Raw genomic sequence first — 1,153,433 nt, forward strand, 5'->3', positions numbered from 1 at the left:
CTGTGGAGTGTACTTGCATTTACTTTTTTTTGAGATGGCGTCTCACTCTGTCACCCAAGGAGGAATGCAGTGGCATGATCTCAGCTCACTGCAACCTCTGCTGCGCAGGTTCAAGTGATTCTCCTGCTTCGGCCTCCCAAGTAGCTGGAATTACAGGCACCTGCCACTGTGCCCTGCTTTTTTTTTTTTTTTTTTTTTTTTTTTTGTACTTTTAGTAGAGACGTGGTTTCACTATCTTGGTCAGGCTGGTCTTGAGCTCCTGACTTCGTAGTCCACCCGCCTCGGCCTCCCAAAGTGCTGGGATTACAGGTGTGGGCCACCGCGCCTGGATGTACTTTCATTTTCAATGAAACCCTTCATTTCTTCCTTTGTTTGTGCGTTTTGTTCAATTCTTTGTTCAAAATGCCAAGAACCTGGACATCCTCCATGGTTAACAAGCCCGCATGATAATAAAGTTCCCTCTGCTTTAATTCTTACACACAAAAATAGGTAGCCTGAAGTAACCTGAGGTTGACTAATCGGTTATTCTCTATTCTTCATCTCCCTGTCCCTGCCTTACAAGGAAAGTAATTTTGAAAAGACCCATCTGCTTTTTGATCTTTATTTCTGCCTTCTTCAGCCCTTCCTGTCTGTCTATAAAGCCAAATCCCTCTGCTCAGCTCATTGGAACACTTATTCTGTTCTATGTAATGACGCACTGCCAGAGTCTAGAACCAAAAATAAAGCCAACTGAGATCTTTAAACTAAATTGGTTATAATTCTGTCTTTTGACACAGGAAGTCTTTGGTATTGGTTTGATTTCCCAGCTCATGTGCAGCCTCTTGGAAATGAAGGAAAACGTAATCTCCGGGGCATGGGGGCTTACAGGCCATAACTGTCAACCCCACGTTTTCTTTCTTTCTTTTGTTTTCTTTCTTTCTTTCTTTTTTTTTTTTTTGAGACGGAGTTTCACCCTTGTCACCCAGTATGGAGTGCAATGGTGCGATCTCGGCTCACTGCATCCTCTGCTGGGTTCAACCAAGCCTCCCTAGTAGCTTGGATTACAGGCACGTGCCACGACGTCCGGCTAATTTTTGTATTTTTCGTAGAGACAGGGTTTCACCATGTTGGGGAAGCTGGTCTCGAACTCCTGACCTCAGGTGATCCATCCGCCTCGGCCTTCCAAAATGCTAGGATTACGGGCGTAAGCCACCACTCCTGGTCCAACCCCATGTTTTCTCAGGAACTGGAGTTCCCTTTAGGAAGCAAGTAACAGATGTGCTGGGCTGCCCTGGCCGCTAGGGTCTTCTTCTTTCCCAGGCTCTGTGCTCTCACCAGCGTGCGCGTTCGGGAAGCAGGGAGAGGACCAGGAAAGACGTCTTAGACGAAGAGTGAGCACCGGCCGGGGAGAGGCGAGTCTGGCCGCTGGGGGTCAGAGTGCAGTGCCGGTGTGAGGTAGTTCTGCCACTTAGCTGCGACTCTAAATGAATGAGTCACTTCTCTTCCTCGGGCGAGCTCCTGGCTTTGCCCCAGCTGGGGAACTCCCAGGATCAGGAAGGTTCCAGAGAAACTCCCAGCGGGGGAAGCGGAGGCCATCCAGAGAGATAGAGGGTACACACGGTGACAGTGCCAGCTCCACATCCCCGACCACCGGGCCAGGGCTGGTCCCACGCTGGCATTTGTCTCCGCTGGCCCCAGCCGCGGGGCCACCTCCAGACAGACAGACCCGGGATGTGCCTGGCGGCGTGACCTTGGGTTCCTCCTAGAGCCGCTTCTAGCCGGGTTTCCTCCGCCCCAGGCTAGGATCACTTGGGTAAGGAGATTTCCACTACAGTAGGGGCGGTTTAATGAGTAACAGAACTGGCTGCTGGTTTTTGACAATTGCCCAACTGCTCCGCAGAGGGTAGAAGCAATTGAGCGCGGAGGCTCCCGAAACCTAGGCGGGAAGAGGGTGGAAGGTGGGGGTCGGGGGGGGGGGGGTGGGCAGGGCCGGAGGAGCGGAGGAAGGTGGGGGCGGGCGGGGCTTGTCAGCGGGTGGCCCAGGGTGCGGTCAGCTGAGTCCGCCGGCCCAGGGCAGGCGGGGCCTGAGCCAAGCGGTAACCCCAGGGTAGGGCGGGGCGCTCGCAGACTCCCTGTGAGATTCACCTCGCAAGTGGTTCCTTCATTCGAGTGTTCCGGCGCACAGACCCTCGCCCCGTCGTCCGCGAGCCTCCCGAGAGCTGCCCCTTCGACCTGCCCTGGAGCATAGTGTTTGTCGCCGGTGTCGCCGTGCGAGGATGGCGCAGCGGGTGTAGTGGGTCTCTGCGCAGACCGAGCGGTGAGTTCGCCGCGGCCCGGCTCCCGCCGTTCTCTCTTCCCAGGAGGTTGGCCAGTCCCCTGCCTTGGCGACTTGCCCACTTACCTGTAGGGGCGGTGACCGAGGCTCAGGCGCACCTTGGCTGTCAGCTGCGAGAAGGAGCAGAGAGCAACCCGGGACGGCTGCGCGGGGAGGCGTGCGCGCGGCCGGGAGGTTCTGGGGCCGATGTGTGCGGGGCAGGTGGGCATGGGTGGGGGGAAGCGCGCAGGCGGGATGCGCTTCCTCGGATCCACCCCGTGCCCTCCTCTGCCACGTCCCGGCGACCGAGCGCGCGGGGCTCCGGGCGGGGAGACCACCAGGCCGAGGCGCTGCGAGGGTGGAGGCAGAGCCGGCAGTCAGGTCCCGCAGGACGCTGGCGGGCGCTTCTCGCAGCCCAAACCCGGCGGGGAGTGCGGGAACTCCTAAAACTGTGCTGGGAGCCCCAGATAAGAGGAAGGAATTGGTGACTTCAGTGACCAAGTGATGTTTTGGTCCCCACGCCTTTTAAAGGGAGAGGGGGTAAAATTTCAATTGGAGGATAATTGTTACGCGAGTGTTAAGATGGAGTCAAGTGTCCATCGAGTCAACGTTTAACAAAATGTTACCACATAAAATATTGGCATCGAGTTATCTGGCAGCTCCGCAGAGAAACTTTACACTCATATGCGTTATATGACATAATTTGCATGGGGAAGGGGGTTGCTTTACGATTCTTTTATATGGCAACCTGTTCTTGGACCTGACAGGGCCAAGAGAAGCAAGGAACTCCGCAGCTCGTCGACACTTCTCGACTCCTGTCCCAGTTCAGGGCTTGGTGAGGTGACTCGCGGTCGCGGGTGACTCGCCGGCAGTCTTCCTGCCCCTGCCTGGAACGCCTGGAGGGCCTCCCACTGCGGCTCCCACTGCAGACGTCTGTCCGCCTCCAGCCGCTGTTCTCTGACGGTCAGTTTCAAAGAAGCACAGTCTGGGATCCGGAGTAGAAAGAGGCCGTTTCCCGTGAAGGCCATAGAGGCAGTTTCCAGGCGCCTGGGTGACCTGTCTCTGCACTTCCGTCTCTGATTCTCCGTCCCTGTTTCCTTTCCCCAACGTCCCCTGCCTGGCCTTTCCTTGGCTCATTTTCTACCTTCCTGGGGTCTTCTGGGTTGAAAAGACCAGTGGTTCCATTTATTGGCTGTAACCGCGGGTCTTTAAAAAACTTTGTGACTTCCTTGAACAGACAGAATGTCTTACTCTGGGTTTTTACAAGCTCTGCTGAGCCATTCCCAGGGCAGGCCTTTGTCTCTTCCGCCTTTCAGTTTGTTTGCCATCCGCATTTTGGCCCAAGCTTTCCCCACTTCTCAGCCACTCTTACATTATTTCTTTCTTCAGAGGCCACCCAGACCTTCTGGTCCTCTGCATTAAACCTCATCACCGCAGACCGTTTTAATTCAGCACAGGTTTATCAAGCACACATTTTATTCTTGGTTCCAATACTTTCAGCACTGGTGGGCATTCATGTTTCATTTAAGAAGGACAAATTAGCTTTTCTTTACATGGGCTTTTTGTCAAAGTGGACTTTTGTTGACCTTACTTATCTTAAAATTAATGCAAACTTATTGTAAAAAAAAACAAAACAAGACCCAAAAATCAAATATATAACAGAAACTAGGTTTTCCTCTTCCCTAAAGATAAACACCAAACATTCTTCTTCCTTCTTCTGTCTCTCACACATTTGCGTTTGAAATATGTTCATTCAAGAAAGTATTTTAAATGTTTACAAACTAAGCTATTTATGCAAGTAACTTACCAATCTGATTTGAGTTTAATGGGTTAAAAGTAAAAAAAAAAAAAAAAAGTAAAAACATCTTCAGGTTTTTTTTTTTTTTTTTTTTTTTTTTTTTTTTTTTTTTTTTTTTTTTTTTTAGTAAGCTGGCTCTGGCTGGTAATAGGTAGGGGAACCCCAGGTGATCACTGAAAAGGCTCCTCCTCAGGCAGCCAAATCCTGAGCCAGGTTTAGGATTTCCTTGGGAGGTAGAATTTGCAGCCCAGGTAAAACCAGCAAAACTCTCCTGTTATGTGGGGAGGGGAGTGAAGAGCATGACTTTCTAGAGCGGTGAGAGAAGACTTGTTGAGAAACTGCATTTCATTTCCTTACAGAAGTTGGAGAACATTGTGGTACAATGTTAGGAGAATGGTTTTCTAAAATAGCCCAGTCTGACATCTTCCTCAAAACCAGGGTCTTTTCAACTGGAGCATTGCAGACATCTGCAACTTTCTCTGCCTACGTGGGTGTGGTTAAATAGAGCTTCCCTGAGTGCAGGACTGAAAAGTGGACAGAAGGTAGCTCTTGGGTCTCTCACACCCAGGAGGGGGGATGCTACAGGTACTAAGATTGCAAGGGGAAAGAGAGAGTGAGGCAGGCCCTGGAGCCCACTAGGAAGGAGCCAGTCGAAGGCAATGACTGGACAAGGGAGCTGATTTCTCTGCTGATGTGGCCTTGGTTTCTCTGGTTCAGAGTAAAGAAAAGCAACCGAGCCTAGAGAGAAACATCCGTACTCTGCAAGGCCAGACAGGAAGTTCTGTCTTTGGTTGGGTTTCCTTTTCTACAAACGGGGTTGGATTCTCTCTGGAGAGCTTTCCAGGAGCCACTCAGCAGTCTCTGATTCAGTGGGATGTTCTCAGCTCTTAGCCCAAGGGAGCTCACTTCTTAGCTCTTCCCCTGCCCAGTTCACTGGGGGGCTGCTCCCTCTCATTAGCTCCCTACCCCTAAAGACAAAAATAGCAGCCCAGGCCGGGCGCGGTGGCTCAAGCCTGTAATCCCAGCACTTTGGGAGGCCGAGACGGGCGAATCACGAGGTCAGGAGTTCGAGACCATCCTGGCTAACACGGTGAAACCCCGTCTCTACTAAAAAATACAAAAAAAATTAGCCGGGCGAGGTGGCGGGCGCCTGTAGTCCCAGCTACTCGGGAGGCTGAGGCAGGAGAATGGCGTGAACCCAGGAGGCGGAGCTTGCAGTGAGCTGAGATCCGGCCACTGCACTCCAGGCCGGGCGACAGAGCGAGACTCCGTCTCAAAAAAAAAAAAAAAAAAAAAAAAAAAATAGCAGCCTGGAGGGGACAGAGTTTTGGGGGAGGTTGTAAGAGGGCATGTTCTTCAGAGGAGCCGCTCTTACGAGGGAATGCTCCTGCCCAACAGGAACTGGCCCTGGGGACCAGGACTCTCTGCCTGACCCTAAACCCTACTTTTTCCCTCAGTGAGTAGGTCTGCTTAATGGATCCTGAAGAAAGTCTGAAATCATGACCAGATGCCATCGTCCCAGGATCCTCTTGTAGGGCCTTTTGATGAGAAGCACTGCTCTGGCTCTTCCCTCCTCCTTCCACACATGTAGGGAGAGGTAGCTCTGCCTATTCATGAAGTTTCATCCCTACACTGTCCTTCCTTTGGCCCCTGGTGAACCGGGGACCAAGGCATGATACCTCTTTTAAAACTCATACCCTTTACACTGGTGTTGTGACTCATGCCTATAATTCCAGCTACTTGGAGGCTGAGGTGGGAGGATGACTTGAGCCCAGTGATTTGAGGCGGCAGCGAGCTGTGATTGCACGACTCCACTCCAGCCTGGGTAACAGAGTGAAACCCTGTTTCTTTCTTTCTTTCTTTTTCTTTTCTTTTTTTTTTTTTTGAAGCAGTCTTGCTCTCTCACCAGGCTGGAGTACAGTGGCATGATCTTGACTCACTGCAACCTTTGTCTCCTGGGTTCAAGCGATTCTCCTGCCTCAGCCTCCTGAGTAGCTGGGATTCCAGGCGTGTGCCACCACACCCAGCAACTTTTTTTGCATTTTTAGTAGAGATGGAGTTTCACCATGTTGGCCAGGCTGGTCTTGAACTCCTGACCTCAAGTGATCTGCCAGACTTGGCCTCCCAAAGTGCTGGGATTAGGGGCGTGGGCCACCGTGCATGGCCCCTGTTTCTAAAACATGAAAAATAAAGTGTTGAATTAAAAAAAAACAAATCAGCAACACCACACCGTATTCCCCTTCTTAGCTCTCCTTAGCTGGACTGCAGTAGGCTTTCCAAAGAAGTATTGTGTAAATGCTAAGGGAAAATGAAAGCCTGGTGGAGAGATTTAAGGCAGCAACTGGAGGGAACATTTTTGCTCCACACCCAACAAATGTAATTTTCCCTGGCATTCAAGATTTGCTGGGAATGATCACTATATTATGGTAATAAATCCCATTGTCCAAAAAGGGACCTTTTGGGTTTTAGCTTGGTGACAAGAGACTGCTGAGTTATGAAGGTGAGAACCGCGTCCTGGAAACAACTGGCTTGACCTCAGGAAAGCGGCTTCACTTCACAACTCCTACTGGTATCTTTATGAGCCTTGGATCATCCCGTAGACTCAGTGCTTCACTCTCCTCTCCCCATGAATTCTGTCCACTCTGTAAGGCTTTCCGGGGAGTTGGGGGCCTGGCCATTACAGGGCATTCAGGGATTTGTTGCTTTATTAACTGAGTTCAAAACGTGAGTCTCACCCTCCTTCTAAGAGCTCTGGCAAAACCCTGCCCTTCTCCACACAGAGAAGTGGTCTTGGGGATTTCTGACTAATGAGCCCTACTAGAATAACTGCAGGTACGCCACGTTTTCCTTCATGGGGCTTTGCAGTGGAGGCGGGGCTGTGGGTTGACTCAGGTCAGCCTCAGTCCCTCTGCCTCCTGTGGTGGTCCCCTGTCCCCACTGCCCCGCCTGGAGCTGGTACCTTTTCCTCACCTTTGACCCAATTCTTCCCACTCCCCTGGCTGTCCTTGAAAGCTAGAGAAGAGCATCTGAGATTCTAGAAAAGTGAGGCAGAGGCTGGGCACGGTGGCTCACACCTGTAATCCCAGCACCTTGGGAGGCCAACGTGGGTGGATTACCTGAGGTCAGCAGTTCAAGAACAGCCAGGCCAACATGGTGAAACCCCATCTCTACTAAAAATACAAAAATTAGCTGAATGTGGTGGGTGTCTGTAGTCTGAGCTACTCGGGAGGCTGAGGCAGAAGAATTGCTTGAACCCAGGAGGCGGAGGTTGCAAGTGAGCCGAGATGGCACCACTGCACTCCAGCCTGGGTGACTCCATCTCTATTGAAAAAAGAAAAGGGAGGCAGAGAGGTGTGGTGTGTTGGGTCAGTGAGTCTTGACTGGCTGGGCTGGGAAATTGGGAATAAGGGACAGGTTTTTGTTTTGTTTTGTTTTTTGAGATGAAGTCTCACTCTGCAACCTCTGCCTCCCTGGTTCAAGCGGTTCTCCTGACTCAGCCTCCTGAGAGTAGCTGGGATTACTGGCACCTGCTACCACACCTGGCTAATTTTTGTATTTTTAGTAGAGACTGTGTTTCACTATATTGGACAGGCTGGTCTTGAACTCCTGACCTCCACCTTGCCTCGGCCTCCCATAGTGCTGGGTTTACAGGCATAAAGGAGACAGGTTCTCTGGATATGTGAGGTGCCTGTCCACGTAGACTATTGGCACATTTTCACCACCTCTTCTCTGAAACTAGCAATGCTATAAACACACATACACATTCTCCTCTCTATTTCTCACACAGTTCACACACTTACATCAGGTGTGTAAGGAATTCCACTTCATTGCACTGACTTTCTACATACTAGTGGGGCTCTACACAACCTTGGTTTCTACTGAGTGGATTCACTCCATTCTGTGATTTTTTTTCCTTAGGGTCTTGCCTCAGTTGACAGAATGGCAGCCACAGGAGCCAATGCAGAGGAACCTGAAAGTCACAAGTAAGACTCCCATTTCATTCCAGTTGGGTTGGGTGGTTGGGTTGGGTTGTTTATAGAGCATACGTGTGCCACACATTTTTCTAAGGACTTGACATATATTAACACATTTGATGCTTGTGAAAGAGACTGAGGCCTGGAGGGATTAATGACTCAGGACGTTCGTAAATTAGATGGTTAAAGAACTCTGGGGTCGGGCGCTGGGGCCTCAGCTCTTGATTCTTAGGACATGTTGTTTCAGAAAACCAGGCAAGTCCCTGCTCAAATCTCTGTCTAGTAGGTTTTTCCTCTATGTGCCACTTTTCTTAACCAAAATCCCCTGCTTACCACTCAGCTCTGCCTTGGTTCTGAATCTTAAATGCCTTCTTATTTGCAGTTTGTCATACTTCCTGGTATGCTTCGCATGACACCGCTTGTGTTTAGGCATTGCTAGAAAAGCAAGAATTTCTTGTCTTCATTCTGATTCCTATGTGAACTGTAATCCGCTGATTATTCTTATTTTCTCACCCCCCCCCCCCCCCAGTTGTCTCCCACCTCTGCTGGGGTTACCTGGGCAGGCCTTCTGTCCTGCCGCCATGGCCTCTCCCCAGTCCTGGTGGCCTCCGACCTTGGCATCACCCAGGATTGTGGTGACCTCTGGCCATCCTTGCTCTGAACTCCTGGTCCTTTGTTCCTCTGTAACTTCCCTGAGACCTCTCTGAAGTCTTGCATGTGACAGCTGCATACCCAGGTCATAATTCCATATGGACAAGACCCCTCTCCTCCTCCATTCCCCAGAAGTCCTGGTGTCCATTTTGGAGTTTCTGGTGCCTGTGGACATTCCCTGCAGTAATTTTTTTTTTTTTGAGACGGAGTTTTGTTCTTGTTGCCCAGGCTAGAGTGCAGTTAGTGGTGCAGTCTCGGCTCACTGCAACCTTCCCGGTTTCAAGTGATTCTGGTGCCTCCGCCTCCCAGGTAGCTGGGATTACAGGTGCAAGCCAGCACGCTTGGCAAATTTTGTATTTTTAGTAGAGATGGGGTTTCGCCATGTTGGCCAGGCTGGGCTCGAACTCCTGACCTCAAGTGATCCACCCACCTCAGTCTCCCAAAGTGCTGGGATTACAGGCGTGAGCCCCTGTGCCCTGCCTCAGTGACTATTTTTTAATTGAACTAATAGTATTCCTGGTACTTTCGGTCATTGACAGCCAAAAATGCCTTGTCCCCAGTTTCTGGAGCTCTCCTCTTCCCTCCTCCTGCTCATGGCTTGAGGTTGAGGCCCAGCAGGAGGCTGGTGGGGGTGGAGGGGAGTGGTGGAAATGAAGTCTGGAGAAAACAGGGCCGGCACACCAAGTGCCAAGCAACTCAATGCGGGCTTCCTCCCCTTCCCTCACGTTAGTAATGATTTCACCCTCCCTTGTTTTATCATCAGCTATTTGCTAACGTGTTCCACTTGCTGAAAGGCAGTCAGGTGTAGAGCTCAGGGGTACAGCCTCTTAGGAAGGATGTGACCTTGGACTTTGAATGGGGTTACTGATGGTACTTAGTTTATACTGAGAATAGTAAATGAATTGATATGTGCTAGCTATTAATAATTTCATTTCTACCCCAAGTCAAAAGCCTTCCATGAGTGGAACTGGATCGTACTCATCTTTATGTTCAGTACACTCAGCATAGGATGCTTGACTGGTGCGAGATTCAGCCAGCATTTTCTAGAGCCCTCCCTCTTCCCCTTCCCCAGACACCCCAGGCCCCTGTGTCTCCTCCGTCTCATTCTCTTCTTGTCTCCGCATGTGCCTGTCCTAAGCTATGTGGGCAAGTTTATATAAAGGTTGATCCTGCTTTCTTTTCCCTGCTGATAAACTCCTGGAATCAGAAGCCAGTTTTCATTTCTTTCTTTTTTTTCTTTTTTTTTTTTTTGAGACAGAGTCTTGCTGTATCGCCCAGGCTGGAGTGCAGTGGCATGATCTGGGCTCACTGCAAGCTCTGCCTCCCGGGTCACACCATTCCCCTGCCTCAGCCTCCCAAATAGCTGGGACTACAGGCGCCTGCCACCACCCCTGGCTAATTTTTTGTATTTTTAGTAGAGACGGGGTTTCACAGTGTTAGCCAGGGTGGTCTTGATCTCCTGACCTTGTGATCTGCCTGCCTGGGCCTCCCAAAGTGCTGGGATTACAGGCGTGAGCCACCACGCCCGACCTCCTTTTTTTCTTTTGTTGAGACAGGGTTTCGCCCTCTTACCCAGGCTGGAGTGCTGTGGTATGATCTCGGCTCACTGCAACCTCTGCCTCCTGGGCTCAAGTGATCCTCTCACCTCAGCCTCCTGAGTTGCTGGGACTACAGGCATGCACCACCACACCTGGCTAATTTTTGTATTTTTCATAGAGACGGGGTTTCACTGTGTTGTCCAAGCTGATCTCAAACTCCTGGGCTCAAGCGATCTGCCCACCTCAGCCTCCCAAATTGCTGGGATTACAGGCATGAGCCACTGCGCCCAGACAGTTTTCATTTCTTTCATCTCACATATTTCTTTTACATAGTAGATGCTCAATGAATATTTGCTAGATGAATAAAGTGATAGAATAAAGCAGAATAAAGTCACTTGAAATTATGTGCAGACTAGAGAAATATTTTTTTCCAAGTATTATGTCTCTGACTTGTTCTTTTAAAATCCTTCAAAAAATAAATTGAGGCATCTACTGGTTCATTATGGCACATGTTAAATTTCCTTTTTTTATTTTTATTTATTTGTATTTTTAGACAGAGTCTTACTCTGTTACCCAGGCTGGAGTGTAGTGGTGTGATCATGTCTCGCTGCAGCCTCAACCTCTTGGGCTCAGGTGATCCTCCCACATCAGCCTCCCAGGGAGCTGGGACTATAGGTGCATGCCACCATGTCTGGCTAATTTTTGCATTTTCTCTAGAGTCAGGGTTTCACCATGTTGCCCGGGCTGGTCTCGAACTCCTGGGCTCAAGTGATCCACCCGTGTTGGCCTCCTGTAGTACTGGGATTACAGCAATGAGCCACTGCACCTGGCCACATTTTCATGTTTTAAAATCATTGCCTGTCTTCACAGTTACACCCTATTTCCTTCTTCTTCATTTCTGAGAATCAAGGAGAAGAAGACAAGTATTTTATTTTGAAATATGTGACAAAGTGCTTAATCACATCCTGTTTTGTTATTTTGAAGCATGGCTCTTAGCCCTTCTATGTTGTACTCTGTGTATTCCTAACATCCTGAAGAAGGAGAATGAAAATGTTACCTACATGAAAAATAGTTGTCACTAAAGGATCCTAAAATACTGTGGGGTGTGCGGATTGTCAGCATTTCAGATTGGCCTGGAGATCAAAAAGGCTTTCTGAGAAAAGTTCAAGGATGGTCCTTACCACACGTGATTCTGGATTTGGTCCCTTGAAAAATGGCCTTGCCCCACATCCCGGAGTAGAATGAACCCTGATTCTGGAGACTGCCCCACAGCTTGTTAGGAAGAGGTGGGCTTAGGGGCAGGTGGGTGTGGCTCTGTGCTTCAGGCAGGCTGCTGTGCCTTCCTGAGCAGGGTTTTCAGCAGATACGCTGGTGTAGTTAGCACAGTCTCTGCCTGCCCTTACAGGAAACCGTCACCTAGCCCCCTGCCCCTTTATACAAAGATCTCCCCGTCTCTGTGTATAACCTTTTGTACTTACGTTTTCTATATCAGCCTTTTGGAAATGTTCAGGTGTGAGCACACCTGGGCCCCACTCTAGGGGAATTGACAGGAAGGAACATTTGACGGGCATGAAAGGAGGAAGTGGTCAGGTGTAGGCCATCAGTGTGTTTGCAGCCTGGGTGTCTGCTGTTGATGAGTGCCAGATAGAAATAGGGATTTGATAAAATGATAAAATAAATAAAACAGGATGGGTCCATCTCAACCTTGTTTTGCTTGTCTGCGGTGTGTTCCGTGGGATTCAGAGATAAATAAGATGTGGTCATGGCCTCCAGAAGTTTTTGTTGCTGGAGGTAAAGTTATTACATTAATTGTGTATATCAGTGTTAGAATATAGATAAGGTGTAGCAAGCATCGTGTGGGGAGAGAATGGACAATGTCTGTGAAGGGGCTACATCCCTTATGTCACAGTTATTTTCCAAATCCGTGGCAGCTGAGACCCTGCCTCTCTTGTATCTTTTTCTTTTCTCATGAGTTAGATTGAGGAGGAGACATGACCAGGGGGTTCAGGGCAGAAAGTCAGACTCAGAAGGAAGAAAAAGAGGTCCCCAATTGCTCTGACATCAGGGTCCCATGTCTGCCTCGGTTTCCTGTAAGGGAGCCCGCCCATCTCTAGGACTCGGAAGGCATACATTGTTGAAGGAGGTATGTTTGACGCTGGCTCTAGGAGACTTTGACAGGCCTGAGATGGACTCATCTAGACCTGGAGCATTTGTTTTGTAAGGAAGGTTTTATTGGAACACAGCCACACTCACTCATTTGTGTGCTATCTGTAGTTGCTTTCACATGCCTATGGTGGACTTGAGAAGTAGCAGAAACCATGCAGCCTACAAAACCACACGTATTTATTGCCTGGCCTTTTATGAAGAAAAGCTTGCTGATGCTTGCTCTAGACCAGCATAAGCCACATGTACATTTTCTAGCAGATAAACAGATGTCTTATCGTGTCACTCCTATTGGATATTGTACTGAGTAGACGTAGCTAGTGTAACAAACAAAACAGAACAAAAACAAATTGAAGGTATGCAGATTGGAAAAGTTATCTCTGGGAGGTAGGATTAGAGTTTGTTTTTATTTCTGTTCATATTTCCTATGATAAACATAGTAGTTTTAAAATAAAGTCAAGTTTATACATTGAATGAACTTGATTAGAGGAGCAACTGGCTGTACTCCCTACTCCTTGTATGGGTAGATTGAACATTTCCATCTGTGTACTTTTGTGTGCTCTTCTGATTTCATCCCTATTGCCCTCCAAACAGAGCCGTGAGAGAGAGCAACAGGGGTTAAAAGGAAGCAGAAGGGGGAAGAACAGAGGGGAGGCAAGTGGGGACCTTGGCAATGTTAGGGTTGTCTTATTTCCAGGGTTGGCCCTATCCAACCTGGGAGATATCCAACCTGGGAGATCCAACCCACCATGAGCCTCTCCCACCATGAGCCTCGTGTGTGACATAGGGCATTTCTGTGATAATGGGCACTGATGTTCTATAAGCCTTCCACTTTCTTGTTTTTTAACAGTGATTGCCCCGTCAGACTTTTAAATCCAAACATAGCAAAAATGAAAGAAGATATTCTCTATCATTTCAATCTCACCACTAGCAGACACAATTTCCCAGCCTTGTTTGGAGATGTGAAGGTAAGAGGCCAGGTGTTGACACCTTGGAATTTGTCTTAAGATCAACCTCCCCCTATATTATACAGGTAGACCAACCCACAAATGCTGGAGAGGCCACAGCTACCAGGTTTATGCAGACATAATGTTTACCAAATGTTTGCAAATTTTTAACTTTCAAATATGTGAACCACCAAGTAAAACTTTCCTAAGTAGTGCCAAATTGTTCCCTAATTCACCTCTTGCAAATTTAGAGCAGTCCTGCATTGCTTAACGCTGGAAATACGGTCTGAGAAATGCAGCCTTAGGTCTTTTCATCGTTGTGTGGACAACATTAGAGCGTAACCACACAAACCTAGGTGGTAGAGCCTACTACTTGCCTCGGCCATATGCCCTAGGCTACAAACCTCTATAGCATATGAGTGTCCTGAATACTGGAGACAGTTGTAACACAGTGATAAGCATTTGTGTATCCATACATATCCAAACATAGAAAAGCTACAGTAAAATCATGGTATTATATAATTTTCTGGGACCACCATTGTGTATATGTGATTCCTTGCTTACCGAAACATCGTTATATGGGGCATGCCTATGTATTTGAAACAATATATATAAATAAACTTCCTAATGCTTCATTGAGAGAAGAGAAAGATGTAAAAATTTCCTAGGGAAGCAAAGGATAGTAAAGAAAGGTCATTGTATCTTGTTTGTAATATAAGATACATATTGATATTCTGTTAATTGCCTTTAATGTCTTCTTTTGCTTCATGCAGCTTCCAGTTAATTTTTTCTACCAAGTCTTAAGTTGCTTAGTTCTGATTTATCTTAACATAGGACTTTGAAATGTCTAATGGGTAAAGATGAACTGACATATAGAATTAAAAATCAAAATATGCCAGGACCCTGGAATCCAATGCTGCTACATGGGATCATAATTAAACAATGGTGTTATGTCTTATCAATCATCCTGTTCTTTGATAGTGTTGGTTTCTAGTTGTGGACAACTTTCCATGTGCTTTTAATTCATTAAATTTTCATTCATCCTATTAAGTTAATCCACAGTGATTTTTATTCCCGGCTATGGAAATTTCTTTTTTATGTTTAGAGAATAAGTATTTTCTTTTATCTTTTTAATTTTTTGAGCTGGACTCTCACTGCCCAGGCTGGAATACAGTGGTGTGCTCTCAGCTCACTGCAACCTCCCCTTCCCGGGTTCAAGCAATTCTCCTGCCTCAGCCTCCCGAGTAGTTGGGATTATAGGCACATGACACCATGCCCAGCTAATTTTTGTATTTTTTAGTAGAGATGGGGTTTCACCATGTTGGGCAGGCTGGTCTGGATCTCCTGACCTCAGGTGATCTGCCTGCCCACTCCCAAAGTGCTAGGATTATAGGTGTGAGCCACCGTGCCTCAGCCATCTTCAAACTCTTTAAAAACTTACTCATGTAAAACAATTTTTTTTTCAAAACCAACATTTTCTTACATGACGTTCTGCAAATTAAAGGTTTTACTTCTCTGAGAGAGACCCACCCAGAATAGCTATCACTTCCTGAGCCTCTTCTAGGCTTCGGCTGGCTCTTCACAAGCATTGGCCATTTGGCACTCAGGTAACAGGTGAGAGAGTGATCAGTAGCCCATTTTGTGGGGCCCTGGTAACACAGAGGGACAGTGAGGAGCTGCTCCCTCTGTTTCAAACCCAGGCTGTCTCCACAAGCTGCCTTCTACATGACTGAGGGAGGCTGAAGATGCAAAGGACCTGGAATTATCTCCTCAGAGAGAGCAAGGGTCTGGATTCCTGCATTTGTGGAGCTGACTGCCTTTTGATGCTTGGCCACCCACCTTGAGCACTCACCAGGGGGGCTTGTTAAAGCAGATTACTGGGCCCCTTAGATTCAGCAGGTCCTGGTGAGGCCAGTGAACTTATATTTTTAGCAAGTTCCTTGGTGATACTGATGTTGCTGGTCTAGGGACCCCACTTGAGGACCTCTGCTATAGACAGTGCACTAATAGGGGTCTCTCTTCTCTGGCTGCAGTTTGTGTGTGTTGGCGGAAGCCCCTCCCGGATGAAAGCCTTCATCAGGTGCGTTGGTGCAGAGCTGGGCCTTGACTGCCCAGGTAGAGACTATCCCAACATCTGTGCGGGAACTGACCGCTATGCCATGTATAAAGTAGGACCGGTGCTGTCTGTCAGTGTGAGTACCTGCCCTCCCTTGTGCTCAGTCTCTAGGCTCTGCAAGCCCCTGTGCCCCAGCCCTCTGCACACACAGACAGCTGGTCCCCTCACACCTGTTTACTGTAAATGGCTGAGAGCAGGGTAAGCCCACAGTAGCTGGGATTCAGAGATTATTGAACCCAGGCTATTGCCCTTGAGGCTCAGTCTCCAGGGGAGACTAAGTACACAAATGCAAATACACAGCTGTGTGTCTACACAGTGTGAGGGTGGCAGGTGCAGGGAGTTAGAGTGCTTGGGGTATAGAGGAGGGACAGTAGGGGGTGCCCTGCCTGGAGCAGGATGGAAGGAGAGCCTCAAAGTATCAGGCCTCTAATCCTCTCTGCCACCTCACAGTGAGTTACTTCAAAACACATTTTGATTTAAGCAATGAGCATGGTGAACACAGAAATCTCCAGTTTCTACCATAGAAGTCTTTTCATTTTTCAGTTTTGATTTTCTGTCAGGAGCAATATAAATGAACAGCTGCAGAGTAAGGAAAGGGAACCCCTTTTGCTGAGACGTGCACCCCTACCTCTCCAGTCAGCTGAGGACTCTAGCTTATGTCAGCCAGCTAGAACACATCAGGGAACCAAGGCATTATTCAGTTGCTGATAATCTGTGCAAGCCTTTCCTGTGTGTAAGGCTCTGTGACCGATTCTAGCAGGGATGCCTCCACTGTATGGCTCTGCCACAGGAACAGCCCCTGGAAAGTGCTGAGGCCATCCGGGGAGAGGCATCACGGAAGATGTGACACTAGGGGGAGTGCTCTGAAGGGGAGAGCAGGAGAAGGAGGTATGCAGAGACCCCAAAGAGAGGAAAAGGCACAAGCAGAAGTATAAGATCAGCAAGGCATCCTGTGTCCAGTGGGCTGAGGAACCAGCTGATTACTTAGTTTGGCTGAAGCAGAGGGTGTAGGGAGAAAAGAGAAAGGAGATAAAACTTTAACCTGTGGCAGGGTGTGGGGGAATAGGGTGGGTATTTATGCAGGGATTCAAATGCTAGAAGGAGCTGTTTGTTACCTGGCAATAGCAGACTGCTGCTTCCCTGCTGAGCCCCTGGGTCCTCAGCTGTTACCTATTTGACAAATTGTGTCAATCAAATGGGGTTTTGTCTTTGACAGCTTTGCATACACTTTAAAGTTTCCCAAAGTGTTACTACTTCTTAAATGTATATTTAAGAAGCTTATCTTCCATCACTATGACAATGGGCATGTTAGATTGAATTACATCCCTTGAAACGTCAACTAGAACATTGACAAAGTCACAACCTTGGCTTAACACGGGTGTTTCTCCTTGGTTCCAGCATGGTATGGGCATTCCTTCTATCTCAATCATGTTGCATGAGCTCATAAAGCTGCTGTACTATGCCCGGTGCTCCAACGTCACTATCATCCGCATTGGCACTTCTGGTGGGATAGGTAAGGTCTGCAGAGGGGCCTCTTGCCCTGTGAATGGATGAGGGACTGCGGCATGCCAAGGCAGCTTCTATATGGTGTGGGATTAGAGACAAAGAGTTCCTTTCTTGGCTTTGTTCAAGGAAAGCTTGTGAACAGGAGGTGTGAAAAGAAGCTTGTTTTGTTGTTTTTGTTCAACCTGTTCTCCCAACCCGCACCCCAGAGCTAGGCAGCAGAAGGGCACCACACTATGCATATGGGGGAAACTCATCCTTTTGGGATTACACAATTTGTGCCTTCTTGTCTGCTTGATTCTCTCTTATTCTTTCTAATTTGCCTTCTTCTCCATTCTCTCCTTTCCTTTGCTTACTTTTCCTCCTCCCTAATCCTGCAGGGATTTGAAGCACCTTATGAGAAAAGCCACAGGAAAATCAAAGGGGGGAAGAGAGAGGTGCAGTACAAACCTCAGATAAGTGTCCTTAAATTAGCTTAAAATGTCCCTGTCCTCAACATGTTTTAAAAAACAAAGATGGTTGGCCTGGGCATGGTGGCAGCTCACACCTGTAATCACAGCACTTTGGGAGGCTGAGGTGGGTGGATCACAAGGTCAGGAGATCGAGACCATCCTGGCCAACATGGTGAAACCCCATTTCTACTAAAATACAAAAGATTAGCTGGGCGTGGTGGTACATGTCTATAGCTGCAGCTACTTGGGAGGCTGAGGCAGGAGAATTGCTTGAACCCAGGAGGCTGAGGTTTCAGTGAGCCGAGATCGCGCCATTGTACTCCAGCCTGGTGACAGAGTGAGACTCCATCTCAAAAACAACAACAAACAAACAAAAAAACCCCACAATGATGGCAAAGAAAGAATGAGATTTAACGAGAAAGCAAAAGCTAACAAGTTGTTGAATTGTCTGTTAGGCAGATTTGTTTTAAATAAGTGGTCTCGCCTTCTGGGGTTCTAACCCTGTGCCATTCTTTCTGCTAAAAACTGGGTTCTAGCGATTCCTGTTCCCATCCAGGTGTTCGGAGCTCAGGGAGGAAGCCTGCACGTGCCCTAGAGAAAGTTGAGCTTTGACGCTGCTGGCTAGGCCTGTGTGTACTTGTTCCAGGCTGTCTAGGGCCTGGACTATCTAGGATTTGCAGCAATTCTAGAATTTAAATTCTGGAATTTAAGTGTCCTGACTTTGACAGGGGACTTGCTTTAGACCCAAATCTTTTGAATATGTTATCTTGTCTCTTTTCTTTTTATTATATAGAGAGATTGAGCATACAATCTGTGTTTGTGTGACTGTAATTCCAAGGTTAGTGAAATTGTCCCTAGGACAACACACCCACAGCCATGAGCTGTCTCGGTCCTGCAGACTTAGTCTCCAGTGCCGCCCACCTGAGACTAACAGCTGTGCATAGCATGCTGGCCTCTGCCAGGAACTCTAGCAAATGGTTCTTGAGTTCTTGCTCTAGAGTGATTTTTAAAACAGTGATTAGATAATTCTGGAGGGAATAGTATAGATTTTGAATTTTCTTCAATTGCTCTATAAAAATGGAAAGAGCAACTAGGGACGAAAACCAAAAACCCCTGGACATAGTTGATTATAAAAGGTGATGCGCTATCTTCACAAACCCAAAGTATGAATGAGTGGGGACAAAAAACCTCAAGATCTGGGTTGTGTTGGCAGCTGCTCAGGGGGAAGCTCAGGGCAATGGACAGACCTGAGAACAAGAGTCCCAGGCGCTCCTAGGAAGGTGCAGGGGATGTGGTGAAGATGGCAGCTGACACTGGCGGGGGCCTGTGCGTCCCAATGTGAGTGATGCTGGAATTCCAAGGAGCTTGAACACTCCAGGCCCTGTGGGTTCGCCAAGGCATCAGCCACGCTCTCCTCTAGCTCCAGCCCCGGTGCTGGGAGAAGCTGCTACAAGGAGACTCTGAATTGCCCAGAACAGCTGCAGGAGTAGCAAGGGAAAGAGGAGTTCAGATACATGTGGGGAGCGAAGCAAAGGTCTTTGCAGTCGGCGGTGTTTTTTAATGTTTCATGAAAACAACTGACTTGGGAGCTCTGGAAAAGATCTGACTTCTTGTTCCCTCCCACATGTTTAGGAAAACCGATTTTGCATTAAAATAAGTATCAGAAACGGATCATAGTTATCGTAGTCCCTGCAGGTTGATAGACAAGATGCCATTGACCAGGTGGCTTATAAACAACAGGAATCGATCTCTCATAGTCTGGAGGCTGCGATGTTCAAGGTCAAGGAGCCAGCAAATTTGGTGTCTGGTGAGGGCTAACTTTCAGATTCATAGAGCTCTGTTTTTCTCCCTGTGTCCTCACATGGCAGAAGGGGCAGGCAGCTCTCTGGGGTCCCTTTTATAAGGGCATTAATCCTACTCATGTAGGCTCCACCCTCATGACCTAATCACCTCCCAAAGGCCCTGCTGCCTAAAACCATCACCTTTGGGGTTAGGATTTCAGCCTATGAATTTTGAGGGGGAAGCCAACATTCAGTCCTGGTCCATAACAGTGGTCAAATCCCATATAACACAAAGAATAAGGAGCAGAGTAGTGTCCCTACAAGCAGGAAACTACTCCAGGAAGGCATGCCCAGAACACAGAAACTGGACCCTCATAATGCATCAATCTGAGAGGAAGGCCAAGTAGGTCAGGAGTTGGTCATAGTTCACCTGGGTTTAGGGTGTGGGACTTCATTATACTGTTCCCGTCCGCTTTTTGCTGGTTTACTTTTCAAGTATTTGCCTGAAATCTTAAATATTAACAAGGTATGAAACAGGGATCAATAAAACACATCATGGTATATGGTTTAGTGACAGACGACAGTGGGAAATCGCAGTGAACGGAAGCAAGAAACATGGGACAAAGTACCCGAAGGTTCCTGGCCGTTTTTATTTTATTCTTTTTTTTTTTTTTTTTTTTGAGGTGGAGTTTGCTCCTTTTGCCCATGCTGGAGTGCAGTGGCGTAATCTTGGCTCACTGCAACCTCTGCCTCCTGGGTTCCAGTGATTCCTCTGCCTCAGCCTCCCAAGTAGCTGGGATTACAGATACCCAGCACAATGCCTGGCTAATTTTTGTATTTTTACTAGAGATGGGGTCTCACCATGTTGGCCAGGCTGGTCTTGAACTCCTGACCTCAGGTGATCTACTCGCCTTGGCCTCCCAAAGTGCTTGGGATTACAGGCGTGAGCCACTGCGCCCAGCCCTCTATTTTCTTCTTTGTGCCTTTCTCTTCCATAGTGTCCATAATGATCATGCATTAATTACTTTCATAGCATAAAAAAAAGTTGAATGGGAAAATGGGTCACTGTGTATTTGAGAACAGTACTGGATGCTTCGTGTTTGGATGTGTGGGTGGATCTGCTTCTTTCCTCTATGTGCTCTGCTGTGTGCTCCCTGGCTGCCCCGCTTTTATTTTCTTTTGTTTTACACCCTGCATATCTTGATGTCTGCTTTTTTCCTCAGGTCTGGAACCTGGTACCGTGGTCATAACAGAGCAGGCAGTGGATACCTGCTTCAAGGCAGAGTTTGAGCAGATTGTGCTGGGGAAGCGGGTCATCCGGAAAACGGACCTGAACAAGAAGCTGGTGCAGGAGCTGTTGCTGTGTTCTGCAGAGCTGAACGAGTTCACCGCAGTGGTGGGGAACACCATGTGTACCTTGGACTTCTATGAAGGTGAGGCCGTGGATACCAGGAGGCATCCTTCAGCCAGGGAACCCTGGTCCGTTCCCTGATCCTGCCTTCTCACTGTGAGCTGGGATTTCTACAAGCCAAGCTGCTGTCTCAGTTGCACTACTCCCATGGTGGCCATAATGACCCATTTGAGTGGACCTAGGCAGGACCTGGATGGGTCTTGCTTGTCCCTGTGACCTTCTGGGCATCATAGCGCTGATGTGTTGTAGGAGCTTCTTACATGCATGTGGTTCTCATGTCTCCATGTGTGCCTCAGGGCAAGGCCGTCTGGATGGGGCTCTCTGCTCCTACACGGAGAAGGACAAGCAGGCGTATCTGGAGGCGGCCTATGCAGCCGGCGTCCGCAACATTGAGATGGAGTCCTCGGTGTTTGCCGCCATGTGCAGCGCCTGCGGCCTCCAAGGTAGGCAGCTCTCGATGAGCCTCAGTATCCCTCCTTCACTTCTGCTCTCCTGGAGCCCCTCACTGGGGCCCCTCCTCCTGGGGCACCCCGGTACCCATTTCTGGCTTCTGTCTCCCCTGCCCCCAAGTCACTTTCTGAACATACATGTCGTCCCCACAGCCCTGTGTTCAATGTCCTTTGATTGTCACATGACAAAATGCAGGATTCTCAGTGTCCTTGCGTAGGAAAAATGACAAAAAGGTTTTGCTGCCCCATGAGGCTGCCTGCCACCCGCTCTATAAAAAACTCGGTTTTCAAAGTGCTTTGACTTTCTGAATTGTGGTTCATCTACCCTCAAGGTACTAGCCACGCTTGAAGGCCAACTCACAGCTCTGCAGAATCCCCTTGTCACCTCACCCAAAATGTGCCTTTCAAGGTGGTGCTTGCAGCCCTGAGCTGGTCCTGGAATGGGGAATTCCTTTTAGAAGGAGAGGCACAAGAATAAGGGAGGGACAGGGCAGGGTGGTGTCAGAGAAGGAGGAGCCTTCCGAGCTCCTGGACCAGCGCCTTTCCCTCCCGCGCTGCATCCTCTGGCCCTGCCTGACTGCATGGGCAGCCTGGTTTCCTGAGGAGGGCGACAGGCTGCTTCTGAGAGCTCATGGGTCCTTCATTCCGTCCCTGTGAACTGTTAGACCCCCGGCACCTTGCCTTGATGTAGTCTTCCCTTTGCAGCGGCCGTGGTGTGTGTCACTCTCCTGAACCGCCTGGAAGGGGACCAGATCAGCAGCCCTCACAATGTGCTCACCGAGTACCAGCAGAGGCCGCAGCGGCTGGTGAGCTACTTCATCAAGAAGAAACTGAGCAAGGCCTGAGTGCTGCCCTGCACCTCCACAGACCTGCTGGGATCACTGGCCATTAAAAGCACTGTCCAAAATCCCCTGTTTCGACTTTGAGCATACTTTATACAAGAATCTAGAAAATCAGATCGCAATTAAGAGACAGAGAATCTTGGATTAACCATCTGGGAGATGTTCTTCCTTTTGAAGTTTCATTGGAGCATTTTCAACTATGTTAGCCTGATTTGGGGTTTCTTCAAGAACATTGTACCAAATTTTTGTGCTATTTCTAGGGAAATTTTTTCAGACTTTAAAATTCTAATAGTCAGATTTTATGTCACTAAATGATAAATCTGACAACAGTGCCAGGAAACTAATTTCCTGATACATTTAAAAAATTCCATGCACTACTTGAAATGGCAATGAGAGATGACTGAAAACCAATAAAGCAGACAGGAGGGGTATTTGAGAAACAATGTAAACCTAAATAGGCGTATACACAGTTTCCAAGTTAGAGTCACACACTTTCCCAAAACCATCCACACCAGCTTAGTTACATGACAGCAATCCTCCCACCCACTGTCCACACTGCTAGTATCTTGATCCAAGTACCTAGGGATGGGAAACGGGACACCTGGGCTCAAGACAGCTTGTCCTGTTGTTTCTGTCCATGGCTTGTCAGCCTAGCATTCATTCCTGGCCTCATACTGACATTCCCAGACTCCATGTCTCTTAGCTTCCTTTTGGGTTGCACCTTATAGTAGAGGGGAGAATCCAGGGTGGCCCCTCTGTCTGTCTCAGATGAGTCTGGCAGCAACTACTTCTTGGGCAGGCCTAGGTCCCCAGCTCAGGGGCAGTTGGGTCTCTGTTCTTCACTGGCTTATGGGTTGCCCAGGGTCCTGGCTGACTTCCCAACTCTCCCCACATCAGTGTGGCCACTTTCTAGTATTATTGTTTCCTGTCCTTGAGATGGACTTATTTCCTGGTGGACTCTTAAGGAACACTCCCACGCTCAGGGGCTCTGCTTAGCAGTTTGCTGTGTGACTTGGAGTGGTGCGGGGAGGTGTGTGGGGACCTTGGTGTGGGTGCACGCATGTGGTCTTTGCACTCTTCAATGTGCCTTCCCTGTGATTCTGAGATTCAACCCAAATTGAGGGTCATTCAGCATCTACTGAACCCACATGCCCTTCTAGGTGCTAAGAGCGAGACAGACCCTTGTCCCAATCAAAAACTTCCTTCCCTTCCACCTTCTCAAGCTCTAGGGTCTGTAATACAGATTTGCTTAGGGTGGAGAGTGAATCTCCTTCCATTTCTCCCTCAGCCTTTCTTGGTCCCTTTGTTGAAGCTGTCCCGGAGAAATTGGAACCCTCAAGGAGGCTTCAGGGTCCTGGGATGTGGCTGTGTGTCATCTGTGCACCCAGGGCAGTGTGCTAAAGGCTCTGCTCCTGGCCTCTCCAGCACGAGCTGCAGGGGCTGGACTTGCTACTTTTGTGCGCTTATCTGTCTCCAGATTATCAAGCACCCCCAGACTTCAACTGGACGTCACCATGCCCCTGTGGGTGCAGGACCCAGTGTGGGATAGCCTTTCTCTTTGACCAGCCAGACAATGTTTATCACCAGGCTCTGGGGCAGGCTGAGGATGCAGGTGAGGACCATTTCCCCAGATAGTAGGGGACTTGCAGGTTAATTTCTTTCACACCTTAACCCAGGGAAGTGTGTCAGGTGGGCCCGCCACTTCCTAGGAGGATATCTTTGGTAAAGCAGAGAAAAAAACCACACACACAGAATTTAAGGCTATAGAGGAGGCTGCTATTAGTAAGAGAAGGACTAATTTCTTTTTGAGGTGTTTTGTCTCGGCACTGCCTGGAAGTCTGTCTTGCCGTGGGAGCTGTCGCAGAGCCTGTGGCCTGAGCGCCCTCCTCCAGGACAAGGCAGAAGGTAAAATGACTTCTGAACATGAGATTCTTTCTACGGGTGTCAATGGCCAAGTTGCAGGTGTTGGCACTGCACTGCCCTCTGCTGGCTATGTGAGGTAGGGCACATCAGCCACCCCAGGCCGATCTCTGTTGATCTAAGGGGGCAGCATCTCTGACCTTATAGGTGAACCCTGCAGTCCCTGACACGCAGGAAATGCCAGTTGAATAATACATCTTGTTCTGATTGAGTAAACATAATAACTATACTTATGTGACAACAACTGAACTTGTTGGATTAGTTTACGTTGGCCTAAAAGGAAGAAGCTGAGGCAAAACTGGTAAAAGTAGAGAATTAACTGGATCCAAGCTTGAGGACTGCAACCCGAGAACATAGATTCAAGTTCTCCTGAATGAACACTCTGATTGATTAGCAGCACTGACAAGTGGATTTTTAATGGCAAAAGGGACAGGGAATGGGCTGATACACAGCTGTCTGCCAGGAATTCTCATTGGTTTACAGAAATGACATTGATCAATGGCTACACATTGTTAAGCCATAGGGTGTGGGTTATAGTGTTCAGTATGGCATCATTAGGTTAATTTTTAGCTACTTGTGGCAATAGCAAGCAGTTCCAAGAGATGAATACATAACTAAAAAGGAGGAGTGATTGATGTCTTTTTCTTGAGACAAGGTCTTGCTCTGTCACCCAGGCTGGACTGCAGTGGTGCAATCATAGCTCACTGCAGCCTCGACCTCTTGGGCTCAAGCAATCCTCCCACCTCATCCTTCCGAGTAGCCGGGACTACAAGTGCACGCCACCACGTCTGGATAAGTTTTGTACTTTTTTGCAGAGATGGGGTCTTGTGTGTTTCCTGGGCTGGTCCTGACCTCTGAGGTTCAAGCGCTCCTCCCACCTTGGCTTCCCAAAGCACCGTAATTAGAGACGTGAGCCACTGTGTCCAGCTTATTGTCCCATTTTAATGTCTCTCCGGGCCTAATAATTTGAAAGGCCTCAAATTCCTCAGATGAAAATTCTTTACTTTCCTCATTCGGCTACCAAGATGTCTCTGGAGCCGACGTTATAAATGTCCTCACATGCATGTTACTTGAATTCCTCAGGAGATGACCAGAAACTTGGTCCCCTTCCTCACCCTACGCTGGCCACTCTTTGACTTTCAGGCCCTTGTGCCACGCTGCTATCACTGGCCTGGTCCCCTTGTGCATGCTTCCCACAACCTGGGCAATGGCCCCTTCCTCAACCCCTCCTCCATTCCCAGCGCTGGTGATCAAGACTCCTCTGAGCAGGAATATAATGACAGCCAACACGGTTCACTTTCGGTGCTTTCAGCAAGGCAGAGAGAATTAGGAACATAATTGGGATTGTTCTGATGGAACTAATTACCCCGGATTTCAAAAATTGTTGTCAGCGAGTTCACGCCATGTTTTCCTCTAGTGCCTCCCACTAATGTGAAAAGAAAATGTTAATAATTATCCAATGCTCTACAAATCCAGAGATTTGTAAATTGGAAAATCAGCATGTCACTAGTAAGTCAAGAGTGTACCTTGGGAAGCCCGCCACGCTCTCGTGTAAAGGTTGGGCTTTGGTGTCAATTGCTGAGGTGGCCACGCTCCTCCTGCTGCCTCCTCGCGTTCCAGTCTCATCACAGTGATGACAATGCCACCTTGACCAGAAACAATGAGATGATGGTTTGTCTTTGTAAATGACAATAGGGACAGCGGAATATGTTAGAGCATGAACTGTGCGTCTCCCATACCTTTATCCTTAAACCTAGCACTAAGCCACGTTTTAAAGCCAAGTGTCCTTCATGTATTATTTGGTAATTCCACTCCTCCTGGGCTCATGTGGAGAGAACTCATGTGGCCCAGGAGACGTGGACAGGAATGTTCATAATCGCAAAGGCCTCAGTAGCAAAAGCCAGAAGTCTCCAAATATCCATGTGCTAGAGAACGGATGGATGCATAGAGTTTGGTGTGCTCAGATGATGGAAAACAGTGAAAATAAATGCAGACAGCTTCACCATCAGTACAGAACCATCTCAGGTAACATTCTAAGTGAAAAAAGCAAATTGTAGAATAGTACCTACAACACGATTCCATTTATATAAAGTTTGAAAATGGGCAAAACTAAACAATATCTTATTTAGGATTACGTGCATTACATGGTAAGACTAGGGGATAAAACTCCGGCAGGGATTGAGAAAGTCCCAGTTGAGATCAGGAGTTGCCTCTGTTGGGAGGCAGGGTGCATTTGGGAGGAGGGGGGACCCTCAAGGACATCAAGGATGTTCTGTTTCCTAGGTTAGGAATGACTTTCACATCTGGGCTTCTAGGTTCCATGGCAGCTTACTCACATTTAAGTACTCCTTGGTATGTATGTAATAGTAGAATAGCATCTAATTAATCACCACCCAGGCATGAGGCTCAACTTATCAAATAAGGAAGCAGTGCTAGTATAAGAAAATAGTACTGCTCTGCTGGTGCTTAGTAGTTTTTCAGTTACCACGTACTTGAAGGAGAGTGATTTCTGACCAATTTTCATGGAGTAGAATCAGCTCCGCATATGTGAGCTTTTAATAATAGCTAATATTTATTGAGCCATCATTGTCGGGCCGTTTGTGTGGAATTTCCATTAGCGATCCCAGCCTGGCCCTCTCCCCATCATGGCATCCCCGCCCTCTCCCCATCATGTTATCCTCAAATGCCAGATGAGGACACAGCCTGGGCTCAGGTGTGTGTGAGGGTTGGGACTATGCGGCCACAGTGTGTTATTTACATATGTGCACACATACATACCTGTGCGTTTCCATGCACATCCATGCGACACTGTCATACACACACAGCCATGCAGAAGTTTACTTACTAGGAAAAGAGTAGCACTCAGTTCTCTGGACTTCACAAGGAGAGGAGAACGCAGGCGTAAATGTCAGTCCTCGGCATCCTGGCATAGTCTGTGCTGCAGTGGAGTTGGGTGGGGGCTGGTAAGAGTTCTCCTTTAGAGTCTCCTTCAGTGAGTGTTTTGTAGGAACAAAATTTTTAAAAGGGTAAAGTCATGACTGCCATACAGATATGAAATGAATATGTGTGTTATGGAAATAAAGCCATCTCGCCAGTGGTAGGCCTTTCCATGTCCAGTCTAGGAGACCGAAAGCCCCAGTTATCAGAGGCTAGTGTGCTGAGACTCCACGCATGTGGGAGGGGACTATGTGGAGAGACTCATTCATATTACACAGTGAAGTGGAAGAAAAATGAGGATTTCCCCCAGATCTCCTTGAAGGGTGCCTGGATGACCTTGTGACAGTCCCTGCGTGCCTCCCGAGGGAGCCTGAGTCATTTGGGTGCGTGTATTCCCAGTTCTAGGGGGCAGAAAGCCTTATACCTTGCATTATAAAATCAAGATCTCTCACCTGGCTGATTCTGGAGGCACCCTAAGGAGGGAGGAGGGAAGTGACTACCTCCCTCAGAGGTTCATCATTTTACCCTTATACATGGAAAAGACTTTTTTTTTTTTTTTTTGAGACAGAGTCTTATTCTGTCATCTAGGCCAGAGTGTAGTGGCACTATCTCAGCTCAGTGCAAATTCTGCCTCCCAAGTTCAAGCTATTCTCCTGCCTCAACCTCCCGAGAGCTGGGACTACAGTCATGTACCACCACACCAGGCTAATTTTTGTAGTTTTAGTAGAGACGAGGTTTGGCCATGTGGGCCAGGCTGGTCTGGAACTACTGACCTCAAGTGATCCACCTGCGTGATCTGCCTGCCTTGGCCTCCCAAGGTTCTGGGATTATAGGCGTGAGCTGCTGAATTGCACTCACCATGAGGTAAGCTGGCAGGTGCTGTGACCGGTTCTCAGAGGCAGTCCCAGTGGCAGGAGTCCACACAGAGCAAGGAGCATGAAGTGCAGATGGAAGCAGAGCCAGCCTCTCGGCAGGGTCCACAGGGGCAGTCGGGCCTCTCCAGGCAGGACAGAAGATAGTCCGCTGAGGACACAAACCATTTATCCATGCTGGCAGTTCTCTACGATTCCCAGGGTTGCAAGTAGCTCCTGTGGAAGGGACTCCAGAAGCCCCTCAGAGGCACCTTGCAGAGTCTGGACAAGGCAGGGTCCCCTGCTGGGCCCTACGGCTTCCCTGGGCCAGAGGCAGGAAGACGTAGTGGTGGACTGCCTTGCTGGCAGGTTCCCAGGCCTGCCTGGGCAGGTTCCTCCCTTCACTCAACAGCAGTTTCCTTTCCTGCGAAATTCTATGTACCGGACAGGGCTCTTGTGAAGATGGGATGAGGTCACAGGTAGAGGGGCGCAGGTGCGAGGGGCTCAGGAACAGACTTAAACTCTTCCCCAGAGAGCTGAACTTGGTGCCATTTGCTCTGGGGCCTCCTTCTGGCTCACATTTTCCTCCTATGGCAACAGTTCCCTGAGGCCAGTCCAGTCTCGCCTCAACCTCAAGCACCCCTCCTTGTGCCTGGCCAGTTGTCACCTGTTGTCTGAGGGCTGCGCCCCTGCGTCCCTGCCCTCCTTCTCACTGGGGACACAGCGGGTCCTCTCTTTCTAGTCCCACGTGAGAATCGCTCCTCAGGGCTAGCTCTGGGCTTTGGTTCACGTGCTGCACACCTTGTCCACGCCAGGCTGGCCTCTGGAAGGCGAGGTTCTCACTGGGGACAGGATATGGGGTAGTGTAGCCCAGGAAGGACACCTAGTCGAGGGGCTGAGGAGAGGGAGGTGGAGGTTGGGAGAGAGGCAGGACAGGCAGGATGGAAACTGTTGGTCCATTTGCACTGCTATACAGAAATACATGAGACTGGGTCACTTATAAAGGAAAGAGGCTTAATTGGCTCACAGTTCTGCAGACGGTGCAGAGAGCATAGCCCTGGCATCTGCTTCTGGTGAGGCTGATAATTATGGCAGAAGGGAAGGGGAGTAGGTGCGTCACATGGGGAGAGAAGGAGCAAGAGAGATGGGTGCAAGTCCCAGATTCTTTTAAACCACCAGATCTCATGTGAACTCACTCATCACCAAGCGGAGGGCACCAAGTCATTCATGAGGGATTCACTCAACACCTCCCAACAGGCCCAGCTTTAACACTGGGAATCACATTCAACATGAGATTTGGAGGGGACAGTCACCCAAACTATGCCAGGAACAGTACTCGGGGATGGTCCTTGTGTGTGTGTTTGTATGTGTGTTTGTGTATGTGTATCTATGTGTGTTTGTGTGTGTGTCTGTGTGTGTGATCAAGATGTGGGCAGGACTGGTTCGTTTTGAGGCCTCTCTCCTGGGCTTGCAAATGGCCGCCTTCTTGCTGTGTTCTCTATTGTCTTCCCTCTGTATGTGTCTGCGTCCTAATCTTCTTTCTCATAAGGACACCAGGCATATTGGATCAGGCCTGCCACAATGACTCTGTTTATTCATTCATTCATTTATTTTTAAAAATAGAGATGGAGTCTCAGTATGTTGCCCAGGCTGGTCTTGAACTCCTGTGATCCCCCTGCCCCAGTCTCTCAAAGTGGTGGAATTACAGGGATGAGCCACTAAGCCCAGACCCAATGACCTCATTTAAATGTAATCACTTCTTTAAATACTCCATGTAGACCACAGTTGCATTCTGAGGTCCTAGGTGTTAGGACTTTAATACTTGACTTTTGGGGAAACACAATTCAGCTTATAACCATAAGGAGCTGGCACCAGTGCCTTGTGAAAACAGAGGCACATAAATATTAATAGTGTTGATCCACTGTCTTTGTTTTGGGACCAGATACATCCAGCCCTGGTCCCAAAAGAAATGACCTTCAGTCAGAGGTGATTTTTTAAGTGTGCATTTCCCTAGGAGCAACCAATGTGTAAGAGCAGGTTGCTCAAAATTAATGTGGTTTTAAACAATTCTACCCACTTTTCTTTTCAACTAGAACATCATGACCCTTCCATATCACCTTTCCACTAACTGTGTTGCTGCCACTTACCAGGCCACCGGTTTGGGCTGGTCACCAGTGGACACAGGGTCAAGATTCCCTGTGTGGGCTGATCACTGTTGGACACCAGGCTGTGATTCTCCCTGTGTGGACTGGTCACCAGTGAATGCAGGGCTGTGATTCCCCCTGTGTGGACTGGTCACCAGTGAATGCAGGGCTGTGATTCTCCCTGTGTGGACTGGTCACCAGTGGATGCAGGGCTGTGATTCTCCCTGTGTGGACTGGTCACCAGTGGATGCAGGGCTGTGATTTCCCCTGTGTGGGCTGGTCATTGGTGGACACAGAACTGTGATTCCCCCTGTGTGGGCTGGTCATCAGTGGACATGGGGCTGTGATTTCCTCTGTGTGGGCTGGTCACTGGTGGATGTGGGGCTGTGATTCCAGTGCTGGGTAAGCAGATGCTTAGAGAGCTTCAGACCCTGGCATTGGTGATAAAAACTGACAATATTGCAGAAGATGAGAGAGGGTTCTTTTGGGAGTGGCTACTTTAGAATTATTGTTGGGGTTCATGATACCCATTTGGTTATGGGGGAGTGCAGAAACAGGAAGCCTGTGGCTCCAGCAGAGGAACTTGCCAGATACATGGCAGAGGAATGAACTTGGCATGTGAGAAGGTCCCAGTGAAGGGGACTAGTGGTGTGGCATACCAGGTAGGTCTGAGCTGCTGAGAGCAGATTATACAGATTCCTGTAGATCACACATGTCCCTGTAGACCACACAGGTTCCTATAGTCAGAATAGGTCCCTGTAGACCACACAGGTCCATAAACCATACGGGTCCCTTTAGACAGGATAGGTCACTCTAGTGCATACAAGTCTCTGTAGACCACATTTTCTTTTTTTTAAAGTTCACTGAAAAATGCATGCTACAATTATAACCAAATTTTATAGCAGGAGGAAAAAAGTGAAAGCCAAGTAAAACCAATTATAATAAAATTGAGAAAATATAGGCAGCCAAAATAATGGAAAATAGCATTTTTCATGGTGCTGTCACATTTTTCATTGCAAATCTAAGAACTAAATCAATGTCCAAGCAATCACTTTTATAAGATTTCCATCAAGTTATATTTATTCATCTTATTCTTCAAATCCAAACTGTAATAAAAGCAAAACTTGCTAATATTTTTATGTGTATTAAAGCAAATTTGACAACAATGTTTCATATTCTGTAACTTTGCTTTGGTCGTTATTTTAAAAATGACTTTCCATGTTTTTCTTACAGGGCCCAAAAGGCAATCCTGGCCCAGTGGTATGGAGGTCTCCATGTTTTCTGTCATTTAGGATATAGGTCTTTATTTAAGTTTGAAAGAAAAGAATCAGGAAAGTTAGCCTTCTTAGGTGTTCATCAGTTAGCATGTTGGAGGTGATGAGCAGGCCACCAAAGAAATGCCAACATCTGTCCTTTCCCTCCCTCCTGCCTTCCCTCCCTCCCTTCCTCCCTTCCTTCCTCCCTTCCTCCCTTCCTCCCTTCCTTCCTTCCTTCCTTCTTTCCTTTTTTTTCTTTCATTTGTTGAGACAGAGTCTCACTCTGTTGCCCAGGCTGGAATGCAGTGGCATGATCTTGGCTCACTCCAACCTCTGCCTCCTGAGTTCAAGCAATTCTCCTGTCTCAACCTCCTGAGTAGCTAGGATTACAGGCACATGCCACCATGCCCAGCTAATTTTTGTATTTTTAGTAGAGACGAGGTTTCACCATATTGGCCAGGCTGGTCTTGAACTCCTGACCTCATGATCCACCCGCCTTGGCCTCTCAAAGTGCTGGGATTACAGGCGTGAGCCACCGCACCCGGCCTGTTCTTTATTTTTAAGAGGCATTAGAGCTGATGTTGTCACTGCCCTTGAGGTTTGCCTCTTCCCATCAGTGTGTTTAAAATCATCCTGCGATGGAGGACAGCACACAGAAAGCTCTGATAAATGGGACACTTTCTTTTAATAGCTCTCTCTTGATGACTGATTCTATTTTTAGATTGTGGAAGATAAATACTGACTGGAGAGAAATTCCTTAACATATCTACCACCTCCCCAGCAAAAAAGAAAGGAACTGTTTCTCTGCTTTAAACCAGACCATATATTCTTTATCCAATCCGCTGTTGAGGGGCACCTTGGTTGATTCCATGTCTTTGCTATTGTGAATAGTGTTGTGACGAACATACAGGTGCATGTGTCTTTTTGGCAGAACAATTTATTTTCCTTTGGGTGTATACCCAGTAATGGGATTACTAGGTTGAATGGTAGTGGGACATAGGAATCTTTTGATTTCTATGTCTTTGGAAATCTGTTTCCTGATATAAAGGAGCAAGTTGAAGATAATGTAATTGGATACAGGTCAGCCCTTTGATATTACTTGGGCTGCAATCCAATTCTTTGAAGAATTACAAACAACTGCCCTTGTCTCATAAATTGAGCCTTTACAAAAACAAAAATGTGACTCTGCAAGCGATTCAAAACCCATCCATCCTACTTATCAGCCCTCAAACCTCCTCTGTTCACCTGGAGATGTATCAGGTACTGTAGAGTCAGGACACTGGAAATGTAGCCATCCTGCATTTAAGGAAAAAGGAAAAAGTTTAAATAGTTCTAACCTAAAACTCTGATCATAGGCAAATGTGCTCCAGAACTCTTTCTTTGTTTTTGCCTTTTCTTTTTTTTTTTCCCCATAGGTTATTGGGGTACAGGTGATGTTTGGTTACATAAGTTCTTTAGTGGTGATTTGTGAGATTATGGTGCAGCCATCACCCGAGCGCTATACACTCTACCCTATGTGTAGGCTTTCATCTCTCGCTCCCCTCCAATCCTTCCCCCCAAGTCCCCAAAGCCTACTGTATCATTCTTATGCCTTTGTGTCCTTGTAGCTTAGCTCCCACATATCAGTGAGAACATATGGTGTTTGGTTTTCCATTCCTGCAGAATTCTTTCTTGAAGAAACTTCCATCTTTTCTCTTTGCCATTGAGGTAAATCTTCTACTCTGTCTTCTCTTGGACCCAAAAGCCATCTCTTTGAAACTTCCAGGGAGTTACAAACTTCCAGGAAAATTGTATTCTTCCCCCAAACTCAAGGGAAACAAAAGTGGGTTTAGGGGAGGCTATTAAGAAAAAAACTGGCAAAAACAAATTCCTGAAGGTTTCTTCCACAAATATTGGTAAGAAGCTTTAGCCATCTGAGCAGATTTGTTTCGTCTTCCAGAAACAACTTAAATCCAGCTATTTTTAAAATATAAACTAGCGACTTTTGTATTATTGTATTGTATTGTAAAATTTTAAAACAAAGGCTATAAAATCTCTATTTGCATCTGTCTGTTTATGTATGTGTGTGTGTATGTATGTTATGTAGTATGATATTTTTCTACCTTTGGATGATATGAAATTAATATATAAAATCCCTTAAAGGCATTCTATTTAATTAGCTTGAATAAAATAAGTGGTTATATAAGTTTAGTATTTTTTTTATTTTTATTTTTTAAGATGAAGTCTCGCTCTGTAGCCCAGGCTGGAGTGCAGTGGCATGATCTCGGGCAACCTCCACCTCCCAGTCCTGGTTCAAGCAATTCTCCTGCCTCAGGCCCCCAAATATCTGGGATTAGAGGCATGTGCCATCATGCCCAGCTAATTTTTGTATTTTTAGTAGAGACAGAGTTTCACCATGTTGGCCAGGCTGGTCTTGAACTTCTGACCTCATGATCTGCCCGCCTCGGCCTCCCAAAGTGCTGGGATTACAGGCGTGAGCCACCACGCCTGGCTGATTAAGTATTCTTAAAACTTTCAGAGATGTAGAAATGAGTCCAAATGTTTCTTTAAGTTCACATAATCTGTGATAATCTTTGGTAAAGAAAGTTTTAAGATTGCTGACAAAATAAAAGTATGGTTTCCAGAGTTGTTAGTATTAAATATAATAAAGACATACACTCTTTTCTACCTAGTCTACTAGTCAAACAAACTCATGTTATCTCTATTAGATGTTTAAGATTACAAAGCTATAAATCCTAACCTAAGAACAACATTAAGAACAAATTGCTTGATGCATGTTAAGTGTAGCAGTGAGGAAAACAAATAGAGAAGAACCATATATTTGCTGTTGTAATTTCCTAGCTTCTGTGATTTTTTTTACTACTTGCCTGATACATCAACAACAAAAAAGTTAAATAATTTAGGATGATGGCTACTTTTGTTTAGTGTCTCATGAAATTTTCATGAGCAGTACTGTTGGGAATAGGCCCCAAAATCTGGCCATTAACTGGCCCCAAAACTGGCCATAAACAAAATCTCTGCAGCACTGTGACATGTTCTTGATGGCCATGACACTCATGCTGGAAGGTTGTGGGTTTACTGGAATGAGGGCAAGTAATATCCAGGGCAGGAAAACTGCTTAAAGGAATTCTTAAACCACAAACAATAGCATGAGCGATCTGTGCCTTAAGGACATGCGCCTGCTGCAGATAACTAGCCAGACCCATCCCTTTATTTTGGCCTATCCCTCTGTGATAAGGAATACTTTAAGTTGATCTATAATCTATAGAAATAATGCTTATCACTGGCTTGCTGTCAATAAATATGTGGGTAAATCTTTGTTTGAGGCTCTCAGCTCTGAAGGCTGTGAGACCCCTGATTTCCCACTCCACACTTCTATATTTCTGTGTGTGTGTCTTTAATTCCTCTAGCACTGCTGGGTTAGGGTCTCCCTGACCTGAGCTGGTCTCAGCACAGTACAAATATAGTTGTTAAGAACAAGTAAATTACATAATATAAGTGGGATTAAAAATGTACAAATGAACTATTCAGCAATGATTATGTTTTATAATATGTCTGCCTGAAAACACTTTTCAGTCTTTTGGTAACTTGCAACCTTAAGGTTATGCTAAATTAAATTAAGTCATAGATATTCATTAACTGTCTGGGTCATTCCTAAATAAGATAAATATTAAAATGTTAATTACTAAGCAGAAGTAGACATTTATATACCTTGTTTTCATGTGATATAGAGAGGGTAAATATATTCAAATTTATTAAGAAACAAGAAATTGTAATATGAGGAAATAGCAAACAGCTACAAAAATGTGAGAGGAATCCTTTTTTAAAATTCAATTTAATTTTTAATTTTTTTATTTCAATAAAATAGGTTTTGAGAGAACAGGTGGTGGTTGGTTACATGGATAAATTCTTTAGTGGTGATTTCTGCTATTTTAAAGCACCTGAGCAGTGTATACTGCACCCAATGTGTAGTATTTTAACCCTTACCTTCCTCCCACCCTTCCCCCCAAGTCCCCAAAGTTTGTTGTGTCATTCTTATGTTTTTGCATCCTCATAGCTTAGCTCCCACTTATAAGTGAGAACATACAATGTTTGGTTTTCCATTCCTGAGTTACTTCACTTAGAATAATAATCTCTAACTCCATCCAGGTTGCTGTGAATGCCATTATTTCATTTCTTTTTATGCCTGAGTACTATTCCTTTTTATGCCTGAGTACTATTCCATTTATATATATATACACACACACACATATATATATACACACATATATATACACATACATATACATACACATATGATCGAGCCAGGATGGTCTCGATCTCCTGACCTCGTGATCCGCCCGTCTCGGCCTCCCAAAGTGCTGGGATTACAGGCTTGAGCCACCGCGCCCGGCCCATGATTTTTGTTTCTAATTCTGTTTATGTAGTGTATCACATTTATTGACTTGCATATATTAAACCATTCCTGAATCCCTGGTATGAAACCCACTTGATCATGGTGGATTTTCTTTTTGATATGCTGTTGGATTCTGTTAGCTAGCATTTCTTTTTAGGATTTTTGCATCTAGGTTCATCAGAGATATTGGTCTATAGTGTCTTCTTTTGTTCTGTCCTTTCCTGGTTTCGGTAATAGGGTGATACTGGCTTCATAGAGTGATTTAGGGAGGATTCCCTCTTTCTCTGTCTTTTGGAATAGTGTCAATAGGATTGGTACCAATTCTTCTTTCAATATCTGATAGAATTCAGCTGTGAATCCATCTGGTCCTGGATTTTTTTACTGGCATTTTTTTCAGTTATCATTTAAACCTTTCTGCTTGTTATTGGTTTGTTCAGAGTTTGTTTCTTCCTGGTTTAATCTAGGAGCATTGTGTATTTCCAGGAATTTATACATCTCCTCTAGGTTTTCTAAGTTTTTGTGTGTAAAGGTGTTCATCATCGCCTTGAATGATCTTTGTATTTCTGTGGTATGAGTTGTAATATCTCCCATTTCATTTCTAATTAAGCTTGTTTGCACCTTCTCTGCCTCTTCTTTTCTTGGTTAATCTTGCTAACAAACTCTCAATTTTGCTTGTCTTTTCAAAGAACCAGTTTTTTGTTTCATTTATCTTTTTATTTCAATTTCATTTAGTTCTGATATGATTTTTGTTATTTCTTTTGTTCTGCTGGTTTTGGGTTTGGTTTGTTTTTGTTTCTCTGGTTCCTTGAGGTATGACCTTATATCATCTATTTATGCTCTTTCAGACTTCTTGATGTAAGCATTTAATGCTCTGAACTTTGCTCTTAGCACCACTTTTGCTGTATCCAAGAAGTTTTGATAGGTTGTGTCACTATTATTGTTCAGTTCAAAGAATATTTCAATTTATAACTTGATTTCATTGTTGACCCAGTGATCATTCCGGGGCAGATTATTTAATTTCCACATATTTGCATGGTTTTGAGGATTCCTTTTGATTTCCAAGTTTATTCCACTTTGGTCTGAAAGAGTACTTGATATAATTTTGGTTTTCTTAAATTTATTAAGAATTGTTTTGTGGTCTGTCATATATATGGTCTATCTTGGAGAATGTTCCATATGCTGATGAATAGAATGTATATTCTACAGTTGTTGAGTAGAATGTTCTGTAAATATCTGTTAAGTACATTTATTCTAGGTTATAGTTTCAGTCCATTGCTTCTTTGTTGACTTTCTGTCTTGGTGACTGGTCCAGTGCTGTCAGTGGAGTATTAAAGTTCCCCACTATTACTGTTTGCTGTGTGTCTCATTTCTTAGGTCTAGTAGTAATTGTTTTATAAATTTGGGTGGTCCGGTGTTATGTGCTTATATATTTAGGATTGTGACATTTTCCTGTTGGACTAGTCCTTTAATCATTATATAACATCCCTCTTTGTCTTTTTTAACTGTTGTGGCTTTGAAGTCTGTTTTGTCTGATATAATAACTACTCCTTCTCCCTTTTGGTGTCCCGTTTGCATGGGATATCTTTTTCCACCCCTTTATCTTAAGTTTATGTCAGTTCTTACCTGTTTGGTGAGTCTCTTGAAGACAGCAGATACTTGGCTGGTGAATTCTTATCTATTTTGCCATTCTGTATCTTTTAAGTGGAGCATTTAGGCCATTTACATTCAATGTTACTATTGAGATGTGAGTGAGGTACTATTCTATTCATTATGCTAGTTGTGGCCTAAATATCTTGTTTTTTTCTTTTTCATTGTGTATTGTTTTATAGGCCCTGTGAGATTTATGTTCTGAGGAGGTTATATTTTGGTATATTATGAGGTTTTGCTTTAAGATTAGAACTCCTTTTAGCAGTTCTTGTAGTGCTGGCATGATAGTGGCAAATTCTCTCAGCATTTGTTTGTCTGAAAAAGACTATCTTTCCTTCATTTATGAGCTTAGTTTTGCTGAATACAAAATTCTTGGCTGATAATTGTTTTGTTTAGGGAGGCTAAAAATGTGAACCTAATCCTTTCTAGTATGTGAGGTTTCTGTTGAGAAATCTGCTGCTAATCTGATAGGTTTTCCTTTGTAGGTTTCCTGATGCTTTTGTATCACAGCTCTTAAGATTTTTTCTTGCATCTTGACATTAGATAACCTGATAACTATGTGCCTAGGTGATGATCTTTTTGTGATGAAATTCCCAGGTGTTCTTTGAGCTTCTTGTATTTGAATATCTAGATCTCTAGCAAGGCCAGGGAAGTTTTCCTTGATTATTCCCTCAAATAAGTTTCCCAGACTTAACGAAGCGGTCGGGCCCTCCTTACCTGCAAGGCAGGAAGGCCGGCCTGCAGGGCACGGGCCAGGACTTTCCCTCCTTCCTTCCTTCCTTCCCTCCTTCCTTCCTTCCTTCCCTCCTTCCTTCTCTCCCTCCTCCCTTTTTCATCTCGCCTTTCCTTTGCTCCTTCCTTTCCTTCTTCCTTCTTCCCTCCTTCCCTCCTTCCTTCCTTCCTTCCTTCCTTCCTTCCTTCCTTCCTTCCTCTTCCTCCTCCTCCCTCCCTCCCTCCCTCCCTCCTCTCTCTCTCTCTCTCTCTCTTCTTTCTTTCTTCTTCTTTCTTTCTTTCTTTCTTTCTTTCTTTCTTTCTTTCTTTCTTTCTTCTTTTTCTTTCTTCTTTTCTTTCTTTCTCTTTCTTCCTCTTTCTTTCTTTTTTCTTTCTCTCTCTCTCCCTTCCTCCTTCCTTCCTTCCTTCCTTCTTTCCTTTCTTCTTTCTTCTTCTTTCTTTCTTTCTTTCTTTCTTTTTTCTTTCTTTCTTTCTTTCTTCTTTCTCTCTCTCTCTCTCTCTTCCTTCCTTCCTTCCTTCCTTTCTTTCTTCCTTCCTTCCTTCTTCTTCCTTCTTCTTCTTCTTTTTCTTTTTTTCTTCTTTCTTTTACTCTCTTTCTCTGTTTCTCTCTCTCTCTTTTTCTTTTATTTTGACATCTCACTCAGTGGCCCAGACTGGAGTGCAGAGGCATGATCTCAGCTCACTGCCACCTCCACCCCCCAGTTTCAAGTGATTCTAATGGTTCAGCCTCCTGAGTGGCTGGGATTATAAGAACCTGCCACCATGCCTGGCTAATTTTTATATTTTTAGTAGAGACAGTGTTTTGGCATGTTGGCCAGGCTGGTTTCAACCTCTTGACCTCATGTGATCTGCCTATCTCAGCCTCCTATACTTAAATTTTTCTTCTTCCTTGGGAACACCAATTATTCTTAGGTTTGATCATTTAACATAATCCCAAAAACTTCTTGAAGGCTTTTTCATTTTTTAAAGTTCTTTTTTCATTGTCTTTGTCAGATTGGGTTAATTAGAAAGCCTTGTCTTCAAGCTCTGACGTCCTTTCTTCTACTTGTTCAACGCTATTGTTGAAACTTTCTAGTTTATTTTGCATTGCTCTAAGTATGTCTTTCATTATCAGAAGTTGTGATTGTTTTTTATTTATGCTATCTGTTTCTCTGGAGACTTTTTCATCCATATACTTTATTATTTTTTAAATTTCTTTAAGTTGATTTTCACTTTTCTCTGGTGCCTCCTTAAGTAACTCAATGATCGACCTTCTGCATTCTTTTTCTGGCAATTCAGAGATTACTTCTTGGTTTGGATTCATTACTGGTGAGCTAGTGTGATCTTTTGGGGGTGTTAAAGAACCTTGTTTTGTCATATTACCAGAATTGTTTTTCTGATTCCTTCTCATTTGGGTAGACTATGTCAGAGGCAAAATCTGGGGCTTGAGGGCTGCTGTTCAGATGCTTTTGTCCCACAGGGTGCTCCCTTGATGTAGTGCTTCTCCCCTTTCCCTAGGGATGGGGCTTCCTGAGAGCGGACTGCAGTAGATTGTTATTGCTCTTCTGGATCTAGCCACCTAGAGAAGCTACCAGGCTCCAGCCTGGTACTGGGGGAGTATTTGCAAAGAGCCCTGTGGTGTGATTCATCTTCACCTCTCTCAGCTGTAGATACCAGCACCTGCTCCAGTGGAGGTAGCAGGGAAGTGAGGTGGACTCTGTAAGCGTCCTTGGTTGTAGTTTTGTTGAGTGTGCTGGGTTTCTTGAATGCTGGTTGTGCTAGCAGTGAAGTTGTCATATGGACAGACTCAGGACCTCTGGTTTTCCAGGATGTTGGCAGGTGGTGGAATTAGCTTCCTTTTGGTTGTTTTCTCCTTTCTTGGAGCAGGAAAAAATAATTTTATTCTGAAGGAGAATGACTGGTTGTTCTAGAATAGGAAAGAAGATAAAATAGGAGAAAAACTGAGAGGATATAAAAAAATATAAAAGGTTGTAGAAAATTTGCAAAAAGGAGTTTGCATGGTTGAACTGCTAAGATTGAGTGGATTTATCTATGAGTTAAAGAATGATAAGTCTTGGTGTTGAAAGGGTACTAATATAAAACTAGAATGGCAATGTTTTTTCAGATTGTTAGTCTGCTCTTAAATTGTGAAAGGGTTTTTTTTTTTTTTTTTTTTGTCTCTAAGTGATCTCCCTAGAAAACAAAGATTTTTGTGTTTTATTAAAAATGATTTTCTGTGCTTTTTGTCTTTATCAGGTCTTTAATTACCTAAGCTGACTCTTCTCAATATTAGAAAAAGCTAGCTTTTTTTTTCTCACCTATGTAACTGTGTATATTTGCCTTTACAATATTTTATTATCACTTTATTTAAATAGATAGCTAAGTATTATATAATAATCTGAGATTATATTCCAGGATCTGTGATTCTAATTAAGTATTAAAACCTTTTGATTTTTTTTTTAACATCTCAAAATCAAATTCTAAAATGTGGCTTTTTTTTTTTTTTTTTTTTTTTTTTTTACCTTGAACTAACTTTGATCTTTCCTAGGGGGCTCCTGGAAAACCTTAAAAGATTTTTTTGCTCTTACAAAAAGATATATGTTAAACTACTTAGGCTTATTTGGTAGTTAAGTTACATGGAAGACATTGCCAAATAAGATGTGATGTTGAATTTTCTTTAAGTTATATTTGTATGGATATGTAGTATTCATATAAGTTTTTCAGAAATTCTGTGAGGTCAACAAAAATTTGTCAGTACCCTCGCTGTTTATGACAGTCAGCCATAATGTTATCAGGTGACTGAAAAGGACCTCTCTGATGGCCCATAGAGCCTCCATCTGCAATAAACATACACCTAGAGTGAGCTGATAAAGAGAAGATGAGGCTTCCTCAGGGTTTGAATCTTATAATGATCTAAATGGAGAACCTTTGTTAAAAATTTGTGACTTTAATTTAATAAAAATAAAGTGTCCAAGTAGTCTCTTACAATCTCTTGTGTAATGATTGCTTGTGGGACTCTGGAAGTATTGTTATAAATTGCCTATGTTGTGAATATATTGTTATCCTGGATTCTTTCTCTTACATCCCTAAGTTGACAGCTTCCTAGTCAAGCTTGAACATGACCATGAAGAAGCAAGGAAAAATGAATGTTCTCTCTAGCCCCTTTCTTGAGTGTCTGTCTGCTGGTCGCTGGTTTCTAAATGACTTTGAATACCACTGCTGGTTGGAAAACTCTTACATTTAAACAGATTTCTCCACTACACAACTTGTTAGTAGAATCTTTCATCTGTGAAATTGAAATAGAAATTGGGACCTACCACTGATGACTAATTAACAGTTGTATCCAAATAGGTTGGCATGAATTTGGAGGAAGGTCATCAGGACATTTGTGTGAAAAAAATCTGAATGTCTGAGGCTAGCTTAATGCAAAAACTGGTAAAAGCAAATGCACTTGTATCTTCCCAGAGCTCTATTGTTAGTTTGCAAAATGTAAACTATTACTTTTTAAATGTGTACAATTGTGAAGGTGAGAGATTCAGAGCTAGAGCATATCTCCAGGTATGGAGCTTGCAGATGATCAAGACAGAATGTGATCCTTCTTCAACCTGAGGGAGATATTGGGAAGAGAGGAGGCAAGTTGAATGTATTTTTCCAGATTCAAAACAGAAAAGATTCTGGTATCCAGCAGAATCTGGCTGAGGGTAGAACCTTTTTTTTTTTTTTTTTTTTTTTTTGAGGCGGAGTCTCGCTCTGTAGCCCGGACTGGAGTGCAGTGGCCGGATCTCAGCTCACTGCAAGCTCCGCCTCCCGGGTTTACGCCATTCTCCTGCCTCAGCCTCCTGAGTAGCTGGGACTACAGGCGCCCGCCACCTCACCGGGCTAGTTTTTTGTATTTTTTAGTAGAGACGGGGTTTCACCGTGTTAGCCAGGATGGTCTCGATCTCCTGACCTCGTGATCCGCCCGTCTCGGCCTCCCAAACTGCTGGGATTACAGGCTTGCGCCACGGCGCCCCGCCGGCTCAGGGTAGAACTTTAATAACAGGAAGGAACATTCTTTTGTTGATATCCACTCCTTTCTCCTTCCCTTTGTTGGGGAATCTTTGGTGAACAATCCAAAGAGGTAGACTATATTGGCCCGGTGACATATCATTGAACACCTCCCAGAGGTCAATAGTATTTTCAAGATGAAAAATGTTTGTCTTGAATTTTTGGTTTTCTTTGAAGAATCTGAAGAAATAAAATATCTTCCAGAGATTCTGTCAAAAATCTGGGAGTGAGTCCCTGAACCCTAGGGGTCTCACACTGTTAGCCACAATAGGTTGGATCTGAGATCCTGGCAGCAGGGTAAGGTGCTAGGGAGAAGAAGGGGGATATGAGAAATAGGGAGCATCAACTTTAAATAATAAGCTTCAGAAAATATGATTAGGCATTGAGATTATCCAAGCATAAAGCTTGAGGATGGCCACTTGAGAATGCCGACTCCAAACCAATGGAGTCAGCATTCTAAAGTTACGGTTTCACATACGGATTTGTCCATTTTCATGCTGCTGATAAAGACATACCTGAAACTGCACAATTTACAAAAGAAAGAGGTTTAATTGGACTTACAGTTCCAATTGTGTACAATTGGTAGCTGGGGAAGCCTCACAATCACGGCTGAAGGCAAGGAGGAGCAAGTCACATCATACAAGGATGGCAGCAGGCAAAGAGAGAGATTGTGCAGGGTAATTCCTAGTTTTAAAACCATCAGATCTCATGAGACCCATTCACTATCACAAGAACAGCATGGGAAAGACTTGCCCCCATTATCTCCCACCTGGTCCCTCCCACAACATGTGGGTATTATGGGAGCTATAAGGTGAGATTTGGGTGGGGGCACAGAGCCAAACCATATCAATGTATGTAAGCAGAGACGGAGAAATTTTACACTTTCCATGCAAGACCAGTGCATAGTGACAGAGATTTTATCGGTTACAAATTGCTGCATTCCAAGGAAGATTATTACTTTGTGAGGAGGGGTAGTGATCTGAGGGAGTCTTATTTCTGGTGCTGTTTGGTCTTCCTAGTTATTTACAGGAAAAAAATGCAGCAGACTGTATAGACATACCCCCCGAAGGATCAGAATAATTTAACGTTACAACAGCTTTAAGTTCGATTATTTAATTTAACATTTCCCCCTTTTCATTAAGATCTTTCAAAGAAAGTATCGTAGATAAGCTCAAATGGTTTGGGCTCCTTTTATGTTTAGGAGTTTAATTCCACATCACTAGGAAGGGTAATTCTTAGAGTGTCATGTCTCACAGAAGAAGGAGCTTGTTAGGCTCTAAAGCTGATGAGGTATAGGCTGAATTTAACGCAACATGAAGTAAGTGGTTTTGAGACCTGAGTCAGGCTGCATGGCTACAACTTCAATTAAGGCAATTCTTTGAATGACAATTATTTTAGTTTTTTTCAGTTGTGCATTGACTACATCATGAACGAATGCCTCAGCAGCAGTAAAGACAAAAACAAGACAAAACAAAACAAAGGATTATAGTTTTGAGAACACGTAACAGCTTCTGCCACCAAATTCCCCAAGATCCAAACTAGCTGCTCAGCCAATCTTTTAGAGAGGATGTTGGATCCGAAAGGTTAGTTTTTTGGGCTTCCATATCAGTGATTAACTTATTCATGATTGGATTCATCTGGGATGCAGACATAATACTCAGTCTTTATGATAGCACAGGCTTCCCCCTGGGCTGCAGTGAGCATGTCTGCAGCCCTTCTCATAAGAGCAATGTCATTGTTTAATAATGAGATAGCCATGCAGCTATCATTTAGGGCCTCATTTTATATCGTTGGTTAGGGCCTCTACATGCCAAATGGCGTACTCAATACACAGTTGGGCAGAAATATGGAAGCTAAATGATCATACTGATGGGATACAGAAGAAACCCACTGACATTATAAATGAGGAAGATTTGCAGGCCTTGAAGGAATATTAACTGCTCAACCTTGTGTCCAGGCATAACCCAAAGAACAATGTCCTAACCATCCTAGGTGTACACGTGACCACAGATTGGTGCCACACAGCCAAGAAAGAGCCATTTAGAGCTAACCAATAAATACCCAGTCACTGTGTCCATTCAGGGGCATGTCAATCAGTACTTTGTGATATACTGATGTGGTTAGACATCTCCTTGGTTATCCATCCCATATCTCTAGTGCTATTGAGCCATGTATCTTTGGTGTGACTCTTTCATTCCCAACTTAAATCTGACCAAAAGAGAGGGTAAACCAGCTAAAACAGTCCCAAATTTGTATTATACTATCCCCAAATTCAGTTGCCTTATCTCTCAGTTGGGTCAGTGCCAGCACTAAAGCTAACAAATTGGTCTCTTTTACTGAAATGCTCTTTCCGTGTGCTTTGCTTTGTATAATATTATTAACAGGCCAGTGATGCACGTCATCCTTTGTCATGCTAGTATGAAGCAGTGATCACTGGTCTTGAGAAACATGGATATATTTCTGATACGCTGTCTAATCTGTCTTTGGAAAGGAGATGTCCACCATGGTAATCGCCAGAACCACTGGAGAGGGGCATGAGGCCCCATACCCAACAAGTGTTTTTCTGTAGTCTGCTAGCATAGTCCTGAGCCCACTGCAAGAAGAGGTTTGCTATGGGCAATAGCTGTTGATAGTGGCAAGAAAGTCCAATAACTAGGGATATAAAAACAAGAGAAGAAATTTAGTGGAAACTTGCAAAGAAAGATATACTTCATCTACTAACAATTATTAATAGTAAGCATTTATATAGATACAGGCCTAGTCCAGTGTCTTAGGAAAGCTGTGTATCTCAGATGTTGTCTTTTTCTCATTCTTGTTGGTTCTGGAGAATATTTTTAGATCACCAGTTGAGACAAAGTTCAAATTGGTGAAGTGGTTTTCTTTTTTTCTTTTCCTATTTTTTTTTTTTTTTTTTTGAGACACAGTTTTGCTCTTGTTGTTCAAGCTGGAGTGCAATGGTGCTATTTCACCTCACTGCAACCTCTGCCTCCTGTATTCAAACAATTCTCCTGCCTCAGCTTCCCTAATAGCTGGGATTACAGGTATGCACTACCACGCTCAGCTAATTTTTTGTATTTTTTAGTAGAGACAGGGTTTCTCCATGGCAGTCAGGCCGGTTTCGAATTCCTGACTGTAGGTGATCCACCCATTTCAGCCTCCCAAAGTGCTGGGATTACAGGCGTGAGCCACCGTGCCCGGTCGAAGTGGCTTTCTTTAAATGGGTGACATGAGTCAATTCCTTTTAGCTTAGTGGCATGAGGATTGGTTGGGAGCACCTGATAATTCCCTTTCATCTTGGCTGAAGGAAGTCTTTTAAAACGTCTTATTTCCCATAGACAAAATCTCCGGGTTGAAGTCCATGGTCCTTGAATTTTTCATCCTACAGAAGGTCACTATGGAGTCTTTTGCTAAATTATAGTTTCTAGTTGGCTGCCTTATAAAACTGTTGCAATTATACAACATATTCTCTTTTAATATCATATATTCACAGTTTTCTGGGAATAATTTCATAGGTCTGTCTGTTATAATTTCAAATGGAGACAGTCAGGGTTTACCAAAAGGGGTTGATTTTAGGTAAAGTAAAACCAATGGAACAGGTTTCAGACAAGGAATTCTACAAACCTCAGTAAATTTTTGCCAGTTGAGTTTTGAGTATTCTATTTGTGTTGAGGGTTAAACTCCAACCTTTTTTCTTCTGTTGTCCAAATTCCTACCTAAGAGGTTTGGGGAGTCATGCCCTACACACTACAAAGTCTCCTCAGAGGGGCTTATTTAACATAACCTGCTTTCCATCCTGACTCTGGCATAATGTTACATGACAGATAAGGAAAGAAATCAAAAGATTCTAACTCCAAATGTATTTCCTTGCCATATTTTGAAATTATCCTGCAAAGCTATCTCTTGGAAAACCTACATTCTATAGAAAATCCCCTTTCCCATTCCAGGCCTTTTTCCTGATCCAGGAGAAAATCAGCTAAGGGTCTGGTACCTTTTTAAGTCTGATAAGAATCATTTACAATCTGTTCTCTTTGAAGCCCACTACCTGGATGATTCATTTGCAAACTAAGAACCTTGGTTGGCTGGCCACAGTGGTTCACGCTTGTAATCCCAACACTTTGGGAGGCTGTGGTGGGTAGATCACCTGATATCAGGAGTTCAAGAGCAGTCTGACCAATATGGTGAAACTCCATCTCTACTAAAAATACAAAAATTAGCCTGGCATGGTGACACATGCCTGTGATCCCAGCTACTCGGGAAGCTGAGACAGGAGAATCGCTTGAACCCGGGAGGCTGAAGTTGCAGTGAGCTGAGATTGCACCACTGCACTCCAGCATGGGTGACAGAGCAAGATTCCATCTGGGAAAAAAAAAAAAAAAAAAAAAAAAAAAGGAACCTTGGTCTCCAGAACCTCTTATCTTAACCTAGACATTCCTTTCCATTGATCCCAGGTTTTTCAATAAAGTCTTTTAATCAATTGTTAATCAGAAAATATTTAAATCTACTGATAACCTGGAAGCCGCCCACACCCACCTTCAGTGGTCCTGCCTTTTTGGACCAAAGCAATGTATGTCTTAAATGTATTTGAATGAAGTCTCATGTCTCCCCAAAATATATAAAAACTAAGCTGCACCCAAATGTTAATGGTGCAGATTCTCTAGGTACTTGGCATCTTAAACAAAGAACTGGACAAAATGCACAAACAAAGCAAGAGAGGAATGAAGGGTTTTATTGAAAATGAAAATACACTCCACAGTATGGGAGTGAGCCTGAGTATAGGGAATCAAAGGCCCCATTATAGAATTTTGGGGAGTTTCAATATCCTCTACTTGGGATACGCCCTATGTAAATGGAGAGATGAAGTAAAGTTACAAAGTCATTTACTTGGCCTACACCCTATGGAGAGGTTATTTCCTGTCATAGCTGAATTGTGAATTTGTCTTATGTTCGCTGCCTCCAGACCCTATTTTCCTGCCTCATCTCCCCCTGAGAGATGTGATGAACCCAAAGTCCAAGGTCCTGAAGTTTTGTTGTAGTGTGGATGGCAAGGAAAGTCTTTCTTCAATGTTCTCAGAAGATTCAAACCATAAAAGGCCTTTTTACCTGGTGAAAATACACTGCAGCATAATAATCTACTGTTATAACATCAGCCCTCTTGCATGGGAAAGCTTTACAACCAGAAAACATGCATTGAAAATAACAATCAAATGATCCCTTTAAAACGTTTAAATGACCCACTGGGTATTTTCTTTTTCTTTTCTTTCTTTCTTTCTTTCTTTTTTTTTTTGAGACAGAGTCTTGCTCTGTCACCCAGGTTGGAGTACAGTGGCACCATTTCGGCTCACTGCAAACTGTGCTCACTGCCTGGCCCACTAGTTCATGGCAAAGATCAAGCAGACCTGCAGGTTATGACATCACTGCTTGGCCAAGTCACCAAATCATATCAATTTTTCCACCAAAATTGGAGAAATTTTTCTAAATAATTTCAGTTAACCCGAAGACTAGCTAAACAAATTATCCTGCAATTCCCAGATTGCCAGCTCACAGGCCAATCTCCTTCCTCAACAGGTATCAACCCTAGGGGACTAGAACCTAATCAGTCATGGCAAACATATGTTACTCATGTCCCTGAATTTGGAAAACTAAAATATACACATGTATCCATTGATACCAATTCCCACCTAATTGCTCTTCCTGGAGAGTCCGGCTGATATGTCATTAAACATCTTCTTCTCTTTTGCGTTTATGGGACCACCCACAGAGATTAAAACTGATAACAGTCCAGCTTACACCAGCTCACAATTTCAACAATTTTGTCACACATGGAATGTTCAACATTCTACGGGTATCACATGTAATCCCCAAGGACAAGCCATAGTAGAACCTGCCCACTCCACCCTTAAAAATATGCTCAGAAAACAACAAAGGGGGAATATGAGTAAGGATCCTGCAACACTACTGGCACGAGCCTGATTTACCCTTAGTTTCTTAAATTTAGAGGATAAATTTCAATCAGCTGTATAAAAGCACTTTGCAAAAATCACTCAAGATATAAAACCTTCAGTTTTATGGAAAGATGTAAATAGTAATGTATAGTGTGGTTCAAATGATTTGCTAACATGGGGAAGAAGATATGCTTGTGTTCAGACCCCTTCAGGTCCTCTTTGGATTCCAGTATGATGCATCAAACATTACCATGGCATGGTTAGGACCCAACCCAGTACCAGAAATGAAGGAATGACCCTGCAGGACCCACAGCCCTGGATGATGCAGCTTCCTTGGATGACACAGGCCCCGGACATTTGCTCAGGAGGCTGAGCAAATCCTGCTCCAGACACAGACACCATTCACTCCAAATAATCTGTTCCTTGCTATGCTTTCTGTTGTACCTTGCATCTCTCATAGGGTGTTAATCTTTTTTAGTCTCTCACTTTGCCTGCTACCTGTACCTGCTACACTGTATTGGACCCATCTTCTAGATCTGCCTTTTTTCTGCCCTATTACTTGGGCAGACACTCCCTTCCAAGCCTCTAACAATGTGACTGATTGGCTGGAAGGGGTTGACATACCCCATACCCCAGTGGAGTCTCTCATTAATGGCACACAATGGACTGAGGTGCCAAGTAACACTACATATCACTCCTTGATTGGAAAAGAATAACATTGATTATATTCATGTTTGTCTTATATTATTTACTGGTTCTAGGATGCAAAGCTGGAACATGAGCTGTAACTGCCGCACCAGTCAAACCTGTCGCTGCATACATCTGTATGTTTCCATCAGCAAAACCTGATGCAAACAAAACAAAATGAAACAAAACAAACAAACAAAAAAACAGAAAATGGGGAGATGTGGAGGATCGGTCAGAGTGGTGGGAAAAACTATAGGGAAAGGACGCAAACCTTCTGAAAGGTCGGAAGGTTCTACAAAGCCCCGTGGGAGAATAGCTGAAGGCAGTTGTTCTATTACCCTGATGCAGAGGGGCAAAGAGTAGGTACAATGGAGTGTAGGGGAATTTAACTTAAACAGGCTTGTTTACGTATGTTGACCAGGAACTGACCTTTGATCATTCACACACATGACATTCCCTGAAAGGGGAACAATAAATGTTAATTACCTACAGGTTGTGTTTGTTCCAGGCTTTTGGCATTATGCCTGCACTGAATAAAAGCAAGCAGCTCCAGCTTCTCGGGGCTGCTCTTTGGCCACTAGAGCTTGGCAGTCACCTAGCTGCTCTCACACTGCATACCTGTGTCTGAGTTCTCATTTTATCCAGGGTCTGCAGGACAGACCCGGCAGAGGATATTTCCTGTCATAGCTGCAGTGTGAATTGGACTTATGTTCTCTTCCTCTACACCCTATTTTCCTGCCTCACAACTACCCTGGACACATGTTCTCAGGATCTCCTGAGGGCTGTGTCACAGGCCATGGCCATTCATATTTAGCTCATAAAGGCTAAACTGCTTTTTCTTTTTTGAGACAAAGTCTCACTCTGTTGCCGGGCTGGAGTACAGTGGCACTATCTTGGCTCACTGCAACCTCCACCTCCTGAGTTCAAGCGATTCTCCTGCCTCAGCCACCCAAGTAGCTAGGACTACAGGGGCTTGCCACCATGCTTAGCTAATTTTCATATTTTTAGTAGAGATGGGGTTTCACCATGTTGGCCAGGATGGTCTTGATCTCTTGACCTCTTGATCTACCCTCAGCTTCCCAAAGCGCTGGGATTACAGATGTGAGCCACTGCACCTTGCCATAAGCTCTTGATTTTTTTTTATCTTGCCCAAATTCCTATCTAAGCGGTCTGGGGAGTCATGCCCTACAAACCATAAAGTCTCATTAGATGGGTTTTATTTAACCCTATATATTGTGACTTACTTTCCAACCTGACTCTGGCATAACATTATGAGACAAGGAACAAAATCAAAATATTTTACCCCAAAAACATGTTTCTTTGTCACATTTTGAAATGTCCCTGCAAGCTGTCTTTTATGGGGAAAATTTGCATCTGTAAAGAATATCAATTAAGATAACTAGACCTTTTCCTTCCAGGCCCTTCCAATTCTGAATAGGTTAACTGAGAGTCTCACACCTTTTAAAAGGTCTTAATAGGAAGCATTTGTCATCTATTGTTTCTAAGGGCAGTTGCTATGAGACTTCAAAAGAATCTTGGTCTCCACAATCTTTTATCTTAACCTGAACATTTCCTTTCTATTGATCTCAGGTCTTTAGACAAACTCAACCAATTGTCAATCAGAAAATGTTTAAATTTACCTATAGCCTGGAAGCTGCCCAGACCCTGCCACCCAACTTGAGTTGTCCAGCCTTTCTAGAACAAACCAATAAACCAATGTATTTCTTAAATGTATTTGACTGAAGTCTCATGTCTCCCTAAAATGTATAAAATCAAGCTGCACCCCCAGCCACCTTGGGCACATGTTCTCAGGACCTCCTCAGCATCATGGGCCATGGTCACTCATATTTGGCTCAGAATAAATCTCTTTGAAGATTTTACAGTTTGACTCTTTTCATCAACATTCAGAATAAATCTCTGAATATTTTACAGAGTTGGACTCTTTTAGTCACCAGTGTGTTCCACTAATCCAGATGACTAAGGGTGATTGGCACAAGGAAAATGTTGTAGAATGGGCCATATTTCACATGCTGACTGGATTATTTGTCTAATAAAATAAGTGTCCCATACACTCATAAAATGAGTTCATTTGAGAGGAACTCCCAAAGTTGAAATTATTTTTTTCTAAGGGAATTTTACTTATGGCCAAAAGTTATGGTGGTAGGTGAACAAAATCTAGTTGCCATACCTCCAAGCAGCCTTTAAGATAAACAACCTTGATAACTGTGTAAAGGTTTCCACGGATTATATTTTGGGCAGGGATTTTTACTCACACAATGGGTGGGTTCAATTGCTTAGTGGGTGACAGTTCACTTGAAGTGGCATTGATATCTTGGGTAAATACCAGAGGTTCATTGTCTCACACCAGGGAAATCAAGGACGTGAACATACAAGAAGTGAGTTTAAGAGTGGAGGTTTCATAGACAAAAGATAAAGAAAAGAGAATTGCTCTTTCTTGCAGAAAGAGAGGGGCTCCTGAATGGGTTTTCTGGACTGCTGCATAGTGCATGGGATCTTATAGGCTGGCTTGAGTAGGCAGTGTCTGATTTACATAGGGCCAAAATATTGGTTGGACCAGGTGTGCCATTTACATAGCACGCAAAGAAGCTGGCCACCGCACCCTAATCTTTTGTTATGCAGTTGGATTCTCTACCTGGCCAGTGCCATGTTGCCTGCTCCTTACTGCACACATGGTTGACAAAGAAAAGAGAAGATGTTAGGAAAACCAGCCCCACACCACCCGGCGGGTACCCTGAGTCCAGCGGAGACAAAGGAGTTAGAGACAGAATAAGAGTTTAAAAGGCGAGTCCAGGGGACCAGAGCGTCGGAGGCTTGCTCACGGCCCAGAGCTCTCAGGCTCCGCCTAATTTATTGGTTTACAAGCTCTTTGTTCTTAGGGCAGATGGGAGGGGGAGGAAGGGATGAGGAAAAGGATTAATCAGTGAAGGAGAACTCGTGAGTCATTCAATAAGATGTATAGCAGTGGTGGTTTCTGTGAATTTCCTTGAGCAAAAGCGTGTATCTAAACTACTTAAGATTTTTAACTTATCATCGGGACTGAAATGGGTGGGAGCAGGTTTCGGGAGGAGCCAAGACGTTTGATTATACTCCACTGCTTCAAGGGAGTGTTATCTCCCTGAGCAACCTGTGGAATGCTGCAGAGTGATTATGCTCCCAGGTATAAAGACATGAAGGCAATAAGAAGACTTTTCTTCTCAGAGGCCGCCCATGGCTACCCATGGGTGTCTCACACAGGGGAGACCAACTCATCTGGCACCCTAGAAACTCTCTTTCCCACAGAAGATGGAGCCACCATGTTGAACATTCTTGGCCCCCAGGTAGCCTTTTCCTGCAGGCACAGCTGCCGGCGTTCACCTGTGCAAGCTCCAGCTTGCTTATCTATGTTTGCAGCTCGATTTTACAGGCTGCTCTTTGTTAAAGAAGAAATGATTTGACAGGGCTTGGTGGTTCACCAAGGCCAAGGTGGGCGGATCACTTGAGGTCAGGGGTTTGTGACTAGCCTAGCCAACCTGGTGAAACCCTGTCTGTACCAAAAATACAAAATAATTAGCTGGGAGTGGTGGCGTGCACCTGTAATCCCAGCTGCTCCGGAGGCTGAGGCATGAGAATCCCTTGATTGCAGTGAGCTGAGATCATGCCACTGCACTCCAGCCTGAGCGACAGAGCAAGAAGTTGTCTCAAAAATAAAAATTAAAAAAATAAAGAAAGAAATTATTTTGGGGCTACTTTTTATTAAAAGGAAAACTTTACCAAGGACTCTTACCCTCACTATCTGCCTAAATAATTTCTGTTTAACTCCTGTGTCACAATGACCACAACCAAGGAGGATTTAACAAGGAGTTTTATTATTTGTAACAAGTAAGGAGGACACCAGGCATAGTTCCTAAAGCAGTGCCTCCCTGAGCGATGGTGGAAACAGGGCTTTTACTGGGCTGGTGAGTTGATTTATTTTATGTAGAGGTAAAGTAAAGGCAGTGCAGGTGCAGTTGCTGATCATGCTTCTACACACATCACATGTATAGGAAAAGTTGAGTAAGTTCCTCCCTGGGAGAGGATTTTAGTATGGCAATGAGGGGAGTTCACTGAAGTTCATTTCCAAATCTAGCATGATTGGATCCCACTGGTTTTTGTTTTTCAGGTGCTGGACTTCTTCATGGAATTCAAGGTGCAATAGTCACAAGTGGGTAGTTTTTCACAGTGCTACCCCAAAACTGGGGACCCAGGGTTACAATGTGGTAGCACTTGTACACCTTATGAGCCACATTTGGACCAAGTTTCCTATTATATTTTTTTCCCCAAGCAATCAAATGATTGAGACTTCAAAGAGTTAAATCTTGCACATAAATTAAGAAAGATAGCGGTAATTTGATTGGGAGTATGGGTAGACCATTTGGTCTATACCATAGCCCAGTTTCAGAGGAGTGTGTTCCCCCTTTTGTTTCCCAGTTTTCTTTTCGTTTTGAAATGCCCTTGTCAAGGTAAAGCATTGAAGTGCTAGATATTACTTTCACAAAACCTCAGAGTGTGCATTATATAAACTGCTTGCCTCCTCAGTCCTGTAATCCTTCCCCGTTTGTGATGGCTTTCACCCACCCTTCCTTCCTTCCTTCCTTCCTTCCTTCCTTCCTTCCTTCCTTCCTTCCTTCCTTCCTTCCTTCCTTCCTTCCTCCCTCCCTCCCTCCCTCCCTCCCTCCTTCCTTCCTTCCTTCCCTCCCTCCCTCCTTCCTTCCTTCCTTCCTTCTTTCCTTCCTTCCCTCCCTTCCTCCCTTCTTCCTTCCTTCCTTCCTTCCTTCCTTCCTTCCTTCTTTCCTTCCTTCCCTCCCTTCCTCCCTTCTTCCTTCCTTCCTTCCTTCCTTCCTTCCTTCTTTCCTTCCTTCCCTCCCTTCCTCCTTTCTTCCTTCCTTCTTTCCTCTTTCTCCTTTCCCCTCCCTTCCCCTGCTCTCCCCTCCCATTCATCCCTTCCTTGCCTTCCCTTCCTTTCCTTTTCCCTTTCTCCTTTCCTCACTCCCTTCCTCCTTTTATTTTTTTTTTTAAATAGATCATAATATATTTCTCTGACATTTAAACCTGTAACTTTTAAAAATTTAGCAATGAATAAGTTATATCTGTAAAATGCCTCTAAACTTTAGACAATTGCTGAAAACTCCAATAGCATTCAGTCTAGCAAAGATTTTGCAAAACTGGAAGGATTTTTCTCTTTTCTTAATATGAAAAGCCAAAAGAATTAACTTTGTAACTGATTAATAGACTTCAATAAAAATATACTATAGAGCCAGAATATGAAATAGAATATTAAGAAAAAATATCATCTGGTTATTGAGAAGTGAAGGAAAAGGTAACCAAACAAATTGTGTAAACTCTCACGTGATACAGAATAATAATGGAAAGAGTGCCACCTTAATGAGGTCTTAATTTTCTTTAAACAAATAAGAAAATGAAGAAAAAAAGTGTGTTTTAAACAACCACCATTGAAGCCAAACCAATTCTACTGTTTCAAAAGATGGTTATCAGCTTTCCATGTCGTAAGAGCAGAATCCACCCTCAAGTTAGAGATTTGATCTGTAGTTACCCTCGAAATGACACCACCATAGTTTATACATTTCACAGTTTTTCTTTTCTTTTTCTTTTTTTGAGACAGAATCTCACTGTGTCACTCAGGCTGGAGTGCAGTGGTGTGATCTCAGCTCACTGCACCTTCTGCCTCCTGGGTTCAAGTGATTCTCCCACCTGTAGCTGGAGTTAGCTAATTTTTGTATTTTTAGTAGAGACAGGGTTTTGCCATGATGGCCAGGCTTGTCCTGAACTCCTGGCCTGAAGTGATCCACCTACTATGTCTGCCTCCCAAAGTGCTGGGATTGCAGGCATGAGCCACCATGCCCAGCCACATTTCTCAGTTTTTCTAAAGCAGATCTTTTAGGACTAATGGGCCAGTCCTGCCTATTTTCTAGCTGTTTGCTGAAATCATCAATCCTTTGATCCTTAGCAATCCTTAAAAGTCCAGACTGTCTGAAAACCACTGGAGGTGACAGGGATGTCCTCCAAGGGGGCTGGGGATAAGGGAGAGGGTTATGTCAGAGTCCAGAGTTTGCATCATTGCCTGCTTTTTAATAGTGAGTGAGCTCTGTTTCCAGAGCCTCAGTTTACCTAAGGTTTCCTGAAATGAGAAAAATCTTCATGCCCTATCTGCTTTGCAGGGTCATTGTGAAGATCAAGGAAAATCACAAAATAAAAAAGTATTTGTAGACTGTTTGACAAATGGAAGCCCACACAAGGCTCCCTTTAGTTCTGTGAAGGTGGGTACCTCCTTTCTCTGTGGTCTGGAAGCACCTTGTGTTCTCCGCTATTAGAGAATACCTTGTCAAAGTTTAAATATTTAAGCCTTCCATTTATTAAATTGTGAATTTAAGGAGAGAGAACCATTTACCTTTGTAACCAGTGCTTACCAGAGTGTTCAGAACATGGGAATCTATTTGATAACAGTTTGCCAAATGGGTGTGAGCAAGTCATTCTCAGGATTTAGCTGCAAGATACTTTTGTTCAATATCACACAAAATGAATCCTATCCTTGCTAATCCCCAAATAATCACAATCTGAATGGCTTGCTTAGTGATAATTTTATTCATGTAAGAATTATTTATCATATGGCATAGAGGATGTTGTCCCTGGGGTGGGGGTAATTAGTGTGGAAAGTAAATGACTCCCTGATGCTTTTTGCCTTTAGGATTGAGTTACCTTGAATCACATGGGGTTCAGGTGTGTTCCCGCCAAGCAATTTCACTGCCCTGCAGGGAAGCTCGAATTCACAGGAAAGAGTTGAAGCAATTAGTCCAAAACAGTGGTTCTCAATGTGTGGCTCTGAAAGAACAATGTAAATAATACTCGAGAACTTGTTAAAAATGCAATCCTTGGTCCTCAGACCTAAGGAATTAGAAAGTCTGTGGATGGGACTGAGAAATCTATGGTTTAATCACCTCCAAGTGATTCTGATACCCACTTGTGTTTGGGAACAACTTCCAAAACCAAGGAAATCCCAGCGAGTTCTCTGTTAATGAAGGTTCTGACCATCTCATGTAGGATGGTTTCATCTCCAGGTTATCATCCCAACTTCGACTGACTTCACAGTTAAGAAGTTTATTATGTCACATTACGAGGAGTCCAGACGGAGAGTGGATTCAGAATCACTGCGGTGTCGGATGGGGCCCCCATCCCATTTCCCTGTGGTTCTCCTCACTCTGCCTTCCTTTGCGGATTGACTTTGTTTTTGTGCTTGGTACGTGGCCATGGCTGTTACAGTTGTCACATCCAAAACAAAGACGTCTCATCTGGTGTTCTCTTCTCGACAGTTAGAAAAACTTTCAGTGAAGCTGCAGTTGAACACCTCTTCCTATGTGTCTTTTTGGTAAACACAGAGTCACATGGGCACTCCTATACCAGTTCTGTGGAAAGAGGGGGAGACTACTTTGACAGATCAATTGAGTTTTGCTTTTGAATCTGGGTATTCCGTTCTTATTTGTGAGTCCCATGTGTCATAACTGGTCACCAGAACAGAAGAAGACTGAAGCTCTGCCTGCAAGTCTTGTTTTTGTAATTTTTTTTTTTTAATTTCATATAGTTCACTCTTTTGGATGTACTGTTCTAAGACCCTTTTAAAAAACTTTTTATTTTGAACTAAGTGTAGACACAGAAAGTTGCAAAGATGACATGGAGGGATCCCATGTAACTTTCCTGTAGTTTCTCCCAGTGGTTATATCTTATGTAACTGTGGCATAATACCAAAATCAGAAAATTGACATTAGCACAATGTGCATGTACAGTTCTGTGCTCTTTTATCACACATACAGATTCATCTAACTGCAATCAGGATACAGAACTATTCTATTCTATTCTATTCTATTCTATTCTATTCTATTCTATTTATTTATTTATTTATTTTGAGACAGAGTCTCGCTCTTTTGCCCACGCTGGAGTGCAGTGGCACAATCTCTGCTCACTGCAAGCTCCGTCACCTCCCGAGTTCACACCATTCTCCTGCCTCAGCCTCCCTAGAAGCTGGGACTACAGGTGCCTGCCACCACGCCTGGTTAATTTTTTTGTATTTTTAGTAGGGATGGGGTTTCACCGTGTTCGCCAGGATGGTCTCGATCTCCTGACCTCGTGACCAGCCCACCTCGGCCTCCCAAAGTGCTGGGATTACAGGTGTGAGCCACCGTGCCCAGCCAGGATACAGAACTATTCTATCACATCAAACATCTCCCTTGTGCTAGCCCTTTGTAATCACTTCCAACACCCCAGTTCCTGATTTCTGGCAACTGCTAATGTGTGTTTCATCTCGATACTCTTGTCATTTTGAGACTATCATATTAATGGAATTATATAGTATGTGACTTTTTGTTCATTCGGTAATATCCTTGAGATTCATCTAGGTTGCATGCATCAATAGTCCGCTCCTTTTTTTTTTTTTTTTTTGGACAGAGTCTCACTCTGTTGCTCAGACTGGATTGCAGTGGTGTGATCTTGGCTCACTGCAACCTCCACCTCCTGGGTTCAAGTGATTCTCTTGCCTCAGTCTCCCAAGCAGCTGGGATTACAGGTGCCCACCACCACGCCCGGCTAATTTTTGTATTTTTAGTAGAGGCGGGGTTTCACGATGTTGGCCAGGCTGGTCTTGAACTCCTGATCTCAGGTAATCCTGCCACCTCGGCCTCCCAAAGTGCTGGGATTACAGGCATGAGCCACTGTGTCCAGCCATCCATTCATTTTCATTGCTAAGTCATACTCTGGTATGGATGTAAGACAGATTGTTTAATCATTCACCTATTGAAGGAAATTTTGGTTGTTTCCAGTTTTGAACTATTACTAATGAAGTTGCTATGAACATTCATGTACAGGATCTTGTGTGAACATGTTTTCATTGTTTAAATAAGTGCTCAGGAATATGATTGCTGGATTATATGGTGCGTGTATGTTCAGTTTTCATTTTTATTATTATTATTTTTGAGACAGGGTCTCACACTGTTGCGCAGGCTTGAGTGCAGTGGTGTGATCTCAGCTCACTGTAGCCTCAACTTCTTGGGCTCAAGCAATCCTCCCACTTCAGCCTCCTGAGTAGCTGGGATCACAGGCACGTGCCACCACACCCAGTTAATTTTTTGTCATTGTTGTTTTTTATAGAGACAGGATTTTGCCATGTTGCCCAGGCTGGTCTTGAACTCCTGAGCTTAAGCGACCTGCCCACCTTGGCCTCCCAAAGTGCTGGGATTATAGGTGTGAGCCATCGCTCCTGGCCTGTACATTCAATTTATTTTTTTTCTTTGAGATGGAGTCTCACTCTGTTGCCCAAGCTGGAGTGCAGTGGCATGATCTCAGCTCACTGCAACCTTCACCTCCTGGGTTCAAATGATTCTCCTGCCTCTGCCTCCTGAGTAGCTGGGACTACAGGCACGTGCCACCACACCTGGCTAATTTTTGCATTTTTTAGTAGAGAAAGGATTTTACCATGTGGCCAGGCTGGTCTTGAACTCCTGACCTCAGGTAATCCACTTGCCTTGGCCTCCCAAAGTGCTTGGATTACAGGTGTGAGCCACCGTGCCTGGCCTGTATGTTAAATTTTTAAAGCAACTACCAAACTATTTCTGGAGTGGGCATACCATTTAGTCATCTCACCAGCAATGTATGAGATATCTAATTTAACTGCATCCTTGCTACCATTTGGTATTTACATTAATTTTTTTTTTTTTTTTTGAGATGGAGTCTCGCTCTGTCACCCAGGCTGGAGTGCAGTGGCCGGATCTCAGCTCACTGCAAGCTCCGCCTCCCGGGTTTACGCCATTCTCCTGCCTCAGCCTCCTGAGTAGCTGGGACTACAGGCGCCCGCCACCTCGCCTGGCTAGTTTTTTGTATTTTTTAGTAGAGACGGGGTTTCACCGTGTTAGCCAGGATGGTCTCGATCTCTTGACCTCGTGATCCGCCCGTCTCGGCCTCCCAAAGTGCTGGGATTACAGGCTTGAGCCACTGCGCCTGGCCTACACTAATTTTTATTTTGGTTGTTTTAAGACTTGTGTAGTGATATCCCAGCTTGATTTGAATTTGTATTTCCCTGATGGCTAGTGACGTTGGACATCTTTTCATGGTCATATTTGCATATCTTCTTCACTGATATGTCTCTTCATGTTTGAATTTGAAAAATTCAAATTATAATTTTTTTCTTTCATGAATTTTTTTTGTGTTGCATCACTGTATTCTTTCTTTTTTTTTTCTGCACTAATATCTTTCTTCTCTTCTTCAGACTCATCATTGATCAGAATGTTAGAGTCTTTGGTATTGTTTCAGACACTCTTGAGGCTATGCTTTTTTTTCCTCAATCATCTTTTTCCCTCTGTTGTTCATATTAGATGATTTTTATTGCTCTATCTTCTAGTTTCCTGATTCTTTAATTTTCATATACATTCAGTTATTGAGCCTCTTCAGGGAATTTTTTATTTCTGTTATTTTATATTTCATTTTCATAATTTTCCATTTGGTTCTTTTTTTATAGCCACTAATTCTTTGCCAAGAATTACTTTAGTTGTTTCAACAGTGTTTGCTGTCACCTAATGGAGCATGGTTATAATAATTGCTTTAAAGTATTTATCTAATAATTTCAACGTCTGTGTTATCTTGGGATTGCCATCTGTTAATTGCCTTTTCCTCTGAGAGTTATAAAAAAGGTTTTTCTGGCTCTTATGTATGTAGCGTAATTGTGGATTCTCTCTTGGATATTTTGAATATTATGTTACAAGATTTTGGGTCCTAATAAAATCTTCTGAGGGAATGTTGTTTATTTTATTTTATTTTATTTTTTGAGGCAGGGTCTCACTCTGTAGTCCAGGCTGGAGTGCAGTGGTGCTATCTCTGCTCACTGCAGCCTTGACCTCCTGTGGTCAGTTGATCCACCTCAGTGGCCCCCAAGTAGCTGGAACTTCAGGTGTGTGCCACCACACCTTGCTATTTTGTTTTGTTTTGTGTTTTTTTGTAAAAATAGGGTTTCATCATGTTCCCTAGGCTGGCCTCGAACTCCTGAGCTCAAGCAATCTGCCCGCCTTGGCCTCCAAAAGTGCTGAGTTTACAGGTGTGAGCCATGGTGCCCAGCCTGTTTTGCTTTATTTTAACAGGTAGTTAACTTAGTTGGGTTTGCTCTGCAAGTCTTTACCCATTTTCTTTAGGCTGTGCATTCAACGTTAATTTCAAAGCTGTTGCAGTGCTGTTTTGTCTGCTTTATATGTATGCCACCTAGGGGCCAGTCTGGGTCCTGGGGAGTGTTCAATGTTGTAGTTTAGTTCTCAAAGTCTTTGCTGTGTTGTTTCTTGTCCATTCCATAGCTCAGGGATAATCTCAGGACTTTACACACTGATCTAAAGGCTCTTGTCTTTAACTCCCTCTATTTTGTGATGTTCCTCACACATAGCAATTCTTAGGGTCACTCTTTCCTGGTGCCCTAGTTAGGAAGCTGGTACTTTAGCGTTTCTGTGCTGTTGCATGCTTCCTACAATAGCGTCCACTTCAGGGCAAAGCAGCAAGTAATTGAGGCTGCGGGGCTGCTATCACCACTGTCATCACTGCAGGAGTCCAGATTTGTTATGGGTGTTCACCAGAACTAGGGTTGGGAGACACGACATGGGAGTCCTTATGCAGGGACTCTTTTGTAGGTTCTCTGGTGAGTGTAAGAGTGTGTATTTTTATTTTTTTCTCTCCCTTGGAGCCTTTTCCATATATCACAATTCCAGGATTTGGGTTGCCCTAAACTCTATGTAAGGCAATATGAGCATAACCAAATTTTAAGAAAAAGGGGAAAAATTTTACTGCCATCTGGATTATTTTCTGAGTTTGATTTGTCTGTCCAGTCTCTGTGTTTCTATTCACTTTTCAGCATTCTTCAATAATTTTTTTCTATACGATTTTAAGACATATTAGTTGCAGTAAATGGGAGATAGGGTGGGATGGGCTTAATCCATCCTAACTGGAACCAGAACCTTAAATCTTGGCTTTAAAGTAAAAAGGTCATGGTCCAGAAATAAGGCAGGACAATTTGGAAGAATATTTATCAAATTAAAAAAAATTTACTCCCTAGGAGTCTAGATACATTTGTCTAAAATACAAATGGATGAGATTATTAGGAAAAACTGAATGGAAATAGTTTTAAGAGGGGAACTTGTACCCATCTCATCTCCCCTACCATGTTATCTCCAAGGTGGAGACAACACAGCCCCAAATAGCACTTGGGACCTGAGTGTAGAGGAGGCTAGTGCTCCACTTCCTTCTGAAGCCCTGAGCGGTGAAAGCCTTCCAGGGAATCTGTGCTATCATGGCATGAGAGTGGTAGAATAGAGATGACAGGGGGTCATTGAGGCAGAGATAGTCCCACTGAGATACTCATGGTACCAGGGGATGTCAAAGAACAGCTGAGGGCTCTCTATGTCTCTGAGAAAAAGGGGAGAGAGGTCTCATGGTCAGGATAAGAAGTCATAGCAACAAAGGTCCAGCGGCCTTTGCTATGACAGGAGCCTAAATTCAAATGTGGGCATTCCAGTAGAGTGCAGCAGTGAGGTGGAGTGATGCCGTGGATTGCTCAGGACCATCCAACATAATGTGGGTAAGGGGAGCGATCAGACCTGTGTACAAATTTGGGAGCAGTGAGTGATTGAGTGGTATTTAAAGCCATAAGCTTGGCTGAGGTGTGGGTGAGATGAGAAACTGGCAAACACTGAGTCCAGGACACTCTGAAGTTCAGAGGATGGAAAGAGGAGGAGGAAATGATAGCAGAGACTGAGAAGGTTGGGCCAGAGAGGTGGAAAGGGAGGCAAGAGAAAGTTGTGAGGAAGGAATGAAGTACTGTGCCAAACACCACTGCTGGGGTCATGCAGGAAGAGGTTAGCTTTGGTCTGGCTTTTAGATGTGGAAACATGGAGCATGGGGTTCACAGAAGAAAAGTCAGTGGAGTGGTAAGGACAGAGCTTGACAGCCATGGATTTAAGGTGGATAGAATGAAGAGTTGTGGATGGAAAGAATATGCACTTGGTCTTAGCTAAAAGGCGGAGAAGCAATGACAGAAGATTGACAACTATTTTGAAGAATTCTGATGTTAGTAAACAAAGATACAGTGCAGTACTTGGATGAACTGATTTTTATTTTATGGTAGTTATCTTAGCGTGTTTGTGTGCTCATTAAAGGGAGGAAAACTGATGATCCTGCAAAGGGTACGAGATGCAGCCAGTGCAGCAAGAGGGAGCTGTCTTTAGGCAGGGACAAGGTGGGTCAATCCATTGTGTCAGGAGGGAAGGCAGATGACCTTAGTAAAGATAAGCCAACCTGGTCCATTTGGTGGAGGGATTCTGTGAAAGTTTTATTCTAACTGCCTCTGTTTATTCAGTGAAATATCAAGCCTTAGTTTTTGCATTTGTAAAATAAAATATGTAATACCTACCTATTTTATTGGTTTGGTTCATTTAAACACATTTTGGAAATTGCAAGACATTGTACAAATATAATCATTGTTATTGGCTTTGGTAAAGTTGTTGCCTCTCTTTGGTTATCGATGTTTTCTTCCTGAGGTCCTCAGGATTCTAGAATGTTGATTTGGGAGGCATCAGCTCCTCACTGCCCTAACCTGACAACAACTCCTTTAGGGTGAATTCTCTTCCCTCATCCGTACACTGGAGGAATGGTAATTTTTAGGTCCTATTGCTAATAGAATTTTAGATTTTGCATTATGATTCTGCCATCCTATGCTTTCAAATTAGACCTAGAGGCTCTGACACCAGAGTAAACAGACATTGCATTTCATATTTTCACCTGGAAAAATACAATTTTACTTAAATGGAAGATGCAAGGAGCATGGTTTAAACCTCAGATTGTCTCAAAGAGATGAAAAGAAGAATTCTACTCAATGCCCTTAAAATCCTGGCAACTTTTCTTTCAATGGAGAAAAGTAAGTGTTAGTAGATTTTTGAGGATTTCTTTTAAATTTTCTTAGCTCAATGGTCACTAAATAGCATTAAAAGTTGAAAACCACTTGTTTCAACTTTTTCAACTTGTTTCAGCTATCCATTTATTATCCTTTGAACAGACATTCTTTAGACAGAGGTTGAAATTATGTTTTTTTATTAGTGTAAGAAGGGAAACTAATTCAGATTAATGAGACATTACAGAAATTAGCAAGAGAGAATTTCAGTGTCAGAAAAAAGTAAGTTATTTAAATTACCTTTGAGACAATTGTTTTCAAGATTTATAAATTACAATTAAATATGAAGGATTTGAGTCAGGAAAGTTCTTTAAGTTATGAAACTTCTAATTTCTTATTGTTCCTAATTTTAATAAAGCTTTTTAACAGAGACAAAGAGGCAATTTTACCTGAAAACACGGAATATTTTACTTATAACTGTGAAACCACATTACCATAACCTTTCAAAGGAATCAGTCAAGTGTTTCTTGATCATCTCATGCATTCAAGTCCATTGCATGCTCAACTGACAGTTTGCTGGGCTCTTTGGGAACTATTCAGCTCTGACCAACTCAATTTATGTTTGAAACTTATTCAATCCAAGCAGCATTAGACTTAAGTGTAGCTGGGAAAGAGATAAGTTGGTTTTTGGCCTGCAGGGGCCTTTGTTCTTCATTCCTTTCTTTCCTGGATTAGGCCCTCCTTTCTTCCTTCCCTCCCTGGTCTGTGTGGGGCTTCATGTACCCTTACCCCATCCACTTCTCTAAGGAGTCAAACCTCCATTCAAAGAATCAAGTAAAATGGCTTTGGGGTGAAAAGATGGGAGGTGGTAGAGGTGCAAAAAACAGCAGAGACTAGGAGCAAGTTTTGTTATTAGTCATAAAGCCAAATGTTACTTTTGTAAACCAATATGCGATGTCTTATGAGAAAGCACCAGTAGACATGGAATTCTGATTTGCAATGACTGATGCATGAGGAACGCGATCTGTCCTACACAGATAATTTGTGATTCTGTAGTGACTATAGAGGGACCAGTGCTCCTCTGAGGGAAATTCAACTTTAGACATGATCTCTGAAAAGTTTCATCCTCTGGATCCTTTCATATAAAGACTTTTCTGCTAACTCCATGATTTTCTTGATTTTCTCAGTGCCTTTCAGGGTCAAAGAAATTCCCTGATCTAGGTAAGGTGTGAGCATCAACCTTAAATTCCTTAGCAAGACTCATCTTCAGGCACCCAAATGCAAGTTTAGGTTGCAGGTCCCCTTTTTAACCCCTTTATGTTAGTCTGCTAGGGCTGCCATAACAAAATACTGCAGACTGGGCAACTTAAACAAGAGAAAGCTATTTTCTTACTGTTCTGGAGGCCAGAAGCCCAAACTTAAGGTACCACTAAGGTTGGTTCCTGGTGAGGGAGGCCTCTCCTCCTGGCTTATAGCCAGCCACCTTCTAGCTATGTCCTCACATAGCCTTTCCTCTGTGTGTGTCCACTCCTGCTGTCTCTTCTTTTCCTGCAAGGACACTAGTCTTATCAAATTAGATAAGACTAACCTTTATGATCTCATTTAACTTTATTGACCTCCCTAAAGGCTCCATCTGCAAATACAGTCACATTGGGGGCTAGGGCTTCAACATTAAATTTTGGGGGAAGGCAATTCAGTCCATAACACCCTCCTTTCCTTCTTGGACTCTTGTGATATGGGTTTCATAGTAAATGTCTCACTTCCTAATCACTGTTGAACTAGCAAACCTTCACTTTTGTGCATTATAGTAGAAGAGAGACTGATGACCTTTCTTTCATGGCTTTCTCCTTTGATTGTCATGGCTGCATTTGGACTTTTAATGCTTTCCTCTTTGCGCATCATCCACTGAGTAGAGAGTTGTAGAAGAGGTGGTTGTTGAGGCAGGTGGCTGACATCAGGGAAGACGGTAATAAGTGAGTCAATCTTGGGATGGAAGAATCTGGGAGCAGGCAGCATTAGGAGAATGAGGATTGTATTAACCATTTAATCGCATTTCATCCATGGTGTTCTCTTCACATTGTACTGATTGAAACAATAAGGCTATGGATGGCCAAGGTCATGCTGGTCATTAACTACAGGTTGGATTAACTGCATGCTGGTCATTAACTCCCACCTGGAAGATTCCAGTGCCAGAACCTGACTTCCCTTGGAAATCCAGCTACTTACTGTGCCACAAACCTCCCACCTCCACTTTTTCACTTCCCTTGGCTTCTCCTCCTTCTCTCCTTCTTTGAATGATGTCATCATTCATTCCTTTGTACTTTTTCCATGTCTCAGCCCCTGCCAAAGGCCCTTATTCCCTTCTCCTTGGACAGTTGTCTTCTTCCTGCTGGCCTTCCTGCCTCTAAGCTGTGTTAAAGGGGAAGTGGATATTTGAGATGGTTATTTACAGAGAAAGGGAAGGACAGAAAGCAGAGTTCCCAGGATTCCCCATGGACAAATTCTGTTATCTTTCGGCCACTTGTGTCAGTGAGGCATGTTAGTGAGATGAGAGAGACAGAGAGATGGTGGGGGTGTGTGTGGGGGAGAGAGAGAGAGAGAGAGAGAGAGAGATGCTTCTACCTGATGACCATGGCAGGCTGGCCTCAAATCCTGACTAGGCCATTCCCCTAGAAGCTGATTTTTATGAACCATTTGGTGGACTATATATCAACAGGATCAACAAGAAAAATACAAGTTAATGCTGCATATTAAAAAGAGATAAATTTTAACATAGAAAACTTGTGTAGGTGATAGAAGAGCCGAGAAGCCAGACAGGCAGTGGTGAAGCGACTCAGGAATCGGCAATTAGGGCAATAAATGGCCAATGGGGGCTCCAGGCTGGAGGAACAAGGGCAGGAGGTGGAACTGCTGAAACTCAGGGTCACTTATGCAGGCGGGAGCCCTGACAGGGGAGGGAAAGGCAGGGGGAAGAATGGAGGGTGGAGGAGAGGAGGCAGGGAAGATAATTTCCCTAGAGAACTCTGCCACAGGCTGCTTTAACTCACTAACATCCACACACCACTGGCTTAGCTCAGGGCTGCTGGCTTCTGCTCACCAAGGAGTCCACCAGATGCTCTTTGCTCAGGGGGTTTTGCCACATGTGGGGTTCTAGGGCCCAGGTTGCTTCCATCTTGTTCTGCCATCCCCTAGGGCCTCTACTGGAGAGAGGAGAACATTACCTGACACTGAGGGCCCGGACTTGGAAATGACAACGGTATTCCCCTCACCTGCAGTGGCAAGAGTAAGCCACTTGGCGCAGTGCAAGGAGGCTGGGAAGTTCCTTGCTGAGCGTCGCCATGGGCAGCGGCCCTGCGCTGTGTAAAGAGAGTGCCATCCTAAGGGACATTGGCCACCTCTGCCTCATGGCTTGGAATACTTTTTTGCTTGTGAAGGAAACCAAAATAGTTCACCCATATATATGTATTTGGACCTATTTAGAGATAGCTATTCTGAAGGACTGGAAATACAAGAGTAGCAGAAAAGCTGTCCTTCTTGGGGAGAGCTGTATCTGTGGAGAAATTCTGCATCCCCCTTCTCGGGGTAAACAGAACTTACAGTGTCTTTTATCTAGTCTGCCAGGCTGGCTGGCTGCTCCCTCAGGAATAACCTCCTATGTGCCTGGATCATATAAACTTGTCTGCAATTGCTCAATGTTGAGATGTGGGTCCCACATCAATCCAAATATGGTCTTCTGCTCTATAACATTTAAAACCAAATATACTGTCCCTAAATTAATCACTCTTACAATCCATTTTAGTAAAGATGTCTCAGGAAGCTGATAATACTGATCCACAAAATGCAACAACTCCTTCACACTATACCATTTGGTTTCAATTGTTAGTTGGTTTGCCCTTCCTTCATATTGATTATTTTCTTGGTAACCACAGGTCTCAGAGGTACTTTCTGTTGTCCTTGCATAATTTTTTCCTTTATTGTTGACTTTGAGGCTAGAATCCTGAGCTCAGATGGACCCACATCTGAACTTGATCCAGCTTCAAGTTCTGACTCAGCACTCTCTTTTACTTTCATTTTAGCCATTATAGATAACAGTCACCGAAAGATAGAATATTTTGTTTTTTCCTTATTAGTTTACATTTCCTTATGTATCCAATGAACCAATTCCTGGGGAGTAGGATCCATCTCTAAATTCCATTACTTTCACCTTTAGTAATTGATCTCAACATGGCTGTGGCTTTATAACATGAGTGACTGCCTGGCTACCCAGGAGTCAAATATTCCTCATTCCCTACTCTTTGTCCTTTCTCTTCCCAAGCCACATGTTTCCATGAGTCAGTGCCATTCCAACAAATCCCACGTCACTCACCAATTGTGTAGAGAAAAACTTTTCTCAAACTGCATGTTCCCTCCACTCTCACACCACAATAGTGATCAACACAGAAGACTTCTGTGACCAAACGTGTGGGTTATTTTTTCCCCAAACACCAAGGAGAAGACACTAGCTAAGTGTCCTTTAGTTTAGCTCTGACACTGTCTACTCAGATAGTGTCAGATGCCACAGGCTGAGGGCTCAGTCCCTGAGACTGCCCCGCTGTACACACCAGCTACAAGTCCAGGCATCTGGAACTTCTGACTGACCAGCTTTATGTTGGTGTTCCCATGACCCTCTCTTTGGGTTTGACTAATTTGCTGGAGTGGCTCACAGAATTCAGGGAAATACTTATGTTTACTGGTTTATAATAAAGAATATTGCAAAGGATACAGATAAAGAGACACGCAGGGGAAGGTGTGGGGGAAGGGGCATGGAGGTTTCATGCCCTCCCTGGGTGCCACCCTCCAGGAACCTCCACTGTTCAACTGTCCAGAAGCTCACTGAACCTTGTCTTCTTGGGTTTTTTGGAAGCTTCATGAAATCAGCATTCATTCCTCCAGGATATAGGATGGGACCCTCTCATGGCAGGGTCTTAAGATCCACAATCAGAAATGCAGGGGATCATTAGAGTAAAAGGAGGGCAGGAGAAAGTAAGAGTCCTCTCCCTGAGGCCTAACACACCCAACATTATAAGAAAAGATTGTAACAAGGGCTATGAGAGTTATAATCCAGGAACTGTGGACAAAAACCAATGTATATCATAACACCACACTACCAAAATAAGTTTAATAAGTGAAGGAGAAATAAAATCTTTTCTAGACAAGCAATTGCTAAGGGAATTCACTACCACTAGACCAGCCTTACATGAGGTCCTTAAGGGAGTTCTAAACATAGAACTCAAAGAATGATACTTAATACTGTGTCCGGAGTTGGTTCCTTCCAGTGGGTTCTTGGTCTCACTGAATTTAAGAATGAAACTCTGGACCTTCACAGTGAGTGTTACAGCTCTTAGAGGTGGCACTGACCCAAAGAGTGAGCAGCAGCAAGATTTATTGTGAAGAGCAAATGAACAAAGCTTCCACAGCATGGAAGGGGACCACAGTGGGTTGCCACTGCTGGCTGGGGTGGCCAGCTTTTATTCCCTTATTTGTCCCAGCCCATGTTCTGCTGATTGGTCCATTTTACAGAGCGCTGATTGATCCATTTTACAGAGTGCTGATTGATCCATTTTACAGAGCACTGATTGGTCTGTTTTACAAACCTCTAGCTAGCCACAGAGCACTGATTGGTGCGTTTTTACAGAGCTCTGATTGGCGCATTTTACAAACCTCTAGCTAGCCACAGAGTGCTGATTAGTGCATTTTACAATCCTAACTACAGAGCACTGATTGGTGCATTTTACAATCCTCTTGTAAGAGACGAAAGTTCTCCAAATCCCCACCCATCCCAGAAGTCCAGCTGGCTTCACCTCTCAATACTATAGAAACACACTTAAGTACATAGCCCACAGACTTTATAAAGCAACGACACCATCAAGACCACAAACCAACCAGTGATCAACTTTACAACAGGATCGAAACCTCACATATCAATATTAACTTTGAATGCAAATAGTCTAACACCCCACTTAAAAGCCATATAGTGGCAACTTGGATAAAAAACAAGACCCAATCATCTGCTGCCTTCAAGAGACCCATCTCATATGTAATGACACACACAGGTTCCAAGTAAAGTATTGGAGAAAGATCTATCATACAAACAGAAAACAAGCAAGAGCAGGGGTTGCTATCCTTATATCAGATAAAATAGACTTTAAACCAACAACAGTAAAAAAGGACAATGAAGGACATTACATTATGATAAAAGGTTGAATTTCACGTGAAGACTTACCTATCCTAAATATATGTACACTCAACACTGGAGTACCCAGATTCATAAAACAAGTACTTCTAGACCGATGAAAAAACTTGGAAAAATACACTACAATAGTTGCAGACATCAGCTCCCCACTGACAACATTAGGTCATTGAAGGAGAAAACTAACAAGGAAATTCTGGACTTAAACTTGATGCTTGACAAAATGGACCTAATAGACATCTACAGAATACAGCACCCAACAGCTAGAGAATATACATTCTTCTCATCTACACATGGAACATACTCTAAGATTGACCACATGCTGGGACATAAAGTAAATATCAATACATGTCAAAAAATGGAAATCAAGCATATTCCTGGACTATAGTGGAATAAAAATAGAAATCAATACCAAGAAAATCTCTCTAAACCAGTGGTACCCAACCTTTTTGGCATCGGGGACTGGTTTTGTGGAAGACAACTTTTCCATGGACTGGGGGAAGTGGGGATGTTTTGGGATGAAACTGTCCCACCTTAGATCACCAGGCATTAGATTCTCATAAGGAGCATGCCACCTAGATCCCTCACATGTGCAGTTCACAATAGGGTTTGCACTCCTACGAGATTCTGATGCCGCTACTGATTTGACAGGAGGGAGAGCTCGGGTGGTAATGCTTGCTTGCCTGCTGCTCACGTCCTGCTGTGTGACCTGGAGTTGGAGGGAGTTGGGGACCCTTACTCTAAACCACATGATTACATTGAAATTAAACCACTTGTTTCTGAATGACTTCTGGTAAACAATGAAATTAAGGCAGAAATTAAAAAAAATTATTTGAAATAAATGAAAACAGAGACACAGCATACCAAAATCTCTGGGATGTAGCAAAAGCAGTGTTAAGAGGAAAGTTTATAGTGCTAAAAATGCCTACATCAAGAAGTTAGAAAGATCTCAAATTAACAACTGAACCTTATTCCTAGAGAAACTAGAAAAACAAAAGCAAACTTCAAAGCTAGCAGAAGAAAATAAAAAACTGAAATCAGAGTAAAACCCATTGAATTTGAGACCCTAAAATCCACATGACGGATCAATGAAATAAAAAGTTGGCAATTTGAAAGGATAAACAAGACTGATAGACTGCTAGCTAGATTAATAAAAGAAAAAAAAAAGAGATCCAAATAAGCAGAATCAGAAATGACATTGCAACCAACGGAGATACAGAAGACCCTCAGAGAATATTATGAACACCTCTATGCACACAAACTAGAAATTCTAGAAAAAGTGGATAAATTCCTGGGAACACATAACCTCTCAAGATTGAATCAGGAAGAAATCGAAATCCTAAACAGTCCAACAGCAAGAATGAGTTCCAAAATTGAATTAGTAATACAAAACCTACTAATAAAAAACAAACAAAAAAACCCAGACCAGAGAGATTCACAGTTGAATTCTACCAGGCCTAAAATGAAGAGCTGATACCAATTCTGCTGAAACAATTCCAAAAAAATCACAGAGGAAGGGTTCTTCCTTAACTCATTCTGCAAAGTCAGTATCATTCTCATACCAAAATCTGGAAAAGACACAGTGATAAAAGGAAAGTTCAGGTCAATATCTCTAATCAATATAAATGCAAAAATCCTCAATAAAATACTAGCAAACCAAATCCAGCAACACAGCAAAAAAGTTAATTCACCACAATCAAGTAGGGATTATTCCTGGGATGCAAGGATGATTCAACATATGTAAGTCAACAAATGCAATTCACCACATAAACAGAATCAAAAACAAAGTATATGATTATGTCAATAATTGCAGAAAAAACTTTTGATGCAATACAACATCCTTTTATGATAAAAACCTTCAAAAAACTAGGCATCAAATGAACACATCTCAAAATAATAAGAACCATCTATTACAAACCCACAGCCAACATACTGAATGAGCAAAACCTGGAAGCTTTCCTCTTAAAAAGTGAAGCAAGACAAGGATGTCTGCTGTCACTAAACCTATTCAATATGGTACTGGAAGTCTTAGCCAGAGTAATCAGGAAAGAGAATGAAATAAAAAGCATCTGAATAGGAAAAAAAAGAAGCCATATTATCTCTCTTTGTTGATGATTAATGTGATTCTATACCTAGAAACTCCGCAAAGGCTACTTGTACTAACTTCAATAAAGTTTCAGGATACAAAATCAATGTAAAAAATCAGTAGCATTTCCATACACAAATAACATTCAAACTAATATCCAAATCAAGTATACAATCTCATTTACAATAGCCACAAAACCCAAAATAACTAGAAATACTCCCAACCCAAAGGTGAAAGAGCTCTACAAGAAGAACTACAAAACACTGCTACTGCTAAAAGAAATTATAGATGACACAAACAAATGAAAAAACATTCCAGGCTCATGGATTGGAAGAATCAATATTGTTTAAAATGACCATACTGCCCAAAGCAATCTGTAGATTCAATGCTATGCCTATCAAACTACCAATGTCATTTTTTACTGAATTAGAAAAAACTATTATAAAATTCATATGGAATCAAAGAAGAGCCTGAATAGACAAAGAAATCCTAAGCAAAACAAAGCTGGAGGCATCACATTATCCCATTTTAAACTATACTGCATGTCTACTAACCAAACAGTGTGGTACTGGTACAAAAACAGACACATAGACCAATGAAACAAAATAGAGAATCAGAAATAAAGCTGCACACCTACAGCCATCTGATCTGTGACAAAGTCAACAAAAATTAGCAATGAGGAAAGGACTCCCTATTCATAAATGCTACTGGAATACACCTGCAATACCTGACTAGCCATACACCAAAGAAAATAACTGGCCCCCCACATTTCACCATATACAAAAACTAACTCAAGATAGATTAAAGATTTAAGTGTAAGACCTCAAACTATAATAATACTAGAAGAAAACCTAGGAAACACCATTCTGGACATTGGCTTTCAGAAATAATTTATGACTAAGTCCTCAAAAGAGACTGTGACTCCCCCCAAAAAATTTACAAGTGGGGCTTAATTAGACAAAAAACATTTTGCACAGCAAAACAAACTATCAACTGAATAAATAGGCATCCTACAGAATGGGAGAAAATATGTGCAAGCTATGCATCTGGTAAAGGTCTAATATAGAGAATCTATAAGAAACTTAAACAACTGAACAAGTAAAAAAAAATTGTAAAGTGGGCAAAATACATGAACAAACACTGCTCAAAAGGAGACGTACGAAAGACCAATAAACATATTAAACAGTGCTCCACATCACTAACCATCAGAGTGATGCAAATAAAAACCACAATGAGATATCAATTCACATCAGTCAAAATGGCTATTATTAAAAAGGCAAAAAACATCAGATGTGGGACAGGCTTGGAGAAAAGGGAACACATATAGGCTGTTCATTGGTGGGAATATAAATTAGTTCAGCTACTATAGAAAGCAGTTTGGAGATTTCTTAAATAACTGAAAACAGAACTATCATTCAATCCAGCAATCTTATTACTAGGTATTCATCCAAAAGAAAATAAATTGTTCTATCAAAAAGACACACTTATATGTTCATTGCAGCACTATTCACAATAGCAAGACATGGGATAAACCAAGATGCCCATCAATGATGGAACAAAGAAAATGTAGTACACATATACCATGGAGTAGTACGCAGCCATAAAAAAGAATAAAATCATGTCCTTCACAGAAACATGGATACAGCTGAAGGCTATTATCCTAAACAAATTAGTGCAAGAAGAGAAAACCAAATACTGCATGTTCTCACTTATAAGTGGGAGCTAAACATTCAGTACTTATAGGCATAAAGATGGCAATGGTAGAAACTGGCACTACTTGAGGGGGAGGGAGAGAGGGAGCAAATGTTGGAAAACTTAACTATTGGGTACTATGAACAGTGCCTGATTGATGAGAGAAATCATACACCAAAGCTCAGCATCATGTAATACACCCAGATGGCAACCCTGCATCTGTAACTCCTGAATCTAAAATAAAAATTGACATTATTTAAAAAAAAGAACAGGAAAGAAACAAAATAAAACCTAACAAAAATGCTACCATCTCCCTACAACTAAATATATGTAACTAAAGCACAAACTAGAATTTTAAAAAATGCAAATACCAAACTCATAGCATTTCTGATGATGAATTTTGTGTCAACTTGGCTGGGCCACAGGATTTCTAAATATATGGTCAAATATTATTCTGGGTTTGTCTGTTGGTGTATTTTGGATGAGATCAACATTTGAATTTGTAGACTGAATATAGCAGACCGCCCTCCCTAATATAGATCGGCATCATCCAATCAGTTGAAGGCCTGAATAAAACAAAAAGGCTGATCCTCCCCGAGAAAGAGAATTCTTCCTGCCTAATGATCTTTAAATTGCGAACTCAACTTTTTTTCTGCCTTCAGACTTGAACAGAAACATTGGCTCTTTGTGGATATTAAACATGCTGGCCTTTAGATGGCACTGTTTGCTTTCCTGGTTCTCAGACTTTTAGACTCTGACTAGAGCTAAACCATTGTCTCTCCAACTTGCTACACCATTATCTCCAAGTTGCTGACTCACCTGCAGATCTTGAGACTTGCCCAGTTCCATAACTGCTTATGCCAATTCCTTATAGTAAATTTCTTTATATATATAAATATGCATATGATTCTGTTTCTCTGGAGAACCCTAATACAGATTTTGGTACTAAGAACAACTCTGGATGAAGAGAATCTTAAGGATAAACTTAAATAGGTTCCAAGGTTTCTGGGATTGAATCTCTAATCTGATTAGATTTAAAGACTATTGACTCTATTTCTAGTAAAGAGAAAATTGGTGGTCCATGACATGATGTGGCAATAGAGATGCACAAAATATCACCATTAGATGCTCCTAATCAAACACTTAGAAGAAGCAAGGGTCTGGATGATCTTGCATTTGATACTTTCCAACATTTTTGTCAAACTCATGAGTACAATGAGGTTGACTGTTGTTTCTAATGTTGCTGGACAAAGTGGAAAAAGAAAAGGATGACCTTAGGGGTCAAATTCCCAGCTGAAGTGCTGCATAAATGACCTGAAAGTTTCTTTGCGTGTCCCTGAAACAGACACTTATTTCCTGTAGCTACAGGGCTGAGATTGCAGAAAATCAAACCAGAATTTCATCTTGCAAGTGGCTGAATCACAGTGCAAGTTGACGGCTAATATTGCAGGGTGTCTACTATCAAAGCAAAGGTATTGACTTGGAGGGAATAGGGTGCTAAAAGTTGGAATGGAGATATGTGGGAAGACCCTGATGAAGCTGAACATGCTGAGCCCCTAAATAATATCTTCTTTATTACGTGGAAGAGGTCTCCACACCCAAGTGCAGGCAGTTTCTTCAGTCCTAGTGGAAGCAGTCTCTTACCCCATGTCTGAGGGGATTAACTCTGCCTTGCCTAAGAAAACTGTAATGTCCTAACATGAGGCAGTTGCCATGCAAGGCACTTCTGCTTCTCCTCAGAACCCACCCCCACCACCATTCCTCTTTCATTTCAGACCTATAACTAGATTCAAGTCCCAGCAGCACCCAAAGGGGAGATATAAAGTATAAGCTGTGAGGAAGTGTGCTATACATCAAATGGACAATTTGAGTTTTCTAATGTATACAAGCAGAAATCTGGGGAATATGTGTGGAAATGGATATAAGGGTGTGGGATAATGATGGAAGGAACATAATTTGGATCAGGCCAAATTTGCTAATATGGGCCCACTAAGCAGTGATTCTGCATTTAATGTGGCAGCTCAAGGAGTTAGGAAGGACTCTAATTGCTTGTTTGTTTTCTTGGCTGAAACATAGAACAAAAGATAGCATTATTCTGGGAGTTTCTGTGAGGGTGTTTGTAAATGACATTAACATTTAAGCAGGTAGACTGAATTCAGCAGATGGTCCTCCCTAATGTGAGTGGGTCTCATCCAATTAGTTGAAGACCTAAATAGAACAAAAAGTCTGACTTTCCCCTAAGTTAGATAATTATTTTTGTCTGATGGCCTTCATACTGGGACACTGGCTTTTTTTGTTTGTTTGTTTTCTGCCTTCAGACTTTATGGAAATACCAGCTTGTCCTGGGTCTCAAGTTTCCCAGTCTTTGGATGGCAACTACACTATTGGCTCTCCTGTTCTCAGGTCTTTGGACTTGGACTGGAACTGTATCATTGGCTTCCCTGGGTCTCTGACTTGCTAATTCATCTTGCAGATCTTAGGACTTGCCCACCTCCATGATTGTGTGAACCTATTCCTTATAATAAATCAATCAGTCAATCAATCACCCATTGGTTCTGTTTATCTGAAAACCCTAATACAGCATTGTTCCATGAAAGCAATGGATGAAATAATTTTTATGCCTCTGGCATAATTCTGGCATAGCAGCATAAAAACTGGCTGTTATGAACATAAAATGAGAAAAACCTTATGGTTGGAGGCTTTCTCTTATACTAGATTTTTAAAAATTATGACAATTACTTGTAATGTAAGGTGTTCTAGATGTTATCTGCAAAGAGCACCAGAGTAGCAATACTTAGGCAACCCCAAAGACCTTTGAGAAGTCACAGGTCAAGGGAGAACATCGTATGGGGATCAGGCAAATCCATGTATGGGTGCTGGGCCCCATCCTACTAAGTAATGGCCTTCACTCTAGTGCTGCCAGTCATGTAACAAAAAATAAAATAAAATAAGCTTCCTTTAAAAAATAAGTTTACAAAATAATTGAGTCAATTTCTTTACTGAAGCCTATATTCCCTGTTTACTATTGCAAAAGTCATTTATCGAGCATTCACAGCTTGTGAAAATTGCTTTATGAAATGGAAGACCACAAGACTGCGTTGCCTGAAATTCTTCTGACCACAACTGGGGGAAACAGGAACTCAAGAGGGCCTGGCTTCCAGGACTATGGAGCCACCAGCTGGTGAGCTGAATCCATCATGCCACTTAGAAAGTGCAAGTGTGCAGTAATCAAACAGGACTCACAGGTAATCCACAGGCCACTTGCTAAGTCCAGTCACGTCTGCACCTGATACCATCTGAAAGGTAGATCCTGATCCCTTTGGAGGAAATGGGTGAAGGAGAAGTATGAAGTGTAGGTGCAGTAGCAGAGTGGAACTTGATTCACCCATTCCCCAAACTCCCCCAGACACCTACACTGCTTCCATCTCCTTCCTGTGAAACTCTCTGCCATGGGACCACCAAAATTGAAATATTCTGGCAAAGTAGTATAATAACCAATGCTTCAGAAGAATAATGGAAAATTCCATCTAATTAATATCCAGAAAAAACGGGAAGTAAATGATAAATGTGGGCATTAGTTCTTGTCACACAGATCAGTTGTGTGGGTTCTTGGAAAGGGAGGGCACCCTCTGTATGTATGTGTGTATGCCCAAAAAAGTCCCTGAAGGCAGCTTCCTGTAACTCAACCCTCCCGAAACACTGAACGGCTAGTGAAAAGATTTCTCAGCAGATGCAGAAGAGGGGACATCTGATGCCTGTTTTATTCAGTCACCAGTAATCTCTCTTGCATCACTCACTTTTGTTAGAATTGACTAATAGGCAACATGCCTTTGCTTGAGCCCAGCAGATATAAGCACCATCCTAACAGGCAGGCTTCCTGACTGAGAGCAGGGAGCAGCAGGCATGGGGCATGCCGGGCGCCAGTTCCAAGCCCTGATGTGGAAGAATTGGCTCTGCAGACTCAGGAACCCGGTGAGTGCTTGCTTTGGTTTTCCATAGGGTTCCAGTGAGGTCTGGAGTGAGATCAGGGTCTATTCTTGTCTGCCTGCCTCTGCCTCCTGGCAGGTACAAACACCCACGCTGCAGGGAATTTGGGAGGGTTGGATTATTTTAAATCAAAACCTGTCCCAAGGGTCAAAGTAACTGAACAATTTAAAGACCAGCATGAAATAAAAGCTGAATAATTTATCAGAAAAGGGCAAATTTAGAAAAATTCTAAAAAACAAACAAACAAGCAAACAAAAAACAAGTGGAACTGAACTATAATTTGTGTTCTAAGCATTCATTATAAAGACTGACCAGTGAATTCTCAGGTTTAAGGAACAAAGCATTGGCTGCATTTAATGCATAAACAGAATGCTAAAGGTACTGACTCCAAAGCACAAGACTGCACAATGTGCCTCACCAGAGCAGGGCATGACGCACCCACGCTGTGTTACCCTGTAGGGTCACATCTTTAGTGTTAATTTGCATCTACTTAGAACTATATTTAAATTACATTAGCAAGGTTTTCTAAGCAGATTGGAATTGTTCAAATCAAACTTGTGTGAGTACTTAAGCAAATATCCTGTAAGTGTATGTTTTTATGAAATAGAAATCAATTGCTTATTATTATGATTAACTTTATTCCTGATGCTACTATATAAACATTAACACCTACAAATGTCATTTTTAGGAGAAGTAGATGTGTAGTAATTTACCTACATCATTTCTGAGTTTAAGGTCTATAGTTAACCTATGGGATTTTTCTGCTGACAAATGCTTCGGTTTGAAGAGATTCAGTAATTGACATTGAATTACATGTTGCTGAATCCTCAGAGCCAGAATATTCTATCTCTCTGTCTTGAAATAAAATACATGTTAAAGGAGATGTTTTCTTTTTTATGTGATCTTCAGGATCAAAATGATCTCAGTTGAAAGTTTGTACAAAAGTTTTAAGTTCAGGAATAAAGGAGTGAGACGCTCTTCATCGATTGTTAATGTGTTCGTGTCTGTGTAGGTAGTTTTACATTTATAAACAGTGCATTTCAGTGACATGCAAGTTTGTTTTAGGGAATTAGCCTAGCTTCCCATGAAAGAGTGTTACAGGTGGAAGTTGGTTCCCAGGCACTGCTCTTTCCGCTTTATGCTTATCAACCTCAGAACAGTTCGGTGACCGAGGTAGCCAGACTGCCTACTCCTCCTTAATGGACACTTGAGTTTTAAAAAATTTTCACAATTACTTTTGCTGCTAAGGTAAACGTCCTCATCAGAAGGTTTTATTTGTTTGATAACTGTTTATTTAAAATGGTATCTCCTGCATCCCGCCTTTCTTTGCCTTACTTTTCTTTAGTATTTATCATCTTGTAATACAGCACAGATTTTCTTATTAGCCAATTGCCTCTGGATCCTACATTAGTATGTTACATTCATGAGAACTGGGCATTTCCCCCAATTGGTTCACCAATATATTGTCCAGCACCCAGAACAATGCCTAGCACACAATGGATGTTCAGTAAATATTTGTTGAATAAGTAAAAGAAGGAAGGAATAAAGCATTTATGCATCTCTGTTATGTGCCAGATAGTGGGTGAACAAGAAAAGTGAGTTCCCGGCCCACAAGGAGCTATAGTCTGTTCAGACAAAAGCAACGAAAAATGCAATTAAATATTTAATGAAACCACCTCTTGGGATATATCCTACAGATGTCCTTGTACAAATGGGAAGTGATATTTTTACAAGGTTATTCATTAGAGCAATGGCTAGTATAGCAACAGAGTAGAAACAACACAAGTGGTTCCATGCATGGAATTTGGAGCTGCCTGACTGGGTTCACATCCCAGTTCTGCCACTTATTAGTTTACTTTTTCAGGCAATTTCTTAACTTGGTCTTCTTCTCTGTAAAATGAAATTGTTTGTAAGTATTAAATGAGTTTGTACACGTGATTGCAACAGTACCTGGTATGGGAGCTATTTTCTTACATGGTAGAAATGGGTGGCCTCAGACATCTGTGGACATGAGCTGTGGGCTGTGAGGGGAGGAGGCACAGGGTAACTCTCAGTGTGTGGCTTGCACAATTGGGTTAGAACAGAACTCCAGGGGGATAAAATGTGAATATGTTTACATATCTTAATGTTATTACAGTGGAAATATTGAGGGCAAGCCCCTCTGGGTAAATGTCTGTAAACTGACCTATTTTTCACGGCGTTCTCCCATTGTCCAATGATAATCTGTAAATTCTTTGTTTTTGAACTATGGAAGTGAGGTGTTGGCATGAACTGTGGAATAACCAAACTGCCTGAGTGAATAAATGGCCTCAAATACATGTTTATTTACTGAGTAAAGCCAGCAACCACTTGTTAGATGAAGGAAACTTGTCTGTTTTTACATTTACTGTTTTTTTTCTAGCTTTTAAAAAAAAATAATTGATGCATAATAGATGTCCATAGCGTCAGCATACATGTGATAATTTAATAATTTGTATCATTCATAAAGAGCAAATCAGCATATGCTTTTACATTTGCTTTTTAAAAATCTTTATTTTATTTAATGATTATAGTTTCTTCAAAAAAATCTTATTATAGATTTAAACAAAAATTTAAAAAAATAGAATAATGGATAAATAGTACCCATCATACTTAATACCTAGCTTTATAGATTGTTAAAATTCTACCATTCTTGGAAAAAATAGTTTCTTACCATTATTTTAATACCATTTATTTTTTCCTCTTGATTTTTATTTATTATAAAAACAGCACTAAAACAAAAGATAGACATTTTAAGGTCATCTAAAATTTTATTATCCTAATTAACTTACTTTTGTGATCTTTTCTTATCCTTAGGCATACACAATGCAATATTTTTATGTAATTAAAGTCATAGCTTTTTTCCCACTTAATATTGAAACCTAACATTTTAAAAGTTGGTGTGTGGTCTTCTTATTTAATGGTTTTATTGAATAATAGTTAATCAGTTGGATACACATAATTATTTGACCATTTCCTTATGTTGAAGATTAAGGTACTTTCCAGCTCTTATTGTTATGAATAACATCATTATGCACAAAGGATACACCTTCTCCTGGATTATTTCTCTTGAATAAGTTTCCTCGGGCAGATTCTGGGTCAAGGTAAGGACACATTGCTTTTGGGCAGGTGGAGAGCAGTTGACAATGCCTCAGGGGTGTCCCCATGGATAGTTCCAGTGCAATGCCATCAACATTGTCAAATATTCAGTGGCTTCGAGCCATGCTTTTCCACGTGAATTTCTATTAATTTTTACATTTTATTCTAACTGTAAATCAATGTAATTCATTACTTATTTTACTTTTTATTTCTTTTAATTTTAATTTTTTTAAATTGACAGATAATGATTGCACATATTCATAGGGTACATAGTGATGTTTCAATACAAATAATGTATGCTGATCAGATCAGGGTAATGAGTATATCTATCACGTCAAATGTTTATTATTTCTTTGTTTTGGGGACATTTAATATTCTCCTTGTAGCAATTTGAAGCTATATGATATATTATTATTATTATTTCATACGGAGTTTTGCTCTTGTCACCCAGGCTGGAGTGCAATGGCATGATCTTGGCTCACCGCAACTTCTGCCTCCTGGGTTCAAGCGATTCTCCTGCCTCAGCCTCCCGAATAGCTGGGATTACAGGCACGTGCCACCATGCCCAGCAAATTTTTGTATTTTTAGTAGAGATGGGGTTTCACCGTGTTGGCCAGGCTGGTCTCGAACTCCTGACTTTAGGTGATCCACCTGCCTTGGCCTCCCAAAGTGCTGGGATTACAGGCGTGAGTCACTGCGCCTGGCCTATATGATACATCATTGTTATCATATAGTCATCCTACAGTCATATAGAGCACTGGAGCTTATTCCTCCTATCTAGCTGTAATTTTGTATCCTTTAACAAATCTATCCCTATACTCTCCCTCCCGCTACCTTCACTGGCTACTTCTTATCTTAAAGAATTAACAACAGCAACAATAACAACAACAACAACAATAACAACAACAACAACAACAACAACAAGAAAATCATGTAAGCCAAGTGTAAGCTCCTTGGATAGCTCTTAGTTCTGCAGTCTATTTGGGTTCTCCTATGTTTTAATATTGAACAGAGCAGCTGAGCCTGTAGCATGTGTACTGTGGATGGCACACTTCCCCTAATCTATCCTTCAAATCATGGAGCAGTGACCATTCGTTGTTGTCTCCAGGACCCTACATCTGTTGACACCTTGGATCTCTGTTCTGAATCTTGCCTCCTGTGACTGCTACTCACTCCTTTCCCTCCCCACCCAATTGGACAGGACACTGATCCCTTACTCCATTAAGGAAAGCTGATATCCTGTAAGTGATATCAGCATTTTGGGTTTGGCTGGCCAATTTTACTGAAGACTTGGGCTAGTGGAAGAGGGTTGAAGCATAGTTTAATACAAGGACATCAACGTTTTAAAAAACCCATGATTCTCTCCCAGCTATGGGTTGGAAGAGGATAATGGAAACAACGAAACTACACTGGTCACAGTTTTACTAGGAACATCCTTCTGCCCATGGAAACCACACCCCAGAACCCAGAGATAGATACCCAGATGTCTACCATACATGAAGCACCGCATTCTTGATTTAAAAGGTCACAGTGATAAAATTCTTATTTTAGTCATGAATAAGAATTATGGTGTCACACCAGGGTTCATCCTCTGAGCTGGCCTGTGGGGAATACGCGGAAGCCTATTAGAGTGTCTGAGTTCAAATGCCATCCCTCCCACTAGCATTAGAGAGACCTGAGTCAGCTCACCCAAACCCAGGCTGAATCCCTGTTGGGCTCTGCCGCTGCCTATCTACCTCCTAGCAATCTACCCTCGGGCTAGGGAGGGAGCTTTCCAAGATCACTACCTTGGAAATCACTTTTTTTCCTTTAAGATGTAAAGAAACATGTTCTGAAGTTTCAACTACTTCAAACCTGAGTTTTTGTGTGTGTATGTGTGTGTGTTTTTCTTTTCTAAAACAAAATAATCTCATTTCTTTGAGTTTTTTGTCTATTACTGAAATCAGGTGCTAAAAACTGAACTTGGTGTTACAAAGAATACTTTCATTTTGCAAACACTAATCCTGCTAGCTACAGTTTCTGTATTTTTCTGAAATTGAAAAAAATGTACAGATATCAAGCCTCAGAAGTAAAGTGTTTGGATGAACGGAGGCAAGATGGCGCACTTCCGGGTTCTTCATCCCCCCCCCCCAACTTTTCCCGCGCGCGCGAAAATCCAGCCGGCGACCCGGGAAGGTGCAGACCAACTAGGCATGCGCCAGGTGATGTCAATCTGAAGAGACTAAGATTTACCTGGTCGCACCTGTGGAACGCCCCCTGACACTCCCGTGCTCTGCCTATTGCCCTCCCACTCCTAGAAAAGCCGCTCTGGAGGCACGCCACGCGCGGCCTTCCTCAGTCCTCCACTCCTGTCGGGATGTCAGGACTGTGGGAACTCCCTCCGAGAGCCCCACCGGGGGGCTCTGTCGGCCTTCTTTGCCGGAGGCCGACAGACCTCTTCCCCACACCTTAGGTGACCAAAATAAACTTGCAGTTTTGCTCCTACCCTTGCCTAGTCGCTGGTTCTTTTGTACCCGCTCTGGTGGTCTTAGAAAAACAAAACATAAAGTAGCTCTTATTTCTTTTGGACATGTTTTAGAGGTTGGATTTTTGCTGATTTTGCATAGTTACATGTTATAGCTCATCAACTATTTGTTGTCAAATTTGCTATAAGGATTAACTAAGGGAATCAGCAGATGCCAGAAGGTAAAAGGTGAGGTGCCTGATCTCTCCCATAGTCAGGTTGGAAAAAGTCTTGAACTAACTAGTCTTGAGGGCATCCTCACTAGCTGCGGGTCAGAAGTGGCGCTGGGGTGCTGCTGAGCAGCCACCTGCGAGCCAGTGCACTTACTGCTCCATTTCTCAGCAGCGGCCCACACCCAGGGGCGCTCCATATACAAACCCACTCAGCTGCAGACTCCAGCACTGCGGAACAAGATTGGCAGTGAGAGGCGAGAGGGTCCTCAGGTGGTGTGGGAGCCCTTGAACTATTCTCGTTTCCAGCACTTACACAGAAGTGACACATTTCTTGTGATTAGGCCACATGGATAACTGACAAGATGGCTTCTTCCTCTCTGGCTGCAGTCATACAGCAGTGCAGGTGCAGTGGAACTCCTGATAACTCGAAGCTCTCACTGAGGGCTCTTTAATAAAATGTAGAGTAATTCCACTTCTGTTTGGCTAGATGAGAAGATAAAGTTGATGATCTTCCTACTTGTCATTAAATCGGGAGCCCGTGGGATCTTGGGGCTTGGCCTGGGCTGCCCTGGCCTTCAGGACTTGCCTTGCACTGGACCCTGGTAGGAAATTGCCTCACTGCAAGGCCACTGAGGGCCATTTGAGTGTTTCTCAGGTTTACTAAGAGCAGTGATCTAGGAAAAGCAGTTCAGAAATCGAATTAATGAAAAGCAAACCTCCCTTTATATATTTCTTTTAGCATGGGCTGGCCTCTACTAAGCTGTTTGGGGTTGGTTGGTCTGGTTTTCCCCATTCATGACCATGGTATCAGCAGTGCCTTTTCTTTAATTTCAATTGATCTTAATTTGCTTCTAAACCTTTAATTTTAGCTTTATTTTCCTCCTACACCCTCTCTCAAAGCACTAGTGATTGAATAAACAACCAAATATAAAAACACAACTTTGAAGGGCGGTGAGGGAACTCCTTGCACAGTGAAAGCGTCTCAGCGTATCATTAAGAGTCTGGCTGTGCAGTGAGCATCTCTTTTGTCCTGCATTGTTGTCTGAGTTTAAGAATGTGAGAATAGTGGCTGGGCGTGGTGGCTCACACCTGTAATCCCAGCTCTTTGGAAGGCCGAGGTGAGCAGATCACCTGTGGTTGGGAGTTTGAGACCAGCTTGGCCAACATGGTGAAACCCCGTCTTTAGTAAAAATACAAAAATTAGCCTTGCATGGTGGTGTGTGCCTGTAATCCCAGCTACTGAGGAGGCTGAGGCAGGAGAATCATTTGAATCTGGGGGCAGAGGCTGCAGTGAGCCAAGATCGCACCAGTCCACTTCAGCCTAGGTGACAGAGTGAGACTCTGTCTCAAAAAAATAAAAAAAGTGGCCGGGCGTGGTGGCACATGCCTGTAATCCCAGTACTTTGGGAGGCTGAGGAGGGCGGATCACGAGGTCAGGAGATCAAGACCATCCTGGCTAACATGGTGAAACCCCATGTCTACTAAAAAAAACCACAAAAAACTAGCCGGGCATGGTGGCGGGTGCCTGTAGTCCCAGCTACTTGGGAGGCTGAGACAGGAGAATGGCGTAAACCCAGGAGGCGGAGCTTGCAGTGAGCTGAGATCTGGCCACTGTACTCCAACCTGGGCGACAGAGCGAGACTCCGTCTCAAAAAAAAAAAAAATAAATAAATAAAATAAAAAAAAAAAAAATAAAAAAAAGTAAAAATAAATAAAATAAAATAAAATGAGAAAAAAAGAATGTGAGATTATCCAGTGTTCTAAAGGTATGGAAAACTGACTGGATTTCAAAGACAAGCCATCCAGTTCCTCATTTACCAATTTGACTGTTAGGCTGAAAAGAGAAAATAATTCTTTCTAGGTTACTCTTTTGCTGAAATTGTTACCAGCATATTGGAGAGAAAATGACAAGATCATCAAAAAGCTAGGTTTGGGAGATTTTATTTAGGATGATGGATTTACGTGGCTTCTGTGCAAAATGAAAACCAAAAATAAATAATAATAATAATAATAATAATAATAATAATAAAGCAAAGACTTACTTTCCCAAGAGGCTTTTCCTTCTTACTTGTGAATGCAGGTCTCCTTGGAAAGCCTGAAGTTCCCTGGCATAGTTATTTACTTTGGCCCAGATAGGCCTGGGTTTTTCAATTACAGGAAAGGTTTTAAAAACAACAAACAACAACAAAACCCTCACAGTAACAATAATGTGAGAGACCAGAGGCAAAGGCAGCCTTAAGCCATGTTTTTATGAGATTGTATTGGAGGCTGAGGCTGTTTATTGGGGAGCTGGTCCTTGTGAAAGGCACATTTCTTTTTTCGATTTGGAACTCTGGGGGCTCCCTTCAAGGAAACCTTGCCCGAGGTCAGTGAATGTCCTCTCCTCTCTCTGCTTCATTCCTGTCGGGGATGATTTAATCCTCCCCAGCTGCCTGCTGTTGGCTACGCCAGAGGGGTCCCCTGAGGGTTAGTACCTGTGCCTGGTCCTACCTGATTCCGGGGCTGTCCTGGCCAGACAGCACCTGTCATCCTCCAGGTTTGAAGTTGGAGCTCCTGGGAGAATTGAACCTGTGTGTTCTTGTGCCCACCTACTTGGAAAATAACCATTCCTTAGGGATGAGAGGGAAGCAGCCAGGAGGTACGGTGCCCTGTTCCGGACCCACGGAATGACGTCTGAGTGTCAGCTCACGGGGGCTGCTACAAAAGATCCCAAATGGAAGCTAAAATAGCGCTGTGCTGTGATCCCGGCAGGCCCTGAGAGCACACTCTCTCCTTCTCCACTTTGTCACATCAGCTGAGCCAGATGCTGTCAGAGTATGCTCTTTTTCCCTGCCAACAATCATCATGCACTTGAGACCAGGATATCAGTCCGATTTCCCACACCCTGCATGACAGAACTTCTTACTCCCATTTCACAGCTGCAGAAAATGAGCCAGGAAGAATGGTTAACTTGCACAAGCCCATTTGAGGGGAAGCAGCAGAGCTGTGCTGAGACTCGATTTTATCTGATGCCTGAGCCCATGGCCCTTCTGGACAGGTTCCTCGAGTAAACAACACCAATACAGCACTCTGAATTTATCTGATGAAGATTGGAGCAGGTGAACTAGGAACAAATGCCACCAAACTATGAGAATTAGGAAACACTCTTGCACATGCTGGGGATGTCAGCAACTACTAGAGGTATTGCCACAGCACAGCCTTGGTGCTGTCTCCAGCACAGCCTTGAACTCCGTGTCTACAACACACATTGGCATGGGTGGTGTGAATCCCAAATTCCAGGTGGGGTTAGGTGCTGCCCTTACTGCTTCTGTTGTGGGGTTTCCTTGTTTCTGGTGTAACTCAATTATCCTAACATACTACTCTTTTGATACATCACATTATATTGATGCTGGACATTTTTTTTTTTTTTTTTTTTTTTGAGATGGACTTTCTCTCTTGTCACCCAGGCTGGAGTGCAATGGCGCCATCTCAGCTCACTGCAACCTCCACCTCCTGGGTTCAAGCAACTTTCCTGCCTCAGCCTCCTGAGTAGCTGGGATTACAGGTGCCAGCCACCATGCCTGGCTATGTTTTTTGTTTGTTTTGTATTTTTAGTAGAGATGGGGTTTCACCATGCTGGCCAGGCTGGTCTCGAACTCCTGACCCCAGGTGATCCATCTGCCTCGGCCTCCCAAAGTGCTGGAATTACAGGCGTGAGCCACCATGCCCAGCCGATGCTGGACATCTCTTAATAAATTCTAAGCCAGGTGTGGTGGCACACGCTTGTATTCTCAGTTACTAGAGAGGATGAAGCAGGAGGATCGCTTCAGCCCAGGAGTTCTAGGTTGTGGTGAGTCACGATCCCCCTACAGCTCTCCAGCTTGGGTGACAGAGTGAGACCTCATCTCAAACAAAACGAAATGAAATGAAACAAACAAACCAACAAAACCCACCACCAACAAAACAAAACCAACAAACAAAAAACCCCAGATTCTAAGTAGTAATATGGCTAAACCCAAAGGGAACTCAAATTACTAACCCTTTTTGGGTTCATGCCATCTGTTGACTGGCGTCTGCTCAGAAGGGATGCACAGTTCATGTAAAGCCAGTCGATGCATTCAGTGTTGTATTGTCCTTGACTCAGTGTGGTCTGTGCTTGCAAACTGAGTACATGTATTAAGGCTTACTTGGTTTTCTATTTTAAGGAATTAGTGTAAGAATTAACTTTTTTCTCTATTTTTTCCTTATATAACTTGCCCATCGAGTTCTTTCCAATTGTGTCATTAGAAGCCTGGTGATTACGTGCATGACAAGTATTTCTTTATTTAGTTATCCTCTTTTTTTCTTATTTTTATTGTTCAGACTTGAAAATTCGTATATCTTGAAATATCATCTTTTCATTTTCTTTGAAATATGTCTTTTGTAATTTCAAAACTGCTGAAATTATACTTCATTCATCCATAGCTTTGATCAATTTTCTGCTCTCTTTTTGTTTTACTAAAATTAAATTGATCCTTTTTTACACTTTCATTTACTTTTGAGTTGTATAATGTTTTAATTTATTTATTTTTTAAGTCTCCATTCAAATAGCCTAATGTCATTGTTAAATCACTCTTTCTTACCTCCTTGTACATAAAAGGTCATTTTGTTATAAAATAAAAGTAGTAGGGCTTCTTTTTGGACTCCCCATGCCTCTGCATGTATTTACACTTCTGTTTTGCGCCAATTTTATATTTTTTAAAGCACTGAAATGTCATCCTATGTTCTAATATTTTGTAGCATTAGAATTTTTCATAGCTCTTCTTTCTTCTTAGGAAATATTTGTTTTTAAAAACATGTTTACTTACCAATTATATTTTAGAGACATTTTGACTTAATAATTTATTCCATTGGTATTTTGGTTATATTTCCATTTAAATATAAATAGGAGCTTGGGATGAGAGCATCCTCTCACCATTCCTCTTTCCTCATTCCCTGGAGTCTTCTTGGCTGACTCCAGGGTGCCAGTGGAAGGAGTATACCACTTGATGTCCTGTATACCTACCTCCCTGCTAGTTTCCTTGTGGCTGTAGCTTTCCATAGAGTACCTGCACTCAGCCATGGCAGAAAAAGCACTATGTCCTAAGTCACTAGTGCAAACATTCTAACTCGACCATAATAATTGTGGATTCAAAAAATGTCCATAAATATATATATTTAGCTCCATTAAAAATAGTTGTGTTTAGCTGAAAAGGCTATATCAATACCCTAACGACTGATGCTTAATTTCTAATTTTTTTGCAGTTGAAACAATATTAAAATAACTCTTTTATACCTATTTTAGATACTTTCCCAATTGTTTCCTCATGAAAAATCTCTCAAATGAGAATCTTTGGGTCGAAGAGCATGCACATCTCACAATTTTAAAACATCTTGCTTACTTGACTTCCTGAAAGGTTGTACCAATATGCATCTCCTTTCAGTGTTCATACTTCATTTTGATTATTTGTGTGTCTCCTTTGAGTATTTGAGTGGAGAAATTATTCCTCATTCATCTTTATAATGCCAAAGTCTCTAGCTCAATGTTTGAGAAAGTGCTAAATAAATGTTCATTGAATGCACATTGAAAGAAAAGCAATTATTTTTCAATAGAAAGCCAAAAAACAGCCCTACTTCTCACAAAAAAAGAGAGAAGGAAGAAAAAATTGGTTTATTTCTTTCTATCAGTATCCAACTAACTAAAAGGTTTGCAAAAAGTTTACTTGGGGAAGGAATTTTGGACTTTGATGGAGAGATGTTTGGAAGCCTCGACTCCTAAGTGTAAAGGATCTAGGCAGATCAACTAACTATAGTTGCTATTTGGCACTTGGACTCTCTCTTAGCTTTGACTTGTGCTTTGTTGGAACCCCTTGTGTGAACACTGAACTGTGTTTTCCTGCAGTGCTTAACAATAAGAACTTCAAAATACACCTGGGAAAGTCCCCTCTTTTGAGAGGTTGGCATCTAGAGGCCCCAAATGCCCCAAAGAGACACAATAGAATTTCATGCTTCCTTCAAAGCCCTTTGTTTCCAGAGACAAGGGCAACAGACTAATTATGTGCTTTACTTTAGCTTCCTTGATATTCTAAACTTAGGGTGTTTTCCTCTTCTCTCAGACAATGAGATCTTCTGGCTAGCTCCTCCCTTTGAAAGGCTCTCTTTCTTTCTTATTCATTTACAATTTTATTTTTGTACCTAAGCGTTTTATTCTTTGTGGTTTTTAGTTGCAACCAAATCAACATACCGCATGAGTCACTTGGAGGATTTAAAAATGTATTTAAACTCAGTTTGGAAATTGTTTGTTCAAGACAGATGGAAAATTACATATTTAATCTGTGGGCCTGAGCTTCTGTCCAGGTACCATCACAAATTAGTTCCAAGATATTGCACGAAATAATAACTTTATGACATGCAAGATGTAAAACTGGGACAGTATTACCTATCTCACTGGTTGTTGTGAGGATGAAATAATGAATGAGCAAGTGCTTGCAAATGCTCCATGGTTATGTGGACGAACTACTTAAGGATAGGGCTTGGTCTTCACGCCTGAATTCCCAGGAAAGCCTCATTCAGGAGTTGTGTATGGCTCTGCTTCATTTAGTATCACAAGGACATTCATTCTATCCTCTGGACAGAAACTAGGTCATGTTGGTTCACTGCTATTTCCCCAGTCACTGTAACAGTGCCTGACGTGGTACACAATTCCGAATGAATGAATGAGTGAAAACACTTATATTTATTGTTTTAGTACACCACAGTTTATTGATCTATTCTCCCATTGATGGGTTTTGCATGCTTCCAATTTTTTTTTTCTTTCACAAAAATGATGAATGCTGTGTAAACAATTTTGAGTGTTGAGCATACCGCATGGTTCACGTGTATAATTCCTTCTTAACAACTGTGTATTTGGTTAAATCATATGGTTTTCTTAAGGTTGAAACCAGTCTAATCTAACAAAATTAATATGGTTCAATTTACTACATAGTTATTGAATTATTGGGTTTAGCTTACTAATATTGTCAAATTGCTGTCCAAAGTTCCTGTTTATCCATATGGTCACTGACAATGAGTATTGTCAGACTTTTTACATTTTCCCGAATTGGTGGGTGTAAAATGATGATCTCATTGGGGTTTAATTTGCATCTGCTTGAGTACTACTGAAACTGAGCATCATATAAGGTGTTCATATTTTGCTCCTGTCTGATCATTTCTTTTAACTGTGTTTGATTCTATCATTTCCTACTCATTGATTTGTAGGCATTTGTAGGTATTACAGACACTTCATTGTCAATTATATATGTTGAAATGGATCGTTCTAAGTCTATGGTTGGTCTATCCACTCTTCAAATGGCTTTTCTGAAGAACAGAGATTTTAAATTTGTAAATAGCTTGTTTCTTTTGTTTATGATTTTTGTGTCTTATTTAAGCATAAACAAAACATAAAGAAAACTGTATGTTTTCTTCTGAACATTTTTTAAAAGTTTCTTTTACTTTTGGCTGGGTGCGGTGGCTCACATCTGTAATCCCAGCACTTTGGGAGGCTGAGGAGGGCAGATCACTTGAGGTTAGGAGTTCAAGACCAGCCTGGCCAACGTGGTGAAACCCCATCTCTACTAAAACTACAAAAATTTGAGAGACATGGTGGCGCAGGCCTGTAATCTCAGCTACTTGAGAGAGTGAAGCAGAAGAATTGCTTGAACCTGGGAGGTAGAGGTTGCAGTGAGCTGAGATTGCACCACTGCATGGCAGCCCGGGTGACAGAGCAAGATTATCTCAAAAAAATAAAAAGAAAGTTTCTTTTACTTTTTATTGAGACAGGATCTCACTTTGTCATCCAGGCAGGGTGCATCGGTGAGAACACAGCTCACTGTAGCCTCAACTCCTTGGGCTCAAGCAATCCTCCTGCCTCAGCCTCCCAAGTAGCTGGAACTATAAGGACACACCATCATGCCTGGATAATTTTTTTATTTTTTGTAGAGATGGGGTTTCTCCATGTTGCCCAGGTTGGAAGTTTTTTTTTTTCACGTTTAGAGTTTTGTATGTGATGATGAAAAAGACCTAATCTATCCCTGCCTCCTCCATCTCTACTCTCAGAATAACAAGTTTTATAGCACAATTTGTTGCAGAAGAAATTATTGTCCCTTTGATTTGTCAACCACCTTTCTCGTATGTCAAATTTCCAAATATGCACAGCTCTATTCCTAGGCTGTTTCATAGGTTACTTTGCTTGTTAAGAAACTAATAGCATAGTGTTTTAATTACTATTATTTTACGTAGCTTTCTTATATGAAAGGACAAGTTCTTTCAACCTGTTGATGAAAATTGTCTTGGGTATTTTTGATCATTGTTCTCCCAAGTACATTCTAGAATCAGCTCATTAAGTACGATAACAGCAGCAAAATCAAAACAAATAAAACAAACAAAAACCTTTTGGAATTCCATTAGAATTGCATCGAGCCTATAGATCAATCTGGGTAGGATTAACATTTTTAAGGTACGGAGTTTGTTTTGTTTTTGAGATAGAGTTTCGCTCTTGTTGCCCAGGTTGCCGCAGAATGGCGCAATCTTGGCTCACTGCAACCTCCGCCTCCTGGGTTCAAGCGATTCTACTGCCTCAGCCTCCTGAGTAGCTGGGATTACAGGCATGCACTACCACGCCCGGCTAATTTTGTATTTTTAGTAGAGATGGGGTTTCTCCATGTTGGTCAGGCTGATCTTGAACTCCCAACCTCAGGTGATCTGCCCGCCTCGGCCTCCCAAAGTGCTGGATTACAGGTGTGAGGCTCTGTGCCCAGCCGGTATGGAGATTTTTTAATGCAGTAATGATATTCATCTGTTCATATATTTAGCTTCTCTTTGCTGTCTTTCAATAAAGTTTTATAATTTTCTTTATGAAATAATTGCACATACTTTAGTTAAAATTTTCCCCCAGATGCTTTATCTTTTGTTGATAATACAAATCATATGTTATTTAAAAACATCTTTTTTGATTAATACTTGCTATTGTAGACCGTTATTGTGAGGTAGGTATTGGATTCTCCTCCTATGATAGTAAATTCAGAATTTTCTTCCTGTAATATAATATTGTAATATAGTGCAATTGTTGTGCTATATATTTTGAGGTTAAATTATTAAGTATACACATGCATAACCTTATTATAGTTTTTTGGTATCAATCTTTTTGTTATGTATTAATCCTCTCAATCATTGATTGATATTCTTATATATTGACAAGGATAACAGCATTCCTTGTCTTAAAAATCTTTGTGTGATATTAACATAACTAATTTGTTTAATATTTGCCTACTATATCTTTTTCATCTCTTTATTTTTAACAATTCTATGTCCTTATATTTTAATTGTATCCATTCTAAATAGCATATAGCATTTTTTTGAAATCGAATATATCAATGCTTCTCTCTCTATATATATCACAAATATATATATACATATGTATTTGCAAAATTTGTTGTTTAAAGGCCATTTGGCTGGTTGTCATTTTTTTAATCCTACTTTTGTAAATATTGATGCATTCGCATCTAATGTGGAATATTTTGATATGTTTAAGGCCAGACTGATTTTTTTCTCCTATTGTTAGTGAGTTGCCTTTTTTTTTTTTTTTTTTTTATCTGTTGAGACACCTGTGGTAGTCTTTATTTTTGAAGTTCAATAGCTTGAAGTTTAATGGCCATAGTTTAACTATGGCTTGTCTTTTTTTTCTGAAATACAGTATTCTCTTTCATTCTGCAGATGAAATCTTCTCTATTTCAGGGAAATTCTCCTATCTTATATCTTTGAGGAATAACCTCAAAAATTATTTTGTTCCATTTGTTGGATTGTTTACTTTGGGGATGCCAATTTTCCTTATGTTGTATAGTCTTTGTTTTTCAAATATATTAGCTTTTGTGTCTTAATATTTTTGCCTTTAAAAGGTTTTTAAAATTCATTGCTGTTATTGTAAGCTGTTTCTTGTCCAAAAATTGAAATTTAACTAGTATGTATTTTCTTTTTATGGTTTCTAAATCACTTAACATTCTACAGTGATTTTTTTTTTTTTTGCTTTTTTTCCTTAGATCCACAATCTCTTTTTTCACTCATTTGTTTATATCTTTTTTTGAGCCCTTGTATTCTGAATATTTGTCCTTATTAAAGTGTTCTTCTTAATGAGGCACTTGTAAAGAAATTCTTCATTTTGTTTGAGTTGTTTCTTAGCCAGGCAAGCTTTATAACTTTATTTGGTTTGCTTTATCTGTTTTTGTTGGTTTCTTTCCTTCCTAATGTTTAGATAGGAGTTGTGCACTTTGTTTTATTGCCACCCATGCTTGGGGAGTTCAGCCCAGGTATTATATTTGTTCTTGACTCTCTTTTCAATAAATCTGGGACGAGTTTTATTTCTCCTTCAATATCTAGTGTGATCCCTGAGCATATCCTGTGTGCTCTAATCATCTATGGAAGGAGAATATTGCAAATGGTCAGGAGGGCCAGGGAGAAGAGTGAGGGAAATCATCTGAGATGCAATACAACCTTTATTAGACCAGTTGGGCTCTCTACTCTCCTTTAAAAAATTGTTAAACATTTTATGTCATGTTCAGTTCATCTAGTTGTGGAAATTGCTCTCCAGCTTTGGATTCTTCTCACATTTTGTATGTAGTCCTGGAGGCTTCCCCAAGAGTCAACCTCATTGTTCACTTTCCATGTTTATTTGATCATTCTCAGTAGCAGTTTTTCCAACTCGTCTATCAGAAGCAGGAGATAAGGAGACTCCTTTGGGGTGCTCATCTCCATGGATGGGTATTGGGGATAGTTACCAGGATTGTGAGGGGACTTTGTTATATCTTTAGAGATTGTCAACTGAGTCCAGGTTGAGGCATGGTAAGCTTATCTAATCTGCTCTAGAAACTTTTTTTTTTTTTTTTTTTTTTTTACGTTCTGGTAGTTTTTTTGTGTTAGGCAAATACAAGTTTATTCCTGCCTCCTCTAATTTATTTTCTTTTCTCTCCCCCACCCCACCCATTTTGTCTGAAAGAAGAAAAAGTCTGTGAGGAAGTTTCAATGTATCCTTTTATGCAGAAGTCCTTTTTGTGTACATGTTCAGCTGTATGTATTGCTAATGTCTTCCCAAATGCCACTGTGGCTCAGCTGTGTTGATGGAACCATGGAAAGGTTTATATTCATGCTCCGGCCACAGGGTGAGAGGAATGGGAGTGGAACAGGGATCTGCGCGTCCACGAAATTCATGGTGAGAAGTGCCTTGCGGATGGGAAGCGCCCGGGTACAGGACTGAGCACTTCCACACTCTGCTGGCGGGAGCTTCTCTTCTGGAAGAGTAGGAGGGCTTTGTGGTGGTTTGGTAGTGGGGGGCATTATTTTGTTAACTGCTAATAGGTTTACCAGACGGTTATTTTTCTTGAGAGGAGAGACTGTGGCAGCGTCGGCGTCAGTGCCATTTGGATAGCAGAAGTGCCAGTTTCTGCTTCTGCTTGGGTCACTTCCTGGTGTTAAGAAGTCAGCACTGGACGGTCTGAGATGTGGGAGATACGGCGAAATCCTAGCATTAATCAGACAGCATTCCTATTTAACAGGGATAGGATTCAAAATGTTAAGCAAGATTCAAGGATAATAATGATACATAAGAAGAAAAACGTCACATAAAAATGTGATGAGAAAGGGAAGGCTGCCTTTGCACCCCTGGAGAGAAATAGTCTTATGAAAGGGTGATTCACTCACGCACAATGGAAAATGACGCGGCAGAACTGGTGTCTGGCTGCTTTTCTCTTGAATGGAGCAACTTCAGACTCAGAACAATGAAAGATATTTTTTCACTTGTGCTTTTCAGAAGGGCCAGTGACCAGCTTGTAAATAAAACACTCTGAGATATTGTTTTTTAGGTTTAATTGGAATTCTGTTATTATTTCAAGATCCTTAGAGATCTCAACGATAAGATTTTCTTCCAATATTATTTTCATTTGAAACGAGAGACTGTTGATTTTTAAGACTGGACTGATAAATGCTTGTGATTTTAGAGTTGCTACTGACTATTTTAATTTGGCTTTGGCAGGGTCCTTTAAATGATATTGTCTTGGTGTGAAGGGAGCAACATCCAGATACTATAAATAATAGATTGATAAATTAATGGCATGAAAGATTTAGACAATAAAAAAGCAAATACAAAATTGGAGAAAATATTTGTAATACTATAAGCCATGAAAAGGCTGAATTCTTTAACTAAACAACTAAATAGAAAAGGATGATTTTTAAGTCAGTAAAAATAAAGAACAACTTAATAGAAAAATAGGAAACTGGAAGAACAAAGAATTAATAGGCAAGGAATTATTATATGCTTAAATTATGAAAAATGCTTGATCTTAGTAATTAAAGTTATCAGTATGTTTTTGCATATCAGCTTGACAAAAAATTAAGTTTGTTAATCCTAGGTGTTATTGAAAGTGTAATCAGAGTAAATGATAATTGGTTTAGTTTTTAAGGAGGGCATTTTGGTTATATCCATCCAAATTAAAAATCCACATTAAAAATCATATACACTTTAGTGCAGTAATCCCATTTAGCAATGGTACCTCATGGATATACTTACAAAAGTCTGCCAAATATGTAAAATAAAACCTCATGAAGTTAAAAGTTGGGATTCACTGAATTGCGTCTACTTGATTTCATAATGTGCATTGGTTTTAGTATGTTGCTGTTCTGTTATCTGTAATCAACTATAATAGAGTAATATATTTGATGGTTTTGGACCAAAATGCATGCTACACATGTGTCTGACTTTGATGGCCTTTACCTTTTCAAGAAAACTGTTGCAAATTTGAGCAAAATTTTCCTAGTTGTAATATTTTAATAGTGTCATGTAATGTAAAACATTTAGAAATACTCCTAAGAGAGTTTTCAATGTCAAGCAGAAATGATTCTTTTCTGAGTAAATACCACCCTAATTGATAAAAAAAAAAAAAAAAAAAAACAAAAAGAAAAACCTCATGATATCACTGGCCCCAAAGAGAAAAACATGCAAATTTTCATGATGAAGTGATTGGTTAAATAAATAAAATCCTACAGTGGAATATTATGTAGTCGTTAAAAGTAAGGAGGTGGAACTATAAGTGCTGTTGTGGAAAATTGGTTCTAACACATAACACATATACATGTATTTTGTAAATAGATAGTTTATCCTATAGGAGAGTGGTTGTAATTTTTGTGTTCTTTTAAAATTTCTCAACCATACATATGTTTGTTTACATATTTATAATGTCAAAAGTTATATGAGTCTTGGGTCTATAAACCATTTTCTGTTTTCTTTATAACTGCTTGTCTTAAAAATAGCTATCATATGTTATTAAAAATGAAAAAGAATAAAAAACCAAGAAAATTATGTGTTTATTCTTCTTAATGCTATCAAGTTATCATTTAATATGAGGTATATTTTTTATTTTGCTTATGTATATTCAGTCAGAATTAATGATAGAATCTTCCCCCACCACCTCTCTACCCCAATACTCCTGTAACTTATTAATTTGTTACAGAGAATGACCAAAATGACTTAAATAAATAGTTATTTCCTGAGTGTCCTTGACCTTTCTTTATAGTTTAATTGTGGTCCCTTGAACCAGAGGGCAATCTGCAGGCATTTTCTTTGTTATCAGAATGTGTGAAACTGGGTTTCAGGACTGTGTCAGAGAACTTTTTAATCATGATGCACTTTTTGGCACAAGAAATACCTTCTCATGGATTATTTCAAAGATGGTGATTTATTTTTAATTTTTAATTTTTTTTTGAGATGGAGTCCCACTCTGTTGCCAGACTGGCATGCAGTGTGTTGCGATCTTGACTCACTACAACCTTCACCTCCCGAGTTCAAGCGATTCTCCTGTATCAGCTTCCCGAGTAGCTGGAATTACAGGTGTGTGCCACCACTCCTGGCTAATTTTTTTTTTTTTTTGGTAGAGATGGGATTTCACCATGTTGGCCAGGCTGGTCTTGAACTCCTGACCTCAAGTGGTCCGTCTGCCTCAGCCTTCCAAAGTGTTGGGATTACTGGTGTGAGTCACCATGCTCGGCCAAAGAGGGTGATTTCTTTTCTTCTTTAATTACACCAGGGATGGAAAAACTCTTTTCCACCTGTGTTTTGTCTTGATGGCTTTAGGCCACTCATCTGGTCACATTTAGATCTGCTTACAGAGAAGGATTACTGCAATGGGATATGACCACGGCAGTTCAAAGAATGAAGAAACCAAAGTGACCAGAAGTTCATGTTAGTTCAAAACATTATAACTGGGAATCTGAAACAGTAAGACATCCTCTTTGGTGTTTGATGGAGCATTCTTAACTTGCAGATTTTTAGGTTTCTGTTTGTGCATTTATTCAATAGCTTGCCTATTTTTTGTCTGGCTATAAACTTTTGCATTTGTAAAATGATGTCATCTGAATTCAGTACAAGAGTATCCACCATAAAACAAGTAAAGAACGATGACAGTAAAATTAATTTTATGATAATTGAGGCTTTTCTATTAATTTTTTGAGCTATACCTTATAGTTGGTGATTTTTTCCTCAAATGATTAAATTCCATGTGTCAATGGCAGTTCATTTTCTTTTAACTTTGAAAATTTAAGGTTGTACAAATTATTGCAATCATTTCGAGTAGCTCTTTTGTAGTCTGTGTCAAGAGATTTTACTCCAGTAATCTTAGTTTTAGGAGTTTATTCTAATTTTAAGACAATTCAAATGAAATATTATTTATACACAAAATGTTCTTTAATAGAGGAATGTGTGAATTATGGTGTATTCATTAGGTAAGAATTTTATGCAACAAGTAAGCTGATAGTTATAAACCTCATGAGGCAATATTGAAAAATATGCATAAAAAGAAGGAAAATGAGAAGTGGATGCTACCACCAAAGCCAGCAAAATATCTATTTGGGTAAAAAAGTCAGAAACATTAAAGAAATTAGAAAAATAAAAATAGTTGCTATATTGAAGTATGGGAAATATGGGTGAAGTTATTTATTTCTTTAATTTCTCTAATGTTATAAGTTCTGCAATAAATAAAAGTGTGCAGAAAAAGGAAAGAAGCAAAGCTGGGTCTGATGGGAGAAGAACAAGAAGATGACACAGTCACAGATCTGGATGCAATGATAAATAAACTAGGCCTTTTCTGTGGGATCCTGTCCCAAATGACTGTTCTGAGACACAAAGCAGGGATTACAATGACCTCCTTCAATAGATGAAAATATTGTAATATTTTACAATTTATTCAAGTGGTATTGTTTTTTTAAAAAATTTTTCTAGGTCCTTTTCCTTGCTGAATTCTTCTGGCCTTGTATCCTGTTTATAATTCTGACAGTACTTCGTTTTCAAGAACCTCCCAGATACAGAGATATTTGTAAGTTTTACTTTTTATATGCTTTTTGAATTAATCTTTGGAGAAAAAAACTCATAGCACTCTTTCTTGTGTTTTATAAACTCTGAATGCTGAGTAAAACAAATAGGTAGGGTTTCATTATGACAATAACAACATATCTGGAGTACATGTCAATAAACCACAATTTAGGTTTTGTCTTTTAAGAATGATATTTACACAGGTTCACTCAATCTAGCACACAGATTTATTCTTCTAATTAAAACTAACACAGTTTGGGAATAGGTAAATAGCCATTACAAATATAGAAAGAGTAGAAGAAGTATAAGTGGGAGATGCATTGCATAGTTTACCAGCATGATATTGATAGTAATGTTGATGGTGATGATGATGGTGGTGAGAAAATAATGATGCTGATGATATGATGATGATGGTGAAGATGGTGATGATGGAGATGATGGTGATGATGATGATAGAAATGATGATGGTGATGATAGTTATAATGGTGATGAAGATGATGATAGTGGTGATGGTGATGATAGAGATGATAGTAATGAAGGTGATGATGATGGAGATGATGATGATAGAGATGATAGTGATGATGGTGATAATAATAGAGATAATAGTAATGATGATGAAGGCGATAGTGATGATGGTGATGACAATAGTGGTGATCTTGATGGTAATAAAGATGATAGTAATAATGATGGAGATGATGATCAGGAAAATAGTGATGATGGTGATGATGGTGATGGTGGTGTGAAGGAAGGATATGGTTGGGGATGTGTAAACAGCAAGTTATCCACAGAGGTGGCTATTTTCTAGTGACGTTTGTCCTGAAAAGTCCTATTCTGTGTAGAAAGACTTTTTTTGTGTTACCCAATATTTAACAACTATATTTAAGCATTAAGAATTCAACTGGCATTAATCTTGAAGTTTTTGCTAAAACTAAAAACTCCTACATTTTTATATGAGATGGGAAGAAGCATCCTTTTTATTCTTCCTTCTCACAGCTTGTTCATAGATAGCTGTGTCTGGAAGCTTGGCTGTGCATGAGAGGTATTTCCACTCGGTCAATGGGGAAGCTCGTAAATCCTGTAGCTATGGCTGCTCAGAGCCATTCTGCCTTGAAACATGCATACTGACCCTGGAAGAAAGGTGTTAGATATGAAGATGTTTCATTTTGTTTGATTTTTTTTGTCTGAGTCCTTAGATCTTCTTTAAATTAACAGCAAGGTTAATAATATAACAATATATTATATTACAATTTCAACTCAACAGGAATTCCATTTCTGGTAGTAGGTATGTGGACTTATTTCTTCTTCGCATCTATTTCTAGGTTATTTGCAGCCCCGAGATCTGCCCAGCCGTGGTGTTATCCCCTTTGTTCAAAGCCTTCTTTGTAACACTGGATCAAGGTGCAGGAACTTCAGCTATGAAGGGTCGATGGAGCATCATTTTCGGTGAGAGAAGCACAAAGATCTTTTTCAGAAATCTCAGAAAGCTGATACGTAGGACAGGCCTCTGCTTTTTGTAAAGCCTCGATAATTTGGGATAGGTCAGAGATCATGAGAAGTATAGAAATTAAAGTTTTATTAAATTCAGAGTCACATAATTCTGGCTCCAACTAATGGTTAGCTTCCAGCAGGAGATCTTTCCACTGCCACTTGCAGGACTCGCAGGGTAATAACTGATTAGCAAATGCCATTTGCATGTGATAATTTGTTTTCTGTAGGTGAAAACTATGACTTCAAAATTACTTGTCTAGCAGACTTTTCATTTTCGTGCCACATGCCCCTAGAACAATTATTTTTTGAGCTACCTACTGGGTTTTTTCTACCATGCTATTAGTTGACCAGAATCCTGTCCCTAGCTGACAGCAAATAAAAACTGGGCAGTACTGCTTTATTTGTCATAAACCACCTAAATGGACTACAGGACAGGTAAGCTGCCTTCTCTGAGTCTCTGAATGCTGAGCTATGCAACTGACACTGTAGTTGGCCTTAAAACTCAAGAAGAGAAGGAGAAGAAGAGACAAAGTGAGGGGGTTTCACTTGGGGGATCCTGAATGCCCTGGAAACTTCTCCCAGGTGAAGTTAGGAAGGGAAGGAAGTGACTAGTTGATTATGAGAGTTTGCATTTATCAGAGTTTTATTTAATCTGTATTTACTAATATTAAATAATCTAAGATGTTTGAATGTAAAGCAAATGTTGACATATATGATCTTTATCCTTCACCTTTAAGTTACAAGAGGAAAATTAAAAGTTTCCAGAAAATTTTCGGCATATCAGGTACAATATTTATAAATGGTGTTGTGTTAGTTCATTTGGGCTGCTATAATGAATACCATAAACTGTATGGCTTATAAGAAACAAATATTTATTTCTCATAGTTTTGGAGACTGGGAAGTCCAAGATCAAGGTGCCAGCTGATCTGGTATCTGGTGAGAACCCTTTCCATAATAAATGACACCTTCCAGCTGTGTTCTCACATAATGGAAGGGATGAGGCAGCTCTCCAGGGTCTCTTTAATAGGGGCACTAACCCTATTCATGAAGGCTCTGTCCTCATGATCTAATCACCTCCCCTATATCATCTTAGGGGTTACGTTTCAACATAAAAAGTTGGGGATGGGAGATGCCAACTTTCAGACCATAGTAGGTGCTTACTTTTTCTGAGACAAATCATACAGAAATATGATATAAAGAGGCTCATTTGAAAATACTGCAAAGTCATAACCCTGAAAAGTTCAATGGCCTTTTCTTGAATGTGTGGAGAAGGGAAATATACAAAACTGTCTTTCTTGGAAGCATTAGAAGAGCTTGAGACTTAGCAATGTCTTTGTTTCAAGTCTTCTTACATCTCTTCCTTACTTGGAATGGGAAGTTTAAATGATGTTGAAGTGGAAAGGATATGATTTTGTGGCTAAACAATACTGGCTCTGTTACCTTTGGTTCTGTGAATCTGTGCAAATTAATTAACCTCTCTGAATCTGTTCACTCACTTTAAGTTTTGTGAATGTTAAAAACAAATATAGAAAACATCTAGCACAACGTATGGCACAGAGGCATTCAACCAATGGGAGTTAATAATAACAAATTCTTATTACTATGGCTGTAACAATTATAAAAATACTACTTGAAGACCAGGTGTGGTGGCTCACACCTGTAATCCCAGCACTTTGGGAGGCCGAGGCAGGCAGATCGCCTGAGACAAGGAGTTCAAGACCAGCCTGGCCAACATAGTGAAACCCTGTCTCTACTAAAAATATGAAAAAATTAGCCGATGTGGTGGCGGGTGCCTGTAATCCCAGCTATTGGGGAGGCTGAGGCAGGAGAATTGCTTGAACCCAGGAGGGGGAGGGCGCAGTGAGCCAAAATCGTGTCACTGCACTCCAGCCTGGGTGATAGAGCGAGACTCAGTCTGAAACAAACAAAAAACCCAAAATTACTTGATACCAGGAAATAATCGACCTTCGTTTTCTTTGTGTTTTTCTACGTCAACATCCTCATTTCAATGTGCAGAAATTCAGGGGTTATAAAAGCAACCTGATGAGATTCTTCACCTAACATTCTGAGAGTGGTAGTCAGGTTAATAGTTCACCAGCATTGCAAAGCCTTTAACTTTGAGAACCAAGAATGAAATTCCTCACCTTGTCTAGTAGCGCCCAAGGAAGAGGTATAAGAAATACAAAATAAAATAGGGAAAGGAAATTTTAAGGAGTAAGGAAAGAGGGGAGAGGGAGAAAGGAGACAAGGAAGAGTGAAGCATGCTGTCAATAGACCTGGCCACTCGACCAAGTAGATTTCATGTGTTTTCATATTGGAGCAACTGTGGATTCAACTGAAGTTCAAACCCATAAATAAAGACTCCTTCCTGATTATTTTGTGGTAATTGTCTCGGTTTAAAAACACCTGAAAGCACCTGGGTGCAGTGGCTCAGGCCTGTAATCGCAGTTCTTTGGGTGGCCCAGGTGGGCGGATCACGAGGTGAGGAGTGTGACACCACCCTGGCCAACACAGTGAAACCGCATCTTTGCTATAAATACAACACTTAGCTGGGCGCGGTGGCGGGCGCCTGTAGTCCCAGGTACTCAGGAGGCTGAGGCAGGAGAATTGCTTGAACACGGGAGGCAGAGGCTGCGGCAAGCCGAGATTGCGCCACTGCACACCAGCCTGGGCAACAGAATGAGAATCTGTCTCCAAAAAACCCCCCAAAAACAAAAAACAAACAAACAAACAAGCAAACAAAAGCCAAAAATACAAAAACAAAAAAATCTGAAAGCAAGTGTCACAGTTAATGTAGTTCATAAGTTTCCATGACCTTTCTAATTCCTCAGGTAAGTTCACTTCGGGCAGAAATCCCAGGTACCATCTGATGTAGTTTACGATTATGAAAATCAGCTTCCTCATTCCTGCTTTTGTTGGGGGGTTTCCCCTTCATTTTAACAAGAGGATTTCAGAAACATGAAGCACTGCAGGCAACAGAACTGGATATTCTTGCTAGTGTTAGTGGTCACTCCTATTTCGTTTAGTTTAAAATGCTTTGTAATGCGAATATGCCGTCTAAACCCGCCCCTCACTTACCTTTCACTGTCTGCCTACCTTCGGGAGGCTGATCGCCACACCCATGCCGGGGCACGCCCACCCTTGGTCTACAGCACCCGGTGCCTTGCCTTCTCGGCTTTGGTTGGGTGACCTTTCATTTGCAGTTTCTTGAAATGTTTCCAGCCATTTCCTACTGGTCTCATTTGGTGGTCATCAATATTTTTATTTATTTTTTTGTCCATCCTCAAACATGCCCAGATACCCCGAGGATCATCTGACCCTCTCTGCCTCTTTTGCAGCAACCATACTGCCTGGTTCTCAGCCTTCTTTGATTATCACCTGCTGCCGCCTCACCTCAGCTTCTCAGTTTGCTTTTCACTCTCTTGACGCTCTTTTTTTTTTTTTTTTTTTTTTTTGAGACGGAGTTTTGCTCCTGTTGCCCACGCTGGAGTGCAGTGACACGATCTCGGTTCACCGCAACCTCCAACTCCTAGACTTATAATTTTTTGTTGTTGTTGTTGTTGTTGAGACAGAGTCTGGCTCTGCTGCCCAGCACTGCAACCTCTGCCTTCCGGGTTCAAGCGATTCTGCTGCCTCATCCTCCTGATTAGCTGGGACTACATTGCCCAGACTAATGTCCTAGAGTGTTTCCCCAATGTTTTATTCTATTAGTTTCATAGTTTCAGGTCTTAGATTTAAGTCTTTAACCAATTTTGATTTTTTTTTTTTTTTTTTTTTTTTTAGTGTGGCAAGCGATAGGGGTTTAGTTTCATTCTGCGTATGGATATCCACTTTTCTCAGCAGCATTTATTGAAGAAACTGTTCTTTCCTCATTGAATGTTCTTGGAGCCTTTGTAAAAAATGAGGACTGTAGTGTGTGGATTTATTTCTGGGTTCTCTGTTCTGTTCCATTGGTCTCTGTGTCTGTTTTCATGCCAATACCATGCTGACTTGGTTACTAAAGCTTTGTAGTATATTTTGAAGTCAGGTAATGTGATGCCACTAGCTTTGCTCTTTTTGCTCAGGATTGCTTTGGCTATTTTAGATCTTTGTAGTTGCAAATAAACCTTAGGATTTTTAAAAAATGATTTTTTCCCCTATTTTTATGAAGAACATCTTTGGTATTTTCATAGCGATTGCATTGAGTCTGCAGATTGCTTTGGGGAGGATGGACATTTTAACAATATTGAGTCTTCCAATCCATGAACATGGAACATCTTTCTAATTTTTGTGTGTGGTCTTCAATTTCCATCATCAGGGTTTTATAGTTTTCATTGCAACGATTTTTTACTTCTTTGGTTAGGTTTATTCCTAGGTATGCTATTTTATTGGTAGCTATTATAAATGAGATTGCTTTCTTGGTTTCTTTTTCACATTGTTCACTGTTAGTGTATATAAATGCTATTGATTTTTCTGTTAATTTTGCATCCTGCAACTTTACTGAATTTGTTTATCAGTTCTAATAGTTTCTTGGTGGAGTCTTTAGGTTTTTCTAAATATGAATCATGTTATATGCAAACAAGGATAATTTGACTTCCTCCTTTCCAATTTGGATGCACGTTATTTCTTTCTGTTGCTGGATTGTTCTGGCTGGGACTTCCAGTATTATGTTGCATAAAAGTAGTGAAAGTGGGCATTCTTGTTCCAAATCTTAAAGAAAAGATCTTCAGTTTTCCCCGATTCAGTATGATAGTAGCAGTGATTTTGTCATATAAGGTGTTTATTGTGCTTGACTGTGTTCCTTCTATATCCAGTTTTTGAGAGTTTGTATCATAAAGGAATGTTGAATTTTATCTAATGCTTTTTCAGCATCTATTGATATGATTGCATAGTTTTTGTCCTTTGTCTTTTGATGTGATGTATCACATTGATTAATTTGCATGTTCTTGCATCCTTGGGGTGGATGAATTCCACTTGGTCACAATAAATGATCTTTTAAATGTAATATTAAATTCAATTTTGTCAGTATTTTACTGAGAAATTTTGCATCTGTGCTCATCAGAAATATTGGCCTCTAGTTTCCTGTTTTGTTATTTTTTGTGTGTATGTCTAGTTTTGGTATCAGGGTAATACTGGCACTGCAGAACGAGTTTGACAGTATTTCTTCCTCTTCAACCTTTTGGATTAGTTTGAGTAGGATTGGTATTAATTCCTGTTTAAATGGTAAAATTTAGCAGTGAAGCCATTGTTTGGGTCCTGAGCTTTTCTTTGAAGGGAGAATGTTTATTACTGCTCTCTTACTACCTGGTATTGATTTATTCAAGTTTTGGATTTCTTTATGGTTCAGTCTTGGTATGCTGCATGTATCTAGGAATCTATTTTTTTCTCAGTTTTTCAATTGAAGAGAACACACAAAAAATAGAAAGATATTCTATGTCCATGGGTTGGAAGAATCAATATTAATAAAATGTCCATACTCTTGGCATGAGCCCTGGAGACAGAGCTTGCAGTGAACCGAGATCATGCCACTGCACTCCAGCCAGGGCGACAGAGCGAGACTCTGCTCCAATGATTCTTTGTTGCTTTTCTGTTTGAATGATCTGTTCAATGCAAAATATGGGGTGTCAAAGTCTCCAGCTGTTATTATATTGAGATCTATCTCTCTCTTTAGCTCTGTTAATATTTGCTTTTTATATATGGATGCTCCACAGTTGGGTGCATTTATATTATTTTATTTATATTATTATATTTATATTACATTTCCCTGTCTGAGAGGTCACATATCTCTGTCACTCCAGGATTTGTCACTGATGACTTATTTATTTTGGTGAGGTTGTGTTTTTCTGGATGTTCTTGATGCTTGTGGATGTTCATCAATGACTGAGCTTTGAAGAGTTAGGCATTTATTCCAATCTTTGCAGTCTGGGCTTGTTTGTACTCATCCTTCTTGAGAGGACTTTCCAAGAATTCAAAGAGGAATAAATGTTGTGACCTAAGCCTGTGGTCACTGCAGTTGTTTCAGCACTAGCTGTTTCATTCCTAAGCCCAAGAATACAGCAACTCTTGGAGGCTCCCAGATAATCAGCCTTGTTGGACTTAGGGAAGTTAAGAGAGCATTCTCTGGGTTACAGGTTGAAGTCTCTTGCTCTCTTCCTTCTGCTTCACCTAATCAGAAGGAGTATCTTTCCACACAGGGCTGCCTGGAATTGGGGGAGGGGTGATGCAGGCACTCCCATGGCACCATGTTGGATCGCAACTGAAACTCATGTTCTTCCTGACCAGTACAGTACTGGGGCTTACCCGAGACCCATGGCCACTACTTCCTGGATGCTGCTGATGTTCATTCAAGGTTCAAGGTCACCTTACTCAGGAGGAGGCCAATTCTGCTGGGACTGAGTCCATCCCATCAGGGCAGCAGATTCTCATCTGGCCTAGATGTGTCTAGAAATGCCATTGGGAAGAAAAAGCCTGGAATCAGGGGCTTCAGAAATCTGCCTATTACTTTATTTTACAGTGGCTGAACTGGTATCCAGCTTGCAAGACAAAGTCCTCTGTAATATTCCTTCTGCCTTCCTCAAGCAGAAGTCTTTCCCCAAGCTCCACTGCCTGGAGTTGGGGAGGGTTGATGTAAGCACTCTAATCGCTACTACAGCTGATATTGCATTGGCACTGCAACTCCCCTGCCTTCAAAACCAGTAGAATACCAGGGCTTATCTAAGGACTGCAGTTCTTGTGGCCTGATTGCCACTCAAATTTGTTTGGGGTCCCAAACCACTTTATCAGCCTGTAGTGAGGCCAGCCAGGACTTGGATACTTCTTGCTGGGGCACAGGATTCTCATCTGGCTCAGGGCTGGTCTAAATGCTCCCTCTGTGGGCACCAGTAGAATTCTTCCCTTTTTTGCATTCTATTGTGACAGGGCAGCACTGACTTTCAGTACAAAGATTCACACTCAGTTTACTCTCCCTCCCTCAAGCACACAGAATCTTTCTCCATGCTGCACTGCCTGGGATTGAGTGAGAAGAGGTAGGCAACAGAAGACTGTCCTTTCTTCTTCAAGGCCTCTTTCCATCTTAAATGTTATGAACATTAAAAAATAAATCTTTGTGTGGACAAATATTTTAATTTTTCTTGGGTTAATACCTAGGAGTAGAATTCTTGGGATAAATGTTTAGTGTATGTTTAGCTATACAATATATGTCCAGGCTGTTTTCCAAAGTGTTGTGCAATTTTATGCTCCCAACATTAATACATAAGAATTCCAGTTGTTCCACATTCTTGCTAACACTTGTTATTATGTTGTTCTCTTGAATTTTAGCCATTATACTGTTGTATTTTGCTTTCTAATTGTAGTTTTAATTTATGTTTTCTTGATCAGAAATGATGTTAAGCATCTTTTTATATGTTTATTGGCCATTTCAATATTTTTTGGGGAAAGTGTTCAAATATTTTATACAATTGATTTTTTATTTTTGGTTTTATTGAATTCTTAGAATTTTTTTTTACATATGCTGGTCACAAGTCTTTAATCATGTGTATACGTATTATACATGTATTGTAAATATTATTTTCTAATTTATGCTCTGTCTTTTGAAGAGCGGGGGTTATTTATTTTGATAAAATATAATTTATCATTTTTTTCTATCTTGATTTGTGCTTTTTGTGTTTTTCTTTAACAAAGAAATATTTGCCTAATATTTTTGAAGATCATTCAGATTTTTTCCTGTATTTTCTTTTAACAATTTTAGCTTTTGTTTACAGGTACAATTTATTTTCAGTTTGTTTCTTTCTATGGTGTGAGGTAACTTTTGAGGTTTATCTTTTTACGTATGTATATACAATTCTAGTAGCATTTGTTGAAAAAACTTCTATTTCATGAAAATACATTGGGACCTTTGTTTAAAATCAATTGATTTGTTAATAGTATGAAGGACTGTGTTTGGACTCTCAGATCTGTAGGTCTCGTTTCACAACATCACAGTATAGCAAGTATTACAATAAAGTGAGCCACATACATTGTTTAGTTTTTCATTGCATATACAATTTATGTTTATATCGTAGTCTATTAAGTTTGCAATAGCATTGTCTAAAAAATGTACATACCTTAATTAAAAGAACACTTTATTGCTAAAAAATGCCCATGATCATCTGAGCCTTCAGTGAGTCAATCTTTTTCCTGGTGAAGATCTTGTTTTGTTGCTGATGACTGCTGACTGATCAAGGTGGTGGTTGCTGGAGATGGAAGTGGCTGTGGCTGTTTCTTTAAGCAAGACAGAAATGAAGTTTACTGCATCATTGACTGTTTCTTTCATGAGATATTTCTCTGTAGCATGTGATGCTGTTTTATAGCATTTACTTACAGTAGGACTTCTTTCAAAATGAGAATCAATCTTCTGAAACTCTGTCAATGACTTACCAACTAATTTTATGTAATATTCTAAATCCTTTGTTATCATTTCAATAATGTCCACAGCATCTTTACCAGAAGTAGATTCCATCTCAAGAAGCCACTTTGCTTGTTTATCCATAAGAAGCAACTCCTCATTCATCAGTTTATTATGAGATTGCAATAATTCTGTTACATTTTAAGGCTCCACTTCTAATAGTAGTTCTTTTGCTATTTCCATCACATCTGCAGTTACTTCCTCCACTGAAGTCTGGAACCCACTCAAAATCATCCATATATTTGAATCACTATCTAGGACTCTATAGCTTTATGAAATGCATTTCTTAAATAATAAGATTTGAAATTTGAAGTTACTTCTTTCTCTACGTGCTGCAGACTGGATGTTTGTTAGCAGGCATGAAAACATTAATCTCCTTGTACATCTTCATTGGAGCTCTTGGATGACTGGCTGCATGATCAATGAGCAGCAATATTTTGAAAACATTTTTTTTTCTGAGCAGTAGGTTTTGACAGTGAGTTTAAGATATTCAGCAAAATATGCTGTAAACAGAGGTGCTGTCATCTAAGCTTTGGTGTTCCATTTATAGAGCACAGACACAGTTGATTTAGCATAATTCTTAAGGGCCCTAGGATTTTTGTAATGGTAAATAAACATTGGCTTCAACTGAAGGTCACCAGCCGTATTAGTCCCTAACAAGAAAGTCAGACTGTCCTTTGAAACTTTGAAGGCAGGCATTGACTTCTCCTCTCTAGTTAATGAAAGTCCTAGATAACATCTTCTAATGCAAGGCTGTTGCATGTACACTGAAAATTTGTTGTTTAGTGTAGACACTAACAGCAATTATTTTAGCGAGATCTTCTGGAGAACTTGCTTCAGGTTCTTTATCAATGCTTACATCTTCACTTTGCACTTTTATGTAAGGGAGATGGTTTATTTCCTGAACCCTCATGAACCAACCTCTGCTAGCTTCAAACTTTTCTTCTGCAGCTTCCTCACCTCTCTCAGCCTTCATAGAACTGGAGAGAATTAGGATTGTTCTCTGGATTAGACTTTGGCTTAAGGAAATGTTGTGGCTGATTTGATCTATCCAGACCTCTAAAACTTTTTCCATATCACTTTCTTATCATTTGTATTTTCACTGGAGTGGCACTTTTAATTTTCTTTAAGAACCTTTTCCTTGCATTCACAACTTCATTAACTGTTAGTGAATTGCATTTATTAACTGCTTGGTGAAAGAGTCCTAGCTTTCAGCCTATCTCAGCTTTTAACATGCCTTCCTCACAGAACTTAATCAGTCTTAATAACTAATAAACACGGGAGGCAGAGGTTGCCAGGAGCTGAGATTGTGCCACTGCACTCCAGCCTGGGTGACAAGAGTGAGACTCTGTCTCTAATAATAATAATAATAATAATTCTACCTTCTGATTTAAAGTGACAGACTTGTGGCTCTTCCTTTCATTTGAACAACTAGAGGTCATTGTAGGGTTATTCATTAGCCTAATTTCAATATCATCATGTCTCAGGGAACAGGAAGGCCTGAGGAGAGGAAGAGAGATGAGGGAATGGCCAATCAGTGGAGCAGTCAGAATACACATAAAATTTATTGATGGAGTTCTCTATCTTATATGGGCATGGCTTGTGGCATCCCCAAGCAATTATGATAGTAATATCAAAGATCACTGATTGCAGAACACAATAGCAGATACAATAATAATGAAGATTTAAAGTACTTTTTGAGGATTACCAAAATGTGACACAAAGACACAAAGTGAGCTTTGGAAAATTGGCGTTGACAGACTTGCTCAATGCAGGGTTGCCATGAACCTTCAATTTGTGAAAAACACAGTATCTCTGAAGGACAGTAAAGCAAAGCATAAAAAAACAAGGTAGGCCTGTACACAATTCAATAATTGTTAGTTTCTTCACAGAGCTGGGCAACCATCATCATAGTTAATTTTAGAAAAATTTCACCAACCCGACAAGAAAATCTAAATGTGTTAGCATACACTTCTCATTTCCTCCCAATCTCCCCCACGCCTAACCTTGGGCATACAACTAAACTACTTTCTGTCTCTATAGATTTTACCATTCTGGACATTTCCTACATATAGAATTTGTATAAGTTATAGGCTTTGTTTGGTGACTGACCTCTTTCATTCAGCACAATGTTTTTAAGGTTCATTCGTGTTGTAGCATCTAAAATACTTCATTTTAAAACTGAGGATCAACTAATATTCCATTGTATAGATATAGGACATTTTCTTTATCTTTTCCTCTGTTGAAGTACATTTGAGTTGTTTCTACTTTTAGGCTATTATGAATAATGCTGGAATATTCATGTGCAAGGTTTAAAAAAAGTATGTTTTTGTTTCTCTTGGGTATATGCTAGGTCATATGATAACTCTATGTCTAACATTTTGAGAAACTGTCAGATTGTTTTCCAACGTAGCTCTACCATTTTCCTCTCCCATCATCAGTGGTATAAAGGTTCAATTACTCCACATTCTCACCAATACTTATATTTCCGTTCTTTAGATTGTAGCCATCTAGGTGGATATAAGGAGTTACCCCATTGTGATTTTTATTTACATTTCCCTAATGGTTTATTATGTTGATAAACTTTTTATGTAGTTTTTGGCCATTTGTATATCTTCTTTGGAGAAATGTCTATTCAAATCTTTTGCCCACTTTTAATTGGATTATTTGTCTTTTTATTATAAAGTAGTAAGAATTCTTCATATATTTTACAGACAAGTCCCTTATTGGACATATGACTTCCACATCTTTTCCCCACCATTTTTTGGGTTGTTTTTCCACTTTGTGATTGTGTTTTTGAAGTAAAAGTTTTAATTTTCATGAAGTCCAACTTACCTATTTTTTTCTTTTGTTGTTTGTGCTTTTGGTGTCATATCTAAAAGGCTCAGCCTAATCTACAATCATAAAGATTTACTGCTATATTTTCTTCTAACAGTTTTACAGTTTAGCTTTTACATTTTAGCCTATTATCCATTTTGAGTTGACTTTTGTGTATGATGTGAGGAAGGGATGGTTACAACTTCATTCTTTTGCATGTGGATATGCAGTTGTCCTAAAGGGTTACCTTCTATCTATAGATTAGTTTTGAGAGAATTAACATTTTAAAAACATTGAATCATCCAATCCATGAGCATGATATAGCTCTCCATTTATTTTAAGCTTTCTTGAATTTCTCTCAGGATTTTTTTTGTAGCCCTCAGTTCTATGTATATTTCATTAAATGTATTCCTAAGTAGTTAATATTTTTTTGGTATTATTTTAAACATTTTGATTTCTCAAAGAACTAAGAATAGAACTACCACTGTATACAACAATTTCATTACTGAATGTCTATCCAAAGGAATATAAATCATTATATTAAAAAGATATCTGCTCTTGTGTATTTATTGTAGCACTATTCACAAGAGCAAAGTTATGGAATTGACCTAGTACTGTCCTCCAATCCTTCCTCTCTGGCATAGATAAATGGGAGCAGTAATGTGAGTCAGCCATAACAGCCTTCTTAGGAGAATTATTTCTGCCTTTGGATCTACTTAGAAATAATTCTCATTTGATAAGAATTTGTCCTGCTTACCTAAGCAAAAATTAACAAAAATTGTGATAGAAAGAATAATCATATTGCTTCACATTCCTTGCTTATTCTTGTAGTCCTTATGCTGAAAATGTGCATATCTCAGTATTAGTCTCACCACTGCCACACCTCTTCATGCTTATTTACGCAGTGCTGGGTGCTGGATGCTCCTCACACCATCCTATTAGGTGGGTAATATTTTGATCTTATTTTAAAGATAATCTCCCAAGTGTGACACTGCTTTAAAAACATTTTGACTCCAAGGGAGCTTTCATTGGGTCTAAGTTTTCTCATCTTCACACTGAGGAAGGGACCTGAATAATGATTTCCAAGGCCCCATTCACTTCTGACAACCTCAAGTGGATCCTTCACAGAATTGCAGGGATGTCTCTGGGTGCAGTAGTGGTCCTGGCCCTTTGAAGGGGTGATTCTCCGTGCCAGTCTGAGGGCTGAGAAAGTTCAGTTATCTGCTCAGTGGCCTTCTCTTGTCCTCCCCACTGTAATCTCTTTTATCCCCCACCTTCGCTTTGCAGGTCTTTTCCTAGCCTGGCAGGTTAAGCACTACCTCATAAAAGTCTCAATAAAGACCTGTACTTAGAAAGGAGGAAACTGCTCTCCACCCAAATCCTATTATAGCTCTGGGATTTCCCTGCAACTCTGGAATTCACCATCTCTCTCTCACACACACACACAAATTAACATTTAATCAAAGATTTTCATGTATTTTTCTGCTATAAACATTTCTTATGTCAATGATAGTTCCTAATCTGGTCTTAAGGACAAATTGAAGTACTTTTGAGATAATAACTAGAAAAAGAACGTAAAGCCTGCTTATTATTACCAGGGAAACTCATCTTGAATTACATCGATTTCTATAATCTGATAATTCTATGGTTTCCCAGGCAAATGTCATGTTTGGGTGAAGCAAGAGAGTTTGAATCATGGTTCACAGCTTTCAGAGGTCATTTTTAGCCTTTAATGTGAGGCCTCAGCAGATAAGTAGTTTCTTGTTGTGCTTCTGAAATTCTGATCCACTCAAGTTGAAGGCCACACTTAAAAGGTAAGATTTCTGGCTGGGCATGGTGGTTTATGCCTGTAATCCCATATTTTGGAAGGTCAAAGTGGGAGGATCACTTGAGGCCAGGAGTTCAAGATCAGCCCGGGCGATATAGCAAGATCCTCTTTCTACCTTTTTTTTTTTTTTTAAAGCAAAGCAAAACAAAACAAAACCAGGTGAGATTTCTGTTGAGTGTATGTAGCAACCACCTGTAGTAGAAGGTCATCTGAGCCAGTGCTCAGTTCTCTGGTCTCCAGACCCAGTTTTGCTGCAAACAGTCTGTTTGCTTTTAGCAAATTCACTTTGATTATCTGGGCCACATTTCCTCATCTCTAAATAGCTGACTTGAAAGTCATTGAATTTATTTTATTCATCAATAAATGTTGAACCTGCTTTGACTTCATTATAGATTGTGAGAATTAAGTGATAATATTTGTGGAAGAGATTTACTGTAACTCTTTGTGATGTAAGCTTCGTTATTCTTTCATGGTAGATTTACATGTAGACAACTGTTAATTCATTTTCACTATGTTCTCTAATTTGTAAAATAAAGGTGTGGAATTAAAAAACTAAAACATTCCCCATAATTGTCTCTGTCTCCTCCTCATGCAGGGATCATATCATGTCTGTACTGTTCACTGATGTGTTTATTGCACTGCACATCACTGATGTGCAGGGCATGCTGTATAATATGTGTCAAATAAATTAAAAAGAAAAGGCTTATAAACATAAAATGGCTGAGCTTTCAGATAATACAGAGAATGAAAACAATTTTCTAATTTTAAATTTGTGAAGATTTTTAAAATAACGATTTCTCTTTTGGATGAGGGTCAGGTAAAATGGGCTCTCAGGGTAGATGATGGGAGCGTAAATTGGTACCAAGTTTAATTGAAAACAATTTGGGCCGGGCGCGGTGGCTCAAGCCTGTAATCCCAGCACTTTGGGAGGCCGAGACGGGCGGATCACGAGGTCAAGAGATCGAGACCATCCTGGCTAACACGGTGAAACCCCGTCTCTACTAAAAAATACAAAAAAACTAGCCGGGCGAGGTGGCGGGCGCCTGTAGTCCCAGCTACTCGGGAGGCTGAGGCAGGAGAATGACGTAAACCCGGGAGGCGGAGCTTGCAGTGAGCTGAGATCCGGCCACTGCACTCCAGCCTGGGCGACAGAGCAAGACTCTGTCTCAAAAAAAAAAAAAAAGAAAAGAAAACAATTTGGTATCACGAATCTTAAAAAATGCCAAGGAAACTTATTATTGTTAAAGAGCTTCATTTGCAGTATTTATTCTGTTTAAAGTTTGTCTAGGTTCCAAACTGCAGCTGACCCCAAGAAAGTCAACAACCTGGCCTTTTTAAAAGAGATACAAGACCTGGCCGAGGAAATTCATGGAATGATGAACAAGGCAGAAAACTTAAAAAGACTTTGGGCAGAAAGATCCAACACTCCAGGCAAGTAAATCTCTCATAACTGTGACACTACCCACTTGGACACAGCTTAGGGAGAGCTGTGGAGGCTGTGGGAACCCAGAATGTTTTAAAAACGCCGAACTCCTGCCTGTGCTAAACTGTCATTGTGAGTCTTTGATGGATGAGGCCAGCACCTGTAGACGGTTGTAGAGGGTGGAGCTGGATTCTCTCTCCTCAACCCCCTGGAAAGGCACCTTGTGCAGTGCACACACTGCACAACCTTCAAAGGGCTGCAGACCATCCTGACTTTGTCTCCACAGTTACCTTCTCACCACTCTGCCTACTCCTTTACACTCTTCGGCTGTTGTCTTCCTTTCTTGCTTTCTTATTCTGTTTTAAAAATCTGTCTCCACCTTCCCCAAACACACACACACACACACACACACACACACACACACACACACACACACACACAAATTCCCAATTTGTTTTCTCCTTCTTGTATATTTGGATTGGTCTTTTCCACGTAAGTAACGCTTTAAGACTGGCCTTGGATGATTTATTTACTTTGAGTACAAGTCTTTTGGATTATTGGGGTGAATTATTCCCTAAACAAAAGTAATTTCTGTTCATTATAAAGAATATCCACATTATAAATGGCTTCATCTCATTTATAAATCTACAGTAGGGAAAGTTAGGATGGATAAAGATCTTAGAGAGTTTGGCTTACAAACGGAGAAGTTTGCACCTCAGAAGTAGGCAGCCAGTTGCCTCTCTTCACATCCCTGAGTCATTGCCTACTGCGATATTTGTTAATAAATGGGGGCATTCAGTTAAATTTGAAATTTAGGTAACAAAAATTTGTTACTGTATGTATGTACCAAATGTTACATATTTTGGTAAAAAATAATTAATTTCTAATCTGAAATTGAAATTTAACTGGAGGTGCTCCGTTTTAAATTTGCTAAATCTGATACTCCTAAGTATACAGCTCCAACTAAAATTCCTATGTAATTTTTTCTTTCTTCATGGAGTATATGCAAAACCATGAAATAAAGAGTTTGGCAGAAACATGAAGAATGTGCTTCCCAAGGCAGATGGCATTATGTGATATTTTTAAGAGACAAAATAGGCCGGGCGCGGTGGCTCAAGCCTGTAATCCCAGCACTTTGGGAGGCCGAGACGTGCGAATCGCGAGGTCAGGAGTTCGAGACCATCCTGGCTAACACGGTGAAACCCCGTCTCTACTAAAAATACAAAAACTAGCTGGGCGAGGTGGCGGGCGCCTGTAGTCCCAGCTACTCGGGAGGCTGAGGCAGGAGAATGGCGTAAACCCGGGAGGCGGAGCTTGCAGTGAGCTGAGATCTGGCCACTGCACTCCAGTCCGGACGACAGAGCGAGACTCCGCCTCAAAAAAAAAAAAAAAAAAAAAAAAAAAAAAGAGACAAAATAGCACCTTTGTCCAGGATGGGGCAGGGCTGGCCATGGCCTCCCTGAATGCTGATTTCACAATGGACCCAAAATGTATCAACAATAGACCAGAATAGTTTCAAACACCGAAGGATGGAGTTCTTATATTACACTCTATTATGGGATCATTCTACTTGTGTAAAATTTGATTTTCAAATGAGGCTTTTAACATGTTGTTGAAAAAATAATCAAATTTTTTTGAGATGAAGTCCCCACTTTATTTCTAGTTTTCTGTTATTTGAGTCATTTTCTATGGTGTATGTAACTTACAATAATCTGAAAAATTATAATTTCACTTTTTTCTCTTCAAGTTTTTCTTTCATGTTTTTCTTTTATAAAAAATTTTCATTTATTCCCTCTACCCTATCCTGAATTTTTGCAATGCCCAGTGAAATTAGATAGTAATAAAATAATACAATACCCTTTGGCAAATTGTTGAAATTTGGTTTACCAGTTAAATTTTTTCCATGAATATACTTAGATTTGGAAATCTACTATGATAGCTTTCTTCAGATAAATCTTATGAAGATAGATTTTTTCTTCAATTTTGGTGTATTTGGCTTTTGGGCCAGGGCTCTTGGATACTCCATTTGACTTTAGAAGTAAAGTAGACATTTAGCATGTGCTTTTTCATTGATGATTGAACTAATATCTCTTAAATCTTCTTTATTATAGATTCTTCTTATGGTTCCAGTTTTTTTACAGTAAGTATCTTAACAATAGTTTGAAAATTAGTCTTCAGAGACAGAATGGTTAAGTTTACAACACTGAAGTTTACGTTCTCAAAGAATTATTTCTAATGACTTGACTTGTATACCAATTGTGTAGAAGCTGGATTTGAGAGAGCTAAGATCTTTGTAAATATGGACTAAAAGACAAGTTTGAATTTTCTGAAGCAAGGTTCTGGGCCTGTGAAAAGCAGAGGTGAAACCTGAGGCCGGCAGGTGGTGGGCGATCCACAGAGTTGCTTTGCAAGATGGCTAAAGAGTCTATCTGATCCCAGGGACGGTCTGAGATTTGTGCTTGATACCTAAGCGGTGATTCCCTCGAGGCACGAAGCCCTCAGTTAAGGCACTAGTTATCAGCAGGGGATGATTTTGACCTCCAAAGGATATTTGTCAATGTCTGGATGCATTTTTGGTTGTCACAACTGTGCACCAATGGGGAGGGTAATATTAGCCTCTAGTGGGATGAGGCCAGAGATGTTGCTAAGAATCTTAGAAAGCACAAGACAGCTTCTACAACAAAGAATCATCTGACCCAGAACATCAGTAGACCGGTTGAGAAATCTCAATTTAAGGTGAAACCTTGACAATATTAAAAATTCTTCCTTGCTCATATTGCAGTACCAGACACTGACTGACTGTACAGGCCTTTGTAGTAACATCGCACTAACAGAAGCACCTGTGTCTGTATCTGTTTAATTCTAAGAAATATTTAGATAGCTCAAAAAAAAAAAAAAAAAAAAAAAAGCCATAAAACCATTCAGAGAAAAGTAAAAGAATAGGGGCCAGCTAATGAATCCTGGAATGAAGCAGGAATGTCAGTGTATCCATTAAATAATGACACTAGCAAAGAGTATTGAACAAACACTTAACTAGGAGCTTTCTGATGCAACAGGTCAAAAGGAAAATATAGGACACACACACTCAAAGTCTTACAGATAATGAAAGAACTTAAAAATAGAATAAAGCATCATTTAAATGATTACATTAGCATTTAAAAAAGAAATTATAATACTGGATGCTTGTGATGTTGTAGCTTAGTGATATAATCTCATATGGTTGTGACAATAAAAAAAGATATAATAATTTTTGGAAAAGCAACTTGATTTTTTTTGCCCCTGTAATTGTTCTGAAAATTAATGTTATGTATAATACAATAGAAATAAAAAGCTGTATGCATAAAATGTTCATTGATAATGATGGATAATTTGAATTTCCAAGATAAGGTGACCTTGATGGGCTTCTTAGTACAGTCACTTAATAATAAGTATGGTATGTGGAAAATGAGTATGTTATTAGATCAAGGGCAAGAAACAGAGGACATTATCATATCCATCGTATGTTTGTGATGTAAAAACATTTTGGTACAAGGAGTGGAAGAAAAGTGGCTACAGGAAAGCAGTTCTATTTGTTACAATGAAAGATTTCTAGGTTGCTTTTTTCTTATAGAATTCTGATGAAGATGTTATACTGTTTGATTTTCACTGAGAGTGAAATGGCTATCTGAATAATCTGAGCAGAGAAATGGTGGGACTTGAAGTGGGAGTCCATGTAGGGAATCAGCTTATCCTTCTGTGCAACAAGTGAAGGTCTTTCAGAACAGACACACAGTTAATGAGGGAGGTAGTGAGATGCGATGGTGATTTTGATATATTTTGGAGGTAAAATCAGTAGGATCTGTTGATGAATGCGAGGTAGGTTATAAGAGAAAGAGAAGAATCAAGGATGACTCTGTGTGATTTGACCTCAGTTACTGGAAAAATGGAGTGGTTGTTTACTGTGGATAGGGAAAGACTGAAACAGGTTTTTCCGAGGGGAGGGGAGAAGAGGGTAAAAAGGAAATCAGAAATTGATTTGGGGGCTGTTAGTGAGATATCCAAGTGGCATTGCCAAGGACATTGTGGGAGTTTCCAGCTTGGAGCTGAGATAAACTCTTTTGGCTGGATATATAAATTTAGAAAGTGTTGGTGCATAAATGACACTTCAAGGCCATCAAGGGAGAGTGTGTTGACAGAGCAGAGAAAGTGGACTGAGCACCGAGCACTTGCATTTGAAAAAGATTGTCAGGCAAGGAGGAAGAAGGTGAGAATGTGGGGTGTCGTGGAAGCCCAGGAAGGCAATTTTCTAGGAGATGGGGATGATCCATTGTCTCAAGTGTGGCTGATTGATCATATAAGAAGAGGACGGAGAAGTGCCACTGGGAGTAGCAGCATGGAATTCATTGGTGATGTTGACAAGAAAGGCTTTGATGGAATGATGAGGGTGAAAGACTGATTGGCATGGATTTAAAAGAGAGTAGGGGCACTCTGAGCTCGGTGGCTCATGCCTGTAATCCCAGAACTTTGGGAGGCCAACGTAGTCCAATCACTTAAGGTCAGGAGTTCAAGACCAGCCTGGCCAACGTGGTGAAATCAATTTTCTACTAAAAATACAAGAATGAGCCAGGCATGTAATGGCGGGTGCCTGTAATCCTGTAATCCCAGCTACTCGAGAGGCTGAGGCAGGAGAATTGCTTGAACCTGGGAGGTGGAGGTTGCAGTGACCTGAGATTGTGCCACTGTACTCCAGCCTGGGTAACAGAGCAAGACTCGGTCTTGAAAAAAAAAAAAAAAAAAAGAAAGAAAAAAAAAAGAAAGAAAAAGAGAGAGAGAGAATGGGGGCAAGTAAGTGGAGACAGAGAGTGTATATGACGCAAGATGGTAGGCTGTGAAGCAGTGAAGCATGGGGTGGAAGCTGCTGGGCATTGCAGAGGTCTTTGGTGTCTGCTCCCACCCTGCTGGCTCCCTAATTTCTCCCCAGCTAAGATGGACAGTTCCCCGAGAGCTCAGACTCCTGGTCACAGGGGCGAACGTCAAACACGTGCTGAGAGTATTTTGCTTTCTGTTCTTCCCTGAAGTCAGTTCAGCTTGAGAGGGCAGGGGAGCTAACAATCCCATTGCAACCCACAGCTGGGGTGACCACCAGACTCACATTGCCTGGGACTGAGAGTGCCTTGTTCCAGAAAACGTCTCAGTCCTGGGCAACTGGGGAAGGTGGGTCCAACTTCCCCCAGCAATGGATCAATTCTGGGCAGCTCCTTTGTTCCTGAGAGGTTTTGAGGATTCAAGCCAGCATGGTCTGTGCAGGTCCTTGATGGCTGTGACTTTTCCCTCTTTCCTGTCTCATTCTTTCCACCTCCTCAGCTCCTTCTTCCTGGTACCATTTCCTGAACAAGCCACCTATACACAAGTCCTTGTTGCAGGGGAACCTAAACAGAGACAGGAGATATGGATTTATTTTCCTTCTTTATTTTCTTTATTATTATTATTTTTAGAGACAAAAAATGCTCTGTCGTTGAGCTTCAAACTCCTGGGCTCAAGCCATCCTCTGGCCTCAGCCTCCCTAAATATTGGGATTATAGGCGTTAATCACCGTGTCTGCCTGCCTGCCTACCTTCTTTCCTTCTTTCCTTCTTTCCTTCCTTCCTTCCTTCCTTCCTTCCTTCCTTCCTTCCTTCCTTCCTTCCTTCCTTCCTTCCTTCCTTCCTTTCTTCCTTCCTTCCTTCCTTCCTTCCTTTCCTACTTCCCTTCCATCTTTCTTCCCTCCTTTCCTCCCTCCCTCCCTCCCTGTTCAGTACAGATGGAACCATTCATTTTTTTCCCTAAATTTTTTCAATCAATGGTTGATTGAATCCAAGGATGCAGAACACACAGATATGAAAGACTGACTGTACTTCATTGTGTACTTCTGAAAAACAAGGTCATTCTTGTACATAACCACAGTACAACTATTAGAATCAGAAAATTAACACTAATACAATAGAATTATTTAACCTACAGACTACTTCCAGATTTACCAATTGTTCTAATAATGTCCCTAACAGCAAAAGAACATCTTGGATCATGTACTGCATTCAGTTGTCCTGTCTTTAGTTTCCTTTGTTCTGGAACGGTCTTTCTTTGTCTTTATTTCATCAGGATTTTTGAGTAGGTAGCTTATTTTGTAGACTTTCAATTTTGGTGTTGTCTGATGTCTGCTCATGATTGCATTTGGGGTTTTGCACTTATGGCAGGAATAGGTTGTGTTTTTTAAGATGGCAGATAATAACATGCTGATAGGAATGAAACAATAGAGGGGAAAAGAGAAGAGAGTTGCTGGACAATACTCTTGAGGGGTGGGAGGGCAGGAGGGCTGAGCTCAGCCTGAGGACTGAACCACTGAATTTGACTGGAGATGGATTTCTTTCTTTCTTTCTTTTTTTTTTTCTTGGCCAGAAGAATATATGATAGATTGTGAGAGGAGAAAAGAGTTGAGTGGGTATGCCAGGGAAAGGTCATTCAGGGATGGACCAGGTGCATGAAGGCAATGGGGACAAGAAAGAGGTGTTGGAAGAATGGAATATGGGGCCTGGTAGGGCTGAAGAGTCATTAGAGTTGAGGAACTGTAGAAAAGGAGTGGGGTTGGTTATTGAAAAGTGAGGTGCATAAAGTTGTAGCTATTGATAATGAAAATCAAGATTTTGACTAGAGAAATGGGTGATCCAAGCAAGTGAAAGAAAATATCACTGGATGGAAGGGAGATCAAGTAACAGAAGGGATGTGAGGATCATTAGATATGGAAATTATTGAGAATGGTGGCTGAAGTCATGCTGAAAACATGGTAGTGTGCTGGAAGTCAGAACCAGAATCCTCCATAAATGGAAGGAGCTCATTCTGGGAGCTTCCCAGGACCCTGCTGAGTTCTGAGACCCTCTCATCATTCCACTGAGAGTGGTGTGAGGAAGAAGGAGTGTGTCTTGTTTGGAGTAGTTGGATCTCTGGAGAACACTTCTTTTCTTGTTTGTTTAACTCTATGTCATCTGAAAGATAAATGCTGTGACTTTTATGAGTGGTCTAAAATGGAGGATTCACTTTTATTGAAGGAATGGGAACTAGGCGGCGAGAAGAGAGCCAGCAACTGTGGAGCCAGGAACACAGAGTGTGGGGGAGTTCTTACTGGGATGTCATGGAGCGTTGGGGTGTTTTTCTACCTAGAGAGAACATGCAGGCTCAGTGAGGCACTGGAGATCCATGTTCCTTCTATTTTTGCACTTAGCCATTCTTGGCATATAATAAGAAAGCCTCAGTTATCTACAGAAATCCAAAAGCTCTATACCATGGGGCCAGCTGCATTTGCCTTCTGACCAAGCCATCAGTGCTCACTGAAATGTTGGGTTTTCTTGTTCATATTTGAATTATTCTCTTTTCTTTCATCATTTACATGTAAAGAACAGATCATTACATTCTTATCTAGGGTCTATGTCAAAGACTTTGTTGCTTCAAAAACTGTGGAAGTTTGTACAGCTTGTTACAAAAACTGGCCTTATTTTTCTTCTTACCCCATCCATACTTTTCCCCCCCTTGTCCATATTTTTAAGCCATTTAAAAAAACCCTCCAACTGACCAGGATAGCTTTAACATTGTGTTCAACATAGTGGCAAATCTGTTTAATGTAGTGACGTATAAAGTGTGAGTTTCTACCAGGAGAACGTCTGCAATTTTGTACCTTTGCAGCATCTGTCTCTCTGTCTTATTTACTTTATTCATAAAACTCTAGAGGAAAACTTTTGGTATTCTTTTTTCCCCATCAGATGGATCTCAATAAGACCGAGGAGGTAATATTGAAACTGGAAAGCCTCCACCAGCAACCTCATATCTGGGATTTTCTACTGTTACTGCCGAGACTACACACAAGCCATGATCATGTGGAAGACGGCATGCATGTTGCAGTGAAACTTCTCCAGACTGTTCTGAAGTAAGTGAAAAAGAAAAACTTATCTAAGTATTGATATGTTGTTTTTTTAACCTTATTTTTAAAATGGGAAATAAAAATTAGTAATTGTTGGATTTAAAAAAACTTCACAATAATGTTACCTTGAAATGACAGGATCTTCTGCACCTCCACGTCTGTCCCTCATCTGTCTGTGCACATATTTTATATATGGGCAGTGATGTTGTTCAGAGTGTGTGCCCCCTGATTTAAAAAGTTAGTGTCATACTTCAATATTTCATATGTTGTTATAGTTTATAAATGGCCATTTTTAATGGCTGCAGCATACATCATTCTGGTAAAGTACTATATACCATAATTTACTTAATAAATTTGGCATTGTATTTTTGGGTTTTTCTAAGTTTTTCACTATTAGAGATAGCCTTGAATATAATAATGTCAACTAATTTCTTAAGAAATTATGCCATAGTTGCCCAACATAACATTCAGAACTGATAAGTTCAGTTGCTTCAGTTGTGTAATTCAGTGAGCTGGACATTGGTCTCCTATGCTGGATCTGACCTCCATGTTACATGGGGTGACCTTTGGGAGCATCCCTTCCCGTGGTGGGCTTCTCAAGCTTTAATCAGCATGGCCCTCTTTTATAAACAATTGTATTATTTTGTGTAAACCCATTGTATGAATAATGGGTTTTATTATTTTTCAGTAGCAAAGATTCATATTCTTTTCTGATTTTTAACGGTTATTTATTCTATCTGCCATTGGTGAGAGCGACCCACATCACCCTTAGCTAGGACAAAAAGGGCCCTGTCCTGGGGGCTATGCTTTGGGGAGGTCCCCACTGTGGCCTTCCCTGGACTGTGCCTCTGCTCATGGCTCAGAATGCCCATGGGGTGAAGGAGATGTGTCCACAGAGCCCACACACCCTGATTCCCTCTCACCCTGGAGTTCCCTTATTTAATGGCCAGAGCCTGGTGAAACCTCTTTCCTGGCCCCTACTTCTGAGGGCAAGTCTTACCACTGTACTGTGCCTCCTCCAGCCCAAGGGTAGTCTAGGGATGGCTGCAGCCATTGGCAGGAGTGTAGGGTGGGAGGCATGGGTGCTGTTGGGCTTCGTAGGCTGGAGGACCCACCTATGCGCACTGAGGCCTCTTGAGGTACAGACCAAGCTGAGGGTGGGGAGCACATAGGAGAGGAATGGGCTGAAGGTTGGGGCTAGGGACAGGTGCTCCCCAAAATCCCACATTCTGGTGCATAACCTGAGGATCAGAAAATTCTAAATTTGAATGTAGCTTTCAAAGTTGTTATGAAGATCTATTTGCCAATGTAGGAAAATGGAACATATTTTGATAGTTAGTTAGCTTGATTTACAACTTAAGTATTTGAACATATTTGAAATGCTTCCCTTTGTATTCTTGCCCAAAGCTCTGACTGTGTTAGCAGTGAACAATTAAAATAATTGGGCTATTCTGAGAGACACAAAATTTAAAATGAGAAGATACTGATGACAGTTGTTGAACCATATCAGCTTCAGTATAAATTGTATTTCCATATTTTGCCTCAGTGGCATGACATCAAGAAAATCTGCATTCATAGAGACAAGTACTTGCAAGTGGTACCAGGTTTCAATGATATATCTTATAATCCTGGGATACTCTTCAATACACAAAGTTGTCATAAAAGATTTTTCCTGATGAAAGTCTACAAGGAAATAATCTGTTTGGAAGCACAGCTTATGACTGTGTTGGTCTCATGTTGCTAAAATGCAGATATATTATACCTTCTGTTGAGTGCATTTTCTAATCTACAAATATAAGCGTATTTATTTATAAAATAAAATATTAGTATTTTAAAAATAAAATTATTATCATGTATATGTAGATTCTCCCTCCCCAGAGCTCCTTGTTCTTTGAAAGAGTTTAACAGCCACTGATCAACCCTTGACTTATTCAGATCCATAGGTTAAGACAGGGTGGAGGATTGAGGTACATGGTATTGCCCCCCAAATATTAGACTGATTATCTGAACTTGAAGCAGCCAGGCTGACTGTTTATTTGCTTTTCTAACATAGCAGCTCTTTGCACCCTGGCTGGCCTCATCATCTGCCCTATGGCAGGAAGAATCAAGGGCGCAGTATAAAATAGCACTTATGGCAGAGCCAATGCAAACTTGAGTTCTGTGTCAAGGGCAGAGTGAAAGATGGCCTAAGTTCTCAAGTGTTTCAAGAGAAGACCTTACCTCTTACATTTAGTTACTAGTTCAGGGAGTTAGGGTCACATTAAAGCCACAAAGAATGCTGACATGTAAATGGTCCAGCCACATCTTGCAACAGCACTAGGGTCCCAGTCCATGGGATGTAAGTAAACCTAGAATTGATGCTACTTGTTTTGCTAACTACCCACTCATATTGCTTTTTGTTTTGTTTTGTTTTGGTTCTAGTTCCTTAATATCCCTAGAAGATTTAGATTGGCTTCCACTCAACCGAACTTTTTCCCAGGTTTCTGAACTTGTATTGAATGTGACCATTTCGTCACTGACATTTCTACAGCGACATGGAGTAGCAGTCACTGGTATGGGTGCCTTGTAGCTATTGCTATATTCCAAAATGTTTCACTACTTAAATTCATTGACAGTTGACATAGAGCTAAAATGATGTTCCAAATGATTTAATTACAATTTCAAATTCAAAAAAGAATCAATTGTTTCTGTTAATACAAGACAAAAACAGAATAAACATTTGGAACTCAAAACTGAATTTGACTTTCTACCACTGTTGAAATTCTGCAGTCATTGCTAATATAAATGATATTTTAAAGTTAAAATTAACTGATTTTAAAATTCTTTGACTTTATTTCTTCTAATATTAGACCTATCACTAGTTCTGTGATTTTAATCTTTCCCTTCTCTAAGCTTCTATTGGGGGGAAATATTTTAAAAATGACAAAGCTACTAAGAGGAGGCAGCTTGATGTGGACTTACAGAGTCCCTAACTAAATAAGCAGCCCTACCACAGTGGAGGGAATAGAATTATATAGCTCTTTTCTTGACCCAGGATATTATTATTTCCTGAATTGCCAACTGAGCTTGAGCATTTTACTTTTAATTCCCTTCTTTTCTCTATTTTTCTATTTTGACTGTTTCTCTAAGGGAAATACAGTGAGAGAACAACAAAGTTGGAATTCATCCACTCATCCATTCATCCATCCATTTTTCCACTCATCTGTCCATCCGTCCACCCACACATCCATTCATCTATCCATCCATCCATCTGCGTACCCATTCACCCACTAAACAACCCATCAACCTCTTTATATGTCTATCCATCAATTCATCCATTAATCCATCCATTCATCCACTTACTCATCCATTCATTTATCCATCCATCTACCTCCCCATTCATCTACTCACCAACCCACCAACCCATTGATCTATCCATCCATCCATCCATCCACTCACTCGTCCCTTCATCTATCCATCTAACTCCCCATCCACCTACTCACCAACCCACCAACCCATTTATCTATTCACCCATCTATCCATCCATCCATCCACTCACTCATCCATTCATCTATCCATCCGTCTACCTCCCCATTCATCTACTCACCAACCCACCAACCCATCCATCTGTTCATTTATTTATTAATTCTCTCATTGAATAAACAATGAGCACTTCCTGTGAGCCAAACACTTCCCCAGACAGTGGGAATAAAAAGCTGAATAACACCCAGTTCTTCAATGAGAACACGTGGACACAGGAAGGGGAACAACACACACCAGGTCCAGTCATCGGGTTGGGGGAGAGGGAAGGGAGAGCATTAGGACAAATAGCTAATGCATGCGGGGCTTAAAACCTAGATGATGGGTTGATAGGTGCAGGAAATCACCATGGTACATGTATACCTATGCAACAAACCTACGTGTTCTGCACTTGTATCCCGGAACTTAAAAAAAAAAAAAAAAAGACATAGTTCTTACTTTCAAGGAAGTCATGTTTAGTAAAGGAGAGAGATATGTCAATAATAATAAACAAACAAGCAAACAAACAAAAAACAAAGACAACAGAGTGAGGATCTGACATCTGCTTCAGGAAAAGCTTCAAGGAGGAGTTTTGAAGGGTGATTTGGACTTAATCAAAGAGATGAGGGAGCATTTCCGGAAAGAGAGAAGACTGTGTGAGCTACTTGGGCTTGCTGAGAGCTGTGAATGTTTGACATTCAGTGTGTCTGAGGTACAGTGGGCAGTAGCAGGGGGTGGCATAGAAAGGGAGCTCAGGCCAAAACACCAGTGGGCAGGGGAGCAGCAGAATTAGATCTGCATTATAGAAAGACACTTCTGGGCAGGTGTGAGGAGTGGATTGGAGGCACGCAGGTCTGGGGTTCAGGATCCTGGGATCAAGTCTTCCATCAGCCACTTTCTCCTGAGGTCTCAGTCTCCTGAACTATTATTATTATTTGAGATGGGGTCTTGCTCCGTTGCCCAGGCTGGAGTGCAGTGGCGAGATCTCGGCTCATTGCAACCTCTGCCTCCTGGGTTCAAGCAAGTCTCCTGCCTCAGCCATCCAAGTAGCTGGGACTACAGGCATGCACCACCATGCCTGGCTAATTTTTGTAATTTTGGTAGAGACATGGTTTTATCATGTTGGCCAGCTGGTCTCAAACTCCTGACCTCAGGTGACCTGCCTGCCTCGGCCTCCCAAAATGCTGGGATTACAGTCGTGAGCCACTGCGCCCAGCCCTGAACTATTGTATAATGAGATTGTTACACACAGAAATTTCTATAATCCCATTCAGAATTTTGCTGCTTCATGGAGCAAACTAACATAAAACTCTCTATTGCCCCAAATTCCACCTGTTGCTTCTTTCTTCTTGTTGCTTGTGACTCAGCACAGTGAGACCCACATAGAAAGGTTTTTTTTTTTTTTAGTTTTCTGTAAGAGACAAGCTAGTTCATTAATGTTTAACTCCATTTTCAGGTTAGGTTCATTCCTCTGGGAACTATTTCTTATGCTGAGAAGAAAACCCAGAGGTGTGGGGCGAGATGAAGAAAACACCTCATCAAAATCTTCCCAGTAACCTTAATTTAACAAACTCATTTAGAAGCTCAAGTTTTTGTATACCATCCAAATTACAAAAACCAATTTGCCTTACAATTGAAAATGTAATTACCGTTAAGAATGTAATTAAAATATACAATTTTCTATTAACTCTCCAGTGAGTCAAAGCTAAGGAACACTATTACAAAACATACTTTGAGAAGTAACTAAAAATTGTCTTCATGTCTCTTGTCTCCAAGATAAATTCTTTTGCCTGATGAGCCAATTCCAATGTGAAGAGGAAGGACTGAGTGACCTCATGTGGCTTTAGGTTACTGGTCCAATTATGTTATGCACTGAAACTGTTAATCTACACATTCTGAATTCTCTGTTGTTTAGCAACAAATTTCTGAATCAAAGTTGTCTTTCACTTTTTGAGAAAGATTTTATACTTTTGTAAGTATGCTACACTGATGTCACTATTTTGTCTCTCCTCTCTGGAACACTGTAATTCTAACACCTTCTGAGACTAGTGGAGATTAATAGTTACAGTTCAGCTTCGGGAGCCAGATCTTTTGGGTTTGAATCGGAGGCATAATCTAATAAGTGGGACTCTAAGAAAAAGGGGACAATTACCTCATAGTATTGTTAGAGGACTAAGTGAGCCCTCCCATGGTATATTCTTAGTCTAGGTCCTCGTACCTCTTCAACATACAATAAATGCTTGTTTTAATCTCAGATACCAATTTTTTTTCCTCCCATGATGCCATGTAAAGGCAATCAGACTGGAAACAAAAAGTCTTGTATTTCTGGGATTTTCCCCATTTTTAATACCTTCCTGAAATCCCTGTTCACTTGGTCTGTCTTTGTAAATGTCATGGATTGTGCTTTTTTTGTAGACCTCACTGCAATTATAAGGATCCTATGAGATAATGCATGTGAAAATGGTTTAATAGTGGCTGGCAGGTGAAGGGACTCAGTCAATGAGTGTTGAACCACGATCTGCAACAATCTAGTTTCTAAATGAAGGTTGAAGGTTCAAACACAGCTTGAAATGTATGTGTTTTCATGTTTGCAGTTGCTGAGGCATACTCCCCAGAGATTTTGTCGTACCTTGAGGGTCTTGGATTTATATTTTGAATGTGTCACTTCTGGATAGTGCCATGGGTTTTTTGGGTAGCTCATGAATTTGATACGTTGATAACTTGAATTAGGGGAACTTTTTCTTATGACTTCAAATAATTATTGGGAATACAGTTTTAAAGACTCCATAGTATTTTATGCTGTGAATATACTATAATTTATCCTTTCCCTTGATACTAGACACCTAGCTGGTTTTCAATATTTTATCAGTATAGAACCAATAAAATATTGTCACACCTTAATTTTTGTTCAGATATCTGATTAAGTTTCTTGAGAAAGATTTTTAGAAGTGAAATTATTGGGTTCAATGACTTGAATTTTATAAAGCTCTTGAAATATGTTTTAAAATTACCCTCTGGAAATGTTGCAACCATTTGTGCCAGGGAGCATGGGACACTTCACCATTCTCTCTATAGCAGCAAGTGTTTATTCTGTTTGCTTTTTCTATTTGATGCCCAAATGGTGTTTGGTCTTCATTTGCTCTTCCTTTAGAGGTGAAAAGGTATTTTTTTCTGAATTACATTAGACATATCAAAATATTCAAACAACTGATGGTGTAAATCTTCTGTTGTTCCAGCAGAGCCAGTTTACCACCTGTCCATGCAGAATATAGTGTGGGATCCACAGAAAGTCCAGTATGATCTCAAATCCCAGTTTGGCTTTGATGATCTTCACACGGAACAGATCCTGAACTATTCAGCTGAACTAAAGGAGGTACACACGCTTGACTGCTTCTCACACCGCTGGGTCTTTCCTGGAGACTGGATCTAGAGCATGCTGCTGGGGCAGAGTGAGTGGGTGCCACGGGAGAGGCAGCCAGACAGGAGAGTTCCGCTAAAACCCGAGCTCCTTACAACAGAAGACACCCCTGCTGTCTCCAGCTTTTCTAGAAGTGTCTCTTTTCTCTTACCATGTAGTTTTATCCCAGAATGGAAAGGCAGCTTGGAAGTAATATGACACTTGATTGCTCTGGGAACTAGCAGTGGGAGAGGCCAGGTCAAGTGAGGGTGTGAGATTCTGAAGACAGTGCTAGTGGGGTCCAGGTAGGAAGATGGCGCATCCCCACTGTAGTGAGTGGGGATGCAAGTGGGTGAATTTCCAGGTAAAGAGATAGTTTTCATTAGAAGAGTAGGATCTGTGGGTCATGAATGCCAGCTGGGTTCACCAAAGTTGAGCCTCTTCCCAAACTAGGTGAAATAAGGGAGTTGGACTGGATGATCCCCAAGACCCAGTTCACTGCTGGTATTGCTGAGGTTCTGGGAGGCATCTAGAGTCCCTTTGGTCACTCCGGCCCACTTGTAGGCACTTCTGTTTTGCGTGGTGCAGGTCCAAGAACTATGCACCTGGAGCTTTTATCCATAGACTCCACATCCAGGGTTAGAGAATTTCTGGTGCAGCTCCTGGGTCAGTGTTGAGCTAGGAATGTTTGGAGAGGACCCACTGTCTTCTGTTAGGATCTCAGTCCATGCTGGGTGTGTAGATTTTGCTCACTTCTGTGTGAGTTCCCCACAACCTGGTCTTCCCAGATAGCACTTTTCACATTTCAGTGCAGCTAGTTTGTGTTCAGACTGTTTCTTTCAATATTTAGACTCTGGATCTGTGCTCTCAGTCTGGGGGGTTAGATGGTTGGCTGTAGCCAGCAGACCCTCTTACTGGCTTGGTGTTTGAAAAATCAGTTCTGCCAGGTAGGTTTAGGCTTCACCACAGTATACTAAATTTTGTGTTTCTTGTATCCCTAGCATAATTTTATTAATCATCTCACAATTTTATGAACTATCTACCTACCATAGGACTTGAAATTGTGACCCTTGGGTTTTCTCATGGATACTGATATAGATGGAATATGAAACCCCAGTTGGCTGACTTTTATTCTAGTTTTCTCCATCTTTATGATCTGTTTTCTCATTATATTATAGTTTGAGTAAACTATGTAAAACTTTTACCTTAGAATGTTAGATATATTGAGATTAGAATTAAAAGGAAAATGATCAGAAAATACCACTGTGTATATCAACAAAGCTCCATGGAAATTGTACATCATATATGTGAGCTTTCTGTTGCTGCTAAAACAAGTTACCCCCAACATAGTGCCTTAAGGCAACCCACATTTTCTTTTATCATAGTGTTCTGGAGGTCAAACCCCTGAAATGATCTCACTGGGCTAGAATCAAGGTGTCTACAGGGCTGAAGTCCTTCTTGAGGTCAAGGGGACAAGCTGTTGTAGGGGAGGAAAAATTATTTTTTTCTCTATTATTCCATATTCAATGGCTGGAGCTCATGAATTAACCTGATAAAAGACAGATAAACAAGAGGAAAATCAGTTATTATGTAGGTATGTAAGGGAATTCACAAAGAGAAATATATAGATGTTCCCTGACACCCATTCTGTTTTTCATTTTCAGTACAGTATTCAATAAATTACATGAGTTAATAAATACTTTATTATAAAATAAGCTTTGTGTTAGATTATTTTTCCAGTTGTAGGCTAATGTATGTGTTCTGTTCACAGTTCAGGTACACTAGGTTAAGTTTGGTTATGTTTTGAGGTTGGGTGTACTAAATGTGTTTTTGGCTTATGGTATTTTCAAGTCATGATGGATTGATAAGGAAGTAACCTCATTGTAGATCAAGGATCATCTGTATTTTAAGGAAGCAGCCAGATGATTAAGGCTTATACACCACCCAAGTCTATCTAAACAAAGGAAAGGGGGTTTTGGGTTTCTAGGTAGCAAGGCAACTTATGGGAAGGTGAAAGGAGGAAATGTACAGTGAATAAGTTATCCTGTTTTGCAGAGAAATCTCCCAGGTGATCAGAGTTATTTGGAGAAGCAGCTCTCTTTCTGGTAGGAGACATCTTTACAGATGAAAATTATCTTAATAATGTAAATTTTCCTTATAAATGTAAATTTCCTTTACCAAAAGGAAATTTATACTCTATTTTTAAATAGTCGTGGAGTGGTAAGAAGTTTTTCCTGCCTCTGCTGGTTTTCAGTTTGTCTTTAGCTCAAAATAACCCATGTGCCAAAGAAACATATTTTGGGGTGACATATTCTGTTTTCTTGCTTTTTCCAGCTTCTAGTGGCCATTCACATTCCTTGAGTTTGAGCCCCTTTCTCAATAATCAAAGCCAGCAATGGCAGGTCTAGTCCTTCCCACATCCCATCACTTGGGCAGTGACATTTTTGCCTCCTTTCTCCAATAAGAACCCTTGTGGTTACTTTGGGCTCACCAGGTTACCCACGATAATCTCCAATATCAAGGCCAGGTGACAAGCAGCCTTAATTTCATCTGCAGCCCTAAATCTCACTTGCCATACAACATAACATATTCATGGGCTCTTGGGATTGAGACATGGACATCTTGGGGACTATTGCCTGCTTCTCACCATTTGTAAGTGTAATTGCCTGGTGGGCTCTTCCTGCCAGCTGCACAGACAAAACCAATTCACTGAGACTGCACTATTGCAGTAGAGAAAGGGTTTAATTAATGCAGAGCTAGTCAAGGGAAGGAATTGTAGTTATTACTCAAATCAGCCTCCTTGAGAACTCAGAGGCTAGGGTTTTTTGTTTTTGGATAATTTGGTGGGCAGGGAACTAGGAAATGAGTTCTCCTGATTGGTTGGGGATGAAATCACAAGGGTGTGGAAAAATGCAAAAGTCTGAAAAATGTCTCAAAAGACCAATCTTGGGTTTGACAATAGTGATATTATCTACAGGAGCAACTGGGAAAGTCACATATCTTGTGATCTTTGGCCCCATGACTCCTGAGCAGCAAGGGATTATAGAAGGCTAGCTAGGGGCCAATGGCTGGTTATCATTTAGCTACACCTACATTTTAGCAGCATTCAAGCCCCTCCCATAATCTTAATCTTGTGGCCTTTTATTAGTCTTACAAGGGCAAGTTCTATTCCTGAGAAAGGAGGGGATTCATCTTAGGGAGGGACTACTATCAACCTTGCTAAAAAGTTAAACTACAAACTAAATTCCTCCCATGGTTAGCTCGGTCTATGCCCAGGAGTGAGCAAGGACAGCCAGCCTCTGAGGCTAGAAGCAAGGTGGACTCGGCCACGCTAGACTTCTCTCACTCTCATAATCTGCAAAGATGGTTTCACAGGGCCCTTTCCATCTGCATCAGCCTGTGCTCCTAGGCCCTCCCTGGGGTCTACCTGACTCCTGACCCCACCACTCTCTGGGCCTGCAGGGAGACTCAGCACATGCTCCCCTTGCAAGAGAATAGTCCTCCTCTTTCCCTGCCTCTGCTTCCCAAATTGGAAAATGATTTATTTAACCTCACATCCTCTGTGGAGCTCCTATGACCTCACTTCAGCCTCTGCCTCTACTCCTTCAACCTTCTATAATAGGGCATGTCCCAGGGAGCCTGATGACTGCACATCTGCCTCTCATAGACTGTGAACATCTGAGTGGGGACTCGGCCTTCTCTCTCTAACATGATACATGGTATTGTTGATTATTTTTAATTAAGGGAAAAAAAAACAGAACGAAACATCAGGGACCCTATGCTTTGACAGTCACAGGTTAATATTTTAAATCTTGATCCTAAAGGAACCTGAAAGTGAACACACGGGACTAAAATTAAGCTTTTTAGACTTTGCCATTGTTTAGTTAATTCAGGCTGTTATAACAAAAGACTATAGATGGGGTGGTTTGTAAACAGCAGAAATTTATCTCGCTGTGTCCTCACATGGTAGAAGGGGTAAGGGAACTCCCTGGGTCTCTTTTATCAGGGTACTAATCCCATTCATAACAGTTCACCCTCATGATCTGACCAGCTCCCCAAGGCCCCACCTCCTCATACCATCACCTTGTGGGCTAGGATTTCAAAATATGAATTTTGGAAGGGGGGAGTCTACAAGCATTTAGACCATGGCAGTCATCAACAGAATCTCTTAAAGATGACATTATAATTGTTGTAGGGGAATGTGCTTCATTATAACACAAACATAAGTATTTACAAAGCAGTGTTAGAGGAACTGTGTTGAAGTTCATGTGTAAAATAAAGGAGATTTGGTTCAAAAACGTTAAACAGTTTCTGAACCAGGATCTCAATTTGAATCTTTCCAATTGTATCCACGTTTGATAATCAGAAAAGAAAATATTCTTGGCGAAACAACTTTGTTAATCCAAAGTATCAATTAAACTGGGCTGACCCATGTTCACTTTTGGCCTGAGAATCAAAAGAAACAAGATTTGATGTCATTTCCATGTCCTTGGCCTGGAGAAACAGCTGTTCCCATTGTTTGCGGATGAAACTGAAAAATGTAACTTTTTTTTTTTTTAAACTACCAAGTCTTCCCTCAAGGTAAATCACGTGGATATCATCACGTGTTACTTCTTCAATCAAGCAAATGTAAGAACTTCTACTATGACAAGATGGTGGTGTTATTGTTAGAAGAGGAAGGTTCTAGGAAAGGAGCTTTACATCTAAATATTTTTTCATATTCTTGTCAGATTCCCACAGACAGCTCTTTGGAGAAGATGGTGTGTTCAGTCTTGTCCAGCACATCAGAGGATGAAGCTGAGAAACGGGGCCACGTTGGAGACTGCCACCCCAAGTGGTCAGAAGCCAAAAACTATCTTGTCCATGCAGTCAGCTGGCTGAGAGTCTACCAGCAGGTGCTGTCCCCTGTCTATATGTTCTGTTCAAAGGTGTGTCAGTTTGAGTGTCCAAATCCATTCTCCTCCCCTGCCCCGCCATGTTGTTTACTGTTGGATTGCATGTCCCTCCCAGGAAAGGGACATAAAATGGCCCCACATCCTGGCCATTGAGTGCACTTTGTCCCATGTGCATCAACTGGCTCCAGCTCCATAGGCCTAGGCCCTCAACACTCATCACCAAACAGTCCATCCTAGGCTTGCACACGCACCTTGGCAACTCAGAAGTTCCTAGACCCATGCTCCGTTATTGGTGCATGAGATTGCCCTGGAGTACTTTGGCCAGCTCTTTGGATATTTGCATGCTGGCATTCAGCATCCTTCTGGCACTTTGAGCTCTGGACTGGCCTTCTCCCTTCACTCTGGTTTTGACCAGAAGCTCTGTGCACAAACAGTGACTGTGATTTCAGTGACCACAATTTAACAACATGAAGGAGGCTCTAGTCTGTCTTTATAGAGATGTTGGTGTGGGGCAGAGTGCCTGAGTGATTAGACTGCTCCTGGTCTCAGAAGCTCACGGGACCCTGGCTGTTTCACAGCTTTGTGCTTCTTGGGGAGGTTTTGGAGACTGTGAGGCAGAGCTCCCCTGGCAGTCACTTCTCATTTGTTTTACCAGGTTTTGCTATCTCTCTCTAATGTTCTTCCTTAAAGAACACACCTCTTTAACTTTGTCCCCTGCTAATATGTGTCATGTATAAAGACCAAAATCTCAAATAGTGGATAAAACATCATTAAAAATATATAGGTGTTGTTGTCTGCTTCATGGCACTGCAGTCACCCAGCACTAAAATAATCAAGGGACAGTGTTGAAATGACAAGCATCCAATGATCCAGTGGACACTCTTGCTTTGTGCATTATCTGGGTAACATAACTTGTGGTTAATTGAGGCGTAGTTAGCACACATACATGCACATCAGGCACCTCCCCATGCTATCAGGCTTGGGCAAGAATGATCTATTTTTGTGTAATGTTGATGATAAACCACATTGCTAATTGACTTCAGTATCATCCTCCCCATGTCCACGTCATAAAATGGCACTTAGTAACTATGTATTAACTTTGGTGTATACTTAAAAATATGCAAATATATTTATGTTATCCTAAATATGTCCATTTATGTTTTAAATTATATTTCATTTGTTTAAAGGTGTATGTTATTCCCTTCTCTCTCTTTTTTTTCTCTTTGGGGGAAAAAAGAGAAATAAGGCAGAGATATATAAAGTTGTGTGCCTCCATTGTTGCAACGGGAAACCTTTAATTTCTGAGGAGAAATAAAATCATAATGCAATTGCTAACAGACATTTTAATTTACCAAAAAATAAAGATTGGCTGTCTGTCATCTAGAGTGGTCTGTTAAAATTTCTTAACTACATACTATTCTTTCCAATTTGCTGTTATTAATGATAGTGTTTTTGTTTCCGAATTTGTAGGTGTTTGATCAGTGGTATCAGGGTAGTCTGCTTCCGAAGACACTCACAGGCATGGGCCATAGTCTGGAGGCTGTCAGGAATCAGTTTGAAGAAGAGAGCAAGCCCTGGAAGGTGGTGGCAGCTCTGCACACTGTGCTGCTCCTGCTGAATGATAGCTTGGTGGCAGATGGCCCAAAAGAGAATCATACATTTCCAAAGATGTAAGGCGCATTTCCCCGTTTGATTATTGATTAGGTGGATGACGCAGAATTTTAAAGAGTGTGTGATGATACAGAAGGTGTTAGGAACGCATTCTGTAAAACTACAGCTAAACAATGAATTTCTAGTTAGCAAATGGGAAATCAGAGGCTTTCATTGTGGACCATCACCAGGGTAGAAGTCTTGGCAGCACTCTGGATGCCTATTCAGAGGCTGCAATACACCGAATATGGGAGCAATATTTGAGAAGGTGTCAGTTTCCTGGATTTTAGATTTTATGTCTGTGGCATTTGTTTAAAAATGAATAAATACATTTCAGAGGCATATTTATGTACAGAACTACCTTACGTGAGTAGCTCTTTTCCTAGAATCTTCCTCTTCTAAAAATATGTTTTTATATTTACTTAAAGATTTTGTATAGTTGAAGCATTTACGTAAGGTCTAGAAATATTTTAGAAGTAGGAAATGGTGGAACTTGTTTCTTCCTTTTTAAAGATAACCACAATTTATTCACCAAAATAGCCGACTAGATCTTTTCCCTCAGTAGGTGTGGCAGTTTGTAGTAACTTGAGTCTTATTATCCTTCTGAAGTTAAGGCTCTCTTTGGAAAAGAACAATATGATTTCTCAATATTATCTCAAAAATGTTCATTTCAAACCAGGTCACACAAATTCTTGCTCTCTGTGTACCATGAAGGAGAGTTGTGATGACAGAATTGGACAGGACCATATTGTGTTATTATGATTACTTAAGAAATAGCAATTCTAAACACTTTGAATTCTTTCATCTATTCTGGAACTGTTAGCAAACAGGATCTTGCTTTCAAAGGTCCTATTTCCTAACTTTTACTTACGAGATGTTCTGGGGCATGAGGTGATGGTGCTAGAGGCAGCAATACAGTTCCCCATCGGAGCCATAAAAGCTGCAGGAGGATGGATGCAGGGAGCCAGCAAGGATGCCCTGAAGCAGTGATCTAGGCAAAGGGCAGGGACAAAACATCTATCATAAATGAACAAATGCAGGGACATTGCATTGGGGATATTGAAAACCTCCCTGCTGGTCTGTTACTTAATGCACATAAATAGAAACATCACATTAAGTAATTATCCCACAAATCTCGAATGCCCCCTGTCACTTTAGCCTAGATTTTGCCTGCTCTGTGCCAGGCCAGGGGATTGAAGCCCCAGGAAGCTGTATCTGGCTCTTAGTCCTACAAAAATTGGGGAAGCTGAAGACTACACCACACTCTAGGTACAAAGCTAGGATAGCCCTCATTCTTCCGCCCCCATGTATAATTTCCACACGTTCTCAGTGCCAGGAGGATGAGGCCCAAACACTGGCTTTGCTGTTCACCTGCTGTTTTTTTTTTCTTTGTTTTGTTTTGCTTTGAGACAGAGTCTCGCTCTGTCACCCAGGCTGAAGTGGGATGGTGCGATCTTGGCTCCCCGCAACCTCCACCTCTCAGACTCAAGCGATTCTCCTGCCTTAGCCTCCTGAGTAGATGAGATTACAGGCTCAAGCCACGACTGCCCAGCTAATTTTTGCAATTTTAGTAGAGACAGGATTTCACCATATTGGCCAGGCTGGTCTTGAACTCCTGGCGTCAAGTGACCTGCCCTCTTCGGCCTCCCAAAGTGCTGGAATTCCAGGCGTGAGCCACCACACCTGGACACCTTCAGCCTTCTCTAAATCTTTCTGAGATTTACATTCACCCTTAGCAGAAAACTGTGTATCTTTTATCATTAGCTTTGGTCCAAGAAACCCCATCCTTTTTTTCCTACCCTGTCTCCACAGCCAATTGTTCATATCTTTTTCTTTTCCTAAGCTGCAATGTTCACCCAAAAGAAATGGAAATCACACCAGACTCTCAATTTTCTACTGAGTTCTTCATGCCAGTATAGACTGCCTTTTCTTTTCCAGGTTCTGTCTGGTTCCTGCCCACATCCCTGCATTCGGGATGGCTGAGGTGTGGGAGCTCTTCAAACAGGCTCTAGCAGATAGTGTGGATTTTGGCAAGGCGAGGACTCACAGAGGTGCCTCTGGGCCCTCCAGCAAGGACTCGCCCTTCAATGTTGCACGTTGTTGTGAATGTGAAGTGTCTGTTCACAGATGTGGGGGGAATAGTCCCTAGGGTCTGGCCACGTGGTAACCCTGCTTGTCAGAGTTTAAAGAGACTTGACAGTAAGCTCCAGGTTCCAAGCAACACAGCATTTCTTTTTTCCTTGGGGAAAATAAAATAATCTCTTTCTCACTTTCTAGTTCTTTCCAGGAGCCACTCTGCTTCCTTCTCAGTGTAACCCAAAGAGTCAGAGCAATGACTAACCTAAGCCCAGTTCATTCTGCAGGTGGCCAATTCCAAAAGCCGTGCTTCCAGCTTCACTATAGGACGAGGTGTCAGGATTCTGGTCAGCAGCCAGAAAGCCCAAGCATGTGACTGTGATGGAGCAATTGCTCCGCATTGTAGGGTGATGATGTGGGTATGGGTACCCCTTCCTGCTGGTGTCTCATAGGAGAATTGTCACTGGGACCTTGCTTGCTCTCTCTATTCCCTCTACAGTGGTCAGGTCCATCAGCTCTCCAGCTAGAGAATAGCAGCAACTATTTATCAAGCCTGTGTTCAACCCCAAACTATCAAGGTGCCATGAAGAGACTGACCTCTATGACACAGAAGTCCAAATGGACACCAGGCACTCAAAGCTGTGGGATGGCTCCAGCCAGTAGAACATTTTGCTTGGGCTTCAAGTAGCTACATCTCTTTCTGCTTTTCTCTTTTTGTAGCTTGCCTCATTTATCAAGGGTGAGGATTTCATGTAGTTGCTCAAAGGCACAGAAAGCCTGGAGTCACCTGCTTTGGGCAATTCTGCCGCCCACAGTGTGACTGTGTCTTGCTCCTCCCTCTCCCATATTTATTTCCAATTTTAGGTTCTTCACATTATCAAACTCATTTTCTTTCCAGCTTCTTTTCTCAGTTATTTCTTCCATGTCTGGAGCCCATTAGTGTGACACTCCAGGGACTGTTTGTATTGAGCTGCCTGGCTGGTCGTTCTTCCTTTGACTTTGGAGAATCCTACAGGCATTGCCAATTGGCCCAAGTTGGGACCACTGCAATGGGTCCTGTCCACCACCACACACCATCTTTATGTTTTGAAACTTTTCTCAAAATATTTTTCTATGTCTCATTAACTATAGGCTTCAAGGCAAATGTTTTTAGATCCCATGTGAAACTTTATCATAACCCTCACTTCTTTTACACACTACTAGGAATATACTTTTCCATGTTGGGGTAAAGAGAATGTTTAATCCATATTCAGTACCAAAAGAATCTCCAAATCGGGTGACTCAAACAATGCAATTTGTCAAGAACCTGGTTGTGTGATGAAGTGTGACTTTCAGTCTGGTGAACACACTTCTCAAAGTAGTGGAATATTTTCCTTTGAATGGAACTTTTATTTCCCTAGTTGACACTTTGAACTACTTTTCATTTCATATCATTTATTTATTTTTGCACTCAGATTACACCATCTGTGGAAACTGCAAAGCTTGCTGCAAAACCTGCCCCAGTGGCCGGCACTGAAGAGATTTCTTCAGCTTGATGGAGCTCTCAGAAATGCGATAGCTCAGAATTTACATTTTGTCCAAGGTAAGCTAGCTCTGGTGTTATTTGTCCCTGACTCACTAAGAGTAAACATGAAATTTATTGGCAAATGGACTTGAAACTGCCTGATACATTGTAAAGTTGGGAGATAACTTTGCTGGCATCGTATGTATATTTATGCTTTGCTCTGATGCCTTCTAGGGAATTTAAAATACAGCACACCAAGGCTAAATAAACAATGAGGGCACTGTGAAGAGCGCATCCTTCTGTTTTCCTTAAGCCCATGTTGTGGCCTATGACAAGCAGTGTCTTAGGGCTGGGTTGACTTTCACATTCACAGCAGCATCCATGGTTTTCAGGCTGGAAAGGGACCTTAGTGCATTGTGAATAAGCGAATCTTTTGTATTCTGTTCCTTCTACTGCCTCCTCCCACCACTGTTCCTTGGTGTCTGGTAGGGAGAGCGTGTTCCCCCTGGGTTTGCAGAATGCCCTTCTTTGAACTTTCTTGACTATGGTGAGCATTATTCCTTTGGCCCTCTTCTGAGGAAGTTGGGTTTGCACTTTTGCCCAGATGGGCTGCAGCCTTTTCATTTTCTCAGGGAGAAGAGGGAAAATGTGAGGGGGTTGTTACTTTAGAAGCAAAACTCTTCTGTAACTAAAAACTCATACTCACTAGTCTTTGGAAAGGATAAAATGATATTATAATGACTCCTGTTTTCCTTTCTAATGAAGAGAAGAAAATGTATAATAATAGGTCAAGTTTTTAAAAATCCATGTTTTCAGGATCCAGTTTATTGATTCATGGCCATGTGTAGGAGTCAAGCTTACCTACCTTAGGTGAATAATGATCAATTTGTCTACTTTGCAGAAGTCCTCATTTGCCTGGAGACATCAGCTAATGATTTTAAATGGTTTGAACTTGACCAATTGAAACTGGAAAAGGATGTGTTCTTTTGGGAGCTAAAACAGGTAAAGCACAGCAGAGTTATAAATAAGCAATTTTAATAAAACATTCAAGAAGCTATTGCAATATTCAATTTTGCTCCTTTTGTGAATTGTGCTAGCAAAAAAAGGAAACAATATGCAGGTTTTCCAAAACCTTACGTGGTGTTTAAAATGTTTATCATTGCTTATTGTATTTGCAGTTCTTGAGCCCATGAAGAGGGTATCTAAGCCTCTTTAAATGTTACTCCTTCCCACTCTTATTAATCTTTTAGATGTTGGCGAAGAATGCTGTCTGCCCGAATGGTGGTTTCTCTGAGAAGGAGGTCTTTTTCCCCCCTGGAAACTCCAGCATATGGGATGGTCTCCAGGGACTGGTGTGCTATTGTAACTCTTCTGAGACCAGTGTTTTAAACAAGCTACTTGGTTCAGTAGAGGATGCTGTAAGTATTCTACCATCTTAGCTCTTCTAAGAGCACCAGTTTAAGACTAAATTCACCAAAGATGCTAATATTTAACCTGGAGTTTTGATGAGGAAAGTTTTGCCATGAGCCCATACACTTAAAGGAAGCTGGCTCTCTGAACTTCAGCCGCCCTTCAGTGCTGGCCCTTCTGTCTGACTGAAAGGTTGTATGCCATTCGCCTGGCCAAAACCTACTTGAAATTCCTCAAACTTTCAAAACAGGCCACTTCTGCTTTTCTGGCTTCCTGGATCCTTGATCTGCTTCATTTTTGGCTGCACATGCTAAGAAAAGCAGAGGAAACTCTCTGGTGATTAGTCAATCCCAGCAAAGCTGTGGCTTTGAGTGGTTTGCAGGCTTTACAAGTCATGTTCCTCTCATGTAACTGCCCAGGACAATGGGCTACCCCTGCTGAGTGCTCAAGTGTGACTGCAGAATGTTGAACGATTTGTTTGGAAGGATTATTTTGTCAAGTTCCACCCCATATTCTTCTTACTGAGAATTAAAATTATAGTATTTATATTTTTAGAGTTCATTTTTCTTTCTCAGTATTACCTGTTTTTTTATATCCTTCCTTATATACCATGGAACTAAAACCAGTGAAAGAATGAAACTAGTGAAATATAAATGATGTCACAGCAAGATGAAAACTGGGATAGTAATTGAATACTGTGCTTATTTCAATCAATGATTTCTTAGCATCTACTCTGGGCATGACGGTATGCTGAAGGGAGTATAAGCATGAAGAAGACACTATCTTGGTAGAGAAGGGTGGACAACAATGAGAGCCTTGGAGCTCAGCATCTAGGAGTCTTCCCAAATAAGTCAATGAGCCTTAGATGAGGTGTAAGATTTGGAAGCAAAGAGAAGTCAGGAGAGGATGCTAGGCAGGCAGAAAAGTGTATGTGAAGGGCTGGGCATGGCAGCTCATGCCTGTAGTTCCAGCACTGTGAGAGGTCTAGGTGGGCAGATCTTTTGAGCCCACGAGTTTAAGACCAACCTGGGAAACATAGCTAAACCCTATCCCTACAAAAACAAAAACAAAAACAAAAATTAGCCAGATGTGGTGGCACACACCTGTAATACCAGCTACTCAGGAGGCTGAGGTGGGAGAATTGCTTGAGCCCAGCAGGTCAAGGCTGCAGTGAGCCATAATCACACCATTGCACTCCAGCCTGGGTAACAATGTGAGACCCTATTAAAAAAATGAAAAATAAATAAAGAAGAATAGTGTATGTGAATGCATGCAGGCACAAAAAGAATTACCTGTTTGCAAATACCTTTCTTGTGACTGGATGTCAGCTCTTTCCTGGCAGAAATCCCATCCCAAATTTCTTTTTATCTGTAAAGCCTAACTTGTAGTCTCATACAAAGTAGGGAACTATATATTTATAGGTTACATATACTTGAGATAGCCTTTCTGATGATGCCTAGGATACATATCACTAACAAATCACCCCAAAGTTCAGTGACCTAAAACAAAGCACATTCTTTTCTTTCTCTTCTGACTATGGGTTGACTGGGTTCAGTCGGGGTGGTTCTTCTGATGGTCTTACTGGGCATCATTCATGTAGTTGCAGTCAGGTGGCTGTGAGGGCTGGAGTCTGGTTAGCTAGGATACTGAGATGAGGGCCTCTCATTCTCCTCTCAGACTCAAGATGTCTCTTCTCCAGGTAGCCTCTCTATATGGCCTTTCAGCAGGGTAACCAGACTTCTGACATGGCTATCCAGGGATCCTGCACACAAGCAAGAACAAGGCAAGGAGGGAGAGTAGAAGCCGCCACTCCTCAGAGAAGGTAGAATTGGAACTGGCACAATCTGGCACAATTCACTTCTGCTGCCTTTTATGGGTTTGTGTGAGCCAGATCTCAGCCTAGAGGAATTGTGGAAGGTGGTACTAAGAGTGAGACTCTCAGGGGGTCTTGATTCACAGGTTACTTGTCACAACCAGCGAACACAGATAGCTATGACACTGGGTCCCATCCTACTTTATTATTGGATTAAGTTTTATTTTTGGACTTATTAACCTGAACATGAGTAGAGATTCAAGTCTGGAACTATAACTTAGATAATTACCATGCCATAGGGCACGATCTTTGATGTACAGTTTGAGTGGACCCCTTGTTAAGTGATACAAGGTAAAGGCTGCATCTCAAATACGCACATTTGAATTGCTGTATTTATTATAAGCAATATCTTCTTTTCTTGTTAAGGATCATATTTTGCAAGAGGTCATTACTTGGCACACAAATATGTCAGTTTTAATACCTGAAGAATATTTGGACTGGCAGGAACTTGAGATGCAGCTGTCAGAAGCAAGCCTTTCCTGTACTCGGCTCTTCCTGCTGCTGGGAGCTGATCCCGCTCCTGAGAATAATGTCTTTTCTAGTGACTGTAAGCACCAGCTTGTCTCCACAGCGTAAGTACATGTTCGTGGGAAACTTATAAACAATTGGGACATCAAAATGATTTCAACTGCACCTTCTACACAAATGATAGATCGATATGGTAGCTTATATTTTGAATAGAAAGAGGTTCAATTTATTTTATTTTATTTTATTTATTTATTTATTTTTTTGAGACGGAGTCTTGTTCTGTCACCCGGGCTGGAGTGCTGTGGCCGGATCTCAGCTCACTGCAAGCTCCGCCTCCCGGGTTCCCGCCATTCTCCTGCCTCAGCCTCCCGAGTAGCTGGGACTACAGGCGCCGCTACCTCGCCCGGCTAGTTTTTTGTAGTTTTTAGTAGAGACGGGGTTTCACCGTGTTAGCCAGAATGGTCTCGATCTCCTGACCTCGTGATCCGCCCGTCTCGGCCTCCCAAAGTGCTGGAATTACAGGCTTGAGCCACCGCGCCCGGCCAATTTATTTTAAAAATATTAAACTACTGGTACTGTTGGAAAGCATCTAAAAACTGTAAAATATGAAACGGTTCCCTTAATGTTTAACCACTGACTTAATCTTTCATTTGAAATTGAGGATCCCTGGTCAGTCCAAGGTATGCATGTGATTGAAGTTCTCGTTTGTGTCATTACTCAGAAATCGTGCATTAACTACCAATAGGAAGCTTCTCTTGGGAGCTGTAACTGTACATAAAATTTGCCTTGTTTTTACTTTATGACTCTGTGAATTATATGTGTGATCAATTTCCATTTTCCTTGACTGCTAGGAAGTTCTTTGTCAAATATGTCAAATAGGGAATATTTATTTTCTTAATCTTTAAGTTCACTCCCTGTTATGGTCTTTAATTTTCCTCTTTTTTTACTTGTTGACTTATTCTGTCTTATATTTTATGTATTCCCATAAGTTGCTTTCCTCATTTTTCAAGTCAAGGTAGAGGAGTGTGTAAACAAACTAAAAAAATCAGTAGAACTATTTCTACCACTTATGCAAGATTCTATTTCCTTACATAAGTGGACTGCCATGCATTTGCATATATTTGTTTTTGGAAAAATTTATAATGATCTAACTGTCATCTGCAAAATCATTTTTAAATTTTAGTTTTCTCTGGATTCTTTTTGACTGCAGGATATTTCATACACTTGAAAAAGCTCAGCTTTCCCTGGAACAAGCATATTATTGGAAAGACTTCATAAAGTTTATCAGGAAGACTTGCGAAGTGGCCCATTATGTAAATATGCAAGACAGTTTCCAGAATAGACTATTGGGTAAGTCAGTAGCCTAAATTACAGGAATGGGGGATGTTTTCCCCCTTTAGTGAGGTAACATAATTTCCTGAGAGTCTATCCTATTTAACAAAGGGGGGCTTAAAAATGGGTCGCTCTCCAAGCACAATTTGGCATTGTGATTATAATTTTTTCTCATCAATTATGACAAGATCTACCAGAAGTCCTGGTTTGACTGAGCCACGTTGTTCCTGCAAAATTTATAATAGTGACTCCTTTTACTCTCAAGACTGTCCTAGTTTGGGTGATAAATACTTCTGTATGCAGACCAGTCATGATCCTACTTAAAAGAATCCAGATTTTCTGCTGTGGCCCTTCTCACTTTACTTAGCATTAAGATTGATGCTCCCACTGGGGACAACACCCCATGATCCTGTAGAATGAAACACAGATTGCTTTTCTGTATACACACACTGAACACTTACAACACTTCTGTGACCGTATGTGTGGATTTGTTCCCCAACAAGCAATTCTCCATTTCTCCACTGACACTAACTGGGTGTCCTACAATTCAATTCAATTCTCGCACTATCTACCTGGAATTAGCATCAGATCCTACAGGTTAAGGGCTCAGTCCCACAAGATTGCCCCTACTTCAGAGGCCAACCCCAAGTTCAGGCTTCCCTTCTCACTTCTGATCAATTGAGTATAAATCAGGATTCCCATGAGCCTCTCGTTGTGTTCAATAATTTGCTAATACAAGTCACAGAATGCAGAAAAACAGTTTACTTCCTAGGTTACTGGTTTATTAAGCAGGTATCATTTAGGAACAGTAGATGGAAGAAATGCATAGGGCGAGGTATGTGGGGGCATGGAGCTTCTATGCCCTCTCCAGGCCTACCACCCTCCCAGCACCTCCATGTCCTCATCAACCTACGAGCATTCTGAACACTGCCCTTTTGGGTTTTTATGGAAGCTTCCTTATGTAGGCATGATATCTTAAATCATTGGCCGTTAGTGATTGACTCAACCACCATCCCTCTCTCCCCTACCTAGAGGTTAGAGGGAAGGTAAGGGAATGAGAGGAGGGAGGCAGAAGTTACAGTGAACCAAGATCGTACCACTGCACTCCAGCCTGGGCAACAGCGTAAGATTCTGTCTCAAGAAAAAAAAAAAAATTCAAGTGTAACTTCCCTTTAATGAGAAAACATATTCTGAATGTTTTAATATTTTGAATTTGTTGAGATATGCTTTATGGCCTATATGTTCATTGATAAATGTATGTGCTCCTCTAAAGAATGTGAATTCTGTCATTGCTGGATAGAGTAGTTTATATTGTTAATTAGGTCAACTATATTAATTGTGTTGCTCAAATCATTCATATCTTATTTGTGTCTTATTTGCTTCTTTTATCAGTTACTAATACAAAATACAAGTAGATTTGTCTATTTTCTTTTTGTTTTATCAGAATTTGCTGTATATAATTTGAAGTTACATTATTAGATGCAAAAAATCTACAATAAATATATATTCTTATTGGATGGACTCTTCTCATTAGGAAATGACACTCTTGCTCTACAATTGTTTTTGCCTTAAAAATTGGCATAATCTAATAACATGTTAGTATTAGTCCTAGTTGGTGCCCCAATGTTTAGCTGAAACACCACTTTAATTAAATTTATTATTAAGTATTTTTTCTCTTTTGATGCTATTGAAAATAGAATTGCTTTCCTTTACAATTGTTAATTGTTGGTGTATAGAAATGCAACTGATTTTTGGATAATGATTTTGTATCTTGCCACTTTGCTGACTTAGTTTATTAGTTCTAACAGTTTTTTTTTTTTTTTGTGTTGAATATTTAGGGTTTTCTATATATAAGTTTATGTTGTCTGTGAAAATAAATAATTTTATTTGGATGCCCTTCCTTCCTTCCTTCCTACCTTCCTTCCTTCCTTCCTTCCTTCCTTCCTTCCTTCCTTCCTTCCTTCCTTCCTTCCTTCCTTCCTTCCTTCCTTCCTTCCTTCTTCCCTCCCTCCCTCCCTTCCTTCCCTTCCTTCATTTCTTTTCCCCCTTTACTTCCGTTTCTTCCTTCCTCCCTCCCTCCTTCCCTTCCCTTCCCTTCCCTTCCCTTCCCTTCCCTTCCCTTCCCTTCCCTTTTTTCCCTTTCTTTCTCCTAATTGCTGTGGCTAGACCTTTCAGTACTATGCTGAATACAAGTGGCAAAAGTGGCATCCTTGCCTTGTTTCAGCTTGAAGTAGAAACACTTTGTCTTTTACCATTGAGTATGGTGTTTGCTGTGGGCTTTTCATTATGGTTTTATTATGTTGAGGTAGTATTCTATTCCTAGTTTGTTAAGTGTTATGAAAGGGTGTTAAATTTTGTCAAACTTTTTATCTGCATCAATTGAGATGATTATGTGTTTTCTTTCCTTCATTCTGTTAGTGTGGTATATTGCATTGACTTATTTTTGTGTGTTGAACCATCTTTGCATTATAAGAATAAATGCTACTTGTTCATAATATATAATCCTTTTAATTAATTCTTTTTTTTTTGCTATTTAGTTCTGTTTTTGTTTTATTTTGTGTTTGTGTTTACTTTTTATTTTCATAGGTTTTGGGGAAACAAGTGGTATTTGGTTACAGGAAAAGTTCTTTAGTGGTGATTTCTGAGATTTGCGTGCACCATCATCTGAGCAGTATACACTGTACCCAATTTGTAGTCTTTTATTCCTCACCTACAACCCTTTTGCCCTGAGTCCTCAGAGTCCACTGTATCATTCTTATGCCTTTGCATCCTCATAGCTTAGGTCCCACTTATGAGTGAAAACATACAATGTTTAGGGTTTTCCATTTTTGAGTTACTGCACTTAGAATAATGGTCTCCAATTCCATCCAGGTCACTGCGAATGCCATTATTTTGTTCCTTTTTATGGCTGAATAGTATTCCATGGTATATATGTATACCACAATTTCTTTATCCACTTGTTGGTTGATGGGCATTTGGGTTGGCTCCATATTTTTGCAATTGCAAATTATGCTGCTATAAACATTTGCTATTGAATTCCATTTGCTAGCATTTTGTTGAGGTTTTTGCATCAGTGTTTATCAGGGATATTGGTCTATACATTTCCTTTCTTGTGCAATCTTTGTCTGGTTTTGGTCTCAGGGTAAAGCTGACCTCATAACATTTGAAAGTGGTTTCTTTTCTTCATTATTTTGGAAAAGTTTGAGGAGGATTCATGTTAATTTTTCTTTAAATATTTGGTAGAATTTACCAGTGAAGCTGTTGGGGTTCTGGGATTTTGATGGTTGGGAGATTTTTTATTGCTAACTCAAGCTCCTTCCTAGTTATTAGTCTGTTCTGATTTTCTGGTTTTGTTTTTTCGTAAATCGATCTTGGTAGATCGGTCACTCTAGGATTTTACTCACTTCCTCTAGGTTATCTAACTTTTAATATGCAGTTGTTCATAGTATTCTCCAGTAATCCTTTTTATTTATATAAAACCAGTTATAATGCCCATTTTTGTGTCTGATTATAGTTATTGGAGTCTTCTCATAGTTTTCTTTGTCAAACTGGATAATAATTTGTCAATATTGTTGATCTTTAAAATAATCAACTTTTGATTTTGTTGATTCTCTCATTTATATTTCATTTATCTCTATTCTAATAATTAGTAGTTCCTTCCTTCTGCTGGCTTTGGGTTCTACATCCTTAAGGCATAAAGTTCAGTTAATAATTTGTGATCTTTTCTTTAAATGTAAACATTCACAGCTTTATACGTTCCTCTTAGTGCTGTTTCACTTATGTCTCACTAACTTTTGGTGTGTTGTATTTTATTTTCAATTATCTCACAATATTTTTAAATTTCCCTTGTGATTTCTTCTTTGGCCTATTTGTTTGAATGTATTATTGAATTTCCCCACATTTTTCAGTTTTGTTTCTACTATTAATTTCTAGTTTCATTACATTGTAATAAGAAAACACACTTTGTATTATTTAGATCTTTTAAGATATATTAAGACTTGTTTTGTAGCTTAACATGTAGTTTATCTTGGGGAATGTTCTATGTAGACTTGAGAAAAATATGTATTATGCTGCTGTTGAGTGGAACGTTTTGTATATGTTTGTTAGGTCTAATTTTTATGTAGTGTTGTTCAATTTCTCTATTTCCTTTTTCTTTTTCTTCTTACTGATGTTTTGTTTGGTTGTTCTATCTATTACTAATAGTGGGGTACTGAAGTCTCCTACTGTTGTAGTAGAACTGTTATCTTTCTCTTCAATTCTGTCAATGTTTGCTTCATTTACTTAGGAGCTCTGATGTTTGGTGCATAGATATTAATAATTATTTTATCTGTTTTGGTGAATTGATTCTTTTATCATTATATAATGTCCTTCTTTGTGTTTTGTAACAGTTTTTGACTTAAAGTCTGTTTGTCTCATATTGGTATGGATGCCTTATTCTCTTTTGGTTACTATTTTCATGAAATATTTTTTCTCACTCTTTCTCTGTTGACTTATGTGCGTCCTTAGATCCAAAGTGCTTCTCTTGAAGACAGCATGAAGTTGGATCCTATATTTTCATTCATTATACTAATTTGTGTCTTTTGATAGGGGAACTTAATCCATTTACATTTAAAATAATTATTGATAGGGAAAGACTTACTTTTGCCATTTTGACATTTGTTTTTAGACTGTCTTACAGCTTTCTTATCCCACATTTCCTGCATTACTTCCTTTTTAGTGTGTGTTTAATTGACTTATGATTTGATTCACTTTTCATTGCCCTTTGTCTGTAGATATATATTTTTATGCTTTATAAAAGTTAGGAAGATATAAACCAAAATTACAATAATAGGTTTGTATATTTGTTCATGTATTGATCTTTACTAGAAAACTTTATATATTTGAATGACTTTACATTACTGCCTAACATTTTTTTGTTTTGACTTGGAAGACTTCCTTTAGCATTTCTTGTAAGAAAAGTTTAGTGTTAAGGAACTCTGTCAGTTTTCATTCATATAAAAGAGTGTTAATTTTACTTCCACTTTTGAAGAATAATTTGCTGAATTAGGTATTCTCAGTTGATAGGTTTTTGTTGTTGTTGTTGTTCTTTTAGCGCTTTAAATATGTCATTCGACTGCCTTCTGGCATGTAAGATAAGTCAATTGGTAATCTTATAAAAGCTCCATTTTATGTTGTAAGTCGTTTTTCTTTTGCTGTTTTTAAGATTCCCACTTTGTCTTTGACTTTCGATGGTTTCATTATAATGTGCCTTGTATGGGTCTCTTTGGGTTTATGCTACTTGAAGTTTTTCAACTTCTTGCATTTGTATATTTATTTGTTTTTCAAATGTGGAGTGTTTTCTGCCATTAATTCTTTAAATGCACTCTCTGCCCCTTTCTCTTTTTCTCATCTTCTGCCTGTGTGTATTGGTTGGCATGAGGGTGTCTCATAAGTTCCTTGGGCTGTGTTCATTTTCTTTTTCTTTGCTCCTCTAGTTTGGTTGTTTCATATGACCCACCTTTAAGTTTGCTGATTCTTTCTTTTGCTTGAATTTCTAAATTCAGTTATTCAATTTTTTAGTTCCATATTTTCTTTTGGGCTCTTTGTAAATACAGCCATGCATCACTTAATAATGTGGGTGCATTCTGAGAAATGCATTGTTAGGCAATTTTGCCATTGTTCAAACATCATAGAGTTTTTTTTTTTTTTTTTTTTTTTTTTTTTGAAACAGAGTCTCGCTGTCTCCCAGGCTGGAGCACAGTGGCGGGATCTCGGCTCACTGCAAGCTCCACCTCCCGGGTTCCCGCCATTCTCCTGCCTCAGCCTCCCGAGTAGCTGGGACTACAGGCGCCGCCACCTCGCCCGGCTAATTTTTTGTATTTTTAGTAGAGACGGGGTTTCACCATGTTAGCCAGGATGGTCTCCATCTCCTGACCTCATGATCCGTCCACCTCAGCCTCCCAAATTGCTGGGATTGCAGGCGTGAGCCACCGCGCCCGGCCGCCATAGAGTATGTTTACACAAACCTAGATGGTATAACCTAACTCCGTACCTGGACTGTATGGTTAGCATATTGTTCCTAGGCCACAAACATATACAGGTTATTCTACTGAATACTGTAGGCAATTGTAACATGATAGTATTTGTATATTTAAACATATATAACATAAAAAGGTAAGGTAAAAATATAGTATTATAATCTCATGGGAGCAAACTTCGTTATGTGGTATATGACTGTAATCTCTATCTCTTTGCTAATATTCCACTTTGTTTATAAACCATTTTCTAGATTTAGTTTAGTTGTTTTTCTCTGTGTTTTCTTTGAGTTCACTGGCTATATTTAAGGTAGTTGTTTTAATTTATTTATCAAGTAAGTCAGAGGCCTGCATTTCTTTAGCGGACACTCTCTAGAGATTTATCTTGTTCCTCTGAATCATTCTTGTTACTCTGTTTTATTTTGGTATGTCGTGTTATCTTCTGTTGAGATTTGGACACTTGAAAAAAACTTCCACTTGCCCCAGCTTTTGTAGAATGGCTTTGTACAGGGGAAGACCTTCATTGCCCAAACTGTTTTAAAGGCTCAGGGTCCTTTTAAATCTTTTCTAAGGATGTGTATTCCCTAAGCCTAAATGTGTGTTTTTATTCCACTTCCCTGAATACATAGTATCTGCTTTAAAATGTATTAATTTATTCAGTCTCTTGGTTCATCTCAAAAGCCTTGGATGTTTATTATATTCCTATGTCCATAATTGATCACTCCTAGCCACCTACAGGTCTGCAGACTCCCTGCAGCTCTAACATGCCACGGTGACTGACTGCTGCTTTCAGCTCCAACCTGACATCCAAACTATGCCACTTTTCTCCTCTGTGCTCTACATCAGGCAAGACAGAAACCAGTCACTTTGGCAGCCCCTAGGCAAGCCAAATATTGCCAGCAAGTTCTATTTTTTCCCTTGTATACTGAGGGAGGAACTTGGAATTGATACACATCTTCCTGACTGTGGCATATTGTGCCATGAAGGGGATGAAGAGTGAGTGAGAAAAATGTCACAAAATTTAACAATGATTGTGACATTTTCTTGGATTATTAGGGATTTACTTGGTTTTCGCATCTTCTTAACTGGTTTCTAGTGCAATGGTGCAGTCTCATCTCGCTGCAACCTCTGCTTCCAGGCTCAAGTGATTCTCCTGACTTTGCCTCCTGAGTAGCTGGGACTGCAGGTGCATGCCACAGCACCTGGCTAATTTGTATTTCTTGTAGAAATGGGGTTTTGCCATGTTGCCCAGGCTGGTCCCAAACTCCTCAGTTCGAGTGATCCACCTGCCTCAGGCTCCCAAATTGCTGGGATTACAGGCATGAGTGAGCTACAGCACCTGGAATATTTCTTCATATTTATCCATCTTGAGGACTTAAGATGTATGGACTTATATATTTATATAGTCTTTGAACAATTCCATATTACTATTTCTTTAAATATTTCTTTTACCTCAATTTTTTTTTTTCTTATCAGGACTCTACTTAAGTGTGTGTGTGTGCCTCTGTGTGTGTTTGTGTGTGTTTCCCAAATGTTTCTTCTTTATTCTGTATTGTTCCTCCTTTTTCTTCAGTCTCTGTGCCGCAGTCTGGGTGGTTTTCTCTGATTTATTTTCTAGTTGAGAAATTCTCTCTGCAGAATGTGTTTAATTAAGCTTACTCCTTTAATTCTTAATTTCAGTTAGTATATGTTCTAGAAGTTTCATTTTATTTTATAGGTTTTACTAAATATTTTGTGCCTGATAACTTCAATAACTTTATGTTCTGGGTGTTGGTTTCAATTGTATGCTTTTCCTATTTTTTCCCCAATTCTTACTGTTTTTTATGCAACTTTTTTTCTTTTAAGAGGTAGAGTCTCACTCTACTGCCCAGGGTGGAATGCAGTGGTACAACCACAGCTCACTGTAGCCTTGAATTATGAGGCTCAAGTGATCCTTTTGTCTCAGTCTCCCAAGTAGCTATGACAACAGGCGTATACCACTATTTGCAGCTAATTTTTTAATTTTAATTTTTGTTGAGATAGGGTCTTGCTGTATTGCCCAGGCTAATCTTGAACTCCTGGCCTTAAGAGATTCTCCTGCCTTGCACACCCAAAGCACTCTACATACATCTTTTTATTAAATGCACTTCAGATATTACACGTAGAGATAGTGTCACACTCTGCAGGGTTTTTTTTTTTTTTTCTTGCAGAGGTGCTTTAGTTTTGTTTCTGATAGGCAGTGAGAGTGGAGGCATATTGCTTTAATTCAGTCAGGGATTAAACTATTTTTGAGCATGCTATGAAACTTTGTGAGAGCTCGATTGTTTCTTGTCTTCTTTTACTACTGGGGTGTAACCTTCTGGGGGTACCAACCTAAAGTTGTGGTGTTTATCAGAGGCAGTTTTTCCTTAGCTGTGTGTGAATTTCAGTTTCTTTCCTAGTCTTGTGAGACTTTTGAAAGTTATTATTTTCTCAGCCTCTCTTCCCTCATTTTTGTTTTGGAAACAATTGCCCACAGTGGAACACCAGCTTCAAATGTTGGACTTCATCTCTCCTGTCTTCCTTCTTCTGTAATGTTAGCACACAAATTCCCAGTGCCTCAGTAGCTCTCTGATGCCTTAAAAACCATTAAAAATATTGTTCTCGCTTTTCTGGATGTTTTTAGTGGAAGGGTTGGACTACAACAATCTAGTCTGCTACATACAGAAATGTTTTTTTTCAATTTAGAATTCAAAGCTGTCATGTCACTAACCTCTGAGTGAGAAAGACTGTGCCTGTGACTCAGTAGTTCAGCCTTGAGAAGCTTTCTCAGCATGAATAGTGTTGTGGTAAAGAGCTTGAATGCTGGAGTCAGACTAATTAGTTTCTAATCTTGGCTTTGCAACAGAGTAGCCATGTGATTTGGTGACAAATCGCTTCAGTTTCCTCATCTATAAATAAGTTTCATAATATTAAAGGAATTAATACTTAAGACAGTATGTGATGATCCCAGTGTTTTTAAATTCTCATTGAGGAGATCTTTCACCTTCCTGGTTAGCTGTATTCCTAGGTATTTTATTCTTTTTGTGGCTATTGTGAATGTGACTGTGTTCTTGATTTGGCTTTCATCTTGGATGTTGTTGGTTTGTACATTGATTTTGTATTCTGAAATTTTGCTGAAGTTGCTTATCAGATCTAGGGGCTTTAGGGCAGACTATAGGGTTTTCTAGGTATAGGATTGTATCATCTTGCAAACAAGGATAAAACTATTCCTGTTTGGAGACTTCCTCTTTTCCTGTTTGGCTGCCTTTCATTTCTTTCTCTTGCCTAATTGCTCTGGCTAGAACTTTCAGTATGATGGTGAATAGGAGTGGTGAGAGTAGGCATCTTTGTCCTGTTAACAGTTCTAAAGGGAAATTCTTCTAGCTCTTTCCCACTTGATATGATTTTGGCTATGTGTTTTTCATCGATGGCTATTATTACTTTGAGGTATGTTCCTTCAATGCCTAATTTGTTAAGCGTTTTTAAAATGAAGGGATGTTGAATTTTATCAGTAGCCTTTTCTGTGTCTATTGAGATGATCATGTGGTTTTTGTTTTTAGATCTGTTTATGTGATAAATCACATTTACTGATTTGTATGTGTTGGACCAAATTTTCAACCCTGGGATAAAGCCTACTTGATTGTAGTGGATTAGCTTTCTGATGTGCTGCTGATTTGATTTGATAGTATATTGTTGAGGATTTTTGCATCTATGTTCATCAAGCACATTGGCCTGAAGTTTTTGTTGTCGTTGTTGTTGTGTCTCTACCAGGGTTTGGTATCAGGATGATGCTACCCTCATAGCATGAGTTAGGGAGGGGTCTCTCCTCTGCAATTTTTGGAATAGTTTCAGTAGGGATGGTATGAACTCTTCTTTATATATTTGGTAGAATTCACCTGTGAGTTTATTCATTTATTTATTTTTGAGACAGGATCTCACTCTGTTGCCTAGGCTGGAGTGAAGTGATGCAATCAAGGTTCACTGAACCCTCGACCTCCCAGGGTCAAGCAACCCTCCTGCCTCAACCTCCCTAGTATCTGGAACTACATGCATGTGCCACCATGCCCAGCTTATTTTTAAATTTTTTGTAGAGGCAGGGTCCTGCTATGCTGCTCAAGCCAGTCTTGAACTCCTGGACTCAAGCAATCCTTCTGCCTTGGCCTCCCAAAGTGCAGGGATTATAGGTGTGAACTACCATGCCTGACCTTTTTGGTAGTCTTTTAAATTACTGATTCAATTTCAGGACTCGTATTGGTCTGTTCAGGGATCCAGGTTCTTCCTGGTTTGATCTTGGCAAGTTGTATGTTTCCAGGAATTCATTCATTTCTTTTAGTTTATGTAGTTTGCTTGCATAGAGGTGTTTGTAATAGTCTTTGAGGCTTTAAAAAAAAAATTCTTTGGGGCCAGTGGTAATGTCCCCTTTTTCATTTCTGATTGTTTATTGAGATCTTGTCTTTTTTTTTTTGCTTTATTAGCCTAGCTAACAGTCTATCAATCTTATTTATTCTTTCAAGAAACCAAGCTCTGCACCCGTTGATCTTTTGTATGTTTTGTGTGTGTGTGTGTGTGTGTGTGTGTGTGTGTGTGTGTGTATGTGTGTGTCTTAATTTTCTTCAGTTTAGCTCTGATTCTGGTTTTTCTTGTTTTCTGCTAGCTTTGGGGTTGGTTTGCTCTTTTTTTTTTCTTGTTCCTTTAGATGTGATGTTAGTTTATGAATTTTGTATCTTTCTAAATTTTCAATGTGGGTGTTTAGTGCTATAAACTTCCCTCTTCACACTGCTTTAGCTATGTCCCAGAGATTATTTTCTGTATCTTTGTTCTCATTAGTTTTCTAAGAATTCCGTGATTTCTGCTTTAATTTTATTGTTACCTGTAAGTCATGCAGAAGCAGATTGTGTAATTTCCATGCAATTTTGTAGTTTTGAGCAATTTTCTTGGTATTAGTTTCTATTTTACTGTGCTGTGGTCTGATAGTGTGTTTGGTGTGATTTTTTTAATTTGCTGAGGATTGTTTTATGGCCAATAATGTGGTTGATTTTAGAGTATGTGCCATGTGCATGTGAGAAGAATGTGTTTTCTGTTGTTTTGTGGTAGAGAGTTCTGTAGAAGTCTGTTAGGCCCATTTTGTCAAGAGTGAAGTCCAAGTCCCAAATATCTTTGTTAGTTTTCTGTCTTGATCTAATATTGTCAATGGGGTGTTGAATTCTCCTTCTATTATTGTGTGGTTATGTAAATTTCATTGTAGATCTCTATGAACTCATTTTATGAATCTGGATGTTCCTGTGTTGGATGCACATATATGTAGGAAAGCTAGATCTTCTTGTTGGATTAAACCCCTTACCATTATGTAATGTCCTTCTTGGTCTTTTAAAATTATTGTGGGTTTAAAGTTTGTTTTGCCTAAAGTTAGAACAGCAAGCCCTGCTTTTTTCTGTTTTCCATTTGCTTGGTAGATTTTTCTCCATTCTTTTTCTTTGAGCTTATGGGTGTCATTGCATGTGAGATGGGTCTCTTGAAGACACATACAGTTTATCCAACTTCCACTCTGCATCTTTTAATTGCAGCATGCATAGTTTTAGCCTGTTTACATTCAAAGTTAATATTAATATGTGCAGATATGATTCTGACATCATGTTGTTAGTTGGTTACCATGCAGACTTGATTGTGTGGTTGCTTTATAGTGTTAATGATCTATATACTTAAGTTTGTTTTTGTGGTGCCCAGTAACTGTCTCTCATTTCCATATTTAGCACTCCCTTAAGTATTTCTTGTGAGGCAGGTCTTGTGGTATTGAATTCCCCTAGCATTTGCTTGTCTCAAAAGGGTCTTATTGGCCGGGCGCGGTGGCTCAAGCCTTTAATCCCAGCACTTTGGGAGGCTGAGACCGGTGGGTCAGGAGATCCTAGGTCAGGAGATCGAGACCATCCTGGCTAACATGGTGAAACCCCGTCTCTACTAAAAAATACAAAAAACTAGCCGGGCGAGGTGGCGGGCACCTGTAGTCCCAGCTACTCGGGAGGCTGAGGCTGGAGAATGGCATAAACCCGGGAGGTGGAGCTTGCAGTGAGCTGAGATCCGGCCACTGCACTCCAGCCTGGGCGGCAGAGTGAGACTCCGTCTCAAAAAAAAAAAAAAAAAAAAAAAAAAAAAAAGGGTCTTATTTCTCCTTTGTGTGTGAGAGCCCTGTTATTCTTCCCTCAACTTGGTCTATTCTGCTGTGAATACTTGCAGTTGTATTACGAAATTCTTATAGTGTGTTTCTCAGCTCTATGAGATCAGTTCTATTCTTTCTTGTAATGGCCATTTCATGTTTAAGCTCCTGTATCATTTTCTTACATTCCTTAGATTTCTTGGATTCAGTTTCAACTTTCTCCTCTATCTCAATGGTCTTTGTTCCTATCCATATTTCTGAAGTCTGTCATTTCAGCCATGTCAGCCTGGTTAGGAACACTTGCTGGGGAACTAGTGCAGTCATGTAGAGGAAAGAAGATAATCTGACTTTTTGAGTTGCCAGAGTTTTTGCTATGGTTCTTTCTCATCTGTGTTAGCTGATGTTTCTTTAACTGTGGTGTAATTTGAATACAGTCAGTTGGCTTCTTTTCTGGATATTTTTAGAGGAAAGAGGCTTTGTGCAGGGTCTTTATTTGTAGTTGATGACAGTTCTGTTTTAAATCATTTGAGAAATCTCCAAACTGTTTTAAACTGTGGCTAAACTAAGTTACATTCCTCCAGCAGTGTATAAGCATTGCCTTTTCACTGCAGCCTTGCCAGCATCTGTTGTTTCTTTACTTTTTAATAATAGCCATTCTGACTGCTATGAGATGATATCTCACTGAGGTTTTGACTTGCATTTCTCTGATGATTAGCGATGTTGAGGATTTTTAAATATATTTTTTGGCCACTTGCATGTCCCCCTTTTGGAAGTGTCTGTTCATGTCTTTTGCCCACTTTCAAATGGGGTTGTTTTCTCCTCACTGAATTAAGTTCCTTATTGATTCTGGATATTAGGCCTTCGTTGGATGCATAGTTTTAAAATATTTTTCCCCATTCTGTAGGTTGCCTGTTTACTTGGTTAATAGTTTATTTTGCTGTTGCTTAAGTATTTAATATAGGATCAACATTAAAGTATACATTCCTTGGTGTGTCATGGGCCATACAATTTGTGCCAGGTGCTTTAAAGATAAATCTTGTTTTATGTTTCTATAGGGAGAAGCACCACAACTAATGGGTGAGAGTTACAAGGGTCCAAATTAGGCTTCAAAGGTTAAATACATATTTATATTTTTAAATTTGTTTTTAATTTGTATCAAATTAGTACATAGACACTGATGTCAAATATAAGACAAAATGAAAAACAGGAGTCCTCTGTCCCTCCCTCTCCAATCCTAATTTTTAAGAGGCAGACTCGTTCAGTTCAGTACTTTCATCTTTTCATTTCTAACTAATACACCTCTTCAACTAATCCTTGACATTTTATATGTGCTATTATTTTTGACTTTCCACTGTGTAAAGTGAGGACTGCTTCTCTTAACATGCTCCTCATTTCCTTACATATTTTCCCTTTACCGTCTTACCAATGTAGCTTTATCACATTTTTGTTAATTCAATGCTGCAGGCTTAGAGTGCTATGTCAATGTTAAGAGTGTTCATTTCTTAATTTTGTGGGAAACCGGGATCATATATTCTTTCTTGCACACTGTTCTATTTTTCTTGAGTTAATAATTGGCTCATTATTTTCATTTGACAGTTTTCTATGCATTAATCACCAATTTAACCTACACTTGCCAAATCTGTACAATATTAACATGGTAAAAAATGTTAGATGACCTATACCTGTATAAACATCTTCTTCTGTTTTTCCTGTTGGCTTAACGCTCTATGGTCTTCATGCTCCAATTGTAGTTTCGTGGTCCCCTAGAGCCGGGGGTTACTGTCTGGTGATTCTTTTACCTATATCCCTGAAAAGTCCCTACTCTGCTTTTCTGTGTTGGAGCTTGTTTTCCGGATTCTATGTTTTATCTTTCTTGGTTTATACTCTTGTTTTAGAGAAGCATATCTTCCAGAAACTTTTTCAGAGAACACTTTGTAGGTAAGTGATTTTTAGAGTTTGTATGTCTTAAAATGTCTTTTTTTCTCTCAATTTTGATTGGTAATTTAGTTGGGCATAGAAACATAAATTTGAAATTAGTTTGCCTCATATACCATGTTATATTGAAGCCAGTATGTCAGTATATTGACTCTCTCAGTCTGACATTTTTAGGCTGAGCCGATAGCTTTTAGCTGTGAGCAACCCTGTCTATTTACTCCAGTATGCCTGACAAATATTTTTATTTATCATATGTCATGTCTTCAAAAAGTTTGGGAAGAACTTTATTTTAGTTTATAGTGTTCTTGTTGATAAGATCCGTAGATAAAATTTCTAATTTTTTTTTAATGTAGCTTCCCCATCCCCTTTTCCTTCTCACTGGTAAACTTTAGGATTCTTTTTTAACCCAAATATTCTGAAATTGTATGAAGACTTAAGTTAGTATGATACTTAAAAATAAACATTTTGGAAAATATTTTTGCATTATTTCTTTGGTAATTTCAAACCCTGCCTTGTTTTTTTCTTTTCAGAGCTCCTGTTAGCTGTCAGTTGAACCCCCTGTATGAATTCCTAACTTCTGGGTTTTTCTTTTTTTCATTTGTGTGATCTGTCTCTTATGTGCAATCTTTCCCCAGTTTGTAATGGTTCTAGGCTGTTCATTCATATTTAAGAATGAGGCACTAGAATGGTGATGGAAAGTACCATGTAAAATGGGATGGCTTGTAAAGTGGAAGACATCATTCTAGGATAATCAGGCAGTAAGTCAACCTCCCATGAGATGATTCTCAGTTATTGGCGTAGTTGCACATCTTTTCTTTTAGGTAGTTCAGTGTCTCCAAAGCTTACAAAATAGAATTCTTCGGCCGGGCGCGGTGGCTCAAGCCTGTAATCCCAGCACTTTGGGAGGCCGAGACGGGCGGATCATGAGGTCAGGAGATCGAGACCATCCTGGCTAATACGGTGAAACCCCGTCTCTACTAAAAAATACAAAAACTAGCCGGGCGACGAGGCGGGCGCCTGTAGTCCCAGCTACTCGGGAGGCTGAGACAGGAGAATGGCGTGAACCCGGGAGGCGGAGCTTGCAGTGAGCTGAGAGCCGGCCACTGCACTCCAGCCTGGGCAGCAGAGCAAGACTCCGTCTCAAAAAAAAAAAAAAAAAAAAAAAAAAAAAAAAAAAAAAGAATTCTTCAAATACCTGCTTACAACACACAGATGGAAAGGAATAGAACTGACTGCCAGCATTATGGGAAAAAAACAAAACATGAGGTGACAAAAATATCACTGTTCAAAAATAACAGGTTAAATTAATCCCCACTATTTCCAGTAATGTTGCGACATCCATACCATCAATTGTGTCTATTACTGGAAGCTCTGTATCAGTCTGGTTTTATTTCTTCAGACTAGTCAATCCCTAGCTTTCTACTGACATAGGAGAGGAGTAGATGCCTGGCTGGGATGGACAGAGTATGTTAGAATTTATTCTTTTCATAATTTTATCTAAACCCATCTGCATATTTTTAGTTCCACCTCTCATGCTTATAGTCAGATGCTTATACCTTTAAGTCATGAGACTTTGGGGGATTCTGTGAAGGAAATTAACTACTTTCTTTTGATTTCTTCTTCTTGAAGTTTAAGCTTAAACTTTTCCTTCTCTGCTATGCTATATACTCCTTGTCCATTTGCTTTCTTCCTTCTAACTCTTTCTCATCTGCTGTTGTTTCCTTTTCTATTCATTTTATCTACGTGGTTATATATTTTTATATTATCTACTCCCATTTCAGTGGTGTTTTGGCTCTTCTTTTCATTGGATATTCCACAGTTCGATAGGGAAGTCCTAAGAAAGTCAAAGTTGGTAGAAATATAGACACATTTAGAGGTGTATGTCAGCATAGAGGTCTGGTGTACAGAGCAGATAACAATTTGAGTTGTTTGAACCAGAACTTGTGGAATGAGTGGAATTTGACAGGTAGCAACTGAAAGAAGAGTGTTCAAATACTTGCTTGATATAGTCTCCTCAGAGACATCAGGCACACAAATCTTTCCATGTTGGACTTTGAAATATTATAGCTTTGAGTAAATGAATATATCACCAGAATTTTTCATCATGATATAGAGACGTGGGTAAGGTGAGATGAACACTGACCGAAGTAAATCAAGAGACTATGTGTTCTCTTTTGCTTGTGTTGCATGTATCATGCACACCTGATTTGCTTACATCCTTGCTACTCAAAGTGTGATCCCTGGACCACAGTATCAACATCATCTGGGTCTTGTTAGATATGTAGAATTGTGGCCCCATCTCAGACCTACTGATCAGAGTATGCATTTTAAGAAGATGCCTAGATGACTTGTAAGCACAGGAAAGTTTGAGAAGCACTGGCTATTGTTATGCATTCATCATTAGGTTATACGTTCTTTATTTCCTCCTTTTCCTGTTAGAACAAAACAAAACAACTGTATATGATAAGAATGTGGTATAACAAAGACATCGTTTATTCTAGTCAATACGATATCTTATGGTTACTTAAATTTATGGAGTGCAGTTTTATGATGCAGATAAAGCATGAACTGTTTGGTGTTTTGACATGGATTTTGGAAGCAGATGGACTTGGTAGCAAATATTGCATCTGACACAGATTCTTAATTACTTTTATCTGTGGTAAAATAAAAATTTACACAGTTTTCTTTACTGAGTTCTTATGAAGAGTAAATCAAATGATGTTTGTAAAATGCTTAGCACAGTATTGTAGGCATATGCAATTAATATTAGTACCCTTTTCTTCCTCACCAAAATGAGTGTCAATTTTGAGGCATTACAACCGATGGCCAGGGAATTTGATATGGAAGATTTTATTTATTTATGTACTTTGTTTAAAAAATTCTTTGATACTGTTGGGCTTTTAAAATTTTTTAATTATTATGCCTACATAGTAGGTATGTATATATTTGAGTAACATGAAATATTTTCATACAGGCATGCAATGTGTAGTAATCACATCAGTGTTGACATATACATATATCCATAAAACTGTCATTACAATTAAGGCAGTGAACGTCTTCATCACTCCCAAAAACTTCCTCTCTATTTTCAATTCCGGCTTCCTGCCCTGTCACCAGGCTACCATTGCTCTGCTTTCTCTCACTGCATTTGAATTTTTATTTTCTAGAGATTTTTATAAATGGAAATATGCAGTATGTACTTTTTTGTCTAACTTATTTTACTTAGCATAATTAATTCGCATTAATTAGTTTGAGATTCATTCATGTTGTAGTGTGTTCATTCCTTTTATCACTGAGTACTATTCCATCATATGGATGTATCACAGTTTGTCAATCCATTCACACAATTCACAATTGGGTTGCTGACTCTTTCTGACTTTACAAGTAAAGCTGCTGTGAACATTCATGTACAAGTCTCGTTTGGAAATATACTTTCTTTTCCTTAAGTTTGAAATGGTTTGATTATGTGGGAGTTGTATGTTTAGACTTTTACAAGACTCACAAACTGTTTTTTAAAGTTGTTGTACTCTTTTACACTCCCATTGGCAGTTCATGAGAGTTAAAATACCTCCATTTTCTTACCAACACTTGGTATGATCAGTCTTTTACATTTTAATCATTCTAATAGGTGTGTTTTGTTTATATGAGTAATTATTTTGAACACCTATCTTTTCATGGACTTATATACCATCTGTATCTTTGTCCATAAATTGTATATTCAAATCTTTCCTACTTTTTAAACTGGGTTATTTGTTTACTATTCAGTTTATAATTTTCCTGTATATATAGGATACAAACTCTTTATCAGACATACGCCTTGCGAATATTTTCTCCCAGCCTCTGGATTGTCTTTTCATTCTTCTTAACAAAGTAATCCAGGAGCAGAATTTTAATTTTGATGATATTTTGTTTTTTTTTTTGTTTTGTTTTCCTAACAGATCCTGCTTTTGGTGTTGTAGCTAAGAAACCTTTGCTAACTCACAAGGTTGCAAAGATTTTTGCCTATGTATTTTTTCTATAAGTTTAATAGATTTATGTCCTAAATTTAGGTCTATAATTCATTTTTTGTTAATTTTTGTATGTGGTGTAGGCATATACTGAAGTTTATGATGATTACTTTTGTATAAGGGGAACTAACTGCTTCAGCAAAATTTCTTATGAAGGCTATTCTTTTTCCATTGAATTACATTGGTATTTTTCTCAAAAAGTAGTTGTATGAATATGTGGGTCTTTTTCGGAACTCTCTATTTTATCCCGGTGATCTATTTGTCTATATTTATACCAAAATTAACTACCTTGGTTATCATAGCTTTATAGTAAAGCTTAAATTCAGGTAATATTAGACCTTTAATTTTGTTCTTTTTTTTTAAAAAAAATTCTTTTCAGTTGTTCTAGGTCAATTTGCCTTTCCATATGAATTTTAGAATCTGCTTGTCAGGTTTTCAAAATTATGCTGGAATTTTAACCAGGATTGAATTGAATTTATAGATGAATTAAGGGAGAATTAACGTTTTAATTATTTTCAGTGTTCTAGCTCATGGTATATCTCTCTCCATTTATTTTGTCGTCTTTGTTTTTCCTTAACAAATCTTTGTAGTTTTTCATTCTAAAAGTCTTTCACGTCTTTTTTTCAGATTTATTCCTAAGATTTTAATACTTTTAGTGCTTTTATAAATTGTTTGATTCTTAAAAATTTCAATCTTCAGTAATTTGTTGCTCATATAAATGTATATACAAATATGCATTTAATTTTTGTATATTCATCTTGTATCCTGCAAACGTGCTAAACTTTAATCCTGCTTACTTTTAGTATTTTTATAGATTTCATCAGATTGTCTATAAATCATGTTATCTGTGAATAAACATGGTTTAATTGTTTTTGTATGTCTTTTATTTATTCTTACTACACTGGCTATAACTTCTAGTATAATCGGGAATAGAAATGATGAAAGGTAACATCTTTGTCTTTTCCCTGATCCTGGAAGAGGAGCATTTAATCTTTGGCAATTGAGTATAATGTTAGCTATAGGTTTTCATAGATACTTTTTATTAGGTTAGGGAAGTTTTATTTTATTCCTAGTTTGGCAAGAGTTTTTAATCAGACATAGATGTCGGATTTGTCAAATGTTTTTCTGCATCTATTGAGATAATTTTTAAAAATTTTTTTGAATTTAGTTTTTTAAAAAATTCTAGTCATATAGTAAATTGCATTGATTTTTTAAATGTTACCTAATTAACCTTGCATAACTGAGATGAACTCTACTTGATCAAAATAATTACATTTTTTCTGTTATTGGATTTAATTTGTTAAAATTTTGTTTACATTTTGAATCAGTTTTTATGAAGGACAGTGGTCTTTAGTAGTCTTTTCTTAGTTTGTCTTTGTCTTATATTGATAGTTAATCATAACCTCATAGAATTAGTTCAGAAGTAGTCTCTTATTCTCAATTTTCTGGAAGAGTTTGTGTTGGATGGGTATTATTTCTCACTTAAATGTTTGGTAGAATTCACTAATAAAACCATCTAGGCTTTTAGGATTCTTTATTAGAAAGTATTTAATTATAAATTCAATTTTTAATATAGGTTAGGGCTATTCAAGTTGTTCAATTTAGTATCATAAGGGTTTTTTAAAAAATCTGTATTCTATTATTATTTTCTTAATTTGTATAGAATCTGTGGTAACGGCACCTTTCTCATAGCCGATATTGATAACTAGTACTGTTTTTTCTTGATCACTCTGCCTAGAGGCGTATCAGTCTTATTATTGATCTTCTCAAACAACCAGCCTTTGATTTCATTCATTTTTCTTGAATGTTTTTATTTTTACTTCCTTGATTTCCACTCTTCTTTCTTTTTTCTACTTAGTTTTGGTTTAACTGACTCTTCTAATTGCTTTGCATGGGAGATGAGGTCATCAATTTGAGACCATTTTGTTTTCTAATATAGGTGTTTAGTGGTATACATTTTCCCCTAAATACTTTTTTTAGAGGCATCCCACAAATACTGGCATGTTGTACTTTCGTTTTCATTCAGTTCAAAGTACTTTCTGTGTTTTCTTTTGATTTCTTTTTTCGTCTCTAAGTTATTTAGAAGTGTTGTTATTTTTCAAATATTTGGGATTTTCAAGAAATATTTCTGTTATTGATTTCCACTTTAATTTCATTTTAACCAGTGAACATTCTTTTATAGGACTTTAATCCTGTTAAGTTTATTGGGACTTGCTTTATGGTCTGGAAAATGATCTACCTTTATAAATGCTCTATATGCACTGGAGAAGAATATGTATTATGTTGTTGTTGGGTGGCAGTTTTTTTAGAAACAACAATTACATCAAGTTGCTTGCTAGTATTGTACAAATCTTCTGCATCCTTACTGATATTTTGTCTTGAGCAGCTTTGAAATCTCTTGAATATAATTGCACATTTTTCCATTTCTTCTTAGATTTCTGTTAGTTTTTGTTTCATGTGTTGTGAAGCTCTGTTGTAATGGTCACAAACATTTAGAATTGTTATATGTTCTTGATTGATACTTTTATCATCATGAGATGATAATTATGTTATCATCTGAAACCTACTTTGATAGCTTTCTTTTGATTAGTGTTACGGTGGTATGCCTTTTCCATCCTTTTACTTGTGACTTGTTTATGTCCTTATATTTCAAGTGCATTTCTTGCATGTAGCATACAATTGGATCTTGTTTTATCCAGTCTTACAAACTGTGCATTTTTTTGAGCATGTAAATTATATATTAGGTTGGTGTAAAAGTAATTGCTTTTAAGTAGATTTGCCATACACTTTTGCATCAACCTAATAGTATGAACTAAATAACATAAACATTTTACGTGATTAATGTTCTTTTCTGCTAGTTCTATAATTGCTGTCATTTTTGATTGATTAATTTTTCTCTTTATTATGGGTCATATTTTTCTGCTTCTTTACATGCCTGATAGTTTTTTATTGAATTCCAAATATTACAAATTTTAACGTTGTTTGTGCTAATTATTCTTGCATGCCTATAAATAATCTGGAAACAAATTGCTTGAAATAATTTGATTCTTTAGGATCTCATTTTTAAGATTTGTTAGGCAGGACTGGCAAAGTGCTCAGTCTGATTATAAATACTTCCCACTCCTGAAGCAAGATCCTTTTTTTGTACTGTACTCAATGACTAATGAATTATGGATTATTTCAAGCTGGCTGATAGAAACAAAGTATATTCCTAGTCCTGACCACCAGACACTGTTACCTTTAATCCTTTTTTTTTTTTTAAATTATTTATTATTTATTTATTTATTTATTTTTTTGAGACAGTCTCACTCTGTCACCCAGGCTGGAGTGCAGTGGCGTGATCTCAGCTCACTGCAATCTCCGCCTCCCAGGTTCAAACAATTCTCTGGTCTCAGCCTCCCAAGTAGCTAGGATCACAGGCGCCCGCCAGCACACCCGGCTAATTTTTTTGTATTTTTAGTAGAGATGGGGTTTCACTATGTTGGCCAGACTAGTCTTGAACTCTTGACCTCAGGTGATCCATCTGCCTCAGCCTCCCAAAGTGCTGGGATTACAGGCATGAGCCAGCGCACCTGGCCACCTTTAATTCTTTTGGGTATTTTTTCCATGGTCTCAGGTAGTTTCCTCAAATGCATGTGTTGATTATTACTCATCTGAATAGTTGAGAGAAGCACGCTGCCAATTTCTTTGCCTTGTGCAGTCTTCTCTGGCACTCCGTCCTGTGGTTTCTAGCTGTTTTTCAGAGTCTAAGCTTTTTCCCAAATCAGCATGTCCACTGGACTCTGGCTCAGTTCTCCTTCCTGTGCCATGGCCTGGACTCTGTCTTAAAGCAGCAAGCTGACATAATCATAGGTCTCGCCCTGTCATCTACTGCCTTTCCTGGATCAGTGTCTTACATTGCTCGATGGCCAGTGATTAGTACTTCATCTTGTCTGGAAGCACAAGTCAAATTAGAAAGATTCCTAATTGTCCTTTTTTTTTTAAACATTTTCGACCATATTAGGTGAACTACTCTAGCATTTTTTACTTTTTTAGATTTGTCTCTTATAACCAGTTTATAATTAATGTAGGAAATGTCTTTTTATTTAGCTTTTCCTGAGGAATCTCCTTGTTTTGAAGAAAACATGGATTGGAAAATCATCAGTGATAATTATTTTCAATTTTTGAATAACTTACTCAAGTCTCCAGCAGCTTCCATATCCAGGTAAGTTATCAGAATTCAACTTCTAGGTCTTGATTTAATTATCATCTGAAGATAATCAAGACCTAGTTATAGGATATACATTCTTTAAAATTTATGAGCCTGATTTAGATATTGACACAATCTTTCATGTGAGCTGTTCAATAAATATTTCTTTAATAGAATGTGTGACTCAAGTTTCAAGTTGCTTAATAGAATGTACGACTCAATGGATTTTGAAAGGAAATACAGATTGTAGTAAGAAGATTTTCCTTCAATAATAACATGATTTGTAATACACGCTCCAAAAATAAGGTATTTGTTTTTGAAAAATTGTCTTAGCTAGTTGCCTAGAGTTTAAACAGGAAATCAATACTATAGATTCTGTTAGTTTCAAAGACTTCTGGGAGGGAGAAGTGGTCTTTGGAACTAAATTTGTCAGACTATTTTCTGCTGTCCTATTTCAGCACATGTATTGAAATGCAGATTTTTATGTATGGTTATGAACAGTTTGTCCAGTTTAAAGGTATACTCTGTTATTTGTGGGGTGTGTTGGAACATGACGGGAGGGATGTTTTGTAAGAGCAGTAATTCTCAAATTTGAGAATGGATTAAATCTGTGAAGATCGCTAAAAATAAAAATGCTTGCCCCTTGCCCCAGACATAGGAAATTTTACTCTGTGTACAGGACCCAGGTTTCTGTATATTTCACACATTCTATAGGTGGTTCCAGCGCACACCAAAGTTGGAGAATGATTCTGCTGTATCTGTCTAGAATGGGGATTAGTCATTCCTATGGAACTTGTTAAGCTCAGCTATTAGTAGGAACAGAAGAAAGGACAATGGGATGGACCCTCTAGAGAATCAATTCCTTGCCTATGTCAGAGTTTTAATTCCTCTTTCCTGAGAGCCTCAAAAATTTAACAGCCCTGGAAAACCAGCACAAAACTAGTCTATTTGTGCACAAGGACACATTTAACTTTATATTTGTAGACCCATAGCAGTTGGCACAGTGTCTTTCATCATGGATACTAGTAGATAATTAGATGTTGATTTAATGAATGAAAAATCATTGAACATTAAGCACAATTTATGTTAACAAAGCTGAACTTGAAATGACAAAATCTGGGTGGTCTCCTAGTCATGCCACATAATAACAGCTTGAATCTGCCAATTAAAAAAAGTAAAAAGTTTCTTTTTTCATGAAAAGGAAATAATGACGTATACTTCAAAAGGCTGTTGTAGGAATTAACTAAGATTGTAGTAGTGAAAGTGCTTTATAAGCTAAATTACCAAAGTAATATAAAAACATGTGGCAATAATACTATTAGTAGTACTACTTCTACTTCAATTTATTATTCTATTGCCACTCCATAACCCTCTCACTTCCATTTCAAATGGAACTGTCTTTATCCAAATGAAGACAGTTTTGTGTTCTCTTCTATCAAGGCACAATGACTTGGATGATAATTAAGCACCTATTCTTAGGGAGGGCTGGATTTAGGCAAGGTTTATGTTGAATTCCTAATAGAACTTTCCCTTTCCAGGTGGAATTTTTTTTTCCCCAAGGAATTATTTCAAAGAAGTCATTCTGTCCTAAAAATAACAACTAACTAAATTAAGCCTATATTTTTTGTGTGGGGTGCTCAGGTGTCAGCTATCAGGGAGATAAACAGCATTTTGCCTATGATAGGTCTTATGTCTGTTCTATGTCAGAGAGTGTGTTATACAACAGGAGCAGAGGGTTAAAAAACTTCGGAAGTAATTTACCCTTTAAGGCATAAATAGCCAATAAAGGTCAAAAATTCCTTACCCACAATTCTGAACTCTTACAAAGTCTGAAAATAGAGGCTTTTCTTATGGTTGACATCACAGCTCATTCAGCAGAGATTTAGCATGAACTGATGTGAAGCAGTTTCAAGAGTATTTTCTTGTGCCGCAAGATCATTCACAGGTCTCACTGCCGAAGTGTTAATATGTTGATGATCAGGGCTGCCCCAGCCCTCACTGAGATGCATGAATACATATCTGATACCTGTACCATGTTGCGTTTCTAAAGGATGAACATCCTGAATTCTGAAACACATGTAACCCCAAGAATGTCAAAAGTGGATTTGTAACTTCTGAGTCAGTAGAAGTTAGTTCTGCAAGTGTGGGTTTCTATTACAAGAGGGGACTCACAGTGACTGAGTTGCTCTTCTGAGAACTCTGTATTTTAAAATTAAACACCTGGAGATAAATTACCCCATATATAATAATGAGTTTCTAACAGTAGGATGTATATAGTATTGTTGAAAGAGCACTGGAATTGCCTTCCAGGACAGGGAATCCCCACACCTTCCTTAAACCATACAGGCGTAGTTTCTAATGCACTCCACTGTTTGTACTACCTTTATATGCTAAGACATTTTGAAATGGAATTAAATCCTAGGATTCTTCTGACATAAATAGCAAACTTGTCTTTAATGATCATACATATTATTGTTAAATATGCCAGGGGAAAATAATTAAGAATGCATTCTTTTTGGTGGTAGGAAACATTTTAAGCTAAATGTATATAACTTCATTGTGGATTTCTAAAACACTTTCAAATGCTCACATTAGTTTAATTTCTGTTGAAAAACATGTTGTCTATTAAATGTCTCATTTGTGTTTTACTATCAATAAATGAGTATTAACTTGAAAATTTGATAAATCACATTTATTTTTTATTTTATACTAAAATAATTCTACTAATATTACAGGGCTTTAAATTTCACAAAGCACCTTCTAATGATGGAAAAGAAGTTGCACACCCTTGAGGATGAACAAATGAACTTTCTTTTATCATTTGTGGAATTTTTTGAGAAATTATTGTTGCCTAATCTTTTTGACTCCTCCATCGTTCCCAATTTCCATCACCTCCCATCTCTTACGGAGGATATTCTGAATATAAATTCTCTGTGGACAAATCATTTGAAAAGTTTAAAGAGAGACCCATCTGCCACTGATGCTCAGAAACTCTTGGAATTTGGCAAAGAAGTGAGCTGGAAAATGCGAACTCTCGAAAGTCACTGGATAAGGAAGGAACCAAAAAATCTTTTGAGATTCATGGAATTAATACTTTTTGAAATTAATCCCAAATTACTAGAATTATGGGTCTACAGCATTTCAAAAGGAAAAAGAGCTAAACTGGAAAACTTCTTTACGCTTTCAAATTCTTCTGTTCCAGAAAATGAGATTCTGAGTACAAGTTTTAACTTTTCCCAGTTGTTCCATTCAGATTGGCCTGAATCACCAGCTATGAACATAGATTTTGTACGTCTAAGTGAGGCTATAATAAAGAGTCTCCATGAATTTGGATTTTTGGAGGAGGGAGAGGTCTTAGAAGCTCTGAACATCATCTACACTATCAGGAATGCATCTGATTTTTTCTCAGCCCTTTCTGAACCTCAAAAACAAGAAGTTGATAAAATTTTGACTCAGAAATACCTAAATGTCTTTCAGGACAAGGATTCAGCTTTACTTCTGCAAATTTATTCTTCATTTTACCAATACATTTATGAATTTTTGAATATTCAGAGTAGAGGCTCTTCGCTGTCATTCCTTACACAAATCTCAAAACACATTTTGGATATCATAAAACAATTTAATTTCCAAAGCATCAGTAAAGCATTTGCATTTTTATTTAAGGCAGCAGAGGTTCTTGGGGGAATTTCTAATGTATCTTATTGTCAGCAATTGCTTTCAATTTTTAACTTTTTGGAGCTTCAAGCCCAATCCTTCATGTCTACAGAGGGCCAAGAACTGGAAGTGATCCACACTACTTTGACAGGCCTCAAACAGCTGCTCATAATTGATGAAGATTTTCGTCTTTCTTTATTTCAATACATGAGCCAATTCTTTAACAGTTCAGTAGAAGGCCTATTCGATAATGAGTGCTTGATTTCGGACAATAAACACATTTCTTCCGTAAATTATTCAACAAGTGAGGAGGCTTTATTTGTTTTTCCATTGGCACAATTTTTTTCAAACCTCTCAACAAATGTCAGTGTGTTCAACAAGTTTATGTCCATTCACTGTACCGTTTCATGGCTTCAAATGTGGACTGAAATCTGGGAAAGCATATCTCAATTATTTAAGTTTGACCTGAATGTTTTCACATCTCTTCATCATGGTTTCACTCAGCTTTTGGATGAATTGGAAAATCATGTGAAAGTCTCCAAAAGCTGCCAGGGAATATTTCCCACACATAATGTTGCTAGACTCATATTAAATTTGTTTAAAAATGTAATTCAAGCAGATGACTTCCATGATTGGGAGGACTTCCTGGATCTCAGAGATTTTTTGGTAGCTTTAGGTAATGCGTTAGTTTCAGTAAAAAAACTTAACTTGGAGCCAGTGGAGAAATCCCTTTTCACCATGGAAACTGCCCTGCATCAGATGAAGACATTTCCATTCAACACAAGTACAAGCAGAGAGTTTTTAAATTCTCTGCTCAAAGTTTTCATTGAGTTTAGCAGTACCTCAGAAAATATAGACAGAAATGTAGATTCGATAAATGACTTTCTTTCAAATAATCTCACAAATTATGGAGAAAAATTTGAAAATATCATCACTGAGCTAAGAGAAGCAATAGTATTTCTTAGAAATGTATCACATGATCGAGATTTGTTTTCCTGTGCTGATATTTTCCAAAATGTTACTGAGTTTATTTTAGAAGATGGCTTTTTATATGTAAATACCTCACAGAGGATGTTACGTATTCTAGACATGATAAATTCCACATTTTCCTCTGAGAGCACAATTAGCAGGCTGAAAGGATGCACTGTGTGGTTAGATGTCATAAATCATTTGTATTTGGTGTCTAACTCCAGTTTTTCACAAGGCCATCTTCAAAATATTTTGGGGAATTTCAGACATATGGAAAAGAAAATCAACTCTATATTGAAAATTGTAACTTGGGTGTTAAATGTAAAAAAATCTCTTTGTTCATCAAATGGCTCACATATAAATTGTGTAAATATTTACTTGAAAGACGTAACTGACTTTCTAAATATTGTACTTACTACAGTCTTTGAAAAAGAGAAGATACCTAAATTTGAGATTTTATTAGCTCTTTTAAATGATTCTACAAAGCAAGTAAGGATGAGCATCAACAATTTAATAACAGATTTTGATTTTGCATCTCAATCCAATTGGAAATATTTTACTGAATTAATTCTAAGACCAATAGAAATGTCAGATGAAATTCCTAATCAGTTTCAGAATATTTGGATTCATTTAATAACACTGGGGAAGGAATTTCAGAAGCTTGTAAGAGGTATTTACTCTAACATCCTGGAAAATAATTCCTCTTCTAAAACTGGAAACTTGTTAAACATGTTTGCCACCAGTCCAAAAGAAAAAGATTTAAACAGTGTAGGCAATTCTATTTATCATTTAGCTAGTTACCTTGCCTTCAACTTATCTCATGACCTCCAAAATTCACCAAAAATAATTTCACCTGAAATAATGAAAGCTATGGGTCTTGGGATTCAACTGATGAGGGATGTGTTCAACTCCTTAATGCCTGCAGTTCATCACATTAGTATGCAAAATGCAGGTTATATGCAAGTTTTGAAGAAGGTAACCTCTGTCATGCGTACTCTTAAGAAGGCAGACATAGACATTTTAGTGGATCAACTTGAACAAATTAGTGCAAGCCTAGTGGATTTCTTTAAGAATCTTAGTAGTGTGAGAACTGGCAACTTAGGGGTCAACTTGCTTGTTGACTTGATGAAAAAATTTGTAGACAGCTTGCATTCTTGGAATGTTAATCACCTGCTGCAGCTCTCACGCCTGTTTCCTAAAGATGCTGTGGATGCTATGGTAGATGTGTACTATGTGCTTCCTCATGCTGTAAGGCTCCTGCAGGGAGTACTTGGTAAAAACATCACTGAAGGCCTCAAGGATGTCTACAGCTTCATACTCCTTCATGGCATAACCATTTCAGATATCACCAAGGAAGACTTCACAATTGTGATAAAAATTCTTTTGGATATAATTGAATTAATATCAGATAAGCCAAATATTGTTTCAGAGACTTTAACTTGTTTTCCTGTGGTTTGGTGCTGGAATCACACAAATTCTGGATTTCAGCAGAATTCAAAGGTAGACCCCTGCAGTGTCCATGGGCTCATGTCTTCTTCCTTTTATGGCAAAGTGGCCAGTATACTCGATCATCTCCACCTGTCTCCCCAAGGTGAAGATTCACCATGCTCAAATGAAAGCTCCCGAATGGAAATAAATAGGAAAGTGGTCTGCATAATTCATGAATTAGTGGACTGGAATTCTATTCTTCTGGAACTCGCTGACGTCTTCCATGTTAACATTTCTCTTGTGAAAACTGTGCAGAAATTTTGGCATAAGATATTACCATTTGTCCCACCTTCAATAAATCAAACTAGGGATAGCATCTCTGGACTTTGTCCTAGTGGTCCCATAAAGCAAGTTGCTTTGCAAATCATAGAAAAACTTAAAAATGTCAACCTTACAAAAATTACATCAGGTGAAAATATTCTTTACAGACTAGCTAGTTTAAACAAGATCCTTAACGTTAATGAAGACACAGAGACATCTGTTCAAAATGCTATTTCCTCAAATTTGGAAAGGACAATACAATTGATTTCTGAAGACTGGAGCCTAGAAAAAAGTACTCATAATCTACTCTCTTCATTTATGATGCTCCTGCATGCAAATCTCACAGGTAGCAGTTCAGAAGCATTATCAAATTTTATTGAAAAGAGTGAAACAACTTACAACTTTGAAGAACTATGGCCTGAGTTTCAACAAATCGTGAAAGACCTAACCCAAGATTTTAGAGTCAGACACCTGCTCTCTGAAATGAACAAAGATATCAAAAGTATAAATTCAGTGGCTCTTCAAAACATTACTTTGCAATTTGCCCGTTTCCTGGAGATCCTGGATTCACAGTCACTGAAAACATTAGAAATTATTGAAGATTTTCTATTGGTCACAAAAAACTGGCTTCAGGAATATGCAGATGAGGATTACTCCAGAATGATAGAAACACTATTCATTCCTGTGACCAATGAGAGCTCAACTGAAGATATAGCTTTGTTAACCAAAGCTATTACTACTTTTTGGGGCTCTTTAAAAAATATATCTAGAGAAGGCAATTTTGATGTTGCCTTTCTTACTCCTCTGCTAAATCAAGAACAGGTGACTAATTTCTCAGGTGTTCAGTTGCTTTTTGAAAACATCCTAATTAATTTAATCAATAACTTAGCTGGGAATTCTCAAGAAGCAGCTTGGAACTTAAGTGATACTGACCTTCAAATAATGAATTTCATTAACCTTATCTTGAACCGTATGCGGTCAGAAACTAGTAGGAAAACAGTTCTCCCTCCGAGAAGCATGGTGGATTTCATGGAACAGCTTTTGAAAACATTCTTCTCCCTTTTGGTAAAGGAAGATTCTGAGAACAAAATATCTCTTCTGCTGAAAGATTTCCACAAAGATGTTATTGCAGAGATGAGGTGAGTCTACTTTTGCTTTGTGTCGTATATGCAGTTGTGATATATCTCAAACTACTTTATTTTCTGGAGTATAGGCATGTCAAAAAGAGTATTTGTATCTAATACTTTTGAAATATCTTTGAAGTAAATTTGTCTTAATAAATATTTTATCAAAATATCAACACAGAAGAATTTTGGTTACTGTCATCTAACTAGTAAAATATAAACCTAGTCCAGGGTAATTAATCACATATTATTCTTACATTTTTAGATTATGAAAACAATTATGATTTCCGTTTTGTATGGATCTGAAAAACTAGTTTTCATAGCTGTACGTGCATATGCAGGATTGCCATAATTTGAATTGCTATACTAACTGTCTAATCACCAACTAGGGACTTAAATATTCTCAACCCAATGAATCTACTGTGATGCTTGCATTTAGAGACATAAAAAGTGATAGTCACATTATCTTTTTTTCATATATCTTCAAAAATCTCATTTGAAGTTTGCCAGTGAAAAGACTGGAGGGAAATTCCAATTTATTCCATGATGTCTGCTTTAGTCAAGTTTCAATCAGAGTAACAAAAACCATCAAAGGATTTAATCCAAGGAAATTAGCTTACACAATTTTGGGGGCTGGCTAAGTAAGTCTGCAATCAGTAGGGCCGACTGTCAGGAAGGGAGGCCCACAGCAGGCAGGGGCGCCGCGGGCATGAGTGAAAGTTCCTTGTCCACAGGCGGTCAGGAAGGAAGACCGGGGAAGGGAGAGCCACTGACTATGAATACCCAGCAGTGGTTTTGTGCCTCTAAGTTACAGAGGTTCTACGCCCTCTGTCAGAGTTTTCCTGCCCACTCAGGACAGTATCCCTTCTGACTAATTTAAAGTTAACTGATCAGGAATTTTAACTCCATCTGCAAAATCTCTTTATAGCCACACCTAGATTAGTGTTTGATTGAATAGCTGGGAGAAGATGTATTTATATTACACAATGGCTATAACTCCCATCTATCCTCCATCTCTCATGAGGGAATCTCCCCTATAGCCCACCCAGATGAGAAACATACAAAAAAAGGGACTTCTGGGGCTGTTATTCAGCCTAGTCACATTGATACATCTGTCTAAGCAATTTGCTAGTACTTCTCAGGCTCACAAAAGTATAAATATGCTAACCACTTTTCAGAGACTTATCTCTTACATCAAGAATCACATTGTAGTCATTTTACCTTCTTTCCTAAGTAAAAGCCATTTTAACCTTTTTCGTAAGCAAAATTATGTGGCTTTTTAAGTTGCCAGGTTCAAAGAACTGTAATAGAATTTGTTCATGAAATTCCTCACTGTTTTCGTTACTTGGCAACAAAATATTGAGTTTCATCTGAAATTATTTTAGCATGTCATCTTTTGCTCAGTATTATCCTCCCATGATGCTAGTATAAAACAAATAAAATAATATAAATCACTATATATCTTAATATTTCCACTGTTAATGTATTAAAAATAAAATTAAAAGTATATATATATATATAAATTTACAGTTTTGTCCCAAAAGATAAAATTCTAGAAGTTCTGAAACTGGATCAATTTCTTGCCGTGATGAAAGAAGACAGATTGATGAACATTTTTTCAAGTTTAAAGGAGACTATATATCACCTAATAAAAAGTTCACTTATATTAGACAATGGAGAATTTTATTTTGATAGTCATCAAGGACTGACGTTCATGCAAGATTTATTTAATGCCCTTCTCAGGGAAACGCCAATGAAAAATGGGACTGAAAATACTACAGACTTTTTCACAGTGGTGAGTCAGTTGTTTTTCCATGGGAATACGTCTGGGGACCTCTTCAAACTCAATCAGGATCTTAGGGCAGCTCTTCACCTTGTAAGAGAATGTTCAACAGCGATGGCAAGGCTTCTGGATACAATTTTAAATGCTCCTAATAAGGACTTCTATGCTTCGTATCCTACCCTCCAAGAAGTTATACTTGCTAATCTAACGGATTTGCTTTTCTTTATAAATAATTCATTCCCTCTAAGAAACAGAGCAACATTAGAACTTACTAAGAGATTACTTGGTCCTCTTTCAAGAGCTGGTGAAGAAAGTCGTGTCCCAGAACCCCTCTTAGAAATGTCTGGGACTCTGGTCATGCTGTTGAATGACAGTGCTGACCTGAGAGATCTTGCCACATCAGTGGACTCCATTGTGAAACTTCTTAAGCTGGTCAAGAAAGTTTCAGGGAAGATGGCCACAGTTTTTAAAACTCATTTTGTCTCCAATACCAAGGACAGTGTGAAATTCTTTGTCACTCTCTATTCCATCATGCAACAAAGTGTTCAAAATCTTGTGAAAGAAATAGCTACTTTGAAAAAAATAGATCATTTCACATTTGAAAAGATAAATGATTTGTTGGTGCCATTTCTTGACTTGGCCTTTGAAATGATTGGGGTCGAACCTTATATATCATCAAACTCTGATATTTTCAGTATGTCACCTAGCATACTGTCATATATGAACCAATCTAAGGACTTTTCTGATATTTTGGAAGAAATTGCTGAATTTTTAACATCTGTGAAAATCAACTTGGAAGATATGAAGAGTCTTGTGGTAGCATTTAACAATGACACTCAAACATTTTCTATGGATTCTGTCAACTTATGGGAAGAAATTCTGGGTTGCTTAGTTCCTATAAATAACATCACCAACCAAATGGACTTCTTATACCCTAATCCAATTTCCACTCATAGTGACCCTCAAGATATAAGATGGGAAATAATTCATGAAGAGATCCCTTTTTTGGATAAAATATTATCACAAAACAGCACAGAAATAGGGTCTATCTTGAAAATAGTGATCGATCTCACCTTAGAAGCTCTTTGGAAAAACTTAAAGAAGGATAATTGGAATGTTTCTAATCTGTTGATGACATTTACTCAGCATCCAGATAACCTTTTGAAAAGCATAGAAAGAGTTTTAGAGGCCTCTAGTGGAATTAAAAGTGACTATGAAGGTGATTTGAGTAAAAGTTTATATTTTGACATACCTTTGATTTGGAATATAACTCATCATCAACTTGAAAAAGCAATCCATAATGTTTTAAGTAGAATAGCTCTCTGGAGGAAAGGGCTTCTGTTTAACAACTCTGAATGGACAACTTCCACAAGAACTTTGTTTCAGCCACTTTTTGAGATTTTCATTAAAGCAACCACTGGAAAGAATGTCACATCAGAAAAAGAAGAGAGAACCAAGAAAGAGATGATTGACTTTCCTTGTAGTTTCAAACCATTTTCCTGTTTGGAGAAATACCTGAGAGGATTATTTGTATTGACTAAATACTGGCAACAAATCCCACTGACAGATCAAAGGTAATAAAAAACAAGCCGAATTCACTTTGTTTTTTTCCCTACCGCAGTAACTGTAAAATAGAACCGTGCAGGAATTACATTGAACCAGGGTAAGTAGTTTCTTGACTTCAACTTTCTTTACACTCTGAAGTTGGCTTCAACATAGAGCAATTCAGGTCCAGTCATTTTTTTCACAATTTGACTCATTATTTGGCATTCAAATATAATTATAATTTATTCAAAATATTTCAAAAGTTAGTTATTTTATTCTCAGAAGCAAAAACCTCTTATTCTATTCACTCGTCCCAAGACTAGCTGCATAAGCAATTTTTCTATTCATATCCTCTGGCAGCCAAGGGTCCAATGACTCAGTATATACACAGGAACATGAAGCTGCTTGCTTCACAGAAAATTATGCCTCCAGTTGTAGCTAACCACAAGAAAGGGCCAGGCAGTTGCTGGCTTCTGCCCTCTTTTGGTTCTGCCAAACTTCACGTGTTTGATCCACCTCCAAGCCCTCCCATCCCTGAATGTTATGTCAATAGAAACCTGTTCTTAAAAGCTCCAGTCTTGCTAGTTGTCATGCCCTGAAAGCAGTCTCTTGCCTTAGGTTGGAGACCCTGTGCCTCTTGATGTGCAGAGTCCCAGAGATGCTGCAGCTGTCCCTACCTGTCCTTTCTCTGGGTGACAATATTGTTAGGGTGGTCCCTGGTCTCTGTTTCTCCCTGCCTTCCTCTCTGGCCTACATGTAGATTGGAGATGCCATGTCAACCTTGGTTCATTTGCCAGGCAAGCTGACTTATTTTCTGTTGGTTCTATTACTACAGAGCTGTACCCTGAATCCAGTCATGTTCTATGAGTTGGAAAGATGTCTTTAGTTGGTGAAACAGGTAGCCACTGGCACAAATAACTATTGCTACCTTGGAATTTGACTGCTAGTTTTCAGAGCTTCCTTCCTCATCTCCTCCTTGCTTCTGATCTGAAACTATATTTTGCTTGATTTTAGTGCTCTGATCCCCAACTATACCCTGTTTGATTTTAGTGCTCTTCTCTGAATTGTCTTTTGAGCTGAGGTGGTCCTGGCAACCCCATTCTCCACCAATCTCAGGTTTTATCTTCAAATTTTTCAGTTCTCCACAGAGGAAGTTTACACCTTAGCTCTTCGTACGGTCGTGTTTTGACACCCTTTCAACATTTAACTTTGCATTTCAAAAGAATGGACCAAAATAAGAAAGAAAAGCAAATATTAAGTGTATTGGCCACAAAATTGATGCTTTGAACTAATTTGGGAGACCAAAAGTTTTCTAAAGGTCCAGACTGTGTTATCTGTGTTTTCTTATGTTCCTACGAAGAAAATATGATTATACAGGGAGGTTCTTACATGTGTGTTATAACTTAGCCTACACAGTAGAAATGCACATTGGATGCACATTTTTACCCTTTCATGTCATTGTTTATATATTTTTTCTAAGTGTTGTTGAGATGTGTGAAGTTTTCCAGCAGCCTGTGAAGCCCTCAGAAGCCACGGAGATCCTGCAGAAAGTGAAGACGATGGTCATACATGTGCTCACCATCGTTGCAGGTGGGCTGCTCATATAACAAGTGCTCTGCAATTGCCCTGTGCCAGTTTTCAGAACTCGGGTGTCAGAGATGAGTAGACTGAGTTTCTTTTAGAACAAAGCACAGCTGTCTTAGTCTGGCAACCAGGCCTTGAGGAATCTGCCCCTCCCAACCTCATTCCCACCACTGGGTCTCTGCTCCAGCCAAATTGAACAGCCCCTTCCTGCCCCTTTGCTGGGCTTTCTGGTCTTTTTGTCTTTGCTCATGGAATGTGCTTCCCTTGTCTCCTTGACCTAAACTACAGCCATACTCTGTGGCCTAGAGCTGGGATATCTTGTCCAGAAGTGTTCCCCCATCTCCTTTACTGGCAAAGACCTCGAAGAGACTTTGATCATATGCAGTACTGTACTTTCTTCTTTCTTACATCTCCTCCCTCTGCTGCAGTCAATATTTTTTGAAGATAGAAACTGTCATAACCTTCTGTGTGCATTTCCTGATGGGTGCTGAGTAGTCCCTGCAGTAACCTGAATTCCCTACAGCCGTGACACTTATTGCTGGTATCCTAGTTTTTGGTATCTTCTTTTCCTGCTACAGTCTGTAAGCTTACTGGGAACAGGATCAGCCTCTTGCTAAATTCTGTGTCTCCATAATACTCAGCACAGTGTCCAGCAATAGTGACTATATTGTAAATGAATTAATTTGTCTACTAAGAAGAAACTTGCCAAATCCATTCCTGCACATTTCAGTGCAATCTCCTTTTCATGCCACTGCTGAAGGAGAGTCCCACGAGCCGCTTTAGAGGGTAACTGGATGATCTTAGGGCTTTTCTGAAAATGTGAGTGTTGAATTTTAGAGCACACTTGAGTCCATGGAATGGACCACAGTTGTTTAAGTAATTCACAGGTGCACAGAGGTGCTGCCATCCTCTGGCCCAGTCTCCTGAGCAGGGCTGCCCAGAGTTCCCTCAGTGGGCTATTGGGCCTGAGTGCTCTGCCTTAGCTGATGGCAGTGGGTTTTGACAACATGAATCGAAGCCCAGAAGAGGAGGGGCAGTGAGGAGAAATGGGGGAAGCTACGGGTGGATCCGATCAGATCAAGAGGAAAAGAGAAAAGTGAGGGGTCATCTGAGTGGGGCTTACCTCCATATCCTGTGTGAGCTCCACCATAGTTGGCCCCAGACTCCCTGCCCCCTAGCTCATCTGATCCACATGTTCATTCTTATACCTTCCCCTGATTTACTCCTGGATCATTATTATTATTTAGATTACTATCAGGTTGTGATATTATGATTTGTAGATTAAGTCTTATTTCCTTTGGAAAGCTTTCCTTGACCTACCCTGTCTGGGGTCACGTGGCCTTAGCTCCCTGTTATGGCTCTTACCAACATGTGCTGTTCTGATGATGAACATGTGTCTCTTCTACAGTCGTGAGGACCCGAAGACTGTGCCTGTCTATTGATCACTCTAAACCTGCCACATGGGGATTAGAACATGGGAAATGCTGATTGACATTTGTTAAATGAATGAATAAATGCCAGGAGCCCTTCTATACTTAGGTCACGTTTCACTGGAATTACTAAATGTGAAAACTGTTCACAGGGGAGTGCTCAGCAATGAGAAGTAGTGGGTGGGCTGTTGGCATACTCTGGGCCTATGTTGTAAGACTGAGCAAACTGTGGGGGCCTGGGGAGGATATTGTAGAGAGGAGTCTGGTTTACTCAGGAAGGGGCACAGTGGACGTATTCCCAACATCCACTATCAGAGAGGAGGGGTCACCGGCCCCAGGATGGTTAACTGGTGGGTATGGGCCACTGAGTCTGCGAGCCAGGAGTATGGACCAGCATCTGCTGGGGAGTGTTATGGAGAAGAAGTGAGCCTTGGACAAATCCAGTATGTGAAATCCATTTTTCAAAACAAACTCAAAGAAGATGAATTCTTCTTTGTATTGATAAGTGCTAGAAAGAAGCTAACGTATGGCCATGAGGGTGAGAGTGAGGGGTGGAGGAGAGGAGAAGACCTTGGGAGTGTAGCTCTGAGTAAGGACATTTCAGCTGAGACTTGCGCAGTGAGGATGTGTGTCTGCCATGTTCACCATTATATCTCCCCAGGGTTTAGGAAACATCCTGACATAGATATGATAGGCATTCAATCAATGTGGAAGGATTGGATAGGTCAATGCATGAGGGCTGGCACTAGGCTGGGCACTTGTCACTATTTGAGTTAATCTACACAATCACTGATGGACTTGAGGCTAGTGTGCTGGGACTTGTGGTCTGTAAGGCTGCTTCCTTACTATCATGATAGACCACTTAGGATTACACACCGTCATGTCTGGTAAGGCTTTATTGCTCCAAATGTCTTCAAGGGCATAGTTAAACATGACTGTTACAACAAGTGATGTCGTGAAAAGTGGTGTAATGGAAGAAGCAGGCACTTTGACATTGAACAGGCTGAGTTCCTCGATTCACGCTAAGTGACACAGGGTAGCTACTGAGTCTCTGTGAGCCTTGAACAAAACATAAGGGAACACGTATTTCAACCTATGTGAGAGGATTAAATAAAATGAGTCACCTCCAAGGGGCTTGCCCTTAGGAGATGCCTTGAACCTGCTAGTTTCCCTGCCCTGCAAGTTGGAGATGCATCTCCCTGCCTGCCATTGGGAAAAGTACTTCTCAGCTCACAGAGCTAGTTCATAAGTAAAAATTGGTGATTCACGGACTGTCTATCACAGGGTTTGTTCTAATCTGCTCACTCACCTCTTTTTTTGAAATACAAATGGTTCTTTGAACAGAAGAATTGATTGGTCATTGGGTCTAAGAAACATGGAAAAGAAGTAAAAAACAGACAGAGAAGTGAGACAAGCCTGGTTAAAAATGAAACCCCAATTGCTGTGTAGGGGTTTTGCATTTTTTTTTTCTTTTAAGATAATCTATATTTCTAATTAGATGTTATGAACATTGGTGATTAGGAATATTGCTTTCTATTGTCAAATAGAAAGCATTAAAATGTTACAATCTAAGTACAAGTTAGGATGGTCAGTACATGATTTCAGCATGTGGAATTGTGCTCAGGTAAAATTCAAATCAAACTTCTTCCTCATTCTTGAATGCTTCTCTGGCATATTGAATTCAGCCATGTTTGAAGACATAATTATTTTGACATTTCACAGTCAGCTAATGTAATGGTTTTTAAATGAATTAAACATTCATTAATGTATGAATTTATATTTATTTTGCCATTCTGTGTTGCAGCTGCTAAATTAATATAGCATACTTGAGATTACATTACTAACAGATAATTAATTTTTAATTTTTATATTTTATTTCAAGGAAACTCAAGCATAACTAACATTTAAACTGCCACCCCACTGTCCTTATTGAATTGTTACTCCATCCTGTAGAATAGGAGGGCAGTGACAGATCCCACGAAGTTAAAAGGGTGGGGTGGAATTGACCAACATGGGTGCCTCTCCCATCATATAAAGGGAAGAAGAGTCAGGTCTGTTATTACTATTGTTGTTGAAAATGCACTGTATTTTCTTCATATTACAGAGTTGAGTTTAGTATCTCCAGTAGGAAAGTTGTCACTTTCCTCCTCCTGATTTAACGCTTTAAGGATGCCAAGGACAATTGCAGGAGAGCTCATACAACAGAAGGAACCTCAGTAGGCAGCTGCTTTAATCTTCCAGTTTCCCTAATTGACAAATTGAGGCCCAGAGAGTGAGAGTGAGTGCAAGTTTCCCAGGGTTTCAGAGTGAAGCAGTCAGAGCCCATTTCTAGTTGAAGAGACCTGAGAGGGTCCATGGGGCTGAAGGGAGGAGAGGGAAGGGGTCCAGAGAGTGCTGGCAGATCTGGAAAGCCAGAGTGGGTCTGAATGTGTCCTCGGAGGCAAGAAGAGGGGCCATAGCAGGTAGGAAGGGCTGGAGCCAGGGATTTGAAGAGGCAATGAGAGGTGGAGAAAGAGGGTACCTGAGAAAGTTGGAGGAGCCAAGGCTCAAAACCAGCTCTTGCTAGTGTCAAGACAGTTGTCAGGTGTTCTTGAGGGTGGTGACTTTGAGGGCAGGCTTCAAGATGTATTAGATGTGAGGCAGATGGAGACCAGATGGCCTGACAGCCCAGCACTGCATCCCATGATCATATCATCCCTGACCTAACCTTGCAGGAATGCTGGGCATGGTCACTGTTGACTCCACGTTCCTCATTTTACATTGAGGAAGCAAGGGGCTGACACAGCCCACAGCTTGCCTAATGCCATACATTATGTCAGCTTTTTCAGGGTGCATTCTCTGCTCTTTTAGGTTTGAAAAACATGATTTATAAACACATTGTTGTGTCTTTCCTGGACCAGAGGATATATTTATGCTTAAAGATAAGTGCTGTGATATTTAACAGCACATTATCAACTTCATTTCTTTTTTTTTTTTTTTTTTTGAGATGGAGTCTTGCTCTGCCACCCAGGCTGGAGTGCAGTGGCTGGATCTCAGCTCACTGCAAGCTCCGCCTCCCAGGTTTACGCCATTCTCCTGCCTCAGCCTCCCGAGTAGCTGGGACTACAGGCACCCGCCTCGTCGCCCGGCTAGTTTTTTGTATTTTTTAAGTAGACACGGGGTTTCACCGTATTAGCCAGGATGGTCTCGATCTCCTGACCTCGTGATCCGCCCATCTCGGCCTCCCAAAGTGCTGGGATTACAGGCTTGAGCCACCACGCCCGGCCTATCAACTTCATTTCAAATTTTAATAAGAGAGTACTTAACAGACATATTTTACATTTCCTACAATAAAGATATCTGTCTTTGAAATTGGTAAAATGAGATTAATGAGAAAAGAAAAACAGGGCATCATGGTGGGTTGCTTCTGGAAAGCATGATTTTGGGTATATGGTATCTACTCTGCATTTTATGTGGTTGAAAACTGTTTTATTGATTAATAAATTGTATATTTTAGAGTAGTTTCATATTCACAGCAACCTTGAATCGAAGGTGCAGAGATTTCCCACATACCCCCTTCCCCATCATAGCCCCCCTCATTATCAGAGTGGGACATTTGTTACAGTTGATGAACCCTCACTGACACAGCATCGTTCCAAGTCCACAGTTCATGTTGGGCTTCGCTCTTGGTGTTGTCATTCTATGGGTTAGGACAAGCGTATAATGATGTACATCCAATGTTATAGTATAACACACAGGGTTTTACTGTCTGAAGGATCCTCTGTGCTCTGCTCATTCATCCCTCCCTCCCCTCTAGCCCCTGGCAACCACGGATCATTTTATTGTCTCCATAATTTTTGTCTTTTCCAGTACATCATTGAGTTAAAATCATATAATATGTAGCCTTTTCAGATGGCTTCTTTCACTTAGTAATATGCTGGAACTGTTTTTCCTTCCTTCCTTCCCTCCTTCCTTCCTTCCTTCCTTCCTTCCTTCCTTCCTTCCTTCCTTCCTTCCTTCCTTCCTTCCTTCCTTCCTTCCTTCCTCTCTCTCTCTCTCTCTCTCTCTCTCTCTCTCTCTCTCTCTTAGACAGAGTCTTGCTCTGTCACCAGGCTGGAGTGCAGCGGTGCGACCTCGGCTCACTGCAACCTCTGCCTCCCAGGTTCAAGCAATTCTCCTGACTCAGCCTCCTGAGTAGCTGGGATTACAGGCAGCTGTCACCACACCTGGCTAATTTTTGTATTTTTAGTAGAGATGGGGTTTCACCATATTGGCCAGGATGGTCTTGATCTCCTGACCTCATGATCCGCCCACCTCAGCCTCCCAAAGTGCTGGGATTACAGGTGTGAGCCACTACGCCTGACCCAGAACTGTTTTTCTAAAGGACTTTTGAGAAACAATTTATTATTAATAATTTAAGAGTCAGGATAACATTTTTTCTTTAATTAAAAAAAAAGATTTTCTTTCTTTTAAAAATGTATTTTATTTTCTGTCACAACCAAGCATCTAGGAAGTGCAAAGCCCTGCCACCCCACTGTCCTTATTGAATTGTTACTCCATCCTGTAGAACAGGATGGAGTAACAATGTGCTAGGTGCCACAATGACAGGAAGGCAGTGATAAGAAAAGTTGCTCGTGGTGGCAGATCTTGTGCAGATGGATTTACCGTGCAGTGGGCGACCACATAGGGAGGTGAGCACACAGGCATCTACACAGCAGGGAATGGAGAGGCTCTGCTCAGCCTGGGAAAGGTGGGTGTCTGGAGGCAGAGCTCTAAAAGATAGGTAGGTTCAGGAAGGGAGAAGTGGTGCCTTGTATCCGATGGCCTTGAGGAGACAGGAGGGAGACAGGGCATGAGTGCCGAGAGGTGGAGGCAGCTGAGATTTTGGAAAGACTTTGGATGCAACGTGGAGCCTTTGCACAGATTCCTGTAGTGGGGGATCTCCTTTGAGGAAGAGCCCTATGGCTCAAAGCATAAGGCAGATTGGAAGGGTGAGGTGGGGGTGGGACTGTTAAGAGCATAGCAGTTTCCTGGGCGTGATCTATGGGTGCTGGACAGACGCACAGATGGAGAGACATTGGGAGGTCACCCTGAGCAGATGCGGAGGTTGGTTGGCTATGAGGACCAGGGGGAGGAGAGTCATGACTGGCTTCCAGGAAGTGACTTGTGAGGCATGGGGCATGGAGAAGACCACATATAGTGTGTAATTCATCCTTCAAACGGGGGCACTTTTGAGAATGACAAGCGGGCACCGTTCATAACGACGCAAGAATAAGTGAAAAGCAAGTCTGTCCTGGGCAAACTGGGGTGAATGAGTACCCCACTTGTAGGGGATACAGGGAAAGGAGCCACTTTGGGGACGTAGAGAAAATTAATATTTACAAAATCAATTAGGCCAAGAAAAACAAAATCTTTATTTTATTACCTTTGGAACTCAAAAGGCACAGCTTTACCCTCATCATCTGAATGTTCATCTTGATGATTTAAGGAATGTTTAGGAATTTGTATCACTTTGAATCTTTAAAAAGTGATTTTGTGAGAGTGGCTAGCTCAGGAGAGGACTGTCTATTATTTATTTCTCTGTGTGTTTCCTCTGGCAGAAAACCCTTCCTGGACCAAGGACATTTTGTGTGCTACTCTGAGTTGCAAGCAAGGTGGGATAAGGCATCTCATTTTATCTGCTATACAAGGAGTCACTTTGGCGCAGGACCATTTCCAGGTTTGTCATCTTTAATATTTCAGAGAATTTCATGTTCATGACTATTGGCCCTTGCAAGGCAGTCGAGTTATTCAAACCTTGCTGCTTGGCTCTTATAACTACAGCAACGGTGTCACACACAGTCTTGTTGCAAGTCGGGCTTGCAGAATGACTGCTCACCCTTCCTCCCTCTTGCCTCTCCCAGTGGTGTGCTGGGGTTGAGTGGCATTGATTTATGAGAGCTGATTGTTAAATTTTCGGGAATTTTGCAAGCTGATTATTAAACATTGATATCATCATAATAAATAAATTACATAAACTTATGATGAAATAAATCATGTTAGAAACATAAGAAGTAATTACTCAAGATTCATCACTTCCTAATTATTTTAGTATGTTTTGCTGTTATCTATCTTCCCGAGATGATTTGCTTTCGTTGTATCCACATGATGGAAATACTATGCAGTCTTGTGCTAAGTGCAGTTTTTCCCATCTCTATGTTTAGTGACGTTATGGTGGCAGCTTGAACTGGGCCATGCGGGGGCATTTGCACCATGGAAATTGGCAAGTGCTCCAAATCAGATTTTTTTTTTTCTGGAGAGTTAGTTTTTAAATATTTACCAACCCAGCACTGGCTCTAACTAATTGAATACACCGGCTAGTACCAAAAATTGATGGCTGAATGGGAACCAGCATAGCAGTTTCCTTTTTATTAAATTGGACACATGCCCAATAGGCTCCCATGTAGGGTATCCAACTACAGCTAAGTCAGAGAATGTGACTTTTATTTGGGGCCCACTCCTTTGTCCTAGAATTAAAGACCCCTGGGCCCCTAGGCAGGCCTGATCTTCCCGACAAGCTTGGACAGTGGTGATGTCTTTCCAACAATGCAGCGAAGACCTGTCTTTCTTCTAGGTCTGGTTCTGAATGTTATTTCTTGCTTTTGTGATGCATATGTCTGTGAGCATGAGATTATCACAGAAAGCAGAGAAATAGATGATGCCGAGAGAGAAGAGAGATAGCCATGCCAGACTCCCACAGCATAGCAAGTGTGTAGAATGCCATGTCTTGGTGAAGTGTCAGGAGGGAGTGAGAGCTGCTGGTCCCTAATCAATGTCTTGTGGCCTTTGGAGGAGTTGCGCATGTCAGCAGGAAGCCCTGAGCAGTCCCTAGCAATGACTGATTCTACAACCCCATATTCACATTGATTTATTTAGAAGATCAAATTCTTATTTCCAGGTTGTGCAGATCTTTGTCAGATATTAAATGTGGATACAGAAAAAAAAAATCCTCAGAGACAATTTTTTTTTTTTTTTTTGACATGGAGTCTTGTACTGTTGCCCGGGCTGGAGTGAAATGGTGTAATCTCAGCTCACTGCAACCTCTGCCTCCCTGATTCAAGCAATTCTCCTGCCTTAGCCTCCCCAGTAGCTGGGATTATAGGTGCCTGCCACCACACCAGGCTAATTTTTGTATTTTTAGTAGAGACAGGGTTTCACCATGTAGGCCAGACTGGTCTCGAACTCCTGACCTCATGATCTGCCCACCTTGGCCTCCCAAAGTGTTGGGATTACAGGCGTGAGCCACCATGCCTGGCCCCTCATATACAGACAATTTTTTAGTGGTGAGTGAAGGTTATAATAATAAAATAGTCAAGAGACTCCAGCTTTCAAAGCAACTGACCCAAAGACTGTATTTATAGTTCAAATTGTTATATGATTGTCAACAAGTCTGGCTGGTAACAGTTGAATTAGTTTTGCTGAAGAGCAGAAGTTCCTGTCTTTAATGACAAAAATAGTATGTTGCTTACTTCAGGATGCAAAGCTTTTAGGATGGGTCTGTGGGTCAAGGGCTTCAAGTATGTGAGACTTTTAGAAATATGAATCTTTTTCAGGCTGTGGGATATGAAGTGCCCAACAGAGGTGGGCCAAGAGCACAATGCCATTTGTTAGTTTTCAATATCTAAATAATTATTTTAAATATAGGTTTCTCAGTAGCAACATGGAATTCCCATTGGAAGAGAAAGTTTCAGCTGATCAAATCGATATGACAAAAGTTTTGGGGCTGTCAACTCCTTACCCTCTTCCACCCTTTGTTCCAAACAGTAAAAAGCAGCAGTAAAGAGATGAATGGGCAGCAGAAATTAAATTTCAGATATGACAGCAAGTGCCCACTGTATCTCCTGGGATAAGCTGAGTTGGAGAATGTGGCTGGAACTTCAGGTTGGGTGGGGGCTTCCTACTGCCTCTTTAGATCTAGACCTTTGGGTCCACCTGTGCACATTTATCCCCTATTTCCTGATTCCAGGCCTGACCTAGCCAGAGAAGGAGAGTCTGATAGGTGTTGTCTTTTACACATGGTGGTTTTACCAGATCCCAAAAGTATAGCCTGATGAATGTCAATCTCAACCTTTGTCCTAGATGCTTCTCCTTACCTGGAGCCTGGTACACCTGTGCTGAAGAAACTTGGAATTTTTCTTCCAGTAGTCCTTGCTACTGGGGTAGAATGTGCACTTTTCTACTTTATAATCCCCTGTATGTCAAAATTATTATTTTGTTAAATTTAAGAATAACATCCATAGCAGGAACATTATAAATGCATTGAATGAAAATTAATTTGCATGCAGTTACAAATTATGAACTAGAGGTTCTTTGCTATAAGGGAATACTCCATGGTAGAGCCCTCATACAATGGGTTTAATTCAATCTATGTTCTCAAGAGTGAGTTGGTCCCTAAAGGGATATTCACCGATATCTGTTGTTCTGACCTAGTTGTATCTGTGCATTGGTATGCTCAAAAAGGGATCTCTTTGGAGCAAGAACACCGAGCCTCTGAAATGCTTGGGTGAGAGAATTGGAGAAGGTTTAGAGAACTTCACGCTCAGAAAAAACAAAACAAAACAAAACAAAATGCAGAGTGTGAAAGTCCAAGGGCTTCTATGCATGTTACTAGAAATGTGCATGTAGCTTGGAGTCTTGAGGTTGGACCTAGACATCTCTCTGCCTTGCAGATGCTCTGCCTGAGTTTGCTGCCATCCTTTTCCTTTCTGCTTTGCTGTGGTTACATTCAGACAACAAATGGGGTCCGTGCACATTAGGGGCAGTGGGTGAGGGAGGGCCGGAGGAGGCTGTGTCTCCTGCCATAGAGCAGGCCGCGGAAACTTAAGTGAAGAAAGGAAAGAAGTCTGTATCCTTGAGCGCTGCCACACGATAGAAAATGGAGACTGGCTTGAGCTGACCGCTCCCTGTCAGACTCCTTCAAGTGTTACTCACACAATGCAGGGGTTCAGTTGCTTGGCAGGTATCAACTCAATGACCACAACCAACGAGGATTTAGCAATGAGATTTAAGTAAGCAGAATACCAGGGATGGTTCCCAAAGTAGTGCCTCTGAGCTGGGGACTGGGTTAGGTTTTATCAACATCGTGTAATGAGGATCTGATTGACTGGATCCTGCCCTGGGTGATGCCAGAGCTCAATGCAATTGGATCCTGGATCCTGCCATGCACTGTCCGTTTTTTAATTCAGTCCCCGCTCCTCAGTCCGAGCACTCCGGTTCCCGCTGTGGTTGCATACTGGTTCATCTGGGCATGCTCGGGTTATGTGACCTGAGGGACCATGGCAACTGAAAAAAACTCACAACTTCGTTACGTAAAAGTTGAACCAGATGGGCCGGGTGCGGCTAACATAGACAGCAGACACCACTCCACCTGCCCAGCCCCTCAACCTCCATATGCGGAGTCTCACTCCTCTCCTCCCTATCTGAGCCAGGCATTGACACAGACTGCCTCGCCCAGCTCCACATCACTCAGCTCCCAGGACTTTCCCTGGGCTCCTCTTGCATCCTTCACCAGCTGTCTCCAATTCCACGCCTGGCTCCTCTATGTGGCAGAAGGACCCAGGCTGTGTCCAGACCCTTTCTTTTCTCAGTCTATGCTCACATGCTAGCTAATCTTATCCAGATTCATTTGCAACCTAAAAACCCCAATTACTTCCTGACAACTTCCAAATTTCCTTCTCCAGCCAATACCTCCCCTGACCTTCACGCTCCTGTGTTCAGTTACATTCCCTTTCAGATGTCAAACAGGCCCCTCAACTCTACTCATGTGAAAAAAAAACAAAAAAAAACCTCTTCATCTTTCCATGTAATTTTTCCTTCCCCTGGTATTTTTTCCCTCAGATGCCAGGGACAACAACGCTGGCATACTTGTTTAGTCTTTCTTTCTTTCTTTTTTTTTTCAGTTAGAAAACTCTCCCTTCTACCTTCCAAATGTTTCCATGATCTGGCCATGTTCCACCACCTCCACCAGCACCTTTCTGATCCGAACCAGCTCTCCCTTCCTCCTCCCCTTGCCTCCATCCCTAATGCAGTAGCCAGAGTGATCCTTCCAAAACATCATCAGACGGTGTTACTCCTTTGCTGAGAGTGCCCAGTGTCTTCCAGTCTTATTTGGAATTAAATGTCTGATTTCTAAGGGAGGCCACTGCTAGGTCCTGCTGTCTGGGTGGCACATCCCTCCCTCTGCCCTCCCAGGCACTCTCTTCTCCACTTTGCTGGCTCCTTTGCACCCAGCTCAGAGCCTTTGCATCTGCTGCTTCCTCACCTGCAGTGTGCTTCCCTAAAGATGCTAAGAAGTCCTTCGTCTTGCACCTCCAGCACTGCCCCAATCCCCACCTTATTTTCCTCCAGGTCACCTGTGACATGCTGACCAGTTTGCCCCTGTGGCTGTCTGTGGGTAGTGTTCCTGCACTGGAGTGTGAACCTCATGGAGGTAGGAGTTTTGTCTCCTGTGTTCACAACTCTCAGTCCAGCACCTATCTTGGGCCTGGCACTTGGCAGGTGCTCCATAAGTATTTGTTGAATGAATGAATGAATAGTCCTATAAGATTTCTGTTCAAGTTCCACTCCCAAATCACTTGGGGAAAAAAAGAAACTTATAAAATGAATGACAATAATAGATGAATTGGAGTCAAGAAGTCGCATGCTTTGCAATAATCTATTGGCTGGTTTAGTTCCCCCCACAGTGAGATTTTGAGGTTTGGTTGAGGTGGTGGTGACAGTGGCATGAGTGCGCTGATCATGGATTAATGTTCATCAGTTCCTGAGAAGTCTTCACTCCGCTACTAAATCTACCTCAGCTGTGCTGGGGGCTCCATCTCAGGGCGGCCTCCAGAGCTCAGCTCCCAACCTTGACTTTTCAGCAGTGTTCACATTTCCTTGGAACATATATTTGTTAGCTCCCTTTCGTCCGTTGAATGGTTCATGATTTTTCTTTGCAAGAGAAACTGACAGTGGTTTTGAAAAAAAATTTAAAGTTTTATTTCGGCAGAAATATTATCTAAGTGTTGACCTACATATGATACCTTCCCATAATTGGTGCAACATGGAACTAGGCCTCCAATATCAGTAAGAATATAGTGATATAAATAAAATGTGATGAAGCAAATAAATTCTGATGATGTAAAATATTTATAGTAGAATAGCTGTGTCTAGGGAAAGTGTATAGATTCATGTGTATGTTTATAGACATAGACGTTATATGTTTGTGGTATTTTTCAGGTTGTTTTAAATTTTAAATTACCTATATTTGTCATTTAATTCCACATATGGCAAGTGTTTTGCATGTTGTCAATTAGTAGGTATTATTCTAAAGGTTTTCTTTTTTGGCAAAATGATTGGTCTTTTAAAAAACTGATTGTTTCCAGGAAGATACTGATAAGATGTCCATGAAATCTTAGAGGTGGGGGCTGGAGATACGGAGGGTGGGGACCTACTTCTAGAGTCTTTCCAGATGTTCCTCAGAGTCTCAGGAGCCTCTCCACCTGCAGCGGGCAGAACAGGAGCCTCCCAGACTGCACTGCTGACCTTCAGAGCAGGGCAAATCCAGGTTTTATCCACCTCACATATGAATAGCCACATATGATTTCTTTCTAATCATTGTGTTTGTGGCTGTGAATTTTGAAAAGCCTAAATTTTCTTTAAAATTTTTTTATTTTCATATTTATTTTTAGTAGTATATATTTAAAACGTACAACACAATGTTTAGATAAACACACAGAGTGACATGATTACTACAAACAAATGAGCATATCTGTCATCTCAGAGTTATCTGTGTGTCGTGCGTGTGTGTTAAGAGCACCTAAAATCTACTTTCTTAGCAGGCTTCAGTATGTAATACAATATTAGCAACTATAATTCTCATGCTGTATATTACTTCTCTAGATGTGCCCATTCTACGTAACTGCAACTTTATACCCTTTGACCAACATCTTCATTCCTCCCACGTTCGTTCCTGGTAACCATGACTCTATGCTTTGTTTCTATGGGTTTGACTTTTAAAAAGTTTGACTTTACATGTAAATGAGATTGTGTAGTAGTTTTCTTTTTGTGGCTGACTTATGTCACTTAGCACATCTTCTGGGTTCATGCGTGTTGCTGCCAATGGCATAATTTCCTTCTTTTTATGGCTGAATAATATTTTATTGTATGTAATGTCATATTTTCTCTATTCATTCATCTCTTTAGAAACATTTTGGCTGATTCTATATCTTGGCTTTTGTGAATAATGTAAATATCTCTTTGGGATGTAATTTCATTTCCTTTGGCTTTATACCCAGAAGTGGGATTTCTGGATCATATGGTAGTTCTATTTTTAATATTTTGAGAAATCTTCATACTGTTTTCCATAATGGCTGTAGCAGTTTACATTTCCACCAACAGGGCACAAGGTTTCCCTTTCCTGCACACCTTCACCAATTCGTTATTTCTTGTCTTTTTGGTAACAGCCATCCTAACAGGTATTGTGGTTGATTTGCATTTTCCTGATGATGAGTAAAGTTGAGCACCTTTTCTTTCACCTGTTTGCCATCTTTATGTCTTCTTTGGATAACGTCTGTTCAGCTTCTTTGGCCTTTTTAAAAATTGATTTATTTGTTTTTCTGCTATTGAATTGTGTGTGTTCCTAAGAACAGAGCTTCGGGAAGTTAAGAGCCAGGCCATTTGGTGGAGAATTGCGTGTTCTCTGCTATATGTTCAAGAACATGCTGTCTTGCCTGGCTGGCTAGCAGCAGAGCCGTGAGTAAAATTTGGGCTTCTGTATTTCCACAGCCAAGGGCTCTTTCTCCTACTGTGGAATGCACAGAAGCAACTGACATGATTGCTTGTTCTCTGTGTTTCCTGAGACTAATAAGAATAAACTAAAATCTTACAAATAAGTATGTGTGTTTCTAACCTATATCATTGCTATGTTTTCTAGGAAATTGAAAAGATATGGTCCTTGCCCAATCAGCTAAACTGTGAAAGTCTTGGCAAGAATCTTTCTAGCACCTTGGAAAGCTTCAAGAGCAGCTTGGAAAATGCCACTGACCAGGACTGCACATGCCAGCCGAGGCTGGAGATGGTGCAGCAGCACTTGCACATGTACGCTCTGATATTCTTTCATGCCCTCCCCAGTACTTCCATTCGTAGAGAGGATGTCTAGCACTTTTAAAATGTGAATTTCAGACAGTAGTCTGTACAACATACTCTTAATGTACATATTAATACGTATTCTCCAAACATCAAAGTTTTCCATGACAATTTTTAAGTGGTAAAATGTAACAGCAGCATTAATCAGAAGGCTAACTTTATTGGCGACCAAGATATTAGATAAAAGAATGTAATCCACAACGCTTGGTGGCAAATGCCTGTAATCCCATCTAATGGGAGGCTGATGTGAGAGAATCACTTGAGGCTACAAATTTGAGACCAACCTGGGCAACATAGCAAGACCTTGTCTCTAAAAAGTAAAAGCAACAATAACAAAAAAATGAGCAGGATTTGGTGCAGTGCATTTTTGATCCCAACCACATAGGAGGCTGAGGCAGGAGGGTTACTTGACCCCAGGAGTTTGAGGCTGCAGTGAGCAGTGATTGTGCTACTGCACTCCAGCTTGGCTGACAGATAAAAGGCCTGTCTCATAAATAAATAAATAATTTCTGTATGAGCAGGCAAATATTTTTCTTTTCTTTTCTTTTCTTTTTTTCTTTTTTCTTTTTTTTTTTTTTTGAGACAGAGTCTTGCTCTGTCACCCAGGCTGGAGTGCAGTGGCACTATCTGGGCTTACTGCAAGTTCTGCCTCCTGGGTTCACGCCATTCTCCCTCCTCAGCCTCCTGAATGGCTGGGACTACAGGCCCTACCACCCAGCCCAGCTAATTTTGTTTTTGTATTTTTAGTAGAGATGGGGTTTCACCGTGTTAACCAGGATGGTCTCGATCTCCTGACCTCGTGATCTGCCCGCTTTGGCCTCCCAAAGTGCTGGGATTGCAGGCGTGAGCCACCGCGCCCGGTGGCAAATATTTTTCAAATTACCTTCATCTTTGATCAATTTTGCATAGTGTTCTGAAAGTGTAAAGCACCAGAAGGGGAAATAAGGAACTTTGAATTCTGCAAATGACTTTTTCATGGAAAGAATTATGTTCATCTGACCCTGGCTATCCTAATTTCTCATACGTTCCATGATCTATCCTATCTATTCTTTTCACAGTTGCAAAAAGCCATTTATTATGCATCCTTATTCCCCTGGTTCATCTCACTTGGCAGGAGCTCTGAGAAAGAAATACTGGAGTGTGGGTAGTATTAATGGATATTCACATACAGATGGTGTCGGGAGACATGTGCGTCTAATTGTTGGAGGAATTTTATGGAAATGTGATCTTGTTATCCAGCCCATCTCCTGGGAGCTGAGGCAGTATTATTCATTCCAACATTGTTTCTGATGTTTTATCTTGCCTAATTTAGCTTTAATTTTCTGCCATTTTAGGTTGGCCAAAAGCCTCGAGGAAACTTGGTCATCAGGGAATCCCATCATGACTTTTCTCAGCAATTTCACAGTAACTGAGGGTAAGTATGTGGTTTTCCAAGTTTGCTTGATTAAAAATTAAATTTAGTTTCTCATGCAAATATATTATTAAAATAAAACATACAACAGAAAATTTGTGCTATATGTGATACATAATCATTTAGAACTTGGCTGGTCTGATGTATTTGGCATTTATAAAGAAAGTGCTGAAATCCTAGGGTACCACACTGAAGCAGAGGAACAAAGAGAAGCTTCTGTGGTCTGGATTTTGCTCTGGCCTTGCCCCCTTGGACAAGCAATTGATGCCTGTGTGTCTCTGTTTCTTTGGCTGTTCACTCTATCAACTCATGAAGTTTCTTGTAGCATCAATATGCCATGTCTGAAGAATTCTGGCAAATACTTAAATGACCCCTCTCGTTAAAAAGTGAGATGAGTAGATGCACGTATACAAGTGAGTTTCCTATAGCACTTGGTCACTGCTCCCTAAGAAGAAGCTCTTTCTTTTTTTTTTTTTATTTTTTAGTCTCACTCTGTCACTCAGGCTGGAGTGCAGTGGCACGATCTCAGCTCACTGCAACCTCCGCCTCCTGGGTTCAAGCTATTCTCCTGCCTCAGCCTCCTGAGTAATTGGGATTACAGGCATGTGCCACCATGCCCAGCTATTTTTTTTTTTTTTTTTGTATTTTTAGTAGAGACAGGGTTTCAACACTTTGGTCAGGTTGGTCTCAAACTCCTGACCTTGTGATCTGCCCACCTCGGCCTCCCAAAGTGCTGGGATTACAGGTGTGGGCCACCGCACCCGGCCAGAAGAAGTTCTTTCGAAAGTAAATGTTCTTGAAACATTCAGGCCTTAGAGAGAGTAGACCAGTAACCAGAAAATACCACAGAACCTGGCATTTTGGTTTATTGTCATACAAATTATTTAAGTTATTTCTGGGGGAGTAAGGTATGACTTTATTTAGTGATTTATGGGTTGAATGGCATGAAAGAAACTATCCTAGCCAGGTTGTAATATCAAATTTTGTTTTTGCAGTCAATAATGACCTAAACCTTTATTACACAAATTTCTTATTTTCCTTACTTTGCAGGTGTGAAAATAAAAGATTTGATGAAGAATATCACCAAGTTGACTGAGGAGCTTCGCTCTTCCATTCACATCTCAAATGAGACTGTCCATAGCATTCTAGAAGCAAATATTTCCCACTCCAAGGTGTGGTGCTGCTTCTTGTCTGTCTGTTTTGCTCATGGGAGGAGCCTTAGCCTGAAGTTACTGGCACTGCGTTGTCCTTTCTTCCTTCTTCCCTTCCTCTCCTTTGGCTAGTGGAGTGGGTTGCTGCACGAATGATATAATTGGAGGCAGAAAGGAGACAAAAGAACAAGCAAGGAACCAAAGGGTGTCATTGTCCCATGCCAAAATCTTAGGGTTTTTAATTCCATAATATTTTCTTTATTTGAAGTTAGAACAAAGTTGGTGATTATTTATTCAGTTGATTCCTAGCCCTGATGCAAGACACCTGGGAAGAGTCTCCGCTTGGTTCAGCAGGTGTTGCAAAATTCTTAAAATACGCAAAACCAAAAAGAGCTAAAAATATCTAAGAATCGACTACGACTTCCTCTGAGTGGAGAGTGACTGGGCGCAGTCTGACTGTGTGCTACCATAGTGAATCACTGTGAAAGCAAATGGGTAATGGCAGGCAGTGTCATCTCCAAGCTGAAAAGTGTGATAAAACAATCAAAGAGCTATTGCAACAAACCAAGGAATAAGTAACATATGGGCCACATGGCGTATGGTTTATCTGTGGAAAAGGGGAACGGGGACATTTCATGTTGTCCACAGCAGATATCACCTGGATCCTTAGCAGGAGATTTTCTGAGACAGCTTTCAGCACTTCTAGTTGGGGTTTTACCTTCCTGTACAGAGAACCTTCCAGAAGTGGTAACCGTGGAGCTGACTCATAAGTGAACATTGCAATTGACCATCAACTGGGCCCCAACACACATTTAATTTCATGTCAATTCTGGTTAATTGGGGCTTATTGCAAGCTTGACGGGTAGACTAATGAAGAATTAATCTAAATTAAAAAGAGATTAGAAGCTGGGAAACCAAAATTCAAATGACAGTGTCACCAAGTTACTTATAATAAGGCACTTAGTACTTATCTTCAAGGAAAAAATGTCAAATTCAGCTTAGTAAACATGCAAGAGCCAAGGAAAGCAAGGGACAGTGCTGAAATTGTCTCTTGCCTACCTCACATGATGCCTTACAGAGAAACAACGAAGATTTTTGGTTTAAAATCTTTAGTTATTGAAACGAGTAACTGGGGAAAGAAGCAGTGGCTGGAGTAATTGGAGTAGCTACCTGGGAATGTTTTAAGTCAGATTAGCTAACTTTTGGGGTCCCTTTCAAATTCAGTTTTATGATACTTTTTGGGTTTGGGCTCAACTATTTTTGATGACCACTGCCTGATGAAACAAGTGGCCACTGGGTGTCACTGCTGTTCTATTATGGGAGGGTTGTGCACAGAGAAGGCGCCTGTGATAATGTGGTATTGTCTTGTGTAGATGGTTTTGCAGTGCTTTTCTTGCACTCTGTGTATCTTTCTCTACCTCTTTGTCAGTATGAATCATTAAGACCTCCTAAACAGCTGGACAGTTAAGTAATTGGGAGGAGTATTTAAAAAGCTGCATTCTTGCATTTCAAATAAGTAATGAGATTATTTGCTTTGATGGTTAAGTATATCCATAAATTCACATGTATCTACAGATCCTAGGCAAGGAATTCATGTTAGGTTAGGAGGTGGTACTTTGGATATTTGTTTTTTCTAGATTGTCAGGTTTTCAGTAGCACCATATTATTTCGAGTATCCTTTTCTTGTCTTTCTTCCTGGGCTTCTTTACCATAGCTTTAGTCAGTTTGCAAATAATCACATCAGATTCTTAGTCCAGGTTGTTGGTGGCCTGCAGGGAATACTTTGCTGTGGTGTTAAAGCCCTGGCAAAATTGCAGAAATATTCATTCATTCATTTCTTCCTTTATTCACTTAGGATGTTTCTGCATGACAGGAATGGTCCCAAAAATTTGGGCTCAAAGTCCGTGCTCCAAGGGAGCCAATGATCTATGGGGGGATGACACAGTAAATATGCAAACAAATGAAGATTGGTGTTAAGAGACCAGAAAGTTCTATGATGCAAATAGAACACAACAATGAGGACAGGTGGTCCCTGGAAGCCTCCCTGAATCAGTGAAGATGGATGTCAGACTGGAATGATGATGAGCATATAATGTGTTATGTGAGAGTCACAGAGCTGGGGACATTCCTATCAAAAGACCAGAGGCAGGAGTGAGCAGAAGAAGGGAAAGGCAGCAGATGAATGGATATAATCTCATTTTTCTTTCCTGCCCTCTTCCCTGGCTGCAGAGAACCTGCCATGGGCACCCACCTATGGGAATTTCCTTTTTCTTGCAGAGCTCCATTCTCTTATATCAGCATCACCCAATTAAAACCACAAATCACAGAGGCTTGCTGGACACTGGAGCCCATCTAGCCCAGCCTTCTGTCCTGGGCTTGGATCCTGTCCATCTGCCCTGTGAAGCACCCAACCACTTCATGCTGTGTTCCCATGTGTTAGGCACACATTCGAATCAACAATGACTTCCTTCCTTGTGTTGGGCCAAATTTTTATTATTTTAAAATTAACAATGAGGTCAAAGTGTTAGGACCCAAATAGATTGAGACAGCAATCAAGTCGGCCTTCTGCCCCTTTATTTTCTGTGCTAAACAATTGGGCAGCGTTCAGAGGACTTTTACTTGGAAGAGGAATACTTTTTCACAATCCTCAGTGGATTTGTTCTGCCCGCCCCACAAATCTTAAGGAGGAAGGGAGAGGGCTTCCCCTGAAAGTTCCGATCTCTTCTGGGAGGCTTCTTCAAATGGAATGGTATTCTGAATTTTTTTTTCTGTTTCTTTTGAGCAGAAATGATTGAGTTTAGTGAATCTGGTCAAATTTCCTTTTCTCACTTGGGGCTGGTCCTGGGGGCTGGTTCTGTTGGTTGCGTCACTAACAGAGCTGCTGGGCACAATTTATGGGGAGGGAGAGATTCCTCTTAGGAGTTTGGAAACATTACACATTGCCTTTGTTTTAATACATGAAGTTTGTTTCCTGAAAAGCTTCAACAGATAGTTCTTGGTGAAACTCATTTCAGAGCAGACACTGGTCAAAATCTGCTTATTGCTTTTTTTTTTTTTTTTTCTCCTTTCTCTGAAGACAAAAAGTAATTAATGTGTGACTAGAGTTATGGGTTTCTGGGATCATGAGAAGTTTGCCCTGAAGTTTCCTGGAAGACACCATCTGTTGTGTGCAGCGTTTCATTCTAGAGAGAGTCCTTCCTATGCCCTAGACCGCTTGTCTGGCTCTGTCACCACATCATGACATTTGGGTTTATGGTCCTTGTAATCCAGGGTTCCCAGAATGAAGTGCGCACACCCATCCACCACCATCTCGTTCTCTGGTACTCTCAGAGTAGGGCTTTTCTCTTCTTTGATTTGTTGTTCTACCAGAGTATTCTCAGTAAATATGGTAGGTTCTCATTAAACATTCACTAAAATGAAGTGAAATTCTAGCTACTCTCCTTCCATTAACTCAGCTAGCGTTTCTTAGGTTTATGAAAGCCACATTACCTTATTTGCTCATTAAGAATTCTGAGAAATGAATATTGTGCTAAGGGCATTTGTGTCTCATTTAACTCCCTCTGAGCAGGGCATTTCTCTTCTTTCACAGATGAATGTGGTGCTGTGGAAGTCACAGCTGGGAGAGGGCCTGAAATCAAACCCAGGTCTTTGAACTCAAACTGTGTTATTCTTCCATCACATGATGTTATTGTTTCAATTTATTATAAATTAATAGTTCTAAGAAAATTACTGCTTGCCGATGGGTTTCCTCTTCTCCTACTTGCACTTATGTAAATATTTTTAAAACTTAATTCCCCAATTGGCATTGATCTCTGCAAAAATGCTTCTAGCTAGTTTTGGCAAAATATTTTTTCCCTTTTATTTTTAAAAAGCAAACTTTTATCTTAGGCTTAGGGGTGCATGTGCAGGTTTGTTATACAGGTAAACTCGTGTCAGGGGGTTTGTAGTACAGATTATTTGATCACCCAGGTATTAAGCCTAGTATCCAATAATTATTTTTTCTGATACTCTCCCTCCTTCCAACCTCCATCCTCAAGTAGGCCCCAGTGTACTTTGTTCCCCTCTTTGTATCCATGTGTTCTCATTATTTAGCTCCATCTAATAAGTGAGAATTTGCGGTATTTTATTTTCTGTTCCTGTATTAGTTTGCCGAGGATAATGGCCTCCAGCTCCATCCATGTCCCTCCAAAGGACATGACCTTGTTCTTTTTATGGCTGCATAGTATTCCATGGTGTATATGTACCACATTTTCTTTATCCAGTTTGCCCTTGATGGACATTTAGGTTGGTTTCATGTCTTTGCTATTGTAATAGTGTTGCAATGAACATACATGTGCAGGTATCTTTATGGTAGAGTGATTTATATTCCTTTGGGTATACACCCAATAATGGATCAAATGGTTAATTCTCTTTTTAGTTCTTTGAGGAATCGCCTCACTGGTTTCCACAATGGTTGAACTAATTTACATTCTCACCAGGAGTGTATAAATATTCCCTTTTCTTTGCAACCTCGCCAGAATCGGTTACTTTTTTGACTTTTTATAATAATCATTCTAATTGATGTGAGATGGTATCTTACTGTGGTTTTGATTTGCATGTCTCTAATGATCAGTATTATTGAGATTTTTTTCATATGCTTGTTGGCTGCATGTATGTTTTCTTCTGAAAAGTATCTGTTCATGTCCTTTGCCCACTTTTTAATGAGGCTTTTCTTCTTGTAAAATTTTTTAAGTTCTTTATAGATACTCAGTATTAGACCTTTGTCAGATGCATAGTTTGCAAAACCTCCCATTCTGTAGATTGTCTGTTTACTCTATTGATAGTTTCTTTTGCTGTGCATAAGCTCTTTAGTTTAATTAGGTCCCATTTTTCAATTTTTGCTTTTCTTGAGATCGCTTCTGGCATCTTCATCATGAAATCTTCGCCCATTCCTATGTCCAGAATAGTATTACCTAGGTTGTCTTCCAGAGTTTTTATAGTTTTGGGTTTTACATTTAAACCTTTAACCCATCTTGAGTTGATTTTTGTATAGCATAAGGAAGGAGTCCAATTTCAATCTTCTGCACATGGCTGGCCAGTCATCTCAGCACCATTTATTGAAGAAGGAATCCTTTCTCCATTGCTTGTTTTTGTCAGGTTTGTCAAAGATCAGATAGTTACAGTTGTACAGCCTTATTTCTGGACTCTTTATTTTCTGTTAGTTGCATTGGTCTATGTGTCTGTTTTTTTTTTTTTTTTTTTTTTTTTTTTTTGTTTGTTTTACCAATACCATGCTGTTTTAGTTAATTGGATATTCTTTCAAGGTGTTTTTTAATATCAAATTCTGATACTTTAATTTGCAAAGTATCATTTTTTCTCTCAACTTCATCAGTCACCGAAAGATGAGAGTATTTTTTATATTTTCATCCAAGTTGTTAGTGCAGAAAGATTACCATGGCATAGGAAGGTATCACCTAACACCTATTTATTTGTTTGGGCTCTTAAATCGGTTGCAACAGGTCTGTCTGGGGTGTCTTGGTAAGTTATTAGCCTAATAGTTTCATCTTTAAAGGAAAATGGCTTTATATTGACATGGCTCGTTGATCATGACTGTATCAACATGGTTTCTAGTAATTTTCTTTTTCTTCAAGGGCTTACACATAATCTTTTTGATAATCCATGATCAGAATTCTTCCAGAATTGATGTTATCATCTATTAGAAATTTCTAAAGTCTACTTTACAAAATAAAACCTGGATAGTTTTTATTTCCATCATGACTTCTTAAAAACTGTAGATAGTAGAAATGTCACTCTTTCTGAAGGCATGAAGAGGAAACAGGGAGAGAGGGAACTGGAAATGGAGACAGTTCTGGTGGAGAGGGTGGCCGGACAGCAGCCGTGGCCTCACTGAAGAACTACAGCCAGGCTGAATGGTAGTTCCGCTTTAAGTTCTTTGAGAAATCCCCACACTGCTTTCCACAGTGGCTGAACAAATTTACATTCCCACCAACAGTGTATAAATGTTTCCTTTTTCTACAATCTCACAAACATCTTTTATTTTTTGACTTTTTAATAACAGCCTTTCTGACTGGTGTGAGATAGGATCTCCTTGTGGTTTTGACTTGCATTTCTCTAATGATCAGCAATGGAACAATAGACATGGGGGACTACTAGAGGGGCACTACTAGATGGGGAAGATGGGAGGGGGAAAACGGGTTAAAAAACCACCTATTGGGCCGGGCGCGGTGGCTCAAGCCTGTAATCCCAGCACTTTGGGAGGCCGAGATGGGCGGATCACGAGGTCAGGAGATCGAGACCATCCTGGCTAACACGGTGAAACCCCGTCTCTACTAAAAATACAAAAAAAAAAACTAGCCGGGCGAGGTGGCGGGCGCCTGTAGTCCCAGCTACTCGGGAGGCTGAGGCAGGAGAATGGCGTAAACCCAGGAGGCGGAGCTTGCAGTGAGCTGAGATCCGGCCACTGCACTCCAGTCCGGGCGACAGAGCGAGACTCCGCCTCAAAAAAAAAAAAAAAAAAAAAAAACCACCTATTGGGCACAATGCTCACTACCTGGGTGATGTGATGGTTCACACACCAAATCTCAGCAACACACAACTTACACATGTAATAAACCTGCAAGTACCCCATAAACCTAAAATAAAAATTGAGAAAACAAGGAACTACAGCCAGATGATGCCTGCCTCAGTGGGCAAGGACACCATTGGCACCTAGAGGCCGGCTGCCAGGATGCTTATCCACAGATCTCTTAGGCATCCTGTTTTACCCTTCCAGTGTGAAGATGGTTCTTTTTAGGAATATGAAAACCCAGAAGGAATTAATTAGTTCTCTTAAGTGTAATCATCATCCTTAATCAATAAACCCACTTAATTCTTATTCATCTTTTCCCTTTAATATCCTGTAAGTCAAAACTGTGCTTTTGCTAGTAGTGACTGATAGGCTTCTTAGTAGTAATGTCATTTTTGAGCACTTATATACACTACCCCTGAGCTGAATGCTTTACATCTCATTTAATTCTCCTAACAACACTTTGGAGTCCTTTGTCTTCTATTGTCATCCCTGGTTGTATAGACAAAGAAACTGAAGCTTGTAGACGTTAAGCAGCTTTCAGGAAGTCAGATAGTAGGAGCTGGAGTCAGGATCCACCACCGTGCCACAGTGTGGCTTCAGTCCTTCTGGACAGGTTCTCGCAGCCTTCTCCTGCCCTCCGATGCTCATCTCTTGTACTTGCCTCGTTATCCCGTGAACAGCTCTGAGCTCGAATGGGTCTCCAATGGCAGAGAGCCACACTGCTCCTCTCTGAAGTGTGTACGGTCTATTTTTAAATACCTGCCCTCCTTTCATTTTCTTGTCTTACAAATTCTAACTTGGCAGAATCTCTCTCCCCATCATCCCAGTTCCCTCGAATCACTGTCTGTGTTTCCTTTCTGGTCACAGCTGGGCTGAGGGCAGCCTTTCCTCCCATGCTTTCCCAACCTCTGAGTCTACAGTGAGCAGCTGGGCAACAGGGAGGCCATCTCTGGTGTTCTCCTCTGAATGTGATTTGGGTTTCGGCAGATGTCCAATAAGCAAAGCTCTTGCTAAAAATGCAAATGCCTCTCCTAAGGATCTTTGTCATTTTTAAACCACATAAATACCCAGATAATTATCTAAGTGGCCAAGTGTGTATGAGCCAGGCTCGCAGGGCAGAGAGGCATTGCCCTGGATCCTCAGCCCCCTTACAGCTTTCCAAGCCAAACACGGACACACAGGAAAATCAGCAGGAACTTGGCATTCTGTTTCTGATAATTTGCAGCATTAGCCTATGCAAAGCCTGAGATAAAAGGTGCCTGTTTTGCTTTGAATAGAAATCACACAAGATGTTTTCAATCAAGCACAACTCAGTGTTGTCTTTGTTTTTCTAAACTTCCTCCCTTCCTACCTAGTCTCAAACAGGAACAATGAACACAATACAATCTTTAAAAGATAAATAGTAATGTTTGGAAAACCACATGAAAGGAGAGGGAGCAAATGTGCTGCTGGGGCTGTTGCTTCTGTGCATTGTGACTGTGGAGCTTCCACATGACAGGGTGTGGGATCCTCTCTATTTGGTAAAAAGAGATGTAAACAATTTCAGGGCAAATATTTTTTTCCTGGGGCTACACTCTAAAAAACATATTAAATATGATCTTGCATGGGGATCACCGTGTGACATGCTAGAAAGTAATTAAGGCAGATCTTCTATGGCAAATGCAGAAAGGACTCCTATCGGGCCCATGAAAAGCCAGGGCGATTCCCCTGAGTTGGAGGTTTGGATGAGGCCCATTTTCTGGATGGTTTTATGCAAAAGCCTATTTTGTGGGATTGATCAAAGAGAGGCTCCTCTTGTGAAAGCAAAGGGTAGATGCCTATATTCTGCTCCCAACCTCCTCCTGAGAGCTTCCCCTTTGTCCAGAGACAGCATGATTGAAAACAGTGGCATTAAGGAAAATTTCACCAGTATGTGTCTGCACAATGCAAGTCCTATGTGAAAAAACGTCTTCATGGTAAATTAGCGATGAAAATACTTAATATTTTTTCTTAAAGACTCAAAATGCACACTAGCATAGTAGAGTATCATAGCCATTCATGATGATTAATTTTGTATGTCATCTTGGTTAGGCTGCAGTACTCAGATATTTGTTTACACTTTATTCTAAATGTCCCTGTGCAGGTATTTTTTAGTTGACATTAACAGTTAAATCACTAGATGTTAAGTAAAGATTACTCTCCATAATGTGAATCAGCCTTATCCAATCAGTTGAAGGCAAAAAGAAAATAACAATGTCCCCCAAGGAAGAGTAATTTCCGTCTCCAGGCAGCCTGCAGATGTGAGTTGCAATGTCAGCTCCTTCCTGGGTCCCCAGTCTGCTGGCCTACACTGCAGATTCTGGGTTTGCCAGCTCCCACGTTTGCATAAGCCAATTCCTTAAAGTAAATCTCTCTCCGTGTATATATGTTATGTGTCACTTAATGACTAGGTTCATTCTGAGAAATGCATCATTAGGCGATTTCACTATTATGTGAACATTACATAGAGGGTACTTACACAAACCTAGCTGGTACAGCCATTACACACCTAGGCTGTGTGGTATGGCCTGTTGCTCCTAGCCTACAAACCTAAACCCACCTACCCTTTGCTTTCACAAGAGGAACCTCTCCTTGATCAATCCCACAAAATAGGCTTTTGCATAAAACCATCCAGAAAATGGGCCTCATCCAAACCCCCAACTCAGGGGAATCGCCCTGGCTTTTCATGAGCAGCAACCCAAGCTGGCCCAATAAGAGTCCTTTCTGCATTTGCCATAGAAGATTTGTCTTAATTACTTCCCAGCATGTCACTCTAGAGTACAGCAGGTTACTCTAGTGAATGCTGTAGGCAATTGTCACACTGTGGTAAGTATTTGTATATCAAAACATAGAAAACACAAGAACATATTTTACGATACCTGTTCTAAACATAGAAAAGGTACTGAAAAATGCGGTATAAAAGATTAAAAAATGGTATGCCTGTATGGGGTACTTGGCAGGAATAAAGCTACAGGACTGGAAGTTGCTCTGGGTGAGTCAGTCAGTGAGGCCTAGGACATGCCTGTACAGCACTGTAGACTCAATAAATACCGTGTTTCTAAATTTATAAAAAAAGATTTCTTTCTTCAATCATAGATTAACCTTATCTTACTATAACTTTTTTTACTTTATAAATTTTATTTTATTTTTTTTTCTAAGATGGAGTCTTGCTCTGTTGCCCAGGCTGAAGTGCAGTGGCATGATCTTGGCTCACTGCAACCTCCACCTCCTCAGTTCAAGCAATTCCCCTGCCTCAGCCTCCCGAGCAGCTGGGATTACACGTGCATGCCACCACACCTGACTAATTTTTTTTGTATTTTAAGTAGAGACAGGGTTTCACCATGTTGACCAGACTGGTCTCAAACTCCTGACCTGAGGCAATCTGCCTGCCTTGGCCTCCCAAAATGCTGGGATTATAGGTGTGAGCCACTGCACCCGGCCGAAACTTTAAAATTTTAAAAAACCTTTGGACTCTTCAGTGATAACACATATTAAAACACAAATACATTGCACAGCTGTACAACTGTTTTCCTTTATGTCCTTATTCTATAAGCTTTTTCTATTTTAAGATTTTTTTACTTTTAACTTTTAAAACTCTATTGTTAAAAATTAAGACACAAACACACAGTCTAGCATAGGCCTACATGAAGTGAGGATCATGAGTACCACTGTCTTCCACCTCCACATCTTGTCCCACTGGGAGGTTTTCAGGGACAATAACATGCATGGAGCTGTCATCTCCTGTGATAACAATGCCTTCTTCTGGACACCTCCGGAGGGACTTGCCTGTGGCTGTTTTCAGTTAACTTGTTTTTAATAACTAGAAAGAGTATACTCTAAAATAATGAGAATATAGTACAGTTAGTACATAAACGAGTAATATAGTCAGTTATTACCCTTGTCACTATTATGTACTGTACATAATTACATGTGTGATACTTTTACTATGAATGTCAGTGCAGCAGGTTTGTTTATGCCAGCACTGCCACAAACACTTGAATAATACACTGGGCTGCAACATTACAATGGCTGATGTCACTAGAAGATAGGAACTTTTTCATCTCCATTATAATCTTATGGGACTACCACCATATATGCAGTTTGTCATTATGTACCAGATAACGATATTTTGGTCAACAATGGACCCCATATAGGATGGTCGTCCCTTAAGATTATAGTACTGTATTTTTACTGTACCTTTTCTATGTTTAGATATGTTCAGCCACACAAATACTTACCACTGTGGAACAATTGCCTACAGGATTCAGTACAGTGACACACTGTACAGGTTTGTAGTCTAGGAGCAATAGACCATACCCTATAGCCTAGGTATGTAGTAGGCTGTATCTTCTAAGATACTGTAAGTGCGTGCTATGATGTTCACACAATTAAATAACTACCCAGTGGTGCATTTCCCAAATGTATCCTTGTCATCATGAGACACATGATTGCATACACACACACACACACACACATACACACACATACACATACACATTCTGTTGCTTCTGTTTCTCTGGAGGACTCTGACTACTACACCATTATCTATCTCTTAATGTATTTTGGGGACATTTTATGGCATCTGTTGAGCTCTCCATGCTCTCATTCAGTGCGCATGCTTCCTATTCACATGGGTTCATGCACTTCGGCCTCAGTTGGCCTGAATGTTTCACAGCAATTATACCCCTCAGGAGCAAAAACATGTAGCAGGAAGTATGGTTTTTGTTTTATTTTGCTTTGTAATTTGGTATATCACGAATGTCCTTAACTGAAAAGCATGCCCAAATGAAGAGGTGTGTCAAAGCCTTTAATTGCAATGCATGATAGTAATAAACCAGAGACTAATATAAGTTGTCCTCAGTGCCTCCTTCTGAGTTTACTTGCTTTTAAAATATATATAACAAGCTTGGCAATCCTGTTTTCAATCTAAAAACAAAGGAGGCAAAAAATATCAGCTTCACACTGATGACAGTGAAAAGTGGAAGCTGATAAACTGAAAGCCCAGGGTAAGACTTAATATCAGACAAACAAGACACAGATGCTAACTGTGAGGGTGGCGTCGGAGGGTTGGGAGCTTGGTGGGCATTTGAGTGAGCCTCGCGGAGAGCAGAGGGACAGAGTTTCAGAAGGGTGATCCAAAGACCTCAAGCGAGGGCAAATTTTATAAGAAGTCAGAGAATGATGTGGACACTTCAGAAATATTTCCACCAAAATGTTGAGAATCGAACCACAGTTTGGGCTCCCCGCATCTGCAGGTCAGTCCCTGGAGCCGGGAAACCTAATCTTGGGTGACTCCATACTGATGAAGCTCCGGCCTGAGGTGGTGAAACTCACGATGTCGCAAGTATCCTCACTTCTGATCTCTGTGCTTTCAAACAGGTTCTCTTTAGTGCCCTCACCATAGCTCTGTCTGGAAAGTGTGATCAGGAAATCCTTCGTCTCCTGCTGACATTTCCCGAAGGGGAAAAATCTTGGATCGTGACGCAGGAACTCTGTGGCCTGCCGGGATCAAAAGTATATCCTCTGATTGTGTTGCTGAGTCAAAACCTGGATGTGCGAGCTTTCATTTACAAGGTATGGGGAGCATGCTGACTCGGGGCGGTCCTCTGCAGGACTCTGCTGTGGTGGCTGCAGATAAGTAGGGTAGTCCTGGGGGTGCTGCAGTGGGAGACGAGCACCTGGCCACTCTGCAGTGGCCTCCACCAGCCTCTAGTGTCACCTGTTTGCTGACTCCAGGGTGGGGCTCAAGAAGACTTTGTTGTAATAAAGGGATGTTCAGGAGACCCTTCAGGGGGCCCTTGGAGACAGGTGTCAGGGAATTGGGACAGAGTTGTTGGTGGTCTCCATGCTCATTGTGGAAGGACCCACTGCAAAATCACACCACCGCTTCCTAATGCCAGGGGTTCTCTCCTCTGTAAGGGCCACCTCCCTGGAGCATGTTTGAGGAGGCTGGGATTGTGCATGGTCCACTCCTGAGCGGCCCAAGTTAGGTGCTGCTCTGCGCACCATGGTTCTATCAGTCAGCGGGAAGCATCCAGCTCTGCCAGGGCCCACCCTGGAGAGAATGTGGAGGGGTTGGCAGCACAGGAAGCCCAATCCCCTGTGTGTGCCGGCTCTGTACTTGCCCCGTGATCCTCTGACAAGCAGCAGTGTGAGGGCAGGGAGGGGCTGGAGGAGGCCAAGGACGATGATGTCTGCAGGAGAGAGTGGAGAGTGGGAAGTGAGGAGGCCCAGCACTTTCCAGACGGGCCCAGAACCCATGTAAGGGTGACCCAGCTCCCAACCACAGCTCACTGCTCTCAAGCTGCCCCTTCCAGAAGCTTCTCCTCCTTCTGGCCTCCACTGTTTGAATCTTTACTTAATTTTCCAGAAGCTTTCCCTCCTACCCTTGGGGATTGATCTTGCTCCAAGTACCATTGTTTTCCCTTTAGGGAAGTATTTCATAACCTCTGGGTTCATTAGAGGGGCTGCAGGGTTTGTAGTATGGTAAGGTGGCTGTAGGCACCCCGAGTCCGGGAGAACAGTTTTAGAGTCAGCAAAGGGTAGATCTGCCATTTCAGCCACGCATGATTTCCTTACTTTCTATTACTTCAAGAGTCCAGGGGGTAAATGTTGGAACACACACACACACACACACACAGAACAAATATTCATTTTCAGAACGATTACATTTTAAACCTATAAAGAGGAGGATAAACATTTCTTGCGTCCCCATAATTAGCAAACCCACCTCTATTTTGGTGGAATTCATATTTCTCCCTAACGTGCTTATGGTTTAGCTCTGCCATTACTCACCACAGCCTCTCTTCCAACTTTGCAGTTTGCCTTGTGGGAAAGAGAGCTCCCATTGGCACAATGGTACTTTAGTGGCCACTTTGTTATGTGTACAAAGGTCCCCGATTTGAAGTAAGCGCTTGTAGAGGCCCACATAATTACTTCAACAAGGGCCATCATCTGCACCAAGATTCCTTTGAAGGATAAGATAGTGGGTTAGATTCAGTCTCCCAGACACAGTGAAAACGACATCATCATTAACAACAACAGCACTTGTTTTTCAGGTACCTTCTCTATGCAAGGCTTTATGAAAGCTGATTAAATACGAGATATTGCTCAGGATGCTAGGGCAGCCCCACCTCCATGTGAGGGTCACATGCAGGTGCAGCTCACTCCCAAGTCCATGTGCTTTCTGATTCACTTAGCTGACAATGAATTTCTGAAGCCTTCAGCAAAGCACAATTTGCTATATTAATTTGGCATATCAATCTGGTCTGTTGGAGCTGCGCTGGATCCCTGTCACTCCCCACCATAAGTCAGGGACCAGTCACTGTGGGCCACTTTTTTAAAGGGCAGCTGTAATTAGAAAGATGAGTAGAAACAGTGACAAAAGTTGCACACCATTTCTCCTGCTAGAGTTGTCTCTGTAGTATGAACGGACAGAACTCCATCATTAGAAGCAGTGTGCCTCTGTGAAGGATGGAGCTGTGATCTCGGAGCCCTGGAAGTCATCTGCAGAGCTAGCAGCTAGAACACTAATGAGCAAAAATAAGAAACAGTGACAATTGGGTTCCTCTGCCCCAGCCTGGAAAACAGAAAATTCAGTATGCAAATGACCAGTTGATGGAAATTAGCTGTGATTTTCCCTGCTCTGTGCAAAGAGCTGGCATTTCCTCATTTATCCGTTCATCCAACAAATATTTATCGAACAACTAATATTTCCTGTTGCTATTTTATTCCCAGTAGCTACATAAATGATCAAGACAGAAGAAAAGCCCTGCCCTGCTTCCAGTGTAGAACTGAGAATATGCAAAACAAAAAAACAAACAAAAAAAACCCCCAAAAAACACAAACATGTAAAATACAGAGCATTTCAGTTGGTTATAGCATAAGTAAGCTTCAAAGGGTACTGACATTTTTAAAGAATTGGGGTTAAATTCACACCCCTGAACTTTTCTAACTGTGAGATTAGGAGGACTGAGATGATGTGTGAATGTTATGAATACAGTAAAGCAGTAGATTAATGTAAATTGCTTCACATATAAGGACTGCTCGTATTATGAGCCTCTTCTCAAATTTCCGCCTTGGTCACCACAAAGATACAAAGAAATATTTGGCAAATGATTTGAATGTTAAGGATAGATCACATTTGTTTCTAGTTTACATTTTAACAATGCTAGTGCAATTCAGTGTGCTCCAAAACACCTGAGCTATATATACTCCAATGAAGAGGACTTTCATATAGTACAGCAAAGGCGTCTCTGAGGTTCGAGACGGAAAATAATCAAATAAACAAGTTTTCACAGCTCAAAAGATGCTTGTGAGGGTAAAAATACAGTGTTGGTTATTTCATGTTGTTTTGTTTTGTTTTTGTTTTGTCCTTTAGACTCTGATGCCTTCTGAAGCAAATGACTTGCTCAACTCCTTGTTGGATGTGGTTTCCAGCCTCAGCTCCTTGCTTGCCAAAGCCCAGCACATCTTTGAGCATCTTCCTGAGTTTCTTCACACATTTAAAATCACTGCCTTGCTAGAAACACTGGACTTTCAACAGGTGTGTGCTTCATCTTTGTCCCTAGAGAAATATTCAAATTTGCCCCTTCTTTGTATTTGCCTCTTTTTGCCTTTATCTTCCCACATCTAAAACTTGCAGTAGACAGCAAAATACAGGAATGGAAGTACCTCTTCATATCTCTGGAAGCAACAGCATAGCATAGAATAAGGCCTGGCATCTCTCCAAAAACTGCATGAAACTGACACTGTTGATCCACATTCTGCCAGTGTGGAGATTGGGATAGTACATGCATTATCTATGAAGTAAGAAATTACTAACTCAATTATTGCACAGATGAGATTTCAAGGGCCTGTTTAACTTAATTCAGAGAGCAAATTGCTTTCAAAAACCTTAAAACATTTATTTCCTTATAAATAATTGGTTTACAAATTACGAATCATTTATTGCAAATGCAAACACAAACTTGATTTAGTTTAGTGGCTTGATATTAGATTTTGCTTGAACTCTCTTTGCCTGGGATGGAACTGACTGGGCACAAATGAGGAGGAGTGTGGAATTTTTAGGGCTGGAGGTGCAGAATGAGGAGCAAGATAACAATGTTCTCAGAGCTGCCATGGAGACATATTGTAAGTCCATCATGTGATAGATAATTCGTATAGCTATAAAATATCTGGATATCTTGGTAGCATAGACACACATTAAGACTAGTAATTAGTCTGAATTAGTGATATTTTATGGATTACTAATTTATTACTGCACAAATAGTAAGGACTTATGTGTGTGTGTGTGTGTGTGTGTGTGTGTGTGTGTTTATGTGTAGGTATGACATTTTCTTCTTCTACCAGGTATGTTGGCCAGAAAAATTACCGTAGTGTTTCAAATGGTATCCCAAGGACAGAAAACTCTAAAGCAGGCATTCGATTCTTTTGACTTGTTGAATATCTTGTACATTCAGTGGAGGAAGGAACTAGACTTTCAGAAGTGTGTGAAGGAATTGTTTTAAGTCACTATGTAGTTGCAATTTAGTTTTCTTATTTTCTCAGGTTTCACAAAATGTCCAGGCCAGAAGTTCAGCCTTTGGTTCTTTCCAGTCTGTGATGAAATTGGTTTGCAAGGACCAAGCACCATTCCTTAGCAATTCTCATATGTTCATTAATTTGCCCAGAGTTAACGAACTCTTGGAAGATGACAAAGAAAAATTCAACATCCCTGAAGATTCAAGTAAGATAGTAGTAATATATATATATGTGTTTAGATTCATTTGTATCTCGATAATTGGCCCTACTTTATACTAAGTATTCTGTCTGTGTATAAGGTTGCTATATACTGGCATAAAATCTTCTGCTTCCCCCTCCCCAAATACTGGCATGGCAGCTGACTTTGAACAGTCCTAGTGCCTTTGAGCACAAACAAATCCTCTCACCTGGGTCACTAAGGAACTGTGTCACCAAGGAAGTGTCTAAAACACCTGAAACCCCAACCCCATTGGTTTCCCAGGCTAACCAGTATTGGTGAGGGTCCAGGCATAAAGACCATGAGCACTGCTTTGGTCCATGCAAATGGCTATATTATAATAACGAAGAGAACTTGTCTGTGGCCACCTCCAAATTTGCTCTCTATGAAGCTCAGGTACAAGTGAATATGCACGATAGGTACAAATGAATGCAAATTAATATGTAATTTTTTGGCCCCAATTTAAGTGGAAACGTTTTTATTAGTAAGGCAGAATAAACATGCTGGTGAGGTTTTGGAGTTTAGACAGTTCAGTTCCATCAGTTGTGCATTTTTGATCACATTGTTTTATGTGTCTGCATCATGTTGGTTTCATTTATAACATGGAAACAGTAGCACCTAGCTCATAAGCTTGTTGTGAGATGCAATGGAGATGACGAGTATTGGCGCCTTAGCATAAGGGTATAAATGTATCCTAGTGTATTCATTTTCTATGCTGCATGACAATCATTGCACACTTAATGGCATAAGACAACACACATCTGTCATCTCGTAGTTTCTGTAGGTCACATGTCAGGATTTCTGAGTTAAATTTTTAGTTTTGTACATATCATGACTATGCTTTTTTCTGCAGCAAAATTGCTCCTGTTCATATTAAGCTTGTAATGTAAAGAGTAAGTCATTAAATTTCAGTAAGAACAACTTCTATAATTAATGGTTTAAAAATGTATTATGTAGTCATATTCTTAATTTATACTTTAGGGGGAAGGATTTCCATCAATTTTATTGTACTTGTCAAATAATTTTTTTTCCTTTCAAATGGGGAGTTTGGGAAGATGAAAGTAACATTTAAAACAACCACAACAATCATACCTTGAGTATTTATACATCACAGTCTCAAATCTAAGATAATATTTTCATTTTATTCTTATAAAGCTAAAATAATATTTTCCTTTTTTTTTTCCAAGCCAAACTGTATCCAGCTTTATTAAAGATACTTTCCATAAACAATCATGGTATTTCAGGCAGGACATGGGCAGACAATCGTTAACAGTATACAACAACTTTCAAACTCCCTTCTTCAATGGACTACCAAAAATCAGAAAGCCACTACAAAACCCAATGAAGTCTTCATCTGATGCTCTGAACAGGGAAATTTAGAGTGAGGGTTGACATTTCACATTTAGCATGTTGTTTAACAACTTTTCACAAGCCGACCCTGACTTTCAGGAAGTGAAATGAAAATGGCAGAATTTATCTGAAGATCCACAATCTAGAAATGGAACCAATGCTGTTTTGACAGGTGCCATCTCAGTGGCATCACTGGAAAGTCCAGATTGCCTGACACACTGGTAACCAATGACTAGGGGTCAGGTCCCAACAGATGTCTGGGCTTAAGGGAGTTAAGTCTATGCTGAAAGATGGAAAGCCAGAAGAGGACATAAAAACAAATTTGTTTTTCCATACCACAAGGCTTTTGTGCCAAGGTGGCCATGTGTGTCAAAGTAGGGAATCCCTCCTCTTGGGTACCAAAAGGAAGTCTCTCAAAACTAGAAGGGAAAGGTGTTTTCCCCACATCAATCCAGCTTTGGAGACATTCTATTAGTGACATATGCCCCTTCCCTCAAAAACAACAATGAAGTGTTCTGTGTGCTAACAACATAGCTTTTTTTTTTTTTTTTAAAAAAAAAGTAAAACAAATTTCTGCATTTTTATGAAACTTGATAAAAAATAGTATTTCAAACTGTACAGTCACCAGAAGTACACAGTTATCCAAAATGCACACACTTCACTTGGCATCTCCAGCACCTTCAGCTTTCTGTGCCTGGTCTGTTTTGGCATCTCCGTTTTCTGCAGGGTTATTCCCCTCCTTGCCAGCATCAGCTTTTCCCTTTTTCCCTTTGGGTACGTTCTCTCCCTTCTTTGCAGGGGCCTTTTTAGGCTTGGGCTCTGGCTTTGGAGGAGCAGATTTAGCAGACAACTTCGCGGATCTTCTCTGTGGTTCGTCCTTCACCTTGGCTTATCTCCTTTAGCATCCCCTTCAGCCTTTCTCTTGGGCATGGTGGGGACAGTGGCGGAACATAGGTGCTGGACGCGGGATGCAGCGCGCGTGGGCTTTGGTAGGTCCGGGGGTCGTTCTCGCCTCTTCTTCTTCACACTGCTCTAAAATAATATTTTCATTTTAAATGTTCTCTAGATGGGTAAAGAAATAGTTATACTGAAGTATTCCTTGCTAGCTTAAAACCTTATAAGATTTAGTTCCCACCCATTATGGTGATAAAATATCTACCCTCCTCAGGTAACCATTGATTTAGACAATTTAGCTAAGTAAATCTTTAATTGAAATCAACTAGCACCACAAGACTCATGAGAGCCACCAAGAGGAATTAAGTACTTGCGTGAAAATAAGGCAATTTAATATGTCAAAATTAGTAAGTTTGATAGTTCTGCATGGGTTCATTAAAGACAATTCAGTAGTAACTTGTAAAGCTGACTTCATAACAAAAACTCAGTTTTGGTCTCAATATTGTGACTATTGAAATGAGAATTTTCTTGATGAAAAACCAGATTTATTTTTCTAATTGTCATTTTCATTTTCAAGTGTCCGTATCATTATTTAACACTCTTTTTGATTACTTAGTTTGAAAATGTAAGTCATTCTTTCCTGCCTTTGAAGTCACTTAAGTGAACACAGTATCATGAAGTTTCTTATGCGATGAGAGGGGCTGAAAACTGTAACAGGGAAAAAAATCTTGTTTTACTTCCTGTCTTTGTTTATTTGGTGTTGCTATAAAGGAATACCAGATGCTGGGTAATTTGTAAAGAAAAGAGGTTTGTTTGGCTCACAGTTCTGTGGACTATACAAAAAGCATGGCACCAGTATCTGCTTCTGGTGAGGCCTCGGGCTGTTTCCACTCATGACAGAAATTGAAGGGGAACTGCCATGTGCAGAGATCACAGGACAAGAGAGGAAGCAAGAGAAGGGGAGGAGGGAGGTGCCAGGCTGTTTTTGTGTTTGTTTGTTTGTTTGTTTTTTAACAAGCAGCTCTCTTGGGAACTAATAGAGTGAGAACTACACTCATTACTATGACAGTGGCACCAAAACATTCATGATGGATCTGCCCCCATGATCTAAACACCTCTTGTTAGGCTCCACCTCCAATGTTGGGGATCAAATTTCAACTTGAGGTTTGGGAGGTCAGGCATTCAAACTATAGCACTCCCAAAGTTCAGAGTCATGTCAGAAAAAAATATGTCTATCATTGAAAATGAGGCATCCTGGATATGTGAATGTATTTCCCTATTAACCTAGGCATTGTGTATCATCAGTAATGTATTTTTTCTCTTTCTAATTGCAACAGCACCATTTTGCTTGAAGCTTTATCAGGAAATTCTACAACTGCCAAATGGTGCTTTGGTGTGGACCTTCCTAAAACCTATATTGCATGGAAAAATACTATATACACCAAACACTCCAGAAATTAACAAGGTCATTCAAAAGGTAAGTTAAAATGAATGAGAATCATATAGACCTTCCTAAATCGGGAAGGAATCTTTAAAAATGTCTGACATAATTATTATGCGCCTTGGATTATGTAAAAGGCTCTTGTGTTGGATCTATTTCATTTTAGCCTGAGTGTTTTTCCTGTCATTGTTGTTGTTAAATCTGGATTTGCTGACTCCTTCCTTTAGAGGACACTTTAGGGGTTGGGGTTGTTATTTAGAATAATTAATGCAGTGAACTTACAGAACTCTAATTTTAAAAGTCAAGGACAATGAGACAGAGAGGAGGACTGTTTGGAGTAATTCCAGTAAAACTTCGAGAACAAATGCTAATCTGTTTTGCTGGGTACATCCAACAATTAAGAAAGAATCAGACATGGTACATACAAACTGATGTATTAGCAGTTAGTATTTTGGTTAGTGATGTTTCTGAATTCACTGTGAGGTTTTGCTTCACCCTTTGGAGAATAAGGTGAGATGAAGACACCAAAGCAGGGTTTACCCAGGAGGAATTTAGACACTATATGGCTCTGCTTATTTTCCTTTTCTTACATTGTTTAACCTCTCAAATCTGTTTACTGCAGGATTTGTTATTACTAATATTTGCAATTTGTTTTTAAATAATTGTGTTGTATTTTCCTGGAGTCTTTTCTTGCCAGCTGGGCACCTGGAAAGGGGACATTTTACCAAGGACATAGGAATAACTTTGTCTTATTGTCAAACACAGAAGAGAAGATATCTGTACTATTCATGTTAAACTTCCAAGCCTCAAATAGTATTAATAACTTGGAAACTGTGATCATATGGCAGGGGATCATATGAACAGTTAAGTCATTTTTTATCAAACTTGCCTTCACGAGTTTCATGCTCCTGACCCATGGTTGCTGTGTGAGGTCACAGCACTATTTCCCGTAAGTTCCCTTTCCCACTTTGCCACCTACCTCAGGGGCTACATTTACCTCTGCCTACTCTGAATGGTATTTGAACTTTAAAACGTTTATTTAATTTTTAAAATTTTTGTTTTGTTTTGTTTTTTGGAGAGACGGAGTCTGGCTCTGTCACCCAGACTGGAGTGCAGTGGTGCAATCATAGCTCACTGAAAACTTGCACTCCTTGGCTCAAGCAGTTCTCCTGCCTCAGTCTCCCGAAGTGCTGAGATTACAGGTGTGTGCCCCCACGCCCTGCTAACATTTTAGTTTAGTTTTTTTTTTTTTTTTTTTTGTAGAGGCATAGTCTTTCTACTTGCTAAAAAAAAAAAAACCTTGGTAGTGTCCTTTTGGAGGGGTATTTGCCTAAAGTCTGTACTCTCACATGGAACGGCATTGATCACCATATATGCTTGGTGTGAGCTGTGCTGTTGGGCAGGACCTCTGGCCTCACAGCTACCATCCTAGGACTGGAGCCTCTGCACCATTACTTGAATTTCCTCAGTGTAGCAAGTTTTTTAGGGTTTTGGATATTTAAGGAATTTCACAGAAAATGGCTCCATATCACAGCTCTATTTTAAATTCAAAATTTAAAAATAGGCCATGACTTTAAAAAACGATATGCTATATTATTATGTTACTATTATTAATACATGAGTACAGCATTGCATATTATGCTGTATTCTGCGGTATAACCATTAGTATGATGATCTCTGCTTTTAAAGAGCTCACCCTATTGTGGGGAAGAGAAGGCAAATAGCTGAAGAAATAATTTAGATATACCATGCTGTAAGGACCATTCAGTGCAGCAGAGGCACAGGCTGGGTGGGGCAGCTGGTCTCCCTGGAAAGAAAGACTGGGCAAAGCACTTGGAAGGATGGGTTGTATAAGCCCCTGTGAGGTGGAGACGGGAGGACTCTGGGCCTGGAGAGAGGTGTGGGGAGGTGCTAAGCCCCACATATGTGTTCTGAGAATGATGAGAATTTTTGAAAAATCACCAAAAACTTCACTGGTTCTTGCTTAGCCCCTTTTAGATCTTACAGGCAGTGTTAAGAGTTGATGTCTTTTTCACTTATTTAAAATAGTTAACAACTTTGCATGCAGGTGTCCTGGTTTTGCACTTATAAAGCTGATTTTATGGCATTGTACCTGGGATGAATTATCCTAGCAGTCAGCCACGGCTATTTGGTTTTATGAAAATTGTTTCTAGTCATTAGACTCATGGTCTAAAGTCCCGCAGAGGTGGGAGATGCTTGTAGCTTTGCCACTTGGGCTATGTGAAACAATATTATCTACAGTGTTGGAGTGGCCCATGCTATAAATTATTTAAGACATGGTCTTTTTTTCTCCATTACTTCTTGTTAGGTGGAACCATCTGAAGTTGCCATTTTTGCAGGAAAAAAATCTATAAAAGTTGGTAATTTCATTTGGTTTAACTTGTAACAGCACAGGTGGCACCCAGAAGCATGATGCTGTGGTAAGAAACGTGTGTGTGTGTTGGAAGACTGGATTTTGGTCCCCATTTTCCTAACTCTCTGTGTGACATTGGGCTTATTGCATTTTCTTTGAAGGACTCTTCTCTGTCTCTGACATGAAAGACTTGAGTAGATCTGTGATTTTCAGTCATCTGGGAGATGGCTCTTCCTGGGGAATGCATCAGAATTACTCAGGGACCATTAGTAAGGCCTTCCCCCTTCTGGGCTCTGATATCCCCTGCCCTGGACACTTGCACCCATTACATCCATCCATACCCTTCCACGGAGCTGTGTGCACCTCCATCTATCAGCCTTAAAGACAGTGGAAGTCAAGCACTTTCATGAACCAGAAAAAAAAAGATGGCCAAACTTTCTAGAGAGTGTTAAAAGATAAACTTAGGGACATTAAAATTTCAGTAAGTTTATTTGAGCATTCGATTATTCATGAATTAGGCAATGCTAGACAATTCAACCCTCCACTGACCATGTTGGGGCGTGGGATATGGGGTAATAGAAGAAGCTTGTATAAAGTGTTTGCTGCAGCAAGAGGGAGAAAATATATTTGTTAAAGTCAAAAGTCCCCAGTTGGAGGTTAGTTGGAGGTTTGTGATTGCTTAGTCTTAACTTTTGTTTTACTGTTTGCATTGCACTGGGTTTTGGTTTGCTTACATAGGAACTCAAGGTGCTACAGCCGTCTTAGCTTAATAGCCTCCCGATCAACTATTTTAACAGGAGTTAATTTAACTTATACTTCTAAGGATGTCAGACTCAGTATTTGCAAAGGAATTGATATTTCCATGTTATTGGTCAAGAGATTCCTCCGATGCATTAGTATGCTCTTTTTATTTTGTAGGTCAGAGTTGTGTTCGGTTTTGGCCTCGGCTGATGAAAAATTGAAGAATGATGTGTAGACACAATGTGAGCTTGAACGGAGGCTATGAAAGAAAAACAGATAAAAGGACATATTGTTTTCCCAAGAATAAGTAGCATGCCTGAAATGATACTTCAGTGAGAATCATGAGGCACATTCTAGGCCCCTGCTGCCCAAAGTAGGTTTAGTTTGGGCTCCTACGGGATGTATAAGTCCATGAAAGTGGACCGTCTTGTTTTCATCTAGCTCTCTCCCTTTGGCCAAGTTATTTGAACTGTCGTGCTCAGTGTCCTCCTTTGTGAAACTGGGCTAAATAATAACTCTCTCTCAGTGCCATTTGGAAGTGGAAAAAATACCAGAAATAATATTCAGAAAATAGTAAACCAATGGGATCTCCTCCCCTAAAAATGTTATTCAAAGAAATGCGTTCTGCCATTGTTGCCTCTGGGGAGTGGGGAAGACGGATGTCACTTCAGAAAGAAGAAAGAGGTGGTGGAGGCCAGTGGTTCCAACCAGGGTGGGGTCAGAGAAATTTTACCCAACTGGGCACATGTGACAGTATCTGAAGATATTTTTAGTGTCACAAGTAGAAGGTGCTGCTGGCATCTGGAGGCTGGAGGCCAGGGATGCTCCTAAACATCCTACAATGCACGGGACAGCCCACACCCCCAAACAAACAATGATCTGGCTTACAATGTTAGTGGTGCTGAGGTTGAGAAACCCCAGCCAGACGGGAGGGGGTGGGAGTCCCTGGGAAGAGAAGGATGAAAGTAGAGGAAGTTAGCGGTCAGGTGGGCATCCTGGCTTCTCCTCTGGTGACTGGTGACGGTCCCAAACAGGAGCTGTGGGATGATGGAGGAGCTGCAAGCTGAGGGCGTTGGCCCTACCCATGTGTCTTGGGGCATAGTCCCTGTGTAGGCTGGCCCTGAGCTAGCATGTGGTCCTAGCAGTGTGGCTGAGCAGAGGAGCAGAGGAAGGATACCTGAATTAGTGTCTCTGAGCATGGAGTAGAAGGGAGCCAGATTTCCCTGATGTCCATGTCCTGAGCCAGCAGGCCTTGGGGACCTGCTATGAGCCGGCTGCCATGAGAGTGAGGTGGCCTCAGCACCAAGCTGGTCTAGGCCAGGCTGGCAGAGGAGTTGGCTGAGACTCAGAAAGCAGGAGCTGAGGTGAGAAGGAAGCAGCAAGGCAGCAGCCAGACCCCGAGGTTCCAGGTAAGATGTGGGCCTTGGCAGCACCACAGATAGGCAGATGAGGCACATGGCTGTGGGAGTCCTGGGCCCTCCACCCCTGACTGTCACCAGGCTGCCCCTGGAGAACATCAGGGGGTTTGAGCATTCACCCCAAAGAGCCTGAATCACTCAGAAGATGCTGTTTGAACAGGGAGCCACTGTCAGCTGTCAGCAGGCAATTTTAAGACTTTGTTCTCTTTTCACCATCCCCAGTGGGTAAAAACTGGATCAGTTACAGGAAATAGAGAACTACATTTTCTTAGGAGCCCCAAGCAGTGGAGTGTTAGATATTTGGCTTTGTGGCATCATATGTCCGTATATATAACATCAATCAGGACACAGAGCAGGTCCCATAAAATGGCAGCCCTACCATGGGCACCTGCCTGATCCTCTGTCTGGAAGCCATCCGCAGAGGAGGGACTCTGGTAGTTACGTTTGTTTCCAAGTCTTCCCATGCTGCTCAAGATGGCAAAGCTTTTCAGTAACCTTGTGTATCACTCCAGACATGGCAGCAGCAGCCCATACCTATCTGGAATTTAAATGTCACACTTCCTTGAGATCCAGTGTGCCTGAGAGGCATGTCTTCACCTGACCACTGTGTTGGAGAGGTCCTTCCTTCTTTCAGGCTGGCCTCAGCAGGTGGCAGAGATCAGAGAGGGGCCACCAGCAGTGACCCAGGCAGCCAAGCCACATCTCTCCCCAAGCCCTCTCTCCCTGTCCTCTCAATGCCCAGGGCAGCCAGTGCTCCTACCTCTAGTTCCAGCTGTGGGGGGCTCCAGCTGTCTTTGTCTTGCCTTTTTTGTTCCTAGAGCTCATCCTCCAACCTTCTTAAGAGGTATGTTCTCTCTTCAAGCACCCCCTGACAGGCACTGTGTGTTTTTGCTTTGTTTTAAAATTAACATAGAGTAAGTTTGGCAGGTTTTCTTTTCGGTCAACAGCTCTCACATTTGTCTGGATCAGTACACAGAACAGTTTCATTGCCCGAGCCCACACCAAATCCTTCATTTTGTCCCTTGGTAATCACACTGTCTTCCCACCCTAAACCCATCTGTTCTCTGTCACTATAGGTTTTTCTTTGTGAGAATGCCCTATAATGGAATCATCATCTGTAACTTTGAAAGTGGTCTCTTTTGCTCAGTATGAGGGCTGCGATTCACCCAGGTCATTGTGTGTATCAGCAGTTGCCTCCTCTTTATTGCCAAGTGGTATTCTGTGGTGTGGATTCACTGCAGTTTGTTCATCCATTCACCCACTAAAGGGCAAGTGGGTTTTCTTCTAGTCTTTGCCGATTATCAGTGGAACTATTTTCTTGCTTTTGTCACTACTTGAAATTATCTCATTGACTTACAGGTGTACTTGTTTATTATTTGTCTCCTGCTGTGATACAAGCCTCATGAGGGGTGGGAGCTTGTCTGTCTTCTTGACCACCATCCCCATTGCCTAGAAGAATGCTAGGAATACCTTCAGCAGTGGCTATTGAATAAGTTAAAGAACAATAATTATTTGACTCTTGTACCCACTTGAGCCAAAGACATTCTGGTGTTAAATATACAAGGGAGATAGAGTAGACCATATGCCAAGCCCTCTGCCCCCTGTCAGAGCCAGGTCTTAGCTTTGCAGATCTGCAATAGGATTGTCTGAGTTTAGCAGTAGTGAGTGCCATCAAGAAGATTATCTCCCATGGTCATTAATTTCATTTACTGAGCCTGGACCAGGTGCTGTGTGTGGATTATCTCACGTATGCTTCACAACCACCACTGCAGGTGGGTGCTAATATCCCCATTGTATAGCTAGGAAAACCAGGGTTGAGAGAGGATAAGTTAGCCTGACCAGGGTCACACACACTCCACAAGTGGCGGAGCTGGAATTCAGGCCCAGTATATTATTTTGAAGTCTTAGATATACTGCCTGTGATATGGTTTGGCTGTGTGCCCCCACCCACATCTCACTTTGAATTGTAATAATCCCCACATGTCAAGGGCAGGGCCAGGTGGAGATAACTGAATCACTGGGGCAGTTTTCCCCATACTGTTCTTGTGAGAGTGAATAAGTCTTATGAGATCTGAAGGTTTTATAAATGGGAGTTCCCCTGCATGAGCTGTCTTGCCTGCCACCATGTAAGACATGACTTTGATCATCATTTGCCTTCTGCCATGATTATGAGGCCTCCCTAGCCATGTGGAACTGTGAGTCAACTAAACCTCTTTCTTTTATAAATTACTTAGTCTCAGGTATGTCTTTACTAGCAGCATGAGAACAGACTAATACAGCCTGTATAAGTTTTCTCAGGCTGCTATAACACAATACCACAGATTGGCTTAAACAACAGAAATTTATTTTCTCGATGTTGTGGAGGCTGAAGGACCATGATCAAGGTGTTGGCAGGGCTGATTTTTCCTGAGACCTCTGACTTGCAGACAGCCGTCTTCTCCTTGTGTCCTTGCATGGTTGTCCCTCTGTGTGTGTGCCCTAATCTCCTCTTTTTATAAGGACATCAGTTATATGGATTACAGTCCACTCCAATGATCTCATTTTAACTTAATTGATGATTTAAATAGGATCTTTAAAGACCTATTTCCAAACAAGGCCACATTCCAGAATACTGAGGGTTGAGACTTCAGCATATGAATTTGGAAAGCACATAATTCAGCCAGCCCACAACAGTGCCTCTTTGGAATGATCTTTTACCATCTGTAAATGGAAATAATTAGAGCTATCTATGAAACTTGCAAACCCTGTCCTTATGGTTTTGCAGCTGGTTATGGAATCATATTGAAAAATAGTAGCCCAGGGAGGCTAGTATGCTAATTACTACAGGAACATAGGACTGCATACTTAAAAAAAAAAAAAAAAAAAAAAAACAAGCAACAAAAAAGTAGGAAGCACTTGGAAACCAGTTGCAGGTCATCTCTCAGCAGCCACCTGTGCTCGGGACCTATATGAATTCCCCACTGAACCTTGAATGTTCACAATGCATGGCATTTGTTCCCTGGGAACGTACCAGGGCAGGGTCCAATCTCACTCATCTGTGTTAACTGCCTAGCACAGTACAATGATGCACAGTGTTTGCTTGTAAATAGCTTGTTAAACTGCATTTATGTATGAAGATTTTTGTTGCAAAGCCATTTGGAGGAGGAGAAGATATGGTTCAAATTGCTTTCTTAATTAAAAATTTTCCCTAAAAGTTGAGCTAAACGTTACTTTCCCCTTCCCTTTGGTCACTAGAGACCTCCTCTGTCAGAGAACCAACAATGTCTTCCTTATTCTGACAATAGTTTGCTCTGAAGTTACTGAAGCAGTAACTTAGACATGCCTATCCATGGGAGGCCTGCTAATTTGTGCCTGAGCAAATTTTTGCAGACTGAGGATGGCTTGCATCTGGTGGCAGGAAAGCTGATCCATAATGGCCAACTTTTAGTTTTCCCTGTAGTCTAGGTATGTTCTGTCAATAGGGCTTGGTGCTGGGTACATGAGCCAAGGACTGAGAACCAGGAACCTACTGGTGACTATGACCACCCTGTGGCTATTGTGCAGAACCCTACCTTACATGAGGCATCAAAGCACTGGCATCTCTGCCTTAACCTCCCTCATGCCCTTAGATTAGCTTCTGTGGCTTCTTCATACCTTTGCCAACATCACATCCCAAGAGGTTTTTTTTTTTTTTTTCTTTTTCAAAAAATGCAGATAGTGTTTGAAACTGCCGCTTTTGGTACTTTCAGTGATCTTGACATATTTAAGAACTCTGATTACTTTTTCTTGGTCTTTTCATGGCATCTCATTTTTTGCTGTTTCCTGAGTGCAGTGTCCATTTTGTTATTAGCCAATGTATCAGTCAAGGTTCAAGCAGAAAACTGGCTAAGTTTAATGTGAATAATTATTACTATAAAAAGGCATTGGAGTAATGTCGCATTGGCTATCAATAGTGAAGAGATCTCTAAATAATGCAGCAATGGCAGATAAAGGGAATAACTCTTGCCCCTAGAGCTGGAGCAGAGAACCCAAGGAAGAAACAAAACTAGAAGTAGCTTACCCATCCAGGCTTGAAATCCAGACCCTACTGAAGTTAGCACAACCATGGTCCACAGTATGGCAGAGAAAATCACTGAGGTGAGTGGTAATTGCCATGAATCTGAACTCTGGGGTGAATCTGCCTATGAGAAGGTGCCATGTGCCGCTGGTTGTACACATCGCAGGAGCTGAGGTTTAGAGAAGCTACATGTCGGGGAATCCAGGAGCTTGCTCCATGGGAGCCTGTTGGAAGCAGCACACCGGAATCTGGAAGAGAAAATCCCTCTTCCTCCACTGTCCCTCCAGAGCTCTCTTCTGGCAAAGCTTAACATTGCATCAATTGGCAAGGGAGAATGTCTAAAAGGCCCAACTTTATTATTGCAGAACAGGCAATGAAGGGTGAATTTCGAGTTGTGAGAAGGTAAATTAATAACTGGCCAGCTGTAAATTGGTTTCTTTGTTTTAGACTATTGAAGTACAAAGAGTTTCCATAAAGCACGTGAGTTCTTAAATGTATGTTTTTTTTTTTTTTTTTTTTTGAGAAGGAGTCTCACTCTGTCACCCAGGCTGGAGTGCAGTGGCCAGATCTCAGCTCACTGCAAACTCCGCCTCCCGGGTTTACGCCATTCTCCTGCCTCAGCCTCCCTAGTAGCTGGGACTACAGGTGCCCGCCACCTCGCCCGGCTAGTTTTTTGTATTTTTTTAGTAGAGACGGGGTTTCACCGTGTTAGCCAGGATGGTCTCGATCTCCTGACCTCGTGATCCGCCCGCCTCGGCCTCCCAAAGTGCTGGGATTACAGGCTTGAGCCACCGCGCCCGGCCTTAAATGTAAGTTTTAATCTGTCAAACATATATTGAATAGAGGGAAGAATTACCTGCTCTAATCCTGACACTGCTAAGAATTCATGTTGGTTGGAAACCTCATTTATGCCTTATACCTACAATAGGGGTTGGCAATTGTCATACACCTTTTGCAGGTAAAGAAAGTGAGTCTTAGGGGTAACTAACCTTATCAAGAGCTGTCAAGAGGAGGCAGAGATGGGATTTGAAACAAAGACTGTTTAACTCTAAGGCCAATGTTTTATTTTTTCTGTTACTATTTTACTGTATTCTCCAAGTAGAAATTCACATGTCAGTATATCTATTTCTGCCTCAGAGGAACTGCTTGTGGTATGAAGGAGATGTGGAGTCCCAGTGATAAGGGCATGGGGAAGACTGCTTCCTATGGAAGGAGATGGCCTCAAGCTGCCAAATTGGAATATCAGGTTATGATGGGCAGAGATCGGCTGTCAGTCTCATCTATCTGGTATAGTGGATTCTGATTGGATCTGGAGCAACAGAGCAGGACAGATACAGTTTTACATTTGCTCATAGTTCCCGAGCTCTAACATCAATAATTTTGCTGTTTTAAATGCAGATTGAATCACTCTTTATTGAGCACTTACTTCTGTAAGGTTAGAGGAGCCATCACGTACACTGTATTAGTCCGTCCTCACACTGTTATGAAGAAATACAGGAAACCGGGTAATTTATAAAGGAAAGAGGTTTAACTGACTCACAGTTTTGCATGGCTGGGGAGGCCTCAGGAAACTTACAATCATAGTGGAAGGCACCTTTTCACAGGGCAGCAGGAGAGAATGAGAACTGAGCAAAGGGGGAAGGCCCTTATAAAACCATCAGATTTCGTGAGAACTTACTCACTATCACAAGAATAGCATGGGGGAACTGCCCCCATGATTCAATTACCTCCCACCATGTTCCTCTCATGACATAAGGGGATTATGGGAAGTACAATTCAAGATGTGATTTGGGTGGGGACACAGCCAAACAATATCAGACACTTTCCCAAGTCCTCCCTCATTTACTTCTCACAAGAACCCCAGGGAGTAGACATTGTTAAATCCATTTTATAGATTAAAATACTAAGAATTGGGAATGTTTACATTCCCAAGTTTATTAGATGATAAACCGAAGCTCATGGCTTGAATCCAAATTTGGCAGACTCTGCAGCCAATTTACTTTCATTGGCCATATTTACAGTATTTGTTATAAAATAATAAGGATACTGTATACTAAAGCTTCTTTCACTACCATCAGTTTGGGATACTGGGTACCTAATTGACCTCATTTTTTAAAATAACTTTGTGTAGCAATGCAAGGAATTTCACCCATCCCCAGGATTCTGGCTGCCTTCACCTTTGGGAGGATGAGAATGAAGTCACACAGTTCAAAGATATTTATTTGTTTGTAAGCAGTAGAGATGGGAAACAACTTGGCCATCAATACAGAGTTTGGTGAATAAGATATAGACTGATCTTCAGGAGAATATCAGGCAAAGTGAAGAATATGCACAGGCTATTGCTAATGTTGTCATTAAATGGACACAAAGCCTGATAACTAACTTCCATAGAAGTAAAAATTCTTGGTTCCATGATACTTATTAAAGATGAAAAATGCCAGTGAAGTGGAATCTGCCTAAGCCTGGAGTCTACATAAACCTGTACAGGCTGGAAGTGCACAGGCTCTGCACATATGTGGGGCTACTTACAAGTGCAGAGCAATGGGGAAGGGCACTGGTGGGACCTTTAGGCAGGTCAAGGTCTTTCCCAGGGAGCCCCAGAGAGAGAACAAAATTCATTGCAATCCGCTTTCTGATTGTAGGCATCGAATCAGTTATTGGAAAGTTAGTTGTCAGTGGTTCAGCGAGGCTCTTGGATGGGTGAAAGTGGCCAATATGGAACATTTTATCAAAACTCAGCAAAGTTGCTGAGTAGGAGTAATTACATTTTACAAGTGGCCTTGTTTGATATAATCTCCTATAAAATAACAGTTCTCTAAGACTGCAGTATCAGTAGACCTGTGAATGTACTTTTTCTGTGAGACTAGATAACATCCAAACCCTCAGATAAGCACAGATATTCCTCTTTTACTGACCTTGGATACCTGCAATTTTCCATCATTTCTCTTCCTGTCTGCTTGGAATTGGTGGTCTATTAGATACAATATTAATTCATTTATTAGTGAAATAGCACATTAGAACATGAGGAAAAATTATAAATACATAGTTTAAAAAAATAATTTAAAAAACCCAAGATGTATTTTAAGCAAATGAAAAGATGCTCAAATTTAAGTAATAGTAAGAGATATGCAAATCCCCAAAATGAGATATCCACAAATGAGATATCATATCAAAATGGTAAAGGCTCAAAATTTGATATATTTTGTTGTTTGGAGGTATTAGGAGAGAGTCACTCCTAATACCTTGCTGTTGGGAGTATATTCTTGTGATATCTTTGAGGCCATGTTGGGAATATCTATCAATACTACAAAGACAGCTATCAGCACATGCAAAAAAGGATATTTATTGTGCCATTGTTTGTAAGCAGTAGAGATGGGAAACAGAGACTGGACATCAATACAGAATTGATTGAATCAGATACAGACTGATCTTCAAGAGAATTTCAGGAAAAGTGAAAAAGAACGTGGATAGTATGAGTGAAGAAAAACAGAATACCAACATATGCACCTGTTTTTGAAAACATATAGATAAACTCAGGGGTTCCACGTTGAAGAACCAATAATGATGCTTCCTCTGCATTTGAAACTGGGCTTCTAGGGCACAGAGTAGAAACCTTTTGAAGGCTTGGAATTTGGTACATGCAAAAAATGTATACAAGATAAAATCCCAGGAAGTCTTTAAAGCTAGTTATTTCATGTTCCATTGAATTTGTGTGCCATATTGAGGACATAGGGCATTGGAAGTGAGTGTTAGCCTCCTGGGGGACTGGCTGTGTGCCCTGTAAATGCCCTGTCTAACCATGTCCTCTGTATGGGAAGGTCAGGACACAGGTCTCTTTTGTTTTAGGGGCAACAGACCAACCTTTCTCTTTTCCTCCAATCCATCCATCCATCCATCCATCCATCCATCCATCCATCCACTCATGCATCCGTCTATCCATTTATCTATCAATAAATTAATTCATTTATCTGTCCATCCAACCATCCATCCATTCATCCGTCCATCTACACATCTATCTGTCCATTCATCTATGCATTCATCCACTCATCTATCCACCCATCCACCCATTCATTCATCCACACATCTATTCATTCATCCATCTGTCCATCCATCCATCCATCCATCCATCCATCCATCCATCCACACATTTATCTCTTCATTCATCTATCCATTCATCCACCCATCTATCCACCCATTCATTCATCCACATATCTATTCATCCATCCATCTAGCCATCTATCCATCCATCTATCCATCTGTCCATGCATTCATCTATCCATCCATCCATTTTCTATTCATCCATTGATCATTTATCCATCCATCCATCCATCCATCCATCAATCTATCTGTTCATCCATCCATCCATCCATCCATCCATCCATCCATCTATCCATCCTTTCATCCATCCATTTATCTATCCATCCACACATCCATCCATCCATTCATTTATTTTTTCATCTCTCTGTCCATCCATCCATCCATTAATCTATCAATCCATTCATCCATTTATCTATTCATCCGTTCACACATCCATCCATTCATCCATATATTTATTCATTCATCCATCCATGCATCTATCTTTCCATTCATCTCTCCATTCATCCATCCTTCTATCTACCCATACACCCATTCATGCATCCACACATCCATCCATCCATCCATCCATCCATCCATCCATCCATCCATCCATCCATTTATTCAACCATCCATACACCCATCTATTCATCTATTCATTCATCTGTTTGTCTATCCATCCATCCATCCATCCATCCATACATACATACATACATATATCATATATCTATCTATCAATTTATCCATTTATCTGTCCATCCACACATCCATCCATCCATCCATCCATCCATCCATCCACCCACCCACCCATCCATTCATCTATCTGTCTGTCCATCCATCTATAAATTCATCCATTTATTCATCTATCCTCCCAACCATTCATTCATCCATTTTTCTGAGATGGGAAGGAAGTAGGCTCTTGTTAGTATGAAGTGCATTGAGGGGAAGTGGAGGATGCTCTATCACTGGGTTTTTCCCTGCCTGATTTTGGTCAAGTGAAAAAGAAATATTTTTCTTTTATCTACTCTGAATATATCTACTTGTTTCCTTTTCAAATCTTCAAATTCCTCTACCTCATTCCCCTTCGATACAATAAGAAAAAGGTCTGAATAAGGAGGGAAGAGGGTTATATAACTAAGAAAATAATTGATACAACAAAAAATAATGAATACAACAGAACAAATAAACCCAGAGCTAATATCTTGTGCTATGACCTAGTCACATTTTGATATCTTTCCTCTATTTTAAAAGAAAGAATAACTGCAAGAGAGGCATAAATCATTTTCTACAATTAAAAGTTAGTAGGTGGTATATAAATGAAACCAAAGCCCAAGACATTTCTCCTAATTAAATGAAATGGAAATAAGAGTTTAATCACAGGATATCTGAGAATCCTGACACACTTTCAGTTGGGATTATGAGCTCTGAGCCTCATTAGTTTTCTGTAGTCTTCTGAAGGTGATTAATTAAACAATATGATTATGAATTCATAGATTTAAACATGGTAAATGTATTTCAGTCCATTGCAGTCTTTATTTATTTGTTTATTTTTTTTTTGATACTCAAATGATCCCATCTGTGATCAGTGGGCACTTCTTCATTTAGAATTCCATATTCTTTTAAAAATTAACTTTTTAATTTTGAGGCAGTTGTAGATTTATATGCATTTGTAAGAAACAACAAGGAAAGATCGGTGTACCCTTCACTGGGTTTCCTAATGGTAACATCTCATGGAACTACCTATAATGCAGTATCACAAACAGGATTCTGCCATTGATACAGTTCACTTGTCTTCTGATTTCCCCAGTTTTACTGTGTGTGTGTGTGTGTATATTCAGTTTTATGCAGCCTTAGCACCTGTGTAGGTTTGTGTATTCATCACCAGTACTGAAGCAGAACAGTCACATCACAGCAGAGTCTCTTGCTTTACCTTCCATAACCACAGCCATTAATTCCTACACCACTCCCCACCAAGTCCCCAATCCCTGCCAGCCACCAATCAGTTCTTCATTTCTATAATTTTGTCATTTCTAGATTGTTGTATACATGGAATTATACAGTATGTATAATTTGGGATTGACTTTTTAAACTTAGCATAATTCCCTAGAGTAGTATCCATATTGTACAGATATCAGGAGTTCATTCATTTTTATTGCTGAATAACATTACCTGGTATGCGTGGTCCACAGTTTCTTTAGCCATTTACACACTGTGGTACATCTGGGTTGTTCCCAGCTTTTGACTATTGTGTCTTCTGTTTCTCTTTTCTTGCCTTCCTGTGGATTACTTAAACATTTTTGAGCATCCTCACCCTAAGACATGATTTTAGGATACTCATCCTAAAAAATGACTTATTGATGCTGTCTTTGAGTGTATCTTTTTGTATGATGTTCTTACAAAGAACATCTGGCTCTAGATATTACAATACAGACATACCTACATGGCTTATCACAGTTCATTGGCGTTGAGATTTTACCACTTCAAGCCAGGTGTGGAAATCCACTTCGACTTAGGTCCCTTTACCTTCTCTGCTTTTAAATATCATCATCTTGACTACCAGATGGTGTTATGATTTATGTTTTAATCATCAAATACATTTCATAAAACTCATGGAAAACAGTATAGTCTGTTGCATTCACCCACATTTCTGCTCTTTCTGTTGTTTTTTTCTTCCTTCTCAATTCTCCAAGATTCCTTTTCATATTTTCATTTTTTAAAGTTTTCTTCATCTGAGAATGTCTTTATTTTATCTTCATTCCTAAAAGATACTTACATTAGATTCAGAATTCACAATGACAATTCTTTTCTTACATCGTGATTAATGTTAGGCTACTTTCTTCTGGCTCCCAGGGTTTCAGATGAGAGATTTACTAGCCTTTGAGTGGGTGTTCCCTCGAGGTAACATGTCATGGTTCTCTGGCTGCTTTAAAGCTTTTATTGTGTTCAGATTTTAGAAGTTTAATTATGGTGTGGTTTAATGTAGATTTCTCTCAGTTTATCATATTTAGTGTTTGCTTAGCTTCCTGAGTCTGTAGGTTTTTGTATTTCTACAGTTTTAGGAAGTTTTTCAACCATTATTTCCTCTTGTACTCTTTCAGTTCCACTCAGTTTCTTCTTCTCTTTCAGAGAGTCCAATGAAACCAATATCAAAATTTTTATTATTGTCCTACAGGTACTTGAGGCTCTGTTCACTTTCCTATCAATCTCCTTTCTCCCTGTTGCACAGATTGGGTGCCACACACTGATCAGCTCTCAGGTTTAGTGGTCCTCTCCTCTGCCATCTCTATTCTTCTACTGAGACCATCTAGCGAGTTCTTGTATTTGCGTTATTGCATTGTCCATGTGGTATCCATGTGGTTCTTTTTTATAACTTCTTTTTCTTCATTGAGATTTTCTGCTATTTTGTTTGCTTCAAGACAATTTGCAATTGCTTGTTGAAGCATTTTTTTATTCATGATGGGTGCTTTAAAATACTAGCCAGGTCACTCCAATATCTGATTTGTCTCAATATTGGCATCAATTGATTGTTTTTTCTTAATTCAAGTTGTCTTTTCTTTGGTTTTTTTTTTTTTTTTTATAATGGGTGTTTTTCAGTTGTATCATGGGTATTTTGAGCAATATAATAGGAGACTTTGAGCCCTATGTAAAAATCTTTTATTTTTGTGGGTAGTCGTTGTACTTAGACTTAACACACAGATCTTGGCCCACTTTGTGTGCTGTGGTTCCAATAAGAGTTTAATTTTGGTTTATCTGATGCATCAGGGACTCCCTGATGCTGCTGTATGAAAGGACAGATGAGATTTCTCCAGTCCAGCTGCCTCCATGTTGGGGAGATGAGCCTCCAGCAGTTGGAGAAGAAGGGGACTTCTTAGGATCCAAGGTCTTTGTTGCTTCAGGAGCCATCCTGCTGTGGGGCAATCAGTGTTTTCAGGCCAGGTTACTTGTCACTGTGGAATACTCCTTGCCCTGTCTCCTGGGTGCTTGTTGTGGTTCCTCTACCCTCAGGGGAAGAACAACCATTTCTCTGGCTGTTCATTATCAGTGTCATCCCAGCTGATCCCCTCTTTGGTGTTGCAGAGCCAGCTTGGTTTGTTGGAAGGACTCCTGGTCCCTCCAGAGAGGCAGCCCAGTTAGGCTACCTTCTGTTACTAGAATGTTAGAAATGTGAGGTCTTCTGGGTGGGGAATTTAATGTGTGTGTGTATGTGTGTGTGTGTGTGTATTCTTTATTTGTAGTTTTAAAATATTTTACAGATCTTCTAAATTTGTTGCATTAATAATGTTATTCAACCTTTTTAACTGGTATAGCTGGTGTTTACTGAGTATTTACTATGTACCAGGCCTGGTGCCAAGGTATTGGAATGCTAATTTGTCTTAATACTTACAAGAATCTTTATCCCTATTTTTATTGAAGGCTGAAGCTGAGACGTCAAGGTTTTTCTCTGTTTGCTGTGCTGGCTGCTTTTCAGCTCCTGTGCCACTGTGATGGTCTCCTAGTGACCCTAGGGAGATGTGGTTAGACTCTGAAACCCTCCTTAAACATTGTCCCTTTGGCATTTAGACTGCTTTCAGTATTAAATGTAATAATATTGCAATAGACATCTTCATGGAAATAGCTTTATATTTTATTTAAACGATTTCCTTAGGATAGAGTCCTTTTATCTTGAGAGAGTAAAGCATGTGCATTTTTTATGGATCAGTGACTGTATTTTTCTGATACCAAATTACTTTATAAAAGTCTTATGCCAGTGTACTCTGCCAGCAGCAATAAATGAAAAAATATACCAATTTTATTCTATCCTCAATAGTGTTGGGTACCATAAAACAAGTATTAGTTGAGAAAGCATTTTTGAGAAAGAAATGTGGGCAAGCATTGATTAATTAGGTCAGTATATATTGGGGACATATGCTCTACCCAGCAGTGACTCTGCTGAGACAGCGGTGAACAGGCAGGTAGCCCCTGGATGGACAGAGTCAAGGTGAGAGGTCTCAGAGGACTCACCCGCAATATGAGGGCATTGGAACTTTTCATGTTATTGAGGAAGGCATCAACTGGCCTGCAGGCAGATCTTTGCTCTGGTGGCCATGTCACAAACCATCCTTGTTGGAAGATTTACCATAATATAACAGCTGAATAAGAGACATATCCAAATATGCTTCATTTTGCAGGCTAATTCCACCTTTTATATTGTGGACAAGCTAAAAGCTTTATCAGAAACACTGCTGGAAATGTCCAGCCTTTTCCAGAGAAGTGGAAGTGGCCAGATGTTCAACCACCTGCAGGTGAGTGGTTGGTCTCTGCCACCGAGGGATAGGGAGCTATGTGAGAAAACATTTTGTGAATTTTCAGTATTTTACCCATGCAAGAGGGTATCATTGTGAGAATGATTAATAATTTGTTAATAGTAACCTGTTCTTTAAATTCTGTATTAAGCTTAATGCTTTTTAGATTGTTTGCATACTTTTGAATTGCAGGTCTATTCAACAATCAATGATCATTTCCTCATATTCTGTATTGACAACTTAATATTTTAAAAAGGAACAACTTACAGTTTAGAATGGCCTAACTCCATTAGAGCCTGACAATCATTAATGTAAAACTTTAATTCAGGTAGATCACCTAATAATTTTTTGGGTATTTGTGTAACTTCAACTTACCTTAACTCTGATAGGATGACAAAATATGCCTGCATTTTAATTCATGTTTAGTTTTTCATTAACCACTAGGTAAGTAGTTCAGAGTACGGACTCAGGAGCTAGAATCGTTTGAGTTTGATTCCCAGCTCAACCCCTGCCACCAATTGTGTGATCTTGGACTAGTCACTGAAATTCTCTGTGCCTTAGGTTTCTTCCCTGAGAAATGAGGAAGTGATAGTAGTTATGAGGTATAAATGGGTCAGGATACATAGAGCCTTTGGAATAGGTTTTGACACAGAGAAAATGCTACTGGGTGAGTCTGAGTTTTCCAAGAAACAGATGCCAAGGCAGGATTATATGTGCAATAATTTTATTTTGGGAAATGGCTGCTGAGCAAAGGAAGAGGAAGCTAGACAGGCTGGAAGCAAGGTTGTCAATGGTGATGGAAGTCTGACCCTGAGGAAAACAGAGAGGGAGAGGGTCGGGTGGAAGCATCCTGGTGGACCCTGCAATTTAATGGACATCAGATAAGGCTGAGAGGGAGTCACAGAGCTAAAGTCAGTTATCAAGGTAGGGGTCCCATGTCAGTGGAGTCCTGTGGCTCCTGGGAGTGGGCCTGATGTGGTGGTCATTGGTGAGGGACAGCCCATGGGAGGCGTGGCCTCAGGGCAAAGTACCATGGATTCAGAGTGCAGCAGTGGGACCTGCCATTTCCGTTTCCTGCAGTGGGAGGTCTGCGATGTTCATTCTCACAGTGACCATGGCCATATGTATTAGCTAGTATTGTAATCTTCTTTAATTTGCTTGTGCATGGATTAATCTGTTAATACAGACATCAGCAAACCTTTGCAGTTAATGGGACAGATAGTATTTTAGACTGGATAAGGTCTCTGCTGCAACTATATATATATATATTGTGTGCAATAATATATCATGCAATATTATAAGCACCAAGTTGAGAGTGTACAAAGATCTAGGAGAACATAAAGCAGTGCCTAACTTGGCCTCAAAAATTGGGCAGCTCCTTGTGAAGTCTCTATGGTATACCTGAGTACTACTTACTGAGTGGCCATGTCAGAAATCAAAGTCACATGTCCAACCAATTGAAGAACTTATCTTCTATAGGATAAGACGGTGTAAATTGATCCTCTGTTTCTTAGCTTTGGGATTACGCTCAAGGGAACTTGCAGTGCCTTGGGTTTGTAGCAGTCGATGTCTATGTTCCAGGCCTGGTTGCGCCACTAGATGGAGTGGTTAGAGCCTCTGGGTAAAGCCTTAACTTTGCTCTGCTTCCCTGCTCCATCAGTAAAAGACAACAGTAACCTCATGGGGATGTTGTTGAGATTAAAAGACATGATGCATAATAACTGCCCTGCACATTGACTGGCAAATAGCGAATGCCCAGTGAAGGAAGATAAATAAGATTCCAAAAAAGAAAAGCAAACACCAAACTTTCATGATAAAGTCTTGTCATCCTTAGACAAGATTAGTTAAAACCATCACATGTAATAAGGTGAATGTGAGAAATAAAAGAGCTAATTACAAAGGGTACATTTTATTTGAGAATTCCTATCTGGAGCTCCTGTGTTATCAGGTTATGTACTGGACCAAAATCTGGATAGCATACAAATATTCTCTAAGAAATTGGCAAATTCCAAAATTAATTCCCAGTCATTGATCCTGAGGCAGAGCCTGGATACATCAGCATCAGCATCTGTCCCTCTCAGCTTCTTGCTGGTTTTTGTATGTCATAAGTGTGGGGCAGTGCAATGCAAGTACATGGATATCATTGGCAAAATAAAGGGGCAAGATGTCATTAAGTTGATGAAAAAATCTTGGAGAACTCTCCACAGTAAACAATTTGTCTCCAATCATTGACAAATGAGGCAAAGTCACAACCGTCAATAGTAATGAGAGAATAATGGTACAGATGAAGCAATGAAAGATGCTTCTGAAGATGAGTAGCAAAACATTGAGAGAGGGTTTGGGAAATTCTGAAATCCTCCCTCACAGTTTTTGTAACGATGACCCTGTCTTTATAACTGGCCTCCGAGGAAGGCCATGCAAAGGAAAGGAAAGAATCTTATAGAAAGTAAAAGGGGTATGCCGAAGATGGCCGAATAGGAACAGCTCCAGTCTCCAACTCCCAGCGCGAGCGACACAGAAGACCGGTGATTTCTGCATTTTCAACTGAGGTACTGGGGTCATCTCACTAGGGAGTGCCGGACAATCGGTGCTGGTCAGCTGCTGCAGCCTGACCAGCGAGAGCTGAAGCAGGGCGAGGCATCGCCTCACCTGGAAGTGCAAGGGGGAAGGGAATCCGTTTTCCTAGCAAGGGGAACTGAGACACACAACACCTGGAAAATGCCAAAATGTAAAGACCATTGAGGCTAGGAAGAAACTGCATCAACTAACGAGCAAAATAACCAGTTAATATCATAATGACAGGATCAAGTTCACACATAACAATATTAACCTTAAATGTAAACGGACTAAATGCTCCAATTAAAAGACACAGACTGGCAAACTGGATAAAGAGTCAAGACCCATCAGTCTGCTGTATTCAGGAGACTCATCTCACATGCAGAGACATACATAGGCTCAAAATAAAGGGATGGAGGAAGATCTACCAAGCAAATGGAGAACAAAAAAAAGCAGGGGTTGCAATCCTAGTCTCTGATAAAACAGACTTTAAACCATCAAAGATCAAAAGAGACAAAGAAGGCCATTACATAATGGTAAAGGGATCAATTCAACAGGAAGAGCTAACTATCCTAAATATATATGCACCCAATACAGGAGCACCCAGATTCATAAAGCAAGTCCTTAGAGACTTACAAAGAGACTTAGACTCCCATACAATAATAATGGGAGACTTCAACACTCCACTGTCAACATTAGACAGATCAACGAGACAGAAAGTTAACAAGGATATCCAGGAATTGAACTCATCTCTGCACCAAGCGGACCTAATAGACATCTATAGAACTCTCCACCCCAAATCAACAGAATATACATTCTTCTCAGCACCACATCGCACTTATTCCAAAATTGACCACATAATTGGAAGTAAAGCACTCCTCAGCAAATGTAAAAGAACAGAAATTATAACAAACTGTCTCTCAGACCACAGTGCAATCAAACTAGAACTCAGGACTAAGAAACTCAATCAAAACCACTCAACTACATGGAAACTGAACAACCTGCTCCTGAATGACTACTGGGTACATAACGAAATGAAAGCAGAAATAAAGATGTTCTTTGAAACCAATGAGAACAAAGATACAACATACCAGAATCTCTGGGACACATTTAAAGCAGTGTGTAGAGGGAAATTTATAGCACTAAATGCCCACAAGAGAAAGCAGGAAAGATCTAAAATGGACACTCTAACATCACGATTAAAAGAACTAGAGAGGCAAGAGCAAACACATTCAAAAGCTAGCAGAAGGCAATAAATAACTAAGATCAGAGCAGAACTGAAGGAGATAGAGACACAAAAAACCCTCCCAAAAATCAATGAATGCAGGAGTTGGTTTTTTGAAAAGATCAACAAAATTGACAGACTGCTAGCAAGACTAATAAAGAAGAAAAGAGAGAGGAATCAAATAGATGCAATAAAAAATGATAAAGGGGATATCACCACTGACCCCACAGAAATACAAACAACCATCAGAGAGTACTATAAACGCCTCTACGCAAATCAACTAGAAAATCTAGAAGAAATGGATAATTTCCTGGACACTTACACTCTCCCAAGGCTAAACCAGGAAGATGTTGAATCCCTGAATAGACCAATAGCAGGCTATGAAATTGAGGCAACAATTAATAGCCTACCCACCAAAAAAAGTCCAGGACCAGATGGATTCACAGCTGAATTCTACCAGAGGTACAAGGAGGAGCTGGTACCATTCCTTCTGAAACTATTCCAATCAATAGAAAAAGAGGGAATCCTCCCTAACTCATTTTATGAGTCCAACATCATCCTGATACCAAAGCCTGGCAGAGACACAACAAAAAAAGAGAATTTTAGACCAATATCCCTGATGAACATCGATGCAAAAATTCTCAATAAAATACTGGCAAACCGGATTCAGCAGCACATCAAAAAGCTTATCCACCATGATCAAGTGGGCTTCATCCCTGGGATGCAAGGCTGGTTCAACATTCGCAAATCAATAAACGTAATCCAGCATATAAACAGAACCAAAGACAAGAACCACATGATTATCTCAATAGATGCAGAAAAGGCTTTTGACAAAATTCAACAGCCCTTCATGCTAAAAATGCTCAATAAATTCGGTATTGATGGAACGTACCTCAAAATGATAAGAGCTATTTATGACAAACCCACAGCTAATATCATTCTGAATGGGCAAAAACTGGAAAAATTCCCTTTGAAAACTGGCACAAGACAGGGATGCCCTCTCTCACCACTCCCATTCAACATAGTGTTGGAAGTTCTGGCTAGGGCAATCAGGCAAGAGAAAGAAATCAAGGGTATCCAGTTAGGAAAAGAAGAAGTCAAATTGTCCCTGTTTGCAGATGACATGATTGTATATTTAGAAAACCCCATTGTCTCAGCCCAAAATCTCCTTAAGCTGATAAGCAACTTCAGCAAAGTCTCAGGCTACAAAATTAATGTGCAAAAATCACAAGCATTCTTATACACCAGTAACAGACAAGCAGAGAGCCAAATCAGAAATGAACTTCCATTCACAATTGCTTCAAAGAGAATAAAATACCTAGGAATCCAGCTTACAAGGGATGTAAAGGACCTCTTCAAGGAGAACTACAAACCACTGCTCAGTGAAATCAAAGAGGACACAAACAAATGGAAGAACATACCATGCTCATGGATAGGAAGAATCAATATCATGAAAATGGCCATACTGCCCAAGGTTATTTATAGATTCAATGCCATCCCCATCAAGCTACCAATGAGTTTCTTCACAGAATTGGAAAAAACTGCTTTAAAGTTCATATGGAACCAAAAAAGAGCCCGCATTGCCAAGACAATCCTAAGTCAAAAGGACAAAGCTGGAGGCGTCACGCTACCTGACTTCAAACTATACTACAAGGCTACAGTAACCAAAACAGCATGGTACTGGTACCAAAACAGAGATATAGACCAATGGAACAGAACAGAGTCCTCAGAAATAATACCACACATCTACAGCCATCTGATCTTTGACAAACCTGAGAGAAACAAGAAATGGGGAAAGGATTCCCTATTCAATAAATGGTGCTGGGAAAATTGGCTAGCCATAAGTAGAAAGCTGAAACTGGATCCTTTCCTTACCCCTTATACGAAGATTAATTCAAGATGGATTAGAGACTTAAATGTTAGACCTAATACCATAAAAACCCTAGAAGAAAACCTAGGTAGCACCATGCAGGACATAGGCATGGGCAAGGACTTCATGTCTAAAACACCAAAAGCAACAGCAGCAAAAGCCAAAATTGACAAATGGGATCTAATTAAACTAAAGAGCTTTTGCACAGCAAAAGAAACTACCATCAGAGTGAACAGGCAACCTACAGAATGGGAGAAAATTTTTGCAACCTACTCATCTGACAAAGGGCTAATATCCAGAATCTACAAAGAACTCACACAAATATACAAGAAAAAAGCAAACAACCCCATCAAAAAGTGGGCAAAGGATATGAACAGACATTTCTCAAAAGAAGACATTCATACAGCCAACAGACACATGAAAAAATGCTCATCATCACTCGCCATCAGAGAAATGCAAATCAAAACCACAATGAGATACCATCTCACACCAGTCAGAATGACAATCATTAAGAAGTCAGGAAACAACAGGTGTTGGAGAGGATGTGGAGAAATAGGAACGCTTTTACACTGTTGGTGGGATTGTAAACTAGTTCAACCATTATGGAAAACAGTATGGTGATTCCTCAAGGCTCTAGAACTAGATGTACCATATGACCCAGCCATCCCACTACTGGGTATATACCCAAAGGATTATAAATTATTCTACTACAAAGACACATGCACACGTATGTTTATTGCGGCACTATTCACAATAGGAAAGACTTGGAATCAACCCAAATGTCCATCTGTGACAGACTGGATTAAGAAAATGTGGCACATATACACCATGGAATACTATGCAGCCATAAAAAAGGATGAGTTTGCGTCCTTTGTAGGGACATGGATGCAGCTGGAAACCATCATTCTTAGCAAACTATCACAAGAAGAGAAAACCAAACACCGCATGTTCTCACTCATAGGTGGGAACTGAACAATGAGATCACTTGGACTCGGGAAGGGGATCATCACACACTGGGGCCTATCATGGGGAGGGGGGAGGAGGGAGGGATTGCATTGGGGAGTTATACATGATATAAATGATGAATTGATGGGTGCTGACGAGTTGGTGGGTGCAGCACACCAACATGGCATAAGTATACATATGTAACAAACCTGCATGTTATGCACATGTACCCTAGAACTTAAAGTATAATTAAAAAAAAAAAAAAAAAGTTCCAAAAAAAAAAAAAAAAAAAAAGAAAGTAAAAGGTCACTACATAGGTTCGTTAGAAAATTTTGCCAAAAACAAACCACTTAATTCATTCTTTGTTTTTAGTATTAATAAATAATTACAACTACAACATAAGTTTTCATAATTGTTGATTTTGTTTTTCAAGGTAAGGTCCTAATAAGATGTTATCCCGTTATTTATTGTGGTGTTTTAAAACTTCTTTTAAGTGGATTCAGTTTATATGCCTTGTTCCTTTGTAATGAAACTTTGAATAAGTCTAATAGGTATTATTCAGTAATACGAAATAATGCAATTATTTTTGTTAAGCTATATTATTTTTCTTTAGGAGGCCCTGAGAAACAAATTTGTAAGAAACTTTGTAGAAACCCAGTTGCACATTGAGGTAGACAAACTTACTGGAAAACTCCAGACATACGGTAAGTGTGCTGATGGGCGTGGTAGTGTTCTTCTGCCTAAATGGCTCTGCCACTTAGGTGGGTCCTCCCCCTTGGGCCGTGACATTGCTAGGTGACTTCCAGCAGGTCGCTTTTCCTCTCTCAGTTTCTATTTTCTTATCTGGATCCTGAAGGGCTTGAACTAAATACACCCCAAAGTTTGTTCATGCCTGAAGTTTTTTTGATTTACTAATTCAGGACTTAACTACTAAAGAACCTAGTTAAAAAGGAAGTCATCTGATTCAAACACAAGAATTGTGAATTACAAAACAAGTTTATAAAAGAAATTATTATTATTATCGAGTTAAAAGTAACTTGAAAGCCATTGCATAGATTTGAAAATGAGAAGCTCAGATAAAACATTACATATCAGTAAACATTTATTGTACCTCTGCAATTGATGAATCTGTGAATTCATTTAGGTGTTTAACAAACATTTGCTGGACACACAAGGAAAGCCAGTTCCATGAAATAATCCAGAAGGGCATAAACTATTCCTGTTCCGCCATGCAGTGCAGAGAAGAAGATGACTGCTCAGAAACTGCAACACTGTGGCAAAATCAGCAGTCAGGGCCCTGCTAGAGAAACTCTCAGCAGCCTAACCCAGTTGGCAGGGACCTGGAGTCAGAGGAAGGATGGGTGTCAGGCTGTTCCAGGTCCCTGACTCCGTCACACTCTGCTTGTGCATGGGAAAGGGTTTCGGATCTGCCTTACATATGAAAGTCAGAAGAAGGCAAGACATTTTATTAAACATAATATAGTACTTCCCTTTAAAACAATTTCTGGTGAATGTAATACTTAATGCTACTTCAGAAAGGTTAATCATATTTTAAAATGTTTTGTATTTTAAATGCATTACATAATTTTTTCAATTAATTAAAACACCTTTAAAAAAAGAAGTAGCACTGGAAAGCTTATAACAGTGTCCCCATCTTCTGTTGCTGGAACCAAGGACTTACATGGGTCCGAGAGATCCTGTGTGGAACACAGATGTCTCCTGAGTTTGCATGTACCGTGGTGCTAGTGTTAATGCAGATGTCTTAGAGTGTCAATTGTACCTGAGCCACGTTTGTTCAACACGTTGCTGCTTAGCCAACACTACTTTTGAATAGGTTTTCCCACATGTAAGCTTCCATTGTAAAATTAAGAGAAAGTTCCCTAGAAATTTAGAACTTTTCCTACAAGTGTGTTGGGACTACAGAATATGAGATTCACATGGAATTTTGAGATCCATGAAGTGTGATACTCTCTTCTTTCTGCTTCTGCCTGATGCTGGAAGTTGAAGACCATCTCATCCACGTGAATGTTGGTTATTTTCTCTCACCCTGTACAGCCCTCCAGGAGCAGGCACAAAGTGGGGTCAGGCGTTCACGGGTGGGGTGGTGGTGAGGAATTGATCACTGACTGGATGCAAATCTCCTTTTGTAACTTAGCTAACAAATGAACTCACCTTACTGCATGCACCCTTTTAAAATTTATTCCTAGGTCATACTCACTTTTCTTCATCCTATAACCAGTACCTGGAAACTGATGTGACTATTCGAAGATATATTGATGCAACTTCTGGGAATATTTGCCTAATCATGCTGTCATTTTTATTCATTATCTAACTTTTATTTTATTTTTATTTTTTTGAGACAGAGTTTTGCTCTTGTCGCCCAGGCGGTAGTGCAATGGCGCAATCTCGGCTCACTGCAACCTGCGACTTCCGGGTTCAAGCAAGTCTCCTGCCCCACCCTCGCCAGTAGCTGGAACTACAGGCGTGCACCACCATGCCCGGCTGATTTGTGTATTTTTAGTAGAGATGGGGTTTCACCAAGTTGGCCAGGCTGGTCTCAAACTCCTGACCTTAGGTGATCCTCCCGCTTTGGCCTCCCAAAGTGGTGGGATTACAGGCGTGAGCCTCTGAGCCTGGTCTCATTATATAACTTCAAAAAATAACTTTGTGCTTTATTACAAAAAGTATACATGTCCGTTGTAGAAACATTAGAAAATACAAATAAGCCAGAAAACAAATCCACCTATAATCTTATTATCACAGACAGCTATTTTAAAAGCCTGAGAGTTCCTTTTTAGATGAATTTATATGTACTCATATGAAGATAAGTATATGTATTTTCACAAAAATGATTAAACTGTTCATATAATTTTGTTACCTGATCGCAAAAAATTAAGATTATTATCAAAGTTTTTTGTATCTATAAATATTGACTGTTACTAAGAAGAGTCCCTTCATCTAGCTTTGCCTTGCATTTCACTCCACAGTACGAATTTAAACTTAGGAATTTCTTCAGGATTAGTTGTTATATATCTAACTGATACACCTGTGGTAGTATTTCTTGATTTATTTGTTACAGGAATTATCAATTGATTTCCTGTTCTGAAAGATGCAGATTTAGTTTTGTACTACATCATTTCCCTGATCAGTTGCTCCCACTATGGTAATATGACCATTTTAGTTGTCATAGAACAGTATGCGGAGATAAATGTTGTTCAGTGCAGAGCCAGGCTATGCATTATAATGACATTTCCTTATTTACCATGTCTCGCTTTTCCTAGAGTTTTATGCTCTCTGACTATTACATGAAACACTTGTTCTCCATTGCTCCCACCTCCTGTGTGCCAACACATCATCTTTATGTTGAGTCCTTTTGTCTGTGCAAACGCCACCCAGACCGCCTACCACGCTCCACCTGGGCAGGCTGCCCACTCCTGCCAGCACCCAGCTGCTTTCCTAGGAATTCTCTGCTCTGCTCTCCTGGGGTGGATACCATGATTCCTGAGCTCTATGTCCTCCTTTTTGTTTTGTTGCCATGTTTTGTGGGTTCATATTAATCAGTGTCGTCCTGAAAAAGAGAATGAGAGAAAAAATTCCTGAGTGATTTTACTCAGTAAAGTAAAATTACATCTGAATGATATGTGGAAATATCCCCTATTTCATTACCAATAATTTTGTATCTCTTCTTTCTCTCTCCTTTTTGCTTTTAATCAGGCTTGTCAGTCTTTTAATCAGTCTTTTATTTTATTTTTTTATTATACTTTAAGTTCTAGGGTACATGTGCACAATGTGCAGGTTTGTTACCTATGTATACTTGTGCCATGTTGGTGTGCTGCACCCATCAACTCGTCAGCACCCATCAACTCATCATTTACATCAGGTGTAACTTCCAATGCCATTCCTCCCTCCTCCCCACTCCCCATAATAGGCCCCGGTGTGTGATGTTCCCCTTCCCGAGTCCAAGTTATCTCATTGTTCAGTTCCCACCTATGAGTGAGAACATGCAGTGTTTGTTTTTCTGTTCTTGCAATAGTTTGCTGAGAAAGATGGTTTCCAGCTGCATCCATTTCCCTACAAAGGACATGAACTCATCCTTTTTTATGGCTGCATAGTATTCCATGGTGTATATGTGCCACATTTTCTTAATCCAGTCTGTCACTGATGGACATTTGGGTTGATTCCAAGTCTTTGCTATTGTGAATAGTGCCGCAATAAACATACATGTGCACGTGTCTTATAGCAGCATGATTTATAATCCTTTGGGTATATCCCCAGTAATGGGATGGCTGGGTCATATGGTATTTCTAGTTCTAGATCCTTGAGGATCTAGAAAACCACTGTTTTCCACAATGGTTGAACCAGTTTACAATCCCACCAACAGTGTAAAAGTGTTCCTATTTCTCCACATCCTCTCTAGCACCTGTTGTTTCCTGATTTTTTAATGATTGCCATTCTAACTGGTGTGACATGGTATCTCATTGTGGTTTTGATTTGCATTTCTCTGATGGCAAGTGATGATGAGCATTTTTTTATGTGTCTGTTGGCTGTATGCATGTCTTCTTTTGAGAAGTGTCTGTTCATATCCTTTGCCCACTTTTTGATGGGGTTGTTTGTTTTTTTTTCTCGTAAATTTGTTTGAGTTCTTTGTAGATTCTGGATATTAGCCCTTTGTCAGATGAGTAGATTGCAAAAATTTTCTCCCATTCTGTAGGTTGCCTGTTCACTCTGATGGTAGTTTCTTTTGCTGTGCAGAAGCTCTTTAGTTTAATTAGATCCCATTTGTCAATTTTAGCTTTTGTTGCCGTTACTTTTGGTGTTTTAGACACGAAGTCCTTGCCCATGACTATGTCCTGAATGGTATTACCTAGGTTTTCTTCTAGGGTTTTTATGGTTTTAGGTGTAACATTTAAGTGTCTAATCCATCTTGAATTAATTTTCGTATAAGAAATAAGGAAAGGATCCAGTTTCAGCTTTCTACTTATGGCTAGCCAATTTTCCCAGCACCATTTATTAAACAGGGAATCCTTTCCCCATTTCTTGTTTTTGTCAGGTTTGTCAAAGATCAGATGGCTGTAGATGTGTGGTATTACTATGTCTGTTCTGTTCCATTGGTCTCTATCTCTGCTTTGGTACCAGTACCATGCTGTTTTGGTTACTGTAGCCTTGTAGTATAGTTTGAAGTCAAGTAGCATGATGCCTCTAGCTTTGTTCTTTTGACTTAGGATTGACTTGGCAATGCGGGCTGTTTTGTGGTTCCATATGAACTTTAAAGCAGTTTTTTCCAATTCTGTGAAGAAAGTCATTGGCAGCTTGATGGGAATGGCACTGAATCTATAAATTACCTTGGGCAGTATGACCATTTTCATGATATTGATTCTTCCCATCCATGAGCATGGAATGTTCTTCCATTTGTTTGTGTCCTCTTTTATTTCACTGAGCAGTGGTTTGTAGTTCTCCTTGAAGAGGTCCTTTACATCTCTTGTAAGTTGGATTCCTAGGTATTTTATTCTCTTTGAAGCTATTGTGAAAGGGAGTTCATTCATGATTTGGCTCTCTGTTTGTCTGTTACTAGTGTATAAGAATGCTTCTGATTTTTGCACATTAATTTTGTATCTTGAGACTTTGCTGAAGTTGCTTATCAGCTTAAGGAGATTTTGGGCTGAGATGATGGGGTTTTCTAAATATATAATCATGTCATCTGCAAACAGGGACAATTTGACTGCTTCTTTTCCTAACTGAATACCTTTATTTCTTTCTCCTGCCTGACTGCCCTGGCCAGAACTTCTAATCAGTCTTTGAAACACGATTAAAACTCTTGACAGTGTTCAATACTTCTTATATCCTTTTCTATATATTCCAACCTATTTTTTCTTTATGCTTTAGTATGTGATTTTTGTTCTTATTAGTTTTTTAATTAACAAATTCTCTCTTCAGCTGGGTCTAATCTGCTATTAAACATATCAATGAAGTTCTTCATTTCAGTTGTTGCATTTTCCACTTAAAATTTAAATTTTATGGCCGGGCGCGGTGGCTCAAGCCTGTAATCCCAGCACTTTGGGAGGCTGAGATGGGCGGATCACAAGGTCAGGAGATCGAGACCATCCTGGCTAACATGGTGAAACCCCGTCTCTACTAAAAAATACAAAAAACTAGCCAGGTGAGGTGGTGGGCGCCTGTAGTCCCAGCTACTCAGGAGGCTGAGGCAGGAGAATGGCGTGAACCCGGGAGGCGGAGCTTGCAGTGAGCTGAGATCCGGCCACTGCACTCCAGCCTGGGCGACAGAGCGAGACTCGTCTCAAAAAAAAAAAAAAAAAAAAAAATTTTTTTAAATTTTATTATTTTAAAATAGTGTTTAGCTCCCTGGTGAAAGTCTATTTTCATCTAATTTTGGGCACAATACTCACATTTTGGAAGTGCATGTTGTGAGCTTTAATACTTGTCTTTTGTGGATATTTTTTAAGTCTATTTTTCTCTTGTTTTTTGGTTATTTTTCTTGCCTTGTCTCCAGGAAGATTAAGGATTAAGAAAATTGAAACCAGATGTTATAAATGGAAAATTGTAGAAATAAATTTGAGTCTCCTGATAGTGCTATCTTCCTCTAGATAATGTTATTTTCCGGCTTCTGGGAGAGAGCTAGGGCAGGGCCACGTTCTCCTAATCCAGTTGGGGATTGAGTGGATTGATGGAGGTAGACTTCAGCCTTAGTAGGGAAATTTCCAGTTTCCTGTACTCCTGGTTAGATGCCCTATTTGGGTGGGGTGGGGGGTCTCACCTATAAAGCTGATATCAATTAGGGACCATGTAGATCCTGAGTTCAAAGTCCCATGGACCACTGGCGACTCAGCCTCTCAGTTTTTAGCAGGACCAAATACCAGGCTTCCCAAGGTTCCCTTTTCTTTTGCATCTCTGACCTTTGAGCTTTTGCTGCCTTGGTACCTCTTTAAAGTCTTTATATGGATTTTCTTTCTTTTTTTTAGTTTAAATAGGGTTTTTGGGAACAGGTGGTGGTTGGTTACATGGATAAGTTCTTTAGTGGTGCTTTCTGAGATTTTAGTGCAGCCATCACCTGAGCAGTGTACACTGTACCCAATGTGTAGACTTTTTAAAACTTTTAAACTAAAGTCTTTATATAGATTTTTAAAAGGTCATTCATATTTCCTGATTGTTCTTGGCAGGAAACTTCATCTGCCCCATGTTGTCTTCCATTACTCTAAGTGGGGGTTTCCTCAATATGGCCTTTCAATCTGAAGACGATGGCTCTTCAATTAAGGAGAGTTTTCTTGTCATCGTTTCTTTGATATTTTTACCTCTCTATAAAAATAATGCTATTTTAACTTTAGTTTATGTTAAAATTACTATTACTGTTTTCTATTTGTTTATTTTGAGTTCTCTCTTTAATGTTGGAGGGTTTGCTTTAAAATTTGGTGACATTATGAGCGAGGCATTAAAAGCAGACTGAAAGTGTTATGGTGAGTAGAAGTTATTGTGACTCAGTTCACACTAGTAGTTCCCAACTGAGGATGATTTTGTCCTCCAAGGGATGTTTGGTTATGTCTGGAGATATTTTTGGTTGTCACACCTGGTCATAGCTACTGCCACCTAACAGGTAGAGGCTAGGGGTATTGCTAAACATCCTACACTGCACAGAGCAGCCCTCCACAACAAAGAATTATGGGCCCAAAGTGTCTGTAGGACCTAGCTTGATAAACTCTCATTTAGAGAAATAGGATGGAGTCACCTCTTGAAAACAAATGTCAGGAGGAGACATACTGGAATGTTAAATCCTCTGGTCTGTTTTGGCTGATGCCTGCCATGTCTAGGGTCCTCAGGTGTATACACTGAATCAGGAGCAATCATCAGCTTGTGTTACTCTCTTGAGCTTGGCCCCACACTACTGTAGAATTTTGTACTATGTTGTTTTATGTCAACCTATATGTGAACCTTAGTATTGTTTTGGCCCTTTCATACTTAAAGTAGCCTGTGTATCTTTACCACGCCTCTTGTTCCATGGGCCCTGTGTGTTTTTCTTGGCCCATTTTTACTGTATACTGTGAGACGAAGCGACCCAATAAGAGCCGTGACTATAGGACTCTCACCAGGGGTTTTGCCCATTCGTGTCCTGTCCTCTGTAATCCATCTTTCTCACATAGCAGTGCCCTCATCATTTAGGTTGGGGAGCGTAGTCGAGGTCTCCAAAGTGATAGAACATGCAGTCAATACTAGACCACATTTTATTTTTATTATATCTAGTCCATTGTGCAGGAACTGTTACCCAACAAGGATATTGCTTCTTTCTTCCCAGAGGAGGGAGATCTGCCCAGTGTCCTAAGACCTAAGAGTTTTTGTGTGGAGCTGCTTTTCTAATTTGTAATTAATGCCACATAATAATGTTTTAGTCAACATTGATCTGCATACATGATGATGTTCCTATAAAGTCATAATGAGCTGAAAATTCCTACTGCCTAGTGACTTCGTAGCCGTCATCACATTGTAGAGCAACACATTACTCACTTGTTTGTGGGGATGCTGGTGGAAACAAACCTACAGAACTGCCAGTCATATAAAAGTCTAGCACATACAATTATGTACAGCACGTAATACTTGATCATCATAATATAACTACTATGTTATTGGCATATGTATTTAATTCAATTTGGAGTGTATTTCATATATATATGTGTATATATGTACATATATGTCTGTGTGTATATATGTGTGTATATATATATGAGTTAAGTGTAAAGCAGCCTCAAATAGGTCCCTCAGGAGGTATCCAGAAAAATCCATTGCTAGCATAGGAGATGACAGCTCTATGTGTGTTAGTGCCCTGAAGACCTCCTGCCAGTGGGACAAGAGGTAGAGGTGGAAGAAAGTGATATTGATGATAATGACCCTGTGTAGGCCTAGGCTAATGTGTGGTTTTGTGTGTTAGTTTTTAACAAAAAAACTTAAAAAGAAAAAAAAAAAAACCTAAAAATAAAAACAAGCTAGCTCAAAGAATAAGGATATAAGGAAAATATTTTTGTACAGCTATAGAATGTGTTTTGTATTTTAAGCTAAGTATGATTACAAAAGGGTCAAAAAGTTAAAAAATTAAAAAGTGTATAAAGCGTAAAATTACAGTAATCTAAGGTTAATTTATTTTTGAAGAAAAATTTAAAGAAGAAATTTAGTGTAGCTTAAATATACAGTGTTTATAAAGTGTAGAGTGGTGTATGGTGATGTTCTAGACCTTCACATTCACTCACCACTCACTGCCTCATCAGAGCAACTTCCAGCCTGCAGGCTTTACTGGTGAGTACTCTCATAAAGTGTATCATTTAATACCATATAAAATTTTTCATATCATATTTTTATTATACCTTTTCTATGTTTAGATATTTTAGATAAACAAATACTTAACATCATGTTACAATTGCCTACAGTATTCAGTACAATAACATTCTGTGCAGGTTTGTAGGAGCAATAGGCTAGGCTATACAGCTAGGTGTGCAGTAGGTTGTAACATCTAGGATTGTGTAAGTCCACTCTGTGATGTTTACACACAATGAAATTGCCTAATGCTGCCTTTTTATGCTGCATTTCTCAGAATGCATCCTCATGTTTAAGTGATGCATGGCTGTAAGATGTATCTTTGTCTCCCAATTACATGCATGATAAGAAAGCTTAAAGCCTTCTCCAAAGCAGTTTCGATTCTGCTACTGGAAGATAATGAAAGGCACACTATCGTGAGACCAAGTCACTCTTCACTGTGTTTAACATCTGCCATTTTATGCATTTAAATTGTCTAACCACGCTTACTAGGCAAGCTTATAGTGCAGCCTATTCCAAATAACAAATGGTCAGCAACATACAGATGCAGTAGAAAAATGTCTCCAGTTTGCCCTACACTGCAAAATTTAACAATCTCCACTTCTCCATTAAAATAAAGCGCCCCCCCCCCCAACAATGCACAATATACTCTTTGGTTTTCTATTTTCTAGCTGTTCTGCTTACTTTCATGCAGAAAAATTAATTAAAGATATTTAGTTGGAGCCTTGCTCTCTCCTTATAGCTGTTACATGATAATAGTTAGCACTTACTGTAAATCAGGTTACAGTGTATATATAAACTTCAACTACATTTACTTTTCACAAAAATTTCATGGGTAATTTTCCTTTTCTTACGCTACAGATGAAGAAAGTGAAACTTTTACAGATTAAATAACTATCTAATGCAAAACAAGATAAATAGTGCAATTGCCATGGGAGCAAAGCCATGTCTTGTCAGCTTTGCAACGACAGTGACCTGCACTCCTGGAGCAGTGACAGCAGGGGTCAATGCCACTTCTATGCTCCCAAACCAGGTTACCCCAGCCCATGTCTTTTGTGGGTCTTGCTTTTTGATGCCTCCCAGGGCTATAATTGCCCATAAGAATATCCAAGTTTAGCCTCATACCCACATTATTTAGACATCAGAAGAACGCTCAAGGGAGTTTTCATCACAGCAATTGCATACCCCGTAAATACCAGTCATTACAGTAGCATTTCACAGCACTGCTATCTCCAGAACCTGAGACCTCAGTACTTCTAGCAGGTGCTAGGCAGTGTTCCAGAGCCCATGGAAAATCATGGAGTAAACATGATGAAATGTCCAAAGGAATCACTTTTGCAGCAACATTTTGAGGGCAATGAGACATAATTTTATACTAAAACAAATGAGTAGACTAGTACAATATAACATTTTCACACACAAAAATCAGTTATTTCATGGAATTTTCACCTTCTCAAGGCTCATCCAGGATCCTGTCTTCTTCTTGCACACCCTTGTATCCACCCTTCTCCCTGGGTGGAGTAGCTTGAGAAGTGCAATGCAACAAGGCACTATCAGCACAGTCTGCTGGAGTCATCAGCCAAGGGCTGGTTCAGAGATATGGTGCCATCTTAGAGAAGGAAATAGAGAAAGCAGACAAGAAATATTAAGAACTGCTGGTGTCAGCCCTGGCTCCGCAACAGCCAGTCCAGGCCAGCTGTCCAGCCCTGGCCCTCTGTATTCCCACAGCAGATAAACTGGGGTGCTGAGTGTTTCATTTTGGTTGGGTGGGGGTGGGGCTGGAAATCTGGAAATTCCCCTACCACACAGGACATTGCTTTGATTGTGCTGTGTTACCTGAACTGATTGTTGGAGTCTTAGAGCAGAATAAAGACAGTGGAGTTTGTCTGCTCCTCTACTGAAAACAACTTTACATAGTGTATTAATAACTGTGATACTAGGAAATAGTTATTGAGTGCTCTCTATGTGCCAGACACAGTGTCAAGCATGTTACATGTTATTCTACTTCATCTTTGGAAAAAGACCATTGAGCAGATGATTATCATTTCCCTTTCATGAAGAGCACAAGGATTAAACAGCCTCAGATGCCCACCGAGAGGTGGTGGGCAGACACCCAACTCCATCTGACCCATTTGTCCACAAGGCCCAGTAGGTGGTGGAGATCCTGTGTCCCCATCTCCAGGCCAAATGGGCACCATGCCAAGATAAATTCTTTAAACCAAACCACATGACCTCTTGTTGAGTGAGGTGGGCTGGACCAGACTGCTAGCCACCCTCTAATCCTTCCATGTCAGTGCCGAGGGAAAGGCCTCACTGGTGTGCCTTGCAGTGGCTCAAAGGCTCAGAACTTTTCCAAGAACTCTGAGATGCTGTGTCCCAGTTGGGGAACTCGGGGAACTCATGACACTCTGAGGCAGAAAACGCGACGCTGTGGATCCTTCTAGCTCTTCTTTGATTGTGTCATCCAAACACCAAAGGTCCTTTTCTGCCTTAAACCTTAGAAAGTGTTGACTATAAAACTAAATGAGAAATGAAAACTGCTGTGCAATTACATGTTTCTGCTATTGATGCGATTTGAAAACTCTGGCTTGAGCTATTTTCTTCTCACTGATTTTTCCAGTGAGCTTGTTTTATTCTTCTATGAATTCAGTTTGATGGTCTTAACTTAACCAGGTCCTTCAGGCTCTACCAAATTGGGAATTATGGGAGGATTTCTATGAGATGTGTGTGAGAGCTCTGAAGGCAATAGTTAATTGATTTTCTGCTTTAGAGTTTACTAAATGCCTTTATGCCTTTGTTATATTTTTTAACTCTCTCTGGAAAACAGTACCAAGATTTTCATTCTTTCTAAAATAGATGATAAATCTCAGGCTTAGAGACTGGCTTTTTCAAGGCACTACAATATTCTGTGGAATCAAGAACCCAATTCTTTGAATTCCAGATCATGTAATTCTACTATGTGTTAGGCAGGGCTGTCTGGAATTCCTGATGTTTGGATATTTTTGACACACAGTAAGCAGAAGCTTAATGTGGTTCCACTCAATATAAATGCAGCCTGGTGTATTTGTAAGAAGGGGGACCCCAAAGCTAGATGGCATGTGTTTGAATCATGGTGTTGAAACTTACTGGTTGCTTATACTCTTTGTCCCTTAATTCCTATACTTTAAAATGAACATTCCACTAGTAATTCCCTATGGATATAAGGATTCAGTGAGACAATACAGAAGTGCCCAGAATTGTACCTGGCACAAGACTGACACTCATACAATGACACTTCACTATTATTGTAGATAATTAGCAAAAGCTTAATTATCAGAAATCCAGTCTTCCCAAATCCTTACACTCATGTCTTGGCCTGAGATCTGAAAATTACTGGAACATAATAACAGCAGTTACAACATAAGAACAGTCTTTTCTTTGAGAAACTGTGCAATGCAGGTTGAGGGGATGAAGGGCAGAAGGAGCCCGACACTCCTTGATGTTGTTTGGAAGCTTACATGTTCTCAGCCATCTGAAGTTGGTGGGTGGAAACTAATCTTTCCTTACAAGGGAAGAAGTTGAGGTTAGGGCATGTCAACTGATTTTTCTACAGACCTCAGGATGATGGAGATGGATCTTGATGTAATTTCTTGTTCAGGACTGGCCCCCCTTTACAGAGCCCCAACACCACTTTCAAACCTGGGCAGGGTGCCAAGCAAGCAATGTCCAGACTTAATCCAGAAACCTTGGAAGCCAGGAGGATCTGGGAGCAGGGAAACCAGTAGAGGAGGGAAGTGAGCATGAGACACAGAGGCAGCCATCAGTGGGGACTGATGCTGCCGTGTTTGGGGACAAATGCCTGGGATGGCAGGTAGGCTCCAAGCTTCGATGGAGAGTAGAAGTGAGCACAGGGAGCAGCTGACTGTCATTTGGAAAGCTGAGCATTCAGGAGATCAGTGAGATACAGGAGGGCCAGCAGGAAGCAGTGCCTGCACACAGGGCCAGGTATAGATTGTTGTCTGTCATCATACAATGGAGGGCAAGTGATGGGACCTGCAGGCAGAGGCTGCCCCCAGACCACAGAAGAGAAGAACAAAGTCAAGGGCTGACACTGGAGGCACACCTAGAGAACTTCGGTTCCCCCGAATATTTCCTAGCTGCACACTTGGAAGTCTGGTGTAGAATATTACAGTGTGCCTGTCAGAGGTGTTGGAACCAGAGTGACCCCATTTCGAGTGAGGGCTAGGAAAATGAGGCTGAGACTTGCTGGGCTGCATTCTCAGAAAGTTAGGCATTCCTAGCCTCCAGATGTTTACAGTTAGGGAACAAATTAATAATGTTTACGAAACAGCCCTAGACTTGGGTGTGTCCAGATATCCTGATAACTGGAGAACAAAAGCATTCTGAATTATATCAATTCTTGCAAAATATGGTAATTGAGAAAATTAATCCTTTATCACAAACTCTTACAGTAGGACATATTTCCCCATATCTGCAAGCATTATACCTGGGATGGATGTGTTCCTCCTCTTACTTTTGGGAACGTCCATCCTACTCTGTCTATGGAGTGGCTATTCTTTCACCACTTTACTTTCTTAATAAACTTGCTTTTGCTTTGCACTGCGGACTCACCCTGAATTCTTTCTTGCATGAGATCCAGGAACCCTCTCTTGGAGTATGGATTGGGATCCCTTCTCTGTAACATTCCCAGGAATCACCATCAACAAACATTGTTGGATAGAGAATGCATTTGTATATTCAATAGCAGAATAACATAGAACTGCAATGTTAGTCATTCAACACTTGTCCCAAAGTATGTCATATTCTTTGGTACAAGTAAAAAGTCCAAGAAATATTAAGTGTCATATGAATTTGTAAGCCTGATCTTGGAAGATTCTAAACATGCTTGCATTTCTTTCTGACTTGGTATTTCCCAGACAGTGGATGGTTCTGGTCAATCTGATAGATTTGGGGTTGGGTGGAGGCTAGTTGTAACCGAGCTCCTTTAGGAGAGCTTTTTGAGAGGATTATGTGTCAGAAGCTGAGGTCTCCCCACTGCTTGAGACTGGATTAAGTAGCTCCCATAGCTGAGAAAGTGATCATTGGCAACCGACAACTATCCCACAATGATTTTGTCTACAGAGTTTTATAATTTGCTGTGTGTTTTTGTGCACATTGTGGGTTTCTAAAAACACACTGATATGCTTTCAGGTGTGTTCAGTTTTTCTCAATTAATTTTTAAATTTTCTTGATAAAGTCCTGAGCGGGAAAAAAAAAAAAAAAAAAACAAGCCCTTGATCTCATTAAGGAGTGGGTCCTAGGGTGGGTGGAGACTCCTTTGCTGTGACCATCACACCAACTCAATGACCAGGATCACTTCCTCTTGTACCACCGAAGGTGAAGGCACATTTGCCTCACCTGATGTGATTGGGTGGCCCTGGGCATCTTCTGCTGGCAGGGCCTCCTGCAGAACAAACTTGATCAGCTTGGTTCCCCATACAGCTCTACCACCCATGAACTCTGCCATCCTTCCCGCTGCTTTCCTTCTTGAGGTCATGTTCTGGGCATTGCCACGCTGCCTTGTTCTAGATCATTTGGTTTTTCCAGCTCCTTCCTGAAACCAGAGTGAAAATACTGAGATAGCCTCAGTCTTTTGCCCTGAAAATGTTTGATGTCAGCATTCATAGCCAAGGTGTTGCTACTTTACTCTGCTGCTCTATTTCCATTTCCAATGCACAGATCCAGGACAGAGGCTATACAAGGATTTGGTTTCCTCAGTGTCAATGCTCCTTGATAATTGCTTTTGCAAAATTAATGTAATAAAATGACTTTCCCAAAATGACTGCTTCAGGGAAGGCATGTTTTTTTTTAGAATTACTTGACTCCAGGCTGAAACTTTTTTTCCCTGAGCTCTCCATGACAGGGTCTTTCCTATCACATGTAGACTTTCCCTCTGATGTTTATCCTGTTGTCTCCAACTGTGTTTCCTTAGGCTGCTGTATTACCCTTTGTGCTTTAACTGTTTTTTTTTCCCTCATGTACATGTAAGTATCAGTGTTACAGAACATGCGTATAAAAGGGGAGACTTTACACTCAGCAAGTAAATGGCAAATTTCACATATGACCAAAATTTGACTCTTTTGAGCAATTTTTAGTGGAAGAATTCGTATTCATTTTCAAATTCATTTGCACAATCTCCACTATATGAGCGGTAAGCACTGGGAAGAAACAGAAGTTGATCTGTCCTAATCTGTTCACTTTCCTCAGGAGGGCTGCTGGATGAGATGTTTAACCACGCAGGCGCTGGACACTTCCGTTTCTTGGGCAGCATCTTGGTCAATCTCTCTTCCTGCGTGGCGCTGAACCGTTTCCAGGCTGTGCAGTCTGTCGACATCCTGGAGACTAAAGCACATGAACTCTTGCAGCAGAACAGCTTCTTGGCCAGTAAGTACTCAATGAAAAAATACGTTCAACAAGGTGCCAACTCCTGTAAGTTGTCATTTTGGGAGTTTCTCCCTAAAGGTGTCTTACGATAGCTCAGAAAGAAAAGAAGTCCTTTCCAGATAAAACATAAAATAAAGCAGAACTAATTGCCTTAGATAAAACATAAAATAAAACAGAAATATTTGCCTTGGTTAATAAAAAGTTGTACCTTATGCCATAGCGACCAATAACATTTTCACCATCCTAGGACCATTGCTATTTACTGCATCTGCTTTTACCATTTTATGACATCATGTTCTGGTTAAATCTCACTTCATAAGTTATATTATTCCTGATTAAAATTATACTCTAATTTCCTGCATCACCTTTACTTTGATCAGAGTATCTTGATATCCTGGTTGGGGCGGAGAGCAGGCAATGGTCAACTCTGCTCCATTATTTAATTGTTCACCCATTCAAGATAAATATGGTGATGTTCTCGTATTCCTTTGGAATACACATTTAATTATTTTTAATAGAAGTTTTCTATTAGTTTGTTAAGGTTGCTGTGACAAAGTATCGCAGACTAAAACAAGAGAATTTTATTGTCTCAGAGTTCTGGAAGCTAAATATTCCAGATGGAGACATCCACTGGTTTTTCCTGCAGGCTATGAGGAGAGGATCTTCTCTAGGCCCCTGTCATTGGCTTGTAGGTGGCCATCTTCTCCCTGGGTTTCTGCACCTCATCTTCCCTCTATGTATTTCTCTGAGTTTAAGTTTCCCTCTTTTTATAAAGACACCTGCATACTGAGTTAGGGTGCACCCTAATGGCCCTCATTTTAACTTGATTACTCTTTAAATGTTATCTCCAAATATAGTCACATTCTGAGGTACTGGGGGTTAGGACTTCTACATATGAATTTAGTAGGGGACATGATTTAGCTGTAATAGGCTTTATGCATGCAATTCAAAGAATCCACGTGGCATAAAATAGAATCCATGTATTTAAGTTATGAATGATAAGTAACCCCGAAGAGATGGATTCTGTACATTGAGTTAACATCTGCAATCAAGAGAAGAAATCTCTGCAAAAAACATCTAACAAATAATTTCTTTGTGTTGATTATACCACAGTTTGCTTTTATGAAAAATACAAAGCAGCACTGGACAGGGAATTAAGAGATCCTGGTTTAGGCTTACCACCAATTGCCTGTGTGACTGAAAGTCAGCTTTGCCCCTGGGGTCTCGGGCCCTGTGTCTGCAGGAGTGGAGGGCTGTGAGTTTCAGGCTCCTGCAACTCTCTTGTCTTGCCCAGTGTAGACATGGTTAGAGCTACTCCCTGCAGTGTGGTAATGCTTTACTTTTCCTTTTCTGCCACTAGGTATCATTTTCAACAATTCCTTATTCGGCAAGAGCTTCAGATCAGAGTCTGTCAAACTGCCACCCCATGTCTCATATACAATCCGGACCAATGTGTTATACAGCATGCGAACAGATGTGGTAAAAAACCCTTCCTGGAAGTTCCACCCTCAGAATCTACCAGCTGATGGATTCAAATATAACTACATCTTTGCCCCACTGCAAGACATGATCGAAAGAGCCATCATTTTGGTGCAGACTGGGCAGGAAGTCCTGGAACCAGCAGCACAGACTCAGGCGGCCCCTTACCCCTGCCATACCAGCGATCTGTGAGTAGCCTGGGGCTGGAACCACCGACAGTGAGAAGGGCCTTGCATTTGGCAAGCCGAGGAGAGAAAACTCTGAGTTTTTCTCTGGTCATTTCAAAAAGCACTGTTAAAAAAGTTTACCACCCACTTTTTAATTTTGTAAGGTTCATTTTTTTTATGTGCTTGTAGTCTTCAGGTAGAAGAAATATAATGGTTGAGTTAATACAATCAAGTGAAGTTTTAAATTTGACATCAGGCATCATCTATAGTTTTAAATACACTTAAAATAAATTTGATGAATAACATTCACAAGGGCTGTGCATGTCCAACAAAAGACTCCACTTATCTAACCTTGGGAAAACTGAGGGAGGTTATTTTCTCTGCAGTGCAAATCCTTAGACATAGGCTGTATACTGGGCAGGGTGGCGAGGGATTCCATACAGGCCTTGATCATGGCTTAGGTACCCATGAAGTAATATGAGAACATTTAGGAGTTCAATTGTGTAATTTGGCTGGTGACATCTACAGGAATAGAGGGGAAGCTCAGTGAAGGGCTGGAGCAGCTGGACAAGAGGACTTGGAGGGGACATGATGGAGGCATGAAAGCATCCATCAGGGAGGCCAGGCAGGGGATGTTTGCAGAGGGGACTGGAGGCTGTGGTCGGACTGGGGCTCAGTGAACCTGAGGGTGAGCTTGGACACTTTGGCAGGGTCAGACAATGAAAGGACTTCAAAGCTCACCAAAGGAGGGTGAGCCGTATTGCTGTGGGCTGCGGGGCTCAGCCTGGATTTCTTTTTTTTTTTTTTTTTTTTTTTGAGACGGAGTCTCGCTCTGTCACCCAGGCTGGAGTGCAGTGGCCGGATCTCAGCTCATTGCAAGCTCCGCCTCCCGGGTTCACGCCATTCTCCTGCCTCAGCCTCCCGAGTAGCTGGGACTACAGGCGCCCGCCACCTCGCCCGGCTAGTTTTTTGTATTTTTTAGTACAGATGGGGTTTCACCGTGTTAGCCAGGATGGTCTCGATCTCCTGACCTCGTGATCCACCCGTCTCAGCCTCCCAAAGCCTGGATTTCTTACTTTCCTCATGGTGCATACTGTTCTCATAAGCATCCTGCTCCCACAGCTGGCCTGGCTCTGGATAACACAGGTCATTCATTTGCAGTCTCTGTATGCTGGCTCTGTTGCAGGGCCTCAGGAAGTTACCACCTTCTTACACTACTAAAGGGACAGGTTTGCGTGTTCTATTAGTTACGAGAACAGGGACAAGTACTCATCCTTCATCGAGACACTGCCAGTAACAACTCATGGCACCTCCCACCCCTGACTGGGGCAGAGCCGTGGACCACCAAGCAGAAATCAGGACTGCCTCTCTAGGTGACTGGGCGACACACATGTAAGGACAGGTGACTTGATGTCTTAACCCCTCCTTCCTGTCTAGTGATATGCTGCATACACAAGAGCACATCCACACATTTTTTTATGAAAATGCTGGTGGTACAGGAAGAACTTTCCCACAGTGGGAGGATAAAGGCTGAAGATCACCTGACTGAATTTATCTTGGGATAGCCTAGTGTGGTGCAGCGAACCAAAGGTCAGCAAAAAAGAGACTAAGGCGACGTTTTCACTCAGGGGCTGCCTTATTAGGCAGACTGGTAGCAAGCCTCTTAACTTCTTTCTTTGTAAAATGACAGCTTTTCTTTCTTTTCAAAGTGATGATATTTTTGGCTTTGAACATTTTCAACCAGTGATTTTCTGCTCCTAAAGCATTTTTCTTGGAGGTGATAGCAGCAGGAGCAGAACCTGAGGAAACTGCTGTTGTTGGCTAGTTGTCATGCACAAACACTTCATACTCAGCTCAAACACCTGAGAGGTCTGAGAATTAATGATCTGTATTAGATACTGAGAGAAGTCAATGTTTTATTATGCTCATTTTCTAAAGGCAAACCTCAAATCTACTGCATTCTGACAGTCTCCTAGCTCCAAAGTATCCTATCATCTCCACCCATGAAAGAGGGGGGTTGTGCTTACGTGGATGGGAAGATGACAATTCCCTCTGCTCCTGTTCACAGGAGGAGGCTGGGGGTTTAGTTTGTCCACTCTGACACAGGATATTTCCCAAGAAGGCACGATGGGAAGAACAGCATACACTCCTACAAATGTATTGATTGAAAGCTAGAAATGGCCTGAATAATCAGTTTTCAATTCCTACTGATCGGCCGGGCGCGGTGGCTCACGCTTGTAATCCCAGCACTTTGGGAGGCCGAGGCGGGCGGATCACGAGCTCAGGAGATCGAGACCAGCCTGGCTAACACGGTGAAACCCCATCTCTACTAAATATACAAAAAAATTAGCCGGGTGTGCTGGCGGGTGCCTGTAGTCCCAGCTACTCGGGAGGCTGAGGCAGGAGAATGGTGTGAACCCGGGAGGTGGAGCTTGCAGTGAGCCGAGATCGTGCCACTGCACTCCAGCCTGGGCGACAGAGCAAGACTCTGTCTCAAAAACAACAACAACAACAACAACAACAACAAAACCACAAATCAATTCCTACTGATCATGGTGTATGGCTAACGGACATTGCAAGAGAGCTAGAAAGGAGGCATTGAGGGACATGGATGGAGACGTATCTTTTTCACCCCTTGAAGATAAATTCTGATGTATGAGAAACATTCCAGCCTAAATCGTTGGAATGAGTGGAATGCCCAGGTATGATTCTGGTGTCATGGAATTACCTCTCTTATTTTACTACTGGGACACTGCAACATAACTCCTCAGAAGTATTGTTTTACTTCTCTGAGAAAGATGAAGAAGTATTTTACTTCTCTGAAAGATTTAAATCTTTGAGATTTCTCATTGTGCTACATCCTTCTTTTATCTCTAGTTTCAAAGTCTCCCTTTCTTGAGGGCTTAGAGTTCCTGCAGTGATTGAAACACAGTCTGAGATCTTGAAAGAACTCAGCCACTTGAATAAAAATCCTAAAGCATGGTTTGTCCTGTAGACAACATTTGTTAAACATTTTTTAGTAGTTTCCTCCAGCTTACTAAGTGAGCTACATATTCATTAGTTGATGAATTTATTCAATGACATTTATGTACTATTTGTTAGTCTCTAGACTAAATCAGTAAAGAAAATAAGTAAATCAGTAAAGAAAATAGGTGAATCAGTAAAGATAATAGGTAAAAATCCCTGCTCTGGTGAGACTTACAGTCCAGGGAAGCAGGGATGCCACAAATACAATTAAGAAGACAATTGCATTGAATGATAGGAAGCAGGAAGTGCCGTGGAGTTGGGAAATAGGATGAGCAGGGTCAGGGACACTAGGAGGGGAAGATGGAATTGTTAATGTGGATGCGGTAGACCCTATCAGGAAGGTACCATTTTAACAAAGACTTGACAGGATGCAGAAGCACAAGGCGTAGTGTGTTCTAGGGCAGAGGAACCCCCCATGAAAAGGCCCTGTGGTAGGAGTGGCCTAGGGTATGTGTGAAAAGTCATGAGAGCAGAGTGCACAAGGGAGATGGTGGGAGATGAAGTCCAAGAGCTGATCATAGATTGTGTGGTTGCAGGTGATAGGAGTGGTATTAAAAGGCTGCCGGAGAGTTTTGAGCAGGAGTGATGTCATCATCTGACTTATACTGTAAAAATCTTGCTCAAGCCGTTGTGTGGAAAAGAGCTTGTAGGGGTATATGTGGGACAGAGAAATCATTTAGAAGGCTGTTGTAATAACCCAGGTGAGAGATGATGGTGGTTTGGTCCAGTGTGGTAGCAGAGAAGCTGGTAAAAAGTGGTCAGATTCTTGGTTGCATTCAAGAAGTAGAGGCAATAGAATTGCCAAAAGATTTTGTGAGTGTGTGATAGAGAGACATCAAGGAAGATTCCCCTATTTTGGTCCAAGTAACTGGATTGCTGGAATTATCTCTAACTATGATAGAAAAACTGTGGGTAGAGGTTTGGAGGATAAGGATAGAAACTCAGCTTTGGCCATGTCTAGTTGCCATTTAGGAATCCAAAGGAAATGTTAAGTAGGCGGATTTATTCGGGAGGCTGGGACAATGTACCTGGATCTATTAATTTAGGAGTCTCCCCCATTTTGATGGCATTTAGAACTTTAAGATATTACCATGGGAAGGAGTATAAATAGAAAAATAGAGAGGGCCAAGACCAAGTGTGGGGCCCCTCCCATGAAGAGGTCAAGGAGAAGAGGAGATTGAGAAAGTATCATTGAGGCAGGAGGAAAACCTACAGAGTGTGGAGTCCTTGAGGCCAAGCTGAGCAAAAGACTCCAGGAAGGGGAGTGATCAAGTGTGTCATATGTGGGTCGTGGGTGAAATAAGGTAAAGACAGGTAATGGACCACTGGATTTACATCATCCAGGACTTCATAGACAGCAGCTTCCATGATGTGGTGAGAATGACCGCCAAATTAGAGTGGATAGAAGGGAGACTTGGAGGGGTAGAATTGGAGAGTGAACTCAGACAGCTCTCAATGGGAAGAAATGGGCAGTGACTTCTTCTTTGGGAAAAAGATTTTTTTTTTTTTTTTAAATATAAGATGCTATCTGGGGAATAGTACAGTAAGATGGGAAAATTGGTAGTGTGTAAGCATGGGGGACAGCTGTGTCCTGAATTAGTCAAGGGGAAGAGACCTCAACAAGTGGAGAGACCTACTATAGGTGGGAACATGGCAATTCATCTGTGGTAACAAAACCTGTTTAACTCTATTTAACTAAAAATTTTCCACTTTTCTTGCACACAGATCTCTCTCTCTCCTCCTTTTCTTTTTCATGTAGTATCTACCAGCAGCTCATGGAACTAATGTCCTTAAAGGCATGCATTGGAAAATGTTGCTGGAGACTGTAGAGTTAGATAGGCAGCAGCAGTTTTTGAAATTTCATGTTCCTATCAACCCCATGATTCACAGGCAGTTATCATACAATAATTTTATGGTTGGAACTATAGTGTGTACCTCAAGAATATAAAGGAATTCAATTGTTTTTTTTTTTTTTTTTTTTGAGACGGAGTCTTACTCTGTCGCCCAGGCTGGAGTGCAGTGGCCGGATCTCAGCTCACTGCAAGCTCCGCCTCCTGGGTTCATGCTGTTCTCCTGCCTCAGCCTCCCGAGTAGCTGGGACTACAGGCGCCCGCCACCTCGCCTGGCTAGTTTTTTGTATTTTTTAGTAGAGACGGGGTTTCACCATGTTAGCCAGGATGGTCTCGATCTCCTGACCTCGTGATCCGCCCTTCTCGGCCTCCCAAAGTGCTGGGATTACAGGCTTGAGCCACCGCGCCCGGCAGGAATTCAATTGGTAATGTATTGCTTCAAAGAATAAGCCAACTTACTAAAAAGGTTTTCAGAAAACGAAAACCACAACAATATTCTGGAATTGTTTTATATGCACAAAGAATATTTATTTGAAAGGGCACCTGTTATTTCCTTTATTGCTTTTTGGCTGCTTCAATTCACACCACCCTGGGGTGGGTTCAAGAGAAGGAGAAATGGAGCGTACTGGGTCAGGCTGAGTGATGGCTCCCACGAGGCGTTGCATCTGGACTTTGATGTGTCTCGGGCGAAGTGTAGAGTGAAGGGTTGACAGCCACTCATGCTTGAAATGTTGAATTCCTGCTTAAAAAAAAAATCAGCTTGATCCACAACAGACCAGTGAGAGGACCTCTCATTTTATTTATTTCGATTGTTTCTCTTCCTTGGGGTCTACTTCAGGAAACTTTATTAAACACCACTCTCTTCCATTTAGTCAATGGTCATTGTTCTCAGCAGAAATTCCCATTCCTGATGACCCCCAGTGCTCAGAGCTGCTGGAAGCCTCCTCAGTTGCCCGCAGGCTCTGTGCTGTCCCACCAACGCAGGTAATTCGTTGATGATACCAACTGTAGCGGGAAGGAGAAGAAAAATCCTCGTTAAATTTTACAATTCTTCACTTTCTCAAGCCCCACACAGCTCTTATAAACTTATCTCCTTGCTGGGCAGAGGAGGATGGTTTCTTATTAAAACCTCAGCAAATCGTTTCTCCAATTTGTCTATATTCTCTCCTTCAACAGTAGCAAAGTAATCTCTTAAAATTTTGTATCACATTAAAAAAATCATCTCATTTATCCTCTAAGAACCTCAAAAGTACAGCAGAAGAAATTGAGACTCTGATAGGGTAAGTTATTTCCCCGAAGGTCTCACAGCATCTTAATACCCCTCACTCCCCAAATAAACTATTAATTGCCACTTGCTACTTTTAAGCACTTTAAGCAGGAGCCTTGGTCACTTGGCTCCATATCATTCCATTGTATCTGAAAGTCTGGTATGTTTTCGGCCAGGTATGTTGGCTCACGCCTGTAATTCCAGCACTTTGGAAGGCCGAGGCGGGCAGATCACGAGATCAGGAATTCAAGACCAGCCTGGCCAACATGATGAAACTCGGTTTCTACTAGAAATACAGAAATTAGCTGGGTATGGTGGTACGCGTCTGTAATCCCAGCTACTCGGGAGGCTGAGGCAGGAGAACTGCTTGAACCCAGGAGGCGAAGATTGCGGTGAGCTGAGATTGCACCATTGCACTCCAGCCTGGGTGACAAGAGAAAGCTCTGTCTCAAAAAAAAAAAAAAAAAAAAAAAAAAAAAGAAAAAAAAAAGAATGCCTGGCATGTTTTCTTATATCCTAGCCAGAGCTCAGATTTGAGCAGTACTTCTTGACTTGGGTTGGTGGGAGTTTGGAAGTGTGTGGGGTGTTTTGATGGTAACAATGGGGTCCAGTGTATGTTTAGTGCCTGAGGGCCAGAGGTGACGATTGTTTTGTAATAAATGGCACTGTAGTGTGTAATGAAGAATAGTCCTAGCCAAATTCCAAAACAAGCTCATTTAGATCCACTGTTTGCTCTGCCTCTGATAAATTATTTCAAGGGGCTTCATCATTCACTCATACAGTTATTCCTGTATTCATCTATGTAAAAACATTTTGTTTTCATATTAACTGTATGACACACATTATTCCATGCTGGGATGGATGCAGAGATGAGCACTATGCAGTTCTTGAGGTCAAGAAATTCGCTGCTTAATGCAATAGTTAGTGTACATTCATAACTAATAAGGGGTGAAAAGAAAGATGCAGATGCTTTAAAAGTATCAGCACTGGGTTGATAACAATTGGTTTCATGGCTTCCTCTACCTAGTAAAATATAGCAGAATTTCTTGGTAGAATTTTTACGATCTGGGAGTCTGAATTAAGGTCTCAAAGTCTCCTTTTTCAGACATATTGGATCTTGACAGCGCGTCTCACCTTCTAAGTTTATCTGATCTCTTTTGAGCTTCCTGGATCCCTTTAGGGTCTCAGACTTGGAATGATGACAGAACTGGGATGAAAAAACTGCATTTGGGTGCCAGTTTTGCCACTTGCTGGTTTGCAGGACCTTGGGCCAGTTTTGCACCAGCTTTGGGTGTCAGTCACCTCACTTTGTACGCGATTTAACTGCTGCCTGCCCAGCGCATTGGCTTGTAGTGGGCAGTGAAGCATCGTGCTTGAGGAGACCCTGAGACTTGTGAGGGGCAACACCAGGCACTGTGAGTGGGTGGGTGCTCTGAGTGGCAGCCCACTCCATTCTTGAGCAGCTTCAAATGTGAGAAAGTTCTTCCACCTACTGATGCAGAAGGTCTATACAGGTCTGATGTTCTTGGATGGTGTTAGATTCAGAGAGGTGAGGATGCACGCGAGCATCTTCCCTTCTCCCTGGCTTTCCCAAGGGAGTTACAAAAACTAGGAACAATAAAATGAATGACAGCCAACATTCCCCTTTGTACTTAGGGAGGTGCACTTACTTTCATACATGGCTCTGGCAATGGCTGAGTCAGGAACACTAGAGTCTTAAATGCCCCTTACTTTACCTTCCCGGACCTCTAATCTCCTCCAATTCACAAATCACGTCAGCCTCCAACTGGCTCTGTTGCAGAAGGCAGCAGAAGACAGACAGCTGGCAAGTGACAGGGGTAACATGAGCCTGCGCCTCTGGTTTCATGAAAAGGGAAGGGAGAATAAAGGGAGAGAGAGAAAGCAGAGGCCAAATGCACTGGTCCTTCTATTCAGCAGTTGCCCCCAGCTATATCCTGTCTCCCCAGGGTTGGTGAGGACTGCTCCTGGGCAGTAGTGGTGATGGGGGCCAGTGGAGAGGGGCAGGAGGAGGGCAGGGCAGAGGCCAGGCTGAAAGGTGGTGGCCGAAAATTTGCCACCTCCCTGCACTTGCCTCAAAGTCCTACATCCTGAGCAAAAAAAAAAAAAACAAAAACAAAAAACCCAGCTGATTTCTCAGGGTGATTCATTGCACTCACTGATAGTACTGACAGGCAACTAACAGATCAAATACCATGAGCAAGGGTTGCTAAGACGGGAACCATAAAGGTCCACCTGCAGAAAAAGCAATGGTGACAATTAATGTTTATGAAGATCAGAGTATCCCTTTAGAAAGGCTTAAAGAAGTAAGAGTTTAATTTTGTAATGGTACAGTTTATAGATAGTTCTTTGATTTGGGTTCCAGAAAAGGGGAAACATACAGAGAATATTCTAGATTCTTAGTTTGATTCATGCTCTTCTGATAAGGACAGAATCCTATTTCTGAGGTTACTGAGGCATCCCTGACCTTTGTGTGTATGTTTTTTATTTTTAGTTCTGTAAACAAGTGATAATCAAGGATGAAGAAAATAGAGAAAATAATTCACACTTAATATCCTGTTCTAAAACTGCACTTATTTGTTTATTTATGTTTTGTTTCAGGATGAGTCCCTCCATTCTTTGTCCTTGTGATGCATGTTTTACAAACTAGAAATCGCAAAATCTTGCCAAGAGTTAGGCTGAAGGTTTTTGTGCTACATATTCATTTGGGAACTATTTATGGAGTGCTTACTATGTGTCATGCACTGTAATCGCATGACATATGTAGTAGGGAAAGATGTAGTCCTGCCTTGAGGAAGCTTGGAGAGCAGGGATTGTTATGACCATATTAAGATGAGACAACCAGCCTGGACAGCATAGCAAGACCCCATCTCTACAGAAAATGAAATTAGCTGGGCATTGTGGTGTGTTCTGTAGTCCCAGCTACTTGGGAGGCTGAGAGGGGAGAATTGCTTGAGCCCAGGAGATTGAGGCTGCAGTGAGCCGAGATCGTGCCACTGTACTGCAGCCTGGGCAATAGAGTGAAATCCTGTTTGGAAGAAAAAAAAAGTCAAGAAAACTATGAATGACTTAAATCTGCTCTGCTGTCACCCTGCTCTAGTGGAGACTGCAAAGGACGAGAATCAGAGCACCTCTTTAAAACTTGATACCCAGTGCAGTTGGTGGTGGTGGTACATAATACATAATGCTTCAACTTTAATACGAACCCTTTCCAATTATTAAGATCCTAGAAGAGAGGAATTAAAGTCAAAAAATGAAATAATTTTCTCTTCTCCCTTTGTCCCTACTCATCCTTCTTCATTTCCTCTCTTCCTGTGGTTGCTCCTGTTTTAACATGCTGTCTTTTTCCTTATTTAAAAAATTCTTGATGTGCAAGTTATTTCATTCTTTTCTTATTTGACTTCTATTTTCTTGAAGAACCATACTTGCACTTTATAAATTCTCTCTTTTTTCTCATCTAACTTATTTCTGCTTTTATTTTTATTACTTCCTTTTATGTATCTTCAATATATTCTTTTATAATTTGAGACTAATGTTTAATTCATTATTTTTAGGTTTTTTCTTAAATATTTGTAGTTAAATATAATACATAGGTACCTAAGGTAATGACTTTTCTTCAACTCCTACCTTATGCCCCACAGATCTCGTATGTAGCTAACAATTTATTGTTTTCTAGATGCGTGCAGTACAGGTTTTTATTTTCTCTTTGACCCAAGAGCTGTTTAAATAAAGCTTCTTTTAATTTCCAGGTGGAAATTCTCAAGAATTTTAAAAATATGAAAAACTATGTTTACTCATCTTACTTGTAATAAGAAATATGCAAATTAAATCTACTCTGTAATAGCATGTTTTTACATACCAGATGGACGAAATACAAAAATTGCATCATATGCTACATTGCCAAATTCTGTTGCTAAATCTTAATTTCTGAATTGCAGTCAAAATATGATCCTTGTTATTTCTGTTTTGGCATCAAGTAATATATAACCTACTTTTGTGAATGATTAATAGATACTCGAAAAGAATTTCTAATTCCCTATTGTAGGGCAGAGAATTTGATCTGCATTAATTTTGTTGTTTAGGATTTTTTCTATCCTTAATTTGTGTCCTCTTGGTCTGTCTTAGACTGGGATAGGTAAATTATAGTCCCTTGGTTGTCCTTCTCTCTTTTTCCTGTGGAGTTTGGCTTTTGAATATTTGTGCTTTGTTACTGCGTGCATTACTATGAATAACTGTGTCTTTTAATGCTTTGTGGACATAACTCTAGCTTGTATGGTACTGAAATGGTGACCTCTGATTTTTTTCTCTCTTCTTCACTCTCTCTTCCTCTTCTTTTTTTTTTTTTTTTTTGCCTTTGGGTGTTTCTATTTGCTTGATATGCCTTTGCCCATCGTTTCATTTAAATTTTTTTCTGAAGTATTTTGTTTCAGGTGTGTCTCTTGTATGCATTATATAGCTTATATAGGTGGCATTAATTCTTTGATAGTATAAACTGCAATTATAAATATACATATATTGTCTTACCTCTATCTTGTGTTTCTTATGCTTATAATTTTTCTTTTAAGCTAATATTTAATAATGTTTTCTTATTATCATAGTGGTTACCTTATAGTTATAACATTATATAAGTAATATAAACCTTTGCTTTTTTACCACAAGCAATAAAAGCTTAAAACATGTTCTCTTATTTCATCATATATTTTCTCTTGTCCATCATGCCATTTTAGTTGGTATTGTTAATCTTACTTAATGTCATCTTTTGTACTGTTAAAGACACTTATACTAATATTCTACATTTGCCAATATTTTAAAAAATAGTATTTGAGTTTGGCACACACCAACTTTTTCATCCTCTCTGACTCATTCCCCACTATCCTTCCATTTGTTTTTCATATCATTTCTGCATTTCAGGGAATAGTAGCATTTGCAATCTGTCTTGTAACCTTAATTCCTATTTTTGCTTTAGTCTTGCTTTTATGGGAAAATGTACTGATTGCTTACCATTAGCCCTTTCACTGTAATTTACCAGTCATCATTTGGTGGGATGAAGTTTGCCATCTCGTAATTTCCTTAAGAAGCTCTGATAAGATAATATAGCCTGAATCCTTATATACGTAAAACTCTTTGTAGCATTTATATTTGAAGGACATCTTGGCTGAATATAAAACCCTTAGCTCATTCCTTCCTTAAGTATCCTGTAAAAATAGTAGCTCTATTGTGTTTGGTCTTAAATGTTATTATGGAGAAATCGGAGGCCACGTTGATCTTTTCCCCCTTTTATATGACTTGATAATTTTGACAAGCCGCCAGTAGCTTGAAAACTCAGTAAATTTATAAGAGTATGTTTCATTGTTGAGCATTCTAGGACAATTTTCTATGATGACGAGACACATCCTTTGGATGTGTAGATTTTAATTTTTTTTTAAATGGAGACTCTTGATGTATTCCAGCTTTGCAAATTTAGAAATATTTAGTTTTTATTTTTTCAGAGAGTTTAATTGCCTGCATTTCTTTTCCTTGTGTTTCTAATCAATAGATTTTTACTTTTAAAAAAACTCTATTCCTGTTTCCTTTAGTTGCTTTTCTTGCACCTATTTTCTACGTCCCTTACTGTATTTTGTGCAGCATCAATTTCACCTGTGTTTCTTCCAATTTTATCCTCCTTTGTCTGATGGTTAGTTTTTTTCGTATATTTTTTCTAAGTTCTTCCAATTCGCATTTCATATCTTTCTGCTACTTTACCATCTCATTAACTCAATTCTTATGATTGTGCTGTGTGGTGTTTCTTATAGAGGGGCTTGCCTTGTTTAAATTGTTTACATATATTTAAAGTGATGACAAAAAGTATGTTCACTATTGTCATCTGTTCAATGAGACCAACTTTTTGGCATGAGTTTTTCACTTGATAATAATTATGCAACTCTCAACCTCTTTTTATTTCTTGCGCAAATGTTGTGCTAAATTTTTCTTACCATGGTTGTTACTCATCTGGAATGAATTGGATATTCCTGCTCAGGTATCTGCAAGAGGGTCCTGTTGGTGATGAAGACCAGGTGCCATTAATGACCACACAGCTCAAAAGCTTACTTTTCCATTGCCACAAAGATAGAGTGCTTCCTGAAAACATATGGATTCCTCACATAACCTCCGTCTTCTGTTTCCCTGGAAATAGGGTCTAGGAGAAGGCTTCTCACACTACTCAATGTACTTTTTTATTTTTTGCTTTTTATTGTACACAATAGTTGTTCATATTCATGAGTTACTTGTGATAATTGGATACATGCATACAATGTGTAATAATCAAATCAGGGTAATTGAGATAGCCATCACTTCAATGATCTGTCTTCTAGCTATTTTGAAATGTACAAGTTATTGTTAACTACAGTTCCTTTAGTGTGCTATTGCACACTAGAACTTATCCCTTCCTTCCATTTGTACACACTAAACAACCTCCAATTATTTTCCCCTCCCCTTTGCCCTTCCCAGCGTCTGGGTAACTCACCACTCTACTTTCTACCTCAATGAGTTCAATTTATTTTTAGCTCCCACGTATGAGTGAGAACATATATTTGTCTTTCTGTGTCTGGTTTATTTCACTTAACATGATGTCCTCCAGTTCCATCCATGTTGCTTCAAATGACAGGATTTTATTCTTTGTAATGACTAAATAGTATTCCATTTTCTGTATATGCCACATTTCTTTATCTTTTCATCCATTGATGAACACTTAGGTTGATTCCACATCTTAGCTGTTGTGAATAAGTCTGCAATAAACATGAAAGTGCACATATCTCTTCGATATACTGATTTTCTTTATTTTAGATATACACTCTGCATTGGAATTGCCAGGTCATATTGTAGTTATATTTTTTAGTTATTTGACGAAACTCCATACTGTTCTCCACAGTGTCTCTACTAATTTATATGCCCACCTAACAGAGTATGGGTTTTCCGCTTTCTCCATATCCCTGCCAGCGTCTATTATTTTCTCTCTTTTTGATAGCAGCTATTTTAACTAGGGTAAGATGGTATCTCATCGTGGGTTTGATTTGCATTTTTTTGATGATTCATGTTGTTCAGCATATATTTGTATAACTGTTGGCCATTCATAGGTCTTTTTTTTGAGAAATATCAAGTCAGATCTTTTGCCTGTGTTTTAATTGGATTGTGTGGGTTTCTTGCTATTATATTTGTTTGAGTTTCTTGTATATTCAGGCTATTAGTCCCTTATCAGATGGATACTTTGCAAATATTTTCTCCCATTCTGTAGGTTGTCTTTACACTTTGCTGATGGTTTTCTTTGCAGAAGCTTTTTAGCTTGATGTAACATCATTTGTCTGTTTTTGCTTTTGTTTTCTGTGCTTTTGAGGTCTTACGCAAAAAGTCTTTGTCTAGAATCAGTGTCCTGAAACAGTTCTCTGATATTTTCTTCTAGTAGTTTTATTGTGTTGAGCTTTACATTTAAGCCTTTAATCTATTTTGAGTTGACGTTTGTATATGGCGAGAGATAAGGATCTAGTTTCATTCTTCTGTATATGGTTATCCAGTTTTTCCAGCATCATTTATTGAAGAGATAGTCCTTTTCCCAAGGTATGAGCTTGGAGCCTTTGTTGAAAATGTGTTGGCTACAAATACATGGGTTTATATCTGTGTTCTTTATTCTGTTTCATTGGTTCATGTGTCTGTTTTTATCCCAGTACCATGCTGTTTTGATTACTATCATTTTGTATTATATTTTGAAGCTGAGTAGTGTGATGCCTCCAGCTTCATTTTTTTCCCTCAGGAGAGCTTTGGTTATTCTGGGTCTTCTGTGGTTCCATATAAGTTTTAGGATTTTTTTTTCTATTTGTGAGGAATGTCATTGGTATTTTCATAAGGATTGCACTGGAGCTGCAGATTGTTTTGGGTAGCACAGATATTTTAACAATTTTTTAAAATCAATAAGCATAGGATATCTTTTCATTTTTTATGTCCTCTTTAACTTCTCACATCACATCAATATTTCATAGTTTTCTTTGTAGAGATCTTTCACTTCTTTGGTTAAATGTATTCCTGATATTTTTATTTTGCTAGCTATTGTAAATGGGAATGCTTTCTTCATTTCTTTTTCAGATCATTTGGTGCTAATGTATAGAAATGCTACTGATTTTTGTATGTTGATTTTGTGCTCTGAAACTTTACTGAATTTGTCTACCAGTTCTAGCAGGTTTTTGGTGAAGTCTTTAGGTTTTTCTAAATATAAAATCATTTTATCTAGTAAACAAAGATAATTTGACTTTGACTTCTTTCTAATTTGGTTGCCCTTTATTTCTTTTTTTTTTTTTTTTTTTTTTTTTTATTTTTTTAATTTTTTTTTTTTTTTTATTATACTTTAAGTTCTAGGGTACATGTGCATAACGTGCAGGTTTGTTACATATGTATACTTATGCCATGTTGGTGTGCTGCACCCATCAACTCGTCAGCAACCATCAATTCATCATTTATATCATGTATAACTCCCCAATGCAATCCCTCCCTCCTCCCCCCGCCCCATGATAGACCCCAGTGTGTGATGTTCCCCTTCCCGAGTCCAAGTGATCTCATTGTTCAGTTCCCACCTATGAGTGAGAACATGCGGTGTTTGGTTTTCTCTTCTTGTGATAGTTTGCTAAGAATGATGGTTTCCAGCTGCATCCATGTCCCTACAAAGGATGCAAACTCATCCTTTTTTATGGCTGCATAGTATTCCATGGTGTATATGTGCCACATTTTCTTAATCCAGTCTGTCACAGATGGACATTTGGGTTGATTCCAAGTCTTTGCTATTGTGAATAGTGCCGCAATAAACATACGTGTACATGTGTCTTTGTAGTAGACTAATTTATAATCCTTTGGGTATATACCCAGTAGTGGGATGGCTGGGTCATATGGTACATCTAGTTCTAGATCCTTGAGGAATTGCCATACTGTTTTCCATAATGGTTGAACTAGTTTACACTCCCACCAACAGTGTAAAAGTGTTCCTATTTCTCCACATCCTCTCCAACACCTGTTGTTTCCTGACTTCTTAATGATTGCCATTCTAACTGGTGTGAGATGGTATCTCATTGTGGTTTTGATTTGCATTTCTCTGATGGCCAGTGATGATGAGCATTTTTTCATGTGTCTGTTGGCTGTATGAATATCTTCTTTTGAGAAATGTCTGTTCATATCCTTTCCCCACTTTTTGATGGGGTTGTTTGTTTTTTTCTCGTATATTTGTTTGAGTTCTTTGTAGATTCTGGATATTAGCCCTTTGTCAGATGAGTAGGTTGCAAAAATTTTCTCCCATTCTGTAGGTTGCCTGTTCACTCTGATGGTAGTTTCTTTTGCTGTGCAAAAGCTCTTTAGTTTGATTAGATCCCATTTGTCAATTATGGCTTTTGCTGCCGTTGCTTTTGGTGTTTTAGACATGAAGTCCTTGCCCATGCCTATGTCCTGAATGGTACTACCTAGATTTTCTTCTAGGGTTTTTATGGTATTAGGTCTAACATTTAAGTCTCTAATCCATCTTGAATTAATCTTCGTATAAGGGGTAAGGAAAGGATCCAGTTTCAGCTTTCTACTTATGGCTAGCCAATTTTCCCAGCACCATTTATTAAATAGGGAATCCTTTCCCCATTTCTTGTTTCTCTCAGGTTTGTCAAAGATCAGCTGGCTGTAGATGTGCGGTATTATTTCTGAGGACTCTGTTCTGTTCCATTGGTCTATATCTCTGTTTTGGTACCAGTACCATGCTGTTTTGGTTACTGTAGCCTTGTAGTATAGTTTGAAGTCAGGTAGCGTGACGCCTCCAGCTTTGTCCTTTTGACTTAGGATTGTCTTGGCAATGCGGGCTCTTTTTTGGTTCCATATGAACTTTAAAGCAGTTTTTTCCAATTCTGTGAAGAAAGTCATTGGTAGCTTGATGGGGATGGCATTGAATCTATAAATAACCTTGGGGAGTATGGCCATTTTCACGATATTGATTCTTCCTATCCATGAGCATGGTATGTTCTTCCATTTGTTTGTGTCCTCTTTGATTTCACTGAGCAGTGGTTTGTAGTTCTCCTTGAAGAGGTCCTTTACATCCCTTGTAAGCTGGATTCCTAGGTATTTTATTCTCTTTGAAGCAATTGTGAATGGAAGTTCATTCCTGATTTGGCTCTCTGCTTGTCTGTTGCTGGTGTATAAGAATGCTTGTGATTTTTGCACATTAATTTTGTATCCTGAGACTTTGCTGAAGTTGCTTATCAGCTTAAGGAGATTTTGGGCTGAGACGATGGGGTTTTCTAAATATACAATCATGTCATCTGCAAACAGGGACAATTTGACTTCTTCTTTTCCTAACTGGATACCCTTGATTTCTTTCTCTTGCCTGATTGCCCTAGCCAGAACTTCCAACACTATGTTGAATAGGAGTGGTGAGAGAGGGCATCCCTGTCTTGTGCCAGTTTTCAAAGGGAATTTTTCCAGTTTTTGCCCATTCAGTATGATATTAGCTGTGGGTTTGTCATAAATAGCTCTTATTATTTTGAGGTACGTTCCATCAATACCGAATTTATTGAGCGTTTTTAGCATGAAGGGCTGTTGAATTTTGTCAAAAGCCTTTTCTGCATCTATTGAGACAATCATGTGGTTCTTGTCTTTGGTTCTGTTTATATGCTGGATTACGTTTATTGATTTGCGAATGTTAAACCAGCCTTGCATCCCAGGGATGAAGCCCACTTGATCATGGTGGATAAGCTTTTTGATGTGCTGCTGAATCCGGTTTGCCAGTATTTTATTGAGGATTTTTGCATCAATGTTCATCAGGGATATTGGTCTAAAATTCTCTTTTTTGTTGTGTCTCTGCCAGGCTTTGGTATCAGGATGATGTTGGCCTCATAAAATGAGTTAGGGAGGATTCCCTCTTTTTCTATTGATTGGAATAGTTTCAGAAGGAATGGTACCAGCTCCTCCTTGTACCTCTGGTAGAATTCAGCTGTGAATCCATCTGGTCCTGGACTTTTTTTGGTGGGTAGGCTATTAATTGTTGCCTCAATTTCAGAGCCTGCTATTGGTCTATTCAGGGATTCAACTTCTTCCTGGTTTAGCCTTGGGAGAGTGTAAGTGTCCAGGAAATTATCCATTTCTTCTAGATTTTCTAGTTGATTTGCGTAGAGGCGTTTATAGTATTCTCTGATGGTAGTTTGTATTTCTGTGGGGTCAGTGGTGATATCCCCTTTATCATTTTTTATTGCATCTATTTGATTCCTCTCTCTTTTTTTCTTTATTAGCCTTGCTAGCGGTCTGTCAATTTTGTTGATCTTTTCAAAAAACCAACTCCTGGATTCATTGATTTTTTGGAGGGTTTTTTGTGTCTCTATCTCCTTCAGTTCTGCTCTGATCTTAGTTATTTCTTGCCTTCTGCTAGCTTTTGAATGTGATTGCTCTTGCCTCTCTAGTTCTTTTAATTGTGATGTTAGAGTGTCAATTTTAGATCTTTCCTGCTTTCTCTTGTGGGCATTTAGTGCTATAAATTTCCCTCTACACACTGCTTTAAATGTGTCCCAGAGATTCTGGTATGTTGTATCTTTGTTCTCATTGGTTTCAAAGAACATCTTTATTTCCGCTTTCATTTCGTTATGTACCCAGTAGTCATTCAGGAGCAGGTTGTTCAGTTTCCATGTAGTTGAGCGGTTTTGATTGAGTTTCTTAGTCCTGAGTTCTAGTTTGATTGCACTGTGGTCTGAGAGACAGTTTGTTATAATTTCTGTTCTTTTACATTTGCTGAGGAGTACTTTACTTCCAATTATGTGGTCAATTTTGGAATAAGTGCGATGTGGTGCTGAGAAGAATGTATATTCTGTTGATTTGGGGTGGAGAGTTCTATAGATGTCTATTAGGTCCGCTTGGTGCAGAGATGAGTTCAATTCCTGGATATCCTTGTTAACTTTCTGTCTCGTTGATCTGTCTAATGTTGACAGCGGAGTGTTGAAGTCCCCCATTATTATTGTATGGGAGTCTAAGTCTCTTTGTAAGTCTCTAAGGACTTGCTTTATGAATCTGGGTGCTCCTGTATTGGGTGCATATATATTTAGGAGAGTTAGCTCTTCCTGTTGAATTGATCCCTTTACCATTATGTAATGGCCTTCTTTGTCTCTTTTGATCTTTGATGGTTTAAAGTCTGTTTTATCAGAGACTAGGATTGCAACCCCTGCTTTTTTTTGTTCTCCATTTGCTTGGTAGATCTTCCTCCATCCCTTTATTTTGAGCCTATGTATGTCTCTGCATGTGAGATGGGTCTCCTGAATACAGCAGACTGATGGGTCTTGACTCTTTATCCAGTTTGCCAGTCTGTGTCTTTTAATTGGAGCATTTAGTCCATTAACATTTAAGGTTAATATTGTTATGTGTGAACTTGATCCTGCCATTATGATATTAACTGGTTATTTTGCTCGTTAGTTGATGCAGTTTCTTCCTAGCCTCGATGGTCTTTACATTTTGCCAAGTTTTTGCGATGGCTGGTACCGGTTGTTCCTTTCCATGTTTAGGGCTTCCTTCAGGGTCTCTTGTAAGGCAGGCCTGGTGGTGACAAAATCTCTAAGCATTTGCTTATCTGTAAAGGATTTTATTTCTCCTTCACTTATGAAACTTAGTTTGGCTGGATATGAAATTCTGGGTTGAAAATTCTTTTCTTTAAGAACGTTGAATATTGGCCCCCACTCTCTTCTGGCTTGTAGAGTTTCTGCCGAGAGATCTGCTGTTAGTCTGATGGGCTTCCCTTTGTGGGTGACCCGACCTTTCTCTCTGGCTGCCCTTAAGATTTTTTCCTTCATTTCAACTTTGGTGAATCTGGCAATTATGTGTCTTGGAGTTGCTCTTCTGGAGGAGTATCTTTGTGGCGTTCTCTGTATTTCCTGAATTTGAATGTTGGCCTGCCCTACTAGGTTGGGGAAGTTCTCCTGGATGATATCCTGAAGAGTGTTTTCCAACTTGGTTCCATTTTCCCCCTCACTTTCAGGCACCCCAATCAGACGTAGATTTGGTCTTTTTACGTAATCCCATACTTCTTGCAGGCTTTGCTCATTTCTTTTTCTTCTTTTTTCTTTTGGTTTCTCTTCTCGCTTCATTTCATTCATTTGATCTTCAATCGCTGATACTCTTTCTTCCAGTTGATCGAGTCGGTTACTGAAGCTTGTGCATTTGTCACGTATTTCTCGTGTCATGGTTTTCATCTCTGTCATTTCGTTTATGATCTTCTCTGCATTAATGAGTCTAGCTGTCAATTCTTCCACTCTTTTTTCAAGATTTTTAGTTTCTTTGCGCTGGGTACGTAATTCCTCCTTTAGCTCTGATAAGTTTGATGGACTGAAGCCTTCTTCTCTCCTCTCGTCCAAGTCATTCTCTGACCAGCTTTGATCCGTTGCTGGTGATGGGCTGCGCTCCTTTGCAGGGGGAGATGCGCTCTTATTTTTTGAATTTCCAGCTTTTCTGCCCTGCTTCTTCCCCATCTTTGTGGTTTTATCTGTCTCTGGTCTTTGATGGTGGTGACGAACTGATGGGGTTTTGGTATAGGTGTCCTTCCTGTTTGATAGTTTTCCTTCTGACAGTCAGAAGGACTCTCTGTTGGTCTGTTGGAGATTGCTTGAGGTCCACTCCAGACCCTGTTTGCCTGGGTATCAGCAGCAGAGGTTGCCGAAGATAGAATATTGCTGAACAGCGAGTGTACCTGTCTGATTCTTCCTTTGGAAGTGTCCTCTCAGGGGTGTACTCCACCCTGTGAGGTGTGGGGTGTCAGACTGCCCCTAGTGGGGGATTTCTCCCAGCTAGGCTACTCAGGGGTCAGGGACACACCTGAGCAGGCAGTCTGTCCGTTCTCAGATCTCAACCTCCGCGTTGGGAGATCCGCGGCTCTCCCCAAAGCTGTCAGACAGAGTCATTCGCGTCTGCACCGGCTCCCGCTGCTTCCCCTGTTGGTCTTCAGCTGTGCGCTGTCCCCAGAGGTGGAGACTACAGAGACAGGCAGGCTTCCTTGAGCTGCTGTGAGCTCCACCCAGTTCGAGCTTCCCAGCGGCTTTGTTTACCTACTTAAGCCTCAGCAATGGCGGGCGCCCCTCCCCCAGCCTCGCTGCTGCCTTGCGGATAGATCGCGGCAGACTGCTGTGTTAGCAGTGAGGGAGGCTTCGTGGGCGTGGGACCCTCCCGGCCAGGTGTGGGATATATTCTCCTGGAATGCCTGTATGCTTACAGCGCAGTATTGGGGTGGGAGTTACCCGATTTTCCAGGTGTTGTGTGTCTCAGTTCCCCTGGCTAGGAAAACGGATCCCCTTCCCCCTTGCGCTTCCAGGTGAGGCGATGCCTCGCCCTGCTTCAGCTCTCGCTGGTCAGGCTGCAGCAGCTGATCAGCACCGATTGTCCGGCACTCCCTAGTGAGATGACCCCAGTACCTCAGTTGAAAATGCAGAAATCACCGGTCTTCTGTGTCGCTCGCGCTGGGAGTTGGAGACTGGAGTTGTTCCTATTCGGCCATCTTGCTCCGCCCCCCGCCCTTTATTTCTTAGTCTTGCTTAATTGTTCTATATAGGACTTCCAGCATTCTGTTAAATAAAAGTTGGGAAAGCTATCTTGTTCCAGATCTTGGAAGAAAGGCTTTTAATTTTTTCCCATGCAGTATGGTATTAGCTGTGGATTTGTTATATTTGTTCTTTATTATTTTGAGACATGTTTCTGGTATACCCAGTTTGTTGAGAGTTTTTGTCATGAAAAAATGTTTATTGTTATTAAATAGGTTCTCTTTTAGTATCTACAGAAAGGCTCATAAGATTTTTGTTCTTGATTTTGTTAAGGTGATGTACCACATTTCTTGATTTGCATATATTGAACTATCATATTTCCATTCCTGGGATGAATCTCGTTTGATTATGATTAACAACCTTTTTAATGTGTTGTTGTATTTGGTTTGTTAATGTTTTGTTGAAGATGTTTGCCTTTATATTCTTAAGGAATATAAGCCTGTATTATTTTATTTTTGTTAAGTCCTTGTGTTGTTTTGGTATCAGGGTAATCCCAGCCTCATAGAACGAGTTTGACTTCACTGTATCCTCTTCAATGTTTTCAATAGTTGGAGTAGAATTGGTATTAGTTCTTTAAATGTTTAGTAGAATTCAATAGTGAAGCCATCAGGTCCTAGGCTTTCCTTTGATGAAAGACTTTATATTAGAGCAGAAATAAATAAAATGGAGACTAAAGCAATTGAAAAAGGTGAACAAAACAAAAAGCTGGTGCTTTTATTTTTTTGTTTTTGTTTTATATTGCCATAAGTGACTTCAGGAAACTCTTTGTAAGATTTGTTTTCTTAAAAGACCATGAAAATTTACAAATACATTATTTTCTGAAAACCTGTGGTAAAACATTTAATCAATACATCAATACCAAAAGGTAGAATTAAAAATAAATCTCCCATGCCCAATAGTGAGCCACAGTTTCCTCTCTCTAGGACAATAAATAAGAATACTTTTTTTTTGCATCTTCCAGGAGTTTTCTATGCATAAGTACCATTTTGTATAATTTATTCAAAATTCATTCAATATACACTAAACTCAAACGTTAGCTCACTATACATCTTTTCTGTACTTATTTGTTTTACTTAATGATACCTAGTGGAGAGTTCTCCATCTTAGGTTATATTGACCTCATTATTTTTTCTGTCCAAATATATTTCATTATGTGAATGTAGAATGTATCGTATTTTATTTAGTGAAGCTTCTAATTGGTGGATATTAAATATGTTTTCCAGATTTTTAAAATATAATTTTAATTTTAATGTTAGATTCAGGGGGCACATGTGCAGGCTTGTTACATGGGTGTATTGTGCGATGCTGTGGTTTGGGATACAGTTGAGCCTGTCATCCAGATAGTGAACATAGTACCCAATAGTTTTTCAATCCTTGTCCCCTTCTTTCTCTTCCTTCTAGTAGTCCCCAGTGTCTACTGCTGCCATCTTTATGTCCATGAATATGCAGTGTTTAGCTCCCACTTGTAATTGAGACCATGCAGTATTTGGTTTTCTATTCCTGTGTTAATTCACTTAAGATAATGACCTCCAGCTGCATCCATCTTGCTGCAAAAGACATGATTTCATTCTTTTTTCATGGTTGCATAGTATTCTATGGTGTATATGTACTACCTTTTCTTTATCCAATCCACTGCTGATGGGCATCTAGGTTGATTCCATGTCTTTGCTATTGTAAATAGTGCTGTGTTGAACATGTGAGTTCATGTGTCTTTTTGGTTGAACAATTTATTTTCTTTTGGATGTATACCCACTAATGGGATTGCTGGTTTGAATGGTAGTTCTGATTTATTTGAGAAATCTCCAAACTGCTTTCTACTATTGCTATTGTAAATAGTGCTGTGTTGAACATGTGAGTTCTTTGCTTTTGTAAATAGTGCTGTGTTGAACATGTGAGTTCGTGTGTCTTTTTGGTTGAACAATTTATTTTCTTTTGGATGTATACCCACTAATGGGATTGCTGGTTTGAATGGTAGCTCTGTTTTATTTGAGAAATCTCCAGACTGCTTTCTACAGTGGCTGAACGTTTTACATTCCCATCAACACCATCAACAGTGTATAAGTATTCCCTTTTCTTCATAGCCTGGTCAGCATCCATTATTTTTGACTTTTTTTTTATTATTATACTTGAAGTTCTAGGGTACATGTACACAACATGCAGGGTTGTCACATATGTATACATGTGCCATGTTGGTGTGCTGTGCCCATTAACTCATCATTTACATTAGGTATATCTCCTAATGCTATTCCTTCCCCCATCCCCACAATAGGCCCCGGTGTGTGATGTTCCCCTTCCTGTGTCCAAGTGATCTCATTGTTCAATTCCCACCTATGAGTGAGAACATGCAGTGTTTGGTTTTCTGTTCTTGCGATAGTTTGCTGAGAATGATGGTTTGCAGCTGCATCCATGTCCCTACAAAGGACACGAACTCATCGCTTTTTATGGCTGCATAGTATTCCATGGTGTATATGTGCCACATTTTCTTAATCCAGTCTGTCACTGATGGACATTTGGGTTGATTCCAAGTCTTTGCTATGTGAATAGTGCTGCAATAAACATATGTGTGCGTGTGTCTTTATAGCAGTATAGATTTATAATCCTTTGGGTATATACACAGTAATGGGATGGCTGGGTCAAATGGTATTTCTAGATCCTTGAGGAATCGCCACAGTGTTTTATACAATGGTTGAACTAGTTTGCAGTCCCACTAACTGTGTAAAAGTGTTCCTATTTCTCCACGTCCTCTCCAGCACCTGTTGTTTCCTGATTTTTTAATGACTGCCATTCTAACTGGTGTGAGATGGTATCTCATTGTGGTTTTGATTTGCATTTCTCTGATGGTGAGTGATGATGAGCATTTTTTCATGTGTCTGTTGGCTGTATGAATGTCTTCTTTTGAGAAGTGTCTGTTCATATCCTTTGCCCACTTTTTGATGGGGTTGTTTTTTTCTTGTAAATTTGTTTGAGTTCTTTGTAGGTTCTGGGTATTAGCCCTTTGTCAGATGAGTAGATTGCAAAAATTTTCTCCCATTCTGTAGGTTGCCTGTTCACTGTGATGGTAGTTTCTTTTGCTGTGCAGAAGCTCTTTAGTTTAATTAGATCCCATTTGTCAATTTTGGCTTTTGTTTCCATTGCTTTTGGTGTTTTAGACATGAAGTCCTTGCCCATGCCTATGTCCTGAATGGTATTACCTAGGTTTTCTTCTAGGGTTTTTATGGTTTTTGGTCTAACATTTAAGTCTCTAATCCATCTTGAATTAATTTTCCTATAAAGAGTAAGGAAAGGATCCAGCTTCAGCTTTCTACTTATGGCTAGCCAATTTTCCCAGCACCATTTCTTTCCCCATTTCTTGTTTTTGTCAGGTTTGTCAAAGATCAGATGGCTGTAGATGTGTGGTATTATTTCTGAGGACTCTGTTCTGTTCCATTGGTCTATATCTCTGTTTTGGTACCAGTACCATGCTGTTTTGGTTACTGTAGCCTTGTAGTATAGTTTGAAGTCAGGTACCCTGGTGCCTCCAGTTTGTTCTTTTGACTTAGGATTGTCTTGGCAATGTGGGGTCTTTTTTGGTTCCATATGAAATTTAAAGCAGTTTTTTCTTTGCCAATTCTGTGAATAAAGTCATTGGTAGCTTAATGGGGATGGCGTTGAATCTATAAATTACCTTGGGCAGTATGGCCATTTTCACAATATTGATTCTTCCCATCCATGAGCATGGAATGTTCTTCCATTTGTTTGTGTCCTCTTTTATTTCACTGAGCAGTGGTTTGTAGTTCTCCTTGAAGAGGTCCTTTACATTCCTTGTAAGTTCAATTCCTAGGTATTTTATTCTCTTTGAAGCTGTTGTGAATGGGAGTTCATTCCTAATTTGACTCTCTGTTTGTCTGTTACTGGTGTACAAGAATGCTTGTGATTTTTGCACATTAATTTTGTATCCTGAGACTTTGCTGAAGTTGCTTATCAGCTTAAGGAGATTTTGGGCCGAGACAATAGGGTTTTCTAAATATACAATCATGTCATCTGCAAACAGGGACAATTTGACTTCTTCTTTTCCTAACTGAATACCCTTTATTTCTTTCTCTTGCCTGATTGCCCTAGCCAGAACATTCAACACTATGTTGAATAGGAGTGGTGAGAGAGGGCATCCCTGTCTTGTGCCAGGTTTCAAAGGGAATGCTCCCAGTTTTTGCCCATTCAGTATGATATTGGCTGTGGGTTTGTCATAAATAGCTCTTATTATTTTGAGATATGTTCCACCAATACCGAATTTATTGAGAGTTTTTAGCATGAAAGGCTGTTGAATTTTGTCAAAGGCCTTTCTGCATCTATTGAGATAATCATGTGGTTTTCATCTTTGGTTCTGTTTATATGCTGGATTACATTTATTGATTTGCGTATATTGAACCAGCCTTGCATCCCAGGGATGAAGCCCACTTGATCATGGTGAATAAGCTTTTTGATGTGTTGCTGGATTCAGTTTGCCAGTATTTTATTGAGGATTTTTGCATTGATGTTCATCAGGGTTATTGGTCTAAAATTCCGTTTTTTTGTTGTGTCTCTGCCAGGCTTTGGTATCAGGATGATGTTGACCTCATAAAATGAGTTAGGGAGGATTCTCTCTTTTTTTATTGATTGGAATAGTTTCAGAAGGAATGGTACCAACTCCTCCTTGTACCTCTGGTAGAATTCGGCTGTGAATCCATCTGGTCCTGGACTTTTTTTGGTTGGGAGGCTATTAATTATTGCCTCAATTTCAGAGCCTGCTATTGGTCTATTCAGAGATTCAACTTCTTCCTGGTTTAGTCTTGGGAGAGTGTAAGTGTCCAGGAAATTATCCATTTCTTCTAGGTTTTCTAATTTATTTGCATAGAGGTGTTTATAGTGTTTTCTAATGGTAGTTTGTATTTCTGTGGGGTCAGTGGTGATATTCCCTTTATTATTTTTTTATTGTGTCTTTTTGATTCTTCTCTCTTTTCTTCTTTATTAATCTTGCTAGTGGTCTTTCAATTTTGTTGATCTTTTCAAAAAACCAGCTCTTGGATTCATTGATTTTTTTGGAGGGTTTTTTGTATCTCTATCTCCTTCAGTTCTGCTCTGATCTTAGTTATTTCTTGCCTCCTGCTAGCTTTTGAATGTGTTTGCTCTTGCTTCTCTTGTTCTTTTAATTGGGATGTTAGGGTGTCAATTTTAGATCTTTCCTGTTTTCTCTTGTGGGCATTTAGTGCTGTAAATTTCCCTCTACACACTGCTTTAAATGTGTCCCAGAGATTCTGGTATATTGTATCTTTGCTCTCATTGGTTTCAAGGAACATCTTTATTTCTGCCTTCATTTCGTTATGTACCCAGTAGTCATTCAGGAGCAGGTTGTTCAGTTTCCATGTAGTTGAGCAGTTTTGATTGAGTTTCTTAGTCCTGAGTTCTAGTTTGATTGCACTGTGGTCTGAGAGACAATGTGTTATAATTTCTGTTCTTTTACATCTGCTGAGGAGTGCTTTATTTCCAACTATGTGATCAGTTTTGGAATAAGTGTGATGTGGTGCTGAGAAGAATGCATATTCTGTTGATTTGGGGTGGAGAGTTCTGTAGATGTCTATTAGGTCTGCTTGGTGCAGAGTTAAGTTCAATTCCTGGATATCCTTGTTAACTTTCTGTCTCGTGGATCTGTCGAATGTTGACAGTGCGGTGTTAAAATCTCCCATTATTATTGTATGGGAGTCTATGTCTCTTTGTAAGTCTCTAAGGACTTGCTTTATGAATCTGGGTGCTCCTGTATTGGGTGCATATATATTTAGGATAGTTAGCTCTTCCTGATGAATTGATCCCTTTACCATTATGTAATGGCCTTCTTTGTCTCTTTTGATCTTTGATGGTTTAAAGTCTGTTTTATCAGAGACTAGGATTGCAACCCCTGCTTTTTTTTTTGTTTTCCATTTGCTTGGTAGATCTTCCTCCATCCCTTCGTTTTGAGCCTATGTGTGCCCCTATGTGTGAGCCTATGTGTGAGCATGTGTGTGAGCATGTGAGATGGGTCTCCTGAATACAGCAAACTAATTGGCCTTGACTCTTTATCCAATTTGTCAGTCTTTGTCATTTAGTTGGACCATCTAGGCCATTTACATTTACGGTTAATATTGTTATGTGTGAACTTGATCCTGTCATTATGACATTAGCTGGTTATTTTGCTCGTTAGTTGATGCAGTTTCTTCCTAGCATCGATGGACTTTACATTTTGGCATGTTTTTGCAATGGCTAGTACCAGTTGTTCCTTTCCATGTTTAGTGCTTTCTTTAGGATCTCTTGTAGGGCAGGCCTGGTGGTGACAAAAATCTCTCAGCATTTGCTTGTCTGTAAAGGATTTTATTTCTCCTTCACTTGTGAAACTTAGTTTGGCTGGATATGAAATTCTGGGTTAAAAATTCATTTCTTTAAGAATGTTGAATATTGGCCCCCACTCTCTTCTGGCTTGTGGAGTTTCTGCCAAGAGATCTGCTGTTAGTCTGATGGGCTTCCCTTTGTGGGTAACCCGAGCTTTCTCTCTGGCTGCCCTTAACATTTTTTCCTTCATTTCAACTTTGGTGAATCAGACAATTATGTGTCTTGGAGTTGCTCTTCTCAAGGAGTATCTTTGTGGTGTTCTCTGTATTTCCTGAATTTGAATGTTGGCCTGCCTTACTAGGTTGGGGAAGTTCTCCTGGATGATATCCTGGAGAGTGTTTTCCAACTTGGTTCCATTTTCCCCATCACTCTCAGGCACACCAACCAGACGTAGATTTGGTCTTTTCCCATAATCCCATATTTCTTGGAGGCTTTGTTCATTTCTTTTTACTCTTTTTTCTCTACACGTCTCTTCTCACTTCATTTCATTCATTTGATCTTCAATCACTGATACTCTTTCTTCCAGATGATTGAGTCAGTTACTGAAGCTTTTGCATTTGTCACATAGTTCTTGTGTCATGGTTTTCGTCTGTATCAGTTCTTTTAAGGTCTTCTCTGCATTGATTATTCTAGTTATCCATTCATCCATTCTTTTTTCAAGGTTTTTACTTTCTTTGCGCTGATTACGTAGTTCTTCCTTTAGCTCTGAGAAGTTTGATTGACTGAAGCCTTCTTCTCTCAACTCGTCAAAGTCATTCTCCATCCAGCTTTGTTCTGTTGCTGGCGATGAGCTGCGTTCCTTTGGAGGGGGAGATGAGCTCTGATTTTCTGAATTTCCAGCTTTTCTGCACTGCTTTTTCCCCATCTTTGTGGTTTTATCTGCCTTTGGTCTTTGATGATGGTGACGTACTGATGGGTTTTGGTGTGGGTGTCTTTTCTGTTTGTTAGTTTTCCTCCTAACACTCAGGACCCTCAGCTGCAGGTCTGTTGGGGTTTGCTTGAGGTCCACTCCAGACTCTGTTTGCCTGGGTATCAGCAGCAGAGGCTGCAGATGATAGAATATTGCTGAACAGCGAGTGTTGCTGTCTGATTCTTGCTCTGGAAGCTTCATCTCAGGGGTGTACCCAGCCATGTGAGGTGTGAGGTGTCTGTCTGCACCTAGTGGGGGATGTCTTCCAGTTAGGTTACTCAGGGGTCAAGGACCCACTTGAGCAGGCAGTCTGTCCGTTCTCAGATCTCAACCTCCATGTGGGGAGAACCACTGCTCTCTTCAAAGCTGTCAGAGAGGGACTTTTATGTCTGCAGTGGTTTCTGCTGCTTTTTGTTTAGGTATGCCCTGTCCCCAGAGGTGGAGTCTACAGAGACAGTCAGGCCTCCTTGAGCTATGGTGGGTTCCACCCAATTCGAGCTTCCTGGCAGCTTTGTTTACCTACTTAAGCCTCAGCAATGGCGGGCACCCCTCCCCCAGCCTCACTGCCACCTTGCAGTTAGATCTCAGACTGCTGTGCTAGAAATGAGGGAGGCTCTGTGGGTGTGGGACCATCTGGGCCAGGTGTGGGATATAATCTCCTGGTGTGCCGTTTGCTAAGACCCTTGGTAAAGCTCAGTATTAGGGTGGGAGTTACCCAATTTTCCAGGTGTTGTGTGTCTCAATTTCTCTTGGTTAGGAAAAGAAATTCCCTTCTCCCTTGAGCTTCTCCAATGAGGAGATGCCTCACCCTGCTCAGCTCTTGCTGGTTGGGCTGCACCCGCGGACCAGCATCGACTGTCCGACACACTCCAGTGAGATGAACCTGGTAGCTCAGTTGAAAATGCAGAAATCACCCGTTGCTCACACTGGGAGCTGGAGGCTGAAGCTGTTCCTATTTGGCTATCTTGGGCACCCCCCGCTATTTTTGACTTTTTAATAATAGCTATTCTGACTGGTGTGAGATGGTATCTCACTGTGGTTTTGATTTGCATGTCTTTGGTGATTTTTGATGGGGAGGATTTTTTCATGTTTGTTGGCTGCATGTATGTCTTTTGAGAAGTGCCTGCTCCTGTCTTTTGCCTGCTTTTATTGGGGTATTTGTTTGTTGAATTGTTTAAGTTCCTCATAAGCTGTGGATATTAGACATTTGTTGGATGCATAGTTTGCGAATATTTTCTACCATTCTGTAGGTTGTCTCTACTCTGTTAATAGTTTCAAAGAGGTGTTTTTTTTTTTAAAAAAAGATAAAATCAACAAATTTTTAGCTAGATTAAGAAGAAAGAGCGAAGACTCAAATCGAATAAAATTGGAAGCACAAAAGGAGACATCATAACTGATACCACAGAAATACAAAGGATCAGTAGTAACTATTATGAATATACATCAACAAATTGAAAAATCTAGAAGAAATGGACAAATTCTTGGATACATACAACCTATCAAGATTGAACAATTAAGAAATAGAAAGCCTGAAAAGACCAACAATGAGTAACAAGATCAAGGCAGTGACAAAGCTATCCAATTTATCATGCAGCTTGACACCCACCTAACATAATCTGTTTTGTATATTTTGCCTCTCAGAGTGTGCTGTTTGCTTTTAAGAAGCTTTTTTTTTTTTTTTTTTTTTTTTTTTTTTTTTTTTTTAGACAGGGTCTTGTTCTGTCACCCAGGTTGGAGTGTGATGCTACAATCATGGCTCACTGCAGCCTCAAATTTCCTGGGCTCAAGTGATCTTCCCACCTCAGCCTCCCAAGTAGCTGGGACCACAGGCATGCACCACCACATCTGGCTGATTTCTGGATTTTTTTGAACAGGCAGAGTTTAACCATGTTTCCCAGGCTTGTCTCAAACTCCTGGGCTCAAGTGATCTGCCTGCCATGGCCTCCCAAAGTATTGGGGTTACAAGAGTGAGCCACTGCATCCAACCAATAAATGTATTTTCAGTGGTGCATTTTGAGATCTGCAGAAGGTGGGGTTTTGCTACAGAAATCTTTCCTATTCACATTTTTGTGTGACTCTCACATGAACTTGATTTTTTTAGCACCATTTCAAGTGCTTCATGTCTCTTCTAAACATTTATAAAAAATTGAGTGTTTGTCTTTTTTTTCTTATCTTTTTGATTTTAGACCAATTTTCAGAAGCATATAAGAAATTAGCTGGGTTACATAGCCATGTCTTGTAATCTATCATCTCCAATTTCTTATGCTATTCTGTTTCTACCAAATGACCTCAGTCTGACATGTCTGTGCAGTGTCTGGGTACTCTCTTGTATCTGAAGTAGGTGCTCCAAGACCTTCAGAACTAGGTTGATCCATCTCCAAGCCTCTCAAGACTTTCTCCTTTACAAAGCTTTAAGGGATCAATAGGATGCACACATGGTACAGAAGTCTGACCTAAGGTAACTTCTGAATCAACAACTTAGAGAAGAATCTTAGATAATGCTTGTGCTTGATACTTATGGACTCTTTGGTAAGATTCAAGTTGCTGCAAGAATAGAGTTCAGTAGTCATCAAGTCCACTACCATTAAGAAAGAAAAAAAAAGTACGCAAACAAATAGACAAACTTCTTCAACTCTCCAAATAAATTCATTATTAGTTGTCTTTAACTTTACAAGTGATCTAAACTTCCTGTCTGTGGTAAATTGTGTTACTTTGGGATAACAAATGGCATTTGCTGGATAGACAAGTATATGGAGTTTATGGCACTTCCTCTTCATAGACTGCTACCTGCTCTGAGCACTACAAAAAATAATGCTTTTTAAAAAACCTAGAAAGTCTTGAAACTGGAAATCTAAAAGACTCTGCCTTCTGCAAACAGTCATTGTATAGCATAGAAGTTAACCAGATTAACAGGGTACATGGACTTCCTTAAGACTTCCGGAAGTCAGGCCTTGATGACTTCCTCAGGCCAGCGCAGAAAGGAAGAAAGACTGAACTGAAGGAAGGCTTAAAGTCAACGGAAGGGAAGTCACGGTCCCCTTCCCCTTCCCCTTTCAGTATTAGCAATTATAACTTCCCGGACTTCCTCCCATCCCTTCCTCCCTTCCTCCCTTCCTCCCTTCCTCTTTCTTTCTTTCTTTCTTTCTTTCTTTCTTTCTTTCTTTCTTTCTTTCTTTCTTTCTTTCTTTCTTTCTTTCTTTCTTTCTTTCTTTCTTTCTTTCTCTCTCTCTCTCTCTCTCTCTCTCTCTCTCTCTCTCTCTCTCTCTCTCTCTCTCTCTTTCTTTCTTTCTTCTCAACTCACTGCAACCTCTGCCTGCCAGGTTCAAGTGATTCTCCTGCCTCAGCCTTCTGAGTATCTGGGATTACAGGCATGCGCCATCACACCCGGCTAATTTTTGTATTTTTAGTAGAGACATGGTTTCACCATGTATTGGCCAGGCTGGTCTCGAACTCCTGATCTCAGGTGATCCAGCTGCCTCGACCTCCCAAAGTGCTGGAATTATAGGAATGACCCACCGCACCCAGCACATATTTAACTTTCAAACATGACCTGCCAAGTTGACAGCTTGTAAAAGTTGCCTTAAGCAGAAAAGTGAATAAAAACAAAGAGGTGAATTTCCTTTTCTTTGTTACACATCCATCTATTTATTAATAAGTATTTGGCTTCCATTATGAGGCAGGCCCTTGCCAGAGCAAGGAGATACAGTGAGAAGTTTTCCTTAAGGAGCTTAGATTTTGCAGACATCAAAGTTTTGAACGTCCTCCATGCTGTCATTAATGCTATGAAGGAGAAGTTCTGGAGGTCCTCTGAGAGGCTACTTCAGCAGGGCAAGTGTCCAATCTGGACATTTTCCTGTCTCCAGGGCCACAGTCTTTGTTGGGGACCCCTTGTTTCTCATCTAGACTGCTGAGTCTGCTGTAGCCTTCTGACCCCTTGCTTCACAGGCTTCCCCACCTGTACTCCATTGTCTACATAGCATTTAGTGGTCTTTTTAAAAACACTGTGCACCTAACTATGCTACCTCTCTGTTTCTCTCTTTCTCTTCCTTTTAAAGTCTTTTCAATGTACTTTCTTGTTCACTGAATAAAATATAGAACTTACCCTGACATGAAAGATCCTTGCATGATCTGTCCTCTGCTCATGCTCTGACCCCATCTGCTGCTGTTGCATGAAGGCCTTGGCTGCTCCTGACCTGTGTTCTGTTTGCTCCAACCTCTGGTCCTTGCCCTTTTTTTCCTTTGCCTGGAGCAGTCTCCCTTCGGATACCTGTGTGACTCATTTCTTTACTGCATCCGCTTTCTGCTTGAGTATTTTTTTCCGCTGTCAGCTCAGCGAATCACCCTGTCTGAAATAGCATTCCTTCTCACTTTTGGTTAAGCTGGTTCTTTTTTTCCTCATAGCATTTATCACTACCTGACATTATGCGTCTCTGTTTTAGTCCTTTTTGTGTTGCTATCACAGAATACCCAAGACTGGGTAGTCTGTAAAGAAAATAAGTTTATTTGGCTCATAATTCTGGCAGGAAGTCCAAGATTAGGCAGCCTGTCTGGTCGGCTTCTGCTGAGGGCGTCATGCCACTTCAACTCATGGCGGGAAGTTTAAGGGAGAGAGGGTGTGTGCTTCATACATGAGAGGCAAACTTGCTTCATAACAGCCAGCTTTCTCAAGAACTAATCCAGTACCCTGGGAACTCACCTTGTCTCATGAGAACTATGTTAATCCATTCACGAGTGTGGAGACCCCATAACCCAAACACCTCTTAAGGCTGCATTACCTCTCAATACCATTACATGGGCAATTAAATTTCAACATGAGTTTTGGCAGGGAAAGAACATAGCAATCTGTGTTTATTGGATTATTTTATGTCCCTTTTCACCTTGCCAACATACTAGAATGAAAGATCCTTAATGGCAGGGCCTTTTACTGTTTGGCTCATTCATGTAACACCAGCCCAGTAACATGGCGTGTACCTGCGGTTGGTCTCAATGTTGAATAAATAATTATTACATGGATTTAGAGCTCAGAGAGTATGTGGTGGGAAGACAGAGGGTCCAGTTTGAGGTAAGGATGCCTACATTTAAAGGCAGGCAAAAGAGAAATTGCCAAGCTGTGGGTGCAAAGCTGGGAGTTGTTCTGGAAGCGAAGAGGAAAGAGAGGAGAAGGGAATGACCAAAGTCATCAAACATGTCTGAGAACTCAAGAAGGAAAATGACTGGATAATTCTCATTGGATTTTGAGGCATGACTGTCACTGATGTCCTAGATAAGAGTCATTTCAAGTGTATATTAGAAATGGAGCCCAGTTAGAGTGGGTTGAAATGTGAGTGTTGGGAAAAGAGACAGGAAGACTTTCATTTGCCAATTTTCAAGTATTTTGTAGATGATAATCTATGATCAATTAATATCAATAATTCAAGATAGATAATGGTCCCAACTAAGTTGAGGAAATAGTAGGCATGGATTAATGACCTGCTTTGCTCCAACCTGCTCTGCCTATGGCAAGTGTCACAGAGTATTGTGGTTGGGCTGTGGCTCTCTGAGAGACCTTGAACCAGTTGTGTCTCCTTCATGACTTCCTTCATGAATTTGCACACCTACAAAATCAGCACACCAATCATGGCCCTCCTACCTAAGTCATAGGCATGTAGAAATGACCAAAGGAGACATCGCTCCTGAAAGTGCTTTGTAACTTGAAAGAAAAATGTAAAATAATAGTAGAGTCATTTTGCTTGCCTCCGGATGCTGACTAAATTATCCCCTTACAGATTCCTGAACAACGTTGGTTTCTTTTTTCCACTGATAATGATGCTGACGTGGATGGTGTCTGTGGTCAGCATGGTCAGAAAATTGGTGTATGAGCAGGAGATCCAGATAGAAGAGGTAAATATCCTTAAACCTCGCCTAGGAGACAAAGATGGGGAAGCTGGGGACTTTGGAAATGGATCTTGTCCCATAACTAACCTGAGCCTCTCTGTTTTGCTTCCCTCTCCTCTGCTGGGCTTCTGGTGTACAAAATAGCTGAGTCCCTGTTCCAGAAAGATGATTTTATGTTGAAGTCTGAAGCAATGCCAGACTTTAACAGATATTTTCCATTGACGTGAAAGAAAGTCAAAGAATAGCCATACGAGATTGCAAGAACAAAGCCAATGTTCCTCATTCAGCAACTTTTTTCAAACCCAGAAAAACATAGCAACAGACTTCCCATCTTAATTTATGCTTAGAATTTTTTTTATGTAGAGGCCTTGCTATTTTTGTTATAATACTGTTATAAAACTTGAAACTATCATAACTTAATTTTTTTTATTTCCATAGGCTTTTTGGGGAACAGGGGGTATTTGGTTACATGAATAAGTTATTCAGTAGTGATTTCTGAGATTTTGGTGCACCCATCACCCGAGCAGTGTTCCTGGTACCCAATGTATAGTCTTTTATCAGTCACCACCCCAACCCTTTACCCTGAGTCCCCAAAGTCCAATGAATCATTCTTATGCCTTCGTGTATCATAGCTCAGCTCCCACATGTGAGTGAGAACATGTGATGTTTGGTTTTGCATTCCTGAGTTACTTCACTTAGAATAATAGTCTCAAATTCCATCCAGGTTGCTCTGTATGCTATTATTTCATTCCTTTATATGGCTGGGTAGTATTCCATGGTGAGTGTGTGTGTGTGTGTGTGTGTGTGTGTGTGTGTATACTTTTTCTTTGTTAACTCATTGATTGATGGGCACTGGGTTGGTCCCCTATTTTTGTAATTGTGAATTGTGCTGCTATAAACATATGTGTGCAACTACCTTTTTCATATAATGACTTCTTTTCCTCTGGGTGGATACCCAGGAGTGGGATTGCTGGTTCAAATGGTAGATCTACTTTGAGTTCTTTAAGGAATCTCTACACTGTTTTCCATAATGGTTGTACTAGTTTACATTCCCATGAACAGTGTAAAAGTATTCCTTTTTTACCGCATCCATGTGAACATCGATTATTTTTTGATTTTTTTAATTATAGTCATTCTTGCAGGAGTAGAGTGATATTACACTGTGGTTTTGATTTGCATTTCCCTGATAATTAGTGATGGTGAGTATTTTTCCATATGTTTGTTGGCATGTATCTATCTTCTTTTGAGAACTGTCTATTCATGTCCTTAGCCCACTTTTTGATGAGACTGTTTGTTTTTTTCTTGCAGTTCTTTGTAGATTCTGGATATTAGTCCTTTGTTGGATATATAGATTGTGAAGATTTTCTCCCGCTCTGTGGGTTGTCTATTTACTCTGCTGATTATTTCTTTTGCTGTGCAGAAGCCATTTAGTTTAATTAAGTCCCATTTATTTATCTTTGTTTTCATTGCATTTGCTTTTGGGTTCTTGGTCATGAAATATTTGCCTAAGCCAATGTCTAGTAGGGTTTTTCTGATGTTATTTTTCTAGACTCTTTATGGTTTCAGGGCTTAGATTTAAGTCTTTTATCCACCTTGAGTTGATTTTTGTATAAGGTGAAAGATGAGGATCCAGTTTCATTCTTCTACTTGTGGGTTGCCAATTATCCCAACATCATTTATTGAATAGGATGTCCTTTCCCCACTTTATGTTTTTGTTTGCTTTGTTGAAGATCAGTTGGCTATAAGCATTTGGGTTTATTTCTGGGTTCTCTATTCTGTTCCATTGGTCTATGTGCCTATTTTTATACCAGTACCATGCTATTTTGGTGACTATGTCCTTATAGTATAGTTTAAAGTCGGGTAATGTGATGCCTCCAGATTTGTTCTTTTTGCTTAGTCTTGCTTTGACTGTGTGGGTTATTTTTTTGGTTCCATATGAATGTCAGGATTGTTTTTTCTAGTTCTGTGAGGAGTAATGGTGGTATTTTGATGGGAATTGCATTGGACTGCAGATTGCTTTTGGCAATATGGTCATTTTCATGATATTCGTTCTACCCATCCATGAGCACGGCATGTGTTTCCTTTGTTTGTGTCGTCTATGATTTCTTTTAACAGTATTTTGTAGTTTTCCTTGTAGAGGTGGTTCACCTCCTTGTTTAGGTATATTCCTAAGTATTTTATTTTATTTCTTGTAGCTATTGTGAAAGGGGTCGAGTTCTTGATTTGATTCTCGGCTTGGTCACTGTTGGTGTATAGCAGAGCTACTAATTTGTGTACGTGAATTTTGTATCCTGAAACTTTGCTGAATTTACTTGTCAGTTCTAGGAGATTTTTGGATGAGTCTTTAGGGTTTTCTAGGTATATGATATTATCATCAACGAACATCAACAGTTTGACTTCCTCTCTACTGATTTGGATGCCCTTCATTTCTTTATCTTGTCTGATTGCTCTGACTAGGACTTCCAGTACTATGTTGAATAGTAGTGGTGAAAGTGGGCATCCTTATCTTGTTCCAGTTCTCAGAGGAAATGCTTTCAACTTTTCCTTGTTCAATACAACATTGGCTGTGGGTTTGTCATATATAGCTCAGACCATAGTAGAATAAAATTGGAAATAAACTACAAAAGGAACCCTCAAAACCATGCAAATACATGGAAATTAAATAACATGCTCCTGAATGATCATTGGGTCAAGAATGAAATAAAGATGGAAATTAACTGAACTGAATGATAATAGTGATACAACCTATCAAAACCTTTGGGATATGGCAAAAGTGATGCTAAGAGGAAAGCTCACAATATTAAATGCCTACATCAAAAAGTCTGAAAGAGCAAAAATAGACAACCTAGGGTCACACCTCATGGAACTGGAGAAACAAGAACAATGGAAACCCAAACCTAGCAGAAGAAAAGAAATAACAAAGATGAGAAAATAGCTAAATGAAATTGAAACAAAAAATACATTTAAGTCTTTACTCCATCTTGAGTCAAGTTTTGTATAAGGTGTAAGGAAGGGGTCCAGTTTCAATTTTCTGCATATGGCTACCAGTTTTCTCAGTACCATTTATTAAATAGGGAACCCTTTCCCCATTGTTTATTTTTGTCAGGTTTGTCAAAGATCAGATGGTCATAGATGTGTGGTCTTATTTCTGAGATCTGTATTCTGTTCCATTGGTTTATGTGTCTGCTTTTATTCCAGTACCATGATGTTTTGGTTACTGTAGCTTTGTAGTATAGGTCAAAGTCAGGTAGTGTGATGCTTCCAGAATTGTTTTTTTGTCTTAGGGTTGTCTTGACCATACAGGCTCTTTTTTTAAATTTTGGTTCCATATGAATTTTAAAGTAGATTTATCTAATTCTGTGAGGAATGCCAATGGTAGTTTAATGGGAATAGCATTGAATCTCTAAATTACTTAGAGCAGTATATGACCATTTTAATGATAGTGATTCTTCCTATCCATGAGCACGGAATGTTTTTCTATTTGTTTGTGTCCTCTCTTATTTCCTTGAGCAGTGGTTTATAGTTCTCCTTGTAGAGGTCCTTCGCTTCCCTTGTTAGCTGTATTCCTAGACATTTTATTCTCTTTGTGGCAATTGTGAATGGGAGTTCATTTATGATTTGGCTGTCTGCTTGTTTCCTGTTGGTGTATAGGAAAGCTTGTGATTTTTGAACATTGATTTTGTATCCTGAGACTTTGCTGAAGTTGCTTATTAGCTTAGGTAGCTTTTGGGCTGAGATAATGGGGTTTTCTAGATATAGGATCATGTCATCTGCAAACAGAGACAGTTTGACTTCCTCTCTTCCTATTTGAATATGCTTTATTTCTTTCTCTTACCTGTTTGGCCTGGACAGAACTTCCAATACAATGTTGAATAGGAGTGACGAGAGAGGGCATCCTTGTCCTGTGCCAGTTTTTAAGGGGAATGCTTCCAGCTTTTGTCCGTTCAGTATGATATTGGCTATGGGTTTGTCATAAATGGCTCTGTTTTAAAAATTTAACTTAATTTTAAGTTCCAGGATACAAGTGCTCATGAAAATCAAATACCAAGCTTGAGGAGGCAATGTCCTTCCCAGGGCCCTTCAAAGGGCGGTATTTGCAAGCAAGCAGATTTACCTTTCCACTGGTCCATCTTCTTTCTCCTACTATCTGATTTGTTCTTCCTCAAGTATGCATTCTGTCGTAACCTTGGGTTTTTTCTCTTTTTGATAGTATCTGCGGATGATGGGAGTGCATCCAATGACCCATTTCCTGGCCTGGTTCCTGGAGAACATGGCTGTGTTGACCATAAGCAGTGCTGCTCTGGCCGTCATTCTGAAAACAAGTGGCATCTTTGCACACAGCAATGCCTTTATTATTTTCCTCTTTCTTTTGGATTTTGGGATGTCAGTCGTCATGCTGAGCTACCTCTTGAGTGCATTTTTCAACCAAGCTAATACAGCGGCCCTTTGCACCAGCCTGGTGTACATGATCAGCTTTCTGCCCTACATAGTTCTATTGGTTCTACATAACCAATTAAATTTTGTCATTCAGACATTTCTGGTAAGTAAGTTGTTTTGTAAAAATACAAAATAAAACAAAACTGCAATATATCTAACAAAACAAAACCAACCACCCTCACCTTTTCAATTTGTCATATTCATATCTACATGGGTTTTCTGATATCTGCTTTTTAAAATCTTACCCACAAATGTAAACCATTGAAACTGCAGTGTTTTTGCTGGACAGCAGCCCATTAAGAATGTCCAGTTTTTATGTAACAGAGATTTTCTGCAGACTCTGGAAAATAAGTAGCATTCTTAAGGAAACATATAACTTTGTTTTTTCTTTCTTTCATGCATGGAAAATGATAGATTTCTAAAGATATTTTAGAAGTAAAAAATCAGCATTTTTTCTTGGAGCATTATGAATTACATCACATTGAGTAGAAAAATCTCTCCGTTAGTAATGTCAGAGTCACTCATCCATTTAAAATGTACTTCCTAAAAAAGTATGATAACACTTTCAGGTCTGTGACATCAAATACGTAGAACGTAAAAAACATATTCATTATTTTATGACAATTCCTGGCAAGCATAGTGCCTGAAACATAGTAGGAACTCAATCAAAGCGAGGGTGAACCATCCCTATTAAAATGATCTCTTCAGAGAGCCAGTGGCATCACTGTAAACACTTGCACTGTGCTCAAGACTATTCTCTCCAGCAGGTCAAGTGACTTCCTAAAATTGCAGTCTGTTGAGAGATATGACAGTCTTAACAGAGACTTTGGGGAGATGTCAAGGAGACCTAGATCACAGGGCTGCTCAGGGGTATTTAAAGGCCCTTAAAAGTCCTTTTGTCCAGCACAGGATTCATGAAAGCCCCAGTGCTTCACTCACTTATTGGGAGCAGAACACCTTCTCTGCTCATTCAGGGCCTAGAGTAAAATATTTATATGAAAGCCAACTGATGTTTCTTCAACTTCAATAAATGATTCAAAGCTCTCTGGTTTCTACTAGCCATGTACACACAACATAGATACACATGCAGAATGAAAAAGTGGTTATATTCCATCAGTGTTTTATCTATTGATATGTGTTCATCGGTGTTGATTGGCTTATGTCACATTTGTAAAAATTCATAACCAATAATTTCTTGTTAGTGTTAAGTAGATGTTTTCAGAATAATTAACACAAGTGGGACCATTCACGGTCCCTCCCCATATACTCCTTGTACATAGAAAAGGAGTCATCCATGATCTGACCTAATTTTCAAATGGTGGTGTTTTTAATTTTACCTCGGTTCTTATATTTGTGGGTTCTATGCATATAAAATTTGATTTTCTTTTTATATATTCAAATGCTTTTTAGCAAATAAAAAATATCTAACTCTGGTACATTATATTTTTTAATGTAAGATATTTTTTTCAATGGGGTTTCTTTCTAACATAAGACCTCTCCACTGAGATAAAATAACATTTTTCTTCAATACGCCTTCTTTCTAGTGTAGAATAGTGTATGTATTCCATCAGACAGCCTGCAATGTGCTCCAGGGCATTCACTTAATAATAAAAAATAGTAAATTGCTCTATTCCATTTTTCACTGTTTTGTGTTACACATTTCTGTGTATGATGCATTGGATTTATGACACTTCAAGCATCTCAGTAAAGAGAAATAATTCCTTTTAATGTTAAAAACTAGCTTGTTATCACGCTTTTCAGAGTGGACTGACATTCTACTAAGTTTTTCAGATTAAAATATTTAAATGACTGCCTGAACCGATGGTTGGGCATCATCAGAATGAAAAGTTGTTACGACTTCTCTCTTTGAGTTAATTGTTGTGGATTTTCTGTGGTCCCAATCAAACACTAACGTGCAGTTTTTCTTTTCATTCCATCAATCTGTGGGCAGTGCCTTCTCTCCACAACTGCCTTTGGACAAGGAGTATTTTTTATTACATTCCTGGAAGGACAAGAGACAGGTAAGAGCGTGCATGTGTAAAAAGTAACTCTCAGTGAATCACCTTTTTGGAAATTAATAGTTATATTGCAAGTGATCCAGTAGGAAGTCTTCATTATCAAGTACAGCATTCAGAATGAGATTTGGATATCTGGTTTCAGTGTTGTATACACCTCCCACTGTCTGGTAGCCCCAGTTTTGAGAACATTCAAGAATAATCATGGCATCCCTTGCCTCAGACACTATCCAGGTCAACCACTCAGCCAATGCTCGAGTCTTCCTTATACCACCCCTGACGTCGGGTCAGGTGAGTGACCTTCTGAACCTTCCAAGAGTAGGGTATGCAAATGTGTCCATCTGTTAGATCAGGGGTCCCCAACCCTTGGGCCATGGAGCAGTCCATGGCCTGTTGGGAACTGAGCCTTACAGCAGGAGGTGAGCAGCAGCCAAGGGAGAGAAGCTTCGTCTGTATTTACAGGCACTCTCCATTGCTCACGTTATTGCCTGAGCTCCACCTCCTGTCAGGTCAGTGGGGGCATTAGATTCTCACAGGAGCCTGAACGTTATGTGAACTGTGCATGCAAAGGTTCACATAGGTGTATGTGTCACAAAGGTTCACAAACATGCAATAGCTTGCATGTTCCTTATGAGAATTTAATGCCTGATGATCTGTCACTGTCTCGCATCACCCCCAGATGGGACCGTCTAGTTGCAGGAAAACAAGCTCAGGGCTCCCACTGGTTCTACATTATGGTGAATTGTGTAATTATTTTATTATATATTGCAGTGTAATAATAATAGAAAAAAATGTACAATAAATGTAATGCACTTGAATCATCCTGGAACCGTCCTCTATCCCCCAGTCTGTGGAAAAATTGTCTTCCACAAAACTGGTCCCTGGTACCAAAAAGGATAGTACCACTGTGTTAGATGATTGTTGACCTGGGATCTGTCTTCCTAGATCCTCTATCCGTGTTTTCTAGTTTCTCCTTTCTGATTATTCCTTTTACATGACAACCATCCACATATTTGTTGGCTCTCATCTTTACTCTTAGATTTACTAGATCATTCCTGAAGATCAGGTTCCAGAAATAAATCTAACCAGTATAAAATAGAGTGCAATTATCTCATACCAATGCAGCCTAAAATGATTTTCTAAAAATCTGTTGGCAGCATTTTTTGCTTATATTGAGAATTTGACAACCAAAATTCTAAACCAGAACGTACATGTATTTCATAGATATTAGTGTGGTTTTGCGGGGGGAGGGGGTGTTTTTGTAAACAGAGGTAAAACACATGCTATAAGTAAAATTTGACTCTAGCTATTGTTGCATTAGCCAGTTAATTTGTACTGGTCTTTGAGTTCTTAGAGTTTTTCAGTAAGATATATTAAAATGTTCTTTTACAGATGAGTAATCCTGAATAATTTCTTCTAACTAATCTTTAGAATAAATTGAATTAAGATGATAGAAACAAAAAATGGTCACTGTTAGACCACTTGAATGTTTTGGTCTAAATTCCAAGCACACAATGATTAAAAAATATATTTTATTGAACTGTAGCCTGGTACCATAGGGAAATTTAGAAAGGGGAATATTTTTCTTAACTTATATGTTAATCCAGAAATAAATCACAAACATATTATAAGAAAATAATAATTCTTTCCCACCCTAGTTCTTATATATCTTATTTATGTATTTTCCAAGAGCACAGAGACTTACACAGTTTAGAATTTGGGTTCTCAAGGAGATTAAAAAAATTTTTTTTTGAATGCTTATTTTCCTTAAATACAAAGTCCTTTCTACTCAGTAAATAAAACTAGATATGAGTAAGGTGACCTTTAAGACTTTTTAAAGTATTAGATATTAAAATGTAGTTAATGATCATCCCACCTAGTATCATTGAAATAGGTGTAAGATTGCACAAGCTAACATTTCATTTGAAGAGTTATGGCCAGTGGTATTGACTTTCTTTTGGTTTTAGTTCTATTCAACTTTACTTGAGCTTCCAGAAATAATGAACTCATTGTGACAAAATCTACTGTAAAAGAGCTTGTGCAGTTCTAACTCTGACCTTTTTCTTCCTGCTAGGGATTCAGTGGAATAATATGTACCAGGCTCCAGAACAAGGGGGCATGACATTTGGCTGGGTTTGCTGGATGATTCTGTTTGATTCAAGCCTTTATTTTTTGTGTGGATGGTACTTGAGCAACTTGATTCCTGGTAAGAATTTTGCACTTTAAAAGATAACAAAATAAATTTTAAAAACAGTTTGAATTAATATGCACAAATATTAGAATAATCATTTATTCTTTAAGGAAGATCCAGAAAAGGAAGTCTTAGGATATATTTTAAAAGGAGCTGTACATTTTTGAGAAAAAATGTGATGCTTTTGTTTCCTGAGTGGAAGGTGAAAGGCCACGTGAGGGGTTAGCCAGGATGAAATGAGCATGAAAACTCACCAGGCCCACCAATCAGCTCCCAAGTGGATTTCAGTCTGCACAGAAAATATCCTGGTTTCGTAGGTAGAGTGTTTCCCAACACGCATGAGGGGTGAGGGCAAGAGAGCCTGGGGGCCTGTGGTGCTGCAGCCTTCCAGACAGCAAAGAGGTCAGGTGGGGTGGGGGTCAGGGTGCTCAGAGTGCCTTGGGCAGAAAGTCACTCCTAGTGGGGGTCTAGGGGCCAAGCGCTCAGCCAGCGGCAGTTCGGCAGGTGGCAGGACCTGGGGAGAAGCAGGCAGAGCCTAAAGGCAGCTAGACAGTGTGGGCTGGGAGTGAGGGGCCATGTCCAACCACAGGGCTTTCAGTGTTGTCACGGATATGGGGTTTCCCAAATGTGGCGCACTTTTTCCTGGTATGGCAGGCATGCCCCAGAGGTCTGGAGGACAAGTATATCAATGGCCAAAAAAAAAAAAAAAAAAAAAAAAAAAAAAAAAAAAAGCCACTGATGGTAATGGGTTTTCCTAGCTGTTTTGGGAGGAAAAGAGGCATGCATACTTTATCTTTTTGGTTCAGGTCCAAAAGAGCAGAAATAACACTTTAAAATTATTTATTTAATTTTTAGAGATAACACTTTAATGGTGGTGTATTTTCTTGCTGAAATTACATGCAACTCTGGTTCTATGCTTTTCAAAGCAAATAGCATCTAACTAAATTAAAATTAAAAATGTAAAAAAAAAAATTCTAATCTTATACAAATGAAAATGGAGGGATAGAAGGAAAACAAACGCTGTTCATTCTGTTTGTGAAAGCACATTCCAGACTTGGAGAGCTCATGAATCATTTAGGGATGGGTAAACATAAAAATAATATGGGTCACTGAAAAGATCATTTTGCACAAAAGTAGGAATATATGGCCCTCAAGAGGTAGAGAGAGAACATAAATTGGAAACCTGATTTATTTAGGAAAAACTTAGACTGCATCGTCTTGGTACTTTGAATATAATTTAAGAAAATAAAACTTAAGAAATAAGATTCTAGGAAATAAGAGATAAAAAAAAAATGAGTTGAGAAGGCCAAGGGTTAGGAAATTGGATGAGAAGCAATTGACTATTGAGAAGAAGCAAAAATAACATAAGAAAGTAATGTTACAAAATACATCTGTGATGTCAATTTAAAATACAAAAGACCAGCAAAAAAAGTCTACTCTCTGCAATGTTGAGATGAAGATAAAATGTGTCCTGGGACCCAGAATGATCTGATTTCTCCCTCAACCATCAGCATCTAAGGCAAGAGGCTCCTAGGGGTAGTATTTTTCTACATTATAATAAAGCAAAGGAACATTGTATTCAGCTGAGACTTTCGCTCTGAATCCCACTGTGGAATTCTAAATCGAAAAGTTTTAAAAGAGACTGAGCCTTGAGGTGGATATCTGTTGTGCAGAGGGTTCACTGTCTAGGTCATATTTGAAGGGAAGAAAAGGGAATTGGGGGTACACTCATGGAAGAAGGTAATTGAACTCAGAAAAGCTGAGTGATGGTGAGAATGTCCCCACCATTGGGACAGTATTGAGTCATTCCCTATCCTGTGGGTCAGGGGATGTTCGGCTAAGCTGGTGCCTTTTAAGAAGAAATTCTTTCTAAAAGTTCAGTGAGGTTAACTTGAGGCTCAGAAGAAATTTTAAAAAATCGTTTTTATCAGGGGGCCAGGAGATTCAAATACTGGATTTGGTAATCTTTTGGAAGTACCTTGGCCATCTGAACCATGCCACATTTGGAACTCACGTATATTCGACTGGGGAAACCATCATCTTCTATTCCCTCTTTCAGCTCCTCCTGTCCTTCCATTTTCTCAGACTCCTAATTCCCTGCCCTCCCATTAGGTTAAGGTTAAACCAACAATCCACCATCTTCATATATTCACGCCACAATCTTGCAGTCTCACAATATGGCTCATAATTAACATCTACCCAATATGTTAAACTTGAGCTACTTCAGAACCAGCTCTTACCCTACCACATCCAACTGGAGAAAAAGATCTGATTTTACTTCGCAAGTCTCCCTTAAGTTCACTCGGATGTACCTTTTCTAGGGAATGTCTCCATGTTTTCATCAGGCCATACAAAGTGTTCTGTGACCTCTAATGAGTTACGATTCCCAGCTACACTGGATCCTACACCCTGCAAAGGGAAGCAAATGCAGGAGGACCTCGATCCACCTCTGAATGGCAGACACTCATTTCAACATTTTGTTTAGTGAATTTAGAGTGGTGGGTTTTATATTTTCTCTTTGTGATTGTAACACTAATTTTACCTACCAGCTAGTTAGGAAAAAAGATCAGTCTATTACAGAATTTTAAAAAAATCAAAGCTCGAACATATTTATAACACATATTTAAAAATACTAAGGCGTAGAGCTGAATAAATATGTCAATAAAGATTTTTGAATTTATCACAAAATTCAGACTCTTTTATTTCGAAAGCTAAAAATAAGAGTTGGCAATTTGCATATTCCCAAATTGCACAAAGTATTTATTTTCCACTTTGACAAAGTCTGCCGATAATAACAAGGAATAAAATTGCCAGACACTATTGATGGTCTTTCAGATCCATAAAGAGGGTTATAATTTCTAGGAGCTCTCAGACCCAATACCTTCTTTTTAAGACAAATATTTTATATTACCTCCTTTACTCTCTTGAAATGAAACTTATAGATAATGAAAACTACCTGTGTATGAGTCTTAAAATTAATGTAATTTTAAAATTTTAGTATAAAAGAGAAATAGAAAGTAATTTATAATAAGATAACATGTAAATTATCAGTGCTCAGGCAAGAATTCATTAGAACACAGAATGAGATATTCAGCTGCTTACACTTATTTGGAATATGTTTGGATTTAAAAGAAGAAAAATGGTTGGAAGCCATTTGGTACTAAAAGGAAAGAAAATGCACAAGTAAAGAGAAATGTAGACACTAGCAGTAAAGCTAATGTTAAGTAGTACTAGATCAGATTTATTGGTATGTGATTTAAAGATGAAAATAACTTCAACTGAAGTAGGAAAAATGTGGGAAGAAATATTATACACTAATGAGGTGAATAAAATAATGATATTTTTGTAAATGACCTGGGTCTTACTTAAAAGTAATAAGGAAAGTTCCCTATGTTAACACATGGGGCAGGTAAGGACAAAACATAACAGAAGATCCATTTCCTGTCTTATGATTCTATCTCATTTCAGTCTCTCCATTCAGCCTCCAGTCTTTTAAAGACTTTGGAGATCTATTCTTTAGTAGTGACAGGAAATAGAGGACTGATTGGACAAAGAAATAATATGAATAATGTAAGAGGGTTTTATAGAGAAGCCAAGGGAACAGCATCAAAATAAGATTGAAAACGAATAGGGAGCCTCATGTTAATCATTTCAATGTGTAATTTTTACCAGATGGTCTTATTTTTCTATACAGTTTTAAAATACATATATATAATGTGTGTGTGTGTGTATATATATAATGACAATATAACATAGTTACTAACCCTTATTAATACAATTTAGTGCATTTTCTGAATTTCTACTAATTTAAATATATCTGGTTTTAAGTTTGTTAAAAGCAATCTTCACATACTTTGTCATGTTATTTGGGTAAAATGGGGCAGAATGAAGATTGATACAGTCATACTGCATTGCAAACTCAAAAGCAGTGAGTGACATCACTATTGATAACATGGTTTTCCAAAATAATGAACAATTTCTGCTTTAGACAATAATCTTCCACTGGTTTACACAGTGGTTGAATTTCTGAAAAATTTAGTGTATACTGAGACTGAACAGAAACTTTGAGTTTATATGTCCTAGCCTCAATAACCATGCAACACTTTGCATTTGCACAACTGGTCAGGCTCACAGAAGGCAAGTCAAGGACATTTCTTTGTTGCACTTTGGAGCATATTGACCAACCCAAGCATCTGCACACTAAAGGCAATTGTATCATCTGCATTGTATTAATCATACTTTTTTATTTTCTGTATTTCTGAGGCTTTGACTGGAGTTGAAGGGGTGCAGTTACTGACCCTAGAGGGACTGTTCCTTCCAGGGATAGCCAGTTCCTAGCCATAGTGAAGGACTCACCTGTGGATGTGCCTTTCACATGCAAACAAACCAATCCAGAGCCCACACCCCTACCACTATGGGGTGCTCACACGCAGGGCCACTGTCTACCTGGCCTGATGAGCCCAGGGCAAGGTACCAGCCAACTAGGGACAGACTCTCCCCAAGAGCCTGATGAAATTACTCACACTAGTTAATTAGAAACGTACTTGCCCTTCCTCACATGTTGCTTCCCTTGGAAACCACAGAAAAGGCTCTTGTTCACATTACCACAACACCCCTCCCTGCTTCCCCTGTCTCCTGACTGACACTGGTGCTTCCCTGTGTGACCCTGTGTGGTGTGTCATGCCTCCTTCTCTTGGGGTCTGTGAGTAACAAAGTATAGTTGCAACGACAGTTAGCTCCTGATTTGTTGGCATCATCATACTTGAGTAATAATAAAATCTACATTGTAAAACACTGTTCCAAAGTCTTCTGTGGGTAGGAGGGTGTCTCCAGATGGGAGGTAGGAGACAGGTGAGAAATTTCTCTCTTTTGCTCTCTGTCACACACACACACACACACACACACACACACACACACACACACACCCCATACCCCAAACAAATGCTTTTCTCTCCATTTTCTTTCTTTGTTATAAAGTGACCCGGTGAGTATGACCCCAGCATTTCTCAGCCCCGCTGTCTGACTGGGAGACTCTATAGATCCAGCATCAGATCATTTTCTGGCCTGCAGGGCTCTGCATCAATTGGAGGTCTCCACGCTTGTGTCAAGAGCTCACAAGCAAACATCTGGTCCTCTGGAAGAGTTTTCATTGCATAAACTCTTTTTATATGCTTCCAACTAAATTTGATTCTGCTCTATCTGTCTAATTTCATTGACTTCTTCTTTTATCACTGTCAGTTTTGCGGGGCAATGCTAATTAGTTTCCTGGCCTGCATAAGCCAGCAGGCAGTTCCCCTTGAGGAGAAAAGCTTGGTGTAAATGGAGGGCCTTTGCACATATTAATGTGCCCAATTACATCTGGTAATGTGAGCAGGTTGTATGTGCTTCTAGAGTGTGCACATAAACCAAGTTTGGATTTCTAAGCAAAAGCCGATTGCAGAGGCAAGCCAAAGAGCTGAACGGCCGCCATGCCAACTTGCATTTGGCTGCTCTCTGCTTTAGTTAGATTAGTAGATTAATTAGGAGGTTTTAAAAGTCCAGACGGATTACAGCTGAGATGGTTTAATTAGCAAAGCAACCCTTAATATTCAATTTATTTCCAATTTATTTTTTCCTAACTCTGGAATGTCTTTCGTAGTTTGTTTCTACTTCCCATCCCTGAAGCCATTACCTTAGATCAGGCCTCACTGTGCCTGATCTGGACTTACAGCGAGTTAGAGTGCCCTTGTAACTCCTTCCCACTCCTCTAGGTATCCCCGACCCCAGCACCTCACCTCTGCATCCTACCTCCATGTTGACACAGAGTTATCTTTTTTAAAAATAGACCAGATGGACCATGTCCCTCCCCTGCATGACAGTCTTCCCCAACTCCAAAATGTCTAGAGAATAACTAATATCCTCAGTGGCTCCCAGGCCACCTGAACCTGCTCTGCTGCAGATTCACTGCCTCTCTCTCTCTATTCCCGTCGTGCTGATGGGGAGTTGGGGTGCAGTCTCCAGTGTACTCAGCACACCCACACAGGGTAGCCAGATAAAATACAGGGCACCCAGGTAAATTCAAATTTCCGATAAACTACAAATAATCTGGGGGACATATTCATACTAAAACATTACTTGTTGTTTGTCTGAATTTCAAAATTGATTGGACATCCTGTGTTTGTATTTTCTGAATCTAGCATCCCTCCCAGCATCTCTGTCTTTTCATTCTCGCTCCTTTTTCTTGGGTTGAAGAGCCTGCTTTTGTTTTGCATAGGTAGAAACCCTACAATGACAATATTGTCTTGCGTTTTTATCTCAATGATTTTTTTTTTTTTTTTTTTTTTTGGTCATCTGTACTAGAATGAAGGTCCTAAGAAGGTGCAGTCTCTGCCTGATTCATCTGTGTGTCCCTCATACCACTAGAGGGTGTGACTAGTTGATTTCTGTGTGATGACTGACATCTCTCTGGACCAGGAAGGTCTAAACCGGAGAACAGAAGGGCAAGGGATACGATGTTCCAGATCTAGGGGACTTCTGCTGTGTTCCTTCGTCACTGTGCTGAGGCCTCACCTGTCCTGCTCATTCTTGGGCTGACAGCTGGAACTGTGAGCCCTGGGAGATGAGCCAGAGTCTCTCCTCCTACCTCTGTGCAAAATGCTTAGTCATTCATTTCTCAGCAAAGCATCTCCCACAGTAAGTCAGGGCTGCAGTAAAGTGTCATTTCCCAAAGACTCAAGTGAGAAAACAAGGACACAACTAATAAAGAGTAATGACTTGGCTCCATTGCAAGAAACTGGTGACTCCTGACATTGTTGCAGTTGCCTATGTGTGCACGCTTGTGTGTGTGTACATGTGTGCATGTGCGGCATGAATATGTGCATGTGTACACGTGTACTCATGTGTGTGAATGCCTGTGTGTGCGCATGTGTATGTGGGTGTGTGTGTGTCACACACACATGTATGGTGATCCTCACTTTTAGTCATGGCCCAAAGTTTGAAATCATATTTATCTTTGTACCACTTCCACTTATATCGAAGTGAAGCAGAGCTGAGGCTTGCTTTGGGATTTCCTTGCTTACACTCACAATGTGAAGGTGTTCAATGACTTCATTTGGAACAGGCAAATTGTGCCTTATTTCACCTTTAGAATGTGCATGTATGAAATATTCTTTTCTCCCCTGTGGTTCTGAAAACTTGAGCTGTAATACATCAGATGGATATGTGTTTATTGTAAAATGTTTGAAAAGTTTATGGAGAAACAGGAAAAATTTTTGAGGAAGCAGAAAAAAAAAATTCAATTATCTCTGATTTCACTAACCAGAACTAACATTTCCCAGGCTTTTTCCAGACAGTTTTCTGTACCTAGTTGGGTTCATACTGTATATGTAAATTTCCCTCTATGTTTTTAAAAAATATTTTTATCATAAGGATTTATCCACATCTTTGAAAGTACTATTAATGGCTGCTCAATATTTCATCAAATGAAAGTAATAACTTCCTGCACCTTTCTCTTACTTTGCAAGTTTAAATAATTTCTGCTTTTTCTATGTTCAGATGTATGTTCCCACTTTTTCATTGTGTCATCTAGAGTCCTGGAATTTTAATTACTAATTCAAATATATAAACACTTAAAGGCATCCGGATCCCATTGCCTACCGTCCTTGCTAAGGGTGGTGCCCACTTAAGCTGTGACTGAGTGTGGCTGCCTGGGAGGCCTCTCAGCCCAAAACCTGCAGCTTTGTGAGAATAATCTTCCTGATGTATTTGCTCGCTTTCTATCTCCTTTGATTTCCACACACTCATTGTTCATGTATGTATCAACAGGGGTTTATTGTGTAATTGGTACTGGAAGAAACCGTGCTTCTTTCTTGTTGTAAAAGGCAACTCAAAGCATCCTCATGGCTGCACTTGCGTATTCAGACAGGCAGGAGCTGCTAGAGGAGAAGCTAACCAGTGTGTAGCTTCGGGAGCCACCAGCTGTGCATCACTGGGCAAACCTTTCTGTTCCTCCTTTTCTTATTGGGAAGATAGAGGTGATAATTGTACCTGACATGTTGGTGGTCACAGGACTGTGTGAATTAATACAACCAGATACCCTGGACAGTGCCTGGAACAGAGTGAGTGGACTGCTGGCTGTGATATGACCTGATTATCCAGCTGCTACTCATCCTCTTCCTACAGAGGGATGGTTATTGCTTTGCAAGGTTCTTGGAGGATGCCTGCCTGCATTAATTTTCTCAGCCTGCAACAACAAAGTACCACAGACTGGGTGGTTCAAACAACAGGAATGTATTGTCTCACAATCCTGGAGGCCAGAAGTCTGAGATCAAGGTGTAGGCCTGAGTATGTGGGTATATGTATGGGCTGGTTTTTCCCAAGGCCACTCTCCTTGGCTTGCAGATGGCATCATCTCCTTGTGTCGTTCCTGTGTATCTGTGTCCAAATTTTCTTTCAGGAGGACACCACTCACATTGGATTAGTCCCCGCCCTTGTGACTTCATTTTGCCTTAATTACCTCTTTGAAGACTGTGTCTCCAAATATAGTCACATTTTGAAGTACAAGGGGTTAGAACTTCAACCTATGAAACCTGGGGAGACACAACTCAGCCCACAGACAACAGTGCTACTTCTGACACCAGCTCAACAGCTTCTCTTCACTTTATTTATTTATTTTTTTGTAACTTTTAAGTGCAGGGGTACATGTGCAGGTTTGTTACATAGGTAAATGGTGTCATGGGGGTTTGTTGTACAGATTATTTTGTCACCCACGTATTAAGCCTAGCACCCAGCAGTTATTTTTTCTCGTCCTCTACCTTCTCTCACCCTTCACCTTCCAAAAGGCCCCAGGACATGTTGTTCCCCCTCATGTGTTCTCATCATTCACCTCCCACTTATAAGTGAGAACATGCAGTATTTGGTTTTCTGTTCCTTTGCTAAGGATGTTACCTTGCTAAGGATAATGGCCTCCAGCTTTATTCATGTCCCTGCAAAGGACATGATCTCATTCCTATTTATGGCTGCATAGTAGTCCATGGTGTATATGTACCACATTTTCTTTATCCAGTCTATCATTGATGGGCATTTGGGTTGGTTCCAAGTCTTTGCTATTGTGAATAGTGCCACAATAAACATACGTGTGCATGTGTCTTTATAATAAAATGATATATATTCCTTTGGGTATATACTCAGTAATAGGATTGCTGGGTCAAATGGTATTTCTATCTTTAGGTCTTTGAGGAACCACCACCTGTCTTCCACAATAGTTGAACTAATTTACACTCCCACCAACAGTGTGTAAGCATTCTTTTTTATTCACAACCTCAGCAGCATCTGTTAATTTTTGACCTTTTAATAGCAGCCATTCTGTCTGGTGTGTGATGGTATCTCATAGTGGTTTTGATTTGCATTTCTCTAATGATCACTGATGTTGAGGTTTTTCCATATGATTGTTGGCCCCATGTATGTCTTCTTTTGAGAAGTGTCTCTTTATGTCCTTTGCCCACTTTCTAATAGGGTGTTTGTTTTTTGCTTAATTTATCTAAGTTCCTTATAGATGTTGGATATTAGACCTTTGTCAGATGCATAGTTAAGCATTCCTATACAGCAACAACAGTCAAGCCCAGAGTTAAATCAGTAACAAGCTTCCATCCACAATTGCCATACACACACAAAATGCCTAGGAATACAGCTAACAAGGGAGGTGAAAGGTCTCTACAAGGAGAACTACAAACCACTGCTCAAAGAAATCAGAGATGACAAGAACAAATGGAAAAACATTTCATGCTCGTGGATAGGAAGAATTAATATTATTAAAACGACCATACTGCCAAAAGCAGTTTGTAGATTCAATGCGATTCTCGTTAAACTACCATTGATATTTTTCACAGAACTAGAAAAAAATGTTTTAAAGTTCTCATGGAACCAAAAATGAGCCTGAATAGCCAAGACAATCCTGAGTGAAAAGAATAAAGCTGGAGACATCACACTACCTGACTTCAAACTATACTACAGGGCTACAGTAACCATAACAGCATGGTTCTGGTACAAGAACAGACACACAGACTAACAGAACAGAATAGAGAACCCAGAAATAAGAATGCACACCTACAACTATGTGATCTTCAACAAACCTAAAAAAACAAGCAACGGGGAAAGGATTTTCTATTTAATAAATGATGTGAGGATAACTGGCTAGATATATGCAGAAAATTAAAACCGAACCCCTTCCTTATTTCCATATACAAAAATTAATTCAAGATGGATTAAAGACTTAAATGTAAAACTCAAAACTATAAGAACACTGGAAGACAACCTAGTGAATACCATTCAGGACATAGTCACAGACAAAGATTTCATGACGAAGATGCCAAAAGCAATTGTGAGAAAAGCAAAAATTGACAAATGAGATCTAACCAACCTGAAGAGCTTTTGCACAGCAAAGGAAACTATTGACAGAGTAAACAGACATTTCTCCCATTCTATAGAATGGGAGAAAAATTTTGCAAACCTTCCCTTTACTTTTAAAAGGTAATGGATACATGTGCTCTCCTTTGAGTGCCTGAACATCTCTTTCTGTTTTTTTGATTAGAAAGTGCGAGGGCTTGCATATCTCTCTTCTGCTTGATGATCAAAGTGCTATAATAGTCTTTATACAGGCCTTTTAAATTCTAATCAGTTGTAGAATTTAGGCCTTTAGGTAAGTTGCATTCATCAAACTTAAACTAGAATGGATGTGTTAAAAGAAAATTGGAAAGTGTTAATAATGAAATCCCTTCTCATTTCAGCATGTAATGAGGGCAAAGTGAATGTTAAATGGGCTGAAATGAATTTGGAGAATACTTTTGAAGAATGATAATATGTTTCATATGGAAATGTTAGCATTATGAATTCTTCTTTGTGGATGTTTCAATCGATTAATCCCCTCATGCACTTAACTCATGCTCTTCCCCTTGTTTAGGAATCCTTGCAAACATCAAAGGTAGGCAAAAGAAGAACAATGACAAAATAGAAGGGCAGTGCGGGACAAGGTGGCAGTTTACTCTGGGAATATTCAGCAATTATCCAAAAAGCGTTTATTGAACCCCTACTCTAAAGATGTCTTGGGGGAAGTGGATGAGAAGGGCTTTTAGCACATGGCTGTGGATCAGACTGAGAAGGGAGAGTTAGGGCTCCACTGCAAAGCTAATAGCTGTGCCTTGGGATGTCACTTTTTTGTATATGGGACATATATTAAAAATACTAACATGGAATGACATTTTATATTAATTACTTAAGATATTCTAATACAGTACCTTCATCTAAATAAAAAAATTAAACTAATTTTAATTGTCTCCTCTTTTAGGAACATTTGGTCTACGGAAACCATGGTATTTCCCCTTTACTGCCTCATATTGGAAGAGTGTGGGTGTCCTGGTGGAAAAAAGGCAATATTCTCTAAGTTCCAGTCTGTTCTTCTTCAATGAGAACTTTGACAGTAAAGGTTTGTAAGGAGTAGAATTATTAGATGCATGTATTTTTCCTCTGATCCATTTTGATTTTTTTGTTTTTTTCTTTGTTTTTCTGGTCTAGCCTTTGCAAGTGTGTGCTGATTCGTAGAGACACTTACATTTAGGCTGTCTTGGGCTGGTAAACAGCTACAAGGCCAAGATGTGAGGCAGTATGCCCTGACAATGTTTGTTCTGTGAAATCCAGGAACCCCAGGGAGTTCCCATTTTTTATTATTTAGCATCCTTCCCTGTATGCATTATGTGCATTTGTGTGTATATTACAATGTAGTAAAATTGAAGTGTTAGTCCCAAAATGAATATGTGTAAGAAATAAAAGCAAAGATGGGCAGCTACCCTATGTAAAACACTTTAACATTTTTAAGTGTTCTCACCCATGCTGGTGTATTCAGTGTTCCTGTGTGAGGGAGAATATCGCTGTCCCTTACAAATAGGGATTGTGGTTCTCAGGAGATAGGGGCAGGACTGTGCCTGTGCCTCTGCACTCCAGAGTCATGGCCTATTCCTGCAGGTGCAGGCACAGGGCACCTCTGCCAAAGGATGAATTCATAGGCCATCTCCATGGAAACAGAGATGCATCACTCAGAGATAAACAAGCTCCCATTATGATAGGTTTAGATTACAAGTCAACATTGTACTCTAAACAATCTAAATATTTTTCTGAATTATGAATCTTTTAGGAAATGTGGAACACATCGACAGGCACCTATCCATTCTCACCTCCTCAGGAGACTATTTCTCATGAACATTTTATGTGTAACTAATCTGCCTGTTGTTTTTTCTCTGCTTAAACCAAAATACATGTGTGTGTTTTCATTTTTATTTCTTTTTTACAAAATGGTTATCATAAGGGTTCAAAACTTTGTAATCAGTGATATCACTTAATGTTTGCCATTATATAGTCTGCTTCTTGTTCTTGCTAAAGAAAGATTTTTGAGTTGATTTGTATGCTTCACAGAGCTGGAATTCAATTTCAAAGCTGAACACTGCATTAATAAATATGAGCATGATCTTCAGGGCTTCTGAAGTCTTTTCACAATGAATTTTCATCTCTCTCACAGGGTCATCACAGCAAAACAGGGAAGGAGAGCTTGAAGGAAGTCCCCCGGGAGTCACCTTGGTGTCTGTGACCAAGGAATATGAGGGCCACAAGGCTGCAGTCCAAGACCTCAGCCTCACCTTCTACAGAGACCAAATCACTGCCCTGCTGGGGACAAATGGTGCCGGGAAAACCACTATCATGTGGGTGCCATTTTACCCTTATCAAACACTGGGCATTTGATTCTTAAAATTTCAGTTTACCTGTGAGACAGAAGGTTTGATTTCTTATCCTTTTTTAAGAATTTTGAGTCTCAGTACAGAGTTTAGAGACACAGGTGAAAGGCAGAGCCCCTCATGAGTGCCTGTGTGAGAGAGGCCCTGTGTCCTCAACCGCACAGGTGCACTGTAGGCCTGGGGCCCTGTCAAAGGGTTAAGGTGGATAGCTTTTTAAAAGCCTTAATTCTTGTATTTTCTACAAATAATTTATCATGTTGTACTTTAGTCTTTGCAAGTCCTTTGGCACTTTCAACATTTGTCCCAGAAGTATCATCTAGCTTGCATATCTGTAGGAAGAGGAATATCACAGTGGTATTTGCAATTTTTTTAAACACCTGATTATTTTTCTTTTCCATATTCTGGTTTTTGCGTGGTTCTTTTTTCGTTAAAGGTGGATGTTTGGTTTAGGATCCAATGGCTTTAGATTTGATTTAAAAATCAAATCATGTGCTCCCAGAGAAACAAGGAATTCAAACACTCACAGCCTTGGGCTGGCTGTGGAAGTGGAGGTTTAAGGTTCAACTGCTAAAATTATGAAATATCTCTTTTGAAAAAATCGCTTTCTCTTTTGTTCTTTTTCTCACTAAATATGTAGCATGTGATTACTTAAAACAATGAGAAGGGCTTTGCCTCAAACTTAATAAGAAAGGTAGAACAATAACACATGAAACTTCAGAAATCTCATATTGAAAAAATAGAAAGAGAGAAAATGGACAGTTTTTATTTGTTCCTCGGATACAGAAATGGACTTGGAAATGAGTCTGAGTGTTTTTTTAGTGTTTGAAAATTAGGAAACCACAAGTTACACAAATAATGACTCAGCCAGACAGCTCCTCTCACCCTGCTTTTACTAAGACACATTTCTTACAAGGAAAACCTGAGCTGCTTGTTTAGCAGAATGATGAGAATTACACTTGGAGTTTCTTAATGATTTAAGGTTCAATGAGACTGTGTTGCTTTTAGTGTACATTTGTAGTACATTTTGAGTCATCCTAAGTGGCTGCCTCCACCTGGCAATTCTTAGATGAAAGGCTGAGAGATCAGTCAAAGATGGGATCTTCACTATTTAAAACAACCATCTTTGAGACTTCTAGGGAATGTGTATAAACTATTTTATAGTCTCCCCCAGATAGGTTTGAAAATAATATAGGAAAGAGTTTTAAGTTCATTGAGGTTTAATTTTTGTGCAGTCAACAGTATCTGCTGATGTGTACAGTTTGATGAGTTTTGACACATTTGGTTAGTGCTGGAATGAGCACCACAAATACAGAACCTTTCTATGCTGCTCCAAGGTTTCCTGTGCTCTCCTTTGACCCCGGCCTTCATGTGACCACTGATCTGCTCTTTGTCACTAAAAACTAGGTTACTTATTGTAGAATTTCTTGTAAATGGGATCATGTCTGGCTTCTTGTACTCAGCGGACTGTTTTGGGGACCCAGGCATGGTGATGGTGGGTCAGCAGCCTGCTCCTTGGGACAACTGAGTGGTATCCACTATATGGAGGCAATTCAGTTTCTTTATGTTTTCATCTATGGGTTGTAATTGAGGTTGTTTCTCTTTGTCAGTGTTTGTGAACACAGCTATTGTGAACATTTGTGCATACAGCTTTGTGTCGGCACACATTTAATTTCTCATGTGTGAATACTAAGGAGCAGATTTGCTAGGTCCTGTGGTAGGGGCATGTTTAACTTTTCAGAAATAAGGGACCAATTTAAAACTTAAATAATAAACTTCCTGAAACAAGGAAGCAGAACTAGGCAATTCTGAGGCTTCTGTCGGTAAAGTTGGTCGTGTTAGCTTGTGGTGGCCGGCTGCTTGAGTTCTTGTGGTTTTAACACACACAGACTATCCCGGGAGCAGCGGAAGGAAGACCGGCCCCACAGCTGGGGCCTAGCCTTGCATCTCTGTTTTGCTTATATTTAATGATGAGGATTTAGGTATATATGTCATTTCTTTAGCATGTTTCCTCATCTGTAAAAAGTTGAATGTTATCATCTTAAAGTCCCATACAACTATAATGCTCTATGATCGCAGTTCAGACTTACAATGGTTCAACTTAATGGTATTTTGACGTCATGATGGTGTGAAAGTAATACACATTAGGTAGAAACCATAGTCTGAGGACCCATACAGCCATTCTGCTTTTTACTTTCAGTACAATATTCAATAAATTGCAAGGGATATTCAACACCTTATTATAAAATATGCTTTGTGATAGTTGATTTTGCCCAGCTGCAGGCTAATGTAAATGTTTCGGGCACATTTAAGGTAGGCTAGACAGACTAACCTGTGATGTTAGGTAGATTACATGTAAATACATTTTGACTTACAATATTTTAAACTTTTGATTGATTTATTGGGACATCACCCAATCAGAAGTCAAGGAGCATTTGTATTTCATGTGGTAGCATAAACATTATGTTAAACTCACATTTTCAAGATCAACCAGCCAACGTGCCCTCAAGCTCCTCACACCTTTTAACTGATTGTGTAAAAACCAGGACAGCAGAGGGTGAGTGCTCTTGGCAGGATGCATGTGCCATCCTGGAGCTGACTGGATTGCTGACGCTCACAGTGTCACCAATGCATATTCTCCATGCTGTCTTATTTTCTCTGGCAGATCCATGTTGACGGGGCTCTACCCTCCAACTTCTGGAAACATCATCATCAATGGCAAGAACCTGCAGACAGACCTGTCGAGGGTCAGAATGGAGCTGGGTGTGTGTCTGCAGCAGGACGTCCTGTTGGACAACCTCACCGTCCGGGAACATCTACTGCTCTTTGCTTCCGTAAAGTCTCCACGGTTGACCAAGAAGGAGCTGCATCAGCAAGTCAATCAGTTAGTAAACAGTTATCTCTCTGCTCCTCCTGCCTCTGCCCATTGTGTAAGGAAGAGAAGACACTAGAAAGACACTTAAAAAATCATCTGTGTCTACATTTATAAGAGGAAATAATTAGCAAATGGTTGTTAACTATGGAATTATGACACAACCACCAACACTGAGAATGTCAGGAAAGGCTTCTGTGGGAAGGCATTGAATTTGATTTGATTTGTCTTTGATGTGGGGAAGAGATGAGCATATGTAAGCACAGAGGCTGTTGATAGAAACTTTGTGTATCTAGAGCAAAAGGTCCCTAGGGGCGTCCTGAAATGAAAAGAATGAAAAGGCAACAGGAAAACTGGTTGTCAAGAAACTGATTAGTCTGCCTTCTCTCTCTTTGATCCCTAGGTCTTCCTCAACTCCTTCCTTCCCTCCTGTCACACACACACACACATACACACACACACACACACACACACACACACACACACACACACAAAGATTAAGAAAAAAAGAGCCTTGTTAATCATGCTAAGGAGTTTGAACTTCATTGAGCAAGTAGGTGTTCATGAGTGGGGGATTGTGATTAGCCTGAGATCTGGAAGCTCTCTCCTGCCAGATCATAACAGGTACCATGGGAGAGACTGAATACAGAGTGGCCAATGTAGGCAAGAGGTGGTGACAACCTGATTTATGGTCATGGCACTGTGGTGCATGGGCCAGGAAGATCTGTATTTGAAGACTATTCAAATTTAGAAGAATCAGGTCATGCTGACTAACTGGTTGCACAAGGCAGGGAGCAGAGAAGTCCTGGTAGGGCCACGAAGAATGGGTAGGATATTGGTGGGTCCACATGGAGAGCTGAATCCTATATGAAAGTGGAATAGCACAAGGAAGATTTAGAGTTGAGAATATGTGGGGAGAGGTGGAAATATGTGGGAAGAGGTGGAAAGGAAGTAGGGTATCCAGGATGGGAAGCAAGGCAAAAGCAATGCAGTGTGCTCTGTCTCATTGGACACTGATAGAAGTTTAGACCAGAGGTAAAAGGGAGAGACAGTAGGTTCCTGATTAGAGAACAAAGTGATGTTTGAGGGTGATGACCATGGATTACATTATGGATTGGAGGGGGAAGTGGAGCAATGAAAGTCAAGGAGAGTAGCTGGAGGTGGAAACGTTAATCCAGTGCTGAGGTCATCGATTCAGCAAACAGTGGTAGTTAAGTGTGCAGGCCATCTGTCCTGTGCTGGGCTCTGCCCCATCAGGAAGATGTATGGCTCTGGCCTCCTGGGGCTAGTGCCACGTTCTCAGCAGTTCCAGTGGATGGACTTTGCAAAGCAGAAATTCAACCATGGCATGAGCGTGTGGGGAAGGGGCCCTTGGAGGCAAGTGTGTAAGCATAACTGGTAACAGACTGCACATTCCTAAGAAGAAAATGTGAATGTAATGAATTCTTACAGATTATTGTTATTTTACAACATTTTTGTAAGCTTTACATTTATAAATAAGTATTTACAATCTGCATTTAATTAAGGTGAAAGCTCACAGGGTTTGGTCGTTAGTTTGTATGGTGTAACCTTATTTCTTTACCACTTTTTCCACTACATGCTTCAGGATGGTGGAGCTCTACCTTGATGTTTCTAGCCCCTGGAATGCTGAGAAAAAGAGGAATGAGTTTTAAAGTTGTCACGCATTCCATGTGCCTTTGGCGATATGACCAGAGACCAAGCAAAACATTTGTAACGCGAATGCTCCATTCCACCCTTCTTTTGCTCGGCCTCTCCATCTGCCATTGCTTGCTTCTCCATCCCTGCTGTTGCAGGTCACCCTGCACCATGTCTCTGCAGAGATGCCAGGGCTGCAGCTGGCCTTTCTGCTTGCTGTCGGCTTCTTCTCCCCTTTCCTTCAGCCCCTTTGGCTCACTTTTGCAAAGCTTGTCTCACCCCCAAACCGAACCCACAGCTGTTCTCCCCAGATCATTGTCTAGTATCCTGATGTCCCCTGCTTTCACCACTCCACATGGAGTGCTCCTTAGAAATGTACCCAGGTCCTGGCCCTTCTCTGCCCACTGCCCTTCAAGGACTCACATCACTCGGGGTATAATCTAAAGATATGGAGGCCTACAATTGAGTAATTTACATTCTTGTGTCTATTGTCTCAGATCTATTATGAGTGCCCCCTTCCACCTCAAAACCCTCCTCCTTTGGACTATAAATTTATAAGGCCCTGTCAGTCTATCTTGGTTTACCTGATCCTTCATTGTGTGGTGGCAGCTGCACTGGTCTCGTGGTGGTTCTCTGAGCACACTGAACAGGCTCTTCGCTGCGTTTGTGCTGTGATGGGCTCGGCGTGCACCCTGCCTCACTGCCATGCTGGCCTCTTCTCAGACACCATCTTAGAGCAGACTTCCTGAGCATTCTGTTCAGAACACCTTCCCGCTCACCCTCCTGAGTCCCCTCTATTCCTCTGGCTCTTATTTAAGACATTTATCATTTCATGACAGCCTCTGTGCATTTGTCTTCTGTTGCTCTCCACCAGATAGCAAACCCCTTAACTACAGGGACATAGTCTGTTTGGTTCGCTGTAGTATATTAAGCATTCTTTGAGTTGAATAACTGGATTTTTTTCAATTGTTATTTTTATGTATTTCCCATAAGTTATTGGGGTACAGGTGGTAGGTATTTGGTTACATGAGTAAGTTCTTTAGTGGTGATTTGTGAGATTTTGGTGCACTCATCACTTGAGCAGTATATACTGCACCATATTTGTTGTCTTTTATCCCTCAACCCCTTTGAATTCAGACAGAAACCTCAGGTACAAACAGTGAAGCTGAATAAGCTCTACTGGGGTGTGTGTGAAGTGGGTGTAGGGGGTCAGCTGCCCCTGCTTGTATGCTGAGGGATCATAGCAGAGGTAATGATTGACCTGGGGTTGACTGCAGTGGGTGGGCTGCAATATGTTACAGCATGTGCAGCTTAGAGGGTCCACAGGCCTCCTTCTTGCAGGCACAGGACAGGCTGGAGAAGCTGGACAACACTACAGAAGCTTCCTAAGCCTTGCAAGATTTTAGGTTTTGTTCTGTAGGCTGTCCATGGGCATGAGGCCTCTGGAGAGTGCTGAGCACCTGGCTACGGTGGCCACCCAATGGTGGGTCACACACTCTCTCCAGTTGCAAGTGGAGAATGAGGTGGGCTGGAGTGGGCCCAAGTCGCGGGGAGAGCTGGGGGCTCCTGCACTAAGAAAAGATTAGGCCAGGAGGGGTCCAGGAGGGTGAGGAGGAAAGGGAGATGCAAACCCAATGGGGAATAATAGAGGAGGGGGTGTCCATGGGAATCCCCAGATGTCTGGCTCAGGCAAGCACAGTGTTTTTCAAATACAGTTGACTCTTGAACAACACAGGTTTGAACCCTGCAGATCTTACTTATATTCAAATGTTTTCAATACAAGTAACACTCAGTGTGCCTACCTCTTCTGCTACCTTTCCATCTCCTCTGCCTGACCTGCCTCACCCACCTTTGAGATAGCAAGACCAGCTCTCCCCTTCCTCCTCCTCCTTCTCAGCCTACTCAACGTGAAGATGACAAGGATAAAGATCTTTGTGATGATCCACTTCCAGTTAGACAATAGCAAATATAGTTTCTCTTCTTTATGTCTTTTTAAATAACAATTTTTTTCTCTAGCTTGCCTCATTGTAAGCATACAGTTTGTAATGCATATAACATACAAAAGAGGTGTCAACTGACTGTTTACATTATAGGTAAGGCCTCCAGTCAACAGTAGAATATTAGTAGGTAAGCTTTGGGGGAGCTGGAAGTTATACACAGATTTTTGACTGTGTGCAGTGTGGTGCTCCAAGTCCCTGCATTGTTCAAGGGTTAGCTGTGTGTATAGAGAGAGCCTCTTTGAGAAGTGGATGAGAGGAAAGTGATGAGTTTGTCTTAGAGATGTGAGTTTAAGGAGCCTGGAAGTGTCTGATGCTGAGGCCAGCTGTGGTGCTAGGCTCCCACCAGGGCACTGCCAGCCTGTGCTCCTGCCCAAGCTGGTTTTGCTTATTTATTGGCCTCCCCTCTACTGCTACCTCAGTTTCCTTGGTGTGCCTAAATCCTGAGATCCTTCAAGGACCAGATCCCCTCTCACTGCGTCCTTGGGATGTCGTGCAGGCCACGTGGGCCAGGGCAGGAAAGAAGCACCCTGTGGGCTCTCTCAGATGGACAGAGGGGCCTTCTGCTTCCAGTCTCACCTCTGCAATGGCTACTTATGTTTTATAAATGAGGACTTTCATTTGTTTAATACCTTTTCTTGTGCCAGCCACTATGGTGGATATGTGCCAGGAACTTACATGAGTGGTCTCATTCAAGTGTCTTTTCCCTGGGATACAGGAAGGGCAGAAGCTCCAGGAGATGGTGCCATGCAGCTCATAGAGGGAAGCCAGGATCTGACCCAGGACTCTCAGATGCAAAGTGCTTTCTGTTGCCTTTCCTTCAAGCTGGCCACTATGCTGTAGCGTGTGGGCATGGCCTCTGGGAAGACAAAACCGACCGGGCGGAGAGAGGGCAGATTCTCTAGCACATTTCTAGCATTGATGCCCTAATGGGAGTATGGACACCCATTGGAGATTCCAGGAGTCTGAGAAGTGAAGGTGATTTGTTAACAGTTACTCTCCCCGGGGCTAGTGAATGCATGAGCTTTAAAATGCACTCTCAGAACCTGGCAGGCAGGGCAGGTGGGTCACTAGCAACCCACAGTGGGGAACGTGTGGATGAAGGATCACTGGTGCATTGTGGAACCTGCCTCTGGAGCATTTCTCTTGAAGGAATCTCACCTGAGTAAGGTCAGATTGCACACACTGGATCCTAGAGGGGCCAAGTGAGGCAATATTATGGACATTCTGTTGGAGATATGAAACAAAACAAGATCACAAACCCAGAATATGGCAGAGGCACATATTACCTAGGGGCTAGGATCTTAAAGGAGGGCATTGGAGAAAATCACGCTCATGTTACCCCTGAAAATCTTTTAGTGGAGAGCAGCGTTGGAAAGTGACAAACTGGTTCTCTAGAAATGTACCACTGCATTGCACAGTTTTATTTTCCCATACTTGGATGGGATCAGTATTTCTGTAGATGATCTCAAGTTGAAATTCATGGCTGTGTTTAGATACCATGTATACTATAAGTGCATGTGTAGAAAAAGCCAAATCTCCTTCTGGATGGATGCTGACACTGTGAGGGCTATGTGCAAATTAAGCCTGAATTGATGGAAAAAGTCCTTGAGGGACAGAAGTCCATTGTTAAAGTGATGGATGATACTATACATTTTATTTAAATCATTTTTTCTTCTTTTGTCCCCCGCTCAACATTCATGTTATTGTCATAATCTCTACTGGAGGGCATTCTCTACTGGAAGGTGGCTGGTTCACATCCCATGCTGTCTTCAGAGAATGGCTGGAAATAGTAATAATGTTAATGACAGTGGACCCTTGGAAGTACAGGGAAAATATTTAGTTTGTACTATTCAAACCTGTCTTGAATTTGAGTGGGTACTTAATGAGAAATAGCTAGGTATCTTATGGACTGTATATTACGAGATAGCAAATTGTCTGTGTCCAACCTGATTTCTTAAAACAAGTCATAGGTTACCTATTGTAATTTTAAAAGGTGCATCTACCCTAGACCACAGTAAACTCTATTGTGATTGAGATTGGGAGCTTAAATCAAGCACCTAACAATGCTACATTTGCTTCATCTTACTTGGGTGCCAGGCAACCTTAATGATTATCAGCGCACAGCATGTTACCTAGCAACAAAGCCAATTTGCACAAAAGCAATCAGAATAAGATCATGTTTTAGGACAGTAGTCTTCAATTAGAGAAAGGGAAAACTACAAACATCTGATTTAGATCCAACATGCTCCCTATTAGTCTCCTGTATCACCACTTGGTTTCCTTAATGTGTAGCTTCATTAAAATGCGAGTTCAAGGGAGGTAGCATCCCTGCTAGAATCTTTAGAGTAAACATGTGTCAAGATTCAGATCATTACTGTTTTGCCCTTAATTTGGCCTAGAGAAGATAAGCGTAGTCAAGAGAGGAAATTTCTCAGACCTTTAAGTCAGTGTGATATTGTTATGTAGTTAATGTTATCACTTAGAGTTCTGGAGTTCACCATGCAACTCAGGTTGGAGGCACATTTGTTTGATAGTAATGAGATCACAGAGGGCATAAGTGAAGGACGAGTAGAAGAGGGGACAAAGCACATTGATCCCTGGACACTCCAACTTGGAGTGTATGGAGAGATGGGGAGAAACCAGCCAAGCAGGCAAGAAAGAGAAACCAGTAGCAAAGGTGGAAGACAAAGACATGAACCAAGTCCACTAATGGTGAGGGTGTGATCAGACCTTAAATACGGTTGAGGGTCAAGTAAAATGAAGACTTAAAAAAATGGCCTTTGGATTTAGTATGTGGAGGGCTCTAGTGACCTCCAGAAGGCAATTTTAGTAGTGTGAAGGGAATGAAGGTCTTATTAGAGTCAATTAAAGAGAGAATGGAAGAAGAGAAATTGGCAGCAGCACATCTTAGGAGTTTTGCTGCAAAAAAGGCAAAGAAATATGATAGTGTCAAAAAGGAACAGTGAGGTCAAGAGAAAAAGTGCTCCTCTTCCATTCAAAGAATTCAAAGACGGGAATCACAGCAGCATATCTATACACAGATGAGAATGCCCCAGTAGAGAATGAATAATTGGATTGAGCTACAGAGCAGGTGGCTTGCTGGAACTCTATTCTGTATGGGACAGGGAAAGGGATTTAAACAAGAGACAAGGGGTTGTCTCTCCTGAGAGCCCAGCAGGCTCACTTCCAATAGAAGGACCAAGGGCTGAGTCTGTGAGTGCTTCCATTAGCTTCATTGTTTTTCAAGGTAAAGAGTGCATGCACAGAAGTGATTATAAAGTTAACTAGTCAGAAGAGGAGGCATGGAATTGAGAGCCTGGAGAAGCTGTGTTTGTTAGAAATTACAAGGTCTAGGATGTTACTTGGTTGTGAGTAAATGGGATTGGTGGAGTGAAGGGAGGAGATGCTACATCAAATACTAATAAAATCTCTAAGAATAGCGATAAGAGTAGAGCTGAAGAAAGAGACAGTGCACAAGAGCAGATTCAGGGATGGGTAGATGACAACAGCAGTGACAACACCACCCAACAGTGGATGATATGCTCAGATGACCTGAGATTCAAGGCTGGGGTCTTTAGCAGAGGTGGGGAAGGTCACAGTGAGACAAAAGGAGTCAACTGCCCCACATGGAGACCAAGTGAAGGAAAGAAATAGCAGTTATAGAACAGGATTTATGATGGGTATGTGTCCTGGCTCAAGCCTCTCTCTCCTGTCTTATCTGAGGTCGTTGTATGGCTTTCCCTGTACTTTAAGGACAGAATTTCTTTGTTCCTTGCATATGCTAGTCTTTCTCCCCTAAGTCCTGGCAAGTGGTTTCCTCTTTTTTTTTTTTTTTTCCTGGAACATACTGTTCAAGCATCCCCACTTCACTTACTCTCACTACCCATCTGACTAATTTCATATGCCACTTTCTCTGGAGTCAGAGGGAATCCCTGCAGCACCTGGGACTTTATCATTACCCTACTTACTTCTAGTCTTATTATAATTTCTTGCCTGTCTTTTCCACTAGACCTTGAATTTCTTGAATCAAGGATAAGATTCGATTTATTTCTCTAGCCCTAGCAGGTGGCAGGTGCCAGGCATTGTAGGGGTTCAGTAAACATTCCTTGAATAAATGAATGAATGATTAAAGAGCAGCATCTGAAATACATTCTCTGGTGCATGAGTCTCTGGGTCTTAATAGGAGAAAATATATTTTCCTCCTTTCCCTGCTGCCTAGCAATGTTCTCAATTAGAGGATTTTCGTGTCCTTTTGAGAAGGAATTTGGAAATGTAACTTTGCAAAAATTATTTGCTTCTTTTTGGTATTATAAGATCAATAACTACTAGAAAAACCCTAGCCTCTAAATAACTTTAAAATTAAAAAAAATTCAACAGATTAAAAACTTCTGGCCAGTGTTTACAAATTGCTGTCTTCTTTCATTTTTAAGTCTGCTGTAAGCATCTGAACAATGCCCAGAAACCAGCAGAGTGGAAATGACTGGGCTTTGCAATGGGGTTCTCTCCCTGCCGCAATGATGGGTGTTCAGACATTGTTTTGCTGACCCCAGCCAATGCCTCAGTGGCTTAGAGTCCTAGGAATGTGTCATTCTGTGCAAAATAAGTCAAGGACTTTTACTTCCATTGACCTTAGTGGATATTAAATTCACTGATTAAAATGCCATGAGTGCTAATTATCTTCAGCCTCCAAGCCTGGTTCTGGGAAAACAGACATACTAAGACAAAGGGGCTTGATCTTGGGAAAGCTCCAGTCCATGTGGGGAGTGAGATACTTAACAGGTGCATATGATGCGTGTCACAGGGACCCAGTGGATGCCAGTGTGTATTTTGGCTTCAGAGTGCTAGTGGTTGAATGCAGCTCTTCCACTTAGAAAGCTTTTGACAATATATTCTATCTCTCTCTTGGGTTTTCCAAATATAATGTGGTACTATTGATGAGAAGACCCTCATTTGGAGGTTATGTGGATTATAATAATTTATACAAACAAAGCACTTAGAATAGTACCTAGTGTATGATACATGTCTAATAAATGTTAAATATGATTATCCGGGGGCGGAGCAAGATGGCTGAATAGGAACAGCTCCAGTCTCCAACTCCCAGCACGAGCAACACAGAAGACCGGTGATTTCTGCATTTTCAACTGAGGTACTGGGGTCATCTCACTAGGGAGTGCCGGACAATCGGTGATGGTCAGCTGCTGCAGCCTGACCAGCGAGAGCTGAAGCAGGGCGGGGCATTGCCTCACCTGGGAAGCGCAAGGGGGAAGGGAATCCCTTTTCTTGGCAGGTGAACTGAGACACACAACACCTGGAAAATCGGGTAACTCCAACCTCAATACTGCGCTTTAAGCAAATGGGCACACCAGGAGATTATACCCACACCTGGCCGGGAGGGTCCCACGGCCACGGAGCCTCCCTCATTGCTAGCACAACAGTCTGCGATCTAACCGCAAGGCAGCAGCGAGGCTGGGGGAGAGGCGCCCGCCATTGCTGAGGCTTAAGTAGGTAAACAAAGCCGCTGGGAAGCTCGAACTGGGTGGAGCTCACAGCAGCTCAAGGAAACCTGCCTGTCTCTGTAGACTCCACCTCTGGGGACAGGGTACAGCTAAATAACAGCAACAAAAAAAGCAGCAGAAACCTGTGCAGATGCAAACGACTCTGACAGCTTTGAAGAGAGCAGTGGATCTCCCAAAACGGAGTTTGAGATCTAAGAACGGACAGACTGCCTGCTCAAGTGGGTCCCTGACCCCTGAGTAGCCTAACTGGGAGACATCCCCCACTAGGGGCAATCTGACACTCCACACCTCACAGGGTGGAGTACACCCCTGAGAGGAAGCTTCCAAAGTAAGAATCAGACAGGTACACTCGCTGTTCAGCAATATTCTATCTTCTGCAACCTCTGCTGCTGATACCCAGGCAAACAGGGTCTGGAGTGGACTTCAAGCAATCTCCAACAGACCTACAGCTGAGGGTCCTGACTATTAGAAGGAAAACTATCAAACAGGAAGAACACCTATACCAAAACCCCATCAGTACGTCACCATCATCAAAGACCAGAGGCAGATAAAACCACAAAGATGGGGAAAAAGCAGGGCAGAAAAGCTAAATTCAAAAAATAAGAGTGCATCTCCCCCTGCAAAGGAGTGCAGCTCATCGCCAGCAATGGATCAAAGCTGGTCAGAGAATGACTTTGACAAGATGAGAGAAGAAGGCTTCAGTCCATCAAACTTCTCAGAGCTAAAGGAGGAATTACGTACCCAGTGCAAAGAAACTAAAAATCTTGAAAAAAGAGAGGAATAATTGATAGCTAGAATAATTAATGCAGAGAAGATCATAAATGAAATGACAGAGATGAAAACCATGACATGAGAAATACGTGACAAATCCACAAGCTTCAGTAACCGACTCGATCAACTGGAAGAAAGAGTATCAGCGATTGAGGATCAAATGAATGAAATGAAGCGAGAAGAGAAGTCTAAAGAAAAAAGAAGAAAAAGAAATGAACAAAGCCTGCAAGAAGTATGGGATTATGTAAAAAGACTAAATCTACGTCTGATTGGGGTGCCTGAAAGTGAGGGGGAAAATGGAACCAAGTTGGAAAGCACTCTTCAGGATATCATCCAGGAGAACTTCCCCAACCTAGTAGGGCAGGCCAACATTCAAATTCAGGAAATACAGAGAACACCACAAAGATACTCCTCGAGAAGAGCAACTCCAAGACACATAATTGCCAGATTCACCAAAGTTGAAATGAAGGAAAAAATCATAAGGGCAGCCAGAGAGAAAGGTCGGGTTACCCACAAAGGGAAGCCCATCAGACTAACAGCAGATCTCTCGGCAGAAACTCTACAAGCCAGAAGAGAGTGGGGGCCAATATTCAACATTCTTAAAGAAAGGAATTTTAAACCCAGAATTTCATATCCAGCCAAACTAAGTTTCATAAGTGAAGGAGAAATAAAATCCTTTACAGATAAGCAAATACTTAGAGATTTTGTCACCACCAGGCCTGCCTTGCAAGAGACCCTGAAGGAAGCCCTAAACATGGAAGGAACAACCGGCACCAGCCATTGCAAAAACATGCCAAAATATAAAGACCATCGAGGCTAGGAAGAAACTGCATCAACAACGAGCAAAATAACCAGTTAATATCATAATGGCAGGATAAAGTTCACACATAACAATAATAACCTTAAATGTAAATGGGCTAGATGGTCCAACTAAAAGACACGGACTGACAAATTGGATAAAGAGTCAAGACCCATCAGTTTGCTGTATTCAGGAGACCCATCTCACGTGCAGGGACACACATAGGCTCAAAACAAAGGGATGGAGGAAGATCTACCAAGCAAATGGAAAACAAAAAAAAAAGCAGGGGTTGCAATCCTAGTCTCTGATAAAATAGACTTTAAACCATCAAAGATCAAAAGAGACAAAGAAGGCCATTACATAATGGTAAAGGGATCAATTCATCAGGAAGAGCTAACTATCCTAAATATATATGCACCCAATACAGGAGCACCCAAACTCATAAAGCAAGTCCTTAGAGACTTACAAAGAGACTTAGACTCCCATACAGCAATAATGGGAGACTTCAACACTCCACCGTCAACATTAGACAGATCAACGAGACAGAAAGTTAACAAGGATATCCAGGAATTGAACTCATCTCTGCACCAAGCGGACCTAATAGAATCTATAGAACTCTCCACCCCAAATCAACAGAATATACATTCTTCTCAGCACCACATCACACTTATTCCAAAATTGACCACATAATTGGAAGTAAAGCACTCCTCAGTAAATGTAAAAGAATACAAATCATAACAAACTGTGTCTCAGACCACAGTGCAATCAAACTAGAACTCAGGACTAAGAAACTCAATCAAAACCGCTCAACTACATGGAAACTGAACAACCTGCTCCTGAATGACTACTGGGTACATAACGAAATGAAGGCAGAAATAAAGATGTTCTTTGAAACCAATGAGAACAAAGATACAACACACCAGAATCTCTGGGACACATTTAAAGCAGTGTGTAGAGGAAAATTTATAGCACTAAATGCCCACAAGAGAAAGCAGGAAAGATCTAAAATTGACACTTTAATATCACAATTAAAAGAACTGGAGAAGCAAGAGCAAACACATTCAAAAGCTAGCAGAAGGCAAGAAATAACTAAGATCAGAGCAGAAGTGAAGGAGATAGAGACACAAAAAACCCTCCCAAAAATCAATGAATGCAGGAGTTGGTTTTTTGAAAAAATCAACAAAATTGACAGACCGCTAGCAGGACTAATAAAGAAGAAAAGAGAGAAGAATCAAATAGACGCAATAAAAAATGGTAAAGGGGATATCACCACCGACCCCACAGAAATACAAACTACCATCAGAGAATACTATAAACACCTCTACCCAAATCAACTAGAAAATCTAGAAGAAATGGATAATTTCCTGGACACTTACACTCTTCCAAGACTAAACCAGGAAGAAGTTGAATCCCTGAATAGACCAATAGCAGGCTCTGAAATTGAGGCAATAATTAATAGCCTACCCACCAAAAAAGGTCCAGGACCAGATGGATTCACAGCTGAATTCTACCAGAGGTACAAGGAGGAGCTGGTACCATTCCTTCTGAAACTATTCCAATCAATAGAAAAAGAGGGAATCCTCCCTAACTCATTTTATGAGTCCAACATCATCCTGATACCAAAGCCTGGCAGAGACACAACAAAAAAGGAAAATTTTAGACCAATATCCCTGATGAACATCGATGCAAAAATTCTCAATAAAATACTGGCAAACTGGATTCAGCAGCACATCAAAAAGCTTATCCACCATGATCAAGTGGGCTTCATCCCTGGGAAGCAAGGCTGGTTCAACATTCACAAATCAATAAACGTAATCCAGCATATAAACAGAACCAAAGACAAGAACGACATGATTATCTCAATAGATGCAGAAAAGACTTTTGACAAAATTCAACAGCTCTTCATGCTAAAAACGCTCAATAAATTCGGTATTGATGGAACGTACCTCAAAATAATAAGAGCTATTTATGACAAACCCACAGCCAATATCATACTGAATGGGCAAAAACTGGAAAAATTCCCTTTGAAAACTGGCACAAGACAGGGATGCCCTCTGTCACCACTCCTATTCAACATAGTGTTGGAAGTTCTGGCTAGGGCAATCAGGCAAGAGAAAGAAATAAAGGGTATCCAGTTAGGAAAAGAAGAAGTCAAATTGTCCCTGTTTGCAGATGACATGATTGTATATTTAGAAAACCCTATTGTCTCAGCCCAAAATCTCCTTAAGCTGATAAGCAACTTCAGCAAAGTCTCAGGATACAAAATCAATGTGCAAAAATCACAAGCATTCTTATACACCAGTAACAGACAAACAGAGAGCCAAATCAGGAATGAACTTCCATTCACAATTGCTTCAAAGAGAATAAAATACCTAGGAATTCAACTTACAAGGGATGTAAAGGACCTCTTCAAGGAGAACTACAAACCACTGCTCAGTGAAATAAAAGAGGACACAAACAAATGGAAGAACATACCATGCTCATGGATAGGAAGAATCAATATCATGAAAATCGCCATACTGCCCAAGGTTATTTATAGATTCAATGCCATCCCCGTCAAGCTACCAATGAGTTTCTTCACAGAATTAGAAAAAACTGCTTTAAAGTTCATATGGAACCAAAAAAGAGCCCGCATTGCCAAGACAATCCTAAGTCAAAGGGACAAAGCTGGAGGCATCACACTACCTGACTTCAAACTATACTACAAGACTACAGTAACCAAAACAGCATGGTACTGGTACCAAAACAGAGATATAGACCAATGGAACAGAACAGAGTCCTCAGAAATAATACCACACATCTACATCCATCTGATCTTTGACAAACCTGATAGAAACAAGAAATGGGGAAAGGATTCCCTATTTAATAAATGGTGCTGGGAAAATTGGCTAGCCATAAGTAGAAAGCTGAAACTGGATCCTTTCCTTACTCCTTATACGAAAATTAATTCAAGATGGATTAGAGACTTAAATGTTAGACCTAATACCGTAAAAACCCTAGAAGAAAATCTAGGTAGTACCATTCAGGACATAGGCATGGGCAAGGACTTCATGTCTAAAACACCAAAAGCAATGGCAGCAAAAGCCAAAATTGACAAATGGGATCTAATTAAACTAAAGAGCTTCTTCACAGCAAAAGAAACTACCATCAGAGTGAATAGGCAACCTACAGAATGGGAGAAAATTTTTGCAATCTACTCGTCTGGCAAAGGGCTAATATCCAGAACCTACAAAGAACTCAAACAAATTTACAAGAAAAAAACAAACGACCCCATCAAAAAGTGGGCAAAGGATATGAACAAACATTTCTCAAAAGAAGACATTCATACAGCCAACAGACACATGAAAAAATGCTCATCATCACTCGCCATCAGAGAAATGCAAATCAAAACCACAATGAGATACCATCTCACACCGGTTAGAATGGCAATCATTAAAAGGTCAGGCAACAACAGGTGCTGGAGAGGGTGTGGAGAAATAGGAACACTTTTACACTGTTGGTGGGATTGTAAACTAGTTCAACCATTATGGAAAACAGTATGGCAATTCCTCAAGGATCTAGAACTAGATGTACCATATGACCCAGCCATCCCACTACTGGGTATATACCCAAAGGATTATAAATTATTCTACTACAAAGACACATGCACACGTATGTTTATTGCGGCACTATTCACAATAGCAAAGACTTGGAATCAACCCAAATGTCCATCTGTGACAGACTGGATTAAGAAAATGTGGTACATATACACCATGGAATATTATGCAGCCATAAAAAAGGATGAGTTTGCGTCCTTTGTAGGGACATGGATGCAGCTGGAAACCATCATTCTTAGCAAACTATCACAAGAACAGAAAACCAAACACCACATGTTCTCACTCATAGGTGGGAACTGAACAATGAGATCACTTGGACTCAGGAAGGGGAACATCACACATCGGGGCCTATCATGGGAGGGGAGAGCGGGGAGGGATTGCATTGGGAGTTATACCTGATATAAATGATGAATTGATGGGTGCTGACGAGTTGATGGGTGCAGCACATCAACATGGCACAAATATGCATATGTAACAAACCTGCACGTTATGCACATGTACCCTAGAACTTAAAGTATAAAAAAAAATATGATTATCTAGGCTTGGGGCTAACATTTAAAAAATAAAACAAAGTGACTGGGATTTCCTCTGTGGGAAAGCGTTTTGAAATGAATGAATGATATTCTTCAGAATTGTAGATTCTACAGTATTGTGATGTAATAGAAAGTTCTACTTTAAGTTGGACCTCTCCAAGACCAATAACTCACCATCTCCTGTGAGCTTCCCATAGCACGTTGCTTATACTTCACCTGTAACATTTATCTCGTTGCGTCCTAATTGGATATATACACATGATTTCTCTAGACAACTCTGATTTCCTACAGAAGGACCTGTGCTCTGTTGCTCTTTGATACCCCTACCCTTATATCCAATATGCAACCAGCACCTATGATGTTATAGACCATTTGTGCAATCTTGCAAGAAGTTATAAAACACACAAGAATGAAACAGGCTCATCCTCACTCCCTCCACCCTATCATTATCACCTACCACTGTTGGTTTCAGGAATTTTAAAACACACACACACACACACACACACACACACACACACACACACACGATGGGGAGCAAAATTGTCCATAAAATGTGTTTGTATATTAAAGTTCAAAGTGCATCAGAAAAACAGGCTTTCACTAAAAACAGAAGTAAAAGTACAGAGTGAACCAGATTGGTCAGTTTAATACTAACCAGTTGCATAAGATATAATAGAGAGCAGGCCCCAGCTTCTTTGCCTACATTTGATTGTAGAAGCATGGTTGGTTCCTTTTGCTTATATCTTGTTTGACACCTGTGTCGTGGAGGTTCTGTGAAGGACTGCACAGGTGGGGACAAAGTGGCAGGGGGCCAAAAGTATTCCTGAAGTTCAATGCCAGGTGTATGAAGAGGAGGTAGGCTTCCAGCTTAGTTAGGGTGCACAATGAGGCAGCAGCATGGGGCCACCCAAGAGGATACCATAGACATCCTGAGTAGTGCCAATGGAAGAAATGAAGAAGGAGGGGTTTGAGGTTGAACATAGAAAGGTAACCAGAACATGCACATTTGAGAACATCTGATATCTTACTGACTTTTTTCCTTGTCTATTTGTCTTCTCTGCTGACTGATCTCTGGTTCATGTGCTAAGTTTGGCTTAATAGATGGACCGCCTCTACTAGATTGGAATCTCGCAGCTGAGAATATGTTGGGAGATTGCAGGGCTAGACAGTTACCTGGTGAAATAAAAACATTTGTCTTCCTCTTTTCAATAGGGTGTTGTCCACACTGGGAACATCTGAAAAACAGGAGCATAAATTACTACTATAAATTTAGGTTGAGATTTAACCAGCAGAAAATGCACTATAAGATTTGAATGAAACATTAAGTGCACAGAGTGAACACTAAACCCTAAGAAGTGGGCTTGAACTCTTTCTAGGTCAGGATGGGAAGTATTTACATGAAATACGTACTTAGTCATCAGGCAGACAATGGGATTCACCCAATTCTTTGCTTGGGATTCTGGAATGTTCCAGGCCCCAACTATTCTTGAAGCTCAACTGTCTGGAACCTGTCAAATCCTCCTCTGACTGTCTAGCCTTCTCTCTGGTTGCAGAATGGCACCATGACTTTAGCTGCTGGCCATCAGGAAGGTAGAAACATGCCTGCAGCTCAGGGGAGAGACTCCACTTTGGTTTGAGCGGTCAAGGGAAGGTTTCAGGAAGGCATTGTTTAAACTGGGTCTCTAACAATGAGTAAGATGATAAGTAGGTGATGAGGGCAGTAAGTATTCCTGTAGAGTTAACAGGGGCACAGTGGTGAGGGAAGTTATTTAAGAGAAAAGAGAGTGGATCCCTGGAAGGGGGGTAAAGTTTCACATGGGGAAGGCTTTGCACTGGGTGTCTGAGATCTGGAACTCCCAAGACCAAAAGATCCCTGCAACAGAACAGGAGACTTGTTCTTACATTAATAGCAAATGATAATATTTCTTTGCACATGGCATTTCATTGGAACATCTGCATTAATCAGGAAGGTTGGGTGATCCAGATTTAGTGGACAGTGCGCCAGGGAGTGAAGGGCTTCTCTGATGAACAGTAGAGCTGGGCCTGCCTTGCATCTTCTGACCACACTGGTGCATCAGCCATTCCACTATACTCCATACCCTGTAGAGGGATGCAGGGCCCTCCCTGGCAGGAGATATGAGTGAAATGAGAGACATGCTTCTCCAGAGAGGAGACAACGCAAGTATTTCCAAGCATAATTCTGGGCAGATATTGCTGGTGTGCATCACGGTTAGTCCCTTGGTATGATTCTATCTGAACCTGAAGAAAGTCCATGCTGCTGTGGTGAGACTCACATATGTATGTAGCATCCACGCCTCCGTAATATATTTGTGGTTTATAATGATTTCAGTCACTGTTAGTCATTATTTCTGGAGTGAAATTAGAAGCAACGGTTTAAGGTGTTCAGGGAGAAGAGTGATGCTTTCTTCTAATTTCAGAACTCTTCAGGATGTGGACTTAACTCAGCATCAGCACAAACAGACTCGAGCGCTGTCTGGAGGCCTGAAGAGGAAACTCTCCATTGGCATTGCTTTCCTGGGCATGTCGAGGACCGTGGTTCTGGATGAGCCCACCAGTGGGGTGGACCCTTGCTCCCGGCATAGCCTGTGGGACATTCTGCTCAAGTACCGAGAAGGTAGGCACTGGGCCTTATTCTGCCTTCTCTTCCCACAATGTTGTATTGCAGGAAATGCATTGCTGTTGTACGGAAGAACCTAGTTGTGTCCCAATGAGGCTACATTATCCTTTTCAGAAAAACATAGTTTTTAAATCACTTATAGGGATATATTCATTAGATAACATCTCTATAGTGCTTAGAATTGCTTACTTTGTGTTTGACCTTTTAACTCAATAACAGCAATGACATTTATGTACATTATATATTATCATATGTGATTTCAAGGAAAATTGTCTTCTTCTGGGAGCTTAGTTTCTTAGAAGAGGCATCCCAGATCATAGGATGAACATCCCTTATCTCAGATGAAGAAATGAAGGCTCAGAGAGATGGCAGTTGATTTACTTGTAGCTATAGAGAAAATTTCCTGGCAGGTGGCCGTTGAGCCTCTGGTCCATATTTCTCGCATCTATTATTGTTTCTTTCCAATTTAGGACATTTGATGGGAAGTTACTAATTTCCAACTTCTGATTCTTTCTGCAATCCTGACAGCTAGGAAGCATTGCTCTATGTATTTTTGATGAGAATTCTCCCTTTTGGAGAGAAACATTGCAACAGTGAAACACATCTTGGTGCTGGTAAACAAATGTAGAAGCATCAGTGGCAGGATTAATACAGATTCTTATAAAATGTTACTTTGCTTTTTCTTTCGCCTTTTGAGTATAAAATTTTCTTCTGACTTGACCTAAGGTCTCCATTTCCCTGGAGTTGAACTAGGATTTGCAAATGAAGAAATAAAGGAAAAATAACAAGAAAGAGCTCTTCTTTTTCTTAGCATATACAGGGCTGAGCCCAGGTGTCTTGGACCATCAAATTCTATCTTTGGAGTAGAAAAGACACTCCAGTCTGTCACTTAAAGCTTAACCATAGGCTGGAGTCAGAAAGGAGAAAAATAACTAAAGGGAGTGTGGAAGAACAGTCTGTTTCTTTCTGTCCCACAATTTTGGTGGAATTATGGAAAGAGAAGACAGAGATAGAAGTGGGAAAATTGAGCAAGCAGATGTGACTTTTTGTTCCACTCTGGGCTTTGGCCTGGCCTGGGCAATTGCACTAGAGAAGTGCAGGCCACATCTGCGGTGCTGGCTCCTCAATCATGGCACAGCCACATCAGAGTTCACGAGGCTGAGCAGAACCCCAGGACCCAGTGAGGCACTGAGGGCTGGTATTCCCTACCTTTTCACGCCCATGAACTTTGACACTAAAAGACAGGGCTTGCTAGGGATGCTGCTATGGAAGTAGGGGACCCCTTGGAGCTAGCTGACTGGAGGCCAGGGCAGAGATTCAGCCATCTGCAGTCAGCAGGACCTGCTGTGAGGCCTAGACAGCCCGGAAGCACTCTGCTCTGGTCTGAACCCTTTGGAGTCCAAGCTACAAATGCCAAGGTGGGGAGGGGGACAGTGCCATGTGGTCTTGGTTGGCACCCAGACACCAGAGGACGCTGATCACATTGTATCCAAAGATTCGAACCCTTCCCCATTGCCACGAGATCACCAAGACTCCTGACTCCATTTACCTGAGTGCCCCTTGGGGAAAGATACAGAAAGGGCAGAAATGGGAAACCACAACTTCAAAAGACTGATTAAATTTTGAGATGAAACGATTTAAACTGAATCAAACAATTTACATGCTACCCTGGCTGGGGACTGATGCAGCAAATCAATGGGAGATAGACAAATAGATTACATTGTTTCTGCACCTGTGAATTGCGGTGCAAATTAAATACCACAAGCCCACTACTCTTGTTTAGTTTAAAAATTAGAGCTGGAGTCTCAAAGCTTTAGCTGACAGAACATTTTTGTAATGAGCACAAAGGTTATTTTAGACAGAAAAATAGATACAATGAAAGTCTCAGAAACAGACAGTTTTCTTCAGTTTCTGTTGTTGTAAACCAAATATTTCCTCACTGTCCTTCACTAGTTAGCAATGTTTTTTTTGTCTTTGGAGGACTTTTTTGAAATCGTCCCTGCACTGATTGAAGTGCAAAATCAATAGCATGTAAGCGATTAGATAGGCGGTATTGGAAGAAAAATGTGTTTTCAAGAATCAAAATGTATAGCCATTTCTGAAGCAGCCCAAACCTCTAGGTAATCATACAGCTCTGTGAGACAGATCTAAGGGCTGTGCAGAAACAAACACTTCCTACTGAGAAGAAAGAGCTCTTCTGTCAGAATACCAGTGCACTGGGGGCTCAGTCTACCTGGAATGTTGTGTGTGTTTCTTTCTTAGTTATGTACAGTGAGGGCTCTTGATCAGCCCTGGTACCAGTATTTCTGTGTCTCCCATGGAAAAATAAATAAGGAAGCAAAAAAAAAAGTGAAAACTGGCACATCTCAACTAAGTTTCTGTCCTGGGGTATGTACTTGCTCTACAAATCCCATGTGACCCTGCAGAAATGATCAAATGCTTCTGAGCTTCAGTGTTCTCATTTGCAAATAGAGACAATGGTACCATCTCATAGGATGTGAGAGTGCACATTTGTATGTGAAAGTGCACAGCTCTGTATCCGCCATGTGGGCGCTCAATCAATGACAGGTTGTCGTTATTATTATTAAAATAGACAAGGGGTGAATGTGGGAAGTGCAGTTTTTGGAGGAGCATATCATCTGAATCAGAGAGAGAAACAGTCAAGCAGTGTCTTGGGGAAAACAGTAATATTGGTCTTTGAGGCAGGGCGTGGTGGCTAATGCCTTTAATTCCAGCACTTTGGGAGGCTTACATATAATACCTATTAATAATATAATGGACATACCATTTAAATAGTTGTTATATTGGGAGGCCGAGATGGTGGATCACCCGAGGTCAGGAGTTCGAGACCATCCTGGCCAATATGATGAAACCCCACGTCTACTAAAAATACACAAATTAGCTGGGCATGGTGATGCACACCTGTAGTCCCAGCTACTTGGGAGGCTGAGGCAGGAGAATTACTTGAACCCGGGAGGCAAAGGTTGCAGTGAGTCAAGATCGTGCCACTGCACTCCAGCCTGGGCGACAGAACGAGGCTCCATCTCAAAAAAAAAAAAAAAGTCTGTATCTATATATAGCTCCCTAAGGCTTTGGATATGTCTTGGATTTCCTTAACAACCACTAAAAAGTCATCAAGGGTCAAATCCCTGCAAACCTAATTGAAATTCTTTGAAAGTTTATTTATTTATTTTCCCAGCTTCATTAAAGTATAATTGACAAATGAAAATTGTGTATTTGTGGTGTACAGAGTGATGTTTTGATACACCGTTGACTCCTTATATCCATGGGTTCTGCATCTATGGGTTCAAACAACCTCAGATCAAAAATATTCAGGGAAAGGCCTAGCACGGGGGCTCATGCCTGTAATACCAGCACTTTGGGCGGCCGAGGGAAGTGGATCACCTGAGGTCAGGAGTTCAAGACCAACCTGACCAACATGGCAAAACCCTGTCTCTACTAAGAATACAAAAAAATTAACCAGGTGTGGTGGTGCATGCCTGTAGTCCCAGCTACTCAGGAGACTGAGGCATGAGAATCACTTGAACCCAGGAGGTGGAGGTTGCAGTGAGCTGAGACTGTGCCACTGCACTCCAGCCTGGGTGACAGAGTGAGACTCTGTCTCAAAAAAAAAGAAAAAAAAATTCAGGGAAAGAAAACCAATAAGAAATAATACAGCAAAAACAAAACAAAACAAAACAAAAAAAACAAATAAAAATAATAGAGTATAACAACTTTTTTTTTTTTTTTTTTTTTTTTTGAGATAGAGTCTTGCTCTGTCTCCCAGGCTGGAGTGCATTGGCACAATCTCGGCTCACTGCAACCTCTGCCTCCCGGGTTCAAGCAATTCTCCTGCCTCAGCCTCCCAAGTAGCTGGGATTACAGGCACGTACCACCACAACTGGCTAATTTTTATATTTGTTAGTAGAGACGGGGTTTCCCTATGTTGGCCAGGCTAGTCTCTAACTCCTGACCTCAGGTGATCCACCACCTCGGCCTCCCAATATAACAACTATTTAAATGGTATGTACATTATATTATTAATAGGTATTATCTGTAATCTAGAGATGATTTAAAGTGTATGGGAGGATGTACTTAGGTTGTGTGCACATACTACCCTATTTTACTTAGGGATTTTGGTATCTTCAGGGGTCTTAGAACCAATGGCCCACAGATACCAAGGGAAAAATGTACCCATACATTGTGGAATGATTAAATCAAGCTAATTTACATGCGCATCACCTCACATACTTACCTTTTGTTGTTGAGAGCACTTAAGATCTAATCTCAGCAATTTTCTGATATATAATGCATTATTACTAACGGGAGTCACCATGTTGTACAATAGATTTCTAGAATTTGTTCATCTTGTGTTGCTGAAACTTTGTATCCTTTAACTAACATCTCCCTCCTTCTCCTCCCTCCCGGCTCCCCGCCCTACAAGCTCCTGGCAACAACCATTCTACTCTTTGCTTCTCTTTTGGGAATTTAGATTCTAGTTGACTTTTATTTTTAGACTTCATTGTATGGGAACATATCATCTGAATTACATGATAGCTCTAATCAGAGTATCTAAACTGCCTTTAATCCTAGATCAGGGATTAAGCAACTTTTCTTAGCCTCAAAGGTCTAACATGCAAGGAGCTTGGCCTTGGACTTGGGGACGGGGACATATATGTGGCAAGAACTGGTCATTGTGGACCTTCAAGCTCTGTTGCTCTTCTACATTCCATAGTTTCTTTGTAAATGCATCTTTTTTTTAATGTATTGAAAGTCTTAGTCTTTTAAGCTGTCTCCTCTATTACTGTTGTTTTTTCTACTTGTATTTTGTTTTTAATTGACACATTACAATTGCATATGTTTATTTATTGTTTTCATTTTTTCACTTTTAAATTCAGGGGTACATGTGCAGGTTTGTTATATAGGTAAACTTGTTTCACAGGGGTTTGTTGTACAGATTATTTCATCACTCCGGTATTAAGCCTAGTACCCATTCATTATTTTTCCTGATCCTCTTCTTCCCCTCTCCCTCCACCATCTGGTAGACCTCTGTGTGTGTTGCTCCCTCTATGTCTCCATGTGTTCTCATCACTTAACTCCCACTTATAAGTAAGAACATGTGGTATTTGGTTTTCTGTTCCTGCATTAGTTTGCTAAGCATGATGGCCTCGAGCTCCATCTACGTTCCACGTATGGGTTACAGTGTGATGTTTTGACACATGAACACGTTGTGTAATGATCAATTCAGGGTAATTAGCGTATTCACCACCTCAAACATTTACTTGAGTAGAATTAAAGCCATGTTTAGCCTTCTCTCTTTGAATATTTACCTTTGGAACAAGAATCAATCGACGCGTTTCTTTCTGTTTGTTAAAATGGAACAGGTTGAATGGGGCTCAGTGGAAGCCAATGGGGAGTGTTGAAGCTAAAAGCAGCAACATCTTTTTACATAACTGAATCAACTTCACCAAAATATCTTCTAGTTTCTATGGCCTCTACTCTGCTAAAGCTAAATCTGAGGCTTTTTCTTTCCAAGCAAAAGTTGTAAAACTTGACAAGATGCTAGAATGCTTAGAGAAAACATTTGAACTTAGTATTTGTTTCTGCCAAAGGAGGCCATGCCCACTGGGCTCAGTGATGTCTTTCATGCCAGGAACACCCAAGTCTCCCTCCACCCTGGCTTCCTGTGCCTGTCACCCACAACGTACTCTCCTCTCTGTGAGTCATGGCTGCTGTTAGCTTTTCCAGGGAGGCACTGCATGTTCCGATGCTGCTACTTGGAAGAATGAATACATGTGGTCACATCATCCCTGATTCCAAAGGGTATCAATGTATACCATGGTCATTTCAGACCTCTTTTTTATGATTGAATTCTGCCTTAACCCAGTGCTACGATTTTCTTATTCAATTGCACTTCCATAAAATATAGCCTTCTCCCTACATACATCTCCCTGGTCATCCAAAGAAGAATGAGGAAGGCCAGGCACAGTGGCTCACACTTGTAATCCCAACACTTTGGGTGGCCGAGGTGGGTGAACTACCGGAGGTTAGGAGTTCAAGATTAGCCTGGCCAACATGATGAAATCCTGTGTCTACTAAAAGTACCAAAAAAAAAAAAAAAAAATTAGCCAGGTGTGTTGGTGCTCGCCTGTAGTCCCAGCTACTCCAGAGACTGAGGTGGGAGAATTGCTTGAACCTGGGAGGTGGAGGTTGCAGTGAGCCAAGATGGTGCCACTGCACTCCAGCCTGGGCAAGAAAGTGAGACTCCCTTTCAAAAAAAAAAAAAAAAAAAAAATGAGGCAGAGAGAACTTTAGTATCTGAGGAGAGAGACATCCACCCAGCTTTTTTTTTTTTTAAATGTATTCTCTCTGTTCATGCAGTGATCTGCCTGTAAGTCAGAGAGAACAGGGGACTGTGTACAACCACTCTGTGTTTTGCCCCACAGTTTCACCCTCCGTGCCTGGCAGAGCACCCACTTTCATTCATGGAGGTGGGGAATGGGAGATCCGTGGGAACTACTGTAGAGGAACGAGTTTCAGGGCCTTGAATTGGCAAAGTGGTCTTGACTAAGTCCTTCCTGCAGGACACACTTCAATTTTTTTCAGTTTGAAAATTGGTGAGGATCTTTAAATTGTGCCCTGGATCTACCATCCTGAGGAAAGGAGGCAAGGTCCTCCTGGGGCCTTTGTCCTCCTGGTCCTGATGCGCCCTGTTCTTGGACCCAGGCCGCACGATCATCTTCACAACCCACCACCTGGATGAAGCCGAAGCGCTGAGTGACCGTGTGGCCATCCTCCAGCACGGGAGGCTCAGGTGCTGTGGTCCTCCCTTCTGCCTGAAGGAGGAGCATGGCCAGGGGCTCCGCCTGACACTCACGAGACAGGTAAGGAGTGCAACCGTTCCATCTCACTGAAGTCCCATTCCTGTCTGTGGCATGAGAAACAAGTGACGACAGTTACATAGTAGTAATGTCTCAGTGGAGGTCTTCTCTGCACGATGGCCCACATGCCAAAATGCGTGCCCCCAGGCCTGCGCAGGGAGCAAGCCTCTGGAAACCCAAGTATGCATTTTGACTGCCAGTAGAAAATACATGAGGAGTCAGAATTACCTGAAGGATAACAGGAGCTGCTGTGAGTGTCAGGGCCAGGAAGTGCATGACCTAGGTATTCTAGAAATATTTTTCTTCTTTCTTTCTCTTCTTTCTTTTTCTTTTCTTTCTTTCTTTCTTTCTTTCTTTCTTTCTTTCTTTCTTTCTTTCTTTCTTTCTTTCTTTCTTTCTTTCTTTCTTTCTTTCTTTCTTTCTTTCTTTCTTTCTTTCTTTCTTTCTTTCTTTCTTTCTTTCTCTTTCTTTCTCTCTCTCCCTTCCTTCCTTCCTTCCTTCCTTCCTTCCTTCCTTCCTTCCTTCCTTCCTTCCTTCCTTCCTTCCTTCCTTCCTTCCTTCCTTCCTTCCTTCCTCCTTCCCTCCCTCCCTCCTTCCCTCTCTCTCTCCCTCTCTCTCTCCTTCTCTCCTTCTCTGTCTTTCTTTTCTTTTCTTTTTGGAGTCTTGCTGTTCACTGCAACCTCCGCCTCCCAGTTTCAAGCGATTCTCCTGCCTCAGTCTCCCGAGTAGCTGGGACTACAGGCACATGCCACCAGGCCTGGCCAATTTTCATATTTTTAGTAGAGATGGTGTTTTACCATATTGGCCAGGCTGGTCTGGAACTCCTGACCTCAGGTGATTCACCAACCTCGGCCTCCCAAAGTGTTGGGATTACAGGCGTGAGCCACTGTGCCTGGCCTAGAAATATTTTTTTGACAACGATACTCCCCTCCTGGAGGCTAAAACTTTGCCAGAAAACAAGAGCGTAGTGAGGGGATAGAGCAAGTGGAGTCTGGCCTGGGAGGTCAAACCTGTGTCACCTCTGTAGTCATCATTAACTGTGTCAACTGAGGGCAGGCAGCAGTGACTCTGTGTCTGGGATTCAGGATGTGTGGGAAGTCACCTCTCCACTCTTGATGACTGTATTTGACCCTTGGTGACCCACGAAAGGTCTTCCCTCACCTCTGAGTCAAGGTTCCTGTTTGTTTCCTCTCTAATTCAGCATGAACGTCATCATCCCCAGGTGGCTCCTTTCTTCTTTGACTGAGAATTCTTGTCTCCCTTTTAAGACTCCCTTCAACCCAGTTTTCTACCGTTCAGTGCTAGGCCCAGGACCTCTTTGTGGCCCTCCCAGGGGATGGGGGGGCACTTCATGAATACAAACCCCTGGAGGCTGGCCATGGCATGCCCAGTAGCTAAGATGGGCATATTGGGGGGCATATGGGTGTGGCCCCACCAGGTTTATCACTGCAGATTTATATTTTTTAAAAAGAAAGAAAAAAATACAAGATGTCATGGAGATGCTTATTGCTTAAATGTGATATTTCATTTAAGCTTTGAAATGGAGTTTTGAAATAATTTGCTTGTGGATATACATGAAATCAATTTATGTATATATGGATTAACATTCCTTACTGGTTTCATTTTTCCTTTTTTTTAATGGATAGCTTTCTGTTCTGGAGGCCCATGATCGGGAAGACATGGCTCGTGTTACATCCCTGATAAAGATCTATATTCCACAAGCATTTCTCAAAGACAGCAGTGGAAGTGAGCTGACCTATGCCATTCCAAAGGACGCAGACAAGGCCTGCTTCAAAGGGCTCCTCCAGGCCCTGGATGAGAACCTGCGTCAGCTGCACCTGACGGGCTATGGGATCTCAGACACCACCTTAGAAGAGGTACTGAGAAAACTGAAGCATGCTTTAATTATTTATGCTTTTTTGGCCATTCCACATTAAATGAAGAGATGTGGGTAAAGGGGAGGGGACGGAGAAAAGTGTGCACTTTTATTTACATTTGGGTTCTGATTGGTAGCATAGTAGACACCAATAACTGAACTTAACACGCTTGACAGGTGACGATTGTCCTTTAAGTGAAATGGCATTCTTTTAGCATTCTTTCTTTCTTTCTTTTTTTGAGATGGAGTCTGGCACTGTCGCCCAGGCTGGAGTGCAGTGGTGCGATCTCGGCTCACTGCAAGCTTTGCCTCTTGGGTTCACGCCATTCTCCTGCCTCAGCCTCCTGAGTAGCTGGAACTACAGGTGCCCACCGCCACACCCGGCTAATTTTTTGTATTTTTAGTAGAGATGGGGTTTCACTGTGTTAGCCAGGATGGTCTCGAACTCCTGACCTCGTGATCCACCTGCCTCGGCCTCCCAAAGTGTTGGGATTACAGGCGTGAGCCACTGCGCCCGGCCTCTTTTAGCATTCTTATAGTTGAGAAGCTTGGTGTCTTTAATTCAGAATCATGAGGTGTTTAAACAGCTGTCAGTAGTGGATGATTGCTGGTTGTAATTCTTTATGTAGAGTTGCCCTCCTCTTTCTGCTTCTGTCTGGGAGCCTCTGGCCCCATGCTGGGTATCCGTAATGTGAGCGGGTTTAGCACGGGAACACTGCAGATGCCTGGTGAGCTCCCATCCCCCAGGTGCCACTTTTCTCTACCTGGATCTGAGGTGGATGAGACTACTCCATGTAGGTTCTTCATAGAGTACACTTAACGACAGGCAGAAATAGGCATTTCCTCCAGGAGGACGTTGCTGTGTTGTGTGACCCAACGTAAGGCAAGCCTTGTTTGGGGTTCTTGAGGTTGGTTCTCTGTGTGGGCAGTATTTGAGCCTTAATTTTGCATTACTATTATTTATATAAAATGTTGCAGATTTTTAAAAAATCAAGTGCTGCAAGTTAAAATTTTAAAACATCTGCAAAGGTCAAAGTCTGAACATTCAGTTGTGTTTTGGAATTGATTCCTTGGGTTAGTGATGCAGAAGGAAAGGCAATCTTTTGTATGATAAATCAGTGTAGTCCCAAGTAGAGAGCCCCCATCACAAGTTTTGTCTGGAATAAATAGTCATAAAAGATTGTGAAACATAAAAAAAAATTACAAAATGCTTTTATACATAGAATGTATTTGGTTCCCCCAAAACTCTGTAACTTATTATCCCTATTTTAAGGTTGAGTAAGCTGAGGCTCACATAGGCTAACTTCTTTACCTCAAATCACGAAGGTCATAAATGGTGAGCTCTGCTTAGACCTAGGGTTTCTGATAGTTAGTCAAGTTCTCTAAACGAGCACATGCCTTTGTGTTTGATGTTCTGTATTCCATGCATCATCAGAACTGGAGTCCATCAATTCCCACTGCATTTTAATAGAGCAAGTTAGAGTGCAAGAGACAAACAAAAAGCAGCCTAATAAACACACATGATGAATATGAGCTGTTTTCTAAAGCCAAAGGATGCGATCACTGCATCTTTTCTTGTCTGGCTGTCTCCTATTTTCATTCTTCAAGTCTCGACATGAATGGCGCCTCTGCAGTGGATTCCCAGATTCCTCAGCATCAATTCTGTTCCGTGTTCCCCCCACCCGCCCTCACTGCACTCTGAAGCTTTTCTTCATGACAGTTCTCCCAACCTGTTATGCATGCATCTCTGTCTCTCCCATGGAAGCTGAGATCTGTCAGTGCTTGTATCTTTTCTGCCCACCTCTGTACCAGCAGTGCCCAGGACAGTTGCTGGCACTCGTGGTTGCTTAATAAATGTTTTCTAAATGAATGACGTGCTGGACCTTTCCAAAGACTCATCCAGCTATATTTTTAACATGAAATAAATAATATTTTATTATTTAATAAAATAATACATATATTACACATAATATACATATATAACATATAATATACATACATATACATATATTACATATAATAATACACATATTTAATAAAACATATATATATGTTCAGGTTTTCACTGTGTTGCTCAGGCTGGTCTGGAACTCCTGGGCTCAAGAGATCCTCCCACTTTAGTTTCCCAAGTAGCTGAGACTATAGGTATATGCCACTGCATCTGGCACCAGGCTTTTGATCTTTAAAATGGAAAAATCTGAACAGTTTGCATGGTTTCCCAAGGAGTAACAATAACGGTTAAATTCCTGGAACAAATCTGTCAAAAATGGTAATGGCTTTTCTCACTTATAGTGGGATTGCATGAGATGTTGCTGCCATAGCTTTGGAGTTACCACAGAATTAAATAACATCTATACCCCCAAAAGATACCTTTCCTCCAGGAATTTTTGGGAGACAGCAGTCTTCCCTGGGCCAATGTAGAACAAGAGTGAATTTCCTAAGCCTCTTTTCCCCAGATTGCATGAGTCAGATGTAGGTTTACAGACCTGCCGCTAACTAAAGCACTGTACTTGAATGCAGCTATGTCAGGCACCACAGTTGTCACTGTCTTCTTAAATGTGAATAACAAGTCCAAATATGATATGGGAAGCTAATCGTTTGAATAGTTGAGAGCTGTCAGCTGGCATGAGTCAGTTTCCCTACAGACAGAAGGAGGTGCTGCTTCCAGGGGGTAGTTTTGCCATCCTGGGTCACTTGGAAAAGAAAAATAAAATAATATTTTTTTGGATTATAAAGAGAAATTGTCAAAAAGCCCAGACTTGTTATGTTCATGTCTGTCTCTCTAATCATTCACCAGGTTAATCCTGTTGTTTACTAGTTGTATGGCATCTTGTATAGATAAATTGAACATATTCATAAGCTCACTGGACTCTCAGGGCAGGGAGGAAGACCCTGTGGGAATATGGATCAAGCACACTTATCAGTGAAATAATGAGTGTTTACCTCCAATATATTTACTGATTTACAATTAAACACATGCGACAGGAAGAGTGGGTGTTCCCTTTACATAAGTGGCATTTTGCTTGTTGCTAATAAAAGAGAAAACCTTGGTAATACTCTTAATTTTTATTATTAAGGAGAGTGAAATTTTGTGGAACATTTTGCTTGAATATTTTATGAATTTAAATATCACAGAAAAAAAAAAAAAACTGGTGAGGAGAGCCTTTATGTCCTGGGTAGATGCTTAGCTTTAAAATGTTTTGTTAATTATTGTGGCGTATATGACTGATGAATAATATCTCAAGGTAAAACGTACATTTAGGGAGAGGCTTATTCATAACCACAGCACATGTAAATAAGATTCTTCAGTATTCTTCTTAGTAATTCCCTTCCTTCCTGCCTTCCTTCCTTACCTCTCTCTTTTTGCTTCCCTTCCTCCTTCCTGCCTACACCCTGCTTTCCTCCCTAATTTTTAGGTCTGTCTGAGTTCTTAGTCACATCTGAGACTAAAATGAAGAGCCCACAGAAGTAAGAAAGTGTCAGCTGTGCTGTTTCGTGTTTGCTGTGCTTGTGTTACTCATATTATCTGCAGAATCTTTTAAAGCCACTATCTCCTTTATAAGTGTTATTTTAGTAAAAACTAGATAAATCAATGTAAAAATCTACTTAGGCCTCTACAAAGCTGCAACCTGTTGGAACTTAAAGAACTGTCACTGTGGCCACAGAGGCCACCGTTGCTCCTACCAGTCTTAAATATAAGGAATCCTTTATGTCTGATAGGTTCCACCTAGGAATAGAAACTGGGATTTCCATGTTTCCTCCTGCACCCTCTGGGATGCTGAGAAAGCTGGGCCTGGACAGAGCCTGCAGGGCCGTGGGGAGTGCTCTGCATTCTTGATCATGCATGGTGCTCTCTCACTGCAGAATGACTCCCCTACCTTGGCACCCTTACCTGTAGGTTGGGAATCATGGAAGGAACCACAACATAGGGTTGAAGGGAAGAAACTTCTAGTGCAGCGCGTGACACACAGACACACGACATTCGTTCCGCTTGATAGGGACTTGCATGAGATGCCCTGGGAGGAGCCCCAGCCGGGGAGTGCCCCAGGACCGAGGAAAGCCTCCTGCAGGCACTCACAGATGACAAGGCTGGAGCTGCAACCTGGGTGTGCAACCTGAGGCTGCTCCCTTTTGCTTCCTCACCCACCAGCCACAGGCCCAGCCTCCCACCTCCCCCAGACCCATGTCCATGCTTCTCCTTCTGATGTCTGCCCCTTCCCCACTCTCATCTCTACAGAGCTCAGGCCTGTTAAGAGCTTGCTGTACTTCGGTCCTTCCATGCCCCAAATTCTAAACCAGTCTTGAAATCTCACTGCATATACCTTTTTTTTTTTTTTAAACAAGAGTTACCCATTTTATAATATTTATTTTGAACAATTTTTATTTTTCCTATAGTCATGAGTTACCCATTTCACAATATTTATCTTGAACAAGTTTTTATTTTTCCTATAGTCATGATGTTCATGGTGACATAATTTCTTTTATAAAAATGTGTCCTTATGTAGTTCCTCTCCTCCCTGCTTTAAGGCACTTTGGTTGTTTCCAGAGTTTTGATTTTGCCATTGAGACCATACAAGACCGAAGAACAGGGTCCTCCAGCTTCTCCATAGACTGATTCCCAGAAGTGCGATTACTGGGTTCATGGGGATAACCCTGAAGATCTGTGACGGGGTCAAATGACAGAGTCCCAAAATGATAACACGCATTTGTGTCCTAGATGCTTTTTTTTTCATGTGCCTCAATCTTTTCATCATTTCAAAAGAAACCCAGTGCCTTCTAGTCACATTTAGGATTTCCTAACTGGCCTGCTGCCCCGTATCTTCTTCAACCCATGGTTGCCATGGGAAGGGCCTGGGAGTCAGGACAAGAACATTGACACTTGCATTTATGTTTCATCACTTCCTGTCAGGGGCAACCTGAACAAATCACTTAGGCTGCACCACATTTATTTTAATTTCAAAAACTTTTAAAAGAGCAGTTTTAGATTCTCAGCAAAATTGAGCACAATTTGTGCTCAATTGCAAAATTGCACAATTTGTGCATTCTGTGTCCTTCTACCTCCCTTGCCCCCAGCCTCCTCCACTATCAACATCCCTGCAGAATGGCTCATGTGTTACAATTGATGAACTGACATGGACACATCACCATCCAGCCCACTGGGCTTCACTCTTGCTGTTGTACGTTCTGTGGGTTTGAATGAATGTATAATTCCATGGATCTGCCATTATAGTATGATATGGAACAGTTTCACTGCCCTAAAAATCTCTTGTGCTCTGCCTAGTCATTCCTTCCTGCCCTCAGCCGCAGCCACTGATACTTTTACTGTCATTGTAGTTTTACCTTTTCCAGAATGTTGCAGAGTTGGGAATCATACAACCCTTGTAGCCTTTTCAATTTGGTTTCTTTATCTTAGTAACATGGATTTAAATTTTCTCTGTGTCTTTTAATGGCTTGATAGCTTATTTCATTGTACCACTGAATAATATTCCAGTGGCTGAATGTACCGTAGTTTATTTATCTGTTTACCTACTGAAAGACATCTTGGTTGCTTCCAAGGTTTAGCAATCATGAACAAAACTGCTATAAATATCTGTGTGCAGATTTTTGCGTGGACGTAGGCTTTCAACTTACTTGGGTAAATACCTAAGACTACAATTGCTGTATCATACGGTAAGAGTGTCTTTAGTTTTGTAAGAAACTGCCAAACTGTCATCCAAAGTACCTGCACCATTTTGCGTTTCCATCAGCAATGAATGGAAGCTTCTGTTATTCCATTCTTGCCAACATTTGGTGCTGTTAGGGTTCTGGATTATTACCATTCTAATAGGTGTGTAGAGGTATCTCACTGCTGCTTTAATTTGCATTTTCCTGATGACATACGATGTGGAGCAACTTTTCATATTCTTATTTGCCATTTGAATATACTCTTTAGTGAGGTGTCTGTTTAGGTCTCTGGCCCACTTTTTAAAAATTGGGCTGCTTGTTTTCTTATTGTTGAGTTTTAAGAACTCTTTGTTAACTTCATTTTTCTCCTCCCTACAGTAGGTTTATCTTCCCTATCTTCCACACACAGTTTTTGTTTAGGTCAAATCATATGATTAACACTGAGTGCAGGTTACATATTGCTAGATTGTGACATAAATATGAGGACTGATCAATATTTTTCTACTATTTATATCCAAAACACATGTGCAGTGGTGTATTTTCAGATTAGACATTGTTGTATTTTAATCTGTCTATATTTTAATGTTACAGTATACCTTGCATTATAGAATAACTTTTAAAAATTCTTTTTATGCTATGTATTAGTCCATTCTCACATTGCTGTAAAGAAATACCTGAGACTGGGTAATTTATAAAGAAAAGAGGTTTACTCGGCTTAAGGTTCTTAAGCATAAGAAGCATCTGCTTCTGGGGATGGAAGGTGGAAGGCAAAGAGGGAGCAGGCATCTTACATGGCAGGAACAGGACCGAGAGAGAGTGGGGAGGTGTCACACACTTTTAAACAACCAGATCTCACAAGAACTCACTCACTCACTACACACTACCAAAGGGGGATGGGGCTAAACCATTCATGAAAACTCCACCCCCATGATCCAGTCACCTCCCACCAGGCCCTACCTTGGACATTGGGGATTGCAATTTGACATGAGATTTGGGTGGTGACACAGATCCAAACCGTATTATGCTATATTCCTTAAATATCTCTATTTCTGTTTAATAGTCACCTTTCTGTTACAAAATATTCGTATTTGTACTTTACCCATTCATATTCCTTTCAGAAATATCTCAGTCTTTCTCCTCTTTGCCTTCATTTCTTAAAAAATATATGTTTATGTCCTTCATATGTAAAATTCCTACAGTAAAATCCACTACAAGTTTGACAAATGTATAGAGTTGTAGAACTACCACTCCAATCAAAGTACAGAGGAGTTTCATCCCCACCACCTTCTGAAAAGAATAATTCTTCCATGTAACCTGCCTCTGCAATTTTTTAAATTCAGGATTCATGTTCTTGCTGTTAGTCACCCCCAGAACAGCAAAAACTCCTCGTAAGTCAGGGAGGAGCAACAGAACAAGTTGTTCAATTACTTTGGAGATGTAGCACATGTTTCTTCAATTGCTTACAGTAATTTCTACTTTCTACATTTAGTATGTGCTTTGCACATAATAGGTCGTAAGTGAATATTGATTTACTAGATTTTACATATCTCTCTTTTTCCACATCTTTCACACACACAGATGCTAAGAAAGAAATTATCTAAGGGCAACCATGGACAAAGAATCTGGAATATATACAATGTATATAAGATCTAACAAAATATGAACAGTATATTTAGAGCTGTTTGAGAAAGGTATCTTAAACTGGAAAAAGATTGGGGCTTTTGGAGAACCTTCTTTTGTTTGGTAGAGGCTATAAAATGCCTATCTCAACCAATTTTGTCTCTTCACACTTGGCGGGCATTGACTTTCCTTTCTCATGTCTGTTATTGATCCAGAGTTAGCATGGCTGTTGTAACACTGAGGCTGCTTTTCTCTTCCTTCATCTGCATTTTGCCTGATGACTTAACAGGAGTGAGGAGGACCTGCCAATTAACTCTCCAGTTTAGCTCTTCAGCTAAAAAGCATATTTTATTTCTAAACTGCAATACACATACTATAAAATATTATCTCCAAAACTTTACTACAAGCTAGTGAAATTAAGATTTAAAATGGAATCACGATAGTTACCAGTTTCATTAAGGCATCTGTACTTTCTACTCCAGTGCTTGGACCTAAGGACAATACTGGCAAGTTACAATGTTTACTTTGTGTGGAATGGGACCATAGAGAGCTAGAAGACTTAGCTTTGCCTATGGAATATACTTGCAGCAATCTCTGAAGCCAAGACAAAACTTTCTGGCATAATGCAAACAGAGTAAATTTTTGCAGTGTATTTTTTAAAAATAATTTTGAAGTTTTTAGTAATGTTTTAGAAAGGTTGGTGAGCCTGCCTGAGATGGGAAGTTTCTTTCCTTCCAGCTTGCTAAATACGATTAGTGGGTTCCCTTTGTACCTTTGCCAAGGAGGTTCTGGATGCTAGTTCCTCGGGTGCATGAACTCGGCTGCCCCATCCTACGCAGCATTAAGAGGTCAAGCCTGGGCCTCAGATGTAGGGCTTGATCTTTTTGTTTTTTGACTTTTTTTTTAAGAACGATTTTTAAGAAAAAAGAATTCCTGTACAATCTTTGCCCATTTAAGTTTCAGTTGTGCCCCTCATGTCCCTAAGAGCAAAAAGATCCAGTCCAGGATCACCAGCTGCACTCAGCTGTGTGCCTCTTTAGTCACTGTCAGTCTGCAAGGATTCCTCAGTTTCCTTGACTTTCATGACCTCACTATTTTTGAAGAGTCCAGAGCACGTATTTTGCACAATGAGCCTCAATGTGAGTTTGCCCTATTTTGCTGTGATTGGTCAGGTTATGCATTTTTAGCTGGCATACTCCAGGGGTGATGCTGTGTCCTACTGCTCCTAGCTGCCTGCTGCACAAGGCTGATCTGCGCCATGGCTAGTGGGGTGATATTTTATCCCAGGTAAAGTGGAAAGTGGTATCTGCCAGGCTTTCCCACTCTTAAGTTAATTTCCTTTTCTCTCTCTTTTTTTTTCTTGAGGATATATTTTGAGACTCTCTAAATTCCACTTTTCTCACCCACCTGTTTCAGCATCTTCTAATGTTCATTGCCAGAATTAAAAATTATTACTATGGCACTTGCCAAGTGGTAATTTTTCTAATTCCATCATTCCTTCTATGTGTTTTAGTGGGCATTGTCCAGTAAGAAAGAATTCTCTCTTTACTCCATTGACCTATTTATATCAGGAGCCACTCATAGCATCCTATTCTACTCAATGAGTTACAATTCAGTAGAGTCATTATTTACTTTGAGGCTCATGTCATACCAAGTTGAGCCAGTGGGAGGTCCTTCACGCTGGTTTTGTGCCTTTTAACTCATGCCTCCTACTCTTTGAGCATTTTCCTGCTTCCTGACAAAACAAGATTACCTTTCTACAAGATTCTAGGATTACCATTCTTTCCCAGCCCTGGCTCTAGAATCAGCCATTTCTCCAAGAAATCCTGGCTGCTCAATATACTCATGATGGCTGGGGTGTTGCTGCTCTGAGGTTCCCTCATGGATAAAGTAAAAGATCCACCTCTATTTTTGCTTCTCTTTCTGCCCATAAATAGAAAACTAGGAGTTCAACTCCACATGGCATCTCCAATTCCAATCCAATTACGTAGCATTCATTTAGTGTTTCCTCTTGCCTTACTGGTACCGTCCTTCTCTGATACCAAGAAACTCGAATTACTCATTCCTATGCTACCTTTTCCCTCAGTCCTCCTGTGTGCAGCTCATCTTCCAAGGCCTCCACGCTGCTTGCTGCTCTGGTCACATGCCCTCTTGTGGGAACCTGCCCCACGCCAGCTGCCACTTTGTGTTGGCCCCAAACCCTAAACCGGTGTCTTCCTTACAAAAAAAAAAAAAAAAAAAAAAAAAAAAAAAGGGAAAGGAAAGAAGGAAGAAAGAGGGAAGAAGGAATAGAAAGAAACAGGTAATTTTTGAGAAGTTGTTTCCTTTTTCTTTTATGTGACATCCTGTTTGTTGTTGTTGTTTTCTTTTTTTTTCCTAAAGAACAATACATTCAATATTTTGAGGATTCTTCATTTGGGGGCTAAGGTCCTCTTACCTCAGAGCAGCCTCAGGGTCTAAGCATTTATGCAGACAGCCTGGTGTCTTGTAAACACTGACTGTGCTATCAGCCCTTCCACTGGAGTGCTGTGACCCACTCTTTGCATTCTGTTTAAAACAAGGTCTTGTAGGATGTCACAGAGCCTGAGTGTGAACTATAATTGACCTTTTATAACTTATGTCTTTTAATCTTCCCCTTGTACGAATAAGCAAACTGAGAGACTAAGAGACCAAAAAGATAATGAGTTGACCAAAAATCAGAAACTGGATTTTTTTTCATTTTGTATTGGACTCCAAAATTTTCTACACTACTTTCCAACTTCTACTATTCTGTAGTCTCCAGGGACACCTCAAATCAACAGCCCCTGTTTCAAAGGTGTGTTGGCGGTGTGATAGTTCTAGGATAGGCTAGATAATGGTCCCCCAGCGATGTCCACGTCCTTATCACTGAAGCCTGTAAATGTTACCCATATGGGACTGTGACAGGAGATACCTCAAATTATCTGGGTGGACTTGATGTAATCAAAAGGATACATCTAAGGGGGATTGAGGAAGTCAGAGAGGATGAAGGTGATGTTATGATGAGGCAGCAGTTGGAGAGATGAACTTTAAAGATGGAGGCTGGGGCCATTGGCCAAACAATATTGGCAGCCACTAGAAGCTGGGAAAGTCCAGGGAGTGTATTCTCTCTTGATTTTAGCCCAATAAGGCCTATATCAGGCTTCTGACCCCCAGAACTGTAAGATACTAAATACATTGTCTTAAGCCACCACATTTGTGGTAATTTGTTACAGCAGTGATAGGAAATCATACAAGCTCCTGTAAAATAACAAATCTTGCTGCATGCATTGTGTTAGCATGTCAGGGGACAGCCCTGCCCAAGGTCCCATATTTAGAGAGCAATTGCTAGTACCTCTAGTGTTTCTTGTCATCTGAGTTGTCCATGTGTTTTCATCTTCTGCTTCTTTAAAAAACAATTGCTTTGGGGAAACGGAAAGAGTACATCTTATGTTACATGTAGGTCAAGTTTGGAAATACTTGCTCTGCTCAAGTCATCACTCAGCTGGGTTCCATTGTCCTTGTCTTACAAAAATTTGGTGAGCTTCATAAATTTCTCTAGCATCTAAGCAAAAAAGTACCTTGCACTGACCATCTCCAGGACACAATCCATCAAACTGACACTTTAAGTGTAGATCATATCTGGGGTCTCATGCTGCTTGACAATACCCTTTAAACAGAGAACCCAAAAGGATGGGGCATAGGATTCATGGCTGAGGGATTGATAGCACAATCAGTATAGAGATGACACTGGGCTGTCATAAATGCCTAGACCTCGAAGCTCTTTTAAATTAAGGAGACGTAGATCCTCAAATGAAGAATCCCAAAACTTTTTTGAATTTACTGTCCCTTGAAAAGAAAGAATAGATACGCCATAGGCCTTGCTTTTAAAGCCATATTTTTGTTGCATTTTAAATTACTTTCATGCTAGTTAGTGTCCTTGAGACTTAATTTCATCATTTCTTATTTTATTCTTATTTACTTTGTGTAATGAATTTACCCAAAAATTAATGAGTAGTTTGACCAACTTGATTTTCCTTTGACTTGAGAAGCTTGTAATTTCAGTGAAATTCAAAACATTAGATAAGATTGAAAACAATATTCTACTTCTTTTGTATGAAAGTCGGAAGGTGTAGATCTTATTTGGTCCATTTGAATTGGCCTATGGCCTATGTTCAGTTACAATGATGGAAAATACCACCAAAAGAGGAGGAAGACGTATGTATAAATAATGTCATTCCATACTAAATGCACAAACGCAGCATTCTTCTTAAACTGGAAAGTGTAGCCAGGACATCAGATGTTTAGCCTGCATTCAGATAACTTCCTGTGCAGTTGCTTAACCTTTATTTCTATCTCTTTTGGAGGATTGTTTATATGTTTTGACCAGGACTTTTATAATCTCAGTGAGAATATTTTTGCAGTATTTTGCATCTCCTCATAATTGTTGAGATGAAACAGAGTTTAAGTTTCTTTATTTGAATTACTTTAAAAAAAACCAAAGAATGCCTTTCAGTAGAAATAGTGATTTAAATATTGCTGGAAAGTATGTATCAGATAAGAAGGAATACAGTGAGACCTCAGTTAGCATTGTTAATGGGTTCCTGGAAACTAAAAATTTAAGCAAAACAATTTTTTTCCCTCATCAACGTTATAGCAAAATGGCATTGAATGAGATGACATTGTTTGAGGACCTGCTGTATGTCCTTTTGCTTAAAGTTGCCATTGTGACCAGTAACTTACCGATGATGCTGAGTGAGGACTTACTGTAAAATGATATAATGTGGAAATACTATGTCCAGAAGTCAGTGAAATGTTAGGAGCCTTCTTATAAGTTTTCTTTCATTAAATCCCTAGGTAATGTTCTATTCTGAATGCTAGGGTTACCTGAAATACTTGCCAAGGGGAGTTTTACAATTGTTGTCTAACTGTGTGATTCAGCGTGAGAATTATAGTGCAAAATAACAAAGGCAAAGTCTACCATCAAGACTCCAAATGTTTGATTACAGTGATCAATGTCATATTGCTTTTGGAAAGAGTAACCTTTATTGGCCCTCTCTGTTAACTGGGCTACTTTGACATTTTGTCAAATTCTCAGAACCTCCTGGACGGCGTGCCTGTAGTTAAGGTAAGCTGCTACTTGATGGCACTCATAAAATTCTGATTGTCTTAGGCTTGCCTTTCACTATTCACAGGCAACGTTCCAGAATTTTCAGACACATTGTACCCAGATACTTAGTGCCATACCATAATTGATTGTATTTCCTGCTGATCTGTGAGATCACTGAGGGCAAAAACTCTGTCCTTATTCTGTTTCCTCCTCCAACACACACCCACACAAATGTGTGCATTCAAACATGTGCATACAGATTCACACATGTTTGCACACACCCACTCACACACACACCCACACATCCTCCACCCCACCACATGCAACTATGGCCTTTTATGAGAGGGGTTAGAAAAGGAAAATTTTAAAAGGACAGATGAATAGTGTTATCAATAATTCCTTAGTTATCAAGGTATGCTTCATATAATCATAGTTAAACGTGACCATTAAATGAAAATTCTATTTAGAATAAGATGTAAAGGAAAATCTTTAGTCAGTGAATAAGTCTTGATTTTCACTATTTCTATTGTTTCCTCTTTCATTCCCTATAAATGCACTAGGTGAAGACTTACTGCACTAAGCCTCAATGCCCTCATCTTAAGTGAGGATAATAGTACTTGTCTCATCAGATTGATCTGAGAATTACATGATGAAACATAGCACATACACCCTACTACACTTACTCATCCATATCTAGCTACTGTTAAGACCAGACATTGCCAGCATGCTACATGTCAGGCATCGTTTTTATAACTTTATACATAAATGCATTTACTGCTTGCAACAATCCTATAATATGTCTTATTTATTACCATTTATCATGTGAGGAAACTAAGTTATAGAGTGGTAAAATAATTTGTCCAAGGTCACATGACTGACGCACACTCAGAAATGTTATTTATCATTATTCTTCATGTTATTATTTGCAACAGTAGTGAGGTTTGCAGTTTTTCCTTGGAGTCTTACTGGGAATCAACAAAGGGTTATCTTTCACATGAAGGTAGCTGCATCTGACCTTTCACTAGTGCTATGCTTGCAGATTTTGCTCAGTAGGATTTTGCTAATTAACCACGTGCAGAGATATTGCATGCCTCTCCTGAAGGCTTGCTTGCTCGTGGCTTCTTCTTTCTGGTGCTTTCACCCATCTTTCTCTGTGGTTGGGAGCACCTCAGGAACATCTAGAGACAGCCAATGCCTTTTTGCTTATTTAGAGGAATCAGAATGGTGAGGTTGTGTAGAGAAATCAAAAGTGAGGCAGGGTGCTCAGTGTGGGCTGACATCTGTGTATGCAGGTATTGGACTTCACTACCCAGTGCATTGGGTGGGAGGTACCAATTGGATGGACAGTGACACTGGCCCAGCAAGAGTCACTTGGAGAGGGGCCAGGGCCAGGGAGCAATATCTCTATGGATATGTGCAGAGGAAGGGGTGATGGAAGCTCCTGCACAGATGATGCCAAGGGAGAGAGTGGCAATGCACAGTGCCTAGCTTGGTACATGGCCCACAGAGGATGTTCAGGAAACCTTGGCTAACCACATGAATAACAGAAGACTTACTGCATGCTTCCAGCGTCTATGCCTGGCACTTTATAGCCATCATCTACTCAACGTTAGATACTGCGATCATCATCTCTGTTTTATTAATACAACAAGACGGCCAACACTCTGGGTGGTGCAGTCCGATGCCTGCAGACACAGAGCTGGCCCACATCTTGCCAAGAGTGGAGCTCCAGCAGTTAGGACTGTACTGCTGCAAGGCTATGTCTCCTTGACTTTTATGCTTCTTGTGCATTGCCCAGTGTTTATTTTAGAGATTCTCTTTCCATCACTCCTTAAATCCCTGCCAGCGATCCAGGTGCAGCTCAAGGGACTCGATGTCTCCAACTCACCTCATTTCCCTTTGTGTTGGCTCACACTTCTGCTTTCTCACCTTAATTTTGCTACTTTAGTCATAGTCTTTGGCTTTGAATAAATTGAGGTTGGACTTCTGCCTCCACTACTAACCAAGAAGTGACTTCAAGCAAGTTATTTAATTAACTACCTTAGTGACATCATATATCATAGCCCATGGAAAGCACACATTTAATGGGCATTTTTATGCATGAGATCCCATCTACTGTAAGTAAACTGAGCACTGCAATTTTATTGTCTGATTCACCTCTGAATTCCTAAGATGCTGGTACAGTGAGTCACAAACATAAGTTGAATTGGATACACTGTGTTACTATCTGTCCCCTCCCTGCCTACCACTGCCTATGCATTTGACCAGCTTCCACTAGCTGGTGAGAGTCTGGGAGTTCACAGCCAAGTTTCATTCATCTTTGCATTCTATGGGTAGCCTGTTTTGCTGAGACCTAGGTAGTCTTAGAGTTATGTCAATTAAATGGACGACTAAGTGAAACATATAGGGTGTGTTTGGCATATGTTGTCACAACAGATTAGGCAATTGAGGCAGTAGAAAAGAAATGCGATGTGTATAGAAACATAAAATAATACCTGGCTGTTTTTTTGTTTTTTTTTTTCAAAAGGTGTTTTTGATGCTCTTGCAAGATTCCAACAAGAAATCTCACGTTGCCCTGGGGACTGAGTCAGAGCTGCAGAACCACAGGCCTGCAGGACATCTGCCTGGCTACTGTAAGTACAAAATGGCTTCCTGCATTTCTGCTGGAGGAACAATGACACCAGCCTTATTCGACATCCCTTGTTTTAAAAGTTGAATAGCAAGGTTCTGAAGTTAGTGAGGAGATGTGAGTGTATAGTGAGAGGGCAAGTAAATACAGGTCAGAGGCAAAAAACTTTGAGTTTTATCTTGGCTTGAAAAAAAACAACTGTGTGTTTATGGGACACATTTATCTTTTCTTTAGGACTTGACTTAGTATATAAAAAATTTCTCAATGTATACAGTTAGAGTAATGACCACCATTCATCTTCTTTTACTTTCATCACAAACTGATCTGGCCTACCTGCGTGGTGTGCCTCTTATGTGCAGGCACCCTTCTGGTAATGGATTTGCACGGCTTAACAAAGCCCCGGATGTGGGCTTTGCCTTCATGCAAACTCTGTCCATTTGGGACCAAATCATGGCTTCAGCATTTGTATGCAGCCTCCTTTATAGGCTTTAATGATTGAACAGAATCTGGATTTGGTGTCTAGGTGTGTGACTGAAGCTCCAGTTCAATCCAGTTCCTGGCATATTTATTAGCAGCAACTCAGCAAGGATCGCTGAGCTGAGCTCTAGGGATGTGGAGGGTAATCTAAGGACTTCCTTTAGAGGTTTCAGTCCGCCAGGCACATGAACTCATGAATAAATAACTAGAATTAAATATGTTATAACCTTTTATGATGTTTCCCAAATTGCATCCTCCTGACAACTGTAGGAATTGCTATTGCTGTACTTCCTCTTTAGCTCTTAGGAGTATCAGATTTGAAAAACATACAATTTAGCCATTAAAATAGATGTGTAGTAGTTTCTCATTGAGGTTTTAATTTGCATTCGCCTAATGATTATGTTAAGCATATCTTTTTCTTTCCCACAGTTTTATTGAGATATAATTCACACAACACAATTCACTCATTTAAACAGGACCATTCAGTGGCTTTTGGTTTCTTCAGAGTTCTGCATTCATCACCACAATCAACCTTAGACCATTTTCATTACTCTGAAAAATGGTGTCACTTAGCAATCACTCCTCAAAATCCCCATCCCTTCAGCCATATGCAACCCCTAATGTACTTTCAATCTCTAATAGATGTGCCTATTTTGGACAATTTATATACATGGAATCGTAGTATGTGTGGCCCTCTGTGACTAGCTTCTTTCACTCAGCACAATGTTTTTGAGGTTCATCCATGTTACAGTATGCCAGTACTCAATTTATTTTGGTTACCAAATATTTCTTTGTATAAATATATCACATTTTTGTTTGTCCATTAACCAGTTGATGGGCATTTGGGGTTATTTCCAGTTTTTTGCTATTGCAAATATACTATTATGAACATTTATATACACATTTTTTGTGGATATGTTTTCTCTTACACATATACCTAGGAGTGAAATTGCTGAATTATGTTTCAATCATTTGTGAAACTGCTACCCTGTCATCTAAAGTGATCACACCTTACATTCCAACCATTAGTATATGAAGGTTCTAATTTCTCCACATTCTCCCAACCTTTGTTATTATCTGCTGTTTTGATTATAGACACCTTAGTGGATGTGACACACACCTTAGTGTGTATCTCATTGTGGATTTTGTTTACATTTCACTGATGGTTAATGATGTTGAATATCTTTTCATAGGCTTCATGGCCATTTGTGTATTTTCTTTGGAGAAATCCATATTCAGATTTTTTTGTCCATTATTAAAATTGGGCAGATTTTATTTCTAGAGTTGGAAGAATTTCTAATTATAGAATTGTGTGAGTTAAGTGGAATGGTAACTAGGTTTTCATAAATGCCCTTTATGAAGTTGAAGAAGTTTCTGTCTATTCCTAATTGTGGAGTGTTTTTAATCATGAAAGGTGTTGGATATTGCCAAATGCTTTCTCTGCATCTAGTGAGATGATCATATGTTTTTTGTTTATGTATTTATTTATATGGTATATTTTTGATTTTTGGTAGTTAACACAACATTGCATTCCTGGGATAAATTCTACCTGGTCATGTCATATATTGCTGGATTTTATTGTGCTAGTATCTTGTTGAACATTTTTGTATCTTTATGGCAGGTATTGGTCTGCAATTTTCTTTTCTTGCAATGTCTTTGTCTGGTACTGTTATCATGGTTATCTTCACCTCATAGAATGAGTTGAGAGGTGATCCCTTCTCTTCTATTTTTTGGACATGTTTGTGAGTAATTGGTATTAGCTCTTCTTTAAATGTTTTGTAGAATTCACCAGTGAAGGCTTCTGGGCTTGGGCTTTTCTTTGTGGGTAGGTTTTATTATTATTATTAATTCAATTGTTTAATTGATGTAGGGCTATTAGATTGTCTATATTTCTTTCAAATCAGTTTCAGTGTTTTGTGTCTTTCCAGGAATCTGTCCATTTCATTTCAGTCAATATGCTATTTTATGTTATTGGCGTACAGTTGTTCATAGTAATCAGTTATAATTTCTTTTATTTTTTTAAAAGTCTGCAGTGATGTTTGCCAGGTGCGGTGGCTCATGCCTGTAATCTCAGCACTTTGGGAGGCCAAGCTGGGTGGATCATGAGGTCAGGAGATCAAGACCAGCCTGGCCAACATGTTGAAACCCCGTCTCCACTAAAAATACAAAAAATTAGCTTAGCGTGGTGGCAGGCGCCTGTAATCTCAGTTACTTGGAAGGCTGAGGCAGAGAATTGCTTGGACCTGGGAGGCGGAGGTTGCAGTGAGCCTAGATTGTGCCACTGCACTCTAGCCTGGACAAGAGAACAAGACTCTGTCTAAAAAAAAAAAAAAAAAGTCTGTAGTGATGTTTCACCTTTCATTTCCACTTCTAATAATTTGAGTCTTCTCTGTTTTCTTGGTTAATCTAGCTGAAGTGTTGTCAATTTTTGTAATGTTTTCACAGAATCAGCTTTTGGTTCTATTGATTTTTCTCTTTTCAATTTCATGAAATTCAGCTCTAATTTTTATTATTTTGTTTCTTTTGCTTACTTTATATTTAGTTTGCTCTGCTTTTCCAGTGTCTTCGGGTGGAAGTTTGCATTATGAATTTGAGATCTGTTTTTTATAATAATAAGCATTTACTGCTATAAATTTTTCTCTAAGCGTTGCTTCAGCAACGCTGTAAGTTTTGATATGTTGTATCTTCATTTTTCATTCATCTCAAAGTATTTTTTAACTTCTCTTTTAATTTCTTTCATTTTTTATTTAGGTTGTGTTGATTTCCACATATTTGTGAGTTTCTAAATTCCTTTTTGTTATTAAAGTCCCATTTCATTTTATTGTGACCTGAAAAAAACCAGAATGGGTTCATATTTTTAGCAGAGACGGGGTTTCACCATGTTGGCCAGGCTGGTCTCAAACTTCTGACCATCGGAGGTGGAGGTTGCAGTGAGCCTATATTGTGCCACTGCACTCCAGCCTGGGCAACAGAGGGAGATTCCATCTCAAACAACAACAACAACAACAACAACAACAACAACAACAACAACAACAAATTTCTTTTCAATTTATTAAGGCTTGTTTTATGGTCTATTCTGGAGAAAGTTCCACGTACCCTTGAAAAGAATGTTCATCTGTTGTGATAGGTATTGTGTTCTATAGACATCTGTAATATTTAGTTTGTGTGTAGTGGTTGTTCAAGTCTTTTGTTTTCTTGTTGATATTCTTGTAAATTATTTTATCTGTTAATAAAATTTGAGTATTGATATTTCTGATTATTATTGTAGAATTGCCTATTTCTCCCTTTACATCTGTTGACTTCTGTTTTTATGTCTTTGAGGACCTCTGTTAGGTACATAAATCATCACAATTTTGTATCCTCCAGATGTAAGGCTTATTTCATATCTTTTATAGTCTTCTTTCCTTCTTGTATTCTTCCTGGTCTTTTTAGACAGTGCTGGCACTATACCTGATGAAGCAATTTTCACAAAAATCTTTGTGAAACTTTCTTAGGTTTCAGTAATATTCATCCATCAGACAAAAGCCAGGTGGTTTTGAAATAACCTCTTCTCTATTTTTTGGCTTCTGCATAGATGGCAGAGGGAACCACACCACAAGCTTCCTAGAGGTCCTCTGGTTTGGTTGAGTAGACCTGTGAGACACACTTGATCTTTTAAAAAATTTTTAAATTTTACATATGTAACAAACCTGCACATTGTGCACATGTACTCTAGAAGTTAACGTATAATAATAATAAAAAATATCTATATACATTATAAATAACCCAGTTAAAAAATGATCAAACAACCTGAAGAGACATTTCTCTAAAGAAGACATGCAAATGGCCAGCAGATACACAAAAAAATACTAAATTAATAGTCAACAGAGAAATGCAAATGAAAACCACAATGAGATATAACTTTATATCTGTTAGAATAATTACTATTAAAAAGACAAAAGATAACACATGCTGGGGAGGTTGTCAAGAAAAAGGAATTCTTCCACACTGTTGTGGAGAATGTAAATAAGTATAGCCATTATAGAAAATAGTATAAAAGTTCTTTAAAAAATTAAAAATAAAACCACCATATGATCAAGGAATCCCATTACTTGGTATATATCCAAGGAAATGAAATCAGTATATTAAAGAAATACCTACACTCTGATGTTTATTGCAGCACCATTCATAATAGTCAAGACATGGAATCAACCTAAGTGTTCATCAGTGGGTGAATGGATAAAGAAAATATGGCCTATGTACATAATAGAATACTATTCAGTCTTAAAAAAGAAGCAAATTCTGTCATTTGTGACAACATGGATGAGCCTGGAGAACATTATTTTAAGTGAAATAAGCTAGCAACAGAAAGGCAAATGCTACATGATCTCACATATATGCAGAATTTTTAAAAGTTGAAGTCACAGAAATAGAGAGTAGAATTGTGGTTACTAGGGGCTGGGAGGGGATGTGGTGGGGAGATGTTGGTAAATGGATACAATATTTCAGTTATATAGAAGAAGTAAGTTCAAGAGATCTATTGTGCAACATGGTGACTGTAGGTAATAACGTTTTTTATTCCTGAAAATCTCTAAAAGAATAGATGAGTTTTCTCACCACACAAAAGTATGTGAGGTGTTGCATGTGTTGATTAGCTTGGTTTAGCCACTTCACAAGGTATACATATTTCAAGACATCTTTGTTGTACATAATAGATATAATTTTTATTTGTCAACTGTAATAATAAACAAATAATAGTTTATGACAGGTTAAAAAAATAAATAAAATCTACCAAGTGCATTCAAACACATACACGTAAAATGTCGTTGGAAGGGTAAAAAGATGCTGGTAATGGAGTTTGCCTCCAGGGGAGGAAACCGAGTAGCTGAAGGATTCTATAGCCTCCGTAGATTTGCACTATGTGAATTTTAGCAACTGAAAATAATTAAAAGACAAAGAAAAATAAAAATAAGTACGGTACTCAAAAATTTTTTTTTTCATCTAGGACGTTTATTAGTAGTAGAAAATATCAAATGAATTAGCAAATGTATTTTTATATATGATAAATTTATAATATATAGTACATATATTTATATAAATATATAAATTTATGTATTATATATAAGATATACATTTTTACTGTGTTAAAATATACATAATATAAATTTTACCATTTTAACCATATTTAAGTGTACAGCTCAGTGGCATTACGCACATTCACATTGTTGGGCAACCGTCACCACCATCCATCCCCAGAACTTTTTTATCTTCTCAAATTGAAACTCTGTACCAATTAGACAATAACTCCTCATTTCTCCGTCTCCCAGTTCCTGGAAACCACCATTCTAGCCCATGTGGCTATGAATTTAACTACCTCATATAAATGGTATCATACAGTATTTGCCATTTTGTGACTGGCTTATTTCACTTAGAGTAAGAGTTTCAGAGTTTATCTATGTTGTAGCAAGTGACAGAATTTCATTCTTTTATAAGGTTGAATAATATTCCAGTATATGTATGTATCACATTTCATTTATCCATTTATCCGTTGATGGACATTTGTACTGCTTTCATCTTTAAACTACTGTAATAATGCTGCTATTAAAATTGGTGTTCAAATATCTGCTCAAGCCCCCTGCTTTTACTTTTTTTGAGCATATAACAAAAAATTGAATTACTGGATCCTATGGTATGTTAAATTTTTTGATAAATTACCGTATCATTTTCCACAGTGATTGCACCATTCAACATTCCCAGCAGCCATGAACTAGGGCTCCAATTCCTTCACATCTTCACCAATGCTTGTTATTCCACTTTTTAAATAATAATCATCCTAATGGGTGTGAAGTGGTATCTTATTGTGGTTTTGATTTGCATTTCCCTAATGACTAGTAATGTTAAGCACCTTTTCATATGCTTATTGACCATTAGCATATCTTCTTTGGAGAACCCTCTAATAAGGCCTTTGTCCATTTTTGAATGGGGTTGGTTTTTGTTGTGGTGGTGAGTTGTAGAAGTTCTTTATATTTTCTGGATATTAATCTCATATTCGAAATATAATTTGCAATTTTTTTCTCTTTCCATGGGCTACCTTTTTACTCTGTTATACACTCTATGTGTATGTGTGTATATATTTTAGAGTTTTATACATCTAAGACTACGTCATCTGCAAACAGAGATAATTTTACTTCATCCTTTTTAATTTGGATGACTTTTATTTCTTTTCATTGCCTAATTGAGCTGGCTAGGACTTCCAGTGCTATCTTGAATAGAAGTGGCGAAAGTGAGCATCTTTGTCATATTCCCAATCTTAGTGGAAACATTTTTAGTCTTTCAATATTGAGTACAATATTGAGTGTGGGTTTTTCATAGTTGGCCTTTATTATATTTAGGTAGTTTCCTTTTATTTCTGGTTTGTTAAGTGTTTTTATCATAACAAAGTGCAGAATTTTGTAAAAGTTTTTTATGTGTCAATTGAAATGACCATAGGTTTTTTAAAATTTTATCCTTTTAATGCGTGGTATTACACTGACTTTTTTTGTGTGTTGACTCATCCTTGCCTTTCAGGAATAAATCCTCCCTTGTCATGATGTATAATCGTTTTAATATACTGTTGAATTTGGTATGCCAGTATTTGTTGAGAGTTTTTGCATCAATATTCATATGGAATATTAGTTGGTAGGTTTTTTAAATTATAATTTTGATAATTCCTTTGGCTTCATAACTCATTCTGTGAGGCTAGCATTGCCTCATACAATGCATTAGGAAGTTTGTTCTCCTCTTCAATTTTTTCGAAGACTTCTAGGAGGCTTGTTACTAATTCTTCTTTATAGGTTTGGTAGAATTTACCAGTGAAGACATCTTAGCTGCAGTTTTATTTTTTGGTGGGAATATTTTAATAATTGATTCTATCCCCTCAATAGCTATAGGTTTACTTAGATTTTCAATTGCTTTTTGATTCAGTCTTAAAAGTTTGTGTATTTTAGGAATTTATCCATCTTATCTAGGTCATCAAGTATGTTGGTACACGTTGTTCATGCTATTGTTATAATCTTTTTATTTCTGTAAAATTGGCAGTAACTTTCTTTTCTGACTTCAGTTATTTGAACATTCTTTCTTTTTGTCTTAGTCAATCTAGCTAAAGGTTTATCTATTCTGTTGATCTTTTTCAAGTACAAATTATTGACTTCATTGATTTTTCCCTATTGTTTTTCAATCTTGTATTTTATTCATCTCTGCTTTAGTATTTACTTCATTATTTCTACTAGAGTTAGGTTTAGATTTTTTCTTCTTGCCTTATTTTTTAAGGAATAATGTTAGAATGTCTACTTGAAGTCTTTCTTCTTACATAACAGAAGGATTTAGAGCTATACATTTCCTTCTTAGTGCTGCTGCTTCTGCACCCCAGAAATTTTGGTATATTGTGTTCTCACTTCATTTGTTTCAGGGTATTTTCTAACTTTTCTTGTGATTTATTATTTGAATCATTTGTTTTTTTGACTATGTTTTAAATTTCCACATATTTGTGAGTTTTTCTGGTGTTTTTCTGTTGTTGATTTCTAGTTTCCACTGTGTTCTGTAAATTTTGTGTGATTTCAATCTTATTTAAAACGTATTAAGACTTGTTATGTGGTATAACATATGATCTATCCTTGAGAATGTTTCATATACACTTAAGAAAAATATGTATTCTGCTGTTGTTGAGTAGAATGATCTGTTTATGTCATTTATGTACAATAGTTCTATAGGGTTGTCCAATTCTTTGTGTCTTTGTTGATATTCTGTCTGGTTATTTTACCCAATTTTGAGAGTGAGGTATTGAGGTTTCCTACTGTTATTGTAGTGCTATTTTTCCATTCATTTCTGCCAATATTTGCTTCATATGTTATGAGCTCTCATGAGGGGTACCTATGCATCTCCAATTGGTACATCTTCTTAGTGAATTGACTCTTATAAAAGGGTCAACATAATGTTCTTTGTCTTTTGCATCTACTTTTTACTTAAAGTTTATTCTATCTGCTATTAGAATAGCCACCCTTCTGTCTTTTGGTTACTATTTGCATGAAATGGCTTTTCCCATCATTTTACTTCTAATCTATGTGTATCCATAGACTTAAAATGTGTCTCTGATAGAAGCATGCATTTGGATCCTGATTTTTAGTCAATGCTGCCAATCTATGTCTTTGGTTTATATATTATTTATATATTGCTTTCCTGATTTTCTTTAGTTCTTCATCTGTGTTTTCCTTTAGCTTTTGGAGATTATTTGACAGTTGCTTTAAAATCTTTATTTAGTATGTGTTTCTTCAGAGACTGTTTCTAGAAATGATTTCTTCTTTTAATGGGTCAGATTTCCCTGTTTTTCTTTGTCTAAAGAATCATTTGCTGGGAGCTGTGCACTTGATAAAATAGCCACTTCTCCTAATCTTTGCAAATTGGTGTGGAATACTTCTGCTAATTAGTGATCCCTTGAGTCTTGAGATCAGCCTGGGGTAATGGCTTATGGTCTTCTTAGTTATTTTCTGGGTGGTATTTTCATGTAACCTATCTGAGCCTCTGTAAATGTGTGCTATTGCCTATTTCTTCTGATGTTCCTTGGCCACTTCCAAATGCCTTAGCTTTTCAGAAAGTCTCACCTTTTATCCCAATGCCTCAAATGTTTTAATGTATTCCCCTATCCATAATCTTTTTGCCTCAGGCACCCATACACCTGCACTCCTCCTTTAGTTTTCATGTGCTCTGATGCCCACCAAATGCCTTCCATGGTTTCCAATCTTAGATCTAAACTATGCTCTTATTCTTGTGTGCTTACTGAATCAGGTGAGACAGATACCAGTCCTTTGGGCACTCCACAGCCAGGCAAGAATTTTGAAAACGATTTGCACTTTGCTCTTTCTGCCCTGAAGGAGAGATCAGGAATTGAGCCATTTCTTTGACCCCACCAATATGGGAAGAGGTGAGCAAAGTCAAGTAAAACACCACAGAATTTTTCCTACCATTTCAGTGTGTTTTGTTTGTTTTTGATTGGTAGTTTGGTTGGTGGCTGTAGATCTTAGACTAACTTTCAGAGCTCTTGTAAAGTTGTTTTAGTCAGTCTGTAGTTGTTTGTTTAGTGTTTCCATGGGGACAGGGGAGTTTGGACTTTCTAATCTGACATCTTGCTGATGTCACTCTATCCTCTTAATCTTATTAGGGGGCCAATTTTTTGACTACATACTGGCATTTTGTGAGCTTTTTGAGGTTTGAGCAGAAGGTTCTATAGTCACATACTCAGCCTTTTTTTTTCTGCCATGTTATCAATAGCTTTTCTTGACTTTTACTACTTTTTCTTTTTTTAACTGTTGAGGCTGAGAGTTATCAACATTTTATCAGTTTATTTACTTATTTTTTGTTTACTTGTTTGTTTAACATTTCTTTCCTCATTTTATCTCTCTCCTCTCTCATTTTACTATAAGTTCCAGTAGCAATGAGGCAGCACCTTCAATTCTTTTTTGGAAATCTCCTTAGCTAAATATCCAACTTTCTTTTTAACAAATTCTATTTTCCACATAACCACATAACTGCAGGAGACAATTTTGCTAAGTGTTTTTTTTTTTTTTTAACTAATGATCTAACCAAGGAAATTTAGGTTTTCTCTAGCATGCTTCCAAAACCCTTTCATCCAAACCCTTTCCATGATTTCAAGTTACCCTTACATTTTTAAGTATTTGTTACGTCACTTCTCCATTTCCAGTTTCCAAAATTTATTTTAGTTTTCTGTTGCTATTGATAAATTACCATCAACTGAACAGATTAAAACAATGCCTATTTATTGTCTCACAGTTTCTTTTGGTCAAGGGGCTGGGCACAGTCCAACATGTTCTCTGCTTAGGAGCTCACAAATCTGAATAAAGGTATCATTAGGACTGCATTTTTTTCTAGAGCTCAGGGGTCTCTTCCAAACTTGTTTAGGTCCTTGGCAGAATCAGTTCCTTGAGGTGCCCATTTTTTGGCTGGCTGTCAGCTGGGGGCTGCTCTCAGTTCCGAGAAGTCACCCTCAGGTCTTAGCTATGTGGTAAAATGTTTACGAGAATCTAATAATCATATTTTCTTTAAATTCTCTCTTACATATAAAAGTTATTAACAAATGTATCTCAAAGGAAATGAATGCTCAGAAATTAAACCTTTAGGCAAAATGCTAATAACCAAAAGAGAAAATAATGTGTATGTCCAGCTAAAATAAATCTTGACGTAAAGAGTATAGAGACCAATTATGATATATGCAGGAGAATATTACTACATAGAAATTAGATAAGCAAAAAATACATTTATGGAATTAACAGACTTTTGTAATGCTATGCAACTCCTTTTACATAAAGCTCAAAAATAGGCACAATCATACTAAAGTGATAGATTCACCCTTGGGCATAAACACTTGTATAGGAGCTCTATCAGAAGTAAACTGGCAGTTTACCGCTTCAAAGTGAGCAGGGTAATCTGTTTTGATTAATTTAAAGGCAACTGATTAGCATTCTTAATTGGATTCGTAAAATGTCTTCATCTTGGTCATATGACGTAGTTTAATTGTGGGAGTGACAGCTATTGTATTCAAGGTCTCACTCACACTCAAGGGGAGGGGATTGTCCAGGGGTTTGTGTCACTGGGGGCTACTTTAGACTTCTTCCTACCGAAACAGTATTATAACAAGCTAAACTGAATTTCCACAACTTAAGCCTCTCTTCATATTTATTAGCCATTTGCATTTCCTCTTTTGTAACAATGTTGTTCCTTACCTTTACACATAAATTACGTATTTATTTAAGAATAGTGTTCTAAATTTATTGTCACTAACATAAATTGCGTACATCTTATAGTAAATGGCATAGATGTTAATTGTACAACCAGATGGATTTTTCCGTGGTACATACCTGTGTAACCACCACCCAGATTGAGCTAGAACATTCCCAGTACTTCAGCAGGCACCCTCACATCTTCTCCAGGTCAAATCCCTCCCCACAAGGGTAACTGAATTACTTTAGAATAATTGTGCCTGTTTCGGAACTTTATATAAAAGGAATCATACAGTATATATAAAAGTCTGTGTTTTTTTCTACGTATGTATTTTGTCTCTGAAATTCATCTATGTAATTGCTTGTGTAATTTCTGTGTAGTAATATTCCCTGCATGTATCATAATTGGTCTCTACATTCCACTGTTTATGTCAAAATTTATTTAAACTAGACATACACATTATTTCTTTTTTGATTCTTAGTATTTTGCCTAAAGCTTTGATTTCTGAGTGTGCAGTTTAAAAAAATATTAGTTAATAACTTTTATATGTTAGATTGGATTTAATGAAAATATGATTATTAGGTTCTCATAAACATCTTGTCAACATGAGAATTTTTTTTTTTTTTTTTTTTTTTTTTTGAGACGGAGTCTCGCTCTGTCGCCTGGGCTGGAGTGCAGTGGCCGGATCTCAGCTCACTGCAAGCTCCGCCTCCCGGGTTCACGCCATTCTCCTGCCTCAGCCTCCCGAGTAGCAGGGACTACAGGCGTCCGCCACCTCGCCCGGCTAGTTTTTTTGTATTTTTTAGTAGAGACGGGGTTTCTATGTTAGCCAGGATGATCTCGATCTCCTGACCTCGTGATCCACCCGTCTCGGTCTCCCAAAGTGCTGGGATTACAGGCTTGAGCCACCGCACCCGGCCAACATGAGAATTTAGGATAATTTATGTTGAAGATGTATTGCCTCTATATAGTCTCTATATATCGTCTTTATTATGCCTATACATCTGTTTTAAAAATTGTAATTTTATGTTCTGAATTTGGAGAACATTATTAAAAAACCCATGTAAATAATTTGAAAATAAAACACATGCAATAAAAGCTAATGCTATATGAAAAAGAGTGATGTTTTGAATTTAAGAAAGAACCCGGAAGAAAGAAAAATTATGTTTTTATTGACATTATAAAATATGACATAAAAATGTAATTTTATTTATCATTCAAATTATAAATCTGGGACCTGGAATGTATATTATTTAAGAATCAATATAAGTATTTCATTACCAAATAAGAAGTAAGTCCGGGATGCATTAAAACAAATTTGGTATGAGATTGCCTACGTTTGCCAATTTTATTATATTCTGCAAATTCCTCTTATAAAACTCCACATGAGGCCTCAACCTAAGTCCAGTTTATGTTACTTAGTAGATATAACTTAATCACAACATTAGCTCAGGATATTGGACACAGTGTGCATTAATGTCTTCTAAGTAAAGTGATTTAGTTGCTTTTTGTGTTGTGTGTGTATGTGATCTACGCTGGAGAAATTCAATTTCTACAATAACCATTTACAAAAGCCTTTCTCCTCCTGTTGGTGCCCTCAAAGATTATTCTTTTGTTATTGATTCTTACTCCTGGGCTGCACCTGCCTGTGGGCACCCCTTCTCTCTACAGATGCCATATGTCTTCAGAAACAGTCTTTTAAGGGCTAGCTCTGAAATAACTCACTCCTTGCTTTTCTGAGGGATTGATGAAGGCAAAATAAAATATAAAATATATACTTTTTAATCATAGGGACCCGAGTAGCTCCGTAGAAATGAGTTATGAAGACCGATGCCTGCAACTGCACTTTTCTCCTTGTCTCTGCACTGCAGAGTGTGGAAGTCACTTCTTCATGGAGAAAGAAACTATTTATTAGCTGCCTGAAGTGGATTGGACACTATGATAGGCACTTTACGTGATCTGGATTTTCTCACTTCATCATTACAGTCAGTTTGCAAACAGACTTTCCTATCTCTGTTATTGGATGTTATAGAGATGTGATTTGGATTTCTGGGCAGTGTTGAGAGCCCTGTTACTAAGAATCTACTATAGAGACTGCAAACTGTAAATGATAAAAATGCTAAACTTACTGAGAAAAAAGAATGAAAACTGTGCAATGAGTAACAACAAATTAGCATGGTGAAACCTGCAAGAGAACTGTGTACTAAATGTTGGAGGAACATGTAGCACAGAGTAAATAACTGCTCAGAAGAGCTGAGAGGCTTCCAGAGGAGGGACTGTATAAACAGAGGCTGTGTAAGTGCTGTACCATGGCCAGTGCCATGGAGGCCAGCTTTTACTCTAGATCAAGTCAGGTGGCATGAACACACAGAGTGTCCCATTCCATCGCCGAGCTGCTGGGTTGAGGAATCAACCAGTCAAACTCTCACATTGCCCATGTGTAAGCTCTTCAAGAAAATGACTTCCCCAGTTGTGTTATGACTTCCCCAAGTTGTAGTGGTATTGGCAGCTCAGGCTGCCAAACAAACTACTACAAACTGAGCGGCTTAAACAACAGACATTCATTATCTCACAGTCATTTTGTAAACCTCTAAACTGAGGTTTAGAGATGTTATCTGATTTAGCCAAACCCTCAGCAGGTTCAGCATGAAACTCCCATCCAGGCACAATGCCTATATGTATCCTCTTTCTTACAGCTATACATCTGCCACTGCAGTTCCTTTGGGTCCCTTTTTAAATAATTTTTATTTTTTGAAAAGACTTTTCCAAGGCCCAATATACATAAATCATTGCATTTATAATGTTTAGTATATACTAAGTACTTAGTATAATGTTTAGAATATACATAAATCACTGAATTAACTAGTCGGCTTCCTGAGAAATTGAGTGATCTCACAACTGAATGATGACCTGGAGAGTTTGTTATAACACAGATTATTGGGCTTCACCCCCAAATCTTCAGAGTCAGGAGGTACAGGATGGGGCCTGAGAACTTGCATTTCTAACGAGTTCTCAGGAGATGCTCTTAGTCCATGCATCACATCTGGAGATACACTGCTTTGGCGTGGTGGAAAAAGGAGAATTCTACTTACAATCATAAGTTATGGGGCTATTCTCTCTTTTAGTGGCTTTCTAGCTGTGCGCTGGTGTTATGGACTGAACTGTGTTCCCTGTTTGTTGAAGTCTTAACCCTCAGTACCTCAGCATGTGACTATTGTTAGGACTTTAAAAAAGGTAATGAAGACTAAATGACATCAAATGGGTGGATCCCTATAAGAGGAAATTTACGCATACAAAGAGACACCAGGGATGCATACACATAGAGATAAGACCCCGTGAGGGAGAAGACGGCCGTCGGCAAACCAAGGAGAGAGAACTCAGGAGAAACCAACCCTGCCCACACCTTGCTCTTCTTGGTGTTGACAACCGTGAGATAATGATTGTCTGTTGTTTCAGCAGCTCAGTTTGTGGTATTTTGTTTGGCAGCCTGAGCTGACTAATACAACTGAGGAAGTCATTTCCTTGATGAGCTTACACATGGGCAATTTGAGAGTTCAGCTGGTTGATTCCTCAGCCCAGCCACTCGACAATGGGATGGGGCATTCTGTGTGTTCATGCCACTTGACTTGATCTAGAGTAAAAGCTGGCCCCCATGGGCACTGGCCATGGCACAGCACTCGTGCATCCTCTGTTTACCCCATCCCTCCTCTGGAAGCCTCTCAGCTCTTCTGAGCAGTTATTTACTCCTACATGTTCCTCCAGTATTTAGTACATGCTTCTCTCATAGGTTTCACCTAGCTGTTTTGTTGTTACTCATCGCGTGGTTTTCAGTTTTTCCCAGCAGGTTTAGCATTTTTATCATTTAGAGTTTGCAGGCTCTATAGTAGATTCTTAGTAACAGGGCTCTCAACACTGCCCAGAAATCTAGCCATGTTTCCCTGGCCAACTCTCTCTTCTTGTGCCAAGTCAATTTCAAATGTCCCCTCTCCTCATGACTCTGGTTTCTCCTCCTCTCACTCCTAATGGAGGAGGAGGTTCCTGCCTCAGAGAGAAAATAAGAGTGAGTAAATCCATCCACCTCCCACTCTCTCCCACCTGCATCCTCTTTCCTTCCTGTTACAGGAGAGAGTAGGGCCCTCTTCCCAGGTGAGGCTGGTTTTTTTGCCAAGATGAATCCTTTCCCACCTTTGAAGGAAGAAATCATTGCTCTCTGTTTTCAATGCCTCCCCATGTCCTGAATCTTTCTCATTAGGGATTAAACATGCTCATGGCTCTTCTTTTGCTAGAGACGTAGCAGCATAAGAGAAACAAAACCCATCCTTCAAATCATTTCCTTGCAGATACCTCCCTAGCTCTCTCCCCTTTACAGCCAAACTTCTTTCTCAAGAGTTGTGGAGACAAGCTGTGACTCGCATCGTCATCTCTCACTTAAACCTCGGTCAACTCAGATATGTGCCATTCTCCCACCATCCCACTCAAAAGGCCTGTTTTAATTTCACTGGTGACCAGTACATCACTAGTTTCAAAAGGCATCATCCTTGACCTCTAAGCTGTATCCAGCGTCCTCTTTTTGGGCAAAACTTTATTTCTTTGGACCCTATGACACATCACTTGTCTTCCTCTGAGTACTCATCCTCGCCTCACCTCCTCCTTCATCCTGACCTTCATCTGTTAGAGTTCTACCATGCTTACCCAGTCCCTGAGCTCTCTTCTCTCTTTATTCTTCCCAGGGGTCATTTTTTTCCCTGACTGAGGTTTCATCGTTTCCATGCTGTGGCTGCTCACACATCTGGGGTCAGCTCAGATCACCTCTCTTGTCTATAACTGCCTGCTGAACAACTCCATTCTAATGCCTCCCAGGTACCTCCATCTCAACACGTTTATGTCCAACTCATGACTTTAACCCAGAAAACTTTTCTCTGGCTCATTCTTGGTCTTAGAGAATATTGCCACTCTCTACCTAGTTTACAAACCAGAATGACAGAGTTATTCACGAGCTTTTTCCTCTTGCCCTCCATATGTAGCCATCCCTAGATTCCATCAGGGCATGCTATACACTGCAGCCAAGTCTTTCTTTTTCCTTTCCTTTTCTTTTCTTTTATTTATTTATTTATTTATTTATTTGAGACAGAATTTCACTCTTGTCGCCCAGGCTGGAGTGCAATGGCGAGATCTCAGCTCACTGCAACCTCCAGTTCCTGGGTTCAAGCGATTCTCCTGCCTCAGTCTCCTGAGTAGCTGGAATTACAGGTGCCTGCCACCATGCCTGGCTAATTTTTGTATTTTTAGTAGAGATGGGGTTTTACCATGTTGACCAGGCTGGTCTCAAACTCCTGACCTCAGGTGATCCACCCACCTCAGTTTCCCAAAGAGTTGGGATTACAGGCATGAGCTACTGTGCCCGGCCTACCCAACTCTTAAGAATAAGTATTTGATCACATTATTCTCCCTCCCAAATATTTAATGATTTTTCATCTTCTGGAACTCAAATTCTGCTCATGGACTCCTAAGATGATACAAAGACTGGATCCTGACTGCACCTTGTCTATGCCAGTTGGACTCATTTTAGTTTCTTAAACAGATCAATCTCCTTCTTGCCCCCAGAATCTTTGCAACAGCTCTTCTCCCTGCCTGGAATGTTGTCTCCTCTTTCCCCCTTCTCTGAGCTAATATTTGTTCCTTCTTCAGTATGTGATTTATTTGACCCTTCTGCAGAGTCTTCTTCATCTTGCCAGACCAAGTTAGATCCCTCCTGATAAATGCCCATGCTCCCCTCTTACGCATCACAGCACCTGTGGCAGGTTGTATTTAAATAGCTAATTGCAAGTGTTTCACATCTTTGCCCAGTGAAAGAATGCAAATCCAGCAGAGCTGTCTCATGTGTGGCTGTATTTCTGGCAGAGAATGCAGTGTCTGTCATAATAAACTTGGAATACAGGTTGCTTGCCTGACTAACAGACCAGCTGAATGAGAAGGGAGACCTGCATATCAAGGCAAGTGGTAACCACTTGGCCTTACCGGGGTTTTACTCTAGGGCTTCTGGAATCCATGTATCACTGCAAATATCTGGCCTTTGGGAGCCCTGTCCCACCTACAGAATTAACAGTCCCACAGTGTTGGCCACACTGATGTGGCCAACTGATGTGGTCCAACTGATGTACCACTGCCTTGGTTACTGTGTTCGGAATGTAGTTTTAAGAGAAGGAGTCTTTTTAAAGAAGGTTTAAAAATCACCTGGGTACTTATGAAGATGGCATATTCTTAGGCCTAACTTTGACAAATTTGGATTCTAAAGACCTAGGCATTTACATTAAGGAGCACCCCAAGTTCCTTGATTTGGATGGTTTGTGACCACTATTATGAGAAACATCCTATTAGAGTATCTTTAAGCTCAAAGTTTATGTGAAAGATCACAAATCTATCTAATACTGAGTGATTTTGGGAGACATGATTGTTTTCTTTATATAATGCTTTGTCATGCCCTTGTTTTTTTTTTTTTTTTTTTGTTGAGACAGAGTCTGGCTCTGCCGCCCAGGCTGCAGTTCAGTGGCCGGATCTCAGCTCACTGCAAGCTCCACCTCCCGGGTTTGCGCCATTCTCCTGCCTCAGCCTCCCGAGTAGCTGGGACTACAGGCCCCTGCCACGTTGCCCGGCTAGTTTTTTTTTTTTGTATTTTTTAGTAGAGACGGGGTTTCACCGTGTTAGCCAGGATGGTCTCGATCTCCTGACCTCGTGATCCGCCCGTCTCGGCCTCCCAAAGTGCTTGGATTACAGGCTTGAGCCACGGCGCCTGGCCATGCCCTTGTTTTAAAAAGAAACCTTATCCCCTGTTGTGAGACCTGAGATTGCATTTACATACCACTTTACATACAATTCTGTTCCTTTTTTCTCCCACAATTTAATTTTCGTATTTCATTCCTAATTACTGCTTCTTCTGATGATGGAAAGCAATTTTGGCAGTGATTAATTTGAAGGGTCTGCAGCCTCTCCTTTGCTTTTTAAGACAATTCTGTTTGCACAGCCCATCCTATGAAGGGCTACTCGAACTCTCTGCCTCTTCAGAGAGCTGTTCCAAATTCTTTGTGTGTCTCCTAGGCTTAACCATGGTGCTAATGCTAGAGTGCTGTCTTTTCTTCTTTATCCAAATTTCCTCAAATTTCAAAAACCACCCTCCCTGGAAGCAAGGTGGGAAGGGACATGGCTGCCGCCAATTATACAGGCCAAAGAAAGTTTATTTTCCATATTAGCTAAAAGCAGCAGAGAGAGAATGGCAGGGTGCTTTGGAGAAAAGAGTCTGCCAAAACAAAATGGAATTGAAATAGATTTGGGCGGGATAAACGCTGGTGGCAGGTGCCAGAAAGCAGCAACTTCTGTCAGGAGCAGTGAAAAGAGAAGAAAGTATGTATAATTCTTGCAGCCATGCAGATCAGAGCTACTAAATAAAGTACCTGAGGTTAATGATAAGTAGTTCAAAACCTCATCTTCTGTACTGGAATATCATATTCCTGTGAGATATTTAACAAAAGATGAGCTTAACTCATCTTAGATGCAGTCATCGCCTCAAAAGTGGGTAATTCAGACAGGACTAACTCTGAGCAACTTTCACTAACATATCTACCTCCAGGAAGCTAAGGATAAATAGGCCCTTGAAAGCATCTTCAATCCTGTTTCAACACCCGCCTCCTCACTGCAGTCTAGGAGAGTTGGGTAGGGCATCTTGAACTGGCTCCTTAAATTCCATCTTCTCCCCTACTGCCATAATCTCATTTCTTTCTCCCTAGTGGATAGAGATACTTGGGAATACTATGAGCAGCTGCATTTATCTGTCTTCAGACCATGGTACAAAATCATGACTTTGCTTTGTTAACTAACTTTGTTTATACTCTGAAAATCATATTGCAATGAAGCCCCTGTTAGTGACTTGAAAACTGCTCCTGAATGAGGCCCACTAGGTACGGCTGTCAAAGTTGAGAGTGAAATCAAGAGGTTAAAGGAACTGCAGAGGTGGTATTAGGTTTTCTGAGGAGGGGAAGAATGTACCTAGGAGAGAGAGAAGCCACATCTCAGGAAGGCAACACACAGATAGGGATGCTGAATACAATATTTGGTCAATATCCATCCATTCAATCACTCATCAGATCTTACGGAGCATCTCATTTGGGCCGGGGAGTGAGATTTAAGCTGAAGATGTTGAGATGAATTTAAATTAAGTTCCACTCCTTCTGGTTTCAAGGACCTGAGTGCATAAGTGGAAGGTGATAGGAACAGTGAGGGAGATGAACAACGGGCTCAGGTTGGAGAGAAGATTTGATAGCAGGGAAATTTTTCTTCTTTTTTTTAGCTATATTTATTGATCCTTACTTATGCCAGATCACCTTTCTTGGCTCAGATCACTGTAAGGGCTCCTAGTTGCATTATCATCAGTAACTTTTCCAAGAGGAGCCGTCTGAGCCAGACTTCCAATGGGCAGATGCCTGACAGCAGAGTCCACATGCCTGCCCCGGTAGAACCTTGCCTCCCAAATGTGACCAAAATAGAAATCAGAGAGCAGGGTTAAGGCTGAGATCATAATTACGGTGCAGCAAAAGTATCTCTCTCCCTAACCATTAATGACAACTGCGAAGGAAGCTCAGGTTTGGAAACTCAAGTGTGAATCTGTTTAGAGACTGCAGGAAGACCTGTCTTTGGTGCATATTTAGAGTTTAGGTGTCTTGCCCAGGTAGTACAGGTACTTTAGTGATACTACTTGGTTTGCACCACCCATTCAATATCCCTGATTCCCCAAATGTCAACTCACTGTCTTTTCAGTACAGGTTTAATCAAAAGTGCCTCAGCAACCTTTATTCAAAAATGTGACTGGGTTTAAGGGATGACCTTATTCCCTTGTGAAATAGTAATTTGATCTTTTGACATTTTGGCTATTACAATCATAGGGCATTGCAAAGAACCAAATCAATGATGAGTTAGCCACACAGGAATTGGAAATTTTAATGGCATGACACGTAGCATTTTTCTTTTACCTATATTTTTTAAGAAAAATTACGTTTGAAAAAGCAGTATAGTGGTTATAAGAAATGAACAGATAAAGTATCACATAAATTGATAGGATATAATTATAAGATTATCAATAAAACAGTTTAGATAAATATAGCCTCCACTTATTAGCTTCTTTAAAGAATTAAGCTTAATATTGATTTTACTTTTTAAGAATATATTTAATTAACCTAGCTTTAATTAATTAATTAATTAATTAATTATTTATTTGAGACAGAGCCTTGCTCTGTCGCCCAGGCTGGAGTGCAGTGGCGCAATCTTGGCTCACTGCAACCTCCACCTCCCAGATTCAAGCAATTCTCCTGCCTCAGCCTCCTGAGTAGCTGTGATTACAGGCACCCACCACCATGCCTAGCTAATTTATGTGTTTTTAGTAGGGATGGGATTTCACCATGTTGGCCAGGCTGGTCTCAAACTCTTGACCTCCGGCGATCTGCCTGCCTGGGCCTCCCAAATTGCTGGGATTAGCAGGCGTGAGCCACCGTGCTAACCCCCTAGCAGTTTTAAAATTTCTATATGTCTGTATTGCCATATTCAATAAATAATTGTTTTTCAGGTTTTATGTTGTGTTAGTAAGCACCCACATGCCACAAAAACATTCTTTTATTTCTTTTCTTTTCCTTTTGATTTCTCTCTATTCCCTTTTCTATTTCCTCTCTCCTTCGTTCCTTCTCCTTCTCTCCTCTCCTCTTCCCTTTTCTATTCTTCCTTAAAAAGAAGATGTTTGATTTTATTGGCTCTCTACTTGGGGAAACAAAAATGTTTTGAATAAGACAATTTAGTAATGATTTGGATAAATGTCATATATAATCTATATATTATATAATTATATAATATATGTAATCAATATATATAATCAATATATAATATATAATCTATATATAATATATAATCAATTTATATTATATAATTATATATATGATCAATATACATAATATAATCGTATAATATATAATCAATATATAATATAATTATATAATATATTATGATATATTATATATTATATAAGTTGATTATATATTTATACTATATATATTATGGACATAATAATATATTATTATATATTATATAAATATATATTTATATACATTATATTATATATTTATATATTATATAATATAATATAGATTATATAAATATATAATCAACTTATATAATATATTATATAAGGTGGGAACTGAACAATGAGATCACTTGGACTCGGGAAGGGGAACATCACACACTGGGGCCTATCATGGGGAGCGGGGAGGAGGGAGGGATTGCATTGGGGAGTTATACATGATATAAATGATGAATTGATGGGTGCTGACGAGTTGATGGGTGCAGCACACCAACATGGCACAAGTATACATATGTAACAAACCTGCACGTTATGCACATGTACCCTAGAACTTAAAGTATAATAAAAAAAAGGAAATAATAATAATAATAATAATAATAATAATAATGGCATAAATAGAGTTCCCAAATAAGAAAAGCAGAACAATGGAACAAAACAAATATTTAAATCTATAATTCAATGAAGTCTTGATGTAAGATTTTGCCATTCTTATTTAGAGGACATATTGTGTGCCAGGGAAAACTGACCTAGAATGGTTAGCATCAAGGTGTGTTACTGGACTTAAATATAAGAATACTTTGTATATTAATGCACAAATAAAGAGAAAAATGAGTCTGAAAAAAAATAAAAAAAATGCAAAAAAATATATATTATATAATATATAAATATATAATCAAGTATATATAATTATATATTATATAAAAATATATATAGATATATTTATACCAGAACAAAGATTGAAGAGTACCCTATCTAACAGGGAAGAAATTATCTGTCCAAAATGTTCAGTGTATTCAGGCTTAGCCAGGGCTGGAATTCAGGCATCCTAATGGTAGAGTGTGTGACTTCCCCTGTGAGACATTTACAAAATTAGTACCCATCTTAATGGTGTCTGCCTATTGAATTAAAAGTACATTTCCCAAGGAAACCTGTAGTACTGTTAAGGTTTCCATGCAGCTCACCTGATTCCATTTCACTGACTTGGTGAGACAGATACAATAATTTATGTCTTTTCATGTCTGCCAATTATTCTGAAATCCAGCATTATGACTGGGGTCAGCAGAAAATAGCCCTCATACCCTTTCTGTAACCAGCTTAGCACGTTTCTGTCCCATAATCCATGTCTTTGCATGAGATTTCTTCTATTTATTCACACTCTGGTTACCCTCCCTACCTGTCACAAACATCTTTTTATTTTTGAATTGTTGGCATTGGCCAACTCCTTGAAGAAGCTTCCTCTTATCTGACATTATGTATATTTCACTGTGTTGTTCAGGTTTCTCTGACATTTTTTTTTTTAACTAGTTTGACTTTATTATAAGACCAAGAACTTCTCGAAACCCTTATTCAAATAGTTAACCCAGCACCTAGCATAGCACTTGCGCTAGTAAATACTCACTGAATTTAATTCCCCAAATTTAACTCCTTTCACAACCTCTCTTGAACTGGATTTATTTATAAATAAATGAACCTTTTGATCTACATTAGTTCAAAGATCCATTTCAGCACTAGAATCCTGTAACTCACTGAACAGAGAATTATACTGTTTCTATCTCATAAAACCATGCTTTATTTCCTGAATAAGTGTACAGTCTTTACAAAGTGATTTATTGTTTACAAGATGATTAAGTGTTCAGTGCTGAAGAAACCCAAAAAATTGTGAAGATTAAAGGAGTCATAATCTCACCACAAGAATATAAAGCTTTAAGTAGGTTATAAAATACTTATATACCACCTTCACTTTTTAAATTAAAAGCTTCCATTTTATCAAATGGAATGTAGGGTTTATGAATTATTGGATAAAATGCAACTTTACACTAAAAGCATAATATCAAAATATTGATTTTTACAGTTTAATAGTAGTAGTTTTAGCAAATTATCTTCATTCTATATGTATTACTTTGCAACATTTTTCATCTGATATATGATGAGTATTTTCCTCTAATTTCATATGTGATGTTTTAACCCTCTCTCATTTTTTGTTAATACACGCTGTTAATACCTGGGTCATATTCCCTCTCTCACTCATTTTACTGAGCCACCTTTCATGTTCATTTTTTAAAAGATTATGTAATTTCATCTTAAATTGCTTTATTCACTCACAAAATGTAATAAACATTCTCTATGAGTATTTATCTATACTATTATCTTAAGCAGATTAGTATATTTTACTACATCATTGTATTGTCATTTGTTCAGTTAATACCTACATATTAAACATTTTAAGTTGTTTCTTGCCTCTTGTTATTATATTCTTTTTTCTCTTTCATTTCTTTTTCTGTTTCTGTTTCTTTTTATTTTTTTTTTGGAGATGGAGTCTCTCTCTGTCACCCAGGCTTGAGTGCAGTGGCGCGATCTTGGCTCACTGCAACCTCTGCCTCCCTGTTTCAAGTGATTCCCCTGCCTCAGCCTCCCAAGTAGCTGGGATTACAGGCATGCACCACCAGGCCTGGCTAAATTTTGTACTTTTAGTAGAGCTGGGGTTTCACCATGTTGGGCAGGCTGGTCTTGAACTCCTGACCTCAGGTAATCTGCCCCGCCTCGGCCTCCCAAAGTGCTGGGATTATAGGTGTGAGCTGACAAGATGTAACAAATCACCTGGCTTATGTATATGATGAAATGTTATTTTTTATAATAAAACTCTTGTATTGAGATTAAGCAAATCAAAGGTGATCCATATTTGTCTCCCATAGAAAGAGCATACGGGCCGGGCGCAGTGGCTCAAGCCTGTAATCCCAGCACTTTGGGAGGCCGAGACGGGCGGATCACGAGGTCAGGAGATCGAGACTATCCTGGCTAACACGGTGAAACCCCGTCTCTACTAAAAAAATACAAAAAATCTAGCCGGGCGAGGTGGCGGGCGCCTGTAGTCCCAGCTACTGGGGAGGCTGAGGCAGGAGAATGGCATAAACCCCGGAGGCGGAGCTTGCAGTGAGCTGAGATCCGGCCACTGCACTCCAGCCCGGGCGACAGAGTGAGACTCCGTCTCAAAAAAAAAAAAAAAAAAAAAAGAGCATACGAATCTGTTTTCCTACCAGCAGTATATAAGAAGATCCATTTCCTTAACCTTCAATAATATTAGATGTTAACATTATCTTTAATCTTTACTATATTGATAAATTATTGCTTTAGATTACAATATTTACATATTGGCTATTTTGTAAATCTTTTGTTAACTGTATATTCATGAACATTGTGTGCCCATTTTCCTTTGGAATATTCATCTTAATTTTATTGACTTCAAAGCATTATGTTTGCTAAGCTTTATTTTAAAATCTTGAAGAACACTTGGATGAACTGGGTAGTGTGGAGATCATGTTCTTGGATGCTTGCTGAGACTTTGATATTTAAGCTGTTTCTCATAGGTGTTAACGTTTGAAAACTTGCAACCAACTGATCAAAAAAAGAAAAAAAAATTCTTTGGACATTCTTCCCAAGCAACAGGGTAAATGGGACTGCATGATTATGGATGAAACTAGAGTCCTTGAATGTAATTGCACTCATAAGTCAAAGAAGGCAATTCATAACAATTTGGCTCAGCATTTTAATTTTGTCTGTTAAATTATTCATGTGAATACTTTCATGAGTTAAGCCATGAATATTTGATTGGTGGTTGATTCATAACCACAAACTATATTAGCCCTTTATTTTTCTCATTTATGTCCAATTAACATATATGGGAAGGTGGAGAAAATTTATTCTTCTTAATATGAGAAACATCTTTCCCCACAGACTTATTGAGGCTGTCTGATGAACATTTACTATGACTCCAGGTCAACATTACGCCTGTTCTGGCAGTTTAATAATTGTTCTAATAATAATTTTCATTACATAGAGGGAAAATATTACAAATCTCTTCTTTGCAAGTGAGGAGATGACATTCAGAGAGGTTAAATAATGTTCCAGAATCCACATGATATGTTGGTGGCTGAGATTAGATTCAAATCCAGGATTAAAAAATTGAATGTTCCCCACCCCACAGTGGCTCTGATGATTGTTCTCAATGAGCCAGGTCAGCGTGCACGTAAATCACCACCCTCTGAGTCTGCTCTATAGCTTCTCTGTTACCAGAGTAAATTGCTGAGTAGATATCCAATACCCATTTAGTCATGTCAGTTTTGTATCACTTAACAAAAATCTCTTCTGTCAAATAAACAGGTATTTACAGCCATTTCCCTGCTGTACACAAATATGAGAAAGTGCACAGTTTGGCAGACAGCTAAGAATGGGTGGCTAGATGTAAATGTCAAAAGCTGCTACATAAAGGCTAATTTGTGGGTTGTGACATCTGGTAAACTGTGGCTATTCAATTCCTTTTAAGCCTGAACAAAGTATGGCATTTTACCTTGTCAGAGAAAGAGCTTCTTAGTCAAAGGACTGTGAAGATATCAAGTAATTATCTCAATAATTACTTTTAGAAATCCAGGGATGGGCATCCAAAAACATCCCAGTTATTTTAGCTTGAGTTAGATAATTCATAGATAATTCATACATATATATATATATATATATATATATATATATGTCAAATTTAGTTTAATGACATACTTTTTCCTAGCAGTATAATCTCTCTATATGCTGACTTAATAACTGCTTTATGAGAGCTGTATGTGGCTCACCATTGATAAATGCATTAAATCAGTGGTTCCATAGCCTGGCTGAGAATTTTATCTTCTGGGAAGTTATAAAAACACATTTTTAACTCTGAGTCTCTGGAGATTGGGATTTTTTTTCTGAGATAGGGCCTGGCAACCAGCATTTAAAGTGTTCCCTGGTGAATCTGATAGGCAGCCTGGTTTAGAAACCACTGCTTTAACCACCTAATGCCTCATCCTCATTAGAACTTTACTCATTAAAATTAAACATGAATTTGCCTTATAATTTGGAAGTCTAACATGTGACTCAGCCCAAGCAACTTCTGGGTTTGAAAGTCTTCTGTCCAGCACAAACCCTGAAATCCTTAAAAATGGGTGTGCGGGTCTTTCTTGTCTTGGTTTCTGACCACCTTTAACTCTCATCTCCTGCCACTTGCTACACGTATGTGCCACATTCTGCTCCCTTGCTATTCACAGAGAATGACAGGCCTATTTATACCTCCCTGTTTTGATCTTTAGACATCCATATTTTCTTTTCTGCCTGTAAACTCCCAGGGATCTCAAGGATTCCACCTGAACGTCCGAGCCACTGGGCCTGTTTCTCTTTTTCCTCAACATCCCAAGGACTCACTCCTTGGTACTGACTCTTTCCAGCCTGACACTTTGTTACACTGTGCTGGGTTATTTCTTTACATTTTCATCTCAACCCCTATGTTGGGGACAGAAACCAAAGAGCCCAGCACCTGCACACACTGGGCACTCAGTAAATATCCCAAATGAAGGAGTTTTCTCAGATATGCATTGTTATCCCCATGATGCCTCTACAACTCTCTTCTCAATGCTATGACAAATGATTTCTCTTTCACATGGTACAGCTTTAAAAATGTTCTCTTTTGGATCTTCAGATTTGTTTGCTGCTCCCTATTAACTGTGTTTCAGTTTGATATTTGTGAGCAGTGCAATCTGTTTAGTACATCTGTTCTTTATAAGACTGCCTTTCTTGTGAAATAGTTCGTACTGGATTTTCTGGAGTACTTTAGAGTCGATCACTGAGAAAAACTATCACCACAGCTGATTGATCCGGGTGAGTCCTGCTTTGGACGTGGTTTAAGACTGCAGTCCATGGGCCGCGTCTGCCTCTGCTCCCAGCTTCTCATCCTCACAGTGGACAGAAAAGCTGCTCTCCATAGCTTGTTTGGAACGTGCAACCTCAACTCCAGATTTACTGAGATTCGCTGGTAGAGGCCCCAAAGGATCACTCTTGAGGGAGCGTGGCTGGATGATCAGCAGATCAGTGATGCACAGCTCACGCTTTCCTTTCGAATTTTGCTTGTGGACCGCTCTGATAGCTGAGGATGTTTTCACATTCGCTGTGTCCCGCAGAGCAGGGAAGCGGGAGCAGCGAGGCCCAGGGGGCAGGCGCCGGGCTCTCCTATGCCCTGCGGGGAAGTGGAAGGCGCAGGGGAGCAGGGATGGTGGAACTGAGGAAAAGCAGGCCGTGGGGTTATTCCCTGAATGAATCCCGAGCCGCACGTAATCTGGGGTTTTCCCAGGAACGACCTGGAGTTAAGAACAGAGAGGAAAAAAGGACTGTGGAAGAGGGGAGGAGGAAGCAAAGGGGCAGCGTAGATGTGTCGTCCAGTCTAAGCGCAGCGGAGCGCACACGCCCTGCTCCTGCCACGCGTTGCCCCGAGAGACTTCCTCTTGCATTTCAGGCTTCCCGCCCAAGGCCCAGTTTCCGCATTTTATGTGTGCATAAAGGGGACCCTCAGGGGACCACTGATGGGGTGGGCCTGTGTGGCATTCCCATGGCTGCGTGATGCCGCAGGGCCACTGAGAGGGCAAGTGAAGAAGTGCAGTCACTTATGAGGAACTGACCCAGCCGCCCTTCCTCCCGCCCGTCTCGCAGGCGGCTCCCCAGCACGGCCCGCACCTGTGCGGGGCTTCCCTCTGCTCCGTGCACAAGTGGCGGCGCTCCTGGCCTGGAGGCTCCGCCACACGCTGCGCGCCGGGAAGAGCACCCTCGCCGACCTGCTGCTGCCAGTCCTCTTCGTGGCCTTGGCGATGGGCTTGTTCATGGTGAGACCCCTAGCCACCGAGTACCCTCCCCTCAGACTCACACCTGGACATTACCAGCGGGCCGAGACCTACTTTTTCAGGTAAGTTGTTTTCGTTCCTTTATGTCAAGGTGGATTGTGAATTGCAATAGCTTTGACACTTTTGAGAATTCTAGATAAAAACTTGAAATGTAAATGTTTTCATTATTTCCGAGGTCTGAATTCACGAGGAGATCCTTGGAGAAACTCTTGCTCCTCTCAGGCTGTCTCAGGGCAGGCGCTTAAGGCCAGTGAGGCTGCTTGGCCTCCGAATATCCTGAGCTTCTGACCCCTCCTCATGGTGGCCGAGTCCCTGCGCGAAAGGGCGCATGTGGTGACCCGCTGACCTGCAGAGGGCCCGCACACCCTGCCCCACAGGAGGGCTGGATAGACTCCGGAATTTGTAGGATTCTAGAACATATTAGATATATGTGGTATATTTCACAAGGCCCTCCACAGTTGTTTCTGGGACAACAGCCTCACGGTTGTACACTCCTCTCTGACAGCAGGGACGAAATGGAAGCCCTAAGCCTCCCCAGGCCAGGGTCAGTCGAGCAGGATCTGTTGCCGGTGCGTTCAGAAGAGCCTGGGTTTTTGCCACCAAATGAATTAACTAAAGAACTCAGAGCTTTCTGGGTTGCAGATTCATACACAAGGGTTGGGGACCTAAAATGGAAACCCATCCCCTAAGTTCCTTTGCCTTAGTTTAGCGGGCTCCTCTCTAGATTCGGGACAATCTGTGCAGAGTCAGGGAGGCCCGCCTCCTGCCGGACACGGTCATGACTGTGATCCCAGACATTACTACATTGAACATGCAGAATCGTCTTCAAGGTTGCTATAATTTTTCACAGTTGGGATGGGGAGACAAATGACTGGTTTACAACTGCACAAGCATACTGGCTAGGCTTTTCATCATGAAAACAACTAAGAGGACAGTGTCCTGCTTTTGTCAAATATATATGCTTATTAAAATAACCAGCTAATCTCTAAGAGCCTACTAATATTTGTGTAATTTTTGTAGTGATGTGTAATTTGGAATTAGATTTAAACAAATACAGGTACAAAGTAAAAATCTATGGTAAACTCTTCAGTTTGTTCCCTTCTTGTCACACTCCTTAACTATAAAAGAGCTGTCACTATTTTGAGTCTTTTGATTATAAAATATGTTTCTTGAAGAAAATAATACAAAGCACAGGCTAGCCAAAAAATAAAATAAAAAACAATCACACGTAATTTTACCAGAGATATCTACTGTAAACCTATCGGGATAATCTGCCGCATGATATACATAATACTTGTATCTACATGCATTTGTGTTTTTTATCACAATAAAATTACACTATAATACCCTATGCAACTCTTTTACACTCCATAATATTTTTGTATCTCTTATTTTGTGTATCAGTACAACCACTTTACTCATGAAAACTGCAGTACCCTGACTACTGAATGATTCTTTAGTCGTATGTTGTTGGAGGCACATTAATTTATTTAAACAATCTCTTTTTAGGGGCATATAAAGGTTTATTTATTTGTTTTTATTTTCCTATTATAGGCAATGCTGTATAAGAATCTTTGTTTAGTTAGATTTATGTGACTACTTATTCTTACCATCATACATTTCTGGTAGAATTTTGGGGGGCAAAGGCATCAGTATTTTTATGGTAGATATTGCCAAATTACCCTTATAAATGTGTACCAACTAACAGTCTTATAAAGTCATCGATTATTTTCTTCAACAGATATTTATGGTGCACTTACTACATGCTAGGTACTGTTCTAGGTGGTAGTTATATGTGTAATTAGAACAAACCAAAACCCCTAGTTTAGTGGGAGAAAGGAAGTTCAGTTCTCTAAACTCCAACTAATAGTTTTGATAGTCCAAACCTGATATTTCATTGCTTTATTAGGCAGCTCTTTGATTACTATTGAAGTTGAATATTTTCAAAGTTTTTTGGTTATTTAAAATTTTACTTTACATGTTGAACATATTAAGCATCATCTATATGTGTATTTCCACATCATATTTTGCTTCTAACTGTCTTCTCCTTCACCCTCTCCCCTCTCTCGACTTTACCTCTTGCCTTTTTCTTCTGAGACTGTTGAGAATTTCTCTACATGGTGTTTATTTCACTGATACCATTTTCACTTGACTTCAAATAACCATTCACTTTCTCTACTGCATTATTAATTTGACGATTACATTTTTCATTTGAAAGCATTTTTCCTACTCTCCCAGTATTCATTTGTTATTGAAGTAATGCACTTCAAAATTATTTTGAGTCTGAGAATTAAGATATTTTAATATTTTCTTCTGTTTCTAAGAGTTACTATTTTAAAGTAAGATATTTGTTTGTTCTAATTTTTCATAATGTTACTTAAATTATGAAACAGAGGCATTCACATATCTGGAGGTTTATTTTCTCATCCTTACAGAGGAGTCCTGCCTGCACAGGCTATAGAGTACCTGCTCCATCAGTGACTGCAAGTGCCCCACTTCTAATGGTTAATTTCTGTCTAAAGAGAAAGGAATAAGCTTACATTTTCTCAGTTTTTATTTTAGTAGAATGGTAGTTTAGTTACTTATGAGGAAAAAGTGAAAAGCTACCAGAGAGCATCCACATTGATGGAACATTTTCTTGCTTTTTGCTATTATCAGTAATGTTTGCAGTGATAGTCAAAAATTAGTGGGGGAGAAGAACAACTATCATCATTTTATCATTTTATGGCCGCTGTAACTGCTCTTGTTAGGAACTCTCCACTGACATTCAGGACTTTTCTTCTGCATACTGGATCCTCTCTGAGTGTGTACCTTGATTTCTCTGAAGACAACCCCTGTTGTTTTGCATTTGTATTAAACTTGCCTCTTTCCACTTTCAAGTGTCCTCGTATGAGTGATAAATGGTGTGGCCATTCCTTCTTTATTGAATCTGAGCACCATGGTCTAAATCTTGGCACAGGAATGATTCACAAAGGGGCCCAGATTTTCACATCTCATAGTCCTCCTGACTCCCTGTGTACACAGGCCACCCGTGGTCACTCAGCACCCATCCTTGCTGCTCCAAATGTGGGACAACCACATTTTATAACATCTGTGAACCGTCTCCTTGGGAAAGCATATAGGATTGCCATTACACTCCCTCGCTTTCTCCTTAGGGTAACTCCCTGTTGATAGGTGCGTAATTCAGGCCTGCATGTAGCTTTCAAAAATCATGAATGCATTAGCTTTGTGCTGATTTGAAAGGTACATATAAATCTTATCTTATTAGTGTTCTGACAATTCTCAATAGAGCCCCATGCTTCTAAAATGTTAGAGTTGAGAAAATGCAATTATATATCTACATTAAATTCGCTAAAAATTTCTTGCAGAATACAAATCTTCATAAAAGCACAAACCAGAAGAAATGCACCAGAGAGGTTCTCTTCTGCCTGAATCCTCCTACAAATGAAGGGGACAGATGACACCCCGCCAGCTTATAGAGGATTTGAGCATCTTGGGCCCAAACAAACCTGGGGCTTTGGCAACTCAGTCTCCAGTGGTCTCCAACTCACATGCTTTGGTGGCCAGGTGGGGAGTGAAGGCATGACATCCACAGGGCTGTAAAGATGCTTGTTTTGTGACCAGACCTCCACAGCACATTGACTTTATAGACTGTGAGGAAGAAGAAGAAGTATGGGGCATATCTGTGCTGGTTTGGGGTCTGGTCAGCCATTCATGACTCAGGCTTCTGACTCAGTTTTATTCTGAATCAACTTGCTCTCTGACTACTGTTTTAAGAGTGCTCCAGAAATTCTCCCTCCCCACTAAGAAGTGTGAGAAAAGGGTGGCAGGGCCTCTGTGCCTGTTCAGGGTGGAGGAGAGCAGCACAGGGCAGCCCCAGAGAAGTTAGAGGAGGGTGGTGCAGTTCTGAGAGATACAGTGTGAACACAGCTGCGCCTGCTTGCAGACATCTGAGGTTGGTAAGACCTGACGGACCTGCTCAAAACCTTGAGCAGCACCATATTGTCCAAGGGATGATATTGGCACATCTTAGCATACCCTACAGGTCCTCCTGGTGCCTCTGCAGCCTCTGCCACTCCCTTTATCTCATTCTCTGAACTTCAGAATGACACAATCATACATGATGTTGCTGCATCTCTCCCAGTTTAAGGAAATGGAAACTACCTTCCTCTTCTCAGTCCTCTGCCACTCCCACTGTATACACTCTAATGTTCCCAGCAAAATAAGAATACTTCCAAAATCTGGCTCGGATGCCCCCTTCCAGGGATCCTCTGTGGCTGCTCTCTCAACTGAATGTCTGTCATTGTTGCATGGATGTCACTGTGGCTTAACTTAGTGCTGGAGATTCTTGCCTTCCTTCCTTCAGGGAGACTTCCTGGAGGGTAACGATCAAGCCTCCTTTATATCTGTACCTTTAGTTCCTGCCAACATGTCTAGAAATGGTTACTTTCATTAAATCCTTGTTAAATTGAAATACTCAATGAAAATGAAATGTACCAAAAATGTCTTCCAGAAATTAACTTGGACAGGCAGCAGACAAACAAATGGAGCATGGAAAGACAGCTCTCTACACATTAATAATATAGAATATTTAGACTCCATGACCTCATCTTCTGGGATGGGGCTCTTAGTCCTTACTAGAGGAGATGCTCCTAAATACACTGCTAAGTTCACTGCATTAGAAAAACCTGTGGGTCCTCCTTGAACATAGACCTGACCCTGGCCCACTGTCTGCTGAGTTTGTTCCTACCCCCAAACTCTCTCTCTTTTTCTCATAGTTCTCCAACCAGAAAAAGACCTAGAAGGAGCAAGTGTAGGACTCCAAGTCCTGGTTGCTATACCAGTTCTTTAAGAACCCAAGAGGGCCAGTGGATGTATGTAGCCAGTAAGTGCCCACTGTCACCATCTCCTTCTCCTGTTAGCATGCCAGCAGAAACTGGGTGCCATTTTTAGTTTTCTAGGGCTGCTACAGCAAAGCGCCGCAAACTGAGTTACTTAACAGAAATGTATTTTCTCACTGTTCTGGAGGCCAGAAGTCTGAAATCAAAGTGTCAGCAGGACCATATCCTCTCTGAAGGCTCCAGGGGAGAATCCTTCCTTGCCTCTTTAGCTTCTGTGGCTGCAGGTGATCTCTGGCATGCCTTGACTTGTGGCAACATCACTCCAGTCTCAGTGTCCCATCTTCACGTGGCCTTCCTCCTGCCTGTCTCTGTGTCCACATTTCCCTCTTAGAAGGACACCTGTCATATTGGATTTGGTACCCACTCTAATTCTATATGAACTCACCTATTTATATCTGGATAAACTCATTCCAAATAAGGTCACATTCTGAGGTTCTGAGTGGGCATGACATTTGGAGGGAAATCATTCAACCCACAGCATTTCCTCCAACGTCTTCCTTAACAAATACCACTAAACTTGACAAATCTCTTGGCCACTTGCCTATAGTAGAATCTCTTGGTGTTCTGTACAACTCACTCTTTTCTGTTATATGTAGAAGGATAACAGAAATTAAATTAATTGAAGACTGACAGTGATTGTTGGTGTATGTTCATTGGTGTTCTGTCATCTCAAAATCATCCACCAGGTTTTGCAAAATGGTCACTGGGATGTGACAAATGTATCCTTGATGAACCAGTGATGTTAACATTCATAGAGAACATCTTCAATTATTTACATTCTTCTCCCCATATATGTACAACTTCCTTTTATGTATGTGGCATCTTTATCACGTGAGATGATAGTGACTGCTTCACTTTGTTTCAGTAATTCAGTGAGAGGACGAATGGAAAGCAATTGGACAATTGTTTGGAAGAAATACAATGAAAGTTATTTTTCTTCTTATTCTTAGTAAATACTAGGATGGACCTAATATATCATCTGTGCTTCTGAGTGGGATGGAGAGGATGTAGTACACTCACTAGTAGGCTCTTGGAAGCCTTTTTTCTGGCAGAATAACATACAAAGTGCTGGTTGCCTCTCTGATCTCATTTCCTGGTTGCCCTCCCCTTGTCTGCAAGGTCTGCCTTCACACCAGGCTTCGTCCAGGTCATGGAACATCAAAACTCTGGACTGACTTTGCATGTCCGGTTGGACACCCCAAGAACATTCTTCCTCTCAGTCATGGCACAGAAGCTGCCTTCTCAATGCAACTCACCCATGGTCCCTTTACAGTCCAGTGGGAAAAAATAGATGGTAAACAAAATAGCTGAAACTAGTTGCTTGACTTAATTATGTATACATTATATGGGGACAAAGTCCAGCACTGAGTAGGCGTTTTTAAAATGTTTACCCATGACTGAAGGTATATCCTTCATGCTCTACCCAACCATGCATTTAGGATGTACTTCAGGGCCCCTCACCCTGGGTGAACTATTCTTCAGCTCGACCCACCTGAGATTCAGTAATTTGTGAATTGCTGTTAGTCATACCTCTTAGTGGGATGAAATTAAAAAAAAAAAAAAGAGAGAGAGAATCCCTGATGACGACATTCTCATTGTGAAGAGAGTGAACTCACAGATGTTGGGTGAACTCCTTGGTTGGCACAAACAGGACCCAGAATCCATTTCAGGCCTCCTGGCTCTAATTCTCATTCCACAAACACTTAGAAGGCCATAAGTTCTATCCTCAGAAAGTTTACAGTCTAGCAGAGAAATGGTCTATACAAACAGATGGGCAAGTCTTATAGGTAGATACCTGGTGCAGGGGTTGTGCATAAGCCACATGAGATCTGTTTGGGGTGTCAAAGAAGGTTTTTTTAAGGCTATGCCCCCTAAATTGCTTCTTCTGAGATAAATAGGTGTTTTCCAGACATGGAGGAGAGAAAGTTTCTTCTCTCGTACTCTCTCTAAAGGAAGAAGTGTGAGTAAATGTGAAAAGTAATGAAAGAAGTCTAGCAGAAACCTTGATGGTTTCTGGCAGGTACCATAAGGCATTCTAAGGAGAACTGACTTTATTTTGCAAACACAGTGCAGGGAGGCATTAAGGAGTTCTAAAATCTGGGGAGTGATATGAGGGGGATTATTTTTGTAGCTTCCGGGTATGAAGTCTGATTTGAGCAGTCTATCTGAGTCTCTTCCACTCATAGGTGACTTTTTCTGTCTGGAGTTGTGTAAGATTTCTTCTTTATCCTTGGAGTAAAGGATTTTTCCCCCTACTGTTTCCTCATCAAAACTGCGGATTTAAGTCTTTTTTCAGTTCAAGGTAGTTTTTTTTTTTGGTAATTTTTTTAGGGGGGTGGGTACGGGATGTCACTTTGTTGACCAGGCTGGAGTGCAGTGGTGTGATCTTGGCTCGCTACAACCTCCACCTCCTGGGTTCCAGTGATTCTCCTGCTTCAACCTCCCGAGTACCTGGAATTACAAGCATGTGCCGCCCCACCTGGCTCATTTTTGTATTTTTAGCAGAGACGAGGTTTCACCACGTTGGCCAGGCTGGTCTCGAACTCCTGACCTTAGGTTTCCTGCCCACTTTGGCCTCCCAAAGTGCTGGGATTACAGGCGTGAGACACCACATCCTGTCAGTTCAGGGTAATTTTCTTCTATTATTAATCTAATTTCTTCACACCTATTTTTTCTTTACCTCCTTTTAGAATTCCTATCACATCTCATGTTAAGGTCTTCCAAATCCATCTTTTAATTCTTTATCTTTCCTTGAGGATTTCTTTTTCCTTTTTGTCCTCCTTCTGTGTGGCTATTTCTTATACATCACTGTTTGTATCTATACAGTGGCTATCATCTTACTCAATTTCTACCTCTAATATTATCTTCAGGAAGCCATTCTTCTTGGTTTGAGAAAGTCCTGTGTAGGCATGTGCTTCTGTGGTTTTTCTTTTTTGTTTTTAACTTTAAAGTGTGTATTCCTGCAGCACCTTTATTTTTCATAAGTATTGGCATTGTTTGGGTTTTTCTCTGGTTGCTGGGACCCCAGGACATGTGTTTGTTATTGCTGTTTTGACAGATCAGATAAGGATGTTGCCTATCAACTAGATGAAATTCCAAGTCAAAGCACATTTTCCTATGTAGAGCAGCAGCTGGGCTGCCAGTCATGTCTGTTTTGTTCAGGGAGGTGGGGACCTTTGCTTCCTATACTCTGTCTCATTTAGGAATAGAAGGCATCAGCTCCTTTAATTAAGCTTTTTCTTGACTACTGAGGTTCAGCGAGAGAGGGGAGGCTGAGGTCACTGGAGATTTGCAGGTCTCTGAGGGGCACACTTCCCAGAATGGGTCCTTTCTGGTCCTTTCCCCTGGATGCTCTGCTCCTGTTCTTCACATTGCATTCATATGTGGCCTGGCCTGTGGGGATGATGGCCCTGAATTTGCTTGGCCAACAGTAAATCCCACAGAGCCCAAGACCTCACCTGGAACCAGAAATTTATCAACACCAAAAGCTGGTTAGATCAGGAGGGGTTGAAAGATTGGAGGTGAGAGTGTAGGGAAGGAAGGAAAGAAGGAAGGAAGGAAAGAAGGAAGGAAGGAAGGAAGGAAGGAAGGAAGGAAGGAAGGAAGGAAGGAAGGAAGGAAGGGGAGAGAGCAGGCTGCTGTCTTCCCAGATGCCCCAGTGTATCTCAAGGTTGGTTTGATCTTCGTCTAAATCAGAAGCTCTGTGGGGACTTGTTAACCAGGAAGGCCCATTAGGAGTGCGCATTTGTTCAGCCAAGCTCCTTGGGTCACTCTGGTGCACATTAAATTTTAAGAGTTGATTATTAGAGAGAGTGATTCCGTTTATGAACTTCCTCGAGAATCAGGTAGTAATTTTCAATTTCTAGAGTCTAGTAAGGACAGATGTCAAGTGTTTCTAACACAGGGATGTACTTTAAAATATAGCCGGGAGTTTGAAGGCAACAAAAGAGGGATAGTTTAGGAAAAAGCATTTGAATTTTGTGGTGACAAAGATACTTTAAAAAGAAGCTTGTATTTCCTAATTTGTTAGAAACCTGAAGGCTGTTTATACAGAGGTCACACTGCCTACTTAGGACACATAACTTTGTTGTAAATTGCAGCATGTTCCACCGTTGTGTGTTTTTGGCCATAGCTGTAGGAAATTATATTAGGACAGTTGTAAACCATACGAATATTTTAAAATCTTTATTAAATTTTATGCAGCGGGGAAGATAGTGTTTTACTATAAATACTTATTCTGGATTTGGATGCCACAGAGGTGTTTTCATTTTAAGTTTCTCTGGAAACAAAGTCCTCCTCAGCAGAAATACAATACTAATTTGATGTAATACATTGCAATATCTTTTCAATTAAATTTTGTTTTTGTTTGAATGGTAAGAGTTCAGAAAGGGCCAGATTTAGGGAAGTAAAATAATTGGATAGAGATTAAGGATGAGGTCAATGAATTCAGTGTGTTTTTAACATATCACAACTTGTTCAACACATCATTTATGAGACCCTACTGAGTTCCAACACCTACCCTAAGCATTGTGCCTTTTCCTCAAGGATTGCTTCATTCCAGTAATGAGAACAAGGGTAAGCCTCCAGTTCAACTCCAGTGAAGATGTGTACTAAGGCCACCAGGCAGGACAAATGGAGCAGAGGAGGCAGGGAGGACTTGTCGTGGAATCGGTGTTCCAACCAAGGTTTCCAGGTCAGGCTGGAGATGGCTTCCAATCAAGTGTCCAGGATGTTGGAGATACTGACTCAGAGGGATCAGCACCCTCAAAAGCAGATCTGCCCAATCAAACAGTGGTTCTCCTGGGCTGGGCTGCGCTGGCTAGGCTGGACTGGGTGCCGTGTTCAGGAAGAAATGTTGAGCAACAGGCCCTAGGATTGTGGAGGGATTCAAATACTATTTCAAGATGCATAGGTAACAAGAAGCCATTGATAAATTTTGAGCAAAGAAAGTATCAGATTGGTATGTTAGAGAGCTCAGTAAAGGAATTAGAGAAATTGGGAGTCTGTAATGTTCCATTCTATATGTAGGGTCACAGGTCACACTGAACAGTAGCCTAATGAGAAGTTTCTTCTCATTCTGAGCTTACGTTTGTTCTTCAGGACGTGGTTGGAAACTCCTACATTTCCACCTCAGAACTTTCTACATTTTAATGCTCATAGCAATTCAGAAAAATATTTTGGGCTCATTTATTTATTGTCTGTGAACAAAAAATTAGAGAAATCAGTGGTTGCAGATTACTCTGTGGTTGCTTACATTTCTTCTTTCTTTTTTGGAATTTTCACTTATAAAACTTTTTTATTGCTCACAATAATTGTACATATTTATGGGGTACATGTGATATTTTGATACATGCATATGATGTATAATAACCAAAGCAGGGTATTTAGGATATCTATCACCTCAAATATTTATAATTTCTTTCTTTGGGAACATTTCAAATCTTCCAGCTGTTTTGAATATAGGATAAATTGTTGTTAACTACAGTCACCCTACTGTGCTACTGAACGCTAGTACCTATTTTTTTTATAACTGTATGTTTGTATCTATTAACCAATCTCTCTTACTCCCCTATTCTTCCCAGCCTCTGGTGCTTGCATTTCTTCAATGTAGCTAGTATTTTAAGTTCTTTAAAAGGAATCATTTATGTATATTTGTTAATTTATAAAGAATTCTTTCCAAAAAGAATTGAGGTCACCAGGTATATCTATATAATCTATAATGCTGGTTATACGTCATTTTTAAAATTTTTGAGACAAGTGTTTGCAAAGATTCTTACTCAAAAAGTATTTTATAAATAACACAATGTAAATTCTGAAAAGTAATGAATCTGTACTCTTTTCTAAATACCAATTTAGAATTTTAATTAATTAAATGAGCTCATTCTCTTTCAGTCCAATTTAGAAAATCTTAAAATGTCTTTTTCTCTACATTTTCTCAAGATTGTCTTATTACTGAGGTGTGAAATTTAATACAGGGTTTGTTTCTACAACTCCCCACAGTAACGTGAATAGTCTTATTGCTTATGGTGTCTTCAGTAAGGAAATTCAGTATTGGTGGTTTTGGCTTTCAGTAATGCTGCTTGAACTACAAATAGACTTCTGAGATGCGTGCCAGTAAAATTTAATGTGTACCTAAAGCACACATAGGATTCTGTGTTGAGGACCTCTTGTTAAGAAAATGTAGCTCATATAGCTCACATATAGAAAACAAATGTTATTTCTTACTTTAGAAATTGTTTTATTTCAGGACTATGTAATAGAACAAATATTCAGACCCAACTGGAGCTCCAACTTTAAGAGCATAGTTTTGCAGATGTTAATATATTAACACAACATGATATGATGTAGCCTTTAAAATGTGTTTTTAAAAACCATGCAAATATGTGAAAAATGGTTGTATTATAATATTAAGTGAAAATGTTAAGGAAAATAATGTACTGTGAATGCAAGTCTATAAATATGCATATCTGATGGCAAAACTATACTGTTAATAAATTTTCCAATTTTATTGCTTGTTTGGCATTACCATAAAAACAGTGGAAAATTAGCTTTATCTCACTTACTGGGAATCATTAGATGGATCAGCCTGACTAGGGCACAATGTGAGGTCAGCAGCCGGTTCTCCGTTCTCTGTTGGGAGCCACTAATAATCCCACATTGTTTCCTTTGTCTCACAATGAACAGCAGCAGTGCGGGCAACGACTTGGACCTCACCCATGTTCTTCTGCGGAAGTTTAGAGATCAAGATCTGCCCTGTGCAGATGTAAACCCAGACCAGTAAGTATCAGGTGCTCTCTGCAAAAGTGAACACTCCCAACTGGTAACATTGTAGCCTGGGAGGATGGGTTTTTCTCCATGATTGGTTATTTCATGTCACAAGTTTACATTATAATAAAAAATAAAAATTAGGCGGGGCGCGGTGGCTCAAGCCTGTAATCCCAGCACTTCGGGAGGCCGAGGCGGGTGGATCACGAGGTCAGGAGATCGAGACCATCCTGGCTAACACCGTGAAACCCCATCTCTACTAAAAATACAAAAAAATTAGCTGGATGTGGTGGCAGGCGCCTGTAGTCCCAGCTACTCGGGAGGCTGAGACAGGAGAATGGCGTGAACGGGAGGCGGAGCTTGCAGTGAGCCGAGATCGCGCCACTGCACTCCAGCCTGGGCGACAGAGCGAGACTCTGCCTCAAAAAAAAAAAAAAAAAAATTAGTCTAATGAGTAGGTTATTACTGAACGGGCCTTATGGGTATCACCACATAAAATGATCCTACATAAGCTACATAATTACCCCTTTTCTCCCTTGTACATGCGTGCTTTATATTATTGCAAAATAAATTAATAATTAATAGCATTCAATTTGTTTAATAAAACCCAAAGCTGAAAAGAATGAAGTAGCAATTAAGTCTGAATTATGTATTAGCTGTTATTTACTTTTAGAGAATACTTGTACATATAAAAAATTAATTATAGTTTTTTTAACTTAAAAGATTTAAAGGTCAGTACTGTACATCAATCTGGGGTGAATTACTTTGAAAATTATCTTTTTAGTGTTTAATCATGGTTATTGTGACGACCTTTCTATGAAACCTGGATAAGGGAGGCCTTTCTGTATAAACACTTATTTCCCTCTTATTTTGCTCAATTGTTATATATTGAAGATCTACTACAAGTAAAGTGCTGCTGTAGAAACCAAGATTAATATGGAATATGGCCCTGGTCTCAAGGAATTTACAGTTCTGGGTAGAGCAAATGAGGCAAGTGATAAAAGCAATAATGATTTATTAAGTGCCAGAAGTGTATGTTTTTAAGTAGTAAATATAAAAATCTAACAATAATACAACATTGGCAATATGTTTTCTAATTTGTGTTGACATATTTTGCCCATTAGTCATATTGGTAATTAGTGTGAGACTGAAAAACTATTAATGTTCTCAGTAAGAAAGAATTAATAGATAATTAATTATGTTGCTTCACTCTAGTCTTTGCAAAACAAAGTAATTTATTTAACTAAGGCTTCAGTGGTAATGTTTTTATTTTTCTCCTCTCTGATGGAATACACAGGGTGTAAAATACATCTACCTTTGAAAAGTGGAAATGTAACGTAGGGCCCCACTGGGTCCAGCCCTGGCCCAACCTGGGATCAAAGAAGAACCAGTCAGAAAAAGAAAAACATTCTTTTATCTAGTCCTTCTCCTTCAAGGGGAAAAAACAAAAGGTGGAATCAATAATTAAAGGACAGCAGAACATATTGGACATTTTGTTTGGACACATATTTTACTTCCAGTTCCTTTTACATGGGTTGCAATAGAGTCTCAAACTCTCCTCCTCTCCTCTCTCTGTTCCGCGAGCTCTTGCCCTTCAGCCCAGCCTGCAGATCAGCCTCATTGCTTTTCTCCTCTGTCCATTCTTCTTCTACCTTCCTGGATTTATGTTTTTGTGTTTTCCCTTTTCTTTGTGAAATCTACCTAATCTATCCTTAACTCATTTCTATGTTTAATCATTTCTATCTATTTTTGTGGTCAGCATAACAAAAGGCTAGGGGAGCGAGGTACATGAAAAGATGCTGTGAACACTTGTATTAATAATAATTTATGTCCATGTTATACAAATAGGCCTTGATTCACTAGGACCCCAAATCAAAGCAAAAAGTTTTACTTAAAACCTGTAGATTTCCTTCTGTAAGTGCAAAATGTTGTTGAATTTGATGATATCTACATTTTACCCCCTTGGAAGACTTGGGCAATCACTTGATAATTAACTAGAGGAAACATTTAAAAATAATAGATTAGATTCTACTGATAGGTTGTTTTTCTGATGAGATACTCAACTCTGAGTGTCGACTCAAGGGTGCTATGTTGAACTTCTGATTTGTACCTCCCTCTCATACGAAGACAATGAAGAGCTCTACAAAAATCCACTGTCGTGTAAATCTGATCTAAAATATGAGTTTTCTCACAGTAGTAGGTGATGCATAATTTAAAATTTAAAATGTGTTAAAGTTGTCAACTTTTAGAAGCTGATGGGTAGATATACATATTTAGCTTCATTTTACAAGGCTTACATCTGGTGGCACTTCAGTGTCGAATTCTCCTCCTATTTCTAACACAAAATGGTCACTTTCCTCACCCATTCTTGTTAATGCTTTAATACAGAACAAAAGTGATAGCAAATCTTATATTTCTATCAAACTTAAAAAGCCAAGTGGGGAGATGGGTAAGGTTTATTTTTGTAATTAAAAAGAAAGTTACTAGATTGCAGCGATATAATAGATCATCTCGGTACTCAGGAAAATCTAGAGTTTAATCTAGAGGGCTCATTATTAGCCAAAAGGTGGGATCTTTGGAATCTGTCATGGTTGGTGACAGATTCCCTCTGAGGGGCCTGTAAAGATGAAAGTTGAGGCCACAGATCAGCAGCATGTGCATACCAGGGATCATGATAGAGGGGTAATATGGGACCAGTCTTTCTCAATCCAAATCTCAGCTCCACTCTTGTTGGCTGTGTGACCCATGCAACTTGCTGAACCTCTCTGCCTTCCTTCATTTGCATACGTGTGCTCTCAGTTCTGTAGAAAAAACAGTCACCTCAACAGCAGGGTAGCTCTTGTGGAGAGCTTTTGTTCTTTTAAGGTAAGTTCCTGCCTCAGAAAGCGACTCTCAAGACAGTAGGTCCTTAGAGCTTCTGCCTCTCTCTTCAAGATTTAAAATGCACCTTAGCACTTTGGGGAAGCTGAGGTGGGCAGATCATGAGGTCAGGAGTTCGAGACCAGCCTGGCCAACATGGTGAAACCCTGTCTCTACTAAAGATACAAAAAAATTACCTGGGTATGGTGGTGCACACCCGTAATCCCAGCTACCCGGGAGGCTGAGGCAGGAGACTCTCTTGAGCCCAGGAGGCGGAGGTTGCAGTGAGCCGAGACTGTGCCATTGCATTCCAGCCTGGGTGACGGGGTGAGACTCTATCTAAAAAAAAAAAAAAAAAAAAAAAAGAAAAGAAAATGCATCTTAGGTGATTGAGAACTCCAGGCATCCCTGTAGTAGAGAGAGCTATTTCACGCAGTGTGTCCAAACCTGAAGGACCAAATGACTGGGCTCCAGCAGCCTCTCTGCAGCTGTGTCCTGTAGGCCACTTTAGGGAAATGCTTTGCTAAGTCAAAGTTTATTTTTAGATTCCTAAACTTTAACAGTTATGTAGAAACATCTGATTTCTCATAGATCATCCCCTCTGTCTCTCCCTTTTATGGACATTCACACAGCTTCTTAGTGAATCTGTTGGAACACAAAAGTTGTTGGAGGCTGAGAAGTGCTCAAAAAACTACCTGTCATGGGCCATTGTGTACCTCTCATGGACACGTAGTTTTACTCTATAAAAGGGAGCTAGGAGAAGAATAAGGGAGGATTTGGAAGAGAAAAAGAGGACTGACATTTTGAAGTCATATATTAAATTATAAACACTTGTTAACCATCATCTAAGGCATCTGAAAAAGAAAGGCCTGATGAGTTTCAGAAGTATAAATGGAATTATTTTTTTTAAAGTACATATCAGATACAGTACTCTGATTAAATACGTAACTCCCTTAGGTGTTATTTCCATGTAAACTCTTAGGTTTCAAACTGGAGTCCCTGTAAGCTAGTCAGCCAAGAAAGTAGTGTGGAGAAATCTTTACATTATTTTTGTTGTTTCAAAAATTACATAGACATTGTACTTTGCTAACCTGGTTAATAGAAATGGCAAATTTCTTTTCACTGGGCCGGGCTCTCTTTAATTGGTGTTATCATACTGGCTTTCTCGTTAGAGCAGCACACATTTTGCATAGAGCTGGGATCTCGACAGCTGCTTCACCTCTCTGGACCCCACGTCTTCTTCTGAAAAGCAGGGCTAGTAAGGATGGTGGTAAAAATATCTTTTCCAATTTTTGAGTAATTAAGAGTAATTATCATTATTAAAACAAATTTTGATTTACAAATGCCAGAACAAATATTTTAAAGTATGGGACTCATAAGGAAATAGAAACAATAGGGAAACTGTGGATCCAAATGTGTTTCTGAACCACTGCTACAAATGGTTTTCATAACTATGTCTGTTGCACCATATTTCTGCAACAGAAAGTTTAATCAGAAAGGTTTAAAGTGGAAATTTAAAAATTGTTTTTCCTTAAGTGATGATTAAAGTACTGTGCCATGCCACAAAAAGGAATTAGCGTCTTGCTGTTTATTAATTGCTGCTTGGTACCTGGTTATGAGACTGGAAGCCTAGCCTCAGGTTCCACCAGGAGCCCTAGCCCCGCCGTGAAAGTCCTAGGGAGCCCTGTGATACACTCAGTACAGTGAGAAAAGTGAGCCCCATGTAATATAATGGAAATTCTGGCGTTGTAATAAAACATTGTCATCAGATTAACAGCTCAAGCTGTGAAAACAAATGTAAGAGCTCTGCCTTCTTGGCAGTAGGAGATGATTATCTTGTGAACTCTGTTCTAGTCTGATGGAACTCTCCCTTACAGAAATACAATGGCTTTGTAAATCTAAAAGATCATTCTAATTCTCTCCTTTGTTTTTTAGGATTAATTCTTCATGCTGGCACACACATCCCTTTTCTCACCCAGAATTCCAGGATTCATGTGGCTGCCTGGTAGGTCTCTGCAGCATTTTTGATCCTTTTAAATCTAAAATTCAAGTGAAAAAAATGAGTTTACTCCATCTATAAAAATGTTCATATTTGTACCTACGTCTCTATGACTTTTTGGTTTCCTGGATTAGCTGTTTCTGGGGAAAGTTTCATCACATAAAGTGAATATTTATAGAACACAGATGCTGTAGAGATTGACAGTGCCCCTCTCCTTCATTGCCTGCTGCCTTTGGTCATTAACATTCCCCTGGCATTCATTAAGAAAATGAATATTCTTCAAGTAATGATAAAGAAGCTAGAATTGCCCTATGGAAGGAAATTTTTCTAAATTTCAAGGCAGCATGACCTTAAGGCTCTTGCCGTATTTTTATTTGGGCTAGATAGTAACAGCTAAGATGCCCCTTAGCTCTCTGACTATGGTTGATTCATACAAAAACATGTGGAAGTAGGTGTGCCTTCCTATTAAGGTGGTTAAGGTGAGAGACATCACTGTCTAATTTGTGAAGGAGAATAAATTGAAATTTATTTGAAAAACTGATTGGAACTCATCTCAAAGAAAATCTCAGACTCTAATTAATAAAAGGCATAGACCTGCTAGCCACAATCAATAAGCAAGTATGAAGGCATGTCTAATTTATAGGAAAAAGGGAAAAGAAAAAATACATTGAAGTTAACTGAGCATCTATAATGGAAATGGCCACTTGGAGAACATGTTTACAGGGCTTTCCTATTTAGTGGCTCATGAGATGCAGTTCTCCTTAATAGTTGTCAACCTAAGGGAAGAAACTGAGACAAATTAATATAGGTAGAGAGTTTATTCGAGCCAAAGTTGAGGACAGCTATGTGGGACACACTTCCAAGTTATCTTTGGAAGTGCTCCCGAGAACAAAAAGGAAGCTCAAGTGAAATGGTCTTTTTGTCTAGGGTGTCAACTGAAGTTCTTTGTCTCATGGCCAAGGAAATCAAGGATATGGACACACCAAGAGTGAGCTTACAGCAGAAATGTAGTAAGTGAAAGGAAGAGAAAAAACTCTCTGCTGCAGAGAGGGATCTCAAAAAAAGCGTTGTCATTTTATAGTGAAGTGCAAGGGTTTTAATAAAAAAGTGAGTGGGGAAGGGTGCTCCATTTATATAGGGCTCAAAAAACTGGTTAGAACTAGGTGTTTCATTTCCATAAGACGCAAATCCCCGGCAGTCCCCACCCCATCTGTTTAGTGCACAGGCAGATCCTTAACCTAAGTTACTCCATATTGCTTATCTCCTCCTACTGTGCATGAATCAGGGGCAGAACCCTTTTCATTAATCCATTTTCATGCTGCTGATAAAGGCATACCCGAGACTGGGCAATTAACAAAAGAAAGAGGTTTACTGAACTTATAGCTCTACATGGCTAACGAGGCCTCACAATCACGGCGGAAGACGAAAGGCACTTCTTACATGGTAGCAGTAAGAGAAAGAATGAGAACCAAGGGAAATGGGTTTCCCCTTATCAAACCATCAGATCTCATGGGACTTATTCCCTACCATGGGAACAGTAAGGGGGAAACCACCCCCATGTTCAGTTATCTCCCATTGGGGTCCCTCTCACAACATGTGGGAGTACAAATCAAGATGAGATTTGGGTGGGGACACAGAGCCAAACAATATTACCCTTCAAGGTGGATGTGCCTGGCCGAGGGTAGCTCTTCTTTTCTATGGTGTTGCAGGCATGTTCCAAGCAAGCCCCCTGTGCAAGCTTCCTTACGTGAGTATGTCCAAAAAGGAAAGGAATGTGCTCACTGGGGCCCACTGTACGTCAGTGAAACTTGCTGACTACACGGGAGGCCCCTTTCTGTGTGGGAATTCGTCTCCGTATCTATGTTTGCAGCCCGAGCTTTCAGGCTGCTCTTTGTTAGAAAATAAATGCCACTGAGGACCTTGCCCTAACTATCTGCCTAGCCAGTTTCTCCCTTCCTTCTCTCTCATAGTTTATTAAAGAAAAAAGAATTAATCAGGAGAGTGGGTGATTACAAAAATTGTTTGTCGGGGATTCTCATTGGCATTGTTAAGTTACTTTATAGCTCTGGTGGTGGCACTCAGCCTGGGGTCCATATAGTGAGCTGCTTAGAAATGATTGCTTAGCTCAAGGGGGATGGGGTGGAGTGTGACTGCTATCTCAGTCCAGTGCTTCTCTGGGCCTGATTATTTAAAGGGAGCTCACATTCTTCAGATAAAAAGCTTTTTTGTTTGTCTTTTTTCTAGAGATTTTAGAAAGCTTACTTTTGGAGTAACTAGTCTGCTTTCTTCTCTTAGACTAAAGATACACATGTAAGCGGGATAATGACACAGCACCCTTAGTGAACACTCAACAGTGTTGGTTGATGTGGAAGAGCTAATGGAACTCTCCATGTTTCCCTCTTGGCCTCAGCTGTCAATAAGCTCAGCTACATTTGACATTTGGTGATCCTTTGCAGTGATCAGTTATCTTTTTTTTTTTTTCAGACATGATTATTGTTTTTTTTCCCCTGGACTTGTTTTTCCATTTATTCACTTTAGGGGCAAAGGGCAAATTTGCCTTTCACCCTCAGAAGCTTCACTGAAAATCAATTGACAAAAGGCAGGTTAACTGGGAAATACCATACAAACGTGTTAATGTGCATGAGAGGATCATATCATAGAGTAATTACCTCAAACCCCCGAAGAGGTATAGAAATTTCTATACCCTTTTCATAGGGGAAGGAGGAGATGGGAAGTGTGGATAATTCTTTTGAGGGGCAGGAAATGGTTGTTATAGAGTAAGAATGGGCCAGGGAGACAGAAGCTAACTTGTAGATGATTCTCCTGGAATTTGAGTGAGCCCAAAAGTAAGGCATTATTTTGTGAAAAAGTCCATCCAAGAATCGTTGCATTCTTCACTTTTCTTTTCTGAAGTAGATAATGAGATTTCAGGGAGGGGATTGAGGACCTATGTGTTTCCTTTGGTAAGGAGTTTTTTGGTCAGATGTGGAAATTCCGAAGAGAATTGGAATGGAGGAGGAACAAGACAAGGTTCCAGGGACCTTGATTCTGAGGCTTATTTCTGAGGCCTTTCAACTGATAGAAATGCCCAGCATGCACAAGCATCATGTTTTGGGAGATGGTTTTCTATGCCTCAACACTCATGAGATCTCTAATTTTTTACACCACGCTCTTTTTCTCTAGCCTTGATTTGATCATTCTATTATACTAGTAGCTTTTAGTACCACCAGCGACCTAAGGTCTATTGGGATTAGACTGAGTTAATATCAGAATGATTGGTGTTTATGTTCCTAAATTCACTTCAACTCACATGAACTGTGAGATTTCAGTAATATGTGAGAAAAAAACATTTTACATTAAAGCGTTCCATAGTCAAGTAAGTTTCACAAATGTTGGATAAAGCAGAATTAAGCAGGTATCTTTGCCACAGCTCTTGTAAGAAGCTATTTGGAGATAATGAAATTGTCCTTGAATTGACAGTGGAGTAGATGCAGCATTTTCTGCAAATTTGACTGAATAGTCCTTCCCTTTTGTGGCACCAGTGTGTTTCGGGATGCACTTTGAGAAATACTGGACCACACGTTAGAAATCAGAGAACCTCAGGAGAGAAGGAGTTGAGGTGGAATTAATGCAATTCCTAAGCAATGGGTGTGGTTCCTCTTCAGGGCTGGCTCAAAGGAGATGTACACAAAGATGTGTGGAAGGAAGGCCTATATACCCATGGCTAGTTCTCTGGTCTTTAGTGTTCATGTTGAGCCAAGCTGACTGTGTTTTGCCAGAAGGAAAAAATATTTCTCTCCCCTTAAATACATGTGGGCTATCTGGAAGCCCTGGGTCTGCAAGGGCATGTCAATTTCCTCTTGTTTTTTTTTCTGGCAGAGTCTCACTCTGTCACCCAGGCTAGAGGGCAGTGACATGATCTGGACTCACTGCCTCCTCTGCCTCCTGGGTTCAAGTGATTCTTCTGCCTCAGCCTCCTGAGTAGCTGGGCTTACAGGCATGCACCACTGCACCCTGCTAATTTTTGTATTTTTAGTAGAGATGGGGTTTCACCATCTTGGCCAGGCTGGTTTCGAACTCCTGACCTTGTGATCCACCCGCCTCGGCCTCCCAAAGTGCTGGGATTGCAGGTATGAGCTATCGTGCCTGACCGATTTCCTCATGTTTTATCAAAGATGCTGTGGCTCTCTCGAAACCTACAAAAAAGTTCCATGGTTAGTTCTTCTGAGGATGAAAACGATTTGCAGGAGACACCATTAGAAAAGGCTCAAAGGGGAACAGGAATTGAGCTAACTTTAAAGAACAAACAGGGATTTTCAGGGCCTGAGCTCCCATGGATAACAACACTATGACCCAAAACATGTCATCGGGAGTGAGTGTGGCTTTATACAGAATAGGTGGAGGGCAGATTTGTTTCTTGTCGCTGAGGTAATAAATTATTACACAGTTGGTGACTTAAGAAAACATGAGTTTATTCTCACACGGTTCTGGAGGCTGGAAGTCTGAAGTCAGTGTCACTGGAGTGAAATTAAGGTGTCTGAAGACTCTTGAGGACAATCTGTCCTTTTCCTCCTCCAGCTTCTCTTGCTTCTGGCCTTCCTTGGCCTCTGGTGACATTACACATATCTCTATCTCCATTGTCACAGTGCCTCCTCCCTTTCTTTCTCTGTCTGATCCTCCTCTGTCTCCCTCTCAACAGTGGCAGAGGTTGTAACCAACAAAAGGGCCTGGCTGCTCGCTGCTTGTAGAAAGAGGCCAAAATAATAACAAGCTGATTAAAAGTAAGCAAGACTTGATTATCTGTGCCAGCAATGGGAAGAGCAGAAATTACAGCAATTCTGCTGTAATTTGTGGAGGAAACACAGGGTTTTTTAAAGAAAGGGTTTGGAATGCGGAAGAGGCAGGGTTGGTAGGTTGGGGATTGGGGAGAGGGGGAGCTAGGAGGTCCCAAGAGGGGTTACTTACTCCAGTGACTCATCTTGAATTATTGTTTCATTTGATGAAGAGGTTGACTCCATCGTGGATCCTGCCAGGTTACAAACTAATCACAGTCAATCTTATAGTCAGTCTTCAGCTGGGAATGAGTTCCGGCCTTGAAGTTATCTTTTGTTGGGGACAGATTTTCAGAGGTGTCTAGTCCCCTGAAACTTTTAAGGAATTATATGACTGGATAAGTGAGCACGGCATGTGCTTAACAAGCATCTAGATAAATAAATGCGCATAAGGCATGGGGGCATGAAGTGGGAAAGGAAAGAGAAAGAAAACATTTCGAGGCTATAAAGTTTATCTCAGAGCTACATCTTGAAACTGGGGAAGGGAAAGAGGAAGAGGGAAAGGATAAAACATTTTAAAATGAGGTTTGAGGCTAAACTGCTAAGCAGCTCAGTTACAAGGTGACTGCATGAGGGCGAACTGTCACAATCCAGGATAATCTTCTGGACTCAAGATCTGTAACTTAATAACATCATCAAGATACTAAGTAGCACTTAAAGAGTCCAGAGATGGGGGCCTGATATTTTGGTGGGGGGCGGGGAGGTCAATATTCAGTTTAATACAGAGGGTGTATTTGGGGACACCTACACAGATAATGGTTAGAATGAGACCAAGGACATTTTCTAGTAGACCTGAATTCTTGATAAGAATTGGAATTTTTTTTAGCAAGAAAATCATCTAACTGAAAACACCATTTTGAAGGGTGTATCTTGATAGGTATAGGGGTGGTAAAGTGAGTTGGAGAGAGGAAAGCTAGAGGTAGGGAAACTTTAACGGTTGTTATATTCATCAAGTTTGGCTGATTGATTTATTTATTTTAATTGAGAAGCAGAAGTTATCTATATTTGTGGTTACATCATACCATATATGATGATATTATATCTATTATATATAAAATGATATGATATATACATATATCATGATTTTTATATATTTTATATATATAAAATATTTATATATATAAACATATAAATATATATAAAATCTCTCTCTCACACATGCACACACACCCATTATGGAATGGCTAGATCCAGCTATTTAATATATGCATTACCTCATGTACTTATTGCAGGGCACAGGAAAACTTGCCCTTCATCCTCTGTAGTTTTGCTAAAAATTCAGCTCATAAAAGGCAGATTAATTGGAGAAAAGGCATATGAATTCTTTTAACATGTACAGGGGGAGAATTACAGAGTTATTATCTATCCCGCAATGAAGTTCAGACGTTTATATATCATCTCAAGTTTACAGAAAGTATAGGGCCTTGGGTCCTGGCAAATCAGGTCATGGAGGGAGAAGACGAATTCTGTACTGGGACAATAAAAGATTACAATAAAGAATAAATGGATCTGGGAACAGACATTATCTGTTTAGGTTTGGTTACATTCTTAGTCTTACAGGGAGGAGAAGAAATAAAACATTCTCCTTGGTGGGTCTAGATCTCAGGTAGGTAAAGAATTTCAACTTCATCCTGTGCTTTGGGAGAGATGGTGGATAGGAGGGAGGTCAGAGATATCTTGAAACTTCTTCAGCTCAGCATGTGAAAGCACCATATTTTGGGGTATTTTTTCCTGACCCCAACATTACTATTTGTGTGCGTGTGTTTGTGTGTGTTGAGGATACTAAAAATCTACTATGTTTTTTTTTTTTTTTTTTTTGAGACAGTCTCGCTGTGTCGCCCAGGCTGGAATGCAGTGGTGCGATCTTGGCTCACTGCAAGCTCCACCTCCTGGCTTCAAGCCATTCTCCTGCCTCAGTCTCCTGAGTAGCTGGGACTACAGGCACCCGCCATCATGCCTGGCTAATTTTTTTGTATTTTCAATAGAGACGGGGTTTAACCGTGTTAGCCAGGATGGTCTTGATCTCCTGACCTTGTGATCTGCCCGCCTCGGCCTCCCTAAGTTAAAATCTACTCTTTTAGCAATTTTCTTTGTTCATTTTTTTGAGACAGTCTCGCTCTGTGGCCCAGGCTGGAGTGCAGTGGTGCCACCTTGGCTCACTGCAACCTCTGCCTCCCGGGTTCGAGACATTCTCCTACCTCAGCCTCCCGAGTAGCTGGGACCACAGGATCGTGCTACCACACACTGCTAATTTTTGTATTTTTATTAGAGATGGGGTTTCATCATGTTGCCTAGGCTGGTCTCAGACTCAGGAATGTAATCCCAGTGTGCTGGGATTACAGGTGTGAGCCACCTTAACTGGCTCTTTCAGCAATTTTCAAGGTACAATACATTGATACTAATTGTAGTCATCATGTTGTACAATAGATCTCTTGTACTTTTGCCTCCTGTGTAGCTGAAATTTTGTATCCGTTGACCAACATCCTCTCTGCCAATCACCATTTTACTCTGTGTTCCTATGAGTTTGACTTTGTTAGATTCCACAAATAAGTGAGAGTTTTGCTGAATTATGATGTACAACAATTATTATTCTTTTTCGTATCTTTCCTCAAGCCTTTCTTTCAAGACCCTGAAAGTAGTATCTTAAATGTATATCGCCCTTCTTACTTTGCTGTAGTTCTTTCATGTGTATCTGAACCTAACAGCAAATCCAAGCATTTAGGTAAGCCTGTTTTCATTTTCATTTTGCAAATAAGCAGACAAGCTTCCAAAGCTTTAATGAATGTGAAACTGGCCCAAATGTATCTTAGAAGTAATATTTATGGATTTTTGAATAAACATAGAAATGGACCCTCCCTGATCTTAAAACTTGAAACTTATGTTTGTTTCACCACCCGAGTTTCTTCCTCAAGAAACTGATCCTCAGGCAAGGGACTGAAATACGTTAGATCCCTGAATTCAGAAAATGAGACTCCAGACCCCTCATGCATCATGATTGCTTCCTTACCCCTCCTTCATTCCTCTTTTCCCGTTTTCCCCTCCATATAATCCCCACCAGTTTTAGATAGTTGAGGACATGGATCTGAGACTTTTTCATTCTCCTCAGCTGCAGAACTCAGTTAAAGGCTTCCTCCCTGGCAACACTCATGGTCTCAGTGATTGGCTTTCGGTGCAGCAAGACCAAACTCCTGGCAACTTGATAACAAAAGACTCAGAGACAGAGTCGTTTCCTATTTTAATATATCTTTTCTGAAAGTGTTTGAGAAATGGAAACAAAGCACATTAACTCCAAAGCCGTTCTGTGGCAGGGCAGAGCACATCACTGAGCAGCCTCCCGCGGCCTGGGTTTCGTGTTGTGTTGACCACTGCCTCCTACCTTGTTAGGTGATTATTCTGTGATTCAGAGCTGGTGTTGTTGGCATGCTGGTGAGTTGCTGGAGAAAAGCTGTTTGATTTCTACTTTAGACCCTTATGAAAGAGACACACGCCTTTGAGTTATCCTGCTTATCTTCCTCTCACTAGTTGTCTCTGACTCTCTTTCAGGTTCGTCAAATGCAAGATCACCCCAGTGAAAACATTATTTTTTTTTCCTTTTTAGTTTTTGTAAATCTGCCCAAACTTACATACAGAAAAGGATTTGAAGTTCTCAGATATAATTGACTGCAAAAGTCACAGTGGTATTCTGGCTTAATTCTCAAATATATGTGACTCTGAAAGAGATTTTAGAAATCAGAACATATAAAAGGCTACAGATAATTTATTAAAAACTGAAAGCTAGAGAAAAGTCACCTGTAGTTTTGAGTAATGTCAGTGAACCGGTTTGTAAGTTATAGAAAAGTTTTTGTTTTTTCTTTTTGAAAACAATTTCAGAAGTGTCCAAATAGAAGTTCCAGTGCTCCCTACCTGACCAACCACCTGGGCCACACACTGTTGAATCTCTCAGGCTTCAATGTGGAGGAGTACTTGCTGGCACCATCTGAAAAACCAAGGTGTGTTCAAATCTCTTGCTGGGTCTTTTCTGTTGTATTTGCATTACTATGGAAAACTTATTGTTTTAAATGCCAATGTTCTTCAAAACTCAAAAATCTAAGGCTGACCTTGGTGCTCATAAAAATTCCAAATAGATGCCATGGACCTTAATAAGATTCTTACTGCTGACTTTCACTCTTTTAAGTGCTGGGGGAAATCCTATCAGTTGAGATTTGTCAATGGCAGAAGCACCAGAGCCAGAAGCAGTTTTACTGCTTTAGGGGATAAGAGTAGATAAGTTTACAGCATAATGAAAGCAAGGCCTTACTTTAGAATTATCTCTATTATGCAGCATTCAATGTGGGATCCTGGGTACAACTAGCATCTTGAAATTTCTCTTGGGCAATTTTTGAGAAACCTTTTGTGTTGTGTTGAATTTCCTTGAGACTAAGGGGGTGAATCCAGATGAGGGAGATCAGCAGTGAGTGTTTCTCATTGCTTTGAATCTTAATAACATCTGCCCACTGTAATTTTTCCATGTCCGCCAAATGTATTGTATTGCTTCATGTACGAAGGCATCCCATAGGCTGATCTTATTGTGTGGGACTCCCTACTGCCCTCTACCTGCCCCGCTGGGGTTTGCCTGCCTCTCTTCTGCTGCTCCACCTCTTAATATCTTTCAACATACACTAGAATCTCTGGTTTTCTATTCTAACTCTGATGGTTAGTTTTTTTTTTTTTTCCTGAAATGGAGTCTCACTCTGTCACCCAGGCTGGAGTGCAGTGGCACGATCTTGACTCACTGAAAGCTCCACCTCCCAGGTTCAAGCGATTCTGATGCCTCAGCCTCCAGAGTAGCTAGGTCTACAGGAGCTTGCCACCACACTCGGCTAAGTTTTTTTGTATTTTTAGTAGAGACGGGGTTTCACCATATTGCTCAGGCTCTTCTCAAACTCCTGACCTCAGGTGATCCTCCCACCTCGGGCTCCCAAAGTGCTAGGATTACAGGCGTGAGCTGATGGTTAGCTTTTTGAAGGTGGGAGCTTGTGTGCCCAGAACATAGAATATTATCTGGCACATCAAAAATGTTCAGTCAGTATCTATTGAATGAATGAATGTATTCAATTGAGCCAGTTGGGAATGCGTACTTATTCCTTTGCCTGAATTTTTGCTGAGAGTAGAACACTATGATAGAAGACAAGACTATTCTTCAGTCTCCTTTTATCTAGTGAGTGGAAGACAAAATGTATTTATATAATAGTTAACATTATATTTTTTAAATGTTAACTATTTTTTTGAAGTTTAATAGATACAAGATAACGTGCAACTCATGGAGATATTAAAAAAAAAAAGATGTAATTCCCACCCAGGAAAAATTCACAGAGCTGCATAAAGATAAACTGGCAAATAGACAATAAAATCCCATGTGGTAATTGATAACAATGGATGGAAATGTAGGGTATTGTGGGAACTCAAAAGACCAGGAACATCTGACCCACCTGAAATTGTCTGGAATGCCTTCCTGAACCAGGCAAGATTTGAGTGGAAGATTAAAGAAATAGAGTACGGAAGACAAACCAGAAATGCCTCAAAAGATTATGATCACTATTAAGAAATTCTTTAGGCCGGGTGCAGTGGCTCAAGCCTGTAATCCCAGCCCTTTGGGAGGCTGAGATGGGCGGATCACGAGGTCAGGAGATCGAGACCATCCTGGCTAACATGGTGAAACCCCGACTCTACTAAAAAATACAAAAAACTAGCCGGGCGAGGTGGTGGGCGCCTGTAGTCCCAGCTACTCGGGAGGCGGAGGCAGGAGAATGGTATGAACCCGGGAGGCGGAGCTTGCAGTGAGCTGAGATCCGGCCACTGCACTCCAACCTGGGCGACAGAGCGAGACTCCACCTCAAAAAAAAAAAAAAAAAAAAAAAAAAAAAAAAGAAAAGAAATTCTTTTCGTTTTTCTTTTTTTTTTTTTCCTTTTTTTTTTTTTTTTTTCTTGGAGATAGAGACTTGCTCTGTTGCCTAGACTGGAGTGCAATGGCATGATGTCCACTGTAACCTCCACCTCCCGGGTTCAAACGATTCTCTTGCCTCAGTCTCTTGAGTAGCTGGGATTACAGGTGCCTGCCACCATGCCCAGCTATTTTTTTTTTTTTTTTTGTATTTTTACAAAATACAGAAAAAGACAGGGTTTCACCATGTTGGCCAGGCTGGTCTCAAACTCCTGACCTCAGGTGATCCACTTGCCTTGGCCTCCCAACATGCTGGGATTACAGGCGTGAGCCACCACTCCTAGCCCAAGAAAGTCTGAATAGTGGTTTTGTAGAGGGAATGACCATTAATTAAAATAATTACAGTGGTGATGATCAAGCCCTATCTGTTACACGGCATGTATTTCCTCACAAGACAGTTAGGCGTGACAAGTACACTTTCTAATGTGGCCAGCCTTATCCAGACCTTCTCAATTATCTCTGCCTGTGTGTTCATGTCACAGATCACAGATGCTCAGCTGGCTACTGTCCTAAGACTGCTGTACCTGGTGGGGTTAGTAATGAACACCCTCTGGTTAGCAGTCCTGGTGTTCTGTGGTTGAAGCACTAACACAGTGTTCATTGTTAACAGGCTTGGAGGTTGGTCTTTTGGAGTACAAATCCCCAGTGAAGCTGGAGATGCAAATGCAAACATATCAAAAACCCAAACTCTGGCAAAGGTAATCGTATTCTTTTTATTTTTTTCCTGTTTTAGAAAGTATTTAGGAAAACTCAACATTCAAATATATTTTTGAGCACAGGGTTGGGAAGGACCAGATTAAATCCCAGCATTTGTTACTAAGCATTAAGAAAAATTAAATGTAAACATTGTTTTGAAAAAAAAATGACTTGTTTTTCATTAGAAATAGAGGAAATAGGTTTTTGCTTTTTGTTAAGACAAGAGTTCACCGAGTAAATATAAAGTGGAGGGAAAAATCTACTTTTAAAGTATCCATAGTTGTGATAATTGGAAATACCACTAGTTTCTTTGCTGGCCAAGGAGTTCTTCCATTCATGTAAATGCCTTATCTTCCAGAAGGCTGGATAAATAGGCCTGGAGATGACACAAAGAAAGCAGTAGTTACACAGAGCTACTCTTAGGAGTCCTGGATTTTCAAGCCCTGCCAGGACTATTCCTGTGAATTAGGAATGGTCCCCTTGGAATTAGAGAGGCTAGGTGGGGGGATTCTTCAGATGTGAGAGAATGAGGACTGGGATAGAGGAAAGATGCCTTGATCCATTAGTAGGAATAGAGAAGTGGTGAACCCAACAGTGAGTTGTTGTTGTTTAAGGAAAAAAGTCAACACTACGTTAAAATGGGGAAAGCAGAAAGATTCAAAGCATTCAGTCTCCATGACTAGAGAAATAGTATTGTGTTTGATTGAGAGAGAAATCGGAAAAGGGTAGATTGTGGGAGGAAGTTAAGTCCACTGTGGGAGAGTGAGTGTGAGTTCTTGTTAGGACATCAGTATAGACATTTCATTCTGTAGTGTGTGGATGTTGTGTCTACTCATGAACCCATTGTGGAACTATGAGAACAAGAACAATCTCCATGAGCCCAGGAAGGCACTCTGTCTTTTCTGTAGTGGGGACTTTCATGGTTCATGTGAACCTGAAGAAGCTTATTGGGATAAAGATAAGCCCATGTTGGAGGTTTATTCAGTGAAATAAAAATTCTTACAGGTACTTCACAATGTTATCCCTGATGAGACAGTCATACTTCACAATGTAATCCCTAAACAAAATTTTAACAGTCATGCATTACAATGTAATCCCTGGGAAAAATTTTCAATCATAGTGTGGACGATTCAGGAATCTCTCCAACAGCTGAGGTTTGTTCAAATCTCTTTTCCTTCTCAAGGCAACACGCATGCATGAAGATTTAAAGCTCAATATGAAAATATCATTTTTAATAACTTGATAGAAAAATAACTTAATATATATTTGCTGACCTATATTGGAACATATTATGTGGCCATTATGAAAATACACCTAATTAGCAGAAGGAATCTGTTTATTTCCTCTACAAATATTCTGACTTTTTAGTCTATCCCAATCTAAACCCTTCTTACATATTCATAGGAGATGGTTGTGTCTTTGCTTTGAAGTGTTTGAGGCACAGACCTCTTGTTCAGTGATGAGTGGCTGGGGATTGTGTGTTCCCCTCACATCTGTAACTTTTTTGTCTTTGTTTGGATGAGTCTTCTGTACTGACACATTTGAGTAATGATTGCTGAAGTTTTTAATGTTATTTCCGTGTCCTTTGACAGGCACAAGCATGCAGGTGAATTATACTTGACCCTTTGGAGACTGAGCTCCTCTCCAGCAAGCCAAGGAACTCAACGTTGTTGTGGGCTGTAAAGGGCAATCTATTATTTGACATACTTGCCAGAACTGCTGGCGGCTGATAGTGCATCAAATGATTGCATTTATTTTTCTGTAATTAATGACCAGCTTTTTCTTTCAGCCTTTAGGCTACATTCACCAACACAGATGATATGAGTTTCATAGTCCTTCTGAAGGAAAACATGGAAAATTTGCATATGAATAGGCTTAATGTATGGTTCATTATCTTGTAGAATGTCTCTTTTGTGACCTTTATGAGTTCTATCATTCATATCTTGAGTGTTTAGCTTGTTTAATCAAAACACTCTTTTGAACTTACACACTTCAGTTAAAGAAACCAAACACATTTTCCCTTTTGTTTTTTTTTTGCATAATTCTGTTCTCCCATGGAATTTAATGTATTTGACTATCCACTGGGGTTTTTTTTTTTTTTTCTTATAGCTACTTAGTTACTTTTCTGAGGGGCTGTTATTCCTGAGATGAAAGGTCTGTTCTGGGGTGTCATAGTATGTTCCTAAAATAAGATTAATTTCCTATTTCATTTATTGGACTTTATCACTTCATGACTTATGGACTGGTAGGGAAGGAAATCCCACAGCTTATTTCCAGATCACAGCCTAGTTTTAGAAAACCATTCTTAGGAGAAAAAGAAAAAGAAAAAGAAAAAGAAAGAAAGAAAGAAAAGCTTTTTCTTTGAACTCTGTTAAGTCCTGAATGCTAACTTTAAGATCATCACAAAGTATGCATTTATTACTTAAAGAATTTATAAAACCTTTCTCAAGTAAAGGCCAGTTTATAAAGGAATGGATCAGGAGTTCCAGAGCATTTTAAAATCTGTTCCTTGCAACTCTGCAAATCAATCACTTATTGCCAAAATGATGCTATATAGCAAACAACTGCAAACTGTTAGTAGCATCAAGAGTAAACATGCATTTCGCTCATGAGTCTGTGGGATTGTGCTGCTGTGGGCTGTGCATAACAGATGGTGCCAGGCCCCACTAGCTTTGGGGAATTTGAGATGCTCCTTAGCCAGGGCCTGGTTCTGCGTCCTGGGAATGTTCCCCAGCTCATCATCTGCATTGCCCTTAACTCTGCTCTGCGAGGTGCTTTCCCTTCCATTGCCCTCCATGGCTGTGTGTGAAGATACTTTAAAATATGCCTTTTGAGTAGCTCTCAGCCTGCTTCCTGCCTGTGGACAGCTGGGTTCTTAGAGAGCTATTTACATTTTACTTGTATTCCAGCCTGGGGTACCTTCTTGATACAGCTTCCTATAAAGCACTCTAGGCTTTCTAGTTTTCTAACTGAGATCCACAAGCTACACTCAACAATGTTGTTGAGATATGCTGCTCTCTCTAAAATTAATGAGTGGCATTTGGGGAATGCCAGAATACTAGGGGACAACACCCTTTAGGTTCCTAAAAGCCCTGTGCCCCCTGAGAGAGTCTCTTAGCAGCATCATTCTTTGAAGATCTCAACAAAGTTCTTACAATCGCACTCTTGACTTGATCTTTCTTCTGAGGCCATGTCTTTCAACATTCTCTCTAGAGAGCTCCATACCCAGGTCAAAATGTTTATTGGGCACCATTTCCATCTTTGAAGTTAATACAGGTGATAACATTACCCACTGTTCTCATACTGTAATATGCATCGTCCTTTTTTCAGCTATTTATAGCAGTTTGTTTTTTATTATTTTTCTCCAGTATTCCTAAGTATTTTATCATGTATTTCCAGGCTTCTCTGATTGTCTCTTTGTCCCCCAACTTGCTGTTCTCAAAAGCAACGCCAACTGTTTTCAGTTTTTGGTACAGTAACACCCCATTCCAGTGTAAATCACTATGTTGGTATTCTATTGCTACAATAATACTCTACAACAACAATTTCAAAGCTCAGTGGCCTCCACAATGGACATTCATTTAGCTCACGGGTCTGTGAGGTTTTGCTAATACAGACTAGGCTGGGCTGATCTTGGCCAGGAATGAACATGTATGTGGTTGGCTGGCTATTGGCTTCAGCTGGGATGACAGTGGAGGTCTCAGCTCCACTGTTGCATCTGATCCTCCAGCAGATTAGTCTGGCCATGCTCCCATGGTGATAGCAGAGGCATAAGGGAGCCTTCAGGAACATACATGTGTCTCTCAAACCTCTGCTTGTGCCACATTCTATTGGCCATAGCAAGTCACATGGTCAAGCACAGCATCAGAATGGGAGGGCATGAAAGTCATATAGCAAAGCATGTGGATACAGGGATGGTGAAGAACTAGGGCCCTTAATGCAATCATGAACAGAAGTTTTGGCCAGGTGCAGTGGCTCACCACCTGTAATCTCAGGACTTTGGGAGTCCAAGGTGGGTGGATCACCTGAGGTTGGGAGTTCGAGACCAGCCTGACCAACATGGAGAATACAAAATTAGCTGAGTGTGGTGGCGCATGCCTGTAATCCCAGCTACTTGGGAGGCTAAGGCAAGAGAATCCCTTGAACTCGGGAGGCTGAGATTGTGCCGTTGCACTCCAGCCTGGGCAACAAGAGCAAAACTCTGTCTCAAAAAAAACAAAAACCAAAACCAGAAAACAAACACAAACAGAGGTCTCAGAGTCTACAAAGGGTGAAGCTAAGGAGGCTGAGCAGGCAGCCTCCTGTCTTTCTAGCTCCATTCTATTGAAGAATCTCTGCTTTTGTTTCTGTGCTGTAGTGTAGTGTCATTTTTAAGTTTTTTTTTTAATCACTCTACTTTTAAAACAAAAATTAAAATAATAAAACAAAACAAAATTAAAAAACCTTAATTCAGGGCAGGGACTATAATTGTGTCTTCTATTTTTTTCCCTTCATTTGAACAGTTAAAGGAATCAAGACTTGGGGGAGAAGGAAGTCACAGACAGGGCTAGTGGGAGGTTCCACTTTCCATAGGCAGTGGGCTTTTCTACCAGATTAGCCTGTCCCGTAACTTCAACAGAATCCTCAGCTTCTATCATTTCAGATATCTGGCTAGTGCCTGTGCAGATGTGTGTGTGTGAAGGGGCAGGGTGGCATGGGTGAGACCCCGGAGGGTGACAGTACAGAGCTGTGTGAGTGGGTGACGTGGACACACCTCTGATATGTGACATAAACTCCTTCAGTTCACTTTTGACTTTTCCATCAAAGGAACTCGGAATTTACCCTACTTTGGAGAATTGTGTGTCTACGTTGCTTTAGATTTTCTTTTCCTTTTTCTTTTTTTTTTTTTGGTCACAAAATCCCACTCTGTTTAGGGCATAGGATTGAACGTTCACAGTTCTGTAGTTAGTGGGTCTCAAGTTTCACTTCTTCCCCTTGGGGTTTAAAAAAATGATTGGCAAGGATTTCTCTGTGAACTTCAGAAAATATTTAAAAACGAGTGGTGTGAAAGATGAGGTCTGCTTTCTGAATTGTCTGAAGAGGTAGGTTATTTGAGAAAGAACTGGGGAACATTGTCTTGTGTCGTAGGGTTTTGTTTTTGTTTTTTCTGTTTTTGGTTTTTAAACTATATGATCAATATTTTATTACTTAACTGTTTCCACGAACATAATAGCTGTCACACAAGACTGTGGTTAAAAAATAATTAGTTATAGCATGAAGGGGTGGAAAGAAAATAGATTGGAAGCCCTCAAGTTGGAAGGGATTTGAGATCTAGTCCAAAGTTTGCATAAACTGCGAGAACTTGAATAGGTTCTTCCAAGCCTTAACTTGCTGTGGTGCAGTTCTAATTCTACCAAGTGGATTATCTGTCACAAAAGGCAGACTCTTCTAGAGAAATGAGCTGTTCAGTCAATTGAATTAAGACCAAGATGCATCAGTTGGAGTCATCATAGTTCTTGAAGACACTCACTTGCTTTTCAAATTAATAATATATTTTCATTTTTATTAAAATATTGATACTTTGAAATATAGATACTGATGGTTTGATTAGTGTTTTTCATGATGCTTCTTATTCCAGCTTTAATAACATTGCCTTTCTCTTATTTTCACCTTTCTCTTGACAGGCATGCTACTTTATTCTCCATGCTCAGTAAATGTTCAGTTCAGTTTATTTTGAGAAATAATGTTCCATGCTCAGTTATTAATTTGAAAGTAATCATTTTTTTTCTGATCATCTTCCACACTTTTAATTTGCAGGTCAAATTTCATTAGCTTACTAACTGAGAAAGAAAAAAAATGATAGGCTTTGGTTCCTTTTTTCTTGTAAGAATATAATTATAGAGCAACATTCACATTTGTTCTGGGGAAAATTAATCTATTTTTAGCTGTAAATTATATGCTTGAGATAAATATAAAATTAGCATACTGGAATTGACTGCTCACTGTCAGCCATGCAGGAACATTACTTTGAATCCTGCACTCAGGTGCCTTGGAAGTTAATTGACACATATGTTCCTTATATCCCAGAATAGTTGACAAACAGACTTAAGAACTAATTTTGTGAGAGCCATTAAATTATCTTTCTTTTTTTAGGTGTGGTATAATCAGAAGGGTTTTCATTCCCTACCTTCCTACTTAAATCATCTGAACAACCTTATTTTGTGGCAGCACCTACCCCCTACTGTGGACTGGCGACAATACGGTAATGTTATTTTTCATGCATTATAATTCACTACTTTCAAAAGATAATGTTTTTAAAAGTGAAAGAAGCAGAAAAGGTTCTGAATAGAAATGTGAGGAGCAATGAGAAAGTTTCTACTTGGCAGCCAATCCATGTCTAAACACAATACAAAGTTGTAGGCCCTCTTTCCCTTTATTTGTGTGTCATTAAATGTCTTTACTTTCTTGAGCCTGTAACCTCATCTGTAGGATGAGGGAAACAAAATGTGACTGGAGAGTTCTCTCCTAAAATTATTTTATTCTGTGACTTAGTATCTTACAGAAGCAAGACAAATTTTATCTTTTAAAGACAATATTATATGGAATACTGTGATAGAGAATACAGACTGTCCCTCTTCCTTATCATTGGGAAGATGAACATCACATTTTGATTTATGCTGAGCCCTCAATTCATCAATTATTTGTGTTGATCATTGATTCATTATCTATGCTTTCTTATTTTGGTAAATGGCATGGGTCCATTTCTGGTATCCAGAGTTAACTTATTGGTTTAAGTAAATGTTTATTTATTTCACTTGGGTGGGATAAATTATAATTTGTTAATTTAATTTGGTTTCTTTTTTAAAGAACGGAAAGAAGAAGTATAAGCAACAGACCATGTCCACCAGAATTTATTGACAAAATATATTTGTTGAAACATTAATTCACATAGACATCAACACTAAACCATTTTTCTAATATACTCTCACTTTATTTCAATCGTACTTTATTTTTCCATATTTATTTTTCCTTCTACACCAATTTTTTAACAAAGTAAATTTAATTATTTTGTGGTACTGTAATTATTTTAGAATGATAATAGGTAATATAAAAGTTAAAAATGTACATTACTAAGAGAAGTATAAAAATAGTATAATAGTCATACAGAGTAGGGACAGCAGAATAACATTTATAAAATTTTTGAAATGTATCAAGAACTTCATTAGATATTTAACGTCCATGGTCTTATCTAATTTTTATGTCAATTTTGTAAGATAGACAATATTTGCCTACTTTACTGATTAGAAAACTGATTTTCAGAAAATATCTGAGCAAGGTAATAATGGGGCCACGATTGGATTCTAGCTCTAGCTGATAAAAAACTCTTGCTCTTCTACGACATCAAACCGAGACGTCATTCTGCTGGGCATGAATACAGCATGGTTCACAGAGGGGAAGTCATTAACACTGGATGTTGAACAATGAGCAGAAGTTTGACTGAGGTCAGAAAGACATTCCAGGTCTTAGCAATGCAATAACAATCATAGTGTATATTCAGCTTATATGGAAGAGTCCAGTTTGACCTCATCATAAAGCTGAACATAGAGGGATAATTGTTGATCACTTCGGAAAGATTGTTTAAGATAAAATGCTGCTTGACTTTGATTGACATGATGAAGAGTATGGAGTTTGGTAAGTAACAGACAGGCTTTACCAATATGTGACAATAAGAATGACATCATATAAGTAATATGTTAGGAAGAATGATCTGGAAGCCGCTGATTAAAAGAAGAAGACTGGTGGCAATTTAATGACCTATTGGAAGGATACTGCTTACGATTTTGAGGTTAAGGCCAGGATGAATCCAGAGGAAAAAGAAATGATAAATTTCAGACAGATGGGAGAAAAGACTGAGGCACTAGGGATGGGAATAAAAAAGATTTTAAGAAAGGCTAAAATATAAACCTGAGCATTTTAGAGTTCAGTACTGATGACATTATAAGAAACGTCAGGGAGAAGATATGTTTTCAAGGAAGGGGTGAGGTGATTTGTGCAGGATCAGAGATGCTAGTTTGGTTCACATATATAGATGAAAATGTGCGGTAGGATTCAGAAAACTGGAGAGAAAAGTTCAGTAGAGCAGTCATAGGTAACCTAAGTTCTAACCTTAATAACAAATGATAGATAAAAGTGTTAGTAAAGTGAGATCCTGCATGGGTCAGACACAGGCTCAGAACAGAATAGGGCTATGGGTAGAACAGAGGGAAGAGGACAAAATTCTGTATCTCTTGAGGTAAGAAGATCTTGGCACGAAGGCCAGTTGGGGGCAGAATTTCACACAGATGGGCAGGAAAAATGAAATATTTCAGAGTCATCCAGAAGAATGAGAATGCAGAGGTTTTGCTGGTGACCTCCAGGAGGGCTAGTTCAATGGTGTTTCAGAAATGGAAAATTAAAGTAGAAGGAATTAAGCAGAGATAGGTTTTTTTTGAAACGAGACTAAACAGATAAATTCTAATTTGACTTGTTGATGCATCATCATGGGAAAGGAAGGTTTGTGCAATAAATTGGGAATATACAATACATAGCCCCACAGGAGGGTGTGTTGGGAGTTATTATCAAAATATTGATAAAGAACTCCCACAAGCAGGGCTCTGAAGAAAATATTGTATTACATCCCTTGTTCCTATGGGAAATGGACAGAGCTAGAACTATTAGCTTAATAATTATAGTGAAACAAACCTTGCCCCAGTATGGAGCTTCGATAAATCCCGTGAAAGCAGAAGTTGTGTTTTGCTCCCTGTTGGTCTCAGCAGTCCCACAGCACCAGGCTCAGGGGACATTCAGGGTATAACAAGTGAATGAATGGATCATTGTACTACACGGACAATATATCACACTTCTCATCACAATGGTTTTTGATGAGGTTTCAGCAGATGTACACATTCTGATATTAGAGATTTCTGAACCCTGATGCAGGCCACTTGATAAGAAGCTATTTTCTTAAAACCCAGGCTGGCCCTTTCTCTCTGTTGAGTAAATTTGCAGCTTTTCAGAACCCCTAATTTTGAACCTAAAACTCATTGTAAATCTGAATATTATAATGATTCAACTGGAGTCAGTTTTTAAAGTATCAAAAGGCTGGTACTGGCTTAGACCAAATAGATGTGGTTTGAGAAGTGAATCTCCAAGGTAAATCATTTCCTCCTGTATGAGTATGACTGCAGTTGGGGTGTTCTCTACTTAGTGAGGGCAAAAGATGCCAAGACTTTCTTGCATGATGAGGAGCGTTTTGCAAGTACAGCCTAGAGCCTGGGGGAAAGGCATGGATTTGGGAGTACATGTAAGGGATGAAAAAAGCATGGAATATATTTTCATATCAGAGACTTTTTTCCCCTCTTTATGCTCACATTAGTAACTTAGTCACATGTCATATAATATTTTTTCAGAATCTCAAGGAAATTTAAGTCAGTTGAGGCCAAAATCCTAATCTTGATTGCGTTTTGTCCTGCATATTCCATGGTAAATCAGCAAATCTTATCTCTTTTGCCCTTGAAATCCTGAATGCGCACATTTTCAGTATGTTACTACTGCTCACCTGGCCCATGGTACCATGCACTCCTACCTGGATGCTTTCACCAGCTTATTTGGTGGCTTCCTGGGGCCACCCTTGCTCCCTACCCCAAAAGTCTCATCTCTGCATAAGTGCCCACCATCACCCATGGAATGTGTCTGTCAGATTACAGCATCCCCTCTGGCTTCCTATATCTCTTAAAAGAAAGAAACAATTCCTACCTATGATCTGCAGGTCCTCCCTGGTCTGGGCCCTGCAGCCTCTCCTGCTTCATCTCAAACCACTTAATCGCAACCTTGCTGAAATTTCAACTCTAGCCACACCTGACTCCTTGCTTTCTCCTAAGTATGCCACCTGTTCTCCCATTTCACATCACAGTTACCTTTTCTGGAATTTTCTCTCCCTTGTATTTACATGACTTGCTCACTCACTTTCTTTTAACTTTTCCCAGCAATGTCCAACTGGGGTGAAATACTAAAAATACAAAAACAAAACACAAATCCAATTCTATGTGCCCACCGCAGATGACCTTGTGTAACTTTTTGATGATAGTCTATGTCTGCACATCTTCCTATTCTGGTTGCACTCTTCTGAAAGCGTTTTTGTCAAGATTCCACTTACATTGATTCAGCAATAAAGGCACAATCAAGATGTTGATATTTCTCTGGGAAAAGTATTTCTAAAATTGTAAACCTCGTCCTTCTTGCCCAATATTCAAGACTTTTAATGCCTCACATGTGTGTTCATGATAAAGATCACACTTCAAAATTGGCATGTGCTAGCTGCTCCTGACCTATCATCTCAGCCTCATCTCTCCCTTACGGCCCCTCACTTTCCCCTCTCTGTGGCTGGCCTTTGCATCACTGCCCTGCCATCCCTGTGAGCCTGGTAGCTGTATTGCCTCTGCTGAGACTGGCTGTCTTCTTCTGCATCAACTTAAGCATTCCTGCTCAACTTTCTAGGCCCATCTCAGACATCACCTCTGTTGGAATACTCACCACCCTTGCAGGATGAATTAGTGGCTTCTCTTTCTTCTCCCACAGTTATTTGCTTATGAAATTCATCCATATATTTATTTTTTAGCAAGCATTCATATAATGACAGATATTTCCCAGACACTGTGTTAGGTCGTTGCTGTATTTTAAATGTGTCTCCCAAAAGTCTGTGTGTTGGAAACTTGGTCCCCAGTGTAACAGTGTTGGGAGGAGGGGCCTTTGGGAGGTGGTTGGGTCATGAGGGCTCCACTGTCATGAATGAATTAATGCCGGTGTCTCAGGAGTGGGCTACTTATTGCTGGTGCCATGCCCTTGGAGTTCCCAGACTCCAGACTGTGAAAAACAACATTTTTCCTTTATAAATTACCCAGTCTCATAGCTGGGCATGGTGGCTCATTCTTGTAACCCCAGAACTCTGGTTGGCTGAGGCAGGTGTATCACCTGAAGTCAGGAGTTCAAGACCAGTCTGGCCAACATGGTGAAACCCTGTCTCTACTAAAAATAAAAAAAAATTAGCCGGATGTGTTGGTGGACACCTGTAATCCCAGCTACTTGGGAGGCTGAGGCAGGAGAATTGCTTGAACCCGGGAGATGGAGGTTGCAGTGAGCTAACATCACGGTACTCCAGCATGAGCGACAGTCTCAATAAATACATAAATAAATAAATAACCCATTCTCAGGTATTCTATTATAGCAAAAAAAAAAAAAAAAAAAAAAAAAAAAAAAAAAAAAAAAAAAAACAGACTAAGACAGTCATTAGAACAGTTGATACTTCACATTATCATTATTTGTTTACATTCCTTTGTTAATAAGAATGTAAACACTTCTTGGAAGGTGTTTATACTACTGATGTTTGTGTTTTCTAAAGTCTTTATTCATAGGTATTTAATAAATATGTTATTTAAGTGAATTTGCTTTTGCACTACATTTTAGGGTTACTATAGTACATTACATTATGATAATTACCTTCTAAAATAAAGATAAATATGCAGCAAAATACGTACTTGCTTCTTTCATTACTAGGACCTTTTTAAGTTGGCATAATTTTATTAAATTAAAATGTTAAATAAAGACATAATGAACCTAAGAAGAAATTTCTTTTAATAAGATTAACAGAATAAGTGAGAACAGAAGATTAAATAGATAGTGCTTAAGTAGATAAGAAGGTATCTTCCTCTGATAGGGTAAAAATGAAAGGGGATAGGTATTATTTTATTTTGTGTTATTGGGGGTGGTTGTGGGTGGTAATGATAGCAGTTGTAAAGGTTAAACTTCTTCAACTACTTATTGAAATTTCATCCAAAACTTGGAGTGCTAGTAATGAAGTGCCACCGTGTGAGAGGAATTAACCTCAGCAATGTCATGAACAAGCTAGATCCATGGTCATTAAACTGTCTACTCATTGGAATCACTTAAGCATTTAAAAAATACTGATTTCTGTTGCTAACCCAAAAAGATTCTGATTTGGTTGATTTGGAGTAAGTCTTTAACAGCAGGCATTTTAAATGTTTTTGGGTGATTCTAATTGTAACCAAGTCTGAGAACCACTGGGTTAAACTGATAAACTTCCCAGCTGATCCATATTTTGACCATTGAAGCGGGAAAACAGAAGTATAAGTTAGTAGTCAGTTTAGAGATATCCACACTCACCTTCTCACTGCTAGGAAGGAACCTGACAGATACCTGGCTACTGGGTGTCAGGGGAGGACTGTTCTGTATTAGAACAAGAAAGAGCTCTTGTCTTTCTTTTCTCCACATTTATATATCTCTTTTGTAATCCCCTGGAGGGCCACAACTCATTAGTATGCTGCAAACCCCAGGGGGGAAGGAGAAGGGTGGTGCATGTTGCATGCTTAGATGATGGGACAGAGATGAAATGAACCTGGGAGCAGTGAATGACATGCATGGTAGTTTTTCCTGCTTTGCTTTTGATGAAATGAGGAATCTGCTAAAATCTCCAAATCATAACAAGAGAGTATGAGCATGAGAACAGGGGAAAATCTCTGATCTGTAATAGACCTACTGAATGAACAGCGTTGGCTATTGGAAATTGGCTGGCATCCATAACCTTCAAGATGCCCTTGAGAGCTTTGGAGATATTGAGAGAGAAGATCTGGTGGTACCCAAGTGAAGGTAAAGGGGCACCCTGGTAAGGGAGGATTCTGAGCAATGAAAAGCATCAGTACTAGCTTGCCCTTGCTGGAATCAAGAAGGAGTAAGAAACAAAAGGACAGCAAAGCCAGTTATCAAACCCAGCATGGAACAAGGACGGATCCCCCAACCACAGAGAGGAAGATATTGCATATATTGAGAGGGTGTTTTCATGGGGAGCATCTCGTGGTGTGTTTATATCTGCATAAATAGAGGAAAATGTGTGAACTCTATGAAAGAGAGGATAAAAGATAAGAAGAAAATGCCAGGCGGAGCTGCAGTGTGTTACAAAAAAGGTGCTAGCTTAGATGAAGACAGAAATATGAATTTTCGTTGGATGCAGTGAATAACATTATTGATTGATTACAAACCTCTCTCCTTCACTTAGAATTATTGACTTAAAGAACAAACATGCAGTATTCTCTAAGAATACACAGGGAAAAGGTGACACAGTAAAACTGATCAGAGGGGAAAATCTAGAGGAGTCAGGTATAGAAAAAAAGCAGATGAATCACAAAGAAAGAAGCAATGATGTAAGAAGAAAATGAATCAAACACAAAACAAAACAACAAAATAATTCTGTACCAATGGATTGGAAGAGTTTGTCATGATTCTATCAAAATTTGTGAATTAGGTATTATGGCAGTAGCAATGACTGATGGACAAATTTGGTGAATTTTCTAAAGTTCAAGGATAAAGAAAAAAGTTTTTACAAAGCAATGAGTGAAAGCACATTAGTTTCAAAGGAATGAAAATAAGACTGGCCTCTGACATTTTTTATAATTTCCTTTGAGACTTCATCTTTGACTCAGGGATTGTTTAGACACATGTTGTTTAAATTCTAAGTTTTTGAGATTTTCCTGTGGTCTTTCTGTTACTGATTTCTGGTTTGATTCATCATGGTCAGTGACAATACTCTGCGTTATTTCAATTATTTAAAATTGGTTGAAGTTCATTTTATGGTCAGGATATTGTTTATCTTGAAGCTTCCATGGGTGATTAAGAAAAAAGTATTCTACTCGTTGTTAGAAATGTATATTATGTGTCAACTAGATCCTGTTGGTTGATTATGTGGTTTTGTTCTTCCATATCTTCCCTGATCATTGAAGATTACTGAATCTTCACTGAAGATCATCACTGACACATATCATTTGCTGAGAGGCGAGTACTAAAGTCTCCAAATTGTGGCTTTGTTTCTTTGCTCAGTTCCATCAGTTTTTGCTTCATGTATTTTGAAGATCTGAGGTACACGTCAAATGTGTACCTCACATTGGTACCTTACAGACATATGGCATAGTCACATATTTCTGGTGGATTGAGCCTTTTATCATTTGGGATGATTATATTTTCCTGATAGATTAATCCTTTGCATGTATGTAGTGTTCCTCTTTGTCACTAGTAAATGTAGTTGCTGTGAGATCTATTTTATCTGATATTAAGGTAGTCGCTCCTTCTCTTATTCTTTTGATTAATGTTTACATGCTGTATCTTTTCCATTATTTTTTTTCCAACCTATCTCATTGTGTAAAGTGAGTTTTGTGTAGAGCATATATTGTTGGGTCATATTTTTTAAACTGAGCTTCCCATCTCTGCCTTTTAATTGGTGCTTGGGAATCATTTACATTTAAGGTAATTGCTAATATATTTGGGTGTAAGTTTGACACCATCATTTGTTTTATGTTTCCTGTTTCTCTTTTCTTGCTTTCCATGAGTTACTTGAGCATTTTTTTTCAGAATTCTATCATGGTTTATTTATAGTATTTTTAAGTATATACATTGATTTAATTTTCTTAGTGGTTCTTCTAGGTGTTAAAATACATATGTATAACTTATCACAGTCTACTGATATTGTTATTTACTATCTTGGGTGACGTGTAGAAAGCTTACTTCAATTTAGGTCCTTTTACCCTGTTTACCTTTAAAATATTATTGTCTTAAGTATTTCCTATACATTGAGCACCACATCAGATGGTGTTCTAATTCTTAGTTAAGTCACCAAATGTGACTTAGGAAACTCATGAGATGAATGATAGTCTATTATATATGCTACTATTTTTAATACATCTTGATATTCATCTTTCCTTTTGGGATTTCTAAGCCTTTTCCTGTTATGATTTCCTTTGTGTTTAAGTAATTTCTTTTGCTGTTCTTTAAGAGTAGGTTTGCTAATGACAAATTTGCTTATTTTTTTCAATGGATACAATCTTTATTTCACCTTGATTCTTGAAAGATATTTTCACTGAATATAGAATTCATGGTTGACAATTAAAGAAAAGCTCAGCACTTAAAAAATGTGCTACCTCCTTTTGGCCTCCATGGTTTCAAATTAGAAATCCAACTATTACTCTAGTTGGTATTTTCTTCCTTCTCTCTTTGTGACTGCTTTAAAGAATTTTTGTTGTTGTTGACTCATTAGTTTCTAGAAATTTAATTATAATGTATCTTGGTGTGGCTTTCTTTGGTTTTATCCTATTTGGGATTTACTTAGCTCTTGGATTTTTAGGTTTTTTTTTTTTTTTTTTTTTTTTTTTTTTTTTTTTTTTTTTCCAAACTTGGGAAGTTTTCAGCTATTACATCTTTGAACACTTTTTCAGCCCCACTCATTCTTTCCCTTTTCTCTGAGATTGGGTAATGAGATTATTAGCTCTTGTGTGGTTTTTCCACAAGTCTCTTTCCTGAGTCTCATTTTTAAAAAAGTCTATTTCTCTATGTTATTTAAATTGGATAAGTTTTATGTTTTCAACTCGAGTCCATGGAGTCTCTTTTTTTTAGCTGCACTCAACTGTGGAGCATATCCAGTGGGTTTTTAATTTCTGTCGTTGTATATTTTAGTTTTAGAGTTTTCATTTGTTTTTTAATCATTTATATTTTCTAGTAAGATTTTAATTTGTTTTTCATATTTAAGGAAAATTCAGCATTACTTTTTGAAGCATCTTTATGATACACATTGTCAGATAATTCCAACATTCAGTTCATTTTGACATTACCATCTGTTTATTATCTTTCTCAACTGGTAATATTCTGGCTCTTGTTGTGAAGGATGATTTTCAGTTGTATCCTAGACATTTTGGAAACTGTAGTATGTGACTCTGGATCCCTTTTCCTAGCAGGCAACCCTTCTGTTGAGGAATCGTATGAGAGCCACCTAGATGTGTATGTTTTGATCCCCTGTGGGCCCGATGACACCACCCTGACTAGGCAAAGGTAGAGAACTGACTTACACTGCTTTTGTGCAGATGAGTGGGATCAGATTGCCCACCAGCCTCACTGACACATTTATGGTAAATGAGGCACTGACTCATGCTGTCTCATTGCCTCTAAGTGAGTGAGGAGTAGAGTCTGCTCCCCACTGGGCCCTGATGATGCTGGAGACAGTTAGTGAAGTACCAGCTAGCTCACTTTGAAAGTATTCCTTAGTCTCATCTGATCGAAGCCAGATGGGAATGGATGCTTGGCATCCCTCTGGGCCCTGCTGACACTGGGGTTGGGGCAGTGGTGGAACCAGGGTACTGAGTAGCCATATTCTGTGCTTCTGGGTTCAGTCTTGTTGCTGCCAGGTAGATGTGGAGGCTCAGTTCTTCACTGGTCCCTCGTGACATGAGAAGTAGAGTGGCAGCTAGCCCTGTCTCACTCTGCTTTGTGAAGTCTCTTTGCTACCAGGTAGGGATGGAGACTCAACTTGCCTCAGGACCCTAGTGAGAAAACCATTGTACCCCTTGTCTCTGTCAGGTGGGGAGTGGAAGATTCACTACCCAAAGGGCCCTGCTGAAACCTGAGAGAGTGGGGACAGTTTTGCTGGTGGTGTTTGCCTAGAGTAAGGCAGATATTGCTAAAGAGTAGTTCTTTTGTTAGACTACTCTTTTCCGGGTCCTTTGGTTTTTTTATTTGTGGGAGTCTTTCTTATTTGTATTTGTTGAGTTTCAATTTGGAGACTTGGGCAATGCCTTGTTCAGGATGTATGTGAGGTGATAAGGAAGCCAGGGTATTTATTGTTGTATTGTTGAAGTCTTACAGTCTCAGGGCACCACCATCTTGTTTGCATCCCAGAATCTTCCTATTTCTATTTGTTGTGTTATGTCCAGCAGTTTTTCACTGGAAAAATGAGGACCTGGCAGAACTGGGGCTGCTTCATCTAGAGGGAATATCTCTGGCGTATTAACCACAACCTCAAAGGCGAGAATAATAGAATAGCACCTATGGAATATGGAAAGAAAAATCTATACTCCCCACATTCTGCACCTAGTGAAGATGTTTCCCATAAAGCACACAGGCCACAGAGATATGCTCATGTAGAATGTGGCTCAAAAATATACTGTAGACATATTGTTCTTTAAAAAGAATGCCAGGAGATAGCTACTTGAGATATTAACTGAAATGAAGATCATGAAAAATATTGAATGCACACAAGGAAGAAAAGAACTTGGGTGAGCACTGGTTGTAGTGAAGGACATAGATTATGCAAATGTTTGCATGCATGTGGTGAAAAATTAATGGAAGATCAAGAATTATCCATTAAACTGAAGATATGTAATATAAAACTTAATAATAATGGTTACACGTAGAGAAAATTCTCAACAGAAATAATTAAGATCCAAATGCAAACAGTGATTACTTCTGATTGGTTTTGGATAGGATTATAAGTTATTTTAATTTTATTCTTTACCCTATTTTAAAATTTAGAACCCTTCTACAATTGGCATCTATTACTCATAAGAGTAATAATTAATCTTAATGTTGAGAAAAATACATTTTTTTCAGGATAGATTGATGAGGAAGAGAGAGAGAAAGTCATCAAAATGCCTTGTAGTCAGAAGAGCTCATCTATTTCTTTTAATAGTTTGTTAGATTTAATTAACTTTTTACCCCTCCATATTTCAGTAATATCTCATAGTGAATCAATTAAAACAACATAAACTTTCCACATATACTGATGGTAAGACAAATTTTTTCCTTTTGATGTAGATACTTACAGACATCTGGCCATTAATACTTCTAAAGATATACATTTTATAGGAATAATGAACCCAAAAGTGAGTACTTGAATTGGAGACATGTTAAGTATCTTGCTATCATAATGGATATTTGACAAAAACACAGATGTGCATTTTTACCAAAGACAAATAAACAGAGTCTGGAAACCATAACAGATGTAGCCATAATGAGAACACTAAATGAGAAAACTAATTTTGTACATTCGTACATTGCTGTGGGCCAATTCCTGGAAAGAAAAGCCAGAATATAAATGATAAGAACAAGCAAACAAAGAAAAATTATTCAAATGTACTCAACATGTACATTTTGAAACGTCATTTCTGAAAACTTGTGAAGTAATGTCATAAAGACTTGAGTGAGCTTCTTCTACTCAATTCTGGTGTTGAAACTATGCCCCTTTTACTTAGGAGCCTTGTACCTTTTACCAACATCATCGTCTCAAGATTCTATTACAATACAATTGTTATCTAACTAGAGTACTGAGTGCTCAACATACAATGAAATCAACAACCTAGTTACAGAGATTGTCCATTGCAATAACGTGTTTTTTATAGCAAGGATATCAAAGACTATAAATAATTTTCCTAGTCTCATAGGAAATTGATTAGACTGGTATCCAGAAAATCAGGGTTGTAGTTCTCACTCTGGCGCCAATTATGCTTGACCTCAGATAAGTTAGTAGAGTATGCTTATGCCTCAGTTTCCTTACCTGCACCCACTCACCAACCCTTGGCTACACTTCCTTTACAGGAGGCTCCATCACTTCTGGTGGGATTCCTCTTTATGAGACAGGGCATAGCTATCCTCTCTTTCTTTGGATCCATGAAGAGAGCTCTGCTTTCTAACATTTTACCCTTTTAAAGAACAAGGGGTATCATGGGAAGGTGCAGGGTAGTGTGAGGGTGAGCCCATGCAGTTGCAATTGCTCCTACCTGCTGCTTTTTGCTCAGGGCTCTAGGACAACCAAGGATCCTTAAGTAGGAGAGTAAGCTTCCACCTGTGTCTTGTTTGTTCTTTCTTTATTCATTACTCTTATTTTTGAGAAAGTACCTGTTATTTACTTAAATAACTCCAAGTCTGTCTTCCTTTTTGAAAAATAAGAGTAAAATCTTTTTAGCACCAATTTAAAGATATATTAGCTTGATTTTTTTTTTTTTTTTTTTTGAGACGGAGTCTCACTCTGTCACCCAGGCTGTAGTGCAGTGGCCAGATCTCAGCTCACTGCAAGCTCTGCCTCCTGGGTTTACGCCAAGCTTGATTTTTATATATGTTTAATTCTATGCAGCTGGTTTCAAAGAATGACTATGATTCTAAAAACATCTAATGTAGTGATTGACAAGCTAAATTGCAATATAAAAATGAAAAGTTCTCCCAGTGTTCCTAAACCAAAACATTACATGGGTTTCACCCTGCACCTCTCTGCCACCCCTCCAGTCTTCCCACTGAAGCTCCAGGGCCGCCCTGCAGCACTGCACTTTCCTTGCACTCCAGCCCTATGCTGAGGTGTCCTGTGCATCTGGAATCTACCCTTCCTTAGAAAGCTCCCCGACTTACTCCCACCCTGGTACACCCAACATCCTAGGTGACCTTATACAGGACATAGTCCTGTGAGTGGGCTGTAGTACCCCCAACACAGTGTCCTCTCCCAGAGAGGGCCTACTTGTCCCTCCCATGAAACTGCTGTGGCATAATGGGCAGAGAAAAGATGCATGTTGAATGAATTCTCAGTTCTGTGAAGGAAGAGGAATCAAATCTCTATTTGACCCTTGGTGAACCTCAATTACTGTCCAGTGCCCTGGTTTTCACCACCAAAATCATACCAAAGTCAGAACATTCTTTAACCCTTGACCTGATAGGGGCAGGCTGTTGTCTTACAAAAGGTGGTGGTCAATGTCCAGTGGAGAGAGGTGGAGAGTGAACTCAAAACTGACAGCAGGTCCAGGGTTTTCTCTACTTACTTGATGACATTATTTTCCTAAACACTGTGGTCTAAGGCCAACTCATTCTCTGTGTCTTAGCTTTAAAAGATACTTTTTAATTTCAGAGTGAAAACATGGGAATGTTAAGCCCAAAGTGCTTAGGAATTGTCCAGGAGCTCTGAGTACTGAGTAGAAAGGCCCCATTCCAAGGCCATGAGGATTCCCTAGAGGGCCCTGTGAGAGGAACTGTAGATCACTGTGTTCTTCAACAAAGTGTGTTTAAATATTTACTCTGTGACAATCATGTAAATTATAGGACTCTAAAGCCAGTGCAAAATTGAAAATCTGTGGCCCCTCTGAATTATTTATGAGTAAGGGACCTAGGAAGGGAGAGGCAGCCACTGTAGTTTGGGGGGTTCTGGTATTTGCACCAGTGGTTTTTTACTTCTGAGACCTAGGCAGAGACAGAGGTCATGGAGGATTATAGCTATGTGCAAAAAATTGGAAGAGAAGGCAGGATGGCTGCCATCAGTGGGCTCTCTCCTGAAGTTCATTATGTGAAATTTATCAGCTGCTCTTTTCTGCTGACATAGTTGAGGTTTTCATTTCTATGTTATGCTGTCGTTGGGATCCATTGCGGCTCATTGTAAAGGCAGGATTATCAGTGCTCTCTGTATGTTAGTAGGTGATTTGATGAAAGAGGCACAGACCTGGGACTCCAGACACGTGGGTTCTGCCTGTGTCAGGAGCAAGTTCCAGACTCCAGGAAAAGTCACTACATTCCTCTGATTCTGTTTCTGCTTCTGGAACACAAGGGCCTGTCCAAGCTAGACCACTTCATGGGATTTCATTTTCCTATAATAATTTACCATTCTAAAATGCTGAAGCTGACTTACAAAGAACTGTGCATAGTATACTAGCTTCCTTAACACAATTTCACCATCAGATTACTGAATGAGAAAATGTATTATGAAAACATCCAGTAGAATATCTGGCACATTGGGGAATTACTAACTACAGGAGCAGTCAATCATTTCACCAGCGAGATGGGAGACCAGATGTACTCTCGCCTCCTAGATTAAAACCCTAAAAGAATGACACAAATCCAGGAAATGTGCTAAAATGAAGGGCAATAAATTCATAGCAGAGGAACTAGGATACAGAAAGCAAATATGAGAGCACTGTTTTTAATCTTTCAGCAATGACTGTCATGGTTTAAGGTAAGGAAAAGTGTTTATGCCACTTGATCAAATAAAGATCCAACCTTGGTATTTTAACATTTTATTATTGAGCTCCCCACAGAAACAGCAGTGTTCTTTTGGCAGCTTTTCACTGCAGAATGAACAGAACAGAGGCCTTCAACCTCCAGCCTTGTATCTTTCCCACTGTATGGCTGTAGTCTTCAGAAAACCAGACATGTGTGCTGAAGAAAGATGTATGATATGCTGACAGGGAAATGATTGTGGTGTCTGCAGACCAAGGTCTGAATCTCAGCTGTGTCACAGCTGTTAGTCTATAGGAAGATTTCCTAAACATTTGTGCTTCAGATACTGCTTCTGTAAACAGGCATAATATTTCTGATGTGACATAGTTGCTCTATCCGAATTTGTACAAACAATCTAATGTCCTAAACAGCATACAGCACATGGCTACAGGTTAATTTTTGTGTGTTTCTGGCTACCAACCCTTTCTTTCTGCTCTAAGTCCTATGAAAGGACTTAGAGTTTGAGATTTTTCTCTCCTCCTTTTTACCCATTCTCACACTCCTGAAAATTTAATTAATCCTTTTTTTGTGCACGGTGAGGATAACTAACATCTAATTTCTCAGCAAATGTTTTAGTATGCAAAACATTATTAACTATGGTTGCCATGCTATACATTTGGTTTCCAGAACTTATTTATATATTTACTTATGTATGTATTTATTTATTGAGAGAGATGAGGTCTCACTCTGTTGGCCAGGCTGGAATGCAGTGGTCCAGTCATGGTTTACTGCAACCTCAAACTCCTGGGCTCAAGCAGTCCTCCTACCTCAGCCTTTCAAGTAGCTGAGACTACAATTGCATGCCACCATGCCCTGATAAGTAAAACAATTTGTTTGGTAGAAATGGGGTATCTCCATGTTGTCCAGGCTGGCCTCAAACTCCTAGACTTAAGCGATCTTCCTTCCTTGGCCTCCCAAAGAGCTGAGATTACAGGTGTGAGCTACCATGCCCAGCCTTTATCTTATGTCTGGAATTTTGTATCCTTTGACTAACATCTCCCCATTGCCTCTTTCCCCTGGCCCCTAGTGACAGCCTTCTGCTCTCCCTTTCTGTGAATTTGATTTTTAAAAGTTCTACATATAAATGAGATTTTGCAGTGTTTGTCTTTCTTTGCCTGGCTTATTTCACTTAACATAATGTCCTTCATGTTCATTCATGTTGTCTCAAAGACAGGATTTCCTTCTCTTTTGAAGCTGAGTAATGTTCCATTATGTGCATGAATATCTGTCTATCTTATATTTTCTGTATCCATTCATTTATCAAGGGACACAGGTTATTTTCATATCTTGGCTATTGTGAATAATGCTGCAATGAACATGGGCCTGCAGATATCCCTTCAAGATAGTATTTTATTTTACTTTATTTTTTGACATATATCCAGAAATGGGTTTGCTGGAGCATATGGTAGATCTATTTTTAATTTTTTGAGACACCCCATACTGTTTTCCGTAATGGCGGTACTAATTTACATTCCCACCAGCAGGATAAAAATTGTGATAATAATTTTGTAATGTATACATATATCAAAACATTACATTGTACACCTTAAATGTATGCAATTTTTATTTATCAATTATACCTGAATAAAGCTGGAAACAAAACAAACAAAATGAAAGCAATAATAATTGAAAACAGAGGAAATTTAATTCAGTGTTGGACAGACACGAGGCAGGAGTGGAGTGTCAACAGGGTTGGACAGTAAGCATAAGGAAATGATGACGCATGCCTGCAGCCATAGAGTTTGGGGAAATGATAACAATCCAGCTTTTCAAATGGAAGCAGGGGGGAATACAAAGATTGGATTTCATTTTAAAGGAGATGTATGTCTAGGTAAAGAATATGGGCTCTATATGTTTCTATTTCATTCTGGAAGTTCTCTAGACTTTCTGGGTGAGGGGATTCATGAGTGTGCAGAGAAGCGAGCTGAGCAGGCATGCACATGTTTGTGAGTGAGGCCTGGCACTGCGAGGATGGAGTTCAGGTGAAAGTAACAGGACTCAGCAACTTCTTGGATGTGTAGGGTGAAGAAGAGCAGGGAGATGGGAAGGACTTAGTGTTTTCTGAGCCTGGGTGACTGGGAAGATGATGGGGATATTTGCCCCAGGGTGTGTGTGTGTGTGTGTGTGTTTAGGTTAAAAAATTTCAGTATTCTACTGTGCTCCTCAAATAATATAATTCCAAGACATGTAATCAGCTAACCACATTTCTCGGGATCCTCTTAATCTAGAATGTTCTCATTCTTATGTAGAATCTAGGCGAGCACACAACATTGCAAATATACTCCCACCATCCACAGCACCAGTGGGGCATGGGCCATACTTTGGCAGGATCTGATACTTTATAAACACTATCTAATGTCACTTGGCTTTTTCCGACCCCCTGACAAGGTTGGTTGACATTGGGCTGCACGTGAAGTGAGAAGCTGCCTGTGAGTCAACACTTTAGCTAGGAAGGACAGGACTGGCGGGCCCCATGAGGAGTAGGCAAAAGTCAAGCTTGGTGAAAGAAAGACACATAGGAGAAAGACTGGTGGGTGTTACTGGTCCAGACAGGTGAGGGATCAAGACCATAATTCAGTTCATGATGAATGTGGTAAGTCCAGGATCCAGCAAATGATGCAGCAGGTGTCAGGCGCACACACTGTGAGCCTGGACCAGAATATCTGGGCAGTATTAATTCATAATCAAAAAAATTATTCTGGAAAACTGTACAGTGGATTTGCTGAACCAATAGCTCCTACCGTTGTTGCTTCTATGAGCCAGAACTTGCCTTAGTGTGTAGCTGAGTCCCCAGTGGAAGGAAAAAAAGACTGGCATAGCTGGGGAGAAGAGCAGGTGGCCATGGCAAAACTGTTGGAATTTTGGAGCACTGTAGCCTGTTCCAACTCTGTACCTTTTATGTATGTTTACTTATACCCCAGGATGTTTCAGTAAGAATTTATTTAATATGCTCTCATAAGGCAATGCAAAATACCAATGATAAGATAAATTAAAATGCAGGTGATAGGATAAATTAAAATACAGATGATAAGATAAATTAAAGGTGAGCCAAAAGAAAAATAAGCAAAATCTAGGACTGGCAAAATGAAATGGAGCAAGGATTTGTGCCTTTGGTAATGGACTCCACATACAAGCCACACATTTGACTCCAATCACTGACACAACCAATTAGGAAAAGGAAACCTGATTACTCTCACAGTCCACAATGTCCAAGAGAAAACATGAATCAATTTTATTTATGGAATTCTTCTTAACACAATATTGACTAGAATTCTCTAAGGAAGCACTACTATCCCACTCGGTGATATTATAAACAGCTCTTATAATAAAATCCTTTTAATTGATAAGCTGATGGCAATTTCTTCATTTTGGCTGCTGGCATCACACACATGCACAGGCCCAAGAAAGCAAGCAAAGCAAAGCAAAACAAACAACTCCAAAACCAAAATTGGTTCAATGGAACAGTTCAGTTTTCTATCTATCTAGACCTGGCTTCATCTAGAAGTGAATATTGACCTGATACATATGAAATAGTCTTATTTGCATATTGTTACTTAGCCTGAGTATGTTTCCTCTCTGCAGACATAGGCTATGGGATACTTATGAGGCTTAGACAATAAAATGTGAGAACCTGTAAACACAGTGCCTGTCATGTAAAGCATGAACAAGTCATAGTGGTTATGTTTGACAACAGCATCAATGACAGAAATCCCAGCACACATTTGCTGAATTTCACAATGCCATTTGCCATTCTTTTCTACTAATTGGCCGGGGCATGGGCAAAGCAAGCAGGATACATCGTGATGGCACAGGGAATCTGCGTAGCCTGTAGATGAGCCGCGATTCACCATGAGCAGTCTGAAGGCTTACTTTTCAATTTGTCTTTCACAGGAATAACCCTCTACAACCACCCATATGGAGGGGCCTTGCTGAATGAGGACAAGATGTGAGTTGACGGAATGCTGAGGGGTGTGTCACTCTGACTATGGAAGAAAATCTGTGGGTTACTTAGGGATGACTTTGGTCTCTCTTTTGTATTTGCCCCAAGAGATGGCTTATAGAGTTAGTAAGAAATGCCCACAGGACTTGAGCATTTCTTTGCAAAGTGTGAGAAAAATGACTATTAAGAGGGGCGGTGCATTGACTGAGCTTAAAACAGATGATTATGTCATGCAACTGTACTTCTAAGCAGAAATTATTCTAAGGGAATGATTTACCAGAAGCTTATGTGGCTATACACCTTCCAAAGAGTTTTTGGGGTTAAAATCATAAACATTGCATTCATGTAGGTAAACATAGTAATGCCTCCTTGAATATTTCTCATGCAAGATTTTCCTCAAGATCCAGATGGAGACATGGGCGGGGATAAGGCCAGAGCTCTTCAGGTACAGAATTCTGTGTCAGTTCTCACTGTCTTTGTAAAGGGTAGCACACTTCCACCTGTCTTCTCTTTTTCTCCCCTGTCTCCCTTCTCTGTGATATGGTTGACAAACTTTTGATTAAAAGTCAATAATAAAAATAGGTATTTAAAAATACTTTTTATGACCTACCAAATTAAGTTGGAGAATGCAAATCTGCTTCATGGGCATTCTCTGTTCAAGTTGTTAATCTGGCAGGAACTGGCAGGAAGCATGGGTTGGGTTGCAGCTTGTCCTCACGTTCCCGTAATGATTTTCAGGATTCTAGCTTTAACAGTGTCTGACACCTTCCAGAATTCCAAGAGTAGGCTAGCTGACATCTGTTGTAGAGTGCGACACAATGGAGCAGAAGGCATGGCACAGCAGATGACTTGTGCTGAGGAGTTCCATCGTGTCGGCCTCCTGAGAGACCATCTGTGGTCTGACTGTTCCTAAAGAAGGGGTTTAGAGGAGGCAGCAACTGACTTGAGTGACAGTAGTAGTGCTCCAGGTAAAACCATTACTAAGAAAATGTACAGTGTATATTATTACAAAGCACCTCAATATATTGCAAAATCTCTTTGGCATTTCATGTGACTAAATTCAGAGATGGACCAGTACAGGGTGGAGCTGTAGTGAAGGCTCCTCTCTGGCAGCTGCTACTGCATTGCAAAGCAGTCCCCGTGTGGGAAAAGGTCACAGCTTACCCGGATGCTGCTCAGAGGATATCTTTCATCTTAATTGGGAGTCAGGCTCAATGGTGAAGAGCAGATTTTGACACAAGAAGACTCTGAAATGCCCTCAAACTGTGCTCCTCAGTTACGTCTTCTGTAAACTGAGCTTAGTCATCCATGTCTCAAAAGGTGGCTGAGGGGACTTAATGAGGGAATCCATGCCCTTAGCCAACATGCCTGGCTGATTATGAATTTTTAATTAGCAGTTTTCACTGCTGTCATCATTGCTGATTGTTATTAGCAAAGAAGGCTTGTGTTCGTCGTCTGGTGCCTGAGAGCTGCTCTGTTCTGCCCACAGCCTGGAGAGCATCCGTCAGTGTGGAGTGGCCCTCTGCATTGTGCTGGGATTCTCCATCCTGTCTGCATCCATCGGCAGCTCCGTGGTGAGGGACAGAGTGATTGGAGCCAAAAGGTTGCAGCACATAAGTGGCCTTGGCTACAGAATGTACTGGTTCACAAACTTCCTATATGACATGGTATGATTTGGGAATGAGATTCTGTGTGCTTCCACAATAGTGATCTAAATAGTGTGTGTGTATGGAGGGATGGAGGGGAGCGTGGGGCCCTGGCTGCCTTGGAGTGTCCACAAAAAGGGGTCATCTTACTGATGAGAGCATTTCAGATTAAGTTACCTTTACTGATCACCATAGAATTGGTTCCTAATGGGAAGACTGACAAGCTTCAGGCTGGAGAACTGGGAAATTCTAGAACTTCACAAAGATGCAAAGTTTCTTCCTGAGGAGATGAGGAAATAATCACCTTTACTATGCTTTTTTCAACGGGGTAGTAGGTGAGGTGATACAAATCACTAGAAATGATCTTTCATCTGCATGCCTAACCCCCGCTTCTGTGAGACCTGTGCCTTGTTGCCTAATAGATATGGCAGGTATTACTAGCATTTCTGGAATGCACTTAGTTTCCCAGTGGAAACCCTCCAGATCAGGATGCTTTGTCTAGGTGTTCCCTATTCTTCAGGACATTTATCTTAACTAAAAAAATGCATCTTATATGAGAAGTTGTTCTTAGTGGTCAATATCTACTGTCATTGTTACCTGGTGGAGCTGTCTTTATTTTGCAGGAAAGTGATGTCCTTGCCCTCATACATATGATTCATTTTGTGATACAGAAAATCATATGTAAGTCAGTGGAAGGCTGGAGGGCTTCCATATGCTGAGCGCCTTCCACGCACCAGGTGCTATTTGAGCTGTACTACACCCTGCACAAAATTCCACATGTTAACATGTTGCTTTCCTGTAAGGTTTATTTCTTTGAGCTGGCTTAGAATTTAGCTAATTTATTTCCTTTTGATGGTGTAACTTGGATTTTTGTCTTGTTTTGTTTTGAAAGTACCCTTTATAGGGATCACACCTACGTTACCTAACATTTCAGGAGTTCATTTAATTTAATCAGAAGTTTCTCTGAACCTGCCTGGTGATAGATATCACCTGGGACATTTGGTAACAGTAAGGATTCCCAAGGGCCTATCCTTTAAGATTCTATTCAATAAGACTGGGGGGACTTGGAGGTCTGTGTTTTACTAGGTACTCAAGGTGATTTACCAAGATTGACAAATTCTGGGTCTTTAAATCCTTATATTTGCTGAGGGACACTTGAAGGCAGGTAAGTGGAAGTGACTTGTGCGAGATTTTACTTCTAGTTGGTACAGAGACGGCTTCTCAGTGCCAGCCTCTGTCTCCTGGTCCAGTTTTGTTCACAGCGCTACACACTGCTGCTGGCTACTTGACTCTTTTCCATCTGTCATTTAACAGTGGTGTCTAAGGGCCACAACTTTCCCAAAGAACAGGGAAGAAGGGTGTGGCAACAGAGAATCACAACACACAGGGGACTATGCTTCTAGGACACCATGGGGCTTTCCAAGTCTCCAAAACCCCAGGATCTTCCTTCCTTTCTGCATCCTTAGTTTATTATCTTTTTATGCCTCCCAGTCAGTCTGACTTTTCTTTACTCTGTGATGTTTGACCTTGGGGATTAAGGACAGAGAGGGTTTTTTGCTTCTTGTTTGGATGGTTTTCCATCTTCCTCCAATCATTCTCTGCTTATTCTATTCAATCACTGATTTAATAAATATTTTTGAGGATCTGTTGTGGGTCAAGGTGTGTCCAAGGTTGCTATGGACTAAATGATTATGTCCCCCCAAATTTCATATGTTGATCATCCCAGTGTGATGGTATTTGGAGGTGGGATCTTGGAGAGATAATTAGGTTCTGAGGGTGGAGCCCTCCTGAATGGGATTAGTGCCCTTGTAAAAGAGGCCTCAGAGAGCTCTGTGTGAGAACACAGTGAGAAGTCACAGTCTGAACGAGGAAACTAGCCTTCACCAGACACTGAATCTGCCAACATCTTGATTCTGGTCTTTCCAGCCTCCAGAACTGTGAGTAATAAAGTTGTGTGGTTTATAAGCCACTTGGTCTATGTTATTCTATCACAGCCCCACAAACGGTGTTGGGCATAAAACCATGCATAAAGCAGAGAAGATTGCTCCCCTCAAAGAGATTCTCATGAGAGGAAGCAGAAAACAAGCAAGAAAACAAACAAATAAATAAATGCGCAAGATACAGTTGGCCCATGACTGGGTCTATTGATAGAATGAAAGAGAACGATAGGATGGAGAATGACTTCAAATGTGGAGTTCAAAGAAGACAGTGAAACTTAGGCTGAGATCTGTGAGGTAAGAAGGGGCCCTCCCCATGGATGACATGCAGGAAGAGCTCTGCAGCTTGAGAGTCTAAGAGAAGAAGGAGCCAGGTGTGTGACAGCCCCAAAGAAAGCCATTGCTCTTGTTGGCCTGTGGGGAGCACCTTAAGGTGAGGCTGGATAGCGAGGTAGTGTGAGGAGTCTGTCCTTGGTTCTACGTGTGTGGGAGGAGGCTGTGTTTCATGAGAGCTGATTGGATTCCTTGACCCTCCTCAAAGGAGATGGGTATGCGTGACAGTAGTAGTCTCCTCAGGCTGTGATAACAAAATACCACAGGCTGGGTGCCTTCACCAGGGAAACTTGATTCTCTTGTTGTCCTGGAGGCTGGAAGTCTGAGATCAAGGTGTTGGCAGGGTTGGTTCCTTCTGAGGCTTCTCTCCTTGGCTTGTAGACAGCCATCCTCTCCCTGTGTCCTCACGTGGTCAGCCCTCTGTGAGTGACTGCATCCTGATCTCTTCTAGGGACACCAGTGATGTTGGATGAGGGCTCACCCAATTGACTTCATTTTACCTTAATCTCTTGTTTAAAGCCCTGTCTCCAAATACAGTCACATCTTGAAATACTGGGGGTTCAATGTATGAATTTTGGGGGGATACATCTCAGGTTATAACAAGTGACTTTCCAGGACTAATTCCATGGCTAGGGAACCCCTAATGTGCAAAATAGGAAATATATTTGTGAAGTTGAAAGGAAACTTCAGGATAAGTAGATGATAATAAATATGACCATCTGATGTAACAGCTCTCCCTTATTTCTTTTTATTTTCTCAGCTCTTTTACTTGGTTTCCATCTGCCTGTGTGTTGCTGTTATTGTCGCCTTCCAGTTAACAGCTTTTACTTTCCGCGAGAACTTGGCAGCCACGGCCCTCCTGCTGTCACTTTTCGGGTATGTGATGAGAAACGCTGCTGCAGAATTACGGTTTGTTTTCTGAAAAAGAAAACCCTCAGGATGGCTTTGAACCTGCTGTCGACTTCATGATTTCCTCTCTTTTGAAGCAATTATGTTGCTTCTGCAAGGGACACGGAGCAAACAAGCCTGAGTAGGATGATGAATGCCCTGTGGAGGAAGGAAGGGCTGACCTGGTCATGATGAAGACAGCTCTGCCCTGTCTCAGACAGACCCTCAAGCTGTTTGACAAACTTGTGCAGCTGGAAATGGATTCTCTATTATTCTCACTTTGACATTGATCAGGGGCTCAAATACATAATCCAGTTAGCTGGGAGACTGCATTTGTGGAGGTTCTCTCAGCAAGCTGTCCAGCATCTTTTTCTCCTCTCCTATAATATTAGTAGTTTGAAAATGTTTTGTCTAATTTCTATCACTTTTTTCTCAGATGAAAAAATAGCAAATGGAGAAAAGTCATTTTATGAATTTCTGATTTATGCATACTAGTCAGGATCGTTGCTAGTGGCCTCAACATTATATCTACCTGGTATCAGGATATATATGTCTTCTTATGTGTCATGCATGTATGCTTATATACAGGCTAACTACATAAGAAATACTTAGTAGGGAAAATAATTATCATACTAATTTATTATAATTCAAGGCTATTTTAAAAGATAAAACAACTTGCTTTTATTTAAGAGGATTGGAAATAAAATGATTTTTACAGTTTGTATTTATGTAAGTGGCCTATAATTATTCAAAATGTCTAATTAGAGACAGAGTTTTACTTAAACAAATATATACTATTACTAGATGAATGTGTAGGTGGATGGGTGGATGGATAGAAGTATGTAGATAAGAGAGAGAGAAAGAGAGATAGAGGGAGAAAGATTAAGGGAGAGAGGGAAAGAGATTAAGAGAGAGAGGGAGAGAGAGATTGAGAGAGACAAGACAGACAAACTTTTGGGGGAACATTGATATTACTACTCAGTAACCCCAATTCTGTGGCTTTGGTAATACTAATTATTCTGTCTAATGCTCAGTTTTTTCTCTATAAAACTTCATATCTTTTGCTATAAAGATTAAATTAAATAGTTTATGCAAATATCATGGACAATGACTGGTACAAAGTACTCATTAAATTAATTTTAGCCATTATTGTTACTCTTTAGAATTATTTTACTCTTTGGAAGATGTAATAGCTATAAAGCATGCTTATAGTAGACATATGTTTATTATATTTAACTAGAAATTTACAGACTTGTGTATAAAGATCTATATGTGTGTGTACCCAGCTCTGAGAACACAGTTTGATTTCAGTTTATTGATCCAATTGAATGGATAGTGTTGTCATGTCTCCCTCTATTTCGAGTAAAATAAACTTTGCTGTAAAATTATTTTTGAATTTTAGGAGAGTATATCTCAAAAACTGAGTTAAAACTTAGATGAAATGGTTAGAAAGCCTTAAAAACATGCTTTTAGAATTTTTTAATGTTGTTTTGATTTTGAAACCCTTTAAGAATTTGAATTTGAATACCTTCATTTACAAAAAAAAGAATTTGAATTAAACTAAGAATTCTCTTCACATACATAATTACCACATTTTTCAAAGAATTTCTGGAGATTCACAGGTCTGTTGAAGCACAATCGTAGGCAATAGGGGTTACACACTTCTGATTAAGAACTCTTAGGTTGCAGGGACTGGAAAGATTTCAAAGATAACTCAGACTGTGTTTGTGGTCCCAGCTAATTCCAGGGAAGAAGAGCCCCCAAGGGAAGTCAATCAGGGTCACCGGGTGACATCCATGGGGATGCAGATTTAGAAGGTAGCTCTTTCTTCATGGAGCACAGCCAGTGGAACGGGTGATCCCCCACTGTAACAGGAGGGGCAGTGAGAGACCTGGTCTGGGGAACCACTGTCTCCTGTGTGCCTGGCAATCTCTGGGTGTGGATAGCAGAATTGGTTCACACCTGTTGTCCCTCTAAGGATCTGTGGGTACAGGGAGCCCAAGGACAAACTTGGGAAAACTGAATCCCGAGCTGAAACCTAAGAGCAAGTCCAGGCATTAATGGCTGCTTAAAGGCAGGAATCTGAAAATCTACTCATCTGACAAAGGGCTAATATCCAGAACCTACAAAGAACTCAAACAAATTTACAAGAAAAAAACAAACAACCCCATCAAAAAGTGGGCAAAGGATATGAACAGACACTTCTCAAAAGAAGACATGCATACAGCCAACAGACACATGAAAAAATGCTCATCATCACTGGATATCAGAGAAATACAAATCAAAACCACAATGAGATACCATCTCACACTGTCTGGGTGAGGGGGAAAAGGACAAGATGGAGGAAGGTGAACAGAAAAGACGCAGCCCCTACTACTTCCGGGTTCTTCATCATCCAACTTACCGGCACGTGGGAAAATGCAGCCCGCGCCTGGGAAAAAAGCAGACCAACTGAGCAGGCACGATGTGATGTCAATTTGAGGAAACCGAAACTTACCCGTCCACGCCTACGGAGACACCCCTGGCACGCCCTTGTCCCACCCACTGCCCTCCCATTTCCAAGCCCAGAACATAAAAGTCGCCATGCCGGCAGGCGCCCTGGCGAACTTCCCTGGCCCCATTGCTTGTGGACCAGGGAACCTCCCCCCAGAGCCGGCGCGACTTCCCTGGCCCCACTTAGAGGACCGGTGAACCTCGCCCAAGAGCCCTGACCTGTTGGTCAATAAAGTTCTTCCTTTCCTACCACTTGCCTCCAGCGCCTAACTCTTTCCTGGCCAGGGGAATTAGACAAATCACACACCAGTTAGAATGGCAATCATTAAAAAGTCAGGAAACAACAGGTGCTGGAGAGGATATGGAGAAATAGGAACACTTTTACACTGTTGGTGGGATTGTAAACTAGTTCAACCATTGTGGAAAACAGTATAGCGATTCCTCAAGGATATAGAACTGGAAGTACCACATAACCCAGCCATCCCATTACTGGGTATATACCCAAAGGATTATAAATCATGCTGCTATAAAGACACATGCACACGTATGTTCATTGCTGCACTATTCACAACAGCAAAGACTTGGGGTCAACCCAAATGTCCGTCAGTGACAGACTGGATTAAGAAAATGTGGCACATATACACCATGGAATGCTATTCAGCCATAAAAAAGGATGAGTTTGTGTCCTTTGCAGGGACATGGATGCAGCTGGAAACCATCATTCTCAGCAAACTATCGCAAGAACAGAAAACCAAACACCACATGTTCTCATTCACAGGTGGGAACTGAACAATGAGATCACTTGGACTTGGGAAGGAGAACATCACACACCGGGGCCTATGGGGAGGGGAAAGGGGGGAGGGATTGCATTGGGAGCTATACCTGATGAAAATGACGAATTGATTGGTGCTGACGAGTTGATGGGTGCGGCACATCAACATGGCACAAGTATACCTATGCAACAAACCTGCACGTTATGCACATGTACCCTAGAACTTAAAGTATAATAAAAAACAAAACAAAACAAAACAAAGAATAAGGGATAGTATACATGAATTGATTCTTTTAAGAGATAACAAGACAAATATGCCCAATAGCAGTTTTATTGTTTTTCTTCTTTCTGTCAAGGACAGTTTGTTATTTAAAATACAAAAGGGAGAGTCAGGGATAATTAGCATCCAAAAGAGGGAAGTAACACCTGAAATGAATGAAAGAAAACAGAGCCTAGCTTACATAAAAATTGAAACCTTAAGAACACATTTGATGTATATTTAGTGCCAAAAGATGAGATTACAGAATCCTGTTTGGTGTCTTGGGAAATTCACAGAGCATGGGGAAATGGTTGATTTTCAAAAGGGGAATTTTCTTCCCCCATAAATTCCATGATGTTGTGAACAGTAGGTCAATCTCTAGCAAGTTTTAAAATCATTAAAATGATATATTTTAATAAAAGCCTGGAGATTGTTGAAATTCACTGTAATTTTCACACAAAAAAATTATGCTCTCTAAGCCAATTTCATTTTTTTCTTATAAGAAAGGAGACTGGAGCTGTGAATACGTTAATTTGAGCCAAGCATTTGAAAGATAACTAATGAAAATGTAGTGAAAAAGTGATGGAATCATAGCCAGTTGGAAACCACACTGGAAGACTCTTCATTCATCTAGCAATAGGAACTCTCGTGTGACTTCATTTAGGACTATGTCTCTGATTCTTTGTTTTTCTTAAATAATGCTTTGATCCACTTGTCAAATATTTAAATGACAAAACCCAGCATGGAAACCTGATGTAGTAAGTAACAAAGTACAGATGCTGAACCATCTCAAAGGAAGTAGAGCCTAGTGTTGAGCTGGTAATTAGTCCCTCAAGTGCAGATTGGGTATGCAGGCTCCACAGCAAGACAGGGAGGCTGCTGCACCCTTAGATTGTATTGCTGAATGTGGAGATGCTGATCAAAGCAGATGATAATCTTGCTGTGTGTTGTGCCAGGCCAACCACATCATGTTCTCTGTGAGGTGGCCTTACCTAAACTCCCCTAAGTCCCAAAATGCAAAATTTAACAGAGAGAGCTGGTTGAATATCGTGTTGTTAGAGGAGCAGAGAAAGACCCAGTCTTTTGTAGTGAAGGTTTAAGCAGAATAACATGGCTATCCTCAGCTATTTAAAGGACTGTCACATGGAAAAGAAAAGCAATTTGTCACATGTTGTTCCAGAATGTAGAGGTAGAATCGGTAGTTATAAGTTGGAGAGAGTTTTCATTCACTCTTAGAATGAATGTTATGGCAGTTACAGCTGCCCCAAAATTTGGCTGACAAACTTCTACTACTGCTTATGTTTCCATTGCAAAATTACTTGCAATTCTATGATTTCATTTGATTCTCAAAACAGTCGCATGACGGAGTGTAGCACTTGATTTTTGTCTCAGAAGGGACAATAAAGGAAAGAGGGGAGGTGTGTGGCGTGGGTGAATATGTGTTGGGTTTTGAATTCTCTCTGTGGTAGTGTATTTCAGACAGAGGTGTTGATAATGTACAGCCCTAAGAAGTCATGACTTAACTCTCTGGTAATTATTTTGATTTAATTAGTTGATTATCTTATGCAGCAACTGCTTTAGAACAGCTCTTGCCTCCATTTTGTGCTTTGAAAGAATTATCTTCATGCCCACATTTTGAAGCAGATTGCTATTGAGTGTCTAAAACACTATATGATTTTATATATCATATTATATATATATCTAATGAACTATGAGAATGTATCTTTTAACCCAGGAAAGCATTCTAATATCATAGATATCATATGAAAGGGAGTGTATACTAGACTAAGAGTTAACTTGAAGGCCTGGCATGTCTTGTATCATTTTGAAGTCTCATACTTTTCAGAACTTGTTAACATATTAAGAAAATCTCAGACGTTTTGCAGGCACTGAAATGTTTCAGGTTAAGCCAATTATTCACCGTAAGAAAACAGTGATACATTTACCTTGAGTGAGCAGAGAACTTGTTGGAGCTCCAGATACATGAGAATCTTTCGGGAAAGTTGTGATTCAAAATCAGTGACTTCTCTGCTGATATTAGAAACCATCATTCGAAGTGTGTTTCCTTTATTGGGTGCAGTGGTATTATTTCAGGAAGGAGCTGAGGGAAGTTGCCATGAGTGAAACCTGGCTCTAGAATGGAGGAGACAGAATGAAGAAAATGAGATGTTTTCCTTTTAGGGACGTTTGGGTGGTATCTTAGATCCTGATGTCATCTGACACATGTGGGGACTGCTTCTAGGGTCCAATATTTAGCAATGCTTCTTACTCCCCAGTTTTGGGGCCACATGGAAATGAACCCCAGGTTCAGCTTCACCTACTTATCACCTGCAAAGCTCGATCAAGTGTCTGAACTCTTGAAATCCCCATTATTTTGCCTGTGAGATGACGGTTACAGTGCTGTCTCCTGGGTTGCTGGGGGCAAAAGGAAGAACAGGGCACACTGAGGAGTTACAGATGGTGCCTCTGTGCAATGGATGCTGGAAGAAGGCTTTCAGTTTCTATTTTTAGGCCTTATTTTTTTATGTAGCTCTGCAGCTTTTTATATTCTTGATATCTTTTAATTCTCAATATAACAACTAAGTGTTATTCCTGCCTTCCTGATGAGAAGCAGAGCAAAGAAGCTCCTTTTGGGGAAGAAAAGTTGGAGAAGTCAGCTGACTTTCTCCAGGCCACAGAGCCAACGAGTTCAGGCCCATGTACAACCCGTGTGTTGTGACCCCATCCTGTGTTCTTTCTATTGCATTGCAGAGTCCTCTGAAGCCCCAGGAAGAGTGTGTTGTTTTTGGAAAATACTATGGAATGTATTTATGTAAAGTTCATTTCTGTTCACCAAGTGAGGAAAAATTGCTGGGCCAATAAAATTGCATCTATAATTCAGTCTTATGGCTGTCCACTTATCTGCATTTTTGTTTTCAGAGAATTCAGTTACCCACAGTCAGCTGTGGTCTCAAGATATTAAATGGAAAATTCCAGAAATAAACAATTAATCGGTTTTAAAGGGCACAATGTTCTGAGTAGCATGATGAAATCTTGTACTGTCTTGCTCTGTCCTGGCAGGGACATGAATTTCCCCTTTGTCCAGCACATCCTCACTTCAGATCTGGGAGTCAGTGAGTTACCAAATTGATTGTCACAGCCTGGCAGTGCTTGTGTTCAGGAGACCCTTGTTTTACTAGATGGCCCCAAAGTGCTAGAGTAGGCATGCTGGCATATTACTGTAATTGTTCTATTTTATATTAGTCATTGTTCTTACTCTCTCACTGTGCCTAATTTATAAATCAAACCTTATCATAGGTTGCATGTATGGGGAAAAACATAGTGTATATAGGGTTCAGTAATATCTGCATTTTCAGGGATTCACCCCAAGGTCTTAAAATGTATCTGGCATAGATAAGAGAAAACTACTATAAATATTATGGTAAAACAAACATGACTTTTCACTTTACTTTTCAGATATGCAACTCTTCCGTGGATGTACCTGATGTCCAGAATCTTCTCCAGTTCAGACGTGGCTTTCATTTCCTATGTCTCACTGAACTTCATCTTTGGCCTTTGTACCATGCTCATAACCGTCATGCCCCGGTTGCTAGCCATCATCTCCAAAGCTAAGGTCAGTAGCTTTGTAGCATCACCTCTACACTTCTGCACCTCTAGTGCAAAGACGGTGTTAACTCACGTCTCTTATTGCTTTTCCAACTGGAATTCAATGGAAATGCATTGGTATCCACTGTCTTTAAACTCCAGAAAGATAAATTGATTCTAATTAACAAAAAACATGTTGCCATTATAAAAGGGCTTAGCAACAATTGGTTAAAAGATGTGCTGTTTCAGCCACTCCATTCTTGAGGGTAGAGTCGTGAAGATGTTCACTGCCACATCCCCAGCATTTTCATCAGAGACTATTTGTTGATGAATTACTGATGAATGGTGGAACAGTGAGTCATTGAAACATGCCCTCTCAATGTTCACTACTGTTAGGGTCAGACTCAACAAGGTAGGATGGGGCATACCACAGCTGATCATGCTCTCAGGGCACAGCATGTCTGAATGATGATCTGGGGGATTCTGCCCTCTTCTCTGTGATTTCTGGAACAACTTTAATTTTGCTATTTTCCAAGTGTGGCAGCCAAGGGCTTTCCTGAGCATAAGGCCCATGGTCAGGAAGAATTTCTCCTTGCGAGATCAGCGCCACTCTCCAATAGGCCGTTCCAATTGGCAAGTCATTTCTTAAATGTCATCTCCAGCAGGTGTCTAGGTCAAGCTGAACCCATTCGTCCTGCCACATTCCTTTCACTCCTGTCTCCTCCCTTAGTGAGGCCTACCGGGGTCTTTGCCTCTGCTTTAATACATCTTTCAGCCCCTCAGCATCCCCAGTGCTACCTGGAGGTAAGGACTTCAGATTTTGCACTTTCCTCTGCCCCGCTTATTGCAATCCTTTTCATTCTGTTTTCTTTTCTCAGCTCTGGCCACACTGTTCTCTCCTGATTCCCTGCTGTTTATATGGAGTCTGATTCATCAGTAGTTCCCAAATGTTTGGCCAATTCAGAGGCTGAGAAAATGACCTGGAAAAGCTACTGAGCTCCTAGTTTTGAAGCATGTGCTGCAGTTCTCATTTAAAATCAAACAGGGGCTGATGCCCGTTTAATTGGGATGAGTCTACTTCCTCATGGCTGGACTTTCAGAGACTTAGTAGATTTGCCAATGATAGCTAACATTAGTTTTTATTATTGTGCTTCCTATTTCGATAGAAGCAGTGAACTCTGTAAACATCAATTATGCATTCAGTGAAGGTAGTAATCTATTTTGGTGATTTTTTTACAGATTTATTATTGACTCTGATTTATATTAATATGTCTATACTTTAAAGAGAAAACTTGCAGAACAATTAATTGGCTTTAGCTTGAGAAGAAAATTGAAATCAGTAGAGATAGTGTACAATTTTCCTCCTCCCTCATTGGATCTCTAACATGACATGAATCATGAGGATGTCAACCATGAACCATGGTGAAACTGAAAAGAGACTCACAGTAGATAATCCTAGTGCTGAGGAACTTGTAAGCAGAGAGCTGCCCTGGGGAGTGGAGTCACAGAAGTAAGATTTAGCTCCAAAAGAAAAAGGAAGGAGAATTGTCCATATCCAAAGAGGAAGCGGACCAGGAACATTTCCACTCATGAGGTTCTACCTGTGTGGCAAGTGGAAAGGCATTGTTACCTTTATTTATAAACCGCATTGCTTATTTGTTAAAAAAAATTCAACAGCAATGAGGTGTTTGCTGAAAATGGATGTACATCAATTGGTAACAAATAATAAAAAGCAGCTTATTGCTTTTGTTTGGGTCTTTCTTTTCCTTTGCTCTTTATTTTGATATTATTTGCTTAGGAAGCAACATTATTCAAATGTTTATTTCAAATAATATCAAATTTTCATTTGTAGGTTATAGAGCTTTGTGGCATTAATTCTTATAGAATGAATGAAAGAAACCAAAGAAGGTGACTGGATTCTCAGATCAGTCTTTTGTTTAAAAAAAAAATAAAAATATTTTAAGTTCTGGGGTACATGTGCAGCATGTGCAGTTTTATTACATAGATAAACGTGTGTCATGGTGGTTTGCTGCACCTATCAACCCATCACCTAGGTATTAAGCCCAGCATGCATTAGATATTTTTCGTAATGCTCTCTGTTTCCCACCCCATCCCCCAACAGGCTCCAATGTGTGTTGTTCCCGTCCTTGTGTTCATGCGTTCTCATTGTTCAGCCACCACTTATAAGTGGGAATATGCAGTGTTTGGTTTTCTGTTCCTGCATTAGTTTTCTGAGGATAATGGCTTCTAGCTCCATCCATGTCCCTGCAAAGGACATGATCTCCTTTGTTTTTATGGCTGCATAATATTCTACAGTGTATCCATCTATCCAGTCTATCATTGATGGGCATTTGGGTTGATTCCATGTTTTTGCTATTGTGAATAGTGCTGCAGTGAACATATGCCTGCATGTATCTTTGGAATAGAATGATTTATATTCCTTTGGGTTTATACCCAGTAATGGGATTGCTGGGTCAAATTGTATTTCTGGTTCTAGATCTTTGAGGAATTGCCACCACATCTTCCACACAGGTCAACAATAAGTCTTAATATCTAGTGTAACCAGTATTTAACCATTGTGTTTACAAACTATAGTGTTAATGAAATCATTTTCATTGTTACCAAATCACAGTTTATATGATGACACATTTTAAGTTCAAACACAAGATCTGGAACATATCTCTTTCCCACTGGTGAGGCTTCCTGTTGGAGTGAGGGGGATGTAGGGGGACCAAACACTCGTGTTTCCTAATTTATTTCTTTGTATAATTATCATTTTCAAAATTTTCACATAATCCTAAATCGAACACTTATGGATGGTTATTCTGTGAGTTTGTGCAGCTGCATCCCCCTTCTATGTATGGATTATTTGTTAATTCAGTGTTCATATATTGCTAACACTTTTGTTCATACTTGTGTAGAGATCACTGTGATTTCCTTAAAAATAGATGTAAAAATCATCACTGTTCTCAAGCAAGGAAAACCTTGAAAGGTAAATACCAGTAGATCTAATATCTCAAGAAGGATCTGCTTTGTTTTGATGGCTGAGAATATCAATGAGTAGTTGGTATAGGGAAGACTTGGAACACAGAGCTAGCCAAGGAGAAAAAGAAGTTATTGGTATATGTTATGAAAAAGGCAATAGCTTTTAATTGGATTTTTTCTTTTTTTAACTGTACAGAATTTACAGAATGTCTATGATGTCCTCAAGTGGGTCTTTACTATTTTTCCTCAATTCTGCCTTGGTCAAGGACTAATAGAACTCTGCTATAATCAGATCAAATATGACCTGACCCACAGCTTCGGCATTGATTCCTATGTGAGTCCCTTTAAGATGGACTTTCTGGGCTGGATCTTCGTGGAACTGGCCACGCAGGGCACAATACTTCTCCTCTTGAGAGTTCTGCTACACTGGGACCTTCTGCAATGGCCAAGGTGGGTTCCTAAGGGCTCATTCTCAAGCTGCACTTACTCCTACAAAAAGAGAGGAAGAGAAAAATTCATCCTGGAGGTTGTAAAATAGAAACTGTATCTGATCAGCATTATACATAGTTCTAATGCGTTTAGATTTTATTATTTTTTAAATGTTGATTGGTGTGAGTTACTGACACCAGGAAAGAAAATTTCAAAAGATCAGGGACCAAGCTGTGAGATAATGTTTCCAATTATTTGTCTCAGTGTATTTTCACTTTGAAATGGCTGAATTTCTCTGTTACGTTGAAGCAGCTAAGGTAAATATGGTTGATACCGCAACCATTATTTTTACGACTAAATGCCAAGAACTCTGGGAGCAGGAAGATAGGAAAATTCAGTATGGATGTCTATATGTCCTTTGCTGGATCTTGTTGTTTATGCTGCTGTGTTCTCATCTTTGTCAGGTGAGATCGAAAGTCAGTAGCACGGGGCATATGTAGACATGTAGATGTATAATGTGGTTTATATGCATGCATGCACACACATGCACACACATGCATTCCTACTACTATAAATAGAATTTAATGTGGCCTTGCAAGAATATCTGAAATATTGTCAGATAAAACATTTGAACTACATAAGGAAGCAATGTGCTTTCCTGTGGAGGGTCCACAATGGTATGGCTTCCCCTCCTTACCCAAGTGGTCTGAATTCATTGGCCTGCTCTTTCCAAGAGCTATGTATTTCCTTCTGACCTCTACTTGAGGGAGGGATCCTTTTTGGAGAAATTACCAATTAAGACCATGTCACTAGAAATCTATTAAGGATTGTAAAGACACATGATTAATGATTTATGGTGATCCCCTCATAGAATTATTTTTCCTTTCAGCCATTTCCTGACATATTTTGTTACATAACCCCTTTTAATAAAGGAAAGTAGGCACAATTTTGAATATAAATCCCAATGTGCTTTTGAATTGGCCACGTCACCCTGGAGTCTGCAGATTTCCAATAGCTGAGTGAACCTGGAGTAAAATGCGGAGTGCCTTTTAAACATAATTTGTTCTCTGACGTCCCTTACTAGTTTAGTGTATTTTAAAAACCTATAATGTAGGATCCCCCTTGGCAGATTTCAGGGTACTCCATTTTCCTATAGTATCAAAAGATTTTTCTTTAAAGAAAAAAATCTGTATTACCTTTACTTTCTAGAGTTGTAAGTATAAGTTGAATTGTATTTTAGAATAATGTCCTTGTTATCCACAGTGAAGAGTCAATATTTTTCTCTACATGAAGGTTACAGAGCATAGAAATTTAAGTGAATTTAGACATTAGTTGCTTACTACCATTTTATGGATAACTGTCATAATGACTGCATGACCCAGTCAATTTACTTTTAAAACCCAGATCTAACTAAACCACTAATCATTGTTTAAAAAGTAAAGCCCAAGGTTCTTAGCAAGCCCCCCACCCCCCTGTCAAGTGTGGTGCCTTCTGCTCAGTGAAGGTGTCTGTGATCCCCCTTCCATCCCCACAGGGATATTTGTTGCCCTGACTCTGGGGCTGGGCTGATGCCTTCTCAGTGTTTCTGTTATGCCCTCTTTCTCTATTAGGGTACATCTATGTTGCTTTATAGTATTGATATAAGACTCATAATTGAATCTTGGAAGAAAATAGAAAGACCCTGCCCTGTGCAACTGGGAATGGATAGATCCTGCCTTCCCAGCCTAAGCAGGGCCCCTGTCACCTGCACCCACTGCTGGACGTGAGTGCTGAGATCCCACTTTCTTGCTGTCCTTCCCTAACCTGTGCTGGCTCCTGTCCAGCTGTCCCACTGTCCTGCTGCTGGCCTTGGGTTGTTTGCCAGGAATTCAGGTTTCCATTAGGACCTGGACCCTAGTTCCTGCCTTTTCTGTCTCCTGCCTGGAGCTGCACTTTTGCTTTCTATACCTTAGGTGCTGGCTGGGTTGGAACAGCCACACAGTTCAGATGTGAGATATGCTGCATATCTGGAAAATCCTGCTATACTTAGGTCCCATCTGAATTCTTCCTATTTAATATAGAGATCATTGGTTAGTCATTTTCAGTTAGAGGATACCTAAGTGGCACATTTCTGGGCATAGTTGGATTCCTGTATTAGGACACTGGATTGTTGTGAGTGGGTGGATCAGAAGTAACCTCAGTCAATTGTCTCCACCAGCCAGAATGCCTTGAGGAGATGTAAATGAATGTGCACACCTGGGCCCCTTCCTGGAACTCTGCAATGAGAAGCTCTGGGGATGAGACCCAGGAGCTGTTTATAAAGCTTCCTCGGTAATCCTCCTGAGGAGAGGATGAGCAAGCTGATGTGGGTTGCTGTGAGTGCTGCTCTGCCAGGCAGGAGGGAACACAGGTGGCACAGCTTCCTGTTGGAGTGTGAAGACCTTTGGAAGTCCAGGACAGGGGGAAAGGTCACTAAACACACCTTCATCTGGGGAAGGGAAATAACATTCAAGCAGAAAAGTGTAAAATTCAATGAATTTTCACAAATTGAACAGACTCATGTAACCCCCTCTCACTAATAAACTGAATACTACCAACACTTCAGATGGTCTGTCGTAAACTTCTCCATCAATAGCTGCACCCTAGGTAACTGTAATCCTTATTTTTATTTTTATTGATTCATTTTTCATGCCTTTGAACATTATATAAATGAGGTCATATAAGATAGAATTCTGAGTGTCTAGCTATTTTTCTCATCATCTATGTTCTGTGTAGAATAAATTATATATTTGTCAAATAGTGATTTCATGTGTGGAAAAATAATAAAGAAAAGTTGCCAGGAATACTGGGAGCTTGCCATGGATATTGGATTTTATTTTTGATACCTTTTTTATTTTGTAATAGTTTAATAATCAGAAGAAGTTGTAAAATTATTATCGAACATTGCTAATGTACCTTACACCTAGCTTCTCCCAATGATAATATAATGATATACTACATGGCAATTTACACTGTCAGAGCTAGGTAATTGATTTTGGTTATGATACTAACTCAGTGGTTATCATTAAAATATAATCATTAAATATATTTTAAATGATTAATATTTTAAATATATTTTAATAATTAAAATGTTGGCATATTATAGTTTGCAGGGGAAACTGAAATTTATTTGAAAGTCAAATGTGTCAGATTGGAAATTATAAAGATTAAAAAGTGAGCAGCTCAGATTTAGAGAAAATAAGAGTTGAAAATGAAGTTTGCATTACTCTGATAGATACTTATTGAATACTTATTGCAAACTATTGTGCAAGTGCTGGTTACATAATCCTTTTATATGATTCAACATATACTATGAACTTACAATGTTTGAGTATTTTATATGCAGTCTACTTTATTAAATGGCTCTTTCAGTAAAAGTGCTTATTAGGTAAATGCCGTATAATAATTTTGTGATAAGCTATTTTAACATTTAGTGTAAAAGTCTGGCATGACTTTATTATTCATAAAATTAAAAACTAGCTGTAGTTTTGTGTCAATCCATTTCAGTATCTTTTAGGAACATGTATATTTCATTTATGTTAGACAATAAAAATGGATTCTTGCCTGATAATCAGGTTGGCAGAACTGGGGTGCTCTGGACAAAGCTGATTGTGCAGAAGTCCAAAGGCAGTATCTTCCATTATTTACAAATCTCTGACCCTTTTCCCTCTTCTAGACTATTCCGGTATCATTTGCCAGGTGTGAATTCACTCTGATTTCATCTTCCCAGGGGTCAATCTACTCTCCAAGGCACAGTCAAAACTTCTAAGGATATAGATGTTGAAAAAGAGGAAATGAGGGTGTTTGAAGGAAGGACCAGTGGAGACATTCTTGTGTTATACAACCTTAGTAAACACTATCGACGCTCTTTCCAGAAGATTATTGCTGTGCAAGATATTAGTTTGGGCATACCAAAAGGAGAGGTAATGAAGCTTCTATTTTTAGTCTTCTTCTGTTGTGAACCTGTGCAACTCTAATTGCTGATCTGTTTGTGTTATTCTCAGAATATTTGAAATCAGAGCCAAAAATAGCCTTCAAATTTTGGAAATTCCTACAAAATCAGTAGGAGCAGAACCAAAAGAAGGTCTGTTGACTATTTCATAGTTAAAAACTTGGCTGATTGATAGGATTTATTTCATTCTATAATTTAAAAAATGTCATGTGATTGCATAGTTTTAATTATGACTTGGGCTCTAGGATAACTTTTTGCTGAGGAAATTTTTCTTTTAATCTAATTAAGGACCACTTTTATCTCTTACTGGGACATCAATACTCTAAGTGTCCAATTAAGCCAATCTGGCAAAATGCTACTCTGAAAAGGTAAAGAACACTCACCCACCGTAGCAATAGCTCAGGAAGTTTTTTTCCACAGGTAAGACATTAATTCTAGTTATAATGTTTAATCAAAACTGACAGAAGTCATATAAATTATTCCTGATTTGAGCTTAATGTGTAAAGGGAAATCAGTTCTGGAAGTGATTGCCTTCAATTAACTGTTAAAAATAAAAGAGCACCTTGCATTCATATTGTTCCCAGCTCCTGAGAAATTCAAAATAGGTTATATTGTTATCTGATTGGTATTTATGTTCTACTTGTGATCTGACAGTAGGTGTCTCAGATATGAGTATTCTGAGGTAAAGAGAAGCCAAGAAACCAATCTGAAGTAATGCAGGCATATTCTTACTCTCTGAACTATGATTTCTGGTAGATCAGGACAAAATGTTAAGAAAGAATTTTTTTTTTTTTTTTAGTAGTTGTTAGCTTCTGCTCTAAGACTGGCTATGCAATCTTACCTGTCTTATTGAACTATTTTTTTAACCCTTGCTTTAAAATTCATGATTATTTAGAGTTTTGCCAGTACCTTTCCATAGTAGTTTGAAGCAAAGGAGTGTGGGGGGGCCAAAGTTCACTGAAAATCAACCGACAAAAGGCAGATTAACAGGAAAAAGACCTATGAATGTATTTGATTATAGTTTTACGTGCTACAAGAGCAGCTCAGATTTAGAGAAAATAAGAGTTGAAATGAAGATCGAAAGATACAGGGAAACTGTCTGTTTTTATGCTTAGGTTCAACCAAATACGGACAGCCATGTAGAAATATGGCTGGACCAAAAGAGTATGACCCAGTTAATGCTCTTAGACTGAGAGAGGAAGCCCAGCAAGGCCTCTCTGTTTAGATGCCTTTTTTTTTTTTTTTTGAGTTCCTATCTAGATGTTTTATTTTTATTTTGTAAAATTTTATTTTAAGTTCTGGGATACATGTGCAGCACGTGCAGTTTTGTTACATAGTTATATACGTGTGCCATGGTGGTTTGTTGCATCTGTCAATCCATCACCTAGGTATGAAGCCCCACATGCATTAGCTGTTTATCCTGATGCTCTCCCTCTCTCCATCCTCCTGACAGGCCCTAGTGTGTGTTGTTCCCCTCCCTGTGCCCACGTGTTCTCACTGTTCAGCTTACACTTATAAGTGAGAACAGGTGGTGTTTGGTTTCCTGCTTCTTCCTTCTGGGTGTGGGGCAGGACCCTGTCTGGAATGCAGGTCTGTCTTATGACCTACAGTCAAACAAGGTAGGTCAGGTAACTTCTTTAGGGCTAATTTTTGCACTGAAAAATATGTAAGGGGGGAGAAGTTAGGGTAATATTTTTAGGTTTATGGCTGGCTTTGAGGAAAAGAGGTTCTAGTTTCTAAGACCGCCTCAGGGGAGAAAGAGTGGCCAGAGACAGCAGGGCAGGGAAGGTCAGAGAAAAACTTTTGATTCTGAGGCTGCCTTTGAGGCCTTCACTTTGGGGTATTATTTTCTGAGTCCCAACAGGGCTAAGAGAGAAACTTGTAAAACATTGATAAGAATGATGCTCCAGGTATCTTAAATGATCCAAGATGCCATTTAAAGTTGGATTTTATTCTCTTAAGCTCTTATAAACATTACAGTTTAATGACCTAGATGGAGAGTGCTATGCAAGAGTCTGTGGAAAATACAGAAATGACTAAGATACAGTCCTGTGTTGTTTAACAATGGGAATATAGTCTGAGAAAAATGTCATTGGGTGATTTCATTATATAATATACTTTCACAAACCTACATGGCATAGTCTATGATACACCTAGGCTGTATGGTATAGCCCATTCTTCCTACGCTACAAATCTATATAGCATGTGCTGAATACTGTAGGCAATTGTAACATAATGGCAAGTATCTGTGTATCTAAACATAGACAAGGTATAGTTAAAATATGGTATTGTCATCTTGTAAGATGACCATTGTATATGCAGTTCATCATTGCCTGAACTGTCATCGACTATATGTCCTTCTCCATCTAGAAATTAATAATCAATTAGGAAACAAAATATCATAAGCATATACTATGTTACATGGGAGCATGAGCATTGTCCCAAGGCGGGGACAATGATATAATAATATAATATTTTTTGGAAGCTACAGCATCATAATAATTATTATCCTCCCAATTTCATTTTTGTATATATTAAAGCATTTTCTAAAAATAACTGAAAGGTACTTGAGTGGTATTGTCTTCAGTGCTGTCAGTCCAGAGAGGGTGGCTGGGTAGGCAGGGAAGGAAAGGTGGGAGGACAGGGTACATGGGGAGAACTTTATTAAAAAGGTAGTTTATAGCTAAGCCTTAAAGCATTGGTAGAATTTGGATAGCTGATGGTGGTGTACCCTGGGACATGGACAGGGTAGGCCTGGAGGGAGATGGACTCACATTGCAGGTGGTGGGAGAGATGCAGGGGAAGTGGGGAAAACACGGTAATTGAAGCAGGTGGCAACTCAGGGCAGTTGTGAAATCCAGAGGTCCAAAACAGGGTTATGTGATGGTTAGGTGGTGCTTGGTGGCAGAAAATCCAGAAGCAGTCACTTTCCAAGATTTGAGAAGCCAGGAAGCCAGTTTATATCCGTAGATCGCAGCTCCTAGCCATCAGAAAACAGTTGTCTTGGAAGGAGATTGACAGAACCAGAGAGACACAGTCACCAAGGTGGACTCTCAGGCACAGTATATGCTGAGGCACATAAAAGAGACAAAGTGTAGAAAAGACAGCAAGAAGGTCATTTTTCATGTTGGCTGTAAGGCGAGAGTGGATCAAGAACTGCATTGACCCTATGCTCAATGTCAAAATATAGAATTAATATCAAAATTAGCCTAGACTCTGAGTTAGGAGTGAATTTACAGGAATGTACAGCCTCTTCAATGGAAAAAGAAGGTACATAAGAAAGCTGTGAGCACTACACACACACACACACACACACACACACACCACACACACGCACATGTACAGTAGAAGATGGAATCTTTTAAGAAAATACTTTAAAATATATGAAAATGAAATCGGAGTAATAATTATAATGATGCGACTTCCAAAGAATATTGTATTATCTCTGCATAATTTGGGATAGTTGGCATTTACTCTCATCCTCTTGAGTTTTCCACACATGAATTTATTGTCTGTAAATTACTGCTGAAATTCTTATACCACTCAAGTGCCATGATGATTTTGAGAGGACTTTGTAATCTATACAGTGTTTTATACAGTATTGTCATTTTAAAACTCCACAAATAACACAAACCAACAAAGTCAACCCAGAGTTGGCTAAAAGCAAGTGCTGTTTCTAATATAATTTTGATTTTATTTAACTTGTTCTATTTATTTAGCTTGTTTGATTGAGTGTGCTTTACTTAACTTTATTTCCTCTTAGTGCTTTGGACTTCTAGGGGTGAATGGAGCTGGGAAGAGCACAACTTTCAAAATGCTGAATGGTGAAGTTTCTCCAACTTCAGGACATGCTATCATTAGGACTCCCATGGGGTAAGATCCAGATTTCATCACGTTTGCTGCTTAAAGAGATAACAAGCCCAGAGAACCGCCAGCATTCCCTCAGTCCTGTGGAATAAAATTTGGAAACATCATTTTCCTCCAAATTTACCTTCCAATTTCTTTGAAGGGGGAAAAAGTTTCCAAATATGAATGAACTGAGCTCAGTACTTCCAGCTGGAGTAAAGAAAGGGTCAAGGAGGTCTTATTGCAGAGCAGCCAAAGGCAGACCTCCCTGGGACATATCAGAGTGGATTGGAAGTGCCCAGCTCCTCTCTGCACATGGAATTAAGGGGAGCAGGAAATGGCAAAGGAGTGGTTCTTCTTTATTATCCTCTGGATAAAGCTTCAAATGTGCCCATCAGCCTAAGCGGCCAGATGGTTTCCCTCTTTTTACCACCCAGACTTCCTCTTTCAGGTGATCATGACTCCTTCAGGGTGGGGCAGTGAACACATTAAAAACCAAGAAAGCCGCCTCTAGAGGAGTAGGCAAGATGTTTATTCCCCTTGCTCTAACATAAGTGAAGTCCCTGGGCACCCTGCACACTCAGAGGGCTGCCTGAGGCCAGATGACCCCTACAGGCTCTGTGGGTAACATGCACTCATGCACTCCTCTATGTCACTCTTACCTCAGTCCCGTTTCACAGGGATTCTTCACCTGCTTCTAAACTGTGTGCTTGGTTGGGAACATTCAGGGCATGGTGCCTTCATGCCTCTTTCTGCACCTATATGGTAGCATGTCTTCCCTTTTCCCCTGCTCTGATCAGGACTAATGTTAATGAGTTTTCTTTCTACTGCAAGAAGTTATCCCCTGCTCTAAACCTCTCTGTGCTCAATTTGCTCTTTGATTTGTGTGCTGTCAGGTTTACCCTAACAGCAAACTGGGCTCAATATCACAAACTAAAATCTTAGATCTTTAATTTCCCAGCCAGTTTCTGGCAATTCGTTCTCCACACACCGCTCCTGTGCTGTGCCTCCTTATGTGGATGTCCTCATATCCCATTCTGTTTTCAGTACTCTGTTACAAGGCCCCAGGCATCTATCTTTCTTTTTTCCCACTACAGCAAACTCATTGTAACTTGATGGGTAGTCACATTCACAGCTGTATTTATGAATTTAAACCCAGCACCCACCAGCCAACAGGTTGAGACCCGACCTCCAGCTTTCTGTTCAGTTTCTGACCCAGAGAGATATTTATTTTTAAGAGTAGTTAGATGTTCTCAACACTAGTTTTGCAGCAATGAATATGGCACATAAAAATCGATTAAGCACTGTTCTGTGGATGTAAAGAAAGAACTGTAAAGCGTTGTGTCTACAATTTCTCACTGGAATTTTAATTGACTTTATGTTGCATTTATAAATTAATTTGGAAAGAACTAACATTTAACATTTTTTTTACAATAACTTGCTAAAATAAATAGGATTCTTTTGTAAAAGTATTTTAATTAATCCTTACATTCTATTAGAAGAGAATGCTCTTATCAGTAATTAATGAAATATTTTTCTACACTTTATAGTAATGTCTCTTTTTTAAATTTTATTTTTTATTTCAATAGGTTTTTGGGGAACAGGTGATGCTTGGTTATATGAATAAGTTCATTAGTGGTGATTTCTGAGATTTTTGTGCACCCATCACCTAAGCAGTGTACACAATACCCAATGTGTAATCTTTTATCCCTCACTCCCCTACCAGCCTTTCTTCCAAAGTCCCCAAAATTAATTGCATCATACTTAAAATGCATTGTATCATTCTTTTGCCTTTGTGTGTTAATAGCTTAACTCACAATTATGAGTGAGAATATAAGAATGTTTGGTTTTTCATTCCTGAGTTACTTCACTTAGAATAATAGTCTCCAGTTCCATCCAGGTTGCTGTGAATGCCATTGTTTAGTTCCTTTTTGTGGCTGAGTAGTATTTCATGGTGTATATATATGTATATATGCACATACATACATATATATCATATTTTCTTTATCCACTTGTTGATTGGTGGGCATTTGGGCTGATTTCATATTTTTGCAATCACAAATTATGCTGCTATAAACATGTGTGTGCAAATATCTTTTTCATATAATGACTTTTTTTCCTCTCAGTAGATACCTAGTAGTGGGATTGCTGGATCAAACAGTAGATCTACTTTTAGTACTTTAAGGAATCTCCACACCATTTTTTATAGTGGTTGTACTAGTTTACATTCCCACCAATAGTGTAAAAGTGTTCCCTTTTTACCACATCCATGCCAACATCTATTATTTTGAATTTTTGATTTTGGCCATTCTTGCAGGAGTGAAGTGGTACCACATTGTGTTTTGATTTGCATTTCCCTGATAGTTAGTGATGTTGCGCATTTTTCATATGCTTGTTAGTCATTTGTCTATCTTCTTTTGAGAATTGTCTATTCATGTCCTTAGCCTACTTTTTGATGATATTTGTTGTTTCTTTCCTGCTGATTTGTTTGAGTTCTTTGTATATTCTGGATCTTAGTCTTTTGTCAGATGTATAGATTGTGAAGATTTTCTCCTACTCTGTGGGTTGGTTGTTAACTCTGCTGATTGCTTATTCAGCTGTGCAGAAGCTTTTTAGTTTAATTAAGTCCCATCTGTTTATCTTTGTTTTTGTTGCATTTGGTTTTTGGTTCTTGATCATGAAGTCTTTGCCTAAGCCAATGTTTAGAAAGGTTTTTCTGATCATATATTCTATAATCATTATGGTTCCAGGTCTTAGATTTGAGTCTTTGATCCACCTTGAGTTGATTTTTGCATGAGGGGAGAGAGGAGGATCCAGTTTCATTCTTCAACATGTGGCTTGCTAATTATCTCTGCACCATTTGTTGAAAAGGGTGTCCTTTCCCCCTTTATGTTTTTGTTTGTTTGTTTGCTTTGTCAAAGATCAGTTGGCTGTGTTTGGCTTTATTTCTGGGTTATTGATTCTGTTTCATTCATGTTCCTATTTTTATACAAGCACCATTCTGTTTTGGTGTCTATGGCCTTATAGGATAGTTTGAAGTTAGGTAATGTGATGCCTCCAGGTTTGTTCTTTTTGCTTAGTAATTGCTTTGGCTATGTGGGCTTCTTTTTGGTTCCATATGAATTTTAGGATTTTTTTTCTAGTTATGTGAAGAATGATGGTGGTATTTTGATGGAATTCCATTGAAATTGTTGATTGCTTTTGACAATATGGTAATTTTCACAATATTGATTCTGCCCATCCATGAGCATGGGATGTGTTTTGATTTGTTTGTGTCATGTATGATTTTTTTCAGCAGTGTTTTTACTTTTCCTTGTAGAGGTCTTTCACCTCCGTGTTTAGGTATATTCCTTTTTTTTTTTTTTTTTTTTTTTTTTTTTTTTTTTTTTTTGCAGCTATTATAAAAGGAATTGAGCTCTTGATTTGATTCTCCATTTGACTGCTCTTGGTGTATAGCACAGCTACTGTTCGTGTACATTAATTTTGTATCCTGAAACCTTGCTGAATTTATTTACTAGTTGTAGGAGTTTTTTTGGATGAGTCTTTAGGGGTTTCTACGTATACAATCATATCATCAGCAAATAGCTACAGTTTGACTTCCTCTTTACCAATTTGGATGCCCTTTATTTTTTTCTCCCGTGTGATTGCTCTGACTAGGACTTCCAGTACTGCATTGAATAGAAGTGGTGAAAGTGGGCATCCTTGTCTCATTCCAGTTCTCAGGGGGAATGCTTTCAGCTTGTCCTCATTCAGTATAACATTGGTTGTGGGTTTGTCATAGATGGCTTTTATTACCTTAAGTTATGTCCCTTCTATGCCTATTTTGCTGAGGATTTTAATCATAAAGAATACTGGATTATGTCAAATGCTTTTTCTGCATCTATTGAGATGATCATGTGAATTTTCTTTTTAATTCTGTTTATGTGCTGTATCACATTTATTGGCTTGCATATGTTAAATCAACCCTGCATCTCTGGTATCAAACGCATTTGATCATGATGGATTATCTTTTTGATATGCTCTTGGATTTGGTTAGCTGGTATTTTTATGAGGATTTTTTCATCGATGTTCATTAGGGATATTGGTGTGTAGTGTTCTTTTTTGTTACATCCTGTCCTGATTTTGGTATTAGGGTGACACTGACTTCATAGAGTGATTTAGGGAGGATTCCCACTTTCTCTATCCTGTGGAATAGTGTCAATAGGATTGGTCCCAATTCTTCTTTGAATGCCTGGTAGAATTCAGCTATAAATTCGTCTGGTCCTGGATTGTTTTTGTTGGGAAGTTTTTTTATTATCATTTCAATCTCACTGCTTGTTATTGGTCTGTTCAGAGTTTCTGTTTCTTCCTGGTTTAATCTAGGAGGATTATATATTCCCAGTAATTCATCCATCTCCTTCAGATTTCCCAGTTTATGTGTGTGAAGGAGTTCATACTAGAATTGAATAATATTTTTTTATTTCTGTAGTATCAGTAATAGTATCTCCTGTTTAATTTGTAATCGAGCTTATTTGAATCTTCTCTCTTCTTTTCTTGGTTAATGTTGCTAATGGTCTATCAATTTTATTTGTCTTTTCAGATAACCAGGTTTTCATTTATCTTTTGCATTTTTTTGTTTAAATTTCATTTAATTCTGCTCTGATCTTTGTTATTTCTTTTCTTCTGCTGGGTATGAGCTCGTTTGTTTCTCTAGGTCTTTGAGATGTGACTTTAGATTGGCTGTTTGTGCTCTTTCAGATGTTTTGATGTAGGCATTTATGGCTATGAACTTTCCTTTATCACAGCCTTTGCTGTATCCCAGAGGTTTTGATAGATTGTGTCACTATTATCACCCTGTTTGAAGAATTTTTGAATGTTAATCTTGATATCATTGTTGACCCAGTGATCATTCAGGAGTAGGTTATTTAATTTCCATATATTTGCATGGTTTTGAGGGTTCCTCTGCAGTTGATTTCCAATTTTATTCCACTGTGGTCTGAGAGAGTACTTAATATTATTGCGATTTTCTTAAATTTACTCAGACTTGTTTTGTCCTTATCATATGGTCTATCTTGGAGAATGTTCCATGTGCTGATGAATAGAATGTATATTCTGTAGCACATGAATGTTCTGTAATCATCTGCTGAGTCCATTTGTTTTAGGGTATAGTTTAAGTCCATTGTTTCTTTGTTGACTTTCTGTCTTGATGACCTGACTAGTGCTGACAGTGGAGTATTAAAGTCCCCCACTATTATTGTGTTGCCATCTATCTCATTTCTTAGGTCTAGTAGTAGTTGTTTTATAAATTTGGGAGCTCCAGTGTGAAGTGCATGTATGTTTAGGATTGTGATATTTTCTTGTTGGGCTAGTCCTTTTGTAACTATATAGTGTCCTTCTTTGTCCTTTTTTAACCACAGTTGCTTTAAAGTTTGTTTTGTCTATATAATAATTGCTACTCCTGCTTGCTTTTGGTGTCCATTTGCATGGAATATCTCTTTCCACCCCTTTACCTTAAGCTTATGTGCATCCTTATGTGTTAGGTGAGTCTCCTGAAGATAGCAGAAATTTGGTGGATGAATTCTTATCTATTCTGTCATTCTGTATCTTTTAAGTGAAGCATTTAAGCCCTTTACATTTAATGTTAGTATTAAGATGTGAGGTACTATTCTGTTTATCATACTATTTGTTGCCTGAATGTCTTGTTTGTTTGTTTATTTTCATTGTGCTATTGTAATATAGTTCCTGTGAGATTTATGCTTTTAATAGGTTCTATTTTGGTGTATTTTGAGGATTTGTTTTAAGATTTAGAGCTTGTTTTAACAATTCTTGTAGAGCCGGGCTGGTAGTGGCGAATTGTCTCAGCATTTGTTTGTCTGGAAAAGACTGTATCTTTCCTTCATTCATGAAGCTTAGTTTTGCTGGATACAAACTTCTTGGCTGATGATTATTTTGTTTAAGGAGGTTAAAAATAGAACCCCAATCCCTTCTAGCTTGCAGGGTTTCTTCTGAGAAATCTGCTATTATTCTGATAGCTTTTCCTTTATAGGTTACCTGATGTTTTTGCCTCATAGCTCTTAAGACTCTTTCCTTTGTCTTTACTTTAGATAACCTGATGACTATGTGCTTATTTGCCTGGTTTTGAGGGTTCCTTAAAACCTAGTTGATGATGTCTTTCAGTGAATTTCCCAGGTGTTCTTTGAACTTCTTGTATTTGAATGTCTAGATCTCTAGCAAGATCAGAGAAGTTTTTCTTGATTATTCCCTCAAATATGTTTTCCACACTTGTAGATTTCCCTTCTTCCTCGGGAAAACCAGTTATTCTTAGGTTTTGATGTTTAACATAATCCCAAACTTCTTGGAAACTTTGTTCATTTTTAAAAATTCTTTTTTTTTTTTTTGTCTTTGATGAATTGGATTAATGAGAAAGCTTTGCCTTTGAGCTGGGAAATTCTTGCTTCTGCTTTTCCAGTTCTATTGCTGAGACTTTCCAGTGCTTGTTGCATTTCTCTAAGTGTGTCTTGATTTCCAGAAGTTGTGATTTTTAAAAATTTGTGCTATCTATTATACTGGAGATTTTTCATTCCATGTCCTGTATTATATTTTTGATTTATTTAAGTTAGAGTTCATCTTTTCCTGGTTCCTCCTCAGTTAGCTTAATAATCAATCTTCTAAATTATTTTTCTGGCAATTCAGAGATTTTGTTTTGGTTTCGATCCATTGATGGTGAGCTGATGTGATCTTTCAGGGGTGTTAAAGAATTGTGTTTTGTCATATTACCAGAATTGTTTTTCTGGTTTCTCCTCATTTCAGTAGACTATGTCAGAGGGAAGATCTGGGACACTAGCTGCTGTTTAGATTCTTTGGTCCCACAGGGTGCTCCCTTGATGTGCTGCTCTCCCCCTTCCCCTAGGAATGGGGCTTCCTGAGAGCCCAACTGCAGTGATTGTTTTTACCCTTCTGGATCTAGCCACCCAGCAGAGCTACCAGGCTCCAGGGTTGTATTGGGAAGTGTCTGTAAAGAGTCCTGTGATGTGATCCATCTTCAGGTCTTTCAGCTGTGGATACCAGCACCTGCTCAGGTGGAGGTAACAGGGGAATGAAGTGGGCTCTGTGAGGTTCCTTGGTTGTATTTTTGTTTAGTGTGCTGGTTTTGCATTGGTTTGCCCCCAGCCAGGAGGTGGTGCTTTCAAGAGTGTATCAACTGCCCTTGTGGAAGAAGGATCAGGTGGTGGGTGGGGCCACAGAGTTCCCAAGAGATTATGTCCTTTGTCTTTAGCTACCAGGGCATGTAGAGAAGGACTGTCAGATGTGGGCAGAGTTAGGTGTGTCTGAGCTCAGACTCTCCTTGGGTGGGGCTTGCTGTGGCAGTAGTGGGGGATGGGGGTGTGGTTTTCAGGCTGGTGGATTTATGTTCCTCAGGGAATTATGGCTGCCTCTGCTGAGTCACACAGGTTGCCAGGGAAGTGGGGGTACGCTGGCAGTCATAGGCCTTATCCTGCTGCCATACGGCCTGCAGTCCTAAAGACGGGTCTTACTCCCACCATGGCCCTCCCAACAGCACCAAGTCAATTTCCGGGCAGTTGGTGACCAGGACTGAGAACTTGCCCTGGAGAACTCAGCCTTCCTGCTGAGAAAGCAAGTGGACTCATGGTTTTCCGATGTCTCATTGAGCTAGCAGCGGTGATCCAGTTCCTTCAAAGGGTCTGTGGATTCTCTCAGCTTTCCTGGTATGTTCCTAGGGTAATTCTTGTAGCAAAAGTTCATGATATGAGTCTTCACATGTGGCTCTGTCTGTCTGAGCAGGAGCTGCAGGCTAGCCCTGCCTCCTATCCCTCTATGGTAACATCTCTGATTCTCATTCTCCTTATTGCTTTCCCTAGAACTATCAAAACAATGTGAAATGACAATGCATTTCTCATTTAATGGTGATATTTCTATTTATGAAATATGATGGATTGAAAATTGTCTATGCATTTTCATCTAATGTAGGCATTATTTTGTTTGCAATTTTATAAAAAGTTCTTACAAGAATATTTTAAATTTATCACTTTAAGGCCAGGCACAGTGGCTCATACTTGTAATCCCAGCACTATGGGAACCCAAGGTGGAGGATCACCTGAGGTCAGAGGTTCAAGACCAGCCTGGCAAACATGGTGAAACTCCATCTCTACTAAAAATACAAAAATTAGGTGGGTGTGGTGGTTATGTGCCTGTAATCCCAACTACTCAGGAGGCTGAGGTGGGAGAATCACTTCAACTCTGGAGGCAGAGGTTGCAGTGAGCCGAGATCACACCACTGCACCTCAGCCTTGGTGACAGAGTGAGACTCCATCTCAAAAAAAAAAAAAAAAAAATTATAACTTTAACATATATAAAGTTGCATGTATTTTCTAGTTCTTTTCCTTTTGAAAAATTTGTTGTGAATAGGAGATTCTTGATTATCCATCTGTCCTTAGCTTTCCATGATAAATTTTTATTTTTGTTAGATTTTAAATATTTTTTGTTAAATTTCATATGCTAAGTCTATATAGATTTTATATTTATTATTAAAAAGAAAAATTAATTTGTTGAAAACTTCTTTTTCAATTTTTGCTATTAAATATTTTGTATTTTTGTAATTTTGACAATTTATGTTTCCTTAGAAACTCATTAATTTAATTTAAAATTGCAAATTACTTATACAGGGTTATTACTACGGTTCTCTGAAAATTTGTATTTCCTTTCTTTTTTTTTTTTTTTTCTTTTTTTTTTTTTGAGGCGGAGTCTTGCTCTGTCTCCCAGGCTGGAGTGCAGTGGCCGGATCTCAGCTCACTGCAAGCTCCGCCTCCTGGGTTCCCGCCATTCTCCTGCCTCAGCCTCCCAAGTAGCTGGGACTACAGGCGCCCGCCACCTCGCCCGGCTAGATTTTTGTATTTTTAGTAGAGACGGGGTTTCACTGTGTTCGCCAGGATGGTCTCGATCTCCTGACCTTGTGATCCGCCCGTCTCGGCCTCCCAAAGTGCTGGGATTACAGGCTTGAGCCACCGCGCCCGGCCTGTATTTCCTTTCTATACATATATCTGTATATTTGTGTTTTATTTCTATAGTTTTACTTTCCAGATTCTGACTTTTATTTTTAAAAGGATGATATTTAATTTATTTAGAAATTCAAATTATTTTTACTTTTCAAATTTATCAAACTTTGTCATTCTTCTTAACCCCCCACCATGCTTTTCTCAATCTAGTTTTGTTGTTTTATTTCTAACTTTTTGATTTAAGTGATTTTTGTGTTTTTCATCTTAAAATAAAAAATCAAATTATGAGGACTACCAATATGCTTTTTTGTACAGCTTTTACCTTGATCCTAAAAACATAATAAGTGACATTACTGTTGTTATTCTCTAAATGATATTAGAAATAAATTTTCAGTGTCACAAAATAAATAGCACTCCAACATGAATTTTCTCAGCAAGGCAATTTTACTTCTATAGAAGGATGCATCTCCCAGATGGAGCAATGGCGAGAGCACACCTGAACATGGGAGGGGAAAGAGTTTTTAACCCTGACACAGATAGCCCTTACTGCTGTGTCATTTCCCTATTGGTTAAGTTTGGACCACACAGTCTAGGCTAATTCCTATTGGCTATTTTAAAGAGAGCAGGGGTATGAGCCAGAGTGGTGGGGTGAGCTGTTTTGGTGGGAAAGACAGTTACGGAACAGATGATTAAAGGTGACTCAGGTCAGAGCAGGTGACCAGGGGTGACTCAGGATGAAGCAGGTGATCAGAGGTGACTCAGGATGGAGCAGGTGACCAGAGTGCCTCAGGATGGAGCAGGTGACCAGGGGTGTCTCAGGACTGAGCAGGTGACCAGGGAAACAGATGTGAACTACTGATTATAACTGGTGGGGAGGTTGTTTACTGAAATTAGGGGCACGGAGATGAGGAGAATGAGGAAGTTAAACTTTAAAATGAAGATCATAGAACTGAACATACTAACATACTGATTCTTTGAAGAGAAACTTAGAACTCACTGTATTTAACAATGACATATACAATTTTAATACAGTATAGAAGACTTTTTTCAGATACTCATTATCTTCTCTTTCTTTCTCTTTCTTTCTTTCTTTCTTTCTTTCTTTCTTTCTTTCTTTCTTTCCTTCTTTCTTTCTTTCTTTTCTTCCTTCTTCTTCTTCTTCCTCCTCCTCCTCCTCCTCCTCCTCCTCCTCCTCCTCCTCCTTCTCTTCTCTTCTTCTTCTTCTTCTTCTTCTTCTTCTTCTTCTTCTTCTTCTTCTTCTTCTTCTTCTTCTTCTTCCTCTTCTTCCTCTTCTTCCTCTTCTTCCTCTTCTTCTTCCTCTTCTTCCTCTTCTTCTTTTTTTTTTGATAGTGTCTTGCTCTAGCACCCAGGTTGGAGTGCAGTGGCGCGATCTCAGCTCACTGCAACCTCTGCCTCCCGAGTTCAAGCGATTCTCCTGCCTCAGCCTTCTGAGTAGCTGGGATTACAGGCGCATGCCATCACATCCAACTACATTTTGTATTATTAGTAGAGATGGGGTTTTACCATGTTGGCTAGGCTGCTCTTGAACTGCTGACCTCAGGTGATCCACCCACCTCGACTTCCCAAAATGCTGGGATTACAGGTGTGAGTCATTGCACCCAGCCTATCTTATTTCTTGCTTCAATATTTTTACAAAATAATTTTAAGGACTTTTTTGAAGTTCAATTTACATATGAAAAAGAACATCCAATGACTTTTCATAAAGTGAATGTAATTATATAATCGGTACCTACCTCAAGAAACAAAACCAGACCACCACCCCATAAATTCCATCTAATCACATCCCTGTTGAGGTTAACTCTTATTTGCATCTTTTTGTTTTTGTTTTTAATACAGCTTAATGTATTCTTAAAGGCAATCTTGTAAACAAAACTCAGGACAAGAAATAGAACTTTGGCAGCTAACTTATAAGTCATTCTATGTACTCCATTCCAAACACAACCTCTTCTATCTAAATGATTTTTTATAATTCATTACTCAAGAATGTATTCCTAGACACCATAGTTTAATCCTGTGTGTTTCTAAGATACTTGATAAGGCCTTTAATTTACTCAATTCACAGGTCCTTTCTCCATTCCTTTCATTTCTTTACAAACTGTCTGTTGAAGAACCTGGACTGTTGGCTATGGAGATTGGCCTACAAACTTTGCTGACTGCATACTGATGATGGAATTTAACATGTTCATTTCTTCTATTTCTTTCCATTGCAGATGGATTCAGATGTTTAGTTAGACTAGGGTTCAATCCGTTGGCAATGACTAAACAGGAGATGATGTTCTCTTTCATCAAGAGGAATCTAATGTCTGGGCCCGGTGAGGTGCCTGTAATCCTAGCACTTTGGGAGGCTGTGGCGGGTGAATTGTTTGAGCCCAGAGTTTGAGACCGGTCTGGGAAACATGACAAAACCCTGTCTCTACCAAAAATACAAAAATTAGCCAGTCTCATAACCCTTGTGTAAAAATAAATAAATAAATATTAAAATATAAAACTAAAAAAAAAAATAGGCACATAATAGCTGGTCTTTAGTCTTTTTTTTTTTTTTTTTTTTTTTTTTTTTTTTTAGCTGTTAGCAGTTTTGATGTTTAATGCTTGGGTGAATTAGTCCATTGCAAAATGGTGACATTTTAACCTAGTCTTCTTGTTCTCATTTACTAGTTTGGATAATTTTGTACAGAGGTGCTTTAACTGTCTTTTATTTGGCTACTCAGAGGTACAGTTCATACAGAAAAAGAGATAGAACTTATTTACTCAGTTTTCGTGATAATTGGTTTTCAGCTGTCCTCAGAAAGTGACAGATTAGGTTTTCATGTGTTTGTTTCCTTGTATCATTCTGACTTCATTCTGATAGAATTAGAGTGTATCACAAGTGTCACTTTGTGTTTAGTTATCTCTTTTACTCCTTAGAATTTTCCTTTTTTATTCTCTCCCCATTCTCCTCTAGTCATTTCTTCATCCATATACTAGAAATAATAACTCAAATGTTTAAATGAAGGTTCAATGCTATACCACATAAAATCCACCTTGTGTAGAAACAGACATGCTGTTGTCATTTAACTGCAACTAACTTATATAAAGAAAGTTGCAGATCTGAAATCAAATCTATCTTGCTCCAAGTTGCTACATGCTATATCTATTTCTGTCTGTGGGTAGATAATGCAGTTTTACTTGGGTTAATCTATGTCAATAGGTGAAATCTCAACATTAAGAACTAATTATGTTTGAGAACAGAAAGTAGAGAAAATTTATTAGTTGAGCAAGTGTTTGAGGTTGGTATATGTAAAGAGAGTTGTGATACTACTTACTCTGAAAGGAAATCATGCTGTATGGGATTGAATCTCTCTCAAGTGTTTCCTTGATTTTTCCCTGCAGTCATAGAAGTAAGATATTTTTGTTGAGTTTGGAGGTGGGTTTTGAAAAAAAAAAATTTCTAACTTCTCTATTTACAAGTACGTGTACACAAAAGGATTGTAATTTATAAAGCAAAATTAGGTTTATTTCTTCATCCCTGGAAGACTGACTCTCTCTTTTATAATTCTATTTCCTCATTTGTAAAATAATTGGAAAATGAAATTCAAATAACTACTCTTGAAAAGAAGAATAAATTTACATCCAAATAATGGTCTGCAAGTCCCTTATTATACTACATATCTGTGTAATTAGTTTAATTATAACTAAATCACACTTGCATTAATTATATTTTAACCTTGATTATTTGTAATGTTAATTGCACATTTGTATTCAAAGAATTAAATAGGCAATTAGCAGCACAATGGAATTTTTCACTACTTAGAGGGTTGAAATGTACCTTCTTGGCCATGAAGCCCATAGCTTATTGCTACCTAATTGAAACACATCCACTCATCCATTCATTATATTAAGCTATTTTTGTCTCTTCTTTGAGGTTATATCATCTAAAACAGTGCTCTTTTACTTTCCTGTTCAATTTACTAATTTCCATGAATGCACATCTTCAAATTTGAGAGTAATACATGTCTAAATATATTTCAATATTGGCCACTATAGTTTGGCTCCGAGCATGTCATGTTCTCCTGATATACTGATAGTTGTCACAAATTGACCACAGGCCGGAAATCACATGCATTATTATTATTATTATTATTTTTTATACTCTGTGGCTCTTCTTCCTACTATCGTAACTCTCAACTTTTTGTCTCAGCAAGTTGTCAAGGCTACAGCATAATAGACTAGGTCCTAGAGGAAGTGAAGACAAGGAAGTGAAGTAAGGAATTTGAGGCTAAGATTTGCTTTATGAATTTGATCAACACAGTTGAGAAGTGGCCATAAGAATAAATAATTATTTGACTTAAAACTAGCAGGCTCATATCTGGCACACTAAAGTCCTGCTAAGGTAGTGGCAAGATTAACAAAAGGCTCTAAAATTGGAGACAGGCTCTAAAATTTTTCTGATGAAAATCTTACGTTGTGATATTTACTTAAAATATGAAAGGCTGTGGCGTTTTTATTTGGTCAGCACAGCGTTAAAACTTTGGATTTGGATTGGCGTTGGTTCCAGTTTGTCACAGTTGCCACCATTGCTTGTTGCCTTATTGGTGGACGCCATCAAATATTTACGCATACTATTCCATCTGAAATTATTGAAATTTGTGGTTCTTGAACACCATAAGTGTTAATCTCATTAGCCATGATTTACTGTGCCTCTTATTCAGTGGGTATTAAGTTAGGGGCTTTATATTCTTGATCTTATTTGATAATTATAATGACAAAGAGGTTGTTATCCTAATTTTACGACAAGAATCTAATATTCAGAAAAATTAAGTGGCTTGCCAGAAGTCAAACTTCTAGAACATGATGGAGTTTTGAATCCAAGTTTTTGAAACTCTAAATCACATGCACTTACTATCCACCCTTTGACTATTAGAGAAAACTCACAAAGTAGTCATAATCAATGACACAGAATATAAAATATTTTAAAAGGGAGAAGGAAAAAAATATATATATAATATCATATATAAATATATCTCTATATATATTTTAAAAGGAAAGTTGACAGATATCAGAGCAGGCACATATTTTTATAATAAATATTATTGAAAGTATCTTTCCTTAAAAAAATCAAACACTCAGAAACTGGGTTAAAAAAGGTAATTTTTTTCTACATGACACAACACACCATTAGAGTGAAATTAAAAATAATGGACATTATGCAAATGAAAACAAAACAAAACTGTATAAATACGTTAACATTTAAAAATATGATTCAAGAAAAGACACATTTGAGGCAGACACTACTAAATAAAATATATTATTTGATGTGAAGTCATTGCAGTCAAGAAATTCTGTGTATGAAAGACACAGAATAAGCTGTAAAGTAAAATCTGTTGGGGAAACCAGAAAAAGAATGAGAGGATATATCAGAAGGAAGAGATCTTAACTCTTTACTCTAATTATCTAATAGTTTAAAAGTGTAATATATTTGGAGAATGAGTTTCACATCATCAACACAAGAAACAAGACTGTTTATCATACAAACATGACAAATACAACTCCTCATATTTATTTGTGAAGTACTAGAGTAATTCCCATTAAAATAAGAAACGGAATAACATGATCAACCTTATTATTTAGCATTTTCTGGAATTGAAGTTCCTGCTCTAAGATATAGTTTAAAAAATAGCACGAGTACTTATACTACAAATTATTATCTTTTATGTCATATCATACAGTTAAATACCCAAGAATATCAATTAAGAGATAATTTCAACTAAAGTGGCCAGAAAAAATAATAAATATATACAAGGCTATGTAATATGAAAAACACTTAATTACAATAGAAAAAACACATACAAGGTGATAATGAATAATCTTAGAAGGAAATATGGTCAACCTATATGTTAAAATCTAGATGATGTTTTTAGCATAAAGGAATAAATAAGTAATGAGATATATACCATCTTGCTGAATGGAAAAGCTGAATCATCTTACTATTACTCTCCTTTAGCAAGTTTTATAGATTTAATATAATTCCAATTGATACTGCAGAGACTAGAGTAGGCTTTACTCTGAATTTCTGAAGTTTTAAACAGAAGAATAAATAGATGGCTCTAATCATGACATTTTTCAAAAAGAATAGGTAGATAATGGCTAATTGACTTAAGAAGTATTTCAGTGCATTATATTGACTTTGTAATAAAATAATGTCTTTCTAATTGGATCACTTAATAAAAGAAGAGAAAATCAAAATGTAAAAAAGGTAGTATACACATTTTACATTAGCGATAACAGGAAAAAAGTTGCAAAATTTTCCTGAGATTGGTATTTTCTCTCCCTCAAAGAAAATTAGAAATAAAGCAAATAAGTAAACACATTGTTTGTTCAATAAGGACATTTCTTTTAGACATTAAATTAATATAAAATTTTCACTAGAAAATACAGATATATTTAAACATAGAAATTTAAATATTTTCTGTAAGTCAAACCATTAAAATGGAAAGACTGAAAAGGATCCCATAATACAAAGCATTAATAGATATAATATGTAAATTACTGTATAGTGATAAGGAAAAGACTCCAATGATAATAAAATAGGCTGGCTGGGCACTGTGGCTCACGCCTGTAATCCCAGCACTTTCGGAGGCCGAGGCAGGTGGATCGCCTGAGGTTGGGAGTTCGAGACCAGCCTGGCCAGCATGGTGAAATCCTGTCTCTACTAAAAATACAAAAACTGGCCGAGCGTGGTGGCAGGCACATGTAATCCCAGCTACTCAGGAAGCCGAGGCAGGAGAATCGCTTGAACCCCGGAGTTGGAGGTTGCAGTGAGCCAAGATCGCACCATTGCACTCTAGCCTGGGCAACAGAGGGAGACTCCATCTCACCGAAAAAAAAAAAAAAAAAAAAAATTGGGGCATAAGACTGAAGCATTGAACACAATATGAAAATGAATAGTTAATAAACACTTTAAAAACAGTTGTCATCATTAATATAAAAATGCAAAGCAAACAACAAATATATATATATATATTCGTTATAAACACTCAAAATTTAGTGCACAATTTCATGAAGATATAGTAGAGTGGACATTGTTATATGCTTGTCTTTGGAATATAAATTGTTATAATTTTACTGGACTTTAGCATGGCAATATATATAAAAAATGCTTGGGCTAGTAATTTTCCTTCTGGGAATTTATACCTAAGGAGATAACAGAAACTTGGATAAAGATTTAAATGAAAATATATTTATTCTAGTAAGTAAGTAAGAAGATATTGTTCCTATATATTTAACAATTATGTTAATTACAAAATGTTGCTGCAAAATCTTTTAAAATGATATTAAATAGATTAAAATGGAAGATTAGGATAACTTGAAAATTCTCTCATTACTAGATAAGAATTATCTAGATCTATTATATTAGCACCCATTTGAGGTCACAACAAAGAAGGGAAATTTTCAGGTGCCATAAAAGAAAAAAACCAACAAACCTGATGTGATACTGTGCAATATATATTTTTGTCTTAGACCCATTTCCCAGCCTTACAACTCCTAAAATTATTGGAATGTCCAAACTGATGTCATTTTATGCTAATGATTTACAGGGCTGGCAGCCTCTAGGTCACTTCAGGATGGGGCTGGTCACCAGAAAGACCAAGACAGGATTAGAGGACTTGGGACTTTCAGCCACACCCCTCAATCTCAGGGGACGATGAGGGGCTGAAGGTTAAGTAGATCACAAATGACCAATGATTTATTCAACCATGCCTCTGTAAAAGCTTCTGTAAAATCCCCCGGAGACTGGGTTCAGGGAGTTTCTGGATAGCTGAACACATGGTAGTTCCTGGAGGGTGGTTCCCAGAGAAGGATGGAAGCTCCATACCCCTTCCCACATGCTTTGCCTTATATACCTTTTCATTTCTGTCTTTTGTAATAGTCTTTGTAATTAACTGGTAAATGCAAATAAGTGTTTCCTTGAGTTCTGTGAGCCATTCCAGCAAATTAATCAAACCCAAGAAGAGGGTCATAGGATCCCTGGCTGATCCCAAAAGGTCATAAGCTCAGGTAAAACAACCTGAGGCTTGTGACTGGCATCTGAAAGGGAGCGGTCTTGGGGACTGAGCCCTCAACTTGTGGGGTCTGGTGATGTCTGCAGGCAAATAGGGTCAGAAAGGAACTGAACTAGAGAACACTCAGCTTGTGTCCGCTGTAGAAATGATTGCTTGATTGTTGGTGGGGAGAAATTCCCACACATTTGGTCACAGAAGTTTTGTGTTGATTGTTGTGTAAGAGCAGAGGAAAATCAGTTTTTCCACTTTCATTCCAGAGTAATTGCTTGTGTTGCTACCTAAGAAAGGGGCAAAGCATATGTAGAGGCATAGGTTTTAATGTCCCTGATGGTGCAAGAGCTATGACTGCAGCTCTGCATGAGGAGAAGGACTGAAACTCTGAATAAAGCTAGTATCGTTGAAAGGCTGGCTGCATCCTTACTGAAAGGGTAGAATCTAGAAAAGTCCTTCTACTGGCATAGAAAGGTAATAGGAAAACATTGATTTCTGTCTAGGATTAGAGGTGAAAAGAAAAAAAATCTCCCCTGGAATTTTGAAAATCTGAGCTTATACCCTAGCACTTAAACTCCTAGAATTGTGGGAGTTTAAATTTGACCACCTGTGATCTGAGAACCACAACTCCCCCTACCCAAGAATATAACATGAACATTGACCCCAGTTTGATGGTACCTATGGGCACTTTTAAGAAGAAAATACAAAACTTTGCAAGGATGGTCTCACAACTCATATATCATTTTTTAAAAAGACCGCATTAAAGTGGAGTGCCTAAACAAACATTACAAAACACACAAGATAACTATCTACTATATATATTAATGGCTATAACAAAAAGGAGAGCAAAGAATGTAATGTAAAAGAACTACAATCACAAAGAAAATGTAAGAAGTACCATGATATTATGAGAGAGAATAGATTTGGAAAAAAAAGTACTAAGATTAACAACTATGGCTATTAAAAAGAAAAACAATGGTTGGGTTAAAAACAAATGATGTACTGCTAATAAAAAATATGAAAATCAAATTATGTGAAATATGGAGGATAGAAGAGGTCTAATATAAATCTAATTAGATTTCTGAACAAAAGACTAGAGACAATGGGAGAGAGGCACCATTTGAAAAAATAATAGGTGAGGATTTTCTAGTACTAAGACAGTTGATTCCTTCAATTGAAGAAACATTACAGTTATTGAGTATAATAAATAAGACATTCATACGTAGGCACTTTGTGTTGAAACTAAGAATTCCAAAAACCAACTCTTAAAAGAAACGAGATGGCAGGTCACCCCACAGTAAAAAATACACCTGCACCTGTTCACCATAATAGCCCCACTAGCCACTTGTAGCATTTAAAATTAAATGTAAATACGTTAAAATCAAATCAAATTATAATTTTTTTCTCAGCAGCCACTAGCAACATTTCAAGAGTACAAGAACCTTCTGTTTCAGACAGCACAGATACAAAACGTTTTCATTGTTGCAGAAAGTTTAATTTGGCAGTGATGAATTAGACCAAAGACTAGCTTCTTGACAGCAAGAATATAAACAGAATACAGTAAAATGAAAGAACATAATGAATCAAAATATGTTAATAGTTGTCAATAGTTGTTATATCTAGATATATAATTGTAGGTAAGTTTTGTTTTTTCTTAATCCTTCCTGTACTTTCCAAATCTTGTGCTATGATCATGTGTTAGATTATCAGTTAAATAATAAACAGGATATAAGCTCTTAAGACAAAAGCCTTTCTCTTCACATTTCAAACTAGCATTTTTTGAGTTTGCTCCATTTTAATATATGCAATTGGGATAAACTTTTTTCCTTTGTTTTTCTCATTTCTTAAGTGACCCCATCATAGAATTCATGTGAACAATAACTATGAAGTGCTATGACACCATCAAAATTCTAAGTATTATGTATATAACACTTAAAAAATTATGTGTAAATTACTGTGCTTCATACAAACCAATGCATTACTAATATATACAAAAAGACATGGAACTCATTTATTGCTTTTAAAGGTTTCATCTTCCTTTAGACTAATATGAATCACAAATTAGAGTAGTTTGAATCATAACCTCACCAACTAGCAACTAGTTGACAACTTAATTTTCTCCCATTTAAAATTAAATGATAATTTAACAATACTTACATAGGAAAACAATGAAAGAAAATCCTCTCTAATTTTACATCAAAGTGATTTTTATTCTTGCAGACAACAGTTAAAAAAATTATCTAACTGTGCCTCTATGTATGTATGGATCAATCATCTGTCTGCATGTACACATGCTTGCAAGCACGTATACACAAAATGCAAATTTACAGTGTATATATATTTTTTCATTCATTTCATCCAGTTTTTAATTTACATCATCATATCAAAATGTTTTCAGAACTGCTGCACAGTCTTCACATTAATGCCTACCTTATATTCCACTGGTTTTCTATGCCAGCATGTACTGAGTCATTTCTCTGTTACATAGTTATATTCTCATTTGAATTTCCCTTCCCTGGAACAATGTATCTCTTAGCTGAAAAAGTCTTATTCTGTGAAAGAAAATGCTTCCTGTTCCATGCTATATCTAAGATACGGCAGAATGTGCAAACTAGCAGAAAGCATCTGTATTTAGCCACAAGCGTTGACTTCAGTGGGCCCACGTAGATCTGTATTAGATGGGTTTCCCTGCTGCTTGCTGCCTCAGGCTTCCATGGGAAGCACCCAGAACACAGTATGTGCAGAGGTGTTCTTAATTTCACACTGAAGATGCTCACTCCTCTGCACACATGGTCCCTGATGTCCCAACTTTACACTGGTGTAACGATGATACACATTTCAGTGAGTACCATACTTTGGTACCCATACAATCATTCTTTTCACTTTCAGTACAGTATTTACTAAATTACTTGAGATATTCAAGACTTAATTATAAAATAGGCTTGATGTTAGCTGATTTTGCCTAGCTGTAGGCTAATGTAAGTGTTCTGAGCACACTTAAGATAGGCTAGGCTAAGGGATGATGCTTGGTAGGCTAGGTGTATTAAATGCATCTTCAACTTACAATGTTTTTAACTTACAGTAGGTTTATTGGGATGTAACCCAATCCTATGTCTACAATATTTTTAATTTACAATAGGTTTATTGGGATGTAACCCCATCCTAAGTTGAGAAGCATTTGTATTTGCTACTTGTTGATGTTTACTTCCTGTTTGCTAACACACTACCTGTGGTGTGGCTTCTGTCATCCAGCATGTCTTTCTTGTCTTTTCAAGAACAACAAGGTTAATGCATAGCTGCATAGCTAGAACTGATAATATGTTCTTTTTAGTGGAAAAATATCTTCTGTGTGTAACAAACTGCTAACTTCTCATACGCAGTGAGTAGTTTCATTTGTTTTCACTGGAAAATATTATTTATCCTATAGAAATACATATATTTCTATATTCCTATCCTGATATGCCACTATAATTAAATCATTTTGGGTACTGTCTTTGTTTCATTACACAGTGGTATTAGAAAACTTCTGAAAGTTCCCTGGCAGAGCAATGTCCCTAAGCATTTTGTTAATTAAAGGATGATGTCACTGAAGAGGAATATTGGAAGGAATTGCTTTCTTTCTCAGACATTTACATACAAAAGCCAAATTGAAGTCTTTGTAAATCTAGAATCTATTTTTCTTTCTAAGGCTATGCCAACATAAAACCATATTTTCTTTAATTAATATAATACACTGCTGGGAGTAAAGAATGATAAAAACACCAGCATGAGACACTTTTTTTTTTTTTTGTCCAAAGATTGTTAAATGTCAAAAGCAACCTCGCACTATGGCTTATATATTGAGCTGTGTGAGAGTTCACATGTCGACTTCCAGTCTTCAAATTAGAGTTAATATATTGTTTGAGCTCCCTAGTGCTTCATGGGAAGTCCTCCCTGGGAGACCTCATCTCCCTTCCAGCTGCTCTCGTTACACAGAAACTAAGCCACCATGAGCAATGTACAGGTTCCCTCATGTCAGAGTGTGTTCTGCATGCCTTGCTGGCACAAGCTTCTATGTTCCCTACATGCTCCTTACACCTGGGGAGCTTTAATCATGTCAGTGCCAGGCACAGGTGAGTCTACTGACTCACACAGGAAGGGAGGATCATTCTCAGCTTCTTCTAAGGTTGAAACTTGACTACCTCTCTATTAAAATAGAGATGGGTGGTTGTTGCCTGGTAAACCTATGGCCAAACAACTCTAGACTATTTAGGAGTCATTATTTTTTCTTTACTTTTTTAAAAAATTTTACTTTAAGTTCCAGGATACGTGTGCAGAATGTGCAGGTTTGTTAGATAGGTATAAATATGCCATGATAGTTTGCTGCACCTATCAGCCTGTCATCTAGGTTTTAGGCCTTGCATGCATTAGGTATTTGTCCTAATGCTTTCCCTCCTCTTGCCACCTCCTCCCCGACAGGCCCCAGTGTGTGTTGTTCCCCTCCCTGTGTCCATGTGTTCTCATCGTTCAGCTTTACACTTAGAGTGAGAACCTGTGGTGTTTGGTTTTCTGTTCCTTTATGAGTTTGCTGATGATGATGGCTTCCAGCTTCATCCATGTCCCTGCAAGGACATGATCTTGTTCTTTTTTATGGCTGCATAGTATTCCATGGAGTACATGTACCACATTTTCTTTATCCAGTCTATCATTGATAAAATCCAAGAAAATATCATTTTTTCCTTTAAATATTGATGTATTTTTCTTTTAAATTGGTTTCTCTGCATTGTTCAGCTACCTCTAATTTTCTGGAGATTTTGTTTGTTTATGTTGTTCATGGCATATATTTCCTTCAATTCGCTAATGTTTTGTGATTGTCCACTCCTACTTAATATGTGAGCATTAAAATCCTTAATGAAAACCCTTGGTATATGGCTACGGCTTACTGACTCTGTTCACTATAGAGTAAGCCATCATTTTGATAGAATTTGATGAGGCAATAAAAGTAAAATATACATTTAAACTTCTTTAATTAGATGTCCAGATTAACTAAAACCACTTTTGCATTGCCACTGTAATGCCATGTGATCATGTTGTATTTCTTTGAATTTTTTAAAAATTTGAATTTCCAGAATCAATAGTGAAATATTTTCGAGTTACAGACACATAAATCTAAGGATTATTAGATCTGTCCTTTTTCTCTCCAGTCTTGATAATGTTCTTTGATTTTAGGTTTAGACTGCTTTTAGGTTGTTACTTTCTTCTTATTTTTTCTTTTCAAATAGATTTGTACATATTGCCCTCTTTTTTTTTTTTTTAGATATGTATCTGTTTTAATTTGTTTCTACTGACCGCCAACTTTTTCATTCATTTTAATAATGCTTAATTCTCAATTTGGTAAAACTAATCTTAGTTGTTTTTTATTTTTGTAACGAAGGATGACTGCAGTGGGAGATTCCCTGTCCTGATTTCCTGACTATCAGAGAACAGGTTTCAGTTGCCTTCTGTTCTGAAAGACAAGAATGCCCATGCCATTCTTAGGTCACACGTTTTCTCACCAGACTCTGGCCATTGTCCTACTCTCTTCTGACAGTCAGCGTGCAATGGAGAAGTCCAAGGCAGCCTCACTTTGCTTCTTGTTCAGATATTTACATGTTTTATGTTCTTTACTCTGAAGTTAACCAAAAAAAGCAAGAAAACAAAACCCATTAAACTCCGTGTCAAATCATCAAGGCTTAGTAGTATTTTCATTTTCCCTTTTAGCCTTTATTCATAGTATTTTTTTTAATTTAAGAAAATAATTTTGGTTTCCTTGGAGTCCTTACTAATTTTAACCTATTAACCTGTTATTCTCATTCTAGAGGTACTTTAAAAAAAAAAAGTTACAATTTTATTTCAGACATTCCTTTCCTTGGGTTTTGTGTTTCTATTTCACTGATGCTGCTTCATCTTGCATTCTTCGGAAAATACCAAAGTCTTTCCTTAATATTCAGATACATGTTTTGCTGAATCTTCTAGATTTTGTTCCCTTTCCACTGTTATTTTTAGAGGATGCTGTTTTACTCATCTAAGAAAATGTAAACTTTTTATTAAGTTGATGTTTCTCAACAGCGGTAGACAGTAGAATTCTCTCTGCTTACTTTGGTGGTGGTTGGGTAGAGAATTTGGACATATAATATAGATTGAATAGAAATATATAGGTCTTAGTTCAGTCTTGGTTTTTAGCAAGTTTTTACTTTGTACTTCCTTTGTATTGTGGGAGAATTGTTCCTCACCTTTGTTGCCTCTTTTTTTTTTTTAGAAAAAAATATGTATTGACAAATTATAGTTGTATATATTTATGGGGTACAACGTAATGTTATGATTTAATTTTGTTTAATTTTTAATATTTGTTGGTACATAAGAGGTATATATATTTATGGGGTACATGAGATACTTTGATAGAGGTGTACAGTGCATAATAATCACATCATGGCAAATGGGGTATCTGCCCCCTCAAACACTTATCCTTTTTGTTATAACAATCCAATTATACTCTTAGTTATTTAAAAATGCATAATTAAGTTATTATGACTATAGTCACCCTGTTGTGCTGTCAAATACTAGGTCTTATTCATTCTTTACAACTCCTTCTTGTACCCATTAATCATCCCCATTTCCCTCCCCACACACCTACTACCCTCCCCAGCCTCTGGTAACTATCCTTCTATTCTCTATCTCAATGTATTCAATTGTTTTAATTTTTAGCTCTCACAAATAAGTGAGAATATACGAAGTTTTTCTTTCTGTACTTGGTTTATTTACTTAGCACAATGACCACCAGTTCCATATATGTTGCAAATAGTGGGATTCTCTTTTATAGCTGAATAATACTCCACTGTGTATATGTGCCACATTTTCTTTATCTATTCATCTGCTGATGGACACTTAGGTTACTTCCAAATCTTATCTATTGTGAACAGTGCTGCGATAAACATGGGAGTGCAGATATCCCTTTTACATGCTGATTTCCTTTCTTTTGGATATAAACCTAGGAGTGAGATTGCTAGGTCCTTTGGTAGCTCTATTTTTAGTTTTGAGGAACTTCCACACTTTTCTCCATAGTGATTGTACCAATTTACATTCCTACTAACAGTGTATGAGGGTTCCCTTTTCTCTGCATCCTCTCTAGCATTTGTTGCTTGTTGTCTGTCTTTTGGATAAAAGCCATTTTAACTGGGGTGACATATCTTTTTGTAGTTTTGGTTTACATTTCTCTGATGATCAGTGATGTTGGGAACCTTTTCATATACCTGTTTGTCATTTGTATGTCTTTTTTTGGAAAATGTCTATTCAGATTTTTTGCCCATTTTTAAATCAAATTATTAATTTTTCCTCTATATTTGTTTGAACTTGTTATGTATTGTGGTTACTAATCCCTTTTCAGATGGATAGGTTTGCAAATATTTTATCTCATGCTTTGGGCTGTCTCTTCACTTTGTTGGTAATTTCTTTTCCTGTGCAGAAGTTTTTTAACTTGATGTGATCCCATTTGTCTGTTTTTGCTTTGGATCACCTGTGTTTGTAGGGTGTTACTTAAGAAATTTTTGCCCAGACCAATGTCCTGGGGAGAGTTTTCCAAAGTAATAGTAATAGTAATTGTTCAAGTAATAATTTCATATTTTGAGGTGTCAGATTTAAGTCTTTCATTCATTTGCTTTTATTTTTTATATGATGAGAAAATAGGGGTCTACTTTCATTCTTCTGCATGTGGATATCCAGTTTTCCCAGAACCATTTATTGAAGACCATCTTCTTCTCAATGTATGTTCTTGACACCTTTGCCAAAAATGAATTTCCTATAGGTGTATGGATTTGTTTCTAGGTTCGATATTCTGTCCCATTGGCCTGTGTGTCTGTTTTTATGCCAGTACCATGCTGTTTTGGTTACTATGGCTCTGTAGTATAATTTGAAGTCAGGTAAAGTGATTCCTCTAGTTTTGTTCTTTTTGCTTAGGATAGCTTTGGCTATTTTGGGTCTTTTGTGGTTTCATATAAATTTTAGGGTTGTTTTCTCTATTTCTATAAGAATGTCATTGGTATTTTGATAGGGATTGCATTGAATCTATAGATTGTTTTGGGAAATATGGATATTCTAACAATATCGATTCTTTCAATTCATGAATATTGAATATCTTTCCGTTTTTTTTGGTTCCTTCTTTGATTTCTTTCACCAGTGTTTTGCCATTTTTATTGTAGAGATCTTTCACTTCTTTGGTTGGATTAATTTCTAGATATTTAATCTTGTTTGTGGTTATATTAAATGGGATTATTTTCTTGATTTCTTTGTCAGATCATTCACTGTTGGCATATAGAAATGCTACTGATTTTTGTATGTTGATTTTGTATCCTGAAGCTTTAATTTGTTTATCAGTTCTAGTAGTTTTTTGTGGTAGACTGTTCAGATTTTTTTCACATATAACATGATATCATCTGCAACAAAGATAATTTGAGTTCTTCCTTTCTAGTGTGGATGCCTTTTATTTATTTATTTTTTCTTATTTGATTGCTCTAGCTAGAAGTTCCAGTACTGTGTTAAATAACAGTGGTGAATGTAGGTGTTGCTGTTGTTGTGTTTTAGATCTTAGAGGAAAGGCTTTCAGGTTTTCCCTCATTCAGTGTGATACTAACTGTGGGTCTGTCATGTATGACTTTTATTATATTAAGGGATGTCCCCCAGTTTTTTGAGGGTGTTTAATTGTAAAGGGATGTTGAATTTACTAAATACTTTTTCAGTATCAATTGAAATGATTATATGGTTTTTATCCTTCATTCTGTTGATATGATGTATCAAATTGATTGATTTGCCTATGTTGAAACATCCTTACATCCTTAGGATATTTCATTTGGTCATGATGAATGATCTTTTTAATTTGTTGTTGAATTCTGTTTGCTTGTATTTTGTTGAGGATTTTTGTATCAATATTCATCAGAGATATTGGACCACAGTTTTCTTTTTTTGATATGTTGTCTGATTTTGGTATTAAGATAATACTGGCCTCATAGATTGAGTATGTAATTTTTCCTCCTCTATTTTTCAGAATAGTTTGAGTATGATTGGTATTAATTTGTTAAATACTTGGTAGAATTCAGCAGTGAAATCATTGGGTCCAAGGCTTGTTTTTCGCTGGGATATTTTATCATGGCTTTGATCTTGTTACTTGTTATTTATATGTTCGGTTTTTGAATTTCTTTTTTTTTTTTTTTTTTATTATACTTTAAGTTCTAGGGTACATGTGCATAACGTGCAGGTTTGTTACATATGTATACTTATGCCATGTTGGTGTGCTGCACCCATGAACTCGTCAGCACCCATCAATTCATCATTTATGTCATGTATAACTCCCCAAGGCAATCCCTCCCTCCTCCCGCCTCCCCATGATAGGCCCCAGTGTGTGATATTCCCCTTCCCGAGTCCAAGTGATCTCGTTGTTCAGTTCCCACCTGTGAGTGAGAACATGCGGTGTTTGGTTTTCTCTTCTTGTGATAGTTTGCTAAGAATGATGGTTTCCAGCTGCATCCATGTCCCTACAAAGGACGCAAACTCATCCTTTTTTATGGCTGCATAGTATTCCATGGTGTATATGTGCCACATTTTCTTAATCCAGTCTGTCACAGATGGACATTTGGGTTGACTCCAAGTCTTTGCTATTGTGAATAGTGCCGCAATAAACATACGTGTGCATGTGTCTTTGTAGTAGACTAATTTATAATCCTTTGAGTATATACCCAGTAGTGGGATGGCTGGGTCATATGGTACATCTAGTTCCAGATCCTTGAGGAATTGCCATACTGTTTTCCATAATGGTTGAACTAGTTTACAATCCCACCAACAGTGTAAAAGTGTTCCTATTTCTCCACATCCTCTCCAACAACTGTTGTTTCCTGACTTCTTAATGATTGCCATTCTAACTGGTGTGAGATGGTATCTCATTGTGGTTTTGATTTGCATTTCTCTGATGGCGAGTGATGATGAGCATTTTTTCATGTGTCTGTTGGCTGTATGAATATCTTCTTTTGAGAAATGTCTGTTCATATCCTTTGCCCACTTTTTGATGGGGTTGTTTGTTTTTGTCTTGTAAATTTGTTTGAGTTCTTTGTAGATTCTGGATATTAGCCCTTTGTCAGATGAGTAGGTTGCAAAAATTTTCTCCCATTCTGTAGGTTGCCTGTTCACTCTGATGGTAGTTTCTTTTGCTGTGCAAAAGCTCTTTAGTTTAATTAGATCCCATTTGTCAATTTTGGCTTTTGCTGCCATTGCTTTTGGTGTTTTAGACATGAAGTCCTTGCCCATGCCTATGTACCTGAATGGTACTACCTAGATTTTCTTCTAGGGTTTTTATGGTATTAGGTCTAACATTTAAGTCTCTAATCCATCTTGAATTAATCTTCGTATAAGGGGTAAGGAAAGGATCCAGTTTCAGCTTTCTACTTATGGCTAGCCAATTTTCCCAGCACCATTTATTAAATAGGGAATCCTTTCCCCATCTCTTGTTTCTCTCAGGTTTGTCAAAGATCAGATGGCTGTAGATGTGTGGTATTATTTCTGAGGACTCTGTTCTGTTCCATTGGTCTATATCTCTGTTTTGGTACCAGTACCATGCTGTTTTGGTTACTGTAGCCTTGTAGTATAGTTTGAAGTCAGGTAGCGTGACGCCTCCAGCTTTGTCCTTTTGACTTAGGATTGTCTTGGCAATGTGGGCTCTTTTTTGCTTCCATATGAACTTTAAAGCAGTTTTTTCCAATTCTGTGAAGAAACTCATTGGTAGCTTGATGGGGATGGCATTGAATCTATAAATAACCTTGGGCAGTATGGCCATTTTCACGATATTGATTCTTCCTATCCATGAGCATGGTATGTTCTTCCATTTGTTTGTGTCCTCTTTGATTTCACTGAGCAGTGGTTTGTAGTTCTCCTTGAAGAGGTCCTTTACATCCCTTGTAAGTTGGATTCCTAGGTATTTTATTCTCTTTGAAGCAATTGTGAATGGAAGTTCATTCCTGATTTGGCTCTTTGCTTGTCTGTTACTGGTGTATAAGAATGCTTGTGATTTTTGCACATTAATTGTGTATCCTGAGACTTTGCTGAAGTTGCTTATCAGCTTAAGGAGATTTTGGGCTCAGACTGATGGGGTTTTCTAAATATACAATCATGTCATCTGCAAACAGGGACAATTTGACTTCTTCTTTTCCTAACTGGATACCCTTTATTTCTTTCTCTTGCCTGATTGCCCTAGCCAGAACTTCCAACACTATGTTGAATAGGAGTGGTGAGAGAGGGCATCCCTGTCTTGTGCCAGTTTTCAAAGGGAATTTTTCCAGTTTTTGCCCATTCAGTATGATATGAGCTGTGGGTTTGTCATAAATAGCTCTTATTATTTTGAGGTACGTTCCATCAATATCGAATTTACTGAGCGTTTTTAGCATGAAGGGCTGTTGAATTTTGTCAAAAGCCTTTTCTGCATCTATTGAGATAATCATGTGGTTCTTGTCTTTGGTTCTGTTTATATGCTGGATTACGTTTATTGATTTGCATATGTTGAACCAGCCTTGCATCCCAGGGATGAAGCCCACTTGATCATGGTGGATAAGCTTTTTGATGTGCTGCTGAATCCAGTTTGCCAGTATTTTATTGAGAATTTTTGCATCGATGTTCATCAGGGATATTGGTCTAAAATTCTCTTTTTTTGTTGTGTCTCTGCCAGGCTTTGGTATCATGATGATGTTGGCCTCATAAAATGAGTTAGGGAGGATTCCCTCTTTTTCTATTGATTGGAATCGTTTCAGAAGGAATGGTACCAGCTCCTCCTTGTACCTCTGGTAGAATTCAGCTGTGAATCCATCTGGTCCTGGACTCTTTTTGGTGGGTAGGCTATTAATTATTACCTCAATTTCAGAGCCTGCCATTGGTCTATTCAGGGATTCAACTTCTTCCTGGTTTAGTCTTGGAAGAGTGTAAGTGTCCAGGAAATTATCCATTTCTTCTAGATTTTCTAGTTGATTTGCGTAGAGGTGTTTATAGTATTCTCTGATGGTTGTTTGTATTTCTGTGGGGTCAGTGGTGATATCCCCTTTATCATTTTTTATTGCATCTATTTGATTCCTCTCTCTTTTCTTCTTTATTAGCCTTGCTAGCGGTCTGTCAATTTTGTTGAACTTTTCAAAAAACCAACTCCTGGATTCATTGATTTTTTGGAGGGTTTTTTGTGTCTCTATCTCCTTCAGTTCGGCTCTGATCTTAGTTATTTCTTGCCTTCTGCTAGCTTTGGAATGTGTTTGCTCTTGCCTCTCTAGTTCTTTTAATTGTGATGTTAGAGTGTCAATTTTAGATCTTTCCAGCTTTCTCTTGTGGGCATTTAGTGCTATAAATTTCCCTCTACACACTGCTTTAAATGTGTCCCAGAGATTCTGGTATGTTGTATCTTTGTTCTCATTGGTTTCAAAGAACATCTTTATTTCTGCTTTCATTTCGTTATGTACCCAGTAGTCATTCAGGAGCAGGTTGTTCAGTTTCCATGTAGTTGAGCGGTTTTGATTGAGTTTCTTAGTCCTGAGTTCTAGTTTGATTGCACTGTGGTCTGAGAGACAGTTTGTTATAATTTCTGTTCTTTTACATTTGCTGAGGAGTGCTTTACTTCCAATTATATGATCAATTTTGGAATAAGTGCGATGTGGTGCTGAGAAGAATGTATATTCTGTTGATTTGGGGTGGAGAGTTCTATAGATGTCTATTAGGTCCGCTTGGTGCAGAGATGAGTTCAATTCCTGGATATCCTTGTTAACTTTCTGTCTCGTTGATCTGTCTAATGTTGACAGTGGAGTGTTGAAGTCTCCCATTATTATTGTATGGGAGTCTAAGTCTCTTTGGAAGTCTCTAAGGACTTGCTTTATGAATCTGGGTGCTCCTGTATTGGGTGCATATATATTTAGGATAGTTAGCTCTTCCTGTTGAATTGATCCCTTTACCATTATGTAATGGGCTTCTTTGTCTCTTTTGATCTTTGATGGTTTAAAGTCTGTTTTATCAGAGACTAGGATTGCAACCCCTGCTTTTTTTTGTTCTCCATTTGCTTGGTAGATCTTCCTCCATCCCTTTATTTTGAGCCTATTTATGTCTCTGCATGTGAGATGGGTCTCCTGAATACAGCAGACTGATGGGTCTTGACTCTTTATCCAGTTTGCCAGTCTGTGTCTTTTAATTGGAGCATTTGGTCCATTCACATTTAAGGTTAATATTGTTATGTGTGAACTTGATCCTGCCATTATGATATTAACTGGTTATTTTGCTCGTTAGTTGATGCAGTTTCTTCCTAGCCTCGATGGTCTTTACATTTTGGCATGTTTTTGCAATGGCTGGTACCGGTTGTTCCTTTCCATGTTTAGGGCTTCCTTCAGGGTCTCTTGTAAGGCAGGCCTGGTGGTGACAAAATCTCTAAGCATTTGCTTATCTGTAAAGGATTTTATTTCTTCTTCACTGATGAAACTTAGTTTGGCTGGATATGAAATTCTGGGTTGAAAATTCTTTTCTTTAAGAACGTTGAATACTGGCCCCCACTCTCTTCTGGCTTGTAGAGTTTCTGCTGAGAGATCTGCTCTTAGTCTGATGGGCTTCCCTTTGTGGGTAACCCGACCTTTCTCTCTGGCTGCCCTTAAGATTTTTTCCTTCATTTCAACTTTGGTGAATCTGGCAATTATGTGTCTTGGAGTTGCTCTTCTGGAGGAGTATCTTTGTGGCGTTCTCTGTATTTCCTGAATTTGAATGTTGGCCTGCCCTACTAGGTTGGGGAAGTTCTCCTGGATGATATCCTGGAGAGTGTTTTCCAACTTGGTTCCATTTTCCCCCTCACTTTCAGGCACCCCAATCAGACGTAGATTTGGTCTTTTTACATAATCCCATACTTCTTGCAGGCTTTGTTCATTTCTTTTTCTTCTTTTTTCTTTTGGTTTCTCTTCTCGCTTCATTTCATTCATTTGATCTTCAATCGCTGATACTCTTTCTTCCAGTTGATCGAGTCGGCTACTGAAGCTTGTGCATTTGTCACGTATTTCTCATGTCATGGTTTTCATCTCTGTCATTTCGTTTATGATCTTCTCTGCATTAATTAGTCTAGCTGTCAATTCTTCCACTCTTTTTTCAAGATTTTTAGTTTCTTTGCGCTGGGTACATAATTCCTCCTTTAGCTCTGAGAAGTTTGATGGACTGAAGCCTTCTTCTCTCATCTCGTCAAAGTCATTCTCTGACCAGCTTTGATCCGTTGCTGGCGATGGGCTGCGCTCCTTTGCAGGGGGAGATGTGCTCTTATGTTTTGAATTTCCAGCTTTTCTGCCCTGCTTCTTCCCCATCTTTGTGGTCTTATCTGTCTCTGGTCTTTGATGATGGTGACCTACTGATGGGGTTTTGGTATAGGTGTCCTTCCTGTTTGATAGTTTTCCTTCTGACAGTCAGAAGGACTGTCTGTTGGTCTGTTGGAGATTGCTTGAGGTCCACTCCAGACCCTGTTTGCCTGGGTATCAGCAGCAGAGGTTGCCGAAGATAGAATATTGCTGAACAGCGAGTGTACCTGTCTGATTCTTCCTTTGGAAGTTTCCTCTCAGTGGTGTACTCCACCCTGTGAGGTGTGGGGTGTCAGACTGCCCCTAGTGGGGGATGTCTCCCAGCTAGGCTACTCAGGGGTCAGGGACCCACCTGAGCAGGCAGTCTGTCCGTTCTTAGATCTCAAACTCCGTTTTGGGAGATCCACTGCTCTCCCCAAAGCTGTCAGACAGAGTCGTTCGCATCTGCACCGGCCCCCGCTGCTTCCCCTGTTGGTCTTCAGCTGTTCACTGTCCCCAGAGTCGGAGTCTACAGAGACAGGCAGGCTTCCTTGAGCTGCTGTGAGCTCCACCCAGTTCGAGCTTCCCAGCTGCTTTGTTTACCTACTTAAGCCTCAGCAATGGCGGGCGCCCCTCCCCCAGCCTCGCTGCTGCCTTGCGGATAGATCGCCGCAGACTGCTGTGTTAGCAGTGAGGGAGGCTCCGTGGGCGTGGGACCCTCCAGGCCAGATGTGGGATATATTCTCCTGGTGTGCCTGTTTGCTTAAAGCGCGGTATTGGGGTGGGAGTTACCCGATTTTCCAGGTGTTGTGTGTCTCAGTTCCCCTGGCTAGGAAAACGGATTCCCTTCCCCCTTGCGCTTCCAGGTGAGGCAATGCCTCGCCCTGCTTCAGCTCTCGCTGGTCAGGCTGCAGCAGCTGATCATCACCGATTGTCCTGCACTCCCTAGTGAGATGACCCCAGTACCTCAGTTGAAAATGCAGAAATCACCGGTCTTCTGTGTTGCTCGTGCTGGGAGTTGGAGACTGGAGCTGTTCCTATTCGGCCATCTTGCTCCGCCCCCCCCAGTTTTTGAATTTCTTCATGGTTCAATCTTGGTGGGTTGTATGTGTCTACGAATTTATCCATTTCCTCTAGATTTTCCATTTATGGGCATATAGTAGCCACTAATGATCCTTTGAATTGCTGTGGTATCAGATGTAATTTCGCCTTTTTCATCTCTGATTTTATTTATTTAAGTTTTCTCTCTTTTTTTCTCAGTCTGGCTACAGGTTTGTCAATGTTATTTATCTTTTCAAAAAACAAATTTTTATTTTATTGATCTTTTATATTATGTTCTTTATTTCACATCCATTTATTTCTGTTTTAATCTTTATTATTATTATTATTATTATTATTATTTTAACCAATTTTGTGTTCGGTTTACTCTTGCTTTTCTAGTTCTTTCATATGATTATTAAGTTCTTTATTTGACGTTTTTCTTCTTTTTGATGTAGCCATTTATAGCTATAAATTTTCCTCTTGGTACTGTTTTTGCTATGTGTCATAGATTTTGGTATGTTGTGTTCCCATTAGCATTTGAAGAAATTTTTTAATTTCTTTTTTAATTTCTTTACTAATCTACTAGTTATTTGTGAACATATTGTTTAATTTCCATGTGTCTCTACAATTTCCAAAATTCCTCTTTTTCTTGATTTCTAGCTTTATTCTCTTGTGGTCAGGGAAGATGCTTGTTATTATTTCAAATTTTTGAGTCTTTTAAGACTTGTTTTCTGATCTCATGGTCTTTCCTTGACAGTGATCTATGTGCTGAGAAGGACCATATATATTCTGAAGTTGTGGGGGGAAATGTTCTGGAATAGCCGTTAGGTCCATTTGTTCTGTAGTACAGATTAAGTCCAATGTTTCTTTGCTGATTTTCTGTCTATAATACATGTTCAGTGCTGAAAGTGAGCATTGAAGTGCCCAGATATTGAGGTCTATCTCTCTCTTTATCCATAATAATATTTGCTTTATATATCTGAGTGTTGCTGTGTTGGTTACATAAATATTTACAATTGTTTAACCTTCTTGCTGAATTGACCCTTTTATCATTATGTAATGACCTTCTATGTCTCTTCTTATGGTTTTTGTCTTGAAACCCATTTTGTCTGACATAAATATATCTACTCATGCTATTTTTTGGTTTCCATTGGCACAGAATATAGTTTTTTCATCTCTTTATTTTCAGTCTATGTTTATTTTTATAGGAAAAATGTATTTCTTGTAGGCAGCAGATCACTGAGTCTTGTACATCTTTTTTCATTTGGCCACTCTGTGTTTTTTGATTGGACAGTTTTGTCAACTTACACTCAATATTAATGATAAATAAGGATTTACTCCTGCTATCTTATTATTTTCTGTTTGTTTTGTCATCTTCTCATCCTTCTTTTATTCCTTCTCATCTTTCTTTTTTTTTTTTTTTTTTTTTTTGAGACGGAGTCTCGCTCTGTCGCCCAGGCTGGAGTGCAGTGATGCCATCTCGGCTCGCTGCAAGCTCCTGCTTCCCGGGTTCACGCCATTCTCCTGCCTCGGCCTCCTGAGTAGCTGGGACCACAGGCACCCGCCACCTGCGCCCGGCTAATTTTTTTGCATTTTTAGTAGAGAAGGGGTTTCACCGTGGTCTTGATCTCCTGACCTCATGATCCACCCACCTCCGCCTCCCAAAGTGCTGGGATTACAGGCGTGAGCCACCACGCCCAGCTCCTTCTCATCTTTCTTTTAGTGAAGATGATTTTCTCTGGTAGTATGATTTGATTTCCTGCTTTTTATTTTTTTGTATATCTGTTATATGTTCATTGATTTGAGGTTACCATGAGGCTTGCAAATACTATTGTATAACCCACTATTTTAAATAGATGACAACTTAACAGTGATTGCATAAACAAACAGGCAAAAGGAGACTACTAAAAACTCTAGGTTTTAACTTTGTCCTCCAGCTTCTAACCTTTTGTTATTTCTCTTTAAGTTTTATTGTACTATCTATGTCTTGAAAAGTTATTGTAGTTATTATTTTTGATTGGGTTCATCACTTAGTTTTTCTACTTGATAAGAGTAGTTTATATACTGCAATTACAGTATTGTAATATTCTGTGTTTTTCTGTGTGCTTACTATTATCAGTGAGTTTTGTACTTTCAGATAATTTCTTATTGCTTATGAACAACCTTTTCTTTCAGATTGAACAACTGCTTTTAGCATTTCTTGTAGGACAGGTCTGGTATTGGTGAAATCATTCAGCTTTTTTTGGTCTGGGAAAATATTTCTTTCTTCCTTCATGTTTGATAGATATTTTCACTGGATATACTCTTGTAGGGTAAAAGTTTTTCCTGTCTTGCCATTCTCTTTTTGCCTGTAAGGTTTCCACTGAAGTCTGCTGCCAGATATATTGAAGCTTCATTGTGTGTTATTTGTTTCTTTTCTCTTACTGCTTTTAGAATCCTTTTTTTAATTCCCGACCTTTGGGAGTTTGATTATTAAATGGCTTGAGGTAGTCTTCTTTTGGTTAAGTCTACTTGGTGTTCTATTTGTTTGGTGCAAAAGTAATCATAGTTTTGCCATTAAAAGTAATTACTTTTGGCAATTAAAAGTAATTACCACAATTACATTTGCATCCATGTAGTATAACTTTCTTATACTTAAATGTTAATATCTTTCTCTCAATTTGGTAAGTTCTCTGATATTATCCCTTTGAATAAACTTTCTGTCTCTTTCTCTTTCTCTCCCTCCTCTTTAAGGTCAGTAACGCCTAGATTTGCCCTTTTGAGGTTATTTTCTAAATCTTATATGCATGCTTCATTCTTGTCTACTCTTTTTTCTTTTGCCTTGTCTGACTGTATTTTTAAATAGCTTGTCTTCAAGTTCACCAATTCTTTCTTCTGCTTGATCAGTTCTACTGTTAAGAGGCTCTGATGCATTCTTTAGTATGTCAATTGCTCCCTCCTTCCTTCCCTCCTTCCTTCCCTCCTTCCTTCCTTCCTTCCTTCCTTCCTTCCTTCCTTCCTTCCTTCCTTCCTTCCTTCCTTCCTTCCTTCCTTCCTTCTTGCCTGCCTGCCTTCCTTCCTTCCTTCCTTCCTTCCTTCCTTCCTTCCTTCCTTCCTTCCTCTCTTTCTCTCTTTCTTTTGTTTTGACAGAGTCTCACTCTATCACCCAGGCTGGAGTGCAGTGGCATAATCTTGGCTCACTGTAACCTCTGCCTCCCAGATTCAAGTGACTCTCCTGCCTCAGCCTCCCGAGTCGCTGGGATTACAAGTGCACGCCACCATGCCTGGCTAATTTTTGTATTTTTAGTCAAGATGGGGTTTCACCATGTTGCCCAGGCTGGTCTTGAACTCCTGACCTCAGGTGATCCACCTGCCTTGGCCTCCTAAAGTTCTGGGATTACAGACATGAGACACTGCACCCAGGCATCAATTGCATTTATTGACTCTAGAATTACTTCTTGATTCTTTTTAATTTTTTCAATCTCTTTGTTAAATTTATCTAATAGAATTCTGAATTCCTTCTCTATACTCTCTTGAATTTCTTTGAGTTTCCTCAAAACAGCTATTTTGAATTATCTGTGTGAAAGGTCACATATGTCTGTTTCTCCAGGATTGATCCTGCCATAGTTCATTTGGATGAGGTCATGTTTTCCTGGATGGCCTTGATGCTCAGAGATGTTTGTCAGTGTCTGGACATTGAAGAATTAAGTATTTATTTTAGTGTTTACAGTCTGGGCTTGTTTGTGCCCATATTTTTGCTCTCTTCTTTGGCCCCCTCTCAGCTGCTAATGTCTGTCTAACTACCTAACATAACCACTACCTGCCTACCACCTATGTTCACTCAAGACCCTGGGGTTCTACAATCAGCAGGTAGAGAAACCAGCCATGTTTGTGTCCTTCCCTTCAGGGTGGTGAGTTCCCCCAGGCCCTGGGTGAGCCCAGAGAAACTGTCTGGGATCCAGGAATTAGAGTCAAGTAGCTTAGAAATCTACCTGGTACTCTATTTTGCTGTGGCTAAGCTGGCTCTCAAACCACAAGACAGAATCCTTCCCTTCCTTTCCTCCATTTTGACTGGCAGAGGGGCCTCTCTCAGTGGCCACCATCACCACTGGCTCACAGGGAGTTCTTTGAGGCTAAGGCTGATGTCCCTTTAAAGCCCAAGAATCAGCTTGTGATAAATGCTGCCAGGACTGTGACTCACCCTTCAAGGCAGTGGGCTCCCTTCTGGTCCAAGGCAGGTCCAGAAATAATGTCCAAGAGCCTAGGCTTGGACTCTGATACCCTAAGAGCTCACTCAGGTACCAAAGGCGCTCCACCCCACTATGGCTGAGCTGGTACATAAGATTCAAGACAAAGTCCCCTTTTCTTTGCCCTCTGCCCTTCTCAAATAGACAGATTATTTTATCATAGCCACTACAGCTAGGAATGTGCTGGATCTCTCCTGAAGCCAACACGACTCAGTCTCATCCGAGGCCCATGGCATATTACCTGGGTATCTGCTGGTTATTCAGGACTCAAAAATTTTTTGGTCATCAGGCGATGAAACCTGCCAGGACTGGGTCCTTCCTTTCAAGGTAGCAGGTTCCCTTCTGGCTGAGGTTATTCTAGAAATGCCATCCGGGAGCCAAGGGCTAGATTGGAGGCCTCATGAATTTGCCTGGTACCCTATTTGATTGTGGCTGAGCTGTTATCCGAGATGCAAGACAAAGTCCTGTTTACTCTTTGCTCTCCTCTCTAGCTCAAGGAAGGAACCACTTTCGTTGCCACCGGCTATGCTGCCTTGGGTTGAGGGAAGGGTGGTGCAAAGACTTCCTTAGCTGACCCCTCTGGTATCTCCTTAGGTCATGTGCCACCCTGGTCCACTGGCTGTAATCCCAGCCTAGAATTAGAATTTGCCTAGGAATTTTAGTCCTTGTGTTCTAGGCTCCCTTTCAAGTTTACCTAGGACCCTAGAGCCCTTTAGCCAGAGTTGGTGAGGCTTGCTGAAACTCAGGTTCCAACTGCTGGGATGGATGACTCCCCTCCGGCTAGGGCTGGTCCAAATGCTACCTCCATGTGTGGGCACTGACTGAACCCTGCATGATTTTGCTCTCTGCTGTGACAGGGCAGCATTTAATTCAGTGTCAAGTCCCCCAGTCACTGTGCTCTTCCCCCCACAAGTGCATAGATTCCCTCTCCACACCATACAGCCACTGCAGGGGTATGGGGGAGGGATGTCATCAGCGATTTATGACTCTCTCTCCCACCCTCTTCAGTGCCTCTTTCAGTGATATGAAGTTAAAACCAGGTACTGTATTTGCTCACCTAATTTTTGGTTCTTACGATGGTGCTTTTTTGTGTGTAGTTAGTTGTTAAAATTTGATGTTTCTGCAGGAGGGACAATCAGTGGAAGCTTCCATTCTACCATCTGTTCCACCCCATTATGATTTTTGATGAGAATATGGAATAACTAAATTAAGCTAATTAGCATACCCATTACTTCAAATATTTTAACTTTTTTGTGATAAGCACATTAGACAGTTACTTTCTAGCAATATTGAAATGTGCAGTACTCACTTATTAGCTGTATTTAGCATGTTGTGCAATAGATCTCAAAATAAAATAGGATTTATTTATTCTATCTAACTGAGCCTTTGTTGCGCTTTGACTATTATCTTCTGATTCTCTTCACCATTCAGTCTCTGGTAATCATGATTCTACTGTCTTTTTCTGTGATTTCAGTTGTTTTAGATTCCACATGTTAGTGAGAATATGTGGTATTTGTTTTTCTGTTTTTGACTGATTTCCCATAACATAATGTTCTCCAATTCTCCATATCATCACAAATGACATAAGTTCTTCCTTTTTAGGGGCTGAATAGTATTCCATTGTATGTATATGTATGTATATATGTATACATATGTGTATGTATATATATATGTATACATATGTATGTATGTGTACATATGTATTTTTTCTTTATTTATTCATCCCTTGATGGACATGCAGGTTGATTCCATAACTTAACTATTGTGAATAGTGCTCCAGTGAACATGGGAGTACAGCCAGCTCTTCAATGTAATGATTTCAAGCCTTTCAGTTAAATACCCAGAATCAGAATTGCTGGGTCAAATGATACTATATTTTTAGCTTTTTTGAGTGATCTTTATACTTTCTCTTTCGTAATGTTTATACTAATACACTTTCCTGATCAATAGTGTATAGGGGTTCCCTTTTCTCCACATCCTCAGCAACACTTGCCTTTTCTCTTTGATAATAGATGTAACAAATGTAAGGTAATATCTCATTGTGTTTTTAATTTGCGTCTCCCTAATGATTAGAGATGTTGAACATTTTTTCATATATCTATTAGCCATTCAGATGTCTTATTTTTAGAAATGTGTTTCTTGCCCATTTCTTAATCAGATTATTGGTTTTCTTTCTATAGAAAGTTTTTTTGAATTTCTAAAATATTTTGGGTATTAATAGCTCATCAGATATATGGCTTACACATATTTTCTCCCAATCCATAGATTGTCTCTTCATTGTTGTTTTCTTTGATGTGCAGAAGCTTTTTATTTTGATATAATCCCATTTGTCTTTGTTTCTATTGCTTGAGTTTTTGGAGTCAGGTCTAAAATATCATTGCCCAGACCAATGTCATGTAGTTTTTTCTCCTATGTTATTTTTTCCTGCTAATGTTATAGATTTGGGTCTTAAGTTCAATCTGTAATTTATTTTGAATTGAGTTTTGCATATGGCATAAGATAGGTGTCCAATTTCATTCTTTCACAGGCTTTTCTGAGAGCTTTCTGAATAAGTGTAGAACATGAAAACAGGCCCTGTCTCATGAGCAGCCCCCAGGGTTTGAGGAGCAAAGTGCCCTGTCTTCTGTTTGGAAAGCTTCCTTCCTCTCTGAGCCGGGGTTCAGAGGACATATGAATATGTATGGCGGGGTGGATACAAAGTTTCCCTATCTTTTTTTCCTCCATATATTCTCTCTTTATGATTCGAATCTTGATTATGATCTGAACTGCAGTTGTGATAGTTTTTGGTTGTTTGTTTTAGTGCCACTCTTCACTTCTGTCTTGTAACTATTAGGACACCTTCTAAGGTTATTATTATACTGCTTTTTTGTGGGCTGAGTTTTTGTTTAATTCTATGGGCATTTTAGGGAAATATTAGAAATGTCATTCCTTAATTAGATCTAAGGTTGGAAGTTAGAGCTTTGGTTTTGAATAATAAATCATATAAGGTAAAGTGTGAATCACCATGGGCAAAAACCCTTCTTTTCTTCAGATATCTAGGCAAGGGATCATGTGGAATGAAACAAAGAAAAGAGCTGAGGAGTTACAGAAACAGAAATGAAATATGCAAACATGGATTGGATACCATAGAACCATAAATCTTGACCAGGGGCCTTGAAAAAAATAGAATCAAATATAATTTTGAAGTAGAGATGTTTGAGTCACAAGTTTTTGAAGAGTGACATGTTAATAAGCAACAGAGAATATTAAAAAGGAACCACTGGGGGACAAGACGCTGTCTTTACTTTTAGATGTTATTATTTTATTTTTTGGTGTTTGTTACATGTTCAAAGATACATATGCATCCTGAAACTGACAGGCATAAAGTTGTGATTTTGATATAATTTGTTACCTGTGAATACAGTAGATGATTGACAAAATTATGTAGTACAAATAATATAAACATTTGGTATCATCCTCTGTAATGATACTAATATATTGTGATTTCCAAAAAGAATGACGATACCTTATAGTTTTGAGTTATTACATATATGTATGTGTGTGTATATATAGATATATATGGCTGTGTATCTACATATATATTATGTGTATACATATATATATGTCTTGTGATATTGCTTTAGCATTTGCATTTGGCATGATGATTTTAAATATTTTTAAATATGCAATGCATGTTCATGGTATAAATATCCAGGCTATAAAAAGGTACAGTCAAGGTGTGTCAAAGGCACTGAAAGGTATAGTTTTCCCCAGTCATGCAGCATTTCTCTTCACAGATGTCTTGTTTAGTTTTGTGCACCTTCTATGTGTAGATTTGTGTTACAGTGAGGAGGTTGTGAGAAGGAGTTGTTCTTCAGCACATTCTTTCCAGTTTCTAAATATTAATTGGTCATTGTTTGCTGGTCTGTGAGGTCAGTTTGGGTTATTTATATTTCCTGAAGAAGGAGAGGGTTAAAGGCTAGGGTGGAAAAGAATTCGGTACGTAGTTAGAGTAGGGAAATGTGTCATTAAGGTTTTCCCTCACTCTTCCCATAATGAGGTCTCAGCAGAGATGATGAAGGGCTCAGAGGAAGAGAGAAGAATGAAGTCACCTGCCTAGAAATGCCAATACATGTAAAAGCATGACTGGCCAAAGGAGCCTGAGACCTTGACTGGGACTTCTTTTAGAGACTCAGTGTGTTGGCCATGCACCAGTTCTCATAGAGAAAGGGCAACTTTCCCCCGTGAGGCCTGTCAGGTACAGATTTTGTAATGGCCTGTGGTCAGGCCTGAAAAGCTGCGTAAGTCTTTAACTGAAAGCAAGACTCCTCACATCCCCCTAACCCCAACCACATTTAATTATATCCGTGTATGGTCTAGCTTTTGTTGTTTTTGTTTACTGCGGTGTGTGTGTGTGTGTGTGTGTGTGTTTTGCATGGTTTCATCTTTCTTCCTATAATTTGGAGGATTTTTAGCCTGTGTTTAGCTTCTCTGGTTTCCTCTACAAATATAACTCTATATAATGCTTGGTTTCCTACTTCTTTACAGGGACTATATTAACTCCTCAGTGTAAACAATAGCAAAGTTATTTAGTATGTCCCTAATTCTACATGTCATCTCCTCTCTTTCTTTTTGAATAGATCTCCTTTCGTCTTTTTCCCTCTAGCTTTTTTCTTTTGGAAAAGCATCATGGCATGAAACTAGAAGTGAGACTTGGACCCACAGCCAGAGGTTCTGGGTGCAACACATCTCTCAAATCTATACTAGCACATTGATTTGGTCCAATGTAACTATCATATATGGTCCTGAATTCTGTCCCCTTTAAATTTGTAAAATAATAATAACCTCAATTTTTCCATGTCTTTTTTTTGAGGTAAAATACATTAGAATCTCCAAAAGACACTGATGGGTTAAAAGAATGATATAAAATTGAGGCATTATCATCTTACGGCTACTGGTTATCAACAGTTTATTAACAAAAAAAGAAGCTCTTTTTTTCTGATAGCTCTAGTTTCAACTTTTTTTTTTTTTAATAATAATGATTCTTAGTATATTTTGACACATAATATAGTAAAGTAACCTGTGCTCACATAGGAATTTTTTAAATATCTCTTTAGGAAAATAAAAATCTTAGTAAGTTTACCTTCCCTTGCTTAAATATCTAAAAATATCAATCAGATAGAGAATAGTTGTACTAACATTCTCAATCTTTCAATCTCTTGTAAATAGCAAAGTTGTGGTATTTCTTTTTATAAAAATTTCTTATTAATTAAAAAGTTAAATAGATTAGAAAATACATCAGAAAAATTTGAAATACTAAAGTTTAAAAACCCTTTCTGACATCATCTATTATGGAATTAATAACACATTTAAAATTTTTGAGTCTACATATATTTGGAAAATAATACAAATATGTGTAAGCTATATTACAGACAATTTTTATGTGAATTAATGGCTCTCATATTTACTATCCAGATTCTGTAAAACTTAACAATGACTTGCTTGATCTCTAACACTAACTTTGTGGAAGAATTAGATTTGGCAAAGGCGTTCTAAGAAAACTGGAACTGTGCGGGTTTCTGAATAGTTTTTAAAACTGAACCTGTGTGTGTCGTAAATTAAGACATCAAATGAAAGAAACATTAAATGAAAAGTCTGAGTGACTGTGGAACAGGTGATAAACATGAGTCACCATTTGTTCTTTAAAAACGTCTTTGATATATTAGTCTCTTCCACCAATAAATTATTAAGTGGGAAGATTGGCAGCTGCTATGAACAGAGAATGTGTGTAGTTTAATGAGCTTTCCTTTTTTTTTTTTTTTTTTTTTTTGCCAGAAGTTTATAACGTTTTCTTCATGGGCAAGAACAAAAAAAAAAAAAAAAAAAAACTCAAGACTATGAAAATATAATTGTGTGTGTTAATTTTTCTGTTTTGAAAAGATGTAATTTAATCAGATTTTTGACGTCTCCCTTAGCCAAGTACAAAGGAAGAAAATGAATGAAAATCATTACTGAAGTCCCTAAATGAATGACTGTATTGTCTTATGTTGCAATTGTACTGATGTTTAAATACCAATCTGAAATACGTGAGGGAACTTCAACTTGTATTAGATGGTTAAATAGGTGTGTGTGTGTGTGTGTGCGTGTGTGTGTGTATCTTTAAACCGGTGTAATAAACTTATTCTACCTTTCAAAGAAGAAGGTAAGGCTAGGCATGGTGGCTCATGCCTGTAATCCCAGTACCCAGACTCCATCTCAAACAAAACAAAACAAAACAGAAGAAGGTAAAAACATATTCCTGATCCATATGTAAGAAACAAATCAGGATGAAAGCATCGTAATCTTTCTAAAACAATGTCAAACTGTCATGGAGTGTGCGCTCCCTGAAGCTGCCTTTGGATTCAGTTTCTTTGGTTTTCATCACAGGCTCAGGGCCTTCTCCTAACAAATACATGGCGCATGTTCAAGATCCAACAAGACCAGCAGACAGGAGCCTGTGAAGTTCCTGTTAACACACAGAAACAATTCAGATATTCAGGATCCAGTCACTTGATGAAAGGGCGGGTGGTAAATTGGGGGTTAACCTTGCAATAAAGTATGGACAGTGGCAGTAGAAAATCCAGCAGTTTGGAAGCAAATGAATTTAAAATACTATCTGGAATGCAAATCAAATCCTGACCATTGAACTGTTCTTTCTTGACTCTCATTGACCTACTTTCACAGTTTACAGACGGCTGATAATATAAAGGAAATTAAATGCCTGCAGTGAGAAAGTTCTTGATCTGGCAAAGGCCCCTCAGAGTGCTCCAAACATTTTATTTAATTTCCAAAATTTCTTGACCTGTTATGTCATTAAATAAAGGGGGAGAAACAGCTAGTCAGCATACATCATGATAAAAGCCACTTGAAGCTCACTTTTGTGTCCGACCCAGGACTAAAAAATGTCTTGCCTTTCTAAGTGGTGCTGAAGTATAAAGCATACAGTTATGACTTTCACTGCTAGGTTGAGATAACTGAAATGCAAGTGCATGGAAACTGTAAAATGGATGTGAGCGTTTTCTAGTAATATCAATATGATTGACAGTGATTTTGATTAAGGAGGTGTTGGTTAGCATCTCACAGAGATAGATTAGAAGATTTATATAGATGAACTCACTTCTTTTAGGTCAGTCAGAATGAGCTCTGGTTTAGATAATAAACTCTTGCCTTGCTGAAAAGCTTTATTAGCATATGACCTCCTTTTGTATGCAAATCTGCATAAGGCTGTACCCACTCAGTGCTTTCCATCTGGATTATAAGAAGACACCATGGAAAATGGGTCCTGTTCACTTAAACTTAGTTGTGACATTGGTCTTCGTAGATCCTTATTTTCCCCAAAAATTCACATAAAGAAATTTAGCTATTCACAGAGCAGCAGGTATTTAAGCTAATAAAATAGAGCATGGGAAATCATAGTACAGTTTGACTTAACATGTCTTTAAAATGCTATTTGAGTACTGACCTCTACTGTGGTTTAGCACACTCTGGATCCTCTCTGCAAACATTCTACCAAACTACTTATAGTGATAGACATCACTGCTTAATAAAATCTAAAGCATTAATAGATACGCTGTGTGCAAAAGTTGAGTGAGGTGATTTCCACTAGCTGCAAAGCAAATGCAACCGTTTTAATTGTACAGTACGCAGAAGATACCCTGCTCTGAAAGTGGAAGAAAAGGTTCTTCATTTGTTTTCATTATGAAGTCATGCCCTTAGTTTAAAAATTAACCTAAGTAATTAAAAATTAGGCAGCTATCTTTGAACTGGATGATGGCTTGCTTTGAAGGCAGAAAGACCTTTTCCACTGTTGAATCCCTGTGTTCTCAGAGTGCTGTTTTTCCTATTTTGAAGTTGAAAGATACTGAGTAGAAAAAACGAGTACGGGCCTTGGGCAGCACAGAGGCTGGAAGGGTGCAGGGGTAATTGGACAATGCAAAGAATGTTTGAATATGTATTCCATATCTTTATATGTTTTAGAACATTTAAAATATATATTGTATGTCTTTAAATTGTTAAAGAGCTCACTGAGATTGGGGAGTAGTAGTTAGGAGACCATTCAAACACATTCTAGCAGAACTTATATAAAGACTTTTTAAACATGAACATTTGTGCTAGGTGATTTATTAATTAATGTGTGGAGATTACCAACAGTTTTAAAAATATCAACTTAAGCATTGAGATATATAATACTCATAAATCATAAATATATGGGTCGATGAACTTTTATAATATTAGCATATGTGTAACTATCATCAGGAGAGAGACCTTTGGCAGACCCCCAAGAAACTCCCTTCATGGCCCTATCTAAACCAAAGATAAACACTGTTCTGGCTTTTATTACCATAGGTTAGTTTTACTTGTTTGTGAATTTTATATAAATGGGATCATACAGTTTATATTTTTACATGAGTGATTTTTTTCTATAAAACCATATTTGTAAAATGCATCCATATTATCACATGTTGCAATAGTTTTATTGTTATTAATGATGACAGATATTTGTTATGAACAATTCCTGATACACATATGAATGAAATTGCCTCCATAGAGCATGTGCGTGTTTTGCTTTTGTAAATACTGGTAGTGTTTTGGTTAACTGAGATATAATTCCTGTACCATCAAACTTACAGTTTTTTAAATGTAACAATTCAGTGATTTTTTACCATATTCATAAAGCTATACAATGATTTCCACTAACTCAAGAACATTTTCATTACTTTGTAAAGAAACCCTATACCAATTAGCAATCATTCCCCATTGCTTCCCCCTAGTGTCAACCATTAATCTACTTTCTATCTCTATGGATTTGAGTATCCTGGAAATTCCATATAAATAGGTTCATACAATAATTTCCTTTTATCTCAAATTCTTTTACTGTTTTTTCATAAAAGGGTATTGAGTTTTGTCAAATTCTTTTTCTGAGTTTAATGAGATGTGTGGTTTTTGCACTTTGTTCTATTAACATGATATAGATGATTGGTAGACTCAACAAATGATTAATTTTATATATTTAACTTTGCATTCCTGGAATAAATTACGCTTAAGCATAGTGCCTACTTCTCTTTATATGGGCTGGATTTGATTTACTTGTATTTTGTTGAGGATTTTTAAACATCTATTTATAAGAAATACTGTTATATAGCTTTCTGTCATGTCTTTAGTTGTGGTATCTGGATGATACTGACCTTATGTAATTAGCTTGGGAATGTTTTTTTCTCTTCTACTTTTTGAAACAGTCTAGAAGCATTAGTGTTAATTCATCTTTAAATATTTGGTAGAACTCACCAGTGAAACTATTTGGTACTGGGCTTTTATTTATGAAAAGGTTTTTTGGCATTGTTTCTATTGTTTTTATTATTATTATTACTAATTCAGTATCTTTACTTGTGGATCTGTTTAGATTTTCTTTTTCTCATTTGGTCACTTTCAGTATTTTCTGTCTTTCTAGGAATTTGTCCATGTTATCTAAATTTCTTAGGAGTTTGGCATATGAACATTTAGACTATTAAAAAATTTTCCATTTCTTTAAGATTGGTGGAAATGTTTTATTTCTGATTTTAGTAATTTTAATATTCTTGTTCCCTTTTTTTTGGTCAGTGTAGCTATGAGTTTGTAGATTTCATTGACCTTAATCAAGTTTTGATTCTGATTATTTTCTCTATTGTTTTTCTTCCCTATTTTATTTATTTCTGCTCAAAACATTATTATTTTTTTCATTCTGTTTTCTTTACGTTTAGTTTGCTTTAGTTTTTCTAATTTCTTAGTGTAAATGGCTAGGTTATTTTTCTGACATCTACTTTTTTAAAGAATAATACAGCTATTACAGCTATATCTTTCTCTTTATGCACCTTTTCAGCTGAATACCATGTTTTGGTATGTTGTGTTTTTGTTTTCATTCATCTCAAAGTATTTTCTAATTTTCCTTTTGATTTCTTCTTTGACCCATTGGTTATGAAGGTATATGTTGTTTAATTTCTACACATTTGGGATTTCCTAAAGATTGCTTCTGTATTGATTTTTAATTTTAGCCTATTGTAGTCAAAGAACATACTTTGTATGATTCCAGTTCTTTTCATTTATTGAGGTTTTTTTTTTTTTTTTTCTGACAGAGTGTTGCTGTTTCACTCATGCTGGAGTACAGTGGCATGATCTCGGCTCACTGCAACCTCCACCTCTTGTGTTTTAGTGATTCTCCTGCCTCAGCCTTCCAAGTAGCTGGGATTACAGGCATCTGCCACCATGCCTGGCTAATTTTTGCATTTTTGGTAGAGAGTGTTTTTCACCATGTTGGGCAGGCTGGTCTTGAACTCCTGACCTAAAATGGTCCGCCCACCTTGGTCTCCCAAAGTGCTAGAATTACAGGTTTGTGTCACTGTACCCAGCTAATAAGGCTTTTTTGTTTGTTTGTTTAATAGCCAAACACTTGTTCTATTCTGGAGAATTACTTCTATATACATTTGAGAAGAATGTTTATTCTGCTGTTTTGGGCTGGAGAGTTCTAAGTCTCTATAGTCAGCTAGTTCTAGTTATCTTGTATTGTTCCAATCTCCTATATTTTTGTTAATCTTCTAGCACAGTTAGTCTATTAAATATTGAATATGGTGTATTGAACTTGTTATTATTGTTGAATTGTCTATTTCTCCCTTTAATGCTGTCAGCATTTGCTTTGTGAGTTGTGAGGCTCTGTTCTTAATTTCGTATGTTTTTATGATTAGTTTGTCTTCCCAAGGAATTGACCCTTTTATTGTTATAAGATGTGTCTCTTTGTTTTTAGTAACAATATTTTCTTCAAGTCTGTTCTGTTATATATTAGTAGTGTCACCTCAGCTGTCTTTTGGATACTGGTTTCATTGTATATCTTTTTGCATCCTTTTATTTTCAAACTATTTGTGACTTTGATTCTAAAGTGTATATTTTATAGACAGCATATAGTTGGATAATTAAAAAATATCCATTCTGCCAATCTGTGAATTGGTTAAATGGTAGAATTAATTGATAATTATGTGGTAATTACATTAAATGTAAATGAGCTAAATAATCTAATTACTGAGATGGTAGAATTGGTTTCCACCATTTTACTATTTGCTTTCTATATTTCCTCTATATTTTTCATTCCTCTGTTCTTCTATTGCTGCCATCTTTTGTGCTAAATAAGTATTTTCTAAAATACCACTTAAAGTCCTTATTGTGTTTTTTGCTATACATATTTTTGAGTTATGTTCTTAGCGATTTTCCTGGGGATTGTAACTAACATCTTGAGTTAAAATTCTCTAATTTATATTAATACAAATTTAATTTCAATAGTTTATAAAATTGCATTTCTATATAACTCCTCTCCCATTTATGCTATTATTATTACAAATTACATTTTTAGAGATTGTGTGCTCATCAGGGTTGATTACATTTATCTTGTCATTTATATTTCTTTATATGGTAATCTTAACCAGTGCTTTTTATTTTATTTCATTATATGGATTCATGTTACTGTTAGTACTGTTCATTTCAGCATTTAGTAATTTTGAGGCAGTTATACTGTCAACAAACTCTCTCGGTTTTGGTGAGCTGTGAATATCTTAATCTCTCATTAAATTTTGAAAGATAGTAATTTCTTCTTTACTGTAGAATTCTAGGCTAGATTTTTTTTTTTTTTTTTTTTTTTTTTTTGCTTTTAACCTCTCAACACTTTGTGCATGCCATCCTATTGTGTTCTGGCCTCTATGGTGTCTGTTAAGAAAGCAACTATTAACCTTCATGGAGATTCTTTGTACATTGTGAGTCACTTCTCTCATTGCCATCATGATTTTCCCTTTGTCTGAAGTCTTTGACAGTTTGATTATGATTTGTCTAGGTATAGATTCTTTTGTATATACTATACAGATAAGGATCTCATTCCTGAATATATACAACATTATTATTTTCTTTCAATCTTTATAACTTTCTTTTTCTTGCCTTACTGGACTGGCCAGCACTGGCGTTATGATGTTGAATAGAAGAGGTGGTAATGGGGACCTTTCGTTTTTGATATGAAGGGCAAAACTTTAAATATTTTATGATTAACATAGGTTGGGTGTAGTGGCTCATGTCTGTAGTCCCAGCACTGTGGGAGGCCGAGGTAGGTCGATCACTTAAGGTTAGGAGTTCAATACCAGCCTGCCCAATGTGGCAAAACCCCATCTCTACTAAAAATACCAAAAAATTAGCTGGACCTGGTGGCACACACATGTAATCCCAGCTACTTGAGAGGCTGAGGCATGAGAATCACTTGAATCCTGGAGTCAGAGGTTGCAGTGAGCCGAGATCATGCCACTGCATTCCAGCCTGGGTGATGGAGTGAAACTTTGTCTAAAATAAAATAAAATAAATAAATATTTTATTAAGCATAAATATATAGCTTCTATTGTCTTGGCATACATTTTAAAATCAGATTAAGAAAGTTCTTGTATATTTTCCTTTCTAGCTTGTAAAGTTTTTTTTTTTTTTCAATTTTTGACTTTTGTTTATTTTTATAAAGAATATATTTAGAGACAGGGTCTTGCTCTGTCACCCAGGCTCGAGTACAGTAGCATGATCATAGCTCACCATAGCCTCAAACATCTGGGCTCAAGTAATCTTTCTTCTTCAGCCTTCTGGCAGGTGGGACTACATGCCCAGCTGTTTTTATAAGCAATAATTTTAACATTTTACTGACTATTTTTTCTCACCTTTTCTTTATACTCTTAGTATACTATGTTACATTAAATAATTTTTAAATTTTATTTTAAAAATATTGAATTCATGGATAAAGTTGACTTGGTCAAAATTTCATACCCCTTTTATATATCACTTGATTTAATTGGGTAATAGTTGCTAAAATTTTGTGATGATTATTATATGAAATTATCTTGTGAATTTTACTTACTGTAACACATTTGCAGGTTTAATTGTCGAGGAATAATGGTCTCAGTAAGTAACTTGAAAATTGTTTTCAGTCTGTTTTCTAGAATAGTGTATGATCCATGTAATTTTTACATAGCTATTTCAAAGAATGCCCTAATGAATGCATTTGGGTCTAAATTTATCAAAACAATTTTAATTAATGATTCAATTTCTTTTTACATTTAGAAATTTTTAGGTTTTCTATTTCCTCCTTTTCTTGGTATATTGCATTTTAAGGGATTTTTCTATTCCATCTAAATTATTCCATTTCTATGCAGAAGTTTGGTGCATAATATACTAAAATTTTATTTTTAATATCTATCTTAAGTGATGTTGTTAGTATTACTGATTTTGATATTTTGTATCAAATTGTATTAATATTACTATTCATTACTATGTTTAAAGTACTCTATTACTGTCTTAATTTTGCTTATTATAACTTTCTAGTTCTAAAATTTTTATTCGATTTTTTAAATTGATTTCAGTTTTCTGGTAAAATTCACCTTTTTTCCTCTTTTTTGCTCATTTATTAATTAAACTATGTTAAAATCTATGATAACTCCAATATCTGTATCACTTGTGGATTTATTTTCATTTTATTTGTTTTTTATCATAGTTTTTATTTATTTTTATTTATTTATGTTTTTTTAGTGGTATTCCTGGTGTATTCATTTGCTAGGTCTACTGTAAAAATATACCTCTGGCCAGGTGCAGTGGCTCATGCTTGTAATCCCAGTGCTCTGGGAGGTTAAGGTGGGAGGATCATTTGAGGCTAGGAGTTTGAGACCAGCCTGGACAACATAGCGAGACTCCATCTCTACAAAACAGAAACAAACCAAAACAACAGCAACAAAAACATTTAATTAGCCAGGTCTGATGGTAAGGTGCATGTATGTAGTCTGAGCTACTTGGGAGGCTGAGGTGGGAGGATTGTTGGAGCCCAAAAGTTAGAGGCTGCAGTAAGCTATGATTGCGCCACTGCACTCCAGCCTCAGCTACAGAGTGAAACTCCATCTCAAAGCAACAACAACATGAATGAAAACAAAACACAAACTTAGTGGCTTAAACTAGGAAAACTTATTATCTCATGGTTCTAGAGGCTTGAACTCTGAGATCAAACTGTTGCCAGTATTAGTTCCTTCTGACTGCTGTCGGGGAGGGCTCTGCTACAGGCCTGTCTCCTTGGCTTATACATGGCCATCTTCTCTCTGTTTGTTTACATAGTCTTCCCTCTATGTATGTGTCTGTGTCCACATTTTCCCTTTTCGAAGGACATCAGTCATACCAGATTAGAGCCCACCATAGCAGCCTCATTTAAATTTGATTTTTTCTTTGACATTTTGTCTTCAAATAAGGTCATATTCCAAGGGACGGGGAGTTAGGGCTCCAACATTATTATTATTATTACTATTATTTTGGATGGGACACAATTCAACTCATAACAACTGATAAAGTTTGATTGAATGAAAACATTTAGAGTCTCTGGATGATTCTGTTTTCCTTCAAAGAAAATTCTCTTTAGCTTTGATATGGAATTATAACATATGAAATTATCTCAGCAAACTCATCTAAAATCATTTAAATAAATTTTTAAAAGGGCTTGTCTATTTGTACATTTCTGGAGGCTTCACTGTTCAATGGCCCTGATTGAGAGCCATGTTTGTTTGCCAGAGTCCTGACACCTGAATGTCTGCTTAATGACAGTTTCTGTTATCCCAGTTGGTTATTCCAGGTTTGTTATAAACTTGGTAGGTTTACTTACTTTTTAGATTCTTAGAGTTGTGTCTTGATTTTCCTCTTCAATTATAGACCTGCATTGCTCATACATTAATGAACATCTCAAGCATGAGACACCTAGAGTTACAGAGGTTTTCTTACTTTCCTCCCCCTGGGATATTGGCCTCTCAAGTCCTACCTGCTCTGGTAGCCCTGAATCTCAATTTTTATGTCTTCCAAAGACTAATAACAGCTTTTCTTAGCTCCTCTGCCTTTTAGCAGTCACTTTCTCCACAGTATCATTACTTCTTCTTCCTTATTTTATATGTGTGGCTAATACTTCAAGGAAAAACAAACAAAACACATGTCTCCTCTCAGTGAGTTTTTCTTCTTTTTGGGGTTTGAATCTTTAATTCCTAGTCTTTAAATAGATTTTTCTGCATTTTATCCAGCTGTTCCATTGTTTTATGGGCTATTGAAAACAACTCCCATTTTAGCGTCAATTTTGATGATAAAGCACAAGGATAATACAACACATGGATGGTATATTTGAAGCCGCAGATAATATATACATTAACCTTTACAAATATTCCCCTATCCCGAAAACACTTGAAACTTGAGTTTCCAGTAGACATTTTTTTTTTTTTTTTTTTTTTACATAACACATATAAACATTTTATGGTACATACTTACACTTAACATTTATTCATTGTTTATCTGAATTACAAATTTAAGTGGATGTTTTGTATTTTTTTCTGGCAATCTTGCTTTCTTTAGAAGAATTAATAAACAATAATACATTGGAATAATTATGGTACAAAAACTGATTGGAGCACTATGGAAAGACTGTAACTAAAAATTATACATGGATTTTTTATTATTTAAATATAAGGGAATGCTTTTTTAAAAGTTGATACTCTGAAGACTTAAAAGTTAAAATTTTATGACACAAATGTGGAAACTGTCATGACAAATGTACTAGCTGAATTTGAAAGACAGGAGAATATGGATGTAATAGAAACTGATGTAAAGGAAATTAAGTACCCAGTAGATCTTAAATTCTGTTTCCTCTTATCTTTATCACATACAATAGAATTAAAAGTGCAGAATATTAAATTAGTGCTGCCAGTGATAAACTTGAGAAATTGTTTCATGGTGTACATTAGAAGCCATTGACTCGGTGAGTAAGAGAATGGTAGACAATGCGCAAGATGGAGAGATTCATTTAAAATGTATAGCTTTTCCTGTGGGGCAGAGATATGGAACATGAAAAAAAAGAAACAAAAACTACTGAAAAAGGTACTGAGTTGTGGTTTTTGGTACAATATTTAAAGAGCTTGTAAGCTGTCACTTTCATTTTCACAACAGGAAAATACCTTAAAAGCTAAAAATTATCAACTCTTCTTAGAGCCATCAGAGACTTGAGGTCACAGAGCAAACTGCTACCCCATACTGGACAGACAGTCAGGGGACCCCCTACACCCGTGGGTTCATATCCTTGGATTCAACTAACTGCACTGCAAAATATTCAGAAAAAAGGGGATGATTCTGTCTGTACTGAACATGTACAGACTTTTTCTGTTGTTAATATTCCCTAAAAAATACAGCATAAGCACTGTTTTTATGGCATTTACAATGTATTGTGTATTATAAGTCATCAAGAAATTATTTAAAGTATTTGGGAAGATGTATGTAGGTTATAAGCAAATACTACACTGTTTTATATAAAGGACTTGAGCATCCGTGGATTTTTAGTGTCCAAGGAGAGTCCTAGACCCATCCTCTATGGATACTGAAAATACTATAATAGAAGGAAGCCCAGGACTGTGAATCAGGAGACCTAGAAGCAGAAGTCACCAGATGGAGCCAGGATCGGTAGAAACACATCAACTGTAATCAAAAAGCGATGTAGGCTCAGTGTGGACTAACTTGAAAGTAGCCTTGGGGGCTCCTCACTGGTGAGTATTACCTACAGGAACCCTACCAGATTCTCAGTGTGAAGACTGGGGGAAAAATCCCTTTGTGCTTTCAGCAGGAAGTAATTATACGAAAATATGCCCAGACCTCTCTGTAAGGCTTAGAAAGACCAGCCCTAAGGGGAAGCTGTTTTTCCAGAGCCTAACTGACCTGGGAAAAGGGGAATGCCCAGCTCAGGCACTAGAAGACTGAGACATGATTGTGAGAATAGACAACTCTTCGCCTCAACCAGCTCCTCACCACCACTTCGGTGGAGCTCCTGTGTAACAACCAAGGACTATAAGAACTACAAGCCTCAGACTCTAAGATGGAATCTCTAGGCAAACTCAAAGACAATTGGATATAAACCCAAGGACACTAGAACTGACACCACTGAGACAGCCTACCAGTAAGCACAACATAACTTCTTGTCAGATAAACTCAAACCTCACAGTAAAATCCCAAATGCAGCTTAACAGTAAAGGAACAGACATCATTCAAACTATGCTGTCAAACCACAATGGAATTAAACTAGAAATAAAAAATAGAAGGATAGCTTTAGACATCCCCAAATATTTGGAGATTAAACAACATATTTCTGGGTAACACATAGGTCAGAGAAATCAGAAAGGAAATTACAAAAATTAAACTTAAATGAAAATGAAATTTAAACCTATCACAGTTTGTGGGATACAGCTAAAGTGGTGCTTAAAGGAAAATTTATGGAATTTAATGAATCTATTAGAAAAGATGACAGACTAAAATAGATAATCTAAGCTTATACCTTACTAAACTAGAGGAAGAGGAGCAAATTAAATTGAAAGTAAGCAGAAGAAAAGAAATGATACAAATCGGTGGAGAAATCAATACAATTGTAAAAAGGAAAATAATAGAGAAAAATCAATGAAACTAAAAGCTGAAATCAGTGAACTAAAAGATGAAATAAATAAAATTGATCAACTCCTAGGGAGATTACTGATGAAAAAAAGCAAATACAAATTACTAATATCGAAAATCAAAGATGTCATCCTTACTAATCTCATGAACATTAAAATATTAATAAGGAAATATTTTGAGCAACTCTATGCCCACATCTTGAATAACTTACTTCAAATGGGCCAATTCCCTAAATACACGATTTACCCAAACACATACAATGAGAAATAGACAATCCAAATAGGTATATATCAATGAAAGAAATTGAATCAATAATGACCATAAAAGCAAAAGCACTAGACTTAGGTGGTCTCACTGGTGAGTTCTACCATTTAAGAAAGAAATGATATCAATTTACTAAAATGTCCTTTGAAAATAGATACAGAACAAATATGGTTTAACTGTTTTTATGAGGCCAGCATTACCAAAATACTGAAATCAGACAAGGACATTACAAGAAAGGAAAACTATAGCTTAGTGTCTCTTATGAATATACATGCAAAAATTCTCAACAAAGTATCAAATTGAATCTAACAATGTATGAAAAGAATTATATACTATGACAAAGAAGGATTTATTCCAGATAGGCAAGGTTCATTCAATTTTTAAAAATCAATTAATATAATCAATTACATCAACAGAATAAAAGGAAAAAATAGTTTGATCCTATTAACAGATGCATAAAAATATTTTTCACAAAAGTAACACTCATTCATGATACTAACTCTCAGCCAACTAGGAACAGAAAGGAAATTCCTTAACTTGATAAAGAACACTGACAATAAACCTTCAAGTAATATCGTACTAAACCATGAGAAGCTAGATACCTTTCTCCTAAATTTGGGAACAAGACGAGGATGTCCTCACTCTCCATTCTTACCTCAATACTCTGCCGGCAAGAAGTCCTACATAATGCAATAAGAGCAGAAAAGGGACTTAAACTCACACAGATTGGGAAGGAATAAATAAGACTGTTATTGTTTGTAGATGACATGATTATATATGTAGAAACTCCCAAAGAATTGTCAAAAAAAATGCTCCTAGAACTGATAAACATTTATATCAAGGTTTCAGGATACAACGTTAATATAGAAAAGTCCTATGTTTCCCTATATATCTACAATGAATAATTGGAATTTGACATTTTAAAAACATATCATTTACATTAACAATCCCCAAAATGGAATACTTAGCTATAAATCTAACAAATTACGTGAGGAAAACTACAAAATCCTAATGAAATAAATGGAAAAAAGTTCCAAATAAATAGATATTCCATGTTTTGGGGTAGAAAGATTTAATATCAACAAGATGTTGGTTCTTCCCAACTTGAATGTTAGGTTTAACACAACCCCAATCAAAGTCCCAGTGTTACTTTGTGGATATTAACAAACTGATTTTCAAGTACATGTGGAAAGACAAAAGATCCATGATAGGCAACACAGTATGGAAGAAAAACAAAGTTTGAAGACTGACATTACCTGACTTTAAGACTTACGTAAAGGCTCAGTAACTTCAAGAGATAGCCCCACACCAATACAGTCAACTGATATCTGAGAAGAGAACAAAGGCAATCATGTGGGAAAATCATCATCTTTGCAACAAGTGGTGCCAGAACAAATGGACATCCACATGCCAGACAATGAATCTTGGCACTTAACTTATACCTGTGACAAAAATTAACTCCAAGTGGATCTATGATCTGATTGTAAAGTGCAGATTATAGAAGTTCTAAAAAATAACATAGGATAAAATCTAGGTGACTTTGGATGTGACAATGCCTTTTTAGATACAATATCAAAAGCATGATCCATAAAAGAAAATGTTGGTAAGTTTGACTTCATTAAAGTGTATTTCTGCTCTGCAAAAGACACTGTTAAGAGATTAAAATGTCAATCCATAGACTGGGAAAAAAATTTTGCAGACCCATGTCTCGTAAAAAACTTGTACACAAAATACATAAAGTTTTGTATACATAAACTTGTATGCAAAATCCTTAAAATTAAACCACAAGAAAACACACAGTAAAAACATGGGTAAAAGATGTGAACAGATGTCTCACCAAAGAAGACAGATGCAAATAAGTTCATGATAAGATGCTCGACATCATATGTCATTGGAGAACGGCAAATTACAGCAACAATGCGATGCATCTCTATACCTAATTGAATAAAATACAAAACACTGACAACACCAAATGTTGACAACAATGTGGAGCAATAGGAACCCTCATTTGCTGCTGCTGAGAATTCAAAATGGTACAACCACTTTGGCAGACAGTTTGGCAGAATCTTATAAAACTCAGTGTAGTCTTTCCATCTGATTCAGCAATGCATATTAATAAAAAAAACAGTTTTATTATGTATGTATGCACAGGAGTTTCACACAAAAAATAGGACTCAAGGAGCTTCCCAGATGATTGAGGCTTATACACTATATGAGGTTAAACAAAGCAAAAGGGATTTGGGGATCCCGGGCAGGGGAGGCCAGCTATGGGAAGATGAGGGGAGGAAATGTATGCTGGATTAGGGTTGTCTCATTACACAGATAAGAATCTCTCTGGTTCAGAGTTGTCTGGGAAAGTAGCTCTCTTTCTGGTAGGGAGACATCTTTACAAATGGAAATTTCCTTTGTAAATGTGAATTTCCTTTTCAAAAGAAGACAATTTATACTCAATTTTTAGGCAGTTAAGGAGAGGTAAAGAGCTTTTCCTGTGTCTTCTGGTCTTCCTGTGTCTTCAATTGCCTTTAGCTCAAAATAATGCATATGCCAAAGAGGCCTATTTTGGGGTGACTTCTTGTATTCTTCATTTCTCATGAATTGAACCTATTCTTGTGAAATGAAATAATTGTTTTAAATAAACTGCAGTGGACTTGTTATTGATGAGCCACATTTTAAAAATGGGTTGATGCCAGTTTGGGAAACTCCTGTTCTCAGGCTGTGCTGCTTCTCTCTGCAGGGACGCTGTGGACCTGTCTTCTGCTGGTGCCGCAGGCGTGCTCATTGGCTACTGTCCCCAGCAGGATGCCCTGGACGAGCTTCTGACTGGTTGGGAACATCTCCATTATTACTGTAGCTTACGCGGGATTCCAAGGCAGTGCATCCCTGAGGTAAATTTCAGTGGGGTCTTCTAGATAAAGGGACCCATTGGGGAATGCTTGGTGACCACCTCTGGCTCCAAGGCAGCTCTCTCACCCTGTGAGGAGAAGGAACTGTAGTAGCAGATAAACTTACCTGCAAGAGATTTTCCAATGTGATTATACTGAAGAAAACATTAAATAAATTTGCCTTATTTACATTATATATTTAAACTGCATCTGTGTGAGGCAGTCATGTGGTCAGAGTTAAAACATAAATACATCATTTATAACTTTGTATCCCCCTTGCTCTTTTCTTCCTCTCTAAATGCCTTTTACATTTATTGAACTACTAATTTGTATTCAGGAAGAAATATCACAAACTCTGTATTTTCAGGGCTTATGAAAGAGTGGGCACAAAATATGTGTGGAAACTGGGGGATTGTTGGAAGCAATGACTTCTTGATGAGTGGGCGGACAGATTCCTACTGCCAGGGGATTCCTTTCTGGGTGGCCTTAGGGAATGAAGGAGTGGCAGAAACTGCAGACCTCCATACCCCCATCACTGCCTGTGTCAGAAGAGAGGCAGGTGAGCAGCGAGAGAGCAAAAGACAGCTGCCACTTCTGTGCGAGTAGAGGTCAGCGAAGCAGAGCGGACAGCATTGATTGACAGCTCAGGACGTTGTACCGTGAGCCACCAAAATTGCAGTTATTTAAGCACATTTTTACCTTTTCTGCATCTCATTATAGAAAGTCTGGGGTGCGTGCTCCTCAGATTTCTGGATTCTGAACTACAAGCAGAAATAAGTGGCTTATGTGATGCATTTGCAATTAGATTCTGCGGGAGAGGGAACATTCTAGGACTCACAGGAGACAAAACTAATAGCCTTCGCCTTCACTGGTCCATGAACATTCATTCTCTGTTCTGTTTTTATAATGCTTCAGCATTTGTTCTTATTTATGCTTTCTAACTTTAAGTGAAACTAAACAGAATGTCTGCACCTCATTGTAAGGACTCTGGCCCCTTTTCCCATCTCCTGTCTTAATAAAGAAAGGATAACTGACCACCCCACAGAGACCCGCTGGTTGTAGTTAAACAGTTATTGGCATCCGTGACTAATTGTTGGCTCAATTTTTAATCGGTGTTTATCTCTGTCAGCTCCTCCTTGTTAGTTTTTGATGAAAGAGGCGGGTGCTTGGCAAAGGCTTTAAGCTGGCGCTTTTGTTTTTTGAGGGAAACATGCTTATGAAAAAAGCTCTCATTAATGTGGTAAGAGTTGGTGCTTTCTGTCATTCACAGCAATTGTGTCTTGATATTCAGCTGTCTTACAACTTTGTTTTTCTGAATTGTTCTACCAAGAAAAGTTATTTAAATGGTAACCAATTAGGAACTGCCTTCATTTCTTTTATACAACCGTAACTGATTTTGCAGACAGTATTGCTACTTGCTCTTGTTTCTAAGATGTCAGCACACTTTTGCATCTGTTCCCAAAGGAGTTAGCTCCTTTTCTGGAAAAAAATTCTCTCTTCTATATTTTTGGGGGATATTTAAGTTATAGAACAGGCATATCCATTCTGAGGTGCTTATCACAAGGTGTCCAGAAAGAATTATTATAAAATAATGGAAAACAGTAGTTTTATCTTTCAGTATTTATTCCATGTCAGGTACTGTTCTAAGTATTTTACAGCAACCATATGAAGTAGATACTTATTCCCATTTTACAAACTGAGAAATTAGACACAGTTTAATTGAGACACAGAGACACAGGGAAACTGAGACACCAGAGAAATTAGGCCATTTGCCCACGTTCACATGGCTAGTAATTGGCAAGGTTTTGCTTTGAAACCATATAAACCAGCTCCAGGGTACAAGTTCTTGACTAAGACATTACTCTGACATTTATTTTATCCAGGTTATTAGTTCTGTAAGATGGAATGCCTGGTGTATTAACAGTTCAGTCTTATTTTTATACCCCTGGGGTGGCCAAAGAAGTGGAAACTGTGTGGGGTTAGTGCATGACTTCTCCAACATGGAACTCCTCCTGCTGCCTGACTTTCCATTGGGCTGGAGTTGGGCTCAACATGTGCGCCTCACCTCCAGGCTCTCAGAACTCACAGATATGGGGGTAATCTTTAGACACATCTGCTGCTCACCTTAGTTGTTTTCTTCAGGCTGCCATCTATTTTCATTGTAACATGGACAGCCACCATTGCATGTTCTCTGATTCTAGTGGAAGACCCTCTGTGCTTGCTGGGAGGCTCCTTTGTTCAGCCTTACTGTCCCCTCTCCTCCCTCCCTGGGACCCTCAGAGCCCGTGCTGTGGCTGAGCCAGCCCACCTGTGCTCCACTTGCTGGTCATTTCTATGTATGGTCAAATTGCTCACTTCCCCAACCTTTCAAAAGTTTGATGAGGTAAGAATAAGATGCCACTTCATAAAGCTTGAATTTAGGTTCGGCAAGTTAACGTAATGATTTTCAATTTTCCCATGATTTACACTGCACAGTTTTGTGCAGTGTGTATATTTGAGCCTGAATTTAATTAACCTTGTATAACATGTTATATCAAGTTATATCACTTGGTTATTACCAGATGATGCAAGAGATGAGGGCTACACAGTCTGGGATGCTAGAGGAAATGTGTAAGAGTCCATCATGCTAGGTAGCTTTAATGTTAGTGTCATACCATAACAAACAAACAATACTTCTAAATGGGAAGAGATTTGACAAATTCTACATGTTCGTTTTCCCTGGTATAGAAGAGGTATGACCCCTTATCATCTTAGTTTTGTTAATACCTGCACATGCCTCCCAGGAAATATCCCTACTGTGTCTTGCTTCCCCCTATCTTCTCTAAAGGCATGACTTTTATCTTTAAGTTTTCTTCCATTCACACAGTCAGTTTAGCTAGAAGGAGCTAGAAGTTATAAGATAGTAGGAATGGGGACAGGAGGTCATCTTCAGAGGAAGGGCCAGGATAAACATATCCATCTGAAATCCTTGGTTTCCCTTCCCTACTTTACTACTCATTTTGATCTTTAATCTCACAGAAAATGTTGACCTGGCCATTATGCATGCTAGTGGAAACATTTTGGCTTTGGAGCCCAACAGATGTATGTGTGAATCTCAGGGCAATTTATTTTGGCTCCAGTGATGTTTATAGAAGTCCTACTATGTGCCAAACATGAATAAGCACTGGGGCTTTGCATCCCAGTGCATATCCCATTGGGATTCATCCCAAAACGAATACATCCCCAAATGAAAGCATCCCAAAACAAATGCATTCCAGTAACTTGCCTTAAGTGTGGTACAATTTCTAGAGTTTCATGAGAGAAAAATACCAAACTGCAGAGAGAGATTCTGTGAACTTTTGACATTTTGGGATTTTAGGCAGTATTTTGCCAACTGAGATTGCTAAGGCATTGCTTTTGCCATTACTTTGACAGTATTGCTGAGTGCAGAAAAGACTACAGCAAAATACTTCTTATTAGGCTATTTTCAGTTATTTTCTGACAACATGACATCCAGAAAACATTGGATCAAACTAATACATTTGTTCCTGTATACTCTGGAATCTTTCCTATGGTTAACCAATCCAGAATTTGCAGGCTGCAATATTTAACCTTTTGTGAAACTGGGAAAACATGACATATGTTTCCTAACTTCATAAAAATGTGCAATAATAATTTGGCAAGTTTATTCAAAATGTAACTTGCATTCTCAGGTGCATTTCTCCAGAACCAAGTGCTTATATTATTATTTTTTTATTTCATTTGTCAGTTTATCAGCTTTCATTTATGTATTGCTAATCTTTGAATAACATAGATGAGAGTAACTAAAAATTTCTTTCTAATACATGCACACACACACACACGTATTTTCATTCTCTTTTTCTTGTAATATTTATAGGTCTAAAAATAACCAAAAAAAAATCAACTTCACAATTTGTCATTTTTGCCAGCCTCACTACTGTTAGTACAGCAGGTCTCCAAATAACGTTGTTTAGTTCAACATTGTTTCATTACAATGATGAGAAAAATAAAATTGATTTTCTGCCAGGACTACTGTTTGAGAGGAGTTTGCACGCTCTCCCCATGGCTACGTACATTTTATCCAGGTACACTTGTTTTCTGTCATGTGCCAAAGCTGTGTACCTTAGTTTCTTTGGTGTGTCTAAATTGAGCCCATGTGGGTGAGTACATGTGGACATGTGAGTGCACCCTGTGATAGAATGGAATGCTGTCCAGGGCTGTTACTGCCTTGTGCCCTGAGCTTCCAGGATAGACTCTGACCACCCTCAACCCTGAACTGGAATAATTGGGTAAATCATGTTTTTGTTAATCTTTCACAAATGTATGTGTAGCTCACGTTTATTTCAGTGTTTGCTCTTAGAAGTGTTATTTTTATTTGGAAGTTTGGAGATGTTTTTGTGACCAGACACATGCCATAGGAACTTTTGTTTCTACCAATCAGCTTATGGTAAAACTGGTTTCATTAAATGTTGATTCAGTTAAAGCAGTCTCCAAGAACATATAGATAACATTAAGTAAGGACTGCATTGGCTTTTTCCCGACAGATAAAACTTTCTCACAGGGTCTATCATGCTCTTAGTTTTCTTCTCTTTTATGGGGACATGTGCCTCCTTTTCCAGGAAGTCTTCCTGGTTTCCTTCATCTCTCATTATGAGTGTTTATCTAGCACTGATTTACACTTCTTGGCCATTCTTCTCTGAGAAAAATCTGGATGAAGCTACATTACTACTTCTGTTATCTCTTTAATTCCTGAAATGCCAGGCATTTATATTTCTTCATGTACATGACCCTTCTCTTAATATTTGTGTGTGTTTGCTTGTGAGGAATAAAATGTTTTATTTTGATATTTTAGAATTCACTTAAGTGAATTTTTATTCAACTTGTGATAATTGAAATAATTGGTCTGAATGGAGCCAGGAAAAAGGATGATTCATACAAAACATTCTGGGGAAAATGACTTTACTTTCAATAAGACCAACTACTGGCCTTGATAAGATTTTCTTAGGCAGATAGGAGGAGATTAAATATTTCATCTTCATGTATCTTTGGGGCCTGGAAATCTGCATTTCCTAGAATTATACTATTTCACCATAAGACCAGTCCTTGACCCTCTTCATTCATCTGCAATGTATTTTGAAGTTGTACAAGTAAAACCATATAACAATTTCTGTTGAAAGATTTTATTGGGGGACGTAATGATTATCCTAATATTTGTAGAGGTCCTTAATGCTTCGTTATCCTTTATTATCCTGTTATTATCCTAACTTTTATGCACTTGTCAAAAAGAATATACATACTAGTTTATATTTATTTAGTTATTTGGGATGCACAATTATTAACCCATCTTTTTAGTCCTAAGGAAGTTTTCTCTCTTCTCCTAAATTTGAATTAAAATATGATTTTGGTCAATTTGGCTAAATGATGATATCTGAAAAATGAATCTATATTAATACTTCTATGGTCATAAGACTTAAATAAAATTGTTTGCAAAATTTTTAAATTGTGCTAAGTTGGAAATGAAAAAGTTGCTTACCTTGGACCCCAAGAAGAATTAATCCAGCATAGGAGACAGACTGGAAGCAGAAAATGTAGTGTGGTACAAATTACAGTGGGAAATGCTAAATAAAAGCATTCTATAGACACATAATACACAGAAGAGGTGACACATGCAACACACAGAAGAAGTGACAATTATTTTTTCTGATGAGAGATATGGGCTGGGCCTTCTAGGATGTGGGACAAGCTGGCAGGGTGGAAAGCAGGGAAGAATAAAGAAGCTGTGAACCCCAGGCTTTTGGGTACAGTCTGAACTCTCCAGTGGCTGCTGCGGGGGTGAGGTTTGACAAATGCGGCCACCATCCTTGGGACTTGGCAAAGTGGTTTTCAGCAGTTGCAAATAAGAAACATTTCCCATTCCCCTCCCCACTTCTAGTTACTTTATAAACCAAACTCTGAGTTTGCAAACATTAACAGTGACTTCTCAATGTGAAAGGGTTATTTCTTTCCCTGTGTTAATATTGAAAATTCCCTCCAGCCATAAAAATGAACAAAATCACATCTTTTGCAGCAGTGTAGATGCAGCTGGAGGCATCATCCTAAGCAAATTAACACCAGAACACAAACAAATACATGTGCTCTTATTTATAGTTGGGAGCTTAACATTGGGTACACATGGACACAAACATGGCAGCAGTAGACACGTGGGAATCCAAAAGTGTGGAGGGAGGGCATAAGACAAGGGGTGAAGAACTACCTATTGGGTTCCGTGCTCACTACTTGGGTGATGGATCATTAGAAGCCCAAACCTCAGCATCACACAATATACCCATGTAACAAACCTCCAATTAAAGCATTAATTGGAGGCAACATTTGTCAACAGCTATAATAGACACCCGGAATCTAAAATAATAAAGAAAGTGTTCTACTTCAGTTGTCTTCTCCCTTTAAGTTTTGACACCTCTTTCCATTAGTTTCATTTCTATTTATTTCCTTCCCAGTTTTCTTTTTGGCATACCCGTCTCTGCTCACCTTAACATGGGTATTTATCTGGACCTCCAACCTCGAGTGTGTTTCTTGCTCACCCTGCTCCCTGAAATCTAGATGTGATTATTTTGACCGTCACTTAGATGTCTCCAGCCACAGAAAACTCCCACCTGTTCACTCTCAATTTCTGCCTGTATGGTGAAGGGGGATGTTTCAGGAGATGTACTTGATTGTATGTGTGAAGATGAGCAGGGTTAGTGGGAGGGAGAAGCAGGAGTGAGGACTGAGACCAGGTGTCTGGTGGGCACTTTGGTGAATGCTGGTGTGCACATGCATATTCCTCTCTTCCAGGTTGCTGGAGATCTCATCAGGCGCTTACACCTCGAAGCCCATGCGGACAAACCTGTGGCCACCTACAGTGGGGGAACCAAGCGGAAACTCTCTACAGCCCTGGCCCTGGTGGGGAAACCTGACATTCTTTTATTGGTGAGTAGAGGAATGTCAATGTCTTGGAATAAGACACATATTGCATATTGATTTATAAACTGATTTTAAGAGGTTTTCTGGGAAGTAACTTCAGAACTTGCAAAGCTGGTTCTACAAACTAGTAAACCGTTTTGCCATAAGCCAACATTTCCCAAACATCATTTGAATTTTGCAGAAATAAAGCACTTACCTTTTGCTAGATTCACTCATATTCGTCAAACTGAAAATTCTATAAAAATTTTAATTTTAAAACAGTGTTTTAAAAGATTATTAAAATTCATCTGTAATCTGAAAACCATTATGTTTTCCTTTAGAATATTGGTTTTATGTCTTTTTCTCTGTATAGATGTATGTTTATCACAGCAGTAGTGACACCTGTCATGGTGAATCTTGAAGATGGGTGTTGAGAGTGAAGGCTGGCTATGATGTTGAGAGTAGGAAGAAAACTCCAGCAAGAGGGTAGAGTATATGCAATGGTCTTGAGACAAGGTGGTCTGTAATCAGTCTGGGAACTGCAATTAATTTGATTTGAATGAATCAAAGCATTAATTGGAGGCAACAATTGTCAAGAAATGGAGTTAATTGTCCTGCATTTCATAAAACAGCTATAATTGTTAATACAAGTAATGCCATTGAAAGAATAAATAAAGGCTATTGTTACATGCCATAAATTGGATTCTAATCACTAGAGTGCATCTTTGGACTTCACACCAGTAGAGAGCCTGAGGGGTGTCAAAAAGTATGGAAAACAAAACAGAATCCTTTTTTTCTATCTTTCTTCATCACATGAATACACCCTTTCAGTGGGGTAGTAAATGGGAATTGAGAAGGTCTGTGTTAGAAAATGGTCTCATCATTTGCTGATTGTTTCCTGGAAACTCACTTGAATATTCTTTTTAGGTGCTATAAATTTGCTTTTGCAATGTCCAAATTCCTGGACCATTGTATAGTTTCATATTCCGGAATCTGATAATAAAAACTACCATTTGCACAATCCTGAAGTTCACAAATTGCATTTTATTTTCAACACAAGGCGGGATTATGTTCAGTAGTTAACAATATGTGGGCGTTCATTACTTTCTATGGAATTTCCCTATGCCCAGCCCCTTACAATGTATCTTCTCAGTTGGATGAAGGGGCCGCTGCTCTATAGCCATGACCTGGTTCACTGCAGACCCTGACATGCTTTTCTTTGATACATCCTTGCTCTCAGCTTTCCGTGGCTGCCCAAACCTGTGGCACAGTGGTCAAGGTGGGGACTCCAGAGTCTGACTGACAAGCATTGAATTTTGCTTCTGCAGCCACCCAACACTTGGCCTTGTATGTTCTATGCCTGCTTCCTTCTCATCTGAAAATTGTCCTGATAATAATGTCTGTCTCATGGAATCATTGAAAGCAGTAAATAAAATAAATTACATTAAGCATATAGCCCAGTATCCAGCAGACGGTAAACCACAGTAGCTACTTGTGACTATGATGATGGTTACCGTTTAGAGCAATAGGTTAAAGAGATTTGTTGCTGGGCCTTTGGAGTTTTCAACAGAGAGACTAGGAGTGACTCTCAGAGCTGACATCAAGGAGGGAATCAGGAAAACATAAATTACACATCCAACTCTTGTGCTGAGCATTGCATGATCACACCTTTTATTTACTTATTTTTATAACTAATACACATATATATTGCTTGATTTGCAGAAAAGACTAGATATTTATTTTTCTCTTCAGTGCTTCTCCCCCAGCCCCTATTGCTTCCCATCTGTTTCTTTCTTTGGGGAAGTTTATGACCCTAAGCTCTTAAGAAATATGTGTTTAGTACTCCCTGGCTAATAAAAGCACAGAAATACATCTTACAGTTTGGCAAGATTTCTCTAGAAGTGGTTCATATAAGAAATGTTTTGGTGTCTATTGAAGGAGAAAGCTTCAAGTTCTAAGAAATATCATTTTATTTGATGTTGCTAAATAAATGAAGCCTTTTTCTGCTATCATATGTCTTCCTAGGGCATATCATTCTGAAATTTTATGGAGGTTGAAAATTCATTTTAAAAACATCAGGGTTGGCTTACCTAGCCAGATCATGAGGGAGAACCAAACTGGCGTGAAAATATAGCCCAATTCCCCACCTCCCAGTTTTATGGAGGTATAATTAATAAAAATGGTATATATTTAATGAATTCAACATGTGTTGATATACCTAAATATTCTGACGTGATGACTACAATCAAACTAATTAACATATTGATGATATCATATAATTGCCATTTTTTTCCCCTGTGTGTGATGAGAACACTTAATATCTACCCTCTTAACAAATTTCAAATATGTAATACAGCATCATTACCTACAGTCCCTCTCTTAGTCCACTGTGCTGCTATAACAGACTGGATAATTTATGAAGAACAGAGAACAGACATTTGAGTTTTGGCAGTCTGGGAAGTCCAAGATCAAGGTACTGCCAGGTGCAGGTGCCTGCTGAAGGTGCCAGCCCTGCTTCCAAGATGACTACCTGAACCCTGTGCCCTCCAGAGGGGAGGAATACGTGTCCTCACAAGGCAAAAGTCAGAAGGGCAACAAGAGGTGAAGGTCCTTCATCAGGTGCTTTTATAAGGTCACTTAACCTTATAAACTCGTTCACCTCCCAGTGGTCACACTTCTCAATATTGTTTCATTAGGGATTGAGTTTTAATACGAATTCTGTAGGGGACAAAACATCCAAACTATAGCAGCCCTATATGCTGTATATTAGGTCTCCAGAACTTGTTTGTCTGTATAACTGAAATTTTCTGCCCTTTGACAAGTATCTCCCCATTTCCACAGCCTGGCACCTTTCTGCTGTCTCTTCCTATGTGTTCAACTTTTTAGTATTTCATTAAGAAGTAGTGTTTTTCCATGCATGGCTTATTTCACTTTATGCTTGGCATAAGTCCTCCAGATTCACCTATGTTGTTGAAAATGGAAGGATTTCCTTATTTTTCCAGCAGAATAATGTTTCATTACACACACATACACCCAGAGAAGAGAGAGAAAGAGAAAGAGACAGAGAGAGAGACAGAGACAGAGAGAGAGACAGAGACAGAGAGAGAGACAGAGACAAGGAAACAGGGAGAGAGAGAGGGAGAGAGAGAGAGAGAGACATACACATTTTCTTTTCCCATTTATACACTTAGGGATGCTTAGGTTGTTTCTATATCTTGACTTTTTTAAATTTAATTTAATTTAATTTATTTTTTTTTTTTTGAGACGGAGTCTCGCTCTGTCGCCCGGGCTGGAGTGCAGTGGCCGGATCTCAGCTCACTGCAAGCTCTGCCTCCTGGGTTTACGCCATTCTCCTGCCTCAGCCTCCCAAGTAGCTGGGACTACAGGCGCCCGCCACCTCGCCCGGCTAGTTTTTTGTATTTTTTAGTAGAGACGGGGTTTCACCGTGTTAGCCAGGATGGTCTCGATCTGCTGACCTCGTGATCCGCCCGTCTCGGCCTCCCAAAGTGCTGGGATTACAGGCTTCAGCCACAGCGCCCGGCCTATCTTGACTTTTGTAAATAATGTTGTCATAAGTATAGCACTTGCAGATACGCTTCCAGATATTGATTTTATTTCCTCTGGGTACACACATAGATGTGAGATTACTGGATCAGGTGGTAGTAGTATTTTTAATTTGCAGAGGAACCTCCACACTGTTTTTCACAATGTGTGTACATTTACATTCCCACCAGTTGTGTATAAGGATTCACTTTTCCTCAAATCCTTGCCATTGCTGGTTATCTTCTGTCCTTTTAACAATAGCTATTCTAACAAGTACAAGGTGATATCTCATTGTCGTTTTTATTTACATTTCCCTGATTATTAATAATGTTGAGCATCTTTTCACATACCTATTGGCCATTGGCATGTCTTCTTTTGAGAAAAGTTTGTTCAAGTTTTTTGTCTATTTTTAATTATTATTATTTTGCTATTTAGTTTTATGAATTCCATATATAGGATGTAACCCCTTATTGGATATATGGTTGCAAATATTTTATCCCCCTCTGTAGTTTGCCTGCTTTGTTGATATTTTCCTTTCTTGTGCAGAAGCTCTTTTCATTTGAAATAGTACCACTGTATGTTTGCTTCTGTTTTCTCTGCTTTTGGTGTCATATCCAACAAACAAACAAACAAACAAAACATTGCCAAGACCAATGCCAAGGAGCTTTTCTTTTCTTTTTTTTTTGTTTCCTACAAGTTTCTTGGTTTCTGATCTTATGTTTAAATCTTTAATACATGTTCAGTTGATTTTTGTGTATGGTGTAAGATAAGGACCCAGTTTTAATTTTTTGTATGTAGATATTCCGTTTTCCCAAAGCCATATATTGAAGAGACTGTCCTTTTCCCAGTTTTAATTTTGGTGTATTTGTCAAAGATTAATTGACTATATGTGTGTGGGTTTATTTCTGTACTGTCTAATCTTTTCTATGAATCTATATGTCTGTTTTTATACAAGTACCATACTTTTTAAATTACGATAGCATAGTAGTATAGTTTGAAAATAGGAAATGTGAGGCCTCCAGCACTGTTCTTCTTGCTTAATTTAGCTGTTTGTGGTCTTTTGTTGTTGTGGTGTTTTGTTTTGTTTTGTTTGTTTTATAAATTTCAGTATTCTGGTTTTCTATTTCTGTGAAAAAATGACAATGGAATTGTAGGAATAGCACTGAGTCTGTAGATCGCTTTGGGTAATATGTACATTTTAAAATATTAATTCTTTCAATCCATATACATGGATAGCTCTCCATTTATTTGTCTTCAATTTCTTTAATCAAAATGTTGTAGTTTTCAGTATACAGATCTTTCACTTCCTTTGTTAAAATTATTCCTAAGTATTTTATTCACTTTGATCTTACTGTAAATGAAATTGTCTAAAATATCCTTTTCTGATAACCCACTGCTATTTTATGGAAGCAAAATTGATATTTGTATGTTGATTTTGTATCATATGACTTTATTGAATTTGTTTATTAATTCTAATGGATTTTTTGGTGGAGTCTGTAGTGTTTTCTGTATATTAGATCATGCTTTTGGAAAGATGATTTTACTTATTCCTTTTTGATTTGGATGCCTTTTCTTTGTCTTGACTAAGTGCTCTGGTTAGGACGTCTAGTATTATGTTGAGTAAAAGTGGCTAGAGTGGGCATTCTTGTCTTGTTCTTCTTAGATTTGAAGTTTTTAGCTTTACACTGTTGAATATTATGTTAGTTGTGGGCTTATGATGTATGGCCTTTTATTCTTTTCTTATTTCTGCTAACTTTGGGCTTAGTTCATGTCTTTATCCAATTTCTTCAATTGCAAAGGTAGGATATTTATTTGAAATCTTTCTTTTTTCTTAATGTTGATGACTTCTTCCTCAAACCTGCTTTTACTTCATCCTATAAGTTTTGTTTTGTTTCCATTTTCGTTTGTCTCAAGATACATGTATTTTTAAAAATTTTCTTTTTAATTTCTTTTGACCCATTGGTTGTTCAGGAACATATTGTTAATTTACATGTATTTGTGAATTTTTCAGTTTTCCTCCTTATTAATTTCTAGTATCATACCATGTTGGTCTGAAATGATACTGGATATGATTTCAATTTTTAAAAATTGTTTAGACTTGTTTTGTGGCCTAATATATGGTCTCTCCTGGAGAGTATTTTATGTGTGCTGGAGAAGAATGTGTATTCTGCTGTCGTTGGATGGAATGTTCTGTGTATGGCTGTTAGGTTCATTTGGTCTAAAGCATAGTTCAAATACGTTGTTTCCTTATTGATTTACTGTCTGGTTAATCAATGTATCATTGAAAGTGGAGTCTTGAACTCCCTATTATTATTGTAGTTATGTCTTTTACTCCTTTCAGTTCTGTTAATATTTGCATTACATATATAGCTACTCTAATATTCAGTGCATATCTATTTACAATTACTCTTTTATCATTTTATAATAAATTGACCATTTTATTATTGTATTTTCTCTTTTTACAGTTTTTGACTTAAAGCATATTTTGTTTGACATAAATATAGATAAACATGCCCTCTGGGTCATCATTTGCTTGGAGTATCTTTACCTATTGTTTCACACTCAGTCTATGTGTATCAAAAAAACTTTACTAAGTCTCTTGCAAACAGCATAAGGTTGGATCTTGGTTTTTAATCCTTTCATTCACTTTATGCCTTTTGATTGGCAAATGCTGTCTATTTACAGTTAATGTAAGTATTAATAGGTAAGAACATATTCTTGACATTCAATTGTTTTCTGGCTATTTTTAAAGCTATTTATTCTTTTTTCCTCTATTACTGTTTTTCTTTTAATTTGATAATTGTTTTGCATGTTGGTATGTTGGTATGCTTTGATCCATTTCTCTGGGTTTTTTTTGTCTCTGTGTGTGTGTGTGTGTGTGTGTGTGTGTGTGTGTGTGTGCATGCACTGTAGGTTTTTTATTTGTGGTTACCAAGTATCTATATAAAGCATCTTATAGTTACAAAAGTCTATTTTTAACCTGATAGTAACTGAACTTATGTCACATTAAAAAAAACTACACTTTTACTTCCAACTATCTCATTTTATGTTTTAGATGTCACATTTGCAGCTCTTTATATTGTGTTTCCATTAAAAAATTATTGTAGCTATAGTTATTTTTAATACTTTTTTGTCTTTTAATCTGAATATTACAGTTAGAAGTGATTTACACACCAACATTAAAGCATTAAAGTATGCTGAATTTGGCTATATACTTAACTTTACTGTGAGTTTTATAATTTCATGTTGCTAATTAGAATCCTTTTATTTTGTTTTGAAGAACACCCATTAGCATTTTTTTTTAAGACAGGTGTTGTGTAAATGAACTCTTTCAGCTTTTGTTTGGGAAATTATTTTTCTATTTTTTATTTCTGAGGGGCAGCTTTGCTGGGTAAAGTAAGTAAAGTATTTTTGATTTGGTAGGTTTTTTTCTTTCATTAGCCCACTCTTTCCTCTTCCTGAAGATTTCTTCTGAAAAATCCACTGATAGCCTTGTTCATGTATGTAATGAGCCTTTTTTTTTCCTCTTGTTGCTGTGAAAATTCTGCTTTTCATTTTTGACAGTTTGATTATTGTGTATCTCAGTGAATAATTCGTTGGGTTGAAGCTATTTGGGAACTTTTAAGCTTCATATATCTCAGTGTTCAAATGTCTTTCTCTTTATCCAAATTTGGGAATGTTTCAGCCATTATTTATTTAATAAGCATTCTGCTGCCCCTTTTTCTCACCTTTTTTAATTTTGTAAATCTCATATTGTAAAAGTTAGGTCTCTGGATAATGTGCCACAAACCTTGTTAGGCTTTCTTTGTTCTTCTTAATTCTTTTTTTTTTTTAATTTTCCTTGGCTGGATAATTTTAAATAATCTGCCTTCAAGTTCACAGATTTGTTTTTAATCTGCTTGATCAAATGTGCTTTTGGCATTCTCTATTATATTTTTTATTTCTTTTTATTTTTCTGCTCCAGTATTTCTATTTGGTTCTTTTCTATATACATAATTTTGATCTCTTTTTTGAATTTCTCTGGATGAGGTGAGAAAGTGGGACTCTTGGGTAGCATGCTGCGTGGCTGGAGGAGTCAGGTGCTCACTCATTGCTCTCTCACGTTCCCCTATCATTCTGGCTTTGTTGAGCAGAGTGTAACAAAACCAATTGGAGAGATGCCTGTTAGAGCCAGAGCAGAGATTTTTCTTTCACCTGAGATCTGGCCTCTCATGTCGTTGTGTATATTTCTATCTGTGTTTTTCAAATACTGATTACTCTGTATTGCCTTTCCTTCAGGATGAACCCAGCTCTGGGATGGATCCCTGCTCTAAGCGGTACCTATGGCAAACAATAATGAAGGAGGTTGGGGAAGGCTGTGCTGCAGTGCTGACCTCCCACAGGTGAGCTCCAGTTTCTCCTGTAGTCATTTCCTGAGCAAGACTGACTAACAAAGGTTAAGAAGTGCATTTAGGCCCCTGTACAGTGCTACACATAGACATTGCTTAATCTTTACAGCACAATAATGGTGATATTGTTGTTAGCCCTTATTGTATAAATTGAGACTGAAACCATGAGGGATTACGTTGTATAACCAAGTTTACATAGCAAACAGGTGGCAGAGCTAGAATTTGAACCTAGTATTCTGTGTCCAAAGATGATATTCTTGCCTCATCCATTGCTACTGTTCAAGGATGAGTACTAGACTACTGTTTTCAGGTCTTCCTGAAGGATTGTTCAGATCCTTTCCATCCAAGGCCTCTTATTTCAGCAGGTAGAATTAGCTGAACTAAAATACTTAACAGGTTACTGAATCTGGTTTAACATTTTCTTTATCACAGAATTAAGTTTGTAATTAGATTTCAAAACCATTGACTTATTTTTAATTTTCTAATACACTGTTCTAGGCCACACAGAATTAAAAATACAGATTTTATAAAACCTACTTATGGGAAGTGAGCAATGTAATTTAACTAATACAAATCATAATGATGTAATAAAGACCAGGCTTTAACGTTTAGACTTGTTTTGTCTTTATGCTTAAGTAAAATATACTGTCAAGATGTCAAGAGCTGCCAAAGATCTGACATTTTGCCCTTTTGTAAGCTGGCAAATTTAGCTTGATACAGTTTTATGGATGTTGACACAAGAAATGAGACTTCTGGGTCGGAGATGAAATACTTTATTGCTCACAGCAAAAACAGTAGCCAGAGTGTCAGCATGGTTTCTCATTGGTTCCCTAAATCCCAGTTTCTACTGGACTAATGGATGCCTGCACACATAGGAGAGGAATGCCAAATCTAGTGAAATTACCACCTTATAACATCTAATAAAGAAGTCAGCTCTTGGTTTGGGAGGAGGTGTCGCTTCTTCCATGGTTGTTTGCTGCAAGCACAACTTTGAGAAATGGCCCAGGTAAAGAGCAGTTACGGCCTTATATTCTTGCAATTCATGGCAAGACATGTAGGAACACAAGGCACCCATGGAAACATGCTTCCCAACAGTCTAAATCATTCCGTCTATACTTGAATACCCCAGCTTTTGTTACCAGAAGTGATATAAAGCTAGCCCTATCATTTGAAATGTGAGATTTCTGAGAAGACCTCAGAAGACTTTGCTGATTACTGCAGCATTATTAGTTTATGTAAAAATACTATTAAATGCTATAACTCAGCATGCATAATCCTATTATACATAAATCTTACAGCCATTTCCTGTAACAAGTATTAGTGGCTGCAAAGCAAATGTATTGTGAATAAATCAGCCATTCACACATTTCTCACGTTGCTGCATGTCAAAGTAGACTTTTCTTCTTAATTTTCTGTCTTAATATTTCTATCTTTCTTTTTTTAAAAACAATCATTCACTGATAGGTTTGTCTATATTGCTTAACATTCTCCAATTTTCACTACCAGACTAAACTTTACACTGTTGTTTTTTTAAATATCACTTTCTGAAGTATAATTTACATTTCATATAACTTAACCACTATAAGTATGGAATTCTATGATTCTTTAGTAAATTTATAGACTTCTGCAAATGTTACCATAAATAAGTCTTAGAAAATTTCTGGCACCTGCCCCTAAATTTTCTCATGCTTATTTTCAGTTAAATTAGCATTCAAGGCCAGGCGGGGTAGTTCACACCTGTAATCCCAGCACTTTGGGAGGCTGAGGTGGGCGGATCTCGAGGTCAGGAGATCAAGACCATCCTGGCTAACACGGTGAAACTCGTCTCTACTAAAAATACAAAAAATTAGCCGGGCACGGTGGCGGGTGCCTGTAGTCCCAGCTACTCAGGAGGCTGAGGCAGGAGAATGGCATGAATCTGGGAGGTGGAGCTTGCAGTGAGCCGAGGTTGTGCCATTGCACTCCAGCCTGGGTGACAGAGAGAGACTGCGTCTCAAAAACAAACAAACAAACAAACAAAAAAACAAAAAAAAAACATTCACAACCTCCACCTAGGGAAACATTGATGGCTTTCTGTCTACGTAAATTTGCTTTATATGGATATTTCATTAACTGAATCATATAATCAGTAGTCTGCTGCCTCTGACTCTTTTTTTTATTTACTGTAACACTTTTAAAGTCTATCCATTGCGTTTTGTGTCAATACCTTGCTCCTTTTCATTCTGAACAGTATCCCATTTTATAGCTATACCTCTTCTGTTTATCCATTCACTGGTTGATGAGCATTTGGGTTGTTTCCAGTGTTTTGCTATTATGAATAACATGTTATGAACAGTCATATAAATGTCTTTGTATGTATAGACATGTTTTAATTTTTTAAAAATTTTCTGAGTCAAGTTGCTAGGTTGAATAGTAAGTTGTATTTGATACTTTAAGAAACTGCAGAATGATTTCCCAAATTGGCCTTATCAGTATATGTTTCCAGCAACAATGATGAGTCTTCTTTATTCCATATCCTTGTCACTACTGTCTGTCTTTTTTGATTATAGGCATCCTAGTGAAGTTGGGTTTTAATTCACATTTTCCTAAGGACTAATGCTGTTAGAATCTTTTTATGTTCCTAATGGTTATTTGTATTAATTCTTTAGTGAAATATCTATTCCAATATGTCCTCCATCCTCCATTTTTAAAATATGGCTTTATACTTTAGAATAGTTTTAGGTTCACTGTAAAATTGAGAGGAAGGTACAGAGATTTTTAAAATCCCTCCTTGCCTTCACACATGCATATCCTCCCCTATTATCAACATACAGCACCAGAGTGATACATTTATTAAAACTGATCAGCCTACATTGACAGCACGTCACCACCCGAATCCAGTTTACATTGGGTTCACTCTTGGTGTTGGACATTTTACGGATTTGGACAAATATCTAATAAGAAACCACCATTTTAGTATCAGACAGAATTGTTTCTCAGCCCTAAAAATTTTCTGTGTTCCACCTATTCATCTCTCCTGCCTAACCCCTGGTAACCACTCATCTTTTTACTGTCTCCATAGTTTTACCTTTTCCACAGTGCCATATAGTTGGAATCATATAGTATGTAGTCTTTTCCGATTGGCTTTTTGCATTAAGTTTCTCCCATGTCTTCTCATGGCTTGATAGCTCATTTCATTTCAATCCCGAGTCATATTCCACTATCTGGATGTACTACAGCTTATTTATCCACTCATCTGCTGAACCACATTTTGGTTGCTTCCAAGTTTTCACAGTTCTGAAAAAAGCTGCTTAAGGATCCGTGTGCAGTTTTTTGTGTGAATGTATTTTCAACTCGTTTGGGTAAATACCAAGGAATGTGATTGCTGGATTGGATGGTAAGAGTATGTTAATTTTTGTAAGGATCCTTTATTTTTAAATTGTTTTTTATCTATTATTTTTGAATTGTAATAGTTCTTTTTATGTAGCAGATATTCCTATATTCTGAATAGAAGTCCCTTGCTGGATAAATGATTTGCACATGTGTATATCCAGTCTATGGCTGTCTTTCCATTTTGTTAATGTCTTTCCATTTTCCATTGTCTTTGAAAGTGCAAACATTTTAAATATTGATTACATTCAGTTGATTGATTTATTTTTTATATGGTTTGTGCTTTTGGTGTCTCATCTAAGAACTATTTGTTCAAGTGAAGTCCTAGAGATTTTCTTCTATCTTTTTTTACCTAAAAATTGTAGAATTTTAGCTCTTATATTTAAGTCTTTGATCTATTTCAAGCTAAATTTTGTGTATAGTATGAGAAAAGGATATAAATTCATCTTTATGCATGTTAATATCCAATTATTTCAGCACTCTTCCTTGTAAAGATGATCTTTTATCCCACTGAATTGTCATAGCACCTTTATTGTATTATTTATTGTGTAATTTATTTTTGGACTCTCAATTATTATCCATTGATATGTATGCCTATTTTCTCGCCCAATAATATCATGTTGATTATGGTTGTTTTCTGTTAAGTTTTGTAAACAGTGTTATTCCTTCAGCTTTTTCCTTCTATTACAAAATTTTTCATTCTCTTGAAATATTTTTCAGTTTCTTTTGTGATTACTTCTTTGACCCTTAGTTTATTTAGAAGTGTTGTTCCATTTTCAAATACTTGGAGATTTTTAAGACTTTTTTTCTGTTATTCATTTCTGATTTAACTGCTGTAATTAGATAAAATACGTTGTATGATTTTCATCCTTTTAAATTTGTTAGGACTTTTTAATGGCCTACCAGAGGGGTTACAGTTTTTTTTTTTTTTTAATAAAACCCCGTTATATATATATTTGGTTTTGCAAGTCATATGGTGTGTCCTGCAGTATCCAACTCCATTGTTGCAGTGTGAAAGCTTCCCCCAGCATTAGGTAAATGCATAATTGTGGTTGTATTCCAATAAAACTTTATTCATTCCTCTCCCCCATCCCCTACAAATTGTGGCAGGCTGGATTTAGCCAATATGCTGCAGTTTTTTACTCCAGGCTTAACATGTGGTTTATCCTAGAGAATTGTCTATGCAAAGGAAAATGTATTCTATAGTATTTGGATGGAATATTTTATACACAGCAAGTTAGTTTTGACAATGTTGTTTAAGTATTCTGTATTCTTGTGGATTTTTCCCTGGGTATTCTATCAATTACTGAAAATAAGATACTGAAATCTTCGAGTATAATTGTTATTTTTTCTTTTCCTTCTTTAAATTCTGTCAGTTTTTGCTGCATATATTTGGAATCTGTATAGTTAGTGAATATGCATTCTTAACTGCTATCATATTAATATTTTGACTTTCTTATCATTATGAAATGTCTCTTTTTCACTCTAGCAACATGTTTTATCTTAAAGTCTATTTTGTTTCTTAAAATAGCCATTGCTTCTGTCTCTTGGGTAATGTTTGTATGGTATATCTTTTCATATTCTTTTTTTTTTTTTTTTTTTGAGACGGTGTCTCGTTCTGCCACCCAGGCTGGAGTGCAGTGGCCAGATCTCAGCTCACTGCAAGCTCCGCCTCCCGGGTTCACGCCATTCTCCTGCCTCAGCCTCCCCAGTAGCTGGGACTACAGGCGCCCGCCACCTTGCCCGGCTAGTTTTTTGTATTTTTTTTAGTAGAGACGGGGTTTCCATATTCTTTTACTTTCAAATAATTTGTGTCTTTGAATAGGAGTGTTTCCTATAGATTGTGTATAGTTGGATATTGTTCTTTTCCCAATCTGACAATGTCTGCCTTTTGTGTGAGGTGTTTAAACTATTCCACATTTAATGTAATTATTGATATGGCTGAAGTAACATTGACTGTTTTGCTATTTTTTATATAATGTCTCCTGTGTTTCTTGTATCTCTGTTTCTACTTGACAGTCTTATATATTAAATGAGTAATTTGAAGTATTCTGTATTTGATATCTTATCTATTTTTTAAATTATGTTCTTACTGGCTAGTCTAAGGATGATAGTATACCACTTTATGCTAACTTAATTCTGGAAAAGTATTGTAATCTTGCCCTAATATGGCTCTATTTCCTCTGTTTTTCTTTTTGTTATTATTCCCATATACATTACATTTTATATGCTCTAAATCCAATGAAGCGCATTATAAGTTTCACTTTACTCAATTTTGAATTTTTATAGAAGATAAGAAAATATATGAAAAAAGATATACACAGTCTTAAATAGTAATCCATATGCAATTGTCATTTCTGACGCTTATCTGTCCATATGAAAAATGTGAGAAAATTTTGGCTATTATTTACTCAAATAGTTTTTCTGGCCCTATCTGTCTTTCCTTTTCTTTTGGTCTTCCATTACATGTATGTTGAAACTCTGATGTTATCGCACAAGTCTGAGTTCTTGGTCATTTTTTTTAGTCTTGTTTTTCTCTATTTTTGGATTGGGTAATCTTTATTGATCTATGTGTTCACTGATTCCTCTGCCATTTTGGATCTGGTGTTGACTCTGCTAGTGAAGTTTTCATTTAATTTCTTGTAATCTTTAACTGAAAGATTTATTTTTGGTTCTTTTTTATATTTTTTATCCCCTTCTTCAGAATCCCTATTTACTGATTTTGTTGTCACACTTTAATTCTTTTTTTTTTTTTTTTTTTTTTTTTTTTAATTCTTAAAGTTCTGGGGTACATGTGAAGAACGGGCAGGTTTGTTACATAGGTATACATGTTCCATGGTGGTTTGCTGCACCCATCAACTTGTCATCTCTATTAGGTATTTCTCCTAATGCTATCCCTCATACGGTCCCCCCGCCCCGCAACAGGCCCGTGTGTGTGATGCTCCCCTCCCTGTGTCCATGTGTCCTCATTGTTCAACACCCACTTATGAGTGAGAACATGCTGTGTTTGGTTTTCTGTTCTTGTATTACTTTGCTGAGAATGATGATTTCCAGCTTCATTCATGTCCCTACAAAGGACATGAATTCATCCTTTTTTATGGCTGGATAATATTTCATGGTGTATATGTGCCACATTTTCTTTATCCAGTCTATCGTTGATGGGCATTTGGGTTGGTTCAAAGTCTTTGCTATTGTGAACAGTCCCTCAATAAACATATGTGTGCACGTGTCTTTATAGTAGAATGATTTATAATCCTTTGGGTATATACCTAGTAATGGGATTGCTGGGTCAATGGTATTTCTAGCTCCAGATCCTTGAGGAATTGCCGCACTGTCTTCCACAATGGTTGAACTAATTTACACTCACCACCAACAGTGTAAAAGCATTCCTATTCCTCCACATCCTCTCCAGCATCTGTTGTTTTCTGACTTTCTAATGATCGCCATTCTCACTGGCATAAGATGGCATCTCATTTTGGTTTTAATTTGCATTTCTGTAATGACCAGTGATGAGGAGCTTTTTTTCATATGTTTGTTGGCTGCATAAATGTCTTCTTTTGAGAAGTGTCTGTTTATATCCTTTGCCCACTTATTGATTTTTTTTTCTTGTAAATTTGTTTAAGTTCTTTGTAGATTCTGGATATTAGCCCTTTGTCAGATGGATAGATTGCAAAATTTTTCTCCCATTCTGTAGGTTGCCTGATCACTCTGATGATAGTTTCTTTTGCTGTTCAGAAGCTCTTTAGTTTAATTAGATTACATTTGCCAATTTTGGATTTTGTTGCCATTGTTTTTGGTGTTTTAGTTATGAAGTCTTTGCCCATGCCTTTGTTGTGAAAGGTATTGCCTAGGTTTTCTTCTAGGGTTTTTATGGTTTTAGGTCTTACATTTAAGTCTTTAATACATCTTGAGTTAATTTTTGCATAAGGTGTAAGGAAGGGATCCAGTTTCAGCTTTATGTATATGGCTACCAAGTTTTCCCAACACTATTTATTAAATAGGGAATTCTTTCCCCATTGCTTGTTTTTGTCAGGTTTGTCAAAGATCAGATGGTTGTAGATGTGTGGTGTTATTTCTGAGGCCTCTGTTCTGTTCCATTGGTCTATATATCTGTTTTGGTACCAGTACCATGCTGTTTTTGTTACTATAGCTTTGTAGTATAGTTTGAAGTCAGGTAGCTTGATGCCTCCAGCTTTGTTCTTTTAGCTTAGGATTGTCTTGGCCATGCGGGATCTTTTTTGGTTCCATATGAAATTTAAAGTAGTTTTGTTTTTCCAATTCTTTGAAGAAAGTCAATGGTAGCTTGATGGGGATAGCATTGAATCTATAAATTATTTTGGACAGTATGGCCATTTTCATGAGATTGATTCTTCCTATCCATGAGCATGGAATGTTTTTCCATTTGATTGTGTCCTCTCTTATTTCCTTGAGCAGTGGTTTGTAGTTATCCTTGAAGAGGTCCTTCACATTCCTTGTAAGTTGGATTCCTACGTATTTTATTCTCTTTGTAGCAATTGTGAATGTGAGTTCACTCATGATTTGACTCTCTGTCTGCTATTGGTGTATAGGAATGCTTGTAATTTTTGCACATTGATTTTGTATCCTGAGACTTTTCTGGAGTTGCTTCTCAGCTTGAGGATATTTAGGGTTGAGATGATGGGATTTTCTAAATATACAATCATGTCATCTGCAAACAGGGACAATTTGACTTCCTCTTTTCCTAATTGAATACCCTTTATTTCTTTCTCTTGCCTGATAGCCCTGGCCAGAACTTCCAATACTATGTTGAATAGGAGTATTGAGAGAGGGCATCCTCATCTTGTGCCAGGTTTCAAAGGGAATGCTTCCAGCTTTTGCCCATTCAGTATGATATTGCCTGTGAGTTTGTCATAAATAATCTTATTATTTTGCAATACATTCCATCAATACCTAGTTTATTGACAGTTTTTAGCATGGAGGGCTGTTGAATTTTGTCAAAGGCCTTTTCTGCATCTATTGAGATAATCATGGTTTTTTTTTTTTTTTTTTTGTTATTGGTTCTGTTTATGTGATTGATTACATATATTGATTTGTGTATTTTGAACCAGATTTGCATCCCAGGGATGAAGCCAACTTGATAGTAGTGGATAAGCTTTTTGATGTGCTAATGGATTTGGTTTGCCAGCATTTTACTGAGGATTTTCGCATCGATGTTCATCAGGGATATTGGCCTAAAATTTTCTTTTTCTTTTGTTGTGTCTCGGCCAGGTTTTGGTATCAGGATGATGCTGACCTCATAAAATGAGTTAAGGAGAATTCCCTCTTTTTCTACTGATTGGAATAGTTTCAGAAGGAATGGTACCAGCTCCTGTCTGTACCTCTGGTAAAATTTGGCTGTGAATTTGTCTGGTCCTGGACTTTTTTGGTTGGTAGGCCAATTTCTCAATTTCAGAACTTGTTATTGGTCTATTCAGGGATTCAACTTCTTTCTGGTTTAGTCTTTGGAGGGTATATATTATTTCAGTAATTTCTCCATTTCTTCTAGATTTTCTAGTTTATTTGCATAGAGGTGTTTATTAGTATTCTCTGATGGTAGTTTGTATTTCTGTGGGATTGGTGGTGATATCCCCTTTATCATCTTTTATTGTGTCTGTTTGATTCTTCTCCCTTTTCTTCTTTGTTAGTCTGGCTAGTAGTCTATCTATTTTGTTGATGTTTTCAAAAAGCCAGCTCCTGGATTCATTGATTTTTGGAAGGATTTGTTGTTTCTCTCTCTCCTTCAGTTCTGCTCTGATCTTAGTTATTTCTTGTCTTTGCTAGCTTTTGAATTTGTTTGCTCTTGCTTCTCTAGTTCTTTTAATTGTGATGTTAGGGTGTCAATTTTAGATCTTTTCAGCTTTCTCTTGTGGGCATTTAGTGCTATAAATTTCCCTCTACACGCTGCTTTAAAAGTATCCCAGGGGTATGCTGTGCCTTTGTTCCCATTGGTTTCAAAGAACATCTTTATTTCTGCCTTAATTTCATTATTTACTCAGTAGTCATTCGGGAGCAGGTTGTTCAGTTTCCATGTAGTTGTGCAGTTTTGGGTGAGTTTCCTAATGCTGAGTTCTAATTGGATTGCGCTGTGGTCTGAAAGACTGTTATGATTTCTGTTTTTTTGCATTTGCTGAGGAGTGTTTTATTTCCTTTCGTGTGGTCAATTTTAGAATAAGTATGATGTGATACTGAGAAGAATGTATATTCTGTTGATTTGGGATGGGGAGTTCTGTAGATGTCTATTCGGTCTGCTTGGTCCAGAATTGAGTTGAAGTCTTGGATATTCTTGTTAATTTTCTGTCTCATTGATCTGTCTAATATTGACAGTAGGGTGTTAAAGTCTGCTACTATTATTGTGTGGGAGTATAAGTCTCTTTGTAGGTCTCTAAGAATTTACTTTATGAATCTGGGTGCTCCTGTGTTTCATGAATAAATATTTAGGATAGTTAGCTCTTCTTGTTGCATTGATCCCTTTGATATTATGTAATGGCCTTCTTTGTCTCTTTTGATCATTGTTGGTTTAAAGTCTGTTTTATCAGAGACTAGGATTGCAATCCCTGATTTCTTTTGCTTTCCATTTGCTTATTCCTCCATCCCTTTATTTCAAGCCAATATATGTCTTTGCACATGAGATGGGTCTCCTGAATACAGCGCACCCATGGGTCTTGACTCTTTATCCAATTTGCCAGTCTGTGTCTTTTAATTGGGGCTTTTAGCCCATTTACATTTAAGGTTAATATTGTTATGTGTGAATTTGATCCTGTCATTATGATGCTAGCTGCTTATTTTGCCTGTTAGTTGATGCAGTTTCTTTATAGTGTCAATGGTCTTTAGAATTTGGTATGTTTTTTCAGTGGTTGGTACCAGTTGTTCCTTTACATGTTTAGTGCTTCCTTCAAGAGCTCTTGTAAGGCAGGCCTGGTAGTGACAAAATCTCTCAGCATTTGCTTGTCTGTAAATGATTTTATTTCTCCTTTGCTTATGAAGCTTTGTTTAGCTGGATATGAAATTCTGGGCTGAAAATTCCTTTCTTTAAGAATGTGAAATATTGTCCCCCATTCTCTTCTGGCTTGTAGGGTTTCTGCCGAGATATCCACTGTTAGTCTGACGGGCTTTCCTTTGTGGGTAACCTGACTTTTCTCTCTGGCTGCCCTTAACATTTTTTCCTTCATTTCAACCTTGGTGAATCTGATGATTATGTGTCTTGGGTTTGGTCTTCTCAAGGAATATTTTTGTGGTGTTCTCTGGCTTGTAGGGTTTCTGCAGAGAGATCCACTGTTAGTCTGATGGGCTTCCCTTTGTGGATAACCTGACTTTTCTCTCTGGCTGCCCTTAACATTTTTTCCTTCATTTCAACCTTGGTGAATCTGACGATTATGTGTCTTGGGTTGGTGTTCTTGAGGAATATCTTTGTGGTGTTCTCTCTATTTCCTGAATTTGAATGTTGGCCTGCCTTGCTAGGTTGTGGAAGTTCTCCTGGATAATATCCTGAAGAGTGTTTCCCAACTTGGTTCCATTCTCCCCATCACTTTCAGGTACACCAAGCAAATGTAGATTTGGTCTTTTCACATAGTCCCATATTTTGTGGTGGCTTTCTTTGTTTCTTTTCACTCTTTTTCTCTAATTTTTCTTCTTGCTTTGTTTCACTGAGTTGATCTTCAGTCTCTGATATCTTTTCGTCTGCTTGATTGATTCGGCTCCCGATACTTGTGTATGCTTCATGAAGTTCTCTTGCTGTGTTTTTCAGCTCCAGCAGATCATTTATGTTCTTCTCTACATTGGTTATTTTAGTTAGCAATTCGTCTAGCCTTTTTTCAAGGTTCTTAGCTTCCTTGCATTGGGCTAGAACATACTCCTTTAGCTCACAGGAGTTTGTGATTACCCAACTTCCGAAGCCTACTTCTGTCAGTTCATCAGACTTATTCTCCATCCAGTTTTGTTCCCTTGCTGGCAAGGAGTTGTGATCCTTTGGAGGAGAAGAGGCATTCTGGTTTTTGGAATTTTCAGCCTTTTTGCTCTGGTTTCTCCCCATCTTCATGGATTTATCTGCCTTTGGTCTTTGATGTTGATGATCTTTGGATGTGGTCTCTGAGTGGACATGCTTTTTGTTGATGTTGATACTATTCCTTTCTGTTTGTTAGTTTTCCAAGAGTCAAGCTCCTCTGCTGCAGGTCTGCCAGAGTTTGCTGGAGATCTGCTCCAGACTCTGCCTGGGTGTCACCGGCGAAGACTACAGAACAGCAAAGATTGCTGCCTGTTCTTTCCTCTGGAAGCTTCATCCCAGAGGGTCATCTGCCAAATGCCAGTGAGAGCTCTCCTATATGAGATGTCTGTTGGCCCCTACTGGGAGGTGTCTCCCAGTTAGGATACACGGGGGTCAGGGACCCACCTGAGGAGGCAGTCTGTCCCTTATCGGAACTCGAATACTGTGCTGGGAGCACTGCTACTTTCTTCAGAGCTGTCAGGACACGGATGTTTAAGCCTGCTAAAGCTGCACCCCCAGCCACCCCTTCCCCCAGGTGCTCTGTCCCAGGGAGATGGGGGTTTTATCTGTAAGTACCTGACAGGGGCTGCTGCCTGTGTTTCAGAGATTCCCTGACCAGAGAGGAGAAATCTAGAGAGACACTCAGCTTTGCTGAGCTGCGGTGGGTTCCACCCAGCTTGAACTTCATGAATGCTTTGTTTACACTTTGAGGGTAAAACTGCCTACTCAAGCCTCAGCAATGGTGGACACCCCTCCCCCAACCAAGCTTGAGTGTCCCAGGTCCACCTCAGACTGCTGTGCTAGCAGCAAGAATTTCAAGCCCGTGGATCTTAGTTTGCTGGGTTCTGTGGGGGGTGGGACCCACTGAGCCAGGTGCCAGGCACTGGAGGAAATCTCCTCGTCTGCTGGTTGCAAAGATCATGGGAAAAGCGCAGTATCTGGGCTGGAGTGCACCATTCCTCCCAGTATAGTCTCTCACAGCTTCCTTTGGGTAGGAAAGGGAAGTCCCCAGACCCCTTGCATTTTCAAGGTTGAGGCAACTCACCACCCTGCTTCAGCTGGCCCTCCATGGGCTGCACCCACTGTCCAACCAGTCCCAGTGAGATGAACTGGGCACCTCAGTTGGAAAAGCAGAAATCACCCGCCTTCTGCGTCAATCTCTCTGGGAGCTGCAGACTGGAGCTGTTCCTATTTAGCCATCTCTTCAGCTCTCTCTTTAATTCTTTAAAGTTGGTTTTCATTAGTTCTTTGATGATGTTTATAATAGCTGCATTTAAATTTTTTCTTCTAAATCTAGCATCTGAGAACACTTATAAACAATTTCTTTTAACTGCTTTTTCCTCCCCAATTATGGGGAGAAACTTTCTTATTTCTTTGCATGCCTTATAGATTTTTATTGAAAACTGGACATTTTAGATCATTATAGCAGGTCTGGATTCTGATTCTCCCTCCCCTATGGTGGTTATTGTTGCCAATTTTTTAAAAGTTTATTTGTTTATTTTGTGTTTGTGTCTTACTTAGTTGCCTGAGATAAATCTATGAAAACTCTTTCTCCTTTAGTGAGTGGCTCTACTCCGATTCCTCTACTCATTTTTTATTTTTTATTTTTATTTTTGGACCATCTCACTCTGTCATCCAGGCTAGAGTACAGCAGTGCAATCTCAGATCACTGCAACATCTGCCTTGTGGGTTCAAGTGATTCTCCTGCCTTAGCTTCCCAAGTAGCTGGGATTACAGGTGCCTACACCATGCCCAGCTAATTTTTGTATTTCTAGTAGAGACAGGGTTTCACCATGTTGGTCAGGCTGGTCTTGAACTCCTGACCTCAGGTGATCCTCCCACTTCAGCTCTCCAAAGTTCTGGGATTACAGGCATAAGTCACCATGCCCAGCCAGTTTGTTTTTTTTTTTTAATTTGTTCTCGTTTTTAAAAATTTCTTCTCATTTTTTAAGACTGGCTCATAGGAGTCACTCTGTTTATGCATAGGTTAGTTGCTAGTGAGTGACTGGGCACCAGTTGTGCTCAACCACCTCAGACCAACAAGGTTTTTTCTTTGCAAATTTATCTGTGTATGGATAGTGAAGAAATTCCAAGTTCAGGCTATTTTCATGTTAGCCTAAGTTTACTGGCTCCTTTTGTGTCTCTCCTATGGGCATGTGGACAGCCTCTGGGTTGACAAAGAACATGTGGTTGGCCTGGGCCCTCTCCAATCTCAGCTGCACATACATGTAGCCACAGCTATATGCATGCTATATCCACGCAATTCCAGTCTAGTAGAGGCCAGATACTGGAGGTATTGGCTTTTTCTGTTTGCTTGGTTCCAAAATAATCAGGTATATCAACAGTGTCACTGGACCTGGGCATTACCCAGTGGTCCAAATTGTTTGCACCCTCTTCAGCTAGGGCTGAGCTACTAATCCTCATGGTCTGCCCTTCCTGCCAGTAGTTGCATGTTGGCGAAACTGGGGAGAGCAGGAAGCAGCCTATGGTTGGAATGCCACTGATGATCAGTCTTCTTACCCTAAGTTTAGCAGTTTATCAGCTAAAGTGCTCTTAGATTGTGCTATACCTTTTTGTTCAATTTTCAGAATTTTGAAATGGCGATTTTTGTTAATTGTGTCCAGATTCATCATTGCTTTTTGAGAAAACAATTTACCAGTTTCTTCATTTGACCCTAGTTGGAAGTCCTACCCTGGGATTTTTTGTTGTTGTTTTTCTTGTATTTCACTTCAGAAAACAAAATTTTATGTTAAAATGAATTAAATTTGATAAACCTTCTACTTTATCATAACGCATACACAGGTTTGCTTAAAATTATCATTTTATTTTGCCAATTCTAGAAACTCTCTACATTTTTGTATTTGTTTTGCTGGCATTTGTTTGCTGGCATGAGGACATGAGCCTTCATGTTCATGCAGAAGTTCTAAGATTGGGTAAAGTGGTGTCACGATAAAAATTTGATTTATTTCTCATATAATTATTGTAGATTGTTCTCAGAAAGACTGCATATCATTGAAATTTCTCTTTTATATCCTCCTATTCATTTGGCTTCACATTAAATATATATATATATATATATTCATTTCCATAAATCTGTCCATATCCATGCAGTACAAAGATCAAAATTACTCATTGTTAATGAAGAGTGGGGAAGCTTATGATTTATTCTGTGATTCTAAAATGGCAGCCTTTGTTGAAAAAAAGTCTCTGTATTGGACATTTTTCCCTTAACTTTGAGTTCATTTATCATTGCCTCTTCTGGTTCCTTACCCCAGGGAATCTTGGTAAAGTGTGGAGTAGGAAACTGAGGATAAGAACCTTGTATACTACTTTTCTTACTAAGGGAGTTGAAATCAGTATAATAAAGAATGACCAACACTACTTTTTTCTCACACATCCAACATCATGAATTCCGATATAACTCCTGAAATCTCTGCATTGCCTAGCCATATTTCTGTACTAATTAGATTATCCAGCCATACAGGAAATGTTGTGTTTATTTTTTGAAGCTAGCAATCTTACTTGGCCAGAGAAGGAGAAAGAGAGTCAAGGGGAAGGTGCTACACATTTGTTAACAACCAGATCTCATGAGAACTCATTCACTATCACAAGAATAGCAATGGGGAAACCTGCCCCATGATCAAATAATCTCTGACCAGGCCCTTCCACCAACATTGGGGATTACAATTTGACATGATATTTGGGCAGGGACACTAAATCTAAACCATATTATTTTGTAACTGGCCTCTCCCATATCTCATGTCTTTCCCACATTGCAAAACACAATCATCCCTTCTCAAAATTCCCCCATGTCTTAACTCATTTCAGCATGAACTCAAAAGTCCACAGTCCAGAGTTTTGTCTGAGAAAAGGCAAGGCCCTTCCGCATGAGCCTGTAAAATAAAAAACAAATTAGTTACTTCCAAGATACAATGAGAGTACAGACATTGGGCAAATACACCTGAACAAAACGGAAGAAATCAGCTAAAGGAGAGAGGCTACAGGCCCTGAGCAAGTTCAGAACCCAGCAGAGTAGTCATTAAATTTTAAAGCTCCAAAATAATCTCCTTTGATTCCATGTCTCACATTCAGGCCACACTGAAGCAAGGGGTGGATTGCAAGACCTTGAGCAGCTCCACACCTGTGGTTCTGCAGGACTTAGCAGGTGCCCATGGCTGCTTTCAAGGACTGGTATTGAGTGCCTGTGGCTTTTCCAGGAGCTCAGTGCAAGCTGCCAGTGGATGTACCATTCTGCAGTTTGGAGAGTGGTAGCCCTCTTCTCACGGTTCTACTAGGCAGTGCCCCAGTGGGGACTCTGTGTGGGTGCTCCAGTCCCACATTTCTCTTCTACACTGCCCTAGTAGAGGTTCTCCACGAAGGCCACATCCATGCAGCAGACATCTGTTTGGACATCCAGGTGTTTCCATACATCCTCTGAAATCTAGGTGGAGGCTCCTAAGCCTCAACTCTTGCCCTCTGTGCATCCGCAGGCTTACTGCCACATGGAAGCCTCCAAGGCTTACTACTTGCACTCTCTGGACCAGTAGCCTGGGATCTATCTGGGACAATTTAGCCATGGCTGGAGCTGGAGCAGCTGCAACACAGTGAGCAGTGTCCAGGGCAGTGGGGCCCTGGGCCCAGCCCACAATTTCTTCCCTCCTAGGCTTCCAGGCCTGTGATGCAAGGCGCTGCCTAGAAGGTCTCTGACATGCTTTTGAGGCATTTTTCCTATTGTCTTGGTTATTAACATTCAGTTCTTCTTTACTTATGCAAATTTCTTCAGCCATCCCTCCTCAGAAAATGTGTTTTTTTTTCTACCACATTGTCAGGCTGCAAATTTTCCAAACTTCTATCCTCTGTTTCCCTTTTAAATAAAAATTTTAATTTCAGGTCATCTCTTTGCTCATGCATAACAAAAGTGAACTATGCTCCGGTTTCCAATAAGTTTCTCATCTCTATCTGAGATCTCCTCACCCTGGACTTACTGTCTGTATCACTATCAGCATTTCGGTCACAACAATTTAACAAGCCTCTAGGAAGTTCCAAACTCACTTATTTTCCTGTCTTCTTCTGAGCCCTCCAAATTGTTCTAGCCTCTGACCATTATCCAGTTCCAAAGCTGCTTTCACATTTTCAGGTATTTTTATTGCAATCCCCCTCTGTCTGTACAAATTTTCTGTATTCGTTTGTTTTCACATTGCCATAGAGAAAAGAAGTTTAACAGGCTCACAGTTCCACAGGCTGTACAGGAAGCATGGCTGGGGAGGTCTCAGGAAACTTACAATCATGGCAGAAGGCAAAGGGGCAGCGGGCATGTCTTACATGGCCAGAGCAGGAGGAAGACAGTGAAAGGGGCAGTGCTACACACTTTTAAACAAACAGATCTCGTGAGAACTTACTATCATGAGAACGACCGGCAAGGGGAAAATATGCCACCATGATCCAGTTACCTCCCGCCAGGCCTCTCCTCCAACACAGGTGATCACAATCCGATAGGAGATTTCGGTGGTGACACAAACACAAACCATATTAGACCTCCACTTGTCTGAACTATGTTTAAGAAACTAATAAATAAGTGACTTCATATTCTACCTTGCCGAGACCAGCTCCATCAGGGAGACCCTAACCCAGCAGCACTAGAGGAATTAAAGACACACACACAGAAATATAGAGTGTGAAGTGGGAAATCAGGGGTCTCACAGCCTTCAGAGCTGAAAGCCCCAAACAGAGATTTACCCACATATTTATTAACAGCAAACCAGTCATTAGCATTGTTTCTGTAGATACTAAATTAACCAAAAGTATCCCTTATGGGAAACGAAGGGATGGGCGGAATTAATTGCAGTGGGAACACGCCCTTAAGACACAGATCACTCATGCTTTTGGTTGTGGTTTAAGAATGCCTTTAAGCGGTTTTCCACCCTGGGCTGGCCAGGTGTTCCTTGCCCTCAGTCCTGTAAACCCACAACCTTCCAGCTTGGGTGTTAGGGCCATTATGGACATATCACAATGCCGCAGAGATTTTATTTATGACCAGTTTGGGGGCCAGTTTATGTCCAGATTTTGGGAGGCTTGTTCCCAACATGTCTCCTTCTTTGATTTGCAAAGAGATAAAAGCAAGGGCAGCTTTGTCACAGTGAGCTACTTCTCGCAGGAGTCAGAATCCGCATCTGCTGACTATACAAATACAAACAACATAGATTAAAAGCACAATCCTCATTGAAATCACAGAGCTTCCAAGTGTTTTATCCATTTTTAATGGGTTACTAGCTGCTAATCTGTCTGCAGCTCCTTCAAGTACTCCAGTTCCTGGCATGAAGGTCAGGTGTGCCTGGGATGCTTGAAATATTTGTTCTTTTAATTTTGCAATATCCAAAGACAAGTTTGTAGAGTGTCCCTCTAGATGCTTTTTAATTCTTTCCCAAATTTTGATCCACAAATCCTTATGTTAAGCTCCTAGAGTGGGCCATATCATTTGAGGTTGAGGTGCCACTATACCGCCATGGTTACAGATAATAGGAACTTTTGCTGTTCTTCTCATCATTTCTGCCATCTGACCATTTTGTTCAGATCATCTGAACATAGTGTGGCCGTGGCACACAGACTGAGAGGTGCAATTCAAGCTAAACATCCCCTTAGAGGGCCAATTAATAATGATTCCATAGGTATCGTTGTGCAGCACCTCTGCCTGTTCTGCAAAGCAATCTTCCTAAACACATATGTTCATTTTTTCGAACTGGGTCCAATCCTGTTTATAAAATACGTTTTTAAGGGCGGTATGCCTCAATTATAGGAGAGATTATTATGGTAAATACTGAGATCAGAAAGCATGTGTAACTGTGTCATACAGTGATTGCATCCAGGCATTATTATCAGCCCTTGTTGAAGGAATACTCACGGCAGTGGTGATCACCGCTATCATAGCTACCATTAAATTATTGATTGTGACTGGTTGTCCCGCTTTCCTCAGGTTTTCTTCTGCCATCTGTGACAGCTTCTTGATCTGTCCCCAGGTGGGTGGCTGTGTTCGACGGGTGTTGCTCCTGACAGTTGGGGTCCTCCTCAGCGTCAGTCTTGACATGGCTGCAACCGGGGGTAAACAGCTTCATTTTAGGAAAATGATTATCGAGAATACTCACAAAGTCAGCTAAATGGGTTTGCCAAGTAAGACTATTTATAAAGCTTGCTGTATTTGTGCCTTCGTGAGAGGGACAATAATTTTTCCAGGATCATACCCATGTAATTTAGCAGCCCGAGTTCTCCCAATCCCTATCATAGTAGTGATTTGATCTAAATACAGAGTTAGAGTCCGTGAATTAGTATGTGGAAGAAAAAGCCACTCTACTAAGTCCTGTTCTTGCGCAATAACACCAGTAGGTGAATGCTGAGTTGAAAAAATTAGCAAATCTAGAGTTTCTCTGGATCTATTCTATTTATCCAAGCTTTATGGACTTGCTTCTCAATCAGCTATAACTCTGCCTCTGCCTCCTTTGCAAATTGCCGAGGGCTAGTGAGACTAGGGTTTCCTCTAAGGATAGAAAACAAATTACTCATGGCATAGGTAGGAATGCCTAGAGCAGGTCTTATCCAATTAATATCCCCCAGTAATTTTTGAAAGTCATTTAATGTTCTTAATTTATCCCTATGTGTGGTTACTTTCTGTGCACAATGGTAGTGTCATTTACTAAGGTCCCCAAGTAGGAGTAAGGAGTAGTAATCTGAATTTTGTCAGGAGCTATAATTAAACCCGTGCGAGAAATCGAATTTTGCAAGTGATCATAACATTGGAGTAATATTTCTCGAGTGGGGGCAGCACAAAGTATATTATCTGTATAGTGAATAATGTAACACTGTGAAAATTTTTTACGAGTAGGTTCAATTGCTTGCCCCACATACGTCTGGCAAATAGTTGAACTGTTTAACATGCCCTGTGGCAACACTTTCCAATGATAATATTTAGCAGGCTGCAGGTTGTTTACTGCAGGAACTATAAATGCAAACCATTCACAGTCTTGCTCAGCTAAAGTGATAGTAAAGAAACGGTCTTTTAAATCTATGACTATTAAAGGCCAGTTTTTTGGAATTATAGCAGGAGAAGGCAATCCTGGCCGTAATGCTCTCATAAGTTGTATAACTGAATTGATGGCTCTTAAGTCAGTTAACATTCTCCATTTTCCTGATTTTTTCTTAATTACAAAAACTGGAGAATTCCAAAGGGAAAATGTTGGAGCTATGTGCCCATTTTCTAATTGTTCAGTAACTAGTTTCTCTAAAGCCTCCAGTTTTTCCTTACTTAGCAGTCATTGTTCTATCCAAATTGGCTTATTTGTTAACCATTTTAAAGGTATAGGTTCTGGAGTCTTAACAATGGCCACCATCAAAAATTTTTTTCTAATCTTTGGCGGGAACTTTGTTTTTCCGCTTACAGCGGTTCTTTCAAACCTTGCAAATTTTTGTCTTTGAATAGTTATTTCACAGGTAGGATGTTTATCAGCAATTTGATTTACCCAATAAGTTGCTTTGCCTTGTTTATTTGTGCTTCCAAATCCTCCTGTTCATTTAATTTCACTTTTTCCCATTCCCACATACGGCACAATCAGGAGCTGTGCTATGCGCTCTCCTGGCTCTGCTTTCCAGGGAACAGAAGTAGATACAACAATTTGAATTTCCCCGTTATAATCTGAATCGATGACTCCTGTATGTATTTGTATGCCTTTTAAACTTACACTAGACCTTCCTAAAAGTAATCCTATTGTCCCTGCTGGCAAGGGTCCACAGACTTTTGTTGGGACCTTTTGCGGGGGTTCCCAGGCAGAAGGCTCACAGCTTTTGTGCAGCATAAATCTACTGAGGCAGTACTGACTGTGGCGGGGGACAGACATTGTACAGGGGTGAGAGAATGGCCTGAACTGGAAATGCCCCAGTTTAGAACGAGGCCCGGGACAGGCCCCTCATGGCGTTTCCTGAAATCGAATTTCCATCTTTATCAAACTTAAGAGTGACACTCACTAGCCCAGTGTTTCCTTTTTTACATTTTGGACATATTTCAGGCTCAACAGTTTTCTTTCTTCCCCCATCTGGTGGCTTAACTCGCTGATTTTTTCTACATTCTTTTTTAGTGTGACCATGCTTTCCACAGTTAAAACAAGCTCCAGGAAATGGAGTATTTCCTTTATCCGCTCTCAGTCCTGCCATTGCCTGTGCCAACAAAGTAGACCTTCCTTTATGCAGATTACCTCCGATACCATCACAGGCCTTGATATAATCAACTAAATGTGCTTTCCCTCTGATAGTTCACAGAGCAGCCTGGCAATCGGGATTAGCATTGTCGAAAGCTAATAACTGCAACACTATATCCCAAGCAGCCGAATCTGCAATCATCTTTTCAAGAGACTCCTGTAACTGAGCTATAAAATCAACGTACGGTTCTCTGGGTCCCTGTTTTGCAGCACTAAAGAAAGGGTAATTTTCCCCACCTGAAGTGATTTTTTCCTGAACGCTAATGCACACTCCTCTAAGCTGTTCTATGGCATCACTCTGCATGACCACTTGTGCATCTAAACCAGCCCAGCCGCCAACCCCCAAAAGTTGGTTTGCAGTTATATTAATTTGAGGTTGGGCCTGGACATTGCGAGCAGCCTGAATGGAAAGTTCATCTGCCCACCAAGTTTTAAATTGTAAGTTTTATTTATTTTATTTTATTTTTTTTGAGACGGAGTCTTGCTCTGTCACCTGGGCTGGAGTGCAGTGGCCGGATCTCAGCTCACTGCAAGCTCCGCCTCCCGGGTTTATGCCATTCTCCTGCCTCAGCCTCCCGAGTAGCTGGGACTACAGGCACCACCACCTCGCCTGGCTAGTTTATTGTATTTTTAGTAGAGATGGGGTTTCACCATGTTAGCCAAGGTGGTCTACGATCTCCTGACCTCGTGATCCGCCCGTCTCGGCCTCCCAAAGTGCTGGGATTACAGGCTTGAGCCACCGCGCCCGGCCAAATTGTAAGTTTTAAACTGAGCAGGAGTTAGACAAGCTCGAGTAAGAGCGTCCCAGTCAGTAGGAACAATCCGGCTGGAAAAGTAACATTCTTTAACAGTCCCATTACAAAAGGAGAACCTGTTCCATACTCATTTATAGCTTGTTTTAATTCTTTGAGTAATTTAAAAGGAAAAGGCTCAAATGTAGCTATAATATTTCCCTCTTGATCCCGGGGGTGTATTCTAACAGGGAACTGCCAAGCCTCTAAATCACCCTCTTATCTAGCTTGCTGAATTCCTGCCTGAATAGAACTAAGAACTCCAGGCGCTGCTGGAACAGTCACTGGGGCAACTACTTTTCACCCAGTGTCCTCCAGAAAAGAAAGATCTGGGGGGACATTTTCTTCAAAATAATAAGGAGGGGGTGCAGAAGGGTAGGGATGAACTTCTTCCTTTGCTGCTTTAGCTTTAGCTGGCAAAACATGCTCTGTAACCTCTTCTGTTACTTTGCTATACTCTCCTTCATCCTCATCATCCCTGTGAAAAAGTTCCAAGGTGAAACGAACCAGACCCCAAACTTGCCCCATTGTTACCCTGACGCTTCCGAGCTCCCCTTCTTAGGGATTGCTATAAGAGTACTCGGGTGTCCCCCAGCTAGTTTTCCGTTCCAGCTGTCACTCTGGCGACCCTTCAACCTGGATTCGAGCCCCCACGAATAGACACCACTTGCCAAGACCAGCTCGATCAGGGAGACCTGAAACCAGCGGCGCTAGAGGAATTAAAGACACACACACAGAAATATAGAGGTGTGGAGTGGGAAACAAGGGGTCTCACAGCCTTCAGAGCTGAAAGCCCCAGAGATTTACCCACATGTTTATTAACAGCAAACCAGTCTTTAGCATTGTTTCTATAGATATTAAATTAACTAAAAGTATCCCTTATGGGAAAGGAAGGGATGGGCAGAATTAATTGCAGTGGGAACACGCCCTTAAGACACAGATCACTCATGCTTTTGTTTGTGGCATAAGAATGCCTTTAAGCGGTTTTCCGCCCTGGGCAGGCCGGGTGTTCCTTGCCCTCATTTCCGTAAACCCACAACCTTCCAGCTTGGGTGTTAGGGCCATTATGGACATATCACAGTGCTGCAGAGATTTTATTTATGACCAGTTTTGGGGCCAGTTTATGGCCAGATTTTGGGGGGCTTGCTCCCAACACTACCTCTTTAATTAGAGTACCTACTGTGTGCCCGTAAGATGATTACTTTTAAATTGAAATTAAAGAAATATGTGTTTGTACAGGAAAATATATAAGGCATATTTGGAAAATTTATGACATGTATTTCTTGGACTTCATGCTAAGCAACTATAACAAAGAGACCTCAACTTATAGTGGCCCAGACAAGACATATTTTTTCCTCTTGCTTAATTCATGTCAGTGGGCTGTGCATCATCAGGCCAACCAAGGCCTTGGGTTCTTTCCACCATGCCACCACTACAATCATCATGGTTAATGTTGACTCATCAGCACCGTGTCTACATCCTAGCTCAAGGGAAGTGGAGAAAAACAAAATCCAGGTCAAGTGGCTTGCTGTATTTCAACATGACCCAGAAACTGTACACCCATTGACCTGAGTTTGTTGCATGTCCACATCGAGGTGCGTGGAAGGCTGAGAAATGTCTTTATCTGAATGCCCATTAACCCACCTAGAAGACTGCTTTATGACTGTACTCCAATAATATGAATAACATATACTTCCTGTAGAGTATTTAGATAATGCAAAATGGTAAAATAAGTAAAGAAAATCCATCATTAATTTCATTTTTGAGATATTGACAGTCATACTTTTTTGTGTGTTTTTCTTCCTAGGAAGTTTTTTAACATACTTGTGCAATTCTCTGAATACACATTGTCATTTTACCATTGCTATATTTAATGAACTTTTCTCCATATGATTAATTGACTTTGGTGAACCTCATTTTAATAGCTAACACATGGATGAACTCTTACTTATATGAGTGATATATTGTCCCACTGTGAAATATTTACCTGTTTCCAGATGCTTACTATTATAAATAAGTTGTTACATGCATTTATATTTTCAGTGTTTTCTAGGTTAAGTTCTTAGGAAAGGAATTATTGCCAAATTGTGTTCAAAAAGTTATGCCAATTTTTACTCCCAACAGCAATATATGAGATGACATATTTAACATTACTGGGAAAATGGCCTTAACTTTTGGGCATTTTTTTTTTTTTTTTTGAGAACTCATTGTTTTTGAAGTGACGATTGGAAATAAAAACCCCTCATTTTTCTCTACAATACACAAAAGCACACATGAACACTTTTCCAGCAAGAAAATAGCTTTAAAATAAATTGATTTAATGGTTTATATTTTATAATTTGTTGATATGTTTATTACCCATGAGTAGTTCTTTGAATGGTCTCTACATGTTATTTACCCTTTTTTCTCTATTATATTTTTATTATTTTGTTATAAATAAAATTATATGTTATATTATTTTGTTTTATTATGTTGTTTTATTATTTTGTTTAAATAATAATACAACAATTATATCATAATTTTATTATTTTGTTTTGTTTATTATTATATTTTTACTATAAAGAGCTCATATATGAGTATATATCAACCTCTACCCAGTATGTCTACTGGAATTTTTTTCTTTTTTCTTTTTTGAGACAGATACTGGCTCTTCTCACCCAGGCTGGAGTGCAGTGGCACAATCTCGGCTCACTGCAACCTCCACCTCCCGGGTTCAAGCGATTCTCCTGCCTCAGCCTCTTGAGTAGCTGGGACTACAGGTGCCCCCCACCATGCCCGGCTAAATTTTCGTACTTTTAGTAGAGATAGGGTTTCACTATGTTGGCCAGGCTGGTCTCGAACTCCTGACCTCAGGTGATCCACCCACCTCGGCCTCCCAAAGTACTGGGATTACAGGCATGAGCCACCGTGCCTGACTGGAATGTTTTAAATGCTAGTTTGCTGTGTTAAGGCACAAGGAGTACAAACCCCTTAATAGCTTCTTCCATTGCTTTTCTGCTTAGAAAATATCTTCTCATATTCAAATCATTATGTATATAAGATAGTAACATCTTGTTTGTGGCTCTCTTATCTTATTCTAATGACATCTGCCTTGTAATTCTTTAGTGTATTACCAAATTGCAATTGTTTTAGTTATATAGAAAATATTTACATTTTCTGGAGCAAGTCTTCTTTCATGATTCCTCTTTCATTATTTTTCTTCCTTTCACTAAGTAATTTTAAATTACTTTATAATTATTTTTTATAAAATATTTATAATTTTATATTAAAAATATAAAATTACTTTATAATTATTACTTTATAATTATACTTTATAATTATTTTAAAATTTTCTCATGGGAGTGATAAATGTAAAATTTTGATTAGATTTACTATATCTGTATTATAATATTTTTCATTATTATAATACTATAATTATAGATTACCAATTTTGTAACATTTTGAATTGAAATGTCAAAATATAATTTAAATTATAGCTACACATTAAAATGCTATTTATGGTATTATATTCTATATTATACACTACATTAAAATAGAACTTATTTATAGTTTACATATAATTAATTTACTTCTGTTTTCTGTTTACACTTAAGGTATAATTTGATATTTACACTGACATATTAGTAATATTTTATATTGCACTAATTTTCATATTGTAACTGGTTTTTCCATTTTCAAAATATCCATTCTTTTCTTTTCTTCCATGCCTCCTTCCATTAATTCCAGATTTCATTTGTGCCTGTTAGTTAGGCTTTCTTGTTTCTTTTCCTAAAACATTCACATTGCTTTGTTAAGATTATTCTTACTTTGTGTTTTTGCACTATTGCTAAATGCTTCTCTTCTACATATTTTATAGCTGATCTTCCTGGTATAAGAAAATATTGATTTTTTGTTAATTGTAAAATTGGCTGTCTAAATAAAACCTTATTGTTTTTAAAAGCTTTTTATTTGGTTAACATGAGATTTCTGTATCAAAAATTAGGTAATGTGCTCTAATGGTATCTTGTCTCCTTTCTGCTTTGAAAAGTTTGACTCGAGCCTCCCCTCTTCAGGAAATGGCTCATTTTTGTCTCTTTCCCTTCCTCGCAGCATGGAGGAGTGTGAGGCTCTTTGCACAAGACTGGCCATAATGGTCAACGGCAGCTTCAGATGTCTTGGTTCTCCTCAGCACATCAAAAATAGGTGCGTTGAAGTTCTCCTTTTGCTTAAATCTTTACTATGAAATCAATAGCATGATGCAGGGTTATGCATCCATTTGGATTATGAAAGACTAAAGACTTCTTTCCTGTGCTCACTGATCCTTTATATTTCTTCCTGGTTAATTCCCTTCATGTATTCTCTTCATTTCCTTTTTGGAATCTTAATGATTTTGTTATCAATTTATGAGGGCATTGCTACATCCTGGTATAACATTAAAAAAATTAAAGTTGCCTAAATACATGTCCAATTTCCTTTCAATTTGTTTAACCTGTCATTCTTATGTAGAATAATTTATTCATTTATGTTGATAAATCTCTTATTTTCATTTGTTCATTGTTTTTAAGGTTAGGATTCTCAAGCAGAGATTTGGTAAATAGTCATATGTAAATTTTAAATACTTTTAATTTATGGAGAAAATAGCTGATGCTCAGGATTGAGATGACATAGTAGGGGGTGAGTGTCCATTTTTAGAGTTAGGCACTGCTGGAACGGTCAACCTCACAGTTGTTTGCTGCTTCGGGTCAACCACTGGTCAGATGCACCTACTAGAAACTATTCTCAGTATGTACTCTGCCCATCTTTAATAGGTATCATAAAAAAATAGTATTTCATGCTCTCCAACCTTTATGAACGCCTACATAAAGTTTTATAATCCATTCCTGATTGTTGGGTGATTTATGTCTGGTTTATGTTTACAAAAGTTTGCTGCAAGAGCCAGCAGGATGAAGCACATGGGGATAGGTTTTCTCTAGCTGTTGCATTCTACATACTGGAAAATCTGTGCCTACTTCCGAGTTTTGGTTCCAATAATGTGATATATGGGTTGAGCATGAATTGTTAGTAGATATGAACTGTAGGACTATATTAAACGAGAAATGGCTTGTGGGTTATTCACGGAAACATCAAACTTAATAAAATTTAAAAAATAATTTGTGGCCAGGTAAGGTGGCTCACACCTGTAATTCTAGCACTTTGGGAGGATGGAGTGGGAGGATCACTTGAGGCCCAGAATTTGAGACCAGCCTGGGCAACATAGTGAGACCTCATTCCTACAAAACACTTTTAAACAGTTAATTTTTAAAAATTATATCCAGGTGTGGTGGGGTGCATCTGTAGTGCTAGCTACTTAGGAGGTAGGAGGATCAGTTGTGTCCAAGAGGTCAAGGCCACAGTAAACCATGATTGTGTCACTATACTCCAGCCTGCATGACAGAGCAAGACCCTGTCTGAAAAAAAATAAAAAGTAAAATAAAATAACATAATTCGTAAAGTACTTATTCTCCTATAACTATAAACCTATAATAAACGTATGATGATGTGTGTTTCTATAATATTGAAATAAAGAATAAACGATTGATCATGACATAGATCGTAACAATAACTAGATTTTTCATAAACTTTGGCATCCATACCTGGGAGTCAGCAACATTAGAACCCATTTCTCTGATGTGGAGCTGCTGAGATGGATAAGAGAACTTTTAGTGGGGCTCCTTCCTCCTCCTCTCCATCCCTTTCTTTCCATGAACATGAATTTTTAGGAACATGAATGAGGAAGAGTAGGGTCTGGGTGTGGGGAAAAGTTCTGATGAGATAACACAGGAGAAGATAAGGGTTTTGGAGAGAAAATTTTGGCAGAATTTGGGCAGGGATCTGAGTATCAGGATTTCCCCATGGAGAGGCAGGAGGCTAGTGAGGAGGGTCCCTGGCTTAGGCTGGGAAACATCTTCCCAGAGGGAGAACAGAAGAAAGGAGCTACAGAAATCCCACAGAGGTGGGACCCAGAGGGCAGGGCTTGGGCCTCAGAGACCAGTTCCCTCGGGGAGGGGCAGGTGCAACAAGAGCTTGCTATGAAAGCCGAGTGGAGTGAAACCAGGGGAGCACGAGGGTTTAGCCACCTTTAGCTTCTGAGTTGCAGTGCTGACCTTGACCTCATGAACAGTCAGGAACCCTCAAACTTCAGTGTAGGTCTCAGCAAATTCGCCTGTGACAGGAAGCTGAGGCTTGCACCTGCTATGGCAGTTCACTCAGACAAAGCAGCCATCTTTCAGGGTGAAGGGGGGAAAGTGGAAAAGGAATGTCAGAATCAGAAAAATGAGGAGCCACAGAAATATAGAGGGAAGAACGTATGTGGCAAGTAGGGACAGATACATAAGAGGAAAAACAAAATGGAAAGTGAAGTGAAATTGCCCAAACCAAAGAACTCTCCCTACCTCACTCTCTGCCCCTGGCACAGCCCTCAGAGAAATGGGGACTCAGATGAGAAACAACTCTTCCATGGGACTTCAGGCCCCACCTGAGCTCCTTGAGTTCATCCCACTTTCCTGAGTCTGGGGAGCAAGACTCAAACACAAGAATCACTTCCTACCCCAATCTGCGGGGGGCACTGTCTTTCCTTCCCACCCTGTGTTGGTTCAGTCGGCCCAGTACACCCGTGCCTGACTCTGCTGTTTGTCTTCCCTCCTGCTGTGCTCATTTGAGTTCCTTTCTTGGGTTCTAAGCGAAACCTTGGTACATGCACTTCACCGTCAGAGAAGAGGACACCAAATCCCATTCCCATGCTCCTAACAGAGCATTAACACCCCAGCATCCTGCTTCATGCCCGGACTCACCTCATCCCTAGCCCACTGTTTTAAACTATCGTGTATTAATAGAAAAAATGAAGTACCGTAAGGCCAACAGATCAGGAGATGACTGCCTTTGAAAATATCACATATTACAGTTTCCAAGAATAAGGGCATGGGACACAGCGTCCCATGACGGAGCATCAGGTCAGCCAGGAGGCAGAGGGCAGCTGGAAGGAAGCATGAGCAAGGGCTTTTATTGTGGTTTCTGTTGGAAGGAATGGGTGAAATAGGACAAGCAGGTCTAAGATCTGCTAGTTTGAATAACTTCAGTGGGCCATGCAGCATAGGGGTTGTCCCTAGTTGGTAGTACCTGTCCCTGGGGTGACTGGGGAAGGGGGACTGTGGCTTAGCATGTGAGAGCCCCTTAGGGGAGGTGTTAGAGATCATATGTGTTCTGGGTCAGCTAGTTTGTATTTGAAAAAATGAATTTATGCGCAAGTTGTTTACTATCTTTAGGAATTGCCTAGCTCTGGGAGGGGCAGTTCTTCCAGAGTCAGCAAGTCCCCACATTTTCAAAGTATTAGAATACAGAAGGTAATAGGCATGGTTAATATACCCACTCCAGGACACACCGAGGCTAAGTGGAGCCCTAAGTGGAGGGCCAATCACATTCTCCCTGCCTGGAGGAAGCCAGACTTGCCCACTTTGCAGAAGAAGGCAGGGAGCTCTGGCTTTGCCAAGGGTTTTGAAGTCCCCCTCCTCTTCCTTGCTACAGACTTTTGTTCTTCCTGGGAATCTTTTTAATAGCTTGTTTCAGAGCTATTATCTACATAGTGAATTTCCAAACACTTTGAGGTTATAGAGTTGTATTAAAAGACAAGTTCCTTGGACCCCTCATCTGTGGATAACCTAAAGCTGTGTGTGACTGGTCTGTAGCAATCATCCATGAAGAAGGGCCTCTGAGAAGAAAAAATGCAATAGGCCACTATCTAGTGTGTATGTCTCTCCATTGATATCAAGTTATTATGTTAACCATGATGTTGCTTCTCATCTGAGTCACAATTTAAGAAAAGTCAATCAATATTAGATCTTTTGCTGGTAAAATTGAGGCTGTTTGCTTTTGACATTTAATATTTCTTTAACAAATGTTTATTGAAACCCAGCAAGGGGAGGCAGAGGTAGGTCTGATGCAGTTTATGCCTGCTTTGGTGCTCACAAGTGCAGAGAGTGAGCCCTGCACACACCTGGTGACATCACAAGGCCTAACAGGGCAGGCAACATAGAAAAGGTATCAACTAGAGTGTTCTGTGAAAGGGCCATATATGCCAAGTGGTCTCCAAACCCAGGAAAAGTCGAGAAACCAAAGAAGGAGGAAGACAAATCCAGTGTTTTGGTAAAGGGTGATTTCCTGGAGCACTTATGAATGGAAGTGTAGTCTTGGGAAGCAGCAAGACAGGTAGACCTCTGCAACATTGCTCCCCAGACCCAGGGCTCTTATATCATAGGGAAAGAACACCTACCCTAGAGAGACAATTGAAGACACCCCTCCAGAACAACAGGCAAGAGTGCTGCATGCATCATGGGCTATCATTTGTACAATAACACAAGGGTCGCCTTGATCTAAAGGCAGGAACACATGTTCTTACAGGAAGGACAGGAAGTGAAGTAGGAATCAGGAGGCATTCGCGAGACCAGGCTAACGAGAAGTTAGTGTGGCAGATTAGCATCCATGATGAAGTCACTTTTGTCTCCACGTGGAGCCCTGAGAAGGAGGATGCCTTTTTTAGTTTGAACAAATAGGGAAATATCTTAGACCTGGAGGTACAGGTAAAATTTGGTTAAAAGGGGATTTAATTCTAGATTGTATTTAGTAATAAAAACATCACTACAGAATCAGAATTTGAGAGCAAGTAAGAGGGACAGACATACCAGTCAAAGCAAAGTTTACATTTCAACATGAAAAGTAAAGGAAATCCTCAGGCTAAGTAAAAGCAGCATGACTATTTTAAATGTTCCTTGAGCAACCTTCGGCTTTGTGGTCTTAACTCCGTTTCTGCAGCTTGGCGTTGTTGCATTTTGGGTTGGATAATTCTTGGTTGTGGGAGGTTGTCCTGGACGTATAAGATGTTTAGCATCATCCCTGGTGTGTGCAGCACCCTCACCCCAATTGTGACAGCTAAAAATGTCTCTGGACATTGGCAAATGTCTTTTGGGCAGCAAATTGTCCTGCTTGAGACCCACTGTCTCAGCTGTTATTTTGTTCTATGTCCCCAGAGACATGGAACATACTGGGAAACCTAGTTACAGTAATAGTTAGACCAGATTCCAAAAACATTAGGCAGTCAACCCTGCCTTTCCTGTGGCCCAATCTGAAATGTGTCCTGCTCAGTGGCTAAGAGGAAGCAGGTGTATGAAGTAGCAGTATGTCAGCAAATGGGCACAAGGATGGGTAGAGGGCGTTGCACACAGGGCATTGTCTTCCCAGAGGCAAACCCTCTGGGCTGTGGAGTGACCTCATTTTGCAGAAGTCCAAGGTCCATGGGAAAGGAGTGCCCTCTTCTCCTTTCAGTCTCAGTACAGCCCCAGTATGAGATGTATGAAGTCATAGTGGAAAGCCAGATGGCCTGAGAGGAGCTGCAACTCTGCAGGCCAAGGTCACTCTGGTGCTTTCTCATGCTCCTCCAAATACATCCCTATCCCACCTTAGTGTCTGTTCTTACTTGAACACCTTGCTTGGACCACTCTCCGTCACTGATTACACAATACTCCCACCCACAGACACCCAGGATGATTCTTCCTTTTTCCTTGAGACTTCTCGGCTTTTTCAATGCTTGGCATTTTGTTCCCTTTGCTTATGTTTTTTTCTTTATAGCAATAATCTTTTCCTCTTCTTTGGCATAAATTTGCCTCCTGCCTGCCAAAAGATCTGTTTGTAGAGTGTTTGATATCCACAATCTTACCTCGTTCCAATTCAGTGCTCTGCTCCTGGAGAGCACAGACTTTGTCTTTTATCAGTCCTACTCTTGCGATATGCTCACGCATCCATGCGATTTTGGAGACAACATTTGAGGGCAAGGACAACCAGTCCAGTCCTGGAGGCCTTGGTGTCTGAAAACCCAGGGGTACCAAATAAATGGAATATGTGTGGTCCTGAAATGTTTAGGTTTTAGTTCACCAAGAGGTTTAATACTGCCAGATTCTACATTCATTATTTACTAAATTGGTGTTCTATGCTCTTCTCAAGCTCCATGTCTTCTTGTCATAGTTACTTAAATTATCTTTTTGATACTCCTAAGTGGTTAAACAATGCTTTTAGCTTTAGATTGGTATTCCAATATATTTCTTTTTTTTTTTTTTTGAGACGGAGTCTCGCTCTGTCACCCAGGCTGGAGTGCAGTGGCCGGATCTCAGCTCACTGCAAGCTCCGCCTCCCGGGTTTACGCCATTCTCCTGCCTCAGCCTCCCCAGTAGCTGGGACTACAGGCGCCCGCCACCTCGCCTGGCTAGTTTTTTGTATTTTTTTAGTAGAGACGGGGTTTCACCGTGTTCGCCAGGATGGTCTCGATCTCCTGACCTTGTGATCCGCCCGTCTCGGCCTCCCAAAGTGCTGGGATTACAGGCTTGAGCCACCGCGCCCGGCCGGTATTCCAATATATTTCTAAACTGCTGTATGTGTTCATAAGTTAAGCTCCAACCAAATTAAAGTTTAAAGAATCATGTCTATGGTTTGTCACTTCAACAAAAGAAGTCAACAATGGATTTCTATTAGTGGGATTTAGCTAAAAGGATTTTCCTGACTCTAGTTTGGGACCTCATCATGCTCTTCCTGGCTTCAGCCAACACCAACTGCCCCAATCCTGAGTCTGGTGCAGGTGGAAATATTTGTTCAAAATTGGTAACTGATTTCCCAGAAGGACAGACAGCATCTAGAGTGTAGAATTTCGGGGACCCAACCTCACAGGGAAAAGTGGATTCACTCCCTTCATGGTCATCTTGGCCTCATTCCAGCGTTTCCCTTCTTCTCTCCTACCCTCGTGACCCTCCGCCCCGTTTCAACTGGAGAAATCATCAAGTCCCTCCCTGTCCCCTCTCCAGCCTGCAGGACTCTTTTTAAGCTTGCGAGGTTGTCACAGAGTGGTCCTCAGATGCATTCTTCAGCTGTCCTTCCTGTGGCATTACCAAAATACACCCTCAAAGGATTATTATTATTTGTTCTTTCTGCAGAAACTTCTCTCCCCTAATCCATTCTCTGCTTCTCAGTTTCTCTAGCCTAGACCCAGTTTACACCTGGGATACACCTGTGCCAGTTTCCTCCTGGAGCAGAAGGGGTTATAATGCTGCTGGATGTCCTCCCTTTGGGCTCAACAAACTCCTGGAAAATTCTCTTCTCCCCTTCTACTCCCTGGCAAAGGAAAATCTACCACTTATAAAATCTGCAGAGTATGTCCTAACACGCAATCCTGGACCATCTCTTAATGATAATATGTCCCCTTGTCTTGCATCACTATATTCCCTTCTTCTTGCCTTTCTAGCCTATAGATATTCCCCTTTCCTAATTGTCCTCATCCTCATCTTTTATCGCTTTTATCTTCACCATTTATTATAGTCTCTTATCTACTGCTCTGAGCAAGGTATATAGATTATCTAGCAATCTGGATAATAATATTGAGAACTAATTCTTATATAGTGCTTATTGTATGCCATCTGTAAGTGCTTTATACACATGAATCAATTTATTCCTCATGACAGTCCTACCAAGTAGCTGTTATTGTTAGCCTTCATTTTACAGGCATAAAAAGTAGTCGTAGAAAGGTTGAGTGACTTTTCCAGGATTACCATCTAGTAAGCAGAGGGACTGAGATTTGAACCCCAGCATTCTGGTGCTACTTTGCTCTATGATGCATCATCTCATGATTGTCCACATTTGACAAAAGAAAGAAGTGAGCCTCCTACCTGTGGTGGAACTGTCTTTCAGCTGCAGCCAGTCTTACTCCAAGCTTGCAGGCCTAGTCACCATTTCCATTTCCCTCCTGCTGAAGCACAGCCCAGAACTGTAAACATGAATGTGCAAACTCTCACTCATCTTCAATGGCATCTGCACCAGCAACTCTCTCGTTGACTTGTCTTTGGGCAAAATTTTAACATCTTTTCCATTCCTATTGAGACCTCATCACCCTACTCATTTAATAAATAATTTCTAATTTCCTGAGAGACACCTCTTGTCAGCTAGCTTTTTGATGGGCTCTCACAAGTTTTTATTTCTTCATCATCCTTCTCTTTCTTTGTATCTGTATCTGAGAAAGAAATCTGCTTCTTTATTAAGTGTTTTTCTTCTGTTTGATGATAACATGATCGATTTCCCTTGGGATACCTTCTGTCAGTGGTTTTATTCTGCTTTATATCCTTGATCTTTTCACAGTCACGAGCAGTTAATAACAGAACATCAACCACATAGACTTAACCATATTCATCATTATTTGTAGTAAGAATCCAGAGGTAACTGATTATTGGCATTCCTTAAGAGGTCCTAGGCCTGAGAGTGTGGGTGTTCCCAAAGTGGCTGCTGTAGCTCCACCCAACATATCTATGTTCTAAGCAACAACTAAGAGAAGCAGAGAAAAGCAAAAAGAGCACATGCCAACTGTCTGTTCCCTCTTAAAGTAGCTTTCTGACAGAGTCCCACCCAGCAACTTGTACTTAGGTTTATTTGTCTAAGAAATGTTTGCTTTAGCTGGGCACTTTGCTACTTAAATGAGGTTAGGTTTCTGTTCCCGAGGAAGATAGGGATCATGGATGTGGAGTGGGAAGCCTGCAGCCTCACTTATTCACCTGACTGGATTCTTTTCCTCCATTGAGGGTGGGTCATTAGGTTGAGCAGTTGAGCTGAACAGACTCTTGGGCTTTCGATTTAAGATTGTTGTATGCTATGAAAGAGCCCACTATGTAATAGAGATTCATGAGTTTATGTGTGAGCACATGATTTTTTGTGTGTGTGTGTATGTGTGTGTGTGTGGCTCAGTTAACAACAGAGGAGAGCTGGAGTGGAGTGGCACTCACCTAATAGCCACGGGTGGTTAAAACTATCCTTTTGGGCACTGAAGTTTTGTCCTAGGCAATTAGGGATGCATCCTCAAATCCTCTGCATGTCATAAATTGAGCACATAATGGTGCCCTGGTAGCGAGCTGCCTTTGTACTTGCAGACATTGAGCATATTCGTAAATCACCTGGAGGGAACCATTACCAGCTGCATGAAGCACCTATTTGCTTTTCTCCTCCCTTGAACCTGATTGACATAGGAGGCTTAAGTCTGACTTGGTAAAAACGCTCCTCTGATGGAAAGGAAATAAAGTATGCTTCTGAAGCACAGAGTTTACAATTTGAAATACTCCACGTCAATTTATGATTTTGGGTGAGGGAGGATAAAGGCTGTTTATTTTGTTGTTGTTGTTTTTGTTGTTTTCTTGTTTTTTTTTTTTCTTATTAGTGATTCTTTCTTTAGCATCATGTCATGAGAACAATGTACAGTTGAAAAACAATAATGGGGAGAGTGGCTCAGAGATAAAGTACCCAGGGACCAGTGAACAAGGGAGAATCAAAGTGTTTGAACTGATGGATCAATCACTTTGCACATACATAAATTGGTATCTCACTTCAAAAATATTCTTATTTCCCGTTAGCTACTCTTTTTTTTTGTTTAATGTATTTCTTTTTTTTTTTTTTTTTATTGTACTTTAGGTTCTAGGGTACATCTGCATAACGTGCAGGTTTGTTACATATGTATATTTGTGCCATGTTGGTGTGCTGCACCCATCAACTCGTCAGCACCCATCAATTCATCATTTATATCATGTATAACTCCCCAATGCAATCCCTCCCCCTCCCCCCTCCCCATGATAGGCCCCGGTGTGTGATGTTCCCCTTCCCGAGTCCAAGTGATCTCATTGTTCAGTTCCCACCTATGAGTGAGAACATGCGGTGTTTGGTTTTCTGTTCTTGTGATAGTTTGCTAAGAATGATGGTTTCCAGCTGCATCCATGTCCCTACAAAGGACGCAAACTCATCCTTTTTTATGGCTGCATAGTATTCCATGGTGTATATGTGCCACATTTTCTTAATCCAGTCTGTCACAGATGGACATTTGGGTTGATTCCAAGTCTTTGCTATTGTGAATAGTGCCGCAATACACATACGTGTGCATGTGTCTTTGTAGTAGAATAATTTATAATCCTTTGGGTATATACCCAGTAGTGGGATGGCTCGGTCATATGGCACATCTAGTTCTAGATCCTTGAGGAATTGCCATACTGTTTTCCATAATGGTTGAACTAGTTTACAATCCCACCAACAGTGTAAAAGTGTTGCTATTTCTCCACATCCTCTCCAACAACTGTTGTTTCCTGATTTTTTAATGATTGCCATTCTAACTGGTGTGAGATGGTATCTCATTGTGGTTTTGATTTGCATTTCTCTGATGGCGAGTGATGATGAGCATTTCTTCATGTGTCTGTTGGCCGTATGAATGTCTTCTTTTGAGAAATGTCTGTTCATATCCTTTCCCCACTTTTTGATGGGGTTGTTTTTTTCTTGTATATTTGTTTGAGTTCTTTGTAGATTCTGGATATTAGCCCTTTGTCAGATGAGTAGGTTGCAAAAATTTTCTCCCATTCTGTAGGTTGCCTATTCACTCTGATGGTAGTTTCTTTTGCTGGGCAGAAGCTCTTTAGTTTAATTAGATCCCATTTGTCAATTTTGGCTTTTGCTGCCGTTGCTTTTGGTGTTTTAGACATGAAGTCCTTGCCCATGCCTATGTCCTGAATGGTACTACCTAGATTTTCTTCTAGGGTTTTTATGGTATTAGGTCTAACGTTTAAGTCTCTAATCCATCTTGAATTAATTTTCGTATAAGGAGTAAGGAAAGGATCCAGTTTCAGCTTTCTACTTATGGCTAGCCAATTTTCCCAGCACCATTTATTAAATAGGGAATCCTTTCCCCATTTCTTGTTTCTCTCAGATTTGTCAAAGATCAGATGGCTGTAGATGTGTGGTATTATTTCTGAGGACTCTGTTCCGCTCCATTGGTCTATATCTCTGTTTTGGTACCAGTGCCATGCTGTTTTGGTTACTGTAGCCTTGTAGTATAGTTTGAAGTCAGGTAGCGTGACGCCTCCAGCTTTGTCCTTTTGACTTAGGATTGTCTTGGCAATGCGGGCTCTTTTTTGGTTCCATATGAACTTTAAAACAGTTTTTTCCAATTCTGTGAAGAAACTCATTGGTAGCTTGAAGGGGATGGCATTGAATCTATAAATAACCTTGGGCAGTATGGCCATTTTCACGATACTGATTCTTCCTATCCATGAGCATGGTATGTTCTTCTATTTGTTTGTGTCCTCTTTTATTTCACTGAGCAGTGGTTTGTAGTTCTCCTTGAAGAGGTCCTTTACATCTCTTGTAAGTTGGATTCCTAGGTATTTTATTCTCTTTGAAGCAATTGTGAATGGAAGTTCATTCCTGACTTGGCTCTCTGCTTGTCTGTTACTGGTGTATAAGAATGCTTGTGATTTTTGCACATTCATTTTGTATCCTGAGACTTTGCTGAAGTTGCTTATCAGCTTAAGGAGATTTTGGGCTGAGACGATGGGGTTTTCTAAATATACAATCATGTCATCTGCAAACAGGGACAATTTGACTTCTTCTTTTCCTAACTGGATACCCTTGATTTCTTTCTCTTGCCTGATTGCCCTAGCCAGAACTTCCAAGACTATGTTGAATAGGAGTGGTGAGAGAGGGCATCCCTGTCTTGTACCAGTGTTCAAAGGGAATTTTTCCAGTTTTTGCCCATTCAGTATGATATTAGCTGTGGGTTTGTCATAAATAGCTCTTATTATTTTGAGGTACGTTCCATCAATATCGAATTTATTGAGCGTTTTTAGCATGAAGGGCTGTTGAATTTTGTCAAAAGCCTTTTCTGCATCTATTGAGATAATCATGTGATTCTTGACTTTGGTTCTGTTTATATGCTGGATTATGTTTATTGATTTGCAAATGTTGAACCAGCCTTGCATCCCAGGGATGAAGCCCACTTGATCATGGTGGATAAGCTTTTTGATGTGCTGCTGAATCCGGTTTGCCAGTATTTTATTGAGGATTTTTGCATCGATGTTCATCAGGGATATTGGTCTAAAATTCTCTTTTTTTGTTGCGTCTCTGCCAGGCTTTGGTATCAGGATGATGTTGGCCTCATGAAATGAGTTAGGGAGGATTCCCTCTTTTTCTATTGATTGGAATAGTTTCAGAAGGAATGGTACCAGCTCCTCCTTGTACCTCTGGTAGAATTCAGCTGTGAATCCATCTGTTCCTGGACTTTTTTTGGTGGGTAGGCTATTAATTGTTGCCTCAATTTCAGAGCCTGCTATTGGTCTATTCAGGGATTCAACTTCTTCCTGGTTTAGTCTTGGGAGAATGTAAGTGTCCAGGAAATTATCCATTTCTTCTAGATTTTCTAGTTGATTTGCGTAGAGGTGTTTATAGTATTCTCTGATGGTAGTTTGTATTTCTGTGGGGTCGGTAGTGATATCCCCTTTATCATTTTTTATTGCATCTATTTGATTCCTCTCTCTTTTCTTCTTCATTAGTCTTGCTAGTGGTCTGTCAATTTTGTTGATCTTTTCTAAAAACCAACTCCTGCATTCATTGATTTTTTGGAGGGTTTTTTGTGTCTCTATCTCCTTCAGTTCTGCTCTGATCTTAGTTATTTCTTGCCTTCTGCTACCTTTTGAATGTGTTTGCTCTTGCCTCTCTAGTTCTTTTAATTGTGATGTTAGAGTGTCAATTTTAGATCTTTCCTGCTTTCTCTTGTGGGCATTTAGTGCTATAAATTTCCCTCTACACACTGCTTTAAATGTGTCCCAGAGATTCTGGTATGTTGTATCTTTGTTCTCCTTGGTTTCAAAGAACATCTTTATTTCTGCTTTCATTTCATTATGTACCCAGTAGTCATTCAGGAGCAGGTTGTTCAGTTTCCATGTAGTTGAGCGATTTTGATTGAGTTTCTTAGTTCTGAGTTCTAGTTTGATTGCACTGTGGTCTGAGAGACAGTTTGTTATAATTTCTGTTCTTTTACATTTGCTGAGGAGTGCTTTACTTCCAATTATGTGGTCAATTTTGGAATAAGTGCGATGTGGTGCTGAGAAGAATGTATATTCTGTTGATTTGGGGTGGAGAGTTCTATAGATGTCTATTAGGTCCGCTTGGTGCAGAGATGAGTTCAGTTCCTGGATATCCTTGTTAACTTTCTGTCTCATTGATCTGTCTAATGTTGACAGTGGAGTGTTGAAGTCTCCCATTATTATTATATGGGAGTCTAAGTCTCTTTGTAAGTCTCTAAGGACTTGCTTTATGAATCTGGGTGCTCCTGTATTGGGTGCATATATATTTAGGAGAGTTAGCTCTTCCTGTTGAATTGATCCCTTTACCAATATGTAATGGCCTTCTTTGTCTCTTTTGATCTTTGATGGTTTAAAGTCTATTTTATCAGAGACTAGGTTTGCAACCCCTGCTTTTTTTTGTTCTCCATTTGCTTGGTAGATCTTCCTCCATCCCTTCATTTTGAGCGTATATGTCTCTGCATGTGAAATGGGTCTCCTGAATACAGCAGACTGATGGATCTTGACTCTTTATCCAGTTTGCCAGTCTGTGTCTTTTAATTGGAGCATTTAGTCCATTAACATTTAAGGTTAATATTGTTATGTGTGCACTTGATCCTGCCATTATGATATTAACTGGTTATTTTGCTCGTTAGTTGATGCAGTTTCTTCCTAGCCTCGATGGTCTTTACATTTTGGCATGTTTTTGCAATGGCTGGTACCGGTTGTTCCTTTCCATGTTTAGGGCTTCCTTCAGGGTCTCTTGTAAGGCAGGCCTGGTGGTGACAAAATCTCTAAGCATTTGCTTATCTGTAAAGGATTTTATTTCTCCTTCACTGATGAAACTTAGTTTGGCTGGATATGAAATTCTGGGTTGAAAATTCTTTTCTTTAAGAACGTTGAATACTGGCCCCCACTCTCTTCTGGCTTGTAGAGTTTCTGCCGAGAGATCTGCTCTTAGTCTGATGGGCTTCCCTTTGTGGGTAACCCGACCTTTCTCTCTGGCTGCCCTTAAGATTTTTTCCTTCATTTCAACTTTGGTGAATCTGGCAATTATGTGTCTTGGAGTTGCTCTTCTGGAGGAGTATCTTTGTGGCGTTCTCTGTATTTCCTGAATTTGAATGTTGGCCTGCCCTACTAGGTTGGGGAAGTTCTCCTGGATGATATCCTGAAGAGTGTTTTCCAACTTGGTTCCATTTTCCCCCTCACTTTCAGGCACCCCAATCAGATGTAGATTTGGTCTTTTTACATAATCCCATACTTCTTGCACGCTTTGTTCATTTCTTTTTCTTCTTTTTTCTTTTGGTTTCTCTTCTCACTTCATTTCATTCATTTGATCCTCAATCGCTGATACTCTTTCTTCCAGTTGATCGAGTCGGTTACTGAAGCTTGTGCATTTGTCACTGTATTTCTCGTGTTATGGTTTTCATCTCTGTCATTTCGTTTATGATCTTCTCTGCATTAATTAGTCTAGCTGTCAATTCTTCCACTCTTTTTTCAAGATTTTTAGTTTCTTTGTGCTGGGCATGTAATTCCTCCTTTAGCTCTGAGAAGTTTGATGGACTGAAGCCTTCTTCTGTCATCTCGTCAAAGTCATTCTCTGACCAGCTTTGATCCGTTGCTGGCGATGGGCTGCGCTCCTTTGCAGGGGGAGATGCGCTCTTATTTTTTGAATTTCCTGCTTTTCTGCCCTGCTTTTTCCCCATCTTTGTGGTTTTATCTGTCTCTGGTCTTTGATGATGGTGACGTACTGATGGGGTTTTGGTATAGGTGTCCTTCCTGTTTGATAATTTTCCTTCTGACAGTCAGGACCCTCAGCTATAGGTCTGTTGGAGATTGCTTGAGGTCCACTCCAGACCCTGTTTGCCTGGGTATCAGCAGCAGAGGTTGCAGAAGATAGAATATTGCTGAACCGCGAGTGTACCTGTCTGATTCTTACTTTGGAAGCTTCCTCTCAGGGGTGTACTCCACCCTGTGAGATGTGGGGTGTCAGACTGCCCCTAGTGGGGGATGTCTCCCAGTTAGGCTACTCAGGGGTCAGTGACCCACTTGAGCAGGCAGTCTGTCCCTTCTCAGATCTCAACCTCCGTGTTGGGAGATCCACTGCTCTCTTCAAAGCTGTCTGACAGAGTCGTTCGCGTCTGCTCAGGCCTCTGTTGCTTCCCCTGTTGTTTTTTTAGCTGAGCCCTGCCCCCAGAGGTGGAGTCTATAGAGACAGGCAGGTTTCCTTGAGCTGCTGTGAGCTCCACCCAGTTGGAGCTTCCCAGCGGCTTTGTTTAACTACTTAAGCCTCAGCAATGGCGGGCGCCCCTCCCCCATCCTCGCTGCTGCCTCGCAGTTAGTTCACTGCAGACTGCTGTGTTAACAATGAGGGAGGCTCCGTGGGTGTGGGACCCTCCCGGCCAGGTGAGGGATATATTCTTCTGGTGTGTCCGTTTGCTTAGAGTGCGGTATTGGGGTGGGAGTTACCTGATTTTCCAGGTGTTGTGTGTCTCAGTTCACCTGGCCAGGAAAAGGGATACCCTTCCCCCTTGCGCTTCCCCGGTGAGGTGATGCCTCGCCCTGCTTCAGCTCTCGCTGGTCAGGCTGCAGCAACTGACCAGCACCGATTGTCTGGCACTCCCTAGTGAGATGACCCCAGTACCTCAGTTGAAGATGCAGAAATCACCGGTCTCCTGTGTCGCTCGCGCTGGGAGTTGGAGACTGGAGCTGTTCCTATTCGGCCATCTTGCTCCCCGTCCCCGTTCTTTTTTTTTTTTTTTAGACAGAGTTTTGTTCCTGTTGCCCAGGCTGGAGTACAAGTACAGTGATGCAATCTTAGCTCACTACAACCTCTGTCTCCCGGGTTCAAGCAATTCTCCTGCCTTAACGTCCCAAGTAGCTGGGATTACAGGCATGTGCCACCATGCCCAGCTAATTTTGTATTTTTAGTAGAGATAGGATTTCACCATGTTGGTCAGGCAGGTCTTGAACTCCTGACCTCAGGTGATCTGCCCGCCTTGGTCTTCCAAAGTGCTGGGATTACAGGTGTGACTGAACGCACCGGCCTGTCTCTCTCCCTCCCTCCCTCCCTCCCTCCCTCCCTCCCTCCCTTCCTTCCTTCCTTCCTTCCTTCCTTCCTTCCTTCCTTCCTTCTTTCTTTCTTTCCTTCTTTCTTTTTTATGTTTTATAAAGAAAACACAGCTTCAAATGATTTAAAGAAAATTGTTAAGATTATGAGAATTTACATTTCCTTGAGTTATCAACTGAAAACTTTGAGAACCAAGAATAAAAGTAAAATAAATTTCAAAGCATCCTGTCATATATGTGTTATATAGCCATCTAAGTTAAAATAGAAATAATAGTCTAGAAGTTTGTTTGTGGATTTTTTTTCCTAACAAAATGAAAGGAAACAGAATGTTGTTTGAGCTCTCAAGCTACCACTATCTGAGTAGTTGCAAATTAATGTATCACCTCATGTGACACCATATGCTTTAGTGTGGCAACTTTGACTTAATACATCTATAAACCATTAGTATAATCATAACATCTCAGATTCAGATTGCATCACAACATAATGAAGTGGATCACTTAAAAGTGAAATAGATAGTTTAGTCTGTTTATGTCATTTTTCACAAATGGGGAAGGAAGTTTGTACATGAGCACATAAAATAATTTCTGCCATGATGTGGAACTATGGAATGATGTGCTACTGAGTTATATTTTTCTACATTTTACTTTAAAGCATCATATAATTCAGCTGCTGCTACTAACCACTGAACTAATTCCGTTTACTAGAAATGTTTTTATTAAGAGAGATATGCACCTCCATATCCTCAGCATGTTTCACCTCACCCGCTATGTGTAATTTGTCATCTCATTTGTTGTCACAGCATCATGTTGTATGAACACAGTATTGCTCTGACAAAATTAGCTGAGAAGAGTTTCTGATTCTCATGCCATTCTCATGCTGGGCATTTTGGTTAGCTGCCTCTGGTCTTGGAAATTCAGGTCATGAACAGTATCACCCAGAGCTGTCACTTTACCAAAAGTAAACATTCAGCATTCATTTTCTAACATTTTCTGTAAGAAGAACCAGAATGCTTTTCACTCACAATGAAGATGGAGAATAGAAGTGTTGGAGATATTTTTAGATGGCTGAAGTTGTTGGGGACTCAGACTCACATCATGAATCCTGTTCATTCACACACATTTATTGAGTAACCACTTTATTAGAGATGATGAAAATGTGATTCCTAATCTCAATAAATTCCGCATAGTGTCAGAGGCAGAAACATAACAATGAATGCAACACGATGTGATAATTGTTCTAAGAGACTGGTGAACAAAATGCTGTATTGTGCACCTCAGTTTAAACCTGCAAACATTACTGAATGTTTACATAGTGCCAGGGTCTTGGGATTGAGTGGGTAATAAGGCATTATCCCTGTAAGAACTGGGCTAGACACACAAATAAAAAAAAAAATTACATAAGAAAGACCATTAGCATCACAAGAAGGTTTCAAAGCCCATGAAGTAGGAGTTAGGAGGAGGAAGAATGCACACCCATTGTTTTAGGGGAAGCATTGGCACAGGTGGTTTTATGGGTGAGGAGGAATTGAAACCACATGTATGCTTAGCCACCTAATCAACTATGAATGCGTTAGAGGTAGTGGCACATCGAAGAACAATGCAAACCATGTTTGAAACAGCTTGACTGCAAGTGGAATACAGGTGGAATCGTGGGGCATACACTTGAGGAGAATCTTTGGGACCAGATCATGGGAAATACTAATTCTAAGGTTAAAAAAAAAAAAAAAAAAAAAAAAGGCAAAATAATGGAGGAACAATGGGAAGCAAAAAGAAACAGGAAAATAACTGCCTATTAAACAGAAATTTTTGTTCTCTAGCAGGAAGTTAAATAAGACAAACTGAAGTAAACTGTGACCAAGCACAGGGAGAAGGCAGCATGGGTACAGGAGACACTGGAGAACATGACAGTAGAACTTTACAGCCGGCTGATCTGAGCTTGAGAAAGGGAGGTGCCTTCGAGTTTGGGACATGGAAATGTAGCGATGTCATTAGAGAAACAGAAGTTGGGTGGGCTGTGAGGGTGAGGAGGATTCTGGGTGTTGAGTATGTTCCTAGGGAAGCACTGATGGGCTGTTTGGAGAATTCCTATGAAGAAGGGCTGTTGATATTCATGTCCTTTTTGCTAAGGCAAGAAGCAGGAGAGAAAACTTAAAGTTGGGGATGATTATTGCATATGGTTGAGACAGAGGAATAAGTAGCTGAACTCATCACAGCTTTGAAGCAATATTCATAAACTCTGAAGTAAAGTGAGCTGAGCTCAGATTTATGCTGCTGCATTTATTTTAATTATTACTGAACATAAGCAATTTGCCAAATGCTTTCTGTGCATGGTCTTATTTAATCTTTATTACATAATGGCTATTATTGTACCCACTTCACAATAAGGAAACCGAGACCTAAAGAATTTAAGCAGTTGGACCCAAAATAGAGTTGGTATTGAGAAAAGCAGTTTTCAAAAAACTCAATTTCTTGACCCTAAGTTTCTTATTCTTTCCATACCACTTCAATCGTCTCAACCAACTCTATGTATAACTGACTAAAGAACAAAGCTTTGCTTCAAGTACAAGTCATGGACACCTGTGTGATGAAACCTACATGCTTTACTCTTTGTTGAATTTACTTCCTGTGCATTTACTGAGAAAACAGACTATCTTCTTTTAAAAAGATGCACAGACTCCTCTTTGAAAATCTGGTTTGATGAAATAAAAGATATTTAGAGTAAGACTTGTACTCACTTACTACATGTATAACTTGGAAAAAGTTAACATCTCTGGAGGTAGTCTTTTTCTTCAATGGAGATAATAATACGTATTGTATAGTATTTTGAAAAGAAATGGAGGAATATACCAATCATTTTCTTACCTGTGTTAATCCATTTGCTGTTACTATAACAGAATACCAGAGACTGGGTAGTTTATAAAGGACAGAGGTTCATTTAGTTAAGAATTCTGGAGGCTAGGAGTCCTAGATTTGGTGGCTGCCTCTGGTCAGCTTCTGGTGAGGGCCTAGTGCTGCTGGAAAGCCTGGCAGAAGCACAGAAGTATAAGTGCAAGCTAAAAGAGACAACCACAAGGGGTCAAGTTTGCTATGTAACAACCCACTTTAATGAGAACTAACCCAGTTCCCTGAGAACTAACCCAGTCTCTAAAGAACAGCATTAATCCCTTCATGGGGGAAGAGTCTCCATGACCCAAACACCTCCCACTTAGTCCTATGTCCCAATACTACCACACTGAGGAATTGAGGTTCCAATACATGAACTTCTGGGGGACACGCTCAAACCATAGCACCACCTGAGAATGTTATGCTTTCTCTTTCCCCCGCTGTAAAGTTCTTTCCAAAGAAAAACACAAGACTAGTTCCTTCAGTTCTCTGCTCAACTGTCCCCTCTTCAGAGAGGTCTCCAGTATAGATTGTAATTATTCATAGAAGCAGAAGAATACCTGGATGTTAGCTGACAACGTGCCTACACAGGAATAAGACTGTTTTCCAGCTTTCCCTACAGCTACATGTGGCCAAAGAGTTATAGTAAGAAGAGATGTCCACAATGTCAGGGATATGAATTTTCAAGGAGGGACATCCCCGATTCTTCCTTTCTTCCTACCTTTTAATTTATGCAGAGTTGATGGCTACAGATGAAGTAGCCATCTTGAGCCACAAGGAAATCTTAGCAATGGAGACCTGTGAAGCAGAGCAATAATACAGAATGAGCCAAAGGAATGCTTTTTCTGCTCTGGCTGCCTGACTTCAGACTTTAAACACTAACATCCTTACTATTTTGGGCTTTCTGTCACTGTACATGAATCTGAACAGACTAATATTCCCTGTGACATATTAAATATAGCATTAATTGATTTACTTAGAGGTTACTGTCTACCTCTGCCCAGTAGAATGTAAACTTTCTGAGGGTAAAACCTTTGCTTCTGTTTACTTCTGTATCCTTACCATTTGAAATAGTGCCAGGTACATAAATGTGCTCAACGTATTTGTTGAACAAATGAATGAATGTATTAATAATGAATGTAAAATTTCTAATACATGGCAGCTTTTTGCTTAATGGGAATTCCTTTCAGAATGCTGCAACTAGACTCTAAAAGACGAATCAGATGAGGCCACTCAAGCATTCAGCTTCTGCCTAGCTTAATGAACAACAACCACTACAAAGAACAATGACCAGCCTCTTTCATGGAGACTTTTACTCTGATCCCATTTATCTTGAGGCAGGGTGAAGCCTGCTTTCTCTCAAAACAGTCTGCATTATTCATTATTAGTTTGCTGCTTTTCGAAACTGGACTCTGTCTGCCTTTGGCATCTCCACTAACAGAAACTATCAGGTGTATGATTCAGGCCTAATTGCTGCCATGGCCTTGGCAATATTGTGCTGTCACCTTCTCTGCTGGACAGCCAGACTTAGCGCTGGTGTACACCGGCTTGCCAAGAATTAATGTGCATTGCAGACAGCAAAAATATGCCATTCCAGAATCCAACTGTACACTATGGGATTATGATTTCCTATTGTAAATACAGCCAAGGCACAAGAAAACACAGCCTAACCAAGGAAATGGATTTCTTTATTCCAGGTTTAAAATGTATCAGGATTGGGATTTGGGAGAAGGTTTACTTACTCTGAGTTCAAACTATCAACCTAAAATGTGTGTGTGTGTGTGTGTGTGTGTGTGTGTGTGTGTGTGTGTGTGTGTGTGTATTTTTAAATGCACCAGCCCAGAACATTTCTTTGTTTCATAGTTATCTTACAAATTTTATTTTTTCATTCCATTTTGATAAAAGAACAAAAAAAATTCCTAAAGCATCAGTTACGTTTTGGTAAAAAAAAAAAAAAAAGTGCTGCAAAGTCTGTAAAAACTCAGTGGCTTAAAAAATCTTCATTTGCCCTCAAGAACCTGCAGGTTTTATGGAGATGGGCTGGCCTGGGCTGGATTTGTTCACCTGTCCCTTGTCATCCTGGTATTGGTGTCTGGAATGTTGAGGCACCAGAATGGACAGGCCAAACTGCACAAGCATGAATCAAGCCTCTGGTCGCATCACAGCTACTAATGTCCTTTTAGCAAAATCAAGTCACATGGCTAGCCCAAAGTAAAAGGGTGGGAAGGTAGTCCCACCCATAGTGGAAGAACACTACATATAGCTACATGACAAAGGACACAGATGTAGGAATGAGAAGAATTGGGGCCATATTTATAATCTACTGTAATCTCCAAACATTTTTACCAATTTTAAAATTATTATTATCTATTTCTTGGTCATTTTTGCTCTACTTTTCCTTTTAGGAGAGTTTCCTAGATTTAAAATTTTTATGTGTTTTGAAGATCTTTTTTGTTTTTAGATTACTACTCTAAATATTTTATATAATATCCTGTCAATATTTCAAGGATAAAATGTCTTTCATTACTTTTTAAAAAAACTTTTGGTTTTAGGGGTACATGTGTGGATTTCTTATATAGGTAAATTTCATGTCATGGGTGTTTCATGTACAGGTTATTTCATTACCCAGGTAATACACATAGCATCCTATATGTAGTTAGTTTCTCAATCCTCATTCTCCTCTTATCCTCCACCCTCAAGTAGGCTCCAGTTTCTTTTCTTTTCTTTTTTTTTTTTTTTTTTTTTTGCGTGTGTCCAGCATTTATTTCCCCTTGATTTTCTTTTCTTTTTTTTTTTTTAAATTATACTTTAAGTTCTAGGGTACATGTGCACAACATGCAGGTTTGTTACATATGTATACATGTGCCGTGTTGGTGTGCTGCACCCATTAACTCATCATTTACATTAGGTGTATCTCCTAATGCTATCCAGTTTCTATTGTTCCTTTCTTTGTGTTCATGCATACTCGTTGTTTAGCTCCCATATGTAAGTGTGAACATGTGGTATCTGTTTTTCTGTTTCTGCAGTAGCTCAGTTAGGTTAATGGGCCCCAGCTCCATCCATGTTGCTGCAGAAGACATGATCTTGTTCTTTTTTTGACTGCACAGTATTCTGTGGTATATGCGTACCACATTTTCATTATTTAGTTGATGGTCATTTAGGTTGATTCCATGTCTTTGCTATCGTGAATAGGTGCTGCAACAAACATATACGTGCATGTGTCTTTAAGGTGAAATGATTTGTATTCCTTTGGGTATATACCCAATAATGGGATTACTGGGTTGAATGGTAGCTCTGTTTTAAGTTTTTGGGAAGTCACCAAACTGCTTTCCACAGTGGCCTGAACTAATTTACATTCCCACCAAGAGTGGACAGGCATTCCCATTTCTCTACAGCCATGCCAGCATGTTATTTATTTTTTTTAATAATAGCCATCCTGATTGATATGAAATAGTATTTCCCTGTGGGTTTGATTTGCACTCCTCTGATGATTAGCAATGATGAGTATTTTTTTCATATGTTTGTTGGCTGCTTGTAGATCTTCTTTTGAGAAGTGTCTGTTCATATCTTTTGCCCATTTTTTAACAGGGTTATTTTTTTTTCGCTTGTTAAGTTCCTTATAGATTCTGTATATTAGACCTTTGTTGAGTGCATAGTTTGGAAATATTTTCTCCAATTCTGTGGGTTGTCTTTTTATTTTTTACTCTGTTGATAGTTTCTTTTGCTTTGCAAAAGCCCTTCAGTTTAATTAGGGCTTACTTGTCAGTTTTTATTTTTGTTGGAATTGCTTTTGAGGACTTAGTCATAAATTCTTTGTCAAGGCTGATGTTCAGAATGATACTAGATTTTCTGCTGTGTTTTTTTTTTCTTTTTTCTTTATTTTAGTTTGTAGTCTTATATTTAAATCTTCAATCCACTCTAATTTTTATACATGGTGAAAGATGTGGGTCCAGTTTCATTCTTTTGCATATGGCTAGCCACTTATCCCAGCACTATTTATTAAATAGGTAGTTCTTTCCCCATTGTTTATTTTTGTCAACTTTGCTGAAGATTAGATAGTTGTAGGTGTATAATTTTATTTCTGGATTCTCTATTCTTTTCCCTTGGTCTATGTGTCTGTTTTTGTACCAGTACCATGCTGTTTTGGTTATTGTAGCCTTATAGCACAGTTTGAATTCAGATATGTAATGGCTCCAGCTTTGTTCTTTTTATTAAGATTGCTTTAACTACTGGAGCTTTTTCTTTCTTCTTTTTTTTTTTTTTTTTGGTTCCATATGAGTTATAGAATAGTGCTCTTTGGCCTTTTTAATTGGGTTTATTTGTCTTTATTATTGAGTTGAGATATATATCTATATCTCTATCTTCTGGATGCCAATTTCTTATCAGGTGAATTTTTCCCATTTTGTGGGCTGTCTTTTCATACTTCAGATATTGCCCTTGAAAGCACAAACGTGTTTAATTTTGTTGATACTTAGTCTTTTTTTTCTTTTGTTGTTCGTGATGTTCATGTCATATCCGAGGATTCATTGCCAAATCCAAGGTCATGAAGATTTACCCCTAGGTGTTTTTTCTAAATGTTTTATAGTTTTAGCGCTTGCATTTAGGTCTTTGATTCATCTTTAGTAATATTTTTTGTATTACCTGTGTGTGAGGTAGGGTCCCAACTTCATTTATTTGCATGTGGTACTCATAATAGGATATACCTGTAGATCAGTAAAATAGATTTCAGAGTCCAGGAGTAAACACTGGACTTTATGGTCAACTGATTTTTGCAAGGGTGCTAAGAACATCTGATGTTGAAAAGATTATTCAGACATTTTGGTGTATGTGCTTGGCTGAGGAGTCAATAGGGTGAATAGGATTTTTGAATAGTCTTTTCAACAAGTGGTGCTGGGAGAACTAGACAGTCACATGCAAAAGAATCAAGTTGGGCCCCTACCTCTCACATAGTTAATACAAAAAAATTACTGAAGGTGAATGAATAACTTAAATGTAAATGCTAAAACTGTAAAACTCTTAGAAAAAAACATAGGGGTAAATCTTCATGACCTTGAAATTGTCAGTGGATTCTCAGATATGACACCAAAAACACAACAAACAGCAAAAGACAAAAAGTAAATTAATTCCATCAAAATAAAAAATGTTTATGCTTTAAATGGCACTATCAAAAGTGTGAAAAGACAACAGAATGGGAAAAATTTACCTGATAAGAAATTGGCATCTGGTGAAACTCTGTCTCTACTAAAAAAAAAAAAAAATTAGTGTGGTGGCACACACCTATAATCCCAGCTACTTGGGAGGTTGAGGCAGGAGAATCGCCTTAACCCAGGATATAGAGATTGCAGTGAGCCAAGATTGCACCGCTGCACTACAGCCTGGGAGACAGAGTGAGTGAGACACTTCTCTTTCATAGATAGATAGATAGATGACAGATAGATGTAAATAAAAGAAAAATCAGTACCAAGATTTCTCAAAACCACACAATTACATGGAAATTAAACAACTTGCTCCTAAATGACTTCTGGGTAAACAAAAAAATTAATGACTTTTGAATGATAAACAAACCTTGCATTTCTAGAATAAATCTCACTTGATCATGATGTCTAATTTTTTTCAATGTTATTGGATTTAATTTTCTAGTATTGTGTTGAGGATTTTTGTGTTCATATTCTTAAGAGATATTGGTCTGTAATGTTCCTTTCTTTTGAGATTGTGTGTGTGTGGTGTCTTTGGTTTTGGTATTGTAGTAATACTGGCCTCAAAGAATGAGGTGGAAAGTGTTCCTCCACTTCCATTTTTTAAGCACGTTTGTGAAAAATTGGTGTTATTTCTTAAAACATTTGGTTTACCAGTGAAACCATCAAGGATGGCTTGTTTTTATAAGGTCAGCAAGAATGCTTTCTCTTTCATTTCTGATACTAGTAAGTTGAATCATCTCTCTTTTTAAGAAAAAAAAGAGACCAAGAAAGGTCAATTATGCTAAATATTTGTTAAATTTGTTGATTTTTTCATAGTCATATTCCATATGGCATTTCAAACTTTAGTTTCTTTTTTCTCTATTGCTTTTATATTCTTGATTTTATCAGTATCCACTCTAACTTTATTATTTCCTGTCTTCTTGCTTTAGATTTAGTTTGCTTTGCTTTTTCCAGTCTCCTAAGAGACACAGTTGAGTGTTATTTTGTAATGTTTCTTACATTTTAATGTAAGTATTATTGCTATAAGTGTTTCTCCAAGCACTGCTTCAGCTACATCTCATGAGTTTTGGAATGCTGTCCCTTCATTTCCATCCATCTCAAAGTATTTTATAAAGTAACTTGGGATTGCTTCTGCCTGGTTGTTTTACCCACACCCAGCTGGTAAGATTCACTGATTGCTATATTGTTTTCAACAATATCATGGGCATAAATTGTTCTACACTATAAATCTAGTCAAATCTAGGCTCTGTTAAAGGGCTCCTTCCTGAGACCAGTGTTTGAGATTTGTTTTAATCACAAATTTGCCACTGGGAGGGCTCCTTCCGGTGGTCTCCCTTGTTCTCTCTGGTAAATTAGGCAGCCTATAGTTTAGCCTGTATCTCCAATGAATCTATCAAGCTCCCAATTGCCTTTAACCCCAGCTTCCAATGATTAAGAACACCCTGATGGTTGAACTTCTCCACATTTTGTTACAAAAAAAAAAAAAAAAAAAAAAAAAAACACAAAAACAAACAAACAAAAAAAACACGAAGAAAAACTAAACAACAACAAAACAGTTCCTTTGGGGACAGATTAGCAGTTATCTGTTTATGGCTTGCTTCTTTAGAGGCAAGGAAACATACATGAGCCACATCTCGAGCTAGAAATGGGAGCAATGTCATGTTTCTTTCTGAATGACGCTCCCACTTTAGGAGCTGAACACTCATTGGAGAGGGAGGACAGTAACCTCAGATTCTCTCAGCTTGCTTCTCCCATTGTGGAAACCCTACACCATGATATGAGGCAAGAACAAGGGGGACCCCAATATTCTCAGCAATGCTGTTCTTAAAGCCTCTGTCCAATGAGCCTCTGTCTAATGAGGTAGAGCTGGGTAAAAGAAGGGCACCATCACCTCATCTGTACTCACTGGCAGCTTAACCTTATGAACATGTAGCTGGGGCCAGGATGGGAGGGGGAGACAGCTCACTCATGGAGAGCTAAGGCGGGAGGGAGCCCTGTGTTCTTGGATGCAGCAGCCTGGAGTGAAGTTTCCACTTCCCTGAGCTGGGAGATAGGAGAAGAGTAGATTTTGTTTTAAATGCCACAGACTATTACTGTTCTTACTCAGTTTTAGTAGACTTTTTTGAATAACTGTATTTTTTATCTTGCTGTATACAGAAAAGTACCATTTTGGAGACTTTATTACTTTTTAAAAAATAATTTTTAAAATTATTTAAAGCAGTCTTATTATTATTTAAAGCAGTCTTACTGGGAAATGAGTCTGCAGAACTCCTCATACTGTCCTGATAGAAGTCTTGGTTAAATTCTTTCAAAGACATCTATTTATGTCTGCTTCATGCCGGTATTGTACCTACACCTGAAGTGATTGTGCCTGTAAAATACGGAGTCTAGGTCTATTGTTTTTGAGTTCAATTTTAGCATCTATATTGACTTTTTACGACCCCTGCTTTCTTCTCATTATTGTAAACATTTATAGTATTAATTTTATTGTGTACAGAGGCATATTTGAATAATTAAAGGGCAAGCACCAGCCTTTTGAGAAGACTTTTTCAATCACTCCAGCACAATTGTTCACGAAGCAAGGAATCAACTGCCTCCCATAGAGGCATCCCCCAACCATTATGTGGAGAAGCTGATCCCAGTTAGTCCTTTCTTTGTTATAGCTCCTCTAGTTTGTACTTAGTGTGTGAAAGGATCCAGAGTAACATGGAAAAGATTCACAGTCTTCATTAACTTTCATAACTCAGCTGTCTCAAGGGTTCTATGAACTCCTGGTGAGTCAGAGGCCTGTGTGCCCTGCCCTGTCTTTGAACCTGCACAGTCCTGCCTGGGCATGTGCTCCAGTGCCTGGGGAGCCAGCCACGTATCACCACCTCCCCCCAGCCATACACCCAAATGTATCAATAATTCCATGAATTTAGTAATTTTCCAACATTTTTGAATGGTGGGCCTGAAGAGAGAAGTAATTGGGGATCCTTGGACTGTCCATCCACCTGGCCCCTCCCTGCATCCTCAGCTGTTTCCCCTCTTGTGCCCCTGGCTGCCAGGGTGCTGTCCTTACCCAGGCATCCAGTTGGAAAGTCCCAGGCACATTTCAGCCCAGAGTATCTTACCCAGCACATGGCTTATCACAGCCTTTTCCTAACAATGGGAGAGAGGTTGCACCCTAAAGCAGTTATTCTCTGTTAAGGCAACTATGCATTTTTTTCTTATTATTACATTATTTATTTAAGAGCTATATTACATGAGATCTGACTGGAGACCATATAGGTTATTTGCAAAGCCTTTGAAAATGAACTCAGAAGAAGTTTAATCCACTCTCCCAAGAGAACCTTGTCCCCACAAAAACTTAAAACGGCAGCAAAACAGAATAGAGAGGGTTTGCTTGTGTGCCTGCAGCAGAGCACCCCCTCCCTTATGGAAACACTTACAAAGCTGCCATCTTTGCACAGATGATGGCTGAGTGGGGTGCTGGCTTTGAAGGCTCCCTGTTTAAATACTGGCGTTTTCCTCCTCAGGTCTCACCCATGAAGTACTGCAGGCTTCTCTATGGGCAGCACTCATCAAACCAGAAAGTAGCATGTCTTCTTCTATGGGATGTTTTCTTTATTATGTTCATAAAGCAATAAACATAAACAGAAAAACAAACAACAAAAAAACAAAACCCAAACAAACAACAACAGCAACAGCAACAACAACAACAACAAAAAGAAAACAGAGAGAAAGAAAAGCAAATCAGGAAGAAAATGACTACTTTAGCTCTCTTGACCTCTCAAGGTGACTGGTGTGAGAACAGCTTGGTGGCTGAGGACAGAAAATCACATATATAATTTATTTCAACAATAATGGAATTTTAGGCACTCCTCTACGCTCCAAGAAAAACTCGTCTGCTGCTACTCATAGTGGAAATCATGTGTAAGAATTTCAACTTCATGGATGATCATTTATTTCCCAATATTTTCTTTAAAAGTGTGGGGGAAAGAAATGCTTCCTTGTCAAGTTTGAGGAATAGAGCAAACCACTCTTGCAATATTGTCAGCTGTAAATGGCATCTTTTGTTTATCTAGACTCTAGGGTATTTCTGAAATGAAGGGAAATGTTCAGAGATCATTAAAAATGCAAGAGGCCACATAAGGGACTGAGTCATATAGCTGTCACCTCACCACCTTGGAAACAAAATGCTCTATCATGTTTGTTTAGTTCGTGACAATGATATAATGCTGGAGATGAGGCTATGTAATTTTTTTGTCCTGCTGACTTGGCTATTGTTCCTTACTTTAAAATGATCCCTTTTGATTACTCTAAAGAAGAAAGGAAAAAAAAAATAGATATACATTTTGCTGTTCAGTTAAGGAAGAAATATTGTTTTCATTACACCAAAGCCTAACAAGGAATTTAATTCACTCATTACTCCATTAAATATGAACTGGGCATCTGCAGGGGTGTTAGAGTCAGTAGCAGAAGGGTTTATGTGTCCTGTGTTCTTGGAGCTCTACTGTAACAACTGATGGCATTGAATGTACCATACACCTGCATGTACGCGGAAAGGGCTTTCACAGCCAGAATAGGGCCTTGCACAAGTGAGCGCTGAATTAGTACTGAATGGATGGAGGAAAGGAGATCTGGTTGTGGGTAGCATGAAGGACACTCTTAGATGCATTAGTTACATCATGGAGAGCCTTGTGGAAAAGCTGAAGAGTTTGATATTGAGTCAGAGTCTTTCAGACATGACGTTAACGTGGCCTCCAGAGCTCTGACACAGTTCTGTTGGCCTTTCCTAGAGGTGACATTGACCCAACCACTTTAATCTGGATCTATAACTGGTGGAGTCATTTAAGAAAGTGACACGTCCAGCCACGGAGAGCAATGTTTATGGAGTGATGCGTATTAGCATGAATCAAGCTTCTTTTTTTATTGTGAAGCTGTGTCATCTCCCTATACTGTCTTTAAACTCAGAAGCATATTGAAGCTCTTTTCAAAGAGGGTTTCTTCTCCAAGAGGAATGTGGTTGCCAGCTGCCAAACACTGTTTTGTTGTTGTTATTTGTCAAAGGCTCTCTTTATGTTAATACCTTGGGTCTATAATCCTCACAGCCATTCTGATTTGCATATGCAATGATTGAAAAATGATCCAAATCAAACTTATCTGAAGTTGAAATAATAAAGGTGCTTGCAATGAAGGGACATGGCTGAGAGGTAAGCCCCATGGTCTCAGCTCTGCCAGTTAATAAGCTGAGTGACAAAGAAAAAAATCCCCTGATCTCTTTGGGTCTCAAAGTTTTGCATTTTATAGAGAGGAACTGGTATCTGTTCTAGTCCGTGTACAGGTGTGATAAGAGTGAAATGAAATTATTGATGTGAAAGTATTAATATAAAGGATGTAAGAGCATTAACGATTAGATGAGATCCTGCTTCAGGCTGGAGTTTTGAGGTTAAGTGTTCAGCATTGGAACTGTAACTCCCTCCATTCCCTTGGAGTTGCGTGACCAGAACAAGTTATGTAGCTTCTCTGAGATCCACCTCACTTCTGTAAATCAGAGGCAGAGAGAGCAACATCAGTATTTTGTGGGGATTAATTGGGATAATGTGTTTGGTGCCTCGTTCAAAGAGGATGCAGGACAGAGCTCATGTGCTCAGTCTTCTCTCTTGGTTTCCTTTTCTTTCCAGTGGGTAATCATGAGGACTGAGATTACAATGAGGAAGTTTCTATTAATAATACAGAGATGCCAGCTACACATCAAGTGCTCACATAAATGTTTGCATCCTGCTGTTTGCTCAGCCACTCTTCCTCAGTGCCACCCTCTCCTCCTCTCCTCATCCAAAGGCAACCTATTACAATTCAGTAGCTGAGGGCAGATCACTGGAATTTGGTACTTTGTTGAGGCGCCAACCCATGAGGAGTGGGGTGTGGTGTGGTGAGGCAGGAAGATGAGAATTAGGGACCAATGTAGTCTGAGGCAGCGGGGGCCCCATATTCCACAGTCAGTGCCGTAACACTTGTGCTGGATGAGAGTTTAACGTGAGACTACAGGAGTCCTGGTCCCCCTCTGCTCTCTGCTCTCACCCTGTGGTGGATTAGAGAGAAGTCGTCTTTAAAGGTATTTCTACTCAGATATGTGTAGGGAAGGGCACATGTATGGGGTTGTGGATGTGAGTGTGAATAGACTCCTCATGGGGCAGATGATGGAAATCAGTGGGCATATATCTATAAACACACAATACAAATATTACATGTTTCACGAATCCTGTTATTTTCTAAAGTCTAAGATTAGCTTCAATACCAAAAAGAATTTTATGCATTTAATTTTTAGAGGCAATGTGACAAAAAGTTCCTAAATAAATGATTTTCAAAATCAGAAACTGAAATACAGTTGTAGAGTATGAGACATTACTATGTTCCTTTAATTCTCTTAGAAGCCATGTATATTTTTTCCTTCAAATGATAAAGTTATATGTGCTCATTATTTTAGAATTCAGAATAGTATAAGGAAAACAACCTAACAGTCATACGATTTTTTCTTGTCCAAATACCGTTCCAGAATTTATTTCGGTCTGACTGTAAATATATGCAAACATATTTACATCATTAACGTAACACTGAGTCTATGATTTTCTATTTTGCACTTAATGTTATATAATAACCATGTCTCTTCATCAAGTATTATTTGTAGAGATTTTTAATAGATGAGGCTGAAATCAATGTATTTGTTATAGATCATGACTTTTAATTTGGGGGGAAGGAGGTTTATAAGAGGAACCTTAAGCCCAGGAATGCAAAGCTTCATAGGCACTTGGTACGACTTGATAAGTGATTTTTCAGAAATGTCTCTGCAGGTGCATTGCCACCTCTTTTGTTCTGCTCTTGAAGTGTCTGACTTTCAAAACATGTGTGTGTATGTTTTTTCTTCCACTCATGTATTACTCCTGCTTCTGTTTTAGCATTAATTAATACATTACATTTAATATCTGTGGTTCCAAAATGTTGTACCTCAAAAAATTGTAGAATGTTTCTTGTAAGCATCTTTACCTACAGATAATGCTATTGATTTATCTCTATTTAATCACTGATTATACAAATAATATGGACATAATGTATTATCTAGAAATGTTAGATCAATGAGTGAACATAGAAATAAATGACTCCTTGGCTATTTTGCAACCTTTCATTCTGTGGAAGTATGTAAATCAAATAAATCCTTCAGGGAATTTCGATTATTGACATAACTGTGTATGTTATAGACAGAAATGAAAAAGTCCAGCTAATGTTAAGTATTTACATCATAATGAATTTAACAATCTTCAAAGAGTGTCTAAGTTGTTGAAGGTGCCATGCTTTTATATATATTTTTATTTATTTATTTATTTTTTTTATTATACTTTAAGTTCTAGGGTACATGTGCATAACGTGCAGGTTTGTTACATATGTATACTTATGCCATGTTGGTGTGCTGCACCCATCAACTCGTCAGCACCCATCAATTCATCATTTATATCATGTATAACTCCCCAATGCAATCCCTCCCTCCTCCCCGCTCCCCCCTCCCCATGATAGGCCCCAGTGTGTGATGTTCCCCTTCCCGAGTCCAAGTGATCTCATTGTTCAGTTCCCACCTATGAGTGAGAACATGCGGTGTTTGGTTTTCTCTTCTTGTGATAGTTTGCTGAGAATGATGGTTTCCAGCTGCATCCATGTCCCTACAAAGGACGCAAACTCATCCTTTTTTATGGCTGCATAGTATTCCATGGTGTATATGTGCCACATTTTCTTAATCCAGTCTGTCACAGATGGACATTTGGGTTGATTCCAAGTCTTTGCTATTGTGAATAGTGCCGCAATAAACATACGTGTACATGTGTCTTTGTAGTAGAATAATTTATAATCCTTTGGGTATATACCCAGTAGTGGGATGGCTGGGTCATATGGTACATCTAGTTCTAGATCCTTGAGGAATTGCCATACTGTTTTCCATAATGGTTGAACTAGTTTACAATCCCACCAACAGTGTAAAAGTGTTCCTATTTCTCCACATCCTCTCCAACACCTGTTGTTTCCTGACTTCTTAATGATTGCCATTCTAACTGGTGTGAGATGGTATCTCATTGTGGTTTTGATTTGCATTTCTCTGATGGCGAGTGATGATGAGCATTTTTTCATGTGTCTGTTGGCTGTATGAATATCTTCTTTTGAGAAATGTCTGTTCATATCCTTTCCCCACTTTTTGATGGGGTTGTTTGTTTTTTTCTCGTATATTTGTTTGAGTTCTTTGTAGATTCTGGATATTAGCCCTTTGTCAGATGAGTAGATTGCAAAAATTTTCTCCCATTCTGTAGGTTGCCTGTTCACTCTGATGGTAGTTTCTTTTGCTGTGCAAAAGCTCTTTAGTTTAATTAGATCCCATTTGTCAATTTTGGCTTTTGCTGCCGTTGCTTTTGGTGTTTTAGACATGAAGTCCTTGCCCATGCCTATGTCCTGAATGGTACTACCTAGATTTTCTTCTAGGGTTTTTATGGATATTAGGTCTAACATTTAAGTCTCTAATCCATCTTGAATTAATCTTCGTATAAGGGGTAAGGAAAGGATCCAGTTTCAGCTTTCTACTTATGGCTAGCCAATTTTCCCAGCACCATTTATTAAATAGGGAATCCTTTCCCCATTTCTTGTTTCTCTCAGATTTGTCAAAGATCAGATGGCTGTAGATGTGCGGTATTATTTCTGAGGACTCTGTTCTGTTCCATTGGTCTATATCTCTGTTTTGGTACCAGTACCATGCTGTTTTGGTTACTGTAGCCTTGTAGTATAGTTTGAAGTCAGGTAGCGTGACGCCTCCAGCTTTGTCCTTTTGACTTAGGATTGTCTTGGCAATGCGGGCTCTTTTTTGGTTCCATATGAACTTTAAAGCAGTTTTTTCCAATTCTGTGAAGAAACTCATTGGTAGCTTGATGGGGATGGCATTGAATCTATAAATAACCTTGGGGAGTATGGCCATTTTCATGATATTGATTCTTCCTATCCATGAGCATGGTATGTTCTTCCATTTGTTTGTGTCCTCTTTGATTTCACTGAGCAGTGGTTTGTAGTTCTCCTTGAAGAGGTCCTTGACATCCCTTGTAAGCTGGATTCCTAGGTATTTTATTCTCTTTGAAGCAATTGTGAATGGAAGTTCATTCTTGATTTGGCTCTCTGCTTGTCTGTTACTGGTGTATAAGAATGCTTGTGATTTTTGCACATTAATTTTGTATCCTGAGACTTTGCTGAAGTTGCTTATCAGCTTAAGGAGATTTTGGGCTGAGACGATGGGGTTTTCTAAATATACAATCATGTCATCTGCAAACAGGGACAATTTGACTTCTTCTTTTCCTAACTGGATACCCTTGATTTCTTTCTCTTGCCTGATTGCCCTAGCCAGAACTTCCAACACTATGTTGAATAGGAGTGGTGAGAGAGGGCATCCCTGTCTTGTGCCAGTTTTCAAAGGGAATTTTTCCAGTTTTTGCCCATTCAGTATGATATTAGCTGTGGGTTTGTCATAAATAGCTCTTATTATTTTGAGGTACGTTCCATATTTTTATGTTTAGAAGTCTTTTTAACTGTTAACTGTTTTAGAGAGATCCCGAGTAACCTATTTCAACCTATTTCCTATCTATTTCAGTCATATTTTCTCTAGAGTGTTTCTATTTTGGGAGAATAGTATAATTTACTTTTTGTTTAATTTTTGCATAATTTTTCTTTTTGTGTAATTCATATTCTTCCCAGTAAAGTTGGGATTCTTTTAGTTCAAATGAAACTTTAATTTGAAAGAATTTTAATTATTAATATGCATATGTGCTTATAGAGAATTTATTAGATAATTATTGGAATTTAGCATGAAATTTTCAAAATTCATTAACAAAATACACCCATAGGGCTGCAATTTCTACTAATGGTGAAAATGAATCCTAATATGCATAAGAACATACAGCCATCTCTCTGCCACTGTCTCCTCATACCATTATATTTTTATTTAGTGCTTCCTATTCATGTTTGAATTGTTTTATCCGCTTTTATCTAAGTTCTCCCTAAATAGTAGGCTTCTTCACTCCAAGAAGAACATTCTTCTGTTCTGGTCATATTCTGAATAGATCCTAAATTTCACTGCTTATTTATCTACTTATTTACACAGTGCCAGACATTGTTGCAAGTAATTTGCAAGAATTAATTCAGTCAGTCCTCTCACAACCTTCTTAGGCAGATACTATAATTAATCTATTTGCTAGATGAGGCAACTGAGGTTAGAAAATTTACCAGACTTTCCAGGGTCACACAACTAGTATGTGGAGGAGCTGGACTCAACCTCAGTAGTGCAAACACTACATTTTGTCATGCCATCAGAATCATTAATAAACATGAGACCAGAAACACATCTCCATGCAACACATCCCCTCTGCCCTGGAACACAACATTATGCCCACACAGAGCTGAGAGCTCTCCCAGGAGCATTTACAAAGCTCCGGTAACATGGTGCTTCACCTTGGGAAGCCCCTTCAACCACCTGGGCCTCAATCCCTTCTTTTCATGAAACGCTGACAAATACACCCACTTTGGGGGATTTGGTGAAGACACAGTGGGTTGATTGTGTTATTCAGCAGCACAGCTTGTAACATACTGCTGAGAAGAGGGATGACCACAGAATATATTCCTCTTGTACCAACCCAATGTGTTGGCCTTTAACAATTCTGAGAGATAGCCAAATAGAAATGTTAGAGAGGTGCTTGTCTGTATGCTTTTATGTATATTTTATCAGTGTCCTCACCAACCTCTCAGCCATGTGAAGATTAGAAACCATCAACTCGAATGATGGGAGGCTACTGTGGCCATGCACAGACCTCATGGGGAAGTGACATCTGACAGCCTGAAATTAAGGCAGGAGGACAGGAAAACAGAACCCCAGGGCAAAGAGCTCCACTGGTGCTCACAAGGGTGATCTATGTCACTGACACAAGGTCACATTGTCTTGGGTCCCCCTGTCTTTTTTTTTTTTTTTTTTGAGACGGAGTCTCGCTCTGTCACCCAAGCTGGAGTGCACTGGCCAGATCTCAGCTCACTGCAAGCTCCGCCTCCCGGGTTCACGCCATTCTCCTGCCTCAGCCTCCCGAGTAGCTGGGACTACAGGCGCCCGCCACCTCGCCCGGCTAGTTTTTTGTATTTTTTAATAGAGACGGGGTTTCACCGTGTTAGCCAGGATGGTCTCGATCTCCTGACCTTGTGATCCGCCCGCTTCCCAAAATGCTGGGATTACAGGCTTGAGCCACCGTGCCCGGCCAAGGGTCCCCTGTCTTAAACAGACAGACTCGAAAAATAATTTGACCATAAATCTATTAGGGATCAGCCTCATTTAGGGAAAATTTACTTAAGTATAACACATTTTCCCCCAGCAATGCTTTGTAAATGAGATGAGTACGATTACTAAGACTGGGCATGCCATTTGTTCATTCTTCATTCATTAAACTAATATTTACCAGTGCTGGGTACTAGGTACTTATACTGTGCTTGGTACTTAGAAAAGATGCTTCAGTGAACAAAATGGGCAGAGATTTTAGTCATCAGAGTATATTCATGTATTTGTCTTTTATTGAACAGATTTTTATTGGGATGCTATGATGTGCCCAATACCACATGAGATAAGGGAGTAGAATAATTCATATAGTTTTTGGAGAACCCCTACATTACTGGAGATTGCTATTTGAGGTTACCTTAGGGTATGAGTATGAGCTCATGTCTTGTTGATGGGACACCAGTGAAACTACTGTCTATAACTCTACAGTGTGAGGAACAGAGCCTCTTAGGCAGGAGATTTCCTTTGCAGTCATAGGGCCTGTCCACCTAGGCTGGGCTGAAGTATAATTGCGGTAACTTTTTTATGTAACAAACAAACAACTGCCTGGTAATTACATATGCAATCCCTTTCATCTTTTCCCTGCTGAATTTTAATCAGTACAGACCTTGAAGCAATAAAGCCAACAATCATGCTTCCCAGGGCCAGTTTCCAGCTCAGCTTCCCACTTCCACTAACTCAGGACTTTGCTTTCACCATTTGCATTTTCACCATTCCTCTTTTATTGACTGGGTGTTGATTCTGGGACTTGCTGATAATTTTTTTAAGGTAAATCAGTGTCTGTCAATATAAATGAAAAACAATTAACTGTGTAATTGACTTAACTATTAATTTCTGTGTCTTATATTGAGAATCCAAACTCCCAACAATTTGGAGTAGTTACTTCCTTTTTCTGCCTCTGTGTGAAAATGGACTTAGAATTTACTCGTCTTAGGTCAATATGATAATAATCTTGTTTTTATTTTATTTAACTCTCAGGTTTGGTGATGGTTATACAGTCAAAGTTTGGCTCTATAAGGAAGCAAATCAACATTGCACTGTTTCTGATCACTTGAAGCTTTATTTTCCAGGAATTCAGTTCAAGGTAGTGCTAATATCCTGTATTATTTCTTTGTTTTCAGCTAAAAAAGCTAATAAATGTACCTGTCTTTTTCTGTTTTTATTCTATGCTGTTATAAGATACTACTTGTTACCTTAGTCACATTGCAAAGTATAGACCCTGCCTCCCTACCAAAAATAGCATGGATAGCTGATATTGCTTGACCACTCTGAAGAGTAACAAGCCTGCTTAATTGCTTGCTGGATCGGCCACAGCAGCCTGTGATTACATATCACGCCTCTTATTTGTAGGCATAAGTCCACTGCATAGCTCATCTTGTTCAGCATAGAAGACTGCAAAAGCTAATCTCTTCCATATATTTGCTGTAGGGTTTATAGGCTTGATGGTTTCAGCATTGCTTCACAGAAAGAGCCCTGTGCTTGAGATCACAATCCTCTACGAACTTGCTATCATCAAGTATGGTCACTGAACCAGCAGCATCTTCATTACCTGGGACCTGTTAGACATGCAGAATCACAGGCCCTAACCTATTGAATGGGAATCTGCATTTTAACAAGGTGACCCGGCGATTCCTATGAACACGAAAGTTTGAGAAGCACTGTCTAAAAATCTCTTGGATAACTGCGGGATGCTGGTTTATTATAACTTCTAGCAGGTTGTAGTCCATAAAGTAGTTATGTTCTTTATTTCAACAACTGTCATTTAGTGAAATCCTACTATGGAAGAACCATGCTGTGTGAGACTGTCATTCATGCTCAATTATGACTCTGAGCTACCCTATAAAACAGATATAATTATCTCCATTGGCATACATGAAGACAAAGATCAGAGGTTTAAATGTCTTCCCAAGAGTTGCTCAGCTAATGATGAGAACAGTGAGAGACAAGCCCAAGTCCCACTGTAAAACTCAGGGCTCCTCCATCCATCTCTCTTAGGCCATGTTAAATTACTACATTTCAAATATCTTTGGGCATCTTATGATTCCTTAAACAGGGCTTCCCCATGCTGTTGCAAGGTTGGGGCACAACAAGGGGCAGAACAGCAATGCCACTCAGTTGAATGTCATTTGTCAAATATACCCTATGAAAAATTGTCATCAATAGGCATTCATTGGAGACTCAAAAAATTACTTGTGTAGGCTGAGAAAACATAACTGAATTTATTTGCCAATTAAATGTAGTATGATCAATTTTGCTTAATAATGCTAATTATATGATACTTTTTTTTTTTTTTTCTTTTAGGGACAGCACCTGAATTTGTTAGAATATCATGTGCCAAAAAGATGGGGATGCTTAGCTGACTTGTTCAAAGTTATAGAAAACAATAAAACCTTCTTGAATATTAAGCATTATACCATTAACCAAACCACTTTGGAGCAGGTATAGTATCTTAAATGATTCAGGAGGTTGCATTTTGGTCTGTTCATCAGACCTAATCTAGCCAATTTTAAAATTAATCGAATTGCTTCAATTCACCACTTTATTCATTTCATCTTTTTAAATTTTATAAAATTAGGATAAGGTTGGTGTCAGAAAGTTTGTTTATTGTATACCCTTCCACTTAAGATAGACATTCAGTAGAGTTTCAGTTTGTTCATGATTATGTTGGGCATTCAACTAATTAAATCATGTCACGTTAACCTTCCTTTCTCCACCTTACTCACCCCCACAAGACTTGTCAGGGCGGCTCCACTGTAGTCAAATGATAGCTAACTTCTGGGGAAACAAAAAGCATTTCATTTACTAAGATAACAGAAATATACTGTACTGTATATTTGTATATAAATATACAAATATTTATATAATGTATATAAAAATACATCACAACATCTTTCTAAAACCAGGCTTACAGTATTGAGAACTTCTAGGTGATTTATTATTATAATTATCTAGAAATATGAACGTTCTTAGAGTTGTGTCCTCAATGGATTTACATATTTATGCGATTTGGGAGGGAGTGGTATGAATTAATGATCTGTGGTTTTTAGGACAAGTTGGCCAGTGTTCTGAGATAATGTCTCCTTTCTAGTAAGTGAGACCAAAAGGTTGTATTATAAGTAAACAACATTTTTATGTTTTTTTTCAGATATTTATTAATTTTGCTTCTGAGCAGCAGCAAACTCTACAATCTACTCTTGATCCATCCACTGACAGTCACCACACACATCACTTGCCTGTCTGATCACTAAAGGAGTTTCCGTAAGGAATAAAGCTTTGTCTTTCATTACAATTAACAGTCAAGGATAAAACAAGCACGCGCACAACCAAGGAGCTGGGGCACATTCTCCAGGCAGTCAAATTACATTCTCTTGTTCATTTTCTATTTTGAATCTCCTTCTTAGTTAACCATCAAATGGAAAGGTTGTTCTTTCTGCAGACTTTTGGGGCGCTCCTCCAAGATATTTGTTCTTTTTACCATGCCAGATGGACACCAGCTTCTTTGTGACAAAGGCATAAATGATTTGACAGTGTCCAAACTGAGACATTCTGGAGCTGGAAAGGCTGTCACAGATTGTCCACTCTAAACATGTCACTTTTCTGTTAAGAAAACTGAGCCCCCCTACATGTTTTTAATGATTTCAATGTAAGCTTTTACTAATACTGATGACATTATATGGTATGATATGAAAGAATCACCAATTTTTTACATATAAAAGTTGTCTTTTTAAAAAAATAGGATTTGAAAAGCTCTTTTAGTATACACTTTAGCAAAATTAATTAAATTGAACTAGTTACTCTGTATCAATTACAGCAGTTCTACCAGAATCTCCTAGGTTATAATTTATGAGGGTAGATAAACAAAATGTAGATGCATTTTCTTTTTCTTAATTTGGATGAATAATTACTGGTTTTTGTTACTCTAAGTCAGTGTTTTTCAAAGCGTAGTGGTCCCCATGTTAGCTGCATTGCCATCTTCTGGGAGCTTGCAAGAAATGTACATTATCAGGATCCACTCCAGACCTAGTGAATTTCAAATTCTGGGACTTAAACAAGCACATTCCAGTTAAAGAACCAATGATTTAAGGGAATGTCTCGTTACCTCCTAGTTATACAAGCAAAATCAGCATAGTATGTAGTCCTTTTCTTTTTTTTGAGATGGAGTCTCGCTGTCTCTCCCAGGCTGGAGTGCAATGGCGAGATCTCAGCTCACTGCAAGCTCCGCCTCCCGGGTTCACACCATTCTCCTGCCTCAGCCTCCCCAGCAGCGGGGACTACAGGCGCACGTCGCCATGCCCGGCTAATTTTTTGTATTTTTAGTAGAGACGGGGTTTCACCATATTAGCCAGGATGGTCTCGATCTCCTGACCTCGTGATCCGCCCGTCTCAGCCTCCCAAAGTGCTGGGATTACAGGCTTGAGCCACCGCGCCCGGCCGTCAGATATGGCTCTTAAAGGGTATATACGTCTGATATTTTTCATCCTATAGTTAGTAAAATGCATAAATTCAATCCACTACTGAAATAGTTTCCAGTCAGACATTTCTGAGTTCAGACATTTCTCAACATTCTTTTAACAACATTTTTCTGAATCCTCAATAGAAAATCACATTAACCTTATTTTAAAATTTGGCCTTTTTCAACACTAACATTGAGTACCAGCAGCTTGTGATCAAAGGCATATACTTCCTTATGAGATTTCATTACTAAAGCAAGATTTCATTACTAAAGCAAGATTTCATTAAATCTCTATTTCCTAAATATCATTCTATATAAGAGATATTTTTTAAATGGTAAGGATTAAGACAATCACAGATAGCTTTGTTGTGAGCAATTTTGATTCTCCTGTATCACATGAATTACATTTCCTGAAATAAATTACAGTTTATGGCCGTATGATTTATTCTCTAATTCTAACATAGTCTAGCTGTCAAAAGGAAATATGTAATCTTTTTATGACTGTTGAATCAATAAATACCAATGTGTGAAACATGAACTGGTTTAAACTGCAGTGAATAAATGAAATGTGCTTTAATTTAACCCGATTTTTGGAATGTAATTGTGCTTTTGCCAATATATTTTCTTGTATCTTTATTTGTGTCTTTAGGGATCCAATTTAATTTAGGTAAGCAGGAAATGAAGCTACTCCAAATATTTTAAAGTTTGAAAGGTTAAAATTTAATTAAATTTTGCTCTGCTATATTCTGCTCTTAGGGGTTCTTTCCTGGTTTTTGAACTGCTGTATTCTTGAAGTTTATGCTTCAAGGTATGCCTTTGAACAATAAACAGAAAGAAAGAGGAACCCAACATGCAAAAACACCACATCCCAAAAGACTGGATACAAAAGGTCAAATCTTACGTTAATGTTGAAAATGTCATTGCATTTATAAGTCATGCAGGTATTTTATGCCTTTGGAGTTAAACATTTGTCTTAAGACCTTTGGGCTTAAGGTCACACAACTGAGACTTTTAAACAGACTACCTGTTTTTGAAATCATACTGAGTAGAGTACTTCATGAAACAGAAATAACAGTGATTATCTCAGTTCTAGTAATCTAGCATTTACTATATAGATTATCTTTACTCAGATATTTAAACAGTTGATGTATTAAAGCTTTCACGGAAAATCAAGATAGTAAAACGCAAATATAAAGTGTATTTTTAGCGTAGTAAAGACTCGGTGGCTTAAGGTCATGGGTAGTTTTGTTTAATAAGTATTGAATTGAAAAATAGCTCAATGTGACATCTTACAAAACATCTTAGAAAATACACAGCCCCATACACACCCTGCAACCTCCCCCCATAGGCACACTATTAGTGTTAATGAGAGTGACATGAATATTAGCATAATCACAAATATTTCTGCCTGTGTAGGAGTTACAGACACTTTACATTTTCAAACTGGGTTGACTATGTTTCTCTTTTGGCTTTTGCTTTGGCCTGCTGCATTATTTCAGCTCAGTGAATTTTTTTGATAACTTGTTACAACTCAGTTTCACACACTTGAATAATTCAAAGCCCTTTCACACATACACACAGACATACATATGCACACATCATGCATATACAAGCAAACATACGCACACATTCACATGTATGCACACTCAAACACACATTCATTCCTTCAACTAACACTTTTGATCTCATTCCATGCACATAAGTAGGTGGTGGGTACTATAAACATGGGGTGGTGGACTAATCAATAGCAGAGCCACAGTCATTGTCCTTGAGGAGCACTCAAGCAGGTGGAGATGGCAAGTTGAGAGCTATAAGCAAGGAGTACTCCCTGACATGGAGTCGGAATGATTCGCTGTCACGGAGGATGTGGGAACAAACTTCATGAGAAGTTACCACCTGCATGGGTCTTTGCAGATGGAGAATGGGGGAAATGACATCTGAGCCTAAGAATATCAGAGCAAATGGAAAATACTTAATGAGCAGTGGATGCTTGCTTGTTATGTTGGAGAGCGATAGCTAAAATAGTGGTTCCTGTAGACATCAAGAACCCAGGTGTCTCATTTTTAGAATTTATCTTACATTCCAGAATAGCTGCTAGATCTCTAGTTATCACAATATTCAAAGCTGAAATAAAAGAAAAATTGGACTAAGGGGATAATAGCACATCATTTCAAGAGCTTCCCTGGCAACCTCACCTGCATACTTAGGCTTATATTACATCACCTAGAAGTATTCACATGACCCCAACTAGCTACAAGAGTGTTTGGTCAATGCAGTCTTTATCCAGGTTTCTGACCACCCTAAAATAAAACGAAGGTTCTGATTCGATGTGAGAAGAACTAAACAGATACTGGATAGATAACCAGCAGTCACTACTATAGAAACACGGAGAAGTTTTGTGGCCATTTTGCTTGGGAAAAGAATGCATTCAATTTTGGACATGTTGAATGAACCAGGTAATGTTAAATTATGTGGCTATTTTGGACAATCTAGGTTCTAAGAGTGTTACTGTTTTCAAGATTACAGATGTATGCTAAGATCTGTGGAGCAGATATCATTTATATTTATAAACATTACTGTCAAATTGAATGTGGTAGATAAAGAGAAGAAAATTTTATGGATATTTTCCATTTGGGCTAAATAAATAGCGTTGTCATTTTCTTACAGTGAGAATTCCTCTTGAGAACTTTAATGAATAAATGTCTCTTGCTGGAAAGGGTTGCAAATTACAGAAAGAAGTCAGAGGCATTTTTCTTAATTATTTGCTATTGCTTGCCATCACAAGAGACATTTCACTGTCTTTCACTGTAAGTGAATCTATCACATTTTTTCTCTTAAGTTAAAGTGTTTTATTTTTTATTATTTATTTATTTTTAATTTTTTAAAAAATTATACTTTAAGTTCTAGGGTACATGTGCATAACGTGCAGGTTTGTTACATATGTATACTTGTGCCATGTTGGTGTGCTGCACCCATCAACTTGTCAGCACCCATCAATTCGTCATTTATATCAGGTATAACTCCCAATGCAATCCCTCCCCCCTCCCCCCTCCACCCTCCCCATGATAGGCCCCGATGTGAAATGTTCCCCTTCCCGAGTCCAAGTGATCTCATTGTTCAGTTCCCACCTATGAGTGAGAACATGCGGTGTTTGGTTTTCTCTTCTTGTGATAGTTTGCTAAGAATGATGGTTTCCAGCTGCATCCATGTCCCTACAAAGGATGCAAACTCATCCTTTTTTATGGCTGCATAGTATTCCATGGTGTATATGTGCCACATTTTCTTAATCCAGTCTGTCACAGATGGACATTTGGGTTGATTCCAAGTCTTTGCTATTGTGAATAGTGCCGCAATACACATACGTGTGCATGTGTCTTTGTAGTAGAATAATTTATAATCCTTTGGGTATATACCCAGTAGTGGGATGGCTGGGTCATATGGTACATCTAGTTCTAGATCCTTGAGGAATCGCCATACTGTTTTCCATAATGGTTGAACTAGTTTACAATCCCACCAATAGTGTAAAAGTGTTCCTATTTCTCCACATCCTCTCCAGCACCTGTTGTTTCCTGACTTTTTAATGATTGCCATTCTAACTGGTGTGAGATGGTATCTCATTGTGGTTTTGATTTGCATTTCTCTGATGGCCAGTGATGATGAGCATTTTTTCATGTGTCTGTTGGCTGTATGAATGTCTTCTTTTGAGAAATATCTGTTCATATCCTTTGCCCACTTTTTGATGGGGTTGTTTGTTTTTTTCTTGTAAATTTGTTTGAGTTCTTTGTAGATTCTGGATATTAGCCCTTTGTCAGATGAGTAGATTGCAAAAATTTTCTCCCATTCTGTAGGTTGCCTGTTCACTCTGATGGTAGTTTCTTTTGCTGTGCAGAAGCTCTTTAGTTTAATCATATCCCATTTGTCAATTTTGGCTTTTGCTGCCATTGCTTTTGGTGTTTTAGACATGAAGTCCTTGCCCATGCCTATGTCCTGAATGGTACTACCTAGGTTTTCTTCTAGGGTTTTTATGGTATTAGGTCTAACATTTAAGTCTCTAATCCATCTTGAATTAATTTTCGTATAAGGAGTAAGGAAAGGATCCAGTTTCAGCTTTCTACTTATGGCTAGCCAATTTTCCCAGCACCATTTATTAAATAGGGGGTCCTTTCCCCATTTCTTGTTTCTCTCAGGTTTGTCAAAGATCAGATGGCTGTAGATGTGTGGTATTATTTCTGAGGACTCTGTTCTGTTCCATTGGTCTATATCTCTGTTTTGGTACCAGTACCATGCTGTTTTGGTTACTGTAGCCTTGTAGTATAGTTTGAAGTCAGGTAGCGTGATGCCTCCAGCTTTGTTCTTTTGTCTTAGGATTGTCTTGGCAATGCGGGCTCTTTTTTGGTTCCAGATGAACTTTAAAGCCGTTTTTTCCGGTTTCTGTGAAGAAACTCATTGGTAGCTTGATATTTATATCATTGAATCTATAAATAACCTTGGGCAGTATGGCCATTTTCACGATATTGATTCTTCCTATCCATGAGCATGGTGTGTTCTTCCATTTGTTTGTGTCCTCTTTTATTTCACTGAGCAGTGGTTTGTAGTTCTCCTTGAAGAGGTCCTTTACATCCCTTGTAAGTTGGATTCCTAGGTATTTTATTCTCTTTGAAGCAATTGTGAATGGAAGTTCATTCATGATTTGGCTCTCTGTTTGTTACTGGTGTATAAGAATGTTTGTGATTTTTGCACATTGATTTTGTATCCTGAGACTTTGCTGAAGTTGCTTATCAGCTTAAGGAGATTTTGGGCTGAGACAATGGGGTTTTCTAAATATACAATCATGTCATCTGCAAACAGGGACAATTTGACTTCTTCTTTTCCTAACTGGATACCCTTGATTTCTTTCTCTTGCCTGATTGCCCTAGCCAGAACTTCCAACACTATGTTGAATAGGAGTGGTGAGAGAGGGCATCCCTGTCTTGTGCCAGTTTTCAAAGGGAATTTTTCCAGTTTTTGCCCATTCAGTATGATATTGGCTGTGGGTTTGTCATAAATAGCTCTTACTATTTTGAGGTATGTTCCATCAATACCGAATTTATTGAGCGTTTTTAGCATGAAGGGCTGTTGAATTTTGTCAAAAGCCTTTTCTGCATCTATTGAGATAATCATGTGATTCTTGTCTTTGGTTCTGTTTATATGCTGCATTACATTTATTGATTTGCGAATGTTGAACCAGGCTTGCATCCCAGGGATGAATCCCACTTGATCATGGTGGATAAGCTTTTTGATGTGCTGCTGAATCCGGTTTGCCAGTATTTTATTGAGGATTTTTGCATCGATGTTCATCAGGGATATTGGTCTAAAATTCTCTTTTTTTGTTGCGTCTCTGCCAGGCTTTGGTATCAGGATGATGTTGGCCTCATAAAATGAGTTAGGGAGGATTCCCTCTTTTTCAATTGATTGGAATCGTTTCAGAAGGAATGGTACCAGCTCCTCTTTGTACCTCTGGTAGAATTCAGCTGTGAATCCATCTGTTCCTGGACTTTTTTTGGTGGGTAGGCTATTAATTGTTGCCTCAATTTCAGAGCCTGCTATTGGTCTATTCAGGGATTCAACTTCTTCCTGGTTTAGTCTTGGAAGACTGTAAGTGTCCAGGAAATTATCCATTTCTTCTAGATTTTCTAGTTGATTTGTGTAGAGGTGTTTATAGTATTCTCTGATGGTAGTTTGTATTTCTATGGGGTCAGTGGTGATATCCCCTTTATCATTTTTTATTGTGTCTATTTGATTCTTCTCTCTTTTCTTCTTTATTAGTCTTGCTAGCGGTCTGTAAATTTTGTTTGATTTTTTCTAAAAACCAACTCCTGGATTCATTGATTTTTTGGAGGGTTTTTTGTGTCTCTATCTCCTTCAGTTCTCCTCTGATCTTAGTTATTTGTTGCCTTCTGCTAGCTTTTGAATGTGTTTGCTCTTGCTTCTCCAGTTCTTTTAATTGTGATGTTAGAGTGTCAATTTTAGATCTTTCCTGCTTTCTCTTGTGGGCATTTAGTGCTATAAATTTCCCTCTACACACTGCTTTAAATGTGTCCCAGAGATTCTGGTATGTTGTATCTTTGTTCTCACTGGTTTCAAAGAACATCTTTATTTCCGCCTTCATTTTGTTATGTACCCAGTAGTCATTCAGGAGCAGGTTGTTCAGTTTCCATGTAGTTGAGTGGTTTTGATTGAGTTTCTTAGTCCTGAGTTCTAGTTTGATTGCACTGTGGTCTGAGAGACAGTTTGTTATAATTTCTGTTCTTTTACATTTGCTAAGGAGTGCTTTACTTCCAATTATGTGGTCAATTTTGGAATAAGTGCGATGTGGTGCTGAGAAGAATGTATATTCTGTTGATTTGGGGTGGAGAGTTCTATAGATGACTATTAGGTCCGCCAGGTGCAGAGATGAGTTCAATTCCTGGATATCCTTGTTAACTTTCTGTCTCGTTGATCTGTCTAATGTTGACAGTGGAGTGTTGAAGTCTCCCATTATTATTGTATGGGAGTCTAAGTCTCTTTGTAAGTCTCTAAGGACTTACTTTATGAATCTGGGTGCTCCTGTTTTGGGTGCATATATATTTAGGAGAGTTAGCTCTTCCTGTTGAATTGATCCCTTTACCATTATGTAATGGCCTTCTTTGTCTCTTTTGATCTTTGATGGTTTAAAGTCTATTTTATCAGAGTCTAGGATTGCAACCCCTGCTGTTTTTTGTTCTCCATTTGCTTGGTAGATCTTCCTCCATCCCTTTATTTTGAGCCTATGTATGTCTCTGCATGTGAGATGGGTCTCCTGAATACAGCAGAGTGATGGGTCTTGACTCTTTATCCAGTTTGCCAGTCTGTGTCTTTTAATTGGAGCATTTAGTCCATTTACATTTAAGGTTAATATTGTTATGTGTGAACTTGATCCCGCCATTATGCTATTAACTGGTTATTTTGCTCATTAGTTGATGCAGTTTCTTCCTAGCCTCGATGGTCTTTACATTTTGGCATGTTTTTGCAATGGCTGGTGCCGGTTGTTCCTTTCCGTGTTTAGGGCTTCCTTCAGGGTCTCTTGCAAGGCAGGCCTGGTGGTGACAAAATCTCTAAGCATTTGCTTATCTGTAAAGGATTTTATTTCTCCTTCACTTATCAAACTTAGTTTGGCTGGATATGAAATTCTGGGTTGAAAATTCTTTTCTTTAAGAACGTTGAATATTGGCCCCCACTCTCTTCTGGCTTGTAGAGTTTCTGCCGAGAGATCTGCTGTTAGTCTGATGGGCTTCCCTTTGTGGGTAACCCGACCTTTCTCTCTGGCTGCCCTTAAGATTTTTTCCTTCATTTCAACTTTGGTGAATCTGGCAATTATGTGTCTTGGAGTTGCTCTTCTCGAGGAGTATCTTTGTGGTGTTCTCTGTATTTCCTGAATGTGAATGTTGGCCTGCCCTGCTAGGTTGGGGAAGTTCTCCTGGATGATATCCTGAAGAGTGTTTTCCAACTTGGTTCCATTTTCCCCCTCACTTTCAGGCACCCCAATCAGATGTAGATTTGGTCTTTTTACATAATCCCATACTTCTTGCAGGATTTGTTCATTTCTTTTTCTTCTTTTTTCTTTTGGTTTCTCTTCTCGCTTCATTTCATTCATTAGATCCTCAATCGCTGATACTCTTTCTTCCAGTTGATCAAGTCGGTTACTGAAGCTTGTGGATTTGTCACGTATTTCTCGTGTCATGGTTTTCATCTCTGTCATTTCATTTATGACCTTCTCTGTGTTAATTATTCTAGCTATCAATTCTTCCACTCTTTTTTCAAGGTTTTTAGTTTCTTTGCACTGGGTACGTATTTCCTCCTTTAGCTCTGATAATTTTGATGGACTGAAGCCTTCTTCTCTCATCTCATCAAAGTCATTCTCTGACCAGCTTTGATCCGTTGCTGGCGATGAGCTGCGCTCCTTTGCAGGGGAAGATGCACTCTTATTTTTTGAATTTCCAGCTTTTTGCCCTGCTTCTTCCCCATCTTTGTGGTTTTATCTGCCTCTGGTCTTTGATGATGGTGACGTACTGATGGGTTTTTGGTATAGGTGTTCTTCCTGTTTGATAGTTTTCCTTCTAATAGTCAGGACCCTCAGCTGTAGGTCTGTTGGAGATTGTTTGAGTTCCACTCCAGACCCTGTTTGCCTGGGTATCAGCAGCAGAGGTTGCAGAAGATAGAATATTGCTGAACCGCGAGTGTACCTGTCTAATTCTTACTTTGGAAGCTTCCTCTCAGGGGTGTACTCCACCCTGTGAGGTGTGGGGTGTCAGACTGCCCCTAGTGGGGGATGTCTCCCAGTTAGGCTACTCTGGGGTCAGGGACCCACTTGAGCAGGCAGTCTGTCCGTTCTCAGATCTCAGCCTCCGTGTTGGGAGATCCACTGCTCTCTTCAAAGCTGTCAGACAGAGTCATTCGGGTCTGCACAGGCCTCTGCTGCTTCCCCTGTTGTTTTATAGCTGTGCCCTGTCCCCAGAGGTGGAGTCTACAGAGACAGGCAGGTTTCCTTGAGCTGCTGTGAGCTCCACCCAGTTCGAGCTTCCCAGCGGCTTTGTTTACCTACTTAAGCCTCAGCAATGGCGGGCGCCTCTCCCCCAGCCTCGCTGCTGCCTTGCGGTTAGATGGCAGACTGCTGTGCTAGCAATGAGGGAGGCTCCGTGGCCGTGGGACCCTCCCGGCCAGGTGTGTGTATAATCTCCTGGTGTGCCCGTTTGCTTAAAGCACAGTATTGAGGTGGGAGTTACCCGATTTTCCAGGTGTTGTGTGTCTCAGTTCACCTGCCAAGAAAAGGGATTCCCTTCCCCCTTGCGCTTCCCAGGTGAGGCAATGCCTCGCCCTGCTTCAGCTCTCGCTGGTCGGGCTGCAGCAGCTGACCAGCACCAATTGTCCAGCACTCCCCAGTGAGATGACCCCAGTACCTCAGTTGAAAATGCAGAAATCACCAGTCTTCTGTGTTGCTTGTGCCGGGAGTTGGAGACTGGAGCTGTTCCTATTTGGCCATCTTGCTCCGCCCCCAAGTTAAAGTGTTTAAAAGAAACCCTCTTTACATTAAAATGTTTTAAAGAAAAATTAAGTCCACTGAATTAAAGGTACATCTGAAACCTAGCAAAACTCAATGGTTAAAAAGCACATCTAGAAATTTTATGAACATATTCTTCTTTCCAATAAAAGGCAACATTCTGAACCCCATATTTGCCTTCACATTTATATTCCATGGGTGTGGCTTGGTATTGATGGATGACAACTGCTGTTAGTGGGAGTCTGTTTGTTCCTTGGTTTTGTTCATGAAACACTGGGGCCTCTTTGTGGAGTTCAGTACAGGGTGAGGAATCATTGCTTCCAATCTGCTTATACTTGCACTAATGTCACACCTCAGCTTTTTCTACCCACACATAACCAAGTAAAAAGTTTGTTTGCCTCAGCATAAGTTTAAGTGAATTAGGGTAGTATGCTAGAGCAAGGCAGCAAGTCCAAGGGGGAGTTCATAGTCTGGGTATCAGGAGACCTGTCTCTACTGCCAATCAGAGTGTGATTTCCAAGCCCCTTTGCTGTTATGCACTTCTGTTGTCCTCACATTTACAATCATGACAAGATCTTTAAGAAGATTAATGAAATCAGCAAATTTCCACAGAGGGTGCACAAGTACACAATTTTAGAAAAGAAAAGGGAGCATATCTAAAAATAGAAATGAAGAGTAATAAGAGAATAATACGAAGAACTTTATGCAAAATATTCAAAACCAAATAAATAATATTTTTAGTAAACAAGTAGGAATCAAGATTGTCTCAAGAAAACAATAGCCACTCCAGAAAATGAATCAACCATGAAATGTCATCACAAGTATATCCCTACCAGTGTCCCATCTCAATAAAGCAGATCCAGATGGTTTTACAATTGTACCATTCTACAAGAGATAAACTCTCTATTACACAAGATATTTCAGAAAATGAACAAATTCTATCTAATTTTAGACACCAGTATAACATTGGCACACAAACTTGTCCAAGAATACAAGAAAAGACAAATATGGAGAAATTAATGTGTGAACATGGATACAGATAGAACTAATGTAAATAGAATCAGTAGTATATGTCTCATAATACAATGTGATTTATCTAGAAAATGTAGTTGTGATATAAACTCAGAAACTATTACTATTGCATTCAAAGGTAATAAATGGTGTCAAATGCAGAAAAAATATTTCATAAAATATAATAATCTATATTAGAAAGTTAAGATTACCAGTAATTTTTCACAATCTGATATGATACAGCTAATAATATTTATGAAATTTTAAAAGCTGAATTGTGTTACACTGTCAAAATATAGCATGCCCTTCTCAGGAAACTTTATTTATTATTTCTCTTCTGTCTTGTATATTTGATCTCTCTCTTAGAGCTAGGCTCTTTCTAGCAACACTTAAGATGCTTTAGTCTCTCCCACTGTATAAAATACTGTATCAATGCCTCATCAGTGTCGACTCAATCAATAATCCATCCCTCCAGAGTCTGCGCCATCTTCACCTCCCACTGCCTCCTCTGCCTGTTCTACTTTGGCTGCTGCTCCCTCTAAGCCACCAAACAGTCCCAGCTAAGATCACTGAGGGTCTCCATTTTCCTAAGTCCAACAGATAATTCAAAATTCACACCTTCTCACCTCTCTGGTAAGATACTTTTTATTCCTTGGATCCCATGACTCTATACTTTTCTGGGTTTTCTCCCCCTCTCCTTAGTTTCATTTTAGGCAAATGTTCCTTCACATGGCAATAAACTGGGGGCCTTTGAAAGCCTAGTTCTTAGCCTTCTGATGTTCCTTCTATATTCTGTCTTCTATCTGTTCCTCACCAATTATCCCCCACAGATTGGTTTATCCACAGCAGGCCTCTCTACTGAGCTCTAGACATGCAACAAGGCCTACTTGGCGTCTCCACTGAAGTCTCATGGGCTCATCCTTCTCACCAAGAGAACAAATGAATGTGCCTTCTCTCCAAGCCAACCCATTCATCTCCTTTGTGTTCAACATGCCAGGCAATATTACTCACAACCTTCAAGTTGCATGAACTATCTTCCGAGAGTTTTCCTTAACACCTGCTGCTCCCTAATGTTCCAGAATCAGTCCTTTCTAAGTCCTGGTGACTTTCTTTAACATCTCTTGCTGATGATTTTTTCACTTCTTCTTTCACTATTTTAATGAAAACCTCTATTATTTCTTGCTTGGATAATGGTTTTACCATAACACTGGTATCATAACTGATTTCCCTTGATCTAATTTTGCCTGTCTATCATCTGCCTTCTGTGTTCCTGATGGGGAGATTTGTTTGTTCGTTTGTTTGTTTTTTTGAAATGTAAAGCCAAGAATGTTATTATTTTGATTAAAACTCCATGCTTTCCCAATGCTTTCAGAATAAAGAAAACACTTTTAATAATGCCTGGAACATCTTCACAGGCTTTTCTTCCACATACCTCCTGCTTCAGCTGCTAGAACTGCATTAGCCGTGTGTTCTTCCAATGTGTTCTAATACCCTCCTGCTACAGAGAATGCGTGCATTGATTTCCTCTGCTGTGACCTCCCTTCTTTCCCTCTTATTTAGCAAACTAACTTCTTCTCCCACTTCATATGCCAGCACAAATGTCACTCTTTGTGAGAGCTTTCCTGAACACTGCCCACGGTCCTTCCCTCTGCTAATCCCTCTCATTTCACCCAGTACATCTCCTTCATAGCAAGTACCATGATTATAATTTTACTTGTGTGTAATTATTTGAAAAATGTTTATCTCCCTCACTAAATTGCAAGTTCCATCAGGGCAATGACAATGGGATGGAGGTGGGGAGGTATTTCCCTTTCTCCAGTTTATTCCCAGTGCCTGGCACTGAATAGGTGATCAATAAATACCTGTTGAAATGATCAGTGAATGTATTAATTCATTCTCACACTGCTATAAATAAATTACCTGAGACTGGGTAAATTATAAACAAAAGAGGTTTAATTGATTCACAGTTCTTCATGGCTGGGGAGGCCTTGGAAGACTTACAATCATGGCAAAAGGAGAAGGGGAAGCATACACCTTCTTCACAAGGCAGCAGGAGAGAGAGCACAGGGGAAACTTATAAAACCATCAGATCTCATGAGAAGTCACTATCGCTAGAACAGCATGAGGGAAACCACTGCCATGATTCAATCACCTCCTATTGGTCCCTCCCCAGACACGTGGGGATTATGGTGATTACACATCCACATGAGATTTGGGTGGAGACACAGAGCCACAGTGAATGAGTGACTGGCCATCGATTTTGCTTTCAGAAGAGTGCAGACTTCCCTAGGCCTCCAGAGTCATGTTTAATGTGGAGGTCAAATTGGCAGTGGTGTGGGAGCACTGAGAAAGTCAAGGAAAGGTCGACAGAGAATGTGGCATTTGAGCTGAGAGAGGAGCTGATGATACAAATAACCACATTCCAAACGGGAGGTGGGGGTAGTCCTGAGAAGGCACAGAGGCATGAAAGAACTTAAAGTGTTTGAGAATCTGCAGATAATTCATTCTGGTTGAAGTTTAGTATGCCTGTGAGGAAGTATCAGGGAAAGCAGATGAGCATCTGGTCCTGGGCTCACCCTTTAGACCTGCAGGAGAAGACACGAAGGTTTGCAGCAGGTGCATACCCTGATTAGGTCTGTAATTCAGTAAGAGAGCCTGCCATCCTGTCTCCTTCTTATTGTTCATCTGGGTGTGTTTTAGAGTAGCCTCTGATCGGATTCCTACACAGCTCTCCATGCTGCTCAAGATTGGTTTTCCAGACTCAAACTTGATCGTAAAAGGCCTCTCCTCACAGGTCCTTTGCTGACCCCAGACCATCTCCCCGTCCTCCTTTCAATGGAGAGCCTGCCTCTGCTCCCCTGCCCTGCACCACCTCCAGCTAGAACACCAAACCTGCTCTTGTACAACTGTGTCTCTGGCACATGCTACTTTCTCTGCTTGCCAAGGCTCATCTGTTGCTTTCCAGGGATTGTTTTTCAGGAAACATTACTGTTTCCTCTCTTAATTTTTCCTTGAACCCTTTCCCAGCTCAGAGTGTTAATTGTAACCTCTGAGCATCTCCATTTCTATATATGCCTTTGTTGTTAAAAACTGCATTTTTTCATATTAGTTTCCTTGTATGTGGTAGAATTTTTCAAAAATAACTTCAGAATCAGATGCATGACTATATTTCCAGAGCCTCATAGTGGATCTGGTTCTAATAAATGTTTACTGAAGGAACAGAAGAACAATGTGGAGGATGGAGACAGGAACTACATCAACCTTAAAAACTGCATAATCACTATTAATCATTGCTACTTGAAACTAAGCAATAATAAGTGAATAATTTATTTTATTTAAGAGACTCCTCAATTTCCTGTTAGGCTCTGTCAGTTCTCGACATGGTCCTGTACACAACCCTTTCAGCTAATGCTCATGGACACGGAGACAGTGTGCATTTTTCCACGGCCCTGGGATGTAGGAAAGTTCCCTGAATATAAATGTATTTGCATGAATCCCATGGTCATGTGCAATACTGAAGTCCTTGTTCTCCAGAGTTAGCAAGGCCTCCCTAATTGCTCTTGTGTTTTCCTTGAAAACCCTACACTTACTGTTTTCTAAGAAAATACTTGTACATTTTTAGCTGCATGAAAACTGTATCCATTTTTCCTTCAGTTTCTGCAAAGTGAAAAATGTGGAGTTATTCCCCATCTAACCGTAATGCCAACAAGGAGAAGAAAACACCCAAACTTCAGGTCCCAGGCATATTTAATAGAGTGCTTAGGACACACTCACCATACACCAGCTTAATTTCATTTCCCTCAAGTCCCTAACAAAATCTTCATAGAGACTTGGCACCTTTAGGGAAGGAAATGTTTTGCCCATCAGATAAAAGCAGAAAACATGATTACTACTGATGTAATACTGATAATATCTCCTGTGTTTGATTGCAGAAAGAAAAGGGATACAAATCTATTTTAGAGACAATTTTCACAAAGATATCTGTCATCGCAAAACTGAGACTGGACACTAGATTAGTTTGGGCAAAATTTCTTTCCAGGGCTTAGAGTATGGTTACTGAAGCTTGTGAGATACTCCATGTCTTTAGGCAGGAGATCGGCATAGGGGAGAACAGAGAGAAATATGAATGGCCAGGCAGCCAGAGGAAGCCGAGCAACGTGCAATACCAACCTCTTTAAGAATATCTCTCCACCCTGAGATTGTTATTGAACTGGACTGGGGTCTGCTTACTCAGAGCAGCAAAACCAAACACTGACATCCGGATAGGAGCAAGAGAAAGTGGGGCATTTGTTTGCAGCCAGCAAACAAAATTGGACAGCTCATATGTAAGAACTGAGCTTCAAGGTGCCTTACAGGTAAGGGTTTTTAAAGATGGGGAGACAGAGGTTACAGGAAAATCATAAATGAATACATGGAGACTCTACATTAGTTTGACATTGAAAGACAGAACAGCTCAAAGCGGGGGCCCACAGGTCACAGGTGGATTCAGAGATTTTCTGATTTGTGATTGGTTAAGGAGGTGAAGCTTGTCTAAAAATTTAGGCTTAGCAGAAAAGAATGTAAGCTCTGGCCCACGGGCATGGTCTCCTCTAGGATCCTCGGGAAGAAATTTAGAAGAAAGAATGACCATTAGACCTCAGCTCTTGTTTCCCGTTATCTGAGGTCTATGTGCCAGTGAATCCATGTGGTGGGGATCCAGGTTTCTGATTAAAAAAAAAAAAAAAAAAAAACTGAGGGACATATGTTAAGATGCCATCTTTAGTTTCTATAGGGAACCAAGCATTCCTGTGACTCTAAGTTCCATGGGTATTGTTTTAGTCTATTATTTCCTCTTGCTTATCAAGTTGCTCATTTACTTCTTAATGCTACCTAGGTGCCTGCAATTTCCCTTGAAGGAACTCAAGATTTTTCTGTACTCCCATGGATGGTGGGGCCCACAGGCCCCTAGCAGGGGTCTTTACTCCATCTCACAATTTCCTGCTGGCCACTGAGTTGAGTTCAGAGTGGAGGGGACAACAGTCTGGATCCTGAAGGGAACCTACAAGAGCATGGGATTTATGACAACACAGGAAGAAAGGCAGAAACTTGGAAACTGGCAGGCTGTCATAGGACAAACTTTGCTTCTGAATCATTCTTCTTAAATCTCAACTTTTATTTTTGCTTCACTATACCATTGCCCTCTGGAGTTTTGTAGATTCCTTTTTTATTATTTATTTATTTATTTATTTGAGATGGAGTCTCGCTCTTTTGCCAAGACTGGAGTGCAATGGCATAGTCTTAGCTCACTGCAACCTCCGCCTCCTGGGTTCAAGCAATTCTCCTACCTCAGCCTCATGAATAGCTGGGACTACAGGCTTGTGCCACCACGCCCAGCTATGTTTTGTATTTTTAGTACAGACAGGGTTTCACTATGTTGGCCAGTCTGGTCTCGAATTCCTGACCTCAAGTGATCCTCCCACCTTGGCCTCCCAAAGTGCTGGGATTACAGGCATGAGCCACAGTGCCCAGACTAGATTCCTCTTTTTAATTTTTACAATCTACCCTTTTATCTTCCTTCTAGTCTTAGGACTTATATTGCAATTCAAGAGTGCAATGAACTTTGGTACTTTCATTACTCTTACATAATTGCAACTACTCCTTTTGTTCTTATGTTATTCTGCTCTCTTCTGCCTGAAGCACAGTGACCTAAAATAATAAGCTAATTCTCACCTTGGTATGTGCAGCCCTATTTTGTCCAGCAACAGCTAGAAGCTGAGTTTTGTTTGGTCTTCCAAGTTGCTCTTGGTAATTGGGAAAGTCTTTGATGAGAACAAAATGCTTTTACCACTCAGTAATAGTTGTGTGTCTCCCACTCAAAATTTATGTATGGAAGTTCTAACCCACAAGATAATAATTTTAGGAGGTGGGGGTGAAGCCCTCATGAATGGAGTTAGAGCCCTTGAAAAAGAGGCCTCACAGCCTTTCGACCACATGAGGACACAGAGGGAAGGCACTGCCTATGGGGAAACAGGCCCTCACCAGCCGCTAAATCTGCTGGTGCTTTGGTCTTGGACTTCCCAACCTCCAAAACCATGAGGAAATAAATATCTGTTGTTTGTAAGCCACCTAGTTTACGGCATTTTCTCACAGCAGCCTAAATTGCCTAAGACAGTGTCTATGCAAACTAATTTACACAACACAAAAAATAATCCAAATATTGTGTTCACAAGTGGAATGGTCTATGTAATACAAAAGTCAGATTTTGAAGTTAGACTGGGTCTTATATCTTAGCCCTAGAGTTGCTGTAACAAAGTACCACAGCCTGGGTGGCTTAAAAAAAACAGAAACTAATTCCCCCAGAGCTTTGGTGGGTAGAAGTCCAAAATCAAGGTATTAGCAGGGCCATGCTCCCTCCAAGACTCTAGGTGGAATCTTTTTTTGCCTCTTCTAGCTTCTGATGTTGGCCATGCTTGTTTTGCATTCCTTGACCAGAATACGCATCACTTGAGTCTGCTGTCATATGGTGGTCTCCCTGTATACATCTGTCTGCACATCGTGTTCTCCTTTTCTTACCAAGATACAAGCGATGCTGGATTGGGGTCCACTCTGATGGCCTTTTACTAATTAACTCTGCAAGGACTTTCCAAATAATATCACATCCACAGTGACTGAGGGTTAGGACTTCAACATCTATCTTTTTGGAGAACACACTTCAATCCATAACACACTTTGTCACTTAAGCATTTTGAATTTCAATTTTATTAAGCTGGGAATAATAATGCTGACTTCACAATGTTTCTGTGAAATGAAATGGAACAGCACATATAAATGATTGCCATGGTGACTGACTAATATTAACATTCTGTTTATCCCCTCACCTCCAAGAAAAGGTGTATTCATCCCTTTTCCAGGCTTTCCCTTTTCTCTACCTTCTTTGCTGCTTGCATGAGGCATAGAAGACAGTTCAACAGCCCGTATCTCAGATTTGTTTTGTGGCCAAACTGCTGTTTAGTTCTAGATCTGTTTTTCTAAATATCCACTTGGAATCTCCCTTTGAATGACCTTAAGACCTTTAAGCCCATTATCCAAAATCTAATCAATGCACTTTCTTGCCAAACCTTAATCCCTCTCAAGCATAACTGTCACACTCATAGGACTCATATTGTAATTCAACAGTGCAATGAACATTGTCTTTGGTACTTTCATTACTCTTCTCACATCCAGTCCACTATGAAGTCCTGTTAACTTTGCCTCTTATATCTCTCTCAAACCTTTCCTTTTATGTCCATCTCCACTGCAGACATTCTGGTTCAAGTAGCCTTTACTTCCCACCTGGCTGCTGCCTCTCAGCTTTTCTACCTGTGTACCTGTGGTGGACAAAATAATGACCTCCTGGCTGACAATCCCTAGAACCTGTGAATATGTTACCTTACATAACAAAAGGGACTTTATAAATGAGATTAAGTTAAGGACTTTGAGATGGGACAATAGCCTCATTATCTAGGTGGGCTCAAGGTAATCACATGAGTTCTTATGTGGGAAAGAAGGAAGCTGTAGAGGCACAGAGAAAAGAGGTGATGATGGAAGCAGAGGTTGGAGTGATGAGCTTTTTAGATGGAAGCAGGAGCCAGGCACAGGGAATGCTGGTGCCTTTAGAAGCTGGAAAGGATGAGAAAACCCATTCTCCTCTGGAGCCTCCAGAAGGAGTACATTCAGGCCAACATCTTGATTTAAGCCCAGAGAAATCCATTTCCAACTTCTGGCTTCCAAACTATAGGATCATAAATGTCTATGGCTTTAATCCACCACATTCATGGTAATTTCTTACAGCAACAACAGGAAACTAATATGCTACTGTTTGCCTCTTCCTGTACATTCTCGATGCAGACAAAATAATGCCATCTTCAAGAATCAGATCTGATCATGTCAACTCCCATAGTCACTCTAGTGATTTTGAGTTCTTCTTGAAACCAAAATTAGATAATCTTCCTGACATTCTTACATCCCTGGTCCTTCTTCTTGAAACCAAAATTGAGTTCTTCTTGAAACCAGAATTAGATAATCTTCCTGACACATTCTTACATCCCTGGTCCACACTCGTCTGAGCCTTGTGTAAGATCAAGCTCTCCTTACTCTTCTTGTGAGATCAAGCTCTCCTTACTCTTCACATTCTCCACACCGAGGTCTCCCAGTTCTTGGATCTCACTGGCTCCTTCCTGTTACAGGAATTTGCTCATGTTGTTCCCTGTCCTCAGAACAGCTGAGAAGCCCTATCATCACTTCTTACAATACTCTCTTAGTATCACGCATCTTCTCTTTTTAACCCTTGGCATCATTGCCACTGCCATTTTACAGTTCTTGTTTTTTACTTTGTGTCTCTTTTTCTACCTAATTTTATGTTTACTCCTCCATAGAGTCAGGGACAGGGCCTCTTCTCCTCCCTCTTCCTTTACATCATTGTGTCCCCACCCTCCAGCTCAGTGCACACGTCACTGTGGGTGCTGAAACTTAGGAGTTTAGGCAAGGAATACACAGAAGAACTCCAGCAATCTCCAGGCTGGAGCATGTTTATGTTGCTGCCTGAACTCTTGATAGCATCTGTAGCTTTGTAATGTATCTACTTGAATAATTCTACACTGACAGTGTTTCTACCCATCTGAAATAAATAAATTAATTTGCATCATCATTTCATAAGTTCAGGAAAGGCATTTCTTGTAGAGTTATCATCATTCGCATGTCAGGATATTTCTGAGGCACTGAAATCATTGGCAATTCAATGTAGGAAGTGATAATGTTAGTGTTTCATGGTTTTAAAAAATCTGTAACAGTACATATCCAATGTGTTCTAAATCTTTATGTCTCAGAACAGTAAATTAACACAGGTAAATAAAGCTAAAAAAAAAAAAAAGAATAGAATAAAGCTCCAATCTGATGTGAATAAGAGCATAAGATAATGTTTAATTCTCGAACGCATTCAGTTATAAGCCAAATGGAATATCAACAATCCAGAAAAGATTAAATAAAATGTTTAAAGCACATTTTTCAGTTCAAAAATAGGTTATTTTCAATGCTCATGGCACTTACAATTCTTTAGAAATATTTTGTCCTTTTTTTTATTTATTTATTTTTATTGTACTTCAAGTTCTAGGGTACATGTGCATAACGTGCAGGTTTGTTACATATGTATACTTGTGCCATGTTGGTGTGCTGCACCCATCAACTCATCAGCACCCATCAATTCATCATTTATATCATGTATAACTCCCCAATGCAATCCCTCCCCCCTCCCCCCTCCCCCCTCCCCATAATAGGCCCCAGTGTGTGATGTTCCCCTTCCTGAGTCCAAGTGATCTCATTGTTCAGTTCCCACCTATGAGTGAGAACATGCAGTGTTTGGTTTTCTCTTCTTGTGATAGTTTGCTAAGAATGATGGTTTCCAGCTGCATCTATGTCCCTACAAAGGACGCAAACTCATCCTTTTTTATGGCTGCATAGTATTCCATGGTGTATATGTGCCACATTTTCTTAATCCAGTCTGTCACAGATGGACATTTGGGTTGAGATACCATCTCACACCAGTTAGAATGGCAATCATTAAAAAATCAGGAAACAACAGGTGTTGGAGAGGATGTGGAGAAATAGGAACACTTTTACACTGTTGGTGGGATTGTAAACTAGTTCAACCATTATGGAAAACAGTATGGCAATTCCTCAAGGATCTAGAACTAGATGTACCATATGACCCAGCCATCCCACTACTGGGTATATGCCCAAAGGATTATAAATTATTCTACTACAAAGACACATGCACGCATATGTTTATTGCGGCACTATTCACAATTTTGTCCTTTTTTATGTTACAAGTGTGTGGGAGATGGCTGTTTCACGTAAGAATAAGCCTGCTTCAGGCCCTGTTATGAAGTGTTTCTCATTCAGAGAACGCAAATCCACAAAAGCCCACTAACCCTAATCACCCAGTTAATCCTTTTGAGAGGAGAGTGGAGACAGGGTGGAAGGTGAAGTTGCGGCTCAGGGTATCAGTTACACTTTCTGTTTTTCCAGAAATGTGGCCTCCTCCAGGAGAAAGAATTTACTGAGCCTCTGGCTATGGAAGGGAAACTGGGTGGGATAGGGTGGGGCAAAGCAATGGGTGCTCAACCCAAACCCTTGTAGAATCTATTCCAAAATCTTCAAATTAAAGAGGTCCAAAGAGAGAGGCTGTCATGATTGACATGAGGTCATCTGAGAGGAGTGCCTGTTCAGGGCAGCAGGACAGAGGGAGGGGCAGGGGCTTGGATTGTGTTGGAGGGAGTAGAGGGTTTGCTGCTTTGTGAACTTGACCTTGGGCAGAGGACAATTGCTACATCCACATGTTCAGGCACACTATGGTCCTACCAGTACCTGCAGGGGTTCTTTTAATTCAGTATGTTGTGATGCTAACAAAAGGGCTAGTTAGGAAGGGCCTGCCCAATGGGGTGAAGGATGTTGTTCAGGTGGCTGCTACAGTTACTGGAGCACAGGTTGAGACAGGCATGGTGAGAGCTGGAGCTGGACAGGTTGGTAAGGCATGGTCATGAAGGGCCTGCAGGGCCATGTTTTGGAGTTGAGATTTCAGTCCAACAATGAATTCTATGGGACCTTATTCCAGGAGGCTTTTTTTCCTATAGTTCTTGAGCAAATGTCTTGTACATGATCTCTCCCAACACATTCTAGCTTATACCATGTTGGTCAATAGGAAACTGTTGAGGAAGGTTAACAATGGAGTAAAAATGTCCTCTTTTGGACAGACAACTAGGAAACTGTTGAGGAAGGTTAACAATGGAGTAAAAATGTCCTCTTTTGGGCAGACAACCCTGCTGTTCCACTAGGGTCCAGTTGGAAATAAAGAGAAAGCGAAAGCCCCAGCATCCTCCAAGTGGCTTTGGCCATCATCTGAGTAACAATACTGGAGGACCTTAGCTAGCACAGGTGAGTGGGGAGAGAGTTAGAAAGCAAAGTTGGTAGAGGTTCAGCAGAGAAATAAATATGTAAATGTAGCAGAGAGATATGGACTGGGGGAAGACATCCGGCAAATATAGAGAGCTGTAACATCAAAACCGTGGAAAGACTGACATTCATTGAACATGAAGTGTGGAGAAAGAAGAAAACACACAAATGCTAAGGAGACTAAAATGGCAAAGAACAAAGGGAGATGAGCCCTTGTTGAAAAGCGAGAACCAAGTGAGGTAGAGGAAAATCAGAGAAGAATAAAGAATCATAAGTAATGTGAGGAAAGGGTTTCACCAAGGGAGATGGCAAAATGCTGCTATAAGCAGCCTGCTAGAGCAAGCTCTTCTTCCAGACCACAGGTATCCTTCCTTAAAACTTCTCCCTTTCCAAGTCCCTGGCTGAGAGTTTTGGTTACTGCTGTGGATTTCTTCTATCAGATATGCTGCCTCCTGACCTTTATCACCTCGGTCTTTATCAGGGGATTGGCAATGTATTGTTCCTCTCACCTCTTGTTTTGGGTGGACATCTCTATTCTGCTTCCTAGATATGGCCAGAATCCTTTCTCCTTCCCATCCCCCTCACTTTGCAGCCAATATCTAAGATGGATAAGGCCCATTATTCTGAGAACACCTATCATTTGTTCAATGAGCGTTGTCTGAGCCATTTACTCTCTATATCTAAAAAATACCTTGGAAAGGAGGGAAATGCAGCTACTACTGCTCAGAGGTGACTTCACTACCACCTGAGGGACTGCTTAGGAGTAGGTTGGCAGATACCAGGGGCACTGGCCCTACACTCTGCCCCGGAAGGCTGAAGCCAGAGAGCAGAAATTCCCAGGTTCACTTTCAGCAGCAAGTAAACATCAGTGCGATGTGACAGGTTTTCCCAGACGTTTGCATGGGTCACTTTACATTGTTGTCTCCCAGCAGTAAATTGATGATGGTCATACTTTCCGTGTATCTAGATTATGCCCTCTTGGGTGTGATGTGTGTCTCCTGGCAGTGACATACAGAGGCGTTTTCCCACTTCTCCAAGGAATGGAGTCACTGTGACCATTTGACATCCAGAGTGGAACAAAAAACTTTGCAAGCCCGGTTCAAGAGAAGGGTGAGGGAGCCTGTGTGTCCAACTTTTTAACCCTCTCTGGACCACTTCTTTGCATCTGTGCTGCATTTTCTGATCACAGCAATGTTCTCTTTGAAGATGGGATAGGAGTAGGGACCCATGCTCCTTGCTGCCAGCACTTGACCCAGCTGGCACAGGTAAGAAAGCTGGTTCCATATTGTGGTGAGACTAGGAGAGTGGCAGAGAGTGCTTTAGCGTCACATCTACCCTAGCTAAGCTCTGGAATGCTCTCCACTCTTAAGCGATGGAAGGGACAAAAGATGTTCCTCTTAGGATAGCAGGCTCTCTCCTCTGGCCAGCTCTGAATGCCCATCCCTCATGATGGTTACATCCAGGTAAGGTATGGAGAGGAAAACACAGTCTCAGAGTTTAAAGTCAGGTTTCATTATTGGTAATGATTTCAGGACACTCAGTAGGAAGAGGAAAGTGAAATGTGTGGTTCTAGATTTCAAACTTCCAAGTAACTGTCAGGGTTTGTGAAGCTTCTGGGATTTTTATTCGAATTGCAACCTAATGTATTAACATGTTATTGCTTCACGAATGCTGGCAGAAGACATGATAGTCCTGTGTCAGAAACAAAGGACTTTATCACTCATGGAGAAGCAAGCAGCATTAGCTTCACTCTGGTTTACATTGGTTTCTCTTTCTCCCCAAGTTTCGTGGGCTGACACATGTGGGTCTACATGATGTCTGCCTATGAAGTGGGTCGGGTGACAGCAACAGGACGTGGAGCCTCGAGAACTTATTGCATTTGCATAGAGCAACAAGCAAGCATGATCTCTGTCTGGGGGATGGAGGTGGCACTATTACATCATCCTTCATTGATGCTGGACAAACACAATCCTGAGAAAGGGGCCAGGATTCTTGGCACACCAAGCAAAAACAGGCAGGAATGCTAAGGCACCACGGTAGGTTGCCTTTCTGACAACGACTATCTGAAAAGGATGCTGTTAGCATGCTTTTTAAAGAAATCATGTTATTTGTTTAATTAAATATTTAATATCTATAACAATGTTATAGCCTTGGTTGAGGGTAGTAAATCAGGAAAGATCTGTTTTTAGTTGAGATGTATAACGTATTTACATATGTGACATGAAGTTATAGGGATTATATGGAGACAGTTTCCCCTGCAAGGGTTTCTAACACCTATGCAAAATTCTGAATGTGGAATCCTGGGGATTTCCAGTGGTCCTGTATCTGACATGTTATTCTCCAATATACCGAACTTGTAACATTTGTTCTTAATGCACAGGTAGATTAATCTCCCTGCTTCCACTCTTCATTTGCTCATGAAGTATAGTTCTAGTCACCTTCATCCACTCCCTTTCCCTGGACACAGCAACACGTGTATGATGAAAGATCTTTTCACAAAGATGGTATCCCTCTTCTGTGACTCTTTACAGTAATCAACAGCACAGATATTTTCTAGGTCTGTGAATAAGTGGATATACCTGCCACTGTATGTATAGGACCTAGAGGATACAACCTGATAGAACATTGAAGAATCTAATACTTAGCAGGATAGCTCTGTTGTTATTGCTCCTACAAATGGACGAACTGAGTCATTCTCTTACCATTGTGGAGTTTGCCTACAACAATTCGCCACCCTTCTTGAGGTAAAACATACTGTTCCCTTGCAACTATGGCTTCTCTGTCACTGGCTCCCTTGACTGCTGACTGCGCCCACCACCCTCACTTCTGGCAGTAGCAGGAGTTGTGGACTTTCCAAGAGGATCTGTGATATATTTTTGGCCATGCCAATAGGCTGAGCAAGTTTTGAGGACCAAGGTCTGGTTCCAGTGAAGGCTAGGGCAGCCCTATTAGTTTATGCTACAATAATAATGAAGGACCAGTGAAAATTTAATCATGAAAATCTACCCATAGTCACCATAAGAGTCTCCAAAAGGCTCCGGAATGTTCCAGAATGGACTTCCAGCAGGTGATCCCAAGAGGTCTCCAGGTGGGACTCTTGGATTCTCTGGTCCTTACACTGGCAGGTCATGCAGCACTGGGCTAAAGCACAGTAAAGCAAACTGTGCACAGGACAAAAGGTAATGCCAAGTGACCATTTTACACCTCTCCTCTCCTCCTTACTCCTTCCACTTTTAACGTTCTTCACTTGCTTACTGTCACACCCCAGGTTTCCAGATCACTAACTCCTCTCCCACTTCACTTTCTCTCATAGGTTTATCCATTCTTTGGATTCTCTGTGGGATTGTTTGCTCAGTGGCTCTCATCTCTGCCTTCAACCCTCACTGCTCACCTGGTTCTTCTATATCTAGATATGTAACCACGGTGTGTGGGGAAGCGGTTTTGTTAATTAGAGAAGTAAAGATGCTCTCCTCTGGGTTTCAGGAAGTAGGAGAAATTGCTTACAGGTGGAGGTCAGGGAAATACTTGTGGAGGAGAAAGCATCTGCCTAGAATCTTGCAGACAGTTTCCATACCTGACTGGGAAGACATCAGGAGGGGCTGTGCAACAATAGAAAGGCCCACAGGCAGTTCACTGAGAGCATCCTGAGCGAGGGTGAGAAGCTGAGTTTAAACAAAACAGAACACACATATGTGCTAGTGAGTGCTGAATTCTCAGATGTTGCTTTTCTGATGATTGTGCAACACGTAATTCCCCCTCTGTCTTTTTCACTTTCCAAGTGTTTTTTTTTCTTTTGTTTTCAAAGCTGCAATGTTGGTTGCCACTCTGAAAACTCAGTGTTATCTGGAGAAACATATGCATTTTATAGTCCCCATCGCTTGACTCTTCCTTAACAATCTCATCTTTGTGGTTTCTCCAGTAAATTTATCTGAACAGCAGCACTTTATTTTCTATTTATCCTAGATTATTTACGAAATTTCTCAAAGGGATTTCTTCAAAGTTCACTAGTTTCTTTCTCTTGCTGTTTGCCCGTATTCTTGGAAGCATCATCGCATTAATGGTTCTGTGATTGCTGGACCATAGAAACTCGGCCCTTGTGTATTTGTTTTCATCATTCTTTGTTTATTAGGAGGAAATCCAGTAAATAAATCAAGAAATAGGAGCATTCTCTGGAGTTTTACTGTGGCTCAGCACTACTTAAAAAATATATCCTGCTGTTCACTTATTCCAGAGTATACTTGATGATTCTCTGGGAATGCGCTGTCCATCACATGTTAGAACATTGCACCATTCAAAAATTCATCGCTTAGGGACATAAACTCATTGGGAAGAGTTTCTTCAGCTGTTTTTCTCATTAGTCTTCAACTTTCCAGAAACTGCCTCAGAGAAAACTTTAAATGCTCACTATTTAAACTACAAGTATACAGCAGTGATCTTCCCATTTTGTCAAAAACTTCCAATGGCTGCTGACAGAATCGGGTCTGCAATAAGAAGAGGAGTGAAAGAGATGGATCAGAAGCCATTAGACTGCAGAATTTAAAGCATATATTTGAACATACTGTCTGAATAAAAAGGGATTAAGCCATAAAGTTGAAAACATTTATGTTATTATAGCAGCTCTTCTTTCCAAGCACAGACTTGGTCATGCCATTCATTTTTCTATTGAAATTTCTTGAATTAAATATCTAAGAAACATCAATTGAGTGGCTAAGTACATCAACTGAGTACCTAAGACACAAACAATGTAAGCAGAGTCTCTGGCTCCAGGAATATTACAAATTGTAGTGTAATAGCAAGATTTAGCAAATGATTTTGATAATGAGGCAAATAAAGATATATGCCCAGATGTTTCCACCAGTGGAGGAGCTCTCCATGCCTAGGCACAGGCTACGATTAACGTGTTTATCGCAGAGGGGTTGATTCCAGGAAGCAGCACCCAGATGGGAAAACACAGCCAAGAGCAATCAGGGTCAATGAAAGGATGGAGTGGCCAAGAGATTAGAGAAAGTGTGAGCTATCATCAAAGTGGCACAGAACAGCCCTTGAGAAGATACAACAGGAGGAATTCAGGTTCTCATAGCATCTTTTTCTGTGTTGAGCTACCTTTCATTATATGTGCTGGGGGCAGTTAGAAAGTAAATTGCAAAATGGAGTTGGGTAATATGTTCAGCTTTGTCTCAGGGAAGCAGTGAAGGCGCCATAGGATGAATTGGATTCTGAAGGATGAGTCGTAGACCAACACTGTTTTATTTTGTTTCGAATGAAGCCATCATCAAAATATGTATTAGATCATCAAAATATGTCTTAGAGATTTTCCTTCTAAGAATTTTTATGTGCATGTGAGTGTGTGTGTACATGCTTGTGTGTGTATATATATAAATATGTATTTACATATACATGTGTCTATATATGGGAATATATATATATTAGAGAAAATACATATTTCTCATTTTCTGAAAAGTAAAAGGCTATATTGAAATGTTTTTCATTTATATAGTTAAACTATATTTATATCAAATATGCAATGAATTAAAGAAAATTTATGTTTTGGTTAATCTAATTGGTTAAGAACATTGCTCTGTTTCTGATTGTATTATTCTGTTTCCCACAGAAAAAAATAATGAATTCTTTTGGGTTCAAATAAAGGGACTTTAAGAAAGAGAACAGTTACAGAGGTGAGGTCTTTGTTAAAAACAAGGGTACTCAGAGATGAGCCATAGCAGCAGGAGAAAACTGGTATGACTTGCAATGCCTGCCAGATGATGGGGAAGGGATAGGAGATGCTTTTTGAGAGCAGTGATCAGGTAGAGAGATGGAGGAAAAGATACCTGAGAAGGTGTGGTGCCAAACCAGAATACCCAAATATACATCTGAACAAAATATATTTGTATTAGTGATATGGTTTGGCTGTATCCCCACCCAAATCTCATCTTGAATGGTAGCTCCCATAATTATCTCCTGTTGTGGGAGGGACTCAGTGGGAGCTAACTGAATCACGGGGGTGGTTCCCCTATACTGTTCTCATGGTAGCCTATAAGTCTCACGAGATCTTATGGTTTTATAAGGGGAAACCCCTTTTGCTTGGCTCTCATTCTTCTCTTGTCTGCTTCCATGTGAGATGCCCCTTTCACCTTCTGCTGTGATTTTGAGGCCTCCCCAGCCAGGTGGAGCTGTGAATCTGTTAAACCTCTTTCTTTTGTAAATTGCCCAGTCTCAGGCATGTCTTTATAAGCAATGTGAAAACAGACTAATACAATTGGGTTATCTATCATTTGTTAGCCTGGGTACAATTCTACAAGAGTAGAAAAAGCCATTCCACTCAGAGAAGAAGCCTGTATGAAGGTAAGAAGACAAGAAAATGCACGGTGACCTAGAGACCACCTCAGTGGACTTCAGGCGGAGGGAAGAAGAAGCTAAGTCTGCAGGGGAAGATTTTGGGAGAACACAGGCTTTATGCCATGGTTGATAAGACCTACAATTAGCACTGATCTTCACTAGCCTACACCTTAGAAAATATCTTTCAAACTGTGTGTGAGAGTCTGTCAAAGACAATTAAATTGGACTTAACTTGTTAACTAGTTAATGGGACAACTTCTAGTTACTTCAGATTCTGTCTCAGGAAACAGAAATTGAACTGAAACTTTGTGAATGCCTTTTATATGACCATCTCTCTGGCATGTTTTGAAAATTATTTGAATAATTCAGAAAGAATTTTCTGAATCTTACTATATGCTAGGCTCTGTGATACATGATATACATCTGATTTCACATTTTAATAGTAGGCATAAGATGCATACAAATGCTAGGAACTGAATGAGAACAGTGAAAAATATGAATAGAGTCCCTATCTTCATGGAGTTTATCATTCAGAAAGAACCACTGAGAATTTAAAGTGTTTATGAGAACATGACATTTTTGAAGGACACGTGGCAGGTGTTATATGTGAAGCAGATTCATGGTGCACCAGTTACCAGACCTAGGGGAGGGCTCCCACTGCATGGAAAACAGCAAAAATCATTATGAAGTCAATCATGAGGAGTAGGAGTCCAAACAGTTTCACTGATTGCATTTTGAGCTGCAATTTCTACAACTTGCACAAGTCTGGTGAGAGAGAACTTATATAAGCGAAGCAACTTTATTGCTCACAGACATGCAGCAAAAGACAGTAGAGGCCATGGTGAGCCGATCTCTCAAAGCTCAGGAAAGCTTCCTAGGATAGATGGAGTCTCACCTGCATGTTACCTACATTACACCATAGCTGAGGAATCCAAAAAGCATTCTGCACTAGGGTTTATACCCCAGGAAAAACTGGGATGGCTGGGCTAAAGCATTGTGGGACATTCTACTCTAGGAGGGATAGGAACAGAGCTCAGGCTACTCCAGTCAGTTCTTCCTTATCTCAGCATGTTGCATTCTCAGCATGTTCCAGAGTTATTTTGCGATCTACAAGGGAGAACTGAGGAAGAGCTGGTTCAGCCAAGGCTATCTTGGGATGTCCTGCACTATGAGAAAAAGTGGAACTTCATCTGTAGGTGATAATTCAAGGCTCCCTGGAGGCAGAATGATAAAAGCTGAGACTTGAAAGTGGAAGATTCAGCCATGAAAGAAAGTGGTGAAGGTGGGCATGTCAGTGCAGAGAGTCCCATTTCAAGCAGGAAAACAGTGAGAGAGTGGGGTTCATTTGAGACACTTAAGATCATTATGTTTAAAGTAATGGCTGCAAGAGAGAAGGCTAGGTTGCCTTGTGCAGGATCTAACCATAAGTATGGTTTGCAACACTGACCCTGAAAGATAAAGTTATTTATAATGCTAAGTTAGTTGGCACAAACCCAGAAATGCATTCCACCCCTGGTGCTATGAGACACATCCAGTAGTTAAAAGCTGAATAAGGACACTGTCATTACTTTGTAAAGGCTATTATTTCTGGTGTACCTATCCTGGCTGTCAATGTAAAATTCTATATATTCCAAGTTAATACATACAGGTCTCTCTTCACTTGGATGTGAAACTGCTGGTGGAGGTAGCAAAGAATTTGCAAGTTTAGTCAAGTCTAACTGACACTCCCAAGGGCAATGAGGCATTTGCCCCTGATTTAGGTGACTAGGCTGGTACTACTATCCAGGGTCCCTTCATTTCTCAACAGATATTTATTGGACACTTGCCATGTGCTGGGTCTTGTACTCAGAACTAGATTGATTAAGTTATAGCTCTCAAGGCAGCCACAGTCTCTTAGGAAAGCAGAGAAAGTTATACATCAGAGATAATACCACATGATAATGCTTCAGAAAAGGAAAGTACATTATGCTAAGGGAAAAGAGGCTACTTGAGGAATCTGAGTTAACTCACTTGAGCCAGCTTCAAGGAGTAAACAGGAGATTTATAAATGCGAACTGCCATGGCTCAAATTTCAACTCACTTGGCAATTTGGAATTTATGTTAGACTCAAAGGCGTTTAGTGCCTCCCGCCACTCCTACAAAAAAAAGTCCACATATTTTCCAAAAACTTACTAGAATATTTGCATTGAAAATAATGTTTACGGTTGGATATGAGAATATTGATCAAATACACTTATATCACTGACTTTTTAGACAAGTGTCAGACTTTAAGCAAGAAGAATTAGGATATCTAGAGAAATAGGTGAAAGGGAGTTCTTAATTAAGCCCATCATTTATGACTATATTAACTTTTGGGAGACAAACAGAAGGGTTGCCCAGTGTTTCTCCACTTATTGAAATCTCTCTGGAACTTTCATCAAAGAGAAGGACTAAATGCATTCAGATCTTTGAAATGGGATTTTTTCAATAGCTCAATGGATTCTGATATTTTCCCAGATAGATTGAGCCAGTTGAAGACTATGCTGGAGAAGCCTTCAGCCAGTGCGATTCTGTTCCTCCCCCACTATATGAAAAAGTGTTATTAGGGCTTCAGAGGACTGGATTCTAGATATTCTGGTAATTGCTAAGAAGCATAGAAGTAAGCTCTCCTATCATAAAAGTATTAAAAGCCAATGCAGTTTGAATTGCCAAAACAAAATAATCCCTTTATGTACAGGAGCCACAGATGGATGGCTGATGCAATATGAGTGATAAATGACTGTAGGCTCCTTAAGCAAATGCTAACCTCTAGCTGGGATGCTATAGGAGTCCCATTCAGAAACAGACTTTGAATTGAGCTAGCCATGAAACCTTCTACTTGCTTTAGTCTGTGATACTGCCACAGTTTGATCTTTGCCTTCAATGACTGATTCCTTGTAAGAAATAAAGCAGCAGAACCAAATGTGCACTCTCTCTATAGCCACTTGAGACAGCAACGTTTGCAGCCTACTTGGTGTAATTGCAGATTTAAAATTACATTAGAATACTTTCTCTTTTCTCTTCCCATTTTTTCAGAACAATTCCTATCAAAAGTTGCTAGGTAGGTCTGAGCAAGGCTATTTTCTGCGGTGGGTGGTAGGGTCCTGGCCTAGGTTATCAGAGACCCAGCAGTGTGGAGAGACTGTCAGTGGGTTGGGGAAGGAGGTGACAGCTCAGCATGGGTTATTGGAGCTCCACTGGAATAAGCAGGATGTCTGCAGGACATGAGTGATAACAAGAAATTGGTTCCATACAAAGGAATTCACTAAACAGGTAATGATATGAGGATATTGAGAGACAGACTCTCACTGTCAGAGAAGAAAGTTAAGTATCCTAAAAGGGAGAAAATTAGAATGAACTTACTGCATTTGGAGATAACTGTGTAAACTAATTTCCAAATATCTATAAATAAAAATAAATATGTCTATTTAAAAGTAAATATAGACATAAATGTGCATATAAAAATAAACACGTGTGTACATTCCCTAGTGAAATTCGCTGAAAGAGTCTGCTGAACATCAACACACACGTTTTGGATTTTAAAGATAATTTCACATCTTTAAAAGGCACCAGGGCTCTTGGAAGAAATAGCTGATTCCAGGGAAGGGGCAGAGAAAGTACAAGATAAGCCCAGAACTTCTTTCTTTTCACAAATTTGTAAAGAAAAGCACAAAGAATGATAATGATTGATAAATTAGGCTCCTCTGGCCAAATATGAGATAATTTAAGCACTGTATTAGTGATAGCAATCTATTATAATTTGTTCAATAAAATAATGAACCATGAGATTATATTAACAGATTTTTTTTAATGAATAAATAAATAAATAATTTGATGAGGAAGAGGATATTCAAGCAGTTTCAAAATTCTTCCCAATATAATAATAAATTATAAAGGAGAAAATAGTAACATTACAGTGGAGAAGACTGACAGACACCATTTTAATCAAGCAATCAAAATGAATACCATCAAGAATGGGGTGGATCAACATCATATGTTACCTTATAGGATATAATGAGGAAAAGTAGCATTGTATTTGTGATATTCTTTATGTATCTAATAATAATGAAATGTCCAAATTCAAAGACATTTTACAAATAACTTGCCTTCATTTTTCAAAAGGCTCAAAAGCATGAAAGACATGAAACATCTGAGGAGCTATAACTAATGGGAGCATACTAAAGATATGCAATAAGTGATTAGGTATTGGATCTCTTGCTTGTTATATGTTGGATAATTGGTGAAATTTGAATGAGGTCTAGGGTTTAGATGGTAGTTATGTGTCAATGTAATTTCCTGATATTGATGTCTGTACTGAGGATACATAGGAACATGTCTTTGTAGGACATTCAAGACATACACCCTGCGAGTTATTCTTCAATGGCTTAGAAAAAAAAGAATATAAACTGTTTTTGCAATTTTTTGTGGAACTTTGAGGTTGTTTTATATATAGAGAGAGAAATATATATATATATATATATATATAAATCAATATATAAAAATAAATTTTTATATATACAAGTATAGTAGAGAAAGTTTAAGTTTAGTGGGAGAACTGGTGTTGTCACTTAAACCAGTCTCGCTGAAGGCTTGGAGGCTAGAGCTTTTCAAGAATAGTTTGGTGGCCAGGGCATTAGAGGATAGGTGCTGCTGATAGTTTGGGATTAAATGATAAGGGTGTGGAAAACAGTCTTCTTGCACTGAGTCCACTCCTGGATTGAGGACCACAGGACTGGTTGAGTCATGAGTCACGAGTTCAGATGGGGTCTGTGTGAAAATCATCTCAAAAGACCAATCTTAGCTGCCACAATAGTGATGTTTTCAATAGGAGCAATTGAGGAGGTCACAAATGTTGTGACCTCTTCCCACGTGACTCCTGAGAAGTAAGAGATTACAGAAACTATGCTGACTTTTTAGCAGAATGTAGGTCCCTCCGATAATTCTAGTCTTGTGGCCTTTCATTAGTCTAACAATGGCAGTTTCGGCCACACAGCAAAATGGGAATCAGCAAACGGCCACACAGCAAAATTTTAGAGAGAGACTATTATCATCCTTGCTTCTAAATTAAACTATAATTTCCTCCCATGGTTAGCTTGGCATATGCTCAGGAATGAATGAGGACAGCCAGCCTGTGAGGCTAGAAGCAAGGTGGAGTCAGTCATGTTAGACTTCTCTCACTGTCACAATCTTTGCAAAGCTGATTTTAATCTCTGCCTTAGGCTTCAGGATACCTAAATTCTGAGGTGTGAGCTACAGAGATGAGAAACAGTCAATGACCAATCTAACTTCTTCCTCCTGAAACGGGACATGGTTTGGGTAGGGGTCACCCACAGTATAAGAGGAGTGAAACCATTTTGCAGTTGTCCATATGTAGTTATGGGTGCCTGGTTTGGGTCTTAAGGTCTGTATAACAAAAACATTAGTATTCTTATTTACAGTTTTAGTACAGCACTTAAGAGAAGAGCAGACTAAAAAGCAAATAATGAGCCCTAACATAAAGAGTGAAGGTCTTTGCTTCAGGAGTCCCTGTAGAACTGACCTGAAAACTTGAGGGATGCAGCTGAATGGCCTTGAGAACAAATCAGATTTGAGATCACCAGTAGAGACTCAAAAACAGTAGACCAAGTTGGAATACAACAACAGGTATAATATAGTCCTTTTTTCCTGAGACATAATTTTTCTCTCTCCAGTTCCCTATTTTTACCAAAGACAAATCATAGCAGCACCAATTTATTTGCAAAATAAGTTTCAGTTCCTATTCTATTTGTCCTAATTATTTGCATAAAATGAATTATTTTCATGAGGAATTTCAGATTTAACCTTTTAAAAGCCTCTTGAGCCCAGCCAGGGATTGATCTGTGCCTACAGATACCTGTACAAATTGGGTGAATTCCTCTCTTCTTGAAGTCTCAAAACAGCTTGGGTTTTCTGGGCCTGTCAGAAAGTGAAATTCCTTCCTTACCACAGATCAGGAACCCTGTACAGGACAAGACACGAGGCCAGTTTCTCCAAGGGGCTTTTATTGGTTCTATAAATCAACCTCCGTTCCACAAAGCAGTCTGAAAACATGTCATTCCAGTCAAAATCTTAGTAAAACTAACCAGTGTCTCTAATTGTGTTCTGTTATAAACAGAACTCATTGTGTTTTGTTTATAAAAAAGGCAAAATACCTATATTGCCATAAATTAAGAACATTCACCAATAGTAAAGTATACTACTGTGAGCAAAATTTGGAGCACATTTCTCTCTACCTGATATTGGTTGTAAAAACCAAAACCAAAGTAATCAGCAACATTTTGAGTAAAAACTCATGCTATTAACTCCTGCTTTACTTGATACTGGGCCAGCAATCCTTACAAACACGTCAGCTCTCCGTGAGAGTCCTGAAAGTTATTGTTCTCTATTTCGATGACACAATTTTTAAAGTTATCAGGAACCCATCAGAGCGCCCAACAGAGTCTGATAGCTAGTTATAAAACCACCTTTTGAAAAGAATTAAAGTAAAACAAAAAATACATTTTTAAAATTAAAAATTAGATGACACCCTTGTATAAATACCTAAATATTCTGAAAATTTTCCTGCATTCAGAAATAAGGAAATAGGGATCATCCAACTTTTTGTAACGTAAAAGATTGGAAATACCATTACCATACTGGAGAATAAAATCAGTGTAACTATGGCACTGTGAAACTAAGAATTACTTACTTTCTGACTCACAAATGTCAGAGAAAACTTAGACACTGCTCCTCAGAGCTTGGAAGAAGTGTCACATCACAAAGGTTGGGCATGATACTCTTATGGTCCTCACATGTGTTCCAAAAAGGGGCCTGGTAATGGAGTGAAGCTCTAATGAGACAAATAGGCTGCTTAGAAGGTTCTGCATTGAACTCATATTTTAGAGAGCAAGATTTTGGAGAAAGGTTGGTTGATAATCCTATCTGAGGTAGAATAAAGAGAACCAGTCCTATGAAAGCCTGGATCTATGTTGTTTCTAATTTTGGTGAAAAGGAGAACAAACCATCTTCAGACTGGAAAAGATAGATCAAACATGAGCAGGAAGGAGTAGGTGAGCTACTTAGGAGACACAGTGGGTATCTGTAGAGGCAAAGACACAAATATTGGCTCTCAAAACTGGCCTGAGTGTTTTTTTCTCCAGGCACAAATAGGGTCCCTGTAAAACTCTCTGGCATTCTGAGGGATCAGGAAATCTTGCAGCAGTGTGAACAGAGGTTCACAAGACGGGTAGGTCCTGTTTCAATCTTTAGAAGAGAAGGAAAGTGTGAGCTGAGTAATTTTACATTGGATCATTGAAAAGGTGGTTCATGAGAATATATATAAAAAGAAGTCAGGGAAAAAGGAATCTCTGAGAACAAATCACATCAAACATTCCTCTCCTTTTATGATGCATGTAAAGAACTAGTAGGCCATGGGTTACTCCTCATATTGTAAGTTCATACTTCAAGACACCATACTATGCAATACGTCTGTGGATATGCTGGAGAAATGGACACATGTGCACATGTGAGCTGATTAAACACTAAATGGTTGAAGCCTTATCACACGGATGACAATGCACTGAATTACTGACATTAATTTATTGATCTGGGTTGTACAGTAACAAATCTGTAAAGGAGAAATAAGGCTTTGTGCTTGAGCTAGTCCTCTTCAAGATGTTTTCAAAACATGTAAGCATCCTCTGCTCTGCGTATAAGACTCCACAGTGTGTCAAACAAATTGGCCCTGTGTGAAGACTCCATGGCTTGTAGCCTGCTCACCCTTAGAGATTCCATTTTCCACACTTGCTCCCTGAGTGTCCTCAAGTAAGCCCTCCTATGATGAATTTGCCCTTTCATACATCTGAATATTTTCTCTCTGTCTCCTCTTTTTGAAAGCCTTCTTTCTTCTTTACCTCCTGAATGAAATGCTATAAATGTTTGGGAAGTTGTAGCAAGATAGGTTTTAAAATTAAATGACCAATTTTCAAATCTTGTCCCTTTTGCCTGAAAATAGTAGGACAACTGGAGTTGTTACTTAAACTCTCTTGACGTTAGATTTCTTCTCAGTACAATGGATATGGAGAATGTCTGTAATTGAGACAGTTGTTTTTCAGGATCAAATTAGGTAATTAATATAATGCTTTTATCACAAGTGCTCATGTAGTAAAGATTAATTAATATTAGCTGTCATATTGTCATTGCTATTATCAGACCCGAGGCTGGATCAGGGTATCATTAATAGTCTGGGCTTTGGCCAGATGTACCAGCTATGTGACTGTGGAGACTTTATTTAAATTCTCAGTGATTCAGTTCTCTTATCTGGAATATCAAGACAGTAAGGGTTGTTGTGGGAATTAAATGAGATAATGCACATAAAACTGGTATGTTAACTATTTTCATTACTAGTTGCATTACTCAGGCTGCCATAATAAAATACCATAGATGGGGGCCCACACATCAGAAATTTATTTATCACAATTCTGGAGACTGGAAAGTCCAAGTTCAAGGTGCTGGCAAGGTAGGTTTCACTCTGTATGTGCTTCTCCTTGCTTATATGTTGTCCCCATCCTGCCTCATGTTCACATGACCTCTTCTTTGTGAACACCAGGGAGAAGGAAGAAATTCTCTGCTGTTGCTGTCTATTCTTATAAGGGCACTAATTCCATCAGACCAAGTCCTTACCATATGGCCTCATTCAACATTTACTTCCATAAAGAGTCCTCTCCACATATAGGCACATTGGAGGTTTGGGCTTCAACATACAAATTTTGGGGAGGACACTAACATTCATCCTGTAACAGTATTACTATTGTTGCTGTTATTTTTTTAAGGTCCAACATAACTATCACCTTATATTTTAAGCCTTCTCTTTCTCAAAATGCTTTCCTCTTTGTATTTATGTCTTTATGTATAGAGATGTATTGCATCTTAAAAAAGGTTTAAGTTACTGGCATCACATATAACTGACTCACAAGAAACTTCAATAGACCTTTACTGAAAAAATGATAGAACAAACACAGTCATGTGGAACTGATATCACACTTATTATATGTGTTACAGTGGGTAGAAGTTATGTGGATCCTGGGTTAATACTGAAAGAACTTTCTTACAATTAATGTTGACTAAAACTGAAATAGTTTGCTTCTGTGGTAGCATTACCGATTTATTCAGTTACTTGGTTCTAAATAGACTTGCCCCAATGACATGTTTGTGGCTGAAAACTACCTGAGTTAACGGGGCAATGCAATTGCTCTTTATGGGCCTCATGTGTAAAATGAGAAAGTTGATATAGATGTTTCTCTAAATTGTTTTCCATTTCTTCTTTATTGCCATGGAGATGATTTTTTTTTTTTTTGGTTGTCACATTCTAGAGTTTTTTTTCCCTAAGAAGTCAAATATGCAGGTGAGTATTCATCTTAATCTTAAGCCCCATGTTATCTGCTTCTTTTACTCACAACACATTTAGTTAAAAGAGCAGAAACTCACTTGAGCTAGCTTAAGTAAAGGAAGGTTTATCGTAAGGACATAGCAGGCAACTTCATGAGCATCTAATAATAAGAAATAAAAGAATTGGACATGAAAAGTCAGATTCCAAGGCTATGTCTTCTTTCCCATCTAATGACAGCATTAAATTTAATCTCCATTTCTCTCCCCTTGCCTGTTCCATCATCTCTCTTTTGAATTACTGACCTTTTCTGTTTCTTCATGAGTGTGCTATGTCATTCTGGTAATACCTTCCTGCTCAACTCAATCAATAATGATACAACAACAACAGCAACAAAAACAAATGAAGCCAGATTTAATCTCTATACCCATTAATTCAGTTGGTTGAAATGAGAAACCTGATTTTTTCAGAACCAGCCTTGGATGGTGTCCCTTGGGTTGGGCCTCCCTTGTACCAAATAGTTGTGGTTGGTAGTAAATGGAAATAGGATCACAACTTCCAGGAATTACACGTAGGAAAATAAAACTGACTGGTAAAATAGCCACAGAGATGGTCTATAAATACGCAAAAAGTCCTATAATAAACTGCTGAATTTCAAAGAACTTCAGGGAATGAAACACGAAACATGGTCTAGGGAAAAGTGCAAGATTCTCAAGATGCTAGCAGGATAATGTGGACCCTCAGAGTGAAGCCATGTGGTTCCCAGTAGGGCTGACTTGAGAAAGTGTGCTTCTGTTGATACAGTTTTTCCTTTTATTTGTTAAAGTGTAATATATATATATATATATTTTTTTTAACCCATTTTGATGTATAGTTCTGCAAGTTTTGACAAAAATATATAGTTCTGTAACTACTAACACATTCAGAATGCTGAACAGTCCAATTGCCCAATTTCCAAAATGCTCAAGTGCTCCTTTTGTAATCAGTCCCTCCCCATCCCCAGACCCTGGCAACCACTAATCTGTTTTCTGTCCCTAGAGTCTTGCCTCTTCCAATATGTCACATACATAAAATCAGCACTCTGTAGCTGTTTTAACCTGTTGTCTCTTACTTGGCATAAGGCATTTGAGATTCATCTTCACTGAGTGCATTACAGTAGTTTGTTCCTTTTCATTGCTGAGTAGTCTTCCACTGTATATATATAACACAGTTGGTTTATCCATTTGCCAGGTTAAAAACATTTGAGTTGTCACCAGGTTTTCATTGCTATTAATATTCTGCATAGGCTTTTTTGTGTATACAAAAATTTCTGATTCTCCTTACAAGATGGCTGAATGGGAGCAAATAGGAAGAGCTCTGGTCTGTAGCTGCCAGCATGATTGACACAGAAGATGGGTGATTTCTGCATTTCCAACTGAGGTACCTGGTTCATCTCACTGGGACCTGTTAGACAGTGGGTGCAGCCCATGGAGGGTGAGCCAAAGCAGGGCAGGGCATCACCTCCCCCAGGAAGTCCAAGTGGTCGGAGGATTTCCCTTTCCTAGCCAAAGGAAGCCAAGACAGACTGTACCTGGAAAAATGGGACACTCCCACCCAAATACTGTGCTTTTCCCACAGTCTTAGCAACTGGCAGACCAGGAGATTTTCTCCTGTGCCTGACTTGGTGGGTCCCACACCCACAGAGCCTTGCTCACTGCTAGCGCAGCAGTCTGAGATCAACCTGTGAGGCTGCAGCATGGCAGGGGGAGGGGTGTCCACCATTGCTGAGGTTTGAGTAGGTAAACAAAGTGGTCGGGAAGCTCAAACTGGGTGAAGCCCACCGAAGCTCAGCAAGACCTACTGCCTCTATAGACCCCACCTCTGTGGATAGGGCATAGCTGAACAAAAGGCAGCAGAAACTTCCACAGACTTAAATGTCCCTGTCTGGCAGCACTGAAGAGAGCATTGGTTCTCCCAGCATGGCGTTTGAGCTCTGAGAATGGAGAGACTGCCTCCTCAAGTGGGCCCCTGATCCCCATGTATCCTAAGTGGGAGACACCTCCCAGTAGGGGATGACAGTCACCTCATACAGGTGGGTGCCCCTCTGGGACAAAACTTCCAGAGGAAGGGTCAGGCAGCAATATTTGCTGTTCTGCAATATTTGCTGTTCTGCAACCTCTGCTGGTGATACTCAGGCAAACAGGGTCTGGGGTGGACCTCCAGCAAACTCCAGCAGATCTGCAGCTGAGGGACCTGACTGTTAGAATGAAAACTAATGAACAGAAAGGGATAGCATCAACATCAACAATAAAAAGGACATCTACACCAAAACCCCATCTGTAGGTCACCAACATGAAAGACCAAAGGTAGACAAAGCCACAAAGATGGGGAGAAACCAGAGCAGAAAAGCTGAAAATTCTAAACACCAGAGTGCCTCTTCTCCTCCAAAGGATCGCAGCTGCTTGCCAGCAATGGAACAAAGATGGTTGGAAAATGACTTTGATGAGTTGACAGAAGTAGGCTTCAGAAGGTTGGTAATAATGAACTTCTCCGAGCCAAAGGAGAATGTTCAAACCCATCACAAGGAAGCTAAAAACCTTGAAAAAAGGTTAGATGAATGGCTAACTAGTGTAAACAGTGTAGAGAAAACCTTAAATGACCTGATGGAGCTGAAAACCATGGCATGAGAACTTTGTGACCCATGCACAAGCTTCAGTCGTTGATTCAAGTGGAAGAAAGGGTATCAGTGATTGAAGATGAAATTAATGAAATAAAGTGAGAAAACAAGGTTAGAGAAAAACGAGCAAAATGTAACAAACAAAACCTCTAAGAAATATGGGACTATGTGAAAAGATCAAATGTACGATTGATTAGTATACTGAAAGTGACGGGGAGAATGGAACCAATTTGGAAAACACTCTGCAGGACATTAGTCAGGAGAACTTCCCCAACCTAGCAAGGCAGACCAACATTCAAATTAAGGAAATACAGAGAACACCACAAAGATACTCCTTGAGAAGAGCAACTCCAAGAGACATAATTGTTAGATTCACCAAGGTTGAAATGAAGGAAGAAAACTTAAGGGCAGCCAGAGAGAAAGGTCGGGTTACCCACAAAGGAAAGCCCATCAGAATAACAGTGGATATCTTGGCAGAAACCCTAGAAGACAGAAGAGAGTGGGGGCCAATATTCAACATTCTTAAAGAAAAGAATTGTCAACCCAGAATTTCATATCCAACCAAACTAAGCTTCATAAGTGAAGGAGAAATAAAATCATTTACAGACAAGCAAATGTTGACAGATTTTGTCACCACCAGGCCTGCTTTACAAGAGTTCCCGAAGGAAGCACTAAACATGCAAAGGAACAACTGGTACCAGCCACTGCAAAAACATGCCAAATTGTGAAGACCATCGATGCTAGGAAGAAACTGCATCAACTAACAAGCAAAATAACCAGCTAACATCATAATGACAGGATCAAATTCACATATAACAATAACCTTAAATTTAAATGGGCTAAATGCCTCAATTAAAAGACACAGACTGGCAAATTGGATAAAGAGTCAAGACCCATCAGTGTGCCATATTCAGGAGACCCATCTCACAGGTATAGACACACATAGGCTCAAAATAAAGGGATGGAGGAAGATCTACCAAGCACTTGGAAAGCAAAAAAAGCAGGGGTTGCAATCCTAGTCTCTGATAAAACAGACTTTAAACCATCAAAGATCAAAAGAGACAAAGAAGGCCATTACATAATGGTAAAGGGATCAATTCAACAGGAAGAGCTAACTATCCTAAATATATATGCACTCATACAGGAGCACCCAGATTCATAAAGCAAGTCCTTAGAGACTTACAAAGAGACTTAGACTCTCATACAATAATAATGGGAGACTTTAACACCTTCCTGTCAATATTGGACAGATCAATGAGACAGAAGGTTAACAAGGATATCCAGGAATTGAACTCATCTCTGCACCAAGCAGACCTAATAGACATCTATAGAACTCTCCACCCCAAATCAACAGAATATACATTCTTCTCAGCACCACATCGCACTTATTCCAAAATTGACCACAGAATTGGAAGTAAAGCACTCCTCAGCAAATGTAAAAGAACAGAAATCACAACAAACTGTCTCTCAGACCACAGTACAATCCAATTAGAACTCAAGATTAAGAAACTCACTCAAAACTGCACAACTATGTGGAAACTGAACAACCTGCTCCTGAATGACTACTGGGTACATAATGAAATGAAGGCAGAAATAAAGATATTCTTTCAAACAAATGAGAACAAAGACACAATGTACCAGAATCTCTGGGACACATTTAAAGCAATGTGAAGAGGGAAATTTATAGCACTAAATGCCCACAATAGAAAGCAGGAAAGATCTAAAATCGACACCCTAGCATTACAATTAAAATAGCTAGAGAATCAAGAGCAAAAACATTCAAAAGCTAGCAGAAGGCAAGAAATAACTACAATCAGAGCAGAGCTGAAGAAGAAAGAGACACAAGAAACCCATCAAAAAATCAGTGAATCCAGGAGTTGATTTTTTTTAAAAGATCAACAAAATTGATAGACCACTAGCAATACTAATAAAGAAGAAAAGAGAGAAGAATCAAATAGATGCAATAAAAAATAATAAAGGGGATATCACCAGCAATCCCACAGAAATGCAAACTACCATCAGAGAATACTATAAACACCTCTATGCAAATAAGCTAGAAAATCTAGAAGAAATGGATAAATACCTGTACACATACACCCTCCCAAGACTAAACCAGGAAGAAGTTAAATCTCTGAATGACCAATAACAGGATCTGTAATTGAGGCCATAATTAATAGCCTACCAACCCAAAAAAGTCCAGGACCAGACAGTTTAACAGCCAAATTCTACCAGAGGTACAAAGAGGAGCTGGTACCATTCCTTCTGAAACTATTCCAATCAATAGAAAAAAAAAAAAAAAAAAAACCTCCCTAACTCATTTTAGGAGGCCAGTATCATCCTAATATCAAAGCCTGGCAGAGACACAACAAAAAAAGATAATTTAAGACCAATATCCCTGGTGAACATCGATGCAAAAATCCTCAGTAAAATACTGGCAAACCGAATCCAGCAGCACATCAACAAGCTTATCCACTATGATTAAGTTGACTTCATCCCTGGGATGCAAGGCTGGTTCAACACATGCAAATCAATAAATGTAATTCATCACATAAACAGAACCAATTACAAAAAACCATATGATTATCTCAATAGATGCAGAAAAGGCCTTCAACAAAATTCAACAGCCCTTCATGCCAAAAACTTTCAATAAACTAGGTATTTGTGGAACATATCTCAAAATAATAAGAGCTATTTATGACAAACCTACAACCAGTATCATACTGAATGGGCAAAAACTGGAAGCATTCCCTTTGAAAACTGGCACAAGACAAGGATGCCCTCTCTCACCACTCCTATTCAACATAGTGTTGGAAGCTCTGACCAGGACAATCAAGAAAGAGGAAGAAATAAAGGGTATTCAAATAGGAAATGAGGAAGTCAAATTGTCCCTGTTTGCAGATGACATGATTGTGTATTTAGAAAACTCCATCATCTCAGTCCAAAATCTCCTTAAGCTGATAAGCAACTCCAGCAAAGTCTCAGGAAACAAAAATCAATGTGCAAAAATCATAAGCAGTCCTATACACCATTGACAGACAAACAGAGAGCCAAATCATGAGTGAACTCCAATTCACAATTGCTACAAAGAGAATAAAATACCCAAGAATTCAACTTACAAGGGATGTGAAGGACCTTTTCAAGGAGAACTACAAACCACTGCTCAACGAAATGAAAGAGGACACAAACAAATGGAAGAACATTCCATGCTCATGGATAGGAAAAATCAATATTGTGAAAATGGCCGTATTGCCCAGGGTAATTTATGGATTCAGTGGCATCTGCATCAAGCTACCAATGACTTTCTTCACAGAATTGGAAAAACTAAAGTTCATATGAAACCAAAATAGAGCCTGCATTGCCAAGACAATCCTAAGCAAAAAGAACAAAGCTGGAGGTATCACGCTACCTGACTTCAAACTATATTACAAGGCTACAATAATCAAAACAGCATGGTACTGGTACCAAAACAGATATATAGACCAATGGAACAGAACAGAGGCTTCATTCAGAAGTAACACCGAACATCTACAACCATCTGATCTTTGACAAACCTGACAAAAACAAGAAATGGGGAAAGGATTCCCTATTTAATAAATGGTGCTGGAAAAACTGCCCAGCCATATGTAGAATACTGAAACTGGATCCCTTCCTTACACCTTATGCAAACATTAATTCAAGATGGATTAAAGTCTTAACTGTTAGACCTAAAACCATAAAAACCCTAGAAGAAAACCTGGGCAACACCCTTCACGACATAGGTGTGGGCAAGGACTTCATGACTAAAACACCAAAAGCAATGGCAACAAAAGCCAAAATAGACAAATGGGATCTAATTAAAGTAAAGATCTTCTGCATGGCCAAAGAAACTACCATCAGAGTGAACAGGCAACCTACAGAATGGGAGAAAAATTTTGCAATCTACCCCTCTGACAAAGGGCTAATATCTAGAATCTACAAAGAACTTAAACAAATTTACAAGAAAAAAACAACCCCATTGAAAAGTGGGCAAAAGATATGAACAGACACTTCTCAAAAGAAGACACTTATGAAGCCAACAGACACATGAAAAAATGCTCATCATCACTGGTCATCAGAGAAATGCAAATCAAAACCACTATGAGATACCATCTCACGCCAGTTAGAATGGTGATCATCAAAAAGTCAGGAAACAACAGATGCTGGAGAGGATGTGGAGAAATAGGAATACTTTTATACTGTTGGTGGGAGTGTAAAGTAGTTCAACCACTGTGGAAGACAGTGTGGTGATTCCTCAAGGATCTAGATTAGAAATGCCATGTGACCCAGCAATCTCATTACTGGGTATATACCCAAAAGGTTATAAATCATACTACTATAAAGACACATGCACATGCATGTTTATTGTGGCACTATTCACAATAGCAAAGACTTGGAACCAACCCAATAGTCCATCAATGATAGACTGGATTAAGAAAATATGGCACATATACACCATGGAATACTATGCAGCCATAAAAAAGGATGAGTTCATGTCCTTTGCAGGGACATGGATGAAGTTGGAAGCCATCATTCTCAGCAAACTAACACAAAGACAGAAAACCAAACACCACATGTCTCACTCATAGGTGGGAATTGAACAATGAGAACACTTGGACACAGTGGGGAACATCACACACTGGGGCCTGTTAGGGGTTAGAGGACTGGAGGAGGTATAGTATTAGGAGAAATATCTATTGTAAATGAGTTGATAGGTGCAGTAAACCAACATGGCACATGTATATCTAACAAACCTGCACGTTGTGCACATGTACCCTAGAACTTAAAGTATAATGAAAAATAAAATTAAAAAAAAGTTTCCATTCAGCCCAAGTAAATGCCTAGAGATAAAATTTATGGAACATACGATATTTCTTAAATTTATAATAAATTGCTAAATTGTTTTGCAATGTCCTTGAAACATTTTACATTCCACAAGCAATATATGGGAATTCCTGATCCTCTGTATCCTCTGGATGTGTCAGTTATTTTTATTTTAGCAGCTTAAATAGATATGTAGTGCCATCTCATTGTGGTTTTAATTTGCATTTTTCTAATGATTAATGACGTTGAACATCTTTTTTTGTGTTTATTTGTCATCTGTATATTGTCTTTGATAAAGTATCTGATCTTTCACCAATTTATATTAGGTTGAATGTTTTCTTATTTTTGAATTTTCATAGTTTTTAATGTATTTCACACATGCATATACACACTCACTTGCTTAATCAAATGTTAACAGATTTTCCTCCCTGTCTAAAGCATGTATATATTATATATATATATATTTTATATGTATATTTATTTATGTATATTTAAAAAAACATTTTCAACTAATTTTAGACTTACAGAAATAAAGAATGAGTTTCCTTATGTTGTTCACCCTACTTTGTCTATGTTACACATACTCCCTTAATAGCATTGTTTGAAGAGCAGAAGTCCAATTTGTCATTTCTTTTTTCTTTGTAAAACATGTTTTTGGTCTCCTGTCTAAGAAGGCTTTATCTAACTCAAAGTCACAAAGGTTTTCTCTGTTTTCTTCTGGAATATTTAGAGTTTTAGGACATATGTTTATATTGCCCATTTTGAGTAAATTTTGTATACAGAGTGAAGTGTGGATTAAACTTTATTTTAGTTTTCTTTTTTTGCAAATAAATACCCACGTATTCTAGTACTGTTTATTAAAAACAACAACAACAAAAAAATAAACAAAAAAACTATCCTGTTTTCACTAAATTTTGTTTGCAATTGTGTTGAAAATCTCTTGAGCATGGGAGCTTATTTCTGTATTGTATCCTACTGCATTTATCTACATTCTTTCACCAACACTATATTGCTTTGATTACTCAATATTATAATTTCTTAAAATCAGATAACATGAATTTTCCAAATCTTTTCTTTCCAAAGTTGTTTCGACTCTACTCTTTTTGCATTTTCACATAAATCATAGAATCATTAAGTCTATTTCTATGATTCTCTGCTGTGATTTGTATTGGAATTTTGTTGAATCTATAGAATCACTTTGGGGACAATTAACATGTTAACAAATAGTTTCTAAAATAAGAATTTCAGGTTATTGATATGTGATCTTTTTCTTTCCTAATATACAGTTATTAATGATGTTTTGGTCAATGATAGACTCTGTACATGATGGTGGTTCCATAAGTGTACAATATTATATTTTTTCCGTGTTTACATGTTTAGATACACAAATACTTACCTTTGTGTATAATTGTCTATGGCATTCATACTGTACAGGTTAGTAGCCTAGGAGCAATAGGCTATACCATGTAGCCTAGGTGTGTAGTAGGCTCTACCATTCGGATTTGTGTAAGTCTACTCTGATGGTCTCACAATGACTAAATCACCTAAAAACATCTTTCTCACCACATGACCCTGTTGTTAAATGATTTATGACTATACATGTATACTGCTATAAATTTACCTCTATTTGTGTTCAAAATTTGATATGCTACAATTTTTATTTTATTCAACTCAAAGTATTCCCTAATAGCCTGTTTAATTTTTTTTAACTTAAACCATATAGTAATTCGAAGTTTGCTGTGTAGTTTTAATTAATTGTTTTGTTTTCACTGAGACTTTTGTTATTGAATTTTAATTTGATTTTTCTTTACATAACATACTTTGTAGGGTTCTAATCTTTTAAAAGTTATTTAGAATTGTTTGATAACCTCAGATACGTTTTATCTTGGAAAATATTCACAGACACTTGAAAAAAATGGATTTTATTTGGCTGTGGGACAGAGTATTTGATAAATATCAGAGTTCTTTTAAAATTAAGCTTATAAAAGGAATAGCTATTATCTCTTCAAAATTTCTTCTTCCTTCACTTTTTTTGATTGATTCCAATTATGCATATATTGGCCCAAATGAAGTTGTCCTATAGTCACTCCTTAGTACTCTTCTTCTGCCCAAATATTCTGTGTTTTGTTTTAGATATTTTAATGGCTGTATCTTCAATCTACTAATGTATTCCTCTGCTGTGTGGAATCTGCTGTTCCTTTCATTTAGTTATTTTTCATCTCAGACATTGTAGCATTCATTTCCAGGAACTCAATTTGGATTTTATTTTTTATATCGTTGTGTTTCATGACTATGCTCTTTTCTACTTTCTTAAATATATTAAAAAAAGTTATAATAAGCATCTTGTATACTTACTTAATGTCTGGACATTTTTATCTAGATGCCCAATGTTATGATTGTGTGTTAATTGGGTCTGTATCTTTTTCTTCTTTAGTTGTAAGTTATATCTACCTTACATTGTCTTTCTAAGTATTCTCCTATTATTAGTAGACAATTATTAGTTCTTATTCAAGTTACCTTTAAACAGCTTGATATTTTTGAAGCTTTATTTTAAGGCTTGTTAGATTGAACCAGATCAGCATTTAGTGCAGGACCCATTTTCCCCACTTTTGAATCAAAACCCTTGGGTTAATTCTTTCCAGTTCCTTATGTATTATTTATTTATTTGTTTGTTTTCGTTTTACTTGGAACGGTGCAAACAGTAGCTCTTCTTGGTCTTATGTTGTTAGCTTTGGAGATTCTTCCACCTGCTTCTTTCACATGCTTCTTCCAAGCTCCGAGTGTTTTCTTCACTTGCATGCACTAAGCAGTGCTGTGTTATACACTTGAGGGATACCTTTTGCAAACTCTGGAGCTCACCTACCATGCAGTTCTCTTCTCTAGGATACCTTGCCCTAAAATCTCTAACTATTTTTGTTCTATCCAAACTCTGCTCTTCATCTGCTAACATCCAGGCTTTCACTGGGGTCTGTCTTTATTTTTCCTTTTCGCTAGGACCCAGAGTCTCTCTCCATGCAGCAAGCGTGGGCAATTGCAGAACCCTTACCATTTGCTTTCCCACTCATAGGGATTTTCAGTGTCTCAAAATATGTTGTTTCATATATCTTTCCATTATTTTTAGTTGTTTAAGTTGAGGAGACAAATCTGGTGTTTGTTACTTCATCTTGTAAGAAACAAAAGTGCCTCTGTAAATATGATTCTGATTGAGAACAATAAAAACAAAATAATAACAAAAGGGCTTTCCAAAAAACAAGGTGTGATGGATCTCATAGTACTGATACAATAGAATGTTTTAGAAGCAGAGCAAACAAGACCATATGGAGAGAATACACAACTATTTGAATTACATGTAAATTAAGTAGTAAAACGTGTCAAAATGTCTATCATGGGGTTTGACTCAGATTAGAAACTTTAATATTAGGAATGGGGGATGGTGATGTTCTGCAATTCTGTTCATTTTCTTCCATTAAATTCCATTTTTTTTCTGAATCAATGGTGGTTCAGGAATTATCAATCAGGCAGTTAGAGAGGACTTACAAATTACAATACAACTTACAGAGTGTACTGTGACTTACAAGTTAGTTTGAATATTGAATTGCCCGTTTTTCTTAGGCTAGGGGAAGCATTCTTGAAATTGGAATTCTGTTTTTAAGTAGAGAGCAGACATGTTTAGCTGCAATATAGTATTTATTTCTCTGAAATTATATCAAAATTCAGACTATTTAGTGTTTAGGTCTTTCCAAAATATATTTTCAAGGTCTAAAGAGAGTTAAGCTTCATTTTGTATGAATATTCTCGGAATACTCCTCAAGTAAATTCCCACCACATCCTCACATTTTTACTGCTTTTAAATAATGAAGCAATGTAAATTGTTTTTCATGCATATGGATTAGAACATTCAATTAGTTTTCAATTATGTACCTGACTGCTTTTAAGAAATTCCAAGTTTGTATTATGATAGCACCAGCTCCTTCTTTTTCTTTTTAACCTTAAGTAATTTTAAGAAATCATCTGGCAATATTACGGCATCTCATGAACTGAGGAAGAAAGAGTTCATGAAGCTTCAAAATAAAAGATGTCTAGCAGAGCTCAAACATTATAACCCAGGTTTCCTGTCTTGTCTACTGGATTCAATTCAATTAATGGCACTATTTGCAGAGGAGCATAAAGAATACTTCAAGGTGTTTACAAACTAGAAGAGCCGGACAATAGTGACCAGAAGACACACTCAGAGGTTCATTATCCACGTACTCATTCCTCTCTTTAATAATTCACAGGATTTGTACTTTGCTGATACTTACTAAACAAAGAGTTGGAGACTGCCAGGAGAGGAGTATGAAGACATGTCAGACAGGAACGCAGCCTCTAATGAGTCTACTGAGCTGTCTACACTAATCATAATCAACCAGTCATGATAATCATTCCCTTTTGTTAGATGCTTGCTCTGTGACTGGCACTTTTACATGGTTTAACTAGTTGACTCTACCCAGTAGCACTGTCCAGAAGGTGTTATTCTTCCAATTTTATAGATGAGGTAATAGGAAAAAATAGCATTCACTAAATTACTGAGGAAATAGTGGAGTTGCAGTTCAAACCAAGATCTATTTGACTCTAAAATGATTATTTTTTTTCCACTATGAGGCATGATTACATTTTTCCTCAAGATTCCTCTCATAAATTAGTATCTTAGATAAATTTGAAAAAGAAAGAAAAGGACAAAAATAGAAAGGAGTAAAATTGACCATATGTGCTGGCCTCATCCTCTGTCTGTATAGGGCAGGCCCTGCTGCGCCTCAACCTCGACATGAAGTGCTTTGTATACCAGCTTCTCTGCACTGGCTTAGCTGCTCACACTGGTCTCCTTGACTACTCCAGGCACATTCTCATCTTAGGACCCTCACCTTTATTGTCCTCTTTGTCTTGGAGCTCTTTCCCCAGAGATTCTTATAGTCACCACACTTACCTGCCACATGTCTGTTTAAATGCCACATCCTGAATAAACTCATGACCACACTATGGAAAATTGTAACCATCTCAGCACCTTTTTTCATCATTCTTCCTGGCTTAATTTTTCCATTGCATGTGTTAGCTTTTAATATATACATTTTGCATATAAATATCTTCCTTATTTTGTTTATTGTATCTTACCCAGTTAGAAAATAAATTTCAGAAGGCCAGGTATTTTGTTTAGTGGTGTAATCTCAGCTCTTAAAACAGTGGACGGTGCTTAATAGATGTCATTGATCAGGGTTGGTATAACAAATTACCACACATTGGGTGGCTTGACACAGCAGTAATTTTTAAAAATTTTCCCATGTAAGTGAGATCATACACAAAGATAGAGAATGAAACAGCAGTTATCATGGGGGATGGGGGAGAAAAAATGGGGAGATGTAGGTAAAATGATACAAAGTAGCAGCTATGCAAGATGAATAAGTCTAGAGATCTAATGTGTAACATGACTATAATTAATAAAATTGTATTGTATTAGGAATTTTTGTAAAATAAGTAGATTTTACCTGCTCATGTCACAAAAATGAGATCATATGTTAATCTGCTTCACCATTACAGTACCTATTTGTATCTACATATATATCACATAGTATCATGTTGTAAACCTTAAATATACACAATATAATTTGTTTTAAAATAGAAAATTAAAAAACACACAGCAGGTATTTATTCTCTCCCAGCTCTTTAGATAAAGATTTCAAATAAAGGTGTCAGTCTACAGTGCCATGCTCTTTCTGAAGGGTTTTGAAAGAAAGTCCTTCCTTGTCTTTCCCTGGCTTCTGCTGATTCCCGGCAATCCGTGGTGTTTTGTGGCTTGCAACTGAATCCTTTCTGTCTTTGTCTCCATTGTTATACCGTGTTTTCCCTGTGTGTGTGAGTGTGTGTCTTCTGCCATGCCTTCTTCCTATAAGGCACCAGTCATTCAATTTAGGACCCACACTCATCGGGTATGACCTCATCTTAACTAATTACATCTACAATAATTCTATTTCCAAATAAAGTACATTTTGAGATTTCAGGTAGACACAAACTCTTGAGGGGAGGGGGCATTTATTCAAACCATAGCACATGGTATACAATGCATGCTTGTTCAGTGATGGACTATATAAATGTCCTGCACCTGCCCTACCCTGGGTTCCTCACTTAAAGGTATTGCAGTCCAGGAAACTCTTTGTCTATGGTCAATTGATTAAAGAAGTGGGCCCAATTTGTTCATACTTGTCTGTGTCCATGCCTTTGAATCTCGGTTTAGCCAGCTGATATTAGCCAATAAGACATTGCAAACGTGATACAGAGATTGGAGGTATTTGTGCGTTAAGGCTTGTTTGCTATCTTGGGAACCCTGAGCCCTTCATACGAACATGACTTGTGTAGAATGAGGGATAACATGGAGGGCTCCCATTATTCTAACTGGCCCACCTGAGACCATCAAAAACCTGCCAGTTCTAGACAGCCTACTAGCTGACCACAGATGCATGAGAAAGTGTAGCTGACTGCGCCAGAGCCTGATACTGAATAGAGCAACTGCTTAGTTGAACCCTGCCTAAATGACCAAGCTGCAGAGTTATAAACTAAAATTTTAGTTGATTTTTTAACCCATTGAGTTTAGGGGTGCTATTATTCAGAAATTATTACATTATTGACCTTCAATGACTCTCTATTCTACTTTATTAGGAATAACACACCCATATACACAAACACACACACACACACACACACACACCTATCTAGCTACATATATATACATCCTACTAATTCACAATTTTGATATTGTTTTAATTTTATTGAAGACTTCCAAGTATAGGCAGATAATTAAATAAATATTGCCAATGTAAATTTCAATTATTCTTAATTTTAGATACCCTGCATGGAAATTCTAAGACAAGAGATTTACACAGAATTAAGTTTTGAGATTCATTTACTTTGAATCATTTTGGAATGTATTCACTTGCTTGCCAAAGAGATTATCACATACAAAGAGAAAATTTACACTGCTGTCATCAGACCACATGTAATTCTGTGTCTTTGTGCATTTGTTCAGTTATGGAAGGAAGAGATCTATGAGTCCTCTTCCAATAATTTCAAAAATAAATACTTTTTATAAAAATCATATTACACAATGAATAGAAAACATGTTTTGATTTCTTTTTCACATGCAGCTTTCAATTTAGCCTTGAGGTTGTAGAATTTCCCTAAGGGACAATAAAATCCTAGCAGATAAAAATTGTGTCTGCAAAAGTCTAATAAATTTGATAAAGTTAGAAAATGCATCATGTTCACAAAGTATTTGTAGCTAGTGCAATTTTGGTGAAATGAATTTTTAGAGGTTCAGTCCTTCCTCTGGGCCTCTTTGGAGACAATCAAAATGCCTCATTGAAACATGGATTCTGCTTAATTACTGATTAGTGCTTTCTTTTTAAATGTAACCGTGTTTTAGCTTTATCAAATTATTAGAGTGAAAAAATGCCAGAGAAAATTTACAAAAAAATTTTCTTAGACAGGAAAATTGACTCACGAAATCAAGAGAGGAGTCCAGACCTTCTGAGAAGATTAGAATTTTAAAAAAATGTTGCCAACACCAGAAGGCCCACCAGGCACACTATCCTTGGAGAGGTTTTAGGGTGGTAAAAGCATTGTAAAGGGCCAGCTTAACTTGACTGTTCTACGGAGGCTACTTTTGAATAGAGGGCCTTCACGATGAGCCCGTAGCTTATAAGAAGCATTTGGAGCAGACCTTGAATACATTTTATTGCAATTAACAGGTTGTCAGCTTTCACACATGTAGGAGTTTGTCTAAGGGAGATTTTTACATAGTTTTATCAGAAAATGATAATTTATGCATAAGATCCACTGAAAGTTATTTTTCGATCAATCTTGTTCACCTTTTCATGTGGAAGCAGCAGGAAAGAACATGTTGGGATTATTTTTTATGCCATGCTTTGATCAGCTTAGCTCTGTCTGAATGTTTGTTGTAAGGGCTTGTGGCTGCTTTTAGCAGGCACCATTGTTAGGCAGGAATAGAGACACTTTCCGATTTAGAAAACCCCGTCTGTTTACAAAGATAACTTTTTTTCCCTAAAGTTTTAGCTGAGAGAGGAGTTGAGGCCAAACTTGAGAAAATGCTTACATTGTACTGTTTTCCTGAATTCAAAACTATCTTTAAGTGGTGTGGGGGCCTCTTCACAGCCCCGTGCTGCTCCTTGTCTTTGTGCTCCATCGCAGCTGGGTTCTTATCAGGAGATGAGGAAAGGGAGGCTGTGAATAGAAAGTTCATTGGTCTAACATGATTCAACTTTGGGCAAGTATTCAACCAGTGCTTACAAAGGCAGGATTGGGCATGCAGCGAGCATCCTAAACCTTTGAGAAATTCAGCCCCTTACTCTTGTATATAATCTTTCTATAAAAATATGTATTAAAGCCAGTGTGCAAAAGTTGAAATAAGGATGTCTGCTTTGCAAAGAGATTGATTTCTCTGAAGCAATAATGATAACAAAATATTGTAAAACAGTATTTTATCATAATTACAATCATCCAGTGAACACTTGCTATGAGCCAGCTCTCTGAGGTTCTGCTCACATCACATGTTAATTTTTTCACTTCTACTTTACAACAGCCCTTTTGGGTAGATACAAATGCGCCCTTTTTACTGTTGAGAAATCTGAGGCTCAGAGAGGAAGAGTTCCAAGCAGAGTTAGGGAGTTGCACAGCCTCACTTTAAACATGCCAATGTGTCTCTTAACCTCATTTGTAACCACTATGCTGCTGCATATTACATTTTAAATATGCATTTCAGTGTCCTTTTTATGTTTAATGGCTATACTTAAATTTTGTGATTTTTTTCTCTTAATGATTTAATGCAATAATAGACAGAAGCCAGAAAACGGTGACAGGAAAACTGGGCTTCAGAGAGGGTAGTAAATTGCTGAAGGCCATGCAGGTACCTGGAAAGATAGAATTGGACTCAAGCTCTCTCTGACCACAAACCTCATCTAACATATTCTGATGTTTTAGAGGCAGCCTGGATTAGAACAAAATTATGCTGCTCCCATTTTAGGAATACCAGTCCCTATATGAAGATTATAAGTGATATTGCCTGGTTTTGTTCTGCTTTTCCCTTAAGGTAATTCAATAAAGGAAGCTTCACGTGATGTATGGAATAAAGGGGAACAGGCAAATTGTTGGATGCAATAAAGTTTTGACATTTTTGAAGAGTAACTTATTACTCGGGACCTTAACTAAGTTTAATTCAGTTCTCAGATCCCAGGTCCATGTCCATCAACCCCCACCCCACAATCCTTTTAGAACAAGAGCAATGAACAAGACTTCAGCTGCTAGCCATCCTTGAGGAAGCCTAACATTCCATGATAATACGTTTTACTTGAGGAAGTTGAACTTATTATATGTAACATGAATCAAGGAAAACTTTTATTTTTGACCATTATGTTACTGATAAAATAGGAAAAGGGCAAAGAATTTCTTATATTAAAAAATCATAACTTTACAGTAAAATAAGTCTATTGTGTTCATATGCAGTAGTTATAAGTCTGTTGTTTTGCTCGTTGCTTGTGTATATTTCTTTCCTACTAATTCAAAAATACCTGAAGAATCATGCATTAATACAACATTTGCACATTAGGGGAAAAGTCCAGAACAGCAACTAAAAAGATTAAAAGGAACAGATTACATCTTATTGAGAAAAGCATAATGCATGATTTCATAGTCTAAAAATATGATAGCATTTGATGAATGCCAACATACACCATCAGAAATGATTATGTCTTGCATTGGGGAATGACTTCTTTTGCGCTTTGTATCATCTTGGGAATGACAACAGCAAATAAGTATCTGAAAGCAAACATTACCATCATTTACTACCTCTGTACCATCATACATTTCAGGTGTCATGTAGCACCACAAACACACACGTTCTGACTTCGAATTTCTAAAGGTTACGCATTAAATCTACTGGGAAGGTGTTGTACAATGAGCATATTTTGTTGAGGTCGACAAAATATCACTACACATGTGTTATAACAATGACATTTTAATCACTTATTTAGTTGTCCACCCTGAATATATTCAGCTCATAAAAATGAACATACATTTGTCTCTACAAATTTCCCAGGAGCAAAAACACTATTCAAAGCACCTACTTTTGAGCCTTTGTTTTTAATTTACACCCAGGGATGGTGTGATAAAACTGGTTTCATTTAACACATTTCTAGTCTGGTTTTGAAACTATCTAGATATATTGTGGTCTATTGAGCATCTGTCTTAATCAGATTAAAAATGTTTTCCAGGTCAAAAATTTCTTCAAAAATGTCATCCATTCATTGAACAGAAAAACACACTGGACTCCTACTGCGTTCCAGTCAGATTAGTGATTAGACAGTTGGGATGCCTGCTTTAAGGGTATGTCAATTCTAAGAATGAGGATAGACACCCAGCAATAAACTTTATGAAAGGGAAGCCCAGTTTGCCTGAAATATGTGAAATTGGGACCTAACTTTATGTAGTGATATTTTCATTCGTACAGTGTTCTGTGTCTACTTATCCACAGCACAAACATCCTTGAATTTTAATTGTGTGTTTATACCTTTGATATGAGGGACCAGAAAAATAGACGTTTTATTCATCTAGTTTCCAGCAGTGTCTAACACATGGTAGGTGGTCAATATATTTTCTTGAACAGGAGTTAACAGCGGGCGTGGATGCTTGCAGAGTATACAGGGGACTTCACAGTCAATCATCTCATAAGCAGGTGGGCAAGGCTAGGTAAGCAATTTAGCCTAGATTCTCTTTTACCTTATTCAGGATATTTTTTAATTTCAATAGCAGTGTTTTCTTTAATTGTGCAGAGAAATCCGTGGCCTAACATTAGAGCATGTCATAATATCCAAAGATTTAGAAATTCTTATCCTAGATAAATAAAACCTGAAGAAGTTGGTTGTGGGGGGTCTGCTTCAAATGAACAACATAAACATAGACCTTGCCACATAGGAATAACTAGAAATAAAGAAAATTGTGTATATAGTTGCTCTAGAATTCTTTGTATTTTTTTTTTTTTTTTTTTTTTTTTAGCGAATCCTAAGTAGAAGAGTCATCAAATTTACCTAGTTCTGGATATATAAACTTACTTAAGGAAATCAGGACTCTTTCTACCATAAGCTGATGAGAAATGCTACTTAGAGAGGAGTAGATGCACCACAAGATGCTATGCTATGGCGCTCCTGCTCTTGACAAGTACCACTTGTGACTAAGTCTTAGCTCAGGGTTTATCAGAAGCAGACCGAGTCAAGCAGTATTGAGGCAAGTGTTTGTATGAAAGTAATTCATTTGGCCAGTGATCCTAGGAAGCAGTGTGAAGGAATGTGGAAGGGAGAGCAGGGAGGGAGGGATGTCAGCAAAGAGTGCAATAAGTGGCAGGAGATCTCTGTGGACATCTGCAGCTCAATCCCCTTGGAGTTTCCCTAAGAGATTATGTGGATCTGTCTCACAGACAGAAAAGGGGACTGGGGCTTTTGCACCCATGCTTATCTCTTCTTGGTTGAGATTGATCCTGCGGTGTTACCTTCAGCCTGTCCCTGTGTGTGGCTCGCACACTCCCAGGGGCAGACAGCACCCTCAGGTAGAAAGATGCTGGATGTTGGCCAGGCACGGTGGCTCACCCCTGTAATCCCAGCACTTTGGGAGGCAGAGATGGGTGGATCACCTGAGGTCAGGAGTTCGAGACCAGCCTGACCAACATGGAGAAGCCACGTCTCCACTAAAAGAAAAAAAATTATCCAGGTGTGGTGGCGCATGCCTGTAATCCCTGCTACTCGGGAGGCTGAGGCAAGAGAATAGCTTGAACCCAGGAGGCAGATGTAGCAGTGAGCCGAGATCGTGCCATTGCACTCCAGCCTCGGCAACAAGAGTGAAACTCTATCAAGGAAAAGAAAGGAAGGGAAGGGAGGGGAAGGGAAGGGAGAAAGAAGGAAAGGAAGAAAGAAAGAAAGAAAGAAAGAAAGAAAGAAAGAAAGAAAGAAAGAAAGAAAGAAAGGAAGGAAGGAAGGAAGGAAGGAAGGAAGGAAGGAAGGAAGGAAGGAAGGAAGGAAGGAAGGAAGGAAGGAAGAGAGGGAGGGAGGGAGGAAGGAAGGGAGGAAGGAAGGAGGGAGAGAGGGAGGGAGGGAAAGAAGGAAGGAAGAAGGAAAGAAGGAAAGAAAGAAAGAAAGAGGGAAAGAAAAAGAGAAAGAAAGAAAGAAGGAAGGAAAGAAAGAGATAAAGAAAGAAAGAAAGGAAGGAAGAAAGAAAAGATGCTGGATGCCAACAGCAGGGCTGGCAATTGTTCAAGGTCACCTCCTGGGTAGGTTGAAAAGACATGGACAGGGACCAATAGCATCAGTTACGTATATCTTATGTTAACTCTTTTAATGAGCTGGTGAAGTTGGCTACATTGCTCCATTGTTATAATTGAGAAAAAGCCAGAGAGGTTAATAACTTATCCTGCTTTATCAGTACAATAAATGATAGAGCAAAAACTCAAACCTACCTATACAGAAATCCAGGACTTTTTGCCTTCCCATTATACTATGTCTAATATATAGGGATTAAACAAAGGAAATGTTATAATCTTTTATCAAAGCACAACTGTATCAAAAATGCCGAACTCAAAACCTGAAACATTAGATACCTCAAACGTGTTATACTCTGCTGTCACAGCACAATGATAGTACCTAAATCCAATGGCTGGTGTCTCTATAAGACAATTCTTTATAATTTACTGCCTAATATTTTTGAGAAGAAGAATTTGATTTAGATATTAACAGATCTTTTTGAAAGAAAAACAAAGGAGAGAACATTAATTGCAAGAATCTGGGTTTGTACAAAAAATCTTTAAAAAATGCATATGTTTGTTCATCATACGCACTGAAATGATTTTTGTTATTATTTATTACTCAGTTTTAAAGAAATTCAGCACTCTCTAAATGGCGTACTTTATCATCCTTCCCAAATTATTTGAAATTTTACTGTGTAAGTTAAGGGACCTGTACTTTCTTTGTAAATCCCTGTTTCATTTCCTTGTTACTATGGTAATCCATCCAAACAACTGTCTTTCTTAAGCTATGTAATTTTTCCATATTAAATTGTTACATACTCTGCAAAAATCAACATGGAAACATTAACAATGACCAAGGCACAGCTATTGATCAATATTGATGCCCAGAATCCAGGCAGGCATGATGGAGTGAGAGGTTTTACCTTAATAAATGGCCACTTTGCCTTTTCTGAGCAGTTGTCATAAAAACACTCCTTAGAGGGGTAATTTCTCTTTCCACCAGAACTTTTTATTGCTTGTAATTTAGAGCCACAGTAATTGAGATGTTGAGTGGGGAATTGGTGACAGAAAGGTGAGAGCTTGGGGAAAGGAAGTTTTGACCCACATGTTAATAACGCATGATCACAGCTTGAGAAGATGGTAGACCCTCTTTCTAATAGCAGATAAAAGTAGACTTGTCTTTGTTGGAGACTAAAATAGCAGCCCCGGAAACTGAAGGAGAAGGAATGGATGTTAAAATGAAGATACTGGGACTGTATTTGTTAAGAAAGTTGTATCGGGCCTTGGTAACAATAAAAACTATACACTTGGTTTAACATGATACAGGGTCTTTGAATTTCATTTGAGATCTCTCCTCTTTTCTCCAACCACTAAAAAGCCAGACATGTATTTGTCTTCCAAATTTAACAAATGCGTAAGACATTATGATATGCATTTTGTAATTACTCTTTCCATCGAATGAAAATTAATTTCTTACTTTTCTTCCTTCATCTTTGAAATTTTGTTTGGTATTGTACATACTTCTGGTCTCAAAGCCTTCACAGACCATGCAGGATATAAATCAATCTGTCAGTTATATTTTAACGAACATGGCAGACTAATAAAGTGAACTAAACCATCAACCATATCATAAATATATTGCATTATTTTTGGCTCTTTTTATTTATAAGAAGAAAAGGTCAGAAATGCATTTTTTCCCTTTAATGTTCATCTTTGTTTAGTTACCCTTTTCTTATATTTATGTATAAAAACGTGAGGTTTCATTCAGCTTAGAAAATATCTGCCTTTAGGCAAACAACTAGTGTTCCCCATCCCATAAACTGTCAAGAAGGGGTTTGAGTAAATATATTTTACTTCATGGTTACTGACTTGAAATTGTGAAGACATCGTTCCAAGTTGCATCCCAGATGAAGCTCTCAGCAAATGTAATTCTGACCCATTTCAGACAAGCGTTAAGAGGATGCGTGTCATGCACCCATTCTGTAGACATGGTTAGCACTGGCTGCTTGCAGGGCTTATACAACACTGAACTCCGACCCCTCTCAAAGCTGGGCCACAGTTATGATGGCGTTTCTCTCAGCATTTCAGAGTCTTCCTGACTTTGAGGGATTTGACTCTATGTTTTATTCGTCTGTGTGGTCACAGGGCTTGCAGACAGCAGAACCTCAAGAAACAGCTGATAAAGGAGTGTGGGGTTTGCCCCTCCATAAACAGCTCCTGTTTTATTCCTGTGACTGATTCCACATTCTTTCATTTTCCCAGCCTAGACATCTTTTACTTTCATTGACCCTGTATTTCATTTGGAAGAAGAAAAATCATGAAGACCTCTGGATTCTTCCTTAGAAATGTATTTTACAGCAAATCTCTCCAGACTTTATTTCATTTAACATCTTTATCTGTGGCCTTATCGTACTGGGTGCCATATAGTAACATACCTTTGGGATTATCTTAGCTGTCTCTAACTGTGCCTTTCTTTATGCCATCGGAGCAAATCTAAAATATGTTTTTTGTTGAGTCTTTTCCCTGAGGAATAATTTCTGTATTTTAATATTTAGTATGTCTTTTTTGGGCACTCAGCTATCTCTACAGTATGGCTTCACCTCCCACACACATTCTTTTCACCAGACTCCCTGTCCATTGTTGGCCTTCAGAAAATCTGTTGTTATAGTGCAGATTCAGATTTTACAACTCTATTTTCTCCTTTGCAGAGGCATGTAAGAATCAGTCTTTTATGTCAACATATGCACCACCAAGAGCGTAAAGTTCTTCTTCGTTGCTCACATCCATATAGGGTTTTCATTATGACACGTGAGACTCTAAAATCAACAGTGAAGGAAAGATGGAAGGATACTGCAAGACATTTTATTTTACACAGTGCAATAAAATAAGGATGTGCCAGATTAAAACATAAAGGTTAGGATGGACACACTAAGCACAAAATTGAGATTCTTTTTCACCCTGTTATACCATTACTTAAATAAATATTAGAATTTTCTTGAGTTCTATCTCATATTGCATTTCTTCTCTTGCTGGACCACACTACACATTTCTTAGTTTCATGTGTCACTAATATGCCAGTGACACCCAGAACTGTGCCTCTTGTGTCTATCTCTCTGCCGTTTGTTGTCCTAACTCTACCTAGATGCCTTCAAAGAAGCTCAAATGTTTTAACTCATTGCAGTTTTCACCAAACGGGTTTATCCTCCAAAAATTTCTGTTGAATGTTCACCTTGAAGTCTACCTTCTATAGAAGATTTACAAAAAAGAGGAAGAATCATTGGAGAGTGGAGAATCCGAGCAGAAGAATGAGAACAAGAATACTGCAGGCAAAGGGGAGGGCCCATTGTATTGTTTGGGAAAGACGAGATGGTAGCTTTACGTGGTAAATAAGCATGCTACCAGGCACAAGAGTAATGCACAATAGAATTGAAGTTCAATGGATATGTTCGAAAATATTCGAAAACAAGGTGGAAATAAATACTCACATTTAGAACACCTCCCCCTCAGAAGAATGGAGGAAAGGCAAGAATGGAGGCGGGGGATAGGAAAAGAAGGACAGAACCAAAATGTATTGTTGAAAATTTAAAAGGTGATGTATACCAATGATCAACAAATAATAATGGCCTAGAATCACCTACTGAAATAAAATGAGTAAAACTGTCCTCCAGAAATTCCTAGTTATAATTTATGTGAAATAACAGACTTACCACTGAAGGATGGTTGGAAGTAAGGGGTTAAACTTAGAAAACACTAACCACAAGAAAGTTATGAAATATAATAATTTTAGACAAAACAGACTTTAATAATAAAAGCATTTTTAGGCATTTGGAGGATAAAATGTGTCATAAAATGTTCAACTTAGCAGGAAAATATAACAGTAATCATCTTAAATGCGTGGAATAAACTAATATCAAATAAGATAAAGGAAAAAATTGTATCATTACAAGGAAAAATATAAACTACACTATCAAATATGGGGGTTCTAATACAACTCTCTTGGCAATCAAGCATTTATGTAAGTAACATTCATACACCTAAATAAGCAATCTGTATAGCATAAACTACATGTTTTTTGTTTTTTTTACAGCAAAAAGAGAACTCAGGTTCTCAAGAACATACACAATTTTCAGTTCACCATGGCCTTTGCATTACATTTTTTTCAGAAATAGAAATTGAGATAGGTATACTAGTACCAGTGCTTTACTTATAAGGTGAAGGAAACACTGATAAAGACATGGAAAGTGAGATAGGAAAAGGAAAACTTAAAGCACTGAGTTTTAAAGCAGTTATCAGTAAGAGTAAATGGAGCTTGTTCTTGCCGAGAAACTGACAGCATAAAATATGCATCTGAATTATTCCAAACAGGGACAATGGAGCTGGAAAATTGAAAGAAGAACTCCCATCAGTCATTGGTTGAGTGCTGCTCCTTGGGGGTAGCAAATTCTGGAACACCTCTTGTTCCAGCTCAGCCATTGCACAGGTAGGTGGTAGCAGAGGCCATGGCCATCGAAAGAAATTTACAGGCCTGCAGGTGCTGGCAGTTGGAAATCAAGAAAACTGAAGTGGAAAGGAAGAGAGAATAAGGCTAAACTATCAGCAACGTTTGCTACAACCCCATTCTAGTCAATATAACAAATATAAGCACATTGAAGGAATCTGTTCCATACTGTTTAAAGTCTCGGGTACAGTGCAACTAAAGTACAACAGTAAAGATATTTTAAATCCACATACATTTGAATTTTTTTAAAAAAAGTTCTAAATAACTACACATCAAAAACAAACTCCCAATAAAAATGTAAAGAAATACCCAGAATTGAGAGATAATAAAAATTATGTATAGAAACTTAGGAGATGCAGTTATAGAAAGATTTTGAAGAACATTTACAAAAAATACCTGAAAGTTGATAAGCTAAGCAACTACATTATAAAGTAGTAGGAGTATGGTAAAATAACAACAAAAAAAAAATTGAAGGAAGAAAATAATAACCAAGATGACAGTAGAAATTAATAAAAGAGAAAATACCACAAAAAGGGTCAAGAGAGCTAAACGTTGATAGAAAAACAAAAACTAGTGGAACAGATAAATGCCTGGGAAGATTGAAGAAAAATAAAAGAAAAAAATTATAAATAAACTATATTAGAACATTAACTATACATATAATATATGGAAAGCCTATATAACTGTATATATATAATGGTGTGTATGTATAATGTTTATGTCCCTAACACAGTTCCATATACGTGGAACTTTTTCAATACATTTGACAATTTATATTAAATATTTGAGTTTCTTTTAATTTAACATTTGAAGTGCCCCTCAAGTTATAAACTAGCTTTTGGCCACAGGTTTGTATACATAACAAAATAAAACATTGCCTTTGAGATTAAACATTCCTCTGGACACACTGATGACATTTTACATGACTCCACAAAATCAAACCAGAACATTGACATTGGTATTACACTTTTAGCTGGATTACAGACGTTGGTCAGTTCCATCTTTACGTACAAACTTGTGTGTATTATGTTGTTTCCAGTTCTACAGAAAGAAATCATGTTTAGAAAATTTAAAATTAAGTAAAGTTACTCTCTCTATACTATATATAAATTTTAAAGATGCTTATGCATATCATAAGTGTGTATCATAGAGTATATATTTAAAAACAGATGGTGACATAGATGAGATATGGAGTGATAAAGAGAGGTCATTTTAATGTTTTAGGTTTTAGATGGGTGATGAGTTCACAAATTTCATTTTCAATTTATCTTTCTAGTTTACATACATGAAATATAAATATATCAATTTTTGTGGAATAAAATATTTCATTGCTTATAGAAATTTGGAGGCTGTTGTTGATCTCCCTAGGACCCTTGCAGAAGGTATTCCCAAATGCTGACACCGAGGTGATAGAGTAAGCATTGCCCTGTTGAGAGGATGGGAGGGGAGGAGAGAAAATGTAGGCCTGAGTGGGCATAGCAAGCAAAGTGGCTTTTGTACAAGTTTATGCTCCAACCTGGGAGCTGCGCACAGTGGATGACACTTGAATGACTAAAGATGGAAGAGACATCCAATGCAGCCACAGGGATGGGAGGGAGTCCATGGGCATCTGATTGATCACTGTCAAAGAAGATTAAGGAAGTCTGACCTCCAAATCTTGGTTGGACATTTTTGTACCTGGGGGAAAGTTAGGAGAAAAGATCTGAAACATTTTCTCTTAGATGCATTTACCTTTTTACTGGTGCCCCCCAAAGGTCAAGGGTTGAGAGAACAACAGAGGCTAGGCTGGATGTTGGGAGCAGACACGAGTGCAAAATAGCTACAGGGAAGAAGGAGAATAAAAGTCATCTGAGAGCGAATAAAGATTGACTGAAGGCCCAGCTGGGATCAGATTACACAAGTGTGCAGGGGAGGTTTATTATATTATTTGAGGGGAGCCTGACAAGGATTGAGTATTAATTAGTCACTGATCTATATTAAATGATATATATGTATTTTCCAGGCTGTGGCGATTTGGAGTGCATGTGGATTGGTAGGAACAAGCATCCCACCAGGTCAGTGGGCAAAGGACTTTACTTTCCGTGGGCATCATATGATACGGATTATGAGGACACACAACACACCCTCAATTTCAGGGATATTGAAATGCAGACGTTTTGATTGAGATAAGAGGATTCTTGGAGGCACCCACTTATATACTACCCTGACTGCTGTCCATGCTGTGAAGAGGGGTTTTTAAAAAGAACATCATGGGCCAGGTGCGGTGGCTCACGCCTGTAATCCCAGCACTTTGGGAGGCTGAGGCGGGCGGATCATGAGGTCAGGAGATCAAGACCATCCTGACTAACACAGTTAAACCCCGTCTCTACTAAAAAATACAAAAAAATTAGCCGGGTGTAGTGGTGGACGCCTGTAGTCCCAGCTACTCGGGAGACTGAGGTGGGAGAATTGCTTGAACCCGGGAGGCGGAGCTTGCAGCGAGCCGAGGTCGCACCCCTGCACTCCAGCCTGGGAGACAGAGTGAAACTCCATCTCAAAAAAAAAAGAAAAAAAAAAAAGAACATCATGATCTGGAGAAAGGCAAGGATTAGGTTTGCTGAGCTCTACATTGAGAAGATGAAGGAGAGTGAGAGATTGGGTGCTCCCAGGCTCCCAGACAATAGGTAGTAAAGGAATTAAAAACAAAAGCAGAAAAACTATGAAGAAAGAAACGTTTAAATACTCCTTTGATTCAATGCCCATTAAAAAAATGCTCTATGCAAATTTACATCTATATCATCTATATCTGTTTCTAGATCTATGTATGTATGTATCTATCTGTCTATCTATGTCTATTGTGTATTTTTTTTTAATGAATGCTGGCTATCAAGTTTGACGTAAAGACTCTCCCTGATTTTAAAAGGTGCTTACAGTCCACAGTGGGTGGGGGTGGGGGTGGTGACAGACAGGTGAAGGAACAATTTGATGCTATCAAAAAGGAGGGACGTACTGCTGGGTATGAGTTGTGGATAAATGTGGCAAACCTCAAGTTCATAAAATGTAATAAAACCAACAGTAATCACAATGGGTGCTATTTCTGAGCACCTAACTTAAATTAGGTGCTTTACAGTACCATTTCAACCACAATGTTCTTATCTCATTTTGTTGAAAGCTGCAAGCTCTTTAAGGACAGGAACCATGTATGTTCTGTTTATCAGTCTATACCAGAGACCTACTCTAGTGCCCAGCTCACTGTAAAAATAAATAAATAAATAAATAAATAGATAAATAAATAAATAAATGGATAATAATAAGAATAAATAAGGGAACTGAATCTGTCCACCACACCATGCTGCACTGCTGCGGGGGAGAACTATGTTAAATCCTTGCAAAGGCCTAGTCAGCCCTCACCAGTCATCCCAGCCTGGAGCAACAGAGTCAAGTAGGCTGTATTAAGTCCTGTCCCACAGGTTCTGTCCATGGCTTCTCCTCTTTGGCTGGATATTTGAGAGTACCTAATATTCAGCACCTGTCCAAGCAGGCAAACCTTCAGAAGCCAGCTTTCCCATCAGCAGTAGCATTTATGCTCCAACCTGGGAGCCGTGCACAGTGGATGGCATTTGAATGACCAAGGATGGAAGAGACACCTGCAAACCCATTTGTGGTGTATATGTCCTTCTTTGAAAGCAAACATGGTAATTTGTGCATTTTAAAGTTTATAATATGTTGAGAGGCTTCAAAGCAAAGGGGGCAACTTGGAACACCAAGTAAATGACAAATGCATAAAATCATTTTAAAGGAAATGCATGAATAACCGATTTTTAAAAAATCAGTAAACAGCTCTTTCCCCTTCTAATTTTAAAAGTTGGGTTATTCATTTTCCCCAAGACTTTCATTAGCCTTAGCAAATGTGTGCTGTTCAAGCCTCAATTCTTGCCATAAGTGCTATTCAGAGAACATCTGCGTGTAGCAGTTCTTTCTCTGTTTCCAAGCAGAGCTGCGACACTTGCTGAAAGGGAGCTGCCGCACTGTTGTGTCATCGATAGGCCCAATCAGGCTGCCTCTTTCAGATGTTGAAATCGCATGTTTTCTGTACAAAGCAGATGCTTCCATCATATAGGACTAAATTATCCTAAGAGGTTGAGGGAAGGGTCTTAGGATGAGCCAAAACAGGAAGCTCTGCAGTAGGCTTCAAATGCTGCTAAATTCTGGTATTTGTTTATGTTGAAAAGGAAACAATGAGAGAATGGGACAGATGATCAGTGGCATAAAATTCCAACCAAGGCTGAGGGAAAAAAATGAGCTCATAGTTAGATTTTCTGTAAAATGGCCCTGTGTGGTTTAGTTAGCAGAGACTCTGGGCTAAAGCTGTGGTCCATGCTCTAAGGGGTCCCCAAAAAACAGACCTTGGCAGGCAGATACTCTCTTGAGTTTTTAACTTTAGTCAAAGTTATGAAAAGGGTCTATGAAAAGGGTCTACTTCAGTGAAGACAATCGGGGTCTGGAAATGAAACTTGGCATAAGCCAGTTGTGGTTAGGGAATCTGCTCTCACCGCAGGGCTGGACTCTGGTAACGGTGCTTCCTGTCCAGATTAGGATGTCAGAATGGGCATCGTGGACTCAGTGGGCTGATGGATCCTGTCCTGTGGGGGAGTCTTCAAGAAGCTGGGTTTTTGACTCTGAGATTCTTCTAATCTTGGAAATGCTATCCTTTTTGATCCTCTATCAGCCTTAAAGAAAGACCTCAGCAGGCAATTGTGGCTACAGAAGGCATGCTCAGCTTCCATGGAGATAGAACAGGTGGCCAGGGACCCAGCAATGTGTACTGATGTGCAGAGGCTCAACAATGTGGCAAGATCTAGCAAAAGGAAAAGATCAGAAACACATTTGTAGAGCACTATAATGAAGTCCTAAGCTACCTCATTCAATTCCTAAAATCTTCTGAAAGGTAACTATTACTATGCTAGATTATATAGAAAATATAGAAGTTTATTGTAGTGAAGTAACTTGCCCAAAGTCATGTGCCTAGTAAATGGTTAGAGCAGAAGGGAGTTTCAGGTGTGGATTACAAAGCTTCCATCTTCAAGCTACATCATACAACCAAAATCGGGGTAGGATTATCAGGTAAGTCTTCAGTATTGAAGGACCCTCATTAACAGACAATCTGGATATCATGGACACAGGAACACAACTTGGAATCCAAAAACCTTGTGAGCCTGGTTCAGATAGACTGTGAAACCTGACGTTCAGCCCGTGAGAGCCAACGGTGATGGCAGCAGAAAGGAGTCACTGGCTTGGTTTGCATGCACAGGAGCCCATATACAAAAAGGCATTTTTACCCACCTAGAATACCAGGTGAAGTCCCTGATTAGCCTGGTCCTATGCCACAGGCAGAATCGAGAGCTCAGCACTGCACTTTCTCCAGTGGGATCCAGGATGGGGCCTGCCTGATGACCTGGAATTTTATCCAGCCCCTTTCACTACGGCACTCAGAATTCAGGCGGGTTAGCTAATGTACCCCTCTCAGATTGTCCTTCAGTTATAAAAGTCAGCGTTTGTCAGACCAATTTACTAATGTCTTCCCCAAGTTCAGAAGCTAATTTCTAAATGGATTCCATGGCTTTTGCCCTGCAGAACAGGGAGTGCTGATGTGCCAGCTCTCTCAGAAGGTGATCAGGAAGTTTGGGGTGAGAAGACAATCCAGGTAGGAAGATTCCTGCAAAATAGAGCTGCCGTGTTCCTGCATGTTGCGCCTCCAGCCTGTTTAATGTGCAGGTGTGTGTGAAGAAGGAAGTTAATTACTCTCATTTTAGCATGTTAGGACATCATCTACATGCCTGTAGGGTTCTAGGAGTATAAGGAAACTCCAATATTTAATTAAACTGCCTGCAAACATTGATTCATCTGTTACCACCTGAATGGATTGGTAGGTGAATGTCTGGAACTCCTTCAGAGAACCCTGGAAAATTGATAACTCAGGGGCAGAAATCTGGTGTTAAAGGGCCACAGGGAAAATGGGAGTTACTTCTTCCAGAAATGGCTTCAGGAGGAGCCATCCTACAGACCTTTCACAAGTATGCAAACTTGGGCCAGGATAGTGATATAACAACTAGTCGGAGGCAAGGGGAGTGTGAGAACTGTTGGGTACTAAATATGCCTTTGATTCTTAGAAACAGCTGTTTTATGTAGAGATGACTTGAATTTCTCTCCTAAATGTTTGAAAGAAAAACTACTGGTTAATTAGGATTGTGCTGACTTTGAGTTAATTTTCTGAATAAGTGTTCATCCAAAAAATTTGTGGAGAACATGTAGTAGATGTTCAAAAATGGAAACATTAAACTGCTGGCTAGGGAAATAGCTATAGGAGATCTTGCTCTTTAGTTTTCATGCTTTTATAACTAGGATATTGACTGCAGTAATCATCAATGTTCCACACAGACTCAACTTAAGTATCCATCATTATATGAATTAGTTTGTTAAACTTGGACATTGAAAAAGAAAAACCAAAATTAAGTTGAGAATGCCTGAATGCATACTCTGAAATAAGGGTGGTATTTTTCAGTAGCATAACTTCGTGAATACTTATTTATAACAGACTCAATGTTATGCATTGAATTTTCTCATCAGCCTTTCTTTTTGCGCACTCATTTTTGGTATGACTCTTTAACCAGTGCAATCAGGGGAGTAGACTCTGTCTTGGTTTATCCTGAAAGAGTGGTTCTCAACTTCAGGAACTGACTCTCTCTACTGAAAGGACCATTTGGCGATGTCTGAAGACATTTTTGGTTGTCACAACTGTGGAGAGAGGATGTTAGCGGACTCTAGTGAGTGGAGCACAGAGATGCTGCTAAACATCCTCTAATGCACAGGACAATCCCCCAAAACAAAGAATTATACAATCCAAAATGTCCATTGTGTCAACACTGAGAAACTCTATCCTGTCGGAGGTCTCCACCTTTAGCAAATAAAAATACAGGACACCTAGTTAAATTTGAATTTGAGATAAACAACAAATAATATGTATGTATTATGTTCATTTGAAATTCAAATTTATTTAGACATCCTGCATTTTACCCGGCAACCCTAGATCTATCTCTTGTACAAGAATGTGACCTATTGCATGAATTCTAAGCTTTTCTGCAACAGAAGGAAATTTAATTTTGTTTGCAGTTTATTGTGCAATTGCATAGACTTTGTAATAAAGCATGTCTCAATGCAGATTCCATTTCTGACCTACTGTATAATCATGGAGAGGTTATTTAATTTCTTTAAGCCCTGGTTACCTCATATATGTTATGGCAATAATTATGACAACCTCATAGGTTTATTGCAAAAAGGAAATAAAATAATGTATGTAAAATGACTAGTATTCATAAAGGATAATTATGATTTTTATTATTGATTTATTATTTTCCTCAGTAATACCTTGAAGTTCTCTGTCAGCCCAGGTTTTATCAAGATAATTTTTCTTTGTAATATGTTCAGTGGATTTATAGCAGCTTGCTTTACTAGATGACCCAAGAATGGGTTGAGTTTTATCTTTTCTTTTAACTTTGTTGAAGTAAAACACACATTCATCAAGTGAGCAAATCTTGATTATACGCTTCATCATTTTTCTTTACAAAGTGAACACACTCATGGGTATCATCCAGCTCAAAACGTAGACCGTTGTCAGACCCCAGAGACACTACCGTGACCTTTTCTATTCATTATACCTCTAAAGATAACGAATATCTTCATGTCCATCAGTATACATTAGATTTTTTTTTTTAATTTGTGATGAATGGAATTATGTGATAAGTACTCTTTTGTGTCTGGATTTTCTTTTCTTTTTTTAAAAAAATACGTTTTCTTAACACTATGTCTGTGAAATTTGTCATGTCGCATGTACCAGTAGTTTAATCTTTTTATTTACTGTATGGCATTCCATTGTGTAAATATGCAAGGCTTTATTCACCTATTCAACTGTTGATGGGCATTTGGGCAGTTTCCATAGTTTTACTATTGGAAATGATGCTTTTATTAATATTTTGCATGAGTTTTGATGCACATACAAATGCATTTACAATGGGCAGAACAGTTGTGTTACAAGGCACTCATAATTTTAGTGTTAAGTAGATAGCTACACAATTTTGCATACAGAATGTGCTAATTTATGTTCCTACCAAGAGTGTCCGAAAATTTCATTGTCCCACGTTGTCTCTACAGTTGAGATTGCCAGTTTTTATAAATGTTGGTTCTTACGGTAGGTAGGTAATATTATCACACTGTGGTTTGAAAAACATTTTTCTGACAATAATGTTGAGCACTATTTCAAATGCTTATTGGCCATAGTAATATAGCATAGTAATATAGTGCTTTTTATTATTATTATGCCTGCAAAGCAGGTTCACCATGCAATGGATATCATTTCATTCCAAAGCATCATGGGCTGCAATTTCTACTCCTTGCACAAGTTCAGGACACTTACAAACACAAGTTACATGCAGTAGATTTATTACTTATAGACAGCCAAAAAAGGGACAGCAGAGGCTTAAGATTCATGACAGCCAGATCCCCAAGGCTCAGGAAAGCTGCCGAGACATAGTCTTATTTGTGCATGCTGCACTTGCACTGTAGCTCAGGAACCTTGGAAAAAGTTCTCCTGTTTGACAAACATCACCAGGCTAGTGTTGTAAGACATCCTATTTTAGGAGAGATTGGAACAGAACTTGGGCTGCTCTGGACAAGCCCCTCTTTATCTCAGAATGTTGCATCATTAGCGCATTCTACAGGTATTCTTGAGAACTGCAGACAAGAAATGAGAGAGAACTGGGTTAGTCTAAGGCCACATGGAGATCTGTCTTGCACTGTGTTGACTTACTTTAGAGACCCTGGCTAGAGACCAGTCAGGCCTTGTTCTTCTGAGGTCAATTAAGTCCAATCCTCAATTACCTCCTTGTCTCTCAGACCCTTGATCACTATGCAGTCACCATATGTGCCTCAGAGCCAAGTACCAGACAACCAGGAAAAAGCCCACTGAAATTACTTCATCAAGCCTAAGCCTGTTTGCCTTGCCTAACCGTTTCATTCCTGCAAAAACCACAAAAAAACGTTTTTGCTTACTGCTGCCCTTAATCCCTCAGGCTCAACTCTGACTCTAGTTCTCCCCCGTGGCATGGCATGCTGTGTTCTCCCCAGGGAAGTGTGAGTATAACAAAAGTATAGAACTCTTTCAAGTTTCTCTTTTGATCTTCCTCTGGCTTCCCCTACCTCCTCCAAAGTAATATGGTTAAATCAGCCATCTGATATCTTGTCAAATGACAATGTTTCCCTCCCATATTTTTTGGCAGGCCTTTGTTTTCCTTGTTGAATTGCAGAAATTTTGTTTTATAAAGGATATAAATCCTTTGTAAGATGAATATATTTCCATTTTTTTTTCTATTTGTGGCTTGCATATTCACTGACTTACAGTATCTTCTGATGAAGAGTAATTAATGATTTAGCAAATTCCAATGTATCAATATTTTGCTTTATAATTGGTGCTTTTTGTGTGCAATTTAAGAAAACCTTGCCAACTACAAGACAATGTAGACATTTTCCTATGATACCATCCAGAACCTGTATTGTTTTAATTTTCACATTTACTTAGTGGTACATCTAGAGTTGTTTTTCTGTGTGTGCGTGTGTGTGTGCGTGTGTGTGTGTGGTTTGTGAAAAGTATGGCATATGTGGATGGTGAAGTAGATGTGAAAGATTCATTTTATTCTTTAGGAATATCTGGTTGACCCAGTACTGTTCATGGAGTATGCCTCCTAGCATTGCAATGTCATCTTTTCATAAATCAGATGATCACATACATTCAATTGTTGAACTTAAATTTTTGATTTTTTTTCCTTCTTTTGATTTTTAGACTTTTTTAAAAAAGAAGTCTGTCAGTTTTTAAAAATTGGGCTTTAGATCTATTCTGTAATTTTTGACATGCCACATTCTAAATTTTCATTGAAATTAAAACAAATTCTTTTATTTTGATTTCTTTTTTGAACCATGGAATATTTAATAGTGTATTGCATAATTTCAAAGATTTGAGATTTCTTTATTAGCTTGTGAATTATTCTCACCTTAATTGTTTTAAACATTTCTAAAGTGTTAATTGTTTTGATAATATTTTAAGTTAATTTCCATGTTATCAGATTATCATATCTTATTTTTTTAGGATTTATTTATTCTGTTATAGCTTAGCGTTTAATTAATTTTAGTACACATTCACTTGGAGAGAGAAATTGTCTTCTCTTGATCTGTGTTCAGGTTTTATATGTATGTGGGCTGGGTGCCGTGGCTCATGTTTGTAATCCCAACAATTTCTCCTAAACTGAAGCGGAGGAATTGCTTGAGCCCAGGAGTTTGAGACCAGCCTGGGCAACATGGCAAGACTGCATCTCTACAAAAAATATCAAAATTAAATAGCCATGGTGGCGTGCACCTGGGGCCCCACCAGCTACTGGGAAGGCTGGGGAAAGAGGAATGCTTGAGCCCAGGAGGTAAGGCTGCAGTGAGCCATGTTCACACCACTGTATCCTAACCTGGGTGACAGAGTGAGACTCTCTCAAAATAACAATAATAATAATAAAATAAAAGATTTTATGTGTGCTAATTATATCAATTTATTAATTGTATTGTTCTAATATTTTATATTCTTTCTGATTTACTTATGTTGCTCTGTCATTTACTGAGAATGTTAAACATGAAATTATAGTTATAAATTTGTCTACTCTTTTACAATTTTTTTCAATTTTTTTCCCAAGTTTACCTTAGTTTTAGTAGTAAGTAAGAAAAGTTTAAGCCTCAAAAATTATGTAATTGGAGACAAATATATTTTACAGGACTTTTTTTCTATTTCTCTACAAAACTTAATAACAATATCCATTCCTGTCTTCCTGTGGTGCATAACATTGTTAATTATAAACAAGTCTGTGGAGCCCTGATAAACTACCAACAGGTTTTCTAGGACTTCCCTCGACATGATTTTTAACACTTAACAAATATGACTAACTTAGTAGGTATATACTTTTTGTCTCCCCTTAAAGGGAACCAAAAAAGGAAGAAACATTTGAATGTTTCAGCAGATAAATACAACTACTACAATCTTTATTGTATCAACCTGTTAGAACATATTTCAATTATAAATGCAGCAGAGAGGTTTCAAAGTCAAAACATTCAATTAAGGCAACCGGTTTATATTAGATTAACATTTCCATGATCTATTTTTGTCTTTTATTTTACTTTCAAGCTACTTATGTTATTGAATTTAAGGTGAATTTCTTATAAATAGAGTATCATTGAATTCTGTTTGTTTATACACTCTGAAAATCTTGCTACCCATTGTAATGCCTCTGTGACTTAGCTGAATTTCTACCCGATCTTAACTCTGCTTAGCTTTAGGAGACAGGATGTCTAGGGTCAGAAGATCCCTTGGTGACCAAACCAGTTAAGACTGATGGGATTCAAGATCCAGCTCACTTGGCCTTTGGAGGAACCTCTAACTTCATTATAATTTATTTTTCATGCTAAATGACACTCCCACCGGTACTATGACAGTTTATAATCACCATGACAACGACCGGGAAGAAACTATGAAAGGACAGAAAGGAAGACCACAACTCCAGTTCTGAGGAATTCTCCACCCATTCCCAGAAAAGGCAAGAATATTCCTCCCCTTGTCTCTAATGCCCAAACCCTTCGTTAAAGATGCCCCATATCTGTGACTTTCTGTCTCTCATTAATTGAGAAGTTAATTTGTGAGCCAAACTCCCACTTCTCAAGTCCATGGCCGTTGAACAAAGCCTGCACTGCTCGATGCTCACTTTTGGTTTCATGCATTGTCTTCTCAGCACTGAAGAGAAAAAGAACCCATTTTAAAATCAGTGACACTCCTACTTCTAAGGGATTAAATTTGACATTTTATAATTTGTTTCCTGTTTTGCTTTTTTTTTCTTCTGTTTCAAGTGGATTACTTGAACAGTTTTAAGAATTCTGTCTTTATTTACAGTGTTTCGGAGTACAACTCTGTACAGTTTAATGTTGTTGTAGGTTTCACAGTATGCCTAATATGTGACTTGTCACAGTCTAGTGGTATCAATGTTGAGTCCTGTGAAAATTTATTTCCACTTAGGTCTCTTTACATTCCTAATTTTTAAGTATCATTATCTGGAGTACAAGATGATGTAACCATTTTTATTGCACTAATCATATATGGTTTATAGAATTCATAAAGCAAAGGATAATATATTATTATGTATCTATATTGCATGTCCAGTTTTTTCTTCCTTTCTGATCTCTAAGATCTTTTTCCTTTTATGATTTCCTTTCTCTTTGAAGACCTTCCTTTAGCCAGGCTTTAAGAGTAGGTCTACTAGTGACATATCCTTTTAGTTTTCTTATGTCTGAGACTGTCTCTATTTCATCTTCTCACCTTAAGGATAATTTCACCAGTTAGAGAATCTGTGGTTCAGTTTTTTTTCTTAAATATCGTTTGAAAGTTTTGTGTCACTTTCTTCTGGTTTTCAGGGTTTTGGGTGAAAAATTCACTGCCATTTGAATTGGTGTTCTCTTGTAGATAATATTGTTTCTCCAGCTAATTTCAAGTCTTTTCTTTGTCATTAACTTTCAGAAGATTAATTATGATGTTTCTTCATATGGGTTTCTTTGGATTTATTCTATTTGGGATTCATTAAGGTATTTACATTTGTAAGGTTTATATATTTTGCTAACTTTAACAAGTTTTTATCCATTATTTCTTTAAGTCGAAATGCTGAAAATTTTACTTTTCTGTATCCCTAAGGCTCTGATCAGTTTTTTTTTTTTTTTTTTTTTTTTTTTTTTTTTTGGGGGGGTGGTGGAGGGTGGGTTCTGTTTGCGGTTGTTCAGATTGGGTAAATTTTGGTGATTAGTCCTCAAGTCCAAGGATTTTATTCTCTGTCATCTCTGTTCTAGGAAGTCCATCTGGCAAGTCTTAAAATTTTCATTATTTTATTTATACCTGGGTAATTTTGATTTGGTCTTTTGTGAGTAACTTCTATTTTTTTATGCTGAGATTTTCTAGTATTTCGTTTGTTTCAAGAGAATTTATAATGCTTATTGATTCAATTTTATGATAGCTGCTTTAAAGTCCTCATCAGATATTTCCAATATCTGTTTCATTTCAGTGTTGGCTTCAGTTGGCTGTGTTCCTCAGGTTGTGATTTTCTTGGTTCTTGGTAAGATAGGTGATTTTCAATTGTATTCTGTGCATGCCTGTTATATCTGTTATGAGATTCTGGATCCTGTTTAAATTTCCTGTTTCAGCAGGTATGTTTTCTGTTTAGATTTAGCATGCAAATAAATCTTAGATGAGCCTTTGTAGTAGTATTTTGGTCTACTTGGTTTATATGGTGTGCCTGGGGCTCCTGTTGAACCTTGCTGGCATTCTAAGGGGGCAGCAAGTTCTTCTCAGCATAGGCCATATGGTCTCTCTAAGTGGGGGAAGTGGTTCTCCACCCTGGAGGGACAACAAGTCTTCCCAAGCCAAGTGACTTGTTGAGGCAGGATCCCACTTGCCTGTGCTTTCTGGCCACCCAGTGTCTCTCAGTGACAGAAGAGATTTTCACACCTGTGGGGATAGAAATTGCTTACCAGAGTGCTTGTTATGGAGGGATTCCCTTGCCCTTTCCAATACGGTCTGGCTGCCTGGTGTCTCCTGAGGGCAAGGGGAGTTTCAGGCCTGTGAGACCAAAGTTGTCTCCAAGGCTGTGCACCCCACCATGTCTTGTTCTTTCAGTCCTCAGCACCTAACAAACTCACCTTTGTCCTCTCATTTTTCAGAATACGCCTTTTGTTGCATCTTGCACTATTTCCAGGATTTCTAGTTAGACCTAGCAGGAGAAGCAGGGAAAGCCAAGTCTACACAATGTTATCCAGACCACATGCCTCCTTCAACTCCTGCTAAATTCGAAGAAGTAACAAATATAGAAATGTTTTATTTCTTGTTGAATTGACCTATTTATCATTTTAAAATATGTTTCAATCTTGACTAATGATTCTTTCCTTACACTCTTCGTATTCTTGAAGCACTAGCTTTCACTGGTTAGTGTTTGCATCGTATATGTTTTTCCAGTGTACTTTAAAACTCCTATCTGTTTATAATGAATCTATCTTGTAGGCAGCTTGAAGTTTGGTTGTATATTTTATCAAATTGACAATATTTATCTTTTGATTTGAGTTTTTAGTCTATTTATATTATTTGACTTAATATAAATCTAAGTGCAGTTAAGTCTACATCACCAATCTTGCCATGCTTTCTATTTCTGTCAACTTTAATTGGATCAATCCTTTCCTTGCATGTTTGCAGGAAGCAAATGTATTTTATTCCTTCATATTTTTTCAGTCTCTTAGTATGTTAATCATTATTATTAATTCTTCTTTTTATTAGTACTTACCTTTGCAATTACTATTTGCATCCCTGATATAGTTGAGTGCTATCGTCCAACCTGGCAGCCACTGGCTACATGTGATTTTGGAGCACTTAAAATGTGCTGGATTGAATTGTGCTGCAGATGTAAAATACACACTGGATTTCAAGTATTTACCACTGACAAAATAATACATAATATCCAGTATTAACTTTTGCATCTATTAAAAATAAAATGTTATTAAAATTAATTTCATCTGTTTCTCTAAAAAGTTTTTAATTTAGCTATTAAAATTTCTGACTTCATATGTGTGATTTACTTTGTATTTCTATTGGAAAGTGTTCCATTGTATTCTACCTTAAATCAGTGTTTTTACTGCTCTGTGAATCATACAAGGACTTTAAAACATTTTAACTGCACTTAGACTCCTTTTCTCTTGTATTGCTTCAGTAAAATGTTTTAATTTTACATATTTTAAATCCACCAAATAATATTAATGCTATTTTAAACAGCCAAGCTTTATGCACATTTACTCACATGTTCACCCTTTTTACTACTGCTGCTTATTCTATTTTACATTTCCTGGGAAAATAATCTGGGGTCATTTTTCTGCAAGAGCTTCCTTTAGCAGTTTCTTCAGTGACATTTTTCTCATAATGAATTTTTTAGTGATTGCCTGAAAACATCTTTTTTTCCCCTTCATTTTTGGAGGATATTTTCAGTGGATGAAAATTTCTACATGGTCAGCTATCCTTTCCTCATTAAAAATAAATGTCATTATATTGCCTCGTTTTTTCCATCACATCTTTTGAAATGTTAGCTTGTCAGTTTTATTGTTGCCTTTTTGAAAGTGTACATATTGTTCAATGATTACTTTGAAAATTTTATCTTTGTCTCTATTTTTTAGTAGTTTGCATATGGTATGTGATGGTGTAAGAAATGTTTTCATTTGTCTTGTGTGAGGTTTGTAGAAAAATCTGTTTATTATTTTTTATCATTTTTAGAAAATCCTTTGCTAAACATCTCTTCAAATATTGCTCCTTTCCCATTCTCTTTACTCTCTGATTTCAGATGCTAATTACATATATATTAGACCTTTTCTCTGTGCTTCATGTGTCTCCTTTTGTTATTTTCCTCTTTGTCTTTCTTTGGTTCAGTATGGATGTTTTATGCTTAGTCATCTTCAGTTCAGAAATCTTCTTTCCTGCTGTATCTAATGTGTATTCGCCTATCCATATCAAAACTTTTTGTCACTAAATCCTTACTATCACTTACATTATTTTTAATATCTAGAATTTCTGTTTCATTATTTTAAATATTTTAATTATCTAGTGAAATTTTCATTTTTTCATCTCTTTAATTGAATCTATCATAGTAATTTAAGTATTCGTAGACTCAAATATTTAGATCAACTATTGGTCTGCTTCTGATGTCTTATGGTCTCTTGGGTTCTAGTTATTTGTTCTTACTTCCTGGCATGCTTGATAAATTTTCATTGAAATCTCCATATAGTGCAGGATGATTTGTAGAAATTCTGAATTAAATTTCTTTGCTCTATAGAAAAGAATTTAATTTATACTTTTAGTCCTATAGAGTATAATCAGATATGTACTTTCAGTTCACATTTACTGCTAGAGTATATCCTTTCTGGAGTCCCATGAAAAAGCTTGAGTTATGTCTCAGGGCCTCTCCTTTTTGGCAAGCCCAGAACTGTATCTTTTATCTTCCCAGAATCACCAAAGTTCTGAAATATCTGCTTAGCCTTTTGCTCTGTTGAAGCCACTTGATGCTTGGTTTTGCAGATTCTTGCCCTGTTGTGTGTGCAATTTAGGAATCAGTATTGAGGGGAATTGTGTGCAAAATGTTGAGAGCTTGTCTCCATGAAATTTCCATTTCATTTTGATCCCAAGCCCTTAAGTCCTGGATGCTGTGGTATCATTCAACATCAGTTTAAATGTGTGTGGGCCAGAGAGACTGCCATATGCTTTCATTCACATGTTTCTCTTCAGATTCTATTCTGATCTGAAAGTCTACAAATGTCCTTAGAGAAAAAAAGCCTGTTATTAATCTAATGTTTACCTCATGTCTTTCTCTTTTTTTCTGGGACTCTGGTCCTTTGATGTACATCTGTGTTAGTTTCTTCTGTTGCTTTTAAACAACTATTCCTGCAGTTGTTTCAGTTTTCTTATTATTATAGATGGGCAGGTTAGTCAAACAGCAATGACTTTGTTACTGCTGGTAGCAGAATTCAGCCCTGAATTCTCATCACTGAAGTTTGGTTCTGGGGTAGTGGAGAAACTTAGTACACTCTATATAGTTGGTTTCGAATCTCCCTAGAATTTTTGAAAAATTAGCACCTTTTATTCTCTGTTTTAGGACTTCAGATGAAGTTTTAATACTATATAAAATATCTTATTCCAAATGTTCTAAGCACTGTGAAGAGCACAGATGCACTTGGTGAAAGAGATGAGCCAAAATGGAACCTTCGGGAGTTTAGCTCTCATCTAAGGAAGTTAATAATAATTATATGAGAGTAATAACTATTATGGCTAGTTTTTATTGAATACTTACAATATTATAATAATATTCCAAGCTTTATCCTAGGTACATTTTATATGTTTATGCACTGAAGTCACAGCAACACTTTATGCTACTCACTGTTATTTGTCCTCTCTTATAGGTGACCAAGACCAGGGAGGTTAAATAGGTTACCCAAGATCTCACAGAGAGTAAGTGGCAAAGCCAGTAAAAGATATCAGAGCAGAGATTGTTGTTGTGAAATTGAAAATGCAATGTATTTTAAGTTTCACAACAGATCTCCACCTACTAAACTTAAGGCAGTCACTGCTTCACAACAAGGATACAATCTATAAGAAAAAAGCCAGATAGTTTTGGCAGAAGTCAGTTACATGAACCAAATGTCAGACAGATTTGGTAAAAGTCAGACTCTTGCCCTGTCTACTGGAACATCATCTGGAGAAGGTGCAAGTTCTCAGAAGTCTCCTTTTCAGAAGAGTCATGATGTTTCATCAGGGTGTAGGAGTGGGAGAGATGGCTGAGGAAGGTGTCTAGATATGTATATCTGAAGAAGGTTCTTAGGATGCAATATGTATATCTGAAGAAGGTTCTTAGGAAGAAGGTTCTTACTATAAATACTATAGTGTACTGTACTATACTATACTATACTATACAATACAGCAAGACAAGATCCTGTTTCCCAGTGGGAATTTCCAAGGGCTTAGTGGTATTTCCAGTAGCTGAGCCAGGGCCAAGCCACCCTTTGAGCAATGTTAATCCTTCACTGTGTGGTTCGCTATTGTCATTCCTCTGGAATTGTGCATGATTTGCTATCGTTCTGTTTATGTCTCTAGTCTTCCTGTTCTTTAGTGGGGGAGACTGCAAAGTTACATGTCAAAGGGTACAAAATACATAGAGGAGCGAAGACTTTAGAAAATAATATAGTCTGCCACAGTGAACACCCTGGAGCTTAGCTTTGGAGATCATGGAAAAGGATAAGGAAAAGATACTCAAAGAATATCTGTGCCAAAAAGACCACTTTGAGATAAAGCGTGACTGTGATATTAATGTTTGAATTTAACAGGAAATTCAAAGAACTGAACCAGAAATATAGAGATACCTTATGTATATTTGAAGAGGGAGGCACTTGTAGGATAGATGAGTGGTTACCAATTTCTGCATTACAGAGTATCAAAGAGAATGGAGAGGAGGAGACAGATTAAAAAAAAGATGACCTCAGGGTTGTAGATGTAGGGGGTTAGAACAAGGTGTGGCTGAAGATGATGCTATTTTCTAGCATCATTACCTATTTCTAGCTATTATCCCAGTTGAGCACCGGGATTCTAGGAATGAGATTAACACAATCACGAGAAGAAAGAATAATTTTGGAGAGAAGTGCTCACTAGGGCTCTATCACAATTGTGTTTCTACTAATTTCCCATATATTTCCACCTCTTTTTGGAAATGACATTTTTTTCCAGGCTGTTCCACGCTCCAAACATCTTTGACCCAATCTGCTCTCTTGGCTTTGTCCTAACCATGTACCAAACCTCAATTTAAACATCACTTTCTCTGGGGTATGTGTGTTGACTCCATATATTGGATGGAATATCATGGTTTCACCCAGCCCTCCTCTTTCATGATATTTTTCCTTTTTTTTCCTTTTTTTTTTTTTTGGTAACAACGTTTTTTTTAAAATAGTTGTTTTAACCACTTAATTGTAATACCAATAAAGGTGGCCAGGAAGTTCGTCTGGCTTATCATATATTCCCTGTGCTGAGCTCAGTGCCTATTTCATAGTTGACACTTACTGAATACATTTTGAATGGGTGAGTAAATGAAAGAATAAACAATGCTATTATCATTATCTGAATGGGCCACCATTCTGAATTTGGTCTTTCCGGAGATGACTTCACACAAATCTGCTATCATTATTCACCAGTATTTTTCACAGTGTAGTTTCAGAGTACTGCATACACAGTAGTATTAATATGAATAATATTTTATACACTTGTCTTTTGATTGTAGAGTGAGCCTATATGTAATTCCTGACTTTTGAATGTTTAAAAGTTCACAAGATGACAGCATTGCGTAAAGAAGAGTAGATAAACCTCAAACTTAAGACAGAGTTCATTCTGCTTCCTTTATGCTAAGCCATTGCTGGCCAACAACAGCCCTTTTCCATTGGAGCAAAGACTGTTAATTTTTTAAATGTTCTCCACATAAAAATTGATAATTGATTGAATTATCAGTGTACCATACTTTAAAAAAAAGAAAGCAATGAAGAAATCTATATAGTATGTAATATATTAGGGTTCTCTAGATAAACGGAAACAATAAGATATGTAAATACATATATCATGAAAATGATACAGACATGTGAGAGAGGACTTGTTAAGAGGGATGACTCACATGACTATGGAGGCTGAGAAGTTTCACATTAGGTCATCTGCAAACTGGAGAATAAGGAAAGCCAGTAGCTCACTGAGTCTACGTCTGAAGGCCTGAGAAGAACCCGGAAAGCTGGGGGGCTTCTGGTACAAGTGCCAGAGTCCAGAGGCTGTAGAACCTGGAGTTCTGATGCCCAAGGATAGGAGCTGGGTGTCCCAGTTTCAGAAGAGAGGGAGAGAATTCACCTTCTTTGTGCCTTTCTGTTCCATCTGGGCTTGCAGCCAATTGGATGATGCCTGCCCACATTGGATAAAGGCAGATCTTTCTCACTCACTTTGTTTATTCAAATGCCAATCTATTCTGGAAACAGTCACAGACACAACCAGAAGTAATGCTTTCTAAGCTATCTGGCTATCCCTTAATTCAGTTAAGTTGACACCTAAAATAAACCATCACAGGGAGTAACCTTTGAAATCAATTATTTGCCTAAGTTTGAAAAAAATAAAAGAAATACACTCAAAGAATTAACCATAATCTAATACAAATGGTTACCTCACAGGCAAGGAGAATTGGATAAAAAATACAGGCATGAAAGCAATATTTTACTGAATATACTTTTTTGTATAGTTTGGAGTTCCATAAATATTTTCCATGTTCTAAAAGCAAAATTTAGTTAAAAAGCACACCTCGAAATTGAAAACAGAAACAAATGAACCTACATATTAATATGGTGAAATGAATATATAATTATTTTAAGTAATAAGCTTAAATATAGTGACCTGACCATATACACTTTCAGTGGTTATATCCTATAGAAAAAAACAAACTACAAAATAGTTTTAAAACTTACTTATATTATTGTAAGTAGTAATATTGACATGGTAATTTTTAAAACTTTGAAGTTAAGTTCATGTTTTAGAGAATAATTTTAGCTCATAAATGTAGAAGAAAAAATCAGAAATAGCCATCTTTTTTAATATTCATAAAATATTAAATTGTCAGAAACTATCCATGGTTACTAATTCATAAAAGTTTCTGGTGAATAAAATTCTTGTAGTGTAAAAAGCAAATAAAATGTGTGCAAATATCTTGATCATCACAAGAAAGAAAAAATATATTTTAATGGAGAGATTAGTGTTACTACTAGTGCTATATTTAAGTAATATTTGCCTCTGCATGTGCCTCTGCATGTGCCTCTGCAAGTGTGGAGTATTATTCAGTAGGAAGGATAACTTCACTTAAAAATTACCCTTGCAACAAATGTTTTAACTAAATTGAATGAAATTTTTAGACCTAAATTTCATTCAGGAAATACATGGGCTAGAACAGTATTGCTCAACCTTGGTTGCCTATAGAGATCACCCTACAGCTTTAAAAAATACTGATGCCTGGATTTTATCCTGAGGATTCTGTAGAATTGGACAAATTTGAATGCGGACTGATTATTTAGAGAATTATTCTTTAATGAGCTATGATCATGATATCATGATTCTATTTAAATGAGAAATCTGTTCCAAAGACCAAGAACATTGAGATTAGTGGCAGCTTTTTAGTCCATATTTTATATCAATTTGAAGTAATCTTTTTGAACATTGTTTTAAAACACTAGGTTTAATAAAGAAATAATTAAAGACTTTTCTGATTCCTTTAAAGCCATCAGTTTATTTTTTCATAATAATGACCACTGTCTGTGGGTATGTAATTCATTTTACTTATATATGTAGTGGCTTCCACTTGCCTCTAACTACAAAATAGTAAATGAAAACCAATATCACATTCCTAGAGGGATTGCAGAGATTAGTGCCACTGTCTGGGTCTTGAAAGATGCAGAGATAGTGATTTCTACCACATCCCAATTCAACTTGCGGGTGAACCTTGGGAAATGATTCAAGAAAATAGCAGCTGCTATTCCAGATGTGGTTTTACTGTGTTAGAAAAGTAATGCAGCCTCTGATATCTGACACACTGTTATTTATCTTGTGATTTTTTTTTCTGTATATATCTGCTGAGAAAGATCACCAGAAGAAATTTTCTTTTCAGCTAGCCATGTCTTCATAGACCTATCTGAGGAGGAGATCAACTCTTCTGCCTTACTCATAATTTAGTTGCCTTTTCTTCTATAAGACGTGATGTTGGTCCATTACATTGATAACATTATGATGATAAGACATGCTGGATTAGTTTAAGTTACAAAAGAAGAAATGCTTCCATTAGGGGACACAACAATTCCATTAAACTAGCAGTTAAGACTGATACCTGGCTGCTTAGGTTTCTCCTGCCTGTGACTCAACAGGCAAAGGAGGAGGTACTGGGCTGACTAGGGTGATTGACACTAGGTATCAAGGAGAAATTAGGTTTCTGCTACATTGCTCAGGTAAGAAAGAATATGTCCAAAATAAAGGTGATCCCCTAGGACACTTCTTAGTATTCCTATGTGCTATAATTAACATGAGTAAGAAAAAAAAAAAGAACATCATTCAGATAAAGCAGGTAATAGCCCACATCCTTCAAATGTGAAAAATTGGGCGACCCCATCAGACAATAAATGATGACCAGCCAAGGTGTTTGCTTTGGGAAAAGAAAATATGAATGGAGAGTTGAAGAAGATAGTTATACATATCAGCTATGACCTTGTGACTGGTTGCTGAAATGAGAACTATAATAGTTGTAAGTATTTCCTCTTGATCTCAATAGAAAAATGTTTATAATAACATAAAAATAAGCTAGTATATTAAATCCTAAATCTTGAGAAAGTTTACCTGTAATGACAAATTCAGCCAGATGGAGCACTTATGTCATCCTCCATCCAGTTATCCCAGGGTTATTCCCACATATGGCCAAAAGACTCTTGTCAGTCTTTTCTTATGGGACTTTGTATTTTTCTCCTGAAAGAATGTTGTAGTCTAATTCTCAAGATAAGTTGGAAGCTATACGAAATGGAAGGGTTAACTGTGGCATGTGTATGAGGCTGTTCTTGTATTGCTATAAAGAAATACCTGAGACTGGTTAATTTGTTTTAAAAAGAGGTTTAATTGGCTAATAGTTCTGCAAGCTTTACAGGAAGCATGAGACTGGCATTCACTCAGCTTCTAAGGAGGGGCCTCTGGAAGCTTACAGTCATTAGCTGGCACCTCACGTGGCAAAAGCAGGAGCAAGTCAGCAGGTGGAGTGGGGGTGCCACACACTTTTAAAAGACCAGATCTCTCATGAGGACTCATTATCATGAGACAGCACTAAGCCATGAGCGATTCACCCCCATGATCCAAACACTTTCCACCAGGCCTCACTTGGAATTACAATTCAACATGAGATTTGGACAGGGTTAAATATCCAAACTATATCATTACATCCCTGCCCCCTCCCAAATCTCATGTCCTTCTCACATTGCAAAATACTATCATGACTTCCCTACTGACCCTGAAAGTCTTAACTCATTAATGGAAAGCGTTAACTGAAAAGTCCAAAGTCTCATCTGAGACAAAACAAATCCCTTTCATCTATGAGCCTGTAAAATAAAAAAACAAATTAGTTACTTCTAAGATACAGCGCAGGTATAGGAATTGGGTAAACATTTTTATTTCAAAAGGGAGACGTAAGCCAAAAGAAAGGTGCTACAGGCCCCATGCAAGTTCAAAACCCAGCAGGGCAGTTATTCAATCTTAAAGTTTCAAAATAATCTACTTTCTTCATGTCCAGGGCACACTGGTGCAAGGTGGGGATAGGGGGCTCCCAAGGCTTGGGTAGCCCCGCTTCTGTGGCTTTGTAAGGTACAGCCCCCATGGTTGCTGTCACAGGTTGTTGGGTGCCCTGTGACTCTTCCAGGCTCAGGGTGCAAGCTGCCAGGCTCTACCACTCTGAAATCTGGAGAATAGTGGCCCCTTTCTTACAGGTCCATTATGCATTGCCCCTCAAGGATTCTATGTGGGGGCTTCAACCCCACAACTTCCCTCTGCACTGTCCTAATAGAGGTTCTCTGTGGGGGTTCACCCCATAGCAGGCTACTGCCTGGGCACCCATACTTTTCTATGGATCCTCTGAAATCTAAGTGGAGGGTGCCAAGCCTCATTCATTCTTGCACTCTTTACACCCTTAGGCTTAACACCACATGGAAGCCACCAAGGATCATGGTTTGTGCCCTCTGGAGTGGCAGCCCAAGCTGTAGCTGGACCTGGGCACCTTTGAGCCAAAGCTGGAGCTGAAGCAGCCAGGAAGTGTGGAGTATTATTCCAAGGCTTTGCAGAGCAGTGGTGCCCTGGGCCTGTCCCACAAAACTATTCTTTTCTCCTAGGCTTGTGGGCCTGTCATAAGAGGGGCTGCCTAGAAGGTCTCTGAAATGCCTTCAGGCCTTTTCCTCATTGTCTTGGATATTAGCATTTGACTCCATTTTAGTTATGCCAGTATCTCTAGCAAGAGGTTGCTCCACAGCTTGCTTGAATTCCTCTCCAAAAAAAGCTTTTTCTTTCTCTGCTCCATGGCCAGGCTGCAAATTTTCCAAACTTTTACACTCTGCTTGCTCTCTAAAATAAATTGCAGCTTTAGGTCACTTCTTTGCTCCTGCATGTGAGGGTAGGTTGTTAGAAGCACCTAGACCACATCTTGAATGCTTTGCTGCTTAGAAATTTCTTTCAGCCCCTAGGTTATCACTCTTAAGTTCAAACTTCCACAGATTCCTAGGGCATGAACACAATGTAGCCAAGCTCTTTCCTAAGGCATAACACATGTGACCTTTGCTCCAGGTCCCTAGGAGTTTCTCATTTCCATTTGAGACGTTGGCAGCCTGGATTTTACTGTCCATATCACTATCAGCATTTTGATCACAGCCATTTAAATAGTCTCTAAGTAGTTCCAAAATTTTTCTTATCTTGTTGTCTTCTGCTAAGTCGTCCAGACTCTTCCTACCACTGCCTGTTAACCAGTTTCAAAGCTACTTTCACATTTTCAAGTGTCTTTATAACAATACCCTAGTCCTATTATGATTGATTTTTTGTATTGGGTAATTCTTGCATTGCTATAAAGGAATACCTGAGACTAGGTAATTCATAAAGTAAAGTAGTGTAATTGGCTCATAGTTCTGCAGTATTTATAGGAAAGCACGGTGCTGGCATCTGCTCAGCTTCTAAGAATTCTTCAGGAAGCTTACAACAATGTTGGAAGGCAAAGGGGAAACCAGCACATCACATGGCAAAAGCAGGAGCAAGTGAAAGAGAGAGAGAGGGAGAAAGTGCTAGGTGGGGAAAGGTGCCACACAGCTTTAAATGATAAGATCTTGTGAAAACTAACTGCATGAAGACAGCTCCACGCCATGAGGAATCTGCCCCCATGATCCAAACATCTCTCAGGAGGCCTCATCTCCAACATTGGGGATTATAGATCAATGAGATTTGGGTGGGGGCAAATATTTAAACTACATCAGCCTATAAACTAAAAATAAAATTCTAAGCTCCCCACCAACTGAACAGATTTCCTCTTGGCCATAGGGATCCCCAAAAAATCTTAAAAACTGAATTCCTGGCTGTATTAGTCCATTTTTACACTGCTGATATAGACATACCTGAGACTGCTTAAGTTATAAAGAAAACAGGTTAAATTGACTCACAGTTCCACATGGCTGGGGTGCCATCAAGTCATGGCATAAGATGAAGAAAGAGCAAAGGCACATCTTACTTGGCAGCCGGCAAAGAGAGAATGAAAGACAAGCCACTCTTATAAAACCATGCAATCTCGTGAGACTTATTCAATACCACAAGAACAGTATGGGGGAAACCACTCTTATGATTCAGTTATCTCCCACTGGGGTGTTCCTATACCACATGGGAAATGTGGGAGCTATAATTCAAGATGAGATTTGGGTGGGGACACAGCCAATCCATATCATTCCACTCCTGGTCCCTCCAAAATCTCATGTGCTCACATTTCAAAGCCAATCATGCCTTCCCAACAGTACCCCAAATTCTTAACTCATTTCAGCATTAACTCAGAAGTCCACAGTTCAAAGTGTCATCTGAGATAAGGCAAGTCCCTTCCACTTATGAGCCTGTGAAATAAAAATCAAGTTAGTTACTTCCTACATATATGGGAGTATAAGCATTGGGTAAATACAGTCATTCCAAGTGGGAGAAATTAACCAAAAGAAAGGGGCTAAAGGTCCCACTCAAGTCCAAAATCTACCAGGGCAGTCAAATCTTAAAGCTCCTAAATAATCTCCATTGACTCCACATCTCACATCATGCTGATACAAGGGTGGATTCTGAAGATCTTGCCCAGTTCTGCCCCTGTGGGTTTGTAGGGTGCAGTCTCCCTCCTAGCCGCTTCATGGACTGGCATTGAGTGTCTGTGGATTTTTGAGGCACATGGTGCAAGCTGTTGGTGGACCTATCATTCTGGTATCTGGAGAACAGTGGCCCTCTTCTCACAACTCCACTAGGCAGTGCCCCAGTAGGGACTCTGTGGAGGTTCTGACCCCACATTTCCCTTCCGCACTGCCCTAGCAGAGATTCTTTATGTGGGCTCTGCCCCCACAGCAAACTTCTGCCTGGGCATCCAGGCATTTCCATACATCCTCTGAAATCGAGGCAGAGGTTCTCAAACCTCAATCCTTGACTTCTGTGTTCCTGCAGGCTCAATACCACGTGGAAGCTGCGAAGGCTTGAGCTTGAGCTCTGAAGCAACAGCCCGAGCTATACTTTGACTCCATTTAGCCATGGCTGGAGCGGCTGGGATTCAGGGCACCAAGTCCCTAGGCTGCACAGAGCAGGGGGGCCCTGGGCCCAGCCCACAAGACCGTTTTTTCTCCTAGGCCTCCAGACCTGTAATGGGAGGGGCTGCCATGAAGACCTTTGACATGCCCTGCAGACATTTTCCCAATGGTCTTGGCATTTCACATTTGGCTCCTCGTTACTAATGCAAATTTCTATTGCTGGCTTGAAATTTTCCTCAGAAAATGAGTTTTTCTTTTCTATTGCATCATCAGGCTGCAAATTTTCTGAAATTGTATGCTTTGTTTCCCTTTTAAAACTGGATGTTTTTATTTTTTTATTTTTTATTTTTTATTTTTATTTTTTTATTATACTTTAAGTTCTAGGGTACATGTGCATAACGTGCAGGTTTGTTACATATGTATACTTAGGCCATGTTGGTGTGCTGCACCCATCAACTCGTCAGCACCCATCAATTCATCATTTATATCATGTATAACTCCCCAATGCAATCCCTCCCTCCTCCCCCCTCCCCCCTCCCCATGATAGACCCCAGTGTGTGATGTTCCCCTTCCCGAGTCCAAGTGATCTCATTGTTCAGTTCCCACCTATGAGTGAGAACATGCGGTGTTTGGTTTTCTCTTCTTGTGATAGTTTGCTAAGAATGATGGTTTCCAGCTGCATCCATGTCCCTACAAAGGACGCAAACTCATCCTTTTTTATGGCTGCATAGTATTCCATGGTGTATATGTGCCACATTTTCTTAATCCAGTCTGTCACAGATGGACATTTGGGTTGATTCCAAGTCTTTGCTATTGTGAATAGTGCCGCAATAAACATACGTGTACATGTGTCTTTGTAGTAGACTAATTTATAATCCTTTGGGTATATACCCAGTAGTGGGATGGCTGGGTCATATGGTACATCTAGTTCTAGATCCTTGAGGAATTGCCATACTGTTTTCCATAATGGTTGAACTAGTTTACAATCCCACCAACAGTGTAAAAGTGTTCCTATTTCTCCACATCCTCTCCAACACCTGTTGTTTCCTGACTTCTTAATGATTGCCATTCTAACTGGTGTGAGATGGTATCTCATTGTGGTTTTGATTTGCATTTCTCTGATGGCCAGTGATGATGAGCATTTTTTCATGTGTCTGTTGGCTGTATGAATGTCTTCTTTTGAGAAATGTCTGTTCATATCCTTTCCCCACTTTTTGATGGGGTTGTTTGTTTTTTTCTCGTATATTTGTTTGAGTTCTTTGTAGATTCTGGATATTAGCCCTTTGTCAGATGAGTAGGTTGCAAAAATTTTCTCCCATTCTGTAGGTTGCCTGTTCACTCTGATGGTAGTTTCTTTTGCTGTGCAAAAGCTCTTTAGTTTAATTAGATCCCATTTGTCAATTTTGGCTTTTGCTGCCGTTGCTTTTGGTGTTTTAGACATGAAGTCCTTGCCCATGCCTATGTCCTGAATGGTACTACCTAGATTTTCTTCTAGGGTTTTTATGGTATTAGGTCTAACATTTAAGTCTCTAATCCATCTTGAATTAATCTTCGTATAAGGGGTAAGGAAAGGATCCAGTTTCAGCTTTCTACTTATGGCTAGCCAATTTTCCCAGCACCATTTATTAAATAGGGAATCCTTTCCCCATTTCTTGTTTCTCTCAGGTTTGTCAAAGATCAGATGGCTGTAGATGTGCGGTATTATTTCTGAGGACTCTGTTCTGTTCCATTGGTCTATATCTCTGTTTTGGTACCAGTACCATGCTGTTTTGGTTACTGTAGCCTTGTAGTATAGTTTGAAGTCAGGTAGCGTGACGCCTCCAGCTTTGTCCTTTTGACTTAGGATTGTCTTGGCAATGCGGGCTCTTTTTTGGTTCCATATGAACTTTAAAGCAGTTTTTTTCCAATTCTGTGAAGAAAGTCATTGGTAGCTTGATGGGGATGGCATTGAATCTATAAATAACCTTGGGGAGTATGGCCATTTTCACGATATTGATTCTTCCTATCCATGAGCATGGTATGTTCTTCCATTTGTTTGTGTCCTCTTTGATTTCACTGAGCAGTGGTTTGTAGTTCTCCTTGAAGAGGTCCTTTACATCCCTTGTAAGCTGGATTCCTAGGTATTTTATTCTCTTTGAAGCAATTGTGAATGGAAGTTCATTCCTGATTTGGCTCTCTGCTTGTCTGTTGCTGGTGTATAAGAATGCTTGTGATTTTTGCACATTCATTTTGTATCCTGAGACTTTGCTGAAGTTGCTTATCAGCTTAAGGAGATTTTGGGCTGAGACGATGGGGTTTTCTAAATATACAATCATGTCATCTGCAAACAGGGACAATTTGACTTCTTCTTTTCCTAACTGGATACCCTTGATTTCTTTCTCTTGCCTGATTGCCCTAGCCAGAACTTCCAACACTATGTTGAATAGGAGTGGTGAGAGAGGGCATCCCTGTCTTGTGCCAGTTTTCAAAGGGAATTTTTCCAGTTTTTGCCCATTCAGTATGATATTAGCTGTGGGTTTGTCATAAATAGCTCTTATTATTTTGAGGTACGTTCCATCAATACCGAATTTATTGAGCGTTTTTAGCATGAAGGGCTGTTGAATTTTGTCAAAAGCCTTTTCTGCATCTATTGAGACAATCATGTCGTTCTTGTCTTTGGTTCTGTTTATATGCTGGATTACGTTTATTGATTTGCGAATGTTGAACCAGCCTTGCATCCCAGGGATGAAGCCTACTTGATCATGGTGGATAAGCTTTTTGATGTGCTGCTGAATCCGGTTTGCCAGTATTTTATTGAGGATTTTTGCATCAATGTTCATCAGGGATATTGGTCTAAAATTCTCTTTTTTTGTTGTGTCTCTGCCAGGCTTTGGTATCAGGATGATGTTGGCCTCATAAAATGAGTTAGGGAGGATTCCCTCTTTTTCTATTGATTGGAATAGTTTCAGAAGGAATGGTACCAGCTCCTCCTTGTACCTCTGGTAGAATTCAGCTGTGAATCCATCTGGTCCTGGACTTTTTTTGGTGGGTAGGCTATTAATTGTTGCCTCAATTTCAGAGCCTGCTATTGGTCTATTCAGGGATTCAACTTCTTCCTGGTTTAGCCTTGGGAGAGTGTAAGTGTCCAGGAAATTATCCATTTCTTCTAGATTTTCTAGTTGATTTGCGTAGAGGCGTTTATAGTATTCTCTGATGGTAGTTTGTATTTCTGTGGGGTCAGTGGTGATATCCCCTTTATCATTTTTTATTGCATCTATTTGATTCCTCTCTCTTTTTTTCTTTATTAGCCTTGCTAGCGGTCTGTCAATTTTGTTGATCTTTTCAAAAAACCAACTCCTGGATTCATTGATTTTTTGGAGGGTTTTTTGTGTCTCTATCTCCTTCAGTTCTGCTCTGATCTTAGTTATTTCTTGCCTTCTGCTAGCTTTGGAATGTGATTGCTCTTGCCTCTCTAGTTCTTTTAATTGTGATGTTAGAGTGTCAATTTTAGATCTTTCCTGCTTTCTCTTGTGGGCATTTAGTGCTATAAATTTCCCTCTACACACTGCTTTAAATGTGTCCCAGAGATTCTGGTATGTTGTATCTTTGTTCTCATTGGTTTCAAAGAACATCTTTATTTCCGCTTTCATTTCGTTATGTACCCAGGAGTCATTCAGGAGCAGGTTGTTCAGTTTCCATGTAGTTGAGCGGTTTTGATTGAGTTTCTTAGTCCTGAGTTCTAGTTTGATTGCACTGTGGTCTGAGAGACAGTTTGTTATAATTTCTGTTCTTTTACATTTGCTGAGGAGTACTTTACTTCCAATTATGTGGTCGATTTTGGAATAAGTGCGATGTGGTGCTGAGAAGAATGTATATTCTGTTGATTTGGGGTGGAGAGTTCTATAGATGTCTATTAGGTCCGCTTGGTGCAGAGATGAGTTCAATTCCTGGATATCTTTATTAACTTTCTGTCTCGTTGATCTGTCTAATGTTGACAGCGGAGTGTTGAAGTCTCCCATTATTATTGTATGGGAGTCTAAGTCTCTTTGTAAGTCTCCAAGGACTTGCTTTATGAATCTGGGTGCTCCTGTATTGGGTGCATATATATTTAGGAGAGTTAGCTCTTCCTGTTGAATTGATCCCTTTACCATTATGTAATGGCCTTCTTTGTCTCTTTTGATCTTTGATGGTTTAAAGTCTGTTTTATCAGAGACTAGGATTGCAACCCCTGCTTTTTTTTGTTCTCCATTTGCTTGGTAGATCTTCCTCCATCCCTTTATTTTGAGCCTATGTATTTCTCTGCATGTGAGATGGGTCTCCTGAATACAGCAGACTGATGGGTCTTGACTCTTTATCCAGTTTGCCAGTCTGTGTCTTTTAATTGGAGCATTTAGTCCATTAACATTTAAGGTTAATATTGTTATGTGTGAACTTGATCCTGCCATTATGATATTAACTGGTTATTTTGCTCGTTAGTTGATGCAGTTTCTTCCTAGCCTCGATGGTCTTTACATTTTGCCATGTTTTTGCGATGGCTGGTACCGGTTGTTCCTTTCCATGTTTAGGGCTTCCTTCAGGGTCTCTTGTAAGGCAGGCCTGGTGGTGACAAAATCTCTAAGCATTTGCTTATCTGTAAAGGATTTTATTTCTCCTTCACTTATGAAACTTAGTTTGGCTGGATATGAAATTCTGGGTTGAAAATTCTTTTCTTTAAGAACGTTGAATATTGGCCCCCACTCTCTTCTGGCTTGTAGAGTTTCTGCCGAGAGATCTGCTGTTAGTCTGATGGGCTTCCCTTTGTGGGTGACCCGACCTTTCTCTCTGGCTGACCTTAACATTTTTTCCTTCATTTCAACTTTGGTGAATCTGGCAATTATGTGTCTTGGAGTTGCTCTTCTGGAGGAGTATCTTTGTGGCGTTCTCTGTATTTCCTGAATTTGAATGTTGGCCTGCCCTACTAGGTTGGGGAAGTTCTCCTGGATGATATCCTGAAGAGTGTTTTCCAACTTGGTTCCATTTTCCCCCTCACTTTCAGGCACCCCAATCAGACGTAGATTTGGTCTTTTTACGTAATCCCATACTTCTTGCAGGCTTTGCTCATTTCTTTTTCTTCTTTTTTCTTTTGGTTTCTCTTCTCGCTTCATTTCATTCATTTGATCTTCAATCGCTGATACTCTTTCTTCCAGTTGATCGAGTCGGTTACTGAAGCTTGTGCATTTGTCACGTATTTCTCGTGTCATGGTTTTCATCTCTGTCATTTCGTTTATGATCTTCTCTGCATTAATGAGTCTAGCTGTCAATTCTTCCACTCTTTTTTCAAGATTTTTAGTTTCTTTGCACTGGGTACGTAATTCCTCCTTTAGCTCTGATAAGTTTGATGGACTGAAGCCTTCTTCTCTCCTCTCGTCCAAGTCATTCTCTGACCAGCTTTGATCCGTTGCTGGTGATGGGCTGCGCTCCTTTGCAGGGGGAGATGCGCTCTTATTTTTTGAATTTCCAGCTTTTCTGCCCTGCTTCTTCCCCATCTTTGTGGTTTTATCTGTCTCTGGTCTTTGATGGTGGTGACGAACTGATGGGGTTTTGGTATAGGTGTCCTTCCTGTTTGATAGTTTTCCTTCTGACAGTCAGAAGGACTCTCTGTTGGTCTGTTGGAGATTGCTTGAGGTCCACTCCAGACCCTGTTTGCCTGGGTATCAGCAGCAGAGGTTGCCGAAGATAGAATATTGCTGAACAGCGAGTGTACCTGTCTGATTCTTCCTTTGGAAGTGTCCTCTCAGGGGTGTACTCCACCCTGTGAGGTGTGGGGTGTCAGACTGCCCCTAGTGGGGGATTTCTCCCAGCTAGGCTACTCAGGGGTCAGGGACACACCTGAGCAGGCAGTCTGTCCGTTCTCAGATCTCAACCTCCGCGTTGGGAGATCCGCGGCTCTCCCCAAAGCTGTCAGACAGAGTCGTTCGCGTCTGTACAGGCTCCCGCTACTTCCCCTGTTGGTCTTCAGCTGTGCGCTGTCCCCAGAGGTGGAGACTACAGAGACAGGCAGGCTTCCTTGAGCTGCTGTGAGCTCCACAAAACTGGATGTTTTTAAAGACAACCAAGTCACCTCTTGAATGCTTTGCTGCTTAGAAATTTATTTCATCAGATACCCTAAATCATCTCCCTCAAGTTCAAAGTTCCACAGATCTCTAGGGCAGAGGCCAAATGCCACCAGTCTCTGCCAAAACATAGCAAGAGTTTCTTTTGCTCTAGTTCTCAACAAGTTTCTCATCTTCAACTGAGACCACCTCAGCCTGGATTTCATTGTCCGTATCATTATCAGAATATTGGTCACAGTCATCCAAAAAATCCGCAGGAAGTTCCAAACTTTCCCATACTTTTCTGTCTTCTGAGCCCTCCAAACTGTTCCAACGTTTGCCTGTTACCCAGTTCCAAAGTCACTTCCATATTTTCAGGTATCTTTACAGCAGTGCACCATTTTATCAGTACCAATTTACTTTATTAGTCAGTTTTCATGCTGCTAATAAGACATGCCAAGACTGGGTAATTTATAAAGAAAAGAAGTTTAATTGACTGACAGTTCCATACAGCTGGGGAGGCCTCACAATCATGGCAGAAGATGAAGGAAGAGCAAAGGGACGTCTTAATGGTGGCCAGCAAAGACAAAATGAGAGCCAAGCGAAAGGGGTTTCCTCTTATAAAACCATCAGATCTCGTGAGATTTTTTCATTACCACAAGTATAATATGGGGGAAACTGCCCCTGTGATTCAATTATCTTCCACTGGGTCCCTCCCATGACATGTGGGAACCATAATTCAAGATGACATTTGGATGCGGACACAGCCAAACTGTATCACTGGCCATGATGGGAAGAGAGGTCAGACATGCATTATTATATCTCATCCCTTTCGGAGTTTAGGCACACCTGATAAGCATGAATGTCAAAATAGATATTACAAGACTGACAAAAAAGACTCTTTGTGGCAACAAAATATCAAATTATACACAAAGCCTAAGGCCATGCCAGGCAAGTGTTAAGTCTTGCCTGTAGGTGATCAGTCTCACTAAACAAGTCATATTATGACTGACTGACATCTGACACACTATCTTTATTTTAACTTAAACATTCCTTTCTGGTAACTCCAAGTTTTTAGACAAATCTTTGTTCTTTTAACCAATTTCAGATTAATGAATCTCAATCCATCTATGACTTGTAAGATCCCATGTCAAGATATTCCACATTTTTTGGGCAAAATCAATGTATACCTTTCATGTATTGATTTATGTCTTTCCTTATAACTCCTGCCTTCCTGAATTTATCCAGTAATCCAGCTGCCTCAGAAGCACTTATTCAAGGCTTCTTGGGTTTGTGCTTTCTCCAGGTGATGGTCACTCATAATGGCTCAGAATAAATCTCTTTAAGATATTGTATAGAGTTTATTTTTTCCTCTAACTGGAGGATAATAGAAGCCTCTTTATGAGGTACCTTCCTGGGTGATGTTATTACTCAAAGTTTTAAGCACAAGAGAGCCCGTCTCCAGACAGAGAGACTGCTTCCATTAGTTAGGTTGTCCATGGGTATTGACTTTTAGCATCCCATTTTCCAACAACAATGAAGTAATCATTAATTCAGATCCAACTGGTGGGCCTTCAGATTTTTAAATCTTATCTCAAAGGTCTGTTTTCTGAGCTCAGTCTTGGTACCCAGCTGCTGTCAGCCAAGGTAAAGCTAAGAGAATAAAAAAAATCTATTCCTGGAGTCCAAGAGAGGAAATGTAATGTGAGGAGCTGCTTACAAAGTTGTCAGAAGAGATAAAAATGAGAAAGTAAGGCATCTCAGAGATTAATAATGACTGATTAACAACTTACAAAATAATACACAAAACTTTGACCACAAGTAGGGCTAGAGGGTCATCTGGGAAAAAATGGGATTACTATATGACAGGGACTGGAACTACCTTGTAGGACAGAGAAGCACAGTAGAAGGGATAGGTGATGAGGGCTAGAGCTGTGAAGAAGCTGTCTGGAGGAAGATGAGATTAGGTAAAGAGACATCCCAGTAGGAGATTAAATCACAGAGGACCAATATTAGGCTGGTGGAAAAGTAATGGCGGTTTTGGACTGTGAATTTTAAATAATTATAACTAAGCTTGAGCACATCATTATTAATCAAAATAGAAACCATTACAATCAACACATTTTTGACAATGAGAAATAAGTTTGTTTATTCCTGTAGTGTAAAAATCCATGCTTTGAGATTCAGTGAACTCTAGGAAAGCATTTTCTGCATCCTGTTGGTTGTGGAAGCATTTTCCCTGCAAAAAGTTGTTGAGATGTTTGAAGAAGTGGTAGTCAATTGGCGAGAGGTCAGGTGAATACGGGAGGTGAGGGAAAACTTTGTAGCCCAGTCCGTTCAACTTTTGAAGCCTTGGTTGTGCGACATGTGGTCGGCGTTGCTGTGGAGAAGAATTGGGCCTTTTCTGTTGACCAACGCTGGCTACAGGTATTACAGTTTTCAGTGCATCTCATCGATTTCATGAGCATACTTCTCAGGTGTAATGGTTTTGTTGGGATTCAGAAAGCTGTAGTGGATCAGACCAGCAGCAGACCACCAAACAGTTGCCATGACCTTTTTTTTTGGTGCAAATTTGGGTTTGGAAAGTGCTTTGGAGCTTCTTTTTGTCCAAGCACTGAGCTTGTCATCACCAGTTCACCAGTTGTTATATAAAATCTACTTTTTGTCACACGTCACAATCGGATAGAGAAATGGTTCGTTGTTGTTGTGCAGCATAAGAGAAGAAGACTCTTGAAAATAACAATTTTTTTTTTTTTTTAATTTTTGCTCAGCCCGTGAGGCACCCACTTATTGAGCTTCTTTGTCTTTCCAATTTGCTTCAAATGCTGAATGACCTTAGAATGATTGACGCTGAGTTTGTCAGGAACTTCTAGAGTAGTTGTAAGAGGATCAGCTTTGATGATTGCTCTCAGTTGGTCATTGTCAATTTCTGGTAACTGGCAACTACACTCCTCATCTTCAAGGCTCTCGTCTCCTTTGCAAAACTTCTTGAACCACCATGGCACTGTATGTTTGTAAGCAGTTCCTGTGTCAAAAGCATTGTTAATGTTGTCAGTTGTCTCTTCTTTAGAACCCGTTTTGAATTACAATAAGAAAATCACTTGAATTTGCTTTTTGTCTGACATTATTTCCATAGTCTAAAATAATCATAAAATTAACAGCAAGACATTAGAAAAAAAAATTCAGTGAGAAATGTCCATTAAAATGATGTATAACATAACGAGATTCATTTAATAATGTATTCCAATATCAAATGACAAATTCCAACAACACAAAAAACAATTACTTTTGCACTCACTGAATAGGTGTACTTAGGCATGCCATATAAAGAGGAGAGAGGGCGTAGAAACAGCTGAGATTGTCTCTTCCTCCTGCCTCTAGCCTACCATCCACTGACCAAACATGCCTAAAACCAGTGGACAATGAAACCTGGGGAATGTAATTTTTAGGCATCAACCCCTTAAATTGCAGAGCACAGCAATAGAAATGTACAAAATGAATATGAAAGTAAACAAATGACCAGCATGTTGGTTTTCTTCCCACAAATCTCACAATGTAAAGGATAAATCAAAATCGAAAGTGACATTTTCTACATCAGATCAATGTCTTTTCCCAGTAAGCTTGCATCTCTATGGCTACTGCTTTCATTTTCTGTAGCTGTGTAAAAAATTAATGGGTTGAAACAACATACAGTCATCTCACAGTTTTGGGGGGGGCAGAATCTGAGCATGGCTTAGCTGGATCTTCTGTTCAGCATCAAACAAGACTGCAGTCAAGGTGTTGTTTGGGCTGCAGTTTCATCATCAGTTTGACTGGGGAAAGAGCTCCTTCAAGCTTCCTCAGGTTGTTTACAGAATTAATTTTCTTGCAGCTGTAGAACTCACAGTGTCTTCTTCAAGGCCAGCAAAGGTGCTTCTCTTCAACATGGACCTAGTCTCTTGTAGGGGTTTTCACCTGAGTGTCAGGTGCATTCAGGATAATCTCCTACTTGATTAACTAAATATCAATTTATTTGGGACCTTACACTATATCTGAAAAATGTTTTCACCTTTGCCATGGTACGTAACCTAAATACAAGGAATGAACTTTTATTCTAATCATTCCTATATACAAGGAATGATCTTTTATTCAAAGATCTTGCCCACACTCAAGTTGGGGAGGATTATGTAGGGTATATATACATTGATGGGTTGGGGGGGCAGGAATCATGGGGTCTTCTGAGAATTGTGCCTACCTCAGGTGCTTTGTATAATCTTCATATTTTTCCACATATAGAAGTCACATTTCAGAAGTTCCACTATTGAATTTTTTTCTAGTTTTATCAGTTGACATCATTGTCTTTTTTTAAGAAAAGGCAACTTCTATTCCATAGTCTCAAAGATAATGATCTGAAGCCCAGTAAATGGTGATTGCACTTCTAATTTTATTCTAAGTTTACTGGTAACAGATTATATCATCAGAATCAAAGAAACAAATATAATGTACTGCTAAGTTATTCAGTTACTGGGAGGAGATAATAGTATTTCCTATGATTGATGAACGAAGTCAGCAAAACTAGAGGTGAGTATGCGGTAAACTGGAAACGTAGAACAAAACATTTAATTTATTACCTTAAGGAGCTTTTATTTTATGAAGAACAGTGGTCTTTTGGATTATAAATCTACATTTATGGGCTCTTCAAACAGCTGTCATATTAGAATAGAAAGCACTGCAGTCCACAGAGTGAAGATCAGTGTCTTTACAGAACTGATGGTAGATCAATGCTCATTATTTGAATAATCCATATGCAAGACTCTAGAAAGTGGTTTGGGGCTTCCTATTTTGGGAAGCTGTACATTATAATGGGTATTGTAAGGGCCAAGTTTGTGGCCATGGCTCTGAGACTCATTGCTGAGTGAATGTGAACAATTTTCTTAATCTCTTTAGGGCAGCTTCTTTCATCCATAAATGAATTGGTGGATTCTAAAGTCAGAGGCTCCAACATCCTATATGTCTTAAAATTATAATAGAGATGCTGTTTAGGTGCTTTAGAATTTGGAATCCTTGCTTTTCGTTTTTTAAAAAGAAGGATTTCAAGTGCATAGTGTGTTGTCAGCTGTGAAAAAAGAAAACACAGAGAATGCAAAACCTAAGACCCTCATTAACTAGACGGTAATACACATAGCCCTTATTGTTTTATGTCATAAAGAAAAACCTCCTCAGTATGGCTTTGAAACATTTCTTGTTTTTGTTCCCTCCTGCTGAAGTAACAGGAGTCCCTGCCTTACTTTATGTACTTCACATGTCACATCCTGTCTTGATTTTGACTGAAAGATACATTCTCAGTTTCTTAATCTGATACACTATTTCCCCTTTAAGGTGGAAGCCAGAATGTCTGTGACATATCCTCCACTCCTCCTTCTCCTAGGCTGTAGAGCTCTGCCCAGCATTTATTGTATAGGCACTGCCTGTGTCATTGCAAGTTCTGTAGTGGCATCATCCTGTTTCTTTGAGGCAGGGACCTTAATTGTTGCTATTGGCTTAAATGACTAAGTGAATGTATATATTAGACTTTACCCTACATTGAAGTATTCCAGGGGCAAGATAAAGGGACCTCCCCTCTCTCTAGTAAACCATATGCTTTCAATAATAAATAGAATTTTAAAGAATAGCATTGCCGTGGTTTGAGTATGTCCTCTAAAAATTATGTGTTGGAAATTGAATCCCCAGTGAAACAATGCTGGGAAGTGAAGCTAAGTGGAAAGTGTTTGGGTCATAAGGGCTTCACCCTCATGGATGAATTTATGCCAATTGTAAAAGAGCTTGAGACTGACAGTTGGATGTCTTGCTCTCTCTTTGCCCTTCTATCATAGGATGACACAGCCAGAAGTTCCTCACAAGATGTGGGCTGCCTGACATTGGACTTACTATCCTTTAGAACTATAAGAAATAAATCTGTTTTCTTATAAATTACCCAGTGTCAGGTCTTCTGTTACAGAAACACAACATGAATAAATACAAATACACAAGTCACTTTTTAATTTAACAAATATGTGACACTTACTGTGTAGCTGGCATTATTCTATGCGCTACACATACTAATTTAATTTTTACAACAACTCTATGAGGTCATTGCTATTACTGTCTCTGTTTTATAGACGAGAGCTGAGGCACAAAGAAGTAACTTCCTTAGTGATCTTGTTTGTCTCATGATCAAAACCAGTGTTTTCTTTCTTCCCCAGCTTTTAAAGTGGTCTGTGTAGTAAAACAATTTTTAAAAAGAGAAACACAATCATTGTTTTTCCTCTAGAATGTTCAACTGAAAAGTAGTTGTTTTTAAATCAATTAAGAGATTCTAGTTTTGAAGTTTAGCCCTATTGTCGACAAGAAGAGAGCACTAAAGGAACCCTTGGGACTAGTCGCATAATGTTGGCTCTCTCTGGTTTTCACACAGAAAGATGACTCTTAAATTAAAAACCAGTTACTAATAGAGCAAAAAGAAAAGGTTGTTGAGAGACACCATGACACAGAAAGGGCAGTTACTTTTAGAGGACTTTTTCTCCAATATTTCTAATAAAATGGGACATATTTCCTCAATCCTGCTTTGAATAAAATATTGCTAGCTTAAATATAACTTAAATCACAATAATAACAATCCAGGGTAGAGGAAAGAAATCACACTTTTCTAGTTTTCTTTTATTTGCATTTAATAGTGTTGCAAAGCTTCAGAGATCTTTTCCAAGATTGCTTAGCAAATTTTTGCCTTTGATCAAACACACACCATACCACACCCAGACACACACACACACGCGTGCACACACACACGCGCCCACACACACACACACGTCTATTTTGAAATCCAGTTGCTTTAATGGTCATCATAATGATGCTGTCTATACTCAGCTTCCCAATACTTCTTTTATGACCAAGAACTAGACAATTGTCAGTACAGAAAGGTCAAGGAGGTCAACCATGTGACAAAATGTAAACAGGTGTCCGATAACAATATCTCAAGAAAATGACTGCTGTTAGAACAGCAAAAGGATTTGAAATCATCTGAGGTTCACATCCCTATGGGCCCTCTTGCCTATTTGGGGGCTAGGTTTATGGGGGACATGTAATTATACGTTGATTCAACAAATAAACTTGTGAGTGTGCCAATAAAGGACTAAGGTCCAGGGAAATTAAACAACTTAATATAATGCAACTATGAGACAGCAGAGAGAAATACTGAATCTCAGCATTCTGTCTTCATATATTATATTCTTTCCCATACACCTTGGCTATTATTTTTACACAGTGCAGATATTTATTTTGTTTTTTAAAATAATATATAACACCACTATTTATGGGGTATGAATCAATTTGGCTATTACATGTTTGCCTAAAAGAATTTCTGACATTTATTTTAATACAAAAATGTTCCTAAATAGCAAATAAATTTCTGTTATTACTTTATTAGAATTCTTTTGGTATACCTACTTGCTTCTCCCTCAAAAGTGCATGTCTGCAAGAATGCTTGTGTAGGTAATCCAGGGAGGACAGAAAGGTCTGTGGGAGAAAAAAATGTAAAGATTGAACCTGAATATGAATTTTGAAATTGATGTGCTTTGTCAAGAAATTTCAAGATGAGTGAATGTATGCCTTTACAGAAGCAATAAAATGATTATGGTATTATTTTCCTTTGCCTGTTATTGATTCATTGTTCATATTAATAGATATCTTAATTTAAAATATTGGGGAGTTCGCCAATTATGCCCTAAATGTTCAAAGCATAATACATGCTGATATGGTTTGGCTGTGTCTCCACCCAAATCTCATCTTGAATTGTAGTTCTCATGATCCCCATATGTCATGGGAGGGACCTCATGGGAGATAATTGAATTATGGGGGCAGTTACCCCCATGCTGTTCTTGTGATAGTGAGTTGTCATGAGATCTGATGGTTTTATAAGGATCTTTTCCTCCTTTGCTCAACACTTTCTCTCCTGCTGCCATGTAAAGAAAGATGTGTTTGCTTACCCTTCTGCCATGATTAAGTTTCCTGAGGCCTCCCAAGCCATGCAAAACTGTGAGTCAATTAAACTTCTTTTCTTTATAAATTACCCAGTTTCAGTGTGAGAGCAGACTAATACAGTAAATTGGTACCACAGAGAGTGGGGTGCTTCTTTAAAGATACACTTTGGAACTAAGTAATACGCAGAGTTGGAATAGTTTGGAGGGTGCTGAAGAATATGAGAAAATGTGGGAAAGTTTGGAACTTCCTAGAAACTTATTGAATGATTTTGACCAAAATGCTGATAGTGATATGGACAAAGAAGTCCAGCCTGAGGTGGTCTCAGGTGGAGATAAGGAACTTTTTGGAAACTGGAGTAAAAGTGACTCTTGCTATGCTTTAGCAAAGAGACTGGTGTCATTTTTCCCCTTCCCTAGAGATCTGTGGAACTCTGAACTTGAGAGAGATGTTTTGGAATATCTGGCAGAAGGAATTTCTAACAGGCAAAGCATTCAAGAGGAATCAGAACATAAAAGTTTGGAAAATTTGCAGCCTGACAATGCTGTTGGAAAGAAAAACCCATGTTCTGGGGGAGAAACTGAAGCAGGTTGCCTAAATTTGCATAAGTAATGAGCAACCAAGTGTTATTCACCAAGACAATGGGGAAAATGTCTCCAGGGTATATCAGAGACCTTCATAGCAACTCCTTCCATCATTGATTCAGAGGCCAAGGAGGGAAAAATGGTTTCCTAGGCCCAGCTCAGGGCCCCCTGCTCTGTGCAGCCTTGGGACATGGTGCCCTGTGTCCCAGCTGTTTCAGCTCCAGTCCTGGCTAAAAAGGGCCAAGGTACACCTCAGACCATTGCTTCAGAGGGTGCAAGCCCCAAGTCTCATTGGTTTACACATGGTTTTGGGCCTGCAGGTGAACAGAAGTTAAGAATGGGGGTTTGGGAGCCTCCACCTGGTTTTCAGAGGATGTTTGGAAAAGCCTGGATGTCCAGGCAGAAGTTTACTAGTTTACTACAGGGGTGGAGCTCTCACGGAGAACCTCTGCTAGGGCAGTGCAGGAGGGAAATGTGAGGTTGGAGTCTCCACACAGGGTCCCCCCTGGGGAACTGCCCAGTGGAGCTGTGAGAAAAGGACCACCATCTTCCAGACCCCAGAATGGTACATCCATTGACAGGTTGCACTGTGTACCTGGAAAAGCTGCAGGCACTCAACACCAGCCCATGAAAGCAGCTGTGATGGGTGCTGTATCCTGCAAAGCCACAGGGGCACAGCTGCCCAAGGCTGTGGGAGTCCACCTCTTGTATCAGTATGATCTGGTTGTGAGACATGGAGTCAAATGAGATCATTTTGGAACTTCAAGGTTTAATGACTGCCCTATTGGATTTCAGACTTACATCGGGCCCAAAGCCCCTTTTTTTGGGGCAATTTCTTTCCTTTGGAAAAGGTGTATTTACCTAATGCCTGTATCCCCGTGGTATCTAGCAATATAATGACTAACTTGCTTTTAATTTTTCAGGTTCATAGATATAGGTGACTTTCCTTGTCTTGGGTGAGACTTTGGACTTGGACTTTTGGGTTAATGCTGGAATGAGCTAAGATTTTGGTGGACAGTTGGAAAGGCATCATCGTGTTTTGAAATGTGGGGTCATGAGATTTAGGAGGGGCTAGGAATGGAATGATGTGGTTTGGCTGTGTCCCCACCCAAATCTCATCTTGAATTATAGGTCCCATAATCCCCAGATGTCCTGGGAGGGACCTGGTGGGAGGCAATTAAATCATGGAGGCAGTTACCCCCATACTGTTCTTGTGATAGTGAATGGCTTCTCGCAAGATCTGATGGTTTTATAAGGGGCTTTTCCCGCTTTGCTTGGCGTTTCTCTTTCCTGCCACCTTGTGAAGAAGAATGTATTTGCTTTCTCTTCCACCATTATTGTAAGTTTCCTGAGGACTCCCAAGTCATGCAGAACTGTGAGTCAATTAAATCTGTTTCCTTTATAGATTAACCAGTCAAGGACAGTTCTTTATAGCAGCATGAGAACAGACCAATACACAAGCCTATGTGCGTTGTGGACACTGATCTTACTCTTCACAGGTCTCTGGCTCCTACGTGAAAGTTCTGTTCACACCTCCCTTCATTACTACTTGCCTTTGCTTCCAAAGATACTTTGCCTGGGACTTGTTTTAAAGACCTGCTCTTGGACTACTAGAACCTCCTGGAGCTACTTTGCAGACACAAAGGAAGCAGGAGTGCCTGCAATTTTATATTCACATGAGCAACCCACAGCCAGTGCCTAACTTGTCAAAGAGTGTGAAAACAGAGCTCCTTGCCCAGTCTTGGGACAAACTCTCAGATATCACTTACACTCCAGCATCTGCCTGTAGGATCTGGCCTAGCCTTTCCCGCCTGGGACTCAGCCTAAAATTTTCCTTACTCTTGCATGGCTTCATCTTTCCATTTCTTTTTTCCTTGCTCTCTTACTCATTTTTTCCTGGGAGCACTTCCTGAATAACTCACTTGCTCAAGAATCTTTGTTTTTTGTTTGCTTCTAATGAATTGACCTAAAATGTATACTACATGATTGGCTAATGTTAAATTCTGAATTTAGCCTCTGCATCAATTTTCTAAAGGGGACTATATGTTTATTCTGGTGGCTCTGGGGAGAATTAGTTCCTTGGGGTTTACTAAGTACATTCCGAGTTCTCCCAACCTCTGCTTCCATCAGCAAATCTCTCCTGCCTCTGCCTGGCAAGGATCCTGTGGTTACATTGTGTCCACCCTGATAATTCAGGCTAATCTCCTCATCCTGGGGCCTTTAATTAAAAGCAAATCCGCAAGTCCCTTTTGCTACACAAGATAACATGTTCATAGGTTCTGGGGATTAAAATGTAGAAATTTGATGGAGTAGATTATTCTCTTTACCACAGCCAACTCAGAAAGATGTTCTTCTCTGACATTTTATTAATCTCCTGCTTGTTACTGTCTTCTGTTACTTATAATCATAAGTGAGATCGACCTATCAAAGGTATTTTTGTGTGTCAGGGTTTGTATAATATTGTTGTTAGTGTAACATCATTTGCTGAGAAAATTACTTTTTTTCTTTGGTCTAAAACTTTTTACATTGCAAACAATGATCAATGTGAAAAATCATGTATTTATAAAATCAAAATCAGTGGACAATGCTTGAAAGTTGTTCTCAAGATTTTAAAACAAACACACTACACAACTTTTCCAATTATTTTCAGTATTGTTTTCCCCATGAAAGTTTTTATTTCTTCTGTGTCAGTTCAAAGTTATTTGCATAGCATTTTATGGGATGTCATCTGTTTTCTTTCAAAATATATCCTGCATGCTCATCTCTTCTAATATTATGTTCTCTTTCTTTCCTTCTTGATTATAAAATGCATGGAATCTTATTTGTTACTATGCCTTTAAATGTCCTAGCTCTTAAATTTATAAATTGTTTTATTTACACATTTTCTCTTGTGAATATTTTGAACATAATATATTTAGGTTTGCTCATTTTTCATTTGCTAGAATTGAATATTTAGCCTATATTTTATATTAAATGATAATTTGTTGTAGTTTTTGAAAATGAGACTATTAGGTTCATGCTGCCCTTCAATATTTCATTCAGCTATATTTTGTATTATTTGGAAGAGTTGGAAAATTTTATAGATATACCATATATTACTGATCTCTTATTGCTACACATTGAGATACTGTTCAAGATTTTTATATCATAAAAAGCACTATAATAAACACATTTATATTCACTTCTGTATACTTTTGTTTAAATTTCCTTAGAGAATTTTGACAAAAATCTTGAAGGAGAAATTGTCTGAGTGTTGGGGGAAATTGTCTCTTCCCCTTTCCTAAACACAAAGAGTCTACCAAATATTTTACTTCCCATTTTAGGAACCTCTGATCAGCTCCCCACCTCCAGTATGGCCCCAAAACTCAGGAAGTTTTCTTTAGGGACATGTGTTTGTGGCTCCTTGGATTCCCAGTGCCCAGCTCCATCACTGTGTGAGTGGATTTTTGTTGGATAATGTTTCTCCATCAGGGACTCTCTGTGTTGGCCAAGTGTGCCCCTTACATGTGCCAGAATCAGCAGATGACCTAAGGAAGACCTGGCTAGAGAATGTCAGTTTCTGTTAGAAAGATACCACTCTCTGAAGTTTTAGTTCATTTGGTCTTTGTTTCTTATTCATTCTATCAAATAACACTGATCGAGCATCTACTCTGTGCCAGAGACCAGGAAGTTTTTATGAGTCCAGAAAATACTTTCTTGCTCTTAAAATAATCAAAGACAAGGACTGAAACTACTACAGTGAGAGGCAAGATAAGAAGAGTTTCATAAGAGGGGTCATGGACTGCTTATAAATTGGAGAATTCCAGGCATCAGTGCACACATTTGCATCCAAATCACTGTTTCTAGTAAAGACTACAAATAATTGAGGCAAAAGTGTCTGGGGGCTGGATTAACTGGGTGTATTTTCTCAATTCAGCACTTGTACTTGAGGGTGTTGACACAGTGTGGAGGAGAATTGTAATCCTATTGACAAGGCTGCTATGAGAAAGAACTAATAAAAATGATGTGAAGACAAACACCCAAGCCCTGTTTCCCAGGGCTTCCAATATTACTATAAATGAAGGTCTGTTTTCAAAAACTCAGCTGAATCTTTATGCCAACAAATATACCAGAACTGATATTTGGTATACACAACCTTGACGGCTGTGTGTGTGTGTGTGTGTTGTGTGTGTGTGTGCATGTGTGAGAGTCTGGCAGTTCTCTGTATTCAGGGACATATATGTATGTGTGCATGGGACGGCAGGGACTTGGAATCAGAGCACATGGATAACCTCTCTGCAACCTAATAATGCTGTGGCCTCTGAAAAGTGACACAGAAAATCCAGGCTTCCACTTACTTTTCTTAGTATTGAAAATAATTATTTGCCTCATGGAGTCATCTTGAAGTTGAGGTGAAATAATGCCTGTCATAATGGAGTTGTCTCTAAGAAAAGTAAGCACTGAAACAGGCTTCTTTTTCAGAAAAATGACACTTACCTGGACCTAGAGTCCTTCTTAATCACATTCAATCATCATAATAAGTGATAACCACAATAATTGATAGCCGCAGTAAGTACCATAATAGTACCAATTGCTAATATCTCCTCAATGCCTCATTGCACTCTCTCAGTCCCCACTTTGGCCAAGGACCGCCTGCTTCTCTGCCATAGTAAGGTTACACTATGCTGCCAAGATCACTACAAATTTAGCTGAACTAAAATGCAGAAATAAGAGGGATGAACACTGTTCCCCAGTTTAAGAGCCAATTCTGGAGGTGAGACCAATTGGTAGAGCAGGTAAACAAGAAGAAATGAACTGAAACTAATTCAATCACACGGAACCATCTGAGAAACACCTGGAAGCATCAAGCCCTCAGAAGGTCCACCAGTTCTTTTATTTATTTATCTATCTATCTATTTATTTATTCATTTATGTATTTATTTTATTTTACTTTAAGTTCTAGGGTACATGTGCACAACATGCAGGTTTGTTACATATGTATACATGTGCTATGTTGGTGTGCGGCACCCATTAACTCATCATTTACATTAGGTATATCTCCTAATGCTATCCCTCTCCCCTCCCCCGACCCAATGACAGGCCCCAATGTGTGATGTTCCCCTTCCTGTGTCCAAGTGTTCTCATTGTTCAATTCCCACCTATGAGTGAGAACATGCGGTGTCTGTTTTTTTGTCCTTGCGATAGTTTGTTGAGAATGATGGTTTCCAGCTCTATCAAGGACACAAACTCATCCTTTTTATGACTACATAGTATTCCATGGTGTATATGTGCAACATTTTCTTAATCCAGTCTATCATTGATGGACATTTGGGTTGGTTCCAAGTCTTTGCTGTTGTGAATAGTGCCACAATAAACATATGCGTGCATGCGTCTTTACGGAAGCATGATTCGTAATCCTTTGGGTATATACCCAGTAATGGGATGGTTGGGTCAAATGGTATTTCTAGTTCTAGATCCTTGGGGAATCACCACACTGTCTTCCACAATGGTTGAACTAGTTTACAGTCCCACCAACAGTGTAAAAGTGTTCCTATTTCTCCACATCCCCTCCAGCACCTGTTGTTTCCTGACTTTTTAATGATCATCATTCTAACTGGTGTGAGATGGCATCTCATTATGGTTTTGATTTTCATTTCTCTGACGGCCAGTGATGATGAGCATTTTTTCATGTGTCTGTTGGCTGCATAAATGTCTTCTTTTGAGAGGTGTCTGTTCATATCCTTTGCCCACTTTTTGATGGGGTTGTTTGCTTTTTCTTGTAAATTTGTTTGAGTTCTTCGTAGATTCTGGATATTAGCCCTTTGTCAGATGAGTAGATTGAAAAAATTTTCTCCCATTCTGTAGGTTGCGTGTTCACTTTGACGGTAGTTTCTTTTGCTGTGCAGAAACTCATCAGTTTAATTAGATCCCATTTGTCAATTTTGGCTTTTGTTGCCATTGCTTTTAAGGTCCACCCCTTCTTAAAACATGAGCTTAGATTTGCACATTATACTAAAAAGCATACTCATTCTTTTTTGGTTTCCTTTTTTCATTGTCTTAAGGTTTTTGATTAGTGCCACCCTGTTGAAGGCACCATGATTTTCCATATTTCCTGCCTAAAATAGGTTGTGGCAATCCCTCCTTCCTGAAAACTCCAACACTGCTTCCAAGAAGATGCCAACATTCCTTTGCCATTTCTCTATTTTTCTTTTTTTTTTTTTTTTTTTTTTTGTTTGTTTGTTTGTTATTTTTTTTGAGGCGGAGTCTCGCTCTGTCGCCCGGACTGGAGTGCAGTGGCCAGATCTCAGCTCACTGCAAGCTCCGCCTCCCGGGTTTACGCCATTCTCCTGCCTCAGCCTCCCGAGTAGCTGGGACCACAGGCGCCCGCCACCTCGCCCGGCTAGTTTTTGTATTTTTAGTAGAGACGGGGTTTCACCGTGTTAGCCAGGATGGTCTCGATCTCCTGACCTCGTGATCCGCCCGTCTCGGCCTCCCAAAGTGCTGGGATTACAGGCTTGAGCCACCGCGCCCGGCCCATTTCTCTATTTTTCATGTCTGACTTACTTAGGAGTTCTAGCAAGATGCACAGTAGAACTGATGAGAGTGGGATTCCTTCTTTTATTGCAGATTTCAGAAGCAAAGCTTTCAATATGTCACCATTAAGTGCTGAGAAATGTAAAAGAAAAATCTATTTACAGTTCCACTCATTTAGAGGATACCAAATTTGAATGTTGTCTTTTTATCACAGCTCTTCTTTTTCCACCAGCTGCAGCTCTTTAAAGACCATGAACTTTGAATGGTTTTAGTATGTCAAACACTTACTGAGCCTACTGAGCAATGAATAATGGAAATTCTTTAAACAAATAGCATACAAATGACGGCACTGATTCTATCCTCTCCAGAACATTAGTTTTCAGTGTTTGATTGGTATCCCATCAAAACATGTACTCCTCTACTCTGCAATATCTACCAATGAAATCTTCCGAAGTCCCCTCTTCTGCTCGATGAAGTCCTTCACTTCTCTATATCCCTTGTCCGGCAAGTTACTAAATTTCTTTTCCATAAAAAAAAATAATAACTTCAGAAGAAACTCCTCTATTTCTAGTTGCCTAAAAATTTTTATTATGAATTGAAAACTGAATTCTATCATATTTTTCCTTGTACAATTTGGCTCTTATATGGTGTCTTTTTGTGCGGATTTAGTTTTCTAATATTTTGTTTAGAATATGTGCATCTTTATGAAAGAGATGAGTGTGCAATCTCATCTTTTTTGAAGAATGTACACTCTTTCCGTTTTCTGGAAAACTTGGTACATGAGTGAAATATTTCTAGATTGAATGTCTGGGACTATTTTCCAATAATATGATCTAGTGCTGGAGTTTCTGTGTGGGAAGAATTCGGATGACTAATTCTTTTTAAACAATGGTTAGATGATTTTTCAAGTTGTTGATTTTTTCTTGAATGATTTTTACTTTACGTTTTGTCCATTATTTAAAATTGCAAATTATTAGCATAATGTTATTCATAATATATTTTAAATGTCTGTTTAATATCTGCGCAATCAACCCCCAAGACAGATAATCCGTACTTTTGGTCCTGAGATAGAATCACTGTTAAATTTGAGCTCTCTCCCTCATAGCAGGAGGGAAGGAAGACCGAATGGACAGAGGTGTGGGGTGGAGGTTGTGAAGGTTTTCTTTTGATTGCTTCTATTTTCTTGGTGAAATGAAAATCGAGATCATGGGCTGAGAGTGAGTAGGTGTCAGGGAGTATCGAGTCGTGGAAGAAAAGAATGAGTTATGGAAGACTTGTCTCAGAGAGTAAAAGGATGAAGTGACCAGAAATATGTTGTATGATTTCCAGGCAGCTTGCAGTAGTTGTTGAAGGCTTATGGCCATAAAATCCAAATGACATCAGTCCCGGTGGCTGCACTTTCCTCCCGGTGTGGAATAGGTGGAGAGCTGGATGTAACTCAAATTGAGATTTTGGCCTGTAAGAGTGAGGAAGTCAGAATTTGCTGGATTGGACCAATTACTAATAAATAAATAATGCTCATATTCTTTTGTTTTGTTAATAATTGTTGCCTTTAACTTTATATTATCTAATTTAAAGTTCCTTTATGTTCACTTTTGCTTTATATTTTAATATATTTGGCCATCCTTTAATTTTTAATCATTTTATGCCATTTGGCTTTAGAAAACATGTCTCTTGAAAACAGGACAAAACAGGTGGTGATGCACTCTTTCTTATTCTCCCAATATGCATTGTGTGCTTCCTTGCTGTTTTTATTTCCTTTTTATGCTATCTTAAATTCTCATGTTTTCTCCTACTGGTTTGAAAATTTTAATTTTAATATTTACCCTCTGATGGTTTCAAAACATACTTGATACTTTATATCTTTAACTGCATTAAAAATGAAAATAGATAACACAATATTTTCCAAAGGAATGCAAAAATTTATTACTTTTGTTCTTACTATCCTCTTTCTCTCTAAAAGTATTATTTCATTCTATTGCATGTTTACTAATGTGGAATTTTTGAATCAGGTGTTTACTATTAGAGTTTTATATTTTAATAGTTACTTTATTCACTACTCAGGGAAATAGAATGTTTTTAATTGATTTCACAACTCATTATTTACTGTCTTTGAAATAATACGCTTGTCCTGTCTTTGAGTAGTATCCTGGTCACATAATGAAAAACTTCCCAAACTTAGTATGCACACAACTTGCTGGGACTTTGTAAAAAAGCAGATGATGACTTGTTAGGTCTGGGTGGGCCTGAGATTACACATTTTTGACAAGCTCCAAGATGGTACAGATGAGCAGATTGTCTCATTTGCCGATCACTTTGTATAGCAGGGAGATAGAGTGTTTCCTTGAAAACCTCCTGGGAACAGTGCACAGCTAGTATACTTTCTGAGTTCTTTGCAGAAACTGAGACTATTCCAAGACTATTGTATAATTACCCTTGTGCCATGACTGTAGTCTGCCTAGCTAATTGTCTTCTGGTGTCACAGGTATTTTTTCTTTCTCATAGATTTTCTTGTTGTCATTTTTCAGAATTTTTTTTTAAGAAGATGGAAATGGATCATATGAGTAAGGATGTGCATTCAGTGAGCCATACTATTTTGTGTCACAAACTATTTGGTTGACTTTAAATTGTGTAAGCTTTCTGCATTAATGTTTTGAAACATGTTTAGTGTTCGACGTATACAGTACATCCCACTTGATGAGATGTTTCTAAGTTCATTTGTTTATTTTCATCCAATAAGCATGGAAAAAGAGCTCTGTGAATAGCACCCTTCCAAACATAGGTGATACAGCACTGATTATAATCAGCAAAATTCCTACCCTCAAGGAGCTTAAAAGAAAAAAATATCCTGGAATTAAGCAGTAGTAGTGGAGATGAAGAGGTCTGTGCCTTTTTAAAATTAAAAATTGCAAAGAATAACTTGTACGTATCTTAGTCTTTGGTCTTTTATCAATTTAACTTGTCTGCTTACTACTGAAAATTATTATTGATTTTATTAATTTATATGATCTCTTTATATAATGTTGAAAGTAACTGTTATATTTAAATATTGTGTTTATTTTTTTAAATTCAGTTTGATTTTTATTTAACCAAACTTTTAAAATATTTAAATGGTAGAATCTTTTACTTCATGTGTTTGTATTTTCTTCTCTGTTTGGGAAATCATATTGTACGTATAATTTTGGGTCATAAACTATGTGGCTGACTTTAAATTGTGTAAACTTTCCGCATTAATATTTTGAAACATGTAGTGTTTGATGTATAAAGTATCAATTTTTATCCTTTGAATGTCATTCCATTGTTTAAGTGTCTTTTTTTCTTTAGATATTCGTATTTATTATGTGCTCTTTAAACCAGTTTGCCTAAAGTCAGATTAAAAACCAAAAAAAGAAACTTTTGTTTTAAGTTCAGGGGTGCATATGCAGATTGGTTATATAGTTAAAATCATGTCACGGGGTTTGATGTATAGATTATTTGGTCACCCAGGTTCTAAGCCTAACACCCAATAGTCACTTTTACTGCTTCTCTCCCTCCTCTCACCCTCGGGTAAGCCCCAGTATCCGTTGTTCCCCTCTTTGTGTCCTTGTGTTCTCATCACTTATATCCCATTTATAAGTGAGAAGACATGGAATTTGGTTTTCTGTTCCTGCATTAATTTGCTAAGGATAATGGCCTCCAGCTCCATCCATGTTCTCACGAAGAACATGATCTTGTTCTGTTTCATTCCATACATAGTATTCCATGGTGTATATCCAGATTTTCTTTATCCAGTATGCCATTGTCTTTGAAAGTCTCTAAGAACTTGCTTTATGAAACTGGGGTCTCCTATGTTGGGTGCATATGTCTTTTGGATAGTTAGGTCTTACTGTTGAATTGCACCCTTTACCATCATAAAGTGCCCTTCTTTGTCTTTTTTGATCTTTGTTGGTTCAAAATTTCTTTTATCTGTAATTGGGATTGTACCCTCTGCTTTTTTATGTTTTCCATTTTATTGGTAGATTTTTCTCCATTCCTTCATTTTGCGGAAGTCGTCTGCATTTCCTGAATTTGAACGTTAGCTTCCCTAACTAGGTTGGGGAAGCTATCATGGATGATATCCTAATATATGTTTTCCAAGTTGCTTCCATTCTCCCCATCTCTTCCAGGGACACCGATGAATCACAGATTCAGTCTCTTTACATAATCCCATATCTCTTGTAGGTTTTGTTCATTTTGTTTCATTCTTTATTTCTTTATTCTTGTCTGACTGTCTTATTTCAGAAAGCCAGTCTTCAAGCTCTGAGATTCTTTCCTCAGCTTGATCTTCTCTGCTCTTAATAGTTGAAACTGCATTATGAAATTCTTGCAGAGTGTTTTTCTACTGTATCAGGTCAGCTATATCCTGTTCCATACTGGCTCTTTTGTCTGTCAGCTACTGTATCATTTTACTGTGATTCTTAGCTTCCTCCAATTTGGTTTCTCTGTTCTTCTGAATCTGGATGATCTTTGTGCCTATTCATGTTCTGAATTCTATTTCTGTCATTTCAGGCATCTCAACACTGTTGAGAACCCTTGTTCAAGAACTAGTGCAGTCATTTGGAAGAAAGAACACACTCTGGTCTTTTGAATTGTCAGAGTTCTTGTGCTTGTTCTTTCTCATCTTTGTGGTCGCATGTTCCTTCAATCTTTGAAGTTGCTGTCCTTTGGATGGGTATTTTTCCTTTTCATTTTATTTGATGACCTTGGGCGTTTGATTGTGGTATAAGGTGGGTTCAGTTGACTGGCATTGCGAATGGAAGATTTTAGGGGGCTGTGGCTCCTGAACTGTCTGCTCTAACTCTGGGGTACTGTTATTCCCCTGGCTTTTATCTCTGGCCTCTAGAGATTAGAAACCTGTTACACTGGAGGGGCAGTTGCTCTTGGACTACTGGTCATAACACTTCAAAGGGTGGGGCCAGCCAAAGTACTTCATAGAGTGGTGGCAGTGGAACCTGTTTTTGTTGGCATGTGCCAGCAGTAGCAGTGGCAGTGAGACAGGGTGCACACTGGTCAGCTGGGCAGGGTGCTAGTGGATGCTGGGGTGCCAGTTTCCATGCAGGCATTCACAGCAGCAGTGGTGGCGGTACGACTTGGGTGGATGGGAGCCCCCACTGGTGACTATGTGTGTTCATGCTGGTGGTGGTATTAGCACGGGGGCAGGGGACTGATAGACTCAGGACTGTATGTCTTTGAGTGTTCAGGCTGGTGGTCGTGGCTGCTCAGGGCTGGGGTGGTCTGCCTTTTTCCGCTGTCTAGTTTGTGGCTGGCAGCGGTGTCAGCGCAGGGATGTGGTGCTGGTGGGGGCAGGTCCGGCAGGCTCCATGCCCAATGACACCACCACATTGCTGGCAGTGCTGCGTGTGGGTGAGGGTTTAGGGTGCACCTGCAGCAGTGGCACTGCAGGGTGCACGTGCACACGTATGCTGCTGCGGAAGGAAATGTTAGGTCTGCCGCTGTACACATGCTCCTGCAGAGCTATGCCGGGGGTGGCCGTGGGCAAGTGCCTGCAGGCAAAGTAGCATGGGGGAGGCTGTAGTGGTGGGGAGTGCATGAGTGGACTGGTGAATGTCCATAGGGGCTGCTCTGCTGGAACACTCTGCCATTAGGTGGTCCTCCAACACAGGAGCTATGATGTGGGCCCCCAGGAGGTAACTGTCCGGCACTAAACCCTCTGGGCTCTGCACCTGCGGGAGATATGCCCCTACCACTTATCTAAGCAGCTTTCCCTGCCAACTCTAGTGTCTGTGGTGGTTAGGAGTTTCCTCCTGCCAGAATTACCAAGGCCCATGGTGAGAGTGAGTTGCTCCTTGCCTGTTCAACTCACCTCCACTGCAGGAGTCCTGGGGGGCCAGGAATGAGTCCTGGTGTGCAGTTGTCCCACTCAGGGTTCCCAGCTTCCTTCACCTTCAGCCCATGCTCTGTGTCTTCCCTTTATCTGCTGTCAATTCCTTCCTTCTGAATAACTGCTAGGAGTGCGCCAGTCATTCAGATGTCCCGGTCCCTTGGTGTGAGATTTTCTTCCTGGCTATGTCTAGCTGGCCATCTTCCAAGTATTTTCATAGTAAGCAATTGTCAGACTTTTAATTATTTCTGTATATCTTTGAGTAAATTGGTTAAGGTTAGGCAAGTTTTTCTAACAATCAGCTGGATGTGCTATACCCATAAGATTAATTCAACCAGTGATCATATATGCATATCGTGACCACATAAACATCACACTATTAATTTGTAAATGTTTTTGAAAAGAAACACTTATTAATTATATAATGTGATATTAGACAATTATTTATCCAGTTTTTAAATAAACAGACTTTCTACAACCCATATTTTTCAACATTTTAAGTTTATGCAGGAATTAATTGCTTGTGTTTCAAATCATAAGTTTTATCTTAATAAATGCTTATAGAATTAACAAGTCTACACTGTTAGAGTGATCCTAGACTTATTAGTGAATCACTAGGAGAGGATCAAGATGCCCAGACACTGAAGAGACCGTGTAGCAACAATGTATCGCACAGGAATGGGAGAGAATCAGAAATGAGAATGGGAAAATGCCACAGAATCCATAACACTGAGCACTTAGTACATCCCTAGTAAGACTTACTATGTATGAAGGAAGGTAACACTCAGCAACTAGCATCGTGGGAAAGAGCATAAGAGAGAAGAGATGGAGTAAAATTGTAAACACTTCAGCATGCAATACTAGAGACAGGAGTTAAACATATTGCACTAATATTCTAAATGCTGTCGCAATGGAACGACTCAACTCAGTTCAGCGTTTGAGACATCACTATCACAATAGCTAATTACAGGGGAATCCACATGAAGCAACAGCTACTTACAACATATTCAAGGGGCAGGACTGCTTTCATCTGTGAATTTTGCCTTTAAGTCACTGCCTGTAGATAATCACAGCCAAATATTTGTTGATTTCTCAAAATGTTGCCATTGGATTCACTTACTGACACGTCTCAGTTGCAAGCAGTTGTTAATTATGTTCACAACGAATATATAAATATGCAAAACACTTACCATTTTAATAATGTCACCGTGTTATAGCATAGTTTCCATACTGTATATATGCCTCAATATATAATTGAATTAGTTATGCCATTTGTTTTAAATGTTAATAATCTTTCATTAGGTCACTTTCACTCCTCCAGATGACTTCCAGAAACAATTTGCTAGGTTACGAAAGTATTTTCCTTTGGATTTTTTACTAATATTTCATTAAGATAAATAGGTTGGCTTTGAAACATTGGTGTTTGATCACCTCATTCAAGAAAATGCTCTGTTTCTTCAGGTATCCAAGTCGTCTTTATCTCTACTTGTAAACTTTTATAATCTTGTTTTCCAGGTTATGCATCCTTCTCACAGTATATCGTGAAGTATTTTAAATGTTAGTTGCTATAGTGAAGGAGATCTCATATATTCTATCCAGCCAGATGGGGCTCATCATGAGGGTATTAATGTTTATATATTTATAATATGTGCACTATTTTATTGGACTTTTCTAATAATATTTGGAATTGATTGGAGCCTTTATTGCCTCCTTGTTCAATACTATGGGCATATCTGTATTGATATGGAATTGAGTCTCAGCAGACTAGAAGACTCTGAAATATATGTCAGAAACTAAAACCTTGTGGGAATGCCTAAAGTGAATCTCACCTTTGGAAGGGCAAGAAAGTGAGAAATTGGTTAATTTTGGACTCCATAATGGATACTATTAGATTTTACTCTTGAAACATCTGGGTGGCAGAGGTCAATTAAGCATGGTTATTGATGAACTGGAATGTTTTTGTTGCAGTCTTTTGCTGTATGATCTACTTACAGAAAGTACTATGTTTAAACTTTTGCCAGTATAATTTTATTTTTTCCCTAATTTATGTTGCTGCCAAATGGGAGAGCACAGGTCTAAATTATTGTACCTGCCACACCTACATGAGGTGGAAAATGTCATGAGAGTATCTTTGTGCAGAAAGGGAGGATTTATGGTGCTTTCATCTGCGGACCTCCAGTGGCAGCAGGGCAATCCAGATCTAATTTGGAGCATGGTGGGAAACATACCTTTTCATTTTATATCTTTAAAATTCTATGAAGAGGAAGTAACTGATTCACACAATTTAGACATTGGTTTATCCTGTGTACTTGGGCTGCTCAAACAGGGCATATAATTCCTAATTCCGAGGGAGGATAATAAGGTCTTCTTTTCTTGCAACCCAAAGAGGTTGAACATTCATGTATTTTTTTTTTTTCAAAGTTGAAAAAATTACCTATCTGGAAAAACCCAAATAAACTGTGAGATTGCTGTTAGTTAAATGACTATATTAAGCATAGATATATACATGGAAACACAAGCAATTGCATTAGCCAACTCTCGTTTGGTATATATTAATTCTACTTCTCTTATTAGTGAAATAGTGGGACTTCAAGTAGGTAGTCCTTGATCATGCTCTATATTCATTATGATCTAGGACAGAGGATGAATTTAGTCCTCAGGTACATTGCTTTTTGCCTTCATGTTTCATTTTTTAACATTTACATTGACATTAAAATATATTGTTTGTGTGTTTAAGCTTATACCACCATTTAAATATTAGTAGTCAACACTTTTGGCTTTTCTTAGAAAGAGAGACTGCTCTGCCCATGACTGGAAATCACATCCACAGGGGCCCCCTTTAGATGGACATGTGCCCCTGGCAGTTGCCATGAATTCTCAAGCAATGTCTTGGTCACAATTGTATCTGCCTCCTCCACCAATTTTAGCTGCATGTCTGGTTCCTGAAAGCAGGTAGAACTCTCATTTGCATTTCTCTAATTCATTTTTATAGACTATTGCTGTATTTCATCAGAGGTAACATAAAGATTAAATAGAGTCCTTCCCTGTCAGTTCTACAGTTGCCTGATAAAGTTTTGTCTTTAATGTAAAACAAAGTCTTTTCTATCTTCTATTTTCCTTTCCTCTTAGCAAAGATTCAAGCAATAATGAAGTTTCAGGAGTCATGGATATGCTAATTTTTTCTTTATATATGCATATTTCCTACACATGATGGGGAAGGGAATAGTTAGATACCTCCTTTGTCAAAGAATGAACATTATCATTTCTGGGTTAAATTTGATTCAGAAAGATTATGGTTGTAAATATTTGTACAGCATTATGCAATATATAAAGGATGATCAATTATAGTACATCTTTCTCATTTTTAGAAATAACTTGAACTATGTACTACGCTGTTAAGCTCAAAGGGTATCAGAAGGGTCAAGCAGACAGTTGAACATGTCTAGGGGTATGTTTTTGGTGGACAGGGCTGCACTTCCAGCCAGCTTCTCTGGTGCTGATTCCTGGTTTTCTCCACAACACCATGACTTCATGTTTCTATCACCACCATGAAGTGCTTCTCTAGTCCTTGAAAGGAAATGAAAAAATTGGTATTTTCCCTGTCTCCCCAGGTTTATGGTTTAACCACTATGCAACTTAGGGAGAGCTGAGGGAGCTAGATCCTGTATAGAGGAGAAAAATGTTAAATATCTTTAGGGCTGGTGACTGGCTCCAAGGTGCTTAGGTTACCATAAATGAGAAAATGAGTTCTTAAGCAAAGAGAAGGAGCTTGCTTTGAAAGAAATCACTTCTGAAGAAGCTTTGATATGCAGAAGGGAATTAATAGCTATTTTGTACCAATTACTATGTATTCACAACCTTTCATTTGTGATCTTGTTGAGTAATTTATAAAGTGTCATGTCATCATCAGAAAGCCATATGAGGTAGAAAACAATACTAAGTATTTATAGATGAGAAAACTGAAGTTTTGTGTGGTTAATATACTCATAGTTAATACTCTGAGTAAGTGGCTGAGTGAGGGTTTGAACCCAGGACTCTTGAGGTTGAGTCTATTATAGCTATTAGGGATGCTAGAAGGAGGCTATTTTCTCACAACTGTTCTATTTCCAAAGTTTCCTCTTTATTATTCCAATGCGCTCTTCTCTACCTTCATGAGACTGCTCTGATTAAAGACACCTACATTGCAAGATCAGAATCTGTCAGGCAGCCACAGATTGATTTTCTTGCTGCTAGAGCGGAAAAACACGTTTTCTATTTCCCATATAGATTTTTCAGTGGAGCTGTGCAGGTAATAAATTATTGGCACAATCAGATTATGGGTGATGCACAAAATCTAGGTGTGTTGTATATGATCTTCCAAAAATGCAAATTAAAATTGTATTTGCTTCATCCTTCAGCTCTGGTGTTTCATCACCCAATGTCACTACAACACTCTGACAGAAACTGCAGGAATAGGCAGAATAGAAAATGTTAGATTTGGAAATTCTGGTAAACTTTATTTAATATGCACCCTATGCAGAGAGACATGGAGAAAATATGCCTATGTTTGGAGCAATATCTTTATAAAATTAGCAGTACAAAATGAGGCTAAAGGCATGACACATCTTATTGTTCACAGTCAGTCTGTAGCTTAGAGTCCTCTGGCACTGGGGTTAAATGAAAGACCATATCTGGCTATTTAAGAGACAATATTTACAAGAAGGTGTTCAGTGGAATGTTGGTGCCCATTGAGGTCACATCTTTCTCTCTCTTCATGTTTCTGTGATGGTCCTTAGTTTAGGATTTTTATCAAACATTTCTACACTCCTGGCAAGTTCTGGTGGACTTTCGCCACCATTTTTGCCTTCCCAGGAAAGTGTTTAGAAGGAAGGTTCTGCCATTTCTTCTAGCCCCTCACTTTTCCTCCACAAGGGAGAAGGGGTGGTTATACAATGGGGGCTAAAAGTCCCTTCATATATATGATCTCCTCTCCCACTTACTTTCTCTCCAATCTGCCTGACTACAGGAATCATGCCTCTGGAGAGCATTTATCTGGTTTCCTCTAGTCTGTTGGATAAAAACTAAGTCAGTCATGGTCTTCAGGGAAGCTGGTTGGATTACTATCTGCTGTTCATATCCTGGTAGTATCACTAACCTTAAATACTGGTCCCATGACCCACTTTAGGGAAGAAAAGGAAGCCTTTGCTTTGGCCTGATACTAAATTTCATTTTCCAGATTATATTTATCATTGACAGCACTGACATTTTTATTCCTGTCTGACTGTGGTTTCTGTCTTTGATTCTGAACATAAAGGAAGATAAAGTATTTCAAGTGTAGTGACCCATTGTCTTGCTGACATTAAATTAGAAAGAGTAGAACACAGAGAAGGAAGGCAAGCCTTGCAAGAGGTCACCACAGTCTAGGAACTAGACTTTATCAGGTCTAGGAAACTAGAGCTTATCAGGACCTTGGAAATGGCATTCAATAAACAAATCATAAGGCACTAGAGCTTAGCCATGTGAATGTATCATCAGGCAGTGAGAGGAAAAATGTTCAAGTCTCCCACTCTCTGGAACCCATGTTCACTTCCTGTAGGGATATCTAAATGGCATTCCTATTGGAAACAAAGATGGCCTTGACTGAGGGAAAGACTGTGCACTGGGCGATTCTGTTGGCCCACATTAGTCAAGTTGGCAATCTACCATAGATTCACCATTGGGATAAATTATCTCCATGTGACAGTGCTGGAGACAAACTGAAAAGACCTTGGTGGTGTGGTAGGGGGAGGCCTTTATCTAAAGTCCACACCAGTGACTTTTCTCCTACTACTTTATTTTCTCTCTAGACACAGGGGTGAAGTGTATGGGCTCTAGGGAAAAACAAGACCTGTGTTTGAATCCTGGATGTGTTGTTTACTAGCTGTGTGAGACTTGGACACAAACCCCATGAGCCTCAGTTTGCTCATCTGAAAAATGGAGATGACAATTACACCTACCTCATTGGTGTGGTGTGAAAGTCAAATTAGTGCTATGCATGTAAAGTACAGTATCTGACTTGTAATAAATAAGCGGTAATTATAAACTACTGGACCTCAAGTGAATGAGCCTTTGGCAGTAGCCCTAGTAAGACCTTTAGTGTAGATGTTGTTTGAACAAAGATTCTGCGAGGCAAATGTACGAAGAAAACTAAACCTTCCTTTGCAAGACAGGAATAATAGTTCTCAGAGATGAGAGGCCAAGTTTCTGCCTTTAAATAGAAATTATGACTGCTTTGTAACTGATGGGCTCTATGAGTGTGTCAAAGGCACAGGCTTTGTGGTTAGATAGACAAAGATACACATTCCAGATCTCCTGCTTAGTAAACCAAAGCTTTGCTTCTTTAGGATTAGGGAAAATAGGCATAACTATTTCAGAAGATTCCTTAGATAGTAAATATAAGGTGCTTAGCTCAATTGCCCAATAAATAGTTAGTCCTTACTGATAAGTCAATACCATGCCTGTAGCAGCTATCACAGGTGGCATAGCCATAGCCTAGTAAATCCCAGGTTTATCTCTCAGTCATCTTTCTGTCCTTCCATCCTCCCATTCTCTCATCCTTCATTTCTTCATTCATTTCATCCTTCTATCCTTACTTCCCCCAATCTTCCCAATCTACCATGCTTTCATTCTTCTATGTGTTCATCCATTTATCCTTCGATCCTCCCTTCTTCACATTCCCTTTCTATATATCCTTCCTTCCATCTTCCATCCTTCCAACCTTCCATCTATTTATTCATTCATGCTTCTATCCTTCTATTGTTGCATGCCGACCTCCTCAAGATCTTTGACTAGATTTTCACAGAGGCTTCCCACTAAGGTTCTGGAGGCATACATGTCTTCAAGGTGACTTGGGGGACACTGGAAAGGCTGGCTATCTATAAAGAGTAAGGAAGGAACATTAGCCATGACAGCTCATCTTAAATCAGAGAAGCTTGTGATTTGAAGAAGGAAAGAATTCTTTGAAACCTTAGGACTACATTATCCCCAAGCGTCCTTGGAGCTGTGTTCAACCTGTGCATGCTGGGATGGTGCAATGGTCACTGTGTGGACTGCCGTGCTATTGTCCTTGCCATCCCTGGTGTAAATATTTAATTAATATATTTAGGATCAGGAATCATTTTCAGGAGGCTGAAATGAATTCTTCTAGACCTAACAAAGTTCTTAAGCAAAATTGTCTCCTTGCTATTTGGAATAATTCAAGCTACAACAAGACAATCAGTAGCATGAAATAAAATGGTTATTTACTCCATTGAAAGTGTTGGTTAAGTCAGTGTCAAGTCTGTTGTGCTATGTGTGTAGTTGTAATTTCCTGTGGTAAACTTATGTGTTTACTCACAGGGTCACCCATCATGAGAATGCCAGTTAATTGCAGAATCTTAAAGTATATATTAAACTTACATGCTATTTCTAATTGAGCTTTAATTTATTTAACATGATATGATTTTAGTTACTTTTATCAACCACCATATTATTATTACTTTTGTTTTTTATCGTTTTCAAAATACTTTCTATTATACAAGTATCCCTGGCTCTCAAAATGACATTTTGCAGAAAAATCTCTGTCAGAGAGAAAACTGAAACTCAGGGACTTATGTAAGGTTTTGCGGCCAAGGCATGGCAAAGCCTAGGCTGGAACCTGGTAGTTAAAAGGTTGAGTATTAGCCACACACACAGGGAGCAGAGAGCAAGTGGCCTGAGGAAAGGAGACACTCAGGATGTCCACTGAAGGTGAACATAGAGCAAAGCTTTGCTACGGCTCTAGATATGTCACCTTCAAGACACCCCAGCTAGTCTCTATGTCTCAGAGTACTAATCTACTATGATGGTTCATTTAAGATGTCAGCTTGATGGAGCCATGGGATCCCAGATATTTGGAACCATTCTTTCTGAGTGCTTCTGTTAGGGTGTTTCTGGGTGCGATTAATATCTGAATCAGTAGACTGAGTAGAGCAGGTAGCCTTCCCCAATGTGGATAGGTCTCATTCTGTCCATTGAAGGTCCGACTAGAATAAAAGACTAGGAGAGAATTCCCTCTGTCCACCTTACTGTCTTCAAGCTAGGCCACTGGTCTTCTCCTGCCTGTGACTTGGACTGGGTAGAACTCCATCAGCACTCTTGGTCCTCAGATCTTTGGACTCAGATGGAAACTACACCACTGGTTCTCCTGGGTCTCCAGTTTGCTGACTACAGATGTTGGACTTCTCTACCTCTATAACTATGCCCGCTGATTACTTATAGTAAATCAATTTCTCTGTCTGTTTCTACACGTCTTTTTTTTCTCTCTCTCTCCTTCTCTCTTTCTGTACTCTCTCTCTCTCACACACACACACACACACACACACATGTCCTTTGGTATCTGCAGGGTGTTGATTCCAAAACCCCCATGGATATTAAAATCCACACATGCTCAAGTCCATTATATAAAATGGTGTGTTATTTGCATTTAACCTGTGCATATCCTCCCATATGCTTTAAATCATTTCTAGATTACTTATACCTAATACAATGCAAATGCTATATAAATAGTTGTTATACTATATTTTTCATAAATGACAAGACAAAAAATCTACACATGTCCAGTGAAGACACAACTATCTGTTTTCCTTTTCTTCCAAGTATTTTCTCTTTGCAGTTGGCAGAATCCACAGATGCAGAGTTCACAGATACAGAGAATTCACAGATACATATACCCTTGGTTCTGTTTCTCTGGAGAACCCAGACTAACACATTTACTATGTATAATCCAGACTAACACATTTACTAAGATACTTTCTACTGTAATCCTTTTGTAGCTTCAACACAATAGTTGTTTGGCCTTAAAGTATACTTTATAACAGTAACAATTAATATTTGTATGGATTTTTAAATCTTCTATTATGTGTATTTTCACATCTAATCCTTTTAAAAGCCTGCATAACAAGTCATTTATTATCATCTCAATTTACTGATGAGGAACTACAAGCTAAAAGAAATGAAGTAAGGGCTGGGTGTGGTGGCTTATGCCTGTAATCCCAGCACTTTGGGAAGCCGAAGTAGGTGGATCACTTGAGATCAGGTGTTCAAGACCTGCATGACCAACATGGTAAAACCCTGTCTCTACTACAGATACAAAAATTAGCCAGGCATGGTGGCATGTCCCTGTAGTCCCAGTTATTCTACTCGGGAGGTTGAAGCAGGAGAATTTCTTGAACCTGGGAGGCAGAGGTTGCAGTGAGCCGAGATTGCGCCACTGCACTCGAGCCTGGGCGACAGAGTCAGCCTCCATTTCAAATAAAAAATAAAAAATAAAAATAAATTTTTAAAAAGGAAAGAAATGAAATGAAATGAGGTCATGTCTAGATAGGGTTACAGGTGGCATGTGGCTGAGCAGGGCAGAGGCCTGTGCTTACCCACTCTGGAGTTGCCTCTTTAGAGCAAGCGCTCTGTGTCTGACAGTGAAGGCAAGTGTGCTCAGCAAGATGGCATTGATGCTTAGGCCCTCGATCTTTTCTCTATCAAAGTCTGTGATGTTTCTGGTTTTAAAAGACCATTCCAAATTTAATCATTTGAAATATGCTATTAAAGAACAGTCTTTTCAGTTACGTTGCTTTAGAACGGACTGCATTTTAAAATGTGGCTTTTTATTCAGCTGTTTTCTACTTATTGCTCACCATTTATTCATGATATGTTGGCAAAGGACTGAATCTCAGTAATTTATATTTTCAGACAGAGGCTGGAGATTGCCTTTAACAAATTAAACATTATACTAATGCATGCAGGCAGCCACTGTTTGAATGAATTGTGAGAACAAGAGCACCTATTTATTATTATATTCTTTCTAGATTCCTGTATCAGAGTTTAAATTGTTGCAGAGCAAGAAATCACGAAGTACATTACTTATGTATCCTTTTTCCTTTTTGTTTACATGCACAAAATTTAGATGGGGACATACACACACACACACACACACATACACACACACACACATACACACACACATACCCTTCAGGGAACTATGCTAAAATAAGGCTCAGAAACCAAGAGAAAATTACTTTACTGCTGCAGCTTCCTGCCTGCTCTCCCTCTCTCCCCCACAGAGAGAAACACTATCATACATTTTATCTTAATTATACCCATTTTCTTTGCTCCCTTTCCCCCACAGGAAATATATGCATCTCTAAGCAATCTATTGTTTGGTTTCAGGAGGTTTGGGGCTTTGTCTAAAGGAACCATACTGTGTGCATTATTTTGTAACTTCGTTTTTTATCCAACGTGTTCTGAAGATTCTTTTCCACATGTATCATATACACAATTTGCCCTAGAAATGAACATTTTAAAAATTGATTTGTAGGGGAATCATCCACTTCCAACTAAATGGGCAGTCAATATTGCTTGGAAAATTACCGTAGGAGATAAAAGCTCCAATTATCCCTAGCTGAACAAAAGCCTTTGACAGAGTACTGAGGTTATGGGCAATTTTGGCTTCTGGAACCTTCACTCTTGCAAGTTGAAATCCTCTGTGTAATGACTTCAGCCTTTTGAAGTCCCACACCACCTGTCTATGCTGTACGTGACTGTTACTCCTCTCCACACTACCTAAATGAAAGGTAGACACTTGTGCCAGACAAACAGAACCAATAAGATATGTATGTGTACACACACACACACACACACACATACACTCAGGATTATAGAGAGATTTATTATAAAGAATTGACTTATGTGATTACAGAGGCTGGCAAGTCAAAATCTGCAGTGTGGCTGGCAGGCTGGAGACCCAGGGGAGCTGCTTGTGCAGATGAAGTCCCAAGGCCATCTGCTGAAGATTCCCTCTGGTTCAAGGGATCAGTCTTTTGTTCTATTCATGCCTTCAACTGACTGGAGGAGACCTACTCACATTATGGAAGGCAACCTACTTACTCAATGTCTATCAATTTAAATGTGAATTTTATCCCAAACACCCTCCAAGTTGATGCATACAATTAACCATCACAATGCTGAAGAGCAGAAATTCAAGAGTTTTGAAATGTCTACCTGAAATTATTTCTGCTCTGTAAATGTAGATCACATTTGTGACAGCTTCTCTGAAGAGTCTTCTATGTCTTTATGTTCTCTTATTGATATTTTGTGAACTATCTTAATGCCTGCTGTGTACCATGTTGCTACTGTTATTACTTTATCTTTTTCTTCGGGTAGATTAATTTCAGGTCAGACAATGAGTCTCTTTCACTTTTGCATCTCTGGGACCTCATACTGTGCATAGCACAGAACAAGTATGCAGTAAGTACTTGCTGAATGCAAACTACACAGTCTTGATAAATCACACTCATTTCAACATTAAGGCATAATGATATTAAATATAAGTAAGCCTCTTTAATAGAACACTGTGAAAGAAAAGGCTATTTTCTTTGTTTTTACTTTCTGGTATTAAGATCTTGACCCTATGTGTCTGGAATGATCCAGTCATTCAGAATACATCTGTGAATAGCAGTGCTAGACTGGAAGATTCTCTAACGTGCATCTTTATAAAAAGGGTAAAAGGATTTTCACTCTTGACTGAAATCAAGTAGAACTCTATGTGCTTTGCTTACCAGTTAACTTAGGCAGAGCTCCAGGCCACTACACATGTTCCACTGCAACATTCTTGTTCTAGCCCCAACTTCTTATGGGATTAGTAATAACCACAGTGACAAAAAGAAGAAACTTATCCTCATTTGATCCTTTTTTTTTTTTTTTCTGGAATCTGCTCATCCACCCTCAACTAGAACTTAATTCATGGCTCTGGGATATCCACTTCTGGTTAACAATTTTTACAACCAGTTGCAGAAAGTTTGCAGAGTGTGCTTGACCATTTTAAGCAGCATGCAATTGGTAATTGTAATTTCTGGATTCTAAATAGTTCCCTCCACTGTAGCTTCTGCCACTTCAATCCTCTTCCACAGAAGTCATTCTGAGCATGTCGGGGCCTCTACCAGTTCACTCTGGAAGTGGATTTGGTCTCATTACTCTCTGTCTAACTTTAGCACTCTATGTTTGCAGCAGTCTCTGATTCATATACATCTTTGTGCATTAGCCATGAATAGAACAGGAGCATTTGAAAACATGCTGGGTGTGGAGAACCAACTCTTCAGTGTGTGAACATGCATAGCTCTTTGTGTGATTTAATTTAATCTTGTGAAGTAGGGCAACTTATCCACATTGAGCAGATGAGGAAAATAATCTAAGAATAGCTCACATCATAAAATTCATAAATAGTTCCACCAAAATTAAAACCCAGATCCGTGTCTAGAGGACATGCTTTCCCCTTTTCAACTCTCCTCCAGATATATGAGCACCAGAAGCCCTGGTGTGTCTGCTCCTTATCTGGACCCTGAAGGCAGGTGAGGAAGACAGTGATTAAGAGACTACTTAGAATGGTTTTCTTGCTTCGCCTTCCTTGTCATTCTGACCTCCACCACTGTCTTTACCAAGCATACAATGAACCACCTTTAGCCATGGATAAGGACCCAGTGCTAAGAGCTGAACTGGGAAGACCTCTGTCATAGTGCCTCCCTTATACCCCAGCAATGACTCCCAATGCAATGACTCCCAATGGGAGACCTCTAAACACTCAACTTGAATGCAGACCAGGCCAGAAGTTCTGGGGACTACCCAGTTTCACATCTCAGGAGCAGCCCTCAGCCGAAGGGCTGACCACATATCTCTCTGTTAGATTGGTCTGATTCCAATCAAGTCACAAAAGCACACTGCGGAACAATGGAAGTTCACTCATTCAAATCTGACCAAAGAGAAATTGCAAGAGATAAGGACACTCTATAACGTACTGGGAAAGTGGAAGAGTAAAGAGGATAAACAAATTTGGAGATAGCCCCTTCCCCAAAGCAGAGATTCTGACCTCACTAGAGAAGGTGCAGTTGCAGCCCAATGATAGGCAAACCTCTCAGGTTTCCTCAGCCAGAGTTAATCCACAGTCAGCAAGCAGGAAGCAGCATCACAGGGCACAGGCCAGGTATGTGGTGGTGGCAGAGGACATGGGGTGCCCTAGTGGGCAGGAGGCCTGAAGTGCTGTGTCCATGTTGAGGGAGCCACAGGAAGGTGATCAGCTGGCTGGGCTGGATCTATAAGGTCACTGATGGACCATGCGTTCTGCACATGTGACCAGAGCAGAGCCCCACCAGTGTCTTCACACCTACACTTCCGAGTAGCCATACGGCACTGCCAACAGCAGGAGAGCTCCCTGATCCTGCAGTGTCCCTTGCAGAACCCTCTACTGAGAAATCTCAGGATCTGTCATACTCAATGTAAAGAAGGAAGGCATACAGGAATTTCATCTATTATTGCAGTGTGAGTATTGAAGGGTAAATTTTGACTTGAATGGATGACCCATGGGTTGGAGTGACTGCGAGTCTCCCAGTATGTTAAAACCCAGTTGTCTATGGATCAAATTTGCATCTTTCGTGGGCTTCCTTCTAATTATTTTTTCGCCTCCACATTTCCTGACATTTGTTTCCGGGGACAGCTTCCATGCACATTCTTATCTCTTCATGTGGTTCTGGAAAAACACAACCTTAGCGAAAAATCAAGCAGAGAGTTCAAGAATGAGTAATGTATCATGAGTTTTTACTATGATGAGTGTATGAAGTCATCCTGAACAAGTATGAAGCAAGTAAAAGACACACATTGGGATGAAAAAATAGGATTCACATAATAATTGTATAATACTGAAAAATTATATGAGCCTTGAGTAGGTCACTTGCAATATGCAGAAAGCAGCTCAAAGGGCTGCTGAGAGGATTAAATGAAATTATGAATGAAGAGATGTTAGAATGCTCACAAGAAAACCTTTACCTTCAATCAAACTTTCACTGGACTAAGCCAATGTGCATGATTTCAACCATAAAGAAAAAGAATTATATTACCAATGTTTGGGCACTAAAATGGGCAAAGTGTCTTGGTGATCACAAGTTTAGAGTCAGTACATTTGGAGGAAAGTTAAAGAAAGCTAACACAAACTTGAGAGAGAGAGAGAGAGATCACAAACTTATGGACCCAGAATACTTTAATGTCCAGCAGTAATGGCTTCAGGCACCCATGAATCAAGATGCTTAGGAAGGCCTTCACTCTAAATTTTTGTTTACTTTTCAAATGGCTTCATTTTAGATTCAGGTTCTTCCTTCATGAGAGCCCAACGTCTCCAGGTTGATATTTGATATATTTTCTTTGTATTTTGTTTTAAGAAATTTGATTATGATGTGTCTGGGCATGAATTTTTTTGGTTTCATCTTGTTTGAGAATGACTCAACTTTTTGAATTTGTAGGTTTATGTCTTTTGCCAAATTTGGGGGTTTCAACTATTATTCATTTGATTTCTTTTCAGCATGGCACTAATCCTTTTCTTCTAAAACTTTGATGGCATGATTGTTAGACCTTTTATGTTATTGACCGGCAGATCCCTGCGACTCTGTTAATTTATTTTTCATCTCTTTTGTTTAGATTGGATTATTTCTATTGATCTGCTTTCTCTTATGCTTTCCTTTGTCATCTTTAATCACCTAGTTAGCCAATTCATTGATTTCTTGCATTCTATTACTATCTTTTTTTAGTTTTAACATTTTCAGTTATCTCTTGCATTTACTATGAGCTTTATGCTTCAATATGTTTTAAGAGTGTTCATGATTACTTGTTAGAACATTTGTGTGAAAGGTGCTTTGAAGTACTTATCAGATAATTCTCACATCAGTGTCATGATGTGAGCATGTTTCTTACTAAAGTTGAGATTTAACACATTCTTGATATACTGCGCACTTTAGAATTTTTTTGGGAGGGGACATTATATTATGTTATAAAATCAGTTTCTGTTAAAATATTTTGTTTTATCAAGCATTCAATCCATGTTGACTGAGGACATTTTGTAGTCTATGGCTTAAATGAGAAATTAGTTTTCAAAGTCTTACAGTGTTGTTCTGCTGTTCCTGTTGATATGCAGACCAGTGACAAGTCTGAAACCTGGACTATTCCATGCTGCAGCTCAGTGCCTTAAGCTTTCAGTATGAGAAATATAGAGTGTTCAGGAAGGACTTCACATACACACTTAAAGAACCACTTTCTCTGGTTTTCTCTTCTTTTCTCCTTTTACTCTTTGTGTGTTGGATTTTGTCTAATGCAGGGCAGGGGTAATAGTAAGTATTTGGCCCTACTCACAGTATGAGTGGAGAGGGTAGGTCATCCCTCTGCTTATCTTTGCTAAACGCAAGGTGAGGATAGCTGAGAGGTCTCTAATTGTTCTTAACTACTGAGTCAGCGGGGAGAAACAGCACTTCTTGCATGTCATTCAACCGGTATATGGTAGGTATAATCTACAGGGCTCCATCCTGTAGGGCCACACTCTGCTGGAGCCTCTGGCAAAAATGAAGTTTTTCTGGGGAGTTTTTGTTCTGTGCATTTTTTGGAAGTTCTGAGTTGTAAATTCTTCTAGCATCCAGGTTGGGATATACATATAGCAAATGGGCACAAAACAACCAAGCAAACAAGCCAGCAAAAAACACATGAATAAACAAAAACATCCGGGGAAATTACTGCATCTGTTCCTGGAATCCTGAGGTCTTACTTCTTTTCTTTGTATTTCAGCATTTACCCGTAGTTGCTACATTGATTTTGTCCAGAGTTTCTAGTTGTAATTAGTGAGAGATGTAGGATAGAGTGTGCTTGTTGCATCTTAGCCAAATCTAGAAATACCCAGTTTTACATTATATTTCAATGACAGAAATAGAAATTACGTATGTGTTAGGTATACCTGTATCCAACCGAACTATCATTGGATAGATAGTTCCAACAGTCTTGGATTTAGAATGGTCTGGAGTCAATTTAGTTTCACAATTAAACTGTAGATGAATTCTTCCCACCTGAATGATGGATGTGAGAGATTAACCAGAAAAAACTTAAGAGATACCTGTCAGCTCACAAGCTATACTTTCCAGACCTATCATCTCTTTCTGCTGCTTTGTTTTGACTCAGAGACAGGAATAGATCCATTGCCGCAATAAAAAATGTACTCCAGTTTTGCTTTTCCTCTCCTTGCGGTTAAAGGCACCAGAGTCAGTACCTTTGCCAATAACCATCACCCTCAAGCTGCCTGAATTTATAGAACTAGAGAATATTAGAGATGAATGCGATCTTCACAACCAACTTTATATCTACTTCAACCCAATGTTTCTCTCTGGAACTGTATTTGCCAACACTGTAGATACATTTCAATTGCCTAATAGCTACATGGGGCCAGTGGGTATTTTATTGAACAGCAATGATAAACAATATTTTCATCCACATGGTAACTCTCCTGGAAAGCTATGATCTAGAACTTTCTTTACTGAGTTGCCAGGCAGTGGCTCTCTTACCTATAATTGAATACATCTCTTTCAAACTTTAATACTTCTATTTCAGTAGTATGAATTTGAACTAGATGTAGCAGTCGCTTCTCAGAACAAATGTATTTGGAAAATCAAAGGATCTCACGTCAGAATGATCTGGGTTCAAATTATGTTTAGCGACAGAAAAATATGGGATATGTCAATTTATTTTCATGAATCTCAAATTTATTATCTGTAAAATAGAGAGAACAAAGCTTCACACATAGAGTTACTGTGAGAATTAAATAAAATAAGTGTGTAAAAACAATTAGGAAAGTTACATACCTGATTGCTTCTTTCCTATTCTTAATCACACTGAGCTTCTTAAAACAAAAAGAACATCCCAAGGTGTATGAATTTTTTGTGTGTGTGCCAGAATGCTGTATTTAGACACCATTGTTGTGTAAGTATTATCTCCCTCATTCTTCAATTATACCATCGCTATTTTTGGACCCAGGTGTAGGATTTTATATTCATTCATGCTGAATTCTGTTCTACTCCACTAAGCCTATTACTTAAGCCTTTGAAGGACTTTCCAATCCACATATGAGCAGGGATTTACTCTCTTTTTAAGCCTCACGTAATAAACACTTAGATGATGGTTTTCTACTGCTATGTCCAAAAGGTTTATGCACAAGTTGAACAAAAGATATAGTTGGGCTTTGGGTGTCTTTTAACTAAATCCTGTTGACCCCAGCTCAAAGTGTGCTCTCATTACTTTGTATTCTCCTGTTTACACAAGGAGCAACCCAAATCCAAACAATACAAAGTCTTCACAGAGATATCTCTTTCTAATAATAGGCAAGGGTTGTATACCAGTAAATTTAGTGCTAGTTTTTACTTGTTACACAGAATAATGGCACCATTAAAAATGTCCATGTCTTAATCTCTGGAACCTATGAATACGTTCACTTATAAAGTAAAAGGAACTTTGCAGATGGTTATTTTAAGGATACCTAGATGAGGAGATTATCCTGGGATAGCTGGGTGGGCAAAGGGTCTTTATAAATGAAAGACAACAGCAGAGAGAGAGAAATTCTAAGATACTGTGCTGCTTTCTTTGAAGATGGAAGAAGGTGCCATGAGGTAAGGAAGGCAGGTAGCCTCTAGAATTGGGAAAAGACAGGATATGGATTATCTCCCAGAGTTTCCAAAAGGAACACAGCCCTATAGCAACTTCATTTTAGTCTTGTGAAATAGAGACTAAATTTGTATTGTGTTAAGCCATGGAGTTTGTGATAATTGGTTACAACAGCAAAAGGAAACAAATACCTTATATTCAGAAAATTTTCATTTCACCATGATCTGATCTGTTGAGACAGATTTCTCCACTGTTGTTGCTAGTGCTAGCTGCCATCTGCAGGCTGTATTATGCAACAATTCTCTGCCAGATACTTTAAACAGATAATGTCATTTAATTTTCACAAGAAATTTATAAGCCAAAGTCATTTTTCTAAGTTTTTAAAAAATTTTTTCGAGATGATGTCTTGCTCTGCTGCCTAGGTTGGAGTGCAGTGGCACAATCTTGGGTCACTGCAACCTCCACCTCCTGGGTTCAAGTGATTCTCCTGCCTCAGCCTCCCTAGTAGCTGGGATTAAAGGTGTGTGCCACCACACCTAGCTAATTTTTTTTGTATTTTTAGTAGAGACAGGATTTCACCATGTTGGTCAGGCTGGTCTTGCACTCCTGAGCTCAAGTGATCTGCCCACTTTGGCCTCCCAAAGTGCTGGGATTACAGGCATGAGGCACCGTGCCTGACCTCTAAGTTTAAATAAAAGACACCTAAGGTTCAGAGAGAGACAGGAATATATCTAGTGCTTCTGAAGCAGGAGTCCTGGCAACTTCTCCCTGGCTCTCTGCATCTCAGAGTTTAAAGAGTGGTACTGGAAAGAACCTTGAACATTTGCTTTTCTTGCATTTTATTTTTTTAACCTAAGATTCTAATTTTGTTTTCTCATTATAAAGTAGTGACAATATAACTGCCATATTTATGTCACAAAGGGATACTGTGATATACAGTTGGGGAAAAGTATGTAGAAATGCTTAATTTTATAAAACACTTTACATATGGATTTTATTTTCATTGCAATTTAAGGGATTATTAGTATTATTTTAATCCCATATTTTCACAGAATTTCCAAGAGTCTAAGCTTCATAAATGTTACATAGCAGTGATAAAAAGAGCAATATTTGTGTATCCCAATTATACATATTGGGAAATTAGTACCGTTTTGGAATTAATGAAATACTAGATTGCCCAATTAAGGTGAGTGTTAAATTCATCTAACGAGCATTGTCTGTGCATTCAATTGTTCCCCAGCCAACACACGATTTCACCGGAATAGTTACAGTTATTAAACAGAAAATTTATAGCTATCCCTGAGATGTTTTTGTTAAAATCAGTATGAGAGAGTCCACCTAATTGCAGCTATTATCCCTTTCTCAACTTCAAATTGCAGAACACCACATGGCTGCAATCACCTTATAAACGGTGATGCTTGGGGCATTGATTGTACATCTCAGCAGAATTTGTTTTTTGTTTTTTTTGTTTGTTTGTTTCCTTTTTAATAGATAGAAAGAAAGCACAAACTTTTTGACCTGATGACTGAAGTCCTTAAGCAACTGACAATTTTCTCCTAGGAGAAAACTGAAAAGTCTGCCCTTTGTATTTTTAGGTCCATTTGAACAAATGCTGCAGCCTGGATATGAATGTGGACCGAGATGAGCAAGTTGCTTGCAGGTCAGACTGGCTCGTGTGAGGATATGTTGACACTAGAGTCAACAATGCATCAAAAGGAGAGGCACAGATACTGCGGAGGCAGCTAAAATTGGTAAAACCTAAAATTATTCTGCTAATGAAACAGTCTTAGCATGGTAATAGCAGGAGCTATAATAGCAATAAAAATAGAAATGCTTTATTTTAAAACAAGAGGCATTTAAAACTGTTTACTTGAAAACTGGATAGAGATGTCTTCAAGAATGAATGATAGTAGATGAATATATGTTTTAGAGTCAAATTCATCTAGATTGATATTTTGAATGCACCTTGGTATCCGTGGATTCTTGACCTGTGTTTCTTCATCTGAAAATGATTGTCGTGCCATTTGCTTTAAAGTGTGGTAATGAGACACAGGAGTGTAAAGGATCTGTGTGGGGCACACATGCAAACTGTGATAGTTGTTACTGCTATAACTGATGTTGACATGAAACATGGGTGGCCAAAGTGGAAGTTATAATGAGCCATTGTCTCTAATTAGATCTTCAAACTGGAAATAAAACTAATAGCCCGAGTATTGACTTGGGTCATATTGAGATTATTTTCTATTTTATGCAAGGAGAATACATCTACTTAGAGCCCAGGGCCTACTTAACTACAGTCTCTGCAGATCTTTGTGGTAAGCCATGCTTAGTCCCAGGGAAAGCTGGGAAACAGTTAAATTTTGGATTGGGCTCTTTACAGTCTCCGTGGCCCTACCCTCACCTCCACTCTTACTCATTATTCTTATCATCTATCCCTATTGTCTTAGGCGCCTCTGGCTGCTGTAACAGAATACTGCACATTGACTGGGTGGCTTAAACAATGGGAATTGAATTCTCACAGTTCTGGAGACTGGAAGTCTAAGATCAAGTTGCTGGCCAATCTGGTGTCTGCTGAGGTCTCTCTCCTTGGCTTGCAGATGACCTCCTTCTTGTTGCGTCCTCATGTGGCCTTTCTTTGGTGTAATGTGGGTAAAGAGGAAAGGAGGAAGCAAGCTCGTTGGTGTTTCTTTTTATAAGGGCACTAATATTATCATGCAGTCTCCACTGTCCTGGCTTCACCTGAACCTAATCACTTTCCGAAGGTCCTACCTCCAAATACCATCACACTGGGAATTAGGGCTTCAACCTATGGATATTTGGGTAATGAAATTCAGTCCATGGCACCCATTATTTTTAAAATGAAACAAAACAAATTAAACCTCACAAGTTTCCTCATGTGCTTTACTACTAATTCTTAATACATACTTGTTGATCATCAGAGCCAGGCAACGGGCTGGCATCTGGAGGCTCTGGAAGGACTCCGGTTGACATGTCCAACCTTTGGGAGGCAGGCAGTCTGGCAGGATAAATAAAGATAAATCAATTAATAATAGCAAACTGAGATAGTCTAATAACTATAGATTCTTGAAATGTCCCCTAGAGGTTTTTGACTATGGCTCTGACCTACTGAAAAATTAGAGCCAAAAAGTGACATTTTTAATTGAGCTCTGAAGGATGAAAAAGAGACATGTCTAGTACATTTATGGACTCTTCACTAAAATTTCAACTTATATGTTGAACATTTACTATGTGCTAAGCTCTAAAGTCAGCACAGAAAAACTGAACGGCATATATGTTCTGACCAAAATATTTAGATTTAAATTGTAGTATCCATTTGCCATTAAATGCTAAAAACTCTTATTCACGGACTGCATATAACATACATGCCCATGCCATCTGCTAGAATTTAAGTAGCTAAATATTATCTTTGGAGCCATCCAAAATCACTAGTTAGCTAAGGTACCACACATAATATCATCTGGTCCCTTATGGCAGGGGTTTTCCTGAATAGCATCTCTGATGCACATTTAAGAACATTACGAAATGTAAGCATAGAAAACTTGCTCTCCCCTTCATAAGACTTCACAGAAAGAACTTTTTTGTTCATTCCTTTATGTATTTTAGCACAAGGAAGCTGCTCTTTTCTGTACAAATAGTTTTGGTTTTATAGTCATTGAATTCCATTTATATTTCCATCTTTGCTTTAGCCAAATTTGTTGCTAATTTTAAATAATATTTCAGGACATTATCACATGCATTTTTGTGTATTAATTTTATGTAACATTTGGAATATGTGTGCTGACAAACTGTTTCACCTATAGTAAAGACTAAGGAGGGGGGCGGAGCAAGATGGCCGAATAGGAACAGCTCCAGTCTCCAACTCCCAGCACGAGCGACACAGAAGACCGGTGATTTCTGCATTTTCAACTGAGGTACTGGGGTCATCTCACTAGGGAGTGCCGGAAAATCGGTGCTGGTCAGCTGCTGCAGCCTGACCAGTGAGAGCTGAAGCAGGGCAAGGCATCGCCTCACCTGGGAAGCGCAAGGGGGAAGGGAATCCCTTTTCCTAGCCAGGGGAACTGAGACACACAACACCTGGAAAATCGGGTAACTCCCACCCCAATACTGCACTTTAAGCAAACGGGCACACCAGGAGAATATATCCCACACCTGGCCAGGAGGGTCCCACGCCCATGGAGCCTCCCGCATTGCTAACACAGCAGTCTGCGGTGATCTAACCGCAAGGCAGCAGCAAGGCTGGGGGAGGGGCGCCCGCCATTGCTGAGGCTTAAGTAGGTAAACAAAGCCGCTGGGAAGCTCGAACTGGGTGGAGCTCACAGCAGCTCAAGGAAACCTGCCTGTCTCTGTAGACTCCACCTCTGGGGACAGGGCACAGATAAACAACAACAGGGGAAGCAGCAGAGGCCTGTGCAGACGCGAACGACTCTGTCTGACAGCTTTGAAGAGAGCAGTGGATCTCCCAACACGGAGGTTGAGATCTGAGAAGGGACATGACTGCCTGCTCAAGTGGGTCCCTGACCCCTGAGTAGCCTAACTGGGAGACATCCCCCACTAGGGGCAGTCTGACACCCCACACCTCACAGGGTGGAGTACACCCCTGAGAGGAAGCTTCCAAAGGAAGAATCAGACAGGTACACTCGCTGTTCAGCAATATTCTATCTTCTGCAACCTCTGCGGCTGATACCCAGGCAAACAGGGTCTGGAGTGGACCTCAAGCAATCTCCAACAGACCTATAGTTGAGGGTCCTGACTGTCAGAAGGAAAACTATCAAACAGGAAGGACACCTATACCAAAACCCCATCAGTACATCACCATCATCAAAGACCAGAGACAGATAAGACCACAAAGATGGGGAAAAAGCAGGGCAGAAAAGCTGGAAATTCAAAAAATAAGAGCACATCTCCCCCTGCAAAGGAGCGCAGCCCATCGCCAGCAACGGATCAAAGCTGGTCAGAGAATGACTTTGACGAGATGAGAGAAGAAGGCTTCAGTCCATCAAACTTCTCAGAACTAAAGGAGGAATTACGTACCCAGGGCAAAGAAACTAAAAATCTTGAAAAAAGAGTGGAAGAATTGACAGCTAGACTAATTAATGCAGAGAAGGTCATAAATGAAATGACAGAGATGAAAACCATGACACGAGAAATACGTGACAAATGCACAAGCTTCAGTAACCGACTCGATCAACTGGAAGAAAGAGTATCAGTGATTGAGGATCAAATGAATGAAATGAAGTGAGAAGAGAAACCAAAAGAAAAAAGAAGAAAAAGAAATGAACAAAGCCTGCAAGAAGTATGGGATTATGTAAAGAGACCAAATCTACGTCTGATTGGGGTGCCTGAAAGTGAGGGGGAAAATGGAACCAAGTTGGAAAACACTCTTCAGGATATCATCCAGGAGAACTTCCCCAACCTAGTAGGGCAGGCCAACATTCAAATTCAGGAAATACAGAGAACGCCACAAAGATACTCCTCCAGAAGAGCAACTCCAAGACACATAATTGCCAGATTCACCAAAGTTGAAATGAAGGAAAAAAACTTAAGGGCAGCCAGAGAGAAAGGTCGGGTTACCCACAAAGGGAAGCCCATCAGACTAACAGCAGATCTCTCGGCAGAAACTCTACAAGCCAGAAGAGAGTGGGGGCTAATATTCAACGTTCTTAAAGAAAAGAATTTTAAACCCAGAATTTCATATCCAGCCAAACTAAGTTTCATAAGTGAAGGAGAAATAAAATCCTTTACAGATAAGCAAATGCTTAGAGATTTTGTCACCACCAGGCCTGCCTTACAAGAGACCCTGAAGGAAGCCCTAAACATGGAAAGGAACAACCGGTACCAGCCATTGCAAAAACATGCCAAAATGTAAAGACCATCGAGGCTAGGAAGAAACTGCATCAACTAACGAGCAAAATAACCAGTTAATATCATAATGGCAGGATCAAGTTCACACATAACAATATTAACCTCAAATGTTAATGGACTAAATGCTCCAATTAAAAGACACAGACTGGCAAACTGGATAAAGAGTCAAGACCCATCAGTCTGCTGTATTCAGGAGACCCATCTCACATGCAGAGACATACATAGGCTCAAAATAAAGGGATGGAGGAAGATCTACCAAGCAAATGGAGAACAAAAAAATGCAGGGGTTGCAATCCTAGTCTCTGATAAAACAGACTTTAAACCATCAAAGATCAAAAGAGACAAAGAAGGCCATTACATAATGGTAAAGGGATCAATTCAACAGGAAGAACTAACTATCCTAAATATATATGCACCCAATACAGGAGCACCCAGATCATAAAGCAAGTCCTTAGAGACTTACAAAGAGACTTAGACTCCCACACAATAATAATGGGAGACTTCAACACTCCACTGTCAACATTAGACCGATCAACGAGACAGAAAGTTAACAAGGATATTCAGGAACTGAACTCATCTCTGCACCAAGCAGACCTAATAGACATCTATAGAACTCTCCACCCCAAATCAACAGAATATACATTCTTCTCAGCACCACATCGCACTTATTCCAAAATTGACCACATAATTGGAAATAAAGCACTCTTTAGCAAATGTACAAGAACAGAAATTATAACAAACTGTCTCTCAGACCACAGTGCAATCAAACTAGAACTCAGGACTAAGAAACTCAATCAAAACCGCTCAACTACATGGAAACTGAACAACCTGCTCCTGAAGGACTACTGGGTACATAATGAAACGAAGGCAGAAATAAAGATGTTCTTTGAAACCAAGGAGAACAAAGATACAACATACCAGAATCTCTGGGACACATTTAAAGCAGTGTGTAGAGGGAAATTTATAGCACTAAATGCCCACAAGAGAAAGCTGGAAAGATCTAAAATTGACACTCTAACATCACAATTAATACAACTAGAGAGGCAAGAGGAAACACATTCAAAAGCTAGCAGAAGGCAAGAAATAACTAAGATCAGAGCAGAACTGAAGGAGATAGAGACACAAAAATCCCTCCCAAAAATCAATGAATGCAGGAGTTGGTTTTTCGAAAAGATCAACAAAATTGACAGACCGCTAGCAAGACTAATAAAGAAGAAAAGAGAGAGGAATCAAATAGACGCAATAAAAAATGAAAAAGGGGATATCACCACCGACCCCACAGAAATACAAACTACCATCAGAGAATACTATAAACACCTCTACGCAAATCAACTAGAAAATCTAGAAGAAATGAATAATTTCCTGGACACTTACACTCTTCCAAGACTAAACCAGGAAGAAGTTGAATCCCTGAATAGACCAATAGCAGGCTATGAAATTGAGGCAACAATTAATAGCCTACCCACCAAACAAAGTCCAGGACCAGATGGATTCACAGCTGAATTCTACCAGAGGTACAAGGAGGAGCTGGTACCATTCCTTCTGAAACTATTCCAATCAATAGAAAAAGAGGGAATCCTCCCTAACTCATTTTATGAGGCCAACATCATCCTGATACCAAAGCCTGGCAGAGACACAACAAAAAAAGAGAATTTTAGACCAATATCCCTGATGAACATCGATGCAAAAATCCTCAATAAAATACTGGCAAACCGGATTCAGCAGCACATCAAAAAGTTTATCCACCATGATCAAGTGGGCTTCATCCCTGGGATGCAAGGCTGGTTCAACATTCACAAATCAATAAATGTAATCCAGCATAGAAACAGAACCAAAGACAAGAACCACATGATTATCTCAATAGATGCAGAAAAGGCTTTTGACAAAATTCAACAGCCCTTCATGCTAAAAACGCTCAATAAATTCGGTATTGATGGAACGTACCTCAAAATAATAAGAGCTATTTATGACAAACCCACAGCTAATATCATACTGAATGGGCAAAAACTGGAAAAATTCCCTTTGAAAACTGGCACAAGACAGGGATGCCCTCTCTCACCACTCCTATTCAACATAGTGTTGGAAGTTCTGGCTAGGGCAATCAGGCAAGAGAAAGAAATCAAGGGTATTCAGTTAGGAAAAGAAGAAGTCAAATTGTCCCTGTTTGCAGATGACATGATTGTATATGTAGAAAGCCCCATTGTGTCAGCCCAGAATCTCCTTAAGCTGATAAGCAACTTCAGCAAAGTCTCAGGATACAAAATTAATGTGCAAAAATCACAAGCATTCTTATACACCAGTAACAGACAAACAGAGAGCCAAATCAGGAATGAACTTCCATTCACAATTGCTTCAAAGAGAATAAAATACCTAGGAATCCAACTTACTAGGGATGTCAAGGACCTCTTCAAGGAGAACTACAAACCACTGCTCAGTGAAATAAAAGAGGACACAAACAAATGGAAAAACATTCCATGCTCATGGATAGGAAGAATCAATATCGTGAAAATGGCCATACTCCCCAAGGTTATTTATAGATTCAATGCCATCCCCATCAAGCTACCAATGAGTTTCTTCACAGAATTGGAAAAAATCTGCTTTTTTCCAGTTCATATGGAACCAAAAAAGAGCCCACATTGCCAAGACAATCCTAAGTCAAAAGGACAAAGCTGGAGGCGTCACGCTACCTGACTTCAAACTATACTACAAGGCTACAGTAACCAAAACAGCATGGTACTGGTACCAAAACAGAGCTATAGACCAATGGAACAGAACAGAGTCCTCAGAAATAATACCACACAACTACAGCCATCTGATCTTTGACAAACCTGAGAGAAACAAGAAATGGGGAAAGGATTCCCTATTTAATAAATGGTGCTGGGAAAATTGGCTAGCCATAAGTAGAAAGCTGAAACTGGATCCTTTCCTTACTCCTTATACGAAGATTAATTCAAGATGGATTGGAGACTTAAATGTTAGACCTAATACCATAAAAACCCTAGAAGAAAATCTAGGTAGTACCATTCAGGACATAGGCATGGGCAAGGACTTCATGTCTAAAACACCAAAAGCAACGGCAGCAAAAGCCAAAATTGACAAATGGGATCTAATTAAACTAAAGAGCTTCTTCACAGCAAAAGAAACTACCATCAGAGTGAACAGGCAACCTACAGAATGGGAGAACATTTTTGCAATCTACTCATCTGACAAAGGGCTAATATCCAGAATCTACAAAGAACTCAAACAAATATACAAGAAAAAAACAAACAACCCCATCAAAAAGTGGGCAAAGGATATGAACAGACATTTCTCAAAAGAAGACATTCATACAGCCTACAGACACATGAAAAAATGCTTATCATCACTGGCCATCAGAGAAATGCAAATCAAAACCACAATGAGATACCATCTGTCACCAGTTAGAACGGCAATCATTAAAAAATCAGGAAACAACAGGTGTTGGAGAGGATGTGGAGAAATAGGAACACTTTTACACTGTTGGTGGGACTGTAAACTAGTTCAACCATTATGGAAAACAGTATGGCGATTTCTCAAGGATCTAGAACTAGATGTACCATATGACCCAGCCATCCCACTACTGGGTATATACCCAAGGATTATAAATCATGCTGCTATAAAGACACATGCACATGTATGTTTATTGCGGCACTATTCACAATAGCAAAGACTTGGAATCAACCCAAATGTCCATCTGTGACAGACTGGATTAAGAAAATGTGGCACATATACACCATGGAATACTATGCAGCCATAGAAAAGGATGAGTTTCCGTCCTTTGTAGGGACATGGATGCAGCTGGAAACCATCATTCTTAGCAAACTATCACAAGAACAGAAAACCAAACACCGCATGTTCTCACTCATAGGTGGGAACTGAACAATGAGATCACTTGGACTCGGGAAGGGGAACATCACACACTGGGGCCTATCATGGGGAGGGGGGAGGAGGGAGGGATTGCATTGGGGAGTTATACATGATATAAATGATGAATTGATGGGTGCTGACGAGTTGATGGGTGCAGCACACCAACATGGCACAAGTATACATATGTAACAAACCTGCACATTATGCACATGTACCCTAGTACTTGAAGTATAATAAAAATAAAAAAAAAAGACTAAGGGGAAGGTGTTACCTTACACAAGAAGTGCAGAGAGAGAAGATGGCTCTGATGCTGATTAATTCAGTGACTCTACAAGGATCCACTCTTTGCATCTGCTTGTTTCCTCCTCTGAGTGTTGGCTTTTGTCATTGGAGTTCATCTCATGGGTGCGGGATGGTTCCATCACTAGGAGATGTGCTCACATTGAAGGGAAGGAGAGGCGCCTACCTAGAGATTTGTCCTCATGTCTCGGGCCAAACTGCATCACATGCTTTTTCATAATCCAATAACCAACAAAGAGGAATGAGATTAGCAACACTGTTCTAGATTTAGCAGGATTCCCCACTCTGGAACTGGAGGTCTGCTCCCTTCACACATGACAGTGGAAGAGTGAAATGAACCTTAGAGTCCAGCTAGCAAAGAGGGTTGAGTTGCTGATAAGTACATATCAAATTTGTATTATGCTTACCTGTGTTTTATATGGATTTTTGTACCCTTATGTCTCTCTTTGATGCAATGTTCTCATCTAGTCATTCTATTCTATCCTATGTGAATGGCCCCCATCATTTATTTTAATGTAAAGTGGATACATAATCAAACGCAACAAAAAATAGATATTAAGAAAGTCCATATACTCATGTGATAAGCCCTACGTTTGGTATTAAAGCTACAGATGTAAAAAAATAAAAAGAACAAAAAGATTCAGGCTCGAGGAGATAAAAAATATAGAGGCTTTTCTTATGGGCTTGACACAGAGCCCAGAGGTGAGGGAAGTGGGCTGCCACTCTGAGTCTGACAGCAGACCCTGTAGGTAGTGTTTCTTGCAATTGTGAGGGACATTAATATGAAAAAAGTATTCATGAGCAGTGCCATGAGTTTACAAACACTATTAGGTAGTTAGGTAGTTACAGCAAATGTCACGGGGTGCTTGTCGTGAGTTTAGGTTCAAGCAAGCTGTGTATGTGGTGTCCTGATGAAGAAATCCAAAAAGCACTCATGTGCATCTATGAAAGCGTTTCAAAGTTCAGAAAAAAATGCTTTCATATGATTATCTCATTTGTTCTTTCCAATCCTGCTAAGTTCTACACATTATATCTATAAAGAAACTGATGCGCTGAGAGTCTGTGTGCTTTGTTCCACATCACACAGCTAACAAGAGACCAAGACCTTTTAGACATGATATCATTTATTGAACCCAAAACCTCAGACTAAAATTTTAGAATTCTATATCCACAAGACTTCAGTTGGATAAGAAGATGTTTTGGGGTGGAGTAGGTGGAACTGAGGCGAGTTCACTGTTTCTTAATGGATCATTTGATGAAGAAGTCTCAGCACCCGTTCATGTAATTTACCTGACTTTCGATTTGCCCATTTACTTGTTCATTCATTAATTTGTTCACTCATCCAATAAACATTAAATGTTTATTTATGTTAAACTATGCTAGGGACTGTACTGGGTATGTTCAGATACAAACCACACAATTCACATGAGAAAAAAATGTGTACTTTGCTGAGGTGCTGTTTCAAGGATGTCTGGAATTAAGGTCTAATTGTTACTAGTCTTTTTTTGTTCTTTAGATTCTCAGTATCCACCGCCATCCCAAGTTTGCTACATATGATAGAAGATGACAAGGCAAAACTCTTTTGTCTTGCATTAGAAGCACATTGTAAGAAGGGGAATGGAAGGACAAGATATTCAACATTTATTTTCTGGTTCTATGTGTTAGACAGTCATTTATATGTTGCCATATAATCCTCATAACATTTGTGTGAGTGGATATTATTCTACTACTTGGTTGACTTGATAGTTGGGACTCAGAGAGGTTAAGTACCTTGCCCAAGTTTGTATTCATTTGAAGTAAATATATTAGTATGTATTTTATAATACATATACTAATATAAAATATATAAAGCTAAGGAACTTTTTTGTTGGTAAGTCTGTTGGCTTTTCTTAAACAAAACAGTGTTAATTCAGAAGATTTATAAACTAAGATTAAAAGTGACTGGGGAAATTCTAAAAAAAAAAAATTTCTAAAGCGTAAAGAAAGCATTTAAGTGGATCTCTAGACAGAAACACATGCTGTTTCTCTGGTGTCACTGGAGGAGATCCTGGTGAAGAAGGAAGTTGGAACAACAGGTGAAAATGTTGAGGGTGAGGATAGTAAAGCTGTAGGGGAAATGAAATAAAGTTGCCTGGAATGCGCTTGCTTCAAAGGTCTCTGCCACCTGGCCTCTTATGTATGCATTCCCCTGACAGATTTCTCCATTGGTGAGCCAGAAACGTCAAGCAATTTGACAAAATGAGAGCCTTCAAGTCTTTGGTATCAGATTGAACTTTCTTAAAGGTTATAATAGAACAACTATTAGGTGTGTAGGTAGTTACAGTCAGTGTCGCAGAGGGCTCTTCCAGTTTCACTAAAGGTCCAGAAAATTGGTAAGTTACCAGCGGAATGGCTATTTAGGAGGGAGAGGTACAGAGAACTCCACAGGTAATTCAGTGCCTGTTTCAGTGCCTTTCTGCTTAACTAGAAACTCGACTCCCACCCTCCCCATCCTCCACTTTGCAGAGAAGACTGAAATCTTGTGGCTTACCCTTCTTCAGTTTTATTCCTTGCCAACCAAAAATGGTGCAACAATTTAAATCCATCACTAATCAATCAGGCACCCTAACTTGAAGTGGGTCAAGCAGGTCCCTGGATGCTATTGTACAGAACGATCACTTCCTACCACCATCCCAAAACCCAAACCCCAATCCCTGAGGCTTGTCCCTTGCTTGTTTCTGCTCACTGGATAACTCGGACTGGGACATTCTTGCTTGGTGCTCTTGGGGACATTTGGCTTACCTGAGTAGATAAGTAGGTGCATGCTTCAGCCAAGGCAACATATTTCCATATCCTGTCCACACTCACAGTTTTGTTCATATGAGCCATCATTGCTCTACTTCTGTAACGAAGGGATCTTGACAGAAATTAAAAATATATATATTGATGTTAAAGTCTAACCTTACTAGAGTGTTACTAGATGTATTTTAAGGAATGTTTAACACATGGTAAATCAGAAACCATGTAAAAATGAGCCATATTATAAGAGGTTCTAATACATGATATAGTATATATAGCAAAATGTCTCATCTATCTTAAAAAGAAAATGGTCACACCAATTAAAAAAAAAAAAACCAAAAGACATCCATTCTCTTTCTCCTGTGACAGAATTTAGGTTCTTTTCCTCAGCCTATAATACATCCAGGACTTCTCCATTCAAGAAATGCTATAAATTTTCCAGCTACCTTACTGTTTCTTATGCTTTCACTTACCAAAATTAGTTAAAAAGTCATCCATATTTCTGGTTTCCTGTCCTCACCACACATTCACCTTCATTTCATAGTGATCAGCCTGCTGTCTACTGAAACTATACACTTAAGAGTCACCAGGATCACTCTGGTTTTTCATTTAATGGGCTGCTTCTCAACTTTCTCTCTCTGTACCTCTGGCAGGAAAGATGCTTTTCCTGAAACATATTTTCTAGGGAGTGGTTAAAACCTTTCATTTTGAGTCTGGGTTGGGAAATTTGGCTCCACTGCTTTCTAAAGCTATGAGCTTAGGTAGGTTATTAAGAATTTGTAAACCTCAGTTTCCCTTCTATATATATAAAGGGTTACTAATTCCTACTTCAAAATGTTTGTGTGAGGATTCCAGGAGATAAGGCATGTAAAGCATTTAGTGAGATCCTGGCTCAGAGTAAACATTCCATGAATGCTAGCTTTTGCAGTCAGCTTCCTTTTGTTTCCCTTTGATTGCAGACTCTAGATTCTTTGTCTACCACTCTATTTTTTTTTAAATTATACTTTAAGTTCTAGGGTACATGTGCACAACATGCAGATTTGTTACATATGTATACATGTGCCATGTTGGTGTGCTGCACTAGTTAACTCGTCATTTACATTAGGTATATCTCCTAATGCTATCACCCCTACCCCCACCCCACGACAGGCCCCGTTGTGTCATGTTCCCCACCCTGTGTCCAAGTGTTCTTATTGTTCAATTCCCACCTATGAGTGAGAACATGCGGTGTTTGGTTTTCTGTCCTTGCGATACTTTGCTCAGAATAACTCCATCACCTTAGTTCTCCTCTCCCTGGGGGTTTCTAAGTATATATTCTACAAAAGTTACTTCTTCAGCTCACTTTTCTCTGTGTCCACATGTTTTCCTTTGATGATGTCATTATTCTCATTGCTATTGTCAATGCATCTATGCTCCTACCTCCCAAATCCTTGTCTCTATTTTAAGACTCAGCCTCCTGCATCCAATTCTTCACTTACCGTCACATCGAAATGTCTGTAGGACTCTTCGGATTCATCACAAGAAAATCTTACCTCACCTCACACTTTGCAAACTGCTCTGCACTCCCAGCATCATACCCCTAGAAGCCCAGAACACATCTAGCAGCAGCTTCACACCCCACCTTCCCCACTTCCCCAGGGAATCAGCCACTAAGTCTCTTTTCGGCTTCCTCACCTCAACACTTTTTCCATATCCTTTCTTTTCTTTTTTTTTTTTTTTTTTTTTTTTTTTTTTGAGATTGAGTCTTGCTCTGTCACACAGGCTGGAGTGCAATGGCACGATCTTGGCTCAATTCAACCTCTGCCTCCTGTATTCAAGCGATTCTCTTGTCTCAACCTCCCGAGTAGCTGGGATTACAGGCACCTACCATCATGCCCAGTTAATTTTTGTAGAGACAGGGTTTCACCATGTTGGCCAGGCTGGTCTTGAACTCCTGACCTCAGATGATCAGGCCGCCTCCGCCTCCCAAAGTGCTGGAATTACAGTTGTGAGCCACCGCGCCCTGCCCCATATCCTTACTTCTTCCTACATCATCAGTTTCTGTCTCAGTATCTCATCATTTCTTGCCTTATCTCTAGTAATAATGTCGAAAGTGTTTTTCCTGCTTTCACCTCTGCCTCTCCTTCACATTTTCACATGAACTGCCTTTCACATTGTAGTTTTCATCATCTTGCTCCTCTGTGCGGTAACTGGGGAAACCTCCCCTAGGCTACAAATAAGGGCCAGACTCCAATATCCAATTAGTTGGTATAAACTGAATTTCCCAGCTTCTAATTTAAAAATATTCTCCCTGCCACTGTCCCTGAGCTTTGACCACCACAATCTAGTCTCCATGTCCTGAAAAGTTTCCCACCTCCACCTCTTCTGCCCTAATGCATATTCCCCCCATTCAGATCTCTTTCTCTGAAATGCTCTTTCTCCCGCCTCATCCCATCTCTGTCCTCAGAGAGCCTTCAAATCCTACACAAATCCTTCCTCTTCCAAGAAGTTGTCCAGAATGAAAGTAGTATAGCCCTTTGTCTGCTCCATGGATACATGGTTTTATGATGCCATTACAATGGCTTCACCCTCTTTATCAATGTGCATGTATGTCTGCGTCATTCATTCCTTCAAGTCAGAGACCACATCATTTTGAATTTCTATCTTTTCTCAGTGGCATGAATATGTTAAAAATGCAATTGATGCTTATTTTATTGAATTATTGACTGCTCAGAAATTACAAAACCAAACCAACATATCACATTAGTGTTGTGAATATAGAATTTATTAATTTATTTTTAAAATCACGATTGAGAACAGATCATGTGACAAATGTTAGACATTCAAAGAAAAATGTAATTTTTATCCTTGTGCTGGGTAGTATCCCAGTCTTTAGACAAGAGGTTCTCAAACTTTGGCACGCCTCAGGACCACAAGAGAGCTTGTCAAAAACTCCAGTTTCCGAGTTGGTGGATCGTGGATGATACTACAGAATTTACATCTCTACAAGTTCCCAGAAGGTGCCAGTGTTGCTAGTCCAGAGACCACACTTTGAGGACCATGGTCCTAGATAACAAGTCCAGAATTGACTTCACTACTCTTGGTTCAGGTGAAGTCACTTCATTGCCTAAATCTCACTTTTCTCTGATGTGAAAGGTATTCACTGGACAAAATAATAACTTGATCAGCTCTAGTATTTTACAATGCTTTGTGTAATGCATTTTTGATGAATAGATAAAATCTAGAGATTCTAGAACTGTTGTCATTTTTTTCAATACTGGTATAAGAATGGGAAATGAATTATTTTCATATCTTGGGTTGCAGACTGATTTCCCCTAGATATCTTTTAGGAAATTTAGATTATGTTTCAAGGCCAGAGTACAGTCATCTCCACCCTGCTTTGAAATATAATTTTTTATTAACAGACATGGGTGACTTGGTTAAGTGGTAGTTGTTTCAAAAGAATTCTAATATGGGTAAAATCTGTCTTAGTTTTGCATTTGTCTAGGCTGAATCTGGAAAAAGTAATTCGCAGACTATGAAATCTGGGCCATAATTTGAACAGCATCACCTAGAAAGTAATTATCAGAAATATTTGCGGCAGAGAACCAGGGAACAGATAGAATTTACGGTAAATTGCCTGATAAGTGTTTAGTGTTGTATTTTGGGTACTATGAGCCTGATTTTTGTCCAGGAGGCATGAGGTCTGGGGAAACGGAGTCTTATTATCTTCACTAAGTAACCCAGGCCTTTACCTCAGAAGCAAAGCAGAGCAGGAAATAGCAGGTGTTGTGTGGTTGCACTTCACTTCTGCCATCATGTTCATGTGTTGCTTTCATCTGAGAATTTGGCCAAAAATGAAAAGAAAGCAAAGCAAAATATATACTGCCCACAGGCCAATCTGTTTAGATTCCCAGAATCTGGCAGGACCTCCCAGACTGAGTCTTTCATTAAGGAAATGATCGATAGCAATTAAATTCACACAGTGAAGACACAGCTTCATGCTATAAAGAGTCAAGTTGGAATAGAGAAGTCTTGTTAGATTCTCATCCTCTCTTTCTTTCATCAGTCTTAAAGATACAACTAATTGCTATAGAAAGCATAGTCAACATATGGGGTTGCTGTCTATGTGTCAATGTTCTTCACTCTTAGAACACCACAGACACCTGTAGTTGAACAAGCTGAGTTTTTTTGCTTGATACAACAAGAAAGAACACACACCATGGGACATCTCAATAAAGGATAGAGGAAGGGACTTATAGTATTTGGGTTTCAGTTAGATAACATTTGGTAGGGTTAAAAAATAGAGCTCTATTCTGGGGTGGATGCTGTTGGGAAGTAGTAAAATTCAATGAATACTAACTTAATATTTCTTATCTATATGATTGAATGAGTCTAGCCTAAAGCTCTAATAGGGAAGAAGCAGCAGACATCTCACTCATAATAGCTGAAGTATGAGGCTACTTGGCCATTTTGAAGGTTAGGAAAATGTTCATAATTGTATCTGTGTTCTAACATGATTGTGAAGTTTTCTTATATTTTTCATGTTCTACTATATTCACTCTCTGGTGATGTCTGCATATGCTCAGCAGGAAAATACCAAATCCTAGATGGCAGTACCAGGCTGGCTCCTGAATGCCAGCAATTGCTTTATTCTTTCTTATATCTAAAACACCAGCTGTGTTTACTATAAGGAAATATATGTCTACAATTAATTCCACCTTCCCAAAGTTTATATCCGAAATAAAAAGCATACTATCTTGTGCTAAGGATATTTTTTTAATTCTTGTTCTTCAAAGCAAAATATCATTTCACAGATAAAAAGATCTTCAGAAATTATCTAGTAATCTAATCCTGTATTGATCAGAGCTCTCCAGAGAAACAAAACCAATAGGATGCATGTATGTGTGTGTGTGTGTGTGTGTGTGTGTGTGTGTGTGTGTGTATAAATGTGTGATACTTTTTGTAAGGAATTTGTTCTCATAATTATAGAGTGTGAAAAACCCAAAGATTTTTAGGTAGTAAGCTGGAAGCCCAAGAGAGCCAAGGCTGTAAGTTCTACTCTGAATCTCAAGGCCTGAGAAGCAGGAGTGGCAATGGTGTAAGTTCTAGTCTGAAAGTTGGCAGGCTGGAGACCTAAGAAGAATCCATGTTTTAATTGAAGTCTGAAGGCAGAAAAAAGACCTCAGTTTTAGCTCACCCAGTCAGGCAGAAAGAGGTCCCCTCTTACTAAGATTTTTTGTTCTTCAATTGATTGAATGAGGCACACCATATTGTGGGAGCCAATCTGCTTTACTCAGATGCAAATGTTAATCTCATTCAGAAACACCCTCACAGACACACTTAGAAGAATGGTTGACCAAATGGTTGGACATCCTATGATCCAGTCAAGTTGATACATAAAATTGACTATTAAAGGCTGAGTATGGTGGCTCAGGCCTATAATCTGAACACTTTGGGAAGTCAAGGTAGGAGGATTTCTTGAGGCTAGAAGCTAGAGACTAGCCTGGAAAACATAACAAGACCCCATCTCTACAAAAAGTAAAAACAATTAGCTGACTGTGGTGGCACACACTTGTAGTCCTAGCTACTTGGGAGGATGAGGCAGAAGGATTGTTGGAGCATAGGAGTTCAAGGTTGCAGTGAGCTATGATCACATTACTGCACTAAAACCTGTGCAATAGAATAAGACCCTGTCTCTAAAATAAAATTTAATTTTAAGAAAGAACTATCGGCCGGGCGTGGTGGCTCAAGCCTGTAATCCCAGCACTTTGGGAGGCCGAGACGGGCGGATCACGAGGTCAGCAGATAGAGACCATCCTGGCTAACACGATGAAACCCCGTCTCTACTAAAAAATACAAAAAACTAGCCAGGTGAGGTGGCGGGCACCTGTAGTCCCAGCTACTCGGGAGGCTGAGGCGGGAGAATGGCGTAAACCCGGGAGGCGGAGCTTGCAGTGAGCTGAGATCCGGCCACTGCACTCCAGCCTGGGCGACAGAGCGAGACTCCATCTCAAAAAAAAAAAAAAAAAAAAAAAAAAAAGAAAGAAGAAAGAAAGAAAGAAAGAAAGAAAGAACTATCACAAAGCCCAGTTGGGAAACAAGTAAAAGTAGTAGTTTAGAAATCAGGGCTCCATGTAAGGTTTTCTGGATCCTTAGAGAGTAATCATCTCACCAGTGCACTGTTGTTACTGTGCAGAAAGATTAAAGAGAAACTTGACCTGTTTAGAACCAAAGTTTAACATTTCATTCCAAATTAAGAAATGTTGACAAAAAGAATCAAAATTTGTAAAATATTTGAAGATACTTACTCTAAGCCAAATATGAGGACCATGACCTGTAACACAGCCCCAGGAGATCCTGAGAACATGTGGCCAAGGTGGTTGGGCTACAGGTTAGTTTACACATTTTAGGGAGATATAGGACATCAATCAATACATGTAAGATACACATTGGTTCTGGAAAGGCAAGGCAACTCAAAGTCGTGGTGGGGGTGGGGCAGGGGGCATCCAGGTCACAGGTGGATTTAAAGATTTTCTGGTTGGCAATTGGTTGAAATACTTGGGTTATTATCTAAGGACCTGGAATCAATAGAAAGGAGTATCTGGATTAAGGTAAGGGGTTGTGGAGACTGAGGTTTTCATACAAGTGAAGCCTCCAGTTAGCAGGCTTTAGAGAGAATAGATTGTAAATGTTTCTTATCAGACCTGAAAAGATGCCAGACTCTTTAATTCTTTCCTGGATCAGGGAAAAGACCTAGAAAGAGAAGGGGATTCTCCACAGAATGTTGACTTTCCCCATAAGAAATAGCTTTGCAGGGCCATTTCAAAATATATCAAAGAAATATATTTTGGGGTAAAATAATTTCTTTCAGGGCCTGCTATCTGTCAAGATTGTGTTTTGTAAGCCCTAAGGTCTCTATTTTAATGTTAATGCTGGTCAGTTGTGCCTGATTTCCAAAGGAAGGAGGGTATAGTGGGGCCTATACTAGTTTTTCAGGTTAACTTTGGAATGCCTGTGACCAAGAGTGGGGGTTCATTCAGTTAGTCAAGGGACTTAGATTTTTATTTTTCAGTTTACAGAAACCAGTCACAACATCTCACTCTCTGTTCTTAACAATTATATCTACTCTGAGGAAGTTCAAGAGATGGCATTACATAGACAATCTTATACCTCTAGGCAATGAGATTTTAAATATTTTTCCAAGTTTATTAAATATCTGAGTTTTGAGAGATTAACCTGAGCCCCACTCTGATTCTTAGGAACTGGATCTTACAGATTGTTGGCAACAAGATGGGACAAATAGTAGATAATAGAATTAAAACTGGGTTCAAGACAGTGCTGACCAGGGTGGCAGTGAAACTGATATAGGTGTTAAGAGAATAAGTCAGGAGAAAGAGACTCACAGACCAAAGAGAAGGCTCTCTTAAGAGAAACAGGGGAATTAAACTTTAATCCTGGCTTCACATTCCTGATACAAATTGTGCCCTGGGAAACATGGGTAACATTTCTACCAGAGACTAAGAAGGGATCAGAGCAGGCACATGATAAGAGCATTGAAGTTATCAAAGTGTGAATTTTAAAAACCCATGCACAATGGCTAATCTGGTAAGAACTTTGATGAAAAACAGTAGACAATATAGAAGAACAGATGGATAATGTAAGTATCCATTAAGGGTGATGAAAATTCTAATAAAAAGGAAATTCTAGAGATCAGCAGCACTGCAACAGAAATGAAAAATATTTGTGTCTCTGAGCTTGAGGATATGACTATAGAACCTTACAAAAGTCATATGTGACTCTAGTTCTGATGTTTGTTCACTTTCTTCAAACTGTGTATTTTGCCTTTCAGTATGCCTGGTAATTTTTTGTTGAAAGGCAGACACAATGTAGTAACTAAAAGGAAGTGCAGTAAATAGACCTTTAGCAATGGGGTAGTAAGGTTAGGGGGTGGGGGAATATTCTATAGTCCTACGGGTAGGTCTCAGTCTTTTGGTTAGCCTGTGACTCCGGGCTTGGACTTCACCAGTGCTTCTCAGTGTGCTGGTTCCCCTGCCCCTTAAGTGGTACAGGATGGCCACTGCAGGCAGGACTTGGGTATTTCTCCCTTCCCATGTGGAAGGGTACTGCAGGCTGAAGTTGGGTATTTGCCTTTCCCCAGGTCAGTGAGGCTCTGATAAAACCCCAGAAGATTAGGCTCTGGTTGACTAGTTTCTCCAGAGGACAGACATTATTAAGAAGAACAGGATGCATTGGCTCATGCCTATAATCCCAGCACTTTGGGAGGCCGAGGCAGGCAGATAATGGGGTCAGAAGATCGAGACCATCGTGGCTAACATGGTGAAACCCCATCTCTACTAAAAATACAAAAAATTAGCCAGCCTTCATGGCAGGCACCTGTAGTCCCAGCTACTCGGGAGGCTGAGGCCAGAGAATCGGCTTGAATCCGGGAGGCGGAGGTTGCAGTGAGCCAAGATTGCGCCACTGCACTCCAGCCTGGGAGACAGAGCAAGACTCCGTCAGTCTCAAAAAAAAAAAGAGAAAAGAAGAAGAAGAACAGAAGAAGAAGAAGAAGAAGAAGAAGAAGAAGAAGAAGAAGAAGAAGAAGAAGAAGAAGAAGAAGGAGGAGGAGGAGGAGGAGGAGGAGGAGGAGGAGGAGGAGGAGGAGGAGGAGGAGGAGGAGGAGGAGGAGGAGGAGGAGGAGGAGGAGGAGGAAGAGGAAGAGGAGCAGCAGAAGCAGCAGAAGCAGCAGCAGCAGCTCTGGCATATTTCAAAATAGGTCCTTCTCTCCTCCCGCTTCTGGAAACACGAGGGAATTTCTCTCCACAATTCACTATGAAGTCTAGGGAGTAAATCTCACAAAAGCATGGGAGTCTCCCTAGGACTGGGCTCCCCTGGAGTTTTTGTCTCTCACTCTTGATCCCACTGAACTTTCAGCAATTCATCAATTACAGCTCAGGTTTCTCGGCATCAACAGTGGTTCCCCAGGGTGTTTCTGCTTGTGGGTTTCTGCTGTGGTTAACTTGTGATTCACTGTATCCCCTTTCTGTCTCTCCAATTCTGCGGGGGTGGGGGAGGAGCGGCAGTTTGCCTTATGATCTCACTTCACTGCTGTATCTATAAAGAGCTGTTGCTTTTTCAGTTTGTTTAGCTTTTTACTTGTCAGAATGAAATGACAGCTTCCAAGCCTGTTACCTCCCAGACCAGAAACCAGATGTTGTTGTCTTGTCATATTTAATTGTGTTCCAAAAATTGTGTATTTGAAATGTTGATTGTAAAAAAAATAACTGCAAAACTAAGATGATGCTACATTTTTTCAAAGAGCATTTGATTTTCTTTTGCCAGGTACTTGTACAAAATTGCAATGTTATTACTGCAGCCCACTTTCAGGAAGTGAGATGATTAAAAGTTAAGGACTTACACTTATGGTTCCAACCCGAAGAGTGAGAAGTTCATGAGGGGCCTTTCCATTAGGGATCCTGAATGGCTTCAAATGTTTTCCCTAGACTTTCAGGGCTGTGAATTCACCATTCAACCACGTGTCTTCTCAGGCACCCTAATGATGGAGGGAAAAGCAACTCCAGATGCAGGGTTTGGGATTGTGTCTTCCTTCTCCTGCATTTGGGTTGGCTATTTCTCAAACACCTTCAATAAAATTCCTGAAACATAAATTTTTTCAAGCAGTTTTGTAAATCCTCATTAGGACAGTTGATCTGTATCATCTGGAATACCATGACCTGAAGGCCATGCATGTTTAAATTGTGTTTGCCCATTCACCTGATCCATTGAATTCGTGCTCTGTCAGACACCATGTCTTGCTCATGTTTATTTCCAGAGTCTAGCACACTTCCTGGAGTTTTGTGTGCATGTCACAAATGAATTAAAATAAAGAGTGATGTAAAGAAGCAAGGAAAAAAAGAGACAATAGCCATCAGTCATTTTCTAGGAGGCTCACAAGCAACTGTTTCCCACAATAACCCAAAGTGAATATGATTCTTTTTCCTGAGTAATACCAGGTCTACCCATCTAACTTTGCCTCTGAACCACATCTTTCCTTGCCTTATAGAAACGGCCTATCACTACCTATACATATGTATCTATCTTTAGAAACCTCTCTGATCTTCACAGCTTACTTAGTTGCCGATTAGGAGCCTGAGGTTTGAGATTTATTTCTGATCTATAATTAATTCTGTAAAAAGAAGTCAGGTGTTGAAAACCTGAAAATATATTTAATTTTCACATAATTCCATGCTTGGATCATGTTAATAATATATTTATAATACTTTTAGAGTGAAGCATGTCAAAATCATTAGCCAAACGATTGTACTTTGTGGTACAGGTGCGAAAATTGAATAGATGTCCTTTGATAGACTATTTCATAAGTGAAAGAAAAAATTATCTATTTTTTCATTAAAATATCATAATTTTCCTGCTCTTTGTTTAGTAGCTGCTAAACTTCTATGTCATAATAACTCTTTTTTTGATTCAGCGCTTCTATTTTGTGGTATCGTTTCTCCTTCAAAACTCAAGAGTGTTCATTATACCCTGTGGCAAAGGAAAGTTTTCTCAGTAAGCAACAGCAGTTAAAAGTATATAGTTTAAGTTGTTGAAATAAGGTTTAAATTCACGATTTAATCAATACAGAGGTTGCAGGTAACATGGTTATGTTTGCAACGTTTCTGACTTAATCAGTGAGTTAAAATGGCTCTGCTCTTTTAAAACCATACTTCAAAAAATACCCTAAGGTCTTTAAAGATTCTAAGACATGAAGCTCATAAACTTTTCATTTTCTAGAATCAAGAGGAGCCTCCAGCATACTTTGACTGATAGGTTTCTACATTCCAAGTACCCATTTGGTGCCTAATTCACTCCTGGCCATCAGACTCCCCTCCCGTAACACTGTCAGGCACATATGAAAAACTACTGCTTCAGAAAGTTACAGGCAGAGGGCAGACGAAATTTAACTGTTTCCTACCACTCTCATTGCCAAGTGAGAATCTAGGTCCATTCCTAGCAACACCATGACAAATATGAGATCACACGCATGCTCCATTTATCCAACAAGGGTGCACAGGATATCTACCTGTGCTCATGAAAAAGATAAACATAAACCTGCCCACATAGAAATTATCATCTAATACAAGAACCCAGAAAACAAACCAACAAACAAGCATAAAAATCAGTAGATAAAGAGGTTACAAAAAGTTCCCCAAGGTGGTGACAATTGAGCTGGGACTGAGAAGATCAATTAGAGGTAGCCATGTGAAGAAACTGGAGACAGAGACAATAGCATGGAGGCAGCAGTTAGAGCAACAGACAGAAAAGCAATGTGGCTAGAAAGGGATGGAAGATAAGGCCAGTGGGACTGAATGCACCCAGATCAGGGGGTCTTGTAGAACTAGGAGAAGAAGTCCAAGTTTGATTTTAAGAGCAATAGGAAGCTTATGAAGTTTTAAAATCTAGGATGTTACTTACCTTTTAAAACATTCTCTGTGCTGTGAGGAGAAGGTTTTATAGGAGGATTATAAGTAGAAGGGTGCAGCAGTGGCCTGGGGAAGTGGTTAGGGTTATTTGGGCTAGTATGATGTGATGGTTAATTTTAATTTTATGTGTCCACCTGGCTGGACCATTCACCCAGCTATTTGGTCAAACATCTGTCTAGATATGTCTGTGAAGGTATGTTTTTAGATGAACTTAACTTGTTTTTATTTTTATTTTTTGAGAGACAATATCTCACTCTGTTGCCTAGGTTGGAGTGTGCTGGTGTGATCACAGATCACTGCAGCCTCCAACTCCCGGCCTCAAGTGATCCTCCTCCCTCAGCCTTCCAAGTAGCTAGGACTAAAGGAGCATGCCACCATGCCTGGCTACTTATTTATTTTTTTTATAGAGACAGGGTCTTGCTATGCTGCCCAGGCTTGTGTCAAACTCCTGTGTGGTTAACATTTAAATCAGTAGACTTGGAGTAAAACAGATTGCCCTTCATAATGTGAGCAGGACTTACTCAATCAATTGAATTGCCTAAGAGAAAAAGACTGCCTTCTCTGAAGGAGAGAGAATTCTATCAGGAGACTGTCTTCGGGCTCTAACTGCAACTCTTCCCTGAGTCTCCAACCTGCTGGCCTATCCTGCAGATTTTGGACTTGCCAGTCCCGTGGTCTTTTAAAATTGTTCTCTCTGTGTCTTTGTGTGTGTGTGTCTGTGTGTGTATGTGTATCTATATCTATATCTATATCTATATCTATATCTATATCTATATCTTAGATACATAGCTATCTCTTACTGATTCTACTTCTCTGGAGAACTCTGACTAATCTAACTAGTTACAGAGACATGCAGAGAAAAGGGTATATTCTTCAAGAGATTCAGGGATTAGGAACACAGGTATTTGCTGATATATTGCCGGTGGGGGATCTGAAAAAGAGAGAAAGTGAGCTTAGCTCCAAAATTTGGGCCTGAGCAAATGAAATTCAGTGGTGCCTTTTGCCAAGCTGGGGAAGAAAGAGGAGAGCCAGAGTGTGCAGTGGGAGTTCGGGGAAGAATTAAAGAATGCTGTCCTGCACATGCTGAGTTTAAAATGCTGATCATTTCATATCCAAATGCATATATCTAGTGGATGATGGTATGCATGAATGAATGCACAAAAGGCATCCTGGGGCTTTAGAAAAAGCATGGACTTTGACATTCATTATCGTGGATTCAAATCTTGGCTTTGAGAATTTACAGTATCTGAATAGATTACTTATACCTTTTGATGCTGGTTCCCTTTTTACATTTGAGATAAAAATAACATCCATGTCACAGAGTTTTATTGAGATAACGTATTGTAAAAAAATTATATCTTAGCCTAGAAAGATTTGAAATGCCTTGTAACTGTATTATGTGCTCACAGGAATATTTGATTAGATGGAAAATAAATGCCTGAGACAATGCTGTTGGTTGTCTTCCTCACTGATTGTTTTTACACGTGTACATTTAAATACATAGGTGACAAGAAGCCTCTGGTGTTAAAGTATAGAAACTGGTCACCTTCCCTGGAAAGGGGGCAATCACAGTAAAGAGTCACCTGATGAGCTCCAGGAAAGAGAGGCTGGCAAACCAGTGGACAGGACAGGTAGGAGTCACTGTTTGATGTCTGGCCTCGGGGCATCAAAAGAGTTCAGTCCCTGCAGAGAACAGGGGAGGAAGAGCTCCATCTGAAGGATGATACATAATCAGCCTAGGACCCGTGCGTTTCTCATCTATGGTAAAGCACATTTTTCCTTAATTTTTTCCCTAAATGTAGGTGGATCAACACTTTTAAAAAGATAGAATAAAAATAAAGCATAAGAAACATAATTTTAGAAAAAACAAAAGTATGTAAGACAAATCTTAATTGTTTATAGTTAGATTTATCCCACTGATATGGTTTGGCTGTGTCCCCACCTAAATCTCATCTTGAATTCCCAAGTGTTGTGGGAAGAACCTGGTGGGAGGTAACTGAATCATGGGGACAGGTCTTTCCCATGCTGTTCTCATGATAGTGAATAAGATCTGATTCTTTTAAAAATGGGAGTGCCCCTGCACAAGCTCTCTTCTCTTGTCTGCTGCCATGTGAGACATGCCTTTCACCTTCCACCATCATTGTGAGGCCTCCCCAGCCATGTGGAACTGTAAGTCCAATAAGCCTCTTTCTTTTGTAAATTGCCCAGTCTTGGGTACGTCTTTATCATCAGCCTGAAAACGGACTAAAACACACATGTAAAATGAGTCTCAAAAATTGCTGTAAAATATACTAAATGATTTGTCTGAAGTTTTGCATTTGTCTGGGTCTGAACTGGTAACAACTAACTCGCAAACTGTGAGCTCTGAGCCATAACTGGGGAAATGTCACGTTGGAAGTAATTCTCAGAAATGTTTCAGGTGGAGGCCCAGGGAACAGATAGAATTTATGGTAATTTGTTAAATAAGGAGTTAGTATGGCTATAATTTGGGTATTAGGAGGCAGATGATCCTATGTTTTGGCCAAGGGCAAGTGGTCTGGAAAAGTGAGGTCTTATCCTCACTAGGTGACCCAGGCCTTCACCTGAGAAGCAGGGCAGAGTGGGAAGTGGCAGGTGTCATGTTGCCATACTTCACTCCCGCCATGCACTCCTGTTGTTTTTGTCTGGGAGTCTGGCCAAGAATGAGAGAAAAGCAAAAGATACACTTCCCACAGGCCAAACCTGTTTATTTTTCCAGTAAAACTTGGCAAGGCCTTCCAGCTTTTGTTCTTCTTTAAGGATATGATAAACGATAATTATATCTACATGTTGGAGACCCAGCTTTATGCCATCAAAAGCCAAATTTCTGGACTCAAGACAAGCATAAAATATGGTGAGCAGCAGACAGCTGGCCCACAGTCAGCCCAGAGCCAAGCCCAGGGGAGGCCAACACAGGGCCAAAGGGCACAGGCCAAAGGTTAGTGAGGCGGGGGGTGGCAACACTTGTGGCTCGTGTTTCTATGACTCCACAATTTGCTTTGTCGGTTCCAGAAAACTCCGTTGTTAACTAATTAAATCTTAATTAGAAGAATCATCCTAGTAAAATGCCAACAAATAATACTTTCTCTGAAAGAAGGCTTTACCGGCTAAGAAAGGAAACAGTTAATTGAGCCTTCACAACAGTAACAGATTTGGGAACAAGAGCAGGTAACCAAACTGGTTATACTGGGATTGGAACCAGGAAAGTTTAATTTTGCCCCTGACATGGTGGGCAGGAAGCCCCATGGCTTTCTGTTTCCTCCAAGAGGTGATGGGGCCCCTCCCGTTTCCATGCTGCTCTATCTAGAACTTACTTGGGAGGAGTTTGGATCTGATCCCGGCCAAGTGCAGAAAGCCAGGTCAGGTCATGGAGTACAGAAATCATATCTAGGTTGCTATTTATTGAAATGTTAAAAAATATTTTAGTTCATTTCTCCCTTCACTTTAACTTGAGGCCGCTAAAATAAATAAGTAGACAATAACAGAATCAAGGTAAAAGTAGGAAATGTCCAGACAGACAAAAATAAAAACTATCAGCAAGCTCATGATGACATATGAAATGCCTAGCATAGAGTCGTGTAAGATTTCTAGAAGTTGGGTATGAATCCATTTCTAAGACACTAATAGACAACATCCATGGGAAATCATTGGTAATTAGTGGAGTCTTGTAACTACATGCGCAAACTATAGATAGTCCCCCCATATCCATAGGAAATATTGTCAAGGCCCACAGTGGATGCCTGAAACCACAGGTAGTATCAAAGTCAATAAATACTATTTTTTCCTATAAATACTTATCAATGGTAAAGTTTAATTTATAAAGTAGATATAGTAAGAGATTACCAGTAACTAATAATAAAATACGGCAATTATAACAATATGTTAACATCACTACTCTTGTATTTGGGGGCCATTATTAAGTACAATAAAAGCGACTGGGACACAAGCAGCTCTCATTACCATGACACTGCATTTGACGACTAGATAACTGCTAGGTGACTAACAGACGGCAGTGTAAACAGCATGGATCCTCTGGGCAGAGGTGCAGTTCAAGTCCCAGGACAGACAAAGTGTCATGGAGCAAGATTTCATCATTGGACACAGAACAGTGTGCAATTTAAAATGTATTAATTGATTATTTCTGGAATTTTCCATTTAGTATTTTCAAACTGTAGTTGACCATGAGTAACTGATACTGCAGAAAGTGAAACTGTGGATATGGGGGCACAGGGGTGTTATTGTAACTAAATGTCTGGAAGCATTGCTTTCCTGAAATGAAGACAAGAGAATTTTGTATGTGGCCTCATAAAGGAGATGTAGTGTGATGTAGGGATATTTGCTTTCTGTTCTTTTAAATGCTAAACAAAAAGTGGTTTTCAAGTGAATTGATCTCATAGTACATAAAAAATGTTGTCATTTAGCTGCATGATTTATTGTGTACTCTTTTAAATGCAATAACTCTTTGTCATGCATTATGTCAAACTAAGAAAGTAGTGCAGAGATTATTTTCTTATTTAAGTGCATTAAAATGCATATGTAGTTTAGAAATGCAAATCATTCAGACACACTCCATGACAAACTCTGGCTTTGTTTTAAATGGTTATAATAGAATCTGTTTCACATAAGTAAAATATTATGATTCCAAGACAAAGATCTTCTGAAAATATTTGAGGGGTCTGACCTGTGGAGGTGTGACATAGGAACGTGGGCTCTATTTGAATGCACATTAAACAAATAGCATCAGGAAGGACTTTTTCTTCTGCTAGCAGCCCAGTCTGAGGAGGACTCTGTGGGTATCTTTTTCCTCTCATTCTAACACACAGGACAGTTTTGTTCTAGTGCATTTGGTGGAAAGCAGGGATGGTGCATCGCTTTGATTTATAGTTCTGGTAAGATATTGTCTTCACTGCTGCAGCTCTAACACTTCTAAATGAATTTTAATATGGTCTCTTTCCAAGTGCCTTTTTAGCAAAGTAGGTGTAGAAGACAGTGGAGTTCTTTTCTTTACTAGCTAAACGTCCAGAAATATAAAAAATACCTTTAAATATGGTGTGTGTGTATGTGCCTGTGATAGCTGAAATCAATCATCTGTCATGAGAAGATAATTTATTGCCTATGCTTCAGTCTGTGATATTTTCTTTATTCATTTAAGAAATTGTAAAAAAATAAAATGTGCCATAGTTCCTCTATTATTAGATTTCTTTCCAAGCCATATCTGTGTGATTATTTTACATAATTATAACAATTACTTACATACTATATAATAGTAGTTTAATAGTAGTTTCATATTATTAAATTTTTATTGCACTTTTGTTACATAATACTTCACAAATGTGTTTTCAAGTCTTTCTTAAAATCATTTTAAGGGGTAACATATCATAATGTACTTATATATTCTAGGAGTGCTAAGATTGTTTCCAGTGTTCACTTCCACAGTGAACGTTCTGTTGCATGGCCATTCACTGTGCTCAGCAGCAACTCTCCTCATGTCATTTCATTTAGGACCTAACTGATTCAGGACACTGCTGGTCTGAAAAGATGAAATGAAAGACATGGCTGAACACCTTACTGTCTCCTAGAGGCTTTTCTCAGGAGTGACTTCCCTAACTTCCCATATCATCTCATTCAGCACAGCACTTCAGATGGCCAAACCTGAAGTTTTCGAGTCAGAAAGTAAAATCCTTCCCCACAGAGAGGAAGTGACTCATTTGAACAAAAATACAATCTAGTACAACCACTACACTCCACTGCTTCTTTGAGACATAACTGATTACATTTTAAGAGAACCTTCAATGTCCAACTACATTTATTGTGTGCGAGATGTCTTCTTTCCTTTCCCACTTCTTAGCTAAAAGGATCAGATAAGCAACATCATGATGTGATCTTTCATATTAATATTAATTTATCTGGTGAATTGTGCCAGGCATTGCCACTTAATTAAGAATCGGTGAACTACACTAGGCTTAGACACAATTTGGAAAAAGAATCTAGTATTGCAAGAACTTCATTAGAGATCTATTAATTTTATAGTTAAAGTTCATATGAACACAGGTAAAAATCATATCCAAAGCACAGCAGTGTCAAGATGTCAACAGAATGCAGAAAGAAGAATTTCTGTGGCTCTTTTCTGTATTTATGCCATATTTCCCTTTAGGATTCAGGCCCCTTGCTTTCCTAATCACCAGCACAAAGCAGTGTTCATTATATGATGACTAAACTTTTTTTACTTTTAGTCAGTGTTTTCAAAGTATCAATCATTTCTAAATTCACCATTGAGACTGTTGAATAAAATGATGCACAAGATGTTACATAAAATTGACAGCGAACTAATATTTCAGTGATTTGTTTTGTCTGAAATCTTACTATGTTTGAGGAGTAGTCAGGACTAAATTTCTCAATGATTATATTTGCTGAGAGCTGCCACTTAATTCCCAACCTTAGTATTTTCTTTCCCCTTTCCAACAACAGAAATTCTGTCTTCTGCAAATATTTTCTATAATATCACAGGCTAACTCTCAGTGTTTTTGGTCATCTTTCTGAACTCAAATTGCATTAGTTGTAAATAAAGAGCATTTGCAAAGTCACTTGGAGAAAAATGAAACTTTCAATTTTATAATAAAGGTTTACATTTTTATCTATTTCATTAACATTAATACAATTCGTATGATACAGGTTCTTAAGATAAACTACTCATTTCGTAATTCTCTTATGTCACTGGTTTTGTTTTAAAATTCAGATTTCAAATTCACTCCAGAATTATCTTGCTTCTCTCTTCTGTTTTCGTGTTCTCACCGATGACTTTTTCTACATGCATGAATAAGTTTTATGTATTTTTAACCACAGCATGGCTACCATTTTTCATTCCCGTTTGGCACTTTTATTCTAACTTATAAATATTTTCTCATGTGAATACATGGTCTTTAATATCGTTAGTGCTATACAACATTTTACCAGACCAATCAACCAGTATTCAGTTTGATTCATTAAATAGTATCCTATCATTGGAACTTTGCCTTGTTTCTGATTCTTCATAAGCAGACAGTGCTATAATGATTATTTTTATTTCTATTGGCATTTTCAGCTTTTATTTTTGTTTGCAAAATTATCTTATAGTAGATTCTCAGGAACGAGAGTATTGAGTTTGAACACCTTTTCAACTCTTGAAATCTGTGCCAAATTGCTTTTCTAAGTGAGATGTACCAATTTATAGCTACAATCTGTATATTACAATGTGTGTGTTATTGCAGCATTGTCAATCTTAATTATTAGAAATTGGTTTATGTAATAGATAAAAAATGTTACCTAATTTTGACGCTCCTGAGTTTAAACAGGAAGTATTTAGATTTGATGTTTCTGTTTTCTACTCACTGAGGTTGTTACTATTATTGTTAGTGGTAGTATTTGTAGTAGGTGACATGTTTCCTTGTGACCTTTACCTCCCGAGGTCTTGACCATTCTATAACATGTAGGCTGATTCAGCTATCTTTTGTCTCCTTTAGAAACAGTCTTTTGATTATATAGAAGCTTAAACCTTTTATGTATTTTAATGTTTATCAATGTATTGGTATATCAGTCAGAAGATATTTAAATCCTTTCAGTTATTTAAACAAAAACAATTTATTATTAAGAACTGCTAACTTGGTATAAAGATGTTAATTACTGAATAGATAAAGAGTGGACGCTAAGTTGTCAGGGAGATAGCAGCTAAAGGAAGCTATGCTTACCTCTAAAGCTAAGGGGACAAAGGGAAAAAAGAAGTGTGGAGGTTTTGTTCCACCACAGAGAGAAACTCAGTCCTCTTAAGTAGAGAGGACTGCGTGCTGCAGTCTCTGGGTCCAGAGAAGGTGCTGACAAGCTGCGACCCTGACCTTCCCAAAGGAACTACAGCCAAAGGAGTGAAGATGGATGTATTAATATTGTGCTACAATGGGAATTAAAGGGGACAAAGCACCCCTGTCACTTCTCCAGACTTGCAGTTCCTTTGAATGTCCTCTCTTGGTGGAACATAACAGAAGTGAACTGGGGAGCAAAAACACGACTTGTGGTGTTCCAGCCCCAGCATCACAAAGCAGGGTATAGAAGATTGTGCTGAGGGTCAACAACAGAAAGACGATCATTTCATATACTGGAAGAAGTTGGGGTAATTATTTGAACTCTGTTAAATAAAACAATTATTCTGAAACTTATTAAAAAGATAAGAAGGCTTTATTCAAGACCATCAGAATACAGGAGAGAGATTAGGCTCAACTCAAATACAGCAAGGACAAGTGGGGGTTGATAGCCAACAAAGAGAAGGAGTTCATGGGTGGAGAATTACTAGGAGGAGACATCAAGGGTATGGGGATTCTTGCTAAACCAACATGACAGGATTCTTGCTCGAGGCAATTCAAGAATTTGTACATCAAAGGTGAGGGATGACAAATTTGATTAGATATCAAGGATGGGGAGATCCTTGCTAAACTGACTTAGCAGGATTCTTGCTAAAACTGGACTAGGAAGGCTAAAAGCAGGACAGGGGCCAAGGTCAAGGCCTAATTTAGAAGAGGGCTCAGCAGAGCCTGACTAAAGTTTAATCAAGAAGAGAATTTTTGCCAGGAAAAAGTTGAGGGTCATTATTTGAGCTTCTAGAAATTAATATGGCCTCTATGTACTCCTTCATCCTACAAGGAGAGAGAAATACATATGTAATTGCTTATTTATGAGTTTATAGCTTCTTTGTATCACAAAGGATTTGATGTCACTTACCTGATGTTAGCAGAAAAATCATTGTGTATCTGCATCTGTTTGAGATTTTCAGATCTACATTTTCTTGAATAAATTCCACATCCCTGATTAAATTTCAGAAGAGATATCCAATGGGGCACATACTAGTTTAATGTATTGTTTTTGTTTGTTTGTTTTTTTGTGTGACAGAGTCTCGCTCTGTTACTCAGGCTAACGTGCAGTGGTGCAATCTCCACTCACCGCAACCTCTGCCTCCTGGGTTCAAGTGATTCTCCTGCCTCAGCCTCCCAAGTAGCTGGGATTACAGGCATCCACCACCACGCCTGGCTAATTTTTAGTAGAGAAGGGGTTTCACCACCTTGGCCAAGCTGGTCTCAAACTCTTGACCTCATGATCCGCCCTCCTCGAACTCCCAAAGTGCTGGGATTACAGGCAAGTTTAACATATTATTTCCAACTAGGTATTCAGTTTATTGCCTTTAAAAATTATTTTTTGATGAATTGAGATAGATACTTTTACACACAAAAGTGGTACCATATTTAAGCGAAGTAGGAGGCACTGGGCTAAGTACATTCCTTATTATCATACACATTTTTTAGAGTTTTATGTAACTGTTAGGCTTCCAAAGCACCACAGGCCACTGTAAGTGCCATCAAAATTTAAGAATTCTTAGAATTAGCAACTTCTCCTTTATTGCCCCTAAACATAAAGATTAGTTGAAAGAATCAAGCAATGAATGAATAAGTGGAACTCTTTTTATTATCCAATCACTAACTGCTGGTTTTCTGTTTCATCCCCTTATTCCTTTGACTATGCACACAAATATTATGAAATCATGTGATACGATACATTTAATCATATGTTTTAAACATATTACCAGATCATAATGATTGCTCCGTATTATCATTTAAAGTTTTCACAGTGTTTCAGTGAATTCCATTTCAGATGTTAGTGTTATTTTTGTTTTTATTAAAATATGGCTCCAGAAACTTGAATTTTTAGCTCTACGTGTAAAGAGCTTAAAATTTGTCAAAGTTGGCACTCTCTCCTTAAAACAAGAATGAAACTGCATAAAGTAAAAGTCAACAGATGTTTTGGGGTCCCATTAGAGAAATGAGGTCATGAGACAAACAGCCACCACCAAATCTGGAGAGACAGATGACTAGACAGAATCATAGTTGAGACCATCTTATGATGAGCAAAAGGTACTGGAACCACAAGTTGGTAGGAAGAAGCAATAATAACTTTCACCAATTGATATAGGAGGTATAAAACACTTCTGGGGTCTGCAGTCTTAAAATAGCACACTTTTATTGATTTTCCTCTATGAACTTCACAAGTTCTAAGTAACCATTCTGAAATATATTCAGAGTGTTCTCCGTAGCAAAGGCCAGAACTCCTGGGGAAAGGACATCCCTAGATACTTATCTGACATGGAGAAAGGACAGTTTCCCAACTCCAGCCCCATCTAGCCTTCCAATTTCACCTAGGGAGGGTAAAAGGCAGTGAAACATTTCTGAAGATATCACAGCCTTCAGGGAAGCAGGTGCACTAAAAGTTTGAGGTTTAGTCATAAGAATATAGAATGATCCCCTCTGCCACTCCTAATCACCCTATCAACAGGGCTTTGGTAGAATAACAGCAGGTTTCAGCAAGGCTCAGTCTCTGATGTGTTTTTAGGAAAACCCAAAGATAACAAGGGAGACACAAAGACAGACAGTAGACAGAGGACATTGAAGCCCCTGGAACCTACAGCTACCATAAACATGATGCTCACTCCAACTCATAGCCAGAGGGATGTAAAATTCATCCCAAAGTTTCCACTTATCTAACTCTTTCTAGTATCTGATGTGTCATGTCTGGCTTGCACAAATAGTTGCAAAACATTCGAAGAGACAGAAAAAAAAAAAAAAAAAAAAAACAATGTCTGAAGAGAAAAAAGTTACCATGCTCAGATACGACACAGAATTTGGAATAATCAGATAGTCAATTTAAATAATTATGATTAATATATTAAGCATTCTCATAAGAAATGTAGACTATATATGTATAAATATATATATATATAAACATAGCAGAATGTACATATATAAAGCAGAATATCCAAGATCTGCACAACTTCAAGAGCTATACATTAGAAATTATTGGAATAATAGAAAAAGAAAAAGACAAGATAGCTGAAAAAAAATTTGAAGTATATAGTAATGCTAAACAGATTTCAAAATTAATGATGGTCATCAAACCGTATTGCCAGAAAGCTCAGAGAAGGCTGAGGAGGATACATGCCAGATAATTGAAATTTAGGCATATTATATTTATTTATTTTTGTTCCCAGATTTGCTGAGGGATAATGACAAGTAAAAATTGTATATATTTATGGTTTTCAACATGAAGTTTTTATAAATGTATATATTATGTAATGATTAAATGAAGCTAATTAACCTATTCATCACCTCACATACCTATTTTTTGTGATAAGAATGAAACGCCTATTTTCTTAGAAAATTTTAAGTATATCATGCATTGTTATTATTTTTAATTTTATTGTGTATATTTGAAGTCTACAACATGATGCTACGGGATATGTATTGATAGTAAAATCACTATTATAGATGAAGCAAATGAAACCATCTGTCACCTCGTGTTACATTTTTGTGTGATAACAGCAGCTAAAATTTTATTTACCAGAAAGCCCTTGTAAAATTTTATTAACTATAGTGCTCATATTATACATTCGATTTCTAGACTTGTTTGTCGTACACTTCTGCTACTTTGTATCCTTCGGCCTATACCTCCTTCTTGTCCCCAATCCTCATCCTCTAGAAACCATTGTTTTACATTGTTTTATTCTCTCTGTATATGCTGTATATTTGACCTCTTTTTTAGATTCCACATAAATGTGAGATCATGCAATGTTTTTCTGCTGGTAGTTTTTGTGTCTTTTTTAGAGAAATATCTATCCAGGTCTTTTGCTCATGTTTTAATCAGGTTGTTTTTCTGCTATTGAATTTTAAGTATTTTTTCATATATTTAAGGTATTAACCCATTTTCAAATCCATGGCTTGCAAATATTCTTTTTCCCAGTCATAGGTTGCCTTTTCATTTTGTTTATGGTTTCTTTTGCTGTGTGGAGACTTTTTAGTTTGATGTAGTCTCATTTATTTATTTTTGCTTTTGTAGTCTGAGCTTTTCCTGTGATTTCCAAAAAATTCATTAGCAAGGCCAGTGTCCAAGAGATTTTTCCCTATGTTCTCTTCTAGGAATTTTAGGGTGTCATGTCTTATCTTTAGTTATTTTATCCATTTTGCATTGATTTTTAGGTACAGTATAAGATAAAGGTCCAATTTTATTTTTTGTCTGTGGAAATGCAATTTTCCCAGCATCATTTGTAGAAGATAATGTTTTATCCCCAGCTTCTCTTGGCACAATGTTTGAAAACTATTTGACTGTGTATGCCTGGATTTTCTTTGCTCTTCTGTTATAGCAGCCAAACAAACTAGGGCACATACCAATTATCTTTTCTGACCGTAGTAGAAAGAAATTAGAAATCAATAACAGAAGGAAAACTGGAAAATTCACAAATATGTGAAAATTAAACAACACCTTCTTGCACAAGAATTGGGTTAAAGAAACAATCAAAATGAAAATTAGAAAATATTTTGAGTCATTGAAAGCAAAAAGCTTGCCCAAACAGATAAGATCTAGAAAAAACAGTACTAAGAGGGGAAGTACATGGCAATAACTGTCCGTATTAAGAAAAAAGAAAAAAAGTAAACAACTTAATTTTATACCTCAAAGAGCTAAAGAAAGAAGAACAACCTAAGATTGAAGATGGCAGGAGGAAAGGGATTTTAAAAATTAGATGAGAAATATCAAATATAGCCCATAGAAAACTAATAGAAAAAACAACTAAACTAAGATTTGGGCTTTCTTTTAAGATAAGTAAAATTAACACACTTTCACACTTACTGGAAAAAAATAAGGGAAGACTCAAATGTAATCAGAAATGAAAGAGATGTCATCACATCTGATGGCAAAGAAACAAAAAAGTTCATAAAACATTACCATGAATAATTATATGTCAACGTGTAGAAACACAGTGTACCAAGACTGAATCATGAAGAAATTGAAAATCTCTCTCAATAAAGAAAAGTCCAGCACCAGAAGTATGCACTGATGAATTCTACCACACACTTAAAGTATGAACAGTGATCTTTCTCAATCTCTTTAAAAAATATTGAAGAGTGGTTATTTTACAAGGCTAGCATTACCCTGATAACAAATACAGACAAAAAAAACCTTTCCAAGAAGAGAAAACTACAGGTCAATAAATATTCCTGATGAATACAGATGCAAAAACCCTCAACAAAATACTAACAAACTTAATTCTGTAACACATTAAAAAGATCATATACCATATCCAAGTGGGATGTATCTGTGGAATACAGGGTGTTCCAACATATACTAACCAATAAATATGATACCATACATTAGTAAAATGAAGGATAAAATTACATAATCATCTCAATAGATGCAGAAAAAGTATTTGACAAAATCTGACACGCTTTCATGATGCATTCTCTCAACAAACTATATACAGAAGGGTTTTTTTGCATATGAAAAGTCTACAAATAACATGATATATAACAGTGAAAAAATAAAAGCATTTTCTCTAAGATCAGAAACAAGGCAAGATGAACACTTTTACAACATCTAGTCCTCATAGTACTGAAATTTCTAGCCAAGGCAATTAGGAAAGAAGAAGAAATGAAATATATTCAATTGAGAAAGAGTGAAGTAAAAACTATCTTTTGGCAGAAGACATGATTTTATATGTAGAAAACATGAAAGACTACACACACAAATTTTCAAAGTTCTGTTAGGCAAAAATACAAAGCTGGAGACATCACACTTTCTGATATTAAAATATGTTACAAATGTAAAATAATCAAAATAACATGGTACTGGCATAAAAACCAACATGTAGACCCATAGAACAGAATATAGACTTTAGAAATAAACCCAGGTACATGTGGTCAATGGATCTTCAACAAGGATGCCAAGAATACACAATGGGGAAAGGATAGTCTCTTCAACAAATATGTTGAGAAAATTGGATATCCATGTGCAAAAGAATGAACTTGATCTTTATCTTATGACATACACAAACATCAACTGAAGGTGGATTAAAAATTAAATGTAAGACCTGAACATATAGAACTCAGAGAAAAACAAAAGACTTAATCATTGTTTTAGGCAATGGTTTCTTAGATAAGGCACCAAGAGCACTGGCAACAAAAGCAAAATAGACAATAGGATTACATCGAACTAGAAAACTTCTGCAGCAAAGGAATTAATCAATAGATTAAAAAGGCACCTACCAAATGAGAGAAAGTATTTTAAACCATATGTCTGATAAGGGGATAATGTCTAAAATATATACAAATCATTCACAGCTCAACAGCAAACAGAGAAACAAACAAAAAACAATCCTGATTTAAAAATTGGTAAAATAGGCCGGGTGTGGTATCTCAGGCCTGTAATCTCAGGACTTTGGGAGACCGAGGCAGATGAATCACAAGGTTAAGAGTTCAAGACCAGCCTGGTCAAGATGGTGAAATCCCGTCTCTAGTAAAAATACAAAAAATTAGCTGGGTGTGGTGGCAGGCGCCTGTAATCCCCGCTACTTGGGAGGCTGAGGCAGGGAATTGTTTGAAACCAGGAGGTGGAGGTTGCAGTGAGCCGGGATCATGCCACTATAATCCAGCCTGGATGACAGAGCAAGACTCCATCTCAAAAAAAAAAAAAAAAAAGAGGCAAAATACATAAATAGATATTTCTCTAAGGAAGACATGCAAATGACCAAGTGTATAAAAAGATGTTCAACATCAGTAATCATCAGGAAAATTCAAGTCAAAACCACACAAGATATCACCTTATTGTGTTTAGATGGCTGTTATCAAAAACCAAAAGATAAGTGTTGGCAATAATTTGAAGAAATTGGAACACTGTTAGTGGAAATGTAAGATGGTACAGCTGCTATAGCAGTTTCTCAAAAAAACAATAGTGGAAATACCATATGATCCAGCAATCTCACTTTTGGGTATATTTTTTAAAACTTGAAATATATATTATGATAAGATATTAATACTCCCACATTTATTTCACTGTTATTCATAATAGTCAAAATATGGAAGCAAACTAAATGTTCATGGATTGATAAGTAGATTAAAATATGTGACATAGACATATAATTAAATAGTATTCAACCTTAAAAAAAGGAAATCCTGTCATATGTGACAACATGGATGAACCTGTTGATCATTATGCCTATTGAAATAAGCAGGTCACGGAAGGACAATAATCTATTATTTCACTTATGTGAGAAATCAAGCTCATCTAAAGAGAGTAGAATGGTGGTTGCCAGAGGCTGGGGAGAGGGTGGAATGGGAAGTTGTTGTTCAATGTGTATAGCATTTCAGTTATACAAAATTAATAAGTTCTACAAATATGTTGAACAACGCTGTGCCTATAATTAACAATACTGAATTTCACACTTAAAAATTTTGTTAAGAGGGTAGATTTCATGTTAAATATTCCTTCCACAATATGAAACACAAACAAAGGTGAAATAAAATATTTTTTAATTCTTCATTGATCCAGCAGATAACTCTTAATTATAAAAAAAATAATGGCAGCATTGTACATGGTGACTATAGTAGGTTGTAAGCAAAATTAACCATATCAATATAATGGATGGGAGAGAGGAATGGCAATACTATATTAAGGTATCTGCACTGCCCATGAAGTGGTATAATGTTAATTGAAAGAAGACTCTGATTAGTTGTAAATAGGTATTGCAAACTCTAGAATAATCACTAAACAAAATTTAAAGAGATAATTATTAATATGATAAGATAGGAAAGAAAGTTGAATTATACAAAATGCTTAACTAAGATCAGAGAAGACAGAAAAAGAAGGAAAAGAGAAACACAGGGTAAATGAAATAAATGGAAAAAATTATTAACACAGTAGATACTAAACCAACTAAATAAAAATCACTTACATACAAAGGTCTAAATACACCAGCTAAATGACAAAGATTGTCAGAGTGATTACAAAATAAGACCCATCTTTATGTTGTCTATGAGAAATCCACTGTGATCATAATGATACAAATAGGTGACAAATGGAGAGATGGCCAACTTATTTTTAAGAATGGTGCTAAAATAATTCAATGGGGACAATGATAGCCTTTTCAACAAATAGTACTGAATAGAAACATGTAAGGGAATAAACTTGTACCTTTACCTCACACCATATACAGAAATTAACTCAAAGTGCATAAGAGACTTTAATATAAGTCCTGAAACTTAAAACTCTTAGAATAAAATTAAAGAGATAAATCTTTATGACTTTGGAATCAGCTCTGGGTTCTTACATATGACATCAAAAGCACAAATTAAAAAAATAGAAAAATTGGACATCAGCAAAGTTAAAGTCTCTTTTTGCTTCAACAGGCAGTATAAAGAAACTGAAAAGTAAAACTCACATATTAGCAGAAAATAATCACGAAATATATCTGATAAGGTACTTATATCTTGTGTATCCTCACATGCAAAGAACTCATACAATTCAATAAAAAGACAAGTAACCCATTTAACAAATAAGTGAAAAGCCTGAATAGACGTTAATTAAAAGAAGAAATATAAATGGCCAAGAAGCACATGAAAAGATCCTCAAAATTATTAGCCATTAGGAAAACGCAAATCTAAACTGCAATGAGATACCACTTTACACCTGATAAATAGAATAAAAAATTTAGCTGATAATAAGTGTTGGTGACAGTGAAAAACTGGAATATTCATACACTGTTGGTGGGAATGTAATGCTCTAAGTCATGAAAAGGATCTTGAAATTTCTCAGTTAGACATAGTTACCAATATAATCCAGCAATTTCATCATAGATATCTATCCAAGAAAAACAGAAACATATGACAAACACAACACTTAGCAGACAAAAATGTATAGCAGCCTTATTAATAGTATCCAAAAGGTGAAATAAACCTAAATGCTCAACAACTGATAAGTGGATAAACAAAAATAGAATATCCACACAATGGAATATTATTCAATCATAACAAACAATAAAATACTAATACATTGCTAAAAATGAATTAACCTAGAAAACATTATGCTAAATGAACAAATCCAGTGACAAAAGATCACATATTATATGATTCAATTTATATGAAAAGGCTTTAATGGACAAATTGATAGATATAGAAAATAAATTAGTGGCTGCTTATGGACTGGGATGACGGGTGGATAGAATGGTAATAGTTAAAGGATATGGGGTTTCTTTTTGAGGCTATAAAATGATCTAACATCAAGAGTGGTGATGGTTGCACATACCTATGCATATATTAAAAATCATTAAATTGTACATTTTAAATTGGTGAATTATATTTCTCAATGAAGCTGTTTTTTAAAAGTAAAGAATTGGAGAAAAATATACCATGTCGTCACCAATCAAAAGAAAACTGGAGAAGCTATATAAATTTCAGACAAATGAACTTAATATCAAGGAAAATACCAGAGATAAAGAAGTATTACAAAATGATAATGGATCAATTCTCCAGGAAGAATAAAAACCTTAACATATATATACCAAACAACAGAGCTTCAAAATACATGAGGCTAAAATTAACAGAACTGCAAGGAAAATAGACAAATCTAATAGTATGATTACAGGCTTCACCATTTCTTATCAGTAACTGATAATTTCAGCAGGTAGAAAATCAGTAAGGATATAGTTTAACTGAACAACACCATCAATCAACCGGATCTAATTGACATTTATGAAATGCTTTATCCAACAAACACCAGAATACATATTCTTCTGAAGCTCATATAAAACATTCACCAAGATAGACTATATTCTGGGCAGCAAACACATCTGAACCAATTGAAAAATAGAAATAATATTCAGAATGTTATCACACTACAATGAAATTAAACTAGTACTGAAAAACAGAAAGTTAGGGATAAACCTCAAAGTATCTAGAGATTAAACAATGTACTACTGAATCAAAATTGTACAATACAATAAAAGCAGTCTTTAAAGGGAAATTTATAGCACTCAATGAATACAAAGGAAGATTTACAATCAATAATCTACGCTTTCATTTCAGGAAACGAGAGAAAGAAAAATGACACAAACTTGTAAAAAGCAGAAGAAAGAAATTAAGACTTAAAGTAGAAATCAATGAAACTAAAACAGAAAATGAAGAGAAAATCAACAAAACCAAGAGTCATTTATTTAAAAAGATCTGCACAATTGTATTAACCTCTAGCCAGGCTAATCAAGAAAAAAGAGAGAGAAGACATAAATTACCAGTATTACAAATTAAAAAAACACATATTTCTCCATTGAGTATATGTCCTGTTTGAACAATGTAATCCTCCTATTTATAGTTCAATGACAATTTTTAAAAGAGCGTATAGATCATATTGTTGCATAGGCTTCTGGAGCTCACTCACCTTAGTTTGAATTCCAGTCTTGCTTTTTCCAACTTTGTGTATGTTTTGGATAATTTAATTTTCCTTTTAAGTTAGGTTCATGGATGAATTCCTAAAGATGATATAATAGCCACAATTAAGATCAATATGTAGTGGTGTACAGAAGCTCATGTCAATTGGAAAGAGTGCTTGTTCATTTTGTCAGGAACTGAGCAGCCATGGCGTGAGTCTAGATTTGCAACCACAGTAAATTAATCTAACAATTTGTGCTTCAGTTCCATTAGCTATAAAATGATAATGTGAATAGTATAGTACATATATTATAACATTAAATTCTTGAGAATATGAAATGATTTATGTTGCCTGACATACAATAATTATGTAAATATAATTATATAATTATTCTTCAATATTTTGATCTACATAAGTTGATTTTCTAATGTTGAGCTGACTTTTGCTTTCTGAAAACAATTCAATTGATTTTTCTTACTCCAATTTATCTTTATTCTTTTACATTTAGTCATAGACAATGGGACATATATGAGATGAAAGAGAAGAAATAATTTAAAAGTTGAGTTAACATAGCCCTGGCACGGTGGCTCACACCTATTATCCCAACATTTTAGGAGGCCAAGGTGAGTGAGTCCCTTGAGCTCAGAAGTTCAAGACAAGCCTGGACAACATGGTAAAACCTCATCCCTATATATATATATAAAATATATGGAGATGCATGCCTGTGGTCTCAACTACTCAGGCAGCTGAGATGGGAGAATTACTTGAGCCTGGGAGGCAGAGGTTGCAGTGAGCTGAGATTTCACCACCACGCTCCACCCTGGGTGACAGAGTGAAACCCTGTCTCAAAAAAAAAAAAAAAAAAAAAAAAAAAAAGAAGTACAGTCAACACAAAAGTTACCCCAGAGATGCTCAGTTTCTGACAAAATTAACAAGCAATCTTTCCAATTGACATGAACTTTTGTACAGCACCACATATTGATCCTAATTATGGCTTATTACATCATCTTTAAAAATTCTTCCATAAATCTACCTTAAAAGGTAAATTAAGAATTATCATTGTTAACATTTGGACACTTCTTTTCTGTCAATATGTTTTTAATGTGTTTTTCTTAAACTTGGTATCATATATAGAGAGATAATTTTTCAACCCACTTCTTTCAAATATCATCTATGATGTATTTTCCTATGCTATTGAACAGAACTTTATAGCATAGAAAACAATGCAAAGCTGTGCTAAATTCCCATGAGGTCACTTTTACCCCCGAGCTGCTCGGGGTTCCCGGCAAAATAAACCAGCACTCTTTCCAATTGACATGAGCTTCTGTACACTACCACATATTGATCTTAATTGTGGTTATTATATTATCTTTAAAGAATCATCTATAAATCTAACTTAACAGGAAAATAAGATTATCTGAATCACATGTAAAACACGTGTATGGGTCACTCAATTTTCAGCCTGCCAGCTTTCTGTAATAGTGAATTTCTAGTGATCTCTATCTTTTCTTAAACAAAACACTGGAAACTTCTTTATTGTCACTTTCATCTTAATCTTCTAATTACCTGGTTGTGTGCTAAAAATTATTAGTTTTTCTTCTTGCAATATTTTTTCATAGATTCCTGTAAGATGGACATTTGACGTACAAAAAATACTACTGGTTGCAAATTTTCGCTAGTGAGATTATTTGGGAAAAAATATTTATTTTACACTTTCAAGAATGTCACATAGAAATGAGGTTTTAGTTACAGAAGAGATAATTAGTATATTCATTTTTTATTAATGGTATAAGAAATTACCACAAACCTAGTGACTGAAACAATACAAACATATTATCTTGTATTTTTGTAGATTAAAAGTTCAAAATGTGTCTCACTGAGCTAAAATAAAGGTGCTGGAAGGGCTGGGTTCCTTTCCGAAAGGTTCTGGGGGAGAATCTGTTCTCTTACATTTCCCAGCTTCCAGAGGGTGCCCTCCTTCCTCGGTTCATGATTCCTTTTTTCATCCTCAAAGCCAAAAGTGTTGCCTTCCTCTCATCCTTCTCCCACTAACTCTGCTGGAATAGGTTCTTCAGTTTTACAGACCCATGTCATTAGATTAAGCCCACCTGGATAATCCAGCATAATCTCTTCTTCTCAAGGTCCTTAACTACATCTGCAAAGTCCCTTTTTCCAAAGTCCCTTTTGAAAAGTAACAATTTAACATCTTTAGTTACAAAATAAATGTGATGTATTCAATTTAAATTTTCATTACAATAAATGACATTTGGTTTTTCCCCAAAAATCCTGACCTATGGATTTATCCTTTGTGCATTTAATGTGCTTGAAGATCTTGGCTCTTTCCACCATGCAAGTCATTAAAGCCAGGGCATGCTCCGCAGCATCTCAAAAAGTCATCATCACACAGCTGAGAAATGATCCAGCAACAGATGACAGAAATCCCACCGCCTGATTATTCGCATTTTTCAATTCTTATTATAGGTCAATTTTAGGTCCCACAGAGCTATTTTAGTGTGACCACAACTGCCACAATGGATAATCGTTAAATATTCTAACTATGGCTATCAGGAAGACAAATAAACAAACCCTGGATCACAAATCCACCAGGCTGTGCTGGCTCTCATGGGACTGGTGCTTTGCTTTGAGACAAGCCCTTTCCCACTTGTGACTTGTTATGGCCTCCAAACTTTATATGCTAGAAATCCAATCACCAAGGTGATGGTGTTACGCGGTGGAGCCTGTGGGAGATGATTAGGTCATTTGGGTGGAACCTCATGAATGGGATCAGTGCTCTGATAAAAGGCCCCAGGGAGCTGCCTTGCCTCTTCACCATGTGAGGACACAGCACTGATAGCCATCTATAAAACAAAAAAACAGTCCCTCTACAGAACACCAAATCTGTTAGCACCTTGATCTTGGAATTCCCAGACTCTGGATCTTTGAGAAATACATTTCTATTGTTTATAAGCTACCTAGTTTGGGCTGTTTTGTTACACCAGCTCAGATAGAATAAGAGAGGGCTCTAACACTAAGATTTTGTTTGTTTAACTCTGGGCCAATTATACAAGCCTCTTTTTTCATATAAAGTGGAGATATCTGACACTTTGAGTAGAATAATATTTCTACGTATTTAACTCACCAGAATTATAGCAGAGATTCAACAAGTAATAGTTCTGAATCTCTGACCATCAGCTCTAAAGAAGACCCTGCCTTCCTTTATTTTACAGCATTTATTAGTAGCTGTAGTTAATCATTGTTCACTTTGTTTACTGAACTTTAGATTTCAAAAGTGCTAAAATCATACCTTTCTTATGTAGCCATGTGTACCTGGTCCCTAGCAGAGTTTAATGTACTCAGTAAATGCTTAACATTTTCTCAATGAGTTAGTTTCCTCTTTTCTTAGCTCGTTTACACATGTCGAATCCATGACAATCATTCCTAAGAAACTTGCTCACCAAAATTATGAGCAATGGCACACATTTTTAAACTTATTGCCTGAATTATTACTGGTGTCACCTGCTGGAATTAGAGAGTGTAGAAGAATATTTTGTAGAAAAATTAAACCCAAGACCTGAATGAAGATAAACAGGAATAAGTGAAAAAGATAAATTCCCGTCTTTGCTTGAGACTGGAGGAATTTCTAGGCTTTAAGAGAGTATATCTGAGCAGAGTCAGTGCTCTTGCTTGGGTCAAAGCAATGTGCCTGCTTTTCAGCATACAGAAAAAGCATATGCTAGTATGCAAAGAGGAAATATTGTGGTCATACCATTCAGAATAGGTAAAATCTGCTTAAGCATTTAATTGGAAAGTGAAAATGGAAATATCCAATGAGCTATATATACTACATACTTGAATAGATTGAAATGATTAACCTATTTATAACCACAATAGGACTTACTATTGTAAGTAAGTTTTGGAACTTGAACGTTCATTGTCCAGGTCCTTTCTAAGGCTGTGGAGTGGCTCTAGCAACCTGTTTACATGATTATGTGTTTTGTAAAGTTTTCAGTTCCATACTTCAACTTATTTTTTTTACTTCCACCACTCCCTGTAGTTTAGATATTTGGGCTCATGTTTTCCTCACTTTTTTCTTTCAACCTGCTGGATTATCCAGAGAAGTTCCACTTGGATACTGGGCACATCATTATTTCAAGCAGGAAAATGTCAAGACACCCCATGCTGTGTGGGCAGATGGCTGCTGGGCTATGAGGCTTCCCTTTGGACATCTATTTTCAGGGCAATAATGACCAAACTCTGAGGAGAACAGCCAAGATTTTAAGGAGATTTGTTGTGGTTGTTGTTCCCTCAGGAAGAGAATATGTGAAAGAACAGAGGAAACTTGACTCAGAGGTAGACACTTGGGTACATGATGATACTCTGGAAAGACTTTCAACTTGGACTAAAAGAAATAAAACTGAAAATGATTCTCTCTTATCACCCTAAATAAGTCAGTTCAGATTTATGGTCTTCTGCCTGCTTAATTTGTAAAGCCTAAAGTCAGAAATTGAGTCATCATAATAACATGAAACCTGGTGTTCTTTAAGCCTTTACTTTGTGTGAAGCACAGGGATAATTACATATAATTCTCAGAACAAGCTGAATTAACTCAAAATGGATCACTGACCTCAATATAGGAGAAAAACAATGAAACTACTAGAGAAAAACATAGGGATAATTCTTTATGGCCTTGGATTTGTTAATAGATTCTCAAATTTGACAACAAAATCAAAAGCAACAAAAATAATAGATAAATTAGTCTTCATTAAAATTAAAAACATTTATGCATCAAAACACATTAGCAAGACAGTAAAAAAAAAACCTATAAAATGGAAAAAAATGCAAATCATATTTTGGGTAAAAATTTAGTTTCCAAAATAGAGGTACTGTATCACATATACTAGGATGGTATAGATAACAATAACGACAACAAAAAGGAGAGAAAGAAAAGAAAAGAAAAGAAGTTGAAAAGAAAAACAACTGAAATTAACAAGTGTTCACAAAAATCAAGTGAAATAGGAGCCCTCACACATTGCTTTGGGGGTATAAAATAGTGTAGTTTGGCAGTCCTTCTAAAAGCTAAACATAGAATTACCATTTGACACTGCAATTCTACTCCTAGATAGATGCCCAAGAGAAATAAAAATGTATGTCAAGTTACTATGCTCATGCAAAAACTTGTACAGCAATGCTTGTAGCAGCATTGTTCATGATAGCACAAAGGTGAAACAACTGTTCAGAAAGGGAGGAATGAACAAACAAATGTTGGTATATACACACAATGAAATATTACTCAGTCATTAAAAGGAATGAAGCACCAACACATGCTATAGTTTGAATGCACCTAGAAAATAATACGCTAAGTGAGAGAATTCAGCACAAAAGGTTTCAGATTGCATAATTTCTTTCCTATGAAATATCCAGAATAGGTAAATCCACAGAGACAAAAAGCAAATTAGTGATTGTCAGGGGATGAGGGTGAGAGGGAGGAAGGGAGAGTCATTACTCAAAGAGTGTGGAGTATTTTTCCAGGGTAATGAAAAATTTTGAAACTAAAGAAAAGTGGTGGTTTGGTTTTTACTTTACTAGGATTGTAAATGTACCAAATGTGCTATTTGAAATAGTTAATTGTGTATAATGTGAATTTTGCCTCAAGAAAATGGTAATCATAATTTAGTTTATAAACACCTTGTAAAGGAAGAAGAAAAATCACATTGCTATCTCTAACAAAAGTGGAACAATCGTTGAGCAAAATCCAACATCCATTTCTGAAAATCTTCCAGCAAAATAGTAACAGGAGGGAACTCCTGTAGCTGCATAAAGGGCATCTGAGAACATCCTATCGCTAACAACTTAATGCTGAAAGATTGAGTGCTTCTCTCCAAAATAAGGGGAAAAGGCAGGGCTGTCTACTCTCTCAGCATACATAGGCAACCAGCTGGAATATGGTTACCATCACCCGTGGCAAAGGAACACCACAGGGATGTCCTCAGCACCTCCAAGAAAAAGAGCTGGGTTCAAAGAGCTGCCGAGTCCACAGAGTCCTGCAGTTAGATCAGCCCAACAGCACACACCAAACAGGAAATTTCCAAGACGATTGCAAATGGGGTTAACATGTTTTTTGGAGAGCAACTAGAGGAACTGGACGAGACTTTGTACCCTCAACTGATTGCCATCTCCCACTCCTTTCCCCAAGTCAGGCTTCTGTTGGGGGATGGACAGAAGTATTTCCTTTAAAGCAACAATTAAATATTGAGTACTTCAAAACAAAACAAAACTAAACCAAACCAAACCAAACCAAACCAAACTATAACTATACTAAACTAAACTAAACTAAACTAAACTAAACTAAACTAAACTAAACTAAACTAAACTAAACTAAACTAAACTGGACATGTGCCTGAAGTGAACAGAGTCAAGTGTGTGTACCCTAAGAGGGAACAGAAATCTCCGGAGCCTATGGGAGGTTTCATCCAAGAAGCCCCATCCCACACAGTAGGTTAAAAGAACAGTGCAAGATCAAATCAAGTTGCTTCAGCACTGCATCCTGCCAGTGAGCCCACACAAGGGCAGGCTGTTACTAGCAGAGACAAAAGGTAACAATTGATATTGTTCTGTCTACCTAAATAGGCATCAGCATTGTGATTTTGGGTCATAATTTCTCATATAAATTGCCACATCATCTGTTTTTCAATATTCTTTCCATTAGGCAACTCACAGCAAGGGAAGTAATTCTGGAGAATAAATTAAGCATTTCTATATTCCCTGGAAAGTATTCCATCAAAATAACACCCAGAGTAGCATCCAAAATAACACCCCTAGTAGCAACCATTTTTAGAAGCCATGATTCCTAATGATCAGGCTTTCTGGGATCCTCAGCTATCCAGTTCCAGTTTAGACATAAATCCTTGCCTCCCATTGCCACTGTGCAATGGACCATGGATGAAAATCTGAACAAGACTGCTGACTGGTCTTTTAAAAAAGCTTCCTGCATCACAGCTTCAGTCTCTTGGCCTGAAATTCTCCTTCCACTCATGAAGTGAATATCTTGCTGCCAACACTTAATTCAAAAACCACCATCTACCATGAAGCCTCCTCTCATTCTCGCAGACCAAATGTAATTTTTATCTCTTTTAAATTCTGTATGTTTTCCCATCCGTTTCTATCATACTTTTACTATTCTACCTACGTTGCAAAACTCTCTAAGCTTAGAGCCATATTTTATACACCAAATTCCCTGCTACAGCAGACGGTGCTCAATAAATATTTGTTCAATGAATGAATGAGTGAGTGAATAGAGCTGAAGGAGTGAATTAAGGAAGAGAGTTATTACAGCATTTCCCTCTACAGGGGTAGAAATAATGAGCCCCATTATGGATTGAAACTTTGAAAATATAAGTAGTAGAAGGACTGTGTTGCAACAGAAGTCTTATAACCACAGCCTTTGTTCAAGGTATTTCCCACGTTTCTCTACAAAGCTAATAATACTTTTGATTCATCTTCCTAAGAGAGTTATAAAATAAAAAGAAATGATCATCTAATTTAATATCTGATGTAATTCCAGTGATGCATAATTTACTAGTTTCTTAGCCCTGAACTGTTTTTTAGTATTAGTAATCGCATCTGTTCTGCACATTTAGAGAATAAAGCACTGCCAATCACTATATGATAATGCTTTTATTAAAATGTTCAAAGCAGAAAACAGATCTTACTTACTAAATACTTCATCAGTTCTAAATTTATTCAGAACTCTTTCCTCAAATAAGTAACATGTTTTAAACAAGACTGTGGTTTGCTTTCTCCAATATTCCTTTCGTTGCACGTGTGTTAGTTCAAGATCGCCAAAGTTCTTTGCTTTCCCCTGTCTTGTGTTGATGACCATCAAATGAGGAAACAGATATTTGAACATTGATTTCTTCCATCTATTCAGCTAATATTTGTTAGGAAAAATGATAATGATTGCTAACATATATTGAATATTCATTATGTGCCATGCTTCTAACATTTGTTTTATATATAGTATCTCACTGAATACACATTGCCAAAGACTGTATAATGTGGTGGGCTGAAATATGTTCCCCCCCCAAATCATATGTTGAGGTCCTAATTCCCATACTTCAGAATGTGTCTGTATTTAGAGATGGGGCCATTAAAGAGGTCATTGAGTTAAAATGGAGCCCTTTGGGCTGGAAATAATCTAATCTGACTGGTGTCCTTATTAGGACATTGTCTCTGGTGCACAGAAAGCTGACCAGGTGAAGAGACAGCAAGAGGGTAGCCATCTGTAAGATAAGGAAAGGGTCTCAGAGGTCATCTACCCTGCCAGCATCCTGATCTTGGATTTCTAGACTCCAAAATTGTGACAAAATAAATTTTTGCTATTTATACCACCCAGTGTGTGGTATTTTGTTATGGCAGTCTGAGCAAACTAACATAGATACTATTATCATCTCAGTTTTACAGATGGGAAGACAGGATCTTGAAAAGGTCACAGTCTAGTCTGCAGTGGAGCAGATGCTAAAACCACAGTCTGAGTTCAAAGGCTATGCTCTTTGATATTTTCTGTTAGCACCTCCTTGACATTAAGATCATATTGATTTAACTATAAGATTGTGGCAGGCACTGTGCTAAGAACTTTGGTGCTTTGTCAAACCTGGTTGCTGATATACTTAAAACATTTCTGAAAGTTCCTCATTTGCATTTCTTGCTGCTGACCACTTTATTCCTCAGGGCTCTTCCAATTCTCTTATATGGACTCTTCTCTTTTTCCATCCTTTTCTCCTTCCCCACCCTGTATCTATGACAAAGTCAGTATTATCCGGGCTGTCCAGTGACTCTTCCACAGTACATTTTCTAGACCTTTTTAAAACAAGCCCAAGTCCTTTGGAACTCAGACATCCAGAGATAGATATTGGCCTCTTAGTATAGTTGTGGCCACTCGTGGACTGCGACTGAGTTTCCCGTATTGAAGCCCAGCTGACCGCCTTTCTTTTCATGTCACTGAAACAACGTTCTCTGCATTGTGTCCAGACACATGATTTGTTGCCACCCTGTACTTCTGGTCCTTGTGAAGGCAGTTTCATCTTCACTCTTGGATGCCTCCCTGTCTTCCTACTGCTTCAGAGCCCATGCCATTTCTGAGATCCTCTGAGCTGTCCCTGTGGCTTCCATGTAGGTGAACACAGAATTATCAGGGTTAAATGATCAGTGGTGGGTGGGCCAGGGTCACATGTGAGAAGAAACAGGCTGTGACCTGAGAGTGAGATGCTGAAAAAATTGGGAGGTGAAAGTTACGCATTTGAGAATTCCAAGGATCTTAGAAGAAAGAATTCTGTTAAAGTGTTCACATGGACACATAAATCGGCCAATATGATAGTGCAACATAAAGGTGAGTTCTCAAGGACCCCCATTCCTCCTAATGAGAAGAAGACACAATTATTTCTAGAATTTGTATATATTTTTAGCAAAATAGTAAGCATGTGATAGTATAGCTTGTTTTATGCTTTTCTTTTAAACTGCGTGAAAATCCATGCAAAATGATTTCCCATCTTATTTAAGATCTAAAGTCTTAAAAAATAGAGTCTACAAGAACTTATGAAGTCCTCCACAGCCTCCTGCTCCCATCCCCCTGTCCCTTTGCTAACAGGTCAGGCATTTTCCTTCCTGCTGCAGGGCCTTTGCACTTGCTCTTTACTCTGCCTTCAATGCCCTTTGTTCAAGTATCTGCACGACTCGTTTCTTTTCTTTCTTCAAGATTTTGCTCAAATACAATTTTCTCCAAAAGGCCTTTTCTGAATACTCTGCTTAAAATTTCAACCTCTGCCCTCAAATCCTCTTCCCTTTTCCAGGCATTGTATTTCTTCACCTTTTATCATAATATATCATTTACTCACCTATTTTGTTTATTTGCCCTTGTCTGCAATGTTCAGAATGACTTCTTTCTTCCTTATTATATTCTTTAATGTATCCTCAACACTTAAGAGAGTGCCTGGTGCACATACTAAGTAATCATTATTCATTTATTAGATGAATGAATAAATGATGTAGGGAAGAATCTTTGTATCTGCAACTCTTTGTCTGCTATAATCTGTTAAATTTTTAATTTATTATGCAGTTCAACTATGAAAGTTGCCTTTCTGGGCCGGGCGCGGTGGCTCAAGCCTATAATCCCAGCACTTTGGGAGGCCGAGACGGGCGGATCACGAGGTCAGGAGATCGAGACCATCCTGGCTAACACAGTGAAACCCCGTCTCTACTAAAAAATACAAAAAAAAACTAGCCGGGCGAGGTGGCGGGCGCCTGTAGTCCCAGCTACTCGGGAGGCTGAGGCAGGAGAATGGCGTAAACCCAGGAGGCGGAGCTTGCAGTGAGCTGAGATCTGGCCACTGCACTCCAGCCTGGGCGAGAGAGCGAGACTCCGTCTCAAAAAAAAAAAAAAAAAAAAAAAGTAAGTTGCCTTTCTGAATACCAGAAAACTCCTTACCCTCTTTAACATGTAAATTAACCAGATTCTTCTAGAGATTATTAAATCATTCTGGTGATTTTTATGATTGGCCTCTGTTAACCTATGATGGATGCATTTGTTACGGTTTATACTGAAGACTTCTGAAATGCTTCTAACCCAGGCTGCACTGATAGTTTCCAGGATGATATGAATATCACCAAAAAAATCCTAGCATATGTATGTTGATATTTATCAAAATTGAGGAAGGGAATCAGAAAAACAGGAAAAAGAAAAGAGTACAAAACAGTGATCACCCGTAAACGACCTAGCTCAATGAGTGTTACCGTTTGAATGAACACACCCACCCCAAAATACACAAAATTGCAATTACTTTATTTGTTGACATTATTCCTAAGTCTTTTCCCTCCTTTTTCAGAACTCTTCCTGACACCTCAAATCTAATGCCAGTGCTGTTGAGGCTGTAGGGAATGGTGGCCGTTGGCCAAGGGCAAGCCTCCTTTGATGGCCCTTGGCATTCACGCTTTTGGCAATTTATCTTATTATGGAGTCATCAGTGTTCAATATTGAGAATTTTAAAGATGTAAAGGCATATATAAAGGCAGAAACATCACAAGTAATTCCAAAAGTCAAAATGACATCTATTTCTTGAAAAATTTTTAGTATTTACTTCTAGAGATCTATTTATTCATTTTCATTCATATATGCATCTTTTCCTAGAATTGGGGTCACATAGTACATTGTGTTTATAACCCATTTTCTTTCATGTAACAATAACTGTGAAGATTTTTCATATCCAGTTAATATTCCCACTTATTGCCTATATGCCATTTATCACCTACACCAACAGAGTTATTAAGAGGACTGCCACAAGTAAAGTTACAAAATAATCCATCTGAATGCTAAATTAAACCTAAAACACATTATATTTTCCCTCCTTTATTTGTGGTAAATGCTGTTATCTCTACCATTTGGCCTTCAGCAGCAATTTATGTTCATAAAGAATTTCCATCCAGGAGAGAAAAATGACATTCCACCTTTCCCTCTCAATTCTTTATAATGTGTGATGTGCTTGACAGCATTTCACTGCTTTCTCTGATCACAAACAAACAGTGGAACTGAATGGCCTGTGTCTACTGCCACCCTACTTGTACTTCCCAGCTTTCTTTCATGGTTGTCTCTGTACAGAAGACATGTAAGCATGGAAAATAATAAGATCATAAGCATGTCACAATAAGATCATATGGAGTAACCTTTTTCTCACTGTTAATTGCAAATTAAGTTTGTATAATGAAATTTTTGGAATTACAAATTAAAACCACCAGACATCATTTCACACTCAGTTTGTTTGGGAGAAAGTGCTAGTCAGATGTTGAAAAGATGTATGAACTCTTATTTAGAGTTTGTGTAGGAGATACATTTATTACAATCACTTTAGAAGTATTTTTGGCATTATCTTTTCAATTTTAAAATATGCCTAGCCAGAGATGCAACGTATATATTACATCCAGGCATAGCACATTATATTACCTGAATACTTACATATTTATGAGGCCTAATAGTAGCAGCACTTACAGTGGCAAGAAATAAGTAAATAAAGCAGACGAAAGATACATAGACACACATATGGATAAATAAATTGTGGAGTATTTACTCAATGGATTGCCCCACAGCAGCAGCAATGAATTCTGCCAAAAACAGGAAAGAAGATGATTATCACACACCTTTGTTGAGTGGAAAAAGCCACACATGTATATGGATTCCTGAAAGGTTCATATACCTTGCCCCACATGAGTGGAACAAACAGGACTTGAACCCAAGGCCTCTAACAGAAGGGCACAGTTGCTCAACAGTATACTAACCCAGCTTGCACAGATGTGCATATTAACATACAAGGATCAGTGGGAAAAAGCATCTTGAGAATGACAAAGGGAAAGAAGGGGACCCATGGAGTGCAGTCCTGAGGGGGCAGGTGCATGGTCAGAACAAACAGCTGTGCCACTCAGGCAGCAGGAAGGCATGTGGGCATGGGTGCAGACCAAAGAAAGAGGTTGGAGTGGGGACAGAGGGATGAAGGTACTTTGTTAACTTAATTTGGTCACAAGTTGTGTATTCAAATGCTAAAACCACCAGAGTACCACCACACTGTGATAAAATATTAGCTGTAATTCATGCTCCACATTATCCCACTCTGGAGTCTCCTTCCCCAAACTAACTTTGGTAACTCTCTCTTTTGATATTTATTTGCATAATTACTAAACATTCTGTATCATTATTTCTTATGAAAATTGTAATTATTATCTATGTACTTTCATAGAAGACAATGATTATACACTCAAACCAACCTCACACCATCCCCTCCCATTACCCTTCTATCATAATTTTTAAAACATTATTTACCATAGAAATATATTTCTTACCACTGATGATACTTAAAGTCAATGTATAATTGAATTTCATTTTCTGTATTTTCTTTTCTGTAAAATGGCAATGATAAAATAAAACCTACTTCATAGGGCTGTTAAAAATGTGTATGTATAAAGGGTATTAAACAGTGTCTGGCATATGATTCAATAAATCTTAGCTTCATTTACTATCGAAAACGCAGAGGAAGATATAGAAATTGACAGACTGGGGTTAAACTAAAAGTTTCTTGTCCTCTCATTCAAATGCTATCCACAGTATGCCACATTCTTGCTTTTGTCATATATAAATTTAAATTTTTTTAAAAGTAATTGTTTAGAAATGTTAGAAACAACGCGGCCTTGCATGTAAAGGTCAACAAGACATCCCAAGTGCGACTTGATGATTACTTCCATATTCTCCTCAAATTTATTTTATTGCCTTGACCTTTTCTCCCAGCCTCAGCTGAGTGATTTTCCTGGTTTGTTGAATACACTTTGCAGTGATGTTATGCTTTTGTGAAGAATGAACCCTTTGGTATGTCAGTACAAATACCAATTTAACGTCAGAGTGATTCTGGAGGGAGTTGTGATTATGAGTTTATTTACGAAATGATGAATATTACTCATTAGCCTGGCACTGATTTATTTGAAGGGATAGGCTGGATTAGAACCATGGTGGTAATAGTGCTATCATAGCATATTCCAACTGCAGGAGCATTGAGAGAATAATTACAGCTACAGAATGGAACCTGCAACTCTCTTAACTAAAGAAACCCAAACACTTTCCTAAATACTCAATGAATATTATGTCATTTAAACCATTCTCCCAGGAATAATCCACAAATACTAAACAGGATAGAAAATTATGCCTACCCAGGCTGAGAATGGTGGCTCACATCTGCAATCCCAGCACTTTGAAAGGTTGAGGTGGGCGGATCACTTGAGCCCAGGAGTTTGAGACCAGCCTGGGCAACATGACAAAACCCTGTCTCCACAAAAAAAAAAAAAAGAAAAGAAAAGAAAAATTGGCCTGAATGGTGGTGTGCGCCTGTAGTCCCAGCTACTAGGGAGGCTGAAGCGGGGGGATCAATTGAGCCCAGGAGGTAGAGGCTGTAGTGAGCCGTGAACAGGCCACTGCACCCCAACTTGGGTGACAGAGTGAGACTCTGTCTCAAAAATAAGAGAAAAGAAAGAAAATAATGGCTACCCAATATGAATGTCCTAGATCTGCTAAGAGAAATGCTTCACAACCATTAGTAACTTGTTTCCCAGTCCACAAAGCATGCACTAAAATACCGCTACTGCTGCCATGAGCATTTATTTTTGCAGTCATGAGCATTTAATATCCCCAAACAATATAGACAATGTCACCTTCTCATAGGGTGTATCTCTGACCTTTCAGACTCAGAGGAAACTCTCAAACACCTGTAGAACCTGTAGAGAATGGTTATTCTCTTCAAAGCCCATCTATCTAAAATTATAGCATTTTGTTTGTTTGCCTATGTTATTTTCTTCTCCCACTAGGTTTTAATCTCCATAATATCAACGATTTTGTTTTTTCTTCATGACTCTACTCCCAGTGCCTAAAAAAATTTTTCAGCATAAAACTGTGCCCAATGATTAGCTGCTGAATTACACAGTTTCCTTAATGATACAACACAGCTAGTTTGGTTTATAGACTCATGGGAGCCCTACATAAATTGCACACCTAGCTCAAAAGAGTCCATTATTTTGAGAATCCACACACCAAAATGTGGAGCGGGGGGATTATTAGAGGACTGAAGTAAGCAAGCTTAAAAATAAGTTCTTAGGTCTCAAATTTAAAAGTTTGTCTTCAGGAACCCCATCTTGATTAATTTATTTTCTGATGGGGTTTTGGAATTTTATAAATTATATCAATTACAATTAGGTAGCAAAATTTTACAAATAGCTGAGTTATTAGTATTTGAAACAACAATTTTTTCGTTGCAAAAATTCCTTTTCACTTATTCAGCATCTACCTGTAAAAAGCAAAATTACACAAATATGCTGTAATTTCAAGGGACACTAATATTTTCACCTACATACCAATCTACCAAAAATGTCTTCAAGGCAAGGACTTATGAGGCTTTCCTTTAAGACCAAAAAATGTGTGCAGATATAAGAAAAGGAATTCCTCAATGTAAACACGTTTGGCCAGGAGATTTATGAGGGGAAGGATGTCTTTCTCTAAGGGCATATATCTTAATTTTGACCGAGCTACGATTCTCTTCATTAGTTTACATTGTTCTATAAGCAAGCAAACTCTTCTGTGTCATGAAGACACACAAGTGTTGGAAAGTACTAAGCTGCTATACAGTGACATCAATCATTTGCAGTAAACTTTAAAATCATAGAGTATTACAGAAACCACAAAATCATGAAGGATTGCAGAAGAGTCATTGCTGTTGGGTGTGGAGTGTAATACTTGGGCCATCTTAGCATCTGTAATAGCTACAATAGTGCCCCAAATCCTGGGAGGGACCCACAGCTCTAGGAAATGTAGTGGAAAAATTTAGAGTCGTGAAAGCATATGTGCTTGATGTTGGGGAAGCAGTGATGCTAACTTTAACTCTACTATATTTACTTGGGATATATTGGGCAACTTGAACAAACTCTGATTCCTAGGGTCTTCATCATTAAAAAGCAGAAAATACAGTAGTAACTTCCTTAGAGACTACTGAAGGAATTTAACACCTCACAAATTCTATAAACTATGGCAGTGCACATGCCACAAAACAGTTTTTATGGTGTCTCTACATTAAAAATGCCATACAGACACATGAAAAAAGAGGTTAAATTAATAATGCTTTCTCACTAATTCTCATTTAATGAATTTTATAGTCATTCCCATATGATACGAGGTAAAATATTTTATTCTTTTTCCGTTAGATAAATTATTACTAAATGATTCCAATAAAGTCTGGAGAAACACTTTTATCCTGTTCTATTGGCTTTGAAAGGTGTCAAGATATAAAATTTACCCTAGAGGGAAGAAATGTCAAATATGTAGATGCTTTCATTATAATTTTTTGTACCTCCTATATTATTTACATTTCTTGTCATTTATATTTTTATACATAATATATTTTTAAATGAAATTTAAACTTGAAAAAATTTTGATTGCTACTGCTATCTGTATGTAATCAACAACAAAGACACAAAATAAAATGAGAAGCTCGTTTAACATATATATGTTCTAGGTCGTTTTGAAGAGCTAACATCTGATCTGATGGCAGATGTCTGACTCAGAGATTAAAATATTATTGTCAGAAGTTCTGTTAGTGTCAATTTTGCGTTAGGGCATTCAGACAAATACTGAGATCAAATTGAAAGTTGGACCAAATAATAATAAAGTTAAAGACATTGAGGAGTTTCAAGGTATTGAAAATCTGTGACCTAAAATCTAGGAGAAGCGGGATACCAAAAATTAAATAAGCCATTTGGAACTCTTTTAGCTTAGAGGTATTTGTTATTTTCAAAAAGTTTGATAGAAATGCTGAGGAGCCAAAAAGAGCTATCAACAACGTTATGGAAACAGGCCAAAAAAACCTGGAGTTCAAGGACCACAAAGGAGGAAGGGCAAAGATAAACCCCAGCTCTTCTCTCGGGCTCTACAAAGCTACCAGCTAAGAATAAAAGTGAACATTAAACAGACCATGCCTCTCAAGACTGAAGCTCGGCTTAGAGTCATTTTGATCTCTAATTGGATTAAGGTGATCTGGGATCCTAAGTACCCCTGAAAGAAGATAGCATCATGTAATGCTTCAAACCACTTAGATAACATTTCATATACAATATCTAGCACTAAAAAATAATTAGTCATTTGAAAAGACAAGACCATGTGGCAGAAAGTAAGAGAAACTACAGACAATGCAAATAATTGAGAGATAGAGAAAGGAAATAGAAGGTGCAGATTATAAGTAGCTGACCAAAAAAAATTAGTGAACTAGAGGACGAGTCAGAGCAAATTATCCAGACTGACGCATGAAAAGACAAAAGGAATGATATACCCAGAAAGAAATGACGTATGTCAGACACAGTGCAAATGATTACATATATTTGGGATCCCAGAAGGACAATGATAGTAACATAGAAATAGTAATTGAAGGGATAATGGTTGATAATTTTCTAAGATTGTTTAAAGTTATCAAGCCATAGATTTAAAAAGCACTAGAGATTTAGGAAGAATACATTCCAAAAAATACACCAAATAACACCACGTTAAACAGTTGAAAAGTTCAGACTAAGAGAAGATCCTTAAGAGAGAGAGACAGAGAAAAAAATTAAACCAAGACCTTCCAAAAAGCAACAGTAAGCAATGAAGCTAACTTCTCTGCAAGATTAATGAAGACAGAAGATGATGAAATATCTTTTTTTCTTTTTTTTTTTTTTTTTCTGAGACAGAGTCTGGTTCTGTCACCCAGGCTGGCGCGATCTCGGCTCACTGCAACCTCTGCCTCCCAGGTTCACACGATTCTCCTGCCTCAGCCTCCCAAATAGTTGAGATTACAGGTGCACACCACTATGCCTGGCTAATTTTTTGTGTGTGTTTTTAGTAGAGACGGGGTTTCACTGTGTTGGCCAAACTGGTCTCGAACTCCTGACCTCGTGATCCACCCCCCACTTGGCCTCCCAAAGTGCTGAGCCACTGCGCCCAGCCAGATAATGAAATATCTAAAAATTCTGGAAAGCAGGGGAATAAGAAACCATCAAACTAAAAATATCAATATCCAAGAGAAAGATATATGTTAATAATAAATTGAAATAAATACATTTTCAGCCAAATGAAACCTGAAAATTTATCACCAACAAACCTTCAATTGAAGAAATAAAAACATCCTTCCTTCAGAAGGAAATAATCTCAGACTAAAATGGAAAGTTTATTAAACAATTAATATATATGTGAGTAAATCAATATTAATTTAATGTATTTATATGTATTATTTCAGTACTTAAATATATAATATCGATTTTTATAATGCATAGTGCTATTATAATAAAGAGAATTAATATATAAACAACAAGAATATACAGTTAAGAAAAGCTAAAATAGTTAACGTAGTTAATGTTTTTGTCTTATCCCTGAGGTATGTATATGTGTTTGCGTGTGTGTGTGCCTGTATGTGCATTTATGAGTGTACACAATAAAAGTTAACTATACATCCTGTATTCTTTGAAAAAGCACAAAAGAATTATAAAGGAATACATACTGATATGGTTTTAGCTGTGTCTCCACCCAAATCTCATCTTGAACTGTAGTTCCCATAATTCCAACATGTCCTAGGAGGGACCCGTTGGAGAGTAATTGAATCAAGGGGCCTATTAACCTCCATGCTGTTCCCATAATAGTGAGTGAATTCTCATGAGATCTGTACTTCTCTTTGCTGCCGAAGGAAGGATGTATTTGATTTCTCTTCTGCCACTACTGTAAGTTTCCTGAGGCCTTCCCAGCCATGAGGAACTGTGAGTCAATTAAACCTCTTTCCTTTATAAATTACCCAGTCTTGGGTATGTCTTTATTAGCAGTGTGAGAGTGAACTAATACATATACCTATCAAACAGAGGGGAAAGAAAATAATTTAAAAAAATATATTAAATTAATCAAAAAATCAAACACAATAAAACAATAAAAAGAGCATTAAAGAGGCAGGACAAATCTAAACAAATATTACGGTCATAGACTAAAATCCAAATATTTCAGAAATTAAATTAAATATGAATGGATTTAATACTGAATGATACATCTTTCCAGATCAGATAAAATTACCAAAAAATACAACAGGTCTGTGAAAGAACACACATCTAAATATAAGGATATCAAATAAATGAAAAGAGAAAGGGTGGAAAAAATATAGCATGTTAATTCTAATCAAAAAGGAGCTAATGTAGTTATTTTAATAACTCACAAAATAAACTTCAAATAAACATGGATACCAGAGATGAAGAATATTTGACAGTGTTTCATATTTTACTATATATTATATAGATTTTATCACATAGTTTTCTTAGTCTTGGCTGTTATAACAAAATACCATAGGCTTGGTGGCTTATGAACTACAGAAATTAATTTTTTAAGCTCTGGAGAATGAGACATTGAAGATCACTGTAGGGTGCCAGCAGGGCCTGCTTCCTAGAATGCCTCTCTCTGGGGTGCCTTAGAGTTCTGATGATCTAATTACCTCCCCAAAGGCCCTGCATCCTAATACCATCACCTTAGGGGTTAGAATTCCAGCATATGAATTTGGGGAAACATAAATGTTCAGAGCATAGCAATGTTATGTATTTTATATATTGCATATTTAGTATATATTTTATATAATTATACTTTATAATCAAAAGTTTAAAATCATCAAGGTGATGTGACATTTCTAGATTTGTGTTGACTTGTTCTAAAATGCATGAAGAAAAAATGATTAAATAAAAGTGCAGAAAAATTCCTAATTATAGTAAAAGTTTTCAATATACATTTTCCAGTTACTATTAGATCAAGGACATAGGAGATTCTTTAAGCATTTTCAACACATTTGATACCATTTAACTGCATTTAGTGCAGTGAAATCTTCCAATAAACTACACTAGGATACTTACTCTTTTCAAAACACAAAATTATTATATGGGCATAGGGCTATTAAGCTAGAAATTAATGTCTAAATTAACATTGGAAATTTCTTACAAATAAGACATTAAGAAATTCAAAAATTAGAGAATATTTTAATTGCATTACAAATGCTAAAAATGGAACAAGTGAGCCATAATTAAGCCACGATTACAGAGGCAATAATGGTCAGAAGCATATATTTTAGAAAAGACAGAGGCTGAAGATCTATTTTTAAGTATTCATCCTAAGAAACAAGTAAAAGAATAGTTAATAAACATAAAGGAGGCAGAAGGAAGAAAATAATACCATAGAAAGGAAATCAGAGAAAAGTAACCTACATAGAGATGTTGAAGAAAATAAGAAAAAGAAAAGCAATAATCAATACCATGAATGGTAAAAGGGCAACATGAGGATCTAGTAGATATTAAAAATATAAAAATATTTTGAACAAATTTATACAAGCAAATATAAACATTTGAATGGCATGGATAGGTTCATAGAAAAATATAGTTTATTAAATTCAACACAGAAAAATGGAAAACTTTGAAGTGTTTATTACATATTAATGACACTGAACTCGTAAATAATGATCAAAGATAAAAATTGATTCCAAAAGCTAAACTACAGTTTATCAAAGTCACTTGTTAACATAACCTTGGAAATCATAAGACATCTCACCCATGAATATAGACGAAAATTCCTGCAGAAATTATTTACAAACTGTATCTAACTATCTAAGAATATAAATATAGTTTTGATTTTAGATGTAAATATAAATTAAAAATATAAGTTATAAGATAAATAAAATCACAACCAAGTTGCTCCCCAACCTAGAAATTTAATCTCAGCTTAACTCTAAAAAATTAATCATTGTAATTCACTGTATTAACAACAGAATTGAGGAGAAAAAATGATCATATTAACAGATCAAGCCAAAACATTTTATAAAATAACATCTATTTATAATTAAAAAACTGTTTGCATACTTAGAAGATAATAGCTTTAATATGATTATGTTTATCTCCAATTTATCTATTTCAAACATTGCATGAAATGTTAAAGTATGGAAAGCTAATATGTCTGGGATTGTGAGTGGGTTACCACCTCTTCTATCCAAATTTGTACTGGGGGACCTCTGTAGTATGAAATTTACATGATACAAATAATGTGCATAATAATTGAAGAGAAAAATAAAACTCATTAACACAGGGTGGATTGAAAAAATAATTTATGTCCACAGATAATGGTAGTTAAAAAATAAGCCTCTGGATTCAAGGTGAATAAGCAACATCAAATGTATTCCCTTATATGAACAACAAGCAGCTATTGAAATGAAGTTCAAAAAGATATAGTTTACATTATCAAGTCACATTTATGTAAAAATAAATGTAATGAAAGATGTTACAGAACATTTGCATTACACTGCATTGTAAAAATATTATAATAATAAAAAGGAGGTTTACATTAGATAGAAGGAAAATCATATTTATACATGGGAAGAGTAAATATTTCAAATATGTAAATTTTCTTCAAATCAAATTAACATAACTATAATTGTTCAGCCATTTATGTCTTTGAGCATATGTGTGTGTGTGCAAGAGAAAGAGTGAGACACAGAGAGAAAGCAAGCATGTGTGCAAAATAAACTGATTCTACGATTTACATGAAATTTCAAAAGGACAAGAAAAGACAAAACATTTCTAAAGAGAACAAAGTGAGAAGACATACTCTACCAGATATCAAGAACTATTATGAATCCACATAAATAATCCAGTATGGTAATAATACAATAAGTGGGAATTGGACCAATGAAACACAGAAGAGAGACTCCAAAGTCAGATTCATACTGGTACGAACAGTTTATTTATGATAAAGCTGGAACTATATAATATCAAGGGAATATATTTGTGTGTGTGTGTGTGTGTGTGTGTGTGTGTCATGTATACACACACACACACACACAGTTATGGTGCTGAGTCAACTAGCTATCAAAATTGAACAAATAAAGAGAAAAAAAGAAAACCCCTAATTCATACCAAATACAAATACTAAATCCTGATAAATTCTAGACATAAAAGTGAAAGGCAAACTAATAAGGCATAGATGATATTATAGGAGAATATCTTTGTAACATTGAGAAAGAGGGAGATTTGTTAAACAACACACACAAAAAGCCCTATTAATTATATAGGGAATAATGATTGGTCTACACCAACATCCAAAATTTCTTTACATTGAAAGACATGACTGGGATAGTGAAAATGTGACCAAGAGAGTGGGAGTAAATACCTGTGACATATACAACAGTCAAATAACGATTTGTATTTAAAAATATATAAATAAATCTTACAAAATCAACAATGCAATTAAAAATGTGCATTTGACATGAATGTATGCATGCATACGCCATCATGGATAAGAATGCTGCTAATGGCACAACTTATATTAACCCAAATCTGGAAAAATTCTAATGTCCATCAACTGTAGAATGTATACAAGCATTCACAAAATTGAATATAATATATGCAATGAAAATAAATAAATTGTAACTCTATGCAACAATACAGATGTGTATCACAAATGTAAGGTTGAGAAGAAGTAGCTGTACACAAATAATTGCATGTATTTAATTCCATTTATATACAGGTCAAAATGGGTAGGGAATCAAGATAGAGGGTATCTTTGGGAAGGCAACTGGGGATGGAGCCAAGGAAGAGGCATGAAGGGAGTTTTTGGACCGTGGACAGTATTCATTATTTTTGACTTGTGGTCATCTTTGCAAAGCTACATGTATAAATAGACCTATTTGGGGTGTGTTCCCTGGAGGCAGAGCCTGGTTGTGTGTGATTCATTGAGGCAGAGCTCTTCAAGGAAAGCAGTGAAGGAGGAGAGGGAAAGAGAGGACACTAAGAAGGATGTAGTGTTAGTCAAAGGTGAGACTTAAATAGAAGTTGACTTAACCCATCCAAGGAAAGGCTCTGGACCATAACTCACACCCCAACCTGCCTTCAGAAAAGGGGCAGACACTTTTACCCAAGGGTTATCAGTTAGTAGCTGAGCACACATCCTCTTCAGTGGGTTGTTGCTGAGGATTACAGCCTCTCCTCCAAGCTAACTCTTGGTCAATTCTCCAGAGAGGGTCCAGTAGCTAGGACAACTGTGAGTACTCAGATGTTAAAGCAGCGGAGGATGGGTACCCCCGATGGTGAAGCATGGAGCACCAAGCACCAAAGCATCTATCAATGACATGAACCCTACTGTTGTGGAAATTACATATCCAAATGTTCTCAGCATTAATGCCATGGGCTAAAGTCATGAATCTCATAAAAGAGCAGTATCCAAAGAGAAGGAACTTGCTAATCAGGTTCCCTTAGGGATGTTCCTCATCCACAGCCTCTCCCCAGTAACCCAACCCTCGGAGTATTTTTCTGAATGCTTTTATTTTCTGTCCAATGGTTGATTTTCAAGAATGCTCCATCCCATCTTTATCATGTGGATGTCTCCTTGTGAGTTTTATACATTTCATCATCTTTGGCATCCATTGACTCATGAAAGTCTTTCCTTCATTATTTTCTTTTCTGCTGGGTCTGCAGAGGGGACAAGTGTGCATGGATCTGTTGGTACAGAAAGAAGAAAGAAGGACAGTGGGGGCATCTCACTATGAATGTATTATTTCTCAAATCTTTCAAATTCAAAATGCTTAATGTCTTGAAGAAAACCTCTCCTCTAGGCTTGATGAGAGTCATATTCTGCCATTAATGAAACTGACGAACATCCCTCCTTCCCTCACCTTGTTACATTTAAAGAGACCGACTTTAATCAAATTACTTTCCCTGAACCATAAATTGCTTCTCTAGTCACAAACAGGAAAGGCCATCTCATTTATCCACAAAAACATTTCTTTGAACTTTGAATATTATCATCTCTGTTATAATGTAATGTGATAAATCTCGCATTGAGGGAGGTGAAAATTATAGAAGGCATGGGGGAATTAACTTCCCTTTTAGCATTGTGGGAGATGAGACTAACGAGGTGCAACAGGATGATATTATTGAGTCTCATATTTCCAAAAATATTTATTAAGCACCTAACACTTACTAGACATTGGAACTACAGAAATAAATATTTTCTTTGAGAAAGACATTGGAATGGTATATTGTTTGGATTTTGCTCTTAATCAATGGCCCTATTAAGCAAGATAGTCATGTTGTTCTGTGTGTGGTTAAAACGTACAACTCCCTGGACAAAGTGAAGGATAGATTCAATGGTAGGATGGAGAACAGAAATAGAGAATCATTGAGCTTTATACTGCATAATGGAAGTAGACAGTGATGAGAATTGAAAAGATGGTGAAATTACAGCCGAGAGAGTACAGACAAGCCTGTACTAGAATACAGACAAGCCTGGACAGGGAAATTCAATGGATTTTGTGATGAACTTAAGGTAGGAAGTGAGAAGGAATTCAACAATGACTGAATTGCTCTCAGATTTCTCTCCAGTGTAACTTTTGGTAACGTTGAAGGCACGTCAGTGAAGGTAGGCAGAAGAAGAGATTCAAGGAAGAAGATGCAGGATTTGACTTGTAACTAGAATTTGTGATACTTGAAGAAAAGGATGTTTGTCATATTTAAGAATTCTAAAGCTCTGCTGAAGGAAGCGCATCAATCACTTTGTTTAATGTATTCTGGAAATTACTTGGTTTTTAAAAATTCAATTTAATAGCAAAAATACGGTTCATATAAAATGTTTTATCATTGATGTCAGTATAGACATCTACAAAACTTGCTATTTTCCAGTAGTTGGCAAGTCATTTTGCTAGCTTTTAATCCTGTGAATTTGTTTTAATTATCACTGTAGAAAAAGAAAAATGACACCCAAAGAGGGTATGTGACTGTGTCAAGTTCAACAGAAGAATTGGGACGGCACAATTCCATCTAGTTCCTGGTTGAAAGCTCTTTTGTCCACATCACCATTTCCCTCATGGACTCTCCTTCTACTTTGGTGGGTTTAGAAAATTCATTTTAACATTATTCTTATCATTTCAAAGGTTAACTAGCCATGCACTGGGACATGATCTTCATATCTGTTGAACTTCTTCACCTTTAATAACGATTGTTAAAAGGGAATTAGTGGCTTACTTGTAATTTCTAAAATTTTTATATACCTGAGCTCAAAACAATCATAGATATTACCTCATATTACAGGTGAAGAAATAGAGTCACAAAGAGGAATTGAAATCTAAAACCCATATTCTCACTACACTATGGTGTTAAATTATTCTCTCATGTTAGCGCCAAGATACCTATTATGTATCTCCTAACTCTGGCTGTCAAATATAAGTCAGCTAATACACGCCACTGTAGTGACAAACAACTACCCTTCTATACTTCATTCTTAATATAGTGACATTAACCTCTAATCACAAAAATGACTAAAATCAAGTCAGCTTCTAGTTTATCACAAGGGAACATAATTTCATCAGTGTATTATTCAGTAGGTCTTTTTTGATACTCTCTCACACAGGTGACACACATGCACGCGCGCACACACACACATAGACGCTAAAAAAAATACAGTTCTTAATATCTCTTCTAAGTAGCCCTAATGATACAGTAAACACATTTAAAGTAAAAGAAATAAAGTTAGAAAATGTAAACAATACAGAAAACTGCAAAATTGCACGGGAAATTCTTTAATATACCTCATACCCAAGACCTCTTTCCAAACCTAAACACTGACAATAGATTTTTCCATAACTTCTTTCATAAGCACATATCCATATTTATATAAATAGGCATTTGTTTATATACTTATAAATATTCACACACATTTATTGTCTGTTTAATACACATTATTATACTATGCACACTTGTTTTCCTCACTTAATGTCAGATCTTAAAAGATATGCTCCTAACATACATATTGTTTGTCTTTGGGTCAGCCTAATTACAGACATAGATTTACAGCTGCTCAATCCAGTCATATTTAGGATCACATTGTCTTTAAAACAAAATAGGTTTTTTAGTTAACTGATTTTTAACATTCACACATTTTCAGGAAAACATGGTTAGTTGTTTTTAAATATGTTTTATCCCTTTCTAAGATTAAAATCTGCTGGCCTGAGTAATTTAGCACATCACCAAGAAATAATTCAATGTAATTTTTCCCAAAACCAAAATGTATCATCTCTGCAACTATACCATAAAATTACTTGTGTTTTTCTTTTGTTGTTGTTTGTTTGTTTTGTTTGTTTGTTTGTTTTTGAGATGGAGTCTTTTTCTGTCACCAGGCTGGAATGCAATGGTGCGATCTCAGCTCACTGCAAACTCTGCCTCCTGGGTTCAAGCGATTCTCCTGCCTCAAAACCTCTGGAGTAGCTGGGACTACAGGCATGTGGCACCAAGCCCAGCTATTTTGTATTTTTAGTAGAGATGGGGTTTCACCATGTTGGCCAGGATGGTCTCGTTCTCTTGACCTTCTGATCCACTTGCCTCTGCCTTCCAAAGTACTGGGATTACAGGTGTGAGCCACTGTGCCCTGCCAAAATTACTGTTTTTAAACATCTATAATTAGTATTTCTACTCTTTAATCACTTTTAATGTTACATTCTGTATTCATACTTTATTGTGTATTCCAGGAAATTTTGCTATTGTCCCATAGACTTCACTGTTATCCATGCAAGGACTACATTAAGTGGAAGGATTCTAAACATTACCTTGGAGCATGACACGTTGATAAATTTTAATAGGTTTAAATAATCCATGTTGAGTAGCTGTATTTATCTTTGGTTGCATCACTGATTATTTGAGACAAATTCTTTGAAGTGGGATTATTGAGTCAGGAATATGAATCCCAATGTTAAGAGACATCAGAGACTTTGATGTAGGGGTATAGACAGTACTGATGTTTTTCTTGTTGAACAAGTTTCTCTCTATGAATAATGCACAAACCACTGCTTGCCAAGTAGAAAAAGAGAAATGCCACTGGGAAATGAAATACATGGGTAGACTGAAAAGAGGAAGCTTTTGAGATGTGTTAGTGAAGGATAATAACTTAAAATTAAACATCTATTTAAAACAGAAACTTTGATGGTACCGTGTGGAATTCTGCCCAAGGGAAAGGAAAAGTAAAGGAGAAGCTGGACATGCCCAATACTGCTATGAGCAGAAACCCTAAAAATGGTTTGGGATGTGAGGCAGATGGAGTAGACAATCCCAGTACATGCTATGGGTTAAATGTGTGTGTCCCTCCCCCTCAAAGTTCTTATGTTGAAGCCCTCATCCCCAAGGTGATAGTATTGGAAGGTGTGGCCTTTGGGAGGCAATTCGGTTTTCATGAGGACATGAGTGTGGAGCGTCCATGATAGCGTTGGTGTCCTTTAAGAAGACTTCTGTATCCCTCAGCCCATCTCCCCACCGGCCACCATGTGAAGACACAAGAAGAAAGAGGCCATCAGTAAGCCAGGAAGAGAGCCTTCACCAAGAATGGGACCAGGCTGGCACCCGGATCTTGGACTTCCAGCTTCCAGAATTGTAAACAATTGTTGTTTTAGCCACCCAACCTGTAGTATTCTGTTATGGCAGCCTGAGTAAGACAGCGTGTAAGCTGGGAACAGGATACGCTGGACAATATGGTGGGAGAGAAGATATTCATCTCAATCTCATGAGTTGTGCTGGGCTGGGCAATGCAACAGGGAGAAACTCCAGGAGACAGCTGCACTGAAAAGACAGATGAGTGCACATGACTCCGTCAGTGGAGGGCACCCCAAACTCGCTAATGCCCCTTAGAAAATGCTGTGGAGAGAGTTCAAATGAAGCTACAGGATTTGGCTGTAGAATCCTGAGATTCTGTGAAATATATTATGACAGTTTACACTGCAGGGCTTGCTAGAAGTGGATATTTCCACCGAATTTGAACAGTTTGCTGAACAGAACATAAAGAAGATTTGGCCCCAGAGGGTTGAAGCCTGCAAAGGAGGGAAGAAAAAAGAAAAGAGAGACATAGAAGCGAAGGCTGAGCTGAAAGCAGCATCCCTGTCTTCCTCCTTTTCTTACACTCCAAGGACAGCACCAACTGACCAGTTGTGTCATCCCAGCAGCTTCTAAAGCTTTCTGCTCTCTCTTTTTATAAGAATCACACAATGCACAGCACCACCCAGGCCATGATTGCTCACAGCTCTTCCCACAATGATTTCTCCATCCAATGGGCACCAAATAGGTGTAGCTTGTCTTAGTCACTTTGGGCAGCTTGAACAACAGACATTTATTTCTCGCAGTTCTGCAGGCTAGAAATTCATCAAGGCACCAGCTGATGTAGTGTTGGATAAGGGCCCACTTCATGATTTGCAGACAATGCTTCTTGCTGTTTCCTCACATGGCAGAGACAGATGCAGAGAGAAAGTGAGCTCTTGTGTCTCTTCTTATAAGGGCACTTGTCCCAGGCATGAGGGCTCCACCCCCTTGACCTAGTCATCTCTTGAAGGACCCGCATTTCTTCACATTGGGGATTAGGATTTCAACATGTAAAACAAAGATTCACTCCATAACACAGCCTCTGCTCAATATGACCAACGTTCTTTTTTTCTGTTTGCAAATGAAAGGGTTGCATTTTTTCATGAAGGTTTATCATAAGGACATGCACAATAAGAGAAATAATTTGGAGGGTGGTTTCCTGTACTGCTATACGTGAATAAGTAAGGATTGAAGGATACTCTTGTAGGTTTCTCCTTTTGTGCTGGTAAAACCCTGGCATACTGTCTTCCTAGGCTCTACACAGATGATGTGGACATTAAATATGCTTAGTTTCCTCCTTGCCCCCTTTGGCATAATCTCTCCATTTAGGAAAAAATGAATGGGCAACATACCATGAGTACTACAATTTCTTGAATTTAGGAAGGTATGCAAAGACAAGTAAGAAAAATGCAACACTCTACTGTTTTAAAACTATTTTGTGAATTTTGGAGGAATAATACAGCCAGAAATTAAGGTATAAAAATAAGAGATGTGAAAACCTTTGACAAAATAAGAAGTAGAAATTAGAAATGCAAAAAAAAAAATACTTTCATATCACTGGGTTTTTTTCGTTAAAATACAATTTTCCATTGTAGGATATTTTAATCAAAATTACACCAGGGAACTGAAATGAAACCATCAGACTGTAGTGAGTTTATTTATCTAACCAGGGGACCACACCAGTTTCAAGGCAATTTTGTTGCATTTTCACATCTTGCTGTGTCATGTCGCATATCAGAGATGCAATTGAAAATGAAATTATCTCAACCACCTCACCTTAATAGTATTTATGTAAAAGGCAAGTGTTCTTCTCTGGCACTTTATTAATTCTAAGAATACAAAATGGTAATTTTAACTAAGGACTAGGCATAAAATTAAATTTTAAGATGAGCTGAAAATCCGGTTGGCAAGTAATGGGATTTGTGAATATGCATGTGTAACGAGTAGCACACATAGACACACTGCACCCAGGAGACGAAGACTTCTGAAATAAAGGATGCTTAGTTCATTTTGCTCTCTCAAAACAGAACACTCTGCCCGAATGGGCCAGAGTGAGTCTATTTGCCTCATTTACCTATATGGAAAAAAAATCTGAAGGGTGCCTTTAACAGGTAAGAAACTGACAGCTGGGGTTCTCAGGAGTGAATAATCTCACACAGGGATGTTAACATTCATTTTATTAAACCATTACCTTGAGCAAAATATTTACATCAAACTACAAAGAACACAGAGTCAGGTTTTTTTTCTTTTTTTCTTTCTTTTTTTTTTTTTTTTAGAAAAAATCAGGTACAATTCCTCATCACTGCTTCTTAGCTGGACAGAATCTCTCTCCAGGATGGCTGTGGGAAGAGGCTCATCTGCACTGGGGATTCTGTTTACTTGAGCATGTTTTACTTTCTGCAGCTTCTTATCTCAGCATCCCATATTGTTCTCATGTACACAAGTCTGCTCAGGGTCCGTGTGTATGTGTTGGGGAGTAGGTGTGTGCCTCTGTGTTTTTGTGTGCATGTCTGCATGCATCTCTTTGTGAATGGGTGTGTGTATATGTATATGTGTGCCTGGATGTGTCTAGGTGTGTGTCTGTGTGGGTGCATGCATATGTGTAGGTCTGGGTGTTTGTGTGTGGAGTGTGCGTCTCTCTGTGTTTATGTATGTGTGTATGTGTACATGTGTCTGGGTGTCAGGGGGTGTGGGAAGATGGATGTGGATGTGCGTTTGTCTCTGCTAAAAAAGTTAATCCAATTACTACATAAGGACATGTCCAATGCTCATTTTAGTTATCATCTCTCTAAGTTCATACCTGGAGATTTTTGTTTACAGTAAATGACCTCAGCAAAATGCTTCCAATTTATATTACTTCTCCCTTCTGTTTATTTGCACCTGTAAGTTTTCTAATGAAATAATTCAGAACTCTAGTTTTATGTGCATCTTTTGTGTCTGTGTGCTGATAGGAAAGATATTTTATTTTGGATTGGAATATGAGCAAAAAAGGGATTCCCAGAGGCCTGGATCCCTAGTGCTGAGGCACCTGCTTTGTACAATCCTGTTATACAGCTACCTGGCCTCAGGGAGGCTGGGACCGGTCCAACCTAATTATCCTGCCCTCAGTCTTATATGCACTACAATATGCTCCTCCTGCTTCTTTGTCATTTGAAAACTGTAGTGAAGGCTTTGGATTTAAGTGACCATGCCTGACACACAAGTAATGGCATTAAATATACTTTGGACTGTGTTATGTAGGAAACCCTTATCCACTACATCTAAAAACTTTGCAGTCCTAAAAAGACTCATATAGCAAAGCCAAAAAGTGCTATATTTACTCACTTTAAAGTTTTAAATAGCCAATTACTTCATATAATAATAACATTATGGAAACTAGAAAAGAAAATGGTATTAAAAGAGTGAGAGAGGTTGGGCGCGGTGACTCACGCCAACAATCCCAGCACTTTGGGAGGCCAAGGAGGGTGGATCACAAGCTCAGGAGATTGAGACTATCCTGGCTAACACTGTGAAACCCTGTCTCTACTAAAATTACAAAAAAAAAAAAAAAAAAAAAAAAAAAATTAGCTCGGTGTGGTGGCGGGCGCCTGTAGTCCCAGCTACTTGGGAGGCTGAGGCAGGAGAATGGCATGAACCCAGGAGGTGGAGCTTGCAGTGAGCCAACATCACGCCATTGCACTCCTGCCTGGTGACAGAGCGAGACTCCGTCTCAAAAAAAAAAAAAAAAAAAAGAGTGAGAGAGAATGGGGGGAAGGAAAAGAGTGAGAGACCTCAATTTTATAACAAGAACAAAAATTCTTAATAGCAAAAACTAGAAAAGATCGTTCAAAAATAAAAGATTATTCCTACCTAAAATCTCCATGTGAAAATACTATATGAGAAAAAGGAAAACAGAAGAATACCTGTGGCGAGCAGCCTTGAAGAAGGTCGTTAATGACCCCACCTCCTGGCAAATGGCGAATTATTCCATATCATAGTAACATTATGGAAGCCAAAAAAGAAAATGATATTAAAAGAAAGTATGAACTGAATTCAGTGACTCACTTATGAATAGAACACACTGGAAGTGATGAGATGTCGCTTTCATGATGAGGTTACAAAATACCCAGGCTTCTGTCTCAGGAGGCCTCTGTCTTGCATGCATGAGTGAATGGAGGCGGCTGCCATGTGCGGAGGCCCATACAGCAGGCCCTGGGAGGCCCACGTTGGGGGAACTGGGACAGCCATCTAAGAACTGAATCCTGCTGAAAATCACTTGAGTGAGCTCAGAAGCAGATGTCCCCATTCCAGTTTTCAGATGGTCCTGCAGCCCCTGTTGAAACCTTGACTGTAGGTTTGCAAGAGATCTGGAACAGAGGCACCCCGCTAATAGCACTCGCGGGCTCCTGATTGACCTACAGAGACTGTGGAATAAATGCTTGTTGTTATAAGGAACAAAATTTTGGGGTAATTCGTTATGCGGCAAGAGAACATTAATACATTATCCTTCATGCTCTAATTCATCTAATAAATTCAAGGACTTGGAAAAGTCATCAATTTATTCACTGAAGAGGCAAATTGTATAGTGTGTACCATACGCTATGTGAAAGTGAAATAAGACAGTCCCTCCCTCAGAGGCCTTATGTTGTAACGGGAAAGACCATCTACAAGGACTTTTGGGGAAACGTCTTCCTGACTCGGCCTCACCCAACCTGGCTTGATTCCACTTCCCAAAGTGCAAACTGGGTCCCTTGCCACTTTATCTCTCAAACATGGGTGCTCTCTGTGTGATGTATCTAACTTCCCAATGTGGTATTGGGTTTTAGGTTTGGAAATCCAGGGTCAAGACTTTAGAGACAAAGGGTCTATTCCTGGTCCTGACATGCTGTGAAGCCACATGGCCAAGCAGGATTTTCAGCTACAAAGTGTCAGGTTTGCTTGGAATCCATTGAGAACTCTGAAAGGATTAATGAGAATAATGTGAAGACTCACTACATGATTCAGAAGAAAAATGCAGTGTGACAAGTATTCTTATGTTCAAAGGTAACCTATTTTTTCTTAAAATATAGCACAGGGACATAAACCTTTGAAAAAAGTGTATTTTTGATCTATTTTTTTACTGTAATGAGACTGGTGAACAGCTAACAAAAACCTAAGATACATAACTTTTTCATCATGATGCCATGGTGTCTCAAGCCCTAGTCAAATCTCGTCTCCATTACACATTGATTTAATGATTTGGGGCCAGTCTTTTGACCCAAATGTTTGAGCCTTAGTTTCCGCATCTGTGAAGTGGACATAGTAATCCCTGCCCTGTCCCACCACAGGGTTCTGTCAGTGGTCCCCAGCACTTGGCACTAGAGCAGAGCACCTCCTCCACAAACAGATGAGGGATGCTGTGGACCAGGAAGGTGTGGGAATCAAGCTTGAAAAGCAGCTTAAAATCTGTTTGGAGTTTCTTGCTTTAGAACACACATTACTGCAGAATTTGCTTTCTAGCCCGTGCACAATATAGTTAGTAGAGATATTTCCCTGCTTTGGAGAAAAAAATGGTATCATAGGAAGATGTGTCATAACCCCAAGTCACCCTAAATCTCAGTGTAGCAGCACATGGACACCTGCTCATTGCTCTGTCAAAGTCCAGATGCCAAGTGTACTGGGCAGTTCTTTGTAGTTGCCAGTCCCACTGTCCAGCATCCTTCCACCTCACACACCTCTGTGTCAACATATTTCTCTAGTGGGGATAAATCAAATGAATCAGGTGAGTACCAGGAATTAGATGCTTCTGTATAGAAGGGAAACACATCACTTCTGCTCCTGTTTCATTGGCCAAAGCAGGTCTCATGTCTATTCAACATCAAGTAAATGAGCAGAAGGTCCAAGAAGTAGTGACAGACAGAATTTGGTCAGTGAAAGAAATACCCATCACATGTGTTTGGATCCTGCCCCCTTCCTCTGAATTCTCTGTATGAAGGTTCAAGCAGAGTTCATTACCAAAACAAATGCAATCAGATTTATGGCCAAACAGGATATCCAGACCTGGTTTCTCCTTAGCACATAAAGCATTTGCTGCTGGTATGAAAATGCCTGTCCTACTCACCTCACTTCCTTTAGACCCCACTGCCTTTGCATCCATTTCTAGTCCCTCCTAGAATGCTCTTTATGCTCCCCAGGAGTCACAATGACCCCTTAAGCCAAAGCTGAGAAAGTGTGCTTTCCTTGCCTCTCACTGTTGAAGCCTGGGATGGGGAGTCTTCACATCCTTAGACAGGGGTACCTTCTGAACAAGCACTCACTGGAATGCCAGAACCACTCTGTACTATGATGCTGATATCTCCTTGCTGGGGAGTAGGGATGGAAAGAAAAGCACTGAGGAAAGAGCAGAAGGAGCCATCTATGTGCCCTGGCATTCACTTTAAGGGAAAATAAGATGTAAATGAATGCATTTCCTCAAATTTTATTTATCATTTTATATGTTAATATGATTGTTAGTTGAACAAGGTCACTCTGCCTGTGAGCAAAGTACCGTAATGAATCCTGGTGAAACAGTAAGGTTCACACTATCCCATGCCCTCTGGCTGTTGCTGGGGTCTCTCTCACTGCATATTAAAACTTCTATAAAATCCTACTTGTAGATGCCCTCCTGTAGCTTTTCCATGCACTGGGCCTCGTACTGGTTAGACTCATCAGGGTTCAGTGAGGGACTCATGCAGAAATACCTTGGCAATGGGCAGATATAGAGACGTGAAGAAATGTCTTCCAGCTGCAGTAACTCCAAGACTGGAGTTTACGGCAAGTCTTACACAAAACAAGGTCAGAAACTCTGCATCTTCGATATACAGTGTGATTACTAGGCCTCTCTTGTCTTTGGTTACACACCATTTAAACTCCCTCAGAGATTAGATTAATAAACAGATCAAAACTGATATCAGTAAGGAAACTATAGAGCTCCAGCAAAGTTCTATAAGACAAAAGGAAACATATAGGATAGAAAGGAAAAGTGATTAATAAATACATTAAAATTTAAACCTGCAAATACTCAAATAATTAAAACTATAACCACAGCATACATGTTTATCAAAATGGCATTTTCTTTTCTTTTTTTTTTTTTGAGACAGAGTCTTGATCTGTCACCCAGCCTGGAGTGCAGTGACACGATCTCGGCTCACTACAACCTCTGCCTTATGGGTTCAAGCAATTATCCAGCTCAGCCTCCCAAGTAGCTGAGATTACAGGCATGTGCCATCATGCCTGGCTAATTTTTGTATTTTTAGTAGGGACGAGGTTTTGCCATGTTGGCCAGGCTGGTTTTGAATGCCTGACCTCAAGCGATTCACCCACCTTGGCCTCCCAAACGGCTAGGATTACAGGCAGGAGCCACCATGCCCAGCCACAAAACAGCCATTAGTAGCTCAGATGGGAGAGGGTAAGGGTTAGAGTAGTAACCTTTGTCTGAGTCACACGGGTTGTTTAAGAGAGAGAAGAGTAAAGCTCCTCTTATATGTGTATGAGACGAGATCTCAGAGCCCCAGTGAATAAAATCTTCCAAAGTCCCTCATGTAGTGTCCTGGTGGTGTAGCGGGAGTGGCACCATGATTGAGTCCCTTGTTGGCTAACTCCTAGAGCCATTGGTCTCTAAGAATATTTCACTAGACTGTAAACTCTACTCAGGACATACATTGATCTTTTAAATTTTGCATTCCCTGTGCATAATTCAGAGTCTGCCACATAGGAGAGATGTCTGTGAATACCAATGGAGAAGTTTATTATCTTCACAAGCAGTGTGATTCCTCGTGAGGCCTAAAATCTGCTTATATGGAGGTGAAATGTAAATTTCTGTAATTTGTGTTAACCAGTCTGGGACACATGTTGTTGCCACAGTGTCTACCACAGGCTGCCCTCACCCTCTTTCTCCCTTGGCTGTCTTCCTCTGTGGAGGTGAGCAAAGCCAGACACCAATCTCCTTGCAACTGATGAGGACAGATGAGGCAAATGATTGGCAAGAGAGTTTCCTGGTGGGGAGCGGAGTTTGTCCAAAGATTGTTTGTTGCAAAATAATAAAAGAAGAAGAAGTCCAAGGAAGAACACTTCTGTCCTTCACTCTTCCTAGTCTCCTGTCTTTGAATGTGATTGTGGACGTGAAGCCCAAAGTTACAGAAAGACTTAGTAATCATAAATGCTCCATATCACCTAAATGCCAACCTAGAGCACAGGCAGTCAAACAGCAGCAGCTACCTTCTCATAGATGTCTTACTATCGGGGAGCAGTAATGCCATTTTTGGTCAGGCATTCTGATACTTGTAACTAAAGCATTCCTGATTGGTGTCATATTCCACATATTTATACCATTTACTCCTCTGCTGGGCTTAGGAAACGGAAAACCATTCATCTGTTTCTTCTTCTTTTTTTTGTTTTTTGTTTTTTGTTTTTGAGACAGAGTCTTACTCTGTCGCCCAGGCTGGAGTGCAGTGACGCGATCTCCTCTCACTGCAACCTCCACCTCCCGGGTTCAAGTGATTCTCCTGCCTCAGCCTCCTGAGTAACTGGGATTACAGGTGCCTGCCACCATGCCTGGCTAATTTCTTCTTCTTCTTCTTCTTCTTTTTTTTTTTTTTTTTTTAAGATGGAGTTCTCGCTCTGTCACCAGGCTGGAGTGCAGTGGCATGATCTCGGTTCACTGCAACCTCCACTTCCCGGGTTCACGTCATTCTCCTGCCTCAGCCTCCAAGTAGATGGGACTACAGGCACGCACCACCACTCCCAGCTCATTTTTATATTTTTAGTAGAGACGTGGTTTCACCATGTTGGCCAGGATGGTCTTGATCTCTTGACCTCGTGATCCACCCTCTTCAGCCTCTCAAAGTGCTGGAATTACAGGCGTGAGCCACTGTGCCCGGCCCCACTGTTTCTTTTAACACTTTATTTAAATGCTGTGAATTTTCAGTTCAAAATGCTTTAGTACCGGGGTCCCCAGTCCCTGGGCCACAGACCAGGACTGCTTAAGAACCAGGCCACAAAGATGAGTGACTGGTGAGTGAGCATTATCACCCGAGCTCTGCCTCCTGTCAGATCAGTGGCAGCATTAGATTCTCATAGGACCACGAACCCTATTGTGAACTGTGCATGCGAGGGATCTAGGTTGCCTGAGCCTTATGAGAATCTAATGCCTGATGACATGAAGTGGAACAGTTTCATCCCAAACTACCCTGTCCATGGAAAAATCATCTTTCATGAAACTGGTCCCTGATGCCAGAAAGTTTGGCAATGGCTACTTTAATAGAACCATAATGAGGCATATCAGTTCCTTTTTGTTTCTACTTACCAGACATTTGTTTATTGAAGACATGCTTCTTACCCAGCTCTGTGCTAAGAGCTACTTTACTTAGCCTTCCTAACAAGCTTTACTAACCTTCCTAACAGGCTCTTCCTAAAGTAGCTCTTAGCAGAGAGCTTGGTAAATAGCATGTGCTCAATAACCTTGCCCATTCTTCTAATACGTTTATGTCTTCTGTACATCAATGGATCTGAATGCACACAGTATTTCTCTTGTTAGTGTCACATAAGTAGTAGCCTGAATTCAAGAAGTCTCATGAGAGACATCATTTGCCATAGAGAGGCTTAGCTTGCTTAGCCTTTTTTTTTTTTTTTTTTAAGACAGAGTCTCACTCTGTTGCCAGGAGGTGGAATGCAGTGGTGCAATCTCAGCTCATTGCAACCTCTGCCTCCCAGGTTCAAGCAATTGTCCTGCCTCAGCCTCCCGAGTAGCTGAGACTATAGGCACCCACACCCAGCTAATTTTTGTATTTTTAGTAGAGACGGGATTTCACCATTTTGGCCAGGATGGTCTCTATCTCTTGACCTCGTGATCCACCCACCTCAGCCTGCCAAAGTGCTGGGATTACAGGGATGAGCCACCGCGCCTGGCTGAGGCTTAGCCTTCTTAACAGGCTAAGTAAAGTGGCTCTTAGCATAGAGCTTGGTAAATAGCATGTGCTAAATAAACTTTTCCATTCTTCTAATATGTTTATGTCCTCTGTCACATCAATGGATCTGAATAAGCACAGTATTTCTCTTGTTAGTGTCACATAGGTAGCAGCCTGAATTCAAGAAGCCTCATGAGAGATATCATTTGTCATAGAGAGGTGGGCTGTGGAGGCAGGTGTCCCCTGTGAGGATTTCAAAAGCACTAGGAATGATGGATGAATTTTCCATCTTTGCTGTGATTTTATTAACAAGTGAATTTTCAAAGGCTTGTCTGGTATCTGCTTTGCAGATTTTCCCTTTGCTTTTTAATTTTTAATTTATTTATTTTTTATTTTGGGGGGGGTTAATACTTTTAATTACATGATTGTAATTATACAATTTCCACTATTTGATATTTTGTATCAAACCAGTTACAACCCACAAGATTTTCCAATGTGACAGTATGTATCAAACTACATACATATGCAAAGTTTACAGGCCATTAGGAAGCTTTATCTTAACCTTCAGGAATACAAACACTCATTCAACCCGTTCTCTTGGCTTTAAACCATCATTCTCAGCAAACTATCGCAAGAACAGAAAACCGAATACTGTATGTTCTCACTCATAGGTGGGAATTGAACAATGAGATCACTTGGACACAGGAAGGGGAGCATCACACACTGGGTCCTATTGTGGGGAGGGGGGAGGGGAGAGGGATAGCATTAGGAGATATACCTAATGTAAAAGTTGAGTTAATGGGGCAGCACACCAACATGGCACATGTATACATATGTAACAAACCTGCATGTTGTGCACATGTACCCTAGAACTTAAAGTACAAAAAAAAAAAAAAAAAAAAAAAAAGACGAAGAAAAGAACAGGTGCCAGAGAAATAGAGGTAAAACAGGTAAGACTAAAAAATAAAAAATGATTAGAAATATACACTGTAAAAAAAAATTCAAGACAATGATTGATCAATACTGATCAGTTACATTTTAAAACTTTTAATAATCTGTAAATGAGTGCAGGTTAGGTAAAAGCAAATTACTCATAGAAAACTGCAGTACTATCATCCGATGAACATGTCTGCTGACAGTTCTACTAGGAAATGAAGGAGGTAATTTCCTACACAGTATAGGTGAATTGTTCAGTGTTTAAACACATCTGGAGTCATCTCCACTCAGTGACGTGGAGAATACCCTGATGTGGGGAAATGGAAGAGCAGCAGCTAGCCTCTCCAGGACAGTTTCAGCAGGAGAGAACATTTAAAGGAACAATAAAATAGGTTTAAAAAGTTGCTTTTGATGAGCAATGCTTTCCAAAATGCAATACTGATTTTTTTTTTTTTTTTTAATGTAGAAAGAGCAGCTATGTTAAGAACAGACATCCAATGAGTGCACTGCTTCTGTGGCTCAGACGGTGACTGGGAAAAGGGGAAAGCCCCAGGAGAGCCCTCGGACCACGCACAAGCACAGGACATCCAGCCCTGCGAGCACACTGGCCTCCAGCACACTGGCCTCCAGCACACTGGCCTTGTGACAATGCTTGGGAACTCCTCTAAAACTTGCCTAGGCCCAAGAAAAGAGAGGTAGCAATCACCCCCGTGAGAATGCTAGAGGGGAGGGGAGGAAGGAGGTAGGGGACAGGCTAGGGGCATCAAGCTCAGAACGGGGAAATTCTGGAGGCCCGCAGAGCCGCGTGCTGCCCTGAAGCACTGGCAACGCCAGGCCGTTCTGCTCTCTCAGGCGCTGCTCCCCACCAAGTTCTACAAAAAGCCACGTCCATCCATACTTCTAGGAACCCAGTTTTGCAGACGCTCTTCCTCCCGACTGTCCCTGACTCTTGATAATTCTGAGTCAGAATTCTGCCCAGAAAGCTGCAAGGGCACCTAGAAATATTCACTTCTAATTTTCATTTCATTGCAAACTGTCCCGGTGTACTTTCAGGGCTGTTTAAGGCTCTTAAGGGAATCTCTCCATCTGACAGACACAGTTTCATATTCCATAGCAACAAGGTCTTCTATAACAAGGACTCTAAGTCAGAATCCCAGAAGATTCTGGGTGTTTGTGGTTTCCGTTGGGGGTGAGGGGAAGAGTTCACTCTCATTCATAGCAGGAAGAACTTTCCATCCCTCAGACCCAGAGACTTCCTGGATTACGAGGTCCCCATTAAGTGTAACACTGTTGCTATGCACACTATCCCAAGTCATTTGGTTATTACAAGGAATGCTTTTTCACCAAATCACAAGTTTTCTATGACTAATTTCAGTGAACCAGTTAAATAGAAGGATTTTTAGAAAGAGCCACCGTGATAGCAATTCTAGGTGGAAACGAGCAGGCAACATGAAGAAGCAGTTTATAAAATGAAAACCGACTGTGGTTCCACTGACACCCTACCTTCTCTTGGACGAAACACCAGGAGGCTTGTTCACTGTGAGGGAGACAATACTCACAAGAGCTGTGGTGCCCACGTTTACTTGTTCTGATGGGACGAAAAGCCAAACTAAGAAGGGATCAGATGGAAGCATGATTTTCACAACCGGTTTTTAAACTGGAAAGCATTATTTCACAATAATAACCTGGATTATTATTTATGGAGGGGATGGCCTTAAAAAGGGTAAGGAAAAGAAGAGGCGCCTTGAGAATTCAACGCTTTATGCATGGCACAGTTTGAATATTTATATTTTCTCAGCTCATAATAGCAAAGGAAATGTTCTTCCTTCCACCCAAATCTTATTGAAGAGTGGTCTTCCCACAGCCAAGTGGGTCTTTGTGCCTACTCATTTCCAGGGACAGAAAACCACTTGTTTTCTGTGATCCAGTCCCCAGTGTTTAAAAGCTGACCTGACCCCACCCCATAGTGCCTGGAGGGGAAAGAGTCGCTTGTTTGAGAACATGGCATCTTCCGTCTCTCCTGATGCCAGTCAATTTCATACTTTCTTCCAAGAAAGTATACCAAAATAGAGGCACTGCCTTTCAATTACTTTTTGCATTAAAGGCTTTAACTTGTTTATTCCAACCGCTTTTATTTCTTGTAGTTTTGTGAAAAAGGCAGCTTCTTAAAATGGAGTTGCCTACTGATCTGGCACATGCCTTGTGGCTTAGGAGGGCATTTGTTTCCCACTGCCTGTCAACATCTCAGCCCTCCATGCTCCCAGCACAGGCAAAAATGGGTTAAAAATCATTAAACCACCCACTTCTTATGGAAGGAACTGAGGTGAGTATTATTCTTTATTTCGGGTCCCTTTTTTTTTTTTTTTTTCAGCAAATCAATTCTGTTTCTGTAATTGCTTCATGGCACAGACTCTGCTGTGTTCTAGTAGGGTTGTGGGAGAAGGCACTCTGCAGAGTTACCGGTTGTGTTCCCTAAAGAAAGGCAACAGTGAGATCCAGAAGCAGATCATTGTCACTGAGATCACAGGCCAAGTCAATGGCCTTAGGCTGATCTCATAAGGAAAAAAAAAATCCAGTGTTACAGAGAAGAACTCTAAAAAAGCAGTAACTTGTTTTAAGTCAACATTATTTTGGATTGCTGTTTCGAAGGCAAAAAACCAATAGTGTGTTTTTTCCATGCATGGAAGTAAATATGATTTTAATTTGTATGACTGGCAGCCAAACAATGGGCAACCTCCCGGTTCTTCAGTCCCTAAAGGACAGAAAAAGGAATGACTTGCAACATTTTCCAACTCTGAAGTCAGTTTCTCCTCCTGAGTCTTCTAAAGCTACCATTAACATTCTCTTGCAAGTTTTACGTTACCGAGGTGCCACCTTGTATTACAACATGCAACAGTGTTTAAATGTGGTTTTCACAGATTCTTGTTAATAAAGCACTCTTTGGTGGAAGACAAGCAGCTTGGTTACTTAACAGAGTTAACATTGCAACAGTATTACAAATAGTCAAGTGAAGATGATAAAGCCAAATAGTATCAAATTACAGAAAGTACCATCTCAGTAATGCCTTTTGTATCTTTATAAATTTTGACACAGAGTCACAAGGTGAACAGAAAATAAATACATAAAAAACCTCCATCAGATCCTCAAGTCTTCTGAAGGCCAGCAACTACAGTGCTTGCCATCACAGGGACACACATTCACCACAGACCAGCTAGCTCCCTGGGTACCAGAGGGCTTGGGTATTTACACCTGAGACTAAATTTACAACAGCATTTTTGTCCTTTAGCTTGAGAGCTGGGTCCTTCTTTGAGTCATTTGCTTGCACCCAAACTCAAAGTTCATTATTGAAACTCCAGTGGACTTTTTCTCCATTGATGGCTTCTTAGGTGGAAAGCAACTAAGGCTTTTGCAATTTTGTTTTGTTTTCAAATTGTGCTAATTTCTGTTGCAATTTTCATTTCCTAGAGTCTTCCTTCAGTTCTCTTCACAGGTTTTTACTTAACGCAAGACCGTTTTAGTCCTTGAAACGGAGAGAAGCAGCTATTTGTCAGGGGGTCCTGATGGCTACTATGTTCTGAAACCATCAAGACAGAATAGCAGGATGGGAAGAATGTAGTCACAAGCAATCCACCAGATGACAATACTACATAGTGCAGAGGTCAGCACAGCTAGGGGATATGTCAGAGGAATAGCGTTTGTTTTTGATTCTCTTCTGCTTTTCAGGGCCCGACATCTATCACCTTGTGTCACTCCATTGATGTCGTCGTCATCACTGTAAGGTTCAGGTTCTTGCTGGTCTTGATTCTCGACCCCATTTATGGAAATGTCATAAACACCAGAGAGAAGTTTGGAGAAGGCTGCTCTGTGTTGTCCATTCTCCTGTCCCTTTAACTTCTGCCGAAAATAGTCCCCTTCCAGCCAGAGGCTTGTTTGCTTCATCACCAAAAACTGCTGCTGAGGCCCAATCACCAAGCCAGGTCTGCAGATCCTTACCCACGCAATGGTCTCGGCTGCTGTCATCCTGTAATGCTTCATGATGTAGCAGGCTATCAGAGTGCCCGTGCGACCAAGGCCAGCTTTACAATGTACTGCAATGGCACCCTCAGCATTTTCGCAGATATCCAGAAATTCCTTGACAATGGCATCAGTAGGGGTGCTGCCATCCGCAAAGAAAAGATCGTGGTGATCGAAGCCAGCATCCATAAAGCGTTTGGCATCATACATCCTTTTATTAAGACGAATAATGGTAGTAACATTGTGATTCTTAAAATATTGAATATAAGTCTCAGGAGAATGTTGGGGGTAACCACTTTCAAGTCTGGTTCTTGAATGAGGTCCACAGAAGGCAATAAATCGATCTGGTATTATCCAATTTAAGTCTCCGTTTTTTGCTTTTTCATAGTGTTCATATTCATCAAGGTTAAATGAGTTGAAATTAAGGAAGCCATACTGCATTGCCTTCTTTACTGCATGAAAACAGTCAAGAAGTGTAATATAGAAATTGCAGCTTCCACAGGCAGCATCTCTGAAAGGAATATAGGATGTATCTCCAAAGATTAATATTCTATATGCTTCTTCTGGAGTTCTCCCCAAATATATAACCATGTAGCATCCAACAAGGAAGGCAGCATTGGCTTGTTTTCTCTGATCAGAGCCAGTAAAATGAACAATTTTCTTCCTTAACATTGTAATGGACTTTAATTTCTTATTTATCTTGCAACAATATCTGTAAACCATTGCCAGATTGAGTGGTCCAAAGTCTTCGTAGAAGTTCTCATATTCGAGTTCATTATCTATGCTGAAATAATGTACATTTGATGAACTCTTTGGTCTGCTGTTGAGAATGGCAAAACGAAGGCGATCGGTGATGTCCAGGTACACGTCGACCTGGGGGTCCCGGCGGCGTGGGTCCTGCTGCGTGGAGCTGCGGATCTTCTTCACAACCGGCGAGGTCGAGGAGCAGCGCGGCGAGCAGGGAGACGCAGCGGCCGAGCTCAACCGCCCCTCGCTTTTCCGCTTCATGGAGGCGACCGCGGCCCGTCAGGGAGCAACGACCAGGGCCCCGCGCGCCCGTGCGCCCATGAGCCCACCGAGGCTCCCGCCAGCCCCGCGCTGGCGCTCCGTTGGTGCAGGAGGCGGTGGGTTCCTGCAGGAGCTGGAGGAGGGGCCTGGCCCACAGCGCCTGCCCCGCTCCCTCCCGCGACCGCCCTCCCTTTGCTTTTCTAAACCAGGAGCTGAAGGGTTGTATCATACAGCAACGAAGTGTTAGATGAATAAGTCATAATGCTCTTGTCATAGCAACCACCTGGATCTTAACGTTCTCTCCAGTCTCTGGAAATTCAGCCAAACTAGTGTTAAAAACTTTGAGTATGACTTTATTACCAAATGACAGTATTTCTGAAACACACATTTAGGATCCATTAAAAGTTGGAGATACCAAAGGATTATAAATTATTCTACTACAAAGACACATGCACACGTATGTTTATTGCAGCACTATTCACAATAGCAAAGACTTGGAATCAACCCAAATGTCCATCTGTGACAGACTGGATTAAGAAAATGTGGCACATATACACCATGGAATACTATGCAGCCATAAAAAAGGATGAGTTTGTGTCCTTTGTAGGGACATGGATGCAGCTGGAAACCATCATTCTTAGCAAACTATCACAAGAAGAGAAAACCAAACACCGCATGTTCTCACTCATAGGTGGGAACTGAACAATGAGACCACTTGGACTTGGGAAGGGGAACATCACACACTGGGGCCTATCATGGGGAGGGGGGAGGGGGGAGGGATTGCATTGGGAGGTATACATGATATAAATGACGAATTGATGGGTGCTGACGAGTTGATGGGTGCAGCACACCAACATGGCACAAGTATACATATGTAACAAACCTGAGCGTTATGCACATGTACCCTATAACTTAAAGTATAATAAAAAAAAAAAAAGTTGGAGATTGTGACCATTTGGTATGGAAAGTCCTGCCTGCTCGAAGACAAGTTAATGCTGACATATTGCTTTTTCACGAACCCTCCCAATACCCCAACCTTGGAAACATGGGAGCACAAGATAGTTAAATAGATATTTTAAAAGACGGCATTTCTTTTTTCTGTTCTTTGTGGACTTTCCAAAGTAAAGTCTTGGAGAAGCTAAACAATGTGTGTAGAAGATCGCACATGGGATATCACATGTGATAAATTTTATACCTATTCAGTGTCATCCCGAAGCCAATATGCAGCTCTGCACTTCTCAGGAACGAAACAGGCCTCTCTCCTTCACCAAAGAGAGCTTTAGGAAGCTTCATCCCTAAGTTCTGGGTTGGGGGTAAAATAAAGAAGAGGACTGATGGGTTGCTCCTGAGCTTACTACTCCTTCATACATCTTCTTGCCCTTCCTGTTTGGTGGGATTTCCCCCAATCATTTATATCCTTCTGGTGTCCACAAGGAGTGAGACCTAAATTCCCAATTAGATAGGCTTTATGAAATTTTAAAAGTAAATGTATACATTGGAATTAGTTTAGGAGAAAGGAGAGAAGAGTAAAAGGAGATAGGTAAAGATTCATGTTTGTCCTTAAATATTCAAGCTTCTGGATGCCACAAATACTTTGATTAACGGGGACCACAAGAATAGTTTTGTTCACGACTGTCCCAACGCTTGCCTCCCATCCACAGTATTTCTGCCCAGTGAATGCATTGTATTTTCTTTTTTCTAGTTTTTGTTGGAACACCCATGTCTGATAGGAAACACACATCTGAAGGCATGCAGTGAGGATGGTGATTTCCCTTGCCTTTTCTCATCATTTATTAATAGACTCAGAAACAATTTACTGAATGTTTGCTCTTTGCTAGAGACCTGGTTCTTGCTAAGAAATGCAAAGTTTCATATGAGACAGTCTTGCTCTTGGAAGTTGCTTGTATAGTCACCACACTATCCATGAACACTTAGATCCCTGTTTATAATAATTTGAAAAATCCTAAGCACAGCTGATTAGAAAAGTAACTTCATTCAGGTTGGCAACTCAGATACCTTCTTCTAGGAAGCAAACGTGAGTCCCAGAGCCCCTCCTTATTCTCTTTGGGGTCCCCGAGTGAAATGCTCATGTAAAATTTAATCTGAGTAGCCATATCTGAAACAAGCGAAAGGTAAGCTGAGAAGGCCATGCTTCTATGAAAAAATAATAATGCAGACTCCTAGAGAGAAACAACAGTGATTGACCACGTGGCACCAGAAACGATGGAGACCCTTATCTATCCTTTCAGCCTGAGGTGGTTTCCCTCTAGTTATTGGCATCTGCTTCTCAAGAGATCTTCTCTTTAAGTTCCAGAGACACTATCTTATTCTTCCTTCCCCAGTCCTCCTGCAATTGTCTGGCTAGTCTGAGAGTGTTTGTATCTACAACTCAGTGATTTCTACCTGTGTCTTTGTTATTCAGGTAACCACAGGAACAGGCTCTTTTGACACACCTGAAAAGATATGTCCATGGCCACCTCGCTGTGGGAGGAAAGTAAAGGGCTTTCCTTTTCTCAGACAGGTTATTTATTTTTCATTGTTGAATCCCTTTTGCTCCTTCTACCTTTACTGTTGAACTCTAATATGTGTGGAGGGTGTTGGGCATGGAGAAAATTTTATTTTCTTACCCAAATTAGCTACCATTGTTATCACCATTTCTGCATAAGGTGGAATATACAGACAACTAGAGGAAGGTTTAAAAAACAGTGTACTAATTGTCTCCAAGATAGTCTAAACTTTGCAGAGTCAAGGTAAGCTATTCTGTAAGGTTGGACCAAACAAAAGGGGAGGTTTCAATAAGTGGACATACTTATTGAAAACAAAACCCAACAAATGAGGATAACTAAATTGCAATGGCCAAAAAAGGTGGTCATGATGCCACAGTTACTCCCCTGAAATTCCTGAACTTTTTTACTTATAAGAATTCCAGGAGCTAGATTCATCACAAACAGATAATGAGTATTCCAAGAAGTGCTGTAGCCTTTAGCCAATCATCTGCTAGCTTCTTTCTGTTGACCAATGATATTTTAATATGAACAGACTGAGACCACCTTGCTATACCTCTTCATTTTGTCCTTAAAAATCTGCTTGTAACCTCTCCAACTGAAAGGACTTCTCTGACATAGTTTGGATATGTGTTTCCCGGGTTACACTCCTCAAATTTGGCCAAATCAAATTCTTTACTTATGCTAATTTTGCCCTAGAGTTTTACTTCAGGTCAACATTATGGATGCCTTAGATGGATGTTTTTTAGGTGACCCAGTTGTTCAGTGGGTCACGTCCATTCTTTATCTCTTTCTAAAACCTATTATTCTTCCCTTAGTCCTTTTCTTTTAAGTCTTTTCCCCATCCTGAAGTCTAGTCCTCATTTTTTGTCTATTTTAGTTACTCTTCCCTAAATACATATCCAATCCCAAATCTCCTCTGAATTTTATAGTGAGATTATTATTCCCAGCTCCTCACAGCTGCTTGTCTATGCGCCTGGGGAAAGAGAAACTATGGCGTCAGTCATGGAGTCTCCTCTGCAGCCTGGCTTTCTTGCTTGCCTTTTGTTTGAGCTCCAGCTATAAGCTTGTTCCCAGAAGCTACACTTGCTTTTGAGCTTATACTCATTCTGTTCCCTCTATGTAAAGTAAATACTCTCCTAGGTTTCCTAATTTTGTAGCTTACAATTGTCTGTCCAAACTTGGTAGTTTCTAGAGCACTTGCATCTTATTTTATTGTTTGGTTACTGCACCTGAGAATTTGCCTTGTATTATTCTGCATAAAGAAATACTGTATGGTAATATATTCAACATACCACTTCACATGCTTATCTGATACATCCGTTTGTATGGCTGTGAAGTTTAAATAACTTAAAATACAAAAAATAAGGGATATTGGACTTGGGAAGTACAAGAGTTGTAAAATGATTGAATAAATAAAATAATACAACAGTAAATGATTTTATGGCTTCTAGTTATTTTTCAAGCTGGAAATTATTTGGCATATAAGAAAATGGAGGAATACAAGCAAGATATTTGTCATAAAATAAAATGATTAAGGTGGGGATTTCATGTGGTTCTTTTATTTGCTCCTCTTGTATCAGAACAATTCAGGAGGTTTGTGCTTATGAGGAGTTTATAACACTTAGTTCGTCTTTAAATTAAGGCATATTGTCACGCCAGGATTGTTTTTCCCCTCCATATAAGAATAAAAGATAGGATCTGTAAAGCCTCTCAACAGTCTAACTAAGCTGCTTGCCCTTCATGCCAGTGACAAGTAATGAATAAGAACTATTAGATGTCGTTGAGAAAACAGACATTGTAATGCCAGTGCCAATCAAAATTATCTGGTAGTGAAAATTGGACTTTAAATTTTAAAAATATGTGAGAGCTGCTAGAAAAATTATGAAAAATTGAGTAGGGTCACAGCACTCAACAAATCTTCCAATTTCTCTGCCACAGGCTTAGTGTCACCTGTACATTTTCTAGTCTAATAGAATGTAATAGCCCAACAGGGTCAGCAGCGATATGCGTCTCTTCCAAATACATTTCTGTTTATATTCCCGGGGTCCAATTATAATAACAATGACATAATTTGAATTCTAAACACATTTGTATTGTTCATATACAGTACGAAATTTTTCGACTAATTAGAAAACTTTACCTTTTAAAAATGCACAATTAATAAATATAACACATACACATGTGCTGCTGTTTCTGTTTTTGGTTTTTGTTTTATTTCTTCCCGATAGCTAAGCCTATGACCACTACTTCAGGGAATGTTTATCAATTTAATATGAGCTGAGGACCATTGCACTTCTAGCCTTCAAGCTTGTATTCTATCAGGAAGATGGAATAGAGAAGAATTGGTAGATAACGTTGTATGTCTTTGTCGGGCACATGTTTGTAGTCCCAGCTATCTGGGAGACTGAGGTAGAAGGATCACTTCAGCCTGGGAATTCAAGACCATCCTGGGCAACATAGTGAGACCTTGTCTTTAAAAATAAATAAATACAAGTAAATAAGTTTTAAAATAAAATAAAACAAAGTATGTGTTTTAAAAAAAATTGTATGAACTCAACATATGGGTAATTTTCTTCAATTTTTTCCATTATTAATGAAATTAAGGAAATACAAAGATTCATTTTAATAAAGATTTATTACTTAGAAGTATTTGAACATTTTTACACTGTTTACTTTTTTATCACAAACCCTTCATTTTTTTTTATTCTTGGCACCATTCTTAGGAAAATGGAGACCACAGCCCCAGCTTCTGCCTGCAAATCCCCATTTGTGGTTGAGCAGCCAAGGGGTTCACTGTGCCTCTTGCCACATTCAGAAGAAACTTCATTCATTACACCAAAAACAACTGAGAAATAATGAGAATGTTTCCTATAAAGCCTAAAACTCACACTAAAGGGGGGATCCATTTATACTACTGTTATGAATTGAATTGTAATTTATGAATCTTATGATGATGCATAAATGTTGGGGTTTTATTTGTATCTCTCACTATCCCTTTATGTTACAGGCAATAATAGAGCAGGCCATTAAATGTCTATTTAGTAATTGCTTGTTTATTAAGCACTTAACTGAAGTGCTTCTCATTAACACAGGGGGAATTTAAAGAAGAAAATAATAGGAAAATTAATTGCTGACAAATGGATGTCATGGCATATGGCTACTGTTGTCAAGGCTTGCAGTGATCAGCATCTCACTTTTTTTCTTCTTTCACATACTTGTCAGATTTCTTTTGTGTTCTTGTACCTGAGCTAGGTGTTGGGGATGCAGAAATATTCTACAAGCAGTCCTAATCCCAAGGACACGGAGGAAAGAACCACCACCTATCTGTCTTCAAGGGAAAGGTAATGCTTCAGTGACATGTTAAACTTGAGTGAAGTTTTTCCAGCCAGGAGAGGGTGGAAAGTCTCACTCTGAAATGGCACAAAGCTACACCGAGGCTTGCTTCCTTTGCCTCTAAAGTGTCCAGTCATCATGAGCAGGTCTTGCTATGGCACTAAGTGTTTTATCTACGAAAATATGATTCTTCAGAAATGTTTGTTCCCCTCCATTTTTCCTGGTAGTTATGATAAACCCCTTTAAGATTTTAATGGAATATAATTTACTTCACATATGTAGGCTCTAAGGCAAGCTCATCCAACCTACGACCTGCGGGCTGCATGTGGGCCAGGACAGCTTTGCATGTGACCCAACACAGATTCATAAATTTCTTAAAACATTATGAGTTTTTTTGTTATTTTTTTAAAGCTCATTAGCTATCATTAGTGTATTTTATATGTGGTCCAAGACAATTCTTTTTCTTACAGTGTGGCCCAGGGAAGGCGAAATTTGTATACCCCTGCTCTAAGGCTAATAGATCTTCATGTAAATCCCAAATCCTCTGCTCTTTACCATGTGACTTCAATGTGCTGAATCTACTTGAAATTGCCTCCTCATCTTGAAATTAGAAATAGCATAGCCTATGTGCTAGAGTTATGTTGAGTATTAAATGATAGAATGATAGTAGCTAGCACAAATGAACATTGTTCCTCATCTCATTTTGCCTTATTTCATGTGACTGTGTTATAATATCTAATGTGAATGAAAAATAAACAAGATTTGGTTCTTTGCAAAGAAGAAAGTTCTAAAGCCTTAGAAATTACATTTTCAAGTTTCTATGGCCTTTCAGAAATGTATTCATGGATCAATAGATACATTGAAAATGGATATTTGTAAACTTCATTGCATAAGTTCAAAAAAAATAGAAAAAAGTGATATTGACAATGGTTGAATGTTGCATGATGTATTTCATCCTAGAATCATAGCCATGAAAGTATTTTGGAGATGAAGAAATATTTATGAGACTGGGCTTTGATAGAAGCTGTAATATGGCTTAAATAGGACTTTCTGTGGGCTAGGGACACATTAAGAATCTGAAAATAATATGCATATAGTAGCTGTTTAGGTCATGCATGGCAAGTATTCTCGGTATATATTTCCTTTAAGAACATTACCAGTGAGATTAGCTTGGGTGCTATTGATTTGGCTGGCATTCATCAAAAAAAAAAAAAAAAAAAAAAAAAAAAAAAAAAAAAAAAAGAGAGAGAGAAAAGTAGACAACAAATTTAAATTAGGGGTTAGATCTGCTGAAAATTATAGGGCTGAGATTTCCTTTTTCAGTGAAAATAAGAAGCTTAATTACTAAGTTAGGAATTTCTAATATTCCCTCAATTCCAATACACACACACACACACACACACACACACACACACACACACACATAACTTGAAATTTTCTCTTCCAAATACAATGTTTTATAATTTGAATGCCACTCCAATAAATATGTTCCTGAAACTCTTCTAAATCTTCACTCCAGACCCCTCTTTAGCTAGCTGAACATTCCCAGTGACTGAGTAAGCCCAATATAGTATTGATTGCTGTTTTGGTGTTAGGTACTAAAAAAGATAATCATTATTGACAAGAAACCAGTCTCTCACTTTGCCCTATTAGACACTACCTGAATTGTAGCCAAGAGTAGCCTTCAGAATCTGTGCATGAGAGTAACCATGACCTTGAGTAGCCATCTCTGTGCACTGCAGGAAACAGGAAAGAAGGCATGTGAGGTAGAAGCTCACATTTTTCCACAGCACTGATTTTTGGCCACTATTCACCTTGCAGGCCCTTCTGGGAGGCTTCACAGATCCAGACAAATGATGGTCTGTGCTAATATTACATGTTAGGAAAGCAGACTGGGGATTGGCCAGGATAGCTGACCAGAAACACCAATATTATAGGTTACCTACTAAATTTCAGCTCTAATGATATACTTTTGGAATAATATAAAGAAATTTTATGTTACTTAATGGCAGTTGATAGATTGCTTATTTTACTCTTATTTGAAACCTTTCAGAAAAATTCCATCCATGTAGGCTCCAGGACAGAGTGGGATCTTTCCATGATTTCTCTAACATAACCTGGCCTGGATTGGGCACTCTTACCTATCACAATCCCAATATTTCAGTATCGGGCCTGTAAGCTGATATGTTCCATAATGGGCCTGCACTTAGCACTTCTGTGAATCTCTTAGTTCTTGATATTCTCTTACTTATATTTATGCATCATTCTCCCCTAAAGTTCATAAGCCACCAGGACGGTAGAGTGTATTCTCAAAAGCATCTAACCATGCTCAGCATGTAATTGTCATATAAAATACTCTCTAAATTTCAGAGGATGATAATTCACATTTTAGCTTCAAATTATCTATTTTGAGAGGGCTAAAGTAAACAATTTTATATGCAGATGATTATTTAAATTGTAATTGATTCGTGGAAAATATAACAACTTGAAAGAAGAATATGAGTTGTAGTCTTTGTTCTGCCAAAAAATGTCCCAGCTGTAAGTTATAGGAAAAGCCCATGTAAATCCAGCTCATGTGAAGCTCTTTTACTAATTCATTGTGCAACATGGGCCCACCCACTTTGTCTCCATGTGGTTTAGTCACCTACGTAGAGTAAAATTACTGGATAAAACTCTTTCCAGTGGGAACATGATCAGGCTCCTTGTATAATAATTTAATTTCCTTGATTGTGTTGAATGTAAAATGGAGTAACAATAAGTAGAGTATTTATTTTTACCACTGATATAAGAACTCCAGTTTCAACTCAGACATGTAAAGAGCTGGGAAGTCATTATATCTGCCCCACAGCAATAAGAAATCCAAGCATAATGAAAATCAGTGACTTTTCTTGGACCAATCAGAAAACTGAGGTTTTAGCGTTTGCTAGTCTGCATTGCTATGAAGGAATACTTGAGACTGGGTAATTTATAAAGTTAATTGATATATTTGGGCTCATAAGTCTATAGGCTGCAAAGGAAGTGTAGTGATCTGCTTCTGATGAGGGCCTCGGGAAGCTTACAATCATGGCAGAAAGTGAAGGGGAGCCATTGTCATGTGTCAAGAGAGGGAGCAAGAGAGAAGGGGTTAATTTTGCATTTTTAGCGGCGGCAGGGTTTCACCATGTTGGCAGGCTGGTCTCAAACTCCTGACCTAAGGAATCCGCCCCCCTCAGCCTCCTAAAGTGCTGGGATTACAGGCATGCACCACTCTGCCTAGCATGGTGGCGCACACCTGTAATCTCAGTTACTTAGGAGACTGAGGCAGGAGAATCACTTGAACCAAGGAGACGGAAGTTGCAGTGAGCTGAGATCATGCCCTTGTACTCCAGCCTGGGCAACAAGAGCAAAACTCTGTCAAAAACAAAAACAAAAACAAACAAACAAAAAAAAATGGAGACAGAGAGAGAGAATATGGGAGGTTCCAGTCCCTTTTAAACAAACAGATCTCACATGAACTAATACAGTGAGAAATCACTCATTATTGTGATGACAGCACCAAGGACATCCATTAGGGATCTGCTCCCTTGACCCAAACTGTCCTCACTACACCCCACTTCCAAAATTGGAGATCACATTTTATCATGAAAATTTAAGGGGTCAAACATCCAAACTATATCATAAGGAAAAGTGACATCCCAACATCTGGAGAGAAGGTCTCCAGCATTTTCTTATCTGAGACAGGAGCCACTGTATATTACATACGCCAAACAAAAATCAAAAATTGTATAGAATTTTTGGAGGCTGCGGGTGGGCTAGTGTGAGAATGTGAAGCTTCCTGGGGCTGTATTCCTAGGAGAGAGTTCCACTCTCTTGTAAGCTTTTTGTCCAGGAACTCACCCAACATTTTCAAAGAGGAACAAGGAAAAACCTAGAAAAAGTTCATCCCTCACCCCTTTCCCCACACACACTGTAGTGCTGGCTGGGGGTGGTGGAAGAAGCAACCACTGCCAAATCTACCCAGACTATTTCCAACTATCTACTTCATGGATAAAAAGCTTAATCTGCAGGGGAAATTATCAAAGTTTATCCTGAGACACTGGTTTAATTCATTAAACTGAAAGATGGAAATAGAGATCACCACCAAATCTCTAACCAGAAGCATAATCCTAGTCTCCCCTAAGCAACCAAAGTCTTAATCTGCAGGAGAAAAGGCTTCAAAACCACTGAAATTTGGGAAAAAGAAGAGGAGCAATAAGATGAGGAAGAATTTTTACCCCAGGAAAAGGGACAGGAATAGTTATGAAGGCTACATATCCAGGACTTAGGTTTTGATACCTGCCAAAATATTTAGCTTAATGTGAACATCAAACAACCTTCTTCTTAGCCAGCACCATCACCACCATAAAGAACAACAGTAAAAGTAGTGGTGGAATACAACTGTGAAGAGGTACGTGGGGAGACTCAGTCAAGTGGGAGCCAAAAAAGGGTACCAATAGAGTAGCCAGAAAGTGCTGGTGCCCATAGCACAAACAGTTTCAAATGCAGCTCGTCTTCTGACCAGATTAGTATCCATCTCTACATTTAAGGCCTCACACAAGGAAATTTGTGCTTTTCTCCAAACATATAAAATTCAGCTAATATCTGCTGTTCTTTTCATGTCTAGCTATAACCAAAAAATTATGAAGAATATTAAAAAACAAGAAAGAAGTCATTCAAAGTGACAATGCAATTGTTAGAACTAGACAGAGCCATTATACAGAAGATGGAATTATCAGACAAGGAATTTAAAAAAGAAAACTCTGCTTAACATGTTGATGGCTTCAATGGAAATGCTAGACAAAATGACAAAACTCAATGCCAGGTGGATAATTTTAATGGAGAGATGGAAATTATAAGAAAAAATCAAACTGAAATACTAGAAATAAAAATACAGCAATGGATATGACAAATTCTTTTGATGGATTCATTAGTAGACTGGACACGGCTGAGGAAAGAATCAGTAAACTTAGACATAGGTCTGTAGAAACTTTCTAAACTGGAAGCAAAGAGATAAAAATGAAAAACAAAACCAGAACACTAATAGAACATCCCAACACTGTGGCTCACAATCAAATAGTGTAACATATTCATAGCTGCAGTCTGAGAATAAGAAAAGGAGAAAGGAGTATAAAAAAATTGGAAGAAATAATGGCTGAGAATTTTCTAAAACCAATAAACCAAACTACAGACCTAAGAAGTTTAGAGAAAAAAAAAAAAAAAAAAAAACAGAAATAATACTGAAAACACACACACACACACACACACACACACACACACACACACACACACCCCGTATCCTATTCAAGCTCCCCGGAAACCAGGACAAAAAGCAAATCTTGAAAGAAAGTGGAGAAAAAATCATGTGTCACAGAGGAACAAGGACAAATTACAGCAGACTTCTCATCATAAATTATGCAAGCAATGAGACAATGGCATGGCATAAAGTGTAGAAAGATAAAACAAAAAGATAAACAAAAAATCTGTCATATATAAAGCAAAAACATTCTGCAAAAGTGAAAAAGAAATAGTAAAGACTTTCTCAGTCAAAGAAAAACTATATGAATTCATGGCTAGCAGATATATCCTAAAAGAAATGGGAATAAAATGGAATCACAAACATAGAGACACAAAATTTAAAAATAAATATGATCTCTGTCGGGACAGGGCAAGATCCCTGCTTGTTCTAGTCTCCAATATGTAACAGAAGGCCCACTCTCTGACCCCAGCAGGAGATTGGGTGCATCTTCTAATTCCAGATAAGAGATGAGGACTTTTGCATGAGCTGCAGTCATGAATCTAGGGGATCAGCAGCAGAGATGAGAGATCAAATCAGGAAACAGTGTTCAAGATGGAAATTAAATTGGGAAACAATATGATATCACAGAGACAGGAATACTGGGGTCAAAACAGGAAAATAAATGTGGATGCAGAGAAGTATTGAGATCTAGGAGGCTTCCAGAGATGAGGGGGCCTCTTCTTAATAGCATGTTTGCATAAAGGAGTTGAATCCCCTTAAATGAGGATATAGAACTGTCATATCCTAAATGCATATCAAAGAATCATCTTTGATTCCTCAGATTGCTCATCAGCTTCTTTCAGTCATTTACAATTGGTATTAGCATCTGTTGCTCTGTAGTTTCTCAATCTCATTCATTTTAATTACTTTATCAAGCTCAGTGAACAGACTACAAAATACTGAGTACCTAAATAAAAACTAATTAATGATTCTTTTGCCGCAATTCAAAAACAGTGGTCAAACAGGGAAACATTTTCTTATATATTTAATAATAGTATTAGCAATTTTTACAGTAGAACAAATACTTAATACCCTTTTGGGAAATGGCCCATTATTCTTTGATACCTTAGAAATAATACACAAAAGAATCCTCAAAGATAGATAAAATCTATAACTGTTAGCTCTGTATTTTTAATAAAATATTCCCACTGATATCTAAGATAGATTCTTGACTTAAAAGAGTGATGAAGATTTTATTCTGATTGGCTGTGTTGAGTAGAATGGTATGGCAAATAAGTAGATTAAGAAGAGAGGCAGAGAAAGAACGTGGTTTATGGTACTTGCAAGACTCAAAGCTTCTGTGTGCCACAATTTCCTTATCTCCAAAAGGAGAACAAAAACAACTGCTGGTCTTCACGCTGTAACTGACCTTAGAGTGGACAATGACCTCTTTAGTTTCAGATAAGAAATCTCCAATCTTATTCCAAGATAACCTACCTTCTTAGCTTTTCTATTCTATTAGATGTCTGTGAAGTAAGGACAATTATGCTTTCCTTATAATTTATGAGTGAAAAAGGCTGTATCAGTTAATAATGCTTTCAGCTGTGTGGAGCAGAGAGTGACTCCAACTTTCCCTTTAACAAATAGGGCTTTATTTCCCTCACTTCACAGGGAGCCCAGAGACAGCTGAGCCAGGGTCAATGTAGCACATTCACAGTAAGCTTTCCATAACTCCGAGTGAAGTGGGTGGGTTCACAGACCCAGGGTCACAATTTCTCTTATGCAATTGTGACATTGTATCTGCATTCCAAGCAGGAAGAAGGAATAGAAAGAGGAGGGAGCAGCAGAGTTCTGTGAATGCTGGACTGAGCACATTCATGTTACGTGAAGCTGCACTGAAGGCTGGGAACACGAGCACTTAGCTTTTTCTATCTTTATAATAAAATCACAGTAGGAAAAATGGAATTTGGTGAGCCAATTCTCCTGACAGAAAGGAAGTCAAGGGCAGGGGAAAGAAGTAGCCTAAACCAAGAACTAATGGGAAAATAGGGCATACCATAGAATATTGGAAGGGGGGCAGTGATTGATGGACTAGATATTTCTTTTCTCTAAACGAAGAGAGCACCTGGATGCATCTGGGATGGACTGGACAAAACTGGAAACCTTATTTAGAACCCAGCTGCAAGTTGCTGCCTTCCCTGGGAATGATGAACGATGCAAGCAGGCATTTCAAAGTATCAGTACCAAGCCTCCACCTCATCCATTTTCATAAAGACTTTCCAAAGACCTCTGACCTGACTTTACCTGTGGCTTTAATCCTCATTCCTACGTTGCTCCTGACACAGTTTCCATTTCCAAACTAGTGTACCTACCTAGGGTTGCCTAGGCTGGCACTTCCACCATTAATGTCTCAGCGCGATGGCAAAGGTTTTCATGCCATAAAATGTGGACTTTATCCTGTAGCAAATGTAGGTTTTAAAGCAAGGGAGTAGAGTGATCATACTTGAAATTTAGAAAACTTCCTGTGTGTGCTCCACAGTGTGGAAATGTATCTGGATGGGTGAAACTGGGGGATGTTACAACAATTCAGGTAAGAGATGAGGGTTGAGCCAAGGTAATGTTAGTGGAGTGGAAGGGAAAGGTATGAGAGACGGCGGGTCATCATGAATTTGTTGTGGAGGACCAGGGTGTAAAACTGGTCAAAGGTGCCTACAAGACATCAAGTTGAGTGGAAGGTCCAGCTTTCATAGTAAGAGAAACAAGCTTTGGAAGAAAGATATTGAGTTAAATTACAGACCAGATAAGTTGAAATTGCCTCTGGAAAATGCAGGTAGATGCGTTCCCCAGAAAGCAAGACATATGATTGTTGAAACTGGCAATAAATGATGTTTTCTTTTCTGGATGGAATTCCAGAATTTGAAGAAACTAAGGCCGAGGAAATAAATTGTGGAACATTGATATTCAAAAGGCAGACAGATGAAAGTGAATCAGGAGAGGAAAGTAAAAAGTAGAGAAGAGAAGGGGAAAGGTTAAGAAGAAAAGAAAAGAAAAGAAACATGCCACAGAAGTGAAAACAGGAGAGAATTTCTTTGTTTATCTCCTGGCATGGTTGAATGTTAATAACAGGTAGTGGGTGAGAGAATAGTCTCCAGAAATATACTGTCTGCATCAAATATTGCCTTTACCATTTATTAATTCTTTGATTTGAGGCGAGATACTTAACTCCTTTAATGTTGGTTGTTAGTGTTAAAATAGCTATACAAGAAAACAGTTAGAACCTTGTAAGTGTATAGTTGAGTGTAAATAGATAGCAGTCAGCAAATGCAACTTAATATTATAAAAGATGCTACAGCTCCCTTTTAGATGGTGAGATTCTTAACGTGAAAGTCCATTTTTTCTTGTCATTGCTGTAGCCTCAATACTCAGTGAAGGAAACATAGTTGACACTGTGTAGTTATTTTAATATTAAAACAATTGTTGTTCACTTCCAGCATTTAAACAAAAGAGAGAAAGAGAAGGAGAGGGAGAGGAACTAGAATGTACAAAACCTATGCTAATGTTTTGTGTTGTTTTGCTTTTAAGTGCATTTTAGCTATGTTTTTCAACTTCTCTTAGCCATATATGTTAAAAATCCTGTATTTTTTTTCATCATGCCAGGAAAATCTCTAAAATTCAGACCACTGAGAAACATCTACTACTACCACAGGGGTCACCATCTTCTTTCCTTTGCCTTTAAAAATTGAAGTGTAATGTAAATACAGTGCAATGTGGAAATCTGAAGTGTACATCCGGGTCAATTTTTAGCTGTCTGTCAATGAGATAAAGATACAGAATATTTCTATCACTCGGAAAGTCTTTCCATCCTTTTCCCTAGTCAGTCTTCACAACACAAGTATTCATTATGCTGACTTCTGTCATACCATGCTCTATATGTTCTTGAATTTCATAAATTGACTCATACACCACGTACTTTTCAACTCCACAGAATGTTTTTGAACTTTACTCATGTGGTTTTATGGGCCGTTGTTCATTCCTTGTCATTGCTGTGTAATATTCCATCGTGTGATTTATAACGATGGGTTTACCGAGATGAAGCAGCTGTCCTTTTCGTGAGGGTTGATCAGACTGCAGTGGGCAATCACTAAGAATGTGGGAGTTCTTGCAGAATTATCCCACTCCTTTGAAGATTCCTGACTTCAAACCATAGAGGTGATCATCATGTGACCTGGTTCACAGAAAGAAAAAAATAAAAGGGATTTGGGGATGGGGGTGGGCAGGAGAGACAGCAACGCTGTCAATTTCCTCTCTCTGAGGAGCTTAAATACCCTTCCCATCATCTCCTTGTTTTAAGAAACAATGAAGAATAACTTTCTGGGTTCCTTGGGTGTTTTAATTAAGTAACCACAGAAAGGGCTAGCTAGAAAAGTCTATAGCGACTTATATACAGAAGTGATAATATTTTAGAATGGGCAGTTTGGGGTTAGGGCTGGAAAATAGTTCTCATATCTCCCAATCCAATACCTGTTTTAGGTGAAACTTTGATTTATAGAACCAAATATGTCTAGCTGTACCCTCTTTTAAGTTATTTTACACCCAAAGCCCAGCCTAGCCCTTGTGGAGTAGACACCTGTCAGGACAGCTGCCTGGAGGCTGCATGCTGGAGATGGATGGAGGCAGGGGTGCAGAGAGGGACTACACATTTACCTCTGAAAGCCTCCCATGAAAGATTGTCTGGATTTCTGCTTAAAAGTAGTTTATTTATAAGATGAACTAGCTGAATTTGATACAACTGCATATATTCATTACCAAAATTTGATATCATCTTTCCAAGCTCACCTTTTAATTTATAACCAAAGCACAAAGCAATAGGTTTACAAATGTAATATAAGCACAAATGTTGCATGTAATTGTAAAATATCAGCACATGTTAAAATTGGACATACTATGTGGCTTTATTTGGATGAAATTACTTTAATTACAATGAGAAAGCACTGAATAATCTTAGAAGTCTGAATGTGCAGCAAAGAGCAGAATGGGTGAAAGTGAGCTTTCTGTAATGAACTCTCCTGACCAAAGTGGGACTTAGTGGCATATACAGTGATCCATCATGGGTGCCATCTGTCTATGGGAATTCATTGCTAAAGTAAGGTCCTCTTCAGTGAACCTTTCAGGGCTCCTTGCACAAAGGATAGTTCTTACCAATGATGTATTTGGAACACAGTGCTCAAATACTTCATATATGAAACAACAAAATGACTTAAATTCCCTTCTCCAATTTTATGAAACAAACATCGCTTAAGATGCTCTATCTTAGGGGCAAGACAACTGCTCACTAAGCACCTACCATATGCAAGATACAGTGCTGAACATCATCAAATTATATGCAAGTGTTATCATTTTGTTTTTATGACTACTATATAAATATTAATATTCTCAGTTCACAGATGAAACCAAGCCATGTTCTTGGATTGTATAGATACCAAAGATCTGTTTTTCACGGTCAGGAATGATGTGATTCTGGGCTTGATCTTATTCCCTGAACTTCTGGTTATTTTTACTATAGAAGCTTACAGAGAAAAATCAGTTAAATATTTGGGAGCAGAAAATGTTCCTTATGAATATGCATGCCTTATCTCTCAATGCCTTAGGTAGGGGCACCTATTTGTCTTGGAAATGAATGGTACTAGTTTTCTTAATAGCAGAACTAATGATGTGTGGCTAGAACACAATCAGAAACCATCCTAGCAATAAAATCATGGTATACTTTATCATATAGTTCTTTGATATGCATAGTCAACAATGTACTGAGAATGAAAAATGGTGCTTCACAGGTAGGACTAGTCTCCTTAAAGGAAAGCAGAAGTACAGGATAAAAGTAGAGCCAAGATAAACATTCCTAGGATGCTTTAGGCAGAGGTTAAGAAGAAAAGGGAACCGAGGCAGCAATTGAGTTTTGAAGGGTTTATCTGGACTGTGGAGAAAGGACAAGAAGTCACAATGATGCTATTGGTCTAGGAAATGATAATATTTTCTCATTATTATGCTTATAATGGTAAGGGAGGCAGAAACTAGAGATGATGGCAATGATTAAGAACAAATATATTTCTAGGGAATGAGGACATGGGAGAAGAAAAAACCTGAGATTATGTCAGAAGGAATTAGGTTCTAGAATAAGTTTAGAACTTCAACTGTTAAGCATTTTGGGGAACAGAGCTTCAAAATATTACCCTCCAAACAGGTTTCTAAAGTAAGAGGTAGAGACCATGAGAGCATAGAGAGGTAAGGCCCAGTGTTTGGGGAACTCATTTGCAGGAGATCAAGTTGAGTGGAAAAGTACAAACCAGACCATCATAGTCAGTGTATGTCTGGCAGTAACCCTCAGTTGTAGATTGCAGGTGTGGAGGTAAACATGGTTTTAGTTTGATACATACCAGGATACAGATTGCTGCTAAATAGAGAGAGTGAATAAGAATCAACAGCTTTATTGTGTAACCACAGCATCTCAATTTTTAAAAACTGCCATGAATAAAGCGTTAATAGTAAAGACGCCTACATGGCTCACATGCTGCATTTTATCATTTATGTAACATTTCTGATTGGCCAAAACAGTTCAGTATATCAGGCAACATACTCAGTTCTAGAAAGACAGAAAAATTAGTCACAATTACTGGCTCACAATCCAATGTGTGTGTTTACACGAGAGGGGAGAAGAGGGAGACCATACAAATACCATACATGCGGCAAAGGAGCTGTGATGTACAGAGTGTGGAAACACCAAGGAGAGAAGAGCTAGCTTAGCAGCTGCAGTAAAGAACAGAAGTAGTCACTGAGCTTCCCATTCTCCACCAGGCTCCAAGTACCCTTGTTTTTCACTTTGTTATTTTCATATGATTGATCATATATAACCAATGCCTTAGTCCCTCACTTAGCTGATCAATTTGTAGTGTCTCCACATAATAAAATATCAAAGAAGAAAGTCATGATAGTCTGATGAAACACCATCTTTTAAGGACAACTATTTCTTAGCATCTAAAGGCAGAGTTGAAAACACTGTTCTTAAAGCTGTGCTCTAATATAGACAAATCAGAAGACATTAATCTAATAGGGCAGTGTGAGTCCATTCCTCAAACGGCAATGTGAGAAATGAACACTTGGTCCGCAATGGTACATCTGCACACAGCTGAACTTCAGAATTATTTGGAGAGTTTGATTTTCAAAGTGTAGCTCCTTAGGTTTTATCATAGACCTTCTGAATCAGGAATTTCAGGAGAAAGTCCAAGGTTCTGCAGTTATAGAAGTCTCAGAAGGAGACGCTGATGCTCAGCCTAATGGAGTGACCAGTATTCTAGGAGGGTCTTAAAACTCAGACTGAAGCACCATACTTATCTCTGTGGATTCTATCCATCTGGCAGCTGTCTCAGCCTCTGGTATCCCTGCTCCCACAGTCCTGATGCCAACCTGTTAGGGCATCCTTTCTAAATGGATCCTCTGATTATGCTATGTGCCTTCTCAGAGTTACTCAGTTTCCTCCGATCTATAGAGCTGTTAAACACACTGTACACATTCCCCCTGCCTTGCCTTTGGCTGTGGTATTATGCCTATCTGTTCATAATGACAGCCTAGTTCTGACAGCTGACTCACGTGAGCTAACTCTTATTCCAGGTTGTGACAACATTTGACTGCTCACCTACATCATAGTTCTTATGTGGAATCATAATTTTTGTTTTCAAATATTGTAAGTATTTGCTGTACAAAAGAAAGAATGAATTTTTTTTTCTCTGCGGCCTTTTCTGCAAAACATAGGCTTCCATGACAAGTATTTGAAAATACCCAAAGAGCTGAGATCCAGTGACTGGATATTTGAAAGCACTAAAAGGGAGAGTGACGGGTTTGACTGCCTTAGAACATTTCAGAGGACTTGGTCCCGATCAATCACTCTCTCTAATACCAGCACTTTCCCTGGCTATACCCTGTCCCAAACCACTGGCTTTCAAGTTGTCTTTTATCCTAGGCAATTTGCATAATATTACCTAGATTTCTCAGTAAGATTTGGAATAAAGGAAAAGAAATTCATCTTCTATCTTAAGTTCAGCTCTATAATTGCAAGATTTGCCCAGAGGCTGAAAACTTCCACAAGCATTTATTTGCCCTTGGGTGAGTTGCCGATTCTCTGGAGCAATCTTCTCCTCTTTCGCATGCACAGAGTAAGGTAGCAGAGATGAAAGACAGCTTTGAGCTTCAGCTACAGATCAGAGCAGGAGGGTGATGCTGGACAGCCTCAGAATTATAACTGATCCAGCTTGGCTCAGCAGTGATTGGAAGTAGGTCAGAAAATGGCAGTGCTGGGGTCCAGACTGTGCGGGAGAATACTACATCTTCTTTAATATTCTAACAGCTTCTTGTCTTGTTCCCTAACTTTTTACTCCTTTTTGTTCTTTCTGTAGTTTTTAATCTTTGTATACATAAAGAGACAAAAATAGCTAAGAAATTTTTGATATAGAAAAGTGATAAGAGAACTTAAATTATAAGATAATAAATGTATTTAAATCTTAACAATATTTATGACACCGAGGTCATTTTTCAAGAAGAGACAAACAGATCAATAGCTCAGAATGTGAAGCCCAGGAAAATAAACTAACATAAATTAAAATTAATAACTGACAAATGAACATTCAAATTGATAGTGAAAGTAAGAAACTATTTAATGAATTTTCTTGAGGAAATTGTCTGTCAGGAGAATTTGGTTAATTTGCCACCAGAATAAATACTTGCTGGGAAAAAAGTCAAAATGTATTTTTAAAAAAGTAGTCACAAAACAATTGAGAGGAAACTGAGAATAATATTTATTTGCTTTGGCAGATGGGATAACATTCAAATAATGAAAATTATAAAAGAAATGACAGAAATGGATGATTACAACAAATAACATTTAAAACACTGTACATGAAAAGCAGCATAAGGATAATTAAAATTCATGAAGAGGACAAATTGATGATGGTGGTTATCTGAGGCAAAAGAAAAGGGAACAAGTGAAGCTGAAAGGTATTTTATATTTTCCTGTGTTACTTTTATTTTTTATTTATTTTTTTTATTTATTTTTATTATTTATTTATTTTTTATTTATTTATTTTATAAGGAGAGTATTCTAAAAATTCATAGAATTTATATATACAAACAGGAAAGCACTAATGTCCAGAAGTGAAAAGGACAAAGGAGACACAAAAATAATCCACAAATGACCAAATTCAAATGGCTAATAAAGATATGAAAAGCTTTGTTTTGTTTTGATTTGATTTTGCCTTTTGAGTTAAAGAGAGCAAATGAAAATAACATTCATGGTAGTTTTCAGTGCTAACAATGGTGTGTAAAGATTAGCATACTCACACACTAATGTGAGAGAGTGTATAAATTAGTAGAGGCATTCTAGGTGCAGTTTGGTATTAAGAGTCTCAATAACATGCAACTCCTTTAACCCTATAGTCCCGATAATTAGAATTGTAAGTTTCCGTCAAATATTTATAAAACTATTCATTGTGCATTCATTTTTAATAATAAACAATGAGAAACAACCTAAAATATGGTGCATCAATATAAAAAAGTATTACCTACCTACTCATGAAGATTTCCAGTATGTTTCTGAATTGTTTTTACATCCTTCTGACTAGGAGGAGAGTTGACAAACACTACCCAATGTCGTTATGGTGGAATTGAATCATGGCATCTGCTGGTGAGATACCAGCTGTGACTACATCTGCAGAGAGTGGCTATCATCCAGCAAGAGATGGTGTAGGTGGTCCTCCTGGACCTAGAAAGAATTTGAGAAACATTTCAGATATAAAACTTGCAAAGCTTGGCAGCCAACTGTGGATGGTCTGGGAAAGAGATGGAAGATGTTCAAGAGATGCTGGCATTTATAGGTCAATGAGCTGAATTTGTGGAGACAATAACCAAGGTTGTGAGAATGAGGAAGGTAACTAGGCAGAAACCACCAGCTTTCAATTCCTTTTGGAACTGACAAATGAGAAAACAGTTACAGAGAGATGTGACAGTTCATCTGCATAAAAGATGGATGGAATTAACATTTGCGGAGGTCCCTACTCTGTATGTATCAGACCTATTTCTTATTCTATTTAATTCTCATGGCAGGTAAATAACATTTTTAGATTTAAGTATTTAACAAACATTTCTTGCTTGTCTGCTATATTTCTGACTTTATGTTAGGTGCTAGGGAGCTGGAGACATAGACGTGAGTGCAATATACTTCCTCCCTGCTATAGAGTTAAGTAATATCTATAATATTACTTAGCAACAGAGGATGAAAAATGTAAGCCTACTTTTTTTATTTTCTTTAATTTTTTTTCCTCAGTTCAAAGCCTCACTGCTATACCAGTCTTTTTTCTTTTCTTCTGTTCTTTGAAATTATTTTTTAGGTATACATACCATATTTACATATATTGTCTTTATAAAAAATAAAAGTAACACAGGAAAATATAAAATACCTTTCAGCTTCACTTGTTCCCTTTTCTTTTGCCTCAGATAACCACCATCATCAATTTTCTATATATTTTCCAGACCTTTTTCAGAGCATTTAATACAAATATAACTATAGAGAATAATACTTATTTTCCATATAAACATGGATATTTTGTCTCTAATAGTCTGAAACTTTTTATAATCAGCAATTTATTTTGAGCTCTTACTACATGAGTGTATTTCAATTTAATTCATTTTTTTCAACTATAGCAATTGTGTAAAGTAATTTATTTGCCCAATATAGTCCTTAAGAAATAAAACATTATCAATTCAGTTGAAAGCAACTATGTATACCACCCTGATCAAATATTCTGCTTCCTTATCAGAGGGATGGTGATAAATTAACAAGCTTGGGAATTGCATTTTGTTTGGACTATCCTTGAGTGACAGTTGGGTATAGGATTATAGGCTTCTGGTTTTCTCACACCATTCTGATATCATTGTACTAAGTTCCAGTTTTCCATTGCTGCTACTAAAAGCATCTGTGGTCCTTGTAATTTTGCTCTTGCTTAGACTGTTTCACTCTCACCTGCTTTGGAGTTCTACAGTTTCACTATGACTGTGCTTCTATGAATTTCTGGTTGTTATGTTATTGTTACAATTATTGACCCCTGAAATCTCAGAATTAATATTCTTAATTTATCCTGTTTAGAATTTCAAGAAGTGTCTTCATCAAATTCTAGAAAATTGAGAATTGCCTCTTTCACTTATATTCTATTAATTCTTCTGAAATTCAATGAGATCTATATTAGAACTGCTCACTTGTCCATAGATATTAATTCCCCCTTCATATTTAAAAAATTCCTTTTTCTGTGTTGTAATTTTGTTGAGTTTTTTCTAATATATATTCTAATTTAATAATTATTTTTTCAGTTATGGCCGATGTACTTTTCAGCCTACTTTTTTTTTTAATGTTTATATTTTTATTTCAAAAAATGTTTTAAACAGTCATAATATCTACAATAATCTCTTACTCATTCCTGTAGTATTCAATTAATTTTCTTATGTTTTAAGCATTTTGGACATATTCCTTTTCTAGTTTGTTTTTGTTCATCCTAATATCTGAATTATTTGAGCTCTAAATCTGGTTTTCATTGTGTGTTCTTATTCTTTCTCACAGTTGTTTGTTTTGTTTTATTAACTTTTTATTTTGTATTCAATTCTGACTCATCTAAATCTTTGGGAATATCAAGAGTCTGGATTGAGGGTATGTTTGTCTAAAGATAATTTGTATTTTACTTTTCCAGGTGCAATCAACCTAGAAAGAAGTGGGAGTGACTTCTGATGACAGTGGGGTTTTTTTGGTGCGGTTGTGTTTGGGGGAGGCAAATTATTTAAAGTTAGATAGTAGCGGTGTTTGCATAACTCTTGAGTATACTAAAAGCTGCTAAATTTCATACCATAAAGAGATGAATTTTATGGTATGTGAATTATATCTCAAAAAAGCTGTAATACAAAAATTAGCCAAGAGGAGGTTGAATCAACTCTACACTCTCAGTTGAACTTTCCTTCAAATAGTACCAACACGTGGAGCTGTCCAGTGGAAAAACATGTGTCAGGTCAAAGAGTATGTCCTCTATCAACAATTCAAGAAAAGAGGGGATGAAGGCAAGGTCAAAGCTCAGCATCCTAGTCAGAAAGCAAAGTTTTAATTTTTCTTCAGCTGTTTATCAATATCTGCTTCATTAATAACAAGTCTCTACATTTTTGCCAACACTGGTTTATTTTATTTAATATTTGCTAATATAATAGATTTTTAAAAATCTTTCTCAGTGCTTTTTAATGTGTTTCTTAGATTACTGTTGTGCCTGAAGTGTTTTTTATATTAGCTATTCTAAGTTTTTATTTTTAAAAATAAATTGCCTTTTAAGATCCTTTACCCATGCCCTACCATAAGACTTTTTCTCCTAATGAGCTTTGAGAGAGATTCATAGATCAAAGATTCCAGTCATTTGTCATATATTGCAAATATTACATTCTAAATTGTTTCTTGCTTTCAGTTTTATTTATAATAACTTATAACTTCTATTTCAGGGTTTTATGTATAGTTTTTTATCACAGGACATCAGCAGTGTTTAGTTGATTAGCTACTTTTGAAATAATAAATATTTTATATATTTACATTTCTTTAAGTATTTCTTTAAATAAGAAATTCAACAAAGCCATATGGGACATAAAGAAAATGTCAAAAAGAAAAAAAAAAAAAAAGAACAACAACAACAAAATAAAAACCCCCACAATTTTACATATAGTACACATAAATAAAAATTTACATAGCAATAACAGGGTCACAACCTATTCAATAAAATTGCAGACTTTTTAGAGCTGAACTTACTATAGAACTTAATAGCTGTCTCTGATGTAGAGAAGGCAGTAAGATTTTCCTGCTAAAATAACAGCTGCAAAGACAGTTTTGGGATGCAAAAGATTATGTGTTTTATTTAGTTGCAGGAAATAGAAATAGAAACATTTTTATTCTTAGCGACTTTTTTTTTCCCTGTCACCAGCCATTGGAAGGACTACAATGTGAAGGCTGAGATAAATGATCTTATTAGTGACTACTGATAGGAGTAGGGGTCCTGGAATGTTTTGTGTCTACACCGGCCCGCCTGGCATCTGACTTCATCTACACTGGCTGGGGAGCACTAGAGTTGAAGACAGAAAGAAACACATTAAGCAACTTTTAATTGTGGATATTTAAAAAATATTTGGTTATCAGATACTTTCCTACTCAAAGATGGTAGGAAACAGGTTCTAATAGGGAGGAGAAAAAAGAAAGTGGCCTAGTGCACAACGATGCAGGCTTTAGTCACTACAAGTGTAGGGAGGGGAAGACAGGGAAAGAGGAAAATAGTAAAAACATGACCACAAGATTAGCAAAATCTTAAAAGTTGATGAGATTGCTGAGCAACAGGAGTTCTCGTACATGGATGGTGGAAGAGCAAACTGATCAAAAACGTTTAGAAAACTCTTTGGCAGCATCCACAGAAGCTGAACATCCTTATTCAGCAAGCCCCCTCCCAGTCGTAGTCTTCAGTCAGCAGAAACATACACCTGTATGAACTAGTGCCTATGTCTGCAAAGAATTAGCCACTCTCTACTCCTTTAACTTGATTTACAGAGCAGTGATACTCTCAATAAGATTCTTAGTGACAGAGAAGGATAGATTAACATTGCTATTGGAAGGCTCTATTTATTTTATTTGTTTATTTTTTTCTTGCTCACATTATTAAGAATGGACTCACAGAAATAAACCGCTGGGATTTCAAATCCAATACTCTATCATGAAGTGCTTGAACACAGCAACCATGCCTCACTTCCTTATTGTTCATCCCAAAATCTAGGAAAGTGCAGGCATTTTTCAGGGACTCAATATATAAGTAAGTGCTGAGTCTAAGCTTCTCAGATGACAGGCTTACACACTTCATTAACAACCAAAAAGCAAAAAAACAAAACTCAAAGCAAAAACCTTCAAATTTTCCTAAACTAAAATATAAAATTAAAGAGATGTTTTGTATTACAATCATTGTGGTATTTATTAAATGTGCCATAAATATTTTATACCATTTCTACTAGTAATTGATGACTTTTACTATGTTTTTGATACCTTACAATGAAACAAATTATTTGGTGGTAACAATGTATTTTAAATTACCATGTTGAATATCCTTTACACTATAACAGAAGTTTTGGGGAATGAGGAGAAAATTTGCTCTAGGTTTTTTTATGATGTAAATTTATCATGGGATTCTCTTAAATGAAGGGCTTGTCAGGGTAGTTGAATGGGAGGTCTCTGTTTTAATGGTGCTTTCCCCAATCCCGCTCCTAAAATAGCACCCCTAGTTCATCTATTCTTCTACAACCTTACACTGTATTACATATTTTTATTTGCCCATGTTATCTCTCCACTAGTAGAATATAAACTCCTTGAAGACACTTTGTCAATTATGTTCATTGATGTATCTCAAGCTCCTATAAATGCGAGTGATGTAAGAACTTACCCATCAACCCCCAGAATATGTCTCTATCCAGTTTCCTTTAGGGGCCTTGAGATAGGGCTGCTTCCAGCAGCATTCTAAGTTCTCAGCTATGCTGTTTATTCTCAGTCCTCGGCTGCAGCAACAGCGCTCTTTCTCTTTTCTTTTCTTTCTTTTTTTTTTTAAATTGTACTTTCAGTTCTAGGATACATGTGCAGAACGTGCAAGTTTGTTGTATAGGTATACACATACCATGGTGCCTTGCTGCACCCATCGGCACTCTTTCTTAGTAGTTGACAGCGTAGATGGTCACAATGCTGGGCTGACCTCTGCTGGCCACCAGGTTGCAAACATGAATGCTAGTGTGTTTCTTCCTCAGGGCCCAGCAGAAAAATTCCTTTGAACTTTGAGCAATTCTTACAGAGAAAGGAGTTTTCTCCCCACCTTTTGTTTAACTACAGTCCTAGAGAGGTAGGGATACAGCCAGGCATAGTCTCCCATTATTCCTGATTCCGTTTCTCAAACCACGTGCCTGTAGCCCCATCTGACACTCTGGGCTTGATTTCTTGAGGTACGATGATTTTCTCTAAAAGATTGCCTCTGTCTTCCCATGAATCTGGTGTTTTCAGGAGCTATCCAGGCCACTCAATGTCCTATATGTGTTTTTACTCCAGTCATTAATAAATTTCATCAAGTTCCTTGCCACTGGGTTTCTCAACCCAGGAGATGTGAATGGACAACTAATTCAAACTCCTGGAGCATTCTATTAGGGTTAAGAATTTCTCATCTATACCCTGGCAGTTAGGAGCCTCCTCTGCCCTAAATATGCTGGGGACATCTTTGGTGTGTTGTGGTGTCTCCTCATCAGTAAATGAGGTTTTAGGTCTGTATCAGCCCAAACAGTAAAAACAGTGGATCACAGTCACAAAGAGAGAACAGAAGAATAGGCAAGACTTCTACTCCAGTGCTCTTTTCCAAGATAATTGGTTCTTGGGAAGGAAATGTAGAGTCCATATGAATAGATATAAATGGACTTATTCAATGCCAAACAGAGCCTATCGTGAAGATTCTGTAAGAAATCTCTTCCCTCCTGTCCTCATATTTCAATTCACCACCAGGGGTGTCTCTTTCAGTGTTTGAGTTTCAGTTTATCTGTTGTCTATTCTTCCGTTCTACCTTTGTGACTGTGATCCACTGTCTTTACCGTTTGGGCTGATACAGATCTAAGACCTCATTTGCTGATGGGAAGACATCATAACACACCAAAGATTTTCCTCAGTGTATTTAGGGCAGAAGAGGCTCCTAACTTTTAGGACCATCTTTTCTTGCTGCCTCAGGAGAGCAACACACATGCAAAAAAACTTTTTTAAAGTAAGCAGACAACACATTTTTAGGATTGTTATATGTAACTTTTAAAAAAGAATAGATTCATTTTGAGTGTGAATATGCTAATTGTAGAAATTTTAAAATGAAATATAAGAAGGAAATGGTTTTCCAGATCACTTGTAGCCATAGAAACCAATGTTAGCATTTTATTATTTTTCCTCTCAGCTCTCTCTAAGAGCGGTTTTAGATCGTAGTTGCTATCATGCTTTAATTAAGTTGTGTATCTTGGTTTTTCATTTAGCATGAAATCAGTAATTCATTTGATAAACATCACTTTCATAGATTTCACATTACTTCTTTGAGCAATTCTACCACAACATAATAGCCTCTCACTTGGGGAATTTTGGGTCTCTAGCTTTAATTGCTGCTACTGATACTGTTATTTTATACATAATACTATAATAATACTCACCAGTGAAAATGAAATAGTAGGCAATCTGGCAGTATGTATTGCTTTGAAGTTAATAATAATAATACTAATAACCCTTGCTAGTTTGAGGCCTATAATGTGCCACTCAGCTATTTTCATATTACCTCCTTCAGTCCTTAAAACAATGCTGTCGATACACACAGTGATTCCATGTTTCCCAGATAAGTATGCTGATGCTCACTGATTAAGTCACAATACCAAAGTCACACAATCATCACAGATAGGAGCTGGATATTAGAACCCAGTTCATCTGAATCTGAAGTCTATGCTGTTTCCATAGCTCAATGCTGCCACAGATAATCATGTGTATATAAAGTTTTCCCTGTCTTGTTTCCTGACGTGAAGATAAATGTGACTTTTTAAATTGAAATATGTATCAGCCAGGTAGAAAAAATGACCAAGAAGTACACTAAGCATGTGGAAATTTCAACATGTACATAATTTCTATAAGTATAAATGTCCCCTAGCATTCTGCACTGTGGGTAACTGAGAGGCAGGTGATTCAGATTGGGCTATTTGCATTGTTAAATAATTATTTCTTGCTGTGGTCAGGCTCAATCAGGACTATGCACAGTTAAGGTACTGCCCAAATGAATGGTGAGGACTTGACATGTGTTGAGAGCCTCTTTTGTGCCAGGGAAAATAGGTAGTACTGATAAAAGGTGTGAGGAACACATTTTAATAAAATGTGACAACTGTCATTGGATCCAAGAAGAGGATCATCAATTCATTCTCTGGAGTGAGAATCAAGTTAGACATGGCTTCTCTGTAAATGGGTCAGAAGGATCTGACTGCATGAGAAGCTGAGGGAAGCAGTAGGTGAAGAGAGATGGTTTCCCCCTTAGCTCTGTCACATGAGACCCTGAGTGCCTCTTGAGGGCAGAAGCTTTTTTCTCAGTACCTATTGTATTTCTCACAGTGCCTGGCTCACAAGAGTCTGTCAATGCATACAAAATCGATAGATAGACAAATAGATACAGAGATGTGGATGGATAGATTAATAGGAAGATATAGAAAATAGATGTACATGTGAGAGAGATAGAGATGAAGATAGAGATCAATCAACAGATATAGATAGATGATAGATTAGAGAGATAAAGAGATGAGGAAAATGGATAAGTAGATATAGATAATAGATGTGTGTGACAGAGGTAAAGATACAAATAGATCAATCAGTAGAGATAGATGACACATAAATAGACACACACTCTTATACATGATTTATCTCTTCTGTCTCTCTACCTGGATAGATGATGGCTAGACAGATGAATGTTCTCACTCATAGGTGGGAACTGAACAATGAGATCACTTGGACTCAGGAAGGGGAACATCACACACTGGGGCCTATCATGGGGAGGGGGGAGGGGGGACGAATTGCATTGGGGAGTTATACATGATATAAATGATGAATTGATGGGTGCTGACGAGTTGATGGGTGCAGCACACCAACATGGCACAAGTATACATATGTAACAAACCTGCACGTTATGCACATGTACCCTAGAACTTAAAGTATAATAAAAATAAAAATAAATAAATAAAAAAATAGGTATATATATATACAGATTTTCTTCTTTCTGTTGTTACTGCAAGCCTAGAGCATATTAGGTGCTCAACAAATAACTAAGGTTTAGGAAAATAATTGGTTAATGGCTATGTCTTCTGATAAACCTTGAGCTGTTAGTATTATGTAGTCTCTTCTTAGCACTTCATGCTTTATTCTGTAGCCTGGTGTGGCACCCAGCTCGAGGCTACTGTGAGGTGCACACCCAGGGCAAGGGTTTTGGGCAGCCTAGACAGCCCATGTCATCTACATTAAACTCTACTTTCTCTTTACATTTTGTTTCTTTTAAACACAGCCTGAACATGAGTGAGAAAAACATCTGTAACCTTTTCTAACAATATCAGAGGATGTCCTTTTTATATTTAGAAGGTGGATGAGATTGAAGTCAAGAAGAGATGCAGGGGAAAATCATATTATTCACAAACGACACAATCACTGTGAAAATACAATCTTTTTTCCCCCTTTGGAGACCCAGTTACTATATTTTTTTAAAAAGCATTTGTGCAAGAAAAAACAGCTTATTAAAATGCACGAGGTCTAGCTTGCCCATCACCAATAATCAGAGTATTTTTATCTGCTGTCCATACCACAATCTCATATTGACATGTAATGTGGTTCTTCTCGGTTTTGCAAGTATGACACTATGTCCATTTGATTTCTCCATCATCCGCTGACCTACTTCCTGTTACTCACCCAGCAGGCCCTCCTGAGGCAATCTACTGATGCTCTTGCTGGTTCTTTTACCCCTTTATTTCATAACAGTCTATCAGCTTCACCCCTCCAGAGGGTTTAAATTGCCACCAACTGGTTAATAGATGCAACTTCTTATATATCAATACGCTTACTTTCGCAAGTAGCTCTTTGACATCATCTCTCAGATAAATTGTTCTCTCTCTTTTTAACCATTCTGTTCTATGATGTCACGTGAAATGTGAATTTTCCCTCCCATTGGAGTACTACCTGTGCTTACATTTAATCTCCATTTATTTTCTTCCTACACTCCTACTCCAGAGATTTTCAGAAAGTGAGAAAAGTATTACAGGTTTGGAAACTGAATATACATGTCTCCAAGCTTTTGAAATATTGTTTCCAAATATAGAGCTGACTTGATTAGAGAGAAAGAAAAGTATTAGCAGTATTCTTAAAGGATGACTTTGCAGTGATAATCTGAATTTTATTCTGTGGGCAGATTTCTTCAATGGTGATTCAGTTATTTATAATAACAACAACTACTTGAAGACCAATAATCATGAAAGAACAGCGATCATTTTTTCATCTGAACACAGTGTAATTGGATTATCTTCAGAGACTCTACAAATGACAACTTTCCAAAGAGCCAGCATATGTGGTGGATGTAGACCATACCTGAGCTGTTTCATGAACTATCTTCCTGTCAACAGCAGGCCGAGGGCTGGAAGTCTCTAGAGGAGCACCCGAAGCCCTGAGGCTGGCAGCCCTCCTCACGCAGCGGCAGGCCAGGCAGCCCTCATTTCTTTCCCCAGCTCCAGGTCACACGTGGTAGAATTTCCACCTAGCCCCCAGAAGTTGTTTGGATCTTGCTGCCCTGGTATTGCTTGGTCTCGAGGAACAGCTGTTTTCTCACATGAAGGGAAGATCTGGGTGGATTGCCTCCAAGAACTTCTGTCTTCCCCTGCATCCGTATTGGTGTGAGGAATCACGGCAGAGTCTGTGGGAACTGTGAACATGTAAGAGGACAGAATATCACTGTGTAAGATGACTGTGTTTTCTTCAAGAAACAGAAAGCTATCAGCTGTCTGAAACTAACTTTTAAAATACGAAACAAAAAACAGATTTTTTGTCTCCAAAGGCAGGGAGGGAACCTGAAGCTCGGGGTTTTCTAAAGCTTCTTTGAATTTAATGAAGCGAAACACTGAGGATCACTGGGAAAGGGCGAGTTAAAAGATCATAGTGATATGCTTTCTTACTTAGGAGATTTTGCTAACTACAGCTTATTTTCAGGAGGTGTGCATATCCTGAGTGTCTCTATTATTTTTTGCTTTTCTGCAGCAATAACATAAAAAAAATCAAAATACCAGACCACATCAACACACATGCTTTGTTCTTTGGAAAGTAAATTCAGCAGAAATAGGAAGAATCATATATATGATATTTTAAAAAGGTGTTTTATTTAAATATTTCATAATGAGGAAAGCCCCAAATAATCAAAATTGGCCCATTTCTATTTTAATTTCCAGCCAACCAAGGAAAGTAGGAATTCGTAGACTTTGGCAAGGATATTTTGAAGTGTGTTGATGAAGCTTGCGGTGAGTGTGCACTACTCTTCACCCCGGAGTGAAGAATGGACACCCATGGGAACAGCCGTGTGACCGTGACGAATGAAGGGTCATGCCCTACCTTATGAAATTGACATCTGGTCCTAGAATTGCACAGTCATTGAGATCAATGTGCAAAACACTGCTAAATCAGAAAGACACTTCAGTGAGACCCTCCCTCTCTGCCCTGTTTAACACCCTACTCCAACATGCCCTGTCCCCTTTCCTACCTGTTTTTCCCTGACACTTCTATAGCCATGTATTCTACGGCCACATGTAGTCACTGTGCATGACACTTATTTACTTATTATTTGCTCACACACTAGAATGTAAGTCCTTCCATGAGGGAAGGACTTTTGTTTGTTTTACACATCTGCAGTGACTGCAAAGTGCCTGAAATACAGCAAGCATTCAATGCATATCTGCTGTATCAATGAATGAATGTGCTTTTAATTACATTAGTAAATATTTATAATGAGATAAAAGAGTTCTACTGATATTGCAGTGTAAATATCTTTAATGGCAGGGCAAATTATGTAAATTGATTTATAGAAGTTCAGAGCTGAAACAGAAATGAGAAAATTATAAATTTTCCATATGTGAAAACTGAGTTCAAGGAAAGCTATAACTTGGCAATGGTCACGTTTGCAGCGTACAACGTAATCTAATTCTCCTGAGTCCAAATAAAGCCCCAAATATAACCCATTATTATTATGCATTTGGTTGCCTTACTATTATTAGCATATAGATTATTTGAATTTATATACTTTTAGGCTATGCTATTTGCATGTGTCAGTATTCAACTGTTGTTTATCTACAAAGTATGTATTCCATTGGCTCATCCTTAAATGTAATGGCTTTATAACTTTATTTTTTATTGATGTTTTGAAAATATTTTTTCATAAATAATGAAGCCTTCAAATACTGGAGGTTTCTGTTGTATTTAATTTCTTTGAAAGTCATAGTCTCTGTTATTTAATAAACAGTATTGTCTTCATGTTTTTGTACTGATGTAATAGAGTTCCACAGGCTAGGTAATTTATAATTAACAGAAATGTATTTGGCTTATAGTTCTCGAAGACCGAGATTGAGGGGCTGGCATTAGGTAAGGGCCTTCCTGCTAAGTCATCCCATGGTGGGTAATGAAAGGGCTGAACTTGTCCTTTTATTAAGAACCCACGTCTGAGATACTGAATCTACTCCTGAGAAAATGACTTTAATCCACTCATGAGGGCAAATGCCCCATCACCCAAATACCTCCCACCAGGCCCCAACTCCCAACACGGCTGTGTTGAGGAACAAATTTCCAACACGTGAACTTTTGGGAACACATTCAAGTCACAGCAAATATTATTCTTCAAATATATAAATGAAATATTTAATAAATAATTAAAAATTGTTGGGGAATAAATTATTGTCTTTGGGGCAGAAATTAAATATACACTTTATTTTTTCCATTAATTAAAAGTTTGCAATTCAAGATAATAGATACCTTAAAACTCTATAACTTTCTAAGACAACGTTCAATATTTTTTATAAATAAACATCATTGTTTAAAAATTTTAGTTTCAAGAACATTTGATTTTTCAACCCATTGAGCCATGATTACTTATTTATGCAAGGATGCTAATTAAGCCTAGAAGAAGAGGCAATCTACTACTTGTGTGTATATATTTATATTAGCCAAGGAAGTTATTGATTAAATTTTCATATTAACATTATTTACTTTATCCACTGATGATGATATTTAATGTATTTGCTGAATTGCACAGTATTCCATTTAACAAAATCAAACTTTAAGGACTATAGCTTGGATTTCTAGAGCCAAACGATCAAACAGAAAAAGCACAGACAATTTAGCCTAGGGAGAGCCCCAGTGATAGATGAGACAGACAAGTCAATCAAGAATAATGAGCCATAAGAGAAACAATTGATCATGTTATCTGACTGTTTGATTTAAAATATGCACATGGCTTGGGGGCTCCCTGTCACATTTATACACAGAAACTCCCTTATTTCTTTCACTTTTTCAGTGCACATTCATTGGGGGTTTATTAAGTGGCAGTCACTCTGCCTGTCACAAAGAAATCTAGAAATTATAGTCAAAGATCTCACTGAGGAGAATTGGGTGTGATCATTTGTGGGCCCCCTTCAACCCACTGTGATACAGCCACCATTCTATGCTTATTGTGTATGTTAGGGACTGCTCTAGGATAGCTACAACAAGAAATTGAGATGTGAGGAATTAGGAGCTATAAGAACAGTAACACTGGCCAGGCGCGGTGGCTCACACCTGTAATCCCAGCACTTTGGGAGGCTGAGGTGGGTGAATCACTTAAGGTCAGGAGTTTGAGACCAGCCTGGCCAACATGGCAAAATCCCATCTCTACAAAAAATACAAAAATCAGCCAGGTGTGGTGGCAGGCGCCTGTAGTCCCAGCTACTTGGGAGGCTGAGACACGAGAATCGCTTGAACCCATGAGGTGGAGGTTGCAGTGAGCTGAGATGGCGCCACTGTACTCCAGCCCAGGTGACAGAGTGAGACCCTGTCTCAAAAAAACGAAAAAAAAAAAAAAAAAAAAAAAGAAAAAGAAAAAGAACAATAACACTGACTGACAAATCCATGGGCTATTAGAAAAGAATACTTATGGGGAAATCGGAGTAATGAAGCTTGTTCAAAAAGGCTAAATGGATGAGGTGACTTGAGTGTGCCCTGAAGAAAGAGGATCATTTCCCTGCAGAGAGAAGAAGAAACAGAGAGAAGGAATGGCACATGCAAAACACAAACCAGTAAAAGGGCACGGTGGGAGGATGCCTTTCAGTGGACTGGCCCCTAGTCTGTGGTGAGGGCAGAATGGTGAAAGACAGACCGAAGAGGTGTTTGGAATTTGTCACAGGGACCAAATATTGAGGTTGGGAACAGCCACAGCAGCACTGAGGAGCTAGGAAGCATGGAGAGGCAGACTGCTGGGGATGCAGGCTTCATGGCAAAAACCTTGTAACTAAAGGTGAGCTCTGGACAGAGAGCAAACCTCTTGGACTCTCTGCTTCCCAGGTAGAGCTTTCTTCTTCTTTCACTTGAAGCCACTTAAGAGATGGAGCAGCCTCAATGAAGTTAGGGGTATGGGAGAGATCCAAAACAGGTAACGGATTTTTTATTTGAAAAATGTGTAACAAACAAAGTGAGTTGTGATTCATACATGAATTTGAAGGGGGACACTGCCCATTTTTAGGCAAACTATACTATGTGATTCTTAAGTTCCCCTAGCAAAATTGTCCTTCTGATAGGGCTTGTGATTTGAACCCTTTCTTCCTGGGAGTCATAAGAGCTTTTCCCATTTCCAGGGTAAGTGCCCTGTTGTGGCATCATCCTTTCCCCTGGTCCAGGTGTTCTCCCCTGGAACATGCAATCCTCACAGTCTGGGAGACTAGATCAGAGAAGGTGTCTGAGCAGGGCCTGAGCAAAGCGGGTGTCCTGATGTGTCATCCCTTCCCTAGGCACTCTCACTGGGAAACAAAGGGTCACAAACACTGTGTCCAACTCTCCTTTTCAATGTGCTTGTTAAGAACTCTGTGAGCATAAAAACTGGGAGGAGGGGAAGCGGAATGGTATGAAATCCTGGAAACCTGGAAGCTTCAGGAAATGTCTTGTAGGAAAAGAAAGCCTGGGGCCTTTTTTGAAGCTTGCAGCAGGCAGAGAAGCTGTGCAATTCAGCAGGCATGACTCATCAGGCGGTTGCTGGCTCTGAAGACATGGGACTTGAGGCTGAGTCCAAGTTTGGCTAGTACGTTCCCATCCCAGCTGCCAGACCAGAACATCCCTGAGGATGTGCTTTCTGGGGGCTGTCAATTCACTCCCAGTTTGTTGCTGCAATAAGAAATAACATTTTAGTACATTTTACTCATCCGGAGTTTATGACATCCTTGCACTTAGAGAAGGTGGTATTATTCCCATGTTACAGTTGGAGAAAGGAAGGTTAAGGGAGCATAGCCAGCTGTTCGGCCTCACCTGGCTGGTAAACCGCAGATCTCTAGTTGGGGTTTGTGCCTTCTAATTCATCAATCTCAGGTTCCCCCAATGCTACTCTTTCTCTAAGAGCCCTTTTAAGGCTGTGTCTGTCATGGCAACAGAGCTGCTAGGATTGTGGGATGAGTGACAGTTCTGGGCAGGAGGGCCCTCAGAGCAGGGGACAGAGAGGGAGAGGGGAGAGAGACATAAGGCTCCGAGGAGGTCAGAAGCTGCTAGAGAGAGATTTATCCCCAAATCAGCAATCTTGCAGCATTGGTGTCCATGAGGAGCAACTCAAATTCAGCTAGTTTTAAAATGCTAGAGTCTTCCAGTGTACTAGCAGAGTTTTACACAAGAGTCTAAGACAAGAAAAGACAGAAGAAAACGATACATATCAACATTCTTGGGATCACACACCCACTCTCATTCTCCTAACAGTCGTTCAGCTTTTGATTTCATCATTGACCAATTCAGCAGAAATTTCTACCCAGAACCAGTGATTTCAGGCCTCTTAAAAACCCATGGTATTTATCTGGATTTTTGTCTTCAGCAGCCTCATCATTGCCTGATTGCCTTGCAGGTCTCGAGGGGAGGCTGGCAGACATGGCAGCGTCTGTATCGTAAAGATAGTGTACCTTTCTCTCTCCTGATTTCCCTTCAGCTCTTATCTAGTGCTTGAAGGTGAAATATGCTGTAGAACATTATGTACAGTATGTTTTCATTTCTTTAAAAACACAGCACAACAAAGCAACTCGTATATGCACAGAAACTATCTGGGAATCAAGTCAACAGGGCTTCACTCCACAGCTGCAGCTGGGGATTGGGATGCTGCTGGCTGGTGGGGGCGGGGGGGTCTCACATTTTCTTTTACACATTTTATTCTGTATTATTTTTTAAAACTTGAATTACGTAATAAAGTAACACTTTATGAAGTAAATGGAAAATCCACTTAGATATATGAAACTTTTAAAAAATAGAACTTTAAAATTAAATAAAACTGATTGAATTCTTTTACATTTGCATCTCAGCATCACCCAATATACCTTTGTAACAGACATGCATATGTACCCCCTGAACCTGTAATAAAAGTTGAAAAAAAATTAAATGCCCTTCTCTGAGTGTTGTAGGATATACTGATAGATTCCGGACTCATGTCCAGGTCAGAGTTTGGTTTTCAGATTGGAGATGTCCTGGCTTAAATTATCTAGTAAGATGGTGTCTTTTACTGTTTCTGTGCCATGAAGATGTGTGTAACATACCATCTCCCTCTAGCTCCCACCCCCAATACCATATGAAGGAGCCATATCGTTATTCGAAGAATACAATCTGAAATGGCTTAAGGGGACTTGATTGGCTAGGAGCTGCCCATGGCAAGCAAAACACATGGAATGTGAAGATAGGGAACTGCTAGGAGGACTCCCCAGACATGACTTTATACAGAGGCTCCTTCTTAGCTGTGGAGGATATGTTCAAAAACCGGCAGTGGATTCCTGAAACTGCGGATAGGACTGAGCCTTATAATACACTATGTTTTTTCCTGTATTTACATACCGATGATAAAGTTTAATTTGTAAATTACACATAGCAAGAGACTAACAACAATGACTAGTAATAAAATAAAATTATTGTAACAATATGCCAGTATCAGTACCTTGGTGCTTTAGGACCATTACCAGGTAAAGTAAGAGCAACTTGCACACAAGCACTATAATACCGTGACAGTTCATCTGAAAATGAGACCGATCTGAAAAGAAGGACAGGTTTCATCACACTAACAGATGCAGGAGGCTGATAAGGGGAGTCCCCTGAGGATCTCTGACCCACCCAACAAGTGTTTACATCAGAAGCTTTTGTTCAGATGAGAAATTCTGCCCAAGGTCTTGTCTGCGCATGCCTAGAATGGACTGGGGACTCCCCTGCAGATGGAGGATGGGGTGGAGGCGTGGGAAGTTCATGCTTTGTGCAGGGGGAAGAGCCAGGCCTCTTCAGCTAGTGTGTGGTGGCTGGTATTCAATCTGTAAGGTGGGATCCCATTGGCAGGACTCCCTCTCACTTTGCTGAGTGTTTTCTTTCTGCTCTCCTCACCCTTCAATGTATCCACATGCCTAATTTTTTCTGGTCATGACACAAAAACCTGGCTTTAGCTGGACTAAGGAGCAAAAATTCTACATCATTTAGATGGCCCATATGGGGACAAGAGGAAGGATATGTAAGGTGTGGACCAAAAAATCTTCTTCCCTTTTATTTCTAAGTCATTTTGTCTTTGGACTTCTTCTGAGGGTAGAGGAAACTGCTCCCGCCACTGTCCATATCAATCTCAGGGATTGGGAATAGCAGTGTCAGTCCAACTCAGCCTTTCTATGGGATATTCCTTCTTTTTTTCGGGATGGACAGGTGAGCAGAGGATATGGCCCAACATCCCTCCATGGCAGACTTGCCATCGTTCCCTTCCACGTGTCGGTGGAGTCTTCCCCTCCAAGTCTTCCCCTGCCCTGACTGAGAAATTCAGCTTCATCTGACGGCAATTAAGTTTTTCTCCCTGTTGGAGGAGACCAATTGCCTAAGAATAACAGGTTATTTCCCCAAGCATCTTTCCAACCCTGCACTTTAAGCCTTTTTAGATTGTTTGTTTTATTTGTTTAACCCAGTTAGCAGTTAACACAGCCTTGCACTCTAAGGTTTTTTTTTTTCTTTTCTCCCCCAGGTCAGGAGTTAAATTTTTTTTTTTTTTTTTTTTGAGAAGGAGTCTCGCTCTGTCGCCCAGGCTGGAGTGCAGTGGCCAGATCTCAGCTCACTGCAAGCTCCGCCTCCTGGGTTCACGCCATTCTCCTGCCTCAGCCTCCCGTGTAGCTGGGACTACAGGCACCTGCCACCTCGCCGGGCTAGTTTTTTTGTATTTTTTAGTAGAGATGGGGTTTCACCGTGTTAGCCAGGATGGTCTCGATCTCCTGACCTCGTGATCCGCCCGTCTCGGCCTCCCAAAGTGCGGAGTTAACTTTTAAGGGATAACTTTTTCTGTTTAGAAAATATTTTACTAGGCCAGGACCCCAATTATCACTGTTCATATTCTCTGTACGCAGTGACATTGTTTTTCGTGAAATTGGTCTTAAGCTGTAGCCAATCTGGTGTGCTTTGCATGTCTTTCTGTACAATCAGTAGCAAACTTTGCTGTAGGCCTCCAACTTGTTTTATGTCTTTGGGAATGTCACCTGTAATCATGTGGCAATACTTTGTTTTAGCCTCCACCATTTCACAATGATAGCCCAGGTTCAATCCTGGCTTAGGGAATGAGTTCCTTCTGGTTTGGTATCTGCATGACTGTTACCATTTATTGATTCTCTTCCCCTCCAAAAACCACCTTGGATTTTCCTTTCTCTAAGAATTTAGTAAAGTTTGAAAGTCAGAAATATTTGGCCACTTAGTACAGCTAAAGTCAGATAATAAGGGATTTAAAAAGATTTTCTTAAAACACACTCAGCTTAATTAAAGTGGATATGCAAATTATAATATATTTAAAAGGCTTTTATGTTTTTCTCTTGTGGGATCTTGTTTTGCTGGAAAAGGCTTTTTTCTCAGTCAACTGACTGAGAAAACTGACTGAATTATTTTTCTCTATTTTGCCTTGCCACTCTTAATGCATGCATGAAAGGGGAGAGACCTCTGTTTTCCTCATAGGGCTCCACGAATTAAAAGCAGATAGATCCCTCTAAAACTCGGTTTTTGTCTTTCAGCTATCCCAGCTATGCCTGTTTATTAGGCCCTAGAGACCACATGTTTTCCTAGTCTTGCTCTTAAAGGGCTCAACCCAGAGGCCAATAATCCAATTAGTAGATGGGGCAAAAAAATCTTCTAGCTATTGGATCTTTCTCTGTTGGTCTGTGTAGTTATATATGTGTTGTAGGTGTGTGATATCTATAAAAAATAGCTCTAATTAATTGACTTAAAGAAGGAATTTGTAAAGGGAAGATAAAAGTTGTGGTACCTTTTAGTTCACATGATTTTAATATTTGAGAAATAAAAGCAGCCTTAAAGATTATTGGTAAAATGCAGAAGTTATCAAAATGTAAATTTTTGCCTAGGGTTAAAGGATTGTTTTGAATTAGATAGATAAAGGTAAAAGTGCAACAAACTGTGGAAGGATTGTAAAAATTAATCTTGCAAAAGAAATTCCATGTGTGAACATACTGACTAAATTCAAAAGGGTATGATATGGTTTTTCTGTAAATTGAGTATTGAAATAAAACCACAACAAGCTACTCTTAAGGCACTAATCTGCTCTTTTGCAACATCTGTAAAGGGTTAGAAAATGTTTTTATTTTTTAAAATTTCTGAATCACCATTTTGGCAAAATAAATAATTTATGGCAATCTGGAATTCTATTTCATAACATCAAGAGTTTTAAACCTCTAACACATTTAACAGACTTCCCAAAATCAAACCTCAGTTTCAAAATTGTCTCTGACACCTGGCTTTTGGATGTTACAGAGAGTAAGCAGGATTATTTGACATGTTTCGGTACACAGGATTGCCAAAATGATGTTTAATCTTCTTTAGGTTATATTTTAGGGAAAATATTAATATATGTTCCAAAATCATATGGGATTTCTAAAGTTCCAATGTCTGAGTATATGCTGTCAGTCACAACTAAGGTTGTTATGTTAAGTTATTATAAACTACTGAGAAAACCAAATGTCTTTATCAATTGTGTTTCTAACTGTAACTACCCTGAATATTTTGTTTTTCAGAGACCATTCTCTTGTTTTGATCCTCTTCAAAAGATAGTTTATAATCAACTATAGAACTTTGACATGTGCTTTCAAATGCAGCTTTCTGATAACTTTGGAGATTATGACATTGGAATAAAGGAAAATTGTACAGGACTCATAAAGAGCTGAAGTGTTCATGAATATCAAGCAAAACAAGAGTTACCTGAATGAATTGAACTAATAGAAATCTGAATTAATCTTTTTGACTTTTGCTTGGAACATTACTGATCCATGTTTTGTTTTTCAGAGTCAACGAAACTTATCTTGACCTTGAGTAACGTATACTCCTGTGAACAAAATTTGGAGCATATTTACCTCTCTCTGTGTCTCGCTTCTCCAGAATTTGGAAACTAGTTGTGAGTATTCTTAACTTATGGCAATATAGTTGTTTGTGTCAGTGCAATAATAATCCATTTTCTTTTGCAGTGGGATGCAATTGGAGAAACTGGTTGTGTCACCAAGGCTTTGGTTGGAATGGTATGCTTTTCTTTAAGCAGTCGAGCTTGACTTGACTTAAAGAGCCGATGCAAGCCCCTTGGTAAAACTGGCCTCATACCCTGACTACACCATCCCTGTACAGGGTTCCTAGTCTGCAGTGAATAAAGAATGTCACTTTCTAACAGGCCCAAGAACCCCATTTTCTTGGGACCTCAAGAAGAGAGGAGTTTACCCAACTCACAGGTATTTGAAGGGTACCACTCTGTAGCTGGGCTCAGCTTTAAAAATCCTATCTGAGATTCCTTGTGAAACAGTTCCATCAAAGCCAATGTAAAAGGCTTATGTAAAAATAATTATTCTTGTGGAATTTTATGCAAATAATCAGGCCAAGTATAAGGCTAAAATCTGTTTTGCAAATAACTCAGTCATATCATGATTTGTTTCTAACAAAAATAGGACTGGAGAGATAGAGAAATAATGTTTCAAAACTTATCTCACATTTGTCATTAAATTCTAGACTAACTGGTTGCTTTTAAATTTTTGCCTACATTTCAGGCTAACCTTCTTTATTCCTGTGAACCAGCCAGCAATCTCCAACTGCAGCTCAGAAGGAACAAAAGGAACAAAAGGGGAAGGGGAATGTAAACATCTGGATCAATATTCTAGTTCTGAGCAATTATCCTGCAGATCCTGCCAGGTGATGGGAATAAACAGGATACCTATCACCCAGAGGTTTCCATTTTGGGAAAGTAAGGCCAAGGGAGCTAACAAAAGCCAAGCCCCATGCACCCAAATCTTGGCAAGCATAATTATAGCCACCAATTATCTGTGTGTGTCACAAGACATATTTTTCTCTCCCTTATTGGAGGTGGACTCGACTCCACAGCTTCATTTTAGCATTTGGCTTATAATAAGGAGTCTATGCAGCCCCCTCAAAACATATTTTTTGGTGCCAAACTCAATTACAAGCTTCAAGTAGAAGCCTCATGAAAGAAAACTGGATCTGAGGGATCCAGAAGCAGATGATAACTGAAGTTAAAAGGCTCAGTGCAGGTGAGCATGACTGATTCCTGTTGATTAAGCCAAGCTTCCCATTTCATGGGTAAAGCCATGCTAGTATCCATAGCATAAATGAGGTGTAGGGAATTCTAAGGCTACTGAAAGCAGGGGAGGTAGGGCACACAAAGCCCCCTGGCCCCTGTTAACATAAGTGAAAGCCTCTTTGATTCCCTGTCGCCCTTGCTGGGACTTGGGGATATAAGAATGGAAGAAAGAAAGAGAAATGACTCATTTTCTCTCCCTCACACACCTCGAGTGTTCGCTAGAAAGAGAAGGGGACCTGAGATGCCTCACTCCCGTCTTTCTCCATGAACAGCCATTCACCTTCAGCGTGTACCCCTTTCAAATGCATCCTGAACTCCCAGGACTCCTTTGAAAAAAGTGCCTTCTTTTTCTTTTTCCTCCTCTGTCATCTCTTCACAGATAGGTAATTTTGTCTCCATACTACAGGACACTCCCCTTGGATACATTTTCCAAACTGGGAAAAGTTCATTTCCCAAACATTAAACTGGTTGGCTTAGGATTGAGCTTAAGGGAAGGAAACCCAGAATCCTGACATGCTGGCAAAGGGTAAACATTTGTTTTTTCCCAGTTGAGCTCTTGGCCTCCCTCTTCCTATGCAAATTGATAAAAGACCTTGGGATTTTTTAGCTGTCCTTACCTCACCTTGTTCCGTTTTGATACATCTTTTCTAATAACCCAGTTTGTCTCTTCTCACCTTCAAGCCATCAAACTTCAAACGGTCATGCAAACAGAGCCTCTGACTATGGCCTCTTCTGCTGGGGGACCCTTAGATCAGTCTCTGAGTGAGCTCTGACTGCCATTTGCCCAGAGCAGTGCCACCTGTCAGCAGGAAGCAGTTAAGATCAGTCTTCATCATTATCCTTATTCTAATGTACTTCTTCAGAGTGGGGAATGATAGATGCAGGAAGCAGATAAGTGGGGGCGGTCCCTGGAGGAATCTTCCACCTGCCCCACAAGGATTTACATCAGATGTGTTTGTGCAGCTGAGGGAACCTGCCAGGGTCTTCTCTGTGTATGCTTGCAATGGACTGGGGACCCACCTGTGCACGGGGAAGATGGGGTGGAGTCATGGGAAATTCATGCCTTGTGCAGGTGGGAGGAGCCTGCCCTCTTCAGCTCATGTGTGGTGGCCTGGTGTTCAATCTGTGTGGTGGGAGCCCATTAGCAGGGCTCCCTTTTGTTTTGTTGAGTTTTATTTTTTTTTTTTTTTTACTTTTCTTTCTTTCCCTTTTTGCACAATAAATTCTGCTCCCCTCACCCTTCAATGTGACCCTTGCCTAATTTTTCTTGGTTGTAGCTGAATGAAGGAACAAAAATTCTGCATCAACCCTATGCAGAATGGTGCACAATTTAAACCACATGAATTGTTTATTTCTGGAATGTTCCATTTAATATTTTAGGACCACAGTTGATCTTGGAATATTACTCTATAACACAACATAATAATATTGAAAAATAGAGCATATAGCAACCAATGCATGGTAAAATCATTCTATTTTCCAACTTCTTCCACCAGAGCTACAATTTTAGCCAGTAATTCCCAAGCTATTAAAGTTTTGGCTTTCGGCTTTACCAATTTTTGTTTCCCTACATGGCATGGGTCTCAACTGTTTAAGTCTCAGAGAAGCTTCCTTGCTGTGTGCCATTCAAACATAAAGCCAGTGGCTTCATTATGCATATATATACACTATATATAATATATATAATGTATACATTATATATAATGTATATATAATATATAATGTATACATTATATATAATGTGTATACATATTATATATATATGGTATAAGGAGGTAATTAACAGAGAAAGTTTAAACATGAGTGTAGCCTTGGAGTCATCTTTTCTGGATTGGAATGCCAATTCTGCTAGCTTTTACTAGCTGGAAAACCTTGGGCAACTTACTTAAACATTATTTTCCCACCTGCAAAAATAGATTGCCTTGTTGAGTAAGTTATTGGATGTTTCTAAAGCCATTGCTATGCCTGAGACAGAATGACAAGCATGGCACCACAGCTGTACCCAGCTCCTGACACCTGTGTGTGACTGATGTGTCACATCTGTCCTCCAGCAGGTTAATTCTACTGGATTCTTAAGGTAAGGCACAGTCTTGCTGTGGTGTTAGTTGTGGAATGAAGTGTTTGTTTGCTTCAAGAATTATGTCAGAAATCAGCGAATTCTAGAATTAATTAAGGATGCCTGAAATAAATATATATTTATATATTTTCCCCATATTTTAACATCCATGAAGTATAGATAAATGTCAGAGTATCAGAGTATAATTATTGTATTCATTTGTTTTCCCAGTAGTACATAAAGTATTACAATAATATTTTTTTATGACAGATTACAGGGCAACATTTTCTAAGGAAAATGTATAGAAAGTAAAGCAAAATAAGAACAAAGGCAAAAAACAAACACACAAACAAAAAACTCATAGAATAAGAACCTATTTGACTGATTTGACTGTTAGTCTGTGGGTTTGTTAGTCTTTAGGTCTCCAGTGTTTCCCAAACAAGAATCAGGCTGCAAAGCTGTGTGGTGCTCCAACACCCAAATGGCCTCCCTGGCCCAGGGGAATGATGGAAGAGAAAGACCCTCCCACAGGACAGAGAACAGGCACCTCTGACAGTAAGATGAATGAGAGCCCTGTCAGGTAATTGCTCCTCACACAACAGAAGGCATTTGCTGCTGAGACATGAGACTTGTTCTAGGTCAGAGATGCAAAAAGGACATTGTCGAGTAGCTTACATGAAGACAGCAACATTTTTTTTTCCTCGATACTATTCTGTATGGGATTTACTATCTTCCCACATTTAGTATTGTAGAAGCGAAGCCTAATGCTAATTTATTAATTCATTTTCTTTGCAGATAATTGTTTTCTGTTCTCATATTATACACATTTTTACATTGGTTCTTCTCATTTTGGAAAAATCAGAAATTTTACCAAGGCATGTCTGGATGTCAATCTTTTTTATTATGTATTTCCTTCTTCAAGAACTTTCTTCAGATTGTGAATGTCTTTTCTACGAATGCTATGACTGTAGCTGTTGGTTGTCTTTCCTTCTAGTTAGGTACAATCACACACACACACGCACACTCGTGCACACAGGCACACACACATGAACCCAGACACATACACACAGATGAGCTTTTTATCCTCTGGGATCTATAGCTTATATCAATAGCTTGTAGTTTTTCACTTTGTCGTCATCTGTTAATACTTTGTCCTTTAAGTAGGAGAAACTTTCCTCCAAATAATAAATTCCATTTCCTTCCTGTTCAGTATCATTGATTCCAGCATTTGAAATTTTAATAATCATATTTTTCATCTGAAAGAAATCATTTGTCATTTCTGATTGTTCTAATGTTCTCATTAAATAGCCACTTTTCTTTCTTTAATCTGCTAAAGAATATGAATATGAAATAGAGATATTTGGAAATACTCTTTTTTCTCATGGAATGTGTGTACAATTTAATACAGTAATATTTAGGCTGACCCATGACTTCTCATGACTTCTTTTTTGCAAATGTTGTATATTAAGAGCAGCTAGTTATCTGTTGTCATTTTTGTCCAGTCATAGAATTTAAGTTTTTTTTAATTTCCCGAAGTTACAAAAGGTGCTTTTAAAATGTATATTCCTTATAATGCAGCCATAAAAAAGAATGAGATCATGTCCTTTGCAGGGACATGAATGAAACTGGGGTTCATTGTGCTTAGAAAAGTAACACAGGAAAAGAAAACCATATACCACATATTCTCACTTACAAGTGGGAGCTAAATGATGAGAACACCATGGACACATAGAGGGGAACAACACACACTGACTGGGGCCTTTTGGAAGGTGGAGGGTGGGAGGAGGGAGAGAATCAGGAAAAAGAATTACTGGGTACTAGGCTTAATACCTGGGTGATGAAATTATCTGTACAACAAACACTCATCAAATAAGTTTACCTACAGAACAAACCTGCACCTGTAGCTCTGAACTTAAAATAAAAGTTTTAAAATGTATTTTTAAAAAAAGAAACACACAAAAAGCAAAACGAAATAAAATAATATAAAATGAAATGTGTGTTCCTGAGTTAGGGGCTCCGTTGAGTCTGAAGTGGGCTTTCGTGTGACAGCAATGCCCATGTTTCCTTCTACTTCATGAATTCAGCTGTAACAGCCGGCAGCAGATCATGGTTGTTCATCTCTGGCCAGGATTGTTTTGTTTGCTAGGAGGGAGAATGATGAAAAACATGAAAACACATGCTTCTATCTGCTGATACAATCAGTTTGTTATCAGTTTGTGGACTAAAGACCAATTCGCCATGTTCCTGGACAGAGTATATTCCACTTTTATAAGCTTCCACACGGAGTCTTCAGACTTTTCTCAAGAAAGCCGTGAGCTTTTTGAAGGCAGAGATGGTATCTCCTCTAGTGTCGAGGCAGGAAATTTACACGTGCTCAGTTTTTAGGACTGGTTGTAGGAATGAAAGAATGAATGAAGATGCAAGCCAAGCAGTCAATGGGTGAGTTCTCCTGTAACCACTGTGCTGTGAGAGTCCTGCTGTCCCTAGACTGCCTCACTGTGTCCCCCTCCCTGGGACCTCTGTGGTGGGTGTACTCTGCACCAATTTTATGCTATGCTGGGAGAGCATCTCAGGGAACAGCAGGTGTATGGTACCTGAGGAGATAGACATGTGGTCTCTTTTTATTCATGTATTACTATCTCTGATGCTGCACTTAATCTCTCCTTGGAACTCTCTCCATCTCTATCCATTTTTCTCTGCCTCCCTTTTCTCTGTCCAGGTGGCCTTGAAGCTCAAAGGATGGAGAAATCATCAGATCAGTGGATACAATAATTTGCTTATATTCCAACTTTGTAAATCAGGGGTTATATGACTTTGGCCAAGTTGTTCACTTCTATTCTAAGTTCCAGTTTCCTTATATACAGGACCCAGCACTGAAACAGATGAACTTTCAGTTATTTTTGAGATTCTCTAGTCAATTCTTGATGTCAGTTCGTTCCCACCAGTCAGTTTCCCAGTTACTGTTTGCTTCCAGGTAGGCACCGCACTACCTCTCCCCACTTTTCTTCCTCCACTTTCCAGAGCAGCCCATGCTGCTGGTAGTGGGGCTCTCTCCTTAGAAGTCACTGCATTTCCATACTGCTTCGAGGCGCAGATGTCAATCCCTTTTCTAGGTAAGACAACTGGAATTCAGGGAGGTGAACCCACTAGCAAAAGTGACATAACTAGCTAACTATCAGAACTAGAATTTGATTTTAGGCCAATCTGAAACCATGATCTCTTGCCCTTTTGTATTTTATTTTGCTCAAAATAAAAATTCAGAAAGCATAGAGCAAACATGGTTTTTATTAATTTAGAAGTTAATTCACAGTTCCGCATTATTATTTTCTCCTTATGTGTTGGGCACTATGCAGAGAACGCAGACTGCTTTAGTATGAGTAAATAAAAGGGCATTTCAGTGCTAGCTGATGCTGGTTCCTAGACCCTAGTTTGGAGTTGAAGAAGGGTGATAACTCTTAGCTCTCCACACAGAGGTGAATGGGCAATGCCCTGGCTGCCTGTGGTGTCTGCAGCTGTGCCGAGTCTATCTTGCAGGTCAGTGATTAGTGGTAGAAAGGGACGCCTGCTTGCTTGATGTTAGAGATACCACATGAGAGAGGCTGCACAAGTTCTGACATCAAACTGCCTTGGGAGAATGTACATGGGACTAAATGGTTGTGTGGGCCTGACCCCACTCTTAAGTCATTGAGTAATTCTTTTAATTAGTCACACAACACTTTCTAAATCTAACCACAACATTTAGAAACAACATTTGTTTAGAAATTCAACATGCTGCACCAGAACCAAGTTCGATCATATTGCTTGTAACTCAGGGTCTAAAGACTGCAACAAACTTAGCAAAGATGTGGTTGGTATCCAAAGGGAAAAGCTCTTCATTTCAAGGTAACACCTGCTTGAAGGGCTTGGTGCCCTAGAGGGTACTTTACCAGAAGGCCATTAAAGATACAAATGGTCTCTAAACTCCAACTTATTTTATGTTTCAATTCAGCAAGCCAGAGTCATCAATTTTTTTTCGTTTTTTCTTTTTCTTTTTTCTTTTTTGTCTATTCAACAATACTAGTCAGGGAGGCAGGTAAACATGAAATTGGCAGATGATAACTCTGAAACCTAAACCCATAGAGTAAAGCCAAATTAAAACACTTGCAAATGTTCTGATTCTTGTATGTTGGTTCATTCAAAATAGAGACTTCTTTTTTGATTTTTAAATAGATACTGGTTTCATTCCCATGACAGTTTTGTTAAATATAAAGAATGTTTTCTTGTACATCTTCCACAGGACAATAAATAAATTGAAGTGCAAAGTCATTCCACTCCGAGAAGGGAAATTTCAAAATACATTTTAGAATTCAGGAACTTTTGCACTGCATGTGAATTAACTATTTTTAGCCTAAACATGAGACTTATATTTAGAGGCTGAAATCAGCTGATATAGCCTTATTTATGGTCTGACCCAACTGAGAGATGAAATCCGCTGTGATCATGGGCTTGGACATATAAATTCAAACTTAGTCTCTAAATATAAGGGGATCCTGATGACTAAAGGTAACATTTGCTGGAGTTTTCACACTTAACAAAAGAGTGTCTGTTTTTGAGTGTTTTATGTTACATTTTTTTAATTGAATTTTTTTAAATTCAGCAGCTAAATTCCTTTTAAAATGATTTTATGTCTTGTCCTGATTACTAGTGGGAGCTTAGAAATCATACTGAAAACTTACATTAAGTTCCTCATTCATATTTCAGTACAAATTACCTCAACTGACTTTCATATATATTTTGCAAACTTAGATTAATTTTATCAGAATATCTTTGGTAAAAATTAATGATATGCTTTTATTTCTTTGGAAAACACAATGTATTAGCCAACCTACTGTGGTAAAATCAACTGTGTTTTTCTCAGTAGAGTGATGGTCAATTCTTTTCTTTATTCTTATTAGCAGGGGAGATCAGATACTTCCCCAGTTATAAGGATTCAGAATTACTCATTTGAATGGGAGGATGTAATCTCAAAGCTCCTTTTGACGCTAGAAAATATCAGCCTAGTCTAAATTAGTTCTTTCTAGCGATAATTCAACAAATGACATTTCTTATAACTGGATTTCACCTTCTTTTCCAGTAAAAGTGCCTTTTAAAATGTATGGAGTAGTGAAATGAGCAGATCAAGGAACTTAAAGACATAGGGAAAATAATAAAGTGGTAAGAATTTTCCAAAACCATGAGCTCACTATCTTTTTCTTCACATATTTGATTAGTTTATAGAACTGAATACCTTCACAACTTAGAGTAATAGAAAAACTACCTCTCCTACTTTTGTTGTTGTTGTTTATTTGTTTTCAGAATTTGGCTTCATTATGTAGTAGAGAAATAATTTGGAGTCATTTTGAGACAGAAGTAGGAGTTTTGTCAAGTCAATACTGCATTGCAGTTTGGTCCACTGAGGAAGCTATGCCTGAGATACAAAAGATGCTTCTGCACATTTCCTGCTTTATAGTTCACTTCCTCTCCCCTTTTCTCTCATCAACTTTATTGGGTTAAAATGCCACATACCGCTTTGTATAAATGACTCCCTGTGTCTGGAGTTTGGTTAGAATTTTACGTCCTAAACCAAACTTGTGGCTATGCTATTTGCACCCTGCCATAAGACTTGACATAATACAAAATATAAAGTCATAAGAAAGACTTCTGGATGCCACCCCAAACCATGGAGCATTCAATTTAGAATCTCCTGAATATCAGGATGACAGATGGCACACAATCTGTATGGATCCAGCTCTTGAGCAGCAGAAGCTCATAATTGCAAAGGCTACACTGATTAAAAGATACAAACACTGTTTCAAGTTGTCTGTATCAGAATCACAATGTTTGTTTGAAACTGATCCTTCACTGGAAAAAAAAAAAAAAAAAAAAAAAAAACCAGTTTGATTAAATTGAAGAGAATGTGGTAACCTGTGAATTCTGAATAGCCACTCCATGAAAACAAGTTAATATATGATATTAGAAAGATGAAGGGGAGGAGTATTTACTGACACAGCACTCTTCAGTCTCTCCATTTTGATTACAAAAGCAGGCCTTACAATATTGATTTCATATAATATGCATTATTTGCCAAATTTTAAATTTGTCCTAATTGGATAATAACATGTACTGCTGTTAGTCTTCCCCATAGATGTCATTTTCTTATGCTTCATTTCCTCAAAGTCAAACTCTAATCCTGTAATCTTATTTTAGATGTTTTTTAATGTCATCCCAATTGTCTCAAAGTGAGTGGTAGGATTGTATGCACAGGAAATAAAGATCTGGCTTTCTGTCACCCAGTCTTTTGGTACCAGGAGGCCACTGATGCTAACAAATTCCCATCTAGTTGGCTCCAAGAGCTCCAAAGCTGGTCTGACTTCCTTCTCAGGCTCCTTGGTCTCCACAGTTGTAGTAACTATGGCAATATACTTCCCTTGTGCTGTCACACTGTGCGCAGAGGAGATTGTACAAACACAGATATCTGACTTTCGACTGACTTGGTTCTGTGGAATAATGATCTGGCAGGAATTGACATCACTGGTGTTCTTGATGGGGTGGCTGAGGATGCAAATAACTCTGATTACCTGGCCCACTTTTTCTGGCCGATCTTTTACATAGCGGAGGTCACAGATGAGCTGCTTACAGTGAGCAATTTCTCCTTCGGATTTTACACCAATTACGTTTCCATTCTGCACAATGATTTCTTCAATTGGTTTATTCAGCATATAGGTACTTTCATAAATAGCACTTAGCCTTGCAGAAAACCTTGTGGCAGTTCTCCAAGGCCACAGAGTGGAAAAAGGTGTGGACTTTTGCCATATCTTGCCAAAGATTCACTGTCATGTTTAATTCTATTAATGGTTTCACAACATGGTTGATCTAAGTAGTCATCAGTTTTGTAAAGTGCAAGAGCATGACCAGTAAAATCTGTAACATCTTGGCCCAAATCAAATTTCTTATACATCTCTCACATTGTGGTCTTCTTAGGATCAATTCCCACTAAAGTTCTCGGATCTTTTTCATCTAAGTTGGCAACATACACTAGGAATTTCCTAAAGTGATGTTTCTTAAACAGTCCTATGAAGCTAGATGTCAGGGCTTCTGTTTCAGTGGAAGGAACCTTGTAGATTTTTCCACCCTTATAGACAAAGCTCCCTGCAGTCACTAAAATCCAGATAGCCAGTTATCTCTGTATAAAGCAGCATCTTAACCAGCTGACCATTAGCCACAAGGAACTTGGGAATCAAGTCAACATTCCAGTCTCTTCCTCTCCTCATTGATGCTGATGGTGGTCCTGGTATTTTAAATCTTTTGTATAAATCTTCCAGTAATGTTATAGAGGCACTCTCTCCTCCATAGTAAAGGTTTCAATCCATATGAAGAACTTTCTTGCCCTTCACTGACTTTATACTGGAAAGGATACATTCCACCAGGCCGATGCCCAGCACAATCACATCATACTCCTCATTCATGGTGGGTGGGGCAGGTGTAGATGCAGGACCTGAGAAAGGAAAAGGCACACGGGCTCCGTGACCACCCTGTGAGGCTGTGAGATGCTCTCTGGCATGAGGGAAACTGGAAGAGTATCTCTCCACTTTTTTTTTTTTTTTTTCTTTTCTGAGACAGAGTCTCGCTCTGTCACCTAGGCTGGAGTGCAGTGGTGTGATCTTGACTCATTGCAACCTCCACCTCCCAGGTTCAGGCAATTCTCCTGCCTCAGCCTCCTGAGTAGCTGGGACTACAGGTGTGCACCACCACGCCTGGCTAATTTTTGTATTTTTAGTAGAGATGGGGTTTCACCATGCTGGCCAGGATGGTCTCGATCTCTTGACCTCGTGATCCACCTGCCTCGGCCTCCCAAAGTGTTGGGATTACAGGCGTGAGCTACCACGCCCACCCCTCTCCACTTTTTAAGGAAATATTATTTCTAGTTAAGTTTATACTGGATCTTCAATTTTATGAAAATCATCTAATTTAAAAATACTGTCAATACTTCTTCTTTGACTTCATTTTCCTAAGTAGACATTTCTCCTGCTTGAGTATGGCCCAAATATATTGTTTTTTTTCCAGTAGCTTGAAGGATATTGGATTTAACATTATCAACATGTAAATCACTGCTCTGCCACTTACTCAGTTGAGTAAAATGGGAATGATAATATCTACCATGTGAAACTGCAAAACAGGTTACTGATGTGATGTACGGGAGATCCCCAGCACACACAGTATCTGGTGGACAGCTTTCTTTCATAAATATATGTTAAACTGGAAAATCAAGTCATGCTCTCTTTGACTTGATTTTTACAAAGAATATGAAACAAGATAGCATAATTAATGATAGAGACAGGGCTTGACCTCAGCCCTTCTCCTGTTTCAACCACCTTTTCAGGCCCATAGGTACAAAGCAAAAACATAAAATAAGAATAAATAAAACAGATAACGTGAAAACATTTTTTCCTTATTCCTTAAAACATATGTCTATTTAGCCACACATTCATTCTGATCCAAGTTTCTTCGTAGAGAGCTGTTGTCCAGCATTTATTGTGTGTATGGCTGGTTAAAAATGAATGCAAAATTCTCAGCTCTTGCAAACCAATTGCAAAAGACAAAGAATGGCAGCCAAATGGGGAGGATAGGTGTTCCATGAGAACATCTCAGAGAATCGTCAACTAATATGCCCTGCAGTATCAGACTCTATTGATGTTGGTTCTACGCTGAGCTCTACTGCCATTTGCTATTTATTTTGACAAGCAGTTAAATCATCAGGAATGTGCTGATTCATTGCCCCTCTGAAAGGAGATCATGGAGCACAGGGGACAGTTTGGTAAGTAGGCTTCACACTGTGCTATTTTTTTCCCTAAAGGTTTGGTTTATCGTTAAGAAGCAGGGAAATGTGGCAGAAAAACAAAACAAAACAAAACAAAACAAAACAAAACACCATGGCCTGGATTATAAGACCCCCCCCCCCCTTTTTTTTTTTTTTTGAGATGGAGTCTTGCTCTGTCTCCCAGGCTGAAGTGCAGTGGCGTGATCTCGGCTCACTGCAAGCTCCACCTCCCGGGTTTATGCCATTATCCTGCCTCAGCCTCCCAAGTAGCTGGAACTACAGGTGCCTGCCACCACGCCCAGTTAATTTTTGTGTATTTTTAGCAAAGACGGAGTTACACTGTGTTAGCCAGGATGGTCTTGATCTCCTGACCTGATTATCCACCTGCCTCGGCCTCCCAAAGCGTTGGGATTACAGGCGTGAGCCAACACGCCTGGTCTATAAGACGCTTTTTTTCTAGCCCCAATTTTGCTAAAAATTCTCAATATATAGGCTAGGACATTTAATTTTATGTGACAACTTAACTGGATCATAGAGTGCCTAGATAATTGGTTCAGTATCATTCTAGGTGTACCTGTGAGGGCATTTGTGGATGTGATTAACATTGGAATCAGTAGACTGAGTAGAACAGATTATCCTTCCCCAAGTGGGTGTACAGCATCATCTACTTAGGTGAAGACCTGAATAGAACAAAAAGTTGAAGGAAGGAAGAATTCACTGTCCTCTCTGTGTGAAGGCTTGAGCTGGAATGTTGGTCTTCTGTTGCCCTCAGACTGGAAATTATATCACAGATGCCCCTGATTCTCAGGCCTTTAAACTCAGACTGAAATTATGCAACTGGTTTTCTTGGATCTTCAACACCCAGAGATCAAATTACAGGGATTTCTCAGTATCCATAATCATGTGAGCCTATTTCTTATAATAAATATCTTTCTATATATTGCATATGTAGGTACAGATATATGATATCTATTATATTCTATCTACATACTGTGAAAGCATATGTATCTTTAGATCTATATCTATATGCATGTATCCATGTATGCATGGATGTAAGTATACATGTATGTATATCTATTTACCTACCAATCATCTATTTTATTGGTTCTGTTTTTCTGGAGAAACTTGGCTAGTGAAATGTATCCTTAGGCAATTTTATCATTGTGTAAACATCATACAGTGTACCTACACAATCAAAGATGGTATAGTATACTACACACCTAAACTATATGGTATAGCCTATTGCTTCTAGGCTATAAGCCTGTACATCATGTACTAAATACGGTAGGCAATTGTAAAACAATGGCAAATATTGGTTTATCTAAACTTAGAAAAGTTGGTGGAAGGTGGAAGCATGAAAGATTAAAAAATGATACACTTTTATAGGGAGTTTATCATGAACGGAGCTTACAGGACTGTAAGTTGCCCTGGGTGAGACAGTGGGTGAGTGCTAAGTAAACTGTGAAGGCCTAGAACATTATGACCCACCACTGTAGACTTTGTAAACACTATACACTTAGGCTACATACAATTTATTGAAAAATGTTTTTCTCCAATAAAAAATTAACCCTAGCTTCCTGTAACTTTTTTACTTTATTAACACTTAGCTTAAAACACATTGTGCAACTGTACAAAATTATTTCCTTTCTTTACATTTTTATTCTATATACTGTTATCTGTTTTTAAATCTTAATTTTATTTACTTTTTAAACTTTTTGTTAAAAACTGACACAGAAATACACACACTAGCCAAGGCCTACACAGGTCAGCATTGTCAATATCATGGTCTTCCACCTCCACATCTTGTCCCACTGGGAGCTCTTCAGGGAAAATAACATGCATGGAGCTGTCATTTCCTGTGATAACAATGCCTTCTTCTGGATACCTCCTGAAGGACCTGCCTGAAGATGTTTTACAGTTAACTTTTTTTTTTTAAGTAGAAGTACACTTTAAAACAATAATGAAAGCATAATATAGTACATACAAAACCAGTAACATAGTCATTTATTACAATTATCAATTATTATGAACTGTACATCACTGTATCTGCTACAATTTTATATAACTGGTCACACAGTAGATTTCACTACACCAGCATGTCCCCAAACATGTGAGTGATGCTTTATGCTACCTCACCACGGGTATGACGTCACTAGGCAATAGGAGTTTTTCAGCTCTATTGTAATCTCATGAGACCATCCTCGTACATGCGTTTCATCTTTGATGTGTGGCATCATTGCGCAACCCATGACCATGAATATCAATACTATTTCCAAATCATACCCTGGATTCTTCCTCTTCTCCCCGCTGCCTCATTGTGTTGGCAGTTTTTCCTATCCTCATTCACGTGGATCATAGCAATAGCCATCTAACCAGTTTATTTCCTTTCTTGACATCCTATATGATAGTACTTATCTCCACCATAGCCTGGGTTATCATCTATAAATGAAAATCAGTTCACGACTTTTTCACATTTAAAACTATCAGAGGCTTCCCATCAGAGTATAAACCCTACCTCCTTCCCACAGCTTGCACAGGTTTTTCACGGTCTGCCACTGGCTACTGCCCCCACTTCATTCCACACCATCCTTGAGCTGGCTGCCAAGTTCATCCACGGTGTCTTTTGTCATGTGTGGGCTTTTGCATAACTGCCTGAGGGACTTCACACTAGGAGGCATTTCCAGCCTGATACACTCTTTTCTATGACATTCATGCCGCAGATTGCTTCTTATCATTCAGATTTCAGAAACAACTTTCCAGATGGTCTCAATCAGCTGTCGTGATTCTCTTGTCCACTCCACAGTAATCCCTGCTCAGTGTAAATCACTATTTCCTAGTTTTCAAATGATTAAATAAATGTATTGATGTATTCGTTGATGTTCTTCCTCTCTGTCTGGCTCATGAGGATATGTATTATCTGAGAGAAGGAAGTAATTATTCAATACTATTTCTCCAGTTCCAGGTACAGAGGCATGTCTAGTATAAAACAACCATCCTAAAGTATTTGTTGAATTAAGCAATGTGAAACATTTATTTGAACAGTGTACATCAAATGAATTTGGTACAAAATGCACAATATATATGTCAAATCTACCTTAATACTTTCCTCATTAGTGTGCTATAATTAAAATACAATTATGTGACAATACTGCATTGTGTGATGGTTTTCAATGATTTATGATCTTGTCTTTGTCAACGTGGATAGCTATAACAAATTATCATGGCTGATATACAATAAAAATTGATTTCCCACAGTTTTGGAGGCTGGAAAGTTCAAAGTCAAGACAGCAGTAAGCAGGTTTAGTGTCTGGTGAGTGTGTACTTCCTGGTCATAAATGGTTTCTTTTATGATGTCTTCAGATGGTGGAAAGGAGATCTCTGGGCCTCCTTTATGAGGGCACTAATCCCCCCATGAGAGCTCCATCTTTATGACCTAATCACCTCCAGGAGGCCCCACCTCCAGCCACCATCATATTGGGGATTAGGTTTACTCATAAAAATTTTTGGGAGATAAAAGCATTCGGTCTCTAGCAGATCTCTTATTATCATACACAAAATGAAAACACAGAATAAAATAATTATCATCAGGAACTCACAACTCCCTGAAACATATCTATGGGTTTCAGTTTTTGAATGTACTAGACAAGCATTGAGTCAGTCTCCTCTGAATGTCTGGATTCAACTGAGTTTCTAAATGCAGGATTTTGAGATTAGTGGTAACTGAAGGAACTCCTGATTTCTTCCTTGAGAGGCCTGGACTAGGCATAGTCAATCTTCCATTCTAATATCTCAATAAAATCATCTAAGTACAAAGCTGATCTCCTGAAGAGTTTGACAGAGGAATTCAGTACAGTTATAATTTAACTAGTTCTCATGACTGGAGTCTAGGACTCCTAACTCATAAACATAAAGGTGTGTGCCAATAAGTTAATTTCAGATAAAAAAGATGGAGGAGTCTATGTGTCTTTTCTTTGTTTTTATTTTATTCTAATGTCCAGGGATGATTCATTACTGTATTAGATTATTGCATGAGCAAAAAATTCTGTATTTCCACAGTAAAGGGAAAAGGATGTATAACCTCATTATTGATATAATGCCTTTAAATTAGTTGAAATGCTATGACCACAGTGTCTTTGGCAAGGCTGGGCACCCTCATGGGAACTGAAACTTGATGTGAAATTAACATATTGTATTAGCTAATGCACAATGTAGTGACATATCATAGGTAAATAGCTAATGGGCAGCAGCAATAGCTGATTGTCTGTATAGTTGATCTTGTCTGTTATAATTTTTTAAAAATGATGTTTTTATAAGAGAAAAGCAAATTACAGAGAACCAGCAAAATTAAGGCCCCAGACTGTTACTGTGAACAAGTCCTTGACGTCATTCTATCCCACCATATTCTTATAGTGGTTTAAGAATTTAGAGCTAGAAGTTTTAATATATAAAATGATGATAAAACTATCAGGCCTCTATGGTGTTTTTTTTGAAAATACTTGCTATTATTTTATCTCAGAGGAGACAAACCCATGGAATGATATTTTCTTAACACAAACTCCCTGTTTGCTTGAGTTTGCACTTGTTAAATTTTGACTGAGAGGTAGTCCACAGAAAAAACTAAAAAGAGAAATCTCTCATAGAATCGCTGCCAGGCCTATAACAAAAGCCACCCTGCTGGTTGTAGCTCTAATAATAAACTCTCTTTTATACAGGCCTTTCAAAGTTACAGGGTCACAAAGTGCCTTGAAATAAATTTCAAAGGGAACAGCAAATTCTGGAATCATACCCAAACTCTTTATGTTCATGACTGTAACAGAGTTAATAAATTGTGGGCATAAATGAATAACTGCAATGTCCTGCTTGGAAACCCAGTGGTGAGTATGTTCATCAGATAAAAATGACCAGGTGTTGACAGGCAATAGAAAGGAATTATGAGCAGCAGGGGTTTAGTATCGATACCTCAGGAATTTAACTTATGTGTCAGAAACAAGGCTAGGGCCCTGGGAAAGGAAGGCACAGAGATGGATGTACTTTGCAGACTATTACTGCAAAGCTTGGTATAAAGAGAAACAGGAGACCGAGCTGATTATCATATTCATGAGTTTGTCAACACGAGGTCAGGAGATCGAGACCATCCTGGCTAACGCAGTGAAACCCCGTCTCTACTAAAAATACAAAAACTAGCCGGGCGAGGTGGCGGGCGCCTGTAGTCCCAGCTACTCGGGAGGCTGAGGCAGGAGAATGGTGTAAACCCGGGAGGCGGAGCTTGCAGTGAGCTGAGATCTGGCCACTGCACTCCAGTCTGGGCGACAGAGCGAGACTCCGCCTCAAAAAAAAAAAAAAAAAAAAAAGAGAGAGAGAGATCTGTACGCTAATTTCTTGTCTCATCAACTAATATTTTGTATATTGTACAGTATTGGTAAATATTCCTCATTTTCTGTATTTTTATCTCCATGTTAAGAAATACCAAAGTATGCTTTGTTAGTTTCCTGATTTATTAGTTTTTTGTTAGTCAGCAAAGGCTTTTTTATGTCTAGCTTACTATATATTTACTTGCTAAAGTCTATATTTATTTTAGTTAATTCTTCAAGGCAGTGAAGAATTCTTCTCTGATTTCTGCTAACCTATACATCACATATATGATTTTCATGTATTGGCATTTACAAATTTGCCTTTATTGTTAGCACACTGTAAAATCTATTGTAGGTAAAATCTAACTTCTCAAGGCAACTTGGAATTATGTTAATATATCATATCTCTGATTATGTCATTAAGTAACTATTGATTTGGAATTAGGTACCATTTCCTGCTTTACTATAAATTCTCTTGACCCAAAGAAAGATTATTAGTCACTGAAGCCAAAACTTTCATTTAGTGCTAACCATTTTGCCAATATTTTACCAAATTACAATCTTTAATCTTGAACATAACACTTGCAGGGACTGGAGGTTGAAATCATCCTGTTCCATCTCTGGGCATCTTTTCTGATGTAAATTCTTCCTGAACTAAAACTAATATGTACTTAATTTTCTTCAGTGGTCTTTGTCACAGACCTTGTAGGAAAAAAAAAAAAAAAAGGAAATATCTTATCCATAGACAGTCAAGACTTTTTAAAGTAGTTCCATTCTCCCACTGAATTTTCCTCATTTTGTGTAGTTTGGAGACTATTCGCTGATGTAAACCCTGCCTGCTAACTGGGTTTGCTTGCGTTGCTGAGAGTACCCTAAATTAGGTGCAAGTAGTGCCAGGAGTGGGACAGGGCATGTTTTGTGCTGAAGTTATGGTCTCTGTGAAGCTGAGGTTCACAGTAGGACATTTTTAAAATAGCACAACTCTGTTGAATAATGTTGAGCTTACAACTGAAAACCTTGTTTGTTTTTAATCTATGCATTTATTCATTCCTTGAAATATGGGAGCTCCTGTAAGTACACTGGTGAATTAGGTCAACATAGACCTCGTTCTCACAGATCTTAAACTCTAGAAGGCAAAAAAGCCAATTAACTCAGTGATATTTAGCTGCACAAAACATAATATGATAGGTGTAGCATGGGAACCTGGAACTACAGAGAAGGAGTGCATATCCCAGTGAAAGGCCAGCTATGCTGACTCAGAGGACTGGAGAAGAACTGGAGGCTTAAGTACTGGAAATGGTGGTCTCCTGCAGAGATTAGTGGTAGAACAGAGAGAAGTGGGATCAGAAAATCGATATTTGGGAGGCAGATTTAGCAGGATTTAGTGATTAATCATATGTGGAGTAGTAAAGGAAAGGAGAAACGCAAGATGATATCAGATTTGTGGGTTGGGCACATGGCTAGATAGTGAGGCTACTTCATGGAAACAGGGAAGAAGAGGAGAGAGGCAGGATTGGGATAGTAGAGAGGCAGCGTTGGGTAGTACCTGAGATCACACATGAACAGGGTAATGACAATAGAAGAGGCCTCAAACACAGACGCAATCAAAATAGAAAGGATGATCGCAAGTTCAAAAATTCAGTGATTTCAACACATTGACTAGAAATGCAGAAGAAAAAGTCTGGTGTCAGGGAACCCAAGGGGCAAGGAGTTTGATACAGAAGGAGAGAGTCAACAATGTCAGAAAGTACACAAAATTCACAGACATCAAAGCCTTATAAAATTGATTTCATTTGTTGATAAGAAAGCTATTCATGACTTAAAAAGTGATTTTGGTGAAATGGTGGAGGCAGAATGTAATATATCCAAAGATCAAGGGAAAATAAAGAAGACAAGAAAGGGACTTTGGCAACAAAGTTCAGAGATCAGATCAGATGGAGTAGCAAGGCCTGTGAGGGGAAGGGTATTTTTAAGATGAAGACATTGGGATTACTGATTAAAGGGGCCTGGCACAAAAGGAGACACTAATAGCCTGTGAGAGAAGAGGAAGTCAGTAGAATTCTCCCAAGGGAAATGTTCTCCATAAAGCTTCTTCTTTTGAAAAAAATTAAACAGCTTTATTGAAGTATAATTTGTATATCATAAAATTACCTCACTGTACGTGTGCAATTTAGTTATTATAGTCATTTATAGAGTTGTGCATCTATCTCTGAAATCCAGTTTCAGAACATTTCTGTAATCTCCAAATGTTTTCTCACACGGACGGGCTTGCAGGTCTTCCTCGCTCCCAACCCCCTCAACCACCAATCTGCTTTTTGTTTTAACAAATGTGGCTGTGCTGGGCAATTTAATCATATACTGTGTACCCTCTGTGCCTGTGTTCTCTCACTTAGCATAATTTTTGTAGACTCATCTGTGTTCTAGTATGTATTCTTTTATTTACTGAATAGTTTTCCATTTAGTAGCCATACTACACTTTTATTTATCACTTCAAATGTTGATGGATATTTGCATTGTTTGCAATTTTAAGGTGTTACTAATAATGATGTGAAAAAACATATGCATATTTTCATACAGACATGTTTTCATTTCTCTTGGGTACATTCCTGGGAGTACAGTTGTTGGTTATATGATAAGTTTATGTTTCACGTTTTAAGAAAATGCCAACCTGTTTTCAGAGTGGCTGTATCGTTTTGTATTCCCATCAGCACTGTGTAAGTGTTCTTAGTCCTCTGTATTTTGTCAACAATTGATACGGTCTGTCTTTTAAAATTATAGCTATCTTAGTGGGTGTTCAAAGTTATTTCATCTTGTTTCAGTTTTGTCTTCTAAGGACTAATAATGTTAAGCATCTATGTGCTTATTTACCATTCCTATATTTTCCGTGATGAAATTTCTATTCAATTTTTGTGTCCATTTGTAATTGAGGTGTTTGTTTTGTTATTATTAAAGTATATGAATTACTTGCAATCCTTTATTAAATATGATTTACAGATTTTTCTTCCAGTTTGTGGTTTGTCTTTTCATTTTATTAATGATGTCTTTTGAAGCACAAAGTTTTAAGTTTTTTGGTTCAATTTGTCCACTTGTCCTTCTTAGAGATAATGCTTTTGGTGTTCTATTTAAAAACTTTGTGCTCAAAACAAAGTAATAAATATTTTTTCTTCTGTTTCCTTCTGATAGTTTTATAATTTTAACACCTACATTTACTTATATAATGAATGCTGAATTAATATTTGTATACAATATGAGGTAGAGATCTATGTTTATTATTTTGCTCTGGATATTCAATTGTTCTCACACTATTTATTTGTGGGAAAAAAGCAGCACTATTCTTTACCCATTAAATTTCCTTGGACTCTTTGCCAAAAGCCAAATAACCATAAATGTTCTCTTTATAGTTTTTAAAAATAATTATTAAAACTAACTGCAGCAGTGTAACACTGATTTCTGCTAAATTTTAACAAAATTAAATCAATTGCTTAAGAATTAAAAGCTTGAAGCAAATTAGAAACAAAGTTTTTTGAAAATGCTTGGAATAAAATGTTAACAAATCTTTTTTTTTTTTTTTTTTTTTTTTTTTTTTTTTTTTTTTGAGACGGAGTCTCGCTCTGTCACCCAAGCTGGAGTGCACTGGCCAGATCTCAGCTCACTGCAAGCTCCGCCTCCCGGGTTCAGGCCATTCTCCTGCCTCAGCCTCCCGAGTAGCTGGGACTACAAGGCGCCCGCCACCTCGCCCGGCTAGTTTTTTATATTTTTTAGTAGAGACGGGGTTTCACTGTGTTAGCCAGGATGGTCTCCATCTCCTGACCTTGTGATCCGCCCGCCTCGGCCTCCCAAAGTGCTGGGATTACAGGCTTGAGCCACCGTGCCCGGCCAACAAATCTTAAGAACACACTTATCTTCAAAAAGGAATAAAGTGTATATGAGGGATTTTGAAGTACACTGAAAAGCTTTCCGATGATAAATTATCCACAGATATTGTTATACCATTAAAGTAAGTATACATTTGAAATATGTTCTTAGAAATCTCAGGAAGCTAACAAAGGTTGGGGAACAGAATATTCCCCTAAAAAACAGTAAGTCAAGTCCACACAGAAAGTAAACCAGTTAAGGCTGGGCACAGTGGCTCATGCCTGTAGTGCCAGCATTTGGGACACCGAGATGGGTGGATCACTTGAGGTCAGGAGTTCGAGACCAGCCTGGACAACATGGTGAAACTGTATCTCTATAAAAATACAAAAATTAGCTGGGCATGGTGGTGCACACCTGCAATTCCAGCTACCTAGGGAGGCTGAGGCAGGAGAATTGCTTGAACCCGGAAGACCAAGGTTGCAGTGAGCTGAGATTGTGCACTCCAGCCTGGGCGTCAGACCAAGACTCCATCTCAAAAAAAAAAAAAAAACAAAAAAGAAAAAAGAAAAAAAAGAAAGTGAGGCAGTTAAAAGTGGAGCTTCTTTAGTTTATAGGCCTTACGTGGAATCAGTTTATAGCATCTGCCCGGTACATGCCTGATGGGTGAATCAGGCAGTGATTGGTCATGGGGCCAAATATCAGAGCCAAGAGAAGAAAGCACAACTCAGTAATAAGTGGACAAGAATGTGATAAAAGGGTCAGTTGAGACAAAAACTCAGTATTAAAGATCAAAGCTAAACAGTTATTCTCAATTAGGCTTTCCTGGATTTTGAGATTAAAGGAAGCAAGAATAGTTTTTGCCAAATATGAAAGAATCCTGTTGAATAATATTTTGCTGTAGTCTAATCCTAAAATGGGACGTAGAAACATTTTTTTTTTCTTGAGTGCCTACCGTATGTTGGTACTGTTTTGAGTGTTTTCATGCAGATTTCCTTTGTCTGATTTTAGATACCATATTGTGTTGGTCCATTTTGTGTTGCTATAAAGGAATACCTGATGCTGTGTAATTTATAAAGAAAAGTTTATTTGGCTCAAGGCTTTTCAGGCTATGCAATCATGGTGCCAGCATCTGCTAAGTGAGGCCTCAGGAAGCCAACAATCATGGGGGAAGGTAAAGGGGGAGAAGGCATGTCACATGATGAAAGAGGCAGCAAGAGAGAGGAGGAGGCTCCTTTTAACAACCAGTTCTCAAGTGAATAATAGAGTGAGAACTCACTCATTACCATGGGTAGAGTATCAAACCATTCATGATGGATCCATACCCATGACCTAAACACCCTACCAGGCCCCACCTCCAATACTGAGGTTCGCATTTCAATATGAGATTTAGAGGGGACAGACATGCAAACTATATATGAATAATAATTTTAAAAAGAAGTGAAAGAAAATTGCTCAAGGCACAAAGGACCTGAGTCCAGATTTAAGAACAATCCTCTTTCTTTTGATTTATTTCACCCCGCAAACTGAAGAAATACAGTATTTTTTTTGCACTTTCCTCTAACTTTCAAAGTTTACACACTCAGCCCCTGTGAAATTAAAGAATGATCCATCAAAATGGATGACACTTAAGTCGCATTGACTGTAATTTTTGCCAGTAGTCCATCACTATAACCCCCGTTTAAAGAACATGGTCTCAAGCCTCGCGTGCATAAAGTTCACATGGGAAAAATTTAAAACACATACTCCTGGTGGGTTTAATAACCAACGATTCTGGTTTAATAGATCAGCGATGGGACCTCATATAAGTGTTTAAGGAAATTTTTTATAACAAAGAAAAAAAAAGTAGTGATTTATGTGTGTGGTCACGGATGAAATTTTGAAATTTTTCTCTGTGCTTCACGTTTATTTTACATGTGGGTAATGGAATATATTATGAATTGATTCAAGGATTTAGATATCATAGGTCTGGTTGCAGTTATCACAGGTAATGATAATGGAAATCCAGAAAATTAGAAGATGATAACCACAGCTAAGATTCAGGAGAAACAGGTCAGATTAGACAACCACTCACTGGGGGAGCCCAGATGTGCATCTAGTCTGATTACCCACTGGGGAAGAAAGAGTTAAAGCCGTTAGTTTTTCATCCATTTCTCCCTGAAAAGTAGACTAATGATCTAGTCTTACTCTTTATAAACATAAGTTGATAATTTGACCTCTTGGCCGTAAGAGAAATGATAATTAATTAAAGGAAAATCATTATCTGTGGAATGCTAATGGTTGGGTGTCCCTGTTTTAGAAATGTTTATAGAAAACAAACCAACAATCTGTGGATTTTAGAGGACTGACTCTCCAAAAAATGTCATATAAGATCTATAACTCTCTGGGTCTATAAAGTGGAGATGCTTCCTATTACAAATACTCATCACTCTGTGAGGTGACCCACAAATCTCTGCTAGAGACCTCATTTCGACCTGGGACAGATGGCCTGTGTCCAGTGTAAGGAAGGAAAGATTTAGAGAGCCACACTGAATGCCCCCAGTTTTCTTGGCTTTGCTTTTGTTCTTGATTGTCTGGGTCCTTGAAACTATTAGTGAAACTGGATTCTGGGCAAGATCTGTGATTAATTTGATTTGATTTGACAACCCAATCATTTGTGTTAGATCAATTAGTCTTCATAGTGTTATCAGAGATGTTCTCATCAGTTAAAACCTTCCACCATAGTACCCTGCAACAAAACTGATTTACCCATTAATTAAATGATATCGTGGGAGCCTGGCAACTCACTATAGTTTCAAAAGTTTCCGGACTAGTCAAAGGACATAGTTGGTATGCTTATACAAGATGGGTCCTCAAGCGCAATTGTTCATTGTAAGAAAAGAAACCAAAATTATAGTTTTGATTATCAAAATTATAGTTTTGATGTTATAATCGAAATTTAAAATTTAAATATTTTGAATATTTTACTTCTAACATATTTACAATGGTTAAAAAAAAATAATTTTTTTTTCAGTTGTGGTTAATGTTAGGCTTCTGAGCCCAAGCCTGCAGGTATACATCCAGATGGCCTGAAGTAACTGAATAATCACAAAAGAAGTGAAAATGCCCAGTTCCTGCCTTAACTAATGACATTACCTTGTGAAATTCCTTCTCCTGGCTCAGTAGCTGAGCACCTTGTGACCCCTGCTCCTGCCCTCAAGAGAACAACCCCCTTTGACTGTAATTTTCCACTACTTACCCAAATCCTATAAAACTGCCCCACCCCTAACTCCCTTTGCTGACTCTCTTCTCAGACTCAGCCCACCTGCACCCAGGCGATTAAAAAACTTTATTGCTCACACAAAGCCTGTTTGGTGGTTTCTTCACATGGACGTGTGTGACAGTTAATATAAAAATAGATACTCCAAATCAGTGTTGGAGGAATACAATTACTTTATAATTATTTGGCTTGTAAATGTTGTGCAAAGCTGCACTCCACATGGTGGGTACTACATATATACAGTTTTAATTATTTTACATTTAGTACTTGCTTGACCTTGGACAACTCTCTTAATCTGTTTGACTCAGTTGTTTGATATGTCAAATGAAAAACATGAAGGACCAGAGGAAGAGGAAAACAAGAATGAAAGATGAGGAATGAGAAAGTGGAAGAATGGAGGATGAAGAGGAGGAGGAGGATTAAATAAGGGGAAGATGAATGTATATGACAGCACTTAGAATAGACTCTGACACCTTATAAGTGCTATGTAAATGTTAACTAGTATGATTTTTAAATTTTTAAAATGTTTAGATATATAATATTTTTAGACAAAAATTTAAAAATGTTTAGGCATAATTGTACATATTTATGGAGAACAGTATTCTACATGTGTATGTACACGTAAGTATACATATATAAATACATATATATGTAAATCAATGTGTTTTATCCCTTTTTTTTTTCAGAAAACGAGCATACAAATATCTACATGCAGTACCATGGGTATTCTAAAGTCCATCCTTTACCGAATTATCAGAAAAGACTGTATGTAACATTTCTTAATAAATGTATAAATAATTTTCTTATAAATGCCTAGATGGTTAAAATATAGGAAGACAGAAGTTTGCTGACAGTATTGGAAAATAAAAGCAAAATATCCTGCTATCTCAGAAAGTCTCTCCATTAATGAAGCAGAGTTTTGCTATTAAATAAACATTAAAGAAGGTCGTAATGCCCATCACAGGCACTTCCTAAAGGGAGCACCAAATCAGAAAGAAATCTGACCCTTTTACGTAGCTAGGAAGATACAATCCAATACATATATTTTTGCAGGATAAACAACCAGTACTCAAGTAAGAGAAGGTAACAGCACCATTTGCAATATACTGTTGATTCTAAATTCACCTAGTAAAAAAATTGGCTATCTGTTAGTTAATTGCCTTTATCCAGAAGAAAAATGGAACTTCTTGTATCTTCTTGACAAGCAGGTAGTTTTACAACTAGAAATCAAACACCTAAATTAAAGTCTCACTCTCCTGCCTAGGAGGGGAGACAGAGGCACTAATGTCCTTGACATTCACATTTCAAAGAGATGGCTCCCAAGCCCCCGAGGAAAACATTCTGGTTATAAAACTGGAGAGGAGCTTATTTAGTGTTTAAACAGGTTTACATACCTCTCAATGGTACATGGAAAGGATTTACAATTAGCAGTTTCCTAAGGGAAATGCTCTAAGAAAAAGAGGGGAGGTCTCTTTCCCCTTTTCACCAGGGAAATTTTCAAAATTTATTTGAAATCTTATTTGCCCTTACGGTAGCATAGGCTTCTGACAAAATTAGATTTTATTAGAGTTTAAAATAAAACAGATGTTCTACAAATGAGGTTGTTACTGATTTTATATTTCCTCACATTCATTTGCTTATTCTTCCCAGCTTTCGATTCCACAAGGGCTTGTTAATAAATCCCCAAGGAGCTGTTTGCCTGTGTCACCAAAAGTCTATAGAATATTCTGTGATTAATAAAAACAGACACACAGAAATCTTCTGAATAGAAATTCAGAATCCTAGCTTGTCCCTTCTTCTAAGATAATTTAGATGTTGCTAAGCATGAAGGCTATGGGCTTATGACCACTTCATGTTTTATTTTTGATATGAAATAATGCTCTTTTACAAAATGATACATTTCTAGAAAAAGGGTCCAATGGAAAAGATTAGATTGATGCAACACAATCAGAGGTTTTTCAAAATGAGCAGAGCGACTGTTCCAATATCAACATTAACAGTGGTGTCCTGATCATTTCCCCGTTAATGCTAAAATGAACATAGATTTCTTCCTTCATTAAATACCAACATTTCTATCATTTGCCAGAGAATATTAATCACTGGCTTCATAGAAGGCTCTAAGAAAAGTAAGTGCTCTCCACAAGACCAGTCTGGTTGCTGTGAGTATTCACAGACAAATGAAGTCCAGCTGCTTATTCTCACCGCGTAACAACAAGATGCAGACAAACTGGGAAACAAAGGAGTTTATGTTTGCAATGGTTACAGGAAGAACGCAGAGTAACTCACCAGACCAACTAAAAGTTATAACTTTTTTCTTTAGCTTATATATACAATTCAGGTTTATGCCTACGTGCCGGAGTCTTCCTTCCTTCCTTCCTTCCCTTCCTTCCTTCCTTCCTTCCTTCCTTCCTTCCTTCCTTCCTTCCTTCTTCTCTTTCTTCTTTCTTCTTTCTTTCTTTCTTTCTTTTTTTTTCTTTCTTTCTTCTTTCTTTCGTCTTTTTCTTTCTCTTCTCTTTTCTTCTTTCTTCTTCTTCGTCTTTACCTTCCTTCCTCCTTCCTTCCTTTTCTGTTCCTTCCTTCCTTCATCTTCCTTCCTTCCTTCCTTCTTCCTTCTTCTTTATCTTTCTTCTCTCTTTCTCTTCTTTCTTTCTTTATTCTTCTTTCTTTCTTCTTTTCTTCTTTCTTTCTTTCTTGCTTCTTTTCTTTCTTTTTTTCTTCTTTCTTTCTCTTCTTTCTCTTCTCTCTCTCTCTCTCTTTTTCTTTCTCTTTCTTTCTTTCTTTCTTTCTTTCTTTCTTTCTTTTTGTTTGAGACGTAGTTTCACTTTTGTCACCCAGGCTGGAGTGTAATGGCACCATCTCGGCTCACTGCAACCTCCACCTCCCAGGTTCAAGGGATTCTCCTGACTCAGCCTCCCAAGTAACTGGGATTACAGGCATGTGCCACCATGCCTGGCTAATTATTGTATTTTTACCAGAAATGGGATTTCACCATGTTGGCCAGGCAGGTCTCGAACTCCTGACCTCAGGCGATTCACCCTTATCAGCCTCTCACAGAGTGTTTCTTAATCAATCTAATCTTAACTAAAGGTCTTCATGTAGGAAGGTTTTTTAGATTTGTTCTTGGACTGGATTAAAGAGGTTGAGAAAGTCCAGGTGTGGTTTTAATTTTTTTTTTTTTTTTTTTTTTTTTTTTTTTTTTTTTGCATTTCAGCCCTTGTACTCAGGCACCAATTTCTCCAGCTCTTTAATAGTTGTCTTATACATTCATTATTACAGCAAAGGGATAATGCAGACTCAGCTGCTTGTGGAGCTCTGGCCTGCCACCAGAGGACTGAACCCAGAAAGAGTACCTCTGTCAAAGGACAGGGCCCCTGGAGGCCTCCCCAAGAGGTGATGCCTCAGATAAATACTGAAGAGTAATTTGCCAGGTGAGAAAGCAGGATAAGGCATTTCAGTCAAGCCAAAGCATAAAGACTTGAAAAAAGGTATTTATTTGGAAATAAGTATTTGCGTGTGTGTTTGTGTATGCGTGTGGTGGTGGTGGTGATTATTTAGTGAGTTAGAGAAGTGTCAAGCAAAGGGCTAGAATGTGAGTTAATAGCTATGTCATCCTGACCTTAAGCAACAGTATGCTATGTAAGGCATTTTGCATTTCATCCTGAAGACGGTTCTGACAGATTTCAGAGAGATGGAAAATCATTAGTTGTATTGTTGTAATAAAATCTTCCCTTTTGACGGCCTGAAATAGGTGGAGGAGGCAGCACCAAGGAAGTTGTGCAGCACAAGGCTGGCAGGATGGCAGGGCTTGTGTTACCAGCAGATTCGATGTAAGGAGGAATTTAGTGGAGCTTGTCTAAGGTGAGAGGTTGAAGGACATCACATTTGAGAATTAGGTCTTACAGTTGTGAATTTAGCCTTAATCAAGCAAATTTGTAGCTGATTGCTGCTAAAACTTGCACTACTGAATGTAGAATTCCTGGGGTGTTTCTTATCTGTAAAAAAAAAAAAAAAAGCAGTGACTATTTTATAGCCAGCCTTCTCTCTTGAGTACACGTGCCAGGAGAGTGAATGAGGAACAGGCAGCTGTCAGGTGGCTGCAGAGGACCCAGGAGGTCACCTCAATGAGTGGCTAATTTGGCACTGAGGCTGATGGGAAAGGCACCTTGTTGTAGTCCTTTTTGTGCCTGTTAATTAACTGTGTTAAATTTCAATTTTCTTAAAATGCAGGAATTGAATAGATGACCACTGAAGACACTTTCAGCCCTCATGGTCTAAGACTCTTGATTGACATCATCTAATTTGGAGCTCGTGGCCTAGTTTTCAATTTTTAAACCTTCTATTTTTGATTTTCATGAGAAAACCTTTCTATGTCTGGTCACATCTACTTTATGTGAATGAATTAACTAGAGAGAAATATAGAATACCTTTCCTCCTTTTGTAATTAGGATAATCTTTTTCATGTCAAATAACAGTGAAGGTTATGCTTGTCTGTGAAATGGAAGTAGTATTCTGAAACTCGTATAGATAATTAAAAAAAAAAAAAAAAGAACCTGATGTGATTTTGCCTAACTGGTAAGGTACTACTTTGCAAGGCACACGATAGCGTCCACAGTGAAAGCTTCCACCTTCCTATGCTCTGCCTCAGATGGTCCCATTGGCATACTCCACTTCATTTTTCAAAACTAATTAGAATATATTCACTTTTGTCTGTTATATATTCAGGGATAAACCCTATATCTATACAAATGAGGTGGACTTCCATTGCCAATCGAATTTACTAAAGGTCCCAGGCAGATGAGGGACTGTCAGAGAGATTTTCCCAAGGAAAGCACAGAGCAGAGATGGGCACCCTGTGCATGGGTCACTAGTCTGTATGCTGGAGGGGGTGCTGGAAACTGCTTAACAGTCCTTTGATAATTATAATAGTTATGTAAAGATTTCTTCCAAGGTTTAGGAAAATCAGTCTCAGAAAAATGAAATAACTTACCCCACATTATGAACTGGTAAAAGCTAGTATTTTGGGCAGCCGGGATGGGAACACAATTTTAATTCTCAAGCCATTACCTTTCAATCTCACTCTGATTCAAAATAAAACAATCCATCACCCCTCCTCTGGAAGCAACACCACAAAACAATGAATAACTACTCCACCCTTGACCAAGAGCAATGGGAGAAAGGCCTGGCCAGCATAAACTAACTTTGCTAAAAGTCTAATACTGTAGGCCCTGCCAGCCTCTTGTATTTATTTATCAGATTTAATTAGCAAAATAATACTCATGAAATAGTAATACCATCACTTTGTGGATGAATAGCAAATGGTGAATGTTATATCAAATACGAGTATGCTCAACTTCAAAGCCACTTCTACACCTGGAGTTTTGGATATACAGAACTGTTGTGACAAACAACTGTATGAGTTGATACTGTTTCTGCCTTCTAATTGAAGAAACAAAGGTATGGGGAGATTACATGTCTCAACCACAGTTACTAAGTTGGAACATCCCAAGTGGGGATTTGAACCCAATTCTTCCACTTTTCTCCAGTGATCTGTCTCTACCTGATTTCTAAAGTTACCAGGAATGCTGCCCTCTACACTTTTATTTAGGATTTTCTTTCAGTGCAAAATGCCCTTCCCTGCATTCTAGCAAACTTAATCTTCAAGATTTTGGATCTTTAATTGAAAAATCCAAAAATCTTTAGGAACCTGCAGTGCACGTACTGTGTTACATGCCAAAGAAACTCCAGAGAGAAATTCTGTTGCTTTTGTAAAAGTTGTCAAAATCAAAATGGAGTCAATAGTGTCAAGGGTTAAAAAAAAAAAAAAAAAACCCAACTTTGACAAGTAGAGCTCCAGAAGGCCATAAAATAAAATGAGGGAGAACCATGCGTGCATGCCTACTAACAAAAAATGTCACAAAAACTGCAAAAGCCACAACCTCACACAAAAGCCATCACTGCTTTACACAAAAGTTACTTCTGCAAAGATATCTTCCCAGCAACTGTCTGTCCAATCTTGGACTGGCATCATCTTTGTTACTGAATGTGTCAGGTTGTTCTTGCATTGCTATAAAGAAATAACTGAGATTGAGTACTTTATAAGAAAAAGGGGTTGAATCGGCTCATGATTCTGCAGGCTTTACAGGAAGCATTGTGCTGATATCTGCTCAGCTTCTGGAGAGGCCTCAGGAAGCTTACAGTCAAGTCGAATGGAAGCAAACATCTCACATGGCAAGAGCAGGAGTGAGAGAGAGGGAATGGAAATGCCACACACTTCCAAACTCTAGATCTTGTGAGGACAGTACCAAGGGAATAAGTGTTAAACTATTCATGGACACTCACCTCCATGAGCCAATCACCTCCCCTCAGGCCCCATCTCCAACATTGGGGATTACATTTCAACATGAGATTTGGGGTGACAAATATCCAAACCCTATCATTCTGCCTCTTAGACCCCAAATCTCATGTTCTTCTCACATTAAAAAAGTACAATTATGCCTTGCAAATAATTCCCCAGTCTTAATGCGTTTCAGTATTAACTCAAAGTCCAAAGTCTAAAGTCCCATCTGGAGATGAGTTTCTTCCACCTATGAGCCTGTAAAACTAAAACAAGCTATTTATTTCAAAGATACAATGCAAGTTCAAGCATTGGGTAAATATTCTCATTCCAAAAGGGAGAAATTGGCCAAAAGAAAGGGCAATGAACCCCATGCAATTCTGAAAAAGTACAAAGAGAGGAATTTTACAGCTGGGCCTCTGGGGATGGCATCACATATCTGTAGAACTGTGATGCCCACCTGAGTCTTAAAGCCAGCAAGTTTTATTAAAGATTTCAAAAGGGGAGGGGGTGCAAGAACAGGGAGTAGGTCACAACATCACATGCTTCAAAGGGCAAAAAGGAGAACAAAGATCACATGCTTCTGAGGAAACAGGACAAGGGCAAAACAGAACTACTGATAAGAGTCTAAGTTCAGTTGTGCACGTATTGTCTTGATAAACACCTTAAACAACAGAAAACAGGGTTCAAGAGCAGAGAATTGGTCCGACCTCAAATTTACCAGGATGGAGTCTCCCAATCCTAGTAAGCATGAGGGTACTGCAGGAGACCAGGGTGTATTTCGGTCCTTATCTCAACTCATAAGACAGACACTCCCAGAGCATCCATTTATAGACCTCCACCCAGGAATGCATTCCTTTCCCAGGGTCTTAATTATTAATATTCCTTGCTAGGAAGAGAATTTAGCAATAACTTCCCTACTTGCACATCCATTTATAGGATCTCTGCAAGAAGAAAAATATGGCTCTATTCTGTCTGACCTTGCAGGCAGTCACACCTTATGGTTGTCTTCCCTCGTTCCCTGAAAATCGCTGTTATTCTGTTCTTTCTCAAGGTGCACTGATTTCATACTGTTCAAACACATGTTTTACAATCAATTTGTACAGTTAACACAATAGTGGTCCCGAGATGACGTACATTCTCACCTTACGAAGATAACAGGATTAAGAGATTAAAGTAAAGACAGGCATAAGAAATTATAAAAATATTAATTTTGGGAACTGATAAATGTCCATATTAAAATGAAATCTTCACAATTTATGTTCAGAGATTGAAGTAAAGACAGGTTTAAGAAATTATAAAAGTATTATTTGGGAACTGATATATGTCCATATTAAAATGAAATCTTCACAGTTTATGTTCCCCTGTTGTGGCTCCAGCCAGTCCCTCTGCTCGGGGTCCTGACTTCCCACAACAGCCTCCAATTTCATATTTCCCCTTGGCACTGCTCTAGTAGAGATTCTATGTGAGGGTGCCACCCCTGCAGCAAGCTTCTGCCTGGGAACCCAGGATTTCTGATACATCCTGTGAAATCTAGGTGGACACTGCCAAGCCTGCTTCACTCTTGCACTCTACATGCCTACCAGGCTTAACACAACACAGAAGACACTAAATCCCTTTGGTTGTGCCCTTTGGAGTGGCCCAAGTTGCATATGAGGCCCTTTCAGACTTAGCTGGAGCCAGAGCAGCCAGGATGTGAGGAGTAGCTACCTGTGGTGGAGCAGGGCAGTGGCACCACAGGCCTGGCCCTCAAAACCATTCAGTCCTCCTATGCCTCTGGGTATGTAATAGGAGGGACTTCTTAGAAGATCTCTGAAATGGCTTCTAGGCCTTTTCTCCATTGCCTTGGAAATTTGCACTGGGCTCCTTTTTCATTATGTGACTATCTCTAGCAAGTGGTTGCTCTACAGCTTTCTTGGATTCTTACTCTGATAAAGCATTTTTTTTTTGGCACATGGCTAGGTTGCAGATTTTCTAAACTTTTGTGATGTGTTTCCTCTGTAAATATAACTTTCAACTTTAAGTCATTTGTTTGCTCCCCCATCTGATTTAGGCTGTTAGAAATAGCCAGACTACATCTTTAACACCTGCCACTTACAAACTTCTCCTACCAAATACCCTAGGACATCATTTTTAAGTTCAAATCTCTACAGATTTCTAGGGCATAAAAACAATGCAGCCAAGCTCTTTGCTGAGGCATTATGAGGATGACCTTTGCTCCAATTCCCAATAAGTTCCTAATTTCCATCTGAGACCTCATCAGTCTGGACTTCAACTTTCATATTACTATCAGTATTTTGTTCACAAACACTTAGTGGTCTCTAAGAAGTTCCAAACATTCCCTCATATTCCTGTCTTCTTCTGTGCCCTCCATTCTTTTCCAACCTCTGGCCATTACCCAGTTTCAAAGCTGCATCCACACCACCAGGTACCTTTATAGCAATGCCCCACACCTCAGTAACAATTTTCTATGTTAGACTGTTCTGGAAGTGCTATAAAAAATCTGACACTGGATAATTTATAAAGAAAAGAGGTTCAATTGGCTTATGGTTCTGCAGGCTTCACAGAAGCCTGTGGTGCCAGCAGCATCTACTTAACTTCCGGGGAAGCCTCAGAAAGTTTACAATCGTGGTAGAAGGCAAAGGGGATGCAGTGAACTCACATTGAGAGGGCAGGAGCAAAAGAGAGATCAAAAGTCCCACATACTTTTAAACAACAAGATCTTGCCAGGACAGGACCAAGGGGATGGTACTAAATCACTCATGAGAAATTCACATGCATGATCCAATCACCTACCACCAGGCCCCACCTCTCACACTGGAGATTACATTTTAACATGAGATTTGGAAGGGAAATATCCAAGCTTTATCATTTATCTTTGTAGCCAAGGATATTTGTTGTAAACAATCTTGTAATTCTTCTCAGTTTAATCTTTATAAGCCTTTGTCTTCCTTTACCCCACAGAATATGCACATATTTTTATTATGGCATGTGTATTCCCATTGTATTGCTTTATTCCCAAATAAATAACCTTTTATTCTAGAGCCTCTCTTTTTGTTATTAATATTGACATCTTGATCAGTCTAATAGAGAATTCCCTGGAATCCTGGTCAAATCTCACTCTTCTTCAGAAGCCCTTTTATGTTTCTCCAGAAAAAGTAATGTCTGCCTTTTCTTCACCTTCCCAGCTGTTTCCCTGTGTCTCTGTTTTGACATTTATCAAAGCTGTCCTTTTATTCTACCTACATGTTAGTTTATGATATCTGCAGAAATTTGAATCCTGAGGGGCAAAAAATGCTATTTTTGGACTCTGTCCCCTTCAGTCTTTTATATGGGAATCAATAAATATTTGTGCAATTTGGGAAGTGTGGGAAAAAATACTCAAGGCCAGGCACGGTGGCTTATACCTGTAATCCCAGCACTTTGGGAGGCTGATGTGGGCAGATCACAAGGTCAGGTGTTTGAGACCAGCCTGGCCAACATGGCAAAATCCGGTCTCTACTAAAAATACAAAATTTAGCTGGGTGTGATGGCTGGTGCATGTAATGCCAGCTACTCAGGAGACTCAGGCAGGAGAAATGCTTGAACCCAGGAGGTGGCGGTTGCAGTGAGCCGAGATTGTGCCATTGCACTCCAGTCTAAGAGACAAGAGCAAGACTCCATCTCAATAAATAAATAAATAAAAATTTAAAAAATATATTCCATGATATATAGTGGAAAGAAGGAAAAGAAAATCAAGGCACATTAGCCAGAAAGAATAATCCATGGTTAATTACTCAGTACGGTATAAAGATTCTCCAATGGCAGATGGTACTTGGGTAGTATGTGTTAAACTTGACCAGTAATTCTTTCTCTGTTCTTCTCTTTCATCACCTTTCAGAATTTTCCTAAAAACAGCTCGGAAGTTCAGATGCTTTCTGGACTGTCATGCTGTCACTATGATAATTACTGTGCTAATCACCAGCACCTTGCCGATTAGTGGAGATTAGCAGTGGGCCTGAGGAGTGAGAAAGCATACTGACTCAGAGGTGGCATTTGCAAAAACCCTCAAAGGAGTCCAGGTGAACAGGCTAGTAGATAAGAAGTAAACAAAGTATTTTGAATTATTTCTCAGGAGGATCTGTAGAAGTCACTGTACTCTATGAATCAATGGAGGGGTATGAAGATTGACACTGTAGTTCTTCAAGTAGTGTCTCAAAAGAGAAAACATGGGACACACTTTCACCAGAAATTAAGAAAAATAAGATGAGAAGAAAATGTTCCAAGTCTCGACTAGTTTGGGATTCTCAGAATTAAATAAAGGCAATTGGGATTTTGTTACATGGGGATTTTTTAGAGCCCTCAATAAGCCAGTAAGCATGGTGAGTTCTTAAGCATAAAATCAAACACCTAGAATTCCCCTGCCTTATTTAACCACAGAATCCTGGACCATACTCATCTTCTTTTTATAGCATAGAAGTTCTGCAGAGCACTGTGGGAAATTCTGACTGAAATGCAGAATTACAAACAGAAGGGAAATTGTCTTTCTTTGAGAAGCCATTAGTACCCACTTATGTGTGTTACATGCTTTCATGTATATTTTTCATTGAATCCACCAAACTCAGTGATATAAAAAATACTATTTTGTTTCAACAGATGTGGAAATGAAAGTTCAAAGAGCTCAAGTGGCATACTGAAGTTCAGCAGAGTTACCATTTAAATCAAAGTCTGGCTTATTATATCCCTAAATTGACAGTGATGGTGTATCTCCTTGACAAGAAAAAGAAGGTCTCCAATGAGCTTGAAGGCACACAGGATCTCCACCATGATTAGATTCCATTGACTGGGTGACAGGTATACAAATAGTTTTAGTAGTTAGTGTAGTCATATTAAAATGGAATATAAGATTAAGCTGAAGATGGGGCAAGGAATCTTGGAAACTGAAATACTATTCTAGATAGCTTTGCCTCCATGTTAGTTGCCTGTAGGAAATATTTGCCCTAGAGACAATGGAAAACTTTGGATACTTGGTTAGAATCAAGAAGGGGAAAAGAAAAAAACAAAACAAAAACCAAAAAAACCAGAAACCACTTCTCACTGATGCCCGAATTAAAGCAGGTAAATTTTTCCACCCCAAACTCTCTAAGGTAAAACACCAGTTTCTTTATCTAGTTTATCTTGTCGGACTGTGGAAGAGGAAGGGTTCTTCTGACCCCTTCTCTCCGCGGCCACTCCCAGTGCATTGAAAGTGCAGCGTCTACAGGCTGACATTTCAAGGCAGATCTGAGCCAGTGTAAACACCGGCCCCTAAGACCCCAGCTCATTAAAATGTTCCTGCTCTTTGCTGCATGGCAAATCCTCATTTCTTTAGGATACAGTTAAGGTGAACAGGGGAGAGGCATTTCTGTAAACACAGTTTCCAGGAAAAATTGTCAGGTGAACAGTAAAGGATTGCAAGCACTTAGTCTTAAAAACGGCAACGTCTAGAATATGGAAGAGTGGTGTGGTTTTTGTCAAGATGGAATATGGATACTTCACTTTATCTTTCCTACTGATTACAACTAAGAGCCCTGAATGGAAATCATTAAAAAAATCCTCTCAGGGTGATCCACTGTGCGTGTGTGTGTGCGCGCGCGTGCGCGCGCGTGTATTGCTGTATGTGTGTACATATTGCTGTGTGAGATTTTTCCTCCAATATGTCTTGAATTCGACTCAGGAAAGCCTGAATCCATGAACTGTGCAACAGGCAGAACAGGAAAAGTCCAAGAGAAACCCACTGTTACTGGTTCAAGGACTGGCTTCCTTACAGAATGGAGTTAGAGAGAAGAATACTTCCTCTTCTTGTTTGTCTGTGTGTGTGTTGTTTTTATTTTTTCCCAGCTCAGCCCCCAGGTAAGTCTCAGTCCCAAAAGTACCCTTCAGAGGAGGCAGTGGCAGCAGCTGCTGTTCAGACACCTAAAACTCCGAGAGAAAAAGCCACCTCCCTGACAACAGTAACAAGAACAACCTTCCCCTGTAATGGGAACAGTGTTGGGGGGAATCTCTGCCACATGCAACTTCCTTCTTTCCTCTTGCTGCTTTGCCCCAGAGGTAGATCCAGTTTAAAAGTAAGTGACAGCACAAGGGTACAGTAGCAGATACATATATTGTTTGGAAATAATAAAAGTTAACTAGAAATCAATAACAGAAAAATGACTAGGAAATCTTCTAAATATTTGGGAATTACACAGCAGATGTCCATAGTTTTCTACCCGGAATACTAGAGAAAAAGCTCCTGTGTACTGCAGAGTGAAGAAAATGACAAGGACTGGGGATCTCAAGAGAGGGGTTCTACAAAGCTGTGTCTGAAGTCCTGGGCCCAGCCTAGAGTTACAGATGCGTAGGATTGATCGGAAACAGCACACCAAATTGACTGACAAAGGAGCCATAATGTAGACCAACAACGAGGAAGCAAGCTGGGCTCCCCAAAGGAGCACAGACAGAGCCAGTTTGGATATCCCTGCAAAGGCTTTAAGGCTGAACTGACATCGGGACTATAGAAAGTGAGTCAGACGGGCAACTTGATCCTAACTAGGATCAATGGTAGATTAAGAAAAGCAAAAGGATAGGAGGAAAATCTACCTCGCCAACACTAAAGAAAAGAAGGTTGTATTGGTATGGTAATATCGGACAAAGTAGATTTCAGAAGAGAAAAAATAATCAGATAAAGAAGGACATTAAATATTACAAAAGCAATAATTCACCAGGAAGCTACAATACACCTACATGAGTATGTGCTGCATAACAGAGCTTTAACATGTGTGAAGTAAAAACTGTTGGAAAGGAAGGAGAAATGAACAATATCCCATTCAGTGATAAAATAAGCAGAAAGAAAATCAGCAAGGACAGAGAAAACCTAAACAACTTCAACTAAAAGACTGAATTGATCAATGGGAACACACCACACAGCAACAGCAGAATGCACATATTTTTCCAGTTATCATGAAACATATATCTAGTTAGACATATCCTGGATCATAAAATAAACCTTCACAGATTCAAAATAATAGAAGCCTGGGCAACATGGTGAAATCCCATCTCTACAAAAAATACAAAAAATTAGCCAGGTATGGTGGTGTGCACCTGTAGTCCCAGCTACTCGGGAGGCTGAGGTGAGAGAATTGATTAAGCCCGGGAGGTCAAGGCTTCATTGAGCTGTGATTGTACCACCGACCATTGCAGCACTCCAGGCTGGATGACAAAGCAAGATCCTGTCTCAAAAAACAAAGAATAAAATAATAGAAATGTTAGTATATATATTCCTTGAAAATAATGAAAATTAACTGAGAATAAATAAAAAAAAAGAGAACTAGAAAATCTACTAATGATTTGGAAGTTAAACAACAAACTTTCAAATAGTTCAAATTATCCATAATAATTCAACCAAGAAATCTCAAAGGAAACTATAAAATATTTTGGAGTAATTTAAAGTGAAAATAAAATGAAATGTTGGGGGAATGAGCTAAAGCAAAGGTTATCTCTATCTCCATATGGAGGACCCATATGGAGGATTTGTAGAGTGTTTCTGTGTTAACACCCTCCCTTATGCACTAATTCTGTGAAAGTAATAGGATATGTTTCTACTGCCTGTTTGAAAAAAATAGAGAGGTCTAAAGATTTTAAAATATGTTGAAATTGTATATGTTGAGAAAAACTGAATCCAACAATAAACAATTGATACATGTAAGACAGAGGCAGCAGAAAAAAGTGAAGTAGACTGGAGCTTTAGAACAGGCATGTTATCATCGTCCATTTGTATTTGCATCACACTTTACATTTTCAGCACATGTGCACATCATTTCCTTTGACATTCATCACGAGCCTGTAACACCCACCTCATTTTGTATTTGCAAACATTGATATAAATATATGACTATCTAAAACGGATGAGGACTATGCTACTTTTTGTGACCCTCTTTTTATCACATCTCATGGCTTTTTCTAAATTATACATGAATATTAATTTATTCTAAACCAGGCTTATGAAGGAGAGTAAACAGCCTTATAGTGTTACCTGATGTAATAGAAATTAAACTGCATGCTTTGTAGAATAAAAACTAATTAATTGCATTTATAGTCTATTTACTGGTTACTAGCCTCACAATTCCTCTCAATTATATGTTAGCCCTGTATAATTACATTTTTAAATGATTTATTCATTTGTTCTACTCAAACAGCAACAGTTAATGTTAAACTGATTAAATATACTCTAGGAATGAGCTTATGAACTGTATTTCAAAGAATAAATCATACTTTTAAAGAATAGAGTCGAGTTTAATTAATTAAATTGAACCAAAAATGTAGTCAGTGATCTTTCTGTCATCTAAATTTAGTAGCTGGGGTCATCAGAGCAAGACGTTTGCACTCATTGACATTACATAAGTCAAACCAATCAGTTTCACATACATTTGAATAATTTTGATCATCTTTGTAATAATTACTGAATCAAACATCACTTTAACAGTAATATTCAAACACTGACATTCATTTAAATACCATGATGGATGTTTAAATTGGGTAGCTATGAAAGATGCAATGAAAATAATTTTTAAAATTATAGAGAAATGAAATAGTAATTGCTGTTGGAATAGCATAAGCTAAATAATAATAGTTTAATTTTGAATAATTACCCACGAGTGGAGACTTCAGGGCATTTATTTATTTTTGAAGAACAGTTCACATGGGCTTATGGCACAGATTTGAAGCAGTTAGACCTGCTTTTATTAGCTGCTTGATTATAGCCAGGTTTCTAAATTCTCTAAACCTCATTTTCTCATTCTATAAAATAAATATAAAACAGTATCTACTTATTAATACTATTGTGGGAATTACGTAAAACGTACATAGAACAGTGCCTGGCATAAAGGTAAAGACACAATAAATATTACTACTGTTGTGATTATTATTTTTATTAATACTATTATTAGCATTACCAAGACTCTTTATTAGGTAGAAAAATGAGATTAGTGCAGACAAGTAAAGGGAAGAAACAAAGTTGTCAATACCTTGATATTATTAAAATACAAGCATCAATTCTTGAGACAGGAGTCACAGGTTTGACATTTTTACAGAAATTCCCCCATCCAGGCTTGAAGGCAAATGGCTAATCCAAATCAAAGTGTTGGCAAATAAATCAGAAATTAGGAAACAGTGAGGGATTAAAACTAAAGATAGCCCAATTAGGTGTAAGGTTAAATGTTGAGGTCTAATTGGTCAGAAATCAAGGGGCAGAACAAGTAAGAGATACTAAATCTAGAGGCAAAGCCATAGCAACAAGTTTCCATTTGAAAAACCTCTATTTCAAGTAGTTATACTATTCACAGTCAGTCAGGAGACAGAAAGCACACTGGGAATGTAAACATGGAGATTTCAATATGAATAATTATTACCTGGTAATATGTCTCTTTGGTAGTTGGTACAATAGCATGTATGCCAGCGACCAGCAACGTCAGCCTCCAGCTGATTTTCCAACATTCCTGCAGGAGACTTCTACCACACCAGAAAGAAGGAATACATGAGAATTCTTAGGACTGAGAGACAGTGCAAAGGAAGGGGCTGACTTGGGAGGGAATCTCTTCTCTGGTGCTGAGTTTCAGACAACAGGATGGTGCAACTGGCTGGATTGCCATAGCCTAGGCATGGTCCATAGGCTTTGTGGTGAGGCTAGAGTGCAGGAAACCATGAGCATAGACTGGTAAGCACAAAATCTTCTGTTGCGGTTTAGGACAGCATGGGTCTGAGACACTGGAAATCTCTTGCTATGGCTGAGGGTGTGCAGAAGGGGAACACTGCTGGGTGGCTGTCTCTCAGACATGCCATTCTGCCAGCTACCAAAGAGAAATGATACTGGCTCCAGCTCCAGAATCACAAATCAAGGCAATGAGGGTAGATTTGGATTTCAGAGATAATAAATTGATAATCACCAGTAGCAATAGCTCATATTATTAAAAATCACTTTGTGCCAGGTACATAAACTTATTTAATTTTTATAGTAGTCTTATGATTTAGAAACTATGGGGCCAAAAACCATGAGGAACACACTTAAAGTAAATATATATATATATATATATATATATATATATATATATATATATATATATATATACATACAGAGAGAGAGAGAGAGAGAGAGAGAGAGAGAAAGAAAGTTCTATATATATTAGTTCTTGCAGAGAAGAGAAGCATATATAAGAAACTGGGGCATCTCAAAAGAGGGGTATACCATCAAAGGTTTGGGATGTGAGAGTGAATCTCAAAGCAGCCTTGATAGTTACATTCAGAATTTATAAACCAGGCTAATCACTTATTTTCAATTTGCAGTTTGTCTCATGATCCCACAGCAGGGCCACTATTAGAAAGGTTTGTAATAGTGCAGATGGTTACAATCTTACACTACCAGAGCTAGACTCTTCCAGCCCTAACAGTCTAAGTTTAGCCCTAAAAGTTGATGACCATTGTCTCTCCTACTGTACTACACAGTGTGTGTTATTACATTCAGAAAAATAAGGGAATGGCCTGTATTGGGACCACCTTCTATGTTTTGAAAATCAAATAAACTTGATGATTTACATTTAAAGGTAAAATTGGCTATAAATGCCCAAAATTGCTTATTCCTTTTACCACCAGCAGCTTCTTCTTCTCCTTTTTAAAATAGTGCATTAAAAATCACCCATGACACAGCTTTATCTTACCCTGAATGGAAGCGAACATTTAAATATCTTGATTTAAGGTGACAGACATGGTATAACTCTATTATTACATCTTCTGATCCAAAGATTTAGTCTATTGTAATTTTTTGTTTAATATCAATAAAATGTCTTTCTCATTGATCTTACATTTGAATGAGCTCAGATTAATTCCATGAGTCTCACCAGATTTATAACTGGAAGAGAAAGTGGGGATTGGATTGAATTTATTTAAATTTAGTCTAATTGAAACCGAATCTCCTACAAGTCATTACTAAAAACAGCTTGTCTGACAGGGAAATATGTACAGTGCATATTCTAGTTCCTTTTTTTTTTTTTTTTTTTATTATACTTTAAGTTCTAGGGTACATGCGCATAACGTGCAGGTTTGTTACATATGTATACTTATGCCATGTTGGTGTGCTGCACCCATCAACTCGTCAGCACCCATCAATTCATCATTTATATCATGTATAACTCCCCAATGCAATCCCTCCCTCCTCCCCCCTCCCCCCTCCCCATGATAGGCCCCAGTGTGTGATGTTCCCCTTCCCGAGTCCAAGTGATTTCATTGTTCAGTTCCCACCTATGAGTGAGAACATGTGGTGTTTGGTTTTCTGTTCTTGTGATAGTTTGCTAAGAATGATGGTTTCCAGCTGCATCCATGTCCCTACAAAGGACACAAACTCATCCTTTTTTATGGCTGCATAGTATTCCATGGTGTATATGTGCCACATTTTCTTAATCCAGTCTGTCACAGATGGACATTTGGGTTGATTCCAAGTCTTTGCTATTGTGAATAGTGCCGCAATAAACATACGTGTACATGTATCTTTGTAGTAGAATACTTTATAATCCTTTGGGTATATACCCAGTAGTGGGATGGCTGGGTCATATGGTACATCTAGTTCTAGATCCTTGAGGAATTGCCATACTGTTTTCCATAATGGTTGAACTAGTTTACAATCCCACCAACAGTGTAAAAGTGTTCCTATTTCTCCACATCCTCTCCAACACCTGTTGTTTCCTGACTTCTTAATGATTGCCATTCTAACTGGTGTGAGATGGTATCTCATTGTGGTTTTGATTTGCATTTCTCTGATGGCCAGTGATGATGAGCATTTTTTCATGTGTCTGTTGGCTGTATGAATATCTTCTTTTGAGAAATGTCTGTTCATATCCTTTCCCCACTTTTTGATGGGGTTGTTTGTTTTTTTCTCATATATTTGTTTGAGTTCTTTGTAGATTCTGGATATTAGCCCTTTGTCAGATGAGTAGGTTGCAAAAATTTTCTCCCATTCTGTAGGTTGCCTGTTCACTCTGATGGTAGTTTCTTTTGCTGTGCAAAAGCTCTTTAGTTTAATTAGATCCCATTTGTCAATTTTTGCTTTTGCTGCTGTTGCTTTTGGTGTTTTAGACATGAAGTCCTTGCCCATGCCTATGTCCTGAATGGTACTACCTAGATTTTCTTCTAGGGTTTTTATGGTATTAGGTCTAACATTTAAGTCTCCAATCCATCTTGAATTAATCTTCGTATAAGGAGTAAGGAAAGGATCCAGTTTCAGCTTTCTACTTATGGCTAGCCAATTTTCCCAGCACCATTTATTAAATAGGGAATCCTTTCCCCATTTCTTGTTTCTCTCAGGTTTGTCAAAGATCAGATGGCTGTAGTTGTGTGGTATTATTTCTGAGGACTCTGTTCTGTTCCATTGGTCTATATCTCTGTTTTGGTACCAGTACCATGCTGTTTTGGTTACTGTAGCCTTGTAGTATAGTTTGAAGTCAGGTAGCGTGACGCCTCCAGCTTTGTCCTTTTGACTTAGGATTGTCTTGGCAATGCGGGCTCTTTTTTGGTTCCATATGAACTTTAAAGCAGTTTTTTCCAATTCTGTGAAGAAACTCATTGGTAGCTTGATGGGGATGGCATTGAATCTATAAATAACCTTGGGCAGTATGGCCATTTTCACGATATTGATTCTTCCTATCCATGAGCATGGTATGTTCTTCCATTTGTTTGTGTCCTCTTTGATTTCACTGAGCAGTGGTTTGTAGTTCTCCTTGAAGAGGTCCTTTACATCCCTTGTAAGCTGGATTCCTAGGTATTTTATTCTCTTTGAAGCAATTGTGAATGGAAGTTCATTCCTGATTTGGCTCTCTGCTTGTCTGTGACTGGTGTATAAGAATGCTTGTGATTTTTGCACATTAATTTTGTATCCTGAGACTTTGCTGAAGTTGCTTATCAGCTTAAGGAGATTTTGGGCTGAGACGATGGGGTTTTCTAAATATACAATCATGTCATCTGCAAACAGGGACAATTTGACTTCTTCTTTTCCTAACTGAATACCCTTGATTTCTTTCTCTTGCCTGATTGCCCTAGCCAGAACTTCCAACACTATGTTGAATAGGAGTGGTGAGAGAGGGCATCCCTGTCTTGTGCCAGTTTTCAAAGGGATTTTTTCCAGTTTGCCCATTCAGTATGATATTAGCTGTGGGTTTGTCATAAATAGCTCTTATTATTTTGAGGTACGTTGCATCAATACCGAATTTATTGAGCGTTTTTAGCATGAAGGGCTGTTGAATTTTGTCAAAAGCCTTTTCTGCATCTATTGAGACAATCATGTGGTTCTTGTCTTTGGTTCTGTTTATATGCTGGATTACGTTTATTGATTTGCGAATGTTGAACCATCCTTGCATCCCAGGGATGAAGCCCACTTGATCATGGTGGATAAGCTTTTTGATGTGCTGCTGAATCCGGTTTGCCAGTATTTTATTGAGAATTTTTGCATCAATGTTCATCAGGGATATTGGTCTAAATATCTCTTTTTTTGTTGTGTCTCTGCCAGGCTTTGGTATCAGGATGATGTTGGCCTCATAAAATGAGTTAGGGAGGATTCCCTCTTTTTCAATTGATTGGAATAGTTTCAGAAGGAATGGTACCAGCTCCTCCTTGTACCTCTGGTAGAATTCAGCTGTGAATCCATCTGGTCCTGGACTTTTTTTGGTGGGTAGGCTATTAATTGTTGCCTCAATTTCAGAGCCTGTTATTGGTCTATTCAGGGATTCAACTTCTTCCTGGTTTAGCCTTGGGAGAGTGTAAGTGTCCAGGAAATTATCCATTTCTTCTAGATTTTCTAGTTGATTTGCGTAGAGGCGTTTATAGTATTCTCTGATGGTAGTTTGTATTTCTGTGGGGTCAGTGGTGATATCCCCTTTATCATTTTTTATTGCATCTATTTGATTCCTCTCTCTTTTCTTCTTTATTAGCCTTGCTAGCGGTCTGTCAATTTTGTTGATCTTTTCAAAAAACCAACTCCTGGATTCATTGATTTTTTGGAGGGTTTTTTGTGTCTCTATCTCCTTCAGTTCGGCTCTGATCTTAGTTATTTCTTGCCTTCTGCTAGCTTTTGAATGTGTTTGCTCTTGCCTCTCTAGTTCTTTTAATTGTGATGTTAGAGTGTCAATTTTAGATCTTTCCTGCTTTCTCTTGTGGGCATTTAGTGCTATAAATTTCCCTCTACACACTGCTTTAAATGTGTCCCAGAGATTCTGGTATGTTGTATCTTTGTTCTCATTGGTTTCAAAGAACATCTTTATTTCCGCTTTCATTTCGTTATGTACCCAGTAGTCATTCAGGAGCAGGTTGTTCAGTTTCCATGTAGTTGAGCGGTTTTGATTGAGTTTCTTAGTCCTGAGTTCTAGTTTGATTGCACTGTGGTCTGAGAGACAGTTTGTTATAATTTCTGTTCTTGTACATTTGCTGAGGAGTGCTTTACTTCCAATTATGTGGTCAATTTTGGAATAAGTGCGATGTGGTGCTGAGAAGAATGTATATTCTGTTGATTTGGGGTGGAGAGTTCTATAGATGTCTATTAGGTCCGCTTGGTGCAGAGATGAGTTCAATTCCTGGATATCCTTGTTAAATTTCTGTCTCGTTGATCTGTCTAATGTTGACAGCGGAGTGTTGAAGTCTCCCATTATTATTATATGGGAGTCTAAGTCTCTTTGTAAGTCTCTAAGGACTTGCTTTATGAATCTTGGTGCTCCTGTATTGGGTGCATATATATTTAGGATAGTTAGCTCTTCCTGTTGAATTGATCCCTTTACCATTATGTAATGGCCTTCTTTGTCTCTTTTGATCTTTGATGGTTTAAAGTCTGTTTTATCAGAGACAAGGATTGCAACCCCTGCTTCTTATTGTTCTCCATTTGCTTGGTAGATCTTCCTCCATCCCTTTATTTTGAGCCTATGTATGTCTCTGCATGTGAGATGGGTCTCCTGAATACAGCAAACTGATGGGTCTTGACTCTTTATCCAGTTTGCCAGTCTGTGTCTTTTAATTGGAGCATTTAGTCCATTAACATTTAAGGTTAATATTGTTATGTGTGAACTTGATCCTGCCATTATGATATTAACTGGTTATTTTGCTCGTTAGTTGATGCAGTTTCTTCCTAGCCTCGATGGTCTTTGCATTTTGGCATGTTTTTGCAATGGCTGGTACCGGTTGTTCCTTTCCATGTTTAGGGCTTCCTTCAGGGTCTCTTGTAAGGCAGGCCTGGTGGTGACAAAATCTCTAAGCATTTGCTTTTCTGTAAAGGATTTTATTTCTCCTTCACTTATGAAACTTAGTTTGGCTGGATATGAAATTCTGGGTTTAAAATTCTTTTCTTTAAGAACGTTGAATATTGGCCCCCACTCTCTTCTGGCTTGTAGAGTTTCTGCCGAGAGATCTGCTGTTAGTCTGATGGGCTTCCCTTTGTGGGTAACCCGACCTTTCTCTCTGGCTGAACTTAACATTTTTTCCTTCATTTCAACTTTGGTGAATCTGGCAATTATGTGTCTTGGAGTTGCTCTTCTGGAGGAGTATCTTTGTGGCGTTCTCTGTATTTCCTGAATTTGAATGTTGGCCTGCCCTACTAGGTTGGGGAAGTTCTCCTGGATGATATCCTGAAGAGTGTTTTCCAACTTGGTTCCATTTTCCCCCTCACTTTCAGGCACCCCAATCAGACGTAGATTTGGTCTTTTTACGTAATCCCATACTTCTTGCAGGCTTTGCTCATTTCTTTTTCTTCTTTTTTCTTTTGGTTTCTCTTCTCGCTTCATTTCATTCATTTGATCTTCAATCGCTGATACTCTTTCTTCCAGTTGATCGAGTCGGTTACTGAAGCTTGTGCATTTGTCACGTATTTCTCGTGTCATGGTTTTCATCTCTGTCATTTCGTTTATGATCTTCTCTGCATTAATTAGTCTAGCTGTCAATTCTTCCACTTTTTTTTCAAGATTTTTAGTTTCTTTGCGCTGGGTACGTAATTCCTCCTTTAGCTCTGATAAGTTTGATGGACTGAAGCCTTCTTCTTTCCTCTCATCCAAGTCATTCTCTGACCAGCTTTGATCCGTTGCTGGCGATGGGCTGCGCTCCTTTGCAGGGGGAGATGCGCTCTTATGTTTTGAATTTCCAGCTTTTCTGCCCTGCTTCTTCCCCATCTTTGTGGTTTTATCTGTCTCTGGTCTTTGATGGTGGTGACGTACTGATGGGGTTTTTTATAGGTGTCCTTCCTGTTTGATAGTTTTCCTTCTGACAGTCAGAAGGACTGTCTGTTGGTCTGTTGGAGATTGCTTGAGGTCCACTCCAGACCCTGTTTGCCTGGGTATCAGCAGCAGAGGTTGCCGAAGATAGAATATTGCTGAACAGCGAGTGTACCTGTCTGATTCCTCCTTTGGAAGTTTCCTCTCAGGGGTGTACTCCACCCTGTGAGGTGTGGGGTGTCAGACTGCCCCTAGTGGGGGATTTCTCCCAGCTAGGCTACTCAGGGGTCAGGGACACACCTGAGCAGGCAGTCTGTCCGTTCTCAGATCTCAACCTCCGAGTTGGGAGATCCACAGCTCTCCCCAAAGCTGTCAGACAGAGTCGTTCGCGTCTGCACCGGCCCCCGCTGTTTCCCCTGTTGGTCTTCAGCTGTGCGCTGTCCCCAGAGGTGGATTCTACAGAGACAGGCAGGCTTCCTTGAGCTGCTGTGAGCTCCACCCAATTCGAGCTTCCCAGCGGCTTTGTTTACCTACTTAAGCCTCAGCAATGGCGGGCGCCCCTCTCCTAGCCTCGCTGCTGCCTTGCCAATAGATCGCCGCAGACTGCTGTGTTAGCAGTGAGGGAGGCTCCGTGGGCGTGGGACCCTCCCAGCCAGGAGTGGGATATATTCTCCTGGTGTGCCTCTTTGCTTAAAGCGCCGTATTGGGGTGGGAGTTACCCGATTTTCCAGGTGTTGTGTGTCTCAGTTCCCCTGGCTAGGAAAACGGATTCCCTTCCCCCTTGCACTTCCAGGTGAGGCGATGCCTCGCCCTGCTTCAGCTCTCGCTGGTCAGGCTGCAGCAGCTGACCAGCACCGATTGTCCGGCACTCCCTAGTGAGATGACCCCAGTACCTCAGTTGAAAATGCAGAAATCACCGGTCTTCTGTGTCGCTCGCGCTGGGAGTTGGAGACTGGAGCTGTTCCTATTCGGCCATCTTGCTCCGCCCCTCGAGTTCTTATAAAACTTTAATTCCCTTTTCATGCTCTTTGTGTCAGGGACATATATCAAAGTAGAGAAAATTTATCATCTACTTTTGAACATTTAATGACTAAAAGAAATAAAGACAGATCCAATTCATGTAGAATGCATTTTGCATCATAATCAGCTCTGTAACATAAGCCCATGTATCAGTGGATGATCTAGAATTATGTTCAATGGAGAATTTCTCAGTAGGTGCACAGTGGTTTGGAAAATTTCCAGCTCTGCATTTGTGGAAGTGGCGGCAGTATATTTACATATCCAGTGTTAAAAGTGAACTTAAGAGGGGTGAAACGGGAGAATCCACATGGCAACATAGACTCTCCCACTGTGTAAATATCCTAAAGGTTGCAATTGAAGTCACTTATGTATTCCTAAATACTTCTTACATATTTAAAAAATTAGGATAAAGGAGCCTGTATTTCATTTTAGAGTAAAGTGCTTACTATATATGTACTATACTGTTATTTGGAGCTGGGGATAAAAGGATGTGTCAGACAACCCATGACTGGAATGGATCTTAGTATGCTGAAAGAAAGAGTTTCATTAAAAGATCATTTCATTTCACTGTAATAAGAGTAATGATAGAGACAAAGTAGAATATGACACAGACACAAACTACATAACCCAGTTTGTGCAGGTGAAGAAATGAGAAAACTGGTGCCCTTAGGAGGATTAGTAGCAGTTACCACATGGGTAGTGGAAATGGATTTACTGTTAGCAAATATTTTAATACTTTGGGTACTCCACCATTTGATATTAATGGGCACTAAAGCACAAGCCAGAAGTGTCAAGAGCTGAGATTTGAAAGAGAGGTAGAAGCCCGATTTTGGAGCAACTAGAAAGTGGTGTCATGTAATGGAACTTGAACCCTTTTAGATTGTTCATCCAACATCTGTGATTACTTTAGGAAGAAATGGATTTCGGGGAATGAAGTGGAGAAGGTGAAACAGTCAAAGTTTAAGCATAGTCAAGACAAGGTATCATGGTGATCTAAATTCAGGCAGCTATGATTAGAAAGGAGAAGAGAAGGATTCAAGAAAGGATTTCCAATTCGTTCTGTAAAAAGAAAAGGAAAACAAAAAACAGGAGACATTTTAGAAGTCTTCACAGTTTTGTTTTGTTTAATTAAGTAGAAGATAAAATCAACAGGGTAAAGATAATCAGACTTACCTAGCTTTCTGCTTTTAATTCTTAGAACATTGCCTGGCACACTGACTAACATTTGAGGAATTGAATGCCACATCAGAACTACAGGAAATCAGCAATGGAGCTGATTACAATGACAATTCACAGCATTAACTGGACCTAGCTTTGTTTCTTTTAATCACTAAATGTTCAAAAGTAAATGATCCTTTTTTCCCTATACCAACACATGTCTATGATTAATACACTAAATGTTGAGATGTTTTAGCGATATATTAGTACGCCTAGTGTAATAAGTAATCTTTATAAAGTCATCACAATTTACACGTTACTTTCACATTTATTAACCATTTCTACTCTCAAAATAATGCTCTAAGTTAAGTGATATGTGACTATCCCCATGTTACAAGGCAAAATGCCCAGGACCCCAATTCCCTAGAAGCCTAATTTCTGGAGGTTGCTCTGTCTTTGTGATTGCAATGTTGATGTTGGAGGAAGCAGAACCCAGCACTTAACCAAAAGTTCTTTGTTTTCTATGTTTCCTCACAAAGCACCAGGGTTATAAATCTTAGAGTGATTTGTTTGGCTTTTTCAGTTCTGCATTATTCATTGTTTATGACTCTCAATTCTGTGAGGTTGAGCAACATGCCTTTGCACTCGATTAAATATCTGTGTTGCAGAAATAAGAGAGTAAGGTCTGAGTGTCTGAGGAGGGCCTTGGAGAGGAGCTTCTGAGGTCTCTGAATAAAGTGAGGGAATACACATTACTATTTTATTGAGTGTGTTTTAAGGGCTATTTAACATTAAGCTACTGCTCTGAAGATTATGAATAATAAGTAGCTTACTTGTTTTGAAAAAAAGTCTGTAATTCTGCAAAACTGGCTGAGTTAATGCACTAGAAACCTATTAAGCAGAAATCCTGTTGCACCAAAGTGCTGTTATTTCAACTAGCAATTCATATAAAAATCACTGTTTTTAGATGCCTGCTTCCTCCAACCTCTTGGTATAGACACTCTTTTAGTTAGCCTAAAAGAAAAGGTTGCATTTATGTTCACTGTGCATCGAGAATTGACTAACTGATGAAGGTGGAAGGAAGGCAAAATAGTAAAAAACAAAATAAACAAACAAAAAACACTGAATAAATTTGAAAAATCCCTTGATCATTTCCTAATGCCCACATTCTTTAGTCCTAGGAAATTCAATTTTGAAGTTTATCTTTCTTAGGATAATTTATCAAGGCCTCTACTCATTTTTCTTGTTTATTTTATTTAGTCACAAAGGCCTCTGTAAAGAAATGTCAAAAGCATAATTCAGTATATTAAACAGCATAATTAAACATATAAACCAAGCACAGAGGATAGCAAGTTAGTCCTAACTGGTGGGAAACGTGTTCCAAGGGAGCTTTTACATGGAATTCAAACCCAAGTAGGCATGTAGAAACCAAGGCTGGAGTGCACCTATAAACCAGGCAAAGCAAACGAAATGTGCAAAGACATATCCCTTTAAAAAATGCTAAACTGAGCAGCAGCCTCCTCAGCTACCAAGCAGACTATTTGAAAAGTGGCAATGGCCACCTTCTCCAGCTGTTCAATCTGCTGCCCACCATCCCTCCCCTGACTCCATCTGTTTTTGCCTGTCCTCTGCATTCTGCATCCTGGATGGTGGTTCCTTTTAACTGTTGCTCTCTTTCTTTCCTGTAGTTTGTTTTGCACAGTGGAAATCCCAGCAGGATGTAGTGTGAAAAGAGAGAGCGTTATGGTTTCCAGTCCCCATTTTCTCCTTTACTTAAATGGATCTGGCAGGAGCTTCATCTCTCTCCCTATGCACCGCCACCCCCTCCGCTCTTTTTTGTTGTTGGTGGTTTGTTTTTTGCTTTTTGGTTTTTTCTGAGACGGAGTCTTGCTCTGTCGCCCAGACTGGAGTGCAGTGATGCGATCTCAGCCTCCCGGGTTCCAGCTATTCGCCTGTCTCAACCTCCCGAGCACCTGGGATTACAGGTGCCCACCACCATGCCCACCACCATGCCCGGCTAGTTTTTGTATTTTTAGTAGAGACAGGGTTTGATCCAGTGAAGTCCAGTCTCAAATTCCTAACCTCAAGTGATTCGCCCGCCTTGGCCTCCCAGAGTGCTGAGATTACAGGCCCGAGCCACAGTGCCCAGCCCCCAACACGGCCCTTTTTCTTGCTGGGACCTCTGGAAGCTTCCTTCCAGAGCTATAGCTCTAGCCAGCTCCGGGAACACCCCTCCCCTATCTCAACTCCTCAGGTCTGGAGTGTAAAGGTTTCTAGTTCCTAGGACCTTCTTTCATTCTTGGTTCTCCTTGCCACACCCCCACCAGTGCAAATAGTCATTTCATTCGATTTTTTCAGCCAATCCTTTCAACGTGCCATCTGTTTCTTTCCAGGATGCTTCCAGAATACAACTGTTTTCTAAGCCTCTCACCATAACAGATTTTCCTCATATGAAACTAATTTTGTGCTTGAATGACTCACTGAAGCCTTCTGATGACCCTGCTAAATAGCCTATGGATTGTGTTGTCTTTTAAGGTAGCTTTATTAAGGATGTGATAAAATAAATCAATGTCTCTTTCGTGCACAGGGTCCACAAACTTTATGAACCTGTGAAGAGAAAATTAAAACCTGGGACCCCAATTCACTCTGCAAAAGGAAAAATTTAAGCTGAAAGCTGAGTCATGCAAGGACGTGCCATTCCTTTTGTTCCTAAGCAGAAAGCTGCAGATAAAAGGTAGATCTCCACAGGTAGATACTCTATGTTCACCTCATCTTATGTAAAGAGCCAGTTTATTTGGTATGAGACAAATACATCATTGACTACTCCCCTATCTGCTCCTTTTCTCTTGCAACATGTGGATTTGGTAATGTGATCATATCCTCCTTCTCTCCCCTCCAGCCTCTTTTTCCACTTTAATACTGAAGCCCTCAAAATCATCTTTGGAGAAAAACACAGACCACAAACTATTTCTGTGATTCCCATTTTTTCTCCCAGGCATTGTCTTTAACCTTGGCAAAATATACTTCTAAATTGATTGAGACCTGTCTCAGATACTTTTTGGTTATGAACCTATAGAGATCTTCCAAAGTTGTATTAAATGTGGATACTTCATATCATCTAGCATGAATCACTGGATTTATAAATACGCAATAGTGAAATAAATGTCACTTCAGTTTTAGGAAAACAAAATGCACTTTGGAAAAAGTCATTTGTTAAAATGTTGTAAGAATAATGACACTATTGAAAAACTGCATATTTTCGCTTTTGATTTCTATTATTTTAAATCTCTCATCATCTCTTGTCCAGATTGTGGTCATCATTGACTTTCAAGTGTTGGTGACTTTTGCCTGTTCTCTGCTTTCCAGCGAGAACTATCCTGTAATGCTGTTTCCCCAGCTTTTAAGACTTCAGTAGTTCTTTTGAACTAAGAAGAAGGTGGAAGGTTATTAGGATGGTTGACAGGGCAGTTCCTTATCTGCTCTCTGACTCTTTCGTAAGTATTTGGACATGCAATTCTCCCACAAGAATAAACTTCTCCAAAAACGTTGAACTGTGCAGACTTTCCTGAACATAACCATTTCCACTTCCTTTAAGTCCTGTGTAATGCACCTTTATCAGCCAGAGTAAATTTTACTTTTTCTTTAAGTTACAGCTGAAGTAGTTATCTGAGAAGACTTTTCTAACATTTTTATTTTTATTTCCATGAACTTTCTCTTTTCTTCAATTACAATTTACTCATACCCCCATGATAGAATATGCCATTTTATATGTGATTATTCATTCATATGCCCTTATTCTTCCTAATGGTGTAAGCTCTCTGAGAAGGGAAACTAAACATTTTCATCCTTGAATGTCTGGTGCCAAGCATAATGTCGGGCATTCAAGAGGTGCCAATAAGTCTGTTGAATTCAAGACTGTGAGAAATACCACTAAGCCTATGATTCAGCTTGGATTGTACATAGAAAAGTCATTGTTCTGTGGACCCCTTCCACCCTCCATCTGCCATAATCTCAGTCAAAAGCCACTGTCCTGTCTATAAAGTCTACTGAAGTGGCCAGGCACAGTGGTTCATGCCTGTAATCCCAGCATTTTGGGAGGCTGAGGTGGGCGGATCACCTGAGGTTGGGAGTTCGAGACCAGCCTGACCAACATGGAGAAACCCTGTGTCTACTAAAAATACAAAATTAGCCAGATGTGGTGGCACATGCCTGTAATTCCAGCTACTTAAGAGGCTGAGGCAGAAGAATCGCTTGAACCCAGGAGGTGGAGGTTGCGGTGAGCCGAGATCACGCCATTGCACTCCACCCGGGGCAACAAAAGCGAAACTCCATCCCCCCAAAAAAACAGTCTACTAAATAATTTGCGTAGAAAAATGCTCCTAGAACCTTATTAGTCAATAGCAAATCATGGTTGACTAAATTTCAAACAAGAAGAGCACCAGTCTAGTAGTGGATAACATGGATGAATTAATTCAAAGAAAGATTAATTTTGTATTTCTGTGAAGACCTTTTATGTTTCTTCATGCCAGAGTAATTTTCTCATATATTCAATAACAACATAAAGCAATGGAGAAATTCACTTAGATCAATTTTCTCCTGATTTTAAATAAAAAGGTAACATAAGTCCTTTCAATTTATTCAACTGTAACATAATCCAATAGCTCTGATAAAATTCAATTTTATAATGGTTTAATTGAAAGTAAATTAAACAAGTGTATGTCAAAGTTTTATTACACCAAATAATATTTTAAATTACTCTGAAAACAAATCTTTCAATTCTGATATGATGACTTTAAACATGATAGTATTTGATTTTCAGAACAATCAATAAGAATTTCACATACATTTGGGAGCTATTGTCTATTGATTTTGCACAAAATTAAATCAAATTTCACTTTATGCCCAGGGAGTCATAGTAAAGGAAGAAGAACCTGCAAAGCAGATTTGAGTTTTGTTAAGTATTTTATCAAATGCTTTCTATGGTAGTAGCAAGAATACATTTTCTTTCCCATCTTACTCCTAATAACCAAGACTGGACTAATGAAGCAGAGCATATGCATTTTATCATTTTACAAGTTAGTTGGGCATTTACAGAGAAAGGTGGTTCTATAATTACCCTTCTACCAGCCTTTGAGTATTATCATAGGTATGTATTACAGGACAATATATTTCTAAAGAATTGATATTTTATAGCCTATTCCTCAAAGAATTTGAAGAACATTATAAAGTGAAACACACATAAATCAGAACAATTAAAATTTAAAAGCAAATAAAAAACCAATTAGGAAGAAGATAAAGGCAAATGAAATCGTTTCCTGGAATGATTTAGTTTATGCCAAGCACTGCCTTCTGCCCTGTGGTTCATTCAGCAGCACAGGCAGAGAGGAAATAGATGTCAGCTCAAAGGATTCTAATTCTTTTGTTTCCTCTCATAGAACATTTCTTGGCTCAGCTAAATAGTCACTGACACTGAATGCACTGGTGACTTTGGAGAGGTGTTCTCTATTATATGGGCAGTGCCCACTACATAAATTCTAGTTTGAAGGCAGAGAGACATTTCCAAAACAGACTCTCTACAATCTGAAATGACTACAATGAAGCGTAAATACCATGAAGATATGTAAGCTGTAATGGAGTTTATCTCTTCTAGTCTAAGTATACATCTTTCTGATGATCAAAATGCAAACAGATATGATTTATGCTCTAGGCCATACCAGTAGTTGAAAGCAAAACACTGGTTCCTAAATATGATCTGGGTGAAAGCTCTTACTCTCAGTGAGTTTGGCTTTCTGACCTCTGCAATCTGTCAGCTCCTCAGAAAGAGTTGATATCAGCGTCATCTGCTTAAGAGATATTAGTCTATCGGTCCTTGACTGGGTATGTTATGACTACATATAACTTCAACTGAGAATCGTCACTGGGGTAGCAGCTTCTTATGCAATGAAAGACCCTCTTCTTCTGAATGTTGTTCTCAGAAGCTGAAAGATCTCTATTGTCACCCTTAAACATTTCTTAAAGTTTAATTTGCACTGGCTTAGACTCAAATTCGGCCTCTAATTCCTGCTATATATGTGACTTTTGGTAAAGTAATTAATCTCTGGGTCTCTGTTTCTGCACTTGCGAAATATGGATGGTGTCTGCCTAATGAATGGTTTGTCATGAAAATTAGATGTGTTATATACCACAAAACACTAGGTGATACCAGGTGTCTGATGTCAGTACTTGTTGGTTCCGTTCCTCCTTTCTTTATCTTAGGGTTTGAGTTTCATGCTGTTAGGTACCTTGAGACATGAACTGTTTTATACTAATCTACTGTCAGCCCCTGAAGTCTCACCTCGATGCAATTTTTAAGTCTTATCACTTTAGAATCTCTGCCACTTTCAGTGTCACTTTTGAACTTCTATTTTTATTTTATTTCATTTTACATAAGAAGATTTTGAATTATCAACGTTCTAATAAATCAAGTGATGGCTTACTTTCACCAGCTTCCTTTCTACTGGAGAAATGTTACAGATGTGTATATTACCTGCTATAAAATCATGGCAGATGACAGTGAATGGTAACGCCTTCATACGCCCAACATGCCCGTCACTCTCATCCACCATGTCTGCCTGCTAATCACATTATGAATTTCAGAGTTGTATATTGCCTAGAGATAAGAGGATGACTTGTAGGATACATTATGTAACATAGGCCTCTTGACAAGTGAATGAATGTTAAGATTTTCTGATTATTTTCTAAATTATAGTTAATATCTGTTACTTCAGTTACTAGACAGATAGGAAGCAAAAATAAAATAAGATAATTTGAAGAATTATGAGCTTGTCTTACACTCTGCCCAAAACAGGGTCATGTGGATCTCTATGGAGCTGAGTTGAAGGGACTCTTTTCTCAAAATAATTATATTTCTTCATATTTGTTAATGAGTTTGTTTTAAATCAATGCATTTCATAAAATCAATTATGCATAGCTTCATTTTAGTCTAAAAGATAGACTTTACCTGTTGACCGGTTATTAACCTTCATTAAAGCTTTTTGTTGGCATTCTGTGTGGGAGATGTGCAAGGGGAGAAGAAAAGACACACACATAATACCTTTAAGGGTAAACAACTTTTATCCCACATAAATGGCAATACACATATAATAGGCAAATTATATAATGAGCAAATTGATATAATAAGCAAATTGCAATGGGAAGGGGAGAAGGGAAAAGATGTAGATATATATATATCTTCATCAGACTATATAGATCTTCATCAGACTATGAAGGATTCATCACCTGACTAGGAAGCAACAGCCTGGGCTCCAGAGTCTGACGCTCATCCGTGCACAGATGAGGAGAGGTCTCATAAAGCTTCAGAGTGGTCTGGGACTCTGGTTCTTTTTGTAATGAGTTGCTTGGCATGAGGCCCAGTCACGAGGGCCCTTCACAACTGGGCTCAAGGAACACAAACAGGCCAACTTGTTTTTGTGACTGCCTGTTGTTTTTGAATAACTAACATATAGGAATAGACTGAAATAGAGATTTCTCCGAAACAGTACTGGATAAATGCCTCAAGGGGCTCATGCCACCTGTTCAGGACTTGGTGAGCATTGTTTGTGTCCATGTTCAATTGAGTTCAAATTTAATATTTAACTTTTCCTCCACAGTTGGGAGAACCACCATGATAAATGCTGCTTTAATATCCTGAGGCAGTTAAAAGTTCTCCATAATATGGGTAATATTTAATATATTCCTATCAATTTTAACGTATCTGGAATTTGTGTTGCTGATGTTTAACTCTACATAAAGAAAGGAATTAACCAACCAGTGGAACTTCTGAAGTTCTTCCTGGTGCATGGTAGTTAGCCACAGCATCAATATAACATATAGTAATTATAGATGTGTCATAAGACGAATAAAGCTAAAAGTATAGTTTCTAGAATAACTTATAAGAGAAAATCTTTGTATTATTTTGGTAAGTAAAGATATTTTAGAGAGGGCATTAAAAAGCCCTGATTATAAAAGGAAAATAGTTGATAATTTAACTTCTTCAATATTAAAAACTCTTGCTTATTAAAACAAAGCATTAAGTAAATAAAAAGGAAAACCATGGACTGAGAAAAGATCAATTCTATAGCAAAGAAATTAAATTTTATAAATAACTCCTTCAAATCAGTAATCAAAATAAAATAATTCACAAAACTGGCCACAATACTTAAAAAGACACTAAATATTAGAAAATATATGAAATGCCAAGAAATACATGAAAAGTTGATCAGCATCATTTGTTATTAGAGAAATACAAATTAAGTTCATGGTGAGATACTACTTAAACATACACTTGAATGGATAAAATTAAAAGGAATGACAACCCCAATTCTGGATCTCTTATACATTGCTGGAGGGAGTGTAAAAGTCTCATTTTGGAAAATACTAGATTTTGTCAAATAAAATTAAACATTCATCTTCCCTGTTTCCCAGGAATTCACTCTCAAAGGTCCTTTGGAGACTCTACAGGGAATGCAGAGAGGTTGAGAGTAAGAGTGTTAGAGAAGGAAGAGTAATAGCTGTTTGCCATAGAAGGTAGTAGCATCCAGCAACATCAGCAATAGCGCAACTTTCAAACCTATCTAACTCACTTCAGAAATATACAACTGATGTATGCATTTTTATTTTTTCCATTTACAACCAGGACATTCTTTCTGAATACACCCAACACTGTAATTCAATTATTCACATGGCTAACATTGTTTTTAACCAACTTTCAGTTCAGTCATCTTTTCTGGGGAGCCTTTCTTGATTCCCTAGTCTAAGGTTTAGAACCCTCCATTGTGTCTCAGCAGCCAGTCCAGTGGCGCACTCTCTGCTTCACTAGCAGGCAGAACTCCAGGCATTCAAAGCATTGACTTGCTTGGACCAACAGCCTGAGCCACTCCACCCTTTCTGTGTGGAGTTCCTGGTTCAGGGGAGCACTCTTCACTCACACTCAAACATATCTACAGGCATTTGGATCATCTGGATCAGCAGCCTGAGCTGACCCACCCTTGTTGTGCATAGATCATGGTGCAGCAGGTCCCTTTATGCTTCACATTAAGGTAGATCTTCAGGGATTCAGTGCACCTCCTCACCCATATCTGCAGCCTGAACCACTCCACCCTTTTTGTGCAGAGATCTTGATGCAAGAGGACCTCCTTGTTTCACACCAAGGAATATCCCCAGGCATTTGGAGTACCCATTCACCTGGATTAACATGAGCCACCTCACCATTCCTGTGCAGAGATAGTGGTGCAGTAGGTCCCTCTATACTCCATGCTCAGAAAGATCTCCAGGCACTGTATCACCCACACTCCTAGATTAGCAGTACCTCTGGGCATGTGGTGGCCACTCATTGTATGCTCTTGTGGGACTGGCACTTGTGCCTGCCATCCTGGAAATAAAGGAAAAGAAAAAAAAATCCCACCTGCATGGAAATATTTACAAAAATTAGAAGTACCAAATGCCTCAGATGAGAAGGAAACAGTGCAAGAGTCCTGACATCATGAAAAATCTCAATGTTGGGACACCACCAAAGAATCACACTAGCTCTCTAGCAATGGTCCCTAACAAAAATAAAAATTCAGAAATGATAGATAAAGAATTCAAAGCATGGATCTAAAGGAAGCTCAATAAGAGCCAAACAGTGTTGAAAATTCACACAAGAAACTTCTAAAGAAATCCAGGAAGTGAAGGAAGAGAGATAAACATGTTAAGAAGAAATCTATTGGAGCTTCTGGACTTGAAAATATTACTTAAGAAATTTTGCAATATAATTGAAATCTTTATCAATAGACTTGACCAAGCAGAAGAAAGAATTTTAGAGCTTAAAGACTGGTCTTTGACCTAACCCAGAGAAAAATAAAGAAAAAATAATTTATAAAAATGAAAAAAGTCTTCAAAAATATGGGATTATATAAAGTGGCTCAACCTATGAATTACTGGCATTCTTAACACAGAAAGAGACAAGCAACCTGGAAAACATATTTGAGGGAATAATTTAAGAAAATTTCCCTAACCTCACTAGAGAGGCACACATTCAGATACAAGAAACCCAGAGAACACCTGTGAGATACTATGTAAAATGAACATCACCAAGAATATAGTCATTGGACTGTCCAAGTCATTGCTAAAGAACTAACCTAACAAGCCAGTAGAGATTGGAAGCCTATTTTCAGCATTCTTAAAGAAAAGAAATTCCAACCAAGAATTTCATATCCTGCTGAACTAAGCTCCATAAGTGAAGACAAAAATAACATTTTTTCCAGACAAGCAATTTCGAAGAAAATTTTTAGCCACCAGACCAGCCTTACAAGAGATCCTGAAGGGAGTTCTAAATACAGAACTGAAAGGATAATATCTGCTACCACAATAACTCAGTTAAGAATGGAGCCCGGGCAGATCACGAGGTCAGGAGATCGAGACCTTGCTGGCTAACCCGGTGAAACCTCATCTCTACTAAAAAATACAAAAAAACTAGCCAGGCGAGGTGGTGGGTGCCTGTAGTCCCAGCTACTGGGGAGGCTGAGGCAGGAGAATGGTGTAAACCCAGGAGGCAGAGCTTGCAGTGAGCCAAGATCTGGCCACTGCACTCCAGCCTGGGCGACAAAGTGAGACTCCATCTCAAAAAAAAAAAAAAAAAAAAAAAAAGAATGGAGCCCACAAACCTATAAATCAACTGCACAATAGGAACCTAAAAGCAGCCAGCTAACAACTTTATGATAGGATCAAAGTTTCACGTATCAATATTAACCTTGAGTATGAATGGTTTAAATGCACCACTTAAAGGCAAATAGTGGAAGGCAAATAAAAAACCAAGACTCATTGTTCTGCTGTCTTCAAGAGACCCATTTCACACATCATGACACCCATAGGCTCAAAGTACAGCAGTGGAGAAAGACCCAACATGCAACAGAAAACCAAAAAGAGCAAGGGTTGTTATACTTGTTTCCGACAAAACAGATTTTAAATTATCAACATTAAAACACAAAGAAGGGCATTACATAATGATAAAGGATTCAATTCAACAAGAAGACTTAACTACATAAATATATGTGCACCCAACATTGGAGCATCCAGATTCATAAAACAAGTATTTCTAGACATACAAATAGAATTAGACAGCTCACAATAGTAGTGGAGAAGTTTAACATTCCACTGATGGTGTTAGACAGATCATTGAGGCAGAAAATTAACAAAGAAATTCTGGACTTAAATTCAACATTTGACTAATTGTACCTAACAGAAATCTACAGAATACTCCACCCATAGCCATAGAATATACAGTTTTCTCATCTGCACAAAGAACACACTCCAATAATTATCACATGCTTGGCCTTGAGGCAAGTCTCAATTAACTTTAAAAAATTAAAATCAAACCAACCATACTCTCAGAGTACAGTGGAATAAAAATAGTAATCAAGTACAGGTGCAGTGGCCCATGCCTGTAATTCCAGCACTTTGGGAGGCCAAGGCAGGTGGATTACAAGGTCAGGAGTTCAAAACCTGATGGTGGTCTTGATGGTGAAACCCCATTTCAAACTAAAAATACAAAAATTAGCCAGGTGTGATGATGGTCGCCTGTAATCCCAACTACTTGGGAGGCTGAGATAGGGAATTGCTTGAGCCTGGGAGGCCAAGGTTGCAGTGAGCCGAGATCGCACCACTGCATTCCAGCCTGGGCAACAAAGCGAGACTCTGTCTCAAAAAAAGAAAAAAAAATCAATACCAGCAGAAATAGAAATGAAATGAATTCAGTAGTATGTCAAAAAGATCTCTCAAAATTCAATCATTAATAAACCTGTCAATGAGAAAAACTCCTGACCATATGGGTTTATGGTAGAATTCTAACAGATGTACAGAGAAAAGCTGTTACCAATCCCATTGAATCTATTCAAAAAAATCCAGGAAGAAGGACTTCTCTTTAACTCATTATATGAAGCCAACATCATATTGATATCAAAATCTGGCAAGAGATAAGTGAAAAAGAAGAATTACAGGCCAATATCCCTGATAAACCTAGATGCAAACATAATCAGCAAATTACTAGCAAACTGAATCCAGCAGCACATCAAAAGGTAATTTACCACAATAAAGTAGGTTTCATTCTTGGGATGCGAGGTTGATTCAACATATGGAAATCAATAAATGTGATTCACCACATAAACAAAATTAAAAACAAAGTCCACATGAGCATCTCAATAGACATGGAACAAGCTTTCAATAAAATTCAACATCTCTTTATAATAGAAACCTTCAAGAAACTAGGCATTGAATGCTGGAGAACTTGAGAACTGGAACAAGACAAGGATGCCCACTCCCACCACTCCTGTTCAGCGTAGCACTGGGAATTCTAGCCAGAACATCAGGGAAGAGAAAGAAATGGAAGGCATCCAAATAGGAAAAGAAGAAGGCAGACTATCTCTCTTCACTGGCAATATAAATCTATATCTAGAAAACCCTAAAGACCCCACCAAAAGACTTCTGGAACTGATAAATGACTTCAGTAAAGTTTCAGAGTAAAAAACTAATGTACAAAGATCGGTATCATTTCCACACACCAATAACATCCAAGCTGAGAACCAAATCAAGAATGCAGTTGCATTTACAATAGCCACAACAAATAGAGTACGTAGGAATACATCTAACCAAGGGTATGAAAGATCTCTATAAGGATAACTATCAAAAGCTTCAGAAAGAAATCACAGATGACACAAACATATGGAAAAACAGTACATGCTCATGGACAGGAAAAATCAATATTGTTAAAATGGTCATATTACCCAAAGCAATATACAGATTCAACACTAATTCCATCAAGCTACAATTATTTTTCACAGAATTAAGAAAAGCTATTTTTAAATTCATGTGGAACAAAAAAAGAGGCTCTATAGCCAAAGCAATCCAAAGCAAAAAGAGCAAAGTTTGAGGCATCACATTACTTGACTTCAAGCTATACTATAAGGCTACAGTAACCCAAAGAACATGGCACTGGCACAAAGTCAGACACGTGAACTGATGAGATAGAATAAAGAACCCAGAAATAAAGCCATACACTTACAACCATCTTCACAACATTGACCAAAATAAACAATGGGGAAAGGATTCCCTGTTTAATAAATGCTGCTGGGATAACTGGTTAACCATACGCAAAAGTATGAAACTAGACCCCTATCTTTCACCATATAGAAAAATTAACTCAAGATAAAGATTTAAATGTAAGACTGCCAACTTTATTTTTTGTTTGTTTATTTATTTTTTTATTATACTTTAAGTTCTAGGATACATGTGCATAACGTGCAGGTTTGTTACATATGTATACTTGTGCCATGTTGGTGTGCTGCACCCATTAACTCATCAGCACCCATCAATTCATCATTTATATCATGTATAACTCCCAATGCAATCCCTCCCCCCTCCCTCTTCCCCATGATAGGCCCCAGTGTGTGATGTTCCCCTTCCCAAGTCCAAGTGATCTCATTGTTCAGTTCCCACCTATGAGTGAGAACATGTGGTGTTTCGTTTTCTCTTCTTGTGACAGTTTGCTAAGAATAATGGTTTCCAGCTGCATCCATGTCCCTACAAAGGACGCAAACTCATCCTTTTCTATGGCTGCATAGTATTCCATGGTGTATATGTGCCACATTTTCTTACTCCAGTCTGTCACAGATGGACATTTGGGTTGATTCCAAGTCTTTGCTATTGTGAGTAGTGCCGCAATAAATATACGTGTGCATGTGTCTTTGTAGTAGAATAATTTATAATCCTTTGGGTATATACCCAGTAGTGGGATGGCTGGGTCATATGGTACATCTAGTTCTAGATCCTTGAGGAATTGCCATACTGTTTTCCATAATGGTTGAACTAGATTACAATCCCACCAACAGTGTAAAAGTGTTCCTGTTTCTCCACATCCTCTCCAACACCTGTTGTTTCCTGACCTTTTAATGATTGCCATTCTAACTGGTGTGACATGGTATCTCATTGTGGTTTTGATTTGCATTTCTCTGATGGCCAGTGATGATGAGCATTTTTTCATGTGTCTGTTGGCTGTATGAATGTCTTCTTTTGAGAAATGTCTGTTCATATCCTTTGCCCACTTTATGATGGGGTTGTTTGTTTTTTTCTTGTATATTTGTTTGAGTTCTTTGTAGATTCTGGATATTAGCCCTTTGTCAGATGAGTAGGTTGCAAAAATTTTCTCCCATTCTGTAGGTTGCCTGTTCACTCTGATGGTAGTTTCTTTTGCTGTGCAGAAGCTCTTTAGTTTAATTAGATCCCATCTGTCAATTTTGGCTTTTGCTGCCGTTGCTTTTGGTGTTTTAGACATGAAGTCTTTGCCCATGCCTATGTCCTGGATGGTACTACCTAGATTTTCTTCTAGGGTTTTTATGGTATTAGGTCTAACATTTAAGTCTCTAATCCATCTTGAATTAATCTTCGTATAAGGAGTAAGGAAAGGATCCAGTTTCAGCTTTCTACTTATGGCTAGCCAATTTTCCCAGCACCATTTATTAAATAGGGAATCCTTTCCCCATTTCTTGTTTTTGTCAGGTTTGTCAAAGATCAGATGGCTGTAGATGTGTGGTATTATTTCTGAGGACTCTGTTCTGATCCATTAGTCTATATCTCTGTTTTGGTACCAGTACCATGCTGTTTTGGTTAATGTAGCCTTGTAGTATGGTTTGAAGTCAGGTAGCGTGACGCATCCAGCTTTGTCATTTTGACTTAGGATTGTCTTGGCAATGCGGGCTCTTTTTTGGTTCCATATGAACTTTAAAGCAGTTTTTTCCAATTCTGTGAAGAAACTCATTGGTAGCTTGATGGAGATGGCATTGAATCTATAAATAACCTTGGGCAGTATGGCCATTTTCACGATATTGATTCTTCCTATCCATGAGCATGGTATGTTCTTCCATTTGTTTGTGTCCTCTTTGATTTCACTGAGCAGTGGTTTGTAGTTCTCCTTGAAGAGGTCCTTTACATCCCTTGTAAGTTGGATTCCTAGGTATTTGATTCTCTTTGAAGCAGTTGTGAATGGAAGTTCATTCCTGATTTGGCTCTCTGTTTGTCTGTTACTGGTGTATAAGAATGCTTGTGATTTTTGGACATTGATTTTGTATCCTGAGACTTTGCTGAAGTTGCTTATCAGCTTAAGGAGATTTTGGGCTGAGACAATGGGGTTTTCTAAATATACAATCATGTCATCTGCAAACAGGGACAATTTGACTTCTTCTTTTCCTAACTGAATACCCTTGATTTCTTTCTCTTGCCTGATTGCCCTAGCCAGAAATTCCAAGACTATGTTGAATAGGAGTGGTGAGAGAGGGCATCCCTGTCTTGTGCCAGTTTTCAAAGGGATTTTTTCCAGTTTGCCCATTCAGTATGATATTAGCTGTGGGTTTGTCATAAATAGCTCTTATTATTTTGAGGTACGTTCCATCAATACTGAATTTATTGAGCGTTTTTAGCATGAAGGGCTGTTGAATTTTGTCAAAAGCCTTTTCTGCATCTATTAAGATAATCATGTGGTTCTTGTCTTTGGTTCTGTTTATATGCTGGATTACGTTTATTGATTTGCGAATGTTGAACCAGCCTTGCATCCCAGGGATGAATCCCACTTGATCATGGTGGATAAGCTTTTTGATGTGCTGCTGAATCCGGTTTGCCAGTATTTTATTGAGGATTTTTGCATCGATGTTCATCAGGGATATTGGTCTAAAATTCTCTTTTTTTGTTGTGTCTCTGCCAGGCTTTGGCATCAGGATGATGTTGGCCTCATAAAATGAGTTAGGGAGGATTCCCTCTTTTTCTATTGATTGGAATAGTTTCAGAAGGAATGGTACCAGCTCCTCCTTGTACCTCTGGTAGAATTCATCTGTGAATCCATCTGGTCCTGGACTTTTTTTGGTGGGTAGGCTATTAATTGTTGCCTCAATTTCAGAGCCTGCTATTGGTCTATTCAGGGATTCAACTTCTTCCTGGTTTAGTCTTGGGAGAGTGTAAGTGTCCAGGAAATTATCCATTTCTTCTAGATTTTCTAGTTGATTTGCGTAGAGGTGTTTATAGTATTCTCTGATGGTAGTTTGTATTTCTGTGGGGTCGGTGGTGATATCCCCTTTATCAGTTTTTATTGCGTTTATTTGATTCCTCTCTCTTTTCTTCTTTATTAGTCTTGCTAGTGGTCTGTCAATTTTGTTGATATTTCAAAAATCCAACTCCTGGATTCATTGATTTTTTGGAGGGTTTTTTGTGTCTCTATCTCCTTCAGTTCTGCTCTGATGTTAGTTATTTCTTGCCTTCTGCTAGCCTTTGAATGTGTTTGCTCTTGCCTCTCTAGTTCTTTTAATTGTGATGTTAGAGTGTCAATTTTAGATCTTTCCTGCTTTCTCTTGTGGGCATTTAGTGCTATAAATTTCCCTCTACACACTGCTTTAAATGTGTCCCAGAGATTCTGGTATTTTGTGTCTTTGTTCTCATTGATTTCAAAGAACATCTTTATTTCTGCTTTCATTTCGTTATGTACCCAGTAGTCATTCAGGAGCAGGTTGTTCAGTTTCCATGTAGTTGAGCAGTTTTGATTGAGTTTCTTAGTCCTGAGTTCTAGTTTGATTGCACTGTGGTCTGAGAGACAGTTTGTTATAATTTCTGTTCTTGTACATTTGCTGAGGAGTGCTTTACTTCCAATTATGTGGTCAATTTTGGAATAAGTGTGATGTGGTGCTGAGAAGAATGTATATTCTGTTGATTTGGGGTGGAGAGTTCTATAGATGTCTTTTAGGTCCGCTTGGTGCAGAGATGAGTTCAATTCCTGGATATCCTTGTTAACTTTCTGTCTCGTTGATCTGTCTGATGTTGACAGTGGAGTGTTGAAGTCTCCTGTTATTATTGTATGCGAGTCTAAGTCTCTTTGTAAGTCTCTAAGGACTTGCTTTATGAATCTGGGTGCTCCTGTATTGGGTGCATATATATTTAGGATAGTTAGCTCTTCCTGTTGAATTGATCCCTTTACCATTATGTAATGGCCTTCTTTGTCTCTTTTGATCTTTGATGGTTTAAAGTCTGTTTTATCAGAGACTAGGATTGCAACCCCTGCTTTTTTTTGTTCTCCATTTGCTTGGTAGATCTTCCTCCATCCCTTTATTTTGAGCCTATGTATGTCTCTGCATGTGAGATGGGTCTCCTGAATACAGCAGACTGATGGGTCTTGACTCTTTATCCCGTTTGCCAGTCTGTGTCTTTTAATTGGAGCATTTAATCCATTTACATTTAAGGTTAATATTGTTATGTGTGAACTTGATCCTGCCATTATGATATTAGCTGGTTATTTTGCTCGTTAGTTGATGCAGTTTCTTCTTGCTTCATTTCATTCATTTGATCCTCAATCGCTAATACTCTTTCTTCCAGTTGATTGAGTCGGTTACTGAAGCTTGTGCATTTGTCACGTATTTCTCGTGTCATGGTTTTCATCTCTGTCATTTCGTTTATGACCTTCACTGCATTAATAATTCTAGCTGTCAATGCTTCCACTCTTTTTTCAAGATTTTTAGTTTCTTTGCGCTGGGTATGTAATTCCTCCTTTAGCTCTGAGAAGTTTGATGGACTGAAGCCTTCTTCTCTCATCTCATCAAAGTCATTCTCTGACCAGCTTTGATCTGTTGCTGGTGATGGGCTGCACTCCTTTGCAGGGGGAGATGCGCTCTTATTTTTTGAATTTCCAGCTTTTCTGCCCTGCTTTTTCCCCATCTTTGTGGTTTTATCTGTCTCTGGTCTTTGATGGTGGTGACGTACTGATGGGGTTTTGGTATAGGTGTCCTTCCTGTTTGATAGTTTTCCTTCTAACAGTCAGGACCCTCAGCTGTGGGTCTGTTGGAGATTGCTTGAGGTCCACTCCAGACCCTGTTTGCCTGGGTATCAGCAGCAGAGGTTGCAGAAGATAGAATATTGCTGAACAGCGAGTGTTCCTGTCTGATTCTTCCTTTGGAAGCTTCCTCTCAGGGGTGTACTCCACCCTGTGAGGTGTGGGGTGCCAGACTGCCCCTAGTGGGGGATGTCTCCCAGTTAGGCTACTCAGGGGTCAGGGACCCACTTGAGCAGGCAGTCTGTCTGTTCTCAGATTTCAACCTCTGTGTTGGGAGATCCACTGCTCTCTTCAAAGCTGTCAGACAGAGTCGTTTGCGTCTGCAGAGGTTCTGCTGCTTTTTTTTTTGTTGTTGTTTTTCTGTGCCCTGTCCCCAGAGGTGGAGTCTACAGAGACAGGCAGGTTTCCTTGAGATGCTGTGAGCTCTACCCAGTTCGAGCTTCCCAGCGGCTTTGTTTACCTACTTAAGCCTCAGCAATGGCGGGCGCCCCTCCCCCAGCCTCGCTGCTGCCTTGCGGTTACATCGCAGACTGTTGTGTTAGCAATGAGGGAGGCTCCGTGGCCGTGGGACCCTCCTGGCCAGGTGTGGGATATATTTTCCTGGTGTGCCCGTTTGCTTAAAGCGCAGTATTGGGGTGGGAGTTACCCGATTTTCCAGGTGTTGTGTGTCTCTGTTCCCCTGGCTAGGAAAACGGATTCCCTTCCCCATTACGCTTCCCAGGTGAGGCGATGCCTCGCCCTGCTTCAGCTCTCGCTGGTCGGGCTGCAGCAGCTGACCAGCACCGATTGTCCGGCACTCCCTAGTGAGATGACCCCAGTACCACAGTTGAAAATGCAGAAATCCCTGGTCTTCTGTGTCGCTCGTGCTGGGAGTTGGAGACTGGAGCTGTTCCTATTTGGCCATCTTGCTCCACCTCCGCAAGACTGCCAACTTTAAAACTTCTTGAAGAAACATAGGAAGCAGCATTCTGGACATCGGACTTGGAAAGGAATTTATGGCTAAGATAGCAAAAGAAAATGCAGCAAAAATAAAAATTGACAAGTAGTACCTATTAAACTAAATGCCTCTGCATGGGAAAAGAAACTATCAACAGATTAAGCAGGCAGCCTACAGAATGGGAGAAAATATTAACAAACTATACATCTGACAAAGGTCTAATACCAGAATCTATGGGGAAGTTAAATTTAAAACAAAAGCATAAATAACCACATTAGAAAGTAGGCAAAAGGCATGAACAAACACTTCTCAAAAGAAGACATAGAAATGACCAACGAACATATGAGAAAACGCTCCACATCACTAATCGACAGAGAAATGCAACTCAAAACCGCAGTGAGATACCATCTCACACCAGCTAGAATGGCTACTATGAAAAAGTTAAAAAACAACAGATGCTGGCGAGGTTGTGAAGAAAAAGAAACACTTTTAGTAATTTAGTTCAGGCCCTGTGTAAAGCAGCTTGAAGATATGTCAAATAACTTAAAACTGAGCTTCCATTCAGCCCAGCCATCCTTTCACTGGTTATATATCCAAAGGAAAAATAAATTGTTCTTCCAAAAAGCCTCATGCATTTGTATGTTCATTGCAGTATCATTCACAATAGCAAAGACATGGAATCAACCTTGGTGCCCATTAGTCGTAGAATGGATAAAGAAAATGTGGTGCATATACATCATGGAATACTTTGCAGCCATAACAATGAAGGAGATCATGTCCTTAGCAGCAACGTAAATGTAGCTGGAGGTCATTACTTTAGCAAATTAAAGCAGGAACAGAAAACCAAATACCCACGTTCTTATCTGTAAGTGGGAGCTAAACAATGTGTACCCATGGATACAGAAGTGGGAACAATAGAAACTGGGGACTACTAGAGGGGGCAAGGGGCAAGGGGGTAAACCTTGACAAACAAACTATCTGATACTATGCTCACCACCTGGGTGACAAATTCATTGTGCCCTAAACCTCATATCATGCAATATGCTCATGTAACAAACCTGCTTATGTACTCCTTGAATCTAAAATAAAAATTCAAATTAAAAAACAAAATTTCAAAAGTGCACCTACTGCACAGCCTTGCTGTGAGACTAGAATAAGATGATATGGGTAAGGCCTCCAGTGCCTGGTTAGTACAAAGTTATAAGAAAACTAGTTTCTAGGGAAGGCTTCTTCAATCAGAACACTTAATCAGTTATCTGATATTTAAGAAAAGAAATGTAAAAAATATAACATTTTAAAACAAAGATTTGGCAATTTTGTTGCAGTTTGGAAGGTGATGCTATTTTTATCCTAATAAGGATTAAAAGGCAGGTTGGGAATAAATAAAATATAGCTTGAAATGATTAGTTTAGCTGAGTGGCTTCAATATTCACCTAAAATCCAAGGCATGACCATGAAGTAATGTGACAGGAGTGAAAAAATACACTGAGCGCTTAACTTGACTTTGAGGTCCACAACCTTCCAAGCAATGAATATTGCTTTGGAAAACAATATTAATACTCAATTTAAATTTATTATCCCTGTTAAATACTTTGGAACTTTTCCATAGGAACCACCAGTCCTAAGGTCCGGAAAGTCTCAAGGTATAGTCTTTGTACCTTGAAGGCAAACTTTCATTTTTTGAGAAAAAATAATACCCTAATGTATTAGATTTCGTATCAAATCTAGTAAATAAGGTGATTTAACTGTAAAATACATTTTTAAGTGAGATTTAAAAAAATGGATTCTATAATTTAAATTGAAGTATATGAGAGAGACACAGATGTATTCAACCTGGAGCCAGTTAGGCTGCTTGAAAGGAAAAGCTATGTATACACTGCTTAGGGTTTAGCTACAGTAATGATTGGGTGGGTCAGTGACACTGCTGGTGTTTTATTCAACCATTTGATTGAATGAAGGTCTTTTCTCATTTAATCTATCAATATTGGCGGGAATCAAGTGAATAACCTGCAGTGGCAAGCAGAGCCTGCAGCAGTGACTTCAAACTGAGGCCAGTCTGGGGCCTGAAAAGGGAGGGAAATGGAGCTCCCCTCGGTGCTTCCTGAGCAGCCTGTTCTCCCCTGCAGGTGTCCTTCAGCTGCTCAGACAGCTCCAGAACCACTGTAGATTCTGAGAAGTTACAGAGAGCACAGGAAAGCAGGAGACCCACAGGCAGATGTGGTTGGAGGGTTCTGTCCTTTCTGAGGTTGTACCTCTGGTGCCTGGGGTAGTTTCTGGACAGCGTTTTCATTTTGGCATGCATACGGTCACTGGAGTTGAGGCAGGACAGGTGAGCCCCAATGTGGGGCTTTACCTACTAGAGTTCCCGGCTTTGTCCAGGAAAGAATTCAAGGACAAGGTGGATGTGGAAGAAAACAGCTTTATTGAAGTGGCAGTTCTGCAGCTCCAGCAGTGTCACAGCTCTGTGACTGCTCCTGTAGAGCAGGGCTACCTTGTAGGCAGGAGAGTAGCAGTTTAGGGAAGTTTTGCACAGTCACATTTATACCCACTTTTAATAACATGCAGATTAGGAGGTGGTTTCTGTAGAAATTTCTAGGGAAAGAGTGGGGACTCTTGAGGCATTAGGTCATTGCTATAGAAAGGGGCAGTAACTTGTGAGTGTTGTCATGGCAATGGTAAACTGACAGGGCACACTGGTGGTTGTGTCTGATGAAAAGCTGCTTTAGCTAGTCCTCAATCTGGTCGGATGTCTGGGCCCCACCACCTACCTCAGATTCAGACTGTAATTTGCATGTGAAGAAGATTTGTGAAGGTCAGACTTAGAGCAAAACCTGTTTGGGGTGTCTCCTGGAGAAAAAGTTTATGAATTTGACAGTTTATTTCGGTCAGAATCTTAAACTGATTCTACATGAGAGTGTCCTGTTATTAAAAATGAAGTTCTTGAAGACAGAAGTTTTTCTACACCAAGAGAGTGGGTGGCATGCTGAGTTTCAAAAGTTAAATTTGTGAAATTTGTCAGAATCAAAATGAAGTCACTAATATTAAGAAAACCCTGACAAACAGAGCCAGGGAAGGCCATGAAGAGAGGGATCACAAGCTGTATGCCTGATAACAAAAACCATCACAAAAGACTGCAAAACTTACCACCTTGCACAAAGGCCATCACAACCTTACACGAAAGGGTATTTCGGCAAGGACATCTGCCCAGTAACTGCCTGGCTGACCTCAGACTGATGTCACTCTTGTTATTAATCTCTGTAGCCTCAGATAATTATTTCAAAACAATTGCGTGTTCCTCTTTATTTTTTCCTTTAAAACCCTTTGTCTTCTCTTGCCTTCCTGAATATGTACATAGTTTTTTATGACATGTGTATTCCCATTACAATGCTTTATGACCAAATAAACATTGTTTCTTTTAGCAAAAACAAACAAAACAAACCCAAAGTGGTTTTGGCCATTTTACAATCCCACAAGCAGTGTATGAGACTGTGTGTCAGCGCACAACAGATTAATTCACATGATTTCCAGTGCAAAGTGCATTGGTCTTTTTATTTTTGGCTATTTTAATAGATGTTTAATAGTATCTCAGCATGATTTAAATTTGTATTTATGCAAGGATTAATAATGTCAGGCATCTCTTTATGTGATTATGTATCATCTGTATGTTTTCCTTGGTTAAATATCTGTCCAAATCTTTTTCCTTTTTAATTTTTTCTTGTTTGCTGCTAAGATTTAAAAGTTCTTTATATATTTTAGTTATAAGCATTTATCTTTCTAGACATTTCTGCCAGTCTGTGACTTATATTTTCATTCTATTGACAAGTTCTTTTGATAAGGTGCAATTTATCAGTTATTTTATGAGTCATGTTTCTGGTGTTTAAATTAAGAAATCTTTGTTCAAACAAGGGTCACAGACATGTTCTATATTTTTTCTTACAAGTCTTATTGTTTTAGGCTTTACACTTAAGTCTATGACACTTTTTTAGTTAGTTTTTCTGTATGTGGTACATACATCCAAGTTAGCATTTTGCAAATGGATATCCAATTGTTCCAACACCCTATGTAGAAAATTGTATCCATTTCCACTGAATTGACTTTGCATATCTAAAAAGATCAGATGCTCATATTTGACATATAAGACTATGTCTGGACTTTCTATCCAGGTTGATCGATATGCTTGTCTATGTTGAACCCTATTCTGCACTGTCTTAATTATTTTAGCTTCTTCATAAATCTTGAAACCCACTTTATGTCTCCGTTTTTCAGAATTGTTTTGGCTATTCTATGTTCTCTGCATTTCCATATGTATTTTAGATCCATCTTGTCACATTCTATAATACTACAAACAAACAAAAACATAAACAAACAAAATGCCACTGGGATATTTTTAATTAAACATTTTACTTTGAGATGATTATAGTTTCACATGAAGTTGTAAGGGATAAGATAAAACTGTTTGGTCGTGACATATTATCCTTTTCTACATTTTGTTAGATTTTATTTACTAAAATTATGTTTGAAGTTTTTTTTTTTTTTTTTTTTGTATTTGTGAGAGATATTATTCTGTGGCTTTCTTTTCTGGTAATGTTTTTGTCTTATTTTGTTATCAATGTTATACTGGTTTCATATAATTAGTTGGAAATTATTTCATATTTTTCAATTTTATGGAAGAGTTTCTATAGAATTAGTATTTTTTTCATTTTCTTTTCCCTGCAACTTTTAATTTCCAGGGTACATGTGCAGGAAGTGCAGGATTGTAACATAAGTAAACACGTCCTATGGTGGTTTGCTGCATAGATCAATTCATCACCTTGGTATTAAGCCCAGCATCCATTAGCTTTTCTTCCTGATAATCTTCTTCCCCCTAAACCCCCTGGCAGGGCCCAGTTTGATTGTTCTCCCCACCATATGTCCATGTGTTCTCATTGTTCAGCTCCCACTTATAAGTGAGAACATGAGAACTCGTGGTGTTTGGTTTTCTGTTCCTGTCTTAGTTTGCTGAGAATAATGGATTCCAGTTCCATCCATGTGCCTGCAAAGGACACGATCTCATTCCTTTTTATGGTTGCATAGTATTCCTTTTTATGGTTGCATACTATTTATGGTATAGAAAGATCTCAAATTAACAACCTAACATCATCACTAAAAGAACTAGAGAACCAAGAACAAAGAAAACCAAAAGCTAGCAGAAAACAAGAAATAACCAAGATCACAGAAGAACTGAAGGAGATGGAGACATGAATAACTCTTCAAAAAATCAACAAATCCAGGAGCTGATTTTTGGAAAAAGTGATAAAACAGATAGCTAGCCAGTCTAGTAAAGAAGAAAAGAGAGAAGACTTAAATAGACAAAATCAGATATGATAAGGGTGAAATCACCACTGACCCCAAAGAAATACAAACAACCATCAAAGAATACTATAAACATCTCTGTGAACATAAACTGGAAAATCTAGAAGAATTGGTTAAATTCCTGGACACACATACCCTCCCAAGACTGAACCAGGAAGAAATTGAATCCCTGAATAAACCAATAAACAGTTCTGAAATTGAGATGTTAATAGTTACAAACCAAGAAAAGCCCAGAACTGGACAGATTTACAGCTGAATTCCTAGAGGTACAAAGAAGAGCTGGTACCATTTCTACTGAAACTATTCTGAACAATTGGAAAAGAGCAAATTTTACCTAACTCATTTTATGAAGCCATTATCATCCTGATATCAAAACCTGGCAGAGATACCAAAAAAAAAAAAAAAAAAAAAAAAAAAAAAAAAAAAAAAAAAAAAAGAAAGAAAGAAAGAAAGAAAAGAAAAGAAAAGAAAAGAAAACTTCAGGCCAATATCCCTGACCAACATTGATGCAAAGATCCTCAATAAAATACTGGCAAACCGAATCAAGCAGCACATCAAAAAGCTTATCCACCATAATCAAGTCAGCTTCATCCCTGGGATGCAAGGCTGGTTCAACATAACCAAATCAACAACTGTGATTCATCACGTAAACAGTACTAAAGGCAAAAAGCACATGATTATCACAACAAATGCAGAAAAGATTTTCAATAAAAGTTAACATCCCTTCATGTTAAAAATTCAAGAAACTAAGTATTGATAGAACATATCTCAAAATAATAAGAGCCATATATGACAAACCAACAGCCAATATCACACTGAATGGGCAAAACTAGGAACACCCCCCTTGAAAATCAGCACAAGACAAGGATGCCCTCTCTCACCACTCCTACTCAACACAGTATTGGAAGTTCTGGCCAGGGCAATCAGGGAAGAGAAATAAATAAATCGTATTCAAATAGGGAGAGAGGAAATCAAATTATATTTGTTTGCAGATGACATGGTCCTATATCTAGAAAATCCCATCTTCTCAGCCCAAAAGCTTCTTAAACTGGTAAGCAACTTCAGCAAACTCTCAGGATACAAAATCAATGTGCAAAATTGCTAGGTCTCCTATACACGAACAACAGACAAGCAGAGAGCCAAATAATGAATGTATTCCCATTCACAATTGCTACAAAAAGAATAAAATACTGAGGAATACAGCTAACAAGGGAAGTGAAAAACCTCTTCAAGGAGAACTACAAACCACTGCTCAAGGAAATGAGAGAGGACACAAACAAATGGAAAAACATTTCATGCTCATGGATAGAAAGAATCAACACTGTGAAAATGACCATATGGCCCAAAGTAATTTATAGACTCAATACTATTCCCATTAAACTACCATTGACATTCTTTACATAATTAGAATGAACTATTTTAAGATTCATATGGAACCAAAAAAAGAGCTCGAATAACCAAGACAATCCTAAGTAAAAAGAACAAAGCTTCAGACATCATGCTACTCGACTTTTTTCTTAAATTTTTGTGCAATTTACCAGTGAATTCATATAGAACTATAATTTTCATTGTGAGAAGGGTTTTACCTACAAATGAAATTTCAATAGATATAAAGCTATTGGGCTATCTACTATTCTTGAGGAGGCATGAGTCTGTCAGGGAATTGTCTGTTTTATAGAAGTTATTCAACTCAATGGCATAAAGTTCTTCATAATATTTCCATATTACTGGTTTAAAAATTGTGGAATCTGTGGCCATATTACCTCTTTCTTTCTGGCTCTTAGTAATTTGAGGTTTTTTGTTTGGTTTTGTTTTTGTTGTTGCTTGCTTGTTTTTTTTCCTGAACAAATTGCCTAGTGGTTTATGAATTTTATAGATGCTCTCAAAGAACCAGCTTTTTGTTTCGTTGAATTTTCTCTTTTCTATTTCATTGATTTCTTCTCTGATATTTATTATTTTGATTCTTCTATTTTGTGTTTAATTTACTTTTGTTTTTTTATTAACTGTTTTAAATTAGAAGTGGGGGCTATTGATTTGAGTTCTGTATTTTTCTTTTACATAAAAAGAATAAAAGATGCATTGCAGAGGGAAATTCTAAGTACTCAAACACTAACATGCTTTGTTTTTATTCCTTTCAAAATAGTTTTTTATTTCCACTTGATTTATTCTTTGACTCATGTTGTTTAGAAGTTTCATTTATCTACAAATAGTTTGGCAACTTTTTCTTTGTCTTTTATTAGGGGTTTCCAATTTATTCCACTTGGATAGTTTCAAAATAAGTTATATTTGTGTTAGGCACAGAGTATCGTCTATCTTAGCAGTTGGTCTGTGTGAACTAGAAAACAATGTGCATTCTTCTAATGTTGGGTAGAGTAGGCTGCAAATGTCAACTAGGTAATATTAATTGACCATGCAGTTCACATGTGCCATATTTGTATGGATTTTGCGTTTACTTTCCTATCATTTATTGAGAGAGGGATATTGAAATTTCTGACTATTAGTGGAGATTTGTCTATTTCTCCTTGCATTTGCATCACTTTTAGCTTCATATATTTGACATAGTGTTAAGTGCATAAACTTTTAGGATTTTTATGTCCTCTTGATTAATTGGCTCATTCATCACTATTACAAGATCTTCTTTACTCCTGGTGCTACTTTTATTTAAAATCTACTTTGATACCAACCCAGCCACTCTAGTATTCACTTTACCTTTATTTGTCTAATCTCTTCTATGTTCCCCTTTCTCCTTCTTTATCTACCTTATTTCGGATAACTTGAGTATACTCTTATTTCGTTTTATCTCCTTCTTTGGCTTACTAGCTTTATCACTTTTTAAAAAAGTAGTTTATTATTATTATTTCTTTTCATTTGGGGGAGGGTGGGGGGCACAGGGCAGGATCTCATTCTCTTGGTCAGGCTGGAATGCAGTGGCACAATCATAGCTCACTGTAGCCTCAAACTCATGGAATCAAGCAATTCCTCTGCCTCGGCTCCTTGAGTAGCTGGGACTGTAGATGTGTGACACTGTGCCCAGTTAATTTGTCTTACTTTATTTATCTTATTTTTTTTTGTTGTTGAGATGGGGTCTCGCGTTGTTGCCCAGGCTGGTCTTGAATTACTGGCTTCAAGTAATCCTCCCATCTTGGCCTCCCAAAGTGCTGGGGTTATAAGCGTGACTCATGCTTGTGGTTTCTTTAGAGTTTATATTGCACATCTTTGAGTTGTCACTATCTTCCTTCAAATGATCTTATATTACTTTATTTATAGAATGAGAAACCTAAATTTCTTTTCTACTAGATTTTATGCTATTTTCGCCACATAGTTTACTTAAATATCTATTATGAAACCAATAATACATTGTTAATAATTTTTGTTTAAGTAGTGAACTATCTTTAAACATTTACATAAGGAGAGAGTAATTTTATATAATTACTCCTGTAGTTACCATTTCTGATGTCTTTACTTATTTTTATAAATATACATTTCCACAATGTCATTTGTTTCTATCTGAAAGACATTTGATCAATTCTCTCAGCTTTTGCATATATAAATTTGATCAATTCTCTCAGCTTTTGCATATACAAATTTGATCAATTCTCTCAGCTTTTGTATATATAAGAAATTAATTTCCCTTTGTTTGTGAACATTTTTTCTGGGTATAGATTTCTAGGTAAACCAGTTTTAGGTTTTTCCCTTTTTACAAACTTTAACAATGTTGGCCAGGCGCAGTGGCTCACGCCTGTAATCCCAGCACTTTGGGAGGCCGAGGCAGATGAACCACAAGGTCAGGAGTTCAAGACCAGCCTGACCAATATGATGAAACCCCATCTCTACTAAAAATACAAAAAATTAGCCGGGTGTGGTGGTGCTCACCTGTTATCCCAATTACTCAAGAGGCTAAAGCAGGAGAATTGCTTGAACCCAGGAGGTGGAGGTTGCAGTGAGCCCAAATTGTGCCACTGCACTCCAGACTGGGCAACAGAGCAAGACTCTGCCTCAAACAAACAAGCAAACAAACAAACAAAAAAGTGTTGCTGCATTGTGTCCTCATTTGCCTTTTTTCCTGAGAAATTTAATCTGTTTTCTCCTTATCTTTGCTCTTCTGTATGTAATGTGTCATTTAATTTCTTTTTTCACTGATCTTGAGCAATTAGATGGCAATTATGTTCTGATGTAGCTTTATAGTTATTGTACTTGAGTTTTGCTGAGATTTTGGAACTAAGGAATTACACCATTAAATTTGTAAATTTTTCAGTTATAATTTCTTCAACTATTTTTTTGTCTCTTTCCTTCTCTCCTCTACTTTTGAGAATCTAACTGCATGTATTTTATACTGCTTGAAGTGTCCTCTAAACTCTTTATGCCCTTTTTAAAAAAGAAAATTATGTTTTAATGTGAATAGCTTTAATTTCTATGTGTTCTTGTTCACAAATCTTTTCTTCTGCAATGTCAAATTTTGTATTATTTTCTTCACAGTATTTTTCATCTCAACCATTAAAATATTCATCTCCAGAACTTTGATTTGGGTCTTTTTCATATTGTCCATGTTCTTCCTTAACATTGAAACATATAAGAAATACATATAGTATTTAATGTCTTTGTTTACGAATTCTAGCACCTGTGGTTCTTAACTGCTGTTCATTAATTGTTTTTTCTCTTCATTATGATTCCTATTTTTCTGCCTCTATAAATACCTGATATTCTTTCATGTCAATGCCAGTCATAGTAAATTTTTCCCTTGGTAGATGATTGCTTTTCTATAAATATTATTGTGATTTCTCCTGAGATATGGAGAAGTTACTTACATATTTTTTTCTTTGTGTCTTTTTTTTTTTTTTTTAAGAATTGTTAGGCAGAGTCAAAGCATTTATCAATCTATAATTATTATCTGCTGCTGGGATAAGTCTATTCTGTGTATCTGCCTACCTGTAAACATCTTTGTACCTTTATATTTATAGTGCATATATTTTACAGAGAGAAAATAGTGGCATCTTACTTTTTACAATTGCTAAAACTCTCTACTTTTTCTTTGAAATCTTTATTATATTCAGTGTAATTGTTGATATGTCTTGATTTAGTCTGTTGGTATTTGTTTTCTATTTCTCCGATTTAATTTTTGTTTTAATCAAACATACTGCAATATTTATTTTTTATCTTCTTTATCATATTTTTAGCATTGTTGTTACATTTAAATTAATTTTCTGGGTTGTTTTAAGAATTAAAATATTTCTTCCTAACTTACAGTCTTCTAACAAGTACATTATATCACTTTACATAAAATGTTTAAAAAAAAGAAATCAAACTTGACACAATGTAGTTATATTTAACTTCCATATTTTGTTTCATTTTTCTTACATGCTTTGCTTTTACATGTATTATAAGCCCCATAATAATATTGCTTTTATAATAAAAAAAAATCAATACCAAGTCTCACTCTGTCACCCAGGCTGGGGTACAATGGCGTAATCATGGTTCACTGTAACCTCAAACTCTTGGGCCCCAAAAATCCTTCTGCCTCAGCCTCCCAAGTAGCTGAGACTACCTGTACACATCACATCTGGTTAATTTTTAATTTTTTAAAATAAAGATGAGGTCGCAGTCTGTTGCCCACGCTCTCGAATTCCTGGCCTCAAGTGATCCCCCCACCTTGGGCTTCAAACGTTCTGGGATTACAGGTGTGAATTATCATGCTGGGACTCATATTTTTAATCTACCAGTTTAAAAAAAAATCTTTTCAGTACTCTTTAATTCTTGTTGATTCTAGTGTCATACATTTCCCTGTATCCTGCACTTCTTTTAACATATTATCTAGGGCAAATGTGCTGGCAAGAAATTCTTTCCTCTTTCATTGGTCTGAAAATGTCCTCATATGTATTTCTCAATTTTTAAGATAGGCTAATTGGCTATACGCTTCTAGACTGATTTTTTTCCCTTAAAAATTTATCTATATTATTCATGTCTGCTTTCTGCCTATCATTGTTTCTTGTAAGAGGTGATCTGTCATTTTCATTGTTTCTCCACAATTTTTTAAAAATAACTTTCATTTTAGTTTCAGGGATACATGTGCAAGTTTGTTAATCAGATAAATTACATGTTGTGGAGGTTTAGTGTAGGGATTATTTTGTTACCCAGGTAATAAGCATGGTACCCAATAGATAGGTTTTCTATCCTCACCCTCCTGTCCCCCTCCACCCTCAAGTCGGGCTCAGCATGTATTGTTCTGTTCTTTGTGTCAATTTGTACTCAATGTTTAGCTCTCACTTATAAGTGAGAATATGTGGTATTTGGTTTCTGTTCATTAGTTTGCTTAGGATAATGGTTTACAGCTTTATCAATGTTGCTGCAAAGGACATGATCTCCTTCATGTTTTGGCTGTGTAGTATTCCATGGTGTATATGTACCACATTTTCTTTATCCAGTCTACTGTTGGTGGGCATCTAGGTTGATTCCGTGTCTTTGCTATTGTAAATAGTGCTGCAGTGAACATATGTGTGCATATGTGTCTTTATGGAAGAATTATTTATATTCATTTGGGTATATATCCAACAATGTAATTACTAGGTTAAATGGTAATTCTGTTTTAAGTTCTCTGAGAAATCTTCAAACTGTTTTCCACAGTGGCTGAACTAATTTACATTCTCACCAGCAGTGCATAAGTGTTCCCATTTCTATTCAACCTCTCCAGCTGTTATTTTCTTAGTTTTTAATAGTAACCATTCTGGCTGGTGTAAGACAATATTTCATTGTGATTTTCACTGGCATTTCTCTAATTATTAGTGAATTTTGAGCATTTTTTTTCATACACTGGTTGGCTGTGTGTATGTATTTTGAAAGGGTCTCTGTTCATATCCTTTACCCACTTTTTAATGGGATTTTTTCTTTTGCTTGTTAATGTTAATTCCTTATAGCTTCTGGATATTAGACCTTTTTCAGTTGCATATTTTGCAAATACTATTGTTGTCTCTTTCCTCTGCTGATAGTGATTTTTGCTGTGCAGAAGCTCTTTAGTTTAATTAGATCCAATTTGTCAGTTTAGGGTTTTGCTGCAATTGCTTTTGGTGTCTTTGTTACGAAATCTTTGGCCATTCCTATGTCCAGAATGGTATTTCCTAGATTATCTTCCATGGTTTTTATAGTTTAAGGTTTATCTTTAATTATGTAAATGATCCTGAGTTAATTTTTGTATATGGTGAAAAGTAGGGGTCTAGGTTCAATCTTCTGCATATTGTCAGCCAGTTAGCCCAGTATCATTTATTGAATACAGAATCCTTTCCTTCTTGCTTGTTTCTGTCAGCTTTGTTGAAGAACAGCTAGTTGTAGGTGTGTGGCCTTATTTCTGGGCTCTTTATTGTGTTCCATTGATATATGTGTTTGTTTTTGTACCAGTACCATGCTGTTCTGGTTACTGTAGCCTTTTAGTATAATCTGAAGCTGGGTAATGAGATGCCTTCAGCTTTGTTCATTTTTCTTTGGATGGCTTTGGCTATCCAAGCAATTTTTTTTTTATTCGATATGCATTTTAGAGTAGGTTTTTTTTTCTAGTTTTTTGAAGAATGTCCTTGGTAGTTGGATAGAAATAGTATTGAATCTGTAAATTGCTTAAGGCAGTATGACCATTTTAATTATGTTGATTTTTCCTATCTATGAGCATGGATTTTTTTTCATTTGTTTGTGTCATCTCTGATTTATTTGAACAATATTTTGTAATTTTCATAATAGAAATCTTTTACCTCCCTAATTAGCTGTACTCCCAAGTACTTTATTCTTTTGTGGCTATTGTCAATGGGATTCTGTTCTTGATTACTTCTCATCTTGGATGTTGTTGGTGTATAGAAATGCTACTGATTTTTGTATATTGATTTTGTATACTGAAACTTTGTTGAAGTTGCTTATCAGATCTAGGAACTTTTGGACAGGAACTATAGGGTTTTCTAAGTATATGATCATATTGTCTCCAAACAGTGATAGTTCCTATTTGGATGCACTTTATTTCTTTCTCTTGCCTGATTGTTCCGGCTAGGGCTTCCAGTACTATGTTGAATGGGGTGGTGAGAGTAAGCTTCTTTGTCTTGTCCCACTTCTCAAGAATAATGCTTCCAGCTTTTTCCCATTCAGTATGGTGCTGACTCTGGGGTTTCTCACAGATACCTCTTATTATTTTAAAGTACGTTTCTTCAATGCCTAGTGTGTTTTGTTTCTCCACATTTAACTTACATTTCCCCATTTTGGGTGCCTTTTAAAATTTAGTTTTACACTTTCTTTTCAGCAGTCAGTGATTGAGTGTGGTTTCTGTTTTATTTCCCACGTTTGGGGTTTGTTAAGTGTCTTAGATTTGTAAACTGATGCTTTGGGAAATTTTCATCCGTTGTTTCTTCATTATTTTCTTCTATACTTTCTCCCTTTTATATCTTAGAGCTCAAATTACATATACTACTTGATGTTGTTCAGATGTTTACTGAGCTATGTTTACATTTTTCAATGTATTTTTCTCCCTATGTTCTATACTTGGGTAAATTCTATCGGTCTGTCTTTATGTTTATTGATTTTTTATTCTGTAATGTGTAATCTACAATTGTCAGAAAATTATGTTTTAAATGTATTATGGTCTAGTTTTAGAATTCCCACTTTACTTTTGTAATACTTTCTATTTCTCTATTGATAGTCCACATGTGTTTGCTCATTCTTTCCATCTTTTCATCTAAATTCTCAAGTACACTGGAGCACTGCCTAGTGGAGCTGTGAAAAGAGGGCCACCATCCTCCAAACCCCAGAATGGTAGATCCACTGACAACTTGTACCATGTGCCTGAAAAAGCCACAGACACTCAACCAGCTGTGGAAGCAGCAGGATGGAGAGTTGGATCCTGCAAAGCCACAGTGGCAGAGCTGCCCAATGTCACTGGAACCCACCCCTTGCATCAGCATTACCTGGATGTGAGACATGGAGTCAAAGGAGATTGTTTTGGAGCTTTAAGGTTTAATGACTGGCCCTCTGTGTTTTGGACTTGCATGAAGGCTGTAGCCCTTTTGTTTTGGCCAATTTCTCCCATTTGGAATGGGAACACTTACCCAATGCCTGTATCCTCATTATATCTAGGAAGTAACTCATTTGCTTTTGATTTCATAGGCTCCTGGGCAGAAGGGATTTGCCTTTTCTCAAATGAGAGTTTGGACTATGGACTTTTGAGTTGATGCTGAAATGATTTAAGACTTTGGAGGACTGTTGGAAAGGTATGATTGGGTTTGAAATGTGAAAAGACATGAGATTTGGTGATGGCCAGGGTCAGAATGATGCGATTAGGCTTTGTGTCTTCACCCAAATCTCATATTGAATTGTAATCTCCCAGTGTTGAGGGAGAGACCTGGTAGGAACTGATTGGATCGTGGGGGTGGTTTTCCCCATGCTGTTCTCATGATACTGAGGGAATTCTCACAAGATCTGATGGTTTTATCAATGGTAGTTTTTCTTATGTGCTCACACTTTCTCTCCTGCCACCATGTAAAATATACCTGCTTTCCCTTCTGCCACGATTGTAAGTTTCCTGAGGCCTCCCCCGCCATGCGATACTGTGAGTCAATTAAACCTATTTTAGTTATAAATTACCAGTTTAGGGTATTTCTTTATAGCAGTGTGAAATTATTCAGTCTTGGGTATTTCTTCATAACAGTGTGAAAATGAACTAATACACTCTTCATTGGATTTATATATATTTTCTGATTATTAAATCAGTATATTCTCATTATATAAGTTTTCAAAGTGCAGAAGAGCAAGAAAAACACTGATAATCACAGCATTCACAGAATACTAATTACTTGTTCTTGATAATTGTACTGTGCTTATGTGAGATGCTAACAGCACCGTCTGATGAAAGATTTAAGATAACTCTACACTATGTTGCAGATTTTCTTTAAGATTAAAGTTAGTTCAAAATTAAAAGTTTAAAAATCACCATAATGTTTTTATAGACTTTTAAATATTTGAGACTGTATTGTATATCTAATTTTGTATCTTGATTTTTTAAAACAATATACCATTAGCATTTACTCACCACAAAACTCTTAATAAGCATTTTGTTTAATGTTGTCATAACATTCCAATTAAAAAATACATCACCATTTTCTACACTATTACCCTTCTCTTGCACTATTGCGCTGTTTCTATTTCTGCTATAAACATTATTGTAATAGCAATATTGCAATATTATCTGCAAAATTACTGCAAAACTTATTGATAATTCTTTGTCTTAATTTTTTATTATGCTCCGATGTTGGAAACCAGTGTCAAATGTTGCAAACATTTAGAAGAATAGGATCAAGCATGCACATGTAAACTTACTGAATGTCAACCAAGAGTCAGAGAGCAGAAAGACAGAAGAGTCCAGCTGAGTGACATTTGGACAGTAGAAATTTAGAATAGTAACATACTTGGGTTCCCATATGAGTAACTATAGGATCTGAGAAAATATTTAGGGGCTCGATAGTCACATATTGGTTTCTATGGAAAATTGGTTATAAGATAATGAATAAAGTAGGTAATATATCCAAGTTCTTGCCAAATGCCTTGGAACCAGGTTCTTTAAGCTCACATTGTGGGGCGAGGTGGGTTATAGGAATAAAAGTAGAATTTGCAGGAAGGAAAAAAGTAAAACATAAGTGCTGCAGAGGTACAGAGCTGTATTTGTTAGGGTTCCCCAGAAAAACAGAGCCAATAGTACATATGATGTGTATACACACAGAGAGAGAGAGAAGAGGGAGAGATGTATTATGGAAATTGACTTACATGATTGTGGAGGCCTAGATGGACCACCGTCTACCATCTTTAAGCTGGGAAAACCTGGAAAGCTGATGATACAATTCAGTTCAAATCAAAAAGCCTAGAACCAGGGGAGTCAATGATGTAATTCCAAGTCTAAGTTAGAAGGTCTAAGAATTGGCAGGGGTGGGAGTGGGAGTTGGGCTGTTTGGTTTAAGTCCTGGAACCTGAAGCCTGGGGAAGGAGGAACTCCCATGTACAAGGGCAGGAGAAGTTGGATGTAACAGCTCAAGAACAGAGAGACTGAATTCACTCTTTCTCCACCTTTTTGTTCTATTCAGGCCCTTGACTGGTTGATGCCCATTGACGAGGGCTGATCTTTAGTCAGTCTGTTGATTCAAATGTTAATCTTCTGGAAACACCTACACAAGCCCAGAAATAAGAAATAAGTTTTTGCTGCTCTTCTGACATACCTTAGCCTGGTACATTTGATGCATAAAATTAACTATCACAAGGGCTAAAGCTAAAGAAAGAGTCACTCACTATTCTCAAAGGAGTGTGAATGACTGGTGTACTACAGAACTTAATTTTAGGCTTTGGCCGTCCTGAACTTTTCTCCGAAGGAATGGATCCATTAGAAACAAGGAGTAAGTGCTCTCTCTGGGCTTCCATTCATGAACAATACTCACCTTGGTGACTCCAGAACATTGTTCTCTTGGAGAATAGAATAATTTGTGGAAGACAATAACTTTATGTTTGGGGGTTAGGGATTGGCTGAGACCATTGTCGGGCTAGAGGAAGTTTCATGGATATATAATCCCAACACTATTAGGTTCAAGATATAGGGCAAGTGTGAGCCTGCACACTTGTGGGTAGGGTTATAACTAAGGTGGAAATCATTTGTAAAATATATACATTCTCAAACCCCACTATGACCCACTAAATCAGAATCTATCAGGACAAGATCAGAAAATCTCTGCTTTTATGGCATTCCAAAGATATCTAGAACAAAAGTTCAAATTTGAAAAGCCCTAAACTAAAATCTGGAGGCAGCACTAAGGGCTATCAGCTGAAACCACCAGACTGCTAGGAAAGGATAACAGGGATAACACCAATAACAGTAATAACAGCAATGAGCATATGAGCATAACCAAAGCTCAATTAAGAGAACAGAGATAAAAGGCTAAGACCCAGGCAGAACCTGGACTGATAAGGGCAAGAACTCTATCTAATCTTGGTCTGGAAGTGTGAAAGGTGCTCACAGGGAAAAAAAGTGCCGTTGCCTAAAAAGCACTGAGTAATCATTAAATGTTTAGTCAGAGACTGGGCTGTTTTCATTGATTCAGTTATGAATCATTAGCACCTATCATTCCTTCACTGAATATCTAGAATTACTTAATGACTTATACTAAAATGGACTAGACAGGATGAAGGAATAGAACCTAAAGAATCCCAGAATATTTCTCATTGCAGAATGTTCATTTTCCTCCCTCAAACTTTAATCCAGTTCTGGCCACAGAAGGAGCAGCAGAAATGTGAGTAAATGAGCCATATGCTGGCACTGTTCCATTTGTCATGGGCTATAAGATCATAATTACCATTCTGCAGCCTCCCCCATTGATTGGTTAACTGTCCACAACCCTGACTCCTACAATTAACCACACCGCTTGTTAAGCTGAACCCACCATTAGATATACTTCCAAGTAGCAGCTTAAATACTAACTCAAGCAATATTCCAATTAGGTAATATATATCTATTATATTTCATATTCCTTGCTGGAGCCTGGTACATTGTGAAAACAGTAAATGTTGATTGAATTTGAGCATTCAAGAAAAATGTCATTTGAATGCATTAAAATATGAGCATCATTGATTTATTTCCTTGATCATTTGGGAGTTAAAGATCAAGATGTTGAAAGAAAAATAAGGGTTAGTGGAATTTACACAGGGGTGGGACCACGTTGGTGTAATTGAACAAAAACATTGTCTTAATTATTCAAATATACAATCCACATACACACAGTTTGATTTAAATAAGAACAAGAAATGTGACAATTGGACAAACAGGGCCAGGGCATGAGATTTATTATTATTATTAATCTTGATGGCAGATAGGGAGTCGATATTTAAAAAGTATTTTCAGTAATAATTGAAGGGAACTTAAATTTCCTAAAGTGGGAATGTAGAGAGATGGCACCACTCAGAACAAGCTGAAAGTACTTAGTTACATTAGTTGTAGAAAGCACCATGACCTAGTACTTCCACTCCTGGGAGTTATAAACAAAAAAAAAAATTTGAAACAGGTTGACAAGTACATTCCTTAGAGAGAATGCGTGGTGGCAGGTTTTTAAACATAGTCTGGGTGAAGAGGTAAAAAGTAGTAGACACACAGTGCAGAGCCTCCCTGTCTTAGGTAGGGCTCTTAGATGTGAAATCTCTTGCAATGATTTATTGACTGACTACTCTCAGGAAAAGTGAGAGAAGCTCAATGTGGCAGGGGAAGAAATGTGTTTTGAAAGGTCAAGCCCTAGCCTCATCCTGTGGACAGCTCTGGAGTATAAGTGGTCTCACCATTTGTCTTACCCAGATGTAAGGGACTGGGCTGTTAACACTTCCATTTTGGTCAGTCGATGGCTGCCCTTGGTGAAAAGCAAGCTACAGCCAGATCTGAATGAGTAGCCTTTACTTATCCTCATTTGGGTGGTCTTCATTTACTTCCACAGTTAATCTTGGGGGGTCCCACTGACACCCAATCTGCATTGCCCATTGTGGTAGACACCAGCTTTTTGCCTTGGTGCAGTACCACAGAGGCCTTTTGTGCCATGCTGATGGTGGATTGTCAAGTGTGTGAAGACATGGTAAAGCAGACTAGGTCTGAAATAATCCACTTCCTTTGCATTGAGTTCCTCAGTTATTTATTCTTAGTTTGGTAACAGGTTTTGTTATTGGTTCCCGTTTGTTCGGCATTTCTTGGTGGAATGAACCCATTTCTCTTCCTTCTTTTTTGCAGCCTTTTGTTCTGTGTCATGCTATCTGGAAATGCTATTTCTCATAAGAAAAGACATATAGGAAGGAAAATAGCCATAGACTCTGTAAGCCTCTCGTTTGAGCTGCCCTCACAGACCTGTGGGTTTACAGTCCTCACCTGAGAAACGGTTGTCTACTTGGACAAACTTTGCTGTAAGTCATCAATAAAACTAAATGATATTCCCTTTCACTCTTGGTTTTGCATGCTGTGGGTTTGGCATTGATCCAGAAAGAAGATTTTCTCTGGTTTTCCACTTGCCAAGGCGAGCAGATTGTCAGGTCTGGCTTTGGAGGCAGACATTCATTAGGTTGGGGTACCAAGATGCAAGGTCCACAAGCATTGCTGCCTACCAGCTGTGACCAGCACTCACCAGGTCATTCAAGTCTTCTCCTCTACAGGAAATATTCCTGCTTCTTCTAGGTACTCCCTTCACAATTCTAATGCTTGCACCTATCTTTCTAAGTTGCCTAATTTTACCAAGGATGATTTGGTAATTCAGTGGCCACTCTGGGAAATACTTGATTTGAGGACAATTGTTTATTTGAGAGGCACCTTAGGAAAGATAGGGAATAAGATTTCACAAGCCCAACAGGCAGCATTTTTTTTATTGGTAAGCAGAAATCTCCAAAAACAGAAGCAAAAAAGCTGTGAATCAGTAATTGCTTCACTAAAAGATTATTTGGCCAAAGTTAATGAGCAAGTTGACAATCTTAAGTAGGAAAAAACTAGGCTCCTTTCCTTAATAAATCCTCCCCTCCTTTCTCTCCAGTTGTCTCTCTATTTTCAGCCTTCCTTCTTCTTTCTTATGTGATTTCTCCCCTTCCATACCCTCTCTCTCCTCTTCTTGTCCAGATCCTCTTCCTTTTCCCATCACCTCTCCTAAAACCCTAAAATTCCAGTTGCTTTTAAGAATCTCTTCCTCCCATGAAACAAATATACAAACAACTGTAGAATTTAAACCTTACATCTGAGTTTAATTGAAGTGTTATACTTAAAGATTTCTCTCACCGCCCTACCCCCCACAAAAAAAGAGCAGTGGATATATTCATAGGAGAATTTAGAATTCCTGTGTGTATAATTCCTGTATTCCTATGTGTATAAAATCCAGACCTAACTGACCTATATCAGCCTGAACACAGTGCTGATCTGAGCCTTGGATGCTAAATCCTTGAGAGAAAAAGCTGACGGAACTGACCTGGAAAGGGACTTACGGGATCTTTCTTTCCAGAATACACCCAAGGGTTAAAAAAAAATGCCAGAAAAGTATATTAAAGTTTCTTAAAAGTCATACCTGAAATATTTCCCATAAAATTGATTGACCCGTAATTCAATTATGCAAACCAAAAGGATGAAATTGTAGGAGATTTATGGGATGGACTAGAAACATGTCCAACAATTTTTGGGAGTGAAACAGGGTACTGATGGAACAGCAGAACTTTCATTTCATTTTAATCTATGTAGTCAAAACTGAAACGGAAGCCCTAATTCAAAAATAAAAATCAGAATGAAAACTGGCCCCTTTAGTGGAACTACAACACCTGACAAAACATTTTAAAAGGGCTCTAGAACAAAAACAAGACTTAAAGGAAACCCACGGCCCAGCCCATCAAACAGCTATGTGGCCCACTCACCAACCAATCCCCTGCTAACCAAGACACTTGTAGATATTGTAAACAGAAGGGACAGAAGGGAAAAGAAAATTGTCTCATCATACAAAAGAAAAACAAGACAAAAAATTTTCTTAATTCAGATCAATGAGCGTGCTTTCAGGAAAGAAAACATGCCCAATATCATACTGTATCCTTAAACAGTCAAGGTGTTTAACCACAAACATAGGTGGGCATTCTTATCAATTCCTGGTAGATATGGATATTACTCTTACTGCATCAAACCCAGACACGTTTGTTCAACTTCTTCCTTGGAGTAAACATACCACATAAGTGTGTTTCCCTGTGTGTGTAACCCATAGATTTTCCCTATTTCCCAGCCCTTAATCATAACCTTTAGGCTCTTGACTGAAAAACATTTCTTCCTGCTCTGTGATATTACTCCTGCAAATTTAATAGAGAGATATACTTTGCAAATGAAATCATGATACTAAATGGACAGCAGAGGGATAATTTCTTCAGGTCCCAAAGGACTGTTCTTATTCATATCAAGTTGTGTCTGCTCTGAATATACTTGCTCAATTATATTTGATAAAGAGCCCGGATAAAATCCTTAATAGTGTGCCTAATGCTCTGTGAGCTAAAATTCTACGGACGTAGGCAACAGAGAAGAGAAAAACATAAAAAAGTTCAGATAGATTCTACCACACCATTATCTATACATTCCCAATATCCCTTGAAGCCAAAAGCAAGAGGGAATCACACCTGTGCAGTGGATCCTTGAACAATGAGGGGATTGGGGGCACCAACTCCTGCACAATTGAAAACCTGTATATAACTTTTGACTCTCCAGAAACTTAACTAGTAATAGCTAGCTTTTGTCCAAGAAGCTTTACCCATGGCATAAACAGTTGATTAACATGTACTTTGTATGCCATATGCATTATATATTATATTCTTACAATAAAGCAAACTAGCAAAAAGGAAATGTTATTATGAAATCACAAGGAAGATAAAAGATATTCACTATTTATTAAACGGAATTGGATTATCATCAAGGACTTCATCTTTGTCTTTTTCATACTGAGTAGGCTGAGGAAGAGGAAAAAGAAGAGAGGTAGGTCCCCCTGTCTCAGCTGTTGCAGAGATGGAAGAAAATGTATGTCTATGTGGACCCATGAAGTTCAAATTCGTGTTGCTCAAAGGGCTACTATGGTGGAAAGCCTCATATCCAAAGGTCTTCTCATACCCTGCACCAGCCCTGTCACCACTCCTATCCTGCCAGTAAAGAACCCAAACCAAATGGGCAAATCATTAATTTGCTCAAGAGCTCAGGGCCATCAATAAAATTGGTATTCTCTACTTCCCCAACCCAAATACCATAATGCCATCAATTCCTGGTAATGCCACTGTGTCACTGTAGTGGACTTTTCCTCTGCCTTTTCCAGTGTGCCCCTAGACCAGGAGAGTTAACACCTTTTTACCTTCACCTGGAGGCAGATGATAACGGTATACTTGAACAGTCATGCTCCAAGTGGTCACTGAAGGCTCCTTCTACTTCTCCCAGGTCCAAGATCTACATAAAGGCCATGGCTAGAGGGACATGGGATCAAAAACTTGAGATATTTTCTCTCTCTCCACCGATGTGCTGCTATAGCTCCTCCGTACCTCCTCCAAAACAATCATTTTCTTAATCTAATGACTTGATTCTTTTTTTTCTAGTAATTTTTATTTTATTTTTCTACTGTATTTTCCTCTGTCAACTTCTCTCTCTTGTTTCTCTCATCCTCTTTTATTCTTTCTTTCTACTAATCTCTGCTTTCCTTTTCAATGAATTAGGACAGCGGATTTTATTAACAGAGAAAGGAACACATTTCTAAGAATGAGCACAAATACTCATACTCAATTATACTTTTTCCTACTGTGGATCAAAAACTTGCTGTACCAAAGAGCTTCTGTCCCCTGGCTATAGCAAAAATGTATACTTCTATGATCCGATATTATGAAGCAGTTTATAGAGTTCAATATATTGTCTTGTTGAGATATCCAACCTGGGTGAAAATGTTACCTTCTTCTAACAGATATTATAAGCTTAATAATAATATCCAACTCTGGTTAGATTTGAGAACACTAGTGTATCCTGGCATAAATGGATATCAATTGATCAGAATGTAGTAAGGACTACATAATTATTAATTATTCATTTTCAACTACTTATTTTAAGAAAAATAATCTAAAAAATGTTTTGAACATAAATATATTAATTTAACTGGTATTTATAATAGCAATATAAGTGTAGAAAGCAAGCCAAAATAACAAAAGTGAAATGATTTATCTGTTGCACTAAGTTTGACATTTAGCATAGCTTATAACACAGAGTAAATGCTAAATTTAAAAGACACGAATTGAATAAAACATAATTAATCTATTGAATAAAGTTAGTAGAAAAATAATTTGCTGCATGAAACATGTTTACAAAACATGCTAGGTTATTAACTTCAACAAAAATATGTGTATTAGCTATAACTGCAACTATGAAAATATTGAGTGCATGTGAATAAAAATATTTTATTTTTAGGGTGGAAGGATTATAGAAAACCTTTTTTAAAAAATTTACTTTCTACATGTCAAAGCCTTGTATTTAAAACTTGAAATAATGAGAAACTAAGAGAATATTTACCTTCATGTAAGTCATAAGTGTAAGAAATATCTGAATTGTGATTTTAGTTGTTTGAAAATAAGCTTTTATAGCTATTAAATATTTCTAAAGTTAAGATTATTTTTGTATAACTTTTGATTTGGTCTGTAGAGTAAAAAATGAATGACTACAGTTGACATGTACTTGATCCACATACATATTGGCACATTCTTCAAGGCTCTGTTTCTTCTTTAAAGTTCCCTGGAATAAAACTATTACTGATAGTGATGGATTCCATGTTATTTTTTCGTTAAATCCAAAACTCAACTGATGCTAGTTTTGCCAAATTGCTGTCATTTCTTTATTGCTGAGGATTTTATTGTGAAATGAAAATTTCCAGGGCATTAATTGCTCCCTTGAAATGCTGCATTCTCATTTGTCTCTAGGTCTTCTTTTCATGGCATTTTTACCTCTTCATAGTTGCTGAAATTAATGACTAATATATACAGACTTGAATGCATTCCTGCAACTCATAAAAGTGTTAATTAGTGCCTTGATTGGACAAGGTGTAACAAAAAAAGTGCATATTGTTTTCTATAAATAATGACATGCGTGGAATTAGAAAATGCATGACATTTACTCACTTCATAAAACATACAGTAACATGGTATGGAAGGCATTACCATATTTAGGTTCACAAGGATCAGAAGTCATTTTAAAGGTGGCTTAATGCCTTATCTCAGATATTTTCTGACAGTTCATTTGTTTGTAATTTTTACTGGCATCAGAAAGGCCTTTCATCCTTAGCAGTGAAGTGCTAGTAATATATACTAACAAATAATACCAAGTCCAGTCTACTTGCAGACACTTAGGCAAATTTGATTAGTCTTATGATGACCTGCTTGACCAGAAATGCCTAGAGTATCTCTAGTCCAACTCAAAAAGGAACTTACTAAATCAACCATTCATTAAAGAGAAATATGTTTTTTTCTGTCATGATTATCCTTTATAACCTCCCTGGTTGGAGAAGTAAGCTTGTCCTCAGGGTTACTTCCATTCTTCTAAGAAGTTTGCTTCACTGGAGTCCTTTTGTCTTCTCTTTCTATGTTTTTGGATCCTGACATTTTCAGCTCCTGAACACTCAGAGTCTTCTTCTTAACCATATCTGTGGATTAGAAAAGTATACCCATTATTCATCACATACACACCACGATATTATGATGGATGTATTTTAATTTTCATCCATTACTTCTGGCTCTCAGCTCCTGTGAGCCTTGTTACTGCCTAAGTGACTAGAGAAACAAGAATAACTTTTGTTCAAGTATTTAGCCTTTGTCCTTGGTTCCTGAAGTAGTTCTTGAACAATAAAAGTTAAAAGCTGCCTTCTGTTATTTACAACAAGCCCTTTCAAAGAAATTTATGTTAAAGAGGTCATTTTAGGAAAGCCTTGGAAACCACTGGATGTCCAGGAGAATCAGCCAAGTGCCCAGAGGGATTAAATTTTCAAGGGAGGGCAGAGGGGATAAAGGTCAAGTTGATCACTGAAGGCCAATGGTTAATCAACCGTGCCTACATAATGAAGCCTGCATAAAAACCCAACAGGACAGGGTCCAGGACGCTTCTGAGCACATGGAGACTGACAGGAAGCTGCATAAGAGCTCGTTCACATGCCAGGAAGGTGGCACTCCCCAGCTACACAGGGACAGACGTTCCTGCACTCAGAACCTTCCAGATTTCACCCTATGTATTTCTTCATCTAGCTCTTTATTTGTATCTTCCAAATATCCCTTGTAATACACTGGTAAATATAAATGCCTGAGTTCTGTGAACCGCTCTAGCAAATTAATCGAACCAGACGAGGAGGTTGTGGGAATCCTGATTTATAACTGGTAAAATAACATGGGGGCTTTAGATCGGCATCAGAAGTGGGGAAGGAGGGAAGTCTTGCAAACTGAGCCCTCTACCTGTGGGATCTGTTACTGTCTCCAGATAGCTAGTGTCAGAATTGAATTGGAGGATACTCAGCTGGTGTCTGCTACAGAAATTATTGCTCACTTATTGGTGGGAGAAATCCCCACATATTTGTTCAGAGAACTCTTCTGTGTAGATGCTTATTATTTTTGTGGTGTGAGAGCAAAGAAAAAAAATCAGTTTGAGTTGTTTTTCTGTTCTCAGACATATATATTAGAGGATGGTATAAAGATTTTTATGACCCTAGGTAGATATTCTGAACCATTGTTTTGATCACTGACCCCTGTTAATGAAGATGTATTTAGTACAATGTATTTTTGATGTTAACCAATCCATTTATGCACACTTTCATTTGTTATGTTTATATAATCTTGCCTTTTCCAAACTGCATTCACTCTTCTCACTTTCAGTTATAATGGAACAAATCTATGGCAATGCTATGAAGCTTCCAATGAAGCGTTATGTTGTCCTCCATCTGGGTCAAACCCTCATGGGGCTCACTTACTGTGTTAGTATCTACTGTCAACTTTCCAATCATAAAATGATCAGGAAAACACATAAACTAGAGGACATCTTGTTCTACTCAACACTGCTGGAGAGCTAGATATAAACCATAAAAGAGTTCTGAAACAAGACACGTGGGAGAACATGAATATTTGTTCATTTGTTGCCTCTCAAAGAGTGTTGAATAGGGAGCAGCAGGCTTAGAGGGTGTGTCTTTCTCTAGCTTCCAATCCCCTTTGCTGAAGAGTGAGTATAAGGAAAATTTCTGAAATGATGGATTGGATTCCTGAATCTCCTCTGGAGGTGAAAAGCTTGAAATGTCATCTGAAGAGCAGGCGCCAAGGCATTGGCCAGTAGGTGTGCCTGGAAGCTGCTGCCCACCTGTCCCCTGCACCTGCAAGGTGGGGAGCACAACATAATCTGAAACCACACTCGGACATCAATGGTCACGATGTCAGACTGACTCAAATGATGGCCAGGGAACCTCTCTAGTCCCTCATTTGTTTGTGGCTGTCACTGCAGTCTGGTCACCTAGTAAAGACCACAGCAGTCAAATATACAACCTGTGCTGCTGCTCTGGCTCTCATTTTGTGACAGTCACTTTATTCCCCACAAGACCTGGAAGCACCATAATGTGGAAGCATCTCTAAAAGAGGTAAAAGAGGAAACCCTTGAGAAGGGGAAGAAATCAGTGGGAAGTAGGTTGTGAATTGGACAGTGATTGAGATAATACTTGAATTTAAATTAAGAATTACAGAACTAGACAAAGTGTACCAGATTAGACTAAACTAAGTTTTCCACTATTAGCAAAATCGATGCTCTGGAGCTAGCATAATCTTGCTTTTATAATTTTTTTTAAATTCCTAGATTTGTGGAATGCAGCACTAGTGAAACTTCGTATTCTTTAGATATGTGAATATTCACACAATCCTGATGAAGTGAGCAGATAAATTATCATTATTATCATTTAGAAATGACTAGTTTGAGCTTCAAAGGAACTGGGTTTGCCTTGAAAACCATAGTCTACGCATTTCAAGACCAGTGTTTGTCCTGTTCCTCCGATAAGCCTTCTAAATGTTCACCAAGTACACTATGCTTAATTATGCAGAGAATACATTTGTCACACTTCTTTAGGATTGGGAAAACTTGTCATAACGTTACTATTTAATTGCATTTATAATAAACTTTGCAAATCAAATTTTGGTTATATAGTATCCCAGTCAGAGGCCTTACTCTCAAAAAGAATATAGGTTGATAAGGTAAAGGAGATGTCGGTGTCTTAAGTAACTAAAAGATTTGAAGAAAATTCAGAGGGGTAATACATTTATAAGGATTTTCTGAGAGGGCATTAAACCCTTTTCAATGCAACAGGACACAGAGTTACCACACTGACTTACCCAGCCCCATCCTTTCTCTCAGGAGGAAGCAGGAGGTCGTGAGTGACTACCAAGAGCAAGACATTGGGCCAGAGCTGCAGGACTGAGGCAGGGGGGCAAGGTGTCCGGGACAAGGTGTCCTGGGCAAGGCAGGACACTTACAGAAAAATACAAACCCGACTAAGGTTTTGCCTTTGGTGAAATGTTTGACACAGCTTCTAATGACTTTATTTAGGCTATCATGTTGACAATATCCCTTTATTTTTTGGTTCAAGACAATTTTGAAAAATAGTAAGAGTAACAGAATATTTTTTAAGTTTTTACTTAAAATGGATGAGATTGAAACATTAAAAAATAAATCTTCCAAAACACACTCACATGAAAAATCACCTTTGCTTTAGTGTATAATTTCCTCAGTTTATATGGTAAGGAAAAGGGCACTGGAAACTCTGGAAAGCATCTATAGCATTAGCTTATTATACCTCACAATTACAAATATTTACTGAATTCTCACTGTGTACAATTCATGTGGTCAGAAGTTTGTATATTTGCAAAAAATTAACATAACGTGTTTTGTTCTCAAAGGATTTGTAAAACAGTGGAGGTGAGAGATAATTCAGCAAGGATATCAAACTAAAAGCAGGTAGAAAAAAGATGGCTAAAGTGTTTAACAATGAATGCAATAATGTAGGCCTGCTTCATTGAAGCAGTATCATTTAGGTTATTTTGGTATGTATGTCAATCATCCATGTTTTGCCTTTCAGCTCTAAATCCTTCTTTGCCCTGCTCTGGGACATTTGGAGCTGGACCCTGTAAACAATTCTCCTTTGACAGCTGGCACAATGCTAAACATTGTCAGTAGAGGGTGCTGGAGAGACACTGTCCCAGGAAGATGCTGTCTTCTGGGTTCTGGTGTGCTTCCCTCAACCTGCTCCTATGGTGCTTGGCTGACAGCTCTCTGCATTGCACCCGGTGGCAACTGTCCTCACCCAGGTAGAGGCTTCACAGCAAGTTTCACTTTTCAGTGGCACAAAAGTGGATGGCTTCCCAGAGTCTTGCTGGCCACCCAGTGCCTGGCTTTCTGCTTGCCATTGTAGCCTGATCCACTTCTGTGAAACCCTCTACCATCCAGCTGATCATAGCCACACTCTCTTCAACCTGACCTGCATGACGCCCTGAGAGGGTGAGAACTCTTATCCAAGTTTGTTCCTCCTTTGGGGTTCACTCAAAATCCCTGCCAATTCATTTCCTTTGGTGTGAGGAATTCTGGTTTATGTCTATTCACAGCCTTCATTACTTTTCTTATATCTATCCTATTTATTTTATTCTGAAAACCCCAGACAATCCCAGAATGTTTTATAGCTAAGAAGCAACCAGCTCAACATCGCTGTTGAGACAGAGGGGTGCCAATTCAAGCCATCCCTCCCAGGATCAGATGGCTTGTCTTAATGACCCATTAACACAATTGGGGTGTTGACTACACATTTTCTCCTGTGTATATCTGTTTATTTCTAACTGCCCTACTGTACGTAGTACTGTAAACTGTGCAAAGATGCTTTCAGGGAAAAGGGAACATGGAGGAGGATGCAGCAGGAATATTGGAGCCAGTTAACCTGCATTTGAGCCCTGGGCCTGAGCTTTACTGATTATGTTTTTGATCAACTTAATTTTTCTGAAGATTAGTTTTATGAAATACGTAACCACACTACCTAACCACACTACCTTATTCGCCTTGTCTCTGTCTTTCCAAGCTCCCCTAAATGACTTAATTTAATCTCTCCTTTAAAACTATAGGTTGGTACAAAAGTAATTGCCATTTTTGCCATTACTTTCAACAGCAAAAACTGTGAATACTTTTGCACCAACCTAATAATTATAATCAAAGCCCTTAAGCTAATTTTGATCAGGCAGAAATGGATGAGTTAATTCTACCTATTGATGATTTACAGCATTCTTTACATATGTTTCATTGTGTACTTAGGAGAATTCTAAGTACCCATTTACCCTCCTTTAACTCTCAGGAGTGTTTTAAAAGAATATTTATTTATTATAAACATTTTTAAACCCATATAAAATTAGAGACAAGAGTATAATTGAAGCCCTGTTAGCTCATAGCCTGCAACTTATAGTTGTTAAAATTTTAGCATATTTCTTTTATCCTTTTGGGTTTATTGTTATTGCTAAAAATTTTTAAGGTAGACTACATGTATTATATTTCACTCATAAATAATTCAACATTCATCTACAAAAATGAGGACATTTTCTAACACAACCGTAGTGCCATTATCACAACTGACAAAACTGCAATTAATCTTTAATAATGTCTAATACCAACCAGTTTTCAAATTTCACATCAAAATAAATATCCTTATTAGAAATAAGAAGGTATATAAGCCTGCCCCAGTGCATTTTTCTGTTAAATTTGTTTTGTAAACAGGAATCTATCCCTTCTGTGCATTTATATGTACTTTCTCATGATGTAAACTTGAAGAAGGCAGTTTTGGTCCATTTTTCTCATAGTGACATTTATCATGTTCCTCTATCCTTTTAATTTTAGATACAGTGTAAATGAGCTCTAAATGCTTTTTAAGATAAATTTGAATTTTTTTCACAAGAATATGGTTTAGAGAGTGTTGGGAATGTCAGTTAGCCATGAACTATTTATTACAGCAAACACCAGTTAATTTCTTGAAGATTGGCCTTTGAAGGAATTTCAATGAAACAGTATATGACTTCTAATTAAAATAGAAATAGAAGTCGGTTATCTCAATCATACTCTCAAAAGGGGCATGTGATTTTTCCCATCAAAACAAAGCTTTCACTTTAAATGGGGAACCATATGTTTACTCTAAGTAAAGCAAAAATACAATGTTAAGTAAATGTAATTTTACACATGAACAGTAGCTGTCTTGTGTTGATTTAGAAAATAAATTCTTTTAGCTCCTTGGTTCTTAGGTTCTAAAAGTTCACATAGTTTCTTCAGAAATCATAGTTCTTGACACCATTTTGAATTAACATATTGGGAAATAGAATAGGAAATGTAAAAACCACAAGTGGAACACCCTGCTAAATGGAATTATGAAAGTTATGACTAAATGATCCTAAAATGTAATAGAAATCTAAAAATGTACCTTGAAAATGTAGAAATAAATATTTATTGGTAAATTTCTTGTGAATACATGTATAGTTTTAAAAGTATAACTGTGTATCTACCAGATATACAATTCTGTGCCACAAGATGTGATTGCCATGGGTAGAAATAGAAATTTACATAGAGCAAAACCATGAGCAATTCAATTTATTCTTTTCTCTAAGAAAACAATGCTAGCAATACACTCAATCAAATCTAATCTTATGGTGACAGAAACATATGCTTTGCTTTAACTTTACAGCTCATGTAAAACCAAAATCCTAACACATATTTCTAAATGCTTACATGATTCTTAAATGATTTTCAAATTATTTATACATCTTATGGCATTTACAATTATAGTAACTAAAGTATATATTTTTTAAATTCCTATTTCTTGCAGGTAACTTGGTAGCTCATTTATTTTGTCTTCAATTACATTGCCAAAATTTTTATATTTTTAATGCCCATAGCAAAATTTCCTGCTACGATATTCAACAAATAAATAATAACCCCCAATATCAAGTTAACTAATGGACAGGTTGATTTCCACATCCTAATTGTTGCACACACATCTCTCAGAGAAATCTCTATCAGACTTTATTTGTGTCATTCTTTTGGTCAAAAATGTCTTATTCTTTCAAATATCTTAGTAGACATCACAGTCAAACTATAAATAATTATTTCCAAGAATTTCTATTATCTAAACTACACTTGCGTTTTTGGTCTCAAAACTCCCTTTTATCTCTTTTTTATACTTCATACTCTAGAATTTTGATTAATCCTGATTATGTTCTGCACCATGTGTGTAATTTAATAACCTTTTGAAACTGGACTGTTTTTCCCATAGCATCATTTGTAAAACTCCTACTCATTTTCAGAGTTTTTGTTTTGTTTTGTTTTTCAATGTCAGGATCTTGATTTTTCTGAACTATGGATGTTTGGATTTGTACTTCTCTCATTGGAACTACCTCACTGTGACCTGCTCTAGAGGGTAGAATGGTGGCCTCAAGCGCACATCCACATCTCAATCACCAGAATCTGCACATCTTACCTCACATGGCAGATGTTGTGATTAAATAAAGGAGTTCGAGAGAGGAAGAGATTATTCTGGATAATTATCTTGCTTATTATCCTGGATTATCCTGTGTTAGGTTGGCCCTAAATGCAATTCCATATATTCTTCTAAGAGGAAGACAGAATTAGATTCAGCTTTCTACCCAAGAGAAGGCAATATGAAGATGTGAAGATAGAGTAGACAGAGAGATGCGACTACAACCCAGGAATGCTGATGGCCACCAGAAGCAGGAAGAGACAAGGAAGATGTTTTCCCCCAACCTCTTGAGGGAGCACAGACCTGCCCACGTGTTCATTTCAGAATTTTATCATCAAAACTATGGAAGAATAGGTTTCGTTATTTTAAGCCTGCAAGCTAGTGGAAATTTGTTGCTTTTGTTTTATTTGCTGTGTTTGAGTCTTGATTTGCCAATTTTATTGTAAGTTACTTCAAAAGCTGTTAGTGAATCTTATTTACATTTTCTCAATCATTTAGATTAGCATCCAACACACAAAATTAACACTATCCTGAGTGCCAGATACAATGTTGAACAATGTAAAAAGCCCCCTGCCTCTATTCACTTTTAATGGGAGTTACGGGCAAGTATATTGGTTTGTATGGTACCGGGTGTTTATCTTACAGGAGGTACTGTGCTATGAAGCAAATTGCAGTCATCTTGACCCAAATTTGGAACATTTGAGAAAGACATTTTTGTGGAATGCTATCTATGCTGAACCTGGAAGTTGAATATAGTTTAAGCAGGTACGGTGATGGGGATGAAAGTTCGGGGAAAAATTTTTTTAAAAACATAGAAGGATTAATAGTCTGAAGGAAAGGCAAACCATGGGCCATTTAGGTAATGTAAGATGATTTCAGTTGTTTGAAGTTGTACAGATTGGATGTGAGGTTGTAGGATGCAGTGGTGCCTTGTGGAGAAATTACATATGATACTCCAAAAGTAAGAAAGAAACAGATTGCAGACATTTTCAAGTGGCATAGTAATTAGTTTTGTTGGAATTCCAAGTACAGATATTTCTGTGTTTTACACAAAGCACTGAATCTTCTGGACAGGAAACAGCGTAAGTGGAAGAAAGAGTAAAGAAAGGGACGCTGGCTATGAGGTAGCTGGGACAACCTAAACCAGAAAAAAAATGACATCCTTAATCAGATTATTGTCCATGTATATGGTGAATCGTGAAAAGTTATAGAAATATTCATCAACAGCAACTACAGAACTCAAACCAAATTAGGAGGACACAGAAATTAAAACATAATAGTCGTGCTCACAGCTCTCTTGCGGTAAACAGCTGTAAAACTCTACAAACTACATGACATAAATGCTTATCTTATTGGATAGTCAGCAAAACTGTGATCCATAAGGGAAGGGAAACAAGGGAGGTAAGCCACTGAGTATATCTAACATTGGCTTTTTGTGCATCACAGCAGCAGGTTGGGGGTGGGGCATAGCATGCTGGTCCTATAGAACTGAGGAGGGAGAGATGAGAGTTCAGAACTAATGAACTACTGCAGGTTGGAATCTGGGGGCACATTCAGAGGGAAGGGAGCTAAATGGAGAAAACCTCCAGAAATTTGTATGAGGCTCTTTTTGAGCATTTGGTGAAATACTGAATTGTGCATTTGTAGGATGGAAGACTATTTGGCTTGCCAAAGAACAACTGTTAGTGAAAAAATATATATTCTGAGGAGTTATGATACAAGAAATACCTGGAGTTCCCAAAGGACTGTGAGTTGCTCAACTCCAACCAGCCAAAGTGATTAAGCACCAAATCATAAGAAGGATACTCCAGTAATAAAACATCTATGGATAGCGCTAATGCAGCTCAAAAGTAGGGAGTACTCAGCTCATCTTGCAAAAGGTTATTAGCAATATTCAAAGGGAACAAGCTCACATGAAAATCTGTAACTACCTGCCTGAAGAAACAAAACAAAATCTAGACAGTCTGTAAGATAACATCTATAATGCTTAGTATAAAATTAAAATATTAATAAATATGAAGATGCAGGAAAAATTAACTCACAACCAGAAAAACAAAGTTGTCAGTAGAAATATATCCAAAATGTAGAAATAAAATATTAACTTAAAGTAGCTATTAGAATACATTGAGGTTCTTAAAGGAAAAATATCAACGTTGTAGGAAAAATATGGGGATCTTAATAGTAAACTTGAAACTGTACCAAGAACCAAATGAAAATTATAGAAATGAAGAATAAAATATTTGAGGTGAAGCACTCACTCTTTGAGGTTAATAGCATAAGTTATCAGTGAAACTGAGGAAAAATCATTTGAATATATTCAAATTAAAATACGGAAAAATATCTTCAAAATTAACTGGAGTCTGAGTAACCTGTGGGGCAGTGCCAAGGCTCCTAACATATGAGAGAAGAGAGAAATTAAGTAGAATACATGTTAACTAATATTGGTCACAGTTTTTTAAAACTTGATGAAAAATATTAATCCTAGTATCTAAAATGCTAGTGAATCCCAGGCTGAATAAATGCAGAGCAACAAACCAATGCATGTCCATAATCAAATGGCTGAAAACCAAAATAATGAAAAAATTTCAAAGAAGTTGAAGGGGAAAACAAGACATAATGCATTAGATACTGTACTGGGGGATGGGAAGGATAGAATGTCAGTGAACTTAACATCAGAAGCAAAATAACATGGAAGACTATGAAACAACATATTTAAGGTGCAAAGGGGAAAAAAATCTAGAAAACAAAAACACCGGCAAGCTAAAATCTACTTGGGAGACTTCAACATTCCACTGACAGGATTAGACAAATCAGCAAGGCAGAAAATTAACAAAGATATTCAGGACTTGAACTCAACATTGGACCAAATGGATCTGATAGACCTCTACAGAACTCTCCACCCCAAAACAACAGAATATACATTCTTCTCAATGCCACGTGGCACATATCCTAATATTGACCTCATAATTGGACATAAAACAATCCTCAGCAACAACAAAAGATCCAAAATCATATCAAACACACTTTTAGACCACAATGCCAATACGAGTAGAAGACAAGACTAAGAACATTGCTCAAAACCATGCAATTACATGGAAATTAAACAACATGCTCTTGAATGATGTTTCAGTAAATAATGAAATTACAGAAATCAAGAAGATCTTTGAAACTAATGAAAACAATGATGCAACATAGTGGAACCTCTGGGACACAGTTAAGGCAGTGTTGAGAGGGAAATTCATAGCACTAAATGCCTACGTCAGAAAGTTAGAAAGATCTTAAATTAACAACTCGACATCACAACTGAAAGAATTAAAGTAGCAAAAACAAATCAACCCAAAGCTAGCAGAAGATAAGAAATAACTGAAATCAGAGCTGAACAAATAGGAAAAGAGGAAGCCAAACTATTTCTGTTTGTAGGTGACATGATTTTATATCTGGAAAACCTCGTAGTCTCTACCCAAAAACTCCCTCAGCTGATAAACAAATTCAGCAAAGTTTCAGAATACAAAATCAATGTGCACATTTAATTAACATTTCTATACAATAAGAACAGCCAAGCCAAGAGCCAAATCAGGAAGGCAGTCCCGTTCACAACTGCCACAAAAGGAATAAAATACATAGGAATATAGCTAACCAGGGAGGTGAAAGATCTCTACAATGAGAATTACAAAACACTACTTAAATAAATTAGAGAAGCCAAAAACAAATGGTAAAACATCCCATGCTCATGGATAGAAAGACTCAATATTGTAAAAATGACCATGCTGCCCAAAGCAATTTACAGATTCAATGCTATTCCTATCAAACTACCAATGACAATTTTCACAGACCTAGGAAAAACTATTTTAACATATATATGGAATCACAAAACAGTCCAAATAGCCAAGGCAATTCTAAGCAAAAAAAAAACATAACAAAACAAAACAAAAAAACAAAGCTGACGGCATCACGTTACCTGACATCCAACAATATTACAGGGCTACAGTAACCAAAACAGCATGATGCTGGTTAAAAAATATATAGGCATATAGACCAATGGAACAGAATAGAGAGCACAGAAGTAAGGCCAGACACCTACAACCACCAGATACTTAACAAAGCTGACAAAAGCAAGCAATGGGGAAAAGACGCCCTATTCAATAAATGGTGCTGGATAGCTGGTGATCCATGTGCAGAAGGTGGAAGCTGTATCCCCTTCTTACACCACATACAAAAATCAACTCAAGACGGATTAAAAACTTAAATGTAAAACCCACAACTGTGAAAATCCTGGAAGATAACTAAGGCAACACCATTCTTCATGTAGGTACAAGGAAAGATTTCATGACAAAGACACCAAAAATCTCGTTACTGAGTATAAACCCAGAGGAATATAAATCATTTACTGCAAAGACACATGCAGGCAAATGTTAACTGCAGCAGTATTCACAATAGCAAAGACAGGAATCAACCTAAATGCCATCAATGACCAATTGGATAAAGAAAATGTGACACATATACACTATGGAATACTATGTAGCCATAAAAAGAATGAGATCATGTCTTTTGCAGGAACATGGATGGAGCTGGAGGCTATTATCCTCAGCAAACTAACACAGGGACAGAAAAACAAATACCACATATTCTCACTTTTAAGGCAGAGCCAAATGATGATAACTTTTGAACACAAAGAAGGAAACAACAGGCATTTGGTGTCTTGAGAATTGAGAGTGGAAGGAGGAAGAGGAGCAGAAACAGTAACTATTGGGTACTGGGCTTAATTCCTGGGTGATGAAATAATCTGCAAAACAAACCCCATGACATGAGTTTATCTGTGTAACAAACCTAAACACATCTTTCAAAAATCAAAGTAAAATTTGAAGAAAAACAGAATTTGTCAGCAGAATCATACCATAAGAAAGACTAGTTTTTGGCAGGCTAAAATCTTGGATCTGTAGAAAGCAATGAGGAACATCAAAACAATAAATATGTTTAAAAATGAAAGTGTACCACTTTGTTTTTAACAATATATAAATGCTAACTGATGACCTAAAGCATCAATTAGCATTTGAATATATTAAGTTAAAACAGTATGGTGGTTCCTCAAAGAGCTAAAAGCGAACTATCCTTTGACCCAGCACTCCTATTACTGGGTATATACCCAGAGGAATATAAATCATTCAATGTCATTCTATGGTAATTCTATGGTAATTCTGTAAAGATAGAAGCTTGTGTTTCAGGATAGTTGAGGGCATATATATCTGTGTGTGTGTGTGTGCGCGTGTGTTTCAGGATAGTTAAGAGCATATACATATGGGGGGAGGGTAGTTCTGCTTTTAGCTCTTTGAGGAATCACCATAATATATCAATAACATCATGTATTTTGTGCTTTATATCATATTTAGAAGTAAAATGTAAAATAACAATAGCTGAGAGCACAACAGTGAAAACAATGAGAAAACACAATAAAATTGACACAATTAGAAAACCTGACTATGCCTACATCTATTGTAGAAATTAAATTTGTAATTTAAAAATTCCCACAAAGAAAAATGTGAGATCAGACAACTCAAAAATAAATTCCATGAAATAATTAAAGATGAATTAACACCAATTTTAACTAAACCTTTTCATAAAATAGCAAGACATGGGTTTATGTATAAAAACTAGCAAAGAATAGTTTGAAATGAAATAAAAAAGGTTATCACAACAGCATTCAATCTATAAAATACATAGGAATCAATCTAATGAAATATATGTAATACCTAGCCCTTGAAAAGTATTAAAAAATGCTGTAATACATAATTAATATCTAAAAATAGAAAAATAAATACATTATGATCATGGATTAGCAGACACAAAGTTGAAAATATGTCAATATTCCCAAATTGGTGTATGCATTCAGTGCAGTCCCATTCAAAATCCTTGTAGCTTGGTTGTGACAAATGGCATTCGGATTTTACCATGAATATGGAAATGTAAATGACCTAGAAGAACACAGACAATCTTTAGAAGGAATAACAGAATTGCAGACTTTACACTACATGATTTCAAGAATTACTACAAAGATACAGCACTCAAGATAGCCAAACAGATGAATGGAACAGAATAGGGTCCAGAGATATACTCATACTTGTATAGTAAATTGGTTTTTAACTATAGTGCACCAGCAATTCCACCAGCAAAGATATCTATTCACCAAGCCAAGTAAAAGCCATATATATGTCCAAATAAAAACTGGAGGTAGCTTTTTATGTAGCTTTTTATAATCTTGGCAGAGTAAAAACTGGATATCTATATGGGATTGAAATAGACAAAATGAACTGCATTAATAACATTTATTCATCAATGAACTAAATGAATATAAATAGGCAACTCATAAACTGGAGCAAAATATTCTCAATCACACATTTTATAAAATATTTATATCCAAAATACGTCAAGAAATTCTACAACTCGTTAGGGAAAAGAATTAAACAACTTAGTTAGTAAATGGACACACGTACTTCAGCACAGCTCCCTCAGGCAGCATTTAGAGCACCGTAATTCTATAGTAGTTCTGCAAAGATGGAAGTTTGTGTTTCAGGGTAGTCAAAGGCGTGCGCATGTGTGTGTGTGTGTGTGCGTGTGTGTATTGTAAACCAAAAAGTATCTGAAACAGGTCTCAATCGATTTAGAAAGTTTATTTTGCCAAGGTTAAGGACTCACCCTTGGTACATCTCAAGACGTCCTGACATGTGCCCAAGGTGGCGGGGGTACAGCTTGGTTTTACACATTTTAGGGAGACATGGGGGGGGAATCAATATATGTAAGATGTACATTGGTTCAGTCCAGAAAGACAAGACAACTTGAAGTGGGGAGTGGGCTTCCAGGTCATAGGTAGATAAGAGACAAATGATTACATTCTTTTGAGTTTCTGATTAGCCTTTCTCTGAATGCACAATGTACAGGAATAGTCACTTATGCCTTAGTCTGGCTTAGTGCAAAGCAAGCAATCACATATGCATTTGTCTCATGTGAGCAGAGGGATGACTTTGAGTTCTGTCTGTCCTTTGTCTGCAAGAAATTTGTGGGAGGCAGGTTTGGTCAACGAAGTTCCCAGCCTGACATTTTCCTTTGGCTTAGTGATTCGGGGGTCCCAAGGTTTATTTTGCCTCACGATATTCATATATATTAATCAAAAGGTATCCTAGAGGTGACAGAGTAGAGACCCTGTACTGAAAGAAGCTGCACATTCATTCAGCCCCATATTCACCCTGACAGCTAGGACAAGTCAGAACTTGCTGTGACAGGTAGATGACTGAGGAGGCAGTGCCCAGCTTCTGAGCCAAGAGTCTGCATGAGCTCTGGTCAGGGCATGTGGAGGCTTAGGGAGGATGGAAGGACTGGAGGAGGCCCAGTTCGAGAGGAAGAGTGTGAAGTGTGTGTGTACTTTGTGAGTGAAGGAATATGGTTGTGGCTCTGTCCTCACATCTACTTCTTTCCTCCTCCTAGAGGCCACCTGACAGCCTCCACGTGTGTTCCTTGCCTTATCATGTTGCTGTTGTTCTGTGCCTTTTCCGTTCTTAGAATGGCCTCACTATATATTCTGAGGTTTCAATCCCGTCTGTCTATTAAAGTTCATTTGTAATGATATCTCTTCCATAAATGCTTCAGGCTGGGGGTATTCTTTCTTGGTATTTAATCTTTTCAGCATTTTAACTCTGCAGACTAAAACGTTTGCTAATCTTTTAAGTGCTGTTCACCTTTACTAGCATATAAGCAGATGTCTCACACACAACATCCTTCAAGAATTGGTGTAAACACACTGCCTAGCAAAAAAAAAAAAAAAAAAAAAAAAAAGTACTCAAAGCACATGATTGCAGATTCAGTGGAATTATGACAAAAAATGTACTTTTTTGACATCAACAGTTTGCTTACCTTTTATATTTCTGTTATTCTATTAGGGCGTGAGAAACAATGTAAAATTCCTGGCATCTTCCTTTAGACAAATCAGGATCTAGTGGAATAGGGAAACATAGAAATGAACAAATGTTTAATAGAACAAAATACTGTGATACAACTGGGTCTTTGGGTGGATAGAAGGTTCCACAGACAGATAAAGGTAGAAAGCCCACTTCAGGAAAGGAATGAATCTTTACAAAGTCACAGAAGCAAGAAATTGCAAGTACAAGAAAAAAGAGCCTAACTTTTATTTGTCAGATTTAAGTGTCATGATGGCTTTAGACTGAACTGGAAACAAAGGTTTAGACAAGACTTTTAAAAATCATTAAATATTAATACTAAAAATAAGAAGTTGTTGAAGATCCAGAAGAAAATAAAAGGGAGATGATTAGCTCTGTGTTGTAGAAGCATCTCCAAGAAGCAGTGGATTAGGAGTGGGGAGCAGGAGGAGGAAAACAAGTTAGAAATCAAGGGGCACAGCGCAAGTGATGGCTGCTTCCACTCCGGCTTCCCAGTGGGACGTATAGAGTAGAAAAAGGAGTCAGTTAAAAGCTTTATAAAAAAATTTCTAGGCTTAAGATCGAGCTCTTGAATTTTCTTTAGGATAGAAGCCACAAAATTACATTGACATTTGGAAATTCTTTACGGCTTTCCTTGGTTCTTTATGAAAAATCCATTACTGCCTATCGTTTTCTGAATTTATGAGCATTTCATCTGTGGTATTCGTATTTACTATTCCAATTTGACTTGTTTATTATGTTACAGAATATGTTTGGCTACTTTGTAAGTTTAGGAAGCTAACTCATCACAATGAGTTGGCAAAAGGCAAATTCAAAGGTTATTTTCTAAAGGAGAAATGGACAACTAAATAGGGAAATTTTATTGACAAGAATACCTTTTGAAGAAAACATAATAAATAAAGAAATATTTTGATAAGCTGTTTATAATGAGGTCTGAGGCTCCAAAGTGCATGTGCAGATAAGAAACGGTTCTGAAGGTGTCATTGGAAGACCTTCTGAGGAATTAGATCCCTTTCATTGGGTGGCTACCACTATAATTTAGGGTCAGAATCAGGCTTCCTGTTAATTGCTCTGCAAAATAGAGACTCTCAAAGGTAATAGCTGCAATCTTAGAAGAAGGAGAAAAGAGATGCTGGGAAGCTTTTTAAGCAAAAATAATAAAAAAAGTATGAAACTGTAAAATATGGATTTTAATGTTGAGCTGTGGGTGACAGACATCTTGTTCTCTGACTCTTGAAATGATTAAAAAAGACTACCGTGTTCAATTCTGGTTTTATACGAATGGACTCTTCAAGAGGAATTTGAAGAAGTGACAAATGTTATCTTCACAGTAGTGAGAAAAGGAGAGTGGCAACTAAAATCATTTTAAATTACAGGCTACTTAGGTGATAAAATGATATGTGCCTAATAATTACAGCTTTTTTCCTAAAGGATTTAAGTGTGTATATATATATTAATTAATAATATATATTATATATTTATACATATTACATATTGATATTTATTATATATTTAAGAGTTTATGTAAAATTTATATACACACACACACACACATATATATATATACACACACACACACACTCTTAAATCCTTTAGGGAAAAAGCTGTAATCATTAGGCATATATCATTTTATCACCTAAGTAGCATGCAATTTAAAATGATTTTAAATGATATTTTACAATATATTGAATGAATTATATATATTTATTTCTATAGAAAAATATACTGAAAGCTCAAACCAACTAAGATCAACAGCTGGTTGGGACGATAAGTTTTGGATCCACAGCCCAGAGGCAGGTTCCAACATACTCAGATATCAGACATGGGGTTCACAGATGCCACAATAGAGGGGCTACATGCAGAGTCATAGCATGAAGGCAGCCTTTGCTATCAGAGCCATCAAGACTCACATCTCAGCTCTGACTTTTTCTGCATAAACTTGGTTGCTACTTGATCTCTTTTAACATTAGTTTCTTTAATTTTAGGGAGAAGGATAAAGATAGTTTATAGGACTTATGTATGCATACTTTCTGCAAATATAAGATTAATGGTGATGATGCACGTGGCTCAGCTTTATTAGCTACACAATAAACGTGCTCTTCTGTCTTCTTGAATGAGCCACCAGCATTTGGGAAGTTCAGATCCTTAAGTGTTCAAGGCTGAAATGATTGGAAATCACACTGGATATCACAATAATAAAAAGAATGTTGGCTTTTTTCCCCTTATACTCTTTGCAAAATAACTTACTCTTTTTTAGCTCACTTAATTTTCGCATAACTTTTTGAGGTCAGGGCTATTTATGTTCTTGATTTCCTGTAGGAGAAAACTGAGATATAATTTTCTTGGTAAGTTGTGACCACTAATAAGAAGTGGTACAATTAAGATTCAAACTCCAAATTATGTCTTGGAATTCACAATAAAATACAATTAGTTAATTTCCCCAGAAGACAACTTTGTCACTAGTGTAAATTGCTTAATCTTAGCCAAAGCAATGGAATATGAATGGTTTACTGAAGCCTATAACTTTTGTTTTCCTCTCTTTTACATGTTTTTTTTTTTTTTTTGTTATTCATCAAGAAATGCCACTTCCCCACAGTAAATGCCAAAGCATTCAAGATAAAATTTACTTCCTTTTGTCAGATATGGAAGATATTTGAAATAAATATTAAATAGATGAGTAGTTCTTGGATTTAAAACTATCCCCTATTTTTCACCCTATAAATGAATATCAAAGGTCTATCCATGGAAAGTGGAGTATTAATTTTAATTTCATGTAAATTGCATCATACTGCAAGTATTATTTATAATTGGGCTTTTATTTGTGTTACTAGAGATGTGATTCATTCAAGTAGTAAATCACTGGCAAAGACTTGGTAGTTTCAACTAGATAGGTTGCCCTAATCATTAAGCATTTTTATTTGTTAATAAATCAACTCTACTGACTTCTTTAGGGCTGTATTCTCTTTTATATTCATCTTAACATTCCTGATTTGTTCATTAAGGTAAATAGTAGGACTCTACTAGCCAGGTGGCCCAAGCCACCGGAATATACATACTTCTGAAAATAAATCTCAATTTTAATTTTATTTATATGGCTTCAATCTGGTATAAGAGTGCACAAGGATTATGCATTTCCTGCCAGTATCTAGATCACCCAGCCCGCAACATGTGAGTTACTTGGTGAAACTAACAGTGAGGTAGGAAGTTGTTGACTGTGATGGGAGGGACCCTGGACCCAAAGAGAGCACAGTCCTGTTCAGGTTAACAGAGCTCACACTTGCTCTGCTTTTGACTCACAGTCTGCCTGATCTTTTTTGCAAGTCACTTAACCCTCTGCTCTTCTGTTTCCTCAGCAGTAAAATCGACTGTAAAATCTTTCCTCAGAAGTAAAAATCTACTACTGCTGTGGTAAAGACTGCATAAAGTTTATATGCAAATCAGTAAAACATAGTAGGGATGCAATGTGGAGTAGCTTTAATGTTACTGTTGGAAAAAAACACTTGAGAGCCAAAACACTTTCCCTGGCACATTTTAGCTGTGAAGTATTAAGTTGGCATCAGGCCTCCAAACTTCTCACCTACAGGTATCCTCCAGCAGCCATTTTAAGTACACATTACAGTGTGACTCCATATGCCTCCACCTTCTCGCTTCTCATTTTTCTCTTGTTTGGCAGCATTGGTCTTTGTCTGTGCTGTGCTCTGCTCCCTCCCCACTCTCACCAGCACAGACACTTGAGAAGCACTGCCATTACTTGGGCCTATAGGGCTCACTTCCTAAAGTCTTCTGTGATGCCCTTAGAATTAATATATCTCTTTCTTTGGAACTTGCAATGCACAATAGTTACACATTGCTTTTTGTATTTGTATTTGGTTCCCTATTACAATTATCTATATATGTTTTCTGTGTTTTCTTTTTGCACCTGTTAATCTGTGATGACCTTAAGCATAAGGGTTGACGTCATTTCAGTTTGAATAATAATAGACATTCCTCAAATACTGGGCTTTTTTCTACTTCATGACCACATGCAGGCAAATAAGAAGCCAGAGAGCACATTTTCCTGTTAGAAAGCAATTGACAAGGATTAGGATTTTAAATAACAGCTATAGTCATCTCGTGGATGGCAGAGGGGCCTGGGGGGAGAGAAATGCACAGGGTAAATTCTGACAGTGTTTATGGACACGGAGGGATTATATAACATGATGAAATGAGAAGAGGCAGAGCCATGGGGGACATTCATGCTTTCCTGGTTGAATGCTCAGCCATGCAAGGAGCGTGCTCCAAGCACCAAGGAGCCTGGCAGGAATCCCGGATGCAAAGGACAAAGGTAAACTCTGCCACCAGGGATCCAAACAGAACACAATGGCGCTCAGTTGGTCAAGGACTGCATACCACCCTCTCACCTGGCTGATGGCTGCTAAAAGAGTTCTACTCATGAAATGCCTCTGTTCAACCAATTTTCTGCTGTCTACTGCTTGAACTACTTGTAATATTTTCAAAGAAAAATAATATATGTATTTGTCATCTAATTTATTCCATGCAAATGCATTCTACATTATCATGTGTGCCTCTGTGTGTTTGTGTGTGTGTGTGTTCACATTTTAAAAAATGGGAAATTAAAGCACTGATAAATTCTCAAAGAATTTAAGCCATGTGCTTAGGGTACCACAGAAAATTAGAGGAATCAAGATTTGAATGAAGGCTTTTTTCCCCCTAGTTTCCAAAACCATTGTTCTTTTTAATTTAGTCGGCTCCTTTGACATTGCCTGTAAAGTCATCTTCAAAAGCAAATGAAATTGGAACTATTCAACTCCTGGAAAACTCAAATGGCTCTCCAAAGCTCTCAAGAGAAGTCCAAACTACTTGATTTGAAAAACAACACTTTGCATGGTTAAGGTGTGGCTTACTGAACAGCCCTAACTTCTTGTCACCAAAACTGGCCCTTCTCCAATTTTCTATGTGCTGTTTATTGTTCTGAAAAAATATTTCCACATCAGCATCTTTGCATATGCCTTAGAAAGCTCTCCCACTCTAGAACATGAAAGAATGTCGCTCACTTTATCACAGATGGCGAAGACACATACCTTTACACTGCCCTAGACCTCTAAGAGTCATTCTCCCTTGAGCAACTCTCATTGCATTTTGTCCTGGTTAATTGTTTATATATATCTGTGTATATATATCTCAGATATTATATATACATATAGTGTGTGTGTGTGTGTGTGTGTGTGTGTGTGTGTGTGTGTGTGTGTGTGTTCCTGGCTAGAATGGGGATAATATGATGAAAAGAAAAGTTGCTTATCCTTCTTGTGTTAAATGTTACGATCCCAGATGCACAGTAGATTACAACCTATGTCTATTGACTAATCAGTGTTTTTTATTTCTCCCCTTATTTTGGTGAAACGTAAATCAGTTTATTGGTTACATGTATCATGTTTATCTTTATAAGAATGCGTATGGAAAAGTCTGAAACCATCCTCATAGAATTAAATAAAACTAAATTGTTAGTTTTTCACCAAAAGCATAAGTATTAAATAGAAGCATAGGTAAGCATTCAGCAGTTGCCTATAGCCCACTTCCTTATAGCTGCTAACTGCTTAGAAGTCATATAGCACCTGTCACAAGGCCCTAGCATCTATAGATAACATTAAGTCTTCCATTTGAGATATTTTCCAGATTCTGCATTTCAGTAGGTCGACTGATGTCAGGCAATCTGAAGACCCCTCTGAGCAACTGACCAAGTGCAGAAATGTGGTATTTTCATCTCTTTCTGATGACTTCACCTTTCACTTCACCAGCTCCTCAGCCCCCCTACCTGCCAAAATTTCCTTAGAAAGCTCAGTCCAAAACTCCTCAGGGAGTAGATTTAACATCCCCTCAAACCTCTTCATTTGGCTGCCAACCAGATTATTAAACTCTCTCTGCTGAAACTCCTACTATTTTGATGCTTTTCTCTGCTCCCAGGCAATGGGCACAAACCTCATAGTCCTATAACAAGTTTACTTCGCCCTTTAAAATACATGCACAATATTAGGTTCACAGATGCCAACTAGAAGTGAAAGAATTCTGGAACTCACATAAGGAACAAGACGAATCAAAGACAGTCACATGGGAGCCTCACTGCCCTCTCAGCCTGGCCTCAGGAATTCATTTGAAAGTATATTTAATTCTCTCCTTCTCTACTTTATTTACATGCCCCTCCCATTGAGGAGTGCTGCCTGGGGAAGAACAAAAGAATGCCTCTCAATCATATGAAAACACAAAGTCAGAAGAAAAAAATAATGTATTCCTTGGGGATCTTAAAGAAACATTTTAATTCTCATTGATTTTTTTTAGGTGTGGTGGTAGTAGAAAATAGTTCGAGGTTGTCAGAGAAGGAGAACAATAAAATCTAGTTTGTAAAATATTCCCAAAGCATTTTCTCTTGTCTTAGGATCTTCTTTCAACATTTCCCTTACTCATGGCTGGAGCTCAGAGGCCCTTTCCTTATTTCACCACTTCAATTTAATTTGACTTGATTTTTAGTGTTTTTTCAGATTTCATTCTGCATGCTTACCATTCATGACTCACCTTTACTTCCTTATCAGTACGGAAAGTTAAATGTTAAACACATGCGAACAACTTCTGATGAATTCTGACAATTTTTACAAGTTTTCTACCCATATTACCTAGAAGCTGCATTATGATTTTGCTTTATATCCATAGAATTATAATTTTAGAGTCAGAAGATATCCAACTCAGAGAATATTTAGGTCAAACACCTAATTTCACAGGTGAGGAAGCTAAAAATCTGGTTGTTACATGTGTAGCTCAAGGTTACAAAACTAATTAAGAAAACCCTGAGGACTAAAACACTAATCTCCCAATTCCCAAAGTTTGCTCTCAGACTATTTTGGCTTTTCATGCTAGTTCACATACTCATTTGATTGAATCTGACTCATGTTCTAAGCTGTAGAGGTTTCACCGTTGGGCTAGGCCTGATGAGACTTCAGGGTATAATGAAACTGGATTCAGTACCAGAAAGTGTCATGTCTACAGCTCCACTCTTCCATATGTGAACAATGGCTTGCCAATTTAGCTCACCTTCTTCAAACACAAGTTCACTGTCTATAGAATGGATATTGTGACTCTTACACCACAGGGTAGTAGTGAGACAAAAATGAAAGAATAAATATAAATTATTTAGTTCAGTTTTCAAGAAAAAGAATATAATCAGGAAATAGCCTCTTCCTCATCATTCCTCTCTGGATTAAGGATATTTCAATCCACATATCCAAATACATATTATCCCAAATTTATATGATAATCTCTAGCTTACTATGTTCAATTTTGTCCTAAAAAGCTAAGCCATATGGCTTTGTTTGTTTTTTTCTATGGTTTACCAAGAAATGCCTTCATTTATCAAAGTACTCTAACTATACAGAAATGTTTAAACATTTTTTAAATTCCTCCATAAATCAGCCTGCTCTCTTTAGGAAAAACATTAGCCATTTGAAATAAAATCTGGCAACATTATAAAATCTGGGAACATATGTTTCTGTACTTGTTTCTGTATCTGTACTTCCCTCTGTCTCTCTCCCTCTGTCTCTCTTTCTCTTTCTCTCTCTCTTCTCTCTGTCTCTTCCTGTGAGGGTAAGTGTGTGGGTTTATATTTGGCTATTTCTCCATAGTGAAAATGCACTATGTAATAAAAAACACTTGACTTGTTTTATTTAACAATAAATTACAGGCATTTTATTAGGCTTTTTTTTCTGTAAAACAGAATCTTAGACAAAGACTTATGCGTGTTACTTAATTAGGAAATGTAATCTCAGAGAGCAAGAGAGAGGGATGGGAAAACAAAATAGGCTGTGAGAAGGAATTCATGAAATTAAGAGTTATTGTTGATTGTCATATGAGTAACTGATGGCTTTAATCCCTTTGCCTTATCTGAAAAGGCTATGAAATGCATCTCATGACTATTTGTCTCCAAAGAGGATAAATGGCTTGTGCACTGTCTCCCATCTCCACCTCATAACTGCCCCACATTTCAGGTTCATGCATACACAGACTCAGAGATAATTTCCATAGCTTCCCATGCCTTGGTGTCAATCAAGAAGCCCTAGATCATGGGGCAGAATCCACATGGTACAGGCAGAGATCGTGATAAAGCTGACTGATGCCCATACAGAGCAGTAGTGGTGGGAATAAAGGCAAGTCAGACTGGGACTCTCAAATGGTGCAGAAGGGTTATCTGACACAGTCCATACCTTGGTCATTCAGATCTGCTCCTGCCCCGCATTTGAGCTATTTTATTCCCAATACTTCTGACACCAAATGTGTGATTTTTTTTCCCCTTATACCCACCAGTTTTCAAACTCTCTGGATACCAAATGGGTGTCCTATAAATTCATTCAATTCTGACATAAACTATACAAAGTTGGTGTCAGGCTCCACAGGTTTAGGCTCTCAGTCCCACAAGACCGACCTCGCTTCAGATGCCAGTGGCAGGTATAGTGTCCCCAGATTACCCATTCTTCCATATAACTTGGCTACAGTGTTGGAGGATTCCCTCCATACTCTTTCAAGTTTGATAATTTGATAGAATGGCTTAAAAACTCCAGAAAAGTTTCCTTACTATTACTTTTTATAGTAAAAGATATAACTCAGGAGCAGCCAAATAGAAAAGATGCATAGAGCAAGGTATTGGAGCAGGGTTGCAAAGACAGAACATATTTCTAATCATTCCACAGCTTGCATCCAACTCCCATACAAATTTATTCGGCCTCAATTGTGATAACAAGATGCTCTTACTCTTCTGAGATACAAGTGCAATCCACTGCAGAGTCCAGTTTGAGGTGATAGCTACAATCTCTGCAAATATTCAATGCAAACAGGTAAATGACACAAGCTACAGTCCCTGCTGCTAAACCTGTTCTAGCACCCTAAATGGCATTTATTGTACCCTTCCTAAAATACCCATTTTATATTTCACTCAACCTTGGCTAGTTATTTAGTCAACTTGGCTTATCTAGAGATACAGTGTTAATTGGATTCCTGGGGGAGCTTTTTGTTTTGAGCCTGTTCTAATATAATAGGTTGGTGCAAAAGTAATTGCAGTGTTTGCCATTAAAAGAGAGAGCAAAACCGCAATTACTTTTGCACCAACCTAATAACCCAACCTAATACCATTCACTGTTATAACTCAGGAGAAAATACAAGGAGACACCCCAGGAGGTGCATGGCTTCCTGACAATCTTTCCTGGACATTAATCAGCATAGCTTACCCTCACTAAATATCAGAGGGCACCTTTATCCCCTATGGATACCTCTAGCACTATCAGACATGATAAGCTACATATGATAGCTACGTATCATACATTATATATATGATATATGATAAACTATATATACATTGTATATCATATAGATATATAATAGCTTAGATGTGATCATAGCTTGGCAAGCAGCTTGGATCAGGGTCTGACTTTGGTGCAAAATTATCTCTTGCTCTGGGTCTCACTCAAAAGTGAAAGCCTGGTGAGTCATCCAGGAAAGGTTTCAGAGATTTATTCTCAAGTATCATGCATTCTGCCTCAAAACGCAAAGATGCCTAGTGCTGTGCCTCTTTCTTAATAAGGAGTATAAGGTGGCATGCCACAGAATACTGCATGTTTAAAAACTTCTCACCAATGACTGGTCAGTAAACGTGTTTGGTGTGCGTATGTTTTTTCTCCCTCACCTTGTAGGATGCATGTGTCACACTAGGTTATTAGTGGTACTCACCACCTCCTGCTAACCATTTCCCATTAGTGTAATGCTATTAGTACAGTGCACAAACATGAAGTTTTACAGAACATCAGGAAAACAACGTTCTTAAAGATGGTATTTTATCAGAGTTCTGACAGTTAATACAGCCTCAAAGTAAGATATTGAAAATATGCTACTGGGTCACTCATGCAAAGGCAAACTGCTTTTGATCAACCCTGCTAATATGGACCAATAACTATACATTCACAGATCAGTGGTTACGGAGTGAATGCCAGCAGCTGTATGGGTCATCTTCAGTGAAGAACTATATTGGCACAATAGCTATAATTGGAAATACCAACACCATCTGGTTATATTAACAATAATCCACCTTCTTCTGATACAATTCCCCCAGTTTTAGCAGAAGCCACAGAGGTAAAATGGAGTGAGATATTATGCTAAGCACCGATACTACATCCTTTAAGTCAGGTTGGCAAACTTTCCTGCAGACGACCAGATAATAACCATAGGCTATATAGGTCATAAGGTCTCTGTCACGACTTCTCAACTCTGCAGCTATAAATAATGCATAGACTAATGACTGTGGCCATATTCCAATAAAATTTTGTTTCCAAAAAGAAGCAGTGGACCAGATTTGGCGCATGGGACATTGTTTGCCAAATCCTGTTTTATTTAGGTCTTCAATCATGGCACTAACTTCTACAATCACTCTTGAAATACAATATAGCTACTGATTTTCTCTGTGCTGTATAAATGTGAGTAGTAGCTTCAGGTACTTCCATTTAGCTTTTTTGTACTGAGTTGACAGCATCCTTCCAAAATTCATGTCCACCGAATTTCAGAATGTGACCTTACATGGAAATATTGTCTGCAGATGTCATTACTAAAGTTAAGATGAGGTTATACTGGATTAAGGTGAGCCCTAATCCAAGATTGGTATCCCTATAAGAATAAAAATGGAGACAGAGACACACACACAGGAGACCATGTGATGATGAAGGCAGAGTTGGAGTGATATGTCTACAAGGATTGTTAGCAGCTACCAGAAGCCAGGAGAGAGGCATAGGATAGCTTTTTCTTCAGAGCCTCCAGGAAAAACCAACCCAAATTTCAGACTTTTGGTCTCAACAAATGTGAGAGAATAAATTTCTGTTGTGTAAAGCCACCCTGTTTGTAATTTGCTACAACCACCCCAGGAAGCTAACACATATTTCCATTTTTATAGTTCTGATTAGAGGGATCAGGGTCACAATTTGAAGATACTCTCTACTGTTAAGGGTATTTATCTTAATTATACACCCAGGGACAAGATATTGACCATCTGGTGGGTCTGCAGTTATTTCATCTATCACTTTATCTCATGGCCTCCATGATTTCCTACCTTAGCCATATGACTATGAAGGTTTCGTTGCATTAATGTTAGCTCAAACCCCATACCCACCATTCCTTAAAAAGTCTAATCAGCTTGCTTTATTCAGGTATTGTTAGCTCGGAAAGAGTCAGATCCTTTTTAGAAGGACAGGGATAATATTTATTTTAAATATTTGCAATGATTTTGTAGGATCTTTTGACAAAGAAACATAGATGTCCTTTTATTTATGGACTCTGGCTCTGACTTACACCTGAAAACTGATAGAAAGGAAATGATTTCCTATTGTAAAGGGTTACATAAACTTTCTGATCACAATATTTTGATTATTTCATCCACATTCTACAAAAAACCTATTTTTCATCTATATTGCCTTATCAAGCTTCGTAATTCCTTAGCCATTGACATTTCCCTGCATATCAAGTACACTATTACAGTACATCCTATTACAGTAACCAGATCAGTTTTGCCTCTTAATATTGGTTTATTCCTTTTTGTTGCTGATTAGAATTTTTTAGAATGATTCAATGAGAAGTTGACAAAAACATTTTTCTGTGGAAGATATTTGGGTTGTATCTGTTACTTTTTATTAGTACAAATTAGGCAGCCATGAACTTTCATATAAATTTTTTGTGTAGAAACATGCTTTCATTTTCTTTTGGTCAGAGGGATGACCTGAGATGGTGATAGGTGGATTATATGGTAGTTATCTGTTTGACATTTTTTTAAACTAGCAAAGTATTTTATGAAGAGGTTTTATCATTTTACAATCACAGTAGTGGTATATGCAGCTTCTTGAGCCTCCACATCACCGCCAAAAATAACTATGAACAATGTTTTTAATTTCAGCTGTTCTAATAGGTCTTTAGTGGTATCTCATTTCATTTTCATTTTGAATTTTTCTAATGACTACTGATATTGAGAATTTTTTCATATACTTTTTTTGCTACCCATTTATCTTCTTTGCCAAATTGATAAAATCTTTTGCCAATATTTATTGGATTATTTACTTTCTTTTTTTGAATTTAGAGAATTTTTATATATCCAGGATAAAAATTCCTTCTTAGAATATGATTTGTAGAGGATTTTTTTTTTTCAATCTGTGGCTTGACTTAATTATCTTATTAGTGTTTTCCACAAAAAAACAAATTTTGATAAAGTCTACTTTATCCACTATTTTATAAAAATTATAGATTATACTTTTCCTAACTTGAGGTTATAAAGATTTGCTTCTATTTTTTCATTTATTTTATTTTTGAGATGGAACCTTACTCTGTCACCCAGGCTGGAGTGCAGTGGTGTAATCTCAACTTGCTTCAAACTCCATCTCCTGGGTTCAAATGATTTTCCTGCCTCAGCCTCCCAAGTAGCTGGGACTACAGTCATATGCCATCACGCCTGGCTAATTTTTGTGTTTTTGGTAGAAATGGCATTTCACTATGTTGGCCAGGCTGGTCTCGAACTCCTGACCTCAGGTGATCCACTGGCCTTGGCTTCCCAAAGCCCTGGAATTACAGGTGTGAGTAACTGTGCCCAGCCTCTTCTATTTTTTCTTCTAGTAATTTTATATTTCCATATTTTATACATTGTTTTTTGATTAATTTTATGTTAACTTTTGAACATGACTCAATTGAAATTGGGTTTTTCATTTCAACATATAGACTTTTTTATATGTTGATAAGACTATTTTTTCCTCCTTGAATTACTCTTTCATGTAAGTCAAAAATCAGTTATGTATATGTATTTGGTCTCTTTATTGGCTATTCTGTGCCATTGATCTGTTTACGTGTCATTAGACTAATACCACACTCTCTTGATTACAGTGGGTCTCAAATAGGATAACATTAGTATTCCATCCTTGTTTATCTTACCAATATTTGGATATTCTAGATCAGCAGTGTCCCAACTTTTTTGGCACCAGGGACTGGTGTAGTGGAAGACAGTATGTCCGTGGAGCAGGAGGTTGGGGAGGATGATTTAGGCATGAAACTGTTCTACCTCAGATCATCAGGCATTAAATTCTCGGAAGGAGTATGCAACCTAGATGCCTTGCATGTGCGGTTCACAGTAGGGTTTGTGCTCCTATGAGAATCTAATATTGCTGCTGATCTGTCGGGAGACAAAGCTCAGGTGGGAATGCTTGCTCACCTGCCACTCACCTTCTTCTGTGAGGCTCAGTTTCTAATAGGCCACAGACTGGCTGGGGACCCTTTTTCTAGAAAACTTACATTTTCATATGAGTTTTTAAATTTGTTTGTCAATATGTATAAAAATATTTGCTGAAATTTTCATTGGGAGTCTGTTGAATCTGTAGGACAAATTAGGGAAACACAATTTAATTCTAGCAATACTGAGCATGCTATATCTGTTTTTTAAAATTTTCCTTAAGTAATTTCTCTCAGGAATGCTTTGTATTTTTAACTATATTCATCACATTCTGTGTCAGATGTATTTCTAAGTAATTATTTCAATGATATTGTGTATAATATTGTTATTTTACTTTTTTCTGATTTCTTTGTTGCTACTGTAAAGAGATTTAATTTATTTTTGCATATTTATTTTTTATTACGAAATTATCTGAAGTCACTTACTTGATATAAAACTTCAGTCACTTGTTGTGTGGTCTTTTACAAAAGCTGCTTGAATATCCTTGTAATATGGTAGCTGGCTTCCCCAAAGAGTGAGTGATTCAACAGAGAAAAAGAACTCACCCAAGAGAGAAATCACAGTCTTCCTGTAGATAAATGTCAGCAACGATGCCCCATACTATCTGGTGCATTCTACTCACTAGAAATCTATTACTAAATACTCACGGTGAAGAATACTTAGCTCTGTCTTTTGGGTTAAGAAATACTATAAAATGTGTGGATATATATTTTTTAAACAACCAGATATATTAATGAAACACTTTTTGTTTCTGGTTTGATATTCAGCCCTGTTTATTTGTACACTTTGCTACATTAAAACTTGCTATTTTTTCTGGAACCAAATGATTATTTCTTATCATGTCTGGTTTGTATGCTGTATAAAGAATGACCTTACTGAATATTCTATTTTGTCATTTCTATTTGTGATATTGCTTTACTATTTTAAACATAAAATATTCAATTATTTCGTTAATCTTGAAATCAACATGACACATCAGTTCTTCTGGTTATAAAATATTAGTGGATAGGTATTGGTACAATCATGTTATAAATGCATTAGATAAAATGTGAAGGAATAATGAGATAACTTTAAGATGTATATAATGCAATTATTATTACGGGGCAGAAAATAGAAAACGTAAAAGTTACATTTAGATACACTTATGTTGATAAGAAAAACTTTATTAAGGGCAGCCGAAGACTAGAAAAATATATACACATATAATCTCGCTCTCTCCATATGTATATACACCCACACACATATGCATATATATACAAGTGCATATTCATGCACCTAAATAGAGATTATCATAAAGTGAAACTTGCAAAAATTTACCACAATATGGTAATGCAATGACCATCTCTACATAGTAAACTTGTAAATAATAGGTGATGGTTTTTCTTTATAAATGTGTGTATTTTTATATATTTTTAAATGTCCATGCATGATTTGTGAATTGAAAAACTTTGGAGAAGACAGAGAAACATTTTAGTTCAAATAGTTGGGCAACTAAAAGAAAATGAAGAGGACAGAAAGCTCAGCCCTACCTCTTTCCTCCACACTGATCTTTAGAGTGTTTTAAATCTGTGAAGGAGGTCAAAGCACATCCTCTGGGGGCAAGTGAAGGAGGTAAAGGGAATGCTGGGGATGAAGGCACTTCATACACTCCCTAGAATTTATCAGGGCCTCAACAATTGTTGGTTGTAATAGAATTTGAGCTGCAGGGTTTAAACTTTAAACACTCTATTCCTCCCACCTACATTACAAATTGATCACCAAGGACATTCTGTTTTGTTTTTCTTCTTTATTTTATTTTTAAGCAGGCATTTCCACAATTTAACTATTTTGCCTCATTTTCAGTACTTGTACGCTAACCCAGTCCCCCATCCACATGCTCAGTGATGATTAGTAAAACGCAGTATGGGACAGCATGAATTGAGATAATGTATCTAATCCCTTTGGCCCCTGGTGGAAGATTGGGAAAGTTACTTTCTCTCCTGGGCTTCTGTTTTCTCCTGGAGGAAGGGCATTAGTCATTTCTCAGATTATTTCACATAAATGCACACATTTTTACAGCTGAGCCATCATGCTGCTGTCAGGATAATGTCTGGACAACTGTCACTTTCTCTCTTTTGGAAGCTGAAACCCTATGTTTCTTTAAGGACTACTGTATGTTTTCTCCCCTGGAAAGAGCTTCTTTTATTACTCCAACACAAAATGTTCACATTTCTTCTGGCTATATTCAGCATTTACAATACAATGTACCAGACTGTCTCACTGGGTAAGAGGGCTAAAAAACACAAAACATTGAAAAAGAAACAAATAAACCTCCTAGGATAGAGTACAGAATGAGCAGGGCAGCATTTCCCCATCCACGATTGTTATTGTGGCAGATAATGTACTGACATATTTATATTGTATTGTATTTATTAATTTATTTATTTTTAGAGACAGGGTCTTGCTCTGTAGCCCAGGTTGTAGTGCAATAGCCTCATCTTGGCTCATTGCAGCCTTGAACTCCTGGGTTCAAGCAGTCCTCCTACCTCAGTTTCCACAGTAGCCAGTACTACAGGTACACACCACCATACTTGGCTAATTTTTTATTTTTATTTTTTGCAGAGAAAGGGGTCTCATTTTGTTGCCCAAAATAATCTCAAACTCCTACCTCAGTCTCCCAAAGTTCTGGGATTACAGGTGTGAGCCACTGAGCCTGGCCTTATTTTCATTTTTATTGTTACTGTTTTTTAATCCCTTTCTCTATACTCCAGTTCAGACAGGGAGACTCTATGCCATTTCTTTCCCTAAACAGAATATGTTACATCAGGAAAGCATAGAAAAGAAGTTTCTAGACACAGAAGAACTTGGAAAATAAAAAATACATTTAATAGAAGCACATAGTGAATAAGGCTAATGCTCTGCACATCCTAAATTGCATGTGAATCCTTATGGCTTTTGATCTCTGAGAAAGACAGAGCTTCCAGTGAGAGGACTAGGACAGCAATACAGCCATCAGAAGAAGGCTGTGTCCTCACACTCAATAATAGACCAGAGAGTTGATAAAACTCCAGAATAGAAAGGGTGGCTGTAAAGTGCGTTTATGCAGGTGGACCTGACGTAGCCTCCCAATTTTCTGCAGTCCAAGAACGGTAGGACAATGCTTTCTATCACATTATGACAATGCAGTAAATGATCAGAAACATTAGACAGAAGCCTTAAGGGTTAGAATGTGTGTAATGCGATGACTTGTGTGCACCAACAAATGAGAAACAGGTGGAATTTTTGCAAATCTCAGCATCAGTGGGGTAGGAAAATGATCCAGAAGATCCTCTTCCCTGGTGTGCTGGTACCATGCTAGTCACTCTGAACTCAGATGCAACCAAGAGGGCCAGTGGGTGGCAGGAGTTTTTATCATACAAAGAAATAGGGAATTGAAATAGAAATTAAGTTGAACTCGAGATAACCAGAGAAAGTTAAACTTTTCCAAATGAGTCTGTGGGCTGAGATTTCTACTGCTATAAAATATAAGGTGCTTGTTTAATTTGGTAAGGTAAGGAGAAAGCACTAAGGTTTATCTGGGCTTAAGGAAAATTAATGTGGTAACAGTCAAGGAATCACTAGATGGGAATTACTAAAACTTTCAACCATGGCTGGGCTGTAAGGAATGAGATGCAATAAATTCACCCTGAGGAAGGAGGAGAGCCAAGAAAGATTACTCATCTGAGAGTTTTGACTCTGATATAAGCAACCTTTTGACCACATGTTGTTCCTTGATCTGCAGATTTTTCACATGTAAAATTAATTTAAACAAAAACTAATCATTTCTAGGGACCTATCAATATCTTGGAATACAGACCTGTGATTTTCAAAGCAGTACCAGCAGCATCAACTGGCAACTTGTAAAAATGCAAATCCTATCTACTGAATCAGAAACTCAGAATGGGGTCCTACACTTAGCCTTTTAATAAGCCCTACAGGTGATTCTGATACACAATAATGTTAACAACTATTGGTCTAGATAATGAAAGCTAAATTCTAGCAGTTGCTGTGAGTGAAATGTTATGATAAAGGAATATTATGCTTTTACAGCATAAAGAGGATTGACTATGATATAATTACATGCAGACATGGATACTAAAAAATTTTCAGTTTAACTGGGGAGGAGGCAGAGCAAGAGAGCAGAAGAGAAAGCTCCACTAACTCTACACCACTCCTCTCAACTGGAAGAAAACCAACTTAACAATTATCTGCATAAAAAGTACCTTCATAAGGACAAAAAATCAGGTGAACACTCATAGTACCCAGTTTCAACTTCATATTGCTGAAAGAGGCACTGAAGAGAGAGAAAAACAGTTCTAAGTTGCCGAGGCCACCCCTCCCTGACCCTGGCAGCAGCAACTTGGTGCTGAGCACTGGGGAGGGAGAACACGGCAACTGTGAAGTGTTGAGCTCAGTGCTGTTCTGTTAGAGCAGAAAGGAAAATCAAACCAAACCCAACTGATGCTTGCCCATACAGGGAGCATTTAAACCAGCCCCAAACAGAGGGGAATCACTGATCCCAGCAGTCCACAGTTGAGTCCTGCAAACCTCACTGCCACTAAGGGCTATAGCTCTCTGTGTCTGCAAGTAAACTTGAAAGACAGTCTAGGTCATAAGGACTGCAACTCTTAAGCAAGAGTTGAAGTGCTGAACTAGGCCCAGTGACAGTGGACTGGGGGTGCACATGATATATTGAGACACAAGCTGCAGTGGCCAAGTGAGTTCTGGCTCACCCCTTCCCAAACCACAGGCTGCACAGCTCATGGCTCAAAAAGAGACCTCTTCCCTCTGCTTGAGTAGAGGAGAAGGAAAAATGTGGAGAATTTTATCTTGCATCTAGGACACCAGCTCAGCCACACCAAGATAGGGCACTGGTCAGTCATGAGGCCCCCGTTCCAGGCCCTGGCTCCCAGGTGACATTTCTAGACACACCCTGGGCCAGAAGGGAACCCGTTGCCTTGAAGGACAGGACCCAGTCCTGGCAGCATTCATCATCTGCTAAATGAAGAGCTGTTGGGCCCTGAATAACCAGAAATGTTACCCTAGGCCAAAGACCTTGGTGATCCTCTGAAACTTGCTGGCTTCAGACGAGACTCAGCACATTACCAGCTGTGGTGGCTCTGGGTCAAAAGCCTTCTGCTTGAGAAAAATAGAGGGAGAGATTTTGTCTTGCAGCTTAGGTACCAGCATCGCCACAGGCAGGTAGAACACCAAGCTTGACCAAGCAGGTCTAGAAATGTCATCCAGGACCTCACTCTTAGATAGCATTTCTGGACCTGCCCTTGGCCAGAGGGAAGTCCACTGCCCTGAAATGTGAGTCCCAGTACAGGCAGCATTCATGACAATGTGAAATCAGAGACCTTGGATTTTAAGGGAACATCAGTGGTAATATGGTAGTACCCCTCATGGCCTGGGGGTGGTTTGGTGGTGGCAACAAGGTAAGGATCCTATGCCTTTGGAAAGGGAAAGGAAGGTCTGTGTCTTGTGGTTTGAGTGCCAGCGCAGCCACAATACAATAGAACACCGATTAGATTTCTAAGGTTTTTGACTCTAGTCCCTGACTCCCTACCCACCCAGAGACTGGGGGACCTTGCCACCCTGAAGAGAAAGACACAGGCTTCGCTGGCTTTGCCACTTGCTGATTCTGGAGCCCCAGGGCCTTGAGTGAACACAGGCAGTAACCAAGGAGTGATTATAGCAGGCTTTGGGTGACAGCAAGTGTTGTGTTGGTTTCAGGGCCGCGACCCAGGTCTGTGCTGGCTTCATAGTAGTGGTGGCCCCAGGAATGCTTGTGTCACTCTATCCCCAGCTCCAGGTGGCTCCAAAGAGAGAGTGAGAGAGACTATGTATGTTTGGAGGAAAATAAGAAAATTTTATTGCTAAGCAATCCACAGAATTCTCCCGGAATATGTCCAAGATTATCAAGGTGGTACCTCTATGAGTCTACAGGAGCCACAGCATTACTAGTCTTAGGGTGCCCCTAAAGCAGATACAGCTAGATCACATAGATTACTTTTGCACCAACCTATAGCTGTGCTGAGAAATTCAAAGATATTCAAGATAACACAGAGAAGGAATTCAGAATTCTATCAGACAAATTTAACAAAGATATTGACATAATTAAAAAGAATTAAGCAGACACTTTAGAGCTAAAAGATGCAGTTGGCATAATGAAGAATGCATCAGAGTCCTTTAACAGGAAAACTGATCAAGCAGAAGAAAAATTAGTGAGCTTAAGGACAGTCTATTTGAAAATGCACATTCAGAGGAGATATAAGGAATAAGAATAAAAAGAATGAAATATGCTCACAAGGCTACCAAATTGCCTCAAAAGGACAAATCTAAGAGTTATCGGACTTAAAGAGGAGGTAGAGAAAGAGAAAGGAGTAGAAATTTTATTCAAAAGAACAATAACAGGGAACTTCTCAAACCTAGAGAAATATATCAATATCCAGGCACAAGAAGGTTATACTACACCAAGTAAATGTAACCCAAACAAGATTGCCTCAAGGTACTTAATAATCAAAGTACCAAAGTTCTAGAATAAAGAAAGGTTCCTAAAAGCAACTAGAGAGAAAAAAAAAAAAAAAAAAAAAAAACACACACACAACAAATAACACATAGACTTTTCTGTGGAAACCTTAAGGGCCAGAAGATACTGGCAAGATAAATTTAAGTGCTGAAGGAAAAAAACAAAAAGAAAACAACAACAAAAAAAAGTTTTGCTATAGAATAGTATATCTAGCAAAAATATCCTTCAACCATGCAGGAGAAATGAAGACCTTCCCAGACAAACAGAAGCTGACGGATTTCATCAGTACTAGATCTGTCCTACAAGAAATGTTAAGAGGAGTACATTTATAGTAAAGGGCCTTAATGAGCAATAAATAATCACCTGAAGGTACAAAACTCGTTGATAATAATAAGTAGACAGAAAAACACAGAATATCATAACACTGTAACTGTGGTGTGTGAACTACTGTTATCTTAAGTAGAAAGACTAAATGATGAACCAATCAAAAATAATAACTACAACTTTTCTAGAAATAATCAGAACAATAAGATATAAGTAGAAACAACAAAAAGCTAAAAACTAGGGGGACAAAGTTAAAGTGTAGAGTTCATATTCATTTTATTTTTGCTTGTTTGTTTATGCAAATAGCTGTAAGTGGTTATTGGGTTTAAATCATAGTTTATAAGAGAGTAGTTGAAATAATAGTTTATAAGAGTATTTGCAAGCCTCCTGGTAACCTCAAGCCAGAAAAACATACAACGGATACACAAAAAATAAAAAGCGAGAATTTAAATCATATCATCAGAGGAAATCACCTTTACCAGAGAAAGACAGGAATGAATGAAAGAATGAAGAGAAGATCATAAAACAACCAGAAAACAAATAACAAAATGGCATAAGTAAGTACCTATCAATAATAGCATTAAATGTAAATTGACTTAACTCTCCAATCGAAAGATATAGACTGTCCAAATAAATGAAAAAAAAAATACCCATTCATCTGTTGCCTACAAGAAACATACTTCGCCTATAAAGACACACATTAACTGAAAATAAAAGGATGGAAAAAGATATTCCAAGCCAATGAAAGCCAAAAAAAAAAAAAAAAAAAAAAAAAAAAAAAAAAAAAAACCCAACAAGAATAGCTATACTTATAGAAGACAAAATAGATTTCAAGACAAAAACTATTAGAAGAGACAAAGTCAATTAATATGTAATGATAAAGGGGTCAATTTAGCAAGAAGATGTACCAATTGTAAATATATACACACTCAATGCTGGAGCAGTACCGATATGTAAAAGAAATATTGTTAGAGCTAAAGAGAGATAGAGCCCTTGATGCAATACTAGCTGGAGACTTCAACATCCCCTTTCAGAATTGAACTGATCTTCCAGACAGAAAATCAACAAGGAAACATTGGACTTAATCTGTAATATAGAAGAAATGGATCTGATAGATATTTAAAGAACATTTCATCCAATGTCTGCACAATAAACACTCTTCTCCTCAGTACGTGAACCATTCTATAGGGTAGGCTATAAGTTACATCCCAAAGCAAGTCTTAAAAGATTCAAAAAATTAAAATAATGTCAAGCATCTTCTCTCACCACGATGGGAATAAAATTCAAAATTAATAACAAGAGGAATTTTGGAAACTGTACAAATACATGGAAATTCAACACAATGCTCCTGAATGACCTGTGGGTCAATGACAAAATTAAGAAGAAATAAAAACGTCTTGAAACAGAAGCAAGTTTTCAGGGCATTAGTAGTAATATAGGGCGAGCGGATGATAAAGTGGTAGACAGAAGATGACAAACTGATTATTCAGTTATCTAAGTTATAAAGGAAATGAGACAGAGGTCAATGGGCAAAGAATATGGGGTCCTTATAAAGCTCTTTTATTGTGTATTTGCCATACACATGTTCAAAGAGAAAAGAGTTAGCAGAAAGAGTGAGATTGAAGACATTGATGATAATAAATGAATGTAGAGTTAGATGCAGCTCTAGTTGAGGGACTGATGCAGATAAAAATTTTTACATGGCATTGGGTAAGTATATATGCTGTAGATATGAATATAAATGCAAATCTATCCCTCTCTAAGTAAAAAATCAGAGAGCAGAAATTCTCAGATAATGAGAGAAATGACAAGTACTTCAGAAGTATAATTGGATCAGACATATAAGAAGCTTAAAGAGGCTTTGAAAAATAATAGAGCAATTGGAAAGTGCTTCCTAGGATACTTATTAAAGTAATTAATGATTAAAATGTAAATCTCAGATTGCCTCTGGCTTAGACAGAACATAGATTGAAAGATCTTTACCCTTAAAAAGTAATTTCAGAAAGTATCAGGGTTCAAAAAGAATAACTGAGTGCTTAAATTGTAATATAACCAAACTATCTGCTGGAAAATATATAACTATTCATACACACCCAGGAGTTGAGTTCAAAAGTTCTTCCATAGACAAGCTCTTCGGAAAGCAGATACACCTTTCTGATTTAAATTTATCTATGGATATACATGTGTGATGAATTAGTAAATGAAAAATGTAAATTATACATGTAAACGTAAATTCAGGGAAATAATAACAGCTCAATATAACTGGGGTGCAAAATGTTAGGGTTTGAGCTGTAGCAAGCAAGTTATATTTTCGTAAGCACATATAATGGATATTCTAGGAACAGATTCTGACTCAGGAATAGGAAGTCCCAAGATTTTCCAGATATACATTAGCCATACTTAATAGTTGAAACCAATTATGACCTGTCCTAATATCAGCAAAACTCTGTTCATAACTGAAGAGCTGTTATCTAAGATTTTGATGGAAAGGTGGGTTTCTGGGTCTTCATCACCAATATGATGGAAAATAAAAAGAAGGGAAGAACTGTAACAAGTCCAAATAAGGATCACACTGGAGACAATGATTACATTCGGCTCATCCTAATAATCTAGGATTATCCCCCCTTCAAGACTCTTAACTTAATCATATGAGCAAAGTCTATTTTATAAAGTAAGATAAAATATTCCCAGGCTTGGGCATTAACATTTTGCCATCTTTGGCGGAGCCTTCATTATTCTGTCTACCACAGTTCTTTACTTATATTATCATTATTCAGAAGGACTATAATTCATGATCAGGAAAAAAAGTTGTATATTCCATATGCAAAATTTATAATTCACAGAGAAAGAACCTGAACATTAGTCCATCTCCAATCCCAAGTCTTTCCATTAAACTGTAGTATCCCTAGTCACAGTTTTTAGGAGTATTTAATGCTATCATAAAATAGATCTAACCACTAAAAGGAAAAAACATACATGCAATAAGACATCCTTCCAGCCAGAAGAGAAGTTTGAGTTGGCCAAACCAGAAGGAAAAAAATGTCAGCCAATTAATCAACACAAAGAATAAGATTAGTTTTTCTAAACAGTTAACGAGCCAAGAAAGCACGCACATGATTTTCACGAAAAGAAGTAAAATAAGTAAGTAAAATAAGTAAGTAAAATAAATTCTTTAGTTCAAATTGGTTCACATACATTTCTAAAGGTAGATAATACCAGTCTTAAACTATAAAATTCTCTAGTGCCATTTTTCACTTTATAAATGGAATCTATCTGAGATTATTTTATTTTCAGGGTGGTTTCCCATAGCTTTGTACTTTTTGAAGTTCCTGAGCACAAGCAGTTCATGTGTTAAAACTTATTTTCCTCGGTGAAATTGGTCTGAATCTCATTATAGAGGCACGGCTGCAGTAAGAACAGTTTCCATAGTCATGGATAACCTGTGCACCTTGGAGCTGCCCAGACCAAATTGGCTGCAAACAAGTGCAGAAAACTTTCTCACACTGTGTTTCTTCATTTGAAAATCTGCCAAAAGCTTTCCATTTGGATTATATATAATACAATCAAAAGCAAATGCTACCTGGTAACAATATGAGTAAAACAAGAAGCTTTTAGAAGAGAACACGCATGCTTTCAAACAATTTGTAAATTAAAAAATCTTTAATCATGTTCTTTTATCTGTATAAATGCCTTTTTCTCTACCCTTTCATAGTACTTATACGTTTTTCCTCCCCCAAACACCTCAAACTGGCCTGTGTACTCAGTCCTGTGCCACCCTGTTTGATATTCGCATTTCAGCTAATAAAACAAAATGATGAGACATCTCTTTCTTTTAACTTGTTAAGAAATATAATTCTCATTTTAATATTATACTAATTATTAAATATTCATGACAGAAAAGACTATATAATACACAATTACATTTATATGAAATTCTAGAATACATAAAACAAACATGATACAACTAATCAGATAGTGTCAGTGTCCAGGACACGTCAGGATGAGGGTAACTGCAAAAGACTAGGGGGAAACTTTTGGGTAGTTGGAATTGCTCTACATCCTGGATGTGATGATAGTTGCATTGTTCTGTGCATTTATCCAACTTAGTGCATTTTATTTATTTATTTATTTATTTTTATTTATTTATTTAGATGGAGTCTTGCTCCTGTTGCCCAGGCTGGAGTGCAATGGCGCAATCTCGGCTCACTGCAACCTCTACCTCCTGGGTTCAAGTGATTCTCCTGCCCTCAGCCTCCAAAGTAGCTGGGATTACAGGCGCCTGCCACAATGCCCAGCTAATTTTTGTATTTTTAGTAGAGATGGAGTTTCACTGTGTTGGTCAGGCTGGTCTTGAACTCCTTATCTGAGGTGATCTGCCCCTCCTTAGCCTCCCAAAGTGCTGGGATTACAGGCGTCAGCCACCATGCCTGGCCACATTTTAAACTGGAAAATTTTGTTTTATGTAACTAGCAAACTAACTAACTAACTAACTAACTAACTAAATAAATAAATAAATAAATAAAGCAAAGGGTGACAATAAGCACCTCAACAGTCTGTAAGTTTTAGAATGTACTCAGTTGCTGGCTAGACCAGGGAGCCTGATCTGGCCTTCCATGGAGGAACTCAAAAGGGTTTCAGTTTTCAGCCAAACAGGCTGTCTTTAGTCAGAACATGAATTCAAGTGAATTTTCTTAATGCCGAAAGTGGAAAATGAAACTAGGATATAAGTGGATCAAAGTGGCTGAGGGTAAGGAAAGAAAATAATTCATAAAGAGCATGGGCATCTAAGCCACATGTGAGGGACCGTAAATACCATACTTTGCTTCAATACACCCTAAGTCCAAGTGGACCCAGATTCTGGGATTAGGATTGCTGTTGTATCCTTTACCTAGAACCAAAATTTGTCCACACTTGGGACATGCCTAGGTCTTCAGGCAAGCTGAGGAACATCAGTACTGAGGAACTGCTCAGAGTTTACTTTTGTGACATGTCTTGGTCCATGCCTACTTGTGACCCAAGTAGCTCTCGATATTTCATTTTGCCCCGGGTTGATTGTGAGTCACATAAAAGATGTGAGGTGCAGAGGAATTTGAGAAGGTGTAAACCTACTGTCCTTGGCTACACTCATTCTACCTTGCCATTCAGAGCAAGGTCTTTGAAAATATAAGCTTTTCTTTGAGAGTTTCCTCTCTCTTCTGACAATTAGTGATGTTGGTAATGATATTTTTTGGATGGGCCTCATTAGAGTAAAAAATAATACAGGATAATGATGGAGGCGGTGATTGAGGGGTAATGAAGGAAGGACCCTTCAGCTTGGGATTTCAGAGGGTCTTTTTTGTGTAAGTAACTATTGTCTTTATTATTGAATTATGAGGAATCAGCCCCAAGAAGCTCTGGTAAGGGAACATTTTACGCACAAGAGACAGAAGAAGTGCGCAGGGATTGAAACAGAGACCAACATGAAAAGGTTGATGGACAGGATTATTTTCCAATACTATTGGAATATATTGAGCTGAAGGAACAGTTCAGAAAAAGAGCTCATGGAGCGAAGGTGGATCAGCCCAGGCAGCCCTGGGGTCCACGGCAAAGAACTTGGATTTTATTACATTTATGACAGGGGTGCATTAATATATTTTAAACAGGTGAGTAAAATTAATTGTTTTACATTTTTAAAAATAACGTTGGTTATTTTAGAAATAAACCACAAGTGGGCTAGATTAGAAGCGTGTGGATCAATTAGAGCACCATGTGAATAATCCAGTAAAAGGCTAATGTGCTGGGCATGAGGGAGATAGCAATGGATTCCAAAAAGACATGCAAATCCAGGATGCATTTGATCTTGTTGTGGGCCCAGCCTGTAGGGCTGCCACGACTCCTTAGATGATAAGAAGCTGTAAACACAGAGCTGTGTTTCCTCTACAAAGAATGTTTGTTGTTTTGTTTTGTTTTCTGCTTCCAGCTCTCAAAAGCTCTACTCACTCTTTCCAGGAGCATCTCAGGTACCTCTCTTTGGAGCAGGAGCGTCTCACTTTCTGGGCAGAATCCTTCAGTCCTCCTTTCATGCTACTGCATCACTCTTTTTGCCTCTGTAATGGGGCATGTTTTACTTTATTTGTATACATATTTATACTTTCTATAAGAACAAAAACGTTCTCATTCACTACTTAAAAATTTCCATTTCTTCATGTTAGGGTCTTCTGCCAATTCTATGTATGTGGTGTGGCATTTGGGGCTCTCAGTGGGCACACAGGCAATTAAATACCAAACCACATTATAATTAAAGCTTTCAAAAATTTCCCCAAACACTTATTTAATACGTATTTATTATACAACTATTATTTGCCAGGCAATGTATCAGACCTTACTTGTAATTAATTTTCTGGCAGTTATAATGGAGAAAATACTGGCTGGAATCCTAAGTTCTTCACAGTTGACTTCCCTGAGTATACAAAGGAGCTCACCAGAGGATTGTGGAAAACATTAAATATGTTAATATAAGCAAAATACCTATTGAATTCTGAAGTCACATAAATGTCAAGGATTATTGTAGATAATCAAAAGTCGAATTCAAAAGAAGACATACAAATGGTCAAAAAGCATATGGAAACAATGCTCAACATCATTAATGTCAAAGAAATGCAAATTAATACTTCAATGAGATACCATCTTCTACCAGTCAGAATGGCTATTATTAAAAGATTAAAAAATAGCAGATGTCGGTGAGGACATAGAAAAAAGGGGATGCTTAAACACTGTTTGTTGGGATGTAGATTAGTATAACCTCTATGGAAAACAGTATGAAGATTTTTCAAATACCTAAAAATAAAGCTGCCATTAAATCCAACAATCCCACTACTAGGTATCTACCCAAAGGAAAAGAAATCGTTATATCAAAAAGATACCTCCACTCATGTGTATTGTAGCACTTATTCACAATAGCAAAGGTATAGAATCAAGCTATATTCTTATCAATAGATAATTGGATAAAGAAAATGTGGTATGTATATATATCATGGAATACTACTCAGCCATTAAAAAATAAAATCACGTCTTGTGCAACATAGATGGAACTGGAGGCCATCCATGAGTTATTAAGTAAAATAACTCAGAAAGTCAAATGCAGTACATTTTTTATTATTGGAAGCTAAATAATGGGCACACAAGGACATAGAGTGTGGAAAATCGACATCGGAGACTAGGAAGAGTAGGAGAGGAATGAGGAATGATAAATAACCTAACAGATACAGTGTACACTATTGGGATGATGGTTACACTGAAAGATCAGACTTCACCACTATGGAATATATATATCATGTTACAAAACTGCACTTGTGCCCTCTAAATTTACACAAATAAAAAATGTTTTGTTAAAGTGCAATTGTGCCCATACAACCCTCTCTCCAAAATCTGTATCTGGCATTTATGCTTATTCCTGCTCTGATGCTACTTGTGTGGCCTAAGGACCTAAGTTCTCTAATTTTTCTATACCTTTTCTCTCCTGATCTGTAAGTTGGGTATTTAGTAGCAGTATTTTAATGCATTATAAAAGTCAAAAGAGTTAATAAATATAAACAGCTTGAATAATGCAGGGCATAGTTTACCACATTATGTATTTGTGATATTATTCACATTATTATAATTAGATAATATACTCAGGGGAGAAATACTTTACTTGAAGGATTCAAGAAACAAGAAATAATGAATTGAAGACTCCAAATCATCCTTTTCCTTGAGTTTATAATTCAAGGAAAGTTTATTCTGAACTTTACAGAAAGTTTATTCTGAACACATAAAGAATTACATAATTGGTTTCAGGGCAATTCTAAGGCAAAATTTAAAGATTTGAAACATGAAACTTGAAGGGACATTAAAAGTGAATCATATCCACTTGTGCATATATATATATATATATTTATTAATTATTTATTTTTATCCTTTAGAAATGTAGATTCTTTTGCCTGAGAAAATTCACTATATTAGTAGTTTAAAATAACACTGGGTCAAGCTGTATTTGAGACCTTGAGCTTAAGAAATTTGCCTTCCCAGGTTGAAAATTCAAATTATTCAGTTGTCGTTAGAAGACTTGCATGGGAACTGCCTTTTCATGAAAATTTCTGTAATTACTGAATCCATTCATTGGACTATTACTTGCAATTAAAATTGTTTTATAAAAGTGTTTGTGTTCTTTAGGGTTTCAACACTGACACTTCCAGATGTGCTACTTCCACCATTTATTGAATGTGTAAAACAACAGCTTATCAAAAGAAAAGTGAACCTTAAAACCTATAATATTTCACAGTCTCCAAAATAATTGCAGCGCTTTTCTGTGCAGATAGGCGATTGACCTCATGAATTTTGAACAAGATGAAAAGTACAGATATTTTAAGATCCTCTCCAAAATATCTTCAAATGAGTGTAGATTATTCGGATTGTTATTAATCAGTTTGTTTCACTGCATAGTATTTTACCATTAAATGCAATGGTATTTATTTCTTTTTTATTAGAAAAAGGAAGAAAACAATAGAATTTTTTTGTGCATGTGCCCTGCGAATTAGACACAGACAGATAATGAGGACAATGGCTGCTGCAATATTCTTCAACATGAAAATGATGTGTAGAGGAAGTGCACTCCTGAAGTAAAACTATCTTCCATCAATACCAAATTTATTGAGCGTTTTTAGCATGAAGGGCTGTTGAATTTTGTCAAAAGCCGTTTCTGCATCTATTGAGATAATCATGTGGTTCTTGTCTTTGGTTCTGTTTATATGCTGGATTACGTTTATTGATTTGCGAATGTTGAACCAGCCTTGCATCCCAGGGATGAAGCCCACTTGATCATGGTAGATAAGCTTTTTGATGTGCTGCTGAATCCGGTTTGCCAGTATTTTATTGAGAATTTTTGCATCGATGTTCATCAGGGATATTGGTCTAAAATTCTCTTTTTTTGTTGTGTCTCTGCCAGGCTTTGGTATCAGGATGATGTTGGCCTCATAAAATGAGTTAGGGAGGATTCCCTCTTTTTCTATTGATTGGAATAGTTTCAGAAGGAATGGTACCAGCTCCTCCTTGTACCTCTGGTAGAGTTCATCTGTGAATCCATCTGGTCCTGGACTTTTTTTGGTGGGTAGGCTATTAATTGTTGCCTCAATTTCATAGCCTGCTATTGGTCTATTCAGGGATTCCACGGAACGTACCTCAAAATAATAAGAGCTATTTATGACAAACCCACAGCTAATATCATTCTGAATGGGCAAAAACTGGAAAAATTCCCTTTGAAAACTGGCACAAGACAGGGATGCCCTCTCTCACCACTCCTATTCAACATAGTCTTGGAAGTTCTGGCTAGGGCAATCAGGCAAGAGAAAGAAATAAAGAGTATCCAGTTAGGAAAAGAAGAAGTCAAATTGTCCCTGTTTGCAGATGACATGATTGTATATTTAGAAAACCCCATTGTCTCAGCCCAAAATCTCCTTAAGCTGATAAGCAACTTCAGCAAAGTCTCAGGATACAAAATTAATGTGCAAAAATCACAAGCATTCTTATACACCAGTAACAGACAAGCAGAGAGCCAAATCAGGAATGAACTTCCATTCACAATTGCTTCAAAGAGAATAAAATACCTAGGAATCCAGCTTACAAGGGATGTAAAGGACCTCTTCAAGGAGAACTACAAACCACTGCTCAGTGAAATAAAAGAGGACATAAACAAATGGAAGAACATACCATGCTCATGGATAGGAAGAATCAATATCGTGAAAATGGCCATACTCCCCAAGGTTATTTATAGATTCAATGCCATCCCCATCAAGCTACCAATGAGTTTCTTCACAGAATTGGAAAAAACTGCTTTAAAGTTCATATGGAACCAAAAAAGAGCCCGCATTGCCAAGACAATCCTAAGTCAAAAGGACAAAGCTGGAGGCGTCACGCTACCTGACTTCAAACTATACTACAAGGCTACAGTAATCAAAACAGCATGGTACTGGTACCAAAACAGAGATATAGACCAATGGAACAGAACAGAGTCCTCAGAAATAATACCACACATCTACAACCATCTGATCTTTGACAAACCTGAGAGAAACAAGAAATGGGGAAAGGATTCCCTATTTAATAAATGGTGCTGGGAAAATTGGCTAGCCATAAGTAGAAAGCTGAAACTGGATCCTTTCCTTACCCCTTATACGAAGATTAATTCAAGATGGATTAGAGACTTAAATGTTAGACCTAATACCATAAAAACCCTAGAAGAAAATCTAGGTAGTACCATCCAGGACATAGGCATGGGCAAGGACTTCATGTCTAAAACACCAAAAGCAACGGCAGCAAAAGCCAAAATTGACAAATGGGATCTAATTAAACTAAAGAGCTTTTGCACAGCAAAAGAAACTACCATCAGAGTGAACAGGCAACCTACAGAATGGGAGAAAATTTTTGCAACCTACTCATCTGACAAAGGGCTAATATCCAGAATCTACAAAGAACTCACACAAATATACAAGAAAAAAACAAACAACCCCATCAAAAAGTGGGGAAAGGATATGAACAGACGTTTCTCAAAAGAAGACATTCATACAGCCAACAGACACATGAAAAAATGCTCATCATCACTCGCCATCAGAGAAATGCAAATCAAAACCACAATGAGATACCATCTCACACCAGTTAGAATGGCAATCATTAAGAAGTCAGGAAACAACAGTTGTTGGAGAGGATGTGGAGAAATAGGAACACTTTTACACTGTTGGTGGGATTGTAAACTAGTTCAACCATTATGGAAAACAGTATGGCAATTCCTCAAGGATCTAGAACTAGATGTACCATATGACCCAGCCATCCCACTACTGGGTATATACCCAAAGGATTAGAAATTAGTCTACTACAAAGACACATGCACACGTATATTTATTGCGGCACTATTCACAATAACAAAGACTTGGAATCAACCCAAATGTCCATCTGTGACAGACTGGATTAAGAAAATGTGGCACATATACACCATGGAATACTATGCAGCCATAAAAAAGGATGAGTTTGTGTCCTTTGTAGGGACATGGATGCAGCTGGAAACCATCATTCTTAGCAAACTATCACAAGAAGAGAAAACCAAACACCGCATGTTCTCACTCATAGGTGGGAACTGAACAATGAGATCACTTGGACTCGGGAAGCGGAACATCACACACTGGGGCCTATCATGGGGAGGGGGGAGGAGGGAGGGATTGCATTGGGGAGTTATACATGATATAAATGATGAATTGATGGGTGCTGACGAGTTGATGGGTGCAGCACACCAACATGGCATAAGTATACATATGTAACAAATCTGCACGTTATGCACATGTACCCTAGAACTTAAAGTATAATAATTAAAAAAAAAAAAAAAAAAAAAAAAACTATCTTAGCCTCTGCTTCCCAGGAGTCATGACTCTGGAATTTCCTTTCCTCTAGCATGGAGGTCTCAGTATAAACATTCTTTGGGGAGAAAGGTATCCTTACTATATACCACAGTAGTGCTTAATACTTTTTCATGTGGGTGGGGTCACTAAACAGAAACATTTCAGGTCATTGGTTTTACACTCAGACAGCTCAGAGATTAAAATGCTGATTTTTGTGACAACATTTATGGCTTCCAGCCAATTTCTTAAACTTTTTTGAGTTTATTCTAGTCAACTGCAAAACGAAAAACAAAAAAGTCTTACATGCTTCATAGAATGACGGTGATGATCAAATTGTAGAAAGTCCTGGCTCAGTACTGAGCATGTAACAATAATAAGTGAATAATTGCTAATGTTCACTGAGGAAATACGTACCAGAAGCCATTGTAATCTTTTATAGTATGTTATGTGGTTTAGGCTTTTCAACAACTGTATCTAGTAAGTACTGTAAGTACTGTTTGCTCCTCCAGCATGCATTTCTCCCCTTTTCCACTTCCAAAACTATCTGAATTTGTTCCAGTTCTTCTTCTGTGTCAGAAGAAGATGATCCCTTCCCAGCCCCAGGAATAGAGGATGGTTCATGAAGCAAATTGTGGAAGCCCTACTATCTCGCTAAGGATGCATTTAGGCAAGAGGCTGTGATTAAACTCCGGCCACTGGCGATTCATTTCTCCCAGTGGGTAGGCATCTATATGTGCCTTCTGAGAAACAATTTCTCACTGTTCATGAGTTGCAGGATGGCGTGGTCTATTTCCTTCCTCTGGATTCTCACAGGTCTGCATGTAGTATCACCAGATGGCTGCCTTCCTGAGTCAGAGGAGGAAGACTACATAGAGGAGGGCAGAGCCAATAAAACATAGCACTGGAGCCAGGCTTGATTACCATGCCGGGAACTTGCCTTTCCCTAGGCTCTGTGGAATGAGAGAAACCATTTTATTATTGATTGAGACAATCTCAGCAATAAAAATATTCCACTGAAAATCTTTCTATATGAAAAGACTAAATTCTGGGTAAATTAAATATTTTTATTAAGTTCATACACCAGCATAAGAATCCCGAAAGTCTGCTTTCACGCCCGTGTGCTTAACTACTATGATCTATTGCCTGCCAGTGATTGAGTTTGGTTAACGTAAAAGGTAATTTTTATTTTATTCTCCACCATCGTCAGCATCTTCCTCAGTTAATTCTTTCTAATATTTCTTTCTTTTCCAGTACTTGCTTCATTTTCCCCATTTACGGCTGTATCGATTTCACCATAGCAGGCACCACTGACTCACTTTCTTTTTTTTTTTTTTGAGACGGAGTCTGGCTCTGTCGCCCAGGCTGGAGTGCAGTGGCCGGATCTCAGCTCACTGCAAGCTCCGCCTCCCGGGTTTACGCCATTCTCCTGCCTCAGCCTCCCGAGTAGCTGGGACTACAGACGCCCGCCACCTCGCCCGGCTAGTTTTTTGTATTTTTTAGTAGAGACGGGGTTTCACCATATTAGCCAGGATGGTCTCGATCTCCTGACCTCGTGATCCGCCCGTCTCGGCCTCCCAAAGTGCTGGGATTACATGAGCAAATGTTTTGGTCTCCAGCAGTATTGGGTGAAAAACCTAGGTGGAGTATTCATTGCCTATAAGGCATTTCTTTAGTATTTATTAGCCTTGGTTTTCTTATCTTCAAGTTTGAAATGGTTATAACTACTGAGTAAGTGCTGGAAGGATGACCACAAGAGAAGGTATGTAAATCACTCAGCACAGTTACTAAGCAATTTCCCCTGTCCTGACTCCTTAATATTGGTAGTTGTACTCCTTATGTTTCCCCATGTCATAGCCTTGCCATTTATCCACTCTGTTCTGACAAGAAAATCCCTATGTTTTGTTCTTCAGCTTAAACATCCTCTCTAATTCCTTGCTCCTTTAATTAATCTTCTGCCTTGGTCATAGCTAGAATTTTTTGTTGTTGTTTTCACTTCTCTTTTCTTTTCATCAGTTTCTAAAAGGCTTAAATCTATTTTTGCTGAAACCAACATATGGAAAAACCTGAATGTTGAGAAATCTCCAAGAGTCTGTCAACTTTCTTACTTGGATTTCAGATTAATGCATGCTTTTGTATTCATTATTATACCTTAGGCCTTTCTTGCTGGATATTTTAATTTCACTAAAGTCCCTGGTATAATGTAGAATGTAGAATATATAAATATTTATAAAGATATTTATTAAAATGAGGAGAATAAGAGGTTATGCTCCCCTCATACTGTTTATGCATCTGTATCTAGAGGTACCATATAGCCAGTTGTTAAACTTCCACCACTATAATTATCACTCCAACCAGATTCTATAATGTTATCACTACCTCCAATGTATTGTATACTCAGTTTGGCTGAAATAAAAAATCTTTTTTTTTTTCTGAATTTTGAAGCTTTTTAATTAGTCTCTATCATTTATTTTCTGTTGTCTCTTTTTAAAAATGAATTCCACCTTTTTCCCTTTTTTCTTTTTAATTGATGCCTATTTTGGGAGCACATATGATAATTCAGGGCATTAGTATGATGTGCAAAGATTAACTCAGAATAATGGAAAGTCTCTCACCTTAAATATTTAGATTTTCTTTATGCTAGGAACATTTGAATTATTCTCATCTAGCTATTTTGAAATGCGTGATAGGTTATTGTTAAAGATAGTTACCTACCAATCTATCAAACACAAGGTCTCATTTCTTTTACTACCTGTATATTTGTACACATTAGTCAGCCTGTCTTTAACCTTCACTTCTCCCTACCTTTTGTAGCCTCTGGTAACTACCAATCTACTCTTTGTTTTCATGAGATCCACTTTTTAGCTCCCACATATGAGTGAGAACATGTGACATTTGTCTTTCTGCGCTTGGTTTATTTCACTTAAAATCACAACTTCTAGTTTCATCCATGTTGTTTCAAATGACAAGTTTTCACTTGTTTTATGACTAATATTCCATTTTGTGCATATACCTTTTTTAAACCCATTCACCCATTGATGAGCTCTTAGCTTGATTTCACATGCTGGCTATTGTGAATAGTGTTGCAATAAACATGAGACTGCAGCAGCTATCTCTTTGATATATTGATTTTTTTCTTTTGTGTATATATCAAGCAGTGATATTGCTAAATCATATAGTATTTCTATTTGTAGTTTTTTGAGAAATCTCCGTACAGCTTTCCATAGTGTCTGTACTAATTTACATTTTTACCAACATTGTCCTAGGGTTTGCCTTTCTTCTTATTCGTAGCAGCATTTGTTAGTCCCTGTCTTTTTGAAAAAAGCCATTTTAACTGGTGTGAGATGACATCTCATTGTAGCTTTGAATTGCATCTCTGATGATTACTGATGTTGAGCATTTTTTATATACTTGTTGGCAATTTGCATGTCTTCTGTTGAGAAATGTCTATTCCGATCTTTTGCCTATTTTAAAATCAGTTAATTTATCTTTTTGCTACTAAGATGTTTGTGGTCATTATACATTCTGGCTGTTAATCCTTTGTCAGATAGATAGTTTGCAAGATTTTATCCCATTCTGTGAGTTGTCTCTTCACTTTGTTGAGTGTTTCCATTGCTGTCAAAAGGTTTTTTAGGTTGTTGTAATCCCTTTCATCTGCTTTTGCTTTTGTTGCCCATGCTTCTGAGGTCTTACACAAGAAAGATTTGCCCAGCTCAATGTCCTGGAACATTTCCCCAGTATTTTATTCTAGTAGTTACATAGTTTCAGGTGTTGTATTTTAGTCATTAATCTATTTGAATTTGAGTTTTATATATAGTGAGAGATAGATGTCTAATTTTATTATTCTGCATTAGGTTTCTCAGTCTTTCCAGCACTATTTATTAAAGAGACTTTCCCCATTGTATAGTATGGGCGACTTGGTCAAAGATGAGTTGGCTGTAAATGTGTGGATTTACTTCTGGGTTCTCTATTCTGTTCCATCAGTCTTTTTGCCTGGTTTTCTCTCAATACCATGCTGATTTGTTTATGACAGCTTTGTAGTATATTTTGAAGTCATGTAGAGTTATCTCTCCAGCTTTGTTCTTTTTGCTCAGGACTACTGTGACTACTCTGGATCATTTGTAGTTGCATGTAAATTTTTGGATTTTTTTTTTATTCCTGTAAAAAATGTCATTGGTACTTTGATGGTGATTGCATTGAATCTGTAAATTGCTTTAGGTAGACTTGTCACTTTAACAATGTTAAGTCTTCCAATCCATGAGCATATAATATCTTTCTATTTTTTGTGTCCTTTTCAATTTTTTTCATCAGTATTTTGTAGTTTTCCTCATATATAACTTTCACTTATTTGGTTAAATTGATTCTTATGTATTTTATATCCTTTGTAGCTGTCATAATGGGATTGCTTTCCAGATTCTCAGATTGTTTGCTGTTGGCATATACAAAGGCTATTGATTTTTGTATGTTGATTTTGTATCTTACAATTTTACTGAACTTTAATCAGTTCTAATAGTTTTTGGTGGAGTCTTTAGGTTTTTCTAAGTATAAGATCATTTCATTTTTAAACAAGGCTAATTGACTTCTTTTCTAATTTGAATGCCCTTTATTTCTTTTTCTTGCTTAATTGCTCTGGTCAAGACTTCCAGTATTTTGTTGAATGGAAGTGGTAAAAGTGGACATCTTTTTCTCATTCCACATCGTAAAGAAAACAATTTCAAGTTTTTCCCATTTAGTATGATGTTAGCTGTGGGTTTGTCATATGTGAATGTTATTATTTTAAGGTGTATTCCTTGTACATTCAGTTTGTTGAGGGCTTTCATTGTAAAAATGTGTTGAAATGTATTGAATGTTTTTTCTGCATCTATTGGAATGATTATATAATTTTTTTCCTTGGTCCTATCAACATGATGTATCATGTTGGTTGATTTGCATATGTTGAATCATTTTTGTATCCTGGGATGAATCCCACTTGATCATGGTGACTAATCTTTTTAATGTGTTGTTGAATTTGGTTGATTAGTATTTTGCTGAAGACTTTTACATCTATGTTCATTTATGATATTGGCCTATGATTTTATTTTTTATTTTGTTCTTCCCTGGTTTTGGAAACAGGGTAACTCTGGCCTTATGAAATGAGTTTAGAAGGATTCCCTTCTGTTCAACTTTTCTTGAAGAGTTTGAATAAAATTGCCATTAATATTTTAAATGTCTTATAGAATATAGCAGTGAAGCCGTCAGGTCCTAGCCTTTTCTTTCATGGGAAGACATTTTATTACATTTTCGATCTCATTACTCATTATTGATCTGTTCAGTTTCTCTATTTCTTCATGATTCAATGTTGGTGGTATGCGTGTGTCTAGGAATATATCCATGTCTTATAGGTTTTTTGTTTCTTGGTGTATAGTTCTTCATATCCTCTAATGATTCTTTGTATTTCTGTGATCACAGTTATGTTTTCTTTTTCATTTCTGATTTTATTTATTTGAGCCTTCTCTCCTTGTAGTTAATCTAGTGTCAGTTAGGTCTATGAGGTTAGTATGTAGTTTAATTCTGGTACTTCTTTGTTGATATTTGTCTGGATAATCTGTTCATTACTAAGAGTACAGTGATGAAGTCCCCCAACTATTATTATTTCGCAATATATCTCCCATTTTATCTATTAATATTTGCTTTATATACATGGATGCTCCAGCGTTGGGTACACAGATATTTATAATTGTTATATCTTCTTGTTGAATTGACCTATTAATCATCATATAGTGGCCTTCTTTGTCTCTTTTTACAGTCTTTGACTTAGATTTCACTTTATCTAATATGAGAATTGCTACTCTTGCTCCTTTTTGGTTTCCACTTGCATGAAATACCTTTTTATACTCCACTTTCAATCTATATGTGTCTTTATATGTGAAGTGGATAACTTTTAGGCAGCATATAGTGGAGGCTTTTTTTTTTTTTTTTTCATTCAACCCCTCTAGGTCTTCTAATTAAAGAATTAAGTAAATTTACCTTGTGTTATTATTGATAAGTAAGGATTTACTACTGACTTTTGCTGCTTTTTTTTTCTGGTCATTTTGTAACTCCCCCGATCCTTTATTTTCTCACTATCTTCCTTTGTGATCAAGTGATTTTCTCTGGTAGTACATTTTCATTCATTGTTTTTTATTTTTAGTGAATGTATGATAAGTTTTTGAATGGCAGCTTTTGCTTGCAGCACTTTGAAAATATAATTTCAAGCTGGGCACAGTGGCTCATGCCTGTAATCCCAGCACTTTGGGAGGCTGAGAAAGGTGGATCACGAGGTCAGGAGTTCAAGACCAGCCTGGCCAAGATGATGAAACCCCGTCTCTACTAAAAATAGAAAAATTTGCCAGGCATGGTGGTGGGCGCCTGTAATCCCAGCTACTCGGGAGGCTGAGGCAAAGAATTGCTTGAACACGGGAGGTGGAGGTTGCAGTGAGCCAAGATCACACCACTCTACTCAAGCCTGGCAACAGAGTAAGACTCCATCTCAAAAAAAAAAATCTATCTGTCTATCTATACATATAAATATATATAAATCTCTCTTTATATATAGATATATAGAGATTATATATATAAAATATTATATAATTTATATAATATGTTATATCTATAATGTATATAACATATTATATAATATATATATAATTTCACTCCCACCTGGCATTTGGGAACTGAGTCCAGTTAGTTACCATGCTTTCTGTTGAGAAGTTTGTCGCCAGATAAACTGGAGCTCCTTTATATGTTATTTGCTTCTTTTCTCTTGAAGATTCCTTTTATTCTTTTACCTTAACCTTTGAGAGTTTGATGTTTATATTACTTGGAGTAATCTTTTTTTCTTCAATTTAGCAAATATATTTCTCAATTCCAAGATTTTTGTTTGTTATTATTTCAATGTTTGCTAAATTTCTCTGACTTTTTTTTTTCATTTTTTTGTGTTTTGTTTTGTTTTGTTTTTAAAATGTTTTTAAGATACAGTCTTGCTCTTGTTGCCCAGGCTGAAGTGCCGTGGCACCATCTCAGCTCACTGCAACCTCTGCCTCCCAGGTTCAAACGCTTCTCCCACCTCACCTTCTTGAATAGCTAGATTACAGGTGTCTGCCACCACGTCTGGCTAATTTTTTGTATTTTTAGTAGAGATGGGGTTTCACCATGATTGCCAGGCTGGTCTTGAACTCCTGACCTCAGGTGATTTACCCGCCTCAGACACACTTCTGAACTGGTTTCTTATTTTATCTTGGAGAGCACATAGATTTTTTTATTAACTGCTATTTTGATTTCTCAGTCATAGAGCTCACATATTGCCATCTCATTAGGGTCAGTCAGTGGTGCCTTCCTTTTTATTTTTGGAGAGTTCATGGTTCCCTGTTTGCTGTTGTCTCTTCTGGTTTTGTGTTTATACCTTTGCATTGGAGGATTAGTTATTTATTCTAGTCTCTCTCTGGTTTGTTTCAGTTTTTACTGAGTATATTTGCTTAGAGAGTCTTTTAAATTTACCTATTAGATTTTTTTTCTTTTTATTTTCCGTTAAGTTGCTGACATTTTTGTGGCACTGGATGGTGGCTTAAGCCCAGGTTTGCTTCAGCTTTGGTAAACAATTGTAGCAGGGCTCCTCCAAAATAAGGGAAGTCCCAAAGAGGGTATCCTAACAGTAGGAAGGATGGCTAGGGGTGTGTGCTTAGGGAACCTGTGAAACATGCCTCCTACAGTGCAGCACTGCTGAATAGCCACTCTGATTTGGCATCTCCTTTGGCCAAGTTACAGAGCACAGTTTCCTGGGCTAAGGATGGTAGTTCTACTTCCCCTCTTTGTCTCTAGTTGTCTTTAGAGAGAGATCTCTCTGTGTACTTTTGATGTTTTTTGTGGGTTGAGGCAGAGACAAACCTACCATGGAACCCAAAATGATGAAGGAGCTGGTAGTTCAACTCAGTCTCACCTTTTTCATTGTTATAAACCATTAATCTCAGGGAAATTAAATGTGCATTTGGTGCTAGGCAGAAGAATGGGAGGGTGTCATGGATTTGAAAGTCCAGTTCTCTTACCATTGGTTCAGATTCTGTTCACTTCTTTGTGGCTCCAGGAACTGTCTCAATCTCCTACTTTGAGTTCTGGGGTATTGTGGTAATCTCAGTGGCTTAAGTTTTATTTTTGTTTTCTGTGTGGGGAAGTTAGGCCAACTTGCTGCTATGCTGCCATTTCATAACTGGAAACGTCCTCAAAATCTAGTTTAATCTTCTCTGCAATTAACTGAGGCCAGTTAGTTAATTATGGTTAGTTAATTAAGTTTGCGACATAGTATACTTGTCTTTAGAATGCATGTAATCGAAGTTATCTCCTTCAGATGAGGATAGAATAATAAGATGGAATTTGACACTGAGGAACTACTTATTAAATAATAACTACTTATTAAATAAAACTTATTAAATAATAGCTACTTATAAAATAAAAACTACTTATTAAATAATAACTGTTGTTTTGGTAGAGTTCTCCAGAGAAATAGAACAGTAGGATAGATAGACTAGATAGGTATATATATAGGTGTGTGTATATATAGGTATATATAGGTATATGTAGGTATATACATATTATATAGGTATATATAAACCTATATATAATATATATTTATATATTTACATATAAACCTATATGTGCATATATAAACCCATATATCTATATAATATATGCCTTTATATCTCTCTATAGATATACCTATATATACCTATATAATACATATATACTCACACACCTATATATATGAGAGAGAGAGATGAATGGATAGATGAGAGATGATTTATTAGAGACATTGGCTCACACAATTACAGGAGTTGAGAAGTCACAAGATTTGCTAGCTGAAGGACTGAGAACCAGGACAGCTGATAGTGTAAGTTTTAGTCTGAATCTGCAAGCAGGAGAAGACCCATGTCTCAACTTAAAGAAGATTATCATTCAAAGAGACTGAGTCTCCTTTATTCCTCCTTTTGCTCTATTCAGGCCCACAAAGGATTGCATAATGTTCACCTACCTTAGGGAGGACAATCTGGCATGCTCAGTGTACTGATTCAAATGTTAATTTCATCCACAAACACCCTCAAAGACACACTCAGAAATAATGTTTAACCACATATCTGGGGGCCTGATTACCCAGTGACGTTGATAACTAAAATTAACCATCACAATGTTATTATTTTGTTGTTGTTTTTTTAACGTTCATTATTTTATGATGGGTATTAAAATAACTCTCATAAAGTTTCAGATATCTAGCAATAAAAAGTGACCTGGAAAATTTTCTTACCTCTCAGTTTCATTGCTTAAGTCACTTGATACAAACATGATGTCAAATAAGTAAAGCCTCCAGCGCCTGCTATTTTGTCACAAGTGCTTCCAATGTTAAGACTCAGCCCTTCCTTTTACCCAGTTTCCTGGTAGAAGAAAAGACTTCAGTATCAATTTAGCAGACTTGACATTTCCTTTCTGGATTTTAAGGCTCCGAAAGTGCCAATTTTCACAAGTACTTCAGTACTACCCTAGCATTTTTTACAGTTATTTTAACTTCGGAGTCCTAGGATTTATTTATTTTATATTTGATACTTAATTCCTTTTTCTTAATGCAAGGTATTTTGGATTTGCCTAGGGATAAGCTACAACAGACAAAGGAGACACAAGTTAGTGAATATACATGCATCATTTCAAAATTCAGTAAGATATCTGTGTATATAGGATATTTAGTGTGGGTACAGAACTTCAAAAAATAAATTAAGGCAAACAAAATGCCAAGCTCTTGTATACTTAAATTTTAGAAATAGGCAGTTTATGACAGTAAATGACTGATACTCTCTATAGTCCAAGAATACATTATTTGTGTCTCTTTCATGGTACTTTTTACATTTTATTCTGGTTGTTTCTCTCTCCCCTAGCCTGAATATTCTAAATGAGGATGCAGTCTTGGTATTTGTATCTGCCCTACTATCTCATATAATGCTTTGCATACTCAATAATATGTGTACAGGCAACGAGACATCTATTAAATCTCAGATCATCTCCTTATTACATTGTTTTCTAGGATTCTAGCAATGTATTTCACAACATATTTTAGTTGTCTTTATATATTATGATATAAGTGAGAAAACTCCTGACACTTGGAATTAGAATATGCAAATTTATTGTTGGGTGCTGTCCCTTATTAAATTCATGCATCATGTGCCTACAGGCTTAAACCTTTATATATGCATTACATTTTTTTAAATACATTAACATTTTACATAGCACTTATCTTCAACCGAGTACCGTCTTTGAATTCTAGGTTTTAGTATAGGAGAATGAGCAAATAAATAGCTTTCCTAATGCCATTGATTTCACAGTCCTTTGGAAGAGGAAAACGTATATTAAATAGCATCAGGTGATCTGTAGGAAGCCAGGAGGGTGTGTGAGAAAGGAGCTGACCTTGACTTGATAATGGATTCCGTGACAACACCATGGATAAACTACTTTTCAAATAATTCCTCTTTGCAACACATAATTTACCACTATAGAATTATTTTATGAATCTAGGAGGAAAATTCAGGAAATAATTTATTTTATAATGTGCTTTGATTTGACCCCGATATCTGATATAAGGAAATAAAGTGGAAATCAAGTGACGAATTGCCCTGTACTAACCATATCCAAGTAATGTGCACCATCTGAAGTAGAACTACAATTGCTTGTATATTTCAGTGGTATCAGTTCTAAGCAGATATTTAATTCACATACACGATAGTCCATATTCTTCTCTTGGGTATTGGCTGATACCTAGATATCTGGGTTGAGAAAACATCTCTGCCAGAAAAAAAAGGGAACATCTTTATGGCCTGAGCATCTGCAACAAGATTATTTCAGTAAAAAATATCCCCTTTATATGTGGTTAAAAATAGGATAGGGATGGTAAAATTGCCAATAATATATTCAGTCCGTTGATTTGTCCAATGCCTCATTACAGAATCTAGGTGCCAAGTGCTTTCTGGAGCCGGAGAACAAGCCCTCGCAACAAGTAGCAGTCTTTCCTTCCTCGCCCTGGGACCTCCCCAGGAGATGGAAAGGGAGACTGCAGCATATGGGAAATGGAGAATTGTAAAGCCCAGAGGAAGGAACTTTTCCTAGGCTAAAGGTCCAAGGTATTGGCCATCTGTTGGAGCCTGCAGATTATGCAGTCCACCTAGTTTAGAATCCATTTCTCCAAGACATGAAAGAGTCAGATATTTACTCATGTGTATACTCAGCAATACTTATTAATATTATTAACACAAAGAAATAAAAAAGAAACAAAACCTAACACATATTACAAATATCTAGGTAATTCTGTTGGTACATTTTGAACAATGAATAGGAAATAGAAGAATAAATTATACAGAAAAGCACAAAGTGAAAAGGAAAAGTTTCCCTCTGTTCTGCCCTTTTTATTTATCTAAAGTTGATTAGTTTGACTCTTAAATTCCTTCCTTAAAAAGCAATAGAAGTTATATTATATAATGCTGTATTTATATTTTTAGTATACACACACAACACACACTTCCTCCCTTACCCCAATCCCTGATTGCCTATTTATTGATAGTATCAAATGATATATAATTTCAAAACCTTGTTTTTAAATCTTAATATATATATTTTTTATGTATATCCATATCATCACATAGAAAATTATTTAGCCAATGGTAATTTCATTGGATAAATGCAATGTAATTGTATAACCAATTTCTACCTGATGAACATTTTGCTTTTTTTTTTTTTTTTGCTGATATGTATTTTGGGAATATAACCGTAAGCAAACTCCTAAAGGAAACATCTTTTGGACAATGCATATACTTAAAAAAAAAAGAAAAGACAGACTGTAAAACTGTCTACATTTTACTGATAGTATATAAAAGTTTCAATTTGTTTACATTCTTTTGAGTACTTTGTGTTATCAATTTTGTAAAAAATGAGCCAATGTGATGGGGACAGTATATTTTGTCAATTTAGATTACAGTTCACTATAGTAAGCTTGCTGAAAGGTTTACTAAGAAAAATCTAGCATGAAAGCACATGCTGAGAGCAAATAGCTTATGCCATCCAATTTCCAGCTTTCTTCATTATTTGAATTTCTCTGTCAAAAGAAAACAAACAAAAACTTACTATAAAAACCCTGGAAGCTGAAAATCTTTCTAGAATAAAAAATCTTCAGAAGCACAGAGTGAACTAGATCTCAGGATTATTCCTTCGCCTCTAGCTGAGCAAAAAAATAGAAGTTTGTAGTAGTCTATGTTTAAAGAGAGGTGTTTTATACTACCCTAGTAACACAAGTTATCAGACCTGAACAAGAAACTTCTACATCCTTTAATTGTCATCTGTGGATATTAAATGGAAAATGGGAACCAGAAAACTGCAATTCTAATTGTACACTAATTGTATTTACTGGTTTACATATATATTATTTATGTCTTCATACTGAAAATTTTTACTAACACTTTGAAGTACGGCTGCATTAAAGAAAGTATGCCTAACATAGAAGATTAAAACAAAGAGGGGCATATTGAAACATTGTTCTACAGATTACTGCTAAGTTAGGTGATGCACTGGGTTTTGTCTTTCCTAGTGTGCAAAATAATAACAGAAACACACACTTCACAACAAAAGGAATAACGTTTTCCTGGATGGCAGAGAGATGGTCAAGTCTATAGACCATAGAAGAATGGAATGTTTGCAGTCTATTCCCAACTGAAGACTGCTTTAAAAATAAATAGATTATAATCAAATACTACACGTTCCATCCTTAGAAGACCTCTGGGAGACAGGCAGAACAAGCGTTACTTAGGAGCTTTGTTCAAGTATCTTCCACACCTCATCACCATGGGCCTCCTTTTGGCAAGAGCAGACTCTCAAAGTTCTTTTTTTCACCCAGAATTCATAAGGGACTGGAGGACCGATGTTGGCTTCCTGAAACTGTAAATAATAGACTCATTCCTTTCATTAGGTAGATTCTGGGGGACGTTGGACATGTTCGATTCCAAGTGGCTGGGTTTCCCCTGAAAAAATTCTTGCAGAGTTTTAGAGCCAGAAGTAATAGCTTTTAAATGTGTTTCATGAATATCTAGGCTTTGTGAGTACTCAGTGTTTTTCAGTATCTGAGGATTTATAGCATGTTCAACAAAACATCAAGTTAAAATTAACTGTAGGGCCGGGCGCGGTGGCTCAAGCCTGTAATCCCAGCACTTTGGGAGGCCGAGATGGGCAGATCACGAGGTCAGGAGATCGAGACCATCCTGGCTAACATGGTGAAACCCCGTATCTACTAAAAAATACAAAAAACTAGCCGGGCGAGGTGGCGGGCGCCTGTAGTCCCAGCTACTCGGGAGGCTGAGGCAGGAGAATGGCGTGAACCTGGGAGGCAGAGCTTACAGTGAGCCGACATCCGGCCACTGCACTCCAGCCTGGGTGACAGAGTGAGACTCCATCTCAAAAAAAAAAAAAAAAAAAAAAAAAAAAAAAATTAACTTTAGATTCTTTAATATAAAACTAAATACATGATCTACAAGCTCCTGTCTCTGTGTGCACATTTATATTGTTTCTAGTGTTCCTATAATATAGGACCAGAGATGCAGGGATGATCCAATCTGCTAGTTTTATGAGATTACACCTAATTGTTCTATCCAAATTGCTTGGACCAGCAGTCCATGATAGTTCCAGCTCATCCTATTCCTCTCCACCATTTGGCATTTTTCAGTTTTTTCGCATTTGAGAAATCTGATGTATATGAAATGGAACCTCACTGTGGCTTTCATTTGCATATCTTCATTGCTAATGAAGCTTAGCATATTTGATATCTTTCTTAACCATTTTTGTTTCTTTTCTGTGAATTCCTGCTTTGTCTACTTTTTCATTGAGATGTTTAGAGTATCTTTATAAATTATAGATATTAGCCCTGTATTAGTAATATACATAGGAAAATCTTCCTCATAAGCTTTGTCTTTTAAATCTTTTGTCTTATTTTTGTGAAACAAAGGTTTTGATCTTTAGTGTAGTGAAATATTTTTTATTATGACTTGCTCTGTGTGCTTTTAAAAGATGCACTTACTACACAGAAGTTAGAAAAATGTTTCATAATTTTAATGTTTTGCCTTTATGTATACCTCAGTTGGCACATTTGTAAGATGAGGATGATGATTGTATAATAGTTATAATAATAATTTGAATATTACATTAATAAATATGTGTAAAGCACTTGGAACAGTGAATGAAACATAGTAGATATAAACACACATTTAAAAAATCTTAAATTCTTTTTTAATCAATGGTATGTTAGGAGTCCAACTTAATTTTCTCTTTCAAATGAACACCTGGTTATCCTAGCAGCATTTGTTATGTATTCCACTATTTTCCTACTGCGCTATAATGCTGCTTCTATGCTATATTACATCCCCATTCATGTGCGCCTCTGTTTTATGCTTCTCTACATGGTTTGATATGATTTGCATGTTTGTTTCCTCCAATTCTCTTGTTGAAATGTGATTCCCAGTTTAGAAGGTAGGGCCTGATGGGTGGTGACTGCATCATGGGCACAGGTCCCTCATGAATGGCTTACCACCATCCCTTAATGAAGAGTAGGTTCTCGCTCAGTTAGTTCACATGAGATCTGGTTGTTGAAAAAGAGTCTGACACCACCCCTACTCTCTTGCATCTATCTCACCAAGTTATATGCTGGCTCCCACTTTGCCTGCCAACATGATTAGAAGCTCCCTATGGCCTCACCAGAATCCAAACAGATGCTGGCACCATGTTTACTCTATAACCTGCAGGATCATGAGACAATTAAACCTCTTTTTATCATAAATAACCCAGCCTCAGGTATTTCTTTATAGTGATGCCGAAACAGACTGAGACATGGTTCCATGTGTGTGTGTGTACTCCTGTATCAATATCATACTCTGAAATAATAAGATTCTATGATAAATCCTGAGATACTGTAAGGCAAGATTCCAAGGGTTTTTTTTTCTAAATACTGGTTCTTTTATTTGTTCTTCCATGTAAATATTAGAACTAGCTCCATATATTCCACGAAAACATCTTTTGATACATTAAAACATAGTTTAATTTAAATAAAAAAAATGGAAACTGAGATCTACTAGAGGGTAGAGGATGGGAGCAGGGAGAGGAGCAGAAAAAAATAATTATTGCATATTAGGCTTAGCATCTGGATGATGAAATAATATGTACAACAAATTCACGTGGCATAAGTTTACCTACACAACAAACCTGCACATGTACCCCGTAACCTAAAATAAAAGTTAAAAAAAATTATAGGTATTTATACAAGTGTGGTTGCTATTTGAATAAAATATTGCTACTACATTTAATATTGTATATAATTGGCTTATTTTTGCATATCCATTCTATTTCTATTGACTTTGCTTAATTTTAAATTATTTTTAATAGGATTTATTTAAATTCTATTGTAGTTCCTATACATACAGTTTTATAATCTGACAATAAGGACCATTTGATACTTTCGTTTCAATAGTTCATAGATATGTACTTCCTTTTCTTGTCTTATTGAATTGGTTATGTTCCTCCCTGTGTTGGATAGATGTGGTGATAGTGGCCTCCTTTGCATTATTTCTGATGGTAACAGAAATTCCTCAAAGTTATCATCCCTAATTTACTCTTGGATGCCAGTAACAATCTGTAGATCCTGCATCCAACAGATTCTCCATGGCAAAATTCCTGTTAAGATTTTTTCTTTTCTGTGTTCTATCTGGCCCCTGGCATTTATGTTCTAGGATTTGACCTAGTTATATCATTTTAGTTATTATTTTTCTAAACTATTTTATCGGCTAGGGAGTTCTGAAGAACAAAAATTTTGTGCTAATATTACTAGAAATTTTAACTAAAGTTTTAACCTATTGAAAACGTATTTTGGCAATATAAGTGTTCTCACCATAAACAAATGATTAGTGTGTGAGGTGGTGTCTATGTTAATTAGCTTACTTTAGTCATTTGACATGTATACATAGTTTAAAACATTAATATTTTACACTACACAATTTCTGTTCAGTGTCAAAAATGTAAACACATAAAAATATGACTATTGTTATATCGGCATTGTCTTTTAAAAATAAACACATATGGAGACACGTTTATACATTTATACATGTGTGTTAAGTATACATGTACATACACATATGTATACATACACACAAAGATAGGCATTTTTAAAAATCTTATCTAGGCAATTTTCCTTCGTCTATCAGAGTTAATATTTAGCCAGTATACCCATGTTGGTTATTAAGACCTTGAAATACTTCCATGACAGATGATAAAATAAAATTCCCTAGGTTCTGCACCCTTCTCCCAACCAGTTATCAGACTACTTTCTGGTCATCTAACTCTCTTCTTACCTCCTGGAACTCCCAAGTAAACTATAGTTAAAAGGATAAGCCACATCCAGAAATGAGTCTTAAAAAACGTGGTCCATGCATTGGCAGCATCTGTTCTCATTGGTTAGTGTCCTTGGTGTGCCAGATGTCAAATATTTCAATCACTCCGAAAATTGATTTTCTGGGGATATTATCTGTCTGTATACTTTTTGTACTTATATTACATTTGTATAAATAAAATGCATACTTTATGCATTTAAATTATTTTCTAAAATTTAAAATATTTATATAGTTGGACTCTTGAATAACATGTTAGGTCCATTTATACTCAGATTTTTTTTCAATAAAATTCACTCCAATATTCCTGCCTATCCTGATTCCCCTTCCATCTCCTCCACCTCTTTTGGTCTGCTATCCCTAAGACAGTGAGACCAACAACCCCTTCTCTTCTTTCTCCTCAGCCTGCTTTATACGTGAGATGATGAGGGTGAAGATGTTTATCATGATTCATTTCCAATTAAAGATCAGTAAATATATTTATAGTTTATATATTTATAAACTATATATATATTAAATCCTTATTGTTTTTCATAACATTTTTCTCTACCTTACTTTGTTCTAAGAATACCTAATATATATAGCACACAAAACAAAAAAAATACATGCTAATTGATTATGTTATTGGTAAAACTTAAAGTCAACAGTAGACTATTAATAGTTATGTTTTGGGGTATTTAAAAGTTATATGAAGATATTCAACTGTGTGTGAGTCATCATAATCCTGATGTTCCAGGGTCCAATGTATTATTATGCCATTGCATTTCTAATAGAGATGTATCCATTGAATGTGTGTAGATCTAAGTTATTTAAGTTCTATACAGACTTTTACTGCACTAGTATTCAATGGTTCAATTATCCATTCTTCTCCTAATAAAAATGTATTTCTAGTATTTCACTACTATACTCATTAGAGTAAGCATAGTTTTTTTTTTTTTTTTTTTTTTTTTTTGAGACGGAGTCTTGCTCTGTCGCCCAGGCTGGAGCGCAGTGGCCAGATCTCAGCTCACTGCAAGCTCCACCTCCCGGGTTTATGCCATTCTCCTGCCTCAGCCTCCCAAGTAGCTGGGACTACAGGCGCCCGCCACCTCGCCCGGCAATTTTTTTTTTTGTATTTTTTTAGTAGAGACGGGGTTTCACTGGGTTTGCCAGGATGGTCTCGATCTCCTGACCTTGCGATCCGCCCGTCTCGGCATCCCAAAGTGCTGGGATTACAGGCTTGAGCCACCGCGCCCGGCCAGCATAGTTATTTATGCTTCCTCACTCACTTAGTATCTCTGTAGCATGTTCCCAGAAGTGAAATGTTAATACATAGGAAAACAACAAACTCAATTTAATCAGAAATCTAAAGATTCTATCTTACTAATTGGTGGAGTCTAAAAGTCTAAATTGGCTAAAGTTCATAATGGCATAATTTGAGGTTATTTAAATGACTAGAGTGAGCCTGGTCAGCTAGATAGCAGAGAATTCTAAGGGATGGGCTGTTTAATTTTAGTACAACCCTTAAGCAGTTCTGTTTTGCCCTCACATAGTAGTAATTGCCTCTGTCTTAGATATTGATGAGGCAATTTTAAGTCCTTCTAGCACATCTATAATGGATTCAGTTAATCTCCTTGTTAGTTGATGCATTTTTTTTTTTCTCTAACCAGTGAGACTGAGCTGGGAGAATACTGAGACTTGAAGACACAAAGTCTGTCTCTAGGTTTCCCAAAGAAGAAATACTGCTTCCTTGCCCTCCCTTTTACTTTCTTAGCTCCATGTTTAATGCCACCATTACCACCACCCTGAAGATAAGAATCTAAGTCCAGATCAATTTGATTTGGGAGTTGTGCAAATCATGTTTTTAGTCACTGTAAGCTTGATACTTTAACATCTGACCTCCATGCACGTGCTGGACACACATTGTTCTGGACAACCTGATGATGTGCTTGAGTCACCTTGCCTTGATGCCCTGTCTGCCTCATTATTCCTTTCCATTGCCATGGTGGAAGTCGACCTTCCAGAATTGTGTTTTTGAAAGACAAACCAACAAACCCAGAGTCAACACTGCAAGCCCCTCCTCTATGGGGCTCTCACACTCTGGGCCACTGTCCAACTGCCCTGATTACCCAGGGCCAGGTATCCCAAAATTAGGGACAGCCCCTATGCCCCAGAGTCCCTTGTGTTTTGTTTTCATTCATTTTAAAGAATATTATCAGCTCCTTTAGGAGTTTTCTCCCCATTGGTTATAGAAATATATTGTTTAATTTCCACATGTTTGGGAATTTTCCAAATTTCTTTCTAGTGTTGATTTCTAAATTAATTGCATTGTGGCTGGAGAATATACATTGTGTGCTTTCAATTTTATACAAATCTGTTGAGAATTGTTTGGGCCAAATAACTGTTAAACCAAATCCTTCAAAAAAAAAAAATCATACAGAACAGGTAGAGGAACAAAACCAAACACCCACAAACACTATCTACAACAACAACAAAAAGAATATTACAATGTATCTCTATGAAGTCAAGTTATAAGCAAATGTAGACATAACACCAACAGCCACAAGACTCATATGACATCAAACTGTTTGAGAGGAAACAGAGTCAAATGGACATGTGACAGTCCCCAAAAAAAGGAACTAAACATCACCAACAGAGACTCTTGGAAAAGGTCCAGGGGTCCTTCAGGCAACAACATTTGATACTTAGTAACTGAATTTCAGGGGACTTGAGGAATGTCTGATGGTTAGTGGAATATATAGTATCTACATTATGGTAAATAAATATTTATATTCAAAATTATACTTATATTTGCATAAATAGCTTTGGCTTTATTTTGGGATATGACTGTTTGCATTGAGTACCTTGACTATCAAGCAAATCGTTGTCTTGCTAGTCAGTAACAGATAAGATAGATAAACATGAAGACAACAATCGAAATGCAACAATTACAGTATGGATCTCTAAAAACTATCCAATTTGGGGCTAATAATCTCCAAAAATTATCTGCAACACTCATTGTGTTATGGTTAATATTATTTCCTCAAATAATTATCTGGTCTCCATTTCTGCTTGCTCATAAAGCTCATATTTAACATGGTGTTGTCTAGGTATTGACCATTTTCAATTGAGTAGAAAAAATTTATCGAATTGTTTTGCTCTTGTTGAGTGGCTTTGCTCCTTTCCAGGAAATAATTCACTTCTTGAATATGCATCTTCCCAATTGCTTGAAAGATATGACAAATTGAAAACTCTCTGAGGTGTGGTAATACATTTCACTGTTTGGTTATATTACATTTTAATGTGGGACCTTATAAAAGATTACTTAGATTTTGTTCTGGCTTTATAGAGGTGTAAGCCGCACTCAATAACCCCTGTCAAATAAAGATAAGAAGACTAATTAAGCAATAAATCCATACACATTGTTACAGGAAAGTAATGATTTTCCTGCATTTTTTATAATAGCAATACTGTATCTGAAAAACATTAGCTAGTGTGTCAAGCTAAAGCTGAGTGTGAAGAATAAAAAAGGGATATTTTGCTCATTGGGATGTATATCGTATCTGCTCAGTTTGGTTTAGAATGACTGAGACTCATCTAAATAATTTCAGAGGCATTAAGCTTTTTTTGTAATGTAATTTAGAAATTAGGTTCTACATTTATTATTACTAGGTATAGTGTAATAAGAAGTAAATTTGTAATTGTGGAAAATAAATTTGAGTTAAGATAAAATGATCAGAAGCTAAGAGATATTCGACACATAGTTGTTAAACAGCAGCTATTGAAATGTTTTATGTATATCAGTAGGTGCAGAATTACGCAAACTATAAGAAGGACAAGACCAGAGTAATGCTCTCTACTAAGTTATGAATTAGTAAATTTGCTAATTATCTTACTGTTTAATCATTAGAAGTTAATGCAATTAGATAACTAGGCTGTGTTTCTTAGTTCATTGCTTCAGAACCCATGATAGAACTGCAGACTCTGAAGGCTTAAAGTACCATAAACAACCTATAAGTAAGACCAAGTGAAAGTGACTTTACAGTCATATAAATAAAAACAAATTAAGGAGTCTCTTAAAAATATATAAACATGTAAGGCACAAATACCATAAAGCTTATTTAAAGTCATAAATTGATCCTGAATAAATTTTGCTGATTATAACCAAATAAATTTGGGCTTACAAACAGATGTTATTTTAACATGTAAAGGATATGTCAAAGATCAAAGAATGTCAGCATTTAAAAAGTCACGATGGGTGAGGTAATCTCATCACCCAATGCTTGAAATAACTCCACCCTCAAACATCTACAAAACAGTGCTTTGTCTATACATTTTCTATAGTTATTACAATAAATATTATGGATTTTGCATTAGTCACAGGAAAGAACAAATGGTATAAGAAAATGATATTCAAATGTCCAAGAATATCTTGGACTCTAAATATATATTTAAAAGGCATTTTAAAAAATGTATTGATTAGTTGATCATACTCATTTTCTTTTTTTTTTTTTTTTTGAATTGACAGAGGTCCTTTATGTTTACTAAAATAGGGATGGCTTCCAATAATCTGTGAGAGATTATATTAAACTATGGATCTCTAGATACAGTTTCCTCCCTATGTTCTATCACTTTTTTCTTTTTTTTTTTTTTTTTTTTTTTTTTTTTTTTTTTTTTTTTTTTTTTATTATACTTTAAGTTCTAGGGTACATGTGCATAACGTGCAGGTTTGTTACATATGTATACTTATGCCATGTTGGTGTGCTGCACCCATCAACTCGTCAGCACCCATCAATTCATCATTTATATCTTGTATAACTCCCCAATGCAAGCCCTCCCTCCTCCCCCCTCCCCCCTCCCCATGATAGGCCCCAGTGCGTGATGTTCCCCTTCCCGAGTCCAAGTGATCTCATTGTTCAGTTCCCACCTATGAGTGAGAACATGCGGTGTTTGGTTTTCTCTTCTTGTGATAGTTTGCTAAGAATGATGGTTTCCAGCTGCATCCATGTCCCTACAAAGGACGCAAACTCATCCTTTTTTATGGCTGCATAGTATTCCATGGTGTATATGTGCCACATTTTCTTAATCCAGTCTGTCACAGATGGACATTTGGGTTGATTCCAAGTCTTTGCTATTGTGAATAGTGCCGCAATAAACATACGTGTACATGTGTCTTTGTAGTAGAATAATTTATAATCCTTTGGGTATATACCCAGTAGTGGGATGGCTGGGTCATATGGTACATCTAGTTCTAGATCCTTGAGGAATTGCCATACTGTTTTCCATAATGGTTGAACTAGTTTACAATCCCACCAACAGTGTAAAAGTGTTCCTGTTTCTCCACATCCTCTCCAACACCTGTTGTTTCCTGACTTCTTAATGATTGCCATTCTAACTGGTGTGAGATGGTATCTCATTGTGGTTTTGATTTGCATTTCTCTGATGGCCAGTGATGATGAGCATTTTTTCATGTGTCTGTTGGCTGTATGAATATCTTCTTTTGAGAAATGTCTGTTCATATCCTTTCCCCACTTTTTGATGGGGTTGTTTGTTTTTTTCTCGTATATTTGTTTGAGTTCTTTGTAGATTCTGGATATTAGCCCTTTGTCAGATGAGTAGGTTGCAAAAATTTTCTCCCATTCTGTAGGTTGCCTGTTCACTCTGATGGTAGTTTCTTTTGCTGTGCAAAAGCTCTTTAGTTTAATTAGATCCCATTTGTCAATTTTGGCTTTTGCTGCCGTTGCTTTTGGTGTTTTAGACATGAAGTCCTTGCCCATGCCTATGTCCTGAATGGTACTACCTAGATTTTCTTCTAGGGTTTTTATGGTATTAGGTCTAACATTTAAGTCTCTAATCCATCTTGAATTAATCTTCGTATAAGGGGTAAGGAAAGGATCCAGTTTCAGCTTTCTACTTATGGCTAGCCAATTTTCCCAGCACCATTTATTAAATAGGGAATCCTTTCCCCATTTCTTGTTTCTCTCAGGTTTGTCAAAGATCAGATGGCTGTAGATGTGCGGTATTATTTCTGAGGACTCTGTTCTGTTCCATTGGTCTATATCTCTGTTTTGGTACCAGTACCATGCTGTTTTGGTTACTGTAGCCTTGTAGTATAGTTTGAAGTCAGGTAGCGTGACGCCTCCACCTTTGTCCTTTTGACTTAGGATTGTCTTGGCAATGCGGGCTCTTTTTTGGTTCCATATGAACTTTAAAGCAGTTTTTTCCAATTCTGTGAAGAAAGTCATTGGTAGCTTGATGGGGATGGCATTGAATCTATAAATAACCTTGGGGAGTATGGCCATTTTCACGATATTGATTCTTCCTATCCATGAGCATGGTATGTTCTTCCATTTGTTTGTGTCCTCTTTGATTTCACTGAGCAGTGGTTTGTAGTTCTCCTTGAAGAGGTCCTTTACATCCCTTGTAAGCTGGATTCCTAGGTATTTTATTCTCTTTGAAGCAATTGTGAATGGAAGTTCATTCCTGATTTGGCTCTCTGCTTGTCTGTTACTGGTGTATAAGAATGCTTGTGATTTTTGCACATTGATTTTGTATCCTGAGACTTTGCTGAAGTTGCTTATCAGCTTAAGGAGATTTTGGGCTGAGACGATGGGGTTTTCTAAATATACAATCATGTCATCTGCAAACAGGGACAATTTGACTTCTTCTTTTCCTAACTGGATACCCTTGATTTCTTTCTCTTGCCTGACTGCTCTAGCCAGAACTTCCAACACTATGTTGAATAGGAGTGGTGAGAGAGGGCATCCCTGTCTTGTGCCAGTTTTCAAAGGGAATTTTTCCAGTTTTTGCCCATTCAGTATGATATTAGCTGTGGGTTTGTCATAAATAGCTCTTATTATTTTGAGGTATGTTCCATCAATACCGAATTTATTGAGCGTTTTTAGCATGAAGGGCTGTTGAATTTTGTCAAAAGCCTTTTCTGCATCTATTGAGACAATCATGTGGTTCTTGTCTTTGGTTCTGTTTATATGCTGGATTACGTTTATTGATTTGCGAATGTTGAACCAGCCTTGCATCCCAGGGATGAAGCCCACTTGATCATGGTGGATAAGCTTTTTGATGTGCTGCTGAATCCGGTTTGCCAGTATTTTATTGAGGATTTTTGCATCAATGTTCATCAGGGATATTGGTCTAAAATTCTCTTTTTTTGTTGTGTCTCTGCCAGGCTTTGGTATCAGGATGATGTTGGCCTCATAAAATGAGTTAGGGAGGATTCCCTCTTTTTCTATTGATTGGAATAGTTTCAGAAGGAATGGTACCAGCTCCTCCTTGTACCTCTGGTAGAATTCAGCTGTGAATCCATCTGGTCCTGGACTTTTTTTGGTGGGTAGGCTATTAATTGTTGCCTCAATTTCAGAGCCTGCTATTGGTCTATTCAGGGATTCAACTTCTTCCTGGTTTAGCCTTGGGAGAGTGTAAGTGTCCAGGAAATTATCCATTTCTTCTAGATTTTCTAGTTGATTTGCGTAGAGGCGTTTATAGTATTCTCTGATGGTAGTTTGTATTTCTGTGGGGTCAGTGGTGATATCCCCTTTATCATTTTTTATTGCATCTATTTGATTCCTCTCTCTTTTTTTCTTTACTAGCCTTGCTAGCGGTCTGTCAATTTTGTTGATCTTTTCAAAAAACCAACTCCTGGATTCATTGATTTTTTGGAGGGTTTTTTGTGTCTCTATCTCCTTCAGTTCTGCTCTGATCTTAGTTATTTCTTGCCTTCTGCTAGCTTTTGAATGTGATTGCTCTTGCCTCTCTAGTTCTTTTAATTGTGATGTTAGAGTGTCAATTTTAGATCTTTCCTGCTTTCTCTTGTGGGCATTTAGTGCTATAAATTTCCCTCTACACACTGCTTTAAATGTGTCCCAGAGATTCTGGTATGTTGTATCTTTGTTCTCATTGGTTTCAAAGAACATCTTTATTTCCACTTTCATTTCGTTATGTACCCAGTAGTCATTCAGGAGCAGGTTGTTCAGTTTCCATGTAGTTGAGCGGTTTTGATTGAGTTTCTTAGTCCTGAGTTCTAGTTTGATTGCACTGTGGTCTGAGAGACAGTTTGTTATAATTTCTGTTCTTTTACATTTGCTGAGGAGTACTTTACTTCCAATTATGTGGTCAATTTTGGAATAAGTGCGATGTGGTGCTGAGAAGAATGTATATTCTGTTGATTTGGGGTGGAGAGTTCTATAGATGTCTATTAGGTCCGCTTGGTGCAGAGATGAGTTCAATTCCTGGATATCCTTGTTAACTTTCTGTCTCGTTGATCTGTCTAATGTTGACAGCGGAGTGTTGAAGTCTCCCATTATTATTATATGGGAGTCTAAGTCTCTTTGTAAGTCTCTAAGGACTTGCTTTATGAATCTGGGTGCTCCTGTATTGGGTGCATATATATTTAGGAGAGTTAGCTCTTCCTGTTGAATTGATCCCTTTACCATTATGTAATGGCCTTCTTTGTCTCTTTTGATCTTTGATGGTTTAAAGTCTGTTTTATCAGAGACTAGGATTGCAACCCCTGCTTTTTTTTGTTCTCCATTTGCTTGGTAGATCTTCCTCCATCCCTTTATTTTGAGCCTATGTATGTCTCTGCATGTGAGATGGGTCTCCTGAATACAGCAGACTGATGGGTCTTGACTCTTTATCCAGTTTGCCAGTCTGTGTCTTTTAATTGGAGCATTTAGTCCATTAACATTTAAGGTTAATATTGTTATGTGTGAACTTGATCCTGCCATTATGATATTAACTGGTTATTTTGCTCGTTAGTTGATGCAGTTTCTTCCTAGCCTCGATGGTCTTTACATTTTGCCAAGTTTTTGCGATGGCTGGTACCGGTTGTTCCTTTCCATGTTTAGGGCTTCCTTCAGGGTCTCTTGTAAGGCAGGCCTGGTGGTGACAAAATCTCTAAGCATTTGCTTATCTGTAAAGGATTTTATTTCTCCTTCACTTATGAAACTTAGTTTGGCTGGATATGAAATTCTGGGTTTAAAATTCTTTTCTTTAAGAACGTTGAATATTGGCCCCCACTCTCTTCTGGCTTGTAGAGTTTCTGCCGAGAGATCTGCTGTTAGTCTGATGGGCTTCCCTTTGTGGGTGACCCGACCTTTCTCTCTGGCTGCCCTTAAGATTTTTTCCTTCATTTCAACTTTGGTGAATCTGGCAATTATGTGTCTTGGAGTTGCTCTTCTGGAGGAGTATCTTTGTGGCGTTCTCTGTATTTCCTGAATTTGAATGTTGGCCTGCCCTACTAGGTTGGGGAAGTTCTCCTGGATGATATCCTGAAGAGTGTTTTCCAACTTGGTTCCATTTTCCCCCTCACTTTCAGGCACCCCAATCAGACGTAGATTTGGTCTTTTTACGTAATCCCATACTTCTTGCAGGCTTTGCTCATTTCTTTTTCTTCTTTTTTCTTTTGGTTTCTCTTCTCGCTTCATTTCATTCATTTGATCTTCAATCGCTGATACTCTTTCTTCCAGTTGATCGAGTCGGTTACTGAAGCTTGTGCATTTGTCACGTATTTCTCGTGTCATGGTTTTCATCTCTGTCATTTCGTTTATGATCTTCTCTGCATTAATGAGTCTAGCTGTCAATTCTTCCACTCTTTTTTCAAGATTTTTAGTTTCTTTGCGCTGGGTACGTAATTCCTCCTTTAGCTCTGATAAGTTTGATGGACTGAAGCCTTCTTCTCTCCTCTCGTCCAAGTCATTCTCTGACCAGCTTTGATCCGTTGCTGGTGATGGGCTGCGCTCCTTTGCAGGGGGAGATGCGCTCTTATTTTTTGAATTTCCAGCTTTTCTGCCCTGCTTCTTCCCCATCTTTGTGGTTTTATCTGTCTCTGGTCTTTGATGGTGGTGACGAACTGATGGGGTTTTGGTATAGGTGTCCTTCCTGTTTGATAGTTTTCCTTCTGACAGTCAGAAGGACTCTCTGTTGGTCTGTTGGAGATTGCTTGAGGTCCACTCCAGACCCTGTTTGCCTGGGTATCAGCAGCAGAGGTTGCCGAAGATAGAATATTGCTGAACAGCGAGTGTACCTGTCTGATTCTTCCTTTGGAAGTGTCCTCTCAGGGGTGTACTCCACCCTGTGAGGTGTGGGGTGTCAGACTGCCCCTAGTGGGGGATTTCTCCCAGCTAGGCTACTCAGGGGTCAGGGACACACCTGAGCAGGCAGTCTGTCCGTTCTCAGATCTCAACCTCCGCGTTGGGAGATCCGCGGCTCTCCCCAAAGCTGTCAGACAGAGTCGTTCGCGTCTGCACCGGCTCCCGCTACTTCCCCTGTTGGTCTTCAGCTGTGCGCTGTCCCCAGAGGTGGAGACTACAGAGACAGGCAGGCTTCCTTGAGCTGCTGTGAGCTCCACCCAGTTCGAGCTTCCCAGCGGCTTTGTTTACCTACTTAAGCCTCAGCAATGGCGGGCGCCCCTCCCCCAGCCTCGCTGCTGCCTTGCGGATAGATCGCGGCAGACTGCTGTGTTAGCAGTGAGGGAGGCTTCGTGGGCGTGGGACCCTCCCGGCCAGGTGTGGGATATATTCTCCTGGAATGCCTGTATGCTTACAGCGCAGTATTGGGGTGGGAGTTACCCGATTTTCCAGGTGTTGTGTGTCTCAGTTCCCCTGGCTAGGAAAACGGATCCCCTTCCCCCTTGCGCTTCCAGGTGAGGCGATGCCTCGCCCTGCTTCAGCTCTCGCTGGTCAGGCTGCAGCAGCTGACCAGCACCGATTGTCCGGCACTCCCTAGTGAGATGACCCCAGTACCTCAGTTGAAAATGCAGAAATCACCGGTCTTCTGTGTCGCTCGCGCTGGGAGTTGGAGACTGGAGTTGTTCCTATTCGGCCATCTTGCTCCGCCCTCCCATACTCATTTTCTTAAAAGCAGAGATAGCTAAATGAAAATTAAAATACTAAGAATATTTCAATAAGTGGGAATGAAAAAATGCATATATAAAACAGTGCAAAGAAAAACATCGTAATTAAGCACACTCTCCAATCAAAGAAAAATTTATAAAGCTTCCATTGTCTAATTCAATAAATTGGATTTTATCAGAATAAAGTGATAATTCCTTGATTTTAAATTCCGGGAACATTTTTTAGTAATATCATTTAGATGTATAGTTTTCTGTGTATAGAATAGAATAGAATATCTCACACTATGTGGAATAAAGCTTAAAGAAACATGCCAGATAAATTATTAGAATATCTGATCTTTTGACCCTATTCAAAAGTCAGTATTCTTAGCTTGAATTTTTACTGGTGTTTCACAGAAGAATAATCAAAATTGAAATAATTGACTAGTACCTGAACTGTGGGTTTCATCTTACAGTTTTAAAATTATATGTGTATATATATGTATATATCATTTTATATATGTCATTGTGTGTGTGTGTGTGTGTATATATATATATAAAATGTAGATATTGGCAAATAAGGCATCTTGTCAATAAAAGTCAAGTCCTGTTTCACTTGTTTTATTAATATCTACCAAAATGTGGAAAGTAAACAGAGCAGACATCTGCCAAGATACTCTGTGGATATTAAAAGGCTCAAAGGGATAGTACAAGAAAAACGAGAATACTAAGGATTAAAAGAGAAAAGTTATAGCGGATAACAGAAATGAATTATATTTTTACAAAGAAGTATGGGGAGAGAAACACATGATAAAATTACAGTCCTTTCAACAAATGAAAAGGTGGGAAGAGAGGTGAGAGTAACAAAAGGAAGTGATGAAGCCAAGAGACAGCACCCTGCTGGGCCTGTGGTCCGTCCTTCCTATCTGATGTTCTAGAGCTCAGCACCATCAACCAAGTCATCAAAGATGCTGCCTTTTCACATCTAACAGTAAGTAATGCTACATCTCTATGCCTACTATAAAAATTCAATGTGATTTATTTGAAAAATTTAAGCAGGATTATATAACAGTTATTCAGTAAGTAATCTTGCCACAAATCACAAGCCCTTCAAGCAAAATTATTTCACTTCTTGAATATGCTTTTTGACATTATCCATTTTGATAGTAAAAAGGAGACATTGAAAGTAATCACAAATTTTAGAAAAAATACATATTTAGCCGGATAATCATCATCTACTCTTTGCTGTTTCCTAGGGTGACTTGTAGCCGAGTTAGCAAAAATGTTCTCAGTTATCTGCTCTCCTTTTTAAACATGGGAGGATGTAATTTGGTGACTATCTAAAAGACTGGATTGAGTTCCATTGTCTGTCATTTTTCACTATACAAAATGTTCTCATCCTCATCAAGACATACGTCAGAATGTCAGAGGAGTCCATGACCAGTTACCTAGATTCACAGCAGCCAACAGGGCAAATTTCAGCCTGTTTATATGATCACTTAGAATATGACACCCAGATATAATTCTACTAATCTCATGTGGCTTCAAAAAGTAAAATTATTGGAATCATAAATGTGCTTATGGTATCAAATGTTTGCCAAGTTAATCTCACCCTTGTTAGTCTCCTTATTTTTTCCTGATTATTTTTGGATACATTTTGGAGGGAGGTGTTGACAGCCATGGGCAAGTCATGCTGTTTGCCTGATCCGATATGTTCGTTTCACAGAGTACACAAAATACACATGGGCATGTCATAGGGAATGATTATTCTGGTCTCTACTGGAAATGTGAATAAATCTTCTAATGGAATTTCCCATGGGTTGATCAACAAACATGTTACAATAATGTTTTAGAGGGGATATGAACTTTTCCCCTCTTTTTACATTAATATATTTCTCTCTAAATTTGCACACCATAAAGGTTCTCTTATCCTAGCAATGATCTTCCTTACCCTAGGTGAAATGTAGGCAAACTTACTTCTGATCTTATTTAAAAAATTTTTTTTTTATTATACTTTAAGTTCTAAGGTACATATGCACAACGTGCAGGTTTGTTACATGTGCATACATGTGCCATGTTGGTGTGCTGCACCCATTAACTCGTCATTTACATTAGGTATATCTCCTAATGTTATCCCTCCCGCCTCCCTTCTCCCCACAATAGGCCCTGGTGTGTGATGTTCCCCTTCCTGTGTCCAAGTGATCTCATTGATCAATTCCCACCTATGAGTGAGAACATGAAATGTTTGGTTTTCTGTTCTTGTGATAGTTTGCTGAGAATGATTTTTTTTGCATTATATATAATAAGTACATTTGCTAAGAGATGCACTGAAAATGTGCACTTTTAAAAAAGCTTCAAAACGAGGTAGTCCAGTGTTCTTTTCAAAGTACATAATGGCTTTATTAGGAAATGTTTATATATATTATTAATTTTCATCATGCTAAGGAAATACATGGATTGAAGCCTTATTGAATCTATAAGGAATTTGGTCAGTATGATATAGCTATCTCTCACATATTTCTGAGATATCCTACAAGTACAGTTGACCCTTGAATGACAAGGGGGTTAGGAGTGCCAACCTCTGTGCAGTCAAAAGTCTGCATAAAAGTTTTGACTCTCCCAAAACTTAACTTCTAATAGCCCACTGTTGACTGGAAGACCTACTAATAAGTTTATCACAAAGAGTTTGTTTATTTTATGTATTCTACATTATATTTTTACAAAAAGAAAGTGAGAGAAAAAAAATGTTATTAAGATAAGCATAAGAAAAAATATTTATTATTCATTTAATGGAAGTGGATCATCATACACATCGTCATCCTTATCATCTTCACATTGAATAGGCTGAGAAGAAAGAGGAAGAAGAAAGGTTGGTCTTGCTGTCCCAGATTGGCAGAGGCAGAAGAAAATCCTGGTATAAGTGGACCCTCCAGTTCAAATCCAGGTTGTTCAAGGGCTAACTGTAGTTATTTTTAGAAAACAAAAGTGCTATTTGTTTTAAGTACACAACTAATCTTGAGAAAAAAGTAAAGACACAGATATTCATAGATGATTATCAACCATTTTCATTTTGTTTCCAAATTCAAACGGCAGTACCAGTCTCTTTCATTCTTTTATGTTCCTGATGGGAGGAGGTGGATTTTTGGCCTTGGTTGTAATGCCATGGAGGCACCTTTATACTTTTTTCTACACTGTTGTTTTGTTCTTAGTAGAATTGAACCCATCTTTGGTGGCTTAACAGGGACTTCGGCTAATGTCACACTCTTGGTAAGAAGATAACCTGGGACATTCTAAGGGGTTGCAGGATTATTCTCAGGGACACATGTATGTGGTCTTCATAGCTGTGTGTCCTGTGCCTGGAAATACTTTTGATACATATGGGGCATTTCAACCTTCTTGAGTTGCGCTACCAATATACAACATTAATGGGTTGGCATTCTCTCTCGTATGTCCATCTTTTAGTCAATGAATGACCCTCAGTAGACTAGAAGCTGGGAGATCTGGTTGTTTTACTCTTTCTCAACTTATAGGTTTACATCAATAGATCATATTATAAATAGCACCATATGCTCTTATGCCATGGGTTATCTTTTACCTCACACACCTGGGTTATGTACTTATTCAGGAGCTGATTAAATCATGTGGTCTAGAAAATATTTGGTAGTATATATTTATAGAAACTAGTAACTAGTTACTTTGCTTCACAGAATTTGCTGTTTAAATGTGTTAAATAAAAAATACATTCTCACTTAAATAGATGGGATTTGCTTTCAACATAAATTCTAAACAAAAAAGTAGATCTTTCAACTAAAAGTAGTAACTGGGTCTTCTCAGTCTGACTTATCAGATCAGACAGCATGCATTATTCCACACAATAGAGCTCTGTCCCCATGCAAATGAAATAAAACATTCATCACTGGGTTGCTAACTTACATTAGTAAAATTATAATTTGTTGGAGGAAATAATCTTTAGTATTATTACTGACAAACGCTATGTTTAAGATCAGAACTTTTATCAAAATGGTAAAATTAAAAATCTTGGAAGATAAAGAATACATCCAAACTTCTTGATTTCATGTGTAAAATATTTAAGAGCTGCTTGAGCTGTTTCTTTCTTTTCCACACGTTAAATAAAAGATTATAAAGAATGTAAAAATATATTTGAGTTTTTAATAAAAAGGAGCATTTTCAGAAGAACATTCAAGTACATATAAATAAAATACAACTGCATCAAACCAAAAATGAAGTTTAAAGCAGTCAGCCTTGAGATAATGAGTAAAGATGTCACAGCACATGGAGTTTCTTCAGAGAGAGGCAGTTGAAGGCCCCAAGTGACTTTGAACTCCTGCAGGGTGCATGTGGTTGCTATGTTGCACTAAACATTTGGAAGCTGCTGCCCTTTGGGCAAAGCATGTACACTCTTCACTCCCTGCAAAACTGGATCACACTTCAATATCCACTGCCAGAACATTTCAGTTTTCTAGGTTCACCTGCCTCCAAACATTTTGCAAATGTGAAGATCAGAGTTAATGCAAAGTCTCCTTGAAAGTCAATGGGGAGAGAATTGAGGAGATGAGGCTGACCCAAATCAATAAGGTTGAACTTAGAAGTCTGGCAGAAGATTCCAGCAAAACATCCAGCTAGGATTTTAAACCTTTCCATACACAATATCAGTACTAAAGTATGATATCAAAGGAAAGTGTCTGCCAGCTGTACTAGGAGGCAAAATCTTAACAGGATGCATACAAAACTAGTTGTAAACTGGCTTTAATTTTTCAAGTCCAGAATATAAATTTTCTCACATCCTCCAAATGTACACAAATATAGAAATATACTTTCTTTTGTTTCCATTTGTTTATTGGTTTTTATATGGCAAAAAGTTAAAATAGTCTATTCTAAAAATGTTAAACATTTAAGAAATATATGAATTGCAAAGTGAAAATATCCACAACTATATTAGTTCATTCTCACACTGCTAATAAAGACATACCTGAGACTGGGTAATTTATAAAGAAAAGAGGTTTAATTGACTCAGAGTTAAGTATGGCTGAGGCAGCTTCACAATCATGACAGAAAGTGAAGGAAAAGCAAAGACACATCTTACATGGTGGCAGGCAAGAGAGCATGTGCAGGGGAACTGCCCTTTATAAACCATCAGGTCTTGTGAGATTTATTCACTATCAAGAGAACAACACCAGAAAACCAGCCTCCATGATTCAATTACCTCCCACTGGCTCCATCCCATGACACGTGAGGATTATGGGAGCTACAATTAAAGATGAGATTTGGGTAGGGACACAGCCAAACCATGTAATTATGCCCCTGACCTCTCCCAAACCTCATATCCTCACATTTCAAAACCAATCATGCCTTCCCAACTGTCCTCCATAGTCTTAGCTCATTTCAGCATTAACTCAAAAGTCCATAGTCCAAAGCCTCATCTGACTGAGACAAGACAAGTACTTTCCACCTATGAGAATGTAAATCAGAAACCAGTTAACTACTTTCTAGATACAATGAGAATATAGGCATCGGGTAAATACACTTACTGCAACTGGGAGAAATTAGCCAAAATGAAGGTGCTACAGGCCCCCCATGCAAGTCCAAAATCCAGCAGGACAACCAAATCTTAAAGCTCCAAAATGATCTCCTTTGACTCCATATCTCATATCCAGGTCATGCTGATGCAAAAGATGGGTTCCCATAGTCTTGGACAGCTCTGTAACTTATGAAAATTTCTGCAGCATGCTTCTGCACAGGCTTAAATCCTGTGGCTTTACAGCCTCTCTTTGGCTGCTTTCACAAGCTGGCATTGAATGTCTGTGGCTTTTCTAAGCTCACAGTACAAGCTATTGGTGGATCTACCATTCTGGTATCTGGAAGATGGTGGTCCTCTTCTCACAGCTCCACTAGGCAGTGCCCCAGTGGGGATTCTGTGTAGGGACTTGCACCCCACATTTCCCTTCTGCACTGCCTTAGCAATGGTTCTTCATGAGGTCTCCATCCCAGCAGCACACCTCTGCCTGGATATCCAGGCATTCCCATATGTCCTCTGAAATCTAGGCCAATGGTCCCAAACCTCAATTTTTGACTTCTGTACACCTTCAGGCCCAATACTATGAGGAAGCCACAAAGACTTGTGGCATGTACCCTCTGAAGCTACAGCCTGAGCTGTATGTCAGCCTATTTTAGCCACAGTTAGAGTGATTGGGATGAAAGGCATCAAGTCTCTAGGCTACACACAGCAAAGGTGCCCTGGACCTAGCCCAGGAGACAATTTTTCCCTCCTAGGCCTCTAATCCTGTGATGGGAGGGGCTATCATGAAAGTCTCAGACATGCCCTAGAGACATTTTCTCCATTGTCTTGGTGATTAACATTTGGGTCCAAGTAACTTATGCAAATTCCTGCAGCAGGCTTGAATTTTTCCCCAGAAAATGTGGTTTTCTTTTCTATTGTATATTGGGCTGCAAAATTTCCAAACTTTTATGCTCTTCCTCTTGAATGTTTGGCCACTTATAAATTTCTTCTGCCAGACACCCTAAATCATCTCTTTCAAGTTCAAAATTCTACAGTTCTTTAGGGCAGAGGCAAAATGCCACCAGATTGTTTGCTAAAGCATAATGAGAATCACCTTTGCTCGAGTTCCCATCAAGTTCCTCATCTCCATCTGAGACCACCTCAGCCTGGACTTTATTTTCCATATTACTATCAACATTTTGGTCAAAGCCATTCAACAAGTCTCTACAAAGTTCCAAACTTCCCCACATCTTCCTGTCTTCTGAGCCCTCCAAGTCTCTAGGAAGTTTCAAACTTTCCTACATTTTTCTGTCTTCTTATGAGCCCTCCAAACTGTTCCAACATTTTCCTGTTGCCTAGTTCCAAAGTTGCTTCTATATTTTTGGGTGTCTTTACAGCAGTGCCCTACTACCCAGTACCAATTTACCATATTAGTTCATTATCGTGCTGCTAATAAAGACTTCTCCGAGACTGGGTAATTTATAAAGGAAAGAGGTTTAATTGACTTACAGTTCATCACAGCTTGGGAGACCTCATAATCATGGCAGAAGGTGAAGGAAGAGCAAAGGTACATCTTACATGGTGGCAGGTAAGAGAGCATGTGCAGGGAAATGCCTTTATAAAACCATCAGATCTCATGAGACTTATTCACTATCACAAGAACAGCTTGGGAAATCCCACCATCATGATTCAGTTACCTCCCACTCAGTCCTTCCCATGACACGTGGGGAATATGGAACTACAGTTCAAGATGAGATATGGGTGGGGACACAGCCAAACTGTAACAACAACCGTAACTATTTTTTAATTCCATCTCCAGAAATTTAAACAAATGTTAATTTAATGTATACATTTCCATACACAGATACAGTGTGTATCTGTATACATGTATATATATAAAAATTTCCAAGCATCTGTATGATTAAATACTTACAATAACACTATAACAGCTCTGTATTAAGTTATTAAAATGTTATTGTAATTTAACCTACCTAATTTCTAAAGTTGAGGGCTTTTTAATGTTTCATAAACATCTAATAATGTTTTTGTCTCTTGTGCATATGTAAATGTTTCTGGACAGATGATTAAAAACACAACTGTGGAGTATGAGGGAACAAGAACATGCATACTACTAATTGTGGTTAATGCTGTGAAATTTCCCTCAAAACGTCAATGCCTTTGATATTTTCATTAAATTGAATAAAGAGAGTGAAGCACTGCTATTAAAAATGGCATGAATAAACTGGGCAATTCTCCTCCAGAGAAAACAAGTGAAAAACTGGACAGATTTTCAACAATAACAATAGTAACAAATATTTCATAACCCAGGAAATTGGTCAAAGGAAGATAACAAGTTGGCAGGTTTGGGTAAGAACAGAAAGAGTTTCTAGGTTTCTTGCCTGGGCATACAATCTTCTAAGTCTCTACTTGGTTTGAAAAAACTCTAGGTTTGCCAATGGGCGGTGGCAGAAATTCAAGCAGCCATGTAGTAAGAGGTGGTTCACTCCACTGGGGAGAGTGTGAGTGAAAACCCACAGATTTGCCAGCTAAAAGGAATAGACTTTGCTTGGAAGAGATGGGGAAAAGCGATAGTTTTGGTAGCCCAAGTTTGAAAGCCTGATTCAGAACAAGCATTAGACGAGCCAGAAATTTAATGAAAAGTGAGAGAGACATAGACAGACTAAAATACTGTATGCATGTGTGAAAGTCTTACGGCTAAACTATGCAAACTGGAGAAGCTGGGGTGCTGAGGCAACAGAAGGAAAAAGTGAAAGACAAGTGTGACTTGAGCTGGCTACAAATTTGAATGCATTCTACAACCTACCCACAGCTTAGCTGGCAGAGAGTAGCAGCCTTCCAAGATAAGGTGCCTGGCTTAGTATTAGCCTGCCATAACAAAGTACCACAGATTGGGCGGCTGTAAATTTAATCTCTCACAGTTCTGGGGGCAAAATCAAGGTATTGGCAGAGTTGGATTTCTCTGAGCCATCTCTCCTTAGCTTGTAAATCGCTATCTTCTCCATGTCTTCACATGGTCATCCCTCTATGTTTGTCTGTGTTCTCATGAGAACACCAGTTAGATTAGATTGGAGCCCCACTATATAACCTTAATTTACCATATTTACTTCTTTTAAGGGTCTATTTCCAAATTCCCTCACATTGGGAGGCACAGGGGTTACGACTTCAACATACGAATTTTGGAAGAACACATCTGAGCCCATAACATTCTGCCCTTGGGTATCCTGAAATGTATGTCCTTCTCACAGGAAAAATATATTTATTCTTTTTCAACAGTCCCCAGAGTGTTAACCCACTCCAACAATTTTCTATTTAGCAACTAAATATTCTCTAAATCAGGTATGGGTGAGAGGAGGTGGGAGTCATCCTGAGGCAAATTCCCCTCCAGCTGTGAACTTGTGAAACCAGGTAAGTTATCTGCTTCCAAAATACAATGTTGGTATAGGCATTGAAGACATTTTCATTCCTGAAGGGAGAAATCAGAAAGTAGAAAATGGTAAGGGGTCCTGGAAACTTAATAAGGCAAATTTCATGCAATTTTTTTTTTAAGCCACAAGAATAACTCACTTTGACTCACTCTATCTTCTGAGCTTGGAAGGGTGGTCCTAGCTTCCAAACCCACAAGTGTGATAGCTCTGACCCCTTGGCCCTGGGCAGTGGTAGACAGCCCTAACCCCCAGGCCTCTGTTCTCTGGACTCAAGGCACCAGTGGCAGCCCTGCTGACACCTAAATTACCTTCAGGGCCTTTCTTCTCTTTTCTTAAAGTATAATGCATATGCTTGTCCAGATAGCTCTATTGCCATGTCCTGTAGAATCTTGTAAGTCTGAAACTTCCTTCATTTCAGCCTAACTACCCCTTCAGTTCCAGCTGGTGGCATTTCCACAGCTATGTCCTCATCTCTATTCCTGGCTTCTGCTGAAATGACTGATTGGATCCATAAGTCATATGTCTGTAATCTCTCTAGCAAATTCATGTCCAGTTGCACCCCGATGTCTTTTGCAGTGTACACTTTATTTTCTGATTTGTTGAAATATAAGTAGGCTATACATTTTTCAAATCTTCAAGTTCTGGTTCCTTTTGCCTAATAATTCCTTCTATAATTTATCTCCTCTCACATTTTGCTGTACACAGCAAGGAGAAACAACACTGTACCTTCAACACTTTGCTTAGAAATCTACTCAGTTAAATAATCAAGTATATGCCTTACAAGTTCTACTTTCTACAAAAAGACAAAATAGAATTCAGCCAAGTCCTCTGCCACTTCATAAAAGGATGACCTTTCCTCTAGTTTCTGATTGCATGTTCCCCATTATCACCTGGGACCTCATTAGAATGACCTTTAACATCCATATTTGTACCAACATTCTGTGCACAATGAGCCACATATATCTCCAATATGATAGAAGCATTGTCTACAGTGCTCCTCTTTTTATATGAGCACACAAAAGAATTATATTAAATGTAATTTTCACCAACAGTATTTTTAAGACAATCCAATTTTTTCTAATATAAACCTCAAAATTCTTCCAGCCTCTACCCATTACGCAGTTCCAACATCATTTCTACATTTTTAGATATTGTTCCAGCAGCACCACACTGCCCAGTAGCAAGAGCTGTATTAGTTTGCTAGAGTTGACATAACAAAGTACCACATTCTGGGTGGCTTAAACTTAGTGTAAATTAATTCAACCATGGTGGAAGACAGTGTGCAAATTCCTCAAGGATCTAGAACCAGAAATACCATTTGACCCAGCAATCCTATTACTGTGTATATACCCAAAGGATTATAAATCATTCTACTATAAATATACATGCACATGTATGTTTATTGTAGCACTACTTACAATAGCAAAGACTTGGAACCCATCCAAATGCCCATCGATGATAGACTGGATAAAGAAAATGTGGCACATATATATCATGAAATACTATGCAGCCATAAAAAAGAATGAGTTCATGTCCTTTGCAGGGACCTGGAGGAAGCTGGAAACCATCATTCTTGGCAGACTGATATAGTAACAGAAAACCAGACACCACATGTTCTCACTCATAAGTGGGAGTTGAACAACGGGAATACATGGACACAAGGAGGAGAATATCACACACCAGGGCCTGTAGAAGGGTAGGGAGCAAAGGAAGGGATAGCATCAGGACAAACACCAAATGTATGTGGGGCTTAAAATCTAGATGACCGGTTGATGGGTGCAACAAACCACGGCACATGTGTACCTATGTAATAAACCTGCATGTATCCCAGAGCTTAAAGTATAATAATAAAAAATAAAAAGAAATTTATTTTTCTCACATTTCTGGAAACCAGAAATTTGAGATCAATGTGACAACAAGGCTTATTTTTTTCTGAGGCCTTTCTCCTTGGCTTGTAGAGAGTCATCTCCCTGTGTCAACACATGGTCTTCTGTGCATGTCTGTTTCTGTCCTAATCCCCTCTTCCTGTAAAGGACACCTGTGAGATTGGATCAGGACCCTGCCATATGACTTCACTTTACCTCAACTACCTCTTTAAGGTCTTATCTTTAAATACAGTCACATTCTGAGGTGTTGGGTTAGAATTTCAACATATAAATTATATCAGGGGACACAATTCAGGCCATAATTATACCTCAATATCATTTATACTCAAATAAGGGGCTGGCTAACGAACTTTGTAGATCTCTCAGTGAGATAGGCTACAATTAGAAAACAAAACCGAGGCTGGGTGCGGTGGCTCACGCTTGTAGTCCCAGCACTTTGGGAGGCCAAGGCGGGCTGATCACGGTGTCAGGAGATTGATACCATCCTCCTAGCTAACATGGTGAAACTTCGTCTCTACTAAAAATACAAAAAATTGACCGGCACCTGTAGTCCCAGCTACTTGGGAGGCTGAGGCAGGAGAATGGCGTGAACCCAGGAGGCGGAGCTTGCAGTGAGCCGAGATCATGCCACTGCACTCCAGCCTGGGTGACAGAGCAAGACTCCGTCTCAAAAAAAAAAAAAAAAAAAAAAAAGAAAAGAAAAGAAAGAAAAAGAAAACAAAACAAAACTGAGCAAAGACATCAACATCTACACATAAAAGTTTAAGTCTAGGCAAATCACCTAAGTAAAAATAACCAAGATTCCTAAGGAAAATAAAACAGAATTGATAGTTGTTGTATTATCTAAAATGTCCAATTTCAATCAAAATATTAAAACTATGTATGTACAAACAGAAATGTGTGATCTATAGTCAGAAGGAAAAAAAAGCTTTAAACAGAGACTGTATCTCAGTATGTTTATATGCTGGATTTAACAGATACTTCAAATCAACTATTACAAATAAGTTTTAAAATTAAATAAAATAAAAAGACGATTAATGGAAAATATGCTAACAATAAGTCAGCAAGCAGGGATACAATCTATAAAACATGAAAAATCTTGAATTAAAAGTATAAAATCTGAAATGAAAAGTTTAATATATGCCTGCTTTGATACCTTTGAATCAAGGTATCAAAAAGGAACCAGTAAGCCTGGAGGAGTATCAATAGAAATTATCTAATGTGAACGAAGAGAGAAAAATTTTCAAGAAAAATGAACAGAACCTTAGAGACCTCTGAGACAATACCAAGTGTTTAAGATATGTATACTGAGATTTTTAGAAATAGAGCAGAAAGAAAAATGACCAGAAAAAATATAAAGTCTGAAACTGTCCCATATTTGATGAAATATTTAGCTTGCATATCCAAGAAGTTCGACAAACCAAACATAGGATAAATACAAAGAGAAATAAACCTAACACATCATAGTCAAATTGATAAAAGCCAAAGACAGAAAACATCTTGAGGAAGCAAGAGAAAATGGCTCTTCACATACAGAATAAAATTCACCGAATGGCTGATTTTCCATCAAAAGTACCACAGACCAGAGACAATGAAGCAGTAAAATGATATATTTATGTCCTGAAATATTTTAAAAATCTGTCATACAAGAATTTTGTATCTGGTGAAATTATCCTTTAAAAATGAAGATGATGTAGACATTCTCATGTCAACTGAAACTGAGAGAAATCTTTGCTCACAGACTTGTTTTTAAATAAGTATTAAAGCAAGTCTCTCATACTAAAAAGAAATGCACAGAGTAAATGAACAGCATGGAAAATGGTACTTATGTGGGTAAATATAAACAACAATGTGTGTATACATACACACACACGCATAACTCACAGCAAAACTGTGATTCCATGTGATTGGGTTCGTAAATAACTGATATATATATAGTGATGATAGCATGGTGGGTGTGGGATAAAAACTATGGTAGTGCAATGTGAAAGCAGATTGTGATAAATCAGATATGTATAATATAATCTCTAGAAAAACTACCAAATTAACTAAAGTTATGTTTAAAACATCAACATAGGAATTAAAATAATTACAAAGAAGACAGCAATGGGAAACCACACCAACAAACAAACACGTGGTGTAAAGAAAAAAAGCACATGAAAGAAATAAACTAAAGCACATTAATGGTTACATTAAATGCATGTGAATTAAAATTTCAATCAAAGGCAGAGATTGTCAGGCTTGATTAAAAATCAAGATCCAATAATATCAATAACAAGTTATCTACAAGAGATCTACCTTAAATTCAAAGATACAAGTACATTGAAAGTAAAATAAAAAACATATAGGGTGCAAATATAACCATAAGAGAGCTAAGGCAGCTATGTAAATATGCCCAACAAGAAAAATGGATAAATAATTTGTGCTGTATTCTCAAAAGTCAATTTTGTAAAAAAGAAAAAGTAACTGAATGTCCATTATGCACATAAATATGACTAACTTCATGTACTAATTTTGAATAAGAAAAGCAAGTTATAGAGGAATATGCAGAGAGTGATTCCATTTGTGTAAAATTCAAAAATATAGACAACCCACAATGCATATCTCAGGAAAATGAAGGTATTAATAAAATTGTAAAAATGCAAGGGATTATTAAACATGAAAATTACAGTAGATAGATTTTGTACATGAACTAATTTATATTTTTAAATGTTCACCAAATCCATGTTTTTATATAACTCCTATGCTATTCTGATTAAAAAAATTGATATTTTCTGTTTTATCCTCCTAAAACTTTTAATGATTTCTTCATGATCAGAACTCAGGTTTTTTATCATAGTGTGTTTACATGTGTCACATATTAATTTTCATTTTGTTTTTTCTTAGTTAAAGGTAGAGACTCAATATACAGGTATTTTTTTTCAATTTAGAAACTTTTACATGTTTTTTATTAAAGTAATTTCTATCTTTCTTATTTATTCTTTCCCTCTGGATCAAATACTGGATTTCCTCAAACTTCTCTTTCTACTTTGAATTTTCCCAGTTTTCTTTTTTAAAGATGTTTCTCAGATTTACTTGAATATTTAGATTTTTAAAAACTTTTTTGAATGGATTTATTTCATATATATCTATGTTTTTGGTTATTCATTTATTTTACTGATTTTTTTTTTTTTTTGAATTTGTGTTTTTGGTTTCCAAGATGACTTAATTTTCTGGCTACATCTTTAACTTCACAGTACACTATTTTATAGACTTGATATTCACTAGGCTCTCTTAAAATGTTTTCAAATTATCTTTTGTTTTCTACTTTATTTCTGTTTGTATTCCTGAGTTTAGTTGTTCCATCTGCATATCCTGCTCCTTTTATTTCACGCTCTTAAGTTGCTTCAAGTCAAGGGAAAACAGTTCCTATTTTGCTTATAGATCTAAGGAAGGTGTAGTTCAATTAGTAGACTGAGTTTACAAGTAGCTAAATAGGTCAAACCCATCCCTCTCTGAGTTGACTGTGACTTGTATAATTGGCCACTGCTTGTCTAAGAGTGGGTTTCAAGGATACAGTACAAGATCAAGAAATAAACAATCACAGAAATAATAGTATAGAAACTTCATTAGCTGCCTGGGAATGTTGTTATGCTTGTTACCTATATGTGTTTTTTTGTGTGTGTGTGTTGGTTTTTTTTTGTTGTTGTTTGTTTGTTTTTTAATTACTGTAGCAAGGTGAACTTATTCAACTTTTCTGTTCCCCTCTCCAGTTTCTCACCTCAGAACGCTGACTGATTTGTGGTTCAATTTCTCTGTATCATCCTGGGGAGAAAGCATTACCATGCTATTTGTCAGGAAGGGTATAGATTCTACCGATTCAGCTCTGCTGTATGTAGGCATTCAGTTAATTTCTATAAGATCATCCTACAACCAATATTAAATTTTGATTTGCTTTATGGAAGATTTTTATAAATAAAATAATGTAAGTGAAACATATCTGTGAGAAAATGACAGTGCTGTGTGTAAGATCAGTGACCCCAGACCAAAGTTCATTTAAAAATGAAGAATTTGAGGATACCTGTAGGGTTGGGATTGGGACTTGAACTCCTGAGTTCAAGAGATCCTTAAATTCTTCATTTTAAAAGAGTATAATATTAGTATCTAACTCACAGGACTGTATTGTAGATTAATTGAACTAACAGGGTCGAACAATTTGAAGAGTGCTTGGTGTATGGTGAGCAATAAAAAACCAATCAACCAACCAAACAAATAAATGAAAATGATAATTAGCTTGTATTGCTACACTTTTGATAATTACTTTTGCAAGAAATTATTGAATGATATATATATATATATATATACACACACACACACACACACACACATATACATACACTATATACTTTACATTGGAAGGTAGAAGGAAATCTGCATCACAGAAAATATATATTCTATTTATTGTTTCACTAGAAAACAATACTAGATGAAGACAAATGATTTTTTATTTGGAACTAAACAATGTCTCAGTTATGTCTCTCTATTTAAACTTCAGTTAATTATCTCATGTCTCTGGGTCTGTCATTTTTATTAAATAAAGCAAAGTAACCACGTCACACATTCACAGGATTACAGCACAGATGGTGAATAAAAACCCTTGAGGCATCATCTATTTACTAATGAAAGTTTGTCTGCTTCCTTCCAGGGAGAATATAAGAGTTAGTGTATCCTCCTTGATTTATTTATACTCTTGGGCATATTACTGTCTTCTATCTACAGGCACCAGATGACTAATTACCACTGTGAATCCTCAATGAAATCTAACTGAAGACCAAAGTAAGAAACATGTTTTATACCAAAATTTAGAGACCAAATCAGAAGATGGCACAGTTACTTTATAGTTTGACATGTAGACCAACCTCTTTATCATTGGGCCACATGACTTAGGGTTTTCTATCTTTTAAAAAACCTGAAATAATTGGTTTGCACAGATGGCAGCATGCTAATAATTTGAAATTAAGCAACTCCTCCATGGAGTCACTCTCATCAAAGAGATCAATATTGAATAAGGAAAAGTGTTCTGATTCACAGGACCAGATCCCTCTGTTCTCTTTAAAAAGAATTTAGTGAAATACTGCTTTTGTAGCTAAAGATTGAAGAATGAAAGATTTGCCTTATAGTTTTAAACAGAATAAACTTTTAAAAGTTTAGCAACATCTTATAAATCATAAACATAATTTTTCACACACATTGAATTTCTTTTTTAATAATAAGGTGGTGTCACTCACTGAATTAATGTAATGAATAGCTGATTTATTTCTTTGTCAGGAGAATTAATTTTAGCTGTATTGTACTTACGAGCAAGACATGATTTTATTCCCATACCAAATCTTAGTTAATGAAACCCTTCACATTGTATGGGCAGAACTTATATTGCTTTCTATAACAGTTTATTTTGACTGGAGATGGAAGTCATGAGATAATGCATGTGTTTCATTTCATAACTTAAATCTAATGTAATACATAGTCCAAAAACATATAATGATGATATTGGGAAAACAAGTTTAAATCACTCACTTTTCTCCTTTTTCAGAGCTTTCTCATTGACTTAGAATAGATGTAAAAGTCTCCGGAAATAACAATACCGTAAATTATCTTGTAATGTGCTATTTTTTTGTGTTTCAGGGCCTTTATATATAAGAGGGATATGGTTTAGCAGGGTCATTCTTAGCTCAATCAAGTAATACACAACCTGTAATGCTTGGCGCTTGCTTGCTTTGTAGAAGTGGTCCTTTTATTCTTCCAACAGTGAGTAAATTTGATGATATATTTTAATAATATACATGTCTCGAGCAGTATTTTTCAATAGTTCATTTGCAATGAAGATAGTTCATTTGCAATGAAGATAGAAGAGAAGCGTACAAAGTGAATCCTTTAACAGCCCAAGTTACTTTCTAGAGAGAATTGTCAAGCAGTGCACGATGAAGAAACCCAGAGATCTGTGTGAGTTCAAAAGGTGGAGTTCAAAGTCTAATGAGATAAAGAAGTCTGTAATTTGCAGACAGAGTACATCACAAGAGCTCTGAAGATTGGCAAGACTCTCCTTTGATTTCATTTAGCTGATATAATCACTTATCAGCACATGCATAAAAGTAAAGCATCTGAAGCTAGGTAAGGAATCACCCTAAAGGATTAGAGAGAACAATCCTGAGCTCACCAACCAGTCCAGATGAGTAGCATCATAATTCGAGGAACACTGTGTGGAGTACACAGAAAGGTACTGGCTCCATTGTGGGACAAAGCTAGCACAGGACTAAAGGCTGCTCAGATTCTAATTCAGCCAAGAGGACTTCCTTTTCCAGACACAATGAAGTAATAATGATAGATTTACCTTCCTGCCTGCAAGTGTTAGGGTAGATGACTCATTCACTTTAGATGAGACTGTAAATTGGTAAAACTCAAAATATATATAAAAATGTCCATAGCAGAATTGCTCCTAAGAATCCTATACTGGGAACAACTCATATGCATCTCAATTCATATGATGCAACTCACAAACATCAATAGTAGAATGTATATATAAATTGTGATTTATTCATAAAATGAGAATGAGTGAATTATATACCTGCATGCAGCAAATGAAGCATTCTCAAACATAATATTGAGTGAATAAAAGTCAGGTATGAGAGTAAATATCATGTATTACATTTATAAAATTTTCAAAAAGAGGCAAAACAGACCCAGGTTTGTTGAATATTTGGATACTGGTATAAAATCTTTGCAAGGGAGAAACATTTTAGAGATGAGTCCAGCATATAAAAGCTTTACAGTGCTGTCATAATTTTCTTTCTGGAACTGAGTAGAAATTCATTAAGTTGTAAACTTAAGATAAGCATTTATTTGTATACTTGTTGCACTTCATACATACATTTCTGAAACTATGGGAAGAAAGGCAAAAGTATGAAAAAGATGAGCAAATATAAGTGATAAAAATAAGACTATAGAATTCAAAAAATGTTCAAAGTCACCATACATGCAAATAAATTGAACATACCTTTTAAAGAACAGAGCTTGCCACACTGAAAATAAATATAATGTCCTCTTTGATAAGAGCTAACATACGGAACACAGAAATGCTGAAAGTAAAGGGATGGTAAAAATAATTTCAGGAAATGATGTTCCAACATAAGACGGAGGCAAAATAGATTTTATGACATGAGATATAAAGAGATTCTTTAAATATTATATAGATTTCAATGTAACACAGTAAGTATGCTGTTTATATTTTAAAGGGCCTTGAAATAAACCAAGAACATTTTATAAAACTTTATAGAGAAGCTGACAAATTCAACATGATCTCAGAAATTTTGAAATTTTCAATTATTAATAGGTCAAACATAAAAGGCAGCAAAAATATACAACATTTAAAAACAGTGAGTAACTTTATTCATTGCACATATAAAACATCTTTTACCTAAATGTTGAGAAAAAGTGGTGCGTCCTCTAACATACTTGCTACATTTTCACAAACTGAGAATGCTGTAGGCTGTAAATTTAGGATTTAAACTCCTAAAATCAGATCAATTAAAAAATTATTATATGAACTACTTTATATGCCAAATGCATGCAAAAATAATATTTGTTTTTAGTGCATATTTGTAAGTGGCAGAATTTTTAAAATTGTCTGGGAATGAGAAATTTCAGAAAGTTGTTATCTCTGGATGGGGCAGAGATGAAGGGAAAAGTCTTAAAAAAGCAAATTGAAATCTAATTTAAAATCTTTATACCTTATAAGTAGGTACATGATTGTCTATTTTATTTTTCTGTGTTATAAAAATATTTTATTTAAGAAAGCAATAGTAGAATAAATCTTATCTAGATTGTCTGAAGAAACTCTTGTCCTTGGAAAGATGAAAATAGAGAATATCAAAAATGGAAGAAGGTAACTGCAAGCTCAGTAGAATTACCATAGCGAAGGACAGTTGTGGAAGACACCAGTCACTCCAAACAGTTATGTGTCAGACACTATTCTAAGCACTGCACTTCCATTAATTCATTTAATCTCAAAATAGTCCTAGGATTTTAACTGCTATTAGAGAGATAAGGTAATGAAGGCAAAGTGAGGTTGTTAAGTGGCCTGGATCACACAGCTAGGAAGTGTAAGAACTCCATAGATTAAGCTTGATCACCACAGACAAAATCTAGACTTTAGGGCTCACTTGAAGTCAAGACGTCATGTTGAGTTTATGTTCAACTGTTTAAATTTTTAAAAAATACGTATACAAGTATATATTTATATCTTAATTGTTATATATAAGATATTGTGTGTGTTTGTATGTGTGTGTGTGTGTGTATATAAAATGTATTTCCAAAATATATGGTAAGAGAGTGTGAACTAAAATGTTATGGAATCTTTTTGTTAATTCTGGGTATTAGCTTCACACAGAATCTACCATGGAATTAATAGTTTTGGAACCTGTACTCCTTGGCAAGTGAACTTTTAATGCATTTTTTTACTTCCACAAATAAATGATACAGAATTAACAGTTTGAAACATTTCACAGACGTTCTTGAACTTATTTTACACAAAGCTAATAAACTGTCAGGACTGTGCCTTAGAGAACTAGAGTGGTGTCAAATAGGGTTCTGCTGACAAAAGCAACATTAGAAAGTTTGATTTCCTCCCCACAAAGTCCTCGTGTTTGTTTTAACACATTTCTCAATAAATTTTCATCTGTAATAGGTTCTCAAGCTTAGAAGCCTCAGCAAAGACCCAGTGGATTGATCTTAAATGTATAACCAGAGAGTCCTTAATCTCCTGATAGGTGTATAGGAAACTTAAGAGGCCATAATAGATCTGTCAGCTTCCACTGCATTACTCAGGGCTGTGCTGCAGTCACACTGAATACTGCAGTCATCCTATTCTCACATTTCATATACATCTGATCTTGCTCTAGGCTGAAATATTCTTCTTTACTTCTTAAATTACTCCTAACCTTTACTAGTTCTCTAAGCTTGTATAGTAGTTTTTTTTTTTTTTTCATTTTCATCGACCATATTTTGAATCTTTGCAATTATCCCTTTACTCCTTTGCTTTTTGAGTAATTATCAGCACGCTGCTGTAACTTACAAGATACATCTGTTCTGAGGATCTAATATACAGTACAGTGGTGATGGATGTGTTAACTAATTTGATTGTGATAATCATTACATAATGTTTTTGTACAACAAATCGTCACACTGTACACCTTGAGTATATACAATATTTATTTGTCAATTAAATATTTTAGAAAGATAGATGAGGTAGGCCCATCACATGAGTCTGACTGGGACATCACACCCACAAGATACATCTAGAGGGCTGGAGTCAAATTTTTACAAGTTGAATAGAAGGATGCAGTGACACACTCCTGAAGTCCCAACTACTTGGGAGGCTGAGGCAAGAGAATACCTTGAATCTAGGAGTTTTAGTTCAACCTGGGAAACATAGCAAAACCACATCTCTAAAAATTAAATAAAATGGAAAAAATTTATGAGTTGAGTCATAAGTAGATTACAAGCTATAGGACACTATTTGTGTAAGAACTGAACATCAGCAAGATGAAGAATGAGATATTAGACAGACCCAAATCCATGAAGTCCGAGTCTTGACAGGGACACGGGGAAATGGGAACACAAAAGCAGAAGACCGCAATGATGCTTTGGGCAAGCCTGCTTCAGTGGGGAACCCCATGTTCTGGCATCCATGCTGGCTGAACTCCCTGGTCACAGTGCGAGATTAGGCTGAGTGAAAAGCTATAGGTCTTTCTGGGACCACAGAACGCAGAGCTGATAATGACATGATCAACAAAATATTTCTTAAAATCTTTCACTCTCTTCTATAATTAATTATAGCCTTCCACCTAAAACAATTAAATAATACCATTTCCTATTTTGCATTAGTTTTATAATTAAATTCTTATGAAAGTGTTTTTTAAAATTAATGCCTCCTGACTGATTCATTTTTCTGGGTGTAATCCTAATAGGCTTCACATTTACTTTTTTTTTTTTTTTTTTTTTTTTTTTTTTTTTTTTTTTTTTTTTTTTGACGGAGTCTTGCTCTGTCGCCCAGGTTGGAGTGCAGTGGCGCGATCTGGGCTCACTGCAAACTCTGCCTCTCAGGTTCACACCATTCTCCTGCCTCAGCCTCCCGGGTAGCTGGGACTATAGGCGCCCGCCACCACGCCCGGCTCATTTTTTGTATTTTTTAGTAGAGACAGGGTTTCATCGTGTTAGCCAGGATGGTCTCGATCTCCTGACCTCGTGATCCACCTGCCTGGGCCTCCCAAAGTGCTGGGATTACAGGCGTGAGCCAGCGCACCCGGCCACGTTTACTTTCAAAATGGCTGTTCTCATTTTCAGAAAAGTATAATAAATACTGTACCCACAGATATGGAAAACATGACAATTCTAAGAACATATTTTGATACTCTTCTCTATGACCTATTGTAACTCTGCTGTAAAGCAAACACTATCTTGGATTGAGAGTATTTTATAGGTGAAGGCAGGGCAAGATGGCAGAATAGAAAGCTTCACTAATGATTCCTCCCCCACTGGCAAGAACACAAATATAACAACTATCTACACATGGAAAGCACCTTCATCAGAACCAAAAACGAGGTGAGCACTCGCAGTACCTGGTTTTAACTTCGTATCTCTGAGAAAGGCACTAAAGAGGTATAATAAACAGTCTTGAATTGCTGATGCCACCGCTCCTCTACCCCTGGGCAACAGCTGCAGTGGTGTGGAGTGCATCTCTCAGCAGTGGGGGAGGGAGGGCACAGCAACTGTGAGACACTAAACTCAGTGCTGTCGTGTTAGAATAGAAAGGAAAATAGGACAAAACTCCGCTGCTGCTCACTTGTGGAGGGACCATTTAAACCAGCCCTAGCCAGGGCAGAATCCCAGATACCAGTGGTCTGAACTTGAGTTCCTGTAAAAACTCACCACCAAGGGCTGAAGTGAGTGGGTCTCTAAGAAAACTTGAAAGGCAGTTTAGGTCACAAAATCTGCAACTCTTAGATGAGTCCTGGTGCTGAACCCGGCCCAACAACCGTGGACTGGAGGGGCACGTGATCTACTGAGACACCAGCTAGGGAGACTAAGGGAGTGTTGGCAACACCCCTCCACTAACCCTAGGCTCCTTCCTTCCCCTTGAGAAGAGGAGAGGGAAGGGTATGGAAGACTTTATCTTGCATCTTGGGTACCAGCTCTCTGCCAGAGCAGTATAGTCCACTGGTCAGAATTACGAGACCTGTGCTCTAGGTTCTAGCTCCCAGGTGACATTTCTAGATACTCCCTGGGCCAGAAGAGAATCCACTGCCTTGAAGGGAAGGAATCAGTCCTGACAGCACTCATCACCTGCTAATTGAAGAGCCCTTGGTCCCTGAATAACCAGCAGTGATACCTAGGTACTAACTACATCAAGGGCCTTGGGTGAGACTAACTTGTGAGGTAGAGAACCAGGTGGGCTCTTGGAGACCCTGATTCCAGCGTTTCTGGACCTGTCCTGTGCCAACAGGGAGTCCACTGCCCTAAAGGTTGAGTCCCAAGTCAGACAGCATTCATAGAAAACTGACTTAAGAGATCTTGGGCCTTAAGGGAAAATTGACGGTAGCCTGGCAATACTTCCCATGGGCCTGTGGTGGTGGTGGCCATGAGATAAAGTCTCTCTGCCTTTGGAAAGGAGAGAAAAAAGTGGAAAGGGCTGCATCTTGTGGTTTGAGTGCCAGCCCAGCTGCAATACAATAGAACACCAGTTACATTTCTAAGGTATTTTACTCTAGTTACTGACTCTTTATTGGCACTTCTGGACCCACCTGGGGACCAGGGGAACTCGCCACCCTTAAGGGAAGGACACAGGCCTGGGTGACTTTGCCACCTGCTGATTAGAGTGCCCCAGGTCCCTGATTATGCATAGGCAGTAGACAGGGAGTAGCTATAGCAGGCCATGGGTGGGACCTAGTGCTACACTGGCTTCAATTCTGACCCAGTACAGTCCTAATGGTGATAGCCACAGGGGTGCTTGTGTTACTTTACCCCCAGTTCCAGGTGGCACAGGACAGAGAGAGAGAGAAACTCCCTTTCTTTGGAAGAAAGTAAGAAAAGAGAACAAGTGTCTTCTCCTTGTAATCCAGAGAATTCTCCCAGATCTTGTCCAAGATCATAGGACAGTACCTCTGTGAAACTATAAAAAGCACACATTTCTGGCTTTGAGATACCCCCTAAAGAAAATACAGCTTAGATCAAAACACTCAAGTCCTTTCAAATATCTAGAAAGCCTTTCTAAGGACAGATATCAACAGGCCCAGACTGTGAGGACTGCAATAAATATCTAACTCTCCAATGCAGACTCAGATAAACATCTAGGAGTATTAACAACCAGGAAAATATGTTCTCACCAAATCAAGTATAAGACACAGGGACCAATCCTAGAGAAACACAGATATGTGTCCTTTCAGATAGAGAATTCAAAATAGCTGTATCAAAAAACTCAAAGAAATACAAGATAATACACAGAAATAATTTAGAATTCTGTCAGATAAATTTAACAAAGATGGTGAGATAATTAAAAAGAATCAAGCAGAAATTCTGGAACTGAAAAAATGCAACTGATATACTGAATGTGTCAGTCTTTTAATAACAGAATTTATCAAGCAGAAGAAAGAATTAGTGATCTTGAAGACAGACTGCTTAAAAATACACAGTCAAGGAGACACAAGAACAAAGAATGGAAAACAATAAAACATACCTCTAGAATCTAGAAAATGGCCTCAAACAGGCAAATATAATAAGAGTGATTGGCCTTAAAGAGGAGACAGACAAAGAGATAGAGATAGAAAATATATTCAAAAGTATAATAACACAAAACTTCCCAAACCTAGAGGAAGATGTAGATCTTCAATCACAAGAAGGTTACAGAACACCAAGCAGACTTAACCCAAAGAAGACTAGATCAAGGCATTTAACAATCAAATCCCAAAGATAAAGGATAAATAAGTGAACCTAAAAGCAGCATGAGAAAAGAACAAATAGCATACGATGAAGCTCTATTACCTCTGGCGGAAGACTTTTCACTGGAAACCCTACTGGCCAGGAGAGAGAGGCATGCCACATTTAAAGTGCTGAAGGAAAATCCTTTTTATGCCAGAATAGTATATCCAGTGAAGATACCCTTTAAGCATGATGGAGCAATAAAGACTTTCCCAAACAAACAAAAGCTGAGAGATTTCATCATTAGAGCTCTCCTATAAGAAATGTTAAAGAGAGTAGTTCAATCAGAAGGAAAAACACGTTAATGAGCAATAAGTAATCACCTGAAGGTACAAAACTCACTGATAATAGTAAGTATAAGAAAAACACAGAATATTATACCACTGTAAGTTTGGTGCATAAACCACTATTATCCTAAGTGGAAAGACTAAATAATGAATCAATCAAAAACAGTAATTATGACAACTTTTCAAAACATAAACAGTGCAATATCTTAATAAATAGAAACACAAAAAGTTAAAAAGCAGATGAAAACAGTCAAAGTATAGAGTTTGTGTTAGTATTTTTTGTTTTTTAATGCATATAATGTTAAATTGTTATCAACCCAAAATAATGGGTTATAAGACAGTATTTGCAAGTCTCATGATGACCACAAACCATAAAAACATACAAATACACACACACAAAAATAATCTAAATCACATCACCAGAGAAAATCATCTTCACTAGAAGATAGGAAGGAAAAAAATAAGAGAAGACCACAAAATGACCAGAAAATAAATGGAAAAATTACAAGTGTAAGTCCTTACTTATCAATAATAACATATTAATGTAAATATACTAAACTCTCCAATCAAAAGACATTGAGTGGCTAAATGGATGAAAAAACAAGACTTACTGATCAGTTGCCTATAGGATATACACTTCGCCTATAAAGACACACATAGACTGAAAATAAAGGGATAGAAAGAGATATTCTAGGCCAGTAGAAGCCCAAAAAGAACAAAAGTAGCTATAATTGTATTAGCAAAATAGATTTCAAGACAAAAACGGTAAGAAGAGAAAAATAAGATCAGTACATAGTAATAAAGAGGTTAATTCAGCAAGGGGATATATAAATTTAAATATATATATGCACCCAACAATGGAGCACCCGGATATATAAAGGAAATATTGTTAGATCTAGAGAGCGAGATAGCCCCCAATATAATAATACCTAGAGATTTCAACACCCCACTTTCAGTATTGGAAAGATCTTTCAGAAAGAAAATGGACAAAGAAACATTGGACTTAATCTGTGTTATAGACCAAATTACAAAATAGATATTTACAGAATATGTCATTCAAAGGCTGCACAATACACATTCTTTTCCTCAGCACATTGATCATTCTCAAGGAAAGACCATATGTTATTTCACAAAACAAGTCCTAACCATTAAAAAAAACTGAAATAATATCAAGCATCTTTTCTGATCACAATGGAATAAAACTAGAAATTAATAAGTAGAGAAATTTTGGAAATTATAGAAATACCCAGATATTAAACAAAACGTTCCTGAATGACCAGTGAGTCATTGAAAAAATTAAGAAGGTGGCTGGGCGCAGTGATTCACGCCTGTAGTCCTAGCACTTTGGGAGGCCGAGGTGGGCGGATCACAAAGTCAGGAGATCAAGACCACGGTGAAACCCCGTCTCTACTAAAAATACAAAAAATTAGCCAGGCGCGGTTGCGGGCGCCTGTAGTCCCAGCTACTCGGGAGGCTGAGGCAGGAGAATGGCGGTAATCCCGGGAGGTGGAGCTTGCAGTGAGCCGAGATCGCGCCGCTGCCCTCCAGCCAGGGGGACAGAGCGAGACTCCGTCTCAAAAAAAAAAAAAAGAAAAAATTAAGAAGGAAATTGAAGCTTTTTGAACAATAAAGGAAGCACGAGATACCAAAACTATGGGGTAGAGCAAAAGCAGTACTAAGAGGGAAGTTTATTGCTATAACTGTCTACATAAAAATAAAAAATCAAATAAACAACCTAGTGCTGCATCTTATGGAATTAGAAAAGGAAGAGCAAACCAAACCCAAAATTGATAGAAGAAAAGAAATAATAAATATCAAAGCAGAAATAAATGAAATTGAAATTAAGGAAAAATACAAATGATCAATGCCACAAAAGTTGGTTTTATTAAAAAGCTAAACAAAATTGAAAAACTTTTGCCAGATAAACTAAGAAAAATAATGAAAGATACAAATAAATAGAAACAGAAATGAAAACAAAGATGTATTTGTCTGTTTTCACCCTGCTATTTATAGATTAATTTATAAATATAAGAGGTTTAATTGACTCACAGTTCCACATGACTGAGGAGACCTCAGGAACTTTACCATCATGGCAGAAGGTGAAGGGAAAGCAAGGCACATCTTACATGGCAGTAGGAGAGACAATGTGTGCAGGGAAAACTGACACTTTTAAAACCATCAGATGTCATGAGAACTCCCTCACTATCATGAGAACAGCATGGGAGAAACCACCCCCATAATCCAATTACCTTCCAACAGGTCCCTCCTTCAACAAGTGGGGATTACAATTCAAACTAAGATTTGGGTGGGTACATGGAGCCAAATTGAATCATTCTGCCCTGGCTCCTCCCAAATTTCATTTCCTTCTCACATTGCAAAATCAATCATGCCCTGCCAACAGTCCCCCAAAGTCTTAACTCATTCCAGCATTAGCTCAAAAGTCCAAGTCCAAAGTCTCATCTGAGAAAAGGCAAGTCCCTTATGCCTTTGAGCGTGTAAAATCAAAATCAAGTTATCAAGTTAGTTACTTCCAAGACACAATGGGTACAGGCATTGGGTAAATGTTCCCATTCCCAATGGGAGAAATTGGCCAGAACAAAAGGGTTGCAGGCCCCATGCAAGTCTAAAACATGGCAGGGCACTCATTAAATTTTAAAGCTCCAAAATACTGTCCTTTGACTCCATGTCTCCCATTCAGGGCACACTGATGCAAGGGGTAGTGGATTAGTCCATTTTCACACTGCTATAAATAACTACCCAAGACTGGGTAACTTATAAAGGAACGAGCACAGGCAACCAAAGCAAATATAGACAAATCAGGTTAAGTCTTAAGCAGAGCATAAAGGTTTGGAACATTTGCCCCCAAACAATGTGGCAGAACATAAAAAAGCATTTTCTGGGGAGAAATTCAAGCCGGCTGCATAAGTAATGAGGAGCCGAATGCTAATAGCTAAAGAAATGGGGAAAATGTCTCCAAGGAATTTCAGAGATCTTCAGGGCAGCTTCTCCCATTACAGGCCTGGAGGCCTAGGAGGGTAAAATGGTTTCATGGGCAGGGCCCAAGCCCTGCTGGTCTGTGCAACCTTGGGATATGGTGCCCTGCATTCCAGCTGCCCTAGCTTCAGCTTTGGCTAGAAGGGGCCAACATAGAGCTCAAGCTTAAAAAGTTAAGTTAAAAAGTTTGGGCACAGCGGCTGGGTGCAGTGGCTCACACCTGTGATCCCAGCACTTTGGAAGGCCGAGGTGGGTGGATCATGAGGTCAGGAGATTGAGACCACCCTGGCTAACATGTTGAAACCCCATCTCTACTAAAAATACAAAAAATTAGCCGGGCATGGTGGCGGGTGCCTGTAGTTCCAGCTACTCAGGAAGCTGAGGCAGGAGAGTGGCATGAACCCGGGGGTTGGAGTTTGCAGTGAGCAGAGATCATACCACTGCACTCCAGCCTGGGCGACAGAGCGAGACTCTGTCTCAAAAATAAAATAATAATAATAATAATAATAATAATAATAATAAACTTGGGCACAGCAAAGAAAACAATCAATAAAGTGAAGAGACACCCACAGAATGGGAGAAAATATTTTTAAACTACCCATCAGACAAATGATTAACAACCAGAATATATAAGACGTTCAAACAACCATAGGAAAAAAAGCCTAATAAGCTGATCAAAAATGGGTGAAAGAGGCATATGAAAGGGTGATCAACATCATTTACCATCAGAGAAATGTAAATCAAAACTATAATGAGATATGATCTCACCTAAGTTAAAATAGCTTATATCCAAAGACAGATAATGATAAATGCTGGCAAAAATATGCAGAAATGGTAACCCTCCTGCACCATTCATGAGAATGTAAATTTGTACAACCACTATGAAGAACAGTTGGGAAGTTCCTCTTAAAACTAAAAGCTACCATATCATCCAGCAATCCCACTGCTGGGTACACACCCAAAGGTAAGGGAATCAGTATACTGAGGAGATATTTGCATAGTCCAACAGGTAACTACAATCAATAATAATTTAATTGCACATTTTTAGATAACTAAGAGTATAATTGGATTATTTACAACACAAAAAAAATAAGTGTTTGAAGGAATGGATACCCCATTTTCCATGATGTGATAATTATGCATTCATACCTGTATCAAAGCATCTCAGGTACTCCATAAATATATACACGTACAATGTACTCAGAAAAATGAAAAATAAGCAGGAATGTATTATCATAGTTACAAAACAGATTCTTATGGTGCACAAGGGAAGAGAGTAAACATAGCCTGAGAGGTAAACTGAACTTGTAAACAAAAGTTATTGTAAACACAATGGCCACAATGACCAGTTGTCCATTTGCCATTTCTGATTGCTTTTGAAAGCATGCCAGTTTCACAATCTTTTCTTGTACTTTAAGGCTCAGTCAGTGACAGGCAGAAGATATTAACATGGATCGAGACTTGAAATGTCTCAGACCCAAATACAAACTTCTGGGGAGACATACTTGTTGAGAATTTTGGATCCCTTCGTTATGACCACCAAGCTCATGGATGCATTGCAAAAGCCACGGAGTAGCTGAGCAGAGAGGCTGGAAAACATCCACAAGGCTGGCTGTTCTGTGCTTCGGGTCACCGCATGACTTCTCTGCTAGGTATGCCCTGTGGCGGACATTGTCAAGGGTCACTCAGAGCCACACCTTTTCCACCATGTGGCCATCCATGCTTCTTCTGCAGATCTCTTGCCACCAATCTTCTGATCTTACCCTTTCTATGCCCCTGACCAACCAGCCAAGCAATTCACTGCTGAACCAATGTGTTTGCATGCTGTAGGTCACCTAACATTCCATACAGAGTAGACACCAAGTGTAATGTCCCCTAGATCTCCTTTATGAGAAGATTTTGTTCTACCACATCATTCAGGGCCATCCCTTAGTCTTCATCAGTTAACCATAAAGCCACAAAAGTGGGTGAATGAGAGGCAGTGACTGCAGCTCTCTCTAGGTGGCGAAGGAGTCTGGTATACCTATTTATTTAATTTACTTGTGTCTTTTGCACCAGCTCAATCCTAGAGCCTGACACTGTATTTCATTACACAGCAGATTGCTATTGAACCTGTCTAAAGTCATGATTCAGAAGTTTCAAAAATACACATGATGGACTAGACTGTTCAGGTAAAAGTAACTTTTTTCCTCATCAGAAACTTGGTCTATACTAGGTATCAGTGACACGGAAGGGGGTGATTTTCAAGCGGAGCATAACCTTGCACCAGAACTTGAGGAGTATGTGCCTGTCTCACTGGGGCTTGTCAGGGACTCACATAACATAATTTCCTACAACATCGTTAGCAGTTTCCAGTCTTCTGGCCATTAGGCTCAAGTGGCAGAGCAACTTGCTCTATAGCCTAGGTATGCTGCAGAGCATTCTCTCGCTCTGGGACCCACTTGAGGCTGAAAGCATCTCTCAATGAATAGGTTGCCTCAATATTTCCAAATGTTATGCTGCTTCCATAACTTTTTGAAGCCTGATAAACACCACTGTCTTTCTTAGTGCAAGTTGCAACAACTTGTTCTTTACCTGAGCAGGGATACACTGGCAATGCAGGAGAGCACTAGATTCCAAACACCTGACGGATTCTCGTATGTGTCAATCTTTGAGTCATGTAGAGTATATATCTGCTACTCCCAGTTCACCAATTAGCTGGACTTTATTACAATATGGACTTATGTGATAGTTTTTCAAACAAAAAATACACAAAGACTCTGTAGCTTAACAGGAGATAACAGGAGATAACAATAACAGGAGATCAGGAGTTCACACTGCTCTATAGCAAGATGGTGAAGGGGAATTACTCTCCTTGCCATTCAAGGATGAACTACTGTTTATTTCCTCTGATTGGTATCAAGCAGAAAGTAGGTATTTGTGCAACAAAATTCAAAAAAATTTCTATAACATACAGTCATGTAGTTTTGTGAGTCAGTTGTTAAATGCTGTTAGACTTATTTATGTTCTATCGCGTGACTTTGTTGCAATGCTTTTATCCTTTCGGTTGTCAGACATTTGAGTTCTTTCTAGTTTGAGGGTATTGAATAAAGCCACCATGAAGTTTCATGTAAAATAATTTTTGTGAACATTCGTTTTCCTTTCTTGGGGGTAGGAGTGGAATTGCTTATTCTTACGTAAAGATATGTTTAACTTTATAACAAATTTCTAAATTGTTCTTTTAAGTGGATGTATCGTTTTATATATTCACCAGTAATATATGAGTTCTATTTGCTCCACATCCTCATCAAAATTGTTATTGTCAGCCTTTTAAAATTTTTACCACATCTCATGAATATGCACAGGTAGAACATTGTGAGTTAATTCAATCTGATGGCCAACGACAGTGAACATTTTTCTGTGTGTTTACTGGCCATTTATATATCTTCCCTTCTAAAGTGTCCCTGTACATTTTTGCCCGTCTATTTCTGAGTACATTATTTGTCTTATTATTATTTAATCATAACTTTCTTTATTCTGGGTGCAAGTTCTTTGTCAGATGTTATGTGTTACAAATACTTTTTTCCAATCTATACCTGCACTTCATATTTTCTTGTGTTTTTTAGAAAGCAGATTTTTGTTGGTTTGTTTTAGTGAAGTCCAGTTTACCAATTTTCCTTTAGAGTTAATATATTTTGTGTCTTTTCTAAAAAAAGTCCTTGCCAATCCCAAGCTTTTAATTGGTTCTTAATCTCACATCTGATCAAAAGAAGATATTTATAGATTGAAAAACTGATATTGAGAGATTTTTAGGAAGTTATTCAAAGTCGTATAATAAGATTATTTAAAACAAATTCTTTTCACCTGATGCTTTCACTAGTAATGGTGAACAAAACAGGGCTTTTCTCTATTTCCTATATAGGCGTTCATACTACAATATTTACATACCTAAGAACCTGCAAATAGTCAAAAGTCAAAATATCAAAACAACTATTTTATTAGAAAAGTAATGATGTAGTAAACAAGGTGTGTCATACTTAAAAGAATAAGTTAAATTTTCTATAAGATATTCAAATATAAGCGTTAATTCAAAAGTAGATTTTAATATAGTTGTATATCTTAATTTCAAGCTGGAGTTACACATTCGTTAATAAAAACTGCTTTCAATAATCTTTTTTTTCTCGGACACTTTTCCTGGTCTTGTAATTTTCTCACATCACAATACGTAATAGAGAATATAAACAATACACAATAAAACACAGTGTTTCGTTTTAGAAGAGAGTTCAAATAGAGGAGTCAACTAACAGAGATCTGAGTATTTCAACATATTTTATAACAGCTTTTTCTTATTCCTGAGGGTAGAAAGAAGAGCTTTCTTCACATTACCATAGAACCAGTAATGGTATGTACCCAGTGAGTTGTGGGTCTGATTCAATTCCTTTGAAAAAATTCCCACTTTAACAGAAATGCCTGCATTTTAAAATGCAGGTTGTAATGCCCCTTATAACAGCTGCAATGTTATTCTGAGTGCTTTTCTCCAATTTAATCTTAAAATAGTTTTGTGGAATTATTTTTTTTCTCTAAAAAGCTTACACATATATGTGAAAAAGAAGTAGACCCTTCACCCTCTATTTTCTGCTTGAGAATTTCTTCACCTTGTTTCCCCCCTAAAGAAGGTATGGTTAGTTCTATGCCTCAAGGCTGTGTCAGATAGAATCTCAATAAATACAGAAGAAAACTGCCTGCTGCCTGAGAAATATACCCCTAATTAATATGGTAACAAGGCTATATGTTTCCTTGACTCTTCAAAGTCTCTTAATTATGAAATTAGCCTAATCACTATCGTATTTTAGAAACATGTTACTATTACAGGTATGTTGAGAACCAATGGGAAAAGTACAGTTTGTATGAATATAATATAAGATGAAATCAACAGTGTCAAATGAACTATATTAAAGTAAATTAAAATCCAAATTTTATTTCACAGTTATCTAAACTTGTTTGGCTATTGCTTAAGTAATTAAAGAAAATTATGTATACATTGAGGATGAAATATGATGTATTAGCACAAAGTCCACCAAATAGAAGATGCTTAACAAAACTTGGTTGTTGATCAATTTGTAGCACTGTCATAACCTGATATCTTTCTTTCTGACAATCACAAAGGTAATTTTAGGTAACATTGTATCACAGTATTTAAGGCCGTGAGCATTCACCTAATGACAGACTTCTCCAGAAAGTCTACAACTAACTAATGAAATTAAGAAGGTTAATGTTCAGGAAAAAAATCCACATTGCAAGAGCTGAAACCCAAATTTCTAATGCAACAAAATGTTGAGTGACATTTTAAGAAACAATTCTCAAACTACAAACACACTGCTCAAAGTATGCCAAATACCTGACCCTCAGCTCAAAAACTGAGACTCTTTTTTTTTTTTTTTTTTTTTTTTTTGAGGCGGAGTCTCGCTCTGTCGCCTGGACTGGAGTGCAGTGGCCGGATCTCAGCTCACTGCAAGCTCCGCCTCCCGGTTTTACGCCATTCTCCTGCCTCAGCCTCCCGAGTAGCTGGGACTACAGGCGCCCGCCACCTCGCCCGGCTAGTTTTTTTTTTTTTTTTGTACTTTTAGTAGAGACGGGGTTTCACCGTGTTAGACAGGATGGTCTCGATCTCCTGACCTCGTGATCCGCCCGTCTCGGCCTCCCAAAGTGCTGGGATTACAGGCTTGAGCCACCGCGCCCGGCCGAGACTCTTAACATAAAATTTGGGACCTAGTTTTTGATACACTTTTTAATACATAGTAGGATTCATATTTTATTTATTTACTTGGATCAGTGCAATTAATTATTCAACTTTTTTCATTTATAAAATTATGATGAATGTTTATTAATTTTACTAAGAAATATTTTATTTTCTGGTTATATCCAAATGTCTGATTGCAATCAGTTTTTAAATTAAGTTTTCTGATGGTTCCATGATTTTACATTAAATTAATGAATGTAATGCTGGTTTTCTGGAGACATCTTTGATCCACAAATTTCAGATAAAATACTACTTTGTCCAGCACTGAAAGTATATAAACATTATCTTCAAAAACCCAAGTAGATTTTCTGACAAAATACGATGCACAAAGTGTCAAATAATTATTGGTCATATTAATGAGCAAGACATAATCCTATTCAATCTAGAGAAGATAAAATATTTACTCCAAGTACTAACACCAAAGTTACATAAACATTTAAACACCTTGGAATACTTTTTCAGAAAATGCAAGTGAATATACTGGTAATGACAACAATAATAAACAATGCAATAATCACTAGTTTTGTCCTCACTATATTTGATTCACAGATAGGGAATTTGTTTTTCATATATATATATATATATATATATATATATATATATACATACACACACACCCACACACACACACACACAATAAATGTGTTATTTATTGTATATAAAGCATATGAAAATGTACTATTTACTTTCTATATAAAGTGCATATATACAATATGCTTATTATTTATTATAATAATCTTTGTATTATCCTGCTGAAAGGTGAGGGAATCAAGGTTTTAACTGATGCATTAACTTACAAATTATCACATCCGTGAGTGAGAAAATTAGCTTTTTCATTCAGACTTCAATCAGTTCTTTGAGATAGCTTCAACCCTTTACCATTTAAAGGTAAAACCATTTTATATTTAATATGATTCACAATAGATGATGAATTCAAACAGAGCATATACATTATTTACTCTTCAAATATATGAGTGCATTTTATTTACATCTGTTTATCTAAGGATTATTGCAGTCTGAATGATTAACAAACTCAAAAGAGAAACATTTTAAACCAAAAAGTCATTTCATCTGTCTGTCTTAAAGTTGTCATGTATCAAGTGCATTGAATTTCACTTAATATAATTTATTTTGACAGTGTATTTTTAGGATAAGGTCCTTCACCTGCATATCTTGGTTAATGTTTTTATTTCCATTTTTATCTTCTATTAATTATAATTTTGAAGACAATATATTCTTGTTAGTTAATTGTAATAATACAGTGTCTGTTCTGCACGCCTTTTTATTGTCTTCATCCTTTCTTCATTGCTCTTACATCTGAGCCAATTTCCTAAATTTATCGCCAATTGCCTTGACTGTATTTTCTCATTGTTCTTTGTTGTCTTTTGTTGTATTGCAATTCTGATGTGTTTGTATTTTTAATGTATACAGTTTTGCTCATTTCTTATTAATGACACTTTTATTTTTACTGGACTACACCGGGACCATTTCCATATCTCCAGTTGTATGTAATAAAGATATTTCAGATTAGCCACTTCTTGCCTCTTGTTTGCACCTTGTTCTTTTCATAGGACCCACGTGCTGCACTGTATGCCAGAGGGGTCTGTGGGTGGGAAGGTGTGGTTCCAAGTTGGCCCCTGATTTAAGTTGAGTCCTGACTTGTTTTCAAATTTTGCTGTTTTTGGTGTTTACGAGATGTGTCAGTGGTCAATTTTGTGTCAATGACAATTCATTGTCAAAGACGAACATCGAAACATATATTTCCCTCCAAGATTGTGATTCTCAGCCTTTATCAGCAATATAATAAGCACCTCAAATACCAGAAGGTGAAGTAATTAGGGAGACAAATGGTGTCTCTTCAAACTGCAAGTTTCAAGACTGAGTGAGACCCCAGCTGAAGGAAGAAGCAGAGCTGTAAAACAGATGACGTTTTGAACGTTTGATGTTATGCAGACTGGGGTTTTTGCTCTCTGAAGGTGAGATAGTTCATTAATAATTAAAAATGTCTAAAATAGCTAAGGGATCTGTCTATTATACAATCCAGAGTCAGATAAGTGGGAACCAATGACGCACTTTGAGCGACAGTAGTTTTGAGAAAAAAAGTAAAGCGATTAAATGATCTCTGCAGACATCCCCTCTCTCAGTAAGCCATGTCTGTCTCTGACTGAGCTCCTGTTGATTTGAAAGCCTGTGGACAATGGGGTACAAATGAGCTGCACCTGGCACTTTGCTTCTGGGGATACTGTGCCAGAAAAAGCTACCCAGGCTCTGGGCAACTGAAATTTACTATTGCTGCTGAATCTAAACCTTTCCACTGTTTCATGCATCTTTATAAGTATTTATGGGTTGAAGTTCCTGGTGTTGACCCTTAAAACACATTCTAGCTACATTGCAACTGTTCTTCACACAATAGAATCTTATAATAAGGTTTCTTTTTATTTTTCACGAACAAAAAAAGCAGAAATGTATTGTCTCACATTTTTGGAGGCCACAAATCCGAAATCAAAGTGTCAGCGGAACTAGGATTCCTCTGAAACTCATAGAGGAGAGCCCCTGTTTGCCTCGTCACAGCTTGTGACGTTTACCAGCAGTCCTTGCCATTCCTTGGCTTGCAGCAGCAGCACTTCTGTCCCTACATCTGTCACTACATGGGTTCTCTTGTGTATGTCTCTGTCTTCATATCTCTGCTCTCTATAAGGACACCAGTCATATTGGATTAAGGGCTTATCCTACTCCAGCATGACCTCATTTTACTCATCTTACCTAATTACCATCTACGATGGTCCTATTTCCAAAGAAGATCATGTTCTGAGCTACTGGTAGTAGTTAGGTCTTTAACAAAAATAGATTTGCTGAGATATAGTGAATATTCAAAGAGACGTGCATATTTAATGTGTACAATTTGATGAGTTTAGACATATGAAAATATGATTGATATTACCACAATGAAGGTGGTATGTTTTGGCTGTGTCCCCACCCAAATCTAATCTTAAATTGTAGCTCTTCCAATTCCCATGTGTAGTAGGAGGGACTTGGTGGGAGATAATTGAATCATGGGGGTTGTTTCCCCCATACTGTTCTCTCGATAGTGAGTAAGTCTTATGAGATCTGATAGTTTTATAAGGGGAAACCCCTTTCCCTTGGCTCTCATTTTCTCTATTGTCTGTTGCCATGTAAGACATGCCTTTCACCTTCTGCTATGATTGTGGTACCTCCTAGCTACGTGGAACTGTGATTCCATTAAACCTTTTTTCTTTATAAGTTACCCAGTCTCAGGTATGTCTTTATCAGTAGCATTAAAACAGTCTAATATAGTAAACTGGTACCAGGTAGTGGGGTGCTGCTATAGAGACACTTGAACATGTGTAAGCAAATTTGAAACCGGCTGATGGGCAGAGGTTGGAACAAAAAGACAGGAAAATGTGGTAAAACTTTGAACTTCCTAGAAACTTGTTGAATGGCTTTGACCAAAATGCTGATAATTATATAGAAAATGAAATCTGGGCTGAGGTGGTCTCAGCTGGAGATGAGACACTTATTGGGAACTGGAGTAAAGGTGATTCTTGCTATGTTTTAGCAAAGAGAGTGGTGGCATTCTGCCCCTGCCCTAGAGATTTGTGGAACTTTGACTTGAGGGAGATGATTTAGGGTATCTGTCAGAAGAAATTTCTAAGCAGCAAAGCATTCAAGAGGTGGCTTGGGTGCTGTTAAAATCATTCAGTTTTAAAAGGATAACAGAACATAAAAGTTTGGAAAATCTTCAGTCTGATGATGCAATAGAAAATAAAAACCTATTTTCTGAGAAGAAATTCAAGCTGGCTGCAGAAATTTGCATAAGTAATGAGGAGCCAAATGTTAATCACCAAGACGATGGGGAAAATGTCTCCAGGATATGTCGGACGTCTTCACAGCAGCACCTCCCATCATAGGCCTGGAGGCCTAGGAGGGAAAAATGGTTTTGTGGACCAGGCCCAAGTCCTCCCTGCTGTGTGCAGCCTAGGGACTTGGTGCCTTGCGTCCCAGTCACTCCAGTCATAGCTAAATGGGGCCAAGTTACAGCTCAGGCTGTTGCTTCAGAGGGTGCAAGCCCCAAGCTTTGGCAGCTTCCACTTGACATTGAACCTGCAGGTGCACAGAAGTCAAGAATTGAGGTTTGAGAACCTCCACCTAGATTTCAGAGGATGTACAGAAATGTCTGGATGCCCAGGCAGAAGTTTGCTGCAGGGATGGGGGTCTCATGGAAAACCTCTGCTAGGCCAGTGTGGAAGGGAAATGTGGGGTGGGAGTCCCCACACAGAGTCCCTACTGGGGCACTGCCTAGTGGAGCTGTGAGAAGAAGGCCACCATCCTCCAGACCCCAGAATGGTAAATCCATCGACAGCTTGCACCATGTGCCTGGAAAAGCCACAGGCACTCAATGCCAGCCTGTGAAAGCAGCCAGAAGGAGGGTTATACCCTGAAAAGCCACAGGGATGAAGCTGCCCAAGGCCATGGGAGTCTACCTCTTTCATCAGTGTGACCTGGATGTGAGATATGGAGTCAAAGAGATAATTTTGGAGCTTTAAGATTTAACTGCCTCACTGGATTTCAGAATTGAGACATGGAGTCAAAGGAGATAATTTTGGAGCTTTAAGATTTAACTGCCTCACTGAATTTCAGAATTGAATGTGGTCTTTGGTCCCTTTGTTTTGGCCAATTTCTCCCATTTGGAATAGGAGTATTTATCCAATTTCTGTACCCCTATTTTACCTAGGAAGTAACTAATTTGCTCTTGATTTTACAGGCTCAGAGGCAAAAGGGACTTGCCTTGTCTCAGATGAGACTTTGGACTGTGGATTTTTGAGTTAATGATGAAATGAGTTAAGTCTTTGGGGAACTGTTGGGAAGGCATGATTAGTTTTGAAATGTAAAAACTGATATTTGGGAGGCTCCAGGGGTGGAATGACATGGCTTGGTTGTGTCCTAACCAAATCTCATCTTGAATTGTAGCTCCCACAATTCCCATGTGTCGTGGGAGGGACCCACTGGGAGATAATTGAATAATGGGGATTGTTTCCCTGGTAGTGAATAAGTTCTCCTGGTATTGAATAAGTCTCATGAGATATGATGATTTTATAAGGGAAAACCCCTTTCACGATGCTCTCATTTTCTCTCCTGTGTACTGCCATGTAAGACATGACTTTCACCTTGCACCAGGATTGTGAGGCCTCCCCAGCCACATGGAACTGTGAGTCTGTTAAACCTCTCTTTATATATTACCCAGCCTCAGCTATGTCTTTATTAGCAACTCAAAAAAGACTAACGCAGAAGGTATTACACACAGCCAGCGCCTCCCAAAATTCACTTGTTTTCTTTGTTTTCGTTGTATTGTTGTTACTGTTGTTGCTTGTGGTAAGAACATGTCTTAACATGAGATCCACTCTCTTAGCAAATGTTGAAGTGTACATCACTACATTGTAAACTATAGGCGCTATGTTATACAGCAGAATAACGTGTCTTTTTAAATCGATCTTTTCAAAACTGAAGATCACTCAAGCCAATGTTTCTCATATTGGAATGTGAATATCCAAAAGGGAAAAGAATGGTACATTTTTTTTAGTTACTCTTTTCCTTTCAAATATTTTTAAGAAAAAATTAACTATATTACTGAAAATATACTGTAACAAATGGATGTATCACACAATGAGATGTAAAATTGCAATAAATTTTAGACATTCTGCTACAGGTTTGCCTGTGGCTCCCGTATGTGTGGAGGGGGTCGTGGAGGTGGTACTTCCAATTTCTTGGGCCAGTAGTAGAGCTCTCAAAAATGTAAAATATGAGGACACCTTGTCACTAAACTGCTGCAGTGTTTAAACTTCTACATTAAAATAAACCAAATTCTTCCATCACTTCTTTGAAGATAGGAGAAACACTGACAGCTTATTTCTCATGTTATCATTGATTGTACGTTGAAGACAGTTGTTAAATCTTTCATATTATTTTCTAGTTTTCAAAAAGCCTGTTACTTAATTTTTGCTTATAAAATTTACTTCCATTTAATTTGGTTTTCCCTTAAGGAAATTATTTTCCCCAATGACATAATGACCATTTGTATATTGTACTGAGAAAGGCAGAAGAACATGTTATTAATTGCTGTGGTTAAACCATTAGACTTGTACAAAACCTTTCAACTAAAAATATATTTATGAAACCTAGGAGGCAGTATTTATCTTCACTGTCTTAATCTTTCCTCAAAGATAGATACTATTTATCTGTGTTTAGATAATTTCATTTCTACTGCAAACTTAACTCTTAAAATTTTATTTTTCTCTTTATTGTTGCTTTATAGTATTATAAACATATGTATACTGCAGGTTACTTATTCTGCTGTTGATGTCTGTTTTCTACCACAATTTCAGCCATTTCCAATTAAACTTTTCTGTGTTTCTTCTGATGAACAAATCTACACATACATGCCTAGCAAAGGAATGGCTAGCACATAGAAGATGAGCATGTTCAGCAAAAGTAGATGCTGCCATTTTACCAAAGTGTTTGTACTTTCAACTTCACTGTAAGAGTCTTCCCACCAGTATGCTCCAACAATAACATGATCTGCTCCTCATGCTTCTACTTGCATTTTCCTGAGGACTAATGAAGTTGAGAAGCTTTGTGTTTATTAGGAAATTTTATATCCACTTAGTGAAGTGCTGATACAAAGAACCTGTCTATTTTTAAATAGAGTTGAATTATTTTTACTTACTGATTTTGAGGACCTCTTTACATATTTTGTAGATGTTTCCTTTGTAAGGATATAAAGAGTATCAGCTTTCGTTCATAGATTCTGTATTGGTACATTCATCAACTCACTAAAATTTATTGGTAACCACAAAATGAACACTTAAGGTATCTTTGTGATCATTCACATACATGTGCATGGTGGTAAAATATGTGAGTGGAATTTTTCTTACACACGTTATCAGCTGAGGTTGAAAAAGGTAATGTGCTGTCTTCCTGTTTCAGCTTCATACAGAGACGAGCAGAAGATGGAGAGGGCATAGGGCAGTGCAGTGCAAGGAACTCTGGATCTCAGGTCAGTTGGACAGGATGTGAATTGCAATTCTGACAGGTGTTAGCGTGGGACCTCAACCAAGTCACTTAAACATTCTGAATGTCATTTTTTTTTTTTTTGTAAAATAAAGAAAATAGCATGTACCAGGATTTAGGATTATAATTCATGTGAGATATTATATATATATATATATATATATATACACACACACACACACACACATATATAATATGAACTTATGAACAATAGAGTAATGGTTCAATATTCACTAACTGCAATATGTTTACAAAACATAACCATATATGTTTTATAAAACATAACTACTTTGATTAATGAGAATTGAGTCCTGATATATAAATAATCTCATAATCTGTGCTTGGCTGTTTACTCTTGTAATGGTGTCCTTGATTAATAGAATTTTGTAGTAGTTCAGAGAAATATATACTTTTTTATCCTTTATGGTCAGTGGTTTTTGCAAACTTTTTCTAAAAATCTTTGCCTATATCAAGGCATAAATATATTGTTCTATGTATTATTATATACGTTTTATTTTTATCTTCTAAATGTGGATGTACAGTCACCAAAAGCTGATTTTTATATATGGTGTGAGATAGAGGTTAAGAGTTATTTTCCTTTGCTGGATGGGTATCCAATTAACCCAGCTAAACTTATTGAAAGGACCATCTTTTCTTGATGACATTTCAGTATTATTACTGCCATTAATCAGGTGACTATATGTGTTTGGGCCTGTTTCTGAATTCTATTGTGTTTACTGGTCAATTCGTCAATTCACACAATAATACTAGACATTCTTAATAGCTACAAATTCAAAATAAGATTTAATATCTGGTTTTATGAGTCCTGCAGTTTTGTTCTCTTTCTTCATTTCCTATGCCTTCCCCTCCTCTCCTCCTGCTTCTCCACTTCTTCCTCCTTATTCTATTTTTCCTGTACAGAATTGCTCCAGACACATTATTTTTTAATTTGCATTTTCATAAAAAACAGATTTGAAAAAATAATTTTAGAGTTAAAAGAATACCTCCTGCATGTCGACTGCAATAACATTGTATCTATATTTTAAGAAGAGTTGATATCTGTATCAACCTACCAAACCTTGAATGTGGTATATCCTCCATTTATTTATTTATTTTTAATTTTCTTATATAATGTTTTGTATTTTTCCATGTGTGGGAATGTTTTGTATTTCTTTACGTGTATCCCTTGGTATTTGACACTTTTTAAACTATGTTAAATAGTGTTTTATACTCTCCATTTTTTTATTTGTTGCTAATATATATAATTGATTTATTTTGCCATATCACATTTGTCGTACTGAACTTACTAATTTTTTTTTTTTTTTTTTTTTTTTTTAAGATGAGGTCTGTTGCTCAGGCTGGAGTGCAGTGGCATGAGCTCTGCTCGCTGCAGCCCCCACCTCCCAGGTTCAAGTGATCTTCCCACTTCAGCCTCCCCTGTAGCTGGGATGCTAATAGGCCACCTTGTCTGGCTAATTTTTGTATTTTTGGTAGAAACGAGACTTCACCATGTTGCCCAGGCTGTTCTTGAACTCCTGAGCTCAGCAATCTACCTGCCTCTGTGGCCTCCCAAATAACAGGCATTACAGGCGTGAACCACAGCACCTGGCCTAAATTTACTTATGTATTTTTTATGTGTTTCTTTGGATTTTCTTTGTGTACAAGCTTGTCACCTGTGAATAATAATTATTTTATTTCTTCTTTTCTAACCTGCATACCTCTTCATTCTTTCCCTCGCCTCATGGCACTGGCTGGGCTGTCCAGTGCACTGTTGAATACAAGTGTGAGAGGGAGCCTCCCTGTGTTGTCCCTGGCAGTCACGAGGATAGCTGCCACTCTGTCAACATTGAGTGTGAGGGAGCATGACTGTGGGGACAGACATCAGATTGAAGAAGGAACCTTCTCTTTTAGTTCACTTAGAGTTTTTATACTGAACTATCAAATAATTTTCTGCATTTAAACTATTGTCGGAAGATATATTAGTTTTCTATTGTTCCTGGGAAGTCAGGAATTATAATATGCACTTCACAATATTTCTGAGAGGTATTTTTTTTTTTTTTTACTGTGACTGTCCACTGAAGTTTTTAATCTCCCCATGCTATGCAATTACAGAATTATTTTTAAAATCATGTGCCCAAATTCTCCAGTCGACACCTGTATGCCTCAACTCTTCTGAATTGTGTCTCCCTGCAGTACGTGCAGTAACTTCCAGCCAGTCAGCCTCCTGCCTGTTGCTCAGCTCAGCAAATGCTACCAGAGTGAGAGTAGCCACAGAAGCCATTTGATCTTGCTGAGCTCTGCTCTTCAGAGAATTAGCTGTTCAGTTCCGATTCTCTCCATTATTCTCCATTGACTTCAATCCAATGATTAATTTATTTTAGCAGACATTTTGTATTGCGTCTGTGACAGTTTTGTATACAGCCAACTATATTTCAAAAGGGAGAAATAAAGTATCTCTAATTTATTTCAGACACCCTATCGAAAATTTTAGAGAAAATATCTGCTTAATTTTAGAACAATTTTATAGCAATTACATTAATAATCTTATCACAAATATTTTAATATTATTTGTGTCATTTTTTTCTTGATTATTGAAGTACATATTATACTTAAACATAGAGGAAGTTAGAGATTACATGGCATTCTACATTTTCACTTGATATTGTATTATGCATATTTCTCTTCTGTCCAATCTATAATACATCTTTCCTTGCTCCATCCCTGTAGAACGAATACAGGTATATATCTTTTTACCTTCCCTATGATTATAAATTGTAAAAAATGTTTGCTTCCAGAAATGGTTGAATTGTTGCTTTGCTTTAACCTTCTATTGACAACAAAGAATCAGATATCTTTAAACTAAGTACTTTTGAAAGGATTATAGAACTATCATACCAGCAAACATTTTCAGGGCAACGGTTTGAGAGGGAAGGGAAGCTCAGATCGGTGACGCCATCTTGGCACCACCTTTTCCTAGTAAAACATTTGATGGCTTATTAGTGAGGAAGAAAGGTAGACAGGATGCAGGAAACAATCCAGTTTGGGGGAAACAGAGAATGGGGAAACTATTTGGAAGAAGATTTTATAATAGCTGTCAAAATTTGAAATATGCAAACACTGTGAATAAACTTTGAACAAATAATTTCATATTTATAAATCCAAACCCATAGATCAGAAGTATGAAGAGGGGAAAAAGAAGGTATGAATAAAGCTGGCCACAAATATGTGCGATATATACACCAAGTGTACAAATGTGTGCAGTATCTTAGAGCTTTTTACAAGAGAAAGAAACTTTCGTGAAACTATTATGATCTAAGGGAAAATGTACTGTCATAAAGGTATTTTATCTTGATATATGTATTAATATTTGTTATTTAGAAAAAAATACTAGATTTAGTAGATATAAAACAATAATGTGCATATGTACCTCTGTATGTGTACTTGGATGAGAAAGATACTGTATCCACCAGCTGTAAAATGCAGCATGTCACCTGTATGGATGGGAGAGTGTAGTCAGAGTGGTTAGGGGTAAGGAAGGGCCTTAACCATTTTATCCTATGCATTTTGGTGTTGCTCAAACCTTTTATAATCAAACATTGATGAACAACTTGAGCATTAAGATATATACCTGCAAATAAAATATTGTTCTTGGGAATGCTGTATTTTTCCCTTTTATTTTTTAAATAAGTCTGTGTTCCCATTATTCCCAGGGGAGAAAATTCACTGAGGTCTCAGTAACAGAACATTCTATGTATATTTTGCTTAGCAAGTTTTTTTGTTGTTGTTGTTTTTTTTTTTTTTTTTTTTTTTTTTTTTTTTTTTTTGAGATGGAGTCTCACTCTGTCGCCCAGGCTAGAGTGCAGTGGTGCAATCTTAGCCCACTGCAAGCTCTGCCCCCCGGGTTCACATCATTCTCTTGCCTCAGACTCTTGAGTAGCTGGGACTAAAGGTGCCCACCACCGTGTCTGGCTGATTTTTTTTTGTATTTTTTTAGTAGAGACGGGGTTTCACCGTGTTAGCCAGGATGGTCTTGATCTCATGACCTCGTGATCCGCTCATCTCAGCCTCCCAAAGTGCTGGGATTACAGGCTTGAGCCACTGCGCCCGGCCAGCAAGTTTATTTTCATTGTATTGGCCTGTAGATTGTTTAAGTGATTGTGTTCCTCTCATGGTCTATTGTCTAAGTCACTTAGATCCATTTTTATGGTCTAGATTTCAGGTGTAAAGTGATTACTAAAACAGGTCAGAAAGAAAAAAATAGAAATTGTAGGATAATAAGATTTTATGTATTATGATCGTGGATCATTTGAATATTTAGGAAGTTGACTATCTTTGGCAGGAATAGATGAATTGACTAATGAAGAAAATGTTGACAGTAAGGAAAGCTGCCAGGAAGATCCCCAAAGACATAGATATGGTGAAGACAAAGTTGTGGCACTATCCTGGTGTTTTTGCATCCCAAAAGGAAATGGAGCACTTGGAAGGTGTTTGAGTAGAGACTTTGTCTGAGACTCTGGATGGAGGAGAAGCAAGGCACTGTGCCTCTACTCACTGTCCCCTTCCCTAATGGTTCAGACCATTATGACTGCACCATGTGAAACAGGACCATTGCCTGTGCCCCACTGGAGAGCTCCCTGAATAAAAACATTCTCTAACAGGAGATCTGAGTCAAGCGCCTGCAGGGGACTGGGCAGGCCACATAGAGAGAAAAGGATGACTGAGAAAATTACCTGCCAAACTAACCAAACTTACTTTTTTATGTTTTTATTTATTTTTTACTCTTTTACGATGTCAACATTTAAAAAAGGAAAGCAAATCTTTTTTCCATTTATAATATAGTCTTTTTTCAAATTTATTCCCTTATTTATTTTAAATTGTCAGATATAATTATATGTATCTATTGAGTATAGCATGATGTTTTGAAGTATACAGTTCAAGAGATCTGTCATACAGCATAGTGTCTACAGTTAATGATGATATATTTTATGCTTAAAAAATGTTAAGAGAGTCGATCTTAAATGTTCTCAGTATAAAAATGATAACTACCTCAGGTAATGCATATTTTAATTAACTAATTTTGTACAATCCAGATTACAGAGACCCAGTGAAACTGCAGTCAGCACACAGCTGGAGTGTGGCTGAGAAAGCAAGCCTGCTCTCACCAGGCCAGGGAGAGAGGCTGGCAAGGTTGCTCTAGGGTCCCTGAGGTGGCGCCGATATGACTGTGCCTGAGTCACCCAGGGAAGGGGTTCTGAGCTGTGGGAGAGATGTCGCAAACAGGTCCCCATGCTGTAACACTTGGACTTCAGGATCAAGAGGATGCACAGCTTCGATGCTGGCTGCTTTCCTTGTGGAAATGCCTACGAAGGATTCATGAGTGTGCTGCAGGGACCCTTCCATGAGTTACGATTTCTCTTCCTTCCCTGACCAGAGTTTGACCACATGCCTCACTCAAAACAACAGGAAATTTGCAAATTTGATGCAGACAGGGACTTGAGTGCTTGAGCTGTGGGGCTCACCCTATGGTCTGCTGCCCTGAGGCCATGTGTGCAGCAGCAGCAGCATGAGGGAATACAGACACAGGGAAAAGCCCACCAGATGCGAGAATTCCTACAGGCACACCGGTGTCATTTGCACCACTAACAGTTGGCTGGTTTGCTATGCAGCCGTAGGTAACTTAGGCCCCTTGCCCCCACCCTGGAGAGCTGCTGGCGTGGAGTACTCAGTCCCAATGCCACATGGTGGCATTAGACCTTTGAGCCTGTGCCCCCAGGGAAGGGTTCAAAATGCGTCCCACCCCTATGTGTTCCTGATATGGTTTGGTTTTGTGTCCCTGCCCAAATCTCCTGTCGAATTAGAGGAGGGGGCTGGTGGGACATGACTGGATCATGGGAGCTGATTTCCCCTTTGCTGTGCTCTGATAGTGAGTCCATTCTCATAAGACCTTATGGTGTAAATGCTGCAGTGCGGCACTTTCCCCTTTGCTCTCTTTCTCTCCTGCCAGCATGTGAAGAAAGTCCTTGCTTCCCCTTTGCCTTCCACCATGATGGTAAGTTTCATCGGGCCTCCCAGTGATGTTTCCTGTTCAGCATGTGGAACCGTGAGTCAATTAAACCTCTTTTCTTCATAAATTACCCAGTCTCAGGTAGTTATTTACAGCAATCTGAAAGCAGACTAGCAGAGTTCCTTAGCAGTACACAGAGTCTCTGCCACAGAGATCAGACCATGGCTTCCCTTCTCCAACTCCCACACCCGCTGTCTCAGGAAATCCATATGTATCGACCCATAAAGAATCACCCCACCTCCTTGAACCCTCAAAAACTTGGCGGTAATGAAGCTGCCCCATTCCATAGAAGGGGTGTGTGCTCAATCTCACTTCAGGCCAAATGACAGTTGGGGCTGCCCCTAGTCTACTGCCACACCCCCTCCAACCTGGAGGTCTGGCATTTCAGGGAAGTCGCTCAGACAACAGATCAAAAGTGTTTCACCCCTGGAAGCTCCAGTCTGCTGTACTGGAAAGTCTTCCCTGAGAACAACATGCAGGAGCTGGTAGGAAGTGAAACTTTGGTGCTATTGGGCAAGAAACCACCTTGGCATCAATAGCCACTAAAAGAGCCATAGAGCCTAATAATTGATTATGGGTTCTGAGGTCCAACAACCTGTGTTTAAATCCTGGCTCTTTTCATTAATAGTTTGCGGCATTGTTCAACGTTCTTATTGTCTATATGCCTTAGTTTCTTCACTTGTCAATGGGTTTAATAATAATATCTATCTTGTAGAGTTGTAGTGAGGATTCATTGAGTTAATACATGTACAACCTTGTCAATATCTGGTACACACGGAGCATATAAAACATGTGAACTGTTATTAGAGGTGCTCGGGGATGTGTCCTGGTTACTGTGTGCCAGCCTGATTGGTACTCAGCTGCAGCCAGAAAACTGAAGTAGGATTGAAGACAGCTGGTAATCTCCCCAACTTGGAGACAGGGCTAGACTGGGCATCTGCACTTCTTGTTTTGTCACAGAGCAGAGCCTTCAATAATTGACTGAGAAAGGTATTTGCATCTCAGTTTATAGTGAGACAGCCAGTTACAACATGATAACTGTAAACCTATGAATATGGCAGGTGATGCAATCAAGAAAAGAATAAATGTAAACATCTCATCTAATTATTTCCTGGGAGGAAAATAACAAGAATATCAAGTTTCTTTGTTTATTCTGTTTTTTCTTCTAAGTTAGTTTTGGTAATTGCATACTTTCATCTACATTTTGTTGTCTGTATTAACGGTCTGAGCACATTTCCAGCTATTGGGAATATGAATGAGCTGTACATTCTCTCCCACCAGGTGGAGATGGCCTCTTGGGTCCTGTCTATAACATAAGGGCATTGTTGCTTTGGGGATGTAGTCATGGCAATGCAGTCACAATATGGCCCTTTGATACCCAAAAGCAGCCTGTGACCCCAATACTATTAAACTCTCCTTCGTGTAAAGGGCTATATACAGTATAATTACTATCATAACATTTTACCTGTAAAACTGTTGTTAATTTCAAAACTTCTATAAGATTGTAACCCAGAAGGGATTGGGAGAGTTCAGGGTGATACAGAATTACTCAACAAAATACTAGCTAATTGAATCCTACAGCATATTAAAAAGATAATCCACCATGAGCAAGTGGGTTTCATACCAGGGATGCAGGGATGGTTTAACATCCACAAGTCAATAAATGTGATACACCACATACACAGAATTTTTTTTAAATCACACGATTATCTCAATAGATGCAGAGAAAACATTTGACAAAATCAAGCATTCCTTTATGATTAAAACCCTCAGCAAAATTGGCATAGAAGGACATATTTTAAGGTAATATAAGCCATCTATGACAAACTCACAGCCAATACTATACCAAACAGGGAAAAGTTGAGAGCATTCCCCTGATAACAAGAAAAGGGTGCCCACTTTCATCATTTCTATTCAACATAGTACTAGAAGTCCTAGACAGAGCAATCGATCAAGAAAAGGAAATAAAGAATATCCAGATTGGTAAAGAGGAAGTCAAATTGTCGCTGTTTGCTGGCTATGTGATTTTACAGCTAGAAAACCCTAAAGACTCATCCAAAAAGTTCCTAGAACTGGTAAACGAATTCAGCAAAGTTTTAGGATACAAAATCAATGTACACAAATCAGTAGCTCTGCTATACACCAACAGTGACCAAGCTGAGAATCAAATCAATAACTCAACCCCGTTTACAATAGCTGCAAAAAATAAAAAAATAAAATGCTTAGGATTATACCTAACCCAGGAGGAGAAAGACCTCTACAAGGAAAACTAAAAATCACTGCTGAAAGAAATCATAGACAACACAAACAAATGGAAACACATCCCATGCTCATAGGTGGGTAGAACCAATATTGCGAAAATGACCATATTGCCAAAAGCAATCTATAGATTCAAGGCAATTCCCACCAAAATACTACCATCATTCTTCATAGAACTAGAAAAAACAATGCTACAATTCATATGGAACCAAAAATGAGTCAGCATAGCCAAAGCAAGACCAACCAAAAACAACAAATCTGGAGACGTCTCATTACCTCACTTCAAACTATACCATAAGGCCATAGTCACCAAAACTGCATGGTACTGGTATAAAATTAGGCAAATAGATCGATCAAACAGAGTAGAGAACTCAGAAATAAAGCCAAATACTTACAGCCAACTGATATTCAAGAAAGCAAACAAAAACATAAAATGGGGAAGGATGCCCTATCCAACAAATGGTGAAGAGATAATTAGCAAGCCACATGTAGAATAATAACCCTGGATTCTCATCTCTCACCTTATACAAACTTCAACTCAAGATGGATCAAAGACTTAAATCTAAGACCTGAAACCATAAAGATTCTAGAAGATAACATTAGAGAAACCCTTCTAGATATTGGCTTAGGCAAAGACTTCAAGACCAAGAACCTAAAAGCAAATGGAGCAAAAACAAAGAGGAAAGGATGGGACTTAATTAAACTAAAAAACTTCTGCACAGCAAAAGAAATAATCAGCAGAGTAAACAGAGAACCCACAGAGTGACAGAAAATCTTCACTATCTATATATCCAACAAAAGACTAATATCCAGAATCTACAAAGCACTCAAACAAATCAAATCAGCAAGAAAAAAAATCCCATCAAAAAGTGGGCTGACGACATGAATAGACAATTCTCAAAAGAAGATATACATATGGCCAATAAGCATGTGGGAAAATGTTCAACAACACTAATTATCAGGGAAATGCAAATCAAAACCACAATGACATACAACCTCACTCTGCAAGACTGACCATAGTCAAAAAATCAAAAACATAAACTAGTACAACCCCTATAGAAAACACTGTGGCGATTCCTTAAAGAACAAAAAGTAGATTTACCACTTGATCCTGCAATCCCAATACTAGGTATCTACGCAGAGAAAAAGAAGTCATTATATGAAAAAGATACTTGCACACACGTGTTTATAGCAGCACAATTACACTTGCAAAAATATGGAGCCAACTCAAATGCCCATCAATCAACAAGTGGATAAAGAAAATATGATATACGTATGTGTGTGTGTGTGTGTGTGTGTGTGTATGCACATCGTGGAATACTACTCAGCCATAAAAAAGAGAAATAACGGCATTTGCAGCAATCTGGATGTGGATGGAATTGGAGACTATTATTGCAAGTGAAGTAGCTCAGGATTGGAAAACCAAACATTATATGTTCTTACTCATAATTGGGAGTTATGTTATGAGGACACAAAAGGCATAAGAATTTACAATGGACTTTGGGGACTGAGGGGAAAGGGTGGGAGGGGAGTGAGGCATATAAGACTACACATTGCATACAGTGTGCACTGTTTGGGTCACGGGTGCATGAAAATCTCAGAAATCAGCAATAAAGAACTTATTCACGTAACCAAACACCACCTGTTCCACAAAAACCTATTACAATACAGAATGAATTTAACAAAACAGATTGTAACCCAGAAGTAGTACCCAGTTGACTTGACATTTTTCTTCAAAGTCAAGATGTTCATAACAAGTATTTAAAAAAACAGAGAGACACTTTTACGACGCTACCTAAAAACAATTGCTGAATTGTGCAGAGAGGACAGAGAGTGGAGTACAAGATACGTCATGTTCGTGAACCATGCATCAAGCTCCAACTGTGTTTCCAGGATGGACCACTTAGCAGAATCACTTGCAGGGCCATTCCTCATATTTTCTCACATTCCCTGCCTTTGACAAGCCTATTGAGAACAAAAGCCAAAACAAACAACTGCATTAGCATTTTTCTGCTCGACAGTATCTAAACGCTAACATTATTGAATCCCATTTCTTGGTAATTGTTCCCGTCATTAATTTCCTTCTATGGTTATCATTTTCAGAATTAAAGATAATATTATTATATAAATTTCAGACCCAATTACAATGAGAGCTCTTTTGGACACAGTGCTTAGGGCATCTTATCGGAAGACTAAGGTTCTTGATGAATGGACATACAGTGGGATTCAGCATCCACATCCTGCCAGGAAGGATGAGAAGACTGTTTAATGAAGAGATTGTAAATCACGAGAAAAGTGAGGTTGAAAGAATGAGACATTGCATAAACATCATATGAATCAGCATATAAAATAATGCCAAGGTATTTACGTTCATCAGCAACGAGATAAGGCTATTGTTCTTTCTGACTTAAGTGTTTAATCATTTATGAGAAGACTTTTATAACAATTTTGTCCATGTTCATGATGTTCTTTATGAGGTGGAAAGGAAGGTATTCATGAATAACTTCTAAAAACGATGGACACTTCTTATAGAATTCATGTCCATGAGGGGATTTTGGAAAACCCCTTTTTTGCCTCAAGGAAAAACACTGTTTAATTCATCTTGGACAGATCAACTTCCCAAGGCAAAAGTGCTTAAACAGAGGCAGGAGGCTGTAGGAGGAAGCATAGCCCTTCTCAGCTGTCCAGCAAGCTTTTCTGTTGGGACATGTTTTTTTTCCCAAACTGTGATCTTCATGCTATTGTCTATCATCTTTATCCCCTGATTTCAGGCCAGTATTGAACAACTCACTCACTCTCTTCTGAAGCCTCTCAGTACCTGAACAAGAGTCAGTCTTCACCAAGACTCAAGAAGAAACTCCTCCATGTGGTCCAAATCCGGGGGCAAAAAAAAAAAAAAAAAAAAAAAAAAAAAAAAAAAAAAAACAAACAAACAAACAAAAATCACCACTGCAAACTACGGCCTTGGCGAGCCTTCAAGAACTTGCCAGATACCTATGTGTCCAGAGTTGTCTTGTCTCCCTCCCTCGTTATTTAAACAAGTCAGCAGCCTATACACTCAGGGCTGCCATCTGCCTGAACTCTGTTCAACTCTGCTGAGATCCTTGCAGACAGTAGTCAACCTGCCTTTAATTTAGCACTCAAGATTAAGGTTTATAAAGTTTTCTTAGCAAAATGCTTACTCTTTGGATGAATTGTGCCTTCTGAGAAGAAAATGCACATCTAGTAGATTAGGGACACCAAGAATTTTGCCTAGGGATCTATGTGGAATTTTAATAACTCTGCCTTATGACTCATTCTAAAGAAATTTGTTTCCATTTTTTATAACTGCTGCCTAAACCAAATATTAATTGGGACTTATGGTATTCCTATAAACCATTTTTCTTTCAAGTTTGTATGCAATTGACTATAATAGTTCTAGAAACAGGCATTTATAAAAAGTGACTCTGTCATCAAAAGGGTTATGAAAGTTTGCATGCTATCAGTTTGTTAGGAAATTCACAACGCCTATTAGTATATTAAAGACATTAATACATTTTGCAGAGGAAAAACATGTTTAACTCATTGAAACCAACATTGTTAAAATTTATTTTTGTGATAACCCAGTAATCCATTGACTATTCGGCCAAGAATAATATTCTAAGACCTATTTAGGAAGCAAATTTCCAGATCACTTCTTGAGCTTACTATTTTGCCTTCTCTCATTCCATGGCAAACTCTGATTCCTAAACAGGTTAAAACTTTTCTACATCGACTTGCCTATATCCTTCACCTCTATATTTCTTCTTATATATCCATCTACTCTCTAAGGTTAACCTGCACATATGTATGTATTTCTCATAATGCCATCACATCTGCGGCATGTTTGGGACTTCCTCATCGACGTCTAACTTGGGTACCATCCTAGTACTGCACCCACTCGACTGTGAAGATACCCTGTGCCTGTGATATTCCTAGTCCTGAACACAGAGTTTCTGCTATGTTTTCTTTTGTTAATTCTGATTAGCATCCTCTCTCCATTTCAGAATAATGAGAGGTTCAGAGCTTCTGATTTTGGTAGTTAAATGACTTTATATTCAGATTCCCTCTACAAAGTTAAGAGAATAAATGAATGAGACTCATTTCTTAACATTTTCTTTCCTTCAGATTACACAAATCTACTTTTGTACTGTGGTATAGCCGCTTCCTTTCTACTTTCCCAACCAGAGTAAACTTATTTCTAACTTTGTCTTCAAGTCTTTTGGATGTTATAAATGATAAAAAGTAGTTCATTTTGATCTTAACATATTAATAAAATACAGATGATTTGTCACAGCAATAGAAAAATAAATACTTTTTTTTTTCTTTCCAAATGTTTATGTAGTTCCACCTGGTCACATGGTTTCAAAAGCATGTCTGAACAAATATGCTTCACCTTTATAGAAAGAACTTACCAGAAGTTAGGCAAAAAGTAAACAAACACACAGCAAAGCAACAGAACTTTTCCAATGACTTCGAAAGACGGAAAGAAAGCAAACAACGACAACTTGGTGATTTATCATCTTGTTTATGGAATATCCAGGCTGTTTTTAAGGCGAACATTCCACTCCATTTATGATTGTATAAATTATGGTTGAAGGCAGTTTTTGTTTCTCTCGGTTGCTGCAGCTGTGTGGGACTATGTTGAGAGAAATTTGATATAGTATTGACATTATTTTATGAAAGCTGTGTCAGGTTTTATTTGTGCAAATGATAGCTGAGAGACCCAAGTGACTGTCACTTATTAGTGAGAACATCAAAGGAGATAAACAGATGGGGATGAAATAGACTAAGCTTGGGCCACAAACTAAAAAGGAGGAGGAAAAAAAGTTATGCTAATTTATGTCATGTAAAAATAATGCTTAGTGAGTAGTTCATTCCCTAATCCCCCTTATCAAATGTGGCAGAAGACTAGTTAGTAAGAATTAATAAGCTCCTCAAACTAGACTTTATGGAAACATCTGTGGAACAATCTTTAGTGTGTCTGATTTCTTTTTAATTGTATATTTTTAAAAGCAAGTTGTTTTTCTTTTTGTTTTAAACTGATGTAGCTACTATAGGACTTGCACGTATGCTCTGGAAGAGGCAAATCAGAATATTTTAGAAATATGATAATTAGCAGTTCTGGGCATTGTTGGTTTATTCCAAAAGTACAAATACTGACATCACATCTTCAATAAAATGGTTTAAAGGTGCCCTGTTACTAATGGTGCAAAGCCTATCTCTTTCCAAAGTATTCAAGGCTATTTGAGGTCTGTCCTCAAACTTGATCCCATGCTATTTCTTCAATGAATCACAGTTCTTTCTCCTCACTCCATTCTTTCCAAGGCATCCAACTTCCAGTCTCACATAACTAACTTCCATTAATAAGAGAAACTTGCCCTTCTCAGGGTCGATGTCTCATGTAATTATGGCTGAGGACAGAGTGCCTCTTTGTCTACCGTGTACTTCCTTGCAAAATCTTACCTATCCTTCTCATGGGGCTAGAAAAACTTTTGGAAATTCTCCCCCAGTCGCTGCTGTTATTATCATCTTCAAAATCAGTCACTATTATCATCATCAATCACAAAAACAGGATCAAAAGCGCTTTCATTTTCATCATACTTATATTTCTACTCCAAAGCATGAAGTTTTCCTGAGTATTGACACTTAAGAAGTTTACATAATCCCTTTAAGAAAAATAACAAAAGAATTACACATAAAGGCCGGGCACGGTAGCCCACGCCTGTAATCCCAGCACTTTGGGAGGCCGAGGCGGGCGGATCAGAAGGTCAGGAGATCAAGACCACGGTGAAACCTCATCTCTACTAAAAATACAAAAAAAAAAAAAAAAAAAAATTAGCCGGGCGCGGTGGCAGCGCCTGTAGTCCCAACTACTCAGGAGGCTGAGGCAGGAGAATGGTGTGAACCCAGGAGGTGGAGCTTGCAGTGAGCAGAGATCACGCCACTGCACTCAGCCTGGGGGACAGAGCAAGACCCCGTCTCAAAAAAAAAAAAAAAAAAAAGAATAATTACATATAAAATAATCTTAGGTATAAAAAACAAATATAAATTTAGAATGACAAAAAATACCACAATAAACTAAAAATTTTTAACCTGACAAATACTAAAAACATTACAAAATCTGAAAATATAATCTATTCTCCTAATAAACTACTTGAAACCTTGTTTTAGTTTTCTTCTTTTGGGTCGTGTAGACTTTGATAGTGTTTTGATATGCAATTATTTTGAAATATAGTTCTTTGGTCGGGTATAATTTAAAAAATCAGTCTTCCTTTAGAATAGTTGTTCAAAAATATTATTGATAACTTGATTTTTTTTTCCAGCCACACAATTTCTTATTGGTAAAGTTACATAAATTTCAAAAGTTGTTTTAATTTAGGAAAAACCCCAACCAAATCCTGCTTTCAAATCTTGTTTTCCTTTTTTTATCACACATGTGCAGTGTCCTACCCTCACCTGATGCAAAGCCAGGTGAATCCACAGAGGGATAGGTGAGCATTCTTGGACCTCATCCCTCTGGAACCCAGCTAACAAAGACCTAAGTATTCAGAATGTAACAGCAAAGCACAAAAACAATGAAACCAGAATACAAGCAACTTATTTAAGTGTTTCATAGTGGCTCCCCAAATGCCCAAACCTTCTGCAACACCAGGAATGTATATATGTATATATATGTACACATAGGTACATACATATTTATGTATACACACATATACATATATACATAAATATGCATGTAAATGTGTATACATATGAGTATATGTATATACACATATACGTATGTATGTGTATATGCGTGTGTGTGTGTGTATGTACACTAGTGAACAATTACTGTGATGCCTCCCAGAGCCTTGAAAGGTTGAAAGGTACAGGCAAAAGCAGAAGCTCTGAAGCCTAGGCCTCATTGGCAGGGCAATCTGTCCAGCACTGGAAGGTTTAAACTCCTTAACTACACAGGAAGCTGATAGATGGAATGCCTCCTCCCCTGGGCTCCAATGCCCAGAGTCCAGAGCCTTCCTGGACCCTCGCTTCTCAGGTGGAAGAAGGCGAGTGACTGAAGTCTGCAGCCGTTCTTGGCAATCTCTCCTTCACACTCTGGTCCCCGTGCAGTGAGTGAGTCTCCTCCATGGGTCTGGCCAGCCCTTCTTCCCCACTAACAATGTCAGCAAAAGATACTCAGCCATTCCCTACCCAATAAGAAAGAAAACATATTCCTCAGGGCTCTAGAGTAAACACCATCTAGACTGCCTTATAAAACAGTCTTTATTTTCTATTTGCCTATTGATAATTGTGCATGTGTTACTTCCTTTTAACACAGGTCCTTAAAAGAAAAGAAAAAGTGGCAGGTGGTGTAATTTCATTATTAAATGTACCCTGAACCCCCAACAATTTGAGCAGGTTCAACTCTCAGGTATATGGGACGTGCCAATTTATGTAGAGTCACAGCACCGAGACAGGGGATTTTATCAATCTTTTATTTACCAGCTAGTAATGATTCAGTAACTGGATAAACTATTAGAGAATAACAGGGTATTGAGATTACTAATTAAAATGCTGTCTTATTCTACATTGTATTTCCTGCTTCATTAAAGTCGAAGCATTTTTAAACCTGTGAGACATACTTGGGGTTTCTGAATAATAATAAGTTAATACGGTGATTTTGTTGTTCTAATTGTTCTAGAATTTCAAATTTATTTGCATGAAAATGTTCTATTTTTTTAAATCACAACAATTTCATTCAAAATTGACAAACTGCAAAATTCACCTCTGAGGGGAGAATTTATTAGCTAGTAAAGAAAACTTGTCAGTGTCAGTGTTTGAAGTTCCTTGAAAAGAAAAGTTGAAGCAAGTCCCAATCTTTGTCATATCCTTTGTAATGATAAGGCAATTTAAAATGTAACCTGCATAAGCCATTATAAAATATTTCATAAAATAAATAGCTCTATTGTTAATAACTCGTGATTAATATCAGGGCATAGCACATCCTCAGAAACTAGGAGACATATTTTAAATTCGGTGTGACATTTAAATTGCACACCATTATGTTTACATACAGACAATAAGAAAAACCATACTACTTTGTCAAATGACCTACTTAAATTATGATTTAATTACTAATTATTTAAATCACAATTAGTGTCTTTTACTGATTTTAAGGTAACAATTACAGGATAAGAAATTAAGTTTACTGAGTATTACTCTTTTCAAAGAAGTGGCTCATTTCAACACAGTGAGGAACTCAGCTATGGAAACAAGAAAAGCCAGCTAACACTCCGTCATTTAACAACAATGGCTGCTAGAAACAAATATGTGACATGCAGATTTGTACTGGGAAAAATAAGGACAACAGAAGAAATAAAGGAGGGAGGTTGATTACCCCAAAGACAAGTAATTGATGACACATCCAGGTTTCAATTTTTAATAATTCAATTTTGCATGCTTTTTACTAGAATATCATATACAGAAGAAATATGTTATTGCTATAATTGCTAATATGAGGGGGCATTTGTGAGACTAAGGAAATTCTTGCTATTGAAGGACTACCTTCTAGTCAATGAAATAAATCACTACATTATGAAGCAAAATGCCGTAATTTTCTATGAAAATGTAACAAGCTGAATGACACAGTGGTACACAGTAGAGTGGTCATCAACACTTAAGGAAATCAAGGAGGGCCTCATAGAAGTGGGGATTTGTTAACTGGCCTTGAATCTTTGGAAATGGGAGAAGAGGAAAAGCCAGCACAGGAGGCCTGGGAGATGGGGTAAGAGTCAAAATAGGAGAGACGCATTAGCCCAGTGCTGCATTCTTTTCTAGAATAAAAGAAAGAAGGAAAAGTGAATGTGCTGAAGTCCCATGAGAACTGGGTTGAAGGGGCTGAGAAAAGTCAGTGGATGTAGCAAAGACAGATGAAAGAATGAGACTAGATAGATGGCATTTTAAAGGGAACCTCATTTTAATCCCATCTAAAATGGTATTTGTTTCCAATTTATTCTCAGCTAAAAACCAAGTATTCAATACTGGGATGTTCAACTACTACAATACCCAATGCTGGGCTCACAGGGAATTGTTCTTTCTTCTGTCTCTTGCAGGAATTTATTATTAGCATTATTATTTCACCCTAAAAGTGTTATTCCCATACAAGTGAGTTTAAGGCATTATCCTTTTAAATTGATGAGCTGTTTTTATTTGCTCTTTATTCACTATTTAGGAGGAGTCTGGGTGAGCTCAGAATCTACTGTACACAGGCAAGGGGATGGGCTCTTCAGCTTTGATCAGTGCAGCAGGCTAGAGGACTGAGGGCACCCAGAACCTTCCCACAGAGCTACAGCTAAGGACGGCATGGGTTCTATGGGGCCTGAAACACGTCCTGAGAGTTTGATGCCTGCTTCACACTTGTGGTTACACAGTTGGAATTTCATCCTGTAGTTTATCTATTATTTACATATATATAATCACATCTAATATGAAGTGTTTGATGTTGTACCTGCTAACATTGCTGGTGTTCTGCAGTTTTTTCACTGCTTGTAATTCCATCTGCCTGAGGAACAATTCCCCTTCATCCTACTATCTGGTTCACTTAGGATGAAGAATCTAGTTTATTACTGCATAACTGAAAGTACTATGTAAGTCATAAGTAATTTCATCTCTTGAAAAACAGTGGGTTAGGCACACATAAACAAGAGTACACACACACACACACACACACACACACACACCCCTTGTAAACACAAATCACACCATCTACTTTATCCTTCCAGGCTCTACAATTTCATCTTCATTTCACCCAGGAACTCAGGAACTTTTACTAGGTTCAGCAGCAGAATCATTACTTTTCTGGAAACCAAAGTAGCTGTACCAGTGCTGAAGGAGGACTATCCACAGACGTGACACGCTGGGGTGGAGACATGCCCCAAACTCCTGGGAGAGAACTGCCTATTTCTATCTTTGCTGAGTGAGTTCCATTTTTTGGTTAAGGGTACCACTGAGTCTTGGTTAGTAAAAATTTATCCAGCTGTTTGTCGTCTGTGCCACTAAAAGTTTGCTCTTCTTTTTAATAGTAGTGCATGTTTCTACAGTTGAAAAGATGTGGAGATAAATCATGCTCATAACTTTATGTCCATTACCCTGAATTTCTTGACTAATGCAAACATGTAGCAATCAATTAAAAGATTTTTGTTATTGAAATAGGAACTTCAGTCCCGTTTCCTACTTGATAAGCACCGAGTATTTGCTTATCTGCTGTTTCTTTTAGGTGTGGTATATTATTACTACAGTATATTAATATTCTGGCAGGGTGGCACCCTGAAACAAAACAGACAGTTAGGGATATTTCCGCTGGTGGAATCTGCTCCCAGTGGTACCATGGAGTCAGTCCCTCTTAACCTTGAAGCAGGAACACATGTGACTTTCTACTTCTATACTCAGCAATGACATCACATTTCTCCAAACTGAACTCTAATCAATGCCAGGATTTGTTCAAAAAGTTTATGAGCACTTCTTTACAAAGTAAATCAATGTATTTTAAAAAATCAAACACATTTTTATTCCTTCACCTGTGCTTTTTTTATAACTAAATTGCTGTCAGCATTCTCTGAGAACACAAAAATCTAATGAGAGAGAAACATGCAGCAAGCAGCAAGACTGACAGAGGCTGTGGTTTCAGAATATTTGGGGAAAAGTAGGAGAGAATGATGTCTTTTCAAATATGACAGAGGTAGCTTTTTAAACTATCAGCAAAAAGTGCCTTTTGTGCTGTTTTTTGATTGTTATCATTTATAGAGGCTTACTTTTCTCTGTTATTTGGTAACTAAGGACACTATTAACCTAGCAATCTTAAAATAACACACCACAAGGTGACAGGTATAAACTGGGAGAACAAAGTAAAACTTTCTATTTAGAGAATGATTCTTAAAAATACTTTCAGTGTGGTGGCTATTCTTACACATTTATCATAGACTTTCAAGAGCCATCAGGATGGCGAAGATCAAACCACCTTCCAGTGAATGTCTGGAGTTCATATCTAAGCTGGCCAGAGGGTCATGGAATCTTTATGGCCTAAGAGCAACAGCTTGCTTACCTGTAGCAAAGAGAGCAAGAGGCTTCCTTCCCTTCTCCCTCCCTCCTTCTCTTCTTTCCTTCCTTCCCTCGTGTGTGTGTGTGTGTGTGTGTGTGTGTGTGTGTGTGTTTTCTATTTTTCTGTTGGCTTCTTCAATTAAATTCTATCTTCAAATCCTAGGAATACACTTGACTGATATGCATAACCACACAGCTTTCATTAAAATCATAAAGGAAGGGCTGGTCACAGTGGCTCACACCTATAATCCCATAACTTTGGGAGGCCCAGGGGGGTGGATCACAATATCAAGAGATGGAGACCATCCTGGCCAACATGATGAAACCCCATCTCTACTAAAAATACAAAAATTAACAGGGCATAGTGGCACGTGCCTGTAGTCCCAGCTACTCGGGAGGCTGAGGCAGGAGAATAGCTTGAACCCGGGAGGCAGAGGTTGCAGTGAGCCGAGATTGCACCACTGCACTCCAGCCTGGGCAACAGAGTGAGACTCCATCTCAAAAAAAAAAAAAAAAAAAAATCATAAAAGAGGAAAGAATGATGGATATACTCCTTCCATGAGAAATAATGTAAAAGAAAGAAGCTCACAGTAACTTTTATTTACTAACATCTAAGAAAGAATCAATATATATAGACAGGGACCACCACCATCATACATTTCGGGTAAATCCTCCAAGCATGCTGTTCATCCTAAGCCCTGTTGTTTCTGCATGGTACTTAGCAGTAACGCAAAGGGCTTCAAGTTCAAAGGTAAGTTTGATAATAAGAACCTCTACACCTTCATGGGAAGAGTGGGACATGGCCACACTAAAGGATAAGAGGGAGGCTAAACTGTTGAGATCTTCATCCGGAAATTAACATTGGAGAGAATATGAGCATTTCTGTGACTGAGAATGTCCAGGAGAAAGACCAGAGGGAAATTCCCACCCTTCACTTTGTGTAGGTAAGAAATCTGAGGATCTAGGAGGGAGAAACCGTGTTCTATAGCACACTGATGAGAGCAGTTGAGTGTGGAACTTGAGTGTGGGTCTCATACCCCATTGCATAGCTTTTTTTTTTTTTTTTAGATGGAGTGTCACTCTGTCGCACAGGCTGGAGTGCAGTGGCGTGATCCTGGCTCACTGAAACCTCTCACTCCCTGGTTCAAACAATTCTCCTGTCTCAGCCTCCATAATAACTGGGATTACAGGTATGCACCACCTTGCCCAGCTAATTTTTATATTTTTAGCATAGATGGGGTTTCACCATGTTGGCCAGGCTGGTCTCAAACTCCTGACCTCAGATGATCCACCTGCCTCAGACTCCCAAAGTGCTGGGATTACAGGCATGAGCCACTGTGTCCGGCCTGCACAGCATTTTTTACTGCAACACATGGGGGAAGACAATCAGTTCAGCTATCCATGTGTGGTTTCCCCATACTTTCCATTCCTCTTTCCCATCAGGCCGCCATTCATATTGTGTCCCTCCGTCTTAGGGAAAGTAAGGTTCCATGGCATGAAGGACATCAAATAATTCCTCTCCCTTTGTTTTTGTAAAAGCCAAACATAATCAGATTGCATTAGGTTTGTCCAGAGGAAAGAAGAGAGGGCAAAGGACTTTGGAGGACTGTAGATAACAGCTGGAAACAAAATTGGATGGTGATAGGTGTCCTAAATTAAAATGATCAAAGGAAAGGAGACATGAGCCCCCAGTTACTTCTCTGAACTTCCTGGACCCTTACTGCTTATGTGAGAAAATCCAAGAACTGACCTAATCACATACTGATAATGACTATTTCAAGAAACACTGTAGCCTTTAGCCAATCATCTGCCAGTTTATCTCTGTTAACAAATGGTATTTCTATGTGAGCAGTCTGAGACTGCCTTGCTGTACCTTCTAATTTTGGCTTTTAAAACATGCTTGTAACTGTCCTAACTCAGAGCACTTCTCAAGCTTAGTTTAGTAGAGTGTTTCCTGGGTTGCAATCCTCAAATTTGGTCCAAATAAACTCTTTGTTTATATGCATTTCCCTTTGTTCTTCCTTTCAGATTGACATTCTGGCATACTCATTAGGAGTCAGCATGGGATTTTTCTTTGAAAGTAATGCTTAAAGCTGCCATGGACCCACTGTGTTTTCCATCTTCAGAAGTCCCACTGGACATTGTGGGTGAGTCCTCCTGAATTCAGACCTCCCTTTCTTTGCTTGAGGTCTAGATTTTATTTGGGTTGTTTCTCTTTTGACTCTTTCAGAATGAGGGTCTCTGTCTCTGACTTTCCCATTTATGTTAGGAGATAAGGCTACTTTCCCACCAACATTTAGATTTTGATTCAGAGGTCTGCTTTCATCCTCAGCTGAGATCTTGTTGTGTTGTGACATTTCATTTTGGAAACCTGACTTGTTTCACTCATGATCAACCTCTCTTGGATTTTCTTTCCTTAATTTATGAGTGTGGATTCTTCACTCCAAAGATAAAAGTTACTTGCTTCCTCTGGCCCATTAGGGCACTCTCCATAATTAAAGACTTGATAGCTATGTCAGGACTTTTGTCCATGACGTGCAGCAGCCTTACAGGGCTTCCTCTCTCAGAGGAACATCTGTAATTACTCCCACTCTGCCAGCCAGTACACATAAAGACTGGACACTCAGCACTTGTGAGCCCTCTGTGACCTTCTGGACACTTGTGAGTCTCTGTGATCCTCTAGGGACACAAGAGTTTCTGAGACACGTTCAAGAGTGGATCTGAATCAGTGGCGACACACTGAGGAGCCACACTGATAAGCAGCACATTTCCTAGAGCTTGGTTGTGAATGATTCAGGCCTCTAAATTTTGAGTAACAATCATCCAAGTCCTAGGGCTTCCTGAGAAGGCAGCTCCATTTGGAGGCACCAGCTGGGTTTATGTATAACATGTACAGAGCTTTGTCTTCTAAATATTGGACAAATGCTCCCTTATAACTTGAGATCACCACAAATTACAATAGCCATAACAGGGGTTCCTTTAAATTCCCATGTTAGTTTATTTGCATGCACAATTATAAAACACTGGGTTCAGAATCTGTTGAAGTGAATGGGAAACTTATTTCCAGTGCTATGCTGATGCTTCCAAGTGAGGGATAGACAAGATTGCCTCCCTCCAAGAAATTAACGAAAAACTTTCTGAAGCGATTTCTGAACTTAAGAAACCCTCAGAAATTCCTTCTGTCTGCCCCACAACTGTTCCTTATCTTATCTGCTTGTCTGCCCGTGATCCTGATCTTCCTGAACTCTCTTGTGTGACTTATCTTCTCTCTCTTCTCCCTCTACTCTTCAACTAACCTTCTTTTCCTTCCTGAAACCTGTCATAACATCCCATTGAAACTAAACACATAATGAGGTGAGAGGAGCCAGGTCAGATCTATACAACCTGGACGAGAATTGAACTTGTGAATACTGTCAAGAATTTCTCAAACCTTACAAAAGACCCGTTGGGCTTTCTAAAAAAATATTTGATTTGAAAATGTCATAGTAAGTGTCATGATAAGAATTTCCCAAGCCCTACAAAAGACGCTTTGGGATTTGCAAAATAATTTGATTTAAAATTGTCATAATAATGTCATTGCATTGCCTGCACCTATGATCCTGGATACTTAAATTTTTATCTGTTAATTCACATGTTAGTCTCAGAATGAAAGGCCACAGAATGGCTGAAGTGAGCTAATTGGGTTAATCCACTAGAAGATTTTTAAAAAATGCGTCACTTAGGGAATGCATTCCACTGGGCTATACTGCAAATTTTCCCTAAAAATGTTAACTGGAATAAGATCTGACAATGTAAACAGAGGCCAGATGAACCCATCCTTGATAATTGTAAATAATTTCAGAAAACATTTGAGCAAAATTTTGGTGTGGCCAACACCAGCCTTTAGAATTATCACAATGGCATCCTTTTAAACTCTGCCTTCGTTAATGGGCTAACTAAAAACTTAGCCATTTTAGTAAACTGACACCACAATAATTGGGTCACAATGTAAATGCATGACCCTGTCTATCTAGCTGACCAACTCTCTAAAGTTCTCCAAAGAAGGAGAAAAAACACAACTTTAAAAGTCATGAATGTATAGTTCCAGCAGCTAACATGCCAGAATAAGACCCCTGAGACAAAGCAAGCAACCCCTAATGACCAGCGGGGCATCTTTTATTACAGAGACCCTGATCACTTCAAGAGGGATTGCCAAAACGTAAAATGGCAACTCCAGCAAAAACTGTCTTCCAAGGAAGAATGAGGCTGCTTGAGGATTAAAAGGAAGCTTTTCTATTTCTAGTTACTAACTAATACTCTTGGGGAAATAGACATGTTAATACATGGAGAACAGACCTGGGACCTCATTGATTCCATGCTGCTTTCTCTGTTCTCAACCCTACTGCCTTAAAACTGTCTCCTTCCTCAGTGTAACAAATACTGTCCAATGATGGGGGTATGTAGACAACCTAAGACTGTCTATCAGTTCCAACTTTTGGAATTTCAATAAGAGATATTAGCTGGTATTCTTTCCATTTTGTTTGTTCCTTCAGCTCCCATGCATCATTTTAGTAGAATTAATTTTTTTTTAGAAATTTCCAGTGCACATATTTCCTTCTTTCGAAAAAGGAAATAGTTGTGAACATGGAACATAATTCAAAGGAATACAAAACTCAGCCTACAGATACTGAAAGCATAGACAGTGGAAATGTTACTATGCAAATCCAATGCAACATTTCAGAACCAACGGATGACACTAACAACACTACCAGACCATTTATGGCTACAACCATTCACAAACATTGGAAAAATAATTTCAGCCACTCCTATTAAGCTTGAAGTAAATCCACCTAAACTTTTACCTAAAATAATCTAGTTTTAGGTGAAGAGTATAAGCCTTTACCTAAAACCAGATACAATTGAAGAAATAACTCTCCTAATGCAAGATATAAAAGGGTATGTAATTATCTTTTCTATTAACGCCTGAAACTACAACTCTTCAGCTTAGCAAACCAAATAAAAAGGGTGGACATTTTGTTCAATATTTGAGGGCAACAAATAATATTATAATTTCAAGACATCCTATGGTTACATAACTCCCATATCCTCTTTTCAACAATACCCACCAGGCTGGGTGCGGTGGCTCAGGCCTGTAATCCTGGCACTTTGAGAGGCCGAAACAGGTGGATTGCCTGCACTCAGGAGTTTGAGACCAGCCTGGGCAACACGGTGAAACCTCATCTCTAGTAAATACAAAAAAATTTAGCTATACATGGCGGTGTGAGCCTGTAGTCCCAGCTACTCAGGAGGCTGAGGCAGGAGAATTGCTTGAACCCAGGAGGTAGAGGTTGCAGTGAGCCAAGATCTTGCCACTGCACTCCAGCCTGGGTGACAGAGTCAGATTCCATCTCAAAAATAAATAAATAAATAAATACACACATACATACATACATACATAATAATAAAACAAAACAAAACAATACCCACCAGGAGTAAGATACTTATTATTTATTTATTTATTACTTTTATTTTTTCCTATGCAGTGCTTTCTTAGTATTCTAGTGGATACAGACAGCCAATACCTGTTTGCTTTCACCAAGAATGACCACCAGTGTAACTGGACTCCCCAAGGATATACTTAAAGTCCAACTAATTTTCCCAAATGTTGAAATCTGACCTAGCTGATCTGGACTCCTGAGGAGTCTCTATGCTTATGCCCACAATATGTAGATAATGTCCATCTCTGTCCCTACAGCTTATTGGTTCTTAGAAATAACAATATAAAAGCAATTGGCCCTAAAGGGAAATAGCTCTTTAAGGAAAACTTCAGTTTTCCTAAAACCAATTAGAACACCTAGGATGTTTAATTTTCAAAGATAGGTTGCTAATAAATCCAGAAAGAATCAAAATAATTCTGGCCTTTCCTGAACCTTCTACCAAAAAACAACTCAGAGGATTTCTAGGTCTGGCCAGATGTTATTAGAATGAGATAACCAATTTTTATTTGCTAGCTCTGACCCACGTGCCTTGCTAAAGACAATCCAACTAGATCCTCTTATGTGGATCCCAGAAGGACTATTAGCAACAAAAATCATTAAGGGTAGTCTTATGACTGCCTTTAACCCGGGCATCCTAATTACAATCTCCCTATTTTCTTATTTGTACATGAAGATAAGGGAAGTGCTCTGGGGATTCTAACTCAAAAACATAGGGACAGTTATAGATCTATAGGATACTATAGGTTTCTACGGACAACAGATGCAGTAGCAAGAGTTTACTACTCTGCATGAGGGCAATTTCAGCTACTATCATCCTCCCCAAAGCAATAGAAGAAATTATGATGAGTTCCTCTCTCCCTGTCTGTGTCCCCCTGTGTGAAAAATCTGCTAAATTCTCACTAGCCCAGCATTTTTCTGTCAGCAGACTTGCTTCACATGAAGTTCTCCTCTTGTCTTTCCCAAACGTTACCATTTCTTGCTACAGCAACCTTAATTCTGCCACCCTGCTGCCATTACCCTCCCATAAAACACCTCACAACTGTGTTGTCTTGACTGAATAAATCATTATACCCAAAGAGGACTTACAATTGACCCATATCCACAATGTTGACCTAATCTGGTTTACAGATGGTTCATAACTTTGGAATGATTCAGGAAAATACTACAAAGACTATGCTATTGTCTCCTTGGCTGAAATCACAAAAGGCAACCCTTTTCCAGAAACAAAATTAGCTTAGCAAATAGAATTGATTACCTTAAATAGAGTATGTCAATGGGTGGAAGATAAAATTGCAAAGGTTACACAGATAGAAGGTATGCATCAGTAGTCCCTAATTTGGGGGATGCTCTGGAAGCAATGTGGCTTTTTGACTTCTTCAGGGCAACCCATCAAGAATGGCCAATTGATTATATTTTAGCAAAAAGTTTAATATATTAGAGCAGTTTTGTGCCTTTGGCAAGTGGTGGAATAATAATTGGCATAGGACTGATAGTGACAATGTTGTTGCAAAAAAGAAAGTGATAGGTGGTTGAAAATGTGGCTGGTGTTTATCTTATAGGTAGTGACAGTTTAATTATCAGGAAGAGTAAGGTGAGTTTTTTTATTTATTACAGGTGTTGGTCGATGGGTGGCAGTAGCCATCTCCCCTTTCTTGAAGCAAGACTTGGCTCTATGTGTATATAGAGTCAATTTGAATCATGGTGTCTCTGTTGTCCAGCAAAAAATACGGTCTTCATAGGTGGTGTTATAACCTTATGGTGTGTCACAGTGAAGTTGGAAACTATGGAGAAGGCAGAAACAGGGACTACTACAACATGATCTGAGTTCCTGCTAAGACCAGTAGTGGGAGAATGGTGGCAAATATGAGAGATTTCCAGTGGAGGCTGCTGCCTGAAAGAGCTGGATCAAAGTATTATCTTGTCAAGCTAGGGACAATGTAAAAAGGGTGAGAATAGGAAGAAAACCGAGTAGAGACATTTCTATAGGAGCATGTCCTTAAGGTACGGATCGCTCATGCTCTCTTTGTGGTTTAGGAAGGCCTCTGAGCAGTTTTCCTCCCTGGGTGGGCCAGGTGTTGCTTGCCTTCATTCCGGTAAACCCACAACCTTTGGCGTGGGCATCATGGCCATCATGAATGTGTCATGCTGCTGCAGAGATTTAGTTTTCGGACAGTTTTGGGGGCAGTTTATGGCCAAATTTGAGGGTCTGTTCCCAACACTGCCCTGCTTTACCTCCTCCTCCTCCACATTCTTATACAAGTTATCTGAGATACAATCTGGGATTTTTCTGACCAAAGCATATAATTTAACCATATTCTCTTGACCAGAGCAGATTATTTCTTGAATCAAAATAATAAGGTCAATTGACTAATTACATGTTGAATAAGTTGCTGAAATGTGAATCTCAGATGTGGATTAGAGGACAAGTCTTAATGCTGCAGCAATATGCATTCTATTTTTTTTTTTTTTTTTTTTTTTTTTTGAGATGGAGTTTCACTCTGTCACCTAGGCTAGAGTGCAATGACCCAACCTTGCCTCACTGCAACCTCCCCTTCCCAGGTTCAAGCAATTCTCCTGTCTCAGCCTCCCAAGTAGCTGGAACTACAGGCGCCTGCCACCATGCCCGACTAAGTTTTTTTATTTTTTTTTAGTAGAGACAGGTTGCGCTATGTTGGCCAGACTGCTCTTGAACTCCTGACCTCAGGTGATCCACCTGCCTCGGCCCTCGCAAAGGGCTGGAATTACAGGCGTGAGTCACTGCACCTGGCCGCAGTATGCATTCTTGAAGAATCAGAACTGACTTTAGTAATGATGGGGATTATTTAACATTTACCAGACAAATGAAACCATCATCACCAACAAAAAACAAGTGATCCCTCCAAACAAAATACAATTAGACATAAGCTCTTTGAAATATTTCTGGTGTCTGATTATGTCATGGAGGCCAACAAGATACATGAATTTTGGAATATTTTAGGTAGACTATATCTTGAGAGGTCAAATTATTAAAGTCTTTGTAAATTGTAACTCTATTACTATGGAAATAAAAAAATGATGAACGTTTTTTAGCTAACTTAAACGGAATCCATCAAGAGGCAAATCAAAGGCAGGAATCAGTTGGGGTTTCTATTATTTTGGAGACAAAAAGTACTTAGACTGTTCATATTTGGAAGTCTAGACATTTCTTTCCAAATCCAAAATCATTAGTTTAGCAGTCTGTTAATTTCTAACTCCCAATTATGTGATGATTCCAGACTCACAGAGTTATTTCAGTGCTTTAGACAAGTTAGGTTGCAGACTGCATTTTAGGTCAACATTGCTGAGGTAGACATTTCCAACACTATTCAAAGGCAGTTTATCAAACCTTACCTTAATTTTTACTGAGTTTTACTTAGGGTAACTTCATGTCTGTATTAGTAGTTCATTCTGTTCTATGGCTGACATATTCCATTGTGTATATATACCAAATCTGTTTACCTGTTCCTCACGTGATGAACATTTGGGTTGTGTTCACTTATTCACATTTAAAAAAATTTCTTGTACCCATTAACCATCCCCATTCTCCTATCCGTAACTACTCTTCCCAAACTCTGATAACCATCGTTCTACTTTGTATCAACATTTGTACAATTGTTTTGATTTTTATATCCCATAAATAAATGAGCACATGCAATTGTCCTTCTGTGTCTGGCTTATTTCACTTAACAGAATGAGCTCCAGTTTCATCCATGTTGTTGCAAATGATAGGATCTTTTTTTTTTTTTTTTTTTTTTTTTTTTTTGAGACAGTGTCTCATTCTGTTGCCCAGGCTGGAGTGCAGTGGTGCAATCTCAGCTCACTGCAACCTCCACCTCCCGGGTTCAAATGATTCTCCTGTCTCAGTCCTAAGTAGCTAGGATTACATGTATGTGCCACCACGCCCAACTAATTTTTGTATTTTTAGTAGAGACAGGTTTCACTATGTTAGTCAGGCTGGTCTTGCATCCTGACCTCATGATCTACCTGCCTCGGCCTTCCAAAGTGCTGAGATTAGAGGTGTGAGCCACCATGCTCAGCCCTCAATTTTTTATGGCTGAATAGTATTCCGTTGTGTATAAGTATCACATTTTCTTTATCAAACTACTTGTTGATGAACACTTAGGTTGCTTCAAATGTTGCTTGTTGTGAATATGCTGCAACAAACGTGGGAGTGCACATGTCTCTTCGGTACACTGATTTCCTTTCTTTCAGGTATATACCCAGCAGTGGGATTGCTGGATCATATTTTAGTTCTATTTTTAGTTTTTTGTGGAACCTCTGAACTGTTCTCCATGCTGGTTGTACTAATATACATTCCCATGAACAGTACATGAGGATTCCCTTTTATCCACATCCTCACCAGCATTTATTATTGCCTGTATGCTGGATATAACCCATTTTAACTTGGTTGAGATGATACTTCAAGGTGGTTTTTATTTGCATTTTTCTAATGATCGATGATACTGAACACCATTTCATATGCCTGTTTGCCATTTGTGTGTCTTCTTTTGAGAAATGTCTATTCAAATATTTTGCCTGTTTTTAATTGCAATATTTGATTTTTTCCTATAGAGTTGTTTGAGTTCCTTATATGTTGTGGTTATTAATCCTTTGTCAGATGGGTAGTTTACAAATATTTTCTCCCATTCTGTGGGTTGTCTCCTCACTTTGTTTATTGTTTTCTTTCCTGTGCAGAAGCTTTTTAACTTGATTTGATTTCTTTTATCCATTTTTGCTTTGGTTGCCTGTGCTCAAGAAATTTTAGTCAAGAAATTTTTACCCAGAACAATGTCCTGGAGCTTTTCTCCAATGTTTTCTTGTAGTAGTTTCACAGTTCGAGGTTTTAGATATAAGTTTTTAATCCATTTTGATTTGATTTTTATATATAATGAGAATATGAATCTAGTTTAATTCTTATGCATATGGATATCCAATTTTTCCAGCACTATTTATTGAAGAGACTATCTTTTCCCCAGTGTATGTTCTCAACAATTCTGTCAAAAGTCAGTTCACTGTAGATGTGTGGACTTTTTTTAGGGGGGGTTCCTTACTATGTTCCCTATTGGTCTAGTTGTCTGTTTTTATGCCAGTACCATACTGTTTTGGTTATTATAGCTCTGTAGTATAATTTGAAGTCAGGTAATGTGATTCCTCCAGTTATTTTCTTTTTGCTATGAATAGCTTTGGCTATTCTAATTCTTTTATGGTTCCATATAAAATTTAAAATTGTTTTTCCTATTTCTGTAAAGAATGCCATTTGTATTTTGATAAGTATTGCATTTAACTATAGATCGCTTTGGGTACTATGTACCTTTTTACATTATTGATTCTTCCAATGCAAAAACATGGAATATCTTTCCATTTTTTGTATCATCTTTGATTTCTTTAATCAGTGTTTTACAGTTTTCATTGTAGAGACCTTACACCTACTTTGTCAAGCTAATTCATAGATATTTAATTTTATTTATGGCTATTATAAATGGGATTATATTTTTATTTTTTTCAGATTCTTTGCTGTTGGCATATAGATATGCTACTGATTTTTGTATGTTTATTTTGTATCCTGCAAAATAAACTGATAAACTGAATTGGTTTATCAGTTCTAATAGTTTTCTGGTGAAGTTGTTTGAGGGGTTTACTGTTTATCTTTAGATTAGGGATTGGAAACATCACAAAGGCCAATTTTTAACCTACATTCAGCCATTTTTGTTGATTAAATGCTTCCCAACTTGCTGCTACCCTTAGGTTAATTTTCAGATATGTTAAATTGATACTGACATTTTTTTCCATCTTTTTTGCTGCTTGCATGGAGAAGTCAAATTTCAGAGGTGCTTGCTCCATTATTTTCGCTGACATCAACCCAAAATACAGGTATGGTTTCAGAGATTTAATGTTTCAAATTAGAACTATGAATATTATCATTTGTTGTTTCCTTTTTGTGTCTCTTTTGACGTTTTGAAATTCACAGGGCTGTTCTCATTTTATCTATATTGTTACATTTGTTGGCACTGTTTTGGTCAAAATATCTTTTTTTTTTCCTTTGGATATTTCATGATCTGCATTTGTCACCTTTTCTATTCCTAATATTAAAACTTTAAATTTCTCTATACTCCTTTTATTCTTGTTAAGTATTTCCAGGTATTTATCCATTATATTAGTCTTCTATAAGGAATCATCATATGGTTTTATTTGTCTCCTATTACTGTATCTAACTGCCACAGACTTAGTGGTTTAGAACAACACGAATTTACTATCTTAGCATTCTGATAGTAAAAATTCTGAGATGGGAATTATGGGTCTAAACTTAAGGTGTTGGGAAGGCTCTGTTCCCTCTGAAGTATGTAAGGGAGATTCATTTTCTTGACTTCATCAGTTTCTAGAGGTCATCCACATTAAATGACTTACATCTCCTAGTCAGTAATCACATTACTCCAACCTCTATTTCTATTATCACATTTCTTTTTTTTTACTTTCCTGCTTCCCTTTTCCTTGTACATAGTTATTACACTGAGTCAACATGTCTACTTCAAGAAAATCTACCATCTTCTTTTGAGAAATGTCTGTTCATATCCTTTGCCCACTTTTTGATGGGGTTGTTTGTTTTTTTCTTGTATATTTGTTTGAGTTCTTTGTAGATTCTGGATATTAGCCCTTTGTCAGATGAGTAGGTTGCAAAAATTTTCTCCCATTCTGTAGGTTGCCTGTTCACTCTGATGGTAGTTTCTTTTGCTGTGCAAAAGCTCTTTAGTTTAATTAGATCCCATTTGTCAATTTTTGCTTTTGCTGCCGTTGCTTTTGGTGTTTTAGACATGAAGTCCTTGCCCATGCCTATGTCCTGAATGGTACTACCTAGATTTTCTTCTAGGGTTTTTATGGTATTAGGTCTAACATTTAAGTCTCTAATCCATCTTGAATTAATTTTCGTATAAGGGGAAAGGAAAGGATCCAGTTTCAGCTTTCTACTTATGGCTAGCCAATTTTCCCAGCACCATTTATTAAATAGGGAATCCTTTCCCCATTTCTTGTTTCTCTCAGGTTTGTCAAAGATCAGATGGCTGTAGATGTGTGGTATTATTTCTGAGGACTCTGTTCTGTTCCATTGGTCTATAGCTCTGTTTTGGTACCAGTACCATGCTGTTTTGGTTAATGTAGCCTTGTAGTATAGTTTGAAGTCAGGTAGCGTGACGCCTCCAGCTTTGTCCTTTTGACTTAGGATTGTCTTGGCAATGTGGGCTCTTTTTTGGTTCCATATGAACTTTAAAGCAGTTTTTTCCAATTCTGTGAAGAAACTCATTGGTAGCTTGATGGGGATGGCATTGAATCTATAAATAACCTTGGGCAGTATGGCCATTTTCACGATATTGATTCTTCCTATCCATGAGCATGGTATGTTCTTCCATTTGCTTGTGTCCTCTTTGATTTCACTGAGCAGTGGTTTGTAGTTCTCCTTGAAGAGGTCCTTTACATCCCTTGTAAGCTGGATTCCTAGGTATTTTATTCTCTTTGAAGCAATTGTGAATGGAAGTTCATTCCTGATTTGGCTCTCTGCTTGTCTGTTACTGGTGTATAAGAATGCTTGTGATTTTTGCACATTAATTTTGTATCCTGAGACTTTGCTGAAGTTGCTTATCAGCTTAAGGAGATTTTGGGCTGAGACGATGGGGTTTTCTAAATATACAATCATGTCATCTGCAAACAGGGACAATTTGACTTCTTCTTTTCCTAACTGGATACCCTTGATTTCTTTCTCTTGCCTGATTGCCCTAGCCAGAACTTCCAACACTATGTTGAATAGGAGTGGTGAGAGAGGGCATCCCTGTCTTGTGCCAGTTTTCAGAGGGAATTTTTCCAGTTTTTGCCCATTCAGTATGATTCATACAGCCAACAGACACATGAAAAAATGCTCATCGTCACTCGCCATCAGAGAAATGCAAATCAAAACCACAATGAGATACCATCTCACACCAGTTAGAATGGCAATCATTAAGAAGTCAGGAAACAACAGGTGTTGGAGAGGATGTGGAGAAATAGGAACACTTTTACACTGTTGGTGGGATTGTAAACTAGTTCAACCATTATGGAAAACAGTATGGCAATTCCTCAAGGATCTAGAACTAGATGTACCATATGACCCAGCCATCCCACTACTGGGTATATACCCAAAGGATTATAAATTAGTCTACTACAAAGACACATGCACACGTATGTTTATTGCGGCACTATTCACAATAGCAAAGACTTGGAATCAACCCAAATGTCCATCTGTGACAGACTGGATTAAGAAAATGTGGCACATATACACCATGGAATACTATGCAGCCATAAAAAAGGATGAGTTTGCGTCCTTTGTAGGGACATGGATGCAGCTGGAAACCATCATTCTCAGCAAACTATCACAAGAACGGAAAACCAAACACCGCATGTTCTCACTCATAGGTGGGAACTGAACAATGAGATCACTTGGACTCGGGAAGGGGAACATCACGCACTGGGGCCTATCATGGGGAGGGGGGAGGGGGGAGGAGGGAGGGATTGCATTGGGGAGTTATACATGATATAAATGATGAATTGATGGGTGCTGACGAGTTGATGGGTGCAGCACACCAACATGGCATAAGTATACATATGTAACAAACCTGCACGTTATGCACATGTACCCTAGAACTTAAAGTATAATAAAAATAAAAAAATAAAAAAAATAAAAATAAAAATAATAGTTGTTAAAAAAAAAAAATAGAAAATCTACCATCATAAAATTCTTAATTAATCTCATTTGCAAAGTCCCTTTTGACATGAGATATAAAACGGTCACATGTCTTTGGGATTAAGATGTGGACATTTTTGGGAGGGGCATTATTCTGCCTACTACATGATTTTAATGATTCCTTCTACTGTACAATTGTGTTTTAGTTTATTAAGTTCTACCTCTTATATTTATTATTTTCCTTCTATGCTTTGGGTTTAATATGTTGCTTCTAACTTTCAGAAACTGATAATGATTTTTCTTTTCCAACATACGTATTTAAGATCACAACCTTCCCTCTATGTACAGTTTCATCTGCAACCTGCAGGTTTGCCTGTGCTCTGTTTGTGTTATCATTCCACTAAGATATAGTCTAATTTCCACTATAACTTTATTTTTGTTCCCTGAGCTATTTGAAAATGTATATAGTGTTTTTTTTTTTTTTTTTTTTTTTTGAGATAGCTAAACTTCTTCTTCTTTTTTTTTTTTTTAGATGGAGTCTTGCTCTGTCCCTTAGGCTAGAGTGCCATGGCATGGCATGATTTTGGCTCACTGCAACCTCTGCCTCCCAGTTCAAGTGATTCTCCTGCCTCAGCCTCCCGAGTAGCTGGGACTATATATGTCTGCCCAGCTAATTTTCATATTTTGAGTAGAGATGGGGTTTCACCATGTAGGTTAGGCTGGTCTCTAACTCCTGACTTCAAGTGATCTGCCCGCCTGTGAGCCACCACGCCTAGCCTAAACTTTTATTATTATTGTCTTTTTTTTTTTTTTTTTTTTTTTTTTTGAGACAGAGTCTGGCTCTGTCTCCCAGGCTGGAATGCAGTGGCCGGATCTCAGCTCACTGCAAGCTCCGCCTCCCGGGTTTACGCCATTCTCCTGCCTCAGCCTCCCGAGTAGCTGGGACTACAGGTGCCCACCACCTTGCCCGGCTAGTTTTTTATATTTTTTAGTAGAGACGGGGTTTCACCATGTTAGCCAGGATGGTCTCGATCTCCTGAACTCGTGATCCGCCCATCTCGGCCTCCCAAAGTGCTGGGATTACAGGCTTGAGCCACCGCACCTGGCCTATTATTGTTTTTAAAGCACCCAAAACTTGGCTGGGCCTGGTGGCTCGTGCCTGTAAACCCAGCACTTTGGGAGGCTGAGGCAGGTGGATCATGAGGTCAGGAGATCGAGACCATCCTGGCTAACACAGTGAAACCCCACCTCTACTAAAAATACAAAAAATTAGCCTAGAGTGGTGGCAGGCGCCTGTAGTCCTAGATACTTGGGAGGCTGAAGCAGAAGAATGGCATAGTCAGGGAGGTGGAGCTTGCAGTGAGCTGAGATCATGCCACTGCACTGCAGCCCAGGGGACAGAGCGAGACTTCATCTCAATAAATAAATAAATAAAAATAAATAAATAAAATAGAACATCCCAAACTGTCAAGAATATCAATAAATCATCAAATTAAGGGCAAACAACCCAATAAGAAGTTGGAACAAAACATACAAATAAACAGATTAATAAAGAAAAATCCCACATAATTGAAGAATATATGAAGATATTCTCAAAATGACAAATATTCAGATGAGTGAAGACAACAAGATGGCACCATTTTATCAGCAAGCATTGCAAAGGTTATTTAGATAGAGAATGCAAATTGTTGCTGATGCTGTAAGGAAAATGTTTCCAGTGATTTATACTATTTTTAAGTGCTTTTTAAAGTCATAATTTGTGAATCTATTCAGTTTGACACTCTGGTAACTGAGAAGGCTAGCAATTCTTATTTAATTAGGAATACACACATACACAGTCAGTTTCTAATAGATTTTTAATATTTCATTCTTGAAATTATAAGCAATTCTAAATGCTATATCTATCTTTCTGTGCATACAAAAACATATACAAATATTACATTTCTAGTGGATATATTATAGGGACAAATAGTTGGACAGTTCATTGAATCAACTCAAAGATACCTTAGGATTGGAAAATTCCTGATTTTATCAGAAAGTATCAAAAAGAGGTTTTGTATGGGATTCACAAGTTTTCTGTGTTACAATTATCCCTTGATTGACTGCAATTGTAAGTTGCATTCAATTGTTAGATGATCTTCATTTCAGAAATATACATTGTGAAAAATCTATATTGCAGAGGTGATGAGATAGAGTTAGGATTACCAAATTATTCAGCATAATATTCTGCACATTTACATTACCATCATCTGTGTATCACCAGGCCTGTTTTTCCTAAGTACCCAAAAACTTGCCATTAAACTGTTTCATTATTATTTTCCTTCTGTTTGGCTGACTTGATATCTCACTTATATCCATATTTCTGTGATTTATATAATAATTATTTCATTTTTCTGAAATTTTTATCTCATTCAATTTTAAAAACAAAAAAGTAAATGTTAAAAAGGAGGAAGAATAATTAATATCAAGAGGTGAAGAGATAATATTATATCTGATAATGTTGAAAAAATATTAATAGAACATAAGATATAGTAAAATCATTCTGTTTCATGATACATAGAGATTAAATTTCTGAGTGATTGCAGAATATTTTTATTTAAACTCATGTATTGTATTTTTGTCAACACCATAAAACACTGTGATAATCTAAAAACACACTCTACTATATCTATATGGATCTTGAAACAGAATGATGTTTCATGAATAAAAAAGGCATTATAAATCATATTCCAATTTTGTATAGTATAGTAACAGAGATCCCATTTTGGTTAGTTAAAATAACTTACACATATGCACACATTCATATGTGTGTATTCATAATGAAATTCCTGGAATTATGTGTGCAATAAGTTCATTTCGTTTTATTGGATTAGGTTCTTTTTCTACTACATTTGCTTTCGCATATATTATAATAATTATGTTTTATAGAAAACAAAAAATACAAATAAATGATTATTTTAATAACTAACTTTAATATCAGCAACTGTTTTCATCCTTGGAATGTAAACAAAAGCAAACATGACTATGAAACTGTCAAACAAAGTTTTACTTGCCAAACAAATATCAACATCAATTATAAGAACCAACAAAAGCTCAATATACACGAAAATGGAAACTCCTTAAAGCATACATCTCACAGGGCCTATAAAACAATAATGAAAAAAACAAAGTAGGTAACTAATGTGATGAATAGAACAATACCTCATATCTCAATATTAACATTGAATGTAAATGGCCTAAATGCTGAACTTAAAAGATACAGAATGGCAGACTGGATTAAAAAAATCACCAACCAAGTATCTGCTGTCTTCAAGAGACTCACCTAACATGTAAAGATTCACATAAACTTAAGGTAAAGGGGTTAAAAAAGGTATTCTAAACAAATGGAAACCCAAAGCAATCAGGAATAGCTATTCTTTTATCAAACAAAACAGACTTTAGAGCAATAACAGCTAAAAAAAGGCAAAAAAGGACATTATATAATGATAAAAGGATTAATTCATCAAGAAGAAAGTATCACAATCCTAAATTTATATGCACCTAACACTAGAGCCCCCAGATTTAAAAAGCAATTACTGCTAGCCCTAAGAAATGAGATAGACAACACAACAATAGCAGAAGACTTCAATAATCCACTGACAGCACTAGATAGATCATCAAGACAGAAAGTCAACAACAACGACGAAAACAATGGACATAAACTCTACTACAGAACAAATGGACTTAACAGATATTTACAGAACATTATTCCCAACAACTACCAAATATGCATTCTTCTTATCAGCACATTAAACATTCCCTAAGGTAGACCATATAATAGACCACAAAACAGGTCCCAATCAATTTCAGAAAACTGAAATCATATCAACTATCTCAATTGAAATTAAACTGGAGATCGGTTCCAAAAGGAACACACAAAACTAAACTAATAAATGGAAATTAATCTGCTTTTGAATGATTTTTTGGTTAACAATGAAATCAAGATGAAAATTTAAAATTATCCGGGATGAATAATGGTGACACAAATCATCAAAACCTCTGGTATACAAAGTAGTGCTAAGAGGAAAGTTCATAGTGTTAAATGTCTATATCAAAAAGTCTGAAAAACACAAATAGACGAACTAAGGTCAAACTTCAAGGAACTAGAGAAAGAAGAACAAACCATCCCTAACTCAGCAGAAGAAAAGAAATAACAATGATCAAAACTAAATAATATTGAGACAAATATACATAAAACAAATGATGGTCTTTGAAAGGGTAAAACTGATAGACCATTAGTGAGACTGACCAAGAAGAGAGCACACCCAAATAAGCTCAATTAGAAATAAAACTGGAGATATTACAAATGATACCACAGAAATACAAAGGATCATTCAAGTTTACTATGAAAACCTTTACATATTCAAACTAAAAACTCTAGAGGACATGGATACATTTCTGAAAATATACAATCCTCCTAGTTTAAATCAGGAAGAAATAGAAACCCTGAATAGACCAATAACAAACAGTGAGATTGAATCAGTAATAATAATAATAAAATGCTAAATAGATGCCCAAGACCAGAGGAACTCACTGCTAAATTCTATCAGACATTCAAAGATTTGGTACCAATCCAACTGAAACTATTTCAAAAGATAGAGAAAGAAGGAATCCTCCCTAAATTATTCTGTGAAGCCAGTGTCACCCTAATACCAAAACCAGAAAAGGGATATAATAACAACAAAAAAAAAACCTACAGAACAATATTCCTGATGAACAGAGATGCAAAAATCCTAGCTAACAAAATTCAGTATCATATCAAAAAGATAACACATCATGATTAGGTGGATTTCATGTCAGGAGCACAAGGATACTTTCATGTAGCAAGTCAATAAAGGTGATACATTACATTAACAGAATTAAAAACAAAAACCGTATGATCATATAGATGCAGAAAAACGTTGAAATGTAAATTAGTACAACCACCATGGAAAACAGCATCAAGATTCCTTAAAGAAATAAAAGTAGAATGACCATTTGATCCAGCAATCCCACTCCTGGGTATCTACCCAAAGGAAAAGAAGTCAGTATGTGAAAAAGACACACTGTACATGCATGTTTACAGCAGCACAGTTTGCAATTGTGAAGATGTGGAACCAACCTAAGCGCCCTCTGAACCAATGAGTGAATAAAGAAAATGTGATATACATACACCATGAAATACTACTCAGCCATAAAAAGGAACAGAATACTGTATTTTGCAGCAACTAGGATGGAGCTGGAGGACATTACTGTAAATGATGTAACTCAGGAATGGAAAACCAAATATTCTATGTTCTCACTTATAAGTGGTAGCTAAGTGATGAAGATGCAAATTCATAGGAACTATATAATGGACTCTGGAGACTAAAGGGGAAAGGTTGGGAGGGGGATGAGAGATAAAAGACTACATATTGGGTAAAGTGTACACTGCTTGGGTGATGGGTGCACTGAAATCTCAGAAATTACCACTAAATAACTTATTCATATAACAAAATCCACCTGTACTCCAAAAACTATTGAAATAAAATGTTTTAAGAAGCCATTAGTCCAGTAATATTCTTCATTACAGCTTTACTTTGCTGTAAGTGTATTTGATATTCTGTCATGAGTGGATTCCAAGTATGTATATACTATTTAATTGTAAAATAAATACATGTAGATGTTTTGTTCAGCTTTTCAAAGCACTCAAAAGCAACACAGAAGGAGACTTATAATGGGACAATTCCTTGTGACAATGGAGCCACCGATAAGTGTCTTCCCTGTTTCTATTTCTCTTTCACAGCAGGGAGTCCACAGGGCAAATGTGTTCAGGGCACTCTGGGAACAGGAAACCTTCCAGTTTAACAGCAATTTGGCTCACATTTCTATTCCCCAATATGAAATCAGCCCTTTTCTGGGGCACCTAATGTCACCACTGACAAAATTAGTTTCACTGCTATGAGCACAGCCCTGTTACTTTTATTTGGTGTACTGCGAAATAAAACCAATGAGCTCTGGAGGAAGGTTGGCCACCAGCACCCAGGCATCAGCTTTAAGGAAATGACTATTCATAGCCCTTCAGCTTGTCTCAAAGACATGTTCTTTCCAGAAAGCAACCAGCATTTTATCTGTCAGTTTCAAGCAAGAAAACAAGCAGGTTATATATCTAATATGAAAATAAAGTAAAACTTTTATCTTCTGAGATAAATATTTATGATTGTTCAACATCTGGTAGGGAGCCTCTTGTCAGACATCATTTATTATCTCCATCTGTCTCATCTGAACCTCACCCAGTGACCAGAAATAATCATTTCTGAGGCTTATTTCATTAGAGCGATATCATACCTTTTTTACTGGCTGTCTCTGAGGGAGGTTTTTAGCCATAAATTGTTGCTCATTCCATATTAGCTCTCCGTCATAATATGAAGATCAAAACAAAAATAACAATCTCTTCTGTCAGCAGGCTGTTTAGCATGAATTCCAAAATATTCTCACTAGATTGGGAGAGAAAGTGTAAGGGCAAGCAGCTTACTAAATCTGAGAATTAACAATCCTCAATATTTATTCATGTTTTAAATAAAGGACTCTCCACAAATGTGCTTTAATAAGAAGAATGGCTTCAGCTCTCCAATGCCTGAAAGATGTTCAAGAATATATGCTGAAATCCACTGAAAAAAATGAAAAATCAGGACATACCTTCCCCTTAATCTTAATGTCACCCAGACACACAATCCTGTAATTAAGAAGTAACTGAATAACCTAAGTGCCAGGTGGCCTAATTTTATATCTAAAGTATTGTAATCAGATTAACCATATACTGAGATTGCTTTATTTAATTCCTGAGCAGACAAAAAAACAAAACAAACAAACAACAACAACAACAAAAACAAAACAAAACAAAAACAACATTGCTTTTCATAGAGGAGTTTATGTAGTATGTACTTATTTCAACTCTACAAACAGTCTCATGCTCCTGCCAGGAAAGAATCCCAACTCCCAGGAGCAGTTTGCTCAGTTTGTTGGCAGCTGGTGAAGGGAAAGGCAAGTACTATCTTGGCCATTTGCTTTAGAGAAATTAGTTTAGTCACTAAAGCCTGCAGTCATCAGACTTTCCCAAAGGAAGACCAAAACATCTCTCAAACATACATCCTACATTGAACTAAAATGTGTAGGATGCAGCTAAGTCAGTGCTGGGGTGCATTTTATAGCAATACATGCATGTAGTGGAAAAGAAGAAAAGTCTAAAATCAGAAAAATGAGCTCCACTTCAGAAAACTATGAAAGGAAGAGCTAAATAAACACAAAGTGACAGAAGGAAGAATATAATAAAGAGAAACCATAAATAAAGAAACTCTAGAGAAAAAAATTGACACAAAACATTTATTAAAAGAAGAAAACATGAATTACTAGTAGCAGACATGAAGCGGACTATCATCAGAAACACTGCAAATACTGAAATGATAAGGGAATACTACGCACAGCTCTCCACACAAAGATTTTACAACCAATGAATGAATTCCTCTAGAAGCACAAACTATCACAACTCACCAAAATGTAAAGCAAATAATGGCCAAGTGTGAAACAAATAGTAAGTATTAAGGAAACTAAATTCATAATTTTAAAACTTATGAAAAATAAACTCACAGGCCCACTAGAATTCATTGAAGAATTCAACAAAATATTCAAAGAAGAATTAACAACGTTAGTAAACTAAATCCAACAATATAAAAACACACAGTACAATTAAGTGGGATTTTTTTCCAGTTATGCAAGTCTGTTTCATCCTTAGGAAATAAATCACTGTAATTCGCCATATTAACGAACTAAAGAAGAAAAAGTTATATTACATAAATTGCACAGAAAGCATTTCACAAAATCCATTCATCTGTACACTAGAAGTAGAAGGAAATGTGTGAAACATTATTTTTAAAAATCTACAAAATCCAAAAGCTAACATCATAATAACAAAAGGTAATGTTTTTCCTCAAAGATCAGCAATAAGGCAATGATATCTACTCTCTGTCCTTATTCAACATAATAGTGAAAATTCTAGCCACTGTAATAAGCCACGAAAAAACAAGTCAAATAGTTTGGAAAAGAAATAATGCTCTTGCTCGTTGCAGATGATGACCTGACTGCATACATAGAATATTCCAAATACTTAACAACACAAAACCTAGAAGTAACAAGAGAGTACAGTAAGATCATGGGATGCACAATCATCACACAATGTTTAGCTGCATTTCTATTTACTAACAGAGAAGCAGGAACAAAATTTTAAAACCCAATATCATTTATAATTGCTCTAACAAAAATTGCACATTTGAGTATACATTTAGGAAAGAATGTTAAGTATTTTATGCCAAAAAATACAAAATATTGATGAAAGAAGACCTAAATAAGCAGAGACATCATGTGTTTATAAATTAGAAGACACAGCTTAATAAATGTATCAATTATCTCTAAAGTTTAATGCAATTCTTACCAACATCTCAGAAAGAGTTTTTATGAACAAGCTCATCCTAAATGTAAATGGAAAAGAAAAGCCCTGGAATATGTGAAACAACTTTGAAAAAGAACAATAAAGTGGGAGGAATCATTATTTCTAAAGTAATAATGAGGCAATGTGGCCCTGACAGAAAGATTGGGGGAGTTTACATTTTCGAAGAGGTAGTATGAGTGAGGATTCTGGGGTGATGGAACTTCCTATTTCCCGATGACAAGAATCTAAATGTGTATATACCTAAATGTGAAATTATAAAATACATAGAAATTTCTGTAAAATAATTCAGCAGAATAGAATTGATTGATGAAGAATTAGCATATGTATCAAAATATTGCCATTTGTTAAATTTGGGTGATGGGCATTGACTTGTATTAGTCCTTCTGTGTTTTATACATTTGCAAATTCTCCCTCTCTCTCTTTTTTCACACACACACACATACGCACACGCAGGCACGCGCACACACACACACTTTTTTTCTGAATCATTTGAAAGCAAGTTGCAAATATGTTGCCACGTAACTCCTTAATGCTTGTATTTACTTTTTAAATAACACTCTCCTATGTAACCATAGTGCAAAATAAAAACTAAGAAATTAATATTACTATCTGACCCTCAGACCACATTTAAATTTCACAAATTGTCTTAATAGTTTTCTATATTGATTCACAATCCTGTCTATGATCATGTTTTATTTGTCGTGTCTTCTTACTGTTCGTCAGTTGGAAACAATTTCTCATACTTTTTGTTTTCTGCTTTTCATCACTTTAATATTTCGGTAACTACAGGCTATTTCCCCTGTAGAACATTCCTCATTTTGGGTTTGCTTGATATTTTCTCATATTATAAACATTTTGGGCGTATCTTTGTAATGATGGTTTGTTCTCGCTACATCAGGAGAAAATGATCTTGGTTTGTTCTGTTATTGGTGATAACCTTTTCACTTTGTAACCATAATATCTAGGTTTTTCTGAACTGGAAAGCTAACTAATAATTACATTTGAATAATTAATTCAAATTAAAAAGAAGATATTTTGATACTGTATAAATACCTCATTCCACATCAAACTTATTCATTGATTTCAGCACTTGTTGCTGATTCCTCACAGGAATCTAATGTTACTATCATGGAAACCATATGATGGTTTTAATTTCTACTGTTCCATTTATGTTTACTAGTTGAATTCTACAATAAGGTAGAGCTTACCAATCTCCCTTTTCCATTGACTCATATCAGTGTGGACTCTTAGATTTATATTTAACTCAATGTTAAGTAGAATCGTTAATGTCATGATTTGTTAGGATAATTATTTATTTTGAAATTCAATATTTCCTAGGTTTGGCTAGTGGGAAATCCATCAAGCTACGTCCTATGTTTCTTTGAGAGGCCCTATCACTCTTGGAGTACTTTCTTACATTCTGGCACAAAATGTTCAGGCTCATCTTGTGTTTTCTCTGCCCAGTCCCGATATCAAGGATCCATTACCCTTTGTTACGGGGGTGTTATTACTTCTAGTGCCCCTCAACAGAAAGAGCTAAAAAATAAATGCATATATATGCACATACACACACACACCCTCACACACATCTGTATCTATGTACATATTTCTTTTATATGAATATTAATCATGAGATTACATCTAGACCCCGGATTATCATCAAGCACCACAGGGTTAATTCTAGCCTTGTTCATTTCCCGTGTTCTCAACTACATTCTATAACCTGGCTTCCATTATGGTCAATATATTTACTTATGAATGTATTCTTTCTGTACATAATCTCTTAGTCACCAGGGCCATTTCCACAGCCCCAAACATGCTCTCCAGATACTGCTACCCTCTAGAGGTGTTGCTTTAATACTCTTTTCTAGACATGGTGCCCCCTCCCACACTAGGTAGTTTGGCTGGTTGCTTGGAACCAATCAAGTGGAGGATGTTTGAGCTCATAGCAATTTTCAGAGCACATTGAAACTATTCAATACATTTTGGTGACAAATGTTAATATTTTCCCAGAAAATGTTTAATATGCTGGCCCCAAATAGATATTTCATTTACTTCCCAACTCCTGAAGACAGTAATTGCATGTTCATTGGGTTTAACATTTATCCTGTTTTCTCCACAAATTTATCTTAAAAATCTGTTAGTAGCTAGGTGGCTTTAATTTTATTTTAGAATATAGTTTCTGGAGTACATACTTTGACTATATTTTGCTACCTACCGAAGTCAAGAACAAAGCCTGTAGCTTTCTAATCTTTTCTAAGCACCATAAAAATGTTAGTGAAGTTTTATTAGTCCTACTCTTCTCCAGCTTACTTATTTCAACCCAAGTTTACTCATCAAGCTTCTTATTGTAGAATGTTTTATTCCAATAAAATCAAAACAAAACCACATTTTGTTTTATCTTCAAGATTTGTATTTTGGCTTTTGCTTGAATATAGTGATTCCATGTGCAGTGCTGATTTAAACTCACACCTGGATACTTAATTTATGTCACTTTTACCTTCAAAGACACTTGAGGGTTTCCTATTTTTGACTCACTAGTTAATTATATGACCAACTGAAAGAAAAATGATATCTTTTTGTGGCCTTTATATTATTCATGACAAAAACATTTATTCCACAACTTTGGATAATCTTTCCAGAATTATGAAATGGACAAAAATTCCAGCCAATTGTGATTACTTAAGTGTTATCTTATTTTCTGTAACTTCTGGTTGTTTACCTATGGAATTATTAAAGCAATTGTGTTAGTTCAAGTTAGTTCATGCCTCACTTGAATACTTAACTAGCATTTCCTTTCATAGAATTCTCCCTACAAATATAGTAGAAGGAAATTGGTTCTGAAGATAAAAGCCAAATGTAGTGCTTAGCTATTAAGGATGATTTAATGTGTAGCAACTTAATATTCCTCCCACAGACCACCACTGAGTGATGGAATAGATCTTTTGATTAAAATGTTTACAAATAGGTATTTTTGAAGGTTATTTGCATGAATATCTCTAGCAGTAAAAGTCAATAAATCTTTGCAAAGCTCTAAGAGTGTTATTTAACTAATTGAATAAATCACCAAGTTTTACAAAGCAATTTTAGACTGTTAGATTTACAATGCATCAGAGCTGATCACATTTAAATTTTCCATTATAAGATAAATGTTTATAAAAAATTATGAAGACCCAAAATAATATCAATAATACATCTGGTAGAACAAAAAGAGGTACTTAAGAAAAGAAACTAAATCTCATTTGAAAATACTGTGCAAGTTACAGCTTTGGGTCATTTATCACGGCACATCCAAATCTTAGAGTTTGCACTCTACTATGCATTTGTTTGCTTTTCTTATTTCCCCCTCTAGGTTGTAAGTGATTTGAGTATTTTCAAAAATAATGATAATATATTGGCTTTAGAAACAATATCAGTAATATTAAAATATATTTTATACAAGCAATTAAAATATGTCAGTTAAGCCAAGTTAAGCCACTAACAAGCATCATTTGTGCATGAACACTTTTTATATCTTATCCCCAAATAAAGACATAATAAACCATAATTTTGGCTTTGCTATAAGGTGAGTATTATATTTGAGAGACCTGGCTCTAGTGCTGAACTTCCTTGGTTGAAATATCAGTGCTATCCCTTCCTGTATGTGTGACTTTGGGTGTGCTATTTAATATTTCTGTAATTCAGTTTTTTGATCAACAAAAATTAAGAAAATGGAAACATCAACTTCAATAAATTAACCCATATAAACCATTTAGAACAATAACAATTGTATTAGTTCATTTTCACACTGCTGTAAGAACTGCCAAAGACTGGGTAATTTATAAAGGAAAGAGATTTTATTGACTCACAGTTCGGCATGGCTGGGGAAGCCTTGGGAAACTTACAATGATGGTGGAAGGTGAAAGGGAAGCAACCCACCTTCTTCAGAAAGCGTGAGGAAGGAGAATGAACGCAGGAGAGGCTGCCAAACACTGACAAACCATCAGATCTCGTGAGAGCTCACTCCCTATCATGAGAACAGCATGGGAAAAACCGCCCCCATGATCCAATTACCTCCACATGGTCTCTCCCATGACATGTGGAGATTATTGAGATTATAGGGATTATAATTTAAGATGACATTTGAGTGGGGACACAAAACCTAATCATATCAACAATCAATATTATCATTTTTTGAAATACGTATTTTTTGAATACATATTATTGGGAAGTATTAATCAATATTGGAGATATATTTTTTGTTCCTCACTTAAGTAACAGAGCTTTGTAGAAAAAATCTAGTTTAGCTGAGAACCATTCCTCCAATTTCCCCAGTATTAAGTACTGTTATGGCCATCTGTCATTCTGAATTTTTATCTAGTGACAATATAAACTCGATAGTATACAGAATGTTTTATGTATTTTTTTGAAAATAAAATACTATGATTAATTGTTGCTTTATTTTCTGTAGTTTGAAAAAGTCCTTTAATTTTTATTTTAGACTTACCTAATGATACAGGACAGGGAATCGTGACTCAAAAGTTCAAATTTATGTTGAGATATTTCATATTTCCTTATGGAAACTTCTTAGAAATTATAAGTAAAGACTGTAGTCTTATTAATTTATTTGTTCATACATTCACTCAGCAATTCATGTAATCAATATATATTTGTCAACTTCCATGTACTAAACTCTGTCAAGTGCTTTGGATGGAGTAGCAAATAACACAGATGAAGTTCTCACCCTCTTGGAACTCATTCACCTCCTATGGGATAAATAGGAGAGAGAAGATAACTTTTTACATGGTATTTGGAGACAGGGCAGAGGTCATAAGGGTGGGACCATAATATGAAAGGATTGGTGTCATTATAAGGAAAGGAAGAAAGTTCAGAGAGTTTTCTCTCTCTCTCTTTCTCTATCTTTCTCTCTCTCTTGCACCCAGTGGAAAGGCCAAATGAGCACACATTAAGACGGTGGCAATCTGCAAGCCAAGATGAAAGCCCTCACAAGAACAAATTCTGACAACACTTTGATCTTAGCTTTCCACCTGTAGAACTGTGGGGAAATACATTTCCGTTGTTTAAGCCCCCTAGTCTGTCATACTTTTTATGGCAGCACCAGCAGACAAATTTTGTTGTGTGCATGGTAAGTATGAATTACAAATCACTTTAGCAGTATGACTTATAAGATAATTAGTATCAGAAGGAAACATTTAACATGGCAAACAATGCCACATCAAATCTTCAGGCAAAGCTTTCTAAACTGTCAGCCTCACACAGAAAACTTAATTTCTTAATGATGTTAAATGAGGATTTAGAGCATTTTAATAAATAATTATTGTCTAAAAATGCAAACATGGTTCTTACGTGTTTTGTCTCCAAAGGGGGAAAAATAGTAGGGAAAGAGTTATAGGGAGAAGGAGGAGAATGAGGAGGAAAGGAGGGGGTGAAGGAGAAGGAGGAGGAGAAAAAGGGAGGGAAAGATAGAGAAAAAGAAGGAGAAAGAGAAGAAAAAGAAAAAGAAGAGGGTGAGGAGGAGGAGGAGAAGGGGAAATACTATTTGGTAGGTAGTCTACCTTTTCACTTCCCCTCATCACTCTCATGCCTTAGTTAAATACTGACTAATCAGTTTCACTCTAAGTCTATTAATATAATCATTCCCTCATTCCCTTGCCTACATCTTCCACTGCTTTGTTTATTTACTTCATAATGTTCACCAGAAAATCTCAATTCCAGTTATATACTCTTGTCAGTCAATTCTGTTTTAAAGGAATTGCCCCTTATTTTGGCCTATGATCTCATTTTCTCTATGGTGATAGTATGTCCTGAGTAGCTATGGAGTAAGAAAGTAAAGATGTATTGTGCACACTTGAGGCAAAACGCTTGGCAGGAAGCCAGTTGAGAGCTTCCTGGAAGTTCTATTCTACACGAGACTGCCAGGACTTAGAGGATGAAACATAAGCAGCAAAGTTGTCCGCCCCAGTCCACCTCCGGCATTGTTGAGATCCTCACATGACCTTAAGTGCACCACTATTGATTAAACTTCTGATGCTGGATAGCTGCAGTCTCTTTAAAACAATAACATTGGTTAAAATATATAAGCTGCAGCCAGGCGAGGGAGTTCACGCCTGTAATCCCAGCACTTCGGGAGGCCAAGAGGGTCGAATCACCTGAGGTGGGGAGTTTGAGACCAGCCTGACCAACACGGAGAAACCTCGTCTCTCCCAGAAATACAAAACTAACTGGGCATGGTGGTGCATGCCTATAGTCCCAGCTGCTCGGGAAGCTGACGCAGGAGAATCGCTTGAACTCGGGAGGCAGAGGTTGTGGTGAGCTGAGATGGCACCATTGCACTCCAGCCTGGGAAACAAGAGTGAAACTCCATCTCAAAAAATAAAAAATAGATAAAGACACAGGTATAGATATAGATATAGATGCTACAATCTCCTTTGTTGTAACTGATAATTACCATTACCTACATCCCCCACCACTCATTCTAGTTGCCTTTATCTTTAATGAACATTTCAGTTGGTCTAGATTGCTTTTCTGTTGGGATGACTCAAATCTTCCCTGAGAAAAATACCAAAGCCCTGGTATCTCGCTCTTGTTGGCATTGGTTGCTATAATTATCTATGTCTGTTATCATCAGAGAACCCCCATTATTTAACAAGTCCTTGATTATAGTCTTGGTCAACTACTCCTATGATCGTATTTTTTCCTATGTTAGCCCAATAGCCCAACATTTTGAGAAACCTAGAATGATTAGGTGGCAGTCATAGCTGAAGCTCAATGGAAATATCACTGGGATTTCTCTCAGTGAATTTAGTGGAAATATTATATCAGTAGGAAAAAGGAGTATATTGTCCAGGCGACCCTAAGAATGGAATGTATAGTTGCACATGTAGAACATAGGCATTTACAATGGCAATTCCACTTTCCATCCTTAAATTTCTAGACTCTAGTATTGGAGCTATAAAGGACATTCCTCTTACATCAGTACATATTCCACTTCTTGGAATACAGTGCCTGCCATCAATCATTGGTTTGTTGCTCCCAAACAGATACATTAACTAAGTCTTTAATATTTTATGCCATTGTTCTATGAGACCAAATGCTTTCCAGTGAGATAGTATATGGTAGAACCAGTGGCACCTATGAGCAGATACTACCAGCTAGTAGTTGTCATTAGGTTGTACCTCTGGTTTTGAGCTCCCTAAGACCACCTACAGACTTTATGATTCACTAGAATGACTCACAGGACTCAGAAAAAGTTATTGTACTCACAATTTTAGTTTATGACATTTGAAGGTTACAGATTAAAATCAGCAAAGGCAAATGGAGAAATCCAAGACAAGACTGTTGTGAGCATCCGCATGACAATTCCCCAATGAAACTGCAAAAGATATGATTAATTCTCCAAGAGATGATGTCTGACAAGTCAAAAGTGTTACCAACGAGAGAAGTTCAACTGAGTCTTGGTGTCCAGGATTTTCATTTGGGATTAATTGTGTAAGCATTCAGTAGCCCTGTAACTGACCTCAACTATTCAGATGACAGCATCTCAGAAGACAAATAGGCATCAACAATAAATCGCATTAGTAAGATAAACTTATCTGGTCACACTGGTATAGTGTGGCCCAAAGACATAGGCATACAGATACATTATTACTAGGCAGAAAATTTTGAGAGCTCAGAGGTTACCTCCTGGGAGTGACCCAAGGATCTGTCCTGAAGACAGGTCTTTTTTTTTCAAATGTGCATGGTTTGAGCAACACAGGCCTGCTGTTAACCTTTTCCTGTACAACCTCATTATGTAAGAAATAGATCTCTTAGCCTAATATTGATATTATATAGTTGATAATATTATTAAGTACGTAATTGTGATATTGGTAAATGGGACAATTGATGCTAGGAGAGGCTCTCCATGTGCCAAAGGACAGAAACCACATGGTCCATACCTAAGACAACATGATTTCAGAGTGGAGTAGGAGAAAACCTGCCCAGAACTGTTAACTCTGGTCATGACTGAAATAAGAGATGATGCAAGAGGATTTGAGTTACAGAAGTAAAGTCACAATATATAGAGGACAAAGGGCAGGTGAAGAATCACCTACACAGTCTCCACCAGGTTTCTTCAGCTTTTCTCTGGTTCAAGGATCTGACACCAGCTCTGTCATAAAGAATTGTCAGAGGAGAGGTCAGGAACAAAATTCCAAGCTGATTTTCTATCTGATTCTTCTACAGATTTAAAGGAAACTTCCTTCCAACCTGGAGCTGCCATAAAACCTCGGATAACCACGTTGGGGGTTGACTGGGTAGAATGAAACCAAACATTTTGCTGTTCAGCATATTGATAAGAACCAGAATACAGCGTGCCAGCTATACCTTTAATAAGGTTAAAAATCAGGACTGTATTGTTTTGTGCTTTCTGTACTTGAGAATGAATTCAGTTATTTCAAAGAAAGATACATTTTACAGACAGGATTGGAATACCTTTCTTCTATATTAACTGAGCCCTGAGAGAATAAAAAGTGAGAATTGCAAACTGCAGAAGAGTAACATGGGATATTGCAAAATGGGCACAAACAGACACCAAATAATGACAAAAAAAGTCAAAGTTATCAGCAATAGTTGATGGGTCTTTTAAACGAAACCAGCAGTAACTAATAGGCCTTCTCATCTGTCCTTCTCCAGGTAAGACAGGTTATGCTTCAGAGTTCTGTTGCAGTGTGTAAATCTCTGTCCAGTGCCCTCAGAGGAAACCCAATATATCATAGCTATAAAATACTCAGTTAAACTGCCCAGATGCTACCATGAAAGAGTTTTCAAATTACAAAATATTTATGTCAATACCACATTTTATCTGTACTTTTTATTGTGCAATGAACACAAGGTCTCTGGAGGTTTCCTCCATTGGCTGCTGTCCAGCAGTTATTTTCACACAAAACACATGTGCACGTTCACTCGTGTGCACACAAAGCACATACATGGTAGGAATTCCTTGAAGAGGTCATTTAGAATTTTTACACAGTGGTGATAGTATGGGAAGTATGTGTATACCTGCTACAATTCCCTGGATAATTTTCACTGTGTGCTGAATTACTGATTTCATTTTGTAAGTTATAATTTATAAAATAAATACATTTTCTTGCTCTGTGCTCAAACTACTCAATTACTCATTTTGGAGTAATACATATTCTTAAATATGGGTTTAATTCATTGTTTTCATATCCCTGCCATACCCTAATTTGTGTTGTACCTAATTAAAGGTTATATGTTCCTAATTTACCACCATGCCTTCCTGTCTTGACTCCATCTATAATCAACAACGTACTTTGGTTTCCATAATAGAGATTTTATGTGTCTTTATATCATCTATAGGCTCTGAATATTCTTATGCAGCATAAATCACAAACAGAGTAAATCCTGAACCCGTCATAACCCAACCCTGTCCTACCTTTCTTCAGCCTATGCCCTGAACTACCTAGTCATAGTGCTCACAACCCACTCTGAAAACAAGGGTGTCTTTGTACAGTTCAGACTGTCATCTTATCTTCATAATGAACTTCAGGTTTCAGGTCACCCATGTATCCCCCACTTATTGTTCAGGCAAGTCTATGAGCTCCTGTACTCCTGCCACCTTTGCTCATGTTGGTATTCTTACATGGCAATTGGTTGTTATTGCCATGACTTACCTTTTGGTATCTTCATAAGTTTATGGACTCCTGAAGTAGAAGAACCACCCCTTGTTCTTCTCAATTAGCACCTTTACAACTTACGGGTCTGTCTAACGCCAGTACTTTATGAAAAGTAACTCTTCCTCAGCCTTGGTTCACATCATGACTAAGAGGGTCATAAAGGAAAAGTTTAGGATTCTTGTGCTTCAGTGATTTCATTGAACAATTCTGTCAAATTTTCAGAGAGAAGGACCAAAATTATGTCTAATGAATTTACATGTGTGCAAATGCATACACATAAAACAATTTTAAACCCAGCATCTCACTGCCTCATCAAAATTTCAGTGAGGGTTAATGTAGGGGTTACTATCACAGGTTTTATGATGAAAAAATGGAGACGTGAAGAGGCAAATGAAACATGATATGACCTTTAAGATGCAGTTTGAAGTTAGCTTTGTCCATGTCAGCATCTAGATCCTTAGTGCAGTCAAGAGAAGTTTGGGAAATTATAGTGAGCTGATATTTTGCATTTTGTCAGCAATTTTCCAGAGTATTGTATTATGTTATTAACTCACAGTATAGGCATCCTTGCTACTCTCTGAACATATGGTTATTAGATCTAGAATATTATTAGCATAAATGCAATCTCAAGTAACATGAAAATTAACATGAGAAGACTCAGAATCAACCAAGAAACACTGTTTACATGGGCTCAATGGAAACTTTGCCTATTAGCATAAAAGAACAGCAAAGTGATCAATGTTTCAGAAATAATAAGACAACCACACTGTTTATAGGGAAATAACATTATGCAATGATAGGAAGCAAATTGTACTTTGGTAACTGTTAAAAATGTTCCTTACCACTGCTTCTCCAAGGTTCTTGAATTAAATGTGTGACATTTTGGGGCAGCCATTATTATTATTCTATTTTACTATTCTGACCCTCTTGTAGGTCCTTACAAAGACTGATTGTCCAAAGGTAAGAATTTAAAAGGATATTTTATCTTCTATACCATAGCTCAAAATTATTCTGGTACCCACTGACCTTGTCGAGCACTTTTCAGAATTTTCAGAAATGAGATTTTATTATATTGCACTGCACTATAAACCTGGTTCTCTCTTTCCACTATGAAAACAATCTGGTGGAATCCTGAGTGGATAAACTATGAAACTGGAAGCAGACTATTTTTGAGAGAATAAATATTATGCCCAAACTGATATTATTTTTATTTGACAAGAAGGAATATAAGCAGCCACATCTGAAAGTAAACGAGAATGTCTAGGAATTATTGGAAAGTCGTGCTTGATGGAGTTAGTCTCAGAGGTACTCAAAGCAAGAAGTTAGATGCCAAAAAGTACCATGAAGATTTAGGGAAAAAAAATGTTCAGAAATTTCAGAAGAATGGTATTTAAATGGAGAGATGCATGACATTTTGGAAACTGAGAAAGTGATAATACTATCAAAATTAGGTGTTATTAAATTGGGGGAATTTTTAAACCAACTTTTCAAAAGAAGTTAATTACTTAGACATATTTTACTGAATTATTATTCAAATAGTGATAAAGAGTCTTGTGGCTAGTGAGAGAGATGCTCACATCTTGTGGACTCTGAACTTTTAAATAAGTGAATAGAACTTTAATGTTCTTTTAAGGTATCGAAAGACCAAAGAAGGAACAGCACCGCATGCACAAATTTCTCTAACTTGGAAAGATTTTTCCTTGGTTCTTGACTTTCTTTTTCAACTTCTATAATTTCTAAGGTGATTTCTTGTTTATAGTTAGTTTAAAAGTGTTTTATGCTGTTATATTAACAGTATTAATGCTAAAAGTTGTTACTTATTAGTATTTTATATGTAGTAGACACTATGTGAGGGACTTCAGATGTGTGACTGATAGTGTAGTCTATCGCCACACAATCATTTTCCAAGAGAAGCATTACCAGGGAAAGATGGTGTGGCACTGCTCAGGACGTGGATTGGTATCACTCATGTTCACTTGCCTGTATATACTGGCCACTAGCTATTTTGGAGATGAGGCTTTACTTTCAGTATTTTCTTCAACTGTGAGTTAAACATTGAATTAACCAAATATTTTCATTTGGTTATTTAAGTGGTACAATTCAGATTTTTTTTTTTCTTTTTTTGAGATGGAATTTCTCTCTGTTGCCTAGGCTGAAGAGCAGTGGCATGATCTCGGCTCACCACAACCTCTACATCCTAGGTTCAAGCGATTCTCCTGCCTCAACCTCCCAAGTAGCTGTGATTACAAACATGTACCACCACACCCGGGTAATTTTTATATTTTTAGTAGAGATGGGGTTTCATCATGTTTGCCAGGCTGGTCTTGGATTCCTTGCCTCAAGTGATTCACTCACCTTGGCCTCCCAAATGCTGGGATTTACAGGCATGAGTCACTGTGCCTGGCCTCAGTTTTAATGAATTTATTTTTACAAATAGAAATAAAGGTCAACATGTGATATTTTTAGTTTTTGCATCTGAACTTCTAATACATATGCATTGTCATCCTTACTTTATATTGCTTATTTTATTAAGCCATATTGTTATATTTTTTCATTATAAGGTATATAAATCATTTGCAAATGGAAATAATATATACACATATAGATAATCACATGTATATACACACACAAATCAAAATGTAAACTCACAGTGGTGAAAAAAAGCTGTTGCTATTTCATCTTACTTTTCTTTGGGTGGTGATTGGTGTATACATAAATGAGGCAGAGATGGTATCTGTATACTGGTCCTATGTTGCTTACGTCTTCCCAGGAGGCCAATACCTGTTACCTCATAATCCTGCTGGCACCAAGCCTAACTTTTTACACATTCAATTGTTTAAAATACAACCCAAATAAACAGATTTTCAGCCATTTACAGCCCACTCATTTTGCATACTACACAAAACTTACCAACATCTGTTAGCCATAGATTAGATAAACACCAGGTTTGTATAGACCACATGCTGCCTGTCAGAGTTCTCTGCCCCAGAGATTCCTCCTGGGAGGCTAAGTGATACCAAGTAGACATGCGAGCCCCCTCTTCAATCCTCATCCTCCTTAGGAATTCTCTTGCTCCCTTCTCCTTCTAGGTGGTGGCCTCTGCATTGTTCTCATGCTATGAGGGACTTCCCTGCATACAAATCTGCCAAAGCATCACCTAAATTAACTTAATTGTGTTCTTCTGCCACCTGGTGGTTATCCCTTTTTTCTTGATCAGGCTTTGTGTCCCTTCCACTAACTACTGCAAAATAAAAATAAGAGACGGTACCAACTGTATCTTTATTACATTTGCTGTGTAATAGGCATTGTACCAGGCATTTTTCATTGACTTTATCATTTTATCTTATAAAATTCTTACCCACTGGAGTAAATGTATTATTATTGCTTTACAAATAAAAAAATCAAGACTGAATGAACCAAAATTTCTAACAGGGAAAACATGTAGCTTGGCCAGTGATGAAAAGCAGACTCAGGCTTTACATCTCATTATTTTCTGATTATAAAACTCAAGCCCATTAAAAATCCGGCACCCTACTGCTAATCTTGAATCCAAAAGTCTTTTTCTGAGGTTCCACATCTGTGCCACATCCTGACTTGCGTCAGGCAGCTCATTTTTACCAAATCTCAGTTTCTTTAGTTAAAAAGCTGGTGCAAAGCAAACCTATCCTAGCTTTTCAAGGCCACGTGAGATAATGCATAGGGAATTGCTTTATTGTCTGTAAAGAGTTTATACATAGGAAAGTATTGTTTTTTTCTTCTAATTTTTAAATTAAACTGGCTAGTGAATCATACATTATGGACATCATTATACAGACATAAAATAATATAAATGCCAATGTAAAACATTAATATATGATTTACTTGTTTTCAAAGTGATACTAAAGACTTAAATGGTAAGAATTCATTATTCTGGATCCATTGCCAAAATGTGTTCTGAATAGATCTCTGGAGAGAAAGAAGAAGAGTGCTTGTGTGGAGGGCAGAAACAAATCACTTGTTAGCAGTCTGAAAAAAAAGGGTACATTTTCCAAACACAAAGTGAAACCACACATTTAAATTATTTTTTTCTCAATAGAAAAAAAATAGTAATACAAGAATCTAACATTTTCATTATTTTAAAAGTAATTTTATTTTTCGGTGCCTGCTATGGTTTGGATATAATTTGTCCCCATCAAAACTTGTGCCAATGTGGTAGTATTGGGCAGTGGGGCCTAGTGAAGTGTCTGGGTCCTGAGAGCAGGTCACTCATGAATAGGTAAATGCCCTCTCTCAGGAGTGAGTGTGTGCGGAATAAGTTTGGTCCCTCAAGAGGAGATTGTTAAAGATTCTGGCTTCCTCAGTTTCTCCCTCTTGGCTCCCTCCCTCCTGACGTGATCTCTTTGCACACATTGGCTCCACTTCGGCTTTCAGTTCTCCACCATGAGTGGAAACAGCGTAAGGCCCTCACCAGAACCCCAGCAGATGACAGTTCCATGCCCATGAACTTCCAGCCTGCAGAACCAATTAGAGAAGTAAATCTCTTTTCTTTATAAATTACCTAGCCTCAAGTACTCTCTTAGAGCAACAACAAAAAAAAGGGCTAAGATATTACCATATACCTACCAGCACAGGTTAAGAAAGATGAAAAATAAAAAAAAAAAATTAAAATTAGGGAGAAAACTAAAATAAATAAATACATGCATACATACATATTATATTGTGTATATTTTATATATATTATTTGTAAAACTAAAGTGTTTCAAATACAAATATTCTCTAATTATATTTTTCCAGTCTGGTTTTATTATCCATTTTATGCAGAAGTGAGAGGAAGTAGATGAAAACTAGATTTCCAGCTGCTGCTTCAGTTACAAGTCCTTATTCCACCAGACGCATGCATGATTAGGTAATTTATGAAATAAGGAAAGAGGAAGTCATAGTTTTTTTTTAAATAGTGATTTTTAGAAAAATTTCTTTTAAAAAGCATGGAAACAGGCCGGGCACGGTGGCTCACGCCTGTAATCCCAGCACTTTGGGAGGCCAAGGCAGGTGGATCACAAGGTCAGGAGATTGAGACCATCCCGGCTAACATGGCGAAACCCTGTCTCTACTAAAAATACAAAAAACTAGCCGGGCGAGGTGGCGGGCGCCTGTAGTCCCAGCTACTCGGGAGGCTGAGGCAGGAAAATGGTGTGAACCCGGGAGGCGGAGCTTGCAGTAAGCGGAGATCAGGCCACTGCACTCCAGCCTGGGAGACAGAGGGGAATTCCGTCACAAAAAAATAAAAATAAATAAATAAAATTTAAAAATCATGGAAACAAAAGATTTTAACATGGTTTTCTCTAGAGGGGTAAAAAGGTACATCTACATCAAAACTTTAAAGTTTGCGTGTACACACATGCGCATGCACGCGTGAGCGTGTGTGTTTGTGTGTATTAATACTTAGATTTTTAAGAAAGATCTTCAAAGTAATATTAAGTTATTAATTTGCCTCCCAATGGAAATTCTGTTAGAATACTGAAAACTCACACAGAACAAGTTATAACTATTGAACTCATTGACCTGTCTTTATTTAGACTGGAAATAAAATACAAAGTATTATCTTATGAAGCTATTGGCTTAAAGTACTATCTTGTGTATTGCATGACCGCATAGGGAAATATATCTGATGTGGACTCTTAATTTAGAATCCATCGCTCAAAATTTGATTTAGAACCCTATTGGAATTTTGTTCGCAATGAAATTTATAAAATACCTTTATGAATATAACAAATGCCATACCACAGTGGCATGACACTCCTGAGGGTTTCCACATCCCTAAAGAAGTGACTGCACATGGAAATTGCATGGAAAGGGTGGGATTCTGGTAGGTGACTGTAATGACCGCTTTTTTCTGGCACCTCCTAACAGATCCTGGCTTCCATGGCACAGTGCTGGTTTTTCTCCTACCACCACCCACCTCTTTCAATCTGCTTTGCGGAAGACTGTTCTGCTGGATACCTCTTAAAAGTTAGCGTTTTCTTACTCTTTAGCCTCACATTTGTACTCAATTTACATATTCTCCTGGACAACTTCACTAATTCTACAACAGTCATCTGTATGTTAATGATTTCCAAATTATCTCCTACCTACTGCCCTTTCCTGAACTGCAGTTAAACCATCTGTCTTCCACTTCTTGTATTCTAATGTTAGTACCATCATGTGCTGCATAACGACCAACATTTCAGTCAATATGGGACCTCATATATGATAATGATCTCCGAAGACTATGATCCTGTATTTTTACTGTACTTTTTCTATGTTTAGACATACAAAACCTTAGCATTGTGTTCCAATTGCCTATGTATTCATGATAGTACCATGCAATCCTAGGAGCAATAGGCTAAACCACATAGCCTAGGTGTGTAATAGGCTATAGTATTTGGGTTTGCGTTAGTACACTCTGTGAAGTTGACACAACAACATTGTCTAATGATACATTTCTCATCAAATATCCCTGTCATTAAGTGAGGTATGATTGTATGTGAGCCCACCAAAGAAGGAGTAGGAAAGAAACAGAGAAAGGGGTATTATTCCTGGGCAAATTTCGTAAGTGATATCTCTCCACTTCCTTCTAAACTTTGGGCTTCATTTATGCTAGCAGTTCTTCATTTGCTTCATGAAGCAAACAAGTAGCTTCATTTGCAGTTATTTTAATAGTTTATGTTCTCTTTTTAGATGTGTGTGCAGTTTTCTCTGCCTGGAATACATTTCCTACTTATTTACTTTGTTATTTATATTCATTCTTTAAATTTCAGTTCAAACATGATCTTCTCTTTGTTGTTTAAAATCTCATCCACTGTCATCTCAAGGACATGGAGTGTGTCTCCTTTACAGCCCTTGTACTCTATATGTAACTGTCGGGGCAACTGCATATTTGTGCTGCCCCCTAGTCGTTTGGGTATTTGATATGAGTTACCACATGGTATTCATATTGGTATCCCTAAGACTATGCTAGATTTCTGTAAGAAAAAGTTACTAAATATTACTTAAACACAGAAATTAATAGACCATAGAATGAATAAATCAGTAAATATGTGTATCTGCCAGATACACATTTCTTAGGAAATCACTTCTGCTACTACAGATGTGTAGTTGTGTCCCTAGGAAATAATAATTATTTGCAAAAGGTGCTTGAGATATAGAGAATTATTTTTAATCCTACCTTAAAATAATATGACACATGTTTATTAGAATAATGCCTCTGGTTAGTTATGGGGTGCAAATGGAGTAATCACTGGTCAGCAGCATAAAGATCATTTATCCATACACTAATGATTCATGATTTTCATGGAAGCGATTAATTGCCTTGATGGTAGTTTGTCAGGGTACTATTTAAGGTTACAGCTATCATGTAAAACACATAGTTCTCCCTAATGTATCAAGGGTGATTTCAAAGAATAGATGACACTTGAGGGAGTCTTTGAAAAAATGTTGAAATGAACAGATAACAAGAGGGGGTTTTTGGAAAACAGCCTTTGAAACCAACCTGATTGTCTCACAGACAGTTTTTTTTTTTTCCTAACTGTAGAAATTAAGCCTTATAGTCTTAAAGACTGAAACTTACACTTGTTTTATCTGAGTTCCTTCCTCAGGAAAACACCCTTCAGGCCTCTCAAAAAAAAGTATCAAAGAATGGAAACTCACCAGATCACCACATCCCATCCAGACAACAAGACCCTTCATTCATTATGATTGCTTCCTTCTCCTTCCTTAGTTCCTGCTTTCTTGCACATTGGTACATTTCTTCCCCGTTATATAAACTCCTAGTTTTAGTCTATCAGGGAGATGGATTTAAGACTGAGCTCCCATCTCCTTGGCTACAGCACCTGATTAAAGCTTACTTCCTCGGCAATACTCAGTGTCTCAGTCATTGGCTTTCTGTGTGGCCAGGAGCAGGACCTAGACCAAACCCCTGGTGTTTCAGTAACACTTTAAAGGACGGAAAGTAGGATTGATGGTATAGAAATACCTGAAGAGTTAAGGGATGGAGCAGGTCAGGGTGATAGTGCCACAGAAACATAACATGCATGATAGTGAGTGTGCAGGCCTTATATTGGCAAGGAGAGAGAAACAAAAGCAGGAGATTAAATTTTGAAGTCCATTCATGGTGCAAGGTGAGGAAGACTCTTTTTACTGTACTTTAACTACAATCTACAGTCATTGAGGTTTTACTACAAACTGGAGATAAGGTTAAGACTATCAAACTATTGCCTCATTTAATCTCTTCATGAGTCATACAAGGCCCATTTTACTTTTATGCGTGCTTCATAGATGAGAAAACTGAGGTTTGGCCACAACAAGTAGCTTCCTCTATGTCCCACTGCTAGTATATGGCAGGGTCAGAATTTGAAGCCAGTGCTCTCGATTAGGACATTCTACATTTACATTTCCTAGTCCGGCTGATTGATACTCTATTTTCTGGGGTCAGCAGGCACCGTTGTTCAATTTGGACAACTGACTTATGTTCATGTTTAATGAGACTCATTTATGTCACACAGCAAAATCCAGATAGTCACACTGACCCATTGTTTCTTCATCTGGAAGGATTTTTGCTTTCTTTTCTGTAGAATCAAGTTTTACCTGATCTGTGAGGACCTCCTGGGGTCCTGCTCTCTCAAGAGGTCTTCTCTGACCACTTGATTATTTTCTTGTTGAGTGTCTGGTAGAAACAGTGGTCACTAGGCTTAGTGAGTATGGAGTCTTTAAACTCAAATTTTTTGCCAGAGATATGCTTTGGAGAAAGCCACATATATCTAAATTTCAGACAGAACTGCAGCCAGCTATGTGCTGTGAAGTACCCAACCAAGACCACAGTCTCCAGTGTCTACAGCGTTCTCCTGTGTCTTGGACCCACAAAACTATTCTCATTTGTTCCTTCCATTGTTACTATTAGCCTCTTAGTTTCTGTTATCATTGATGCTCCTTTCATCTTGGCTTCCTAGCTGTTCTCAAAATAATAAAATAAACCTATCTGTGTTTAGAATGAATGCTGATGTTTAGTGTGTCAGTTATGCTGATGTTGACATTGATAAATACATTTTATGTTGTAAGCAGGGATTTTCTTGAATAATATTTCTGTCATTTTTATCTTAGGAACCATAAAATAAAAATTATCTTGGATTAGATATACAACTATATTCATTAACCATGACAACTGAAAGATCAGATTACTAAACATTTTCCCCTAAGAAGTAAAGTGTTTTAATCAATAAGAATGCATCTTCTACTCTTAATAAGTTTGTCTTGGACAGAAATGAAGAAAATCATATGAGAATATTGTTTTTGATGTAGTTTCTGTGGAAAGCATTGCTGATATGACATTTATGAACACAAAAGCAGAAGAGTAAAACCATAAGAAGATACAAGACACATTAGAAACTGTTTAAAACTAGTATTTGGCACAGACTTGACTCTACTTCTCAGTTTTCCTTTGAAGACAGATGGGAACCTCATGAGAGCCAAGTCTACACTCCTACAACTATATCTTCTAGACCAATGACATACACAAAAAAGAACAACATTGAGAGAAGAAGTGTGCCTCACCGTGAGACCAGCAGTTTAGTGAATGAGTCTCAGAGAATATTTTCTTCATTTTTTACCACACCTTAATGCATCTGTACAAAAAGGATTATTTTTAAGAATATGGGTATTGTAGATACTTAATTTAACACACTTGGATTAGGGACTGGCAGATGAAAAATATATGTTTCTTCCGTCTTTCTTTCTTTCTTTCTTTCTTTCTTTCTTTCTTTCTTTCTTTCTTTCTTTCTTTCTTTCTTTCTTTCTTTCTTTCTTTCTTTCTTTCTTTCTTTCTTTCTTTCTTCCTTCCTTCCTTCCTTCCTTCCTTCCTTCCTTCCTTCCTTCCTTCCTTCCTTCCTTCCTTTCCTTTCTTTCTTTCTTTCTTTCTTTCTTTCTTTCTTTCTTTCTTTCCTTCCTTCCTTCCTTCCTTCCTTCCTTCCTTCCTTCCTTCCTTCCTTCCTTCCTTCCTTCCTTCCTTCCTTATTCCTGGGCAAATTTCGTAAGTGATATCTCTCCACTTCCTTCTAAACTTTGGGCTTCATTTATGCTAGCCTATTTGCAGTTATTTTAATAGTTTATGTTCTCTTTTTAGATGTGTGTGCAGTTTTCTCTGCCTGGAATACATTTCCTACTTATTTACTTTGTTATTTATATTCATTCTTTAAATTTCAGTTCAAACATGATCTTCTCTTTGTTGTTTAAAATCTCATCCACTGTCATCTCAAGGACATGGAGTGTGTCTCCTTTACAGCCCTTGTACTCTATATGTAACTGTCGGGGCAACTGCATATTTGTGCTGCCCCCTAGTCGTTTGGGTATTTGATATGAGTTACCACATGGTATTCATATTGGTATCCCTAAGACTATGCTAGATTTCTGTAAGAAAAAGTTACTAAATATTACTTAAACACAGAAATTAATAGACCATAGAATGAATAAATCAGTAAATATGTGTATCTGCCAGATACACATTTCTTAGGAAATCACTTCTGCTACTACAGATGTGTAGTTGTGTCCCTAGGAAATAATAATTATTTGCAAAAGGTGCTTGAGATATAGAGAATTATTTTTAATCCTACCTTAAAATAATATGACACATGTTTATTAGAATAATGCCTCTGGTTAGTTATGGGGTGCAAATGGAGTAATCACTGGTCAGCAGCATAAAGATCATTTATCCATACACTAATGATTCATGATTTTCATGGAAGCGATTAATTGCCTTGATGGTAGTTTGTCAGGGTACTATTTAAGGTTACAGCTATCATGTAAAACACATAGTTCTCCCTAATGTATCAAGGGTGATTTCAAAGAATAGATGACACTTGAGGGAGTCTTTGAAAAAATGTTGAAATGAACAGATAACAAGAGGGGGTTTTTGGAAAACAGCCTTTGAAACCAACCTGATTGTCTCACAGACAGTTTTTTTTTTCCTAACTGTAGAAATTAAGCCTTATAGTCTTAAAGACTGAAACTTACACTTGTTTTATCTGAGTTCCTTCCTTCCTTCCTTCCTTCCTTCCTTCCTTCCTTCCTTCCTTCCTTCCTTCCTTCTTTCTCTCTCTCTCTCTCTCTCTCTCTCTCTCTCTCTCTCTCTCTCTCTCTCTCTCTTTCTTTCTTTCTTTCTTTCTTTCTTTCTTTCTTTCTTTCTTTCTTTCTTTCTTTCTTTCTTTCTTTCTTTCTTTTTTAATTTTTGAGACAGAGTCTTGCTCTGTAACCCAGGCTGGAGTGCAGTGGCATGATCACAGCTCAATGCAGCTTCGACCTCTCAAGCTAAAGCAATCCTCCCCACTCAGCCCCCCAAATAGCAGGGAGTAAAGGCATGTGTCATCACACCTGGAATAGGAATATACACACACACACACACACACACACACACACACACACACACACATATATATATATTTGTAGAGATGGGGTTTTACCGTGTTGCTCAGCCTATAAATATCTGTTTCTATTGATGAACAGACTGGACAAAATAAATTGCCTAAAACAAGGTTTACTCTTCCAGGTGAAATATGCTCTGCAGAAACCAAGATGATATCCTATTAAGATAAATGGGCATTTGTTACCCTAGGGAATTTTTTTTTCTGAGGAGCTGATATTAGAGCATAAGATAGGCTTTGCTGGCATGGTGGTGCATGCCTAAAGTCATGGCTACTCAGAAGGCTACGATGGAAGGATTACTTTGAGCCCAGGAGTTCAAGGCTGTAATGCAATATAATCATGTCTGAATAGCCACTGAACCCCAATCTGGGCAACATAGTGAGACTCCCATCTCTAAAGTTAAAAAAAGAAAAAAAAAAAAGGACTTTGCTGCTTGGGACTAGATTTTATCACAGTGACCCAGAGAAAGAGTTCTAGGAAAACTGGTTTCTCTGTAATATATTAGGAGGTTTGTATTTCAAAATCTTGATTGTACCTTCAATTTACTGACATACAGAAAAATCTTTCCTGTTCTTCTCATCAATTTGGGGCCACCTAGAACAAGTGCTGAACAGTCCTTCATGAATCATTTTATTCTACACACAGCAGAGCTTTTAGAATGCCCAATGGCTGATGCCGCATGCCATAATGCATCCAGGGGAAATACAGGAAGAACCGATTGTTAGGTGGAATCATATCACCAAACATGACAAGATTGAGAGAAAAGTGTGAATTGGAAGTCTCTTCTCAATAGTTTTGTTGATAATGATCCTGGCTAGTTATTATGGCATGGGATGACTTAAGGTAAAGAGAGAAAATTACTGATCTGGGAAAGCTTTGAGCATGATGTTCCCTTGTGCATATGGGCGAGACTGAACATATTCCGAAAATTGTTCTTCTCTATCCTGGACTTGCATGGTCAAATATACATTGTGTTAGCAACAATCACTTCTTCTAAGAGTTCCAGAAATTTCTCACTGATCTCTAAAGTACTACGTAATTTGTCAGTATTCAGAACTTACCATGCCAAAGAGAAGAATGTGATGCTGGAAGAGTGATGTGGTTAGGAGAAAATTATTGATATTCAATGAAACTCACTGAATGATGTATGTTTCTGAAGAATCCTTCCTGGACTTTATTTGAGACCTATTTTCTCTACAAATCTTACCTTACATCTTAGCCCAGTATAGCAACCATTTACTGAATGTCTGTTATATTCCTGATGTGGTATTTAGTACTTTATAAATATGATCTCATTTCATTTGCTCAATGACTCATAGATGAATCAATGGAGATTGTATATACAGAGCAATGTGGATGAGAGCATCCTTCCTGAACTGAGTTGAGATGATCATGCTTGAAGAGTCATTTGACACCCAAAACAAATGTGGTTCCTGCAACCACTCATTGAGGTGAAGCATCCATCTCCTCAACCACATGCTCTGAGGGAACAATCCTATACACATGAGTGGGCTGGGTCCATTTTGTTGTCCCCTTCACAACTCCTACTGAGAGGGTAAACTGAGTGAATGTTCATCTCTTATGCCTCACTATAAACTGTTTAATCTAAACGAGAGCCAACTTCATCAGGAAACAGAAATGGTTTACTGCACGGTCTATGTTTAGCATTTTGCATTAGTTATTTGGAAAGAAAACTCATTGATCACATCCATCTGGGCAGATTAGGGATTAGTCTATGATGTTCCCCCAAGTCATGAAATTTACCTCTGTGTGAACCGACTGAGGGGCCTTCTGTCCCAAGAGAGGATGGTGTGTGAGAGAGCACAACTGTTCACACACTGCTCTCCATCTGAGTTTCTAGAAGGCTCTATTCTTCATGTGACTCCACTAAAGTGTAGATTGGTCCTGAGCCCAAGGATGGCCCAAACAGAAGAGTAAAATGGTAGGTGAGGAGGAGGTTTAGGGTGTTTCTAGCATGGCTTCTGTTCTGAAACATGCCATCCTCTTCTCTTAGGTCATCAAGTCAACTTGTCACATCAGTTCTTACCTAAATATTTTAAATCTATTATTTTTAGGCATTGTCTTAATTGGAGAGACACAAGAGCTCCAATCACTTCAATCTTAGCTAAGGTTTGAGATTATTAACACACAATCTTCACATATACTCGTGAGCCCTATGTAATTTTTAATGTTCTCCATGTTTAAATGATAGCTCACATAGGATGGAAACTCTTAACCACATCTCATCTCTCTGCCTAACACCCAGGCAACATTAGCCTGCATTCGATTTGTGAAAATCTAAACTCTCACTCACCTTTTGCTTAAGCATGTTTCTTCCCCCCAGCAGTACCTTTTTCCCATTCCTGTGTGTTGACCTAAATCTTACTTTCCCTTCAGTTCTCATCGCAGGTGCCACTTCTTCCAGGTAGACACTCCTGAAGTTCTCAGGTCAAGTAGCTTTCAGTGTGGTTTCCTTAGTACATATGTCTAGATTCTGAATCTATATCCTGATCAATATTTTTATACATGCAGAATTTATTTTGCACTAGAATTTGTTCCTTGAGATCATGAATATACTTCATCGTACTTTTTATCCCCAGTCTGTATTTCAGGATCACTCAATAAGCTTTGTTTGTTAATTTGTTTTCAATGATTTCATTTCTTTTTATTAAACTTGTTCATAAACATTATCTTAGTCAAAAGAATAATAAGTAAATATAAACACAAAAACTACTAACCTATTCCTATTGTGTTCTTCTTGGAGTCTTAGGTGCCTTACATGTGTCTCATTCAATCTTCCTATTAGTTACAAAAAAAATAGTTTCTAATAGCCCCATTTTATAGATGATGAAACTAGGATACTTAAACAACTCACCTGACATTTTATATCAAATAAGTAGTTGAGCAGGGATTTCCATCCAAACACCCACTAACTAATAATTGTTTGAGGCCAGCAGAGCTTATAGAAGATCAATTTTCATATCTTTCTTTGTAAATATACAATTAATTATTGAGACATTAGAAGTACTAGTGAATCAGTTGACAATTTTCTTCTTACATGAGTATTTTGCAATAAGAAAGAGTATACCACATGCAATCTATATTCAGATGCCAAGTTTTAGTTGTGCTTTCATCAGATGAATCAATTTTATATCTGTGTCCTGAATTAGCTGTGAATTCTTTGGTCAGTAATTAAATTGCATTTAATCAATTTAAGAAAGGAAAGCCATCTGTCAGGTGTGTGAACCTAATTAGCTACAGTGTTTTGAATGGACCAGCATATAATGGCAGTGATTTTATTATGAAGAGTTACAATTCAAACATACAGAATTTTATTGTTATGTTTTATGTGAATCACAACAGCTCATCAAAAGTCTATTCTGTGAGAATCTTCATACTTTGGCTTAATAAAGACTATTTTAAGAGAGATTGCATCTGAATGGAGAGATATGTATTGAGGCTAGAAATTAAAGAATGCCTCTTGGAAGCTAATGGCCAGTTTATCCAAACATGTTTATATTTGATACATATCTTGGTTATGTCACACACATTTTTTAGCACCCCTATAGTGGGTGCTGTGCTAGACACTACAGGATTTGAGATTGAACAAGACACTGTCACTCCATGCAACATTTTATACTATAGTTGAGGAGGTTATTGTAAGCATAATGCCAAAAACCTAAAACTTCTGGAATTCAATGTGTCAAACCATGGTCTAATAAATTCTTTGTAAATTGTTAGAGCCTATTTATAACTGGGTATTTTTTACTTCATCTGAAAACATTATAGTTAGTGAGGGCAGAGATTTCCTTATAAGAGATATAGTCTGCAAGGTTAGTTTCCTAAAAGAAATCAAGATCTTCTAAGTAATAGTAAAAATCTATTTGGATGGCACAAAATTAGGAAGTTTATTTTAGTGCCTGAAAGTGTGAAGGTTTACAGAAACCATTAGAAAAGAAGCCTGAAGAGAAGGAGTTCTCTAATGGGAATGTTTTTGCTTGTTTGTTTGTTGTTTTTTAATCACTGGAACCAGGGTAAGGATTTTCACAGATTTTTTTTAACAGAAAGAAAAGGAATTATGTATACAATCAGCACATAGATTATTACATCTGCAATTTACAGGCTGAATTTTCTAATTTCAGTTAAACATACTATTAGGGAGATAAGAAACTGTACTCTAAAACCAAAAAAGAAAAAAGCCTGGTTTGATATATAAGAACATGTGCAGGGGTGGGAATAAGGTGGAGACATAGATGAGAAGGTAATAATGCATCAGAAAATTAGGGAACTCTGACATTCATTATCCTCAAACACTCATGTATGTACTGCTTTGCCTTCAGGGCAAACTACAAAATCCCTCAGATGGCCTATAAATTTTTTTCATTTGTAGCCCCTGCCTCCTTCCCCAAAGGCTTACTGCCTCTCAGCAATTCCAAATGTCCCAAACCTAAACAATAATTCATTTTTATTTGATGGACAATCCATTGCTCATTGTTTCATAAGAATTATTAAGAGGAAAACTCCTTTGATTGTCTTTAGCAACTCATCATGAGAGCTGAAAGTATCCCCAAATTTGCTAATATCACAATAATCCAGGTTACTTTCACGTATTATTTATCACAAAGATACAAAGTTTTTAACATTTCAAGAGTTACTGCCAGCCTTTGCAGTGTATGATATTCAAATTCATGCCTCAGCAAAATTACAAATTACAACATGACATATTGGTTCATGAATAGACAGAACTTGGAGCACTAAATCTGGAAATGTCAAGGGTCTACTCTTTTACAAATGTCAACAACTGAGCATAATTTCAAGTAACTACTTTCCTTGAAGCTTAAAGTCAATGCTGATACCTTCCATACTGTGAAGAATAGTCAGTCAACAAGAATGGCACTTGTCTATGTTGATGGTATCCAACTACATCACATTGGAGCTAAAACATATGGACCCACATTGTGAAATTATGGCTTTCCTTTTCAAAATAAGAATTTCATTAATAAGAAATGTAGCACTTCTAAAATTTTGACCAAAGGGAAAGGTTCTTTCAACAATTACAAATGCAACAATGGGGAATAATTTGAGAGACAAAGGTGCATAGATTGAGTTAGAGAGTGCAGTGAAGAGGATCTTGAGTATTTACAGAAAATGGGGTTGCAGTGACCATGGCTTATTTTTCACTGGTGGATGGCTACTTTGAGCTGAGGTAGCAAAACATATGCATGGATACCATTCTTCACTTTCACAAAGAATTCTGTTACTCCAGATGCTTCTTTTTTCATCAAAGAAATTGCTAGAATTACATAAGAAAACCTGAGCAAGCACAATGTTGTGTTCAAGATTTCCATTTTTGCTTCATGATCTCACTTCTGGGGCTTTTCCAGGACCTGTTTCCTACAGCTAACTTGCACACTATGTTCTCAGGGAGCAATAAAGGACTTCAACTGGGCCAATGAGAAGTCATTTATACCTCAGTCTGATAACTAACATAATATATAGTCGAAGTTCTCAAATTCCGTAACCCTTCAGCTATACTGTACTTGATTCAATACTCCTTCTCTGAAGAGATACTCACCTGATTTGAAGCATGTGTACACTTGTTGTCACCTATCAGTAAGGACTTCTACAGTTCCTGTTCCTATTGCTTTTTCAAGAAGGGTCTCTTCTGAATTGAATCCACTAATGCCCTACATCTAAGCTCTTCTCCTCTGAGTACATTTTCTGTGGCACTGATCTCCATTTTAGCAACGTCTCTTTCTTTTCAGATGACTCCTCTTCTATCTTCAAGTTTTCAAGACCTCCACTTTTGAAAGAAGCTTCCCATCCTTTCTTCCCACAATTCTAAGTAAAATAAGGACACCACTAACATGCTTTACCTATCTCACTTAATCCTCACATAACCTCACAAAGTGAGCTTTTATTAGCCCTATTACAGGATGCAGAATTCAAGCCATAAACATCAGTCATCTGTTTCTCTCTCTTCCCTGCTTCCTCCCTCCCTCTCTCTCAATTTATCCCCCCCCCTTCCTTTCTTTTCTTCCATCTTACCTTCCTGTTTTGTATTATTTTTGTTGTCATGGACTTTTTCCTAGTCTAGAGTCTAAACTTAGATGATTTGTTAACTCCACTAACTTCAGTTAGAAGCAGCAAGATAATATAAGCAGGGTGAAAAGAGGAAGTTGTTTGGCTTAGAAAGCACAGTGTATTAAGAAAAAAAGTAATGTTGAGTAGGGCAATAAAATTGAGAAATACAAGTTAAGAATATTTACATTGGTGTTGCAACTTTAGAATATCAATAAGGTGAGCTCCTCTGAGAACATAGCGGACTTAGATCCCCCAAACACTGTTAAGTATGAGCAACTGTAATTCTGGTTACACACACAGGACCATACCAAGAGGCAAATGTATGGTGCTCCAACTGCGCAGTAACTGACACAGTTTTGAAAGAATTCTGTTTTAACTCTTGCTTCCTCTGTAAGCTGCCTCCCTCAGGCAACATTGCTTTTGTTCTCTCTTTGGCCCTTTGCTCTGAAAACAAACAAGCAAGCAAACCAAAATAAAATAAACATTTATGAAACATTAAAGTCACCAGTCTTCTGTTACCCATCTCCATTCTAGTCGTTAAGAGGCATGGAAATTCACACATACTACTCTCAATTATTGGAGGGTAAAAATTTTGTCCCATTAGCCGGGCGCGGTGGCTCACGCCTGTAATCCCAGCTCTCAGGGAGGCAGAGGCGGGAGGATAGCTTGAGCCCAGGAGTTCGAGACCTGCCTGGGTAATACAGCGAGACCCCGTTCTCCACAAAAAGGAAAAAAAAAAAAAAAAAAAAAAAAAGACAAAAAAAAAAAAAAATTTTGTCCCATTCTGTAGGTTGCCTGTTCACTCTGATGGTAGTTTTTTTTTTTGCTGTGCAAAAGCTCTTTAGTTTAATTAGAACCCATTTGTCTATTTTGGCTTTTGTTGCCATTGCTTTTGGTATTTTAGTCATGAAGCCCTTGCCCATGCCTAAGTCCTGAATGGTATTGCCTAGATTTTCCTCTAGGGTTTTTATGGTTTTAGGTCTAACATTTAAGTCTTTAATCCATCTTGAATTAATTTTTGTATGAGGTGTAAGGAAGGGATCCAGTTTCAGTAATGATTTTTGAAGGAGAGTAAGAAGCAAAGGAATCTGCAGTGTGGACAACTTTGGAGCACTAACTAGTCCCTCATTGGAAAGATTTTTTATTTGCCAGGGAGGGAGAAGAGTTAGCTGAAGCTACTGCTATTAGAAAGCCAAAAATTTTGCTAGACTTCAGTTGAGCTAGGGCAGACCAAGGGACTGAAAAAGGCTGGAGAAAATTACCAGGGCCATTTCCTCGGAACATGGAAATGGCAAAAGTTGTGTATTTCTTTAGTTATTTCAATCTTTGTTTTTTATCACTCTCCTACATGGAAAGTTCACTTTCCTCAGAACCACCTTAATTCGGGGTCACTTACCAGAGATAACATCTGAATGATTCCATTTTCCAGAAAATTTCTTTATAGTGCCAAACTTACTTAATAGATAAATCAACCTTCTGTTTGATTTAATAATTAGGTTATGAATATAATAAATAAGTAGGCATTTTGGTTTAATAACTTTCTGTCATTTAGAGAGTGTTTAACATGTTGCAGGAATGATATAACATCTATATTTATATGATATTTGCATAATATACAAATACACAAATTGGGTTTAAATAAAATACTACATATAACATCTATATAAGCATAATTGCATATCATTGTGCTAATAGTCTTAAATATTATTATCCCTATTGAACACATATGAAAAATGAAACAGACTTAAATAATTGCTCAGGATTCATTGCCTTCATATTGCACAGCTGGAAATCAAATGGCTGGCTGGTTGATTTAGAATTAATATGCCTAATTACTCTATGTTACTCTCTGCTATGAAAATGAGTTGAATTGCTATATTCCCAACAGACTGGTATAATTTTAACATCATCTTGATGTTGAACCACATAAATATTTTACCTACTTAAAAATATATATGTACAGAAAATAAAACTTGAACACAGACTGAAAAAAATCTGTATCAAATTGATATGATAGCTACAAGGAGGAAAAAATTGTTTCTAGTAATTTAGAACTTAGCTCTATATCCATGACAATTTAGTGGGTTGTATACTAGGTTACAGAAGAACAGCCACATGAAATCACAATATATCCAGCGTGCTTGTTATAGAATTATTGGAGTCATTATTTGGAAATTATTTTTATAGAGTAGAATGAAGTAAATAAGTAACTATATTAGTGTTATTTGTAAAGGAGAGAAGAGCTATAAGTATACCACTAAAGAGCTACATCAAATTCTCCCAGTGTTAAACTTTAATTGGAATTATTATGAATTTAAGGTTTTAAAATTATTTATTTACACCCATCGAAAAGGCCTAGAAGTTTCTGACACTCTGGTAGCCATGAGCATTCCTAAAGACCACATTTCATTTTCCAAACCCATTTTTCCAATTTGAAAAGCAAAAGCTTCTCAGAGACATCAATCCAAGTCTGAACAAGAAAAGTATAAAGTGGTGCTTAGCTGTCCTATTGTGCCACAGTACAAGGGAGCTCTGCTGTGCCCAGCCAAGGGTCTTCCTAGGTTCCTCTAGGCATTCAGATTCACCGGGTTATGATAGGTCACATATGGACAAGTACGTTTGGTAGGATATAGGACAGAAATCACAGCTTGCCAGCAGAGTGAATCGGATGTTCCTCTTTAATAACAGTCCTGCAGGCACACATCTGACAGCTCGGGGACCAGAAGATATGACCGACACAGGAGGGTGAGAAAGTTACCCTGTTTTAGCTTCATTCACTACAGCAGCTGATATTTCCTGGAGCAGCTCCACAGACATAGTTTCCAGGGTCTCACGAGGAGACTGTCCCAAAAGTCATTGCATTCAGGAAAGACAAAAGATATGGCTTCCTATCATGTATTTATTTTTCTTCCAGTCCAGATGCAATTTACTAATTAATGATAATTTTTACCATAAGCATTGTTGCTTAGTAACTTTCCCTCTATCTGTTTCCAGGGAAACAGAGCTAAGAGATTAACTGAAGGTCAAATTTTTAGGCAGAGGGCAAAAAGTTTTGTTAACCATTTGCCAACAAAAATATCCACATATTTTTTTTTTTTAAATAGAAAAAAGTGATGATTTGCTACTATTGGAGACGGCTATTACTCCAACACTTTAATCAGAAAGTCAATAATTAAAGGAGGGCTAGGCTGTAATCCCAGAACTTTGCGGGGGCTGAGGCAGGTGGATCACTTGAGGTCAGGAGTTCGAAACCAGTCTTGCCAACATGCCAAAACCCCATCTCTCCTAAAAGTACCAAAATTAGCCGGCATGGTGGTGTGCACCTGTAGTCCCAGCTATTCGGGAGGCTGAGGTGGGAGAATCGCTTGAACCCGGGAGGTGGAGTTTACAGTGAATGGAGATCGTGCCACTGCACTCCAGCCTGGGCAACAGAGCAAGACTCTCTCTCTCTCTCTCAAAAAAAAAAAAAAAAAAATGAATATAGAAGTATAAGAAGATAATATTAGAATAGTGTGATTTTGCCATCCTTAAAGAAATATTTGTTTAGGGTAAAGGTCCTCAATGGATGGTAAAGCCATCAAGTGAAGGCGGATGGGGAATTTCATATTTGCATGGTGTATCAATGCTATCACCGATTACTTGATATTCACAAGGAGCATGCATTTCTTTACAGGGCAGGATTTTGCACATCCCTGTGACAACTCAGTGACTGAAATACCCTCAGGTGTCATGTCCTTTGTGCCTCGGGAAGAAAAGTACTAGATGTTTGGTGTACCTGTAAAAAGAGACTAAATTCCTTCCTTCTCTACCTGTAGGAAGCGCATATTTCATACTCCTCAATGTTATATGTTTTACAACAGTAATCCCTCAGAAGTTAGGGGAGGATATTCTGTGGTTTCTCAGCAATGTGCATAATGAGGTGGGTCAATCAAATTTGGAATGCAGTATTGACACAAAACTTGGGCAACACATTACTACTCATTTGGTAGAGTAATTATACTTTTAGTGGAAACCTTCTATTTGTCTCTTCAAACTAACTCCCCACCCTTCTTCATCCTGAACTGCATTAGTTTTACGAGTTGCATCAGTTGAATGGATTGCGTTAACTGCACCGTAGTCCTCTGGATTCCTGTAGCATAGAGCCAATGGTAAGTTCTTACAGGAGATCCAAGAATGGCAAGAAAAAGAGGTGAGGTATTTATTTGCCTAGAGCCCTCCCAGCAGTATGGCCTTGGGCTGACTTGCCCCTCTATCAGAGGTCCCTGGGATGTATAAAACAGGAGACTTCAGCCACATGAAACTTGCTATTTTTGTATTGTTAAAGCTCATGTCTTATAGGTATTCTGATAAATTATATTGTTTTTTCTTAAAAAATGAATGTATGGTATGTTTAAAGTCATGTATAATGCTACTGAAGACATTTCTAAAGTAGAATGTTTTCTGACTAAGCATCAATAGAAACTGCATCATATGGTTACAATTGTACCAGTTTGACTTAATGCTGGGAAGAACTGTGAACAGAGTAGTGTTAAACCATAGATAAACTCGTTCGTGCTTTTCTCAAATTGGTAGACTATATTGCTAGATTATTGTTTAATTGTTTTTTTTTTAACCTTAGGTAACCTTTTTTCACAGTTAAAAAGAAAAGAATAATGGAAGTTATGTTTATACTTTCTGCTGACAGTTTCTTTTTCTTTTTGAAGCACATCTTTTGTAATTCAATGTCATTTTATTTTATTTTTTAGTTTTAAAAGCAAAATTTGTTTGATGTTGTAGAATCTGTGGGATCTTGGCCTCCTGAAGGTTCACTGAAAATTCACCGACATAAGGCAGACTGATTAATAGAAATAGGAGAAAAGGCATACAAATTTATTTAATGTGTAATTTTTCACTGAATTAGATAAACAATTCTAAAATTCATATGGAGCCAAAAAGAAGCCCGAATAACAAAAGCAATCCTAAGCAAAAGAAACAAAGCTGGAGACATCACATTACTCAACTTCAAACTATGCTACAAGGGTACTTACTACTATAGTAACTAAAACAGCATTGTACTGGTACAAAAATAGGCACATATACCAGTGGAACAGAATAGAGAACTTAAAAATAAAGCCACATGCTGATAAGGAACTGATCTTTGAGATAAATAATGCAGAAAGGTCAGCCTGTTTGTTAAATTATGCTGAGAAAACTGGCAGGTCTTATTCAGAACAATGAAAGTGGACCTCAGGACGGGTGTGGCGGCTCATACCTGTAATCTCAGCATTTTGGGAGCCTGAGGCAAGTGGATCTCTTGAGGCCAAGAGTTCAAGACCAGCCTGGCCAACATGGCGAAACCCCATCTACTAAAATTACAAAAATTAGCTGGGCATGATGGTGCACACCTGTAATCCCAGCTACTCAGGAGGCTAAGGCACAAGAATCGATTGAACCCGGGACGCTGAGGTTGCAGTGAACTGAGATTATACCATAGAACTCCAGCCTGGGTGACAGAGTGAGGCTTTGTCTCAAAAAAAAAAAAAAAAAAAAAAAAAAAAAAAAAAAAAAAAAAAACCCTACTTCTCACCATGTACAAAAACTCAGGTGGATTAAAGATGTAAGTGTAAGATCTCAAGCTGTAAAAATCCTAGAAGAAAACCTAGGAAACCTTTAGACCTAAGCAAAGAATTTATGACTAAGACTTCAAAAGCAAATGCAACAAAAACAAAAATTGACAATTGGGACATTAAAATAGGGAGCTTCTGCACAGCCAGCCAAATAAACTATCAACAGAATAAACAGACAACCTATAAAATGGGAGAAAATATTTGTAAACTATGCATCAAAGGACTAATATTTAGAATATATAAGAAACTTAAATAAATGAACAGGAAAAAAATAACTCCATTAAAAAGTGGGCAGAAGATATGAACAGACACTTCTCAAAGAAAGACATACAGGCAACCAAGAAACAGGAAAAAATGTTCAGCATTACTAAGTGTCAGAGACAATGTAAATTAAAACCACAGTGAGATACTGCCTAACACCAGCCAGATAAGGCTCTTATTAAAAAGTCAAAAAATAACAGATGTTGGTGAGGACATGGAGAAAAGGGATTGCTTACACACTGTTGGTGTGAATATAAACTAATTCAGTCACTGTGGAGAGCAGTTTGGAAACTTTCTTAAAAAATTAAAAATAAATGTACTATACATTTCAGCAATCTCATTTCTAGGTATCTACCTGTCAAATAAGAATTATTTGACCAATAAGAACCCTGAGCTCACATGGTTATCACACTGCCATTCACAACAGCAAATTCATGGAATTAACCTAGGTGCCCATCAACAGATTGCATAAATAAAATGTGGTACATATGCACCATAGAATACCATATAACCATTAAAAATAATGAAATCATGTTATTTGCAGCTGGAGGCAATTATCCTAAGTGAATTAACCCAGAAACAGAAAATCAAATACTGCATGTTCTCACTTATAAATAGGACCTAAACAATGGGGACACGTGGGCACAAAGACGGAATTAGACATTGGAGACTCCAAAAGGTGGGAGGATAGAAAGGAGGTCAGTGTTGAAAAACTACCTGTTGGTTACTATGTTTACTATTTGGGTGAGGGGTTCAACAGAAGCCCAAACCCTGGCATTACATAATATACCCATGTAAAAACAGCCAGTACGTGTGCCCCCTGAATCTAAAAAAGAAAACAAAAATCTTTCCTAGATATAGAAAAGGGAAGGCCTCAGAACAATGTCAATGCAGTTTTTCTACAGATGCAAATCTCCTCCACAAAAGACAGCTTTGCACGGCTATTTTTTTTTTTTTTTTTTTGCTGGCCTTCTCAACAGCCACCTCAAAATATAACAAAAAGTTGTATTTTGGAGTAAAATATTTTGATTCTTCTCAAAATAAAACACGTAAAAAAAATAGACATTTTTAAAAGTTGACAGTAATTCCATCAAGTCATTATAAAAATTTTCATGTCATTAAGTCTTTCCTATCCACATTTTACATAGCTGTCAAACTTCCCTATATCTCAGTTTGTCTTTCTTTTTTCTCTTATGATAAAACACATGTTTGCAAATCATTTGCACACAAGGTTTTAATGACAGTTATTGGCAGTATGTATGATAATTTGTTTAAGTTTTACACCAAACTAAGGTGTTTAATGTATCTCAGATAGGTTGGTGGTACACATAGCACTCCAATAAGTACTCTTCTATATCAATTTTGTGTTGTATTTTTAAATATCAATGCTGATACAGTACAAGCAGTAGTTTTTTACTAAGATAAATTTGCAAATAGAGTTCAGGTTTCCTGAAATAGTGTTAAAAATAACTCCCCCTAAATAAATCATTATAAAGCCAAACCCAAATGAAAAGATGGGAAGGGATGACACAGCAAGGGTGGTAAGCCCTGGGTGACTAAACAGGTCACAGCTGGGGAGTAGCCCTTTTGGGAAAAAGCCAATTCAGGCCAGAATCACATGGATAAACTGGATTTATGTCACTGATTTTCATGCTTCCTGATGAGCCTATGTGTCTTTATTAAGAATGTAAACTGTAGATCAGAAAATGTACTAGAACTGCTTAACCAAAGCCCTCCCCTTCCCTCCATTTAACCATATCCTCACACCATCTGTAAAAAATTATCTCTATTTTCAGCTTTGCCACCTTTTTGGGATTGAGCCAAGGAATGGGCCTTAGTTTTCCTGAGCACCTCATGAACAGCATTGTAAAATTGTATAATTCAAACTTAAAATCCCTGAAACTTTCTGAGTTTTAGGAGTTTCTCTCTTGTGCCTTGAGAGAAATATGGCTATGTGAGTCTTGGGGCATGTAGCTGCAATTTCTGCCCTTTTTTCTGTAAATAATTAAGAAAGCCATATAGTGCCAGAGATAAGATCATCTGAGATCACTACTCCTTCTCATGGAGTAATAATCTTCCCTGGAATGCAGTAATCTGTAAACAATCAAATTGTTGTGACATAAGCATTTGTTTCACACAGAAGATGTAGTTTTGCTAAAATGTCTGTTTATGCCTATAGAAGTGAGACTTTAACTTCTCCACATTGGAATACTGGTTCCATTGGTTTGGAGTAGGTATCTCCCAGGTGATCATACTCAAAAGCTGTGCTGAAATAAACTCTTTATTTAATCATATTTTCTGAATCTCATTAAGGTTTCTGAGGGATCCAAAATGAACCTGCAGTGAGCACTGTCACTTTGCTGATAACTAGGGCCTTGGTACCAGCATGAAAGACTTAACGTTGAGTCACTGGGGATCTCTGGTAGATGCCCTCTCAAGTCCAAACTCAGGGGGTTGAGGATTCAGACTTCATTCGAGCTACATGCATTCTTGAATTGACGAAGTTGGAATTGAACCGCTACTGCAAGGTAGGAGTTCCATTTGTTATTATTTAGAGATTCTGCTAATTGAAAATTGTGGTTTTTCACTTTTCTTTGAGGCTTAGGTTTTGATTGGAATTACTCCTTAGAGTTTTTTCAATGAGTTTTTCCTCTCATTTGACATTTTGGTCAAGCAAAAAAACAGTGTATCGTTGAAAAGAGGAAGTGAATACCCGTGGCTTAAGAAAACATTTGTAATATTTGAAATTGGCCATATTTTGAAGCTGGGTCCAATTGACTTTCTTTTTGCCTAACCAAAATTATAAAAGGCTCTCTATGAGGACATAAGTCCTCAAGATATGAGACACTGCTCCTCCATGCCAAAATGAACCTTAGGCTGCTAAGGTCCTGCTAAACAATGTTGGAGCTTATCACCCATGATATGAAAAGGTCTCACAGGAAATCTTTTAGGAACATACAGGGAACCTTGCTTAATCTAGTGGACACACATAAATTTGATCACCTAGTACCTTAAGTACCCAAGTCTCTTGGAATCACTGAGATGCGTAGAAGAACTGACTCAAGGGTGACACCTTGAGGAGATTTTCCCAAGCAACTCCTACTAGGTCTTTTTGGTCATTCAAAAGGAAAATAAATCTAAACTATGGGCACTCACATTTTTAAACTGACTCTTCCTCCTTAAGGAGAGAGCCAGCTTAAGGAGAGAGCTGAATTTATGTTTAATACTAAGCATGCCTTTTCATGCAAATATTTAGGAAATTGGTCTCACATAACTTATAACGAACCCAAATTACAATGGCCAAAATGAAGTGACTTTGTAACGCTTATACTGGTTTATCTACATTCTCAATTAGAAAAAGTCAGCTCTAAAATACAACCAAATATACGGGAAAGCTATTTTCGACGGTACTTAGAAGCTTCTAAGAGCTTCTGATAAAGTCATTTGTTTGCCAAAGGAAAACAAAAGATTATCTGAAACAATTTTGAAGTAAAGCAAAACAAAACAAAACAAAACAAAAAAACTGCTGAAAGGATCCTCCCTCCTTCAGCTCCTACTCCTCTTTTGTCAGAACTTCCTTGTCTGGACTTGTGTCCCTCTACCCCTCTCCTTGTTCTGCTGTTCTGGCTCCGTTTTGGAAATACCCTGTATTAGTTGGAGGAAAACCTGCCTTGATTTATCAAGCATGGTCAAAAGTAAAACTTAAAGGTATAATGAAAAAATTCCTGGGCCCTCTTTGGGGTCCTATTTGATTTGCTAAAAAATTTAAATTAAACCTTTAAACTTATTATTTCAGATTCTATTATTTGTGTAGATTGGTTCACATATTAGTGTCAGAAAGTAAAGCCAAAGATTGGATGGCAAAGGCAAATAGGAGAAATTCTCTAGAAACATTCCACAGATTTTCTGAAGAAGATTGTGCAGAAGATCACAATACTGCCAAAGGTTTACTAGACGCCATCCCCTCAGTTTTTCAAAGAGTAGTTTAGTAGAATAAAATACAACAACACTGACAAAATCTTGAAAAGGCTGTAATGATAAACTATAAAGGATTTGAGAAAAATTTTAAACACTATTCAAGCATATCAGAAGAAAATTATGCTAACTACCAAAATGATACTCTCCTTAATTTGAACTTTGTAAGTTGGGGATTTGATGAGTAACTGGCAATCACAATAAAGAGGCAATTCACCAGTTAGGCTACCTCTCAAACTCATGATCTAGTTAATTTGGCTAATTAAACATTCCACACCCTAACCAAGGCAAAAAAGAAGAGGGAAGTTAAACAGAAAGGAAAAGCAAATTTACAACAAAAACAATTGTCCAACCAATTTATAGCCCATACACTCTCTAGTACATTTCAAAACTGACCGAATCCCCTGCTTTGCATTTACTACAGAAAGCCTTAGCATTTCCAAAGGGACTGTAGAAAATTAAAATGGAAAAGGCAGCAACAGACCAAAGAAAAATAAGAAAGGATATGCTCTGAGGAAATCAAAGGGAGTTTCTCGTTTTTCCTCACTGACACTTTAGGGGATGTAAAAATTAATTAAATGGAGAACAAACACAGGCTCTTATTGACACAATGTTATCAGTGATAAATTCCACATTATTACAAGGTCCCATTTCTCGGAGTAAAAAAAAATAAAATGCAAACGGTGGCTATAACAGATAGTTCTATATCAGTATATGAATCTCAACCAACAGTTTTTCAGTTAGGTGCCCTACAGAAAATGTTTGTTTTGCTCTTGGTTCTCTCAGCTCCCTGCAAGCTCTGCCTCCCGGGTTCATGCCATTCTCCTGCCCCAGCCTGCTGAGTAGCTGGGACTACAGGTGCCCGCTACCACGCCCGGCTAACCTTTTGTATTTATGGTAGAGACAGGGTTTTACCATGTTAGCCAGGATGATCTCGACCTCCTGACCTCGTGATCCACCCACCTCGGCCTCCCAAAGTGCTGGGATTACAGGCGCCACCGCGCCTGGCCAATAGACTGGCTTCTTATGACGTTCTTCTTATTTCTGCTCCCTATATTACAGTTTTCAGTTGTAATAATGTAAATCTTGCCACTCTTCTGCTTCTGTCTTCCGATGAAATATCACATAATTGCATAACCTTAAACAACCACCTTCTCTCTCTTAGGATGGACCTGCAAGAATCCCCCCTTACTAACAATGATGCTATTTGATTTACAGTTACACCTTACTTAAAGGGTGCATTTGGAAATTATCATGCAGATTATGCTATAGTATATTTAACTGAGCAAACAGAAAAGGCTTATATTCTGGGAGCAACTTGAGCTCAACAAGTAGAGTTAATAGTATTAATTAAGGCTGTCAATGGGCAAAAGGAATCACTTCCAATATTTATACATGAAAATTTATATAATAATTAAAATATTTATTCTGGTCAGAGTAGCTTATGATTTTGGAAATCTATAGAAACAAAGAGGATTTTTTAACCTCTTTCGATCATTTCATAAAAAATGGACACCCTGTTTCTTAATTATTGGAAGCTATATTATTGCCAAACTATAGCCATTGTTAAGATTCCAGAACATTCAAAGTTAAACACTACAGAAAGCAAGATCAATCAGTTAGCAGACAATAGAGTAAAAAGAGCCGCCCTAAGTGTATCTGAACAAGAAAATCAACCCGTTTTAGCTTTCAAAAAGCACTTGATTTTGATGTAAAATTACTTTAATCCAAAGCTCCAAAAACAAAACAAGAAACTTGGGAGACAAAGGGAAACATACTCTTCCAAGACTGGACTGCTGTATAGACCTAATGGTCTAGTCATATTCCAATCGAATTATAGTCATCTTTCTTAACTTATGTTCATGTTTGAACTCATTGGAGCCCCAGTAAGATGGTTCCTTGGAGAAAACAATATAATCATCATATCTGCCCTAAACATAATCCAGGGAAACAGTGTACAAAAGCTGGTTCGTTCTCCAACATTTTCATTGTGCCTATCGCCCTCAGTCATCTGGCTTAGCTGAAAGCACAAATGAAATAATCAAACTCAATTGGCAAAATTAACTGAGATTTTTAAAATTCCTTGGCCAAAAGCTTTTCCATTGGTTTTGCTTAATCTAAGATCAACTCCTTTTGCTAAATACCAACCATTTCCATATGAAATTATAACAGGCAGATCTATAAAATTATTTTCAGAAAATAACAGATCCATGATACTAATAGGGGATATGTTGTGTTATTGCAGAAGGGCTTATAAGGCAGCTAACTAAAGACTGTAATTCAGTAAGACTCTTTCTACAGTGCACTCCCAGAAGATAAAAACTGAAGGACCAGGGGACTTCAAGCAACAGGTTATGTCTGTTGAAAATGACATCTTTTAAAAGACTCCCTTCAACCAAGGTGGAAAAAATCTTTTTGGGTGCTCCTTACCAAATCTTTTGCCACTAAACTAAAAGGAATTAATTCCTGGACATACATCACCCATTTAAATAAAGATCCTTTGCTAATGTGGACTTTATCTTAAACTGGTAATTTAAAATTAAAATTCCTCGGAACTAGCAAGGATATGAAAAAGATGACATCTGAGCTAGTCAGCTTTCTCAAGACACCAAAACAGGCCTGTATCTAAACACATGCTTTGTATTAATAATCATAGATGGAGAAGGTCTCCCTTTACAAATTCCCATTAAATCTCTTTCTTTTTTCTCCTAGTCATTATGTTTGGTTGCTACTATCACCAGCTGTTGCCCATGAAGCATACCTCTTCTTGCAGTGGACCCAGGACTATGCTAACAGATTACAGAAAAACACATGCTGGGTATGTGGCCTCATGCTCGTTTCTGGTAGTCTGGTGCCTCCTTGGCCCCCCTTTCAATTTAAGGCTAACCCTTTGGGAGAGAGCCTGGTGGAAGACTTTAGCTGCACAAAACAAAAAGTAGAAAAAGCCAGGTTGGTACTGGTCAGGAACAGTATAAATTTGTAAGAGTGGGTTGAACAATGGATATGGATGGAAAAGGATATGAATGGAAAAGCAAAAGTGGGTTCAAATGGCAAGCTGCAAAACCAAGCCATGAAAAATAGGAAAAGAAATAAATGCAAAGCTATAATGAGCCCTAATATGGTAAATGGATGGATGGATGGCTGAATGGACAGATGAATGAATGAGGCACAGAAAGGGTAGGGGCAAGTCATTTGAGACCAAGTGTGTGAACTCAGAAAGTAGTTATCTCTGACATACAAGAGTTGGAAACAGGCCTGAAAGGCAAAGCATTTGATTTCAAATATGTTCCCTGGAAACATGGGAGGTGCTTCAGAGATTGTTCTTGGGGTCTTTTCCCTGACTCCGTCCTTCCCACCTCCACCCTCTCCAAAGCACACACTTAATTTGAGCTTACATGGTTCATATATTGGCCTCATGTGCTACTACCAGACTAAAAAGGGCTCAAAAACTTACAGAACTGTTAGAAAAAAACAAGTGGAAGGTTAAGCGTTCTTTATCTTTTTGGGCCAACATATCTTAGAATCTATCTTTGAATCCTCCGATTCCCTAAGTGTGTGCTCCTTTTCTCAGTAAGGAAATACAATCCTCCCTCCTGTCTGTAATTCTAGAACAGAAGAAGAAACAGTCATCATCTGTAGACCAAGGCACCCAGGGCCAATCTGTAAAAATAAGAGATGCTTACGTTTTCAGACATTTCTCCTCACATGGAAGTATTTAAAGTTCAATCACAAAATACTTTAAATCATTTGAGTTGTCTAAATATCTAAATGTTGCATTGTGAACGTGCCTGGTAAAATCTTACCTCCTTTGGTCATTTAGATGAACTTTTTTTTTTTTTTTTCAAACCATAAAAAATGTTAGACTATTTTGGAATGCTTTGAGATTTTCTCAAGTGAAAATAAGATTTTCTCCAGTGAATTATGCTTCATAATTCTCCAACTCAGTTACAGACATGCAAAAACAGACTTTTGATGTTTTTCAGTTTTCTTTTTAAATGTGGAGTGTTTAACTACAATGAATTCATCTTATAATGTGTTATGCATCTTAGTTTTGACTTAAATGATATTTGTTTCTCATCTATCCATCTCTGCCTTATTAGACAAAGCACTAATTCCTCACTTTGCCACTTAGAGGTGATGTGCCGTGTCAGAAGTACCAAGGGTAATGAGCAAGTGCCTCATTTAGACATCATTAGGAGAGTTTCCATCTCAAAGTCAAATGCACTTGAATGACATCCGATCCCAGGCAACCCAAGCTGGGACTCTTCCAGGATCATGATGGCACAGCTGGGACAGTGGCTGGTCTTTAGCAAGCAGGCACAGTGGCCAAAGGCAAAGATCTACGTTTGACTCCAGTGCTTCGTATTTTAGCAGCAGCTCTATTTCTCTGTGTCATGCCAAGAATTCCCAGAGGGAAAAAAGGCTTGGAGGTGAGGCTGGGTGAGACAGAGTGTAGAGAATAATGAACACCATCCTGCAACAGAAATTTCAACAGGACATTAGAACTTCTATGGTAACTTTGCTGGAAAAAAAAAAATGTATATAATCATAATAATTATGCCTTCTTTGTGGCCAAAAGATATTGGAGAATAATTTTGGTTATACATGCCCCTTCAACATATATATATTTCTCTCTAGGTAAGAATAGCCTTATTCAGCCACTTCTGTCAAAAATAATAAATATCATTGGCTTTTCTAACTCTAAAAATCACATTTTAAAATAAAACATTCAGTTCAAATTTACTCAAGCAAAACATCTATCTATAAATTCATTGAAGAAATTAACCTTGTAAATTTTGAATTTGTATATTTATAAGATAAATTTATACTTCTCACACTTAAGTCTTTGGCCTCACGTAAGTAATTTCTATCAACACATATATACTATTTGCTTATTTGTCATAGGGTTCAACATTGCACAAAATTTTGATACATATATTATGGAATTATATTTATGAGCTTTTCATCAGCATTTATTTGTGATATTTGAAACCATTTGTGTAGTTTTAGCTCTTTGGAACAGGCAACAGTGATTAAAGTTTAAAAAAAAATTATAGATAAAATATACATTTAATAAATATTCCATACTTTTGAAACTTTTTAAAGGAAAATTAAGGAAAGATTACTTACATTCAATTTTACATTATAGTTTACTACACATTTTGTGTTAAGGGGAGCATTCTGTAAATGTCAATTTGGTTAATTTAATAGTGTTGTTTAGGTATTTTACATGCTTTCTCATTTTCTGCCTATTTTTTTCTCAATTATTGAAAAGTGGTGTTGAAATTTCCAATTTAGTTTTTGATTTGTCATTTTTATTTTTATTTCCATGAGTTATATTTTGTGGCTTCATTTTTTTCTAAGCTCTATTATTATGTGTTGATATATTAAGAATCTCTACATTCTCTTGATAAATTGGCTCCTTTATCATGGAATCTGTATTTGTTTACCAGGGTTTCTACAACAAGGTATCACAAGCGGATGCCTTAAGACAGCAGACGCTTATTGTCTCACAGTATTTGAATCTGGAAGTTCAAAATCAAGGTATGGGCAGGGCCATAGTCCCTCTGATACCTGTGGGGGAATTCTTCCTGGTCTCTTCCTAGCTTCTGGTGGCTTGCTGGCAATCTTTGACCTTGCTTGGCTTGTATATGCATTATTCCAAACCCCTTTCTTTTCGTGATGTTCTCCCTATGTCTCTTCACATAATCATTCTTTTTGGGAGGTCTCTGAACAAATTTCCCCAAGTACTCTGCTTCCAAATAAGAACATATTCTGTAATACTAGGACTTGGGGCTTTACCATGTCTTCTTTTGAGTGACATAATTCAATCCTAATGCCATTCTTGTCTCATCTATTCTGGATCATCCGTTGTCCCATAGATAACTATTTCTAGTAGATTTTCATGAAAGACTTACAAGGTGTCTTTTTTAAGATTCAACAAATATGTGTATATTTATATATTTTCTCTGTTTTTGATGTAAAAGTAATATGCTGTAAATGTAGTTTGTATATTAATTTGTCCACTGTGTTACTCTGAAGTGTTAAGAGTGTTTACCCAACATTTCACCAGCAGATTATACTGTCAAATGCATTTCGCCCCATCTTTTAGATGAGAATGGCATCACAGAGTAGTTGAAGACCAATTGAATTATTTCAGCTTTTACACTTTGGTAGCACACCCCTATGTACATTCCTGACTTTCATGATTAAGTACTGAGTAGAATATTTTGCATTATTCCTTATTTTCTTGATAGACAATGGCCTTTTCAGATATTTTACCACTATTGCAGTCAGTTTGGGTAACTTATATTTTCCCCAAAATGATTAATCTTGTCTGGGTTTGCAAATTACTTATATAGATATATGCAAGATAGTCTGTGTTTCTTGTCTGTTTATTTGGTAATTATTTCTCATTTTTTTGTAAGTATAATTTTTTTTGTAAGTATATAATATCTATCTTTTATAAATTAGTCTTACTGGTGGTTTTTTTATTATACCAATTTTTCAGAGGCAGCTTTTTACTAGTTTTAAAGCTTTCACTGCAGATTTTCTAACTTATTAATTTTCACTTTTATTTCAATTACTCCTTGCCTTTTGATTTCTTTTAGTTTTCTTCACCAGTATTTGTTACATCTTAAATCTTTTTATTTATCATAATTATGATATTTCATTGATACATAATAGATGTACACATTTCAGGGATATATGTTATAATTCCAGACACTTCATATAGTGTATAAAGATCAAATTAGGTTAATTGGAATATCCATCACCCTAAATATTTATCTTCTCTATATGCTATGAATATTCAAATTGTCCACTTATACTTTTTTTGAAATATACACTAGATTATGGTTACAGATAGTCATCCTACTGATTTGTTGAACACCAGGTCTAACTATATAGCTATATATATAGCTATAGATATGAGATAGACCTCACCTATCTAGATCGATTGATAGATCTATATATAGTTATATATAATTATATGTTATGTAGTTATATATGTTATATGTATATTATATAGTTATATATTATATATAATATAGTTATACATATTATATAGTTATATGTATATTATATAGTTATATACATTATATATGTTATATAGTTATACATATATAGTTTTAGACATGCAAAGTTATAACTATATATAACTATATAGTTTTATATATATTTTATATAACTTATATATATAGTTTTATATAACTACTAGTTACATAAATATAGCTATAACTATATATAACTATACAGTTACATATAGCTATATATAACTATGTATAACTATATAACATACATGGTTATATGTAACTATCTATATATAGTTATAATTCCAGACACTTCATATAGTGTATATATAGTTATATATAACTATCTATATGACATACATATATAACTATGTATCTATATGACACACATATATAGATAGTTATATATAGTTATATATCTATAGCTGACTATATAACATACATAATTATATATATAAAACTATGTATGTTATATAGTTAGTTATAACTATATAGTTATTATATATAGTTATAACTGATTTATTGAACACCAGGTCTAACTATATAGATATGTATAAATATAGATATGTATATAGATCTCACCTATCTAGATAGATCTCTCTCTCTATATATATAGTTATATATAACTATATGTATCTATATATATTTATAAACTATATAGAGATATAAAGATATGTCTCACCTATTTAAGTACATATTTGTATGTTTTTTATTTTATTTATTTTATTTTATCATTATTATTATTTTTTGAGATGGAGTCTCGCTCTGTCGCCCAGGCTGGAGTGCAGTGATGGGATCTTGACTCACTGCAAGCTCCGCCTCCTGGGTTCACGCCATTCTCCTGCCTTAGCCTCCCGAGTAGCTGGGACTACAGGCGCCCACCACCATGCCCGGCTAATTTTTTGTATTTTTAGTAGAGACGGGGTTTCACCGTGTTAGCCAGGATGGTCTTGATCTCCTGACCTCGTGATCCACCCACCACAGCCTCCCAAAGTGCTGGGATTACAGGCGTAAGCCACCCTGCCCGGCCATATTTGTATGTTTTTTAAAACTTTTAAATTACATGTCGGGTTTGGTCATTTTAAAAGTTTATATTGATATAGTTATTTTAATTATGTGAATTTTTCTCCAGCGCTTCAACTGTGTACCAAAAACTTTTTACATGTTTACTTTCTGTTATTATTTACTAGAAATTTTGCAACTGCATTTTGCATTTCACTTTTGATCCAAGATGTATTTAAAATTGTAATTTCTATGTAGCATAGTATTTTCTTTTTTTAACTTTTATTTTAAGTTCGGGGTACATATGCAGATTTATTATGTAGGTAAGTTGCATGTCATGGGAAGTTGGTGTACAAATTATTCCATCACCCAGATAATAAGCATAGTACCTTATAGGGAGCTTTTTGATCCTTTCCTTCCTCCTACCCTCCACCCTCAAGTAGGCTCCAGTGTCTGTTGTTCCCTTCTTTGTGTCCATGTGCGCTCCATCTTTAGCTCCCACTTATGACTTACAACATGCAGTATTTGTTCCTGCATTAGTTCACTTAGGATTATGGCCTCCAGCTCCATTCACGTTGCTGCAAAGATGTGATTTCATTCTTTTTATGACTGTGTAGTATTCCATGGTTTATTTGAACCACATTTTCTTTATTCAATCTGTCACTGATGGGCATTTAGGTTGATTTCACGACTTTGCTATCGTAAACAATGCGGCAATGAACATATGTGTGTATGTGTCTTCATAGTATAATAATTGCTATTCCTTTAGGTATATACCCAGTAATGGGATTGCTGCGTGGAATGTCACTTCTGTTTTAAGTTCTTTGCAAAATCGCCACACTGCTTTCCACAGTGGCTGAACTAATTCACATTCCCACCAGCAGTGTATAAGCATTTCCTTTCCTTTGCAACCATGCCACCTTCAGTTATTTTTTTACTTTTATAATAATGGTAATAGCCATTCAGACTGGTGTGAGATGGTATTTCATCTAAATGATGCTTATTGTTTTAGTTGTTAATGTTTCTAATTGGTACTACACTGAACTGAAAATATTAGTGGCAGCAAATTCGTATAGATCTGCAACAACCTCACTTCTCACCTCCACGAAAGAAAGTATTCCACTGAGGGACATAAGGCGGAAGAAGAAACAGAAGCAGGTTTTAGAGCAGGAGTGAAAGTTTATTTAAAAAAACCCACAAAACTTTAAAGCAGAAATGAAATGTACACTTGGAAGTCAAGTGCCCATTTGACGTTGGACTTAGGGTTTTATATACTGGACTACATCCAGCCTCTTGCTTTCCTTTTCCAGTGGAATGCATCCAGAAGGTCATATACTGGTAACACTCTGCCATTTGTCCTCTCCATGTGCTTCCTTGAGCTCACTCACGCAACTGCTGAGATCTTATATGGAAGCTGCCAATCACCAGTTATAGGTGTTTTTATCTTTTGGAAAACTGCCTTTCCCTGGCGCTGGGTGTGATCAATTTTTATTTTAGAGAGGCTGTGTGGCAACTGCCTGACCATCACCTAATGGTTACCTGACTTTCCTTGTGGGATGTGGGGGTAGCACTCTCCTGCCCCACTCATGCTTGACTAGCTACCTACTGTAACAAAAGGGATCCTTTCTACACCTGGTGCTCTGCAAAGTACTTATACTGATGTGACTCATGCCTGCCACCTAGAAAATGACACATTCATTCTCTCTTTGTCTTTCTTTCTCTTTCTGTCTTCAACATAGGGCTTACTGAAGTGCTTTTAGATGTGCATAATGTAGATTTGTTTAGAGACTTTTTAAAGTTCTCTAAAGTTCACAGACTTCCCTAGGATCATCAATGCAACCTCCTTTTTCAGGATTCAGAAAGTCTTTGTTGATATAGTTACTGTCCATATCTCCCTATAAAAAAATTTCCTACTTTTGCTATAAATTGTCTTGTGAGGACATTGGTGTGGAGTACACAGGTATTAAACAAACATGTACAGATTTTCTGAGGGAAAAATAGGAACACTGAAGTATTGATGACATCTGTGATTCTCTGTAATCAAGATAAAACTAAATAATTTAGCTACTATGATATTGTTTTGCTGTCAGAATTTTTAAAATAGTACCCAGGTGTTATGCTGAAAAATACACCTTCCCACATTCTGGAGCCTTAAGTGTTATTTGTTAGATCAACCTAGCTGAAACAAGCTATTTGATGAAAGTTGGAAAGATAAGTAAACATCAAAGATACTTCAAAGTGCAGGAAATTGTAGCTCAATTATAACTACTAGAATTTCAAAATCCAGCAGAGAAAATCAACAAAATCCATATAATCATAAGTTGTAACAGGTAGAATGTCTAGAATTGTTGTTATGAAACTTTTGTGCCTCTAAGAATCACCTGGGAAGCTTATGTAGATCCCCAGGTGCTGTATCAAAGATTCTGCATTAGGAAGTTTAATTGTCTGCCTTTTAATGGTACCTTCCAGTGACTCTCTGGATGGTAGTTAACTGAATGCACTTTGAGAGCACTGCCCCCAAATATTTCATAGAAATGCTAAGATTAACAGTCTGGGTTGCATGATTTCTGGGCTTCTAAGCTAAAACGGCAAATTAAGGCCTTTCTTTTTCAACCCTAGTGACACTTAGAATCTGTCAAAAGCATTGGCCACTGCCAATAAATGCATTTTAATGGCATGCTGTGCTTATTTAACTACACACTCACTATAGACTGCAAGCACCTAGGTCTTAATGCTGCTGAAGAATTTACCGCTTCACTCTTTCTTGGTTTAATTGTCTTGGTCCCTGAATAATATCTCCATACATATAATATGCACACAATACAAGGTCTATCACTTTTGTTAGTGCATGTCTTCTAATAGCATGAAAACTAAGACTTGGAAAGTAAAGAAAAAATAAGAAAACATTCTAGGAACTTAGAAAATACACAGATTTAGAGTCAGGAGTCTAGCTATAGTTCAATAGATTGATCTATATATGGATCAATAGAGATAGAAAAGAAATACATATATAGATATAGATGCAAAAATAGATATAGGCATACATATAAGTATGTATTTGCATGTTTCTTTACCTTTAGAAATAATACTCACTTATTTAGTTTAGCTAAGTTTTACAAAATCACGTTTCTTCTATAGATATTATTTTATAACTAACTCTGTTTTATATTTTTCCTTCTAGTTGGATACCTAAAACAGGGATGAAATCTTATTCAGACTTGGAACCCTAAAGTTGTATCAGAGAATATCCTCTATTTTTTTTTCATAAAGACTATGTAAAAATAAATTTTGTGTGCCTTTTAATATCTGAAAATATCTTGATTTAGTCTTCACTCTCTTGAGTGATTTGTCTTTGTAAAATGGCAGACATTTGTTCATGACTGCAATTTCATACAAAAGAAGCTGAGGCTCAGGAGTTATTGTACTTGCCCAATGTCACTCAAGTGGAATGCAGCAGATTTTAGAAACATAACTGAAATCTAGTCTTTGAACTAATTATTCATGAAACGTTCATTCTTCTACTCAACTTAGAGTTGTTGAATGTCTATTATTCTTGAGGTTCTAGTAGAACTTACAAAGATGAACAGAGTTATTGGTTAGCTACAGAGAATTTCATGGCATGATAAAGGAGATAGAAATGTTCTTCCCTTCGTATCTTGCATTTATCCTACCCTACAACCCAAATCAAACAACCAGGTTGCTCATTTTCCAAGTTCCGCACTTTACTGAGCCTAATAACATGCACTCCAGTATTTTCTCTCAAACTAGTTATTCTTAAAATCTATGCTTGGCTTTTGACTCTCCCTACCTCCTGTTACATGAAGCTTCTCATGACAGCATCTTCTCTAAACTGGAAACTTTCTCTTCCTTTGCTGTATCCCCAAACATTATTTCTACCTCTCATGTCAGTTACCTCTCATACTCCATCAGTTTCTACTGTTGTGACATTTATGAATTTACCGGCATGTAGTCTCACTATATAGGCAAACCCCTTAAGAATTTAATCATGTCTGTCTGAGGCAGGAAATTAAAGAAAAATAAGATTAAAAAGAAAGAGAAATAAGTTTTCCTTTATTAGGCTAACTTGTCCCAGAGGCAGCAACAGGCACAGTCCAGACCCAGGAAAAGTCTTGCTAATATTATCTAATGCGCACTGGAGACTCTCCCAGCACTCCCTCAACATATGGAGAAGAAAAACAAATTTTCTTTTGTTTTATGGAATGAGTTTATAGATTCCACTTCTCTGTAACTGGTGACTTCAAGTATTCTGTTTTATCTAAAAGTACCA

The 1,153,433-nt window shown here is 38.7% G+C and overlaps 3 protein-coding genes and 2 pseudogenes across 6 annotated transcripts; 2 read left to right on the forward strand and 3 right to left on the reverse strand.

Annotated features, from left to right (window-relative positions):
- The first annotated feature begins 1,569 nt into the window (after positions 1-1,569).
- Positions 1,570-21,983, forward strand: UPP1 (uridine phosphorylase 1). Of its 4 annotated transcripts, XM_010374421.2 has the most exons (10): positions 1,570-1,792; positions 2,150-2,296; positions 3,061-3,256; positions 8,010-8,074; positions 13,268-13,385; positions 15,398-15,556; positions 16,879-16,993; positions 20,440-20,649; positions 20,924-21,070; positions 21,782-21,983. In XM_010374421.2, the coding sequence occupies exons 4-10, from the start codon at positions 8,031-8,033 to the stop codon at positions 21,919-21,921; spliced, it is 933 nt and encodes a 310-aa protein (XP_010372723.1). In that variant the 5' UTR covers positions 1,570-1,792; positions 2,150-2,296; positions 3,061-3,256; positions 8,010-8,030; the 3' UTR covers positions 21,922-21,983. The 4 variants fall into 4 exon arrangements, with proteins under 4 accessions (XP_010372723.1, XP_010372722.1, XP_010372725.1 ...); XM_010374420.2 differs by lacking the exon at positions 1,570-1,792 and having other exon boundaries at positions 2,024-2,296; XM_030932343.1 differs by lacking the exon at positions 1,570-1,792 and having other exon boundaries at positions 2,094-2,296; positions 15,398-15,444.
- Positions 21,984-76,323: 54,340 nt separating this feature from the next.
- On the forward strand, positions 76,324-597,023 carry ABCA13 (ATP binding cassette subfamily A member 13). Its single transcript, XM_010374424.2, has 62 exons — positions 76,324-76,392; positions 97,493-97,586; positions 98,902-99,025; positions 113,417-113,568; positions 115,672-115,700; positions 121,330-121,493; positions 123,909-124,039; positions 128,225-128,358; positions 133,113-133,277; positions 134,748-134,947; positions 138,458-138,585; positions 139,409-139,509; positions 139,758-139,925; positions 142,157-142,362; positions 143,469-143,608; positions 165,787-165,901; positions 168,622-173,397; positions 174,913-176,739; positions 178,191-178,300; positions 185,304-185,422; positions 192,656-192,819; positions 194,202-194,281; positions 195,329-195,450; positions 207,395-207,589; positions 210,396-210,560; positions 211,565-211,742; positions 215,336-215,475; positions 233,251-233,364; positions 240,574-240,664; positions 255,519-255,695; positions 257,056-257,362; positions 291,109-291,223; positions 295,428-295,757; positions 297,606-297,675; positions 299,744-299,875; positions 311,181-311,318; positions 312,405-312,585; positions 315,281-315,499; positions 332,797-332,993; positions 339,723-339,880; positions 341,524-341,754; positions 356,672-356,777; positions 384,618-384,867; positions 396,394-396,483; positions 401,266-401,335; positions 410,032-410,150; positions 412,752-412,839; positions 418,970-419,078; positions 437,603-437,657; positions 439,141-439,318; positions 442,328-442,443; positions 449,436-449,592; positions 452,746-452,999; positions 456,727-456,919; positions 460,712-460,821; positions 517,933-518,083; positions 524,915-525,049; positions 532,844-532,947; positions 558,441-558,533; positions 594,761-594,866; positions 596,084-596,221; positions 596,928-597,023. The coding sequence occupies exons 1-62, from the start codon at positions 76,324-76,326 to the stop codon at positions 597,021-597,023; spliced, it is 15,174 nt and encodes a 5,057-aa protein (XP_010372726.2).
- Positions 213,681-214,034, reverse strand: LOC115898394 (annotated as a pseudogene).
- Positions 597,024-813,802: 216,779 nt separating the features above from the next.
- On the reverse strand, positions 813,803-815,257 carry CDC14C (cell division cycle 14C). The gene has a single exon (XM_010386935.2). The coding sequence runs from the start codon at positions 815,255-815,257 to the stop codon at positions 813,803-813,805; it is 1,455 nt and encodes a 484-aa protein (XP_010385237.2).
- Positions 815,258-865,054: 49,797 nt separating this feature from the next.
- On the reverse strand, positions 865,055-866,391 carry LOC104680847 (annotated as a pseudogene).
- Between the last annotated feature and the right edge of the window lie 287,042 nt (positions 866,392-1,153,433).

This window comes from Rhinopithecus roxellana, chromosome 6 (genome assembly GCF_007565055.1).
Source record: "Rhinopithecus roxellana isolate Shanxi Qingling chromosome 6, ASM756505v1, whole genome shotgun sequence".
Taxonomy (NCBI): Eukaryota; Metazoa; Chordata; class Mammalia; order Primates; family Cercopithecidae; genus Rhinopithecus; species Rhinopithecus roxellana.

Coding starts and splice junctions, on each gene's coding strand:
- ABCA13 (XM_010374424.2), top strand. CDS start 76,324: ATGGGGCATGCCGGGCGCCAGTTCCAAGCCCTGATGTGGAAGAATTGG. Junction 195,451..207,394: donor CAAATATTTCCCACTCCAAG/GTGTGGTGCTGC, acceptor GCTTTCAAACAG/GTTCTCTTTAGTGCCCTCAC. Junction 396,484..401,265: donor GCAGATGTAAACCCAGACCA/GTAAGTATCAGG, acceptor TTTGTTTTTTAG/GATTAATTCTTCATGCTGGC.
- UPP1 (XM_010374421.2), top strand. CDS start 8,031: ATGGCAGCCACAGGAGCCAATGCAGAGGAACCTGAAAGTCACAA. Junction 8,075..13,267: donor GAGGAACCTGAAAGTCACAA/GTAAGACTCCCA, acceptor GTTTTTTAACAG/TGATTGCCCCGTCAGACTTT. Junction 21,071..21,781: donor CAGCGCCTGCGGCCTCCAAG/GTAGGCAGCTCT, acceptor TTCCCTTTGCAG/CGGCCGTGGTGTGTGTCACT.
- CDC14C (XM_010386935.2), bottom strand. CDS start 815,257: ATGAAGCGGAAAAGCGAGGGGCGGTTGAGCTCGGCCGCTGCGTCTCCC.